Source organism: Schistocerca americana, chromosome 2 (assembly GCF_021461395.2).
Source record: "Schistocerca americana isolate TAMUIC-IGC-003095 chromosome 2, iqSchAmer2.1, whole genome shotgun sequence".
NCBI classification, from domain to species: Eukaryota; Metazoa; Arthropoda; class Insecta; order Orthoptera; family Acrididae; genus Schistocerca; species Schistocerca americana.
In genome coordinates, this window is record NC_060120.1 from 31,894,137 (window position 1) to 32,956,203 (window position 1,062,067).

The 1,062,067-nt window shown below is 43.5% G+C and overlaps 2 protein-coding genes, 1 non-coding gene and 4 pseudogenes across 9 annotated transcripts; 4 read left to right on the plus strand and 3 right to left on the minus strand.

Annotated features, from left to right (window-relative positions):
• Window positions 1–83,360: 83,360 nt before the first annotated feature.
• Window positions 83,361–788,969, plus strand: LOC124589717 (inward rectifier potassium channel 4-like). Of its 7 annotated transcripts, none has more exons than XM_047131589.1 (7): window positions 83,361–83,430; window positions 321,384–321,864; window positions 355,658–355,837; window positions 398,858–399,050; window positions 454,132–454,350; window positions 499,051–499,279; window positions 787,932–788,969. In XM_047131589.1, the coding sequence occupies exons 1-6, from the start codon at window positions 83,372–83,374 to the stop codon at window positions 499,230–499,232; spliced, it is 1,314 nt and encodes a 437-aa protein (XP_046987545.1). In that variant the 5' UTR covers window positions 83,361–83,371; the 3' UTR covers window positions 499,233–499,279; window positions 787,932–788,969. The 7 variants fall into 7 exon arrangements, with proteins under 7 accessions (XP_046987545.1, XP_046987543.1, XP_046987540.1 ...); XM_047131587.1 differs by lacking the exon at window positions 83,361–83,430 and adding an exon at window positions 287,757–287,973; XM_047131584.1 differs by lacking the exon at window positions 83,361–83,430 and adding an exon at window positions 287,837–288,291.
• On the plus strand, window positions 359,843–359,946 carry LOC124596757. The gene has a single exon (XR_006978391.1). It is a non-coding gene; the product is annotated as a U6 spliceosomal RNA (small nuclear RNA).
• On the plus strand, window positions 406,663–406,783 carry LOC124596666 (annotated as a pseudogene).
• Window positions 616,507–616,624, minus strand: LOC124597709 (annotated as a pseudogene).
• Window positions 788,970–919,429: 130,460 nt separating the features above from the next.
• LOC124589700 (G protein-activated inward rectifier potassium channel 3-like) lies at window positions 919,430–1,025,448 on the plus strand. The gene is made up of 6 exons (XM_047131581.1): window positions 919,430–919,565; window positions 943,875–944,342; window positions 968,790–969,219; window positions 978,696–979,308; window positions 1,004,635–1,004,760; window positions 1,024,627–1,025,448. Exons 2-5 carry the CDS (start codon window positions 944,014–944,016, stop codon window positions 1,004,739–1,004,741), a joined length of 1,479 nt encoding a protein of 492 aa, XP_046987537.1. The 5' UTR covers window positions 919,430–919,565; window positions 943,875–944,013; the 3' UTR covers window positions 1,004,742–1,004,760; window positions 1,024,627–1,025,448.
• On the minus strand, window positions 955,411–955,528 carry LOC124597653 (annotated as a pseudogene).
• Window positions 973,919–974,036, minus strand: LOC124597529 (annotated as a pseudogene).
• Window positions 1,025,449–1,062,067: the final 36,619 nt, after the last annotated feature.

Below are 1,062,067 nucleotides of genomic sequence, written 5' to 3' on the forward strand. Positions count from 1 at the left end.
ATTCCAGTGACCCATAATTATCAGATTATCATCTCCCTTTACATACTGAGTTACCCTTTCAGTGCCCTCATACATTCTCTTTCTGTCTCTGTCTCTCTTCATGTTCTGCTTGTGACATTGGTATGTGTACCTGAATTATGGGTGTTGGCGTTGTGTTGCTGTCGATTCTAATTCTTTGCCCGACCTACATGTTCATTATGATTCCTATTCCTGTCATACCATTTTCTGATGCTGTTGACATAACCTCATGTTTTTTCCGGCCATAAATCATTATCCTCTTTCCATTTCATTTCACTTCCCCCTCCTCCACCCCACTACAATCAGACTGAGTCTTCGCATGTTCGTTTTTAGTCTTTATAGCTTCCTAACCACATTCATATTTCTGACATTCCACACTCCAATTCTCAGAATGTTACTATTACGTTGATTATTCTCTTTTTTTCCTGTGGTTATCTCTCGGTTGGCAGTCCTCACCTGGAGATCCAAAAGGAGGACTACTCCGGAATCTTTTGACAATGGTGAGATCATCAAGACACTTTTTAATTACAAGCCAGTTGTCTTTTAGACAGACACTGTATTCTTTAATGGAGTGTTTCTCATTGCCTTCTGCATCCTCACGTCGTTAACCATTGGTGATTCTTTCGCGTTTTAGAGGAATTGTCTCACCTGAAGGGCAGAAGGGTGGCCTGAACTGCTGCCCATTCCTTCTCCTCTTTGACAAGGCCGATGCCAGAACGAGGGCTGCTCCGTATACTGCCATTGCTGATGACAGTCCGCTCCTGGTAGCTGAGTGGTCTGCGCGACGGAATGTCATACCTAACGGCCCGGGTTCGATTCCCAGCTCGATCGGAGATTTTCTCCGCTCAGGGACTGGGTGTTGTGTTGTCCTTATCATTATCACTTGATCCCCATCGACACGCAATTCGCCGAAGTGGTGTCAACTTTAAAGACTTGCACCAGGCGAATGGTCTACCAGACGGGAGGCCCTAGCCACACGGCATTTCCAATTCCATTGATGACGAATTTCGTAATAAAAAGACAAGCAGTCGCTGGGTTCGAACACTAGGTTCAGGACATTTTGATTACGAATCAAAGACGCTGCTACTAGAACACGTTTAAAATTTACGCATATAGATATAACACGACTTGCTATATTACCTAGGCAGGAGGTCAAGAATCACGGCCAAAAATCAATAAATACAAGAAATGTTTATCCCTACCGACGTATGTCGTCTAGACATTTCACTGTTACAAATCGTACTGCAAACGTCCCAAACTTCAACATGCGCCCGCCTCGAAACAGCATACCATCTTTGCGCTCAAATTACAATATGAGAAACTATCAAATGTGCCACCTTAGCTTCGTAAAGATTAATCCAATCGGCTTCTGTTCGGTACTTCGCAACACAGTGAACCACGACCTTACACGTTCAGAAATGCACACACTCGATCCTGTTGCATAGGCCTGAAAACACTTCACAGTGTGTATTCCATGTTAGAACTCCGAAAACCCTCCATGTTCTGGGTCAACATTCGTGTTCACAGTTAATTTGAACACGGTATGTGGATGGAGACCAGCCCCTATGCGAAACTACGCCACACAGCCATCTAGCATCAACACTCATCAGTAATTCCCAGTCTCTATACTCGCCGCTAGAGCTGGAAGTTGATGCAGCTGTGCTAGAAGTGGTTATTCATGCTTGCTGCGAAGATCTCTCTCTCTCTCTCTCTCTCTCTCTCTCTCTCTCTCCTGTGTGTGTGTGTGTGTGTGTGTGTGCGACTCTGTTTATTCGAATAATTTCTCGCGTATTTGTTCCTTTCAAATTTCTCAGTATCGTGTCTAACCTACTTCCACCTGGCGCAAGATTGTCTTTTGTTGATTAATTCTCTTGTATTTATTGTCTTTAGTCAGCTTGTATCTTTAGACAACGCGTAGGTTGTCTTCGATTTTCGTAATTTGAAAACAAAAGGTTGTTCTTTCAGAAATACAGTCTGTTAGTTTTTTCCTTAGTTTAATGGCTTTTCAGATCTGCCCTTAATGCTGTCTCGGCACTGGAAATGTTGTACTTCAGTTTCTTTTTTGCAATTCGGAGTATGCGTTAGTTTAATGTGTACTCTGGTACGCAGGTTAGATAGACATAACAAAGGACAGGTTCTGACGTAAAACAAATTTTCACATGCACATGCACATGTACTGAAACGAGTCAACTTTGACCCAGGATACACAGAGGCAGTAGGCTGTAAAATCGAAACCCTGTTGGTACACATTTGGGATATTCTCAATTCAGTCCTTATTAGTGACTGTGTATCTAAAGTAACAATAAATTGTTCTTTTGGATATCTAGTAAGAATTGTTTTAGAGGCTGCGGGTACAGAATGGTGTATGTATGTGCAGATCTATAAGTACCATCTAAGTAGAATATGAGAACTGAGTACGTGAATGAGAGTTATGTATTACAACATACACATAGGTACACTAGTATTCAGACACATATATATTGGTTTTACATAGTAGCATATATTTACAGGCTGAAAGTTTCACATCCTGCTGAGAAGTGCGCGGGTGATAATCGTAGTTAAACTGTGCTTTGTTCTTCCCCTGGCATTTTAATTACCACGCTTAGCAGCGCTGGGAACTATATCTGGATGTCAGCACTGTTGACAAACTCGTAAAGTTGACAACTTGCTGGATGTTAACAAGGGTTGGAGGCTGCCTGGAAACTGATGACGAAGATCCAGAAGATTACGTACAAGTAGGTTTATATGACTCGTGTTCCAAGGAAATTGTAAAAATGTGTGATTTGGATCTTCTTCCTTTCTTCAAACGCATGGAACTGTTGTGAAGCTCCTTGACGTTACTGTTTACTGTACCATGGCGCTCTTGCAATCGTGGGATGAATTAGCGCGTAGTGAATGGCCATTTGATTTTAGATGTTTTCGGCCATCCCTCTTGACAATCCGATGACAACTGAGTATGGATATCATATCTGAGACAGTGAGTTTATCATATTTAAGTGCTTCATGTAACGATACCTGGATTGCTACGACATCTACTTGTTCATTTCCAGGCATGCTAGAGTGGATTTTCATCCATGCCGTAACATTTTTTCGATAATTCTTCTTCACTCGAAACACAACATCAATACTTACAGCAACTACTGGGTTGGTACATCTGTTATTATGGTTTCTAATCAGTTTCAGAGCTGACGTACCAACAGATATTATAACAGTTGTGTCTACAGTAGTCGTCCGTGTGAGTGGTAGGGCTTCCCAAATGGCAATCCGTTTGTTAATTTCGTGTGGTTATAACAACTGTGTCAGCTAAATCAGTACAACAGTTGATCTGACTCGAAGAATAATTATGGATGTAGACGTCGTACAGAATCAAGGAAAAGCATAATCGTGCGTTTCACTTAAAATAATTATAAAATACCATCATGTTCTTTGTTTGGAAAGAAACAGGCTATATCTTTATGGAAGCGGTAATAGGTTGCATTACTTTAATATACATTTATTTCGATTTCATCGTTCTTTGCATATTTCTGTTACTTTGCGGTTACTGTAAGTTCACTTGGCCGGTGTTTACGTTAGTAACGTGACCTTTTTTTGGGGGAATTTTGTGTGAACTTTGGGTAAATAAATATGTAACATCTGTTCGAGTACAAAATAATGTTCTCTAAAACTGTTTTTTTTATAAAACATACAAGAGAGTTATTAACCACTGGCGCCCCTGACGTAGAATGACGCATGAAATCACATAATCCAAGAGTTGTAGGAGATGTAACTACGAAGGTAAAGGTTCCGTCTTACGGTCTACTTCATTGTAGAAATCATCTCAGTACGCGACGGTTGAGCAGGCTTTGCACAAAGCCTCAGCCACTATTTACGTGTCCTAGAAACCCATTTAAGAAATTCTGCGGGATCTTAAGTCGCTGGCTGACATGCCGTAGAACCAGAACAACCAGATCTGAACGTTTATTTGTTTTGGACAGGTGTAATTCAATATTCTTGCGAACGGCGGTCCTGCGCCCTCGTTTACTTTGGCAGTTGTTTCTATACTATCAGACGCCTAGCGCAACGGAGGTTAAGAAATGCAGGCCACGGTGCAAAATTTGGTGCATGAAATGGAGACAAAATTTTATTATATGTAAAAACGAAAATTTCTTCATAATTTCAGAATTCTTCAGTAGACTAGTGCAAAATAAGGCTGCTAAGGAATCACTGATTTACGGTATTGAAGTTAGAATGGTGAGCGATCCATTGAATCCAATATTTATTGCAAATGAAACAAAACTGGAGCCGGTTTAAAACGTAAACGGTTTAAAACATGAATGTCAATTTTTTAATAAAGGTGTCATACTTATTTATTCAATAGTTACGTTAAGATTGAGAAATACATCTTATTAACGCTAACAACATCGAAGTACATGTTACTAGAAGTTACTATAGGATATTCAATTCAAAACCAGTTTAAGAAATTTAGGAAATAAGATCTTATTTATGTTTGAATCCATAGGACTCCCTTGTGCAGCGACCGTTGGATATATCAATGGAAGGATTCACCGGTCATTCGCGAATAATGGGAATTTATTGCAGATCGACTTCGACTCTAGAACAGCCATCATCAGCGCATACCTCACCCATTGCAGCCACATCAAAATTGTGCTTAAACACGTATCTTTCATATTTGAATACATAGTCGCACCTACAAAAATAATCAGAAGAAGATCTTGTCGAGTGCTGAGTTCATTACACACCAAATATTTCTCGTCCGCATAGAAACTGGAGAATGGATCGATAGTGGCTTTAGAAAAATGGAGGGGTCATTCCGGTATTTATCTTAAATAATTTAGACGGCATGTTAAACAGGATAATCGGATGCGGATATGAAGGCTGCTGCTTCCAATTGCAACCTATTGAGTGAACCGTTATGCTAGGCCACACGAGATTCACACACAAAACAGAAGAGACTGTCGTCCGTTGTTCTTGGAATGTGTGAATTGTTATACTGCTAAGGACGCCCTCAGCTGTTCTGTCTGCGGTATCACCGAAACTCTACGGTATTTCGACAAACCACAAACTCGTCATTGTAAAATGATTATTTCGCCTGGAGGCACCAGCAGAAGCGAATTATGGCGAAACAGGAATGCGCTTACATGAAACAATCGTCTTTAGGTTATAAACCTAGATAAACGAAATTCTGAATGCAACGACTGCCGACTCTGTTAGGGCAAACATCTTAGTTCTCTGTCATGTCACCTTGTGAGAGTGTATGTCATCTTCTGAGAGAGTTAGTTTTTTTTGTAATGTCCTCGCCTGAGAATTCTAATTTGTTATTGTAACCAGTTTCTGAAATGTTAACACCATTGCATGACTACGTCGATTTTACTTTGAACTAAATTCTGCAGTTGCTCTGAAGTGATTTCGCTTTCACCTATTTTCCTATTTCCCGCATGCTTTTTTCATATATTTTTGTCAGACAATATGAGAAACGAAAAATACGATAAATCATCGTAAGGAACACAGGCACGTTTCCGATACACGTTGGGATACAAAAACAGATTATTTCTTTTTATTATATAGGACTTTCAAAAAGAGAATTCCATACAAGACTTGGTTTTGGTATCAGGGTTACACACGCTTACATTCTTCTTACTGCATTGATGAAAATCAGCAATTAAAAGTTCAAGTAACACTGAACTGGTGTTTTCCACGATGATATTACTAATGGTTATTGGTTAAGTGACGGATAAATATCACAAGAACCCTTATGGGACAGTTGTAGATAAATAAAACACTAATGGGTTTTTAAAGCGTGATTTTCAAAACCTATGGGCAGTCACGGACATTAAAAACGCGGGGGATGTGCATGTGGTAACGGACAGTGACAACCTGCAGCATCGTAACATTCCTTTTTAGACACTTTCACGATAACGTTCACACACGAATAAAAGATATACCATGAAGAAATAACGTTAAAGAAGACAGCAAGCACTGTAATTACGCAACTAACTGACAAATGGTAGGCATTATTAATTTGTCAAAAATCTTTGTGTCTTTTGAAAAGTACAGGTGACCAGTAGTTTTTGTTAGGAATTTCTTTGGTTCAAATGGCTCTGAGCACTATGGGACTTAACATCTGGGGTCATCAGTCCCCTAAAACTTAGAGCTACTTAAACCTAACTAACCTAAGGACATCACACACATCCATGCCCGAGGCAGGATACGAACCTGCGACCGTAGCGGTCGCGCGGTTCCAGGAATTTATTTGCCAGTTACTATATGTACTAACACTGTCTGGCAATGTCCCGTGGAACACGTTTCCGTTTACAATAATTACATAATCACAACTATTACTTTCATTACTGTGTAGAAATATTTGCTTTAAGAAGACTTTTCCAAATCTACTCAGAACCGCTACTCGAAGAGTGTCATCTAGCAACAATAAATTGTTACCTTGCGTATACTCCGTGTCACGCAGCGTAACTCCTGTGTCGTCCGAACAAGACACAGCCAGGGCAAAAACACGACAGGTGCGGAGATGCGAGCTGGCGTCAGTGCTGTAGAGACTCGACACTTGCGGCTCTGAGGGTGAAGATATCGACGTCGCCTCAGCTAAGTGCTGTTCCAGAACAACCCTTCAGTGACCGGACGACAACGGACAGAAGCCTACTCGGAAGATAGAAGTTCAGCTCTCGCCCACTTGGTTATAGATCATCGTCCAGGGCTGACTTATAGGGAACGTTGTTTAGGGAACTCTTAGAAGTGACCGAGCGAGGTGGCGCAGTGGTTAGCACACTGGACTCGCATTCGGGAGAACGGCGGATCAATCCCGCGTCCGGCCATCCTGATTTAGGTTTTCCGAGATTTCCCTAAATCGCTCCAGGGAAATACCGGGATGGTTCCTTTGAAAGGGCACGGCCGACTTCCTTCCCCGTCCTCCCCTAATCCGATGAGACCGATGACCTCGCAGTTTGGTCTCTTCCCCCAAACAAGCCAATTCAACCCTCCTAGAAGCGAATATACAGATGTTGCAAATTGCATTTGCTATGCACTGTGAAGTTTACCTATGATTATATGCACTTAGCCATTGAGGGCCTTTTTTGTGTTATATTACAAGCAGTGTTGCAGACTTAATTATTCGACAAGTCACAAAGATAATTAAACCGTTTTAACTCATTTTCCTGACTTTGTTACTAATTTGTGGTGGTGTTGTAGATCCTTCGTTCCCCTATCCTGTTACCTGGCCGTGGGGCATCGCTGTTTAATAGGGGCGAGGAGAAATTCTCTTAGCGGTGTACTGCACGAGAAGCCGTTTCACGAACTCGGTCTACCGTAATAACAGTGGCAACTCAGGCTCCCCAGCAGCAGCGAGGAGGCTTTAACAAAGCTGGTGATGAGGATTTACAAAAATAACAGCATATCGGCAGAACATACTCTGATCGACCAAATCACTATGACCACGTACCTAATAGCAGGTACGTCCACCTTTGGCACCGATAACAGCGGCTACACGTCGTGGTATGGAAGCACTGAGGTTCAAAATGGTTCAAAATGGTTCAAATGGCTCTAAGCACTATGGGACTTAATATCGGAGGTCATCAGTCCCCTGGACTTAGAACTACTTAAACCTAACTAACCTAAGGACATCACACACATCCATGCCCGAGGCAGGATTCGAACCTGCGACCGTAGCAGCAGCGCGGTACCGGACTGAGACGCCTAGAACCGCTCGGCCACAGCGGCCGGCGAAGCACTGAGGCCTTCGTAGCTCGCTGGAAGGAGTTGGCACCACATCTTCACACACAAGTCACCCAAGAGGGCGTCGACGTGTTCTGACGCCACGTTCAGACACGTACCTCATGTGTTCGCTCCTGTTCAGATCTGCCGAGTTGGGGGGCGAGCACGTCAGATGCAACTCGCCATTGTGTTCCTCGAACCACTCCATCACACTCCTGGCCCTTGACATGGCGCATTACCTTGTTCAAAATGCCACTGCCATTGGGGAACATGAAGCGGTGTCGTGGTCTGCAACCATTGTACGATACCCCTCGGCCGTCATGGTGCCTTGCACGAGCTCCACTGAACCCATGGATGGCCACGTGACTGTTCCCCAGAGTATACTGGAGCCACCGCCAGTTTGTCTCGGTCCCGCAGTAAGTGTGTCAAGGAGCTGTTACCCTGGAAGATGACGGTTTTAGGGCCCTCCCATCGGCATGATGAAAACGGTATAGAGATTCATCAGACCATGCTCTGCCACTGCGCCAACGTCCAGTGCCGATGGTCAAGTGCCAATTTCAGTCGTAGTTTCTGATGTCGTGGTGTTAGTATTGATACGTGCATGGGTCATCGGCTGAGGGGGCCCATCGTTAAGAGTGTTCGGTGCACTGTGCGTTCAGACACACTTATACTCCGCCCAGCATTAAAGACCGACATTAGTTCCGCCACAGTTCGCCACGTCTCCTGTTTTACTAGTCTGCTCAGTCTACGATGTCCGACATCTACAGGGTGTTACAAAAAGGTACGGCCAAACTTTCAGGAAACATTCCTCACACACAAAGAAAGAAATATGTTATGTGGACATGTGTCCGGAAACGCTTACTTTCCATGTTAGAGCTCACTTTATTACTTCTCTTCAAATCACATTAATCATGGAATGGAAACACACAGCAACAGAACGTACCAGCGTGACTTCAAACACTGTGTTGCAGGAAATGTTCAAAATGTCCTCCGTTAGCGAGGATACATGCATCCACCCTCCGTCGCATGGAATCCCTGATGCGCTGATGCAGCCCTGGAGAATGGCGTATTGTATCACAGCCGTCCACAATACGAGCACGAAGAGTCTCTACATTTGGTACCGGGGTTGCGTAGACAAGAGCTTTCAAATGCCCAAATGCTCCCATAAATGAAAGTCAAAGGGGTTGAAGTCAGGAGAGCGTGGAGGCCATGGAATTGATCCGCCTCTACCAATCCATCGGTCACCGAATCTGTTGTTGAGAAGCGTACGAACACTTCGACTGAAATGTGCAGGAGCTCCATCGTGCATGAACCACATGTTGTATCGTACTTGTAAAGGCACATGTTCTAGCAGCACAGGTAGAGTATCCCGTATGAAATCATGGCGGTGAATCGAGGAAATAAAGTACATACTGACGAAACTAAAATGAGCTCTAACATGGAAATTAAACGTTTACGGACACATCTCCACATAACATCTTTTCTTTATTTGTGTGTGAGGAATGTTTCCTGAAAGTTTGGCCGTACCTTTTTGTAACACCTGTAACCTCCCCCCTCACTTATCGACCTTAATGACAGTGAAAAATTAAACCGCGTGTACCTAATGGAAATTTGGGAAAAGCAATCGTCACCGAAGTTAATCTATCGGTAAAGAGGGAGGAAAGGGTTACATCTAAATGAAAGGAAAAATGCAAATGAAACTGGTGGAAATTAATTTTGAAAAGGGGTAAAGTTAATAAAGAAAGTAAATGTGCGGTCGTTACGTTAACAATTAACTAGCGGTAATTTGATATTTGAGATTTGGGGGAAATCACGGTCGCCAGTCCTAAGGACAATTACTATAGTAACTGAAAAAGAAAGGTTATTACACATATAATTAACACTAGAAGCGTGGCAACTGAAGGTTGACACGTGTAGTGTGAAAACTGAAAGTTTGTCAGAAGTAATAAATTTCGCTACACTCTGACTTAATTTAGCAAAAGAATTAATAAAACCGGAAAATCGAAAGTTAATTTAGTGACTGAAGTTAATAGTGAGCTTTCTTTCTGAAGCACATCGAAATCCAGTAAAATACGGTTAGTCTTGGACTACCTCAACAATCATTTCAAAAGCAACTTGACTCTACGCAATTTAGAAACAAGAGATTTAACTTTGAACTTGAATTAAATGATTCTGAACTATTAACAATAGTAAAATTTAGTACGTACCAAGCTGAGCTGCAGTCACAGGTAAGCTAAAATATGCTAACAAAACTCGCACTCTAAATTTGTGCTCGTGTAACCTAAATATTGTAGCCAGCTACTGAACTTTCAAATTAAAGCAGTGAAATCTAATTATATTATTTTAATGCTGGCGTTTGAATTTCAACGACACTCGGGTTCATTTCGGAAAAGGAAGGGACCCTGCTTGGCAATGCAATTGGGACAATGAGCAACAAAGGTTCATGCTAAGTTGCTGTAATTTTGCGAGGCAAATGGAACAATTTGAAAAGCTGAGGTCTGCCATACAGTTCTGAAACTTTACGTGCTTTTAGTCTTCCTTGTTGGTTGATTGAAGGTTTGAAGCCGTCGATCGAGGAGGTGGCGACAGTCACTCATTGTCGGCCGTCGCTGTTGCAGAAGCTGGATGTTGGCGCGCCTTCTTCTCGACACGGTCACCAGGCGAAACGGGCTCTTGATGTGCGCCAGCTAATGCTTCCCGTCCGCGACACCATGTCAGAAACTATCATCGCGAGTCGAGCGCAATTACATGCTGCCAAACCCCGAAAGCGCGGCAACTCGCGGGAGCGTCACACAACACCTGCTCCACTCGCTACTCCCGCCAGACCCCCACTGCCCCGCCCGCGCTTCACACGGCAGAGTTAACGCTACCAAAGATCCTACACACTTTGAGTCTTCACACGACCTATCGATGTAATCGTTCGATAGCAGTTTTCCCTAGGCAATACCCAGCGTAAAAATACAAATGATATTTACGAAACAAACCAATTATACATCGACATAAGTGCATAAATATATATATATATATACAAACAGTAAAACAATTACAATATATAAAGAGACAGAAATGTCATATATTCAGGTAACAAAAATAAGGAAAACAAATTATAGTACAACAGATGGAAATAGGAGGATATGCATTTCCGGCGTTACACACCCTGTACAATGAAGTGTCGCCGCCCAACCCCACGACCTCTGCACGTGGTCTTACCTTGGTTTTGCCGTGTATTCAAGACGCTCACCACAACATTCCTCGGACTCCCGACAAGTCGTGCAGTTTCCGAAATGCTCGTGCCAAGCCTCCGGGCCATCACAATCTGTTCTCGGTCAAACTCAGATAGATTGCGTGCATTCTCCATTCTACACACGAACAGCAGGCTCACTGATACTAGATGCACTACGCAGGCCTAGCCGAGCGGTCTAAGGCGCAGCAGTCATCGACTGTGCGGCTGGTCCCAGCGGAGGTTCGAGTCCTCCCTCGGGCATGGGTGTGTGTGTGTTTGTCCTCAGGATAATTTAGGTTTAGGAGTGTGTAAGCTTAGGGACTGATGGCCTTAGACTTCACACACATTTAAACATTTGAACACTAGATGCACCGTGCGTGTCTGGCTAACAGTCATTCCCCGCCAGGTTACGCTACTGTGGCCTGGACAGGTTTATATCGATAGTGGAGCGGTAGTCATAATGTTCTAGCTGATCGCTGTGTAACATGTATGCAACTGACCTTATTATCGCCATTTGCTTCAATACGTCGTAGCATTTCAGAATATCCGCGAATTTGATTACTGAATGTTAATAGTGAGATTGTTAGTGGTCGAAATGATTGAAGGCAAAATTAATTTCGTATAATCAGGAAAACACACAATGAAAATCAATCCAGTACGCTGTTTATTGTCAAGTAATTGCAACAATGGAAAAAACGTCCTCCAGCGTTTTCAATAAACTGTTTTTTACATGTTATTTGTTTTGCTAGTTTGGCAACATGCCCCACCTATACAGTCTACTTACTGAGTGCATAATAATGTTGTTAATACACACATCAAGAAAACTTTTGCATTACCTCGGTTCCGTGAGTTCCGGAACCTGTACAGAAAATTGGAATAGAGCTCAACGTAAACATCATTTCCGCCCTTTTTATTGCTCATGAAAACCACACATTGTGTGTAGTACCAGCATACAGTGAGACCTTCAGAGGTGGTGGTCCAGACTGCTGTACACACCGGTACCTCCAATACCCAGTAGCATGTCGTCTTTCACTGGTGCATGCCTGTATTCGTCGTGACATACTATCCACAAGTTTCTCAAGGCTCTGTTGGTCCAGATTGGTCCTCAACGGCGATTCGGAGTAGATCCCTCAGAGTGGTTGGTGGGTCACGTTGTCCATAAACAGCGCTTTTCAGTCTATCCCAGGCATGTTCGATGGGGTTCATGTCTGGAGAACATACTGGCCATTCTAGTCGAGCGATGTCGTTGTCCTGAAGGAAGTCATTCACAAGATGTGCACGATGGGGGCGCGAATTGTCGTCCATGAAGACGAGTGCCTCGCCGTTTGCGACTTCAGTGGTGTCAAACTGGAGGTCATTGGAGGGCTGTGTGGAGGTCTGTTGTATTTTCCGATAGGAGGCCGTTTCTTGCTCGGTGCCAGTGATGGCCATGTGTTGGTTACAAGGAAGCTAGGTGGGCGCCGGCGACCAACCTATCTACGTAGCAGACACTTTGGACCTACACTTCGCGTTATGGTCTGGTGTGGGATTTCGTATGACAGCAGGGGCACTCTCGTGATTATCTCACGCACCCTGGCAGCTAATTTGGTATGGTGATCCAACATGTTGTGCTGCCGTTCACGAACAGCGTTCTCTGGGGTGTTTTACAACAGGATAAGGCTGACCGTTATACCGCCGTTGTAACTCAACATGCTCTACAAAGTGTCGACATGTTGCCTTGGCCTGCTCGATCACCAGATATGTCTACAATCGAACACATATGAGACATAAGTCAAGTCATCCACAAGTCATCCACAAACAGCAATAACCGTCCATGTATTGAGCGACCACGTGCAACAGGCGTGGAACGCCATTCCAAAAACTGACATACGGCACTTGTACAACACAATGCATGCACATTTGTATGCATGAATTCACCATTCGGGTGGTCACACGTTTATTAATGTACCAGCATTTCAAATTTCCTGTGCGGCTGATCCCGGCGGAGGTTCGAGTCCTCCCTCGGGCATGGGTGTGATTTAGGTTAAGTAATGTGTAAGCTTAGGGACTAATCACCTTGGCAGTTACGTCCCATAAGATTTCACACACTTTTTTTTTTCAAATTTCGATTTGCCTAATCGTGCTTACGTTAACCTGTGATATTGCAAAGTTGATTATTTAAATATGTTACCTGAAAAAATGTATTCCCCACATTTCATTACTCTACATTAATTATTTATTGGTGTTGTGTTTTGTTACGTCAGTGTAGATACAATTATTAGTCCGCAAATAAAGTAAATACCGATGTAACGCTGATCACCAGCAGAGACATCTGCCCTTACACACATTGAACCGTGTATAGAAATGTACAGTCTTTGGTTGCATGTATAATTTTTACTTAAAAGACCTGAAATGTTATCTTTCTGTTATGAGCTACTTTTGTTTTGTCATATTTGTGCATGTTTGTTACAATATAGACTTGTGTGTCAGGGATATGGTTTGTTCATAAATTTATATCTTTGATGAAAATCCTATTACATTGCAAGTAAAATACAGGATTGTCTTTTGTTCTGAATTATACATCACCGATAAGAATTTTGTCAAGGTTCTTAATATTGTTTTTATTTCTATGGTTTTTTTGTTCGTTTGTAAAAGGATTTGCATTTTTTTGCCGCGTATATGCCGGGAATACCTTGATTGTATCTAGATTCCTCTTGGGAACGGGCCAACACTCGAAACCGGTACCGGTAAATAAAATGTTTAAAAAAATCAATCTGGTGGTTTATTATTACAACAGCTTGCACTTGTACAATTAGGTCCCCGGCTTCAGGGATCCTTCCTTTGACCTAATGTCGTGGTGTTCGTGACTTGAAGATGATAATATGATCGAAACAGATAGTCGATAAATAAATACACAGTACATCAGCTTTATTTGATTTTCTAGATGACGTTCCTTAAACTCATCTGAATCTTTGCAGCACTGCTTACAGAACGTAGTATCCATCGCATACTCTTTCTTTTTGCAAGTTGACACTCAATGGATGCACCTGTAAATAGACGTGACAGGGTGTAGGTTGGGTCTGTGGGAAATATAATTTTCCTTCAGTTTAAGGGGAGGGGACAGAGGCTACGTCAAGTGCCTCGTAAGAAGAAAAATCAACTTGCGGCACAGCAACTATCTTCCCATACATGCGATGCATTCGATCACTTTCAGAGAAACGTAAAGAGTTTGAGTCATCTGTTAAGAGCCTAATTTAATTTTTGCATCTATTCTCGAAGGTGGCTAAATTTAAAAAATAGAGCAAGAAAAGACACTGTACGTTGATGTGCTGTTCGTGTTGTTACACTTGGAGCGAAAATGTGAATGGCGAAGTTCTGCTTGCGAAAGTCCGTTCACTGCTACTACGAAATGTAAACGACATTGCCGAGGCGCATTTCGTGTACCACGTGTTCAAGAGAGGTTCACACAGTTTCTCAGTGAGGCAGTAAAAGCAGGTGTTACGAAACCCGATACGAAAGCGTTCGTAGCTGTAAGCAGTTCTTGGGGGATAGCGTGAGAGATTTACTGGAAGGAAATATCTCGAGTGTTCCAAGAGCCACTCGGAGCGGTGGCCGAGCTGAAAGCATCAAGAAGCGGCCCACGACTCAGCAGATGCTGCGACTTGGTAGAGAGCGTCAGTGCCCCGGTGAAATAACCAGCTGATACACGACGACGCACTTTGTAATTAATAACATATGAATACACACAGAGCTATCTCTGTCTTATGAACAAAATTTACTGGCAAGTGGCTTGCCGAAGAAAGCAAACAGCAGCACATTACTGCACAACACAGCGTCCAGCCATAGTAAAGAGAGTCCTGTACTGTCGTATGTAAAATTATACTGCTTTTCCCACAGCTCTCACTAGTTAGCTGAGGGGAATGATTAGTTGTTCACATTGAAGCAGTGCGTATATAAAGAGAGTCCATGTGTTTAACTGTAGCTCAGACACATTTCTTCGAGACGTATTTGACTACACGGCGACAAATTTGAAAGCCAAAACGAAATGAGAAAAGTCCAGATTATTATAGTTCGGAAGAAACTTGTGTATTTTAATACTATAGTCTAAAATGATAAAAATTAGATTTTCATTCATCTCTCTTTGCGGTTCCCCAAAGAAAGGTAAGCTTCCTCCAGAACGGAACTATTTTCCATGGAAATACAGTACATTTGTTCGTCCACTGCTTGAATATTGCTCACCAGTGTGGGAACCGTACCAAATAGGGTTGATAGAAGAGATAGAGAAGATCCAACGGAGAGCAGCGCCCTTCCTTACAGGACCATTTAGTAATCGCTAAAGCGTTACGGAGATGATAGATAAACTCCAATGGAAGACTCTGCAGGAGAGACGCTCAGTAGCTCGGTACGGGCTTTTATTGAAGTTTCGAGAACATACCTTCACCGAGGAGTCAAGCACTATATTGCTCCCTCCTACGTATATCTCGCGAAGAGACCTTGAGGATAAAATCAGAGAGACTAGAGCCCACACAGAGGCATACCGACAATCCTTCTTTCTACGAACAATACGAGACTGGAGCCCACACAGAGGCATACCGACAATTTTTCTTTCCACGAACAATACGAGACTGGAATAGAAGGGAGAACCGATAGAGGTACTCAAGGTACCCTCCCCTCCGCCACACATCGTCAGGTGGCTTGCGGAGTATGGATGTAGATGTATATGTAGAATATTTGTGCCAAACTTTGCAGAACTCTTACAGAAATGTGTCCTTACACTGCGGATAGTTCTATGAAATGGTTCGAATGGCTCTGATCACTATGGGACTTAACTTCTGAGGTCATCAGTCCCCTAGAACTTAGAACTACTTAAATCTAACTAACCTAAAGACATCACACACATCCATGCCCGTGGCAGGATTCAAACCTGCGACCGTATCGGTCACGCGGTTCCAGACTGTAGCGCCTAGAACCGCTTGGCTACACGGCCGGCGGATAGTTCTTTCAAAACTAGCTTAGTTGTAATTGTAATTTACTGTAGATCTGTTGTGTGCTGTGCGTCAACCACCAAACCCGTCCCCTCCAAGGGAAGAGAGGCAATGGCGTGAAGGTCTTGATCATCTAATTTTGCGCCAATGTTTTGAGTTTGCCTCAAAACCTTTCCGCAGTGTCTGAGCTCTGTGGCCCCTGTGTTGCTGTTAAGGGGCTCCGGAAAGGCTCAAAATCATGAAAAGTTCAATTTTTACTTTTTTGCGTTTTCTGAATCTGCAGACTATTACCTTTTAATAGATATATAATTTATTCATTTCCGAAGACTACAACTATTTTTAAATTTTTTTTGAAATGTGTTCTACATGGGCGTGACCCACTGTGGCGCTGTCAGACTGCTGTCAAATGGTGTTATTATTAACGTCCGTGTTCATCAGGTACATTTTAGTGATGTGAGATAAAGTATGTGTTGTGGCTAACCTGTGATGGTTCAATATATATCGCTGGTGTGATTGTCGATTGTTTCATGTTTATTTACTCTGTCGTTATCTCGAAAATATTCGTAATTAATTCTGTTTCTTGAGTCTCTGTTTTGTTGAAGTATAATAATGAGTAAAAGTAAAGTTATTAGAAATCCTCTGAAGGCTTTTAAGAAAAGGAGAAATGTTGGAAAGCCAAAGGTATGTGTTATTACTGTAAACAATAAAGACGATAACCAAGTGAGTGAACCTAACCTCTCAAGTACACCTGCCCATAGCAGTCAAAGTGGGAAAGAAAATACTTCACAGAAGAAGCTTGGTTCAATGAGTGAAAACTATGAATGTTTTATGGGCGAATCGGATGTGAATGAAATATTTGATATGTCGGTTCTCAAAGGAATTTTTTCAAACTGTGTAAGATGTATTCATTGTAGTGAAGTTGGTCTGGAACTCTCCATAATAAAGCACGTAGGACTTGGTAGTGAAATACAACTGAAATGTGATAAGTGTTCATACATGACCACCTTTTGGAACATTGTAAGGTGCAAGGTATGTACAAATATGGGAATGAAGATAGGTTCTAGCATGGTACGAACGATGCTTGCTTTAGACAAGGAACGCCTTCGGGCTGCAGACAGGGCTGTAAAGAGTCTAGAAATACAAGCAAGAGTAAACAGGAGGAGGAACAAGAGGAAGCTGAAGGAGGAGTTTGCAGAGGATGAAGATAATCCATCCTATGGACCTGGAATGCACGAAAAAGTTAATCCAATCTTTGTCGCTCGATTCCCAAAACTTTTATTTTCTCATACTAATTACATGTTTTCTAAGGATCTTCCAAACATATTTGTTTCAAACTTTCAGTAAATGTTACACAGTACCTTCTGCATAATTTAACACAGCCTTTTTCCAAAAAACTGTATATTTTTGAATATATAAATAAAAAAATTGCAAAAAAATGTAGTGAATTTTCATTACAATTGAAAAAAAATCATCTTTAATAACTGAACTAAAATTTTGTAAAATCCCTGTGTTAAGTTGTAGCCCATATTCCAATAAATAATCTGTAAAAAGTTCAACTTCCTACCTCAAATACTTTGTGAGGAAAGATGTAATTTATAAGCGTTATTTTAACATTGCAAGTATAGGGCGTTCCGGAGCCCCTTAAGGAATGTGATCTGTGCCGGTACCGGATTTCATCCTCTCCCTTCCCTCACGATAACACAAAACATAACACCACACTATACACGAACCCTTACTGTCAACTACACTCAACACATACACTGACCAGCCAGAACATCATGACTGCAGACCTACTATCGGTAGAAACCCGTCCAGGCGACAGCAACGTCACATGGCGAGGAACGACTGCCAGTCAGAAACACGCACGGTGCACGTAGTGGGCTGTCCGTGTGAAGCATGTGCGCGATCTATCTGAATTTGAGCGAGGGCAGTTTGTGATGCACCGGAGGTTCGCCACGAGCATTCGGAAACTGTACGACTTCTCGGGTATTCGAGGAGTGCTCTGGTGAGCGTGATCATTACGTGGCGAAACCGAGGTGAAACCATGTCCAGACGTCCTGGGGTTGGGCGGCCACCCTTCAGTAAAGATGTCGGACATCGAAGGCTGGACAGACTGGTAAAACAGGACAGGCGGCGAACGGTGGCGGAACTAACATCTGACTTTAATCCTGGGAGGAGTACAAGAGTGTCTGAACACACAGTGCACCGAACACTCCTAACTATGGGCCTAATCAGCCGTCGACCCATCAATGTGCCAATATTAACTCAACGACATCGGCAAGTATGACTGAAATGGGCACGTGGCCACAGCATTGGACGTTGGCGCAGTAGCAGAGCACGGCATCGTCTGATGAATCCCGATACCTCCTTCACCATGCCGATGGGAGGACGCGAACCCGTCGTCTTCCAGGGTAACACCTCCTTGACACACGTACTGCGGGACGGGTGTATAGGTAGATAAGGAAAAGCCCCAACAAGCTACAACAAAAATTTAAAACCAATGCTAACAATCACTAGCGCGACCACACTAAGTGTCGGCAAAGATGTATTTTGCTACGCCGGAAGGCGAATGACAAATGATGGAAACTCCATTCAATTTTTTTGTCAATTATTTAGAAGACTCTGTCTTTAGTTCTTGTAGGGAGAAGCGTATTCTTGTGACAAGTGTGTAGTAGACATTGTGTTGCCTGAATACTAATTTTTTATGAAAGTATGAAGTATGAGAGTTCTTTTTAGTGCAAAACCTCGGAATTTTTCTTTTCTTCCGCGCACTATGCTAATGTCATCTCACTGTAGCTGCCTGCATCTGAAGAGGAAGTCCGATAAAAATCAATATTGTATTCACGGAAAAAAATGAGAAGTAATTATGGTTGAAGAAGAAGCATATAACCAAATTGCGTAAATCTCAACAGCATAGAGAGTACACGAACCGACGTAAGTTTACGCCACCACTGACTTACAATTTACAAGCTCGGTAAATTAAAAGTGAAAGACAATTCATTAGCTGCAAAATCTATAAAAATCAAACACGACAATAGTGTAATTAATTTGATTAATAATTATATATATAACTATATATATATACACTCCTGGAAATGGAAAAAAGAACACATTGACACCGGTGTGTCAGACCCACCATACTTGCTCCGGGCACTGCGAGAGGGCTGTACAAGCAATGATCACACGCACGGCACAGCGGACACACCAGGAACCGCGGTGTTGGCCGTCGAATGGCGCTAGCTGCGCAGCATTTGTGCACCGCCGCCGTCAGTGTCAGCCAGTTTGCCGTGGCATACGGAGCTCCATCGCAGTCTTTAACACTGGTAGCATGCCGCGACAGCGTGGACGTGAACCGTATGTGCAGTTGACGGACTTTGAGCGAGGGCGTATAGTGGGCATGCGGGAGGCCGGGTGGACGTACCGCCGAATTGCTCAACACGTGGGGCGTGAGGTCTCCACAGTACATCGATGTTGTCGCCAGTGGTCGGCGGAAGGTGCACGTGCCCGTCGACCTGGGACCGGACCGCAGCGACGCACGGATGCACGCCAAGACCGTAGGATCCTACGCAGTGCCGTAGGGGACCGCACCGCCACTTCCCAGCAAATTAGGGACACTGTTGCTCCTGGGGTATCGGCGAGGACCATTCGCAACCGCCTCCATGAAGCTGGGCTACGGTCCCGCACACCGTTAGGGCGTCTTCCGCTCACGCCCCAACATCGTGCAGCCCGCCTCCAGTGGTGTCGCGACAGGCGTGAATGGAGGGACGAATGGAGACGTGTCGTCTTCAGCGATGAGAGTCGCTTCTGCCTTGGTGCCAATGATGGTCGTATGCGTCTTTGGCGCCGTGCAGGTGAGCGCCACAATCAGGACTGCATACGACCAAGGCACACAGGGCCAACACCCGGCATCATGGTGTGGGGAGCGATCTCCTACACTGGCCGTACACCACTGGTGATCGTCGAGGGGACACTGAATAGTGCACGGTACATCCAAACCGTCATCGAACCCATCGTTCTACCATTCCTAGACCGGCAAGGGAACTTGCTGTTCCAACAGGACAATGCACGTCCGCATGTATCCCGTGCCACCCAACGTGCTCTAGAAGGTGTAAGTCAACTACCCTGGCCAGCAAGATCTCCGGATCTGTCCCCTATTGAGCATGTTTGGGACTGGATGAAGCGTCGTCTCACGCGGTCTGCACGTCCAGCACGAACGCTGGTCCAACTGAGGCGCCAGGTGGAAATGGCATGGCAAGCCGTTCCACAGGACTACATGCAGCATCTCTACGATCGTCTCCATGGGAGAATAGCAGCCTGCATTGCTGCGAAAGGTGGATATACACTGTACTAGTGCCGACATTGTGCATGCTCTGTTGCCTGTGTCTATGTGCCTGTGGTTCTGTCAGTGTGATCATGTGATGTATCTGACCCCAGGAATGTGTCAATAAAGTTTCCCCTTCCTGGGACAATGAATTCACGGTGTTCTTATTTCAATTTCCAGGAGTGTATACATACAATTATTAATCGAATTAATTACACTATTGCCGTGTTTGATTTTTATAGATTTGCAAGCTGGCGGCGACTCCATTATGCTCTAGGGAACACTCACGTGCACATCCATGGGTTCAGTGGAGCTCGTGCAATCCACGATGACGGCTAAGGAGTATCGTACACTATTTACAGATCACGTCCGCCCTTTCATGCCGATTGGGTTTCCCTACGGCAGTAGCATGTTTCAACAAGATAATGCTCCATGTCATAAGTCTAGAAATGTGATGGAGTGGTTCGAGGATCACAGTGGCGAATTCCAATTGGTGTTCTGGTCCCCCAACTCGGCAGATCTGAACCGATCGAATACATCTGGGATGTGATTGAATGTGGCTTCAGAGCTCATCGCCCCCCTCCCCGGAGTTTAAGGGAACTGGGAGACTTCTGTGTGCAGATGTGGTGCCAACTCCTTCCACGGAGCTACGAAGGCCTCATTGCTTCCATGGTACGACTTGTCGTCACTGTTATCCATGCCAAAGATGGACATACCGGCTGTTAGGTAGGTGGTCATAATATTCTGGCTGATCAGTGTGTGTCATCATACCGACTACGGTTAAGAAAGTTAATAAATCAGTCAAGAACGCTAGGAGAGTGTTTCTGCTAGAAAGAGTAGATAAGGGGCTATTATCATTGAGATTAAAATCTTCTGGGTTACTAGGCAGCTCATATTTCCTCCAAAATGATATCAACGTTTCGACACCTCTGCTGTGATCTTCTTCAGGACCTTCCGGTGTAGTGGACAGCGGAAGATCCTGAGGAAGATCCCAGAGGAGGGGTCGAAACGTTGATCATTTTAGAGGAAATATGATGCAGCCTAATAACCCAGAAGATTTTAACTTCAGTGACAACGGCCACGAAAGGCTGCAGACTTACATAGCTGTTATCATCTCACCCAGTCAACAAACTCACATCATTTAGTTGTCCTATGATGGACGTAGACAAATTATGAGCATAGTTTAAACAGTTTGAAAATCGTGCTCTGGAGAAGTATGTGCGCAGAAGCGGTTGCAGAACGGAAAAGACCCACCGTGGTTTAGCTACGAAATTGGGAAAATGCTCAGAAAGCATAGTCCGCTGCACTGTCGGTTCAAAAGAGAACATGTAAAGGACGACAGTCAAAAGTTAGAAGAGATTTACACGTCAGTAAAAAGATCTGCGCGCGAGCATACTATTATCGCCATCATACCTTAGCTACAGATTTGATCGAGAACACAAAAAAATTCTGGATATCGAAACGAAAGCCGAAGTTTTAAATTTCGAGTTTAAGAATCCGTCTCCCAGGAGAATTGTAGAAACATAGCAGCGTCTGGCTATCGCGTAGACTCCCGTGTAGTCGACATGGTAATAAACATCCGACGCGTAAAGAAACAACTGAGACAGATCAAACCAAATAAGTCACTGGCTCCTGATGGAATCCCTGTTCAGTTTTTCAAAGATTTCTTTACGGCGTCTGCCCCTAACTTAGCTGTCAAATCTCTCGCCCAGTGCAAAATCCCAAGCGACTGGAAAACAACGATGGTGACTCCGGTATGTAAGAAAGCTAAAAGACCTGACCCGCGTCATTATAGACCAACATCCTTAACATCGGTTTAGTGCAGAATTCTTGAACATATTCTGAGTTCGAATATAACAAATTTCCTTGAGACAGAAAAGCTGATGTACACGAATCGGAACGCCTTTAGAAAGCATCACTCGTCTGAAACTCACCTTGTCCTTTTCTCACGTGATATACTGTGAACTGTGGATGAAGGGCAAACATTTGACACGGTGCTCCACTGCTGACTGTCAACGAAGAAACGAGCATATGGAATAGGTTCCCAGATATGTGAATGGCTCGAAGACTTCTTAGGTAATGTAACCCAGTACGTTGTCCTCGACGGCGAGTGTTCGTCAGAGACAAGGGTATCGTCACCAGTGACCCAGGGCAGTGCGATAGGACCGTTGTTGGTCTCTATGTACATAAATGATCTGACGGACAGGGTGGGCAGCGATCTGCGGCTGTTTGCGGACGATGCTGTGGTGTACCGGAGGGTGTCGAAGTTGGTGACGGTAGGAGGGTACGAGATGACTTAGAAACAAATTTGTTTGGTGTGAGGAATGGCAATTAGAGCTAAATGTAGAAGTCGTTAAGTTAGTACGAATGTGTAGTAAAACAAACGAATAATGTTCGGATATAACGGTAGTAGTTTCCTGACTAATACAGTTACGTAGTTTAAATATCTGTGCGTAGCGTTACAAAGCCATGTGGAATGGCATGGATATGTTAGAATTGCGGTAAGGAAGGTGAATGGCGCATTTGATTTATTGGGAGAATTTTAGAAAAGTGTGGTTCATTTGTAAAGAAGATCGCTTATCGGATTATAGTGCGACCCATTCTTGAGAACGGCTCGAGTATTTGGAGTTCGCAGCAGGTCGATTTAAAGGAAGGCGGAGAAACAATTCAGAGGCGGGCTGTTAGATTTGCTACCTATAGATTCGAGCAGCATCCAAGTGTCACGGGGATGCTTAGCGAACTAAATGGGAATCCCTGGGGGGAAAAATGGTTCAAATGGCTCTGAGCACTATGGGACTTAACATCTAAGGTCATCAGTCCCCTAGAACTTAGAACTACTTAAACCTAACTAACCTAAGGACATCACACACATCCATGCCCGAGGCAGGATTCGAACCTGCGACCGTAACAGTCCCGCGGTTCCAGACTGAAGCGCCTAGAACCGCTCGGCCACACCGGCCGGCCCTGGAGGGAAGGTGACGTTCATTTCGAGGAACACTACGGAGAAATTTTAGAGAACCGACACTTGGAGGTGAATGCAGAGCAATTCAATTGCTGTCAAAATACATTTCGTGTGAGAACAACGAATTTAAGATATGATAAATTATGGCTCATATGAAGGAATACAGACAGTCATTTTTCCCTTCGTGCCTTTAGTGAGTGGAACAGGAAAGGTTGGTTGGTTGACTGATTCGGTGCAGGAGACCAAACAGCGAGGTGATCGGTCCCTTTCAAAGGAACCTTCCCGACATATGCCTGACGCGATTTAGGGAAATCACGGAAAACCTAAATCAGGATGGCCGGGAGCGCGTTTGAACCGTCGTCCTCCCGAATGCGAGTTCAAGGCGGTAACCAGTGTGGCATCCGGTAACAGGAAAGGAAATGGCTAATGGTGGTACAGGGTATGATCCGCCAAGCACCGCACGCTGGACGCTGGGAACGGCCCATTGTTGGTGGAAGAAGGAAACCCTTTCGGACTATGCGGTTGAAGCTATCCGCCGGGACCTTTCAGCCAATGGGGAATGTGGCCGGGTGACTTCTGCGACAGTCGAAGACGTCACCGAGCTGTACTCCCTTAAGTTATTTTAGCACTGTATACGCCGGGATAAAAGCGGATGTTAGTCTTTCTTTCTTTGTTCTTCTGCCTCTTCGAGGATGATGACGTTTGCAAGGTGAGACACAAAACGGTTCTTCACATTCATGGTCTTACACTAAAGCTTTAAAATAGGTAAATCAGAATATGGATATTTTAGGAAAACTACTGTCCAGGTTTCGCGTGCTTTGTTTGTTGCCGGCCGGAGTGGCCGAGCGGTTCTATTCGCTACAGTCTGGAACCGCGCGACCGCTACGGTCGCAGGTTCGAATCCTGCCTCGGGCATGGACGTGTGTGATGTCCTTAGGTTAGTTAGGTTTACGTAGTTCTAAGTTCTAGGGGACTGATGACCTGTTTGTTATGGAACTGACATACAGTTAACTTTTCGCACGGACCTGAGTTAATACTGGCCGTCTGATCTTTCACCGTCTTAAGAAGTGTGCGATTCATCTTGAAGACTGCCCATTCTCTGAGCTTATACCCTACCACTAACGGCTGTAAAGTAGTCCAGGCAGTAAGTAAAGCCATCTCCATTAAGAAGCGGCCACTGTTCCGCGAACTACTAGCGTTTACTTTCTTGGAAGCTGAACTTATATTTTTCAGTCGCAGGCGCTTGCAGATGCTACTGTGTTAGAGCGGAGGAACAAATAAACAAACGGGGAATATGTGCCACGCGGCAGTAAGAGCTCGCAGTACCAGTGAAGTTGCTCTGATACCAGCTGAGGCGCTCATTATGTAGCACGGGGACGATTGACACTTCAGTCATTAAAAAGTAGTTTGTGAAATGTTTCTGTTATAATTCAAAGTTTTTCTGTCTTAGTTCATCACCTATCAACTGTTTGTTATTTGATATTGAACTAGATGCTCTTTCCTTTCGGTAATTTAACAAGAAGAATTGTAACTGTGTCTATTGTTTCATTTTTTGGTAGGCTGGAAGATTCATCAAATTCCTAAAACGAGTACATATCTTGCGTAGATATGACTTATTTCCAGACTATAATTTTCAGTCTGTAGCAGAGTGTGCGCTGATGTGAAAGTTCCTGGCAGATTAAAACTGTGTGCCGGACCGATACTCGAACTCAGGACCTTTGCCTTCCGCGGGCAAGTGCACTACCAACTGAGCTACCGCAGCACGACTGACGCAGCGCAGGAGAGCTTCTGTGAAGGTTCGAAGGTAGGAGACGAGGTACTGGCGGAAGTAAAGCTGTGGCGAGAGGGCCTGAGTCGTGCTTGGGTAGCTCAGTTGGTAGAGCACTTGCTCGCGAAAGGCAAAGGCCCCGAGTTCGAATGTCGGTCCGGCACACAGTTTTAATCTGCCAGGAAGTTTCGTGTAAGTTGTTGTTTGTGTCAGACCACCTACACAACTTTTTTCTTGTATTCTACACTGCCTCTGGTTTGATTAATTTTGTAGTGTGTCCCGCAAATAATGAATGTGTACTAAAATTATTGAACTGCAATTCTCCGAAAGCTGATTGTTCAGAGATGGGACACATCACAGCGATGACTGCAGCAGCGCACTGAAAAATATGTATAATGGTAATGGTAATGCTACCTTGTATAAAGACTCCTACTAGGCCAATGATGGCTCCATTACCTGCAATTTTCTGATATTTTTACGTTAGACCCAAGTGCAGATTTGTCATTTGGAGCCGACCGCTGCGGCCGAGCGGTTCTAGGCACCTCAGCCCGGAACCGCGCTGCTGCTACGGTCGCAGGTTCGAATCCTGCCTCGGGAATGGATGTGTGTGCTGTCTTTAGGTTAGTTAGGTTTAAGTAGTTCTAAGTCTAGGGGACTGATGACCTCAGTGCCATTTGATCCATTTGTCTTTTGGGAACGGAAAAGGTTGGTGAAGGTGGACCGTGATAATAAGAACTGTAATGGGAGAAATGATTTGCGTTACACAGAAACAGTAAACTATCTTCGCAATAAGAAATTCAGATCGTAAGTTTCAACTTATAAAACGCAAATGTGTGTACGATGGAGCGTTAATGGCGCGCAATCGACACGTCACCAACACAATCGCTACCCTGAGTAGTTAAATAGCTGAAAGATAAACTCTGTGTACATAATTAGTAAAGGAATACCGACCTGCTGCGGCTAAAGAAATATATACATGAACTTAGGTAACATTATTATTGTAACCAAGATTACAGAGAACAAGGAAATAGATCCTTATATAAAGACAAGTGGCTCTGAGCACTATAGGACTTAACATCTGAGGTCATCAGTCCCCTAGAACTTAGAACTACTTAAACCTAACTAACCTAAGGACATCACACACATCCATGCCCGAGGCAGGATTCGAACCTACGACCGTAGCGGTCGCGGGGTTCCACACTGTAGCGCCTAGAACCGCTCGGCCACACCGGCTGGGTTTTATATGTAGACAGTCGCAAGGCGAAAGGTAATAATAGAAGGAACTCTACGTGCCTCAGTTATTTAAAAAAAAAATGAAACACGAAATCCCACAAGCGATGCTAATGATTTGCAGCCTTACAGACTGCAATTTTATTTGTTACCGAACGAGATATGCAGAGTGAACATTAATAGAACCGACAAACTGCAGGGATGGATTCCTGACTGGAAATGAAGGAGAAAAGGTCCAACCAACGTGTGTCCGGAAATGCGTCATTGCCACAGTAGATGGCGCTGACGAATCTCAGTTCCTCTGACCACGTACCGTGTGTTGCTTGTGCGCTGCGGGCTGTGCGATTGACGCAGAGTACTGTAAGGAGCTGAATGGTCCGGTATTCATGTCGGGAACAAGCCGAGGTGGTGTTCGTGTACAACCAAGAAGATGGAAACGGTGGAGAGGCAGCACGGCTTCTTTCAGACAGACGAACGTGCAGGGAGGCAGCGGACTGCGCGTATAGTGGCAAAGATAAATCTCCGGACGCGTGTTCACAGGACCTTTTTTCCTCCATTTCCAGTCAGATACCCGTCCTTTAACGTTTGTCGGTTATATTAATGTTCAGGCTGTATTAATTTGTTATAATTTTCATTAACTTTCTCACAATCTGAGAGAATAGTTTAAAGTTGAAATAAGATGCGCACTAGTATGCACCAACAAACTGATCTTCGGTAGAGCGAGCTTTTCGTTTTGTCAGTGCATTAGGGTTCAGCTGCTACCTTCCTGTGGATAGCAGTTTACTCCGGCCAGGAATGGCCGAGCCGACCCACCTTTCGACTGGCCCTGATCCTCTGGTATTACACTAGTGTCATCGAGGTCTCCAGAGCAGGCGGTGTGAACTAGTATCAACTGTCTCTTTACGTGACCCTCTGCTCACAAGGGAAACTCCCCAGAGCGCCCTCTTCAGGTTACGTGGTAAGCTGGCCCAGGGCACAGGCCGTCGAGAACTGAACACAGATGAAGCACGAAAACAGGAAGAATGTGTACTGAACTGTGGAAGAAAAAGCAAAACAGGAACAGTGAACGGTCCAAGTGCAACATCGAGTGAAGTGAAATACACTACTGGCCATTCAAATTGCTAAACGGGAATTCATTGGACAAATATATTATACTAGATCTGACATGTGATTACATTTTCACGCAATTTGGGTGCATAGATCATGAGAAATCATTACCCAAAACAACCACCTCTCGCCGTAATAACGGCCTTGATACGCCCGGGCATTGAGTAAAACAGGCCTTGGATGGCGTGTACAGGTACAGCTGCCCATGCAGCTTCAACACGATACCACATTTCATCAAGAGTAGTGACTGGCGCATTGTGACGAGCCAGTTGCTCGGCCACTATTGACCAGACGTTTCAATTGGTGAGAGATCTGGAGAATGTGCTGGCCAGGGTAGCAGTCGAACATTTTCTGCATCCAGAAAGGCCCGTCAGGACCTGCAACATGCGGTCGTGCATTATCCTGCTGAAATGTAGGGTTTCGCAGGGATCGAATGAAGAGTAGAGCCACAGGTCGTATCACATCTGAAATGTAACGTCCACTGTTCAAAGTGCCGTCAATAAAAACGAGAGGTGACCGAGACGTGTAAACAATGGCACCCCATACCATCACTCCGGATGATACGCCATTATGGCGATGACGAATACACGCTTCCAATGTGCGTTCACCGCGATGTCGCCAAACATGGATGCGACCATCGTGATGCTGTAAACAGAACCTAGATTCATCGAAAAAATGACGTTTTGCCATTCGTGCACCCAGGTTCGTCGTTGAGTACACCATTGCAGGCGCTCCAATCTGTGATGCAGCGTCAAGGGTAACCGCAGCCATGGCCTCCGAGCTGATAGTCCATGCTGGTGCAAACGTCGTCGAACTGTTCGTGCAGATGGTTGTTGTCTTGCAAACGTCCCCATCTGTTGACTCAGGGATCGAGACGTGGCTGCACGATCCGTTACAGCCATGCGGATAAGATGCCTGTCATTGGGATCCAACACGGCGTTCCGCATTAACCTCCTGAACCCACCGATCTATATTCTGCTAACAGTCATTGGGTCTCGACCAACGGGAGCAGCAATGTCGCGATACGATAAACCGCAATTACAATAGGCTACAATCCGACCTTTATGAAATTCGGAAACGTGATGATACGCATTTCTCCTCTTTACACGAGACATCACAACAACGTTTCACCAGGCAACGCCGGTCAACTGCTGTTTGTGTATGAGAAATCGGTTGGAAACTTTCCTCATGTCAGCACGTTGTAGGTGTCGCCACCGGCGCCAACCTTGTGTGAGTGCTCTGAAAAGCTAATCATTTGCATATCACAGCATCTTCTTCCTGTCGGTTAAATTTCGCGTCTGTAGTACGTCATCTTCGTGGTGTAGGAATTTTAATGGCCAGTAGTGTAGATACGGCGTCGTGGTTTAGCCAGCACGGTAGTTCAGCGTGTTCGATCAGAGGCTTAGTTGCCCTCTGCAATTAAAGAAAACAGTGTGAATGGATCAACGTTAAACTTGAACGGATGTCAAGGGACGTCTGCCACGATCAAATGCAACGAACAGTAATGCACAAAATGAGATTTAAAAAAAAAGTGGTCATGGCGTTGGCGTGGAAAGTGGACGAGTCGGGTTGAGAAATTCGTTCTGTTTCTGTAGTCTTGGTAGTTGTCGTACTACGCATTGGTTATAGAATATGAGACAAGTGGCACGCATACATTACCGGCGCAAGTAAATGTGATGAGCAGTGAAAACAACAAATAAACGTGTGTGAACTATGTTACAACAAAGGAATTCAAGAGTCAAACCTTCCAAAATGGAATGCAAATTCAAAAACGTTAAAAACGTATGTTTTGACAGAGCACAAAGAAACTGTGTGATTGAGAAACTGTTGTGTTCATTTGTTACAGCTTATGTGACAAATTATTATGTTTTCATCATTCATCATTACATTCGTATTCGTACGAAACCCTAAATCAGGCGAGGAGGTATATCTCATTCTCTCACCAGGTATACAAATTACATGTGTCGATGAGAGATTCCTATCACATGACACACATACTATCACTAACTCTGCGTATGACACACCAGACGTATTCTCCTGTGGCGGATTCGGTTGACTTGTCGCCTTGTCTTCAAAGGCTTGCAGTTCCTGTTCGAAAGCCACTTCCTGTCGGCTGCTAATTAGTTGCGCAGAATCAACTTTCACTATAGGTCCCTTATACTCGCTGTTGCAAACGGACCTTACACCACGACACGGACACAAATTTGAATACAGCGAACAGCGAAAAAGAGTTTCTTTTTATACCAAAGAACTTCGAACCTAGCTCGTCCGCTTTGCAGTCAAACACTGCGACCATTCTACCATGACGCGACGGCGGTTTGACATTGTTGTATCTTGCACTTGAGATACTTCGATCGGTCACTGTTTCTATTTTGTTTTTTTCTCCACAGTTCGGTACACCTTCTTCCTGTTTTCATGTCTGACCTGTGTTAGGTTTTTGGCACGGTATCCACTGGCCCCTCTTACCGCTGAATCTGGGGGGGATGCGATGGGTAGTTTCCGTTGTTATAATAGATGGCTAACGAAAAATAAGAATCGTGTGCCGGCTATTGCTGTCTCTATAGTGGATTCTCGATCTCTGCGATATCAAACTACGCTGCTGAAGGGAAAGACGCGATTGTTCCGGTCCTTTTGTTTCCTCACAGTGTAGTGACGTGTTTGTCTCGAGTTGCGCGTCCCGCAGCGGGCTAAAGGACAAATTGTTAGAGAAAGCCTTTTTCTTTGCCTGTGCTGCACACGCGTTATTACGAGCACCGGCCTTGAGCGGCTGAACAATACTGCAGAGTTAACAGGAATAAGTAGGTATAACGAAGCAACTTCAACAAATGAAAGGGCGTTTTTTTAAGTTTTAAAATTACTAACTTGTTTTATGCGAATGGGCTGGTAGTAAACTTAGATTAATCGCAGTACATGCAATTCTGAGTTCTGCAAGCCCTGTTGACGTCATCAGAAATAGTGCACAAGGCAAAATCAATAAATAAGACAAAATGTTCTAATTTCTTACTGTATTGTTGATAGGAGCGCGAACTGGAAGTAAAATGTTACAGATCTTATTATACGTCTAAGGTTTCCAACCATAGCGTCACCCAAACTACCATATTTCGAAGATGTCAAAATTTTGACTTCCTTTATCTAGGTTCATTCATTAATGTCTTATGGCACCATATACCGTTGCGAGTCCTTATTGAAGAAGGATGTGTTAGCTGGTCAGAAGAGTTTTGTTCAAATGGTTCAAATGGCTCTGAGCACTATGGGACTCAACTGCTGAAGTCATTAGTCCCCTAGAACTTAGAACTAGTTAAACCTAACTAACCTAAGGACATCACAAACATCCATGCCCGAGGCAGGATTCGAACCTGCGACCGTAGCGGTCTTGCGGTTCCAGACTGCAGCGCCTTTAACCGCACGGCCACTTCGGCCGGCGAAGAGTTTTGTGGTGTGTATTATAAGGCCTTGTGTAACAGTTCTTTAAACAGTAGGACATTTCGACAAGGGCTTCGAAGTACCTTTTTTTTCCTTTACGGACATCCTTGCCTGCAATCGTAGCAATTCGGAAACAACAATAGGACAAATGAATCCCACTAACCCTCACTGGCATAGAGACTACTGAGATATTTACCTAAAAACAATATTACCCACTTATTCAGTGACGTAGAAATCGAAGAGATACTTAAAGTAATTTCAAATACAAACTGACATCATACCGAATTGACAACGACTTCTGTTCACAAGAGAATTTCTGTCTTAGCTTGAGATCATACTTTTCTTTTGTGTACTGAATCGATCCACATCCTACCGAGAGACCATAATTATGTTCCATAGAGCACGCATGTAACTTTGGAGTTGACTAAGTAAGGAACTAGTACAGTGTATGCTGAAGTACGGGCCTATTCCAAAGAGGACCAAGATGACTCGTGTCCACAACCAAAGACTGTTGCTAAACCAATCGTATAAACCACCAAATAAAACCCAAGTAAGTACGAAATCGACAGCCGTAGTCATGAAGGACCTAGGAAGTCAGCCTTCATCTAAAATGTTGTCTTACAAACCCACGTTGTCAAATATTTTGCTCAAACCTCACACGACAATAGTACATGCTTAGAGGTACCGAACACTGCTGTGGTTCTATGCGTTACTCATGCATTTTCGAGAAATCGAGGTTCAAAGTTTTAAGAACCTGCTGAACACCATACGAGACTGCCAGCTGTCAAGCAACGTCCTTAGAGGAACTGGCTGGGCGGGAGATCACAAGTCTACCTGTACTGTCATCAAATCACGTAATTTCCTTTCTTTTCTAATCTTCCAATAAAATCTTGTATTGAAACAACGAATAATGTTTGTTTGGAAAGGAACAATAAAATAATGATAACCATTGTGCTATATCCTTAGTGAAGTATAAATAAGATATAAAAAGGAATGGTGATGAAAAGATCATTTATTTCTTGATTCATTCATGCGCGAACCACGGTGAAATTATACCGGGCTATACCTGTTTCGAATAACGTGGACTGTATTTGCGATATACGTACGAATGGTATCGCTAAATGTTGAAGAAAAGACATTTTTAAATGTTTAACACCAAAGCTACTAATTATTCACTAGCTGATTGGTTTCGGGTTTCACCAATTTTCACAAGCCACATTTTTGTATTTGTGATAAGTATTGTGTAGACAGTTCTGTTTATGTCATCACACTTAACGCAGCTCAGATTTTCATTACCGAGCGTGATCGTGCCGGATAATTAAGATCTGAGCTACGCTCAAGTGTGATGGCATGAATAGAAACGTGACTCTTCAAGCTTTCCGGCGGATATGTCGCAAATAGTCTTCACCGGTTTGCTGCCGGGTCACGTTGTGCAAATTCCACAATATTTCCTCGGAGCAGCTGGAAATATTGTGGAATTTACACAACGTCATCCGGCAGCAAACCCATGAAGACTGTTTACATAAATAGAAATGTGTACACCACACTCATGACAAATACAATATGCGTAAGCCAATGAAACTAGTAAGCCAATGAATAACTAGCAGATTTGATGTTAAGCATTAAAAAATGTCTTTTCTTCAATATTTGAGAGCTGCAAGATGCATCATCATCATCAGTGTTCCGCCAAAAGGCAGGTTTTGACATGGTAGTTCTCCAGGATGTCCGGTCTTCTGCCATCCTCTTCAGGTCTGCATAATTTCCTCATCCGTTTATGTCGTCTGTCTTCATATATCCCTTTCTTCCTCTCAGTCTTCTCGCACGAACCAATCCTTCCAAAGCATCTGCTAGCAAGCACACCCTTCTCAATGAATGTCCCAACCAGTTCTTCTTCCTTTCTCTTACAACCTTCAACAGACATCTTCTCTCACCAGCCCTTTCCAACACTCACATCATTCCTTATTATTATAATGTCTGTATCGCAGTGAAGCCATACCGGGCTATACCTCCTTTGATTAATCTGCACTGTATTTGCTACGTGTACATGAATGTATCGAGAAACAGATGTTCATTTCATCACCATTTATTATTATATTTGGATTGTACCTTGCCGCGAATGTACCTCTTTTTTTATTAATCTTTTTAATGTTCTTGGTCTTGTTCCTTTCTGCAGAAACATGATTCAGTGCAGCGATATAAGTATTTATTTAAAGGAAGGTTTTTAAAAAGTAAAATGGTGAGTCGTGGTAGCAGTACGGACAGACATGTGATCTATCACCTTAGCCGGTTACACTAAAGAGTTTGCCAGATGCTGGGAGATTCAGCCGCCTAATTGGAAAGATTTTTACATCCTTCGTGCAGAATGCCACCTTCCCTTCGCGAAGCATGATAGATGGGTATTTACGTGTACCTGCCACGTGTTTGAATGTGTTTAGTATGATGGCATGTTCCTACTGGAGATGATGAGGGAAGGGGGAGGGTGAAAACGGCACAGAGCCTACTTCTCTCGAATAGCACCAAGAGGGCCGCTCAACTTAATGTCCCGATGCGACGGCCGGACCACCATCAACCAGAGTTACATGCTACCCCATCATGGGACACAGCAGAGAGGTTTGGGATTGAATGCACGATACTGGCGCCAAGACTGATGATGATGGATTTTACACCGCCACTACCAACAGCACGTAGCGTACCTGAGTCGCTGCCGATCCAGTCACTGGTCTCACCCGACGTTGCTCAACTTGGTTGACTTGACGAGGATCGGTGTAGCAGACAAGGCAACGCCGTTGGCGCCGGTTCCGCCAACTCTGCTGTTCCACGGCTGGCGCTCTCGTGTGGAATTCCGCAGGCTCGTAAGACTCTGAAGCTCGATTTCTCGAAAGTGCTGAACGAGTACATCGTACTACAGCAGCACTCCTTAATCTAACGATGTGCTGGAGACTATAACACTACCGTCTGCTATACCACAACTTTAAAGTTGGAGGCAGTTCGTTGTTGTTGTGGTCTTCAGTCCTGAGACTGGTTTGATGCAGCTCTCCATGCTACTCTATCCTGTGCAAGGTTCTTCATCTCCCAGTACCTACTGCAACCTACATCCTTCTGAATCTGCTTAGTGTATTCATCTCTTGGTCTCCCTCTACGATTTTTACCCTCCACGCTGCCCTCCAATACTAAATTGGTGATCCCTTGATGCCTCAGAACATGTCCTACCAACCGATCCCTTCTTCTGGTCAAGTTGTGCCACAAACTTCTCTTCTCCCCAATCCTATTCAATACTTCCTCATTAGTTATGTGATCTACCCATCTAATCTTCAGCATTCTTCTGTAGCACCACATTTCGAAAGCTTCTACTCTCTTCTTGTCCAAACTATTTATCGTCCATGTTTCACTTCCATACATGACTACACTCCATACGAATACTTTCAGAAATGACTTCCTGACGCTTAAATCAATACTGGATGTTAACAAATCTCTCTTCTTCAGAAACGCTTTCCTTGCCATTGCCAGCCTACATTTCATATCCTCTCTACTTCGACCATCATCAGTTATTTTGCTCCCCAAATAGCAAAACTCCTTTACTACTTTAAGTGCCTCATTTCCTAATCTAATTCCCTCAGCATCACCCGACTTAATTAGACTACATTCCATTATCCTCGTTTTGCTTTTGCTGATGTTCATCTTATATCCTCCTTTCAAGACCCTATCCATTCAGTTCAACTACTCTTCCAAGTCCTTTGCTGTCTCTGACAGAATTACAATGTCATCAGCGAATCTCAAAGTTTTTATTTCTTCTCCATGAATTTTAATATCTACTCCGAATTTTTCTTTCGTTTCCTTTACTGCTTGCTCAATATACAGATTGAACAACATCGGGGAGAGGCTACAACCCTGTCTTACTCCCTTCCCAACCACTGCTTCCCTTTCATGTCCCTCGACTCTTATAACTGCCATCTGGTTTCTGTACAAATTGTAAATAGCCTTTCGCTCCCTGTATTTTACCCCTGCCACCTTTAGAATTTGAAAGAGAGTATTCCAGTCAACATTGTCAAAAGCTTTCTATGAGTTCACGTAAATATTATTTTTTTCTTTAAATGTACGTAATAATTAAGTAAGTAAAAATTTTTTATTACCACACGAAAATAAGAGAGTGTCTCTACAACAAAGTTCGCACGAAAGAAAATTAACTTAAAAACAACAGAGCAGTGTTACCCTCTGAGAGGAATTTTGTTGTGTTGACCGTGCTGTACCTAACGGAGGTGGCTTATCGGAAGTGAAAGTCAGAAGTACGTAAATATTTAAACAGTAAGAAACAATATTTTACCTATCTACACTGTTCAAAGAATAAAGAAAACGATCGCCAGCCTAATTAGGCAAGAGAATGATTGACATTCTTGTTCAAGAAAATAGGTATGAGTAACTTTAACGGACAAACACAACCTATACTTTGCCACACGTGTGTGCATTGAACTCTGGCACCTCAGTACAGTATGTTCACGTTAAGGTTGGAGCTAACAGATCAGAACAAACTATTTGCATAAATGTAACAGATAACAAAACACACTATTATCTTGAGGACTTAGTCAGACCGAATGGTCTCAATAACGTTACTCTTAATATTCACTGTAGAATCGTAACTCGGACATAGGTTTAGTATTACTTTTCAAATTCCTATCTGACACGAAATATGGATATGGTTCACAGCAAATTTAGTTACTGTGCATAGATTAAGTCTCTCACTACTAACACCTTTCTGCTTAGAATGAAAATTAAAGGGAGTTCACTAACAGATTATTTCTCACGGTGTTTTGAATAAAGAAGTTACTATTTTCATAGATAGTGGCCTTTCTATTAATCGTTATCCAGCATGAGCACAATAGACAAACTGTTGACCCTGTTACACCATTAATATGCACTTTTAATGCACAAGAAGAACCCAATAATGTACAGAATTTCACTTGAATAACAAGAGTAATTGAAACTTTCTGTAATTAAGTAACTTTGTGCATTTAACTACTTTCAATGGAGAGGGGTCCTTCATCTTGACCACTGTAGCAGAGCAAACTAAACATACTTTCAATATACTAAAGAAACAAGCCCTTAACAAGCATGAACATGTAACTTTTGACAGTATCAGTTCTCAACTTTTACTGCATTGAAACACAAAATAGAGATATTTGTAAGAACCTTTCAACAAACAATATTAAATTTAGCACACTCTATTGCCATATTAATTTTAATATGCTTTCAATAAAAGACACTCGGCAATCACTTTAGTTCAAACGGAGAGGAACCTGAGAGGTGTTAATGATACGGAAAAATTCAAGGTAGGTACATAAATTCATTTATAAATTACCTTATATTTGAGCACATTAACACATCCAATGAGTTGATACTTCACTGTACATTACAGTAGTTCTTCTGTTCTATTACAGTGATTGCGCAATGTGGTGGCGCGTGCATATTGGTAGGTAGAATTGCTGGACTCTGTCATTTCTTGGTGGCGATGATAGATACCAATTTCAGATTAGTTCCAGCTCTTTATCCATGCATCCGAGGCATTGTAAAGCGTCAGGAAAAGCCTCTCTCGGAACCAGCACAATACAGTAGTTGATAGTTCGGTAGCTCGACACCGACTGACTCTTGGTTCCACCTTTTCTACCTAGGCCAACTACAATTTGCGCGCGCTGCATGCTTCCGTTCCCGAGGGGAACCACAACACCTTTTACATACGAAATAACTAAGAACCCTAAGTGAAGGTCAGCAGTTTACATAACAGCAACCAAACATATTCATTAAAACAGAACATTTGGACATATTGACATTTCTAAAAAAATTATTTGAATAAAATTATTCAACCTCACAGATAACCAAAGAGATTATATGAGAAAGACAAAACATCACTTGCTCATATTGTGCACATTACAGAGATTACACGTCATTACAGTATCGAATTAATCATACGCTAATTACAGGAGTTCAACGGTGGGATGTTGAACAAAATAGAAAGCTAAATTAATCAACAAAAGGTATGGCGTCTGTTCCGCCAAGTCTGCTGTTCCAAGGCTGGCGCTCTCGTGTGGAATTCGGCAGGCTCGTAAGACTCTGAAGCTCGATTTCTCGAAAGTGCTGAACAAGTGCATCGTACTATACCAGTACTTCTTAATCTAAGGATGTACTTGAGACAAGCGAGGTACGAACAAAATCAATAACCCGCAGGGCGTTAAAAAAAATGGTCCAAATGGCTCTGAGCACTGTGGGACTTAACATCGGAGGTCATCAGTCCCCTAGAACTTAGAACTACTTAAACCTAACTAACCTAAGGACATCATATACATCCATGCCCGAGGCAGGATTCTAACCTGCGACCGTAGCGGTCGCGCGGTTCCAAACTGAAGCGCCTAGAACAGCTCGGCCACTCCGGCCGGCGCAGGGCTTTCGCTTCCCTCGTTAGCACAACAGTGGCGACGTCTCGCGTGTGGCCGTTTTTCATCGTCGGCTACTAGGCAGCGGCTCGTAACAACGAAACTCGATACTGGCGGCTGCGATGGAGAGGCTGTGCACTCTTAGCTCGTGACGCGACATTAAAATTTTCGAGAGTGAAACAAAACAGATTTTGTTTATAGCCCGATGCTGGTGATTGTGCACCGACTAGCAACTGCAGAGTGCGGCTTATGGCACACCCTCCCCAAGCCTACAGTTTTTTTAATGGCACAAGCATTCGACCAAACTAGCTGATAATCTCCCGATATGTTTTTGACTCGAATATGTCACCTGTGCCTCTGGGATTAGGACCTCGGCGGAAAGCGGCGGCCCGCGCGTCCCCTTTGTTAACAAGTAGCACGCCAGGTGCTGCGCATCAAAATTAGCCGCAACTATTTGCCAATATAGCCGTTCCCCGCCGCTTCTATTCCTGGCTCCATAACCTGGCAGCCGGCTCATTATTGGCCGTTTATAACTTCCGCGTCGCTGCTTGTCTGTTCTGAAGTCGTTCCAGGAGTTCATTTAGAAGTAATTGCGTCCCAGCAAAATCAGATTCCCCACCGAAGCTGGTAGTTTGTTAAGAGCTACATGTCTAACGGTAAAGAAAGTGCTAACGAGACGAATAGAAGACTTTCAGATGTAAAGACGATGTTTTTTCTTAAATAGAATTCACAAGAAAAAACTTAAGCATCCTAGGTGAATATGGAGCTATTATAAAGTGAGATGCGACTCACCATTGCTCTGGCGGTCTTGTAATCATATATCAAAATACTAGTTGTTACAATAAGACCACAGAACATATCCAATCAGCTGAAGTTCTCTCATCTGGGTTTCATAGCCACTGCAAGAGTATCACACTTTCGTAAATATATAAAAAATTATTGGAATCTAAGAATAATAAGAAGTTGTAGTTTGCATGAAAGCAAACCTACGCTTCTTTTTTTTCTGTCTTAGTTTAATGGGTGATCACACTCATTTTGTGTCATGAATTACATAAGTACACTACTGGCCATTAAAATTGCTGCACCACGACGATGACGTGCTACAGACACGAAATTTAACCGACAGGAAGAAGATGCTTTGATGTGCAAATGCTTAGCTTCTCATAGCATTCACACAAGCTTGGCGCCGGTGGCGACACCTACAACGTGCTGACGCGAGGAAAGTTTCCAATCGATTTCTCATACACAAACAGCAGTTGAACTGCGTTGCCTGGTGAAACGTTGTTGTGATGCCTCGTGTAAGGAGGATAAATGCGTACCATCACGTTGCCGACTTTGATAAAGGTCGGATTGTAGCATATCGCGATTGCGGTTTATCGTATCGCGACATTGCCGCTCGCATTGGTCGAGATCCAATGACTGTTAGCAGAATATGCAATCGGTGGGTTCAGAGGGTAATACGGAACGCCGTGCTGGATCCCAACGGCCTCGTATCACTAGCAGTCGAGATGACAGGCACCTTATCCGCATGGTTGTAACGGATCGTGCAGCCACGTCTCGACCCCTGAGTCTACAGATGGGGGCGTTTGCAAGACAACTACCATCTGCACGAACAGTTCGACGACGTTTGCAGCAGCATGGACTATCAGCTCGGAGACCATGGCTGCAGTTACCCTTGACGCTGCATCACAGACATACGCTCCTGCGATGGTGTACTCGACGACGAACCGGGGTGCACGAATGGCAAAACGTCATTTTTTCGGATTAATCCAGGTTCTCTTTACAGCATCATGATGGTCCCATCCGTGTTTGGTGACATCGCGGTGAACGCACATTGGAAGCGTGTATTCGTCATCGCCATACTGGCGTATCACTCGGCGTGAAGGTATGGGGTGCCATTGGTTACGCGTCTCGGACGCCTCTTGTTCGCATTGACGGCACATTGAACAGTGGACGTTACATGTCAGATGTGTTACGACCCCTGGCTCTACCGTTCATTTGATCCCTGCGAAACCCTACATTTCAGCAGGATAATACACGCCCGCATGTTGCAGGTCTTATACGGGCCTCTCTGGATACAGAAAACGTTCGACTGCTGCTCAAGCAACAACGTTCTCCAGATCTCTCACCAATTGAGAACGTCTGGTCAATGGTGGCCGAGCAACTGGCTCGTCACAATACGCCTGTCACTACTCTTGATGAACTGTGGTATCGTGTTGAAGCTGCATGGGCAGCTGTACCTGTACACGCCATCCAAGCTCTGTTTGACTCAATGCCCAGGCGTATCAAGGCCGTTATTACGGCCAGAGGTGGTTGTTCTGGGTACTGATTTCTCAGGATCTATGCACCCAAATTGCGTGAAAATGTAGCCACATGTTAGTTCTAGTATAATATATTTGTCCAGTGCATACCTGTTTATCATCTGCATTTCTTCTTGGTGTAGCAATTTTAATGGCCATTGGTGTATACTTTACTTAGGAAAGTTTTATGAGGACCCATTTTTTGTTATTTTCCTCTGGCGGTTTCGAGAGGCTTTCAGGGGAGGGAATTCGCACAACTTTAAAATGGTACCCGGCCGACAACATTCAGTTTGCAGCGTCTGAGAGCGGAGACCGCCGACAGCGAGGAACATGATTGTGTAAGCTGAAACAGTGAACTCATGCGTCCTGAAAAACTGTCTGTTCCGCAGTATAACGAAGCAAAGTGGATAATGTTGACTGAGAAAATGGGAACACTCTATATGAACGTTATCTTGTACCGGACAGGATCGCATATTACCATGAAAGACGTTAACGAAGGCGAGTTCCATTCCTATTACCCGAATTAAGCAAAGAAGGGAAAGCAGAAAGGTGGAAGGAGTATGTAGAGGGTCTATACAAGGGCGATGTTCTTGAGGACAATATTATGGAAATGGAAGAGGATGTAGATGAAGATGGCATGATACTGCGTGAAGAGTTTGACAGAGCACTGAAAGATGCTAAGTCGAAACAAGGCCCCGGGAGTAGACATCATTCGATTAGAACTACTGAGAGCCTTTGGAGAGCCACTCCTGACAAAACTCTACCATCTGGTGAGCAAGATATATGAGACAGGCGAAGTACCCTGAGGTTTCAAGAAGAATATAATAATTCCAATCCCAAAGAAAGCAGGTGTTGACAGATGTGAAAATTACCGAACTATCAGTTTAATAAGCCATGGTTGCAAAACACTAACACGAATTCTTTACAGACGAATGGAAAAACTGGTAGAAGCTGATCTCGAGGAAGATCAGTTTCGATTCCGTAGAAATGTTGGAACACGCGAGGCAATACTGACGCTACGACTTATTTTAGAAAATAGATTAAGGAGAGGCAAACCTACGTTTCTATCATTTGTAGACTTAGAGAAAGCTTTTGACAATGTTGACTGGAACACTCTCTTTCAAATTGTGAAGGTGGCAGGGGTAAAATACAGGGAGCGAAAGGCTATTTACAATTTGTACAGAAACCAGATGGCGGTTATAAGAGTCGAGGGGCATGAAAGGGAAGCAGTGGTTGGGAAGGGAGTGAGACAGGGTTGTAGCCTATCTCCGATGATATTCAATCTGTATATTGAGCAAGCAGTAAAGGAAACAAAAGAAAAATTCGGAGTAGGAATTTAAATCGATGGAGAAGAAATAAAAACTTTGAGGTTCGCCGATGACATTGTAATTCTGTCAGAGACAGCAAAGGACTTGGAAGAGCAGTTGAACGGAATGGACAATGTCTTGAAAGGAGGGTATAAGATGAACATCAACAAAAGCAAAACGAGGATTATGGAATGTAGTCGAATTAAGTTGGGTGATGCTGAGGGAATTAGATTAGGAAATGAGACACTTAAAGTAGTAAAGGAGTTTTGCTATTTGGGGAGCAAAATAACTGATGATGGTCGAAGTAGAGAGGATATAAAATGTAGACTGGCAATGGCAAGGAAAGCGTTTCTGAACAAGAGAAATTTGTTAACATCGAGTATAGATTTAAGTGTCAGGAAGTCGTTTCTGATAGTATTTGTATGGAGTGTAGCCATGTATGGAAGTTAAACGTGGACGATAAATAGTTTGGACAAGAAGAGAATAGAAGCTTTCGAAATGTGGTGCTACAGAAGAATGCTGAAGATTAGATGGGTAGATCACATAACTAATTAAGAGGTATTAGACAGAATTGGGAAGAAGAGAAATTTGTGGCACAACTTGACTAGAAGAAGGTATCGATTGGTAGGACATATACTGAGGCATCAAGGGATCACCAGTTTAGTACTGGAGGGCAGCGTGGAGGGTAAAAATCGTAGAGGGAGACCAAGAGATGAATACACTAAACAGATTCAGGAGGCTGTAGGTTGCAGTAAGTACTGGGAGATGAAGAAGCTTGCACAGGATAGAGTAGCATGGAGAGCTGCATCAAACTAGTCTCTGGACTGAAGACCACAACAACAACAATAAATTCTAGTATGTTATTGTCGCTACTGACTACGAGGACGGGCGTGATCTTGTAAAATGGGATTTGCAGGTTATTGGTTTTTAAATGAGAAGTTAGATTAGAGACGGTGATACTTGTGTGTTTCCGACAGAAAGATCCCAATATTGCATATACTGCTAACAGTGCCATTTGCACGACCGTGGTAACATTTGCTAAACTAATTTAACGCTTGTGGTCTTTCAAACGTTCCAACCGCACTTATTTCTTTAAAATTCTGTCGAGCTTCAGTATTATTTTGAATTACGTCAAACGACATTTGAAGATCAGCAACATCTTCAGTATTTCACTGTTCCTACGTAATGTGTAACACTATAACAAACACCTGTAGATAAGGTGATTGGCTCTGGATGAATCTTCAGCATCAACTTCGTACATAGGTTTAATTAAGTCTGCCACACATTTTCTATTCGAAGCAATAGATCCTCTCAGAGTGACTACAGCTTGTATCAAACAAAAGCAAAATATTGACGGCCTCGCTTGGAAAAACAAGCACAAACGTTAAATCTCTCACGTGAATCATACACACAAAACTGCTCGAGGACAAACCGGGAACCTTTTGTAATTTGATGTTCAAAACCTATCCATATCAAGATGAAAATGAGGTGGAACAATCCTGCTGGCAGGGGAAGTTCTCGCCACCGGTGTTTAATATTATTTTTATATTATACAGGGTGTAACCTCAAGTGCAGACATTTTTATATGTGGTACCTTAACATGTACACACATCAGAGTGTTGATTGTTCTTTCTCTGCGTCTAAGAGTCTTCCTTCAAACACGTGCCGGTCTTTGTGGCCGAGAGGTTCTAGGCGCTTCAGTCAGGAACCGCGCTGCTGCTACGGTCGCAGGTTCTAATCCTGCCTCGGGAATGGATGTTTGTGATGTCCTTAGGTTAGTTAGGTTTAAGTAGTTCTAAGTTCTAGGGGACTGATGACCTCAGATGTTAAGTCCCATAGTGCTTAGAGCCATTTGAACCACAAACACTTCACAAACTTTACTGCCTGTTGTTTTCTGCATGGCCGTATCTGAACTGCGAAGAGAACGACGCATGTCAGTAAGGATAACCTGTTTTTCATCCATGTGTCCACACTTAGATATCTGGCCTTCTGCTGTGCGGTAAATGAACGTTTATTGTTTGCTTGAGCCACATGTACGAGGCGTGTTTTTTAAGTAAGTACTGTTTTGAAATTAAAAAAAGACGTACTAAGATATCTCAATAACTTTATTTTTACATGAAATCCTGTACCTTAATCTACTTTTCTACATAATTTCCGTCAATATTGAGGCACCTGTCATTACGTTGTACCAGTTTTTGAATACCCTCCTCATAGAAGTCTGCCGCCTGACTTGTTTACCACTGCATCACCACTGTTTTGACTTTGTCATCGTCTTGAAGGCGTTGACCGCCCAGGTGTTTCTTCAACTGCAGGAACAGATGGTAGTCACTGGGCGCAAGATCGGGAATGTACGGAGGATGATCTAGAGTTTCCCATCGAAAAGATGTGATGAGATCTTTGGTCTGATTCGCCACATGCGGACGGGCATTGTCTTGCAGCAAACCGATGCCCTTGCTCAACTTCCATGGACTGTTGCTTTGATTCTGGTGTGACGTAGGCCACCCATGTTTCATCGCCCGTAACAACTTGGTTTAAGAAATCATCACCGTCGTTATGGTACCGCTCAAGGAAAATCAATGCACTGTCTAAACGTTTGGTTTTGTGCACATCCGTCAACATTTTCGGTACCCAACGTGGGCACAATTTTCGGTAATTCAAGTGCTCGGTCACAATGCCATACAAAACACTACGAGAAACATCAGGAAAGTCACCCCTCAAAGAATAAATCGTAAAGCGTCTGTTTTCTCTTATCTTATTGTCCACTTCCTGCACCAAACTTTCATTAACGACGAAAGGACGCCCATTCCGTTGTTCATCATGCTCATTTGTGCGGCCACCTTTAAATGCTCTCACCCACTTTCTTACCACTCCATCATTCATAATGTTTTCTTCTTAAACTGCACAGATCTCACGATGAATATCGATAGCTTTTAGGCCTTTAACACTAAGAAATCTTGTAACAGCCCGTACTTTACAGTCGATGGGACTCACGATTATCAGATGCATCTTAAACACTCAGTACGCAACGCAAACAAGAAAGAAGCACACTGTAATGGCGTCAGAGCGTAGATTAACGTACAGGTTTTCATGCAAAAATAAAATTATTCAGATATCTTAGCACGTCTTTTTTTTTAAATTTCAAAACGGTACTTACTTAAAAAAAAACGCCTCGTAGTTCGAGGTACTACCCAATCTAAAAACATACTTGTGAGATCTGCAATTATTAGTTCACAAATGGCGTAAATACTAATGTAATATTGTTCAGTACGCCGTCTTCAGCCACCAACACAAGTCCTCTGGATGCCCGAAATGATTACGGCAATCCTCTAATTAAGTGGGAGATACGACTTTGTGTCCCTGGGCGGCACAAATTTTCAGCTTTGACCGTAGAATTATTTCGTTGCTCGATTGCGGCTGGAATCAGTCTCGCCTTCGAAATTTAATAGTATTTTTGCACTGTGCCCATATACAAAGGCTTCTTTCTGACAACTTCCCTGAAGAAAATGTGTCCGTAAACTTGAAGTTTACAAATCACAGATCCAGAAGAAAAGCTTCGCATGTTATAAAACATCGGATGTAAGCTGTGGTGGATACTAGAAACAATTCCTTGCCGTCTTATAAGGATATTGGACGTAATTGGTCGTGGTTAAAATAAACAGTGGGCTATAATTGCGCCAAAAGCAGATGTAGAAAATAACACTGACTTTAGAGATATTCACGCAAAAACGTAGAAGGTAAACTAGACTTGCTTACAGTGCACTTTGTTACACGTGTTGGCCACACCATCATACTGCAGCAAGAGTCAAGCCTTGGGCACGGTACCAACGGTTGCAAGTTTTGTCGTCATTTTATTTTATTATTTATTTTCATTTATTTACATGTCAAGTTCCGTAGGACCAAATTGAGGAGCAAATCTCCAGTACATGAAATTACAACATAAAAGTAATAACAGATAAAAAAAAAATGTTTATGAACCTGAAAAAAGTCAGTCCATAAGTTTAAGTAAACGCAATCAACAATACAATACGAATCAGCTTAATTTTTCAAGAAACTTCTCGACACAATAGAAGGAGTGACCCATGATGAAACTATTCAGATTCAGTTTGAAAGCGCGTAGATTACTGCTAAGACTGTTGGATTCGGGTGGTAGCTTATTGAAAATGGATGCAGCAGTATACTGCACACCTTTCTGCACAAGAGTTAAGAAATTCCGATCCAACTGCAGGTTTGATTTCTGCCGAGTATTAACTGAGTGAAAGTTGCTTATTCTTGGGAATAAGCTAATATTGTCAATAAGAAATGACAGTAAGGGATGTATATGTATATCGAGCGGCCAATGACAAAATATCCAGACTCGTGAACAGGGGTCGACAAGAGGTTGGCGAACTAACTCCACTTATTGCCCGAACCGCCCATTTCTATGCCAAAAATATCCTTTTAGAATGGGAAGAGTTATCCCAAAACATAATACCATACGACATAAGCGAATGAAAATAAGCAATGTAGACTAAATTTCGTGTCGAACGATAACTCACTTCAGATACCATTCGAATAGTAAAAATGGCAGCATTAAGTCTTTGAACGAGGTCCTGAACGTGGGTTTTCCATTACAGTTTACTGTCTATCAGAACACCTAGAAACTCGAACTGTTCAGTTTCACTAATCATACGCCCATTCTGTGAAATTAAAACGTCAGGTTTTGTTGAATTGTGTGTTAGAAACTGTAAAAACTACAGTTAGGTCATGAAATGCACTATTTGAAACCAACAGAATGTTGCAACTACCAAGCTAGTGTCATCAGCAAACAGAAATATTTTAGTTACCTGTAATACTAGTGGGCATATAATTTATGTAAATAAGGAACAGGAGTGGCCCCAACACTGATCCCTGGGGCACCCTCCACTTAACTGTACCCCACTCAGACCCCACATTACAGCCGTCGTTGCGAATAATGACCTTTTGCTGTCTGTTGCTAAAATAAGAGGTGAGCCAATTGTGAGCTGCTCCTCGTATTCCGTAATTGTGCAACTTCTGGAGCAATATTTTGTGATCAACACAATCAAATGCCTCAGTTAAATCAAAAAAATATCCCTAGCGCTCGAAACCTTTTGTTTAACCCATCCAGTACCTCACAGAGAAAAGAGAATATAGCATTTTCAGTTGTTAGATTAGATTAGATTAGATTAGTTTTTCGTTAAATAGATCCATACTGAGGAGATCCTCGTGGATGTGGAACATGTCAATTTTTTTTATTTTTATTTTTTTTTTTCAAGCTGAAATAGTATGAATATATACAATACACCATTTGTTTCTATTAAAAAATTCGTCAATGGAGTAGAAAGAGTAGGCCACTAGTAAGTCTTTCAGGCTCCCTTTAAACGAGTTCTAAAGCCGGACTGTACATTTGATAGCAAATCGTGTTATATAAAATGATCAGTTGTCCTTACATATACAGCCTTTTCAATAACTTTATCAAACAAGACTATTAGGTCTAAAGTCATATCTTTACTTCAAGGCACACTACATTTCAACCAGAGAGTGCCAAACCACAAGAGGTAACGCATCACAGAAAACGCTTCATCCTCGTCCTGCCAATTTTCCATGTACATCCTCGATTTTTTTATGGAAACGAATTCTTGTGGTCGACTGCCAGATGTAACACTTTTCTGACTGATGCCGCTTGGGCTGCTTGTGTGTCAATGGAAAAGTGTGTCTTGTGACGCTGGCTGTTATGACGACTGGAGAGTCGGCACCAGTAGAGGGGAGAAGGGAGGAATGAAGCCCATAAAACCGATTGTGACGTCAGAGTGATGATATAGCCGATATCGTCTGTGCGGGAAGTTACGTTGACAGCTGTTACAGCGCTGGTAAAGCGATGGTCGATACGTTGCTGCTGTTAGTGCAGATAATGACTTCTTAAGTAACAGAACCCAGTACGTTGTCCCCGATGGTGAGTGTTCATCGGAGGTGAGGGTAGCATCTGGGGTGCCCCAGGGAAGTGTGGTAGGTCCGCTGTTGTTTTCTATCTACATAAATGATCTTTTGGATAGGGTGGATAGTAATGTGCGGCTGTTTGCTGATGATGCTGTGGTGTACGGGAAGGTGTCGTCGTTGATGACTTGGACAGGATTTGTGATTGTTGTAAAGAATGGCAGCTAACTCTAAATATAGATAAACGTAAATTAATGCAGATGAATAGGAAAAAGAATCCCGTAATGTTTGAATACTCCATTAGTAGTGTAGCGCTTGACACAGTAAATTTGGGCGTAACATTGCAGTGCGATATGAAGTGGGACAAGCATGTAATGGCAGTTGTGGGGAAGGCGGATAGTCGGTTCATTGGTAGAAATTTGGGAAGATGTGGTTCATCTGTAAAGGAGACCGCTGTAAAACACTAATACGACCTATTCTTGAGTACTGCTCGAGCGTTTGGGATCCATATCAGGTCGGATTGAGGGAGGACATAGAAGCAATTCAGAGGCGGGCTGCTAGATTTATTACTGATAGGTTTGATCATCACGCGAGTGTTACGGAAATGCTTCAGTAACTCGGTGGGAGTCTCTAGAGGAAAGGAGGTATTCTTTTCGTGAATCGCTACTGAGGAAATTTAGAGAACCAGCAATTTGAGGCTGACTGCAGTACAATTTTACTGCCGCCAACTTATATTTCGCGGAAAGACCACAGAGATAAGATAAGAGAGAGTAGGGCTCGTACAGAGGCATATAGGCAGTCATTTTTCCCTCGTTCTGTTTGGGAGTGGAACAGGGGGAGAAGATGCTAGTTGTGGTGCGAGGTACCCTCCGCCACGCACCGTATAGTGGATTGCGGAGTATGTATGTAGATGTAGATGTTGGGCGTACTTCCATTGGTGACGGTAGTGTGAATCGAAATCGGAAACATTCTTAAATCGGCACAGACCACTGGTCGCAGCGAGAGCGGTTCCCTCACAAGTGTTGACCCCCCACACGATCGCGCCAGCCTCGGAAGGCTGCCAGCGGGAAGCCGGAAGGCGGCTCTGCCCGTGTAAACAGTGCGCCGAGTGCTGGCAACCCCGGGCCACGGCGGCCGCAGCGGCCGACTTGGCCGGCCGGCAGATCGCGACGTAATAAACACTGCAGGCCGGAGGCTCGCCACGTGGCGCGCACGCGCAGAATGGATCCCAGTCACAGCAAACACCACCTGGCGGACTTAACACAGTGCGTCCAGTAGTGATGGGCTAAACTGCGATTTTCCGATATCAGTGATTTCTGTGAATGCTACTTTTCAGTATCTGTTATTCTTAACTGTGATTTGTCGCAGTTAAGAGTCGCAGTTAAGGAACCTAAGTCGCGTATCCCTCCGCCACTGCTATTTCTGCGATTTCTGCTACTTCCGCGATTTCTGCGACTTCTGCTACTTCTGTGACTTCTGCGATTTCTGTGACTTCTGCTACTTCTGCGATTTCTGTGACTCCTGCGATTTCTGCGACTTACCACCGTATGAAAAAGCTACATTTGTCCACACAGAAAATTGCATCTCAACAAACCTGTCATCGGTAAGTATGTTTTACGTTTGTTCTTCCGTTGGCTTTAATCTTGTATTAAAGAAACAACTGTGAAAATATTAATAGTGTAATTAATATGTAAGTAGCCATACAGTACCGTAAAAGTTCGTGTTTAGAAAATGAATTCTAACATATTGTTATGTTCTCAGGTACTCGAACTACATTTCAGTCACTCAGTAAAGTGATAACTCAAAATATCATTGTCAGCAGATCTGGAGAAATTGCCACTGCGTCTTTAGACCGTTTTCGTCAGACGAGAGGTTAGTTTCTAACTGTTTCGATGGACTTAATTACTTAAGTGAGATCGTTCTTGCAAATGTGAAATATACCCCATTGAGTGGCTTTCATTACAGCAAATATTAGCAATCTACTCTGTCAATTATATTGCTTGTAATTAGTGACAGCAAAAATTGTTTAATAATCCTTGAGATTTTGCAGACACAATTTTGGTTGCTGTACATATCTATCCACATCAAGGCTGTTGGCTGTTGGGAGAGACTCGTGAAGATTCAAGAGAGCTCTTAGAGGATTTGCAGTTTAAAAGTGACATCATTGCGAAATAAGTGTGCAGATGAGTGATTAAACTGTGTTTTATTGAAGTTGTTGTGCGATTTTAAAGGAATAATAAATGTTAAATACAGTGAGCGAATAATGAAAATGTCATTTTCCACATGTTAAGCCGTCCTATACCCGTAATTTTCCGCCACATATTTAATGGTAAACACTTGTTGGAGAGTGACAAGCTGCCCCCCCCCCCCCCCTCTTTCTCCACAATCTTGGTGTGACACTGACCTGTAACATATCCCGAAGTCTACAATATGCATTTTGAGGCTGTTGATACGAAAGTGGGAAGTACAGATCTTACAGTTAAATCAGGAATGGCTTAAGTGAATTACTTGAAAGTAACACAGGAAAAGCTTACTTATGTAGGTGGTAGTAGTGTCGGCAAAAAGTTCTTGTGTGTAAAGTTGCCATGTAGAACACCAGGTGTAAAACTTTTCTCCCGAGTCTTGAACTGTGTCGGAACAAAAGTGAGGCATTCATATGACACAATAATACTGCTTTTATTTCACTACACTTATACAGGTGTCTGAGTTCTGCTGTGTTAACATTGCAAAGTCCTGTAGGCATGTGGAGTATTAACCAAAACTGTCATATTGGAAGCAGAATCAAACAAATTTCTTACGTTACTTGATATTTTCAGGAGAAAAAGGCAATGTTGCTTCTTATTAATATAATACATTCAGAGTCACAGCTGTGTTTGACCAACCATAACAGATGCTGAATGTGCATGTCGTCATATAATATGAAGGGCTTATTTCAATAGTGGTACAGTCCATTACCTCCACTTTTCTGTCTATAATGCTTCTGAAATTAATGATCCAAACAAACATAAATAAAGGTTCATCTCTAGCAAGAAGCCATATGCTTGAATATTTCTGGTATCTCAACTGCAGATTTTTCAGTATTTAATTAACTTTACGACTCTGTATCTCAAAATGAACAAAAGTGGACTTGTACCACTATTGAAATAAGCCCTTCATATTCAGTATTATGCACACAGTCACACACAGCACTTCGATCTCGTGAGGCACAAGGCTCTCGTAACGAAGTACATACGTCGGTCAACAGATGGCACTAGAAAAAGAATGGTAACTGCGCTTTTTAGTTGCTACTTGCGACTCTTAGTTGCGATTTGTCACAGAAATCGCAGTTTGACTCGGTAGCGAATAGCATAGTATGAACTTTGCTCAACAAATGGCACTGCTAACTGCGCTTTTTAGTTGCTACTTGCGACTCTTAATTGCGACTTGTCACGGAAACCGCAGTTAGACTCGATAGCGTGTCGCAAAGATGAGCGTAGTACGAAGTTTGCTCAACAGATGGCACTGCTAACTCCGCTGTTTAGTTGCTACTTGCGACTCGTAGTTGCGACTTGTCACGGAAATCGCAGTTAGACTCGATAGCGTGTCGTAGAGATGAGCGTAGTACGAACTTTGGCCAACGGATGGCACTGTTAACTGCGCTTTTTAGTTGCTACTTGCGACTCTTAGTTGCGACTTGTCACGGAAATCGCAGTTAGACTCGATAGCGTGTCGCAGAGATGATCGTAGTACGAACTTTGGCCAACAGATGGCACTGTTAACTGCGCTTTTTAGTTACTACTTGCGACTTCTAGCCGCGATTTGTCACTGAAATCGCAGAAAGCAGTACGGAATTTGGCCAACAGATGGCTCACGGCGTTGAATGTGAAATGGTACATGCGACTGCTAACTGTGACTGAAATCGCAGTTAGATTTCGTAAAGTTGTTATTGTGATATCTGTGACTTCTCAATCACTGTGATTTCTAACAGATACGCGATTTCCTGCCCACCACTAGCGTCCAGTATTCGGTGCTCGGACCCAGTCGAACTGACCCGTTTCCAAGCTGCATCTGTCCACGAAGTTCGTTGACAGTTACATTATTCAACTCCTTCTAATGCTCAGTAGCCGATCTGTAGATTAACATCATAGATCGTTATTCCACACTACTGGCCATTGAAATTGCTACACCAAGAAGAAATGCAGATGATAAACGGGTATTCATTGGACAAATATATTATACTAGAACTGACATGTGATTACATTTTCACGCAGTTTGGGTGTATAGATCTAGAGAAATCAGTACCCAGAACAACCACCTCTGGCCGTAATAACGGCCTTGATACGCATGTGCATTGAGTCAAACAGAGCTTGTATGGCGTGTACGGGTACAGCTGCCCATACAGCTTCAACACGATACCACAGTTCATCAAGAGTAGTTCAAATGGTTCAAATGGCTCTGAGCACTATGGGACTTAAATTCTGAGGTCATCAGTCCTCTAGAACTTAGAACCACTTAAGCCTAACTAACCTAAGGACATCACACACATCCATGCCCGAAGCAGGATTCGAACCTGCGACCGTAGCGGTCGCGCGGTTCCTCACCGTAGCACCTAGAACCGCTCCAACCACTACGGCCGGCATCAAGAGTAGTGACAGGCGTAATTTGACGAGCCAGTTGCTCGGCCATCATTGACCAGACGTTTTCAATTGGTGAGAGATCTCGAGAATGTGCTGGCCAGGGCAGCAGTCGAACATTTTCCGTATCCAGAAACGCCCGTACAGGACCTGCAACATGCGGTCGTGCATTATCCTCCTGAAACATAGGGTTTCGCAGGGATCGAATGAAGGGTACAGCCACGCGTCGTAACACATCTGAAATGTAACGTCCACTGTTCAAAGTTCCGTCAATGCGAACAAGAGGTGACCGAGACGTGAAACCAATCACGCCGGGTGATACGCCAGTATGGCGATGACGAATACACGCTTCCAATGTGTGTTCACCGCGATGTTGCCAAACACGAATGTGACCATCGTGATGCTGTAAACAGAACCTGGATTCATCCGAAAAAATGACGGTTTGCCATTCGTGCACCCAGGTTCGTCGTTGAGTACACCATCGCAGGTGCTCCCGTCTGTGATGCAGCGTCAAGGGTAACCGCAGCCATGGTCTCCGAACTGATAGTCCATGCTGCTGTTCGTGCAGATGGTTGTTGTCCTGCAAACGTCCCCATCTGTTGACTCAGGGATCGAGACGTGGGTGCACGATCCGTTACAGCCATGCGGGTAAGATGCCTGTCATCTCGACTGCTAGTGACGCGAGGCCGTTGGGATTCAGCACAGCTTTCCGTATTACCCTCCAGAACACACCGGTTCCATATTCTGCTAACAGTCATTGAACCATATTCTGCTAACAGTCATTGGAACTCGACCAATTCGAGCAGCAATGTCGCGATACGATAAACCGCAATCGCGATATGCTACAATCCGACCTTTATCAAGGTCGGAAACGTGATGGTATGTATTTCTCCTTCTTACACGAGGCATCACAACAACGTTTCACCAGGAAACGTCGGTCAACTGCTGTCTGTGTACGAGAAATCGGTTGGAAACTTTCCTCATGTGAGCACGTTGTAGGTGTCGCCACCGGCACCAACCTTGTGTGAATGCTCTGAAAAGCTAATCATTTGCATATCACAGAACCTTCTTCCCGTCGGTTAAATTTCGCGTCTGTACCACGTCATCTTCGTGGTGAAGCTATTTTCTTGGCCAGTAGTGTAACATCTGCGCCTAAGACCGAGCGAGGTTGCACAATGATAAGATATTTGGCTCGCATACGGGAGAGCATCAGTTCAAATTCTCGCTAGAATTCAGATTTTCCGTAGTTTTCCCAAGTTGGATAAACCAGTTGGCAAGATGCTTCCTTCATAGCAGCACGACTAGTTTACTTCCCTGTTTTCCACCAGTCCGAACTTGTATTCAGTCTATAATGACTTCTTCGTCGACGGGATGTTAAACTCTAATCTTCCTCTCTTCATCTCTCCAGTACGAATCCTGTACCATTTCATCACATTCTACTGCCTCCTCCCCACGACCGAACTCCTATGAATATCCTGCACAACTCACAAGCCCCATGGCTTTCACACTAATATCCAATGCTGCTACAGTGCCACACCTACTCTACACTTTTCAGGCCCTCTCAAAATCCTACGCACCATGTCCCCTCAAAAAAACGAAACTTCGATAAATTATCGAACAAAGAAATTCACCAGTGATATGTGACAGGCGTTTAATAAGTAATGCACACTCTTTTTTTCTCTGCCAATTTTGGTCGAAAATATGCTGAATTTGCTGTGGGACAGCCTGGAATATTTCCACTTAAGCCCCGATAGTTTAACTTTCGAGATGGCGTCTGTAACGGAGTTGCATTCCAAACAGACAGCTGTTATTGAGTTAAACCGAAGCATCGCAGACATTCATACGTGCTTGCAGAATGTATATGATGACTTGGCAGCGAACGAAAGCACGTTGATTCTGTAGGCGAGGCATCTGTCATCATCGCAACTGGGTTGCACAAACCTGTTCGATTTCCTTTGTGCCGGCCGGCAGCACACAATTGCGACCGCTGCAATAACATGTGGACACTCTCATTCTAGGTGGTCGACAGACCATAATCATACACTATGCTGCGCAACTGGATGTCTGTTGTTAATGGTGACAGATTTGCCCATCAGTTGGGGTACTCAAAAATGTTTGCTTACTGAGTTCCTCTCCGCCAAACAGAAGACTGTAAAGAGCAACGAAGGAGCATCTCTCTGCTGAATTGATGCAGCAAGACGTTGGCTTTGATGTCGACTATCGGAGTGGTCCCATGCAGGCATACAGATGCTCGCAGTAAGGTGGCGCAAGGCCATCGCACTGAATGGAGTTACGTAGAAAAATATGGTTTTGTAACCAGGAGAGTGGGGAGTAAAATTGTGTATTGGAATCTTGAATAAACCAAATCTACTTGTCGTATGTCCGACCTTTGTACCTTCAAATGGACAAAACATCTGAACTGTTTCCTCAAGCCCAGGGTGTCAAACAGACATTCTAAATAAATATGACCCTGGCCTTGTAAGGCAGCTAATATCAGGTGCAGATCATAACAAAAATCATTAGAAATGCTGCTGTCACGTACCTAGAATGCATGAATTAATAAAAGTGAAAGTTTGGGATCTATTCTAAAAAGACAACACAGCTATTCCCTGTTTTATTCTACATATAATTTATCAACTGTTGCTTTCAGGGATCAACTGATAAACAACAATCATGTTCAATTACTTTTGACACTCAATAATAAAATATTTAATTCTTGGACACATTGAAATGAAGATTATTAAATCGTTATCTCTAAACATGAAAATTTTTTTATGACAAGAAAGAATGATTATTAAAAATCCTCATCAGCTCACGTAAATCTATGTTGTCACAGCTGGTAAATGCAATGAGTTGGTAGAGAATAAATTTACCTTTTGAACCAATGAAAAAACTCTCATGTAGTCAATGTGAGGGTAGGTTAGTATCCTAGCTTTTGATATTCAATGCTCAAAGCATACACAAGTTGGAGTGAGAAAAATCTAGACTTAACATTTACTGTGGCCTAATGCACGATGGTACTTTACCAACTGGTATCTGCAATGGTGTTGTCTCCGTGCTGGATCTGAAATGCTAATTCCCTGCTGTGGCCTTGGGTGAATTCACTCAGTCGCAACTTTCCTGTGTTCCGTAGAATGTTAATCTGTCCCTAGTCGAAATAATGACTACTGCGCACTTGCTATGGGTTGGAGCGATGCGCATAATTTCTTTGCCCACATTAAAATTCCCACAGGAATAATTAACTACCGCTTTGCTATCTGTCGCCACAATATTTGAAGCGTATCGTCCTCACTTCGCAGAAAGCAAAGCTCTCAACGCCCTCGCTTATTTCCACACACTTGTGCAGTCCACCGTGAGACGAGAGAGAGAGAGAGAGAGAGAGAGAGAGAGAGAGAGAGATAGAACGTTAGGGTCTCAAAATCATTTTATATAATGAGGATCTCCCCACTGCGTCGTGTCTGCGTCGTGAAGTATGGCTTCAGTCAATCACCGTCTCACTAGAGGTGAATACATTTTTATTTTTCTTGCTGGGTCACTGCCTAGCCCTGTTAATGACGTGCAGCCTCTTACCCTAAGTCTCGGCCTTATTTACATTAAAAGGAATAATGTATTGGTCTGGCGTTATCCCTTTCTGTACTGAAGCTCGCCGTTCTCATGTTAAATGGGACCTTACTGCCTATCAGTAATTTTATGGTTTGAATCCCGCAGATGGTCACCCAAAGCGAGTGCCCACAATCCACTTCGGGTGACCATCTGCGGGATTCGAACCATAAAATTACTGATGATGATGATGAGCGTTTGGCGTCATTGGCCGGGAGGCCCCTCGCGGGGCAGGTCCGGCCGCCATATCGCAGGTCTTATTACATTCGGCGCCACATTGGGCGACCTGCACGCCGGATGGGGATGAAATGATGATGAACACAACACAACACCCAGTCCCTGAGCGGAGAAAATCTCCGACCCAGCCGGGAATCGAACCCGGGCCCAGAGGACGGCAATCCGTCACGCTGACCACTCAGCTACTGGGGCGGACAAAATTACTGATAGGCAGCAAGGTATGAAAAACTTGCATAAAGCACCGAAAGGAAGCAAACTCAACGTTTTGGAAAACATCGGAATTTACAAAAACAGAAAGAGGTTTCCGAGCAAATTCTTGAACGACCAGTTAGAATCGGCGGATCATAATTTCTTTGACATATTTGATGCGGTGCTCTAGAGACCCGGTGCGACCTATTCACACATTGTGATGCGTGCTGTGTATCTATTATGCTCGGAAATCCACCTTTAGAATATTGCTAATGTCATTTGTACGTCTTTAGTAGGGCCTACCTTGGTAAAGTAAATACTTGTTATAAGGCCAGCTTCCCCCCCCCCCCCCCCCCCCCCTCCATGAACCGTGGACCTTGCCGTTGGTGGCGAGGCTTGCATGCCTCAGCGATACAGATGGCCGTACCGTAGGTGCAGCCACAACGGAGGGGTATCTGTTGAGAGGCCAGACAAACGTGTGGTTCCTGAAGAGGGGCAGCAGCCTTTTAAGTAGTTGCAAGGGCAACAGTCTGGATGATTGACTGATCTGGCCTTGTAACAATAACCAAAACGGCCTTGCTGTGCTGGTACTGCGAACGGCTGAAAGCAAGGGGAAACTACGGCCGTAATTTTTCCCGAGGGCATGCAGCTTTACTGTATGATTAAATGATGATGGCGTCCTCTTGGGTAAAATATTCCGGAGATAAAATAGTCCCCCATTCGGATCTCCGGGCGGGGACTACACAAGAGGATGTCATTATCAGGAGAAAGAAAACTGGTTTTCTACGGTTCGGAGCGTGGAATGTCAGATCCCTTAATCGGGCAGGTAGGTTAGAAAATTTAAAAAGGGAAATGGATAGGTTAAAGTTAGATATAGTGGGAATTAGTGAAGTTCGGTGGCAGGAGGAACAAGACTTCTGGTCAGGTGACTACAGGGTTATAAACACAATATCAAATAGGGGTAATGCAGGAGTAGGTTTAATAATCAATAGGAAAATAGGAATGCGGGTAAGCTACTACAAACAGCATAGTGAACGCATCATTGTGGCCAAGATAGATACGAAGCCCACACCTACTACAGTAGTACAAGTTCATATGCCAACTAGCTCTGCAGATGACGAAGAAATTGACGAAATGTATGATGAAATAAAAGAAATTATTCAGATAGTGAGGGGTGACGAAAATTTAATAGTCATGGGTGACTGGAATTCGGTAATAGGAAAAGGGAGAGAAGGAAACGTAGTAGGTGAATATGGATAGAGGCTAAGAAATGAAAGAGGAAGCCGCCTGGTAGAATTTTGCACAGAGCACAACTTAGTCATAGCTAACACTTGGTTCAAAAATCATAAAAGAAGGCTGTATACATGGAAGAAGCCTGGAGATACTGACAGGTTTCAGATAGATTATATAATGGCAAGACAGAGATTTAGGAACCAGGTTTTAAATTGTAAGACATTTCCAGGGGCAGATGTGGACTCTGACCACAATCTATTGGTTATGACCTGTAGATTGAAACTGAAGAAACTGCAAAAAGGTGTGAATTTAAGGAGATGGAACCTGGATAAACTGAAAGAACCAGAGGTTGTACAGAGTTTCAGGGAGAGCATAAGGGAACAATTGACAGGAATTGGAGAAAGAAATACAATAGAAGAAGAATGGGTAGTTTTGAGGGATGAAGTAGTGAAGGCAGCAGAGGATCAAGTAGGTAAAAAGACGAGGGCTAGTAGAAATCCTTGGGTAACAGAAGAAATATTGAATTTAATTGATGAAAGGAGAAAATATAAAAATGCAGTAAATGAAGCAGACAAAAAGGAATACAAACGTCTCAAAAATGAGATCGACAGGAAGTGCAAAATGGCTAAGCAGGGATGGCTAGAGGACAAATGTAAGGATGTAGAGGCTTATCTCACTAGGGGTGAGATAGATACTGCCTACAGGAAAATTAAAGAGACCTTTGGAGATAAGAGAACCACTTGTATGAACATCAAGAGCTCAGATGGAAACCCAGTTCTAAGCAAAGAAGGGAAAGCAGAAAGGTGGAAGGAGTATATAGAGGGTCTATACAAGGGCGATGTACTTGAGGACAATATTATGGAAATGGAAGAGGATGTAGATGAAGATGAAATGGGAGATACGATACTGCGTTAAGAGTTTGACAGAGCACTGAAAGACCTGAGTCGAAACAAGGCCCCCGGAGTAGACAACATTCCATTGGAGCTACTGACGGCCTTCGGAGAACCAGTCCTGACTAAACTCTACCATCTGGTGAGCAAGATGTATGAAACAGGCGAAATACCCTCAGACTTCAAGAAGAATATAATAATTCCAATCCCAAAGAAAGCAGGTGTTGACAGATGTGAAAATTACCGAACTATCAGTTTAATAAGTCACAGCTGCAAAATACTAACGCGAATTCTTTACAGAAGAATGGAAAACCTAGTAGAAGCCGACCTCGGGGAAGATCAGTTTGGATTCCGTAGAAATGTAGGAACACGTGAGGCAATACTGACCCTACGACTTATCTTAGAAGCTAGATTAAGGAAGGGCAAACCTACGTTTCTAGCATTTGTAGACTTAGAAAAAGCTTTTGACAATGTTGACTGAAATACTCTCTTTCAAATTCTGAAGGTGGCAGGGGTAAAACACAGGGAGCGAAAGGGTATTCACAATTTGTACAGAAAGCAGATGCAGTTATAAGAGCCGACGGGCACGAAAGGGAAGCAGTGGTTGGGAAGGGAGTGAGACAGGGTTGTAGTCTCTTCCCGATGTTATTCAATCTGTATATTGAGCAAGCAGTGAAGGAAACAAAAGAAAAATTCGGAGTAGGTATTAAAATCCATGGAGAAGAAATAAAAACTTTGAGGTTCGCCGATGACATTGTAATTCTGTCAGAGACAGCAAAGGACTTGGAAGAGTAGTTGAACTGAATGGATAGGGTCTTGAAAGGAGGATATAAGATGAACATCAGCAAAAGCAAAACGAGGATAATGGAATGTAGTCGAATTAAATCGGGTGATGCTGAGGGAATTAGATTAGGAAATGAGACACTTAAAATAGTGAAGGAGTAGTGCCATGCCGATGGGAGCGTACGTGGAGTCACTGTGGATCTTGGTCCGCATGTCATTTCCCCCCTGTTCCTGTGCCCTTCGGTTTGCTTCTGACCTGGCATTCCTTAATTCCATGTGCCTATGCGGGTTTTCGTAGTTGGTTCGTACCTTGCTCATAACGAATGTATAGATGGTGAGAGACTTTATAGCAAATTAATACGTTCTTTTTTAGCGCTTAGAATACCCTAAGACCATAGTGCCTAGACAGCTAAAACCCAGCATACAGGTTTTAATCGCTCGTCACATTGTACCTAAGTCGTGTTATGAACAGCTTTCTGTGTGCGTATTCCTGACGTCCCTATATGAATAATGGTAAATTATAATATGTAATTTTGTAAGGCGCTAATGGGTAGTGTCTGTGCCTCAGATGCTTTTACCTTGTAATTGACGTACTTTATAGTGATGTATAGTATGTACAGGAAATGTATGATCAAATGCGGGCTTTTCAAGGGCATGTGACAAGCAGTTGCAGTAACGTTGTGTTTTAGTAGTAATGAGTGGTTATACCGTGGGACTGAGTATGCGCTGCTTGGACAGCGCTATCTGGTGGCCGGTTGTGAAGCGCTTAGAATCACAGCAGGTGAGCCTGCGCGGAATAGGGCAGTGATGATGCCGGCCGGTGTTAGGCGAGCAGTGGTAGTGTCATCTTGTGACTTCAGTTTTATATTTTATATGAAAGAACGACCATGAGAGCAGTTTTTATTATTTTTTGTTGGTTGTGACAATGATTTTTATCAGATGGTCTGCCTCATGTGCCATGATGTCCATATGGTTTTATAAATGTTGATCCACGTTTCAGGTATGTGGTTCTGTAATAATTGTAATGTATATAGTTAACTCATGTAAGCCCTCACTCAAACCTGTTATGTTATACCTTCACAGATCCGTGTGATGGCACTTTCAGAGTGCTGAAACAGGTCATCTAGTAAACGATATTGAAGCGATCGTGGCTTTTCAGTTATTTTAGAAATGGTATTTGTAATAAGATAATATGACAAGAGAGCCTCTTTTCCGTGGTTAATAAGTTAGCTTCGTAAAATATACACTACTGGCCATTAAAATTCCTACTCCACGAAGATGACGTGCAACAAAAAAAAATGACTCTGACCACTATGAGACTTAACATCTATGGTCATCAGTCCCCTAGAACTTAGAACTACTTAAACCTAACTAACCTAAGGACAGCACACAACACCCAGTCATCACGAGGCTGAAAAAATCCCTGACCCCGCCGGGAATCGAACCCGGGAATCCGGGCGTGGGAAGCGAGAACTCTACCGCACAACCACGAGCTGCGGACTGACGTGCAACAGACGCGAAATTTAACCGACAGGAAGAAGATGCTCTGATATGCAAATGATTGCGGTTTATCGTATCGCGACATTGCTGCTCGCGTTAGTCGAGATCCAATGACTGTTAGCAGAATATGGAGTAGGTGGGTTCAGGAGGGTAATACGGAACGCCGTGCTGGATCCCAACGGCCTCGTATCACGAGCAGTCGAGATGACAGGCATCTTATCTGCATGGCTGTAACGGATCGTGCAGCCACGTTTCGACCCCTGAGTCAACAGATGGGGGGACGTTTGCAAGACAACAACCATCTGCACGAACAGTTCCACGACGTTAGCACCAGCATGGACTATCAGCTCGGAGACCATGGGTGCGGTTACCCTTGACGCTGCATCACAGACAGGAGCGCCTGTGATGGTGTACTCAACGACGAACCTGGGTCGTCAGTACTCTTGATGAACTGTGGTATCGTGTTGAAGCTGCATAGGCAGCTGTACCTGTAAACGCCATCCAAGCTCTGTTTGACTCAATGCCTAGGCGTATCAAGGCCGTTATTACGGCCAGAGGTGGTTGTCCTGGGTACTGGTTTCCCAGGATCTATGCACCCAAATTGCGTGAAAATGTAATCACATGGCGGTTCTAGTATAATATATTTGTCCAATGAATACCAGTTTATCATCTGAATTTCTTCTTGGTGTAGCAGTTTTAATGGCCAGTAGTGTAGTTTTGAACGGCTTCAGATCTACAGTGTTTCGAGGATATAGTTCTCGCTAACTTTTTGGATATTCCAAACAGTATGTGTTTGCATGAGGCTTACGTACTATTCTGAATGATCCTTAATAAACATGCGTAAACTTTTCTTAGATTTTTCTTTTTCTTTGACTAACACTAGTGCACCAACGTTAAAACTAAATGAGGAAGATTTTGCATCATGCCATCTTTTTCTGTCTATACCTTTTTTTATCAGCAATTTAATTTGTTGCTGTACCTTAGCCTCTATTTCTCGCAGGATATCTCTCTTTTCCGCATTAGCATCTTGCACATTATTCTCAAATTCAGTACCTTCCTGCAGGTATCCCTTATTCCTCATTGCTCTAATAGGCAGTTCTCATGCTTCATTATTACTCTGTGACCACTAGAGTATGTGGTAAGGTGAGTCTGATCAAAGTCAATCCTTCCTTGATATTTCGTTTAAAGATCTGTGCCAATTAACATCTCAACACTTAAACTGAGCACGATTAAACAACGATGATATATTATTATGTTACCTATACCAATTGGTATCAAAGCTTCGTTCTGTACTGGTCTAGAAACTTTTCCAGTAGCACCTACTACTCTTCAACCACTTGCTTTAGTGACAGTTAGTCCATTCTTATTAGGAACAGAATCAACGAATACTTGGGACAAAACACTTGCTTCAATGCCACTGTCAAGAAGACAACGCCCTGTTACTCCTGAGATGTTAGTTTTTATAATAGGGTGAGTTATTCTAGTTTGAACAGGCTCCTCATAAAAGTCTACTAATAAATCCCTTTCAATCTGTTTCCAGCTCAAGTAATTTTGTTCATCTGTGAGTACATTTACACTTAGATTCATTGAGTCATCAATACCTGCATCCGCAGCTGCTTTTCCAACCCGCTCACCAATTTGAAATCAAAGAACTTGACCACTTCCTCTACTTTTCGTTTGCTGCACATCGGCTAAAGTACTGTCTACCTCGGAGCAGCTGCGTCCCTGCGCAACATTGCTATCTATAACACTGTCGTCGGCTTTTACAGTTTGTGACATGTCAATACGGCTAATACGTTCCTTTACCTTCCCTTCATCCAATAACTCATCCTGTTCAAAAGCTGGCAAAACTGACTCTACTGCCTCTACCGAAACATTAGCCTTCAGATTGCCATTACTATCGAAGGTGTAAGCCTCTACTTCATCTTCGTCCTTACCTGACTTAAACACGTTAATTTGTTCCTCCCTGTTATCTGTAGCGTTTTCTTTCTCCTTCTTGACCCATTTTTCTAATGTGTTCAAAATGGTGTCAGCTATGTAATGCGAGTGGCTTAGCACATCACTGATGCTGTCTCTTCCTCTTTCATCATCCCTGCTATCGGTCTGAGTGTGCAGTTTGCCTGGGGTCTGTGTTCCTGTTGCTAGCGGTGATACTGTTCCCGCCTTGTGAGCGCCACTTTCCTCATAGACGGGACTTAGTTTCCCGAGTGCAGCCTATTATGTTCATTCGATGCAGAATCAGATAGGATAGCATTCTGCTTTCCATCTTGACTCGACGGCACAGTATTTATGTTTCTGCCTTCGTCATATTACTTACTGCGAAAGCGCGGTGGCTGTCTACTCCCTCGTCTTCTTCCTTGACCACGATAATTAGATATAGTATTCTGAACCTCCACATTCACGTTCCCACTGTCATTATTTCGTTTGTTTACGTGATTGTCAGAAGACCTATTATTATTTTGCACCTGCTCCTTAACAGCAGCTACACTTTCTACTCGCTCCAGATACTCAGTGAATTTTTCCACATTATCTCTACGTGTGGTAAGGATTCTTTTCTGCAAATAGCCCTAAAGACTGCTTACCTTCTAGTCCCATGACAATCACTTCCGGCTTCATCTTTTCTGTCAGATATGACAGCCGTGAAACCCACTTTCTAGAGAATTCTTTTTCTGAATCACGACGTGGAGTAAACTTTTTACCACTGCAAAACTCTCTCAAAACATCGTTTCGTTTGTTATGGACCAGTGCTCATTAAGAAACGCGATTTACGTCTAATCATTACGTCTTCTGACAATCTCAAATCATCTCCTGACAAATGACTTGACTTTCTGATCACGCATTTGGTAAAACTTCCTCAGTATCACTCCACAACTCTAATGGGTGAATCTATTTGTCTGGATCAAAACGTAAAAACTGACGACATCCGATGAAAGCGGCGTCAGCTGAAGCCACATGCTGTACAGTCGTACTGCAGGAACTACCAGAGGTTACTCTATTTTCTATATCAGTAATACTAATATCTATTTCGTCTACTTGTAGTTCTACTTGCATCCACTCTGTCAGAATTTTTTTTATCAATATCCTCATATAATTTCATGCAGTCAGATTTACTTTCTTAATATCCTTTTGACAAGCATTTACTTTGGTAGTTACTTCTTCAAATCAGTTAGAGCAAAAAGTTCGGATTCATTGCTTATTCTTTCTGCCTTCCTCACTTCCATAAGATCATCTGTGTCTCTGAAATCTTTGCGAACTTCACCAATTTCGGTTTTGAAAATACTATGCAATTTAGTTAGCTTTTGCCTTACTTTGACCTGCAGATTATGGTGGTTAGAATCAATGTTATAAGCTATCCAGTTTTGAAGTCCTTTCATGCTTTAGTTCCTTCTACTACATTCAGTCTTACTGTTCAGTTCTTTATGATGCGATTCAAATTTTGGAAAACAGTAATTGCCTCCAATTTGATGCCTCTATCTTGCCACTTGGCTTTTACACCGCCTTTAAAGGAGTTTCTAGCATTCCCTGACTTGGCTAAATTTCAGAAATATTGAACACGGTATCATTGAAAACTTTATTAATTCTACTTTTTCTTTTTTAACTACAACTTCAATTACCTAATTATCAGAAGCTGGTTTTAACTTCGCAGTAGCACTGAAATTTACCTCTGATTCTACTTCGAACAAATCACCTTCAGATTTTGGATTAATTACACTCCTGGAAATTGAAATAAGAACATCGTGAATTCATTGTCCCAGGAAGGGGAAACTTTATTGACACATTCCTGGGGTCAGATACATCGCATGATCACACTGACAGAACCACAGGCACATAGACACAGGCAACAGAGCATGCACAATGTCGGCACTAGTACAGTGTATATCCACCTTTCGCAGCAATGCAGGCTGCTATTCTCCCATGGAGACGATCGTAGAGATGCTGGATGTAGTCCTGTGGAACGGCTTGCCATGCCATTTCCACCTGGCGCCTCAGTTGGACCAGCGTTCGTGCTGGACGTGCAGACCGCGTGAGACGACGCTTCATCCAGTCCCAAACATGCTCAATGGGGGACAGATCCGGAGATCTTGCTGGCCAGGGTAGTTGACTTACACCTTCTAGAGCACGTTGGGTGGCACGGGATACATGCGGACGTGCATTGTCCTGTTGGAACAGCAAGTTCCCTTGCCGGTCTAGGAATGGTAGAACGATGGGTTCGATGACGGTTTGGATGTACCGTGCACTATTCAGTGTCCCCTCGACGATCACCAGTGGTGTACGGCCAGTGTAGGAGATCGCTCCCCACACCATGATGCCGGGTGTTGGCCCTGTGTGCCTCGGTCGTATGCAGTCCTGATTGTGGCGCTCACCTGCACGGCGCCAAACACGCATACGACCATCATTGGCACCAAGGCAGAAGCGACTCTCATCGCTGAAGACGACACGTCTCCATTCGTCCCTCCATTCACGCCTGTCGCGACACCACTGGAGGCGGGCTGCACGATGTTGGGGCGTGAGCGGAAGACGGCCTAACGGTGTGCGTGACCGTAGCCCAGCTTCATGGAGACGGTTGCGAATGGTCCTCGCCGATACCCCAGGAGCAACAGTGTCCCTAATTTGCTGGGAAGTGGCGGTGCGGTCCCCTATGGCACTGTGTAGGATCCTACGGTCTTGGCGTGCATCCGTGCGTCGCTGCGGTCCGGTCCCGGGTCGACGGGCACGTGCACCTTCCGCCGACCACTGGCGACAACATCGATGTACTGTGGAGACCTCACGCCCCACGTGTTGAGCAATTCGGCGGTACGTCCACCCGGCCTCCCGCATGCCCACTATACGCCCTCGCTCAAAGTCCGTCAACTGCACATACGGTTCACGTCCACGCTGTCGCGGCATGCTACCAGTGTTAAAGACTGCGATGGAGCTCCGTATGCCACGGCAAACTGGCTGACACTGACGGCGGCGGTGCACAAATGCTGCGCAGCTAGCGCCATTCGACGGCCAACACCGCGGTTCCTGGTGTGTCCGCTGTGCCGTGCGTGTGATCATTGCTTGTACAGCCCTCTCGCAGTGTCCGGAGCAAGTATGGTGGGTCTGACACACCGGTGTCAATGTGTTCTTTTTTCCATTTCCAGGAGTGTACTTTGTGGGGCGATCCTTGTTAAATTCAGTTTCGAATTCTGAGTAATCATCGTCAGAGACTGGTTCCGTCTTAACTTTTATCTTATCCTTATCATTAGATTCCATAGTTAATAGCTTGTTAGAAGTAGTTAAGGAATTCTGTAAATATTTTTGACTTAATTGCTTGACCTCGACGAACGAATTCCAGTGCAGCGTATAAGCATACATGACGCGGCAGGTTGCGACGTTAGGCAGGCAGCAGTAGCAGCTGTGGCAGTGAGGATGGCGGCGGGTATCGCCTACTGCAGTAGCTCCATGGAAGGCTGGCCACAGCTGAGCGCACGCAGTAGCTTGCAGATAACTTGCAGGTCCGTGCAGTTCCGTGACGATGCGCCATCTTCTTCTGACCTCAGTGCTGGTTGTAGCCGTGATGTAGTGTCTTCTTCTGATCTCCATCCGTCACATACGAGGTTACTGTGGCTAACATTACGAATTTAGCTTCTGAACTTGCGAGCAAATCTTAACACTGTTCTCGCACTAATTTCGGCATATTTCGCTTCGGTATTTTATTAGTGCCTACCGAGTTCGCTGTTTCGTACCGATCACTTTCACTGCTCATTTTCCCAGCCGGTGCACTATATGTGGGGCGGGGGATAAAATAGTGTATAATAAAGCTTCGCCGTTACGAGATGTTTAAAACTATTTCTTCGATCATCCAGAAGGCGATGGAGAACATTCTGATCTTAATTTCCAGAGTGCAAGTCGATATTATTCATGTGCCCACTGAAAGAAAACTACTTGCTATTTATCCGGCGCCGGCCGCTGTGGCCGAGCGGTTCTAGACGCTTCAGTCGGGAACCATGCGACCGCTACGGTCGCAGGTTCGAATCCTACCTCGGGCATGGATGTGTGTGATGTCTTTAGGTTAGTTAGGTTTAAGTAGTTCTAAGTTCTAGGGGACTGATGACCTGAGATGTCAAGTCCCATAGTGCTCAGAGCCATTTGAACCAGCTATTTATTCGGCGGGATCAGGAACTATGACTACAAATAAATGTTTTGGGTTGTAACTGATAGATATATTCAGTGTAAGCTCACATGTACAATATAAAATATTATTGCTAATAACAATAATAGTGTCTGTATGGGAAACAGCACTATTAACCGTTCGAAGACGATCTCTATGGGAAGTTACATGTAAAATGATCTATCATCCTGAGTTCTAATCATCAAAGTTAATTGCTCGCTTTAAACGTGGAAAATAATCTTGCAACGTGCCACGCGGTTTTGTCAACATTACGGTACGCACGCAAACTGGTACTTCAGTGAAAACTAAGCGATCCAGGACAGCGAACAGTTCTCGCGTGTTCACTTCCTACTTTTACGGAAAATGCACTTGGTAGCCAGCCGGCTGTGACGTCATCCGAGGCACAGTCTACCGACAATGCAACATAACGTCTGAACTGCGTCTTTAAGATTCCTTATAGTGATTGCTATTTACCGTAAAGTCTTGAAACTTGGTACAGGTGTGTTATTTAACGGATGTAATCAATTGCTGTAATTAGAACTTTCCTTAACAATTACAAATGATACTTAATCTATTACGAATAAGGACGTTTTTGTTTCAAATTTAGTTTCTAGTGAATAACTTGAAAACTAATAAAGGTAGCTTAATGGAGTCACATAGTTAATGTTTATAAAAATTGTTGAAATGGCTCTGAGCACTATGGGACTTAACATCTGAGGCCATCAGTCCCCTAGAACTTAGAACTACTTAAACCTAACTAATCTAAGGACATCACACACATCCATGCCCGAGGCAGAATTCGAAGCTGCGACCGTAGTGGTCTCGCGGTTCCAGACTTAAGCGCCTAGAACCGCTCGGCCACACCGGCCGGCAAATGTTTTTGTATCAAACTGGGGCTACACACAAATTTTTATCTCTCTGAGTCAGCCCCTTCAAATTTTCATAAAAACGCCGATTTTGATCAAAATATTGAGACTTAAAACTTTTGATTGTGACATACATTTGCAGATCATGAACAATTTTTGCTTTCTAACTGCATTATTTAGCGCCACTTTTTTGTGGTAAGTTCCTATGGGACCAAACTGCTGAAGTCAGCGGTCCCTAAGCTTACACACTACTTAATCCAACTTAAACTAACTTAACGCTAAGGACAACACACAGCTATGCCCGTGGGAGGACTCGAACCCCCGACGGTGGGAGCTTCGCGAGCCGTGTCATGGCTCCTCAGACCGCACGGATACCCCGCGGGGCCTCTAGCGTCACTGATTTTTTTTTTCTTAGAATAACATATGTAGCGAAACATATTCATTAGATCATTCTCAGACTTCAGTGTTAACATTAAAATGCTGAAGTATACATTGGCAAAGTTTGGAAAAGTTATTTTAACTTTTAATTTCACTCTAAGATTAGGGTACAATACTTTTTATCCTACGCAAAGGTGCGTTATGATGACGTGGTGCTAATAGTTGCCGGCCGCGGCGGTCTAGCGGTTCTAGGCGCTCAGTCCGGAACCGCGCGACTGCTGCGGTCGCAGGTTCGAATCCTGCCTCGGGCATGGATGTGTGTGATGTCCTTAGGTTAGTTAGGTTTAAGTAGTTCTAAGTTCTAGGGGACTGATGACCACAGCTGTTAAGTCCCATAGTGCTCAGAGCCATTTGAACCATTTTTTTTTTTTTTTTTTTGCTAATAGTTGTGAAGTGGGGTAAGTCTCGGCACACTCGCTCGCCTTTGTCTCCCCCCAGAATGATACAGCGCTTGTTTCGCCACAGACTGTGGTACAGGTTAAGGCGAGTCTCATTCGAATGTACTTGAATTGATTGGTCCGATTTCTCTCCGTTCACGAATGCTGAATGGAAAGAACGTCAGTTTCTGTTATTGTGGGCAAGAACATCTTCAGTATCACTACAGGATCTGCGCGATAAGTGAACCGGGAAATCTTCCACAAAGACAAACTTTCGAAATTTATTGACTGACCCTTGATATACCATAAGCCACAGTTGTATTAGGGTAACGCATTGGATTTACCTGTGCGTCTCTGTAAAGGTAACGTTACAACAAATTAAACGTGTCGTGAATCGTGCAGTATTCCTTTGAACTCACCATTTAGTCTGATTTGCTACGAATTTCGCATAGAAAAGCAATACTCCACGATTGATGGCAAGAGTCCTAACTGTAGGGATCATAAACTGACGCACCCGCCACCCCCCCCCCCCCCCCCCTACTTTTTTTGTCAGTGACATTCCATAACTTCACTAAACCGTTGCAGGAGAATATAATTATGATTCCAAGAACAAAACAGTGCCTTTCGGTCTCTGCAGGATGATAAATTTCCACGAAAAGGAAATAACTATTTTAGATAGAGACAGCACTTATCCACCACGTGTGATAAAAAAATGTATAAAACTATTTACTCACACTTCGGCTGGAACAGCGGAGGACATTCTCTTTCACAATGCGTTATTGTTTACTCATTATAAATTAATAAGTTGATAAAGAGATTGAAGGGTTCTTATTTCTGTAAGATGGAGTTGAGTCCTTGTCACTCCTGTGGCAGTAGCGAAGAATCTGACCTACAGTAATTATATTTTGGTTCAGTTCCAAGCAAACATACGGTCTTTATGTTATTTCTAGAAATACGAACTATAATTTGAGAATTTCTTTTGATGGTACTCCACTAGACTTCTGTGAATAATGTTTGTTTACTTTTTTTGTAAGAAACCTGAGCTGTAAACTTTGTGGCGGAGAGCCAGTGACTTTAAGCGTGATACAGAATCGGACTTTCAGACACTAAAAAACAATTAAAAATAAGTCTGTATGTTTGTCGTAGCCAGAAAATGTTTGATATCTGTTGTAAAGTAACAAAAATAATTACGGATAGACCTTTTTTCTTGGCTCTGACGCAGTCGTTTAGCGTTTATCGCAAGTATTTAGTGGCTTACTAGCAGCAGAATGAACGTAGGTGTTGCCATTTTCTATTTTAAAAAAGTCTGTTAGTTTTTATTGTAGTCTTACGAGCTACTGTAACTTTTTAATTTCACTTTTGCTGTACACGTTTCCTCATTTTGAAGAAACGAAAGAATTTAAGACGACGTTAGCAGCCATGCTAACGAGACGGAGTGCGAATACGTACGATGTACAGTTCGCCACATTATGATTGAGCAATCTCATGGAAAATTTGAAACGTAATAGATTGGTCGGAATTTGAAAACACCCTTTCTCAGTGTCTCGACATTGTGACAGCTATCAATTTTCATTAACATTTATATTAACATTTATATGTTCCACATTATGAGCTGAATGTCATTTTCTGGAGCCTGTTAACTGATTTTAAGTATTGCAACGAAGTTAGTAAAAAAAAAAGCTATGAAATACTGTTTTTAGCAGAAGAGGTAACTTGCTGAATGGTGTCTTCACCACCTAGCTTTTGAACAGCAGGATGCCACGGACCTGAGTTTTTGTAACATTGTGATCTCTATACGATCAATACAAATAATAAATTGATTGAAGTTATTACTTTATTTTAGTTATTGAAAACATCTGCCAAAGGTGTCAACTGCTGGTTTAGCTTACTCTCATTTTTCTTCGGAAAAATAGATGTGTGCTGTGCATACTAATGTCTACAAATTGCTCTTGGAATGTTTCCATGTCTATACACTAGAACAAAAATGTATGAAAACACTGTAAACATTTTAAAGAGTTTTTTAAGTTCACAGATTTACGAAACTAAGCGATGTGCTAATTAATAAGAAGGGATGTGTGTAACTGGTCTCACGTCACACACTGGCTTTCGTTTTGAGACCAAAACTTTCATTTGCTCGAAAAATTCTTTGGCCTGTGTTGCAAGACTGTGGCTGTTATTGTGGCTAGCCGCTCACTATAAATACTACTACTTTATCGCTCGCAGCAGACCCCCTGAGACAATCAGAGGTGGGGCTGGTTGTCAGCACCTTGGTAATGAATGTCACGAAGTTCACAGTAACATGCCACGCAACACAATTCATGGTGTGGCCAATGATAAACGCTATCCATATGCCATTTGCACAAAGACGCAAATACAAAGGAATCTATTCCCAGCCGCGAACGTGAGAGGAACTTTCCATCCCTTCGTAGATGGTTCTCACTTGTTTTCCTTGCAGCATCCTACATCGACACATGCTCCTGTACGCACAATTCGTGGTGTGATCAATGACACTCGCACTCCATATGCGGCTTGCACTTCGACGCAGTTAGAAAGGAACTGACTCGCAGCAGCGAATGTCGAAGATAACTCGGCATTCTTCCACAGCTGTTGTTTACTTGTTTTCGTTGCAGCGTTCTATGTCGACACAACGTCTGTGCAAAATCCTAAATAGAATCAGTGACAATATATGTCGAAAGACGTCAATGGAAATTTCCGTTTTTGCTTCGTAGATGCTTGTGATGCACTGCACGGTTTTTTTTTGTCAAGAACGTACATTAACTCTGTGGTGTCACCGCCAGACACCACGCTTGCTAGGTGGTAGCCTTTAAATCGGACGCGGTCCGTTAGTATACGTCGGACCCGCGTGTCGCCACTATCAGTGATTGCAGACCGAGCGCCGCCACACGGCAGGTCTAGAGAGACTTCCTAGCACTCGCCCCAGTTGTACAGCCGACTTTGCTAGCGATGGTTCACTGACAAATTACGCTCTCATTTGCCGAGACGATAGCTAGCATAGCCTTCAGCTACGTCATTTGCTACGACCTAGCAAGGTGCCATTATCATTTGCTATTTATCTTGTGATGCATGTACCGTCAGACCGATGTTCACCAATTATGGATTAAAGTTAAGTATTCCAGAAGCTACGTCCTTTTTTGCTAGTATAATCACTTTACCTGTTCCAGACCTCACGCCAACCTGCGTGAGTTTAAACGCGTGCCTTTCGGCTACCTCCTAGTGGCTTGGCTGTCTTGCCAAGTCACAACAAACTCCAGAAGACACTTGCCTTCGTCGTACGTACCTACGAAAAGTAAAAGTTCCTCCTTTCGCGTATTTCCATTTTCACCCATGGTGTTGTTGTTGTTGTTGCTGTTGTTGTCTTCAGTCCAAAGCTTGGTTTAATGCATCTCTCCATGCTATTCTATCCTGTACAAACCTCTTCCTCTCCGAGTAACTATTGCAACCTACATCCTTCTGCATCTGCTTATTGTACTGTCGGTCTCCCTCTACGATTTTCACCCCTCACGCTTCCCTCCAGTACTAAATTTGTGATCCCTAGATGCTTCAGAATGTGCCTATCAATTGAACCCTTCTTCTAGTCAGGTTGTACCACAAATTTCTCCTCTCCCCAATTCTTTTTAGTATATGCTCATTAGTTACGTGATGTACCCATCTAATATTCGACTTTCCTTTGCAGCACCACAGTTCAAGAGCTCCTATTCTCCTCTTGTCTAAACTGTTTATCGTACATATTTCACTTCCGTACATGGCTACAATCCATACAAATACCTTCAGAAAGGACTTCCTGACACTTAAATCTATAATCGATGTTAACAAATTTCTCTTCTTCAGAAACGCTTTTCTTCTGTAAGTCTAATACAGCTGCGATTTACACAAAGAAAGAGGACAAAAGATCTCCGTGAGGCCCCGTCTCCACGTGGTACTGCATGAGCGACAGAGCCCACGGCCTCAGCTGCATAGCATGAAAGCTGTGCGATCGGGACCGCACAAAACTTAATAGATGGTGGGCTCTTGTAGTCCAGATGCAGCGTGGAAACAGTAAACGAAAAAAATAATCCCTTTGTGACACACTAAATTTTATTTACAAGAGTCTGCAACAACTACTGCCTCTGTTTATGAGACCAAACATCTAAGGTCGTCTGTCCCCTATCAATCACCCCCCCTCCCCCAGCCCACCTCCAGGACGGAATCAGTGTACACCACCTGTCTTCGTCTGCACTAAATCCTGTTGGAAAGTGTGAGAAAATGCTTGTATGACGTGTATCTGAGGTTGGACGTGGGTACAAGCCCGCTATTCTTCTAGTGGGATATCAGAAATTGTCTGAAAACCACGCCCAGGCTGGCCGAAACGCCGGCACTCGTCCTTTATCCGCCGGACGGATTCGGTCCGAAGTCGGCGCTCCTCCCTGTCCCCCAAGTGACGCCTTCACACGCACGACTATCCGCGCGGATTCAGGAAATATCACGGGGCGCGACTCACCCTGTACTGCTATTTTATTGATTTATCTTCCAGCGGTAACATTCTAAGGATATATAAGAAAACGACTTCCTATCATTCCATGATAGACTTGAAACACAGACTGCTTACGATTGCTGTGTGCCGTCTTTCAACTGGCTAGGCCTATTACGGGCAGTAGTAGTGTTTTGGTGTTTACGCTCGGCTTCTGCACAGCTTCAAGTGCCAAGGCAGCGTATGAAACGCGGAAGAACGTTACTGGGCTATGGAAACAGTGTCCGGAGCTCGGCTGTTTGTTGTTGCTGCTCTCAACACGTCGTGTCCAGACTCAACATAGCCGCCTCCGTCCGGATACTCAGCAAGTCGGTGGGTAAGTGGACCCTGCTTTTCTTCACCGTCCTATGTCAATATTAGAGTCAGCCGTACGATGTGCGCTGGCTCCTGTAAGTTCGTCATACTGAAAACGTTTTCTGATATTTGTTCTACTCTCATTTCACTGCTTAATACGCTATAGTGTGGTTTACGGCACAGGTTGTCAATGTTTTCCACTGAATTCCAAACCTTTGTAATAGACAGGTAATGTAGGACACAGTCGATAGTATTCCTACCTTAAGGTGACCAATATACGGTATCAGTAGCATCTGTGTTGCTTCTCGAGAGGATGCGACTATATCTCAGCATCAGATTGTGACGCCCAATTGGCTCTGAGCACTATGGGACTGAACATCTCAGGTCATCAGTCCCTAGAACTTAGAAATACTTAAACCTAACTAATCTAAGGACATCACACACATCCATGCCGGAGGCAGGCTTCGAACCTGCGACCGTAGCAGTCACGCGATTCCGGACTGAACCCCCTAGAACCGCTCGGCCAGACGCCCAATTCTTCGGCTGTTGTCCACATAAGGCAAGGTTCCATCGCCCAAGCACTGACCACACTAAACGAAACGCTACAGTTACACATCGTCCACGTTATCAGAAGATCAGAAGAAAATTAAAAATATCCTTCGCGAAGGCTGTGCCTTGAGTGCCACCTAGTGTACGAGATATTGTCACTATTTTTATGACACTATTTCACTAATGACGAGAATGTTGTTTCAAACGTTCAGATGTGTGTGAATTTCTGAGGGACCAAACTGCTGAGGTCATCAGCCCCTAGACTTACACACTCCTCTAACCGCGCGGCGAATATTGTTTACTCCCAACCACTGCCTCACCACAGACAATGACAGCGTTCCCTTTGTACCGCTGGCAGTCGACAACGGCGCTCTCGTTGATGCCGTGTTCCTTGACTTCCGAAGGGCATTTGACACCGTTCCGCAACTGCCGTTTAGTGAAACAAATACGAGCTTATCGAGAATCGGAGCAGATTTGCGACTGGATTCAAGACTTCCTTGCAGATAGAACTCAACACGTCGCTCTTAACGGAATAATATCGACAGATGTAACTTCCGGAGTACCCCAAGGAAGTGTGATAGGATCGTTACTGTTTACAATGTAGAGGGTGGTCCATTGGTCGTGATCGGGTCAAATATCTCACGAATTAAGCGTCAAACGAAAAAACTACAAAGAACGAAACTTGTCTACCTTGAAGAGGGAAACCAGATGGCGCTATGGTTGGCCCGCTAGATGGCGATGCCATAGGTCAAACGGATATCAACTTTTTTTAAAAAAATAGGAACTCCCATTTTTTTTACATATTCGTGTAGTACATAAAGAAATATGAATGTTTTAGTTGGACCACTTTTTTCGATTTGTGATAGATGGCGTTCTAATAGTCACAAACATATGGCTCACAATTTTACTCGAACAGTTGGTAACAGGTAGGTTTTTTAAATTAAAGTACAGAACGTAGGTACGTTTGAACATTTTATTTCGGTTGTTCCAATGTGATAGATGTACCTTTGTGAACTTACCATTTCTGAGAATGCATGCTCTTACAGCGTGATTACCTCTAAATACCACATTAATGCAATAAATGCTCAAAATGATGTCCGTCAACCTCAATGCATTTGTCAATACGTGTAACGACATTCCTCTCAACAGCGAGTATGTCGCCTTCCGTAATGTTCGCAAATGCACTGACAATGCGCTGACGCATGTTGCCAGGCGTTGTCGGTGGATCACGATAGCAAATATCCTTCAGCTTTCCCCACAGAAAGGGGACGTCAGATCCGGTGAACGCGCGGGCCATGGTATGGTGCTTTGATGACCAATCCACTTGTCATGAAATATGCTATTCAATACCGCTTCAACCGCACGCGAGCTATGTGCCGGACATCCATCATGTTGGAAGTACATCGCCATTCTGTCATGCAGTGAAACATCTTGTAGTGACATCGGTAGAACATTACGTAGGAAGTCAGCATACACTGCACCATTTAGATTGCCATCGATAAAATGTGGGCCAATTATCCTTCCTCAAATAATGCCGCACCATACATTAACCCGCCAAGGCCGCTGATGTTCCAATCGTCGCAGCCATCGTGGATTTTCCGTTGCCCAATAGTGCATATTATGCCGGTTTACGTTATCGCTGTTAGTGAATGACGCTTCGTCGCTAAATAGAACACGTGCAAAATATCTATCATCGTCCCGTAATTTCCCTTGTGCCCAGTGGCAGAACTGTACACGACGTTCAAAGTCGTCGCCATGCAATTCCTGGTGCATAGAAATATGGTACGGGTGCAATCGATGTTGATGTAGCATTCTCGACAACGAAGTTTTTGAGATTCCCGCTTCTCGCACAATTTGTCTGCTACTGATATGCGGATTAGCCGCAAGAGCAGCTAAAACACCTTCTTGGGCATCATCATTTGTTGCAGGTCGTGGTTGACGTTTCACATGTGGCTGAACACTTCCTGTTTCCTTAAATAACGTAACTATCCGGCGAACGGTCCGGACACTTGGATGATGTCGTCCAGGATACCGAGCAGCATACATAGCACACGTCCGTTGGGCATTTTGATCGCGATAGCCGTACATCAACACGATATCGACCTTTTCCCCAATTGGTAAACGGTCCATTTTAACACGGGTATTTATTGTATGATTATATGATAGCGGAACAAACACTGGTAGCAGTTACTTCTGTAAAATATCTGGGAGTATGCGCGCGGAACGATTTGAAGTGGAATGATCATATAAAATTAATTGTTGGTAAGGCGGGTACCAGGTTGAGATTCATTGGGAGAGTGCTTAGAAAATGTAGTCCATCAACAAAGGAGGTGGCTTACAAAACACTCGTTCGACCTATACTTGAGTATTGCTCATCAGTGTGGGATCCGTACCAGATCGGTTTGACGGAGGAGATAGAGAATATCCAAAGAAGAGCGGCGCGTTTCGTCACAGGGTTATTTGGTAACCGTGATAGCGTTACGGAGATGTTTAATAAACTCAAGTGGCAGACTCTGCAAGAGAGGCGCTCTGCATCGCGGTGTAGAATGCTCGCCAGGTTTCGAGAGGGTGCGTTTCTGGATGAGGTATCGAATATATTGCTTCCCCCTACTTATACCTCCCGAGGAGATCACGAATGTAAAATTAGAGAGATTAGAGCGCGCACGGAGGCTTTCAGACAGTCGTTCTTCCCGCGAACCATACGCGACTGGAACAGGAAAGGGAGGTAATGACAGTGGCACGTAAAGTGCCCTCCGCCACACACCGTTGGGTGGCTTGCGGAGTATAAATGTAGAATGTAGCTGTAAATAAGTGGGTAATGTATCACGAAGTAAATACCGTCCGCACTGGCGGTATGTTACGTAATATCACGTACTTATACGTTTGTGACTATTACAGCGCCATCTGTCACAAAGCGAAAAAAGTAGTCCAACTAATAAATTCATATGTCTTTACGTACTACTCGAATATGTAATAAAAATTGGGGGGTTCCTATTTAAGAAAAACGCAGTTGATATCCGTTTGACCACTGGCAGCGCCTTCTAGCGGGCGAACCATAGCGCCATCTGGTTTCCCCCTTCAAGCTAGACGAGTGTCGTTCTTTGTAGTTTTTTCGTTTGATGCTTATTTCGTGAAATATTTGGCCCGGTGACTAGCAATGGACCACCCTGTATATAAATGATGTACTAGAAATGTAGGGTGCTCCTTAAGGCTGTCCGCAGATGACGAGGTTGTCTATAACAAAGTACGAACGCCAAAAGGAACTAAAGATTTGCTGAACGACCTCCAGAGTACTGATGAATGATTCAGGTGCTGGCAGTTAACACTGAGCGTAAATAAATGTAACACATTGCGCGTGCATAGGAAAAGAAGTCCACTGCTGTATAGCTACACTATTGCTGATAAACCGCTGGGAATAGTATCTACCGTAAAATATCTAGGAGTAACTATCCAGAGCGATCTTAAGTTTAGTGACCACATAAAACAAATAGTGAGAAAAGCAGACGCCAGATTCAGATTCATAGGAAGAACGTTAAGGGAATATAACTCATCCACGAAGAAAGTAGCTTATAATGTGCTTGTTAAACCGATTCTAGCGTATTGTTCGTCTGTCTGGGATCCCAGCCAGGTAGATCTGATAGAAGAGATAGAGAAGATCCAACGAAGAGCGGCGCTTTTCGTCACGGGACCGTTTAGCCGGCTCTAGAGCGTTACGGAGATGCTCAACAAAATCCGTTAGCAGACCTTAAGAGAGAGGCGTTGTGCATCACGGAGAGATTTACGATTGAAGTTTCGAGAAAGCACTTTTCGGGACGAGTCGGACAACATATTACATACGTCTCCTGTAATGACGACGAGGAGAAATTTTCGAGACATTAGAGCCAATACAGAGACTTACCGACAATAATTCTTCCCACGCGCTATGCGCGAGTGGAACAGGGTTGGAGGGATCAGTCAATGGCTCGAAAAGTACCCTCCGCCACAGGCCATTGGGTGGCTTGCGGAGTATGAGGACCGGCCGGGGTGGCCGAGCGGTTCTAGGCGCTACAGTCTGGAACCGCGCGACCGCTACGGTCGCAGGTTCGAATCCTGCCTCGGGCATGGGTGTGTGTGTGATGTCCTTAGGTTAGTTAGGTTTAAGTAGTTCTAAGTTCTAGGGGACTGATAACCTCAGAAGTGAAGTCCCATAGTGCTCAGAGCCACTTGAACCATTTCGAGTATGAGGTGGATGTAGATGATTGTGAATCTGAAATTCTTAACACACTGCATTTTTGCCTCTCTCCTATGTTGCCTTCAGTACAGAATAGAAGTATTAGCTACATGTTATCCGAAATGAACAATAAAATGTCTAGAGATTGCTACCAGGATAGGGGTGTGCCTGTCAGTAGATGTCTTTTTCCGATGCGGAGTTAGGATCCCAATTGGCTCAAATTATCTTAGTGGCAAATGTGTACTCTGCGGCCTAATCCGTTCCTGAATATTCCATTTGCCAAGCACGATGTCACTAACTGCAGTCGTATTCGCGACTTTTAGAATACCCCAGTCCATGCTCATGGCACAACGGGACCCTGCAGAGGATGAAAATTGATAGTCCAGTCACAACAGCCGCCAGCAAAATTATGTTGCGCATGCTGGAGGCTGACTCTTAACCTGAACGATTTTTAATGGTTTTTTTTTAAGTTCTAAGAAGAGGAAATAGGTTAGTTCACTGCCATGTGTCTTTTTTTTTTTTTTTAATCCGCGACCCGTTTAGAACATTACACTCTTATCTTTAGCCTTATCGATACCACTGGTGGAAAGCGAATCGGTATCTAACGAGAGAAATCTACACTCCTGGAAATGGAAAAAAGAACACATTGACACCGGTGTGTCAGACCCACCATACTTGCTCCGGACACTGCGAGAGGGCTGTACAAGCAATGATCACACGCACGGCACAGCGGACACACCAGGAACCGCGGTGTTGGCCGTCGAATGGCGCTAGCTGCGCAGCATTTGTGCACCGCCGCCGTCAGTGTCAGCCAGTTTGCCGTGGCATACGGAGCTCCATCGCAGTCTTTAACACTGGTAGCATGCCGCGACAGCGTGGACGTGAACCGTATGTGCAGTTGACGGACTTTGAGCGAGGGCGTATAGTGGGCATGCGGGAGGCCGGGTGGACGTACCGCCGAATTGCTCAACACGTGGGGCGTGAGGTCTCCACAGTACATCGATGTTGTCGCCAGTGGTCGGCGGAAGGTGCACGTGCCCGTCGACCTGGGACCGGACCGCAGCGACGCACGGATGCACGCCAAGACCGTAGGATCCTACGCAGTGCCGTAGGGGACCGCACCGCCACTTCCCAGCAAATTAGGGACACTGTTGCTCCTGGGGTATCGGCGAGGACCATTCGCAACCGTCTCCATGAAGCTGGGCTACGGTCCCGCACACCGTTAGGCCGTCTTCCGCTCACGCCCCAACATCGTGCAGCCCGCCTCCAGTGGTGTCGCGACAGGCGTGAATGGAGGGACGAATGGAGACGTGTCGTCTTCAGCGATGAGAGTCGCTTCTGCCTTGATGCCAATGATGGTCGTATGCGTGTTTGGCGCCGTGCAGGTGAGCGCCACAATCAGGACTGCATACGACCGAGGCACACAGGGCCAACACCCGGCATCATGGTGTGGGGAGCGATCTCCTACACTGGCCGTACACCACTGGTGATCGTCGAGGGGACACTGAATAGTGAACGGTACATCCAAACCGTCATCGAACCCATCGTTCTACCATTCCTAGACCGGCGAGGGAACTTGCTGTTCCAACAGGACAATGCACGTCCGCATGTATCCCGTGCCACTCAACGTGCTCTAGAAGGTGTAAGTCAACTACCCTGGCCAGCAAGATCTCCGGATCTGTCCCCCATTGAGCATGTTTGGGACTGCACGTCCAGCACGAACGCTGGTCCAACTGAGCCGCCAGGTGGAAATGGCATGGCAAGCCGTTCCACAGGACTACATCCAGCATCTCTACGATCGTCTCCATGGGAGAATAGCAGCCTGCATTGCTGCGAAAGGTGGATATACACTGTACTAGTGCCGACATTGTGCATGCTCTGTTGCCTGTGTCTATGTGCCTGTGGTTCTGTCAGTGTGATCATGTGATGTATCTGACCCCAGGAATGTGTCAATAAAGTTTCCCCTTCCTGGGACAATGAATTCACGGTGTTCTTATTTCAATTTCCAGGAGTGTATTAGTGTGGTACCTGAAAGTTCAATAAAGATGGCGCCGTCATTAGAATTCGGTTTTACAATAATCCATCATCGCGTCACTCAAGAAATCATTCCGGCTTTCCTCTGAAACGAAATAATTTCCAAACCTGTATAACCGGACAAGGATTTGAACTATGCACTTCCAGAATAGAAGTTCAAACTCTTAACGCTATGCAATCTCTCCAGTGACATCACATTCCAGTAGGACATTGATGTACTATATTTGATAGCGTTATTATTTAACAAGTAATGCCCTTAACCATCATGCGTTATGAAGCGATGTTAGTAAATTTTCCAAATGTTACAACTGTGAAAAAGGTTTTATCTTGCATACTGACTGCTAAAGGTTTTGTAATTACACCATCAGGATATGTTTCTTAAGTTCATACGTCATGCATAAAATCTCTCGACGTTTGCCACATGCGTGAAGGCCCTCCTTCATCGTGAAATTTACGGAGCACGACATGTGAACAAATGAATTAGTATAAAAAATTATATTCAATATGTTTATGGCGTAGCGTTAGAAACTATCAAAGAAATTGTGTCAATGAAGGTCGTTTCATGAAGTATCGGGATTGCTGCTGGATAACGTCAACTTCTTGCCACGATGTTTCGGCTGACAGCCATTCAGCCCAGTGTGCGACACTTGGGATTGATGGTTCACGTTGCTAGCTTTTTACCAAAAATTTGCGCAGAGACGCATACGTGTAGACAGCCGATACACGAGCGATCTTTGTCGAGGTCTGGACCCTCTTCGATTATTTCACGTGTAATTACATACTTCTTTTGACACTCATAGGCTTCTAAACATATGGAGCAATTGTACGCAGGAGCTTGGCAGCTCTCTTTAAATGAGGCTAAATGTAAGACAGTCCCTATAACAAAAAGACAGAACCTTGTAGTGTACCATTACAAAGTTTCGCTGGACATCTTAAATACATATAACACACAAAGCTAAAAGTGATACGAAATGAGATACTCACACTTAAAATCAGTAGGGAAGCAGAATGAAAAACTTATACTTTTTGGAAAAGTTCTGGGAGTGAGCAGTGCGTCTGTAAAATAAATCTCACATAAGGCGCTAGTGCTACCAATGCTAGACTATTGTCTCTACCTTTGGAGTCCGTATCAAAGCACGCATGACAACAGAAATCGAATGAATTCATAGACGCAGTGCTTTTATCGTGAAAGGTAATACGAAAGTCTAACAGATATGATCGGCAGACTATTCTATGACATACGCCCTTTAGCCGTAGTTTTGTTGTGGTGGACAACGAATGTTGTGTGGAAAAGTTCCAAGCTTTTCAGCTCTAATGCTTTCCTTATATGTTCACCTGTACATGTGGCTTTTAGTGTCACTAAAGTAGTAGTGATCCAATAATAAAAGACTAAATACAGCTGAAGCGCTCTATTAATACCTAAGATAAAAACTTATAGCTGTGGTTGCCGCACCTACAAGCTTGTCTGCTGTTAAAAGGGAAACCATGGAGGAAAGGCGACGTAACAACATAATTCTCCCGAGACCCTGCTGGTTAAATTTCAAGTGCCTATATTCGGTGAAGACTCTACGATTACTCTCCTAACACCTGGTATAATTCGTCTAGGTATAATGAGAATACGTTATGAGAGAGGTGTGTACAGTCGATTTCACATCGCTCAATACGCGAAAGGAATAGGGCAGAAAATCGACAATATTGGTACGAAGTATCCTCCGCCATACACTTACAGTGGTTTGTAGAATACATATCTAGATATACAGCGGTTGAACAAAAATATGAAAACACCAAAAACACGACACATTACCATGTCCAATACGGTGTAGGAAAACCGAAGGCCTTCAGCCAAGCTTCCAATCGTCTCGGAGTACATAATCACAAATCCTGTGTGGTTTTCAAGTGAATCTTATACCATTCTTCCTGCAAAATAGTCGCAAGATCAGGTAACGATGATGGACGAGGATAGCAATCAGGCACTCTTCCTTCCAAAGTAGATCACAAGAGCTCAATAAGATTGTTCTGTGCTGAATGTAGTGGCCAGGGGAGATGCCACAGTTCATCCCCGTGCTCACAAAACAGTTCCTGGAAGATGCGAGCTACGTGAGCGGGGAACCTGTCGCCTTGAGATAAGGCATCACCATTGCCGAACAAACACTGTACCATGAGGTGGATTTTATCAGCCAATATGGTCAAATAATCAAGTAATTCGACACTGAAGCGCACCAGTGGAGCTCGGGGAATACCACGAAATGGCTGCCCAAATCGTCGCCGAAGCCCGGCTATGTTTCACTCTTTGGACGTAAACTCTACCAGACACTGGAAACAGTGTGAAACAAGGCTCATTCGACGAAATGACTTTTTTTCATTGGTCCGTAGTCTAGGTTTTTATGGCTTCAGTACCGCGTTTTCCTGTTACGGTCATTTGCATCACTAATGAGTGTTTTTCGAGTTACAGTTCGCCCTGCAATATATGGAGCTTCCTTCGTGTTGTTTTGGTGCTGACACGGTTTGCGGGTGCAACATTCAGACCTGCAGTGTCTTTCTCAGCTGTCGTCCTCTTGTTTTTCGTCACAATATTGTGCAGCGACCGTCTGCCACGATCATTCAACACACACAGTCTTCCGCGTTGCGACTTAGAGGATGACGTATCTCCGCTTTCCCTGCATGCGATATAAATCTTCGATACAGTGCCTTTTGAAATGCCAAACATTTCGGCTACCTCGATTACGGAAGTACACGCCATACGACCACCAACAATTTGCTAATGTCTAATTCACTTAGCTCCAACATAACCCGACTGACACTTTCAACGTACTGAGGGCATTACACAGGTGCCGTTCTTAATCAAATACAACAGCGCAACTAAATACAACAGTGCAACCAGGCTTGGCTATCATTTACGGTTATATTCAAGCATGCATTTCTCTATAGTTTTGTTCAGCCCCTGTAGTTATAGATATGGAGAGAGAGCTAACTGGTCACGTCCCAATGTATTCCCCGTCTCTCTCCGCTGACAAGGGAACCTCCCTACCGCACCCCCCTCAGATTTAGTTATAAGTTGCCACAGTGGATAGGCCTTGAAAAACTGAACACACATCAGTCGAGAAAACAGGAAGAAGTTGCATGGAACTATGAAAAAAAATAAGCAAAATATACAAACTGAGTAGTCCATGCGTAAGATAGGCAACATCAACGATAGTCCGAGATCAGGAGCGCCGTGGTCCCGTGGTTAGCGAGAGCAGCTGCGGCACGACAGTTCTTAGTTCAAGTATTCTCTCGAGTGAAAAGTTTAATTTTTTATGTTTTCATCACTTTTTTGGGCAAGGTAGAAGAATCTTTTTACGCATTCGCCAAGTGTACAAGTTAAGTGGGTCGACAACATATTCCCGTCATGTGACGCACATGCCGTCACCAGTGTCGTATAGAATATATCAGACGTGTTTTGCTGTGGAGGAATCGGCTGACCTATGACCTTGCGATCAAATGCTTTCGGTTCCCATTGGAGAGGCACGTCCTTTCGTCTACTAATCGCACGGTTTTGCGGTGTGGTCGCAAAACACAGACACTAAACTTATTACAGTGAACAGAGACGTCAATGAACAAACGGACAGATCATAACTTTGCGAAAATAAAGAAAGTAAAAATTTTCACTCGAGGGAAGACTTGAACCAAGAACCTCTCGTTCCGCAGGTGTTCACGCTAACCACTGGACCACGGTGCTCCTAACTTAATCTATCCTTGATGTGGCCCATATTGAGCATGGACTACTCAGTTTCTATATTTTGCTTATTTTTTTCATAGTTCCACACAACTTCTTCCTGTTTTCTCGATTGATCTGTGTTCAGTTTTTCAAGGCCTATCCACAGTGCCAACTTAGAGCTAAATCTGAGGGGGGGTGCGATGGGGAGGTTCCCTTGTGAGATCGCAACGAAAAGGCGCCTTCCTTCCTCGACACCACTCGCGGCAATGCGGACCATAACAAGTGCGGAAAGATGAAGAGATGGGCGTCAGAAAAAGACGGACGATCGCGTCAGACTGTGGAGAAACTGATGACAAGGGCTGTCCAGATGGGGCGGTGCGGGAAGGGAGCCGTCAGTCAGCTGCGACCTCTGGCGATAAGGCGGCCGAGGTCGGGCGGAGCGCCGGCTTATCTCCGCAGCGGCGGCCGGCGGTCAGTGTGGGCTCCAGAGAAGCGCGCCATGCAGAGGTTTCTGGCGCCAGTGAGCACGCGCCGCTGGCGGATCCTGCTGTCGCCCAGGTAACCTGCCGGCTTATTCCAACACGTGCTCCGCCACGCTATACGCGCAAGGCCGCGCTGCTTCAATAAGCTCACGAATCTAGAGACGCCATTTTATATTTCGGAATTACGTAAGTACACTGTTAGTTCCTTATGAGGTGACTGCCGCTTACGCGATGAAGCAGCTTGTTGTGTTTCTGATACGTGACGCCAACCTCAAGACCGTGTGTCACCGACGCTCAATCGGGGACACTTGCCAATACAGTGATGGGCCAAAACATTATGACCACCTGTTTAATAGCTTGTTTTCTTGTCTTTGAAACGAAATCCGTTGCTGATTCTGCGTATCAGGAATCTGAGAGTTTGCTAGTAGGCTTTGGAGGCATTAAATGTCTACGCACAGGTCATGTAATTCGCGTAAATATGGGGTCACTGATTTGCGTACCCGGTGATGGCGATCGATAGTGACCCAGATGTTTGCCATAGGATTTACATCAGGCGAATTTGGTTGCCGAGATATCAACGTGAGTCCAGTATAATGCGCCTCAAACCACTGTAGCAAGGTTCTGGCTCCGAGATACGGACAGTTGTACTGCTGGAAGATGACTTCGCTGTCGCGGACGACATTAAGCATGAAGGGATGCAGGTGGTTGGTTTGCAGCTGTCAGTAGTAGTAGTAGTAGTAGTAGAGGGTCTTTTTGGGCGCACGACAGCAAAGTCTTCAGCGCCCGTTCAGTAACATAGGGAGACGGGTGTCAAGAAAAATCCCAGAACAGGAATATAAAACGGAACAGAAAACACGGGTAACAATCGTTGAAAAATATGTGCTCATCCACACCGAAGCGTGGGATGCAGCAGGGTGTCAACAGTAAAACATGGACAACACAGGAAGAAAATGATAGAGGGAGCTAAAACAATGTAGCAGATGGAAGTGGCTGGCTGACCACAAAGAAAAAAGGGGAGGAGCAGCCACTCTGCAATACACTAAAACATCCAGCCTAAAAGTTGAGGCCAGAGTCCAGACACGTCACAAAACTTAAAAACCCTAGACACACACGACTCATCATGAGCTAAAACAGAAGGCAGATCCCCATCAACTTGTGCTTCTGCCCGTGCATCACGGTATAAAATGCAGTGTTAAAATGTGCCGGACAGAGATGTGCACACCACAAGCAGCACAAAACGGAGGATCCTCCCGCCGTAATAAATAGCTATGTGTGAGAGGACAGTGCCCGATCCGAAGACGTGTGAGGCGCACCTCTTCCCGCCTGAGCAGCCGGCAGGAGGAACGCCACGGCCGAGTGGTTGACTTTACCGACCGCAGTTTATTGGCCGTCACCGCCAGCCATTCGTCCTCCCACAACTCCATGCACTTCCTGTGGAGTGCAGCGATGACCGACTGCAAGGGGATAGGACACTGGACCACATCCTGCTCTCTGCAGGCCTCCTTGGCAGCCCGATCGGCCTGTTCATTGCCCCATATGCCGACATGACCAGGCACCCAGCAGAAGGATACCTCTTTACCCCGCCATTGGAGCAAGTACAGTTGGTCATATATATCAGCTGGACCATCTCCTCAGTCGGGTATAGGTTCTGCAGTGATTGTAAGGCACTAAGAGAATCGGAGCAGAGAAGAAATCGATCGCCCCGAACACGATGCATCAGCTCCAGTGCCTTCAGGATCGCGTGGAGCTCCGCTGCGAAAACGGTATATTCAGCAGGGAGGCGAATCCGGGTAACATGATCAGGGAACACCACAGCTGTCAGTGTATCTTCGATTACTAACACAGGTGCCATACAAGCGCAGGAGAATACAGCTCTCACCAGCCTGCGTCTGAGGCTTGCTATACGTTTCAAGCTGCCGTTCGCCTCGATGACGGCGTTTGTGGAAACGACCGTCAACCTAGTGTAGCAAAAACGTGAGATACCCGAACAGTCGCCACGCTTCCATTAATCGACGGTCGAATCCCGAGCACGATTGCAACCGAGCGGTTCTAGGCGCTTCAGTCCGGAACCGCGCTGCTGCTACGATTGCAGGTTCGAATCCTGCCTAGGGCATGGATGTGTGTGATGTCCTTAGGTTAGTTAGGTTTAAGTAGTTCTAAGTTCTAGGGGACTGATGACCTCAGATGTTAAGTCCCATAGTGCTCAGAGCCATTTCGAATCCCGATGGTCATGTAGCGACTGCAGTCGTAATCGACGACGTCGCTGGGTCAACATGTGAACACGTAGGGGTGGTCTCCTATGGAGCTCCATGTTCAACAACGTGCAATGAACGGTGTGCTCCCAAACACTTGTACGTGCACCAGAATTGTGCTCTCTCGGCAGATGTGCCACGGATCACCATCTATCATACTTTACAGAGCAGACAAACTTCCTAACCCCACGTTCTGTGAAATGGCGTGATCGTCCAACCATTTACCACCTAGTGATAGTTTCACCGTCCTTCTACCTCTTTCCGTAGATGCTCACTACAGTAGCACGTGAAAATTCAACCAGTTTCGCCGTTTACGAGATACTCGTTCACAGGCTCGGTTTAATAATAGTCTTCCCTTCGTCAATGTCGCTTGTCTCAATGGATTTCCACATTTGCTGCCCATACCTTCGGTAGGGTGATCCTCCGTCCGTTTCTGCTCCGCTTACATACACTACTCGCCATTAAAATTGCTACACCACGAAGATGACGTGTTACAGACGCGACATTTAACCGACGGGAAGAACATGCTGTGATATGCAAATGATTGCAGTTTATCGTATCGCGACATTGCTGCTCGCGTTGGTCGAGATCCAATGACTGATAGCAGAATATGGAATCGCTGGGTTCAGGAGGGTAATACGGAACGCCGTGCTGGATCCCAACGGCCACAACAACCATCTGCACGAACAGTTCGACTACGTTTGCAGCAGCATGGACTATCAGCTCGGAGACCATGGTTGCGGTTACCCTTGACGCTGCATGACAGACTGGAGCGCCTGCGATGTTGTACTCCACGACGAGCCTGAGTGCACGAATGGCAAAACGTCATTTTTTCGGATGAATACACGTGCTGTTTACAGCATTCTGATAGTCGCATCCGTGTTTGTCGGCATCGCGGTGAACGCACATTGGAAGCGTGTATTCGTCATCGCCATACTGGCGTATCATCCGGCGTGATGGTATGGGGTACCACTGGTTACGCGTCTCTGTCACCTCTTGTTCGCACTGACGGCACTTTGAATAGTGGACGTGACATTTCAGATGTGTTAACCCCTGGCTCTACCCTTCATTCGATCCCTGCGAAACCCTACATTTCAGGAGGATAATGCACGACCTCGTTTTGCAGGTCCTGTACGGGCCTTTCTGGATACAGAAAATGTTCGACTGCAGGTCAGCACGTTCTCCAGATCTCTCACCAATTGAAACGTCTGGTCAATGGTGGCCGAGCAACTGGCTCGTCACAATACCTCTTCCACTACTGTTGATGAACTGTGGTATCGTGTTGAAGCTGCATGGGCAGCTGTACATGTACACGGCATCCAAGCTCTGTATCAACACCGTTATTATGGCCAGAGGTGGTTGCTCTGGGTACTGACTTGTCAGGATCTGTGCACCCAAATTGCGTGAAAATGTAATCACATGTCAGTTCTAGTATAATATATTTGTCCAATGAATATTCGTTTATCATCTGCATTTCTTCTTGGTGTAGCAATTTTATTGGCCAATAGTGTAGTATTGTTAATGCGCCACGTTCCCGCAAGGCCACCAGGCTGCATCCAACGTTGCGCTCGGCGGTGGTTATGATGTTTTGGCTTATAAGGTACACCTTGTCATGTTGACTAGCTCAATTAGCGAAGCACTGCCCACTAAATACTGCTGCACTGCCCACTAAATACAGCTGCCAAGATGGAACATGACATACAGTTGTTAATGGTAGCAGCCTTTCCGCGTTAAACTTTACAATGTAGAAGCGACAGGAAGCTAGGCGCTTTCGATGAGCACGATGCTCAACCTGCTCAGGTCTTACTTACTGTGTAACATGACTACTATAGCAGAGTCGGCGAAAGAAGTGATCTAGCAGCGTTGTTGGCAGTTTTCAACTGCGAAGCGTAAACGGCTGCAGGTGAAAGCGACGGTCGTCTATAGAGCTGCGCCAACACTGACCCGTTGCTATAGATACGTATACAAAATCGCGTTACGTGATTGTTTGAGATGGACGCATGAAGGATCCGCGTCAAGCCTACTGCAACTGTAGGGAATCTTCTTTCGTCGACACTACTATGGCACCACATCCTTTTGTCGTCTACGTTCACTAAAAAATCGTTACTTCATACCACGTGTTCTTTGCTTCAAAGAATGAGACGTCGAAGTGTTAATCATGCGTTTATGATTGACCTTATCACCTCTCATATATTAATGCAACCTGATTATCTACACGCCGGCCGCAGTGACCGAGCGGTTCTACGCGCTTCATTCTGGAACCGCGCGACCGCTACGGTTGCAGATTCGAATACTGCCTCGGGCATGGATGTGTGTGATGTCCTTTGGTTAGTTAGGTTTAAGTAGTTCTTAGTTCTATGGGACTGAGGACCTCAGATGTTAAGTCCCATAGTGCTCAGAGCCATTTGAAGCATTTTGATTATTTACACACTTGAAGGAAACCCCGATGTCCTCGCTCCTCCAAATTATCAAATTTACATACCCACAGTGGTTATGGCGAATGATCTTTTTGAAATTACTCGTAAGTCGTATGCAGCTGCGGCCTACTTTTGACGTCTGTTACGTGATTGTCTTTATTGATAATGTATGTGCAGGGTGGACATAATTAAACTTTCGCTATTGGAGCCAGTGTGGACGGATCATTATTTACCTTATGGGTATCCAGCTTCATGGGAATGATGTTCAGACTGTACTTTGCAGGAATTGGATCGGTGGTAGTGATAATTGCATGACTTGTCTTTCGGCGCTGGTAATGGTACGGCGACGAAGGGTTGAAACACAAGCATCTGTGTGCATTACAGCTGCAGACAGTCAAGATGGATCTGGACAAGGTGAGCAGCGCTTTACTCGTAAAGCTGTTTTACCAAACCAAGAGCAATAGCGCTGGTGCTCTAAGTGAATATCGACGCATTAAAGGAATACGGAGAGATACTTTCTCCGCATCAGGGTTGAATAACGTGATTCAGACATTCGAAGTAACTGGCGATTTGAAAATTGATCCTGGGAGAAGCCGACAGCCCACTGCGCCACGAATTGTTGAGAAAGTTACTCTTGCCACGGCTGAGAATGCAGGAAGCAGTGTGCCAACTTCAAGCAGTGCATGAGGCATGTCACGACAGCTGAACATTGCATGTACCACCGTTCGAAAAGTGCTGCGAACAATTGTGAGACGGTCTCTCTAGTGCCGCTCCAGTCTGTCGGGGATGCAGGTGGTCGTCACACTGAGCAGTGTTTGTAACCTGGAACGTAAACGTGGTACGCAATTAACAAATGTTACCCCCTCATTTGGGAATTAAAATGGGCTTATTTCATCTGTTTACTCTTTGTTTCTCTTCCGCATGTCCTTAAAAATGTTACATCATGTTTTATTGTCCTACGATCACTCGTCTTTCACGGGGGCTCTCTGAAGTAGCGGAAAGTTAATTCCAAGTATGTAGCTTACAGCTAGCTTTCCGTCAAGTTGTTTTTACACAGCTGCATAGGAATACCCTCTGCGTTTCCAAATTGTTTCTCGCTTGCTGTTCACATGCATAATTAATTGAAATCCTGTAATTACCCCTCACAGAGTTCAGAAAGAAAGGAAGGTGAGTTTGAAGTCCCGCCGTCATTGGAAATGGACAGCGGCGCCCAAGATGAGACCTGTTGTTTGTAGGACTGTAAACTGGCTCCCGTCCGCAGTGGAATGCTACACGTACAACCTGGGTAACGCTACATGAGCCAGAACGAACAGGCAGCCAGTACAGGTATTGGATTCCCTGGCTACAGAAATGCAGACAAATCAAATCAAACCATAAGCTTTAAAAATGGATCTTTTCAGGACCAACTGATTAAAAGACTTGACCCTTCAATCCGAAAGACAAATCAAATCAAAAAGCTTTAAAAATGGATCTTTTCAGGATCAACTGATTAAAAGACTTGACCCTTCAATCCGAATATGCCATTTAAACATAGAAGGTATTAGCCGAGCTAAAATCGAGTACTTATCTAAACTGCTTGTGGATAATGATACTGACGTAGTTCTAATCAGGAAACACCTGCTCCAACTATGGAAGACCTGCTTAAAAGAGGTAGGATCCATGGCTTTGATCTTATGGGTGCTATATATCACAGTGTGCCTGGTGTTGCCACCTGTCTGGGAGTAGCATTACCGGCCCTCGATGTATCCAAAAAATTACAGATATTTCGACGGAAAAAATATCGATTTACCGGCCCAAAAGATATTTTCAATGTCAATAAACTTCACCAACAGCCGTATATTTCGAGATATTTTATTGTATTCCGAAAGCAAACAGTTTCGGCATTTCATTTTGCCATCTTCAGGCCCCATACGCCTTTATCGAAATAAACGAACATGTAGTATAGTGCGATAAATCACTGGATATCGTGAATTCCAATCATTATACAACTGCTTCATACGAAGACGTCACAGCAACTGAGGGCTCAGTTGCTGTCACGTCTTCGTCCGTCGTTCGGTTTCACCACGTAACGGATTTGTGCGGAACACTTCGTGTCGGCTTCCCTGCTTTCCATTTCTGGAATTGCCAGCGACCTAGCAGTTGTGGTGTCAGAACTGCGTGGTGAAGTTAAACGTTGCAGGTTCTGTTGGTAGCGCCGAGCGTCCATTACGTCAGCATTTCCCCTCACGCGTCTCCGCCCAGCACAAAGACCAATCTTGTCATTAAGATTTTTGTTCATCATTTTCAGCAACTGTTTTTGAAGAATGGCGAAGTGACGAAATAACACATTAGCTACGTTAAAAATTACTTTTTAACGCAACTGGTGTGCAATTTCTTCACATTCGGATGGTTCAAATGGGTCTGAGCACTATGGGACTTAACATCTGAGGTCATCAGTCGCCTATAACTTGAAACTAATTAAACCTAACTAACCTAAGGACATTACACATATCCATGCCTGAGGCAGGATTCGAACCTGCGACCGTAGCAGTCGCGCGGTTCCGGACCGAAGCTCCTAGGACCGACTCACATCGGATGTCTCGATATTACGTTAATACCGCCACACCGCCCCACTCCAGTGCAATTGGACTTCTTTGTGCCATCTATACTTGCTTAACACAGTCAAAGATAAAGACTGGACGTGATGAAACCTCAAAAAGTAGTAACGCTACTTCATACGATGTAAGTAAAATAATGTTCAATTGCAATTTCAAAATAACTTCAAATATTTATCGAAAAATGCGAAAAAATTTAATATAAATTAAAAATATCGGCATTCGATATTGTCATTTCGATATCGATAAATCGGTGAGATGAGATACTGCCGAAATATAGACGTCTTGTGGAAGAAGTATCGATATTTACCAACAGCCCTACTTTTCTGATTTCCAGCGGCATCCGACAAGGTGCCGCACGGTCTTCCTGTGAATAAAGTACAAACTTGCCGAGTATCGGATTAGATTTTCCACTGGATTCGTAGTTTACTAGCAGTCAGAACTCAACGGGAGGAAATCGACAAATAGTTTCAGAAGTACCTGAAGGCGTTTTACACGGGTACCACTGTTTGCGAAGTATATTAGTTACGAAGTGGATAACGTCGAAGGTTCCGTGGAACTGTCACGGATAATTTTATTCTTTATACGAAGGTTTAGACTTTAGAAAACTGGCGAAATGGAGGGAGACCTGCGGAGGAACGAAGAACGTTGCGGAGACTGACAGTTGATCTTCCATGTAGATAAATGTCGGCGTTTTGTACATAAATGGGTGACTTGATCAAATACTGTTCGATTATACTAACAGCAACAGGCGGTTGGAAACAGTAATAATCATAAAATACCTAGGAGTAACTTTGCGGTATGGTCTAACGTGGATTAACAACGTCGAGCTGTTTGTAGAACATAATTCATCCACGAAAGAAATGGCTTGCAAAAGACTCATTCGACCGAGTCGAATGTTGCTTATGAGTTTGAGGTTGGGTTATTAGAAGACACGGAGGAGATGTTATGACAATCGGCGCGTTTCGTCGTGATATGTTTCCCATAAGCGCAAGATCGTTACGGAGATGGTCAAAAAACTCCAGTGGCTGTCACGGCGGGAGAGGTTTTACACATGACGGATGGGTTTAAAATCCGAGAGCGTGCGTTCCAAGAAAGAGTCGAGCAACATATTACTTCTAAAAAGTCTTGTGAAATGACGACACGAGGAAATAAGAGAAACTAGAGCGCATACGGAGGTTTTCGTTAGAGTCGTTCCCGCGTAGCATTTGCAAGTGCAACAGGAAAACGAGGAAATGCTGGTGGAACCAGAATTCCGTTCACCACACACCGCAAGGTGGCTTCCAGAGTATGGATGTAGGCGTACAACGCCGTCGAAATCCTTTTGCAATCTCCCGTTCTGGCCACTATCGAGTTAATTGCCTTGAAAACACTTAAGTCGATTTTTTAGTAGTAACCTCGTCCAGTCCAGACATCTGCTCTGTTTCTAATGACCTCGTTATCGGCAGGACGATAACCCCTTCCTTCCTTCCTTCCTTTCGTTAAGAGCAGCAGGCGTCAGCACGCTCTTCTGACCAACTCTAACCTGCGTAATACTGACCCCGAGGCAGATTCTCATACTCGTTCCTACGGAGGCTGTCCACTGTTTCTCTTACACTTGTGAGTAGCAGACACCCAGCTACCGAATTTTCTTTCCCTTTGTACAGCAAAGCCTGGCATTTACCTTATTTCTAGTTTCGATTATTTTCGGCTGTACAGCAAAGTTTGCCATTTCCCTTATTTCTGATTATGATTCTGTACGTTTTTGTTCTGTGTTGTAATTTCCTGTGTAAGATGTGTCCGTGATTATAGGATCCTTTTCAGTTAAAGTTCATAGATCACACCTGAAAGTCGTTGAATTATTGTACGAAACGCATGATAATGCTTGACTTTTAAAACGCCAAGGAATCGAAAAGCTAAGACGAAGCAAGTATAGTATCCAATCTCATTTGCTATGTTTTTCGGCCTCCTGAAATTTTCTAAATTTTTTCCTAAATTTTTATAATGACAGTATGGTAGTTACCTAATACCCACTGAGTGCATAGTAATTTTAAGTTCATAAATAAGCTTAGTCTGATTGAATTTCATTGCTCATTACACAATGCTTGCTAATGTCGATGTACTGGTCTAATTAGTTAACTAATAATCTTTGTTAATTATGAAATATTGTTAATTGGAGAGGTTAGCATAGTACGACATTACATATTTAGTAAGCGGTAGGAAACATATTTCGGCATATTAAAGCCTATCATTTGAAGGTACATTTCTCCAACTTTTCCTTAAGATATCTAAAATTGTCTGAAACTAATTATCTTCCGAATCAATTCCCATTAAAACTTTAGACCATAGCTAATTTCAGTCGCAAATTATGCCAAAATTACATTTATATTCTGGACATGGGCACTATAATTTTGTTGATATATTTTTTATGTTCCACTTGATGTGCAAAATTTGTTAATTAACTCACTAATTAGAAAGTTCAATATTTTGAGGGTTATATAGTATTTTATTTAAGGTGGCTGCCGTCAGTAATGAATAGTGTGAAACATTGTTCATAAGCGAAACTGTATATAGGCGTAGCACATACGACATCATGCAGTCTGCGGCTCACGATAAAGTGAGCAACCAACACCTATGTCTCTTGTGGTGAGCAATGTGCCATTGTACGATAACTAACATTCTGAAATATTCTCATATGTTGCGTACAGTTCATTTTCTTCATTCGTGGGTTTAATCTATGACTTCTTTGACATTAACTACTAATTAATTCCAAGTGAGATCTTATTAGAGGGACACAGTGATTATTTACTCGTATGAATAGTGAGTGGTTAGCAGGGCAGTGTTGACGGACTTACTGAATTTTTTTTGCAATTTCTTGTTTCAAGTTCCTTGAATGTGTATCTTCGCCACATGTGAATCTACATCTATACTCCGCGAGCCACCTTACGGTGTGTGGCGGAGGGTACTTATTGTACCACTATCTGATCCCCCCTTCCCTGTTCCATTCACGAATTGTGCGTGGGAAGAACGACTGCTTGTAAGTCTCCGTATTTGCTCTAATTTCTCGGATCTTTTCGTTGTGATCATTACGCGAGATATATGTGGGCGGTAGTAATATGTTGCCCATCTCTTCCCGGAATGTGCTCTCTCGTAATTTCGATAATAAACCTCTCCGTATTGCGTAACGCCTTTCTTGAAGTGTCCGCCACTGGAGCTTGTTCAGCATCTCCGTAACGCTCTCGCGCTGACTAAATGTCCCCATGACGAATCGCGCTGCTTTTCGCTGGATCATGTCTATCTCTTCTATTAATCCAACCTGGTAAGGGTCCCATACTGATGAGCAATACTCAAGAATCGGACGAACAAGCGTTTTGTAAGCTACTTCTTTCGTCGATGAGTCACATTTTCTTAGAATTCTTCCTATGAATCTCAACCTGGCGCCTGCTTTTCCCACTATTTGTTTTATGTGATCATTCCACTTCAGATCGCTCCGGATAGTAACTCCTAAGTATTTTACGGTCGTTACCGCTTCCAATGATTTACCACCTATGGCATAATCGTACTGGAATGGATTTCTGCCCCTATGTATGCGCATTATATTACATTTATCTACGTTTAGGGAAAGCTGCCAGCTGTCGCACCATGCATTAATCCTCTGCAGGTCCTCCTGGAGTACGTACGAGTCTTCTGATGTTGCTACTCTCTTGTAGACAACCGTGTCATCTGCAAATAGCCTCACGGAGCTACCGATGTTGTCAACTAAGTCATTTATGTATATTGTAAACAATAAAGGTCCTATCACGCTTCCCTGCGGTACTCCCGAAATTACCTCTACATCTGCAGATTTTGAACCGTTAAGAATGACATGTTGTGTTCTTTCTTCTAGGAAATCCTGAATCCAATCACAAACCTGGTCCGATATTCCGTAAGCTCGTATTTTTTTTCACTAAACGTAAGTGCGGAACCGTATCAAATGCCTTCCTGAAGTCCAGGAATACGGCATCAATCTGCTCGCCAGTGTCTACGGCACTGTGAATTTCTTGGGCAAATAGGGCGAGCTGAGTTTCACATGATCTCTGTTTGCGGAATCCATGTTGGTTATGATGAAGGAGATTTGTATTATCTAAGAACGTCATAATAAGAGAACACAAAACATGTTCCATTATTCTACAACAGATTGACGTAAGCGAAATAGGCCTATAATTATTCGCATCTGATTTATGACCCTTCTTGAAAATGGGAACGACCTGCGCTTTCTTCCAGTCGCTAGGTACTTTACGTTCTTCCAGCGATCTACGATAAATTGCTGATAGAAAGGGGGCAAGTTCTTTAGCATAATCACTGTAGAATCTTAAGGGTATCTCGTCTGGTCCGGATGCTTTTCCGCTACTAAGTGATAGCAGTTGTTTTTCAATTCCGATATCGTTTATTTCAATATTTTCCATTTTGGCGTCCGTGCGACGGCTGAAGTCAGGGACCGTGTTACGATTTTCCGCAGTGAAACAGTTTCGGAACACTGAATTCAGTATTTCTGCCTTTCTTCGGTCGTCCTCTGTTTCGGTGCCATCGTGGTCAACGAGTGACTGAGTAGGGGATTTAGATCCGCTTACCGATTTTACATATGACCAAATCGTTTCGATCCACTGGGTTGTTGTGTGATTACTGCACTAGGACAATTTAATAGACTATGTACTCATTTAGTAGGTAACATTCTGCTTTCCTTTGATTCGAACTATATGTCAGACCCGAAACTGGCCATATGTGTGAATAATTTCCACCAAGAGTATAATTAAAGTGTTGAAAATCTACTTCTGGTGTCGAAAACATTATTGCTACAGATTGTTAATAGAATTAACATCTTTCAGCCAGTTTTGTAGCCAGCGTAGCTACCGAGAAAAACAGAAGAGGATTGGAGAAGAAAGCAGGCTTGTTCCAAAGCGAAGGCTGATATGTACACTACACTATCGTATTTGTCATGCTCCTGCTAGAAGCGTGGGGCACATCACACTCTGACCAGTAAAAGGGCCCCTAATATCAAGAGTTCTATAATTTAAGGCGTACTCGAATCACCATTAAACCTTCCCTTTTACTCATATATGATTATTGGCCGGAATTTAAAGTCGATTTTTCTTACTAGAGTAGCTCATTGTAAGGCGTAAGTTTTCCTTAGTTGTTGACGAATTTTCCAGGATATTTGTTCTTGACGTTTCACCCAAAGCTAGTGTGGACTTTCTCATTGGTGCTCCTGGTTTCGCTGTCAGTCGGCACGACTCACCGAAACCAGAAGAACGGCTGAATGTATCCAGCTTAGCTCTGGATGAAACGCCAGGAACAAAGAAGTTTCATGGAACACGACCACACAATCCTAAAAATTTCCCAGCGAGTGAATCAACCAGTCATGAAAGTCTTCATCGTAGGCTCTCTTATTTGACGCAACTAGGGCGGCTTGCGTTTCATAAGTTTTAAATGTAACTGTCTAGCACTCTTAACTATGATAGTACTTTTAAGCGTAGTGTCGTGTTGGAATTATTGAGGTGATCACAACAGGTTTAAAATCAGCTACTGATCGACACATACAGTCCATTTTTATTAGTATTACACTTCGGGCCACTGAATAGGTATTTCAAAGAAGCCACTGTAAAAAAAATTGTGCCACAAGTTGAAATTATTTTGTTGAACATTACCAAAGTTTAGTTTACTACAAATACTCATAGACTACCTGGGAAAACTTGTAATTTCCAACTCGCCTTCTTGGTAAAGGTATTTGGACAGCAATTTTTTCCGTTTCATTCTTTCAGTTTTGCTTCGCAAGTGAGATGTGTAAATGAGCGAGTAAATACGCATAAGAAAATTTAAATTGCAGTGTAGTTCCAAACACGGCCGATTGTGGGCGAAGTATGCTTGAACCTGACAACTCGTCACTGTTCAGGTGATTCCTGGCAGTTATAGTATCCAGTCCAAATCAAAGGCGTATATTAATCATTCGTTTATTCGTCGGTTCACCGTAAGTGAAAACTTTACACATAAAGGGAACTTCTCTCTTCACACGCTAAAGAATATTATTAGCAGGAAAGAACAGTATCCTACTTTACGTAAATAATTCGAGTAAGCAATTTTGAACAGGTAAATAAACCATTAATAATACTACGTCGTTGCGGGAACATGTACTTTTTGATCACACAAATTTTTGGTTAACACACTTCCTAGCATTTCTCTGTACATAAAACTGCAATAACACAACAACAATGAAGGTACTAAGTATATGTGATCACACATTCACAGCTCCTTCAAATGCAATTATATTAGACAAATTATTCAAAAACAGTCTAAAATTATGCCTCACTACAAAGAATGATATTTCTAGAAGCCAGGAGTCTACTTAAAATTGAATTTACTCATCAATGCCAAATAAAATTTGAAAATGTATTACATGTCGTAACTGTAGAAATAAGCAAAAATTTCTTTTCAACATTAAATAGTAGTTTTAGTACAGTATGTTACAAATGCGTTTCTATCAGAACACCGAGCTTCAGAATAAGAATACGAAAAAGGAATCTATCCCAGACGGCATGAAATAGGACTATCGTCTTCCGTAGTCATATTTGAAATACCACAAACGATACTATTCTAAAACTCTAACAACACATACTGACCACTCAATTTATAAAACTAAATGGTACTTTACCCGAAGGCGACAAGACGCTGCGAATATCCGGAAGCGGTTGTTTATGCCGTCCACATAGTCTCTTTCCAACTATGACTCTCACTGAGCACTTTCGACTGGCATTTAGCTCTTCTTTCCGGTAAAACCTTTGTTATAGCATCAAGCGAGGTTAGCGTGTCATCTTCCATACTTTCCCTCCAAATGATAGCAATATGGTAGCAGTTCATACTCGCTCACTGCACGCTAGATTCTTTCCGTGTGTGTGTGTTGGGTTGGTGTGTGCACAATTTGCGACTCCTGCCTTTCCATTCCACATCTTCACGTCTCCTTACTACAGAGGTACTTTCCCCTGGTTTTCCAATTTCCTATCTACCCTTCACCATATTTCCTCTCACCTATATATGGATACCTCATCTCCCTCTAATTAATGCAAAACCGTGTAATATATCCATATCGTCTTTAATGTTCATTATAAGATTTCACCTAAGCAGTCATGTACAGACCATAATTTTAAAAATTCTGAAAAAATATTAACTTATATGTGAAGTGTGTATGTGACACTGAGCTGTAGTACTACATGTTGCTCAGGGCAGGTGACTCTGGTGGTAACGGTTTTTCCTGAACCAGGGTACTCGCAGTGCGGTCTTGGCGCAGTGTCACGTGAAAAAAATCAGTGCCTGTAACATACGTGATACGGGCGTCCCGTGAGCACCGACAATCAAATACGATGAAACCGTGGTGTATCTTTCCTATCATACATTTGACTGTCACGCCGATGACTAGTATTAGGTCAGGATTCATAACAGCCACGTGACGCGCCAAACTATTCCAGTAATTTTGGAAACAGAATCGCTCTTTCCACATTATGGCAACTATCTCTAATTAAATTGCTTATGAGAGCATCTATAACTGTTGTTGCACCGAAATAATATTTACGTTGCTTACTTCCATTATACAAAAATATACTCCGTTATTTCATCCTGAAACGGTAACACTGAAACGCTGACAGAGGGGATGAAGTTCTCCCTAATCATCTCCTCGAAAAAGGCACCTTAACGAGGTTATAAATAGAAACAAATAGCGCCAGATTTTTTATTTTTTGCTAGGTGAACGAGGCATGGAGAGCTGTATCAAACCAGTCTCAGGACTGAAGACCACAACAACAACAACAACAACAACAGGTGAACGAGACAAGGTCATAGAAACGCACAACAATATCCAGGGCGCGGCAATTCACGAACTAAGTTTTGCGTCACGGAATTGCTTATGCCTAAATTGTTTCATTACTCTTGTTGTAACGCCAAATCACGGATTGTAGGTGTAACTACAGGTATGGAATCAAACAGGGATGCAGTATCATACGGTGCGTCCCGCCAGAGTTTCTTTCCAAGCAACATTCGTGAACGGAAAAGGAATGGTGTAAATGAATTCGATACAGTTTGGAGCCTTTGCTAAACACCGTACAGTTTCTTGCTGAATGCAGATGTAGATTATCTGTTGATTATCTCTGCATGCTGCCACGTCTCCTCCAGCTAGCAAGTAAACTCTGCCTGTATGCCCATTAAAATATATTTTGTTGCAGTCATTTTAACCGGCCACTTCCGCGTTGCTTACTACTACAGGTTGGCGCACGAAATGTGTTACCATTTTGTTTTTGAGTAAAAACTTTATTGTCAGTACAATCTGAAAGGAACATATACTACAATGAAGAGCCGTCCATGGAGATTTGTTCTAACTGAGCACATGCTCTATATGTCCACCATTTCATTTCCTAACTTCCTTCAAACGAACACTGAAGTTAGTGATTACCCAACGGCACATGTCTTCCGTAATTTCACTGCAAGCTTGAAAAATAAGTCTTCTGAACTCCATTAAATCACGTGGACGTTTCGGGAATTTTTTTTCCTTTAGGTAACCCCAAAGAAAAAAGTCACATGGATTGAGGTCTGGACTATTAGGGGGGGGGGGGGGCAATTTTGTCCGTCATTGAAGTGACCTGGAAACCTGAGTGAAATGATCCGCATGTCGAAATGCTCGTGTAAAAACTCCAACACAGTGTTTACAGTACGTGGCCTTGCTCCATCTTGCATGAAGCACTGCGTGTTGAAGGGCAAGGCAGTAGCAAGAAGTTGTGGAATGAATCTATTGCGAAGCATGCTCCAATAGCGCTCGCTGTTCACAGTTTCTTCAAAGAAAAAGGATCCAATAAGTCCGTGACTGGAAATTGCTGCCCACGCTGTAATCCTCGGAGCATAATGTTGTCGTTCGTGAAGCACTTGTGGGTTTTCAGTGGCCCAAAAGCGTACATTTTGTTTGTTAACCACACCGTCTAAATGAAAATGCGCCTCGTCTGAAAACCAAACGTTGTTCAGAGTCTCTTCTCTATCCTCCGCCCACTGAGCAAACAGCAGTCTCTGCTGCTTGTGTTCTTCAGTGAGCTTCTGTGCACAGGTCATCTTGGATGGGTACATATGGAGGTCACTTAAAGAATGCGTTGAGCGGAGCTTCTGGATATTCCCAGTTGCACTGCTGCCTTTCTACACGGTTTCCCGGGACTTCTCTGTACAGCAACTCGTACCGCTACAATATTCTCCTGCGAACAAACAGGCTTACGCCGAGGTTGCTTCGCTTCCAATACTGTTCCTTCCTGTACAAATTTTACGTACAGCCTGTGGATGGTCTTCTTGCAAGGGACCCATCGTGTGTTAAACTGTTGTCGAAAACCCCTCTGAGTCACAACAAGACCTTTCGTTTCATGAAAAGTAACACAATTGCCGATCGTTGCTGTGTCGTCGGTCTTCCACTGTCAGCCATTGCTGCTTACTAGTCTCCTAGCGGCAGTATCGTGAATTACACGTCATCTCGTAACTCATTTGTTTTTCCAAGCTCTGCTGGTACTGCTGTAGAGATCCCAGCGGGATATCTAATGTGCGTCGTAAATTGTGAAAGAAACAATTGGTAACACATTTCGTGCGCCACCCTGTATATACCGATTATTTTGTGTGTGTGTGTGTGTGTGTGTGTGTGTGTGTGTGTGTGTGCGCGCGCGCGCGCGCGCGTGTGTGTGTCTGCAAGCGGAAACAGAGTGCCTGATAGTGTAGCGAAGTACTCTTAGTTATGTGTTGTGTCCTACACTGTGGTGCAGGTTATATAGATACAGACGTTGCACTAGGTTTAGGAAGTAACCGAATTGGAAAAACACGTACAAAATTAAGAAAAACAACTAATTATCAAGGCACTTAAATGTCTCGTGACGTAAGCAATGGAATTCATCGTGGCAGCACAGAAATACTTAGTTACCATTCACTTAGTGAGAGAGACACTGGCCTGCCGCATTTCTCTCGCCTGCATTAAGTCACACACTAAGCACGTACGGTGCATCTGGCTCATGCGCTCGGAAAAGCGGAGGCGGAAGTGCGTGACTTAAACTAATATCCAAGGAGAGTGTGTGAGCGGTTACATCAAAGAGGGGCCACGTTGCGTGTTACGCACTTGCACTTGATGCAGACGATGTTGGCAATGTTACGTCCGCTTCATACATCAAAGCGTCGCACCGCTTCCAGGGCTGGCCACCTCACCCCGCTTCAAATTTATCGTTGTTGTATCTGGCCGCTAATGATACAGCGAGCCTAAGAAAAATGTTCGGTGGGTCGCTGAAAATAGCGGCTACTTATTTTGCGACGTTTGTGTTGGCAGACTCTGCGAGAGAAGGCGCAGTAAGAGAAATTAGCGACTTTTTTCCTCCTTCTTCCTATATTTGGACTACTGACCCTGCAGCTTAGTCGCATCGTCTTCCAAGGCCAAACAGATAATCAGAGCATAACGTATGAACGTTTCTCCACTTCCTGCCGCACAGCTGAGATGTAAAAGCAACGAAACCAGGCTGCGACTCTCTCCATAATTTTTAGGCTGCACAGAGGGTCCACCATAAAGAGAACACTTCTAATATATCTTAGAGAGCTCAAATTTGCAATGGGACGTATCGATAAGTGATTGAACTACATGGTCTGTGTTGTGTATTGAGTATTTTAACCATTTATACACGGTGTTTAAACAATGACGGGTTTTTGATAGAACGATGTTCCTTTCTGACGAACCTGGAGAACCTTTAGAAACGTGAATATAGTGACGTAAATCTTGTAATAGTACGCAGTGAATCATTTCCCAAAACTACCTGTTAAATGTTCTAAATACGAGGACGAAAGATGGTAGCACAGATCAGTTTCATTAACAACGAACAAAAGTCTCCCTCTGTTATCTTGACTCCCCACAATTCGATTAGTTCGCTGTTTTTGTGAAAACTTTTCTTAGTAAACATTGAAAAACGTTACTTAATAATACTTCTCAAGTCCCCCGATGCTAAAGAGTGGAATAGTCGACATTAAGAAAATCTTGGCTTTATTATGACAGTAGTTGAAAAACATATGAATACTAACCTCTAGCATAAAACTCGTTACTTTATGTATTTTCACTTGTTTCGATGTCTTGAACTGTTTGTGGCGTATCATGTGTGCAGACATTACGTGCGACAGCCGACATAAACGTTTACTTTCTCTTTATTATTCGCACGTCACGTTTACCAGATTCAGCAGGGCTTTTAAAATGCATGTGATTTTCTGGTAATGTGGAAAGCAGTCTACTGTACTAACAAAGCGGCAAAGACTATAAAGGAGGCGCAATATAACAAAGCAGCTGATTCTAGAGGTATCACCTGACGGTGACGGCAAGATACGCTGTCGAAATATCGCATTTCGTAAAATACTGTACCCGGCTGGACACCCGAGCGCAACACAAACAGTTAAAGTGCCGGAAAAGCTCAAGCTCACACACAATTGCGACACTCTGAAATCGTACTTGGAAGGGCTGGCTTCAAATTACTCTCTGAACTTCTAGATAAGGGTTTTTCAGTATTTCCCTATTTTCCTTTACTGCATTGTCTGAATGGTCGATTCATTACGGCCGATCTCCGTTCACCTGAGCTATGTTTAAAGTTCAAAGACCTCAATGACGACAGCACGTTTACCATTTCGCTAAAATTTCTTTCCCAATGAGTTGAGAGACAAGTTTTCATCTTACACAACTTAGGAGTGTGGTGCAAAATCGTTTTAGCTTGTCTAGAATGGGAAGATAAGAACTAACGTTTAATAAAACCCTGCCCTTGCAACAGTTCGCCGCGAGAATGAACTGATTAACTATATGAAGAACATATGGGAAAATACAAGATGCAAAAGTATAACTTCTGAGGAGGAGGAGGAGAAGAAGAAGAAAAAGAGGAAGAAGAAGATGATGATGAAGAAGAAACACTTAAGAATAGACTACCACATACGAAACCAAACAGTGCGGAAGGAACTGAAAGCCGATCTAACTGAATCTAAGTAAGCAGCTGAACGCTTGATACCAACACGTCCAGAATATGGACATTATACGAATACCCAAACGCCCAGGCGGTAGATGGGATGTAGGATGACGTAAGACGAAATGGGCAGACAACTTGTGAAGACGGAACAAAAATCTACATCCACATTATTACTCTGCAATTCACAGTTAAGTGCCGGGGCAGGGGGTTCATCGAATCACCTTCAAGCTATTCCTCCACCCTACCACTCTCGAACACCACGGGGGTAAAACGTATACTAAAATCTTTTCGTGCGAGCTCTGGTTTCTCCTATTTTAATATGATGATATTATGATCATTTCTCCACACGTAGGTGCGATTCAACAAAATGTTTTCACATCCGGAGAAGGAAGATGACGATACAAATTTCCTGAGAACATCCTGCCGCAACGAAAAACGCCTTTGTTTCAATGATTGTTGCCCACATTCGCGTGTCATATCCGTGGAACTCTTTCTCCTATTTTGCTATGACAAGAAACGAGCTGCACGTCTTTGAACTTTTTCGATGTCCTCCGTCAACCCTGCCTGATGCGGATGCTCCAGAAGAGGGCGGACAAGCGAAGCGTTAGCAGTGCCTTTAGTAGACCTGTTTCATTTTGTAAGTGTTCTGCCAATAAATCTCTGTCTTCGGTTTGCTTTCCTTATCCATGTGATCGTTCCAGTTTAAGTTATTCGTAATTGTAATACCTAAGTATTTAGTTGAATTCACAGCCTTTAGATTTGTGTGATTTATCGTGTAACAGAAATTTAGAGGACCCCTTTTAATACTCATGTGGATAACATATCAATTTTCATTATTTAGACTAATTGCCACTTTCGGTACCATTCAGATATCTTGTCTAAATCATGTTTCAACTGGTTTTGATCATGTGATGGCATTATAAGACGGTAAATGATAGCATCACTTGCAAACAATCTAGAAGGCTGCCCATATTGTCTCCTAAATAGTCTATGTAGATCAGGAACACCAGAGTGCCTATAGTACACTAACGCCAGATATTACTTCTGTTTTACTCGATGACTTCCCGTCAGTTATTACGAACTGTGTGCTTCCTGACAGAAAATCACGAATCCAGTAGCACAACTGAGACGATACTCCAGAGGCACTCAATTTTATTAGAAATCGCTAGTGAGGAACTATGTCAAAAACCTTCTGGAAATCTAAAAATACTGAATCAGTTTCACTACCCTTGTCGATAGCACTCGTTACTTCGTGAGAATAAAGAGCTAGTTGAGTTTCACAAGAACTATATTTTCTGAATCCGTGTTGGCTATTATTTGTCAATAAAACGTTTCCTTAGAGATAATTCATAATCTTCGAACATGGTATACTGTTCGAAGAACCAACTTCGAATCAATGTTAGTGATATGGGTCTGTCATTCGACGATTACTCCTACTTCCTTTCTGTAGTATTGGTGTGCCCTGTGCAATTTTCTAGTAGGTGCGAGTCAACAAAATGTTTTCACATTCGGAGAAGGAAGATGACGATATAAATATCATGAGAACATCCGGCTGCAACGAAAAACGAACGGCTGTGTATGATTGTTAAGTTTGGAGCTACCGAATCAGCATGCTATGAAAGGAACCCAACTTGTATAGAATCTCGACCGGAGACCTTGTCATTCTTAAGTGATTTAAGTTACTTCACTACGGAGAGGTTATACTGGTCTATGTTGTACATGTTTGCAGTTATTCTTGACTCCAATTCTGGAATATTTACATAGCCCTTTTTTTTGGTGAAGGGATTTGGCGTCACTAATGACCTCAATATCGGCGACACGTTAAACACATTATTTCTTCCTTCCCTCCTGTGAAGGAGTTTCGAAAACCTGCTCTGGTATGTCAAATATAAAAGAGAACTCGAGCTCGCCTATTTCTTTTAGCACTTGCACCTCTGTGTCCTCGCTGAGCCCACATTTAATTTCATCGGACAGAATATTAGTGCCCCCCCCCCCCTTACACAAGCACACTGGTATTTTGTAGGGGTGTCGACCCTGTAGAACCAGTACCAGGCGGTCACGTGATCCTCTACAGCTGACAAACGTTACAGCAATGAAGTGGTATGCATGTGTCAATCGGTTGTATGAGTTCAACACTATAAGATGAAATGGGAGTTGACAGGACGGTAGAAGTAAGCTGCCATGTTTGGACGTGCTCATGACAACACTGTATATTAAGTTTTCCGATTTGTTACACGGACCATCGAATATCTATATATGGAGTGGTACAGCACTAACAGCCATATGTCGCAGCTTAATTACAATAATCAGAGCAGTTTCCGTCCGATGGGAACCAAAGGCGAATGTCGCACCTTGTCAATAACAGTCGGTTTCAACTCAACACGAATTGCTGCTGTCAGAAAATACAGGTCCTTACCAGCCGCCGGCCGGTGTGGCCGAGCGGTTCTAGGCGCTTCAGTCTGAAACCGCGCGACCGCTTCGGTCGCAGGTTCGAATCCTGCCTCGGGCGTGGATTTGTGTGATGTCCTTAGGTTAGTTAGGTTTAAGTAGTAGGGAATGATGACCTCGGATGTTGAGTCTCATAGTCCTCAGAGCCATTTGAACCTTATCAGTCGGTTTCCAAGCGGACTTTGGGAAGGGAACAATGTGCAGCGTACTTTTCCCGTCCATTACCTTGCAAAGGGTGTTGCTCATAGCGGCACATATGTGACATACAACACAGAGATATGACGTTATCTGACCAGGAGAGTCCGACGAATCGCGAATTTGAATCTTTCCAAATGATTCAAGGTGTCGAGTGCACCGAGAGCCCAATGAAGCGTTTAACCAAAACGTAAGGCTGGTGTAGTTCACCGCTAAGATGGGTCTATGACATTTATGGTGTGTTTTTCGTAACACGATTTTATTCCACTTGTTCAGTTTACAGTGAAAATGAACCAGGATTTTCTCGATAACTAGGTAGTACACTTTCCGTTATATCAGTGTGGTGAGTATGCTGTGGGTCCTCCCGTCTTCTGGAATGAAAACACCGTGTTCAAAGGACTGTGCATATATATTCCTAGTTTCATTGTCCGCAGCTCGTGGTCGTGCGGTAGCGTTCTCGCTTCCCACGCCCGGGTTCCCGGGTTCGATTCCCGGCGGGGCCAGGGATTTTCTCTGCCTCGTGATGACTGGGTGTTGTGTGCTGTCCTTAGGTTAGTTAGGTTTAAGTAGTTCTAAGTTCTAGGGGACTGATGACCATAGATGTTAAGTCCCATAGTGCTCAGAGCCATTTGAACCTAGTTTCATTGATACTCAGGCGTGCAATCAATCCTCGACTGGTCTTCTGAGTCATCCGATCTTTAATTCTATGAACTCCGTCCGAACAGACCTCGTAAGATCCAATACTACCGGCCGACTACCGTGTCATCCTCTTCCGTTAGACGTCACTGGATGTGAATGTGATAGGGCATGAGGTCAGCACCGGTCTCCCGGTGGTTGTCAGTTTTCGTGATCAGACCACTCCGCTTGCGAACAGAACTCAGCAGACCCGGACGGTGACTCATCCAAGTGCTAGCCAAGCCCAACTGCGCTTAACGTCGGTGATCTGACAGGAACCGGTGCTACCACTGTGTCAAGACCGTTGGCCACACGACCTTAATCCCATATAAAATGTCTGGGACTATTTGGAACAGCGGATGAAATGTAATCATCCTGCAGTTTGGTAGCTTACAAGATCAAGCTATCAATGAGTGGCTTCAGCGCGATTTTGTGTACCTGAAGAAAGTTACAGGCTGTCTTCCTCAACGAAATGAGGCCGCTAACATGGCCAGGGGTGGAGTAACAAGCTATTAGATGGTTACTAATTCTTGCACTTTCACTATTGTTAGGCGGAATCTTTTACACGTTTTATCTTTCTCACTTTTCTGTCTCCCCACTCCTTAGTTTAATCCTTTTTCTCTTCCTCTTCATAAGTACACTACTGGCCATTAAAATTGCTACACCACGAAGATGACGTACTACAGACGCGAAATTTAACCGACAGGAAGAAGATGCTGTGATATGCAAATGATTAGCTTTTCAGATCAATCACACAAGGTTGGCGCCGGTGGCGACATGTACAACGTGCTGACATGAGGAAGGTTCCAACCGATTTCTCATACACAAACAGCAGTTGACCGGCTTTGCTTGGTGAAACATTGTTGTGATGCCTCGTGTAAGGAGGAGAAATGCGTACCACCAGGTTTCCGACTTCGATAAAGGTCGGATTGTAGCCTACCGCGATTGCGGTTTATCGTATCGCGACATTCCTCCTCGCGTTGGTCGAGATCCAATGACTGTTAGCAGAATATGGAATAGGTGGCTTCAGGAGGGTAACACGGAACGCCGTGCTGTATCCCAACGGCCTCGTATCACTAGCAGTCGAGATGACAGGCATCTTATTAGCATGGCTGTAACGGATCGTGCAGCCACGTCTCGATCCCTGTGTTAACAGATGGGGACGTTTGCAGGACAAAAACTATCTGTACGAGCAGTTAGACGACGTCTGCAGCAGCATGGACTATCAGCTCGGAGACCATGGCTGCGGTTACCCTAGACGCTGCATCACAGACAGGAGCGCCTGCGACGGTGTACTCAACGACGGACCTGGATGCACGAATGGCGAAACGTCATTTTTTCGGATGAATCCAAGTTCTGTTTATAGCATTGTGATGGTCGCATCCATGTTTGGAGACATCACGGCGAACGCACATTAGAAGCGCGAATTCGTCATCGCCATACTGGCGTATCACCCGGCGTGGTGGTATGGGGTGCCATTGGTCACACGTCTCGGTCACCTCGTGTTCACACTGACGGCACTTTGAACAGTGGACGTTGCATTTCAGATGTTTTGCGGCCCGTGGCTCTACCCTTCATTCGATCCCCGCGAAACCCTACATTTCAGCAGGATAATGCACGACCGCATGTTGCAGGTCCTGTAAGGGCCTTTCTGGATACAGAAAATGTTCGACTGCTGCCCTGGCCAGCACATTCGCCAGATCTCTCACCAATTTGAAACGTCTGGTCAATGGTGGTCGAGCAACTGGCTCGTCACAATACGCCAGTCACTACTCTTGATGAACTGTGGTATCGTGTTGAAGCTGCATGGGCAGCTGTACCTGTATACGCCATCCAAGCTCTGTTTGACTCATTACCCAGACGTATGAAGGCCGTTATTACGGCCAGAGGTGGTTGTTCTGGGTACTGGTTTCGTAGGATTTAAGCACCCAAATTGCGTGAAAATGTAATCACATGTCAGTTCTAGTATAATATATTAGTTTAATGAATACCCGTTTATCATCTGCATTTCTTCTTGGTGTAGCAATTTTAATGGCCAGTAGTGTATTTAATTTTGGGCTATAGCTGTTACGTAAAGAATTACGTAACCTAGAAATAGCGTAAGGGACGAAGAAAAAGTTCCGTTTGATGACGTCGCTGTAGCGTACATGTAACGTAGCACAACCTCTGTGCGGGTATATAAGCACGGACTTGTAACCAAGGGATTACATCTACATCTACTTTTATACTCCGCAAGCCACCCAACGGTGTGTGGCGGAGGGCACTTTACGTGCCACTGTCATTACCTCCCTTTCCTGTTCCAGTCGCGTATGGTTCGCGGGAAGAACGACTGCCGGAAAGCCTCCGTGCGCGCTCGAATCTCTCTAATTTTACATTCGTGATCTCCTCGGGAGGTATAAGTAGGGGGAAGCAATATATTCGATACCTCATCCAGAAACGCACCCTCTCGAAACCTGGCGAGCATTCTACACCGCGATGCAGAGCGCCTCTCTTGCAGAGTCTGCCACTTGAGTTTATTAAACATCTCCGTAACGCTATCACGCTTACCAAATAACCCTGTGACGAAACGCGCCGCTCTTCTTTGGATCTTCTCTATCTCCTCCGTCAAACCGATCTGGTACGGATCCCACACTGATGAGCAATACTCAAGTATAGGTCGAACGAGTGTTTTGTAAGCCACCTCCTTTGTTGATGGACTACATTTTCTAAGCACTCTCCCAATGAATCTCAACCTGGTACCTGCCGTACCAACAATTAATTTTATATGATCATTCCACTTCAAATCGTTCCGCACGCATACTCCCAGATATTTTACAGAAGTAACTGCTACCAGTGTTTGTTCCGCTATCATATAATCATACAATAAAGGATCCTTCTTTCTATGTATTCGCAATACATTACATTTGTCTATGTTAAGGGTCAGTTGCCACTCCCTGCACCAAGTGCCTATCCGCTGCAGATCTTCCTGCATTTCGCTGCAGTTTTCTAATGCTGCAACTTCTCTGTATACTACAGCATCATCCGCGAAAAGCCGCATGGAACTTCCGACACTATCTACTAGGTCATTTATATATATTGTGAAAAGCAATGGTCCCATAACACTCCCCTGTGGCACGCCAGAGGTTACTTTAACGTCTGTAGACGTCTCTCCATTGATAACAACATGCTGTGTTCTGTTTGCTAAAAACTCTTCAATCCAGCCACACAGCTGGTCTGATATTCCGTAGGCTCTTACTTTGTTTATCAGGCGACAGTGCGGAACTGTATCGAACGCCTTCCGGAAGTCAAGAAAAATAGCATCTACCTGGGAGCCTGTATCTAATATTTTCTGGGTCTCATGAATAAATAAAGCGAGTTGGATCTCACACGATCGCTGTTTCCGGAATCCATGTTGATTCCTACAAAGTAGATTCTGGGTTTCCAAAAGCGACATGATACTCGAGCAAAAAACATGTTCTAAAATTCTACAACAGATCGACGTCAGAGATAAAGGTCTATAGTTTTGCGCATCTGCTCGGCGTCCCTTCTTGAAGACTGGGACTACCTGTGCTCTTTTCCAATCATTTGGAACCTTTCGTTCCTCTAGAGACTTGCGGTACACGGCTGTTAGAAGGGGGGCAAGTTCTTTCGCGTACTCTGTGTAGAATCGAATTGGTATCCCGTCAGGTCCAGTGGACTTTCCTCTGTTGAGTGATTCCAGTTGCTTTTCTATTCCTTGGTCAGTTATTTCGATGTCAGCCATTTTTTCGTTTGTCCGAGGATTTAGAGAAGGAACTGCAGTGCGGTCTTCCTCTGTGAAACAGCTTTGGAAAAAGGTGTTTAGTATTTCAGCTTTACGCGTGTCATCCTCTGTTTCAATGTCATCATCATCCCGGAGTGTCTGGATATGCTGTTTCGAGCCACTTACTGATTTAACGTAAGACCCGAACTTCCTAGGATTTTCTGTCAAGTCGGTACATAGAATTTTACTTTCGAATTCACTGAACGCTTCACGCATAGCCCTGCTTTCGCTAACTTCGACATCGTGTAGGTTCTGTTTGTCTGAGAGGTTTTGCCTGCGTTTAAACTTGGAGTGAAGCTCTCTTTGCTTTCGCAGTAGTTTCCTAACTTTGTTGTTGTACCACGGTGGGTTTTCCCGTCCCTCACAGTTTTACTCGGCACGTACCTGTCTAAAACGCATTTCACGATTGCCTTGAACTTTTTCCATAAACACTCAACATTGTCAGTGTCAGAACAGAAATTTTCGTTTTGATCTGTTAGGTAGTCTGAAATCTGCCTTCTATTGCTCTTGCTAAACAGATAAACCTTCCTCCCTTTTTTTATATTCCTATTAACTTCCATATTCAGGGATGTTGCAACGGCCTTATGATCACTGATTCCCTGTTCTGCACTTACAGAGTCGAAAAGTTCAAGTCTGTTTGTTATCAGTAGGTCCAAGATGTTATCTCCACGAGTCGGTTCTCTGTTTAATTGCTCGAGGTAATTTTCGGATAGTGCACTCAGTATAATGTCACTCGCTGCTCTGTCCCTACCACCCGTCCTAAACATCTGAGTGTCCCAGTCTATATCTGGTAAATTGAAATCTCCACCTAAGACTATACCATGCTGAGAAAATTTATGTGAAATGTATTCCAAATTTTCTCTCAGTTGTTCTGCCACTAATGCTGCTGAGTCGGGAGGTCGATAAAAGGAGCCAATTATTAACCTAGCTCGGTTGTTGAGTGTAACCTCCACCCATAATAATTCACAGGAACTATCCACTTCTACTTCACTACAGGATTAACTACTACTAACAGCGACGAACACTCCACCAGCGGTTGCATGCAATCTATCCTTTCTAAACACCGTCTGTACGTTTATAATAATTTCGGCAGAATGTATCTCTGGCTTCAGGCAGCTTTCTGTACCTATAACGATTTCAGCTTCGGTGCTTTCTATCAGCGCTTGAAGTTCCGGTACTTTACCAACGCAGCTTCGACAGTTTACAATTACAATACCGATTGCTGCTTGGTCCCCGCATGTCCTGACTTTGCCCCGCACCCGTTGAGGCTGTTGCCCTTTCTGTACATGCCCGAGGCCATCTAACCTAAAAAACCGCCCAGCCCACGCCACACAACCCCTGCTAGCCGTGTAGCCGCTTGTTGCATGTAGTGGACTCCTGACCTATCCAGCGGAACCCGAAACCCCTCCACCCTATGGCGCAAGTCGAGGAATCTGCAGCCCACACGGTCGCAGAACCGTCTCAGCCTCTGATTCAGACCCTCCACTCGGCTCTGTACCAAAGGTCCGCAGTCAGTCCTGTCGACGATGCTGCAGATGGTGAGCTCTGATTTCATCCCGCTAGCGAGACTGGCAGTCTTCACCAAATCAGATAGCCGCCGGAAGCCAGAGAGGATTTCCTGCGATCCATAGCGACACACATCGTTGGTGCCGACATGAGCGACCACCTGGAGAAGGGTGCACCCTGTACCCTTCATGGCATCCGGAAGGACCCTATCCACATATGGAATGACTCCCCCCGGTATGCACACGGAGTGCACATTGGTTTTCTTCCCCTCTCTTGCTGCCATATCCCTAGGGGGCCCCATTACGCGCCTGACGTTGGAGCTCCCAACTACCAGTAAGCCCACCCTCTGCGACCGCCCGGATCTTGCAGACTGAGGGGCAACCTCTGGAACAGGACAAGCAGCCATGTCAGGCCGAAGATCAGTATCAGCCTGAGAAAGAGCCTGAAACCGGTTCGTCAGACAAACTGGAGAGGCCTTCCGTTCGGCCCTCTGGAATGTCTTTCGCCCCCTGCCACACCTTGAGCCGACCTCCCACTCTACCACAGGTGAGGGATCAGCCTCAATGCGGGCAGTATTCCGGGCAACCACAGTCGTAGTCCGATCGGGGGATGTGTGGGACGAGCTGGCCGTCCCCGACAAACCCCCATCCGGACCCCCACAGTGATGCCCATTGGCAACAGCCTCAAGCTGTGTGACCGAAGCCAACACTGCCTGAAGCTGGGAGCGAAGGGATGCCAACTCAGCCTGCATCCGAACACAGCAGTTGCAGTCCCTATCCATGCTAAAAACTGTTGTGCAAAGAACGTCTGAACTAATCTACAGAGAGCGAAAAAATCGACACAAAATTTAAACGGTTATTAAAATACAAGATTGCCTAGTAAATGCAGTAATGCTGCTACTTGCGCACTGCTGACACACTGCTCGGCGGCGGAAGGAGACTACACGATTTTACACTATTCAGGTACTAAAACGCGATCCTACAACTCTCAAATACTATAATACGCCCGAAATTTATGAATTAAACAATGCAAGTACCAAAAACACGCAAAGAAATTAAGAATTAAACTATGTAACAAATGAGAGAGCTAGGAGTATACGACTTGCTGCTGCAGCTGCTTATCCAACGGCGGCAGGAAGCACACTGACTGTGGCCAACCGAGTGTGGCTGTCCTGTCTTTCCGACGTGCGTGCGGTAAATTCGGAAACGTGAACTGTGGCAGGACCAATGTACTGTTATGCACTTCTTGGCTGCTGAAGGACGAACGCTGGTAAAAATCCATAGGAGAATGCAGAATGTGTGTAGGGCAGAATGTCCGTCGAAAACCACCATCGTGGAATGGTGCGCCAAGGGTGCGGCTGCTTCACATTACCGCTCGTCCCCATTTCGCAAATATCGCATCGAAGAAGTTAAACGTTTACTGCAGTAGCAGGCAGTAGAGCACCGGCCCTATAGTTCTGATCTGACCCCATGCCTTCGGTCCCTTAAAAAAATACCCTTGAAGGGCCGGCGATTCCAGTTGGGCGCGGATGTGCAGCAGGCAGTTATGGATTTCTTCAAGCTGCAGGAAATGAGTTTTTTCCAAACTGATATCTTGAACCTCATGCCTCGGAAGAATGATTGCCTCATTGCTCACGGCGATTTTGCGTGATTGCCATACCGATTCTGGTCTGTATGGCCCTTGAATGGAGACTTTTTGATCGCCCTATATAAATCGCCCTATATAACATAAATTATTTGCATATTGTCATTTATTATCTTTAACCGTCAAAAAACACGTATTTTTATAGTCGCACTGCAAGTTGGTTGGTCACAGGAGAGAACGTAAAGTCCTGAATCTGCTCAGTGTGAAGAAGTCATCCAGTGAAATCTTGTTTGTGGCAAAAGGATAGGAATGCGGAATAATAATTCATCGTGGGGTCTCAAGAATTTCTGCACTTAATTCTGTTTGCGCAGTCATAAATGCGGATTTCGAACTACCTCACATCTCTGAAAATTCTCGGTATTACGACGGTTACTAGACCTAGTTATGTTATTCAGCACTGTAATTGTGGGGTGAATGAATTTAGAAGTGCAAAGCACAAATAGCGTGAGACATACGTAATAAAATTCGTCTTTTATGACTCAGCAGTGCAAAAGGACCGCTGTTAGTCCGCATTTCAGACAGGAAGGTAATAAAATGCAGAACCGTCTCAGCCAGTTTCCGAATGCATTCCGGTGAAGCAGTGCGGCTTGCTTCCCGTCTTCTTACTATCATGTAGTGGTTCCTTCCATATTCATTCTGCACCGTGTTGTCTAAAGATTGTTTCAGTCTCACAATGGTTTGCTTAAGGCATTATGCAGAAAAACAGGACACCTAAGCTTATAGGGTATCAAACAAAATTTGTGACTGGATTGCGATTTTTTGCTAGAGAGGCCGCAGCATGTTCTCTGGGATGGAGAATCGTAGAAAGCAGTAGAAGTATCTCCAGGCTTGTCCCAAGGATGTGTATGGGGACCCTTCCGGTTTATGTTGTATGTAATTATCTGGTAAACAATCTTAATAGCAACATCATAATTTTTTCAGCTTATGGAGCTATGTACATCAAAGAAATGAAAAAGTTGCACAGATATGTAGACATAGTTTGATAGCATTTCATAGTGGTTCAAAGAGCGGTAATGAGATTTAAATTACGAGTATAAAGCTGTAAATTGCACAAAATGCAGGAAATTTGTATCCTGTGATTACAGTATCATTAAGTTACACCTGCTATCACTCAGCCCACTCAAATACCCGCATGAAACAAATTACTGGAGTATGAACTAGAATGATCAATAGTCTCAATCGAAGGTAAAGCAGTTGCAGACTTCGTGTTCTTGTTCGGATACTGCGGGCAAAGGAGACTGTTTACAAAACACTTGGGGGTCTCCTCTTATTGCTCAAGAGTGTGGAAGCCACACTAAATAGAACTACCAGGAAATGCAGAACGGATGCAAGGAAGGGCAACATGAACGGCCACTAGTTTGTGTTATTCACGCAGAGCGTAACGGAAATGCTGAAAAACCTGAACTAGTTGTCGCTTGATGATAGACGTCAATTACCGTGCGGGAAAGGCTATTTACACGGTTCCAAGAACCGGTATTAAGTGAGGAACTTAGATTATCCTTCAGAGCTGTAAGTATTGGTCCTGTAGGGATGCCAAGATTAGATTAGATTGAAGACACCGGTGCCCAGAGCCAATTTTGCACTTTATAACCAAATAAATTTGTACTTAAAAGAAAAATAAGAAATCATATGTTGTAACCAGTAATGAAATGTTATAGAACACGTATGTCAGATCTAAGATATATCTGTCAGGTATAACTGGGTACGTCGCACATTTCCAAAACAGAAATTGAGCACTGACAGCACTCCGTTTCGTAAAGGATTTTTCTTTAATATTTTGATGATACATCCGTAGGATTTACGTAATTAAAAATAAAAACGCATGTCCACAATACAGATATATTTGTGAAATTCTCAGAAACAGTTTATTCTCTTGTTCAGACACAGATGAACGTTGCACGTCTTACAAATGAATACCGTCTGTCCTTTACATTTCGCTAGTGTGTCTGTAACCGGAGACCAAATATTGTGATCTTGCCGATTAATTATAGTCAGCAATAGGCGTCCGGCCGGATTAAGAACTGTACTGAATTAACTGTCCGACCCGACTTAGTTAAGCTCCAAGTTTTGTTGTTCTCTGATAACGAACTAATCACTTCAGAAAGTATTATTCTTAATCTAAATTCAAATCAAGAAGATTATTTAATCGTGTTATCAGATTTAATTACTTTGCATCCTGAGGATATTGTTTTTGTTTACTTTCATTTTGTACGAGGGTTGCCCAGAATATAATGGACTGCATTTTTTTTTCTTCAAATGGTTCAAACGGCTCTGAGCACTATGGGACTTAACATCTGAGGTCATCAGTCCCCTAGAACTTAGAACCACTTAAACCTAACTAACCTAAGGACATCACACACATCAATGCCCGAGGCAGGATTCTAACCAGCGACCGTAGCGGTCACACAGTTCCAGACTGTAGCGCCTAGAACCGCACGGCCACTCTGGCCGGCTCTGCAGGTGTGCCCCAGGGCACTGTCCTCTCCCCTCTCCTCTACCTCCTGCACACGGCAGATATGCCCCAACCCCCCCCCCCCCTTCCAGTACACCTCTTGCAATATGCCGATGACACCGCATTCCTCGCCCTCGCTCCTACCCTCCAATGGTCCCAACGCCTTCACCAGAATCACCTTGACCTTTTTGTCACATGGTGTAACCAGTGGCTTCTGAAAATCAATCCTTCCAAGGCCCAGCCAATCATACCACTCGCTCCTTTTGGCTTCTGGATTTCTCCCTTACCGTCTGCGCCCCGCCTGTCTGCCTCACCCCCACCCTCACCTACCTTGGCCTCACCATTGACCGTCACCTCACCTGGATCCCTCATCTCCGCTCCATCCAGTTCAAAGCCCACAACCGCCTCCGACTTCTCAAACTCCTCTCTGGCCAGACATGGGGGTTGCACCCCTCTACCATCCTCCACACCTACAAATCCTTAATCCGTCCCATCCTCTGTTATGGCAGTCCCGCCTGGATAACTGCCCCCCCCCCCAAATTCTATAAGTCCCTCCAGATCCTTGAGTGTCATGCACTCCACCTCGCGTTTCATATACGCCTCCTGTCCCCCACGCGGATGCTCTATGACCTCATTCCTTTCCCCCATCTGCTCCTATTCCTCGAACATCTCTGCATACTCTAACTTCCCGCCACCTTGATCCCCTTCACCTCCTGGTTGCTCCTCGCCTCTCCCATCCCCACCCCCTGCCACTCCTCCACTGTTGTGTGCCCCCCTACCCTCCATCTCTACACCCTTCATCTCCATTCCCAAGGTGGCTTCCATTAACTCCCCTCCCAGATGATACCTTCTCTCCCTCCATTTATCCGTCCTATCAACTCTGATCCTCAGCCCGCTCCCTCCTTTCCTCCATCCTTTCCCCGGGCTCCCTCTTCACCGCCTTCCATCCTGTTTTCTCCCCGCCTACCCTCTCCCTACCTCCCTTCTCCCCCCCCCCGAGTCCTTTTGTAGTCCCCTCCTCTGCCTTCCCCACTCCCTGTCTTGTCTGCCCAGCACCTCCCCCCCTCTTATGGGTCCTCGCCGTCCATCGGCTCCTTTCCCACCTTTTCCCCCCCTTTCGTTTTTCCTCTCCTTCCTCCCTTTTATTTTCCCATCATCTGTCCAGGTTCCCCCCACCTGCCCTCGGCTGTGGTATGTCATATTGGCCAACTTTTTAGTGCAGTGTTCAAGTGACTGTTCAGTGTTGTTCGTCTTTCCAAAGTGTTGCGAACAGAAATCGTGCTGTAGCTGGGTGTGAATATTATGTCTCTTGCAAACAGAAACCAGACTGTCGCCGTGTTTTTCAATTGTCTGTCTATTATTTTAGCTGTCTTCTTCATATTTATTTTATTAGCATCATCTATGTTTTAAGTTCCACTTTTTTTTCCGCCATGTTACCATTTAAGTCTCCGATTTTATCACCTGTTTTTGTTATTTATTATCTTCCTCTTTTTAAAACAAATTCTGTAGACTGAAGAGCGGCATACTAAGCTGGTGCCAGCTCGCCCCCTTCGGGGGGAATCGAAACTCAATAAAGAAAAAAAAAATCGGATTTAGGTTCACCGTGATTTCCCCTTAGTCGGTTAAAGGAAACGCCACGATGGGCCGTCTTTCCGCAATCTCAGCTTCTTCTCCGTCTCTAGTGACCTAATAGTGTAACATCTTGTTTCATTCCCCTTCTCATACGGCGCTAGGGCTGTGCCTCTAATGTGTTCGCTGTTAACGAGTGACTAAAGTCTAGCCTTCCTTCCTTTGAAGGCAAAGGACCTGAAGCGCGTAATGCAAACGAACTAAAATAGATTGGGAGAGTTCCCTGTGCACTTCGCAGACGGCCGCCCCGGTAATGAGAACCGGACAGCGGCGCTTTTGGTCGCAAGCGGCTGCAGTCCGCCAGCCCTCGGGGAGCGCCGGCAGACGCCATTACTCTTCATTCCGGGCGCGAGGCGGGTTCGCGCTCCGCGTGGCAGAAAGCGCTGGCTCGCTTTGTAGCCCCTATCTGCCGGACACACTCCGTGCCAGCTGCTTCGCTCTGAATGCGACCCAACTCTGCTCCTGCGTGGATGGCGGGCTAATCGGCAGCAGCTCGGCGCGATGGTTTTCAGCGTGGAGAACGAGAGAGAAACAGAGAGCAAAGCATTCTATTTCCTTTACCTTGTTGTTGCAGCCAAGTGGAGTAGAAACACTGTGAGTGATAGCGAAAGAATAGGTCTGCCCCTAGTTTCTTCTGCGAACAATAACTATAATTCCGTTAGTCAAGCGTGCGAGACACTTTCGATCAGTCTTGTAACATCAACTTTCTATAACCCAAGGGTCGACGACGACAAGCGAGGTCTAACAATCCTACCACAACAAAGGTCAAAAATTAATTATGATTATAGTGTTGCTCACGCTGCTAAACATTGCATTTTCGGGCAACAACAAAGTTATATTACGTGGCAGGTGTCATTAGAGCAGTTAATAAAGTCATTTCTTGAAATAATGGATAAACTAGGCACTCATCTTTTCGTGTTTCCCACGCTGGTCTCGTTGTGAACTCGCGGCTCAATCGTCGAAAATCTAGGTAGTGATGATTCCAAGCTCGGATGCAAAGAGGCCTAGGTGTTATTCTGCGATATTCAAAAGTTATATAGATGTGTTTCATAAACCATTCTTGAAGATTTAACTTTTGCAAGTTAGGACAATGGTGATGTAAAAAAGTAATCAGCACTCCGAATTAAAGTTACACTTATTTTTTATTACTTTTGTTGCAATATCACGTAACTCGTTCCAAAACATCACTTCACAATATAAAACATACTTGAAAATATCTTCCTCACTGTTAAAGTTCACATTTCATAAACTGACTACAATTTGTGCCTTTTTTAACATGACGACCAAAGCTTGACTCTCTAATAACCGCTTATGCGCCAAAAAATCAGAGTTACAAGTACGTCAATGATCATAGCGACAAAAGAAAGAATACACATAAGAATAATATCATTGCAATATATACATACCGATGTATCGAAGCACCTCTACATTAATGAAATCAAATCTGAATGTTGTCACAGAAATATGTTAACTATTTTACAGAAACACAGTAGAATATTGCTGGTATCGAGAGGTTGAGGTGAGGCGCCGTAATGGTTACGTAATTCAAGTACCATTACAGAAGGCAGACTTTGGCTATCTTAGTTCATAACTAACTCTGTTACTTCAGTACTTTTCTACAATTCTTTGGAAATGTGGCATATAAATATTACAGAAGTGACGTAATCCTTCGCCATTATTTTTATGTATTTCTCTCAATGTCATAGTTGTAATGTTCTTCCTATTACAGCTAAAAAAAGCATAAAATCCCACGCATGTGTCACATCCACTATAAAGTTTCAAATTTGCGTCTTTTGGGTTTAATGGCATTTGATTTAGGCTTAGTTACCAGGTTGATGCTCGATAACAGAAGCCTACTGAATAACTCTGGACCAAGATTGACTAAGTAGTTTTCAATGGTTGTCGTGTAAAATTTTATGTGGGAGTTTGTCGTGTTGTTTGGAATAAACAAGGCAATAATGTATTAATACAGTGACATTTCGCCGGCCGATGGCGCCGAGCGGTTCTAGCCGCTTCAGTCTGGAACCGCGCGACCGCTACGGTCGCAGGTTCGAATCCTGCCTCGGCATGGATGTGTGTGATGTCCTTAGGTTAGTGAGGTTTCAGTAGTTCTAAGTTCTAGGGGACTGATGACCTCAGAAGTTAAGTCCCATAGTGCTCAAAGCCATTTGAACCATTTTTTGACATTTAGAAAAAGACAGAGAAGGTGAAGCTGATTAGCCGTGAAACCGTACAGGTGACAGAAATGCGTCTGGTAACAAAGCTGAACAAGAGACTCTCAGACAAGGAGTAACACTGCGGTAAGGCAGCTATCGACAATTACTGGATTAAGAACATGAGCAAATGACATTTGTGGCTAATGTCAGGAGCATTGGTGAGCCTAAACGCACGTTTACTCGAAGTTATTTGGGGAAACTTTGAATCAGCATCGTCTGAAAGAAATATGAGCTCCGCTCCTCCCGCACGAAGCGAGAAAGATGGAAGCTAAAAGCCTATCAGCGTCGAGGTAAACACAGACCTCTAGAAGCTCGTCTGCACAAAGAAGGGAGAGAAAATTAATGTGACTGCCTTAAAAGATCAATTCTGGCGTTTGCTTCAAGAGATCGAGGAAAACATATTTCAGGATGACAAGGATTTGATTTGAACTAACCTCCTACCTAAATACAAATCTGGTACATCAATCATTCCGGCTACATGCAGAAAACTGTGGTAGCATCCTGTCTAATCTTTTCAAGACCTACGTTTGACACACAGAGGGCATTGTGATGTAAATGGAGCAGAAGTCAATAAATGTAACGCTGTAGAATGACTTCAATGTAGATATAATGAAACACGCGAATACCTGGGAGTATTAGGCTAAAGATGCGTCCACGCAAGGCTTTTTTCTATTAAATTTTGCGCATGCGCATAAATTTTCAATAGCACAACTACGTATGAGCATTCGTGCATGCCTAATTTCCAGGAAATGGAAGCCGTGCGTAAAGCGCTTTAGTTTCCGAATTCGGTGGGAATCTTCGCGCTTTTTAGTGGAGAAAAAGCGGCTGGGGCCCATTTTTGTTTCATTGTATAGTGTGTTGGGTCGATGTTGTGAAGCGATTTACGTACAGTAATGTCTGTTGACTGCAAAGGAAGCTCGCTTAAATTTATAGATGATTACAGACAAAGAAAAGTCGTATGGAATGCCACTTCTAAAGACTATATGAATAAAAATTTGAGATGTCATGCCCTGAACGTCAACTATTAGATAAAAACATTTGTTGTTACCACAACTACGTCTACTGCCGCCAGTGTATTCCACCAAGTGGGGAGTGGTTTCTGAATGAGACTACGATTTTAAGTACAGAATAGGGTCAAAAGTATCCAGAACCTCGTAGTGTACATTTTATGGGATGTGACCACCCTTCGCCTTTATGATGGCTCTAACACTGTTTGGGACACTTTTAATGAGGTATCTGGACGTATATGGGGGAGTGGCAGTCCATTATTCCTCAAGGACCTAAACCAGGGAAGGTAGTTATTTTGGAGGCTAGGGTCTGAAGCGTAATCAACGTTCTAAAATGGTTCAAATGGCTCTGAGCACTATGGGACTTAACATCTGAGGTCATCAGTCCCCTAGAACTTAAAACTACTTAAACCTAACTAACCTAAGGACATTACACACATCTATGCCCGAGGCAGGATTCGAACCTGCGACCTCAGCGGCCACGCGGTTCCAGACTGTAGCGCCTAGAACCGCTCCGCCACACCGGCCGACTCGACGTTCTAATTTATCCCAAAGCTGTTCCATTGGGTTCAGGTAGGGACTCAGGGAAGGCCATTGCAACACAGATGCTGTTTTGTGACAGGGTGCATTGTCATGCTGATGGTGTATTCTCTACTGTACGCAGAACACAATGCTGAAACATGTGTTCATATCCTTTCGCATTTAGCGTCTTCCTAAGCGCAGTACGAGGACCACACCCTAACCACGAAAAACGCACGCATACAGTAACACCTCCTCCTCCGTATTTCAGTATTGGCACTACACTCACACTCACCAATAGTGCGGGTTGTGACGAATACAGGGGTTAGCGACCACAAAGAAGTTGCTGCTAGGCTGAATACCGTAACACCTACAACCATCAAAAAGAAACGCAAAGTATATCTATTTAAAAAAGCTGATAAAAATGCTCTTAACGCCTTTTTAAGAGACAGTCTTCACTCCTTCCGATCTGATCATGTAAGTGTAGAAAAGTTGTGGAATGTTTTCAAAGAGATACTATCAACAGCAATTGAGAGATATATACCACATAAATTAATAAGCGATGGTACTGATCGCCCATGGCACACAAAACAGGTCAGATCGTTGTTGCAGGAGCAACGAAAAAAGCATGCCAAATTTAAAAGAACGCAAAATCCCCAAGACTGGCAAAGTTTTACAGAAGTTCGAAATTATGGCGATTACTTCAATGTGAGATGCTTGTAATAATTTCCACAACGAAATTCTGTCTCGAAGTCTGGCAGAAAACCCAAAGAGATTCTGGTCATACATAAAGCACACCAGTGGCAAGACAAAATCAATACCTTCACTGCGCGATAACAACGGTGAAGTCACTGATGACAGTGCCACTAAAGCAGAATTATTAAACACGGTTTTCCGAAACTCCTTCACCAAAGAACACGAAGTAAATATTCCTGAATTCCAATCAAGAATAACTGCCAAGATGAGAACATAGAAGTAGACATCCTCGGTGTAACGAAGCAGCTTAAATCACTTAATAAAGGCAAGGCCTCCGGTCCAGATTTTATACCTGTCAGGTTCCTCTCAGAGTATGCTGATAAAATAGTTCCATATTTGGCAATTATATACAACCATTCGCTCACAGAAAGATACGTACCTAAAGACTGAAAAATTGCTCAAGTCACACCAATACCCAAAAAGGGAAGTAGGAGTAATCCGCTGCATTACAGGCCTATATAACTAACGTCGATTTGCAGTAGAGTTTAAGAACATATACTTTATTTGAACATTATGAAGTACCTCGAAGAAAACGATTTATTGACATATAGTCAGCACGGATTCAGAAAATATTGTTCTTGTGAAACACAACTAGCTCTTTATACTCATGAAGTAAAAAGTGTATTCGACAGGGGACGTCAAATTGATTCCATATTTTTAGATTTCCGAAGGCTTTTGACACCGTTCCTCACAAGTGTCTTCTAACCAAACTGCGTTCCTACGGAGTGTCGCCTCAGTTGTGCGACTGTATTCGTGATTTCCTGTCAGAAAGGTCACAGTTCGTAGTAACAGACGGAAAGTCATCCAGTAAAACGGAAGTAATACCCCGCGTTCCCCAAGGAAGTGTTATAGGCGCTCTATTGTTTCTGATCTATATTAACGACATAGGAGACAATCTGAGCAGCCGCCTTAGATTGTTTGCAGATGATGCTGTCATTTACCGTCTTGTAAAGTCATCAGATGATCAAAACGACTTGCAAAATGATTTAGATAAGATATCTGTATGGTGCGAGCCGGCTGGAGTGCCCGTGCGGTTCTAGGCGCTACAGTCTGGAGCCGAGCGACCGCAGGTTCGAATCCTGCCTCGGGCATGGATTGTGTGATGTCCTTAGGTTAGTTAGGTTTAATTAATTCTAAGTTCTAGGTGACTGATGACCTCAAAAGTTAAGTCGTATAGTGCTCAGAGCCATTTTTGTATGGTGCGAAAAGTGGCAATTGACCCTGAATAAAGAAAAGTGCGAAGTTATTCACATGAGTACTAAAAGAAATCAGCTAAATGTCGATTACGCGATAAGTCACACAAATCTGAGGGCTGTAAATTCAATTAAATACTTAGGGATTACAATTACAAATAACCTAAATTGGAACGATCACATAGATAATATTCTGGGTAGAGCAAACCAAAGACTGCGATTCATTGCCAGAAGGTGCAACATGTCTACTAAAGAGACTGCTTACTCCACGCTTGTCCGCCCTATTCTGGAGTACTGCTGTGCGGTGTGGGATCCGCATCAGGTGTGACTGACGGATGAGATCGAAAAAGTACAAAGAAGGGCAGCTCGTTTTGTATTATCGCGAGATAGGGGAGATAGTGTCACAGACATGATACGTGAATTGGAGTGGCAATCATTAAAACAAAGGCGTTTTTCGTTTCGACGGGATCTTCTCATGAAATTTCAATCACCAGTTTTCTCCTCCGTTTGCGAAAACATTCTGTTGGCATCCACCTACGTAGGGAGAAACGATCATCACGATAAAATAAGAGAAATCAGGGCTCGCACAGAAAAATTTAAGTGATCGTTCTTCCCGCGCGCCGTTCGATAGTGGAACGGTAGAGAGACAGCATGAAGGTGGTTCATTGAACCCTCTGCCAGGCGCTTTATTGTGAATAGCAGAGTAATCACGTAGATGTAGACGTAGACGTAGACACATGATAGGCAGTAACACTGTGTAGGTATTCGCAGAACCCACACCCTCCTATCTGATTGTCACATTGTGTAGTGTGATCCATCACTCCAGACCACTCGTTTCCAGACATCCAGTGTCCAGTGGCGCCTGCTCTCTACCTCACCTCAAGCGTCGCTTGCATAGACTGCAGAAATGTTTCCTGCTTGGACTGCTGGTGGTACTTTGGAATCCGCGAGTGGTTCTTTTCACTGGTTCCATGCGATATTTTACAACTATCGTTCGTAATGCTGGACGGTCGTTGCCCGGCAGTATATACGAGGGCAGTTCAGAAAGTAATCTCCGATTGGTCACAGTGCGGGTTGTGGGGGGAGTAGCGACGCCATCTGTGCGTTCACGCACTCAACAGGTCAGTCGGCATCAAGCCGTGGTCGAGTGAACGTCGTACCTGCGCTAGTTTAGTTTTTGTGGCAGTTTGAAATGTGTGCTGCAATAGAAAACCCCGCCAAATGTGAAGTGCGTGCTGTCATACGGTTTTTTACAGCCAAAGGATATTCTACAGCAGCTATTCATCGTGAGCTTTGTGCCGTGTATGGACCAAGAGTTATGAGTGAAGGAGTTGTCTGTGAATGGGTACGTTTATTTAAAAGTGGACGAGAAAACGTTCATGATGAAGAGAGGAGTGGTAGACCATCATTGGTGACTGACGAACTCGTTCAGACAGTTGATGAAAAAGTTCGTGAAAATCGACATTTCTCAATGTCGGAGTTGTCTACTGGTTTTCCACAGATTTCTAAGACTCTCTTGTACGAGATAGTGACAGCAAGATTGGGTTACCGTAAGTTCTGTGCACGATGGGTGCCCAAAATTCTTACCGACCACGACAAAACTCAAAGAATGGCCTCTGCATTAGACTTTCTGTCACGTTATGAGGACGAAGGAGAACCATTGTTAAACAGAATCGTGACCGGTGACGAAACCTGGATTAAGTACGTGAACCCTGAGACAAAAGAACAATCAAAGATGTGGGCACATTCAAATTCGCCTACCAAACCAAGAAAAGCCTCGCACGATTTTTCTGCCAGAAAACTGATGGCAACGGTGTTTTGGGATGCCAAAGGGGTGTTGTTGGTTGAATTCATGGAACGTGGTACGACCATTAATCAAGACGTGTACTGTGAAACAATAAAAAAGTTACGACGGGCTATACAGAACAAACGCCGTGGTATGCTGACTTCCGGTATCGTTTTTTTGCATGATAACGCCCGTCCTCACTCTGCTCGCAGAACAACGGCCCTTCTTGAGTCCTTCAAGTGGGACATTATCAACCATCCACCTTACAGCCCAGACCTGGCGCCAAGTGATTATCACCTCTTCATGCATTTGAAGAAATGGCTCGGGTCACAGCGGTTTGATGACGACGAAGAGCTCAAAGATGCGGTCACAGGCTGGCTCCAGGCACAAGCGGGTGATTTTTATGCAGAAGGAATTTCAAAGCTTGTGAAGAGATACGATAAGTGCCTCAATCGCTATGGAGACTATGTAGAAAAATAATGCAAAGATGTAGTTGTAAGATGTATATATTAAAATATTTTTATTTAACTTGGTGTATTTTTTTAAATCAACCGGAGGTTACTTTCTGAATGGCCCTCGTAAATTACGCCTGGTTGTGGTTTAGCTATGGTGCTTCTTTTGCGTTACCACTTCACAACCAAATCTTCAACAGTTGACTTTGGGAGGCCCTGTTGGACTCGCTACTCGGGCGACATCCAGTGACTGGTCCATCTTCGAGGTCACTGGGCTCTAGGACCCTTCTGCCATTACTACTTTACTACTTCTTTACTGACAACATAGTACTACACGTCTCTTTTGATACTGCAGGTCCACCTCTCCTGACACCTTGTGATCAATTCTGTATTACATAGGGGTGTCCGGTTACTATTGATCGGATACTGTATCGCATATTCTTCGCTAGTTGTATTTTCTAAATAAATGAATAGCGCGTTACAGATACTACTACATTAAAAATACGCCTGACTAAACACTGCTTAACATTCAGGTTCAGGGGCCACCGCAGCACTGCCTGTGGCTACTGGTATCGACAGTCGTCTCAGGAGATGATTATGACGATGTGGATGAAGTGAAGTCGACAGCCTGCTTCGATGCGTTGAGTCTCGTGCCACTAACACATCACCGATTCCTTAGTCACTCGCATCAGTCACGCTTTCGCTTCAAACAAGTACTGGGCTATGAAACTGGGTGATCATAACGGATAAGATTGAGTAAAAAGATTGGTACGCTTTATAGCTTGCGTATTATAAAAGGGACGAGCGTTCATGCAAAATGCAAGTTACAAAACTCCCAGACTATGGTGCTGTGATATTGCTTGTATTGTGGGTTTGTATGAGTTAAAACGAATTGGGAAATCAAATTTGTGAAAACAGGGCAACAGGCACAATGACTATTGAAGCAATGTGAGAATGTCAGAGACTTTAAATATTCAGAGCCAGCAAATACAGGGTGTTTCAAAAATGACCGGTATATTTGAAATGGCAATAAAAACTAAACGAGCAGTGATAGAAATACACCGTTTCTTGCAATATGCTTGGGACAACAGTACATTTTCAGGCGGGCAAACTTTCGAAATTACAGTAGTTACAATTTTCAACAACAGATGGCGCTGCAAGTGATGTGAAAGATATAGAAGACAACACAGTCTGTGGGTGCGCCATTCTGTACGTCGTCTTTCTGCTGTAAGCGTGTGCTGTTCACAACGTGCAAGTGTGCTGTAGACGACATGGTTTATTCCTTAGAACAGAGGATTTTTCTGGTGTTGGAATTCCACCACCTAGAACACAGTGTTGTTGCAACAAGACGAAGTTTTCAACGGAGGTTTAATGTAACCAAAGGACCGAAAAGCGACACAATAAAGGATCTGTTTGAAAAATTTCAACGGACTGGGAACGTGACGGATGAACGTGCTGGAAAGGTAGGGCGACCGCGTACGGCAACCACAGAGGGCAACGCGCAGCTAGTGCAGCAGGTGATTCAACAGCGGCCTCGGGTTTCCGTTCGCTGTGTTGCAGCTGCGGTCCAAATGACGCCAACGTCCACGTATCGTCTCATGCGCCTGAGTTTACACCTCTATCCATACAAAATTCACACACGGCAACCCCTCAACGCCGCTACCATTGCTGCACGAGAGACATTCGCTAACGATATAGTGCACAGGATTGATGACGGCGATATGCATGTGGGCAGCATTTGGTTTACTGACGAAGCTTATTTTTACCTGGATGGCTTCGTCGATAAACAGAACTGGCGCATATGGGGAACCGAAAAACCCCATGTTGCAGTCCCATCGTCCCTGCATCCTCAAAAAGTACTGGTCTGGGCCGCCATTTCTTCCAAAGGAATCATTGGCCCATTTTTCAGATCCGAAACAATTACTGCATCACGCTATCTGGACATTCTTCGTGAATTTGTGGCGGTACAAACTGCCTTAGACGACACTGCGAACACCTCGTGGTTTATGCAAGATGTTGCCCGGCCACATCGCACGGCCGACGTCTTTAATTTCCTGAATGAATATTTCGATGATCGTGTGATTGCTTTGGGCTATCCGAAACATACAGGAGGCGGCGTGGATTGGCTTCCCTATTCGCCAGACATGAACCCCTGTGACTTCTTTCTGTGGGAACACTTGAAAGACCAGGTGTACCGCCAGAATCCAGAAACAATTGAACAGCTGAAGCAGTACATCTCATCTGCATGTGAAGCCATTCCGCCAGACACGTTGTCAAAGGTTTCGGGTAATTTCATTCAGAGACAACGCCGTATTATTGCTACGCATGGTGGATATGTGGAAAATATCGTACTATAGAGTTTCCCAGACCGCAGCGCCATCTGTTGTTGAAAATTGTAACTACTGTAATTTCGAAAGTTTGTTTGCCTGAAAATGTACTGTTGTCCCAAGCATATTGCAACAAACGGTGTATTTCTATCGCTGCTCGTTTAGTTTTTATTGCCGTTTCAAATATACCGGTCATTTTTGAAACACCCTGTAGATATCTCAATTACGTCTTGAAAGTATACATACAAATTTACAACAGCTGCTGCTGAGCGGCGAATGCAGGGACTCACCCGTTACTCTCGTGAAGCTAACTTCAGCCCTGTGTGTCAAAATGGTTAGACAGCATATCAGTGAAGTACAGTCTTTATGTACTCTTTGGGAATAGTAATAAGTAAAACTGCCCAATTTATAATGTATTTCGAAATCCACAATGAGTTACGGGGTGGTAAAAATTCATACCTATTAATCAGGAGCACAAAATCATACATGGCAGTTTCACTGGAAAGCTTGAAAAAAATCTATGTCAGCTTCTGTTAGTAGACATAAGTAACCAGGAAGAAGACATACCTCAGAGGAATGCGGTATACAACCGACTTCACACCACGCATGTGAATCTAAATATGCAGTTGCTTCAGTGCCAGACTCAGTTTCACGACTTTCACAAAACGCTTGTTTAAGCACAGGCAGACCGTCTACGCTGTCTACTGCACCTATCCTACACGTTTCACCCACTGGTCCACTTGACACTGTGTTACCAAGACTATCATCTGTTACTGCAGTAGTGTTTGAGTCGACAGAGATAGTAGCTGCATCGTCTGCATCACAGTTTCCTCATAATTCTATCCCTTCGGCTTGCTCTTCTGTAACCTCTTCCCGGCAGTTCATTTCAGGGCCAGCCAGAACTCCATCTGCCGTGGAACTACGCCACCTACGTCATTCTTATAGACATAAAGGAAATATACGAATGTCATTATGATCCCTCTAACTATAAAAGCCAACGAAAAAAAGGAGGCCGGCCGCTGTGGCCGAGCGGTTCTAGGCGCTTCAGTCCGGAACCGCGCTGCTGCCACGGTAGCAGGTTCGAATCCTGCCTAGGGCATGGATGTGTGTGATGTCCTTAGGCTACTTAGGTTTAAGTAGTTCTAAGTGTAGGGGTCTAATGACCTCAGATGTTAAGTCCCATAGTGCTTCGAGCCATTTGAACCATTTTTGAAAAAAGGAGTACATAATGTGCCTATGACATTCACATATGTGGATAAACCGTTTTCATCATGTTATATACAGGGTTATTACAAATGATTGAAGCGATTTCACAGCTCTACAATAACTTTATTATTTGAGATATTTTCACAATGCTTTGCACACACATACAAAAACTCAAAAAGTTTTTTTAGGCGTTCACAAATGTTCGATATGTGCCCCTTTAGTCATTCGGCAGACATCAAGCCGATAATCAAGTTCCTCCCACACTCGGCGCAGCATGTCCCCATCAATGAGTTTGAAAGCATCGTTGATGCGAGCTCGCAGTTCTGGCACGTTTCTTGGTAGAGGAGGTTTAAACACTGAATCTTTCACATAACCCCACAGAAAGAAATCGCATGGCGTTAAGTCGGGAGAGCGTGGAGGCCATGACATGAATTGCTGATCATGATCTCCACCACGACCGATCCATCGGTTTTCCAATCTCCTGTTTAAGAAATGCCGAACATCATGATGGAAGTGCGGTGGAGCACCATCCTGTTGAAAGATGAAATCGGCGCTGTCGGTCTCCAGTTGTGGCATGAGCCAATTTTCCAGCATGTCCAGATACACGTGTCCTGCAACGCTTTTTTTGCAGAAGAAAAAGGGGCCGTAAACTTTAAACCGTGAGATTGCATAAAAGACGTTAACTTTTGGTGAATTGCGAATTTGGTGCACGAATGCGTGAGGATTCTCTACCGCCCAGTTCCCACATTGTGTCTGTTCACTTCACCATTAAGAAAAAATGTTGCTTCATCACTGAAAACAAGTTTCGCACTGAACGCATCCTCTTCCATGAGCTGTTGCAACCGCGCCGAAAATTCAAAGCGTTTGACTTTGTCATCGGGTGTCAGGGCTTGAAGCAATTGTAAACGGTAAGGCTTCTGCTTTAGCCTTTTCCGTAAGATTTTACAAACCGTCGGCTGTGGAACGTTTAGCTCCCTGCTTGCTTTATTCGTCGACTTCCGCGAGCTACGCGTGAAACTTGCCCGCACTCGTTCAACCGTTTCTTCGCTCACTGCAGGCCGACCCGTTGATTTCCCCTTACAGAGGCATTCAGAAGCTTTAAACTGCGCATACCATCGCCGAATGGAGTTAGCAGTTGGTGGATCTTTGTTGAACTTCGTCCTGAAGTGTCCTTGCACTGTTACGACTGACTGATGTGAGTGCATTTCAAGCACGACATACGCTTTCTCGGCTCCTGTCGCCATTTTGTCTCACTGCGCTCTCGAGCGCTCTGGCGGCAGAAACCTGAAGTGCAGCTTGAGCCGAACAAAACATTATGAGTTTTTCTACGTATCTGTAGTGTGTCGTGACCATATGTCAATGAATGGAGCTACAGTGAATTTATGAAATCGCTTCAATTATTTGTAATAGCCCTGTATTTTCAGTGACCGTCCTACAAGTACATTACAGCGAAAATAATTTATTTTACTCAGCAACTAATATTTTGCAGATAATTTGTGAAACAATATTATCCGCAGTGTTCATTCTTCTTAGAAGAAGCAAGGAACTGAATTCACAACAATCTATTTGCATATACATACGGCATGGAAGAAACTAGTTATAAATATGCTTACACACGATCCGTGTAATTATTTTATGTTTTATGATGTAGTAAACATTGCTGTAAATCACACGTACTGTTGTTTATATTAGAAGATATCTGAAGGGTGAACACACAGGTGACAAATGCTGAGGGCACTCAAAACCACTTCTGTAGACGAGTTCCTCAAAGACCATCGCTAAATGTCTATACCATTAACTCACTTCTACGCTGATATCTCAAGACCATCAACATCGAAACATACAATAGTTGTTCATATTTAGCAGAGAAACTATCGTGAAAATATCAACACCAATAAAACAGATTGTTTGAGGCAAATAAAGTAATAAACAACATTTAAGACCACTGGTGTATATATTTATCAACGACACTTAAAAAAGAGTTAATTTCGAAGGAAGTCATTACTCCCGCACATAATTTCTGAATAGACTGAGTACAACAGATGTCACAGGACGCAATGAAGTATTTTCTCTGCCACTCACACTACAAACGGCTTTCGAGGTGTATATGAAGACGTGGGTGGAGATACATTAGAACAAATGTTTGCACTCTTATTGCTGAAAAGGTGAAATGTAGCGTGATAAACTGCTGTGGAACGCTTACGCACAGTAATAATTTTAGGTACTAATTTTCACGTTTGCTATAGCAGTCAAGAGATACGTAAAGAGCTTAAGAACTGAAATTCAAACGAAAGATAAAAGAAACACTGTTCATCGGCCAGAGAATCTTCTGTGTGAAAACCTTAACGGCCTCAGATTAACGGGATGTAAACAAAAACATTGTGAAACGGTGCCAGGGTCGACCAGAAAAGACTGTGATGATGTTTTTCCTCTCTCCCTCTTTCCCATCGACTTCACATTCGCCAACAGCTTCTCAATGTATTGTTGGTGTCAGTGTTATTCTCTTTCGCTTTCCACTATGGGAAGATCTTTTTCTTTTTTTGAGTACACACTGAGAATATTTTCTGTTGTATCCGGTTACTGGAAACACTTCCTCCACTAACATAAACAAATTCGTACACGTGCAGCTAGATCAACAGAATGATTTGTAGTTTGTACATCCTACGACACCAAGGAATGCTATTTACAAAACAAACAAAGAAAGTTATTTTAATCAGTTTCCTTATTTCCACGTTAGCATTCTATTTCTGCTACAGAGGATAATCGGCATGTGCGAGGTGCCAATGAGGGGGAGAGAGAGAGAGAGAGAGAGAGAGAGAGAGAGAGAGAATATCTGGACTACTGAACTTTTATTCGTTACAGAGATTCTTGTGCACCACGGTTAACCATCAATTCTTTGTGACGTAATAAGTTTGCTTCTTTTTGTTCGCCTATAAAATTCTCTTGGAATGGCACGTTTCGAAACTACTTACATAAAAAATTGAAATTTTAGAATCTCGCCGTTCCCCTGGATCAATTTCTGCCGACGGCAATGGATGCTCAGCGCGACCACCTGTGCCATGCCGTGCACGAGTACACGGAGACCTACTTGCTTTAATCGTTGGAAATATTCTGTACAACATTTTATCCTCAGTAATCCACACGTCATCGAGAATCTTCTGTATGGACCACGTTCACTAGACGTAACACGGAACATTGTTATATGTGGAGGAACTTTAAAGGCATCGAATTCCAATCGCCTCGCTTCGCTGAAATACCATGTCACAGTGTTCCATATAGCAGTCAACAAATCGAACAAACAGCAGATTCTTTAGAAATCTGAGTAATTAACTGAGAACATCACATCCAGAAAATAGTAAGTGAGCAGTCACTGCAGAATATCTGGTTATGAATTATGAATAAGGTGAACAACAAAGTTGGTTATCAGATGTCTTAAGTCTGATGCTAAGGTCATGAATACATCTCAGATGAGGGCGCTGGCCCCGGCATTACCTTGGAAGTAAAGACAAACAAGTGAATTGTACCCACTGTCTGAGACTGAATGTGTGGAAAATCAGTGATGACCAGTCTAAGGTATTTGCAAACCATCCACAACGTATTTTACGCGTTCTTGTGATACCTGAACTAACGCTGTGTTTGGATTGCTACAAAAATACTGTGTGATTTGAACTTACGAGATTCGAAGCTATCTTTCGGTGAAAGTACCTGGAAAACATGTTCAGTCACGCCGGTTTCCATAGCTGTCTCTACGACAACAACATTGGTATAGTTGATGTGTGTTACTGTTCGAATGTTTGGTTGGATTAATTCGTGGCAATCAGATTGGTCATACCATTGGTAAAGATCGTTACAGTATACTTCAGACCAATATAAGCGATTTTTTGATGTGCAGTATTGTTATCTTGCAAATGATATTGTCATTATTCTTCGAGAAGGATGCCGCCTATAAATTCAAAACTGCTGTTTTCCCTCTGTGCACGTTATTCCAGAATGCAAACGAGACCAGGAGAATGTTGCACGTACTTCAGTGTATTTATGAGAACTGGTCTTTATGTGTTCATTAGGTCTACAAGATCTGCACCATACCCGAATACCGCCGACAGTGCATACTAAAGGGATCCTGACGCTGGCCACAAAAAAATGGTTCAAATGGCTCGAGAAGTATGGGACTTAACATTCTAGGTCATCAGTCCCCTAGAACTTAGAACTACTTAAACCTAACTAACCTAAGGACGTCACACATATCCATGCCCGAGGCAGGATTCGAACCTGCGACCGTAGCGGTCGCGCGGTTCCAGACTGAAGCGCCTAGAACCGCTCGGCCACTTCGGCCGGCCTCTGGCTACAGTTAGGGCTATCCCAGTCGTCTGTGAGTAAAGATCAATCCTTCATTTTTTTTAAAGTCTACATCTACATCTACTTTTATACTCCGCAAGCCACCCAACGGTGTGTGGTGGAGGGCACTTTACGTGCCACTGTCATTACCTCCCTTTCCTGTTCCAGTCGCGTATGGTTCGCGGGAAGAACGACTGTCTGAAAGCCTCCGTGCGCGCTTTAATCTCTCTAATTTTACATTCGTGATCTCCTCGGGAGGTATAAGTAGGGGGAAGCAATATATTCGATACCTCATCCAGAAACGCACCCTCTCGAAACCTGGACAGCAAGCTACACCGCGATGCAGAGCGCCTCTCTTGCAGAGTCTGCCACTTGAGTTTGTTAAACATCTCCGTAACGCTATCACGGTTACCAAATAACCCTGTGACGAAACGCACCGCTCTTCTTTGGATCTTCTCTATCTCCTCCGTCAACCCGATCTGGTACGGATCCCACACTGATGAGCAATACTCAAGTATAGGTCGAACGAGTGTTTTGTAAGCCACCTCCTTTGTTGATGGACTACATTTTCTAAGGACTCTCCCAATGAATCTCAACCTGGTACCCGCCTTACCAACAATTAATTTTATATGATAATTCCACTTCAAATCGTTCCGCACGCATACACCCAGATATTTTACAGAAGTAACTGCTACCAGTGTTTGTTCCACTATCATATAGTCATACAATAAAGGATCCTTCCTTCTATGTATTCGCAATACATTACATTTGTCTATGTTAAGGGTCAGTTGCCACTCCCTGCACCAAGTGCCTATCCGCTGCAGATCTTCCTGCATTTCGCTGCAATTTTCTAATGCTGCAACTTCTCTGTATACTACAGCATCATCTGCGAAAAGCCGCATGGTACTTCCGACACTATCTACTAGGTCATTTATATATATTGTGAAAAGCAATGGTCCCATAACACTCCCCTGTGGCACGCCAGAGGTTACTTTAACGTTTGTAGACGTCTCTCCATTGATAACAACATGCTGCGTTCTGTTTGCTAAAAACTCTTCAATCCAGCCACACAGCTGATCTGATATTCCGTAGGTTCTTACTTTGTTTATCAGGCGACAGTGCGGAAGTCCTCGGTCTTCTGAGTGGTTTGACGCGACCCACCACGACATACTGTCCCGCGCCAACCTTTTCATCTCAGAGTAACACTTGCTCCCTATATCCTTAGTTATTACCTGGATGTATTTCAGTCCTGGCATCCACTACAGTTTTTACTCTTTACAGCTCACTCTAGTCCGTGGAGGTTATTCTCTGATATCCTAACACATGTCCTCTCATTCTGTGCCATCTTCTTGTCAGTGTTTTCCATATGACCCTCTCTTCGCCGATTCTGTGAAGAAGCTCCTCATTCCTTATCTTATCAATCCACCTGATTTTCTACGTTCTTCCGATTTTCTCATTGACCGTGACTCACTGCCATACAATGCTGTGTTCCAAACATACATTCTCAAAAATTTCTTCCTCAGATTAGGGATATGGATGACGCCAGTAGACTTCTCTTTGGAATGCTCTCTTTGCATGTGCAAGTCTGCTTTTGTATCTTCCTTGCTGTCCATCTGTTGTTGGTAATTATGCTCCGAAGATAGCAGGATTCCTTAACTTCGTCTACTTCGTGATCGCCAATTTTTATGTTAAGTGTCTCGCTATAATCATTTCCACGACTTTTCATTCTTTTATCTTTTTCTTGTTTATTCTCGGTCCATATTTTTACTCATTAAACTGTTCATTCCGTTCAACACATCCTGTAATTCTTCCTCACTTTCTCTCAGCATAACAGTGTCATAAGCGAATATTACTATTGATATCCATTCACCTGAATCTTAATCACACACCATTGCTTCATCGGTGTATAGTTTAAACAGTACCGGCGAAAGACTGCATTCTTGTCTTACACCACTTGTAATCCGAATACTTCGTTCTTGGTCTTCCAGTCTTATTGTTCCCTCATGGTTCTTGTCCATGTTGTATATCAGCCTCCCTTCACTGTAGCTTACGCCTGTCACAAAATTTCGAAAGTCTTGCACCACACTTTCACATTGTCGAACAGCTTTTCAGGCTCGAGAAATCCTATGAGCGTGTCTTGATTTTTTACGGTCGTGTTACCATTATCAAGCGCAACGTCAGAACTCCCTCTCTGGTTCCTTCACCTTTCCTAAAGCCAAAGTGATCGTCATCTAATACATCCTCAATTTCCTTTTCCATTCTTCAGTATATTATTCGTGTCAGCAGCTTGGACGCATGAGCTGTTAAGCTGATTGTGCGCTAGTTCTCGCACTTACTACCCATTTTATCTTCGGAATTGTGTGGATGATATTGTTCCTAAACTCTGGTCATCCATCGTCAGTCCCATAGATTCTACACACAAACTTGAGTAATGGTTTGGTTGCCACTTCCCCAAATGATGCCGGCCGAAGTGGCCGTGCGGTTAAAGGCGCTGCAGTCTGGAACCGCAAGACCGCTACGGTCGCAGGTTCGAATCCTGCCTCGGGCATGGATGTGTGTGATGTCCTTAGGTTAGTTAGGTTTAACTAGTTCTAAGTTCTAGGGGACTAATGACCTCAGCAGTTGAGTCCCATAGTGCTCAGAGCCATTTGAACCCCAAATGATTTTAGAAATTCCGATGTAATGTTATCTGTCCTTCTGCCTTATTTGATCTCATACCTTTCAGATCCCCTTTAAATTCTGACCCTAATACTATATAACCTATCCCTTTCGTATCGACTCCACATTCCTTTTCCATTACGTCATCAAACAAATTCTTCCCATTATAGAGAGCCTCAATCTAATCTTCCACCTATCCGCTCCCTGCTCTGCACTTAGCAGTGGATTCCGATTTCAGTGATAATGTTACCACCCGTGCTTTTAATTTACCGAATGTTGTTTCCACTTTCCTATATTCAGAGTCAGTCCTTCGTACGACCATTTCTTCACATTTTTCCTGCAGCCATTTCATCTTGGCTTCCCTGTGCTTCCTATTTATTTCATTCCTAAGTGATTTATATTGTCTTTTCCTGAACATATTCGTACTTCCAACTTTCATCAATCAGCTGAATTATTTCTTCTATTACCCAAGGGTTATTCGCAGTTATCTTCCTTGTACCAATATTTGTCTGATACTCTTTTTAGATTTATACAGCGACAAAAAAATGAGGACGAGAAGAGGCTCTCATTAGGACGACGTTCACACATGAGGAACTTGTGCTGGCATACACCAGCAATGGAAAATACCACTGCACTGATCCCAAATTACGGGTCTCCCTTGATACTCCGTTATTTAATGTGAATGTCAGTTGATGCAACACTCTTTTTTATATGGATTATTCTTGCGATAGTGATTGTGGCTGTTGTCCGTGGTGGGAGGGAATACCTTCGGCGAGATAATGATATAATCGCCCGGGGCGACATAAAGTGAAATGACCAAATAAAACTAACTGTAGCAAAAGAAGATGAAAGGCTGAGACTCATTGGAAGATTCATAAGGAAATGCATTTCATCCATGAAAGAAGTAGGTTACAGAATACGTATAAAACAGACTCTTACTACTAGTCTGTCTGGGACGCTTACCAGGCTGATTTAATAGGAGAAATGGAAGGCGCGTTTCGTCGCGGGATCTTCCAACAAGCGTGTGTCCGTTATGGAGATGCACAGAAAATTCAGAGAGAGGTGGTTGGAAGAAAGGTGGGGAAGCATTACCTCCTCCCACATATGCCTGGCAAAACGACGACAACAAAAAGTTAGAGAAATCAGAGTTGATACAGAAGGTTATCGATAGTACTTCTGCCAACCAATTTCGACACCTTTCGCGGTCGAGAACGGCCAATGGACAGTGCTGATAATCCTGGGTGAGGCAAAACTACGTTAAGGACATCGTGGGGCTGCAAGCCGATTGCACGTGATCTGGCCCCTTTGGAGTGTAGCGCGACTGGAATTTTTTGCTCTAGTATCCGGGGTGGAACCATTAGGGGCCGTTCAGAACCATTCGACGAAGTTTGAACGTGATCCGAAGCAGCAAAGAGAGTTTATGTTTTTTTTATTTTTTTTTTAGCCCTCCTGTGACGTGATTTCAGGGGGATGAAAAGTTGACAGGCGCGTGAATAAAACACAAAGGTGCCTCCTAAGACCCCCGTCCCCCCATTCAGCAAGGCCCTCAGTGCCATGCACTCGCCTTTGGTGAGCAATTTAAAAATGCATCTGTACAAAGACTTGGGCTACCATACATGTGAGAGATGGTTCGCCTGGTTGTCTAGCGCCTGTGGGTACGCAACGCGACCTAAGGGGAGTGAAAGGTGTTTCCTGTCCTAAGGCTCTCGAGTAGCCACGAGGCACCACTCAGCTGAATGGGCGTCGAATTCTGTGAGAGGTACATTATTGACGGACCTTTTTATTCACGCATATATCAATGTTGCTGGAGGAAGTGAAACTAGAGGGCTGGAAATAGGAAACACTCGTTGATGCTTTAGATCGCGTACAAAGTTCTTAGAATGGTTTTTAACTGTCCCTGTTGGATCTACTCTGTGTGCCAGAGCAAAAATTGTGCTCGCAATTATACTCCAAACAGGTCAGAACACATTCAAAAGGTTTGTAGCCCCACGATGTCCTTAGAGTGGGGTTGAGTGTCTGGGGAGTGGGGAATCAGCACTGTTGAACGTTGTCAAGAACGTCGTCGTGTTGCTCATTGGATTGGGAACTCTCGTTTTCGACCTCGAAATGTGTGGGAATCAACGCCCAAGGGAAGGGGTGCTTTCTCCGAAAACTTTTACACCACCTCCTTCGTGTGGATTCTGAACGGCGGTGTACCTGAAATGTTTTTTCTCGGCCATCCATAAGAAAACCGCGTGATTTTGACGCTGGATGTCGCAATTTTGGCCACAGCAGAGACACCAAAAGAAGGGTGAAATGTAGGTAAGAGGTGGTGTGAGCATCTTCTTATCGTGTGACACATCTCACGATGTTACTGGAAAGAATTGCGGTGAAATTTGGTGCCAGTGTGACATGATCAACCTACGTTACGCTTCACGCGAACTTCCGAACCCTCGCCTTTTTTTCGCATGTGTGGTCACCTTGGTACTTTAAGCATGCTGAACGCGAGGGTGAAGTTACAAGCCACCATACTTTTGCACCATTACAGAGAAAGGTTTGATCATCACGCGAGTGTTACGGAAATGCTTCAGGAACTCGGGTGGGAGTCTCTATAGGAAAGGAGGCGTTCTTTCCGTGAATCGCTACTGAGGAAATTTGGAGAACCAGCATTTGAGGCTGCCTGCTGTACAATTTTACTGCCGCCAACTTATATTTCGCGGAAAGACCACAAAGATAAGATAAGGGAGATTAGGGTTCGTGCAGAGGCATATAGGCAGTCATTTTTCCCTCGTTCTGTTTGGGAATGGAACAGGGAGAGAAGATGCTAGTTGCGGTACAAGGTACCCTCCGCCACGCACCGTGTGGTGGATTGCGGAGTATGCATGTAGATGTAGATGTAGAAAGGTTGAATGTAGCCTTGAGCCAAATTTCAAACTAATGCGTTGCAATGAGAGAGTTAGGGAGTTTGTGAAAACCGTTCCGTTAATTGTGTTGCGGAGTGTATTAGTGAAGACCAGATCAAAATGCGTACAGCGTCTCCAGAGATTGGGCTGCATATACAGACGGACGTCAAAAGGCGACTTAAATTTACGTGTAGAGAGATATAGGTATATCTGTAACGTGAATTTAGACCTGACCCTTGGAGCATCGGACACAGTGACCAGTTGGAAGCACTTGTGACGGATGCAGAACAGTCGGCAGTGGTCCATATCATCGGGAGGTGAGATCAGAGCACGAGCTGACACGTCGAGGCGCCGAGTGCTCGGCTGAGGCTGACGGACGCCGGTCGGCGGCCCGGGCTGACGGCAGGCGGCGCCCGGCTCGTTCTCAACGATTCGCGGAAAGCTGGGCAGCCGGCGTCTATTTCGGAGACGCTGTGGGACGGCGGCGTGGACGTGGCGTGCGGCCGCCGCTGTCGCCACCCCGGCGCCCGGCGTCGCTTCCTGCCTGTACTAGCTGCTGGCGGCGCGTACACAAAGCGCTCGCCGCGGCGCCTGCGGGCTGGCGGGCCATACCTGGCGCCGGCGCTGGCGCTGCTGGAAACTCCACGGGACTCCTCCCAGCGATCTCGCTCGTTTCTAGCGCTCCCCTGCACATTTAAGAGAAGAGCAGGTCTCACTACCACACACAAAACCTGATCATGTTCCCCGAGGCTGCCAAGTGTATTACACTACTGGCCGTTAAAATTGCTACACCAAGAAGAAATGCACATGATAAACGGGTATTCACTGGACAAATATATTATACTAGAACTGACATGTGATTACATTTTCACGCAATTTGGCTGCACAGATGCTGAGAAATCAGTACCGAGAACAACCACCTCTCACCTAATAACGGCCTTGATACGCCTGGACATTCGGTCAAACAGAGCTTGGATGGCGTGTACAGGTACAGCTGCCCATGCAGCTTCAACACGATACCACAGTTCGCCAAGAGTAGTGACTGGCGTATTGTCACGAGCCAGTTGCCCGGCCACCATTGACCAGACGTTTTCAGTTGGTGAGAGATCTGGAGATTGTTCTGGCCAGGGCAGCAGTCGAACATTTTCTGCATCCAAAAAGGCCCGTACAGGACCTGCAACATGCGGTTGTGCATTATCCTGCTGAAATGTAGGGTTTAGCAGGGATCGCATTAAGGGTAGAGCCACGGCTCGTAAAAGATCTGAAATGTAACGTCCACTGTTCAAAGTGCCGTCAATGCGAACAAGAGGTGACGGAGAGGTGTAACCAACGACACCGGGTGATACGCCGGTATCACGATGACGAATAGACGCTCCCAATGTGCGTTCACCGCGATGTCGCCAAACACGGATGCGACCATCATGATGCTGTAAACAGAACCTGGATTCATCCGAAACAATGACGTTTTGCCATTCGTGCACCCACGTTTGTCGTTGAGTACACCATCGCAGGCGCTCCTGTCTGTGATGCAGCGTCAAGGGTAACCGCAGCCACGGTCTCCGAGCTGATAGTCCATGCTGCTGCAAACGTCGTCGAACTGTTAGTGCAGATGGTTGTTGTCTTGCAAACGGCCCCATCTGTTGACTCAGGGATCGAGACGTGGCTGCACGATCCGTTATAGCCATGCGGATGTCTGTCATCTCGACTGCTAGTGATACGAGGCCGTTGGGATCCAGCACGGCGTTCCGTATTACCCTCCTGAACCCACCGATTCCATATTCTGCTAACAGTCATTCGATCTCGACCAACGCGAGCAGCAATGTCACGATACGATAAACCGCAATCGCGATAGGCTACAATCCGACCTTGATCAAATTCGGAAACGTGATGGTACGCATTTCACCTCCTTACACGAGGCCTCACAGCAACGTTTCACCAGGCAACGCCGGTCAACTGCTGTTTGTGTATGATAAATCGGTTGGAAACTTTCCTCATGTCAGCACGTCGTAGGTGCCGCCACCGGCGCCATCCTTGTGTGAATTCTCTGAAAAGGTAATCATTTGCGTATCACAGTATCTTCTTCCTGTTGGTTAAATTTCTCGTCTGTAGCAAGTCATCTTCGTGGTGTAGCAATTTTAATGCCCAGTAGTGTATATTGTTGGCAGGCGCGGTCCTAGGATTGGGATGTGGAAAGCGAGGGGGGGTTACAGTTTTTAGGGTCGCGTATGTCAACCGGTAAAAACGAAACCCTTATAACATCAATTTGTTTTCCGTCTATCCGACTTTTCAAAACACTTTTTCTCAGGGACGAGAAGACGTTCAAGTTGAAATTTATGTCACATACGAAGATCGACGATGATAAGATACAGCCATTTTTGTCACATATTTTGACACTCACCAGAACCGACAGGGTAGTTTCCGTTGTCCTACAATCATGAAATTTGCAAAGAAGCAAGGTTTTGCACTATAACCAAACGAAAAAGTCCGAAAATTGTTAATTTCTAAGAATGTCATACAAAAAATTTTTTGTCATCTGTTATTAAACTGTCTGTCTGTCCGTCGGCCGTCCATCTCCTCTATCCCAGAAACTCATAGACGTATCAAGTTTAAGTTCATTTCAGCAACTGTGGGCAACAGTCCTTTGGTGATGTAAAAATGTTCTACATCTACATCTACATCTACATTTATACTCCGCAAGCCACCCAACGGTGTGTGGCGGAGAGCACTTCACGTGCCACTGTCATTACCTCCCTTTCCTGTTCCAGTCGCGTATGGTTCGCGGGAAGAACGACTGTCTGAAAGCCTCCGTGCGCGCTCTAACATCTCTAATTTTACATTTGTGATCTCCTCGGGAGGTATAAGTAGGGGGTAGCAATATATTCGATACCTCATCCAAAAACGGACCCCCTCGAAACCTGGCGAGCAAGCTACACCGCGATGCAGAGCGCCTCTCTTGCAGAGTCTGCCACTTGAGTATATTAAACATCTCCGTAACGCTATCACGGTTACCAAATAACCCTGTGACGAAACGCGCCGCTCTTCTTTGGATCTTCTCTATCTCCTCCGTCAGACCGATCTGGTACGGATCCCACACTGATGAGCAATACTCAAGTATAGGTCGAACGAGTGTTTTGTAAGCCGCCTCCTTTGTTGATGGACTACAATTTCTAAGGACTCTCCCAATGAACCTCAACCTGGCACCAGCCTTACCAACAATTAATTTTATATGATCATTCCACTTCAAAACGTTCCGCACACATACTCCCAGATATTTTACAGAAGTAACTGCTACCAGTGTTTGTTCCGCTATCATATAATCATACAATAAAGGATCCTTCTTTCTATGTATTCGCAATACATTACATTTGTCTATGTTAAGGGTCAGTTGCCACTCCCTGCACCAAGTGCCTATCCGCTGCAGATCTTCCTGCATTTCGCTACAATTTTCAAATGCTGCAACTTCTCTGTATACTACAGCATCATCCGCGAAAAGCCGCATGGAACTTCCGACACTATCTACTAGGTCATTTATATATATTGTGAAAAGTAATGGTCATATAACACTCCCCTGTGGCACGCCAGAGGTTACTTTAACGTCTGTAGACGTCTCTCCATTGATAAGAACACGCTGTGTTCTGTTTGCTAAAAACTCTTCAATCCAGCCACACAGCTGGTCTGATATTCCGTAGGCTCTTACTTTGTTTATCAGGCGATAGTGCGGAACTGTATCGAACGCCTTCCGGAAGTCAAGAAAGATAGCATCTACCTGGGAGCCTGTATCTAATATTTTCTGTGTCTCATGAACAAATAAAGCGAGTTGGGTCTCACACGATCGCTGTTTCCGGAATCCATGTTGATTCCTACATAGTAGATTCTGGGTTTCCAAAAACGACATGATACTCGAGCAAGAAACATGTTCTAAAATTCTACAACAGATCGACGTCAGAGATATAGGTCTATAGTTTTGCGCATCTGCTCGACGACCCTTCTTGAAGACTGGGACTATCTGTGCTCTTTTCCAATCATTTGGAACCCTCCGTTCCTCTAGAGACTTGCAGTACACGGCTGTTAGAAGGGGGGCAAGTTCTTTCGCGTACTCTGTGTAGAATCGAATTGGTATCCCGTCAGGTCCAGTGGACTTTCCTCTATTGAGTGATTCCAGTTGCTTTTCTATTCCTTGGACACTTACTTCGATGTCAGCCATTTTTTTGTTTGTGCGAGGATTTAGAGAAGGAACTGCAGTGCGGTCTTCCTCTGTGAAACAGCTTTGGAAAAAGGTGTTTAGTATTTCAGCTTTACGCGTGTCATCCTCTGTTTCAATGCCATCATCATCCCGTAGTGTCTGGATATGCTGTTTTGAGCCACTTACTGATTTAACGTAAGACCAGAACTTCCTAGGATTTTCTGTCAAGTCGGTATATAGAATTTTGCTTTCGAATTCACTGGACGCTTCACGCATAGCCCTCCTTACGCTGTCTTTGACATCGTTTATCTTCTGTTTGTCTGAGAGGTTTTGGCTGCTTTTAAACTTGGAGTGGAGCTCTCTTTGCTTTCGCAGTAGTTTCCTAACTTTGTTGTTGTACCACAGTGGGTTTTTCCCGTCCCTCACAGTTTTACTCGGCACGTACCTGTCTAAAACGCATTTTACGATTGCCTTGAACTTTTGCCATAAACACTCAACATTGTCAGTGTCGGAACAGAAATTTTCGTTTTGATCTGTTAGGTAGTCTGAAATCTGCCTTCTATTACTCTTGCTAAACAGATAAACCTTCCTCCCTTTTTTTATATTCCTATTAACTTCCATATTCAGGGATGCTGCAACGGCCTTATGATCACTGACTCCCTGTTCTGTACATACAGAGTCGAAAAGTTCGGGTCTGTTTGTTATCAGTAGGTCCAAGATGTTATCTCCACGAGTCGGTTCTCTGTTTAATTGCTCGAGGTAATTTTCGGATAGTGCACTCAGTATAATGTCGCTCGATGCTCTGTCCCTACCACCCGTCCTAAACATCTGAGTGTCCCAGTCTATATCTGGTAAATGGAAATCTCCACCTAAGACTATAACATGCTGAGAAAATTTATGTGAAATGTATTCCAAATTTTCTCTCAGTTGTTCTGCCACTAATGCTGCTGAGTCGGGAGGTCGGTAAAAGGAGCCAATTATTAACCTAGTTCGGTTGTTGAGTGTAACCTCCACCCATAATAATTCACAGGAACTATCCACTTCTACTTCACTACAGGATAAACTACTACTAACAGCGACGAACACCCCACCACCGGTTGCATGCAATCTATCCTTTCTAAACACCGTCTGTACCTTTGTAAAAATTTCGGCAGAATTTATCTCTGGCTTAAACCAACTTTCTGTACTTATAACGATTTCAGCTTCGGTGCTTTCTATCAGCGCTTGAAGTTCTGGTACTTTACCAACGCAGCTTCGACAGTTGACAATTACAATACCGATTGCTGCTTGGTCCCCTCATGTCCTGACTTTGCCCCGCACCCGTTGAGGCTGTTGCCCTTTCTGTACTTGCCCAAGGCCATCTAACCTAAAAAACCGCCCAGCCCACGCCACACAACCCCTGCTACCCGTGTAGCCGCTTGTTGCGTGTAGTGGACTCCTGACCTATCCAGCGGAACCCGAATCCCCACCACCCTATGGCGCAAGTCGAGGAATCTGCAGCCCACACGGTCGCAGAACCGTCTCAGCCTCTGATTCAGACCCTCCACTCGGCTCTGTACCAAAGGTCCGCAGTCAGTCCTGTCGACGATGCTGCAGATGGTGAGCTCTGCTTTCATCCCGCTAGCGAGACTGGCAGTCTTCACCAAATCAGATAGCCGCCGGAAGCCAGAGAGGATTTCCTCCGATCCATAGCGACACACATCATTGGTGCCGACATGAGCGACCACCTGCAGATGGGTGCACCCTGTACCCTTCATGGCATCCGGAAGGACCCTTTCCACATCTGGAATGACTCTCCCCGGTATGCACACGGAGTGCACATTGGTTTTCTTCCCCTCTCTTGCTGCCATTTCCCTAAGGGGCCCCATTACGCGCCTGACGTTGGACCTCCCAACTACCAGTAAACCCACCCTCTGCGACTGCCCGGATCTTGCAGACTGAGGGGCAACCTCTGGAACAGGACAAGCAGCCATGTCAGGCCGAACATCAGTATCAGCCTGAGACAGAGCCTGAAACCGGTTCGTCAGACAAATTGGAGAGGCCTTCCGTTCGGCCCTCCGGAATGTCTTTCGCCCCCTGCCACACCTTGAGACGACCTCCCACTCTACCACAGGTGAGGGATCAGCCTCAATGCGGGCAGTATCCCGGGCAACCACAGTCGTAGTCCGATCAGGGGATGCGTGGGACGAGCTGGCCGCCCCCGACAAACCCCCATCCGGACCCCCACAGTGATGCCCATTGGCAACAGCCTCAAGCTGTGTGACCGAAGCCAACACTGCCTGAAGCTGGGAGCGAAGGGGTGCCACCTCAGCCTGCATCCGAACACAGCAGTTGCAGTCCCTATCCATGCTAAAAACTGTTTTGCAAAGAACGTCTGAACTAATCTACAGAGAGCGCAAACAAATCAACAAAATTTAAACGGTTATTAAATTACAAGATTGCTTAGCAAATGCAGTAATGCTGCTACTTGCGCACTGCTGACACACTGCTCGGCGGCGGAAGGAGACTACGCGAATTTACACTATTCAGGTACTAAAACGCGATGCTACAACTCTCAAATACTATAATACGCCAGAAATTTATGAATTAAACAATGCAAGTACCAAAAACACGCAAAGAAATTAAGAATTAAACTATGTAACAAATGAGTGAGCTAGGAGTATACGACTTGCTGCTCAGCTGCTTATCCAACGGCGGCAGGGAATCTTCATGCTCCGTGCAATCAAAAGATACGACCACTAATGGGACATACTCGATTTTGATGGTCGCAAACTCACTCATCATAACCAACTGCGTACTTCCTGTTAACCTAGAATCATGAAATTTGCCAACAAGCAAGGTTTCACACTATAGCCAAAGGAAAAAATTCGAAAATTGTGAATTTGTAATTACAGTATATGAAAAAATGTTTTGTCACTTGTTACCAGACATTTTGTCTGTCCCTCTGTCTCTTAACACCCCTTTATCTGAGTAAGACACATCAACTTGAAATTTTTGTCACATATTCGTGTCTATAGTCCTTTGGTCGTACAAAAATGTAGATCTTTTAAGTGAATGCAATCAAAGGTTACGACCATTTATGTCACATATTTTCATACTAGCAAACTCACTAAGACCTTTAGGGTCTTTCCTTGACATATAATCATGAAATTTGGCACGAAGAAATATTTTACTGCGAAAGTAAAGAAAATAAAATCAGAAAATTGTTAATTTGTAATTACGTCACAAGAAAAATTATTTATTTTGTCATTTGTTATCCGATTTCCAACTTAATACTGAAACATTCTCGTAAGTCTTGGAATCCCTGACACCGATATCCTATCAGTATCAACGTCGATGACAGGCAAAAGTCGGCGATATTACCGAGTCCCGGAATGGACACACTGTCTATACATATAATTAAGTTTGTACGCAACCCTCCGTCCGAGGATACTACTCACGCCTGGCCAATTTTTTTCTCCTTTCCTCAGATTTACACTTCTTCTTCTTCTTCTTCTTCTTCTTCTTCTTCTTCTGTAGTGGTCAATCCAATAATTGGTTTGCAACAGCTACAATGGCAGCTTGTCTCCATTCTGTGCGTCTTTCAGCTTTTCTCTTCATTTCTTTATAGGTGTCACATCCCACATCTTTCACGATTTGATCCATGTACCTCAGTCGTGGTCTTCCTCTTGGTCTTTTTCCCTCGACATATCCCTCTATGATTGTGTTCAGGAGTCCTTTATGTCTTAATAGATGGCCTGTAAATTGCACTCTTCTTTTAACAATGGAACTCCAGAAGCTTCTCTTCTCACCTGCTCTTTCCAGAACCATTTCCTTTGTGGTCTTGTCGATACATTTTATTTTGAGCATGGGTTTATAGCACCACATTTCAAAAGAATTTAGGTTCTGGTCTTCCTCTGTCCCGAGAGTCCATGTTTCACACCCATAGCATCCCACTCTCCACACATATGATTTCAAAAATCTTTTCCTGATTTCAAGGCTGATGCTCTTAGATGTTAAGATGTTTTTGTTCTTGAAAATATCCGGATACCCCTACGTAAAGCAGAACTGACCACTAGACACCACGAAAGGTGGGTCCGCCGGTATGAAAGAAGATGGTGAGTATTGTGTTGCCAGTAGAGAAGCGTCCGCCCCCGGTAGCTGAGTGCTCAGCGCGACAGTATGTCAATCCTAAAGGCCCGGGTTCGATTCCCGGGTGGGTCGGAAATTTCCTCCGCTCAGGACTGGGTGTTTCGTTGTCCTCATCACCGTCATTTCACCCCCATCGACGCACAAGTCGCCGAAGTTGCGTCAAATCGAAAGACTTCCACCCGGCGAACGTACCCGACGGGAGGCCCTAGTCACACGACATTTACAATGGGGAAGCAGTAACAGAAAATGGGTCGGTCACGAGAGCTCAGTGACTTGGAACCATAATCCATCAGCGACACTTCAACCCTTCTAAAGGTGTCCAAGGCGAGTACTGACGATGCAGTTGTGAAGTGGAAACGCGGAGCAACAGCCACAGGTAAACCAAGACCAGTGAGAGCTCGTGTGCTGCCGGGCAGGAACCGTCGAGTAATGTCGAGAGTGGTTGTAAGAAAACCGTGTTAAATCACTGTAAGGTAGCCAGTCATCCAGCTAGCACAGTGACTGTGCGCAGTGCGTTAGAAAGACTGGGGTACAAACATGTGGCAGCTCCTCGTCAGCCACAGACTTCTGTTGTCGGTGGTAAGGTTGTGTTGGATAACGGCTAGTTGGAAAAGAGTGCTGTGAACTGATGAATCACGCTACACCCTGTCACATTCGACGCAAGGTTTGAGTTTGGCGAATGCCAGAGAATGTAACCTGGCAATATGTATAGTGCCTACAGTCAAATACAGAAGATGTTCTGTTACGGTATGCAGGTGTGTTTAGTGGCTACGCCATGGCCCTCTTATTGAGGTAAGACACACTAAATGCGGACTGATACGAACACATTTTTCAGCGCTGTGCGCTGCATGTGGTAGAGGAACGGATCGGAGATGGTGACTACCTGTGTTTGCATTGACATGACAATACAGTCATACATGAGGCAGATTCCTTGAAGCAGTTGTTTGTGGACAGCAATAAGTGCTATCGACAGGGGATGTCAAATTGATTCCATATTTTTAGATTTCCAGAAGGCTTTCGACACCGTTCCTCACAAGCGTCTTCTAACCAAACTGCGTGCCTAAGGAGTATCGCCTCAGTTGTGCGACAGGATTCGTGATTTCCTGTCAGAAAGGTCACAGTTCGTAGTAATAGACGGAAACTCATCGAGTAAAACAGAAGTAATATCCGGCGTTCCCCAAGGAAGTGTTATAGGCCCTCTATTGTTCCTGATCCATATTAACGACATAGGAGACAATTTGAGTAGCCGTCTTAAATAGTTTGCAGATGATGCTGTCATTTACCGTCTTGTAAAGTCATCAGATGATCGAAACGACTTGCAAAATGATTTAGATAAGATATCTGTATGGTTCGAAAAGTGGCAGTTGTCCCAGAATAATTAAAAGTTTGACGTTATTCACATGAGTACTAAAAGAAATCAGCTAAATTTCGATTACGCGATAAGTCACACAAATCTGAAGGCTGTAAATTCAGCTAAATAGTTAGGGATTACAATTACAAACTAAATTGGAACGATCACATAGATAATATTGTGGGTAGAGCAAACCAAAGACTGCGATTCATTGGGAGAACACTTAGAAGGTGCAACAGGTCTACACTACGCTTGTCCGCCCTATACTGGAGTATTGCTCTGCGGTGTGGGATCCGAATCAGGTGGGACTGACGGATGACATCGAAAAAGTACAAAGAAGGGCAGCTCCTTTTGTATTTTCGAGAAATGGGGGAGTTAGTGTCAGAGACATGATACGTGAATTGGAGTGGCAATCATTAAAACAAAGGCGTTTTTGGTTGCGACGGGATCTTCTCATGAAATTGCAATCACCAGTTTTCTCCTCCGATTGCGAAAACATTCTGTTGGCACCCACCTATATAGGAAGCAATGATCATCACGATAAAATAAGAGAAATCAGGGCTCGCACAGAAAAATTTAAGTGCTCATTTTTCCCGCGTGCCGTTCGAGAGTGAAACGGTAGAGATACAGCTTGAAGGTGGTTCATTGAACGCTCTGCCAGGCACTTTATTGTGAATAGCAGACCAATCACGTAGATGTAGAAGTAGATGTAGATTCCTGAAGTGGACTGGCGTACCCAGAGTCCCCGCCTCAACTCAATGGAACTGCTGTGAGATGAGTCTGAAAGTCGATGTCACTCCGGACCCCAGCGTCCAATAACAACACTACCTTCTCTGGTTTTTCGGCTCCTGAGAAAGAATGGACTGTCAGTCCTCCATAGACGTTCAGATACTTCTCCGAAAGAGTCCTCAGCAGATTTCAAACGGTCGTGAAGGCGAAGGGTGAACACAGCCCATATTGCTATCCATAATAGGTGCCCGGATACTTTTGATCAGGTAGTGTATATAAAATGATTACATTTACGTATAGTACATCTCGCAAGCGTAACTTACAAGAAAAATAATTTTCACGATATAAAATCTAATTGTGCCTTCACTATTACCAGTATTTCTCTTAGAAGCACTATTGTGAACACAGGTCGGTATACTAAGGCTATGCGAACGTGGAAGTTATAAATGAGACCAATGTGGTTTCTTTCAGGCGTTTCAGCCTATGGTGAATGAATTGATGTATCTCTTCTTTTTCTTTAGTAGGGGATCTTTCCTTGCTGTACTGCCTTACCCAACGCCCTGAAGTTTCCCAGTCCTGTGTGCAGACTCAAGAACAGTGTCGAATTTATTGACAGCAGGTGTGGCCAGCCAGTGGCTAAGCACATTTAACTGGCTGCCATGTTCTCTGCTGCCGGTCACCCCGCAAGCTCATCCATACCGGCTGGTTCCCAAGCGAGAAATCGAGCGAGCTGGCGCAGCGGTTAGCACACTGGACTCGCATTCGGGAGGACGACGGTTCAAACCTGCGTACGGTCATGCTGATATAGGTTTTCCGTGATTTACCTAAACCGCTTCAGGCAAATGCCGGGATGTTAGGGCACGGCCGCTTTCCTTCATCATTCTTTCCTAATCCGAGCCGGCCGATGTGGCCGAGCGGTTCTAGGCGCTTCAGTCCGGAACCGCGCTGCTGCTACCGTCGCAGGTTCGAATTCTGCCTTGGGCATGGATGTGTGTGATGTCCTTAGGTTCAAATGGCTCTGACCACTATGGGACTTAACTTTTAAGGCCATCAGTCCCCTAGAACTTAGAACTACTTAAACCTAACTAACCTAAGGACAGCACACACACCCATGCCCGAGGCAGGATTCTAACCTGGTTGGTTGGTTGGTTTTGGGGAAGGAGACCAGACAGCGAAGTCATCGGTCTCATCGGTTTAGGGAAGGACGGGGAAGGAAGTCGGCCGTGCCCTTTGAAAGGAACCATCCCGACATTTGCCTGGAGCGATTTAGGGAAATCACGGAAAACCTAAATCAGGATGGCCGGACGCGGGATTGAACCGTCGTCCTCCCGAATGCGAGTCCAGTGTCTAACCACTGCGCCACCTCGCTCGGATCGAACCAGCGACCGTAGCGGTCGCGTGGTTCCAGACTGTAGCGCCTAGAACCGCTCGGCCACCCCGGCCCCCGATCACCTTAGGTTAGTTAGGTTTAAGTATTTCTAAGTTTAGGGCACTGATGACCTCAGATGTCCCATAGTGCTTAGAGCCATTTGAACCATTTGGAACCCTAATCCGACCTTGTGTCCCGTCCCTAATGACCTCGTTGTCGACGGGACGTTAAACACTAATCTTCTCCTCCTCAAGTGAATAATTGAAAACGTGTCTTAAAGAGAGCTTATGCATCCCCAGACAAAAAATGTATGAAGGCACTGAGTTGTACCTTGCTCACATTTACAGATTAGTTTCCATATTAATAAACATATTTGCTAGTTTCTTCTCTTCTAAATTCTCAAATGCTTTGCTTACTGCGTGGCATCGAATAATTAGTTAACTGCGTTTCTTCTTTCTTCCATCCCATCAACATACACAAGGGTAAAAACACACACAGTCCATTTCGAGATATAAAGAGTTTGGTTTCCAACTGTTTCGTGACGTGTGGGACAAGACTGATTTCTAATATCCTTTTATTTTTGGAATCTTCTAGAATTCCTAGCCATCTTAGGCTGTTTTCATGCTACTTTCTTTCCCGAAAATTACCTAAGAAACTTGGAAATTGTTATGTGTAATTGGTACGCTTCTAGTAAAATGTTCTTGCGGGGGGAGGTCATAACTCTCATGACCTCCCCCTTCCCCCACAACCTCCCACCCGCCCCCTAACAGCTGGAACAGTTGCCGGGGATCTGTCCAAAGCTGACATAGCATTACCGGTTTTGATGACCGTCGTTAACGGCCCGGACAGCTGTGAGATCACATCATGAAATAAAGCTGAGAACAGAGGTAGAAGCGTCGGTAGGTCGCCGTCATCGTTAGGGTACGACGGCGGAATAACAATCATCGTTATTATAAAGTTCTGTTTATCTTTGACACAATCACACCCGTAATCGGTTTTGCTCTACAGAGGCCATCTTCATATGCTGTGGGCGGCACTTGGTGAACAAATTTTCTTGCGTTGTATAACAGTTTGACAACGCATGAACGTTTCTTCACCAAATGCCGCCCATAACATCCGAATATCACCACTGTGAGCCGAAACCGATTATGAGTGCATCAAAAATAAACAGAATTTTATAATTATCCGGTCACCGATTTTAAACGGAATGTCGTATTTCTGTGGGATATTTTTCTTTTGGACCACATTCTTTCAAGTAATTTTTCTGTCCTCCATTCCTTCTTAAGATGTACAAACATTTTCATATAAGCAAATGTTTCAGGTAATCTTTTCCACTTATTACAGTCTTTTATTGCTGATATTACTTTTTTCTCTTTCAAGAGCCGTTTTTGCTTAACTAGAAAAATATAAACAAATTATAGTACAAAAAAACTTAAGTTTTAAAAATAATGTTTTATCTTGAATTTCCTAGAGAGGATGTACAGACAGTTTTAAAAATGAAGATGCGACAAAGAAGACAAAAATTTCCTCTCAGTTATTTCGAACGACGAAATTTCGCAGTGGCATCATTGTGACAGTCTTGGTGTTCCGCATTGGAGCTTCTCGACGTACCAGAATTGTGTGCCGGATTGTGAGTCGAACCCGAACCGTTGCTAAGGAAGATTTGAGTTAGACTCCGAATTTGGCACACAATTTTGCCACTGTTAGTAACTTCCGAATCCGTGTACCATATGTAGTACAGTGTATGATTATTTCTGAATGGCGACTTACGTCACTCCACGTAAGTTCCGCATCGTGAGTTTATTTCAACTGACGCCCGACTGTAGATAACTGATTCAGATGTTATAGCTCTGAGATGATGATTTTCAGAAGGTATATTTTATCATATGTTTTGTGCCAATGCAAGAGATAAAATTAACTGTATAGCCTCCCTAGCTGCAACCGTCATCTCTTAGTAACTTCCTTCGAAATAATGAAGGTCTTCTCCAAAACGCTGTGATATTTTTGTCAGAGTGACCGTCCAAGTCACGGAACACAAAGCTCCCGGTGAGTTACAGCCAGACGGCAACTTCCTGCTGTTGGTAAAGTACATGCAGAGGATCGCATTTAACTGCCGCCACAGTGACGTCAGAGGCGTATTCCAGCGCAGGCACCCCTCCAAACTTAAAATACTGCCAACACCGGCTTTTAATAAATGCTTCTTAAACCTAGCGGCCGCTCCTTCAGAGATTCTCAACTGTTACAGTTTTATCGGATAAACGCCGCTTGTAACTCTGGCACCGTCCTTGTTCTGAATAACTGCCCGGCAATGACCTGAATACGATTATTCCGAGTGTGTAAAGTCAACATTTTGACAGATTAAGCCCGTAGCGTTTACCGAGTTCTTGAGACCTGGTTTACTCTCGAACAATCATTTAGTAGGACATGCACCAGCGTTGCGTAACTGGATTAATATTTTTAAAAAGGAACAACATTTTTTTTTGCTGAGTTCATAAAGAGAACGTTGTTGTATGTGTCTCCAAGAGATACTTCAAAAAAAGCCTAATGCTCTACCGACTGAGCTATCCGCGCTCATGCTCGAAAACCATGGTACAGCTTCACGGTGTGCGCATGATTCGCATGTCGTAAGCACTGGATGATGTCTCCAATAGCGACCTCACCGACTAACGACTATTTTTATCAACTTCCGCGCTCACTAACTGTAACGACGCTGTTGATGCAGCAGCCGTCTATATGCAACAACCGATTGCTTCTTTTTTCCGAGAAGGATTACATTTCATTTTCGTTCGTAACATATTGAGTTATAAATTGCTTTACTCTGTACGCAATACTATACAGGGTGTTACAAAAAGGTACAGCCAAACTTTCAGAAAACAGTCCTCACACACAAATAAAGAAAAGATGTTATGTGGACATGTGTTCGGAAACGCTTAATTTCCATGTTAGAGCTCATTTTATTTTCGTCAGTATGTTCTTCCACCTTCGCTCAATGGAGCACGTTATCATGATTTCATACGGGATACTCTACCTGTGCTGCTAGAACATGTGCCTTTACAAGTACGACACAACACATGGTTCAAGCACGATGGAGCTCCTGCACATTTCAGTCGAAGCGTTCGTACGCTTCTCAACAACAGATTCGGTGACCGATGGATTGGTAGAGGCGGATCAATTCCATGGCCTCCACGCTCTCCTGACCTCAACCCTCTTGACTTTCATTTATGGGGGCATTTGAAAGCTCTTGTCTACGCAACCCCTGTACCAAATGAAGAGACTCTTCGTGCTCGTATTGTGGACGGCTGCGATACAATACGCCATTCTCCAGGGCTGCATCAGCGCATCAGGGATTCCATGCGACGGAGGGTGGATGCATGTATGCTCGCTAACGGAGGACATTTTGAACATTTCCTGTAACAAAGTGTTTGAAGTCACGCTGGCACGTTCTGTTGCTGTGTGTTTCCATTCCATGATTAATGTAATTTGAAGAGAAGTAATAAAATGAGCTCTAACATGGACACATGTCCACATAACTTATTTTCTTTCTTTGTGTGTGAGGAATGTTTCCTGAAAGTTTGGCCGTACCTTTTTGTAACACCCTGTAGAGTAGTCATAGCAGTTTGTGCACAAGTCCTACGCTAATGCCAAATTCGTTCCGCCACTCACATTTTCTCAATGTTTCTTGCCCACACAGGAGTCGCTGGTTCCATCTCAACAGCTCCTAGTCCGCTCCTTAGTGGTTTCTCGCGTTGATAAGCCTTTAGTTATATACGATAACTTATGCTTTTCTTCGCCTTATAGCAGGGTCGGATTTCCATGCATTGCGAAAATGCAGTTGTTAATGATACTCCTTATGAAACATACTACGTCATTATTCCACTAGCAAGCAGAAGGCAGCTACCAAACTGTACCTTCGGGGCGACAAATGATCGCAGAACTGGTAGAAACCAACAACAATATTTCACTCGTCGACTGCTCAAAAACGAAATGAATCTGGATCTAATACTGCAGCATTTTCTTTATCTCATTCGATATTAATGACCTTGCTACCTACTAACAATAACATTGTTCACTTGAATTCACGCAAGTTCGTTTGGACAAGGATGGGGGCATGAATTCAAAGGAACCGTTCTAGCATTCTCAGTAATCTAGTGAAAAGACCACGGCAAATCGGAATCGTGAAGACTAGCTAACGGTTTAAACCTCAATAATCCAGAATGTGAGTCCAGGGCATAAACCACAACATCGCGTCGTTCAGTTTGGCAACAGGGGCCGTATACGCTACTGAAAAGTTAAAACAGAAGTGAAAATTCTTAAGTCATTCGTTCGCAATCCAAACACCTCAGAAAAACTCAAGATCTGTCGCTTGTGGGAAATAGTACTTCGTTAATGGATACTTATGTAATTTGGTATCACTAGAGTATATTTTACAATTTCGGAACAAAACTGACTGTTTCTACAGTTGAAAATACTTGAAACCTTACACCCTACTTTTCTTAAAGTACACAGTTTATGTTAATATTGCTGTTTAATTATTACTATGATTGAGAGAGGTAAAATAAAGACGGGCACTCGTTTCCTAAATTGATTTCAGAAGAGAATAACTTCAAACTTCTCTTACCTTTAATACTCTTCCCACTTATTGCGATGCACTTATCCAATCACCGTTCTCACTTTTGGAAAGTGTAGTGAAGCTGATTTTTTCATACATTTAAAAATCGCCTCTAGAGCGTTCACTACTAAGGTTTCATTAACAAACCGACGACCCTTAAGGTCCTTTCTGGCAGTGAGGCATTTAAAACTGTCGCACTTGGCGTCAGGACTGGTCAGTAAGGAGTATAAGGCACTGTAGAAATGCCTTTTTTGGTCAAAAACTCTGTCACCATTTGGGCAAAGAGATTCATGGCATTATGGTTAAGCAGCTTCCATACTCCAACAGTTTCTTCCTTTTCTTTGGAACGTTGATCCTCCATCAGATGACTCAGGGTCAGTACGTAGCAGCTCTTGGAACAGAATTAATGCACAGCATGCCATTATTTGGTAAGCGTGATAGCGTTACGGAGATGTTTAGCAAACTCAAGTGGCAGACTCTGCAAGAGAGGCGCTCTGCATCGCGGTGTAGCTTGCTGTCCAGGTTTCGAGAGGGTACGTTTCTGGATGAGTTATCGAATATTTTGCTTCCCCCTACTTATACCTCCCAAGGAGATCACTAATGTAAAATTAGAGAGATTCGAGCGCGTACGGAGGCTTTCCGGCTGTCGTTCTTCCCGCGAACCATACGTGACTGGAACAGGAAAGGGAGGTAATGACAGTGGCACGTAAAGTGCCGTCTGCCACATACCGTTGGTTGTAGATTGTATTCGAAGAATGTGATTCGCTGTTCCATCTCAACTGACAGAGCGGGAAGTACTACGCTGTGATTGTCTGCGGATTTTGGCATGTAGTTTTCCACTCAATGGTCGGGTTCTATAGAGTTAATTTCAGTCTTTATTAAAGATCCCTTGTATTATTCCTCAAATACTTTATACATTCTCGGTACAGTAAATTCTGATTTCTCTACACTACTTGTTGTAGACAAGATGTCATATTTTATTGAAAACAAATAAATATGTTTTTTAATTTGTGATAAACATATGTCAATAAAATAGAAAGATCGTTCACGCTTCAGAAAGCAAGCTACACTTGTTCCACCCTAAGACCATTGCGCAACAAGAGTGGCACGTCGTCGGAAGAGAGTATACGTTTCAAGTTTCCTGCAAAAACAGTTCTGCTGCTGTACCGATAACAGATGCATCGCACTGTGCGACTGAAATGGCGCAGCAGCTGTAAACGGGCTCAGAAGTTAAAGTACATGGGTCAGTAGGGTTCTTGTGAGCAAAACGTTTGCATCGTATACATACTGACCGTGAAATTCTGGCGTTGCATGGATGAAATGGCATGTCGCGTACAGCCTACAGCCATAGCGAAATAGAGCCAACTACTTGACAAAAGGGCGCAGAGACGTGGGTGATGCTAATCGGGAAGTATAGTTTTTTCCCATGCGATCTCCGTCTTTTCACCAAACTGAGAGAACATCTTAGGTGACAGATTTCTCAGCGATGAGGACGTTCACACAGCGGGGTTATAATGGCTGTGAGAACGAGTGGATTTCTGCCGTCGAGGAATTGAAGGGTTGGCAGAACGTCCGACCGTGTTTACAGAGATTTGGTGCTTATGTTGAAATATAGTCTTATGAATCGGTGTCACTTTGAAGGCAGTGCAACACTCAGTTAAAGTTACTAGGGCTGGCATAATAATGTGTGACTTACTTTTGAAGTCCTCTCGTTACTGGTGATCCAAATGGAAGAAAGAAAGTGATGGAAGATTGAAAGCCGTCTGAAACCTGATTTCAAAACTGTTGGGAAGATTACAGGAAGAAAGATACCTTCAACAGCAATACGGCTAAGATCGACCACATGGTACACACCAGTGTTGTTTATGTCCCGTAGGGCCTGCAATGTAGCACAAGTCAGCAAGTGACGTATTTATAAGGAGCGCCCAGACTCGCTGCTGTGTGATATTAATTTGTATTCCTTCCCTCTTCCACTACGGATCTGTTTCGGCTAAATTGTCACTATCGAGTAACAAGTATACAGGGTGAAAAGTATTAAAACCGACAAACTCTGGGAGTTTGTTGGGGACATCAAAACAAATATTTTTCCCCAATGTCATTTTTTCCTATGAGGAGTATTTAAACCGGTAGAGGAAGATTTCTCTGGCGACAAATTAATTAAACCAACAAAAAAGTCCAGAGGGGACATATCTGGGGTCGAGCAGGCCATGGTACAGGACCACCTCTGCCAATCCACGTTTCTGGGAACCGTCGGTCCAGGAATCGACGCACACGACGACTGAAATGTGCCGGCGCCCCGTCATGATGGAAGCACATGCGTTGTCTTGTAGGGAGCGGGACATTTTCCAGCAATTCCGGCAATGCTCTGGCGAGAAAATTGTAATAGTGCCTGCCATTTAATGGCCTAGGTAGCAGATACGGCCCAGTTAAACAGTCCCCAACAACACCGACCCACGCATTGACGAAGAATCGCACTTGATGAGCGCTAGTAACTGTGGCATGTGGGTTATCCTCACTCCAAACATGCGAGTTGTGCATGTTGAAGACTCCATCACGCCCGAACGTTGCTTCAGTGGTAAACACAGAGGATGGAAATGTAGGGTGCATTTCACAGTATCCCAGGTACTACTGCGAAAACTGTGCTCTGGGTGGATAATCAACTGGTTCCAGGTTGTGGACACGCTGTAAGTGAAATGGACGTTACAGTTGCTCTCGAAGGACTGTTCTCACATTCGTCTGATTCGTCCCCGTGTTACGTGCAATTGCACGAGTGATGATTGAAGGATCCCGCTTCACATGCTGCAAGACAGCTTCCTTAAATTGCAGCGTTCTTACCGTGCGACGGCTTCCCTGTCCAGGTAATCTGCAAAATGACCCGGTCTCACGCAGACGTTGGTACACAGCAGCAAAGGTTGCATGATGCGGTATACGGCAATTAGGATATTGTTGTTAATAAACCCGCTGTGCAGCTCGTCCGTTGTGGTGCGCTACGTAGTATGCACCAAGCATGTCAGTGTACTCACTCCAAGTGTATCGCTCCATTAGTAAACAGAGACAATGCACTACTACACTGGTGGACAGCAGTTGCCTACAACTAAAGATCGTAATACGTCCTCTAACAACTGAAGAGCGTAATACGGCCTCCACCGGTTTAAATACTCCTCATAGGAAAAAATGACATTAGGGAAAAAGATTTGTTTTGATGTCCCCTACAACCTCCCGGAGTTTGTCGGTTTAAATACTTTTCACCCTGTGAAGTCTAGATGCACTGACATATATACAACATCGTTGGCAAGTGTATTTTAACTATCGTTCTATATTAGATATATCACATATGATATATCATCTGTATAAGAGTGCTTGTACTTCGTAAACATACGACATCGTAGCTACCGAACTGTCAAATTACTGTCATAACAAATTAATTATCAATTAAAATACAGTTTCCAACGGTGTCATGTGTATGTCATTCCATCTAGACAATATACACGTCACTCGATAATTGCAGTTTAGCTGAAACAGATCTGTAGTGAAAGCGAAGAAATAAAAACTAGTCTCACACACCAGCGAGTATGGAAACTCTTTATACGGATCGTCGCTTGGCCCTAAGTATCCGATGATGTCCAGCCAGCAAAACATCTGCTTTGATGGAGATCTCGCGGCAGCCTCTGGGTCACACATCTCCAGTGAGGCTGAAAATCGTCAGCTTCAAGAGTTCGCTGACTTGTCAGGTGCATTTGCTTCAGACGAAGCCACTGGATGACTCAGCGTACGTGGCAGCCCACACATCACGAGTTGATCCGGGACCGGTCGGATGGAGTCCTGATCGCAGATAGGTCTCAGATAGTGACCATCGCCGACTGTTTATTTGGCACCTCCCTGGGGCACGTTACAAAATTCGACTGAGCGGAGGCACTCTCGGCCGAAGGATGCAGTCTCAGCATCACCACTACTGACCTGATTACCTGATTGTACGACGGAAAAGAACGATTATTGTTGTGGTAGAAAAAAATCTAATTTCGTATTCTCAGAATGAACACGGAAAAACAGAAGTAGAATTTTACGCTATTCATTTCCTATAGTACCTAGTGTTAAGGTAATGTCGGACTAACAACATTGCTGCTTAAAAAAGGAAATCCAATAAATGAGTAAACCCTTTTGGTTATTCTAGTGTGACATAGGCTCTTACCCGAGCTTACGTTTCTTTGTAGGAAAACTAACACAAATATTCTGTTTTTAGTCAGGCTTACGACTTACCTTAATACTAATACGCATATTACTCTGAATTTTATTGATATAATTGATTTTTGTACTTGCATTATGCCGTACGTGTAAGAACAAATATAGTGCAGTGTACTACACGATGTGTCAGAAACCGCAAGCACAGTGTTTTTTTTATTTTTTTATTCTGTAGATGCCAAGACTTTCCAAACAAAACCTCGTCTATAATTCAGAACAAGTTGTCGAAAACTGATATTCTTAGGTTGCATTTAAAGCGGATGAGCGACAAAAGATACTCATGCGACGTTGAATTGTGTAAGGAAAATTTTCCTTCTGGATTATAGGTTATTGGAGGCTATTTTTCTGTGCGACAATAACAAATGTAAATTTGTAAAATATATCAACTCACTGTCTTGTTTGTCTTAGAGATTTATAATATCGATGTGTAACTGAAGCACGTACAAAACCATCTGAAGAAAATCTATTTTTAATTTGTATAAAATATTACTCATCCGTTCTTCTGTTCCTGTTTGTCCACTGTGACTGGTAGTTACACTTGGATCATCTGTAAAAATAACTTGGTGTCCTTATTGCGTGGCTTTTCACATTTGTGTATGGAGAACTTAGTGGACCTTATATCGAGCCTTGTGGAATTCCACAAAATATGCTTAGTGCTTCCCGCACACTTCCTCTCAGGATTGTCAGTCGTGCCTTCGCAAGATGAAATTATTAGACAGGTTTCCTGAGTAGTTATTCGACACTTTGAATTCAGACGTTTGGAGGTAAGTACCTCTAGAAATTCATAGCCGTGGACAACGGTTCTGTTCACAAGATATCCCAGGATGTTTTCTCGGCTGGTTCAGTCATGAAATATGCAGACGCTGCTGGGCGATATATTGGCGGAGCTGTCATTCCTACTCAGATGATTCATGTGAAAAGGTTTCCGACGTGATTATGGCCACACTATGGGAATTGACACACTGTGAACGCGGAATGGTAGTTGAAGCTAGACGCCTGGGACATTCCATTTCAGAAATCCTTGGGTAATTCAGTATTCAGAGATCCACAGGGTCGAGAGTGTGCCGAGAATAACAGATTTCAAGCATTACCTCTCACCATGGACAACGCAGTGGCTGACGGCCTTCACTTAACGACCGAGAGCAGTGGTGTTCACGTAGAGTTGTCAGTGGTAACAGGCAAACAACACTGCCTGAAACAACCTCAGAAATCCATGTGCGAGTTACGACGAACGTAGCTGTTAGGACAGTCCAGAGATATTAGGTGTGAATGGGCTATGGCAGCAGATGACCGATGCGAGCGCCTTTGCCAACAGCACATCATCGGCTGCAGCGCCTCTCCTAGGCTGGCGACCATATCGGTTCGACCCTAGACTATTGGAAAACCGTGGTCTGACCAGATTTCAGTTGGTAAGAGCTGATGGTGGGGTTCGAGAGTGACGCTGAAACGCACTAAGCCTTGGGCCCAAGATGTCAACAAGGCACTATGAAAGCTGCTGGTGGCTCCATAATACAGCGGGCTGTGCTTGCATAGAATGGACTGGATCCTCTGCTCTAACTGAACTGATCATTGATTGGAAGTGGTTATGTTCGGTTGCTTGGAGATCATTAGCAGCCATTCATGGACCTCATATTCGGAAAAAAGTGTGTCACGTCACCGGGCCACAACTGTACGTGCTCGGTTTGAAGAACGTTCTGGACAGTTCGGACTAATTATCTACCCCCCCCCCCCCACCCCGCCCCCCAGATTGCCCGAAACGAATCCTATCAAAGTAATCGACAGGTCAGTTCGTGCACAAAATCCTGCACCGGCAATGCTTTAGCCGTTATGCTTGGCTGTAGGGGAAGCGTGGCTCAATACTTTTGCAGGGACTTACAACTACTTGTCGAGTGCATACCACTTGGTGTTGCTGCACGATGCCGGGCAAAAGAAGATCCGACATTATATTAGGAGGTATCCCGTGACTTTTGTCATCTCAGTGTAAGGGTACAGGTATAAAAGAACATACGTTGGATTTTCTTTTAGTTTATGCTCCAGATTTCGTCGTCTAACTACACTGTCCAGTCACATTGGTATGGGCACTTGTCAAAAGCATGACTAACAAACCACTTCCTGCAGCGCAGATCGCTGCGAGACGTGCAGGAAGAGAGTCAACGAGTTTCTGAAAGTCACCGCCAGGGATGTGGAGCTGTACCGACGCCAGCGCCGTCACTAGTTTCTCGGTTGAGGATTGTAAAGAAACTGGTTCTCTACTTCTAAAAAAACCCTTTTAAATAATAAAACACGACCTATACAAGGAATCTGATTACCCCTGTTAGTCATGGACTAAAAAAATTGGCATAATCTTTGTCAGAACGTCCAGAATCTTATGTGAGGCCAGTAAGACGTCAATTTTAATCTAAACATGGTATTCCAATGTTTACATAATAAAAAAATAAATTAGGTAATTCAGTACAATTATTATACAGATGCGATAAATCACTTTAACGGGGGCCAAATGAACAATTAAAGTGAATATAATTCCAGTAAACCTGCAAAAGTAAAAAGAAAAAAAAAATATTGTAGGGCCCTACATAGACATCGCGCATCTGCCACATGCCCACGAAATATGTAATTTTGTTTTGAAGCTGACAGCCAATGAGAAAATAGGTGCAGTTTTCAAGCAGTAATGGCGGACAGCATCAGCTGGTAACGTACGTAATTTTATGGTAGCTAATTTTACTGCACAAAAAATAAAATATCTACTCCCTCCAAAAGAAGTTACACACAAACATTAAAATAAAATTATGATGAGCAGAAAAATGCCTGAGAAGAATTTTGAAAGAAAATTATTAATCGAACTTTAATTTGGCGGGTTTTCCACACTGTCAACAAGACGAAATAATGGAAAGAATATTTATTAGAACTAAACAAAATGACAGTATTTTAAAAATAGATAATTTAACTACAATTGTCTTTCATTTTGAAATGAAAGAGAGCTTAATAATTTTGTTTTAATGTCTTAACTGTTGCTGCAGGCAGTGCGATGATGTCAGCGGTGGTCCACGCGGACGATGTGTGAAGTCAATCCTGGTTCGTGGCGTGAAGATAATGACGGATCCTCCTGTTTCATTAATATTCCAGTTACGGCGGTGGTCCACGTCTCCACTGTAGTCGAATCAGCTGGCAGCACTGGCGCGATAATAATAGTTCCAGTGTGTGCGTTGTCGTTACGCGCGACGTTTTATTATTAAAAGTTTATTAATCACGCGATGCGGGTAGGTCGGAATTATGCAATGTCTTTAGTATTTACTACATATAGCCGGTTAATGCCAATACTTCGCACAGTTCTTTCACCGTGTTGCCACAGGAAAACAGTTACATGTGTTTATCACTGTAACAGTCCGTCAAACATCAGTTCAATTACGTCGTCGTCTTTAAGACAGTTTGGACGATATAATAAATGTTTCTTGATCAAATCACAGCACTGTTCTTTTACTTAACATTTTGGTTTGCTCCACTTTCACGCAGTTCTAACAGTTAGTGTCTCCACACGATAATGGTCTGATTCATGGCTAATTGGCACAAGTTCACACAGTTTGTAAAATCGTCACCGCAAACACTCGATATACTTTTCAGTTTTTGTTGTGCACTTAACAATGGAAGATCTCCTATTAACACAGCGGACGCACTGTAATTAATTGTTCCTCCGCGTATCGCCGTCTTTCACGCCGAACTTTTTCACGTTTTTTTCACCCGCGAACCGGCTACGTACCACAACAACTCGCACGCTCTCTGTGATAGTCGTTCGCTCTTTTTCTGACACAGTACTTCTCCTAGCCTAACCAAAGATTTACAAAGCATGTAGAACCAGAACATTCATATTCGTACAATATACACTCCTGGAAATTGAAATAAGAACACCGTGAATTCATTGTCCCAGGAAGGGGAAACTTTATTGACACATTCCTGGGGTCAGATACATCACATGATCACACTGACAGAACCACAGGCACATAGACACAGGCAACAGAGCATGCACAATGTCGGCACTAGTACAGTGTATATCCACCCTTCGCAGCAATGCAGGCTACTATTCTCCCATGGAGACGATCGTAGAGATGCTGGATGCAGTCCTGTGGAACGGCTTGCCATGCCATTTCCACCTGGCGCCTCAGTTGGACCAGCGTTCGTGCTGGACGTGCAGACCGCGTGAGACGACGCTTCATCCAGTCCCAAACATGCTCAATGGGGGACAGATCCGGAGATCTTGCTGGCCAGGGTAGTTGACTTACACCTTCTAGAGCACGTTGGGTGGCACGGGATACATGCGGACGTGCATTGTCCTGTTGGAACAGCAAGTTCCCTTGCCGGTCTAGGAATGGTAGAACGATGGGTTCGATGACGGTTTGGATGTACCGTGCACTATTCAGTGTCCCCTCGACGATCACCAGTGGTGTACGGCCAGTGTAGGAGATCGCTCCCCACACCATGATGCCGGGTGTTGGCCCTGTGTGCCTCGGTCGTATGCAGTCCTGATTGTGGCGCTCACCTGCACGGCGCCAAACACGCATACGACCATCATTGGCACCAAGGCAGAAGCAACTCTCATCGCTGAAGACGACACGTCTCCATTCGTCCCTCCATTCAAGCCTGTCGCGACACCACTGGAGGCGGGCTGCACGATGTTGGGGCGTGAGCGGAAGACGGCCTAATGGTGTGCGGGACCGTAGCCCAGCTTCATGGAGATGGTTGCGAATGGTCCTCGCCGATACCCCAGGAGCAACAGTGTCCCTAATTTGCTGGGAAGTGGCGGTGCGGTCCCCTACGGCACTACGTAGGATCCTACGGTCTTGGCGTGCATCCGTGCGTCGCTGCGGTCCGGTCCCAGGTCGGCGGGCACGTGCACCTTCCACCGACCACTGGCGACAACATCGATGTACTGTGGAGACCTCACGCCCCACGTGTTGAGCAATTCGGCGGTACGTCCACCCGGCCTCCCGCATGCCCACTATACGCCCTCGCTCAAAGTCCGTCAACTGCACATACGGTTCACGTCCACGCTGTCGCGGCATGCTACCAGTGTTAAAGACTGCGATGGAGCTACGTATGCCACGGCAAACTGGCTGACACTGACGGCGGCGGTGCACAAATGCTGCGCAGCTAGCGCCATTCGACGGCCAACACCGCGGTTCCTGGTGTGTCCGCTGTGCCGTGCGTGTGATCATTGCTTGTACAGCCCTCTCGCAGTGTCCGGAGCAAGTATGGTGGGTCTGACACACCGGTGTCAATGTGTTCTTTTTTCCATTTCCAGGAGTGTAGAATATAAAACAGTAGCAAAATGAATAGAATAGTTGAAATAAATGATACACACGTACTATGACAAGGTAATGCACAAAAGAAAAAAATATTATCGACTTTCGGGGAAAGCAACGTCTTTACAGGATCCACGGCGCGAACAGCCCGATATCGGTGGTCCCACAGATGCTGGATTGGGTGTAAAGGCAGGGAGTTCGGTGGCCTGGGAAGAACGGTAAACACATCCTGGTACTCATTGAACCACGCACGTACATTGCGAGCTGTTTGACATGTTGTATAGTCCTTCTGATAGTTACCATAGTGCCGAGGAAAATTAAACGCCATGTAGGGGTGGACATGGCCCCCAAAGATAGATGCTTACATGAGTTGATCAATTGCGCCTTCTAGAGTGAGAAGATCACCTGGGGAATTTATTTATTTTTATTTATTTATTTATTGTTCCGTGGGACCAAATTAAGGAGAAATCTCCATGGTCATGGAACGAGTCAACACATGAAATTATAACACGATAGAAGAAACGGATAAAATGAAATATAAGTAACATATTCAGGCGACAATTCGTAAGTTTAAATAAAGAAAATCAACAATGTAACACTGGAATTTGCTTAATTTTTCAGCTCTTCCAGGAGCTCCTCGACAGAATAGGAGGAGTGAGTCATGAGGAAACTCTTCAGTTTAGACTTAAAAGCGTTTGAGCTACTGCTAAGAGTTTTGAGTTCTTGTGGTAGCTTATTGAAAATGGATGCAGCAGAATACTGCACTTCTCTCTGCACAAGAGTTAAGGAAGTGCATTCCACATGCAGATTTGATTTCTGCCTAGTATTAACTGAGTGAAAGCTGCTAACTCTTGGGAATAAGCTAATATTGCTAACAACAAACGACATTAAAGAAAATATATACTGTGAGGGCAATGTCAGAATTCCCAGACTATTGAATAGGGGTCGACAAGAGGTTCTCGAACTTACACCACACATAGCTCGAACAGCCCGTTTTTGAGACAAAAATACCCTTTTTTGAATCAGAAGAATTACCTCAAAAAATAATACCATATGACATAAGCGTATGAAAATATGCGAAGTAGACTACTTTTCGTGTTGAACTGTCACTTATTTCAGATTCTGTTCTAATGGTTAAAAAAGCAGCATTTAGTTTCTGAACAAGATCCTGGACATGGGCTTTCCACAACAGGTTACTATCTATCCGAACGCCTAGGAACTTGAACTGTTCCGTCTCGCTTATAATATGCCCATTCTGTCTGGTCAAAATATCGGTTCTTGTTGAATTGTGAGTTAGAAACTGTAAAAACTGAGTCTTACTGCCAAGAAAACAACCCCCAGACGTTAACTCTCCCTCCTCGGACCTGAACCCTTCCGACGATTGTTGCAGAGCAGTACAAGCGAACGACCATCTGTCCGAAGAAGCATAAATCGTCATTCATCTGAAAGGTCAACCTGTAGCCACTCAATGATTGCGGTATTGGCGTGCTAATTCCAGTATTCGTTGTCCATGAACACACGTCAGCATGACTGTATGAACCAGACACCAGCTGTGGAGGCTATACGCAGCAACGTTCGCTGAACGGTCGTTCAGCAGACAGTGTTGAAAGCCCTTATGTTCAGCTGGGTGGTGAGTTGCTCAACAGTTGCACTGCTATTCGTTTGCACACATCTCCGCAGCCGTCATTCAGGCCTGTCATCGGTGGTCCTTGCTGAGCCACTGCGGCGGCGCGGTTCTTTTCGTCCCTTTACGACGGACCTGCACCTACCTGTGAACATTGTCTCAGCAGATCATCAGTAGGCAAGCCGAGTGAAACCTACTGTATTTCTGCGTGAACCAGGCTGCAATGAAAGTCACTAATCTACGTTTCGGGAGAAAGTTTTCACACGAAATGAAAGGTTGGAAATTTTGTCCTCAATTAATATATCCTGAAACTTAGGTGAACAAGTATCACTGCCAAGCCCGTGCTAGTCTTAACACACTCCCTCACAATCCCTTTCACTCACGTTAGCAAGTTTATGGTGTTGCATTTCCCGAAAACGTAATAGCTACAACAATACGGATTGTTTTTGATTGAGAATGCTCGCCAAATATTAAGTCTGTCGGTACCAAATGCAGTCACAGTTTTTAGCCACCTACCTGCTCAATACGCCACGCGGAATACACGTCTTTTCTCGTCACAAAATTCACCTAAAAATTCCGAAATTTCTACACACACATCGGAATAATTATGCCGTCACTTTACAACACTTTTGATGTATGAAACACTGCTATATCCGGCAACTTATCGTTTCCATCGGAACTACTACTACACACGTCCGATCTGTTTCATGGCTAGACTCCGCCTCTTCCTTAGAATACTCTAAGTCTTCTCTACCAGCAGAGAAAGGAGCGCGAAGAATATTGCTTTACCATGGGTCAGTTTACTCAACAGCTAATAGCAAAACAACATTCTCCCGCGTCAATCCGCGCTTTTCATCAATAACCAATCGCAAAATAGTAAACCTCACGACTGCACTTTTTACCGACGTAATTATCTAATATGCTGAAGTTCTGCTTATGCATAAAGTTATTTACTATTGTTATTTACACCTGAATTAACCTTCCATTTACGATAAACTTACTTTACAAATCTATTCTACAAAAATTCCCTTTGTCCATATCCATATTTCTTCGAAATGTTCCCACACTAAATCCTACAACATAACTCGTTAAACAATTATCTTCATATTAACCTTAAACCACACTCACGCATCATTCAAACTGCTAAAACACATTTATAACATTTTACCTACACAAAATGACATAACACTTTATGAAAATACTAGAACAGTTTATGAAAAACATTCTGTTACTTTAGTGCACTCTAGTGGGCACAATCGAAACTAAAATCACAGTCCCCCTATCCAATATTGTCCTCTATCGGCTGATACATAAACTACGTGCGCGTCCAGTCTCGCGTCACCATCTGTCACTACCCAGCTCTGAGACACATCTCCCACTTCACCGCCTCCAAGGCAGGATCGTTATAAGGCGCTACGACTCACCACACTTGACTCGGGGAAGGTTTTGGATAGCACCATTTTGCCATGGACAGTATACTTTAACCACGGCAGTTCGCGGACAGGTTACAAACTTAGCCGTTTCGGAAATGCTTCCACCCTTGGGCCGAAAGCCAATGATCGCGTCCTTTTGGACGTTAGATAAATCGCTCCGTTCCCGCATTACGACTGCACTGCTGTCCGCGTTCCGCTGCCACGCTTTATACAGACTCGACTGCTAATGCTGCCACCTGGCGTCTGTGAGTGGTTACTGCACGTTGAATCGAATGCAGGTGGTGTTCACAAAAATAATGTGACTGGCGCGTGTATAAACATGGACTTGCACGATAAGGGGGTCAAAGTAATCCCGTACTGAACTGGTCTAGCTTTTCTATTTTATAACAGTGCGAGAACCATTGCAAACAGAATATATTTCCTTTTCATTTTTTGCAAACGGACGAATGGTTCATACTTCAGTGTAATGGCAGCTCGAGAATACCAGCAGCGCGGTGATATACGGACTGTAGCGTAAAAGGGTAATAAGTCACGGCAGCTTTCGTCGATTGAATCTAGTGCACTCGAGTCAGTCGCAGCGTGACCTTGCGACTCTCAATAGCAGGCGGCGCGAATTTCAGGGTGGGAATAAATGAACGCTCGTGAGATTTACGAGCCGACGTTGGCCCGTGGCGGCAGGTTGTTCCCTCTGGCGAGGCTCCAGCGTGTTTACGAGAGTCCCCCGTCTCCAGCAGCTCCTCGGCGCGCAGTTCCCATATACCATTTTATACTGCCGCCGCCGTGAACAGTAAACGGGCAGTTAACTATTGCGACAGCCTGAGCATTATGAGTGTTTCGCTTATCATTGTAATATTAAAGCTTGGTGGGAGGAGATCTGATTCTAGCGAAATATTTCTTTTTCTTCTGAAATATTAGCTTGGGAAAACTCTTTTAAACTGATGAGTAGGTGCGATGTCTATTGTAGGATAAAGTTCCGCTAGTTTTTGAGATACGTATAGTTTCATTTCTTCTGAACTGCTGTATTCGCTATTACGCAGCTTCTCATCTGCGGCGATAGTTAACATCATCGGCCGCATCCCGTGACCATCGGTATCACGCCCCCAGCAAACCACAGTTCGGAGTAGCATAATAGATGATGAAGATACAGAGAAGTTCTTGAATGAAACATTCTTGGTTGTTAAGATATTGCTTTAATGACGCATTTCGCCTTTGTAGGTCATCATCAGATTATCATGGATTCAGAGACTTTGGTGGAACTATTGTGCTGTGGAATAACCATACGTCCAGATCGAGCTAAACGGGGCATGTGGCTCCGTTACAGTTATGGCGGCAAGTGCAGTGAGGTCCTATCACAGCACCACCGCACTTTGCGTCATGACTGTAACGGAGCCACATGCCCCGTTTAGCTCGATCTGGACGTATGGTTATTCCACAGCACAATAGTTCCACCAAAGTCTCTGAATCCATGATAATCTGATGATGACCTACAAAGGCGAAACGCGTCATTAAGGCAATATTTTCGCAACCAAGAATGTTTTATTCAAAAATAATCTTCATACGGTTGGTGCACCAGTCGACCAGATATAGTGGGAGATGGTTCAGACATAGAAGTGGTATAGTCTATATCACGTGTAGAATATCGATCCAAACATTTTTCTTTTTTTTTTTACGAGCAGGAGGAAGGCAATATTGGTGAGACAAAAATAAGAACAAGCCTCATACAGCTATTCAGATTTAGGATTCTCGTAGTTCCTCTAAATCACATAACGTAGACTTTGCTACTCATACGGGTACGACCGATTTCCTTTCTCCTATTCCCGCAGTCCTTGTGTTTCTTATATAACCACCTCGTCATAGTAGGGGCGATAAACCGAAATTTTTCTTCATTCTAATCGCACATTTTCAGCAGTCGCCACTTTTCTGTTCCTTATGTAGAAATTTGTGCCCTTTCATAATAACAATTACAAGCAGAACTTCTCGTAAAGATTTTGAAAACTGCAGCGCGGGAGGTTGTTTCAACTCCGGTCGTCGTTATTCAACACCCGCACATCGGTCATAACTAAATGCAAATGATGCATATCACCAGCTAAAAAAAGTTTCAGTAGCAGAACGACAGCGACGCTACAATGTTGCCAGTTTTCATCAGAATGTGTAATACGATTCCGGAGATAAAAGGTTTCAAGAGCTAGCAGAACGACATCATATCCGCAGAAAATAGTGTTGCGCAAGTATTCTCACCAAGGCCCGTATTTACACTTCAAGGGTCGTCGATGTGTCCCTTTGAGGAATGTTTGGGAACGTACTTCGTACTTCCCTCAACTCATCATTTCTCTTTCCTCCGGTTGATTTGCCTTCTTCGTATACACTTTCCCGAAACAAGTTTTTAACTAGGGATGCTGACGTATCTTAGCGGTGTGGAAGACCTTTCATGGCTAGTCTGTATTTACAACAACCGAGCATTTGAAACCCATTTTCAAATAGTTACTGTTTTTAGGATTTTTGCAAATTACTTGCATCTGTTCCACAAGATAAACCTGTAGGCATGTTTAACTCCTAAGTAAGAAAGGGCAGTCGCTCTTGCAGAATAGATCAAACATGTTAATCAGAAAGCGTGACACTACTTGTACGAAATTACGAAGTTTAAGTTCTTCGTCTCTTGCTATTATTTATTAACGCCGCAGTCCTAAATCCTTACTACAATTCACGGACTTTGGTGCAGGCTATTATCTTTTGATTAAACAGTACACCCAAAGCGTTTTCTCGTCATTTATATCTGATTTTCTCGAGTTCACGTGATTCTATTTTTTTATGAAATTCTAACCGCATTACTCGACTACCAATTATTTCTCAACAATCTCCTCCCATTTTTAATCACAGTATGCAACAGCCCTTCACCGTAGTACTACCTTTCGATATACGTCTGCCTTTTATATGGTAGTTTCCCTGTGTTCAACATACTCTTATTTTTAACACTTTTATTTTGCACTGGCGCGAAATTAGATTTAACAACCTTCGACACATAGCAATGATTCCTATATCTACATCTTTTTCTATTTAGCTCCATATCAATGTCATACGGGCTGATTTTGCTTTTTGCACATCCTGTTGAGTTCACTTCTAAATGTTGTATAATACTGGCTGCCTGTATCACTAGATATCTGCGATTAAGAAACCAAACAATTTGAAGCAGATACAAAATAGTGTTAGAAAGAAAGTTTTTTATCTGGTGTCTGAAAATTATGAAACAGGACAATTGCCATCGTAGTTCTTGAAAGCATTATAATTACCGCAGATAAATGAGAAAAACCATTGTAAATTTTTATTTATCTGAAGAGAAAATGTATTATACATGTACATAAATAGGGTGAAGAAAAATTCGCAGACTCAGACTTCGCAGCGCCATTCGTCACATACTAGCAATACAAAAATGTCTATCTCAATATTTCGTCCTGCACATATTGCCGGCAGTAAAGTGACGTTAAAGATGGACAATCTGGCAGCACTGTAATCATATGTGTGGTAACTACGTAAATATCTCTGTCAGCATATACAGGGTGTTTCAAAAATGACCGGTATATTTGAAACGGCAATAAAAACTAAACGAGCAGCGATAGAAATACACCGTTTGTTGCAATATGCTTGGACAACAGTACATTTTCAGGCAGACAAACTTTCGAAATTACAGTAGTTACAATTTTCAACAACAGATGGCGCTGCGGTCTGGGAAACTCTATAGTACGATATTTTCCACATATCCACCATGCGTAGCAATAATATGGCGTAGTCTCTGAATGAAATTACCCGAAACCTTTGACAACGTGTCTGGCGGAATGGCTTCACATGCAGATGAGATGTACTGCTTCAGCTGTTCAATTGTTTCTCGATTCTGGCGGTACACCTGGTCTTTCAAGTGTCCCCACAGAAAGAAGTCACAGGGGTTCATGTCTGGCGAATAGGGAGGCCAATCCACGCCGCCTCCTGTATGTTTCGGATAGCCCAAATCATTCACACGATCATCGAAATATTCATTCAGGAAATTAAAGACGTCGGCCGTGCGATGTGGCCGGGCACCATCTTGCATAAACCACGAGGTGTTCGCAGTGTCGTCTAAGGCAGTTTGTACCGCCATAAATTCACGAAGAATGTCCAGATAGCGTGATGCAGTAATCGTTTCGGATCTGAAAAATGGGCCAATGATTCCTTTGGAAGAAATGGCGGCCCAGACCAGTACTTTTTGAGGATGCAGGGACGATGGGACTGCAACATGGGGCTTTTCGGTTCCCCATATGCGCCATTTCTGTTTATTGACGAAGCCGTCCAGGTAAAAATAAGCTTCATCAGTAAACCAAATGCTGCCCACATGCATATCGCCGTCATCAATCCTGTGCACTATATCGTTAGCGAATGTCTCTTGTGCAGCAATGGTAGTGGCGCTGAGGGGTTGCCGCGTTTGAATTTTGTATGGATAGAGGTGTAAACTCTGGCGTCATTTGGACTGCAGCTGCAACACGGCGAACGGAAACCCGAGGCCGCTGTTGGATCACCTGCTGCACTAGCTGCGCGTTGCCCTCTGTGGTTGCCGTACGCGGTCGCCCTACCTTTCCAGCACGTTCATCCGTCACGTTCCCAGTCCGTTGAAATTTTTCAAACAGATCCTTTATTGTATCGCTTTTCGGTCCTTTGGTTACATTAAACCTCCGTTGAAAACTTCGTCTTGTTGCAACAACACTGTGTTCTAGGCGGTGGAATTCCAACACCAGAAAAATCCTCTGTTCTAAGGAATAAACCATGTTGTCTACAGCACACTTGCACGTTGTGAACAGCACATGCTTACAGCAGAAAGACGACGTACAGAATGGCGCACCCACAGACTGCGTTGTCTTCTATATCTTTCACATCACTTGCAGCGCCATCTGTTGTTGAAAATTGTAACTACTGTAATTTCGAAAGTTTGTCCGCCTGAAAATGTACTGTTGTCCCAAGCATATTGCAACAAACGGTGTATTTCTATCGCTGCTCGTTTAGTTTTTATTGCCGTTTCAAATATACCGGTCATTTTTGAAACACCCTGTATCAGTAGCGTTATGCAGTTGATGCAGTGGATAGCGTTTTGAGCATCCATGAGGTCTAGGTGTCGCTTCGGGGTCGAGGCGCATTTGTTTGTATTTGGTAAATGTAGTCTGCATGTTACGGTACCTTAATCGTGACACAGCGATTGAAGTGGGTCTTCTACAAAACATTTGCACGTCGTGGACGCGAGTTGTTTCACAGCACTGTGTCTGCTGCATTACAAACCCATTTTCGTGTACCCTTCCCCAGCGGTGCCATAGATTAGTAACAACTATTATTCTTGGCACGTTCACATCCATTACATTTTGTTTGTGCCTTACGTCGCCAGTAGGGATAGCAACGTGCTTTGCAAATAATTTCCAAGCTTGGTTACTATTTGTGTGTTTTATCCCCACAGAACAACTAATTATGCCTTTCAACATTGAGTCTTACAAGCACAAGCTGTTTAGTAAGTATCTCAATGCGTTACTATTGTTATTATTATTTCATTCACTTTCTCAGACGTTAAGTCCGGTTAAAAATGGAGTGACGCGGACCTTGATCAAGCGTCACTTCCTTTTAACTGTACGGTATGTGTTATATTGCATTTAGGAACTTTTGGGTAATTCAACATGTATCAATAATTACGGATTTCTGTAGTTGTATATATATGTTTGGATGTAGCTGTATTGCATTGATGTACTGGTGGATATTGTGTGGTATGACTCCTGTAGTTGATAGTATAATTGGTATGATGTCAACTTTATCCTGATGCCACATGTCTTTGACTTCCTCAGCCAGTTGGATGTATTTTTCAATTTTTTCTCCTGTTTTCTTTTGTATATTTGTTGTATTGGGTATGGATATTTCGATTAGTTGTGTTAATTTCTTCTTTTATTGGTGAGTATGATGTCAGGTTTGTTATGTGGCGTTGTTTTATCTGTTATAATGGTTCTGTTCCAGTATAATTTGTATTCATCATTCTCCAGTACATTTTGTGGTGTATACTTGTATGTAGGAATGTGTTGTTTTAAAAGTTTATGTTGTAAGGCAAGCTGTTGATGTATTATTTTTGCGACATTGTCATGTCTTCTGGGGTATTCTGTATTTGCTAGTATTGTACATCCGCTTGTGATGTGATCTACTGGTTCTATTTGTTGTTTACAAAGTCTGCATTTATCCGTTGTGGTATTAGGATCTCTAATAATATGCTTGCTGTAATACCTGGTGTTTATTGTTTGATCCTGTATTGCAATCATGAATCCTTCTGTCTCACTGTATATATTGCCTTTTCTTAGCCATGTGTTGGATGCGTCTTGATCGATGTGTGGCTGTGTTAGATGATACGGGTGCTTGCCATGAAGTGTTTTCTTTTTCCAATTTACTTTCTTCGTATCTGTTGATGTTATGTGATCTAAAGGGTTGTAGAAGTGGTTATGAAATTGCAGTGGTGTAGCCGATGTATTTATATGAGTGATTGCCTTGTGTATTTTGCTAGTGTCTGCTCGTTCTAGAAAGAATTTTCTTAAATTGTCTACCTGTCCATAATGTAGGTTTTTTATGTCGATAAATCCCCTTCCTCCTTCCTTTCTGCTTAATGTGAATCTTTCTGTTGCTGAATGTATGTGATGTATTCTATATTTGTGGCATTGTGATCGTGTAAGTGTATTGAGTGCTTCTAGGTCTGTGTTACTCCATTTCACTACTCCAAATGAGTAGGTCAATATTGGTATGGCATAAGTATTTATAGCTTTTGTCTTGTTTCTTGCTGTCAATTCTGTTTTCAGTATTTTTGTTAGTCTTTGTCTATATTTTTCTTTCGTTTCTTCTTTAATATTTGTATTATCTATTCCTATTTTTTGTCTGTATCCTAGATATTTATAGGCATCTGTTTTTTCCATCGCTTCTATGCAGTCGCTGTGGTTATCCAATATGTAATCTTCTTGTTTAGTGTGTTTTCCCTTAACTATGCTATTTTTCTTACATTTGTCTGTTACAAAAGCCATATTTATATCATTGCTGAATACTTCCGTTATCTTTAGTAATTGGTTGAGTTGTTGATTTGTTGCTGCCAGTAGTTTTAGATCATCCATGTATAGCAAATGTGTGATTTTGTGTGGGTATGTTCCAGTAATATTGTATCCATAATTTGTATTATTTAGCATGTTGGATAGTGGGTTCAGAGCAAGGCAGAACCAGAAAGGACTTAATGAGTCTCCTTGGTATATTCCACGCTTAATCTGTATTGGCTGTGATGTGATATTATTTGAATTTGTTTGGATATTAAGTGTGGTTTTCCAATTTTTCATTACTATGTTTAGGAACTGTATCAATTTAGGATCTACTTTGTATATTTCCAATATTTGTAGTAACCATGAGTGGGGTACACTATCAAAAGCTTTTTGGTAATCAATGTATGCGTAGTGTAGCGACCTTTGTTTAGTTTTAGCTTGATATGTCACCTCTGCATTTATTATCAGTTGCTCTTTACATCCTCGTGCTCCTTTGCAACAGCCTTTTTGTTCTTCATTTATAATTTTGTTCTGTGTTGTATGTGTCATTAATTTCTGTTTAATGACTGAAGTTAATATTTTGTATATTGTTGGTAGGCATGTTATGGGGCGATATTTAGCTGGGTTCGCTGTGTCTGCTTGATCTTTAGGTTTCAGATATGTTATTCCGTGTGTAAGTGTATCAGGGAATGTGTATGGGTCTGCAATGTAACTGTTAAATAATTTAGTTAGATGTGAATGTGTTGAGGTGAACTTCTTTAACCAGAAATTTGCTATTTTATCATTTCCAGGGGCTTTCCAATTGTGAGTAGAATTAATTGCTTGGGTGACTTCATGTTGCAAAATTATCACTTCAGGCATTTGTGGTATCATCTTGTATGTGTCTGTTTCTGCTTGTATCCACCGTGCATGCCTGTTATGATGTACCGGGTTTGACCATATGTTGCTCCAGAAGTGTTCCATGTCTGTTATGTTTGGTGGATTGTTTATTTTAATGTGTGTGTTATCTATTGTCTGGTAAAATTTCTTTTGGTTTGTGTTGAATGTTTGGTTTTGTTTCCTTCTATTTTCACTTTTTTTGTATCTTCTGAGTCGTTTGGCTAATGCTTGTAATTTCTGCTTCTTTTCGTCTAATTGGTCTGTCGCTTCTTGTTGTGAGATTTTACCTAACCTTTTTCGTTTTTTTTGCGAGATTTCATTTCTTATAAATTGTGTTAGCTGTCCGATGTCTTTTCTCAGTTTTTCTATTTTGATCTGTAGCCTGTGTTGCCATGCTGGTTTTGTGGGTTTCTTCTGTGTATTGGTTGGTTCTGATCTCTGCCTAGTGTGTATATTTAGTGTAGTGAGTGCTCCTATATAAACCAGTAGTTGTAACTCTTCCATAGTTGTGTTTTCATTTATTTTGTTGTGTATGATTGTGTTGATAGTTTTTATTGTTGTTTCGACTTGTAGGTCATTTGGTGGTCTACGCAAGAATGGTCTAATGTCTGTATTTGTGTCTTTGTATTCTATATATGTTAGCTGAAATTTTTCTTCTATATCTAAAGTCTGTGTCACTTCGTGTCCTATTTGTGCTTGTTCTGGTGGCTGTCTTGAGATTTCGTTTTCCTCTGATTGTTTAATTGGTGCATGTTGTTCTTTGTTTGTTTGCTCTGGGATGTTTGAGTCCATTACTGTATTTTCTTCTTCTTCTGATTCCACATTATTTTGTTCCAGTATTTGTTGTACTTGTTGTTTGATGTTTTCTAATTCTGACTGGGGTATCCTGTTATTTTTTATTATCACACGGATCTGATCAGCTAGTCGTTGTTCTGTTAACAATTTTAATTCTGGGTATCTGGTAATAAATGTTGTGTATACTTGTGATCTGTATCCAGTTGTGTTGGTTCCTAGGTTTGTTGCTTGGTAATAACAGAACACGAGGTGTCGATTAACTTCATCTGACCATCCCATCCTCTGTCTTTGTTTTCCTTCTAGGGTGGTTGCAGGAAGCATATCCTGCAAAACACCTCTATTTGGATTTAAATCATTTTCCAGTTGGCTAGCAGGGTCGTTACCATTGTGGGCGGGCATAGGGTTCAAGCGTCGTCCCCGACCATGACGGCGCTTGTCCGAGGCTTCTTTAGTTCTGTCCTGAACCAACTAATCACACTAAAAGGGGGGTTAGCCCTATTAGTGGTTTGTTCTTTTCGTCGCCTTTTACGACTGGCAGAACATACCGGAGGCCTATTCTTTTCCCGGGCCTCCACGGGAATTATTATTATTAATATTATTATTATCATCATTATCGATGGAAGTGTGGAAACATCGCACTAGTTACCGTTAGGGAAACAGTGTAATTCGAAAACGAATATTTTACAATTAGCAGTGTCAGGATGAACCACGCAGAACAAAAGCTGCAAGAGAGATGGTGGGACAACGCGCTGCGACTAATTACATGTTTATACTGTACGTGCCAGTCACCAGACAGGGACTGCTTGCCAGCGGAGTAACGCGCAAATGATAGACTCCATGTACATTCGTACGCAGATCGTAATTTCTTCTTGTGTTATTCTAAAACAATGAGTCAGACGATGAATATGTGGATCTGCTTCCGGTCCTTAGTGCCTCTAATAACTGGGCTGGTGTTGCCGCTCGTGAATTTGCTGCTAGATACCCGTTCGACTTCATTCAGATGAAAATGTGTTTCGCCGTCTGGAGCTTCACCTTCAGGAAACCGGCTCTCTCCTTCCGCCATCGCGTGACAGAGGTCGTCCACGGACTCGCCGTACTCCAGCGACTCTGGAGGTCAAACACCAGGCACCCCAGAAGAGTAGACGTAGCGCAGCAGGGCAGCTGCGTGTCTCGCAACGCACTAGCGTTGAGATGCTGCACGAGCGCTGGCTGCACCCCTGTCATTATTCTTTAACGCAACACCTGCATGTTGAAGACCGCCGTCTGCGGATGCAGTTCTGTGAATGGTTCGAACAACAACAGGAAACCACCGACGACTTCATAAACACTACTATATGATCGGAAGAGGAAGCGTTCACTCGTGACGTTGGTGTGACGTTGACCCGCACGCCACTTGCGACTGATTCAAATGGCTCTGAGCACTATGGGACTCAACTGCTGAGGTCATTAGTCCCCTAGAACTTAGAACTAGTTAAACCTAACTAACCTAAGGACATCACAAACATCCACGCCCGAGGCAGGATTCGAACCTGCGACCGTAGCGGTCTTGCGGTTCCAGACTGCAGCGCCTTTAACCGCACGGCCACTTCGGCCGGCTGCTTGCGACTGCGGAAATTAAATTAGCTTTGAAACCAACGTCTGTGCTAGAATATTGTGAGGCAGGAGTTTGGGCCCCTACTTGCTGCCTGACCGGCTGACTGAACGAAGGTATCGTGCATTCCTCTCATACTATTTGCCTGACGCACTGCAAGATGTTGCACTTCATGTTCGGCAGAGGTTATTGTTCCAACATCATTGTGCTGCTACACACTTTGGAATTAATGAGCGACGGTATTTAGAGAGAACATTTCCTGGGAACTGGCTAGGACAGGGAGATCCAGTACTATGGCCTCCGCGTTCACGTGACCAAATCCTCTGGATTTCTTCCTGTGGTGACACTGGAAGCAGCAGGGGTATTCTACTCTGCCGACACTTGTGGAAGAACTGCGTCCATGCTTCTCTTGTATCTTGGATGAAGCCATGTTGCGAAGAGTTCAGAGCTGTATCGTTGGATGTGCAGAGGGGGTCGCTTTGAGCATCTGCTATACTGAGGACAACGAATTCTTTTGTAAACGTCAAGGGGTCATTACTATGGAAATTAGTATTGCCACTGATTTCTAATGTGTTACATCTGAGCGGACGTATTGTATGTAGCCTAAATTACTACTACATGTTGAGTTATTTAACTGTGCAATCATCTTTAACACGGCGAAATTGATATTGCTTCTGTAGTTACTCTGTTCTTTGACAGGTCATTTGTTTCAACTGTCTATTTCCGAATTATCTGGTAGTGTCTGTTTTGTTCACTGTTAAAAAACACAGTACTTTGTAAATGTCGGATACGAGCGTATACTACAGTGTTATATGGAAAAATGAAATTGGCAAATAAAAACAAACATGCCATGCCCAAAATCGAACCCTCCTCCTCCTGCATGCTAACTCAAAACGCTATCCACTGCGCCAGCTGCACAGAACTACTTCTGTCTGGTGACGGAGGTAGTTACTGTACGTGTTATTACAGTGTTGCCAAATTGCCAATCTTAAATGTCCGGGCCGGCCGGAGTGGTCGAGCGGTTCTAGTCGCTACAGTTTGGAACCGCGGACCGCTACGGTTGCAGGTTCGTATCCTGCCTCGGGCATGGATGTGTGTGATGTCCTTAGGTTAGTTAGGTTTAAGTAGTTCTAAGTTCTAGGGGACTGATGACCTCAGATGTTAAGTCCCATAGTGCTCAGAGCCATTTGAACCAACCATTTAATGTCCGGAAATATACTTCGGACGAAATTTTGTGACAGACATTTTTGTATCGTTAGCATGTAAGGAATCGTGCTGTCAAGTCAGAGTGCTCGAATTTTTCTCCACCCTATATATATTTTTATTACTAAGGGAATAAATAACAATAAACTGAATATATATAGAATTTGTGGACCTAGATAAATTATTTCACACTATAAGACAGGATAGATGCTTTTAATCTTCAGAAGTATGGGAATGCAATATAATGACAAATGAGGACATTGAGGACACAATATTGACGAAGGGAAAAAAATAGTTTGGAAATTCACGGGAAACATACCTCTTTTACGGAAAACATAACTCTTTTAATAAGGATGTAAGGCAGGAACGCTGTTTGTTAGTGCGACTGTTTACTTTTATGTTGAAGTAATACAGAAAGTGAGAGAGAATTTCTGGACAGGAGCATAAGTGCCGTAGGAACAGATACCTCCACAAATACCCAACAATTTAATATTTCTTGACGATTTATAAGAACAGTTGAGTGGAATGAACAGCCTATGTAGAATAAAATGTGGATTAACGCTAAGCATATCAAATACGAAAGTGATGAGTATTGCTAGATGGGTTAATAGTTGCTTGATAAACATAAAAATTGGGGAAGACACAGTAGTACAAGCGAACGAATCCTGCTGGCTAGATAGAGACATTCAGTAAAACGTTTCTGAAATTGGCAATCGGATTTCTGTAATTTTTTATGTACATATGGTATGTGAAGTTCAGAACGCAAGTATCATTCCCTTAAATCGGTACGATGCAACTCATAAAATTCCTCGACAAAATCGATTTCGAAGTTTTCCGAGGAACTTTAATTCTCTAAAGTTATGACCTTTTTTTTATAACGGTTGCATAGCTCACACCAGTCGGCCTCCAGCCGCGACACGGATCGGACTGGCTGCGCGTCGAGCAGCACTCCGCACGTGTGTTTGTTTACTCGCTTGCGCGAGGTAACGCGATCGCTGTTGTGATTCAGAGCTCTGACTAGATATGGCGACGCCAGAACTCACGTTGGACGAGTCCTACGAGCGTCCAAAAGGTTATGAAATCGAACGGTTTTAGAGAGAGGACATGCATGTCGATTCCCAAGAGCTGATAGCACAGTCTACCTCAAGATGAACGATAAGGCGTGTGCCAACCTAGTCCGACGTTCCACCAACGACTGTCACTTTCGCAATGCTGACGGTAACTCCAGCACGGTAATCGTGGACCACACTGATACGTGGGTGCGTACGGTGAGTATATTCGAACTGCCGTTCGACGTCCTGGCTGAGCTAGTCATCTACAACTACACTCTGCTAGCAACCTTTCGATGTGTGGGGGAGTGTACTTTGCGTACCCGTCACTTCGAGCTTTTCCCGTTGCAGTCGCGCGTGGTTCGCGGAAGAAAGATTGCTGGAAAGCCTCCGTGTGGGCTGAATCTCTCTGATTTTATCTTGATGGTGCTCTCGCGAGATATCCCTAGGAGGAAGCAGTATATTGGGCGACTCCTCTAGGAACGAACGCTCTCAGGAATTGAACACTAGACCACACTGTGATGCAGAACGCCTCTTACAGCCACTGGAGTTGGCTGAGCATCTCAGAGAGGCTTTCGCGCTTACTAAATTAACCTGTATCGAAATAATACGGATCACATACCGAAGAGGGATATTCAAATATTGACCAAACGAGTCTTTTGTAAACTACTTCCTTTCTTGATGGACTAAATTTCCTGTGGATTTTCCCAGTGAATCTGTCTGGCATCTCCTTTGCTCACGATTAATGTTATGTTGTCGTTCCACTTCTGGTCACTCTGTACGCATACTCTTAGACATTTTGAGGAAGTAAATGCTTCCATTGATTGTTCTGCATTTGTGTAATGATACACTAATAGGTCTTTCTGTCTACATATTCGCAATATGTTACATCTATCCAGGCAAGGCAACTTTGTTTCCACTAACATCTCTCTCCTGGCAGAAGAAAAGCTGTGTGGGTAAGTCGCGCGTCGTGTCTCGATAGATCGGTCGGTAGAACATTCTCCCCGCGAAAGGCAAATGTTTGTTAGAGTCCCGGTCTGGGAAAGAGTTTTAATTCTCTAGGAAGTTTCATATAAGCACATACTCTGCTGCAGAGTGAAAATTTATTCTGGAATCGAACATAACGTCTATAATAATATGCTCTACTTGTCTTCTTCTTTCGTCAGGTTTTAGGCATTTGCATTTTACGTTCTCTTGTTCAGTGCCTCGATTCTTTGCGCTTGGCTTTTATTTGATCTCTCCGCTTCCTTCTTCGTCTATCTGTTGGTATTATCCCTACTGGTCGGTAATTCATAAGGGAATCTATTTTAATTCACTGTTGTAACATGATCTCTCCACTTACACCGAGGTGTCAAATGTCATGGGATAGTGATATGTAAATGTAGAGATATTGCTTATGAGGTCTTTCAGCAACAAGTCTCATTCCAGTTCAGTGTCTCGCTGGGATTGTTCCATGTGACATCAGAAGAGAAGTCGCCGCTAACATCGAGAGGCATAAATCAAATACAGTGACCTCACAGCCACTCTTTGGACATCAACCTGCCAAGCCAAGACTGAAGTCCAGGAAGAGTTTCCTAACAAATTCACAGCCCTTAGAAGGATCAGCTGCGGCTACCCGACTCACCAAGTCGAAAGAAAGATGCCAACACCTGTCAAATTGGATGACAGCACAAGAATCCCTGCCCCCTGGATACATAGAGAAGTGGGTGATCTGGAAGTCCTTGAACAGACTACAGACCAAAGTCGCAAGACCGAGGCACAATCTCCTTAAATGGAACTTCCAACTGCCAAATGGCAAATGCGGTGAATTGCAGATAACCCGGCAACTCTTCAAATATAAATTATGCCCAACCAGCTGTAGCATGAAGGACTTAACGTCTGCAGCACCCAATACTATCAAAGTTGCCCAATTCTGGGTCAATGCTGTATAGTTTTCTTTGTATGTATTGTATATGTGTTCATTTTAGTGTACATCTGATACGAATAAAGAAAGAATGTAGAGATGGTGGTAGTATATCGTATACAGGCTATAAAAGGGCAGCTCATTGGCGGAGCTATCATTTGTACACATTTGATTCATGTGAAAAAGTTTCCGACGTGATTATGGCTCTGCGACGGGAATTAACAAACTTTGAACGCAAAATGGTAGGTGGAGCTAGACGCATCGGACATTCCATTTCGGAAATCTGTAGGGAATTCAGTATCCCGAGATCCACAGTGTCAAAAGCGTGCCGAGAACACCAAATTTCAGGTATTACCTCTCACCACGGACAGCGCTTTGGTCGACGGTCTCGACTTACTCACCGAGAGCACCTGCATTTGCGTTGAGTTGTCAGTGCCAATAGACCAGCAACACTGGGTGAAATAACCGCATAAATCAATTTCGGACGTAAGACGAGTTTGGACATCGCCGTGAAATCTGGCGTCAACGGGCTATGGTACCAGATGACGGACCTGAGCGTCTTTGCTAACAGCACGACATCGCCTGCAGCACCTCTCCTGTGCTCCTCACCACATCGGTTGGACCCTAGATGCCTGTAAAACCGTGTCCTGGTCAGATGAGTCCCAATTTCAGTTGGTAAGAGCTGATGGTAGGGTTCGAGTGTGGCGCACAGCCCCCCCACAAGCGATGTACCCAAGTTGTCAACAACGTACTCTGCGACCTGGTGGTGGCTTCATTATGTTGTGCGACGTGTTTACATGCAATGGACTGGATCCACTGGTCCAGCTGAACCGATCACTGACTGGAAATAGTTATGTTCGGTTACTTGGAGACCATTTGCGGCCATTCATGGAATTCGAGTTCCCAAACAACGATGGAACTTTTATGGATGACAATGCGCCGTGTCAGAACATTGTGGACAATTCGAGCGAATGATTCGACCACCGAGACCGTGCGAGAAGAATCCCATCGAACAGTTCGTGTGGTAAATACTGCACCGGCAACACTTTAGCAGCTATGGACCGCTATACAGGCAGCATGTCTGAATATTTTTGCAAAGGACTTTCATCGACTTGAGTCCATGCCACGTCAAATTGCTGCAATACTCCAGGCAGTATATTTCTATGCCCCTTAATCTATTTGTTGGTTTATGCTTTTAATTCCTAGTTCTTGTCTGTTCGTTGTATTCCTTACCGTACCAGATAGTCTCAATCCAGCTGCTCGTCTTAAAAACCTCATTTCCGCAGGTTGTGTTGTTCCTCTATGTCCAACTCTCCAAGTCATACCACACAAAAAATAAGCGGTATTGTTTTTTTATAGAATTTTATTAGGGTTTGTTTCCTCACCTTTTTGTTCAGTGTTCTATATGTGGTTCCATTAATATAATTGATTCCTTCAGTTGGTTTCGGTATTTCTTTTTCGTCTGTGAAGAGATGGTATTTCCTAAGAAGCTAAATTCGTTCTACTTTCTGAGCGTTTATTACAATTTTGCTCGGAACCACATCTTTGTCGTTATAGCCATAATAACGTTTTTTTTGTGTCGAGATTGTTAAGATGTAGCTCTTGGCAGTGATATTTGATTTGTAAATGGATTTTGAAGGGTGTCTTCGTTGTCAGCTGTAAGCAGTTGGTAATCTGCAATGAGCGCTCTCCTTAGTTAATTTTATTTATTAAAATTATAGGTGTAAATCTATTCCTTTCAGAATGAGATTTTCACTATACAGCGGAGTGTGCGCTGATATGGCACTACCTAGCAGATTAAAACTGTGTGCCGGACCGAGACTCGAACTCGGGACCTTTGCCTTTCGCGGGCAAGTACTCTACCAACTGAGCTACCCAAGCACGACTCAAGCATCGTATTCAAAGCTTTAATTCCGCCAGTACCTCGTCTCCTACCTTCCAAACTTCACAGAAACCCTCCTGCGAACCTTGCAGAACTAGCACTCCTGAAAGAAAGGATATTGCGTAGACATGGCTTAGCCGCAGCCTGGGGGTTGTTTCTAGAACGAAAAGGCAAAGGTCCCGAGTTCGAGTCTCGGTCCGGCACACAGTTTTAATCTGCCAGGAAGTTTCACATCAGCGCACACTCCGCTGTAGAGTGAAAATTTCATTCTAGAAACAACCCCAGGCTGTGGCTAAGCCATGTCTCCGCAATATCCTTTCTTTCAGGAGTGCTAGTTCTGCAAGGTTCGCAGGAGGGTTTCTGTGAAGTTTGGAAGGTAGGAGGCGAGGTACTGGCGAAATTAAAGCTGTGAGGATGGGGCGTCAGTTGGTAGAGTACTTGCCCGCGAAAGGCAAAGGTCCCGAATTCGAGTCTCGGCCCGGCACACAGTTTTAATCTGCCAGGAAGTTTCTATTCCTGTCAGCCATCCTCTTACCATATCGTCAACATAGATATTAAAAAGTATCAGAGACAAACTGTATCCTTCTCGTAAACCTGTATTTGTTGTTACTTTAACATTGCCTTTCGCATCAATGGTATTTTTTGAATCTTGGTACATTTGTCGGCTTACTCTCAGCAAGTGACGTCTACATTGTCAAAAGCTTTCATGTACTCAGTAAACAGCAGATGTGTTTGTCTACTAAATTCCACATGCATTTAAGTTGTTGTTGTCTGAACAGGACCTTCTGTGGACGCACTTTGTTCCTCCAACAACATATTTTCTAAATTTATTGCGAGTCCTTGTGTTATTATCTTCGACAATATTTTATATCCGATGCTGAGTAAAGAATTGTGTTTCGCCGTTAACAACATTATTTCGCAGTTTCAGTCTATTTCGTTTTCAAAAGAGGTACACCACTAAAAGCTTGGAGTAATAAAGCCATCATCTCAAGGTGATGCTGGGCTAAGAAACCCGAACGTAAGAAAGGCTTCGTGGCGTAGAGGCAGAGGTGGACGGGCACAAGGACGAGGTCATCGGCTTTTGTGTGACTCCGCGGAGGACAGAAGAGGCGGCGGCGGCGTCGGATGTGGAGACCCATCCCGGCGTCTCCCGGCGTGGCTGGGCGTCGCCACGCGGAGCGGACGTTGCCATGGTTTCATCCCGTGACGTCAATGGGAGCGCAACGGAAATAGTCGGGCGGCGGCGGCGGCGACACGCGGGCCATTCTATCCTCCCGGGGGTGGGCGCCAGTTCTCCGACTGCACTCTACCTGTCACACACTCTAACCGTCATCCTTGGTACCAGGGAAACTGTCGGCTAGCCGACACCTCCGAGTTACAGTAACGCAGCACTGACTGAGTTTATTTTTTACTTTTGTCGAAATCCACATCGCACTCATCATATATTACAAATTTGTAACTGACAAGTGGCAGTTAAAGTTGTGAAATGTAATCTATAAATTTCAACGATTATCATTAACTGGGGGAGGGGGGTATGGGAGGGGGGGGGGCACAAACGACAACTCAGAAAATCTGAAGAAACAGGCGCGTAAGTATAGTTCGGCGTGAACAGGAATTCACGGTACTAGAAGCAGGCTTTGAGCTGTGACGTAACGGTAGTGGCTACTATGACCTCACTTCTTAGTGCGCATTTTGAATTACATTTCCTTGTGGCGCTATTTATTGTCATATTTTCGTTGGCTAGGTCAGGAGAAATGTTCGATACAAGTGGCCGTCCTTAATCGGTGACGTAATGTTACTGGCTGCTGTCACGTCACTGTTATGTCCCTTCTTCGTCAAGGTAAGAGTTTGGTTGTGAGTTAGCAAATCCAGCGAAAACGATACAAAAAATGCTTGGTTGTAGTGACAGGCTGACTTACTGCCATGTCAGAGGTCTAGTTTACGTTGGAAGGTAACAGTTTGGTTGTGGGTAGGCGAAGTCTTCAAATGTGATACTAAAAAAAATTAAAAAAATATAAAAAGTCTGCCGCCATAATGTTTATGACGTTGCTCGCATGTTTCCTTTGTCACTGGTCAAAGACAACGACTTCTATCGAACATTTCTCTATATCTTCGCTGGCTTATGGCGTACATTAGGAAAGTCTATGGAATGAGCATTCCTATATACAGAGCGGAAGTTTTGTCACTCGCGCTGCACATTTTGAAAGTCATTACATCACCAGCGCAGACAAATCCTGCTCAAAAGCACCGTGTATTTTCTACACAAATTTTGTAGACATTTTAATCATTCGCATTCGATATATGAAACGGACTTCGAGCTTTCAAGAGATAAATCCGAGGGCATTACACCGGTTCACAAGTGCCACAGCTCAGATGTCTGTATTTTTTCGGTTTAGGAAAAGAAGAGATAGCCACGGATCTTTTCACGTTTTGTACTACGCTTTACTGTTTGACACGTCTTTGTCCTTTTTTTATGATAGAGGGGTGGCATTGCGAAAAGGCTTCCTAGGTAGGTCAAAGCGTAAGTATCCCGAAAAACATGGAATTTAGAGTTACGAAGTACAGCAAAGTCTTACGTTTTTACTTTTTATGTGTTTTTATATGTTTAAGCGCCCTTCATCCTTAGCGAAACTAAAATATTAATCGCACTGACTCTTTCTCTGTAACATATGTATCAGTACAACAGTTTCGCATCGGCAGTGCTTTAAAATAGGCAGAATGGTTTGTGGGACTGTATAATTCGGAGAAAATGGCTCAGACTGCCATATATGAATTTTAGGTAGAGGTGGAAATTGCTCTAAATGTGTATACATTTAACAGATTGATTGGTGGCACCCTACTACACTACATAATTTATGTACACTTGTCTCGTAAATATATGGCCATACAATCACATAAATTAGCTCTACCATTTTATGCCCACAATAATCTTCGTCTTGATATTCATCAATACATATAGCGCCTGTTTCTCTTATTAGTACAATCACTGCAATTAGACCTTTGTGGTACTTATATATGAAAAGTAAGTTTTCCGTCTTTCACGAATTTTGGATTGTATTCTTAGAAGCAACAGTCCACTAGCACTGCTGTGGCTAAAAAGTAATGGTCTGAGATCGTGGTAAATATGTCAAATATTAAAGTTTATATCTTAGCGCAAAACGCAAACAAGAGTCACATGAACATCATGTGACTATTTCCGTTTGATGTTAGCCACATCTACAGCACGCTATACTCACTCCATTGTTATTCCTGGTCTATGATTTCCGTATAAATTATCTTTTAAGTCTCTGCTCTGTATGAGAAGTAAAATGCTATCTCTTCTGTTTTGGCGAAAATTATAACATTTAGTCCATTGATCGGTCCTAATTTCTTTACGATAACTTTTTTCTTTTATTTCTTTTTTTAGTTCGTAAGCGTGTCGTGATCCCCATTCCATCTGGAGGAACTTTTTACGATACTCGATTCGTGCTCTTTCCCCTTAGTAGTTAAAATTCTTCTTGTGAGATAGTCATTTCAATCTACTACTGATACATGAGTTTCTTTGTAGTTGAGCATCAAAGTTCCCACTTGAAACAGAGTATATAGCTAAACAGTGTTTTGCAATACTAGTTTCGAATTATTACGATAAATGTGTTTTTTGTTTCAGTTCGAAATGTGTCTCGCGATATCCACTTCAGCTCTAGAGCTTTTTTTATTATCCCGATACTCGTTTCATATGCTTTCCGATAAATTATCTGTGACTGAGCACCGTAGTTGTAACTCAAAGTACTTTTTTTCCCAATGCGGTAAATTCTAGGAATCAAAACTGACATTTATTTACTTTTCCAAATATGGCCGACAAATGAAGTTACAATCGCCATGTTACTTATATTTCTAATGCATACGCATTTTCGGTACATCATCGGTCAAACAGGACGGTTAGTATTGCAATTTTCACTTTGTCCCAAGTTTGTTGTCACGTTAGTGGTTGTACAAAGGGCGTTCAAAAAGTTTTGCACAGTCGTCTATTTGTTTTTATTTTTTGCAGGAGGATAATGAAATTTTTTGTGAACATACTTGGAACATTTAGCTATACATTGAGCCTACTCAATGTAGCCTCAATCAGCTGTGACGCATCTGGCCCAACGTTCTTTCCATGAAGTAAATGCACTTTAGTAAAAGTCTGTAGATTGACTTTTACACCATCGCTTTACACAGGAAATAAGGTGTTTCTCACTATCAAATGTTTTACCGTGCAGGTGGGACTTCGGACGACCAAAGAGGTAAAAATCAGACGGAGCCAAGTCCAACCCATTTTCCTGATTCTCTCCTGCGTCATAAGGGCTGTATGGGGTTTGGCATTGTCATGGTGTAGTCTGATGAGCTGACCCTGAAGCTGTGGTCTGTGGGTCTTGATGGCACGTCGCAGCTTGTCCAGTGACAAACCGTAACGGTCCCGGTTAATTGTGGAGCCAGGTTCCAAAAAAACAATCAGAATGGCATCACGCTGATCACTCACTGCACTGCCGTCGATGGTCTACCGCGTCGTGGATTGTCCAGTAGAGAGAAATCACCTTCTTTAAACCTCTGCAACCACCGCGGGGTACTGCCGCGATCCACTGTGTCCTCCCCATAAACAGGGAGCAACTTCTTGTGAATCGATGTGGCAGAGTCATCGCCGGTCTTGAAGAGGAACTCCATCACCTGATATCTACTTCACAGTCCATTATGGCTCACCTGTAAATAAAAGAAAATACTTTTATACACTAACTTGTAGCTAAATTTTCCAAGTAAGTTCACAAAAAATTTCATCCTCCTCCCGAAAAAAATTAAAAAAATTAGAGGCGACTGTACAAACCTTTTTGAACGCCCTTTGTACCCTAAAGACAGAAGCGCACTCCAGTACCGCTGCAGTCCTCTTACGTCATCGCGTAATGCAGTGGTTTTTTCACTAATTTATTACGCTATGCTATACATTAATATTCAACACTCCTCACGTATAAAAGTTGGTCTTTCGCGAACCGTTACCATTAGGCGCGTGTGCAGTTTTAATAGAAACGCAAAGGAGAAACATATATACAACTTCTTTCCACTGAATAGGTCTATTAATCCGAATTCACCGCTGCCAGTCGTCAGATGTATAAGATCGACAAAGGAGGGATGGAATAATAAGCTAAACTCAGTCTGAACATGCGTTAATATTAATTTCCCTCAGAAATTTCTGCACCTGTCATTCCAACCAGAAGCAACTTTGTTAGAAAATAACTGAAACGCACCCACATGGAAATAAAATTTAAAAACAAGATGTAGGCTTAACAACCACAATTTTGAACAGAACTGAAAAGTAGTACACACACTCGCACATTTGCTTTAGCACACATACTACATACAAAGATAAACGAGGAACAATAAAATTTTGTTGGCTTTTACTATAAGCATATATTACGTAATCATAAGCATGTTGTCTAGTATAATTAGTTGACCGAACTGAAAGACTGAATCTATTATTTTAAATACTTACTCCAGCACAGAGGTACATTGTCAATGTTAGGACAGTAAAAGTACCATAAAAACTTTAAAACAATTAGTCTCTGAACCGAATTCGACCCTACGACTCAGTTTCACAAATGAGTTAGAACCTTTCTGAAAGTGTTGACGTCATCATCTCTGTTTGATAAAACAGAGATGATGGAGAACCTGCAGCGCTAGATATAGTTTCACAGAACCTAGCAGTTTTGTCTCTAGTTCACTGCGTAGCTGGACACCGGAACGGGCATCACTAATGGACGGCACTTCGTACCAGTCAAAGTGTATGCAGTCCACTAAATTTGCAATGAAGGAGTTGTTCAAACTACGGTCAATGTATTCAGTACAATCACGTCCGCAGTTGTAAAACTTCGATGAAATTAAATGGTTATATTAATAATTTTGGCATCATATCTGTGTGTGTATGAATACATGCAATTCAAGATTTTGCCACATTCATTTCGGCTCACAGGGTGTATCATACTTAATAGCGAAAGCTGACGCGGTTGAAAGTATACGATTTTGCGAGGTAACTGCGAGTTTGTGGTTACAACCTACAGCGTGCTTCAGTATGAAGTTAGTACGAAAGTATTTAATATGTTAACTTTTCGATTACGCCCCCACTTTAATGGGATCTAATTTAGAGCATGTCCCTAGAATGTGGTAAACACATGTTGGAGCATCGGCACATTTCGTAGCGGATAAAACACAACTCCTCATCCAGGAACCATTCGTGGGGAGGGTTGCGTGCCTCAGCAATGCAGATAGCCGTACAACCACAACGGAGGGGTATCTGTTGAGAGGCCAGGCAAACGTGTGGTTCCTGAAGAGGGGTCTTTTCAGTAGTTTCAGGGACAACAGTCTGGATGATTGACTGATCTGGCCTTGTAACACTAACCAAAACTGCCTTGCTGTGCTGGTACTGCGAACGGCTGAAAACAAGGGGAAACTACAGCCGTAATTCTTCCCGAGGGCATACAGCTTTACTGTCTGATTAAATGATGAAGGCGTCGTCTTCGGTAAAATATTCCGGAGGTAAAATATTCCCCTATTCAGCTCTCCGGGCGGGGACTACTCAGGAGGACTTTGTTATCAGAAGAAACAAAACTGACGTTCTACGGATGGGAGCGTGGAATGTCAGATCCCTTAATCGGGCAGGTAGGTTAGAAAATTTAAAAAGGGAAATGGATCGGTTAAAGTTAGATGTAGTGGGAATTAGTGAAGTTCGGTGGCAGGAGTAACAAGACATTTGGTCAGGTGAGAACAGGGTTATAAATACAAAATCAGGTAGGGGTAATGCAGGAGTAGGTTTAATAATGAATAAAAAAAATTAGGAGTGCGCGTAAGCTGCTACAAACAACATAGTGAACGCATTATTGTAGCCAAGATAGACACGAAGCCCACGCGTACCACAGTAGTACAAGTTTATACGCCAACTATCTCCGCAGGTGATGAAGAGACTGAATAAGTGTATGATGAGATAAAAGAAATTATTCAGGTAGTGAAGGGAGACGAAAATTTAATAGTCATAGAGGACTGGAATTCGATAGTAGGAAAAGGAAGAGAAGGAAAAGTAGTAGGTGAGTATGGAATGGGGGTAAGGAATGAAGGAGGAAGCCGCCTGGTAGAATTTTGCACAGAGTGTAACTTAATCATAACTAACACTCGGTTTAAGAATCGTAAAAGAAGGCTGTATACTTGGAAGAGGCCTGGAGACACTGGAAGGTTTCAGATAGATTATATAATGGTAAGGAACCAGGTTTTAAATTTTAAGACATTTCCAGGGGCAGATGTGGACCGTGACGACAATTTATTGGTTATGAACTGTAGGCTAAAACTGTAGAACTGCAAAAAGGCATTAATTTAAGGAGATAGGACCTGGATACACCGGAAGAACCAGAGGTTGTAGTGAGTTCCAGAGAGAGGATTGGGTAACGATTGACAAGAACGGGGGAAAGAAATACAGTAAAAGAAGAACGGGTAGCTTTGAGAGATGAAATAGTAACGGCAGCAGAGGGTCAAGTAGGTAAAAGGACGAGGGCTAGCAGAAATCATTGGGTAACAAATGAGATAGTGAATTTAATTGATGAAAAGAGAAAATATAAAAATGCAGTAAATGAAACAGGCAGAAAGGCAAACAAACGTCTCAAAAACGAGATCGACAGGAAGCACAAAATGGCTAAACAGGGATTACTAGAGGACAAATGTAAGGATATAGAGGCATATCACTAGGGGTAAGATAGGTACTGCCTACAGGAAAATTAAAGAGACCTTTGGAGAAAAGAGAACCACTTGTATGAATATGAAGAGGTCAGATGGGAAACCAGCTCCAAGCAAAGAAGGGAAAGCAGACTAGATGAAGATGAAATGGCAGATATGATACTACGTGAAAAATTTCACAGAGCACTGAAAGAACTTAGTCGAGATAAGGCCCCCGGAGTAGACACTGCGTTAGAACTACTGGTAGCCTTGGGCGAGCCAGCCCTGATAGAGCTCTACCACCTGGTGAGCAAGATGTATGAGACAGGCGAAATACCCTCAGACTTCAAGGAGAATATAATAATCCCAAGGAAAGCAGGTGTTGACGGGTGTGAAAATTACAGAACTATCAGTGTAGTAAGTCACGGCTGCAAAAATCTGACACGAATTATTGACAGACGAATACAAAAAACTGGTAGAAGCCCACCTCGGGGAAGATCAGTTTGGATTCCGTAGAAATGTTGGAACACTTGAGGCAATACTGACCCTACGAATTATCTTAGAAGATAGAGTAAGGAAAGGCAAACCTACGTTTCTAGTATTTGTAGACTTAGAGAAAGCTTTTCACAATGTTGACTGGGATATTCTCTTTCACATTCTGAAGGTGGCAGGGTTCCAATACAGGGAAAGAAAGGCTATTTACAATTTGTTCAGAAAACGGCATCAAAGGGAAGCAGTAGTTGGGAAGGAATGAAACAGGGTTGTAGCCTATCCCCGATGTTATTCAATCCGTATATTGAGCAAGCAGTAAAGGAAACAAAAGAAAATTTCAGGGTAAGAATTAAAATCCATGGAGAAGAAATAAAAATTTTGAGGTTTGCTAATGACATTGTAATTCTGTCAGAGACAGCAAAGGACTTGGAAGAGCAGTTGAACGGAATGGACAGTGTCTTGAAAGTGGGGTATAAGATGAACATCAAAAAGCAAAACGATGATAATGGAATGTAGTCGAATTAAATAGGGTGATGCTGAGGGTATTAGATTAGGAAATGAGACACTTAAAGTAGTAAATGAGTTTTGCTATTTGGGGAGCAAAATAACTGATGATGGTCGAAGTAGAGAGGATAAATAATAATAATGGCGTGTGACGAGGGCCTCCCATCGGGTAGATCGCTCGCCTGGTGCAAGTCTTTCGATTTGACGCCACTTCGGTGACTTGTGCGTCGATGGGGATGAAATAATGATGATTAGGACAACACAACACCCAGTCCCAGAGCGGAGAAAATCTCCGGCCCAGCCGGGAATCAAACCCGGGCCCTTAGGATTGACAGTCTGTCGCGCTGACCACTCAGCCACCGGGGCCGGACAGTAGAGAGGATATAAAATGTTGACTGACAATGTCAAGGAAAGCGTTTCTGAAGAAGAGAAATTTGTTAACATTGTGTATAGATTTAAGTGTCAGGAAGTCGTTTCTGAAAGTATTTGTATGGAGTGTAGCCATGTAACGATAAATAGTTTAAACAAGAAGAGAATAGAAGCTTTCGAAATGTGGTGTTACAGAAGAATGCTGAAGATTAAATAGATAAATCACTTAACTAATGAGGAGGTACTGAGTAGAACCGGGGAGAAGAGGAATTTATGGCACAACTTGACAAGAAGAATGGATCGGTTGGTAGGACATGTTCTGAGGCATCAAGGGATCACCAATTTAGTATTGGAGGGCAGCATGGGTAAAAATCGCAGAGGGAGACCAAGAGATGAATATACTAAGCAGAGTCAGAAGGATGTAGGTTGCAGTAGGTACTTGGAGATGAAGAAACTTGCACAGGATAGGGTAGCATGGAGAGCTGCGTCGAACCAGTCTTTGGACTGAAGACCAAAACAACCAACAACACCCCTCCCGCCGGCGGTTCAAGTCCTGCCTCGGCCATGGGTGTGTGTATGTTCTTAGTGTAAGACAGTTTAAGTTATGTTAGGTAGTGTGTAAGTCTAGGGACCGATGACGTAAGCAGTTTGGTCCTTCAGAATTCACACACATTTTTTTGAACAAACAACAAAACGCAATGCATCCGTATGGTCAAAGGTTGATAGGTACAGTTGAGCCTGTAGCTTGACCTTCAGTGTCAGCTCACCTTATACCTCGGAAGCTTTTGTTTGGTGTCATCTCAAAAATGACGTGTCCATCACTCCCGTAGATCAGCTTGAAGTAGCTAATTGTGTGCAATATTTTGAACACGGCTGCACTACAGCAACGGTTACAGAACAGCAGGTTAAACCCGTCTTCCTCAGAAGGACAACAAACTTCACTTAGCAATCAGTCAGTGAAGCTACCTCCACATGACATACGTCGGTAACGGTCTGTATGTCCATATGTAAAAGTTAAGGTCCCTAGAATTTACTTTACATAGATTTAGAGAAATCTATGACTCGGTTTGAGGAAACTCTGCATAGGCGCTCTGCTGGTACGGGCGCAGGTTCGAATCCAGCGTCGGGCATGGATGTGTGTAATGTCCTTAGTTTAGTTAGGTTTAAGTAGTCTTAAGTTCTAGGGGACTGATGACCTCAGAATTTAAGTCCCGTAGTGCTCGGAGCCATTTGACCCATTTTGAGCATCTTTTGTCGAGCAAGTGGTTGTTAAGACCACTGTTGTTGTGGTCTTCAGTCCTGAGACTGGTTTGATGCAGCTCTCCATGCTACTCTATCCTGTCCAAGTTTCTTCATCTCCCAGTACCTACTGCAACCTACATCCTTCTGAATCAGCTCAGTGTATTCATTCTACGATTTTTACCCTTCACGCTGCCCTCCAATACTAAATTGGTGATCCCTCGATGTCTCATGACATGTCCTACCAACCGATCTCTTCTTCTAGTCAAGTTGTGCCACAAACTCCTCTTCTCCCCAATTCTATTCAATACCTCCTCACTAGTTATGTGATCTACCCATCTAATCTTCAGCATTCTTCTGTAGCACCACATTTCGAAAGCTTCTGTTCTCTTCCTGCCCAAACTACTTATCGTCCATGTTTCACTTCCATACATGGCTACACTCCATACAAATACTTTCAGAAACGACTTCCTGACACTTAAATCTATACTCGATGTTAACAAATTTCTCTTCTTCAGAAACGCTTTCCTTGCCATTGACAGTCTACATTTTATATCTTCTCTACTTCGACCATCATCAGTTATTTTACTCCCTAAATAGCAAAACTCCTTTACTACTTTAAGTGTCTCATTTCCTAATCTAATACCCTCAGCATCACCCGATTTAATTTGACTACATTCCATTATCCTCGTTTTGCTTTTGTTGACGTTCATCTTATATCCTCCTTTTGAGACACTGTCCATTCCGTTCAACAGCTCTTCCAAGTCTTTTGCTGTCTCTGACAGGATTACAATGTCATCGGCGAATCTTAAAGTTTTTATTTATTCTCCATGGATTTTAATACCTACTCCGTTGTTGGGTACAGTGTCAAAATCCTTCCGGAAAACCGAAAATATGAAAGCAGCTTGAGAGACATGTCGTTAGCACTCATTACTTCCTGTGAATTAAGAGCCAATTGAGTTTCAAACGAACGATATTTTCTGAACTCGTGCAGATTATGTGTCAATAGATCGCTTTCTTCGAGACATTTAATGATGTTGGAACCAAGCTACAAAATCTGTGTCAATGATATGGGTCTATAATTCTGTGGATTGCATCTATTTTATTTCTTCTGCGTTGGTGTAACACGTGAAACCTTATGGTCTTTAGGTAGGCGTCTTTTGTCGCGCGAGCGGTTGTTAAGACCACAATGCGTGGAACAGTCTAGAGGAGGCCGTCATGCAGCAGCTGGTGTCAGAAAGCCGATGGTGGCAGACATGTGTAGTCTTGCGCATTGCGAAATTATCTTCAGTTTCAGCTCGTTAGTGATTTGGAAGAATAAAAATAAGGACTGGAGACAAGTATCGGAGTGAGAGAGGCGGGCTCTATTTCGACAATAATATACGCGCGCACCTGCCGGCTTCTGGCTCCTGGGCGCGCGGCCAGGACTGGCAAAACTGGAGCGCGAAATACTCGCCGGCACGGATGCCCGCTGCCCTGCCCACCTCCAACACCTGCGGCCCTGGAGCTCCTCACATTCATCACCTCACGCAAAAAAAACTGTAATTTGCTGCATGAGTCACCTGTTGTTACTACCCCATTGTACGACGCCGATAGTGGAATACGTGTAAATCCATCACGCATCAGTTTTCAGCATCTTTGCAAATGACAGAACAGCTTCATGATTCGTTCTGCAATTGCTCTTCACTCTACAGTTCTTTAAGCTGTCAAATTTTGTTTCAGCCCTGTATTCTCCTGACGTGGCATCCAGTGACTTCTTCCTGTTTCCTTAGATTAGAAAACCATTGCGTGAGAGGCATTTCTAGAAAGACTAGGAGCTGATTTTAAAGATGAAACGGTTCCTGAACAACTACAACGAGGACTTCTACAGCCAAGCTCTCTGCCAAATCATTCAGTATTGAGAAAAATGTGTCCCGTTGTAGGGTGAGTTTGTAGAGATGGGCTAATGCTCACAACAAGTTTCGTGGTTGCAGCTAGATTTTTTTTTTTTTTTCAAGGTCATAAGTAAAATTTTATGACTAATTCTCGTATATTTTAACGGTTTTCTGCCTTGTTAGCGTCTTTCAGGAGCTGCAAGTATTTGTGTTAGAACATGAGTTATAATAACACATCCCATTTCCTCTGTTATAAACGATTCTCTAAGAAGAATGCAGTTAAACAACCCATGAGATTCACCACGCGGAAAGATAGATTCACAGCTGCTAGCGGTTTCGCCTAGGTAGTTGGGCTACCCGTCAAACGTTGTCGCACTAGGTGTTGCAAGAACAGAACTCGATTTATTGCATTATGTTAGTCCTATTATATAGTTACCGTGAAGGTATCTCTGGCACGTGGAATGTTGTCAACTCATTATTACGATACAAAACCATTATAAGAATGATTGTCTGCAAAGAAATTCCTAAAACATTTTTCTACACAACGCACATAAAATAAAAGAAATTTCTTCACCTAACACACACGACGGACAACATACTATAAAACAAAACTCAACAGGGTTCTCAAATTGTGGCGGCTGACCTTCTAAATATCCGAAAGTGTACCATGCACATTTCAGGACACTGGAAAACCTTGGCAAAGGGGACTAGTGACTGCAACTTCATTGTATTGTTTCTCAACTGGAGATCGACGTCATAATCATACAGCAGAACTAGATCCGAAATTCTCCTCACAAAGTTCTTCCAACATGAATACCATATACTTCCAACGGCTGTATCTGCCCCGTCGATCTTCTGAGATCATCAAATGAACAAGTTGCCTGATGTCAGGTACGATATTGAAAACAGTTTTTTCATGTTGTCCTTTGCAAGAAACTGACAATAACACAGATTTTCCTTCGCGCTATGGCAAAACAAACTTTTGTCAAATATCTATTGACATGGTCAGACGTTAGTTTACTAGATTTTGATGACATCCCAAGAACATTTTGTCTCCAAAAAGAGACTCTTTAATTCGTGGTCCAAAATCTCCATTAGTTTCTTTTAAAACTCTATGAAGGGGGATGATGACTGAGAAAAAACCGTTTTGAGTGCCGTTCCTGAGGACAAGAAAATTGTTCATCTGTTGAACCCAAAATCTCATACGGGGGAGCTACAGCTGTTGGACGTATACGGTTTTCGATATTGGAAGATTTTCGTGAGAAAATTTTCAAACCTAGTTCTTCTGAACGATTATGATATTAGTCTTCACTTGAAGAACAATATAATCAAGCTGCAGTCACTAATACATAATTAAAAATCTTCGCCAAGGTTTTGCAAAGTACTGAAATACGCTGGATGCGACTTACGATACTCGCGCACCAGAATTTGAGACTCCTGCTGAATTATATTTTACATTGTGTTGTCCGTCGTGTGTATTAATTGAAGATATTGCGTTCATTTTATATGTGTGCTGTAAAAAAAGTTGTGTTTTAATCATTTCTTTACCCTATGGATAACCATTATTATAATGATTTTGTACCATAATAATGAAGTACTCACTAACATTGTAATAAGATACACATGTGTGATATGTTAAACTAAAAAGAATGCGATGTGATAAAAAATTCCATTATTAGAAATTAACGGTGGAGGGGTATTTTCCAAAATTTCAAATTATTTCAATAGTTGACTTTACAGTTTTCAAGAACGTTAATTAGATTTCAGCTTTTATATGAAACAGTTTTTTTATATGTCAGGGTTTCGAAGATTTCTTTCTAAACCTGATACGTCAAATTATATTTCGGGGTGTGTTTCACCCCTTAAAAATGAAATTGGGGTAAAACGAAACCTCATGTATTGCATTATTTTGACCAATCTGCATACCCGCCAAGTTTCAATAATATCATTTATTTACGCCTGGGAATGTTTTTTGTGAGTTTGGTTTCAGCGGGCCCATGAGGCACCAGAGGATCTGAGACATTACCTTAATGAGTCGGCTTCTAACTGCTCAAATCAGTTTTCACATATGAATTTTAATACTATATTATTCCTCCGACTCGAAATTCACGCTGCTACTTTCACTGGATGTTTGTGCACCGACAGCTACCCCCGCAGTCTGCAAACCTATGTGAAGTGACGGAAGAGAGTACTGCATAGTAGTGTTCTTCGCGTATCGGAAGGAGGGGAGAGGGGGAGGGAAGAGTAACTATTTAAATGTCTGTGTGATGTTGTTAGCCTCTACTTGTCTTCGCGGTATCTCTTGAAGTTATACATAGAGGGCTGTAGTATATTCGTATTTCCTTTATTTACTACGGGTCCTTGATAATTCGCAAGTAGACATTCGCCTGGAGTAGTTGAAACATAACTTCAAACCCCTTCAGTGCAGCTTTTACGGCACTTTTCTGGCATTCTCCAGTGGGTCAAGTAAATCTGTGTCCATTCGCGTCAACCTTCTTTGTATCTCAACAATCTGTTCTGGTAGTTCGATTACGCGTGGGTCCCACACACGTAAACAGTATTCTGAGATGGGATGCACGAGAGTTTTCTAAGTACGCTCCTCTCGAGACTGACCGCATTTCCTGGGTATTCTGTCAATGAACCGAAATATTTCACCTGCTTTATCTACGACTGAGCCTAGGTTATCATTTCATATCTTTACAGATTGTTACGCCCAGGTATCTATATGAGTTGAACGACTCTAATTATTGTGACTAGTGTATATTCCACTCATTGGATACTATTTTTCTACTTTTTGTGAAGACTTCTGAAACAAGTTGCCAATCTTTGGTACACTTTCAGATAGTAGCTGCAAAATTCCGCGTCCTCTCTACCAAGAAATCCTCAATCAGGTCAAAAATTTTATGTGACGCCCCATATTATCATGCGTCCGTTAGTAAATGTTGGCTTTATTCAGAGTGAAGTGCTTTTTGGAAGTTAAGAAATACTGGAGTCACCCATCTGCCTGATCCCTGCCTTTCAGGATGACGTGTGAGGACAGCCAGAGTTGGGCCTTGCATTACCGATTTTTCGCAATCCATGTTGGATGGTGGATGTCGTCCTGATCGACATAAAAATGGTTCAAATGGTTCAAAGGGCTCTGAGCACTATGGGACTCAACATCTGAGGTCACCAGTCCCCTAGAACTTAGAACTACTTAAACCTAACTAACCTAAGGACATCACACACACCCATGCCCGAGGCCGAATTCGAACCTGCGACCGTAGCGGTCGCGCGGTTCCAGATTGAAGCGCCTAGAACCGCTCGGCCACTCCGGCCGGCTGATCGACATACCTCATTATTTTTTAAGGGTTTAGAAGGGGCAATAGCTTAATTTCTAAAACTGTATCTGATAGGAATCCTTCTGGGTCTGGAACCTTGTTCGATTTTAGCGGTTTCAGCAATTTCTCAGAGGCGTCGACAATAGTATCTATATGACTCGCCTTTATTTCGGGTGCAAGAATTAGACTGAGACAGTACTGCTGGACTTTCCTTTGTAAATGAACGCTAGAAAATGGAGATAAGCATTTATGTTTTAGCTTTCTACCGTCAATGTTGATTCCTGGTTCATTCAAGAGTGTCTGCAGATCAAGTTTAGTTCCACTGACAGCCTCTTCATATGTTTGATGGATGTAAACCAATTCAGGTTTCTTGTCAAATAAATACAATCTCCTGTAACGTTGCAAACTTAAGCGAACTTATTCGTAAAGACGACGGTCCTTTGCCGATATGCATTGTGGTGAAAGTGTTGGGATGCCCACTGCAGACGGTTTGCCGGTATACTGTTTCAGAAAATTCAGGCCATATTTCGGACGAGGTCGCGCTTATGGGTGCATGTAGTGCAGGGCAGACCCATCTTGACATCGAAACTTTGGTTTGTAATAATTGTTAGCACATTACGTACAAAAGATCTAATCTTTAACTTCCCGGCCGCTTCTATCTAATTCGACCTGCCCCAAACCTGCCAGTCACCCTCACTCGCTGTTAAGTTTGCTGTACGATGTCTCGCGTACATTCGATCTACTTAGTTACCCCATTCGTCTTCTTTCAGGTCACTAATGCGCCGTATTCAGATTTCTTACCAGTTGTTGTACATTACTTTGATTTATTACTACTCTTTTGTATTCTTCTCTAAATGATTGAAACAACCGCACGTACAGTAAGTTCTAGGGATATTAATGGTAACACTCATCAAAGTTCACTGTTTCCTGGCAACCATTGCTGCCGTATCCAAGTATTGCAGGAACGTCACACTGTTTCACATCATACCCGTAGAGCCGTAATAGTGTTGCCTTCTGCGCATCGCGAGGTGCTTCCCATGAATGTTTGCAGAGCAATTCCGCTGTTGACCGAAACGATATTTGCGGACTGCTTAATGTTTACACTTTCCACACTGGACGGCATCGTCAGCTTTAAGCGAGAGTTTAACTTCTACGCTCTCCACTGGAGAACTAGTTCAGTATCAATAAATTAATCGTCTAATGTTAGAGGAAACTTCTTTAATTTTTCAAGATTTTAGCGTTACGTACGTGAAGTACGGAATTCTTCCAGAATGAAATTTTTACTGTCCAACGGAGTGTGCGCTGATACAAAAGTCCGTGGCAGATTAAAGTTGTGTGCCAGAGCGAGAACCGAAATCGGGACCTTTGACTTTTGCGGACAAGTGCTCTATCGACTGAACTACCCAAGCACGGCTCACGACCATCTTCCACAGCTCTACTTCTGCCAGTACCTATCTCCTACCTTCAAAACTTTACAGAAGTTCTCCTGCGAAACGTGCAGATTAGCTCTCCTAGACGAAAGGACATTGCGAGACATGGCTTAGCTACAACATTGGGGATATTTCCAGAACACGGTTTTAATCCGACAGGAAGTTTCATATCAAATCACTGCAGAGTGAAAAATTTAACTGTGGAAACATCTTGCAGAGTGCAGCTAAGCTATCTCCCCGCAATACCCTATCTTCCATAAGTATTAGACTTGCAAGTTTCACACGAGAGTTTCTATGAAGTTTAGAAGGTAGGAGATGAGCTGCTGACGGAAGTACAGCTGTGAGGACTGGTCCTACGTCGTTTGGGGGTATCTCAGTCGGTAGAGCGCTTACCCGGAAAAGGCAAAGGTCCCGAGCTCGAGTGCCAGTCCGGCAAACAGTTTTAATCTGCAAGGAAGTTTAACGACCCTCTTATTGTATTATAAAATTTTATTCATGTTTCGTTTTCGGGTCGTATTTGTTGTATACTTGTATATTTCTTCGTTAGTGAAGGAGATTTTACTTTGGAATAAACTGGCTTCAGTTATTCTTTGTTTTCTATTGTCATTAATTATAATTCACAGTCCCAGCGGAGGTTCGAGTCCTCCCTCGGGCATGGGTGTGTGTGTTTGTCCTTAGGATAATTTAGGTTAAGTAGTGTGCAAGCTTAGGGACAGATGACCTTAGCAGTTAAGTCCCATAAGATTTCACACACATTTGAACATTTATAATTCACAACGTAACCAACTTCTGTCTTTGGAAAGTCACTATTTCCGTTTTAAGAAGCGACTGCTACGGTATATTTCGATTAAATGTAATACTCCTTCAAAAATAATAAGTTGGTCATTAGCAACGATAATTTTAGTGAAATCATTGCCTTTTTTTAGGATGTGCATGTTAATTTGCTTTTATTTCCAGAACATCTTTCTCTCTCTGCTGAGTAAGATTGCGATGTGACTAATAGCAAGCGAAAATTAAAAATAACAAACACGTACGTAAGTCGGAACAAAAAATTCTTCTCAAGTGTATCGCATACACCAAAAATCACGCATGTACAGTACAATAATCGTATCTGTCTATGAATATTCATTTATGATTAATGCCCCTTCTTATATATCCTCCCAGGACTTTTTAAAGGTCATGAAAGTAGTACTAAACTACTACTTTGAGTCGCATAGCTTACTCTCTAATAGTCAATTTGGCTTCCGCAAGGGAAAAAATACCACCACTGCTGTTCTTTCAATAGGAATGAAGTAATAACAGCCTTCGAGAATAAAAATAAAACCTTGATTCTTTTATGTGATTTAGGTAAGGCATTTGACTGCATTTCTCATGATGTCTTACTTGCTGAACTCAAATTCTATGTCATACAAGACTCTGCATTGGCAGCAATTGAATCATACCTAAACAGTAGGAAGCAGTTTGCCTCTGTCAGAAACAGAGACTCACAATTGCTAGAAGTTAAGACAGGAGTCCCACAAGGTTCTGTCTTTGGGCCCTTCTTTTTTATAATTGCAGTCAATGATTTACCCCATTGTATCCCCAATACTGTTACTTGCTGACACATGTTACATGCTGATGACACAAGTTTGCTTGCTCAGCACGAGAACATATCAGTTCCGCAAGATATGATGCAAGATGGCCTGGAAGCAGAACTAAATTGGTTCTCATCAAATACACTGCTTTGCAATCCTGATAAAAACCAACAGATTATACTAGGATTGTCAAAAGAGGTGGAGGTGAAAGCAGTTAAAATTCTAGGAATTCATCTTGACTGTAAGTTAAAGTGCGAAACACACATCAACCATATCTGCGCAAAATTATCTCGAGTTACGTATTTAATGTGAAAACTGAGGAGCCTGGTGACAAAAGGATATTTAAGAGTTATTTATTTTGGACTCTTTCAGTCACGTATAGAGTATGGACTGCTGATATGGGGACACTCTCTTCACATCACTGAAGTTCTAAAAATTCAGAAGAAAGTGATACGGCAATGAGCAATTCTGGTAGATCAGAGCACTGCCGGCCACTGTTCATTCAGCTGAAAATATTAACAGTTATTAATCTTTATACATACGCCTCAGCATTGTATGCAAAAAAAACATTGTAGCAGATTTTGAAATGAGGGAAAACATACACCACCATAATACCAGAGGCAAAACAAAATTAGACATACCTAGGCACAAGAAAAGGGAATTCCCATCTAATCAATAGTCTAAAAATATTTAATAACCTTCCATTTTTCTTCTCGGTCGGCTCACATAAGTAGCGTCAGAAGCAAGCTACTAAATTGGTTACTAATCAATCCTTTTTACAATATAACAGAATTTATAAATATAAAATCAATCGACATTAATTTTTAAGAATTTCATTATGTGATGTCACTGAATGTATTTATGTTATGTTATAGTGTATGTTATCTATTCCACCTCAGGTGGTCAACGGTGAATAAAGAATGTGAACCTATGGCTGTAATGAACAAAGTGTGTTGGCTGGAGGAAGACAATCAAGACGAGGCAAGCTAGGAATCCATTATAGTGCACACTGAGGCACTTAAATACGTTGATATGTTATTGGAGTAAACGGAATCAAATTCGCCTGACTCTCCAGGAAAAAATTGGTAGATAAACAGAAAAAGAAAAAATAATTGGACGATAATTTCGATAATTTTCCTAAAGTGAACTCAAAGCAAGTAATAAGAAACTTCTGCATTTCAAGTGCAATTTTGTAAATACATTACCCTCGGGAACGTGTACCTAATACATGATATGTAGCATATACACTAAACATACATTATATAGCATTTCCGGTAAAACCATGTGTATTTTACGTTGTCAATGTTTTTCAATTTTCCATGCAGTGTCGGATCCGCATTAAATCGACTTCTCGTGAAATTTCAATCACCAGTTTTCTCCTCCTATTGCGAAAACATTCTGTAGGCACCCACTTACAATGGGAGAAATGATCATCACAATAAAATAAGAGTGAAGAGTTCGAGAGTGAAGCGGTAGAGAGTGATCTTGAAGGTGATTCATTGAACCCTCTGCTAGGCAGTTTATTGTGAATAGCAGAGTAATCACGTAGATGCAGATGGAAATCAAATAATCGAAAACTTGCTGTAAGATGTTAAGTTCTGGAATACGTGTATCTCATCTTTTAGAATGCAATATTATTACACCCTTCATAGTTTCTGTTATAATGAGACTTTACGTTACACACTGCAGCCACTGAAAGGTCGTAGAAGAAATTTTTATCTTCCTGTTTTTGTTGTTTTTCAAGCGAGTGCAGACTACGTTTAAGCTCTCCTGACGATTAGGAGAATTACACAGAAGTCTTCCACGCGAAGAAGTAGGCCAGGAACTTACTGGACACCCTAGAGGATTGTTGGTAGGTAGAGAAAAGAAATTAGCGGAATGAAGAGGTAACGAAGTCAGAAGCTGTGTAGGAAGTTGGAAGGCGCGCGCAGGCGAGCGCAGCAGGTAGCCGGCTCGCCAGGGGCTCGGCGCGGCGCGGTGCGGTCCTCCGGGACGTGGGCCCTGGACACGGAGTGTCGCTATGCGACACCACTGCGGAGTGCACCACGGAGGACGCGGAATCGATACCCGCGGCCGCTGCGGGCGCGACGCCGCGATTGTGGCTACTGTGTGGTCGCCTCGGTTCGCACGTAAACAGCCCTGCACCTGCTAAGATGGGAGATGGGACTTTAGGTGTGAAAACTAGCGTCTATAATGAGCTCGAAGATACTGAGAGCTCCAACAATCGACTTTAGTATCCATTTGTGCAAATTTCTGTAGTTATCGTCTACTCATCGCGCAGCAGTCACGAAATATGAAGGGAGAACACGACGGAATTGTGGTGTACATTGTTAAGAGAGCACCGTGAAAAGTTCTCTGCATGGTATTAAAGGTAGTACAAAAATGAACAAAATACGAGAGTACGAAATTTCGGTCCCGTTTTCTGTATGGACTGAAGAGTTGCTAGTAAATAGAACGCAACACTTCACGCTTAAAGGAGAGAAATTTGCAAACGAAAGACATTCTCTTAAAATTGCGACAATTCAACCGTCACTAAACTTTTTGTTCTGTTAATATTTCGGATATAAACCTATCAGCCATTCTTTGGAGCGTACCATAAAAGCTCGTCCCAAATATGGCACTTTTTTCGTTTTTTGCATCTACCGTTCGTCCAAAAAGTTCTGAGATTGATTTCATTCCTTGTAACGACCGCAGCCAAATGATTACGGTGACAGCTTGAATTAACAGGGCAACTGAAAGCAACAGATGTCCATTCGACCGGTCAGCTACAAGTAGGAGTTAACGTTGTGCACACAGATCGCAATGGAGCAACATCACTAAGTCTAATGTTGGAGATATTCTCCAGAATGTTTTGAATAAGGGGAAAGTGTGTGCGAAAGGTTTGTTCCGCACACCTTGACGTCTGAACAAAAACAACGACGCGTGGTCGCGTGGCGGAACTTAATATAAGTGCAAAAAGCGGACAGTTCTTTTCTGGTAAACACCTTGACAGGTGACAAGACTTGGTGTTATCTATACCAACCTACCAGAAAACGATTAAGTTCAGAAATTCACAAGAAGGCTCAATGCTTTGCCGACATAATCGACATTCGAACCAATGTGACGCGAGATTGATTTCATTCTCTGCATACTCCAGGAAGCGACAGCAGCCAAATAACTACCCCAACAGCTTGAATTAGCTGGGCAACTAACCGATAGCAACAGATGATAAGAACTTTTCCGACATTTTCAGGTGGTTGTACTCCAGTGGAGGGAGACAATGTAGCCTGACGCGCTGAAACAACCATCTTAACTTCCTCCTGTTTTTTATTAACACAGTCTCGGAATTTTTTAGACTGACGATGTATGTATTATGTACTCTTGCTTTATGACACGTTCTACATCCTTACGGATACTCCCACCTTGCGTCTGTGGAACAAAATTACGGTAGAAAATTGCAGAGATATGCAGAAAGACCTGCAGAGGCTCTATGATTTTTATAACGATCGGCAGTTGATCCTTAGCATACACAAATTTGACGTATGGCACATAAATAAGCGGAAAGACGGGTGATTGTTTGATTATGCGATTGCGAAAGCATCACAGGAAACATCGACATCTATTAACTAGTTGGGAGTATGTGTACGGAGCGATTTAAAACAGAATCGCCACATAAAACCTACCATGAGAAAGTCGGATACCAGACTGTCATTCCTCGGAATCCTCAGAATGAGCAGTCTATCCACGAAGGATGTAACTTGTAAAACCATCCTTCGTCCAGGAATGCTTCTGAATGTTGGAGCTTCATCAGGAAGGATTCGTAGAGGAAATAGAGAAAAGGAGGCCAGAGCGTTTCAAAATGGTTCAAATGACTTTAAGCAATGTGGGACTTAACATCTGAGGTCATCAGTCCCCTAGACCGTAGAACTACTTAAACCTAACTAACCTAAGGACATCACACACATTCATGCCCGAAGCAGGATTCGAACCTGCGACCGTAGCAGCCGCGCGCCTCCGGCCTGAAGCGCCTAGAACCGCTCGACGACAGTGGCCGGCCCAGCGCGTTTCGCCACAAGTCGTTTAGTAGGCGTGAAAGTGTTTCGTAAATACTCCGAACTCCATTGTTCAACGCCACAAGAGGTTCTCTGCATTCTGGTGTAGTTTGCCGTAAAATTGCGTAACCGTACGTTTCTACACTAACGACCCAGTATAATGATCCCTCCTACATATATCTCGCGAAGAAATCATGAAAGTCAAATTAGCAGCATTCGAGTTCATATGGGATAGAAGTATACGTAAATTTAGATTTACAAGAGGCCTGGATCACGAAATAAAAAAAAATAAACAAGTTTCCCTCGGAGAATGCACCAACTGCAAAGATGTCTCGAAAGTGGAAAAAAATGATGGATTCCACACTTTCGAGACTGGTCTCGTGTTGAGCCTGCTTGGCTGGGGCAGCTGGACTGTTGACATTTTGACGCAGTCAGGCATAGAAAGAGCTGCATTACAATTTGGACAGTACCAGGGCGTTTCTTTTCGACATGTTTTCCCTTCTGACTCTTACTAACATTGGAATACACTTTGCAGACACATGTTGGATTCAGTTTTTTCTCAGTAGTTGGTATCTTTCCTGTAAAATGTCGTCCACAAGTTCTGTTCATTCCAAGACATGAAGAAACGTCCGGAAACCATTCGCAAAACTGCCGCTACCCAGGTTTGTCTGGTGAATCTTGAAGTATAATTTTTCTAACATTCACCATACTGATCAGAAGTCAAACCCTTTCAATTCTACCAATTCGCAGTTCGTAGTTATAAAGTGTTGACTGATGTCAAGATGGTGTACTCAGTAATGAAACAAAGCAGTAGGCTCTGCCAGAAATATCAACTCTTAGACAATGTGTCTAATAGTGTATTTTAATACGACAATATGCCATGTTAAGCAATTTATAACACTTAGAACACTTGATAATGGCACTTTGAAGCCGAAATCATGATTGTGTAAGTGTAAATGTAACACTGTAAATAAACAATAGTCTAATGGCGGTACTGACTTTAAAGAAATGTATTATGACTGTAGCCCCGCATTATGAAAAAATTATTAACTATGATAATTGTTTCACTTTGTTGCAAACGGAAAAAAAGTGGATGAAAAATTGGTTCAAGGCACATCAAAGACCACATACGCTACGATACCTTCCTACTAGCAATTCTTTCGAATATTTGGAATTTACAAGTGCAGTTTCACCTTACAGTATCTGAGAACCAGTAATTGAAACGTTACGTAATAATAAGTGCACTAAAGACTTATAAAGTAATCCATGTGAAAACAGAGATAAGTAGCTCTATATACACTCATGTTCAGAAAAAAACAGAACATCGTGAACGACTAGGGATAAGACGTTCTTGTTCACAGGACACGTACATTAGCATGTTCTCCAGAAATGATTAGCACGTGTCCTGTTGCCTAGTAGGTACAGGATGCACCATAGGCCCTCATAACTTGTTCCATGAGGGATGACATCGAGGCATGTAAGGCGCGAATGGCGTCCTGTGGTATAGCCATCCGTGTTGCATTCACCTGGCTCCAAAGTTCATCTGCGGTTGGCTGGCACTGGGTAACGGCGCTGCACCCGCCGCTTCACCACACGTCACACGTTTTCGACAGGCGACAAGTCTGGTGATCTGCGCAATGGGCTGACATCCTTTGACACCAAGCACGCACGTCTTCGTGCAGCAACATGTGGTCGTGCATTGTCTTCCTGAAAAATGGTGTTTGGGGTGTTGTGCAGAAAGGGTATGGCGACAGGTCGCAGGATGTCATTCTCGTAGATCACACTGGTCACAGTGCCCTGGACACGCAGCAACTGTGATTTTGGTTGTACCCAATAGCACCTCACATCATAAGGCCTTTAGTTGGCACTGTGTGTCTGGTGCGAATAGTCACAATGATGCAGCTCTCAATGTCAGCGGCGAACCAAAATGCGGCCGTCATTTTCAAACAAACAGAACCTGGATTCGTCCGAAAACACTCTCTAATGCAGTTCCTGTCGCCAGTGATGTCGTAGCATACACCATTGCCGTCTAGCGTGTTTCTGCCCAGTCGTCAAAGGTAGGCGGAGAAGTTGACGACTCGCACGTAACCAGTGCCATAATAAACGGCGATGGAATGTCAGCCCTGGTAGTGCGCGATGAGTCCCACTGTTGCTCCAGAGCCGAGGAACGCAGATCTGTCCTGCAATGCCATTCGGATGAGGTGTCGATCTTCACGGGGGGTGCGACCTGATCCATGTCGTCGTGTTGTACGGCCTTCCGTGAACCATTCTGTATACGCGCGTTGCACTGCCGAAACATTTCGTTCGAGCAGCACTTTCCCGGATGGATGCATCATATTCTCTCATGCCAACAATCCGCCCTCTTTCAAACTCACTGATCTGAAAGTACGGTTAGCGCACACCTCTGCTCGAGTCACACTGACCATTAACTTCGGTTTGTGGCGACACCGAGACCCAGGCACATTTTACCGGTAGGTGGCGTTGTGTCGCCGCGATATCGATGTTGACCTTGAACCGCGGGCCGACATGGTTCAAATGCTAATAATTTCTGCACAAAATACTAACGTACATATCTGTGAATATAAACGGTCTATCTCTAGTCGTTCAAGGTGGGCTGGTTTTTCTCAACATGAGTGTGCTTTTATTCATAGCTCGGAATTAATTAATTTTTTTTTTAATCTTCCTTCGTGGCTGTCCCCTATATTTTCTGAGCAACGAATCATACGATTCGTCAGTCTTAACAGTTCTGGTTTTGCACTTATCTACCCTAAAATCACATAATGCCTACAATGATTTATACATTTCGATGCACTTTAATAATAATACGCTTTATTCTTCTTTCGAACTCATTTTTCATACAACAAACAAACTTAACCTGACCTCTCTGGTTGTGAAACATTTGAGACTGTAGAGGTTATTGTCAGTACTGTTCACAGACGGGACAATATTTCCACGTAGCGTAATATATTTCCCAATTTTTTGAGGTTCTCAATAGTAGTGCGCAACCTCTCAATCTCACCCCTAGATGGCCAGTATTATTGCGCATATGGGAAATATTGTCGATATTATTGACTGCCTAGCGGCTGCTTTAATCGTGTACTTTGTCGCATTGTTGTTCGGGTGGTCACACAGATTTACGTTATTCGTGGTTTCGCCAAACCGCTGCAGGTGTATGACGTGACGGTTACTTCTAAAACACCGCGAATCAAATTAGGTCCTCATCCTAGTCCAATTGGAGCTTTTGCTGCAACTGTAATGTAATGCGTATAAATATTCGGAGAAAACCGAAATCGTCTCAAGGCAAAATTAACCAGTTGTAAATATCAAGTATACGGGAGTATCCATCGGGAGCGATTGAGGGTCAGCGACCACATTTATCTAGCAAACTGGAACGCAGGTGCGGTACTGATTCGTCTTAAGAATCCTAAGGAAAATTTAATTGACCCATGGATGACGGCGCTTATCAAACTGTGTTTCGTTCATTCTATAGCATTACTCGCCTGTCTCGTACGTAACTGAATTAACGTAAGAGACAGAAGATAATTTGAAGAGCGCGAAGGCGTCTCAGAAATGCTGAAGCAACTACGGTGAATGTCGTTACAAGGCAGCCATGATGGAAAGGTGATTGCCTCACTCTCAATATAAGACATCAAAAACTGATAGATCTTTGTTCTCTCTTCAAACGATAGACTCTGCAGTTTTGATTGTTCTAATCTCTTTAGCGAAATGCACCCACCAAGCTATACACGGCCTTGAGAAAGATCGTTTCAAATTGAAAAGGCTTGTACTATCATCATCCGCCATCAAAGGTTAGTGACAACGAAGATTGGGCTGTCTGCATCACAAGCACAAACGTTGTTGACGATGCTCATTGTTTTGTTCTCTGTCTCAAGTTCTCCGAGATTTGTGCAGCCAGCTGGAACAAGCAGGTTACACTGTTTACAACTACGCCACTCTTTTTGCTTGACGCGTTTATTGCACTACTGGGAAGGAAAACTGATATTCCACCTCAGTCGGCACCTTCCCTTCAAGCAGCGAGAAGCTTTGCAGTCCACACCCGCTTCGTTTATTTGTGAGTACTTTTTCTGAGCCGGCTTTCTCTCATCGCTTGCTGAACTGCACCGCCTTGCAGTTTGTATTGCACTAAATCGTGAGAACGTGAAGTTTCTCATGTTTTTTCAGCCATATGTTGGCTAAAATTCCTGGAATAATATGAGATTCCTAGAACCGAGTAATTCCTGGTCTCCCCACATACATTCGGAAAACCAAGACATAAGGCCGGCAAACATATTAATAAAAGACAGAGAATGGGGAGCAAAAGCTGGTAAGAAGAGAGAAAATAAATGTTTGCGCCTCCCACAGAGTACAGAATGATGGTCGACACTTTTACATACTACGAAAATGTATGTTACGCAATGCTGAAAAAAAAAGAAAACTAATCAGTAACCAGAATGACTTTTCACTCTGCAGCGGAGCGTGCGCTGATATGAATCTTCCTGGCAGTTTAAACTGTGTGCCGCCAACTGCTCTACCGACTGAGCTATTTCTTTTTCCTTCTCCACTTACAGCCTATCCTGACTCTCGGAAAATATCTTCTTTACCTAGCTTCTCACGCTATATTCTTCAGCGTGCTTGTTTTTCCTTTTTTCTCTTCTTTTTCCTTTCGATATTTAAGCTCGTTCCTCGAAATTAAATTTACTTAGGTTGAAAATAAATAAATAAGTAAATAAATGGAAGATAGAACGGTCGCTTCTTCGGAATCCTAATATTCGTGCTGCTCTAGCTCTCAAAGAACGTCGTCGGTCGTCACTGAATTCCAATTCGTAGCCTTCGTCAGTGAAAGCCAAGGGAGATGGTTAAAGACTTTTGCAACGGCACAATATATTTTATGCTGCAACTTTGTCGCATGATCGAGTGTTCCTTTCCAGGTAAGATTAAATTTCGAATATGTCCACAGTAGCTGCGGTTATCGAGTAGTGAGTGATTTGAGCCATAAACAAAGACCTGGAGACCTTTGCATTTCGCAGACAAGTGCTCTAGCGACTGAACTATCCAGTAACCCAAGCACGACACACAACCCACCCACACAGCTTTACTTCCGCTATTACCTCGTCTCTTACATTTCAGACTTCACTGAAGTTCTCCTGCGCACCTTGTGGGACAAGCGTTCCTGGAAGGAAAATTGTTGCGGACGCGTTGCTTTGCCACAGCGTAGGTTCGAGTCCCTATAAGGCACACAGTTTTAATTTGGCATGAAATTTCAATCAGCGAACACCCCGCTCAGAGTGAAAATAGTGCATTGTGGAAACAGTCCACCAAGCTGTCGCTAAGACATGTCTCCGTAAAATATCCTTCTTTCAAGGAATGCTACTTTGGCAAGATATACCGGAGAACTTGTCAAGTTTGAAAGGTATAAGGAGATGTGGTACTGGCAGAAGTAAAGCTGCGATTCTGAGTCGTGAGTCGTATTTGAATGGCTGATTTGGTTGATCACTTGCCAGAGAAAGGCAAAGGTGTTAGTCTCGAGTCCCAATCCAGCACATAGTTTTAATCTTACAGGAAATTTCAAACTGATCAGTAAGGCATAGGAACCGTAGTTGTTGCAGGATTCCTTAATATTACCTTCGTCTGTGCATTTACCGGAGTCTTATGGCATTTCAGAGTTTTTGTGAGTCATCATGTAAAGCTCAAAGAAAAGAAAGGCACCCAGCGAGACAAACTCGAATGAGCACGGTGGCATAGCTATCGCGGGTCCGATGTGTTAGTCAGCCTCAAAGTAGAGCTCTTCATGAGTGTTTCACGTAGGTAACGCGGATGGTGCGTTATCCCCAAATAAAGGATCAATTACCGAATCTTAGAGGATTAATATCTTCCTTTTATATTTCTTTTGCATTTGAAGAAACGCCTTTCTCTCAAAATCATCATCAGTAGTCAATATTTCTACAATAATTTTGTTACAATTTGCATTTTGTGTGGTTAGTCCTACTTAATAACATATTGATGCAGTTATTTTGCTTAATACCATTCATTATTTCCACTTCTGTGATTGTAATAATTGTGTGTAAAGGTAAAATGAATAGCAAATAGTCCATGTTTTACTAAATGCCTAAATCCAGACGCGTAACGTGGGATGTGAAACCGTCTCCGCCTCTATGCGAATCTAGAGATCACATTGTAGTTTGTTCAAGACGGTAGCGCAACAGCTTTTGGGGCCGTAGCCGATTGCTCGCAGTCAATAAAAAGAGTTGCGTTTTCAGTTCGCAAACTTCTTGACCATTGTTCAAGCATCTTCGAAGTCTCTTTCGTCCCAGCACATGTGACATTCCTTATTGAATTTGTGGTAGATTATATGGACCCATCATGTAAACTGTAGCGTTCATTCAGTGAAGACTAGATGGAAGAAAGATTTGTAACTGGATTAAACTTTTTTCACCATTATATAGAAAAGTAAGCATCATTTTGTAGAACACTCTTTGTGGAGGTCTACAGCCTCCAAACCATCAATAAAAAATGGCTCTAAGCGCTATGGGACTTAACATCTAAGGTCTTCAGGCCCCTAGAACTTAGAACTACTTAAACCTAACTAACCTAAGGACATCACACACATCCATGCCCGAGGCAGGATCCGAACCTGCGACCGTAGCAGTTGTGCTGTTCCGGACTGCAGCGCCTAGAACCGCTCGGAATCAATAAAAGAAAACATGGTCTATAGTAGGCTGAAGCATAGACGTAGTAGGCAATGTCCTTAAAATTTTGTTTTTGTGTGGATCCACAGCCTCCAAACTCTCAACAAAAGAAAACATGGTCCGTAGTAGGCTGTAATGTAGACGAAGTTGCTATCAATGTGCTTTAAAATGACAAATCTTCGAATTTAGCTACTCGCACGATTTAAATAAAAATCGTCTACATTATAGCCTACTACGGCCCATGTTTTATTTTATTAAACACTTTTCAATAGACTTCCAGCACAAATGAAAAATGAGAATTAAACCTCAGAATTTAAAATCTAGATTTAAATGTTTTCTTGCACATTGTTTTTACAATGTTATCCATAAAGAAAATCACGACATTTGTGCTGCTGTGGTTGTTCATTTACTGAATTCTGTTGGTATCGACCTTCAGTCTTACACATTTCTCGCATTCTTTGCAGAAGTGTTTCTGATTAATTTAGAGCCTTTCGTTTTCTTCTGTTAGCTGTAAATCTATAGTGTTACAACATCCTTTGTCTGTCATTGTTCTGCTTCCATCGCGGTTCAGTGAACTACATTTATAGTGACACGATGCCACGTAAATTTCTTCTCTTGGTTACAGCCAGTTGTCTGCCTTATATTTCATTTTGCTACAGCTCAGTTGTCGTGTGCCATTTGCCATAATAACATACCATTGTAGAAGTAGCTTATAAACAATAACGAAGCTACTTCAATTTTCCAGCAAGAAACACATTAAAGGCCATTATACACACACATTTATACCACTGAATATCGAACATAAGCGCAAAACAGATACAATACGGAGCTCGTACAAGTATGGAAACACACTGCCCGGAAGTCTGGAAGCACTGCCAGGTAACAGCAGACCAGAGATACAGAACTGTCTTGGATAAATATCTAAATGTTTTCAGAAATTATATACATAGATTTCAGTGAATATGTTTGATAATGAATAGGTTTGGTGGATTGTACATTGAGTGTGGTTTTCCTAATTCCAATCATTAAAGAGAAATGGTAGTAACAAGTTGTTGTGTATCAGTATGCATGCTTGAGAAGCTTATGAAAAAGTTCGTCTTTGTCACTGAGCATGTTCTGTGCATTTGTGAATGAAACTTTTGAAATTCAAAGAGATTCATTTGGTAGTCTTTCTTTAGTTTATGAAGTATCATGAGATTATTGTCTACAATGTTAAAAGAATGCCCTGTGTTGTCAAAATGGGTAGATATGACACATTTATTTGGGGAGCTGCACCTATGTGTATTTATGTGTTCCACGAATCTAGTCTGGATGTATGACTCGCTGGTTCACATGCTGTACTGAACACGCATCACCTTTTATGCTGTAGATGCCTCAATAGGATAAACAGTTTGTTACATAATTTGTTGCTGGTTGAACACCAGCTCTTAAATTTTACGGTCTCAAATCAAATTCGCTGTTTTCTGCTCACTGTGCTGGTGATGATTTCTTTGTTGTTCTTGTTTACATTTTTATTTATTCCTCTCATGAGTTCCTTAGGCATCTTGTGTACGAATGCAGGCTGGAATCCATTTGCAGCTGCTATTCGTTCAATGGTCCCAGTTTGCGTTTTGTAGTTCAGTGGTATTTTTTGTGTTCTGCATAGCATACATCGGTATCCTGGTAGTGTGTGTGTGTGTGTGTGTGTGTGTGTGTGTGAGAGAGAGAGAGAGAGAGAGGGAGAGAGAGAGAGAGAGTTTCTATATGTTGTTGGTTTTCTGTAGGCGCTAAGAATGACTTGTAGTTGTATGTATGGTTTAAATGTCGCATTATTCGACGTGTGCCATACACAAAAACATTTTTTCCTGCTTTCTTTATGCTTTGATCTTACCTAGCATACTATTCCTACTTGTCATAACCATTTGATTAATTAAGAAAACAAATTTCCTGCGTGAGTAAGTCATCAATGTGAATATTTTGTGAACAAAAGTGTCTAGATTGCGTAATAAATTTACCAAGCTGTATTCGGCTACTGCCATGATCACATATTTGCAATTAAGATTAAAGAAACACAAAGAGCGACTGGTGATTGTTATAAACCCACAAAAAATGAAAAATCAAAAACTTTAAAGTTAATTTTAAAAAGTACATTCACCAAAACTTAGAACTCGACACTGAATGTAAGTTCTACGTTGTTAGTGATAGTACTTTTGAAATTATCTTCAAACGTTTTAATTTTTAGCTTTTGAGGCTACGTAACAAACGCCTCTCACTCCTACATCTACATCTACATTTATACTCCGCAAGCCACCCAACGGTGTGTGGCGGAGGGCACTTTACGTGCCACTGTCATTACCTCCCTTTCCTGTTCCAGTCGCGTATGGTTCGCGGGAAGAACGACTGTCTGAAAGCCTCCGTGCGCGCTCTAATCTCTCTAATTTTACATTCGTGATCTCCTCGGGAGGTATAAGTAGGGGGAAGCAATATATTCGATACCTCATCCAGAAACGCAGCCTCTCGAAACCTGGCGAGCAAGCTACACCGCGATGCAGAGCGCCTCTCTTGCAGAGTATGCCACTTGAGTTTGTTAAACATCTCCGTAACGCTATCACGGTTACCAAATAACCCTGTGACGAAACGCGCCGCTCTTCTCTGGATCTTCTCTATCTCCTCCGTCAAACCGATCTGGTACGGCTCCCACACTGATGAGCAATACTCAAGTATAGGTCGAACGAGTGTTTTGTAAGCCACCTCCTTTGTGGATGGGCTACATTTTCTAAGCACTCTCCCAATGAATCTCAACCTGGTACCCGCCTTACCAACAATTAATTTTATATGATCATTCCACTTCAAATCGTTCCGCACGCATACTCCCAGATATTTTACAGAAGTAACTGCTACCAGTGTTTGTTCCGCTATCATATAATCATACAATAAAGGATCCTTCTTTCTATGTATTCGCAATACATTACATTACATACGTTCCTTAATCTCAAGTGCAGAAATGTGTTGATAGCAATAGCCAAAACGGTGTAATAAATAAAGAGTCATTAAGCGACCTAGAGGAATTTGTTCACATAATTCGCAGAAACGTTTGGACTGGACTCCCTCGGGCTCCGGGTTCTGCACGCGGCCTGCAGCGTGCTTCGTATCCCTGGGGAGGAAGCCGCTGGACAAATGTCAGGCCGGCTCTGACGTCACAGAGGCCTTTCCTTTCCGGCCAGGCCACCTAAGCCGGCGTCCCCCCACCCCGTCCCCTCATCTGCTGTCACGGTAATTGGTAATTAGACGCCCAGCTCTACGGGAGCTTATGACTGCCGCTGCGCTGGAAATGTGAAGTGCACTTGTCGTGATCTGGATGACAACTATCACAGCGAGCAGCAGAGTTTATAACAATGACCCCACCACATCACTACCTCGCTACGTCTATCACCACGTCACGCTTACAAATCGACGACCTCTGCGGAAAAATCGCATTACAGGACGACACGCAGTTAATTCTTCAGAGGCTGGCAAGTGGGATGAGTGCTTACTTGAAAAGAAAAATGAAGTACGTAGTAGTTAATTTGAACTCTAAAGAAGAGGAGGAAGGAGTTTTAGGATTTTACATCTGGTGGGCTGTAGACACCACTATAGACGACGAGCTAGATAATTTGGACAAGAGTAAAGGAGTAAATCGTTCCTGGTTCAAAATTGTTCAATGGCTCTGAGCACTATGGGACTTAACATCTGAGGTCATCAGTCCCCTAGACTTAGAACTACTTAAGCCTAACTAACCTAAGGACGTCGCACACATCCATGCCCGAGGCAGGATTCGAACCTGCGACCGTAGCAGCAGAGCGGTTCCGGACTGAAGCGCCTAGAACCGCTCGGCCACAGCGGCCGGCCAAATCCGCCCTGTTCATGTTGCAGGAACAATGGCAACATTCATTTCAAATTATATTTTTAAAGCACGAAAAGCATAAACTGGGGTGGCCAGACAAGGAATCCAGTGCCTTAAATTCTACGCCACATCGTTCGATAGTCCAAGGCGATGCCTGGGACTCAGCATCTCCATACTGTTCTACAGCATTTCCGTGGCACAGATGTCTGCAAGTGTGCTTGTGTACTGAAGTGTTCTCTTTTACAATGGCATAGGTGTAATATGATTTACAGAGAATTTTGTTCGACATTCAGTACCAACCAAGTAACAGCAGACTTGTTCACTTCCTGTGAGTTATATTGCACATTTCTGAGTTCACTCTCAGGAGCCGTACGGACTTCCTGGCGCTTGTGGGAGTTGGGTCACAGATTTTTATGTTTACTAAACAGTTCAGGAACTGGTACACTCGTACAAACGTGTCATACCACACATATATCTTTCTTTGTCTACATCGTTTGGAAGAAGAAAGAACAAGACAGCTCTAGTTGTAGGTGGTTAGTTTAGCCATCGCCGATTGCTTTCAACATTCTGTCAGATCATTTCCAAGCGGTGTCCGAACATTCTTTGCTTCACCGACCTTCATCAGCACACGAAGGTCTCATTCTTGACAACATATGATCCACCGAAATGTATTTTTACAAGTTGAGAAAGTTTTTGGGTTGAATCTGGTCATGGTTAATTAAACGTATCAATTACGTCTGGAGATGTTTTGGTCTTCGTTATTATTTTATATTCGTAGAGAAATCGAGTCACTCGTTATGCTGGATTTTTACAGCTGCTGACGTCTGAGTGCTTACCTAGTTCCCACTAATTTATTTATTTTGCCGCTAACTTGATTGAAGTATCATCGTCACTGAAAATTCATACTTCATGTTGGCAGGGTTTTAGTTTCAAGGAATCACTTTACTTGTTTGCAATTTGGATGTCAACTTGTGAGGAGCAGTACGTCTCCCCGTTAGGTACCTCTTGCAGTTTGTTCGTCTTCTCATCATCATAGTACCAAGGAGTGTGGTACACTATACCTATGCCACGGAAGCCCTGCCAATAGTTTGTATGTTGTGAACGGTTTGACAAATCGTCTAGTTTCCGATTCAGTTTGGTCGTTGTTTTTCGAATAGCGTCAATGATGGCGTCCATGCGTAGTTCGGCGTGGAGGCGGACAATGCGAGTGTACCTACTGGCAGGAAGTATCCACCGAGCGACGTGAGCACTCTGGACTCGCATTAGGGAGGACGATAGTTCAAACCCACCTCCTGCCATCCTGATTCATGTTTTCCGTGATTTCCCTAAATCGCTTCAGGCAAATGCTGGGATGGTTCCTTTGAAAGGCCACTACCGACTTCCGTCCCTAATCCGATGGGACCGATGACCTCGTTGTTCGGTCCCCTACCCTAAATCAGCCGACCAACCAAGAAGGAGAAACTTCAGGGATGTGGAACGAGTGTACTTGTCTTTTGTATACAAGGTAACAAAAGACAAGAAAATGCTAGAACGGTAATATAGAACGGTAATACATGTAATCTACTAACAGCAAACTAACAATATACTGCGTAAAGCTATTTGCCTCCGGTTACAAATTATTTGTCGTATTGGACTCCGTTAACTGCACCGACGGGGAAAAAAACATAACTGACTACGAATGCTGCGAACATTGTCATTTATCGGTGTCCCATTGGATTACGACCTATAGTGCAATCACAGTTTCGTAAAACCGGGAACGAGGAATTACAAACCGCCCTCTTTTCTCCTTCGTTTTAGTTGTCGTTAAGTCAATGGGTGCCCAGTCGCCCAACTAATAAAGCTCCTACAAGTCCAGTCTTGTTACTCCGGCAGTCAAGCCTCGTGATCTAGCGTGAAATGAGTGTCTGGAAACTGAGGGATCGCAGTATCGAATCCTGCCTGAACCACGGAGATTTTTCAGTGTGCCTTTAACCTTGCCTTCGTCTCTCAATTAGAATTAAGCTCTCCCAAAACAACGGTTCGGTATTATTTATACAGTACACAAATGGCGATGTAAATGGTAGGACTGGCGATAGTATTGGTAGAATTGGAAGGGAAATAAACATAAATGAATGTGTGAGAGAGAAACAGGAAGTGAGCGACTTCTCTTTGTTTTTTGTCTGTTTGTTTTGCACATCGTTCAGTGTTACTCCAGTGTGTATTTTATGTCCTGGAAAAATATAAATTGCATTTTATAAATAATAAAAATTATTTGATCGTATAACTTCTACACTTTTTATGTAACCAAAGTCATTACTTCTGAGGCAATTACAGTTTACATGGACAAACATTGTTATTTTGTACTCTTAATAGAACGTTCTTTAACATGATCAAATGTAAGAGTTTGTATAAGCTCTACGAAGTATTGAAGTGTTGTTCAATATGCTTTCGTTCTGCTTTTTTTTTAAATTTTACCTTTTTTTTTTAAGAAATTGAGCTTTCCAGCGACATGATACATCTCTACTTTTTTTATTTTTTCAACAACACACCTCTGTATCACGTTACAAATCAACGATTTTCGAATAAAACCTGAATTAAACGTTGACAGTTTCATTTTTCCTGTAAATACTGTTTATTTTTAACTAACAGGAGGATAACTATGAAACCAAAAAAAGGTTCCGTAAGTTACTTGGTCCTTCATACATTCTGACTCAGTTTTTCGATGTTTCACCTGTTCCGGTTTCTGGGGGAATCTAGTAAACACTGATCGCACACGCATATAAACGGATCTAAATGAGGTAACGCCCGATAGATGTGGAACATACATAACGTACAAGTAACGCGCTTACGATCATAACTGACCAAGACTGCTAGGGGAACTAGAGGAGGATAACTATGTGGAATAAAAATGTTCCATAGGTTACGCAGCGCTTTACTATAAGTCATCACTCCGTTTCCGGACCGTCTGCCACTTCCCGTTTCTTGAAGAATCTAGTAAGACACTGATCGCATGCGCGAAAAGGGATCAAGATGAGGTAACGCCCGATAGGTATGCAACACATCTAACGTATAGGTAACGCAATCACCATCTTAACTGACCAAGGGTGCTAGGAGAACTTACGTATGATAGTCTACGGTAGCCTACGATAGTTTTACAACTACGCTCAACCATATGGTGAGAAACGACACGTGATTCCGATTCCCCATCAAAGTGTTGAGTCCTCTTTTCTTGGTTGGGTGACTGAGGTAGGTTACGAACACGAAAGTCGCCGAAATGGCTTGAATCGAAAAACTTGCACTAAGCCGTTGAGCAACACGAAATTATTATTACTCTGACAGTGAGTTTTTACCTGTTTCGTTAGATCATATTTCAATCACCTGTTGATAAAAGGTCTCGATTTTGAAACCGAGTGGCAGTATTCAGATATCGATAAGTTTCGACGTTATGCTCATTACCTCCTGGTGAATTGTCGAGAGACTGTGAATGTTTCTATATTTACACGAGTGAAGAGGCTGCTCCGTCCACCTGGCCTTGTGAACCAAGCTCTTGTGGTTGGGAGGGGGACGCAGCCGTTGAGTGGGGGTGGGCCGAAGTCTGCCTTCGAACCTCTGCGTGGGCATTCTTAACCCATCTCGTATGCTGGCTACTGCTATGCGCGTTCTCAGCGTATAGCTGCTAACGCTTACTTCTATAAGAACCTTATAAAACTTTATAATGTTTTCTCAATAGCCACATGCCCGACACAGCAACTTGGTGTTCTCAAAATCAAACGCATATTCTTAAGTTAGGACGTGCAATGCCACTGCTGATATCTCTGTGTATCCCAGACGCACATACTTGTGTTCGTCGTACAGTTTCGAGATATACGTAACACTGCATTTGCCCGATGTGTTGGCGGCCACACTCACAGATCATGCTAAATTTTCCTGGCACTTCCGGTTCCAGTGGGTCCTTCACGTAGCCAAATATAGCTCTATTCTTAAGCGGTGGTCGGTAGACAGTTACGACGTCGTATTTTCCAAACAGCCTCTCGATCTTGGCTCAGAGTGGCCGCAGATAAGAAACAAAAACGAGTTTCCTCCCTCTTGCTCCTGCTTTGCTGCGTCTTGTCTTTTTTTGAATGCCTTTCTCATCTGCGCTTCACATTACATATTTTTACGCAACTCTTCCTTCAGGTAATGTAGATAGGTTGGAGGCTTTCTTTGTCACAGAGGGCGTGCGCTCTGTGGGCCAAGATGGTTAGCACCGTATTCCTCAGTGCCCGTTGGTGGTGGAGGTACAGGTCCGGAGGGGTCTCCTTCCTTTAAACCGTATGGCCTACAGTACCGAAATCCTTCTACCTTATTAAAACACCCATGAATCGAAGACATCCACTGTCTTCCAGCACCATCGCGAATGTAATTTTGTGATTGATGCTGTTTAAGTGATCAGGATTGCTTCCAGCGCCTGTCTGCAATGCACCCAAATAACGAATGTATCATCGACGTAGCGGAAGAAGTGCTTGGGTTGTAGGTGGTCAACTTGAAATTCCAGCTACTGAGACTGTCTGATGTTGAGATTTGCAGTCACATCCATCTTTTGATATGCAGCTCCTTGTATTGGCTGTGTTTGCAGTTACAAATATTTGGTTGTGAGGTCCGCCAGTTATGCAAAACATCGTTTTTGTCAGTACCCAAACATGTTTCGGCACCATTGTGCCGTCATCAGTGGGTTTTCGTTTTTTTATTTATTCTTTACATTTGGTGTGCATGACCTTTCTGGATCACTTTTGTGATAGTTACTACAAGTAGCTTGTCATGTTTTCGTGTGGCAAGCTGGCAAGCGCTTCCATTCTCCAAAATGGCTCTGAACACTATGGGACTTAACATCTGTGGTCATCAGTCCCCTAGAACTTAGAACTACTTAAACCTAACTAACCTAAGGACATCACACACATCCATGCCCGAGGCAGGATTCGAACCTGCGACCGTAGCAGTCGCGCGGTTCCGGACTGAGCGCCTAGAACCGCTAGACCACCGCGGCCGGCTCCATTCTCCACATCATGCTGAGATGTTGTGATGCATACGTAGCTATAACAAGTATTTTCCACAAATAACGTTGTAAAATACTTTTTCACTACACCAGAACACAGTGTGATTGTGGTTTGTTCACACTGTGTTCTGGTGTAGTGAAAAAGTATTTTACTACGTTATTTGTGGAAAATACTTTTTATAGTTACGTATGCATCACAACATCTCAGCATGATGTGGAGAATGGAAGCGCTTGCCACACGAAAACATGACAAACTACCTGTAGTAATTAACACAAAAGTGATCCAGAAAGTTCATGCACACCAAATGTAAAGAATAAATAAAAAGATGAAAACCCACTGATGATGGCACAGTGGTGCCGAAACATGTTTGGGTACTGACGAAAACGGCGTTTTGCATAACTGGCGGACCTCACATCCAAAAATTTGCAGCCACAGTGGCCAATCTGGATCCAATGGTTGTTTCATCTGTTTGTTTAGAAAATGCCTCGCTGTACTTGCACTAAGTGGTTTTGCGCGTGCAGAGAGTTTGATTGTTTGCGGTTCGAAGTGATGAACCAGGAATGCCAATGAATCTTTAAAATGTTCTTTCATGAAGAGCGATATAAGATCGTAGTTCACATGAAGGTCGTCCCTCTGCAATCGCGTTTCCTTCAAGAGTTGCCACGACGTAGGCCGAGTTCCACATGTGCGCAAGGTATTTCAGATGTCTGTCTGGCCGTGCCATGCATCGGTGAGTTAACTCACGCTTATCAATCGTTTTCTGTTCTTAGGGATTGAACAGTACCAGAAAAGTAAATCAATTCGATTAGTTAGTCCTGGTGTGACGAAAATGGTTTTTGGTCGTAGTTCTCGCTCTTCACTCGTTTGTCTGTTGTGGAGAACGCTAACTGCTAAAATTCAATGCGAAAGGTTTCCCCTTCAGCCAGAGGTAAAGAATGAAGAATTAATAGTAAACGGGGAGGGCGGTGGGGCTCTTCTTAAAGGAACCGGAGTTCACGCGGGGTCTTTCAGACGGCGCGTGGCGGCAGCTGTGCTGTGAGGCGGTGGTTTTCCGCGAGCCGGCGGCCAGCTCTCGCGCCCTGCGAGGCTTCGGCAATCAGACGGCGAAGCCCCGCCAGCCGGCGCCACCGTCGCCTCCAGCGCTAGCCAAGTTCGGCTACAGCACGCCCTGTTCAGCCGGCTTTCGCCAAATACAGCGCGGCTCAGTGTTTCGAGAATGCCATCTTACTTAGAGGTACGGTAGACATCTCCAACAAGCCTAAAAATCCCGTGAACGAGGCTTGTTAGTCGAAAGATACACCACAGGCACTGTCTACAACTCAATTACTGAGGGAACGAAACCCAAGAAGTTTTTAATTATTCAGGGACACAGATTTCTGTGTTAATATTCGGTATTGTTACCAGGTTCGGAACTAAGTCAAGTTTCAACCTGTTCTTTTTTTTTTCAAAATTTTCCACTAGGGGTGGATTAGCCAAAGAAAAGCCACTTTACTTTTTTGTCATACATCCAGAACCTTACCACCGTCACCATATTTCTTAAGGGTGGTAGGACGTCAAACGGACCGACTTGGAGCAGGAGAGACACTACAGGACATTTTAATTTCCACTGTCTATACTTTTATAAATAAATTCATAAAACTTTGTCAGCATGACCAGGAAGTTGAAAAACATAACAAAATAAATTTTTTTGCATGTGAATTTTCATCATTTTTTGGCTTACTATTGGCTGCATTTGATGCTATAGGTAGACTTTCCTTCGTAAGTAAGAAAGATTCTTCGATTAATTTTGCACTTCTTGTTAAACACAAACTCCTTAGTGCAAAACTCTAGAATTTTCCAAATCTATTAAAAACTGTGGTAAAAATTGGGATAAATAATTATTAAATTTGAATTTTTTCTAGACATGAAGTTTAAAATTTAACAGCTCATTCATTTTTTCATAAATTAAATAAATTATAGAGTTTCATACACCTGCAGGTATGGTTTCTATGCTGTGTAAAATTCATCGAAGATTCTCTCTTACTTATGAAGAAAAGTGTACCTGTAGCAACAAATGCAGCTAATAGTAAGTGAAAAAATTCTGAAATTTCACTTGTAAAGAAAATTATTTTGTTATGATTTTGTGGAACCATGCGATCGCTACGGTCGCAGGTTCGAATCCTGCCTCGGGCGTGGATGTGTGTGATGTCCTTAGGTTAGTTAGGTTTAAGTAGTTCTAATTTCTATGGGACTGATGACCTCAGAAGTTTAGTCCCATAGTGCTCAGAGCCATTTGAACCATTTTTTATGTTTTTGAACTTTCATTGCTATGGGTGTGAATCCTGAGTCCTTCCTGGACAGTGGAAATTAAAATGTTCTGTGGTGCCTCTCCTGCTCCAAGTCGGCCCGTTTGACGTCCTACCCCCCTTAAATCATACTCATGCTAGGACGCAAGTAACTTTCGCGTGTTGCATCACTACCAAGTAACTTGGACCACACACAGAAAGAACTGTTACTGTATAGTACAGTACGCTGCAGAAGGTAACAAAGAAATACGTAATGCCACGAACAGAAATGGTACTTTTATTCAAAGACAGCGTTGTTGTTTCTTCAGTCCGAAGATTAGTTTGATGCACCTCTCCATGTTACTCTGTCCAATGAAGCATCTTCATTTCGGAATAAATGCTACAGCCTACATCCTTCCGAATCTGCTTACTGCATTTATCTCTTGGTCTCCTCTACGATTTTTATCCCTCATCCTCCCCACCCTCACCTCCCACGCCTCCCTCTCTCCCTCCCCTGGCACTTCCTTCCAATACTAAGCTGGTGATGGTTCAAATGGCTCTGAGCACTATGGGACTTAACATCTATGGTCATCAGTCCCCTAGAACTTAGAACCACTTAAACCTAACTAACCTAAGGACATCACACAACACCCAGTCATCACGAGGCAGAGAAAATCCCTAACCCCGCCTGGAATCGAACCCGGGAACCCGGGCGCGAGGAGCGAGAACGCTACCGCACGACCACGAGCTGCGGACAAGCTGGTGATCCCTTGATGTCTCACAAGGAAAAACCCCATATTACTCCCTCAGATTTAGTGGTAAAATGGCCTAGTGGATAGCCCATCAAAAACTGAACACACATCAAGCATGAAAACAAGAGGATGTACTGAACTGAGAAAAAAGAAGCAAAATAGAAACAGTGAATGGTCCAAGCTCAAGATGTCCAACATCGAGCACATTGCTAGAATCCCGGTGTTGCAGTTGTGTGGTCAAGGTGTTGGACGCCGAAGCGTGAGATCCATCTTCAAATCTCCCTGGTGGCCTGTTTTCTCAATCATTTACGTGTCTTTTCTCCTTCTGTAGTTTTGGCAGTTGTCGTACTATACATTGGTTATAGAATATGAGTCATGTGGTAAGAATATACACTGAAGCGCCAAAGAAACAGGTTAAGGTATGCGCATTCAAATACAGAGATATGTAAACAAGCAGAATACGGCGCTGCGGCCGGCAACGCATATACTCGTACAAGGCAAAAAGTGCTTCGAGCAGTTGTTAGATCGATTACTGCTGCTACCATGTCAGATTAGCAAGATATGAGTGAGTCTGAACGTTTTCTTATAGCGGGCGCAAGGGCGATTTGACACAGCATCTCCGAGGTACCTATGAAATGGGGATTTTCCCGTACGACCATTTCACGAGAGTACCGTAAATACCAGGGATCCAGTAAAACATGAAATCTCCGACATCGCCGCAGCCGGAAAAGGATCCTGCAATGAAGGGACTAACGCCGACTGTAGAGAATCGTTCAACGTGACAGAAGTGCAATCCTTCCGGAAACTGCTGCAAATTTCAGTTCTGAGCTACCAACAACTGTCAGCGTGCGAACCATTCAACGAAACATTATCGATATTGGCCTTCAGAGCGGAAGGCTCACTCGCCAACCCTTGATGCCTGTACGACACAAAGCTTTACGCGTCACCTGGGTCCATCAACGCTCATATTGGACGAGTCTCGTTTCAAATTGTTTTGAGCAGATGGACGAGGACGGGTATAGAGACAACCTCATGAGTCCATTGACCCTGCATGTCAGCGAGGTACTGCTCAAGGTGGTGAAGGCTCTGTGATTGTGTGGGGAGTGTGCAGCTGCAGTGATATCGGACCCCTGGTACGTCTAGATACGAGTGAGAGGTGACACGTACTGTCTGATCATCTGCATCCATTCATGTCCAGTATGCATTCCGACGGACTTGAGCAATTCCAGCAGGAGAATGCGACACCCCACACGTCGAGTAGCTCCAGCAACACTCTTCTGAGTTTTACACGCTTCCGCTGTCCACCTAACTGGCCAGCCATGAACAGTATTGAGCATATTTGGGATGCCTTGCAACGTGCTGTTCAGAAGAGATCTCCTTAACCTCGCACTCTAACGTATTTATGGACAGCTCTGCAGGATTCACGGTGTCCTTTCCCTCCAGTACTACTCCAGACATCAGTGGAGTCCATGCCACATCGTGTTGCGGCACTTCTGCGCGCTCGCGGGGACCCAGAACGATACTAGGCAGGTGTACCAGTTTCTTTGGCTCTTCAGTGTATTATCGTAGCAAGTAAATCAGATGAACAGTAAGAGCAGGCGAGATACTGCCTACACCTCTCACAGATATTAAAACAACATATATGAGTTAACTATGTTACATCAAAGGGATTCAACAGTCAAAACTTCCGAAACGGAGCACAATAGTTATAACATGCTGTACTTCTTTTCTGTATATGACCGGATGGACAGTTCATAATTTTGTGGAGATTATATATATATATATATATATATATATATATATATATATATATATATATATACTCCTGGAAATTGAAATAAGAACACCGTGAATTCGTTGTCCCAGGAAGGGGAAACTTTATTGACACATTCCTGGGGTCAGATACATCACATGATCACACTGACAGAACCACAGGCACATAGACACAGGCAACAGAGCATGCACAATGTCGGCACTAGTACAGTGTATATCCACCTTTCGCAGCAATGCAGGCTGCTATTCTCCCATGGAGACGATCGTAGAGATGCTGGATGTAGTCCTGTGGAACGGCTTGCCATGCCATTTCCACCTGGCGCCTCAGTTGGACCAGCGTTCGTGCTGGACGTGCAGACCGCGTGAGACGACGCTTCATCCAGTCCCAAACATGCTCAATGGGGGACATATCCGGAGATCTTGCTGGCCAGGGTAGTTGACTTACACCTTCTAGAGCACGTTGGGTGGCACGGGATACATGCGGACGTGCATTGTCCTGTTGGAACAGCAAGTTCCCTTGCCGGTCTAGGAATGGTAGAACGATGGGTTCGTTGACGGTTTGGATGTACCGTGCACTATTCAGTGTCCCCTCGACGATCACCAGTGGTGTACGGCCAGTGTAGGAGATCGCTCCCCACACCATGATGCCGGGTGTTGGCCCTGTGTGCCTCGGTCGTATGCAGTCCTGATTGTGGCGCTCACCTGCACGGCGCCAAACACGCATACGACCATCATTGGCACCAAGGCAGAAGCGACTCTCATCGCTGAAGACGACACGTCTCCATTCGTCCCTCCATTCACGCCTGTCGCGACGCCACTGGAGGCGGGCTGCACGATGTTGGGGCGTGAGCGGAAGACGGCCTAACGGTGTGCGGGACCGTAGCCCAGCTTCATGGAGACGGTTGCGAATGGTCCTCGCCGATACCCCAGGAGCAACAGTGTCCGTAACTTGCTGGGAAGTGGCGGTGCGGTCCCCTACGGCACTGCGTAGGATCCTACGGTCTTGGCGTGCATCCGTGCGTCGCTGCGGTCCGGTCCCAGGTCGACGGGCACGTGCACCTTCCGCCGACCACTGGCGACAACATCGATGTACTGTGGAGACCTCACGCCCCACGTGTTGAGCAATTCGGCGGTACGTCCACCCGGCCTCCCGCATGCCCACTATACGCCCTCGCTCAAAGTCCGTCAACTGCACATACGGTTCACGTCCACGCTGTCGCGGCATGCTACCAGTGTTAAAAGACTGCGATGGAGCTCCGTATGCCACGGCAAACTGGCTGACACTGACGGCGGCGGTGCACAAATGCTGCGCAGCTAGCGCCATTCGACGGCCAACACCGCGGTTCCTGGTGTGTCCGCTGTGCCGTGCGTGTGATCATTGCTTGTACAGCCCTCTCGCAGTGTCCGGAGCAAGTATGGTGGGTCTGACACACCGGTGTCAATGTGTTCTTTTTTCCATTTCCAGGAGTATATATATAGGGTGTGTGTGTGTGTGTGTGTGTGTGTGTGTGGCAAGAGTGAGATTTGAACAGGGATCTCCCCCTTCCCAGTCCAGCACCGTGATCACGTGGCCATTGCGTCGCGGCTATTGAAAGTCGCTCGATGTTGAACATCTTAAAATTGGACTTTCGCTGTTTCTATTTTGCTTCTTTTTTCATTGTTCACTACACAGTCTTCCTGTTTTACGTGCTTGATCTGTGTTCAGTTTTTGATGGGCTATCCACTGGCATTATTACTACTAAACCTGAGGGGGATGCGACGGGGAGTTTCCCTTGCCAGCATGTGCCCTTTTAACGACACGTTTTTGAGCCAAGTTATGCCACAAAATTCTTGTCTCCCCAGTTCTGTTCAGTACCTACCCGGTAGCCACGCGATTTACCCACTGAGGCGAAACGAGCACTGTATCACTGCAAGAGGTACAGAGGCGATCGAGTGTGCAGGAGCTGGCCGTATTTCACTATCACCGAAGCCACGTCATCACAGCGCGGCTGCGCTCAGCATACAAGGTCTGCACGATGATTTAACAGTGAGATTGAAAGGACTTTTCCAAACTTCACCAGCGTATGCTTAAGAATATTAATGTTACCAATGTAAAGTCTCATAATGATCAAATGAATATGTTAGGAAAAATACGCGATCTGTAAAATAAAAATAAGTGGGGCTAAACTGAACAGAATGTGTAAATGTATGTGACAATTAAATGTTACAGCTCTCAACTTTCTCGTAGCAATATCCTGATTAAAATCCACATTTTTAGGTAAAACTGAGGCCACTAGATATTAGACTCAGAAAGCTGAAAATTCGCATGTATCCTCAGTTTCATGTGGAAACATTACATGTGTGACACCAGTAGGCTACCTCTGTAAGTTTTAACTTACTTACCAAAACCCAAATTTGGAATGAAAATATCGTTATTTACGGTAGATCCAGAATCATTTGTATTTGTAATAGAAAGTTACAATTTGCAGCACACAATTACATTCATGAAATAATACAGCTGTACCAAGTTTCAAAACTGTATTGTAAATAACAATCATCATCATCGTCATCATCAGTGTTCTGCCAAAAGGCAGGTTTTCACCCAAAAGGCAGGTATTCACATGGTAGTTCTCCAGGCTGCCATCCTCTTCAGATCTGCATAATTTGCTCTTCCCTTTATGTAAATAACAATGGTTGAAAGGAATCTTTTTGGAGGCAGTTCTGAGGTCATGTTCTACTGTCAGTTTGTAACCCTTCGCTACTGCGCACGACACTTTTTAAAGCCTGTACTATGGTAAGTTGACGGGCAAAGGATTTTGGTATATATGTTGACCGCGTGTACCTGAATGGAGGCAAAATCAGACTTTCACCCACTCAGTAACAACAATGATACGTCAAGCAAGTCTGAAGTGCAACTACACGTTAGGACGGACAAGAAACAACCCAGCAGATGCTACCAATTTGTTAATAAAACGGTCGCCAGCCTAATTAGGCATTAACTGAGTTTCTTCCCTGTACAAGTTGAAGTACGTGTATGCAAAACCACACGTAATAATACTGCATAATATGGTAAATTTTAGAACCAGAAAATCTACTGAACTAATAATTTCACTTTCTGTACTAATATGGACAAGCCATAAATACACAACAATACACTATAATGTTTACTACAAACTTCGTACTGTCTATGGATCTGATTAAAATCGGGCATAGGTTACCCTAGAAATAGCACTTTCGAAACACACATACAATGTCAATTTCGAAAAAGGTAAAACACTAATAAATTTTGGTTTTATATTGACTTTAACTTTGCTGGTCAAATCAGTTCAGTACACTTCAGAATTTAAATGAATAGAAAAGAAAATGGGGGGGGGGGGAGGGGGGGGGGAACCCTGAAACTGTTATGATCACTGTACTGAAATTTTTGATTATCGAAATCGTTAAGCACACAAGATTTCCAATATATGAGTTACTACTCTTTTTGTCTTATTTCTTGCTCATTTAACCACCATTATTTTTGTCTCAAATTAATTAAACTTCATTACTAAACCAATTTCAACATTATCTTCCAACTTTGTCAGACCTATATTATTTACCTATATATTCATTAACAACAAAGTTCTTTAAACATCATTCTAACATAGATAGGTCTGCAGGTAATTATTATTAACATAAACTTTAAATCTTCATCTCGGGACACTCGGATTGCACAACATGTGGAAAGGACCCTGTCTAGGTTAGTGATGAGGATAATTAAATGATGGGACAGTTCTGGTAAAAGTTAAGTTGTTATTGAACAGTAAGGAACAAAAGTAACACTGGTCCACACGAATACAGTACTAAAAGTTTCAACCTGTTCGTATCGATGCGGCGGTGGGCGGGCGGCGAGATGGCGAGGCACCGAGCACACATACAATCACAGCAATGGCTCTTGAAGTATCGGCACTTTACTTCTTCATAGCGTCGCCATACTTTTCCATTTAGTGCCTATGGAATATTGCCATGCTGTATAGGCGTCGGAAACGGCACATCCGAGGCTCAATGAAACTACGTCTTCCAGGAGAGCCTCCTCGATCCAGAACGTGTCACTCAGACCGATGCCCAACTCCGACTACTACTGCTGAGCCCGTTATGCCGTGCCGCGCCCGTGTGCATTTTCCCGCGCTCGCCTGCCATCCACCTTTTACCGCTCCCTACAGACAGGGTATTCACCAAAGGTTTTGCACTCCACGTATCCTAATACATTGCCTACGTATGGACCAGGCGCACAATTACAACTTTAACATCTTACAACAGTTTCAACATTTCTTACATTTCCATTTTGTTATAATATTGCTTGCAATTTGACATAAACATTAATATTCACATCGAAAATTGTTTACAGTTTCTTTAACATAATGACATGAAAAGAAAAGAAATGAATTCAGAACATCGATTACACTAATTTATCGAAAATCAGAAGAAAAAATTATTATATGTACAATAGTACATCGTTGTTGTTGTTACAAGTTCCGTCCTAAAAATTCTAGGCAGCAAAATTTAAAAGCAGCCGAACTAAAGCTTTTTCAGTAACTAAGCACACACTTAACTCCATTGATATACAAATTAATAAGATTGTAAATTGTTAAACGTCAGAAATATTAATTAATACGTGTCTGAGAAAGGGGCCATTTTGGTACTGCTAGTTGTGCCTAGGGTGACCGACAGCAGATGTTCCGTTTGGCGCCACACTACACTCTTATATAAATAAATACAGCCAGAGAGGCAACAGTAGGAAACACTTGGCACCGAGATACCAAATTTTCCGCGTCAGTCAAACGCCTGCGTGCGTTGTGGCTCGGATGACGTCAGAGCTGGGAAGACCCAAACGCATTTTCGGTAAAGTAGGAAGTGAACGCGCGAGAGCTGTACACCGTTGAATAGCTTAGATTTCTCGTAAGTAACTGTTTGTGTTTTGTCCAAAATGTTGACAAAATCACGTGGCAAGCGGCGAGGTTATTTTCAGATTTTAAGGTTAGCAATTACATTTTGGTGATTAGCAGTCCGGTTGATAGACCATTTTAGTTGGAACTTCCCGTAGAGGTCACCTCTGAACTGTTAATAGTGCTGTTTCCGATAGGGATATTAGTTACAACACTCAGGCATATTTTATGTGTGTGTGAACTTTACAGAATATGCCAATCATTTTAGACTCAGAACTTTTATTGATAGTCGTAGTTCCCGATTCTGTTGAGTAAATGGCAAATAGGAACATTTCCTTTCAGTAAGCACAAAGAGTAATGTGGACTTGCAGACTGGAAATTATGATTAGTATGTTCTCCATCGGTCTCTGGCTGACAGCAAAAATAGTTTCACGCTCTCGTAGACGGCGGAGGGAGGTGGAAAGCACTCATAGACAATTTAAGAATCTTCCACAACGACATAACGAAGTAACGACCGTTTGATTATTACCTGCCGCCCAACACCTTCTAAACTTCAGCATTCTTTTTTCGCGTCACGTCAGTAGCTTCTATTCTCTTCTTGTCTAACTGTTTATCGCCCATGTTTCACTTCCCTACGTGGCTACACTCTTTGGGAAACCTTGCTAACAGTTAAATCTATACTTGTTGTTAACAAATATCTCTTCTTCGAAACCGCTTTTTCTGCCATTGTCAGTATACATTTAATATCCTCTCTACTTCAGCCATCATCATTTATCTTGCTGCTCGAATAGCAAAACTCATCTACTACATCAAGTGTCCCGTTTCTTGAGTCCCTTAGCATCACCTGGTTTAATTCTGCTAAATTCCATAACGATTATTTTGTTTTCGTTGATGTTCATCTTATATCCTTCTTTCAAGACATTGTCCATTCCACTGCTCTTCCAAGTCCTTTGCTGTCTCCGACAGAATTACAATGCCATCAGCAAACATCAAACTTTTTAGTTCGCCTCCCTGAACTTTAATTCCTACTGCAAATTTTTCTTTGGTTTCCTTTAATGTTTGACCACCCTGTAGACTGACTAACATCGGGGATAGTCTACAACCCTGTCTGACTCCCTTCTCAACCACTGCTTCCTTTTCATGCCCCTCGACTCTTTATAACTGCCGTCTCGTTTCTGTGCAAGCCATGAATAGCTTTCGCCCCCTGCGTTTTCCTCCTGCTGCCTTTGGACTTTCGAAGATAGTATTCGATTCAGCATTGCCAAAAACTTTTTAAACCTACAGATGTTATAAACGTAGGTTTGCCTTTCTTTGACCTATCTTACAAGAGAAGTCTTAGGGTCAATATTGCTCTGTATGATCCTATACTGAAGTCATGCCGACTCATGACGGTCTCCTAGACATTACAAACTGTTGGATATGGTTCTTGTTGGGGTGTGTGATGCCTTCAGCACTAAAACAACAAATTCATCCTTCCCCCTATCCCATCTTCATCCAACTAAACTAGTGCTTCGTGTTTGTCTCCGATTAGACTTGATCGGAAACTTCAAAACTACCATCAACTCACATGAACTCTAAAATGATAGCAATGATTGAAAAATAAATGTTTTAAATGCCCATAAAATACGAAACTATGAAGAATTACGGTATATTGATACTTTTTACTTATGGACCGAAGAATTGTTTCAGAAATGGCGTGTGGACTTTCTTAGATCATTGATGGTCCACATTACATTATAATCATAGTTCAGTTTACAAAAAAAATTGTCATGAAAACAAAGGGCAGGTTGACACGGTATCACAACAAAACGAAACAAAGAGGTCAGACTAGACTGTAACATTTCCACAACTCTTTAATAACTGATTAGAAGAAGTAATTCAGAAATGGAAAACTCCTCGCAATAAGGAGAACGTATAAATACATCCACTGTGCTAAATATTTTATGGGGCTCGAAGTCTATTTCCATACTAATTTTTCAGTCAGCTGTTTTTGTTTTTTCCAGTACTTCCAAGCTATTTCGAAACCTTTTATGGCTTCATCTTCAGGAAGTTGGCGCAATTATCGTAACTGTACACATCCACAATGTGGTAAATACAAACCTGGCAAAGGTGGTGAGCGAATGAACGCCGTACTTCCCCATCACTCAGCCAAAGCGCTTAATGTGTGGGCTAACGTTCAGACAAAGCGTGGCTCAGTGATCTAAAGTAACATTAATTATTATTTACAAAATAAGAAAATACTGTACCAGACGATGTAAGACCACACAAATACAACATGTTTTGAGTTTCAGTATGATCCTCCGATTAGTTTCCACAAAAATTCACTATTACGAAATTTCAGAAGCGCCATGATTAAAGATAAGATGTCGTTATGGATTTAGGTTCCGTTTTATGTAAAAACACATTAGAGGTTTTTTGAAGTTGCCTCTTTTATTTTTCAAGTTATTAAGTAAAAACTGATTTTTGTACGAAAAGTTATAAAATCATGATAGATTAACTAGGCTTTAGAAGTAAGTTAGAATGATAAAATTGCGGCACTCTGTTAATTAGAAGAATTGATTGAACTGTACGAAATTGCAAGATAGGTATGTAACTTTACAGAGGTACAGACGAGAAAATACAGTCAGTTCGGAGGTCACAATGTACTCTCGGTATCTTTAGAAAAATTCCGGGAGTCAGAATTTAAGAGTTATCTAAATGATATTTTTATGGAAGATACATATAGTACAGTACTGCTCACAGAAAAATTGGGAAAGTTGTTAGTATTCAAACAACAAAGACACGTAAGATCTTGTAGTCAGAAAGGATGCCATTTGAGCACTACTGCAGACAGTTAAGGCGTTGTGACTGCAGGTGTCCTGTTTGTCGTTCGTTGCGAAACTGCACCGGACGGTATAAAAGGACCACCGTAGAGGTACAGTATATAGGAATTCATGCGATCGTCGTCATTTGCCCGTGGTGCGTCTTGCTACGTTTCAGAATGTGCCATACTTCTGTGCACAGCCGCGTATGCTATGGCTCGGATGGCATTGAAGGCGAGTGACTTGGGCTCTTATCGATGGAATTTGCTGTCGCAGATTTTTGTGCAAATGTGTAGAGATTAACTTTCGTCAGTTGATGATTTGCTGGAAATTCTGTGTTTTAGTGTCGATGTGTTTGTTCTGTGTTCCGCCTTTAATAAATGGCATGCAAGTATTTTTCAATACTTTAAGACGAGCAATTAACTGCACTTAATAAACAAATAAAGCGAGACGTGGAAGTACTTGGAATTTGGCGTAGAGGTCGTCTCTGAACTGCAGTGAGTACTGACTTACGAAAGGAAAACTTTAATGAATTTGAAATATTTTAATTTGTGTGTGTGTGTGAAAGCGTACATTTCTTGAATATACTGATTTATTAAAACAGTAGACTTTTTTATTTCTGTATATTTTCGTCACTTCTTGGTAGAAAATTTCCATATTTAATGTTGAATAACAAGTAAACGTTTTTTGTTTTACTGATTTTTGTTTATTTCTTTTTCGGCTTATCGGGTCATCTTCAAGAAATAACTGACTACCGTCCGCAAGGGGCTGTGGTTCTTAGGTAACATTACAAGCAAAAATACAATCCACTAGAACAGAATGTTGTGGACCAAAGTTGTTTTTTGACGTTGTAAATTGCAATGTACACAATGGGCAATATTAATCACAATAAGTAACTAAGATAAACAATTAAAATAGTTGAACTAATTAACTATTGACTTCATTTAATATTGGCCGTTACGTAATGTATAATTTACGACGTTAGAAAACAAGTTCGGTGTACAACATCTTCTGCAAGTGGATTGTATGTTTGCTTGTAGTGTTTGTTCACCTAACAACTAACGTCCCTTGCGGACGCTAGTTAGTTGTTTCCTGAAGATAACCCAATAAGCCGAAAACTAGTAAAAATAAACAAAAATCAGTAGAACAAAAACAGATTACCTTTTATTCAACGTTGATAACAGTATACTTTCATTTATCGCCGTAGTTTCCGACTTCTTTTCATTATAAATGTTGAGTTAGAACATTTTATTCTAGTTCGACGAGTTGCATCGTGAAATGGAGATTATGGGCAGCATGTATCTTGATTACTTTCTGGCTGTCCGGACAAATAATTTTCGGGCTCTTGTGAACGGAAGTGTTATTTAAAATTGCACAAACACGTACTCAGTGCACCAAAAACAGACAATATATCACGAAACAACAACAAAGCTTTTCACGCGACGCCTCACATGCTGGTTTATCTAAAACGTATTTTTTGGCACATGAGATGAATTTGACAGACTTATATTACGACTTTAGGGGATAACGTGCAACAGCAACAGGATATAACTGTGGCTATGTTCATGAAGTGGAAACTATACAGGGCTTCGAAATACCCTGCAAATAAAGGAAATAACAAACGTAGCCGAGTAAAAAATTAGAATGGAAATAGACTTTGCGCTCAATAAAAACGTAATTCACAGAGCATGAGCTCGATATCTAGCGCCATTGAAAGTACACAAATGTTCTACGTGGTCTTTTATAGATACGTGAAATGTAAAGCTATGTATCTCGTCTCACGCAGAGAGCATTGCAGAGTAAGAGTGGCACATTGTCAGCAGAGAGTGCGTGTTCTGGGTTCCAGAGGCAGTTCTGCTGCGGTACGGATAACAGGCACATCACAGTGTGCGACAGAAATGGCGTTGAAACCGGAAACGCGCTTCAAAGTTAAAGTAGGTCAAATGGATGGAGACTGCGATAGCTATGAAGAGGCTTGCACGGTATAGACTAACATGGGAGAGCTGCGTCAGTCCAGTCTCCGGAGTGAATAGCACACCAGCAGCAACAACAACAACAATATAATGTCGTTGGTTACTGATTGGGAAACCACCCGCGTACTGATTACCATCTTGCACTACTGGCCATTAAAATTGCTACACCAAGAAGATGACGTGCTACAGACGCGAAATTTAACCGATAGGAAGAAAATGCTGTGATATGCAAATTATTAGCTTTTCAGAGCATTCACACAAGATTGGCGCCGGTAGCGACACCTCCTACGTGCTGACATGAGGAAAGTTTCCAACCGATTTCTCATACACAAACAGCAGTTGACCGGCGTTGCCTGGTGAAACGCTGTTGTGATGCCTCGTGTAGGGAAAAGAAACGCGTACCATCACGTTTCCGACTTCGATAAAGGTCGGATTGTAGCCTTTCGTCATTGCGGTTTATCGTATCGCGACATTGCTGCCGTTGGTCGATATCCAATGACTGTTAGCAGAATATGGACTCGGTGGGTTCAGGTGGGTAATACGGAACGCCGTGCTGGATCCCAACGGCCTCGTATCACTAGTAGTCAAAATGACAGGCATCTTATCCGCATGGCTGTAACGGATCGTGCAGCCACGTCTCGATCCCTGAGTCAACAGATGGGGACGTTTGCAAGACGACAACCATCTTCACGAACAGTTCGACGACGTTTGCAGCAGCATAGACTATCAGCTCGGATATCATGGCTGCGGTTACCCTTGACGCTGCATCACAGACAGAAGCGCCTGCGATGGTGTATTCAACGACGAACCTGGGTGCACGAATAGCTAAACGTCATTTTTTCGAATAAATCCAGGTTCTGTTTACACCATCATGATGGTCACATCCGTATTTGGCGACATCGCGGTGAACGCACATTGGAAGCGTGCATTTGTCATCGCCATAGTGGCGTATCACCCGGCATGATGGTATGGGGTGTCATTGGTTACACGTCTTTGTCACCTCTTGTTCGCATTGACGGCACTTTGAACAGTGGACGTTACATTTCAGATGTGTTACCACCCGTGGCTCTACCCTTCATTCGATCCCTGCGAAACCCTACATTTCAGCAGGATGATGCACGACCGCATGTTGCAGGTCCCGTACGGGCCTTTCTGGATACAGAAAATGTTCGACTGCTGTCCTGGCCAGCACATTCTCCAGATCTCTCATCTATGCACCCACATTGCGTGAAAATGTAATGACATGTCAGTTCTAGTTTAAAATATTTGTCCAATGAATACCCGTTTATCATCTGCATTTTTTCTTGGTGTAGTAGAGGAACAGTCAAATAAACGTCAAATCGTACTTAACAGTAAGCGAAATGTAAAATACGTGTCGAAACTTATTCCATACGGTTACAATTGCTGTATGTCACCCAATCACTACGAATTAGACTGCGACAGTTTACTATAGATGCAATATGGACGTCAAATCGAACTAGACGTTCCTTGAAAATGGCAATAAAGCCGGAACAGCTGTCGTAAACAATATTAAACTTATTGCAGCTAGTCTGGAGCTTTCATTTTCAAAATGTCATACTGTCAAGTGTACTATGCTGCAGGTCCAACCCGACGTAAAATATTAATTAGTGGGACTGAACAGTGGATTGAGCGACTGCCTCGGAGTCGCGAGTACGGCGCTCCAAGTTCGCCTGGTGGAGAGGCTGGCCGCTGGTGCGAAGTGTGGGGGGCGTGACGCGCAGCGCAGCCTCAACGTCAGTTTCAATAAGGCCGGCAGTGGCAGCGGCTGCTGCTTGTTTACCGCCCACCGCCCGGCTTAATAACACAGCGGGCGCGCTGCCGCCGCGGTGGGGCGCCCAGCCGCGAGATCTTCCTATTGTCTCTCGCCTCCTTAAAGGATGCTGCCGTGTCACGTGGTCGCACCTGTTCAGCAGTCCTCTCTGTAAGCATGCCATTAGCCCAAGCTCTGTGAGGCAGCCTCGAAAGAAAAGACAAAGGCGTTCAACTGGTCGTCAATATCGGTGGCACAGAAACAGATGAGCCCTTTTGGGAACAAGTAACCACACATACGAATGCAGATAAACAATGTTACTCTGTTCTAAACGTTCATACCGGGTGAAAAGTATTTAAAAGGACAAATTCTGGGAGGTTGTACGGGAAATCAAAACAAATATTTCTCCCTAATGTCATTTTTTTCTATGAGGAGTATTTAAACCGGTAGAGGGACTGTGCTTCTGGGTGGATAATCAACTGGTTCCAGGCTATGGACACGCTGTAAGTGAAATGGACGTAACAATTGCTCTCGAAGGACTGTTCTTACATTCGTCTGATTCGTCCCCATGTTACGTGCAATTGCACGAGTGCTGATTGAAGGATCCCGCTCCACATGCTGCAAGACAGCTTCCTGAAATTGCAGCGTTCTTACCGTGCGACGGCGTCCCTGTGCGGGTAACCTGCTAAATGGTCCGGTCTCACGCAGCCGTTGGTACACAGCAGCAAAGGTCGTATGATGCGGGATACGGCAATTAGGATACTGTTGTTGATAAACCCGCTGTGCAGCTCGTCCGTTGTGGTGCGGTACGCAGTATGCACAAACCATATCGGTGTACTCACTCCAGGTGTATCGCTCCTTGGGTAAACAGAGACAACACACTACTACACTGGTGGACAGCAGTTGCCTACAACTGAAGAGCGTAATGCGCCCTCCACCGGTTTAAATAATCCTCATAGGAAAAAATGACATTAGGGAAAAATATTTGTTTTGATGTCCCCTGCAACCTCCCAGAGTTTGTCGGCTTAAATACTTTTCACCCTGTATAAAATCTTTCAGTACAAATAGTTGCAGTTGTTTCAGACACATTCGTTTTTCCAGTGTAGGACACAATCACTCTACAATTGTAAAATTTTACCAAAAATGAATCTTTCACTCTGCCGCAGAGTGTGTGCTGTTTTGAAACATCCTGCCAGATTAAAACTTTGTGCCGGACTAGAACTAGAGCCCCTAACACAGAGGCCTACCTTTGCGATCCTCCGCCTCTGGCCGAACGGCCAAAGCTGCGCCGACCTCTCCCCTTCCCCCGCCAGAAAAGCGGCTCTTCTGCAATTACTTCTACACAGTTTAGGATTTTTTTGTCATTCGTTAAGTAGGCTTAATGAAAATGATACGTTATTGGAAAGTATTACTTAAATGAAACTTCCTGGCAGATTAAAAATGTGTGCCGGACCGAGACTCGAACTCGGGACTTTTGCCTTTCGCGGGCAAGTGCTCCACCACTCTACCAATTGATTCGCAGGAGAGCTTCTGTGAAGTTTGGAAGGTAGCAGACGAGGTACAGGCAGAACTGAAGCTGTGAGGACGGGGCGTGAGTCGTGCTTGGGTAGCTCAGTTGGTAGCCGGCACGGTAGCTCAGCGTGTTCGGTCAGAGAGTCGGTTGGCCTCTGGAATAAAAAACTGAGTGGAAGGATCAACCACCGAACTTGAACAGGATGTCTTGCGACGTCCGCAACGATCAAACACAACGATCAAAAAAAAATAAAAAATAAAAAAAGTTGGTAGAGCACGTGCCCGCGAAAAGCAAAGGTCCCGAGTTTGAGTCTCGGTCCGGCACACAGTTTTAATCTGCCAGGAAGTTTCATATCAGCGCACACTCCGCTGCAGAGTGAAAATCTCATTCTGGATTACTTAAATGAGTTATACAAATGAAAAATATTGTACATAACAAATGCAATGTGACATTGTAGTAAATAAATTCGCTGATGGCCTTGCCACAGTAGTAGCATCGGTTCCCAACAGACGACTGAAGTTAAACGCTGTCGGTCTTGGCTAGCACTTGGATTGGTAACCGTCTGGGTCTTTTGGCAGGAGGGGTCCACTCTACCTTTGTGAGGCCAATCGAGGAACTACTTGACTGAGAAGTCGCGTCTCCGATCACGAAAGCTGACAACGGCCGGAAGAGCGGTGTGCTGACCGGATGCCCCTCCACATTCATATCCAGCGACCCCTAGCAGCTGATAATGACACACCGATCGGTCGGTACTGTTGAGTCTTCCGAGGCCAGTTCGGACGGAGTTTAGTAAATAAATTACAAATTGTACTCATTTACTAAAAAAAAAACGAAGTCAACCAAGTCAAACTCATTGATTATGTCATTGAAGTAAAAAGTAGCAGCTGTCGACAAGGCAGCTGAATTTGGCACTCTGTTTCGCTTATATTCAACTTTATGCTTTTTTATCATCGTCAATTTGTTTGCGATAACAAGGTGCTGCAGTGTGATATTGTTTATTGCAGGTACTGTTCATTTGTTTTAGTGTCATGTATAATAAATGACAGATTTTATTTGCTCCTCAGAAATTGTTGATATTGTCTAAATTGTTAATTGGAAATAAAAGAGAAAGTGCTGCAATTAAGTCGTGAGAACACATTTCTTTCCAAGAAACGTGTTTTTATTGTAATTTTACTTTCCCCTTCCATCCTTTAACCAAGTCAAACTCATTGATTATGTCATTGAAGTAAAAAGCAGCAGCTGTCGACAAGGCAGCTGAATTTGGCACTCTGTTTCGCTTATATTCAACTTTATGCTTTTTTATCATCGTCAATTTGTTTGCGATAACAAGGTGCTGCAGTCACTGCAATTGTTATTCTTATACTCAAAGCTATTTTGGACGTTGGGATAAGCATCTCACAACCCACACTTTGAAAAGAAACTTCGAAATATCCAGGTGGAAAGCAGCATCAGAGCTCACCATTAGCTCTGTGTTGGAATTTGAAAGCCCCTATTTCGTTAACTACCTCAGCTCTTTCTGCTATATTTGGCCCCAAAATCTGTTGCATATATTTCGATATAAGTTAGAGAGATATCGTTCAAGAGGTTTCCTGACAGGAAATTAAGCTAAAATAAAATGACATGTTAGACGTGAGATCTGTTTCCCACTTCACTTGTTATTATATCAGATACTTCGAAGCACTCTAGGTTAAACACTTTCGCTGCAGTCCTCAATCGGTGGACAGAAATCGGAAGCTTACCGTCAGGAGCGTATTTTTCGGTAGTAGTTACAGTACCGCTCTAATTGACGTTTCAAATGGCAGAATTACCGGTAATATTGGTAGCATTAGCAGGAAAGAAACATAAAATGAATGTGTAAAGAGACACTGGCAGCCAACAAATCCTTTTTTTTACGCATAATTAGAGGCACGCATCGGTCAGGATTTGTCCATTGTGTATTTTATCTCCTTACAAAATATGAGCAGCATTTTATAAGTAATAAGAATTAGTTGATCGCTTGACTTCGACGCTTTAATGTAACCAAAGCAATTACTTCTGATGGAAGTACAGTTTACAAGGCCAAACATTTAGAAATCTATACTATTATTGTTGTTTTTGTATTCAATATGACATCCTTCATTACGATCAAAGACAAGAATTTCCTAGCTGCTGGTAAACCTTTCGAGATGTGAGATCGTGGTCCAAGAAACTCCGACCGATCCGTCGGCAAAACTCAGGAGCGCCTCTGAGGATGCCAGCGCAGTCCTGGACGAAACGCCAGGAACAGAAGAGTTTCTTGGATCACGACCTCACATCCCGAAAGGTTTATCACCATCTATGTCATCCCGTCGTGAAAGCCTTCATTCTGTGACAAGAATTTCCTGTTTACAACTGCGAAAGCTGTTTACGAACAACAGAAACATGTTTTATGTAAGCTCGAAGAAGTACTGTAACGATGTTTGTTATATTTTTTTAAATTTTACCTTTTTTAGGCAAATGCGTTTTCTAGCGCTCTATGATGAATCTGTATTTTTTTTAAATTTTTACTTTAACACCCCTCTGTTTCACGTTACAAAATAGTTTTCAAATAAAACCTGAATTAAACATTGACAATTTTGCAGGAAATATGTTTATTTTCAAATCCTTAAAGCGTTTATTAATGGTTCTGTCAACAGGAGTAGTATTCATTAGGCGACTAGTCACTAACTCTTACAGGTTCATTGTTAATCCTGGACCACTGAGGCTGCACTGATAGTGCCAGATCTTAATAATAAACACCGTTTGGCAACACATGCTCTATAAACTTTAGCAGGATGAATGCCACAATCCACGCATACCTGTTACCAAGTCAAAATCAAACTGGCACGAGTGGATTGTGGCATTCACCTTGCTAAAATTTATAGAGCATGAGTTACCACTTAGTGCTTATTATTAAGGCTGTGTCAGTGCAACCTCAGTAGGTCAGGCTTGAAAACGAACCTGTAAGGGTTCGAAACTAGTCACCTAATAAGTACTGCAGCTGTCGACAGAACCATTAATAAACGTTTTAAGGAATTTAAATAAAGTTGCTGTTCCCTGTTGAAACTGAAGAATTATTTTTAAGTAACAGACAGGAGGATACCTACATAGAACAAAAATGTTCTGTACGTTCCGCGGCCCTTTATGTATCCTCACACACTTTCTAGACGGTTCACCGCATCCAGTTTCTAGGGAAACCAAGAAACTGATTGTATATGCATACAAAGCGATCAAAAGCAGATAACGCCAGGTAGGTATGCAACACACCTAACGTTTAGGTAATGCGGTTACGATCGTAACTGACCAAGGCGACTAGGAAAACTACGTAATCTGTGCTTAATTACGACTGTCTACAGTGGCCTACGGTAGGTTTACAACTATATTTGCTGGCAAAACTGTGTTTAGTTTCCAAAGTTCTGTTACGAGTGCTGCCCGCTGTATTACAGAAAACCGCATGGCAAGTGTCTGAAATTATTCTCCACTTTTAAGGCGAGAGCCATTCAATAAATAATGCAACAAACTTTTTTTCGCAGCACATTTCCGTTGAAAAAATGTACAGCTTGTTGCGGGATATCGAAGAATTTTCCCGCTTCATCCCCTGTAAAGTCACGAAGTTGCGATGGCTTTACATAATTAACAACTGTGTGAAATGCTGAGTATGTTACAAGCTTTAATCATCCTCAAAATTTCATATCAGCGCACACTCCGCAGTAGAGTGAAAATTTCATTTTAGAAACATCCCCAGGCTGTGGCTAAGTCATGTCTCCGCAATATCCTTTCTTCCAGGAGTGCTAGTTCTGCAAGGTTCGCAGGAGAGCTTTTGTGGCGTTTGGAAGGTAGGAGACGAGGTACTGGCTGAATTAAAGCTGTAACGACGGGGCGTGAGTCTTGTTTGGGTAGCTCAGTCGGTAGAGCACTTGCCCGCGAAAGGCAAAGGTCCCGAGTTCGAGTCTCGGTCCGGCACACAGTTTTAATCTGTCAGGAAGTTTCATCCTTAAAATCACTTCTTGTGTGTGTGAACTTTTGTTGAAATATATTTCTCATTTAAACGATCTAGTCTTTTGTTTATCGTCACGGTTCCTGATTCCTTTGCATTATTCTTAGAGAGTTAGAACATTTCACTTCAGTGTCGGCGACGGACTTGTGGACTGAAGACTATGAACAGTACGTTGTCCATCGCTTTCTGGCTGTTCGCAAGAATAGCTTTCAGGTCTTTTTAAAAGGCTGTGGTATACAAAAATTGCGCAAAACTGCCAAACATTTCAACATATTAAACTAAAATATAAAAAATCAAAATATACAAATTTTACTCGCGTCCCGCAGTGTATTGTTGTTTTAAGTCACACTTTGAGCTACAAGCATAAAACCGTCATTCCCAAGTTCGTATTTTAATAAGTACCAATGCAACTGAATTTCGTAAAATTGACTTGTGCGAAAGCAGCCTTTGAGTGTTCCTGTGTGATAGTAGGCCTATAATCCATGGGAAAGATCAGGAATACTCTCAAATTGACCGCGTAGATAACAGTAATCGATAGTTCTTTTCGTTTGCAACTCTGACTTTACGTGACACAAGGCTGTACATTCTCTCTCAGTCGGCAGCGTATGGATCACAAGTTCTTATACTATTACTCGCATTCTACGATCAGATGGGCTATTTTCCCGTATCTTCCCTGCGCTGATACAGATCAGGACTTTGTTGTGCCAAATGACCCATCTCTGAAAAAATAATCTTTTATAAGTCTTGAGGTTCAGAAGAGATCAATAGTAGCGGTTCTTCTTGTGCTTAGCAGCACACGAGCTTGGGAATTTTTCCTCACTGATAATTCATCCCATATTCTCGTAAATAAAATCATACAGAGATACATAATTCTTCCTGAAAGGTTTGAGTCACTATTGAGTTTAGGCGCCCAGGAATCCACATTTATAGCCTCTGGTTTTCGAGGCATCTACAGCCTCGAAGACCATCCAACTTGTCCTTATAAAGATGCTTAAACAACTTCCGTCATTTGTTCTATGTTTGCATTGTGAAATGTACCATTATTTCAAGAGAGACAGAGAGAGAAGGAGAAATGAAGGAAAAGTGTCGGGTTTTGGTGGAAAGAGTTTGGGTATGTTTTGCAGTGTTGTGAAAAAGGCTACAAAGATATGATAACCATTTCCTTACAGCCTCCTACCCAAGAACCGTTCCAATTGGTATTTTCTGTAACAGCACGAAAGAACTCTCGTTCGTTCTGTAGGGTTGCAGGGTAGGTTTTCAAGACAAAAAGGGTCGGACTGAATTGCTGAGATTGCTGATTTCAAGTAGTGTGAATATTCACGAGATAAGAATTGTCACAACTGAGCAGGCTGGCACAGTGGTAAGGTACCGGACTCGTTCTCGGTAACAGAGGATGTCAAATTACTGTTCAGCTACTCTCATTTAGGTGTCTCATTTTTTATGTCACTTAAAGTGATTGTAATCCGCGATCATAAGTGGGTATTTCTGTGTTGTCATTAACAATATCTTCCAAGTCACTGCCTGGCGGGAACATTAAATGTTGTGCCCATGCCCAAAAGTAACAGAATCTCTTGGGACTTTGAGACTCTTTGGAAGAAAGGCAAGATGGAGTCTGCGGAGGTTTTATGCCTTATCCGAAATAGTGCGTTGCCTCTAATGACCTAGGCCTCGATGGGGCGCTGAACCCTGAACAAGTTCCTGCATCATGCCCTTATATCAGCTATCCATGAGTAATGGTTTCCCGGTCCCCAGGATACGTTTCGACACTTTATAGCCAGTACAACCGCTAGAAGCGGTTGCAGTAAACGAAACGATTGCATGAGGCCATTATCAGACATCACTACATTAGCCAATGCCGTGAACGAAAATAGACAGCACTATCAGGTGGACCATCACGTACAATGTCCACATAGCAATCAACATTAATAAAAATGCAGATGATCCAAATACAGTGCTTGAGTCTAAGTTCGCCGGCCGCGGTGGTCTTGCGGTTCTAGGCGCTCAGTCCGGAGCCGCGCGACTGCTACGGTCGCAGGTTCGAATCCTACCTCGGGCATGGATGTGTGTGATGTCCTTAGGTTAGTTACGTTTAAGTAGTTCTAAGTTCTAGGGGACTGATGACCATAGATGTTAAGTCCCATAGTGCTCAGAGCCATTTGAACCATTTTTTTGAGTCTAAGTTCAGATAAAACGCAAAGAAAAAATCTGAGATTTTTTGGTTGAAACTTGTTTTCAGTTCAGGCACAGTTTCAAACAACGGTAACAAATATTTCAAACCAATGCCTCTCCACACTGATTTTAGCAGCTCGATCGCAATGTCATTATAAGCTAAAGATTCGCTTTCTGCTATGTTTCAGATCTTTCTCGACATGCGTTTAGAACATCGTGCTAATTATCAGCAGAACATTGAGCACAAGACATTAAACAGCCAAAAATAACCTTATAACCTAAACTGGAATATATTGTCTCCTCCTTTTCCTGTACCTGTACCTGTTTTCGTTGTGGGGCTGGCACTGATACGTGTTTTTTGAGAGTCTGTGGCCTTTCTGACGACGCTACTCCCCCGAAACAATATTAGGATACCCCATCCGTCTGTGTCTAGAGTAATCTCATGCTCAAGTGTGAAATCATTTTATAAATGTGGGCGTATCATGTAACAGGGATGCCGTGGGTCTATCTCGCTGTTCACCTAGTCGGATGTGTGAAATCGTCTAAAAACCGCGAGGCGGATTCGATCAGGGACAGGTTCGACTCCCTGAATCCTGGAAGCTACGTGTTAACACCCACGGCTTTGCAGGGGCCATAATTTGTAACAGATTAGACTGTAAAATTCTTTAAATTGTTTTTGGTTTCGTGCTCTATGACTATGCCAGACATATATCATTCATTTGTTGCTGCTACATTCAAGTTTATGAAATAATATGATATTTTAGCATTCTTACAATGGTCTAGTCCTCCAGCACGGAGAGGCTAAGATGGTATATACTGGCATTACACATTTTTTGTTTATTTAGGATAATGTGTTTAGGTTGACTTATCGGTTAATTTACATGATTATATTTCGAGGATACGGGAGGAATAACGTTCATCAACTGTCTCATAAGACTGGGAACTTAAACTACAATGGCAGGATTCAGTGGCGCAAGTTATCTGCCCCATTCCGGTTTCAGGAATTTTCGGGGTGTAAGCTTAACTCGCACAATTACATGGTACTTGTCCCAGAGTTCAATGGTCCGGAAAAGTCACCAGATACACAGTAACACAATGCAGCTAGTTCAAGGACACGTGACGTATGAGACAGAGGTTTGCTTTCGTCACGGTCATTATTTCTAATTCTGCACTGAGTAATGGAGACTCGAGCTGAAGAAAACGGGATAGAACACGTATTATCCGCTCTCTTAGTTTTCTGTTCGCTCTTTCCGCCTCCTATGCTGCTTAATGCGAAACTTCGTAGACTATGCCAAATTGTCAGGTATGGTGCAGGTAAGAAAATGTAAAATTTCTGAAGGTGTATGAAACACAGGTTAGGTGTTCCGCACCATCCATTCATCTTTGTAAACCAGCAGATAAAATTTGAGTCTTTCAGTCACGCCACGTATTTCATCCCGTTAGCGTTTTACAGATACAATTCTACCTGTAATCAGGATACTAAAATGTGTATGTATCAATCTGTTAAGAATAGACAAGCCATTATAATAAGATTCCAGTGAGCGCCTGTCATAAGATTCAATGCATTCCGATAAGAGTATCTACTTTTCTGCCGTGCTCGACTAAACTAAATTACTGAAATTAACATGCAGCTGATGTCAAATTTAACATTCCATCTCGGAGAGAAGCGTAATGATAAAAATCTTGTACGTGTGAATAAAAAGAGTTAACTTATCAGCAGGGCTACTTTCTGTACGTGATTTACTCCAGCTTTTACTGATTTTTAAACGCTGAAACCTACTGCGAAGGGTATTAAACCAGGAAATATAGTTGTTAGCAGGGAATCTGATATCCTCAAGTTCCTTTCCGCGTGAGATATATCATTATATAAATAGGCATTTCAAATCCGCGAAGTCCCACTGGATTAAGTTAATGGTCTGAGACGCACAAATTATGCTAGAGGACAGCTTTTATGACCTCTCAGGGACCACCAGAACCACCAGAAAGCTTAGTCGTGTTGTTCATTGTGATACTGGTAGTTTTCCATCCACAAACCCGCCTCTATATCCGAGATCGTTAACGCACACCTATGGAATGTTCCTCGACTAGGAGATAGACGATTCGAATCCTTCCGTCGGATGGTGACGATGGGCTCGTCAGCCACCTTGGTGTTATTATCTCATCATCATACAGCACAAACATTACGTCACATCATACACTCCTGGAAATTGAAATAAGAACACCGTGAATTCATTGTCCCAGGAAGGGGAAACTTTATTGACACATTCCTGGGGTCAGATACATCACATGATCACACTGACAGAACCACAGGCACATAGACACAGGCAACAGAGCATGCACAATGTCGGCACTAGTACAGTGTATATCCACCTTTCGCAGCAATGCAGGCTGCTATTCTCCCATGGAGACGATCGTAGAGATGCTGGATGTAGTCCTGTGGAACGGCTTGCCATGCCATTTCCACCTGGCGCCTCAGTTGGACCAGCGTTCGTGCTGGACGTGCAGACCGCGTGAGACGACGCTTCATCCAGTCCCAAACATGCTCAATGGGGGACAGATCCGGAGATCTTGCTGGCCAGGGTAGTTCACTTACACCTTCTAGAGCACGCTGGGTGGCACGGGATACATGCGGACGTGCATTGTCCTGTTGGAACAGCAAGTTCCCTTGCCGGTCTAGGAATGGTAGAACGATGGGTTCGATGACGGTTTGGATGTACCGTGCACTATTCAGTGTCCCCTCGACGATCACCAGTGGTGTACGGCCAGTGTAGGAGGTCGCTCCCCACACCATGATGCCGGGTGTTGGCCCTGTGTGCCTCGGTCGTATGCAGTCCTGATTGTGGCGCTCACCTGCACGGCGCCAAACACGCATACGACCATCATTGGCACCAAGGCAGAAGCGACTCTCATCGCTGAAGACGACACGTCTCCATTCGTCCCTCCATTCACGCCTGTCGCAACACCACTGGAGGCGGGCTGCACGATGTTGGGGCGTGAGCGGAAGACGGCCTAACGGTGTGCGGGACCGTAGCCCAGCTTCATGAAGACGGTTGCGAATGGTCCTCGCCGATACCCCAGGAGCAACAGTGTCCCTAATTTGCTGGGAAGTGGCGGTGCGGTCCCCTACGGCACTGCGTAGGATCCTACGGTCTTGGCGTGCATCCGTGCGTCGCTGCGGTCCGGTCCCAGGTCGACGGGCATGTGCACCTTCCGCCGACCACTGGCGACAACATCGATGTACTGTGGAGACCTCACGCCCCACGTGTTGAGCAATTCGGCGGTACGTCCACCCGGCCTCCCGCATGCCCACTATACGCCCTCGCTCAAAGTCCGTCAACTGCACATACGGTTCACGTCCACGCTGTCGCGGCATGCTACCAGTGTTAAAAGACTGCGATGGAGCTCCGTATGCCACGGCAAACTGGCTGACACTGACGGCGGCGGTGCACAAATGCTGCGCAGCTAGCGCCATTCGACGGCCAACACCGCGGTTCCTGGTGTGTCCGCTGTGCCGTGCGTGTGATCATTGCTTGTACAGCCATCTCGCAGTGTCCGGAGCAAGTATGGTGGGTCTGACACACCCGTGTCAATGTGTTCTTTTTTCCATTTCCGGGAGTGTATATCCACCAGAACCATCTGCAAATGTTCTGCAGACACAACTTTGGGTACGCTCAGCACGGAAAGACGCCATTGTTCACGGAGGAAGAAAAGCTACCCTTCAGGGTTTTCCATTCAACAATACTTTTATTTTCAGATGCACGCGTTGTACTAGCAAGACACTTTTGTTGCTATTCGTCTTGCACTCAAACACCAAAGCAGCCGTTTGCCATTATCATTTGTGTTAGATTGTTCACTTGTTATTAAACCGGTTGTGCCTGTAGGCATTGACTATTATTAACTCTACTGCGAAGGCCTTAATTATGGTTATGTTGGCAGTATACATTTGTCGCTCCACGTATTAATTCGGCAGTTCTGTGCTTCTTCTAACGGTGTAATGTATTTCACAGTTGTATAGTATTGTTTATTTAGTACACTTAGCTCAAGTGTCCATGTGCTTAAAGCGTGTGTGAAATGCTAATTTTATTTTACATTCAGTAATATTCGCAGTTGCAAGTGTATCAATTAGTTAGTGGCACGTTTCGTGGATCATTTGAACGTTTGTTTAATCTAAATGACGTGCAACGGATTAGTTAACAGGCTATGCGTACATATTAGATGAACATTAATGACCATGCTATTTTACAGTACTACTCAAGCTGCTGCAATTTAGAAAAAAGATTGTTTATGTTTTATACCGGTTATCTATCTCTAAAAGAAATATTCGTGTATGGAGCAGAAGGAGTTGCCCAGAAGAAATGATTCTAGGTCAAACTGATAACTTGCTTTGCTATCTGTCGATACTATTGGGCAAATGAACAAAAATTTATGTTGTCGCTTATTTGACTCCTTTCTGACCCACTGATAGCTTTGAAAATGGGTAATAAAGGTAATTTTTACTTCTAGTGTTTTAGATTAGGACATCTCTGTTCTTCTCAGAATGTGATGGATTGTTTATTACGAAATTCATCATCATATACATACTGTATATTGTGAAAGTGCAGTTAAAATGCTTAACTCCTTGAAGATGTATCTTCTGTAATAACAACAGTATAATCGTCAACTAAATTGCAATGACCTCATCTTATCGTCGCGACTTAGTAAAGAATTCGGTATTTTAAAACAGATTGCAATAGCCAGTGGTTTTTCTGTAAATGATGTCATGCACCCGTACAGAAGGCTAAAGAAACGAAAAACAAATAGTAGGCAAAAGCACACTTAAACAGAAAACAGTACTAATAAAGAAAGAATGGACAGCATCCCAATACAATTTTACGGAAATGTTTTAGCAAATCTGAAGTCAGATGAGGTTTTCAAGTTAGCCACACCCTACAACTTAGCGTAAAACTACTATAAGTTTAAAAGTGCACATGACAACTTTGATGGCTGCGGTCAGTACAGGATCGAGTGTAATAATTGTGGTGAGTATTATCTCGGTCCAGCCGACCGCCCTTTGGACGTAAGGCTTAAGAATCACGTACAGCCAAGTAAAACAGAACTCCCTACGGACCACACTGCCGAGAAAAGTAGGTGTGTTCTCGATTTATTAGAAAAGCGTAAAATTTATGGTGCCAAATGGCAGCACGCGGCAGAAGTGCTCAATAGGTAGCGCAGTACTGTAGCCCGTTTTTACTTTATTTCAATTTACGACGTTTTTTATGTGAATGATTGCTTTTTATTATTATTTTGTGCTTGGTGATGCTGATGTCTGATCAAATTCGTTGATTTTTACTTCTATAAGGAATGGAAAGGGTAAAAATTTTCGTTTTATTTATTTATTCTTCTATCAGCTTTAGTTTGGCCACACAGAGGGGTCCTTTAACTCGCTGCTTTTGGTGCGTATTTGAAAATAGTGTGTAGAAGTGCTATGGGACTTTATGTCCGTAAATTATGTAGAATTACGTAGGGATAACATTTACAGAAGAATGCTGAAGATTAGATGGGTAGATCACATAACTAATGAGGAAGTATTGAATAGGATTGGGGAGAAGAGAAGTTTGTGGCACAACTTGACCAGAAGAAGGGATCGGTTGGTAGGACATGTCTGAGGCATCAAGGGATCACCAATTTAGTATTGAAGGGCAGCGTGGAGGGTAAAAATCGTAGAGGGAGACCAAGAGATGAATACACTAAGGAGATTCAGAAGGATGTAGGTTGCAGTAGGTACTGTGAGATGAAGAAGCTGGCAGGGGATAGAGTAGCATGGAGAGCTGCATCAAACCAGTCTCAGGACTGAAGACCACAACAACAACAACAACATTTACGGAGCCTCAAATACTATCGCCTTCGATACTTTATATTTGTGGTTGCGTAAGGGTTCAACCGTACGTGCTGTGGCGAGTTGTGTACTGTCGCGTATCATGTCCAGTTTCCGGAATAAGGTTCGTGCCTTCTCCTTGACCTTGTCTGAGAGGTAAGATTCGCTTAAGGCTCGATGAATATCATGGTTCCGGATCAACCATTGGGCTCCAGTGATTCATCGTAGGCATCTGCTTTGTACAACCTGTAACTTCTTGTAGTTAGTGGCACACGTAGTACCCCAAGAGGTCGATCCATACAAAATAGATGGTTCGACTGTGGCGTGGTACAACTGGAGTTTCGTGCGTTGGCTGAGATACGAGCTCTTCAGAAATGGAAGGAGAGCTCCCAGCATTTTGAGGGCAGACATCTTCTTCTCTATAATGTGATGGCTATACAGCAGTTTGGCATCCAAATGCACTCCAAAGTATTTTACAGTTGTTGCCCAGGGGGGTGGCTGGTCTGATATCAGTAGGCGTTCATTGACGATGGGTCTCCGACGTGTGAAGACAATAACTTTGGTTTTCTCTGCATTGACCGTTATTTTGTTCCTGTGGGTCCAGTGGTCCACTAAATCTAGTTGGCGCTGCATCCGTGTGACGAGGTGGTCCATTCTGGTGCCCGCAGTCAGGAGCGCTGTGTCGTCGGCAAAGAAACTGGCAGTAACATGTGGCACCGTCGGGAGGTCGTTAATGTATAAATTAAACAGCAGTGGAGATATGACCGATCCTTGTGGAAGTCCTTGAAGGACAGGCCGTGTTGTTGAATTCTTTTCATCAATGCAGACATATAATTTACAATCCTTGAGAAAATTGTCGAGTAGTATTAAATAGTAGTCCGGCAGGTGAGTGCTACATATGCGAACGATTGAACGTCTCTCATATGTGTATCTTGCCCTGTCGTTACAAAATATAGAGTACAACACATATTAGCTCCATTTTCGTCCTTTTTTCGTTCTACTATCACATATGATTCTCCCTTCTCTGTTTACGTAGTACATTTCATTAACAAGATAATCTTATTAAGTGACTGTTAGAATATTTTATTATACTTTTCCTGGAACGGCTTGTCGCAAGGTAAGTGAGGTCTTCTGCCGGTTAAGTTCCTCCGAATTCTCGCCTATGCTGGATTCTGGCGGCTGCGACAACAGATGTCGCTGATTACTTAATTTAGTCTCTTGTTTTCTTCCTTTCCGCTTCTTCTTAGTTATTCTATCCACTATATGTTACTTTGTTAGCTCCATAAACTTGTTCTTATGTATGTTATCTAAAATGACCATAAGAGCGTCTCAAAATCATCTGTTATGATTTAAGCATTTCCTTTTAATAGCTCCAAATTTAACATTATTAACATTTTTAACTAGTACACTTAACCACTGTAATGATTCATGCATTTTGCGGACCCACTACAGACTTTACCTATTGCGCTCTTCATTTATCGGATACTGTACAATTTTATAATTGACGAATATGTGAAGACTCAATGGGCTCCCTTCCCCCCCCCCCCTTCCATCCTCTTTTTTCCCCACCTCCCCTCTCTCTGCGCCCTTCTCTCCCCCGAGTCCTTTTGCATTTCCCTCCTCTGCCTCTTCTCATTCCCTCTCGCGTCTGCCCTGCCCCTCTCCCCCCTTATGAGTCCTCTCCCTCCTTGGTCCCCCCCCCTCTTTTTCCCTCTCCTCCAGGTTCCCCCCACCCCCATCTGCCTTTGGCTCGGGAGTGTCATCTTTGCGCCGCCATTTTCGTGCAGTGTTTTACAGCGAGTGTTTTACAGTGAGTGTTCCGTGTTGTGTCTTTTGGGAAGTGTTGCAAACGGCCACCATACTGTCGCTGGGTGTGATTTTTTATCTCTTGCGAACAGAAACCAGACTGTCGCCGTGTTTTTTAATTGTGTGTCTACTATGTTACTTGTCTGATTCCTGTGTATTTTATTGACATTGCCAACCCCTTTTGCTTTCTGTTTTAACTTCCCGTATTTTTCCGCCATTTTACACTTTAAGTCACTGTTTTATCACCTGTTTTTCTTGTTTCTTTTCTTCTTCCGTTTTTAAAAAGTCTGTAGGCTGTAGAGCAGCGTACTAAGCTGCTGCCAGCCCGCCACCTTCAGGGGGAATTGAAAATCAATAAAGAAAAAAAAAAGAACAAAAAGAAAAAAGAGGACTCAATGTAGTGACATCTAACGAGCTTACAGAACAAACATATGTTGTGGATTGTGTACTGCAGTTTGTTATGAACATTAGCGATAGAGACAGCATGACTCTGCTTACACCATATTTTAAATATGTGGGTCGATGCTAAGCTGATTTTGTTTATATTATGTGACAGTACCTCTGTGGCTTTATTATATTAGGACCTATTATAAAACAGGTATGTCTCATCGCATTTTAAGCGCGTTTTCCATATCCATGAAAGTAATAATTTTTCATTATGGCATATCTTATTGTTTTAATGTGTAACCTTCACCAGGGCAATTTCCAGCGCCTCCCCTTCCCGGATGTTGAATTTCGCCATGACATATACCCTTCCTTCCAACTGTAACCTGGCCTTGTTCCCCCCCCCCCCCCCATCACCTCCCCAGGGCTCCCCTTTTCCTTTTCGCTCCTTCTCCCAGAGCGGATTTTCCTCCTTCCCTCCCTGACTCCTTGCACCACCTCCTCAGCTGTTTTCCTCGCCCGTCCCGTCCCTTCCCTCCCTGGTCCTCCTTCAGAGCGCCCCCCACCTCATCCCCCCAGGTTTTTATACGTTATAAGTGTGATGCGTTAGTGTTGTGTTGTGTTTCGGTGCCGTTATACAGCGTCCCCTAGTGACGTGGTTTTAATTGTGCGCTCGACCTGTTTTTCGTTCATCACTACTCCATGCTACGCTGTCCATCACATGGCTGTTTTCATCATTCTATGACTTTTATGCTCTGGCCGTAATTTGCCTGGTGCCTTTTAATCTAGTGTGTGTTTTTTGTGTAACATATTTTTTAGATTTTTATCTCCGATTTACAGTCACCGCTTGTATGCTTTCTTTTCCCCTGTTCCGTCTTTTTTGTTTCTATTTTCCGCCATGTTTTCTTCTTTACATTGTTTTACATGTTTGCCAGCCGGAGTGGCCGTGCGGTTCTAGGCGCTACAGTCTGGAACCGAGCGACCGCTACAGTTGAAAATTCGAATCCTGCCTGGGGCATGGATGTGTGTGATGTCCTTAGGTTAGTTAGGTTTAATTAGTTCTAAGTTCTAGGCGACTGATGACCTCAGAAGTTAAGTCACATAGTGCTCAGAGCCATTTGAACCATTTTTTACATGTCTTCCTGTCTGTTTATGTCTCTCGGCTGAAGAGCATCGCTTATGCTGCTGACAGCCCGCCCCTGATGGGGAATGGAAATTACAATAAATTAAAAAAAAAATTCTAAGATGTAATCTGTTCAGTAGTTGTATTTCGTTTTCCTTATTTTACTGCAGATCTGAAGATGCTCGTTGCTGACTGGAACTGGTGGTCTAAGGACCTAAAGTTTTTGATCATTGGTGGAAATAAAAGAAATTTATTCTACACTTTCTGGATCGCTGTTTTAATCCGCGAACATGTCGTAACTTGAAAATTCTATGGCTTTTACTTAAAGCATAAGATGATCGTAAGTTGTGGAACCAATTTTCGACACGATTGTTCACATACTTCGATCTGTGCCCGGCGTCAGCCATTCCGGTCCCTTTCCTCTTCTTGTTAACCACTCCCAGCAGCTGTGGCCGATTTCTCGCTTTCATCCGACTGCCGGTCTCCACGCACTAATTCCCTTCTCCCCCGCGGGAGGCGGCAGATGTTCGTGTTACGGTCCTCTGATCACCTATTTCTTTCTTCTTACTCATTGCACCGAAACGTATCACCCTCTCCCCTATACTTCGTAGTTTCCGCCATAAAATTGTTTAGGTTATTGGTTCAAATGGTTCAAATGGCTCTGAGCACTATGGGACTCAACTGCTGAGGTCATTAGTCCCCTAGAACTTAGAACTAGTTAAACCTAACTAACCTAAGGACATCACACACATCCATGCCCGAGGCAGGATTCGAACCTGCGACCGTAGCGGTCTCGCGGTTCCAGACTGCAGCGCCAGAACCGCGCGGCCACTTCGGCCGGCTTAGGTTATTGGTATGGGACAAGTTTTCCACATCCGAAATGTAACTGTAAGTGTTTGATAGAACACAGTACTATACATTTAACAAAAAAACAGCCGATCCGTCTTAATTATCCTGCGTCTTTTCATAACTTTGAAAGCTCAGTAGTGGAACTGAGACTGCTTGGTTGGCAATGGCTCATGCTCGATTCGTAACCATAGATGGAGAAAAATCACAAAAACGATGAATTTGAAATAGTGTGTTTTAAGTGACATTTAAAATACGTAACAAGGCAAAAATGGAACATGAAAGGACTGACATATGCAAAATGGCTTTGTCTCTCTGGACTGATTGATGTATGTATATATCTGCACTCTACCAAAGAAACTGCTTGGCGGTTTTGGCACAGTACGTAAATGACGTAGTAAATGGTAGGATTAGCAGAAACTGGGAGCGGACGACTCCTTTTCGTTTATTGTTTGTTTTGTACATAATTATAGCCACACATCGTTCAATGTTAGTCCTTTGTGCGTTTTATATCCTTACATGTCAATCATCTTTTGTAAATAATAAAAATTAGTTGATCGCGTAATTTCTATGTTTTTATGCAACGAAAGTTATTACTTTTGTTGCAAGTACAGTTCACCAGCACAAAAATAAGAAATCTATATAACTGTTGTTGTTTTGTACTCAATAGAACGTTCATCATCATGATCAAAGGGAAGAGACTCCTGTGATTAATGATAAATTCATCCGTCTGCTTTGCTGCGTGGTAACATGTTTGCCTCCCATGCAGCGGGCCCGGGTTCGATTCCCGGCCGGCTTGGACATTTTCTCCGCTCATGGACTGGGTGTTGTGTTGTCCTGATCATCATTACATCCTCACCATCTGCACGCAAGTAGCCCAATGTGGCGTCGACTGGACTAACACTTGCACATGGCGGCCGAACCCAACAATGCCATACAATCATTTTATTTTCACTCATAAATGCGAAAGTTGTTTATAAATAACAGAAACTGGTCTTATATAAGCCCCACATACTATTGAAGCGACGTTTTTTTTTTTTTTTAATTCTTCTTTTTTTAGACTGTTGTATTTAGTAAATCTGTTTATTTTATTTAATTTATTTATTTCTTACTGCGACGTCCTTCTGTTTTGTGTTACAAATCAACAGTTTTCGGACAAAACCCGGATTAAAATTGGGAGTTTCAATTTTGCCCTAAATACTGTCTAGTTTCAAGCAACAGACAGGAGGATAACTACATAGCACAAAAATGTTCGTTACGTTACGTGGCCCTTACATCCCCACTCAGTTCTAGACGGTTCTTCGCTTCCGGTTTCTAGGGAATCTAGTAATGCAGTGATGGCACAGACAAGTAAAACGATCGAAATGAGGTAACGTCCAGTAGGTATGCAACATATCTGATGTATATGTAACACGGTTACGATCTTAACTGACCAAGGCTACTAGAAAATCTACCGTAGTCTGCCTCTCTCATGACAGTCTATGATGGACTACGGCAGATTTACAACTCTATATGCGTACAACAGCACTCTCTCACCAACCGCTGGGAATCAAGGCATCTACTAATTCCAGACGTAACAAATTAAATTTTTCTTCGAATTCTGCTTTTATCGTGGCAAGGTACTAGTCATAAACAATGTGGGTGGCAACACGCTTTCCGAGATTATCGTAAATTTTCTCTATGGGAGCCAGTTTGGGAGGTCGAGCTGACCACCCAGAAATGTTTGCCGTTCACGGATCAAACTCGGTCTGATCGAACATTGTCGCCTTGTAGTATGTTATTCTTTCTCTGCGAAAAGTCGTGATACAGTTCCTCCTTCCAATCAACACACTAACGCTGAAACGATAGATATTGAGACAAGTTGGAAAGGGTATATTGATATCAATCTATTGTAGCAAGAAGGAAAATTTATAACGGTTCCATGTTATTTCCTTTCTGAAGAACTAAAATGTCCTCTGTAGTAGTTAAGAGTGGTTCCGCAAAAATCTTTTCTTAGACACTCAGTTCGCACTGTTTCTCCATGAGAACCATAGGGCAGCAGATAATAGTGCCCAGGTATCTAGCTGCATGGATCCGGAGCGGCCTAAACTGGAAAGGAGATAACGTACAAAATCCTCCTTTTATTGATTCTTCGGTGTTGCTCGTCAATCTAGTGTCCTTCGACCTAAGAGACCTAAGATTAATAGACGAGCTAGAAAATTGAGAAAAAAAAGTGACGCGGGTTGAGTTCGTCTTGTGAGTGCGAGAACGTCACGGAAGCGCTCATCCAACCTGTTGCAGGCCCTGAAAATGATGTATACTACATTACAAATTTGTTATTTATCGTACGGCACTGTTACAAATCACATTAACGAACATAAAATAAGAACAGCGCTCATAAAGGAACATCTAGGTCACAATTACAGTTTACTGAACAATTAGTCGTGCTCAGGAAGTCTTCAAATTGTCTCGTGCAAGCTCTTAATGAACAAGCCTTTCTGCTTCATAGTCGCACTTCAGACATGGGTTTAGTTTCCATTTATACAATGAGTCCGTATATTTCTCATGGTTGGTTCTAATTCGGTTTAGAATTACCCAGGGATTTTTTTGGGTAATCAAAGCCAGGTGGTTTTTCAGAGATATGTCTTGGGATCAGCAGCTGCAGTATCCTCCTAGCCTTTGTTTCAGTATCAGACATCATAGTTGTTAGTATGTAGCTTCCGTAAATGGTGGTTTTCTAGAGCTGAGTCGTTTAATACTTGTATAACCAGAGAACAAATGGAAAGGAAGTTGTTGATTGTTTTGAGTCTTTCTAAGTTCTTCAAGCAGTGCTTTGTCTTCGCAGTTGTGGTGAACGTAGTGCACATAATGGTCTCCGAAACCATTCACATTGTGTGACGTAGGTCGATGTCTGTTTTCTTGCTGTAGTGCAGCACAGCTTCTGTATAATATTTCTTGTACGCTGCTTTGTAGCTGTGTTTGTCATGAGTTCCTCATAGCTTAGCTTAGCGTTCTGTCCGAATTCATGTGACATTGTTTAAAGGAATGCTAAATTCCGTGTCTGCAAGTTTATTGTCCGGGTGGAAGCATGAAACCTTGGTCAGTTGAACTGGGCTGGAGCTTCGATTTACGGAAACAGTCACCCAGTGCAGCCAAATAACTCGTTAGGGCATCCTTCGTTTTCTTAATTCCCTTGTGAAGCTAGTAGCCAGTCGTCGGCATATCCCAGTTTTAAAGATGCTTTATACGCCTATCAACTAAACAGCGGAGAAGCGAAGATAGAGCCTTGAGGAAGATCATTATTCAGTTTTGATTTCCTTGCTCCATGTAATCCGAATAATCACTTGGAATTTTCTGTTGCTAAGCGTATTTTCTAGTGACCATACGACAGGGAATAATATGAAAGAACTTACATATTAATCCTTCCCTCCATATAGCGTCATATACTGTTAACTCTAAAAATACCACAGATGATTCCAGTTACTTTTGAAATCCATCTTCAGTATAAGCATTTAGAGAACGTCGTCTCAGCGGCTCCTGTTTGTTCGGAAGCCGGCTTGTTCAGGTGGAACAGATTCCAACATTGTATGGCTAATCATGCTGAGGGTGAGTCTTTCTAACAGTTTGTATATTGTGCCGAGTAGGGCTGTTGGACTTTGGCTTTCAGATCTGTTACTTCCTTTTCCAAGTTTTAATACCACTATTATTTTTTACTTTTTCATTTGATATCTATGTTTCCCGTTAGGAATATATTGGAAAGACATTTCTTGATACGATTCCGAGATTGCATTTGCGATGTAAAATCGCGGTTGCGGTGTGCGCTCATGTTGATACTAGCTAGGAGTATGGAAACAGCTATCATGGATGCTGTAATAATAGTAAAATAGCCGAAGGTATTTTTGTGATCACTCTTTTCAATAACCGTTTCGAAAATATCATCAGATTCAATTAAGGGAACAGACACCATAAGTGTACTATCCTGTTCCACATGGCACACTTTAGTTGTCTCAGTACATTGTATGGTGTCTGTTCCCTTAATTGTATATGACGATGATATTTTCAATACGCACATTAAAAAGTGTTCCAAAAAAAAATACCTGTGGCTATTTTACTATTATCACAGCGTCCATAATATCTATTCTTATCTAAAATTCCTAGACGTTACGTCCCAAAAAGAGTCAGATAGCACATTGCTTTCATCAGCATAAATAATGCAGAATAACCATGACGAGAAACGTAGTGCACTCGAACTTATACGGTGCTTTGTTGACTATCGATCTCCCCCTTCACTATTCGCTTATGACGCAGGAAAGGGAAGAAGTACCATTCGCCACATATCGTAAGGTGTCTTACAGGTCATAGGTGTAGAAGTGAAATAACCAGTTGATGCACGGATATAATCATGCACATGCACATGAGCATCAGGGATATAACCTTCTTAAGTCTTTGCAGCCATCGAGAGACGTACATCTTTGGAGTAGAAGGTCATTTTTCGCTAGATAAATCAAAATACTAGATATCATTATATACCCTAGGATACTACAAAACATGGTCGTTCAGGATATTAATCTGTAATTTGCTGCACCCTTTTTATAACCAAGAGTGGCCAGTTCTCTTTTTAAGTTACATGGAACTGTTCAGTACGATGAAGATTTTTGCTAAATATGAGCTAGGAAAAGGGCAAGCTCTGCAGAGTATTCGTACGTTGCCTTTCTCTTTCGCTCCTTTTTACTATACACCCCCACCCCCCTCCAAGATAACATAAGATGCTACGATTTCAATGGTGTCTAGAACGCTAAGCAATGAATGAGCGCATGGAACGTTTCTTTCGTTTATTCGATAGTCTTTGCTCCTGTAAGCGGCTCCTTGAGGGTTGCATACGCAGTAGGCGGTACCACTGCAAGGCACTTGTTGCTACAGGGATTCAGCACTGCTAGACCTGCTGTATGAGACTCGTTCCCATTCTAGTATCCATTTAGAGTTAGGTGGGTATTTACAGTTATAACGCGCGTAGCGGCTAGTAACACATGAGCGTAAATATTAACGTAGAGAAATCAAGAGGAAAGGTAGCCTCAAATAATGAAGTAGGATGCACATTAGTATGTTTCTTTTGAGATATTTCGGAAACTTAGTTTTTAACACTGTTTACCAAAAGCACTCCAGACCATTTTCCTATTCTGTTTGTTTCTCTTTCTGTCTACTTACTCGTCGTTTTCAAGCAGCCTTCATCAATTCGTTCTATGATCTCATTTCTAATTTTTACAATTTTCGTTGGGTCCATTTTTTAGTCTAATTGTAATTTACTAGGGAGCCCGTAAATGCTTCGCAATTGCGGAAATTTGACATACATCCTAATCTTCTCCCCGTCTCTCTGTTCCTCCTCCCTCTTTGTCCACCTCCTCCTCCTCTCCCTCTCTGTCCACTACCTTCCCATCCCCTTCTCCCTCTCTGTACATCACCTCGTTTTCCTGTCCCTCTCCTCCTAGTTTTCCTTCCCTCTCTCTCTGACCATCTCCTCCTTTCTTCTCTCTATGTCCACCCCCCCCCCCTCTCCCACCTACCTTCTGTCCATCTCCTCTTCCCTCCTCTGTTTGACCTTGAGTTTTGTTCCTTGTTATTGTCTACGAACCCTCGAATCGTATTGAAGTGTCTTTTAATGAGTCGATAAATCGATTGGTATCATTAGTGTACGGGGTATGAGATACCCATCCTCCTACTGGTTCTGTGAGGAAAGTAGCGTCAGTGACTGTAATCCTACCAGTTTGCTGATTAAAATTAGGCGAATTACTAAGCTTTGGACGTTCAAGATTCCGTAGTAGTATTCTAATCATAAACCGATAAGCTATAAATGCAACTTTCCGGCTTTATGTTAAAACTGACTACGAGAAAGAACACAAAACAGCCCATAGGTCTGTACTCAGTTTTGTTTAAAATTATATGCAAGGAGGACTGCGAGGAAGAAAACAGGACAGCACATAGTTGTGTACACAGTTTTTGTTTAAAATTATATAGAAGGAGGAGAATACGTATGGGAGAAACTATTTGACTAATGGTTTAAATGCCCTGCTATCCAATTAAAAATGACTGCGACGAAGACAACGAAACTGTACATTTTCACAGCACAGTACTTTCTTTCTTGCAATCGTTTCTAATAGAAAACCTGTACTACACTGTTGTTTCCTATGTCCTTCTGAATGTTTACTAGTGTTGTGTAAAAGTTTGAAGTAAGTCGCTCAAGACCTATTTGGGATTTTTGTTAACAACTCTTCCGTATCACATATAATGTACATTTATTTACGTAATTTTATATGCACCGAAATATGCAACCTATGTGCACCCAAATGTTGATTGGAGCATTGTGTAAAATTAGAAGTAAATCTCTCAATAACTTCTAGACATCTTAGCAAAAATCTCTAGAAATTATATATATATATATATATATGTATATATATATATATATATATATATATATATATATATATATAATATTGGTATGCCAATGTTTATTAGAGTGTGGTGCAAAAATCCCTGCATATTTTAACAATAGATGAATGGATGTGTGTATGTGTACACACATGTATGTGTACACACATGTATGTATGTATGTTCTACATCACCTCCTAAACCACTGGACCAGTTTCTACCAACTTGGTACACATGTAGCGGACAATCGTTGTGGGGTCAAGAACCACCTATCTATCAAAGGCGTGGGGATGTGGGTGAAAAAGAAGCGTAGACACGCGAATTCCCAGACTTCATTCCACCAGTAATTCAGAATGGGAGGATTTGCGACTTGCAACTAACTTTACACATAATTTCAAACTTTTGCGAATTTTTTTTCTCGCTGACAACCCCTGTAAAATTATGAATGGAAAAATGTTTATCGCTTAGCTTTTCTGCTATTCAGGTACTAGAAGTGCCTTATGAGGCATGACGTTATAATTTATTACTTCTTTACTACAAACTGTATTCGTGACACATTTTACAGACGGTATGCACCTATACCACTGAATGAAAGGGCAAAATTATGCCATTACACGACACAGAGCTCAGGATATAGGCCACCATAAACAATGAGATTCATTAAAAACTGTCGCATCATACATGACTTTCAAATTTATTATTTCTTTGCTACTAGCTCTATTCTCAATCAATTTCGCAGACAGTATCCACATACGCCGCTGAATGTACCTAAAAAATATCATTGTACGTCACATAGTTGAGGAGATATGACGTCATCAGCATTGAGCACAAGGTCAGAAGCCGCGTGGTAGAGGCGCGGACACACACCTATAAGTGAACACCTGAGCAACGCAGAGTTTCCTCGCTAGTTTGAAGTAAATCGGTCAATACCTTATCGAGATTTTTGCTAACAACGTTTTCTCTCTATCTCTATCTCTCTCTCTCTCTCTCTCTCTCCCTCTCTCTATATATACATATATATATATATATATATATATATATATATATATATATATATATTGCATCATATAAATATTTGAAGTAAATTGGTCAAGTACTATTGTACATTTTTGCTAGCAACGTGTCCTCTTTACATATAGCCTACGTCCGTCCGAACGTTTATTAGAGTATCGTGTAAAAATCTGAAGCAAACCGGACAAGATGTTTTCTAGATTTTTTGTAACAACGTTAAACAACAACTTGTCATTACGTAGTAGCATAAATTTTCATTCCTACTTACGAGGTTTCAATACTCGTTGTTGAACTTAATCTCCATCACTACCAAATGGGTTAAGATTTATATGAGTACTTCTCCCAACCTTTCAGGTCACCCAAGTCGACCCAGAGGGGTACAACTTTGTATCGGAGCGGGAATTGCGCCTTTGGTCCTATCCTGACCAAACTTCATCAATTACGTGCAATGGTCCAACATCATCACTTATTTTCGGCGTCGAGTTCCTTCTGCATCGTGAAGGAAGGAAGGAAGTAATATTAAAGTCCCGTAGAGAACTCGGTCATTAGAGACGAAGCGCAAGCTCGGGTTACAAAAGGGTGAGAAAGGAAATCGGGTGTGCTTCTTGACATGAAGTCGGAATTTTCCTGGAGCGATTTAAAGAAATCACTGGAAACATAAGGTGGATGGTAACGGCGAGGACTTGAACTATATACTGCGAGAAATCGGCACCATCATCAGGAGGGTAGGGTGGTTAAAATATTCAGGGTCTTCGGTGTTGACATCATTACAGAGGAACGTTAGTTCAAACGGACAAGGATGAAGAAGAAAACTGAGGGACATAGAAATCTCCCCAGCATTCTCCTGAATTGATTTTGCGAAACCCGGAACGTAACTATACGTCAGTGGAGTGGGTGGAAAGGTCTTATGTCCTCACATCTTCCTAAAACGAGTCCAGTGTTTTACACCCTGCTCTGATTTGTTCGGCCGGCCGCGGTGGTCTAGCTGTTCAGGCGCTCAGTCCGGAACCGCGGGACTGCTACGGTCGCAGGTTCGAATCCTGCCTCGGGCATGGATGTGTGTGATGTCCTTAGGTTAGTTAGGTTTCAGTAGTTCTAAGTTCTAGGGGACTGATGACCACAGATGTTAAGTCCAATAGTGCTCAGAGCCATTTGAACCATTTGGATCATCTGCTTTGTTCGGTGCCGAAATACATCGAGGTGAAAAAAGTCATGATATAGCGACGTGAACACATATGGCTGGTGGTGTCACGTATACGAGCTGTAAGTGGGCAGCGCATTGGTGGAGCTCTCATTTGTACTCCGGTGAATTATGGGAAAAATTTTACCACGTGATTATGACCGCACGAGGAGAATTGACTGGCTTTGAACGTGGAATGGTAGTTGGAGCTAGACGCATGGGGCATTCCATTTCTGAAATCGTAAGGAAATTCATTACTCCGAGACCATAGTGTCAAGAGTGTGCTGAGAACATCAAATTTACGGCATTAACTCTCACCATGGACAACGCAGTGGCCGGCGACCTTCACTTAAGGACCGAGAGAACGACGTTTCGTAGTTGTAAGTGCTAACAGACAAGCAATACTGCGTCAAATAACCTCAGAAATGAATGTGGCACGTACGACGAACGTATCGATTAGGAAAGTGCGGCGAAATTTGGCTATATGGTCCATAGGGTCGTGACCGTATCGGTTGGACCGTAGACGACTGGAAAACCGTGGCCTGTTACGATGAATCCTGACTTCAGTTGGTAAGAGCTGATGGCAGGGTTCGAGTGCGGCGCAAGACGCCACAAAACCATGGACCCAAGTTTCCAAGAGGCACTGAGGAAGCTGATGGTAGTGGCTCCATAATGGTGTGGTCTGTGTTTACATGGAATAGACTGAGTCCTCTGGTCCAATTTCACCGATCATTGTCTGTAAATGGTTATGTTCGGTTACTTGGAGACCATTTGCAGCGACTCATGTCTTCATGTTCGCAAACAACGATGGAATTTTTATGGATGACAATACGTCATGTCACCGAATCACAGTTGTTCGCAACTGGTTTGAAGAACATTATGGACAATGCTATCGAATGGCTAATCCACCCGAATCGCGCGACCTGGGACGTAATGGATATGTCAGTTCGTGCAGAAAATCCTGTACCGCCAAGAATTCCGCAATTATGGACTGCTATAGACGGAGAATGGCTCAATAGTTCGGCAGGGGACTTCCCTCTCTTAGTGAGTTCCTGCCATGACGCGTTGCTATACTACAACTGGCAAAAGTAGATCCGATATGAGGAGATACCCCATGACTTTTATCACCTGATTATAGATTAGAGATTAGATTAGTACTTGTTCCATAGATCATGAATACGACACTTCGTAATGATGTGGAACGTGTCAGGTTAATAAAATGTGTCTATACAAGATATTACATTACACAAAATATTGCATGACACTTAACATTTTTAATTTTTTTTGTGGGGGTTGGGGAAATTACTCACTTACTATATCCAAAAATTGATCTAATGAGTAGAAGGAGTTGCCATTAAGAATTTTGCTATATGGCTATCTGTCAGACTTTTGATGCTATTAGGTAAGTGACCAAAGACTTTTGTGGCAGCATAATTTACCCCCTTCTGAGCTAAAGTTAGATTTAACTTTGAGTAGTGAAGATCATCCTTTCTCCTAGTGTTGTAGCCATGTACACTGCTATTACTTTTGAATTCGTTCGGATTGTTAATAACAAATTTCATAAGTGAATATATATATTGTGAGGCTACAGTATAAGTGTCTGCAGGATGATCTTGGATGAGCTCCAGCAATTATTCTGATTACACGCTTTTGTGCAATGAACACTCTTTTATCTCAATGATGGGTTACCCCAGTATATGATGCCATACGAAAGCAGAGAATGAAAATAGGCGTGGTAAGCTAATTTACTCAGATGTATATCGCCAAAATTTGGAATGACCCTAATAGCATAAGTAGCTGAACTCAAACGTTTCAGCAGATCGTCAGTGTGTTTTTTCCAGTTAAACCCCTCATCAATGCATACACCTAGAAATTTTGAATATTCTACCTTAGCTACCGATTTCTGATCGAAGTCTGTATTTATTAATGGTGTCATTCCATTTACTGTTTGGAACTGTATATATTGTGTTTTAGAAAAGTTTAATGAGAGCCCATTTGCAGAGAACCACTTAATGATTTTCTGAAAAACATCGTTTACAATTTCACCAGTTAATTCTTGTCTGTTGGGTGTGATAGCATCATCGGTAAAAAGTACCAGCTTTGCATCTTCGTGAATATAGAATGGCAAGTCATGAATATATACAAAGAACAGCAGACGACCCAAGACCGAACCTTGCGGCACCCCATTCTTGATTGTTCCCCGGTTTGAGAAATCATCAGTTTTTTGCATATTTTGTGAACTGCTTATTTCAACTTTCTGCACTCTTCCAGTTAGGTATGATTTAAACCATTGGAGCACTGTCCCATTCCTACCACAGTACTTGAGCTTGTCTAGAAGTAACAGCCGGCGGAGCCCGATACTGCGTTGTGGCTGTCTGTTATTGAGGTTCTCACCAGTGTCGAAAGAGATTCCGCGGCTTCTTTGTGTTGCGGATCCGACACGAGGAAGGAGAGCGAGTGCGGGGGCGCGTGAGATGAAAGCGGAGGCGGGGGCGGCGGCGGCCACAGCCAAGAGCGCGCCCTCTGCGGCACGTGGTGGCGGGCCAGCTGCCGGCTGCCGCTGCGTCACGCGCTGGCGCGCGCCGCTCGGCCTTGGCCGCCGAGGGATCAGGCCGCCCCGTCTGGCTACCGTGGCCACACTCACCTCTGCGGCGACCTGGAACTGCGGAAAATTTATGTGTTACAAGTCAGTCTTCCTAGTACTGGCCTTACTTGGCGGGTACTGCGCCGTCTACGCCATCTGATCAAAAGTATCCTGAAACACCTTTTCAATATCCCAGTCCATTATTTAAGTACGACCTGGCTGGACAGTACTAATCTCAACGTCGGCTTCAATCGTCTCGTTCAAGCACAATGCCCAGGTTTTCTCTGTGTATATACCGATGGCTCCAAAATTCCGCAAGAAGAGTGTAAAGGATGCGCTTTTTTCTGCCCTCAGATCCAGATCCGCAAAACCTTCAAACTGCCTACGAGCACTTCCATTTTTACGGCGGAGACAGTGGCAGTTTTGGAAGCACTTAAGTTTGTCTCTAGCACTTCCTTCCCCAAGATATTGATAGTATCTGACTCGCAAAGCGTTCTTAAAAACATTCAGTACAGTCGACGGAACAAAACAACCAACAGTTATATCTTGGTTCAAAATGGCTCTGAGCACTATGGGACTCAACTGCTGAGGTCATAAGTCCTCTAGAACTTAGAACTACTTAAACCTAACTAACCTAAGGACAACACACACATCCATGCCCGAGGCAGGATTCGAACCTGCGACCGTAGCGGTCGCGCGGTTCCAGACTGTAGCGCCAGAACCGCTCGGCCACCAGCGGCCGGCTTATATCTTGGATGTGATATCTGAATATATTCGCAGCACACTCACCGGCCGGACGATCCATTTGTTGTGGGTACCTTCCCACTCTGGTATCCTCTATAATGATGAAGTTGATGCATTAGCCAAACAAGCGGCAACCTTAGGCACCGTCCTGGATCTGCACCTTCCTTATACAGACTACTTACGTCAAGTCAAGGATCACGCAAGACAACAATGACAGGAAATGTGGAACGTTTCTCAACAGACAAAAGGCGGTTATTACGCAGTGCTACAACCTCGGAATCCCTCACAGCCGTGGTTCATGAGGACACATCTGGACCGATCCACGATTTATACCATCATAAGACTCCGCTTCAATCATGCCTCTTTCCCACAACATCTACATCCGGTCAACGTTTACAGTTCACCAGCATGTGAGTGTGATCCTGGGTCGGAAGCTGATGTCAACCACATCTTATTTATGTGCCCCAAATTTGACCGTGAACGGTTGGTCTTTCTGAAGACATTGCTGAGTATGGGCTACCATCTTCCTCAATCAGCTTCTTCTCTTTTGTGTACTAAAGACGTTCGTCTATATAAAGTGATAGTTAACTTCATCAAGAGTACTGGTTACAATCTGTAGGTTGTAATGGTGTACGTAAATTATAAATAATTCTTGCTGATGAAGATATTTCAGAATTGGTGTGAATTGTAAGCCAAGACACTTTTAATTATTTTCCAATTCAATTCAATTCAATTTTTAAAACATTATGTACAAAACTGTAACAGTTAAGCTTTTTATTCTTGTAAATATGCATTTCTGTATTTGTTTATTCAATTATGTGTACATTGTCACTATGTGTTGCCGATGGCTAAATTGAGTACACACTCAAAGGCCAAATAAACAACAACAACAACAACAAAAGTGCAGAATCGACCACCACATGTTACGAGAGGCGGACGTTACCCGTCATCATACAGTAATGGAAATAAGTGTTCATACACTAGAGCGGGGAAAGGTAAAACTGCCTTTATTGACATTACGAAACCAAAAACACTAATTGGATATGCACTATACACATTGGCCAGTCGCCAATGCAGCTATGCCGGTATATAGAACGAGAATGAACAACCCTTTAATAACAATATACAAAAACGTCTGGCAAGTCCTCTACAGCGCTAGGAATTAAGTATTCACACACCAACAAAAAATGACACTTCTAACAAAGCCAGAACATGTTTAATACTTCGTATGCTTATTCTTCCGATGTATTACTTCTCGCAACCTCCGTGGCATGGAATGGACCAATTTTCTTGTAGTTTCCGACGTGATATCTTCCCATCCTCGAAGGAGAGCCTCTTTCAAAGAGGCCTTACTACGGATGTGTTTTCTCACTCTTGTTTCCAGCTCATTCCACAAGTGTTCGATGGGATTCAGGTCCGGTCTCTGAGCTGGAGTGTGAAGAGTGTGTGGAGTGTTGTAGAGCAACCACAGCCGGACAAATTGCGCCGTATGTTTAGGGAAAAAAATGGTTCAAATGGCTCTGAGCACTATGGTACTTAACATCTATGGTCATCAGTCCCCTAGAACTTAGAACTACTTAAACCTAACTAACCTAAGGACAGCACACAACACCCATTCTCCCCCAGGGGATCCACAACTCTTTTGTGGATACGTGCGTCGCAAACACGGGACCCCGAGCTAATGTGGCCTTCCTTCCTTTCCAGGCTGCATACCTTCCCTTTCCGCATCCTTCCTCATCCCCCATCTTCACCCCCCCCCCTCACCTCTGGCTCTTTCCTTCCCTTTCTCCCCCTCTGGGAGTATGGTTTGTGCCTACGTCCGGAGACGGACGCTCGAAACTTTTCCAAATTCCTTGCTTTCTACACTTGCAAGTCTTCGTCTTTCCTCTGTCCTTCTCTTTTCCTTCCCTCTTCTCTTTGCCCTTTTCTCCGCTGCGGCGTTTGAGACCCCTCTTCTTTCCTTTCCCTTTCTCTTTTTTCCTCCCTGTGCGTGTCTGAAGGCCGACCCACGCACTTCCATGCGTAGCCGGTGACGGGGTAACGCGTAATTCCCCGCCCCGGGTAGACAGGTAGGACACGTACGTACCCCCTGGTAACGGCCAGGCCCAGGGAGGGGTGATTACCCGAGCTGATACCTTCCGAACGTGCCGATTGGTCCCTCCGTCCGTTTGTCGGGAGGTGTGACCTGAGGTGTGAACAATCACCTAATGCGGGAGTGCCCTCAGTGAGGGCCCCCACAAGGGAGGAGCGCCCCATCGGAGACGCCGGTAATCATGGGGGATTCTTCCGCAATGGTTTCCTCACCTTCCACTATGTCTGCTCACAAACATAAGTTTACTGAGTCTCAGCCACAGACAGTTCTTCCATCGTTGCCACAGTTCCTTGTTGTTTCTCGGTCTGACGAAAGTCACGACTTCTCCACGGTCAACCCTTTCATTATTCAGAAAGGTGTCGACGCAATTGCAGGTCCTGTAAAGTCTTGTTCCAGATTACGGAATGGCACACTGTTGTTAGAAACAAACAGTGCCCTCCAGGCACAAAAATTGCTGCGTACGTCTCTGCTCCACACCTTCCCTGTCCGGGTGGAACCGCACCGTACCTTAAATTCCTCGCGTGGAGTCGTTTATACACGCTCCCTCGATGGATTGTCTGACGAAGAAATTCAGCACTACCTGTCTGACCAGGGCGTAACGGCTGTTCATAGGGTTATGAAAAGGGTTGGCACGAACATCATTCCAACCCACACTGTCTTCTTGGCATTTGACAAAGTTCAACTCCCATCGAAAATCAAAGCAGGCTATGAGATAATTTCCGTTCGCCCTTACGTCCCAAACCCTACGCGTTGCTATCGATGTCAGCGGTTCAATCACACCAGCCAGTCCTGTTCCAATCCGGCCAAATGTGTTACGTGTGGCAAGGATGCCCATGAGGGTGCTTGTCCACCTCCATCCCCTCGCTGCATCAACTGTATGGGTGACCACGCTGCTTCCTCTCGAGATTGCCCCGTTTTTAAGGACGAAAAGCTCATCCAGGAAATAAGAGTGAAGGAAAAGGTGTCGATCTTTGCTGCTCGAAAATTATTCGCCAGTCGACAGCCCACCGTGCCTCAGACAGGAAAATACAGCACTGTCCTTGCTTCTCCTCGGCCAACAAAGGAGGCGGCCACGCAGACTTGCGACCTCACCTTTAGTGCCACGATCGTCAGATCGGCCAGCGCAAAGATCGCCCGTTCAACCTCACCACTTTCGCCTGCCCACTCTATGGCTCACCCTTCGTCGAGTTCTGCTCAATCTCGAGCCCAAAAGTCAGACATGAAGTCTTCGAAAAAAGAGCATACTCGTGAAGAGTTTTTACGTACCGCAACTTCACAACCATCAGTTCCTCCTTCATCTAAACATCATACTTCCAAGAAGGCTACAAAGAAACCCAGTTCCTCTCCTTCTCCGCCAAGGCGTGTCCCATCTACAGCACCACCTGGCGGAAATCGCCCTCGGCCGTCTTCTGTGTCGCCGAGGCGCACTGCTGGTGGCCGGTCAACCGGCCGATCGCTGGTGGCAGGAGCTGCTCCTGACCAACCTATGGATCAGGATCTTCTGCCTTCGGCTGAATACCATTCCATGCTGTCGGTCGCAAGCTCTGAGCAGTCGTTGAGTTGACAGCACCCTTGGTCACATTCCTCCATTTTCTGTTCACCCTCTGTCCATTATCCACTGGAATATCCGCGCCATTTGAGCCAATCGGGATGAATTGTCGATCCTCTTACGATCCTACTCACCGGTCATCTTCTGTCTTCAGGAAACAAAGCTGCGTCCCCATGACCGCTTTGTTCTCCCTCATTTTCAGTCCGTCCGCTATGACCTCCCCTCTGTTGAAGGCACTCCAGCCCATGGGGGATTCATGATTCTGCTCCATGATACTCTCCATTTTCACCCAATCCCCTTAAACAGTTCCTTCCAAGCTGTCCCGTCCGTCTTTCCCTTTCTGGATACACGTTCTCTCTTTGTACTGTATACATTCCATCGTCCACACCAATGGCACGAGCTGATCTCCTTCATCTTCTTGGTCAGCTTCCATCCCCCTATTTGCTGGTTGGGGACTTCAATGCCCACCACCCGCTTTGGGGATCTCCACATCCTTGTCCACGTGGCTCCCTATTGCTAGACGTCTTCCACCAAGCGGATCTAGTTTGCCTCAACACTGGGGTCCCCACATTTTTGTCTGCCTCCACGACAAATTTATCTCATTTGGACCTTGCGGTCGGTACTGTTCCGCTAGCTCGGCGCTTCGAATGGTTCGCCCTTGATGATACACACTCGAGTGACCACTTTCCATGTGTCCTTAGACTGCAGCCTCAACTACCACATATGCGCCCGCGACGCTGGAAGTTTGCCCAAGCCGATTGGACACTTTTTTCGTCTCTAGCGACATTCGATGACCGTCGCTTTCCCAGCGTCGACGATGAGGTCACACATATTACCGACGTTATTCTTACAGCTGCGGAACGTTCAATACCACGCACTTCCGAATTGCCCCGGCGCCCCCCAGTTCCTTGGTGGAACGAGGCATGCCGTGACGCAATACGTGAGCGGCGACGTGCTCTTCGCATTTTCCGTCACCATCCTACTTTGGCCAACTGTATCCGCTATAAGCAGCTCCGTGCGCGATGCCGTCGCGTCATCCGCGATAGCAAGAAGGCAAGCTGGAAATTCTTTATTAGCTCATTTAACACCTTCACTCCCTCCTCGGAAGTTTGGAGTCGGCTTCGACGGTTCTCAGGCGCGCCTAGTTTCTCCCCGGTCTCTGGGCTCACTGTCGTGCATGATACCTTAGTGGACCCCGTCGCAATTTCTAACTCATTGGGTCAGCACTTTGCTGAGATTTCGAGCTCTTCAAATTACCCGCCAGCGTTTCTCCCGAAGAAACGTGCAGCGGAAGTGCGTCGTCTTGCTTTCTCCTCTCAAAATCACGAAAGCTACAATACTGTTTTCTCCATGCGGGAACTCCAACATGCCCTCTCTTCTTCTCGCTCCTCCGCCCCTGGACCGGATGGTATCCATGTCCAAATGTTGCTGCATTTATCAACCCATAGTCTGCGTTACCTCCTTCGCCTTTATAATCGAATTTGGAGCGACAGTACTTTTCCCAGACGATGGCGGGAAGCTATCGTCGTTCCCATTCCGAAACCTGGAAAGGACAAACATCTCCCCTCTAGCTATCACCCCATTTCTCTCACGAATAGTGTCTGTAAGGTTTTGGAGCGTATGGTGAATTACCGTTTAGCTTGGTGGCTGGAATCCCGCAGTCTTTTAACACCTGCCCAATGCGGATTCCGAAAGCATCGTTCTGCAGTTGACCATCTTGTTGCTCTCTCCACTTATATCATGAACAATTTTCTCCGGAAACGCCAAACGGTAGCAATATTTTTTGATCTGGAGAGAGCATATGATACCTGTTGGAGGACAGGCATCTTCCGCACACTGTTCTCTTGGGGCTTTCGAGGCCGGCTGCCCCTTTTTCTTCTCGAATTTATGGCAGAGCGCACATTTAGGGTGCGGGTGAACACTACTCTCTCCCGTACTTTCTCCCAAGAAAACGGGGTACCCCAGGGCTCCGTGCTGAGTGTTGTACTTTTTGCCATCGCCATCAATCCAATTATGGATTGTCTCCTTCCTGATGTCTCGGGCTCCCTCTTTGTGGACGATTTTGCAATCTACTACAGCTCTCAACGGACAAGCCTTCTTGAACGACGTCTTCAAGGATGTCTCGATCGCCTCCACTCTTGGAGCATCGAAACCGGCTTCTGGTTTTCTCCCAGTAAGACCGTTTGTGTTAATTTTTGGCGACGTAAGGAGTTTCTTCCGCCCTCCTTACATCTAGGTCCTGTCAACCTTCCGTTTTCAGACGTCTCTAAATTCTTGGGTCTTATGTTTGACAGAAAACTGTGCTGGTCCTCCCACGTTTCCTATCTTTCGGCTCGCTGTCTGCGATCCCTCAACACCCTCCGTGTCCTGAATGGTACCTCCTGGGGAGCGGACCGAGTGGTCCTTCTCCGCCTATATCGCACATTAGTGCGCTCGAAATTGGACTATGGAAGCATAGTCTACTCCTCTGCTCGGCCGTCTATTCTTCGGCGTCTCGACTCTATCCACCACCGTGGATTACGTTTAGTGTCTGGAGCTTTTTACACCAGCCCTGTGGAAAGCCTTTATGCTGAGACTGCTGAACATCCGCTGTCCAATCGGCGAGCAGTCCTTCTGAGTCGTTATGCTAGCCATCTGTCTTCCATGCCTGCTAATCCAGCCCATGACATTTTTTTCGACGCCTCCTTTGATGTAGGGTATGCAGGCCGCCCCTCCTCCCTACTACCACCGGGAGTCCGCTTCCGTCAACTGCTCCATTCTCTTTCCTTCCGCTTTCCTAAAACCTTCTTGACAACTTGGGGTACAGCACCGCCTTGGCTCCGTCCCCGGATCTGCCTGCTCCGAGACCTTTGTCGATTTCCCAAGGATGGTACCCCTTCACTTGTTTATCGTTGGGTATTTGCTGCTCTATGTGCACAAATGACGGACGCCACGTTTATTTACACCGACGGCTCGAAAACATCGTTAGGTGTAGGGAGTGCCTATATTGTTGGCGACACCCCAAATCACTTTCGGCTTCCCGACCAGTGTTCGGTTTATACTGCGGAGCTTTACGCTGTTTTCCAGGCTGTCCACTACATCCGCCGCCATCAGCGGATACAGTACGTTATCTGCGCAGATTCTCTCAGCTCTCTCCTCAGTCTCCAAGCTCTTTACCCTGTGCACCCTCTGGTCCACCGGATTCAGGACTGTCTGCGCTTACTCCACCTGGGGGGCGTCTCGGTGGCGTTCCTCTGGCTCCTGGGACACGCTGGTATCTGTGGGAATGAGGCGGCCGATATAGCGGCCAAGGCTGCAGTCTCTCTTCCTCGGCCAGCTATTCAGTCGCTTCCCTTCACCGATCTACGGAGCGTTTTATGTCGCAGCGTTGTTCGCTTATGGCACGCGCATTGGTCGACACTTCCCCATAATAAATTGCGGGACGTCAAAGGTCTTCCTTGTGCTTGGACCTCTTCCTCCCGAACGCGTCGTCGGGAGGAGATAATTTTAACTAGACTTCGGATAGAGCACTGTCTTTTTAGCCATCGACATCTTTTAAGCGGCGATCCTCCCCCACTCTGTCCCCACTGCTCTCAGCTGTGGACGGTAAGACACCTTTTAATTGAGTGCCCCTATTTTAATCCGTTACGCTACCGTCTACAGCTATCGCCTGATATATCGTCCATTTTAGCAGATGACGCGCGCTCAGCCGATCGCGTTCTCGAATTTATTAGTGCCAGTGAAATGACGTCAGTCATTTGAAGCTTTTTTTGGGGACAACCAACCCCTTTCTGTAGTGGATTTTTAAGCCTTCCTTCTGCTTGTAGTTTCTCAAATTTTATGACTTTCGTTCCCATAGCTGCTGGTTTCCATTTCCGGTTTTTTATTGTTTCCTAAGTCACGGGCCGGGCGCTAATGACCATAGCAGTTTTGCGCCCTAAAACCAAACCAAAAAAAGAACCACCCAGTCATCACGAGGCAGAGAAAATCCCTGACCCCGCCGGGAATCGAACCCAGGAACCCGGGCGCGGGAAGCGACAACGCTACCGCACGACCACGAGCTGCGGACCCCTATGTTTAGGATCATTGTCCTGTCGGAAGTAATAACTTCTAGGAAGACCCAAGGCGTCAACACTCTGTTGCAAGTTCTGTTTGAGAATGTTCATATACACAAACCTGTCCATGGCACCTTCCACAAACACTAATTTTCCGACACCGGAGGCTTACATACAGCCCCATACCATCACTCCACCACCTCCGTGCTTCACCGCGGTTTAATGTTGTTTCGCTCGAGGTCTGTACTCGGTCTTCTCCAGTCCAAGAAACCTACCATCATTATGCACGATATTAAATTTTCTTTCATCACTAAACAATACAGTATTCCAGAAGTCTGCTGTCGTGGATACAAGCTGTTTCGCGAATTCCATCCGCCGCTTCCTGTTCTTTTTGCTGACGTAGGGCTTTCGTCTCGGGACCCTGGCTCTGTAGCCCGAACGATTGAGAATGGTACGAACTGCAGTTGGAATGATGCCCTTTCGGAAGTGGTCATGTATATATGCTGAAAGTGCCGACGCTGTCGTTTTCTTGTTGTAAGCTTCTGTGGACGACCGTGTCGTTCACTGTTTATTACTACATGTCTGTCCTTATATCGCTTAATGATAGATTGCACAGTCGCTCGGCTTCATCCTATGATGTTCACGATTTCGGCATACGGCTTGTGTTGGAGATATTGGGCGACAACGATGTTTCGTTCCTCAATGGTCATTTCCTTCACCTTGCGGCCCATTCTGCTGCTCCACGGTACCTACGTCCGACGTGCTCTTGCTTCACGGGCACCACACGACTACACAAGTGTGGCATGCACTCCGGGGCTGCGTCAGCCGTTTGTTTGGTTGAAAGTAGTCCGCTGTATGAATACATTTTGCCCTGTCGTAGACCGTGCGGAGTGTAACATATTTTATTTTCCCAGAATAGATTTATGGCATACGGGAAGCTTCACTACCAAGAACGTGGTTATCTGACGCTACATCATCGTACTTATTCGTATCGGCGCTGTGGATGATTTACTTATCCCAACACACCATCGTAGTTTGTCACCACCTACTGTATGAATACTTATTTCCATGACTGTATGTACTAACAGAAGTGAAGAACGGAGGAGGTGACGTTACACTGTGGGGGTGTTTTTCCTGGTTAGGGTGTGGTCCCCTCACTGCACTTGAGAAAACGTTAAGTGCCGGAGGTTACGAACACATTTTACGCTGTTGTGTACTGCTTACAGTTGAGGAACAATTCGGAGGAGCTGTTTGTTTCTATCTGAGTGGCAATCTAGCCTAGCATAAAGCCACATTTGTGAGGCAATGGTTTGTGGACAATAACAATACTGAAATGAACTGCGTTGCCGTAAGTCCCAACCCGAACCCAGTGGATTACATATGGGGTGAATTGGAAAGTAGACTTCACTCCAGACCCATGCGTTCAAGATGACTACCTTTCTGGTTCATCTACATCTACATCTACATACATACTCCGCAATCCACCATACGGTGTGTAGCGGAGGGTACCTCGTACCACAACTAGCATCTTCTCTCCCTGTCCCACTCCCAAACAGAACGAGGGAAAAATGACTGCTTATATGCCTCTGTACGAGCCCTAGTCTCTCTTATCTTTGTGGTTGTGGTGAGCGTACTGTAAGACCTTCAGTACACACACCATCACATTATTTGACTTGTCACTCTAACGAAGTAGGCGAGTGTCAGCAATATGTCTCGTGGTCTTATCGTGGCGTGTTTATTTTCTGCCGTTTGGTCAGACGATAGAAATGCCACTTGCACGCTTGGAGTAGCAGATTGATGGTGACTATCTTTAAACAGAACTTGATTAATTTTCACACACATTTATTAAAATAATAACAAGCATAAAAATTACTTAACTTGGTTCTGGATGCTATTTACAACTGACAATCTGCAGTTCCTTTGTTATTCGTACGTTAATCTTATTCTCACATATATCTCTGATACTTGACAAAAGTGTCTACACATTTATCTTCATGGCTATGTACAGGAATATGGTAATCTTATTGGGCGCAGGCTGAAACTTGACTATAGACTGGTACAGACAAATGTAGGACTCGTACACACTGGTACAGACTCACGCAGACTGACTAATCGGAGGTCTGTACACTCGTTATAATACCTCGCGCGTTCATGTATCACTGCGCGAGTGTGATCCGCGAGGAGAAAAGGTTCTACGTTAGCAGCAATCTCATTGGCTGCGTTACATATTAATACGTGGATCAGCAGAAGCAGGATTTAGTCCGTCTCTATGGCAGCGCCATCTCGTAGTGCGGAGATGGACGAGCGCTGCGCCTGCGCTGTTGTGCTTAGCGGGGCATGCTCTAGTGGGAAAGTTGTGTACGCGCTGACTACGCGAAACTATGTACACAACAGTGGTCATTCCGCGAAATGTAAGTTGGCGGCAGTAAAATTGTACTGCAGTCAGCCTCAAATGATGGTTCTCTAAATTTCCTCAGTAGCGATTCACGAAAAGAACGCCTCCTTTCCTCTAGAGACTCCCACCCGAGTTCCTGAAGCATTTCCGAAACACTCGTGAGATGATCAAGCCTACCAGGAACAAATCTAGCAGCCCGCCTCTGAATTGCTTCTATGTCCTCCCTCAATCCGACCTGATAGGGATCCCAAACGTTTGAGCGGTACTCAAGAATAGGTCGTATTAGTGTTTTATAAGCGGTCTCATTTACAGATTAACCACATCTTCCCAAAATTCTACCAATGAACCGAAGACGACTATCCGCCTTCCCCACAACTGTCATTACATGCTTGTCCCACTTCATATCGCCCTGCAATGTTGCGCCCAAATATTTTATCGACGTGACTGTATCAAGCACTACACTCCTAATTGAGTATTCAAACATATGGGATTCTTTTTCCTATTCATCTGCATTAATTTACGTTTATCTATATTTAGAGTTAGCTGCCATTCTTTACACCAATCACAAATCCTGTCCAAGTCATCCTGTACCCTCCTACAGTCACTCAACGACGACACCTTCTCGTACACCACAGCATCATCAGCAAACAGCCGCACATTGCTATCCACCCTATCCAAAAGATCATTTACGTAGATAGAAAACAACAGCAGACCTACCACACTTCCCTGGGGCACTCCAGATGATACCCTCACCTCCGATGCACACTCACCATCGAGGACAACGTACTGGGTTCTATTACTTAAGAAGTTTGGTTTCGGCCTTGAGGGATACTTCACTGAAATTGTCCCCAACAGAGTTTAAGATTTCATTAAGGCAAATGTTGGACGCACGCTGTGTTAATACCCACTAACAGGTGTCTGATAGTATACACTCAGTTTCCTCTATTTTTTCATCAGTCAAATTCTCATCTTCCATTTTCAAAGAAACAAGCAGTGATAGCTTATTTATCTTTTTTAATATTCAAATCACAGAAGATTTTATCAGCATTCTCACACTACGTGGCGCGCATGACTGGTATAATAGTATGTAGGAAGGAACCAAAAATTTTAAGGGCAGCAGAAGAACTGAAATTTGAGGTTCGTCGACATCACTGCTACTAGAGACGCTGTTCCAGTTCATTTAGTCGAGGATGGGATCAAGAAGCTCGTGATCTACCGTTTATAACCATGGGTAACCAGAGTACGAACCCTGCTGCCTTCCGAATACCCAGTACGATCAGAGAGAACATATCGTTCACTTGAGTTCAATGCTGGCCATTACAGTTACAACACCAGGAACGATAGCAAATGACGAGATTTTAATTTTGTAAGTATATATTTTATTAGGAAGAATGCATGATTAAATTTGTCGATGATTTGTGGGCATAAAGGTGCGAAATTTAGTACACAGACGTGCCACCCCTAGCAGCAAAAATAGCTCTGACACGGTTGGATAATCGAATCGAACTAAGTTTGGATGCCGGTCAGGGGTACCTTTAGTCATTCACTGCTCCTTCATCTCTGTGCCAAAGTTCATCAATAATAGTGGCTGGCGATTTGTGACGTGCCTGTGACCAGACGGTCTCAGTGGGTGAGAGATCCAGAGAACGTGCTGGCTTGGGCAACAGTCGAATACTCACTGCATCGAAGTAGGTCAGGACATTATGAGTAAATTGTCTTTTGTTAGCTTGTTCAAGGATAGCACCACGAAGACCTACTTCGAGGCACAGCCACCAGGTGTCAGAAGTCAGGCGCTAGTCGCGTGAGATCACTGAGCGATGGACAACCATGCACGATACAGGCCCAAAACGTCACTAACCCACCACATTGCTGAACCCTTACGAACACTGGACTCAGTTGCTGATCTCCAGGCACATTCAGATTACTTTTGATGCCTAATGTACCCGTCACCACATTACATTAGTGCTCATATTCCACACTTGGGTATTAAAAACCCCAGTAAGGAAAGCAAATAACGACATTTTACTTATACTGGGTAGTAGGAAGAAACTTTTAGATGAAGTTGGGACTTGAAGACTGAAAAACCAGGTATTTCTGAGTCTTCTGAAAGCAACAGCTTCTCCACCCTGCCTATCAATCGTGTCGAAATGAGCCTGGATAACGAATAGGAGTATGTCTTCACATGTTGCTTCAAATCCATATCACGGATCATCAGTTGTAGTGGCTGGCGGTTGGTGACTTGTCAGTTTTTCTACAACACATGATCATATATTTTCAGTGGCACAGAACTCTGGAGAACGCACTAGTATCGAGGTAGAGCAGGCCCTGTGGTCTTACGTTATGCTGTTAGAAGATAACGTCACAGAGACCTCGAAGGTAGCGTACAACCACCGGCCTTAACACATCAGAAAAGTAAAAATTACCGGCTACGCTAATCAGAAAGGCCGTTGACTGGTGTTGGGTCCATGTGACGATATTGGATGGAATCTGCCAACATTCATTCTCCTCGGAACGTTCACGTATGGATATGATCATGGTGATGTTGTACACCGTACCGCGACTCGTGTGATAAAATGATGGTGTCACTCTTGCATCCACTGTTGTCGGAGCACCTGTCTCAGGTGGAGGTCACGGTGTCCGCTCTCCGTATAAATACTTGTCTTGCTGCGAACAAGCGCATTTCGTGATTAAGATGCGTCACGTGACGGGTCGACCCTGCATAGGATATGTCTATCCTGTTGATGGCTAGTCTGGTAGGGGCCAATGAAATAGTGCATGGCGCCGAATATGTCTCCCCCGAAACAATCAACTTAATATAGACATTACGGTCATGGAATCCTAATGAAACCTAGCTGAAATACAGCTAAATGATAATCCGCTATCTCTTGAGCCCAATGAGCCCAAGATCCTGCCGTTATCGAATACCTAAAATGGTTCAAATGGCTCTGAGCACTGTGGGACTCAACTGCTGTGGTCATCAGTCCCCTAGAACTTAGAACTACTTAAACCTAACTAGCCTAAGGACAGCACACAACACCCAGCCATCACGAGGTAGAGAAAATCCCTGACCCCGCCGCGAATCGAACCCGGGAACCCGGGCGTGGGAAGCGAGAACGCTACCGCACGACCACGAGATGCGGGCATCGAATACCTACACACTCTCGTAAATGTTTCTCCCTACAGAATGCAGAACGCGGTCTTCTCACACATGAATAACATTCAAATGTGATATCACAAATACAAATACGTTGCGTAATCTTTCCTTATATAGGTCAGTAACAGTCTGCAAAGCTTGTAAGGGTGTTGTAGGGTAGGCTCTGCTAAGAAACAATTGTTAAGAAAAAAATACGACAAGTAGCGCCGTTTGCGAGTTAATTAGCATTGTAGTTAGCCAATCAGGCCGTTGCATGCCAGAGTTCAAGCGGCCTGCCGGATATAATGAGTTTCAGTTTTGTCGTAGCGTAGATGATAGCACACGAGGCTGTTCATCCTTTGGCTCGGGTTCGAGCCTTGCTATCGTCCCACGTCCAGCTTCTATATCGCTCTCTTGTTCGGTTTGAGGATACAAAACGAACAACATGCTTGGCGACACCGGCTCTGGCGGGCCGCTTGAATTTGAAAGCGCAACGATCTGATTGGCTAACTTCCATGTTAATTAACTCAGAAACAGCGCAACGTATCGAATTCTTTTCTTATCATTTCTCAGCGCAACCTGCCGTGCAACACCCTTACAAGCTTTTCGGAATGTTCCTGACGGTCCTGTATGCAGAATGCACGTCTATGGCTTTACTAGTACCAAATTTGTACAGATGTGCTGAGATGCTAATAATGTGAATACCAAAGTACGAAGTGAACTTTATGCCAATTTGACGTCTTTCCATGCTCCCTCATGTTGTTGCAGTCTTGGTGCTCATCCGCGTATCTATTAGAAATGCGTTCACTTTGAGATAAATCTATCGTCGTATTGCATCCTTCTAACATTACTGGGTCTCCAGAACACATGCCGCTTCGCAAAATACAGGCAACCAACATTACGTTCTTAAGTTGCTACCAGCAGTCTGTACATGAAGGGCAGTTAACACTTCAGTTTTCCTATCTTTTATAACAGTATTATAAATACTCTGTGTAACACAGTTGCATCGTCTAGGAACAGTATCTGACAAGTTAAAACGTTGTTACATGTAGACCATATTTATCATGAACCAAATGGGTACATATACGAGGTGCGGCTAGAAAAAAACCGGACTGATGCTGGAAAAAACATTTATTTACAATTATTTACAATTTCATGTTATCTCCTTCAATGTACTCTCCTCCTCGGTCTCTACACCGCTCCATACGAATTTTCCACTGTTCATAGCAATGCTGCAGATCATTTTCGGTAAGTCCATACATTACTTCCGTCGATTTTTCTTTTACTGCTTCAAAAGTCTCAAATCTAGTTCCTCTCAAAGCTGACTTGACTTTAGGGAAAAGAAAAAAGTCACAGGGGGCCAAATCACGTGAGTAGGGTGGATGATCTAAGATGGGAATGTTGTGTTTTGCCAAAAACGTCTTCACTGACAACGCACTGTGAGCTGGGGCATTGTCTTGGTGAAGGATCCATGACTTTTTTCTCCACAAATCGTTCCGTTTTCTCCGTACTCGCTCACGTAGGGTAGCCAGGACGCTAATGTAGTAATGCTGATTCACTGTTTGTCCCTCTGGTACCCAATCAATGTGCACAATCCCTTTGATGTCAAAAAAACTATCATCATTGCCTTGAATTTCGATTTTGACATTCGTGCTTTTTTTTGTCGTGGAGAACCAGGAGTTTTCCAATGCATCGATTGGCGTTTAGTTTCGGGATCGTAAGTAAAAAACCACGATTCATCGCAAGTAATAACATTTTGTAAGAAGGTGGGATCACTTTCAATGTTTTCCAGGATGTCAGAACAAATCATTCTTCGGCGTTCCTTCTGTTCAATTGTGAGACACTTTGGAACCATTTTTGAACACACTTTGTTCATGTTGAAACTTTCATGAAGAGTCTGCCTAACACTTTCCTTGTCAACTCCTGTTAACTCAGACACTGCTCTGATTGTTAAACGGCGATCTTGTCGAACGAGTTTACCGATTTTTTCAATGTTTGCATCAGTTTTTGCTGACAATGGTCTGCCAGTGCGAGTGTCATCACTGGTGTCTTCGCGGCCATCTTTAAATCGTTTAAACCACTCAAACACTTGTGTTCGCGATAAACAATCATCTCCGTACACTTGTTGTAACATTACAAACGTTTCACTTGCAGATTTTCCTAGTTTGAAACAAAATTTGATGTTAACACGCTGTTCTTTCTGTACACTCAACATTTTACGACGCAGAGACAAAACGTCAACTACTTAAAACAGACGCCACGGGCAGACTGAGTGCAGGAGGCAGATGAAACTCGAGCAGTAGGCGGAGCGAGAGTCACGTGACAGGCCACGCGACTTTCAGCCTTATTGCATTCGTTTTATTGTTTCACCAGTACTAGTCCGGTTTTTTTCTAGCCACACCTCGTATGTACAGGGTGGCCCACTTAAAAGTTTCAGCTCAAATATCTCTGGAACAAAAATAGATATTCAAAAAGGACTCTCACTGGTATGGATGTAAGACAGGGGCTAATGAAAATAAATACTAAGAAACATTCTACAATGTAAACAGGTGTGTTTTTAATGGGCTCCCATATTATTTCTTATGCAGTCAATAACATGAAAAAACTACAAAAAGAATGATGTTACTTGCCTCATAATACGTCAACTGCACCCCAAAAAAACTGCAGAGCGAAGTTGACGCTTGAAATAAACGGAATGCCCTGCTACTACACATCCCGAGACGCAAGCGTGATCGTCACATATGAGTGTTTGTAGCGGGAGACCCTGTTATTACTTTCGGCCCTCGTGACAACACTGAAAGTACGTCAGTCGCATCGCGATTGCGGGCAACGTGGGCTTCACGCTTGCATCTCTAGGTGCGCAATAGCGGCGCGTTTCGTTTATTTCAAGCGTCAAACTCGCTATCCAATTGCTCGGGATGAAACTGTACTGCGATGTAACCAACGCAATTCTTTTTGTGATTTTTGATGTCATTGGTTGCGTAAGAAATAATACGGGGTGTCCATTAAAAAAAAAAAAAAAAAAAAAAAAGATAAGTTTGTGTTGAAACTAATACTTGCCACGTTTTACAATATCTCATAGTATTTATTTTCATGAGTCCCTGCCTTACGTTCATACCAGTGAAAGTCCTTCTCAAATGTATACTTTTGTTTCAGAGATATTTGGGCTGAAACGTTTCAGTGGTCCACCCAGTCTACTCCTTCCCCCTGTGTACACCTCCTCAATCTCCTTGCCTCTGTCTGTCTCCTGCTCCACCTCTCTCATTCCATCTCCTCCGTCCTCTCTCTGCCCATATCCTGCTCTTTCATTTCTCTGTCTGTTTCCCACTCCAATTTCTCTCTCCGCCTCCTCCTTCCCCATATCTGTTTCTAGGTCCACTGTCTGTCCATCTCTTCCTGACCCCCTTCTCTCATCACGTTATCAACCCTATCCCAACACCATCACAGTATTTCTTTCCAGATGGCAAGTACTAAGTTTGCTTCATATCGATCCAGGGCTTTAGGAGGAGATTTTTACCCGTGACCTTTCCCGCGTACGCACATGTCATATATATTTAATATGTTTCACCCATATTTATACACATATTTCACCTGTATTTGTAGCGAATTTAACCCTGCCGTTTCGTTTTCACTCAGCTAAATGTTTGTGTAGTCATATGTCGTGAACTATGTATCGTACAATGCTACAATTTTATAGGTACATTCAGCGCCATATGTGCTGCGAATTGAGTTATTAACAAATAAATAAATTTTAAAGTCACGTATGATGCGGCAATTATCACGCATCTCAGAGCTTAGGGCATCATATCTCCTGGACTTTGTAGAATGATATAATTTTGCAGGTACTTTCAATGGTGTGTGTGAACGAAGCGTGAAAAAGTGTCACGAGTAGAATTAGTAGCGAACGTCACGCCTAATGGGGCAGTTTTACTGCATGAACAATCTAAATGTAGTAAGCGATAAAGTTTTTACCTTTCATCGTTTTGTGGGGGTTATCAGCGAGAAAAGGTTTCGTAAAGGTTTCGTATTTTGTGTCAAGTCTGTTGAAAGTCATTAAATGCTCTCAATCACAAATACTGGATGAATAAAGTCTGGGTATTCACGCGTCGTGGGCTACAATTCTCTTTTACCCCTCCCCTTCACCCCCTCCCCTTTCATAGGCAGGTAGTTTCTACCCCAACAGCGACTCTTTAAGGCAGTAAGTGATACGTGTGAAAAGTGTGGTTAAGTGGTTAGGAAAAATAATATATCCGCCCCCGGTAGCTGAATGGTCAGCGTGACAGATTGTCAATCCTCTGGGCCCGGGTTCGAGGAAATATCTCCGCCCAGAGACTGGGTTTGTGCTGTCATCATCATCACCCTATCATCCTCATCGACTGCTGGTCGCCGAAGTGGCGTCAAATTGAAACACCGACACCCGTCGAACGGTCTGCCCGACAGGTGGGCCCTCGCCATACGATTAAATAAATATATATACAGGGTGTTTCAAAAATGACCGGTATATTTGAAACGGTAATAAAAACTAAACGAGCAGCGATAGAAATACACCGTTTGTTGCAATATGCTTGGGACAACAGTACATTTTCAGGCAGACAAACTTTCGAAATTACAGTAGTTACAATTGTCAACAACAGATGGCGCTGCGGTCTGGGAAACTCTATAGTACGATATTTTCCACATATCCACCATGCGTAGCAATAATATGGCGTAGTCTCTGAATGAAATTACCCGAAACCTTTGACAACGTGTCTGGCGGAATGGCTTCACATGCAGATGAGATGTACTGCTTCAGCTGTTCAATTGTTTCTGGATTCTGGCGGTACACCTGGTCTTTCAAGTGTCCCCACAGAAAGAAGTCACAGGGGTTCGTGTCTGGCGAATAGGGAGGCCAATCCACGCCGCCTCCTGTATGTTTCGGATAGCCCAAAGCAATCACACGATCATCGAAATATTCATTCAGGAAATTAAAGACGTCGGCCGTGCGATGTGGCCGGGCACCATCTTGCATAAACCACGAGGTGTTCGCAGTGTCGTCTAAGGCAGTTTGTACCGCCACAAATTCACGAAGAATGTCCAGATAGCGTGATGCAGTAATCGTTTCAGATCTGAAAAATGGGCCAATGATTCCTTTGGAAGAAATGGCGGCCCAGACCAGTACTTTTTGAGGATGCAGGGACGATGGGACTGCAACATGGGGCTTTTCGGTTCTCCATATGCGCCAGTTCTGTTTATTGACGAAGCCGTCAAGGTAAAAATAAGCTTCGTCAGTGAACCAAATGCTGCCCACATGCATATCGCCGTCATCAATCCTGTGCACTATATCGTTAGCGAATGTCTCTCGTGCAGCAATGGTAGCGGCGCTGAGGGGTTACCGCATTTGAATTTTGTATGGATAGAGGTGTAAACTCTGGCGCATGAGACGATACGTGGACGTTGGCGTCATTTGGACCGCAGCTGCAACACGGCGAACGGAAACCCGAGGCCGCTGTTGGATCACCTGCTGCACTAGCTGCGCGTTGTCCTCTATGGTTGCCGTACGCGGTCGCCCTACCTTTCCAGCACGTTCATCCATCACGTTCCCAGTCCGTTGAAATTTTTCAAACAGATCCTTTATTGTATCGCTTTTCGGTCCTTTGGTTACATTAAACCTCCGTTGAAAACTTCGTCTTGTTGCAACAACACTGTGTTCTAGGCGGTGGAATTCCAACACCAGAAAAATCCTCTGTTCTAAGGAATAAACCATGTTGTCCACAGCACACTTGCACGTTGTGAACAGCACACGGTTACAGCAGAAAGACGACGTACAGAATGGCGCACCCACAGACTGCGTTGTCTTCTATATCTTTCACATCACTTGCAGCGCCATCTGTTGTTGAAAATTGTAACTACTGTAATTTCGAAAGTTTGTCCGCCTGAAAATGTACTGTTGTCTCAAGCATATTGCAACAAACGGTGTATTTCCATCGTTGCTCGTTTAGTTTTTATTGCCGTTTCAAATATACCGGTCATTTTTGAAACACCCTGTATATATATATATATATATATATATATATATATATATATATATATGGATGGGGGGGGGGGGGGATTGAATGGCAAATTTACCTCAGAATAATACATCAGTAAACATGTCAGAACGTTGTGTAACAAGCGAGATGTTATTAATTAAAAGTCCGATACTGTAGTACCTGTATTGTTAAGAAGAACGATGCTTGTTCAAATGGCTCTGAGCACTATGGGACTTAACTTCTGAGGTCATCTGTCCCCTAGAACTAAAACCTAAAACCTAACTAACCTAAGGACATCACACACATCCGTGCCCGAGGCAGGATTCGAAGCTGCGACCGTAGCGGCCGCGCGGTTCCAGACTGCAGCGCCTAGAACAGCTCGGCCTGCGTGCAAGACAGGCACTACAGTATTGTATTTATCCGTTGAGACCAAGCAGCTACTTTCAATTAAGATGTCCTCCCCCGTACGGGAATTGCGTACTATGTGTACGAGTACAGGTTGTGACGCAGACACAACGATATATGGAAGTTTGATTGTGGCCGTGAGTCGTGCGCGCATGGCCAAAACTGTTAAGGCGACCGCTCGCTTAATGCGGGAAAACCGGGTTCGAGTCCCGGTACGATACAAATTTTCGTTGTCGTTCTTCACTTATACAACGGATGGTTATTCATATTCCCAGCTGCGAATACATTTCGCACCATTATAAGTCGTCGGACCCTTTCGCTGCGCCCTGCAGATGCAGCTGAACATGACATCTTGACGGTGATGTGTACAAAAGTGATTAAATTTAAGCTTTAAACGTGGCGTCGTACTCAGCCATCAGAGAAGGCGCTCGGCCTGTTATCGGGGGCCCGGCGCAGCCGTGGCGAAACGGCGCGTGCCCTCCGTCAGCCGCTCCTCGGTCCACCTGGCACAGCCCTGCGGCGGCGCCCCTCCCATTATGCTCCCCGTTCCCAGCCGCGACGCCTAATATTAGACGGTCAACAGTCGACCGTGCGTACCGCCGGTGGCCTGTCATGGAGCGCTTCGCGAATCCAGCCCGCCGAATGACTCGCGACATGGGTTAGGCTCGGCCGCGCCGTAACAATGCTCTACGTGGCGGCGCAACCGCACCATCGGTTGAGCTGTTTCGTGAAGCGCGTGTACGCGTGTACCATGGGCGACAGTGCTTCCAAGAACGATTATATGTGTTTGCGAATTATTGCCCGCAAGTAAGTGTTCCTTTCCCGAACGCCTTAGATGTGTATACCCACGTAGTAGCGCTGACGTGTGCTAGTGTTGAGCTCCTTGTGGTAGAAAATGCAGCGACATCGGCGAAGTCGGCGGTGGCAGCAACGATGAAGAAACAATAGTGTTTGAAAACGCCAGATAGTCCGCCCTGCCTTCCCAATGCCTCCACGTTCGCGTGGCTCCCTCTGTCATCCTGATGTAGAGATGAATGCCTTTCGTAGAACAGTTCTCCGGCAACCGGCGAACATTTGCTATTCACTGCTGGTACGGTCGCAAGCTCTGTTAATTCCTGTAGCGAGGTTAGTAATAGTTTTGTTACGAATTTTGTCTGTCTCTTACAGTAACCTCTTTCCAATGAGGAATTAATTTGGTTTCTGTTACTGGGATTGGCGTTAGGTTTCGAATTGAAGAAGAACGTTCCTTATACTTTCATTTTTGGCTAGCTTTACAACGTATCATACCTGGGAATTATATCTTGCTTAGAACATAAGCACTAAAACATATTAGTCTGACACGATAATTTACAAACACACACACACACACACACACATATATATATATATATATATATATATATATATATATATATATGCACAGAGCAGACGCGCATATCTGCAGCTCTTAGATAATATTGATATTTCCAAAACGGAAAAATTGAAACAACAATCTTAAATATATTATAAATGAATGCAACAGACAATATACTGCTTAATATTTGCGAAATAACAGTGCTACCATCTATGATGATGTATTGCGTTACAGTTTCACCAGACTTGGAAAAGCGGAAAATTTTTTAGTTATATTAAAATTTTCTACACATTTTGCTTTCTTTCGAACGTAATTGATCCGCACTGCGTGAACGATTCTGTTACACATACGACCTAAACGTTATTTCAATAACTCTTCTTGAAGAATAATAGCAGATAAGTACTCTTCACTTTCTTGAATTTAGACATCTTTACCTACATTCTGATTGCGGGAAGTTGTGCGATTTGTATTGTGATAACACGCACATCGCACATCGGGAAAAACAGTGAACAACTAAAACTGCAAAAAAATCGACTTAAAGAATTCTATAAAACTTACTTTGAAATAGTGTACGCTTCCTCTTAATTTCAAGTAAGTATTTTTGGTAGTAAATAGCATTATATTCTGTGCAGCAGTGATATGGCTATGTAACTCTTCATCGCGTGTGGAATGCTACCAGGTTATTATTAATTAGCTCTTTGAGACGCGTCACTTCTCTTGCTTAACTAAAAGATTTTTTTTTTGTTTTCGTTATGACCACTCATGTAATACTTATGCCACTTTTTCGCCACAAATAATATACTTTTTAAACTTGCTGTAACACAATACGACATTGGAACATCAATGAGGCAAAATCGATACATAAGTTAGAATGAAATATGAAAAATAAATTGAAATTGTTGTTCTAGTAAAATGAAAAGTGTAAATTAATATTTATGAAAATTAATACAATTTGATAAGGATCATCAATTAGGTACAATTTAAAGAAAACTGATTACGAAAACATAGAATCGTAAATGGGCTTATATAATGTAGGATTACTTTAGGCGGGAATAAGGGGTTCAATTTGAACTTTCATTACTGCAGAAATTTCCAGTGTTTTCTTATACGCTGCAACGCACGAAATTTCGTAATATTTACAAATTTCGTAATATTTACAACAGCTGTAATCGTCAAAACTGCTTTCATGGATGTGGCGCTTTTCTTGAATGGCCGACGCACACCTGCCAGCAGCAACAATTTGTTCTTGCAGGGGCAAATAATGAAGTGGCCTACAGCCAAACTGACACAACAGCCCTGTAGACGACGCACTGCGAGGTAGAGGTGTGATTTTTTGTGCACTTTGGGGCACTTAAAACGTATTTTTCACTGACGTAAACTAAAAATTTCCGTTTATTGACTTGCGTCACTTTTCTTGCAGGGGTGCGATATCATACTTACTATTCCTTACACAAAAATTTATAAACATTGTGAGCAGCAATGTACATTATTTCCACATCATTGTCAATATATCGCCTATGTAGCGTACAGTATGATGGTAAATGAAATTCTATCTCATGAGGATAATAAAATCTGTAGCATTATTTACGCAATACCTTTCGGCTTACGTATGAAATCGTCATTCACGATTCTTCTGGAAGTTGGAAGTATGGAGGGAACACAGAGGACTTTATGTATTCTAACATTATTCTTCGTGGTCAAAAATCAGCCGTACTGTATGTTTTTAAACTAAAGTGGTACGTCCACAGAAAGTTTATAATTATTTTCCACTTAGTTTCTTCGTTCCGTGCATCCGTGATATCCAACCGTCTTGCCACTTTCTACTCGCACAAAAAACTCAGTAATTACCTTCCTCTTCGCTTCGTCTGCTGCATCGTATCTTTTCTCAATTCTCACTTTGTCTCCTCCTTTCTCGAATATCTGTGTTTATAATATAAATGCCTGTCAAATAATATTCCCTTACATCGCCTCCACTAGTTGTTTGGTGCATTCTGGAACATTTCCCCATACCTTCCAGTACAGTTCAATGCTACGTTTTAACACTGTAATTCGCTACCCCGCATATAATAAGTGCTGTCCCATTCCTGATGATGACTGTAACTAGATATATGGACGGGAACTACCAACAAGCAGATTACGAAGTACATCTTAATTACATCCAGCAAATTAGGCGGCAGAGGGCAACGAATAACAAGTCGGTTATTCTACTTAAAGGAATATAAGTTGTACTATTTTTCCGTCGTGTTGCCTATGTTGTAGAGACACATCACAGGCTTTTACCAATTTTATATACCTCATTTCAGAAATCCGATGTCTGTTATGGTAGCGATTAGGAGCGTTCATGATTTTTTTATTACTTGGAACCCCAATTTCGTAATTGTCCAACATCTGTTGGCGCTAACCGCCACTCTAATAATTTCCAACATTTCCTCCATCGTTTCTTGACGTCTGACGTACCTTTGCACCTCTTCGCGAACTGTCTTACATTTAGAACTGAAAGTTGTTTTAACTTGATAATCTCACAGATTTAACAGAAATGTTGGCCGCCTTGGTTCGCGAATTCAGAATACGAATCGCTGCTGCATGTTACGTGTTCTGGCCTTTTCAACTGTACGCACATAAACATCTGTCATGACTCAGCCCAATCTCACAACAAACGCAAATACACACCCGTCTTAAACAGCAGCATTAGTATAGTATATGCCTTAAATGAAAACCATACTACTGGCTACAGGATCTTACTTTCCGAACGCTTCAGCAATGAATTCAGTCTCCATATTTTCTCTGTCGTAGGGAATGAGCTTTTATCAAATGTGCAAGGAAAAGGAAATTGTTTAAAAACATTAAGACAAACATAATAGTAGAAGTGTCTACATATTACAAGAAATATTGTGCTGTCTTATGGAAGTGATCAAAATATCTCTGTATAATGTCTAATATTTGATAATTACTTTCTTCACATAACTCAGAAGTATGCCATGGAGAGTTCAAAGGATGGAACAGTGGAACGCACGCATGAAACAGTTTTACATTTTACAGGCAAACGAAATTTTCTTCACTGACTGCGAAATAAATTAAGAATGTTACTAATTTCCTCGAAACCAAACCTCTCATGGAATTGAAAACATCTTGAATACTAAAATCATTTTCTTCATATGGGAGCCTATGCAGTGTATTCAGTCCCTTATGCGATGCATTACTATCACAGGGAACATTTCTTGCCAGACTGAAATATGGTACTGTCAGATTACTTTAGAATAAAGGTAGTAAGGCGTATTAGGCAGATTAGATATAACTAAACAGTCTCACTACTTACCTCTTTCCCGAAAGTACTGGAAAAGTATGGTATACAACAACCACAATACACCTCTTTGCAAAAGGATCTCCCACAGAACATGCTATTTTTCAATTCACTAATCAGATCAAAAAAATTTTAAATGACGAAATATTGACAAATGATTTTGTATGTGATTTGTTAAAAGCATTTGATTGTGTAGTTCGCCTTATTCACACAAGCTCAAATTATGGTATCAGAGATATTGCTGGTAACTGGTTTTCGTCCTCTAACTAAAAAGACGCAGAGATGTTCATTAAGAAACCCAGGCAGTATGCATAGCGAAATACTGTTTTTAGAATGTAGAATAGCACTACAGGTGCCCACAGGGATCGATACTGGGTACGCTCTTGTTCTTATTATATATAACTGACATTCCATCATATATCCAAAAGGAAGAAATAGTTCTCTTTGCAGACGATGCAGGTATTATAATCAAGCAATTTCAACACTTGGAAATGCAAATAGTATTTTTGATAATTAATATTTAGTTATCTGCATATGTAATGCCACTGAATTTAGATAAAATACAGAACATACTATTCAGTACTGCACAAAACCTGACTATGAGAAATAACGCATGATGGTAAATCAATAAATGAAACTTTATAATTTCAATTTTGGGTATTTACTTGGGTAAGAACCGAAATTGAAAACGCAGATCTTCCTAAACGCAAAAGCTTTGCAGCTCTTGTGTTGCGGTAAATATCCGTTTTTTGAGTTGAAAATGTGATAAATTTGACTTACTGTTCCATTTTTCATTCTCTAATGTCTTATAGCATATTTGGTGTCATCGAGGAAAAAGTTTTGTTGTGCAGAAGTGTGTAATAGTGTAATGAGTGCTGTGCACTCTAAAACCTTTTCTAGACAATTCCTTAAACAGTTCAGCATACTGTCACGGCCTCATTGCACATTTATTCCTTATAAAGTTTTCATAAATACAATACTATACATAGAAGGAGAAATGATTTACATTGCCCGTCACTTAGGCTTAGTGCGGAACAGATAAGAGTGAGTTACTCACTCACGAAAACTTTACCCCTTATTCAGTGATGCATAGATTTTAATAGATAATAAAAATTAACTTCATACACAAACTGAAATGATATCTGTTTGATCATCGCTTCCAAGGAATAATTTCTCAGGGTATAGTGTGTGTGTGTGTGTGTGTGTGTGTGTGTGTGTGTTTTACTGGAAGTGTATTTAAGAGAGAGATTGAACATAGTTAGCTGTAGACCACTGGACGCCTGTTGCAAAATTAGTATAACTTAAGGTATTGCGTATATGCTCAGCATGTTGTCATATTTTTCTGCGACAATTTGTACTGTTATTGTATACTGACTCGCTTCATATCATAGCGAGGAGTAGTAATTATGATCCATGAAACAGGCTGATAACTAATTATTCTATGTACCGGTAAATCTACATACACGTCATTACTCTACTCACAACCTTAAGGTGCGTTTGGGGAAGGTACTTAATGTACTACTGTCACTTTCCTCCTTTACCATTCCAGTTGCGAATGATCCGCAGAGAGAAAACGACTGCCGGTGACCTCTGTGTATACTCAGGCACACCAGTTATATCATCATGTCCTCATGGCCTTTCCGTTGACTCTTATACGGACACACGCTCTCTGAATTTTAACAATGAACCACGTCTGGTATGCACAAAACTTCCCTTGTAGCATCTCCCACTGGGTGAGCTACTCCGTTACGCGTTCGAGACTACCAAAAAATCCTGTGATGAAACGCGCATCTAATTTTTTCGATCTTCTCTATTTCCTCTCTCAGTCCTATCTGATAAGGATCCCAGACTGAGGGAGCAGTATTGAAGAATTGGCCGAACGGTAATTTTGTAACATACCGGCTTCGTGGCTGGACTACACTTCCTAAGGATTCTTCCAATGAATCTGTCATCTTCCTTCCCTGCAACTAATTTGATATGACAATTCCACTTTAAATCACTCCGTGCCCATAATCCCGGATATTTAGTGGATGTGAGTGTTTCCACTGACTGTTAGGCAAAGTTGTAGTCAAATAATGATGCATCTTCTCGTCTGTTTGTGCTAAATACGTTACATCCTTTTACGTTGAGAGTCAATTGCCGGTCTCTGCACCAGAGGCCATCCACTGCAGATTTTCGAGCATTTCGTAGCGGTTTCTCTACATGCAACATCATCAGCGAGCAAACTCCTGGAGCTTCCTACATTAAAACCTATATCACTTATGTACTCGTTTATGGTCCTATAGCACTCCCTCGGGGTACGGCCGGAGATATTTTACGTCAATAGTTTTCTTCCCGTTAAGAGTGACACGCTAAATGCTGTTTGATAGGAATTCTTCAGTCCAGTCACTAAGCATATAAACACAAGTTGGTGTCTCATTAATTGTGTTTAATAAAAAGTAGAGCAAGGAGTTTGTCATTACGTTGGTTCATTTGTCTCGCATAAAAATTTCTCTTGTACCTAATAATATACAGACATAGTTCCCAATTGTGGTTACGAGTTTCTTAGAAACATGCCGTTTCTAATCTAAAGAAAATTCTTAGATTTTGTACGATGAACTATATTTTATTAAGACTACCATTAATGTATATCAACTGTTCGCGCAATACGGAAACCCAAAATAATTCACAATTGATTTAATATGCGATATCTAAACTATTTTTTCAACAAATTATTCGCAAAGGGACTATTTTTTGCGTTTTTGGAATATTTTTTAACTTTGTTTATGTGCTAGGTTTTGGAACAACTAACCTATCTTCTTTAAATAAAGGTACGATATGGTTTCTCAATGACATTTTAGAAGTGGTGTATAGGTTTTAGACGAACGCTAAAAAATAAATATGCTATCAAGTAACACAACAATAAAATCCCTCGACGTCTTATTAAATAGAGATTACTTATAAAACAGCTAACGTTACGTGGTATACCCTTAAAGGGACTCTAGCAATCCGGACAATTGGAAACAATGGTAGGCCTGTACATGTTGTTGTAATCTGCCTCTACATCTTTGCTCCCCAAGTCATTTTACGGTTTGTGGTGGAGAGTACGTCTTCTATCATTGCCTGTTTTCACCTTCCCTGTTCCATTCGTGAATGGCGCATGGGAATAACGTTTGTTGGTAAAGCTCCGCATTAGATCTAATTTCTCGAATTATCGAATTTTTAGTATTAAATCTCTCCGTGATGTACGAGGGTATACTGAAAGTTAACGCCTCCGAATGTTGTAGGTAGAACACATAAAGCTTTTGCAGTTTCTTCATGTCTACATATTTGCAGCATCCCACTGCCGCTACAGGGCTCCGAACCGTGGCGTAAAACATGGCGGTGTGTAATGCAACCATATGTCGGTGCGCGAGAAACAGCGTGGTCTAATCGAGTGTCGAATTCTAGGAGTTCGTCCACACATGGAGTATCCTCACCTTCTTCGGGACAACGCCAGACCACTCACAAACTCTGCAACATCTGCAACAACCCGACGTATTGGGTTCACTGCAACCGATCATTCTCCATTCAGTCCCGACTTGACCCCATCTGATTTTCATCTGTTTCAAAAACTTAAAAGAACTGCTTCGAAGACTTTACTCTGATAGTGATGGAGCGGTGCATGTAGACGTGACACGGTGGTTCCGTCAAACAGTCCTCAGCGACGGTAACAGAAAATGATCTCTCGTTGAGAGAAACGATTTCTTCGTCAAGGCGACTATGTTGAGAAATCAATTTGTAGACATGAAGAGTAAAGTGTAGCTTCGAAAGCTGCAAGTGTTTTTACATTTAAAAAATCGGAAGAATTACTTTCCAACACGCCCTCTTACAATGTCTCTGCTCTAGCGTCTTCCACTGGAGTTTGTAGACCATCTCCGTACTGCTTTCATGCAGAGTGAACGATCGTGTAAAGAAACTCGCAGCTTTCCATTAGTGTCTATCTCTCCAGTAAGTAAGACCTGGTAAGGGTCTCATGCTGATGAGAAATACTCGGGAATCGATGGAAAAGTGTTTTATAAGCCAATACTTTCGTGGATGAAGTTGAAGCAATCGACGAAAGATTATGCTAACACACAAGAACGTATTTTGCGTTACTGCATGTTATACGTTGGGTTCAGTTCAAACGCAGTAAGAAAAAGTAAGTTATATCATAGACAGCACTTTTTATCAGTACATGTCTAACTATTTGTTGCATGCGTGTACTGCACAGAAGAGATAAAGTGATCAGGTTAATCCTTAGTAAATTGTGGGTTAGCGCTTTGTTCTGCCGACACCTTGATTTCCTTAAAATTCTTTCTGTGAATCTCAGCCTCACATCTTCTTTTCCTTCTATTAATTTTATGAGCTCATTCCACTTTAGGTCGCTCCGGATGGTTACTGTCAGGTATTTTACGGTACTTACTGTCACCAGTAATTTGTCGCCAATAGTGTAATCGTACAGAAATGAACGTTTTCGCCTATTTATGCTCAGTATGTTACATTTATTTCCGTTCAGTCTCAACTGCTACTCCTTGTGCTAATCACTAATCCTCTGCAACTCATTCTGCAGTTCTCTGCAGCCTTCTGGCGTTGCTGTCTTCGTACAAACATCATCAGCTGCAAACATCCTTATGGCGCCTCCGATGTTGTCCACTAGATAATTTATAAACACTGCGTAACAAAAGAAGTGAAGCACCCAGCAGGGAGAGGAGCAAATGATACGATACCTCACGGATTAGAGGGTAAGCGAAGTATTTCAGTGATTACAAACCTCAAATTTACAAAGGACTTGTAGGTATACAGATATCGGTCATGTAGCTGACGGATCAAATGGTTGAAATGGCTCTGAGCACTATGGGACTTAACTTCTGAGGTCATCAGTCCCCTAGAACTTAGAACTACCTAAACCTAACTAACCTAAGGACATCTCACGAATCCATGCCCGAGGCAGGATTCGAACCTGCGACCGTAGCGGTCGCGCGGTTCCAGATTGTAGCGCCTAGAACCGCTCGGCCACCGCGGCCGGCAGCTGACGGATTGAATCTATCCTTAGGGTTCTTTGCTACAACGCAGCTCCATCGCTGACGGTAATGCCTCATTGTTCTAGAAGGGACAGATTGGTGCCAAGAGATCGTTTGCCGCGAAGGAACGAGTAGCGCCAGAACCATCACGAGGGTAGGACGCGTATGCTTAAGAGAAAAGCGCTCGTGGTGAAAATAATTATTTTCAAGCACAGGATCAGTTTCGTATCTTGGTAGTTATTGTATAACTGAAAGGTGACCCTACCGTAAGGAATCGGCAATGCTAAACTCATATAAGCTCATGACGAATGAGTGTAATGGTGTAAAGTGAGTGCGATCAGAACAAGTAGGGGCGTAATATTTGAAATTAAAGTGAAATAAATTGACTGTGTCTTATGAAAGTGTTCACCTATTGCAATCTCTTCATTATTAGTAGACTGTCTTCGAAGGGACTGAGTTATAGGTGTAGGCGAATATATAGGGCGTGCGTCGTAGGCACACGGTCAGAACTTCAGTTTTCGCCCCCGTAGCACGGAAGTCAGTTCACCCTCCAAAGCTGGCTTCTTATGAATGTCAGACGCCAAATTTTCCAACCAAATATCAAGTATAAATAAAACGGGCGGCGCCTTAAAAACTTGGCTATATGAGTATCCCTTTAAGTAAGACGTTGCAACTCCTCTAGCCTCCATGCATGCACCGATTCACCACTGAACATAATGTGACGTATAACGGATCTTTTACGTTGGGATAAATTTATTTTATTTTTTGTTAGATGTTTTCGTTAAATAGCTAAATAAATTGTAATTAGGAATAATTTAATTAATCAGAGTAAAAAAGATAAAATCGAAGAGATGTTCATTGGGCGGACATTGTCGTAATGTAACGTCATTGCGTTGTTCGGTTGTCAAAACAAGTCGTTTGTGTTCCGTTCTGCTGTTCGGTCGTGCGCGTATCTGAAAGGAATTAATTCGGGGACTACAATAAACTTTCACATAATAGTTACGATTCGGTGTTCCGACAAAAGGGGTTAACGTCAGTGTTAATTTGAATTGTGGGCGATAGGATTAGTTTTGACAGATACGTGAAAACGGACGTAACGAAAGTTGTTCGCATATCATCCTTGATCGTGACTTTTTATTTAATTAACGATTGCGGGCTCATTAAAAGCTATTATCTCATGATTAGGATCAATCCCTCTTTCCTCCTAGATACAAATCATTCATTAACATTTACGTCATAAGAAAAAGGATTATTGATAAAAGTGACGTTAAATGACAATTACGTGTTATTCCGTTAGTGTGGAACCGACGTAATATCTCAGATATGACGTTGATATATAATTTGTGTTAAATACTGAACTGAGATAGGAAGTAAATTGAAATTAGTGAACATTTGATACTGAGACTATAGAAGCAGAATCGCTTAAGGTTTCTCTTCTCTAAAATGGCAAAATAGGTACGAACTTTAACTCAATAGTCGACATTATGTATTGCAAAGACATTAGCATTTCATATTTATTTTGACAACGCGCTGTTAAACAAAGGAATGTTGAGTCTCTGTACGAGTAATAAAGCTAAATCCAAAAACATAATTAATATCGGCGAACTCCGCTTTAGCAAACTGTATTGCGTGTCGTCATCGGGCAATAACTGCTCAACCCTGGAGACTTGTGTGGTGAAATTAGAAGTCGGGCATATAAAACAAACTTAAAAATGCATTCAAGCTACAGTGGAGTCGGCGCACAACACGACGTGGGTAGTTATAGACGCCATTCATCATCGGTCCCATCACCACTCGGAACGCAGCTGTTTTGTCGTGTTAACGGCAGTCTACGTATGAGATGCTGCTGGTCTCTGAGTTAACGGGCAGGATGATACAGAAAGCTTGCAGGGATTCCGGTCTCGGATGGCAGATGCAGAGATGTAGGAGTTACAATATGTTTGGCACCCAACTGGGCGATCCTCCCATTTGGCGGTTGGACGTGGTCGACCGGAAACTAGACAAGTATGACTGCCCTCACTTCCCCATGCAGTCCAGCATCAGGCAACTCTCACATCTAAATCCCACAAAAATCTGGATATTGGACGATTCTACGAGCAGCCCAAATGAAGACAAAATAAGGCCCCTTTCACACTGTTGTATACTGATAACGCTCTCTCACACGGGTACGGGGCATCTCCATCACTTTCACAGTGATCGCGCAACATCTGACGCTGTTAGCGGCCATTAGATGCCCTACCAGGCGTGGTAAGTATTCGGTGGCCATTTACCTCTCACAGAGAACCGTAGCTCTAATTAATTACAAGCCAGCAGATGCTGTGTGCGTGTCGTGAGCGTACTTCATGCTTTTTTTAGGTAACATACAGGGTGGTCATAAGGTCTCAATCTATTTCTACGAAATAATGGATGCATTTACATAATACGCATATATGTTTATTGTTAGTCTATGTATTCATTTTTATTGCTGTTCAGCGTGACCTCTGTCCACCTCGAAGAGTTACTCTCCCAGTGTAAAAGCAGATGTGAATACATTCTGAAGCGTATGTCGAGCAGTAACCGACGCTGCATCGCGGCATGGAGCTCTTAGATCCTGGTTGTCTGTTACCTTTGTTCTGTAGATCCACAAATGTTTAGTTAGGGAGCTACAGCTAATAAAGATTTTGCCTGAAATTTAGCAACTTCGCTACTGTGAAGCCATCGCAAAACTGTGCGAGGTCCAAGTGAAGCACGATTTCCATTTATTTTGTTGTTATTGGTCTGTTGTATCTAATAAAACATGTCCCAGACGTGTATCTGCAGTAGTTATCCAGCACATCCAGAGAAGCAAAGATTATTATACAAATAAATTTGTTTACGTTCCATTAAGAATGTAGAAACGTTCCATTAAGAATGTCGTTGTTGGCAACCGTTATTGAGTTGTTTCAGTCGTTTCCTAGCCTTGAAACGAGTTAGTTTCCTGTATTGTTCAGTGAAAGAACATAATAATAACAGTGTATTTACATGACACCACATTCACGTGTGCTATTGTATTAATAAAATCAGATTGTCTGACACATTCATAGTTTCATTTAAGGTTATCACCATAATTTTCCTAAAATTAAATTATCTACAACTTCTGTTGAAAACTTTGTGAAATTGTCTTGACTTTAAAAAACAAATTTGGCCAAGAAGTTAATAAATTAAAAATTTTACGAAATTACGTCTTTGCTTCACTGGACGTTATGGAAAACTACTGCAGATACATGTCTGGGACATCTTTTATTCCCCAGATTAATAACAACAAAATAAATGGAAATCGCGCTTTACTTTAACCTCGCACAATCTAGCGATGCCTTCATATTAGCGAAAATGGTAAATTTCAGGCAAAATCTTTTATTAGCCTAACTCCTTAACTAAAAATTTGCGGACCAATGTCTATATTATATTTTTTCTTTAGTTTTACTTGTAAAGTAGCAATATATTTGCATATCTTCGAGAATCACCCTGCAGAGGTAAATGTTTCCTGCGATTATTTCTACTGCAAAAACGAAGAGTCCATAAACTGTAGTTTTTGTAAAATCAAGGCATACATTCAATTTTAGTGTGCATCTTTGACATTTAGTGATAGCTTGAGGTGTCATTCACTTCTAGTGTCAATTGGCTCGCTACCCCATAAGCGGATGTTATGTTTCTTATTTTCATAGGTATGGTACTTGGCCTCAACAGTAAAGATTCATGAAGTGTTCTTTGTGTGCACCTTCAACAAAATCTTAATACCAAACTTGGCGAGTTGCATAAGTTTTGTTGTCTAATTTGTGAAACACCTGAATATGGTACGAAATTTTCTTTGGCGTAATGCGTAAACCTCTCGGAACCGTTGATTTTGACACATCTAACTCATTAGCAGAGAAATCGATTATAGTTATGTATAATTCCTTAAAAATGATTCGAGACTTTATGACCACTCTTTATACTGTAACCTGTAACGCTCCTATACTTTAGATCGTAACTTCCTTGGCGTGCTCCCGAATTTACCTTTATCCCTACATTTTGTTCCGTTAAGAACGGCGGGTGGAGGTCTATCTGGAAGAGAGTCCTCAGTCCAGTCACAGAAACAACAGAACAGAGTTGCAGAATGATTTAGAAAAGATATCTGTATGGTGCGAAAAGCGCCAATTGACCCTGAATAAAGAAAAGTGCGAAGTTATTCAAATGAGTACTAAAAGAATTCAGCTAAATTTCGATTACGCGATAAGTCACACAAATCTGACGGCTGTAAATTGAACTAAATACTTAGGGATTACAGTTAAAAATAAACTAAATTGGAACTATCACATAGATAATATTGTGGGTAGAGCAAACCAAAGACTGCGATTCATTGGCAGAACACTTAGAAGGTGCAACAGGTCTCTAAAGAGACCGCTTACACTACACTTGTCCGCCCTATTCTGGAGTATTGCTGTGCGGTGTGGGATCCGCATCAGGTGGGACTGACGGATGACATCGAAAAAGTACAAAGAAAGGCAGCTCGTTTTGTATTATCGCGAAATAAGGGAGATAGTGGTACAGACATGATACGTGAATTGGAGTGGCAATCATTAAAACGAAGGCGTTTTTCGTTGCGACAGGATCTTCTCATGAAATTTCAATCACCAGTTTTCTCCTCCGATTGTGAGAAAATGCTATTGGCACCCACCTACATAGGGAGAAATGATCATCACGATAAAATAAGAGAAATCAGAGCTCGCACGAAAAAATTTAAGTGCTCGTTTTTCCCGCGTGCGGTTCGAGAGTGGAACGGTAGAGAGACAGCATGAAGGTGGTTCATTGGACCCTCTGCCAGGCACTTTACTGTGAGTAGCAGAGTAATCACGTAGATGTAGATGTCACTGAAGACCTTAGTTTTCAAGTCTCTGATGACCCTCAGTTTCACTGTATAGGTTAATGTGCGAAGTTTTGAATGCTGTTAGTATGGAAGGGTTTAACGGCCGACAGCGGCTGACAGCGGCCGCGGCAGCACAGCGACCTCCACTGGAGGGTTCGTCTGGGTCAGCACGGGTCGCGGTGGCAGCGCTAATGGAGTCTGGCTGTCGCGTCTGACGTCCACTGCAACATTCAGGGCGCTCAGCGACCGACCCTCGTCACCTGGCAACTGGCTCCGGCTGGAGCCAGCATCGTTACCCCGCCTCCTCCCCTACCCCCCCCCCCCCCCCCCCCCGACGTCCTTGCGTCCTTGTCCTCCGCAATAAACGATTAGCGTACACCAGGTTAAGGTCGCCCAATGACACATGGGTTATGATTCTGACCTGACCTGGTAGCGCAAGTCTACATCCACATCTACATTTAAACTCCGCAAGCCACACAACGGTGTGTGGCGGAGGGCACTTTACGTGCCACTGTCATTACCTCCCTTTCCTGTTCCAGTCGCGTATGGATGGCGGGAAGAACGACTACCGGAAAGCCTCCGTGCGCGCTCGAATCTCTCTAATTTTACATTCGTGATCTCCTCGGCAGGTATAGGTAGGGGGATACGTCAGCCAGAAACGCACCCTCTCGAAACCTGGACAGCAAGCTACACCGCGATGCAGAGCGCCTCTCTTGCAGAGTCTGCCACTTGAGTTTGCTAAACATCTCCGTAACGCTATCACGCCTACCAAATAACCCTGTGACGAAACGCGCCGCTCTTCTTTGGATCTTCTCTATCTCCTCCGTCAAACCTTCCTGGTACGGATGCCACACTGATGAGCAATACTCAACGAACAGGTGTTTTGTAAGCCACCTCCTTTGTTGATGGACTACATTTCTAAGGACTCTCCCAATGAATCTCAACCTGGCACCCGCCTTACGAACAATTAATTTTATATCATCATTTCACTTCAAATCGTAACGCACGCATACTCCCAGATTTTTTACAGAAGTAACTGCTACCAGTGTTTGTGCCGCCATCATATAATCATACAATAAAGCATCCTTCTTTCTATGTATTCGCAATACATTACATTTGTCTATGTTAAGGGTCAGTTGCCACTCCCTACGCCAAGTGCCTATCCGCTGCAGACCTTCCTGCATTTCGCTGCAATTTTCTAATGCTGCAACTTCTCTGTATACTACAGCATCATCCGCGAAAAGCCGCATTGGACTTCCAACACTATCTACTAGGTCATTTATATACACTCCTGGAAATTGAAATAAGAACACCGTGAACTCATTGTCCCAGGAAGGGGAAACTTTATTGACACATTCCTGGGGTCAGATACATCACATGATCACACTGACAGAACCACAGGCACATAGACACAGGCAACAGAGCATGCACAATGTCGGCACTAGTACAGTGTATATCCACCTTTCGCAGCAATGCTGGCTGCTATTCTCCCATGGAGACGTTCGTAGAGATGCTGGATGTAGTCCTGTGGAACGGCTTGCCATGCCATTTCCACCTGGCGCCTCAGTTGGACCAGCGTTCGTGCTGGACGTGCAGACCGCGTGAGACGACGCTTCATCCAGTCCGAAACATGCTCAATGGGGGACATATCCGGAGATCTTGCTGGCCAGGGTAGTTGACTTACACCTTCTAGAGCACGTTGGGTGGCACGGGATACATGCGGACGTGCATTGTCCTGTTGGAACAGCAAGTTCCCTTGCCGGTCTAGGAATGGTAGAACGATGGGTTCGATGACGGTTTGGATGTACCGTGCACTATTCAGTGTCCCCTCGACCATCACCAGTGGTGTACGGCCAGTGTTGGAGATCGCTCCCCACACCATGATGCCGGGTGTTGGCCCTGTGTGCCTCGGTCGTATGCAGTCCTGATTGTGGCGCTCACCTGCACGGCGCCAAACACGCATACGACCATCATTGGCACCAAGGCAGAAGCGACTCTCATCGCTGAAGACGACACGTCTCCATTCGTCCCTCCATTCACGCCTGTCGCGACACCACTGGAGGCGGGCTGCACGATGTTGGGGCGTGAGCGGAAGACCGCCTAACGGTGTGCGGGACCGTAGCCCAATTTCATGGAGACGGTTTCGAATGGTCCTCGCCGATACCCCGGAACAACAGTGTCCCTAATTTGCTGGGAAGTGGTGGTGCGGTCCCCTACGGCACTGCGTAGGATCCTACGGTCTTGGCGTGCATCCGTGCGTCGCTGCGGTCCGGTCCCAGGTCGACGGGCACGTGCACCTTCCGCCGACCACTGGGGACAACATCGATGTACTGTGGAGACCTCACGCCCGACGTGTTGAGCAATTCGGCGGTACGTCCACCCGGCCTCCCGCATGCCCACTATACGCCCTCGCTCAAAGTCCGTCAACTGCACATACGGTTCACGTCCACGCTGTCACGGCATGCTACCAGTGTTAAAGACTGCGATGGAGCTCCGTATGCCACGGCAAACTGGCTGACACTGACGGCGGCGGTGCACAAATGCTGCGCAGCTAGCGCCATTCGACGGCCAACACCGCGGTTCCTGGTGTGTCCGCTGTGCCGTGCGTGTGATCATTGCTTGTACAGCCCTCTCGCAGTGTCCGGAGCAAGTATGGTGGGTCTGACACACCGGTGTCAATGTGTTCTTTTTTCCATTTCCAGGAGTGTATATTGTGAAAAGCAATGGTCGCATAACACTCCCCTGTGGCACACCAGAGGTTACTTTAACGTCGGTAGACGTCTCTCCATTGAGAACAACATGCTGTGTTCTGTTTGCTAAAAACTCTTCAATCCAGCCACACAGCTGGTCTGATATTCCGTAGGCTCTTACTTTGTTTATCAAGCGACAGTGCGGAACTGTACCGGACGCCTTCCGGAAGTAAAGGAAAATGGCATCTACCTGCGAACCTGTATCTAATATTTTCTGGGTCTCATGAACAAATAAAGCGAGTTGGGTCTCAGACGATCGCTGTTTCCGGAATCCATGTTGATTCCAACAGAGTAGATTCTGGGTTTCCAGAAATGACATGATACGCGAGCAAAAAACATGTTCTAAAATTCTACAACAGATCGACGTCAGAGATATAGGCGTATAGTTTTGCACGTCTGCTCGTCGACCCTTCTTGAAGACTGGGACTACCTGTGCACTTTTCCAATCATTTGGAGCCTTCCGTTCCTCTAGAGACTTGCGGTACACGGCTGTTGGTAGGGAGACAAGTTCTTTCGCTCTACAAGTACAGCGCTCTAATTACCCCGTCTACAATCTTACTCTTTTTTTTGGAGGGGGGGGGGGGGGGGCGGGGGACTATCAGGGACTCTTCCAGCATGTCGGAAAACTATGTCCTCTCGTATCGTAGAGCAATGATGGTTTCATCCTTGGAGCAGATTCGTACGACGTACCCCACATAATGCGGAGTCACAAAATTAATACGATTCTTATAAAAATACTAATATCCGATAACGCCGTGATTCGCAACTGAAGGGTATTCCACCCCACGAAAAAGTTAAAATCGAAGAGGAGGACGGGAAGGGGGATATTAGTGTTTAACGTCCCGTCGACAACTATGTCATTACAGAGGGAGCACAAGCTCGGATTAGGGAAGGATGGAGAAGGAAAGCGGCCGCGCCCTTTCGAAGGAACCATCCCGGCATTTGCCTTAAGCGGTTTAGTGAAATCACGGAAAACCTTAATTAGAATGGTCGGAGGCGGATTTGAACCATCGTCCTCCCGAATGGGAGTAAAGTGTGCTAACCACTGCGCTACTCGCTAGGCCAGTTGAAAATCTACGTAAACCTTTCCTAGCACCTAGCTTCGCACGTGTATCGATGAGATTTTAATAAACCGCGTACGTTGAGGCCGGAGTATTAGTAAGGCCCAGTCTAACACCTCAACCTGTGGTGTGAGATGTGTTGAAATATAGGCTCTCTGTTGTTAAAGAAGCAGATCTGAAAAGAAGGCAGATCGACAATGTCTCTGTAAATGGAGCAGTCTGAGCGCTACAAGTATGCGATGTAATAACGTACCAAATAAAGTGTGAACTTCATTTGTAAATTTCAATTCTGTAGTATCCTTTTTTGAAACTGAGAGCCTTCAGAATTATGAAAGACAGTTCCTTAGCAAATTCGTCACTCAGTATACCCAGGAGCTACATAAACATGGTAAGGTTTCCACATATGACAGAGATTACCACCTATTTTCAGTTCATAATTGAAAACGAACTGTTTACAACATTTTTGGTTCAAATGCCTCTGAGCACTATGGGACTTAACATCTGAGGTCATCAGGTTACTAGAACTTAGAACTACTTAAACCTAACTAACCTAAGGACATCAATCACACCCGTGCCCGAGGCAGGATTCGAACCTGCGACCGTAGCAGTCGCGCAGTTCCGGACTGAAGCGCCTAGAACCGCTCGGCCACCGCGGCCAGGTACAACATTTTTCAGAAGTATACACTGACAAAGGAGTTTCCAATCTTTAAGGCTACTGCTGAAGCAGAAAGATACTTCACGCCTCTGAGTAGGCTCAAGACATTTTTGAGAAGCGCAGTGACTGGTACCAAGTCGAGCGCGTTAGTAATTGTCTACACAGAAAAGGGCATTGCTCAAAATATAGGCCTACATAAATTCAATGAAAAGAATATTGAACTGTTTGTTTCCAGGAAAGACAGAAAAAGGGACTTTCTGTTCAAATACTGCACGTAAGTACGTTTCTGTCTTATGCAGAGATGATACTCAGTTTATTTCATCTGTAGTTATATTTTGCAGCATATGGAATGGTACGGTGTGGGGCTTCAATAAAAACGACAAAAGTTTCAAGAAATTTATTTAAGCACTCCAGAAACTCAAAGAGTGAGAACAGTTTTAGCCTTTTCTTCTACAATACAGCACGTCCGAAATAGGCGATAGCAAATAATAATTTTGATTAGAATGAATTTAATTAAAAATAACTCCAACCAAAGACAAGTATTAAACTCTCATGTGAATCATTAGGCTATTTAAATAAATTCTTCAGCCAACTAAACTCGTAAAACTCAGTGATGATGCATGAACTTCAAAACAATAAATCATAAAAAAACACCCCTTTACGTCTCTACTTATTTTACTAACTCTCTCTCTCCCTCTCTCTCTCTCTCTCTCTCTCTCTCTCTCTCTCTCTCTCTCTCTCACACACACACACACACAAGATCGTTTCATAGGTTCACAGTACTCACAACGTGAACGAAAACAAACGAATGGGTATAAACACTGTGGCAGTGATGAATGAAAAACAGTTAAAAAAGTCAATTATAAATAGTGCAGCGCAGAAAATAATGCAAAAGGCCAAAAAGTGCAGATGTGAAACGAAGCCTAACACCACCCACTGCCAGCAAGAGGGGAAGGTGCAGACTGTAAAGAAACAACGTAAGTAGCTTGCAGACCAACTTCATAAAGAAAACGCCTTTTTTGACCTAAAAGAATCAAAAAATAAATGTACAAACCTGTATATCCAATTTACAGAATACCACAGAAGATGCTTTCTAAAAAAGGCGAAACGCGTCTGATTAAATTCTTTTTAATTACATTGCAGTCAGCTCAAGACAGATAAACTATAACAGATGTTAACAGCTTCTGCGGAAGATGGTCATAAAAATAAACGAATTATTTAAAAGACGTTCTTTTAAAGAAAACAAAATACAATCTATACAACTGCTATCTCCAGAAATTGATGGCAGGTAAGCTCTGCTGTACAAAGTGAAGACCCCCAGTTTCAATGTGGTCGCAACGAACCACCTCTGTTTACTAGAGCCTACGGCCTCCATGTAACTGCTTTAGTTACAAGGCTTTTACAACACAATAAATAAGCTACCTATAACACGCCAAATACATGTAAGCACAAACACAGCTAATACATACATACATACATACAATAAAACAACCCGCCCTAACTTCAACAGCCGAAACTACTTAAAACTCGAGGACAATCTTTAAATTGAAACTTCCTGGCAGATTAAAACTGTCTGCCGGACCGAGACTCGAACTCGGGACCTTTGCCTTTCGCGGGCAAGTGCTCTGCCATCTGAGCTACCCAAGCACGACTCACGCCCCGTCCTCACAGCTTTACTTCTGCCAGTACCTCATCTCCTACCTTCCAAACTTTACAGAAGCTCTCCTGCGAACCTTGCAGAACTAGCACACCTGAAAGAAAGGTAGGAAATGAGGTACTGGCAGAAGTGAAGCTGTGAGGACGGGGCGTGAGTCGAGCTTGGGCAGCTCAGATGGCAGAGCACTTGCCCGCGAAAGGCAAAGGTCCCGAGTTCGAGTCTCGGTCCAGCACACAGTTTTAATCTGCCAGGAAGTTTCATATCAACGCACACTCAGCTGCAGAGTGAAAACTCATTCTGGAAATCTTTAAATTATTGCAGAACGACCAAATCTGAATCAGCCAGCCGCGCGGAGTGGCCGTGCAGTTTGAGGCGCCATGTCACGGATTGCGCGGCCCCTCCCGCCGGAGGTTCGAGTCCTCCCTCGGGCACGGGTGTTTCACTTGTTCTTTGCATAGATTAGTTTAAGTAGTGTGTAAGATGACCTCAACAGTTAGCTCCTTAAGGAATTCACACACATTTGAACATTTTGAATTAGCAACAAAATTCAAAGTATTTTATTTGAAATAATTTTCCAACGGCTTAGGAAATTTACAGACCAGAAACAAGGATGCACTGAACCATTCGATAACTTAATCGCAACAGCACTGGCCCGGCACTCGGGTCAGAATTATACAATAACTTTCAGAAAACGGCAACACTTCCGTATGTGCAAGGCAGTGGAGCACGTATTTCTTGACCTTAGCCATCACTCTAAATACAGCTTAGATTACAATGCACTCTCAATTAACTCTTAATAAATCACAATATAACAGATTGGAAACCAGAGTGGTAGGCACCCTAGAACGAAGCAGTACCTTCTGGAAAGAACTTAGTAAAGGCAGATGCTCGCCGTTCTAACAGACGCAGTCCGCTCGGAGTAAGCTGGTCGAATACCTCGGTAGGAATCACAGAGCGAGTGAGTGAAAGTTTGAATGTACGTCCCAAGTGCTGTGCCGCTCTCACAACGGCTTCTCACAAGGCACACCAGTATACAGGTAAACCTGTCCGCTATGCCCCTGGCTAGCAAATTCTCTGGAACAACTCGCGCCTCTCGACAGGAGACCAAGTCGTGGCTGTCAGCTGCACTCCCCGTTCTTCTGCCCTCTCCTGCATTCGGCCCGGAAAAACGGCTGAACGGTTTCGCCGAGAACACCGTGCTCACACGGCATGCCACTACTTCCTCCCGGTCTAAGAGTACTGTGCCAGAGAGCTCCACCCGCATACGAGCGCCTCTACATCCACGCGTCTTCCGCCTGCCCCCTGGTGACAACCACCGAAGATGTCTCCTATTGACCGAGAGCGAAGCTCACTTACTCGCCACAGGCGTGATCGATAAATCGCGCGCCACGGCTCAGTATATACTTCATATAAACTTAATGCTTATTTGGAATGCACAGATTATTTTTAATTCGCATGTGAAGCTATACGTCAATCATAACGTTGGTACGTTCTTCGGAAAATACCCCAGGGGTTGTGTTGTCACATGCTTATCACCGCTAACACAGAGTTCCATCAACCCTATGAAATAACAACGTTGACTCATTGGTCAATACTAAAGCAAAGATGTCGTTAACCCGATTGTTGGTTTCAATGACGCAGTTCCTTAATAAGTCTGATGTACTGAAGCTGATACAGCCTTACTTTCCTCCAGCTGCGCGGAATTAGCCGAGCGGTCTAAGGCGCTGCAGTCATGGACTGTGCAGCTGGTCCCGGCGGAGGTTCAAATACTCCCTCGGACATGGGTGCGTGTTTTTGTCCTTAGGATAATGTAGGTTAAGTAGTGTGTAAGGTTAGGGATTGATGACCTTAGAAGTTAAGTCCCATAAGATTCCACAGACAGACAGACTTTCCTCCGATGTTTGAAGTGACTTAGCCAGGCAGCAGTAGGGAACATATAGATTGATGTGCTCTCCAAACTACGGAATAATTTGCCACCCTTCACACGTACAAATCATTAGGAGATGCGAAATAAAAGATAACTAAATCCTACAACCGACCGAGAAATGAATCCCAGACCTTGCTATTTATTCTGTTACATTTATTATTGATTACACTAAGGTGACAACGTCATGGGATGCCTCATAATATCGTATCGGGCCTCATTTTTCCCGGTGCGTTGCAGCAATACTACTTGGCATAGACTCAACAAGTCGTTGGAAGTCCGCTCCAGAAATACTAAGCCATTCTGCCTCCACAGCCGTCCATAATTGCGAAAGTGTTGCCGCTGCAAGATTTTGTGTACGAACTGACCTGTCGATTATAACCCATAAGTTTTCGACGGGAATCATGACAGGCACTCGAATCGTCCATAATGTTCTCCAAACCAATCGCGAACAATTGTGGCCCAGTGAAATGGGGCATTGTCATCCATAAAAATTCCATCGTTATTTGGGAACATGAAATCCACGAATGGCTGCAAATGGTCTCCAGGTAACCGAGCCCAACCATTTCCAGTCAATGATCGGTTTAGTTGGATCAGAGAATCCAGTCCATTCTATGTAAACACGGCTCATACCATTATAGAGCCATCAACAGCTTGCACAGTGTCTTGTTGACAACTTGGGTCCATGGCTTCATGGTGTCTGCACCACACCTCTTCTGCTACGGTCGCAAGTTCGAATCCTGCCTCGGGCATGGACGTGTGTGATGTCCTTAGGTTAGTTAGGTTTAAGTAGTTCTAAGTTCTAGGGGACTGATGACCACAGATGTTAAGTCCCATAGTGCTCAGAGCCATTTGAACCAGCCAGCCACACCTCTTACCAACTGATCGGGACTCATCTGAGCAGGCCACAGTTTCCCACTCGTCTGCAGTCCAAACGATATGATCGCAAGCCCAGAAGAGGCGTAGCAGGGGAAGTCACGCTGTTAGCAAAGACACTCGCATCGGTCGTCTGCTACTAGCCAATTAACGCCAAGTTTCGCCGCACTATCCTAACGAATAAGATCGTCGCACGTCCCAGATTGATTTCTGCGGTTATTTCACGCAGTGTTGCTTGTCTGTTAGCACTGACAACTCTGCGCAAACGCCTCTGCTCTCGGTCGTTAAGTGGAGGGCGTCGACACAGCGCTGACCGTGGTGAGAAGTAATGCCTGGAATTTGGTATTCTCGGCACACTCTTGCACGGAATATCGAATTCCCTAACGATTTCCGGAATGGAATGTCCCATGCGTCTAGCTCCAACTACTATTCCCCGTTCAAAGTCCTTTAATTCCCAGTCGTACGACCATAATCACGTCGGAAACCCTTCAAATGAATCACCTGAGGACAAATGACAGCTCCGACAATGGACTGACCTTTTGTACCCGGTGTAAGCATCGAGCAAAGTGGCGCAGCAGTTAGCACACTGGGCTCGCATTCGGGAAGACAACGGTTCAAACCCGCGTCCGGCCATCCTGATTTAGGATTTCCGTGATTTCTCTAAGTCGCTTCAGACAAATTCCGGGATGGTTCCTTTGAGAGGGCACCGCCGACTTCCTTCCCCATCCTCCCCTAATCCGATGGGGCTGATGACCTCGCTGTTTGGTCCCCTCCCCCGAATCAACTAACCAACCTGGTGCACGCAATACCACAGCCATGTATGTATGTGCATGTCGCTGTCCCATGGCTTTTGTCACCTCACTGAATACTGAAATCAATTAAAAAGCTTTGTACGTAGTACAACAACAAACAATAGTTTACTTACAGTGGGAAAGCATGCCGCGCGGGATTAGCCGAGCGGTCTCAGGCACTGCAGTCATGGACTGTGCGGCTGGGCCCGGCGGAGGTTCGAGTCCTCCCTCGGGCATGGGTGTTTCTCTTTGTCCTTATGATAATTTAGGTTATGTAGTATGTAAGCTTAGGCACTGATGATCTTAGCAGTTAAGTCCCATACGATTTCACACACATTTGAACTTTTTTTTTTGGAAAAGCATATGGAAGTAGACTTTAATAAAAGCTGACAACTACAGTATTCAAAAAATAAGGGCGCATACACAATCTCCAATAATTACACATGGTAAGAAATTTAATTCACCTTCTGTTGAGAGGCACCTTCACTGTTATTCTTAAGCGATGGCATTTCTTCCGCATGATGGAGTTCCCATTCATCAGTATCCACGTCCTAATCAATGATTCTGTAGTCAGGATGCGTTCTGCTTTGGCAAAATGCTGTCTACAGAAATTGTCTGGAACAGTAACTTTCAGTCTTATCTTTCATACCTGCTTTAGCTTTCAGCGTCGTCATTGTCTGCTATATCGTTTACGATACTATCGAGAAAGTTTGACTCTTTTGCACCAATGTACCGTCTTCGGCATGGATTATTCCAAGAATGCTGCATTTCACTATAAAACAACTCCAGGCAGCGAGAGTGGATAAAACAGTGCAGAAGAACTTCGTTTATAACAAGGCGTGAATTGTTTTGAGGCACACGGAGCGATCTGCTCTAGCTCGATGCAATAAATACTGAAAGTTCTTAAGAAATGTTACTAGATAAGCTAAAAGTAGGAACTCCGCAAGCAGGAGACACACATCTCAGTATAAAATTAAAATATTGTGGGATCTTGTGAAGACAGTGTCAAGACACTCTTTAGCAAAAATGAAAATAGTTTCCGAGAAATCGAAGTATTATCGATTTTGATGTGCTGCAGTTACAGGACAGGAGGAAATGTCTTGCTCGCTTGGACAGTCTGTATACAGCTCACATTCAGTTTCCGTGCGCGTAGTTTTCGCAGTAACCTTTACTCTTTAACAAGGTGAAACCTATTGTGAATTATATAATGATTACTTTAAATTAAATACGTTTTATTGTGAACAAGGAAAATAAATTTGCATGATAGTTTTGAAACGAAATAAAATGATAGTCTTGGGTCCTTCGACCACCTAGTGCAGGTCTTTCTCTTTGATGTTATTTTGATGACTTGCGCGTCTTCAGATGAAGATGAAATGCAATTCCTAGGACATCACAAAGACTCAGTCTCCGAGCGAAGAAAATCTCTGACCCGGCCGGGAAAAAGTGTGGGACCCCGCGATCTAGGGGTTGTAATGCTAACCACTTTTTTTTTCTTTCTTTCAATCTATTTCTTCGTCTTTTTTTCGTCAGTGATTCTGTGCGGATGCTACATAACATCTTTCAAAATCTATCGATGGGAAACGGAACTCAGTTTTTTTTTTCTTTTTCTTTTTTTTTTTTACTACGGAGGGTGACCCGCCAGTTGACCGAACATGCTGGGCTATCGAGCCAGCTCCAGTCAGTGTCGGCGAGGAAGTGACTTTACAGGACTTCTAACACAGGACTCTCTCCAGAAGTACTTGGTCGCTCTGAATATGTCATTCTGCTGTGCTCCCTGTTTCTTTAGATTGCTTCATTCATCAGTCGAATACTTTGTTAAGGGGGGCCACTTCTGGATGTAACTACCTCCTTAAGGTCTTTTCTATGGATTGTCTTCTGATGAAACATATCAGTTCTTGTTGCCAGGGTTTCCCTTCTTCCTTCTCCTGTCTGTTGTACTCTCCACAGAGCGTATTGCTCACGGGCAAGAGTGGTGATGGAAGCGCGTTGGTATCCATGGTGGATGAGGGCGCTGAAATTGCTGGCACAATTGTTAAGGTACCGCTGTAGAAGTTTTCAGAGTTTCGTTGTACGGATAAATTGGAGGACAAGTCATTAAGCCCGTATCAACCATTAGAAATAATGATACAAAGAACTCACGTGTACAGTTACGTACTGCTATAAGGAACTATAAGCAAAGAAAAAAAGAAATCAAAAGTGCAACGAGCTTAATTTTTTTTAAAGACCAATGACAACACCATCTATACAATACGAAAGTGAAGCCTGGGTGCCGGCCGGAGTGGCCGAGCGGTTCTAGGCGCTGCAGTCCGGAACCGCGGGACTGCTACGATCGCAGGTTCGAATCCTGCCTCGGGCATGGATGTGTGTGATGTCCTTAGGTTAGTTAGGTTTAAGTAGTTCTAAGTTCTAGGGGACTGATGACCTCAGAAGTTAAGTCCCATAGTGCTCAGAGCCATTTGAACCATTTGCGCTATTTAAGATACAACAACGAATTTTCGAGAAATATGGAAATATTACCTTGACTTCATAGAGGTACACGGAAATATTACCTTGACTTCATAGAGGTACACAGCAATAATGAAGACAGTGAAACTGAACAACCAGCGGGACCAAACAAAAACATCGAGCGATCGAGAAAGAGACTATCTTTCCTCGAGAGAGGTTCACAGTCATATAAAACTTTTCATTGCTACCTTTGACGAAATTGTTTTATAATAATACATTCGTACGGCACTCTATCGTTGCCTATCTGCTTCTCACTGTAAGGAGAAGTCACAAACATCATATTGTCAGTGCTTACAAACGATAGAAGATCGTTTTTCAATTCGTCCAAAACTCAGAGAAAATTCATATTTCCATCGGGAATCGAACATTTGATCGCTACATACGAACAGTGACGAGTATAATTAAAAAACATTTGGCATATTCTAACACACGAAAATCCATTTTCTATTTTTTTCCCTTTGTGTCGTGCATTAAATCCAAGTGTGACAGGATGGGAAGAACTCTGTGCACACGCCCTTCATTCTTACATTCGAATTTTTTGAGCGGAAGAAGAAAGGACGATTGCATGTAGTGAGTATCGAATTGCACCACAAGACCATTTAGGCACCTAAACACGGAAAATTACTAAGTTTTGAAAGTTGTGTTTTGGACACACGGCGTAGAATAATACGGAAGCCCAAGTCTGAAAGCTTGGCAGCTGTTGTAGTTGGAAAGGATGTGGGAGCAACAGGTGGTAACAGACAACGAGATCATGTGATATAACGAGAGTTATTATCGGAGCGATGGCAGGAATAACTGCTTCGTTCGCAGCTGGAGCAACATTCGCAGTAATTGAATGAAAACAAATGATGTAAGACAGCTCGTGTCTTCATCTCTTTGCTGACTGGAGCAGGCTTAAAAAACAATCTAATAGTTTATTTTATTTATTTGTTGATTATTTTCCAACATGAAACATGCGCCATGGAAGTTATCATAGGTTATGTTTGGGTGTTTTACTTGTTTATAACATCCAAACGTTGGATACGACTATTACTATTTCATCACCAGTATACTACAATGTACTCAACCCCAGAAACATTAATTGCTATTAACTGCTAATACTTCAGAAACTTCTTACTGGTCTGTTCGAGTAGCTTAACACGAAGCACGCTAGATTAGTGAGACAAGGAGATTGTCCTAGTTCACCAGTCATCCTGAGATTGACTTTTGGACGATTTTCCACGCTCGTTTAGGCAGATGTAGGGCTGGTTCTCAGTTCCCTACATAGGAAATAAGATACACGAACAGTTAAAGTACGGCGACACACACAACTCAGAGACAGGAGGCACACACGACTTCCCTTAGATCAACCGACTGTGGTGAGAGGAATGCCATCCATCCCAAAAGTTAAAAAAATAAGTTTGGCAAATCATGAAAACAGAGGACCCTGTATGAAGAGTTTCTGCGCCTGGAAAGAGAGATTTAAAAAAAAAATACTTACCTAAAATACGGAAAATGGGCTTCTTGATTATGGACAGTATTCCTTTCGGTTAAATTTGAAGGAGAATTGTAGGCCGTGTATCTTTTATAGCGGATATCGTTAATTACCGCAGCATAAAGAAACGTTAAGCTGAAAATTACAACACTGATAATAAATCTAAAAAATTCTCCTGTCCGTTTGTCTTCTTGAACACGCTTCTCCAAAACCACGAATTTTCATGGGGATTCCGGAGGTAAAAATCAAATGGCTCTGAGCACTATGGGACTTAACTTCTGAGGTCATCAGTCCCCTAGAACGTAGAACTACTTAAACTTATCTAACCTAAGGACATCACACACATCCATGCCCGAGGCAGGATTCGAACCTGCGATCGTAGCGGTCCCGCGGTTCCAGACTGTAGCGCCTAGAACCGCTCGGCCACCCCGGCCGGCTCCGCAGGTAATTTGAGCATAACTTGGGGCACCGTAAAGGCTATAGTTCATCAAAATCGGTTCACGAAAAAAATACCGTGAATTAAAGTTTTATCTAAAACCGTCGTATCTGTCTGTCTGTTTGAACACGCTAATCTCCAAAACTACTAGACGAATTTTTATGGCTTTTCACCGGTAACTTTGGCATAGCTTGCAGCACCGTATGGGTTTCATTTCGTCAAAATCGGATCATCGATATCGTAACTGAAAAGTTTATCCGTACCAAAATGATAAATGAGAAAGTAATCTTTTAGACGAAGTTTGGAATCGGGATAGCTTGAACCATGAGGAAGAACATAGTCCACTGCCGAAAGTGTGTACTACAATGTACTTACTAAATTGAACATTATTACGCGAATTAGGGAACAATATTTACTCTCTGAAAAAGCTATTTATTCTTTTACTTTTTATCTTTGCAAATTAGTCCAAAACCACGGTAAATAAGCAAATGCAGGTTTAAGTTTCCAGTCTATATCATTTCAAACGGATGTCATAATGGTATTCATTCAACAATTGATTAACTGACGAAATGTTTCATTGATTCACTCATTCATATTTTCTAACTGAGCAAACTGTCTTTAGTGACCTCGATGTCGTCAGCATCTTTACTGTTACTTCCTTACTCCTTCGCAACGTGCATTACATAAAACCGTGATCATTCGTATGACATTTCGTATTAACCTAACCAGTCACAAACAGTCGAGACCTCAAAGCGATACCGACGAAACTGAGGATAGATGGGTCATAGATAAGTTAACGAACATATTCTTTTACACAACCTATCACCTACGAATTATTCATGTGATACACCCGTAATATTCTAAGAATAAATAATAAAAATTGTATACACATTACATTTTTACAGGTATGTGAATAAATTAGCCTACCCTGAGTTTCATTACATGATCTATACCATCGTCGAAATAGCCGCTCAGCTCTGTCGAATACTGCAATATTCTGTTTGTTGCGAAACTCATCATACGCTAAGGCAACCAACTTATCTCCAACGACGGTAGGTGAAATGTAAAGCAGATTATTAACAAGTACCTAGAGAAACGATCGAAGTGGCATGAAAACAGGAGAGCACACAGATCACGTAATAAATCCTGCATGGCCTATCCTCCCTCCCCAACGCTGAAACAGCTGTGCTCGTTCTACAACAATGAAATGTTTGAGGACTCCATCATCGTGTTGAACCAAGAGGCTGCTACTCGCATTAAGCTGTCGTATGTCCAGCATTTCAGTGTGGTACGCAAAAATGGATTCTACGCCGCTCCAGTTAAACGTGCTTCCAGAAGTCTAAGTCCTTGAAGATTACAGCACAATTATTCTTAGAAAAACTTTGTGAGATCTGAGAGTAGTCCCACACAGGTCTCATAGCCCCAGGTACGACCATTCCAGCTGTTAAAATAAACAGAACTTGTGAAGCGGTTATCATGTAGTAAACAGAATCGTTAGCAATTGTATGAAAAAATCACTGGCCAGTTTAATACGAATTGCGAAGTCGGATGTTTCCAGCACCTGCATCTTCCGAAAGTAGTACACCTGTAGACTGCACTACTGACATGCCCGCCGGTTACGTGTTACGTGTTCATAACACTTGCCAGAGAACGCGTACTATCTGAAGGTGCATTGGTAAACTTCTGTACTAAGGCATCCCCAAATTTCACCGAGCGAGGTGGCGCAGCGGTTAGCATACTGGACTCGCATTCGGGAGGACGACGGTTCAAACCCACGTCCGACCATCCTGATTTAAGTTTTCTGTGATTTCCCTAAATCGCTTCAGGCAAATGCCGGGATGATTCCTTTGGAAGGGCACGGCCGATTTCCTTCCCCATCGTTCCATAATCCGATGGGACCGATGACCTCGCTATTTGGTCCCCTCCCCCAAATTAGACAGCCAGCTCAAATTTCAGTATTCTCACAACGGCCCTTTCAGTACCAACGTACTCAGGAAAAAAAATATCGTTTCTTGAAGGTGTCACTAAAGTGCGCGAAAGATGCTGTAGTGTAGATATCTCCTGTTAGGAAACTGATGCGTAGTACTGAACTCAAAGAATTTATAGTTCATGCTGGATCTCTTATTTCACTTGCATCAGACACAGAACTAATATTATTTGTGCCCCGGAGGAGTTTAATGTGATTCTTTCTTCATATATCTTACATTAATGATTTTACGGATAGTCAACCTCAGAATTTGTCCAGAAGACGCAGCTACCGTGAAAACTGCATTAATATCAGGTTAGACGTTGACAGAATATCGGCCTCATCCAAAGACTGACAAGAAGCTATTAAAGTAGAGAAGTGTGAAATACTGCACATCGTTAAAGTAAGATCCGCCACTTTTACAAAATACTACAGTTGGATATTTCGAAGAAAGACAACTTATAAACAGATCACGCCACCTAAGGGATGAAAACGCCCGCTTGCTAGCTGCAACATGCATGTAATTGAATGCCACGCAAAATTAGTAACTAGTAGCGACAGGTATCGTCCGCAATTAAAGACGACGTGGATTGACTTATAGTTTATTGACCTTCAAACGATAGCAGGCCTAACTATGTCCTCCTCATTCACAATGATATAACTGTCAAACTAATATCCGTTTATTCAAGAGAAGCCACTGTTTGTCATGTTGCCGGGCTTGGTGGCCGAGCGGTTCTAGGCGCTACAGTCTGGAATCGCGCGACCGCTACGATTGAAGGTTCGAGTCCTGCCTCGGGCATCGATGTGTGTGATGTCCTTAGGTTAGTTAGGTTTAAGTAGTTCTAAGTCCTCGGGGACTGATGACCTCAGAAGTTAAGTCCCATAGCGCTCAGAGCCTTTCTTTTGTCATGTTCGTCATGAATCTGATTATCAATATAGTAAAGTCGCCTATAAATTTTTCTGCGTGTCAGTGTCCACGTTAACAGTGGATATTCACCCAACTGGTCCCGTAAATTTACTTCTGTTCAGAGCGAAATATTCAAAATATATGTGTGAATTCCTAAGGTACCAAACTGCCGAGGTCATCGGCCCCTAGACTTACACACTACCTAAACTAACGAAATCTAACTTATGCTAAGAACGACACACACACACCCATGCCCCAGAGAGGACTCTAACCTCCGGCGGGACCAGCCGCGCAAGCAATGACATGGCGCCTCTAACCGCGTGGCCACTCAGTGGGGCGACGAAATATCCTGAATTTCGTACTTCTAGCTAACCTTTACGAATCAAATAACGTACCCCTCGGAATAACTGGTAAACACCCCCTACCTTTTACGTATCCATTTGACAGATGTTCTCAGATGTTTAGTCAGCCGACCTCAGCTCCTATCTCCAAAAGCACCGCCGACTCCGCGTACTCGCAGGCAGTATCAGGGCGACACGACAATGTCACAGCGACTGGAAAAGACGCTTAACAACAAAACATTCTATGGCTGCGGCTACTGTGGGGGCGAATCGCTTGGCGCCAGCTGTGAAGGTGAGACAGGCCGCACTGATCACTAGCTCATTAAACTAGTTCAAATGGTTCAGATGGCTCTAAGCAATATAGGACTCAACATCTGAGGTCATCAGTCTCCTAGACTCAGAATTACTTAAACCTAACTAACCTAAGGACATCACACACATCCATACCCGAGGCAGGATTCGAACCTTCGACCGTAGCAGCAGCGCAGTTCTGGACTGAGGCGCCTAGAACCGCTTAGCTACAGCGGCCGACCAAATTTTATCGAGGGGGTGGATGTGCACGGATATGGAGACAGCCTCGTGAATCCACGGACCCTGCATGTCAGCAAGGGACTGTCCTAGCTGGTGGAGGCTCTGTAATGGTGTGTGGTGTGTGCAGTTGGAGTGATAAAGGACCCCTGACACGTCTAGATACGTCTCTGGCATGTGCAACGTACGCAGGCATCCTGTCTGATTACCTGTATCCATTCATGTCCATTGTGCATTCCGAGGGACTTGTGAAAATTCCAGCAGGACAAAGTGACACCCCACACGTCCAGAATTGCTACAGAGCGGCTCCAGGAACACTCTTCTGAGTTTAGACACTTCTGGTGGCCATCAAACTCCGCAGACATGAACGTTATGGAGCATATCTGGGATCCCATGCAACGTGCTGTTCAAAAGAGATCTCCACACCCTCATAAACTTTAGGATTTATGGACAGCATTGCAGGTTTCATGGTGTCAGTTCTCTCCAGCATACTTCAGACATTAGTCCAGTCCCTGGCACGTCGTGTTGCGACACTTCTGCGTGCTCGCGGGAGCCATACATGATATTAGACAGGTGTAACAACTTCTTTGGCTCTTCAGTGTAATATATATATATATATATATATATATATATATATATATATATATATATATATATATATCAAAAAGTTAGTATAAACTTGAAAACTTAATAAACCACGGAATAATGAAGGTAGAGAGGTAGAAATTGACACACATGCTTGGAATGACATGGGGTTTTGTTAGAACCACCCCATATTGCTAGACGCGTGAAAGATCTCTTGCGTGCGTCGTTTGGTGATGATAGTGTGTTCAGACGCCACTTTCGTTATGGTTGGCCTCCCAGGTCGCCAGACCTCAGTCTGTGCGATTATTGGCTTTGGGGTTACCTCAAATCGCAAGTGTATCGTGATCGACCGACATCCCTTGGGATGCTGAAAGACAACATTCGACGCCAATGCCTCACCATAACTCCGAACATGCTTTACAGTGCTGTTCACAACATTATTCCTCGGCTACAGCTATTGTTGAGGAATTATGGTGGACATTTTGAGCATTTCCTGTAAAGAATATCGTCTTTGCTTTGTCTTACTTTGTTATGCTAATTACTGCTATTCTGATCGGATGAAGCGCCATCTGTCGGACATTTTTTGATTTTTTTGTATTGTTTTTTGGTCTAATAAAACCCCATGTCATTCCATTTGCCTTTTTTTGGTTCTAATAAAACCTCATGTCATTCCAAGCACGTGTGTCAATTTCTACATCTCTATCTACATTATTCCGTGATTTATTCAGTTTTCAAATTTATACTGACTTTTTGATCACCCGGTATGAATGGTTCAAATGGCTCTGAGCACGATGGGTCTCAACATCTATGGTCATCAGTCCCCTAGAACTTAGAACTACTTAAACCTAACTAACCTAAGGACATCACACACATCCATGACCGAGGCAGGATTCGAACCTGCGACCGTAGCGGTCGCGCGATTCTGGACTGAAGCGCCTAGAACCGCACGGCCGCACCGGCCGGCACACCCGGTATATATCTCCACACTGCGATAGAATAATTCTTGAGCACCGCGCTCTACTGTTCACTTCTATACAGCAGCTGCTTTAATGCCCCATATCAGTGCCTGCTCCTCTTCGCTGTCGCATTATTTATCTTGTATTTCTTGAGCTGGAGATGATTCGCAGTTAGCTGCATTTAGTGTGAGCTGCCATTCACGACTTTAAGCGGATCTGCAGCGTGACGAGACGCCGTGTAGAGCGTGGCCGCCTGTGTCCGCAGATACCGGCAGACGCGGTTCAGCTCGCGGCGGGTGCGGAAGCGCGTCATCTTCAAGAACGGCGACTGCAACGTGGTGCAGGGCAACGTGGCGAAGCGGCGCCGCCGCTACCTGCAGGACATCTTCACGACGCTGGTGGACGCGCAGTGGCGCTGGACGCTGCTCGTCTTTGCCATGAACTTCGTGCTCAGCTGGCTGGCGTTCGCCGTCATCTGGTGGCTGATCGTGCTCTCGCACGGCGACCTGGAGCCCGAGCACAACGAGAAGGTGGCCGCCGCGCTCGGCCGAAACCTCTCCGACGTCGACGCCGGCTGGCGGCCCTGCGTCCGCGACGTGTCCGGCTTCGCCTCGTGCTTCCTCTTCAGCGTCGAGACGCAGCACACCATCGGCTACGGCTCCAAGCACACCACCGAGGAGTGCCCCGAGGCCATCTTCGTCATGTGCCTGCAGAGCATCTGCGGCGTCATGATACAGGCGTTCATGGTGAGTAAGAGCAAAGTTCATTTTCAAAAGTCTCTGTTCTGTCTCGTGTAACTAAACAGCTCGTAGTATTAAAACATCAGATGAAATACCTGCTCCGAATTAGGTGCGACCACTGCGCGAAGCATAAGTAAGTAACAGTGATTATGTCCAATAAGACAGTAAAGTCCATGTTGATACGTTACGGCCTCTCTATACAGTGTGGTCCATTGATCGTGACAGGGCCAAATATCTCACGAAATAAGCGTCAAACGAAAAAACTACAAAGAACGAAACTTGTCTGGCTTGAAGCGGGAAACCAGGTGGCTCTATGGTTGGCCCGCTAGATGCCGCTGCCATTGATCAAACGGATATCAACTGCGTTTTTTAAAAATAGGAACCCCCATTTTTATTACATATTCGTGTAGTATGTAAAGAAATATGAATGTTTTAGTTGGACCACTTATTTCACTTTGTGATAGATGGCGCTGTAATAGTCACAAACACGTGGCTCACAGTTTTAGACGAACAGTTGGTAACATGTAGGTTTTTTAAATTAAAATACGGAACATAGGTACGATTGAACATTTTATTTCGATTGTTCCAATGTGACACATGTACATTTGTGAACTTATCATTTCTGAGAACGCATGCTGTTATAGCGTGACTACCTGCAAATACCACATTAATGCAGTAAATGCTGAAAATGATGTCCGTCAACCTCAATGCATTTGGCAATACGTGTAACGACATCCTCTCAACAGCGAGTAGTTCGCCTTCCGTAATGTTCGCACATGCATTGACAATGCGCTGACGCATGTTGTCAGCCGTTGTCGGTGGATCACGATAGCAAATATCCTTCAACTTTCACCACAGAAAGAAATCCGGGTGCGTCAGATCCGGTGAACGTGCGGGCCATGGTATGGTGCTTCGACGACCAATCCACCTGTCATGAAATATGCTATTCAATACCGCATCAACCGCACGCGAGCTATGTGCCGGACATCCATCATGTTGGAAGTATATTGCCATTCTGTCATGCAGTGAAACATCTTGTTGTAACATCGGTAGAACATTACGTAGGAAATTAGCATACACTGCACCATTTAGATTGTCATCGATAAAATGGGGGCCCATTATCCTTCCTCCCATAATGCCGCACCATACGTTAACCCGCCAAGGCCGCTGATGTTACACTTGTCACAACCATCGTGGATTTTCCGTTGCCCAATAGTGCTTATTATGCCGGTTTACGTTACCGCTGTTGGTGAATGACGCTTCGTCGTTAAATAGAACGCGTGCAAAATATCTGTCATCGTCCTGTAATTTCTGTTGTGCCCAGTGGCAGAACTGTACACGACATTCAAAGTCGTCGCCATGCAATTCCTGGTGCATAGAAATATGGTACGGGTGCAATCGATGTTGATGTAGCATTCTCAACACCGACGTTTTTGAGATTCCCGGTTCTCGCGCAGTTTGTCTGATACTGAAGTGCGGATTAGCCGCGACAGCAGCTAAAACACCTACTTGGGCATCATCATTTGTGGCAGGTCGTGGTTGACGCTTCACATGTCGCTGAACATTTCCTGTTTCCTTAACTATCCGGCGAACGGTTCCGGACACTTGGATGATGTCGTCCAGGATACCGAGCAGCATACATAGCACACGCCCGATGGGCATTTTGATCATAATAGCCACACATCAACACGATAGCGACCTTTTCCGCAATTTTATACGTTTGTGACTATTACAGCGCCATCTATGACAAAGCGAAAAAAGTGGTCCAAGTAAAACATTCATATTTCTTTACGTACTACACGAATATGTAATAAAATTGGAGGTTCCTATTTAAAAAACGCAGTCGATATCCGTTTGACGTATGGCAGCGCCATCTAGCGGGCCAACCGTAGCGCCATCTGGTTTCCCCCTGCAAGCTAGACGGGTTTCGTTCTTTGTAGTATTTTCGTTTGATGCTTATTTCGGGAGATATTTGACCCGGTCACTATCAATGGACCACCCTGTATAATGACAAAGTGAAGATATTGAAAGAATTTCTCCTGAAAAATTGGCCTTCGATCCTGGGCAGTCGTTTGAATTGGCAGTCCACTCACATTGGGGAACTCTTCAGTATTCTGGAGCCACAAGTGAAATACAATTTCCTATTTCTGTCACTATTAACTAGTCTAACTAGGAGGACGTGTTTCGGTAAATATGTGGAACTTAGTGGTACTTAGTTCTGTTGTCTGTCTCTCACACACACACCAAAATCATTTGAATATTTAAACAGTTTGTTTTCTAGAAATGACATATAGTTTAGGTATTTTCGCGTTACTGCTAAATTATTCATTACTGATACACATCTAGAAATGAACAGTTTCTGTCATCTAAATATTTGCATTTCACTGCACTAAATAACGAGCACCAAAACTGTAATATGCAGATGCCGCACGGAAGAGTACTTCCTGCTATGTAGCATTACTTCTAAATATACTCCGCCGGAAACAACGTTACTTGCCGGCTGCTTCCGTGTGGCACTGTTCACTAACACCTAGACATAGCGGCGGTCTGGAAGGAAACTATAGTATGCTCCATATATACATCATGCGAACGGAAAATATGTAGCAGTATGAACTACGCGTCGTATCTGGTGTTATTCATATTCTTAAAATCTTAATTTCTGTGACAATAAAAGTAATTTTGGCAGTCGGAGTCGTGTACAAGGTGTAGGTTCTAACTAGTATCGCTGAAGAATCAGAGAATTAAATTTCATTACGTGAAAATATGCCAGATAAGATTGCGACGCACGACATACAAATTTCTAAATAGAAATGAAGGCTCTTTAAGTAAATATGCACGTTACTTGATGTGATATTCTTTTCGTATTATTGTAGTTTAAGGTATTAATGCAAAATATTTAAGGGTGAATACATTAAAATACTCTTTTAATTGTATCGCAATTAATATAGATGAATTCCGTCTCCTTCAGTAGAAGATAATCAACAGAAAACGGGTTCAGAATATATAGCGTTTTCATTTTATCAACACATAACAATCAGCGAGTGGAGTTAATGAGCATCAACAAAAGCTACAATAGTAGTACAAGACACGGTGAGTCAGGAGTGAAGGTACATTGTTTTAGGGGTGAAGTATTAGTGATTCTAAACAAAAAAACGTCGTATGAACATATGTCCTGTTCTTAACAGTTTCAATTGAGACTAATGAAAGCAATTGGGAACAGGACAAATGTAGATCATAGTAAATGAAATATTGTGATTTGATGTCTCGGTTAACGGAGTACTTTTCCTCACAAAAGATGCTCAAAAAGTACACCGTCTAACGCTAAGCATTTTTGCAGCTCTTGACGACAGCTGCTGTACTGCTGATCTCAGCTCATTCGGACGGTCTATTACTTGAGCACACGCGTGTACAATACGAGCGAGAAACTCATCCTTTGTGCCCACTCTGTAGACTTCGCCCTTAAGCCAACCCCAGAAACAGTAATCTAATAGAGTAATACCGCGTGACCCCGGTGGTCAAGAAATGACTCCGTGGCGACCGATACAACGCCCAAGATACGTTTCAGTGATGTACCGCCACTGACCGTACAGAATGGTCAGTAAAGAAAACACTACGTAGCCTAATGTCGCTTTGTAGTATTCACACGTGGATTCTGCTGAAGATGGAAATGCAACTGAAGCCAATGATTTTCAAACAGCTGTGTGTCGGATACTGTTAAGGAAAAGACATATGTTGAAATGGTTCAAATGGCTCTGATCACTATGGGACTTAACATCTGAGGTCATCAGTCCCCTAGAACGTAGAACTACTTAAACCTAACTAACCTAAGGACATCACACACATCCATGCCCGAGGCAGGATTCGAACCTGCGGCCGTAGCGGTCGCGCGGTTCCAGACTGTAGCGCCTAGAACCGCTCGGCCACTCCGGCCGGCGGACATACGTTCATTTGAAGATTTTTGTCCAGTATCACCAGTACTACCGCCCCTCGAAGTATGTGCTTGATACAACTTTCGTGCCAAGTGCACACTCGTAACTTTTCTTTCTAAATAATCTGTACGCGCAAATGATACACTATAAGAAGACAAATAATAACGAAGAAACTTTACTGTATAGCCTAGTTTATTTCTGTGAGTATAAGATTTTGCAGATAGTCAAGAAAGCCATAAAAGATAGTTAAACGCCATTTCAGTTACACATAGATAAAGACCACTTTCGAAGACGCTACATACCGCCAGACGTAACACTGCAATTTTTAACCGAAGTATCAGCCACTAGAAAACCCACAAAATGGAATAATACTTGTAAGCTTGGAAAAGGGTCGAGTCGCTTAAATAGCAGGTTAGAATTGAGTAGCTGAAATCTGGACGAGTATAACTGAAATCAGCGCTAACAACCTGTTGGCGACCACTATGACCCGCGTCTCATTGGTCTGTGTCAAATATTAAAGCTACAACCTGTCTGGATACCTGGAATAAATGTGTCATGATATGATAAAACACCAATAACCACTATTTCATGAAACATCCGCTTCATGTGTGTTGTAACCGATTTCATAGTTCTTAGTCATTTAACACAGTTGGTGCATGCCGCAATCATCTTCTCATCCACTCTTGTGCTCTGAGCGCTAATTGTGATGGTTAATTTCGATTTAATACAGAGTGTGGAACACCATTTTGCACTGAAATTCGCGCCGTGACTCCTGTATTCAATTCTACGAGACAAGAGGTTGAGAAGCTGTCGCCATCCACAATCGCTCAGCCGTCGCCTACATCTCATGGAGATTAGTGAGAGCCAGTTCCAACGTGCACACATCTGTGCTGAGTAGGACAGAGGTCACATAACTTGAGCTGGGAAATGGTTGAAACCGTCGTAATCTCAGCGGACTATTTCTCAAACTATTATTTTGTGGTTCAAGGTTTCTTTTGTCCATGTTTTCTTCCTAATATATAATTAGTATATGTGGTTCTGCCTTAAGCAAATTCAGTTTTTATTGTTTTGATACCCCAACGTGTTTTGGAGAATTTTCTGTGAGGGTAAATTAACCCACTGAAGATGGTGAAACTTCACCGAAACATTTTTGAATACTAAAACAGGAAGAATTGTGTTTGCTCAAGGCAGAACCACATTGACCACTGCCTATGTTCGACTTCAGCGTGCAATAACCACACACAGACGGCGGGTGGCAGTGGTAGCAGTGGGTGGTTTTAACATTTTTTAATGTTCGGGATAATAAGTTACCGTCTCTTTATCTATGAACAGATGATGAATGCAGCTAGCCGCTAACTTTGTGTAATGTCTTGTCTGTATAGACGAGTATCTGTTGCCTTTAAGATCCCTTCACCTTCACACATATATCACTACATTAAAGTAAGGGCCTCCCATTTCTTGGCTGATCCGTGATAAGACAGGCGAAAAATTAGAGTAATGGAGGATTATTAGTATTATCTATATTTTTCATTCGCTTTCTCTCTTTGTCTCCTTTATCTATGTACAGTTTTTAATATAATATTTCATTACGTGAAATCAGCCAAATAGAATCTTTGGTGGAGTCCTTCGTCTTGGTTATCAGCGGCTGGCTTGCTGTAAGAGATCTTTACATTTATTATTACTGTTAAACACTGCATTCAGTCGGGAGAATCAATCGTGTGGACAATTTGCCCTTTTACGAAAGATTGCGAATTCCAGATGTGTACGAAGCCTTTTTGGACGATTTAACACAGACTCAGTGATTGCAGGCTCTCTTCGACACTTCCCCATTAATTACAGGGCCAACGTGATCTTCAAATGATTCAGAAAAAACTCATTCGTTCATTCACTCCAGAACAAAAAGTCACAAACCTTATTTATGAAGGAAACTGTGTATTAAATCCATCTCCATTACATTTCCAGATCTCCGGTGATTCCACGTCTTAATTATTTTCCGTTTACAGTCTCTTTCTCTTCAAACAAACCGCTAGCGGCACAAATGTTAATTGGCTTGCTTTAGCGAGAAGAAAGGCAGAATATGTATCTCTCAGAAACACGTCAATCCCTCAACAGATACTCCAGAAGCTGTCCTAGTTACCACTCTAACAACCATGGAGAATGCATATATGCATCTCTGTTATTTCAAAGAATACACGCACTAGAAAATACTTTGGCGTCGTCGAGCTGTCGCCGCATATATTACGAGAAAATCAGATCAGATACTTTTCTAAAGTGAATGAATGTGGATGGTTTGATTGAAAGCGATTAATTGGTGCGTGGTGGAGGGTATTTGCTGTAGGGACATTACATGGTGTATAAAGTGTGTCGGCGGGACGCGGAAAACAGTGCAGTCCTTATCGTACTGCGGAAACGAAGCGATTTATCTGACGTCCAAAAGGGCATAATCATTGGCTTTTGGGCCAAGGATGGAAGCATTTCCAAAATGGATAAGTTTGTAAAGTGTTTGCATACCGTCGTGGTTAAAGTATATTGTGCATGGTGAAACGTTGTTGTTGTTGTTGTGGTCTTCAGTCCTGAGACTGGTTTGATACAGCTCTCCATGCTACCCTATACTGTGCAAGTTTCTTCATTTCCCAGTATCTACTGCAACCTACATCCATTTTAATCTGCTTAGCGTGTTCATCTCTTGGTCTCCCTCTACGATTTTTACCCTCCACGCTGCCCTCCAATGTTAAATTTGTGATCCCTCGATGCCTCAGAACATGTCCTACCAACCGGTCCCTTCTTCTCGTCAAGTTGTGCCACAAACTCCTCTTCTCCCCAATTCTATTCAATACCTCCTCATTAGTTATGTGATCTGCCCATCTAATCTTCAGCATTCTTCTGTAGCACCACATTTCGAAAGCTTCTATTCTCTTCCTGTCTAAACTATTTATCGTCCATGTTTCACTTCCATACAAGGCTACACTCCATACAAATACTTTCAGAAACGACTTCCTGACACATAAATCTATACTCGATGTTAACAAATTTTTCTTCTTCAGAAACGCTTTCCTTGCCATTGCCAGTCTACATTTTATATCCTCTCTACTTCGACCATCATCAGTTATTTTGCTCCCCAAATAGCAAAACTCCTTTACTACTTTAAGTGTCTCAAATGGTTCAAATGGCTCTGAGCACTATGCGACTTAACTTCTGAGGTCATCAGTCGCCTAGAACGTAGAACTAATTAAACCCAACTAACCTAAGGACATCACACACATCCATGCCCGAGGTAGGATTCGAACCTGCGACCGTAGCAGTAGCACGGTTCCAGACTGCAGCGCCTTTAACCGCACGGCCACTTCGGCCGGCGAAACGTAAGTATGGAAGACCAAAAATGAAGTACTGGGATTAATAAGTGTGTAAGAAAGGAATGCAGTCTTTCGCCCCTACAGTTCAATCTATACACGCAAGAAGCACTGACGGAAATAAGAGAAACATTTAAGAGAGGGTTTGAAATAATTCAGGGTGAAAGGATGTCAATGAAAAGATTCGCTAATGACCTTGCTATCCTCAGTGAAAGCGAAGAAGAATTACGGGAACTGTTGAATAAAATGAACGGCCTAATGAGTGCAGAATATGGACAGAGAGTACACCGAAGAAAGACGAAAATAATGAGAAGTAGCAGAAATGAGAATAGCGATAAACATAGCATCGAAATTGGGGACCAAGAGCTCTGCTGCCTTGGAAGCAAAACAACACGTGACAGGTGAGGCTAGAAGGACACAAAAAGCAGACTGTTACAAGCAGAGAGGGCTTCCACAGTCAGAAAACGTCTCAAACGTTGGACTGAACTAGAGAAAGAAGTTTCAGAGGATGTACGTTTGGAGCACAGCACAGAATCGAAGCGTTGGAGATATGGTGCTGTAGAAGGACGTTGTAAATTAGATAGACTCGCAACGTAACGAATGAGGAGTTCTCCACAGAACTGACGAAGAAAGGAACATATGGAAAACAATAAGAAGAAGGGACAGTTACAGGACATCTGTTAAGGCATCAGGGAATAACTTTCATCATACTAGAGGGAGCTGTAGAGGATGGGAACTGCAGGGGAAGGCATAGACAGGAATATTTTTTTCCTTTATTGCGGATTTCATTCCCCTGCCTCATACGGGCAGGGGAGGGCTGTCAGCGGCAAAATCCGCCGCTCTTCAGCCGTGTGACATGACAACTAAGACAAGAATAAAATGTTACATATATAAGGCGATAAAAAAGGGGAACATGAAACAGAGTAAGGGGAGATAATGGAGGTAAAAATACACTGACATGGATACGTTCATGGAGGGACAATTAAAAAAGTCGACATAAAGTTAAAAAGCACAGTTGGCGATTCGTAGAACACAAAAAAGACACTGAAGACACATGCACAGGTTAAAAGTTGGCCACAGTATTAAAAACACTCCAAAACAACAAACTTTAAATCCACTTGGGCGAAGCTCATCATCTGGGAGGGCTAGATGGTGGAAGTTGCATTGTGAAAGGAGGGGGAGGGTGTGGAGATGGAGAGAGGGTGGGACACAACGGTAAAGTCGCGGCAACAGGCTGGGGGTGGAGAGGAAGGGAGATACCAGAGGGTGCGGGGGATCAAGGCGGCGGACAACATATAGTGTGCGGATGTGTTCAAGGAGAAGGAGGAGGTGGGGGAAGGGGATGAGGTCATAGAGGATGCGCATGGGGGACGGAAGGCGGATGCGGCTCTGAGCACTATGGGACTTAACATCTGAGGTCATCAGTCCCCTAGAACTTAGAACTACTTAAACCTAACTAACCTAAGGACATCACACACATCCATGCCCGAGGCAGGATTCGAACCTGCAACCGTAGCAGTAGCGCGGTTCCGGACTGAAACACCTACAACCACTCGGCCACTCCAGCCGGCAAGGCAGATGCGGAAGGCGAGGCGGAGTGCATGGCGTTCGAGGATTTGGAGTGATTTATAGAACCTGGGAGGGGCATAAATCCAAGCAATGCTGGCATAACAGAGGATGGGGTGGGTCAAGGATATGTAGGTGTGAAGGATGGTGGAAGGATGCAGACTCCATCCATGTCCGGCTGGACAGGAGCTTCAGGAGGCGGAGTCTGTTGTGAGCTTTGTTTTGGATGGTAAGGAGATGGGGAGTCCAGGTGAGGTGGCGGTCGAGGGTGAGGCCAAGGTATTTAGGGTAGGAGTGAGGTGGATAGGACAGCCATAAATGGTGAGGTAGAAATCATGGAGACAGAAAGAGCGGGTGGTGCGGCCTATGATGATCAGACAGGAATACATCTAATAAATAATTGAGGACATAGGTTGCAAGTGCTACTCTGAGATGAAAAGTTTGGCGCAGGAGAGGACTCGTGGCTGACAGCATCAAACTAGTCAGAAGTCTGATAACCGATAACTCAAAAAAAAAAAAAGTGTACCGCAATCCTGATTGCTTATTTGGGCTTGCAGTACTTCCCTCGTTCTGGAAATACTTCTAGTGACTCACTGGCGTAATTTTTTTCCACTGCATGTAAAGGTATCGCTCGTTCGTGGTCAGAGCCGATGAGACCCGTGGCGCGCTCTGCGGAACTGCAGTTGCCTGCGCTTTAGCTGGGAGCATTGTTCGGATACATTAGGGGCACGCCCTTCGCGAGGCGCCACAGCTACAATAAATTGCGGTAAGACCAGACACAGGGCGCTCGCTGTCTCGTACAAAGGCTTCCCCTGCCCTCCGACTCGTTTGTTTCGCGGGCGGGGCCGAATATTTGCAGCCCATTAACTCTCACAAGCTGCTGACCACTGAGTCACTGGACAGCCACGGCTCTAACTTCCCTGTAGGTTATTTGTTGGTCGGCTATAAAAAGCCACGCTTCAGACAATACTTCATGTATCTTCTCTGTTGTTTGTGGTACAGTGAACTGTATCACAGTTGTAATGTTTACAACCTATCCGCCTCTATTTCGAATCATATTGTTTCGACAAACTTCCAGGCACGGAATGCTTTGTCGTCTTTTATTGCGAAAACCCATCGCTCTTCATATAGGGACTAATTACCTGAATAAAAAAGCAATAACCAGATGCCTTTTTTGTTTCTTGCAGGGTTCAATAGCCGGTTTCAGTCCAATGTGTCTAATCTTCAGACGTGGACATACGCTTAGCGCTTAGCGTCTTGTTTGGAATTTTATTACAAACCATATTTCATTTGATATTTGTATCAGATGCCATTTCCTGCTGCCAAATGAGACGATTGAAATTAATTACACACCTCATGCATCAGCAAACATTTTTCCTGCTATGTATCCTTTTATAACCGAAATGAACACTTCAAAGGGAAACCTTTATTAAATTAGTACTAATGGAAGATGAAATCTCCTTTTAATTTCCTAATTCGTATTTAGTTGGCACCGATATTCGTCCTTCTTTTATCGCACTTTAACCGACGTTGTCTGTCTCTTTGTCCGTTGACAGTCGATCCGATCGTGATACATCAGCAGCAGTTTCCTTTATGTCTCATAAGTGTGTTAATTTTTTGTTTTATACCCTGTCAGCAACTTCATGTATCTCCGTCCCCATTTTTTGCAATTCTTAACGAAATTTTGCGTGTTGCTTCATTGTTCTGTGACACTAGTCTTTGTTTGCAGACAAATCTGTTGCAGCCTGACGTGTTTCATGGTACGTGACACTTATTATCGTGTCTTCATGAGCATTCGTCCATGCACGAATTTATAATACACGTTGCTTCTTACGTATCAGCACCCTCAACGAACATTTTAGTTGCATCTTGTACAGTGCATATTGACACTGAGTTGTTTACCCTTCTCTTATCGTCAAAGGCTGATGCGCCAGCAGTAATGGGCTCCTGAATCAAGCTAGAAATGATTCTCATTGATCTGACTTCCAGTAGTGTTATAAACTTAATATATTGTCTGTGTATAATGAGACTTAGTAACACAAATCAGGCACTGCAGTTTTTCCATTATTTGCTCATTTATGTTCTTTCATTCTCTTCCAGATATAGCTGAAACGGACGGTTCACAAACGGTTGTTTTGTCAAGCTCCACTTAGGGCAGTTACACGTGAACTTTTCGTGCCAAAACCGTTGAGAACCTAAGATTTATTCAGTGAGGATTGGAAAGATGCGAGTTGGAAGGAACAGGATGAGAAACAATCGGATCATGGAACAGACTTTAGTGGAAGACGAAATTATGACTAATTGAAATAAAAAGGTGTGTAGCCAAGCGAATGGTTGTTAAATATAGCAGAGAATTTTTTTTTCATGTAACTTCTGTCGACAGACCTGCAATATTTCAGAAAGGACAACATTTTACTCCGGGACTGTTATCATATATATTTTTTTAATCACAGTCGAGACTTTGGAGTGTTATGTGGTTTTCAGGCGATAGCTGTGAGAATAAAAGGCTGCTTACAGATCAATTCTCCTTTAAAATACGTTGTATTTATAAAAACATTTTCTTTTAGTTGTAGCTCTTTCCATCTCACTGTGCAGTGTGTCAATGCATCATTCGTTTTTAAAAGGACACAGTCGCCGTGTTCGCCATGTTTACATATTCTATGATATAACAAGACAGTCTTTTTCATGCGAGGACGAGCTGGCAGCACGATATAAGAGTCGTACGAAAAAACACAGAAGCGTGCCAAAGTATGATAGTATTAATAACGTGGAGATGCTGCTTCGAGGGAATTGACTTCGTATGGAGAACTGCACGGAGACGAGAAGTTGGAGAAGATGATGCCGGCGTCAGTTTTTGCCTGGTGACCAGCTGTAGGTATTGAGTAGGTCTGACGAGATCGTGGTGGAAAGTAGACGGATAGAGAACTCGCAATGGAGTTGTGTAGAAAATGTTGTTTGATGTGGTTTGTCAGACTTGCGGTGATGGGAGGGATAATAGTAAGAGAGTCTTCGTCATTTACGCCAAATGATTCAGCTGCCCCTACAGCTGGGTTTTATGTAACCTGCAACACCTTCTAACACCACACGCAGAATTTTCATTGTTCATTTTTTTCTGTAGGACTAGGAGTTTACGTTTATCCAGTGAGAGGATATGAATATCTTTGGCACGATGGTAGGGGCAGCTGAATCATGCTGCATAAAAGAACGTAGCAGTTCACAAAAACGAGAACGTTGTGTCAAACAGGAGTGTATGCATGATTTCACTCGGCATCATGAAAACTTGAAGTAATAACTTTTATTGAATCCGAGTCATCTGCACCTATAATTTGAACTAGACGTCCACCAGGTGTGTCATTATTTTGACAACTAATCTTATACGAACGTGTTGGTTATTAACACGGAAAATTCTATCTGTAGTGCTAGATATACATTTCACCTTATTTCCCATCTTCTACGTATCGTTAATTAACCGGAACTTAACGTTTTCATTACATCTATCATATCGCTAAGAGGGAGCATCTTGATGCATAAGAAATATGTATGAACGTTGGAATTTGCTTATGTCACTAGTGTTAATTGTATTGTGCGGCTGACCCCCGCCGGAGGTTCGAGTCCTCCCTCGGGCATGGGTGTGTGTGTTTCTCCGTAGGATAATTTAGGTTAAGTAGTGTGTAAGCTTAGGGACTGATGACCTTAGCAGTTAAGTACCATAAGATTTCACACACATTTGAATTTTTTTGTTAATTGTATCGTAGAATGTAAGTCTTGTGTAAGTAAAGATCGTTCTCTCTGCTGGTCGACGCGCAGCTGAAACTAGTCACACAGATAATAAGATTTCTATAGTAATTTTTTTTGTGGACTGGCAAGACAGCCAATCCACTAGGACGGGAAGCCGAAAGGCACGCGTTTAAGCTCACGCAGGCTGGCGTGGGGTCTGGAACAGTTAAAGGAGTTGAGTCTAGTAAAAAAAGTACGTAGCTTCTGGAATACTTAACTTTAATCCATAATTGGTAAACATCGGTCTGACGGTACATGCATCACAAGATAAATAGCAAATGATAATGGCGCCTTGCTAGGTCGTAGCACATATACAGACGAGGCATAGCTGAAGGCTATGCTAACTATCGTCTCAGCAAATGAGAGCGTAATTTGTCAGTGAGCCATCGCTAGCAAAGTCGGCTGTACAACTGGGGCGAGTGCTAGGACGTCTCTCTAGACCTGCCGTGTGGCGGCGCTCGGTCTGCAATCACTGATAGTGGCGACACGCGGGTCCGACGTATACTAGCGGACCGCGGCCGATTTAAAGGCTACCACCTAGCAAGTGTGGTGTCTGGCGGTTACACCACAATTTTTATATTAAATAACTTGTTTTCTAGATGTTGACTGAATCCATACCTTTAGACAGAATGTTCTTGGTTTAAGAAAGTGTTACATTCTGTTATATAAAGAATCCTGTCTTACACATGGAGTATGGTGGACATGTAGACAGCGTCCGATAACAAAGGAACGGTCCATTGACACTGCATACGCGAATTTTTGCATTTTGTCCTTGTGTACCAGTCTGCTTACGAAACACTGAAAATCAATCTTAACAGAACGACCGTTCTTTTACTGTTAGTGGAACGATACATAAATAGTTGTTTCTCCTGTCACTAAATGACAGGGAGATTTATAGTTATTTCCCTCTTCTTTTCAAAACATTCGTTGCTCCTGTGAGTTCCTTGTCATCTGTTCACTTCTACGTTGCCTCGTCTGTATATGTGCGCCTGACATCACATTCTAATTCCAACTTTTATGCGTTTTCTAACAGATACGCACGAAACTTGTCGTTGCATGAAAAGAGATACGTGGAAGGGGGCTGTGAACACTCATATAGCTTCCTGAGTAATGAAACAACCTGATGCGGTAGTGTCTGTGGCTCGCGCCCTCCTGCAAGCGTTTTTAATCGACACCACTCCGCTAGCCGCATGTCTTGTTTCTTAAGTGTAACTGTCTCGTGTATGTAAGTGACTGTAACTGAGTGAGCACACTGAAGAATTTTACGTTTATGTTGTCAGTGATGATAAAGATGAGAAAGAGCGAAACCCGTTTCAAGCACATAGCCTACACTTTTCGAACAGTAGCAAGTGGCCCGCCAATTTAACGTCCCCATACGTTATTCGGATCATCGTCAACAGCGGCGTGCGCTTCACTTCATTAGGCTCTGCACAGAGGTTTGGAATTTAATTCACGACACTGGCTACTTTACACCACCACTGCTTTGGCTCAGCTGTAATCGTGTGTGGTTGCCATGGGGTGCTCATGTATATCGTCATCTTCGTCGTATTTCCAAGATTACATCAACATTTGTCAGCTTATAATGACCTCAGAAATCGTTGCACTACTTCTTACTCAAATCTTAATAATTCTTCATCGACATAATTCGCATTCACGTTAGTTGGTTTGCCCATAAAACCTGAGTAACACTACAGAACGATGAAACCTAATATTAATTACGAACATTTTATCAAAATTTGTATTAAGGGTTTATTATATTCGGAAAATGCATCCATGCATTGCGCAGCGCTCAAATGTTTCCACCGACACTGTAAAAACTCGATAGTTACCAGTGTTTGGTGTTATCACAGGAAACCAGGAGAGAAAGCCAAACAGAAAGTGGCCGAGCAGTTCTAGGAACATCAGTCTAGAACCGCACGACCGCTACGGTCGCAGGTTCGAATCCTGCCTCGGGCATGGATGTATGTGATGTCCTTAGGTTAGTTAGGTTTAAATAGATCTAAGTCTAGGGGACTGATGACCTCAGTTGTTAAGCCCCATAGTGCTCAGAGCTATTTCTGAACCAAACATAAAAATCTTTCTGTCGGAGGAAATGAGACATCATCCCATGTTCTCCCATAAAAACATAATGTAGGCCAACAAAACGAAGATCTCCCGCAGATGTCTCTTGAAACATTAAGAACACGCTAGGGTAATTGATGTAGTCAAATCCACGTGGAACAGCTTGAAAGATTCAGAGTACTTGCTTTTTTTTTCTTTTGCCGGAGATAAACAGTGAAACGTTAGCGAGTTTTCCACTTGAACACCCAGTCCATTACGCCTCATTAAAACAACACGTAGTAACAGCAGAGGCAAACCTAACAATGCCCGGTGGGTGTTTTGTAGTCCGAAACCAAGACAAGGCTACTGGCACGAGTTCAGAGGGAGCGCCTCAAGCCAACACAAGCAGCTGCCTCTGATTTATGGCCCTCTCGAGGTTCTGCGCGTCACATAGGTGGGCCTCTGGTACAGCTTTTGAGATTCGTGCAACACACTCGCCACTCAAGTGGAGCACCACTTCCAAAGTAGTCGAACCTAATTGACTTTCTGAGCTAACTGGAGCCGCTACACGACAACAGAAAAGAACATCGCAATAAAGTGCCAGTCGGATAAATACAAATTCAGTGGTTACAGAAAAGATGAGAAAAATTGTACAATGTACGAATGCCATTTAAAGTGAATAACGCTCGCAATGTTTGGGATATTTAAATCGCAACCTATAATGCGTCAAGTGCTAGATGTCACAAAGACTGCCTTTTCATTCAGGTCACGATAACTGTTCGGCTGTAGGAATTCGTTTTACTTACAGTACGTATAAGTCAGATTCAGTAATACAATATCTGCATAGTTAAAACAAAAATTATCAACGGCAGACAAGCGCGTTCTACGTAGTCAGCTGGCGCTGGAGTAGTGAAAGCCGTACAAAAAGCTCCCTGGCCTTGTAACCGCTTCAACTTTCAACCTTTTCAGCCTCCCCGGTCTTTCTCAGCTTTGGCTATACCAACAAAACTGACGCAATGCAAAGTAAGACTTACTACATTCATACCACTATCTCACATTTACCTGAATTCTGAACACAATGCTTTGGCCAACAACACCTTAAGCGGCTTCATGGATGAAGCCGAGTCCACACACACTTGCATGAGATGGAAAATAAAAGTTTGGCTAATGGTTCAAATGGCTCTGAGCACTGTGGGACTCAACTTCGGAGGTCCTCAGTCCCCTAGAACTTAGAACTACTTAAACCTAACTAACCTAAGGACATCACACACATCCATGCCCTAGGCAGGATTCGAACCTGCGACCGTAGCTGTCTCGCGGTTCCAGACTGTAGCGCCTAGAACCGCTCAGCGACCCGGCCGGAAATAAAAGTTTCTTATTAACTTTACTACCGACATACAGTGACAGAGTTAATCAAGTAAAAGGAAATCGAAGATGCTGAGTCGCAGATAGGCACAACAAAAATATACACACACAGACACATGCGCGCGCTTATGTATGTTCCACGTATCCTCCTAAACCACTGGCTCGATTTTAAACAAACTTGATACATATATCACTAACTGTCAGCTGTCTGGGAGGAACCAGAGGGAGGGTAAGATCAAGGATTGGGGGTGGAGGTGAAAAAAGGGCCGGCCGGGGTGGCCGAGCTGTTCTAGGCGGTTCAGTCTGGAACCGCGCCACCGCTACGGTCGCAGGTTCGAATCCTGCCTCGAGCATGAATGTGTGTGATGTCCTTAGGTTAGTTAGGTTTAAGTAGTTCTATGTTCTAGGGGACTGATGACCTCAGATGTTAAGTCCCATAGTGCTCAGAGCCATTTGAACCATTTGTGAAAAAACAGCGCAGCTCACGACGCGCAAACAGCCAGACAGTATTCATCCAGTATCTGAGAATGAGAACATTATGTCTCTAGCAAGCTATTTTACACATAATTTCAAACCTTAACGAGACGTCTTCTCGCCGAAACCCCTCACAAAATGATGAAAGGAAAAGAGTTTGTCGTTTATACATTTTCGCTGTTCGTGTAGTAAACTTGCCGCGTCATGCATGATCCGTTAATTTATTACTTCTTTACTACTAACTCAACATGCAACAGATTTTGCAGGCAGTATTCAAAATACCACTGAACGTATCTCCAAAATTGTCATTGTACGACTCGTAGTTCAAGAGATATCGTGTTATAAACATTGTGTTGCATGAAACGAAACTGCAGGGTGAAACTCACTACGGATGCAGGTGAAATATATGTACAAAACTGTCTGAAATGTGTTAAATTTATGTAACATGTGCGTAAGTGAGTTAGTCCATGGTTAAAAAGATCCTCGTCGGCCAGAGTGGCCGAGCGGTTCTAGCCGCTTCAGTCTGGAACGGCGCGACCGCTACGGTCGCAGGTTTGAATCCTGCCTCGGGCATGGATGTGTGTGACGTCCTTAGGTTAGTTAGGTTTGAGTAGTTCTAAGCTCTAGGGGACTGATGACCTCAGAAGTTAAGTCCCATAGTGCTCAGAGCCATTTGAACCATTTTTTAAAAAGTTCCTCCTATACCCCTCGATCGATTTCAACCAAACTTAGTATACATATTACTTTCATCTTGAAAGAAATACATAAGGGGGGGGGGGGGGGGTAAGAACTAGCTAGCACTTATTGGGATGGGAGTGATAACATTGAGAGAAGAGGGTGAAGGAGGCGATGGACATACAGAGAGGGGGGAAGAGAAGATGAAGATGGACAAAGGTAGACGGCAGTAGATGGTGGATAGAGAGAGGGGAGGGGGAAATGTGGAGAGAGAAAGGAAAGAGGAGGAGGTAGACAGAGGGAGGCGGGGAGAAGATAGATAGAAAGAGCGGAAGTAAGAGACTGAGAGAGGAGGGGAGGAGGAGATGTATTTAGAGAGGGTGAGGTGGAGACACAGGGGGACGTGGAGATGGACAGAGAGTGAACGAGTGAGTGGACAGAGAAAGGAAAAAAACACAGTAGGTGGACAGAGATAGGGACGAGGAGGAGGAGGAGGAGGAGATGCGGGATTTCAAATAAAATGATGAAATGTTGTGGCCCTCAACTACGTACCCTCAGACTAAAAGTTGAAAATTTGGCTGGTTTCGTTGTCGAGGTTTCTGGGATACGTAGTTGCCGCATTACAAGCCAAATACTGCTGAGTCTACAGTATACTACATGACTAGACACATGGGTCGTACGGTTCCCATCACTCGACAATTGCGAATTTTGAACGTAGTATAGACATTTATAAATGAAAGATTGCAATTAAATAAAGTCTGCAGGTTTTATTTTAACGACTTTAAATGATGAGTATGATAGCAGAAGTACTTTTGAGAATGCAGTTTATTTCTGCAAAACACTTATCGGTGTCGATGGTCCAGTAATTAAATAATATATAAGTTGAATAACAGGGAAACAATAGATTCCTACTGCACGTAATTAGTTATGAACGGCAACATAGATCGCGAGATACTGACTTCTAAACGCATACTACGTCTTCACTGTAGAAGCCACGGAAATCTCACAAGTTCACAAATCGGCACTCCGAAGTACAGGGTTATTACAAATGATTGAAGCGATTTCACAGCTCTACAATAACTTTATTATTTGAGATATTTTCACAATGCTTTGCACACACATACAAAAACTCAAAAAGTTTTTTTTAGGCATTCACAAATGTTCGATATGTGCCCCTTTAGTGATTCGGCAGACATCAAGCCGACAATCAAGTTCCTCCCACACTCGGCGCAGCATGTCCCCATCAATGAGTTCGGAAGCATCGTTGATGCGAGCTCGCAGTTCTGGCACGTTTCTTGATAGAGGAGGTTTAAACACTGAATCTTTCACATAACCCCACAGAAAGAAATCGCATGGGGTTAAGTCGGGAGAGCGTGGAGGCCATGACATGAATTGCTGATCATGATCTCCACCACGATCGATCCATCGGTTTACCACTCTCCTGTTTAAGAAATACCTAACATCATGATGGAAGTGCGGTGGAGCATCATCTTATGGTACGTTTAGCTCCCTGCTTGCTTTATTCGTCGACTTCCGCGGGCTACGCGTGAAACTTGCCCGCACGCGTTCAACCGTTTCTTCGCTCACTGCAGGCCGACCCGTTGATTTCCCCTTACAGACGCATCCAGAAGCTTTAAACTGCGCATACCATCGCCGAATGGAGTTAACAGTTGGTGGATCTTTGTTGAACTTCGTACTGAAGTGTCGTTGCACTGTTATGACTGACTGATGTGAGTGCATTTCAAGCACGACATACGCTTTCTCGGGTCCTGTCGCCATTTTGTTTCACTGCGCTCTCGAGCGCCCTGGCGGCAGAAACCCGAAGTGCGGCTTCAGCCGAACAAAACTTTATGAGTTTTTCTACGTATCTGTAGTGTGTCGTGACCATATGTCAATGAATAGAGCTACAGTGAATTTATGAAATCGCTTCAATCATTTGTAATAGCCCTGTATTTCTATCTCACGCGACCACGCGCGAACTGCTCCACTCCAAGACTTTCCCGCCACAGTGCGTCCGTCGCGGCCGTCGCGTCCAGCACCTCCGTGTCCCGTGCCGTATTGCCCCGAACCACCTCGTGTCCTCTCCGGAAACGATGCTCCTCCCCAAACTCCTTACGTCTCTCTTAGTAACGAGCGGTGTGATTGGCTGGAGCGCACCCTCCATGTCTCCAAGCCAACGTACACTCACAAACATATTGAAACACATACGAAATACTGGATTCACATTTAAATAACTTGAAATTAAATAAATATTCCTACGGCTGGACCATAAATATGCTCTAATATAATTATTAAATACACAAACAAATTAAATAAACATATATCAAAGGAATAGCAAGCAAAAGTAGGCCAGTATCCTAATGTCTCTGTGCTTTTTAAAACAGTAAATATTTAACCAATTTCTACATGAATAGTATATATCGGATATAAACAATGATATAGATGAATAAATATATTTATAAGCATGCTGCTACCGTTTTTTCGTGTAAATGTGGAGTACTTATGGCCTGACACGATCTATCGTAATCGGCTACTTTGACCTCCAATAAGTCACGTACTATTCAAGCAACATGCCTGTAATTTATACCAATACCCGAAAGCGCTTAACTTCGGTGATCCGACGGGAACCGCTGTTACCACTCCACCAAGGCCGTTAGCCGCAAATGCGACCATGCATACGTTGTTGTTGTGGTCTTCAGTCCTGAGACTGGTTTGATGCAGCTCTCCATGCTACTCTATCCTGTGCAAGCTTCTTCATCTCCCAGTACCTACTGCAACTACATCCTTCTGAATCTGATTAGTGTATTCATCTCTTGGTCTCCCTCTACGATTTTTACCATCCACGCTGCCCTCCAATACTAAATTGCTGATCCCTTGATGCCTCAGAACATGTCCTACCAACCGATCCCTTCTTCTGGTCAAGTTGTGCCACAAACTACTCTTCTCCCCAATCCTATTCAATACTTCCTCATTAGTTATGTGATCTACCCATCTAATCTTCAGCATTCTTCTGTAGCACCACATTTCGAAAGCTTCTATTCTCTTCTTGTCCAAACTATTTATCGTCCATGTTTCACTTCCATACATGGCTACACTCCATACAAATACTTTCAGAAATGACTTCCTGACACTTAAATCTATACTCGATGTTAACAAATTTCTCTTGTTCAGAAACGCTTTCCTTGCCATTGCCAGTCTACATTTTATATCCTCTCTACTTCGACCATCATCAGTTATTTTGCTCCCCAAATAGCAAAACTCCTTTACTACTTTAAGTGTCTCATTTCCTAATCTAATTCCCTCAGCATCACCCGACTTAATTCGACTACATTCCATTATCCTCGTTTTGCTTTTGTTGATGTTCATCTTATATCCTCCTTTCAAGACACTGTCCATTCCATTCAACTGCTCTTCCAAGTCCTTTGCTGTCTCTGACAGAATTACAATGTCATCGGCGAACCTCAAAGTTTTTATTTCTTCTCCATGGATTTTAATACCTACTCCGAATTTTTCTTTTGTTTCCTTTACTGCTTGCTCAATATACAGATTGAATAACATCGGGGAGAGGCTACAACCCTGTCTTACTCCCTTCCCAACCACTGCTTCCCTTTCATGTCCCTCGACTCTTGTAACTGCCATCTGGTTTCTGTACAAATTGTAAATAGCCTTTCGCTCCCTGTATTTTACCCCTGCCACCTTCAGAATTTGAAAGAGTATTCCAGTCAAAATTTTCAAAAGCTTTCTCTAAGTCTACAAATGCTAGAAACGTAGGTTTGCCTTTCCTTAATCTTTCTTCTAAGATAAGTCGTAAGGTCAGTATTGCCTCACGTGTTCCAGTGTTTCTACGGAATCCAAAATGATCTTCCCCGAGGTCGGCTTCTACTAGTTTTTCCATTCGTCTGTAAATAATTCGTGTTAGTATTTTGCAGCTGTGTCTTATTAAACTGATTGTTCGGTAATTTTCACATCTGTCAACACCGGCTTTCTTTGGGATTGGAATAATTATATTCTTCTTGAAGTCTGAGGGTATTTCGCCTGTTTCATACATCTTGCTCACCAGATGGTAGAGTTTTGTCAGGACTCGCTGTCCCAAGGCTGTCAGTAGTTCCAATGGAATGTTGTCTACTCCGGGGGCCCTGTTTCGACTCAGGTCTTTCAGTGCTCTGTCAAACTCTTCACGCAGTATCGTATCTCCCATTTCATCTTCATCTACATCCTCTTCCATTTCCATAATATTGTCCTCAAGTACATCGCCATTGTATAGACCCTCTATATACTCCATCCACCTTTCTGCTTTCCCTTCTTTGCTTAGAACTGGGTCGCCATCTGAGCTCTTGATGTTTACACAACTGGTTCTCTTATCTCCAAAGGTCTCTTTAATTTTCCTGTAGGCAGTATCTATCTTACCCATAGTGAGATATGCCTCTACATCCTTACATTTGTCCTCTAGCCATCCCTGCTTAGCCATTTTGCACTTCCTGTCGATCTCATTTTTGAGACGTTTGTATTCCTTTTTGCCTGCTTCATTTACTGCATTTTTATATTTTCTCCTCTCATCAATTAAATTCAATATTTCTTCTGTCACCCAAGGGTTTCTACTAGCCCTCGTCTTTTTACCTACTTGATCCTCTGCTGCCTTCACTACCTCATCCCTCAAAGCTACCCATTCAACTTCTACTGTATTTCTTCCCCCCATTCCTGTCAATTGTTCCCTTATGCTGTCCCTGAAACTCTGTACAACCTCTGGCTCTTTCAGTTTATCCAGGTCCCATCTCCTTAAATTCCCACCTTTTTACAGTTTCTTCAGTTTTAATCTACAGGTCATAACCAATAGATTGTGGTCAGAGTCCACATCTGCCCCTGGAAATGTCTTACAATTTAAAACCTGGTTCATAAATCTCTGTCTTACCATTATATAATCTATCTGATACCTTTTAGTATACATATAATAAAATAAATAGATGGCGCCATTAAAACGATTGGCAAAGTGTGTCCGGGGACTTTAGAGATGCGGTATGGCCCAGCTACATAGTTGGTACTCGATCTTTAAGTGAATTACTTTTTTTCTTGTGGAGTACCACAGCCGTAATTTATTGGACGGCATTGTAAATGTTGCTCCTCAACTGTTGCTTACAAGCACTTACTTTACTGAATTTGCACAGTTGGCCAATTTCGAGCTTACAGGCCACTGTTTTAAAAAAAGAACGAAGATGCAGAAAATTTATGTTTGGCTTATTGACATCCAAAAAATATTTTTGCAAAGGAAAGTCATGAACTCCTACTTACAGTTACCAACATATCGTGTATTAAACGGTTATTTAACTGCAGACATACCTTCTCCGAGAGAGCGCACATAACGTGCAATCGTGAAATTAAAAAACGGTATATTTACTGACAGCGGTAATAGTCATCCTCAAAATTACTGTCGCCTTGTAAGTCATCGTATGCGCTCGCTTTCGTTATTGAAAACTGTCCACGCGGGAAACGGACACAGCAAAGATACAGTCTGTTTACATCAGTGTGTTCATAGATCTACAAATGTGTCAAATATGTCCACGAATATCTCTATGTAACAATAGGCATATTAGAGATTGGAAATGGTAACAAGTGTAGTGCAAGCAGTGTGCCAAAGCAGCAAACGTATCTGTAGAATAAGGTGCAACTGAAGAAAAGAGAGAGGAATGTTTTATTGTATTTGGACTTAAGATAACTTTGCCAGACAATTCGTAAGGATAAGTTAGCAGAAACAAGGGACTATACATGCAAGTATAAATACATATATGTGACAAGTAAGCTTTACGAAAGACTTACAAGTGATATTTTACATCTGAAGATAGCTTGTATTCAAAGTCTTGTTACTGTAATGGATTCAGTGAACATACTGTTTTTTAATTTGACGCTTGCACCTTATATGCTCCCTCTCTTCTGCTAAATCCGCTGTTAAATAATCGGATAACATACGATTACTGGCACCAGTAACTTTTAGGCTGACCTCTGCAAAAAAAATTTTGTATCTCAGTAAGCATAAAGCCTAAACTTGCTGCATCTCTTTTCAGTTTTTTTCTATAGAAAGTACTTGAAAATAGTTTTTAAGCCCGAAACTGACCAAGTGTGCGAGTTCCAATAAAGTAAATACCTGTAAGCAACAACCGAGATTGAAACTTTTTAATGTATTTAACTAAATATTTGAGATTAGGAACCAGCGGCCGCAAATGAACATCTCAGGCGACACAATGCTCCTTAATTAAGCACTGCATTGGAGCCTCGACCTTATGAACAGCTTATGTTTCTGCATCGAGGCTGGCGGTGCTATCTAAATAGATAAACGTCGGTGAGTCTTTCATATGGGGTTGCATGAACTCGTCGGTCCACACTCATTGGTAAGATCATAGCTGCCTGTCATTCAATATGGTGTGTACCGGAACACCACCGACAAAATTTCGGAGGTTGTTCAAGAACAGGTGACAGAAGGGATAGATAAGATTCCACTGGAATTCCTAAAATCATGGGGGGAAGTGGCAAGAAAACGATTGTTCACGTTGTTGTGTAGAACGTACGACACTGGCGATACACTATCTCAGTTTCGGAGAAACGTCAACCACACAATTCCCAAGGCTGCAACAGCGACAAGTGCGAGAATTATCGCACGGTCAATTTTAATAACTCAAGCATCCAAGTTGCTGACAAGGCTAATATATAAAAGAAAAGTAAGAATCTGTTACTCCTGGATCAGGTTGGCTTTGGGAAAGGTAAAGTACCATAAAAGGCAGTTCTGACGTTGCGGCTGACAATGGAAGCAAGACTGAAGAAATGGTCAGCTATAGGGGCAGATGGGTAATATACAGTGTGTACAAGACCCAGGAGAGCATTATAAGAGTGGAAGACCAAAAAGAAGTACACATATTGTAACCTCCCCACAAAATTGTAAAAGTATTCTTATTCAAATGCTAATGGACATAGAGCTAAGTGTAACCTCCCAGCAATGCAATTTAATGACAATGACAATAAATGAAAAATAGCAATCTGAGCCAAGTGTAGGCTGCCCACAAAAATGTAAGTCAATTCAATGATAATGAAATCTCAGTGACAATAAAAACGCAAATAGACCGAAATGTCGATCTTAGGCCCTGTGCAATTTTGAATTTAAGTAAAACTTTTCTTTAAGGAAATGCATGGGAAACTTTCTTTCAATTCAAATGATTGTTTTCTTAAAAAATTGGTTTGAAAACAAAATTATTATTGGGGCGATTCTTGAACAAATTAATTACTTAAGATGCATTACATTATCAGATGAGCGCAATGCTGCTTCATTACCTTATTTAAAAAATATACCTCGTCCTGAATCTTGACCAGAGGGCCATGTCGACGCCCGCCGGCTCCTCACACAACTCCGACTGTCTCTCGCGCGCTACTACATGCTCTCGCGACTCGCTGCGTACAACTGCCGACTCCCTACATGCAACTGAACTCTCGTGCGGTCAAGCGCAGACTAGCAACGATAAATAACTCTCTGGTCAGAGATTCTGTCATGCCTCGCCATCGCTGCTACAGAACATACTTGTTTCAATATCAAGAAGGGTGTAAGACAGGAATATAGCTTTTCGCTCCTACTGTTCATCTTTGAAGAAGCAATGAGGGAAATAAATGTTCAAATGTGTGTGAAATCTTATGGGACTTAGCTGCTAAGGTCATCAGTCCCTAAGCTTATACATTACTTAACTTAAATTATCCTAAGGACAAACACACACACCCATGCCCGAGGGAGGACTCGAACCTCCGCCGGGATCAGCCGTAGGGGAAAAAAAAAAGAAAAAAAATATTCAAAGTTGAATTAAAATTCAAGGTGAAAGGATATCAATGATAAGAATTGCTGATGACATTGCCATCCTCAGTGAATGTGAAGATAAATTACAAGATCTGCTGAATGGAATGAACCGTGTAATGAGTATAGAATATGGATTGAGAGTAAATCGAAGAAAGTCGAAAGTAATGAGAAGTAGCAGAAATGCGAATAGCTAGAAACTTAACACCAGGATTGGTGATCACGAAACAGATGTAGTTAAGGAATTTTACTATCTAGGCCGCAAAATGACCCATGACGGGCGGAGCAAGGAGGACATCAAAAGCAGACTAGCGCTTGAAAGAAAGGGTTTTCTTGGCCAGGAAAAATCCACTAATATCAAACATAGGTCTTAATTTAAGGAAGAAACTTCTGAGAACGTATATTTGGAGCACAACATTATGTGGCAGTGAGACACAGCCTTTGGGAAACCCGGAAGGAAAGTGAATAGAATCATTTGAGATGCAGTGCTACAGACGAATGTTGAAAATCAAGTGGATTGATAAGGTAAGGTATGAGAAGGTTGTCCGCAGGATCGACGAAGAAAGGAATATGCGGAAAACAGTGAGATAAACAAGGTACAGATGATAGAACATCGGATAAGAAATCAGGGAATAACTTCGATGGTAGACGGTAAAATCTGTAGAGAAAGGCCAATATTGGTGTATTCCAGCAAATAATTGAGGTCGTAGGTTGCAAGTGCTACCTTGAGATGAAAAGGTGGCCATAGGAGAAGACTTCGTGGCGCGCTGCAACAAACCAATAGGAAGACCGGTGACTCAAAAAGAAAGGTAACCCAGTCACTCGTCGCTGGTTTTCCTAACCGATGCACCTGCATCCCTCGGCTAAACTAACGATTTGTGAAGATGTGTAGCAAAAACCCTCGTATCATCAAGTGTCTGGATGTCTATAGCAGAATGCAAGAAATGTGTAGTTTAGATGCAGGAGTACTTTCGGCGGGAGAGAGTTTCTACTTTGTGACTGCAACCTCACACTTGACCACTTCTCGATGGCAGTTAATGTCACGTCTCGTTCGTCTCGCACCCTCACCTTTTGTTTAGCGCCTTCCGGTCTTAGGTGGGGTGTCGAAACATGTGTAATAATGAATCCTTCATTTCACCTGGAAATTCATTGACACAACATCAATTAGTCAGAGGAAACCACAGAAATCCCATAGAGAGCAGTATTAAACCGGACGGAGCAGTGAGTTTATTTAGCTTCGGACTTTAATAAGCAGAGGGGATATCTGTTTTTTAGATTATTTGTAGTTTACGTCTTTCTTCGGTTCTCTCATCTAATTAGGTCTGTTCCTGCATCTCAAGAGCCTGGAGAAAATCGAAAACTGATTCTTTGATTTTGTTCGCTCAAAGAAAGAACTCATCATACTTTATTCTTTGTAAAAATGAATACACTCTGCGATAAACTTTGTTTTCATGGCGTAGAAATTTAGATACTGCTGCTTAAGATTGTGGTTGGCAGTACTAATTCTAACTGCGCCAATTGCATAAAAGTCATTTGCTGCATGGACAAAGAAAAAAACATTTGACAGAACAGCTACAGATTAGCAGCTTCTATCCTTAGACAAAATTCTGTGAAACAATCTTTAGAAAATTCAGTCAACAAGAAATTCGGATGGATTTTACATACAAATAAACTATCCAAATGAAATCAGAATGTGTTTTGTGAAGTATTAACATTACACTTGTATGATGCCTATTGTTTTAGCTTTGATGCAACTTTTTAAGTTCATGTGCATTCTCAGCACACTAAATTATTTATGTATTACTTTTCATAACGCTGTAATATGACAACGTTTCTTCCGTTGTCCTTCTGTTGACGAATAACGTACCTAATGTAAGTGAAACATCCAGAAGACACAGTCAGACGTCAATGTCGCTTCACACCATCTGTGGGTATGTGAATGATTAGAGTTACTATTCTCTCCAATACGTATAATGTCTAAGAGAGTGCGTAACTGTTGTTTACGTTTCGTGTTGTTAACAGCACTGGTAAGGTACGTAATGGGCGTGAACAGTGTCATATGCTGAGTGATCAATGTGAAAGACGCTGAGATACCTAGTACTCGTGTGAGAAATTCTTATCAACAAGTCGTACTGAGGCGTTCAGACAGTCGTTTTTCCCTCGCGCGATCCGCGAGTGGAACAGAGGGGGTGGGGGGAGAAATATGACTTTGGCGCGAATTGTGCCCTCCGCCACACACCGCTTGGTGGCTAGCGGAGTATATATGTAGATGTAAATGATAGATTTTGAAATGGGCCTCATTGTGGACCTCCATTTGGTTGGCTGGTCGGCTCGCACAATATCAGCATTTCTGGAGCATTAAGGTGTAACAGTGACTCCATGTTGGACCATGTGGGGATGTGATGACCAGCATACTCGTCGTGAAGGTTCCGGTCGACTACGTTTGACTACCACAAGGGACGATAACCACCAAGCACATCGTAACACCTTCACAGCTGCGTCTGCCACACAAGAACGGCTAAGGGCTCCCTGAAATATACTGTGTAATCCCGCAGCATTGGTCGGAGACTGGGGAATTAACGTCTCGTGCGTAGACTGCACCTGGAGTCTTGCCATGACCAGGAGGCAGGGACTGCTGATGAATGATGTCGAATTGTGTTCAGCGCTGAATCTTGCTTTTGCACAAACTCGGATGACCATCATCAGCGAGTATGCTGGCGACTTAGACAGAGGTCTCGTTCTTCCAAGGTTTTGGAGATGCCTAGTCTGAAGAGCCATCAGCTACCAATTCACGTCAAGGTACATCACGGACAGCCTGCTTCCTCATGTACTGCATCTAACACGACAGTTTATTGGTGCAGTTTTTCAGCAGGGAAATTCTCGTTCACACGTGGCACATGCCTATGAACTGTCTGCGTGAGGCTGGCGAACTCCTGTGGCCACCAAGACCACCGCTATGTCCCTGATAGAAATTATATAGGATCTGCTGGATGTCGACTCCTTCCCAGAGCCAGTATCCAGCATATAAAGTACCTGTTGCAACAGTTGTGGGCTAGCTTGTGTCAGGAGAGGATAAAGAGGCTTTGTGACACCCTTACCAACCGAATCAGTGCATGCTCTAGGCCAGAGGGGGTACAACCTCATAGCGACAAGTAGGCTCATTCTGCCAAGTTCTTTGTAAGTTGGACTCGCCTTTGTAATCAAAAAATGGTTCAAATGGCTCTGAGCACTATGGGACTTAACATCTGAGGTCATCAGTCCCCTAGAACTTAGAACTACTTAAACCTAACTAATCTAAGGACATCACACACATCCATGCCCGAGGCAGGATTTGAACCTGTGACCGTAGCAGTCACGCAGTTCTGGATTGAAGCGTTTAGAACCGCTCGGTCGGCTCTTTGTAATCACTTACCGTCTCAACCCGTAAAGTTTCGTTGCGATTCCTACTGTCTTTCAGGGTGCTTCACATTTTTGTCAATATGTGCCTGTGATATTGACACAGACACACGCGCAATGACAAGAATATAAAATAAAACTGCCACGGGAATTCTGAAAGAAACGCCGGTCTAAACACTACGCAATGGCTATTAACGTTCTGTCGAATAGTTTATTACGCATAATGGTGCCTTTTCCGTGAGTTTACCAACTAGTACAGACTGAACCACGCGTAATCCAAAAAGCCGAAACACTGACGGTACAACAATATGCAGGAACCAGAACCGGACACGCATAGATGTAAAGAAGCCTGTTTATCTTGATTAAGTCTTGACACGAAGATCATACAGTAACTGTCCCACACCCTTCGGCAATCGACTACGTTTTAGGGGGACCACACCCTCGTTCAAGCCGAAAAAAACCGGTTTTCATCATATTTCGATAGATTAAGGTTTTATTTAAGTACTCTGAAAAGGATTTTGCTGAAAAAAAATTTTTCGAGCATTTAAAGACCATTTTCCTACCACGTGTGTTTATGTTCCACGCCCACTTTTCCGTCACCCACTTTTCTCCATCTATTTTAGATCTTTATATGCCCTACATTCACGTTAGGGATTTTTTTTTACTCCCGAGTGTGTTGGCTATCCTTGCAATGTAAAGGTCGGTATTCTTTTGTTTCTGCTGTTTGTAAGCAACACGCTTTCAAACACGCGGTTAGTTTTGTTCAAGTGTGATTGCGAGTAGTTGCCATACTTACGTTTGCAGTGCTTGTTTACGCGTGTTTTGTTGTGTTTATTGAATATGACGAAACGTAAAGGCAATTTCAACAAACAACAATTTAGAAGAAACAAGTTTAGAAAGCTTTCTGTACAAGAGGCTATGTCGCCTGGCAACGATGTTTCCAATTGTAATTCTTCAACAAGTGCATCATAAAAGAAGCTCTCACAATTTCAAGAGAGTTATAACGAATTTACTGTAAGTGATAAGGGGTGCAGTAACATTCTTATAAATCTGAGAATATTATCAGATGTAATTTCTAAATTTGTACAATGTAGACAGTGTGGTGAGTCACAGAGTGTGAAAATTTGTGAGAGTGCCAGTGGGAGAAAAGATCTAGCAATTGCTTTGAATTTAATTTGCACTAAATGCTCAGCTGTGATTTCATTTATGAGTTCTTCAAAATCAGATGCAAAAAGCCATTATGAAATCAAAACTAGATTAGTTTTTTGCCTTACGATCCATTGGCTGCAGGGAGGACATTTTGTTCAGTGAATAACTTACATCAACCACCAAATAAATTTGAAAAACTGACTGCAATATTAGAGAAAGCTGTATGTGAGGTAAGTGAGGAAAGCATGAAACTGGCTGCTAGGGAAGCAGTGGAAGAAAATGATGGATGTTCGGATATTGCAGTTGCACTTGATGGAAGTTGGCAGAAAAGAGGACATACTTCTCTGAATGGAGTAGTGACTGTCACGAGTGAAGACACCAGTGAATTGTTAGATGTGGAGATAACGTATAAATAGTGCAAATGTTGTAAAGTCAATGAACATAAAGAACACAACTGTGTGGGTACTTTTAGAGGAACAAGTGGTGGTATGGAAGTTCATAGAGTACAACAAATATTTCATTGCTCCGTAGAAACAAGATGCGTACGGTACACCAAATATTTGGGCGATGGTGACGGTAAGGCGTACAACAATGTGGTGAACTTTAAGCCATATGGAAATGCCATTATTAGAAAAATAGGCTGTGTAGGCCATGTTCAAAAACGTTTGGGAACAAGGCTGAGAAAACTAACTGTTGATATCAGAGGAAAAAAATTAGAAGATAGAAAATTGTTGACCGGACAGGGTCGGTTAACTAGAACTGAAATAGAAAACTTGCAGGTATACTATGGGCACTCAATTAGGAGAAATAAAGAAAATCTGTAGGCAATGAAGAGAGATGTTTGGGCCATATTCTTCCATAAGTCCTCTACTGATGATAAGCCGTGTCATGGATTGTGTCCATCAGGAGAAAATTCGTGGTGCAAATACAATAGAGCTCAGGAGCATCATGTAACATACAGTAAAAATATTAAGGTCCTGCATCAAATAATTTTTTCAGAAATGGGTCAAATACTTGCCTAAATTAACATGGGTTACATAGGCAGGGCGTGGCCCCCTTAAGTGTGCTTAATTATCAGAAAAGGTATCAATTCAGAATAAAATGAACCAAAATGATGTAGGAAAGCGTAAAACTAATCGTTAGAATGACATGTGGCAGTATTGCTCTAGTAACAATCGGGAGCAAACATGTGTAGTTATAAAAACTAATTTTGATTAATCGTTCAAAGTTGTTACTAACCACGGAACTTCAGTTTAGTAAAAATTAAATTTTTGACTGAAATACATTCGCCAGTCCTAAAGTGGAATATAGTTTTTATTCTGGTTGAGTTAGATTGAATATGAACTTACGTTATAGTTAATGATAACGTGCGTAAGCGACAATAGTTATGGGAGTTCACTTGAATTTGCAGGTTATCATAAAATTTAATTTGTTGAATACCATTATATTGCACACTTTAGAATTACTTGGAATCAAAACTGACTGAAATTTGTCTTACGCATAAGATAATATTTATGTAGAGTAACCTCAGGATAAAATTGATTGTCACTGAGTGTAACCAACTACTTCTTCCAGATGATCAAAATTCAATACCAAAAACAAAGTAATTAAATATAAATGAAATGGCAATTATCAGCAACATATTAAGACAATGCTGAAATACGATAGCCAAGCGATCAATACATGAAATTACTACACACATAAAATTGCACAATATACATCTGAATAAGAGAGTAAAATGAGCTATCGTTTGCCAGAATCGATAATTTCAGTACTCAATGAATTTTCAAATGTAGTTTCAGTACAAGGTTTACATAATAATGTTATTTATGACTTTATTTAATAAGTAAGAATGGCTCTTTCAATGTAAGAGAAAATATTTGGCTTTACTTTCTGGCACGTTTGACATTTTCATATTTAAGTATTTCTCTTTATCACAATACGTTATTCGGTTGTTAGAAAGATAGGATATGGAGTACGGCCTCTTCTTATGTTAATGATGGCCTGGGTAAATAAATAGGATTGGGATTAATTTTTCTGTCCCAATGTGTTGTCCAAACAAATCTCTACGATACTGAGAAGTCTCTTCCATTACTGGTTGTCTGAAATGTTACAGTCTTACCTGAGGTGACGCTGCTTGTGCGACGTATTAGTTCGGCTTCAACAATTTCATTGACTGTGGCGCACCTTCCAGTTGCAGTTAATTTATAAACGTGTTTCAGCCCCACAATACTCTTCCTTCAGTAACTCTGCTGAAACCCCTTGATTAAGTAACATTGCGCTCTGTTGTACAATACACTCTAATTCGCGCACTCTTTCTCGCAGCTGCACTGCTAACTTCCGACACTCTCTTGTTCTCTTCCTACGCCACAGATCCTGTGTACCATCTAGATCATACAAGTATCTTTGATTATATACTATGCAACATCCTTGACATTGCCAGCGTGTTTACTTCGCAAAATTTATAAAATCGTTTGAAACTGTTGTGAAATTAGTAACACGGTATTAAAATAAATCCTCACCGTAAACAAAGGAAACATAGACATGGTTGACAACGTATTAGCATCTATACTGTACACACAGAAACGTATCTGTTCGTTTGTTCAAAATTATGTATCTTCGAAAGTTGTTGACCGATTGCTTTGAAATTTTGACATAACGTTCAACTAGATTGCTTTGAAATTTTGATATAACGTTCCACTGGTACGCTCCCGTGCTTTTATTCACGTATTTTTTAAATATGTGTAATACACAAATTTATATAAATTTAATACTAGGGAAACGTTATAAAATATATAGTAACGAACCGTTGCTAACAAACAGGAAAGTTGTATTTATGACTTATTTGTTTATATTTAGGACACTACTACAGAATCTGAATTTGAGATAACCATAAAGAACGCTGAAGGTGGGAGAGAGAGGAGTAACGGGAAATGGACTGAGTGGCGGGGCGAAATGGACATAAAAAAGGGGAAGCAGGAGATAAACAGAGAGAAGGGCAGGGGGAAATGGAGAGAGAGAGGAGGAAGGAGAAGATGGACGGAGAAAGGGAAGAGGGGCGATGGACTGAGAGAGTGGGAGGGAGAGGGAGCAGGAGGAGGTTGAGAGAAAGGTGGGAGGGGAAGAGGGACAGATAGAGGGGCAGGAGGTGACGGACAGAGAGAGAGGAAAGGAGGAGGAAACGGACGAAGAAATGGGGAGGACGAGATGGACAGAGACAGGAGAGAGAAGGATATTAGGGCGTATACCTAATTCCCATAAAAATTTGAAACGCGTGCTTTCTCTTTGCTTTGTTTTCCATTTAAGCAGACTGGCCAAAAGCAAAGCGTGGCTGTTTACAGCTAGTTGAAAATATAAAACAGATACTGTTTGATAGTGCGCCGTACTGTTTTGTAATTTTGCACGGCCATTCGCACATCTAACCAGCGTTCCGATTTTGTTGGACTTTTCTGCAATCTATATGTGACTTGAGCAAGTGAGTGGTGGGTCTGGACTCGTTTCGGATATTTTTCTAATGATCTCTTTGTTGCTCGGACTACGTTGGCACGAACTAACAAATATTTTCCCGATACATTTAATGAAATGATAATTAAATGGACAACCTAGCTGCAAACAGGCGTTGATATACTTTATTGGGGACATGTTAAAAATACTACCGTCATGTATAACGATACATTTAATGTTCAAAAAATGTTCAAATGTGTGTGAAATCGTATGGGACATAACTGCTAAGGCCATCAGTTCCTAAGCTTACACACTACTTAATCTAAATTATCCTAAGGACAAACACACTCACCCATGCCCAAGGGAGGACTCGAACCTCCGCCGGGACCACCCACACAGTCCATGACTGCAGCGCCTACATTTAATGTTGTCCACCCCGTACGAGTACGAATATATCCACTGACATCACTCACAAGGGATGCATTTGCCCAGCAGACATTTCGCTCATCTTCCACACGTCTGTAGATCATACTTAAATGTAACGAATTCTGATCTTGTACAGTGAACTTCTCAAGCGTTTTCAGAAAATCGAGCTGTAATATAATCCACTGCTTAGTAACTTTCTCAACTCACTGTACAATAGCACGGACGACGAGGAAAATAGCCGATCCTTTGGGTGTATGCTCCCCTTGCAGAGGCCGTTCGGTGGACTGTTAGGAGGTATTCGTGAACTAACAAGTGTCTTTTGTCAGTACCAGACATACAAGTGCCTAGCTCCTCAGGTGATTCAGCTTGTCGTGCCTTGCTCGCAGGTGGGCATCGTGTTCGCCAAGCTGTCGCGGCCCAAGAAGCGGACGCAGACGCTGCTGTTCAGCCGGCACGCCGTCATCTGCCAGCGGGACGGCTTCCACTGCCTCATGTTCCGCGTCGGCGACATGCGCAAGTCGCACATTGTCGAGGCGCACGTGCGCGCCCAGATCATCCGCAGGAAGGTCAGTCCCACCGACGCACACCTGCTCTGCTCTCGCCCACAGTGTGCGTGTGTGTGCGTGTGTTTTATGCATTGATCTCAGCATCATGGTACTGTGTACTCTAAGTTCCGCATCTACATACTTCGTCTGGAAGCCACAGTAAAGTGCGTGACTACAGCCGTCGGCACACGGACCGTGCATCCGAACGTTGAGCGTTGAGCTTGCAGAGAATCTGACGTCATAGCGTGTAATAGCACGTTCGGGAGTCTTTCCGAACGTGCAGAGCTGTATCTAGCATGTCAGATATTATGAGCGTGCGTCTAAGCGTTGACCAATCAGACGGCACAACGGCACCTACGTCACATGCACGCCATCGAGGCCTACGAGAAAGACAGGCCGCGGCGCGTACGTCACGAAGGTAGTCCTGAACTCGCTCGCTCGCTCACCTCAGCAGACAAAATGCGTTTCTGAACCTGTTAACTCGCAGCTGGGCGTGTAAGTACTAACGAGAATTGCATCTTCCACTGGAATCTGCTATTATGAAATCTTACTGATTGACAGTACTACAGCAAAATTTAATTTAAGATCAATAATCGATATAAATGGTATAACGGCTTGTTTATAGCATTTAGTCTCTTCTGCTTAACAGTACTCATTAAATGCTGGAGTGGTGCCTTATGCAACTTGTGATGTAACAAAATAAAAGTGATGTTGTTATTCAATTGAAAAGTTGGAGTTTGAGATTTCGCTTACTGTTTCATCAATCACAATTGGCGTAAGAATCATGGATTGACCATTGTCATAAAATATTGCATTATGAAATGTGAATGCAGCTTCTCGTGGCTTGAAGCAGTCACAACTAACGTGCTATTGATTAAGAAATTGCGTTTTCGTCTTTCTAATTACTTCATGATCGTAGATACGATCATACCCGGTCGTGAAGCTATTTTTACGAGAAAAGAATTTCCTAAGGGACCAGAAAGTTCTTAAGGGCGCAAAAACAACTGTAACATCACACAAAAGGGAAATTCAGTATTAAAACTGATGCAAGAAGACGATAAAACAGTTTTCTTTTTATCAATGTAACACGCACATTATACTGCTGATCTTGGTGTCTGTAATCTTAGCAAAATGCATAATTAAAATGAAAATAATACTGAGGAGATAATAGGAATGAGCACTGTTAAATGATTCAGTATTCCCAGAACAAATATTTATTATAACTAAAACATATATCGTACCTTAAGCTTAGTACTACAATGACAGTAGATTTTTATGTCCGTTTCATGTCCATTGAGCGCTCTTTTATATAGATAGCCATTGTCCGCTTGAGTCGCTCGTGCGTCGTCACGATAAGTTATAACAGTTTTTCTTCTTACACTTCACTCAAACTTGGACGGAACACGTTTTTATACATTTAGTAAAAGTTAGATCAGACTGCCACAAATCTGCGTCAGTCTTCCTTAAGAAAAACAGTACAAGTCTTTAGCGCTCAAGGCTTCTTTCGTTCTCCAGCGAACAAAATAGTGAAGGATCGCATATCTATCCGTATTCTTCTGTTTATGTTGCCGCCCAAAGTCGAAGAATTACATTATTTAGGAAATTCCACCGTCGCTATGCGACGTCTTATTATACATTAATCACATTTTATAAACAAGTATTTGCCTTCTGGCTGAAAGTATTGACTATTTGCTGTTTTAATGAAGTTAAAAATAGCGAATATCACAAACTGATAATCATTTTAGCATGATTTGATTTTATTGTACGCCGGTACAACCGTAACAAATTATAAGTAGACCCATGGACTTCCCATCATTATAGGACTAATAACAGTAAGAATATCAAGAGCTCAGATGGAAACCCAGTTCTAAGCAAAGAAGGGAAAGCAGAAAGGTGGAAGGAGTATATAGAGGGTCTATACAGGGGCGAAGTACTTGAGGACAATATTATGGAAATGGAAGAGGATGTAGATGAAGATGAAATGGGAGATATGATACTGCGTGAAGAGTTTGACAGAGCACTGAAAGACCTGAGTCGAAACAAGGCCCCCGGAGTAGAAAACATTCCATTGGAACTACTGACGGCCTTGGGAGAGCCAGTCCTGACAAAACTCTACCATCTGGTGAGCAAGATGTGTGAAACAGGCGAAATACCCTCAGACTTCAAGAAGAATATAATTATTCCAATCCCAAAGAAAGCCGGTGTTGACAGATGTGAAAATTACCGAACTATCAGTTTAATAAGTCACATCTGCAAAATACTAACACGAATTCCTTACAGACGAATGGAAAAACTAGTAGAAGCCGACCTCGGGGAAGATCAGTTTGGATTCCGTAGAAACACTGTAACACGTGAGGCAATACTGACCTTACGACTTATCTTAGAAGAAAGATTAAGGAAAGGCAAACCTACGTTTCTAGTATTTGTAGACTTAGAGAAAGCTTTTGACAATGTTGACTGGAATACTCTCTTTCAAATTCTAAAGGTGGCAGGGGTAAAATACAGGGAGCGAAAGGCTATTTACAATTTGTACAGAAACCAGATGGCAGTTATAAGAGTCGAGGGACATGAAAGGGAAGCAGTGGTTAGGAAGGGAGTAAGACAGGGTTGTAGCCTCTCCCCGATGTTGTTCAATCTGTATATTGAGCAAGCAGTAAAGGAAACAAAAGAAAAATTCGGAGTAGGTATTAAAATCCATGGAGAAGAAATAAAAACTTTGAGGTTCGCCGATGACATTGTAATTCTGTCAGAGACAGCAAAGGACTTGGAAGAGCAGTTGAATGGAATGGACAGTGTCTTGAAAGGAGGATATAAGATGAACATCAACAAAAGCAAAACAAGGATAATGGAATGTAGTCTAATTAAGTCGGGTGATGATCAGGGAATTAGATTAGAAATGGAGACACTTAAAGTAGTAAAGGAGTTTTGCTATTTGGGGAGCAAAATAACTGATGATGGTCGAAGTAGAGAGGATATCAAATGTAGACTGGCAATGGCAAGGAAAGCGTTTCTGAAGAAGAGAAATTTGTTAACATCGAGTATAGATTTAAGTGTCAGGAAGTCATTTCTGATAGTATTTGTATGGAGTGTAGCCATGTATGGAAGTGAAACATGAACGATAAATAGCTTTCGAAATGTGGTGCTACAGAAGAATGCTGAAGATTAGATGGGTAGATCACATATCTAATGAGGAAGTATTGAATAGGATTGGGGAGAAGTTTGTGGCACAACTTGACCAGAAGAAGGGATCGGTTGGTAGGACATGTTCTAAGGCATCAAGGGATCACCAATTTAGTATTGGAGGGCAGAGTGGAGGGTAAAAATCGTAGAGGGAGACCAAGAGATGAATACACGAAGCAGATTCAGAAGGATGTAGGTTGCGGTACGTACTGGGAGATGAAAAAGCTTGCACAGAATAGAGTAGCATGGAGAGCTGCATCAAACCAGTCTCAGGACTGAAGACCACAACAAGAACAACAACAGAGAGATTCCATAATAGCAGATTCCAGTAGAAGATTCAGTTTCAGTTTGTACGGACAACCCTAGTTACGAGTTAACAGGTGTAGAAACGTAGTTTGTCTGCTGATTTGAGCGAGCGAGCGCAGGACTACTTTCGAGATGTACGCGCCGCAGCCTGTCTTTCTCGTAGGCCTCGCATCCCAGCTCCCTTTAGCATTGAGCTGTGAGACGCCATATTGGCAGTCAGTTCAAGCCTTTACGTATATATGTGGTTTCTGAGCACCAGAAAATTGAGAATCACTCGAAAACCCTTTGTTAACTGCGTGATTCGTTGCAATAAAATAGAGAGGCATTATATTCGTGGTAGAAGAATTATTGTAACTTGCGTATTATGAGAGTAAGTCATTTGAAGGTAGCGACACACTGAGGATCCACTAAAAACACATTGTTCTTGGTGCAATTTGTTACAATTAAATTTCAGTTAGTAACATAGCTACGATTACAGGATTTAGCAAGTAGCAACCATCTTAGAATTGGCCACAAATGAATCGTTGTCACTTTAGAGACGTACTTGCGTCGGCAGTGCATATACTAAAATTCGAACGATGCAGAGAATATTAGCATGGCTCCTGCTCAAAAAAGCGTAGTGACTAGCGTTGATGCTTCATGATCAGATATGTGTTCTGATGATGGTTCGCGTCTCGCCAAGTGTAATTTTTTTCCCTAACATTCGCGTATATAATAGATTCTGATGCTTAATGTAAGTTTAATGTAAGTATATACTACAATATTTGATGTTGTGTAAATAGAAGTTCACCTTTTTTTGAGGAGTGAGTGTGTTTGATTGGCTTAATGTACAAGACAGCTTGTGCTACTTGTATAAAGATATTTTGTTCCTTTTTACTTTGAGTTTCTTAATTTACATGTTATAAAGATTGTGCTACTGGGTAGGAACAGTGATAAAGTAAGAATGACCTTAGGGTTTTACTAAAATGTGGGAAAGATAAAATTGTGTTTATCTTATGTGGAGAACTATCGTAAATTTGTGTCGCACTGTTTGTAATGGAACTTTTATAAGTCTGTGTCCTTATTGGTTGGGCATGGTACTTTCCTTTTTGTCTTAAAAACATGTACATGGATATTGAAGTTTTTATTTGAGTATATTACATATAGAACAACGTGACTAGGATATGAACAATGGAGGAAATGTGCGTTTTAATAGAGCTAACGTGGGAATTTTACGCGCGCCTGCTGAGTAAACAGAGTGATTTACGAACTACAAACATCCCACGACTGCCGCTGGAGTGCGTTGCGATCGCATATACCACTTTGGGACCCACGTACCGTTTGCACAAGTCACACCGTTCCTGAGCGTTCAGCAGCACGTTGAACTTGGCACGCTCAACGTTAACGTTCGACAGCACGGTCCGTGTGCCGAACGGCTTAAGGCTACTTTGTATCGATATTAGTGATTTTCTTTCTTGTCACGCACGTATTCGGCGAGGGAGCAATGACTGAGCGCATGATTCTGTACTCGCACTACTCTCTTTTATCTTGTTCTCCCGTTTCTTAATGAGATACATGATAGTAGGAATTAAACCCTTCACAGTCTGTCTCTAAGTTTACCCAACAGGTCGAGCGAGAACAAAATTATCTTCCTTCCGACTTTTCCCATTTTAGTTCCCCGAGATTGTTTGCTACAATGCTCTACATCTACATCTTCACCTACATACCTACTCCGCAAGCCACCCTACGGCACGTGGCGGGAGGCACCCTGCGCCACTACCAGTCATTTGCTTTCCTGTTCCACTCGCAAATAAAGCGAGGAGAAAACAACTGTCTATATGAGTCCTACTTTCTCGTATGGTATCTTGGTATTCTTTGTACGCAATGTATGTCGGCAGCAGTGGAATCGCTCTGCAGTCAGCTTCAAATGCCGGTTCCCTAATTTTTTTTAATAGTTTTCCTCGAAAACAATATCACTCACCGTAAAGGGATCCCAGAGAGATCCCGAAGAATCTCTGTAACACTTGCGTATTTCTCGGTCCTACCGGTAACAAATCTAGCAGTCCGCCTCTGAATTGCTTCAGTGTCTTCCTTCGATCCGACCTAGTACGGATCCCAAACACTCCATCAGTACTCAAGAACAGGTTGCACTAGAGCCCTTTATGCAGTCTGCTTTGAAGATGAACCACACTTTTCTAAAATTCTCCCAGTAAACTGAAGTCAACCATTCGCCTTCCGTGCCACAATCCTCATATGGTCGTTCCATTTCACATCGCTTTGCAACGCTACGCCCAATGCTCAAACGACGTGACAGCGTCAAGCAGAACACTGCTTATGCTGTATCTGAACATTAATGAATTGTTTTACCTACTCATCCACATTAACTTACATTTTCCTACATTTAGAGATAGCTGCCATTCTACATTTAGAGGTAGCTGCCATTCGTCATAATATCTATCGCCTATACCGAACCAGTACGACTCCAGCAGCCCATCTTTGAATCCGTTCGATGTCTTTTTGCAAATGACTCCAAACACTTGGACAGTACTCATCCATTACGCGCGATCTTGTTTGCGATTTGGTTTACATACGCCCTCTCCTTTCCCCGAAGCCTTCCAACAAACTAAAGTCTTCGATTCGCTTTCCCTGCTACAGATCTTACATTTGCTGTTAAAACCTAGTATTAGCCCTTCAGATTTAAGCAATATGACGTGTCTCAAATGTTAAACACTCATTTTCCAATCCGAGAGTGTAGGGAACTTACTTTCTTGCTATGGGTAAAATTATTTATCATTTACTCACATTTAAAGAGAGCTGGCATTAGCTAAACCAAGTGTTAATTTTTTATGTATTTCTACATACGTCAAATGACAGCACACTGATCAAAAAGAACATTTTGACCACCTACCTAATGGCCGGCATGTCCACCTTTGGCACCGATAACAGCGGCTACGCGTAGTGACAGGGAAGCAATGAGGGCTTGTAAGGACGCTGGAGAGAGCTGGCACTACATCTGCACACACAGTTCATCTAATTTCCGTAAATTCTTGGGAGCGGATTGATGAGCTCTAATGCCACGTTCAGTCACATTCCTGATGTGTTCGATTGGGTTCAGATCCGGCGGGCTGGGGGCCAACGCATACATTGGAACTCGCCACTGTGTTCCTAGAAGCTCTCCATCACTCCCCTGGGCTTATGACACGGCGCATTATCGTGTTGAAAAATGCCACTGCCGTCGAGAAACACTATTGTCATGAAAGGGTGTACGTGGTTTCCACCAAGTGTACCATACTCCTTGACTGTCATGATGCCTTGCACGAGCTCCACTGGATCCATGGATGTCCACGCGAATGCTCCCCAGAGCATAATGGAGCCGCCGCTAACTTGCCTCCGTCCCGCAGTACAGGTGTCAAGGAACTGTTCCCCTGGAGGACGACGGATTCGCGCCCTCCCATCGGTTGATGAAGAAGGTATCTAGGTTCATCAGTCCATGCAACGCTCTGTCATTGCGCCAACGCCGGTGGTCACGCGCCCATTTCCAGTCGTAATTGCCGATGACTTGGTGTTAACATTGGCACGTGCATGCGTCGTCCTCTGAGGAGGCCCATCGTTACGAGTGTTCGGGGGACTGAGTGCTGAGACGCACTTGTTCTCTGCCCAGCATTAAAGTCTCATTTTAGTTCCGCCACAGTCCGCCGCCTCTCCTGTTTTACCAGTCTGCCCAGCCTACGACGTCCGACATCTGTTACGAGGAGTGGCCGCCCGATCCCACGACGTCTTGACGTGCTTTCACCTTGGTTTCGTCACGTATTGAAGATATTCACAACAGCACACCTCGAACACCCGACAGGTAGTGGAGTTTCCGAAATGATTGTGGAGAGCCTCCGGTCCACCACAATCTGCCCTCGGCCAAACTCAAATAGATTGCACGTCTTTCCCATTTTACATACAGACAGCACGCTCTCTGATGCTACACGCACCGTGCATGTGTCTGACTAGCAGTCATTCCTCGCTGATTGACGCTGTTATTGCCTGGACGCGATAATACCGATAATAGGTAGGTAGTCATAATATTCTGTCTGATGAGTGTATCTCGTTGTAGGCAATGGCATTGTGTGCGAACAACGCAATGTATAGCTTAAGTATACTGAGATTGTTAATGGTCCACTTATACTTTCTTGAGGCACATTCCATGTTATTTGTGTTTTTTCTCAACATGCACGGTCCACTACAAAGCGCTTGGTTCAATTAGTCAGTATTTAATCGACCCAATAACATATTTGCGAAGATACTCTGCGTGATCATATATTGGTTATTATTCGACAATATGATACACTTTCTAAAACCTTCCAGAACTCTTACAAGAAGGAATCTATTTATCTGGATCTACTGCATATTATTTGAACTTAGGATATGCTCCAGGATAGTGCAACAAACAGACACTGGCGATATTAGTCAATAATTATATGACTTATCTCTTTATTCTTTTTGTAAATAATAGTGTCCTGAGTTCTTTTCAGTCCCGCTGGTGTAATCTCAACGAAAAAGGTTTTCGGTAAATACGAGCTAATGGGGGCTAATTTCGCGGTGTATTCAGGGTAAACGTACAGTGTCCAATATGTAAAATTGTGCACGTGCTTTTGAGATGTTCGTGTATATCATAGACGAGTTATCTAAACGATAAAAGAAACGCCCTAATGTCAAACAACTCTTTGCCCACGAATGGCGGACTTCCGTTACTCCTTAAGAGCGTTTCCCGTCTCTTGAACATCGGTAGGTCGGTTGTGTCATTGGTTCATTGCAAAATCGCCACTGATCTGGCACACCAGCTAGTGAGACCGTAACTTTGAGATGTCTTTTACAAACATTTATGTAAATTACGACGTAGTTTGTCACTTCCGCCTCAGTTGCAAAATATGTAAACGAGTAAAGATATAAATACACACAGATCAAAGTTTACGATGCGGTAAATAAACTTTTCAGAAACAGATGTCGGATGTTACTTACGGAAATAGAAATATAAAATAGAATTAACTTCAAACAATTTTTTGGAATAATTATTAATTTCTTCAGTAAGATTGAATATTTTATCTATTATCATTCGTGAACATTTCGTAAACGAACAAGTATTATTATGTAACAGAGCATACACACCGAAAAGTAAGTAATGTTTTATCGCGTTCCAGAAACTGTCTTCACCGAGTGCTTCAAGCCTGGTGTCTTTCTCTCTGTTAGGTCCAACCGCTTTAAACTATTTCATCACTGAAACTTCCTGGCAGATTGAAACTGTGTGCCTGACTGAGACTCGAACTCGGGACCTTGCCTTTCGCGGGCAAGTACTCTACCAGGAGTGCTAGTTCTGCAAGGTATGCAGGAGAGCTTCTGTGAAGTTTGGAAGGCAGGAGACGAGGTACTGGCAGAATTAAAGCTGCGAGGACACGGCGTGAGTCGTGCGTGGATAGCTCAGTTGGTAGAGAACTTGCCCGCGAAAGGAAAAGGTCCCGAGTTCGAGTCTCGGTCCGGCACACAGATTTAATCTGCCAGGAAGTCTCCTACCAGCGCACACTCCGCTGCAGAGTAAAAATCTCATTCTGTATTTCATCACTATTTTATATACAGCCATCGAATTTCTGTATGTTTATCGCATGATCTCTTGCGTTGGAATTGCGGGTTAGAGGTCATATAAAGAAGAAACTTGCATTTTCTGCACTGTTTCTCTATTTGAGATTCAGTTCGTGGTCAATATCATGTCTGACTATGTTCACGTTCGTCTAATCACACTGTAGGAACATTAAAATATTGTTTGTCTCGCTGAGACTTGCTCTTGCTGCATCGCGTAATATGATAATCTATGCTACGCAGCATAACCAGGACAATATCTTGCACTGAACAATCATCAAATAATAATTCAGTCTTGGGCATGTTTTAGGAAGCACCACAGCATTTGCCTCAAAATAGCTAACAAACCCATTAAAAACTAAATCACCATAGATCTTTCGGAATATGAGTACTATGCCGTAAACAGTGGGCCACGTCGCTCCTTTTATAAGGCGAGTCACAGGCGGATGCGACGTGGTTGGCAAACTAACGACGTTCCGTTACACCGACCAGCGTAAGTGTAGTTTTCAATCCTTTTCCATATTAATTTCTTTCATAGGGCAATTGCCTATTTTCTTATTAAAAAGACGTCATTTGTAAAATATGAAAAAAGTCAATATCAAACTGTTGATAAAAAATTAGCATGCATCTTAATTTGAAAATATACTACATGTTGTATTTTATCACGCTCACAAAATACATTTAGTTTGGTATGTTGATATATATATTGACACATAAGAAATAATGCAAATGAAATTTCAGAAAACAGTAACTACTTTTTTATATCATTATATGGAAGACAATTATGGGTTATCAACAAACTGTACACTTCATTTCGAGAGCTTGATTTTTGACTGAGTTGTAAAGCACTGACGACATCAGTGACCTACACTCTCTTAATGAGCATATTTCAGTCGTACAACGTGTCATTTGTCGTAGCCAGCTTGGTAGGTGCAAACAGCCATGATAGCATCCAGAGTTCATTCAAAAACCTCCACTGCTTGATTTGGAAAAAACTAAAAACGAATTAAACATAGTTACAGTAGTAGGATGATATCAGAGACGGTATTTACTTCCATTATGATGACATCTGTCAAGTTAGCTATTACTCGGCTTAATGTGGGCCTGGAATACTCATTTCTTTAAAAAATTGTACCATGTTGATGGTAGAGCTGGAATGGGGAAATCTCTTGTGAATAAATTTAAAGCATAGAAGCTTCAGCGGTCAAAAGCGTACAGAATTGGGCCTACCGACTAATAGAAACATGTAAAATGATCCAGCGAATCTAATTTTGTAGTGTTCCCTAAATAAGTTTGTGTTCTCTTAGGGAGAATGTGCGTATTGTATAATGGTTTGGACTGTCGTGACGTGGCTTTCGGGAACTCTGTGGTCGCACCTTTCCACATCTGTGGAAACAAAATCTGCTGCTCGGTAACAATACCGTGATGCTCCACCCCTTGCGCTATAGCCGCTTGGACCTTCTAGGCGTTCTGTTCATAAGTTGGTCGAGACGTTTCTGAAATGGAATGGTCATATGGCATTGATGGCCAGGAGACCCCTTCTGTGGTTGTTTAACCACCTGATTGAAATCTTTGCATTTGACGCTACTTTGGACACATGCGTGCCGATGAAGATGAGGTTAAATGATTGGGATAACACAAATATTCAGACTCCGAGCTGAGAAATCTCCGACCCAGCTGGAAATCTAACCCTCGAGCTTGCGACTGAAAGGCAGCGACGCTAGCAAGAGGACCACGAGCTATGGACCGAGAAGTTTTTACTCAAATGTGATGCGACGGCATCTCTCATGAGGCTGTGCAATGAGCGTTGCAGCGATAACACAGGTCAAGGTTCAATTGGTCCCAATCACCCTCAATCGGGCTTACGGCAGTAGATACCGAAGGCGTTTCTGTTTCATAGAGTCCACCCTCCTGGTAGGAGGTGTTTACAGAGTTCTCCTTCATTATCGTCTTGAAAGACGAAACTTTCACCGGAATGTTGACTGGAAGGCCCGGCAATAGGATGGATAATCCAGTCTCGATACAGCGTGGCCTTCAATTATCCCCCATAGCGGTGAGAGACATCCGGTATCCATATATGATACCGGCCCGAAACATGACAGACTCACCTCTCCGCTCATCACTGACCACCACCGCCGATATCCGGTAAAAATCAGACTCCTTTGGTTGCCACGTCATTAAGCTGGTGGTCGTATAATGTTATGCATCTGCCTGTGAAATAAAACTGATAACAAATATCCAAATTAGATTGAGGGATCTGCGACATCTAGGAACATCAGTAAATCGATGGGTACAATGACAATGCCAAGTTTATCGTTTTGATGAGAGAAGAAACAAAAAACAAGAAGTTATGTACGGTGCTCCTGCGATACCAGGAAGGATAACAAAATATGACATTTTAATTAATGTATGTACACAATGTGGTAGGAAGAAGGCATGTATGAATTTGTAGGTGATTCATAGGTATACAAGGTGTGAAATTTAGTACGCAGGGCTGCCACCTCTGGCAACGACAATGGTCCTGACACAGCTGGGCGTCGAATCGAATTGAGTTTGGATTACAGATGCGGGTACGTCATTGCATGCCGCTTCATCTCTATGATTATCAGTCGTAGTGGCTGGTGACTGGTGCTAAGTCATGACCAGATGTTTTTACTGGGTGAGAGAACTGGAAAACGCTATGGCCAAAGCAACAGTCGAACACCCTGTGTATCGAGGTAGGCAATAGGCAACATCCAATCTTTCATTATATTGTTGAAATACAATGTCACGGAGACAGAGCATAGCACCTACCTTCCACGCGATAAAGGTAAAATGTATTCTCTAAATTACCGGCTAAGCGAACCAGAGGTGATCAGATTGTATACCGACTCGCACCCTACACCATACGCTAGGTGCTGTGCTTGTTGGACTACCTCGAATGCAGAATGGCAACGTTGCTTCTCCTTGGAGCCTACACACACTCGTACGCCCATCAGGATGCTGTAAGCAGAGCCCGGGTCATTTGAAATGACTACATGGTGCCACATCCGTTTGCGGTCTTGTCGCTGGGCTGTCTCCAATGACCTAGTTGTCGATGGGATGTCAAACACTAATTTTCCTTCCGTTTTGTCGCTGCACACAGACCCGCCAGGGTAGCCAAGAGCGCTAACGCGCTGCTTCCTGGACTCGGGTAGGCGCTCCGGCCCCGGATCGAATCCGCCCGGCGGATTAACGACGACGGCCGGTGTGCCGGCCAGCCTGGATGTGGCTTTTAGGCGGTTTTCCACATCCCGCTAGGTGAATACCGGGCTGGTCCCCATGTTCCGCCTCAGTTACACGGCTCGCAGACATCTGGACAGATTCGCACTATTCCATGGATTACAATCGACGCAGACAGTTGGGGTACACTAATTCCTACCTGTGGGGTACGGGGTGGCGGCAGGAAGGGCATCCGGCCACCCCTTAAACATTAACATGCCAAATCCGATTAACGATGGCTGACCCTGCGTAACTGTGGGACAAGGCTCAAGCGATAGATAGATAGATTTGTCGCTGGACACAGTATTATCGGTAGGTCACTCTCTACTAGCGCCGTAAGGAAAGACCCAACATTTTCGTCGTGCTGAGAGTCCATGTTGCTCCAAACAGTGTCGTACTGTCCACGTGGATATTTATCTTGTTGCTAACAAGCAAATATCCCAATTCATTGTACGGCTCTGGAGGGCTGAAAGGGGCGTGAGGGCCGTTTTAGATTCTGCATGGCATGAACTACGGTCCTCCTGAAGAAATTGATTTCATATTCGCACTACAGTCGTGGGATCCATAAAAACGCAACTGCGTTATCTGATAAGAAGTATCCAAATACCTATTAAAAACTTAGAAACTAAACTCCGTCCGAACAGGCCATGAAGGCCTCCACGGCACCGACCGGCCGCCGTATCATCCTAAGCCCACAGGCGTCACTGTATGCGGATGTAGAGGGGCATGTGGTCAGCACACCTCTCTCCCAGGCATATGTCAGTTTACGAGACCGGAGCCTCACAAGGGCTGAGTGCACTCCCCACTCGCCAACAGCGCTCAGCAGACCGAATGGTCACCAATCCAAGTGCTAGCCCAGCCCGACAGTGCTTAACTCCGATGGTCTGACGAGAACCAGTGTTACCACTGCAGCAAGGCCAGTGGACCTTAATATAGAGTGTGTCCACCCTTCGCCTTTACAACAGATTGAACTCTGCTGGAAACATTTTCAGTGAGGTATGTGAATGTATGTGGAGCAATGGCAGCCCATTCTTCCTCGAGAGCCGAAACCAGAGAACGTAGTGATGTCGAATGCTAGGGTCTGGAGCGAAATTGTAACTCATCTCAAATTCGTTCCATTGGGTTCAAATTGGGACTGGACAGTCAAGTCTATTTCAGAAATGTTGTTGTCCACAAACCATTGCGTCGCATATGCTGATACAACAGCTATACTCTGCGAACTGTTCCTCTACAGTAAGCAGTACACAATACTCTAAAATGTGTTAATATCTTTCCGTAGTTGGTGTTTTCTTAAGTGGAAGAAGCGGATAACACCCTAACCGCCTTAACCACGAAAAACATCCGCATACCGCAACGCCACGTCCTCTGTACTTCACTGCTCGCGTTTCACGAGATCGCAGGTGACGTTCTGCTAACATTCATCAAACCCAAACGCTTCCATCAGATTGCCACAGGGAATAGCGTGATTCATTGATGCAAATCTCTCGTTCCAGTCACCCATTATGCGTTGGAATCTCTCTTTATACTACCTCAGGTGTCGCTTACAGACTCACATTAGAAACATCCGACTTTGGCAGCTTTACAAGGGCTGACATGCACCTAAGGCATTTATTGCTCGAGTAACACCTAATGACCAGTCTACGTTCCAACTCACTAGGTTGTGCTGACTGGACCGTTCTGCTATTACTGCTTCTCTGCTGACAGCTCAACACTCCCCGGCGTTTTTTACACAGAGATAACAAAAGTCGTGGGATATCTCCTAATACAGTGTCGGACTCCCTTTTGCCCGTTGTAGTGTAGCAAGTCGATGTAGGATGGACTCAAGAAATTGTTGCAGGTTCCCTGCAGAATATTGAGCCATTCTGCCTCTACAGCCGTCCATAACTGCGGAAGTGTTACCTGTGCAGCATTTTGTGCACGACCTAACCTCTCGCTTATGCCCCATAAATGTTCGAAGAGATTCACGTCGGGCGATCTGGGTGGACGGCAAATTATTTGCTCTGATTCTCCAGAATGTACTTCAAACCAATCGCAATAATTTTGACCCAGTGACACTGCGCATTGTTATCCGCAAAAGTTCCATAGTTGTTTGGGAGCATGAAGTCTATGAATAGCTACAAATGGTCTCCAAGTAGCCTAACATAACCATTTCCAATCAGTGATCGGTTCAGTTGGACCAGGGGACCAACTCCATTCCATGTAAACACAGCCCACACCATTATGGAGTCATCACCAGTTTGTCCAGTGCCTTGTTGATTACTCGGGTCGATGGCTTCGTAGGGTCTTCACGACTCTCGATCCCTACTATCAGCCCTTACCAATTGAAACTGGAATTCATCTGACGAGGCCACAGTTTTTCAGTTGTGCAGGGTCCGACTCATATGGTGACGAGGCAAGGAGAAACGCTGCAGGCGATATCGTGCTGTTGCCGTCGATCGTCTGCTGCCGTAGTTCAATAACGCCAAATTTCGCTGCACTGTCATAACGGATACGTTCGTCGTACTTCCTAAACTGATTTCTGCGGTTATTTCACGGTGTTGCTTGTCTGTTAGCACTGACAACAATACGCAAAGGCTGCTGCTCTCGATCGTTAAGTGGAGGCTGTCGGCCACTGCATTGTTCGTGGTGAGAGGTAATGCCTGAAGTTTGCTATTCTTGGCACGTCCTTGAGACTGTGGATCTCGAAATATTGAATTCCCTAAGGATTTCCGAAATGGAATGTCCCATGCGTCTAGCTCCACCTAACATTCCGCGTTCAAAGTCTGTTAATTCCCGTCTTGCGGCCATAATCACGTCGGAAACCTTTTCACGTGAATCCCCTGAGTACAGCTGACACCAGTGTCACACCATCTGTATATATGTATGTCGCTATCCGATGACTTCTTTCATCAGAGTGTATACAGGCAAGTCGGACTCTGACGTCTAGTGGTCAGTTCTCCGTTACACTATGATGTTTGGATACTTTTGAACAGGTAGTGCACATCGTGCAATGGTAATTCTTCATCTCGATAGTCCACAATACTTCTTCTGTCAAATTCGGACATATGCCGGTAAACAGTTCTCCTTGTCATATGAGGAATAACAAGAGCTTGTCACAAATGTTCAGATGTGTGTGAATTCTTAAGGGCCCAAACTGCTGAGGTCATCAGTCCCTAGACTTACACACTACTTAAGCCACTCCGCGCAGCTTTGTCACAATCAGCATTCATATGTGATATCTGAAGCAGAAACCGGCCGCGCAGTCTTTCTTTACATACAGAACGTAGAAGGCGTTAGTCTACCTATTTTCTGTTGTCCCTCTGAAATGTTAATCACTAGCATAACCAAGCATATAGTGCAATTGCCAGATTGACGTTTGTTAACGCATGCATCGTGGTGTTGCAGTTTTAATGGCCAGCAGGGTAGTTGATCAAACTCAGCAGGAACAGTGACTGGATATAGGTTAACATTCAGACAAAGAATATGAAACAGCGTTCGATACTTTTCTAAGAAGTGCAAGAGCCCCTAGATTAGATTAGATTAATTATTCAATCCATAGACCCATAAAAGAGGGAATCCTCCTGGGTGTGGAACATGTCAGATAAACACAGTAAAAAAATGTAATTAGATAAATTTGAGTTTCATTAATTTTAATGATCCCCAGTCAATAAACAGTAAAATTATGTACGTGAATGAAATTTAAACTTCTAATATTTACAGATTTAATACTTACATCTGCTTTCATTAAATCCATCATTCACACATTAGCTAGTTACTTGGCTATTACAACCAAGTACTGTCAAGAATTAAAGTAAATTATACATTTCAATGATCCTCAGTTAAGAACAGTCAAATTATGTACAAGATTTAAAATTAAACTTCCACTATTTACAGACTTAAGACTTAGATCTGCTTTCCATACATCCATCATTCACACATTAGCTAGTTACTTGGCTGTTACAACCAAGTATTGTCAAAAATTAAAGTTTAATAAATTTTTATTAAAATCGTCTACTGCACTTGTTGAGAGACTCAGGGATGGAATAGAAGGAGTTGGCCACCAAAATTCTTTTAAATTATGTTTAAACTGTGCTTTGTCTGAAACTAAACTCTCAATGGTTGCTGGTAACTTATTGAAAATATGCGTTGCTGAATACAGGACTCCTTTCTGGACAAAAGTACGTGATTTTAAATCTTTACGTATATTGTTCTTATTCCTAGTATTCATACTGTGTACTAAGCAGTTAGTTGGAAAAAGAGATGTATTATTTACAACAAACTTCATTAAGGAATAAATATGCTAAGAAGCTGTAGTTAATATGCCCAATTCTTTGAATAGGTCTCGACATGATGTTCTTGGATTTACACTACTCATTACTCTTATTATACGCTTATACGCTTCTGTACTCTAAAACTTTTTTCTTTGTTTGTGGAGTTACCCCAAAATATGATACCATATGACATAATGGAGTGAAAATAAGCGAAGTAAGTCAGTTTTTTATATTTATATCTCCTATGTCTGACTTCATACGCATTGCAAACACAGACTTGTTTAAGCGCTTTAGCAGTTCGTTAGTATGTTGCTCCCAACTGAATTTATCATCAAGTTGTAATCCCAAGAATTTTACACTCTCAACTTCTCCTGTTTCCATGTTATCATGTATTATACACACACCAGAAGGAAATCTCTTGGAAGTTCTGAACTGCATATAGTGGGTCTTTTCAAAGTTTAATGACAGTGAATTGGCTATGAACCCTTTATTAATGTCAGTAAAAATTTGATTAGCTGCCCTTTCTATATTTATATCTTATTTACTATTTATTGCAATGTTTGTGTCATCTGCAAATAAGGGAAACTTGGCATCTGGTAATGTAACAGATGAGAAGTCATTAATACAGGGTGTTACAAAAAGGTACGGACAAACTTTCAGGAAACATTCCTCACACACAAATAAAGAAAATATGTTATGTGGACATGTGTCCGGAAACGCTTACTTTCCATGTTAGAGCTCATTTTATCACTTCTCTTCAAATCACATTAATCATGGAATGGAAACACACAGCAACAGAACGCGCCAGCGCGACTTCAAACACTTTGTTACAGGAAATGTTCACATTGTCCTCCGTTAGCGAGGATACATGCATCCACCCTCCGTCGCATGGAATCCCTGATGTGCTGATGCAGCCCTGGAGAATGGCGTATTGTATCATAGCCGTCCACAATACGAGCACGAAGAGTCTCTACATTTGGTACCGGGACCGGGGTTGCGTAGACAAGAGCTTTCAAATGCCCCCATAAATGACAGTCAAGAGGGTTGAGGTCAGGAAGGCGTGGAGGCCATGGAGTTGGTCCGCCTCTACCAATCCATCGGTCACCGAATCTGTTGTTGAAAAGCTTACGAACACTTCGACTGAAATGTGCAGGTGCTCCATCGTGCATGAACCACATGTTGTGTCGTAATTGTAAAGGCACATGTTCTAGCAGCACAGGTAGAGTATCCCGTATGAAATCATGATAACGTGCTCCATTGAGCGTAGGTGGAAGAACATGGGGCCCAATCAAGACATCACCAACAATGCCTGCCCAAACGTTCACACAAATCTGTGTTGATGACGTGATTGCACAATTGCGTGCAGATTCTCGTCAGCCCACACATGCTGATTGTGAAAATTTACAATTTGATCACGTTGGAATGAAGCCTCATCCGTAAAGAGAACATTTGCACTGAAATGAGGATTGACACATTGTTGGATGAACGATTCGCAGGAGTGTACCCGTGGAGGCCAATCAGCTGCTGATAGTGCCTGCACACGCTGTACATGGTACGGAAACAATTGGTTCTTCCGTAGCACTCTCCATACAGTGACGTGGTCAACGTTACCTTGTACAGCAGCAACTTCTCTGACGCTGACATTAGGGTTATCGTCAACTGCAGGAAGAATTGCCTCGTCCATTGCAGGTGTCCTCGTCGTTCTAGGTCTTCCCCAGTCGCGAGTCGTAGACTGGAATATTCCGTGCTCCCTAAGACACCGATCAATTGCTTCGAACGTGAATACGTAGGCTTTCCCGACGTAATAAGTCTTGAAAGTCTCTTCGGGTCTGCTGCCGGATCCTACAATCAACTTGACTCGGTATTTCGGCGATACAACTGTTCGCCATCTTCAGGAAATGCTGCTTCTGCTGATGAGTCCCGCTGAGAACTGACGCAAGATTGCAATTCGACGTCCTATATAGGCCACCGTTCAGTACACGGCGCATGCGCCGCCCATCACGGTTTCTGCCTTCCAAAACAGGGAGGTGGCGCCGCCCTTAGTGAAACACTGCTGGCAACGATATATCGCAATCAAGGCCGCACCGAAGAACGTTCACTTTTGATGCGAGATAATACAGGATTCCACGTTTTGCTAAGAGGAAACCCATTGTCTCTGTTGATTAATTATCAGCCAACCTAATTTCAATCACCTCTTTATAGACACTATTCCAAAAACCGGAAATGTTGGCAATCACAACACTTTCCTCAAATTTCATTTTGTGTCCCTCATTTAGGCAGTGTTCCGCTACGGCCGATTTTTCCGGCTGGTGTAGCCTCGTGTGACGGATATGTTCCACACACCTGTCATTCACTGTGCGAATAGAACGGCCAACGTAAGCTTTCCCACATTGACACGGGATTTTGTACACCCCGGGTTTCCTAAGTCCCAAATCATCCTTCACAGAGCCAAGCAGAGCCCTAACCTTAGAAGGTGGACGGAACACACTCTTAATGTTAAAATTCCTTAAAATTCGTCCAATCTTAAACGATAAGCCTCCAGCATAAGGAAGAAAGGCCACAGATCTATGTTCCTCTTCGAACACCTCCGGAGACGGTCCAAATTCCATAGCCCGACGAATCTGTTTCTCGGTGTATCCATTTTCCTTAAAAACAGTCGTCAAATGCTCAAGTTCTTGGGTTAAGCTGTCTGCGTCGGAAATGGCATCTGCTCTCCGTACCAAAGTCCTAAGGACGCCATTACGTTGGTGTGGTGGATGACAACTCTTAGGGTGCAGATACCAATCTGTGTGTGTCGGCTTTCGGTGAACACTGTGTCCCAAAGTTCCATCTGGTTTTTTATAAACCATTATGTCTATAAATGGAAGCATCCCATCATTTTCAACCTCCATAGTAAATTTGATACGGGAATGAAGACAGTTGAAGTGGTTCAAAAATCTGTTAAGAGCATCACGTCCATGCGGTCATATGAAGAAGGTATCGCCCACGTATCTCCAGAAGCACGTTGGTTGCAAAGCTGAAGTCCTCAGTGCCATGGCCTCGAAGTCCTCCATAAATAAGTTGGCGACTATGGGTGACAAAGGACTACCCATAGCCACTCCGTCATTCTGTTCAAAAATGTTACCGTTAAATAAAAAAATACGTGGAGGCCAGCACATGATGACAAAGCTTCACCAGCTCTTCATCCAGTTTTTCACTGATCAAACTAAGGGACTCTTCCAGAGGAACTCGTGTAAATAGGGATACCACATCGAAACTCACTAACAGATCTGAAGGACTCAACTTCAAAGATCCCAATCGTCGAATAAAATCTACTGAACTGGATATATGGTGTTCACATTTGCCAACAAATGGACTGAGAGCAGATGATAATTACTTTGCCAGGTTATAAGTCGGAGCACCCAAATTACTAACAATAGGGCGTAGAGGAACCCCCTCCTTATGTAACTTAGGCAGACCATACAACCTAGGCGGAACGGCAGCACCAGGATGAAGTTTCTTACGTAAATCATCTGACAACGAACTCTTTTTCAACAGTGAAAGTGTCTTCAGCTTTGCAACCAACGTGCTTCTGGAGATACGTGGACGATACCTTCTTCGTATGGCCGCATGCACGTGATGCTCTTAACAGATTTTTGGACCACTTCAACTGTCTTCATTCCCGTATCAAATTTACTATGGAGGTTGAAAATGATGGGATGCTTCCATTTTTAGACATAATGGTTTATAAAAAACCAGATGGAACTTTGGGACACAGTGTTCACCGAAAGCCGACACACACAGATTGGTATCTGCACCCTAAGAGTTGTCATCCACCACACCAACGTAATGGCGTCCTTAGGACTTTGGTACGGAGAGCAGATGCCATTTCCGACGCAGACAGCTTAACCCAAGAACTTGAGCATTTGACGACTGTTTTTAAGGAAAATGGATACACCGAGAAACAGATTCGTCGGGCTATGGAATTTGGACCGTCTCCGGAGGTGTTCGAAGAGGAACATAGATCTGTGGCCTTTCTTCCTTATGCTGGAGGCTTATCGTTTAAGATTGGACGAATTTTAAGGAATTTTAACATTAAGAGTGTGTTCCGTCCACCTTCTAAGGTTAGGGCTCTGCTTGGCTCTGTGAAGGATGATTTGGGACTTAGGAAACCCGGGGTGTACAAAATCCCGTGTCAATGTGGGAAAGCTTACGTTGGCCGTTCTATTCGCACAGTGAATGACAGGTGTGTGGAACATATCCGTCACACGAGGCTACACCAGCCGGAAAAATCGGCCGTAGCGGAACACTGCCTAAATGAGGGACACAAAATGAAATTTGAGGAAAGTGTTGTGATTGCCAACATTTCCGGTTTTTGGAATAGTGTCTATAAAGAGGCGACTGAAATTAGGTTGGCTGATAATTTAATCAACAGAGACAATGGGTTTCCTCTTAGCAAAATGTGGAATCCTGTATTATCTCGCATCAAAAGTGAACGTTCTTCGGTGCGGCCTTGATTGCGATATATCGTTGCCAGCAGTGTTTCACTAAGGGCGGCGCCACCTCCCTGTTTTGGAAGGCAGAAACCGTGATGGGCGGCGCATGCGCCGTGTACTGAACAGTGGCCTATATAGGACGTCGAATTGCAATCTGGCGTCAGTTCTCAGCGGGACTCATCAGCAGAAGCAGCATTTCCTGAAGATGGCGAACAGTTGTATCGCCGAAATATCGAGCCAAGTTGATTTTAGGATCCGGCAGCAGACCCGAAGAGACTTTCAAGAATTGCTTCGAACGTCTTCCTGTCGGGACACCTTCGCTCTGGAAATCTGTCTCGATACAAACGTACCGCGCCACGGCTATTTCCCCTTGCTAATCCATACACCAAATGGGCATCTGCCAACTCCGCATTTGTAAACATTGCACTGACTTAAAATCCACGTTCGTGATGAACACTAACCTGTCGATGCTATGTACTGATGTGCTTGATGCTAGTACTGTAGAGCAATGAGTCACATGTCAACACAAGCACCGAAGTCAACATTACCTTCCTTCAATTGGGCCAACTGGCGGTGAATCGAGGAAGTACAGTAGATACTGACGAAACTAAAATGATCTCTAACATGGAAGTTAAGCGTTTCTGGACACATGTTCACATAACATCTTTTCTTTATTTGTGTGTGAGGAATTTTTCCTGAAACTTTGGCCATACCTTTTTGTAACACCCTGTATATACAAGAAACAGTAGTGAACCTAGTATGGAACCTTGGGGAACACCACATGTAATTTCTTGCCAGTCAGATGATGTCTGATTACGTACTGCTGAAGTGTTACGTAATGACCCCCTTTGTTTTCTATTAGTAAGATATGATTGAAACCACTTTGCAGCACTACCAGTGACGCCATAATATTTTAATTTACTTAAAAGAAATTTACTTGCAAGAAAATCGCCGGTTTAGGAAGCCAGTAAGGCCCCAGATCTCGACCGTTGTGTGCAGAGTGGCGCTGTGTCGGAAGAAACAGAATCGACTCGTAGCGGGAAGGGACAGCTGTAGCGGAGAGGCCGTCCGAGATAATTTGTCGCGAAATAAGCGGCGACCAGCAGCGGCTGAACCCGGCGACTGGCAGTCCCTGGCAGCGGTCCCCACGCGGTGTTTACAACGGCGGCCGCCGGCTCAATTCTTGCCGCCCTGCCAGCAGACGCGGCCAACGGCTCTCCTCTGTGAGGGACCTCAGCCGCCCGTCCTTATCCCGATCCACAAACATCGCTGACCTCTCAACACAGCAACCCAATTAAAACACACTCGTGGGGGTCTGTTTTACACAATGAACACAGTGCTTCGCATTTTGTACTGAATAGTCACGTATTGTGTTCCATTACTGTGATATCAGTATGTCGTACTGTAGGGAACACATGTCTTAATTTACACGACACGATTTGCGATCTTCGTTGTCAACAGACCGGGGGCAAGTCCAAGATTTTGGTCTGGTGAAATGGGGAGCGGGGACAGAAGTCATTAAAGTATTGTACCATATCATTATAGTGGTGAGTGCTAAAACTCGTACATTTTCATACTGTCGTGCAGGATTCTCTTTAAATTGCCACATCTGTCACTGCATTTTGTTTAAAAATCTTCACTTCAAATTATTTGTAACACATCAAATAAAAAGTTTTTCTTAAAAAAATATAAACTTGATTTTTTCCCTATACCTAACACTTTACTTAATATCAAGAAGGACCACTAATGTCCACAAAATCTACGTACGTTTCTGAGTCAAATAGTTCAAATGGCTCTGAGCACTATGGGACTTAACTTCTGAGGTCATCAGTCCCCTAGAACTTAGAACTACTTAAACCTAACTAACCTAAGGACATCACACACATCCATGCCCGAGGCTGGATTCGAACCTGCGACCGTAGCGGTCGCTCGGTTCCAGACTGTAGCGCCTAGAACCGCTCGGCCACTCCGGCCGGCAGTTTCTGACTCTAATAACATCAGTAATGTGTAATTATAATATCTGGCATGTACATTACAGACTGTCCCATTTCTTTGTGACGCAATGTTTGTGCTTAAGGAAACCTTGACTCTTTCTAAATATCAGCCAGAACATGATTGTAACCTTCTGAACTACTGATGTTTTTACTACAGTATTCTATTACTAATATTTTCCAACAGCTCATGAATTTTACCGTCCACGTCGTCTACTTGGGCTTGCGTTTCATTCACTTTTTAAAAACAGATCACGAAAGTGGATAAAATAAACACTCTGCAAACACTATAGTGAAGAAAATAAAATCACGAAAACCATTGTTTTAACCTATAATACGAGGCTCTAGCTTTCGAAAGGAGCCTCCGTCTCGATATTCAAACATAACTACTATTTTTTGGAGCATTTGGAACAGACAGACCCTACACACCCACAAAACCTGTTCTTTTCCCAGAGCATGGAACGAGCGGCGGCCACTCGAAATATCTGAACATTCAAAATACTGATCTGTGTACGTTCTAATAGAGGTTATGCAGGGCCCTATATTTCTGTATGAAATGAGCGTTTTTCACATTCAAAATATTTCATATCAGGCCAGCCATTCGTATTAGTTTGCACATATTCCGTAAGAGGAGCTGCTAAGTTTAAAGCAGTGATTTCATTGGTTCTTCCATCTTCAGTACGTCTCCAGTCCGTACTGCTGTTCCATATTTTGGTATTTTTTTCTCAATAAGTCACTTCTACTGAAACAGACATTAACAAACAGTTCAGGTCATAAATACAATTATCACGAACAATTCAGTGTCTCATTTGTATGTGCAGTACGGAACTACAGCCTCAACGTCACGTCACGACTTTAACTTAAATTTCTCCAAATATTTATTATCTACACAAATTTTATACCAGTTGTAGAATACTACACTACATTATCTCGTCTCACAGCTTAGAACGTTTTTTTATAATAAAAGAGAAACGCATCCGTTCAAAACCGTCACTTTCATTTGCAGTTTTCACTTGTGCTCTGCAACAAGTAACCGAAATATCTAAGCAGCAACACCGGAAATAATAAAAGACCAACTGAGAAAACTTGTAAAGCACGTTGATTGTATAGACGTTACTCATTTTCCGGTAAGAATAACGAAGGATACCGAAGCACATTCGATACTTCAGTAAACCCACAACGCAAGTAACCAAAATCTGTCTCAGTCGAACCGCCACATGACTAAATGGACCATTTACACTTTCTGACGTTGTCGCCGCGTCGATTGGTGGACGTTAATTAGTTAATTTGTCACGTGTGCATAGCTGCCAGTTTAGGCGCCTCGTATTGTTTTGCTGCTATGATGGAAATTACGCATAAGATAAAGACGTTCATTTCCAGCAATCAAGTTAAATTAAGCCTGTTGTGACACTGATAATAACTCATATGATTGCCGATATTGTCAGTAGCGTCAGTCTGCTGACTTTTAATCGAAAATGTACAGTGATATTTGAAATTTAAAAAAAAATAAAAATAATAATACGTGGGTGTTCCATTTAACACTATGACTAGGGAACATTGTAATTTGGCACGATATATAAAAGTAAATTAAGCTCGATGTAAATAAACGTTAGACTGTTGCGTTTGGCAGCCGTCGAAATCACGAAATGTGGTGTCACCGCCAGACACCACACTTGCTAGGTGGTAGCTTAAATCGGCCGCGGTCCATTAGTACATGTCGGACCCGCGTGTCGCCACTGTGTGATCGCAGACCGAGCGCCACCACAAGGCAGGTCTCGAGATACGGACGAGCACTCGCCCCAGTTGTACGACGACTTTGCTAGCGACTACACTGACGAAGCCTTTCTCTCATTTGCCGAGAGACAGTTAGAATAGCCTTCAGCTGAGTCCATGGCTACGACCTAGCAAGGCGCAATTAGCCTTACATAGTTTGATAGTTATCGTATGAAATGTCTCATCAAGAACGATGTACACAACAAGGATAAATAAAAGTTAAGTATTCGAGGAGCTGCATACTTTTCTTATTAGCATTCAATACTTATCCTGTTCCAGACTTCACGCCAGTCGGCGTGTGTGTACGCGTGCCTTTCTTTCGGCTACCCGTCACTGTGGACTGGCTGCCTTGTCAGTCCACAACACGAAAACTATCGACTTTTCCCGGTATCTATAGAGTTGAACTGTAGGGCTGAACAACAAGTCAACGGGCAGTCACGGCCGCCTATCTCTCTCGCGCTCTCTCTCTCTCTCTCTCTTTTGTTGGGAGAAGTACATTCCTGGGGGCGGGGTTAGGAGGGGTGGTCGCTGCAGTCCGACAGCTTCCCCCACACCCCTGCCCCCAAGACAGTTACTGTAGCAGACACAGGACAACAGGATTCACAAACCTGTGCATCTGACTGTCATGTGTTGGATTTAGTATCGCCGCCAGCGGACACAGCGATTGAAGCAAATGAGCTGTCATGAGTAGCGCAGCAGAGTAGTATTGGCAGACTTGCTGACACAAGTGTTTACCTGTGGTCGGCAGTAAGCCAAACGCGCCACCGCTTACGCCGAGTTCAACCACCGCGGACCTTCGTGCCGAGTATTGTTGCCGAGTGCTTGGTTGTTAGCCGTCCCCGCCAGCCGCGTTCCTAATTTATTCCCTTTCACGTCTCTACGTGGTTTCGGACTCTCTGCTTCCCTTAGATCGTCTCACACGGTGATTTTTGTTTCCTCTCGCGGGATTCTGTTGTCCGGTTGTTATCGAGCCACCGTCGGCCATGAAGTATCCACGCCGCGAGTGTGGTGTACCGGCGTTGTGACGTCTGTGCAGATGGAGGAGGGGGAGATTGGTGTTTAACGTCCCGTCGACAATGAGGTCATTAGAGACGGAGCTCAAGCTAGGATTTGGGAAGGACGGGGAAGAAAATCGGCCGTGCCTTTTCAATGGAACCATTCCAGCATTTGCCTTGGGAACGATTTAGTGAAAACACGGAAAACCTAAATGTGAATGACCGGATGCGGATTTGAACCGCCGTCCTCGCGTAAGCGATTCCAGTGTGCTACCCACTGCGCTACCTTGCCATAACGTCAGGTGCGGTGAGGTCAGGACCTCTTGGTGGCCATTTCAAGGGAACACGTGTTGCTGATGAACCACGACCCATCCACCGTCCTGGAAAGTGTTCTTTCAGGAACTCGCGCACAGCAGGGCCGTAGTGAGGAACCATTCCTTCTTGCTTCAGCCACATGCGTCCTGTGAGGCCCCATTCCTCAAGCTGAGATGCTAACTAGGTTTCTAGTATGGGTAAATAATGTACACCATTCACAGTCGCTAAAGAAAGTACGATCTAAGCAGACGTTGTGATCTCATCGCTGCCCATATCACTCCGTGAGACGGGTTCCTTTCTGACTCAAGCGCGTAGCGAGGATTCTGTTTGACCCAAATGACAATATTTTTAACACTTGAACAGCGATAAATGGACGGGTTACTGCATTTGCAGATTAAAAAAGCGCGGCACCCCAGAACTCTTTCATTCCGGTCTGTTTCCGGTTAGTCGTCTACGAACGTCGGTCGTAGAGGCCTGAGTTCAAGGTGTTTTTTCATGTTATGTCGCATTGTTGTCTTCGGTATACCGATATCAAAGCACGTTTGCTTGTCGACTTCATAGGAGATTATCCAATTTCAAATGGTTCAAATGGCTCTAAACACTACGGGACTTAGCATCTGAGGTCCCCTAGACTTAGAACTACTTAAACCTGATGACTAACCTAAGGATATCACACACATCCATGCCCGAGGCAGGATTCGAACCTGCGACCGTAGCAGCCACGTGGTTCCGGTCTGAAGTGACTAGAGCCGCTCGACCACAGCGGCCGGCTAGATTATCCAATTGAAGTAGAGGCTTCGGCACACTCGTTTCTTCTCGTGTCTTCTTCCTTCTACTCCGCGGCTTGCCTTTAACGCTGCCAAAAGCAAAAGCAAATCTTTCCTATTTCAGAAGTGTTGGATTTCGCGGTGGAGCCGTGTTAAATCTTTCCTGAAATGCTCCCATAGTCTGCCTCATTGTCACCCCTGTGTGTTGGCGATCATGCTTCTCATTAGCGTAGCTAAAACCGCTCATCTCTGCCATGTCTACAAATTAAAACTCGACTGCTACTGCAACTACGAAAACACGTAAACATCAATTCGAACAACTGATTCAACAGTTGATAAGAAGTAACATACAGTGGGTACCAACCTGCATAATAACGTTCGATATTAAACAGAGGTTACAGGGGTACGGGCATTTCTCGTCCACCCTGTACTTGTGCGGAAGCGCATAATTCATTGGTGTTGGTGCGAATCTGCAAGATAGAAGAAATCTTCGCCACCAGTATTTTGACCGGCAAACCTTCCTTTCGTCCGTAGCCCGGAGCTTCCGTGGCTTCACGCGAAGCTGCTGCGGTCAGAATCGTCTCCCTCTCCGCTATGTGCGGCGCACGAGACGCACTACCTGACTTACTGCTCCGCCCGTTTTTTCGTGGACCCGTGTTCGTTCCTTACACCGCTAGACATGTAAAATCAGTCTGAATAAATGTCGCCACTCTAGCTTCGACCCCGGGCAATGATAAAATATTTCCGTATACGAAACTAAATAATTAAAAGACCTGTAGCACCCTAACCGCTTTCAGGAAGCCCGCATCTCGTGGTCGTGCGGTAGCGATCTCGCTTCCCACGCCCGGGTTCGATTCCCGGCGGGGTCAGGGATTTTCTCTGCCTCGTGATGGCTGGGTGTTGTGTGATGTCCTTAGGTTAGTTCTAAGTTCTAGGGGACTGATGACCATAGATGTTAAGTCCCATAGTGCTCAGAGCCATTTGAGCCAGCTTTCAGGGAAGATTGCGAGATCCGACTACTGCACCACCAACAGTTCAATACACGACCTTCACTTGGTTATTAGCAAATGTCAGTGATAATCACAATAACAAGTAAAGAGAAGCACAGTTAAAAGTTAGTAGGTAAAAGTTCACTCAGAAACATCACTCTCAAATTTGCACGTAAACAAATGTAATTTGACATGAATTAATCCCAGGCAATTCCCTCCTTTTTGTCCAACAGCACCTCCAGCTAGCTTATGGCTCCAAGCTCTGCTTTGACACCTCATTTTTTTAACGAACTAGCGCATGTTCACTAATCGACAGTACTCGTCGAAGAAAACAGCAAAGTGTCCCAGCAGAAATAGACGCTCGTATACAGGAACGTACCTTCAATGGTTTACAGACTTTCCGAACCGGAAAGGATCCTCGTTGACCACGAAGACTCACTAATTCAAAACATCCAAAATAATAATCACTTTAACCCACAAATTCCGGCCCGGAGGACACACAGCTTTGAGGACCGGCGACAGATTTCCCGATTTCGCGAGGCCGCAACCACTCGACGAAAATGTTTCACGTGTAAGCCTCTCATCCTACCCCCGTAGCGAGCAGAAAAGTAGGCTTTCTCCCTAACCGTTTCCTGCTCCTGCTTGCAACGCCCCTGTAAAGTGCTGCAGCCTAGTAGGACATTAAGAACTCTTCCTGCAACGGCGGTAGTTGGTAAATTTTTCGCTCTTCAAATCCACCTTGTAGGCTCCACTCACAGCTCAGTCAAGAAGATTAGTGGGAAAACGGACCATCAACTCCAGGCTGAAGCAAGGCTCCTCCTACCCCGTAAACACGACACTGCCACAGAGCATGGCAGGGGATGGGCGAGGGGAGAGGGCACACGGAACGGTCACGAAATGGGATGTTGCAGGAGGAGAGATGGGGCTGAAAAGTTCCTGACAACCACGATTTCCACCTTTGTCCTCGATTAAATTCCAGACCTCTCCACAGTCTCTTAAGGAATAGGCGTTTAGTAGTTGATGGCGCTTTATGCTTTACATGGTAACGTCCAGTTTCCCAGTTTCCGTGGTCCCCTTATACTATTTGAGAATACCGATACTGGGATTCAACCTTCCCCTTCGCTTTCATCGTCATCAACCACACGAGCACGACACTAAATCTCCACGCGCAGATTACAATCACATAACGTTAGAAAAGTCCATAAGACATAATTCTCAAACTTCACGAAAGAGAAGTGCCATTATAGACAAAAGAAGTAAGCCTTTCTAATAATGTGTGGCATATTGCCCGAGAGATTCCGCAACTGTTCAAATTTTTTTTAAAAAATTATTATTTCAGTCTCAGTTGCACAAATTCACACTTGATTACTAGTTTCAGTCGTAAGCAATGATCACCTTCAGATCTAAAAGTAAAATGAAATGAAACGTTAAAATATAACTATTTACTCAGATACAGATAGAAAAATATTTAATATGTAAGACATTAAAATTGTACTTGCATATTGAAATTACAAGGATTGACATTGTCCAACTTATAAAATACATGAAAAGGTACCTGATTAATCACGAATGATGAGAAGGCACAATTGTTCAAAGAAAAGAACATAGTTAAAGTTGTACAGCAAAGGTAACAGGAGAAAAGTACGCTTATGCGCAGATTCCAGGGCGTCAACCACTAAACTGAACACAGTATAAGAATGCAAATCCATAATCATGAACGATGGGTAAGGGAGGGAGCAAGGTGGAAGTGGAGAGAAACTACTGATGTACGCATTATTATAATATAACGAAGAACTGTGTAAAAAAGAGATTACAAATAGTTTGGCGTTAGGAAGCACAATACATAATGCACTTAACATTTAATACATTGACACATGTTGTTGACCTTTATAAATAAAAAACACTGAACTACAACAGAGTTCACGCTGTTTTCACCAGAGCGCGTCTGGAACGTTTTCTGATCGTGTACGTTGGGTTCAGTCGGCTTGCGACACCTAAGGCACTTATTTTTAATCGTTTTGGTAGATCTTGAAATACAGGGTGATTCAAAAAGAATACCACAACTTTAGGAATTTAAAACTCTGCAACGACAAAAGGCAAAGCTAAGCACTATCTGTCGGCGAATTAAGGGAGCTATGAAGTTTCATTTAGTTGTACATTTGTTCGCTTGAGGCGCTGTTGACTAGGCGTGAGCTCAAATGGAAAAAGATGAATCTTTCGTTTCAAAGATTGTGTTTAGTGATGAAGCAACTTTCCACACTAACGGGAAAGTCAACCGTCACAATGTCTGTATATGGGGCACTGAGAATCCGTGGCCCGCATCTCGTGGTCGTGCGGTAGCGTTCTCGCTTCCCACGCCCGGGTTCCCGGGTTCGATTCCCGGCGGGGTCAGGGATTTTCTCTGCCTCGTGATGGCTGGGTGTTGTGTGCTGTCCTTAGGTTAGTTAGGTTTAAGTAGTTCTAAGTTCTAGGGGACTGATGACCATAGATGTTAAGTCCCATAGTGCTCAGAGCCATTTGAACCATTTTTGAGAATCCGTGGGAAACAACTCAGTATGAACGTGAGTCGCCTAAGGTGAACGTTTTCTGTGCCATTTCAGCCAATAAAGTTTTTGGTCCCTTTTTCTTCGAAGGTGCTACTGTAACTGGACTACAGTATCTGGAGATGATAGAGAATTGGCTGTTCCCTCAGCTCGAACAAGAAGCACAACAATTCATATTTCAGCAGGATGGAGCGCCACCACATTGGCACTTATGTGTCCGTAACTACCTGAACGTCAACTACCCGAGGCGATGGATCGGCCGCCAGGCAGCCCGTGACAGAGCACTTCATCACTGGGCTCCAAGAAGCCCAGATCTTACCCCCTGCGATTTTTTCTTATGGGGGTATGTTAAGGATATGGTGTTTCGGCCACCTCTCCCAGCCACCATTGATGATTTGAAACGAGAAATAACAGCAGCTGTCCAAACTGTTACGCCTGATATGCTACAGAGAGTGTGTAACGAGTTGGAGTATCGGGTTGATATTGCTCGAGTGTCTGGAGGGGGCCATATTGAACATCTCTGAACTTGTTTTTGAGTGAAAAAAAAACCTTTTTAAATACTCTTTGTAGTGATGTATAACAGAAGGTTATATTATGTTTCTTTCATTAAATACACATTTTTAAAGTTGTGGTATTCTTTTTGAATCACCCTGTATATGAACGTTATCTGAAAGAACCAAGTAAAATACTTAATCTCCAGGATGACTTCAAAACTGCGGTGTACTACAAGATTTTTGATGACTTGCTTAGACAGCTGAGTCAGCAGCAGCTCAGCACGTCGCTACAGCCCCACTTTTTTTCTTTTTTTTGCGTTTTAGTCTGAGCGGGTGGACGTCAGAAGACATCCGTGCAAGTTTATCGTTGATTCCTTTACTCAGTTTTTTTTATTATTACAGAGAGAAAACAGCCCTCTGACTGAACACGCTGAGCTACCGTGCCGGCTCCCCTCTCGGAAGAACAAGGCCTTAGCAGCTCGGCGCACTCGTTGCAGCGTGGCTAGTTGCAAGAAGCAATGCACAAGGCGGCAGAAAGTAGAAACAGGGATACCGGAGAGCGTGACGTGAGAATGTGTGTGTGTGTGTGTGTGTGTGTGAAATCTTATGGGACTTCACTGCTAAGGTCATCAGTCCCTAAGCTTACATGCTACTTAACCCAAATTATCCTAAGGACAAACACACACACCCATGCCCGAGGGAGGACTCGAACCTCCGCCGGGACAGGAGAATAAGAATATATATACTGCAGAGAAAAAGAAGCAAAAAGGAGAGTTAAGTGGAGAGGACAGGATTCAAGTGATGAACGAAAGTAATACAGATTACAAGATTAATTAGAGGCAAAATGAAAACTGCTGTTTACTGCAATCAAGGTGCTTCATGTCGCGGCTAGAACGAAATGGATCCACAAACTCTGAACTGTTGAAAGTGTTTTCTCTGGTCTTGGCGCGAAACCGCACGTGACTTACTTTCCTAATTAAATATCGTAAATTCTCCACGCATTATCCCAGCGTACGATCGGAGATTGTGTACAGGGGTTACGTTAATACTTGTCAGCAAAAAGTGTAATCCCGCGTTGTACGATTCGTCTGCTGATGCAACGTATTTGGGCTTGATACAGGACTTACCAACATTCGCTGAAGCAACAGTTGAAAATCGTGTGCAAGTTGGATATTAAGGAGGACATGACTCGTAACTCAGATTAGTACACTCTTAATGACAGCCTAGACTCTCCATTCTGTGTACTATATATTCAGTGCCAATTCGTGTCGGAAAAACTGTGTATCTTGCTGTAGTCACAAGCACACTGCTACGCTGAGATGACACAAGCGTGCAAAAAGTGTGTGTTTTACTTGCGCTCTCGGCGCAGCGCCGCGCATCAGGAAAAAGCGGCATCCCCAGCAACCGACTGTGGCCTCAGTCACGCTCTCAGGCCGCTGGAGTCTGCTGTAGACCATTCCCTGCTTGCCATTATCATTAAAAGAGAACCTTGGGATATATACGAAGTTTCCAGATAACTACATGTAACAGAAACGCGCAACTAAGGGCATTAGCGACTATGAATATTGAAACTACTGTCCTCTTCCTGTATATGTAACAACATCTACATTAGTACATTTCAAGGCACCTTATGGTGTGTGGTGGAGGGTGCTTATGGTATTATTATTAGTTTCACCTGTAGTTATATTCGCGTTCAGTGCACGGTATAACAGTCGTCGGCAAGGCTCCATCATCACCACCACCACCACCACCATCATCATCATCATCATCATCATCATCATCATCATCATCCAGTTGAGTCACCTGGTGATATGGCCTCTTTGAGTCACCGGTGCAGTTTAGGACCTTCCATACCTGACGGTCGTGAGCTTTCCCCTTGCCTAATGTCCCGTCTGTCCGGCCTTTTCCTTTGTCTCTGTTGCTAAACTGGACTCCAGTGTATGATTTGTTTTGACCATCTGTCATACTTTCCCGGATTCTCCCGTCTTATTTCATTTATCATGACGTACTTGGGAGGAAGTCGTTTTTATCTGACCCTTCTTGGAACATTCGATGTATAAACTTTAACAGTAATCCTCTCCACGATAAAGAACGCCTCTCTTGTAGTTGAAGCTTTATGAGCGTCTCCGCTATGCGCTCGTGTTTTCTGAACAAACCTGCTGTCCTCTGTCCAGCCTATTAGTCCTAACGAGTCAAGCGCGGAACTGACTGAGGCAATGGACTCAAATTCGGGGCGACTGACGCTCAGATCACCGTCCGGCCATCGATATTTAGATTTTCTGAGATTTCCACAAATAGCTCGACACACAACTTACACAGTCTGCCTCTAGATCTGGACTTGTACGATCATGAACTTGACAAATTAAAGAATTAACTGTGACTAACGGTTGCCAAGACAAGAAAAGGACAATATTAGCTTGCAAAAGAAATTAAGTAGCAAGCGGTTATCCCAGGTTGTTAACTAGAAACTCAAAAAGGAATTCGCTTTTTCTGGTTCTTTCGCTAAGAATAATACGAGAGTAGTCTTCATACCGACCTGAAATACGTCATAAGGGATGAGTAGTTCATAACTTCCGCTTTCCGATACTGGGGTGGCGCGCAGATCCCGGATCGAATTCACCCGGCGGGTTAACGACGAACGCTATGTGCCCGCTAGCCTGGATGTGGTTTTTAGGGAGTTTTCCACATCCAACTCATACTCACGTCCGGCCCGCCCGGTTAGCCGTGCGGTCTAACGCACGGATTTCCGGTTTGGGAAGGAGCGTCTGGTCCCCGGCACGAAACCGCCCGGCGGACTTGTGTCGAGGTCCGGTGAACCGGTCAGTCTGTGCATGGTTTTATGGCGGCTTTCCATCTGCCTCGGCGAATGCGGGCTGGTTCCCCTTATTCCGCCTGAGCTACACTATGTCGTCGATCGCTGCGCAAACAAGTTCTCCACGTACGCGTACACCACCATTACTCTACCACGCAAACACAGGGGGTTACACTCGTCTGGTGTGAGACGTTCCCTAAGAGGGGGGGGGGAGGGGTCCAACGGCGGCCGAACCGCACAATAACCCTGGGTTCGGTGTGGGGCGGCGGAGGGGTGAAGTGGACTGCGGTAGTCGATGTGGGGTTGTGGACCACTGCGGCTGCGGTGGGGACGGAGCCTCTCCGTCGTTTCTAGGTCCCTGGCTAACATACAATACAATACAATACCCACGTCCAGCCTCTCCTCAGTTACACGGTCCACAAACAATTAGAAAACGTTCGCACATTTTCACGTGGACAACTTTACACGCAGACAGTTGTGGTACACAGACTGCGTCCCGGGGGTAAATAGTTGGGGACAGAAAGGACTTCCGGCCACCCTCTAACATTAATAATACCAAATCCGATAATAACCACGTATGACGCAGTACAGGCACGGGAAAAAGGCAAAACAAAAAGAAGACCCTTAAAGATAAGTGAACAGGACTGAACTCTCAGTAACGACACAGATTCCAATTACATCATTACGTTTCACTGTAATCTGTAATTATCACTCAAACGTTCGTCCTCAACAACTTAATCAGTGAGTTCTAATCATTTACATGCTGATCTGGCGTTTTTGGAAAAGTAAATGGAAAGATTGTTGTGCATGGCATAAGCACACGGACAAAAAAATGAAACTCCACGGCACATCTCGCTAACACCGTCTCTAGGCTAGCTGATGACGTCTGTTCAGCGAGGAAGAGAGCCGACAAGTTTCTGCAGGTGTGGCGTACCCAGCTTAAACCACTCAGTGATAATTAGATCGCGTAGAGGTAATAAATTCCTCGGATGTTAATTGACACTTTCACCCAGTGTTTCAAATTGTGGTCTCGTCCAAAGATCGCTGTGCCGCAACAAAGTCGGCACCTCCCATCGATACCACAGAAGACAATGATGGCTCGCTGGATACTGCAACGAGTGGGAGGCTCTGGCGAAGCCACACCTGCCCCACCCTGTCTCAGGTTCGCAGCAGCACCGCACCGAGACGCTGACATACGAGGTGTGGCTAGAAAAAAAACCGGACTAGTACTGGTGAAACAATAAAACGAATGCAATAAGGCTGAAAGTCTCGTGGCCTGTCACGTGACTCTCGCTCCGCCTACTGCTCGAGTTTCATCTGCCTCCTGCACTCAGTCTGCCTGTGGCGTCTGTTTTAAGTAGTTGACGTTTTGTCTGTGCGTCGGAAAATGTTGAGTGTACAGAAAGAACAGCGTGTTAACATCAAATTTTGTTTCAAACTAGGAAAATCTGCAAGTGAAACGTTTGTAATGTTACAACAAGTGTACGGCGATGATTGTTTATCGCGAACACAAGTGTTTGAGTGGTTTAAACGATTTAAAGATGGCCGCGAAGACACCAGTGATGACACTCGCACTGGCAGACCATTGTCAGCAAAAACTGATGCAAACATTGAAAAAATCGGTAAACTCGTTCGACAAGATCGCCGTTTAACAATCAGAGCAGTGTCTGAGTTAACAGGAGTTGACAAGGAAAGTGTTAGGCAGATTCTTCATGAAAGTTTCAACATGAACAAAGTGTGTTCAAAAATGGTTCCAAAGTGTCTCACAATTGAACAGAAGGAACGCCGAAGAATGATTTGTTCTGACATCCTGGAAAACATTGAAAGTGATCCCACCTTCTTACAAAATGTTATTACTTGCGATGAATCGTGCTTTTTTACTTACGATCCCGAAACTAAACGCCAATCGATGCATTGGAAAACTCCTGGTTCTCCACGACAAAAAAAAGCACGAATGTCAAAATCGAAATTCAAGGCAATGATGATTGTTTTTTTTTGACATCAAAGGGATTGTGCACATTGATTGGGTACCAGAGGGACAAACAGTGAATCAGTATTACTACATTAGCGTCCCGGCTACCCTACGTGAGCGAGTACGGAGAAAACGGAACGATTTGTGGAGAAAAAAGTCATGGATCCTTCACCAAGACAATGCCCCAGCTCACAGTGCGTTGCCAGTGAAGACGTTTTTGGCAAAACACAACATTCCCATCTTAGATCATCCACCCTACTCACCTGATTTGGCCCCCTGTGACTTTTTTCTTTTCCCTAAAGTCAAGTCAGCTTTGAAAGGAACTAGATTTGAGACTGTTGAAGCAGTAAAAGAAAAAGCGACGGAAGTAATGTATGGACTTACCGAAAATGATCTGCAGCATTGCTATGAACAGTGGAAAATTCGTATGGAGCGGTGTAGAGACCGAGGAGGAGAGTACATTGAAGGAGATAACATGAAATTGTAAATAATTGTAAATAAATGTTTTTTCCAGCATCAGTCCGGTTTTTTTCTAGCCGCACCTAGTACAGCCGGGCACAGCAACGCGCAGCCCCAGCGCCTGATCAACGACTACGACGACAGCATAGTGTCAAATAGGGCACCAGTGTATTTCATGTCTAATGCTGAACTGTTAACTGTGAACATTATGTCAATGAACTCCAAATGAAGAGTCTTGTAAATTTGTCTATGCCCAGTGATAATTTAACATTTCAGAAACAGTTGTAAATACTCGGAACATTCCTGAGGAAATGGATTATACAAAGTTAAGCTAATCTTCATATCCATTAACTAAACAAGAATACTAATATTCTACACGTTCTAGTTTCCAATCTTTCTTCTCACAGAGCAAGTAAAGAATCAACCGTTGTACTGACGATAGTATTTTGTCAGATACAACTCAAATAGTCCTATACGTTTTCTACGGGATTAAGATTGGTTGACTTATCGAATGATTCGAAGTGCAGTAAGGTCCTGAGAGTCCACACAAACAGGAATGTAAGCTTGCAGCACTATGAGTACGGCTGTCGTCCCCTGGAGATACGTAGCCGCTTTAAGAGCGCTGTAGACGGTGTAGAAATGATACCAGGAGATCCCGTGACTCTCCACTGCAGGCCGAAGTCCTGACAGCGAAATGGTGTCTCTGTGTCAGCCGGTTCTATGGAATCAGCGCGGAATCGACGTGGAGACGTGACGGAGTGGTAGAAGGGAGCTATCGCGTTTGGACCTGCCCATGACCACGCCATCATTACAGCTGACCGATTTGTCGACAAGCACTGCCCAGAGTGTCTACAAGGAAATTAGTACCACTCGCAGCCATTTAGCACGGCGTAAGAATAACGGTTGTGACACGTATCTAATCGACATCATCTGACACAAGCGTCGCACCTTGTCAGTGGCAATGTTGCGAACTCTGTGAATGCAGGTCCATCTCAACCAGTAAACGAAAGAACATTGGGTAGAGAACTATTTGTAATGGACATCTAGAGGCGTGAAGTGTTGCGCGACAGTCGCGAATTTGCCTTTTTTCAAATGGTAAAGGGTGTTCAATGCACCGACGGCGGTCAGTGTGAAGTTTTGGAGGTGTTTCCCGTGTAACGAATTAATTTGAGTAGAGTTGTCGACCTACCGTAGACTACCGTACGCTCGTAAGTAAGCGTAGACTACGGTAGCGTTAGACACTGGACTCGCATTCGGGAGGACGACGGTTCCATCCCGCGTCCGGCCATCCTGATTTAGGTTTTCCGTGATTTCCCTAAATCACTCCAGGCAAATGCCGGGATGGTTCCTTTCAAAGGGCACGGCCGACTTCCTTCCCTGTCCTTCCCTAATCCGATGAGACCGATGACCTCGCTGTCTGGTCTCCTTCCTCAAACCAACCAACCAACCAACTGTGGTAGCTTGCCTTGTAGCCTTGGTCAGTTAAGGTCGTAACCGCGTAACCTGTAGCTTACTCATGTTACATACCTATCGGGCGTCACCTCACTTCGATCGCTTTGTTTGCGTATGCGATCAGAACCCTAGGAGATTCCCCTAGAAACCGGAAGCGGCAAACCGTCTAGAAAACGAGTGAGGATATATAAAGAGCCATGTAACCTACGGAACTCCTCCTGTATATTACTTAAGAATAATCAATATTTACAGTAAAATTCATTTTGTCCATGTTCAATTCAGGTTTTATCCGGAAATTGTTGATTTGTAACGTTAAAAGAGAGGGATTTTGTAGTAAAAAAATAAACAATACAGATATATCAAACAGCGCTCAAAAAAGCAATTTCTTGAGAGAAAGATAATTAAAAAAACGCAACACAAAAACATGTCAATCATCCCTTCATTACTTCGTTGATTTAACATGAAACACGTCTCTGTTACTTATAAACTTTCGCACATTTCAATGATACATCATGATGAGAAACGTGAAATTGAGTACAAAATAACAACAATCATATATATATAAATATAATTTTGTCCTCGGCAGCACAGCAAATAATATCGTTCAGCGTTAGTCTACTGTGTATTTTGTATCATTAAATATAAACTGAGTTTCATAAGTAACAAAAATTAGTTGATCGCATAGCTTCTGCGCTTTTATGTAATCAAAGCAATTACTTTTGTTAAAAGTTCAAAAATGGTTCAAATGGCTCTGAGCAGTATGGGACTTAACATCTGTGGTCATCAGTCCCCTAGAACTTAGAACTACTTAAACCTAACTAACCTAAGGACATCACACACATCCATGCCCGAGGCAGGATTCGAACCTGCGACCGTAGCATTCGCGCGGGACCGAGCGCCTAGAATCGCTCGGCTACCGCGGCCGGCTTTTGTTACAAGTACATAAAAGCGCAGACGATACGCGATCAACTAAATTTTGTTACTTACGAAACTCAGTTTATAATTCAGGATATAAAACACACAGTAGACTAACGCTGAACGATATTGCGGTTATAATTATGTGCACAACAAATAAAAAACAGAGGATTTGTTGGCTGCGAGTTTATCTACACATTCATTTACGTGTTTTTCCCTACCAATACTGCCAGTAATTCTACAATTTACTAAACCGTAGATTTGGCAGAGCGCAAGTCTAATTTTGAGTACCGTATACTCAAATTCGATGGTGAAGGCTTTGAGCCAACACCTGTGTCGAAGGTAAATAGAGAGAGTTTGCTGTTGCGAGAGAAATTTAAGACTTGGATTTCAGTGGAAAAATTGTATTTAGTTTTCACAATTGCAACGGCAGCTTTGTAGTGTGCTAAGCTACAATTCGCAGGTAGCAGATAAATTTGTATTTCCCACTTATTTCAAAAAAACGTCCTTGCAAAAGGATTGAGTGAATAGACCTAATTAAATTCATCAGTTACTACTCTCTCACTCGCTGTGGTGATGATACTGGAAAAAAAAATATTAAGCCGACAGCTACAATGTGAATTACTGCTGTGTAAAGGCTTTCAGTTTATCTACTCGGTAAATAAATGTAGTGCTTCGCTTTTTTCTGAATATCAGGGTATAATAGGTCCCACGTGAGTCCAATGTATGTCCGATTCACAATAGTTTACATATTTCACTAGTAAATGTTTCTTGTATTGATGCTCTTTCCTTTATTAAAACTAAAAGATTGTAATTCAGTTGGTTACAAGAAAATAAATCCTCTGCAATCTTGAGTAATGAAAGGTAACAAACGTGTACTTACATTATGTTTCATCATACCAATTAGTTTGCGTACATTCGTTATTTACAGTCTTTCGTAAGTTTATTCAGTGTGCAGTGTCCTCTTCCGCTTAAAATTTTATAATAGAACCCTTCTTCGTGTCCTAATCTCATAGGAGATAGCACATTTCATTTATCCATCCAGGAAACACGAGAACATTCATAAGAATAAAAAATTAATACATCGCCAAACGAAACAGTAATTATTGTTTTTGTAGTCACATCTGTGCCGCTCTTGTTTAGAAAATCGCTGGTGCTATTTAGGTCTTCTCACTGGAGCTCAGATGTCACTCTCGTGGACCGCTCACGTCCTCTGTATCGAGTCCTCGTTAATCCCAACAGATGGCAATACTCTCGTCTGTCACAGATCGTCTCTCTCTTTCTCTTCATCGTTTGCGGCATGAAAAACGAAATAGAGCCCATTTTAACTATTACGTCCTCTCTGCCTAAACAGTTTAAAAGATTTGCCTTAAATGATATTTCACTTGTATGCCGCGATAAACTATTTGTATTTCATGGGGTTCAAAAAATCCGTTGCTTGTGAACAAAATTCGGTGAAAGTACAGTACTGGCCATTAAAATTGCTACACCACGAAGATGACGTGCTACAGACGCGAAATTTAACCGGCAGGAAGAAGATGCTGGGATATGCAAATGATTAGCTTTTCAGAGCATTCACACAAGGCTGGAGCCGGTGGCGACACCTACAACGTGCTGACACGAGGAAAGTTTCCAACCGATTTCTCATACACAAACAGGAGCTGACCGGCGTTGCTGGTGAAACGTTGTTGTGATGCCTCGTGTAAGGAGGAGAAATGCGTACCATCACGTTTCCGACTTTGAAAAAGGTTGCCTATCGCGATTGCGCTTTATCGAATAGTGATATTGCTGCCCGCGTTGGTCGAGATCCAATGACTGTTAGCAGAATATGGAATCGGTGGGTTCAGGAGGGTAATACGGAACGCCGTGATGGATCCCAACGGCCTCGTATCACTAGCAGTCGAGATGACAGGCATCTTATCCGCATGGCTGTAACGGATCGTGTAGCCACGTCTCGATCCCTGAGTCAACAGATGAGGACGATTGTAAGACAACAACCATCTGCACAAACAGTTCCACGACGTTTGCAGCAGCATGGACTATCAGCTCGGAGACCATGGCTGCGGTTACCCTTGACGCTGCATCACATACACGAGCGCCTGCGATGGTGTACTCAACGACGAACCTGGGTGCCCGAATGGCAACACGTCATATTTTTCGGATGAATCCAGGTTCTGTTTACAGCATCATGATGGTCGCATCCGTGTTTGGCGACATCGCGGTGAACGCACATTGGAAGCGTGTATTCGTCATCGCCATACTGGCGTATCATCCGGCGCGGTGGTATGGGGTGCCATTGGTTACACGTCTGAGTCACCTCTTGTTCGCATTGACGGCACTTTGAACAGTGGACGTTACATTTCAGATGTGTTACGACCCGTGGCTCTACCCTTCATTCGATCCCTGCGAAACCCTACATTTCAGCAGGATACTGCACGACCGCATGTTCCAGGTCCTGTACGGGCCTTTCTTGATATAGAAAATGTTCGACTGGTGTCCTGGCCAGCACATACTCCAGATCTCTCCCCAATTGAAAACGTCTGGTCAATGGTGGCCGAGCAACTGGCTCGTCACTATACGCCAGTCACTACTCTTGATGAACTGTGGTATCGTGTTGAAGCTTCATGGGCAGCTGTACCTGTACACACCATGCAAGCTCTGTTTGACTCAATGCACAGGCGTATCAAGGCCGGTATTACGGCCAGAGGTGGTTGTTCTGGATACTGATTTCTTAGGATCACTGCACCCAAATTGCGTGAAAATGTAATCACATGTCAATTCTAGTATAATATATTTGTCTATTGAATATCCGTTTATCATCTGCATTTCTTCTTGGTGTAGCAATTTTAATGGCCAGTAGTATATATACGGGAAAAAGTGTTATCTTATAGCCGCATGGACATGGGCCAATTCTTTCCCGTTGCTTCAGACCGGTGGTGGTTCTGTGGTGTTTCCGTTGTGCTTTTCGTAAGATGTGTTGGGCACAGAACGATGTTAGTTTTACATTCTGTCTTTAACATGTTCATGATATGCAGTGGACACTTTCATCGTCCACGATTACAACAACCGTGTTGACAGGGCTGCAATCATAGCTTCCTGGTTTGCTGAACACTTGCGTCTCGACTGGTCCACTAAACTTGCCCATTGAAATTCATGACGATGAGTACTGTTTACCACCCCGACGTCATCGAGATCATTAGTGACGGGCCCGTACAGAATGTCTGCGGCTCTATGGAACAATGGAGGAAATGTAACAATCAACGCCCCACAATTCGGGAGCTTTACAGGGTCTCATCACCAATGAGTGGCTTCATCTACATCTACATTTACATATATACTCCGCAAGCCACCCAACGGTGTGTGGCGGAGGGCACTTTACGTACCACTGTCATTACCTCCCTTTCCTGTTCCAGTCGCGTATGGTTCGCGGGAAGAACGACTGCCGGAAAGCCTCCGTGCGCGCTCGAATCTCTCTACTTTTACATTCGTGTTCTCCTCGGGAGGTATAAGTAGGGGGAAGCAATATATTCGATACCGCATCCAGAAACGCACCCTCTTGAAACCTGGACAGCAAGCTACACCGCTATGCAGAGCGCCTCTCTTGCAGGGTCTGCCACTTGAGTTTGCTAAACATCTCCGTAACGTTATCACGCTTACCAAATAACCCTGTGACGAAACGCGCCGCTCTTCTTTGGATCTTCTCTATCTCCTCCGTCAACCCGACCTGGTACGGATCCCACACTGATGAGCAATACTCAAGTATAGGTCGAACGAGTGTTTTGTAAGCCACCTCCTTTGTTGATGGACTACATTTTCTGAGGACTCTCCCATTGAATCTCAACCTGGCACCCGCCTTACCAACAGTTCCTTTTATATGATCATTCCACTTCAAATCGTTCCGTACGCATACTCCCAGATTTTTTACAGAAGTAACTGCTACCAGTGTTCGTTCCCATATCATATAATCATACAATAAAGGATCCTTCTTTCTATGTATTTGCAATACATTACATTTGTCTATGTTAAGGGTCAGTTGCCACTCCCTGCACCAAGTGCCTATCCGCTGCAGATCTTCCTGCATTTCGCTGCAATTTTCCAATGCTGCAATTTCTCTGTATAATACAGCATCATCCGCGAATAGCCGCATGGAACTTCCGACACTATCTACTAGGTCATTTATATATATTTTGAAAAGCAATGGTGCCATAACACTCCTCTGTGGCACGCCAGAGGTTACCTTAACGTCTGTAGACGTCTCTCCATTGAGAACAACATGCTGCGTTCTGTTTGCTAAAAACTCTTCAATCCAGCCACACAGCTGGTCTGATATTCCCTAGGCTCTTACTTTGTTTATCGGGCGACAGTGCGGAACTGTATCGAACGCATTCCGGAAGTCAAGTGAAATGGCATCAACTGAGTATGTCACTCTCTTCCTCACCGCACTCATACCGTTGTCGATGTTTGAGACGTTGTTACGTGTTGTGAGAGTTCGCTCACTGTTTGTGCGGCCTGCAGGTGACGAAGGAGGGCGAGCTGCTGCCGTACTACCAGCAGGAGCTGCGCGTGGGCGGCGACGGCGAGGAGGAGAAGATCTTCTTCATTTGGCCCACCACCATCGTGCACCGCATCGACAAGTGGTCGCCGCTCTACCCCCTGTCCGCCTCGGAGATGCTGCGCGAGCGCTTCGAGATCGTCGTCATTCTCGAAGGTACGTGCGTGCCTCTGCCGCCAACCCACTCCCTTCTCGCAGCTGTCCTCTTCTCCTTCTCTTCCCTTAGCGTATCTTGGTAGACTTTTCAGAGTTTCATCTGTATAGAAGTTCAATCAACGTTCTTATTCCATTTTCAAATGATGGCATTCACATTTTATGTGATGCAGCCTTTTCTCGAAATTACAACAATTATTTCGGAAAATTAAGTTTTTTTCTAAATGTGAAAACGTGTTCCAAAGTACAACAGGGTCACGTACTTATTGTCAGGATCAAATGTTAGGTTGGCATGTAAAAGCATTGCAATCGATAAAATCTTCTCAGTACAGTATGTAAACGTCTATCTGTTACATTATTACACTCCAATAATCAGAAAGTGTAATCAAATTAAGCACAATTAATATAAAAAAAACAGTCAGGAGTTAAATAAATTTTGAAAAGTAATCTATTGGAAACTACACAAATTTCCACTTTCAAGACCGGTAAAATTGTTAAGGCATTGAAGAAACTCGGTTTATTTACAAGTGTCACATATTCCATTGCAAAAGACCTCCCTTTCTTTCAGTATACAAGATGGTGGACGACCGACGAAGTGTGATTTATCTGTCCATTTGTTAGACATATAATTCTAAAAATACATAGAATTTTCTTCAGGTTACCTTCCATTGGCAACGTAGGTGCGCTCAGCGACTGTGCTATGATTTACAAATGATGGGGCAACAGCAAGCAGTCGTCCTTTTTTGTAGGTTTTGTTTGGCAAATCTAGATTCCGACTAGTGCCTAGCCATTATCTTCAAAGAACTTTGACAGACGCTCGAACAACAGGGAACTGACATGCACTGATGCTATGAAATAGTGCATTGATAGTGGTTAGGCACTAGCCGAAATCTAGATTTGCCAAATAAAGCCTGCAAATAAGGACTACTGATTGCTGTCCACTATCACTTGTAAATATATCACCATAAAATTATTAACTAAAGAATTAAGAATGCGGTAGAAATAGCATTAACATACTATAAAGCACCTACACGTGTAAAACGTGAAATGTTTACAAATGCTGCACAAAACACAGCCTCATGCCTAAAAACAATAAAAACTGTAGAAAATGGTGGGAACTCCTTATGGTAGTCTGTAGTGGGCGTTCCTTCACGTGGTTCTAAAATTAGTCACTAGATTTAACTACCGACTGAAAATCATCATGTGTTCCTAGGTACACCATCCTCTGCGTACCACACTCTCCTCTACTTTTATACGTAACTGTATGAACTGCCAAAGTCAGCCGGAGTGGCCGAGCGGTTCTAGGCGCTACAGTATGGAACCGCGCGACCGCTACGGTCGCAGGTTCGAATCCTGCCTCGGGCATGGATGTGTGTGATGTCCTTAGGTTAGTTAGGTTTAAGTAGTTCTAAGTTCTAGGGGACTGATGACCCCAGATGTTAAGTCCCATAGTGCTCAGAGCCATTTGAACCTTTTTTTGAACTGCCAAAAGTCGGAGGTTACTATCAATAAAAGTCTGGGGTTATTATTAATATTGTCTACCAGGTCATTAATATATAACATGAACAGCAGAGCTGCAAACGCACTTCCTAGAACACGCCTGAAGTTACTTTTACATCCGTCGATGACCCTCCATCCAAGCTGCTTCCTCCCTACTAAGAAATCCTCAGTCTATCCACAAATTTTGTTTCATATCACATACGATAGCACTTTTGCTTAACACCCCTTGGTCTGGTACTCAGTCAAATGCCTTTTGAAAGTCAAAAAATACTCCATTCACTTGAATGCCTTGATCAACGGCTTTTACGAACTTACGTGTGAAACGCGAGTGTTTCAGGAATACACGCTGGATGACATGGAAGAGATCAATCTGTTCGACATACCTTATTACGTCTGAGCTTAGAATATACTCTAACAAGAAAACATCGGAAATTTGATGTCATACATTGCCACGCGGTGTAGGCGCGAGGTCTAGGCCGACTTGTCACGGTTCGCGCCGCGCGCCGCTCCACCCGTCGGAGGTTCGAGTCCTCCCTCGGGCATGGGTGTGTGTCTTGTCCTTAGCGTAAGTTAGTTTAAGTTAGATTAAAGCAGTGTGTAAGCCTAGGGACCGATGGTCTCAGCAGTTTGGTCCCGTAGGAACTTACCACAAATTTGCAGCCTCATACATTAAGGAAAAAAAGCATAATTGCTAGATACCAGCCCAAGCAATCAAACCCGCTAGAAAATTTGGGCCACAATTCTGAAAAGACGCAGTTATGACCTCCTCAATGTACAGCTATTAAAACAGTGCGCGTCCCAGTTGTTTGTCACTCGCCCCGCCTCACTGCAGCTCTTCCGCTGCCCAATGCCCGAGCGCCAAGCACTGTACAGTGGAACGGTTTAAATAGTTCAAATGGCTCTGAGCACTATGGGACTCAACTGCTGTGGTCATCAGTCCCCCTAGAACTTAGAACTACTTAAACCTAACTAACCTAAGGACATCACACACATCCATGCCCGAGGCAGGATTCGAACCTGCGACCGTAGTAGCAGCGCGGCTCCGGACTGGAGCGCCTAGAACCGCTCGGCCACCGCGGCCGGCGTACAGTGGAATGAGTAAGATGTTTGTGTTTATAATGTCAGTGAACCAACAAGCTATAGTGCTTTGTTCATTGAGTCGAAATGCTTAGGTTTTAATCTGTAGCTGCTGCCAGAGATCTCGCTTTGAAGACTTTTATGTTGCGATTCACAAATGCAGAGTATATCAGTGAAACAAATGAGCGTGTCATTAAAGATGTAGCGTAACACTATTACTAACAGCGCTGTAGCGCGTTATTTTCTTTGGACGGAAAAACCGACACAGTTTCAGTGAATTATGTTTTCAGGAGTTCTGCTATTCGTCAACGTGAATGGTATGACGAAATTGTAAATCAAAACTATAATTCATAATAGTTCTTCAGTAGCGTATGTTTATTCATTTTGATTTCGAGGTATGTATAGCCTACAGAGTGGCCCAAAAAATCTATACACTGTTTAATCGCCCGTAAATTCGGAATTAATAAACAAGATCGTCTCATTTTTTGTAGTTTAATAGTTTATTGGTGTTTCATTAAGTGTTAATAATGGTTCAAATGGCTCTGAGCAATATGGGACTTAACTTTTAGGGAGGACGACGGTTCAATCCCGCGTCCGGCCATCCTGATTTAGGTTTTCCGTGATTTCCCTAAATCACTCCAGGCAAATGCCGGGATGGTTCCTCTGAAAGGGCACGGCCGACTTACTTCCCCATCCTTCCCAAATCCGATGAGACCGATGACCACGCTGTCTGGTTTCCTTCCCCGAACCAACCAACCAATCAACTTAACTTCTAAGGTCATCAGTCCCCTAGAACTTAGAACTACTTAAACCTAACTAACCTAAGGACATCACACACATCCATGCCCGAGGCAGGATTCGAACCTGCGACGGTAGCAGTCGCGCGGTTCCAGACTGTAGCGCCTTTAACCGCTTGGCCACCCCGGCCGGCAAGTGTTAATACACCTCCGTGTAAAATAACATGTGATTCGAACAAGATTTCCAAACACGTTCGGCAGACGCGTATCTTTTCTCTAATCTTCCCACGTCTTCAACGTTCCGCAAACAGAAGGGCACTGGTTGTCACTCTGCTTACGTTACTTCGCGCTCGTACATTAGGCGGATGCAGTGAGGCGAGTGACTAACAAGGCTGCGCATCTGTGGCTGTTATCTTGCTAGTTCTTTTCTCTCCTTAAAATATGTCCGTGATGTTTCCTTGCAAGATGCCACGAAGCAGGATGTCAACGATAATGTTCGATGGTTTTGTGCAATCACTTCTGCTACCCTTCCTGCTCCAAACACTGGACAAAAAAAAATCCCGAGGCGTCTGTAGTGTTTCAAGATTAACGGAGAGGCTAACTCAGTTCTAAATTCTGTACAGAATGCGACAAAGACTCCATAAGCCCCCGATTTTTGTTTAATTTTAAGTATTAAACTGTTTCTTAGCGTCATGGATACCAATATGCCACCCACATTTGCACTGATGTGAGATTTAAACTGGGACTCTACTCCTGGACCATTTCACGACTGCATGCAGCATTCCAGCGTTTGCATTGCTAACCTCAGTTTCGGTTCATGTGACTTTTCTGAGGGTGCCGCAAATCACCTGCCCTGTGAGAATAAGCATGCATCGAGGCGCTGTATCTATCGTGTGAGAAGGCAGCTGTGGTCTGACCGCTGCACAACTTATCTCAGCCACACACCTATCATCTCCTGCCGTAATTAAATTGTCTAGCATAAACTACTAAGAATATCTCTATCCAGAAAGATATCTGACTGTATGATTGTGCGAAAAGACGAAAGATTTGGCACCTTATACCAGTTGCAGCATACGCCTGGCATATATTCCCCATCTAATACAAATAAAAAGGGCATTCCTGTCCCTGTATTTCAAATATTGACAAAAGTTACAAAATCATATTCGATTTTCGTGATAAGGGTCATAAACTTGTGTAGAGCTATACCTGAGGTTTGCAATTTTGCATTACTAATTGTGCCTGTATCATGTACAACATTTTTTACAGAAACATTTGCAGCGGTTTCAGGTTAGAATTCTTTTAACGTTAAAAGCTTTCCAAAGATCTGTCCAAGGGGAAGACTATGAATCCCGTCAGACACAGCTTGACCATACTGAAGGATATCTTTCAGTTCAGTGCAGCAACATTCTATGATGATGTCACCAAAGCCACTCAGAAAAACCGGACAAATCGTTTTAGTAAAATGGAAGAAGTGAATAGAGGATTAGATTATGTCACACAGTCTACTCAGTGGATTATACTAGTAGTAACATTTTTATAGTCAGAACGAAGTATTTTAATATGAGTTTTTCTATGTTGTTTAATAATTACTTTCCTGAGATTTTCTTTGTTTGGAGCGTACTGAGAATAACCCCAAGGTGAATTACCACCCGAGACAGAATTTGTTGATGAACACTGATAACGAAAGAGAGAGAAGGGGGCAATCAATAGGAGGAAAGCTAGAGATAAAGAAACGGATATGCAAGAATTGCAAGAATTGGGACGCAAGAGCTGTGAAGAAGTAATACTCAAGGCAAAGGCAAACATTAAAGATCAGACAGAATTTGGGTTACGTTGTTGTACATGGAATATATTACTTAGGGAAACTAAATACAATGTAAAAAGAGCTGCGTAGAATGGTTTTGGCTAATTCGTAGAATAATAATTATTGAGTAGCTTGTTCATGATATGTAGGGCTAAATTTTAGGCAAAGACGGAAAGAGTTTTAATGTTGTGCATAGACGCAGCCACGATCCTGGAGGTATGAATCCTTGTATTACACGTACCGGAGGACGATATTAATTTAATGAGAGACAAGTTCACAGACTAAAAAAAATCATGAAGATAGCACATTTTACAGGCGCATTTTTGCCTCTTTATATCCAGTCTAGCGTACTAAATGAGCCGCTCCTATGATCAAACAACTGAATGAGTTCTCGAGATAGAGCGTATATCTGTGCTAGGTCAACGGGGTTTAAAGAACCCACTGCAACATAAAACAGGACCAATGGAATGCGACTTGAGCCTTGATCCTAGTGTACTATGTAACTACTACACCAGATCTGTCGGTACTGGGAGAACCTCAGACATTCGTGTCATTTGATCTTCTTCTGAGCTTTGCGAACACACTTCCCGGAACGTTAGCAATATTGTCCGTCCAGTCCTCAGACCTTTCCTTGAGTTTTAGGGATTTGTCACATTAGTAGACAAGCATCAACACACAAAGTACATCGGAATGATCAACAGTAGAGAAACTACTCTAAAATGTCCCGTGAAGACCCATTCAGTGTATAAGTTACTACGTAAGAGTAGCCCCACTGAGTCTCCGAATCCTGAAGCAAGTTAGTTAGTTAAGTCGTTAGTAACGTGTTTCTTAGCTCATTTTTGCCTCATAACGTACAGCGTACAGTGAGCGAGGATACAGCCAATTAACGTAATTAACTTCCGTGTCCGGTTTTATGCGAGCAGTTTATGGTTCAAATGGCTCTGATCACTATGGGACTTAACTTCTGAGGTCATCAGTCCCCTAGAACTTAGAACTACTTAAACGTAACTAACCTAAGGACATCACACACATCCTTGCCCGAGGCAGGATTCGAACCTGCGACCGTAGAGCAGTTTATAGATGAGTTTACACAAGAGTGGTATATTCAGCTTCACTCCCGCCAGTACCTCACCTCCTACCTTACAAACTTGACAGAAGTCCTCTGTATACCCAGTCCTAGGAGAGGGACACCAGGAGCGCTGTAGTCCGATCCATAAACGACAGCGTTTCGCGCAGGTTCTAGGGACGGACAGGGATTCCAGTGTTGCCGGTTTCAAGCGACAGTTGCCATAGGGTCATAGAGCGGCTTTGCAGTTGAAGAAAGCATATATCCAGCACATTATATCTCTCACTTACTTATGTTGAATTTGTTGCTTACCACCGTCATCAGCCATGACTAGTGACAAATGGAATAAAAATTCACTAAATAGCTCTCTACGATGACATTTAAAAACTCGCAACAGCTACGACGTTCACAGCAGGGCGCTCAGAACACTGGCGAACGCTCATTGGTTGTCAGAGAATGCGTGACGTCAGGTGCGCAGACTAAGCCTAAACTCGACTGCCGTCGTTTGTGATTCCAACTTACGTTAAGCAGGAGAACTGCTGTCAAGGTTGGAAGGCAGGAGAAAGGTACTGGCCGAAGCGAGTGGGTCGTGCGAGTATGTTACCGACTTCGTTATCAATTTAGGATGTCTCTTTCAGCCCGCATTTTGAAAGTTTAAGAACGCGGTAATTCAATCGATTATTTCGTTGTTACAAATTTCTCTTTAATTTACTTTTCCCAGCTCCGTCCTGTTTATTACTGTTTTTTCTCTAGTGATCAGTCGTTAGGATGCATTATTATAGCTCCACCTTTTTATGTTGCAGCTCATGTGAATCGCCTGTGAAATAGAAAGTCAAAGAATTTCGGAATGTAATGTTCTAGCTACGTCGAGATCATTAGAAACGAGACAGGAGGCCATGTTGGACCAGGACGGGCTAGTAAATCATCCTCTCTCTCTGCCACTGTAGCCTGTACATCCGCTCCACCAAAGTCCAATCATTCTCACCAAATTCTTGAAAGCAACGGATCTCCTCCTTGGTTACGATATCGTCTTACCATCCTCCTCGCCCACACTAGACACTTCCGTATATCCTGCACATCGCGCAAACTCGAATGCAACAGCCCTCATAGTTTCCCCTCCAATTTTCAGCTTTTATATGTTGCCGCGCCTAGACGAACACAACCCTCAAACTCTATGTCTACACACACTCTTCGCATCCACTCCCTCGCAATTTCAATATATTCTCTCTCAAATACAACAAAATTCGTCCTGACAATGACCCCCCCCCCCCTCCACCCCTCCACCACCTTACCAGATCTCACTCCATATCCTATCCCACATTCTCATCATAGTCGTATCCAGTCCACATCCTAGTTAACTTACCCTAAATTCCATGTTTCCCTTACATCCCAATCCCTCCCACATGACACATATTCCTAAATACCAACCGTGCCAACGGCCTTGCCGCAGTGGTAACACCGATTCCCGTCAGATCACCGAAGTTAAGCGCTGTCGGGCTGGGCTAGCACTTGGATGGGTGACCATCCGGTCTGCTGCCGAGCGCTGTTGGCAAGCGGGGTGCACTCAGACCTTGTGAGGCAAACTGAGGAGCTACTTGACTGAGAAGTAGCGGCTCCGGTCTCGGAAACTGACATACGGCCAGGGAGAGCGGTGTGCTGACCACATGCCCCTCCATATCCGCATCCAGTGACGCCTGTGGGCTGAGGATGACACGGCGGCCGGTCGGTATCTTTGTGCCTTCATGGCCTGTGCGGGAGAAGTTTAGTTTAGTTAAATACCAACACTCCTGCTCCACTGACTACTTACACCTTACATTACCAGAATTGCTGAACCTCTTCTCTCTCAAATTATCCCCTACTGGTGCAGGTTCTTCGCACTTTCGTGTAAGTGCACCGTTAGTATTTTCTTAATATCAGTATTGTCTTTTAAAATACCATCAAAGTGAAATCATCATTTTTAATAGGCATAAAGAGTCTTGTAGATTATTTTATGTGTTTATATCTACCATCAAATTCTGCTGTATACGTTATTCTGTAGAAATCTGTTTACGTCCTCTGGCAGACTGCTAATTTTATACCACACGACTAATGTTGTACAATACTTTATATAAATAATTAATGCGTTAGCTAGAAATGTAACGCGGTGGTTTTAGGGAATTAAAGTCACTCATTCGTAGCATGACAGACTTGCGGCTATGTTTAACTGCAGTTCAAGCACTGTGTCCATAGCTTGCAGCTTTCACTCTTTTCTCTAAGAACTCTTGCTGCACCATTACCAGCAGCGCAGCAGGTGCGGCCAACTTATTGTTGGAGCCCAAGGAATTATCTATTCATTTATCGAGAGGTATCTATTCATTCGTGTAGAGATTTATATGAAAAGAACGCAAAGCCTAACCACTACGATCGGACGGGGATTTTCGTAATCTACGGGTGCACGACTAGAGATAAAACCATACATATTCATAAACATACATGTGTGTGTGTGTGTGTGTGTGTGTGTGTGTGTGTGTGTGTGTGTGTGTCTGTGTGTGTGTGTGTGTGTTCCACATCTCCTCCTAAACTGTTGCACAGATGTTGACCATACATGGTACACATATAGCTTACTTTCAGGCGACATTCGCTGTGGTGGTAAGAACCACCTATCAATCAGAGGGGTAGGGATGGGGCTGAGAAAGAAGTGCAGCCCGCAACTCGTCAATTCCCAGACTTTATTGGTCCAGTATTTGAGAATGAGACCATTTAGCGACTTGCAGCAAGCTTTACATATAATTTCAGTACTTCAAGAAATTTTTCCTTGCTGACAATCCATACAAAATGATGAAAGCAAAAATGTTTATCGCTTACTACTTTTCCACTGTTCATGCAGTAAAAGCACCGCATCAGGCATGACGTTATAATTTATTATTTCTTTACTACTAACTGTATTCGTGCCTTACGATGAACAAATACTATTGAATGTAAGTGCAAAATTAGATCATTGTATGATACATAGTTCAAAAGATACGACGTCATAAACAATAAGATGCGTGAAAAAATGCCGCATCATGCATGACGTTTAAATTTGTTAATTTGTTGCTACTAACTCCATTCGCAACACATTTTGCAGACAGTATCCGCATATGCCGCTGAATGTAGGTACAAAATTGTATCATTATACGAAACATAGTTACAGAGATATGTTATAAACATAAAGGACAAAGGAAGACGCTGTATGGAACAGGTAAATACCTGGCCAACGCCGAGTTTCTGGGCCAGCAAATGAAAATAGTAGAACGCATACTATAGCGCGCAATTAATCAATATCTAAAAAACGATACTTTACGCCAGAGTAAACTGAAATTCTGATCTAGTAGTGTGTGCTTGCTACACCAGAGACCCAGTGCGCCTAATTTAAATCTCTGCCATTGCATGTGCCCTCTTTCTCGCTGATTTCCATCTCACAGAGGAAGACTTAAATTAACTTCGTTGTAAATGGTAATTAATTTAACCCTCAGCAGCCGACAGGTGTTGTTATATACCTCGATGGGGACAGCTGAAAATGTGTGCGCCGACTCGAACCCGGGATCTCCTGCTTACATGGCATACGCTCTATCCATTTTTTTTAAAGTCTCATTTTGTTCGCTTTTGTTCGTTGCATCTGCTCGCGGCGGACTTCGTAACACACCCGTTTAAGTTCGTCGTTGATCAGTTTTTTTATTACAGAGGGTAGCTTACCCCCCTGACCGAACACACTGAGCTACCGTGCCGGCAAAACATAGGGAGGTTCTGACACAGTGGGCGTGCTCTGTCCATCTGAGCCACCGAGGACACAGATGAATAGCGCGACTGCAGGGACTCATCCCTTGCACGCTTCCCGTGAGACCCACATTCGCAGTTGTCGACAATCTACATAGGCCTACGTAATGTACCTAATAGATACTTTACCCACCCACTCATTACTCGCGCACACTAAGGTGACGATTCCCGTAAGAATTCAGGCAACCTGTGCGGATTCGCACAGACGAAGGTCAGTCGCTGGGTAGCCTTTAACTAAATATATATGAAGACAGTAACTGTTCTGGAAAGAACAGATACCATTGTTGACCGTGCAGCTTCTCTAAAATAAATGATAATTATCATTTATTCTAGAGAAGCTGCACGGTCATCAATGGTATCTGTTCTTTCGAGAACAGTTACGATCTTCATATATAACTTCATTGTCTTTTCAACAAATCTTTGGTGTTACTACATATGGGTACTTCTGTTACAATGTAGTATCGATAGTCTATTCGGTGATCAGACAGCGTAGATTACACGAAGGCAGTCATTTCACGCTGTGCAAGTACTAAGCAAAAGGCCGCAGCCCGAAGTGTTCGAGCTAGATACTTTTCCAATATCTTTGTTGAGAAACTGTCGATAAGAAACCTAACGCCGAAATCTTCAAAGTAACGGCGCCTGCCACGCGGTAGAAAAAGACTTCTTTCGATTCGCCGGCGACGTTTAATGGTGTTTTGATGCCGCGGGGCGACACGTGGCGTAAACATGCGCCGACCGCGCCACGTGCGAAGTCGGCACAATAAGCGCGCAGTCAGCGGCTGCGGCCACGGGCGTCCGCACACCGCCCGCCTATTACACTCGTACCGCCGCCTCACTCCGCATCCCGCAAACGCCCTACACGCGTCTTCTGCAGCTTCCCGGCGCCACAGTCCTGTGAAAAATGTTCTCCGCCTGCATTCCGCGTCACAGTAGAGTAAAAAGAATACGGGCAGAGCATTCGACGACTATACCCACCGTCGTCGTTACGAGCAGGAGTAACTCACCAAAAGATGCATTGAAATGTGTTGCTAAAATTAAATTACCAGAAAGCATACTTTCCACGCGGTTTTAAATAACGTCAGTTAACTTTTTAGAACTGTGATTTCGAATGACGTTTCCCAAATGCACTAACTTTGTGTTCTGCCTTACAGCAGGTCTCTTCATAGGAGATGCCTCGTCAGAGAGCTCCACCGCATGAGCGTCTAGGGAAGTGATTCCAGTGATGGTTTCCCGTTGCCTTCCACTGATAATTAAATGATAATGAGGACAACACAACGCCCAGTCCCTGAGCGGAGAAAATCTCCGACCCGGGCGGGAATCGAACCCGGGTCCCTTGGCGTGACAGACCGCCGCGCTGACCAGTCAGCTATCGGGGTGGACCCAAATGCACTAGCGATCAAAAATTTTCGAACGCTCACCCTAAAAACTAAACACTTTATTTCAATGTACAAACACATCTTACAAAGTAAGTTCCAGGGCTGCTAATAGATATTCTGTCAGTCGAATCATATGCTTATTTGAAACATTGAAAGAGATTACATATGTCTTTACCCTTAATTTTTGCTATGCCATACCGAGCGACTGCTACGGTCGCAGGTTCGAATCCTGCCTGGGGCATGGATGTGTGTGATTTCCTTAGGTTAGTTAGGTTTAGGTATTTCTAAGTTCTAGGGGACTGATGACCTCCGATGTTAAGTCCCGTAGTGCTCAGAACCATTTGAACCATTTTTTGCTATGCCATAATGTTTTGAAAGTTTAGTGTTTGTTCCGAGCATGACCTGCTCTTTCTAAAACTACCCTGGTATCACCCGATCTGCGGATCCAATTGCGGCTCTGCCCTGTTCAAAAGGACTCTACAAAGAATCTTGTATGATGTATCCAGCGGTAATACTCTTCTGTAACTGTTGGGGTCTGTCTTTAAGCCTTTCTTGTGTAAATGCTGGATGAGAGCTCTTCTCCATTCTGCGTAGATCACTTCTTCTTTCCAGATCTTAACGAAAATACATTGAAGGGATGTAACTGCATTTTCGTCAGCTTTTTTCCACGGTTCTGCCACTGTTTGAGTTTTTCTAGACGCTTTGTTGTTTTTCAGTTCTGAAATTACCTTTTGTAGTTCTTCAGTCGTTGATGATTCTGGATCCGGCTTCTCACTGTTATTTGGGATGGATTCAGATTTTTTAAGGATGGGTTCACAATTCACGAGCGTCTCAAAGTAGCCTGGTAGTACCATGCAATTTTCCGTGTTATTGAGAGCGATGGTCCTGTTTACATCTCGAAATTGGAGGGTGGGAGCTTTGTATATTGATAACCTTTGTTTGAACGTTCTGTAAAAGCTTCTCGTGTTGTTATTAGTAAATTCTTCATCAATTTGTAGAAAAGTTTTGTTTTCATGAATCTTCTTAAGCCTTTTATACTTTTATCTAACTGCTCTCTAACTCTGACAAAATTTAATCTGCTTTCTTCTGTTTTTTGTGACTGCCAATTTTGCCTGTTTCCTTATTTCAATGAGAGCGTCACATTCTAGAGACCGTCAGGCATGTTTTTTGCTTTTTATGTTGGGGTGCCGTCCGTTCGGCGGTAGTAATGAGGTTTTCCTTGAATGCTTCAAGTAACGAATAATTTTTTTCCGGAAAATCGATGTTGACGTCGTAAACTGTAGCATAAAACTCTTTAAACTAGTGAAAACTAGAAAAAGTTTTCTCCTTCCAGTTGCACTTCAAACAATGACAGCTTTCTCAGATAGCCTTTGACGATTGTGTAGAGATCACAGACGAAGTTATCCTTTCTCTGAAGTTACATGTGGCATGTGATGTCGAGTGAAAATGACAAATTTGACAGCCAGTTAGGATCTGGGAGCTGTGGACTAGCTCTGTGTTTTTCAATGAGACAAACATCTCTTTCCTTACGGAGGTTTTAAGAACGAAACGGGACTTCACCACAGCTCAGCCACCTGACTGATGTGGGGTAAGGCAAGTCACGGAATTCAGAATCAGTTTCTTCAACAAAAACCTGCTCCTGATAGAGCGCATGGCCCCGAGTTAAGTTCCACAGTAGAAAAGACTGGTTTCAGTATACAAGAAACATCAGGCTGTCCCCAGAGTTCAAATGGTTCAAATGGCTCTGAGCACTATGGGACTTAACTACTGTAGTCATCAGTCCCCTAGAACTTAGAACTACTTAAACCTAACTAACCTAAGGACATCACACACATCCATGCCCGAGGCAGGATTCGAACCTGCGACCGTAGCAGTCTCGCGGTTCCGGACTGCGCGCCTAGAACCGCTAGACCACCGCGGCCGGCTGTCCCCCAGAGTGCTTGCTAATGTATGATGTAGGGTATGAACTGAGAGCCCGGAATTTACAAAAACTAAATTTTAGGCACGTAAAGTCAAAAGGTCTGTGACCTGTGAAGAACTACTAATATTCTAAACATTATATTTAAATTTAAATTGCATCACATCTCGTGTTTCTCGTATTCCACATGTTTAACAAGCAGAGTAAAGTACCATCGGCGGGCCGGATGAAACGAGTTCGCACGCCGTATTCGGTCCGCGAACCGTAGAATGGCGACCCCTGCTCTTAGATAAAGGCAAGTCATCGTAGTTTTTTATACTCATCCGCGCCAGTCTATGCGAATAACCAATCAAATACAAATCAGGGGCGCTTAGTCTTTGTACACTGAAGAGCCACGGAAACTGTTACGCCTGCCCAATATCGCATAGGGCCTTGCGAACGCCCAGAAGTGTCGCAACACGACGTGGGATGGACTCGACTGTGTCTGAAATAGTACTGGAGAGAACTGACAACATGAAACCTGCAGGGCTGCCCATAAATCCGTAAGGCACGAGGGGGTGTAGATCTGTTTTGAACAGCACGCAGTAAGGCATCCCAGATGTGATCAATAATGCTCATGTCCGGGGGGGGGGGGGGGGGGGGGTTGGTGGCAAGCGGGAGTGTTTAAGCTGAGAGAAGTGTTCCTGGAGCCACTCTGTAGCAATTCTGGACTTGTGGAATGTCGCATTGCCCAAGTCCGTAGGAATTCCATATGGACATGAATGGATCAGATAGGATGCTTACGTACGTGTCACCTGTCAGAGTCGTATCTAGACTTATCAGGTGTCCCACATCACTCCAACCGAACACGCTCCACACCATTACAGAGTCTCCACTAGCTTGAACAGTCACCTGCTGACATGCGGGGTCCATGGATTCATGAGGCTCGATACGATTTGAAACGTGAGTCGTCCGACCAGGCAACATGTTACCAGTCATCAACAGTCCAATTTCTGTGTTGACGGGCCCAGGCGAGGCGTAAAGCTTTGTCTCGTGCAGTCATCAAGGATACACGAGTGGGCCTCCGGCTCCGAAAGCCCATATCGATGATGTTTCGTTGACTTGATCGCACGTGACAGTTGTTGATGGTCCAGCACTGAAATCTGCAACAATTTGCGGAAGGGTTGCACTTCTGTCACGCTGAACGATTTTCTTCAGTCGTCGTTGGTCCCGTTCTTGCAGCATCTTTTTCTGGCCGCAGCTATGTCGGAGATTTGATGTTTTATCGGATTCTTGATATTCCCGGTACACTCGTGAAATGGTCGTACGGGAAAAGCCCCGCTTCGTCGCCTGCTGTGTCCCATCGTTCGTGCAGCAACTACAGCGCTACGTCAAACTCACTTAAATCTTGATAACCTGCCAATGTAGCAGCAGTAACCCATCTAACAACTGCACCGTCACTTGTTGTCTGATATAGGCGTTGCAAACCGCAGCGCCGTATTCTTCCGGTTTACAAAAAAAATGGCTCTGAGCACTATGCGACTTAACTTCTGAGGTCATCAGTCGCCTGGAACTTAGAACTAATTAAACGTAACTAACCTAAGGGCATCACACACATCCATGCCCGAGGCAGGATTCGAACCTGCGACCGTAGCGGTCGCTCGGCTGCAGACTGTAGCGCCTAGAACCGCACGGCCACTCCGGCCGGCTTCCTATTTACATATCTCTGTATTTGAATACCTGCTATACTAGTTTCTTTGGCGCTTCTATGTATGTTTACACCATTTTATTATCAGAACTGAGATATAATGAATACTCAAAGTAAAATTCCTGTTTTAACAAGAAATCCATAGTTGTGATAGGTGATCGAAAACTTTTGTTCGGTAGTGTAGGTGTAATTAGCCTTAAGGGTGCGGCTTGACACGACGGTTAGCTCCATTTAGCAGAGGTTCTGTGGCGTAGGTTCGACGAAGCATGTCTTTTATGAGCTTCTACAATGCCCAGCTAGCTGAATCTGAGGGATCCGTACCAGTCTAACATAGTTTTCAGGTCCCGCTTTCAGTTGCTAACAAGTTCCTTTCTTGCTAACAGCGTTTGCCTGATGTGTGTTATTTAAGACTATTTTTAATGTCAGTTCTGGATATGCGTTTTCAAGGTTTTCGCGACGTTCGTGTTAGATAGTAATGCCAAAGACACGTATTTTGGGACATAATTGAAAAGGGGGGAGGGGGGGGAAATAGGTAGGATTCCCCGACACGCGCACTGGTAACAGATTCGCTGCCTTCCACAGTATGGAAATTAAGAGTATGGAAATTAAGAGCCATGCCTAGTATGGAGCAACTGTTACCGCGAGTAAGAATAAGTGCTCTCTGATTGGTCGACCTACATAGGTAACGACTGAAATCAGAGGACGATCTGATTCTTCTAGACGTAGGGAACCCTAGTTGAAAAAGCGACACGTTTTCTGGTCATTTCCTCAGAGTCCGAACGTGACAAATTACATTAAATAAAAAGGGAAGAAACTTATTTCTAAGCTATCAGAGAAGCAGCAATGGGACAGTTACACAAGGGTGAGGAGTGAAATCGTTAGTGACCAACTGAAGGAACCAACCTGTCATTTGCTGAAGAAAACTACACAAATATACAGGTTTCAAAGTGATTGGCAACTCACTTTCAATGTTGGAAAGTAAAACTGTGCGTCCCACAAAACGAAAAAAACGTAGTATCAAATAACTGCAGTATCAAGGAGTAGCGACTGGAATCAGTCAAATCGTAAAATACCGAAGCACTCAAATGCATAAGTGTATCAGTTTGTAGTGATGTGTAACAGACTGGCCACATAACTCAATCGCAGGTAAAACAAGTAGTAGGCAAACAGGTAAGATGATGACAAAACGCAGTCAGTCTACAAATGAGATTGCTTAAAAAACACTCGTGTGAATCATCCTTGCTCACGTACGTGGCATCCATACCAAACAGGTCTACCAGGTGACGCTGAATGTATACAATGAATGGCTCCACGTAGTCTCAGCGGTTACATTTAACCCACAGGAGAGCGTCACGCTTCAGGATAGACGCCAACTGTCCCGAGAAAGCCTTCTTAAAACGTTTCAAGAACCAGTATGGAATGTAGGCATATATTACAAACTCGTACCTAAGGGATAGCGGAAACAAGATTAGACTAATTCCAGAGGACTCGCTCCAAATGAGAGTGCAACATACCCTAATATGTGCTAAAATCGGAAGCACACTCTGTCATGGACTTCATAGTATGTAGCAGAGTATAGCTATAGATTTAGAAAAGACATATGGAGACCTAAATCATGATGACTGGCCATTGATTACAACACAGCTCTCGCAGAAGACGTGTCCCGTGGATAAAGCAATTAACTCCCTTCCACATTAGGGAATTTATGGATATTTTAGAAGGAAAGCCAAAATTTGGTTTGTGTAACACAAGTAACAGAATTTATAATTAAAGTGCAGCTATTCACCGAGGTCCACTGTAGCCTGTAATCATCGTACGGCAGCGAAATTTCGTAGATATGCTAATGTCTTAATGCGGAATTGATTTACGCTGGAAAAAATTAGTTCCAATTTTGGGCACCAGTTGAAAATCTGGCGCTGTACAGTATCTTGGCCGGCCGTTGGTGGCCGAGCGGTTCTAGGCACTTCAGTCTGGAACCGCGCGACCGCTACGGGCGCAGGTTCGAATCCTGCCTCGGGCATGGAGGTGTGTGATGTCCTTAGTTAGGTTTAAGTAGTTCTAAGTTCTAGGGGACTGATGACCTGAGATGTTAAGTCCCATAGTGCTCAGAGCCATTTGAACCAACCATTTATTGAACAGTATCTTGTCGACGTCTCCGGAGCTCATACTGAGCACAGTGTGTAACCGGCGGCTAACAATAAAATCAACATTATGCCCTTCTGATTCATTTAAACTTTTCTGGCACGTTCCGTTCGTAACCCACTACGTATGGTAAGATTTCTTCACGTCTCCCTTGCATTCCGCCAAAAATAGGAAATATTTTTCTTAATCGGGTCCGCATTAACACATTAGACTACCTACCAAGGTTTGCTGCCATACAATAACTGCCGCGCGGGGAAGCCTAGCGGTCTCAGGCGCTTTGCCACGGTTCGCGCGACTCCCCCCGTCGGAGGCTCGAGTCCTGCCTCGGGCATGTGTGTGTGTGTGTGTGTGTGTGTGTGTGTGTGTGTGTGTGTGTGTTGGGCGTAAGCTTAGGGACCGATGTCCTGAACAGTTTGGTCCCATAAGACCTTACCACCATACGATAATTACAGACTATACTGGACCTGTAAGAAAAGCTGTTCTTTAATCACAAATACTGGGTATTTAGGATATTTTGTGCAACGTACCTACTACGATTAAAAGACTGAAGAGTCACAGGAAAAAGGGTTGGTTTGGTTGTTTGGGGGAAGAGACCAATTTTCGAGGTCATCGGTCTCATCGGATTAGAGAAGGACGGGAAATTAAGCCGGCCGTGCCCTTTCAGAGGAACCATCCAGGCATTTGCCTGGAGTGATTTAGGGAAATCACGGGAAACCTAAATCAGGATGGCCGGACACGGGATTGAACCGTCGTCCTCGCGAATGCGAGTCCAGTTTTTCTGCGCCACTTCGCTCGGTCAGGAAAAAAGCTAACGATGTCAGCTCAGTAGTCAAAAGACGATTGATTAAAAAACAAAAATCTCTAATGAATTATCACTTCAGTTCAAAGTTCCCCATATCATAACATCACAGGCCTTTCGCTGCGAAAAACCAAGTACGTACGAATTCAAAAAACCTACTTCTCACAGGTTCCTTTCCGGCATTTCTTCGTTCCAGATGCAAGGTATCGAATAGACAGATGTTATTAGCTGTGTGCTTTCTGTACGAAATTGTGACGTGCTCTCCAGCAAGCGGACGTTTCTGCAAACAAGCACGGGCCGTGCTGCGTGCGTGCGTGCGTGCGCCTTGGCGAGCGGCGCGTCAGATAATGAGATGCACTCTGCGCTGGGCCGCCGCCAACTTGGCATATGGCGGACAGCCGCAACGTTTCTACTCTGCGGCTCCTGAGGCGTCTCGAGACGAAGTGTTTTTCTGCCATCCGCAGTCATCTGTCAGCCGACATCACAAGCTCCGTATTTAACTTAGACGGACGGTATGGCTTCGCACATACATTTGGTGTCAAGACGGGAGAGTACATTTCTGCAACCCCACTCTGGCTGAGAACGGACCAACTTCTTGCAAAATAAAAATATTAATAGTTGCTCTTGGCCAATGGCTGATTGTGTCCACAGAGATTTTAATCGAGACAGGCGCACCTTGCGAGTCAGACATGACTTTGAAGATACGAAGAATACAATATTACTGGCTTGTAGAATTTGAACAACACTGTGGGGCTACACGAAAGTAATCTTCCACCCAATATGCTGCAGAAAGTATTAGGTTAGATGCACCCACAATGTATCTCTGTTGGTAACAATGGCCCTGAGATGGTACTGCCTCAAGAAGACCGGGTTTCGACCGCATACGGGTTACTACTAACAAGGTAAACTCACTATCGCACCACTTCAGTTTTAGTGGTAAGATGGCCCAGTGAAAAACTGAATGCAGATCAAGCAAGGAAACAGGAAGAAGGTGTACTGAACTGTGAAAAAAGAAGGAAAGAAGAGACAGTGAGTGGTCCAAGCTATGAAGGGGAATTGTGACCTCCCCTTCTCTCTTTGCTCCGTTTCTTTCGCTGATCTTTCCTCTTCTTTCTTCCTTCTTAGTATCGCGGCTATATCTCAGGGTTTTCAATGCAGAAATGTAGTGAGAAGGGTCACATGTGTGTGGTGGTTCACGATATCGTAGTGCTGTGAGGGAGCACCACTCGTACCTCTGGTTTGAGAAGACTGATGACTAAAGTGCGAACATTTCTCAAAAGAAAAACAGGTATGTGCTCTCTTTCCTCTTAAAAATATAAATAGTAGCGTAGCTAGTAGGCATACTATCTATCGTTCTACTAAACTGAATGAGCGGACACCATTGACGAAGTTTCATCCTCGAAAGAAGTTTAATAATACCAATTATCTGAAATAAAAAGAAACCTCACAGTTAGAGTAATTAGTTTCTGATGTGTGTAGTGGTCACTGATACTTAAAAGATCGTTTCAGTAATTCTATCACTGTCCGTTTACGACTTGCTAAGCAACGTATCAACAAGCTGACTATGCAATGATTAATATTTGTCGTATCCCGACAATAAATCGCTTCTCGCTTGCTTTAAGCATCACTACGATTACTATGCCACTCATGTAAGTCTTTGATAGTTATTATTAAGCTACTGTCCGTGAATTGTGGTTAATGTTACTGAATCCTACACGCGACAATACCCACCCGCGTATTTGTTACTGGTAGGTTTGATCATCACGCGAGTTTTACGGAAATGCTTCAGGAACTCGGGTGGGAGTCTCTAGAGGAAAGGAGAAATTCTTTTCGTGAATCGCTACTGAGGAAATTTAGAGAACCAGCATTTGAGGCTGACTGCAGTACAACTTTACTGCCGCCAACTCACATTTCGCGGAAAGACCACAAAGATAAGAGAGATTAGGGCTCGTACAGAGGCATATAGGCAGTCATTTTTCCCTCGTTCTGTTTGGAAGTGGAACAGGGAGGGAAGATGCTAGTTGTGGTACGAGGTACCCTCCGCCACGCACCGTATGGTGGATTGCGGAGTATGTATGTAGATTTAGATGTATCTTAAACTACGCGCCGGTATTTGAGAATTCGCACGCGATTTGTTTGCAGGAAGTTGGGTCGTGGTTCCCTAGAATGATTTTTAAATCAACTCTGTGTTGTAAATTAACAATTCTATGCCCATTCATGAAAGTTACAGCAGATCCGCACTCGACGACTACTTGATCGCGCACTCGAGCAACACGGAAGTTTTTGTTCTTACAAAGAGAAAGCATATAATGCATAATGCTACAAGGTGATTTGCTAGGTGTAAACATATTTATATCTATCTCATTAAAACTCAGTAACTATTAAATGTTATACATAATTAAATTCTTTACTCTGTAAATAATCAATAAAATTTATAAATGAATTGCATGTACAAAAAAAATCTCAAGTTGATATGACGTCATGGGTCACTATTTGTTTCGACTTCCCTGCACTCACGTGACGCAAAGTAGATCCGACTATATTGGACATAACTCCTGTAATGTTACAGAATGTTCAAATCGCCCACGAGCCCTTGTCCCTCAGGTCATTGACGTTTCTGTTCGCTGTATTCAAATTTGTTTCTGTGTTGTGTAACGTCCGTTCGCAACAGCGAAGTGTAAGGAACGGACCTCCAGATGCACATACCTCCTATTTGTTCTAAACAAGTACCATACGTTATGACTCTTGCGTTTATTTTTGAAAGTTATAACTCTTGAACTCTTTTGTTGTAACTTAGTTCATACCCATTTATTTGTTCTATTCATTTCTGTGAGAGGCCTATGCGGCTTCTCATATTATCTCACTGTTCATCACATTTACTTGTGACTGTAATATTTTCTTACCACATGACTCATATTCTATAACCAACGTATAGTGTGGCAATGCAGATGGCAAAAAGACACGTCCATGACCGGACGAAAAGTTCATAATTTTGTGAAAAAAAGGGGACACGAGGGAAATCTCCTGCTTTGTAATCCAGCCCGTGGCTCTTACAACTCGCTCGATGTTGCACATATTGAGCTTGGAGCGTTCACTGTTTCTATTTTGCTTCTTTATTCACAGTTCAGTACAACTTCTTCTTGTTTTCATGCAAGTTCTGTTTTTGACGGGTTATCCACCGGGCCATTTTACCACTAAAACTGAGGGGACGGGGTAGGGGGGCGATGGGAGTTTCCCTTGTAAGAGGGAAGACAGCCGCGTCCAACGCATGGCTGCAGTACATCATACTGCATCTGTAGCAGCTATTAGAGCTTATGCTGGCGCCATATTGACATACAGAACTGTAACCAGTCGACTGGTCGAGGACTTACTCCGAACTCGACGCCGTGTAGCGTTTATGGCACTTCAAATTAACCCCATCTGCGACTTGGGTGACGGCAAGCTAGAGCTCATTGGGGCAAAATTTTACGTCAGACAGGTGACTGAACTGGTGCTGCCATTCAGTCGCAGACTTCAAGAGGATACTTTCTAACAGATAACGAGATTCTTCCTATCACTGCTCTCACCCAAGTACCATTATTTGAGTGACCAAGTGCAACAGGAGCGAAAGAGTCGCCCATAAAATATCACACGGTGTCAATACGACGCATTCAAAATCGAGTGGCTATAGCGTCTATTAATGTTCCACCACTTAACATCTTTCTCTCGCCCATACTACAAAGTGTGACCTGGCAACTTGATTCAGATAAGTATATTTCCTACCCAATTGTTTGTCCTGCATTTTATCCCTCTAACCCAATGTCTTCTTATTGTTCGGGTTTCATTTTCTTTCTACCAGTATATCTTGTAAGTTTCACGTTTCTTTCTTACTTTCAGCATGAAACACGCTTGAATTTCGAAACATTGTTATTTCTCTACTTTCTCGCTGAACGTTTGTTTTTTTTCTAAAATTTTCGTTGCTAGTTTTTGATCATTCGTTTGACACAGACGTGGATGGATGTGCACACTTCCGATTATTATGGAATACCATACTTTAAACGTGTATTATTGACATAGAAGTTCGCAGCGCCTGACAGGTACTTAGATTTTAAATTTAGCCTCTACCAGTGAAAGCAGATGAAATAAAATTAAAAGCTAATTAATTACTGGTTGCTACAAATCCTTCATCGGTAAGCTTTACAGTTGGCAGGTGGAAAACCATAAAGTAATCCTTTCGCTGCTACAGTCACTACTTCGTCTGCTACATTAAGCCTGCTTTTATACTACGGAAATTTATGTCACAGACAAACATTTACTATGAAAAAACTTAAAGGCGGCGTTTCATGAAGAATGCGCCTAGAAAGCGCTACCATTAATCTCGCAAGTTATTCGTTGTGCACTTGCGTATTGTTATAATATTTACAGAATTACAACCATCGCATTCCACCTGTTGCTGCTAGTATCACAAAAATGTAGCACAATTTATGTTCCTATGAATTACTTGTTCCATGATTCGCTGAAAGTCTCTGAAAGTCGACGTTTCTTCTCGAAGGTAGGCAACTTTATCAGGACTGCGGGTTCGCGTATAGCCAAGACCAGTAAAGTGTAGAAAACCCATTGGTATTTAAAACAGCTTCCAGTTTTCTCGGATGTGGATAAACACATGTCCTTTATGGTTTGCAAGCGATCCTTATACCATTCTTGCTGCAAAATAGTGGCAATTCAGGTAAAGTTGATAGCGAGTGATAGCGGTCTCGCACCCTTCTCGCCATACTAGACCACAAATGCACTTTAGTAGTGGCATATGGCGACTGTGGTGACTAGGATAGATGTGACAATTCATCTTCACTCTCATGAAAGTAGTTCTGGACGATGCGAACTGTGTGAAGGGGGCTTCCGTCGTCTTGGTACATATCATCACTACTGGGGAACGAGCATTGTACCACGGGCTGGACCTGATTAGCGGAAATGGTCACTCAATCCTAGACAGTAGCGCTATCTTGCAGATTACCCATGGGGCCTATGGATACCACGATATACGAGGTGCGACAATAATGTAATGAGACTGATGTGAAAAAAAATTGTTGCTTACCGTTTTAGTCAAGTTTAGTGCTGTCTCCTTCAAAGTAGTTCCCTTCTGATTGCACACACTTTTTGCGGCGCTCATCTTATGTAATATCCTCCAAGACCCTCGTCACAGCTTTTTCCACATCTTGTGTTGTTTGAAAATGGTGTCCCTTGGCCTCCGTTTTGACTCTTGGAAATAGAAAAAAAGTCGCACGGAGCGATAACTGGTGATAAAGGTGGCTGTGGTAGTACTGAAATTTGTTTTGAGGTTAAAAATTGTTGTACTGACAGAGCAGTATGGGATGGTGCATTATCGTGATGCAGAATTATTAGACGAACCCTTTCTCGATTGATGTTTAGTTCCTCAGCAATCATTTTCATGGATAATCTTCGATCAGATCGTACGAGTTTACGCACCCTGGCGAAGCTGATGTTCATCCGTGAGGTTGATGGTCGTCCACTGCGGTCTTCATCTTCAACATTCGTTCTGCCTCCACTAAACATTTTATGCCAACAAAAAACTTGAGCTCTCGACATAACCTCCTCACCAAAACCCTTCTGACGCTTACCGTAAGTTGTCGTCGCGTTTTCACTCAATTTAACGCAAGAAGAAATGGCATACCGTTTCGCAATATTATGCGGTTCCATTTCCGTGACGAGAGACACAAACACGTGTTAACTTATTACAGCACAACTCACGACCGAGCAGTTGCATCGATGCGATGCTTGGTGTAGAAGCAGCTTATAGACCAAGGTCAAAGATATTGTACCTACGCAAGCCTGCAGGGTTGCCACATCTTGCAAAGAAAATCAGTCTCATTACTTTATTGTCGCACTTCGTATCTGCCCAAATCGTCACCAAACCCACCTTTTGTTTCACTCTTGGAACGTAAATTCGGCGAGAAGTTAGAAACAACAATACCCATCCGACCCAACGACTTTCTTCCACTGCTCTAATGTCCAGGTTTTATGGCTTTAGTATCACGCTTTCCTCTTAGGCATTTGCCTCACTAAAGAGTGGGTTTGGAATTCCAGAGTTCCCTGCTTACAGAGTTCCCTTCGTGTTGTTTTGATGACGACAGGGTTTGCTAATGCGACATTCAGTTCTGCAGTGACTTCTGCAGCTGTCGTTACCTTATTTCTCGTCAAGATCCTCTTCAACGACCGTCCATCGCGATCATTCCACAGCTTCTTCCGCGTTGTGACATAGTGGATGATGTTATTCCGCTTTCTCTCGAATGTGCCTCTTGAAACGCCAAACACTTCGCCTGCCTTGCTTACGGAAGCACCCACAATACGGTCACCAACGATTTGCCCACGTCGACGAACTGAAGGCTAGGATACAAGGTGCTGTTGGTACTGTGACAGAACACATGTTACGAAACACCTGGCGGGAACTGCAATACCGCCTCGACATTCTCCGAGCTACCAAGGGAGCACACGTTGAGGTTTACTAACGTAAGTGGTCTTTAAAAAAACTACTAACACTAACCTATGTAACGGCATCAAATGTAAATTATTATGTCAAGCGCTTATTCTGTTATAAATTTTTATAATCACGGCAAGATTTTGTGGTCACCCTGTATGATGTCATAGGCTCCCAGGTAGATTCCATTTTCCTAGACTTCCGGAAGGCGTTCGATAGAGTTCCGCACTGTCGCCTGATAAACAAAGTAAGAGCGCACAGAATATCAGACCAGCTGTGTGGCTGGATTGAAGAGTTTTTAGCAAGCAGAACACAGCATGTTGGTCTCAATGGAGAGACGTCTACAGACGTTAAAGTAACCACTGGCATGCCACAGGGGAGTGTTATGGGACCATTGCTTTTCACAATATATATAAATGACCTAGTAGATAGTGTCGGAAGTTCCATGCGGCTTTTCGCGGATGATGCTGTAGTGTACAGAGAAGTTGCAGCATTAGAAAATTGCAGCGAAATGCAGGAAGATCTGCAGCGGATAGGCACTTGGTACAGGGAGTGGCAGCTGACCCTTAACATAGACTAATGTATTGCGAATACGTAGAAGAAGGATCCTCTGTTGTATGATTATATGATAGCGGAACAAACACTGGTAGCAGTTACTTCTGTAAAATATCTGGGAGTATGCGTACTCAATGATTTGAAGTGGAATGATCATATAAAATTGTTGGTAAGGCGAGTGCCAGGTTGAGATTAATTGGGAGAGTCCTTAGAAAATGTAGTCCATCGACAAAGGAGGTGGCTTACAAAACACTCGTTCGACCTATACTTGAGTATTGCTCATCAGTGTGGGATCCGTACCAGATCGGGTTATCCGCCCCCGGTAGCTGAGTGGTCAGCGCGACAGACTGTCAATCCTAAGGGCCCAGGTTCGATTCTCGGCTGGGTCGGAGATTTTCTCCGCTGAGGGACTGGGTGTTGTGTTGCCCTAATCATCATCACTTCATTCCCATCGACGCGCAAGTCGCCGAAGTGGCGTCAAATCAAAAGACTTGCACCCGGTGAACGGTCTACCCGACGGGAGGCCCTAGTCACACGACCATGTCGGGTTGACGGAGGAGATAGAGAAGATCCAAAGAAGAGCGGCACGTTTCGCCGCATGGTTATTTGGTAAGCGTGATAGTGTTACGGAGATGTTTAGCAAACTGAAGTGGAAGACTCTGCAAGAGAGGTGCATCGCGGTGTAGCTTGCTGTCCAGGTTTCGAGAGGGTGCGTTTCTGGGTGAGGTATCGAATATATTGCTTCCCCCTACTTACACCTCCCGAGGAAATCACAAGTGTAAAATTAGAGAGATTCGAGCGCGCACGGAGGCTTTCCGGCAGTCGTTCTTCCCGCGAACCATACGGGAGTGGAACAGGAAAGGGAGGTAATGACGGTGGCACGTAAAGTGCCCTCCGCGAAACACCGTTGAGTGGCTTGCGGAGTATAAATGTAGATGTAGATGTAGCCAGCTGCTGCAGGGAAGAAGTAGGCGAAGATTCCCTGGACTGAGACGCCATCGTCCAGCTGCAGGCAGCGAGCGTGGCCGACCACCGCGCACTCAGCAGCACTGTGGCCGCCCACATTGTTGATCCACCTCCTGTGGAGAAGACGACCGCGCCGAAACAGCGCGAGAAGCAATCGACGGCCCTGATCAGGGGGCTGCCTTGGATCTGTGATGAGAGGACGGCCCAAGAGGGGCTGTCAAGTGCCGGATTCCGGAGTGCAACTACGAAGCTGCACAACCGGACGATTAAGAAGAGGCTGCCGCTGTACATCGCCGTAGTGGGAACTGCGACTGATGGCAGTGACATCTTCAGGCTAAGGAAGCTCTTAGGCTTTGCTGTGACCGCAGAAGCTCTCCCCCTAGGCGTGGATCCTAAGCCACAGTGCCTCAGGTGCCAAGCCGAAGCGCGTGTGGCTAAATACTGCCGCAACTCGCTTGGTGCATAAAGTGCGCCGGCGCGCACACCTGCGCCCGTGACAGGCGACGGGAAGAGGCGCCAGCTCGTGCTATCAGCAGCGGCCCACAAGTGGCGAAATGGCGTGGCTGCCCGGCTTTCGCCAGCGACGGCTGCGCTGGAGACGAGGCGCAAACCTAGAAGCCACGACGACGGCGCCGTAAGTGCCGCCGAGCGAAGTCGCAACCGGAAGGAGAGAAGACAGCTGCCACCGCCCACAGGTGGCCAGAATTTCGCGCCAGTGAGAGTACGCGGGGGACAGGCCGCCGGCGGCAGCGCAGCAGGAGATGCGGGCCGTGCTGGCGGCCGCGGCGGAGGAGGCGACTGCGTCCTTCAAAGCCGTCACGTATGGTTTTTTTTTCCTTTATTGTTATTTCAAACACCTTATAGAAGGCGGGCTGTCAGCAGCATATTACACTACTCTTCAGCCATGAGTGGTACAATAATATGACATATAGGTGGCACAGAGAATACAATAAAAATGGCGGGCAAAAAACTGTAGGTACGAAAAACAAGAAACATGAAGCCGTTCACGCTGGACGAGAAAAAACACTAACACTTGTTGACACGGACGACTGCGATGGCACACGTGAACAGTGGTGGCGTGACGGCGATAGAACACTAAACACAAAACGAAGGCACACACACGAGACACTGATGGCGATAATCTGTGGCGCACGAATGTCCACTGAGCGTGTACGAGTCTGGGGACCTGCCAATAGAGGAGGAGGGGGTGGGAGAGGGAGAGGGGAGAGCAGAGATGCCAAGGGCACGGGAGATAGGGGGAGGGAGGAAGGGGGACGGGAAGCCCGGGGGAAGAGGGGCGGAGAGGGGGGATGGGGGAAAAGGAAAGAGAAGGGAGGGAGGGTGCCTAAAGGAAAGGACACAGGAAGTGGGAGGGGAGGATCAAAGTTGATAGGAGGGGTAGATGGAGGGGAGGAGGACATCATCAGGGAGAGGGAGCTGGCGGAAGCCACCTTGGGAGAGGGTAAGGAGGGTGGAGAGATGGAGACTGGGTGGGACGTGGGAATACAGGCGCGGTAGTGGGCAGGGGTGGGAGAGGATGGGCGAGACAAGCGGGTGAGGAGGATCGAGTTTACGGAAGGTGTAGAGGATCCATATCCTTTCAAGGAAAAGGAGGAGGTGGGGGAACGGAATGAGGTCGTACAGGATCCGCGTGGGGGAGGGGAGACAGATGCAATAGGCGAGGCGGAGAGCATGGCGTTCAAGGATTTGAAGAGATTTATAAAAGGTAGGGGGGGGGGGGCGGAGATCCAGGCCGGATGGGCGTAACATAGGAGAGGGCGGATGAGGGATTTATAGGTGTGGAGGATGGTGGAGGGATCCAGACCCCATGTACGGCCGGAAAGGAGCTTGAGGAGATGGAGTCGGGAGCGTACCTTGGCTTGGATCTTCCGGAGATGGGGAGTCCAGGAGAGGCGATGGTCGAGGGTGACGCCAAGGTACTTGAGGGTGGGAGTGAGGGCGATAGGGCGGCCATAGATGGTGAGATAGAAATCTAGGAGGCGGAAGGAAGGGGTGGTTTTGCCTACAATGATCGCCTGTGTTTTGGAGGGATTGACCTTGAGCAACCACTGGTTGCACCAAGCGGTGAACCGGTCAAGATGGGATTGGAAAAGGTGTTGGGAGCGTTGCAGGGGGGGCGGGGGGGGGGGGGGGTATCGAGGGCAAGGAAGGCGGTGTCATCGGCAAACTAAAGAAGGTGGACGGGGGGTGACGGCGGCGGCATGTCCGCCGTATACAGAAGGTACAAAAGGGGGCAGAGGACGGAGCCTTGGGGCACACCGGCTGAGGGAAAAAAGGTGTAGGAATCCGTGTGATGGATGGTGACGTAGGAGCCACGGACGCAGATAGGGCAGCTTTTAAGGCCACCCTGACTGCCGAGACGGAGGTGGCATGCAGCCAAATGGGGCAATTGCGCTCGCAGATGGCGCACGACGTCTGTGTGAACGCCGCAGGAGAAGCCTGCCGCCGTTCCCTTAATGGAGCAGCCGGCGGCAGGACACACCGCGGCGGACACACTGGACACACCGAAGAAGAAGAAGACGGTAGCCGCCGCAACGACGCCGAAGTCCATCGGCTCCGAGCAGCTCTGCTCCAACGAGTGGGCTACCACGGCGATCAGGACGGCGGAAAGACCACAAAGATAAGATAAGAGAGATTAGGGCTCGTACAGAGGCATACAGGCAGTCATTTTTCCCTCGTTCTGTTTGCGAGTGGAACAGGGAGAAAAGATGCTAGTTGTGGTACGAGGTACTCTCCGCCACGCACCCTATGGTGGATTGCGGAGTATGTATGTAGATGTAGATGTAGGACGCTCGAGGGCATGGTCTACGTCGTCCGCTATACAGGGAAGACTCAGGCGCGGCCCTCACCGAGCCTGTCAGCGCAGCCAACGAGCGAGGAGTGGTGCCGCTATGTGACCGCACATCTCCGAGCGCTTGGCTGCGACGCTCGCCCACCAGACACCGATGGCCGACCTGGGCCTTCCCCCGCGCCAAGTAACCACTGACTCAGCAGGAGCTCTCACAGCTCAAACTGCAGCACCGTCACGGACTGATCTCTTATGACGAACATTTGGCATGACATGGAATCCGCTTGCATGATACCCGCTTCTAACTTAACCCATCCCTGCATGACCTATCTCAGTCAGCAGGACTTCCGCTACTGCTCTTACAACCCGACCTAACTATCGCACAGGTTTTTTTCCCCTTCACGCTTGCCTTGGCACTTTCTCCCTCTGCCCTTCAAACCGGTATCCATCGTTCGACTTTCGACGCAATCTATCTCTAGATGAACGCGTATAAATGGTTAACCTTAACCAGACGTACCTAAACATCGCAGTACCCGTACCCTGAGACACCTCACTTTAGTGAACACTAACCCTTACGCAAATATGGCATCATGCCAGTGTGGGCGTGGAGGGGCTCCACCTCTAAAAAAAATAAAAAAGGAGCATTTTTCCGCTGTTTCCCTTCTTTCCACTGCAACAGCAGGGTGTGCTGTTTATATAAAGTGTTTACTGTAGGTCAGTAAAATTTTGATAGTTTATTTCTGTACTTACACATTTATATACTTTGGCACGTATAAACATCATGTAAGACACATAATATATATTCCAGGGTCGCTCTATCACTGATAATCTTGTAACCATCGAGTCTGCCATCCGAACAGCCTTTTCCAGACGGCAACACCTCATTGCCCTCTTTTTTGACTTATGTAAAGCATACGACAAGAGTTGGTGACATATCCTTGCCACATTGTATGAGTGGGGTCTCCGGGGACCACTCCCGATTTTTATCCAAAACTTCCTGTCGCTCCGTACTTTCCGTGTCCAAGTTGGTGACTCCCATAGTTCCATCCATATCCAGGGGATGCGGCAGAATGGAGTCCCGCAGGGCTCTATATCGAGTGTCTCTCTATTTTTAGTGGCCATTAACGGTCTAGCAGCGGCTGTCGGTCCCTCCGTCTCACCTTCTCTTTATGCAGACAACCTCTACATTTCGTACTGCTGCTCCAGTACTGTTGTTGCTGAGCGGCGCCTCCAGGGATCCACAAGGCGCAGTCATGGGCTCTAGCCCACGGCTTCCAGTTTTCAGCCGCAAAGTCGTGTGTCATGCACTTGTCGTCGTCGTACAGTTCACCCGGAACCCACACAATACCTTAATGACGATCCACTCTCTGCAGTGGAGACATATAAATTCCTAGGACTGGTTTTCGACACTCGATTGGGTTGGCTCCCTCATCTTCGTCAGCTTAAGCAGAAGTGTTGGCAGCACCTCTGTGCCCTCCGTTGCCTCAGCAACACCAATTGGGGTGCAGATCGCAGCACGCTGCTGCACCTCTACAGAGCTCTTCTCCAATCCAGAATTGACTATGGGACTGTGGTTTGTGGTTCGGCAGCGCCTTCAGCATTGCATTTACTCGACCCTGTGCACCACTGTTGGGTTCGATTGGCGACAGGAGCTTTCAGGACGAGTCCAGTGACAAGCGTACTGGTGGAGGCTGGTGTCCCTACACTGCAGATCACACGTGCGCAGCTGGTCGCCAGTTACGCAGCACACATTCATAGTTCGCCTGCGCATCCTAATAACCGTCTGCTTTTCCCGCCCGTGGCAGTCCATCTCACGCATCGGCGGCTCGGATCGGGGCTAACGATTGCGGTTCGCATGAGGTCCCTTCTCTCCGAACTGAAGTCCTTCCCTTTACCACCTCTGCTTGCGGCACGTTCGCGTACGCCTCCATGGTGTAGACCCCGGCCGCAGCTTCGTCTGGACCTTTTGCATGGCCCTAAGGACTCCATTAACCCCGCTGCTCTCCGCTGTTACTTCCTCTCTATTCTTGTCGTGTTCCGAGGCTCTGAAGTGGTTTACACCGACAGCTCAATGGCTGATGGTCACGTAGGCTTCGCATAGGTTCGTGGAGGACTTTTTGAGCAGAACTCCTTGCCAGTTGGCTGCAGTGTTTTCACTGTAGAGCCGGCGGCCATATCTCGTGCTCTTGAGTACATACGCTGATGCCCTGGAGAGTCATTTCTCCTGTATACTGACTCCTTGAGCAGCCTACAAGCTATCGACCAGTGCTACCCTCGCCACCCTCTGGTAGCGCCCATTCAGGAGTCCATCTATGCCCTATAACAGTCCCGCCGCTCCGTCGTGTTTGTGTGGACGCCAGGACACGTCGGAATCCCCGGCAATGAACTTGCCGACAGACTGGCCAAATAGGCGACGCGGAAACAGCTTCTGGAGATAGGCATCTCCGAAGCTGACCTGCGTTCTGTCTTACAACGCAGGGTTTTCCGGCTTTGGGAGACGGAATGGCATAACAGCACGCATAAAAAACTGCGTGTCATTAAGGAGACTATGAATGTGTGGATGTCTTCCATTCGGTCCTCTCGCAGGGAATCAGTTGTCCTCTGCCGGCTACGCATTGGCCATACGTGGCTAACGCATGGTTACCTCCTCCGTTGCGAGGACCCACCTCAGTGTCGCTGTCGCTCACATAACGACAGTCGTCCACCTCCTGCTGGACTGCCCACTTTTAGCCGCTCTGCGGCAGACTTTTAACTTTCCCAGCACTCTGCCTTCGGTGTTGGGCGACAATGCCTCCACAGCAGCTTTAGTTTTACATTTTATCCGTGAGACTGGGTTTTATACTTCTATGTAAGTTTTAACGCATGTCCTTTGTCCCTCTGTGTCTTCCACCCTAGTGCTTTTGGGGTGGAGATTTTAATGTGTTGCAGAGTGGCTGGCTTTCCCTTTTTATTCTCGTGGTTGGCCAGCGACTGTAATCTGCTTTCATGTTTTACTCTCTTCTGTTTCTAGCGTCTCTGTTTTCTTGTCCTCTTTTGTTCCTTTTAGTGTTCGTTGCCTTTCCTTCTTTCTTGTGGCTTTTCCTTTCTTTCCGTTTTGTGTTATATGTTTCGTTCGTTTTATTCTCAAACTTATGGCACTTTTTTATTGGGAACAAGGGACCGATGACCTCGTAGTTTGGTCACTTCTCCCGCCTTTAAACCAACCAACCAACCAACACATAATATACGGTTAACACAAAATCGTTTGCTTTAAATTTTTTCTGAATACTTTGCTCATCGATCGCAATTCAACGAAAATGATCGGCTAAAGATTTATATATTAAAAGAGTAAAAATGTTACGAAAATATTTTACTGACTTTTAAGTCTTTCCAGTTTCATATAACTTTTGGCAGTCATTTTCACTTCTTTTCAGGGCATGTTAGCCCTTTTTTCTCACTGCAATAGAACTTTGAGCGCATTTATATAAAGGTGAAGTGCCCGCTATTCAGAGACAGCGCGTTATAAGTTTTATTGGTGAAAAATGCTGACTAAAACTTAGTTTGGTGACCTCAGAACCCTAACGATGACTCTAGACCCTTGTCATGTGTTCACTACGGCAATTAAAACTACATGTACGCCTCAGACCGGACATTACGTGCCTAAGTTTGGTAACGTTGAATCTCTGGACCTCGGTAACGGATATGATACCAAAAAAAGTTTCGAAGTTCCCAGAGAATATTACGAGTACGTTGAACCGTCGGCACGCGGACCATGCATTCGAACGTTGGGCGTTGAGGGTGTCGAGCTACTGACGTCACATCGAAGGGTGAGAGAGTGTCAGATACTGTGAACGTGCGTTTGAACGTGGACCAATGACGTGGAAGAGCGCCACCTACGTCGCATGCAGGTCATCCGAGGCCCACGAGGAAGACAGTACGTCACAGCACGTCACTCTGGAGATCTTACAAGTGCCAGCAGCCGTCTCCGCCGGGGAGCCAGAAAGTGCTTCAGACGAGTTTAACAATTGTTGACCGTGTGTTTAAATGCATTCAAGTTTGTTTTCGATAGCACACGACAAAATTAAGATCTTTACTGGCTATCTTTCCAATTAAATGTATGATTTCCCGTTGGTTCTGCAAGGAGCCCAGCGTCCGCGAAGTGTGGCGGATAAGCCGGCTAGTGTGACGTCACAAATTCGTTCCAGGACCCGTATATCTCGGCCTCAACACCATCTCTCTTACGTACAGAGACGCGAGACGCCATATTGAGTTTCGGTTGAGGACCATAATCTATAAATCCCGCATAATTTATACCAACAAATTGAGCATCTCTTGTTAACTCGTCGATAATTATATGATTTGTTGTAATAAAATGACGGGAAACGTCGTATTGGTTGTTAAAGAATTATTGTAACTTGCGTGTTTCAAGGTAACCGCACATTGAGGATCCAACAAAAGTGCGTTCTTGTTAGTTAATAATATATCTCCGATTAAAGCTTTCAGGAGATGGTAAGATACAAACAGTGGTCGTATATCATTTACGGTCGTTGTAGTGTTGTGAGTAGAGTCGCAGAATGATAAGTTAGCAGATTGTGTGTTGCTGGTCGCGTCTCACTGAATGCAAACATTTCTTCAGCAACCTTCGCGTTTTCCCATAGTTTCTGACACTTTCTTATTAGTTTGATAAAAGTATATTCTGTATTATTTGATGTTACATAAATATAAGTGCCCTCTTTGTGAGCAGTGAGTGTGTTCGATTGGCTTAATCTTCAAGACAGCATGCACTACTTGCAGTAAGATATTTTGCACTTCCTTTGTTTAAGTTTCGTATTTCACAAATTGTGAAGATCTGCTGCTGAGTAGAAACAGCATTCAAGTAAGAATGACCTTAGGTTTTCACTAAAAAGTGAGAATGCTGAAATAATTTTCATCTTATGTGGATAATTATTATAAATTTTTATCGCACTATTTGTAATGCAACATTTAGTAACCCTGTCACTGACTGGACATGGTACTTTTCTTTTTGCCTTATAATATGTTAATGAATGATGTAGTTTTTATTTGTGTATATTACAGACAGAACAAGGCGATAAGGGAAGAAATGTGCGTTCAAATAGAGCTAGGGTTTTTATGGCCATCAGTATCGTAGACGCTGTCATTTGCAAGTCAGTTACAGCCGAAAACTGCCGCTGGAGCGCGCTGCCATCGCTTATACCACGTTGAGGTACACTTACTTACCATACGCACAAGCGCCGCGCGGAGTGGCCGTCTGGTTTGAGGCGCCACGTCACGAAGTGCGCGGCCTCTCCCGCCGGAGGTTCGAATGCTACTTTGGGCATGAGTGTGTGTGCGTTGTTCTTAGCATAAGTTGGTTTAAGTAGTGTTTAAATCTATGGACGGATGAACTCAGCTGTTGGTCCCTTAAGAATTCACACTCATTTTCTATGCAAAAGTCGCATCGCTTTTGAGCCTTCAGTACGACGTTGAACTAGCACGCTCAAGGTTGACATTCGAAAGCGCGGCTCGTTTGCGACGGATTAAAGAACATGTAGTAAAAATTTCGATGATCTGTCATGAACAGAATTTAGAGAATCGGTCATGACCACAAATGACGTTTTTCGTACGCAGTAATTCTGGTTCCTCTGGGTTTTCTCAGGAAAGTTTATATTTTGACCTTTTACTGTATAATATCTACGGTATGTTTGTTCTTGCGATAGGTATACAAATAGACGCTACGCCAAGGCATACCCAAAACACTCGACCCCTTATCTCTGTAATCAATATAGCCCGATATATGACCCCTTGAAGACTCACGTTTTTACGGGCACTGTTTCGCTCGGACCGATTACGGCGTCATGTGAGGCCTTCAATGACTTTCAGGTACACTACGAGCTACTGTTTGTCAGATCCCGACCTTGCAATAAACACTGAATTGACAAAAGTCATGAGATACCTCCTCGTATCGTGTCAGACCTCCTTTGACCAGCATAATTCAAAATGGCTCTGAGCACTATGGGACTCAACTGCTGAGGTCATCAGTCCCCTAGAACTCAGAACTACTTAAACCTAATAACCTAAGGACATCACACACATCCATGTCCGAGGCAGGATACAAACCTGCGACCGTAGCTGTCTCGCGGTTCTAGACTGTAGTGCCTAGAGCCGCTCGGCCACTCCAGCCTGACCAGCGTAGTGCCGCAACTCGATTTACCATAGACTCAACAGGTCGTTGAAAGTCCCCTGCAGAAATTTTGACTCATGCTGCCTCTATAGCCGTCCATAACGGCGAAATTGTTTCCGGCGTAAAATTTTGTGCACGAAATGACCAATCGATTATGCCCCTCAGGTGTTCGATGGGAGCCAAGTCAGCGGATGTTGATGGTCGAATTATTCGCTCGCATTGTCCAGAATGTTCATCAAAGCAGTTCCGAATAATTGTGGCATGGCGCATTGTCATCCGTAAAAATTCCATCGTTGTCTGAGAACGTGAAGTTCATCAATCGCTGCAAATGGTCTCCAAGTAGCCTGACATAAGCATTTCGACCAATGATCGATTCAGTTGGGCCACAGGACAAAGACCATTCCGTGTAAATACGGCCTATACCTTTATGGAGCCACCGGCAGCTTGCACAACGCTTTCTTGACAAATTGGGTCTATGGATCATGTAGTGTGCGCCACATCTGAACCGTACCATTAGCGCTTACAAACAGAAACTGGGGAAGTTATCCAGTCGTCTAGGGTCCAACCGATATGATGACGAGCCCAGGACAGGAGCTGCTTTCGAGTATGTGCTGTTAGCAAAGGCACTCGCGTCGGTCGTCTGCTGAAAAAGCCTATTAAAGCCTGTTTGGACTCTGCCACTCAGTGCAACTGCCATCTAGTGGCAGCTTCAAACTGGACAGGTCAGAGTGTCCAGTATAGTCTGCTCCCTGTGGGAAGAATTTGCAATCTATGTGCGGAAGTGGACCTCCCAGGTCCTTTGTGTGCACAGGTAGGATTAGCCGTTGTAACGGCCGAGCAGGTAGCTGCCCGTAGCGGACGGCCGTGTATGTCTTCCAGCTAAGCCAGGAGCCGCAGTTGGTGCGCTGCCTGTGCAAGTTGTACAGTTTAATGTAATAAACACTTATACCAGACAACTTGTTCCGTCTAGTTATTGTGAGTGGAAACAAGGGGAGGACAGTGAGACCTCTCGCGCTATACATTCACACTCCAACGTGCCACCACGGGAGGAAGAGCCCGCGCGCACAAAGCCAAATTTCGCCGTCCTATGTTAACCGATATGTCCACTGTCCGTTCGACATGGGTTTCTGCGGTTATCTGACGCTGTGTTGCTCGTCTGTTGGCACTGACAACTCAACGCAAACGCAGCTGCTCTCGGTCGTTATGTGAAGGCCGTCAGCATCTGCGTTGTCCTCGGTGAGAGGCAGTGCCTGAAATTTGTTATTCTCGGCACACTCTTGACACTGTGGATATGGGAATATTGAATTCCCTAGGGATTTCCGAATTGGCATGTCCCATGCGCCTAGCTCCATTTACCATTCAGCGTTCAAATTGTGTTAATTCCCGTCTTGCGGTCGTCATCAAATCAGAAACCTTTTCACGTGAATCGTCTGAGTACCTCTGCCAGTGCACTGCCCCTTTACACCTCGTGTACTCAATAATACCGGCACTTGAATTTCTACAGATCGACACTTCGCCAGCCAATGACTTTTGTTACCTCACTGTAATGAAGGTACCGGCACCGAGGAGAAAATAAGAGGACGCCCTGTCTGCCCCTACGCGACCTTGCCTCTGCGCCCCCAGTGCGGCCCGTCCTTGCGCAATGCGCCCGCCGGAGCGCGGCGCGGCTCGGCTCGTCGCCACCTATTTGCGTCGCGGCGGCGCGGTGTGCTCCCCACCTGTCGCGCCGTCGCCCCCCCCCCCCCCCCACCCACCCAGTGTGCCTCTGTGGCGCCACGGCCGGCCAAGGCGCCCCCGGGTCTGTGTGCACTGCAAGTAGAGATGGGTCGAACTCGTTCATTCCCGTGAACTACTTCATTCGTTTCACTCTTTGCCGTGAAGCGTTCAAATGAAGTAGTTCATTCATGAAGTACGGAAGCCTGGCGAACTTGCCCAGTTCGCAGCTCAGCCGCGGCTACGCTCGCTTCGCCTCGCTCGTACAATAAAGCTTCGTAATACTTCATAATTTTACCAACAGATGGCCGAGTTATGCAGTAACGTGCACGCAACGTTTTACGCTCTTAAAGCGTCTGAGTTAACTTAAATAGACCATGGTCGAAGTGGACAAAGGAAAGATAAACAGAGAAGCCTGTCATATAAAGAAGGTGATACATTTAATCTTGCTCGACATTTTTTTATGAAGCGCCCAAAAAAGCCTTTATCTGCCAAGTGAAACATTATTTGTTGTATTCATGGACTGAAAACTAGGGCTACCAACGAAATGCAGTCCAATTTTATGTTCCTTTTGAAATTTAATGCAAAATAGAATGAGTATGTTTACCACTGTCACAAAGTCTATACACCTACGTTAAATAATTATTCAGAAGTTTTCCTGTAGATTTGATTGTTGTTGAGAATAATAACCCTCCACATTCAAAATGTAAACTGTCACCTGTAGTCATTGGTACGATTTCAAGTAAAATCCCTCTTTCAGTGTTATTAACAAACCTTCTATTTTCACGTTGGCTGCTCGTGCTCACACAGCCAGCTTCTTCGTTTGGATCTTTAATATTCATTTGTCTGCAAGCGCTACCAACGGTAGGCTACTCGTAGACGCGAAGTATAACTGCACAAATGGTCACGGGTAATGATGCCAGCACTGCAGGAAGCAGCTGACCCTGCCTTCCCCTCGCCACTCACCTCCCCAACACCTCGTAAACCTATCTTTCCCCACAAACACCGCGCGATTCCTCGACAGGCAGTAGAGGGAGCAATGAAGTGAAGGGAGGATGAGTGAAGTAGCGCTGATGTAGTGGGAGAGGGAGAGGGGAAGAGAGTGAGTGAACTAGAAAACAGTGTGGAGTATGCTATCTCTGAAGAGTTTGAAGTACCAGTTCATTGAAATTGAGTGGTTAGTTCACACTTCACTGGAGTGAAGCGTTCATTTGAACGACTCATTCACGAGCTCCCCATCACTAACTGCAAGGCGCTGGCTGCTAGAGTGCTGCAACGCTCAATGTTTGACTGGTCAAGGTTCGCCCGTTGACGGGGGGACCGAGCCACTCCTGTCCGGCCCCACACGACTCGGCTCGGTCACGTACTCGCCCCATGTCTGTTGTCCGGATTCCGGACACGCGGGTAACCGAGCATGATCGGTCACCGCTGACGTCTCACCTCGCATCGCCCCGCCTCGCTGCACTGTACTGTGCAAAACCAACGCCTCTCTCTCTCTCTCTCTCTCTCTCTCTCTCTCTCTCTCTTACACACACGCACACACACACACACACACACACACAATGTACAGGGCTATTACAAATGATTGAAGCGATTTCATAAATTCACTGTAGCTCCATTCATTGACATATGGTCACGACACACTACAGACACGCAGAAAAACTCATAAAGTTTTGATCGGCTGAAGCCGCACTTCAGGTTTCTGCCGCCAGAGCGCTCGAGAGCGCAGTGAGACAAAATGGCGACAGGAGCCGAGAATGCGCATGTCGTACTTGAAATGCACTCACATCAGTCAGTCATAACAGTGCAACGACACTTCAGGACCAAGTTCAACTAAGATCCATCAACTGCTAACTCCATTCGGCGATGGTATGCGCAGTTTAAAGCTTCTGGATGCCTCTGTAAGGGGAAATCAACGGGTCGGCCTGCAGTGAGCGAAGAAATGGTTGAACGCGTGCGGGCAAGTTTCACGCGTAACCCACGGAAGTCGACGAATAAAGCAAGCAGGGAGCCAAACGTACCACAGCCGACGGTTTGGAAAATCTTACGGAAAAGGCTAAAGCAGAAGCCTTACCGTTTACAATTGCTACAAGCCCTGACACCCGATGACAAAGTCAAACGCTTTGAATTTTCGGCGCGGTTGCAACAGCTCGTGGAAGAGGATGCGTTCAGTGCGAAACTTGTTTTCAGTGATGAAGCAACATTTTTTCTTAATGGTGAAGTGAACAGACACAATGTGAGAATCTGGGCGGTAGAAAATCCTCACGCATTCGTGCAGCAAATTCGCAATTCACCAAAAGTTAACGTGTTTTGTGCAATCTCACGGTTTAAAGTTTACGGACCCTTTTTCTTCTGCGAAAAAAACGTTACAGGACACGTGTATCTGGACATGGTGGAAAATTGGCTCATGCCACAACTGGAGACCGACAGCGCCGACATCATCTTTCAACAGGATGGTGCTCCACCGCACTTCCATCATGATGTTCGGCATTTCTTAAACAGGAGATTGGAAAACCGATGGATCGGTCGTGGTGGAGATCACGATCAGCAATTCGTGTCATGGCCTCCACGCTCTCCCGACTTAACCCCATGCGATTTCTTTCTGTGGGGTTATGTGAAATATTCAGTGTTTAAACCTCCTCTACCAAGAAACGTGCCAGAACTGCGAGCTCGCATCAACGATGCTTTCGAACTCATTGATGGGGACATGCTGCGCCGAGTGTGGGAGGAACTTGATTATGGGCTTGATGTCTGCCGAATCACTAAAGGGGCACATATCGAACATTTGTGAATGCCTAAAAAAACTTTTTGAGTTTTTGTATGTGTGTGCAAAGCATTGTGAAAATACCTCAAATAATAAAGTTATTGTAGAGCTGTGAAATCGCTTCAATCATTTGTAATAACCCTGTATTTATCTCTGTCTCTTTCTTTTAGTACAAAAGTAACGCTTCCAAGAACGGGTACGTGACACAGCTAAATTCATAAAGCACTTGGAAAGTAAAATGATATTCCAATACAATCGCGGATAGAAGACGTGTCTCATTTCCAAACGGAAGATATATTTTTCCTTTCATTAATAGGAAACATTAAATAAGTGTTCTCCCTGTAATCTAGAAGACAGCCATCTTCATAAAGAAGGCATACAAAGAACATTAAACATTTACAGACGTAACTTGTCTTACTTCTCACTTGTTTGCAACAGAAACAAAATTATAGTTATTGTTGATCAGCAGTAAATCACTAACGCGTTCCGGATATAATTGGCTGCGGCGATTTGTTAGTAACATGCCGGCTTTACTAAAGCATCTTTCACTAGGTGCGCTTGTTGCTGGGATACATAAAATACTCGTACGTCTTCTAACTGCAGCCAGGCCTGGCAGATCTGTTTCCTGTCTGCTCCACCACTTTAAGATATCGTCATCATCTCCAGGGTGCATTAAAATGTAGAGATCTACTTCATCTGCTGCGGATGATCTGTTGTTCCTCCATTCCTTGAAACGATCTCTCTTTCTGGGTGGTGATGACACAGTACTTGATGGATCTATGATAATAAACAATAGGGACAGGTAATACAGAACTGATGTGGAAATCATCGAAACGTTCCCCTAAAAACGAGGTGTTTTACGTTAATGAAATACAGGGTGATTCAAAAAGAATACCACAACTTTAGGAATTTAAAACTCTGCAACGACAAAAGGCAGAGCTAAGCACTATCTGTCGGCGAATTAAGGGAGCTATAAAGTTTCATTTAGTTGTACATTTGTTCGCCATTTCAGCCAATAAAGTTTTTGGTCCCTTTTTCTTCGAAGGTGCTACTGTAACTGGACTACAGTATCTGGAGATGTTAGAGAATTGGCTGTTCCCTCAGCTCGAACAAGAAGCACAACAATTCATATTTCAGCAGGATGGAGCACCACCACATTGGCACTTATCTGTCCGTAACTACCTGAACGTCAACTACCCGAGGCGATGGATCGGCCGCCAGACAGCCCGTGACAGAGCACTTCATCACTGGCCTCCAAGTAGCCCTGATCTTACCCCCTGCGATTTTCTCTTATGGGGGTATGTTAAGGATATGGTGTTTCGGCCACCTCTCCCAGCCACCATTGATGATTTGAAACGAGAAATAACAGCAGCTATCCAAACTGTTAGGCCTGATATGCTACAGAGAGTGTGGAACGAGTTGGAGTATCGGGTTGATATTGCTCGAGTGTCTGGAGGGGGCCATATTGAACATCTCTGAACTTGTTTTTGAGTGAAAAAACAACCTTTTTAAATACTCTTCGTAATGATGTATAACAGAAGGTTATATTATGTTTCTTTCATTAAATACACATTTTTAAAGTTGTGGTATTCTTTTTGAATCACCCTGTATTATACGAATTATAACATTCCCGTTTCTCTATAATACACTATCCACTGACTATGCAAAAACGATTATGTTAATGATTGCACGTTGTACCTGCGTAAGTAGTACACATTTGTCGCACATTACTAAGAATTTCCTGCTTTTCATTTATTTCAAGCATATTAAGATCACGGAAAGACGGCCAAAGAAACGTAGCAATTTTATATCTGGAAGTGATTACAATCTTCTCACAAACGAAAGTCAAGGCTCGATTTTTAATCCTTTGTGCCTCCTGTTAAAAAATACATATCTGTTACTACACATCAATTACGCTACTTAATTATAAATCTATCACGTATAATAATTAAACAGTGCTTTTAACTACAGTAATTACTCACCTGACATTCAGTGTCATTAACACTGCAAATTTGTTGCAGTTTGTGAAACCAAAGAAGGACTAAGTGGATTGTCGGTTCTTTTTCGCTTTCTAATTCATCCGTGGCCTCTTTAACTGGTTTCACAAAATCCGCAATTTTTCCTTGCAATTTGTAAGCGGAGTCCTTTTCCGTCAGCAAAGCAGTAACTTCGTTATACTGAGTGTGTAAGGATTCCAGCATGGTGTACAAGCTGCTCCAGCGTGTGCAGACCTCTTGTTTCAACGATGATTTCAAAGACGAGCAGAGGCCACTTTTGTTAAAGTAGTGCCTTACCCCCCCCCCCCCCCCCCTCACCCCATGAACCATGGACCTTGCCGTTGGTGGGGAGGCTTGCGTGCCTCAACGATACAGATAGCCGTACCGTAGGTGCAACCACAACGGAGGGGTATCTGTTGAGAGGCCAGACAAACGTGTGGTTCCTGAAGAGGGGCAGCAGCCTTTTCAGTAGTTGCAGGGGCACCAGTCTGCATGATTGACTGATCTGGCCTTGTAACACTAACCAAAACGGCCTTGCTGTTCTGGTACTGCGAACGGATGAAAGCAAGGAGAAACTATAGCCGTAATTTTTCCCGAGGGCATGCAGCTTTACTGTATGGCATGGAGAGCTGCATGAAACCAGTCTCAGGACTGAAGACCACAACAACAACAACCACCTTACAATGCATTTTGCAGTCTTTATTGTTGATGCGATGTTCGGGGCATGATTTAACAAGAAGCTATCTTCATCGAAAGTATGGCTAAGTGCTGTGTACATATAATGAGCAGCACAGGGAATCCTTTCGTGATTTTCCAAAGCCTTTATTACATTGGCATCCTGGTCGGAGACAAAAACAATTTGTGGAACATGTCCGGCGGAATGTCCCAATCAGCCATCCTCTCTTCAATTTCCTTCATAATATTTACTCTCGTCTTCTTAACGTCCAGGAATTTTGTTGTAAATAAGTCATTGTTCACAAGAGACCAATCTGTGTTAATGTAATGTGTTGTAAGCGACAAATAGCGCACCTGATTATGCGAAAAATGGTTCAAATGGCTCTGAGCACTATGGGACTTAACTTCTGAGGTCATCAGTCCCCTAGAACTTAGAACATCCATGCCCGAGGCAGGATTCGAACCTGCGACCGTAGAGGTCGCGCGGTTCCAGACTGTAGCGCCTAGAACCGTTCGGCCACTTCGGCCGGCTGATTATGCGAATCAGTCCACATATCAACTTGTGCAGCACATGTTTTATTAATAACTTCCGCAATAACAGAAGGCATATGTTGTTTCGTATTGCATCAGCTTGTTCTCTGATATGTCTGCTTATAGAACAGGGATGTGGCATGACATCTGCCAAGTTAACTTCTCCATAATGCGCACCTAGAATTATTCATTCTTGGCCTAGTTCTCTGAAACCTTCACCGGAAACAGCACTAAAAGGTCTCAAATCTTTAGCACACATTCCAACACACTTCGCTGTAATACTATTTTTTATTACCGCCGGTATCCCTGAAGGAGCTGTATCTTTCTGAGGTTTATTGCATCTGTGTTTCTTTAAATGAGTGGTTCCCGACTGGAAACACAGTAATTTGGAGCAATTTATGCGTGTACCCAGTACACTCACTGTTTTCGTCTACAACCAACAGAAATGTACTCCATACTTGGCTTTTTCAAAAAATGGCTCAAATGGCTTTGAGCACTATGGGACTCAACTGCTGAGGTCATTAGTCCCCTCGAACGTAGAACTAGTTAAACCTAACTAACCTACGGACATCACAAACATCCATGCCCGAGGCAGGATTCGAACCTGCGACCGTAGCGGTCTCGCGGTTCCAGACTGCAGCGCCTTTAACCGCACGGCCACTTCGGCCGGCACTTGGCTTTTTAGACCTTCAGTGTGTAAACATTGGTTTCAATCTTACTTCTTACTGCATTGGCTTCCTCATACTGCACGATTACAGAGGGAGACACACCACAAATGAGAAGCCAGTACTGGCTGCAGTCTCTCACGGATAATGACACGTGTAATGTGTTTGAAGTTACGTGCTGCGTATTCGATCACGGCTTCTATACTCGGTCCAGTTAGGGTGTGCTCGCCCCATCTCGTACTTTGTGCTCGCTTACGCTGTCATGCAGCACTCTACTGACTACGACCGCGAAGCCGAGGACGGCCACGGCACAGCACGTGCTCCTACCAGGAAAAAGAAGCGAGCGCCATGCGACCTCTGCTCAAATGGTCGGCCGTGTTCATCGCTGTTTATGAAAGCAGACGCCCGCTAACAAGGAAAAGACTACTAGCTAAGGGAACTGAACTACAGATGTTGCGTGACACCGTCCGTCATCAACTTGACTATGAATTACATTCAAATGACAAAAGTCACGAGACAGCGATAAGCGCATATACAGTTGGCAGTAGTATCGCGTACACAAGATATAAAACGGCGTTGCATTGACGGAGCTGTCATTTGCACTCAGGTGATTCATGCGAGAAGGTTTCCAACGTGATTACGACCTCAAGTCGCGAGTTAACAGACTCTGAACGCTGATTGGTAATTGGAACTAGACACTTGGAACTTTCCATTTCGGAAATCCTTAGGGAATTCAATATTTCCAGATCCAAGGCGTCAAGAGTGTGCAGAGAATATCAGATTTCAAGCACTGCCTCTCACTACGGAAAAGACAGTGGCCGACGGGCTTCACTGAACGACCGAGTGTAGCGGGGCTTGCGTACCGTTGTCAGTACTAACAGACAAGCAACACTCCGTCAAAGAACGGCAGAAATTAATGTGGAACATACGAAGGACGAATTCGTTAGAACAGAGCAGTGAAATTTGAAGTTAATGAGCAGTAGCTGCAGACGTCCGTCGAGACTGACTTTGCTAACAGCACAACATCGCCTGCAGAGCCTGTCCTGGGCTCGTGACTATATCGATTGGACCCTAGAGGACTGGACAACCGTGGCCTGATCAGATTAGTCCCAATTTCAACTGGCAATAGCTCATGGTTCCTTTCCAGTGTGATGCAGACCCCACGAAGCTGCGCACCCAAGTTATCAAGATGGCATCGTGCAAGCTTCTGGTGGCTCCATAATGCTGTGGACTGTGTTTACATGAAATGGACTGGGTCCTGCGGTTCAACTGCACCGTTCACTGCCTGTGAATGGTTATTTTCGGTTATGTGGAGATCATCTGCAGCCATTCATCAACTTCATGTTCCCAAACATTGATGGAATTTTTATGGCTGACAATGCGCCATGTCACCAGGCTACAATGATTCGCGATTCGCTTGAAGAAAGTTTTGGACGCTTCGAGGAAATGATTGGTCCACCCAGATCGCTCAACATGAATCTCACCTAACATTTATGGGGCATAGTCGAGAGGACAGTTCCTCCAGGAAACCCTCCCTGCACCGGCAACATATTCTCAGTTATGGCCGGGTGTAGAGGCAGCATGGCTCAAAATTTCTGCAGGGGACCCGCAACGACTTCTTCAGTGCATGCCACGTCGAGATGCTGCACTAAGCCGGGCAAAAGGAGGTCCGACACGGTAGTGGGAGATATCCCATGACTTTTGCACCTCAGTGTATAGGGGGCAGTCAGATGAAAACCGTTCACCCGCCACAACGGGGCCGCGGAATCGTTCCATTCAAAAGTAACCACCATACCACTGGGAGACGGGACTCGCAACTCCAGTTTCTTAGAAACCGTTCTGCCACTGACGGATCCACAACCACACACACACTCGTCAACCTTTTCGTCCGACTGAAACCGACGTCCAAGCGTGTCTTTCTTCAGGTCGCCAAAGGCATAAAAATCACACTGTGAACGATCCGGGCTATACTGGGGATGTTGCAGTATTTCCTAAACAAACCGTGGAAGCCCAGCCTCCGCCTTATTGGCTGTGTGCAGGCGGTCGTTATCGAGGAGCTCGGCGAAAACTTCTTTTTAACAGCTTTGGTTTCTTTGCCCGGGGGAGATGTGGGATGTTTCCCATGTCGGCCTCGAAATGGTGGCACCATCTAAGGCCATGACCACCTTCTACTTCGGCCTCATGGGCCCACTGCTCATCGAGGTCCTCGAGCGTGGAACCACAATCATTGCGCAGCGCTAGGACGACCCTTTGCAGAAACTGCGACACAACGTTCATTAAAGTCAGGAATGCTATCGGACGGAATCATTCAGTTGCACGGTAACGCCGGTCCCCACGCTGTCAATCTGACGAAGGATGGGCTTCATTGATTTGGTTGGGAAAGATGGCAACATCCTCCTTACGGCCCGGATCTTTCTCTGCGTGATTTTTGCACCTTCTGCGACGTGAAGAAAGACATGCCTGGATGAGCAATTGCAAGAGTGTAAAATTGGAAATTTATGGTAAGGATTCGCGGGTCATCGGTCCCTAAGCTTACGCACTGATTAACCCAACTTAAACTAATTTACGCTAAGGACAACACACACACCCATGCCCGAGGGAGGACTCGAACCTCCGACGGGGGGAGCCGCACGGACTGTGAAAAGACGCCTCAGACCGAGCGGCTACCCCGCGCGACTGCAAGAGTGCGGTGTAGTTGAGAATCCATCAGCGGCTGACCGTGTTCTACGAAACAGATGGAACAATTGTCAACACATATGGTGGTTACTTTCCAATGGAACCATTCCTTGGTCCCTTTGTGTCCGGTGCTCGGTTTTCGTTTGACTGCCCCTCATATTATTGTCACCAATATTAACATCATTCAATAACTCACCGTACTGAAAGAGGATAGAAAAAAATTACAAATATTATGAATCGAAACTGATCATTCTGATTTCATTATTGAACGGCTCTAGTTTCCCACGTACTGTTAATGAACGTTCTGTACATGTATAACCTGTGACAGAGTAAATCACCCACTGTTCTTACTCTAGTAGTGACATCACGCTTGATCATATGTGACTGTAGGCTTTCCCGGCGTATCCTTGCTGATGAAGCTTTCTCGAGTCTCCAGCCCGATGGTAGCGTTGATATACCGCGACCTTTCTGGAAGATTCATACTACCCCTCTTCTGGCGAAGTGTTGAGATTCGCAGAGAGCGACACTTCGCCACGAGATGGGTAGTATGACTCTTCCCGAAACGTCACGGTATATGAACGCTACCACCCGGCTGGAGACCCGAGAAACCTTCATCAGCAGTATATGCTGCGAAAGCCTACAGTCATATATACGACACCTCTGCGGGGAATAGATAGTCTGCAGCTTCAAACGGTTGCAGAAGGAATGCACACGAAAGCGAAACTGTCGAGACGAGACGAGAACATCTTACCAAAGTTTGCGGTGATTCGACACCCAGTATAATCGAAGAAGGTCGACCGGATATTACGACGAGCAGGCTTGGCGTTAGTAAGGGAGTGCATTCATTTCACTCGGAAGGAGCTTGACAGGAATGCGCGCACCCTCCTCACGCGCCACCTACAACTAGCAAGGATATTACCAGCATATCTGTGGGAATGGGCCTACTGCAGCACGCATTCCAACAGCGAGGTGCAGGAACGGGGCTCTACATCTAAACAGCTAACAGCTCGGTAAATTCGGCAGACTATCCAGTACTCAGTTGACGGACAAGTAGATGAATGACACCAGAGCCGTGATTAATTTGCCTGGTAGAGAACTGGACGGTGCCACAATGGCGGTCCTCAAAAAAGGACCGAATTTCGTCCCCGTCCTCAGAACGATCCCGAAACGGGACATTATCAGCGGCGTGGAAGAAGCAATACGAAGGCTCCCAAAGGAGGAAGCGGAGGAAGTCAGACTTGAGACCTGCAGAATAATCGACAGATCTCAATTACCTAAAAATAACTTAACTGCGAAAGAACTCTCCGGTCCGTTAGACACGACCCTGATATAGCTATCCTACCAGCGTACAAAGGGAACGCAACAGTGCTATTAAGCACCGACGAGTACCGGCAAGACGAGACCTACCAGAGGCTGAAGAAGGACCCAACCCGACGATGACTAGAAGCACGGCAGCTCTGCTGAAGAAATCTGGCTTACCTGAGCCAATAAAGAACGCTAGCGATACCACGCCTTTATGAACTCCCCTAGATCCATAAGGAAGGGGTACCTCTGAGACCGATTTTGGACACCATCAACTCTCACAGCAACGGACTACGACGCTGCTCAAACCCCTTGAGGGACGCTGCAGCCACCATGTGAGAAACTCAACGGAATTCGTAAAAGTACTGGGGGACAAGCGATTACAAAGGGGAGACCTACTCGTGAGCTTCGACGTGATGTCGCTCTTCGGAACAGTACCCGTTCAAGACGGCTTGACACTTTTAGTTCAGTATTTTGAACCACAAACAGTCAGTCTTTTCGAACACGCACTGACAACCTCCTACTTTCAGTGCAATGGGAAATTCTTCGAGCAGATGGACGGTATGGCCATGGGTTCCCCACTGGCTCCGGCGATTGCAAACCTCTATATGGAACATTCCGAGGGCCTGGCCCTTCAAACCGCTAGACAGAAACCAAAGCACTTCCTCCGCTATTCTGATGACACTTTAGTCGTGTGGGGGCACGGCTGAGTTTCTGGAGCACCTCAACAGCATCCATCCGAGTATCAAATTTACGATGGAAGTGGAGGAAAATGGATGCCTCCCCTTCCTTGACATACTAACTAAGAGGAAGGCAGATGGTTCACTAGGCCATACAGTGCATACGAAGAAGACACACATGGACCTATACCTTCGTGCAACAAGCTGCCACCACCCAGCACAAAGACAGACAGTGTTGACCACCCTGGTACATACGGCGCGCGTCATCTGCGACAAAGACAGCCTACCATCCGAGCTGCAACACCTGAGGGAGGTCTTCCACCAAAATGGCTACAGCGAAACGCAGATCACCAGGGCGCTAAAAAGGAAGAAAAAAGCAATGACAACCTCAGAAGAAGAAGACAAACGACCCGCGTTCCTTCCGTACGTGGGTCCGCTCTTGGCCAAAATTGCACGTCTTCCCGGCAAACACAATATCAAAACCGTTCTCCGCCCACCACTGAAGACGAGGGAGCTCCTAGGTTCTGCCTAAGACCCGCTGAAACTTAACACGCCAGGAATATATACTCCATCGCATGTGAATGTGGAAAACAGTACACTGGACAAACACAGTGCTGTGTATCTAAACGCTATGAAGTACATATCAGATGTGTGCGACTAGGAACACAGAAAAATCAGCCACAGAACACAGTATAAAGGAAGAACAGACCTTCAACTTCGAAAACACGAAGGTGCTGTGCCGAGCATCTGGCTTCTGCGAAAGTATTATCAAAGAATGCCTGGAAATAAGGATTCACGACAACCTGGTCAACAGGGATGATAGGTACCAACTAAGAGCAGCGTGGAACCCTGCGATAGCGGCAATCCGTCGGGAGCGCGCCCGCCAACACCCTCCGCCGCAGACGCGGCAGAATGCCCACACCGAGAACCGAACGCGCCCGCCGGTGTCGGCCGCTACCCCCAGCACCGCGCGCCCGCGGCCGGACCACCGCAGCCTCCCTAGGACTAGTGGAGGGGGGAGAAGGCGCGTATAAACGCCCCGCTCTCCGCGAATCTCCACACTTCGTCAGAAGATGGGTAGTGTGACATTTCCCGAAACGCCGCGATAATCAACACTATCACCCGGCTGGAGACCCCAGAAACCTTCATCATAATTGATCATATCCATCCAACGGGTTCTGAGTCTTACTGCATGACGTTTTCCTTCCACTTCTCTTTCCATATTTATTCAGCATGTTCTTGCAGGCTCCACCATCATTATACCAGGGGCGTTCCATATTGATTTGCACTTTATTTTTTCTCATCATTGCTGGTGCACCATTTGACTCATCATTACAGCTGCAAGTATGTAGTACTTTGTTTTAACCGTAGCTGGCAGGACAATCGTACAGGTGTAATCCCTGCACAATGCAGCTCATTTTTATAAATGCTGTCATTACGTGAGGGAACACAATGTCTGGGGATCAAGACAGCGCTCGACGACGTGGTTTCTATGGAGAGAAGGTCTAAACACTATAGATATTCACAGTCGATTGATGGCAATGCATAGAGAGTGTGCATCATCACGAAAAGTGCTCCTGCAGCACGATAACGCATGGCCTCTTTCGAACTGGAATAGCACAACTGCCATAGCTGAAATGGGGTTCCGTATCCTTTCTGATACACCACCGTATTCTCCTGACTTGCCCCCTTTGACTTCTGTAGACCCTCCTCTAGTCACTTTTCCTGAAGTTTACACATTCCCTCCAGGACTGCTGTTCCAGGAGGTCTGCGAAATGATGTCCGCACAGAGGTTCCTTCATAGCCCCGAACAGGTGGTGATCAGAAGGGACCAAGTCAGAAGAATACGGTGAATCTGGCAGTAAGTGCCTCGAAGCCTATTGGAGGGATGGCAGCCATTGTTTTCGCACTCATATGGGGGCAAGCGTTGTCGTGTTGGAAGAGTACTTTTTCGTGATAACGTACACTCTCCGCGCACTGCCACCAACGTCCTATGAATATTCGCAATGTTTACTCCCTCCTACCTTGGAAACCGCGTCGCTCACCGCTGTCCTTCAAGATCACATCCATGTTGTCTGCTGCTCCCGTAATGACAGCAGTTAGGAAATGGGCTGTACTGTGCAGGCATTACACTTTTAGTGATTGTCCTGCCACATACTGTTAGACGAAAGAAATACATACTTGTAAATGTAATGAGGAGTCAAATGGTGCAACAAGAATCATGGGGAAAGCGAAGTGTAAATCTATATGCACCATCCCGCGTATCTCCGTACCACCGTAGTCTGGATGTGGTGATTCGGTCTAAAAGTGGTGTCTTCATTCTGGCTTTCTTCCTAATCTCCCCATCCCTTTACTTACCCATCTTGGTTTTCTGGGTAATGGATCTAAGCAATTTAACTTCTGATGCCTGGAGTCTCGATGACTCTTGCTCTGTGAGGGTGCATGCTTGAACACTGTTATGTCAATACTGATATGAAGTAGGCCTAGTTGTTGAACGTCATTGAGTTTTCTTTCCCTGGGATATGTCATCCCATAAAACTGTTCCCAATTGTTGGTAGAATTCAAAATCCCTTTGGTAATCCACTTCTAATCAAAATATCCTGCAGATCATTCTTCAGAAGTACGGAAAACTGACTACTCACTCTAGCTGGTAGTCTCCTAGTCCCACATCTCTGTTGGCTGCCATCACTATTGTCTTGGTCAAGTTAATTTGAAAACTGTATTTTTGGAACAGCGATTTCCTCACGTTGAGTCTGCCCTGATCAAGATATCATCAGCAAAGGCAACTGCGTTAAGTTCATCAAAACCTTTGTTCATTTTCTCCATTATACCATCCATAAAGGTGATGGACGGTAGTGGGGAGAATGCTGCGTCTTGCTGAACTCCACTCTTGATCTCAAACCAAGAAGATCGTCCCTCTCCAACTTGTACGCAGCTGGTACAGTCCTTGCACAGCATCTGGATTTTTCTTACCAGCCCTTCAGGTACATCCCTTCTCGAAGGCACTCCCAGAAATTCTCTCTTGGAACCCTATCAAATGCTTTGCAGTTGTAAATAAATTATCCTCCGGTTGCAACTACTGTTTCTAATTTCTTTAATGCACAACTGACTTCGGAACTGCCAACCCCATCTTCAGACTCGCCTTTAAATATACGCCTAATCGATGTCAGGTCTTGTTTTTTCGGGATCACAGCTGCCCATCATCACCGGTCAGCACTCGTGTCCACAACACCACCCAAATGACACCTCAGCGGTCGGCAGCAGACAGCGTATACATTTTGACTCCTTTTCTTGATATACATATGAATGAAATAACAGTTATTCCATTCCAACTGCGGTCTGCCGTTGGTGCAAATACTGAGTGTTACCAGCGACATGTGCGCTTCATGTAGCTGGTATGTACGTAATGGGACCAGCCGCTTGTGTCCCAATCTTCATCACGAGAGGGACAGTTTGCATTGGGGCTTGTACATGTGTGGAATGCACAAGAATAACCCGTGCATACTGGACTACGAACCAATGGAGGACCGTTTCATTTACAGAGAACTCCCAGTTTTGTACGTCAAGTGGCAAAATAAGTAATCTGATTCGGCCAGCATGTGGAACCGCGATAAACATGCATTTGGATGGCCGAACGGCGATTTGAACCCAAATATTCCCACGTGTATATTCAATGTCCTACCACTGCGGCATCTCACTCGGTGACGTTTTTAAGCAGAACTGCCTTATTCTGACTGCATTTTGTTATGATCTAACTGTAGCTACTGGATAGTGAAGATCGCTAAATAGAGAAGGATTCCTGCTTCAATTTGGTAATGGAAACGTGCCAACAATTCTGCACTGCAGAATAGTAAAACAACTCTAAAGCCAGCTACGATTTAAGATGTGGTAGTTTATAGTGGACCTCATTCCAAGTCACGGTAAGTGGGAGCGATTGCCGGGAAATGAGCTGACTGAACCAAAAGTGTTGACCTTCAGGTAATATGAATGGGCCTCGGTATGTGACGCTTCGCAGCAGCCTGGCGCAGCATGAGTGTGTGCATTGCGTTTCCTGTGATCAAACTACATCATTGCGCAGACGCATACTTCGCGACACGGCGCTTCTGAATCCGATCCCCCTCCCCGTCCTACTTGTGCAGGTGTCGCCGCTCTGAAAATAGCGGACAGACAGCGGCCTCTGTTATCTTGCCAATCAGACAGAGGCTGCAGGCCGCACCTACCGAGTCCTCTTGTAACGCTGAAAACGTTTTCAGTGGTGTCTCCTGGTGCTTAAGTGCATAACAAAGACTGTAGGATATTTATAGCACTATTGGTATCTAAAAAAACAGGTCTGTGAGACTTCTGAGAGGCAAATAGAAAAAGTTAGATATCGCTTGTGCATTGCTGTCCTGAGGAAGGTACTGGAAGACGTAGGTCGCGATTGTCTTCGCCGAATTGTGGGTGATGTCTCGGATGTGTCTGTAACGAGTAGGTTTGTACAAAATTTTTGCATTTGTGTTTTGAAAGAGGATTGCATAAGAAAGGAAGAGAGTGCAGTGGATACGCAGATTCAAAAGTCAGCCTTTTGTTTGATATTTTGCTGTCATTCATAGCTTCCCATGTAATGCATATCTTTTTCTTTGCGTAACACACAAAACGTCATCGATAGTTATGTCACATACTGTAATCTTTACCTTGCACTAAAGTTTTCCCCTCGGCTGTTCCTGCTCGTGCCAAATAAACTATTCCTGTACGACATAGCACATGTCCCACTAAACCATCTCTCTTTTTTGGTAAAAGTGTTTTAAGTCAGCCTTTCCTGCGAAGAAACAATTAAAGAAGTACGCACAGAAAGAACATACCAGCATTCCACATGAAACTCTTCCTGACATGACATTTTCGAAATTCCTACTGCTAGTACTGGTGCATCGATCAATGGTGGACGGGGTGATGTACGCCTGGAGTACTATACTGTCTGATCAAAAACATACGGGGACCCCTATGTAATGCGGATTTGACCAGTAGATGTCACTGGGGACGGAGGCGCAGAGTGTTCTCAGTAGACAGGCAGCAACAGCTTTGGATGGTTGGGAGAGATCAGTCACTTCTAACGTGGACTAGTTATTGGATGTCACACGAGTAACAAATCCATGAGGGACATTTCAACCCTTCGAAACCTGCCGAAGTCGACTCTCATAAGCCACACATTCCTCTTGTCAGTGGTCAGCGACGCTTGAGGTAGTGTATTATATTGAGTGATGAATCACGCTATAGTCTGGCAGTCCGATGGAAGGGTTTTGTTTTGGCGAATGTCTAGACAACGTTACTTGCCATCAGGCGTAGTGCCAATAGTGAAATACGGAGGAGGTGGTTAAGGTAAGGGGGTGTTTCTTGTGGTTACGGTGTGATCCCCTTATTGCGCTCAAGAAAACGCTAAAATGCAGGAGTATGTAAACAGTTTTTACACTGTTGTGTTCTGCGTCAGGTGGGCGAATATTTCGAAGAGGCTGATTCATTGTATCAGCATGACAATGGGTCCTATCATTAAGCAGCACCTGTGAGGCACCGATTTGTGGACAATAACATTACTGAAATGGACTGGCCTGCCCAGACTCCCAACCTGAACCCAGTGGAGCACCTTGGGGACGAGTTCGCTCCAGATCTCGACGTTCAACATCATTGCCTTCTCTAGTTCGGCATTTGAGGAAGAATGGTCTCCTGTTCCTCCAGACATTCATACACGTCATTGTTTGTGTCCTCAGAAGAGATCAAGCCACAATAAAGGTGAAGAGTATATACATCCCATAATGTGTCCACAAATAGGTGTCTGGATACTTTTGATCAGACAGTGTGGATCATTCTGCGGTACGACAAATGAAATGAGAACAGTAAGGAAAATACGCGGTGGAGAGAAACGACCTCATACACCTACAGCAGGATATGGAAAATCGAATCAAGCAAAATTTACAAATAACCATAGGTGGAAAAGTATCGTTGTGGAGCTAGGGCAATAGTGTAATAGCCAATCAATGATGAGTGTGCAGAAAGTAGTCCAACAAGCGAAAGTGTTCGTGCGAGTCTATCAGCGCGGTTTTTTCTGTCAGAGTTGCTGCTTTTTTTATGCTGTGGTTGCTGCCCTTTTGTGCTTCTGTTAGAATAAAAGTTGACTCATTCTGTAGCTTATCAAAAACTAAATCACGTGGCGTGTATACTTCATTATTGGTAATACTGCACGTTATACTAACACATATTGACTATTTTTTGCAGAATGAGATTTTCACTCTGCAGTGGAGTGTGCGCTGATATGAAACTTACTGGCAGATTAAAACTGTGTGCCGGACCGAGACTCGAACTCGGGACCTTTGGTTTTCGCGGGCAAGTGCTCTACCATCTGAGCTACCCAAGAACGACTCACGCCCCGTCTTATTATTTCTTGCAGTGCTGTTTCTGGAGTGCAGTTTATCTTCTTAATAAATTGATGATGTTACGGTAGCTGATTTAATATCGAACCTTTACCCAGAAAATTCGAGACCAACGTAACCAACTAGGGATAGAAATTTAAAGTTTGCCTAGTTTTGTCGGTTCAACTGAGACAATTATCTTCAGCTAATTTAAATACTTCGTTAGCACAACAGGTATTAACTGGCGCAAGATAGTTCCACGCTCGTCGCTGATTGGCTGGCATTCTACTGTCACCTCGTGATAACTGGGTGTTGTGTGCTGGCCTTAGGTTAGTTAGGTTTAAGTAGTTCTAAGTTCTAGGGGACTGATGATCTCGGAAGTTAAGTCCCATAGTGCTCAGAGCCATTTGAACCAATCTACCGTCGCAGTTCCAGTCCGGTAAAACTCCAACTTGTGCTTATCGCAAAAAATTTACTGAATTCGACGTCCTCTACCCAACCCTGACGTTGTTCTCGAGTTGTTTTTCACCACCCTGTATAGACAAGCGCTTCGTCTTACGCTGCGTCTTTAGAAGGAATGACAAGTTGACTAGTTGTGTGGTGGTTGTAGGGCCTATACCTACATGCTGATCCCGGCGGAGGTTCGAGTCCTCCCTCGGGCAAGGTGTGTGTGTTTGTCCTTGGGATAATTTAGGTCAAGTAGTGTGTAAGCTTAGGGACTGATGAGCTTAGTAGTTAACTCACATAAGATTTCACACACATTTGAACATTTGTTGAACCTACGTGCTGTACGGGAGGAGCACAGTTTGGTGACGCTTGTGGTGGCTGTGTGGTGCAGGCGTGATCGAGTCGACGGGGATGACGACGCAGGCGCGCTCGTCGTACCTGCCCAGCGAGATCCTGTGGGGCCACCGCTTCGAGCCGCTGGTGACGTTCAAGAAGGAGACGGGCGAGTACGAGGTGGACTACAGCCTGTTCAACAACACGTACGAGGTGGACACGCCACTGTGCAGCGCCAAGGCGCTCGACGAGCTGCGGCAGGCGCACGGCAAGACAGGTGGGTCCCCACTCACAGCCTAGCTGGTGTAAAAACGCGCAGGCGCACGGCAAGACAGGTGGGTCCCCACTCACAGCCTAGCTGATGCAAAAACGCGCAGGCGCACGGCAAGACAGGTGGGTCCCCACTCACAGCCTAGCAGATGGAAAAACGCGCAGGCGCACGGCAAGACAGGTGGGTCCCCACTCACAGCCTAGCTGATGCAAAAACGCGCAGGCGCACGGCAAGACAGGTGGGTCCCCACTCACAGCCTAGCAGATGGAAAAACGCGCAGGCGCACGGCAAGACAGGTGGGTCCCCACTCACAGCCTAGCTGATGCAAAAACGCGCAGGCGCACGGCAAGACAGGTGGGTCCCCACTCACAGCCTAGCTGATGGAAAAACGCGCAGGCGCACGGCAAGACAGGTGGGTCCCCACTCACAGCCTAGCTGATGCAAAAACGCGCAGGCGCACGGCAAGACAGGTGGGTCCCCACTCACAGCCTAGCTGATGGAAAAACGCGCAGGCGCACGGCAAGACAGGTGGGTCCCCACTCACAGCCTAGCTGATGCAAAAACGCGCAGGCGCACGGCAAGACAGGTGGGTCCCCACTCACAGCCTAGCTGATGGAAAAACGCGCAGGCGCACGGCAAGACAGGTGGGTCCCCACTCACAGCCTAGCTGATGCAAAAACGCGCAGGCGCACGGCAAGACAGGTGGGTCCCCACTCACAGCCTAGCAGATGGAAAAACGCGCAGGCGCACGGCAAGACAGGTGGGTCCCCACTCACAGCCTAGCTGATGTAAAAACGCGCAGGCGCACGGCAGGACAGGTGGGTCCCCACTCACGGCCTAGATGGTGTAAAAACGCGCAGGCGCACGGCAAGACAGGTGGGTCCCCACTCACAGCCTAGCTGGTGTAAAAACGCGCAGGCGCACGGCAAGACAGGTGGGTCCCCACTCACAGCCTAGCTGGTGTAAAAACGCGCAGGCGCACGGCAAGACAGGTGGGTCCCCACTCACAGCCTAGCTGATGGAAAAACGCGCAGGCGCACGGCAGGACAGGTGGGTCCCCACTCACAGCCTAGCTGATGGAAAAACGCGCAGGCGCACGGCAGGACAGGTGGGTCCCCACTCACAGCCTAGCTGATGTAAAAACGCGCAGGCGCACGGCAGGACAGGTGGGTCCCCACTCACGGCCTAGCTGGTGTAAAAACGCGCAGGCGCACGGCAAGACAGGTGGGTCCCCACTCACAGCCTAGCTGGTGTAAAAACGCGCAGGCGCACGGCAAGACAGGTGGGTCCCCACTCACAGCCTAGCTGATGGAAAAACGCGCAGGCGCACGGCAGGACAGGTGGGTCCCCACTCACAGCCTAGCTGATGGAAAAACGCGCAGGCGCACGGCAAGACAGGTGGGTCCCCACTCACTGCCTAGCTGATGGAAAAACGCGCAGGCGCACGGCAAGACAGGTGGGTCCCCACTCACAGCCTAGCTGATGGAAAAACGCGCAGGCGCACGGCAGGACAGGTGGGTCCCCACTCACAGCCTAGCCGATGTAAAAACGCGCAGGCGCACGGCAGGACAGGTGGGTCCCCACTCACGGCCTAGCTGGTGTAAAAACGCGCAGGCGCACGGCAAGACAGGTGGGTCCCCACTCACAGCCTAGCTGGTGTAAAAACGCGCAGGCGCACGGCAAGACAGGTGGGTCCCCACTCACAGCCTAGCTGGTGTAAAAACGCGCAGGCGCACGGCAAGACAGGTTGGTCCCCACTCACAGCCTAGCTGGTGTAAAAACGCGCAGGCGCACGGCAAGACAGGTGGGTCCCCACTCACAGCCTAGCTGGTGTAAAAACGTGCAGGCGCACGGCAAGACAGGTGGGTCCCCACTCACAGCCTAGCTGGTGTAAAAACGCGCAGGCGCACGGCAGGACAGGTGGGTCCCCACTCACGGCCTAGATGGTGTAAAAACGCGCAGGCGCACGGCAAGACAGGTGGGTCCCCACTCACAGCCTAGCTGGTGTAAAAACGCGCAGGCGCACGGCAAGACAGGTGGGTCCCCACTCACAGCCTAGCTGGTGTAAAAACGCGCAGGCGCACGGCAAGACAGGTGGGTCCCCACTCACAGCCTAGCTGGTGTAAAAACGCGCAGGCGCACGGCAAGACAGGTGGGGTCCCCACTCACAGCCTAGCTGGTGTAAAAACGCGCAGGCGCACGGCAAGACAGGTGGGTCCCCACTCACAGCCTAGCTGGTGTAAAAACGCGCAGGCGCACGGCAAGACAGGTGGGTCCCCACTCACAGCCTAGCTGGTGTAAAAACGCGCAGGCGCACGGCAAGACAGGTGGGTCCCCACTCACAGCCTAGCTGGTGTAAAAACGCGCAGGCGCACGGCAAGACAGGTGGGTCCCCACTCACAGCCTAGCTGGTGTAAAAACGCGCAGGCGCACGGCAAGACAGGTGGGTCCCCACTCACAGCCTAGCTGGTGTAAAAACGCGCAGGCGCACGGCAAGACAGGTGGGTCCCCACTCACAGCCTAGCTGGTGTAAAAACGCGCAGGCGCACGGCAAGACAGGTGGGTTCCCACTCACAGCCGAGCTGGTGTAAAAACGCGCAGGCGCATGGCAAGACAGGTGGGTCCCCACTCACAGCCTAGCTGGTGTAAAAACGCGCAGGCGCACGGCAAGACAGGTGGGTCCCCACTCACAGCCTAGCTGGTGTAAAAACGCGCAGGCGCACGGCAAGACAGGTGGGTCCCCACTCACAGCCTAGCTGGTGTAAAAACGCGCAGGCGCACGGCAAGACAGGTGGGTCCCCACTCACAGCCTAGCTGGTGTAAAAACGCGCAGGCGCACGGCAAGACAGGTGGGTCCCCACTCACAGCCTAGCTGGTGTAAAAACGCGCAGGCGCACGGCAAGACAGGTGGGTCCCCACTCACAGCCTAGCTGGTGTAAAAACGCGCAGGCGCACGGCAAGACAGGTGGGTCCCCACTCACAGCCTAGCTGGTGTAAAAACGCGCAGGCGCACGGCAAGACAGGTGCGTCCCCACTCACAGCCTAGCTGGTGTAAAAACGCGCAGGCGCACGGCAAGACAGGTGGGTCCCCACTCACAGCCTAGCTGGTGTAAAAACGCGCATGCGCACGGCAAGACAGGTGGGTCCCCACTCACAGCCTAGCTGGTGTAAAAACGCGCAGGCGCACGGCAAGACAGGTGGGTCCCCACTCACAGCCTAGCTGGTGTAAAAACGCGCAGGCGCACGGCAAGACAGGTGGGTCCCCACTCACAGCCTAGCTGGTGGAAAAACGCGCAGGCGCACGGCAAGACAGGTGGGTCCCCACTCACAGCCTAGCTGGTGGAAAAACGCGCAGGCGCACGGCAAGACAGGTGGGTCCCCACTCACAGCCTAGCTGGTGTAAAAACGCGCAGGCGCACGGCAAGACAGGTGGGTCCCCACTCACAGCCTAGCTGGTGTAAAAACGCGCAGCCGCACGGCAAGACAGGTGGGTCCCCACTCACAGCCTAGCTGGTGTAAAAACGCGCAGGCGCACGGCAAGACAGGTGGGTCCCCACTCACAGCCTAGCTGATGGAAAAACGCGCAGGCGCACGGCAAGACAGGTGGGTCCCCACTCACAGCCTAGCTGGTGTAAAAACGCGCAGGCGCACGGCAAGACAGGTGGGTCCCCACTCACAGCCTAGCTGGTGTAAAAACGCGCAGGCGCACGGCAAGACAGGTGGGTCCCCACTCACAGCCTAGCTGGTGTAAAAACGCGCAGGCGCACGGCAAGACAGGTGGGTCCCCACTCACAGCCTAGCTGGTGTAAAAACGCGCAGGCGCACGGCAAGACAGGTGGGTCCCCACTCACAGCCTAGCTGGTGTAAAAACGCGCAGGCGCACGGCAAGACAGGTGGGTCTCCACTCACAGCCTAGCTGATGGAAAAACGCGCAGGCGCACGGCAAGACAGGTGGGTCCCCACTCACAGCCTAGCTGGTGTAAAAACGCGCAGGCGCACGGCAAGACAGGTGGGTCCCCACTCACAGCCTAGCTGGTGTAAAAACGCGCAGGTGCACGGCAAGACAGGTGGGTCCCCACTCACAGCCTAGCTGATGGAAAAACGCGCAGGCGCACGGCAAGACAGGTGGGTCCCCACTCACAGCCTAGCTGGTGTAAAAACGCGCAGGCGCACGGCAAGACAGGTGGGTCCCCACTCACAGCCTAGCTGGTGTAAAAACGCGCAGGCGCACGGCAAGACAGGTGGGTCCCCACTCACAGCCTAGCTGGTGTAAAAACGCGCAGGCGCACGGCAAGACAGGTGGGTCCCCACTCACAGCCTAGCTGGTGTAAAAACGCGCAGGCGCACGGCAAGACAGGTGGGTCCCCACTCACAGCCTAGCTGATGGAAAAACGCGCAGGCGCACGGCAAGACAGGTGGGTCCCCACTCACAGCCTAGCTGATGGAAAAACGCGCAGGCGCACGGCAAGACAGGTGGGTCCCCACTCACAGCCTAGCTGGTGTAAAAACGCGCAGGCGCACGGCAAGACAGGTGGGTCCCCACTCACAGCCTAGCTGGTGTAAAAACGCGCAGGCGCACGGCAAGACAGGTGGGTCCCCACTCACAGCCTAGCTGGTGTAAAAACGCGCAGGCGCACGGCAAGACAGGTGGGTCTCCACTCACAGCCTAGCTGATGGAAAAACGCGCAGGCGCACGGCAAGACAGGTGGGTCGCCACTCACAGCCTAGCTGGTGTAAAAACGCGCAGGCGCACGGCAAGACAGGTGGGTCCCCACTCACAGCCTAGCTGGTGTAAAAACGCGCAGGCGCACGGCAAGACAGGTGGGTCCCCACTCACAGCCTAGCTGGTGTAAAAACGCGCAGGTGCACGGCAAGACAGGTGGGTCCCCACTCACAGCCTAGCTGGTGTAAAAACGCGCAGGCGCACGGCAAGACAGGTGGGTCTCCACTCACAGCCTAGCTGATGGAAAAACGCGCAGGCGCACGGCAAGACAGGTGGGTCCCCACTCACAGCCTAGCTGATGGAAAAACGCGCAGGCGCACGGCAAGACAGGTGGGTCCCCACTCACAGCCTAGCTGATGGAAAAACGCGCAGGCGCACGGCAAGACAGGTGGGTCCCCACTCACAACCTAGCTGATGGAAAAACGCGCGGGCGCACGGCAAGACAGGTGGGTCCCCACTCACAGCCTAGCTGATGGAAAAACGCGCAGGCGCACGGCCAGACAGGTGGGTCCCCACTCACAGCCTAGCTGATGGAAAAACGCGCGGGCGCACGGCAAGACAGTTGGGTCCCCACTCACAGCCTAGCTGATGGAAAAACGCGCAGGCGCACGGCAAGACAAGTGGATCCCCACTCACAGCCTAGTTGATGGAAAAACGCGCAGGCGCACGGCAAGACAGGTGGGTCCCCACTCACAGCCTAGCTGATGGAAAAACGCGCAGGCACACGGCAAGACAGGTGGGTCCCCACTCACAACCTAGCTGATGGAAAAACGCGCGGGCGCACGGCAAGACAGGTGGGTCCCCACTCACAGCCTAGCTGATGGAAAGACGCGCAGGCGCACGGCCAGACAGGTGGGTCCCCACTCACAGCCTAGCTGATGGAAAAACACGCAGGCGCACGGCAAGACAGGTGGGTCCCCACTCACAACCTAGCTGATGGAAAACCGCGCAGGCGCACGGCCAGACAGGTGGGTCCCCACTCACAGCCTAGCTGGTGTAAAAACGCGCAGGCACACGGCAAGACAGGTGGGTCTCCACTCACAGCCTAGCTGATGGAAAAACGCGCAGGCGCACGGCAAGACAGGTGGGTCCCCACTCACAGCCTAGCTGGTGTAAAAACGCGCAGGCGCACGGCAAGACAGGTGGGTCCCCACTCACAGCCTAGCTGGTGTAAAAACGCGCAGGCGCACGGCAAGACAGGTGGGTCTCCACTCACAGCCTAGCTGATGGAAAAACGCGCAGGCGCACGGCAAGACAGGTGGGTCCCCACTCACAGCCTAGCTGGTGTAAAAACGCGCAGGCGCACGGCAAGACAGGTGGGTCCCCACTCACAGCCTAGCTGGTGTAAAAACGCGCAGGCGCACGGCAAGACAGGTGGGTCCCCACTCACAGCCTAGCTGGTGTAAAAACGCGCAGGCGCACGGCAAGACAGGTGGGTCTCCACTCACAGCCTAGCTGATGGAAAAACGCGCAGGCGCACGGCAAGACAGGTGGGTCCCCACTCACAGCCTAGCTGGTGTAAAAACGCGGCGCACGGCAAGACAGGTGGGTCCCCACTCACAGCCTAGCTGGTGTAAAAACGCGCAGGCGCACGGCAAGACAGGTGGGTCCCCACTCACAGCCTAGCTGATGGAAAAACGCGCAGGCGCACGGCAAGACAGGTGGGTCCCCACTCACAGCCTAGCTGATGGAAAAACGCGCAGGCGCACGGCAAGACAGGTGGGTCCCCACTCACAACCTAGCTGATGGAAAAACGCGCGGGCGCACGGCAAGACAGGTGGGTCCCCACTCACAGCCTAGCTGATGGAAAAACGCGCAGGCGCACGGCCAGACAGGTGGGTCCCCACTCACAGCCTAGCTGATGGAAAAACGCGCGGGCGCACGGCAAGACAGTTGGGTCCCCACTCACAGCCTAGCTGATGGAAAAACGCGCAGGCGCACGGCAAGACAAGTGGATCCCCACTCACAGCCTAGTTGATGGAAAAACGCGCAGGCGCACGGCAAGACAGGTGGGTCCCCACTCACAGCCTAGCTGATGGAAAAACGCGCGGGCGCACGGCAAGACAGGTGGGTCCCCACTCACAGTCTAGCTGATGGAAAAACGCACAGGCGCACGGCAAGACAAGTGGGTCCCCACTCACAGTCTAGCTGATGGAAAAACGCACAGGCGCACAGCAAGACAAGTGGGTCCCCACTCACAACCTAGCTGATGGAAAAACGCGCTGGTGCACGGCAAGACAGGTGGGTCCCCACTCACAGCCTAGCTGAAGGAAAAACACGCAGGCGCACGGCAAGACAGGTGGGTCCCCACTCACAACCTAGCTGATGGAAAAACGCGCGGGCGCACGGCAAGACAGATGGGTCCCCACTCACAGCCTAGCTGATGGAAAAACGCGCAGGCACACGGCAAGACAGGTGGGTCCCCACTCACAACCTAGCTGATGGAAAGACGCGCAGGCACACGGCAAGACAGGTGGGTCCCCACTCACAGCCTAGCTGATGGAAAAACGCCTCATCACCATATAGAACAGATAGTGGGAAAAGCACACACCAGACTCATATTCAACGGAAGAATCTTAAGGAATTGTAAATCATCCAGAAAAGAACTGGCTTATAAGGCGCTTATTCGCCCGATTCTTGAGTATTGTTCATCTATCTGGGATCCCTATCAAGGAGGAGGAGATTAGTGTTTAACATCCCGTCGACAACGAGGTCATTAGAGACGGAGCGCAAGCTCGGGTGAGGGAAGGATGGGGAAGGAAATCGGCCGCGTCCTTTCAAAGGAACCATCCCAGCATTTGCCTGAAGCGATTTAGGAAAACCACGGGAAACCTAAATCAGGATGGCCGGAGACGGGATTCAACCGTAGTCCTCCCGAATGCGAGTCCAGTGTGCTAACCACTGCGCCACCTCGCTCGGTCCCTATCAAGCAGGACTGATAAAGGGGTCAGAGAAGATCCAACAGTCAGCTTAACAGCTCATGCATCGTTTCGTAACGGGAATGTTTAGCTGGCGAGAGAGCGTTGCGGAGATGCTAAACAAACTCCACTGGCAGACGTTGCAAGAGAGGCGTTGTGCACAAAACGCCGTGGCCCTGGTTTCTAGCAACACCTGCTACGCGAAGTCTTAGTTACTGCAATTGGCTAAGAAATAAAACTCCGCTTCTCAGGGAATCTCCTCTCGAAGCACTGTAGGATGGTGTGGTCCGTGATCCATTCTGCTATTAAGGTTAATCTACTACAACCCGTATGTGTCAGGTAGCCTTAGCTGGTGTAGAGTGTTCGTGTTCTGCTTAGGTGACACCAAATCTCCCTGGACAGAAATGACCCTGTAGCTGGTATAGTAAAATATTTGTATCCTCGAAGATACTTTTTTCTTTCCTTGTCGACGGTCTCCTGACTGGGTTGATGTGACCGCCCACGGAATCCTCTCCACTGCCGACCTTTTCATTTCAGAGTATTAATTGCAACCTACTCCCTCAATTATTTGTTGGCGGTATTCCAATCTATGCCTTACCCTTTACAGCCCCCTCTAGTAACATGAAAGAGTTATTCCCCTGATGTTTTGACGCCTCTTCTATCATTCTGTCCCTTCTTCTTGCCTGTGCTTTCCACACATTTCAGCCCTCGTTGATTCTGTGCAAAGCCTCGTCATTTTTTACCTTATCAGTCCATCTGATTTTCAACATTCGTCTGTAACACTGAAACGTCCCCTTAAAAAAATAGTGAATTACTGTGCTGGTAAACCTCTTACATTATTTGATTTTCAAACAGCTGAGCAAAACTGAACGTACTCAGACATTTCGCTCTTTACCTATTCTGATCAACACTAAACTGACACACGATATTGTTAGCGCAACGCAATCTGACTTTCAAAAATTACTACAAAAGAATGGCCGTGACTAACAATAACCTATACCTTTCATGAATCGCTTACCTCACAAAAATCTTCGTCACTCGAACTACTGCAGTACAGTGTGCGCCTATACTGCCAGCTAAATAAAAGATTCTAACTACTCAAGTCACCAACTACTGATAGGCATAGTTAGCAAATGAAAGATTATGATAAAGAACAAACAATGTATTTACCTTAACAGTGTTCAAAAGACATAATACAGGGTGATTCAAAAAGAATACCACAACTTTAGGAATTTAAAACTCTGCAACGACAAAAGGCAGAGCTAAGCACTATCTGTCGGCGAATTAAGGGAGCTATAAAGTTTCATTTAGTTGTACATTTGTTCTCTTGAGGCGCTGTTGACTAGGCGTCAGCGTCAGTTGATGCTAAGATGGCGACCGCTCAACAGAAAGCTTTTTGTGTTATTGAGTACGGCAGAAGTGAATCGACGACAGTTGTTCAGCGTGCATTTCGAACGAAGTATGGTGTTAAACCTCCTGATAGGTGGTGTATTAAACGTTGGTATAAACAGTTTACATCAACTACCCAAGGCGATGGATCGGCCGCCAGGCAGCCCGTGACAGAGCACTTCATCACTGGCCTCCAAGAAGCCCTGATCTTACCCCCTGCGATTTTTTCTTATGGGGGTGTGTTAAGGATATGGTGTTTCGGCCACCTCTCCCAGCCACCATTGATGATTTGAAACGAGAAATAACAGCAGCTATCCAAACTGTTACGCCTGATATGCTACAGAGAGTGTGGAACGAGTTGGAGTATCGGGTTGATATTGTTCGAGTGTCTGGAGGGGGCCATATTGAACATCTCTGAACTTGTTTTTGAGTGAAAAAAAACCTTTTTAAATACTCTTTGTAATGATGTATAACAGAAGGTTATATTATGTTCCTTTCATTAAATACACATTTTCAAAGTTGTGGTATTCTTTTTGAATCACCCTGTATATATATCAGTTCGTGATATCCAGTATTACAAATTTGCTGTCTCTGTCCAAATCATCCGCTCTCAAAACTCCGCCATTTCTCTCCCCACATCCACCACTGCTGGCGGCTCACCTCCAACTGCGCAACGCTACGCGCTGTTAACAGCCAACAGCCCAACACTACAATAGCGAATATTACAACAATGCCACCCAGCCACAGACTGCACACAGTACAGCCAGTGATTTTCATAGCGTGGCGTTTACAATAAGTTTACAATAAGAAAACCTAAACAGCCTACTTACAACACCAGATCTCAAATGCTTCGATTTTCTTCTGTTCCGCTTTTCTAACGGTCCATGTTTCACTATCATACAACGCTGTGCTGGAAATGTACGTTCTTAGAAATTTCTTTCTCAGATTCAAGCCTATGTTTGATTCTAGTAGATTCTTCTTGGCCAGCAATGCATTTTCGGCCTGTGCTAGTTTGCTTTTTATGTCCTCCTTGCTTCGTCCCTATTGGGTTATTTTGCTGTCTAGACAACAGAATTACCTAACTGCATTTTGTTCGTGATCACCAATTCTGATGATCACTTTCTCACTTCTTTTTTCTGCTACTTCTGATTACTTTCGTCTTTCTTCGATTTATCTCAGTCCATATCCCGTATTCATTAGACTCTTCATTCCATTCAACATATCCTATAATTCTTTTTCACTCTCACCAAGGATAGTAATGTTGTCAGGTAATCTTATTATTGATATCCTTTCACCTTGAATTTTAATTCCCTTCTTGAACCATTTTTCCATTTCCATTATTGCTTCTTCGATGTGTAGACTCAACATTAGGGGCGAAAGTCTACATCCCTGTCTTACGCCCTTTTTAATCCGAGCACTTCGTTCTTGGTCTTCCAATCTTATTGTTCCGTCTTGGTTATTGAACATACTGTACGTTATACGTCTTTCAGTATAGCTCACCCAATTTTTCTCAGTACTTCAAACATCTTGCACCATCTTCCACTGTCGATCACTTTTCCCAGGTCGACAAATCTATGAACGTGTCTTAATTTTTCTTCGGTTTTGCTTCCGTTATCAAATGGAACGACAGAATTCCTTCTCTGGTGCCTTTACCTTTACTAAAGCCAAACTGATCTTCATCTAACACATCTTCAATTCTCTTTTCCATTCTTCTGTATATTATTCTTGTCAGCAACTTGGATGCATGACCTGTTAAGCTGACTGTGCGACAATTCTTGCACTTGTCGGTTCTTGCCTTCTTCAGAATAGTGTGGATTCTGGTGGTACATTCCCAGTTCCATAAATTCTGCACACCACTTTGAGTAGTCGTTTTGTTACCACTTCCCACAACTTTAGAAATTCCGATGACATGTTATCCGTCCCTTTTACCTTATTTGATCGTAAATCTTCCAAAGATCTCTTAAATTTTGATTCTAATACTGGAACCCCTATCCCTTCGCTGTCGACTCCTTTTTCTTTTTCTATCACGTCATCAGAGAAGCCCTTTCCCTCAAAGAGGCCTTCAATGTACTCTTCACACCTTTTCTATTTGCATTTAACACTGGAATTCCGGTTGCACTCTAGATGCTTGCACCCTTTCTTTTAATTTCACCAAAGTTTATTTTGACTTTTTTGCACGCTCAGTCAGTCGTTCCGAAGGATCATTTCTTTTTGGATTTCTTGACATTTACCGGCAGGCGCGCGGTAGCCGCGCGGTCTAAGGGGCCTTATCACAGTCCGCGCGCCTTCCCCCGTCGGAGGTTCGAGTCCTGACGTCTGACGCCCTTAGCGTAAGTCAGTTTAAGTTGGATTAAGTAGTGCATAAGCTTAGGGACCGATGACCTTAGCAGTTGGGTCCCATAAGACCTTACCACAAATGTTTTCACATTTACCATTCCCAGCTGTTTGTCATTAGCTTCCCTGCGCTTCTAAGTGACTTGTATTTCCGTAATTCCGAATTTCCCTGAACATTTTTAGTCTTCCTTCTTTCGTCGATCAACTGGTGTATTTCTTCTGTTATCCATGGCTTCCTCACAGTTACTTTCCTTACACCTATAATTTTCATTGGAACTTCAGTCATTGGCCTTTTTAGAGATCTCCATTTCTCTTCAGCGAACTGCCTACTTAGCTATTCAGTACCGCAGGGTCTACAGCTCCAGCGAACTTCAAACCGAACGAGGTGGCGCATCGGTTAGCCCACTGGACTCGCATTCGGGAGGACGACGGTTCAGACCCACGTCCGGCCATCCAGAATTAGGTTTTCCGTGATTACCCAAAATCTCTTCAAGCAAATGTCAGGATGGTTCCTTTCATAGGGCACGACTGATTTCCTTCCCCATCTTTGACACAATCCGAACTTGTGGTCAGTCTCTAATGACCTCGATGTCGACGGGACGTTAAACCCAATCCTCCCTCCTTCTTTTTTTCGAACTTCAAGCGTATCTCTTCATTCTTTACTATTTCGCATGCCACTGCTTTGCGCATTGATTCTTTCTGACTAGTCTCTTAAACTTCAGCCTACTCTTCATCATTATTAAATTATGATCTGAGTCTATATCTGCTTAGGGGTAAGCCATATAGGCTATACAACTCAATATCTGATTTCGGAATCTCCGCCTGGCTATGATCTACACTAACTGGAATCTTCCTATACCGCCCAGCCTTTTCCAAGTATACCTCTACCTCTTGTGCTTCTTGAACAGAATATTCGTTGTTACTAACTGAAATTTATTGCAGAACTCAATTAGTCTTTCTCTTCTCTCATTCTCGTAACTCTTTCTTCTACTCCTTTCCCCACAATCACATTTCAGTCCTGGATGGCTATTAGATTTTCATCTCCCTTTCCGTACTGTATTATTTGTTTAATGTCTTCTTATACTTTCTCGACCTCTTCATCTTCTGATTGAGACTTAGGCATGTATACCTGAACTACAGTTACCAATGTTGGTTTGCTCTCGATTCTGATGTAACAACCCTTTCGCCGAACTGTTCACAATAACACACTCTCTCCCCTGTCTTCATATTTACAACGATTCCTACTCTCATTATACCGTTTTCTGCTGCTGTTGAAATCACTCTGTACTCATCTGACCAGAAATAATTGTCTTCTTTCCATCTCACTTCACCGATTCGCGCTGTATCTACAATGAGATAAAATTATGTCGTGCTGAGCCTACAATGTGATGAATATACGTATAGTGACAACTGAAACTTTGCCGCAGACCAGGTCTGCAACCAGACCTACAGGTCTGACTTTCATTTGTATCTGTAATAGTCCTAATGTATGTGAAATGAGTTAAATCTGCTGAAATTAAATTAACGGATCAATGGGGATGCAATCAGTGAATATGCCACGGCACGAAATGACATCACTGTAAACCACTCAGATATGCTATAGCAGCGGAAATCACAGCTGGAAACATCAGCTGCGTTAAAAGTTTGAGTCAGGTCTAGATAAGTACTCAGACAGTCTAGTAGTTTAGGCATCTGTTCTCGTACAGCCATCCTGCTGTCACGTGCATAACCATCACATTTGAGGTTCAGCGTATTTGAACGGTCTGCGCTGGTATCATTTTCAATGATTTCATCCCCATACATCCATTCATTTCATTTCAGCGTCTATAATTCATTTCATAGCATAACGGGCGATCAAAAGATTTCCCTTCGAAGACTGTACAGTCAAGTATCGCTATGCCAATCAGGTGAAATCACCGTGAGTTTTGCTCCGTCAAGACGTTCGGAATGTCACTGCCTGCTGCACATCCTCGTCCGACAGGAATCCTTGACACTTCAAGGCTTTTTTTAAGGGACCCAACGTGTGGTAACAGCTTGGGGAGAGATCAGCGGTATAGATCCGGTTCTAGACCGCCTCCCACTGGAGTTGGCGTAAGTTCTGCGTTACGGCATTTCCGATCTGTGGACATACGTTATCATGAACTTGATGCAACAATCCACAACTGTGATTTTCGACAGACGTGCTGCCCCGTATACATTCTTAATTCTATGACGGATGTCTACCGGTCTGTTTCCTTCGGCAGCCAAGAAAAGGAGAGCAGCACGTCGGTCCTGTTTGGACGCATTTGGTAATAACGTCGCCACAGTTTACGTTTCCGAATTTACCGCACGCACGTCGGAGAGACACGAATGTCACACTAATCCCTTGCTTATTTGTCGGTGTTTATACACCCGCATCAGAGTTGCGCTAAGTGTAATATACGCTACAGCAACGCCCTCGGACGGAAACGTTTTGATCGCCCCCTTACAGAAAGCCGTTCGCGCTTCGCTCTCGCAAAAGCCGTGTCATCTTTCAATAATACCGAGCGAGGTGGCGCAGTGGTTAGCACACTGGACTCGCATTTTCCGTGATCTCCTTTGAAAGGGCAGGGCCGACTTCCTTCCCCATCATCCCCTTTCCGATGAGACCGATGGCCTCGCAGTTTGGTCTCTTCCCCCCAAATTAACCCAACCCCCTTTAAATGATATCTTCATTTGCGTCTATACTCCCTGAGTCACTGTGAAGCATGTGGTAGAGAGTAGTTTTTATTGTACAGTGCGTAAAGGCTTCTTTCCTATCCATTCACGGATGGAGCTTTGGAAAAAATGTAAAGAAAATTATGGTTTAACGTCCCGCCGGAGCACTGGAAGAGCACTACTTTGAAGCCTCTGTGCGAGCCGTTATTTTCCTAATTTTATCTGCGTGATGTCTAAGAGCCGGCTGAGCAATATCCATAGGTCTTACCCCAAAAGGCGCTTCCAGAAACTTCCCACGCATCATCTGCGAGCTGTAGGGACCGTCGAGTGCCTGCCACCTAGGGTTTCTTGACACTTCTGTTACACTCTTTCTTTCAGTCTGTTAACCCGTTGTATGTGTCCAATACAAGTGACCAGTACTCTACTACAGGCCGTAAAAGTGTTTCGTAAGCAATTTACTTTGCACACAAATTGGAGATTCCCTGTATCGCAGACTGTCATTTGCTGTGTCGCTGTGTACTGCTGCAGTAATATGTAGCACATGGCTGATGGACTCTCGATTCTACTCATTTCTATTTCTTAGGTCTTCAAGCATAAGGTTGGTTAGCGACAGTTCGAGATGCTTGGGCCTACCTCTTGAGAGTGGAGTATCTGATGGAACTCATATCCTCCATGATCTGGTTGATGTATTCTATTCTAGGTCTGTTTGATATATTTCCCCCTATTACTGACCCTTCAATGATACCTTTAATGCAGGAGCGGCCAAGATTTCAGCTCGTGGCCCGTTTCCGAGTAAGAGTGCCGAAGTGCTCGGCCTCGCTGCACATTACTTCACCGCCATGCCACGCTGCCTGTGCGTGAGGAGTGAAAGAAGGCAAAACTACGAACGCACCGCATCTAAATGGCAGTGCAGTCGCACTGCTTTCGACTTGGCTTTATATTTCACATTTCTCAACAGCACAGATCACAAACAAACAAGTTCTCAGTATTATTTAATTATTTTTTGGTGTGCTAATGACATAATCTTTATCTGCTACAAACTGTCGGCATACGGACAGGTGCCGACAATTTCACAGATTTTCACATTCAGGTGACTTACTTAGTTTCACAATCGAGAAAGGTTTTTCACACTAATATGTCAATCGAAATATTGTATCACATTTGCAACCGCATTATGGAGACGTGTAAACCCTTCCTGAGAAAACCAATGTAGTCGGTAACGTAGAACGTAAACAGATTTATCATTAAAACTGGAATTACCTTGCAGGTGAATGAATTACATCTGCACATGCACAGTGGTGGCTTCAACTGAAGCGGCAAACGGTATCGAAAACAGCCCGAAAACAGATGTAAGACTGACAGTGCCCTCAAAAGCTAAAAAAAAAAATCCATGTAATTATTTCATAGCCGCAATGAATTCTTCAGACATTGCGTTTCATTCAACGGCAGTGAGCTTAGTGAAGCGGACTGCATTTACCAGAATGTGCCCTTTTATAACGCGATTTTCGTTTTAAATGTATCCCCATCAAACTAGAAAGAAATAGTTTCCCCCGAATGAGATTTTCACTCTGCAGCGGAGCGTGCGCTGATATGAAACTTTCATGGCAGATTAAAACTGTGTGGCCGGCCGAAGTGGCCGTGCGGTTAAAGGCGCTGCAGTCTGGAACCGCAAGACCGCTACGGTCGCAGGTTCGAATCCTGCCTCGGGCATGGATGTTTGTGACGTCCTTAGGTTAGTTAGGTTTAACTAGTTCTAAGTTCTAGGGGACTAATAACCTCAGCAGTTGAGTCCCATAGTGCTCAGAGCCATTTGAGCCATTTGATTTAAAACTGTGTGCTGGACCGAGACTCGAACTCGGGACCTTTGCCTTTCGCGGCCAAGTGCTCTACCATCTGAGCTACCCAAGCACGACTCACGACCCGTTCTCACAGCTTCAGTTCTGCCGGTAGGCAGAAAGGCAAAGGTCCCGAGTTCGAGTCTCGGTCCGGCACACAGATTTAATCTGCCAGGAAAGTTTCAAATAGTTTCTCGTCTTGCACTGTCCCATTGTGGGGGGTATGCTGCCAAGTCCACTCAAAATGTGTGGTCTGCAATCCATTCCGGGTGTTCTAATTTTCATTCCTGCACGCCTTTTTCCTTCATAAATTCAACAATACCGAGTTTTAAATCAAAAAATCTTTCCAGGTATGCCCCTTGACTTAACCAAAGTAATTTGCAGTGGTATATAAAGTCTCCATGCTCTTCGTTCAGTTCCATCGAAAACTGTCGCAAATGACAGTGGAATAATGCATGCGATTTCATAAATTTTACTATTCATACAACCAATTTCTTCACGTGCTGCATCGCTACAGAGTTTGCACAGAGTGCTTCTGGATGTACAGAACAACGAATCTCGTCTGTCGATCGTTCTAATTTTTTTGCTCTTTCATTGTCAACTAAATCTTTAAATTCTTTCTGCACTGTATTGCAATACCGTTTCATAGGATATTTGCAGTAACTGTTGCTTATGCGACTGCGTGATAGATACTGAGAATTCTCATCCCTCTCTTCTGTCATTTCCATTCATTTTTAAAGACTTATGACGATAGGTCGCTAGACTGTCTCTTTTTGTGTAAACATCCACTGGACCTGTGAACGACTTTCACAACACAAACAATTCGCGATGGGTAGACAGCGCTGACACCGCGATTCTGTCGTACAGAAGAGAGCTGTGTCGATCGAAAAATGCCTCACCGTAATACTGAATGAAATTTCACGCTGTACCGTGTACTTCCGAGAAGGAACCAGCAAAGCCGTCATTGATCGAGCCGCGGTACAGACCCATCTCGCACAGCCTGCCCGCGAGAAGTTTGGCAAGATGTGTCCGACTGTGTTTTGATGATAGCATCATGTCTCAGCAGGTGCCCGACCCATCTGTCTGTTCTCTTTCTCCACTGTGTGGAGCACCTCTTCGTTTGATACCTTGTCTACCCAGGAAATCTTGAGCATTCTGCGGAAGCACCGCGTCTCAAAGGCTGTTATTTTCCGTTTTTCTGTTTCTCCGAGTGTCCATGTTTCACTGCCGCAAAGCTGCACACTCTAAATACACGTCTTTATTAGGGTTTCCCTGACATATTTGTCTATGCTGTCGTATGTGAAAAGGTTTCGTTTCTTTTTAAAAGCTACTTTTGCCAGCTGTATTCAGCTTGCAATTTTCCCCGTTGAACTTTCGTCTGACGTAATTTTTCTCCTGAGGTAGGTAAACGATTCGACGCCCAGCAGTTGCTCATTGTTAAGTGAGCATTGGGCAATGGTGTTTTGTCTGCTCATCAGTAAGATGAGCAGATCTTTGTTAATATTCGTACTATAGGAAGAGCCAACAGTGGTTTCCATATGAGCCAGCGTCGCATCTAAGTGTTCTACATCTTCACTTAACACTGAAATATCATCAGCAAATCTCAGCACGTCTATTTTCTTACCATGAATTTTAATTCCTCGTGTAGTTCCTAGTTTCATGTATTGTCCTCTGAATGTGTCCATTGAACAAGACAGGAGAGAGTGAGCAGCCCTGTCGTACGCCGTACTTAACAGTAACTTCTCCTTGATATCCTCTAAACCTTATCACAGCCCCCTCCTCTCTATACAGTTCTTCATTACTCTGCTGTCCTTACACTTTATGCCAATCTCTCTCAGCATCTTAAAAATCTGTCGGTAATCCACCCCATCAAATACTTTTTCTAAGTTATTAAGGCAGTAGCCGCGCGGGGGTGCCGCGCGGTTAGAGGCGCCATGTCACGGATTGCGAGGCCCCTCCCGCCGGAGGTTCGAGTCCTCCCTCGGCCATGGGTGTGTGTGTTGTTCTTAGCATAAGTTTCTTTAAGTAGTGTGTAAGTCTAGGGACCAATGACCTAAGTAGTTTGGTCCCTTAGAAATTCACACACATATAAACGCAGTATGTGTATCTTGACACTTCTTTAGTATTTTCTTAAGAAGTAATCGTAAGCCGAGTATTCCTTCTCGAGTGCCTACACATCCCCTAAGGCCAAACTGGTCGCCCGTGATCATTGCGTCTATCCCGCCTTCTATTCGCCTTAGAATGATAGATGTTAAGATGTTCGAGGCGTATGTTAACAAACTGGGGGTCCTGTTGTTGTTCGCATCTCCCTCTTCTGATGCTTTCATTGGTACTGGCAGTGAGATACGTTTTTAAACAGTTTGTTGGAAGCTCCCTGGTATCGTATATAACTTCTATGAGATGGAACAGTTCTTCATGTAGCTGTTCTCTAGCAACCTTGATGGGTTCTGCTGGTATTTCATCAATTCCAGTGGCATTCCCAGGTTATTAACGTTTTTTAATATTATACATTACTCGTGCAATAACAGGATGTTTCGCTTTTACGTTTCATGGAGTGCATGAGATTGCGTTTGTGAATATTAGAAGCAAGTTGCATGACTTTATACTAGACTGATAACAATAACTGGGTAATACCGTACGTTTTATCTGATAGAATCTTGTCTTGGGTAATAGCATAATCTGCAAAAAGCCAGAATTCCCAATTAATACTATCTGCTAAGTAGTTAATGTACAACATCAACAGAAACGGCACATTTAGGCCCAATTAACGCTGAAGTGGTGTCGTGCTGACGTCCGATGGGAATGAGGAGCTGTGTCAGGCCACCTGTATATTAACAAATGAGACAATGCGCAGTGAGGTAGTGCCGTGGTGGTGGAGAAACGTCGCTCCGCGGTCCTCGCCGCGATCTTTTGTAGGCACGAGTGGCGCACCGAAGCGACGCGTGGCGAAGGTTTTAAAGTGGCGCGCTGGTGATTTCATTAATTTAAAGTATCAAAATGCGAATAGATAAAGAGTTTAACGTAAAGTTTTGTGAAATAACAGAAAATGGTCCTCAGTTATACGACCATAATCGTGCTGACTATTGCAATCGCAGTATACAAGACATAGCAGGACAGAACATCGCCGGGGAACTAAACGAAACAGGCCATCCCCAATGGCATTGCTAATAGTGTTGTACATGGTGATGTATAACTGAATTATTCACACGAGCAACGTTATCACTAACAGAAAGCAAATCTTTAGAGATCAAAAAAATTGTGTTATGCCCACCTATTTATGATTTCATGTTGCAGGCAGTGTATATGAAGTAAACCGCTGTTCTGCGTAATTTTGGATCAGAAATTACACAATTTCTTCTATTATCTCTGAAGAAATAATATCATTTCAGTTGCTTATGTTATCACTGGAAAAAATAAGATCATTTCTTTTAATATTCCTGGATGAGCAACATTGTATCTGGCCAGTTACTACGTTGTGCTGCTGTGTGCTGTGTTAGTTGGTGTAAAAGTAGAAAGGTTATTCTGAGAAAGTGGAACAACACAGACCAAAACACATCATGTTTATTACAATACAAATCTTGAGCAGCAGCACCAGAAGATACGGAAAAATTTAACACTATTCGTGTGGCAACTCTACTAAAGACCTATGGTCAGAATTCCATTTTCTGTCTTCACCCAATGGGTTTTGCCAGACACACGTACAAACCCTCTATTCACTTAGTAGTTGCTCTTAGCAATTCCGTTTCACAGCTTGGACTTATTGCAACATTCCAAGTAAGACTTTCTTCTCGGCATTTTTAATTCGCAGAAGTTTATCAAACAAGATATGTAAAATTGAAATGTTATCTGGTGATAGATTTCATTTCGCAGTACCTTTTGACTTCTGTGAAGTATTTCGACAAACCCACGGCGCGGCATGTTATCTGCAGGATGTTATGACTTTTTCTTCCCCTTAGTTGTAGCGGAGTACTCAGATGAAATCTGTAGCCATAATACGCAGTTATTTTGAGTGAGACTCTGTGCAACCCTTGGTCTAGTGCACTAAGGTTGCTGAAATCCTCTGGTTTCATCTTACAGACAAAAAAACCGTCGTCCTTGGCGCTGGCAACAACTGGAACCCAGTCGCCCGGCTGATATATGTGGAATGATCCTTTGTTCCTCTCTACATCTATATCCAATGGTAGGAAGTACTGCCCTGTAACTAGAAATTTCTGGTCTACAGCAGTGAAATATTTACAGTCCATTACATTTTGGGAAAGTTTCCTAGTGTTTAGAACAGTTCTCACAAAGTCTTAGGTATTTATGCTTCTGTTCAATGAAAATCATATGAAAAAATAGTAATGATGATCGGAACATTCCAGTTTCGACTTGATGTTACTCTAATTCATTAGAACTCTGCAAATATTTAACATTTTTATAGCTACAACATTTTGGCTACCCGAACGATTAGACCTTTAAAAAAAAAAGAAATTGGCGGAACTGCAGTTACAACGGTTTCCACTCACATCGTCAGGTGATAGTTTTCCAGTAACAGGACCATTTCTCCGTGACATGTAGGGTGATGCCGCGATGATGTTACAAATTTCCATAGATGATGGAGGAGGGTAAACGTATCCACTTTAGAAAAGAGATCATTGCTCGGAAACGAACGACTCGAAAGTTGTAAGCGGAAAATCGTTCTGATACCTCTGATATTGAAATAAATATATTGATTGTAGGGTAGACGAGTTTCAGAGGCAGTAGTATGGACCAAAACAAGGAAAAAATCTAGTAAACGTGACTCTAAAATTCACATCTTAAGAGCTATAGGCACTTCTTCTGTACAAGTGGTATGTCTCACAGTAGCGAAGTTGAACAATGTTCACAACTCGTAAAATGTGCATTTTAGAGTCCATGTTTACTGGACATTTTTTCTTGTTTTGGTCCGTATTACCTCCTCCAAAAATGTGAAAACCAAATAGCGTGCTGTGGAAGAGAAATGTAAAGATGAATAAGGCTTTGAGAGTGAATGGAGATCGGATTTATTTGGTATAAAAAATTACATCCGAGGAGAAGAATGGGTTCTTTGATCAAAAATGGTACCAATATGTTCTAATTAAGCATGACATTGCCACCGACATACATTTCGGCGCACTTTCACAGTGTTAATTATCTCTGATACAAACTTAGACACTAATGTAAGATTCGATTACATCTAGTGACAGTTTATTAAATAGAGGGTCCCATATCGAAATGGGATGCAGGGGAAACATTGACTTTCTTGTAATGGGACAAGCATCGTCTTCAAGACGGCGAAGCAACACAGAGAATAGGAGAATAGGACAAGAGTCATATAATACGTACGCACACATCGACAGAGAGCGAGCAGCGTCTACTTCTCCACTCTACTTGCACGAGAACACGCAGAGAACAAACAGAGGGCAGGGGTGAGTATCGCACCCGAAAGACGGAGACGAAAAATCGCGTTAAAAATAAAAAGAATTAGGGAACAATAGAAAGTTCTCCAACGCGTAGGTATTCATTGGCGGCGCAATTTCGTATTCTACAACGTTCGTAGTAGCATTAAAAAGTAGCTATCAAGCCAAGAGTACGCTGCACTGTTCACACTCTCTGGTTGCGGCTAAGTGCGTGTAAATCATCCAATTCCCTAATTCCTACAACTCGTCTGGAATGTGAGAGAAGGCACCGAGAATGGGCGGGGGATGACTGCCGAAGGCACTTGCACTGAACACTTGTCATTTTGTGGTCATTTCAGTTCCACTCGGGCAACATGTGGAGACATAAAGAAAAAAAACTGACTCTAAGTTAAAACGGAAATGAATTCAACACGAAATTTATCACGCGGTTTGTGAGAAAACGAGCACTCAAACTAGTGGATAGGCTGCTCATCAAAAACTACCACGTCGGTAAAAGTTGTTTCGGTAGGACGGAAGCACGCCGTATTAAGTTACTTCCAATAAGCAGAATTAAGTGAAAGGACCCAAAAAAGGGATCCCTAATATAACGCGGTTGAAATAAATAGAGAAAGCAATATTACAAATTAAACTGTTCCTGCCGGCCGCGGTGGTCTAGCGGTTCTAGGCGCGCAGTCCGGAACCGCGCGACTGCTGCGGTCGCAGGTTCGAATCCTGCCTCGGGCATGGATGTGTGTGATGTCCTTAGGTTAGTTAGGTTTAAGTAGTTCTGAGTTCTAGGGGACTGATGACCTCAGAAGTTAAGTCCCATAGTGCTCAGAGCCATTTGAACCATTTAAACTGTTCCATTCCAATAACTTGATCTATGATCCGATAGGACCACTCATTAAAACGTGACTACATGCTTACGAAGCCCGAGAAAAAAGCGCGCATGGATACTATTCTTATCTCATTCGACGAGAGTGGAGGGGAGAGGTGGCGTTACTGATAGTGTAGCCAAACGCGCCTTCCGAAACTATTGTACCTCTTTGACACTGCCCACTGCTATGTGCTCTTCACTTTTACCTTTCAGCAGGTTATGGTATACGAGCTCATTCGCTGCATTACCAACACTGGTTGCCTGCGGAAACTTTTGAAATGCACGCACACTCACAGTCAGCCATCCGTAAAAATGATGAACTGATAGGTCTCACAAAAACGTAATAAATGAACAGGTAGGCTCGTCCTTTCTCCAGAAGTTCATTATAAGCTTCACTCAATGATGTGTGTTGTGAATCCAATACTGTAGTACATTTGGACTTTTTATATCACATTTATGAAACGAATCCCATTGTCTCGTCTCGCCTTGTATCCTGCAATGGCAGCAGATGACCAAACAAAGAAGCGCTTGAATTCAGACGGAGGTGGGAACTGTGCCACGGTTGACATCGACTGACTGTAATAACGTCACGCGCTAGGTTATAGATGGGCCGGCATCTGTCGTTTGCATACAGCGAACTGACTTCAGAATATTTTGCAGCTGGACTGGAAAAGGAATATCCATTGATTTCTCGGCGTCAGAAATCGTCTCTTAGAACCAGAAAATTAAGAATTCCGTGGTAGCAGTACTCACCCCACATGGAAACATTTTACATTGTGTTCATAAAATGAATATGAAAAATGAGAGAGCTGGTAGAGCGATTCATGGCTCAAATGGCTCTGAGCACTATGGGACTTAACTTCTGAGGTCATCAGTCCCCTAGAACGTAGAACTACTTAAACCTAACTAACCTAAGGACAGAACACACATCCATGCCCGAGGCAGGATTCGAACATGTGACCGTAGCAGCAGCGAGGTTCTGGACTGAAGTGCTTCCGGACTGAAGTGCCTAGAACCACTCGGCCACAGCGGCCGGCTGAGTGTGTGGGATTGAGATTATTTGCACTCTTACCGCCTTCAGAAAGTTCAAGCCCTCAATCCAGAACTTTTTCGCGCTGCATTGATATTTGCCAGTGCTTTTAGAGAAGAGTGCCATTCAACCTGAATTCCCACACATCGTAGTTTTTAAGGATGAGGCATCCTTCACAAGGGAAGGTGTATTCAATAGCCACAATCAAAACGTGTGGACACGGAAAAGTCGGCACGCCGCCTTTGTTCGTGGTCACTAAGTGTGCTTCGCTGTCAACATTTGGGCTGGTTTGCTAGGCGATAATCTGACTGGTCCATAAATGCTATCCTGAGACGATTCGCTGCAAACATGTACTCGATATTCTTAAGGGAAACACTGCCAAAGTTTGTGGAATATGTTCCACTTAACGTGTGACACAGCAAGTTGTACCAACATAATGGTGCACCTGTGAACTTTGATCACGCGGTGCGAAGTCATTTTAATGAGACCTTTGGTGAGAAGTGGATAGAACTGTGGGCCTGTGGTATGGATTGCACATTTTTGCGGCTTGACGGCCGTTGATTTTTTCGTCTGTGGACGCTTGACATCTGTTGTATACATCAAACAGCTTTCGACACCGATAGAGAGCTGACTTCGCGAATCATGACACCTCTGACGTAAACTCCATTTTGTCAGGTGTGTTTGAAAGGGTGCGACAGTCGCTTAGGCGCCGTCGCACGGCGTGCATTCAAGCAGGACGAAGCAGTTTCGAGCAGTTTTTGTTAGTGTTTGCAAAAAAGTTCGTGAAACATCAACCGCGTCTCTGTTTTACGTTAATGTCACGAAGAAACTGAAAACGTTGCCCTTCAGATCTGCTACCGTGTGGACTAGGATGCTGGGCTGTATGCCTACCTTCCCGGCGACGCGCGGTGCTGTTAAATGACGCCTAGCGCCAAACGCAAAGGAATACAGCGTGGTTCCTACAAGAACGTTGCTCGTTGTGACCCAATCTACCTGGTCTCTCATATTTTACATTCATTTTAGAAACACACAGTAGTAATTATCAGGGTTTTATTAAAACGCCGTCAATTCAAATGGCCAGAACGAATCTTAAGCGTCAGAACATATCGTTTTTAAGCTATTGTTACCACTATTCCCGTTGGCATTTACATCCCAAAAATAGTAATTATTTATTTCCGATATTTCGTTAATTAGGAAAGTACCGTCGAAATCAAGTAATAACGTAAATTTACTACAATATATTAAAAAACTATCGACACCAATAAGAAGAGTGAAAAATTTAGAAATGTCATGTCTGGATATAGTTTAGTGTAGAATTTAAAATATTAAACGTAACGCCGTATTGTATGTCGGTACGTCGTGAATTAAAAACGAGGCGGAAAATGTCAATAAGTTGCCACTTTATGTAAGTAAGATATCACAAGAAGTTCATGGCATACATAAATAGAACATCTGTCAAAATGTATTAATTGTGTGATAAAAAATATGTTTCATTTGTGCTGAAAATTTCGCAGGTTAAATACAGTGTTGTGACAGTCGACAGGCTGTACAATGGTGACAGAAGCTGCCCCACCCGTTACAAAGAAAATTACCTCCTGAAAAAGAAAAATGTGTCATGTCTCAAGGAAGGAAGATTAGAGTTAAACGTGACGTCCATAACGAAATCATAAGAGATGGCATAAAAGTTCGCGTCTAACCCTGTAGCCTTCCTTCCCTTAGCGATCGTGCTTGGTTATGGGATTGTTAACAGAGAGGTTTCGTTGCGAAATGGGACTATGTTGCGCAAACGAAAACGAGTCTCGTTCTTTTACGAATACTAAAATTCTTCAATTTAAAGTGGCAAAATATAGCTTTGAAAGAATAATTGTACCGGTGCATATCATCTTACTTTGTTTGTCGATTTGGTATGTAACACACTTCCTAACAATGCCTGGACCCAACATACGTGTTTAAAGGTTAAATTTATTCCACGTTCGTACTGAAGTTTGCCAGTGCTCTAATGATTTCCAAATTGCTAATCTGTCACAGTATGACTGTCCATGGCAGCCTTTATAATTGTTCAAATGGTAATACGTGTCGCTAAAGGGTGCTACTGACAGAATTACGACACCAATTGACCACCGATTTCGCATGTAATTACACGCACCCTCCGCAAGGCAGCTCTGCTTTCGTTATGACGCCATTAACTCCCAACAAATTCAATAACTTCAACTATTTTTAGAAAATTGGTTCAAATGGCTCTGAGCACTATGGGACTTAACATCTGAGGTCATCAGTCCCCTAGAACTTAGAACTACTTAAACCTAACTAACCTAAGGACACCACACACATCCATGCCCGAGGCAGGATTCGAACCTGCGACCGTAGCGGTCACACAGTTCGAGACTGAAGCGCCTAGAACCGCTCGGCTATTTTTAGTATTTTAAACGGAAAACGAGAAACAAAATCATTTTGTTACGCCTACATTACAGTATCATCGGTTCGTGAATCCGACAGTAGTAGACCCGGTAGTGACGAAAATTATTTTCTTACAGCTCACGCGCCACAGTCTGTAGAGAATGTTGAAGCCATAACAATTCTCAGCAGTGTCCCTCAGAGGCGCAGAGCTCCAGCGCTGATAGTTTGTTTCGAGTTGCGGCTCGACACATTTCCGGCGGCGACTGCCTTTGCAGCAACCTGACAGGAAACAAACAGTAGGGGCTCGTTAGATGGCACGCGGTTCGCGCCAATCTGCGGGACTGGTGGGCGCTCTCGCTTTCCGTAGCTGCGAGTGTTAACGCTTCGCGAAAACTGTATACGAGTCGGTTTCTGGGTCAGGATGCAGCTCAGTTTTTACGATCAACAACCGCCGACACGTCTGCCCCAGAAATCGCGCATAACCGGCAGCGCGCCCCCAGCTGTCGACGACCGCCTATGCAGCGACGCACTCAGCGCTTGTTTGGTTATTCACTAATTTGTTCGGTGATTTACTCTTGTCCGATTAGAGCCGTAAGGGTCTCTCTTGCATCCCACTAGGCACTTTACGTCACGGAATATGGATATACCGTACAATTCGATACAGTTCCCAACAGTCGTTTAAAGAACAAAGTAAGAGCATATGGACTATCAGACCAGTTGTGTGATTGGATTGAAGAGTTCCTAGATAACACAACGCAGCATGTCATTCTCAATGGAGAGAAGTCTTCCGAAGTAAGAGTGATTTCAGGTGTGCCGCAGGGGAGTGTCGTAGGACCGTTGCTATTCACAATATACATTAATGACCTTGTGGATAACATCGGAAGTTCACTGAGGGTTTTTGCGGATGATGCTGTGGTATATCGAGATGTTGTAACAATGGAAAATTGTACTGAAATGCAGGAGGATCTGCAACGAATTGACGCATGGTGCAGGGAATGGCAATTGAATCTCAATGTAGACAAGTGTAATGTGCTGCGAATACATAGAAAGAAAGATCCCTTACCATTTAGCTACAATACAGCAGGCCAGCAACTGGAAGCAGTTAATTCCATAAATTATCTGGGAGTACGCATTAGGAGTGATTTAAAATAGAATTATCATATAAAGTTGATCGTCGGTAAAGCAGATATCCAGACTGAGATTCATTGGAAGAATCCTAAGGAAATGCAATCCGAAAACAAAGGAAATAGGTTACAGTACACTTGTTCGCCCACTGCTTGAATACTGCTCACCAGTGTGGGATAGGGTTGATAGAGGAGACAGAGAAGATCCAACGGAGAGCAGCGCGCTTCGTTACAAGATCATTTAGTAATCGCGAAAGCGTTACGGAGATGATAGATAAACTCCAATGGAAGACTTTGCAGAAGAGACGCTCAGTAGCTCGGTACGAGCTTTTGTTGAAGTTTCGAGAACATACCTTCACCGAGGAATCAAGAAGTATATTGCTCCCTCCTACGTATATCTCGCGAAGAGACCATGAGGATAAATTCAGAGAGCCAACACAGAGGCATACCGACAATCTTTCTTTCCACGAACAATACGAGACTGGAATAGAAGGGAGAACCGATAGACGTACTCCAAATACCCTCCGCCACACACCGTCGAGTGGCTTGCGGAGTATGGATGTAGATGTAGATGTAGATTCTTCACGTAACAACTAATCTACATCTACACATCTACATTTACGTGATTACTCTGCAGTTCACAGTTAAGTGTTTGGCAGAAAGTTCATATAACCCCTTTCGAGCTATTTCTCTACCACTCCACTCTCGAACAGCGTGCAGGAAAAACGAACACTTTTTTTCCGTGCGATGTCCGATTTCTCTTACTCTATTATAACGACCTTTCCTCCCAACAGAGGTGGACACAAACAAAATATGTTCACACTATGAAAACAACGTTGCTGATTGAAATTTCCTGAGAAGATCCTGCCGCAAGAAAATCTCCTTTGCTTTAATCATTGACACTCCAGTTCGCGTATCATTTCCGTGCAACTCTCGTCCCTGTTTCGCGATAAAACAGAACGAGATGCCCCTCTTTGAACTTTTTCGACATCCTCCGTCACATCTATCTGATGCGGATCCCACACCGCCGCGCAGCAGTATTTCAGAAGCGGGCGGACATGCGTGGTGTAAGCTGCCTCTTTAGTAGACCTGTTGCATTTTCTAAGTGTATTGCCAATAAATCACAGTCTTTGGTTTGCTTTCCACACAACACTACCCATGTGATCGTTCCAGTTTAAGTTACCCGTAACTGTAATCCCTATGTATTTGGTTGAGTTTATAGCCTTTAGATCTATGTGATTTGTCTTATAACAGAAATTTAGCGGATTACTTTTCGTCCTCACGTGGATGAATTCACATTTTTCATTTTTTAGAGTCAATTTCCACTTTCCGCACCACACAGATATCGTGTCTAAATCGTTTTGATATTTGTCTTCACCATTTGATAGCTTTATAAGACGGTAAATAATAGCATCATCTGCAAACAATCTAGAAGACTTCTCAGATTGTCTCCTAAAGCGTTTATGTAAATCACGAACAGCACTGCTCCTACAACACTTCCTTTGGGAATGCCCGGTATTACTTCTGTTTTACTTTGTGACTTTCCGTCAGTTACTAGGAACTGTGACCTTTCTGAGAGGGAATCAAGAATCTAGTCGCACAACTGAGACTATACTCCACAGGCACGTAATTTGACTAGACGTCGCTTGTGAGGAGCGGTGTCAAAAGCCTTCTGGAAATCTAAAAACATGTAATCAATTTGACATCCCTGTTGACAAGACTACTTCGTGATAAGAACTATTAGAGTTTCACAAGGACGATATATTCTGACTCCATGTTGGCTGTTTGTTAAAAGTCGTTTTTTCGATGAAACCCACAATTTCCGAACATATTACATGTTCCAAAATCCTCCAGTAAATCGACGTTAGCGATATGGGTCTGTAGTTCAGCAGATTACTCGTGTTTCCTTTCTTGGGTATTGGCTGACTGACTTCCGCAACTTTCTGGTCTTTAGGTACGGATCTTTCGACGAGCGAGCCGTTGTGCATGATTGCCAAATATAAGCATACTCTGAAAGGAATTGGACTGCCTTACAAACTAGACAATCATAAAACGAAGCGTACCATCGTAACAGCAATGCAAAAATAACACTACCAAATAAGGAAAAATAAAAAGAGGAGTGAAGTAAATCATTTCTAAGACTAATCTTGAGAGATTACTGTTTCGACACCACAACGTCTCCGCTTTTTTCACTGTAGAGTCGTGATAATTAACAGCTCTCGAAAAAAAAAACAGTTCGAGATAAAAATTTTGTAATCCTCAAGGCTGACTTAATGAACCTTCGTATGGCAGTGTTCTGATGTCACTGGCTTTTGGAAATTTTTGAACTCATCTTCATAATCATCATCATAATCGTCTTTAACAATTAGGCCTTTTGGCCTGTTCCACCTCGTGATTCTTCACGCCATCTCTTTAAAGGACGTCCAACGTTGCTCTTTCCTGTTGGGTTATATTGTATTGTAGCTTTTGTTATTGGACATACTTTACATATGGTCTTTCCAGTCAGTCGGTACCTTTCAATTATATCTGTAATGGGCTCAACATTTAGTTGTTGTCTAATATTAGTGTTTCTCTTTGGTCGAATAACGAATATCTCGCTACAAAGTGGAGGGGCTTCATCTTTGATGATTCGATTCGTCGTAATCGATTAGATGTTAGGATCCAACATTCGCTACCAAACAGCAGAAAGGCCAACGCTATTACTTTTTAAAGTTTAGTTAATATTTCTGTCCGTAAGTTATGTTTCAATGCACACTGTATTGTTCCAGAGAAATATCTGAATCTGGCCAATTTTAGCTATACATCAACGGACTTCGGAAATTTAAAATAACACCCTAAATGGTTTAATGCTCACACTTGTTCGATTATTCGTCAATCTGGAACAATTTTGATACTATGGATTCCAGTCCTTGAGATTCCTTCACTGTTGCTTTGTTTGTCGATACACTTCTTAATACTAACAAAAGAAGCACGTATGTTAGAGGTACAACGTGGTTTTAGAAAATGTAAAGCATGTTATTATTATATAATCATTGCAATCACAGCTGCGAATATGCGTCTTGGAAAATAGAAAACCGCTTCAGCTGCATGAAAATTCTTTTTATTGGACTCACGACTGCTTCCATGGCATTGCAGTCACAACTTCAGGCGATCATCTAGATATAAACACATATCCATTCTGTTTTCCCTTTAAAATGTAGCTGTAATAACAGGTACTCACATATCTCAGGTTGTAAGATGAGCAACATGAGGTTATAAGGAAGACCCAACACTCGTCGTCAATTTAGAGTAAAAGCTAAGTCGATAAAGAGGTGAAACGTCAGAAATAAAAGCTGTACGTAGTCATTCGATCCCCGATCATCTGGCACGGTCTAATAAAAATAATAAAACGCTGCGTTACTACCGACGAAATCACGAGAACATTACCTAATTAAACGACATTATAAAATGTAGGATAAAATAGAAACAAGTCACCGAGAGCTATTCTCTGAAACCAGTGATAGATCCAAGGCTGCATTTCCACTGGAGAAAAGCCAGTGCCTAGAATTAAAATAAGATTGATGACAATAGGAAGGAACAGTAAAAACGACGAATCTGGAAACTGACCGTTATTCAGGCAATCTATTCGATTGACAGTGAATGTTGAGTCTGCCACATAACCCCAGCCTTGCTATTACAGCTACATTTTAAGACTGCGGACTTATACTATAAGGTAAATATAACGTATATGTGTCTATGTCTAGATGATCACCTGAAGATGTGATTGTAAAACGACGAAAGCGGTCGTGAGTCCTATAAAAAGGATTTTCATACACCTGAAGAGATTTTCTATTTGTCAAGGTACGTGTTATGATTGTCTTTCAACTTTGGTGCAAGTAACCGAGAAAAGACAATTTACGTTACTAATTTATTATATATTTATCGAATATGAAAAGGCGTTCGACAAGGTAAAGCTTAAGGCAATCCAGTCACTATACAAAAATAATAAAATAAGGAATCGTGCTGCAAGGGATGAGACAGAATCTGCAGCAATTAATCAGGAAATTTTTTTATGTCCGAAGTCAAATGAAAACGAGAGAGATAGAAAAAAGTAGGTAAACTTTTTATTATTTCAAAAGTAATCGCCATAATTGTCAGTACATTTACCCCACTGTGAGGCACAAAGGTCAGTGCTTTCATGGAAAAATGTCTCCGGTTGCCTACGGAAAGATCATTATACGCAGGCGTGTAGCTCTTCGCCCGAAACAATTCCACGGTCACAATTGCCTTTTTTGAGAACTCCCAAAATATAGAAATTCCATGGCGACAAAGTGTAAGGGCTTCTCAGGTACCAAGGCTGTTTCGACTACGGTCCATAAGTTTCGCTGGGAAATCCTTACGTGATTTCAACATTGTGGGAGCCCTGAATCTTGATGAAAGACATTCGTGGCTGTCGATTAGCTTCGGACGAAGAGATGTACGCCTGCGTGCAATCATGGTTCCATAGGTAACCGAAAACTGTTTTCCATGAAGGAATTGACCATCTCGTCTCACAGTGGGATAAATACATTAATACACTCCTGGAAATTGAAATAAGAACACCGTGAATTCATTGTCCCAGGAAGGGGAAACTTTATTGACACATTCCTGGGGTCACATTCATCACATGATCACACTGACAGAACCACAGGCACATAGACACAGGCAACAGAACATGCACAATGTCGGCACTAGTACAGTGTATATCCACCTTTCGCAGCAATGCAGGCTGCTATTCTCCCATGGAGACGATCGTAGAGATGCTGGATGTAGTCCTGTGGAACGGCTTGCCATGCCATTTCCACCTGGCGCCTCAGTTGGACCAGCGTTCGTGCTGGACGTGCAGACCGCGTGAGACGACGCTTCATCCAGTCCCAAACATGCTCAATGGGGGACAGATCCGGAGATCTTGCTGGCCAGGGTAGTTGACTTACACCTTCTAGAGCACGTTGGGTGGCACGGGATACATGCGGACGTGCATTGTCCTGTTGGAACAGCAAGTTCCCTTGCCGGTCTAGGAATGGTAGAACGATGGGTTCGATGACGGTTTGGATGTACCGTGCACTATTCAGTGTCTCCTCGACGATCACCAGTGGTGTACGGCCAGTGTAGGAGATCGCTCCCCACACCATGATGCCGGGTGTTGGCCCTGTGTGCCTCGGTCGTATGCAGTCCTGGTTGTGGCGCTCACCTGCACGGCGCCAAACACGCATACGACCATCATTGGCACCAAGGCAGAAGCGACTCTCACGCGACACCACTGGAGGCGGGCTGCACGATGTTGGGGCGTGAGCGGAAGACGGCCTAACGGTGTGCGGGACCGTAGCCCAGCTTCATGGAGACGGTTGCGAATGGTCCTCGCCGATACCCCAGGAGCAACAGTGTCCCTAATTTGCTGGGAAGTGGCGGTGCGGTCCCCTACGGCACTGCGTAGGATCCTACGGTCTTGGCGTGCATCCGTGCGTCGCTGCAGTCCGGTCCCATGTCGACGGGCACGTGCACCTTCCGCCGACCACTGGTGACAACATCGATGTACTGTGGAGACCTCACGCCCCACGTGTTGAGCAATTCGGCGGTACGTCCACCCGCCCTCCCGCATGCCCACTATACGCCCTCGCTCAAAGTCCGTCAACTGCACATACGGTTCACGTCCACGCTGTCGCGGCATGCTACCAGTGTTAAAGACTGCGATGGAGCTCCGTATGCCACGGCAAACTGGCTGACACTGACGGCGGCGGTGCACAAATGCTGCGCAGCTAGCGCCATTCGACGGCCAACACCGCGGTTCCTGGTGTGTCCGCTGTGCCGTGCGTGTGATCATTGCTTGTACAGCCCTCTCGCAGTGTCCGGAGCAAGTATGGTGGGTCTGACACACCTGTGTCAATGTGTTCTTTTTTCCATTTCCAGGAGTGTAGTTATGACAATCATCTTTGAAATAATAAACAGTTCATTTACTTTTTTGCATCTGTCTCGTTTTCCCTTGACTGCCCTCACAGATTCAGTGCAGTACTCGACACGGTACTGATAGTGTGCCCTATGTAATTTTCACCGCATTCACATGGCACTTTGTACACACTAGATTAAAACGCTGTCGTTAGAACACTGGACTAACGCTGTGTCTACCGAGTATAGGTCCTATCTTGTTTGGTGTATAACCTTACAATAAAAAGAGTGTTGTGACAGAGATCGTATACGCCTTCGTTTAATAGCGAACGTGAATCTAATCTAGACTAGTTTAAATCCACCATACCAAACGCTATTCTTTGAATGCTTCAAGTCAGCAAACTTTCGTTACCAAAAATTGAGTTCCAGATACTAAATTGTCCTTGATGGACTTCCTCTGAACTGCACGACGGGAACTGGATTAATTTAAATGAAGATCTGCATGCGCCCAGACGATCGTCCAAGTTCTGTTCATTCCACGGGGACAGAACATGTTGTACACATATGGATAGAAACAGGGTCGATGCGGGAAAGCAGAGTTTTTACATGCAAACTTTGTTTGGATCGCGATAAATTTATTATTTCTTATGACACCTTTCAGTCATAGACGTCTTCAGATCAAGAAACATTAACGGAGTTAAGTACAATGAATCTCGTGAAAAACTGTGCTGAACTTTTCAGGGCACATGTTTTTTATTGTTTTTTTGATCTGATCGCCACAACGGAAGTACATCATACAGAAATACACAATAATGAAAACGTTGCCATACAGCCAAATTCTGTGTGTAAGTTCTAAAAATAATCGCTGATCTCTAAAGCGATTTCTTGTCCTATTTCATGAAAGCGGAGTATAAAGCTCGCTCACCAATTCTTCCTTAATACAATTAACAATATGGATAAATGAAAACCATGGCTATGCTATCGATCATATTGTAATATTTGCTATCGTATAAAAAGCAGGTGGTCATCAAAAGGTATTGGAAGAGTGTGGCAACGTCTGGTTTAAAGTGGCCTTAGAGGACATCTACCGAGCGTGCATGATATCCTTCAGGTAATGTCGCAATGATTCCACAAAATTAACTTTTCAGCTAAGCTATGTATGGTGGAATTTAACTGTCATATGTAGCAGCAATTCTTACAATTTAAATAGCACATAATGACAGTTTTAAAATCCAAACATAAATATCAGACAATAAGAGGAGTATATTGTTTTCGTCTCCCGACCTCCGACTATTCTCGTCGTATTGCCGATGGGCGGGTCTGTTGAGAAAATGAAATTTAGGGCAGCGCAGCTGCTAGCCGGCGACATCGACATGCAAGACCCGCTCGCTCTGAGCCAATATCTGCGACACGTGCTGCAAGAAACTCTGCTGCCCTACATTCCTGTTTGCACAATAATCCTCCCCTTTTCTCTATTCGCGACCAGCTGAGACAAACACACAAGTAAAACATAGCCGTTGAAAAAATCTCTTCCAATTTCTCGCTATCTCCGGTAAATGGAAACTACGAGTACAGCTGAAAACCATAACGCATAATAAAAACAGCGAAAATGGCGCCAGTAGCCTGTATGTTTGAAGCTTTGCTCTTAACAGGATGTCGATATGCTTAAGTGGCACAGTGTTGAAGACTCACAACCGTTGGTCCAGAAATAAAGCAAGTAGGACTATTGCACAAGCATATTGAACCAAGAACAAACAATATTTCCTTGCTCAGTCTCTGACTGAAATTCTTCTCCGAAGAAAGGGTCAGATAGGTAATACGTATTTTCCCTGGCAGCAAGTCTACAAATGAAGTCAGATGTTCCCAAATTGTTTGGCGTCCAGATCAGGAACGTCACGTTATAGCACGAGAAAAGCAGCTGTCTAAATCATAGTACTCCTTTGTGAGAAATTTATAGTTTGAAATCAAACCAAACCGATGTGGCTTTTGTACGTAGATGCTTTGCTGCAACAAGACATTGCACGGCGACGAGGGCCCGAGCAACTGTTAAGACTGTCACAGGCATGACGTGTGAGTTTTTCCCGCATAGACCTTTACCTTCGTGACTTGCATATTTTCGGACCACTAGTAGAAGCACTGGGTGCAAAGAAGGTCTGTTCTGCTGAAGAGCTACGGCGCACTATGGTTCGAGTGCTTGCTCCTACAAACGAATCGAGTTGTACGAGAATTCAGAAACTATATGAGATTTCATAAACTTGCACTGACCATAGGGGACGTCATGTCAGAAAGTGACACGCATTTGTGTTCCGTGTCTACAGTAAATAATATTTCTTTTAATATTTTCTATTTTATTTCGTCCCATATTAAGGGGTCGATGAAATGCAGCGATTATTCATCATTTCCTCAAAGACTTCACGTGTTAGACACTGCTGGGAGTTAGTAATTTAACGATTTTCCTCACATTGAGCCACATCTGTAATTACTTTATGGCTCTAATGATGAAACATTAAATATGCATCTGCGACTGCAACGAACGCCTCATTGCAACGGAGTGTCAGCCTCACACTTTTGCTTAGCAGTTCGACCGTTTTCGTAAGAGGTAAATTGTAAACAACTATTTACACTTCAGAACAATTACTTTGTAAGTACCTGTCATGTTGGTGGGATAGAGTTCCTGTAATATTAGAGACCGTGATACCTTTGCACGCTAAGTGACGATTCTAGCAGATCTCATATTGTCCATGTGGCTGGTATTTGCCCACAGCATCTATATGAAAGAGTTCAGATACAACAGTCTGGTTTTGTTGAGATTTTTTCAGTACCGATTTTATGTAATGATTTATTAAACAAGCGACACAGAAATACTGATCGTTTTGCTAGTCGTGAAGGCAATAGCATTTTGAGAGTCGATTTGTCAAGGATCAACTGCTATTATTTCTATTGGTAAATATAATGATTACAGAGCTAATGTGTGTACAATAGGAACAGGGGTCAGCTACGTCAGATCCGCTGATAGATGGGTCACTGTGTAGCAGGTCATTGTTCAATTATTTCTCATGGACGCCAGAGTGTGAGCAGCTATCCCATTGAAAATTATCGCTTCAGTACTGTGCACAGAAACCAACTTCCCACCCGACCTCCTCGGGTAAACAAATGGTACAAGTTGTACACTAGTTCTTAAAGATGCTGTTTTCTCTAAAATTACGCTAGGCACATTCTATGGTTCAGCCCGTTGATGGTATTAAGCGCGGTACACTTGTATAAATTGTTTTTCATTGCGGAACTCTGATAAAGTTAATGGAAGTTTGGATGTTATAATGGACTGCTTAGCCGCAGATAGAAAGAGGCAAAGACATTTCATAGCGCCAGTATGCAAATCAGAGAGGTTAATTTCATGACATCTTTCGCTGTAGGCTGTAATTTTTATGTTAAAACCGGAACCTCGACTTTGGCTGAGTTATTCTCCGACATGTGCGTACTCTCTACCACTGAGCCCGGTGGTTTTGAGAGAGATGTGCTGGGTTCTAAAAATCAATGAGGTCTGATCTGATTTCACTGATGGCAATTTTCTAGCTGCTGATACTTGTTACTGTTAGTGGATGTGATTACTGAAGTTATTTCATTGGCTGAGTCGGGCAAATATTTCACAATTTAGGGTTTTAATGGTACGATGATTTGTACAGCCTGCGGGATGTGCGGTTTACAATTCAGTGATCTACTCCTCACTGGCAATAGACTTCCTCCTTTGTTCCTGTTCATTTACCAAATTATCAATCCTTTGTAACAAAGCTCTATATATACAGATGATTTGTATGCACAGAAGGACACCTATAATCGAAAAATTATATCTTCATTTAGAATATCGAGCCTTATTTTAAAAGTGCTAAATGAAAATGCAATAAACGAGCCGTCCGTGCACGAAACATTGCATTGTTCGAGGATCCGCTTGAAAGGCACGCTAGTCAACGCCTGCAATTTCGCTTAACAGCGTAGCTTGAACGTCACTTTGGTTGCATAGCGCTTAGGCGTACACTGAAAGCCGCGCTCTCCGGGCGTAATGAGCAGGCGGGGCCGCACGGTAAACTTGTGAGAGGGGTCAAAGCACGAATCTCAAAAGCAATCATAGTTTTTCACGAGGTCTGCAGCGTGCAAACGCCTTTTAGGCAATGAACGCCGCGTCACAAGCAGATTCTTCCTTGCAACCGATGCGCTGCAGCGACTGTCTAGTATTTAGCGACGTCAATCTAATTCAAAAACTCACAAGCTAAAATTAAAGCCTTCATGGTTCCTAGAAAGCATTATCTTCTTTGACATTCTTCACATGAAACTGATTAATTCGTATGTTCCGGATGTCAAATAGAAGTTTGTGCATCATTTGAATTTGGACGTTAACCTCAATCATACTTGCGAATTTTCTGATTATTTTTAGTGTCATAACTGTAATACATAAGGGGCTGTAAATGTAGTTCTACGCTCACCTATCTGTAAGATATACTGTATGTGATCTAAAGCACACATTCTCGATCTATACACATCAGCAGATTGAAATGCTATTTTACGCATGTTAAGTAACCGTTAACTTCAATATGTGGTCATGTGAGAAAAGATTTCAGTATTTATAAAAATTCAGATTTTGCATGAAATCAACAGTGATTTACAACATGTAAATACAAAGGTACAATATATTAAAGAACCGATAGTTGCTTGGGGAACAGTACATACAGAAAATTATCAAAGTTCTAATCCTTTTTGTGAAAACAATCGTTGCTACACCCCGACCACAGTTTCTGTAAAGAATCTAACTCTTATATATAAAACATCTTTATACGACTGATTACTTTACAGATTAGGTAATACTTTAAATATTCGACGTTAAGCATGTAAACCATTTGTTGTCGATTACACAGAATCCTAACTATTTTTGGTTTTGTTGGTATCGGATTGGTCACACATAGAGCAACGAAAAAGTTTTGGAAAGGTTTAAAATCATGCAATGACGTGGGGGTAGTAGATATACTGGTAATGGTTTCAACATCATTCACCAACAGATAGCCGGCCATTGTGGCCGAGCGGTTGTAGGCGCGTCAGTCCGGAACCACGCTGCTGCTACGGTCGCAGGTTCGAATCCTGCCTCGGGCATGGATGTGTGTGCTGTCCTTAGGTTAGTTAGGTTTAAGTAGTTCTAAGTCTAGGGGACAGATGACCTCAGATGTTGAGTCCCATAGTGTTCAGAGCCATCTGAACCATTTTGAACCAACAGACAGCGTAGTGGCATAGCTAACAGAGCGCCATCTGTATCCACCCTTTAATCGGGAATGCCCACAACTAGAAGTCTCAGTGTGGTAAAAACGTGTGAAGCAAGAAGGCAACCAAGCAACGGAGTTGCACTCGTGCTTCCTACGTCCCACTGAGTGAGTCTGAAAGCGATCAAATTGTGGCCTTCCGAGTGTGCAGGATGGTCCTTTCGGCGTATTCTCACACGAGTTGGATGTTTTGCGTCAGTTGTGCAACGATACTGGGGTCAGTGGTCACGTGAACTTTCTCACACCTGTAGACAAGGGTCTGGACGTCCAGCGCAGCACAGACGCCCGCCGCGATCGTCGTATTGTAAAGGCAGCAGTGGCAGATCGTGCCGCTACCACAGCTCAGATAAAAGGCTTGTGGGCCGAGACGAGTCGACACAAACTGTTGTGAACTGGTTATTAGCTGTTCTTGCAACAGAAAGGTGATGCGTCGCTCAAACAGGATACTTCTCGCCCAAAAACTGCCCGTGAAACTCGACGTGCTCTGCAAGAAATGGAACAACTTTCCTGACCAGCACGATCGTCGGACTTGTCTCCAATCGAGCATGTGTGGGATATGATGGGGCGAGAAGTGACTCGTCAGCCAAAAATTCTTACAGTACTACGTGAACAGGTCGAGCAGGCGTGGCATAACGTATCTTAGGACAGTATTCGTCATCTGTACGATCGACTAGATGCCAGAATTAGCACCTGTACTGCCGCCCGTGGAGGCTGCATTACGTACTATGGTGGGTGGTTGCAGCATAGTTCGATACATGGTAGCTCAGAACCGCTTGTTATGCGTTATACGTGAGTCATTCCTGTTTCTTTCCTTTATCGCTGTCATTGTTGCAATTAGGTTGCCACAGACTGATGTAAAAGTCTAATCTAAGGCACTCCATTGTTTGGAAACTTCTCTCCATATTCTGACTCAGATCTGCGCGTCACGTACCCCATAAATAAAGGACGGTATAGAATTATTGAAGCTCTTAATGTTTCTCTTAAATACATTTACAAGTATACATTGTAACGCTTATGATGTTGTTAAGAGTAATACGCTAACATTATTAAATGTTAGGGTGAATCGACGAACATTTGACAGAAGCATTACATTAGAATTATTTGCTAATATGCAATATGTGACAACTAGTAACGACACCATTTGAGTTCCCAACGTTGTTAAAAATTTCCACAGAAAAATTCACAAAAATTACGACAGAAAACTGTAACTTTTGAAATGTATCAAGAATATAGCAGACTACGTTGTATTAAAACACTGTCATTTTAGGCATTACTTTCTTAGTGAATGGAATGTTAACTACGTGCTAAAACTTCAGCAGACGAAAATTCAGACCAAACCCAAGCCTATGGTTAGAGGTTGGAGGCAATGAACACATTAACGTAATTTACAAAATTTTAATATCCGAGGATGCAGTTAAAATACTTGCGGATGCTGATTAGGGACTTGATGGTGCGAATTATTACTGCAGATATTCTTACTGATATCTCTTGACAGCCTTTGTTTTGATTTGATTGTTTATATTGCTACTTTCTTATTCCTCGACATTTTCAACCATGCGTGCTGGCACACTGCAAGGTTGGTTTTTCGTCGAGTCTTTTAGTAAGGAGGTATGCCATGACGATGCCTGGAAGGTGGAGACACTTGCATCTTACAAACTAGATCGTATTGTTTCTCTGAAAAGGTCGATTGTGTGCCAGTCATATCTCATTCTATTTACCATTGTTCCCCACATAAGATAAATGAATCACTGTGTTGATATTTTACGCTGCCCACAACGAGAGATTCATCTTTTGGCCGCAACAAGCGTTGCTGTTCAGTTGACGTGAGTCCTCCAAACAGGAGCCACACGCTGCAGCGCTGGTGGTATACATATACGAGTAATTTATTTGCACAGGCGGAGCGCCGTTCAGCTTCTCGTACAATTTTCCCTACCCTTTATCAGCTTTACAAATCCCACTCTGTGTTGTGCTTTCAGTATCGTTTCGCCTATGTACCTTTTCCACGAGAGTTTAACGTTAAACCTACCCAGCTATTCTGTTCTTTCGTTCTGCAGGCTGTGTGCGGCTGCAATAGTGCTGTTTCGTCTAATAGAGGATCAGCTTGCTTCTCACCGTCTTCCAGCAGCGCTAGAAAACTCATTACCAAGCAGTGCGCCCTTATACCTGCAGATACAACGATAGTCAAGACAAATAACTAGCCAAGTTGATCGCAGACTACAGGTAGTTGTCATCTTTGCGTAAAATGAAATTTTGTGAAGGTTACAAACACAGCGGTCTGGAGTATGGTCTGGCCACGATTCTGTTCTGTTTTAGCATCCTTGCTAGTCTTGCATGTTTCCTAATGTGACCTACCCAGCCGTCGTTAGGTCGTTTCCTCGAACTTTTCTTATCGTCTGCGGTTCAGCACAGAATATCACTATTCATATAGTAGCTATTCGCCTGGTTACGTGTACCTCACACGCCCATTTCACTTTCATTACAGTCACAAATAGGTTTTCCACTACAGTCCGTTTCCTCGATTCCATGCCTCTTCTGTTAGCTTCTATTTTCTTGATTGGGAAAATTGTCTGATTTCAAAAGCCATTCTCAGTCAGTGAGGAAATATTTTCATATAGTGAAGTTCGAGAAAAAGTACAATTTCTTAGACTGGCACATTGAAAATACGAGGTTGTCCAGAAAGTAAGTTCCGATCGGTCCTGAAATAGACACCACAGTGAAAACCCGATGAAGCTTTGCACATACGTGTTGGCCAGTGTCTCTAGTATGACCGTCGATCGCATCAAGACGCTCTTTCCACTTGTGAGCGCACTGTGAGCGAGTAAAGGTGCCTAGAACAACGATGTCTCCCGCCAAGTAGGAGGGCCACTGAGAGGTTCGCCTTAATGAATGCAGCCCACATAACACAACTGCAACGCACTTCCTTCTTCATGGCAATTCTCAGCCGCACTCTGCAGGGGCAGTGAAGACGCTCCTGCAGCTTTTTCGGTGATAAGTGTTCGATCACCCACAACACAGGCCTAATTGGCTCGTCCTTAGTATCATCTCTGTTCACATGAAACGGTGGATACGAAGACAACACTTGGGCGCTGGCTATGCGCTATAGACCAGCGTAGAGAATTGTCGGAAAGCACAGGCGGCTGCCTTCTAAGAAGATGGTGTTGGAAATTTGGTATAATGCTCCGACAGATGTCTACGTCGGAGCGGCGACTATGTGCAGAAGTATCTGGAATATGTAGCTAACTATTGTAAATAAAGTGTTTCTGATTTTCACTGTGGTTTCCATTGAGCGACCGATCGGAACTTACTTTCTGGACAACCCTCGTAGTTTGATAAAAAGAAATTGCTACATTTGGTGGTGGTGAGTATCCATTATTATGAGAGGAAGGAACACCGATTCAGTTCGCTGCAACTCATAGACTGCTGTAGCAATGATAGAAAAAGCGAGAGACCAAACGAACCTGGAACGGAGCTTACATTGCGCGTTGGCTGATTCAACATAAAGCACGAAAAATATTGTTAAAAATAAGCAGTACCAACCGTCTCGCTGACTCGCAATGCAAACCAGCGGACAAAAAAACTATTACTTATTTTAGATAATAACCTTAGATAATAACATTTACTCAGAAGATATCAACATTTTTAGCTTCCCAAATGTGCACTTAGATCATTTTGTTATGAAATCTCACTTTTATCACATGTACTCTCAGCACAGCAGTTATACGTCAAGAAAACATCGTTCCTGTGAAACACAACTAGCTCTTTATTCACACGAAATGCTGAGTGCTACTGACAAGGAATTTCAGATCGATTCCGTACTCCTGGACTTCCGGAAGGCTCTTGAACGCGGTACCACACAAGCGGGTCGTAGTGAAATTGCGTGCTTATGGAATATCGTCTCAGTTATGTGACTGAATTTGCAATTTCTTGTCAGAGAGGTCACAGTTCGTGGTAACTGACGGAAAGTCATCGAGTAAAACAGAAGAGATTTCTGGCGTTCCCTAAGGTAGTGTTACAGGCCCTTTGCTCTTCCTTATCTATATAAACGATTTGGGAGACAATCTGAGCAGCCGTCTTCGGTTGTTTGCGGATGACGCTGTCGTTTATCGAGTAATAAAGTCACCAGAAGATCAAAACGACCTGCCAAACGATTTATAAAAAATATCTGAATGGTGCAAAAAGTGGCAGTTGACCCTAAATAACGAAAAACTGTGAGGTCATCCACATGAGTGCTAAAAGGAACTCGTTAAACTTCGGTTACACGGTGAATCGGTCTAATCTAAAAACCTTAACTTCAACTAAATACCTAGGTATTACAATTACGAACAACTTAAATTGGAAGGAATACATAGAAAATGTTGTAGGGAAGGCTAACCAAAGACTGTGTTTTATTGGCAGGACACTTAGAAAATGTAACAGACCTACTAAGGACACTGGCTACACTACGCTTGTCCGCCCTCTTTTAAAATACTGATCCACGGTGTGGGATCCTTACCAGATAGAACCGACGGAGTACATCGAAATAGTTCAAAGAAAGGCAGCAGGTTTTGTATTATCGCGAAATATGGGAGAGAATGTCACAGTAACGATATAGGATTTGGGCTGGAAATCGTTAAAAGAAAGCCATGTTGCGTTGCTACGGAATTTTCTCACGAAATTCCGATCACCAACTTTCTCCTCCGAATGCGAAAATACAGGGTGTTATAAAAAGGTACGGCCAAACTTTCAGGAAACATTCCTCACACACAAAGAAAGTATGTTATGTGGACATGTGTCCGGAAACGCTTACTTTCTATGTTAGAGCTCATTTTATTACTTCTCTTCAAATCACATTAAACATGGAATGGAAACACACAGTAACAGAACGTACCAGCGTGACTTCAAACACTTTGTTACAGGAAATGTTCAAAATGTCCTCCGTTAGCGAGGATACATGCATCCACCCTCCGTCGCGTGGAATCCCTGATGCGCTGATGCAGCCCTGGAGAATGGCGTATTGTATCACAGCCGTCGACAATACGAGCACCAAGAGTCTCTACATTTGGTTCCGGGGTTGCATAGACAAGAACTTTCAAATGTCCCCATAAATGAGGTCAGGAGAGCGTGGAGGCCATGGAATTGGTCCGCCTCTACCAATCCATCGGTCACCGAATCTGTTGTTGAGAAGCGTACGAACGCTTCGACTGAAATGTGCAGGAGCTCCATCGTGCATGAACCACATGTTGTGTCGTACTTGTAAAGGCACGTGTTCTAGCAGCACAGGTAGAGTATTCCGTATGAAATCATGATAACGTGCTCCATTGAGCGTAGGTGGAAGAACATGGGGCCCAATCAAGACATCACAACAATGCCTGCCCAAACGTTCACAGAAAATCTGTGTTGATGACGTCATTGCACAATTGGGTGCGGATTCTCGTCAGCGCACACATGCTGACTGTGAAAATTTACAATTTGATCACGTTGGAATGAAGCCTCATCCGTAAAGCGAACATTTGCACTGAAATGAGGATTGACACATTGTTGCATGAACCATTCGCAGACGTGTACCCGTGGAGGCCAATCAGCTGCTGATAGTGCCTGCACACGCTGTACACGGTACGGAAACAACTGGTTCTCCCGTAGCACTCTCCATATAGTGACGTGGTCAACGTTACCTCGTACAGCAGCAACTTCTCTGACGCTGACATTAGGGTTATCGTCGACTGCACGAAGAATTGCCTCGTCCATTGCAGGTGTCCTCGTCGTTCCAGGTCTTCCCCAGTCGCGAGTCATAGGCTGGAATGTTCCGTGCTCCCCAAGACGCCGATCAGTTGCTTCGAACGTCTTCCTGTCGGGACACCTTCGTTCTGGAAATCTGTCTCGATGCAAACGTACCGCGCCACGGCTATTGCCCCGTGCTAATCCATACATCAAATGGGCATCTGCCAACTCCGCATTTGTAAACACTGCACTGACTGCAAAACCACGTACGTGATGAACACTAACCTGTTGATGCTGCGTACTGATGTGCTTGATGCTAGTACTGTAGAGCGATGGGTCGCATGTCAGCACAAGCACCGAAGTCAACATTACCTTCCTTCAATTGGGCCAACTGGCGGTGAATCGAGGAAGCACAGTGCATACTGACGAAACTAAAATGAGCTCTAACATGGAAATTAAGCGTTTCCGGACACATGTCCACATAACATCTTTTATTTATTTGTGTGTGAGGAATGTTTCATGAAAGTTTTGCCGTACCTTTTTGTTCAAATGGCTCTGAGCACTATGCGAATTAACTTCTGAGGTCATTAGTCTCCTAGATCTTAGAACTAATTAAACCTAACTAACCTATGGACATCAGACACATCCATGCCCGAGGCAGGATTCGAACCTGCGATCATAGCGGTCGCTCGGCTCCAGACTAAAGCGCCTAGAACCGCACGGCCACTCCGGCCGGCCGTACCTTTTTGTAACAGCCTGTATATTGTTGACACCGACCTACATAGGGAGGAACGAGCACCACGATAAAATAAGGGAAATCAGAGCTCGTACGGAAAGATATAGGTGGTCATTCGTTCCGCGTGCCATACGAGATTGGAATAATAGAGAATTGTGAAGGTGGTTGGATGAACCCTCTGCTAGGTACTTAAATGTGATTTGCAGAGTATCCATGTAGATGTAGATGTAGATGTAGATGTCTTCATAAATATGCAACCTAAGGGCAAAATGCCGCCTTCACTTGTTGGAGGTACTGGCTAGGGTACCCGCCCCCGTTTTGCGGAGTGTAGAGAGAGGAGAGAGTGCAGCTGTCGTCGGTGTGTGTGCAGAGTGCGGGCCGTCGCCGTCGGCGTCGCCCGGCGGGCCCGGGAAGGCGCGCTGCGGCCTGCGGGCGCCGCCCGACTCTCTCGAGCTGCACAGCGCCAGCGGAGACTCCAACAGCGAGGACGCGCCCACCGTCGTCACCGTGACGTCACCGCTGGACGCCGCCGGCCCCGAGTCGCGCATATAGCGCGCGCCCGCCCGCGCCGCCGACGCCGCCAAGGCGAGGGGCTGACGGTGAGTCGTCCCGCATCAAAGTCTAGCTAGCTCTCCAGCTACCGACTGCAGACAGGTGGTTCCAAAAGGAATGCAGAATGACTGAAGTCCACACAAGAAGGGGAAGCTCGTAGTACCATTGGAACCTCGATCTTAGTTTCACTATTGTCCTTTAAACCTTCGAGTGACAAAATGTTGTATCCAGCACAACACTTTGGGACCACTAGTCAATTAAACATCTCAATTTATTGTCTATTTCCAAGTCAGCCATGAGTTTTATGGAGCTGAATGTTCATACCAATGAATCAGCAGCACAAAGTCAGTGCTGCAAAAATTTGAAAAAAAAATCTGCAGGAAATTATCAATGTCAACTACATCTACATCTACATCCACATCCATATCCATACTCCGCAATGCACCATACGGTGCGTGGCGGAGGGTACCTCGTACCACTACTAGCATCTTCTCTCCCTGTTGCACCCACAAACAGAACGAGGGAAAAATGACTGCCTATATGCCTCTGTACGAGCCCTAATCTCTCTTGACTTCCACAAGGCATTCGATACAGTTCCCCACAGTCGTTTAATGAACAAAGTAAGAGCATATAGACTATCAGACCAATTGTGTGATTGGATTCAAGAGTTCCTAGATAACAGAACGCAGCATGCCATTCTCAATGGAGAGAAGTCTTCCGAAGTAAGAGTGATTTCAGGTGTGCCGCAGGGAAGTGTCGTGGGACCGTTGCTGTTCACAATATACATAAATGACCTGGTGGATGACATCGGAAGTTCACTAAGGTTTTTTGCAGATGATGCTGTGCTGCATCGAGAGGTTGTAACAATGGAAAATTGTACTGAAATGTAGGAGGATCTGAGCGAATTGACGCATGGTGCAGGGAATGGCAATTGAATCTCAATGTAGACAAGTGTAATGTGCTGCGAATAGATAGAACGATAGATCCCTTATTACTTAGCTACAATATAGCAGGTCAGCAACTGGAAACAGTTAATTCCATAAATTATCTGGGAGTACGCATTAGGAGTGATTCAAAATGGAATGATCATATAAAGTTCATCGTCAGTAAAGCAGATGCCAGACTGAGATTCATTGGAAGAATCCTAAGGAAATGCAATCCGAAAACAAAGGAAGTAGCTTACAGTACGCTTGTTCGCCCACTCCTTGAATACTGCTCAGCGGTGTGGGATCCATACCAGATAGGGTTGATAGAAGAGATAGAGAAGATCCAACGGAGAGCAGCGCGCTTCGTTACAGGATCATTTAGTAATCGCGAAAGCGTTACGGAGATGACAGATAAACTCCAGTGGAAGACTCTGCAGGAGAGACGCTCAGTAGCTCGGTACGGGCTTTTGTTAAAGATTCGAGAACATACCTTCACCGAAGAGTCCAGCAGTATATTGCTCCCTCTTACGTATATCTCGCGAAGAGACTGTTGTTGTTGTTGTGGGCTTCAGTCCTGAGACTGGTTTGATGCAGCTCTCCATGCTACTCTATCCTGTGCAAGCTTTTTCATCTCCCAGTACCTACTGCAACCTACATCCTTCTGAATCTGCTTAGTGTATTCATCTCTTGGTCTCCCCCTACGATTTTTACCCTCCACGCTGCCCTCCAATACTAAATTGGTGATCCCTTGATGCCTCAGAACATGTCCTACCAACCGATCCCTTCTTCTGGTCAAGTTGTGCCACAAACTTCTCTTCTCCCCAATCCTATTCAATACTTCCTCATTAGTTATGTGATCTACCCATCTAATCTTCAGCATTCTTCTGTAGCACCACATTTCGAAAGCTTCTATTCTCTTCTTGTCCAAACTATTTATCGTCCATGTTTCACTTCCATACATGGCTACACTCCATACGAATACTTTCAGAAATGACCTCCTGACACTTAAATCAATACTGGATGTTAACAAATTTCTCTTCTTCAGAAACGCTTTCCTTGCCATTGCCAGCCTACATTTTATATCCTCTCTACTTCTACCATCATCAGTTATTTTGCTCCCCAAATAGCAAAACTCCTTTACTACTTTAAGTGCCTCATTTCCTAATCTAATTCCCTCAGCATCACCCGACTTAATTAGACTACATTCCATTATCCTTGTTTTGCTTTTGTTGATGTTCATCTTATATTCTCCTTTCAAGACACTGTCCATTCCATTCAACTGCTCTTCCAAGTCCTTTGCTGTCTCTGACAGAATTACAATGTCATCGGCGAACCTCAAAGTTTTTATTTCTTCTCCATGAATTTTAATACCTACTCCGAATTTTTCTTTTGTTTCCTTTACTGCTTGCTCAATATGCAGATTGAACAACATCGGGGACAGGCTACAACCCTGTCTTACTCCCTTCCCAACCACTGCTTCCCTTTCATGCCCCTCGACTCTTATAACTGCCATCTGGTTTCTGTACAAATTGTAAATAGCCTTTCGCTCCCTGTATTTTACCCCTGCCACCTTTAGAATTTGAAAGAGAGTATTCCAGTCAACATTGTCAAAAGCTTTCTCTAAGTCTACAAATGCTAGAAACGTAGGTTTGCCTTTCCTTAATCTTTCTTCTAAGATAAGTCGTAAGGTCAGTATTGCCTCACGTGTTCCAGTGTTTCTACGGAATCCAAACTGATCTTCCCCGAGGTTGGCTTCTATTAGTTTTTCCATTCGTCTGTAATGAATTCGTGTTAGTATTTTGCAGCTGTGACTTATTAAGCTGATAGTTCGGTAATTTTCACATCTGTCAACACCTGCTTTCTTTGGGACTGGAATTATTATATTCTTCTTGAAGTCTGAGGGTATTTCGCCTGTTTCATACATCTTGCTCACCATATGGTAGAGTTTTGTCAGGACTGGCTCTCCCACGGCCGTCAGTAGTTCCAATGGAATATGTCTACTCCGGGGGCCTTGTTTCGACTCAGGTCTTTCAGTGCTCTGTCAAACTCTTCACGCAGTATTGTATCTCCCATTTCATCTTCATCTACATCCTCTTCCATTTCCATAATATTGTCCTCAAGTACATCGCCCTTGTATAGACCCTCTATATACTCCTTCCACCTTTCTGCTTTCCCTTCTTTGCTTAGAACTGGGTTTCCATCTGAGCTCTTGATATTCATACAAGTAGTTCTCTTATCTCCAAAGGTCTCTTTAATTTTCCTGTAGGCGGTATCTATCTTACCCCTAGTGAGATAGGCCTCTACATCCTTACATTTGTCCTCTAGCCATCCCTGCTTAGCCATTTTGCACTTCCTGTCGATCTCATTTTTGAGACGTTTGTATTCCTTTTTGCCTGTTTCACTTACTGCATTTTTATATTTTCTCCTTTCATCAATTAAATTCAATATTTCTTCTGTTACCCAAGGATTTCTACTAGCCCTCGTCTTTTTACCTACTTGATCCTCTGCTGCCTTCACTACTTCATCCCTCAAAGCTACCCATTCTTCTTCTACTGTATTTATTTCCCCCATTCCTGTCAATTGCTCCCTTATGCTCTCCCTGAATCTCTGTACAACCTCTGGTTCTTTTAGTTTATCCAGGTCCCATCTCCTTAAATTTCCACCTTTTTGCAGTTTCTTCAGTTTTAATCTACAGGTCATAACCAATAGATTGTGGTCAGAGTCCACATCTGCCCCTGGAAATGTCTTACAATTTAAAACCTGGTTCCTAAATCTCTGTCTTACCATTATATAATCTATCTGATACCTTTTAGTATCTCCAGGGTTCTTCCATGTATACAACCTTCTTTCATGATTCTTAAACCAAGTGTTAGTTATGATTATGTTGTGCTCTGTGCAAAATTCTACCAGGCGGCTTCCTCTTTCATTTCTGTCCCCCAATCCATATTCACCTACTATGTTTCCTTCTCTCCCTTTTCCTACACTCGAATTCCAGTCACCCATGACTATTAAATTTTCGTCTCCCTTCACAATCTGAATAATTTCTTTTATTTCATCATACATTTCATCAATTTCTTCGTCATCTGCAGAGCTAGTTGGCATATAAACTTGAACTACTGTAGTAAGTGTGGGCTTCGTATCCATCTTGGCCACAATAATGCGTTCACTATGCTGTTTGTAGTAGCTTACCCGCATTCCTATTTTCCTATTCATTATTAAACCTACTCCTGCATTACTCCTATTTGATTTTGTGTTTATAACCCTGTAGTCACCTGACCAGAAGTCTTGTTCCTCCTGCCACCGAACTTCACTAATTCCCACTATATCTAACTTCAACCTATCCATTTCCCTTTTTAAATTTTCTAACCTACCTGCCCGATTAAGGGATCTGACATTCCACGCTCCGATCCGTAGAACGCCAGTTTTCTTTCTCCTGATAACGACATCCTCTTGAGTAGTCCCCGCCCGGAGATCCGAATGGGGGACTATTTTACCTCCGGAATATTTTACCCAAGAGGACGCCATCATCATGTAATCATACAGTAAAGCTGCATGCGAAGAGACTATGAGGATAAAATCAGAGAGATTAGAGCCCACACAGAAGCATACAGACAATCCTTCTTTCCACGAACAATACGAGACTGGAATAGAAGGGAGAACCGATAGAGGTACTCAGGGTACCCTCCGCCACACACCGTCAGGTGGCTTGCGGAGTATGGATGTAGATGTAGATGTAGATATCTTATCTTTGTGGTCTTTCCGCAAAATGTAAGTAGGCGGCAGTAAAATTGTACTGCAGTCAGCCTCAAATGCTGGTTCTCTAAATTTCTTCAGTAGCGATTCACGAAAAGAACGCCTCCTTTCCTCCAGAGACTCCCACCCGAGTTCCTGAAGCATTTCCGTAGCACTCGCGTGATGATCAAACCTACCAGTAACAAATCTAGCAGCCCGCCTCTGAATTGCTTCTATGTCCTCCCTCAATCCGACATCATAGGGATCCCAAACGCTCGAGCAGTACTCAAGAATAGGTCGTATTAGTGTTTTATAAGCGGTCTCCTCTACAGATGAACCACATCTTCCCAAAATTCTACCAATGTACCGAAGACGACTATCCGCCTTCCCCACAACTGCCATTACATACTTGTCCCACTTCATAACGCTCTGCAATGTTACGCCCAAATATTTAATCGACGTGACTGCGTCAAGCGCTACGCTACTGATGGAGTATTCAAACATTACGGGATTTTTTTTCCTATTCATCTGCATTAATTTACATTTATCTATATTTAGAGTTAGATGCCATTTTTTACACCAATCACAAATCCTGTCCAAGTCATCTTGCATCCTCCTACAGTCACTCAACGACGACACCTTCCCGTACACCACAGCATCATCAGCAAACAGCCGCACATTGCTATCCACCCTATCCAAAAGATCATTTATGTAGATAGAAAACAACAGTGGACCTACCATCTACCCCTGAGACACTCCAGATGATACCCTCACCTCCGATGACCACTCAACATCGAGTACAACGTACTGGGTTCAATTACTTAAGAAGTCTTCGAGCCACTCACATACTTGGTAACCAATCCCATATGCTCGTACCTTCGTGGGTCACCGAGTCAAACGCTTTCCGGAAGTCAAGGAATATGGCATCCGTCTGATACCCTTCATCCATGGTTCGCAAGATATCATGTGAAAAAAGGGCGAGTTGCCTTTCGCAGGAGCGATGCTTTCTAAAGCCGTGCTGATGCATGGACAGCAACTTCTGTGTCTCAAGGAAATTCATTATATTCTAACTGAGAATATGTTCGAGAATCGTGCAACAGATCGATGTTAAGGATATTGGTCTGTAATTTTGAGGATCCGTCCTTCTACCCTTCTTATATACAGGCGTCACCTGCGCTTTTATCCAGTCGCTCGGGACTTTACGTTGGGCAAGAGATTCGCGATAAATGCAAGCTAAGTAAGGAGCCAGTGCAGTAGAGTACTCTCTGTAAAACCGAATTGGAATCCCATCAGGACCTGGCGATTTATTTATTTTCAACCCATTCAGCTACTTCACAACCCCAGGGATGCCTATCACTATGTTCTCCATGGTCACAGAAGGAAGGCCTTTCCCAAAGGCCTAGAGTTATCAATCAACTTTAGGTCATGGATATAAATTTAAATTTGCAGCCAATTCAGTACCTGAATCATTTTCACGACTTTCATCAAATGCTTCTTCAATCACAGGCAGACAACCTACAGTACATGTGTTGCAATTGTGCTAAATGTTTCCTACCACTGATCCACTTGTCACTTCCCACAGTATCATCGGTTACTTTAATACTGTACAAATAGTAACTATAAGGGGTAAAAAGTTTTGTGAGGACGTTGCTGCAGCGTATATGCGACGTAGCGCTACTGCAATGAGGGTATATTACAACCGACATGTAGACAAGGCATTAGTGTGTAGTGTGGCATTCGTCTCTTTTCGATGAGCGTGCAGTAAAAGCGAAAACGTGAACTATCTACATCTACATCTACATCCATACTCCGCAAGCCACCTGACGGTGTGTGGAGGAGGATACTTTGAGTACCTCTATCGGTTCTCCCTTCTATTCCAATCTCGTATTGTTCGTGGAAAGAAGGACTGTCGGTATGCCTCTGTGTGGGCTCTAATCTCTCTGATTTTATCCTCATGCTCTCTTCGCGAGATATACGTAGGAGGGAGCAATATACTGCTTGACTCCTCGGTGAAGGTATGTTCTCGAAACTTCAACAAAAGCCCGTACCGAGCTACTGAGCGTCTCTCCTGCAGAGTCTTCCACTGGAGTTTATCTATCATCTCCGCAACGCTTTCGCGATTACTAAATGATCCTGTAACGAAGCGCGCTGCTCTCCGTTACATCTTCTCTATCTCCTCTATCAACCGTATCTGGTACGGATTCCACACTGGTGAGCAATATTCAAGCAGTGGGCGAACAAGTGTACTGAAGCTACTTCCTTTGTTTTCGGATTGTATTTCCTTAGGATTAATCCAATGAATCTTAGTCTGGCATCTGCTTTACCGGCGATCAACTTTATATGATCATTCCATTTGGCGACGTTATTACCAAATGCATCCAAACAGCACCAACGTGGTGTTATTTGTTTCGTCGCTACCGAAGGACAAGTACCGGCAGACAGCCATCGTATAATGAATAACGTGTTTGGGGCAGGATGTCTGTCAAAAGCCACTGTTGTGGAATGGTGCGCTAATTTCCGTGCTGGTCGCGATTAATGCGTGTCCCCTCTAATGCAAAAATTACGCCAACTCAAGTGGGAGACAGTGGAGCATTCGCCCTATAGTCTGATATCTCCCTATGCCATTGCCACCTCTTCGAACCCTTATGGAAAGCCTTAAAGGCTAGACGATTCTTGTCGGAGGAGGAAGTGCAGCAGGCAGCTACGGACACAGCATGTCACTGTGTTTTACCAAACGAGTATCTTCAAACTGGTGCAGGGATGGGGTGATTCGCTCAATCCTCAGACCGATTTTGCCTGATTGGCATACCGACTCTGCACTGTGCCATCGAACGGAATATTCGTCTTCACCCCTTATAAATCCAAACATCCAGCCATTACAGTATCAGAGTCGGTTTCATGGCTTTCAGAAGCCTACCTGCCTGTGACAAGACCCTGAACCAGAGGTGTAGACGTACTAAGGCATGTATAGCAACTCCGAAATACTAGCATGAATTTAATGTACAAAGTATACAGGTTATGTCACGAGTTGTAACTTTTGTATACTAGGCTCTGAACGTGTACTTCTTGCATTTTTAGCACTGATAATGGCTAGTTATTAGCCGAACTCTGGATCTACTCTAATAAAGCAAGAACAGAAACGACGACTGACATAGAATCCTCAGTTTACCGCCGCATTCTACAGTTAAAATAGTGCCCTCATGTCAGTATTGGGTGCTGCCAGTTCCGGTCCTGACAAAGAAAACCCCATTCCCCTCCTCCGTCGCCCCCTCCGCCTGCATCACCCACAGTCCGCTCCCTCTGTCTTTATTATGACAGTAGATGTAAACAGCCATTTTATATATTCCTGACACGGTTAGCCTGGGAGGTATCTTCAGTGTATGGTAACGTAAGAAAACTTCATAAGCCAAGATCGATTTAAAAAAAAAAGGTGGATGTCCGGTTTCGACAGAGCTGCAGAGCTATGCTGTCATCTGACCTTATGCTTTTGAATTTTTACAACATACTATCCATCAGGATTATAAGTCGATTCACCCTTCATGGTAGTGGGGTGTACATATGAAACCCATCTAGAGCATCAATACTAGAAAAGTGGTACTGACAAGTTACTAAGGTGTCATTGAAACAGTCTGTCAAAATACTTGTATTTTCATTTAGTACAATATTGACATGCTGTATGTGTAAAAAATGGAAACAAAAGGATAGCTGAAAGTAAATTTACACATCGTACTCTTCATATTTTACTGTAATTTTCTGTAAGGCCTTTCCTGAATGAAATAAAACTTGTGTACGTGTTTTCTTACAAAGAAGTATTTGTATGTAAGCGCCTAGCCTCAACTGTTTCCAAAACCATTTAAGACATCGCATCTATTATTTCTCACGGAGGAATAAACGAACTATAGTCCCTTTTCACAGTAATATTGCAGCAAGAATACAAAGACATCGGTATCAACTTTTTTATTTTAGTGGAACGAGAAGAATTCAACAGCGTTTCACTTTTCGAGATTCGTTAAGTAGTTTCGAAGAACTCAGCTCTGTTCTTAATATGAAATTGACCTGTGGTATGCAGAACTTCGTGATTTTATACCCAAATAATGTCGCTTGTGCAGACAATAAGCGGACTATTGCACCGACGCAATACCGGTATGAACCAGGCACTGAGAAAATGGAGCTTTGTATCTTCTCCCTCAACTATTTTGAATTTGTCATTAGTCTCACTCACCTGCAGCAAGTCTGATCAATAACATCGGCCTGACGCCAAAGTTCTGTATGGTATAATAAATTCTCACGAAAGACACTTTTCTATATTATGCTCAAAAGCTACGTTGTAAAGTTTGCACTTTTCCCGAAAGAGCTATCATGTTTTTGAGAGTCGAGCGTCGTTGAATTTGTCTCCTTCATAATTACGATACGCCAGACAAATGAATGGAGATCTATTTGGAAGAAAGAAGACGAAGTTGGTATTAATATAAATTCGACTACGTATCCGTGACAAATGAGTGTACATTGCTTACAAAGTACATTTTTACAATTCGTCTGGGTGTTACGGTAGATTAAACTATTGTAGAAATGTTTGAGATTAACAGCTTATGTGACTCACTATGCATTCTCATTCAAAATGTATGTACACAACCATTTAAAATTCCAGCAAACACACTCTCTTGTCCTTGAATTTTCTGCATCCAAATTCCGTAATTAGCCCTCCGCAAAACACAATAATCTAGTAGAGACAGATTGTGTGACACTGCTGGCTTGCAACAAGACCGTTGCTTTTGATCCGTCGCTTTCATTGAGATATTGTGCTACTGGTTGCGTCGAATGCACAGGAGCTCCACCCCGTTACAAGGGCATTTCAGACCTTGTGCCTAACACTCCTCGACTCCTCTGACTACAGAACAAGTAACAATTGTAGATACAGCACTGCTTTGAGCCAATACTTTGTACTGATTGACGTCCTGCACATGTAGAATTTAATGAAGGATATCATATTATTTGCTCCTCCCTCCCCCTCTCTAGCCTCGAAGGACCCAGGAGAATATACATATATAAAAATCACAGCGACTGGAATTCAACTTGACAGCGACATGTGTTATAAAGTCATAGAGGGGAATCAAGAATAGATCGCATCATATCATTCTCATTAGTTAATACTGTCGCAATGGCTCATTTCACTGGCAGCAGACAAAAATTCCATTGAGCTCCGCGTCGGCAAGTGCCAAGAAAATATTCTGTTGGCTCGTCCGCGAAGGAGCCCTTGCCAGTTATTGTGAAATCTTTTTATTTATGTAAGAAATCTTTTGTAAGCTCTAGATCAGACCAGAGCACTGAACTCTCCTGAGACGGTATTATTTACCGAGTAGAAATCCGTATAGTTGGTATTAAAACGTAACTAAAGATATTCGTAAAATGGGGCGTCGGTCGTATCTGTGTAGCATTTAGCATTACTTTTGATCACTACAGCTGTGGGCAGAAGATAAATAAATTCTTATAGCAAGGGCCAGCCTTTTCGTGGCACAACGGAATGAATCAAAATTTACCAGGCAAGCAGGGTACAATAAATACTAGACATCTAGAGGCGATGAACGTATAGAGATTGCGAGAAATCTTTAGCTGAACTGGTGCCTAGGGATCACACGGGCTAAGAGAGCTGGCGTAGATTCTAGTCCGTTTTGTTTCTTTGTAAGATGCATGATGCACAAAATCGAAAGCATGCAGAACAAAGTTACCTGCCTAAAGCACACACACCCTGTTCCCCATAAGTTATGGAATGTAATCAGCATCAGTTCACATCAATTTTAGTAGCATTCAAATTCAACACATCCGTGTCTCATCCTAGCTGCTGCAAGGAGATGTTATGGCTACAGGATCATCTCCACAGTCCTTTATAATCATGTTACGTACATAAAATTCTGCGTTAACACTAGAACTTAACCAATGCAGGTAGAAAGAAAGTAATTCTACTATCTTAAGCTGATTTCCTACGCAAATACTGTAGCCAAGCTGTCGGATTATTTTATAATGTGAATTAAATACTAGCGTTTTAAGGGATCCTGCTAATGAGAGAAGAGTACTTGTCTGGCTAAAGATTAAACGCATAGATACCATAATCACTGAGAAGCTTTGTTCCGTCTAATCAACACGTGTCAAAAGAGAAACTTTAATCTTGTTTTACGCTCTGCATTTGACAAAATATTATTTCGTTTACAAGTAGTGAAATACGTAAAATGCTACAGAATTCTAACAGCGAGTGTGTTTCATTAAGGGGGGTAGGACATCAAACGGGCCGATTTGGAGCGGGAAAGGCTCTGTCTATACTTTTACAAATAAATTCAAAAAACTTTTTCACCATGACCAGGAATGATTCAAAACAAATGGTTCTAATGGCTCTGAGCACTATGGGACTTAACTTCTGAGGTCATCAGTCCCCTAGAACTTAGAACTACTTAAACCTAACTAACGTAAGGACATCACACACATCCATGCCCGAGGCAGGATTCGAACTTCCGACCGTAGCAGTCGCGCGGTTCCAGACTGAAGCGCCTAGAACCGCTCGACCACTCCGGCCGGCGGAAGGATTCAGTATTCACACTCACAGCAGTGGAAGTTCAAAAACATAACAAAATAATTTTTTTTACATGTGAAATTTCATCATTTTTTCACGTACTATTGGCTGCATTTGTTGCTATAGGTACACTATTCTTAGTAAATAAGAGAGATTCTGTGATGAATTTTACACAACATACAAAACATACTCACAGATGTATGAAACTCTAGGATTTACTTAATTTATGAAAAATGAACATTTTAAACTTCATGTTTAGAAAAAACTCAAATTTTATACATAATTATCTCAGTTTTTACCACAGTTTTTAATAGATTTGGAAAATTCTGGAGTTTCATACACCTGTAAGTATGGTTCGTATGCTGTGCAAAATACATCACAGAATCTCTCTTATTTACTAACAAGGGAACCTCCCCATCGCCCCCTCAGATTTAGTTATAAGTTGGCACAGTGGATAGGCCTTGAAAAACTGAACACAGATCAATCGAGAAAACAGGAAGAAGTTGTGTGGAACTCTGAAAAAAATAAGCAAAATATACAAACTGAGTAGTCCATGTGCAAGATATGCAACATCAAGGGCAAAGTGAGTTCAGGAGCGCCGTGGTCCCGTGGTTAGCGTGAGCAGCTGCGGAACGAGAAGTCCTTGGTTCAAGTCTACCCTCGAGTGAAAAGTTTAATTTCTTTATTTTCGCAAAATTATTATCTGTCCGTTCGTTCATTGAGGTCTCTGTTCACTGTAATAAGTTTAGTGTCTGTGTTTTGCGACCGCACCGCAAAACTTTGCGATTATTAGACGAAAGGATGTGCCTCTCCCATGGGAACCGAAAACATTTGATCGCAAGGTCATAGGTCACCCGATTCCTCCACAGGAAAACACGTCTGATATATTCTATACGACACTGGTGACGGCATGTGCGTTACAAGACAGGAATATGTTGTCGACCCACCTAAGTTGTACACTTGGTGAATGAGTAAAAAGATTCTTCTACCTTGCCCGATTTAGGTTTTCTTGTGGATGTGATAATCACTCCCAAAAGACGGACAGACAATAATTATCTGAAAATAAAAAATTAAAATTTTAACTCGAGGATAGACTTGAACCAAGGACCGCTGGTTCCGCAGCTGCTCACGCTAACCACGGGACCACGGCGCTCCTGAGCACGCATTATCCTAGATGTTGCCTATCGTGCACATGGACTATTCAGTTTGTATATTTTGCTTAATTTTATCATAGTTCCATACAACTTCTTCCTGTTTTTTCTATTGATCTGCGTTCAGTTTTTCAAGGCCTATCCACTGTGCCAACTTATAACTAAATCTGAGGGGGGTGCGATGGAGAGGTTCCCTTGTAAGAACAGTGTACCTATAGTAATAAATGCAGCCAATAGTAACAAAAAATGATGAAATTTCACATGTAAAAAAAATTATTTTGTTATGTTTTTGAACTTCCACTGCTATCAGTGTGAATCCTGAATCCTTCCTGGTCATGCTGACAAAGTTTTATGACTTTATTTGTAAGAGTATAGATAGCGGAAATTAAAATGTCCTGTGCTGCCTCTGCTACCTCTGCTACTCCCTTAAATGAGCTACTGGTTAATTACGGCCTTGTTAAAATAATTTACAAGATTTATTATCACTTGGTTATCGAAGGCAGTTTGGGGCATGAACACACCATTATTATTATTATTATTATTATTTGCGTTATTACTAGTAGGCTGTAGTAGTGATAACAGTAGCAGCAGCAGCAGTAGCAGGAGTACAGCCAACCACTTAACATCCACAGTGACCCTTGAAATAGGTTGAAGATTTTGGTTAATAACGTTTGTCACAGTAATTCAGGTTTCGTACAAATCCCGGTTAATTGTTACCACATTTTTTCTCGCCCGTTCTTAGCACTGACTCAAAAAAAAAAAAAAATTAAATCCCGAATAACTTAGACTGTGTGTTGTAGCGACCATGTAAAGCAGCCTGTCGGGTGTTTGCTCCTTTCCATAATTTCAAAAGTTTTTTTTTTACTTTTTAGTTTTATTTGACACGAGTAGGGCCTTATGCGTATAAACCAAACACTATTTTTGAAGTTCACTTTACAAACATCGTAAAGTCAAACATAGAACCTGAAAGATTACATCAAAGATATGAGGCACTCTTCAGAAGAAAGTTTGTCTGCAAAAGAACACGTGCGATTCAGATCAAACGCTTATCATGATTTTCACTCATACAGGGTGTTTCAAAAATGACCGGTATATTTGAAACGGCAATAAAAACTAAACGAGCAGCGATAGAAATACACCGTTTGTTGCAATATGCTTGGGACAACAGTACATTTTCAGGCAGACAAACTTTCGAAATTACAGTAGTTACAATTTTCAACAACAGATGGCGCTGCGGTCTGGGAAACTCTATAGTACGATATTTTCCACATATCCACCATGCGTAGCAATAATATGGCGTAGTCTCTGAATGAAATTACCCGAAACCTTTGACAACGTGTCTGGAGGAATGGCTTCACATGCAGATGAGATGTACTGCTTCAGCTGTTCAATTGTTTCTGGATTCTGACGGTACACCTGGTCTTTCAAGTGTCCCCACAGAAAGAAGTCACAGGGGTTCATGTCTGGCGAATAGGGACGCCAATCCACGCCGCCTCCTGTATGTTGCGGATAGCCCAAAGCAATCACACGATCATCGAAATATTCATTCGGCCGTGCGATGTGGCCGGGCACCATCTTGCATAAACCACGAGGTGTTCGCAGTGTCGTCTAAGGCAGTTTGTACCGCCACAAATTCACGAAGAATGTCCAGATAGCGTGATGCAGTAATCGTTTCGGATCTGAAAAGTGGGCGGCCCAGACCAGTACTTTTTGAGGATGCAGGGACGATGGGACTGCAACATGGGGCTTTTCGGTTCCCCATATGCGCCAGTTCTGTTTATTGACGAAGCCGTCCAGGTAAAAATAAGCTTCGTCAGTAAACCAAATGCTGCCCACATGCATATCGCCGTCATCAATCCTGTGCACTATATCGTTAGCGAATGTCTCTCGTGCAGCAATGGTAGCGGCGCTGAGGGGTTGCCGCGTTTGAATTTTGTATGGATAGAGGTGTAAACTCTGGCGCACGAGACGATACATGGACGTTGGCGTCATTTGGACTGCAGCTGCAACACGGCGAACGGAAACCCGAGGCCGCTGTCGGATCACCTGCTGCACTAGCTGCGCGTTGCCCTCTGTGGTTGCCGTACGCGGTCGCCCTACCTTTCCAGCACGTTCATCCGTCACGTTCCCAGTCCGTTGAAATTTTTCAAACAGATCCTTTATTGTATCGCTTTTCGGTCCTTTGGTTACATTAAACCTCCGTTGAAAACTTCGTCTTGTTGCAACAACACTGTGTTCTAGGCGGTGGAATTCCAACACCAGAAAAATCCTCTGTTCTAAGGAATAAATCATGTTGCCTACAGCACACTTGCACGTTGTGAACAGCACACGCTTACAGCAGAAAGACGACGTACAGAATGGCGCACCCATAGACTGCGTTGTCTTCTATATCTTTCACATCACTTGCAGCGCTATCTGTTGTTTAAAATTGTAACTACTGTAATTTCGAAAGTTTGTCTGCCTGAAAATGTACTGTTGTCCCAAGCATATTGCAACAAACGGTGTATTTCTATGGCTGCTCGTTTAGTTTTTATTGCCGTTTCAAATATACCGGTCATTTTTGAAACACCCTGTATGTACTTCCTGTTGGGTGGTTTGATGTAAATGCGTGATGAAGCACCGATTCGTTATTGTTACTATCTTTGATAAGTTTTTAATTATTGGAGATTTCTGCTGAAGACTTCTTTGATACATATGGACTTTCGTTGATGTACATGATACTGCATCGATATAATAGGTACATTCTATATCGAACATTCATATTCGTAATAGATACTGGGCCGAACAGGGTGGGCTGAAGAGGATGGAATACATAAAGCTCTCATCGTAATGCATGAGCTCTACATTGTGGAATAATGGAGTACAGCGTCGGCTGCAGAATTCTCCGGTAGCTGTTTTGAATGCAGTTTCCCACGCAGATAAGACGCAGGATGTTGTCTGTAAGACAGAGCTTTAAGTCTCCCAGCCGCCATGTTTTCTATCGTATTTTCGGGTCATGTATTATATTTTTAGTCAAAATTACTTGGCGAGTTATATAGACACACGGTTCCTAGAATGTTTAAATGAAGTAAACATCCGTGAAATCTAATGCGTGCAACCTAAATTGTGGATCAAGAAAAATATTTGATTGGCATCAAAAACAGAACGTATATTTAGGAGCTTCAGCACCTACATACATATTCTGCAAGCCACCGTACGGTGCATGGCGGAGGTTACCACTACTAATCACTTATTTTCCTGTTCCACTTGCAAACAGAGCGAGAGAGAAACGACTGCGTAAAAGCCTCCGTATCAGTTCTAATTTCTGGCATCGTGGTCCTTACGTGACGTGTATGTCGACGGCAGTAGAATCCTTCCGCAGTCGGCTTCAAATGCCGCTGCTCTAAATTTCCGCAGTAATGCCTCGCGAAAAGTGCTTCGTCTTCCCTCCATGGATTCCTATTTTAGTGGTAATAAATCTAGCAGCACGCCTCTCGAATGCTTCGATGTCATCCTTTAATCCGGTGTGGTGGCGATTCCAAACACTCGGAGAGTATTCAACATGTGTCGGACAAGCGTTCCATACGACGTCTCCTTTATGGATGAGCTGCTTTCTCGTAAAATTCTATCAATAAAAGAAATTGAGTATTCGCCTTCCCTACTGACAACTTGGCGTGCTCATTCCATTTCACATCGGTTTGCAACGTTACGCCCAGATATTTAATCGATATGATCGTGTCAAACAGCACCCCAGAAAAGCTGCGTTGGAAAGTTACAGGATTGTTTTTCCTTCTCTTCCGCATAACTTATAATAAGAATAATAATTATTATTATTATCGTTATTTCTTTTCTTTCTTAGACGTTATGTCTGGTTAAAAATGGAAAATGACGCGGACCTTGATCAAGCGTGACTTCCTTTTAACTGTACGGTATACGTTACATTGCATTTAGGAACTTTCGGGTAATTGAACATGTATCAATAATTACAGATTTCTGTAGTTGTATATATATGTTTGGATGTAGCTGTATTGCGTTGATGTACTGGTGGATATTGTGCGGTATGACTCCTGTAGTTGACAGTATAATTGGTATAATGTCAACTTTATCCTGATGCCACATGTCTTTGACTTCCTCAGCCAGTTGGATGTATTTTTCAATTTTTTTCTCTTGTTTTCTTCTTTATATTTGTTGTATTGGGTATGGATATTTCGATTAGTTGTGTTAATTTTTTCTTTTTATTGGTGAGTATGATGTCAGGTTTGTTATGTAGTGTTGTTTTACATGTTATAATGGTTATGTCCCAGTATAATTTGTATTCATCATTCTCCAGTACATTTCGTGGTGCATACTTGTATGTGGGAACGTGTTGTTTTATTAGTTTATGTTGTATGGCAAGCTGTTGATGTATAATTTTTGCTACATTGTCATGTCTTCTGGGGTGTTCTGTATTTGCTAGTATCGTACATCCGCTTGTGATATGATCTACTGTTTCTGTTTGTTGTTTGCAAAGTCTGCATTTATCTGTTGTGGTATTGGGATCTTTAATAATATGCTTTCTGTAATATCTGGTGTTTATTGTTTGATCCTGTATTGCAATCATGAATCCTTCCGTCTCACTGTATATATTGCCTTTTCTTAGCCATGTGTTGGATGCATCTTGATCGATGTGTGGCTGTGTTTGATGATATGGGTGTTTGCCATGTAGTGTTCTCCTTTTCCAATTTACTTTCTTCGTATCTGTTGATGTTATGTGATCTAAATGGTTGTAGAAGTGGTTATGAAACTGCAATGGTGTAACCGATGTATTTATGAGTGATTGCTTTGTGTATTTTGCTAGTTTCTGCTCGTTCTATAAAGAATTTTCTTAAATTGTCTACCTGTTCATAATGTAGGTTTTTTATGTCGATAAATCCCCTTCCTCCTTCCTTTCTGCTTAATGTGAATCTTTCTGTTGCTGAATGTATGTGATGTATTCTATATTTGTGGCATTATTATTATTATTATTATTATTAGGGCACTTTGTCATTCATTACACCAACTAGAAATTCTGAGACGTCCTGTATGCTCCTACAGTCGCTCAACGACGACCCCTTCCCGTACACCAGAGCGTCATCCGTCAGCAAACAGCCAGAGAGCGCTGCTCACCGTGTCCGTCAGATCATTTGTGTATACAGAGAATAAGACCGGTCTGTTACATTTGCCTGGGGCACTCCTGACGACACCCTTGTCTCTGAAAAACACTCACCATTGAGGACAAGGTATTGTGTTCTGTCGCTTAAAATGTCTTCGAGCCACTCACATATCTGGGAACATAAATCGTATGCTTGGACATTCGTCAACTGTCTGAGTGGGGCACTGTGTCGAACGCTTTCTGGAAATCTAGGAATACGGAATCTGCCTGTTGCCCCTCATCCTTGGTTTGTAGGATATGATGTGAGAAAAGGGCTAGCTGTGTTTCGCACGAGTGATGCTTCCTAAATCCGTGATCATTTGTGGACAGAAGCTTTTCTGAAACTTCCTGGCAGATTAAAAGTGTGTGCCGGACCGAGACTCGAACTCGGGTCGGGACCTTTGCCTTTCGCGGGCAAGTGCGAGAGACGAGGCACTGGCAGAAGTAAAGCTGTGAGGTCGGGGCGTGAGTCGTGCTTGGGTAGCTCAGTTGGTAGAGCACTTGCCCGCGAAAGGCAAAGGTCCCGAGTTCGAGTCTCGGTCCGGCACACAGTTTTAATCTGCCAGAAAGTTTCAGAAGCTTTTCTGCCTCAAGAACGTCTCCATGCAACTCAATCACCTTTATTTTAGTCTACTGTTACTCTCAATTCGTTTCTCAATAAACAGATATACACTGATGTCAAAAATTGAACCAACAAAGGGAATTTTTGCAAAGTTACGTTTACTTTGCCATAAAACAGTATAAACAGGTGACAGTAAAGTAGAAACAATGTAAAGAATACAGAACGTAAACAACTCAAACATGCGTAACGGTAGACAAAAATGTTCTTGGTTTTTTCCAACTTAACGGATTTGCACACACATTCCGACAACTGATTATTGTGCTCAGTATCGTGTGTAACCAGACCACCTCTGGCAGCAATACAGGCCTGACAACGACAGGACGTGAAGTGGATGATGTCATCAATCTCATGTTGAGGCTGCAACGCCAGTCTCCCTGCAGGGCTGCTCACAAGTCTTGGGGAATGGTTGGTGGATGCTGACTTGATGCAACCCGTCTCTGCAATGCATCCCAGACATCCTCTATGGAATTCTATTCAGAAGAGCGAACAGGCCACGCCATGCGTGAAATATCTTCCGTGTTCGAGGAAACATGTTTGGAATAACTCCACCCGGTATATACAGATATTTTCCAGATCCTCCAGGCTGAGAGGTTTCCTCTTAAACACAACAGGCGACTGCATATGGCTGAAGAACAGGGTCAGCCACAGACAGCGCCTGGATCCTGTTTGTCAGACTAACTGGGTAAGTCTGACGTGTGGCCCCCTGGGAAGTCTTTTGCTGCCTGCCATGCCTCGAGACGGCCTCCCACTCCACCACATGTTGAGGGGTCAACCTCAGAGCGAGCAGTAATTGGGCTGGCCACCAGTGCGGACGACTCGACAGACTCAAAGGTGTTGTACGTCTGTTGGATCTGCATGTCGACCCACAACAGTGATGCCCATCCACTGCACTTTCAAGCTGTGTAACTGAAGCCATCACAGCCTGGAGCTGATACCGAGTGTCACCAACGTGGCTTGCATCTGTACACAGCAATCACAGTCCTTAGCCATAGTAAAGACCGTGGAAAACACTATACAAACAAGGGCAAGCGACACGTGCTATGGAACTCTGCTATATACAGGGAGGAAAACGCAAGATCTGTGTCTAATAAATTAGACTAACATGCAGAGATTCAAAACCTGAACTACCAAAGCACTGAGGTGAGACTAAATAATTCTCTCGTAATTAGGAACTTGAAATACGCCACAAAATCGGTTTATTTTCCGGCGCAAACAAAAATGCAAGAACAGTGTGTATTAAATATTAAATTAACACATATAAACTCAAGAAACTAAACTACCAAAGCACACAGATGAAACTATACTATGCGCTCGTGGTTAGAAACTCGTAAAAAGTCACAAAATCGGTTACTTCCGCGTTGCTGCTTGTGTCCCTGCCAGCTGCTGCTGCTGCCTGACTAGCTGGCTGAGTAGCTTCTAGAGAAGACTGCAGAAAAATTCAGTCACTCGTACACCATCAGTTTTCTTCACCAATATTCAGTCACATGTTTCAATATGCTTGGCAGGCCACGAAACTGTGTGATGACTGAGAACCATTTGTGAAGGTAAACCAAGACTGTTTTGCAACGGACACACTAAAAAAACCGTGCACATGCAATAATTTGGCGTTTATTACATGTGCTGTAGACAACGATAATTACTGTTTTCCGTGTTTCTACGATCAGTATCATTCTGATTCGTGCAGTTCTCTTGTCAAAAATGTAGATACAATAATATAAATATAAATACTTTACTGTTTTGATTAAAAGTTCTTGTGTATCCTTTATTCTTTCGGACCTACTTACGAAAAAAATTTGTCCTTTTCTCAGGACAAAGATTTTTAAAACAATAAATTAACAAAAACGGTAATTTGCAAAGTTACATTAATGTTTTGTTAGAATTATATGGGAATGAATAAAAAGTATAATTTGCAAAGTTACATTAATCTTTTGTTAGAATTACATGGGAATGAATAAAGAGTACCAGCAGTAAGATTAGATCCAGAGATCTCGGACTTATGAAACTAAGCACTTACTTTCACGGCTGCGGACTACGTGAGTATCGCTGTCCATACAGAGTGTATAACAAAGCCTAAAATTTTCAGCCCTGATTTTTTTCTAAAATGCTAGAGAGTTGTTTCTTTCTGTTTATATATGTTGCAGTTACCGTTGTGCCCCACGCGCCGTGTCAGTATTAATTAAATCGGTGAGGGGAAGTTCGTACGTTTCCCTTGTAAGTCGACTATGCAGTCAATAGAGAGTTTCAAGTGTGCGTCCTTCATCACCTGACCTGCTGCAGCGAAAAATAAACATTAATGGCTTACTTTGCAGCATGTACTTGGAGGTACTACTCCTAATAGCTATAATTATTGGTCTGGAAATAAGTAAATACGGATATAACGTTGTTCAGTACACGTCAGCAGGTACCAATGTTAATACCTTGAGTTATACTTGTTGCACCCTGTATTTTTTGATGGTCTGGAGATGTGCAGGGTCGGAAAAGTAGTACATAGAGTTGCCACCTCTCTCAGCAACAGCTCTGGCCTACCTCGAAACTGAGTCGGACTGGGCCTGGATGAAAGATATGGATTCATCATTCCACGCTGCTTCAATAACCGTAGTGACTGCCGAGGGGTGGCGTTCCAGACCATAGGCAACCAGAGTCCAGATGTTTTCAATGGATGTGAGATGTAGAGAACGCAGTGGTCGGAAAAGTAGTCAATGTTATCTTTATCGTGCTGGGTTAGGACGAATTATCTTGTTCAAAAAATGTCGTCAAGAATAACTTGAAGATTGGGAACAGCCATCGCTCTGAATGCGTCAGAAATTAAACGGCTGCTGTCCAGATAGTGTGTCTGTGAACCAGAGGTAATCGTGTTGGGTGACCAACGGCATCTGGTTCCATCACGACAAGTGCTGGACCCCTACGACGAATGCAATCTAGCAATGTTCGGTCTCCTCGGCACCTCCACATACGAATACGACCATCGTGATGTCGTACACAGGAACAAGGACTCGTGTGGAATTACATGGTGTCACTCCCGTGTCGAGTGTTGTCGTTGGGGGACCATTGTCGACGCACGCGCTCTGCTGCCGCGTCAAGGAACGCCACAACAATGGTCACTGTATTGACAGTCCATGGTGCTTCGTTACAGAGGCGGTGTAAAAATTTATCTTGTAAACGAGCCCATTTACTGACTTAAGGTCCGTGACGTGGCTGTACGATCCTACACGGCTGAGCAAACATTGTCTCTCTCCTGTCAGGCGCTAGTCGCGTGTGGCTGTAGAGTTCCCACATGGTGTTGAGTGTGGCGTCCTGATCCCATCGACTCTAATATGACAGTCGTGTCATCCCTACCAATGTGAGCGGTAGTACTGGGGAACAACAACTTACAGATGATCGCTGAAGACACTATGTCTTACGGAAAGGTATCATAGTTGAATGACTGTAGGAGGATAAAAGGTGACTCACACAGAATTTCTAGTTCGTGCGATGAATGGCAGCTTGTTCTAAATGTAGTAGAAAAGTGTAAATTAATGCGGATGAGAAGGAAAAAATCCTGTAACGTTCGAATACATTATTACTAGGGTGCTGCTTGACATAGTCGCATCGGTTAAATATCTAGGTGTAACGCTGCAAACCGATATGAAATGAAATGATCACGTCAGATTGGTATAGTAGAGAAGGCGAATGCTCTACTTAGTTCTGTTGGAAGCATTTTAGGAAAGTGTAGCTCATCCATAAAGAAAACGGCATATAGAACGCTACTGCGACCTGTTCTTGAGTACTGTTCGTGTATTTGAGATCCCAACCATGTCAGATTAAAGGAAAACACCGAAGCAATTCAGAGGCGTGCTGCTTGATTTGTTACCGATTGGTTCGTTCAATACGCAAATGTTACGGAAATATTTCGGGAATTCAGACGGGAATACCTGGAGGGCAGACGACCCTCTGTTCCAGAGGTATTGTTGCGGAAATTCAGAGAACCAACCTTTAAGGTCGATTGCAGATATATTCTGCTTGGCGCCAATGTTCGTTTCGCTAGCGACCACTAAGTTAAAATGAGAGAAATTTGACTCATACGGGGGCATATAGAAAGTCGTTTTGCCCTCACTCTATTTGCGAATGGAACAGGGAAGGAAATGCCTAATGGTTGTACAAGACCAACTCGGACACATGATATCTTTCAGGCGGGCCTAGACCCTGGGGGTATCGGTTATTTTTAATATTTTGAAGGAGGAATCGTAACTTGTAAGTAGCCATAAAAAATTTCCGGTTCCGACCCCGTTAAAAAGCTATGTAATACCGACTTTTAAATAATGTTCTTGAAACAAAAACATCTGACTACTTTCCTTGAGAGCTAGCCGCCATGCACCGAACGGTGGCTTGCGGAGAATGTATGTAGATGTACGCGTGGAACGATATCTATCAATGACGACGGGTTACGACCCAGCTGGCGTCGAATTCTGCGTGCGTGCTGGTAGATTTTTCTATTTCTTGGACAAAAAAGTGAAGTTCGCCTTTCTGGCACCAGACGGGCCAATCGGATCCGGCCGACTGCAGAGTCATCCTCTGCCAATGGCATCATCGGGTGCGGTACGGAGGATAACGTGGACAGCACACCACTCTCCCGGTGATCTTCCATGTGTTGACCGTTGTGCCGCTACCACTCCACCAACTAACTCCTCAGTTGGCTTAAATAGACTGAGTGCACGCCATGCCAGTCCTCCCACCAAGAAATTTTTTTTTGGCAGAAACAGGAATCGAACCCGGTTCTGCTTTAGGGCAGGCACCCACACTGACCACTCTGCTACGGAGGCGAACTCTTTTTTAATGAAGCGTAACACTAGTAACTAACATCTAAATGTTATTTTTTTGAATTGCGTATTATTTCCTTGTATACTGAATGCAGGTGGCATTATTCTTATCTACTTTGCCTTCTTGGTGTTGCAAGTTTAGTAGCCAGTAGATTAATAGAACGAGCTGTCTTGAAAATATGGACGGATCACCAAGGAGTTACACTTACGCACTACCCCAGTTTGTGTGGCCAAGTCTGGCGCCGTATTGCTGACCCGGTCCGAGCAGACGCACCTACTACGCAGCGGAGTCACTTCCTCTTCGTACCGCAGCCGCCCACCGCACGCGCTAAATAGTCCCGCGCCCACTAATGTAAAAACGTGACCTGGATAACCTTGGCGGCGGGAAAAACACCGCAGCAGCAGATCTAACTCTCGTAACATGCTTTCTGGGCACGTATAACTGTGCACTAGTGAACAGGGAGCCGGTCCTTCGTTTAGAAAGTACATAAGCCTGTTTTGGAAAACGGACATGTCTCAGATATTCGATAATTACTTCCCAAAAAGTCACGCTATGAATTTCCATTCATATGTTGTTGTTGTGGTTTTCAATCCAGAGACTGGTTTGAGGCAGCTCTCTATACAACCCTATCCTGTGCAGGCCTCTTCATCTCCGAATAACTACTGCAACTTACATCTTTCTGAATATGTTTAGCGTATTCATCTCTTGGTCTCCCTCTATGATTTTTACCCTCCACGCTTCCCTCCAGTACTAAATTGGTGATCCCTTGATGGCTTTGAACGTGTCTTACCAACCAATTCTTTCTTCTTGTCAAGTCGGGCCACAAATTCTTCTTCTTCCCAATTCTGTTCAGTACCTCCTCATTAGTTACGTGATCTACCCATCTAATCTTCAGCATTCTTCTGTAGCACCACATTTAGAAAGCTTCTATTTTCTTTTTGTCTAAATTCTTTGTCGTCCATGTTTCACTCCCATACGTGGCTACAATCCATACAAACACTAACAATTTGCCCATTTAATTGGACTGTTGAGCTCCGTGGCCGTGGATAATTGACATTTCATTATAAAAATACAGCAACCAGCCACTTTTTAATGCGTTTTATTTATGCATTTTTGCTGAATAAAGGGCTTCAACATAATATCACCCCATCTATGACTGAAAATAATATTAAAGAATTAATAGTAGGCACCAAAATAGCCTGTGATACGGCAAAACCAACTCAGAATGATCAGATTGCCATAGGCCACAAGGTTAACAATTTTATCACCAAACAAATAGAGAAAGCAAATAATAATAATAGTATAAAGCACCATGACAGTACAATACTTAAAAGTGTTAACAAGAAACTAAGTGACAATAAAGCTTTAGTCGTAAAAGCAGATAAAAGCAATGCTTTGTTGTAATGTATGAAAGTGAATATGTAACCAAAACCATTGAATTTTTCAGTAACAATTATATAGTAGAAATTCAGTCTGATCCCACTCTTAAGTTACAGAATAAACTTGAAAATATGATGAAAAAAAGTGATTTCCTCTTAAATGAAAAATATATACATGAATGCACTGTTATGAACCCTTATGCACCACATCTACGAGCACAACCTAAGACCCATAAAGTCAACTGTCCCATACGTCCAATTGTTAATTCTCGGAGCAGCCCAACTTATAAAATCAGCAAGAAACTGAATGAGATCCTTAGCAACACATTCAAATTTGAAGAGACATACTCAGTAAAGAACAGTTATGAACTTATTAATTGTGTAAAGGTAACTCAGATTCCTGATACTGCTAGGTTTGCATCACTTGACATCACAAACCTCGACACAAACATACCGGTCAAAGAAACAATAGAAATAATTAAAAATAATTTACTTAAACAAAAAAATTTGGCATTACCAGAAATATATGAATTCATTGACCTATTAACACTAGTACTATCACAGAACTATTTTTCTTTTAATAACAAAATGTACCAGCAGAAAGAGGGCCTTGCTATGGGTAGCTGTCTTGCCAGCTTGCTTGCAGATATTTTCATCAATAACTTAGAATGTAAATTTTTTAAAGAAAACCCCCAGGTAGTAAACAAGATAATTTATTACAAAATGTATGTTGATGATATAACAATCTTATTTCATGGCACAGCAGAATAAATTGATAACCTTGCAAAAGAAATGAATAAAATGCATCAGAACATCATCTTCACTGTAGAACACCAAACAGAAGTAGGTTTAAATTTTCTAGATCTCTGCATAAGTAGCTCCAACAACAAACACAAATTTCAAGTATACAGGAAACCAACATGCACAGACAACACAATTAATAAATCATCCTGCCACCCGGATAAACATAAGATGGCTTCATACAGAGCAATGCTAAACAGAATGCACAAAATACCACTAGAAGCAGCTGACCAAATAGAAGAACTAAACACCACCACAGTAATTGCTCACGATAATGGTTACAATCCAAAATTAATAGATGAACTAAACTCTAAGATAAATCCCCACATAACCAAATACAATAACAAAACAGCATTAAAGAATACCACAACACAGCCAAAAGAAAAATATGTAAGCTTGCCATTTGTTGGAAAGCTGTCATATAAAATAGCAAACCTGTTCCGAGGTACAGATATCAAAATCAGCTACTATACAAATAAAAAAATAAAGGACAAAGCTATCCATAACATTAAAAATAATACCAAATCGTACAATCAATCAGGAATATACAAACTTAACTGCAACTCATGTCCAAAAACATACATAGGCCAAACAGGGAGAATCTTCAACATATGGTTTCGAGAACACATGGATGCTCTTCGTTGAAAAAACTTAAATAAATCCATATTCGCCCAACATGTAGCAGAAGAAGAACATCAAGTAACAGACATATCCCATAACCTACAAGTTCTCCACCTAGAGAAAGAGAATGAACCTCCTAGAAGAAATCGAAATTTATTCACATAAACATGCATCCCCTTCTGACATACTTAACGACCAAACAGAGCTACCAAGCCGAATATTTCTGAAAAACTCTACTTATGAAACCACTTACTAAGCACAATCAAGAAATAACATAATCTAATATAAACCCAACAAATGCATGTAATAATATACAACATAAAAATCTTAATTCTATCTCTATTATATTGTAAATGTATGAATTACTGCTTTGTATAAATGTGTTATGTTAGTTTATTATCTTCAATACTGCCTAAGTAACCAAAAAAAAAAGAGTATACATCATACTTAGAATAGTTCAATCACCCAAATCAATGTTTAGAAAACAGAAGCTTATCTTAGAACCTCAAAACTTTCGTAAAATATAACTCTGTCCATAGATAAACCGCTTGCATGTGAACAAAAACTGTCAGTCGACAACATGGCGGATAACGCAGTGCGCCTGTGTAAAATACGTGACAAAAAGTGTTTGTGTTGTTGCAAAAAAGAAGGAAAGCCAAGAAAAAACAAGGAGAGGAGAATGTAAGTAAAATGAACAACTGATAGTGCGTAACTTTAAACTCGCGAAATTGAGGTAAATAATTAGAATCGTTGCTTTTGCACAGGCCAGCTGCAGCATCCAAACTGCTGTCGAGATTGTACCACTGTAGAAACTGAAGATACATCTAATTTGCCAGCTGAAGATGGGTGCAAACCCGAAATGCATATTGGCATAAATAAAACGCATTAAAAAGTGGCTGGTTGCTGTACTTTTATAGTGAAATATCATACAAACACTTTCAGAAAAGACTTCCTGACACTTAAATCTATACTCGACGTTAAAAGACGCCCACTGTTTATTCGATATCGAAGCCACGAGCTTCCTACTGAACAAAACAATGATTAAGATGCTCTACCTACCACTGAGTGTCAGTCGTCTGAAGTCCCAGAAGTATGAATTCAAATTTAGTCCTATTTCCATCACCAAGAAAACGCGCAATAGAAGTCTTACTGCCAGACTTCTTATCGGCAGAGCGACGTTTTAACTTCACTAAATATTTCCTACTAACTTTCTCTTACAGGACGAATGATCTTAGTAACAACAGTAGGAAGGATGACAATCTGCAATACACACTGTGGAAGAGTTTAACGAACTAAATTGATGATTATAGCAAATTTATTTGCAACGTTGAATGTACCCCTGAACTTCATTAAACATGGAACACATAGAAAAACTGTAACACCATGGTTCCGTAAGGGTAAACTAATCATCATTATTGAGCAGGGACGAGGCTGGGTCAGGAGCTCAACATGGACGCACATATCCTCACACGCGAATACCCTTTCACAGAATAATCCCCATCATATTCCAACAAAAGCTGAGTCCGCAGCTCGTGGTCTAGTGGCTAGCGTTGCTACCTCTGGATCACGGGGTCCCGGGTTCGATTCGCGGCCGGGTTGGGGATTTTCTCTGCCCGGGGACTGGGTGATTGCGTTGTGCTCATCATTTCATCGTTATCATCATTCGTATCAGTGGCTAGATTGGATTGTGTAAAAATTGGGACTTTGTACGGGCGCTAATGACATGACCGCGCAGTTGAGCGCCCCACAGATCAGACAACATCGTCATCCAGTAAAAGTTGAGTCGTCAATGCTTGTTTGTGCCTCGCAGCGGAAAAAACTCTAAACTCTCGGAATCACGATACGTGAAGGGAATCGTGACCGCATAAAGAAACAGATTCTGCCCAGTCTGAGTCAGTTAAATGAAACCATGGTTATCACTCCTTGGAACTATATAACCTTCTAAAAATGACTTTATAGTTACAGAAAGGTACTAACTCGAAAAACTTGAACAAACCCCCGTCTAAAAGCACCGCCTAAGTTAGCACAGAAGCGACGCATCGCTCACCACACAGCAGCGCAGCTGCTCATCTGCGTCGCGACTCGCCAACTTCTTCCGAAACCAGTCTGCCTCGTCTCCGAGCACAGATACCGAAAATCCTGGAGGGAGCTAATTGAGCAATCAACAATCCGAATCTTTTAGTGGTGCCACGCCTATCCTTGAACCAGAAGACAGGAGAGATGACGCCTGTTTACTGCAACTCAAAATTTTCTATCGTTCGAAGTCTGAAATTTGAACGAACGCGTCCCTCGCATGTGATTTTGAAAGAGCCAACGGAAACCCGCTTAGAAAACCCTCCGCCTGAGTGGCTCCTCAACCTATCTTTGAAAGCTGAACTGAGTTGCCGTTCCCAAGCCTCTGCTGCAAAGCTAAACGTATGAAGTCCACCGGAATTCACACAGTTGGAAGCGTTTGTAATTACACCTACATTCATTCAGTCCATCGATCATTCATGTTTAAGACAGACTGTTACAGATACATCGTGTGCTGAATTTCAAATGTACTCCGACATGGAAAACTTACGGGAATAGACGGGCAGAGAAAAAGACACTCTGCAGAACTGGATGAAACTACCGATTTATAAAACCACACAATTATATGAAAGGTAGACTGACTGCCGCCATTCAGCTCTTCCTGCGAACTCTCTATGAGACAGGAGAAGTAAGATATGTCAGTGGTACGCAACGTACCCTCCGCTACAAACCGTAAGTAGGGTTGCGTAACCCAGATATAGCTGGGGATCGTAACTTTAACAATAACAAACAAAAACTTTCAATAAAGTTTGTTATTGTCAGTACAAGAAATAAAGATGTCTTACACAACTTGCTCGTGGCTTAATCAGGGACGCACACAAACAGCTATTTCTGCTTGTACGCAAATAACGATTAACATACGTTGTTTGAACCAGTTTGGCATGGCGATACGAGGGACTGAAACAATTAAATCGAAAATCACTACAAAAATGTCAATATGAAAATTACACAGAATGTGGTTCACATATATATCCAGAGAATTCTGTTTAATCATACACACATCAAAAAAAGTTCTGGATCACCTCGGTTGCGAGAGTTTCGTACCCTGTACAGAAAATTGGAACAGAGATCAACATAAACTTCATTTCCGCCCTTTTATTGCTCATGAAAACTACACATTCCATGTTGTACCACCATCAGAGGTGGTGGTCCAGACTGCTGTAGACACCAGCACCTCTAATACCCAGTGCATTGATGCATGCCTGTATTTGTCGTAGCATACTATCCACAAGTTCATCAAGGCAATGTTGGTCCAGATTGTCCCACCCCTCAATGGCGATTCGGCGTAGATCCCTCAGAGTGACTGGTGGTTCACGTCGTCCATAAACAACCCTTTTCAGTCAATGCCAGGCATGTTCGATAGGGTTCTTGTCTGGAGAACGTGCTGGCCACTGTAGTCGAACAATGTCGTTATCCTGAAGGAAGTCATCCACAAGATGTGCACGATGGCAGAACGAATTCTCGCCCATGAAGACGAATGCGTCGCCAATATGCTGCTGATATGGTTGCACTATCGGTCGGAGGATGGCATTCACGTATCGTACAGCCGTTACGGCGCCTTCCTTGACCACCAGCGGCGTACGTCGACCCCACATAATGCCACCGCAAAACAGCAGGGAACCTCCACCTTGCTGCACTCGCTGGACAGTGTATCTAAGGCGTTCAGCCTGACCGGGTTGCCTCCAAACACGTCCCCGACGATTGTTTGGTTGAAGACATATGCGACACACATCGGTGAAGAGAATGTGATGCCAACCATCAGCGGTCCAATTGGCATGTTGTTCGGCCCATCTGTACCGCGCTGCATGGTGTCTTGGTTGCAAAGATGGACCTCGCCATGGACGTCGGGAGTGAAGTTGCGCATCACGCAGCCTATTGCGCACAGTTTGAGTCGTAACATGACGTCTTGTGGCTGCACGGACAGCATTATTCAACACGGTGGCGTTGCTTTCAGGATTACGCCGGACATTATCCGTAGGTAGCGGTCATTCACTGCAGTAGTAGCCCTTGGGCGGCCTGAGCGAGGCATGTCATCGACAGTTCCTGTCTATCTGTATCTCCTCCATCGCTTTGGTTCACTTCCCTTGTTGAGAGCCCTTCCTGGCACAAAGTAACAATGTGGACACGATCGAACCGCGGTATTGACCTTCTAGGCATGGTTGAATTACAGACAACATGAGCCGTGTACCTGGTGGAATGATTGGAACTGATCTGCTGCCAAACACCCTCCGTCTAATAGGCGCTCCTCAAGCGTGGTTGTTGACATCTTTTGGTGGGTTTAGTGACATTTATGAACAGTCAAAGGGACTATGTCTGTGATACAATATCCACAGTCAACGTCTATCTTCAGGAGTTCTGGGAACCAGGTTGATGCAAAACTTTTTATGATTTGCGTAGATTACGAATGTGGACTTGGGTTTCTCCAGAACAAAGTATCTCGGATGTTATTTGAAGCATTTGTATCAGTATTTTCATTAAGTAATATACCTAAGGAGCTGCATAGGATGCCAGTTACAAATAAGTGAGTGATTGTAGAAAGCAGTTATTACAGTTATGGATAAGGTGGGTTCCATTCAATGGCAAGGCATTCGAAAACTGTAGATTATTTAAAAGTCAGATTTCGTCCGCTATTAACGTACAACCTAGACCCGCACTGCGGTACTATCATGATTAACTTCCTGATCTACTTGTCGGTACATGGAACAGAACTCTTTCTTACATATTACGTAGCAGGTCCCAATAGGCGCAGCAGTAGCGACCAACTAAGTTCTCTGGCGAACCGCGCTTAAATTGGGCGAAGATGACGGTGTAATCTTCTTGTTGTGAGGACTTGTCTGGAAGAGGCCTCTGCGACGTCACTCTGACGGCGGCGGTGTGCGTGACTAGGGGGTCGATTACGATGAGAAGTGTTAGGTGGATGACTCCAGGGATACTGGTTAAACGAGCATTGAAGTGGGATGGTGAACGTGTCGCTTACTGATCGCTTGTCGTCAGTACGCTCCCGTGGCTCTAAAGAGATGGGCGTTGTTGGTGGTGGAAGTTTACGCGAAATCGGCAACTCGTCAGATGCTGTAATAGTGAGGCCACGGCAGTAGTGGCTTGCGAGCAATCTTCCTTCTGATACCGTAACTCATTCTGATTTCCGTGCTTGTAAAGGAAAACTGGAAATAATTTTGGCCTTACGCAAGACATAATTCATTAATTTTTCATTTTGTCCGTACATACGTCTGCATTTCATGTACTATCGTTAGAGTATTTTCCTTTTAAATTTTTGGTCGCATAACGCTATCAATAATTTTGCCACATGAAACGTACTTTATCGTACGGCTTGACAGTCTGGTGCCTACATCTTGTTTACCGCTCTATTACAGGTCTTAAGACACAAAAAGGCGGGAATTTAAGGAGATGGGACCTGGATAAACTGAAAGAACCAGAGGTTGTACAGAGTTTCAGGGAGAGCATAAGGGAACAATTGACAGGAATGGGGGAAATAAATACAGTAGAAGAATAGGTAGCTCTGAGGGATGAAGTAGTGAAGGTAGCAGAGGATCAAGCAGGTAAAAAGAAGAGGGCTAGTAGAAATCTTTGGGTAACAGAAGAAATATTGAATTTAATTGATGAAAGGAGAAAATATAAAAGTGCAGTAAATGAAGCAGGCAAAAAGGAATACAAACGTCTCAAAAATGAGATCGACAGGAAGTGCAAAATGGCTAAGCAGGGATGGCTAGAGGACAAATGTAAGGATGTAGAGGCTTGTCTCACTAGGGGTAAGATAGATACTGCCTACAGGAAAATTAAAGAGACCTTTGGAGAGAAGAGAACCACTTGTATGAATATCAAGAGCTCAGATGGCAACCCAGTTCTAAGCAAAGAAGGGAAGGCAGAAAGGTGGAAGGAGTATATAGAGGGTTTATACAAGGGCGATGTACTTGAGGACAATATTATGAAAATGGAAGAGGATGTAGATGAAGATGAAATGGGAGATAAGATACTGCGTGAAGAGTTTGACAGAGCACTGAAAGACCTGAGTCGAAAAAAGGCCCCGGGAGTAGACAACATTCCATTAGAACTACTGATGGCCTTGGGAGAGCCAGTCATGACAAAACTCTACCATCTGGCGAGCAAGATGTATGAGACAGGCGAAATACCCACAGACTTCAAGAAGAATATAATAATTCCAATCCCAAAGAAAGCAGGTGTTGACAGATGTGAAAATTACCGAACTATCAGTTTAATAAGTCACAGCTGCAAAATACTAACGCGAATTCTTTACAGACGAATGGAAAAACTGGTAGAAGCGGACCTCGGGGAAGATCAGTTTGGATTCCGTAGAAATGTTGGAACACGTGAGGCAATACTAGCCTTACGACTTATCTTAGAAGAAAGATTAAGAAAAGGCAAACCTACGTTTCTAGCATTTGTAGACTTAGAGAAAGCTTTTGACAACGTTAACTGGAATACTCTCTTTCAAATTCTGAAGGTGGCAGGGGTAAAATACAGGGAGCGAAAGGCTATTTACAATTTGTACAGAAACCAGATGGCAGTTATAAGAGTCGAGGGGCATGAAATGGAAGCAGTGGTTGGGAAAGGAGTGAGACAGGGTTGTAGCCTCTCCCCGATGTTATTCAATCTGTATATTGAGCAAGCAGTAAAGGAAACAAAAGAAAAATTCGGAGTAGGTATTAAAATTCATGGAGAAGAAGTAAAAAGTTTGAGGTTCGCCGATGACATTGTAATTCTGTCAGAGACAGCAAAGGACTTGGAAGAGCAGTTGAACGGAATGGACAGTGTCTTGAAAGGAGGATGTAAGATGAACATCAACAAAAGCAAAACTAGGATAATGGAATGCAGTCGAATTAAGTCGGGTGATGCTGAGGGTATTAGATTAGGAAATGAGACACTTAAAGTAGTAAAGGAGTTTTGCTATTTAGGGAGTAAAATAACTGATGATGGTCGAAGTAGAGAGGATATAAAATGTAGACTGGCAATGGCAAGGAAAGAAGCTTGCACAGGATAGAGTAGCATGGAGAGCTGCATCAAACCAGTCTCAGGACTGAAGACCACAACAACAACAACAAAGACACACTTTGTTTATTGCCGCTGTTCTTACTACTACATACGTACTTTATTTTACTAGGAAGACAGTAAGTATCTGCCGTCACCTCGAGTGTTTTTTCTTATTCCTACGAACTGCTTGCCCGCAAATTCTCTCCTGTCTGTTTCTCGCTTTTAACGACTGACTTATTCGCCGCTGGCTTGCCCCGAAAAACTGACCCACCATTCCACAAGATACTGTCTCTATTGGACGGACAGGCGTGTGTGTCCTCCTATCAAATAGTCACAGTCAAATTTTAGTTTATTGCTTTAAAAGACCTAATTTCTTGCCACCAGCTGGCTTCATCATTTCAATATGCCGTAGAGGGGGGGGAAAGAGACAAAGTGTGGTACAGACGCCGCTGAGGTGACCGACGCATGCACACGTATTCCCGCAGTGAGACATCTCGGAAAGCACCACGTAGTGTCAAAAGTAATAAGCTGAAGCATATTTGTTCACTACGGACAGTAGAACGTATTGAGTGTCAAGACTTGTGTCTCAATGTAACGAAGTAATGCGCAGACATCAAGCAAATGTGCAAAATAGAAAAACCGTTACGAAGCTGCATTCGGTGTCGATGCAATTGTATAAAACAGATGACGTCCACAGGACATTGGTCTGTGACTGATTCGAAAGGAAAAAAAATCTCTTGTCGACCTTCAACGAGCACACTGACAGACTGTCTGCGAGAGTGAATCAAAACAACTGGGGACTAGCAAGGCCAGTGATTAAGCATTGACAAGGATCTGCGTAATCGGTATACTCATATGTGTTCCACACTTATGCTGTATAAATTGACTGGCTAGTAGAAGGCAACACGGACAGAAACCGAGATCTGGTTGACGCGTGGGACCAGGATCCCTCATCAGAGGCACGAGACTTGCGGCTACCTCTTCGGCCCACCGTATAGTAGACAGCTATCATAGTCACTGTGTGCAGTTGTCAAGACATGTGATATCAAATGTTGCCTTCGCTTGTAGTTTTAATCTGTTTTCGCGACGTTACCGAAAGTGAATTTTGACAAATGAAGACTAGTTTGGATGCGAATACAGACGTGTCGTATGACTCTTCCCTTCTCTTCATTTTATCTACTATTCACTGAACCTTTAGACTTACCTTGCATGTTTCAGTCACTACTCGACATAATCACCCTGGATTTTGTAGCTCTATTCCCGTGATTCGATAAAATTTCGCTAACAAGGTCCCCATCTTGCTTGTTAAATGTTTATGAAAACGTGTCACTACAGTTGTGTCATTCTTAGCGAATGTTTATTTCTCTGAAAATACTGGCTTGTAACAAAAACTTCTAGGACACATTGCAAACACAAACAAAAAGAAAATGTTATATGGGTTTTTACTGCTGTGTTACCACTTGTTTTGTACAACTATTTCAGCATATTAACCGTGAAAAAAAAATCAATAAAGGAATAGCGTATTACATGAAACACTTCCGGTCGGGGCACCGTCGTTCTGGAAATCACTTCCGATATAAACACTGAGTTATACGGCCGTTGCTGTATGCTAATCCGCACATCAGATGGGCATGTGGCAATTTCCCATTTGTGTAAACTACCATTGCACCTTGTCAGAAACCAAGTTCTTTAATCAACGACAACTACAAAACAATAATGGGGTTGCCAAGATCGTAAAGCCTGTTTAAACTTTTGAAACTCCTTGTAGGTAAGACAATGAAGAGAGTGGCATGTCAACATAGTAATATCGTGAATCACAGGTCAATATTACTTTCAGTGAAATGAAACACAAAGCATTGGCGGTGGACCAAATAACTACAAATCAACCAGACCTAGCCAAGAGGACATTCTGAACATTAACTGTAAGAACATGTTCCATGGGATATGCTGATTACGATCTATTCCTCAATATTTCTTATGATGAATTACAGAAAATGAATTCCAACGCGGAAATAAAGCGCTTCTTCTATGTTTGAGGATCGTGACTTGATATCTGGCCTCACTTATTTGTCAAATCCTATGTACACTGTATTAGTACTGCTGGTTACATCACATATATGTCCTTTATATTACATTTTGTTTTTTCTGTGAATTCCCTTCTGTTTCCACCCCAGATTTATAAAGTGCGCAGCTTGTCATCTGCATCACCGATATGCTCAGATAGTACCACTACTGGAAAATTAGGCCCGAACTGTAACACGAGAAAAAAAAATCAGCTCAGTATAATGTGGTATATCATTACGTCATATCATTGTAGCAGTGTTCATTTTCATTTTCCTTGGGCTGGTCAGGAATTCACTGCTGTAATGAAATGCAGAATGAAGTCGTATCATGAACGCCCAGATTGACATTTATTCCATTCGGAACATCAGTATGTGGTGTTAACGATTAATGAAAACTACCGCAGTTGTATTGATTACACATTTACTACATTAAGACGGGTTTCGTTCGAAGAACATCTTTAGATTGCCAGCTTGCCAAGCACAACTCGGCAACCTGAAGATGTTCTATCAACGAAACCGGTTTTGACATAATAAATGTTTAGCTGAGGTGGGTTTCATTATCCATTAACGTTTGTATTTAGCTTGATACTCAACATGATAAAGTACGTGGTGTGTCACCTACGGGCTCAACTACACTCTTTTTTTGAACGTCAACTTGAGAAATTTCTTGCCATGCCTGAAGCACACGTTGTATCCTATCATGAAGACTGCTGGTTAGAGGCTGCTGTGAAAGTATACGTGTTCCCATGGCATCCCAGATGTGAGATCTATTGGTGACAAATCAGTCAAGGATCCACACATTCCTCTATGAACCCACTGCGAGGTCTGGCATTATCCTACTGGAAAATACCAGTTGATAACCTGGTCACGAAGACGACAGGCTTTACATTTTCCCTTCAGTAGTTACCAGATCATCTCTATTGTTATATTCAATAGCTCCCCATATAGCGATTCGTTGGAGATGTATGTGTCTAGAGAATGGCTGCTTCGTGTCTCCTTTCACTGGCTCGTCTATTAACACGTTAACGGCTATTTGATGGTCACAAACAGAAGCGAGACTGATTCGCTGAACACTGTAAAATGTCAATCACTGTCCCAATTGACTCTGGGTCCACACCATGCAAGTCTCTTGTTGTTTGTGGCATGGTGTCAGCGTTAAACGACGCATAGCAACTCTACATCTCCACCCAGCTGCCAGTTGTCTGAACCTGACGGTTCTAGGTGAAAGTCTGCCTGTAATCTATGCCCAATTTCAGCTTGTGTCATCCACCTAACCGTCAGAGCCAGAGGAACAGTCGTGCTGTCTTCTCGTGGTGCCTACTCTCCCTACCATGTCTTGTCACCGCTAGCTCTGCAGTCATCGCACTACAGCGGAACTGTCTGTGCGATCTGTCCATATAATGCTCCCAAAACTCTCATCCCAGTGATTCGATCTCTCTCAGAGTCCGGAAGATGGCGGTGAGTTGCAGATGAGCGCCCTCTGGGTATGCAATCTCCACCAGAAAAATTCCAGAGACACCTTTCTTCATATGTATAAATGGCTTTTTCTATACCTAAATTAATAAAAATAAATGAACAATATTTTAATCAAAGTATTCCACAGGCACGGACATGCTGGACCAGCAGTTTGGAAGTGGTCAGTCAAGCTGTTCATCGTTAAAAAGTTTTCATTTCCGTCAGAGTATTCAGGCAAGCACATGTACACGTCTGTGCTGTCTGCTGCTGATCAAACACATCCACATTTTTGGTTTGACGAAGACACACAAGCCGCGCGGGATTAGCCGAGCGGTCTCGGGCGCTGCAGTCACGGACTGTGCGGCTGGTCCCGGCGGAGGTTCGAGTCCTCCTTCGGGCATGGGTGTGTGTGTTTGTCCTTAGGATAATTTCGGTTAAGTACAGGGTTATTACAAATGATTGAAGTGATTTCACAGCTCTACAATAACTTTATTATTTGAGATATTTTCACAATGCTTTGCACACACATACAAAAACTCAAAGTTTTTTTAGGCATTCACAAATGTTCGATATGTGCCCCTTTAGTGATTCGGCAGACATCAAGCCGATAATCAAGTTCCTCCCACACTCGGCGCAGCATGTCCCCATCAATGAGGTCGAAAGCATCGTTGATGCGAGCTCGCAGTTCTGGGACGTTTCTTGGTAGAGGAGGTTTAAACACTGAATCTTTCACATAACCCCACAGAAAGAAATCGTATGGGGTTAAGTCGGGAGAGCGTGGAGGCCATGACATGAATTGCTGATCATGATCTCCACCACGACCGATCCATCGGTTTTCCTATCTCCTGTTTAAGAAATGCCGAACATCATGATGGAAGTGCGGTGGAGCACCATCCTGTTGAAAGATGAAGTCGGCGCTGTCGTTCTCCAGTTGTGGCATGAGCCAATTTTCCAGCATGTCCAGATACACGTGTCCTGTAACGATTTTTTCGCAGAAGAAAAAGGGGCCGTAAACTTTAAACCGTGAGATTGCACAAAACACGTTAACTTTTGGTGAATTGCGAATTTGCTGCACGAATGCGTGAGGATTCTCTACCGCCCAGATTCGCACATTGTGTCTGTTCACTTCACCATTAATAAAAAAATGTTGCTTCATCACTCAAAACAAGTTTTGCACTGAACGCATCCTCTTCCATGAGGTGTTGCAACCGCGCCGAAAATTCAAAGCGTTTGACTTTGTCATCGGGTGTCAGGGCTTGTAGCAATTGTAAACGGTAAGGCTTCTGCTTTAGCCTTTTCCGTAAGATTTTCCAAACCGTCGGCTGTGGTACGTTTAGCTCCCTGCTTGCTTTATTCGTCGACTTCCGCGGGTTACGCGTGAAACTTGCCCGCACGCGTTCAACCGTTTCTTCGCTCACTGCAGGCCGACCCGTTGATTTCCCCTTATAGAGGCATCCAGAAGCTTTAAACTGCGCATACCATCGCCGAATGGAGTTAGCAGTTGGTGGATCTTTGTTGAACTTCGTCCTGAAGTGTCGTTGCACTGTTATGACTGACTGATGTGAGTGCATTTCAAGGACGACATACGCTTTCTCGGCTCCTGTCGCCATTTTGTCTCACTGCGCTCTCGAGCAGAAACCTGAAGTGCGGCTTCAGCCGAACAAAACTTTATGAGTTTTTCTACGTATCTGTAGTGTGTCGTGACCATATGTCAATGAATGGAGCTACAGTGAATTTATGAAATCGCTTCAATCATTTGTAATAGCCCTGTAGTGTGTAAGCTTAGGGACTGATGACCTCAGCAGTTAAGTCCCATAAGATTTCACACACATTTTTGAAGGCACACAAAAGTACGGGGTGGGTGAGAAGTCCCCGTACCCCTGCAGCCCTTCTTTAATATCAAATGTTATTATGCAGATTGGTAGCTATGTTACTTCTTTTGAATTGTTGGAATTAGTTGTTGAAGTTCACGTTTACATGCATCGCAATCGCAGTCGAGTTCTAATTTGTATCCGTTAGAGATGTGAGCGATCATAAAAAAATGGTCCAAATGGCTCTGAGCACTATGGGACTTAACTGCTGAGGTCATCAGTCCCCTAGAACGTAGAACTACTTAAACCTAACTAACCTAAGGACGTCACACACATCCATGCCCGAGGCAGGATTCGAACCTGCGACCATAGCAGTCGCGCGGTTTCATACTGTAGCGCCCTGAGCGATCATAGTTACACTACTGAGGAGCGCTTAGTGACGAGTGTGTGGGTGTACGAACGATAACATACAGGGCAGACAATGAGACAGATTGAGGGAGCATTGTAGGAAAGATTTAATAAGGCGAAACCCAACACTTCTGGATAGGGACACACTTGCTTTTGAAGTCGACACGTGAACATGCTTGGGAACTCTGTATATCGAGGACAAAAAGGTGAGATCGCATGAAAAAAGACCTGAAGGTCAGACGTTTTTGACTGACGTTCGTAAACTAGTCATCAGATACAGATCGGAATGAACGCGTTTTACCATGCCGTGATTTGTTAACTCAATTTTCAAACCGAGCGAGGTGGCGCAGTCGTTAGACACTGGACTCGCATTCGGGAGGACGACGGTTCAATCCCGCGTCCGGCCATCCTGATTTAGGTTTTCCGTGATTTCCCTAAATCGCTCCAGGCAAATACCGGGATGGTTCCTTTGAAATGGCACGGCCGACTTCCTTCTCCATCCTTCCCTAATCCGATGAGACCGATGACCTCGCTGTCTGGTCTCCTTCCCCAAACAACTCAACCCAACTCAATTTTCAAATGCAGTGAATCGTGTCAAGGTCATGTTTTCAGATGAATGTGCCATTTATCGCAGCTCACTTGCTAGAAATATTGTCGTTTGGGCCATAGCAAATTGTTATTACACAGCCGAGTTGGAAAGGAACCCGCCCAAATAATGATAAAGTACAGCGATGCCACCACAACATTTGCTTCGACTGTACTTTTTTGGAAGGGTTTGCGAATAGCACAGATTATTTATAAATGTGGCAAGCAGGGTTAATGCTTCAGCCTGGACAAAGGGGCCTCATATAGCACATATGGCTGCAACAGGACGGAGCGCCCCTTCATTACACTCTTGCGGTACGCGAGTTCCTAAATGAACACTTTCAAGAAGGTGGTTCGCCAGCAACCCAGTTCCCTTGAAATAGCCACCAAGAAACGACCTCAGCACACCTAATAACTCATTACGGGGCGTCATTAAGACACATGTGTCTGCACGTAATTGTGCTACAAAGAGACCTCTGATTCCATATTTTTAGATTTCCAAAAGGCTTTTGACACCGTTCTTGACAAGCGACTTCTTGTTAAATTGCGTGTCTATAGAATATCGTCTCAGTTATGTAGCTGGATTCGTGATTTCCTGTCATAAATGGCACAGTTTGTAATAACTGACGGAAAGTCATCCAGTAAAATAGATGTAATGCCTGGCGTTTCCCAAGAAAGCGTTATAGGCCTTCGGATGTCCCTGCTCTACATGGACGATTTAGGAGACAATCTGAGTAGCCCTCTTAGATTGTTTGCAGAGGATGCTGTCATTTATCGTCATGTTAAATCATCGGATGATCAAAACGATTAGCAAAATGATTTAGAAAAGATATCTGTATGGTGCAACAAGTGGCAACTGACTCTGAATAACGAAAAGTGTGAAGTCATCCACATGACTACTGAAAAGAATCCGTTAAATTTCAGTTACACGTTAACTAACACAAATCTTAAGGCTGTAAATTCAACTAAATAGTTAGGGATTGTAATTACGAATAATTTAAATTGAAGCGCTCACGTGAATAATGTAGCGGGGAAAGCAAGATAAAGACTGCGATATGTTGGCAAAGCACTTAGAAAATGCAACAGATTTACTAAAGGGATCGCGTCCATGACCTTTGTCCGCTCTCTTCTGGAGTACTGCTGTGCGGTGTGCGACCCACATGAGACAGGATTGACGGAGGACATTGAAAAAGTTGAAAGTAGGGCAGCTCGTTTTTTACTATCGCGAAATAAGGGAGAGATCGCCATGGATTGGGGTGGCGGTCATTAAAGGCGATTTCCGTTGCGAAAGGACCTTCTCAAGAAATTTCAGTCACCTACTTTCTCTTCAGGGTGGAAATATTTAGTTGGTACCCACCTACACAGGCAGAAATGATCATAATAACAAAATAAGAGAAAGATTTAAGTGTTCGTTTTTCCCGCGTGCTGTTCGAGAGTGGAACTGTAGAGAAGTAGCTTAAAGGTTTTTCAATGAACCCTCTGTCAGGTACGTAATTGTGAACTGCGGAGCAATGATGTAGATGTAGGCGCCATCGAGGATGCATCTCGTACTGTTGTTGTTGTTGTGGTCTTCAGTCCTGAGACTGGTTTGATGCAGCTCTCCATGCTACTCTATCCTGTGCAAGCTTTTTCATCTCCCAGTACCTACTGCAACCTACATCCTTCTGAATCTGCTTAGTGTATTCATCTCTTGGTCTCCCTCTACGATTTTTACCCTCCACGCTGCCCTCCAATACTAAATTGGTGATCCCTTGATGCCTCAGAACATGTCCTACCAACCGATCCCTTCTTCTGGTCAAGTTGTGCCACAAACTTCTCTTCTCCCCAATCCTATTCAATACTTCCTCATTAGTTATGTGATCTACCCATCTAATCTTCAGCATTCTTCTGTAGCACCACATTTCGAAAGCTTCTATTCTCTTCTTGTCCAAACTATTTATCGTCCATGTTTCACTTCCATACATGGCTGCACTCCATACGAATACTTTCAGAAATGACTTCCTGACACTTAAATCAATACTGGATGTTAACAAATTCCTCTTCTTCAGAAACGCTTTCCTTGCCATTGCCAGCTTACATTTTATATCCTCTCTACTTCGACCATCCTCAGTTATTTTGCTCCCCAAATAGCAAAACTCCTTTACTACTTTAAGTGCCTCATTTCCTAATCTAATTCCCTCAGCATCACCCGACTTAATTAGACTACATTCCATTATCCATCTCGTACTAGAACACTTGAAATGGTCGAAAAAACGTCAAGAAGAACACGGAGGCGTATGGAAATGTGTTTACAGCATGATGGGAAACATACCGATGTACTGGATACTTAATACGTAAGTCCTTGTGCTAAAACAAATCAAATGAATTAGCATTCGGTACTAGAGGATATGAGAAGCCCACGCTGTAACTGACAGCGCGAATGTTTCAGCGTGTAAAGCCCTTTTACACAATCGGCTTTCTTGTATCAAGTGACTATTCGAGAGACAAGTGGGTCTACTGCAGCGCCTCTGGCGTTTTATTCCAGGACTGATTCTCGTCCGTTTTGGGTGGTCATTTTCGTTTACACGTCAGCGTCAAAGTTCCTGATTTTGTGAAAGCTATCTGCGTTTGAGATTGGCATCTGAATGGTGAAAGTGCGCCTGTGGTGTACTATCCTTTTTAGGGAAAAATCTAAATGTAGTAACAAAATATAGAAATAAGCAATGACAATAGAGATCATTAATGACCAAAGCAGAATTCATAGTAGACGCTCTTGTCAAAGTTTCACTGACAACAGAGATTATCAATGACCAAAGCAGAATTCATAGTGCAAGTTCTTGTCTAAGGTCGTGTGGTAAATTGTTCACACTCCTGAGAACTGAAAGAATAAGAAAAGTGTCATCCAAATATTTCAGAACTTATACATTTATTTTTGTCGAGAAAGTATAAACTTGGAAACAGATCATACAATGTGTAGAAACTAGTAAATAGGATCTTTTTGCTTTGTTCTTTGTACCTTGTTTTCGTGCCAAGTCGGCCCCTCCCGTCGGACGTTCGAGTCCTCCCTCGGGCATGGGTGTGTGTGTGTGTGTGTTGTTCTTAGCATAGTTAAAGTAGTTGGCAAGTCTAGGGATCGATGCCCTTAGCAGTTTGGTCCCTTAGGAATTCACACACATTAGAACTTTTTTTTCTTGCCAAGTGCCAAGTAACAACAAAAATTATTTTTCTCGTCCAATAACTCTGATTTTTTCACTGATGAAATAATTTTCGATGAAACACGTTTACCTATTTTCGTTCTTATTTAGGTCTAGTGTAGCTTTTTTCTTTGAAAAACGGAAATACGTTTTGCTTTAGATACAGCGTCTCTCTTGTTGGAGAACAGTGCCACGAAAAAATACAAGACCTTGGGAAACTTTTCAGTGTGCCATGAAAACAAAGCAAACAACATAATAATGCGAACCTTCCTGGCAGATTAAAACTGCGTGCCGGACCGACACTCGAACTCGGGACCTTCGCCTTCCGCGGGCAAGTGCGCTACTATCTGAGATACCCAAGCATGACTCACTCACTACCTGTCCTCACAGCTTCAATTCTGCCAGTACCTCGTATCCTTCCTTCCAAACTTCACAGAAGCTCTCCTGCGAACCTTGCAGAACTAGCACTCCTGGAAGAGAGGATATTGCGGAGACATGGCTTAGCCACAGCCTGGGGGATGTTTCCAGAATGAGATTTTCACTCTGCAGCGGAGTGTGCGCTGATATGAAACTTAATGTCAGATTAAAACTGTGTGCCGGACCAGTTTTAATCTGTCAGAAAGTTTCATATCAGCGCACACTCTGCTGCAGAGTGAAAATCTCATTCTGAAAACATAATACACATTAACAACAGACGAAAGCCCAAAATCCATTTCTATAACAGGAGTGAGCTCGACCAGAATAGGTTATAACTTCCTGTGTCAGCAGACTCCAGCAGAGTACCACGTCCCTGTGCATGCGCAGGATGCGTCATGTTCAGAAATTTAGAACTCGGCACTCGGCACAGTCTATAGATAATTAACGTCATAGACTAACGCGAATTCTTTACAGACGAATGGAAAAACTGGTAAAGTCGACGTCGGGAAAGATCAGTTTGGATTGCGTAGAAATGTTGGATCACGTGAGGCAATACTGACCCTACGACTTATCTTAGAAGAGAGATTAAGGAAAGGCAAACCTACGTTTCTAGCATTTGTAGACTTAGTGAAAGCTTTTGACGATGTCGACTACAATACTCTTTTTCAAATTCTGAAGGTGGCAGGGGTAAAATACAGAAAGCGAAAGGCTATTTACAATTTGCACAGAAACCAGATGGCAATTATAAGAGTCGAGGGAGATTAAAAGGAAGCAGTGGTTGGGAAGGGAGTGAGACAGGGTTGTAGCCTCTCCCCAATGCTATTCAATCTGTACAGTGAGCAAGCTGTAAAGAAAGCAAAAGAAAAGTTCAGAGTAGATATTAAAATCCATGAAGAAGAAATAAAAACTTTGAGGTTCGCCGATGAAATTGTAATTCTGTCAGAGAGAGCAAAGGACTTGGAAGAGCAGTTGAACGGATTGGACAGTGTCTTGAAAGGAGGATATAAGATGAACATCAACAGAAGCAAAACGAGGATAATGGAATGTAGTCGAATTAAGTCGGGTGATGCTGAGGGAATTAGATTAGGAAATGAGACACTTAAAGTAGTAAAGGAGTTTTGCCATTTGGGGAGCAAAGTAGCTGATGATGGTCGAAGTAGAGAGGATATAAAATGTAGACTGGCGATGGGAAGTAAAGCGTTTCTGAAGAAGAGAAATTTGTTAACATCGAGTATAGATTTAAGTGTCAGGAAGTCATTTCTGAAAGTATTTGTATGGAGTGTAGCCATTAATGGAAGTGAAACATGGACGATAACTAGTCTGGACAATAAGAGAACAGAAGCTTTTGAAATGTGGTGCTACAGAAGAATGCTGAAGATTAGATTAGTAGATCACATAACTAATGAGGAGATATTGAATAGAATTGGGGAGTAGAGGAGTTTGTGGCACAACTTGAAAAGAAGAAGGGATTGGTTGGTAGTACATGTTCTGAGGCATCGAGGGATCACCAATTTAGTATTGGAGGGCATGAGATGAATACACTAAACAGATTCAGAAAGATGTAGGCTGCAGTAGGTACTGAGAGATGAAGGAGCTTGCACAGGATAGAGTAGCATGGAGAGCTGCATCACACCAGTCTCAGGACTGAAGACCACAACAACAACACACACATTCGCGTCGTGGTCGGTTGCTGATTTGCACAGTGGGACGAAAGGCGCACGCGCCTCGAGTAATCGATTTTGACCAGAGAGTCGCTCGTGTCGAACGTGCTGAGCAGCACGCCGGGCGGCAGCGGGAAGTGTGAAGCCGTGCGCGCGCGAGGTCGGCGTCGCTTCCTGCGGACACGTGTTGGCAGCGGCGCAGGCGCAGATTGCCCGCAATGAGGATGTGGCCGCGGCCGGCTCGGCGTCGGTGTCGCACTCCGCGGGCGCAGGTGGCCGCAGCCGCAGCCGCTCGTTAGCGCCTCGGTCGGCTTGGCGCCCGCGACCACTGCCACGGCTCCGCGGCCCACTTAGCCCGCCCGCCAGGCATGACTCACCCACTCCACTCCACTGCCGCCGTCTCACTGCGTTACAGCCAACGTGCAGGCTACACGGGCTGAACGTGTCGAGAACGAGCTGCTTCTCATCTCCGCTACCAGCACAACTTGTTAGTACAGGCGCGGCTCGCAGATGAACATCCTGCGGCGGGGAACCCTCAAAAGACTAGCCAAAACTTTGCTGCGAGACCGGTTCAAGCTGATTCCTCGAGAATTTTACGAAACACATTTCTCTTGTACGAGGCATCCTCAACTGTTGTTCATCATCAATGGTTGAATCCGCTACAGTTGTAAAAATACTTATGTCTAAAAAAAGAAAGCACAAGGCGGTTTCAGTACCAGTGTCCCATCTTCAGGCGAATCTGCAAAATTATAAATCCTCATTGTTAACACAAGGAAAGCAAAACTGTACTAACAGAAATTCTTAGAAAAAAAACCTATGTATGTACATGAAAATGTGAGTCCATAAAGGATGCATAACTGAGATTAAAATATGTTAAAATGTATTAAAATAGTGCATCCTTGCTGCATGGCATGAAACGGAATACCCTCTCCGATCCTAGGCCTGCCAAAGCCTCTCGCAGAGGAGAATATACACTACCGGCCATTAAAATTGCTACACCAAGAAGGAATGCAGATGATAAACGGGTATTCATCGAACAAATACATTATACTAGAACTGACATGTAATTACATTTTCACACAGTTTGGGTGCATAGATCCTGAAAAATCAGCAGCCATCACAACTACCTCTCGCCATAATAACTGTCTTGATACGCCGGAGCATTGAGTCAAACAGAGATCGGATGGCGTGTACACGTACAGCTGCCCAAGCAGCTTCAACACGATACCACAGTTCATCACGAGGAGTGACTGGCGTATTGTGACGAGCCAGTTGCTCGGCCACCATTGACCAGACGTTTTCAATTGGTGAGATATCTGGAGAATGTGCTGGCTAGGCAGCAGTCGAACATTTTATGTATCCAGAAACTCCCGTACAGGACCTGCAACATGCGGCCGTGCATTATCCTGCTGAAATGTAAGGTTTCGCAGGGATCGAATGAAGGGTAGTCCCACGGGTCGTAACACATCTGAAATGTAACGTCCACTGTTCAAAGTGCCGTCAATGCGACCGACACGTGTAACCAATGGCACCCCATACCATCACGCCGGATGATACGCCAGTATGGCGATGACGATTACACGCTTCCAATGTGCGTTCAGCGCGACGTCGCCAACACGGATGCGACCATCGTGATGCTGTACACAGAACCTGGATTCATCCGAAAAAATGACGTTTTGCCATTCGTGCACCCAGGTTCGTCGTTGAGTACACCATCGCAGGCGCTCCTGTCTGTGATGCAGCGTCAAGGATAACCGCAGCCATGGTCTCCGAGCTGATAGTCCGTGCTGCTGCAAACGTCGTCGAACTTTTCGTGCACATGGTTGTTGTCTTGGAAACGCCCCATCTTTTGACTCAGGGATCGAGACGAGGCTGCACAATCCGTTACAGCCATGCGGATAAGATGCCTGTCATGTCTACTGCTAGTGATACGACGCCGCTGGGATCCAGCACGGCGTTCCGTATTACCCTCCTGTACCCACCGATTCCATATTCTACTAACAGTCATTGGATCTCGACCAATGCGAGCAGCAATGTAGCGAATCGATAAACCGCAATTGCGAGAGGCTACAATCCGACCTTTATCAAAGTCGGAAACGTGATGTTACGCAATTCTCCTCCTTACACGAGGCATAACAACAGCGTTTCACCAGGCAACGCCGGTCAACTGCTGTTTGTGTAAGAGAAATCGGTTGGAAACTTTCCTCATATCAGCACGTTGTAGGTGTCACCACCGGCGCCAACCTTGTGTGAATGCTCTGAAAAGCTAATCATTTCCATATCACAGCATCTTCTTCCTGTCGGTTAAATTTCGTGTCTGTAGCACGTCATCTTCGTGGTGTAGCAATTTTAATGGCCAGTAGTGCAAATAAATTTTTTTTCCAGTTGACAAAATTTTTACTTCAGCTTACACCGATGTCATTCCAATGTATGCATTTTATTATATGACCGTGCTGTCCTCTGCACAACCACTTCATTCACTTGAAAATTACACGTAACTGGCGCACAACCGCTTATGTGAATAAAACCATGTATAACATAAAATATAATTGGCAACTGGAGTGTTTGAGTTCAATAAACGTTTCATTACAATCCTCGTGGCCATCAAACGTATCTCGATCGTTTTCAAATGTGTTACTTTATTATCGTCTCGTAATAAACATGGTTCCTCAAAAATAATATAAAAGATCTTACCAATTTCCTTCCCTTTCAATGGCTCCGTAAGATACATTTAAAATTACCGTAAGACGGCGTACCTTCGTGAGTGGAAAAAGACTATCTACTTAGCACGCTTTACACGGTGTGCTCAAAACGTAAACCCGTCCGCTGGTAGAGAACAGCATAAAACTATCAAGTCGAGACACATTTCACGTTTCCATTGGTCCGTAGTCCGCGTTTCGTTCTCCTTTCACCACCGAAGCATTTCCTTTATAGTCACCTGTTGTACAATAGGTGTAACAATAGCAGCTACACTACAGTATTTTGTTCACACTTTTTCTGTAGTTCAATTTTGCTTGAAATTATGTTCGCTAGACGTATAGTAAGATGTGCAGTAACTTATGTGGTAGCGGGTATCTTATTAGAGATAAAAAATGGTTCAAATGGCTCTGAGCACTATGGGACTGAACATCGGAGGTCATCAGTCCCCTAGAACTTAGAACTACTTAAACCTAACTAACCTAAGGACATCACACACATCCATGCCCGAGGCAGGATTCGAACCTGCGACCGCAGCGGTCGCGCGGTTCCAGACTGAAGCGCCTAGAACCGCTCGGCCACTCCGGCCGGTTGTTAGAGATAGAAATCCTGTATAATCCCCCAGCTGTCTCTATTAGTAAACTGATTTTGTATCGCTTTACGTTTAAAAGACAAATCATCATGAACTGTTGTGACACTAGACGCAGTAGGTGCACATCGCTATGTCAGATTTCTGACTATTTCACCGACGCTTCATCAGAGAGGGCGAATGCACTTTCAGCTCTGTGGATGGTCCAACGCGACGGCAGACTGCCACAGCACCACAACTCTCATAACACAGGCGACGTGAGTGCCTTGCAAGTAATTCAAGGAAAAAGTCCTGAAAATAATGTGGTTGTATCACGGTTTTACGTAATGTCTTTTTTTACACTTCTACATACCATCATGTTCCAAAATAACAACGGCTCTGCATGCAGGGGAACAAAAATAAAAGTACTTGATGTAACCATAAAATTCAGTGTATATCCGCCTCCACCTTACAATCCAAATCTGGTAGCAAGTGATATTTATTATTTATCTCGTATCAGAACCGAAAGAAACCTCCCGCGGCCATCATTTTCATTCGTCAGAAAGGCTTTTGCCTGATCGAGATGCGTCTTTAGACACACTATCGAGCAGATGCGTAATGGAGTCCACAAATTATATTGAAAGACATTACACGGACATAGCTTGAAGGACTCAAGTTTGAGAAAGTTTAGAAGAAAGTCTATGGAAAATTTGGTGTCTGAAGAAGAAAAATATGTCATTAAGAAAAAAAAGCAATAAACTGCACAATGAGATTAGATCAAAAGCACAAACAACGTTGAGTTGCTCGAATGAGATCTGATATAGCTCTTGTTATTGCCAATATATCAAATAAAGAGAGAACAGCACAAAAAATGGTTGGCTCTGAGCACTATGGGACTTAACATCTATGGTCATCAGTCCTCTAGAACTTAGAACTACTTAAACCTAACTAAACTAAGTACATCACACAACACCCAGCCATCACGAGGCAGAGAAAATCCCCGACCCCGCCGGGAATCGAACCCGGGAACCCGGGCGTTGGAAGCGAGAACGCTACCGCACGACCACGAGAGGCGAGCAGAGAACAGCACACTCAAATTGTCCACTAGCAGTTCTATTCACAAAAAATATTATCTGAAGCCCGCAAGCAGAATAAAGAAACCTCAGTGTCTGAATATACCGTCGAGAAATGTAGAAATATTGGACACATAGTGGCGCCTGTCACTTTAGAATGTGAAAACGGTCGTACTAACTCAGTCGATTATTAGCAACAAGGGCAGCAATCGAGTATCTCATCCGCAGCTCTCCCACGTAATAGTATATTCGTACATTTGGCACACTCTTCATAGTAGACTTCGTGCAGTATACCCTGAACACTGCCGGCCGCTGTGGCCGAGCGGTTCTAGGCGTTACAGTCAGGAACCGTTCGACCGCTACGGTCGCAGGTTCGAATCCTGCCTCGGGCAAGGATGTGTGCGATGTCCTTAGGTTAGTTAGGTTTAGGTAGTTCTAAGTTGTAGGGGACTGATGACCTCAGATGTTAAGTCCCATAGTGCTCAGAGCCATTTGAACCATTTGAACCCTGAACACTTCGTTTGCCTTCAGTGTCGGAACTGCAGCAATATGACTCGACAAACCACATCGTAAAGCCCGACCTGACATCACACAGCGCGGTCTCCGTCCCTCGGTGATTGTACTTCCGCCCACTGCCGACGTTTTTCGTTATTACTCTGCTCGATATTCTCTGCCAATCCCTGCCCGCTATTGTCTTGTTCCGACAACATTTTTCACGCTGGTTTGCAATTGAATGTGTGTGTATCAACTGCAGAGACACAAAGACGTTACAAAGCTGCATGACACAGCGAATTCTCTACCTCACATTTTGTCAGTCATTGTCATATTTCTTTCGGCAGACCTTGCGCATAACATACGTAGCTTCAAGCAGCTAAGCGTGGAATGCCTTTCAGAGACACAGTTAGCGGAACGCCGCAAGTTATTTTTGCGATGGCGGGGCGGATGCACAATATGTATGTATGTGCGCGCGCGCCGTATAGAGTACGGACTCTGTTTACTCTGCGACGTACTTGCTCTAGCGTATGAATCCAGCGCTGCAGAAATGTGAGCTGCAGCCCGCTTTCACAGAGATAGATCGTTGCCATCAAGTAGCAAGCCGTCACCCGACAATTCTAGTACTGAAGCTCTATTTTGTGCAGATCAACCCAGTAAATTTGAATCCATTATTTAGTGACTCATGGATTCACCATGATCCGAAAAGTCTCTAGAAGTAATGATGGACAAATAAAAAGCTAGGTTGGATTTCAACTTCCCGCCGACGTCATAATGATAGTGTGGTGAGGGAAATTCTATGGACACCTGGACGGCAGGCGTATACCCGCAAATAAACAAAACTTCGATTACTTAGCGTTATTTCTCCTAACCCATAATTAAAACAATTTCACTATCCTTTGTAGAGACAGAGCAACAGTTGAGGAAGAATGGGGAATAAAATCGGCCGCAGCCTCGTTTAAGTAACTACCACCTAACGCGATTTTAGGGTTTCAAATGGCACTGAGCACTATGGGACTTAACTTCTGAGGTCATCAGTCCCCTAGAACTTAGAACTACTTAAACCTAACTAACCTAAGGACATCACACACATCCATGCCCGAGGCAGGATTCTAACCTGCGACCGTAGCGGTCGCGCAGTTCCAGACTGTAGCGCCTAGAACCGCTTGGCCACCCCGGCCGGGGCGATTTAGGGAAATAAGGTAGAACCTAAATTAGTATCGCAGGGAGGGAACTTGTAGCGCAGGGAGGGAACTTGTACCGCAGTCTTACCAAACGCAAGTCCAGTTCGTTAATCACTACACATATCACTCGATTCATTGTAGAGTATTTAGGGAGACCTGGCAGTGAACAAAAGCACAATGAGTCATTGGGCTAGGCGTTTATCATCATCGCAACAAGGTCGCGCAAACCTGTCGGATCTCCCGCATGCCGGCCAGCGACACACAGCTGTCACTCCTGCAATGTTGGAAAGTGCGGATCGACGGATCACGGCCAAACACCTCGCTGCTCAACTGGACGTCTGTTGGTAGTGTTGACACACTCGTCCACTAGTTGGAGAAGCCAAAGGTGTCTGCTCACTAGGTTCCCCGCGGCCTGACAGAAGACTTCCGTTTGGCCCAATGAAGAATTCAGTCTACAGGACGGAGTATGTGGATGATGGGCAGGTTATTGATGCAGTAAGACGTTTGCTCCGACATCGACAAGTAGAGTGATACCATTGGGGCATACAGGACTTCCCGGAAAGGTGGCGTATGGCCGTCGCACTGAACGGAAATTATGTTTAAAAATAGTGTTTGTTGCCCGAAGAGCGAGAATAAAATGTTGTATCGGAATCCTGAATAAAACGAACCTGCTTTCAGAAAAAAAGTGTTGTATTACTTGTTAAAAGCTCTCGTAACTGTGCCCTTAAAGAATACCAGAATATGATATTCGGTTGTAGTAACGAGCAATGACCTAATAGTGACCGAGCGAGGTGGCGCAGTGGTTAGCACACTGGACTCGCATTCGGGAGGACGACGGTTCAATCCCGTCTCCGGCCATCCTGATTTAGGTTTTCCGTGATTTTCCTAAATCGTTTCAGGCAAATGCCGGGATGGTTCCTTTGAAAGGGCACGGCCGATTTCCTTCCCAATCCTTCCCTAACCCGAGCTTGCGCTCCGTCTCTAATGACCTCGTTATCGACGGGACGTTAAACACTAACCACCACCACCACCTAATAGTGAATGAGGCAGCCCACAGGGAAGCATGAATTCCAACGTCGTGCAGAAGAGTCCGCGAACCGCGAACACGGACAGTAGTCTTGAGACCGTGAGTGGGCGTGAATGCCTGGCCGAGTCCAGCCTGTATCGCTTACGACGTCGCTGCAGCCACTGGTCATCTCCTCCAGTACGTCTGTGGCTGTGCGTCGTGTGTACCTAAACTGTAATGAAGTAAATCTCTCTCTGACACAGGCGGGAGAGAAACTGGTCGCATACTTCAGTCATTTCCGCACAAATCTACGAGGTGTCAAGTTGACAGATCATCTGAGTCTCAATCAGGTCCAATTTCATCCACGGCTTCCTCATTGTTTTTCGTTCACACAACAGATTTCGTGCGTTTCATTCTGTCGTAGAGTGTCTAAATAATCTATTCACTCACCCCAAATACAATCCTGTTGTTGTAGTGGTGGTGAAGGTTTTCGCTCAGAAGGCGTTTGATGCCGCTCTGCATGGTGCAAGCTTCTCAGTCTCTGCTTAACTAACGCAACCTACATTAATGTGAACCTCCACACTGTGTTCAAGCCTTGGTCGTTTTTACCAAGCTGCCTCAGGAATTGTCCCACCAATCGATCCTTTCTTTTTGTCAAGTTCTGCCATTAATTATTTTTTTCCACAGTTCGATTCAGTATGTCCTCATTTGTTACTGGATATACCCATCCAGTCTTCAACATTCTCCTGTAGCATCACATTTCAAAAGCTTGTATTTTCTTCTTGTCTGAGTTACCTATCGTCTATGTTTCACTTCCACAAAATGCTGCAGTCTAGACAAATACTTTCAGAAAAGATTTCCTGGCAGTTCTACATATCTATATAAATACGCCGCAAGCCACTGTGCGCTGCATGGCGGTGGGTACCTTGTGCCACTACTAGTTATTTCCTTTCCTGTTCAACTCGAAAACAGAGCGATGGAAAAATGACTATCTGTTCAAAAAAAAAAAGTGTGTGAAATCTTATGGGACTTAACTGCTAAGGTCATCAGTCCCTAAGCTTACACACTACTTAACCTAAATTATCCTAAGAACAAACACACACACCCATGCCCGAGGGAGGATTCGAACATCCGCCGGGACCAGCAGCACAGTCCATGACTGCAGCGCCCTAAACCGCTCGGCTAATCCCGCGCGGCTGACTATCTGTATGCCACTGTATGAGCCCTAGTTTCTCGTATCTTATCTTCGTGGTCCCTACGTGCCATGTATGTTGGCGGTAGTAGAACTGTCGGCAGTCGGCTTCAAATGCTGGCTCTCTAAATTTTCTCAATAGCGTTTCTCGAAAAGAACGTCGTGTACACTCCAGTGATTCCCATTTGAGTTGCCGAAGCATCTCCGTAACACTTAAGGGTTCTTCGAACCTACCGGTAACAAGTCTAGCTGCCCGCCTTGAACTGCTTCGATGTCTTCCTTCAGTCCGACCTGGTATGGATCCCAGTCACTCGAGCAGTACTCGAGAATACGTCGCACCAGCGTCCAGTATGCTGCTTATTTTACAGGTGAACCGCACTTCCCTAAAATCCTCCCAATAAACGGAAGAGAAACAGAAGCTAAACTATGTCAAAGTTAGCGTAAGGAGGGCTATGCGTGAAGTGAATTCGAAAGTAAAGTTCTATGTACCGACTTGACAGAAAATCCTAGGAAGTTCTGGTCTTACGTTAAATCAGTAAGTGGCTCGAAACAACATATCCAGACACTCTGGGATGATGATGGCATTGAAACAGAGGATGACACGCGTAAAGGTGAAATACTAAACACCTTTTTCCAAAGCTGTTTCACAGAGGAAGACCGCACTGCATTTCCTTCTCTAAATCCTTGCACAAACGAAAAAATGGCTGACATCGAAATAAGTGTCCAAGGAATAGAAAAGCAACTGGAATCACTCAACAGAGGAAAGTCCACTGGACCTGACGGGATACCAATTCGATTCTACACAGAGTACGCGAAATAGCTTGCCGCCCTTCTAACAGCCGTGTACCGCAAGTCTCTAGGGGAACGAAAGGTTCCAAATGATTGGAAAACAGCACAGGTAGTCCCAGTCTTCAAGAAGGGTCGTCGAGCAGAAGCGCAAAACTATAGATCTATATCTCTGACGTCGATCTGTTGTAGAATTTTAGAAAATGTGTTTTGCTCGCGTATCATGTCGTTTCTGGAAACGCAGAATCTACTCTGTAGGAATCAACATGGATTCCGGAAACAGCGATCGTGTGAGACCCAACTCGCTTTATTTGTTCATGAGACCCAGAAAATATTAGATACAGGCTCCCAGGTAGATGCTATTTTCCTTGACTTCCGGAAGGCGTTCGATACAGTTCCGCACTGTCACCTGATAAACAAAGTAAGAGCCTACGGAATATCAGACCAGCTGTGTGGCTGGATTGAAGAGTTTTTAGCAAACAGAACACAGAATGTTGTTATCAATGGAGAGGCGTGTACAGACGTTAAAGTAACCTCTGGCGTGCCACAGGGGAGTGTTATGGGACCATTGCTTTTCACAATATATATAAATGACCTAGTAGATAGTGTCGGAAGTTCCATGCGGCTTTTCGCGGATGATGCTGTAGTATACAGAGAAGTTGCAGCATTAGGCAGATGGTCGAAGACCCGAGGCTTTCTGCTACACAGCAGAACTCAATAAGGGCAGTGGCATCAACACAAACATATTATTTCACAATCGGTGAAAGGAAGCTGTAACCTAATCTCTTGCGTTATTTGTCTTGGTGTAACTGAAACCAAATTGTTTTACTAATGCACAAATATTATGGAAATGTTTAATAATTTGTATAATAATCCTTGTACTAAATAGTCCGGTCAGTCTGTATGGAGTCTGCACAACATTTAGTGTCATCTGTCTACGAAATAAAGGAGGAAGGTGTATTTTGTTGCTACCTAGTTGATATCGAGAAACCTCGTGTCATTCCTTCACTTTACGAGCGGTGGGAGAACGTCTCAATCAGCGGCAAGAAAGAGCAGATTTTACTGGTGAATGTAATAGTAGAGTTGACTCCTGAACTTGATCTAATACGAAGCAGAATATTTCTCTAATTACCTTTACTGCGTAAGTATGTAAGACATCGTACCTCACTGTGATTATTAGGAAAGGCAAAAACCTTTGTACACTGCTACGTACTTCTGCGTTTCAGTTCATATTCGCCAATGCTCCAACTAGACGTAATCTGGAAAATTATCAGAAACTGATTCATTTTGTTTTAAAATATTTGTGCTACATACGCGATGTCTCAGATCTGTAGACAGGGCGAGTTATGATTCATCGAAATATTAGATACACTCATAACCCCCCGAAGAACAAATGGGTCTCTCCATTCTCGAATGAACAAATGGAAGGAAAGGGTTTGACGTCCATCGCGGGACCGGCCGGAGTGACCGAGCGGTTCTAGGGGCCTCATTCTGGAACCGCGTGACCGCTACGGTCGCAGATTCGAATCCTGCCTAGCAAATGGATGTGTGTGATGTCCTTAGGTTAGTTAGGTTTAAGTAGTTCTAGGGGACTGATGACCTCAGATGTTAAGTCCTATAGTGCTCAGAGCCATTTTCCATCGCGGATGAGATGATTAGATATGCAACAGACAGTCGTATTGTGCAAGGATAAGGAAGGAAATTGGCTGCGTCCTTTTCGCAGGAACTATCACAGCATCTGTTTTAGGCGATGTGGTGAAACCATAGAAAATATAGTGAACACGCTCCTCAGAGGTAACTAGTGCTACTACAAAACGTTCTGGTAGTACAGCGCTTGAAATTGCCTTGCAGAGTTGCAAATGTTTCATCTCAGAAGAAAAAATCTTCAATTGGCATTTTAGTTTGGAATACATCGTGGACAATCTACTTACCGCTAAGTCAAACGGATTTAACGTACGTGATACGCTGCAAACAAGGTCCGATCATTTCCATTGTCAGTCTAAAATTAAATGCTTCTTTTGTAAAAGTTGTAAAATATAAATTTTTTAATCTTCTCTTGTATTCTTGGCTTAGAAACACACTACTCGCAGAGAAGAATATGGAACCGAAGCATGGAAGCTCATAAAAATATGCGATAGTTATTTTATTAGCTCTTACGAGGGGCGTTTGAAAAGTCCTTGCAAAGTCCGAGAGATGGCAGCACCGGCACGTATCGAGGTCACGTTTAGTTAGTAGCGTCTTTAGAAAGAATGCACACCAAGTTTCAGCCATATTGGTCTATTTCTTTGTGTTCGGCATTCGTGTGAATCAAGGAAGTCGAGATTTGTCAAAAAATGGACGAAGAAGAATTTCGTGTGGTGATTAAACATTACTTTACTCGTAGAAGCCCAGTTCCCTCCTGAATCACAGAAAAAACAGTTCCCAACATGGCGCCTCCGTGCACACGCGTCACACAGAGCTGTAGAGCCTAACAGGTGACGCACTGCTCAGGCAGAGTAACGACGCAGTCACGAGCTGCAGTGGCTCGCAACCGAGCAGCCCGTATCCTCTGTACCCCGCTGAGCTGGACCAGTGACACGCTGCCGATATCGCAACAATTATAACACTTATAAAACGTTAATTTGGTTCCAACTCAGATACGACTCAGCATAGTGTATAGTGCCACTTTCGTGTCGGTACGGACCTCACAACCGACCGAAGGCAGCTTTTTAAAAACCGCTCTCAGAACCCTCTTGGTCCTATTCCACATTCCCCAAACAAGGGTACCTAAGCTGGCTTAAACAGTACCCAAGTGGAAAGTAAATGCTTTGCATCATGTGTTTTTCCGACTCGTATGCTACAAAATGTGCGGCTACCACACTTAATGATTTGAAAGGTCAGCTATACAAAAAAACAACTATTTATGATCTTAATTCTTCTTTGTGGTCTAGGGGTAGTGTCTTTTATTAGTCATCAATACGTCTTCGGTCCCGGGTTCGAACCTCGCTACCGCTTAAATTTTCAATAAAAATCACCAGCATGGCGACCGAAGACTTTCCCGGGCAGAGGTTCAGGGCACTCTTGTCCTCAGGGTGGGAAACTGTACCTAAAGGCGGAAGAATCAGCAATGATCAACGGCATGGGGATGCAGTAGGCAATGTAAAAACCACTGCATTCAAGACAAAGAATGTCTATCCACAGGACACGTAGCCTGTAAATGAAAAAAATGACAAGATGACCCCACCATTGGCAAAAGAATCCACAGTTGTCCCCTATTCGATGTCCGAGAGGGGATTGGCAAGGGGGAGGTGACCATGACAAAAAGACTGAATTACCAATGAAAGCATAACGTTCTACGACTCGGGGCGCGGAATGTCAAAAGTTTGAAAGTGGTAGTGAATTTAAGATATCTGAAAACGGAAATGCTTAGGCTCAATCTAAATGTAATGGGGCGGGTGGCCAGTGAAGTGAAATGGAAAGCAGACAAAGATTTCTGGTCGGATGAGTATAGGTTAATATCAACAGCGGCAGAAAATGGCGTAACGGCAGTAAGATTCGTTACGAACAGGAAGTAGTGCAGAGAGTGAGTCATTATGAATAGTTTAGTGATAGGATTGTTCTTCTTAAAATCGACAGTAAACAAGCACCAACAACGATAATTCATATATAAATGCAACGTCAAAAGCAGAACATGGAGAGATTAAGTATATGAAGATACTGAACGGGTTATTCCGTATGTAAAGGAAGACGAAAATGTAATAGTCATGAGGGATTGGAATGTGGTTGTAGGGGAAGGACTAGAAGAAAAGGTTACGGGAGAATATGTGCTTGGTATGGGGAGTGAGAGAAGAGGAAGACTAACTCAGTTCCGAAACAAAAAAAGATCTAGTAATAGAGAATACTCTGTTCACGAATCACAAGTGGAGATGATATACCTGGGAAATTCCGGGAGATACGGAAAGATTTCAGCTAGATTACATCATGGTCAGGCAGAGATTCCGAAATCAGACACTGCCGCACCCGAGAGCTATATAGACTCAGATCGCAAATTAGCAGTGGTGAAGAATAAATTGTAGTTTAAGAGAATCATCAGGAAGAGTAAATGAGCAAGGAAGTGGAACACGGGAGTGCTAAGGGATAAAGAGATAGGCTTGAAATTATCTGAGGCTGTGGTTACTGCGATAAGGAATAGCTCAATAGGCAGTTCAGTTGAGAAATGGACATCTTTTTTGAAAAGGGCAATCGCAGAAATTAGAAGAAAAACATAGGTACAAAGAATCTAGCTGCGAAGAAGCCGTGGGTAACAGAAGAAACACTTCAGTTGATCGATGAAAGAAGTAAGTACAAAAATGTTCAGCGAATTTGAGGAACAAAGAACTACAAATCACTTACGAATGAAATAAATAGGAAGAGCAGGAAAGGTAAAAAATGATTTTCGATAAAATTACAAGCAATGGTGGTAACATTAAGAGTACAGTGGTAATCCAATGTTAAGTACATTGAAGGCCTCTATGTGAGAAAGACTTGTCTGATGGCGTGATAGAAGAACAAACGGGAGCGGAATAGAAGATACAGGGAATCCAGTATTAGAGTCAGAATCTGAAAGAGCTTTGGAAGACTTAAGGGGGTTTTCTGATCCAGAAGTCCAATATTTAGCTCATTTTCAACATTTTTTTGAGGTGAAATCAAAAGATAAGTCAAACAATGCTTGTATCACTTTATTCGTCTATTTTTCACCGGCATTAAATTTTCTTTGTCCAGAACTATTAAGGGGTTACTAAACAAAATGGCACCGAAGATCGTGAAGCACGTCCTACACCGGTAGGCGGGTGGACCTGGTTCAGGTAATTGGGTGGTGTGAAACATCCAGACCAAACATTTATTACAATATGTGAGTGTAGGTATGGTCAGAACCTCTGAAAAGTGAGAAAATGTCATTTTCTCACAAAATGGCGACTAATTCAAAAAGTAAAAACAATCCAATTTTTTGGGAATTCAGACGTACCTACATAAAAAATCCATATTTTGAAAATTGTTTATCTTTTAGACAGCCAGTTCAATTCCCTATAAAAACAGCTAAGAGGCATCAAAATCGGTCGAGTAATTTTTCGGCAATCCAAACACTCAGCAACAAAATGTGTTGTTTATGAAATCGCGCTTAAAGTTTTGGGAAGCGCTTTATTCGATCTTTTGGAACTTACCATCGGTCTGCGATGGCTGGAGCACGCAGTACGCCTTCCTCCATCTCGTAAATCTAGGCGTGCACCGCTTCCGTCCGGGCCGCAGACCTGGCTCCTTTATTGGCCGTAGGCGAGAAGTGCTCTGAGCGTAAAAGGCAGTCCGCGTTGCGCCTTCTGCAAAATTCGAACGTCGTGTTGCCAACTTGAATGTCACTGACATTCACTGTCTGTGCGAGTCCCATGAAGCCGCCGTTGAAGATAATTGTAGCCAAAGTGTTCGCAATTTCGACTACTTCTTTACCGGATATGTAGGTTTTGGAGAAAAGCCTCTAGATCAGCGAATTTATCGACTCGTTTGAGTTTTAAGTGTACCGGTCCGATTGCTTTCCAGCATCGTCCCTAGCCGCTCAAGGACGCGGTACTGCCCGTCCGATAATCGTGTATTTCCGCTATAGGCAGTAGCTTGCGGGCAAAACGATTTCGCCCACATGTTCTCCATAACATAAGTTACCGAAATATACCACAAAAATTTGAAACTTCTATACCAGAAGACCTCCTTAATATCGAATTAGGCAGAAGTGATAGCTGTCATTCAATCAGAATTTCTAAAATCATTGGGGTACATGGCAACAAAACGACTATTCACGATACTGTGTAGAATGTATGAGTCTGTCGATGCACCATCTGACTTTCGGGAAAATATCATCCACATAGTTCTAAAGTTTGCAAGAGCCAACAAGTACGAGAGTTATCGCACAATCAGCTTAACGTCTCATGCGTCGAAGTTAGCCTGCTGACAAGAACAATATACGGAGGAATAGAGAAGCAAATTGAGGATGAGTTAGAAGATGATCAGTTTGGCTTTAGAAAAGGTATACACACCAGAGTGGCAGTTCTGACATCGCGGTTCATGACGGAAGCAAAACTAAAGAAAAATCAAGACACGTTCATAGCATTTGTGTACGTAGAAAAAACCGTTCGACAATGTCAGATGGTGCAAAATGTTCGAATTTCTGAGAAAAATAGGGATCAGCTATAGGGAAAGACAAGTAACACACAATATTTACAAGTGCCAAGAGGGAACAATGAGAGTGGAAAACCAAAAACGTAGTGCTCGAAGTAAAAAATGTGTAAGATAGGGATGTAGAGTTTCGCCCCTGCTGTTAAATCTATACATCGAAGAAGCACTGTCGTAAATAAAATAAAGGTACAAAAGTGGAACTGCAATTCAATGTGAAAGAATATCAATGATAATATTCGCTGATGACGTTGCTGCCCCCAGTGAAAGTGAAAAAGAATTACAATATCTGCTGTTAAATCTATACATCGAAGAAGCACTGTCGTAAATAAAATAAAGGTACAAAAGTGGAACTGCAATTCAATGTGAAAGAATATCAATGATAATATTCGCTGATGACGTTGCTGCCCCCAGTGAAAGTGAAAAAGAATTACAATATCTGCTAATGGAATGAACATTCTAATGAGTACAGAATATGGTCCGAGAGTAAATCGAAGAAAGACGAAAGTAGTCAGAAGTAGCAGAAATGAGAACAGCGAAAAACTTAACATCAGGATTGGTGATCACAAAATAGATGTAGTTAAAGAATTCTACTACCTACGCAACAAAATAACCGATGGCGGACGGACCAAGGAGGACATAAAAGCAGACAATCACTGACAAAAAGGGCATTACTGGTCAAGAGAAGTCTGCTAATATCAAGCATAGGCCTTAATTTGAGGAAGAAATTTCTGAGAATGTATGTTTGGAGCACAGCATTGAATGGTAGCGAAAAGTGGACTGTGGAAAAACCGGAACAGAAGAGAATCGAAGCACTTGAGATGTGGCGTTGCAGAAGAGTCCTGAAAATTAGATGGACTGCTGAGGTAAAGAATGGGGATGGCCTACGCAGAATTGGCGAGAAAAGGCCTATAGGAAAAAACTGACAAGTAGAAGTTATTGGATGACGGGATGTCTGTTAAGACATCACGGAATAACTTCGATGGTACTAGAGGGAACTGTAGATGGTAAAAACTGTAGAGTAAAACAGACATTGGGATACATCCAGAAAATTATTGAGGAAGTAGGTTGGAAGCGCTGCTGTGAGATGAAGAGGTTGGCTAGGGAGAGAAGAACGTGGCGGTTCGCATCAAACCAGTCAGAAGACGTCCAGCCAGTGCACTTACTAAATCGAAGTCTATTTCGGTCGGCGGCCGGTGTGGCCGTGCGGTTCTAGGCGCTTTAGTCTGAAACTGCGCGACCGCTACGGTCGCAGGTTCGAATCCTGCCGCAGGCATGGATGTGTGTGATGTCCTTAGGTCAGTTATGTTTAAGTAGTTCTAAGTTCTGGGCGACTGATGACCTCAGATGTTAAGTCCCACAGTGCTCAAACCCATTTGAACCATTTGTTAAAACCGAAATTTCAGTATTTGTCCACAGCAGTTGGTTGAACTATGGTCTCGTGTTCACTCGAGAGTACTCAAGTAAACGCAAATCTTCGTCGGGAAGAGCACCAGGTTCAATAATGCACCAGGAGCTACAACACTTTATTAATGAAAAAATATGCATCATCACATTCAAGTGTTCCCCAAATTTTGCGATTCTGTTTCTTCCCGATAACAAACTAAAGCCAGGAATTACTGATGGTTGGGTACAGCTAAGAGGGTAAATCACATTACCGAGCAATACATGCAGTTAGCAGCCATTTAGTAGGTAGGAAGCTTAGCAGCCATTTACCAGCCAGGAGGCCAAGCCGGAGCGACTTAGCACCAGTGGTTAGTGAGTACGCGACAAGACACTGTCAGAAGACCGGCTCATACGCGCAGCCCTGACATCCCTCTCTAGTTAAGCCTTGGCTGCTAGCGCCCACTGCCATCTTAATCAACGAAATGACTCTGTAGTGTCATGCATTGTTAGGCCACAGTTGCCACGACAAACGTTATTTACATTTGATTTAGTAAAACCAGGAAATCTATACAACTGTTTCTCGAACATATAGCACAGTTGATACAACAAAAGAGGAACAGAAAATGTGCTTCTTAAGACATTCTCTAAAGGGCATCAAAGTAGCTCAAAAATTTGGAACAGACATAAATCAGCGAAAATGTGTATAAAGCACTACAGTCTTGTATTCATCATCATCATCATCATTTCACGATTTTATCAGGCATTTAGCATCCGTTAAAAGTGAGAGAACGTTTCCGAAAGAAGTGCGAAGCGTGTAACTGAGGCGAGGACGTGGGTATCGGCTCGGTATTCAAGAAGTAGCGTGTGGGAAACCACCTAAAACCCACATCCAGGTTGGGCGCCACACCAACCTCGTGGTTAATCCGTCAGGCAGATTCGAGCTGGGAACAATACCGTTATACTCTGTGGGAATCCCCAGAAGCGGCGTACTAACATGTGCAGCTCTCCAAGCAGATTATGACATTATGCCTAATATGCATATTTCCTTTTAGAAGTGTAGATTACACGTTGTTTTATCTGATTCCAGCTGATTTTTAACACGTTGTTATTAGGTCGCTTTCTTGTCTGTCTATTAGTTCGGTACAAATTGTGCAAATTTGCCATTATTCTGTTGATTTTAAACTAACTTCGTGATTCGTTATAGATTTGAAATTTTAGACATAGCTCAGAAAAGGATGACAGTGTAGTAAAGTGGGGTAAGAACCACCTAACTGCAATAGGAGAGGGGGCGCGGGTGGAAACGGGTTACAATGTAGCATAACGCAGAGCACCAACTGTAAAATTGAAGATCGTGCACGATGTCTGTGTGTAGCAGATAGCTTCGTAGGCCCTACAGACGCAATATGCGTAAATTACCTGCTACAGAAAGTCTGCGTCAGTGGATTCGATTTGTAGGTACACCTCTAACACCTGAATCAGTTTCTACCAAACTGGGCACACATACCACTTTGCAACCTGGAAAAAGATTGCTACGACATTAAGACCCCCTTAGCACTGCTCCGGCTAAGGGTGGTGAAGAAAAGAGGTGGTATACAAGCATGACGCACGGGCGCCTGGAGCAGTTTCAAACAAATTTGTTATAGGCATTACTAATTTTCCTACATTTTTATTAACTCGCTCTCTGCAATTGGTTTTAATTTAACTTACCGTTGAATTAGAGACTTGAAACTTTCAGCATAGCTCGGAACTGGATGACAGGGCAATATTAACTCGCTTTCCTGTCTTGTGTGTGGAGGAGGGTACTTTGTTTACCACTGCTATTTCCGAGTTTTCCTGCCGCGAATGGTTCGTGGGAAGAAGAATTGCTGGTAAACCTCAGTGCGAACTCAAATCCCTTCACGGTCTTTTCGCAAGATATAGGTAGAAGGAAGCAACATATTGATTGACTCTGGTGATGATAACCTGAAATTCACCACGTGACTCTGTTGTAATCTCATCAAGATGTTTGAATTCGATTGAAAAATTTAACACACAGAAGAATAAAATGCAGAAAATAATTATTTAAATAAAAATAAATATTTAATATAACACATGTTTAAATCGTACTAAAAAGTATGAAATTATTTCTCCCAGCCTCCTACAGATTCCTAACCACATACAGATAGCCCTGACAATTTGTAATTGTGAATTTTTAGTAGCTATGAAAATACTTGCAATATTTACACCGGAAAACATGGCGTGCTTGCAATGCAAAAAAAATGTTCAAATGTGCGTGAAATCTTATGGGAGTTAACTGCTAAGGTCATCAGTCCCTGAGCTTACACACTACTTAACCTTGATTATCCTAAGGACAAACACACACACCCATGCCCGAGGGAGGACTCGAACCTCTGCCGGGACCAGCCGCACAGTTGCTTGGAATGCATAATTGATGGATGAGTAGTTCATTCCCTAACCATTATCTGATGCATGCATCACACGTTTCTTCTTATAAATCTGACAAGTATTTTGATAGCTATTAAAATCCCAAATCAGTAATTTTGAAGATTATCTGTATGGGTTAGGAATCTGTATGGGGCTGGGGAAAATTACTTTATACTTTTTAGTCCAATACAAAAATGTGTTATATGAAATTTTTTTATTTAAATAATTACTAAGACTTCGTTCAGAGTAGCACCATTGCGTTCTATTTTTTACTGAAGTTCATCTACACTAGAGATAAAGTCATCATCAGGGCAAAGAAGTGGTGGAAGTTCCGTTAACATATTTTTTTTTCCCCAGTTCGGGTGTCTGGAAACTTCCTTTAGAGAATAGTCCAGTCAATTGCATCGTGTTTCAGTTCTGAATTTCTCACTATCCTGTTGAAGTAATTCGATCAGTCATGCTTGGATCATGTATAAATTTAATGGACAAATAAATATGCCCGCGCACTGTAATATAGACACACTCACACACACACACACACACACACACACACGCATGCACAAGCGCTCGGTTCTTGTGTAGCAAAAATGGTTCAAATGGCTCTGAGCACTATGGGACTTAATATCTCAGGTAATCAGTCACCTAGACTTAGAACTACTTAAACCTAACTAACCTAAGGACATTACATACATCCATGCCCGAGGCAGGATTCGAACCTGTGACCGTAGCTGCAGCGCGGTTCCGGACTGAAGCGCCTAGAACCGCTGGGCCACAGCGGCCGGCTCTTGTGTTGCAAATTGTGATTATGTAAACATTGGAAGTTCAAGTATAGCTGGAATAGTCTCCTGCTCATTAAAGTGATTTCATTGTGCCAGTATAAGAAATGGTTCAAATGGCTCTGAGCACTGTGGGACTTAACTTCTGTGGTCATCAGTCCCCTAGAACTTAGAACTACTTAAACCTAACTAACCTAAGGACATCACACACATCCATGCCCGAGGCAGGATTCGAGCCTGCGACCGTAGCAGTCCCGCGGTTCCGTGCCAGTATAAAAAGGCTTCGGTGCTCCTAACACTGAGAACAGTGGTGTCACCAATTTGAGTTTTCCCTAGCACGTTGAAATACTTTCCAGAACTCTCTAATGAACCGATTGTTCCTTGGACGTCTTAATTTGCTCCGTAAGCTGTCCAGTTACTGATGAACGTCCATCACGGCTGATTCAATGTGCTCCCCAGGCAACAGACGCCCGCCTCCTCTCTGTGCTGCAGTGACGTGCGGCGCCCGCGGAGCACGGTCTGTGTGTGTCCGCTCGAGTGGGCGGCTGTACAGTGCCGTGGCGTGCTGTGGCGTGCTCCGCTGTGTCCCACGCGCTTCGGAATAACAAGCAGCAGCCCTGCAGCGGGCACATACCAGTCCGCGAAGAAGGATGTCCTGTGTCTCGCGTGCACCGCCCACGCTTGCTGCCGCCCGCGTTACATTCGAACCCCCCTTCACAGTGTGCAAGCGGTGCAGTGCAGTAGCTTTATTTACTTATCGTCGGGATCGACGCTCTAGTGGTAAAGCGCGTATTTGGAAACCGAGAGATCGCAGAATCGAATCCCGATGGGACGACCGATATATTCACTCTGCTTTAGCTTTCACGTCTCAACGATGTGAGTAGTCATCAGGATGTATACGTCGCAGCTCCCCTTTCCCCACTGGGATAACTTCGGTAGGTTAGAGACACAGCAAACTGACGAAGATGCATCCAACTGAAAAACTTGCACTCCGCCATTTAGACACACGAAAATAAAATAATAAACATTAACTTATTCGTCAGGTTCCAAAAGACCAAACAGAGCCAAATTTATTGGATCATGAAACGAATCACTACACCGTTAACGCTGATAATAATTAACATAAACAAAAATGTTAAAAAATTTAAAACTAAGAAACGGTATTGGATACGCAAATCCGAATATATCGTACAAATATTACCAAATGCTCTAAACTTCTGTAAGAGGTAAAAAGAGTGTGCTACAAAAAAATCTTATTACACACACACACACACACACACACACACTCACTCACTCACTCACTGGTCATACCGGACTCGAGAGTCCATTACCGCAGCAACGTATTTTCGCCATCTGTCCCTGTCTTGGGCTATTTCCTTCCATTCACCTTCAATACCTAGGCTCCTCAAATCAGCCTTCACATTGTCCTCCCATCTACGCCTCGGTCTCCCCACAGGACGTTTTCCCTCAAATTGTCCTACCAGTACTCTGCGCGCTGCCCTGCCCTCATCTTATTAGATTTGAAAATCTGGGATTTATCACTAAAATTTTTTTTCAGCATCGGCTGGAAGGCTATTGGCAGTAGACTGTAATACGCAAGAAGTGAGGCTGAAATCGGAAATAGGGCGTCGATAATCTGTGTCACCTTTGAGTCTCTTACGGAGAACGTAGCGTTCTTCCGGATGATCGATGAATTCTTTCCGTGGTGGATATGAACGCCACTTTCTTCCAATTAATCCAAACCGTGGAACTCATAACAGTCAACGAATGTGCGCATACCAATCCATGCTAACAAGACATTTTTTAGTGACGTTGCAAACGATTGTGGGTTGTAACTCCGTCGGGGAGCCCCTCTCCCTTTAACTGTAGACATTCCAGCCTCTCCTAGTTAATGGGGGAGGGCCAGATGTTGTAGATTTATTAGCTTACCTATTTCTGCATTCGCCTGATAAGAAAAGGAATCGTACGGTAAACTTTATCGCATCCAGGGAATTAGAGCTATTTCATACTTGTAGCCGCTACATTACTGTCCCCGACAAGTACACCCATGCAGGCCTACATACATCACGTGTCTTTGTGCACGTAGTGGGGTAAAGTCAATCGCTTGGCACCATTTTCATTCCCTGACGGAGTGGCAGAACGAACAGTTCGATATCTTTGTTCATTGTAGTGTTCCAGTCAGACACCAGCGAGCTAGAATACGGTCAGAAGATCCCGGTTGTGATCACTGAGGAGAGGATTTCCAGCTGTGGAATTTGCCTTAATGTCCTGACAGGAACTTGGGCACAGGAACTACTTTATTTTATTTCCAGGCAGAAGTATGAAAGCCTAATGGTAGGTACGTCTCTTTGTACGTAACAGAGCAACGTCGACGGTTTACTCAGTATGTGTAACTGTATATCCCAGATTCTCAACGAAATTGCTGCCACGCACATTTAACACTTTTTAGGGATGAAATATGTGTCATTCTGCACCTCGAAGGTAAGGCCGCATTTCGGAGCGGGTTTCCAGTTCCGGTATTTGCCTTGCAACAAAAAGAAACCTTTCCAAAACCTTGGTCGATTGGAGCTTTTTGTAATTCATTTCTGGGACAGCATGTCCCAAACAACAATGTTACGTCCTAATGCCTGGCCGGCCGTTGTGGCCGAGCGATTCTAGGCGCTTCAGCCCGGAACCGCGCTCCCGTTACGGTCGCAGGTTCGAATCCCGCCCGGGCATGGATGTGTGTGATGTCCTTAGGTTAGTTAGGTTTAAGTAGTTCTAAGTCTAGGGGACTGATGACCTCAGATGTTAAGTCCCATAGAGCTCAGAGCCATTTGAACCGTTTCTAATGCCTGTTCCAACTTTAGTCGATAACTTACTCGGCAGGTTCAGCCGGTTCGACGAGCTAACTTCTTTTTTCTCTCTTCTCTGTTCCCTAGTCACGAGAGAATGGCGTACTCTTGCAGAATAGGACAAACGGTTTCCACTTTAGCTATGTGCATTTTTAAAATTTTATGTGTTCTTCAATCTTTACCTCTACAGGTATAGTAAACTGTTTTGAGATTTCACCCATTGTAGTCACGATGTTTTCAGCCACATTCCCGACGAATAGGCGGTGGGCCAGAGGAAGTCCCATCGGCCAGAGGTGGGGACGTGGAGGGGGAGGGAGGATGAGAGGGTGGAAATACACTCCTGGAAATGGAAAAAAGAACACATTGACACCGGTGTGTCAGACCCACCATACTTGCTCCGGACACTGCGAGAGGGCTGTACAAGCAATGATCACACGCACGGCACAGCGGACACACCAGGAACCGCGGTGTTGGCCGTCGAATGGCGCTAGCTGCGCAGCATTTGTGCACCGCCGCCGTCAGTGTCAGCCAGTTTGCCGTGGCATACGGAGCTCCATCGCAGTCTTTAACACTGGTAGCATGCCGCGACAGCGTGGACGTGAACCGTATGTGCAGTTGACGGACTTTGAGCGAGGGCGTATAGTGGGCATGCGGGAGGCCGGGTGGACGTACCGCCGAATTGCTCAACACGTGGGGCGTGAGGTCTCCACAGTACATCGATGTTGTCGCCAGTGGTCGGCGGAAGGTTCACGTGCCCGTCGACCTGGCACCGGACCGCAGCGACGCACGGATGCACGCCAAGACCGTAGGATCCTACGCAGTGCCGTAGGGGACCGCACCGCCACTTCCCAGCAAATTAGGGACACTGTTGCTCCTGGGGTATCGGCGAGGACCATTCACAACCGTCTCCATGAAGCTGGGCTACGGTCCCGCACACCGTTAGGCCGTCTTCCGCTCACGCCCCAACATCGTGCAGCCCGCCTCCAGTGGTGTCGCGACAGGCGTGCATGGAGGGCGAATGGAGACGTGTCGTCTTCAGCGATGAGAGTCGCTTCTGCCTTGGTGCCAATGATGGTCGTATGCGTGTTTGGCGCCGTGCAGGTGAGCGCCACAATCAGGACTGCATACGACCGAGGCACACAGGGCCAACACCCGGCATCATGGTGTGGGGAGCGATCTCCAACACTGGCCGTACACCACTGGTGATCGTCGAGGGGACACTGAATAGTGCACGGTACATCCAAACCGTCATCGAACCCATCGTTCTACCAATCCTAGACCGGCAAGGGAACTTGCTGTTCCAACAGGACAATGCACGTCCGCATGTATTCCGTGCCACCCAACGTGCTCTAGAAGGTGTAAGTCAACTACCCTGGCCAGCAAGATCTCCGGATCTGCCCCCATTGAGCATGTTTGGGACTGGATGAAGCGTCGTCTCACGCGGTCTGCACGTCCAGCACGAGCGCTGGTCCAACTGAGGCGCCAGGTGGAAATGGCATGGCAAGCCGTTCCACAGGACTACATCCAGCATCTCTACGATCGTCTCCATGGGAGAATAGCAGCCTGCATTGCTGCGAAAGGTGGATATACACTGTACTAGTTCCGACATTGTGCATGCTCTGTTGCCTGTGTCTATGTGCCTCTGGTTCTGTCAGTGTGATCATGTGATGTATCTGACCCCAGGAATGTGTCAATAAAGTTTCCCCTTCCTGGGACAATGAATTCACGGTGTTCTTATTTCAATTTCCAGGAGTTTATTTTCAGTTTGATTCTGGAACAGTATTTCTCAGGCAGCAAATATGAAAGCCTAGTGCATGCGTAGGAATTTTTTTGTTTTTTGTTTTTTATCTGCATACAGACTAAAATCGATTAGCTACTCCCTCTGTGCATTTTCCTATGCCACTGCTGATGGGATCCACGTGCACATATACACTCCTGGAAATGGAAAAAAGAACACATTGACACCGGTGTGTCAGACCCACCATACTTGCTCCGGACACTGCGAGAGGGCTGTACAAGCAATGATCACACGCACGGCACAGCGGACACACCAGGAACCGCGGTGTTGGCCGTCGAATGGCGCTAGCAGCGCAGCATTTGTGCACCGCCGCCGTCAGTGTCAGCCAGTTTGCCGTGGCATACGGAGCTCCATCGCAGTCTTTAACACTGGTAGCATGCTGCGACAGCGTGGACGTGAACCGTATGTGCAGTTGACGGACTTTGAGCGAGGGCGTATAGTGGGCATGCGGGAGGCCGGGTGGACGTACCGCCGAATTGCTCAACACGTGGGGCGTGAGGTCTCCACAGTACATCGATGTTGTCGCCAGTGGTTGGCGGAAGGTGCACGTGCCCGTCGACCTGGGACCGGAGCGCAGCGACGCACGGATGCACGCCAAGACCGTAGGATCCTACGCAGTGCCGTAGGGGACCGCACCGCCACTTCCCAGCAAATTAGGGACACTGTTGCTCCTGGGGTATCGGCGAGGACCATTCGCAACCGTCTCCATGAAGCTGGGCTATGGTCCCGCACACCGTTAGGCCGTCTTCCGCTCAAGCCCCAACATCGTGCAGCCCGCCTCCAGTGGTGTCGCGACAGGCGTGAATGGAGGGACGAATGGAGACGTGTCGTCTTCAGCGATGAGAGTTGCGTCTGCCTTGGTGCCAATGATGGTCGTATGCGTGTTTGGCGCCGTGCAGGTGAGCGCCACAATCAGGACTGCATACGACCGAGGCACACAGGGCCAACACCCGGCACCATGGTGTGGGGAGTGATCTCCTACACTGGCCGTACACCACTGGTGATCGTCGAGGGGACACTGAATAGTGCACGGTACATCCAAACCGTCATCGAACCCATCGTTCTACCATTCCTAGACCGGCAAGGGAACTTGCTGTTCCAACAGGACAATGCACGTCCGCATGTATCCCGTGCCACCCAACGTGCTCTAGAAGGTGTAAGTCAACTACCCTGGCCAGCAAGATTTCCGGATCTGTCCCCCATTGAGCATGTTTGGGACTGGATGAAGCGTCGTCTCACGCGGTCTGCACGTCCAGCACGAACGCTGGTCCAACTGAGGCGCCAGGTGGAAATGGCATGGCAAGCCGTTCCACAGGACTACATCCAGCATCTCTACGATCGTCTCCATGGGAGAATAGCAGCCTGCATTGCTGCGAAAGGTGGATATACTCTGTACTAGTGCCGACATTGTGCATGCTCTGTTGCCTGTGTCTATGTGCCTGTGGTTCTGTCAGTGTGATCATGTGATGTATCTGACCCCAGGAATGTGTCAATAAAGTTTCCCCTTCCTGGGACAATGAATTCACGGTGTTCTTATTTCAATTTCCAGGAGTGTATTTATGTATGTGGCGTCTGTCTTCCGGATATGTCCGAAAGAACAGACAAATTTTGATCCTGTAGTGATTATGAATCCAGATACAAAGCAATTAATGACATAAGCTGCTAGTGGACATTCATTAAAATCAGTGTCATTAATTTCTTTGTGTCTTCATTAATAATGGCTGCGGGATATTGACCATTTCAGTGCAGATGAACACAACGTTCGAACTCTTGCTGGAATCGGGAGAAATGCCGCCAGTGTTGAGCATCATAGACACGGGGCAGTACGTTTGTACTGTGTGGAGAAGTCCAGGGCTAGGGTCTGACGGGAGGCACGCTGGGGTACACCGTGCAGTGGCAAGGACCACTGTGTCCAGAGGGTGCAGGGGGTCAGCGCATGTGCTTATTAAGCAGGCGATCTGGGTTCGAATCCCGCTCCAGCACAAATTTTCGACTTTCCCCCACTGATTTAAATCAATGCCCACTCGCAGCTACAGTCCCTCATTCCTTTGTGTCTTTACCCATTAATGATTTATCCTACATCTATATCTACATTTATACTCCGCAAGCCACCCAACGGTGTGTGGCGGAGGGCACTTTACGTGCCACTGTCATTACCTCCCTTTCCTGTTCCAGTCGCGTATGGTTCGCGGGAAGAACGACTGCCGGAAAGCCTCCGTGCGCGCTCGAATATCTCTAATTTTACATTCGTGATCTCCTCGGGAGCTATAAGTAGGGGGAAGCAATATACTCGACACCTCATCCAGAAACGCACCCTCTCGAAACCTGGACAGCAAGCTACACCGGATGCAGCGCCTCTCTTACAGAGTCTGCCATTTGAGTTTGCTAAACATCTCCGTAACACTATCACGATTAGCAAATAACCCTGTGACGAAACGCGCCGCTCTTCTTTGCATCTTCTCTATCTCCTCCGTCAACCCGACCTGATACGGATCCCACACTGACGAGCAATACTCAAGTATAGGTCGAACGAGTGTTTTGTAAGCCACCTCCTTTGTTGATGGACTACATTTTCTAAAGACTCTCCCACTGAATCTCAACCTGGTACCCGCCTTACCAACAATTAATTTTATATGATCATTCCACTTCAAATCGTTCCGTACCCATACTCCCAGATATTTTACAGAAGTAACTGCTAGCAGTGTTTGTTCCGCTATCATATAATCATACAATAAATGATCCTTCTTTCTACGTATTCGCAATACATTACATTTATCTACGTTAAGGGTCAGTTGCCACTCCCTGCGCCAAGTGCCTATCCGGTGCAGATCTTCTTGCATTTCGCTACAATTTTCTAATGCTGCAACTTCTCTGTATACTACAGCATCATCCGCGAAAAGCCGCATGGAACTTCAGACACTATCTACTAGGTCATTTATATATATTGTGAAAAGCAATGGTCCCATAACACTCCCCTGTGGCACGCCAGAGAATACTTTAACGTCTGTAGACGTCTCTCCATTGAGAACAACATGCTGTGTTCTGTTTGCTAAAAACTCTTCAATCCAGCCACACAGCTGGTCTGATATTCCGTAGGCTCTTACTTTGTTTGTCAGGCGACAGTGCGGAACTGTACCGAACGCCTTCCGGAAGTAAAGGAAAATAGCATCTACCTGGCAGCTTGTATCTAATATATATCCTATCGTATTAGTGGCAATATCATGCTGTTCTCAGATGATTCAGTTACCTATTAGGTAATTTTGCCCGGTAAAGTTATAGTAATAGCCCGCTAGACCGCGACAAAACGTCCGTCAAGGCGCAAACACAGGCAATACCTCTCAGTGTAGAAGAAGGAGGGAAGATTAGTTCAAATTCCTGTCGGCGAAAAGATTATTAGAAACTGAGCAAAGGCTCGGGCATGGAAAGGAGGGGAAAAAAATCAGGAGTGCTATTTGTAAAAGGGATCATCCCGGCATTTTCCTTCGGGAATCACCGAAAACCTAAATTTGAATGGTCTGATGAGTATGAAGTGCGGCCCTCCCGAATCCTAGTCCAATGTCTTGACACACCACCAACACACTAGATCTCAATATATCTGAGACAAACTTTACTTACTAGTTATACTCCTTACTCGACAAATTCTACCTAAGATTCACTAAACGAAATGATAATTAAATGGACACCCTAGCTGCAAACAGGCGTTGATGTACTTCATTGGGGACATGTTGAAAATGTGTGCGCCGACCGGGATTCGAACCCGGGACCTCCATCTTACATGGCAGACGCTCTATCCATCTGAGCCACCGTGTGCACAGAGGATAGTGCGTCTGCAGGGACTTATCCCTTGCACGCTCCCCGTGAGATCCACATTCCCAACATGTCCACACCACTACATTCGTAGTGCGCCTAATAGATGTTTGCCCATCATACTCATTACTCGCGGCAGATGAATCTACCAAGTCCCGTACGAGTTCGGGCATAGCATGTGCGTTCGCACAAGAAGGTCAATGGCCGGGAAGCCATATTTTAACTATGTATGACGGTAGTATCTGTTCCCGAAAGAACAGTTACCGTGGATGACCATGCAGCTTTGCTAGAAATTAAATGATAATTAAATGGACACCCTAGCTGCAAACAGGCGTTGATGTACTTCACTGGGGACATGTTGAGAATGTGTGCCCCGCCGGGATTCGAACCCGGACCCCTTTGCGTAGCAATCCGTCACATTGACAGCGCAACTACCGAGGCGGACACGTTTCATTAATATATCATCAATCATGTGACAGTTGATCTCCGGCCGAACGGTTCTACGCGCTTCAGTCCGGAACCGCGCTGCTGCTACGGTCGCAGGTTCGAATCCTGCCTCGGGCATGGATGTGTGTGATGTCCTTAGGTTAGTTACGTTTAAGTAGTTCTAAGTTCTAGGGGACTGATGACCTCAGAAGTCAAGTCCCATAGTGCTCAGAGCCATTTGAACCAACAGTTGATCTCCTTTCTCTCGATTAATTCAAGCTTTGGTATTAAGCTGTGTTATAAAGGAGACTGCAGAGATCTAGCCATCCCTCTATTAAATGAATCTGATTAACTCGCGAGTGTTTAGTTTGCATGCAGTACTGGGCTGGAGAATTTGGCCGGACCTTGGAAGCCGTCCATGTAGGAACGAAAAAATGTTCAAATGTGTGTGAAATCTTATGGGACGTAACTGCTAAGGTCATCAGTCCCTAAGCTTACACACTACTTAACCTAAATTATCCTAAGGACAAACACACACACCCATGCCCGAGGGAGGACTCGAACCTCCGCCGGGACCAGTCGCATAGTCCATGACTGCAGCGCCTTAGACCGCTCCGCAAATCCCGAGCGGCCATGTAGGAACAATTTGCTACCCACAGGCCAGGGAGGTGGCCCCACGGGACAACTTAACCTGAAATCTGAAGATCCCGCCAACGGTGCAGGACGGTAGCCCGGACTGCCTGGTCACGTAGACGGGCGGTAGCTAGGTCAGTGTGTTGTGTACGTGGCGCTGCCTGCTGGCTCTTCGGAGAAACAGGGGAGACACCTGGGGCACGGGTGCCGTCGAAGAGCCCTCAGCAAGAGTGCTAAAGAGAAAGCTGGCACTGTGCGGGACCCGTGCGATGTAGTGGGTCTGGCGGACAGGGTAAGCTGCAGGATGCGGCTGTTTGCTGAGGATGCCGTGGTGTATGGGAAGGTGTCGTCGTTGAATGGTGGTTTGCGGATATTAGATGACTGAGACAACATTTGTAGTAGTTGTGATGAATAACAGCTAGCTGTTAACATAGAAGAACGTAAATTAATGCATATTAGTAGGAAAACCAAACCCATAATGTTCGAATATAGCATTAGTAGTGTCCTGCTTGATATATTCATGTCGATTAGATATGTAGGCGTAACTTTTCGGAGCAATATGAAATACTCTGAAGCGTCAAAGAAACTGGTATAGGTATGCGTATTCAAATACAGAGATATGTAGACAGGTTAAATACGGCGCTGCGGTCGGCAACGCCAATATAAGACAAGTGTCTGGCGCAGCTCCAAGCTGACAAAATCTTAACATTTTAGCAACAATCTGTCACTCTTGAGAAAATTTCCTGCGCTAACCGATGTAAGCAACATTCGTGCTTGCTTTTCTCGGAAAACTGTGTCCGATCACCAACCTCACTCGCTCTTCCTTGATACTGTACAATCATTGTTACTGGCGCGACTTTCCGTAGTGATCAGGTTAATAAACTTCACAGCTTTATGACAGGTTGACAGCCCGACGGCTCTTTTCAAGCGAGTCCAAACATTCCATCTCCGAACACGAGTTTTTTATTCTCACGATCCAAATAAGATCTTATCTACCTTTCTGACCACCCTCACACGATTCTTTTACGACGAGCGAACAGCCCGCAGTCTGTCACCGTGTGAGACTGTTTTAGCTGTATCCACATCTACCCATCTACATACATATTCCTGAAGCCACAGTATGGGGTGCCCTGTACCACTAAGAGTCCTTTCTTTTTCTATTTCACTCGCCAATAGAGCGGGGGAAAAGCGACAGTCTAACTGCACCCATACCAGCCCTGAGACCTCGTATCTTATCTTCGTGGCCCTTACGCGAAACGTACGTTGGCGGCATTAGTATCGCCGTGCAGTTATCCTCAAATGACGGTTCTTTAAATTTTCTCAATAGTGCTCTTCTAAAAGAATATCGCCTTCTCTGTAGGGTTCCCATTTGAGTTCCCGAGGCAACATTTCCATGTTGTTCGAACCCACTGGTAATAAATCTAGCATCCTGCCTCTGAACTCCCTCGATATCCACCTTTAATCCGACCTGGTACGGATCCCAAACGCTGGAACAGTGCTCAGTAATTGGTCGCACTAGTGTCCTATATGTCGTCTCCTTTATACACTGAAGAAGCCGGCGAAACGTAGTTGTCACCATCCTCTCATCTTCCGCCTTGTATTTGGATTCCACGTTTTAGTAACGAACAGAACTTTCACGAAGATTTCACTACTCCATTTCCGGGGTGGTTCCAGCAGTGTCCCTTTCGTTATGTCAAAGCGGTAGGTGAATCAAAACAAAATGTCCAGACACTCTGTGACCAAAATGGTACTGAAACAGAGGATGACAGACTAAAGGCCGAAATACTAAATGTCCTATTCCAAAGCTGTTTCACAGAAGAAGACTGCACTGTAGTTCCGTCTCTAGATTGTCGCACAGATGACAAAATGGTAGATATCGAAATAGACGACTGAGGGATAGAGAAACAATTAAAATCGCTCAAAAGAGGAAAGGCCGCTGGACCTGATGGGATACCAGTTCGACTTTACACGGAATACACGAAGGAATTTGCCCCCCTTCTTGCAGCGGTGTACCGTAGGTCTCTAGAAGAGCGTAGCGTTCCAAAGGATTGGAAAAGGGCACAGGTCATCCCCGTTTTTAAGAAGGGACGTCGAACAGATGTGCAGTACTATAGACCTATATCTCTAACGTCGATCAGTTGTAGAATTTTGGGACACGTATTATGTTCGAGTACAATGACTTTTCTGGAGACTAGAAATCTACTCTGTAGGAATCAGCATGCGTTTCGAAAAAGGCGATCGTGTGAAACCTAGCTCGCGCTATTCGTCCACGAGACTCAGAGGGCCATAGACACGGGTCCCCAGGTAGATGCTGTGTTTCTTGACTTCCGCAAGGCGTTTGACACAGTTCCGCACAGTCGTTTAATGAACAAAGTAAAAGAATATGGACTATCAGACCAATTGTGTGATTGGATTGAAGAGTTCCTACATAACAGAACGCAGCATGTCATTCTCAATGGAGACAAGTCTTCCGAAGTAAGAGTGATTTCAGGTGTGCCGCAGGGGACTGTCATAGGATCGTTGCTATTCACAATATACATAAATGACCTTGTGGATAACATCGGAAGTTCACTGAGGCTTTTTGCGGATGATGCTGTGGTGTATCGAGAGGTTGTAACAATGGAAAATTGTACTGAAATGCAGGAGGATCTGCAGCGAATTGACGCATGGTGCAGGGAATGGCAATTGAATCTCAATGTAGTCAAGTGTAACGTGCTGCGAATGCAGGGAAAGAAAGCTCCTTTATCATTTAGCTACACTGCTTGAATATTGCTCAGCAGTGTGGGATCCGTACCAGATAGGGTTGATAGAAGAGATAGAGAAGATCCAACGGAGAGCAGCGCGTTGCGTTACAGGATCATTTAGTAATCGCGAAAGCGTTACGGAGATGATAGATAAACTCCAGTGGAAGACTCTGCAGGAGAGACGCTCAGTAGCTCGGTACGGGCTTTTGTTGAAGTTTCGAGAACATACCTTCACCGAGGAGTCAAGCAGTATATTGCTCCCTCCTACGTATATCTCGCGAAGAGACCATGAGGATAAAATGAGAGAGATTAGAGCCTACACAGAGGCATACCGACAATCTTTCTATGTAGATGTAGATGTTGTACTGGATGCCAGTAACTGGTTATTTTGTAGATAGTGACATACCTGCTAAACTTTCATTCTTAGTGATTTGCAGATCAGCAAATAGTACATCCGTGTACTCTTTGCTACGTAGCTGACGTATTTGTGTCAGACTATGGCCACGTTCTGCTGTTCACTAACTGTCACACGTGGACGTGAATTACATCCGACCGAGAGATACTATCACGTGGCTGACGTGCGGCTAACTGATCATGAGGAGCTCGAAAAACTTATTTTTGCTTCGCTGTATTTCCCCATATTGTTAACGCGTAACACAAAAGAATTTTATTTAACGAGAGTAGTCAAACTTGACTTTGTGGAGTTAAGAGACATGTCAGTTCCTGGGCATGGGATTTGATTTTTGAATAACGTGTGAGGTTTTCGATACGCACACGTAAGTAGAACACACTTTATATCAGCGGAGAAAAGGGGATTATGTTCCTGTTCAAAATACTCTCACTGAAAACTAGGGTACCAGCTGCCTCATTCTGCCTTCCTCAGCATCATTACAAAATGTCCCAAAAACTTCCACCAGCTACGTCCGTTTTTTCTAAATTCTAATTTCCTTGTCCTGTACCAGACCTCACGCCAGCCTACGTGAGCTTAAACGCGTGCCTTTCGGCTTCCGCTAGTAACCCGGTGTTGGTCCTCCTGCCAACCACAACAGTCTCCCTCTCTCTAACTGCTACTATCTCATTCATTCTTTCCCGCTGGTGCCGTCTCTTCTCTCTGTCACTATCTCTCTCTTCCTCGGTGTCATTTTCACAGACTCTGTTTCTCATTATCACTGACCCTCACCCATTTCCACTTTCACCTTCTCTTTATTCCTCTCCCACTGCCACTGTCTCCTTCACTCTTATCCTAGAACTGCTCTGTCACTGTTAACTACGAGTACGTCCCACTGCCACATGCCCTCCCCCCCCCCCCCCCCATTTTCTCCCATACAGCCATTGTCTCCTGCACTCTTTCTATACCACAACCACTGTCTGCTAACTTCTAGTATTTATTACTTTTCCGTCTCTTTCCCACTGCCACTGTCTCATTCTCTCAGTATAAAAAAGCGCTAATATGTCGCATGCCAAAATTTCTGAGGAAATTTTTAAAGGCGCTGAGCCAGCTGGTACCTAACTTTCCAGACAGTCTTTATATAAACAAAAGAAAATTCGGCTTTTTGTGCTTCGATTGGAACATTTTTCCGCTGGTTCCCTTCTTTCAGCGGGAAATGTCACTCATACGAAAAGAACTTCATAAGTTAGTAAAATTTTGATAGTTGCTGGGCTGAAATAGAAATATCGCAGAACTATATAAATTGACACCACCAACTGGATTTTGTGTGCAAAAAATTTTTGCATGTGCTTAAGTACTATAACGACATGTGTTCTCAGAACCCTTGTGATGATACTGGATACGCTTCACAGGTTACAGCATATTTCTCCGTGCTGCCTCACTTTATAAACCACGTTCGTCTTACACCGGATTTTACGTGCGTATTTTACATGTACAAGTAGGGTAACTTCCAACCTCTGCATCTCGGAAACGGATAACGGTATCAAGAAGATATTCGAGAATGATTCCAAGATATTAGGAATATATTGTAAAAATTACAATCTTTTGCTGTGCATAGCCGTCTTGGAGTACGCAGCTCAGTTTTTCTACCCAAAAACCACGTTTTTCGGGTTTTCTCAGGAACAGACCTTGAACTAAATGGTACCTCAAACTCCTTAAGCTCCACCGTAGACCACAAATAATGCAAAAAGAACCAACTGATTTGCTCCATTTGCCTGCGCCGGTGAAAATGTGTAATATTCAAAGTTTGGCCCTGTACTGTAGGATTGTTACCTTAATACGATACTTCTGTTGACTACACAAATGTGCGGCTGGTCCCGGCGGAGGTTCGAGTCTTCCCTCGGGTATGGGTGTGTGTGTTTGTCCTTAGGATAATTTTGGTTAAGTAGAGTGTAAGCTTAGGGACTTATGACCTTAGCAGTTAAGTCCCATAAGATTTCACACAGCACTACACAAAAGGTTCCTAGCCCACGCACCATCCAAAATAGTTGGCCCTACCTTTCTGTTATCAATAGAAACTTAGGTATGAGCCCCAGAAAAATACCGTTTTTATGCAAATTTTTTTCCGTACACAGTATTTCGCCAGCAAGGAGGAGAGAGGGATATGTGTAAATTCTTGATCACCATGGCATAAGAATCGTGATACCGGAGCCCACCGGTATCCTGGCTTAAACTGCTGGCTTATGCCTCCATGAAGTGAAGGCGTATGACACTATTTACGGTAATCCGTCCGTCGAAAAGATACGTTATGGCCATGGGTCACCTCGGTGCTATTCAAGAACTCACATCGGGCTCACTCTCTCCCTTCTCTGATAATACAACACAAACAGGACACCACACTATACAGACACCACTGCACACTATGTGATCGATAGTATTCGTACACCTGGCTGAAAATGACTTACAAGTTCGTGGCGCCCTCCATCGGTAATGTTGGAATTCAATACGGTGTTGGCCCACCCCTTAGCCTTGATGACAGCTTCCAATCTCGTAGGTATACGTTCAATCAGGTGCTGGAAGGTTTCTTGGGGAATGGCAGCCCATTCTTTACGGAGTGCTGCACTGAGGAGAGGTGTCGGTGTCGGTCGGTGAGGCCTGGCACGAAGTCGGCGTTCCAAAACATCCCAAAGGTCTTCTATAGGATTCAGGTCAGGACTCTGTGCAGGCCGGTCAATTACAGGGATGTTATTGTCGTGTTGACACTCCATCACCGGCCGTGCATTATCAACATATGCTCGATCGTGTTGAAAGATGCAATCGCCATCCCTGTATTTTCCTTACACAGTGGGAAGCAATAAGGTGCTTAAAACATTAATGTAGGCCTGTGTTGTGATAGTGTCATGCAAAACAACAAGAGGTGCAAACCCCCTCCATGAAACACACGACCACACCATAACACCACCGCCTCCGAATTTTACTGTTGGCACTACACACGCTGAGAGATGACGTTCACCGGGCATTCGCCATACCCACACCCTGCCATCGGATCGCCACATTGTGTACCGTGATTCGTCACTCCACACAACGTTTCTCCACTGCTCAATCGTCCAGTGTTTACGCTCCATACATTAAGCAAAGTGTCGCTTGACATTTACCGGCGTGATGTGTGGCTTATGAGCAGCCGCTCAACCATGAAATCCAAGGTTTCTCACCTCCCCCCTAGCTGTCATAGGACTTGCACTGCATCCTGATGCAGTTTGGAATTCCTGTGTGATGTCTGCCTATTACACATCACATCCCTCTTCAACTCTCGGGGGGTCTCTGTCAGTCAACAGACGAGGTCGTCCTGTACGGTTTAGTGCTGTACGTGTCCCTTCACGTTTCCACTTCACTATCACATCGGAAACAGTCGACCTAGGGATATCTAGGAGTGTGGAAATCTCGCGTACAGACGTATGACACAAGTGACACCCAATCACCTGACCACGTTCGAAGTCCGTGAGTTCCGCGGAGAGCCCCATTCTGCTCTCTCCCGATGCCTAATGACTACTAAGGTCGCTGATATGGAGTACCTGGCAGTAGGTGGCAGGACAATGCACCTAATATGAAAAACGTATGTTTTTGAGGGTGTCCGGATACTTTTTATCCCATAGTGTACAGACGTCCATTACAGTTACCTACACTTAATAGATAGTGCGCGGAAGAAGAAAACTCTTCACGGATACCTGCCTCAACAACCCCCGTGGTCTCCCACATAACCAAGTCAAACGACTTTTTCTTTCTTTCTTCTACCAGTGCCGGTCAAAATAATTTCTAGGCATTTGCGCGGTGCCATCGGTTTGCCGCAATGGAGACACCGGTTCCCGTTAGATCAGCGGAGTTCAATGCTGTCGAGCTTGGCTAGCATTTGGAGAGGTGGCGGTACGGGCCTGCCGAGTGCTGTTGGTAAGCGAGGTGCACTCAGCCCTAGAGAGATCTACATCTACATGCATACTCCGCAGTCCACCATACGGTGCGTGGCGGAGGGTACCTCGTACCGCAACTAGCAATTTCTCTCCCTGTTCCACTCCCAAACAGAACGAGGGAAAAATGACTGCCTATATGCCTCTGTACGAGCCCTAATCTCTCTTATCTTATCTTTGTGGTCTTTCCGCGAAATGTAAGTTGGTAGCAGTAAAATTGTACTACAGTCAGCCTCAAATGCTGGTTCTCTAAATTTCCTCAGTCACGATTCACGAAAAGAACGCCTCCTTTCCTCTAAAGACTCCCACCCGAGTTCCTGAAGCATTTCCGTAACACTCGCGTGATGATCAAACCTACCAGTAACAAATCTAACAGCCCGCCTCTGAATTGCTTCTATGTCCTCCCTCAATCCCACCTGATAGGGATCCCAAACGCTCGAGCAGTACTCAAGAATAGGTAGTATTAGTGTTTTATAAGCGGTCTCCTTTACAGATCTTCCCAAAATTCTACCAATGAACCGAAGACGACTATCCGCCTTCCCCACAACTGCCATTACATGCTTGTCCCACTTCATATCGCTCTGCAATGTTATGCCCAAATATTTAATCGACGTGACTGTGTCAAGCGCTACACTACTGATGGAGTATTCAAACACTACAGTATTCTTTTTCCTATTCATCTGCATTAATTTACATTTATCAATATTTAGAGTTAGCTGGCATTCTGTGGTGTGCACACTGTAAGCCCTTCCGCACACACACCATCAGATTATTTGACTTGTCCCTCTAACAAAGCGGGCGAGGGTCAGCAATAAGTCTCGTGTTTATCTTCTGCCGTTAGGTCAGATGATAGAAACGCCACTTGCTCGCTTAGAGTAGCAGATTGACGGTGACCAACTTTAAACAGAACTTGATTAATTTTCACACACATTTATTAAAATAATAAAAAGTGTAGACATTATGTAACTTGATTCTGGATGCTGTTTACAATTGACAATCTGAAGTTCCTTTGGTCTTGGTACGTTAATCTTATTCTCACATATCTCTGATACTTGACAAAGTGTCTATACATTTCTTTTCATGGCTATGTACAGGAATATGAGAATCTTATTAGGCGCAGACAGAAACTTGACTATAGACTGGTACAGACTGGTGCAGACAAATGCAGACTGACTGATCGGAGGTCTGCACACTCGTTATAATACCTCACGCGTTCAGGTATCACTGCATGAGTGTGATCCGCAAGGAGAAAACGTTATACGTTAGCAGCAATCTCATTGGCTGCGTTACATATTAATACGCGGATCGGCGGAAGCAGAATTTGGTCTGTCTCTAAGGCAGCGCCATCTCGTAGTGCGGAGACGGACGAGCGCTGCGCCTGCGCTGTTGTGCTTAGCGGGGCGCGCTCTAGTGGGACAGTTGTGTACACGCTGACTACGCGGAACTACACTCCTGGAAATTGAAATAAGAACACCGTGAATTCATTGTCCCAGGAAGGGGAAACTTTATTGACACATTCCTGGGGTCAGATACATCACATGATCACACTGACAGAACCACAGACACATAGACACAGGCAACAGAGCATGCACAATGTCGGCACTAGTACAGTGTATATCCACCTTTCGCAGCAATGCAGGCTGCTATTCTCCCATGGAGACGATCGTAGAGATGCTGGATGTAGTCCTGTGGAACGGCTTGCCATGCCATTTCCACCTGGCGCCTCAGTTGGACCAGCGTTCGTGCTGGACGTGCAGACCGCGTGAGACGACGCTTCATCCAGTCCCAAACATGCTCAATGGGGGACAGATCCGGAGATCTTGCTGGCCAGGGTAGTTGACTTACACCTTCTAGAGCACGTTGGGTGGCACGGGATACATGCGGACGTGCATTGTCCTGTTGGAACAGCAAGTTCCCTTGCCGGTCTAGGAATGGTAGAACGATGGGTTCGATGACGGTTTGGATGTACCGTGCACTATTCAGTGTCCCCTCGACGATCACCAGTGGTGTACGGCCAGTGTAGGAGATCGCTCCCCACACCATGATGCCGGGTGTTGGCCCTGTGTGCCTCGGTCGTATGCAGTCCTGATTGTGGCGCTCACCTGCACGGCGCCAAACACGCATACGACCATCATTGGCACCAAGGCAGAAGCGACTCTCATCGCTGAAGACGACACGTCTCCATTCGTCCCTCCATTCACGCCTGTCGCGACACCACTGGAGGCGGGCTACACGATGTTGGGGCGTGAGCGGAAGACCGCCTAACGGTGTGCGGGACCGTAGCCCAGCTTCATGGAGACGGTTGCGAATGGTCCTCGCCGATACCACAGGAGCAACAGTGTCCCTAATTTGCTGGGAAGTGGCGGTGCGGTCCCCTACGGCACTGCGTAGGATCCTACGGTGTTGACGTGCATCCGTGCGTCGCTGCGGTCCGGTCCCAGGTCGACGGGCACGTGCACCTTCCGCCGACCACTGGCGACAACATCGATGTACTGTGGAGACCTCACGCCCCACGTGTTGAGCAATTCGGCGGTACGTCCACCTGGCCTCCCGCATGCCCACTATACGCCCTCGCTCAAAGTCCGTCAACTGCACATACGGTTCACGTCCACGCTGTCGCGGCATGCTACCAGTGTTAAAGACTGCGATGAAGCTCCGTATGTCACGGCAAACTGGCTGACACTGACGGCGGCGGTGCACAAATGCTGCGCAGCTAGCGCCATTCGACGGCCAACACCGCGGTTCCTGGTGTGTCCGCTGTGCCGAGCGTGTGATCATTGCTTGTACAGCCCTCTCGCAGTGTCCGGAGCAAGTATGGTGGGTCTGACACACCGGTGTCAATGTGTTCTTTTTTCCATTTCCAGGAGTGTATGTACACAACACATTCTTTACACCAATCACAAATCCTATCCATGTCATCTTGTATCCTCCTACAGTCACACAACGGCGACACCTTCCTGTACACCACAATTGAGAAACTACTCGATTGAGAACTAGTGGTACAGGTGGCGTAATCTGACAACGGTCTGGAGAGCGGTGTGCAGCCTGCATGCCCCTCAGTATCAGCATCCAATGACGCCTATAGTCTGAGGACGACACGGCGGTCGGTCGGAACCGTTGGGTCTTTCCAGGCCCGTTCGGGCGGATTTTTTGGTTTCATTTGTGCGGTGAGGCGCCTGCCGTAAGAGCTGGTGACTGAGACGCGGAGGCTCGGTGCGGGGACAGTGCTGTTTTGGCGCTAGGTCGGCAGGGCGACACACCCGTCGGTGTCAAGTGACATCGCGGTACCTCGTCACACACGGAGAACTCGGCGGCAAAAAGCGAGCCGCCGCGGCGCGACCTCTGTGCTCAGTTCCGCCTGCCGCCGGAGATGTCCGCCGCAATTGTCCCACCTCCACCTCCACCTCCGCCTCCTCCTCCTCCAAGTCGTGCCCCCTTGCCTCCCCGCTCAGTCACGTCGCCGTGGTCGCCGCCTCAGCGGCTGCACGCGCTCTGCTCCTTGGGAATCCGCTTCACCAGTAAGTCAACTCCGGCTTCTTTGCTATTGCTGCTTCTAACTCCCTGTACACGGTACACGATTGAAAGTGTACGAGCCTGCCGTTAGTAGCAGGGAGCACCTATCCTACGGCTTCTCTGAAGATCATGTAAGTGCGAAAAACAAGATGGCGGTCAAAACAAAGCTTGAGTGTGAGCTTTGTTTTGACCGCCATGTTGTTTTCGTCACTGTTGATTTGTTTGTGACGTTGTGTTTCAAGTTACCCTTTGAAGTTTGGTGACAATGACTAGCAAATGCAAAATAGCCATAGAAACAGAGTTACCTAAACACAGCATAAGAAGACTACCATGCCACAAGAACAAAGTGAGTGGTTATTTTAGAAATTTTCATATGAACAGCATTTCTTACTAAGAGCGACCATTTGGGCCATATCTCTACGCCAGGCTGACATTAACAGTTTCTGAATTAGAATTCACACAATTTTTTGAGAGCACCAGAGTCCGCGAAGATAACATTTACGGTGTATAAATGCAAGCAACGAATGAAAAACTCTACCAAGGTCGGTATTCGTAGCCAGGTCTCCTGCTCACGAGGCAGATGTGCTAAGCACTACGCCACCTTGACACAGTGGCTTCGCACAGTTGCACAGACTACCCAAGCGCACCTCTTCAGTCCAAATCAACATTCACTGATCTGCCCATCTGGTATCCCCCTCAACTCGAACAACATTGCATAGGTTCTCCAGCTGTACTGGAATAACAAATGGCTCCGAGCACTATGGGACTTAACTTCTGAGGTCATCAGTCCCCTAGAACTTAGAACTACTTAAACCTAACCAACCTAAGGACATCACACACATCCATGCCCGAGGCAGGATTCGAACCTGCCACCGTAGCGGTCGCGGGGTTCCAGACTGAAGCGCCTAGAACCGCTCGGTCACTCCGGCCGGCACTGGAATAACAGCTCAGCATCGAACGAAATGGAGGATTCTGCCTGAAATCCAGGCTTAGGTGCTTTAATCAAACGAAACTACGAGGGTGAGCCAAATGAAAACCTTAAATATTTTTTTAAATATTATTTATTGTGCCGAAGTGGTACAAAGCTGTATCACCTTTCAACAATCTCCCCCACACTCAATGCAAGTCGTCCAGCTCTTACAAAGTGCACAAATTCCTTTAGAAAAAAAATTCTTTTGGTAGTCCGCACAACCACTCATGCACCATGTGGCGTACCTGCTCATCAGAACGGACCTTCTTTCCTCGCATTGCGTCTTTGAGTGGTCCAAACATATGGAAATAACTTGGGGCAAGGTCTGGTGAGTATGGTGGATGAGGAACACACTCAAAATGCAGGTCTCTGATTGTCGCAACTGTTGTACGGGCAGTGTGGGGCCTTGCATTGTCATGTTACAAAAGGACACCTGCTGACAGCAATCCACGTTACTTTGATTTGATTGCAGGGTGCAGATAATTTTTTTTAGGTGATATGTGTATGATGCACTGGTGACAGTGGTCCTTCTAGACATGTAATGCTCCAAAGTGACGCCTTTTTCGTCCCAAAAGAGAGTCAGCATAACCTTCCCTGCTGATGGTTCAGTTCGAAACTTCTTTGGTTTTGGTGATGAGGAATGGCGCCATTCCTTGCTCGCTGTCTGTGGTGGAACAGAACCCAGGTTTCGTCCCCAGTAACGATTCTCGCAAGGAGCCATCACTTTCTCGTTCAAAGTGCCGAAAAAGTTCTTCACAAGCATCAACACGTCGTTCTGTCATTTAAGGAGTCAGCTGCCGTGGCACCCATCTTGCAGACAGCCGGCCGGTGTGGCCGTGCGGTTCTAAGCGCGTCAGTTTGGAACCGCGTGACCGCTACGGTCGCAGGTTCGAATCCTGCCTCGGGCATGGATGTGTGTGATGTCCTTAGGTTAGTTAGGTTTACGTAGTTCTAAGTTCTAGGGGACTGATGACCTCAGTAGCTAAGTCCCATAGTGCTCAGAGCCATTTGATCCATTTGAACCATCTTGCAGACACTTTGTGAAACTGGAGCACATCATGCACAATGTGGTGTGCTGACCTATGACTAATCTCTAAACATGCTGTAAAGTCATTCAGTGTCGGCGGTTTTCCTTCACTATGGCTTCAACTGCTGCAATAGTCTGTGGAGTCACAACTCGTTGTGCCTGACCTGGACGAGGAGCATCTTCCACTGAAGTCCCACCATTTGCGAACTTCCTACTCCATTCGTAGACTTGCTGCTGTGACAAACATGCATCACCGTACTGAACCTTCATTCGTCGATCAATTTCAATTGGTTTCACACCTTCACTACGCAAAAATCTAATAAAAGAACGCTGTTCTTCCCTCGTGCAAATCGCATCTTTATACTGATACTGCGACGGTATGTGTGCATCTGCACTATGCTGCCACCTACAGACCATTCTGCACGCTGTTTGTAGCACGCTTACCAACTTACAGCAAAAAGGCGCGACATTTCGATTTGTTATTACAAATTTAAGGTTTTCATTTGACTGACCCTTGTATATGTTTCCTGCGTATATACATCACAGATGTCTGAGGCTTGAAAAGGTCTCTGCAACCACGTAGTTTCATTTGAATGAAGCACCAATGCCTGGGTCTCAAACAGGATCCCCTGTTTCGTCCGATGCTGAGGTGGCTACTCCGATACAGTTGGGGAACCTCTGCAACGCTTTTAGTTTTGGGGGAATACCAAGTGGGCTGAGGCGTGAATAAGAATTTGGACTGAGGAGGGAAGCATGTAGGGTAGTCCGAGCAATCATGCGAAGTCGCTGTGCCAGGGTGGCATAGTGGTTAGTGCATCTGCCTAGTGAGGAGCAGACCCAGGGTCCAATCCCAGCCTTGGTACAATTTTTCATTTGTCGCTTCAGTCTGCCTATATCATAGACGTTTGAAACCTGGAAAGATCTCTGGAACCTCATAGTTTCATTTGTAAACGTGCGACCTCTTTTGTAATTTTTCCGTTCAATTATAACAAAGAAGCGGTTTGAACTGGTGTACGACTTCAGTTTGGTCTCGGATGAGGCAGAAAATTGACGAACGACTTCTCACAGAAATCATCCATGCGACCCACTCAAGAAGACCATGGAAATCATATCTGTATGCCCCGACCGTAAGTTGTAACCTGCTCCTCCTCAATGCAAGTCAGGCGTCTAATCACTGCACCACATTTATCGATGCAAACCATGGGAAGAAGGATGTTCCCGCTGCAAGACATGCGCCGTCAGTGCCCCAATAAATTCTAGAGTAAGTGATAGCTAGGCCGCTCGGATGAAGAGGACTTCTCCAAAGTAATCACAGACGCAGTTAGGCCCCCTTTCATCTGCCGATGTATCCCAACATTTAATTGAGAGAAACGTTTAATTAGAGGTTCTAAATTCCCATGGAGTTCCGGGGGTGTGTCCCGTTGACAGAAGTTAATCTGAGACTACGCAAGTGGGAGTATCAGGACAATTTATTCAAGAGAGGTGAGCGATATTCAGCGACGATCGTCTTTTGTGACTTGGGGATCTTCTAGTCTGCCTTGGTGAAAGTGTCAGTGATATTCTTCTCTGTAAATGTTCTGGTGACTGCACAGCCCGTCAAGTGTTTGCGACTGTCTTCCAGACCACGCTCCGAGAATTGCGATATGGGGAGCACTTTGGCACACATCGTAATCACCTCTGATTCGTGCGTCAATGATATCATCATTCTAGTGTGTAGTTATTTCTAGACAATTTGTAGGAATATATTTCCCTTTCGAATAATGCGTGCAAGTACAACACACGACGCTCTAGAGTCGGACAGTGTTGGCCTTCTACTCTAGCCGGCTACGTCTCAGGATCTCGGCTCCAAAGAGCGCTTGTGGGAAACGGTTGGTTGGCTATTAGCGTCCAGCCCTTTCTCGATAACATCCGTTACCCAACTATGGACAACATGCTTCTGCGTTGACATGTCACTGCATATGCCAGATTAATTGGTAACTTTCAAGCGTGATCACACTAAAACGAGTCTATATCACCTGGTAATAAACTGTATGTATGTAGATCAGCTTCTATGTTTTAACCAGTACCACATATCATCACTATTTGTATATGAATTTTGAAACCGACAGGCAATATCTATCATGTTCTGTAATACATTTCCATTTGTATAGGGTCTAAGAGTTGGGGTTCACTAAACTCAGCTAGCGGCTACACGGGTAGCGGAGGCTGTGTGGCGTGGACTGGGCGGTTTTTTAGGTTAGAAGGCCTCGAGAAAGTACGGGGTGGGCTGCAATCTCAATGGGTGCATGGCAAATACAGGACGTGCTTGGATCAAGGAACAGTCGGAATTGTAGTTGTAAATTGTTGTAGTTGTGCTGGGAAAGTCCCTGAGCTTCAAGCGCTAATAGAAAGCACAGAAGCTGAAATCGTTATAGGTACAGAAAGCTGGCTAAAGCCTGAAATAAGTTCTGCAGAAATTTTTACGAAGTCTCAGACGGTGTTCACGAAGGACAAATTAGGCAGAATTGGTGGTGGAGTGTTTGTGTCTGTCTGTAGTGGTTTATCTTGTAGTGAAGTCGAAGTAGATACTCCGTGCGAATTGGTATGGGTGGAGGTTATACTTAACAGCTGAACTAAGTTAATAATTGGCTCCTTCTACCGACCCCCAGACTCCGATGATATCGTTGCGGAACAGTTCAGAGAAAATTTGAGTCTCGTAACAAATAAATACCCCACTCATACGGTTATAGTTGGTGGGGACTTCAACCTTCCCTCGATATGTTGGCAAAAATACCTGTTCAAAACCGGTAGTGAAGTCGAAGTAGATACTCCGTGCGAACTGGTATGGGTGGAGGTTATACTTAACAGCAGAACTAAGTTAATAATTGGCTCCTTCTACCGACCCCCAGACTCCGATGATATAGTTGCGGAACAGTTCAGAGAAAATTTGAGTCTCGTAACAAATAAATACCCCACTCATACGGTTACAGTTGGTGGGGACTTCAACCTTCCCTCGATATGTTGGCAAAAATACCTGTTCAAAACCGGTGGTAGGCAGAAAACATCTTCCGAGATTGTCCTAAATGCTTTCTCCGAAAATTATTTCGAGCAGTTAGTCCACGAACCCACGCGAATTGTAAATAGTTGCGAAAACACACTTGACCTCTTAGCCACAAACAATCCAGAGCTAATAGAGAGCATCATGACTGATACAGGGATTAGTGATCACAAGGTCGTTGTAGCTAGGCTCAATACCGTTTCTTTCAAATCCACCAGAAACAAACGCAAAACAATTTTATTTAAAAAAGCGGATAAAGTGTCACTAGAAGCCTTCCTAAGAGACAATCTCCATTCCTTCCGAACTGACTATGCAAATGTAGACGAGATGTGGTTCAAATTCAAAGATATACCAGCAACAGCAATTGAGAGATACATGCCTTATAAATTGTTAAAGAGATGGAACTGATCCCCCATGGTACACAAAACAGGTCCGAACGCTGTTGCAGAGGCAACGGAAAAAGCATGCGAAGTTCTGAAGAACGCGAAATCCCGAAGATTGGCTAAAATTTACAGACGCGCGAAATTTGGCACGGATTTCAATGCGAGATGCCTTTAATAGGTTCCACAACGAAACATTGTCTCGAAATTTGGTAGAAAATCCGAAAAAATTCTGGTCGTATGTAAAGTACACAAGCGGCAGGACGCAGTCAATACCTTCGCTGCGCAGTGCCGATGGTACTGTTACCGACGACTGTGCCGCTAAAGCGGAGTTATTGAACGCAGTTTTCCGAAATTCCTTCACCAGAGAAGACGAATGGAATATTCCAGAATTTGAAACACGAACAGCTGCTAGCATGAGTTTCTTAGAAGTAGATACCTTAGGGGTTGCGAAGCAACTCAAATCGCTTGATACGGGCAAGTCTTCAGGTCCAGATTGTATACCGATTAGGTTCCTTTCAGATTACGCTGATACAATAGCTCCCCACTTAGCAACCATATACAACCGCTCGCTCACCGATAGATCTGTACCTACAGATTGGAAAACTGCGCAAGTCGCACCAGTGTTTAAGAAGGGTAGTAGGAGTAATCCATCGAACTACAGACCTATATCATTGACGTCGGTTTGCAGTAGGGTTTTGGAGCATATGCTATATTCAAACATTATGAATCACCTCGTGGGCATCGATCTATTGATACGTAATCAGCATGGTTTCAGAAAACATCGTTCTTGTGCAACGCAGCTAGCTCTTTATTCGCACGAAGTAATGGCCGCTATCGACAGGGGATCTCAAGTTGATTCCGTATTTCTAGATTTCCGGAAAGCTTTTGACACCGTTACTCACAAGCGACTTCTAATCAAGCTGCGGGCCTATGGGGTATCGTCTCAGTTGTGCGACTGGATTCGTGATTTCCTGTCAGGAAGGTCGCAGTTCGTAGTAATAGAGGGCAAATCATCGAGGAAAACTGAAGTGATATCAGGTGTTCCCCAGGGAAGCGTCCTGGGACCTCTGCTGTTCCTGATCTATATGAATGACCTGGGTGACAATCTGAGCAGTTCTCTTAGGTTGTACGCAGATGATGCTGTAATTTACCGTCTAGTAAGGTCATCCGAAGACCAGTATCAGTTGCAAATCGATTTAGAAAATATTGCTGTATGGTGTGGCAGGTGGCAGTTGACGTTAAATAACGAAAAGTGTGAGGTGATCCACATGAGTTCCAAAAGAAATCCGTTGGAATTCGATTACTCGATAAATAGTACAATTCTCAAGGCTGTCAATTCAACTAAGTACCTGGGTGTTAAAACTACGAACAACTTCAGTTGGAAAGACGACATAGATAATATTGTGGGGAAGGCGAGCCAAAGGTTGCGTTTCACTGGCAGGACACTTAGAAGACGCAACAAGTCCACTAAAGAGACAGCTTACACTACACTCGTTCGTCCTCTGTTAGAATATTGCTGCGCAGTGTGGGATTCTTACCAGGTGGGATTGACGGAGGACATCGAAAGGGTGCAAAACAGGGCAGCTCGTTTTGTATTATCACGTAATAGGGGAGAGAGTGTGGCAGATATGATACGCGAGTTGGGATGGAAGTCATTAAAGCAAAGACGTTTTTCGTCGCGGCGAGATCTATTTACTAAATTTCAGTCACCAACTTTCTCTTCCGAATGCGAAAATATTTTGTTGAGCCCAACCTACATAGGTAGGAATGATCATCAAAATAAGAGAAATCAGAGCTTGAACAGAAAGGTTTAGGTGTTCGTTTTTCCCGCGCGCTGTTCGGGAGTGGAATGGTAGAGAGATAGTATGACTGTGGTTCGATGAACCCTCTGCCAAGCACTTAAATGTGAATTGCAGAGTAATCATGTAGATGTAGATGTAGATGTAGATGTAGATGTAGATGTAGATGTAGATGTAGATGTTGACACGTATACACGCCAGATAGTTAGGGAGCCTACACAATGTCAACTAGGGAAGCCGGGAAACATTGATGCATAACGATTGAACTTTCCGTCGACTTGGTGAGAAGTCAAAGTGTGGTAAAAACCATCCTTACGAACTTCAGATTGATATATGGTCAGAACTTATACAATTTGCAGAGAGATGCGTTGACTAACCAAAACATAATGAATGCCATCTGGTGAAGATTTGAGCCCTTGGCGCGGTAAGGAAAGTATATGCACTATCGGATCAAAAATATCCGGACACCACTCTGTAATGCGAAACTGACTACCGGATGCCACAAGAGGCAGAACTGCCAGCGTAAAAGGAGGCGGACAGTATTATGTTGCAGCAGACTGGGTCGGTTAGGAGTACTCATTTATGTCGAGCGTGGATTAATCATTGATGTCACCTGAACAGCAAATCCATCAGGGAAATTTGAACCATTCTAAATTTGTCTAGGTCGACTGTTGATGATGTGATTGTGAAACGGAAACGCCAGACGAGAATAGCAGCTAAAACAAAACCGCGTACACATCATGTAGTAACGAACAGGAGTCTCTGCGTGACGCTGATGGTGGTTGTAAAAAAATCACGTGAAACTAGAGGAAGGAATCACTCGTGAGTTTCAAAGTGCTTCCAGTAGTCTCCATAGCTCAAGTACTATGCGTAGGGAGCTTAAAACAATGGGGTACAATGGTCGTGCCGCTCCGCGTGAACCACATATTTCTGTAATGTGTTGTGGTCTTGTGAAGAGCGACACCAGTGGACGGTGCACGACAGGAGAGAAATTGTTTGGAGTGGTGAATCACGCTGTGGCCAGTGCAAATCTGATGGAACGGTTTCAGTTTGGAGAATGCCTGAAGAACGCTACATGTCATCATGTGTAGTGCCAGCAGTGAAGTATGTAGGTGGTGTTGTCAGAGTATGGAGGTGTTTTCCGTGGTTAGATTTTGATGCCCTCAGTGCACTAAAGGAAACGCTAAATGCGAAAGGATATAAACAGATGTGACAATATTGTGTACTCCGTACGGTACAGGAACAATTCCGAGACAGTCATTATATATATCAGCATGGCAATGCACTTTGTAACGAAGCTGCATCGGTGATTTAATGGTTTGTGGATAGTAGCGTTCCTGAAAGGCTTTGTGCTGCCCTCAGTCCCGCCCTGAACCCAGTGGAACACCTTTCAGATGAGTTAGGACGCCGACTTCGCTCCAGATCCTAGCGTCCAACACAACTGAAATCTCTGGTTTCGACTCTTGAGGAAGAATAGGCTGACACAGGCAAGCAGACACTTTATTAAAATTGCCCCAAATAGTTGAAGTCGTTACGAAGCCGAAGGTTGGACACAACGCATATTAATGTCTACTGATAGGTGTCCAGAGGCTTTTGATCAGGTAATGTAAGCGGAGCAGAGATGACAGAGGACTCATTCTACTAACGGTTTCGGGCAGCAAGTGACATAAGCGACTTTAAGAAAGCGCAAACTTCTACGTCCTGGCATCTGGGAACGAGCATCTCGAAAACGTCGAAGCTGGTCGGCCGTTTGCGTCCTGCTGTCGTGAGCGTATCTGGAAAGCAGTTAAAGGACTTTGATACCACGAGTAGGCGACAAGCTTTTGGTGTCCATTCCTCGTCGCAGGACTTGGCGGTCGGAGGCTTACCAGCTCTGTGTAGCAGTATAGGTGGCAGTCTGTGGTGGAGTTTCCGACGAGTACAGTGCTGGTTTCGGAGCACACTGCTCAACGTGGTTTTCCGCAGCAGACGATCCCTACGTGTTCCCATGTTATCCCAACGACAGCGTCAATTACGATGCAGTGGGCACGGAATCATTAAAATTGGACTGTCGATCGTTGGAAGCGCGTCATCTGGTCTGATGAATCATATTTCTTGTTGCACCACATCGACGATCGTGTCTGAATACGCCATCAACTGACGACCAGATGACGAAACATCCACCGCGCCTCAGATGCAGCACCACCTTGTGTACCTCCTGCATCGTCCCCGGCACGAATCCTCCCGGCGGATTAGTGTCGAGGTCCGGTGAGCCGGCCAGTCTGTGGATGGTTTTTACGCGGTTTTTCATCTGCCTCGGCGAAATGCGAGCTGGTTCCCCTTATTCCACCTCAATTACACTATGTTGGTACACACACAACACCATTACTCTACCACGCAAAGTTTTGGGATTACATTTGTCTGGTGATAGACGTTCCCGGGGGAGGGGGTCCACTGGGCGATGGGGTGAGTAGACTGCTGTGGGGGTTGTGAACCACTGAGGGCTCGCCGGCAAGTGTGGCCGAGCGGTTCTAGGCGCTACAGTCTGGAACAGCGCGACCACTGCTGTCGCAGGTTCGAATCCTACCTCGCGCATGGATGTGTGTGAAGTCCTTAGGTCTAAGTAGTTCTAAGTCCTAGGGGGCTGATGACCTCAGAAGTTAAGTCCCATAGTTCTCAGAGCCATTTGAACCATTTTTGAACCACTGAGGGCTACAGCGGACTCTCCGTCGTTTCTGAGTCCCCAATTCGATACAATACAATACCTCCTGCATCCATTCATGCTTGATGTCTTCCCTGACGGAAGTGACGTCATCCTACACGATAACGGTTAGAGTCACAGAGCCAGAAACGTGCTACGGTGGTTTGAGGAGCGTGATAGTAAACTCACGTTGATGTCTTGCTCACCAAATGTGCCTGATCTCAACCCAATGGAACAATGGGATGCTGTCAGGCGCCATCTCTGCGCCCACTAATTAATTCATGGGAATGTTTTGGTGGTAAGTTCCTATGGGGCCAAACTGCTGAGGTCTTCGGTCCCTAGGATTACACACTACTTAGTCTAACTTACGCTAAGGACAACGCACACACACCCATTCCCGAGGGAGGACTCGAACCTCCGACGGGGGGAGCCGCGCGAACCGTGGCGAGGCGCCTCTTACCACGCAGCTACCCAGCGCTCACGGAAACTTGTCGAGTCCATGACACACAGAATCACTGCTGTATTACGATGCTGATGGTTTAGTTCACCAGTGTATACAGCAATGACAATAGATCCTCGAATATTGTAAGAGTGTCATACGACATAATAAATAACATTACACGGTGCGTCAATTTTCCTAAAATTAAAAACTTTTGTAATGTACACTAGCAGTTCAGTACAATTACGTGCAAGTGGCTCATTTGGTTTAGTGTCTACGCGCAAAAAGTTTATAACATCTACTGTGGCTTTTTCTCTTAACATCTACTGTGGCTTTTTCTCTTAGAATTTATATTGCTTCCTTCTTTTGGCCTAACAAAAATTTCAGTATATGTTATAAAAACAGCTGCCAACCACCAAGTAAACGACTCTTTAATTTAAAACGTTTTATTGTTCCTCGCCATTACCAGTTTCAAACTTTTGTTCATCTTCAGATGCCTGCATTACAGGGCGAACGGTTAATCAGATGTTGGGTATTTAGCACACCATGGCACCTTACAGTTAATATATCTTAACTTACAAATATCCAGAAAGGGAATTAAGACATTTTAAAGTTGTAAATTGCATAATAGTTGTATAGGACTAGTACTTACAGTGAATGTGTCCTGCTTGCTTTGAAGGCTTGCATTTTTACTATTTTCCGTGCAACATTCAATGTTATCACGATAAATGTATCTCAGTGTTATAAGCACAACCTCAAAAACAGAGTCAAACGTGCGTCGCCATTAGCACTTTTGAATCGTGCAATCTTAATTCATATTAACTTCACATGTCAAATGTACTGATAGCTTAAAAAAACGCTACATAGCGAAAGTACATCTACGTCTATATGGCCACTCTGCAGATCACACGTAAGTGCCTGGCAGTGTGTTCATCGAAGCCGGCCGGTGTGGCCGAGCGGTTCTAGGCGCTACAGTCTGGAACCGCGCGACCGCTACGGTCGCAGGTTCGATTCCTGCCTAGGTTAGTTAGGTTTAAGTAGTTCTAAGTTGTAGGGGACTGATGACCTCAGAAGTTAAGTTTCATAGTGCTCAGAGCCATTTGAACCATTTGTTCATCGAACAACCTTCACAATAATTCTATTATTCCACTCTCGACGAGTGGGCGGAAGGAACGAATATCTACACCTTCCAGCGCATGCTCTGATTCCCCTTATTTAATTATGATGATCGTTTCTCCCTATGTAGGTTGGCGTCAACAAAATATTTTGCAATTCGGAGGAGAAAGTTGGTGATTGAAGTATCATCAGAAGATGCCTCCGCAATGCGAAACGCCTTTGTTTTAATGATGTCCATCCCAAAACCTGTATTATGTCCGTGACACACTCTCCCATATTCTCTATAATACAAAACGTGCTTTCCTTCCTTGAACTTTCTCAGTGTACTTCACTAATCCTATCTGCTAAGGATCCCACACCGCGCAGCAGCACTCCAAAAAGAGGACCGACAAGCGTAGTGTAGTCAGTCCCTTTAGTAGATCATGCATTGTTTACTTTAGGTTTCAGAGATGAGTTGAAAAGTATGACATTAACATCGATATGTTTTCGTCAATAACAAATAAATAATGCAATTTGCAGCAGAAATAAGAAAACGTGGTAGCTCTTAAAAATTATAAATTTCTTTTTTGTTGCTTGTATGTAACATATGTTGCATACACAATTTAACAGAACCAAGAAGACATATATTTGTGTTAGCACCTGGCGTATTACATTTTTGTATCCTATGAAAGAGTAGTTTTTGAAAGTTTCTTAGAAATGCACACAACTACAAAAACCTGATGTAAATCACTAAAAAGCACCTGAAGATGAGACTCCAGGGCTCGAAATTCATAGTGCAGTAAATAAACGCAACTTGTGACTGAAGCCGGTTTGTTCTCCATTTTACGAAAGTAAAACAGTCGCGGACGAAACACTGAAAACAATGGATAAAATTTAAAAAAGAAATGCACAGTTAGTTAGTTCAATCTGTTCACTGAGTATGGTGTGAGGTAATATAATTCAGTTGGTAATTTTTTCGAAGATATTCAAAATATTGGTAAAGGACGTTTCTCTTCAGCAAGTTGAGCAGCAAAATTTTAATGTTCACACCCTGCAATCCTTTCCTAAACCATCTCGGCTTGTTTTGCAGTGTTAGTATTTCTGAACGGACAAGATTCCGTTCCATTCCTACACTTCGGCGAAATGTTTCATAACTTGCTGACCAGACCTTCCCGACGGCGAACCTTTACAGTCCCTTCCGCCGCTGCAGTTCAAGGTTCTCGCCTTATTCATCACTTAACTGGAAGCGGGCCCAATTCCCCCACCACAGGTTTAATAACACTGCGCTGCCGTCTTACAGACACCCGTCCTTGAGAGCAGTGAATGGTTACCTCTGCGGAGGACGTGTTTTTCTGACGTCATCTCTCCTTTTGACAGATGCCATGTGCTGCAGCCATGGTTACTCCCTTAGAGCTTTATATTTTCATCTTTCATTTACAAGATGGCATGGTTCTATAGATCATACATGCAATAAATCTCCTGTAGGGTGAAAACTGCAAGTTTTAAAAATACCTTCACATTCAGTGCTGCCTTCCACTGCATGGCTCAGAACCAAAGACAAAGCATCGTGCGTTGCTCCTGAATCATATGACGTAATTGAAAAACACAGAGTTCCGCTGTAAATCTATTTACTTTTAACCCACCAGTTGCTGAAATGCAAGTAACGGATGATTTCGGAGTTACACGTTCCGTTTTTCATGAAAACTGTTCCAACTTTTCTAGAAAGAGAATTACAGTTTTCTCACCCGTATACGAAAGTCTACTTTCGAGTTTGTAATTAAATTGTTAAATTCTCTGTGTTGTAGTCAATTACTTTGGCTTACGATAGCTCTGTCACTTACAAATGGAATTTTATAAACGTTTTCACAACAAAGAAAGTTAGTAACTTTTTGTGTTTGCCCCTATGTCCACGTACGCAGGCATGCGTACTCATAAATTTCATTCACATAACGCTGCAAAGTCTTACTCTCAGATAATTAAAAGAGGAACACCATTGATTAAGTGCCACATATAACGAACAGAAAAAATATGGTGTGTTTCAATTCTTGTGTTGCGCATAACATTGCATACGTCCGTCTGTATCTACACTCCGACAGCCCCTAAATAGTGCCACTATCACTTCACTTTTTCCTTTCGCGGATGGTGAGCGGGAAGAAAGACTGTCGGTAAGCCCGTAGATGACATGGAATGTCTGGTTTTACCGTCATAGGCATTTCGCGAAATGTATGTGAACGAGACTAACAGCTTTCTCGGCTCTAATTCGATAGTACGTTCCCGAAATTTCAACAGTATATCTCTCTTGCTACAGAAACCTCTAACAAAACGTGTTTCTCCCATTTGATTCTTATTTATCCCACCCTTTAATCTATTTTAGTAAAGATTTAAGCAGTGTTCAGTGGGTCGAAAGATTTCTTTGGAAGCCACCTCATGGTGAGCGTTACATTTCCTTAGGGTTCAACCAATGAATCTGTTGTGACTTGGCAAGACAGCCAAGCCACTATGAGATAGCCGAAGGGCACGCGTTTAAGCTCACGCAGGCTGGCGTGAGGTCTGGAACAGTTAAAGGAGTTGAGTCTAGTAAAAAAAGTACGTAGCTTCTGGAATACTTAACTTTAATCCATAATTGGTGAACATCGGTCTGACGGTACATGCATCACAAGATAAATAGCAAATGATAATGGCGCCTTGCTAGGTCGTAGCAAAGCTGAAGGCTATGCCAACTATCGTCGCGGCAAATGAGAGCGTAATTTGTCAGTGAACCATCGCTAGCAAAGTCGGCTGTACAACTGGGGCGAGTGCTAGGAAGTCTCTCTAGACCTGCCGTGTGGCGGCGCTCGGTCTGCAATCACTGATAGTGGCGACACGCGGGTCCGACGTATACTACCGGACCGCGGCCGATTTAAAGGCTACCACCTAGCAGGTGTGGTATCTGGCGGTGACACCACAGAATCTATCTAGCATCTCCCTGATTTACAATAGTTAGCCGCGCGGGATTAGCCGAGCGGTCTGCAGGCACGGTGGCTCAGCGTGTTCGGTCAGAGGGCTGCTCGCCCTTTGTAATAAAAAACTGAGTAAAGGAATCAACGATCAGCTTGAACGGATGTCTTGCGACATCCGCCCAGACCAAACGCAACGAACAGTACCAAACAAAATGAAAAAAAAGCGGTCTAAGGCGCTGCAGTCACGGACTGTGCGGCTGGTCCCGCCGGAGGTTCTACTCCTCCCTCGTGCAGGGGTGTCTGTGTGTTTGTCCTTAGGATAATTTAGGTTAAGTAGCGTGTAAGCTTAGGGACTGCTGACCTTAGCAGTTAAGTCCCATAAGATTTCACATACATTTGAACATTTTGAGCAAAAGTTAATGCGCTTGTCACTGACGAATACTGTTGTAGATTTAACGAGGGCCGTGCGCAGTGGCCGCTCGGTTTGATGCGTCATGTCACGGAAGGTGCGGCCCCTCCCGCCGGAGGTTCGAGTCCTCCCTCGGGCATGAGTGTGTGTGTTGCGTAAGTTACTCTAAGTAGTGTGTAAGTCTAGGGACTGATGACCTTACCAGTTTGGTCCCTTAGGAGTTCACACACATTTAAAGTGGCCCACGAGAGTGGAGCCTGAGAGTATTACGCCATTTCCATATGTGACACACACCTAGTGGAACACTTTAGTCATGGATAGCTCTTCGAAACATGTCATAAATTCAGTGAGGAAGTGTCGTCTGATCTACGGCCCCGTGTTTCGACTTAGGTCTATCTGTGGGAAGAAAAAAAAAAAAAAACGCAAAACACTTGAGAGCAAAGCTAACGAGTGTTAATCTTTCTTTTACGATTTGAGTATCAGAGTGAGAGGAACCTGCGTACGCGGAGCAGCCATTACGGATTAGGCTGCGGTGAGGCGAGTAGCGGCAGCGGGCACGCAAGATTTGCGCCGCCCGCAATGAGCCGCTTCCTGTGTTTTGTCGCGGCGCTGCGGCCGCCGCCGAGATGCCGCGCCGCCTCACTCTCTGCCTCTGCCTCTGCCTGTGTGAGCTGCGCCAGGCGGGGGCAGTCCGAGGGCCGCGCCTGCGGCTGACCCAGGCCAGCCGGTAACTGCTCAGAAAGTACGTACGTGTGCGGCACCCGAACAAGTTTGTAACAGGATTAAGAAGTTCGTGACAGGCAGAACGCAGCGCGTTATCCAGGGCAGAGAGTCATACTCAACAAAACTAAATTACGGTGTTCCATTAATACACTACTGGCCATTAAAATTGCTACACCACGAAGAACACGTGCTACAGACGCGAAATTTAACAGACAGGAAGAAGATGCTGTGATATGCTAATGATTAGCTTTTCAGAGCATTCACACAAGGTTGGCGCCGGTGGCGACACCTACAACGTGACCAAAGTTTCCAACCGATTTCTCATACACAAACAGCAGTTGACCGACGTTGCCTGGTGAAACGTTGTTGTGATGCCTCGTGTAAGAAGGAGAAATGCGTACCATCACGTTTCCGACTTTGATAAAGGTCGGATTGTAGCCTCTCGCGATTGCGGTTTATCGTATCGCGACATTGCTGCTCGCGTTGGTCGAGATACAATGACTGTTATCAGAATATGCAATCGGTGGGTTCAGGAGGGTAATACGGAACGCCGTGCTGGATCCCAACGGTCTCGTAGCACTAGCAGTCGAGATGACAGGCATCTTATCCGCATGGCTGTAACGGATCGTGCAGCCACGTCTCGATCCCTGAGTCAACAGATGGGGATGTTTGCAGGACAACAACCATCTGCAGGAACAGTTCGACGATGTTTCCAGCAACATGGACTCAGCTCGCAGACCGTGGCTGCGGTTACCCTTGACGCTGCATCACAGACAGGAGCGCCTGCGATGGTGTACTCGACGACGAACCTTGGTGCACGAATGGCAAAACGTCATTTTTTCGGATGAATCCAGGTTCTGTTTACAGCATCATGACGTTCGCATCCGTGTTTGGCGACATCGCGGTGAACGCACATTGGAAGCGTGTATTCGTCATCGCCATACTGGCGTATCACTCGGCGTGAAGGTATGGGGTGCCATTGGTTACACGTCTCGGTCACCTCTTGTTCGCATTGACGGCACATTGAACAGTGTACGTTACATGTCAGATGTGTTACAACCCGTGGCTCTACCCTTCATTCGATCCCTGCGAAACCCTACATTTCAGCAGCATAATGCACGACCGCATGTTTCAGGTCCTGTACGGGCCTTTCTGGATACAGAAAATGTTCGACTGCTGCCTTGGCCAGCACATTCTCGAGATCTCTCACCAACTGAAAACGTCTGGTCAATGGTGGTCGAGCAACTGGCTCGTCGCAATACGCCAGTCACTACTCTTGATGAACTGTGGTACCGTGTTGAAGCTGCATGGCCAGCTCTACTTGTACACGCCATCCAAACTCTGTCTGACTCAATGCCCAGGCATATCAAGGCCAGAGGTGCATCGTCTGGGTACTGATTTATCTATGGACCCAAACTGTGTGAAAATGTAATCACATGTCAGTTCTAGTATAATATATTTGTCCAATGAATGCGCGTTTATCATCTGCATTTCTTCTTGGTGTAGCAATTTTAATGGCCAGTAGTGTATTATACTTCGAATCAACATGGATTCCGGAAAAACAAATCTTGTAAACACTCTCTCTGTTCACCCAGAGCATTATCGACAAGTGCGCCGAGGTTGATGCAGTTTTGCTTGACTTCCGCAAGGTATTCCATACAGTTTTGCCCTCTCGTTAGGTGAACATCGTATTAGATTTGTGACTGGATTCAGAACTCAACTAGTCCTTGGTGACGGAACAAAATCGAAATATATAAGGATAATTTCGTGAGTTCCCTAAGCAGTGTTAACAGAACACTACGGTTTACAAATTACTTTAATGAAACGCATATCGTTGGAGGCTCCATGATGCAAATCGTGAATGTTGCTGTTCTTTATTGGAGGACTGCGTCGACAGAAAACTAGGGAAATGCAGAAAGACCTGCTGGGAATCGATGATTAAATAAATATATGATATACACTGAAGAGCCAAATAAACTGGTACATCTGCCTAATATCGTGTAGGGCCCCCACGAGCACGCAGAAGTGCCGCAGCACGACGTGGCATGGACTCGACTAACGTGTGTAGTGCTGGAGGGAATTGACACCATGAATCCTGCATGGCTGTCCATAAATCCGTAAGAGTACGAGGGGCTGCAGATCTCTTCTGAACAGCACGTTGCAAGGCATTCTCAGAAGAGTGTTCTTGGAGTCACGCTGTAGCAATTCTGAACCTGTGGAATGTCGCATTGTCCACCTGGAACTGCCAAAGTCCGTCCGAATGCACAACGAACATGAATGGATGCAGATCATCAGACAGGATGCTTAAGTGTCACCTGTCAGAGTCGTATCTAGACGTATCAGGGGTCCCGTATCACTCCACCTGCACGCTCCACACACCATCACAAAGCCTCCACCCTCTTGAACAGTCCCTTGCTGTCATGCAGGGTCCATGGATGCATGAGGTTGTCTCCATACCTGTACACGCCCTTTTGAGAGGTGGCATGAGCCCCCTCTCATATTTCTATCTTACTCTGAGTAATTCGATTTTCCTCTTTAATTGCATGCGGTGAAAAGTCGCTATTCCTTTACACGCGGACTTCCCACGCAGTGTCTCTCGTCACCCCGGTGGTCCGGTGACAGGCGGGTTCTGCTAATCTTGAAAGGGTTCAGCTGACGGGTGTGAGGGAGTCGAGTGGATGCTTTCCAGACGTCGACATTGTCATAAGAGCGGGGGCGACACGCCCACAGGGGCCTGACTGAGTGGCTGGGCTAGAGATTCCGCTACTTCGCAGAAACTTGGTGAAAACACTTTCTGGCGGGCTACCATCGAGGTGTGGGAATGATTTGTGTTCCCAGGCAGTCTTGGCGGGAAAATTCCCGCGTTTTCTGCAAAATCATAACTGTGATTGGCTTGCTCAGGGGATAGTTCCGTGACGTAGCAAAATCGGCGCAGAAATTGGCGGCAAGTATCTTCATTGGTGGAATAGTAGTGCGTCAGTAATAGAGTGGAATTTTTCGCCGGTTTACGAGTTTCTGATTGGAATGTTTAACCACGACCACTGTCGTGGGGGCGGGAATGTTCTGTGTTCGGCTTGTATGGGCACTCTTGAGGGAGTTGGCTCTCGCCTTTCGGTCGGAGTAGGTTACAAGACTGAGCTCTCGCTGCTCTGGACAGCCTGCCTTCCGTTGGCTGTTTAATATACTCTCATTTAATTGTAACTGTTTGACGAAGTTGCTGAAGTTTCGACTTCAACGTAACTTTCCGAGTACAGTTGGCAATTGAGCGTTCTGCGTACAAGCGGCCTATGTTGTCCATCTTGAGCAGTTTTGGCTAAAGTTGACTGTATCGGAGTTACTGTGTGACTTCGCTTGTTAAAATCAATCACTGTACCGTCAGTGGTGTGGCGAGCCTCCTCCGTCTCCCTCAGAGGCGCATTTGTATTGATAGGAAGTCTTTAATCTGGATGAACCAGACCAGGATAATTTGTTTCGGACTATACTCGCGACATTATCATCACCACGACGGGACTTCGAAGCCATCGCTTCTGGTACGCCAGATCGTGTCCTTGTAGTTAAGAAGACAGCTTGGTAATGTTTGTCCGCAGCACCGGCAGGTTAGGGAATTTTGCTCTGTGATAATCAGAGCTTAGCAGAGCGCGCCTGTTCCCGTCTTTTCTAACGTGGTTCTGTCTTGGGTGTTCATTGTCTGAGTTCTCACTATTGGAGCAGCAATTAATGTTGGGTTGGATGGGTGTTTCTCTTAAGATTTAAGTTGCAAGGAATTGGCTCCACATACCACTTGGTCATAAACGTCACAAGCTAGTTTACGGACAACTTCACCTTCACAGCATTTATTTGAGTATAATTTAACGTATTGTAAATGTTTCATGTGTTGTGTTTATTATTTTGAGTTTAGTCATAATAAATCAAATTGTTATTTTGGACAGAGCTTTCATTCTGTAGATCGGTAGAGCAACCCTTTCATTTCTCACCACGTTAATGAAACTTATTTATCAAATTAATTTCTATCAAATTAAATTATTGCAGGTGCCAAACTCTTTTCTACTCCACTTGCAGGGTCGATTAGAGTCAGTTCGCGTTTCTTCTTAATCCAAGTGCAACAGCAAAAGTCGGAGTTAGAAAAGGGAGGGCTTAGAGCATCATTTCCATTTTGAAGATTCTAGAAGAATTTAGTGTTAAATACACTGCTAGCCCCGGCACCTCGCACTTTCACTCGATACAATTTGAAACGAAAATCGTCCGACCAGGCAACATGTGTCCAGTCATCAACAGTCCAATGTCGGTATTGACGGGCCAAGGTGAGGCGTAAAGCTTTGTGTCATGCAGACATCAAGGGTACACGAGTGGGCACTCGGCTCCGAAAGTCCATATCGATGATGTTTCGTTGATTAGTTCGCACCCTGACACTTGTTGATGGCCCTGCAAATGAAATCTACAGTAGTTTGCGGAAGGGTTGCGCTTCTGCCACGTTGAACAATTCTCTTCAGTCGTCCTGGTCCCTTTCTTGCAGTATCTTTTTCCAGCCGCAGCGATGTCGGAGATTTCATGTTTTAACAGATTCCTGATATTCACGGTACACTCGTGAAATGGTCGTACAGGAAAATCCCCACTTCATCGCTGCCTACAAGATGCTGTGTCCCATCGCTTGTGCGCCGACTATAACACCAAGTTCAAACTCACTTAAATCTTGATAACCTGCCGTTGCAGCGGCAGTAAGCAACTAACAAGTGCGCCAGATACTTGTTGTCTTATATAGGCGTTGCCGACTGCAGCGTCATATTCTGCCTCTTTACATATCTCTGTGTTTGAATACGCATGCCTATACCAGTTTGTTTGGCGCTTCAGTGTATAAGCGAATAGTCGACCAAGAGAACCACTAGTGTTCGATTGCACTACTGGTGACAAATCACTGGAAGCACTACCAACCGTAAAGTATCGAGGAGTAACCATCCGGAGCGACCTGAAGTGGAGCGACCACATAAAACTAATTGTAGGAAAAAACAGTTAGGAAACGTAATTTTTTCACGAAAGGAGTGGCGCGTTTCATTATGGGATAGCTTAGTCTGCGCAAGAGCTTAATGGAGATGCTCTACAAACTCCAGGAAAAGGCGCTACAAGAGAGACTTTGTGTATCACAGAGAAGTTTGCTGGTGAAATTTCAAGACCGCATGTTGAAAGAACAGTTGGTAAGTATATTACTTCCGTCCACGTACGTCGCGTGAAATGATGATGACGAGAAAATCATTCTTCCAACGCGTGAGACATGAATGTGAAAGGGAAGTGAAGATAGTCGTCACAGAAGTACACTCTGCCACACAACGTAAGGTAGCTTGTGCAGTATGTAGGAGTAAGATTTGCAGACGCTATTACTTATAATTAGTTTCGCGGATGACACTGAGTAAATCTCATCTTACACAAACTCTAGCAACAATGAACAATGTAAAATTATGCAATTCGCAAAACTGAGGAAGATAATATCCTATAACTACAATGGCGATGAGTCACAATTGTGATCAATGAATTCATATTGGAGTATACCATTTTAGGAATAAGACAGTGATAAGCAGCGGAAGTGCGACCGTACTGTGTTAGCGTTGTTGTGCCGCAAATCGCAAGTAAGCACCGAACTGGTCATGTCTAAATCAAATGTTAAAGACATTCTCCAGAATATTTTGAAGCAAAGAAAAGTGTGTTCAAAGTCTGTCACGCTTACGTTGACTCCGAAGCAAAGACAAGGACACGCGGGCGCCTGCCGCATCTTGATTGAAATTAAAAACGCGGACAGTTATTTTCTAGAAAAAAATCGTCACAGGTGACGAGACCTGATGTTATCTATACGATCCTACCACGAAACAAAAAAATATTGGGTCACTGACGGATCGCCGCGACCGGAGGAGGTGTGAAGGTGACGCGCGAATTTAACAAGACCCCAAAGACTTCTCTGACAGTTACATGTGGTTGTATGAACATTCTGTATGCGTTACACTCAAGTAGCAGGAGACTAAGTATAACACCTGAAGCATTAAACCACCATCTTATCTTCTGTCTCTTATAAATCCAGTCTCAAACGTTTTTGGACTGACTGCGTATACTACAGCTCCCTACGTTTCGCTTTTGTAGGGACTGCCAAGACGATCTTAGAGCAATCATCTGATGTATAAGGCATCTAAGAAGTCCTTCCCGCGCTCCACACGCTGATGGTAAGGGAAGCAGCGTCAAGGGTAACCGCAGCCATGGTCTCCGAGCTGATAGTCCATGCTGCTGCAAACGTCGTCGAACTGTTCGTGCAGATGGTTGTTGTTTTGGCAACGCCCCCATCTGTTGACTCAGGTATCGAGACGTGTCTGCGCGATCCGTTACAGCCATGAGGATAAGATGCCTGTCATCTGGACTGCTAGTGATACGAGGCCGTTGGGATCGAGCACGGCGTTCCCTATTACCCTCCTGAACCCACCGATTCCTTATTCTGCTAACAGTCATTGGATCTCGACCAACGCGAGCAGCAATGTCGCGATACGATAAACCGCAATCTCGATAGGCTACAATCCGACCTTTATCAAAGTCGGAAACGTGATGGTACGCATTTCTCCTCCTTCCACGAGGCATCACAACAACGTTTCACCAGGCAACGCCGGTCAACTGCTGTTTGTGTATGAGAAATCGCTTGTAGGTGTCGCCACCGGCGCCAACCTTGTGTGAATGCTCTGAAAAACTAATCATTTGCATATCACAGCATCTTCTTCCTGTTGGTTAAATTTCGCGTCTGTAGCACGTCATCTTCGTGCTGTAGGAATTTTAATGGGCAGTATTGTATGTCACTGACACATTGGCGATCTGGGATGTGTGATGAAAAACCAAACACCTGGTTACTGTTACTTCTGTGTTGGATGGAAGCACTCATCAGAACCGTGATGACTCTCTACAAAGTGTACCGATCACGCAGATAGAACGTCAAATGATGACTAATAGGGATGCTGCCCACAGGCGTTTCAAGGCAGATCCGAAACCCGAGCGTTTCGAAGAATATTGAAAGCTACGGAACAGAGTGAAACAATGCATTCGCAATGCTAAAATCAGGCACGCTCGCTCCCTTGTATGCAGCGATCTGACGCCCACGACTCTATGGAAGAATCTCCGTAGCTTGGGGGTCGGAAAGGCAAAATCGGAAACTACTTTTCATGTGTCAGCTAACGAATTAAATGAATTCTTCTCTGCACCTCTGAATACCAGCACGGCTGATAATTACCGTCCACAAGAATCCCCAAACAGGATAACTAACAACGATAGCTTCCATCTAAAACATGTAACAACAAATACGGCAAGAAAAGCAATAATGAGAATCTCTTCTGATGCAATAGGCAACGACAGTATCGGTATAACCATGATTAAGAATGTTGCCGATATCTTAGTACCTGTCTTAACTGACATATTTAATTTTTCCCTCGTGAACGGAATATACCCCACTGCATGGAAAAGAAGCATAATTCGACCCATCCCTAAGATCGAAAACCCGCAACTGCCTAGTGATTACCGACCAATCAGCATACTGCCTGCTGTTTCCAAAGCACTCGAATATATTGTTCATGAGCAAATCACTGAACACTTGCATGAATTCAGCCTATATGACAAATTTCAATCCGGTTTCCGTAAACATCACAGCACAAACACTGCTCTAATTAAAGTAACTGATGACCTGAAATGTGCCATCGACAATCGAAAAGCAACAATATTGACGCTAATGGACTTCAGCAAAGCTTTTTACACTGTTAACTTTGACATATTGCTCAGAAAAATGCAACAGCTTAATTTCTCTGATAGTGCAATGAGATGGTTTGAAAGCTACTTAAAAGACAGACAGCAATGTGTTGTCTGCGTAAATGAAAAATCTTCCTGGAAACATGTTTCCTCGGAGTGCCACAAGGATCAGTCTTAGGACCACTTTTGTTTTCTTTATATGTCAACGATATTTCGTCGGTTCTGTCCTCCCGTAAATATCATTTCTATGCCGACTACCTCCAGCTCTACCTAAGCGTCAGACCTGAAGACGTAAACACTTCAATCGCTCAGATGAATGATGATCTGTCTTCAGTAGTGACATAGGCGAAAAGCCTGGGGCTTAAACTAAATGCAAAAAAGACGCAAGTAATCTTAATAGCCCATCAGAAATTAATAAGTTCAGATTTCCGCGAACGGCTACCTCCTATTCTGCTCGACGGTACTCCAATACCATATCAGAAAACAGTGAAGAACTTGGGTGCAACTTTGGATGAGCATCTCAACTGGGCGGAGAATACAGTCGCAGTGTGCCGAAAGGCGTCTGCTTGTCTCTATGCTCTCAAAAAGTTTCGGAACATATTTCCACAGGACTTGAAACGCCAGCTCGTACAAGCACTCATCTACCGAACCTCCACTATTGTGATGTGATTCAACAAGGCACGAGTAGTGAAAACAAAAGACGGCTAGAGCTAACCATGAATGCCTGTGTGCCTTACACCTGTAACATTCGCCGATATGATCATGTTAGTGCTTCATACTCCGAGCTAGGGTGGCTGCGGCCGGACAAACTGCGTGACTACCACACTCTATGTCTACTCCACCGACTCCTCGTCGCGCAAGCACCCCAGTACCTTGCTTCAGAGATTAAAAACCTGTCATGCCATCGTAATCGAAACACGAGGTCACTCTTATTTGGTATCCTAACTGTGCCCACTCACAAAACAAAAATTTTTGCAAACTCCTTCTCAGTTGCCGCTGTCCGCCTCTGGAACAAACTGCCCCTTACCTTGCGCAAAATTCAATCTCCTGCTGCTTTTAAGAAGAAGTTGAAGCATTTCCTACTATCATCCTCATAAAGTTCTCCACAAAATTAATGTACTAGGCCAATCCTCTCATCTGTCAAATAGCAAAGCTAGCGTCTCCTACCTTTCTCCTGAGATGCCTTCCTCTTCATCTATCTCTATTAGCCAGGCAATCTTCTTTTCCTTTATATTGCCTTAATTATGTTTCATCATGTCTATTCTTCTCCTCCCTTCACCATGAGTCTCCCTCATACTCCCTGCTGCCAGCACTCCTATCTAAAATTTGTCTCTTCAATAATGTCTAATTATAACAGTACTTATGATCTACGAATATAAACTCTATATGTATGTATTTTTCCAGGTGTACCTTTCTAATTGTTTATTTCACTTTTTGTACTAGATGTAGTTTAACATGCCTACTAAAACGTATGAATGTAAAATAAGTAGAATGCCTGGTTAGATGTAAGAGAGGGCCTGATGGCCCTGATCTTGCCAGGTTAAATAAATCAATAAATAAAAATAAATAAAATAAAATAAATAAATTTGGCACAGCGAAGGTTGCAAACGTTTATGACGCGGAGGGTCAGTATCTCACACACAATAGCAAGAATTGGACAGAGGGTTCTTATTTCAGAAATGGAGATGATAATATTGAGTTAACAGCAGTTAACGGAAGTCCCCAGGTGCAAAAATGAATGCAAGGACCAACAGAACTAAATCCACTAATTGAACAATCAGAACGACCGAGGTTCTAGAGAAAAACCTGTTTAAGACTAACGGAAACACAATAAGTAAATTGTCTTCCGTCGACTCCGTTCAGTTCCCGTTAAGACTTTTGTTCTGGACGTTTTCACTCAAATTAGAGACGTTATATTAGAGATTCGTTAGATGCTTTTACGATTTGTAGAGTGACTGGCTATACGAGCACCAAGCTCAAAAGCTTCACTGCAAACCCAGACAAGAAGACCCTACAACCGGTTCGGCCATCTCTTGGTCCATTAGCCACAACTGCTCGACAATAGTCCATTCAAGCCTGTCGTCGCTGCTCAGTGCACAGTAATATGAACTGTAGAAGTAAATGGCGAAGTCTCCCAATTTCCAATAATTCAAGACGACTCAAAGCTCGATAGAAAAAAGAAACTCGGGTTGGGAATTAATTCCATCAAATTTCAATTTTACTATCGTTGCCACACGTATGTTGACAAGATTTTCAAGATGTTCAAAAAATTTCTAAGGTGTTTGCCAGTCAGCCAGCCAGCTCATCGTTTAATAGAGCCTGAAGACTCCAAGTCGCTGAGTATACCAAGTAGGAGATAGTCAATGGTGGTAGGAGAACTTCTAAAAATGTTGATATCTCTGTGTCATGCATATAACTGAGCACTGAGCACGCTGAGTTCAAAGTCAAATCGCTAGACTTCGATTTGGAACGAACGAAGTTCAGATACCCGTATCTCGATCCCCGTATGTGTTTTTCAAAGTTCGATTAAATCTCTTGAATGTAGGGATGGTTCCTTCCACTAGGCCTCTAACGTTTAATTAAGCTAATACCGCATTCGTAATGATCCAGACGTCGATGATAACTGCCTTTCCTCTTCATTTGAGTCTTTCGAAACAATTGGCACGAGGCCTATTACAACAGCCGATGTATGTCGCTGCTGACCATCTCTGCACACAAAAATTAACGTGCACTGCGTTCCGCCTGCACGTCTGCGACTGTGTCTTGAGTGTACCATGTCAGTGGCCAGGCCGGTAATTGATCCCGAGCGCATTTATTCGTTATCGTCAGCAACCAGGGGCTAATTCTGCACAGATCCAGCTAGGACTGTTCTTCTCAGTACTCGGCGCCTCATCACTCATCCAGTTAGCCCCTCCCCCCCCCCCCCCCAAACCGCCCACCCCCCTCACCACTCACAGCCTGTTTCCGTTGACGTTGATGTATTGTCACAATTAATCATGGTCGCAATATTGTTTCGCACCCATTATGGAACCATAACGTTACGACCGCACATCAGTGGATCCTATATTCTTCGTTTGTCCTTTCTATTGTTCAGTTAAAGCATTTTCAGTTGCTTTTAAATGTATTTCGACAAGTATCATTTATTCGTTAAGGCCAGCGTTCTCAGGAAAAAAAATGCTTACAGTTGTCACATCTAATTATCGAACATGCAGTGCTACTTTGTCCCATAGAAGTCTATTGAACCTAGAATGAACAAAGCCCGACAAATATATTTTATTGCTCTGCTGTATTGTTTTTTCATGGCGTTCCAAAATCAGGAATTCACTCAACTTATAAAGTATTTTCGTTCCTTTTTGCGATCGTTCGGTCTGATCTTCCAGTACGTACCCTTTTCAAATACATATATTTATGTCGGAATGAAAGAAAGTACATTAAACAACTCACCGGCCGCTGTGGCCGAGGGGTTCTAGGCGCTACAGTCTGGAACCGCGCGACCGCTACGGTCGCAGGTTCGAATCCTGCCTCGGGCATGGATGTGTGTGATGTCGTTAGGTTAGTTAGGTTTAAGTAGTTCTAAGTTCTAGGGGACTGATGACCTCAGAAGTTAAGTCCCATAGTGCTCAGAGCCATTTGAGCCATTAAACAGCCCAAAAAGCTGAAGTCCATTCTCTGCTCTCGTTGGTTGCACACCGCGTCTTGTACTCGTCCACCAAGGCGCTTGAGGTCACGGCACCAAGTTACGACACCTGAAGATGGACGTATAAGAGCCCAAAACAGGTCGCGTGTTAAATAAAAGAACCTTACAACTGTAGCGGTATATTCAACTTTTGCTTTATTTAAAAAGCTTTAAGAGTATCCACATAAGAAATTCGGAGGATTTACTTTTCAGCACGCCCTTGTATCTTTCCGCCTTAGTTCTATGATTCATAAAATGGTAGCTTCATATTAGGGAAATACATTTTGCAATTTGGATTTGTAGGGGGGACTGACAATTATCGAGACATTCTATTTTCATTTTAGGTTCGAGAAAATGATATGACGTTTGTTTCAGAAGTATTAGAGGCGATTCCTACATCTATGTCTATGTAAATATCCTGCGAGTCACTGTATACTTTACTGCAGAAAATATTTGTAGCATTACTGGTCGCTCCCATTCGTGTTTATTTGGCAACTGGTCTTGTATCCGAACAGATGACCAGATGATCTCCGACGTAGTCAGCCCGAAGCCTCTAAGCGGCACCACACTCAAGACTTTTTCGAATCTGAGGTGAGCCTAGCGCCGCCAGTACCGGTTCCTCGCAGCTGGGAATGAACCCAGGACCGCCAAAGTGCTTCAGCAGTCCTCGGCAGATCGTCTAATGCTCCGCAAGCAGCACTCGAATCGATGAATTACTGTGTTGTGGTCATCTTTAGAAATCTTTTTATTTGCTAAGATCGCAAGAATAGGTATAACGATTACTAGTTTCGATCTGTTAAATGGCCATCTTCAGATCATCTAATAGAGATTAGTGTCTCCATCGACTACTGAAGCAAGGCGCTTTGTCGCAATCGTGTTCATAATTTCAAACCTCAATTTTTGACTTCTGAATTCGAAACACGATTGTGGCATAAGCGACTTGCTTCAGTAGTCGATTTAGACACTGCTTTCCATTATCTGATCATTTAGCTAGTCAACACTAGTAATCAGGGCACCCATCCTTACGATCTTGGCAAATAAGTGCTACACTATATTTTAAGAACGCCTCCTACAACACTGACAATGTCAGGTAATTACTATGATTTTTTTGTCGTGGATTTGTTTAAGGTGTCCTCATTCTGTGGACTCCGCATGAGTTCGTCGTTGGTTCCGTTGATGACGCTTGGACTGTGAGTAGGTTTAAATGTTCATGTGCTACTGATAAAGTTGGGTGGACTGATATACAAATGCATGTGTATGTGGTTTGCCATTCGTGGTTGATGGCTGTGATAAATAAACTGATCTCTGGTCGGACGGGCCGAAAATAAATGTGTGTATGTCTCTGTACACGCCCTACCCACCTTATCTTGCTCTTATGGATCGCACAGCAAATATACGCCGGAGGCTATGGAATTATTTCTCTTTTGTGTTTTTTCCATTATCTATACGTATTAAACAACATTTACCCTTCCTTGTAGCTACATAAGTTCTCCTAGCATCGCCACAAACTTGAACCATATTAAATAAATCGATTGGTAACAGCACTATCAACTCGGCTATTAATTTCTCTCAATTTGCCCTTCATACGGAATTACTGAGAACATCAGATTAATGGTTAATGGTTGGAGGAAAAGAGTGTTGTCTGCGCCAGTATTCTCTCAACAAAACCCTACATCCATAACTGTTTTTTTAATTATTTCCTCAATGCACGGAATTATTGAGAACATCGAGAACATCAAATTAATAATTAATAAATGGAGGACGAGAGTGTTGCCTGCGCCAGTATTCTCTCAACAATATCTTACATCCATAACTGATTGTTTAACTAGTTTCTCATTGCACGGTTCCTTTATATTCACACTAGATATTGGTAGCTTTGAGGAATGAAATAGTGAAGGCAGCAGAGGATCAAGTAGGTAAAAAGACGAGGGCTAGTAGAAATCCTTACGTAACAGGAGAGATACTGAATTTAATTGATGAAAGGGGAAAATACAGAAATGCAATAAGTGAAGCAGGCAAAAAGGAATACAAACGTCTCAAAAATGAGTTCAACAGGAAGTGCAAAATGGCTAAGCAGGGATGGATAGAGGACAAATGTAAGGATGTAGAGGCTTATCTCACTAGGGGTAAGATAGATACTGCCTACAGGAAAATTAAAGAGACCTTTGGAGAAAAGAGAACCACTTGCATGAACATCAAGAGCTCAGATGGAAACCCGGTTCTAAGCAAAGAAGGGAAAGCAGAAAGCTGGGAGGAGTATATAAAGGGCCTATACAGGGGCGATGTTCTTGAGGACAATATTATGGAAATGGAGGAGGATGTAGATGAAGATGAAATGGGAGATATGTTACTACATGAAGAGTTTGACACAGCACTGAAAGACCTAAGTCGAAACAAGACCCTTGGAGTAGATAACATTCCATTAGAACTACTGACAGCCTTGGGAGAGCCAGTTCTGACAAAACTCTACCATCTGGTGAGCAAGACGTATGAGACAGGCGAAATTCCCGCAAACTTGGACAAGAATATAATAATTCCAATCCCAAAGAAAGCAGGTGTTGACAGATGTGAAAATTACTGAACTATCAGTTTAATTAGTCACAGCTGCAAAATACTAACGCGAATTCTTTACAGACGAATGGAAAACTGGTAGAAGCCGACCTCGGGAAAGATCAGTTTGGATTCAGTAGAAATGTTGGAGCACGTCGAGGCAATACTGACCCTACGACTTATCTTACAACAGAAGATGGGTTAAGGAAAGGCAAACCTACGTTTCTAGCATTTGTAGACTTAGAGAAAGCTTTTGACAATGTTGACTGGAATACTCTCTTTCAAATTCTGAAGGTGGCAGGGGTAAAATACAGGGAGCGAAAGGCTATTTACAATTTGTACAGAAACCAGATGGCAGTTACAAGAGTCGAGGGACATGAAAGGGAAGCAGTGGTTGAGAAGGGAGTGAGATAAGGTTGTAGCCTCTCCCTGATGTTATTCAATCTGTATATTGAGCAAGCAGTAAAGGAAACAAAAGAAAAGTTCGGAGTAGGTATTAAAATCCATGGAGCAGAAATAAAAACTTTGAGGTTCGCCGATGACATTGTAATTCTGTCAGTGACATTGAAGGACTTGGAAGAGCAGTTGAACGGAATGGACAGTGTCTTGAAAGTAGGGTATAAGATGAACATCAAAAAAAGCAAAACAAGGATAATGGAATGTAGTCGAATTAAGTCAGGTGATGCTGAGGGAATTAGATTAGGAAATGAGACACTTAAAGTAGTAACGGAATTTTGCTATTTGGGGAGCAAAATAACTGATGATGGTAGAAGTAGAGAGGATATAAAATGTAGACTGGCAATGGCAAGGAAAGCGTTTCTGAAGAAGAGAAATTTGTTAACATCGAGTATAGATTTAAGTGTCAGGAAGTCGTTTCTGAAAGTATTTGTATGGAGTGTAGCCATGTATGGAAGTGAAACATGGACGATAAATAGTTTGGACAACAAGAGAATAGAAGCTTTCGAAATGTGGTGCTACAGAAGAATGCTGAAGATTAGATGGGTAGATCACATAACTACTGAGGAGGTATTGAATAGAATTGGGGAGAAGAGGAGTTTGTGGCACAACTTGAATAGAAGAAGGGATCGGTTAGTAGGACATGTTCTGAGGCATCAAATGATCACCAATTTAGTATTGAAGGGCAGCGTGGAGGGTAAAAATCGTAGAGGGAGACCAAGAAATGAATACACTAAGCAGATTCAGAAGGGTGTAGGCAGCAGTAGGTACTGGGAGATGCAGAAGCTTGCACAAGGTAGAGTAGCATGTAGAGCTGTATCAAACGAGTCTCAGGACTGAAGACCACAACAACAACATTTAATGGAAGAGACCGAATCCAGAATCGTAATGTTAGTAGCTAATCAAATACTGCTGAAGTATTTCGTATTTAACTCGACTGAGTATTCTTGCTCTAATGATGTTATCGTATGCAAAATGAAAAGAAATACATAACATCTCAGCACCGTAAAAGGCAGCAAACGGAAAGTAATGTAACAATTCATCAGCAGATATGACGCTCGTACATCCTGATAGCGCTACCGAGAAACCGGAAAAACCAAGCGGACGTTCTTTTTACTGTGCTGCGTCACGAAGTGTCGTCTGCAGTCGTTGTACATCTCCCGCCAGATAAAATTCAGGATTCCCCCCTCCCATCACTCCTCTTGCATCACCGCTGTTAACGTCTTCAGAATAACCTTGTTTGTAATCTTACTTTGGAGAAGTACAAGATGTTATGAAATACATCTGTTGTTGCACTTTGTTTTCTATAAGATTTCTAACGTGTTGAATTATGCACAGGTGTTACGCAAGGTAGGTAAACGTGACAATCATTATGATGGCTGTTCACTCAATAACTTAATGTCTTGCGACAGTACAGTGGAGATGTTCTGTTCTTCCGTTTGGCTGGGGTGGAAACGGCTATTTCTGAACTTCTGGATCTGCTGCTTAATCAACTCTGATATTAGGTTGGTGCCCTGATCCGTAATTATTGTGTCGAGAATGCCAATCTTTAACAACCAATTGTTCATCATAGCATGTGCCACTGATTTCACTTGTTAATTTGGTATTGTAATTATTGCGATATAATGTGGAAAGTGGTATTTTATGTTTAACAAGTAACGGTTACCTGTAGTTGATTGGACGCAAAATGTCCGTCCCATCATTTCAAATGACTTGTATACCGTTGGACATTTTTGCAATGGTACTCGTTGATACCTGAGACCAGCACATTGTGCACACAGTATAAATAGATCGATTTCCTTCCTCTTCAGCCTCCACCAGTATTCTTCAGCAATTCAGTGATCAGATGCCCTTCATTCTCCATGACATGCTAATATATGGTTGTGTACTTCTCTCATCATTTCTTCTTTCAAAGCTGCAGGTACCATAACACATAACCTATGCTTTGCCACCCCATCCAAGCGCCCCTTATACGTCACTAAATGCAGCTGTGTCCTAAATAACTGGCAGTACATGTCAGCAGTCTGTGCTTTTTGCCACTCAGCCAGTTCTCTGCAAAGTGCTTATATGACCTCAATCTGTTTGCTGAAGCCATTGCTATTGTTACGTTCCCTGCTGTGTTTTTGTACTACCTTGTAGTAAAATTCACTCTACTCTAATGCCCAATGGGCTAATCTACTTGTGGGATCTTTCAGACCTAGTACTAACTTATTGCTGCATTGTCCATCAAAACTATGAATTTCCTAACATACAGGTAACAATGAAAATGTGTAATGCGATAAATGACACTCAGCATTTTGTTCTCTGTGGTTCAGTATTTCTGTTCAGCTTGATTCAATCTTCTCGACACATATACTGCTGGGTGTTCTTCCCTATCTGTAACCTGATATGCAACACAGCCAGTCACCAGACTGTCTGTGTCAGAGGATGAGATAAATTCTTCTTGTGACCTGGAAGTATTAATACCTGGCTCATCGTTAGTTCCTCATTCAGTTTCTCGAATGTGACCTGATCCTCAGTTGACCACCGTAAGTTCACACTTCTTTCAACAAATGAGTGAACAATCTAACAAATTCATGAGCACTTCGATGAATTCTCTATAATAGTTACACAGTCCTACAGATGATTGCAATTGATTCATTGTTTGCAGCTGTAAAGAAGCAAGGGCAACAAATATCAATCACCTGGATCAGTCTTTACAGCATTTTGGTAATCACATGACCTAGATAGTTTACCTCTATTGAAACAAAGCGACATTTTTCAGTACTTAATGTTAAACATGCAACATGTTCAACACTTCCTCCATTTGTTAAGTGTGCTTGTCTAGATCTTTAGAAAACACAATAATAATTTCTAAATAGATCATATTCTAGCACTCCGTTGTCAGGCCACAAGTGGCTCATAGGGACCATCCGACCGCCGTGTCATCCTTAAATGAGGATGCGGATAGGAGGGGCGCGTGGTCAGCACACCACTCTCCCGCTCGTTACGATGGTTTTCTGTGACCATAGCCGCTACTATTCGGTCGAGTAGCTTCTCATTTGGCATCACGAGGCTGAGTGCACCCCGAAAAATGGTAACAGCGCGTGGCGGCCCGGACGGTCACCCATCCAAGTGCCGGCCACAGCCAACAGCGCTTAACTTCGGTGATCTGATGGGAACCGGTGTATCCACTGCAGCAAGGCCGTTGCCAGATCATATTCTGCCATGGTTTAAAGCCCCTAAACACAACATTCAGTAACGTATGGAACATGGCTGGTACATTTCTAAAACTGAGTGGAATCTGCTAACACTGATAATGATCCCATGCAACGGTAAACGTGGTCTTCTGTAACCACTTCCAACTGGTGATATTCACTCTTGTGGAGAAATATTTACATTGACCTAGATTGTTCAAAGTCTCCGTTATGTTCAGTATAGGATGTGTATCCATGACCGTTGCATTTAGATATTAGTAACTGCAATAAAAGTTGTGTTTCTTTGTTCTCTCTGATGACTTTTTTGGAACAATGACAATGGCTACTCCCCATGGAATATCACTCTCAGTTACTGAATCAGCCAACTGCTGACTGATGAATTCATTCGTTACACTCTGCAGGTTGCCTGGGTATTCTGTACTGGTGTACCATTACCAGCAACATCTGTGTCTCAGCTTAGACTCCCGACAGGAAATGGGAGCTTATTCCCCATTGGGATTCTAAGCTGACGCGTAGGTGTTGCCTGGCAATGGTACACTAGGACTGAACAGATCCGCGAGACCTGTTACCATAGTTGCCATATCTGGCTTATCCATTCCTTTTGAATGCTTCACCTCCTCACGTGAAGCAGATGCACTGACGATTTGCTTGCGGCACAAGTCTCTACATGACCCATCCAAATTGTCCTCACCTAGGGCGTCCAAATTAGTAACCACTAACGCTTTAGACAGATTCATTTCATCAGAGCCAAAATTATCTACACTCACTGGAACCCATCTCTATAACCTGTACTAGTGTCATGTTTTCTACTCACAAAACAATGTGAAGTATCCAATTCGTCTTTGCGTTCCACTTGTTCTACAACACACAACATATCGATCAGTAGACCAGTACCCGCTCTCACCCAGAGTAATTTTGCTGTACGTCTTAGCAGTTTTTCATTGAATTCAGCTTTTGTGTGAAAGTGTAGACACCTTATTTGGTTCCACCTTCATTATATATTAAAAAAAAGTTCAGCTTTGCGAATTCCTAAGGGACCAAACTGCTGAGGTCATCGGTCCCTAGACTTACACATTACTTTAACTTATGCAAAGAACAACACACACACCCATGCCCGAGGGAGGACTCGAACCTCCGGCGGGAGGGGCCGCGCAGTCCGTGACATGGCGCCTCAAACCGCGCGGCCCCTCCGCGCGGCACCTTCATTATCAGCGAACCTTGCAACAATGTATCACCTGCAGCTGCCGTACCCAGCTGGATCTACGTCCAACTGGGTTCGAAAATATGTCTCGAAAGATCAATTTTTGAATTATGGTCATTCAGAAAATCTGTTCCTAGGATTGTGTAATACCCCACACTGACACGGAGTAATACTTCCATACGTTTCTGAAAATTCTTTGCTCCAGTAAAGAAACTGAGCAGCACTATCCCTAACATGATTCCATATCAGAGTCCCCTACTTCACGTAACCTATATCATGGGGACGTCATTCTCTTCGTATTGAGTTACTGGCACATGAGCTCCTGTGTTTACAAAAGCCTATGTTCCATTCTGTTTATCATGCCCGGCAAGCATACACATCTACCACAAACACTCAGACAGAGGTACAAGGAAAACGACATTAATTGGCTGGCTCTGAGCACTATGCGACTTAACTTCTGAGGCCATCAGTCGCCTAGAACTTAGAACTAATGAAACCTAACTAACCTAAGGATATCACACACATCCATGCCCGAGGCAGGATTCGAACCTGCGACCGTAGCGGCGGTTCCAGACTGTAGCGCCTAAAACCGCTCGGCCACTCCGGCCGGCGGCTGAGACAGTTCAAGCTAGGAAGCAAAGTAGGTCTTCTCTGAAGATAAATCTGCGATATTCTTATAGTTGTCGGAAGGAAGATACGAACATGGGGATAACTGGCGATAAAGTTACGATGCTGCTGTTTGTGACTGGTAGTAACTAAAACTATATTGTGATGATAATGCATATTGGTGACGATGATGTTCATGGCATTGGTGATACTGGTGACAGCGATTATTTTGATGATGATTATGATTTTATTATTATTATTTCACGGTGACATTAATGACACTGACTATACGATAATGATGATGATCATCATCATTGAGTACTATTATGCTGGCGATGATAGTGGTAGCGACAATGATTATAATGGTGATTTAATTAAACTAAGCACAGAGGAGCTAATGTGACTTAATTTTCAAGTCACTGAAAGGGTAATATTAATTTCAGCATCAGTACACACAATAAGTTTTATTTTATTGGTATGAATGGTTATTAGCATTACTGTCTTAACAACTGTTGTAGGTTCTGACATAAATTCTGTGACTTGTTTTAAACTGTGCGCGTGTTACAGATATTTTAAGCACACACTGAGTCTACAGTAAACACTTTGATGAAGGGAAATGATAAAGAAAGAAGCGATTGCTGCTTGTTGTCTTTTCTGTTTAGCTAGTAGCAGTTTATGAAAGCAAAAGGATGATCATTTCTGAGTCTGTCGGAATGGTAGAGTATCAGTATTCTCCCTTCGGATATAAAATTAGAATTAGCATCGTGCATCAAATTTGCTCATCCGTGTAGCATAGACGGTAAATATTCTCTAATGGTCCGTACAAAACCGTTTTCATCGTTTGCGCTTTCGAGCTGATCCCTGCACTATCTACGCGATTTTTCGTCATCGCCATATTTCCATCACGGCTATAATATACGGGAGTGTGCATCGCACACGCCTTCTAGGCCATCCTGATAAACTCTATTCTAATTTTACTTAGGTTGCTATACGTACTATGGAAGATGAACGAACGTACGCGTGTGGTGTGTGTGTGTGTGTGTATGCGCGAATACACCTAATGACAAAAAGCGATTGATTTTATCTTCTAGTCGTATTAAAAATTACGCAACGTGGTGTGAATGGATGGCTAACGTCAATTAATAATAATGAAATTAAAAAGATGGAAATTTTGGTGCACTTCTACAGTTTCTTGTTTATTGTGAAATTTGTTTGCTTTCTTCTACTCTAGCTTCCTCCCTTTCTCCCTTATGCCTCTGATCATTTTCTAACTAGCACACTATTGTTAAGCGTCATAAAGTATGTGAAGCACAAATACGCTGTGATTCCAAATCGTTCGAAATACTAATATACTGCGTTTCCACACATGAAAGATGATGTCCGTTCAGATTTCGCACCAGTAACAAAAGAATGGCGATGCAAGTGCCACTATGAGGATGCAAATCAGGTTTGCTTTAAATACAAGCTGTAACGGTCGAGAGCAATAGTTACCTTTGACACTGGACGTGGTAATTTGATATTAGTAAAGAATGTCTTTATGGTGGAAAAGACACCATTATCAAAACTCCACTGAGTTTGAATATGGCTACGAGAAGCAGGATGTTCCTTCTTCGATACTGCAGAAACACATGGCAGGAATGTAGCCACTGACTTGATTTCTGTCAGTGGTTGGCACCACAGTGACAGATGATGTTTTCCAACAGGATAACACTCGCCCACATACCGCTGTTGTAGCCCAATATGATCTACAGATTGTCGATATGTTTCCTTGGCCTGTTCGATCACCAGATCTGTCTCCAGTCGAGAGCATATGGGACATCACCGGACGGCAACTTCAGCGTCACCCACAACAAGCATTAACCGTCTCTGTAATGACCGACCAAAGTGCAAGAGGCATGGAACTTCATCCCGCAAACTGACATCCGGCACCCGTACAACACAATGCAAGCACGTTTGCATGCTTGTATTCAACATTCTGGCGGCTACATCGGTTATTATTAACGTACCAGTATTTCACATTTTCAATAGCTTATCTCGCTCTTCCATTAATCTGTGATCTTGCTATGTTAATCACTTAAATATATTACCTAGACAAACGAGTCCAAAATTGCCGCGCGGGATTAGCCGAGCGGTCTGAGGCGCTGTAGTCATGGAGTGTGCGGCTGGTCCCGGCGGAGGTTCGAGTCCTCCCTCGGGCATGGGTGTGTGTGTGTGTTTGGCCTTAGGATAATTTAGGTTAAGCAGTGTGTAAGTTTAGGGACTGATGACCTTAGCAGTTAAGTCCCATAAGATTTCACACACATTCGAACATTTTTTTGAGTCCCAAAATTTCATTACTGTCCATTAATTATGTTTTGGTGTTGCGACTTTATTCCGGTAGTTTATATTCACTTGATATTACGCTTTCAGTTTTCCTATTTGTGATTTCCAGAAATAGTATATCTTAGCTGTACACATGAAACCAATGTTTGCGATTAATATTAAACCTAATCCAAGCTGTCATTAGGTTTCTCTAGAGTTAACATCGATTTATGTAATCTTGTTGTTGCGGTCTTCAGTCCGCAGACTGGGTGGTGGCATGTTAGCCTATCCTGTACACGATTCTTCGTGTCTGCACAACTACTGCGACCTACATCCGTTTGAACCTGCTTACTGTAGACTTGCCTTGATTGCCTTCTACAATATTCTTCCTCCAGACTTCCATCCATTACCGAATTTATAACTTCTTGATACCTCAGAACGTAAACTGTCAACCAACCACTTCTTTTAACCAAGTTGTGCCATAATTTCTTTTCTCCCCAAGTCGATTAAGTACATCGTCATTAGCATCATGATCTACCCATTTAGTCTTCAGCATTCTTCTGCAGGACCACATTTAAAAATCTCCGTTATTTTCGTATACGAACTCTTTACGTTTTATCTAATAATATAAACAAGAGATTCTGTCTTTTACCGCCTGCAATATCATCATTTCGTTGAAAGCTAGCTAGAAAATACAGAATATTTCTTGAATAGTAACCGCTTGGCTGTTCTTGCAAAAGAATTATTTAACGTCAGGTTTCATAGCTTAGAAGCCGCATCATCAGGTTAGATCTGTGACAATAGGAAAGGCGTTCGTTACAATTGCGGTCTACGGTAGCTACAATAAATAATGAGAACTACAGCAAATTACCTACATGTTAAACATGACATTAAACTTGCGAATCGACAGCGCTGTGAATAAATGACGCAATTATAGATTCGTCAGGTAAGCGGAAAGCATGGGTCTACGAACCCTCAAGTTCACCTAAGGAACCAAAAAAAAAAAAAAAGTATTGTCAAGAAATATCTGCCCAACGTAATGTAACATGAAACCAATAATGGCCAAAACACCCTATTAGAAATTAAAAACACCTGCCATGAATCCGGATAGGACGATAGTAGCCCGCACATGACCGGTTAACTATTAGATTGCATACCACATTCCAACAAAAGTAGCTAGAAATTAATAAAAAGTGTAGGAACTATCGACAAGAACCCGCTTTTTAAGGGTTTTTAAAAACATTCTTAGGCACGCCTGAGAAATCGCGGACCCATCCTTTCTGTTTACCTGATTATTCATATTATGGTGATAATAAATACATTTATCCTGGTGTTGGTCATGGTAGTGACAGTGGTTATAATGGTAACTAAATTTAACTACGCAGAGTAGCTAATTGCGTCATCCATTCACAGACGAGGGATGTTCGGTCTCCCCATGTCGCAAGTTTAATATCGTGACTTTACCTGTAAGTAATTTGCTCTAATTCTCACTATTGCTAGTAAATATAGTATATCACAATTGTAGAGAACGTTTTTTCTAATTTAAGAGATCTAATTTGATTATGTGGCTTCTAGGCTACCAAACTGATCGTTAAATAAACTATTGACAAGAGCAGACAAGCGGTTATCACTCAAGACGACTCCTTACAGCTGTGCTTTGCTCCTCATACAGAATACTGGTTTTACACATTTATCCAAGCCTTTGCAAGAATTAGTATTAATTTTTTATACCTATCACAGTCTTTGCTAAAATGATTCTCATCAAAGAAAGACATCAAACAAAGAGATATGACACACGCCTATAGAGGTTCTATTTTATTTCCTGCTTCCCTGAATATACACGAATACGAAGGACTTGGTTTTGGCATTGGTTTGTAAACCTAAATGTATTACACTAACAGACAAATAATCCCTATAACCCCTTTGATAAATCGTTATTGACGTCGCTGAAGACATATAAAAACTGCTCAAAAAAGAAGTATTACTTAGGGATGAGGCCAAAAATCTTTTATTTATTTTTTAAATTCACTTTGGGATGTCACGGTTCCAGTCAGCGACTGTAGGATGTTGTGTAGGCAATCTGAATTTAAACACGACACCCTGAGGAATGCGTCCATCTCTATCGACAGTAAAAAAATAAAAAAATAAAAAAAATAAATAAAAAAACGACGAATCCTCTAAAATTACAAGTACAGTTAAGACATTTTATAGGTGAATCGGAATATTAGGCATTGCCCATCCAGTACAATTGCTTTGAAGAAGGGACCTTCAAGACATAAAATGTGTTGAATTCATCATATAGTACCAAGATAAGAGTGACGCATATCACAGTCCAACCGTAAGGAGACGAGAGGTTCCACAAACGCCTGCCGTGTTGTGCCAAATGTGAGTAAACACATAATTTCGGCTGGATTGTTGTGTTTACTTGTGCTCATGATGCTCATCAGTATGTGCTCTGCTCAGTTGCTCGTGAAGCTATTCCGACTATCACAACGCGTATGACAGTCGAGAAAGTGGATAGGGATTTCGTTTACAACAAGTGTCACCAAACTGTTAGAGTTTCACACATTTTTGTAGTAGTTGAACTACTCCTCGAAGACTCTTTCGAATACGAAACAAAAAGCTATATAGTTTCATTTAAAAGAAAGCGTGTCACAGTTCAACAGTCACCTGCGTGCGCCAGGAAATTTATCACATTGACCGCTATAACTTATCGAAAATCGCAGCTCTACTTCTGTTTTGGGTGCCCTGTCTTAGCTTCCTCACACTGTATAGCTACAGCTTATCTCATGCACGGTAAAAGCGACGAAAACTAAATCCACGACAAAACAGGTAACCAGTACTGAGAATGCTAAGCGCAGATGTCAAAATGAGTGATATATTTGCCATAACTTGCTAACGGAAGAGTCCGGGTTCGATTCCTGGCCGGGTCAGAGATTTTCGTCGCTCGGGGACTGGGTGTTGGGTTGTCTTTACACGTTCGTATCATCGTAATTGACTTTCTATTCTTGAGATGGCTGAATGGGCACGTCCCGACAGCCAATAAATTAAGAAAAATAAATAAATTTAACACAACGTGTTATGGGAGCACATAATTCCATAATCTAAGTGCTATGTGGATGGAATCACAAATGAGATCATCGCATTACTACACATACTGACGATCATCTAAATCTGTCGCCGGCCGCGGTGGTCTCGCGGTTCTAGGCGCGCAGTCCGGAACCGTGCGACTGCTACGGTCGCAGGCTCGAATCCTGCCTCGGGCATGGATGTGTGTGATGTCCTTAGGTTAGTTAGGTTTAAGTAGTTCTAAGTTCTAGGGGACTGATGACCACAGCAGTTGAGTCCCATAGTGCTCAGAGCCAGCCATCTAAATCTGTCTACATTGTCCTATAACGCAATACACTCTAAAATTAGGCATCGTCAAAAGCAAAAGACCAGTGGCAAACATGCAATGCCAAAAATAAAACTCTTCCTAGGGCATCTCATGTTGGCGCACACACTCTCACGTATCTAGTTTACCAAAGATAGTTCTGTCCTCTGACGTATGGATCAGCCGCCAACGTGCTACTGTCTGCTGTGAAACCTTTATACGTTATGTGGCATTTCCTAGCAAATCCTTAAAACCAGTGTAAGTCCTCAGAAGGGTACAGTAATGCCCTGTTGGGGAATTATTTCATATAATTTGGCGACGTTATTTAACAATAAACGGGTTAAAATTGTATTCTGGACGGGCAACAAACGAGCATAAGTGAGGCAAAAGACTTGCATAGATGAGAGATGTATGGGTGTAAGGTAATGGGGGATAATAAGGAGCTCTTCCAAGTAGTTCGTAATTTAATTTAAAAGTACAGCAGCAGAAATAATACACTCCTGGAAATGGAAAAAAGAACACATTGACACCGGTGTGTCAGACCCACCATACTTGCTCCGGACACTGCGAGAGGGCTGTACAAGCAATGATCACACGCACGGCACAGCGGACACACCAGGAACCGCGGTGTTGGCCGTCGAATGGCGCTAGCTGCGCAGCATTTGTGCACCGCCGCCGTCAGTGTCAGCTAGTTTGCCGTGGCATACGGAGCTCCATCGCAGTCTTTAACACTGGTAGCATGCCGCGACAGCGTGGACGTGAACCGTATGTGCAGTTGACGGACTTTGAGCGAGGGCGTATAGTGGGCATGCGGGAGGCCGGGTGGACGTACCGCCGAATTGCTCAACACGTGGGGCGTGAGGTCTCCACAGTACATCGATGTTGTCGCCAGTGGACGGCGGAAGGTGCACGTGCCCGTCGACCTGGGACCGGACCGCAGCGACGCACGGATGCACGCCAAGACCGTAGGATCCTACACAGTGCCGTAGGGGACCGCACCGCCACTTCCCAGCAAATTAGGGACACTGTTGCTCCTGGGGTATCGGCGAGGACCATTCGCAACCGTCTCCATGAAGCTGGGCTACGGTCCCGCACACCGTTAGGCCGTCTTCCGCTCACGCCCCAACATCGTGCAGCCCGCCTCCAGTGGCGTCGCGACAGGCGTGAATGGAGGGACGAATGGAAACGTGTCGTCTTCAGCGATGAGAGTCGCTTCTGCCTTGGTGCCAGTGATGGTCGTATGCGTGTTTGGCGCCGTGCAGGTGAGCGCCACAATCAGGACTGCATACGACCGAGGCACACAGGGCCAACACCCGGCATCATGGTGTGGGGAGCGATCTCCTACACTGGCCGTACACCACTGGTGATCGTCGAGGGGACACTGAATAGTGCACGGTACATCCAAACCGTCATCGAACCCATCGTTCTACCGTTCCTAGACCGGCAAGGGAACTTGCTGTTCCAACAGGACAATGCACGTCCGCATGTATCCCGTGCCACCCAACGTGCTCTAGAAGGTGTAAGTCAACTACCCTGGCCAGCAAGATCTCCGGATCTGTCCCCCATTGAGCATGTTTGGGACTGGATGAAGCGTCGTCTCACGCGGTCTGCACGTCCAGCACGAACGCTGGTCCAACTGAGGCGCCAGGTGGAAATGGCATGGCAAGCCGTTCCACAGGACTACATCCAGCATCTCTACGATCGTCTCCATGGGAGAATAGCAGCCTGCATTGCTGCGAAAGGTGGATATACACTGTACTAGTGCCGACATTGTGCATGCTCTGTTGCCTGTGTCTATGTGCCTGTGGTTCTGTCAGTGTGATCATGTGATGTATCTGACCCCAGGAATGTGTCAATAAAGTTTCCCCTTCCTGGGACAATGAATTCACGGTGTTCTTATTTCAATTTCCAGGAGTGTATGTTAGTTAGTTAGTTAGTTAGTTGGTTGAGTGTTCCACTGATCAATGGCACGGTACAGTAGCCGTTATGGTGTGGAACGTGTCAAGTGCACAAGAAATGCACATATGAAACAAGATTTTTTTAATATGTATGTATTACAATACAGAGTTAAGGATTAATATTTCTATTATTTACCCATTTACCCCACTCCCTTAAATGGCAAAAAATGCATAAGCTATATTTATAGAGATTTATTTATTCGTATTCAAGAAGTCATCTATGGAATAGAAGAAGCTGTCAAGGAGATATGATTTCAATTTATTTTTGAAGTTATTACTGCTGTCTGTCAGACATTTTCTTTCATCTGGTAATTTGCCGAAAATTTTTATATCAGTATATTTTACCCATTTCTGTGCCAAAGATCGGTTGAGTAAAGGATAGTGCAAGTTTTTGGGCTGGTGTACTTCAATCAAAATGTTTCATAGTAGAATTAAGTTATAAAAATGTTTAGTAACAACTGCAAAGTAAGTCGTTATTTTATTATGATGACACCATTCAGTTTCGATAATTTGTAGTGCCAGACAAGTATTTTTATGTTTCATATTTCGTGCAAAGACTTTATTAAACGAAGGGAGAGGGTGAAAAAGTGCCAAAACAATGAGTCATTCCTAATTATGTAAATCTGATAGCATATCATAAATTAGTTCTGATTTTAATTTTCCGGGCTTAAGAATAAAATTATGTATTAAATGCAGAGTGAAAATAGTGTAATGCACAAAGGACATGAAAATACCTGTTTTCTGTTTTGATGAGCGTCATAGTTCCGTGCATAGTGTTGTTTTTTTTTTTTTAATTGCAACGAATTATAAAATTATGTGGCGATAAATGTGTGTAAAATTATATAATTTATTTAGATTTAAGTATTTAAATCTTATAAAAATTGTAAAGGAATTGTGGCCATGTTTAGGAATTATTTTGATTAATGTAGTGTCACGTGACCCGACTCAGGACCGGGGATATGAGCGGGAAAAGGGGACCTTTTGGTCGTTGTCCGTTGTGGTGGTAAGTTCGGAGTAGCAAAGTGCCGCGAATGTAAGCATGGACCCCAGTGTATGCGAATAAACTATGAAGGAACAACGTGAAAGTGTGCAGGTAAGAGACAATAAACCATGTACGAATTGCACCGATTACTATTTATCCAGATCGGATTTATTCGATAAATTAAAAATGCATGGCCACAAAGTTAAAAGTGTTTTTCATTTGAAATAAATAAGTTTCAATCTGAACTTGTATTGTGTACCTCATTTTCGCAAGGTTGTGGTATAGACAATTGTGTATTCAATTCACTGTTGTTCCAAGGCTAGCCAATATGACTCAGTATTAGGGGCGCAAATACAACCGTTCACTACCAACCCTCTTTGCAGATGAGCCACGTGGAAAATAGGTAGTGAAAGAGCCCGAGTACACTTGCATGGGGAAAGCGGGCGTCTATGAAATAAAGTGGCAGGATTGAGAGATGAAGTATGTGAGGTGAAAGGGGAGAAACTGTAAATTGAGGTTTAAGGAGCATAATAATAAAGAGAATGACGCAGTAGCGATGCCTAAGCACCTCAAGAATGAGCAGAATTCGCTGGGTAGAATGACAGACAGCATGGAAGTATTGCGATTTTAAGAGAAAGGGTGGTTGCTATCAAAGTTAGAGTAAGTAGAGCTTTTGGTGCTTTCAGAGATGACTGCATAGACGTGATAAATGAAAAGACAGAGAAGTGTCTAAGGGTCTTTTCTGGACCTACTATAGCAATGTTCTTGTTGAGAGGCAGCAGCCAACTTATTCTGCTCAGTGGGAAGTTATAATGTTTCCTGATGGTTATTTTGTGTGAGTGAACACATTGCTATAGGGATTCATAGGATTTGTAGGAACTTACATACAATTGTCACAGATTGCACAGTAGCATCTTTGAGGGCTGTGATACATACGTTACAGGATATTACTTTCTTTGGTACATAAGGCAGTTATCTTTAATCTACATCCTAGCTTTGCCAGAGTATATGCGCCAACATGAGATGTCCTAGAAAGAGTTTTATTTTTGACAGTGCATGTTTGCTGCTGGCTTTCTATTTCTAACGGTGCCTAAAGGCGTAGTAATTTTTAGGTATGTTACGCTATAAGACAATGTAGATAGACTAGCAGAGAAACCCGGCGTTATCCAGGTATTTATTTATAGCCTTGCGTCGACGCCCGTACCACACGGCGGCTGGCTTTGTGCTTAATGTTTATGAGGTCGTACTCCCTGATGTACGGGTCGTACAATGATATAATTTTGCAAGTACGTTCAGCGGCCTATGTGGATACTGTCTGCAACATACGTTGCGCATGGAGTTAGCAGCAACGAAGAAATAAATTTAAACGTCGTGTACAATGCGGCAGTTTTTTACGCATCACAATGTTTATGGCGTCATATCTCCTCAACTGTGTGTCGTACAACGATATAATTTTGCACTTACATTCACTGGTATATCCGAATACCGTATGTAAAATTGTCGCGAATACAGGTAGTTGTAAAGAAGTAATAAATTGGAATGCCATGCCCTATCGGTTCACTGGATGAACAGCGGAAAAATAGTAAGCGATAAACTTTTTCCCTTTCATCATTTCGTAGGGGTTGTCAGTGAGAATAAATTTCGTATAAATCTGAAATTATGTGTAAAGTTTGTCGCAAATCGCTAAGTGCTCTCATTCTGGATGAATGTGTCGCAGGTTATGCTTTTTCCACTCCCAACCCCGTCCCTTTATAGGTAGGTGATTCTTACCCCCACAACTCCATAGCAACTGTCGCCTGACCATAAGGTATATATGTACCAAGTTTGGATGAAACTTATCCATTGATTTAGGAGTTGGTGTGGAACATGAGCATGACATTAACGCAAATTACTTTTGCATGTACGATCTGAAAATCCAAACAACCCACCGTCGCTCCTCTTCATGATATTATCATGCTGACTCAAAGAGAATAACATTTTAGTCATGCATTTCGGTGTCATTCGTTAAGTGTTTTTCCTGTTGTGCAGCCACTGTATAACTTTCAGTACGCACTATTTGTCACAGAGGGCGATATATTTAATAAAACATGTTACGGAAAAACAATCCATTAACAAATTCTATAGATAAGGAAACACCAATCGATAGATCCCAATACTAGACACACTGACGACCATGTAAATCCAAGAGAGGGTCCCTGAATTGTTGGAGAAACTGTTTTTTTTTTTCTGCTGTACTACATCAAAGCAGTGTATGACTACAGTTACATAAACCTCCATCATTTTGTTTTTTTGCCACGACTTTGAGGTCTGTGTCAGGTGCTAAACAGACATTAATATGAAGAATGAGATTTTCACTCTGCAGCGGAGTGTGCGCTGATATGAAACTTCCTGGCAGATTAAAACTGTGTGCCCGACCGAGACTCGAACTCGGGACCTTTGCCTTTCGCGGGCAAGTGCTCTACCAACTGAGCTACCGAAGCACGACTCACGTCCGGTACCCACAGCTTTACTTCTGCCAGTACCTCGTCTCCTACCTTCCAAACTTTACAGAAGCTCTCCTGCGAAACATGCAGAACTAGCACTCCTGAAAGAAAGGATATTGCGGAGACATGGCTTAGCCACAGCCTGGGGGATGTTTCCAGAATGAGATTTTCACTCTGCAGCGGAGTGTGCGCTGATATGAAACTTCCTGGCAGATTAAAACTGTGTGCCCGACCGAGACTCGAGTCTCGGTCGGGCACACAGTTTTAATCTGCCAGGAAGTTTCAGACATTAATATGTTTCACTCCACTGGCACTCACAGAAAACTGGACATTGCATGGTATAAGATATGCTGCCGTAGCTTCCACTAACACACACACGTGATTGAAATAAAAGACAGAGAGGGTGTTCCTTATTTACAAAAAATGCAGAAGATATTGCGACATATGGAAACTGGAGGAGTTTTGCGGCATCATGGAGCATTTCCAAACAGCTGCCGACAGGTTACTGATGACCTCTACATTTAAAGTCGTCCTTCACAGTGACGTGATAGCAGATATCTTCGTGCCCTGTTTTGATTGATCCCTCATATTGCTGTCATGTACACGGTCACTGTTCTCGTGCAGGCCATCCTGAGAGATACCAATGAGGGTGGTATGAATATGATTCATCAGTGGCTGTTATCATTAAGAGATGTCTCGACAGGAGTAGTAGTGGAGAGAACCAATTTAGGAGGTCTGTAGCGCTTGAGAGAAGATTCAATATGACGGGTGTTTGCGGTGGACAATTAGTCCCACCATTGATTGGTTGACTACTTGGTGACAGTCGCTCTGACCTCTGAGCATTTTGTACTGCAGGCTTGTGGATACCAAGGAATGGGCATTCGTATGATGATTTTCCTGACGTTTCGCCAGCACGAGTGGCTGGCATTGTCAAAGTTTCACCCACCACCAGCAATGGAGGGTGGAACTTTGACAATGGCAGCCATTCGTGCAGGCGAAACATCAGGAAAATCATCAGACTAACGTCGCCCGAAGAACCCGAGACAGAGGCCAACAGGCAGTTTTACGAAAAAACACGTTTCTAAGTAGAATTTCTCAATAAACTTTGCACCATTTTAAGCACAAAATTTCAACTCATTTTATGGGCTTAAAAACTAAATATGTTATTTTTTACGCATCTGATATTACTGCCAAGACAGAGGGTTATAAACACTAAACGTTTGGCACAGATTCGAAGGAGGCAATTGCGACAATCCGCATTAGTGGCGATGATTACTCACATAGGCGCCCACATACGGCTGTGACTTTTTCTTCTGATCTAGGTACTCCGATTGGAGGTTGGACGCCGATACTGGGATACAATGGGATCCTGAGAACACTCTTAGCTTTCTCCGTACGGCAGGAGCACGCTGCCCGTAACTCCACCCGCTCCCGGCAAAGACGACCCATATTTCAGCACGTTCTAAAGTGCATTTTATCTTAAACACCAAAAACTACCAATACAAGAAAATAAATTAGTTAAACAATTATTTTGAAGAAAATTAAACAATATTTGTCAGTGAAAAGAGTTGTTGTATTCGTCTAACGAAGATTATTGTTATCCACAGAATGAGATTTTCACTCTGCAGCGGAGTGTGCGCTGATATGAAACTTCCTGGCAGATTAAAACTGTGTGCCCGACCGAGACTCGAACTCGGGACCTTTGCCTTTCGCGGGGCAACTGCTCTACCATCTGAGCTACCGAAGCACGACTCACGCCCGGTACTCATAGCTTTACTTCTGCCAGTATCTCGTCTCCTACCTTCCCGAGTTCGAGTCTCGATCGAGCACACAGTTTTAATCTGCCAGGAAGTTTCATATCAGCGCACACTCCGCTGCAGAGTGAAAATCTCATTTTGGAAACATCCCCCAGGCTGTGGCTAAGCCATGTCTCCGCAGTATCCTTTCTTTCAGGAGTGCTAGTTCTGCAAGGTTCGCAGGAGAGCTTCTGTAAAGTTTGGAAGGTAGGAGACGAGATACTGGCAGAAGTAAAGCTGTGAGTACCGGGCGTGAGTCGTGCTTCGGTAGCTCAGATGGTAGAGCACTTGCGCGCGAATGGCAAAGGTCCCGAGTTCGAGTCTCGGTCGGGCACACAGTTTTAATCTGCCAGGAAGTTTCATTATTGTTGTTGTTGTTGTGGTCTTCAGTCTTGAGATTGGTTTGATGCAGCTCTCCATGCTACTCTGTCCTGCGCAAGCTTCTTCATCTCCCAATACGTACTGCAGCCTACATCCTTCTGAATCTGCTTAGTGTATTCATCTCTTGGTCTCCCTCTACGATTTTTACCCTCCACGCTGCCCTCCAATACTAAACTGGTGATCCCTTGATGCCTCAGAACATGTCCTACCAACCGATCCCTTCTTCTAGTCAAGTTGTGCCACAAACTTATTTTCTCCCCAATCCCATTCAACACCTCCTCATTAGTTATGTGATCTACCCATCTAATCTTCAGCATTCATCTGTAACACCACATTGCGAAAGCTTCTATTCTCTTCTTGTCTAAACTAGTTATCGTCCATGTTTCACTTCCATACATGGCTACACTCCATACAAATACTTTCAGAAACGTCTTCCTGACACTTAAATCTATACTCGATGTTAACAAATTTCTCTTCTTCAGAAACGCTTTCCTTGCCATTGCCAGTCTACATTTTATATCCTCTCTACTTCGACCATCATCAGTTATTTTGCTCCCCAAATAACAAAACTCCTTTACTACACTCCTGGAAATTGAAATAAGAACACCGTGAATTCATTGTCCCAGGAAGGGGAAACTTTATTGACACATTCCTGGGGTCAGATACTTCACATGATCACACTGACAGAACCACAGGCACATAGACACAGGCAACAGAGCATGCACAATGTCGGCACTAGTACAGTGTATATCCACCTTTCGCAGCAATGCAGGCTGCTATTCTCCCATGGAGACGATCGTAGAGATGCTGGATGTAGTCCTGTGGAACGGCTTGCCATGCCATTTCCACCTGGCGCCTCAGTTGGACCAGCGTTCGTGCTGGACGTGCAGACCGCGTGAGACGACGCTTCATCCAGTCCCAAACATGCTCAATGGGGGACAGATCCGGAGATCTTGCTGGCCAGGGTAGTTGACTTACACCTTCTAGAGCACGTTGGGTGGCACGGGATACATGCGGACGTGCATTGTCCTGTTGGAACAGCAAGTTCCCTTGCCGGTCTAGGAATGGTAGAACGATTGGTTCGATGACGGTTTGGATGTACCGTGCACTATTCAGTGTCCCCTCGACGATCACCAGTGGTGTACGGCCAGTGTAGGAGATCGCTCCCCACACCATGATGCCGGGTGTTGGCCCTGTGTGCCTCGGTCGTATGCAGTCCTGATTGTGGCGCTCACCTGCACGGCGCCAAACACGCATACGACCATCATTGGCACCAAGGCAGAAGCGACTCTCATCGCTGAAGACGACACGTCTCCATTCGTCCCTCCATTCACGCCTGTCGCGACACTACTGGAGGCGGGCTGCACGATGTTGGGGCGTGAGCGGAAGACGGCCTAACGGTGTGCGGGACCGTAGCCGAGCTTCATGGAGACGGTTGCGAATGGTCCTCGCCGATACCCCAGGAGCAACAGTGTCCCTAATTTGCTGGGAAGTGGCGGTGCGGTCCCCTACGGCACTGCGTAGGATCCTACGGTCTTGGCGTGCATCCGTGCGTCGCTGCGGTCCGGTCCCAGGTCGACGGGCACGTGCACCTTCCGCCGACCACTGGCGACAACATCGATGTACTATGGAGAACTCACGCCCCACGTGTTGAGCAATTCGGCGGTACGTCCACCCGGCCTCCCGCATGCCCACTATACGCCCTCGCTCAAAGTCCGTCAACTGCACATACGGTTCACGTCCACGCTGTCGCGGCATGCTACCAGTGTTAAAGACTGCGATGGAGCTCCGTATGCCACGGCAAACTGGCTGACACTGACGGCGGCGGTGCACAAATGCTGCGCAGCTAGCGCCATTCGACGGCCAACACCGCGGTTCCTGGTGTGTCCGCTGTGCCGTGCGTGTGATCATTGCTTGTACAGCCCTCTCGCAGTGTCCGGAGCAAGTATGGTGGGTCTGACACACCGGTGTCAATGTGTTCTTTTTTCCATTTCCAGGAGTGTATTTTAAGTGTCCTATTTCCTAATCTAATTCCCTCAGCATCACCTGACTTAATTCGACTACATTCCATTATCCTCGTTTTGCTTTTGTTGATGTTCATCTTATATCCTCCTTTCAAGACACTATCCATTCCGTTCAACTGCTCTTCCAAGTCCTTTGCTGTCTCTGACAGAATTACAATGTCATCGGCGAACCTCAAAGTTTTTACTTCTTCTCCATGGATTTTAATACCTACTCCGAATTTTTCTTTTGTTTCCTTCACTGCTTGCTCAGTATACAGATTGAATAACATCGGGGAGATGCTACAACCCTGTCTCACTCCCTTCTCAACCACTGCTTCCCTTTCATGTCCTTCGACTCTTTTAACTGCCATCTAGTTTCTGTACAAATTGTAAATACCCTTTCGCTCCCTGTATTTTACCCCTGCCACCTTCAGAATTTGAAAGAGTATTCCAGTCAACACTGTCAAAAGCTTTCTCTAAGTCTACAAATGCTAGAAACGTAGGTTTGCCTTTCCTTAATCTATCTTCTAAGATAAGTCGTAAGGTCAGTATTGCCTCAAGTGTTCCAATATTTCTACGGAATCCAAACTGATATTCCCCGAGGTCAGCTTCTACCAGTTTTTCCATTCGTCTGTAGAGAATTCGCGTTAGTATTTTGCAGCCGTGACTTATTAAACTGATAGTTCGGTAATTTTCACATCTGCCAACGCCTGCTTTCTTTGGTATTGGAATTATTACATTCTTCTTGAAGTCTGAGGGTATTTCACCTGTCTCGTACATCTCGCTCACCAGATGGTAGAGTTTTGTCAGGACTGGCTCTCCCAAGGCTGTCAGTAGTTCTAATGGAATGTTGTCTACTCCCGGGGCCTTGTTTCGACTCAGGTCTTGCAGTGCTCTGTCAAACTCGTCACGCAGTATCATATCTCCCATTTCATCTTCATCTGCATCCTCTTCCATTTCCATAATATTGTCCTCAAGTACATCGCCCTTGTATAGACCCTCTATATACTCCTTCCAGCTTTCTGCTTTCCCTTCTTTGCTTAGAACTGAGTTTCCATCTGAGCTCTTGAGATTATTATAGAATGTGGTCGGTGCCACACGTCTTCAGGTTCTTGTAAATAATTATATGAAATCAGCGCGCACGGTCATCAGGTTCGTCAACAGGCTAGGTGCAACCATTTATGGAGTGTTAGTCCCTGTGTATATCAACAGAGAGAATTCACGCACAATGAATCTACCTCTTGGAGACCTAGGAATGGATTTCTGTCGTTTCCTCTCGAGCAGTAATGTTCTGTTCGTGTGTTGAAGTAAAGACGTGCTGGAAGTCCTTCAAAGGTGGAAAACCTTGAGGTCATCAACGGCGGCGAAGCAGAGATTAAAGCTTCAGATAAAAAAGTGTGGTTAGATTCGTCGCAAGGCCCTCATAATCGTACCCGACGAACTTATAAGAATTATGAAACTGACCTTTCGCTTGTGCAAAAATTATCTAGCTGAGTATCTCACACTCTCGTGAATGTCTGAAAGAAGATATGAATGTGACTGCTTGATCGTAGGTGGCAGGTGAAGTCTTTGAGAGTCTGGCGCCTCCTATCTACTACAAATGGTACGTCACGCGCTTCTGAGAACGTAATCCACGCTCTCAGTCGGCAATAAATCTCTCCCGACATACAGTGATCAGACAGCAATTTTCTTGTCATTCACATTACATCAGCTTGATCGATGCCTCGAAGAAACATGTCACATCCTCGTACGTTAAACTGAACTTGCATGTGCAGTATCATTTTGCAGCTGTACGTTTTGCACATGGCTGCAATGTCGTCCGAAAAATTACTATAAGCCAACCCGTCAAATCCCGTTTTTATCCGAGAAATTTCTCAAATATCAAGTTTTAGCTACAGTTTTTGTGTACGACTGCCTTTAGTTTCACTACAGTTACTTTGATTCGGTCCAATTGCATAAAGAACGGCTGCTATTTTTGCTGACAACACAGATGAACGTGGAACTCGGTGCTCAAAGCAAATCAATGAAATCACATTCACTGTTGTAATACGCCACATGGAGCATTATTGACTTGAATAGTGAACTGTAACAGGAACTGACGTGAAGAAAAACGCAATCGTCTGGAAAGATATGGTGTCATATTTTCTCTGTCAGAAGCATATTTAGCGATACAGATTATCGTTAGCCTAAGAGCTATGCAGAACACTTGGCTCTACTTTCCTATCACCCAATACAAACCGAGGTATGAGCCCAATAAAAATCCTGTTTTTATGGTGCGGTGTTTTGGAGCATATTAGGCAATCCCTTCACTGTATTAAAGTACCAACTGAGGAAAAGACAGGTTAATATTTAAAGCCCATTCTTGGTATAAAAATAAACATCTAATTTCTTCACTTAACTGTCGCAAAGGTCACAGCAATCCTTGTTTTACCAGCTGTCGGTGATTCGTACAAAATTACATCATCCCATTGAAAAAAATCTGTAGTTATTTGTATATTTTAGAAGAAAGGTCCGCATATTAACAATATCGCAAAATACTCGATATCTTAAACTACTTACGAGATGCGAGAGATGTTATGAACATTGCATTCTCGCTTTATCGTCTGGGCATGGAAGCAGGATGGAGTGCACTACATAAATCCATTTCCTCTAGTGTAGAGATACGTAGAGGACTCCTCCCAAGTTTAAAGAATAATTAAGTATGTTAGCTAAGCCCGCCCGGTTGGCCGTGCGGTCTAACGCACGGCTTTCCGGACTGGGAAGGAGCGCCTGGTCCCCGGCACGAATCCTCGCGGCGGACTTGTGTCGAGCTCCGGTGAACCGGGCGGTCTGTGAATGGTATTTAGGCGGTTTTCCATCTGCCTCAGCGAATGCGGGCTGATTCCCCTTATTCTGCCTCAGTTACATTACATCGGCGATTGCTGCCCAAACAAGTTCTCCATGTACGCGTACACCACCATTACTTTACCACGCAAACATAGGGGTTACACTCGTCTGGTGTGAGACGTTCCCTGGGGAAGAGGGTGGGGGGGGAGGGGGGACGGTCCACCGGGGGCCGAACCGCACAATAACCCTGGGTTCGGTGTGGGGCGGCGGAGAGGTGAAGTGGACTGCGGTAGTCGTCGTGGGGTTGTGGACCACTGCGGCTGCGGCGGGGACGGAGCCTCTCCGTCGTTTCTAGGTCCCCGGTTAACATACAATACATACAATACAATGTTACCTGTATTTTTTATTCACCAATGTATGACCTAACACGCAACAGTCGCAAACTCATAGTGACCTCCGTTTTTTATTGCAAACTATTCGAATTTCTTGCAGTAGCTTATTTAATTTCGAAATATCACAATAACTATGACTGTTAACGAAATGATAGGCAGTTCATTACGGAACTGACGTATCAGGCTATGAAACACAAGAGAATCAAACTTTTTATCGAATGATTTCCTTAAAAGCGCGTCTGAGAAACATTGCTAAGCGTTCGCTTGCGCACATGGCCTTCGAGGTAGTTTGGCCAGCCTGCTGCCTGCCGTGCCAAATATTACAGAGTGATGGAGCTAGCCATCCCATCTCTCTTACAGCCAACAGCCAAATGTACCACCTAGCGAACTTACAGAGAACCTTACCTTATGTGGCATAGACGTAACGCACGCTCATCAGCTAGCACTCTTATGTTGAAGCAGACAGGTAGAATTTTGGTGCATCAAAAAATGTGCGTTGCTAGTACTCAACTGGCAACAGCGGAACGAGGCAGTGCCATGAAATACCATATTAGCCTAGCTTTCTAACAAATTCGTTTGCTAATATTGAAAGCTCTTTGCAGAGTGTTCTGTTACGAGAGCATACGCCATCGTTGACAAGAATTCTTCCTTCGGCGACTCCTTTATACTATTTGATAGGAGAAGGTGACGTTCGACAATGGATCTCATCCTCTCTCTTCTATCATCATCCTGAGTTTTAGAACCACAACTCTACGCTCACCACACTCACCTACGAAACACAGGGACAAGCCATCGAAAAGGCTCCTGTTTGAATGGCTTGCCTTAGTCAGTGAGCCACATGCAAAGTAAATATCTAACTCAAGATGGTTGGACGGCGTCTGAACTACCAAGCAGTGTCGCCCGCTATTGAAACATGTTTTGCTCGAAGTTTCTGCAACCAAAACACATCCCTCATGGCAGGACAGTGATTGTGAAGTGATATAAATGCAAAACGCAACTCGCCTTCTTCGTCGGTGGGGTCTTGAAGACTATAGATATTGGCGAACAGGTGAAGCGGTAGGCCTTCACTTTCGGAATTCTCATATGAAACAGCTCCGCACCATCATACTTTCAATGCACTGATTATTGTTCAATGCGTACCTCTCTCTATGTCACTGCAGTTAAAAAGAAAGTGTCGAAACAGTAGCGCGAGGAAGGGAATGACAGTTGGAGTTAAGAATATCGTGGACGACAACCTCATTAGAGACGAATCATTAGCTCAGAGGTACAAGAGCGATCAGGAGCGATCCAAAGAGGTCATGAAAATCATAAATCAAGAAGAACAAGTGTCTTGTTCAATCTCACTCTTCCCAAAGAGCAGTCCCCTGTCATAGCCACTGTGCTTAACAGGAGGTGTACTTCGAGAAAATGTCTTTCGGCGGCTGTTGTTCGCAACAGACATACCTATATTCTAAAAAGAAAGGAAAAAAAGGAAACGTACCACAGGTGGAATGGAAATTGGTAGATGTGATGTACATGTACAAACAAACGAATGATTACAGTTCCAGAAAGAAGTGGATCATTTATCCAAGAGAATGAGCTACACAAATTGTCGGGTCGTATGGCGGGAGACCGTCGGATTGGTATCCCACCACTCTCCGGAGCGTCTCCAGACGCTTGGAATCTCAGTCACTGGAGCGGAATTGCCTTCAGTCATGAGTCACGCTTCCAAGTGAAGACGTGTGTGGAGCGGTGGGAGACCAACTTCACTGTCGCCCACCGTACGGCCCGACAACCAGGAGTAGCGGTCTGGTGTGCCATTTGTTTTCATAGCAGGACCCCTTTGGCTGTCATCCGCCGGACCCTTAACAGCACAGCTATACGTCAATGATGTTCTATGTACCGTCTTGTTGCCCTTCATGACAGCCATCCTAGGCTCACATTCCAGCAAGATAATGCAGACTACGAGAATTTCTACTGCTTATCTTCGTGCTTGTCAAACCCCCCTTTGACAAACAAGATCGCCGGATATGTCCCCAGTTGAGGACGTTTGGATGATTTTGGGCAGGACGCTCCAACTAGCTCGAGATTATGACGATCTGACGCACCAGTGGGACACAGTTTGGCACGATATCCCTCAGCAGTACATCCAATAGCTCTGCCATAAAGATGCCAAACCGATTAACTGCTTGCATAAGTGCCAGAGGTGAAACAACGCGTTATTGACTCGCTGTATTTGTGAAGCTCTTTCAAAGAAACCTTGGATTACTAGAGGTATTACTTTGTCTTCAGAAAGAAAAAGAAAACTGTATGAGACAGCAAGAACTAGTAACAATCCAGAAGCAGTTTTACACGATAAAAATTATTGTAACATAGTGAGAAAAGTTGTAAGGAAATCAAGAAATATGCATGTTAGAGAGGAAATCAACAACTCTGGCAATAAAATTAAATAAATATGGAATGTTGTTAGAAGGGAGACAGGAGAAGTAACCACTGGGGTAGGTAGTATTACTGTTAAAGAGAACCAGACCATCCTAACCAACAGTAGACAAGTAGCTACTGTATTTAAACAACCATTTCTTAAGTGTAGGAGAAAAAATTTGTCATAACATTTGAAAAGAAAAAGCTAGGCAGTACATGGAAGAGAGTTTTCAAAAAATTTAGTCAGATTAAGTTTCACCTAACAACATCTTGTGAAATAAGTGAAATTATTAAATCTCTGAAAAATAAATGTTATGTTGGAATAGATGACATCTCTAATAAGATATTAAAACAATGTGGAGCAATTACAGCTGATGTTCTGAGTCACATATGTAATGCATCACTAACTCAGGGTTTTTTCCCCAGACAGGTTAAAATATGCCATTGTCTGGCCTCTATACAAAAAGGGGGACACCACAGATGTCGGTAACTACCGGCCATTATCCTTGCTTACAGCATTTTCAAAAATCTTCGAGAAAGCAACGTACTCAAGAGTGGTTAGCCATCTCAACAGTAATGGGATTCTTAGTAAATCACAGTTCGGATTTCAAAAATGCTGTTCCACTGAGACAGCAATATACAATTCACTGTCCACATAATAGAGTCTTTAAATAGTAAAATGTCACCAATAGTAATTTTCTGTGACTTGTCCAAAGCATTTGATTGTGTGAACCATGATATTATGTTACAGGAATTACAATTCTATGGTACGTTATAAATGGAATAGCATATGAGTGGTTTTAAGTCATATCTACAGAACAGGAATCAAAAAGTTTCTTTATATGGGTCAAGTGATTTAAATAAGTTTGCCACTTCATTTAACTGGGTGAAATTACATTAGGTGTTCCACAGGGTTCAATCATGGGTCCCCTTCTGTTCTTGATACATGTGAACGACCTCCCTTCCTATGTGATGCAGGAAGCTGAACTGACACTGTTTGCTGGTGATACGAGCATCATTATTAATCCAGTAAAAGAAAGTCCAATTGAAAATGATACAAGTAAGGTCTTTGCAAAAGTCAATAATTGGTTTCCTACAAATGGACTTGTTCTAAACTGTGAAGAAACACAGTACATCCAATTTTCTGCTGGAAAAGGTACAGTTCCTTCAATAAATATAACATATCAACAGAAATCAGTAGACTGGGTAGAGCATACTAAGCTTTTGGGTGTACATATAGATGAGAATATTAATTGGAAAATTCATATTTTGGATCTCCTAAAGAGACGACTAGGTTCAGCAACTTTCGCGATCAGAATAATTGCCAATTTTGAGGGTACAGAAATTAGTAAGCTAACATAATTTTGCAGACTTTCACTTTCTGATGTCATACGGAATAAAATTTTAGCGTAACTCAATATTTAGACGAAAAGTATTCACTGCTCAAAAGGAAGTGGTTAGAATAATGTGTGGGGTTCATAATCGCACATCTTGTAGGCACATTTTTAAAAGATCTCACAATAGATCTACTCACTAATGAAATTTGTTCTCAACAACATGGACCAGTTTAAAAACAACAGTGACATTCATGATTATAATACCAGAAAAAAGAAAGACTTACACTATCCTCTCCTCAACCTATCTTTGGCACAGAAAGGGGTAAAATAAGCTGCTATAAAATTTTTAGACAAATTACCAGATGAAATAAGGTGTCTGACAGACAGCAGTAATAGCTTCAAAAATAAATTGAAATCATATCTCCTTGACAACTCCTTCTATACCATAGATGAATTCTTGAATAGGAATAAATAAACCTATAAATACAGTATATGCACTTTGTGCCATTTAAGGAATATTAAAAAAATTTGTTTAATATGTGCATTTCTTGTGAACTTGACACGTTGCACATCATATGGGCTACCGTACCGTGGGACTGATCACTGGAACACGCAACCAACTAACTAACTAACTCTCCTGAATAATTCGTCGAGTTTTTCTGAAATTGTAGTAATTTGTTTGTCTGTACATGTATATCACCGCTATCAATATCTGTCCAGTTCATGTAATTCTTTCTTTGGATGCAGTCTTTTTTTTCGCTTAGAGTGTGTATTACAAGTGGGTCAAACTAAAGGCTGTAAAAGGTGCCACCGCTACGGCCGCAGGTTCGAATCCTTCCTCGGGTATGGATGTGTGTGATGTCCTTAGGTTAGTTAGGTTTAAGTAGTTCTACGTTCTAGGGGTATGATGACCTCAGATGTTAAGTCCCATAGTGCTCAGAGCCATTTTGTATAAGATGCCATCCAGCATTTACTGTGTCATCTCTTTTCTTGGCGTCGTTTCTGGACCCTTCAGACACTGTTGATTTTCATGAGCTGTTAGATCAATCATTAAAGGTGGGACATCATACGAGTACTTCACTCGAAGCAACGAAGCAAAAGATTTTAATTTACAAAGTTTCTTAGCATCCACATATCACCGCTTTGACAAACGAAAGTGTTACTGTGTCTGTATATAACCGCCCACCAACAGTGTGCATGCCCATCAGCGAAACACCCACGGACTGCGTAAGCTGGAAACAAGCACTGACTCACACGCGGTAATGACTGTTCTGACACATGCGCAGTTGCGACAGCTCGCAAGGTCGCGTATAACTGCGCTGAGGTGTCAGGTTATAGAACGTGCAGTAGCACTGCGCCGCTGGAAGCGGTAATGAAATTAGAAGTAACTGCGAGTCTGGCGGTGTAGGCACGCACTGGCTGCTGCGCTGTCGGGTTCTCGCGGCGCACCTGTCTCGCGCGAGCCGGGCACGGCGTCAATTGGCGCAGGTCGCTCGCCGACTGCTGGCTTCCTCAATCTAGCCGGCGCGATTCTCTGGCGGGCCTCCAGCCACACATAACACGCGGCGGGCAGCTGGCGCGACTCTCCGCAGTTTAGCCCATCAGCACGCGTGAGAACGCAGCGCGGCGAAAGGAAGACCCGTCCGTGTCGCGCATGTGGGTCCTGACTATCCCAGTCTATTATCCGTTTCGTAATGATTGACCCCTGCTTTCGAGCTCGTAGTCTGGTCCTACTGCTTTACGAACTTCGGTATATTGTACCTCGACGGCATCGTGGAAACATCGACACTACTGGCCATTAAAATTGCTACACCGAGAAGAAATGCAGATGATAAACGGGTATTCATTGGACAAATATATTATACTAGGACTGGCATGTGATTACATTTTCACGCAATTTCGGTGCATAGATCCTGAGAAATCAGTACCCAGAACCACCACCTCTGGCCTTAATAACGGCCTTGATACGCCTGGGCATTGAGTCAAAACAGAGCTTGGATGGCGTGTACAGGTACAGCTGCCCATGCAGCTTCAACGCGATACCACAGTTCATCAAGAGTAGTGACTGGCGTATTGTGACGAGCCAGTTGCTGGGCCACCATTGACCAGACGTTTTCAATTGGTGAGAGATCTGGAAAATGTGCTGGCCAGGGCAGCAGTCGAAAATTTTCTGTATCCAGAAAGGCCCGTACAGAACCTGCAACATGCGGTCGTGCATTATCCTGCTGAAATCTAGAGCCACGGATCGTAACACATCTGAAATGTAACATCCACTGTTCAAAGTGCCGTCAATGCGAACAATAGGTGACCGAGACGTGTAACCAATGGCACCCCATACCATCACGCCGGTTGATACGCCAGTATGGCGATGACGAATACACGCTTCCAATGTGCGTTCATCGCGATGTCTCCAAACAGGGATGCGAACGTCATGATGCTGTAAACTGAACCTGGATTCATCCGAAAAAATGACGTTTTGCCATTCGTGCACCCAGGTTCGTCGTCGAGTACACCATCGCAGTCGCTCCTGCCCGTGATGCAGCGTCAAGGATAACCGCAGCCATGGTCTCCGAGCTGATAGTCCATGCTGCTGCATACGTCGTCGAACTTTTCGTGCAGATGGTTGTCTTGGAAACGTCCCCATCTGTTGAGTCAGGGATCGAGACGTGGCTGCACGATCCGTTACAGCCATGCGGATAAGATGCCTGTCATCTCGACTGCTAGTGATACGAGGCCGTTGGGATCCAGCACGGCGTTCCGTATTACTCTCCTGAATCCACTGACTCCATATTCTGCTAACAGTCATTGGATCTCGACCAACGCGAGCAGCAATGTCGCGATACTATAAACTGCAATCGCAATAGGCTACAATCCGACCTTTATCAAAAACCTAAACGTGATGGTACGCATTTCTCCTCCTTACACGAGGCATCACAACAACGTTTCACCAGGCAACGCCGGTCAACTGCTGTTTGTGTATGAGAAATCAGTTGGAAACTTTCCTCATGTCAGCACGAGGTAGGTGTCGCCACCGGCGCCAACCTTGTGTGATTGCTCTGAAAAGCTAATCATCTGCATGTCACAGCATCTTCTTCCTGTCGGTTAAATTGCGCGTCTGTAGCACGTAATCTTCGTTGTGTAGCAGTTTTAATGGCGAGCGGTGTACTTTTGTTTACTGCATGAATATTGCAGCTTATTTGAAATGTGGGCGACAAACGCGGTAATATTTAAGAAAAACCGCTCTTTTTGGGCAATTTTTTGGCGAGTGCCAAATTTGTGAAGTCATACAAGTGAAACCGCCATTAGAAGAAAAATTTCCTTTCCACAGTTTAAAGATACAATCGTTTTCTATTCACAGGCAAATTTTCGTTGTTTTCTGATTACTCGTTTCATCGCTATAGTTTCAAATGCAAGACGCTGCGATTGAGCTTACCGTTGTAGCTGCTGCGGCGGAGAAGGCACTGGTGTTTCAGCTTGAACTATTGTTGGATACATCAGATGTCTTTAGTAATGAATACTCCTTTTGGTTGTTAGTTAAGAGTTTGTAAAGCAGTTGCGTTAGTAGCTGCAATACATGCGAGGCTGTGGTGGAGCGTAGTTGACACACCAGCGCGCCGCCACTGTTGTAATACGCCTCAAGCGCCTGTTGAACAGCGAAAACGGCAACTTCGTAGTCGCATACCGGTACATCGTTGTCACGTTCCGTTTTTGTTGGGAGTAGGGGGAAATAAAATGGTAAATTGCAAATAAATACTCGATATGCAAGCAGCTCACAATAAATGAACTTTTGTATAGCACATTTCAACAGTAAATGGAAAAGTTGATTAGTTCGAATAAATCTTGCAGTAAAGAATGATGAGTTAAATAAAAACCTACCTTAATAGCTTTCACTGCTGGTTGCTATTGTTGCAGTTGTCTACCAGGATCGGCAACGGTTTGATTGCTATGAGAAGAAATTGGGCTCTTTGTGCATAACAAGTTTGTGTACATGACCCACTGAATTCCTCCATAAACTTTGGGGAACACTTTCCAGAGCGGAGCGGCACAACTGTAAAGTACCATTATTTTAAAATTCTTATTCTCCTTTGCTACCTTGTTCTTGACAAATGCCCAGATAAGTTCAATGGCGTTTAATTCACAGTGCGTTACAGGCAACCACAAAAGTTTAATGTCCTTGTCCACTGATCGCAGAATACTTTACAAAAGGTATTCCTGCGCCCTGAAGTGCGATCGCGCGTGTTGCAGTAGGCGAACTTCAGTAAATCTTTCGTATGATGTGCCATTAAATGGACGCTCTACATTCTTTTCTTCCATCCATTCAATAACAGAACCCTTTCTACATTTCGTAGATGGATTTCGTGATGCAGGATTTATCATTGTGTGATGTGGAGTGTGATCTAAAACAATCACAGTTCTGTTTGATAATTTTTCGAGAACGTTCCTAAACCACTCTTCGCAGTGTGTGGCATTCGTTTCGGAATAATAATCTGCACCTCCTTTTTGCGCAATAAAACATAAGGCACCATTTTGCACGAACACATCTTCGTTCCCAGTGTGGCACATTACAATCCTTTTTACAGAACCGGACGGTGTTTGAATTTCTTCTTTCCAGAAAATTTCTCCTCTCCAGCCATTCCATTCTTGAACACTTCCACTGTGATAATTGTATACATTTGCTGATGCATAAGGTATTTTTTTCCCTGCCAACCAAGTCTTATGGAATGATTTTCACCACACCAGTTCACATCCGTGTAACAAATACTCCATCCAGTGTTGCGCAAGTGTCTTATTTCCCACAAGAACTTGTGTCTTTTTCCTGCTTCTTGGTTATTTAACATCAGCACAGGTTTCTTGTTGAACCTTTTTTTCCTGGAGCCCAGTTTTCGAACAGCACGCCAAACATTCGTTTCACTCGTACCTGGAAAATCTTCTACTTCAGTCTTCAAGTTTACCAACACGCCAGACACTGTTGAAAACTGCCTTTCCAAATAGAAGTCGTGGATTTTAATTCTTATGAGTCCCTGAGTAAACTTGTCCAATACAAATTTCTGTCGCCTGACAGAACTCTTTTTTGTTGGTACAAGAGAGGAAGTTTCTCTGAATTCTTCCGAAATTCACGTCACTATACTTTCACTAATACCGAAACGTTCCTTAACTGGCTATCATACGGAACAGCTCGACCTCTGCTCTATTATTGCCTCCAAGTAAGCACGCGCACCGCTCACCGTAGACTTTCCACAACTCCGTAAATGATTCACGGTTTCACACAAGTACAAGGCAACTCAGTATGTTACGGGCACTGCCTCACACGAGTACAGGACAACGAATGGGAGCACGGTTGTTTCCTACCTGACGGGAAGCCGCGATGTAAACATTGCAACAGGGAACAATGAGGTGGAAACACTGTTCAGAGGTGCGGCGACACAGCACACGCGAGCACGCCGCACATACAAACGCAAAAGCAAATAAATTAAAAATGGATACCAGCGCTTTATGTAAGTTTACCTGCACAAAATTATATCAGCTGTAAAAGGCAACAACAGAGCTTGCAATTACACTTATCGCCTTGTTAATATGTACCACCATTAGGCGAACTGCAGCAATCTACGCCCACCATTATTAGGAGAAAACGACTGTCCGGAAAGCAACAACTGGTCTGGAACTTGAGTACGGTTGTATCTTTAAACTGCGCAAAAGAAATTTTTCCCCTAGTTACGGCCTGACTTCTATGACTTCAAAAATTTCACACTCGCCAAAAAATGGTCCAAAAAGCGCGCATTCTGTTAAATATTACCGCGAATGCCATCCCCTTTCAACTAAAATGTAATATTCATACACCAAATAAAAGCAGACATTTCCACGATTCCAGCGAGGTACAACGCATCGATGTTCGTCATCCGATGTGACCATAATATGAGCTCAAAGTGAGAGGTCAATCTTTATGAAATGGATAACAGTGCAAGGTCTACAGGGTGCAGAAGTGTACTCATTCGTTGTATAAAACACGTATAGATAATCTTCTGCACAACACTCCTCACAGGAAAAGAATAATCTGTATTATGTCCGGAAGTGCACGATGTACACTGACAGAAAAGTGCAGAAAGACTTGGCAGGAATACAGACGCTGTATACATGACTGCTGCACGAAAACGTAGGGTCGCAAGAAGAAAACTGTCCATTGACACACAGTCAACATGTGTTTAGAAAACATCGTTCCTGTGAAACACAACTAGCTCTTTATTCACATGAAGTGCTGAGTGCTATTGACAAGGGATTTCAGATCGATTCCGTATTTCTGGATTTCTCGTAGGCTTTTGACACTGTACTACACAAGCGGCTCGTAGTGAAAATGTGTGCTTATGGAATATCGTCTCAGTTATGTGACTGGATTTGCGATTTCCTGTCAGAGAGGTCACAGTTCGTAGTAATTGACGGAAAGTCATCGAGTAAAACAGAAGTGATTTCTGGCGTTCCCCAAGGCAGTGTTACAGGCCCTTTGCTGTTCCTTATCTATATAAACGATTTGGGAGACAATATGAGCAGCCATCTAAGGTTGTTTGGAGATGATGCTGCTGTTTATCGACTAATAAAGTCATCAGAAGATCAAAACAATCTGCAAAACGATTTAAAAAAGATATCTGAATGGTGCGAAAATTGGCGGTTGACCCTAAATAAGGAAAAGTGTGAGGCCGTCCACAGAAGTGCCAAAAGGAATTGATAAACTTCGGTTACACGATAAATCAGTCTAATCTAAACGCCGTAAATTCAACTAAATACCTAGGTATTACAATTACGAACAACTTAAATTAGAAGGAGCACATAGAAAATGTTGTGGGGAAGGCTAACGAAAGACTGCGTTTTATTCTCAGGACACTTAGAAAATGTAACAGACCTACCAAGGGAACTGCCGTGCGGTGTGGGATCATTACCAGACAGGACTGACGGGGTACATCGAAAAAGTTCAGAGAAAGGCAGCACGTTTTGAATTGTCGCGAAATATGGGAGAGAGTATCACAGAAATGATGCAGGATTTGGGCTGGAAATCATTAAAAGAAAGGCGTTTTCCGTTGCGACGGAATCTTCTCACGAAATTCCAATCACCAACTTTCTCCTCCGAATGCGTAAAGGTTTTGTTGACACCGACCTACATAGAGAAGAACGATCAGCACGATAAAATAAGGGAAATCAGACCTCGTACGGAAAGATACAGGTGTTCATTCTTTCCTCGCGCTATACGACATTGGAATAATAGAGAATTGTGAAGGTGGTTCGATGAACCCTCTGCCAGGCACTTGAATGTGATTTGCAGAGTATCCATGTAGATGTAGATGTAGATGTAGATGTAGAAGACCGGGCTCCGGACGGCCACGTGGCACTACCGAGAGGGAAGACCATCGTATTCGGCGTATGTCTCGGGCGCAGCGTACTGCGTGTGCAGCAGCAGTCTGAGCAGCAGTAGGTGCTTGTAACGAACTGTTACAAACCAGTCACTTCAAGGACAGCTCCGAGCCAGACTCCTTGTATAGCATGCCACCGACTCGATACCACCGCCATTTGCAACTTCAGTGATGTCAAGCAAGAGTTCACTGCAAGGCAGGGTGGAGGTCTGTTGTGTTTTCTGATGAAAGCAGGTTCTATCTCGATGCCAGTAATCGCCACGTGCTGGTTAGGAGAGCAATTGAGGACCGGCACCCAACCTGTCTGCGAGCGTAGCACAATAGACCTGGAGTTACGGTCTAGGGTGCGACTTCATAAGACAGCAAAAACACTCTCGTGCTTATCCCACACGTCGTGACTGCAACACTGTGCGTCGGTCGGGTGATTCGACCTGTTGTGTTGCCATTCATAAACAGCATTCCAAGAGGTGTTTTCCAGTAGGATAACGCTCGCCCACATACCGCTGTCGTAACCCAATATGCCCTACAGAGTGTCTACATGTTGCCTGGACGTGCTCGATCACCAGATGTACACTACTGGCCATTAAAATTGCTACACCACGAAGATGACGTGCTACAGAGGCGAAATTTAACCGACAGGAAAAGGATGCCGTGATATGCAAATGATTAGCTTTTCAGAGCATTCACACAAGGTTGGCACCGGTGGAGACAACTACAACGTGCTGACATGAGGAAAGTTTCCAACCGATTTGGCTTGGGTTGGTTTGTTTTTGGGGGAAGAGACCAAACAGCGAGGTCATCGGTCTCATCGTATTAGGAGAGGACGGGGAAGGTCTCGGCCGTGCCCTTTCAAAGGAACCATCCCGGCATTTGCCTGGAGCGATTTAGGGAAATCACGGAAAACCCAAATCAGGATGGCCGGACGCGGGATTGAACCGTCGCCCTCCCGATCCAACCGATTTCTCATACACAAACAGCAGTTGACCGGCGTTGCATGGTGAAACGTTGTTGTGATGCCTCGTGTAAGGAGGAGAAATGCGTACAATCACGTTTCCGACTTTGATAAAGGTCGGATTGTAGCCTATCGCGAATGCGGTTTATCATATCGCGACATTGCTACTCGCGTTGGTCGAGATCCAATGATTGTTAGCAGAATATGCAATCGGTGGGTTCAGGAGGGTAATACGGAACGCCGTGCTGGATCCCAACGGCCTCGTATCACTAGCAGTCGAGATGACAGGCACCTTATCCGCATGGTTGTAACGGATCGTGCAGCCACGTCTCGACCCCTGAGTCTACAGATGGGGGCGTTTGCAAGACAACTACCATCTGCACGAACAGTTCGACGACGTTTGCAGCAGCATGGACTATCAGCTCGGAGACCATGGCTGCGGTTACCCTTGACGCTGCGTCACAGACAGAAGCGCGTGCGATGGTGTACTCAACGACGAACCTGGGTGCACGAATGGCAAAACGTCATTTTTTCGGATGAATCCAGGTTCTTTTTGCAGGATCATGATGGTCGCATCCGTGTTTGGCGACATCGCGGTGATACTGGCGTACCACCCGGCGTGATGCTATAGGGTGCCATTGGTTACACATCTCGGTCAGCTCTTGTTCGCATTGACGGCACTTTGAACAGTGGACGTTACATTTCAGATGTGTTACGACCCGTGGCTCTACCCTTCATTCGATCCCTGCGAAACCCTACATTTCAGCAAGATAATGCACGACCGTATGTTGCAGGTCCTGTACGGGCCTTTGTCGATACAGAAGATGTTCAACTGCTGCCCTGGCCAGCACATTCTCCAGATCTCTCACGAATTGAAAACGTCTGGTCAATGGAGCAACTGACTCGTCACAATGCGCCAGTCACTACTGTCGTATCGCGTTGAAGCTGCATGGGCAGCTGTACCTGTACACGCCATCCAAGCTCTGTTTGACTTAATGCCCAGGCGTATCAAGGCCGTTATTACGGCCAGAGTTGGTTCTTCTCGGTACTGATTTCTCAGGATTTATGCGCCCAAATTGCGAGAAAATGTAATCACATGTCAGTTCTAGTATAATAAATTTGTCCAATGAATTCCCGTTTATCATTTGCATTTGTTCTTGGTGTAGCAATTTTAACGGCCAGTAGTGTAGCTTCCAATCGAGCACATATGGGACATCACCGCACGACAACTCCAGCGTCGTCCACAAACAGCATTAACCGTTCCTGTATTGACGAACCAAGTGCAAGAGACGTGGAACTCCATCCCACCAACTCACATCCGGCACCTGTGCAACACCATACGTGCACGTCTGCCTGCTTGCAGTCAACATTCTGGCGGTTACACCGGTTATTAAAGTACCAGCGTTTTACATTTGCTATGGCTTATGACGCGCTTACATTAACTTGCGATCTTGCGATGTTAATCACTCACTTATGTTACCTAGACACTTACATCCCGAAATTTCATTACTTATATCCCGAAATTTCATTACTCTCCATTAATTATTTTTTGGTGTTGCGATTTTTTCCCCGTCAGTGTATACTAGAGATGGGCAAAGTCTTTTTTTTTTATGCAGCCATTCCTTTTGAAATAGTTCTTCTTATTGAAATAGTTCAAGAGAACTATATAGTTCATTATTGTTGTTAAAGTACCAATAAATAAGAGCACTTAGAGAAACCTTTAAACTAATAGATCAGAAGCAAAATTTTATTGCCAATGAAAACTGAATAATTTTAGGACCAACCGAGTGTGCATATTTCTTGGACATATTTTTTATACATGTACATGCTATCTTTTTGGGCTGAGCGTATTCAGTTTGAACCAAAGCCCTTACTTGCAAACATCGATAGCAGGAACTACTAAAAATTAAATACGAGTGTTGGAACTTTAATAGTGGCAATTATTTATTTACAGCTCGTACAAAATAGATACGTGTTTCAAAGTTTTACTGACCTCCAAAGTAGTCACCAGCATTGTGTGTAGCCCGTTGGCAGCGATGTGGAAGTCGCAGGATACTCTTAGCAGTGCCAGCTGTGTTGACAGTTCGAGCGGCGCGGTCTATTGCCCGACGAATCTGTAGCAGTTCTCAAGCGAATGCCGTGAAGTGTTTCCTTCAGTTTAGAAATCGAGTTGAGCTTACGAGGGCTCAAGTCCGGGGAGTGCAGTTGGTGGTACAGCACTTGGCAGCCCCATCAGTCAAACAAATCAGTAACACCTTGCACTGTACGTGCTTCAGCATTGTCGTGCAAAATGATGGTCAGGTCCTGCAGAAAGTGTCATCACTTCTATCTCTATGCTGTTCATTTTTGGAACACCACCCCCACTGTATCTAGTCTGAGTACCTGCATTTCCCTTTCCTGGTTTAGTAGCTTCCATACCATGTTCAAACTTATGATATTCCACGATCCGACTCCCACAATGTTACCCTTTCGTTGGTTATTTATTCTTTTTCCCATAGTTACCCCCGCTTTGGCAGTGCCCATTCCACAGATCCTAATGGAGAAATAATCCGAAATCTTTTGTCACTGGAGAGATCGTCATGGCAACTTTTTTCTTCAATTATATGACACATGTTGTGCTGATTCTTCCGTATTTTAGGGGTACTTTCCCATCACAAGAGCAAGAAGTTGCTTTAAAGCTATGTCCGTTCCTGCACCTCTTTGGCAAGGCTGTAGGCACAACGAAGATGACTTCTTAGATAGTGTGTTTCCGGCCGCCTTACTGATGATTTTATTCCTAATTGAAGCATTGTCTGATTACGAACCCGTTGCCCAGGTTGTTTCAATTACTAGTCACAGACGCTGCGCTTGGACCTAGAAATATGTTGAGGTGTAAAAGATATTATATATAAAATTAGAAAAAAATAATTTTCGAAAGGTGCCTTTAAATTACGATGACTGTAACGCTGAAAACAAGAATTATAAATGATCGTAATGACATAGAAGGTAAGAGTAATTCGGTTAGGAATGTACGTTGAGATTTGAACGAAATTGTCATAAATAAGCAATAAATCAAAGGCAAAGCAAAATATAGACGTAAAAATAAGAAGATGGCAGGTTAAAAAAGTCCAACAACAGTAGAAAGAAAACTGTTTAATGGGAATAGAATAGAAAAAAATGAATTGTTGAAGGCGCGGCGGCGCGGTTCTTTCCGTCCCTTTACGACGAACCTTCACCTGCCTGTGGACATTGTCTCAGCATATCATCAGTAGGGAAGCCGAGTGAAACCTACTGTACTCCGACGTGAACCAGGCTGCAATTAAAGTTACTAATCTACGTTTCGGGAGAAAGTTTTCATGCGAAATGAAAGGTTGGAAATCTTGTCCTCAATTAATATATTCTGAAACTTAGGTGAACAAGTATCATTGCCAAGCTCGTGCTAGTCTTAACACAGTCACTCACAATCCCTTTCACTCACGTCAGCAAGTTTATGGTGTTGCATTTCCCGAAAACGTAATAGCTACAAAAATACGGATTGCTTTTGATTGAGAATGCTCGCCAAATATTAAGTCTGTCGCTACCTAATGCAGTCACAGTTTTTAGCCACCGACCTGCTCAATACGCCACGCGGAATATATGTCTTTTCTCGTCACAAAATTCACTTAAAAATTCCGAAATTTCTACACGCCCATCGGAATAATTATGCCGTCACTTTACCACACTTTTGATGTATGAAAGACTGCTAGATCCGGCAACTTATCGCTTCCATCGGAACTACTGCTACACACGTGCGAACTGTTTCATGGCTAGGCTTCCACTCCTCTCTAGAATACTCTGTCTTCTCTACCAGCAGAGAAAGGCGCGCGAAGAATATTGCTTTACCATTGGTCAGTTTACTCAACAGCCAATAGCAACACAACATTCTACCGCGTCAATCCGCGCTTTTCATTAATAACCAATCGCAAAATAGTAAACCTAACGACTGCACTTTTTACCGACGTAATTATCTAATATGCTGAAGTTTTGCTTAGGCATAAAGTTATTTACTATTGTTATTTATACCTGAATTAACTTTCCGTTTACTATAAACTTACTTTACAAATCTATTCTACAAAAATCCCCTTTGTCCATATCCATACTTCTTCGAAATGTTCCCACACTAAATCCTACTACATAACTCGTTAAACAATTATCATCATATTAACCTTAAACCACACTCACGCATCATTCATACTGCTAAAACACATTTATAACATTTTACATACACAAAAAGACATAATAACACTTTATGAAAATACTAGAACAGTTCATGAAAAACATTCTATTACTTTAGTCCAGTCTAGTGGGCACAATCGAAACTAAATCAGTCCCCCTACCCAATATTGTCCTCTATCGGCTGATAAATAAACTATGTGCGCGTCCAGTCTCGCGTCACCATCTGTTACTAAATTGCTCTGAGCACTATGGGACTTAACATCTATGGTCATCAGTCCCCTAGAACTTAGAACTACTTAAACCTAACTAACCTAAGGACATCACACACATCCATGCCCGAGGCAGGATTCGAACCTGCGACCGTAGCGGTCGCGCGGTTCCAGACTGAAGCGCCTTTAACCGGTTGGCCACACCGGCCGGCCCATCTGTTACTATCCAGCTCTGAGACACATCTCCCACTTAACCGCCTCCAAGGCAGGATCGGTATACGGCGCTACGCCTCAAAGGTATATTCAAAGATGTGTAAAATTGAATTAACTGCTTAAGTGGCATCCTTAACTGATCTCTGAATGGCAACGGTAAAAAGGAGAAAGGTAATTTTAAAACTGGAAGTTTCGATGTAGGTCTTTGTTTCTAACCTTTATTTTCATTCCTCCTATATTTTTCGCAAGACCGACATTTCATTCTTGGTGAATCAGAATTCGTATGCATTCATTCAAGACAAAGAAACGTTGCGAAACAATATTTCTGCGTCTCCAGATGCAATTTTGCGTCTACACATTTGATGATGGATCTTTTTCTTTATTTCAGTGGCAGCGAATACTTATTATGACTTAAATTAATGGCAATTCACTGTGAATCCAATAGACTCAACAACGTTTGTGACCCGTATTCGAACTTAAAACATGATCTCACCGTTACCACAATCAGTGGTCATTCCATTTGAGCCGTCAGAACAAACTCCAAGGCGCCAGCACGTCTGATCCCTTTGAGGCTCCAAAGGGGTCGTCCAAGCAGATTAAAACTGTGTGCCCGACCGAGACCCGAACTCGGGCAAAGGTCCCGAGTTCGTGTCTCGGTCGGGCACACAGTTTTAGTCTGTCAGGAAGTTTCATATCAGCGCACACTCCGCTGCAGAGTGAAAATCTCATTCTGGATCGTCCAAGTTAAACGTGCTGAAGCATGCCCATTCCCACTTCACGCTTCTGCTGTGGGTGGTAATCCTGCTGGGAGACTGGTAGCGGCAGCTTGAGGCCTTGAGCCCCGCAGTGCGACGTGCTTGGAGGCCTGAATGGGCAGAGAAATGCACACTAGAGGACGCAGCCAGCCGGTCTCAGGCCGCAAGCAGGTTTTTCTAAAAATACTTTTCGTTCTCTGCCACTAAAAGTAGAGGGTACTGTTCGATTTCCGATCTGTTTTAAAGTTATATTCTTTACAGTCAAATTCCAGAGAAGAGGAACTCCCGGCTGGAGATATATGGCAAGGTTTCCAGTTCTGGCTCTTTACTTACAACCCTGGGAAACCTCTCGAAAACCTCGGTCAGAAACAGGAAATAGGAACTACGTAAATCTGTAATTTTTTTATGGTGCTGGTAAAAGGTTTAACCATGAGGCGGGTTTACTTGGGTACAGATGTCCTTATGTGGCAATCCACTAAACCTCTATTTACAAAATTTATTTGCACTGAAAATAACTGCAATACAGGTTTTGCACTTATTGGTACTTGAGCAGATACTTTGGTTCATAACGCAGTTAAACACTAGGCAATTACAAAACATCTAATTTTAGTAAAATATGAGTGACACATTGCAAGGAAAGCGTTTCTGAAGAAGAGAAATTTGTTAACATCGAGTACAGATTTAAGTGTCAGGAAGTCTAATATGAAAGTATTTGTATGGAGTGTAGTCATGTACGGAAGTGAAACATGGACGATAAATAGTTTGAACAGGAAGAGAACAGAAGCTTTCGAAATGTGGTGCTACAGAAGAATGCTGAAGATTAGATGGGTAGATCACATAAGTAATGAGGAGGTATTGAATAGAATTAGGAAGAAGAGAAATTTGTGGCACACCTTGACTAGAAGAAGGGATTGGTTGGTAGGACATGTTCTGAGGCATCAAGGGATCACCAATTTAGTATTGGAGGGCAGCGTGGAGGGTAAAAATCGTAGAGGGAGAACAAGAGATGAATACACTAAACAGATTCAGAAGGACGTAGGCTGCAGTAAGTACTGCGAGATGAAGAAGCTTGCAAAGGGTAGAGTAGCATGGAGAGCTGCATCAAACCAGTCTCAGGACTGAAGACCACAACAACAACAACGAGTGACTCATTAGTCTTATATGAATTGAGTTGCTCTTCCCTGCTGGTGTCACCCGAATTTATGTAGCTGTAATACACATTAAATTATGAGAAAAACTAACCAAAAATCTAATTAGCAGCTTAAAAAAGGCAGTTAAATAAACTTACAAGCTACATGTTGTTCATAATGTGTGGTTACGTTCTACAACACACAGTGCAATGCTATTTCTGTGGCTTTGTATAATTACGCCGGCTGACCTTAATTAATCAGTTAATTCAGCTTTTCATCAGCTAACTAAGCGCATAAATAAACATGTGAATACTCATGCGATTCGCCTCGACGAATGCCATCATTTGCTAGGTTCACCTTCTCTGTGGATTAATTAGTGTAGATGTTAGTACAGTATTTGTACAAAAGTCGTTACAGATTACTTGCCTACTAATTAATTAATTAAATACTTCATTTTCATAGTCAATCTATAGTTCAATATAATTACCTCGTTGAAATCTTTAATTTGTTGTGCCGAGCTTTGCTGTACCTTTAGTTATTTACCCTGTACGTGCATAAACATGTATCACGATGACTGTATTTGTGTGGAATGGTAACGGCTTTTGTGACGTCACGTCAGGACGCTGGCAGCCTGACAGAAGCGCGCGGTTCGTGCCGCTAGAGCCCCGCTCCGGTGCTCCAGTGCTCCAGCGCTACACCCTCCAGACCCGCGTCAAACTGCACGCAGAGGCGCCTAGGCGAGCGGCCGCGCGCACAGAGCGAAACAAACCACCTCGGTTCTGTTTTCAGTCTGTCGTATCAGAGCAACTAGAATGAATGCATGTAGTAGACTCACAAATGTACACGCCAACGCAACAGATTTACAGATTCTGTTAAAAATTCAGAATTGGCGGAGGAAGTAATGAGACCCTATATATAAAATTCTCAGCAGACCTAAAGGAATTGTTACCTTGCGCAGAGCAACTGTGGCATTCAGAATGTAGTCGGCTTAGATGATGATGAATACTGAATTATGCCAAACAAAGATGAAAATTCAAAACGTTTCTCGCCAAAAAAAAGTTAAGGAACAGAAGCTGATTGCTGCTTTCTTCCGTAAGACTCAAAGGGAGTATTCAGATATTTTAACTGAAAAGAAGTAACACGCGTTAAATGGACTACACTTGAACCACCCGTATATTTCTGACAGCTTTTTACCGTTTGCATCTATTGCAGCTTAAGTACTATGACGATGAAGGATCTTAACAGCGTTGACTTGAAAGTTGTCTTTCTGCAATGTAACCGATATATCGAAATAATGTTTTTGAAATGGTTCAAATGGCTCTGAACACTATGGGACTTACCTTCTGAGGTCATCAGTCCCATAAAACTTAGAACTACTTAAACCTAACCAACCTAAGGACATCACACACATCCATGCCCGAGGCAGGATTCGAACCTGCGACCGTAGCGGTCGCGCGGTTCCAGACTGTAGCGCCTAGAACCGCTCGGCCACCCCGGCCGGCGAAATAATAATTTTTTTTTTGGTTTTTTTTTCGATAATGTTATTTCTCTGAGTGATTTGATGCGGCCAGCCACGATTTCGTCTCGTGTGCTAATCTCTTTATCTCACAGTAACATTGGCACTGTACGTCCTCATTTATTGGATGTATTCCAGTCTCTGCCTTCCCCCCCCGTTTTCACCTTCTACATATGCCCCTAGTACCATGGAAATCACTCCCTGATTTCCTAACACGTCCTGTCCTATCTTCCTGTCCTCCTTCCTTATCAGCGTTATTCAAACGTTCTGTCATTCGCCTGTTCTACGGAGAACCTCCTCATTCCTTACCTTATCGGTCCACCCACTTTTTTTTACATCCTTCTATAGTACCATATCTCAAACGCATCGATGCTCTTCTTTCCCGATTTTCTCACAGTCCACGTCCACTGCAATACTGTACTCCAGACGTGCATTCTCAGAAATTATTTCCTCACGTGAAGGCCTATGCTTGAAAGTAGCAGACTTCCCTCTTTGCCTGTATTAGTCTGTTTTTATCTCCTCTTTGCTTCGTCCGGCATGTATGTTTGCCTACTACGTACCAAAATTCCATTTTTTGTTTTATATCATCATCGAACACGTCCTCCAGAGTAGAAGCCTTCAATGTATTCTTTCCATCTATCCGTTCTCTCCTCTGCCCTATTGCTCCTGTCATAATGAATCCTATTTTCATTACATCATTTTCTGCTGCTGTTGATGGTGCTCTGTAGCCTGTTCACCTGACCAAAAATCCTCATCTTCCTTCCATTTCACTCCACTGACTCCAACTAAACCTAGACTAGGGCTTTTAATTCCAATTTTCTGATTTCCTAGCTTCCCTGCCTCTCGAGATTCCAACGCTGCGTCTTGTAGAATGTCACCCTTTTGTAGATTATTCAATCTTATTTTCTTGGTTACCTACCCCTTGGTTGTCCCCTACCGGAGATACGAATGGGGGCCTAATCCTGGATCTTTTGCCAGTGGAGAGATCGTCATGACACTGTTTTTCAGCTATGCGCCACATGTCGATATACCTTATAAGTCTTTAAGGTAGTGGTTTTCACTGCCTTCGGCCTCTTCATGCCGTTGATCAGTATTGATTCTTCCACCTTTTAGGTACAGTTCCCCACCCCAAGGGCAAGAGATTGCCCAGAAACTATGTGCATTGCGCCGCCCTCTTTGACAAGGACGATAGCAGAACGTGGGTGACTCTTTATCCCACCTCCCACCTTTTCTGATAATCTCAATTCAAAACGTAGTCAGTGGCTGGTATCGAACGTAGAATCGAGGACGCTACCCATACACAATGGCTGAAATTACTACACTTTAATAATGAAGTCGTAAAAGCAGTTGACCAGTTTCTGTAATGAGGGCGGTTGAAGAAGACGAGTGATTGGGCACCAGCTGGAACAAACGATAGAGCCAAATTGGCGTGGTGTACTTTTGGTAAACTTAATACGTTTTCAAAAATATATTTCCGATGTGCCTGAAAAATAATGTTTACCACCAGCGTGTACTATCATTTTGGACTTAGGACAGGGAGACGTATTTTTAATGGAAAAAAAATCATTCAGAAACCGAACGTTGTTCACCGAACAACGGAGAATGTTAGGAATTACTAGATTACAGACAGGGATCAAGGAATAGACTAGAGTGGAAGACACAAGTGAGAATGTAATGAAAACGACGTCGATCTGAGTGTCCATGTAGTCAGGCGAACGGGTGATAGATGGACCAAGGTAGTTGACGATGCTATAATAAAATATCGAGGCGAAGACCTAGTGAAAGATTGGTAGATGACAAAAATCACCCACTGGCTACATGGATGCGTATTGTTGAAGTCCGTAACGCATGGAATATTATAGTATTGGATATCAGATGGATGTAATGATGATAGTGTTAATGTTGATGATATTGGTGAGTTAATTGCAACCATTTTTGAACATAATTACACAATTGCTTCGATCGGCTTCAGGATAAGATTTCTACGAATGAGAATCCACATCAAGAAATTTGATTTGAGCCATTAAAAATGCTACTGTGAAAAGAGTCGGCTTTTGTTTACAAATAACTTTCCTGCTGTCAGTCATGTTTTTCTCTTATTTGTACTTTACACGGCGCATTTCGGGAAATGTTTCCCATTTTCAAGGGCGTTTTTCTGTGAGTACAATACCAGTTTTTCGTAATTTTTTTCGAAATGTAAAATGATACGAAAAACTGTAATAGCGCACAGAGAAAACCCACTTGAAAATGGAATTCATTTCCTGAAATGCGTCGCGTAAAATACAAAAAAAATGAACGGCAACCGTGACTGGTTCCATAAAAGTGATTTATAAACAAACACATCGTATCAACAGACTTATAGTTGTAGGAATGAAGATTATAGAATGGTTATGGCTGAAACTCTCAGCGACATCCGGTTACTTCGATTTATCCAGGACCCATCGCCTTAATTTCCCAGTTTTCTGCAGTATCTTCGGTTTTAATCTGCTGTTCATAACCAATAAATTATGGTTAGTGTATACATCGGCCCCTGGATATCTTTTGCAGTTTAGAATCTGATTTGGGAATCTCTATCTTATCGCTATGTATCTTGTCTGAAAACCTGTGTATCCAGGTCTCTCCCTCGCATACAGCTTTCTAACATGATTCTTAAACAAGCATTGACAATGTTTGGATGGCGCTTTGTGTAAATTTCTACCGAGCGGCTTCCTCTTGCGTTTCTCAGTCGAATTCCAGTGCGCCATCATAATTAAATATCCGTCTCCTTAACTATTTGAATAATTGCTTTTCTCTCGTCACACATTCTTTCGATCTCTTCATCGTTTTCGGAAAATTTTTTTTTTTTTTTTTTGGAAATTTGTGGTAAGGTCTAATGGGACCAAACTGCTGAGGTCATCGGTCCCTAAGCTTACGCACTACTTAATCTAACTTAAACTAACTTATGCTAAGGGCAACACACACACCTTTGCCCGAGGGAGGACTCGAACCTCCGCGGGGGGGGGGGGGGGGGGGGGGAGGAAGGGGGGGAGGGGGGGGGGGAGGGGGGGGGGAGCTGCGTCGTTTTCAGAGCTACACAAGCCTGTACCGCCCGCTGTGGTGGGTGTTGGCTTTGTTATCAGTCTTGGCTACGATAATACGGTCACTGTACTGTTCGTAGTAGTGTATCCGCAGTCCTGTTTCATGACTCATTATTAGACGTACTACTGTAGAGCTTCTCTTTGATTTTGTGTTGATAACCCCGTGCACAGGTGTTCAGACGTCCTCTTCTTCCTGCCATCGCACGTAGCCAGTTCTCACTACATGTTACTTCAACATATCCACTCTTCTATTTAAATTCTCTCACCTATCTAAAAGATTAAGGGATCCAATTTTTCGCAATCCGATCGGCAGAATTTTGTTGTCCCTGATGATAACATCCGACCGAGTAGCTCCTCCCCCTCCCCTCCCCCCCCCCCCCCCCCCCTCCACCCCCGAGAAGCGAATGGTGCTTTAGTTCTGGAATATTTTATCCTAGAACGATGCTACAGTCATGAAACTCTATGGTAGAGTTCATACAGTCGGGAAACATAGCGGCTGTATTTTAATAAAAGGCCGCCTCAGTATAAAACACGCAAACAATTACACATCCGCGGTTTCCCCCGTCCATGCAGCGGTTCTCTACAGTCGGTTGTATAGTTGTTTTAGTGGTTTATAATGATGCAACGTAACTCCCAAAAGGATTTTGTTCAAACTGAGGCCAGCTGTGGAAGTATTCGAACTTACATAATGGCTATACTTTCCCATTACTTTCAGCAGTTCCCAGTACCAATATAGCAAGGTCGTGACGGTTAATAATACAAGGCCGGATCAATCATTCAGACTACTGAATCTACAACCCTCTCCAGAGACCATATATCAGTTTGGCCTTTCTGCCGATACCCCCTGTGCGACTGCCTGCACATACGGATATTTTTTCTTGTAGAGGGGCATAATGCACTCTACGTCGGGGAGGTTCATGGTATTTATGCAAATGATAAAATCAAACATGGAAATTCACAATTATGAGTATTTCAACATTTGTGAGAAGTATCAGACTGGAACCTGTACACGGATACCTGTGTATTGCGAACAGTGCATTACCTGTTGCACTAACCGACTGCTCCTGTGGGCGGATCCGATCTTCTGGTGTTTACTTGCTCTCGGTATCTTCCATAGCTGCTCTTCCACGAAGCTTTGTCTGGATCCGTGAGGCGTGCTTCGATAGTGCACCTCGAAAGGCAGATATCAGGTCGATAACCTCCCACCGTTTAGTGTCCAACTGAACCGCCTTGTTACAAGGAGGTTAGGAGCAATTTGTCGTGTTCATCTCTGATTCACCAAATTGAAGATTTTCAACTAGTTTTCTAAGTCGGCTGCGGCAAGTATAGCTAGGCGCTACGAATCGTTGGCTGAAATAGGCTTCCAGGAACATCGATTCGCCGCAGCCGCAAACCAGAGAATGTTTTGTTCCTTGTGGTGCATTCTACGAGGAGAACGACTCTGCTGCAATGATGCAAGCGCTTTTATGTTCTCTTGTATTGTCGCTTGGTGCGCTTAGTCACTGTACTGCGGCAGTTACGAGGCAAAAGCGAATTCTCTTATGCATTCGACGCGACAACGCCCGGTTCTGGCTGAAAGTCGTAGACTTTTGCCATCGACAAGGAACGTGCTTTCACAACAGGTTTTGCGAAAATCAATTCATCCGCCAACATGAGCATATGGTTCAAATGGGTCTGAGCACTATGGGACTTAACATCTGAGGTCATCAGTCCCCTAGAACTTAGAACTACTTAAACCTAACTAACCTAAGGACATCACACACATCCATGCCCGAGGCAGGATTTGAACCTGCGACCGTAGTGGTCGCGCGGTTCCAGACTGTAGCGCCTAGGACCGCTCGGCCACAACGGCCGGCAACATGAGGCTATATCTACACCTGAATGAGATTTTCACTCTGCAGCGGTGTGCACGCTGATATGAAACTTCCTGGCAGATTAAAACTGTGTGCCGGACTGAGACTCGAACTCGGGACCTTTGCCTTTCGTGGGCAAGTGCTCTACCATCTGAGCTACCCAAGCACTACTCACGCCCCGTCGTCACAGCTTTACTTCTGCCAGTACCGCGTCTCCTACCTTCCAAACTTTACAGAAGCTCTCCTGGTTCGCTCGATATTTCATTCTGTCTTCGTCATCCAACAAAGAACTACCTTGGTCCATCTATCGCGTACACTCAGATCGATGTCGTTTTCATTGCGTTCTCACTTATGTCTTCCACTCCAGTCTATTCCTTGACCCCTGTCTGTACTCTAGTAATTTCTAAAATTCTCCGTTGTTCGGTGAACAATGTTTACTGAACGAGATTACGTCTGAATAAAAATTTTGTTTACATATCCTTCTGGCTAACGTCGTGTAGTTTCTTCGAGAATTCGAAAATCACTTTAACTAAATGCTTTTGAATAAAATGTTTATCACTGCGGCGCCACGGCTTAACAGTTCCATTCTTTACTCGAAATCTGCACGAAAGTGGTCTCGAGTCAGTCAGAGAAACGAAATAGTAGGGTAATAGCAGGCACAGACGAAACAGAGATCAGTATCCATAGTTGAAAAATATTCAGTTATGTATTATGGCAGACAGAAAAGTAGCCACTTCGATTTATGTAAACACAGTATGCTCAACGTTGAAATTGTTTTCCTAAGAGAAAATATAAAAATCAAAAACAAAATATGGTCTGTTCACTAAAAGGAGAAAATTAAACCTAGGACGGTGGTGAACCGACAAAAGTCGAACGCATAGAAACGGTGGAAAAAAGGCGGTACTTAGCATGGGCTACCCATTATCTTCTTCTGGTCACCGCAATTTAGCATGCTCTGGCGCAGAAAAGAGTATATGTCCATTAATACAAATTACTGCGAGCGGCGTTCAATAAGTAATGCAACATTTTTTTGTCGGTCAGTTTCGGTTGAAAAAAATATGGAATTTGCTGTGGAATATGGTGGAACATTCAGGCCTCAGCCCCTGTAGTTTCATAACGTTCCGCTGGATGGCGGCGCTGTACGTAGCCTTAAAAATGGCGTCTGTAACGGAAGTGTTTTCCAAGCTGAGAGCAGTCATTGAGTTTTTTTGGCGGGAAACCAGAGCACCGCAGATATTCATAGGCGCTTGCAGAATGTTTACGGAGACGCAGCAGTGAACAAAAGCACGGTGAGTCGTTGGGGGAGGTGTCGTCATCATCGCAACAAGATGGCGCAAACCTGTCGGATCTCTAGCGTGCCGGCCGGCCGGCACACAGGTGTGGCAGACGAAGCAGTGAACAAAAGCACGGTGAGTCGTTGGGAGAGGTGTCCGTCTTCATCACAACAAGATCGCGCAAACCTGTCCAATCTCGCGCGTGCCGACCGGCCGGCACACAGCTGCAATGCTGGAACGTGCGGACACTCTCACTGGAGGAGACCGAAGGATCGCAATGCAACGCGTCGCTGCTCAACTCGATGTCTCCGCTGGTAGTGCCGAAACACTCGGCCAGCAGCTGGAATACTCAGCGATGTGTGCCCGCTGGGTTTCCCGCATCCAAACAGAAGATCATAAAGGACCAACTGTGCGGAATTGCTTGCACGTTACGAGGCCGATCTTGACAATTTTTTCTCGAACATCGCCACAGGCGATGAAACATGGGTCCATCACTTTGAACAGGAAACAAAACGGCAATCCATGGAGTGGCGCCACACCACCTTTACTCCGAAGAGAAAAGCCGCGCGGGGTAGCCGCACGGTCTCGGCCGTCTTGCCACGGTTCGCGCGGCTCCCCCCCGTCGGAGGTTCGAATCCTCCCTCGGGCATGGGTGTGTGTGTTGTCCTCAGCATAAGTTAAAGTTAGATTAAGTAACGTCTAAGCCTATGGAAAGAAGACCTCAGGGATTAGCCGAACGATCTATGGCGCTGCAGTCATGAACTGTGCGGCTGGTTCCGGCGGAGGTTCGAGTCCTCCCTCGGCCATGGGTGTGTGTGTTTGTCCTTAGGATAATTTAGGTTAAGTAATGTGTAAGCTTAGGGACTGATGACCTTCGCAGTTAAGTCCCATAAGATTTTACGCACATTTGGACATTTGAACAAGACCTCAGCAGTTTGGTCCCACAGGAACTTACCACAAATTTCCAAAATTTTTCCGAAGAAAAAGTTCAAAACAGCATCCTCAGCCGGCAAAGTCATGGCGACCGTGTTGCAGGGTGAGCCTGCCTGATGTCATCCCTCATGGCGCAACGATCAACTCTCAAGTCTATTGAGCTATCCTCAGGAAACAGGAGAAACGACTTCGCTATATTCGTCGCCACAAAAAAGCAAACGAACTTCTCCTCTTTCACTGACAACACAAGGCTTCACACACCTCAGCGCAACCGAGAGGAGCTCACGAAACTTCACTGGATTGTTCGTTCGTCTTCTAAACAGCACCACCCGCTTATAACCCAAAGTCGATTCATTAATTCTGAAGTAAGATTAAATCTGGGTGGCTGGTCACAATTTCACAGCATTTGGCACCCTGAGATATGGCCACACTACAAAGAGAGGTAGCAACGGTAGAATGTAAGTGAGCAGTTTTCATAGTAATATTTGTTTTGTAAATATAACAGCCTTTTCCTGCTACCACTTAATTTATTTATCCCAGACGCGTTTCGGCTTTTTCTTCTTCTAAGGCCTCATCAGTGAGATCTATAACGATACAGTTTTGTTATTTTTAGATTATTAAACAGTTCATGTCGCGATTTTATGTAAAAAAGTAATTACTTAGGATTTGCTGACCCGCGTTTCCTCTCATCTGGTCTGGAGGTCGCACTGCCACTTTATTATCGATGTGTAAGCACAATTATGATTTCTGACCTTTTTCACAGTGTTCACCATGTTTCTCCTTCTTTTTTGTGGTGTACTATTGTTCTTTTGCGACTCGATGTAATTATTTCCTCGGACACTGCTTTCAGCAACGTAAATATTGCAACTCCATTACCCGTTTCCTCCTCTTTGGTGTGATTACGTACCTGTTGCCAACCTAACGAAGTATATGTTCAAAACTAAGTTCAGTTCATGTTGTTTGTATCGTGTGTGTTTGTGTACGAGAGAGAGAGAGAGAGAGACCTGGAGGTTGGTGGTGTGAATTGTATGTGTTGAATATGAATGTACTAGCTGCTGGCGAGTGGTTGAAAGCTTTCAAAATGTTCAAATGTGTGTGAAATCTTACGGGATTTAATTGCTGAAGGTCATCAGTCCCTAAGCTTACACACTACTTAACCTAAATTATCCTAAGGACAAACAGACACACCCATGCCCGAGGGAGGACTCGAACCTCAGCCGGGACTAGCCGCACAGTCCATGATTGCAGCGCCTAGACCGATCGGCTAATCCCGCGCAGCGTGAAAGCTTTGGTGACAGCTGATTTAACTTTTGTTTTCAGTATTCTGTGGAGGGGTTCATGGATAAGTGAATGTAAAGATGTTGGGTGCTATTATTATTATATTGGGTGGTATTATTATATTATATTTCGGAGCGTTATTCAATTCTTTTATCTATTAGTGTAAACAATGAATTGCTTGGCATGTGTACTTGATCTTCCGACAGGGTTATCCTTTCTGCTTTGGTTTTCTGTATGAGGTAATTTTCTTGCACAAAACTGTATTGTTAAAGATCCCACTGATGATGCCTTAGAACAAGGAAAAGGCGAAACGCGTCTGGGAAAAATAAATTAAGTGGCAGCAGGGAAAGGCGGCTTTATTTACATAGCAAGAATTTCTATGCTTGCTGAGGAGATGGCGACGCAAGCAAACTTTTTAGTTTTCACAGTACTCATCTGTTATAATTGACCTTTGTTGTCGAAAGTTGCAGGCTCGTAATCCATGACCACACTAAATTCCGAAACGCAGCTTCGTATATCGGTCTAGAGGATGCTTCGCTTCATTTTCTTAAATAATACGGACACTGGTTGAGTTTCTGCTATCGAATAGATATATTTTTAGTCAATTTACTTCACAATACAATTAAATTCAATCACAATGCCAGCTCCACACGTGCATAATTCGTACGTCCTACTCGTACTGGACGAGACGGAAAATTTACCTACAACAAAACGTAGAAAAGAAAATCCTATCATATATTGATCTATTCATGGCTCTCTTCATGGCTCTGAGCACTATGGGACTCAACTGCTAAGGTCATTAGTCCCCTAGAACTTATTTAGAACCAGTTAAACCTAACTAACCTAAGGACATCACAAACATCCATGCCCGAGGCAGGATTCGAACCTGCGACCGTAGCGGTCTTGCGGTTCCAGACTGCAGCGCCTTTAACCGCACGGCCACTTCGGCCGGCTATTCATGCAAAATCATCTTTGGAACATACATTATTAAAATAAAGTAGAAACAATTGTTTATGATTGCCTATCTTTTTCAGAAATCCATAATAATCATAGTAATTACATGAAGTGTTTATACACTGAAGCGCCAAAGAAACTGTTATAGTGAAGCGCACTAAAACACAGAGATATGTAAACAGGCGGAATATGGCGCTGCGGTCGGCAACGCCTATATAAGAAAACAAATGTCTGGCATAGTTGTTAGATCGGTTACTGGTGCTGCAGTGGCAGATTATCAAGATTTAAGTGAGTTTGGACGTGGTGTTGTAGTCGGCGCACGGGCGATGGGGCACAGCATCTCCGAGGTAGCCATGAAGTGAGGATTTTCCCGTACGACAATTTCATGAGTGTACCGCGAATATGAGGAATCCGGTAAAACATCAAATCTCCGACATCGCTGCGGCCGCAAAAAGATCCTGGAAGAGTGGGACCAACGACGACTGAAGGGAATCGTTCAACGTGACAGAAGTGCAACCCTTCCGCAAATTGCTGCACATTTCAGTGCTGGGCGATCAACAAGTGTCAGCCTGCGAACTATTCAACAAGCGTCATCGATATGGGCTTTCGGAGACGGAGGCCCAATATTGTACCACCCTTGATCATTGCACGACACAAAGCTTTACTCCTCGCCTGGGCCCGTCAACACCGACATTGCACTGTAGATGACTGGAAACGTGGTCGGGCGAGTCTTGTATCAAATTGTATGGACGAAATGGATATGTACAGTTATGGAAACAACCTCATGAATCCATGGATCCTGCACGTCAGTAGGAGACTGTTCAAGCTGGTGGAGGCTCTCTAATGGTGCAGGGCATGTGATTTGGAGTGATATGAGACCACTGATACGTCTAGATACACAGGTGACACATAATTAAGCATCCTGTCTGATCACCAGCATCCATTCATATCCATTGTGCATTCCGACGGACTTGTGCAATTCCAGCAGAACAATGCGACACCCCACACGTGCAGAATTGCTACAGAGTGGCTCCAGGAACTCGTCCGAGTTTAAACAATTCCGCTGGCCACCAAACTCCCCAGACATGAATATAATAGAGCGTATCTGGGATGCCTTGCAACGTGCTGTTCAGAAGAGATCTCCACCCCTGGTACTCTTACGGATTCATGGTGTCCATTCCCTCCAGCAGCACTTCAGACGTTAGTCAAGTCCATGCCACGTCGTGTTGCGGCGCGTTTGCATGTTCGCGGGGGCCCTACACGATATTAGGCAGGTGTATCAGTTCCTTTGGCTCTTCAGTGTATTCGTTGGCATCATACATTTTCGTATAGCTATTTGGCACTGGATCTCTGAGTTTTGAGTCTTTAACATGGCAATGAGTCATTCAAGCTCGGTTAGTGCATTTTATTTCACAATAACCAGTTTTATTAAGCCCTCCATCCACCTGACAGCTCGGATCCCGCATCTTCCGACTTCCTTCTTTTTGGCCCAATGAAGGATGCACTCCGCGGGAAGCAATACGTGGATCATGGGGAGGTTATTGATGCAGCAACACATTGGCTTCGTCGTCGACAATTAGAGTGCACCATGCAGGCACACAGGTCCTCCCAGTAAAGTCACGTCAGGCCGTCGCATTGAAAGGGGTTTGTAGCCAAAGAGTGGATAATACCATGGTGCATTGGAATCCCGAATAAAATCACCTTGCTTTCACAAACAAAATGTGTTGCATTACTTAATGAACGCCCCTCGTATTGACGGTAGGTACTTTTAACTAATTGGGTCGTGACTCTTGATAATTACTGACCATCTAGGAATAGTGTATGACGGGTAAGATACATCACAACACTTTTTATCCTGGTAACATGTTATTATGTTTAGATAAATAAGAAAAGAGTTTCATGATAATAGTAACAAAGACAGGGAAATAAACGTGCCAACGACGGGGATAGACTGGGTTCAAAGAATTGGAAAATCGACTCGCTGTCGAATGATATGCTGCAGTGCTCGATAAACGCAGTGGTAATACTCAGCCCGCAGCCTGCTTTGATGCAGCTCTCCGTGCTAGTCTATCCTGTGCAGATTTCTTCATCACATATAACTCCAACAGTGTACAGGTATATGCATCTGAACTTATTTACTATTTCCCAGCCTACCCTCCATCAACAATTGTTTAGTAGCCATATTTCTCTCAAATACCACATTACCCATTCTTATAAGCCTCAGGGGGTGTCGTATCAAGTGATTCCTCATTTAAAGTCAAGCTGTGCCGTAAATTTCTTTTCTCCCTTCTTCATTAGTAACCCCATCTAGCCATCTAGTCTACAGAATTTTTCTGTACAACGCTTTCAAAAGTCTTCTTGCCTGTACAGTTTATCGTATACGATTCGCTCCCACTTCATTTCAGTCTTCACAACGCTTAAATTTGCATTTTACGTAAACATGTTTCTCTTTTTCAGAAAAGCTTTCCTTGCTAGTTACAATTTGTATTTTATGTTGTCATTACGTCTGATAACGTCAGTTTTAACGCCAAAAAAACATTCGTTTATTGACCTGAGCGTGTCATTTAACTTACTCTAAATCAGTTACTGTGAACACCTTGCCGGCCGCGGTGGCCGTGCGGTTCTAGGCGCTGCAGTGCGGAACCGCGGGACTGCTGCGGTCGCAGGTTCGAATCCTGCCTCGGGCATGGATGTGTGTGATGTCCTTAGGTTAGTTAGGTTTAAGTAGTTCTAAGTTCTAGGGGACTGATGACCTAAGATGTTAAGTCCCATAGTGCTCAGAGCCATTTGAACCATTTGTGAACACCTTTGGAATAGTCACAGCCAATTACCTGTTCCATTCTTCTCTTGTTCGAACCTATTCTACATATTAATGAACTCTTGTAAAACGCAGAATCCTGTGTGAAATGAATAAATTGGAAAATATCACCGGCTTTATCCGTCAGTGAAATATTACTTTCAATACGCAGAAGAAGCAATTTTGGCGTTAGTCGACAAGGACAGGGAAAATACCGTCTAAATATAAACTCTTCTACGTGCCGTAATTGATCTGTATTTATCATTACATTTCACAAGCGTTTGGCGCGACAATAGCTTCAGAATTTTTCTGATCCATCATTTCAAAATTTTTACTATATAACGTCGCACTTAGCCATGTATGGAAGTGAAACATGGACGATAACTAGTTTGGACAAGAAGAGAATATAAGCTTTCGAAATGTGGTGCTACAGAGGAATGCCGAAGATTAGATGGGCAGATCTAATAACTAATGAGGAGGTATTGAATAGGATTGGGGAGAAGAGAAGTTTGTGGCACTACTTCACTAGAAGAAGGGATCGGTTGGTAGGACATGTTCTGAGGCATCAAGGGATCATCAATTTAGTATTGGAGGGCAGCGTGGAGGGTAAAAATCGTAGAGGGAGACCAAGCGATGAATACACTAAACAGATTCAGAAGGATGTAGGTTGCGGTAGGTACTGGGAGATAAAGAAGCTTGCACAGGATAGGGTAGCATGGAGAGCTGCATCAAACCAGTCTCAGGACTGAAGACCACAACAACAACAACAACAACGTCGCACTGTCTCTTGTCTACTTCGCCCTGAACACAGGTTGCGTTTGTGGCTAAAATACTGGCCTGCTTTCGGTAGGGGATGAGCTCTCCGAATCGCCCTCTTGAATTAGGATGGCTCGTTGGAAATAGCCATGGCCGAGGGAACGTTATACCTCGATCTTCCCTACTTCCATTACCATCAAATGACCTGGTACTGTGGTTAAGACACTGGTTTCTAGGCCGACAAATCGTTGTCCAGCCCCCCTCCCCCCCCCCCCCCCCCCTCCCACACATTTAAATTTTTCATAGTTTCCCTTAACCGTCTAAGGCAAATGCCGGGCTTGTAAAAAATATGGCCGACTTCTTTCCTTATCCTCATCCCGAGCTTGTGCTCTATCTCTTGTGACCTTATCGTGAACAGAACGTTAAACTTAATTTTCTTTGTTTCGAATACTAACATAGTGTTAGAACCACGACGTCTTACTCAGCAGAAAAACGTAACAGAAACTACGTGTCAGTTGACGTAATACAGAACGTTTAGCCACCTGTAATTGTCTTAGTATCGACTCACGTTTCATACCAGGGATAATAAAATAAAATAAAATAAAATCACTCGAACAATTATGACAAGAGACAGCAAAAAATCTGTTCACAGTCAGAGAGCTAGGAAAATTCTAATTCAACAAAATTTATTTTTACGCCAGTGAAATGCAAGACTCGTTTTCCAACGGAAGGTGACATTCCTCTTTGAATGCTTACAGAGTGCGTCTCAGTGGTACACGTGTTGAAAGTTACTGCGCGTTTAGTATGAATTCAAGAGTTTTCAGTCGCAAATTAGCGAATCCTTCCTAAGGAAATCCATGCAACGTGTGCGCACTTCACTAGGAAAATACTGCAGTGTCAACCAGCACACGTAGCAGCCAATGAATGCACCCATCACTAGGGTCTAAGCAAGTAATCAGTGATGGCGAAAAATTAATGCCATTTTAAAATACAAAACGTCTTGTTGCGCAGCTCAGAAACACCTCTAAATTTAAATTCACTGAGAATGGGGCTGTTATCAAGGAACGCGCTCACTCTATTCTTCAGCACTACTCGAACCTGTCGGACACCGCGTGTGCTCAACTCTCATACTGAAGACGAACATGCTTCGTGTCGTGATTGCTCGTCTAGGAGAAGGTGTTCCAAAGACATCCCGAAAAGATATAATTTCAGAGATTGCGGAAGGAACCTGGGAGTTAGTTAAAGACTTTCACGTCCTGTAGGCCGAACTCAAAGCTGTTTTCCTTCGCTTCACGTGGCACGACACGCGTGTTGTCTTATGTTGAAAGGGCGATGGCCGCAGTTGTAAATTCCACGGCCATCGAGCAGGTGGGAAGCTATGGCCCTGCAAGGAATTTTTATGAGCGACGCTGGCGCCAACTCGGCAAGGCCGACCAGCGTGCACAGACGAGCAGGACCTGACAGCAACATCGCGGCGCAGAGTGTGCGGGTGGAAGTGGCTGCTGAGTGCACACACTGTCAGAAGCGCGATCATCATTAACAGGAACACACCGTGCGCTACTGGTTGGGTAGCGCGCACTGTTGGACCGAGATTATTCCACACGTAAATTACGTTAGTCTCGCAACATTTGGTGAGAAAAAGAAGTGAATAAAACAAGGCGAGGTTTCTTATGACCCCTATGTTCGAAGTTCTCTGATCGAAAGCATCTGGACATCTATTAGTGGACACTAGTGTGGGATGTGTTCAGCTATCGCATTTATGGTGGCTTGAACTCTGTTAGGGTCACTTTCAATGAGGTGTCTAACAGTCTGTGGAGGAATGGCAGCTCATTCTTCCTCAAGAGTCGAAACCACAGAAAGTACTGATGTTCGACGCTGAGATCTGGAGGGAAGTCGACGTTCTGACTCACCCCAAAGGTGTTCCAGTTGGTTCAGATCGGGACTACAGGCAGACCAGTCCATTTCAGGAATGCCACTGTTCACAAACCACCGCCTCACAGGTGCTTCTTTTTGACAGAGTCTCCGAAGTGTTCATCTAATGTATGCAGTATACAGGGTGATTCAAAAAGAATACCACAACTTTAAAAATGTGTATTTAATGAAAGAAACATAATATAACCTTCTGTTATACATCATTACAAAGAGTATTTAAAAAGGTTTTTTTTCACTCAAAAACAAGTTCAGAGATGTTCAATATGGCCCCCTCCAGACACTCGAGCAATATCAACCCGATACTCCAACTCGTTCCACACTCTCTGTAGCATATCAGGCGTAACAGTTTGGATAGCTGCTGTTATTTCTCGTTTCAAATCATCAATGGTGGCTGGGAGAGGTGGCCGAAACATCCTATCCTTAACATACCCCCATAAGAAAAAATCGCAGGGGGTAAGATCAGGGCTTCTTGGAGGCCAGTGATGAAGTGCTCTGTCACGGGCTGCCTGGCGGCCGATCCATCGCCTCAGGTAGTTGACGTTCAGGTAGTTACGGACAGATAAGTGCCAATGTGGTGGCGCTCCATCCTGCTGAAATATGAATTGTTGTGCTTCTTGTTCGAGCTGAGGAAACGGCTAACTCTCTAACATCTCCAGATACTGTAGTCCAGTTACAGTAGCACCTTCGAAGAAAAATGGACCAAAATCTTTATTGGCTGAAATGGCACAGAAAACGTTCACCTTAGGCGAGTCACGTTCATACTGAGTTGTTTCCCGCGGATTCTCAGTGCCCCATATACAGACATTGTGACGGTTGACTTTCCCGTTAGTGTGGAAAGTTGCTTCATCACTAAACACAATCTTTGAAACGAAAGATTCATCTGTTTCCATTTGAGCAAGGATAAAATCACAGAAATCGATTCTTTTAATCTTATCAGCTGCAGACAGTGCTTGAACCAATTTCAGACGATAAGGTTTCATAACTAACCTTTTTTGTAGGACTCTTCATACAGTTGATTGTGGAATTTGCAGCTCTCTGCTAGCTCTGCGAGTCGATTTTCCTGGGCTGCGAACAAATGCTTGCTGGATGCGTGCTACATTTTCATCACTCGTTCTCGGCCGTCCAGAACTTTTCCCTTTGCACAAACACCCATTCTCTGTAAACTGTTTATACCAACGTTTAATACACCACCTATCAGGAGGTTTAACACCATACTTCGTTCGAAATGCACGCTGAACAACTGTCGTCGATTCACTTCTGCCGTACTCAATAACACAAAAAGCTTTCTGTTGAGCGGTCGCCATCTTAGCATCAACTGACGCTGACGCCTAGTCAACAGCGCCTCAAGCGAACAGATGTACAACTAAATGAAACTTTATAGCTCCCTTAATTCGCCGACAGATACTGCTTAGCTCTGCCTTTTGTTGTTGCAGAGTTTTAAATTCCTAAAGTTGTGGTATTCTTTTTGAATCACCCTGTACAATGCTCAAAAATGTGTTCGCATCGTTCTATGTAAAGCTTTTTCTTAAGTGTAATAAGAAGACTACACCCTAACCACGTACCGTAAGACGACTTCCTGCGCACATCACTGTCGGCCTACACGTGTTGGCAGATAGTGTTCTGCAGGTGGTCGCCAAACCCTGAACACTTCCATCGGATTGCCACAAGCTATAGCTGATTCATCCCTCCAAATCACCCGTCATCCACTGTCCAGTGGCCTCGGACTTTACACTTAGTATATGCGGCTTATGAGGAGCTGCTCGATCATTGTCGATTGTCTCAATCTTTTTAACTCCCTCCCCACAGTTACTGTCCTAGCTGGAATGTTGGCAGCACTTTAAGCACACGAGTGGTCGCCCCGCTGATTTTACGCGATTTCTTACAACCGTCATCTGCAATGCCCCATAGTCCTTGTTCGTCCGTGTCTGAGGTCTGGCTGCTCTTGGTTTACCTGCGGCTTATTATTTCGCGCTTCCACTTCAGAATCACATAAAGGCGCTACAGTCTGGAACCGCGCGACCGCTACGGTCGCAGGTTCGAATCCTGCCTCGGGCATGGATGTGTGTGATGTCCTTAGGTTAGTTAGGTTTAAGTAGTTCTAAGTTCTAGGGGACTGATGACCTTAGAAGTTAAGTCCCATAGTGCTCAGGGCCATTTTTATTTCAGAATCACATCACTTATGCATATAACTCCATCCTCTGTCTGGAGTGTGGGGCTACGGCTGGTCAATAATACAATACCAATCGCCGTTATTTAGGTTTTATTTTTAAACTACCAGTTTCGCCGATACATTACGTCATCTTCAGGCCTATAAACTGAAGGTTATAACAGAGCAATAAGTACAAATTGAAATACAGAGTGTATTGTCTAAAAGATGCAAGTGTTACAAAAATGCAACCATCAGTCCAGTATATCCATTGTCTCTAAAAATGTATGGTTATATGTGGCAGACTCTACTGGTTTTTGTCAAAAGTAAAAGACGGGTAAGGGGACCACAAACATATGTAAAGAACACTCTAGGATGGTGACTGTAAAAAGTAAATCCATACGACTTAATCTAATAGTATATTTGTTAATTTCGCGACTTCCTATAACGAGACTACTGTTAATTATCTTCGTTCCATAGATACTCACCAGAAGTATGATGTTGGGAAATTTCTGCCCAAATAACTGATGTTGGTTTCCCATCTTCCAAATAGTATTCTTACAATTAGAAACATAAAAACCTTCTGTTACTGTTGAAAAAGGTGTTCTTTTTGAAAAGTTAACGTACGCAATACCCACTTTTCGGTTGTGGTATACATGGTCTTATTACATGGATGGACACATGTTTGCCGGCCGAAGTGGCCGTGCGGTTAAAGGCGCTGCAGTCTGGAACCGCAAGACCGCTACGGTCGCAGGTTCGAATCCTGCCTCGGGCATGGATGTTTGTGATGTCCTTAGGTTAGTTAGGTTTCACTAGTTCTAAGTTCTAGGGGACTAATGACCTCAGCAGTTGAGTCCCATAGTGCTCAGAGCCATTTGAACCATTTTTTGACACATGTTTACTTTTTAGTTTTTACTTTTCATATTTTTATTTTTTACTTCTCACAGTCATCATCCTAGAGTGTTGTTTTGGATCCTCCCTGCAGAGTGCTGTCTAATAATCATTGAGTACAGATATGGTGTTTCAATAAGTGTAATGCCTTTTTAATGTATCGTTTATCTGTGTATACTTACTATAAAGAGAACCATTGCTTATAGTGTACCCCCCTTTAATTTATCTGATATATGATCCTGTTACTTACTTTACATATGTTTGTGATCCCCTTACCCGTCTTTTACTTTTGACAAAAACCAGTAGAGTCTGCCACATATAACCATACATTTTTACAGACAATGGATATACTAGACAGATGGTTACATTACTTTGACACTTCTGATTCATGAACACTTCCATTAGGTTACTGATGATTTCGCAGTATGCATGAATAACTAATTAATTTCTGATAGTATATATTACGTTGTATCATGTAAATTTCAATAAAGACTGAGTTCTTTTAATTATGTAAATTAATATGTAACACTTGCATCTTTTAGACAATACGCTCTGTATTTTAATATGTACTTATTGCTCTGTTATAATCTCCACTTTATTGGCCTAAAGATGACGTAATATATCGTCGAAATTGGTAGCCTAAATATAAAACATAAATAACGACGATTGGTATTGTATCATTACGCATCATTTATAGTCCACCTGGCAGCCTCAGAAGAAACTGAAATGTCTCTGGTGGATTTAGTACTGACGAGACATCCAGTGGCGAGTCTATGTTCGAAGTCATTGAGTTTTCATGCCCAGTTACTGCTTCTGTGCTAAAATCAAAGTATTCCCTCCTCCTTTTATACTGGCACACCCACCTCTGGTGACAGCTAGTGGTCAGTTACGCATTGCTTAGGGGTGTCCGGTAACGTTTCATATACTGTTGTCTCTTTCAAACTGCTTCTCATTGTCAATGCCTGAATAATCAATCACGAGAACAAATTGGGGATGGTATATATTAGTTCATTTTCATTAATTACTTCTTCCGTGTGTCCTAAACACGAGGAACAAATCATTTTGCAAATTTAACGTAAGTTATATAAAAACAAGGCTGCATTTTCATCGTTTACAGGTGAGTTTCTGCAAGTGTGGAAATATGTTGCATAGTAATAGAAGTAAATATTTAAGTATATGGCCAAACTAAAAGCTCATAACAAAATTCTTCATAGTGTCTTTGGAGCAGCTCTGCAGAACCCTTTTCGGTTTCTTTTCAAATTTACCTTTGCTATTTGTCACGCACTTAATGTCATTAGTTTACTGTTAAAGATTTTGATAGTAGTTTAATTCAGTCCTTCCTGACCTAACCAATTTCAGACGACCACTTTAATTCTACTCTTCCAGCTATGGGCATCATTAATCGTAATTCCTCCGAACAACGTTGCATAATACGATAAACCGCATGAGAGTGTTAAGTACATTACACTTTGGTTGCAGTAATTAGAAACGCTAAGTTCTTAAACATCGCTCTAAACGATGATTCAAACATACCACCGTGCACAGTTCTTTGGCATTCTTCTGGGCTATTTAAATTTCCTTCCTTAACGATGAATTACCGAATAACATAATTCCAACGAACTTTACCGAATGAAAATAAGTAACTTCACTGACATTCTGCTTCTCAGTTTGAGTACATAATAATACGCATTTTAGGACTAACTGTATTTCTTTATATTGTTTAATGTTTGTTTAACAATTGTCAGAGGATATCGAGCCATGTGAATGGTTATTACTTGCTAGTGAGCTGGTGGAACGGTTCGTAATCCGTAATGCTGGCCACACACGCCAGCGTGCAACGCAAGGACTTTACGTCGCCTCTAACATCAGTTGATGCAGTTCCTTGCGTGCCAAAGGCTGGAAAGTTTCTAATTTTTAATTTTTGACTGGAGCATGTTTACTCTAAACTTTGACTATTGCCTTCCCGCAATGTAACTTTACGGCTTTTAAATTTTTCATTTTGACGAAGATATCTTTAGAAGCGTCCAAACCTAGGTAAATGCATTAAACTATTATTAGCAACCGGTTGGCTCTGTTATTTCTCCATTATAACTTACATAAGATTGCCGAGAGACAACCACGTTCAAAACTGCATCCCAATAGATGTCAGCCTCTTCACACAATTACAGATTATGTGAAACGGCGGATTAATGTTGCCTGCGCTGTAATTTCCGCTGAAATACTGGAACGTGTGCACTAATCTTTACATGGCTGACTGCAAGTTTCTGTTGACGCCGGTGGTGGTCATTTCTACCGCAGGCTTTGAGGATACGTTGGTTCTTCACGTGTTAGACCACACACAGGTAATGCATTCACCTCTGTATCCCGTTTGCCCTACACAGTATTCCATTTAACAGCACAACATCTCCGCAGACTCATTTATATTTGGGTAGGGTTGCACCGACGTGAAATTCACACTTGTTTGTGCTATGACGGGAAACACATACACTGAAGCGCCAAAGAAACTGGTATAGGCATGCGTATTCAAATACAGAAATATGTAAACAAGCAGAACATGACGCTGAGGTCAGCAACACCTATATGAGACAACAAGTGTTTGGCGCAGTTGTCAGATCGGCTACTGCTGATACAGTGGCAGATTATGAAGATTTAAGTGAGTTTGAACGTGGTATTATAGTCGGCGCACGCGCGATGGGACACAGTATCTCCGAGGTAGCGATGAAGTGGGGATTCCCGTGCGACCATCTCACGAGTGTACCGTGAATATCAGTAATCCGGTAAAACATCAAATCTCCGACATCGCTGCGGCCGGAAAAGGAGCCTGCAAGAACGGGACCAAAAGCGAATGAGGAGAACCGTCCAACGAACACATGTGCAACCGTTTCTGCCGGCCGAAGTGGCCGTGCGGTTAAAGGCGGTGCAGTCTGGAACCGCAAGACCGCTACGGTCGCAGGTTCGAATCCTTCCTCGGGCATGGATGTTTGTGATGTCCTTAGGTTAGTTAGGTTTAACTAGTTCTAAGTTCTAGGGGACTAATGACCTCAGCAGTTGAGTCCCATAGTGCTCAGAGCCATTTGAACCATTTTTTTGCAACCGTTTCGAAAATTGCTGCAGATTTCAATGCTGGGCCATGAAAAAGTGCTAGCATTCAACGAAACATCATCGCTATGGGATTTCGGAATCGAAGGTCCACTCGTGCATCCTTGATGACTGCACGACACAAAGCTCTACGCCTCGCCTGGGCGCGTCAACACCGACATTGGACTGTTGATGACTGGAAACATGTTGCCTGGTCGAGCTGATGGACGCGTTAGGATATGCACACAACCTCATGACTCCATGGACTCTGCATATCAGCAGGGAACTGTTCAGGCTGTGTAATTGTGTAGGGCGTGTGCAGTTGGAGTGATATGGGACCCCTGATACGTCTAGATACGACATGTCCAATGGGCATTTCGACGGACTTGGGCAATTCCAGCAAGACAATGCGACACTCCATACGTCCAGAGTTGCTAGAGTGGCTCCAGGAACATTCTTCTGAGTTTGAACATTTCCGCTGGCCGCCACCCAGTCAGACTTGAACTTTATTGAGTATATCTGGGGTCCCTTGCAACTTGCTTTTAAGAAGGTATCTCCACCCTCTCGTACTCTTACGGATTTATGGACAGCCCTGCAGGATTCATGGTGTCAATTCTCTCCAGCGGTTATTAAGACACTAGTCGAGTCCATGCCACGCCATGTTGCAGCACCTCTGCGTCCTCGTGGGCGCCCTACGCGATATTTTTAGGCAGGTGCACCACTTTCTTAGGCTCTTCAACGTGACTGTCGGTGTTTACAATATTCAGACTACTATATCTCGTAATCGAATTACACTACACTCCTGCAACAAACACCACTGTCGTTCTAATTTAGTGTACTTTAATTGTGGTATTGTCAATAAGCAATGTTCCATTGAAATATTTGTACCTCTTCTAAACAAATACACATTTGGAACTAATAAGACTCTGTGTATGGACTGAATAGGCGGGCCCCTGCCTACCATTTAAATCTGCATATCAATAGCGCCTTCCATTATCGAAATATTTGTTGTGCATGTTTTAGGTTATTCGTCCTGTATACCTCCATCGCACTCGAGCTACGTTCCATATGCGCCGCAGCAATGCCCCCAGAGAAACTTTTTAATCGCCCATTATAATATTTGCTTGACGAATAAACCCGGGGTCCACTTTATTCAACGCCACGTAGGGTATCAGTCTGTTCTGCCTTGGACGTGTTACTCGTTGCTGCAGTATCGTAACCTCGCATCGTCCACCAATGGAGGCAGGCGTCGGGCATACTCATCATCCACCATCAGTGTTCTGCCTAATGGCGGATTTCCACATGGTAGTTCTCCAGGCTGTCCGGTCTTCTGTCGTCCTCTTCACGTCTGCATAATTTCCTCTTCCCTTTATGTCGTCTACCTTCTTGTATCTCCTTCTTACTCTGTCTTTTCCCACAAACCAATCCTTCCAAAGCATGTACTAGCAAGCACTCCCTTCTCAGTGAATGTCCCAACCAGTTCTTTTTCCTTTCTCTTACAACCTTCAGCAGACATCTTCTCTCACCAACCCTTTCCAATACTCTTTCATTACTCATTCTTTCAATCCAGCTTATTCTCTCCATTCTCCTCCACATTCACATCTCAAATGCTTCTAACGTTTTTTCATCCTCTCTTCTCAGAGTCCATGTTTCTGCCCCATATAGTGCCACACTCCAGACAAAACATTTGCCACGGCTTTTGCTTAGTACTTTATCTAATTTGCCACATAAGAGTCTCCTCTTTCTGTTGAATGCCCCCTTCGCTATGGCAGTTCGAGTTTTCACCTCCTGGTGCCATCTCAAGTCTTCAATTATTGTGCTTCCGAGATATTTAAATGCACTTACTTGGCTAATGGTAGATTGTCCTGTTTTTATATTGGACAGTCTGCGTCTTGTACTGATGACCATACTCTTTGTTTTTGCTGTGTTTATTTGCATCCCATATTCCACACAAGCTTCATTCAGATCTTTCAGCATGTTATTCACTGTCCGCTCACTTTCTGCCACTTCTAACAACCCTACCACAACAAAGGTCAAAATTTAATAACGATTGTGGTGTTGCTCACGCTGCTAAATACTGCATTTTCGGGCAATAACAGTCATATTATGTGGCAGGTGTCATTAGAGCACAGTTAATAAAGTCATTTCACGTAATAATGAATAAACTAGGCACTCATCTTTTTGTGTTTCCCACGCTGGTCTCGGTGTAAAATCATGGCTCAATCGTCGAAAATCTAGGTGGTGGTGATTCCAAGCTCAGATGCAAAGAGGCCTAGGTTTTATTCTGCTATATTCAAAAGTTTTGTAGATGCGCTTCACAAACCATTCTTGAAGATTAGACCTTTCAAAGTTAGCACAATGGTGATGTAAAAAAATAATCAGCACTCCGAATTTAAGTTACACTTCTTTTTTATTGCTTTTGTTGCCATAGCACGTAACACACAAAACATCACTTCACAACAGAAAACATACCTGAAAACATCTTCCTCACTGTTAAAGTTCACATTTTATAAGCTGACTAAAATATGGGTCTTTTCAACATGACGTCCAAGACTTGACCTTCTCAAGGTCCGACTCTCTAACAACTGCTTACGCGCCCAAAAATCAAGAGTTACAAGTACGTCAAGGATCATACTGACAAAAGAAAGATTACACATAAGAATAATATCATTGCAACATAAACATATCGATGTATCAAAGTACCTCTACATTAATGAAATCAAATCTGAATGTTGTCTCAGAAATATGTCAACTACTTTACAGAAACACAGTAGAATATTGCTGGTATCGATAGGTTCAGGTGAGGTGCCGTAATTCAAGTACCATTACACACTGATACCATGTCATCAGCAAATCTTATGCATTCTATCCTCTTTCCACCAATACATATTCCTCTTTTCCCATCGGCGATGCTAGAAGTAGGAAAAAGATTCCGGTGAAGTGACGACTTTTTCTGTTGCGGATCATGTACACTCAGAAAAGATCTGTAGAATTTAGACGCACTTTTTTGATAGCTACTTTAGTAATCAGACTCTGAATCTTCCCTCCAGCACGGTGTAGCTAAGCGTAGGTTCTCGGTTTTGAATGCACGAACAGGACCGGGTGAGCTAGAGGGGCGGTTTGGGGGAGCGAGCCAGCCGAAGCGGCTAGGATGAAGGCGGTCGGCCGAACGAGACGGCGCCAAAAGCTGCGCGTGGCGTGGCGTGGCGTGGCTTGCCGCGGCTCCCCCCTCTGCGGCTGCGGCCTGAGCCGGCTGTGCCGAGCCGAGCCGCCGGCGGCTGCCCGCTCCGCAGTCTGCACGCGGTCCGCACGGCGCGCGCACACCCGTCGTCCCGGTGAGTAGCAACAGGTGGCCGGCAACAAGTGCCGCTCTTTGTTTACGTGCCCGCTCTCCACTGCGAAAGCTGCGTGCGGAAATACGGCACGCCTTTCTGCAGATCACTGTGAGATGTCTGGCGGAGGGTGTTTTTTATTTCGGCCTGTACCATACAGGGTCGAGAGTAACCAGAAAGTTTTTGTTCAGTAAGGAGTTGAATATTGTCCGATCGGTATGAGAGGAGTATGAGCTGAACTGCAGAATATTCCTAGCATCTGTATGATAAAACTGGTTCTCGAAATTTTTGAAGCAAGTTTTTGCAGAACTACGGTTTCCTACTGTCACATGTGTTTCGGCACGTGTGCTTCTGTATCGCGGGTCAAACCAGCGTGTGACTGTTCGCTACTCTGCTTTGTGGACCAGTTGTTTTCAGGAGTAAGGATACACCTCCCTCAAAGAAAAACGTTTTATAAACTTGTGCTTTCATCTAAAAAGTTTATGACATACACTTATCTGTATCTGCCAGGAAATGAAATTTCCTTGGTTACATTAAATTAACGGATCGTTACTTCTTCTGTTTTGTTATCAATTTCATTTTACACGCAAACTCAACGACGCCACACCATCAGCTACAGTGGATTTTACAGCTCGAACCTTGAAAAGATATCGCTTACTCTAGCTGGAAACTTGTACACCTAGTGCAAGCGTTTTCCGAGAAATGTGTCTGCATATACCAGTAAACCGAAGCTTTTCATTGTTACACAAGCCTGAATCTGTGTAATTACACCATTTACAGAACAGTACACATTGTCACAATCGCGTATTTTTGTAATAAATCAAAGATGGTTCACCTTCTTGCAAGTACACAGTTAATGTTTCTCTTTAATACATCAACATGTCTCACCACAATTGTGGCATCCTCAGTGGGTCTTTTTCTTTTATTTTTCCTTTTATTTACATTGTTTGTGTCTCATGGCCGTAAACCGAAATTAGTTATAGCTTTAAATTAATCCACGTCATCTTGCCTGTATTTGGCTTTCCTGCGCTGTGGCTGCTTTTTATTTCCCTGCCAAACGTGTTTTCATTGTTTTTTATGTCCATCCTTGTGGCTGATGGTCTGCGGGACTTCGGTCGTTCACTTACGTAATAAAATGAAACATCTACAGCCGTCGTTTCGATGTTACTTTGTTATATTACAACCAGTTTCTGTGACTCAAGACAGCATCTTCAGGCCTTAACTGAGGCTGAGGGGTTGAAATCTAGGCGTATACACGATCCCATCAGTGACCTCCAAGTATGAACTGGCTTCCATAGAATACTGTAAAAGCTATGTTGTTTACTCACTTTTACATCATTCTACGGGAGCCAGTTCATAGGTGGAGGCCAATGATATGATCGTGTGTACGGTTGGTTTTCACCCCCTCAGCGTCAGTTAAGATCTGAAGATGGTATGTTGAGTTACCGAAACTTGTTACAATGTAACAAAATAACATCAATACGACGGTTGTAGGTGTTACATTTCATTATGTGTTTTTGATGCTGTTTGTGTGTTCGGAATGACATTTTCTCCTGTTCATTGGTGTATTCTACGTCTTGCTACTTTGCTATGGCTTGGACACACGTTTCACTGCACAGCTGTCCAAAAACGTAAACTGTGCAGTGCAACCAGTGTCCAAGCCACAGCAAAGTAGCAAGACTTATAATACACCAATTAACAGAAGAAACGTGATTTTAAAAATACAAACAATAACAAAAAGACGTTTCGCAGGAAATTAAAAACCAGCCATTTGGGTATTAAAGAAACACGTGAATTGTGTATTTGCAAAAAGGTGGACCCGTCTTTAATTCGATACTGTTTTTCTGCAAGAACAGGGACTGAGTTAAAAATTCCAAAAGATAGATTCACATATTTGTTTGACATAACTAACTTCGCTTGTCGTCCATTTATAGGGTAGTTAGTCAAAAGCGAGTAATTTTCTACGTTTCAAGAAGTGCACAACTTCTACACTTCTCTGCATTCATGGCAGTCTTCCTACCGCACTGTAACCTGGCAACTGGTGATACTCAAGTCGTACGTTGCATCTAACATTGCTGCCCATTAATACGTAACTTGGAGAGTAATTGTCGTGCTACACTTCCCTGTGGAACACGCAGTGTGGTTGCTGTTTGTTTAAATCAGCGTGAAGTGCACAGCAGAAGATATTCCTTTTGTACCAGGATTACGTGATTTCGCACTCAGGCCGTTTACGTATGAGACGCGCCTGTTTGTGTGCTTGTGAGCGTAGTGTAGGTACGCTAAACGTACGTTTTCATTTTTTCTCGTACAGCCAACTGTAGTTAACCGGTTCTTGAACGCAGTTTACGAAAAAGTAGAGATTTTTTCCCTTGCTGTCGCTTTCAGTTTGTTTACACACCGAAATGTGCAATACAATAATATTAGTAAAAGAAATCCATGTAGGTCAAGAAATTAAAGATACCTTTTTATAGGATTGAATCTTAGTTACTTCCGGAATTACAATGGAATCGTAGTAAGTTATTGTCACCGTAAATGCAAACGACGTTTACAGGACTTTGAGCAAAAATTGTATCCTTCTAAGCATACGGTACTTCCTAACTGCCGTCGATTTTTCTTGGATGTAACAGCGATATTTGTATAAAATCTTCGCTTGTGTTCTTAGTGTAGTAAATAGTAGTATCCCATAAATGAAGTTAGGACAAATGAAAGTTCAGAAACAAAACTATTAACTATTCATGACTGACTACAACACAGAAAGACAGTATTCCGTCTGTATTGACCACACCGCCAGCTTCGTCCTTCTGGCCTTCCGGAGTAACAGAATGGTCAAGGACCTGCATTTTTCACCATCATGCTGCAACTGTAAGTCCTTCTCTATGCGAAATCATTACTTCTCACGCCACTTTCTGAGTGTGGTTCTCAATGTCCTTTCCCTCTTCGTCTTTAGCTTAGCAAGTAACAGTAAGGACAACTTCTCTGGACCCGAAAGACAATGTTCAGTCAACAACCATGATTTATTGACAGTATATGAGGTCATCTATGGTTTCGTACAAACCGTCAGCTCTGGGCATCATCAATGGAACTTTTTTGTCCGATCGCTATAACCTTGAGATGGTCCTCCAAGATACAATGATGGAACGCTTTACAAGACTATCGTTATAAAATTTCACACTTACTATTGCTCTCATACATTATTGAGAGAGAAAAAATAAAAAAAACACACAGCTACAGTATTCATCTCTTCGACTTTTTTTGTGTTATTTTCGCTCGTCACTTCTGCCTACGACGTTCATCAGTGTAACCAAATAGAAATCTGTCACGCTATTCGTATGTTAGCGCACGTGGCAACATTTCTCAAGACTTTAAGGTAGGCGTTGTATATCCCTGTGTTTCCCGTGCCAGAACATAAGCCACTGTTTAACTGATTTCTTTATTTCCCTCTCTACAACCGTTGCTTTGCTCCCTTTTATTTTTCTATCGCTTTTGCACTTATAAAATTTAGATGCTCATGTGTTTTGATGCCTGGGTTCTTGTCCTTTTCTCCTTCTTTTTATTATTTCGTACCGTTCCGGGGGCAACCAGGGACAGAATATTGAAAAAAAATGGGACCGAGAAGACGTGTACGGATGATAAATGAACTATCTAAAAAAACTGTATGAATTAATAAAAACTTAATAAAATTCTTAGATGTCTGTCGTCCATTTAACTGGAAGTGCGAATGCCGTAGGAAATTACTCTCTCTCTCACACACACACACACACACACATTAACATATCTGTTTATTGTTTATGCAAGTGAGTACCTCCCATTGTTTTGACATGTAATCTTTTCCAGTGCAGAGATAATTATCGTAGTGAGGGCCAGGTTTGGGTATCCTGTTCATAGCAAGCTGCCTCCTACGATAACCAGTCGACGAGTTTTTTTAATGACTTTGTCTGTCACGGAAGTTAAAGTATCATCATTGTAAAACTTTTGTCCTCTGTAACCCCACCACCGGCATTTCCTGTCAGTTCCTCACTCACTTTTGACGCCCATCCGCTTAGTTCTTCCCCATGAACATTCTTACGTCACGAAACTAAAATCGGCGCCTATCTACAAATCACTAATCCCCTGATTTACTCGTCGGCGTAACTACAAACACTCTACGGTCCTTTTCACTGGTGTCATGTTTTAGGCATTCAGAAATTGAATCACTGGCCGAATTTCAGATCCGAACTCCTTAGTTTTGTTTTATTTTGTGACTCCCTCCCACCTCCGCTCCCTCCCTCGTCTCCTCCACATTCTTACACGTCTTACAGCAAAACATAAATAATGTATATTCGTATCGCAAATTACAGCCTTTGCTTAGTGCATGTGTTAAGAACCACACAGCAGTCTAGCCACTATTTGAAAACGTAACTTTCTTTTGATATGATCAGTTCATCTGGCTCATTGTATGGGTAAGCGTGTCATTGGAGTGTATTAGTGTTCGAGGAAGGAGCAATGAATAATTGATCACCATCTACCGCAGCACATTCAGTGGCCACTGCTGGGAAGATGGACTCATGCAGTGGCCACCAGGGAGGTGCATGCATAAACTGGTTTGGTGGAGCACGTCGTCTGCAAACATTTACCTCACGGACGCTGCGTCTGCAGTTCGTTGACTTCCTGCATTTGTTTACATCCCGTACAAGAGGTGTGTGTATGTGTGTCTGGAGATAAGGGCGGCAGTGTCTTCTGTCGTTCTGCATGGAAACAGAAACGAGATTAGCGTTTAACATCCCGCCGACGGTGAAGTCATTAGAGGCGGAGCACAAGCTCGGTTTGAGGAAGGAGATCGGCCGTCTCCTTTACAAAGGGACCACCCAGGCATTTCCGTTAACAGATTTATGGAAACCACATAAAACCAAAGCGAACTGGCCGAACGGGTTTTGAACACCAGTCCTCCCCAATGAGAGGCAAATGTTTTAACCACTGCGCATCTTTGCTCGGTGTATAGAACTAGTTATTCTCTTTCTCTGAGCAAACGAAAAATTGTTCAACAAATTCTGTTTTTTACACTCGGTACTTCTTACCTTTCCGGAGGGCTAACCTAAAAGAATACGGAGAAAGCCGCGAGAGGCAGACACTACACCTTTACCTATTCCAAAATGCGGATTCGTCCTTAGAGATACGCCCTTCAATTTGTCAGGCAGTACATTAAATTCGCGTACTGGTTTCCGCCGCGTTTTCTTTACTGTCACACACAGATTCTCAGTTCTACGCTCTTTACAGTTTCTGCAGGTTTGTCAACATTTGCCTAAAGCGTTTGCTTACCAGTCTGTGACACTAAAAAGTCTGAAAATTACCCAAGAAAACTGCAACTGCCGCGCAGTGTTACTTGTAAAACTGCCATCTGCCGCCGGCCGGAGTGGCCGAGCGGTTCTAGGCGCTACAGTCTGCAACCGAGCGACCGCTACGGTCGTAGGTTCGAATCCTGCCTCGAGCATAGATGTGTGTAATGTCCTTAGGTTAGTTAGTAATAAGTACTTCTACGTTCTAGGGGACTGATGACATCAGAAGTTGAGTCCCATAGTGCTCAGAGCCATTTTTTTGTCATCTGCCACTCCCATCCCAACCGGATTCCCAATCTCCATTGTCTTCCCATTCACTTTCCGGTCGTGTTCTATTCCGCTGCAATTGTTATAATTTTTGACGGTCTGTCTAGTGTCTGAAATCGCCAACGCACTTTGTTCACATATGTAAACTCTACAATCTGTACCTGGTATCTACCGCTTCTATACCAGCCCTAAACTGAACGAAGCCAGAAAATCTCTTTCTTCCAGCAAAAAACCATACTGATAAGTCGGATACGCTACGGATCTTAGATGCGTAAAGAAAGACATGTTATCTCCTAAGAAGGTATTAACCAAATACTAAACAGGCTCTTACTGGGGAACGTAAGAATATTTCGCAAGAAAGTACATTTCGTCAATATACGTATATTAAATGATTAAGCCATTCTAGGTGTATAGGAGACAAGAACATTTCGTGCTCCAAATACACTATAAATTATAGTCTAACGAAAAGGAAACGAAACTGTTCACATTACTAAGGAACGAATTGTTATGACGTATCACTGCGCGACTTTTTTTAAAGCTACAGCTGCGAAAAGTTCATCAAATTCGATCAATTCAATGGCAGTGGACGGGCCATTTAGTGCTGATGCGTTGTCGCTTTCCGCCGTAAAACGAAGACCAATATCAAAGATACGAGATGATGCAAATTACGTAGTTGCCCTTTGAAATGTGGTGCTGCAGAACAATGCCGAAGATTAGATGGGTAGATCAACTGACCAATCGCGACGTACTGAGAACAATAAGAGAGGAAAGATGGAATTTTTTCATATAAAGTGATTGTTGGAGATTGTTACGTGAAATAAACTGCTGATGGTATGGAGCAACCAGCCATTAATTGGTTTTGGGTCACTTTATTCAGAAAGTACCGTTACCGGTTTCGTATTTACACAATTGACCATCAGAAGGCTTTCACGGTTTTGTCAAATCAAATGATACGTTGGTTTACTCATGACTTGCCCTAGAATAAACAATAATTCGCAACTACGAACGTGTAATAAAGATGCTTGCGGTATAGTCTTGGATTAGAATGTAACTTAAGTGAAATTTCCGTCTGGGACATTTGTCTTCACAGGTTTCCTCCAACGAACTATATTCGTAATGTTGGTTGTATTTTCACAATCACAGACGACGGTTTGCACTCTTAAACATTTTCTTATGGTCACTTACATTATATTTAAACAAATACAGTGTGTTTAATAAGTACAGTCCGCACAAACTACGTTGATGGCTCTGAGCACTATGGGACTTAACATCTATGGTCATCAGTCCCCTAGAACTTAGAACTACGTAAACCTAACTAACCTAAGGACAGCACAGAACTACGTTGACACTCGCTCTGTGGCTGATAGGAGAGACCGTAAATTGGAAATGCTGAGTGTCACCTTTGTGTGCGCGGATAACATACGAGTGTCAAAGATGCTGCGGTACAACGATATATTACAAAGATATGGCATTTTGGGAAAGGGAGCGTAAATTACCGTTATCTTAAATTCAAAAATTATTTTAAGTTAGACGCAGGGCATTAAATAAAATTAGATGATGGGATCTTGTGGATTACAGCATGACAAACGTATTTTACAAAATGTCCAAGAAATATATGTGGATAAGAAATTAGCCGGCCGGTGTGACCGTGCGGTTCTAGGCGCTTCAGTCTGGAACCGCGCGACCGCTACGGTCGCAGGTTCGAATCCTGCCTCGGGCATGGCTGTGTGTGATGTCCTTAGGTTAATTAGGTTCAAGTAGTTCTATGTTATAGGGGACTGACAACCTAAGATGTTAGGTCCCATAGTGCTCAGAGCCATTTGAACCATTTTTTTGATAAGAAATTGTGTGAAGTCCTTATGTCCTATTTGAAAAATGATGATGACAGTACATTAAAATTTGTTCATATTTACTGCCATGGCATTATTTACTGTTAAGAGTAGCTTGTAAAACAAGTTTGTAACGGTGTAATTCACAAAATCCCATATAACTGTATTTTATGATCTACATTTAATGCCAAATACTTCTTCGATGTAAGGTGAGTAATTCATGCTTCCTTTCCCAAAATGCCATGTGTGTGTAATATATCATTGTATCGCAACATATTTGATATTCATTTACATTGTAAACAGTCTATTTGATTTCATATGTTGTGAGTCAAAACATGTGTTGCACACTGGAAATTTGTTTCGTGACCAAACGGAAGCTCTTCATGATGCGAATCGACTTCTATGGTTGAGAAAATAAAACCAACTTTACTGATACGATTTACTGAAGGAAAACTATGAAAACAAATACTCCCGACGCACATTTCACGTTGGATTCCAACACAAGTCTGTGCCGCAACAATCTTTATACCACGTTTGTAATTGTGAGTTACTGTCCGTCCTAGGCCAGTAAAGAAATGCACCCCACGTGGCGTCGAATGTGATGAGAGCTGCACCAAGGCGGCCGGACCTGCCCCGCAAGGGGCTTCCCGGCCAAAGACGCCAAACGCTCACTTCCATTTTCCATTTGCTTTGACGTTAATATGAAAACCATCTCATGTCAAATTATATAAATTTGAAACCGGCAACGATAATTTATCAAGAAGTAACCTAAAACCAATATGTGTCTGGTTGCTGCACACCATTAACAATGGAGAGAAAAGAGTTTCAATGCAAAACTTGACTAAAATAAGGGTTAGATTGATAAGATACATCCCATGGCATAAAACAAATTTTAATTTGGTGACGGTCGCCTTGAAAAAATATCCATTTGAGCCGGCTCATATCTGCAACCATTTCGTCCACTGCTCAAAACATTTGTGCATGTCGTTTTCTGTGAGGCTGCTCAAGGTATCCATCGTTTCTGCCTTCCAAGTAGATATTTATAGTGAACTATTCGTCGTGGTCTCCTAGTTAATTTCGAAGGGGTATTCCACACCATAATGCCTGGACCACCAAAACGGTCAAAAAATGGCTCTGAGCACTATGGGACTCAACATCTGTGGCCATAAGTCCCCTAGAACTTAGGACTACTTAAACCTAACTAACCTAAGGACATCACACACATCCATGCCCGAGGCAGGATTCGAACCCGCGACCGTAGCAGCCGCGCGGTTCCTGACTGAGCGCCTAGAACCGCTAGACCACCGCGGCCGGCAAAACGATCATGTTCGTTAGTGGTCCTGGTTGCACTACGTGCGCCCACCTCTCCCCATATCACAATACGTCCAGAATCACTACCCACACTGAGTATGCTCCCATCCGAGGTGATGACGGAGCCCCACTCCTCGTTGGTCCAGACCCTATGACCTCGGCACCATCACAAATGGTGCCGCCGATGAGCGGGTGTCAACAGAACTCTGTGTACTGGTCATCGGACAAAGAGACTACTCCCGTGCAGTCGCTGTTACCGCTGTGGACCGAGAGTCTGCGTGATTTGCAGTCTTGTTAAGTGTGGTTCCAATGGCACCCACCATATGACGTGGGTCCCTACTTTCCTGTTGTACAATGTAGCGGTAACCTGCTGCTGTAGTGGACCACCTTCTCACCATGCATTTGAAGCAATGTTGTGAGCAATACAGAACTCCTCGGCTATAGTAGTCACAATTAGTCTGATGATTCCGTATGGAGCCAGCCGTATGTTGTCTCCGGGCCGTGTTGCAATAAAGACCACCACCAAAGTGTTGCAATAAAGAACACCACCAAAGTGCACCGTAACTGCTGGCTGAATGACACACTGTTCCTCGCTTTGTGGGATCAGCCCCATTTGGTACTATAGTCTGACATCACGCCATGTAACGTCCAACTTTCTATGCGAGATTGGGAGGTTCCGGCAACGTTCTCCCGCAGCCTTATTCATTTCCATCGAGTTGTTAATATCGGTATGCATGCGACAACATGTGTACCTATAGGTTGCAAAATGCCGCACATAAAGGGTCCTATTGGTGATAAAAAAAAAGGTAGCGTTAAATGTTTTGAATAGCCCTAGGGCTAGGGACCACTTCCATACCCAACAAAAGGATCACCTTAGTGTCGCCATCCCACAGTAAAGGATCAAAATATGAATATTACACACTTCCTCTTGCTTAGCAAATAGAACAAGTCGGCTGGTCTTTTTGCACTTGATGTGGTCTACTGTGGGATTAATGGGGCTTCTGGAGACACCATTACTCCATGGTCCATCCCTCAGAAAACCCCAAAATAGGATATTCTACTGTACTTTCATCGTCACCTGCGAACCAAAACCGAGTCGGGGATTCCAAGCAGAAATAAAAATAATAAATAACTGCAACAAATTGCTCAAATTTATCCAGAAGACCCATCTCCCCATTTTCAAAACTCTTTATCCGTTACGGAGAAACAATCCAAGAGCTTGTTTTTAGGTACCAAAACCTAGCCGTGGATTGCAAGAAGGCTATGCACACCAAGTGGCAATAATTTTTACGATGTATTCCTAAGCTCCCGAGCCGGCCGGAGTGGCTGAGCAGTTGTAGGTGCTACAGTCTGGAACCGCGCGGCCGCTACGGTCGCGGGTTCGAATCCTGCCTCGGGCATGGATGTGTGTGATGGCCTTAGGTTAGTTAGGTTTAAGTAGTTCTAAGTTCTAGGGTACTGATGACTAAAGTAGTTAAGTCCCATAGTGCTCAGAGCCATTTGAAACATTTTTTAAGCTCCCGAAATCGTACAGGTTTGAAAATTTCCTTGATAACTTTATCCGTTTCCGGAATACAAACGTTTAAGGTTACCCTACCTGTACACGTAAAATACGCACATACAATTCAGTGTGAGGTAAAAACGTAGTTTATAAAATGAAATAGCACGGGGAAACTTGCTGTAAAGTGTCTGCGTTATCACCTGGGAATCCCGTGTTGTAGTACTGAAGCACATGCAAAATTTTTGTTCACGTAAAATCCGGTCTGAGGTGTAAAATCAGTTTTGCTTTATTTCATTTTCATATAATCAAACTATCTAAATTTTACTGAAGAATACATTTCTTTTCATGTCAGTTACATGCCCAGATGGGCAAAGAAGGCAACCGGCGGAAATATGCTCCTACCGGAGCACTAAAAATACAAATACGTTCCCGACTATGATTGCAAAATGGGGTTGCAGCTGACTAACTGTACTTTCCCGACCAGATTCAAAAATTTTAGCATCCGAACATATTCGCACTTATTTATGCAGAGGCTGTGTTATACAAAGAGCGAATGAGATAACAACAGGGTGAGAGAAAGAGAGAAAAGAGAGGGACACGGTGGCAGTGGAACATAGTTGACGGTGACAGAACAATGCTAGGAAAAGAGTGAACATATTCGAATTTTTTGTGCTCCGATAGAAGCATTTTTGGCTGGCTCTGAGCACTATGGGACTTAACATCTATGGTCATCAGTCCCCTAGAACTTAGAATTACTTAAACCTAACTAACCTAAGGACATCACACAACACCCAGTCATCACGAGGCAGAGAAAATCCCTGACCCCGCCGGGAATCGAACCCGGGAACCCGAGCGCGGGAAGCGAGAACGCTATCGCACGACCACGAGCTGCGGACGAAGCATTTTTCCGCGGGTATTATCTTACTTCATTTAGCTCATTATACACTGATCAGCCAGAAGATTATGACACCTACCTAATAGCAGGTATGTGCACCTTCGCCACGGATAATAGGGGCGACGCGTCGTGGCTTGGAAGCAACGATTCCTTCGTAGGTCGCAGGAGGGAGCTGGCACAACATCTGCACACACAAGTCACCTGATTCCCGTAAATTCCGGGGAGGGTGGCGATGAGCTCTGAAGGCACGTTCACTCACATCCCAGATGTGTTGGATCGGGTTCAGATCCGGCGAGATCGAGAGCCAGCACTTGCCTCTGTGTTCCTCGAACCATACCATCACGCTCCTCGCCTTGTTACATTGCGCATTACCTTGTTGAAAAAAGCCACAGCCGTCGGAAACACAATGGTCATGAAGAGGGGGAAGTGGTCTGCAATCAGTGTGCGGTACTCCTTGGCGGTCACGATGCCTTGCACGAGCTGCCATGGTCTCATGGATGCCCACGCGAATATTCCCCAGAGCATAATGGAGCCGACGCCAGTTTTTCTCCGCCCCACAGTACAGGTGTCAAGGAGATGTTTCGCTGGAAGACGACGGATCCCCCCCTCCCCATCGGCATGATGAAGAAGGTATCAGGATTCATAAAGCCATGCAATGCTCTGCCACTGCTACGCCTAGGTCCAGTGCCGATGATCGCGTCCCCGTTTCAGTCATTGTTGCCGACGACGTAGTGTCAGCATTGACTCATGGTTGGTGGTTCAAATGGCTCTGAGCACTATGGGACTTAACTTCTGAGGTCATCAGTCCCCTAGAACTTACAACTACTTAAACCTAACTAACCTAAGGACATCACACACATCCATGCCCGAGGCAGGATTCGAACCTGGGACTGTAGCGATCGCGCGGTTCCATACTGCATACTGTAGCGCCTAGAACCGCACGGCCACCTCAGCCGGCGTTTATGTTAGATTCTCGCAGGTTCTCAAAGGCGACAAACGCTGATTTCCTCCCTGTAGCCTTTTCCCCAGGCGCCTGGGACTGGGTGGTGAAGGGAAAGCGAGATGCAGATGGCCGGGAATGCCGGAGCGTCCCGCACGAGACGTGAAAGCGACGCTGGCTAGCGCGGCGCCGCGTTCCGGCATGACAAATACCCGCACACCACAGCGCACGTCAGCGCACGCGCGCGCGGCCTCCCTGGGTTACGCAAGGCAGGCAGCTACTACCGCGTATCCACGGCAACCGCGGCGCCTCGCTGTTTCCGGCGACTTCAGAGCTGTAAACCGGTATGCACCGAGCAAATTTGTCGGGAACGGGAAAAACCCAGGCTGGAATAAATTTCTTTCATTTCCGTCAATGATCGTAAAATTTTTGGCCCTTAGACTGCCGGTTTCGGTCAGCAACAAGCATCTTTAGATGTTTTTCCCTCACTTATCTTCTCACTGCTCCCTGTAACTTATCTGTTGTATGCTGAAATACCTGTGTTACGATTTGGATTACTTGCTGCAGCTGTTGCAACACGCTTACATGACTGTTCAGTCAGTTACATACTGAATTTAAAAATTATCAATTTTTAAAAAATTTCAAAATTAAATATCTCGAAAACAAAGATCGATAGAGGAATGCAGTAAACGGTATGTTTATTGTGAAAGCTGTAAGAAGTGTATACAGCAGTTTGAAATAATAGTTACAAAAGCTGCTAACAGATGGCGCTGTAATCGCCATACGTAATGCCTAGTATAAATAGTGATCCGAAGCCCAGAGCAATCAGTTCAACTATTGAAACGTGAAAGGAGGTTAGCGTACCGAAGGAAGAGATTAAAACCATGTACTCCATTGAACAACGCGTTTTTCTGGTGCTAGAGTACCACAGGTTAGAAGAGAGTCCTACAGCAACAAGGCGAAGTTTTCAAGCACGATTTAATGTTCCAAAAGGACCCGATGCGAAAACTATTCGTACGCTCTTCGCAAAATTCAAATGAACAGGCAGCGTAACTGATGATCTAGTGGGGCATGTTGGCAACAAGCAAACTGCAGTTACGCCTGAAAATATCGCCACAATTTCTGGAATTATTCAGAAAAATCCAATGTCATCCGTCCGTAGAATTGCATCTGAGACTGGTTTGAAGCGTTCCAGCACGCAGAAAATACTGAGAAAGAGCCTACACATGTTTCCATTCAAAATTCAAACGCACCAGGCCATATCCGTACGAGCTGTGCAACAAAGGTTTGCCTTTGCTAATCAGATGCTCACAATGATTGATGGTGAAGGATTTGATGTTGGCTGCATCTGATTTACAGATGAAGCACACTTCCACCTGAATGGATACGTGAATAAGCAGAACTGGTGATTTTGGGGTTCCGAAAAGCCATATTGGTGTGAAGCGAAACCCCTATATTCTCCTAAAGTTACTGTGTGGGCTGCAGTATGCAGCAGAGGCATTATTGGCCCTTTTTTCATTCGAGAAACGGTCACTGGTGCACGTTACGTTGCAATTTTGGAACAATTTTTGTCGCCACACAGCAAGCGTTAGAGGATCGACCAGGTACTGAATGGTTTATGCAAGATGGAGCCCGACCACATCGGACCGAACAAGTGTTTCGCTTTCTTGAGGAACACTTCGGGAATCGAGTCATTGCTTTGGAATATCCCAAATTTACTGGTGCAGGCATGGATTGGCCTCCATATTCGCCGGATTTGACTCCCTGTGACTTTTTCTTTGTGGGGCACAGTGAAAGACATGGTCTACCCGAAGCATCCCACCACGCTGGACGAGCTTGAATCGGCGATCTCTGTGGCATGTGAATCCATTTCGGTTGAGACACTACGAAATGTGATGGCGAATTTCATTCTTCGTTTGCGCCACCTCTGTAGTGCCAATGGTGAACATTTTGATAACATTGTGATGTGATTGTTTGCAAAGAATGTTTTCAGACGATTATTTCACTTATGTATGCTGATATGACCTGTACAGTGTACAGCGCCATCTGTTAGCAGCTTTTGTAACTATTATTTTAAACTGCTGTATAAACTTCTTACAGCTTTCACAATAAACATACCGTTTACTGCATTCCTCTATCGATCTTTGTTTTCGAGATATTTAATTTTGGAATCAGGGAGCCCTTTTCTGGACACCCTGTGAAAAGATCGTTCGAGAGTGGACACAAGTCTGAAACTAGTCACCAGCGATAAATAGAACAGACTTCCTAATGCAGCTTACGACGATACTCCAACCATTTCTTTCATTAAAGATAAAGTTGTGGTCCCACTTATAAAATGACTTTTATCTTAATAATATGAATATTTATATATGTGTTTGGAGAGACAGAGAGAGAGAGAGATTGATTTTGGCTGAGACTTTAAGTCGTAACTGGTACCTGAATTTTGGTCGCTGCCTCCTTGAATGATCAGCTTCTGCACCAGTTGGTGACGTATTACAGTTTGGAGGAAGTTATTGTTCTTTAAGGTTTAAAATACAACTCTGTTAGTTACTTGGCCGTATTGCGGATAACTTTGAGCCCAAGCTTTCGTAGTTTTTCGTACCTAAGGGACCAGTGTTGTAAGTAAATAAGATCAAACAGCAATCTGCTTTTCGTGAGAAAAGGAGATTGCTTCGCACACAAACTTCCTTCATATTACACGTCCTGCTACATCAAAATTGGTCAGTGGAGTTCAGCACCATACTATTGTACAAGAACATAATCCAATTACTGTAATTAAGAAATTATGAGAGGTTGTTACTTATCGAATGAAAACTATAGAGACTGCATTTCTTTCCTTGTATTTTAGTGAACTTTGTACACTTACAATTCTGTCGATTGATAGACGGCGACCGGTCGGAGTGGCCGTGCGGTTCTAGGCGCTACAGTCTGGAGCCGAAGCCGAGCGACCGCTACGGTCGCAGGTTCGATTCCTGCCTCGGGCATGGATGTGTGTGATGTCCTCAGGTTAGTTAGGTTTAATTAGTTCTAAGTTCTAGGCGACTGATGACCTCAGATGTTAAGTCCCATAGTGCTCAGAGCCATTTGAACCATTTAATAGACGGCGACGCCAATGAAGTTCACCTCCTTTTCCAAAAACAAGGTATTTCTATCCTTCACTTCCCGAAAATTTGTATACATAAATGTTTGGCAACTCTTACACATACTTTATTCGGTTTTATCACTGAAATATCAATTTTCATTAAATGTAACAATACATTCTAAGCGACGGCCTGGCAACACGCCCTCTTTCCTCAAGATACAGATTAACAGTCCTCTTTTTCTTTCTTCTTTTTTTTTTTTAGGGTCCATATTCGAAGATTCACAACTACTATCTTTGCGGGGATTGCGCGCTAAAGAGTTTCTTGCTTTTTGAATCACATTTACGTTTACGGTATTTACATACATTACGGAGCTTCTCAGAATAAAATCAGACACAAATCAGTTTTTTTTTTTTATTTTTAAAGCAGTGAGGCACACATAACATTACACACTTCACCTCCGGCTTGCTGGAGATCCATAATCTTCAGATCTGTTTTACGACATGTCCTAATATAATGGAGCCACAGTGGCATTATATTAGAACATGTTGTAAAACAGATCTGAAGATGGTCGCTGCGACCTGGACCGCTAATCTAAGATCAAAAGTTTTGTGATCATTCACGGAAATAAAAGAAATTTATTCTACATTTCTGGATGACTGTTTAATCCGCGACTAAGTGGCAAGTCTTGAAGACCCACCGTGTCAGAAAGTTGCTACGAATGCATCCAGATTCAGGCAAATTCGCAGTCCAACTGACAAACAGGAGATTAACGAAACCAAAGTTAGTTTAAAGAGAACAATGCGAGAAGCGTTCGATGAATTCGAAAGCCAAATTTTGTTAACCGATATAATAAAAAATCTCAAGTACTTTTTGTCATGCGTAAAGTCAGTGGGCGCCTTGAAATCATCATCGCCAGTACTGGCACCGAAACGGAAGATAAAAGAGGGAAGCCAAAATACAGATGCCGATGGTACTGTTACCGACGACTGTGCCGCTAAAACGGAGTTACTGAACGCAGCTTTCCGAAATTCTTTCACCAGGGAAGACGAATGGAATATTCCAGAATTTGAAACACGAACAGCTGCTACCATGAGTTTCTTAGAAGTATATACCCTAGGGGTTGGGAAGCAACGCAAATCGCTTGATACGGGCAAGTCTTCAGGTCCAGATTGTATACCGATTAGGTTCCTTTCAGATTACGCTGATACAATAGCTCCCTACTTAGCAATCATATACAACCGCTCGCTCACCGATAGATCTGTACCTACAGATTGGAAAATTGCGCAGGTCGCACCAGTGTTTAAGAAGGGTAGTAGGAGTAATCCATCGAACTACAGACCTATATCATTGACGTCGGTTTGCAGTAGGGTTTTGGAGCATATACTGTATTCAAACATTATGAATCACCTCGAAGGGGACGATCTATTGATACGCAATCAGCATGGTTTCAGAAAACATCGTTTTTGTGCAACGCAGCTAACTCTTTATTCGCACGAAGTAATGGCCGCTATCGACAGGGGATCTCAAGTTGATTCCGTATTTCTAGATTTCCGGAAAGCTTCTGACACCGTTCCTCACAAGCGACTTCTAATCAAGCTGCGGGCCTATGGGGTATCGTCTCAGTTGTACGACTGGATTCGTGATTTCCCGTCAGGAAGGTCGCAGTTCGTAGTAATAGACGGCAAATCATCGAGTAAAACTGAAGTGATATCAGGTGTTCTCCAGGGAAGCGTCCTGGGACCTCTTCCTAAACTATATAAATGACCTGGATGACAATCTGTTCTCTTAGGTTGTTCGCAGATGATGCTGTAATTTACCGTCTAGTAAGGTCATCCGAAGACCAGTATCAGTTACAAAGCGATTTAGAAAAGATTGCTGTATGGTGTGCCAGGTGGCAGTTTCCGCTAAATAAATTGCGTTTCATTGGCAGGACACTTAGAAGATGCAACAAGTCCACTAAAGAGACAGCTTACACTACACTCGTTCGTACTCTGTTAGAATATTGCTGCGCGGTGTGGGATCCTTACCAGGTGGGATTGACGGAGGACATCGAAAGGGTGCAAAAAAGTGCAGCTCGTTTTGTATTATCACGTAATAGGGGAGAGAGTGTGGCAGATATGATACGCGAGTTGGGATGGAAGTCATTAAAGCAAAGACGTTTTTCGTCGCGGCGAGATCTATTTACGAAATTTCAGTCACCAACTTTCTCTTCCGAATGCGAAAATATTTTGTTGAGCCCAATCTACATAGGTAGGAATGATCATCAAAATAAAATAAGAGAAATCAGAGCTCGAACAGAAAGGTTTAGACGTTCGTTTTTCCCACGCGCTGTTCGGGAGTGGAATAGTAGAGAGATAGTATGACTGTGGTTCGATGAACCCTGTGCCAAGCACTTAAATGTGAATTGCAGAGTAATCATGTAGATGTAGATCTTCCGAAACTGTTTCGGCATGTGTTGTGGATTGCTCTTCCCATTATAGACGGCTGTCATCTTGAGCCGGCCGCGGTGGCCGAGCGGTTCTAGGCGCTTTAGTCCGGAGCCACGGGACTGCTACGGTCGCAGGTTCGAATCCTGCCTCGGGCATGGGTGTGTGTGATGTCCTTAGGTTAGTTAGGTTTAAGTAGTTCTAAGTTCTAGGGGACTGATGACCTCAGATGTTAAGTCCCATAGTGCTCAGACCCATTTGAACCATTTTTTGTCATCTTGTGGCGTTTTCTGCTACTTCCATCATTGTCGCTGTCTGAATTTTCGTTGCCCAATTTTTCTGAACTCCATATCGTAATTCGGTGTCCCCTTTCACCCATCGCACAAACACCGAAGTGGCAGATATTGAGATAAGGATTTGCAGTGTAGAAAATCAATTAAAATCGGACAACAGTGGAAAAGCATCTGGATCTGATATCCCCGTAACACTATACATACACGAAAGAGTCTGATTCCCTCCTAGCACGTCTATCGTAGGTCGTAGTAACGAAGAGTACAAGCGGCCGGAATAAAAACGCAGCTGAAGAATAATCGTCAGGCAGGTGGACGTCTACGAAAAAGGTGAATTGCTTTTTCATGTAGTTTATTGCCTTTCCCTTCGATGATGATGTTCTCAGTGACCGAAACCGGTAGAGAGTAAAGATTTAGTTATACAGATGGTGGTTAAAAATGCATCTATTTAAATAATTATGACCTATATCGCCGATGTTAATCTGTAGCGATATTATGGGATACGTATAATACTAACGCGTTACGACATTTTCGGAGAACGAAACTCTCCTCTACAGAAATCAACATGGACTGCGTAAGCATAGCTCTTGCAAATCCTAATTCGCTATCATTATCCATGAAATCCAGAACGCCATCGACAAAGACTCCAAGATTGATGCCGTGCTCCTTGATTTCCGCAAAGCATTCGACAGTTCCAGACTGTCGTTTAGGGGGAAAAAAATCATCTTCACCATTAATATCCAGCAGCTCCGCACAACACTTAGCAACTATGTTCCAGTGCTTTGTGCTGCTACTTGATACTGACTAGCAGTTAATGAATTCGAATGAAATTAGCAACTGTAAACGGATAATGACAGCCTATGCTAAATATTAGTATTCGTATACCGGACCATGCTTCGGGGTACGCAAACTCTTCTAGAATTTATCTTAGTCACAATTACGTAGTATAGCTTCTTGATAGACTAATAATGAAAAATTTGAGGAGCTCCTAGCCTTTTATCCAATCCGACCAACAACTGAGTTGTTAAATCATAACATAGTTGATCACAGAAATGTAAAATCAAATGAGCTCTTATTGTTCGTATGTTTTCACGTGGGAACATCTGAGCCCCATTTGAACAAAAAAATCACCAAGGAATCAGATTATATTCTGGATGATGTACGGTGTTCTGCTTATCGTAACGTACGTTACCAACAATATTTCGATATCATACATTCTTATTACTCAAGAAATATCAGCAACTAAAATCTCTCTAAACAATGCATTCACAGTAATCAAAACGTGAGCTGCTCCAAATCGCTGGTAGGGAACTGTCTTTTTATTATAATTAGTGCATCAGCGAACCCACATCCCCTGTTGTAATTATATGACTTCCATGGAAGATGATCGAGTCACTACTGATCAAGAATGCTGCTGAGTAAATCCATTAGATATCGGTTAGATGTCCTGCGATTCCGCGTATTAACTATCAGTGTGGAGCGGCTTACTATGGCGAAGTTATCTAACTGTAAGACACGCTGTTAAGACTATAAGAATCTCAAATCCCTCAATCTGTCATGCGACGCACTGATAGAATCCGTAACTTAATTATTACGTGAAGCGCAGTATCTTAACGACTCCAGTGACAGGTATTTAAGGTATGAAGAATTTACAACCAATACACAGTAAATGCAGTCTTTAATCATTTTTGTTCCCAATGTCAACTCTCGACCTTTAAGAAAATCTGATACGATTATTTTTGTCTTCTGCTCCTCTCGCCAACTGAATGTGCCAAATACTATGTATTACTGCCAAACAGGTAAAACCGAAAATTATTAGCAGCATGATTTGAAAAGTATTTCATTTCCATCCATGTGCTACAAAGAAATAATACCGGCGCCATGTAAGAAAGCGTCGGCCAAGGTGAACATGTAGCAAGCTGAAAAAAGGTCACACGAAGCTAAATTTCCGGATTCTGCGTACTGTAGCAGTACACTACCGAAAGGGCAGACGGCATCCGTTAACGTGTTGTTCATTTTGTAACAGAGAACTCCAGTTCATCATAATGAAGTAAACACATTTCGAGACAAAAGCGTAAAGTTTTCGGAAAAGAGAAGTTACATAAATTTCCTGTGCGTTGATTATACCATGTACACAACTCATTATACAGGGTGATTCAAAAAGAATACCACAACTTTAAAAATGTGTATTTAATGAAAGAAACATAATATAACCTTCTGTTATACATCATTACAAAGAGTATTTAAAAAGGTTTTTTTTCACTCAAAAAAAAGTTCAGAGATGTTCAATATGGCCCCCTCCAGACACTCGGGCAATATCAACCCGATACTCCAACTCGTTCCACACTCTCTGTAGCATATCAGGTGTAACAGTTTCGATAGCTGCTGTTATTTCTCGTTTCAAATCATCAATGGTGGCTGGGAGAGGTGGCCGAAACACCATATCCTTAACATACCCCCATAAGAAAAAATCGCAGGGGGTAAGATCAGGGCTTCTTGGAGGCCAGTGATGAAATGCTCTGTCACGGGCTGCCTGGCGGCCGATCCATCGCCTCGGGTAGTTGACGTTCAGGTTTCATAGCTAACCTTTTTCGTAGGACTCTCCATACAGTTGATTGTGGAATTTGCAGCTCTCTGCTAGCTCTGCGAGTCGATTTTCCTGGGATGCGAACAAATGCTTGCTGGATGCGTGCTACATTTTCATCACTCGTTCTCGGCCGTCCAGAACTTTTCCCTTTGCACAAACACCCATTCTCTGTAAACTGTTTATACCAACGTTTAATACACCACCTATCAGGTGGTTTAACACCATACTTCGTTCGAAATGCACGCTGAACAACTGTCGTCGATTCACTTCTGCCGTACTCAATAACACAAAAAGCTTTCTGTTGAGCGGTCGCCATCTTAACATCAACAGACGCTGACGCCTAGTCAACAGCGCCTCAAGCGAACAAATGTACAACTAAATGAAACTTTATAGCTCCCTTAATTCGCCGACAGATAGTGCTTAGCTCTGCCTTTTGTCGTTGCAGAGTTTTAAATTCCTAAAGTTGTGGTATTCTTTTTGAATCACCCTGTATATTCATGTCCTTTTATCCTTATGTTACGAGCCGTGCCCAAGTGTAGAGGAGACTGCAGTCATAACTAAAGAAATTTTAATAACTATATTTTAGTTACAGTTCATGTGGAACAGTAGAACTATACATAACTGCTGTTGAAATTGACATATCGGTGCCAGCGCGTAGGGAGGGAGTGGATGGCTTCAGCGTAGAAACTTCTGGGTTTTTGACGGATCTAGTTTTCCACGGTATCACTTACTCGCCAGTATCTATCCCCTGAACTCTCAGAGATTGTTTTAAAGGGGCCGAAGACATGGCAGTCAGATGGGGAGATGTCGGCGCTGTAAGGAGGATGTTCCAGGACCTCCCATTGAAATTTTTTGGAGCTCGAAGGTCTTCTTGGCCATATGTGGCGTGGCGCTGACCTGTAGAAGCACTACCCCATCCTCTGCTTGTTCTTGATGACTTGTTTGAGCTTCAGCATTAACGGGTGCGTCCCATGGTAGCCAGTGGATGAACACAAGTCCTCCTTCGTCGAAAAAGAAACTGAGCGTCATTGTTCCGTTCTTTTGGGGAAAGCGGGCTTTTTTTGGACGAGCGGAGCCGAGATGCTATCATTCCTTCATCATCAGTTCGGAAGCAGGGTCGAAGTGGTGACGTCACGTCTGCCACAGTCTGAGCAATGAAATCCGTTCCTTGGGTCAGGGAAACTTCGTTCTCACCATCTTCTGATTATCTTGGACACCCACTGTGCACAATCTTTGCCGTAACGGATAATGTGAAGCACAGTTTCCAGAATGAGGTTTTTACTCTGCAGGCGAGTGTGCGCTAATATGAAACTTCCTGGCAGATTAAAACCGTGTGCCGGACCGAGACTCGAACTCGGCACCTTTGCCTTTCGCGGGTAGAGCACTTGCCCGCAAAAGGCAAAGGTCCCGAGTTCGAGTCTCGGTCCGGCACACAGTTTTAATCTGCCAGGAAGTTTTTGAAGCACAGTTCCTTCACTTATCAACAGTTGAACAGCGGTTTCACGTTTGCTGATCCGACGAATCGTCCGTATGAGTTCCTCCACCGTCGATGTCGTGGCATCGATAGTAACGCCGAGCACCTGCCCAGGGCGTGGCACGGTCTCGATGCATACACGAGTCGCCTCATAACGCCGACGACACCGGAATGTCGTGCAACAAGCGAGGCCCTGTTCTCCGTGCATCTCTTTGATACACCTCTCTCATCCCGCGATAAATTTGTAAATCACGGCGCCCTTTTCTAAGCAGACAAACTAGATAAACGATCTTTGTGCTGATCGGGACGAATCCATCATCCAACGACCTGCAGAAAGAACTGTACAGAAATGAGGAAATTGCTTCTAAACCGTTAACACAGTGCCTGCAACTGGAATACCACTGCCTCATCTCTTCGCAAACATATTCACCCATTGGGATAGCATACAACGCAGCTACAGTGAAGATCTCCTTTTTAATTGATGATACCTTACAGTATATAAATGTTTATAGCTTATTTCTATTATTGAAAGATACGGACGAAAGAGACTGCTTGCTGTGTACTGTCTCCAAATTCTCTGGAAACGTGGGATACGTAATGTGGTGGTTATAACGGCCCTCTGCCTTAATATGATGAAAATTCAGTTTTATGTTAGTAAATAAAATGTCACATGCTTTAGGAGAATATAACTTCTCATCAAAACATTTCAAAGATGTTCGCAGGGTGGTCGTCACAACGCTGAATAATACTGTTTCAAAGATAAAGTTTATGGCTCTTCACTTTTGTTGTCTAGGATATTGTATATTTAAAAGAGGTCCGGATTTTTAAAAAAGGTAATGCTGGAGACATCTAGTAGTTTTATAAAAGTCATCACACGTTTTTATTCCTCTTTAAAAAACACACGTAAAGTTTACATGGCGTCACTGACAAAACAGTTACATCTTGCGCATCAACCTCTTTGGTTCTGCGATCCACACATGTTTACATACAATGGAATTAGCCGGCTCTAAAAACACTGAGCGACATGACTTCCACAACTACACTGAGCCAACTGCCTGCCGGTCTTTGACAGTGCTCGTATTTATAACGTTCCAAACAAATCAACAAATTTTCTCTTTTTTTAGAGTCAATTACATTGTTATTAAATAAATTACTTACATGAAATAGTTACGAATGATTCTGGTGCTCAGGTGTTTAGATTAAGAGCATAAATGGTGCATTTTACAAATAATTACAAATGTCATCCAAGTGAAATAGCTGGATTACAAAGTGTTGAATATGACCTTTCTCATTTGCATGATATTGGGGTTAAGAAGTGCAAATCTGTAAATTACGTGAGTATACAGTACAAAAGTATTATTAAACTTATTTGTTTTTCATACTAAGTGTAGTGAATAATCAGGTTTTCCTGGCCAAATTTTATAACGAGCAATTTCGTAGTCACATATGTTGACACCTTGAATAAGCCTATGTGAACAAAACATAACAGTTCCTAATGAAATATTCCTGTTAAAACAGTTTAATGTGCCTTGCCTTTGAAATCTCTTTTGGATCGAAATATTATATATTAATGACATTGAAAAACATTGCATCCTAATTTCACCCATACGAAATTTAACTAATTTGAGTTTAATTTAATGAAAAATCGTAATTTATCCTCAGTATCGTATACTTCCATACTTCTTTTCCCTCCTACAGCGATCATTACACGGTGATGTCAGACTTCACGGTGATGCGGCTTCACTTTTTTTTCACTACAATTTGGCCTAACGTTATTTATTGCTATCCAAATTTCTTGATTGGATGTTGTTAATGAGACACACACATGCAATTTGTAAGCGTATCTTTCACACCTTATCACTGAAGATTCTCATTCCTAAAGTAACGTAACACTTTTTCTCGGCCAATTACGGTAGAAAACAATGCAGATTTTTTTGTGGAACATCGTAGAATATTCCCACGTCAGCCCCTCAAGAAGTTCTAATAGGTGGCGGCGCTATGCGTAGGCTTCAAAATGGCGTCTGCAATGGAGCTACGCTTAGAGTACACAACTGTCACTGACTTTATTTTGGCGCAAAACCAGAGTGTTGAAAATATTCATACGCGCTTGCAGAATGTCTACGGATACCTGGCAGTGAACAAGAGCACGGTGAGTCGGTCGAAGCGTCTCTCATCTACGCAATAAGGTCGCGCAACTCTTGAAGTGTATTGCGATATTCCCAGGAAATGGAAAAAACGACTGCAGCGTGTTCGCCGCCACAAAAACGAAAACAAACTTCTGGTTCTGCCGTACAGAAGTCCGCGCACCCGACGGGAGCTCATAAAACATTTCACTATTCTTCTTCATCCACGCTACAGCCCGGATCTCGCACTTTCCGAAATGGTTCAAATGGCTCTGAGCACTATGGGACTTAACTTCTGAGGTCATCAGTCCCCTAGAACTTAGAACTACTTAAACCTAACTAACCTAAGGACATCACACACATCCATGCCCGAGGCAGGATTCAAACCTGCGACTGTAGCGGTCGCTCGGTTCCAGACTGTAGCGCCTAGAACCGCTCGGCCACTACGGCCGGCGCACCTTCCGACTTCCATCTGTTTGACCCAATGAAAGATACACTCTGCATGAAGAAATTAGTGGGTGTTGGGTAGGTTATTGATACAACAGGACATTGGCCCCTACGTCGACCTATAGAGTGGTATCATGTGAGCGTACAGCCCCTCTCAATAGGGTGGCGTAAGTCTGCCCCATGTTGAAAAAAGAATTTCGTAGCCAGAAATATCGCGTATTGGAATCCTAAATAAAATTAACCTGCTCCCAGAACAAAAAGTGTTGCATTGCTTATTGAATGCCGCTCGTATATCTGTACGGCATGATCGACTGGGAGTCTCTGAAGAGGGATGTTGAGACACCTGTTTGCAACTTCTTTCAATTTGACGCCACTTCGGGTATTGAGTGTCCTTAATCTACCCTCAGCAATCCTACGGGGGCAGGGAAACTACAGTTTAAAGTGCAATTCTATCCACTTCTCATTTCCTGGCCTATTTTGTGCTGAATTGAGAGGTGGAGCCGGTCGGTGTGGCCGAACGGTTCTAGTCGCTACAGTCTGGAACCGCGCGACCGCTACGGTCGCAGGTTCGAATCCTGCCTCGTTCATGGATGTGTGTGATGTCCTTAGGTTAGTTGGGTTTAAGTAGTTCTAACTTCTAGGGGACTGATGACCTCAGAAGTCCCATAGTGCTCAGAGCCATTTTTTTGGAGAGGTGGAGGCGAGTGTAAAGATAGACTGCAAATTTCCGGTGTCTGACTGGAATACGATCTCGCGACCTTTAAGTTCCGGGCTCGCACTTTACCACCAGTCCGCCTTACAATACTTTATACTAATGCGCGAGATGGTGAATGATGGAACACACTGTGTACCAATTCGACGTCCTTCCCTTCCCGTTTGCTGCCTGCGTATTGCCTGTTCGTGTGGTTCGTGTTATGGCAAAGTGTGGTCCCCAGACAGACGTACCTGTTTCCTGGCCTGAAGGTCGAGTGCATTCGTCTGAGACGGCCACACTGACGCCCTTCCCAAGCCAGGTAAACCGAGGGGGTCGTCTGGAATGCGGGGCAGCGACGGACGGGACTGTGGAGCTCCCTTTGTCGATCCCTGCTTTTGCCCGGAGCCGCATAAAGGCAGGCGTCAGGCCCTGCATAACTATTTCCGCTTCTGCACAAAGGCGCGTTACACCACGGGATGACGTCACGGGAGACTTGTAAAGTACCGAGCAGCCGCTCAAAAACAGACAGCAAGTAGCTGCTGAGAATACTGCAGTCACTCAGTGCACCGCGAGCAGTCATCTGTCTCTCCCCCCTCGTAAGCGGAGACAACTACACAGGCGCAGAACACAGGGCGTGCATGGAAAAAAGACTACACAAAAGCGCCGCTTTCCTGCATTCGAGTGTGAGTTCGCCAATCTACGTCATCTTGCTAGTGATTTTGAAATGATAGCAAACATTGCATCATGTGTCACTGGTGTAAGCCGACACTATTGATACATCAATGTTAGTAGCACCCACCAAGCACCTACAGTACCGTTCATTAATTTTAGTAAACCACGACTGCTATATCATATTTCAAATATGAACACAAACAAAACTTTATTTCGAATGAAACAACAAGTTTACTCTTACCAGTAGTCACTTTGTATTCATATCCACAACACTTTTCAAAGGCTTAAACCTGTATCATCAGGTGGTCTTATATGTGGTAATACGACATATGTGTGTTGTGTTACGACTTTGGGGTAATCTATGGCACTATTTCCAGTGTTCAAACGCTCCTTCCCCTGTCGTAATACACCACATACAAACTGTCACACTTTGTGAACAAAAATGATGTTCGGAAACTACTGTTCCACAGGTTACCTCAAAATCGTAACACAACACACACATGTCGTATTACCACATACGTCCACCAGATGAGAGAGATTTAAATGTCTGAAAAACGTTTTAGATATAAACAAGAGGTGACAGTTAACAGTAAACTCATTGTTTCATTCGATATCAATAACACTTACAGTAAAGTCTAACCTAAAATGATCGGATTAAAAAAAACTATTTCTCCAAAAATACAATTATCTTAATTATAATCACTTAAGTATATACAATACACACCAAAAAATTACATTCTACTTTCATCAAAGTAAGCTCCCATGGATTTACTACTGCCTGACAAACTCGAGGCATGGGGTCAATATGTTTTTATACGTATTGCGATTCTCCATACATCCTTAACGACATACCAGAGATGTTCTTTGACTGTTACGTCAACCTGCAGCATACCTCTGTAACTTCATCCCAGATCATTATAATAGGATTAGAGTCAGGGATTTGGAACGGCCACTCCATATCTTGCAGTACCTTCTGTTTTTCCTTCGGTGCAATATATTTCTAACAGAACGCCGACCGATATTTTCGATCATCATCCAGTTTCCATGTGTTCCTCCCCATTAAGAGCAATCCACATGGTAACGTACGTTACTAAAGTATGCGGTGGTAGTGCTTCTGGTTCATACACCCTGCTATTTTCACAATGCCTACAACTCTGTCTTCTGCAAAACACTCCAAACCATGATAGATTCACCATGTTTCACCTTAGGTAGAACGCACTACTGGGCCACCATTTCTCCTTCACATCAACGAGCAGACGTCCTCCTTCTAGTACCAAAAACCTCGAATTTCAATTCATCCGTGAATAACACTTTCTTTCAATCTTCATGTGTCCACTGTGTTTCCTAGCCCATTCGAGTCTATTAGTTTTACTTCCGAGCTTCAGAAAGGGTTTCCTCGTTGCCTTACGTCCTTTCAAGCCGGCATCAATCAGACCCTTTTTTCCCCTTTTTTTACTGTTCCAATAGATATGGTTTTTTTTCATTTTCTACCAATTATGCACGAATTTGTGCTGCTGCTTTGAATCTATTTGCCCTACTTGTAGTTCCGTTGGTTTACTTTAACTTTGCACAGTTTTGCGATGGCTTCATATTAGCGAAGTTGCTAAATTTCAGGCAAAATCTTTTATTAGCCGTAACTCCGTAACTAAACATTTGTTTATATGAACTTTTTTCTTTAGTTTTACTTGTAGAACAACAAATTGAAATATTTGCATATCCTCGTGAATCACCCCGTATAAGAAAGACCTTGCTCAATTTCATAAATTCCGCGCGTGCTGATACGTCACAAAATCCACTACAGGCCATATAACTGGAAAAATTTATTGAATAGTTATACGCCGTATTGTCGACCACAGTAGCAACCAACGAACTACTACTAGTAAATTTCGTTGTGAGATTCATATCTAGTACCAAGAAGTAACTTTCAACTGACAAACTGCCTATTGGCTTCTGTCTCGGGTTCTTCAGTCGACGTTCATCTAATGATTTTTCTGACGTTCCGCCAGCACGAGTGACTGGCATTGTCAAAGCTTCACCCTCCATTGCCGGTGGTGAACTGGAGCCGAGCTCGCGGCCGCAGACTATATGTATCTGGCGCGCCAACGTCCGAGGGCTTGTCCGCGGTCATTTCCGGTGCGGTTCTCCTCTTGTTACCTGCGACGGTCGTTCGCTGCAGTACGGGCAGCCAGGATCCGTTTACCTTAAGGCTTTCCTCTTTCTTGTTCAAACTGTTTGCGTGTTTTTGTATTTCTACAGCCTCTCTGAACAAGCGCGTGGGATACTGCTTCTCTACAGCCAGAATTTCCGTGTCGGCGAATTTTATTACGTGGTCGGTCACATTCAGTGCGTTCTCTGCCACGGCCGATTTCTCCACCTGCCCCAACCATGCCATGCCAACATAACATTTACCATGGAAGTAGAAAAGGACAAACTGCCATTTCTAGATGTGCTGGTCACAAGGGACGGCGAAAATCTGGGACACAGCGTGTATCGGAAACCGAACACACGGACCGATACCTGCACAATCTGTCAAACCACCACCCAAGCCAGAAAAGAGGCATGATTAGTACGCTCGTAACGAGAGCAGGACGAATATGTGAGCCTCAACACCTCAAACGAGAAATGCAATACCTGGAAACTGTTCTGCGGAGCAATGGGTACTCCACAAATTACATTAGAAGTGTAACAGAGCCAAACACTTGGCGAAGTAAGGAACCAGAAAAAGAAATGTCGGGTACGGCCTTTCTGCCATACATTCCCAGAGTGACGGACAGAATCGGCCGTATATTGCGCAAACACGGCGTAAAAACGATTTTCAAACCGACAAGGAAGATCAAAGAGTGTCTTAGATCGGCGAAGGAGAAAAGAGACCCACTTGCAATGTCGGGAATATACCGTATACCATGCACATGCGGAAAAGTTTATATCGGAATGACTGGACGATCAATTAACACCAGGATCAAAGAGCATAAGCGACATTGCAGGTTGGGGCAGGTGGAGAAATCGGCCGTGGCAGAGCACGCACTGAATGTGACCGACCACGTAATAAAATTCGCCGACACGGAAATTCTGGCTGTAGAGAAGCACTATCACACGCGCTTGTTCAGAGAAGCTGTAGAAATCCAAAAACACGCGAACAGTTTCAACAAGGAGGAGGAAAGCCTTAAGGTAAACGGATCCTGGCTGCCCGTACTGCAGCGAACGACCGTCGCAGGTAGCAAGAGGAGAACCGCACCGGAAATGACCGCGGACAAGCCCTCGGACGTTGGCGCGCCAGGTACATATAGTCTGCGGCCGCGAGCTCGGCTCCAGTTCACCACCGGCAATGGAGGGTGAAGCTTTGACAATGCCAGTCACTCGTGCTGGCGAAACGTCAGAAAAACCATTAGATGAACGTCGGCCGAAGAACCCGAGACAGAAGCCAATAGGCAGTTTGTCAACAAGTGGCCACGAAAGCCTTAACAATTTTATAACTTTCAACTCATAAACGAAATGACGAACTAACAATTTCAAAACCGAAAACAAATCAGTAACCATTAACTAATGACATTAAACTAACACACTCTCTTCAAACACAGCCCATTTCGAATACGTCGTGCCTCCATGACGTCACACAACACAAGTTACGTCACGACCGATGAGTGGAATCGGAGCAAACGGTTGATGCACCTTTTTGCTAAATCGCTGTCTGCCAAACAGACGACACTTGTGCATGTCACAAGTACATTCAATATTTAAAAAATATTTCATGCTAGTGACATGACCCTTGAAAGAAGGAGCGAAGAAATAGTGAATTTTTGATTTTTTTAATTTTATTTTTTACTCTTTTTTTTATATGAGGCATGATTCACCCAACGTAAGTGGCTTCAAAAAACAGTCTTCCTTGGCTTCCATGTTTTCGTTGATATATTTTATAGCTAAAAATAAGAAAACTAGTCCATTCAAATATATGTGTGAAGGAAATCCGTCTGCATTAGGAAGAAATATGGACGAAAGCATACTTTAGAGGTATCTTCACGGCTTTTTAAGTCGTAGCGGAGTCACTTTGTTTCTTACTTCAATGTCGAGCTGTAATCTCCGCCATCGAAAAACAGCTTCCGCGTCCGAAACGCCCTACCACCGTCGCCGGAAGCGTACCACTGCCAGGACGTGCCGCAAACACACTCATACTTACGTACGATTACGTTCAATCGACATGTAATGGTAAATACACAAAATTTCGTTGTTGTTTCCCCTAATCTCTTATCCACTGTACACTCCGTATTTCTTAGGTATCGTGTAAACTGACACATTACAAACAACGATCGGCGGTTTGCGAAACACAGACTCTCGATCGTTGCCCTGTCAGTTCCGAACAAACAGCTCTATAGAATGAGCAGTTCATGAACAGTGTTGCCTGTTTATTTGCACCAGATGCCGTGGCAGTGATACTTTACAACTTGGGTCACACCGTGTGCTGAACTCGACACAGAGTTCGCAAGTCCTTTAGCGACCACCGAAGCACCTCGACTGCCGCTTTCATTTCCTGACTGCCTATCACAGCCTATAGTCGTGCCTGTAAGGGCGACTGAATTTTGTCTCTATACGTGACTTCACAGACGTTCGGTCTCGCTCATTGTGCCACAGTACGAATGCTGCACCTGATAAATTATAAGTAAAACACGTTAAAATTACCAATAGCACAATTATCGGAATATGCTTGACAACATTTCATTGTAGCCATAGTGCCTGGAAACGTTTCTTCAAAATGGTTCAAACGGCTCTGAGCACTACGGGACTTAACATCTGAGGTCATCAGTCCCCTAGAAGTTAGAACTACTTAAACGTAACTAACCTACTGACATCACACACATCCATGCCCGAGGCAGGATTCAAACCAACGACCGTAGCGGTCGCGCGGTTCCAGACTGTAGCGCCTAGAACCGCTCGGCCACTGCGGCTGGCGGAAACGTTTCATCTACATCTACATCTACATGATTACTCTGCAATTCACATTTAATTGCTTGGCAGAGGGTTCATCGAACCACAATCATACTATCTCTCTACCATTCCACTCGCGAACAGCGCGCGGGAAAAACGAACACCTAAACCTTTCTGTTCGAGCTCTGATTTCTCTTATTTTATTTTGATGATCATTCCTACCTATGTAGGTTGGGCTCAACAAAATATTTTCGCATTCAGAAGAGAAAGTTGGTGACTGAAATATCGTAAATAGATCTCGCCGCGACGAAAAACGTCTTTGCTTTAATAACTTCCATCCCAACTCGCGTATCATATCTGCCACACTCTCTCCCCTATTACGTGATAATACAAAACGAGCTGCCCTTTTTTGCACCCTTTCGATGTCCTCCGTCAATCCCGCCTGGTAAGAATCCCACACCGCGCAGCAATTTTCTAACAGAGGACGAACGAGTATAGTGTAAGCTGTCTCTTTAATGGACTTGTTGCATCTTCTAAGTGTCCTGCCAATGAAACCCAACCTTTGGCTCGCCTTCCCCACAATATTATCTATGTGGTCTTTCCAACTGAAGTTGTTCGTAATTTTAACACCCAGGTACTTAGTTGAATTGACAGCCTTGAGAATTGTACTATTTATCGAGTAATCGAATTCCAAGGGATTTCTTTTGGAACTCATGTGGATCACCTCACACTTTTCGTTATTTAGCGTCAGCTGCCACCTGCCACACCATACAGCAATCTTTTCTAAATCGCTTTGCAACTGATACTGGTCTTCGGATGACCTTACTAGACGGTAAATTACAGCATCATCTGCGAACAACCTAAGAGAACTGCTCAGATTGTCACCCAGGTCATTCATATAGATCAGCAACAGCAGAGGTCCCAGGACGCTTCCCTGGGGAACACCTGATACCACTTCAGTTTTACTCGATGATTTGCCGTCTATTACTACGAACTGCGACCTTCCTGACAGGAAATCACGAATCCAGTCGCACAACTGAGACGATACCCCATAGGCCCTCAGCTTGATTCGAAGTCGCTTGTGAGGAACGGTGTCGAAAGCTTTCCGGAAATCTAGAAATACGGAATCAACTTGAGATCCCCTGTCGATAGCGGCCATTACTTCGTGCGAATAAAGAGCTAGCTGCGTTGCACAAGAACGATGTTTTCTGAAACCATGCTGATTACGTATCAACAGATCGTTCCCTTCCAGGTGATTCATAATCTTTGAATTCTTCCTACTTTCCCTACTTACCTACTATAGATGTTGATAACTGGAACAGTTCATTAGGCAATCTGTAGAACTACCGTAGGTTGAGGCTTCAAAGCGCTTGAGATTTATCGGTCGCCATTTACTGTGCTAAAACTAATTCTCCTCCTACGTCGAAAGGTTTTGAAAGAGATTTCTGTTGTTCGATGTATCCTCTGGAATAACACACCAAGTTAGTTTGAACGCGATGTATTGCCTATAATATACAATTCTAGTTGATGACCGATCGACTACATCTGCATGTAGCCTTTTCCAGTCAGATAACTGAATGTTTCTCTGTCGGAGTCAATCAAGACAATATGAATCGCTTCAAACATATATCAACATTATTTGTTCTCTGGTGAACACTTCTTTGGCGCCATAAAGATCAAATTCTCTCCACGCTTTCCACACGCGGCAATACAGAGCTGACGACCCCACCCAGCAGGAAAAAGCGCCCGTTGGCTGCACACCTCGCCGATAGCGCAGGACCGGTACGGGCCCGATTTGCATCTACCATAAAATACCTCCAGAAAGCGGCAAGCCTCATACTTACTAACTGCCTACCGTAACCGCGTTCGTCGGCCAATGGGGAGCAGGGAACTGGGACATCCGCAGAATCACACGTCACACTACAGCCTAATCTTGGCGCAGCCGAAGCAGTGAAATGAGTGGAGGTAAAGTCACTCTACTTTCTTTTCAATAGAACTTTTTCTTTGCCAATGTACATTTCGAAGCACGTGTTCCTATCTAGAGTTCCAGTTGCGATCGAGGGATCTTCATTGCGAGGTCATCAAGCGAGATAAGATTATTTGCGGCAGCTATAGCGCAGTCTTAATTACAAATTGCAATGTTATCTTCCACTATAACTACGCAAATTGCAATTCAGAAAGCAGTATAAGTCCCACAGATACGGGTTCTGGCAAGAAGACATCGCAGAGTGTTCCTTCGAGAATAAGCGGATCACCGATGAGGAACCTGTGCTTCGAAATTTACACTGGCAAAGAAAAACTCTACTCAAAAGACAGCGCTTGGACCTTACCATTACGTTTTCCGAAGAATAATTAAAGACTGACGATTCACAATCCATAACGAGAGTTCTTTCTTCCTCATCGTTTCCACTCACCCTTAAGAAGTAACTAGAAGAACACCTACTGGCAGACTTAAACTTCAAGTTATGTCGTTTGCTGTGCTTCGATAGCTCAGCAAGTCCGAGTATTTTTCGCGAAATATAATCAAGGCACAATTTTAACTACAAGAATTTCCCGTTTCACGATGGTTAGTTCATAACAGATTTCTAATCTGAATCAGATAGAGATCATGTGGGTAGGGAATATTAACTTCATACGAAATCTGTCACAACATTTGTATAGCCTTCTTTCAGATTTATTAAAAACTTAATTCAAGTCCAGCAGTTATCTAACAGATTATATGGCTTCATAAACTGTTGTTGTTGCCGGCCGGAGTGGCCGAGCAGTTCTGGGCTCTACAGTCTGGAACCGCGCGACCGCTACGGTCGCAGGTTCGAATCCTGCCTCGGGCATGGATGTGTGTGATGTCCTTAGGTTAGTTAGGTTTAATTAGTTCTAAGTTCTAGGCGACTGATGACCTCAGAAGTTAAGTCGCATAGTGCTCAGAACCATTTGAACCATTTTTTTGTTGTTGTTGTGGTTGTCTTCAGTCCAGAGACTGGTTTGATGCAGCTCTCCATGCTACTCTATCCTATGCAAGCCTCTTCATCTCCGAATAACTACTGCACCTACATCCTTCTGAATCTGCTTAGTGTATTCATCTCTTGGTCTCCCTCCACGATTTTTACCCCCCCCCCCCCCCCCCCACACACACACACTGCCCTCCAGTACTAAATTGGTGATCCGTTGATGCCTCTGAACGTGTCCTACCAACCGATTCCTTCTTCTAGTCAAGTTGTGGCACAAACTCCTCTTCTCCCCAATCCTATTCAATACTTCATTAGTTATGTGATCTACCCATCTAATATTCAGCATTCTTCTGTAGCACCAGATTTCGAAAGCTTCTATTCTCTTCTTGTCCAAACTATTTTCGTCCATGTTTCACTTCCATACATGGCTACACTCCATACAAATACTTTCAGAAATGACTTCCTGACACTTAAATCTATACTCGATGTTAACAAATTTCTCATCTTCAGAAACGCTTTCCTTGCCAGTCTACATTTGATATCCACTGTACTTCGACCATCATCAGTTATTTTGCTCCCCAAATAGCAAAACTCCTTCACTACTTTAAGCGTCTCATTTCCTAATCTAATTCCCTCAGCATCACCTGATTTAATTCGACTACATTCCATTATCCTCGTTTTGCTTTTGTTGAAGTTCATCTTATAACCTCCTTTCAAGGCACTGTCCATTCCGTTCAGCTGCCCTTCCAAGTCCTTTGCTGTCTCTGACAGAATCACAATGTCGTCGGCAAGCCTCAAAGTTTTTATTTCTTCTCCATGGATTTTAATTCCTACTCCAAACTTTTCTTTCGTTTCCTTTACAGCTTGCTCAATACACAGATTGAATAACATCGGGGATAGGCTACAACCTTTTCTCACTCCCTTCTCAACCACTGCTTCCCTTTCATGTCCCTCGACTCTTATAACTGCCATCTGGTTTCTGTACAAATTGTAAATAGCCTTTCGCTCCCTGTATTCGGCACCTGCCACCTTCGGAATTTGAAAGAGAGTTTTCCAGTCAACATTCTCAAAAGCTTTTTCTGAGTCTATAAATGCTAGAAACGTAGGTTTGCCTTTCCTTAACCCATCTTCTGTTGTAAGATAAGTCGTAGGGTCAGTATTGCCTCGCGTGTTCCAACATTTCATACACTATCCACTACTAAATTATAAGTAGGTAAAAAATAAGCTTTATATAATAATTGTTAAGTCGTTTACGAACGATTGTAGTTTATGTAATTCCAGTTAGTAAGCAACAAAAAGCTGGACTGTTCTCTACAGACGACGATAACATAGTCTACATAAATCCAAGAGATATTGTGCATATTCCAGCAAATTACGTATCCGTAACTTTGTAAGGAAATAGAATATAGTTGTTCTCTCTCAGTGAAGGAAGATGTCACATGATGTTTGTGCAGTAGCTAGCTGCCATGGCAGTCTTCAAAGACGTATCATTGTTCCATTTGTCGTCCTTTTGTTCGACCTCTCCTGAGTTTCGCCTGAGACTTTTTGCTGTTGCATCGTTATTCGACCGTGAGTGACGCGCGTCTCCACAATAGCCAGTATCTTTGACTTGCTCGGTTTCTGTCGACACCGATACCAGAAGCAGAAACTGCAAGAAGACACCTGAAGCAAGGCCAGACAGTGGTTTCTGAAACGTCATCTGGCACTTCCCGGGTCCGTTTCCTGTACGAGTTAACTTACGGCAGGTCCAGGAAATATCACAGAAGCGTCAGATGTCGCTCCTTGAGTAGCTTTGTTTTTATTCCACAGCGTTCTCAATCTGCAGACGTAAAAGTGTACTCATACCTAACCTTAATCTCGCTACTGAAAAAATATGAAGAAGAATTGTTTTTCTGGATAAGTTTAAGTTTATTGCAGCCGAGGAGTATGCTAAATGGCCTATAATTTCTTCACGTGCGTAAATAAGGCACTTCTGCCTGTTGGTTAATGACTTACTTCCAGTCTAAAACCTCACTGATTCCTTACCCGTCTAGCATTTTTCTGTCGTAAGATGCTGAAAACTGGTATGCACCAGAGAGTAAAAAGTAAATAAGCAAATATAATGACAGTCTGACCTCTCCACAGGTACTCCTCCGACGCCGTTGCACCTGCTGTACGGCTGTCTGTATTGTTGAGGCGCACTAGCAAAATGGGCCTTGCTTAGTCACAAAACCAAACGATGGTCTTTATACCTGAGCATTTTGCGCTATAAAGCGCCAAAATACGAAAGAAATTCTTATTATAATTTTGTATCGACTTATTTCGGTTACTTCAGCGTCAATAAAACCATAACACTTGCGTGCTAACAAGCTCCACCTATCATGGTAGTGGCTTCCATTTGGACTGCTGCAACTTCGAGCTATCGAAGTCCAGTTTTAATCTGGATCGAGTTTAGATTTGCCCTCTGACCGACATAATAGACTATACCATTATCAGATGAGGTTCACTCGTTGAGCCTTACTACAGTGGCAAGAATGAGTACTTATACTAGACTCCTGATGTAAGGCCCTCAAAAAATACGAATGCCTACAGCAGTCAAGGAACCGGTAGTCTCTGTGAGTTGGAAGTCTGCACACCTAACCTGCACGTAACCATGATGGCGATGTTTGGTTTGTGAGAACCCAGTACGTTGTCCTCGATGGTGAGTGTTCATCGGAGGTGAGGGTATCATCTGGAGTGCCCCAGGGAAATGTGGTAGGTCCGCTGTTGTTTTCTATCTACATAAATGATCTTTTGGATAGGGTGGATAGCAATGTGCGGCTGTTCGCTGATGATGCTGTGGTGTACGGGAAGGTGTCGTCGTTGAGTGACTGTAGGAGGATACAAGATGACTTGGACAGGATTTGTGATTGGTGTAAAGAATGGCAGCTAACTCTAAATATAGATAAATGTAAATTAATGCAGATGAATAGGAAAAAGAATCCTGTAATGTTTGAATACTCCATTAGTAGTGTAGCGCTTGACACAGTCACGTCGATTAAATATTTGAGCGTAACATTGCAGAGCGATATGAAGTGGGACAAGCATGCAATGGCAGTTTTGGGGAAGGCGGATAGTCGTCTTCGGTTCATTGGTAGAATTTTGCGAACATGTGGTTCATCTGTTAAGGAGACTGCTTATAAAACACTAATACGACGTATTCTTGAGTACTGGTCGAGCGTTTGGGATCCCTATCAGGTCGGATTGAGGGAGGACATAGAAGCAATTCAGAGCCGGGCTGCTAGATTTGTTACTGGTAGGTTTGATCATAACGCGATTGTTACGGAAATGCTCCAGGAACTCGGGTGGGAGTCTCTAGAGGAAAGGAGGCTTTCTTTTCGTGAATCGCTACTGAGGAAATTTAGAGAACCAGCATTCGAGGCTGACTGCAGTACAAATTTACTGCCGCCAACTTACATTTCGCGGAAAGACCACAAAGATAAGATAAGAGAGATTAGGGCTCGTACAGAGGCATATAGGCAGTCATTTTCCCCTCGTTATGTTTGGGAGTGGAACAGGGAGAGAAGATGCTAGTTGTGGTACGAGGTACCCTCCGCCACGCACCGTATGGTGGATTGCGGAGTATGTATGTAGATGTAGATGTAGGCGCTAAACTGCGCGGTCATCGGCGCCCGTACACATGTGTAATCTGTACACAGTCCGATCTAGCCCCTTTCATGAATGGTGATGGAATGATGAGGACAACACAAACACCCAGTCCCCGGGCAGAGAAAATCCCCAACCCGGCCGGGAATCCAACCCGGGAATCCGTGATCCAGACATAGCAACGCTAGCCACTAGACCACGAGCTGCGGACTGCACGTAACCAGTGCACTTTCTTTCCACAGGGCGATACTGGGATAGCAATGACAAACCACCTCCGCTAGGACCTTGCCTAGTACGGCGGTGCGGGTCTCCCGCATCGTCCCCTTCGCTCTGTCAAGGAGAATGGGGCTCATCATCATCATCACTGGGATAGAATCAAACGTAACAGATATACACTATGCATCATAATCATCACAGTCTCATAACAGAGCGTGTTTAATACGTAGCGTTGGAGTAATCAAAAACTGGCATATTCAGCTATTGTAAAATTGTAATTTTGAACTACTCAAGAAATAGCTTTTTGTATCTCTGTTATGCACGACGAGCCAATAACGTTTCTTGTAACCTGCAGCCGTGTTATTGTCCCTGCTTAGGTTTCCATACAGTACCACTGCCAAATTTTGCACTACTGTTGATGTGCTTCAGTTCATATGTTTCTCATTTGGGGGACAGTATAGCAAAGTTGTGTATGAGTGACAGCAGCGGTGAAAATGTTTCGCTTGTCATTAATAGTCAAGGTGAACAGTATTAGGCTCAGTACTAAGCAGTGAGGAACAATTGATAATACATCGATCCATTATGGCTATTTCTTCGCTTGTATTACTTAGTTCTAACAATTTGAATGAAAGCTGAACATCACGCGATGGTATGGTTACAAAGTCGAAAACTTTGCAGAAGTCAAGGGGACTTAAGTACTTTCTTCTTTTTCTGTGGTCTTCTTGTCATGTCTGCACGTTTTCAAAACACCGCACGATTTTTGCCGAGGAGCCTTCTGTGAGCTGCGTAATTGGCTTGCAGTCCATACGTATTAAGAACATGGAAGTGTGTATGGATGTTCCACATCTCCTCCTAAATCACTTAACCGATTTCAACCAACTTGGTACACATATCTTGTACTATCAGACAACAATCGCTGCCGAGATAGGAACCACCTACGTATCATACTTCAAGGAGATATGATCTCATAAATAATGAGATGCGTGAAAAACTGCCGCATCATGCATGACGTTTAAATTTATTACTTCTTTGCTGCTAATTCTATCTGCAACACATTTTGCATACAGTATCCACATATGCCGCTGGATGTACCTACGCAAATATATCGCTGTACGGCACATATTTCAAGAGATACATGCAAGAAAAAATGCCGCGTCAAGTATGAAATTTTAACTCATTTATTTTTTACTACTAAGAGATTCCTGTTGTTGAGTCGACTTTAGAGAATCCCTGACATCTGGCAGCGCTTTTTACAGCTTTCAATTACGAGACGCAAACGTCTGTAGACGAAAACAGTAGCCTTTTAGAGCTGTGGAGAGACGTTACCATAGAGAGGTTTACAAAATCGCGTTGTACCCATCCGAAACCGCTGCGCCCAACGTGCAGAAACTTTCCGCGATCATCTCACACAAAATCTATCGCAGGAGTACATATAAGGTTTCGTTTCTAATAGAAAATTGACAAAGTGAACACCTGGTCAACGCCGGATTTGTCAGCTAGTGTACGAGTGTACTGAAGGAGAATACGAATTCGTGTAAGAGTTTTCATAAAATACTTTTCTTGAGTCGTGACTTTCAAAAACGAGTTTCCGTTTGTCAGATAACCGTTATTGAATCAATTATTATTTCATTAACACATGTATTCGTGACAGTTGTTTGGACTGACAAACCAGTTCTCTCTCTCTCTCTCTCTAATGATTAGTTTTCCTGCAGTGTTAATATCAGCGTGGGCAATGTGTGGTTCTAATAGTGTTGCCGCCAACACTGCAGCAATGTAGCCGCAATACATGACAGTATTGTGATATGGCCCGGCAATTTTTCTGAAGGAGCAGGCTGTTGCACGTAGTTGCCGAATAGAGCCGTAGTGTCGCCAGTGTTGTTGCCGAAAGGTGCAGAATATTTCGTATAGCCGAGTCATATTTACAGGGTTATTACAAATGATTGAAGCGATTTCACAGCTCTACAATAACTTTATCATTTTAGATATTTTCACAATGCTTTGCACACACATACAAAAACTCAAAAAGTTTTTTTAGGCATTCACAAATGTTCGATATGTGCCCCCTTAGTGATTCGGCAGACATCAAGCCGATAATCAAGTTCATCCCACACTCGGCGCAGCATGTCCCCATCAATGAGTTCGAAAGCATCGTTGATGCGAACTCGCAGTTCTGGCACGTTTCATGGTAGAGGAGGTTTAAACACTGAATCTTTCACATAACCCCACAGAAAGAAATCGCATGGGGTTAAGTTGGGAGAGCGTGGAGGCCATGACATGAATTGCTGATCATGATCTCCACCACGACCGATCCATCGGTTTTTCAATCTCCTGTTTAAGAAATGCCGAACATCGTGATGGAAGTGCGGTGGAGTACCACCCTGTTGAAAGATGAAGTCGGCGCTGTCGGTCTCCAGTTGTGGCATGAGCCAATTTTCCAGCATGTCCAGATACACGTGTCCTGTAACGTTTTTTTCGCAGAAGAAAAAGGGGCCGTAAACTTTAAACACGTTAACTTTTGGTGAATTGCGAATTTGCTGCACGAATGCGTGAGGATTCTCTACCACCCAGATTCGCACATTGTGTCAGTTCACTTCACCATTAAGAAAAAATGTTGCTTCATCACTGAAAACAAGTTTCGCACTGAACGCATCCTCTTCTATGAGCTGTTGCAACCGCGCCGAAAATTCAAAGCGTTTGACTTTGTCATCGGGGTTAGGGCTTGTAGCAATTGTAAACGGTAAGGCTTCTGCTTTAGCCTTTTCCGTAAGATTTTCCAAACCGTCGGCTGTGGTACATTTAGCTTCCTGCTCGCTTTATTCGTCGACTTCCGCGGGCTACGCGTGAAACTTGCCCGCACGCGTTCAACCGTTTCTTCGCTCACTGCAGGTCGACCAGTTGATTTCCCCTTACAGAGGCATCCAGAAGCATTAAACTGCGCATACCATCGCCGAATGGAGTTAGCAGTTGGTGGATCTTTGTTGAACTTGGTCCTGAAGTGTCGTTGCACTGTTATGACTGACTGATGTGAGTGCATTTCAAGCACGACATACGCTTTCTCGGCTCCTGTCGCCATTTTGTCTCACTGCGCTCTTGAGCGCTCTGGCGGCAGAAACCTGAAGTGCGGTTTCAGCCGAACAAAACTTTGAGTTTTTCTACGTATCTGTAGTGTGTCGTGACCATATGTCAATGAATGGAGCTACAGTGAATTTATGAAATCGCTTCAATCATTTGTAATAGCCCTGAACATCTGTCCTTGTCTGTACACGCTTCCCTCTCACACTCAACCTCGCTTCCTCTTTCTCAAGCAGATAGCCCTTAAGTGGTAGGTCATGTAGTCCGAGCAGTGAAACAACAGTCGTGTGCATGCGGACATCCGATTTGTTTGTTGTTTACTGGCATGTGAGACAATCAATAATTCCATAAATGTGATTTGTACATCTGCGATCAGAGCAATAAATACAGAAAGTGATACACTCTAAGACAAAAAAACGACGCACCACGAAGGAATTACCCGAATGGGACGAAAATCGGTAGGTATTATGTTCATGTACAAACCAACAAAAGATTACGGTTTCAAAAAAATTGAATGGTTTATTCAAGAGAAAGAGCTTCACAAACTGATCAAGCCATCAAAGCTTTGGTCCACCTCTGGCACTTATTCGGTTTGGGATTAAGTTTAAAATGGTTCAAATGGCTCTGAGCACTATGGGACTTAACAGCTGTGGTCATCAGTCCCCTAGAACTTAGAACTACTTAAACCTAACTAACCTAAGGACATCACACACATCCATGCCCGAGGCAGGATTCGAACCTGCGACCGTAGCAGTCGCGCGGTTCCGGACTGCGCGCCTAGAACCGCGAGACCACCGCGGCCGGCTGGGACTAAGTGACAGAGATGTTGGATGTCGTGCCAAATCATGTCTAGCTGGAGCGTTAAGTCGTCGAAATCCCGAACAGGTTGGAGGGCATTGCCTATAACACTACAAACTTTCGCTGTTGGCGAGAGATGCAGCGACCTTGCTGGCAAAGGTAGCATTTTGGTAAGCACGAAGAGGAGTAGAAGGTACTCTTGCTGTGCGCGGTCGGGCATTATCTTGCTGAAATGTAAGTCCAGAATTGCTTGCCATGAACGGCAACAAAACGGGACGTATAATAATCGCTGTGCAGCTAAAGACGCCTCGGATGACAACCGAAGCGGTCCTGCTATGAAAATAAACGACATACCACTCCTTGTTGTCGTGCCGTATGGAGTGCTTCATGGAATCCCATTGACTGGAGTAGGATCGTCTCAAGTTCAAAAATGGCTCTGAGCACTATGGGACTTAACATCTGAGGTCATCAGTCCCCTAGAACTTAGAACTACTTAAACCTAACTAACCTAAGGACATCACACACATCCATGCCCAACGCAGGATTCGAACCTGCGACCGTAGCAGTTCCAGACTGTAGCGCCTAGAACCGCTCGGCTACTCCGGCCGGCCATCCCATTTTAATTTATCTTGATCGCCCCTTATACGTTTTTGTTCAGAAGCAAAATAAAAAGTGTATCAAACAGGCTCACTATAGCTACCAGGAGGACACAGACCGCACAAATGCCTTTCTTGTAATTTTTGTTTGGTACAAAGATATCAACATCAGTAAGTTACATCTTGTACAACAGCGACTTTGGAATAAAGTTCCGTCAACTGGTTACTTAGCGGGGGTAATTCTAAAATGATGTTGCCATTGCAGAATTCAGCACATCTCACGGATTCCAGCATAAGTACAATATTCGTCGCCTCAGTTGCTGGATCACACGTGTTCAGAAAATAACAAGACTGGTGCTGTCTGGAATCTTCCGATCCAGCGTAACCGCCTTCATTGCGTCATTCGATACGTGTGTCATCACAGCTTTCCTAGTCTCTTGAGGTCACTCCCTTCCACAGCGGGCGCCTTACTTTCGAGGTGTTAAGGATGCCAAATGACGGTGTGACATATTACAGCCTCGTATTATTTAAAAGAGTAGGCGTATTAATTTACCAACCTACGTTCAGTAACTAGTTGTCCTTTCACAGGTGGGTGGAGAAGTAGCGGAAAAATTCCTTACTAAACGGTGACCTCCAAATCTGGTCTGTCCAGTTTTTCTTTTACTGAGACCAATAAGACGAGAAAAATATGTAAGATGTTTGTTGCTTCCAGGTCCGCTGGACCCAAATTCTGCACATAAATCTCACTGAAAAGAATCGTAACCCGCAAAACGTCGAGAATCGCGAATTATGCGGAATCGGATCAGTAGTTTTTTCATCAGTTTCCATTAAAAGCGGGAGACCACGGGAAGCTTTGCGCAACAGATTTAAGCTAGTCCTTCCATTGTGTTTAAACAGAGTTTCTTTCCAGTGTATACTTGTGAGAAAGGGTCGCACATGTTATTAACCACTCTTCAAAGCCATCGCTATTTCGTTTTGATGAACAGGTGTGGTGGTAACGGATATACGAAGGTATATTTAGCTCCCCTACTAATATTTTTTCTTTACTGAACCCCGTCGCTATGACATGTTAAGTCACTTACTCAGCAATACATTGTCTTTCAGCGTCGACAGCGCTATATCTTTTGTAATGTTTCATAAGAGTAGCCGTCACCACTATTGTACCATCAGGTGATAATAAACAATCAGTTTCTGGTATAATTTGATTCGTAACACTAGACTGTCTTTGTAAATTCCCCTGTCTTTAATTACAGCAAAACGGAGAGATTACGGTTCACCTACTGAGATAATAAGCAGCACTTTTCCGATCGTCCTGGAATGCTTCTGACATAGTAGCTTAATGCGGCAACGATCTGTTCGTACAACGTAACGCGCAGAACGCTATCTGTAAAGACGGGGAGTTCAGTTGCGTAGCAAGGAAGTGTGGCACCCGTTGCGAAGTTTCAACTTGATACCTTCCTCACATCCTAATCCCACAAAACATCAAATAATTATTTTCGGGGAGCTTGTTTTTTGACACAAATGGCTAAGTAAGCGATGTACAGCGTCAACTATTTTGTAAATAGTTCTTATGACAGGAAATAAGTGAAACACATTTTTTATAAATAACACATTTCAATTGGTGATTAAAGAGGCAGTACAGATAACAAAATATCTTCATAGTCATTGGTGACGTTGACATGTAGCTCAGAACCTCTTTCTTCTAACTTGTTCTGCTGTAGATTTTAAAATTGCGTCCTCAAAATCGATAACTTGAGCTGCACTATTTTCGACTGACAATAGTGCCGAGTAGAAGAGCGTATTTGATTCATAGTAGACCTCAGACAGTTCTTAATTAGTTTGAGTTTCTAAGCTCTTTTCCCATGACGTTATCGAAACACACGAAGTTAAAAGAACCTAAACTCCAAAATTACGATGGAAATAGATTCGGAAAATTCGTATTCAACCACGTAGTGTAAAAATCTTAGAGAGTTTGGTAGCTTTCAGAAATGTTCTTCAGCGTGGAATTTCTGCAAGGATACTATTTTCAGTTATCTCATAATTGTCGATAGAGGGAAGCTCCTTTCTGAGATTGCTGTGCTCTAAGACAGCAAAACGATCTGATACACAGTCTGTGGTTTTGCATTTTGTATCGATTTTTCGTTGATACCTGTCGATGCTCTCCCACACCCAGGTGCAAAGCCAAATCAGAGTCTCTCTAAGATCACTGATATCACTTACTCTAGTACTGCGTGACTATTTTAGCTGTAAAACCCGCGTAAGAGTGGAAAAGGATAAGGCCCAGTCCATAAGCTCTCTAGTTTCCCACCCCCTCCCGTAAGGGAATGAAACGACGAAAAAAGAATTATTTTTACAGCTCGTGCCACTGTGCCTAGCAAGTTTTGTCATCCCCATGCAGCTTGGTATGTGGTGCAGACCCGACCCCTCTAGCTTCGCCTCTGAGCCAGATGCGGATTAACGACCGTTGGTGTGATACACCGTCCAGCCTGACTGTGACCTTTAGGCGGTTTTCCACGCTCCTACAGGCGTCACACAAAAAATTAAAATACTGTCACACACGACTTCCTTCCCTTAGGTTGTTACCTGGTAACGGTAACTACTGTAATTATAATTAACAGGAGGAGTATCCAATCGCTAAGGTAAAACAAATAAATCACGAAAACAGCGGACCGCGTACGACGGGAAAAACGTTACGAGAGAGAGAGAGAGAGAGCTTAAAGCAAAAAATAAAAAATAAAAAAATAAAAAATAAATCCTACAACGTGCAAGTTTCTTATGGTTCGGAGTAGACAGTCTAAAATCAATTTCTTAGATGAACTGATGACGTTTCCGACTAAAGGCTTGCCGCACCGTGGCTTTGTGAACCTCACATTCTACTGGCGCCTCCTACAGCCGTCAGGATTTTATTTTCAAATACCTATAGTCGACGCAGCCTAAGAGGAATCCTGACAGCTAGGAGAGCTTTTGCCAGCTTTCATCTGCAAAGTGCTAACGGCTGCAGGCGAAAACAGTAGCCGTCTACAGAGCTGTGACAATAGTGAGGCGTTGCCAAAGAGACGTTCACAAAATCGCGTTACCTTACTGATTGAGGTAGGCCTGCGAAGCTGCCACGCCCACTCCACTGCGGTTGCCAGGGATCAACTTACGCCAACTCAACTGTAGCACTTACTAGCTCGTACACCAGAGGGCTAAATGACGGACACCTATGAGAGTCGACAGAAATCTGGTGTTACTGGAAAGTCAATGAACACGAAGACTCACGGAAAAATATCGTAAATATCTTCCTTTGTTTCGATGTGTTCAGATGGTTCAATGGCTCTAAGCACTATGGGACTTACCAACTGACGTCATCAGTCCCCTATACTTAGAACTACTTAAACCTAACTAACCTAAGGACATCACACACATCCATGCCCGAGGCAGGATTCGAACCTGCGACCGTAGCATCAGCGCGGTCCCGGACTGAAGCGCCTAGAACCGCTCGGCCACAGCGGCCGGCCTTTCGATGTGTCTTCGAAGTCCTACCACTATCGGTGGTCCCCACATAGTACGCTCTTGTTCTAGTTTAGAGCAAGGTGCATTCTATTGCTCGCATCTGATTGTAGCTCGTGAGGGCACACGTATGTATGTCAAGTTATTACGGTGTTTTCTCCCTTTCTGTCAGTTGTACATGTCTTTATCAATTCTTGGAACGGTAGGACACTGTCGAGTGTTTCTGCAGGCTAGGACTAGGAAGTACACGCTCCAGTCACCTTAATGTGACGCCCACCTAGGTTAGACGTCAACTGACAGACAGCAGGTGGCGACACTATCAGCGGACGGTATATAAAGCTTGTCGGTGGGATGCGGAAAACCGTGCAGTCTTTGTCGTAATGCGAGAGGGACTGTAGCGCCTAGAACCGCACGGCCACTCCGGCCGGCTATACCGGATCGGTCGTCGCCCAAGTCAGCAAAAAATCTACATCGGTTGCCAAGCTATGATGGTCCAACGTCAAAATTATGATAGAGTAAAAGTAGGGAACTAGAATGAAAAATGCTGCTATCATAGATCGAAAAAGACGGACATATCCTGAGCAGCGTAATGTACCTAAAATAAGACAACTAGCTTTTCGTCTTGTCTGCCAACCTCAAAAACATTTAAATCAAAACATCTTGACAAATTCCCGCATTTTTACTTGTTAACACTTCCTCCGCAGGGCGGTGAGCTCTCTCACCTGCAAGGTGTTCGCATACCTACATCTTTGAGTCTATGCGCTGAAGGCCTCAAACATTTGTCCAAAATCCTGAGCATTCCCCAGCCATAGTAAACAATATATAATATCATATGGCTGAAGAGCATACATATAATAGCTAAAAATGTTTTTCTGGGTGGATAGAATTTCTTGGGGTGAATATGTCGTATTTTTCGACATCAGAAATTCCATGTTGTATGGCATGAGGGCATGTGCCATGTTCCACATAACATCATGTATTATATCACACAAGATGGACGAAAAGAATCCGTCTCCCGTCCGCTAAAGCAGCTGAACCTCTGCTGTCTGTAGTAAGAGCAACTAACAAGTAAAAAACCGCGAATATGTGAAGATGTTTTGAAGCTGCCAGATAAGTTGAATAGCTAGTTTACGTCTTTTGCATCCCTATCTCTACCCACGACATATTCACCTTTTTTTTCCTGATCCGAGCATTTTTCATTCTGGTAATTATTATTATTATTATTATTATTATTATTATTATTAGAGTTTAGACATAAGGTTAGCTCTGACTATATAATCAACATAATCAGTCTCGACCGCAAGAAACCTTTATTTTTGTGGTTACCGGTTTCGGTCAGCTACTGATCATCTTCAGATCTCATACCACGTTGGTAGGCGGTGGCCATGTGTTATGAGGTCTGAAGATGGTCAGTAGCTGACCAAAACCGGTAACCACAAAAATAAAGGTTTCTTGCGGTCGAGACTGATTATGTTCATTTTAAGGTACTAAGGATAACCGCTGTTCTCCACGAGAAATGTTCTCAAAAATTACTAACTCTGACTAGTTTTCTTTTTAGTACATTATCCCATCCTAAGCCTATGAATGAATGTCTGCGTTGCGCTCATTTCACTCTTACTACAGACCGCGGAGGTTCAACTGCTTTACCTGACGGGAGAGAGATTTTGTTGTTTTCGTCCATAGGGTGTGCGGCTGCCTGAGGGCGGACAGTTTCCGTCTAGGACGCACTGACTTGGAGCTCTTGCACTGACTGACCAGACAGTGCGTTATTTATGAGCAAGCACAATAATTGCGTATACACGTAAAGATGAGATTTTAACGTCTAGAAACCTGTCTTGGACTGAATAAACCATTAGTACAACTGAAGCGTCTCTCTTCAAATTAATTAGCACAAAGCAACTGCTAGTGTTACACAAGGCAGAATAATACATTTAAAAAAGCATTAAAGACAGCAGGTAAATTGGTGAAGTATGTATGGGCAAGTGATGAATAAATGAACTGTGTCTTACAGGAGATAGAAATTTTCTCCACTTTTTCCTTATAAGCGCGAGAATCATCCGAAAGGTGATTAAAGGTTTCCAGAATGAATCGCGTATGGTTTTATTTTTGAATTTTTAGTTTCAGTTACAGATTTCGAGCTGTCTAGCCATTCATTATCATATGGTTAATATTTATTGCATGTGTACTGCATTGTGTGTGTGTGTGTGTGTGTGTGTGTGTGTGTGTGTGTGTGTGAGCGAAGGGAGGGGAGGGGGGTGGGAGGGGCGCGTAGCTTTGGCAAGATGTAAGAACCAAATGTGTGACCACTGAAGGTGGTGAGGATTATTTACATTATGAGAACGATTTAAAACTATTATTTACAGTTATTATTATCTGTTGACTTGTTGTTGGTGCACACTTTAAGCAGAGGACCGTAATCTGTAACTGTTACTGTGGTGTCACCGCCAGACACCACACGTGCTAGGTGGTAGCCTTTAAATCGGCCGCGGTCCGTTAGTATACGTCGGACCCGCGTGTCGCCACTGTCAGTGATTGCAGACCGAGCGCCACCACACCGCAGGTCTAGTCTAGAGAGACTCCCTAGCACTCGCCCCAGCTGTACAGCCGACTTTGCTAGCGATGGTTCACTGCCTACATACGCTCTCATTTGCAGAGACGACAGTTTAGCGTAGCCTTCAGCTACGTCATTTGCTACGACCTAGCAAGGCCCCATATTCAGTTACTTTGAATGTATTTTTTCAACAGATAATATTGTGAATCATGTACCGTCAAGAGCGACGTTCATCATTAATGGATTAAAGTTACGTCCGTTTTCTGAATTCTAATTCCTTGTCATGTTCCAGACCTCACGTCAGTATAGTTCTTCCCTCCTCGCGCCAGCCTGCGTGAGCTAAAACGCGTGCATATCGGCCTCCTCTAGTAACACGGTGTTGGCTCTTCTGCCAACACAACTGTTACTTCAGCTAAATGGCATGAAAGAAGTTGTGCACTACTCGATCCTATGACAACGTCGAGTCACATTTTCTGAACAGGACTGTGCGTAGCCCAGACACCAACCAATGATCAATCTGTTAATTTTGGAAAGCCTCAAATATAGTTGCTCGTCAGGGTAGCTGCCTAGTAAAGCTACCCATATTCCTTAACAGTTGGTGTGTCGCAAATCCTTAACGGATAAAACTTTTATTCAAAATCTGGTTGATGCAGGCAAAACTGTATAGTGTAGGCCAGCTAGTGAGCCACCACACTGACCGGGGATCAGCTCGAGCACCGGCACGCTCCCTGTGTAGGTGGGAGCGCAGGAGGCGGCGTGGCGGCGGTGCAGCTACCGGCTGCAGCGGTCGGCGGCGCCCGCCTCTCGCGACCGGTCGCCGATGCGCGGTCCGCGCCGGCGCCGACCTTGGGCGCTCCCACACGCAGTCTGCTCACCCGGACCGAAAATCCCCTGCGCTGTCCGTCTCTCGTCACTACTGCCGTCCATCTGCCCGGCCTCACTGGACGATGCGAATCGCGCCTTGCGTATTTTCCTCTCCTTCTACACTGTACTCACAAGGGGAGGCCGCCAATTGTGAAATTCAGATCCGATTCATACTGCGCATAATAAAAGCTCATGGCCAGAGGTGTAATGTGGCAAAGCACCAAGATGCACTTCTCAGCCGTTCTCGAGAAAATCGACAGTTAAAAGAAACCGTTGCCGTGAAATACTCTCTACGATTAGTAATTTTCTACAGCGTGGTGGTGCAGCGGTAAGCGCTCGGGTTCGTAATCCGAAGGTCGCCGGTTCGAATTTCGCTCCATGCAACTTTTTTTTAGTATTTGTTTTTTGTAATTATATATATGTATATATACAATTCCCGACAATCAGTTGCAACAATTATGCATACAATAAGTTGTTGAAAGTCGTTTGTCGTGGAAATACTGGCGACTTCGAACATCATTATGTTTTCCGCAAACAAAGTTGTATTTCACAAATGTTATTAATTGTCTTCATAATGTTAACCACGTATAGCTAACGGAAGACGTAGAAACGAATACGTGTAGCGTAAGTCAAACGTTCGAATTAGAATAGAGACCCCACGAACACAAACTTCCTGTGGCAGGTATGAAATATAAACTCCGTTACTCGCTCGTTACACTTGAAGGTCAGATGTTGAATGGGCCGAAACGAGCCACCGCATAACAGCGTAGTTGCCTGCTAACTTCGAAAGAAGGCAGATGCGGTCCCTAGCGCAACTTATAACATCGTCGAAAATCAGTGCGGACGGGACAGCTTTGGTACACCCTGTTAAACAAACGGAAAAATGGAGGCGGTACAATTGGAGAGCGATCCGCCTTCACCAACATGCATAAGCAATTCATTAATAGTATGTATATATATATATATATATATATATATATATATATATATATATATATATATATTGCAAAAAACTAATAATAAAAAAATATTGCATGGCGCGAGATTCGATCGGGCGACCTTCGGATTACGAACCCCAGCGCTTACCGCTGCGCTATGACGCTGTAGAAAATCATTAACCGTAGAGAGTATTTCACCGCAACGGTTTCTTTTAACTGTCGATTTTCTCGACAACGGCTGAGAAGTGCATTTTGGTGCTTTGCCACATTACACCTCTGGCCATGAGCTTTTATTATGCGCAGTATGAATCGAATCTGAATTTCACAATTGGCGGCCCCCCCTTGTCAGTAAAGCGGCGTAAGGCGCGTCGTGGAGGGTAGCCTACGTATTCGTACCAGTGTCGTTCTCCCGCCTCCGTACTGCACCAACACCGATTCAAAGGAAGGCCTCGGCGCTTGTTGGTGACGTCACGTCAGCCAGGCACGGCGAACGCCAGGTCTGTTGCAGGCAGATACGCCTGGGCGTGCTTATCACTATAAATCTCTTATTTTTGGACAAACTGTTTGGTATTGTTTTGGATTCTGCAGTTTTATTCAGATGAAAGATTTTCTTCCTATCGTAAAGCTGCAAATGAAGATCATAGTTTTCGTCTGACATTGTCACTGGAAATGTGAACTAATTTACATGTGTAAATGTCCAACTGTTGCCAGTCATTAGATTACAATTGTTTTCAACGAAGGGAATTCTAAACAGGAAACAAAATAGCTTCATACATCTAAAATACTGCTGAGCTTAAACTTTTTTAAACATGCACATTGTTGTTGTTGTGGTCTTCAGTCCTGAGACTGGTTTGATGCAGCTCTCCATGCTACTCTATCCTGTGCAAGCTTCTTCATCTCCCAGTACCTACTGCAACCTACATCCTTCTGAATCTGCTTAGTGTATTCATCTCTTGGTCTCTCTCTATGATTTTTACCCTCCACGCTCCCCTCCAATGCTAAATTTGTGATCCCTTGATGCCCCAAAACATGTCCTACCAACCTATCCCTTCTTCTAGTCAAGTTGTGCCACAAACTTCTCTTCTCCCCAATTCTATTCAATACCTCCTCATTAGTTATGTGATCTACCCACCTTATCTTCAGCATTCTTCTGTAGCAACACATTTCGAAAGCTTCTATTCTCTTCTTGTCCAAACTAGTTATCGTCCATGTTTCACTTCCATACATGGCTACACTCCATACAAATACTTTCAGAAACGACTTCCTGACACTTAAATCTATACTCGATGTTAACAAATTTCTCTTCTTCAGAAACGCTTTCCTTCCCATTGCCAGTCTACATTTTATATCCTCTCTACTTCGACCATCATCAGTTATTTTGCTCCCTAAATAGCGAATCTCCTTTACTACTTTAAGTGTCTCATTTCCTAATCTAATTCCCGCAGCATCACCCGATTTAATTCGACTACATTCCATTATCCTCGTTTTGCTTTTGTTGATGTTTATCTTATATCCTCCTTTCAAGACGCTATCCATTTCGTTCAACTGCTCTTCCAAGACCTTTGCTGTCTCTGACAGAATTACAATGTCATTGGCGAACCTCAAAGTTTTTACTTCTTCTCCATGGATTTTAATACCTACTCCGAATTTTTCTTTTGTTTCCTTTCCTGCTTGCTCAATATACAGATTGAATAACATCGGGGAGAGGTTACAACCCTGTCTCACTCCTTTCCCAACCACTGCTTCCCTTTCATGTCCCTCGACTCTTATAACTGCCATCTGGTTTCTGTACAAATTGTAAATAGCCTTTCGCTCCCTGTATTTTACCCCTGCCACCTTCAGAATTTGAAAGAGAGTATTCCAGTTAACATTGTCCAAAGCTTTCTCTAAGTCTACAAATGCTAGAAACGTAGGTTTCCCTTTTCTTAATCTTTCTTCTAAGATAAGTCGTAAGGTCAGTATTGCCTCACGTGTTCCAGTGTTTCTACGGAATCCAAACTGATCTTCCCCGAGGTCGGCTTCTACTAGTTCTTCCATTCGTCTGTAAGGAATTCGTGTTAGTATTTTGCAGCTGTGGCTTATTAAACTAATTGTTCGGTAATTTTCACATCTGTCAACACCTGCTTTCTTTGGGATTGGAATTATTATATTCTTCTTGAAGTCTGTTTCATACATCTTGCTCACCAGATGGTAGAGTTTTGTCAGGACTGGCTCTCCCAAGGCCGTCAGTAGTTCCAATGGAATGTTGTCTACTCCCGGGGCCTTGTTTCGACTCAGGTCTTTCAGCGCTCTGTCAAATTCTTCACGCAGTATCGTATCTCCCATTTCATCTTCATCTACATCCTCTTCCATTTCCATAATATTGTCCTCAAGTACATCGCCCCTGTATAGACCCTCTGTATACTCCTTCCACCTTTCTGCTTTCCCTTCTTTGCTTAGAACTGGGTTTCCATCTGAGCTCTTGATATTCACACAAGTGGTTCTCTTCTCTCCAAAGGTCTCTTTAATTTTCCTGTAGGCAGTATCTATCTTACCCCTAGTGAGACAAGCCTCTACATCCTTACATTTGTCCTCTAGCCATCCCTGCTTAGCCATTTTGCACTTCCTGTCGATATCATTTTCGAGACGTTTGTATTCCTTTTTGCCTGCCTCATTTACTGCATTTTTATATTTTCTCCTTTGATCAATTAAATTCAATATTTCTTCTGTTACCCAAGGATTTCTATTAGCCCTCGTCTTTTTACCTACTTGATCGTCTGCTGCCTTCACTACTTCATCCCTCAGAGCTGTCCATTCTTCTTCTACTGTATTTCGTTCCCCCATTCCTGTCAATTGTTCCCTTATGCTCTCCCTGAAACTCTATACAACCTCTGGTTCTTTCAGTTTCTCCAGGTCCCATCTCCTTAAATTCCCACCTTTTTGCAGTTTCTTCAGGTTCAATCTGCAGTTCATAATCAATAGATTGTGGTCAGAATCCACATCTGCCCCTGGAAATGTCTTACAGTTTAAAACCTGGTTCCTAAATCTATGTCTTACCATTATATAATCTATCTGATACCTTTTAGTATGCACATTAGAAAAGATAAATATTCCCCTCTTGGAACTGAAAGGAGAAAGTTTATAAGATAAAAAAATTTTATTTGATAAAACAAGTATCTCTCTTTTGCCTCTTCTTCTGTCCCCCACCCTCTCCCCCAACGTGTACAATCGCAAGATATTTCATTAACATTCAGTGCTCCTCACCCCACAGTCAACCAAGATACCTAAAGAAGAGCACCAATATGTTCACAGTTTCTTGTAAAAGCAACCCACTACAAACGTAACTTCCTCAGATTTACAGATAAGGTAAAGAAGCACGAATTCTGTTGCTGCTGGACCGTGAAGTTGTTTTTGTATGTCAGTCCTCAAAACAGGTGGAAATTTAAGTTCAGGAGTACACTATTTGTTAAGGAGTGTAATGAATTGCACAATTAATTGATTGCAGAAATCTCTCAGAACAATGAGTGTTGGTCAACTACCGCCAATAGTTTCACATTTTCCTGTGTCAGAGAGGGAGACACCACCAATATGAGTATGCCTGCAACAGACCTGGCGTTCGCCGTGCCTAGCCGACGTGACGTCACGAACAAGCGCCGAGGCCTTCCTTTGAGTCGGTGCTGACTGCACTCGCTGGCGGTACGCGGCAGAAACGGCCCCGTAGGTACCGAGCAACTAGGCGCGGCGGGTCCCAGACTGACGCACGATACTCATTGGCGAGCCGCACGAGAGCTTTGCAGACCACTTCCTCGTTCGGATTCTTCCACTTAAGCTTTGTCCGATATTTTCCTTCCCCATTATAGATTTATGTGGCTCTTCCACTTTTAATCTTTCCAGGTGGTACCGCTCGATATTTTACAGTTGTGATTCTTCTTCAGTAAATCACCTGCCATGGTACAGTGTTAGGGAGACCTCGGCTGTAAACAGTGGTAATTGACAAGATGCTGGTTTTGAGAAATTGCGTGGTAAAGTTTCAATAAAATGTCATAGATATTTCGGACACAACCAAAGCGACTTTTTATTCAGATAAATTATTGTTTTCAAATATGTCTACCGTAATGACATATTCTTATTTTTCAAGTGGTAAATTCGACCCTAAATGCTATTCTTAAAAATATGTCAGAGGGTACCTAATAACATTGTGTAGTTGCAAAAAAGAAAAAAAAAAGGGGGGGGGGTTCAAATGGCTCTGAGCACTATGGGACTTAACGGCTGAGGTCATCAGTCCCCTAGAACTTAGAACTACTTAAACCTAACTAACCTAAGGACATCACACACATCCATGCGCGAGGCAGGATTCGAACCTGCGACCGTAGCAGTCGCGCAGTTCCAGACTGAAGCGCCTAGAACCGCTCGGCCACTCCGGCCAGCTTACTTGCAAAGTGACTGCAATTAACATGTTATCAGTGACTTATCTCTACTTACTTCTGGGCTAATTAACGAAACTTTGTAACTAAACGCCCGCATCTCGTGGTCGTGCGGTAGCGTTCTCGCTTCCCACGCCCGGGTTCCCGGGTTCGATTCCCGGCGGGGTCAGGGATTATCTCTGCCTCGTGATGGCTGGGTGTTGTGTGCTGTCCTTAGGTTAGTTAGGTTTAAGTAGTTCTAAGTTCTAGGGACTTATGACCACAGCAGTTGAGTCCCATAGTGCTTAGAGCCATTTGAACCATTTTTTTTGTAACTAAACCTTTTTTTAAAAATACAAATTGAACTCTCTATACACACAATTGGACGCAATAAAGACCAAAAAACCGTAAATACTATACTTTCCTTACTTCACGGTCGCAATAAACGTATATTGACAAAAATACATTAACTCATGTTTATATAAAATATACTGTAACGCTATATATTTGCTACGTTATGCATTTAGGGGTGCAAACGAATTAAATTTTGGCTTTTGAATATATATATATATATATATATATATATATATATATATATATATATATATATATATACGTATGAAAATATATAAGAACTTTTGACCTTCAGCTTTTGTTCTTTATTAACGTTCAAAAAACAGTTCCTTTTCTTGTTCATGCACAAATTAACATTACGCTTCTGGCAGATAATTGATATACTTCTTTTGCAGTTTGGCATCTCGCATCTACCTCTCTTCTCAAATACAACTGGCCAATGTCCAACATTGTGCTGACGAACAGCCTTTTAGGTAACAGGTTGTGGTGCTGATCGTATTTTCTTCTTCTTTCATATTCAGTGTTTACATTTGTACAGTGTCTTCCCCTCTTTCTTTCGCTTATATCCTCTTTCATTTTGCACAGGACATCAGCTATTTCAGATTTGAACTGACAAAGTGACCGCGGCTTATTTTTGGGCACGCCGAGAATGTAACAGTCCCTCCTGTGTAATATCCGTGCATTTACTGCCATCGTATCAAGGAAGTTAAAAAATAGCAGTAATAATAAACACGCGTCCACGTTACACAGAACTCCAAAGATTCAATTGTTCAAGTAGTTGCAGAAACTGAGTGCAGTGCAACCTCCTGTACTTCTAATCTGAAGCGTTACAAACCTGCCACACACAGCAACCTACGAGAAAATGCCTCTCGCTATGCAGATGCAGCAATGTCTCGGAACCGTTACAGATTTGTGGAGATCGCCCACAGAGGATTAAAAGGTCCGAATTCTTTTATTATTTGATACTGAGATTTGCATTAACAAATTTTGCAATAAAAAGTATAACAACCTCAAAAATTACTCTGTGATTCAGCCCAAAATCAAACCAAATTAATGTTAGCAAGCCCCTTACAACAACACGGAAACAGTGTTAAGGATAGCCGTTAACATTTCTACAATCATGGTATCAAATATATTCCCGTTAATTATAGTACGAGCCACGACAGAACATCGTTTACTTGCTTAAATAAATATTCATATTTACTTAATTCTATAAAATTATAAAACTGTTTCATCTATATATATACAGTTTTTTAAAGTGATCAGTTTCGGTCTTTCGTAGTCTATTATCTGCTGCCAGCGGCACTGTACCGTAGTACACAAATAGTATCTTGCAATCAGACACTCGTACAAGGAATGTGGTCAGCGTACACATGTTATTGTGGGACTTACGTGAATGGTTTGATAATGAACTACAAAGGTCCGAAATTGGTCAACATTTAAATAAAAACAAACTTCTGTGCAACTTTGGCTGTTTTGTAATTTTATTGAATGATATTAAGTTGCTGCCTATTGCCGTCCAGTATGCTTGAAACAAGAGTTTAGTGATAACTGAAAACATAGCTCATTGGCTTTCAGAAACATTTTCGGGATCTTTGTGAATCGTAACTATCCACAATATTGTCAGATTCATACAGATCTTCCCTGAAAAGCAAACACGTTTTTGGCGCTTAACACTGTTTACATGCACACATTCTAATAAAGTTACCATTAGTGAGGATCTCAAATTAGAGACAGAGCTGCCATTTCTCACTTTATCGGAAACTATCAAGTTATATGAATAAATCGTATCATTTGCCATATTCTATAAACAAAAACTCTTGTTTCTCATTGATTGTCCCTTACTGCTGTTCACAGTCAAGGTCTCGATATAGTTTCTGATTTCTTATGTGTATTCATCGTTGTTTTTAAGGAAATATTAATTATGTAGATGGATTCGCAATTGGGTTGATGTGCAGGTTGCAACAAGGTACCTAGGGACGAGAGAAATAAACGTAAAATTAACCTATCCATATTAATGCCGGTTGAGCTGTGTGGCAATGGACTGATTTATTTCAAGAAATACAGCAACCAATAGTTTTTTATACGGTTTTATTTGTGGACCCACCCAACCTCACGTGGCGTAACCTTAGTCAGTACAGGGTTTCTGTGGACTGCATACTGCACGTTGCTGCCGCCTTGCGTCCTGTAACTTGTAGCTTCCTTTTGTAGCTTTACGAGTGGCTGGTTGCCGCACTGCTACAATTAAAACACGCACTTTTTCAGCGGGCCACCGTAGTTTACACTTTATATCAAAAACAAGGCGAGTTATACCAACTGTAATCTCATACTTTCTCGACAAGAATCCGAACTGTTACAGAGATTGGCAACTGAACTCTAGCATGGAGAAGACTGGTTCGAATCCGGGAAGTATACGATGGAGAGAGTTCTCGTGCTTTCCACGGATTTATACTTGGAAATGCACTCCTGGCGTAGGGAAAACAGTGTAGCTATCGAAACAGAATATTTTGAATTCGAGCACAACAGTAAGAACATGTATTTATAATGATATTACCCTTTTTTGTGATTGTTATATTCTAAATTGCCTGCACCTATACATTAATTTATATCTGGATTTCTTTTTTGACGTACACTTATTTTGTATTCACTGTAAATAACCGCTTACGTACCTCGCTGTATTATGATAGATCCAGAGCGATTGTATAGATTTTTATTTTGACTTCGGTTCCAATAATGCAGAATAAATTATTTATTCCATTTGTTCAGCCCGAGTCGAAAATTACCTGTCTTTCATTGCAAAATTGTTCTTTGGGCCTGATCATACAAGTATCGTCCTACTTTCAGAAAAAAAAGTTTTCAATTTTTCGGCCCGCCGGGGTGGCCGAGCGGTTCTAGGCGCTACAGTCCGGAACCGCGCGACCGCTACGGTAGCAGGTTCGAATCCTTCCTCGCGCATGGATGTGTGTGCTGTCCTTAGGTTAGTTAGGTTTAAGTAGTTCTAAGTCTAGGGGACTGATGACCTCAGAAGTTAAGTCCCATAGTGCTCAGATCCAATAGAACCAATTTCAATTTTCAAAACCTGACGACACTGCTACCACATTATTTCAGGGGAATGAAGCTGTAGCCGTAGGCAAACGAAGTTGTATCCATAGAGAATTAAGCGGTTGCTGTGGATCATGGTTCAGTACTTCATACTTCACAGGACTTTCACAGCAGAATTCAGAACAACGTTTCAAGATAAAACATTGGATGGAAAATCGCAGAAAAGTTTTTAGTTATGTCACAAAATTCAGTTATTGTTGCTGAACGATTTAGGTATAACTCAGGAGCTTTACACAATATATATAAATGACCTAGTAGATAGTGTCGGAAGTTCCATTCGGCTTTTCGCGGATGATGCTGTAGTATACAGAGAAGTTGTAGCATTAGAAAATTGCAGCGAAATGCAGGAAGATCTGCAGCGGATAGGCACTTGGTGCAGGGAGTGGCCACTGACCCTTAACATACACGAATGTAATGTATTGCGGATACATAGAAAGAAGGATCATTTATTGTATGATTATATGATAGCGGAACAAACACTGGTAGCAGTTACTTCTGTAAAATATCTGGGAGTATGCGTACAGAACGATCTGAAGTGGAATGATCATATAAAATTAATTTTTGGTAAGGCGGGTGCCAGGTTGAGATTAATTGGCAGAGTCCTTAGAAAATGTAGTCCATCAACAAAGGAGGTGGGTTACAAAACACTCGTTCGACCTATACTTGAGTATTGTTCATCAGTGTGGTATCCGTACCAGATCGGGTTGACAGAGGAGATAGAGAAGATCCAAAGAAGAGCGGCGCGTTTCCTCACAGGGTTATTTGGTAAGCGTGATAGCGTTACGAAGATGTTTAGCAAACTCAAGTGGCAGACTTTGCAAGACAGGCGCTCTGCATCGCGGTGTAGCTTGCTGTCCAGGTTTCGAGAGGGTGCGTTTCTGGATGAGGTATCGAATATATTGCTTCCCCCTACTTATACCTCCCGAGGAGATCACGAATGTAAAATTAGAGATATTCGAGCGCGGACGGAGGCTTTCCGGCAGGCGTTCTTCCCGCGAACCATACGCGACTGGAACAGGAAAGGTAGGTAATGACAGTGGCACGTAAAGTTCCCTCCGCCACACACCGTTGGGTGGCTTGCGGAGTATAAATGTAGATGTAGATGTAGGAGAAGATTGCTGCAGAAACATGGATCTCCATAGTTACATCGCTTCTGACATTAACTGACCATGAAAATCTTGCGCACAGGTAACAGTGGACTGTGTTTTTGTGTCAATGTGCGACACGGCACATAGCGGCGGGTCCCTTAGCGGAAGTAACGCCTCAGTACACATGGGAGCCACAACGGAGGGCTTGTGCAGCGTGCGCTGAGCAGAGTGGGTGCCTGTGGAACGAACACAATTCGTATTGTACGTTCTCACAGCCAGTAACAGCACCTTGTATCTTTTCGTGAGACTGAAAAATGTCCTTTCTCTCATTCTACTTACTTACGAAAATTTCTTAACCATTTTTGTCAAACCTTTCTGCTCAATGGATGCAAAAATTTTTTAATATATAGGGTAGTGCAGGAACTCTACTACTAACTCAGATACACACATCCGAAAATTTCTAACATTCGTGTGTAGCGACTTAAGAGTACCAGCGACTTGCAGAACAATTACTTTGACAAGTAGTCTGCTGGCAGAGCACACATCTATGTCAGATCTGCTAAAATGTGGTAGTTGGTCATGTCGCCTGAATATGAGCTTCTTCCCTGTTTCATACCAATTTAACAGTTGCTGATTGTACCACCATTCAATATCAGTTATTGTCTTACGATAACATTAAACTACGACGCGTACCCATGGAGTTCCATTCATCATCAAGTGCATGACGGAAATTAATATATATATATTACTCATCATTATCAGCAGTTTGACATCATGAATAAAGATTCCTCTGGACTGTTGTACTCCTTGCGGACTTCAGTTGAATGAATCTACGCTTCTTCTCTGTGTTTTTTCATGCCGTGTACTCACCTTCCATTTAACCGTGGTCTCGGTCTTTCCTTATCCCTTGGAATCTGGTGAAGATTTTTCTTGGTTCATCTACTACGTACTTGTCTGTCTACAAGTTCCATTCAGCACCATTCACTTACATAACGGTTTTTTAAAATTTTTCCTTTGCAGTCTGTTCCCCAATCCATTTTCTCCTCTCTGACCATTACTATTTCAAACACGCATGTTTCCTTTCTTCGGCGACCAATCTTCAGTCTCTACACACCTCAAGTAGTTAATAAAAGCCATAAAAGGCCCAACACAAAGAGCTGAAGATTATAACAAATGCAGGCAAAGCAAAACGGTTGAAATTTGAACAGTTAAAGGATGACAAGAAGTTGTCGAATATCAACAACTCTGTTTAACAGTCACATTGATTATATTACTTAAAACAGGAAAGAAAGCAGACACAAAAATACTAAATTATCTGAAGAAAATATTGTAAATAAAGTATTTGATTTAATGTAGAGGACAGCTGAATACCAAAAGAGAAAGGAGTGCTTCACTCCTTTGTGCATCTATGTGAAGGTTAAAGTTATAAGATCCAAAATTCTGGACGGATTCCTATGGCAAACACGTTCTGCGAATCAAAGTCACTGTGAAGAATATGATTTTGGAAAAAATATCACCTTTCTACTATTCAGGTAGTAAATCTAGCTATATTTGTGAGCATATACGACCTAATCCAAAACCAATTAAAAAGTAAATCCAGAAGGTAGGTAAAATAAATGTAAGTGAGCATAAGGAGATTGCGACACAGTTTATTTAGATGTAACTCGCTGAAAATTTTCTGCATGAAATGACGAAAAAATTTAGCTACTTTTAGGATAGAAGTGGAAATGTGGTTCCATTTGTAGGCTCATCATCGGCGGCACACACAACTTCGGAGTCCAAAGCTGCGACACAGTGATAAAAATACCCAACTGGAGCAACGTAGTTCTGTCAGACAATCCATATTTAGGAAATGTATTCGCAAATTGAACATGGTACCAACGCAGCTACACAATTTACTTGGAAGCAAATGAAAATTTGTCACAGACCAGGACACGAACCCGGATTTCCCTCTTTACGCGAGCGGTCGCGTTAACTGCTTCGCTTATAGGAGCTCAGGGGAAGACATACTTCGTTTTCTCGTCAGGTTGCCTTGACTTTGGCACGAAATACGTTAATTCAGTGTCTGTATTTCATAGTGTCGGTAAAGTTCGAAGAAATGTTACTTCGGACATGCACGCTTGTCCGAAGGAAAAGACACTGCTGACGACGTGCAGCCGTATTAAATCAGGAAACGTATTCGCACGCATGCGTGTCCAGAGGAATATCGCATCGAACTTTGCAGACGCTGTCAGATGCAGATACTGCACTAATGTATTCCATGGCAAAGCCAAGACAACCAGACGAGATAGTTTATATCAGTTTCTCCCTGTGTGGGAGTCACATAACTTTGCGAGCAGCATGGCTAGCAGACACTGGGGCATACGAAAGGTTGGGTCCGTCTGCGAAGCGTGCTCGGATAGCCGAAGCCGTTAAACCGACCGTTCGCGTAAAGCGAGTACTGTGGGGGTTCCGGTACGGTACAAATTTTCGTTCGTTTTCAGTAACTTGAATAGCTGCGGTGGTATCTTATACGGAATTTGCGAATACATTTTCTCATTTAACACACTTATAAAAACGTCAGAAATGCCTGATCCTTCGGATATCGAACTTTACAGACACTTCAAATGTAAAAAACTGCACTAATTCATCAGCTGTGGCTATATCCTTTCACCAATTTCCTTGAATCCGAGCAAGAGATTCTCCTCTAACAACTTAAACCTCAACGGGACGTTACACTCTGATCTTTTTTTTTTTAATTTAGTGTATACCTGAGGGAAATGTGATCGGAAGCTCCTATTCAAGCTACTTACATATCAGTAACCTGAAAAAACTCTAAATTTGTTATCGTGCGATGTGTTGCCTATAGAAATGTGGCGATTGTTGTGGTATCCTGAAGCATTTTGAAATATCAGATGTGCATAATTGTACGTAAGCCGAATCCATTGCTTGAGCATAACTTCAGCAATAAATCGAGAAAAACAGATACTTTATTTGCATACATCTGCGTGAGCGTCCTCCGTTTTTTTTTTTTTTATTTGCTTCAGTGCAACCAGCTGTGGCGTGAACAGCGGTTATGCAATCGCGCGATTACCGTCCGCGGAAGTACGCTCTGCTTCTCGGTGTTACCTCCCTTTGCCGCGCGGAGTGGCCGCGCGGTTTGAGGCGCCATGTCACGGATTGCGCGGCCCCTCCCACCGGAGGTTCGATTTCTCTCTCGGGAATGGGTGTGTGTGTGTTGTCATTAGCATAAGTCAGTTTAAGTTAGTATACGTAGTGTGAAGATTAGATGGGTAGATCACATAACTAATGAGGAGGTATTGAATAGAACTGGGGAGAAGAGGAGTTTGTGGCACAACTTGACAAGAAGAAGGGATCGGTTGGTAGGACATGTTCTGAGCCATCAAGGGATCACCAATTTAGTACTGGAGGGCAGCGTGGAGGGTGAAAATCGTAGAGGGAGACCAAGAGATGAATACACTAAGCAGATTCAGAAGCATGTAGGCTGCAGTAGGTACTGGGAGATGAAGAAACTTGCACAGGGTAGAGTAGCAAGGAGAGCTGCATCAGACCAGTCTCAGGACTGAAGGACGACGGTTCAATCCCGCGTCCGGCCATCCTGATTTAGGTTTTCCGTGATTTCCCTAAATCACTCCAGGCAAATGCCGGGATGGTTCCTCTGAAAGGGCACGGCCGACTTCCTTCCCAATCCTTCCCTAATCCGATGAGACCGATGACCACGCTGTCTGGTCTCCTTCCCCAAACCAACCAACCAACCATCAGGACTGAAGATCACAACAACAACAACAACGTAGTGTGTAAGTCTAGGGACCGACGACCTCAGCAGTTTGGTCCCTCAGCAATTCACACACATTGGAACATTGTTACCTCGCTTCCCGTTGGCCGACGGGTGAAGTACAAGAATGCCAGCCCGTCACACTGAGAGTTTACCGTGTTAATCGTTGGACGACCTCGTCTCTAATTAACTCAAAGTAAGATCTACGACTACTTATTTGTATACTTCACGACGTATGAAATGTGGTACCTAACAACCCATTTACGAGTCTGCTTTACGAGTCTGCCTCGGCTCTTCCGCGAACTGACTCAAGACACAATGGCTCTGTCTGCTGCCTGTTTAGAATCCGCGTTCTTCAAGTTTTATCTTCATTGCGGGGAACTACGTAGTGTGTTTCGAAATTCTCTTACAAACTGTTACGACTCGCGGAAAGTTCCGAGTAAGCTATACCACCACGAAAGAAACAGAACCTCTTACATTACTAGTTAACTCTTTGAAGACGACCATTAGTGTGACACTTCCTTTCGACCTCTAACTGTTCCCTTACGCTGTGAAAAGATTCATCAAAACTGATCGACACGGTGTCAGCCCTCAGACCGGTTACTGCTGACAGGTATTGACGCTACTGTTGCTAGACGCAGTTTCCAGAAAATCTGGACATAGACTGACTGGTGGTTTAAAAAATCATAGGCGTAAAAACAATTAAAATGAGGGTCTTATACCGTCAATTATTAAGTAAGTGTTCCCTTGTAATACTTTGTTGCTGTTGTTGTTTTGGTCGCCGGCCGAAGTGGCCGTGCGGTTGAAGGCGCTGCAGTCTGGAACCGCAAGACCGCTACGGTCGCAGGTTCGAATCCTGCCTCGGGCATGGATGTTTATGATGTCCTTAGGTTAGTTAGGTTTAACTAGTTCTAAGTTCTAGGCGACTGATGACCTCAGAAGTTGAGTCCCATAGTGCTCAGAGCCATTTGAACCATTTTTTTTTTTGTTTTGGTCTTCAGTCCAGAGACTGGTTCGATGTAGCTCTCCATGCTACTCTATCCTGTGCAAGCTTCTTCATCTCAACTAACTACCGCAACCTACGTCCTTCTGAATCTGTTTAGTGTATTCATCTCTTGGTCTCCCTCTATGGTTTTTACGCTCCAGTACTATAGTCCTCTTTTCCCCAATTCTGTTCAGTATATCCTCATTATTTACATGTTCTACCCATCTAATCTTCAGCATTCTTCTGTAGCACCACATTTCAAAATCTTCTATTCTCTTCTTGTCTAAATTATTTATCGTTCATGTTTCACTTCCATACATGGGTAAACTCCATACAAATACTTTCAGAAAAGACTTCCTAACACTTAAATCTATACTCGATGTTAACAAATTTCTCCTCTTCAGAAACGCATTTCTTGCCATTGGCAGTCTACATTTTATAGCCTCTCTACTTCGACCATCATCAGTTATTTTGCTCCCCAAATAGCAAAACACATCTACCACTTTAAGTGTCATATTACTTAATCTAATTCCCATCAGCATCACCTGACCTAATTCGGCTACATTCCATTATCCTCGTTTTGCTTTTGTTCATGTTCATCTTATATCCTTCTTTCAAGACACTGTCTATTCCGTTAAATTGCTCTTCCAGGTACTTCGCTCTCTCACACACAACTACAATTTCATCGTCACACCTCAAAGTTTTCATTTCTTCTCTATGGATTTTATTCCTACTCCAAATTTTTCTTTCGTTTTCTTTACTTCTTGCTCAATATACAGATTGAATAACATCGGGGACAGGCTACAACCGTGCCTCACTCCCTTTCCAACCACTGCTTCCCTTTCCTGCCCCTCAACTCTTACAACTGCCTTCTGGTTTCTGTACAAATTGCAAATAGCCTTTCGCTGCCTGTATTTTACCCCTGTCACCTCCAGAACTGGAAAGAGAGTATTCCCGTCATCATCGTCCGAAGCTTTCTCTACGCCTACAAACGCTAGAAACGTAGGCTTCTTCAGTATTGTCTGACGTGTTCCAACATTTCTACGGAATCCAAACTGATCTTCCCCGGGGTCGGCATCTACTAGTTTTTCCATTCGTCGGTAAAGAATTCGTGTTAGTATTTTGCAGCCGTATCTTATTAAACTGATAGTTCGGTAATTTTCACATCTGTTAACACCCGCTTTTTTTGGCATTGGAATAATTGTGTTCTTCTTGAAGTCTGAGATTATTTCGCCTGTCTCATACATCTTGCTCACCAGGTGGTAGAGTTTTGTCAGGGCTGGCTCTCCCAAGGCTATCAGTAGTTCTAATGGAATGTTGTCTACTCCCGGGGCCTTGTTTCGAGTTAGCTCTTTCAGTGATCTGTCAGATTCTTCAAGCAGTATCATATCTCTCATTTCATATTCATCTATGTCCTCTTCCATTTCCGTAATATTGCCCTGAAGTACGTCGCCCTTGTATTTGCCCGCTATATATTCCTTCCACCTTTCTGCTTTCCCTTCTTTGCTCAGAAATGGTTTCCCATCTGAGCTCTTGATATTCATACAGGTGGGTCTCTCTTCTCCAAAGGTCTCTTTAATTTTCCTGTAGGCAGTATCTATCTTACCCCTAGTGATAAATGCCTCTACATCCTTACGTTTCTCCTCTAGCCATCCCTGCTTAGCCATTTTGCACTTCCTGTCGATCTCATTTTCGAGACGTTTGTGTTCCCTTTGGCCTGCTTCATTTGCTGCATTTTTATATTTTCTCCTTTCATCAATTTAATTCAGTATCTCTTCTGTTACCCAAGGATTTCTACTAGCCCTCGTCTTTTTACCTACTTCATCCTCTGCTGCCTTCACTACTTCATCTCTCAAAGCTACCCATTCTTCTTCTATTGTATTTCTTTCCTCCATTCCTGTCAATTGTTCCCTTATGCTCTCCGTGAAACTTTGTACAACCTTTGGTTTGGGTCAGTTTATCCAGGTCCCATCTTTTTAAATTCCCACCTTTTTCCAGTTTCTTAAGTCTTAATCTGCAGCTCATAACCAATAGATTGCCCCTGGTAATGTCTTACAATTTAAAACTGTTTCCTAAATCTCTGTCTTACAATTATATAATCTATCTGAAACCTTCCAGTGTCTCCAGGCTTCTTCCATGTATACAACCTTCTTTTATGATTCTTAAACCAAGTGTTAGCTATGATTAAGTTATGCTCTGTGCAAAATTCTACCAGGCGGCTTTCTCTTTCATTCCTTATCCCCATTCCATATTCACTTATTACTTTTCCTTCTCTTCTTTTTCCTACTATCGAATACCAGTCCCCCATGACTATTAAATTTTCATCTCCCTTCACTGTCTGAATAAGTTCTTTTATCTCACCATACATTCCTTCAATCTCTTCATCTGCGGAACTAGTTGGCATATATACTTGTACTACTGTGGTAGGTGTGGGCTTCGTAATATATAAAGAACAATGCTGGCACACTTCTACAACTGCAGTAACAAGTACTGTACTGTCCATCAAAAGTACCAACTTTGGGATATTAATAACACTTTTGACACGCTTCAGCCAAGGGCGCCCATGCCTGTGGGTAAGAGGGGGAGGGGCGGGTGACCACCCCTAGCTTTCAGGGAAAGAAAAAAATGTAGTGAGTTTTTATTTCAAGAAAACGATTTAAAAATCAGTATCACACGAGTTTTTAACATGGTCTGATCTGAAAAGTTTTTACACCTACTTACAAGTCGCCATTCGTCTTCCAAAATATTAAAAATATACCATACCCCAGTCTAGCCTCCCCCCCCCCCCCCCCTCCTCCGTCTGATGCACACTATTTGATGGGCGCCCTTGGCTTCAGCACAAGTCTACAGAGTATTAATTGGCCTCCGAGAGACGTCGTGTCCAGTCAGTAGGAGAGACGGGAGAGAAGGTGACTGTTGAGAAGACAGCGGCGTGGCAGTAATAATACAATTGGCCGATTGTTTCGAAACGCAAAGTTGGAGCACGCGCTGAGGCGGCCCATTAGTGTTCAAAAACTTACGGAAAAGACTCTCCATTAAGAAAAAAGTAACAGAAAGACTGACTTCCCGAACGTAGGGGAAGCAATTGAAACACCATTGACCTCATTTATGCATTGGTATAGCTATATTTTGCAGATGTGTGTTCACACTCGTAGTGTTTGTTGTAATACTGGTAAAGATGAACACACACTCCGAGCTTATTTTGCGTGAATTTTGATGTCACTGTGGTGACAGACTGTTGCTATTATACACTGTCCATAAATTATCTTTACAAATTAAGACTTTCATACCTTCAAAACTATACTAGATACGAACAAGTGGTTTCCAACATGTGGTAAGACAACTCACCAAGTTTTGTTTCGTCGTTCATACGCGTCAGTGTGTGCACCCTTAGTGGCACGGATAATGTCCAGTCGGAATTCCATCTCTCTCCAAGTACGATCAACATCTACACGCTGACATGTTCAAATGCTTTGCGAATGGGTGCTTTGCCTTGAAGTCCTGTAGGTCCCTAACCTTTGTTTGGTACCCCAGATGCTTTACAAAATCCCACAGGAAGAAGTCTAGCGGCTGCCACACAGTGAGCTTGCTCCAGTGGCGTCCACATTTTCCAAGGTTTTCAATTTTGCATCAAAACTTGGTTGAAAATGTTCTGAACTATTCGTTAATATCTAGTATAGTTTTAAAGTTATTTAAGTCTTAAGTTGTAACAGTTTATGCACACCGTGTAGTTCTTAAATCTATTCTGTGACACATGCACTTCTCAGATTTTCAGACGGATGCAGAATAAAGAGAAAATTAAAAATATTGGCCTACTCGGGCACATTTTTATTCTTTACTTTATTTTGCATGTTTGTAATATTTTTACTGTTGTTAACATTTAACAGCATTTTTGCATTTTGTCTTGTCTGTATTTGGGGATATGATATTGACCCATTAGAATAGATCCCTGTTAATTGCGTTAAGGGGCTCCGGAACGCCCTATACTTGCAATGTTAAAATAACGCTTATAAATTACATCTTTCCTCACAAAGTATTTGAGGTAGGAAGTTGAACTTTTTACAGATTATTTATTGGAATATGGGCTACAACTTAACACAGGGATTTTACAAAATTTTAGTTCAGTTATTAAAGATGATTTTTTTTCAATTGTAATGAAAATTCACAACATTTTTTGCAATTTTTTATTTATATATTTAAAAATATACAGCTTTTTGGAAAAAGGCTGTGTTAAATTATGAAGAAGGTACTGTGTAACATTTACTGAAAGTTTGAAACAAATATGTTTGGAAGATCCTTAGAAAACATGTAATTAGTATGAGAAAATAAAAGTTTTGGGAATCGAGCGACAAAGATTGGATTAACTTTTTAGTGCATTCCAGGTCCATAGGATGGATTATCTTCATCCTCTGCAAACACTTCCTTCAGCTTCCTCTTGTTCCTCCTCCTGTTTACTCTTGCTTGTATTTCTAGACTCTTTACAGCTCTGTCTGCAGCCCGAAGGCGTTCCTTGTCTAAAGCAAGCATCGCTCGTTGTTGTGTTCGTAGATTTTGCTACCATTTTCTTCAGTTGCAGTTACTGCAACACTGTTCCAAAATGTGGTCATGTATGAACACTTATCACATTTCAGTTGTATTTCACTAGCAAGTCCTACGTGCTTTATTATGGAGAGTTCCAGACCAACTTCACTACAATGAATACATCTTACACAGTTTGAAAAAAATCCTTTGAGAACCGACATATCAAATAATTCATTCACATCCGATTCGCCCATAAAACATTCATAGTTTTCACTCATTGAACCAAGCTTCTTCTGTGAAGTATTTTCTTTCCCACTTTGACTGCTATGGGCAGGTGTACTTGAGAGGTTAGCTTCACTCACTTGGTTATCGTCTTTATTGTTTTCAGTAATAACACATACCTTTGGCTTTCCAACATTTCTCCTTTTCTTAAAAGCCTTCAGAGGATTTCTAATAACTTTACTTTTACTCATTATTATACTTCAACAAAACAGAGACTCAAGAAACAGAATTAATTACGAATATTTTCGAGATAACGACAGAGTAAATAAACATGAAACAATCGACAATCACACCAGCGATATATATTGAACCATCACAGGTTAGCCACAACACATACTTTATCTCACATCACTAAAATGTAAAATGTACCTGATGCACACGGACGTTAATAATAACATCATTTGACAGCAGTTTAACAGCGCCACAGTGGGTCACGCCCATGTAGAACACATTTCAAAAAAAATTTAAAAATAGTTGTAGTCTTCGGAATTGAATAAATTATATATCTATTAAAAGGTAATAGTCTGCAGATTCAGAAAACGCAAAAAAGTAAAAATTGAACTTTTAATGATTTTGAGCCTTTCCGGAGCCCCTTAAAGGAAATTTGTGAAAAAAAAAAATTACTCTTTCAAATACCTCACTAAATTTGTTGAGACAGGTTGCTATGCCACGCCTGCAAATAAAACTGAACGAGGGAACGGAATTACTATCTCACAAGTGATTAGTTTTACAGTTAGATTTGCCTTTTTCGGAATTTTATCAAATGTCTGGAAAATACTCCCCGTTATTAAAATCGCTTGGTATTCTAAGTACCCACTGTGACAGCACTATTTATCAGTTTCCAAACATCAACATGAATAAAAATGCTTTGTTCTTCAGACGTGCAGAACACTTCAGGCATACCTTACTCCTATCACAGGAGTCCCCCGATGGATAGATTCGCTAAGAGAGACTTCTGAATAGGAGCGCACTCTAATTCACGCGGCGTGCATTAGCAGTCATCGGCCCACAGCTGTGAAGCTAACGAGCCGCTTCCCGTATCCACGTCCAGCCGCGACTCAAGTGCCGGTTGATTCGTGCCACATCATTGCCATGTCCGCTACTTTAACGTCCACCGGGAATCATTTACTCGCTTATTCAATAGCATCTACGACTGCAGCATATCCGGAAGATGTACTCAATCAAGATGGAGTAGTTTCTGACACTCGATCGCACTAGGCTGGTCCATTCCACTTCCAGCGTATCGTGCGACGATGGACACAAAATTTATATGACGGGGACCAGCGAATGTTGAGCACTGTGATTAGATCACTTTGGGTTCCGGAGGAGTGTAGAACACGTGACGCAGTACTATCTCCACTAATCGGAAAATGTATGCACACGAACTGATAACACCATTGGTTACAACAAGCCCACTGGGACGTGGAAGACTACAAAGAATATGAGAACTATACAAGGGACGGAAATACGATACAGGTAACATCACCATATAACCCATTACATTGGACTGTTACAAGAATGCAGACAGCTGTAAATAGCAAACGTGATTTTAGAGTGCGAGAGGACAAAGGAGGAAATAACAAGAGAAGTTGTGAAGAACAGTCCTGCTGTGGCTAACTTATTTATGGAGACTTTTGAGCAACGGGTGTTGCAGACTGCCAGTAAGAGACCAGTCAGATGGTATCGCTATGTCGATGACACGTTCGTAGTATGGACACACGGAGCAGAGGAGTTGGATGCCTTCCTGACACATTTAGACAGCATTAATCCGAAAATCCAATTCACTATGGAGACGGAAAGGAATGGGCAATTGAATTTCCTGGATGTGTCTGTGATTAAACGACGGGACCGAACGTTGGGCCATAAGGTGTATAGAAAGCCCACACATACTGATCGTTATCTACATGAAGATTCAAGGTGTATAGAAAGCCTACACATACTGATCGTTATCTACATAAAGATTCAAACCACCACCCTACACAAAAAAGAGGTGTAATGAAAACTTTGGTAGACAGGGCGTACAAACTTTGTGAACCAGTTTATTTAAAAGATGAGATTGGACATCTACGGTCAACTTTCGTGAAGAATGACTATTCTAGCAAGGATATAGATCGAGCACTTCGCTCTAGGCAGAGAATCAGGAGTAATGACGAACAACAGTCGCCAAAGGGCAAAGTTTTTCTTCCGTTCATTAGCAAGGTCACAGACCGCATTGGGAAAGTTATAGGCAAGTATGGGTGGAAACTATTCTCAGACTCACCAGGAAAATAGAAGAATTTTTAAGGTCGGCAAAAGATGCACGACACCCTTTGGCTACACCGGGGGTATATAAAATTCATAGTAGTTGTGGACAGGTTTACATCGGTACCACAAAGAGAAGTGTGAACACCCGTCTTGTCGAACATAAGAGGAATTGCCGCCTGGGTCACACGGATAAATCGGCCGTAGCGGAACATGTTTGCCAGGAAGGTGGTCATGAAATAAAATTCAGCGAGACGAGCGTCATATCAAAAACCTCGCATTATTAAGCACGCTTCTATAGAGAGGCTATCGAGATTGATAAACATCGTAATAATTTTAACAGGAAAGACGAAGGTGTTAAACTGGATAAAATTTGGATGTCAGCGTTGCACCGCAAGCGTGACGATCGATTACTTTCAATCGAGAATGTTGGCATTACCAGAGACAATCTCATAGCCGACACCACGTGATCGACTGTGGCGCCCTCTGTACTGCCTATGTAATCAGCGCTTCCTCGTGTTCTCTACGCAGTTCGCCGCTGTACCTCCGAGGATGTCTCTCGCAGTCGGAGACTAAACGTCAGGAGAGAGTTTTATACTTCGAACACGGCCTATCAGCCCGGAAGTTTTAAGTGAAGACAATATCGGTCGTGAAAACTTACATTGTACGATCAGTTGTGAAGAGAGAAATTTGTAACAGTGTTTCTGGTCCGCGAAATGTTGGAATGTTAGAATGCAACTCTCGAAATGTGGAGGTTAAAAGAGAGAATACTTGTATGTAATTCTTAACAAAACAGAACAAGGGGAGGATGTAGCTAGAGAGTGGAAAATGCTTTTTATAAGTAACATCCACAAAAAACGGATAAGAAGTCTTGTTCAAATAACAGTGCAGAGCAATACCCTCAGAGCAAAACGTTTCTCTGGAATCTCTAAGGAAAAGATGAACAGAACATAAGATAACTTTCTCAGAGGATCGGATTGACTTTATGGCTGGTGGATTATGTTTGGATAACAGACACTGTCTTAAAATAGTAGTAGAAAGCAACAGGAAATGCATTTGACTTTTATGGATTTTGAAAAAAACGCATACGACAGCATCCCTAAGATCTGAGATTTCCTTGCCATAAACAGACAAAGTACGGGATAAATGGATTAACGTAGTTATGAAAATGTAAAAAGAGATAGAACAAAAGTAAAGATGGAAAACAGATAACGGTAAGCTTTAAAACCACCAAACGCCTTAAGGAAGATTGGAGTCTACCCCCATTAGCTTTTAACATATATATAGACCAAGCGGTGGAAGTATGGTACAAAAAACGTTCAGGAATGGGTATCTTAGTTGGACAGGACGGAATGCGTTCACTACTTTTTGTAGATGACCAAATAATTGTCAAGAACAGCAGACAAGATATGGAACACACGCTGCATAAATTGTCGAAGAAATACACAAGATCGGGTCTAAAACTTTGTTTAGAAAAGACAGTGAACATGAGTACCGATAAACAGCGAACGAACGTAGTTCTCGAAGATGAATAAATTTAAAAAATGCGAAAATTTTGAATATTTATATACTTTTATGTGTAATGAGGTTCCCGGGACAAAGATCTGAGATCAAAGTAGCGTTGGGTAAACGAGCTACGAATCCTTAATCTTGAACAATAATATTAATAAACAGCCCAAAAATGGATATCCCATAGTATTATTGAGAAAATTTTTAGTTACGGTACAGAAATGTGGCCACTTACGAATTGCCGGACGCGGGATTGAATCGTCGTCCTCCCGAATGCGAGTCCAGTGTGCTAACCACTGCGCCACCTCGCTCGGTTTTCGATTGGAGTAAACGGGACTATCGAAAGGAGAAGTCGACTAATCTCTAGTGAGAAAAGTCGAAGAAGAAGAAGAAGAAAAAGAACATGAAAGGGGACCATTAGCAGAGAATAGTGAGTCAGAGTTGTAGCCTATCCATCATGTTCTTCAATCTCTGCAATGAGCAAGGAGTAAAGCAATTAAAGTCCAGGGAGTGGAAGTAAAACTTCTGAGGTTGCCGATGACATTGTAATTCTGTCAGATACCGAAAAGGATTTGGAGGAGCATTTTAACGGAATGGACAGTGTCTTGAAACAAAATTACATGATATCAACGAAAGCAGAATAACAGTAACCCAATGTAGTCAAATTAAATGGGGCGATTCTGAGTAAATTAGATTAAGAAATGAACCTGTAACAGTAGTAAATGAATTTTGCTATTTGGGCAGCAAAAACACTGATAATGACCGTAGTAAACATAATATAAAATGCAGACTGGCAACAGCACGCAAAGCATTTCTGAAAACATGGAATTCGTTAATATAAAACATAAATTTGAGTACTAGGTAGTCTTTACTGAAAGTATTTGTCTGAAGTGTAGCCCTGTATAGAATTTAAACATAGATGATAGGCAATTCAGACAAGAAGAAAATATAAGCTTTTGAAATGTGGTGCTACAGATGAATTCTGAAGATTATATGGGTATCTCGAATGACTAATAAGAAGGTACCGAATGGAATTTGGGAGAACAGAAATTTGAGCCATTATTTTACTAAAAGAAGGGACCGTTTGATATGACATATTTTGAGACGTTAAAGGAACATCAGTTTAGTGTTGGTGGGAAGGGGAGGGGGGAGTTGTGGAGGAAGACCTGGGCCAGCAAGGAGAGAAATGGATATATGTTACAGTACTTACTCAGAAATGAAGAGGCTTGCACAGGATAGATCAGCGTGGAGAGCTGCATGAAACCAGTCTCCGTACTGAAGGCCACAACAACAACATCACGGCTGATAAAATACAACGATCGCAGAAGGAGACGGTAAGGTGATATCGATTAAGATGCGAGTATAGCGTCATGTCTAAATCACGATCATTAGCAACAAGACAGTAGCTCCGTCGAGAAAGAAAAATGAAAAAAATAGTCCTTACTCTCCTTAAATAATGACACTCATAATCCGAGACTTGGCTACTTTTCTCTAGTAAACAATTGTGCCCCTTAATATGCACAGGATTCTTTTTATAAACTGTTGAGCGAAAACATCATGATTACTTCCTACCGCGAGACTGAACGACACCTGGTGGCGTGTTGCGAGCACGTGGAGTGGCAAGGAAAATCTAATAAGCAAAGCAGAGACGAATGTGGAGTATTCAAGCTACAGTAGGGGACGCAAATGAGGAAATCCGCTGACAGAAACAACTCTGACGAAGGACAGGTTGTCAAGACCTGGCGCTTCGAGCGTCCCGAAAACGGCGATGCTGGTCAGTTGTTGGAGTGCTACTGTCCAGAGTACCTGCGGAAAGCGGTTGAAAGACGGTGAGACCACGAATAACTGACAAGGTGCTATACATCCACGCTTTTTCACAGAATGTGGATTTCGGAGGCACGCCCGCTCTGTAAAGCAATATAAGCGGCCTTCTGTGGGAGATCTGACGACTAAGTTGGCGCAGGCACAAACATATGTTTCGGGGCACACCGTTCTGTACGTATCTTTGAATATAGAGTTCCACAACAGACGATCCCGTGTGCTCCCGTGTCAAATCCAACGACATCGTCAGTTGCAACTGCATTGGGCACAGCATCATCAAAATTGGAGGTGGGAGGATGAATCACGTTTCTTGTTACACCAGGCCGATTGTTGTCTGCGGATATGCTCTCGTACGAGCGACCGGCTGTGCGGAACATGTACCGCGCCACGGACGCTGGCCGGTGGGGCCGGTATTATACTGTAGTGGTAATTCATCTGGGCTTCCATGGAACCTGTGGAAGTAATCAAAGGCACCGGGAAAGCTGTGGACTGCGTGAAGATTTTTGCTTCTCTTCGTGTTTGATGTCTTCCCCAAAGGCGGTGGCATCTTCCAGTAGGATAATTGTCCGTATGACAAGGCCGGAATCGTGCTACAGTGGTTTGAGCACAATGACAGGGAGCTCACATTGATGTCTTTCGGTCGCACGCATCGTCAGTGTATGATGTCTATTTTCAGCTATAGCTGTTTCTCGAACTCCTGGTCGGCTGGGGTGGCCGAGCGGTTCTAGGCGCTACAGTCTGGAAAGGGACTGATGACCTCAGAAGTTAAGTCCTATAGTGCTCAGAGCCATTTGAACCATTTTCGAACTCCTGTCATCACTCTTACCGTAAATGTAAGTGCATTAGTGAGAAGACACACAAAAAAGGCCAACAGGCCTAATTCGGCTGATCTGCACCCGATGGAACACACCTGGGGCGTTACCGCGCGTCAGCTCTGCGTGCACAAACCAGCTGCCCGCAATTTATGGCAATTGCGTACTTGTGCCTAGACATTTGGTCCCATAGACGTCTGCAAATCTACCGAGTGCTTGGCGGATCCAACCCACAGAAGCGCTGATCATAAAGCCTTTTACATGTGACCAAGAGGGAACAATAAGACTGGAAGACCAAAAACGAGGTGCTCGGATTGAAAAGGGTGTAAGACAGACAGCAGTCTCGTGTGCCTACCCGTTCAATCAATACACTGAAGAAGAAATGACGGAAATAAGAGAGGTTCAAGAGTGGGTTTAAAATTCGGTTTGAACGGATACCAGTGATTATTTTCCCTGATAACGTTCTATCCTCAGTGGAAGCGAAGAAGAATTACACGATCTGTTGGATGGAATGAACAGACTAATGGGTACAGAATATGAACTGAGAATAAACGCTAAAAAGACAAAAAATGAGAAGTAGCGGAAATGAGAATAGCAAGAAACTTAACACGAAAAGTGGTGGTCACAGAACAGACGAAGATACGGAACTCTGATACCGTACAATGGAAGCAAAATGACCTATGATTGAGGAGGGAAGGAGAACATAAAAAGCTGACCAGCACAGGCAAAGAGGACATTTCTGGCCAAGAGAAGCCTACGGTATCAAACGTAGGCTTTAATTTGAACAAAAAAATTTTGAGAACGTGCATTTGGAGCACGTACAGTGGGAAAGCAGGAACAGAAGAGAATCAAATCGTTTTGGATAGGGTGCTACATAAGAGTGCTGAAAAATCAAGTGGACTGGTAAGGAATGAGAAAGTTCTCTCCAGAACCGGTAAAGAAAGCAACATGCGTAAAACACTGACAAGGAGAAGGGACTGGATGGTAGGAGATGTGTTAAGACCTCAGTGAATAATTTACATGGTAGTAGAGGGAACTGTAGAGGGTAAAAATTGTAGGGATACGACAGAGATTGGCATACATGAGGCAAATAGTTGAGTAATTGAGGACGTAGGATGCAAGTGCCACTCTGAAACGAAAAGGTTTGAGCAGGTGAGGAATTCGTGGCGGTCCGCATCAAACCAATTTGAACACTGCTGACTCAAGGGGGAAAAAGCTGGACGAAGACGTTGTTAAGTCGGCGATCATAATGTTTGGCTCATCAGAGTATACTGCCAAGTGTAGTGAGCATGATACATTCTGTGCACGGGCTTGGACGTACTTGGCACCATTAGAGAAGAATTTCAGTTCTCAGTCATTAATAAACACGAGACAACAATCTGGACCCCGCGCGAGGTAGCTCAAAAGACTGTGCAAGCCAAATAGTGATAGAAAATGGCTCTGAGCACTATGCGACTCAACTTCTGAGGTCATTAGTCGCCTAGAACTTAGAACTAATTAAACCTAACTGACCTAAGGACACCACACACATCCATGCCCGAGGCAGGATTCGAACCTGCGACCGTAGCGGTCACGCGGTTCCAGACTGAAGCGCCTTTAACCGCACGGGCACAGCGGCCGGCTAGTGATAGAATCCACAGTACTCATAGTGCAGTAAGAAGTTCCACATTAACTGCAGAACATCGTTTTGTGCAAGTATAAGAACGTTGTTTCGGTGATACAACAACAAAATTATTTTCTTCTTCTCTCTAGCAGCCGCTTGGTCTAGGGCGACTTGTCACGCGCGGACCCCCCCGTCGGAGGTTCGAGTCCTCCCTCGGGCACGGGTGTGTGTGTTGTCCTTAGCGTTTAAGTTAGTGTAGCTTAAATTAAGTAGTGTGTAAGCCTACTGACCCGCAACCTCAGCAGTTTGGTCCCATAGGAACTTACCATTGGCTCTAAGCACCATGGGACTTAATATCTGGGTCAACAGTCCCCTAGACTTAGAACTACTTAAACCTAACTAACCTAAGGACATCACACGCATCCATGCGAGAGGCAGGATTCGAACCTGCGACCGTAGCAGCAGCGCGGTTCCGGACTGAAGTGCCTAGAACCGCTCGGCCACAATGGCCGGCGGAACTTACCACAATGGCCGGCGGAACTTACGACAATTACCCAAAAAATTTCTCTCTAGTTGAGATTAAACATTTCTGGTTCAAATGGTTCAAATGGCTCTGAGCACTATGGGACTCAACATCTTAGGTCATAAGTCCCCTAGAACTTAGAACTACTTAAACCTAACTAACCTAAGGACATCACAAACACCCATGCCCGAGGCAGGATTCGAACCTGCGACCGTAGCAGTCCCGCGGTTCCGGACTGCAGCGCCAGAACCACTAGACCACCGCGGCCGGCTAAACATTTCTGAATATGCATCTTTTCAATATTTGAAGGGTAGCATTTTTTCCTGTTGGTCTAGCATACGAGAGACGAATTCTGTACAAGGCAATAAATTGACCGTGACCTTTTCATCTGAGCTCAGCATTCTCTCAAGGGGTTTATGGAAACAAAACAAAACCCGAAGCTGGAGTGTCTGATGAGTATCTGAGCTCTCCTAAACACAATTTCAACGCCTTAACCAACGCCACGTGTCCATTCATTATTTTGCGAAACCTATCAGTTGACTTTTCTCTACTTCTGTGAAAAGGTAAGGTATTACCCTTGCTACTGCTACTTCTCTTTTCAGCTTGGGCCATATTTTTAAGAAAAAATTCACAAGCAGAGAGGTCCAAACACACTCCTGGAAATTGAAATAAGAACACCGTGAATTCATTGTCCCAGGAAGGGGAAACTTTATTGACACATTCCTGGGGTCAGATACATCACATGATCACACTGACAGAACCACAGGCACATAGACACAGGCAACAGAGCATGCACAATGTCGGCACTAGTACAGTGTATATCCACCTTTCGCAGCAATGCAGGCTGCTATTCTCCCATGGAGACGATCGTAGAGATGCTGGATGTAGTCCTGTGGAACGGCTTGCCATGCCATTTCCACCTGGCGCCTCAGTTGGACCAGCGTTCGTGCTGGACGTGCAGACCGCGTGAGACGACGCATCATCCAGTCCCAAACATGCTCAATGGGGGACAGATCCGGAGATCTTGCTGGCCAGGGTAGTTGACTTACACCTTCTAGAGCACGTTGGGTGGCACGGGATACATGCGGACGTGCATTGTCCTGTTGGAACAGCAAGTTCCCTTGCCGGTCTGGGAATGGTAGAACGATGGATTCGATGACGGTTTGGATGTACCGTGCACTATTCAGTGTCCCCTCGACGATCACCAGTGGTGTACGGCCAGTGTAGGAGATCGCTCCCCACACCATGATGCCGGGTGTTGGCCCTGTGTGCCTCGGTCGTATGCAGTCCTGATTGAGGCGCTCACCTGCACGGCGCCAAACACGCATACGACCATCATTGGCACCAAGGCAGAAGCGACTCTCATCGCTGAAGACGACACGCCTCCATTCGTCCCTCCATTCACGCCTGTCGCGACACCACTGGAGGCGGGCTGCACGATGTTGGGGCGTGAGCGGAAGACGGCCTAACGGTGTGCGGGACCGTAGCCCAGCTTCATGGAGACGGTTGCGAATGGTCCTCGCCGATACCCCAGGAGCAACAGTGTCCCTAATTTGCTGGGAAGTGGCGGTGCGGTCCCCTACGGCACTGCGTAGGATCCTACGGTCTTGGCGTGCATCCGTGCGTCGCTGCGGTCCGGTCCCAGGTCGACGGGCACGTGCACCTTCCGCCGACCACTGGCGACAACATCGATGTACTGTGGAGACCTCACGCCCCACGTGTTGAGCAATTCGGCGGTACGTCCACCCGGCCTCCCGCATGCCCACTATACGCCCTCGCTCAAAGTCCGTCAACTGCACATACGGTTCACGTCCACGCTGTCGCGGCAAGACTGCGATGGAGCTCCGTATGCCACGGCAAACCGGTTGGCACTGACGGCGGCGGTGCACAAATGCTGCGCAGCTAGCGCCATTCGACGGCCAACACCGGGGTTCCTGGTGTGTCCGCTGTGCCGTGCGTGTGATCATTGCTTGTACAGCCCTCTCGCAGTGTCCGGAGCAAGTATGGTGGGTCTGACACACGGGTGTCAATGTGTTCTTTTTTCCATTTCCAGGAGTGTATATTGCGAAATTGTTCTTTGTACGCACGATTGCTCATAAATAGAATGTTTGTGGCAAGAAGGAGAATATTCACAGTAGAATGCGAACAACTGTGATGAAAATATTACTGAGATATGACCATAAACAGGTGACATAATTGGATACTGAAATAGCTTTTTATTTGTATCAATAAGACATTATTTACAAATTGTCAGTTACTAAGAGAAACGAGTGTTTTATTATAATTGTTGACATACGTACCGCCATGTTTCACTGTTACTGACGAATATACTCGTATGCAGATACATTCTGTGTTATAATTACATGCCTGTAACTACGGTGCGCTTGTTTTTCTAAATGTAATGGAAAGCAGTTTGCAGCAGAACAACCAACAATTTGAGTAACAAAAGTCTTCAGTTGATTTCTCGAGAACCATTTATATAACATTCTATTCTGTTTGCAATACTTCTCTGTACACAGTCGTATTATTATGCTGCGAAGAACTTTCAAATACAAAAAAATGGTTCAAATGGCTCCGAGCACTATGGACATCTGAGATCAGTCCCGTACATTTAGGACTACTTAAACCTAACTAATCGAAGGACATCACACACATCCATGCCCGAGGCAGGATTCGAACTTGCAACCGCAGCAGCAGCGCGGTTCCGGACTGAAGCGCTTAGAACCGCTCGGCCACAGCGGCCGGCACTTTCAAGTACAAATAAAAAGTAATGAAGAGGGCGTTTACATTCGTCGAAACATAATCAAACACGCTTATTTGAGAATTAAAAGCATTGTTCTGAATTAATGTGCAGAATGAAATCGTTCGGGTAGGCACGGCGTTGGCAGGTTCTCCGCAAACTGCGCGTCTCCTAATACAGGAGACAGCTGACCTGTTTAGTCGGCAGGTTTCTCACCGGCGCGGCGCCACTTACACAATGCGTACGCCGCTGCAGTGTTTACAAAACCCGGCAACTGCGCCTTTGCAGCGGCCCCGCTAGAGCACGCTTGCTGTTTATCTGAACGGCTTTTGTTTGACAGGGCCAGCGGAAAACTCCAATCTCGGTTGCGTATGTTGCTACTGTACTACCCTCTTAACTCTGTTTTCACGAGCACACGGATCTTAAACGTATGAATTTCTTGCAGTTCCTATTCTTAATGGATAGTATTTTGCAGTGTAAGCTTTCAAGCTAACTAGCGTCAACGTGATTCTGTGATATTGTTAGATCTGTCTGTAGCCAACAGCTAGAAACTCCTGCCATCGCTTCTACCATTATGATACAGAGCTGCAGCAGTGGAATAAACAACAATGACGAGCAGTTGTCGCGTGCAGATTCTCTCGACAATAGGCTTATGACTCAGTGCTTCGAGAACATAATCCATTTCGCTCTAGTATAATCCGATGATTCGGCAAGTCTCTGATGGAAAATTACAGCCTCAAGAACGATTCACGCGCAAGCCGACCTTTTTCCATGGCCAAAGACGTGAATGTTTCAGCAGCACGGAAATGTGTTGGGAGAAGTGGAGGGAAGTCTCTGGTATGTGCGCAGTCTCCTGGCATTTGCACCAGCATTTCATACCAAGCTATGGGGCCATATCGATGATAGGAAGCTTTTCCTTTGTAGGAAACCCAGTTTGTGCGCTTCGGTATGTGAGCAGAAATGCTCAAACGACCCACGTAAGAAGTGCTCCAGTTCAAAAAATGGTTCAAATGGTTCTGAGCACTATGGGACTTAACATCTGTGGTCATCAGTCCCCCAGAACTTAGAACTACTTAAACCTAACTAACCTAAGGACATCACACACATCCACGCCCGAGGCAGGATTCGAACCTGCGACCGTAGCAGTCGCGCGGTACCGGACTGCGCGCCTAGAACCGCTAGACCACCGCGGCCGGCAGTGCTCCAGTACGTCGGATAAATAACTGTAATGTGAGTTACGCTGACGGGTATACAAAAGGTTTCCTGTAGCGCTGGCTTTGGCTTGTTCAGTGAAAGAAAAATAACACTTAAAACATTACGTTTTACTACTCATTTCACTGGCTGTGACTGAATATGGATGAATATGCAGAGACTGTGGCAGATATAGTATGCATAAAAATATGTTTAACCTTAGCAATATCAACGTATTTTCCATAATGTGTACTACTATCAAGGGGGTTGGGAGAAGTGTATTTTATGTTATAAGAAAAACAAATTTCGTTGACTGTTGCTAACGTTTGTTAACAACGCAAATTTAAATAGTACTGATGTGTAAGTAGGGCGCAGAACATGAACATATATTTTACAACAGCCTTAGCAATGCCGACGTATTCTCAGTAAACGAGCGGCAATACTTTACGAATACCATAAAAATTTAAAAAATACATATTTCGTTAGTTGTGCTGACTTTTATTCGCAACATACTTTTTAAATATACACTGAAGAGCCAAAGAAAATGGTACACCTGCCTAATATCGTGTAGGGCCCCCGCGAGCACGCAGAAGTGCCGCAAAACGACGTGGCATGGACTCGACTAATGTCTGAAGTAGTGCTGGAGGGAATTGACACCATGAAACCCGGAGGCTGTCGATAAATCTGTGAGAGTACGAGGGGGCGGAGATCTCTTCTGAACAGCGCTTTGCAAGACATTCCACATATGCTTAATAATGTTCATGTCTGTGGAATTTGATGGCTAGCGGAATATTTAAACTCAGAAGAGTGTTCCTGAAACCACTCTCTAGCAGATCTAGGCGTGTGGGGTGTCGCATTGTCCTGCTGGAATTGCCCAAGTACATCGGAATGCCCAACGGACATGAATGAATGCAGGAGATCAGACGGGATGTTTACGTACGTGTCACCTGTCGGAGTCGTATCTAGAGGTATCAGGGGTCCCAAGTCACTCCAACAGCACACTCCCCACACCATTACAGACTCTCCACTAGCTTGAAAAGTCTCCTGTTGACATACAGGGACCACGGATTCATGAGATAGTCTCCAGACCCGTACACGTCCATCAGCTCGATACAATGTAAAACGAGGCTCGTCCGACCAGGCAACATGTTTCCAGTTATCCACAATCCAGTTTCGGTGTTCACGGGCCCAGGTGAGAAGTAAGGTTTTGTGTCGCGCAGTCATCAGGGGTACACGAGTGGGCGTTAGGCTCCGAAAGCCCATATCGATTATGTTTCGTTAAACGGTTCGCACGCTGATGCCTGTTGATGGCCCAGCATTGAAATCTGCAGCAATTTGCGGAAGGGTTGCACTTCCGTCACATTGAACGATTCTCTTCAGTCGTCGTCCTCCCTTTCTTGCAGAATCTTTTTCCGGCCGCAGCCACGTCGGAGATTGATGTTTTATCGGATCCCTGATACTCACGGTACACTCGTGAAATGGTCGTACAGGCAAATCCCCCCGTAATCGCTACCGCTGTGTCCCTTCGCTCGTGAGGCGACTATAACATCACGTTCAATCTGACAACCTGCCATTGTAGCAGCAGTAACCGATGTAACAGCTGATCCAGACACTTACTGTCTTGTATAGGCGTTGCCGACCGTGGCGTCGGTTCTTCCTGTTTAACATACCTCTGTATTTGGATACCCCATACCTATACCATTTTCTTTGGTGCTTCAGTCTATATGTGTGTAAGAAGGTAGCCGAACTTGAAAATATGAATACAATATTTGTTGTGTGAAGTTACATCCAGTACTAAGACTTAAATTTTAGGGTTAAGTCTTACTGAAAAATTTAAAACAGTTACGGAACTTGGTAGAAGAAACCAGTGAAAACAGTTTAAGAAATTTTAAAATACTAGGTACGCGACTGGAAACGTAATGCGTTTTCTGGAAATGATACATTGATGTTTTAGGCATTATTTTGGTATAGTCAAATAAATAGGCCGCAATTCGAAGTTTTCCTTGGGAGCCTTTCTATTTCACCGGGCACAGTAGCAAGTGACCAGTACAAATAAGCATAAGTAATAAACAGCTGCTTGCACTGAAAATATCTTGAACAACAACAACATAGGCAGGTGCTGTTACCTCGATTTTGGCTCATTTTCTCAGAGAGGTCGACAATATCAGCTCCTCATATCACCATCGTTTTGAACATTGTAGCGGAGATTATATGCCGATAATTTTCTGCGTACGATGCGTGGAGTAATCATATAAGGGATAGACTTTTTCAAAATTATCTTAAACGTAACAAAGTGTTTATGATCTAAAGGATTAGCATGCAGTTCAAGAAAAGGGACATAGTGTACCCTGACTGTAAAAGTTAACCAGTGTATCACCAAGCTTTTTGGCCAGGCGCCCTCTTGGAGAAGTTAACCCGGGATGCAAAGGCACAGTATGAGGGACAAAAACCACAGGCAGCTATTTATTGATACGGAATTGAGAGCATGAGTGGCCAAGAAGCTGATGAGTAAAACTGCCAATCTATGGAGTGTCTCGACGTTTCCAAGTCATACCTTCATTTTACCGTCCAGCTGACGTATAGAAACTGTAGAATTCAGTGTACATATCCAGATAATACAGTATGCATTAAACACCGCTCAACTGCAGTCAATTTAGGAAAATGTCACGTATCTGCTACCCACTCTACGTTCACTGGAGTCGCCGTAAAATTCGTGTTCTGCATGTCACTATACCGGCAAAACCTCATTTACTCACATTCTGTGTAACACTGGTGTCCGTTCTTTCGCAATACGTTCTTTGCAATAGACATTATTTTTAAAAAGAAAAAGGACATTTTGTTTAAAGAGATCAGTGATTGATTTATTTTGAACTTGTGCTTATTTTTGAGAGAATCACTTTTTATGGTGCCGTCATTGTGTACCATAAAAACTGTGTGTGTAAAAAATTAACACAAGTTAAAAATACTATTATTACTGCAATTTAAACTTCCAGTTCTGACTTCTGGAACCGAATAGGTCGCCAGGGTATGCAATGTGATTGCGCTGGAGTCAGAGGAAGAAAAATCGAATCCTAATGTTGGAATAAAATTTTTAACGCCTTAAACTTGGACGGCAGATAGCAAATGGAGTATTCTCCTTAATCACTGACCATTAGGTCAAAGCCTGCGCTAAAACCTAAGCGGTACTTGTTGGTTACTATAACCTCATTAGCCCAAAACATCGGGAATCCGTACCATCTCTTATCCTAAATGGAACAAATATTCACATCTCTCCCTCAGCAAAGAGTTTGGGAGTGATAATAGATGAAAATTTAAATTGGACAGAGCACGTAACTGCAGTGTGCAAAAAACCATCAGCATGTCCTACAAAAATATAAAAAACTCTTCCTTTTCGATCTGAAAAAGAAATTAGTACAAATGCTTATACTCCCAATCATTGACTACGGCCATATTATCCTCTCTCAGGAAAATTCACGACGTCTAGAACTGGTCATGAATGCCTGCGTCCGATATATGGCCCTAATCTGATCAGGTTAAATAAATAGGTAAATTCATAATCTCTCCGCAGTATATCAAGTAGCGAAGGGAAGCGATGCGGCACTCGGGTGAAGAAGTGTTGCACAGTGGCTTCCAAGACACAGCTTTAACAGCCTCCTGCTGACATGCAGGGTCCATGGATTCATGAGGTTGTCTCCAGACCCGTACACACCAGAGTATCAGGTTCCTCCATTCGTTTCATTCAGATTTTAATCACAATTGTCATAGACATGCACACTTTACGGATACGCACTCGACCATTTGCAGTTCTGTGAGAGGCCGCCGAGAACCACGTCTGCTAGGATCTCGCCAGGAGAGCAGTACGGTACGGTAGTCCCGGCCTTAGGTCAGGGTCACGTGTGCGTTCAGCTTTGTCCTTGAAGCTCTCCCACGGCGCAGTTCCCGCTACCTCAATGAGCATAGCGGAACGGCGCCTGCTGCGTACGTACGTGAGTACCAAAGTTGCAAACGAGTTAGCTCCGAGGCAAAGATGTCTGCAGCTCCGAAGCACATTCTACATCTACATAAATAAATACGCCACTGTCTAGTGCATGACGGAGGTTACATCGTACCAATAGTATCCATTTTGTTTCCTGTTTCATTCGGGTATCGCTCCAGAGAAAAATAACTAAATGCCTTTGCATCGACCATAATCTCTGCTTTGTTATTCTCACCATCCCTACGCGAGATATCCGTCGGTGTGCAGCATAATAGCCGCAACAGGATATTGCGGGAACCAAGGTATGTTTCTTGCAAGGATGATTTGGTGGTGGTGGTGGTGGTATGCAATAATAGGAGACAGACGTCGTTCTTTTTTTTTCCTTCCTTTGATAAGCTTTGTGCCAAAAGGTGAAACATGAAAAGTAATTCTCAGTGACCCTGCTACACCGTCACTCACACTTTTACACAGAAAGCCAAACGCCTCAATTCATTTTATCTTAAAATGCATAGCTGAAGTAATTTGATGGGGAACCGTGCCTGGTTGATCATCGGGAACATAAAAGATGAGCCAGTGACTATGGAAACGCCTTAAAATCTTCTACATAGGAAAGTACGTAGAAGATCAGTCGTTACATAGAATCTTAAAACAGGAACCACATTCGATTCACCGTGTCCTAAAATTGAGCACAGGTTGGCTGATGAGCCCGTTGCAGCACTCATATCCTGTTACAAAACGCTTTCCGTTAACATTTGACGTACTCTTATGTGTACATCACAAATACTGTGTGCTAATGCATCTTCGAAGGTTTCGCATTTAACCTCCGCGACCGTTTCTGTAACACTTCGATTTGGGCTATACCGATCTGCTATGATCCTAGCAGCGTGATTCTGGACTCGTTCGATTTCTGTTGTCGTGCCTGTTTGATAAGGACTCCAAGCACTAGAACAACACACTAGAAATAGTCACACAAGTCTTGTGTGCAAGTTCCTTGATAACGGCACCGCACTTTTCCAGAACCCTTCCAACAAATCGTAAGTCTTCCACTGCCATGCCTAATAGTTATTTTATGTAATCGTCTCACTTCATATCGCCTATTAGTACAGCCACTATACACGAGTACTTGTACGATGTGACCTGCTCAAGTCGTCCACCACTAACCTTGTAACCAGAAGCTACACTGACGGAAGGAAAGTCACAGCACCAAGAAGGAGCTGCGATACGAAATGAAAGTTGGTAGGTAGGTTTCTACATCTGAAAGGTGACGCCTATTCAAATTTTGCGTCAGTAATACATGAGTGACACTATTAACGACACTATGAAAATGTCAATTAGGTTTGCTTTAAATACACGCTGTAATGGTCGCGAGCGTTAGTTACCTTTGAGATTGGATGTGGTAAGTAGATGTGTGACATTGTAATTCTGTCAGAGACAGCAAAGGACTTGGAAGAGCAGTTGAACGGCATGGAGAGTGTCTTGAAAGGAGGGTATATGATGGACATCAACAAAAGCAAAACGAGGATAATGGAATGTAGTCGAATTAAGTCGGGTGATGCTGAGGGAATTAGATTAGGAAATGAGACGCTTAAAGTAGTAAAGGAGTTTTGCTATTTGGGGAGCAAAATAACTGATGATATTCGAAGCAGAGAGGCTATAAAATGTAGACTGGCAATGGCAAGCAAAGCGTTTCTGAAGAAGAGAAATTTGTTAACATCGAGTATAGATTTAAGTGTCAGGAAGTCGTTTCTGAGAGTATTTGTATGGAGTGTAGCCATGTATGGAAGTGAAATATGGACGATAAATAGTTTGGACAAGAAGAGAATAGAAGCTTTCGAAATGTGGTGCTACAGAAGAATGCTGAAGATTAGATGGGTAGATCACCCAAGTAATGAGGAGGTATTGAGTAGAATTGAGGAGAAGACGAGTTTGTGGCACAACTTGACTAGAAGAAGGGACCGGTTGGTAGGACATGTTTTGAGGCATCATGGGATCACCAATTTAGTATTGAAGGCCAGCGTGGAGGGTAAAAATCGTAGAGGGAGACCAAGAGATGAATACACAAAGCAGATTCAGAAGGATGTAGGTTGCAGTAGGTACTGGGAGATGAAGGAGCTTGCACAGGATAGAGTAGCATGGAGAGCTGCATCAAACCAGTCTCAGGACTGAAGACAACAACAACAACAACAAGTTGATGTGGTGAGTTGATGTTAGTCAAGAATGCCTTTAAGACAACAAAGACGCCATTATCAACACCTCGCTGAGTTTGAACGAGGTCCTGTAATATGGCTACGAGAAGCTGGTGTTCCTCCTGCCATTTTGCAGATATATTTGGCAGGAAAGTAGGCAGTGTACATGGTTGCTGGCCACGGTGGTTACGAGAATGTAAGGCCGCAGGAAGAGCGGGCTCCGGACGGCCACGTGCCACTCGAGCATCGTACTGCATCCGCAGCAGCAGTCTGAATACCTGTTGGCACCACAGTTACACAACGAACTGTTACAAATCTGTTACCTCAAAGAGAGCTCTGAGCCAGATGCCCTGTAGCGTGCATTCCACTGACCCCAGACCACAGCCATTTGCGACTTCAGAGAGCTTATTGCAGGGGGGGGATTGGCCTGTTGTGTCTTCTGATGAAAGCTGGTTCTATCTCAGATGATGGTCGTGTGTTGGTCAGGAGAAGGCCTGCTACCAATCAGTCTGCATGCTACGTAGTGGACCTGTAACTTGAGATACTGTCTGGGTGCGATTTCGTATGACAGGAGAAGCAGTCTCATGGTTATCCCATGCACCCTTACTGCAGTTTTGTATGTCAGTCTGGTGATTCGACCATCTGTGCTGCTATACATGAACAGTTTTGCAGGAGGTCTTTTCCAACAGGATAACGCTCGCCCACATACCGCTGCTGTAGCCCGACATGCTCTCCAGTGTGTTGATACGTTGCCTTGGCCTCCTCGGTCACCAGATCTGTCTCCAATCTAGGACATGTGCGAAATCGTTGGACAACCCCAGTGTCATCCACAACCAGCATTAATCGTCCCTGTATTGACCGATCAAGTGCAACAGGCGTGGAACTCCATCCCATAAACTGATATTCGACACCTTTACAATACAATGAATACAGTTAATCGCTCTTTTTCTTTGTTATAGGCGTTACCTTACATTTATTGGCATTTTCAGAGAACTGCCACTCATTACATAAAGTGGAAATTTTGTCCAAGTCTTTCTATACTTACGTACGATCGTGCAATGACGGCATTTTTCTGTCGTCAGCGAAAAATCTTATAGTGCTGCTTATCATATCCGGTGCATCGCTTATACACAGGGTGTAACGGAAGTAAGCGCAGATATTTTTATATGTGTTACCATAATACGTACACACACTGATGTGGTGGTTGCTTTTTTTCCCTGCGTCGAACAGTCTTCTCATGAATACACCATAAACTTCAAGACCTGATTTTTTTCTGCACAGTCGTAACTGCACCAGTGAGTCGATTAAGCCTGTCAATAAAGAATAACGATCGACGCGCCGCACATATACATCTGACCTGCTGCCCAGAGAAAAATACGCACTAATGGCTTGCTCTTCTCACATATATTTGGTTGTCATAACCAACCTAAAAAGCATAGTACTAGTAATAGCTGCGATTATCAATTTGCAAATGATGTAATGTTATGCAGTGCACTGTCCTCGGTCACCAATAGAAATATATGCACTTATACCCGTTTATCCGTATCCGCCACTGAGGATGACACGGCGGTCGGATCGTCCCGGTAGGCCACTCGTGGCCTGAAGACGGAGTGCATATACCCGTTACACTCTGAATGTTGAAAATTAGAGGGCCTGTTAAGCTTCCTTGTGGCACGCCCGATGTTGCTTTCGTTTCTGTGCAACATTCACCTTCCAGTATAAGGTACTCGGTTCTATTACTCAAATACGGGTAACCTCCGATTCGTTAAAGAATCGAACCCCCACGTATAAAACAGCATCAAACATTTAATTACTGTACAAATGAGTTAATGTGTTAGGTATTTGACTTTAAGCATGTAACCGAGAAAAGGCTTAGGAAGGATTTGAAATTATGCTTAAGTTTTCTGGAAGTTGGTACGTAATCTCATTATGAAACACTGGACGAATGTAGTCTGGGTAATTTGCGCTCCATTTCAAGCAAAAGCGTGTTTTAACACATCTCAAAGTTTATGAACTCATATCTCTACATCTGCATCTACATTTACACTCCGCAAGCCACCCAACGGTGTGTAGTGGAGGGCACTTTACGTGCCACTTTCATTACCTACCTTTCCTGTTCCAGTCGCATATGGATCGCGGGAAGAACGACAGCCGGAAAGCCTCCGTGCGCGCTCGAATCTCTCCAATTTTGCATTCGTGATCTACTCGGCAGGTATAAATAGGGGGAAGCAATATATTCGATACCTCATCCAGAAACGCACCCTCTCGAAACCTGGACAGCAAGCTACACCGCGATGCAGAGCGCATGTCTTGCAAAGTCTGCCACTTGAGTTTGCTAAACATCTCCGTAACGCTATCACGCTTACCAAATAACCCGCTCTTCTTTGGATCTTCTCTATCGCCTCCGTCAACCCGACCTGGTACGGATCCCACACTGATGAGCAATACTCAAGTATAGGTCGAACGAGTGTTTTGTAAGCCACCTCCTTTGTTAATGGACTACATTTTCTAAGGACTCTCCCAATTAATCTCAACCTGGCACCCGTCTTACCAACAACTAATTTATATGATCATTCCACATCAAATCGTTCCGTACGGATACTCCCAGATATTTTGCAGAAGTAACTGCTACCAGTGTTTGTTCCGCTATCATATAATCATACAATAAAGGATCCTTCTTTCTATGTATTCGCAATATATTACATTTGTCTATGTTAAGGGTCAGTTGCAACTCCCTGCACCAAGTGCCTATCCGCTGCAGATCTTCCCGCAATTTTCTAATGCTGCAACTTCTCTGTATACTACAGCATCATCCGCGAAAAGCCGCATGGAACTTACGACACTATCTCCTGTTGTACAATAATACATATAATTTTTCAGATACATTCAGTGCTAATGTGGATTCTTTACGCAAACTGTGTTGCGAATAGAGTATGTAGTAAAGAAGTAATACATTAAAACGTCATGTGTGATGCTGAAGTCTTACAACACAAACAGCGAAAATGTAATAAGTCATTAACTTTTCTCTTTTCATCATTTTGTGGAAGCATCGCCGAGAAAAAGTTACGTAAACGTTTGAAACTACACTCCTGGAAATGGAAAAAAGAACACATTGACACCGGTGTGTCAGACCCACCATACTTGCTCCGGACACTGCGAGAGGGCTGTACAAGCAATGATCACACGCACGGCACAGCGGACACACCAGGAACCGCGGTATTGGCCGTCGAATGGCGCTAGCTGCGCAGCATTTGTGCACCGCCGCCGTCAGTGTCAGCCAGTTTGCCGTGGCATACGGAGCTCCATCGCAGTCTTTAACACTGGTAGCATGCCGCGACAGCGTGGACGTGAACCGTATGTGCAGTTGACGGACTTTGAGCGAGGGCGTATAGTGGGCATGCGGGAGGCCGGGTGGACGTACCGCCGAATTGCTCAACACGTGGGGCGTGAGGTCTCCACAGAACATCGATGTTGTCGCCAGTGGTCGGCGGAAGGTGCACGTGCCCGTCGACCTGGGACCGGACCGCAGCGACGCACGGATGCACGCCAAGACCGTAGGCTCCTACGCAGTGCCGTAGGGGACCTCACCGCCACTTCCCAGCAAATTAGGGACACTGTTGCTCCTGGGGTATCGGCGAGGACCATTCGCAACCGTCTCCATGAAGCTGGGCTACGGTCCCGCACACCGTTAGGCCGTCTTCCGCTCACGCCCCAACATCGTGCAGCCCGCCTCCAGTGGTGTCGCGACAGGCGTGAATGGAGGGACGAATGGAGGCGTGTCGTCTTCAGCGATGAGAGTCGCTTCTGCCTTGGTGCCAATGATGGTCGTATGCGAGTTTGGCGCCGTGCAGGTGAGCGCCACAATCAGGACTGCATACGACCGAGGCACACAGGGCCAACACCCGGCATCATGGTGTGGGGAGCGATCTCCTACACTGGCCGTACAGCACTGGTGATCGTCGAGGGGACACTGAATAGTGCACGGTACATCCAAACCGTCATCGAACCCATCGTTCTACCATTCCTAGACCGGCAAGGGAACTTGCTGTTCCAACAGGACAATGCACGTCCGCATGTATCCCGTGCCACCCAACGTGCTCTAGAAGGTGTAAGTCAACTACCCTGGCCAGCAAGATCTCCGGATCTGTCCCCCATTGAGCATGTTTGGGACTGGATGAAGCGTCGTCTCACGCGGTCTGCAAGTCCAGCACGAACGCTGGTCCAACTGAGGCGCCAGGTGGAAATGGCATGGCAAGCCGTTCCACAGGACTACATCCAGCATCTCTACGATCGTCTCCATGGGAGAATAGCAGCCTGCATTGCTGCGAAAGGTGGATATACACTGTACTAGTGCCGACATTGTGCATGCTCTGTTGCCTGTGTCTATGTGCCTGTGGTTCTGTCAGTGTGATCATGTGATGTATCTGACCCCAGGAATGTGTCAATAAAGTTTCCCCTTCCTGGGACAATGAATTCACGGTGTTCTTATTTCAATTTCCAGGAGTGTATGTGTACAGCTCGTTGGACGTCGCTTAGTGCTCTGGATCTTAGCACACAGTCAGTTACACTGACTATTGTACTTGTCTTACTGTGTTAAACTTTTAACAGAAGACTATACGTCTTTATGTGTAGCTTATCACCGTTTTAGTTAAAGTGCATTTGTATTTTTCAATATCAGCAAAGGCGCTTATCGAGATTGTCAGTCATCTGCGATACTTATGAAATCAATGTAAGCGCTGCTATGCAGATTGTGTGAGTTAATGGCGTTCAAAACATTTTATGTACTTCCATCTCCGCTGTCTCTAGTGTCTTAGCAACTTAATTGCATAAGACATGAGATCACAGGCTAGGTCGCAGTCAAATATTTTCAGGTTGCTTCCTGAAGTCCCCATCTGATTACTATGGTTCGCCTCCTAAGCACATGTTCGACCACAGTTTTGACTTCATGAATAGGCGTTCGTTTATTTCCTCTTAAATTACAGTTTGTTTTCTGTGGCCGTCGTTTCATTTCAACCACAGATGTATAATAAATGAACCGTGCAGCTGTTACTGTACCGGAGCTACTCTGAACCTTGTTAGATATATTACTCACATTTTGATGTCTCCTTATAACTGTCATAGTTTTTGGAGATATTTTCGTCTTACTCCTCCACGGCAGTGCCGCGAACTATCGTCGAAATCGTGTAGTCAAACGGATAACAGAATCGGTATAGAGTACGAAAAAAAATCACGAAAAAATCAGACGCCCGAAGAAAAGATACAAAAGCTTAATATCTCGTCTAACAATGCTCAAGGGAGTCCCAGTACAAGGACAATAACATGCTACATGTCTGATATACATGTGGCTGAAATGGGTACATAGTAAGGGGGAACACAGACTACAGTACTCTGAGAACAAGTAAATAAAAGCCGATTGATAATGCCACAGCATTTTTTCATACAACAAATTGAGCTCCGTTACTCATAGAGTTGAGGTAGATAATAGAAATTACGCAGCCAAAGATATCACAGCCATGCCCAGGCTTATACTGCATGTGCAGTTTTATATCATTCTTAAAATACACATTTTAAAACTGTTAAGTCTTTGTACTGGGCAGAGGCTTAAAGCCAGATGTTGAGCAAAAGAGTGTAGGTGACTATGTTTCTTGTCCACACCGGCGCACTCTTGTACGAGATTGCTGGAATGTCTTAGAGCCCCCAGTTACAGTTTGAGAATAACCAACACTCAGCTCACAAGAGTACCAGAAGACTTTTGCGCAGAGCAACAGCAGTTAATTATATTGACATTTAAATCGATCTTGCAATATTAGTCTAGTCTATTTTGCGAAGAATCTCGTTCACAATGTTTGCCAGTGAAGCACCAGAAGACGTCTACAGTAATCCTGATTATTTCGTGCTCCACAACTGGTTCATAGCAGTATCAATAAGAATCATCATCGATGTAATGAGATAGATTTATTATTTCGCTAAGGCTTCGTTCAGCGAACATCACGTTGCAAGGCATCTCATATTTGCTCAATAATGTTCATGTCTGGGATTTTGGTGGCCACCGGAAGTGTTTAAACTCAGAAGAGTGTTCCTTGAGCCGCTCTGTAGCAATTCTGGACGTGTGGAGTGTCACGTTGTCCTGCTGGAATTTCCCAAGTCCGTCGGAATGCACAATGGACATAAATGAATGCAGGTGAACAGACAGGATGCTTACGTACGTGTCACCTGTCAGAGTCGTATCCAGACGTGTCAGGGGTCCCATTTCACTCCAACTGCACACGCCCCACACCATTACAGAGCCTCCACCAGCTTGAACAGTTCCCTTCTGACATGCAGGGTCCATGAACTCATGAAGTTTACTCCATACCCGTACACGTCCGTCCGCTCCACACAATTTGAAACGAGAATCGTCCGACCAGGCAACACGTTTTCAGTCATAAACAGTCCAATGTGAGTGCTGACGGCCCCAGGCGATGCGTAAAGCTTTGTGCCATGCAGTCATCAAGGGTACACGTGTGGACCTTCGGAAAGCCCATGTCGATGATGCTTCGCAGGCTGAAACTTGTTGATGGCCCAGCATTGAAATCTGCAGCGAAGGGTTGCACTTCTGTCACGATGAGCGATTCTCTTCATTTGTCGTTGGTCGCGTCCTCGCAGGATCTTTTTCCGTCCGCAGCGACGTCGGAGATTTGATGTTTTACGGGATTCCTGATGTTCACGGTACACTCGTGAAACGGTCGTACGGGAAAATCCCCACTTCATCGCTACCTCGGAGATGCTGTGTCCCATCGCTCGTGCGCAGCTGTAACACCACGTTGAAACTCACTTAAATCTTGATGACCTGCAATTGCAGCAGTAGTACACCATCTAACAACTGCGTCAGACACTTGTTGTCTTATGTAGGCGCAACCGACCGCAGTGCCGTATTCTACCTGTTTACATATCTCTATATTTGAATACGCATGCCTATACCAGTTTCTCTGGCACTTCAGTGTATAATCATGTTCAGATGAAATTTAATTATAAGTGCAGCAAGAAACCGCAGGTGCACTTACGACGCTGATGAGCAGTATTTGAACCAGGATAGTACATCAACACTTGAGGAATAAAATAAGTTCATTTATGTAGCAAGAGTGGGTGTTGGGTATGACGAAACATTAACCAAAAACTGTATCACCATTACGTAGAATAAATTATGTTGCGTATAACTACTTGTTGTTAAGGAGACGACTGAACCAATCAAAAACGGTTCAAATGGCTCTGAGCACTATGGGACTTAACTTCTGAGGTCATTAGTCCCCTAGAACTTAGAACTACTTAAACCTAACTAACCTAAGGACATCACACACATCCATGCCCGAGGCAGGATTCGAACCTGCGCCTGAAGCGGTAGCGCGGTTCCAGACTGTAGCGCCTAGAACCGCTCGGCCACCCTGGCCAGCACTGAACCATTCAAACTGGGTAATTTAAATCTCTAACATGCCTAATGATGACACGATATTTAATAATCTCATTTTTTATTTTTTATATTTATCGGTCTCAGTAGAGTCACTGATTTAGTGTTTTACCTGTCTAATATATGTTCCTCTTTTATTGTACACAACCTTTCCGTTCTTATTTCATCTGTTTACATATTTTGAAACTCTTGAAATAACTGTATGGTATCTTTTACGCTTGAATACCATGTCTGTAATTAATATTGCTATCTTTATACGTTACGATTACATCATCCTGCAGTCGGTATATCGCACTCGATAGACGCCAGGGACGATGTTTACGTGTTTACTTCCTTTGTTGAGTGTCTCTGAGCAGAGTACGCCATGTTCTCTGTAGTCACTGTTCTCTGTGCTTTCGCCAAACTCTCGGCGGAGGTATGCGTGCTCTCCACACTTCAGAATGTGCCATCAACGTTACGGGATCAGACTTCTTGAATCGTGATATCGGCTCAATTCTATGAAAACTTGTTAGAAACACTGTTGGCAGTATGAGTTGCGTATCATTTATTAGGTGGAAGTTACTGTACCTATTAGCCTAATTTTTGTTTCGTTCAACCGCAGGTCAGCTGACGAAGTTCACTGAACGAAAGAAACCGGTCATGACGTGATAAATGTACCTTAATACAGACATTAATATCTAGAGTAAACTGCTCGTCGATTACACTGAGTTAACCGATTTTGTTGAAACTTCTCAAAGCATAATGGACTTAAAGGTCGAAACTCAGTTGCGCACTATTGTGCCACAGAAAGTACACTTATGCTCATACATTAAGGATAATTGCAGAACGTGATGCCACACAACGTGGCACTACACAAAACTGGTGCTAATAGCACAGGCACGTAGGGAACACACACGTCACAGATCTGTAAGTCCACGGTATTGGCGATAATTTGAGAAAATCCTCCCGAAATACATGTGCAACAAAACGCCACTGTTTCCTGCGCATGTACCCCGACATCAGTATGAGATATGATCACCATGCACACGTACACAGGCCGCACAACGGGTTGGCATACTCTGGATCAGGTGGTCGAGCAGCTGCTGGGGTATAGCCTCCCATTCTTGCACCAGTGCCTATCGGAGCTCCTGAAGTGTCGTAGGGGTTTGAAGACGTGCAGCAGCGATATGTCGACCGAGAGCTTCCCAGACGTGCTCGATGCGGTTTAAAAATGGTTCAAATGTCTCTGAGCATTATGGGACTTAACTGCTGTGGTAATCAGTCCCCTAGAACTTAGAACTACTTAAACCTAACTAACCTAAGGACACCACACACATCCATGCCCGAGGCAGGATGCGAACCTGCGACCGTAGCGGTCACACGGTTCCAGACTGTAGCGCCTAGAACCGCTGGGCCACCCCTGCCGGCGACGGGGTTTAGGTCTGGAGAAGAGGCAGACCACACCATTCGTCCCGATATACCTGACCTGTTACAGTTCCTCTGTCAAAGACATGCAGGGGTGTACGTGCACCAATCATAATCCCACCCCACACCATCAAACTACCACCTCCACACAGGTCCCCTTCAAGGACCTTAATGGGTTGGTATCTGTTTCCTGGTTCACGCCAGATGAAAACCCGGCGAGAATCACTGTTCAGACTACACCTGGACTCGTCCGTGAACATAACCTGGGACCACTGTTCCAATGACCACGTAATGTGTTTTTGACACCATGCTTTACGGGCTCTCCTGTGTCCAGGGGTCAGTGGAATGCACCTTGCAGGTCTCCGGGCGAATAAACCGTGTCTGTTCAGTCGTCTGTAGACTGTCTGGGAACAACTGTTCCAGTGGCTGCGGTAAGGTCCCGAGCAAGGCTACCTGCAGTATTCCGTGGCCGTGTGCGGGCACTGATGGTGAGATATCGGTTTTCTTGTGGTGTTGTACACTGTGGACGTCCCGTGCTGTAACGCCTGGACAAGTTTCCTGTCTGCTGGAATCGTTGCAATAATCTTGAGATCACACTTCGTGGCACACGGATGGCCCGTGGTACGATCTGCTGTGTTTGACCAGCCTCCAGTCGCCCTATTATTCTACCCCTCATAACGTCATCAATGTGTGTTCTTTGAGCCATTTTCAACACACAGTCACCATTAGCACGTCTGCACACTTACTCGCTGCACCGTACTCTGACATGCACCAACTCACCTCTGCGTATGTGGCCTGCTGCCAGCGCCACCGTGCGACGACCGCAGGTCAAATGCACCGCATGGTCATACCCCGAGGTGATTTAAACCCGCAAACCGCCCACCAGAGCGTTGTTTCACTATGTATCAGCATTATCCTTAATTTATGAGCATGAGTGTAGTTCCTTAGTAAGGTCAGTCGAGGTAATACTACTTCCCTTTGCAGAACAGTGTCACATGTGTCCGGTTTAATAGCACAAATCCACGTTCATGCTATTTTATTCATTTATTTTTAGATCATCACTCCTCTGAGTAATTTGATGCAGGTCGTCACAACCTCTTCAGCTCACAGTAGGACTTCATCCAACGTCCACATTTTTTTCTTGGAGGTATTGCAATGTGCATTTTGTGCTTCTGCGTAGGTTTATCGCAGGATAATAATTCCTGTTTTATTTCTTTGCATACGCACGAGGCATAAGACAAGTTACACAGGCTATAGTCACGACCTTCGCTTTTCCATATGATCTTCGTGCTATTCGTCATTTTTATCTTTTGGTAAACAGCAGGAGCTTTGGCCGTACGAAAGAAAGTACTGTGTTAGTTGCTCGACTGTTGGCACCGAGTCACTGCGAAGACCACGGATGAGCTTCCTCTGGTTGCATGGATTAGGGCTGTATGGTGAATAAAGCGACACATTCCACTCGTGGCCCTACCAGTTCGACACAGAGTAGCGTAGGTAACCACAGTGTACTCAGTGTGTACCTGACTGACTGATATCCATCCTTCGATCTGCTCCGAAAGAAGCATTCACTGAAAGTATCCAGAAAATATATGAACGTTGCCACAGGTGAAGTGAGACCAGTGGAGGTTTTTTGGCAAAAAATGGTTCAAATGGCTCTGAGCACTATGGGGCTTAACAGCTGTGGTCATCAGTCCCCTAGAACTTAGAACTACTTAAACCTAACTAACCGAAGGACATCACACACACATTTGAGTCCCATAGTGCTCAGAGCCATTTTGAACGTCAGACACATCCATGCCCGAGGCAGGATTCGAACCTGCGACCGTAGTAGTCGCACGGTTCCGGACTGCGCGCCTAGAACCGCGAGACCACCGCGGCCGGCGGAGGTTTTTTTAAAGTATTTTGTATCTTCTACGCTATTCCAATTGCGATATCATTTCCGAAATCCTAAGGTACAAATTGTACATTATACCTCTGAAAAAGGATTTAAGTTTTGCCGGAAAAAAATGTTATTGTGTGCTATAAGTGGGGGTCATGAATGTACTCAGAAATACACCACTGCGTTTAAACTGCTAATACCACTTCACCTTTGAAATCAAGCTATTTCAGGATTTTGTGGAGAGGAGATTGTGGACTTTAAATAGTTGTATCAGAATCCAGATGCATTTTCAGCTTGCTACTATGTCCTAAAGATATGTACTTAAAGATCTTCCTCCAGAGACTGAAAATAAACATTCAGTGGCGTCTGCAAACTGAAGGTGACTTCCTTGTCAGATGCTTTTTTACGAAGAGAATCCAATGGATGCCGGCTAAAACATCCAGTTGGTACTAAAGTGTGAAGGATGGTGTGTTGTGACACGGCGTACTTTCTGCCGCCACCGCAGTCAGCTGCCACTTCAGCGCATCCTGCCTCCCTCCTACTGCCGTTCTTCGCGCCTCTCACCACACTTTACGACCGAAAAACAACTTGTTTCTGGAACAGTTTTGCTGAGTCATCCATTTGGGTTGTGTTCTTGACACTGACCTCGAAAACCTCGTTATTGTCATGGTGCCTGAAGTCCTAACACAGCTTCTGTACCGACGATCTAGCACATACATTCATTAACTTCTCTCTCTCTCTCTCTCTCTCTCTCTCTCTCTCTCTCTCTCACACACACACACACACACACACACACACACACACACACACACGTCAGTCAGGCAATCAGCAACCATAGCAGGAAAACCACAATAATAATAAAACGTAAGTGTCCATTAGAGAGGGTTATTTGCTTTTTGTCACTATTAACTTGAATTTCATTGTATCGTGTTTCATTCACCAGAACTGCACTAGTTGACAGCTAAGGAGAGAGGCTTGTGCACTCAAAAAGAACTTCTGGCAGTTACCCAACTACCAGTTTTCTTAATTCTATAAATGATTATAGAACTTTTCTAAGAATGTTCGCACATATGAAGGAGTAACTAAACGTCTGTTGCACTAGCGCAAAGTTCTAGAAATCTGAAAGAGCGTGTGTGTGTGTGTGTGTGTGTGTGTGTGTGTGTGTGTGTGTGTGTGTGTGTGTGTGTGTCCTGAGATACAATAACCCGAAAATTTATTTATTTATCCAGATTGAGATTTTCACTCTGCAGCGGAGTGTGCGTTGATATGAAACTTACTGGCAGATTAAAACTGTGTGCCCGACCGAGACTCGAACTGGGGACGAGATACTGGCAGAAGTAAAGCTGTGAGGACCGGGCGTGAGTCGTGCTTCGGTAGCTCAGTTGGTAGAGCACTTGCCCGCGAAAGGCAAAGGTCCCCAATTCGAGTCTCGGTCGGGCACACAGTTTTAATCTGCCAGTAAGTTTCATATTTATTTATCGTTTATTTAGCCTGACACGATTAGGGCCTTGAGGCCCTCTCTTACATATGACCAGGAACAACTCATACAAAATAATATTAAATAAAAATCACAATAATTATAATTTACGTTATTAATGAAAATAATAATTGGAACTAATAATAATAATTGCAATAATAATAATAATAATAGTAGTAGTAGTAGTAGTAGTAGTAGTAGTAGCAGCAGCACTAATAATCATTATCAAATAATGGAGGCATTAAGAATGATAACAAACTACTACTACTACTACTAATAATAATAATAATAATAATAATTAGTGATGATAATAATAATAGATTACAGAAAAATTCTAAAATTGAAGAATATTCTAACATAGAGATAGACATGAGGAAGAGGCGTCTAAAATTCTATGGCCACATAATGAGACTTCCCGATCACAGACTTACAAAAAAAATAGTAAGATACGTAGCATCTCTTGTTAATGGAGGAGAATGGATCAAAAATGTAAAGAAAGATCTGGAATTAGCCAACATTACTACTGAAGACATGAACAAAAGAAACAATTTCAAACTTAAAGTTGACAAATGGGAGGTCAAACCAGAGACAAAAGCGCCGAGAACTGGAACAAAATGGAGCGAAGAAAGAAAAGCTGAATTCTCGCAAAGAATGAAGACCTGGTGGGCAAACAAGAAGAATAAGAAGCCCCAGAAGTGAACCATCTTTACTTAGCGTCTTGCATGTTGGGAGCTTTACGACTAATAATAATAATAATAATAATAATAATAATAACACTAATAATAATAAAAAATGAAATAATAAAGAAATAATAAAATAACGTAAGTATTAAGAATGACGTTGATTAGTTTAGCACTTTTGAAGCCTTGTTTGGTATTAGAAGAAGTGAAAGGTATAATGAAAAACGAGAAAATTGAAATGACAGTGACAGTGGCTGCTAGAAAAGAATTTAGACAGAGAATTCTGTAGATAAGGGGAGAGTAAAGTGGTGCGGGAGGCAGGGTTGACGTGAGTAATCTGCAGACAGTATATGGAAGAGATAGGAAATCGTAATTTATTCCGGTCTTTTCTCAGCCATTTGCCTTCAGTGTTGACCAGAGACGTCCACTTCGTCACAGTCGCCGAACACTGTTGGTAGATTGTGATGTCCAGGGGCGTTAACTAAACCGTTCGGTATCTCAGCATTTTCGTATCAGACCTATTAGATGCATGGCAAGATCTTAAACTGACTGCTGAATTCCAAGCTTTGCTTTAATTGAAAGGAAGGAAGATCCTGTAGACAAGGTCATCAGAATGGAGCACAAGCTCGGATTGGGCGAGGATAGAGAGAAAAGACATCCTTCTTCAAAGAAACCATCGTGTGACTGAGGAACCACGAAAAACCTAAAGGTGTAGAGCTGGACAGGGATTTGAACTCCCCTGTTCCAAAGATGCGCCCAAAGCGTTAAAAACCTCTCTGTTTGCTTGAATCGAACGTCCACCCAAAAATATGACATTTTGAGATATACTTATATGGATAGCTTCCTTAATCTCACAAACTTCGAACTTGAGGTCACGATTTTAATCTTTTCATTTTATAGCCATGCTCCAAATTGGTTGATCGGTGACAGCTGCTACGACTGAGATGGCGCGTTGATTGAACGAAATAGGGACCACATTTTGCATAGAATTTTGGCACAGACGGTGAGCGCCTCATGCACGTGCGCACTGCGCCATTAGGCGAGGTATATCGGTTACCATCGGTAACTTCCATCAACCTATGTGAAGATTATTCGCCCTGTCTTTCACGCTCTGCAGCCGAGTGCAGACAACACGGATCGGCCGCATGCTTGCATTCCTCTAGCATACGGCCGACACTGAAAGACAGGCGGAGTCAAAACTCAACCATTTTGCCACGCAGTACACAACTGCCAGCGTTTACATTTCAGTTGCAGTCTGAGTAATTTTGTAGTCTTTAGTAATTTCAGAATACTGGAAGCCGAAACAATGGAAAACTAGGGCTCAACGTCCGTCGATGACGCAATCATTAGAAGCGAAGTAAAAACTGAGGTTGGACAAAGATGGACGAGGAACTCGGCCACGTCCTTTTTAAAGGAAGCTTTTTACACGTGACTTTGCCTACGCACATAATATACGAGTATTTCACATATATTTAACATACTTCACACATATTTGTGCACACATTTCACCTGTATCTCTAGCGAATTTCGCCCTGAAGTTACATTTTCACACAGGTCAATCTGTATTATGTCGTATCTCCTCAAGCATTAGCGGACAATGGTATAATTTTTCCAGGTATATCGAGAGGTATATGTGGCTACTGGTTGCGAATTGCGTTCTGGATACAGTTACTAGTGGAGAAACAATAACTTAAAACGTCATGCGGCAGCTTTACTGCATAACATAAAAAATTTAGCAAGCGATAAACTTTTCTTCCCTTAGTCTTTTTGTGGGGGTTGTCAGCAAGAAAAGGTTTCGTAAAGGTTTGAAATTATGTGAAAAGTTTATTGCAAGTCACTAAGTGCCCTCTGTCTCAAATACTGGATGACTAAAATACGGGTATCCGCAGGTCGTGTGGCATACTGCTTTTTCACCCCCATCCCTTTGATTGGTTCTTACCCCACAGCGACAGTAAGTAATATATGTACCAAGTTTAGTTGAAATCGGCAGAGTGATTTAGGACGACACGTGGAGCATACATACACACACACACATACATACGCACACCTATTTTTATAATATGAATGGATTCATTCGTTTTTTCCGAGGCTACATATAGATGCTCAGTTTTCTTACACAAATCTTCATTAATTCTCGTCCTATATTCACTGTTTCGTTTTAGTGGTTTCAACATTTGTCTCAGGATTTTGTTGATTCATTTTCGTCTTACAAGAACCCTTGAGAGCGAGGTCGCAAGTTGCATCTTTAGTAAGGCTCATTTGAAAGTGTTGTGTTAACAGTTACGACAGGAAAAATATTCGCTGCTAATGACTCACCATGTGCATGAGGAGGGCGACAGAAAATGAGTGTGCGACATGCTCAGAGATCAATTTTCTGTGGGATGTATGTATTACACTTCACAAAATGGAAGTTGTAGACATTTAAGAAATGTTCAAAACAAACCATTAACTTGCACCATGGACACCGAATGAAAGGTGGAGAGTCACACTGATCACAAAGGTTCGCACCACCAAGATCGAAGGTGAACCCCTTGGGAGTTGCAAACCGTGCGGGACGCTCATCTAGGAACGGTATCCACTGTTGAAGAATGCATACGGACTCATATTGGTGTAACGGGGTGATAAGAACTGTTGGAATGTGATGGCATGCAACCGAATGCGAAGCAGTCTGTCGTGGAGCTTACCGAGAAACTTGCTATTCTTTAAGACGTAGCTGCAGATAGTGCAATAACATGTTTCGCATTCACGAATTTAGCCATTGGTTCCAGGTCGTATGAACTGCAGTGTTACCAACTTCTCAGGACGAATAGTTTGCTCTAAAGTTGTACGATTTTTATACGCAGATCAGGAATGACGCAAAATCACGTTATTTTGACCAGCTACTGGCCAAAAGCAGTGTTCATACCATAGTTTTAGTTCACTTACGCTCATTTTCACTCTCTTGCTTGCTGTGACGTAAGCATTCCCAACTGCCCTTTAAATATCACGCACGCGAGAAAGAATCGTATTGGGCAGAGCACCAACTTCTCGCAACATAACAAATAACTTTCCACTCAATTTACCGCACAGATTAACAGTCGGCATAATTGTATACGAATGCGTTAAGGCACTGATATTAGTTAATCTTGATACAACTCTCTTGGTACTTCTAATACCGATGGTTCTTTTCATATGCATTTTCTCTTCAAATCCGGACTGCTCAGAGTTGAAAACAAATTCGTTGATGAACAATGGGACAAATTTATTTATCTCATCTCCAAATTTTCGAGCCGATTCTGCAGTTTGCTGTGCATCGTCAAGTCTATACTTTGAAATTTCGTTATCTTCCAATTCTGTAGCACTGTTTGAAGCTATGAAACCATCTACTGCTTCCTTTGAAACCACTGTAATCTATGTCGTGCGCAGTTTGATGTGCATAACGTACGTCGCTATCATGCGTATGATGTAAATTGTATCGAGCACCCTTGAAACGTGCAAAAAACCAGTTGTTGTAACAAGTACCCCTTGTTCTCCCTTCAATACCCTGGTTTTTGTTATGAACTACTCGGTCATATTGCTGCGTATTTATTCGAGATGTGCTCTTAACTTTTTTTTATGCTGTGCTGCGGATGTCCTTCCACGTACTTAATTATGTTTAGTACTCGTTCCTTGGACAACGATTGTTCGTTACTACTTTCACTAAAGACGAGGATTTGTGGCTCCCTGTCCGAAAAGGATGATGAATTACATGGCTCGACACCTCTTTCAGTATCACTTTTGCTTATTAAACCCGTATCGTCGTCATTGTACACCTCATGTACACTGTCAGCAGTATCGAGCGTATACGACACCATACATTACACCGACTCATATTGCACAAACGCTGATATTTCATCTGTCACTTCTTTCTCACTCTACGGAGTTCCTTGGATTCCTTTCTGGCGAAATGTCAACTTCGGCAACTGTTGCTGTGGATATAATGCAATGTTTGCTTCGTTTATCGTTGCCATTGACCTGGTATGTATCAACATCACTGGAACTGTTGTGAGTTACTCGTCGGCTAAGCAGTTCAACTACGCTCCGCAGCCCCATGCTGTGCTCACCACTGGATACCTCTAGTACTACCCCTTGTTGCCATTAGCAGCCAATGTTGTGGCTGCATGGTACGCAATATGTTGGGCGTCGAATTTCGTTGAGTATCATTGGCGTTTTGCGACCTCGCACTCAAGGGGTTCCTTGTTAGTCAGGCGAGACATTTAGCTGCGGATACCCGTTCTGCTTTTATCGTTGCAATGCAATGTTGTACCTTCGCTAGAAGTAAAACATATCTCTTGTTACACATATAAGAAGAAGTTGTTGATTTATGTAAATCTGCTTTTACGTAGTAAAATGTGAACTTTCACGGCTAGAAATAGCACACTTATTACAATATTCCGGGCTATTATGCCGTTAGAATGAATTTCTTGGAGGCACATAATAATGCTTCACAATCAGTGGAGGATATCTTTAAGGGGTTGTAGCATTTATGAGCGTCCGATTCACACCCCAGCTTTTTACCTCTGCCAGTAACAGTTCTTTTTCCCGACGTCCCGTGCGGAGGCGTGACGTCACGTGTTTCCAAAACTCGTCCTCATTTGATGGTTGCAGGTTGCTGTCGTCCGCTGTTATTGTCACCCCATAGTGGAAGACTGGTACGCGTCTTCTTCAAGACAGAAATTCAGACGTGATACAGTTTCACCCCCTCATGCCAGTCATTTCAATCGGAAGGAGGGAGCTATGAAACAGAATGCTATCTGTATGAATGCAGAGTCTCGTGGCGATAACAATGAATAAAATGTTCTCTGGTTTCCAACAACAATTGCTTAAAACAACACGAGCTTTCGGCCAAGCAATCCTTGACCATTGTCGAGTGTGTGACTGCAAGTGGGCTTTTGGTGCTCCCTTATACAGGGTGTTACAAAAAGGTATGGCCAAACGTTCAATAACATTCCTCACACACAAATAAAGTAAAGATGTTATGTGGACATGTGTCCGGAAACGCTTAATTTCCATGTTAGAGCTCATTTTAGTTCTTCCACCTACGCTCAGTGGAGCACGTTATCATGATTTCATACGGGATACTCTACCTGTGCTGCTAGAACATGTGTCTTTACAAGTACGACACAACATCTGGTTCATGCACGATGGAGCTCCTGCACATTTCAGTCGAAGCGTTCGTACGCTTCTCAACAACAGATTCGGTGACCGATGGATTGGTAGAGGCGGACCAATTCCATGGCCTCCACGCTCTCCTGACCTCAACCCTCTTGACTTCCATTTATGGGGGTATTTGAAAGCTCTTGTCTACGCAACCCCGGTACCAAATGTAGAGACTCTTCGTGCTCGTATTGTGGACGGCTGTGATATAATACGCCATTCTCGAGGGCTGCATCAGCGCATCAGGGATTCCATGCGACGGAGGGTGGATGCATGTATCCTCGCTAACGGAGGACATTTTGAACATTTCCTGTAACAAAGTGTTTGAAGTCACGCTGGTACGTTCTGTTGCTGTGTGTTTCCATTCCATGATTAATGTGATTTGAAGAGAAGTAATAAAGTGAACTCTAACATGGAAAGTAAGCGTTTCCGGACACATGTCCACATAACATATTTTCTTTCTTTGTGTGTCAGGAATGTTTCCTGAAAGTTTGGCCGTACCTTTTTGTAACACCCTGTATACGCTAGCTGCTGGCTGTGACGTCACTGGTGTCCGTGGCATTGCCATATCGGGCGTGTTTTGAGTCGGCGTTATCAGAATAAGACCACCGACGAAGAGCAGGAAGAGAAACTTGCTTTGCTGCCATTCTGTGGCTCTGTGTCGGGCAAGATAAGCCGCCTGTTGAAAAGACACAAGATCAAATCGATCTTCAGGCCTCCAACGAAAATCCGTCAATTACTGAGACCAGTTAAAGACGCTGTAGGTCTCAGAACACCTGGAGTCTACGAAATACCTTGTGAGTGCGACCAGAAGTACATCGGACAAACAGTGCGCACTGTGGAACAACGCAGGAAAGAACACGAGAGGTATTATCGCCTACGCTATCCAGAGAAATCTGCGTTAGCTGAGCATGCGTTAGAAAACGGTCACCACATAAAATTTGACGATACCTCTGTCGTGGCTCGCACTAACGGCTTCTGGGACAGTTTAATACAGGAAGCTATTAAAATAAAAATTACCGCAAACACCCTGAATAGAGACGGTGGCTTGCAGCTCAGCGCTGCGTGGGATCCAGCGATCGCGTGGTTGAAGAGGGCACATCGAACACCGACTCAAAACATGCCCATATATGGCAATGTCACAGACACCAGTGACGTCACAGCCAGCAGCTAGCGTATATAACGGCGCACCAACAGCCCACTGGCAGCCATAACACTTGACAACGGCCAAGGATTGCTTGGCCGAAAGCTCGTGTAGTTTTAAGCGATTGACGCGGTTGGAAACCCGAGAACATTTTATTCAGAATGCTATCTGGATTCCGGTGATGATGTGCAGCAGTCTTCCACCATGGAGTGATAGCACAACCACAAACGGCACAAAAGAGTTTTGAAAACATTTTAGATAAATAATTTCCATGAAAGCTGTTATCTGCAGGAGGGGACGAAAAGTTGATTTTCTCCAAGAAACTTAGTCGACAGTGCCATAGTAGCGCATAGTATTTTAGTACGTGTGCTCTTATGTAACACTGTTGCAACTGAGGTAGTGATTTCGTTCTCTTGTTCTCTCTGTTCGCAGACAGTTCGTGACTGCGTATGAGGAGCGGACCCCCATCGTGCCCGACGAGGTGTGGGCGTTCTGCAGAAGCCGCTCGCACCGCTTGGATGAGCTCGCGACGGACTATAGTGATGACTTCTGTGATGTGGACAGCACGGTAGCTGAAGTGCGTTCTGTGTGGACTCGTCAAGTTGCAGTTGACGCGCGTCAAGATTTGTGATAGTGTTCATACCTTTTTTTTTTAGCTTTTCGTTCATATTTCGCCCGTGTTACGTGTGACCATAAAAAGACATCTGATGTGTAAATATTCTGACAGTACCCACTCACCCATAGAAGTTTGTGCGAGTAAACGTTTGTGCGGTTTCGAACAATGTGAGTGAATGTATCTGCCTCCAATATCACGCGAAGCAGTTGTCGCTCACACGAGCTCGCTTTTAGATTAAAGGGTGGGAAAGCGTCACGGAACTGACGCAGAATTAGCTTGCGAGGAAATAGAGGTATAGGAAGTAACTGAGCTTTAATTTACTATTTCTGTGCCCGTGGAATGGACGTCGCTATTCGTGTGTTCTTACCGAATTTTATATGAGGTCGCTGAGACCTGCATGGCCGTCCTTTTGCTGGCTTTTGATTTTGTACGTTTTATCCATCATTTGCTGTTGTGCGTACGCAGTTCTCAACGGTGTGTATTGCCACAAAAGGAATCCGTTCCGTAGGTATAAAGTCTGAAACGTTAAGTTCTTCCACATGAGAACTGCTTTCCAGATATTTAAGAAGAAAAAGACTTGAGCTGTTTTGTAGAGCCATAACAGTTTTCATTGATGTAACGTATACGATGAAAAAGGTTTACTCGCGAGTGTAATAAAAGGCAAAAAGTGTGTGTGTGATACGGCACTGACAAGTCAGTGAGAACGCTTAGTAGTATTACTGAAAGCTAGTAGTTGGAATAACTACCGTTTTGTACAGTTTCAGTGCATGGTAAGAATCGAGGATCGATTTATGTTTTCCGTGAAGTAATTGTACGCAGCGGAGAGAAACAATAAATTGTTTATTGAAACAATAGCGTGGGCTATGAGTGACGCATTTATTTTAGCATCCCTACTCTTGTGGTTGCAGAAAGAGAAGGTAGGTGTGCAGTTTCGGTGACCTGCGTAAGTAAGTGTCCTCTTTGTTGTAGCGTAAAAGCGGCGTCAGATACACCGAGCCACTGTAAGGGACACACACACACACACACACACACACACACACACACACACACACACACACACTCTGCAGAGAGGTGACAAGTGGAAATCGGGATAGAGGAGAGTGGTGTGAGGCCACAACAGCGGGGTCGGCAGCTGGTGCAGAGCGGCCGGGATGAAGCTGGAGGAGGTGCGGCCGGCGGCCATCGTGGAGGAGGACGGCTCCGACGAGGAGGGCCTCCGCATGGGCCGCGGGGCTCCGCTGCTGGGCCCGGCGCCGCCCACCATCGTCCGCGTGTCCACCGCCGCCAGCTCCATCAACCAGACCATCGTGCGACACGACTCCGCCAGGTTCGTCACCGTCAAAAAACCACACGTCTCTGCCTCTCTATCTCTCTCTCTCTCTCTCTCTCTCCGCTGAGTTGCTAAACAAAGTCTCTACCACTACGCTTCTCAGTCAATGTTTTTCTTTAATGGTCACCAACGCGCGCGTGAATAACGTCCTGTACGATTTTCTCTTAAGCACGAGGGGCGTTCAGTAAGTAATGCAGTAATTTTTTTCTCGGCTAATTTCTGTTGAAAAATAGAGAATTTAATGCAGGACAGTAGTACAACTTTATATGCCAACTAGCTCTGCAGATGACGAAGAAATTGATGAAATGTATGATGAGATAAATGAAATTATTCAGGTAGTGAAGGGAGACGAAAATTTAATAGTTATGGGTGACTGGAATTCGAGAGTAGGAAAAGGGAGAGAAGGAAACATAGTGGGTGAATATGGATTGGGGGAAAGAAATGAAAGAGGAAGCCGCCTGGTAGAATTTTGCACAGAGCATAACTTAATCATAGCCAACACTTGGTTCAAGAATCACAAAAGAAGGTTGTATACATGGAAGAATCCTGGAGATACTAGAAGGTATCAGATAGATTATATAATGGTAAGACAGAGATTTAGGAACCAGGTTTTAAATTGTAAGACATTTTCAGGGGCAGATGTGCACTCTGACCACAACATATTGGTTATGAACTGTAGATTAAAACTGAAGAAACTGCAAAAAGGTGGGAATTTAAGGAGATGGGACCTGGATAAACTGACTAAACCAGAGGTTGTACATAGTTTCAGGGAGAACATAAGGGAACAATTGACAGGAATGGGGGAAAGAAATACAGTAAAAGAAGAATGGGTCGCTTTGAGGGATGAAGTAGTGAAGGCAGCAGACGATCAAGTAGGTAAAAAGACGAGGGCTGGTAGAAATCCTTGGGTAACAGAAGAAACATTGAATTTAATTGATGAAAGGAGAAAATATAAAAATGCAGTAAATGAAGCAGGCAAAAAGGAATACAAACGTCTCAAAAATGAGATCTACAGGAAGTACAAAATGGCTAATCAGGGATGGCTAGAGGACAAATGCAAGGATGTAGAGGCTTATCTCACAAGATACTGCCTACAGGAAAATTAAAGAGACCTTTGGAGAAAAGAGAACCACTTGTATGAATATCAACAGCTTTGATGGAAACCCAGTTCTAAGCAAAGAAGGGAAAACCAGAAAGGTGGAAGGAGTATAATGAGGGTCTATACAAGGGCGATGTACTTGAGGACAATATTATGGAAATGGAAGAGGATGTAGATGAAGATGAAATGGGAGATATGATACTGCGTGAAGAGTTTGATAGTCAACATTCCATTAGAACTACTGACAGCCCTGGGAGAGCCAGTCCTGACCAAACTCTACCATCTGGTGAGCAAGATGTATGAGACAGGCGAAATACCCTCAGACTTCAAGAAGAATATAATAATTCCAATCCCAAAGAAAGCAGGTGTTGACAGATGTGAAAATTACCGAACTATCAGTTTAATAAGTCACAGCTGCAAAATACTAACGCGAATTCTTTACAGACGAATGGAAAAACTGGTAGAAGCCGACCTCAGGTAACATCAGTTTGGATTCCGTAGAAATCTCGGAACACGTGAGGCAATACTGACCCTACGACTTATCTTAGAAGAAAGATTAAGGAAAGGCAAACCTACGTTTCTAGCATTCGTAGACTTAGAGAAAGCTTTTGACAATGTTAACTGTAATACTCTCTTTCAAATTCTGAAGGTGGCAGGGGTAAAATACAGGGAGCGAAAGGCTATTTACAATTTGTACAGATATCAGATGGCAGTTATAAGAGTCGAGGGGCATGAAAGGGAAGCAGTGGTTGGGAAGGGATGCTATTCAATCTGTATATTGAGCAAGCAGTAAAGGAAACAAAAGAATAGTTCGGAGTAGGTATTAAAACCCATGGAGAAGAAATAAAATCTTTGAGGTTCGCCTATGACATTGTAATTCTGTCAGAGACAGCAAAGGACCTGGAAGAGCAGCTGAACGGAATGGACAGGGTATTGAAAGGAGGATATAAGATGAACATCAACAAAAGCAAAACGAGGATAATGGAATGTAGTCGAATTAAGTCGGGCGATGCTGAGGGAATTAGATTAGGAAATGAGACACTTAAAGTAGTAAAGGAGTTTTGCTATTTGGGGAGCAAAATAACTGATGATGGTCGAAGTAGAGAGGATATAAAATGTAGATTGGCAATGGCAAGGAAAGCCTTTCTGAAGAAGAGAAATTTGTTAACATCGAGTATAGATTTAAGTGTCAGGAAGTCGTTTCTGAAGGTATTTGTATGGAGCGTAGCCATGTATGGAAGTGAAACATGGACGATAACTAGTTTGGGCAAGAAGAGAATAGAAGCTTTCGAAATGTGGTGCTACAGAAGAATGCTGAAGATTAGATGCGTGGATCACATAACTAACGGGGAGGTATTGAACAGAATTGGGGAGAAGAGGAGTTTGTGGAACAACTTGACTAGAATAAGGGATCGGTTGGTAGGGCATGTTCTGAGGCATCAAGGGATCACCAATTTAGTATTGGAGGGCAGCTTGGAGGGTGAAAATCGTAGAGGGAGACCAAGAGATGAATACACTAAACAGATTCAGAAGGATGTAGGTTGCAGTAGGTACTGGGAGATGAAGAAGCTTGCACAGGATAGAGTAGCATGGAGAGCTGCATCAAACCAATCTCAGGACTGAACACCACCACCACCACCACCACCACAACAACAACAACAACAACAAGAGGGGCGTTCAGTAAGTAATGCAGTAATTTTTTTCTCGGCTAATATCTGTCAAAAAATAGGGAATTTAATATGTAGGATATCGTGCAAAATTCCCGTTTCAGCCCCTAGTGTTCCATGACGTTCCCACAGGTGACGGCGCTATACTCAGCTTTCCAGATGATATACACTACTAGCCATTAAAATTGCTACACCAAGAACAAATGCAGACGATAAACCAGTATTCATTGAACAAATATATTATACCAGAACTGACATGTGAATACATTTTCACGCAGTTTGGGTGCATAGATCCTGAGAAATCAGTACCCAGAACAACCACCTCTGGCCGTAATAACGGCCTTGATACGCCTGGGCATTGAGTCAGACAGAGCTTGGCTGGCGTGTACAGGTACAGCTGCCCATGGAGCTTCAACACGATTCCACAGTTCATGAAGAGTAGTGACTGGCGTATTGTGACGAGCCAGTTTCTCGGCCACCATTGACCAGACGTTTTCACTTGGAGAGAGATCTGGAGAATGTGTTGGCCAGTGCAGCAGTCGAACATTTTCTGTATCCAGAAAGGCCCGTACGAGACCTGCAACATGCGGTCGTGCATTATCCTGCTGAAATGTAGGGTTTCGCAGGGATCGAACGAAGGGTAGAGCCACGGGTCGTAACACATCTGAAATGTAACGTCCCCTGTTCGAAGTGTCGTCAATGCGCACAAGAGGTGACCGAGATGTGTAACCAATGGCATCCCATACCATCACGCCGGGTGATACGCCAGTATGGCGATGACGAATACACGCTTCCAATGTGCGTTCACCGCGATGTCGCCAAACAAGCATGCGACCATCATGATGCTGTAAACAGAACCTGGATTCATCCGAGAAAATGACGTTTCGCCATTCGTGAAACCAGGTTCGTCGTTGAGTACACCATCGCAGGCTCTCCTGTCTGTGATGCAGCGTCAACGGTAACCGCAGCCATGGTCTCCGAGCCGATAGTCCATGCTGATGCAAACATCGTCGAACTGTTCGTGCAGATGATTGTTGTCTTTCAAACGTTCCCATCTGTTGACTCTGGGAGCGAGATGTGGCTGCACGATCCGTTACAGCCATGAAGATAAGATGCCTGTCATCTCGACTGCTAGTGATACGAGGCCGCCCGCATCTCGTGGTCGTGCGGTAGAGTTCTCGCTTCCCACGCCCGGGTTCCCGGGTTCGACGGCGAGAAACATCTGGTGTCTGATATAAAGGAAGATCATGAACTCCCTATAGATGCGTTTAGAAGGCTGGAACTGACAAAAATAACAAGGCAGTGAAATATTTTGCGATGTCGCTGTTCGGGACTTCTCTTCTGTCCATGTAATTTACCCTGGAAAAAACACATATCAAGGATTTACTGAATGATTAATTTGGGCCTGGGAAATGATGATGAGGAACCGGCTGCAGAAGAAGAAAATGTGCGTGCTGAACTGCCACCAGTTGAAGGTGACAGTGAAGGTGCTAAATTGTGCTACTACTAAAGACTCATTTTTTGAATCTGTAATTCATGACTGCAATTATCTGTCACCTTATTTATGTCATTTCATTGTAGCCATTTTTGTTACTGTTTCTAGTGAATAAAAAAAAAAAAAAAAAAAAAAAAAAAAAAAAAAAAATTCCCGGCGGGGTCAGGGATTTTCTCTGCCTCGTGATGGCTGGGTGTTGTGTGCTGTCCTTAGGTTAGTTAGGTTTAAGTAGTTCTAAGTTCTAGGGGACTTATGACCACAGCAGTTGAGGCCCATAGTGCTCAGAGCCATTTGAACCATTTTTTTGATACGAGGCCGTTGGCATCCAGCATGGCGTTCCGTATTATCCTCCTGAACCCACCGATTCCATATTCTGCTAACTGTCATTGAATCTCGACCTACGCGAGCAGCAATGTCGCAATACGATAAACCGCAATCGCGATAGGCTATTATCCGACCTTTATCAAAGTCGGAAACGGATGGCATGCATTTCTCCTCCTTACACGAGGCATCACAGCAACGTTTCACCAAGCAACGCCAGTCAAGTGCTGTTTGTGTATGAGAAATCGGTTGGAAACTTTCCTCGTGTCAGCACGTTGTAGATTTCGCCACCGGCCCCAACATTGTGTGAATGCTCTGAAAAGCTAATCATTTGCGTATCACGGCATCTTCTTCCTGTCGGTTAAATTTCGCGTCTGTAGCACGTCATCTTCGTGGTGTAGCAATTTTAATGGCCAGTAATGGAAGTGTGTTTCAAGCAGAGGGCTGCTGTCATTGTGTTCCCTTTGGCTGGAAGCTGGTTTCGCAGATATTCGTAGGCCCCTGCAGAATGTCTACGGAGACCTGACAATGAACAAAAGCACGATGAATCGTTAGGCGAGGCGTCTTGCAGCATCGCAACACGGTCCCGAAAACCTGTCCAATCTCCTGGGTGCCAACCGGCCGGCACACTGCTGCAGTGTTGGAACGTGCGGACACTCTCACTCGAGCTAGTCGACGGATCGCAAACACGTCGCTGCACAACTGCACGTCTCTGCCGGTAGCGTTGACATACTCGATCACCAGTCTCGGTACTTAAAGGTGGGGGCCCGCTGGGTTGCTCGACGGCGAACAGAACGACATACACAGAAATGAAGCCAACGTCTGCTCGCGGAATTGCTCGCGCGCCGCGCAGCTGATTCCGAAAATTTTATTTAGAACATTTGTCACGGCGATGGAGTGGCGCCACACAGCCTAACCTCAAGAGAAAATGTTCAAAACCGCACCCTCAGCCGGTGATTCAAGGCGACACTCTTGTGGGATTCTGAAGGGGTTATTCTGATTGATGTCCTCCCCCACGGTGCAACGGTCAATTCTAAAGTGTATTGTGCTACCGTTCCGCATGACAACGCAAGTCTGCACATCTGCGAACAAATCACAAGACTTGACTTGATTGTTCTTCCTCATCCACCCTACAGCTAGGATCTCGGACTTCCATCTGTTTGTCCCAATGACATCCGTGGGATGCAGTACGTGGATCATGGGGAAGTAAAATGAATAAATGTCGTGTGACTAGGGCCTCCCGTTGGGTAGACCGTCTGCCGGGTGCAAGTCTATCGATTTGACACCACTTCAGCGACTAGCGCGTGATGGGGATGAAATGATGAGGATTAGGACAAGACAACACCCAGTCCCTGAGCGGAGAAATCTCCGACCCAGCCGGGAATCGAACCCGGGCCCTTAGGATTGACATTCTGTCGCGCTGACCACTTTGCATTTTGTTCGGTATTGTTCGTCGAGTTTGGTCTAGGCTGACGTTACAAGACATCTGTTCAAGATGATCGTTGATTCCTTTACTCAGTTCTTTTATTACAGAGGGCGAGCAGCCCTCTGACGGAACACGCTGAGCTACCGTGTCGGCGCTCGGCTACCGGGGCCGGACATAGGGAAGTTATTGGTGTAGAGTGGCACATATTCTAGGAAAATGGTAACACGCAGGCATACAGCGCCTCCAGTAAGGCCGTCGTGTTGAACGGAGATTAAGTTGAATAATAGGGATTTGTAGCCCAAAGAGTGGAGAACAACATGGTGTATTTTAATGCTGAAGAAAGCAACTTGCTTTCAGAAGAAAAATGTGTTTCACTGCTTATTGAACGCCTTTCGTTGTTACTTTACACAACGAATACAAAGGAACGACACGAGTGTCCGAGAAATTACGCACAGATTTCCATGAATTACGGAAAGACCACACAAGTTAGTACAATAATTCAGAAAGTTTCCTGTGGAATACAATGATACTCAACAAATGTGATGAAACCCAAAAAGGAACAATAGCTGTACTTACCTAAACAGGTTTTCCACTAACGACACACTATTTTTCATGGATCACGAAAAGTCACACAAATTAGTGACCATGATTCAGAAAGTTAGATATCGAATGCGGTGAAACTCAGAAAATGTGTGAGCACACTCATGAACTAGTGCAAGAAACGGGCGTATACACAGTTCTAAATAAAATACTTACGAACAACTTTCACAGAGAATGTTCATTACAAAATGTCACAAACAATGGACAGTCTAAGCATGATAATTTAATCACATTGTCCCCTCGGCCTCCAATTTTCCATGCGTCTCTATCGCATTTAGTCCAATAAATGATGCCTTCAAGCCTTTCGACCAACTGACGTCTTTCCACTGCAGATGACATCCTACTGTGAAACTTGAAGTTACCAGTTGTGTACATGTGATGCAAGAGGATTTCAGTTCTAGTCGTGTGCAGCACAAATTACTCAAGTTTAAGGTAAACTGTCTTATGCTTCCCGGATCATTGCGGTGTTCGTGATTTTTACATAATCTATGGAAAACTGTGCACTGAATTGATAACGAGGATGCAAACAATAACAAACTCATCCACACTCACATTTTTGTCCTGGGATAAATTCAACTTAACTATGATGTATCCTACATAGCAATGAGACTACAATATTGCACAGAGACGTTATTCACGCCCAACATCACAATCTTATGCTTGGTGGAGGGTGCTTCCATTATTAGATGTTATAGTGCAGTAAATTATTCTGGGAATAATGCTTTCAACTCAGAAAACTATTGTAGCCAGCGGGATGGTTCTGCATGACACACAATGTCTTATATGACACAGGAATTTAAGGCATAATCAACCCAGCCCAAATAAACCAGTACATAAATCTACATACTGTAACTTAAATGTCTATGCCCTGAAGAAGACGGTTGCAATACAGCAGAAACGTCGGTTATTTTACGAGGGTTATTCGACAAGTAAGGAACGATGGGTCGCGAAATAGAAAATAGACTGAAAATATGATGAATCTTTACACAGATGTGTTGGGCACTGTGTCTAGTACGCCCGTCAATCGCATCATGTCGATCTTTTCAGTTCTGAACTCACAGTGAGAACGTAAAGATGGCTATAAATTAGCGTCTACCACCAAGTATGAGGGCCTGGCGAAAGATTTCGCCTGAAGCCATGCAATCCACATAACATAACTGTCATGCGGTTCGTTCTACATGAAAATTCTCGGCCGCACTCTGCAGGGGCAATGAAGATGAGAAGTGTTTGACCACCCACAATATAGCTCGTAATTTGCTACCCCTGAGGTTCATCTCCGTTCAGATGAACCGCTGGCTACGAAGACAATATTTTGACACAGACAACGAGCTGCAGTCCAGAGTAGAAAATTGACGAAAAGCACTGGTGGCTGTCTTCTATAACGAGGGAATTGAAAAGTTGGTTCAACGCTACGACAGATGTCTAAGTCTGAGCGGCGACTGTGTAGAGAAGTAGCTGGAAGGTGTAGCTAACCGTTGCAAATAAAACAGTTTTGATTTTCACTGTAGTTTCCATTTCGCGACCTATCGTTCCTTACTTTCCGAATAGCCCTCGTATTATTATAGCATTTTAAGTATTTTACAAGATGTCACAGCACGTAGAAGGGCTGTAATGAGATTGACACCAGCGAGGAAGCTTATGTCTTTGTAAAATCTTCCCAGCTGTTAGTTGGCCGTGTTGGGTCCAGGTGTGGTACCTCAGTACTCTAATTTATAGAACTTCCGGTTAAGAAGAAGGAAATAATCTAGCACACGAGTATGTCATACTGAAAACATTCTGCTCCCAGTTGTGAACACACCTTGCCTGTTTCCAGTGTCTCTCTGATCAACAACAGAAAATACGATGAATGCTCCAATTGTGAAGAAATTTTGCAGTTTCAGCGACAGTTCTGATAAAATATAAAAGAAAAATAATAAATTGTTGATACAAATGTTTACAATAAATTCAAACATGCACTTTTGACCACTTGTAAAGCTATTTTCGCGTACTGAGGAACATATTGTGTAGTGTGACTAGTTTGTTAACATTCTTCTGGTAGAAGAATATTTCATTCAGAATTGCTTATGAAATTTCTGGCAACAGCAACACGAATGTTGACTTTATGCAACGTTTGTGTCCCATAATTTTGAGCTTTATCCATTCAAACTGTTGATTAGTGAGTTCTGACAGTCGCCAGGTCATTTTTAATAGCAAATATATCGCCGTCCTAAAGTATACATTCACACGAACATACGAACACCACTGGTTGCATCTGTTCGGCATATATGTTTTGCAGATTTGAGACTGAATTTATGGTGCTCTCGCTTTAAACGCATTCATAAAACAAACAGTGAACAACTAAAGTCAAATGACACTATGATGTTACTAGTACTCATTTGATAATAACGCTTTATAGAGAAGTACATTTATTAAATTTTGTATCTATGGGTCCACAGCCGCTGTAAATTTCTTCATGGAAGTCAGTTTCGTGCATAGGTTTTTAATATACTTTATTTCATGATTTAGCTATTAGTTAATTTGGACACCTTTTTCCTGTAAATTTGAAAATTTCCAAGGGGGCGCAATTAGGTAATAGGTAAATCATGAAATAAAGTGATTATTTCAAAATAAAAACAGTCTTCGCAGGAAAAAGACTTCCTTCAACAAGTTTATTGAAACCATACAAGAAAATAATGTATGACAGAGGGCCAGGACTTAAATGTCCAGCACGATCTTTCGCATAATTTGGTAGTGATATCTGTAATGCTCAACAGAGCTGATATGATTACACTGTTCCTGCTAATCCTTCATTAATATCTTTAAAAAAATATGATGTACCGCGAGGTATTTACCAATGTTTTGTTGCACGCGCCTGTTTAGATAAGTCAACAATTGTGAAAAAAATTATGTTTAAGTGTAACCATTGATGAGGTAAAATTACATGTCGCTTGGAGTAATCATGAGAGTGGAACCTTGTGCAAGAAAACTGAGTTTTACTACCTCCCATAAATCACTCCGCAATCCAGAAGTTTGCAATTATCTCTCTGACATGTATCACGTCTTTTATGGGTTAACTGAGAATGTTTCAACTTTCATAATTAAAGCAGAAGCCAATGCTTTGAAACACAAGTAACGTTGATTTAGACATACTAATTTTTCAGGACCAGAAAAGTGTAATTGTGCTGCAGTGACGTTTTCTTATGCACCATGTGTAAAGACTTTCAAGACACCTTTTTATTTATAACAATTTTGAAAGAACAAATCTATCTAAACAAGCTTACAGTCCTGATGAAGATAAATGTACACGTCCCAACAGTGCCCCAAATTTTTAATGGAACAACTTTTTCTAATCTCCGCAAACTAGCTGCAGACTTCAGTATCTAATTAAAAAATTAACACTCGCCAGTGTTTGTAGCCACAGTGCGATAGAGTCAATGAATGCAGTGGATACCCTCTGATTCAAAACCTGTCTTATTAACGGCAGCAGTAAGAAAAGTACAGCGTTCAGACATATATCATTTTGTATGAATAAGGTACAGGTGTTAGTCCTCGCAATAAAAGGAAACTGGATCAGGGCTCGGTTGAATTACTGCTACTTGCATTTACGGCCGCAAACTGTCTTGAGTAACTGATCACTTTCGCCATTGCTTTCGACACTTGCAGCACAACGTACAGTTTTCATTACAAGCCACTAGCCGACATAATTACAGTCGTTGGATATTAGTGAAGGCACTAAGTACAGCTTTTATGCATTTAACGGATCTATATTTTCTTTGTTTCATTCACGGAGAGTGCGCATACTCTGAGGACACAGCATGCCAGTTTCATTTTAACTGATGACAGGCGAAGTGAACTGTATGGTTTAAATTATTACTACTGCTTTCGTTATAGACTAACGCAAAAGTACCCGTAAAGCCAATTACGAAAATTGGAATCGCTACATGAGCATTTTTCATTTACTTAGTGACATTTGCTGTATTCGTAAAGTTAGTATATTGCGATTCAAAATAAATATTAAGTAGTAATTGGGTACAGTGTATACTGAGTACGAAGTGGGTGCAGACACCATATTTTTGTTAGATCACGTTTGAATCTGACCGTGTATTTGTTGACATTCGTGTCGAGGTTGCTAAAACCAGTAATGAGGAAAGTAAATACAACGTTAAAGTTCTTATCGCAATGAATACACTGACACATAAGGACAATACGACAGTAGAGCCGAAAAAGTTGTTGAAGTCCAGCCTTGATGTTAATCCTGCATTTGGCACCTACAGTAATGATGCGAAAAAATATTAATTATGGTATACGAATGTGTGGTGTCTTATTCTGGACATATTCATATAAGTGATTGACGTAGATGGGCAACGGATCCACCTTCTTCAGTGCGGATGCACAAGTACACTCGATCTGCGGCAATCTGAGCAGCAAGCATGTAGGAAATGGGCAGGAACTGCGGAAATGTGGCGCTCGGTGGAACTGTGGGTCGGCCGCGATGCGTGCCGAGGCATTCCGCGCTCTTGCAGTACCACTGCGTCCCGGATGGCACGGTCGTTAACGCACCTGCCTAGTAAGCAGGAGGTCCTGGGTTCGAATCCTTGTCAGCTACACATTTTAACTCGTCGCCGCTGATTCTGCATAACGTCCCGATGCAGCTGACATCAGTAATTCCTTTCCTTTGCTTTCCCCTCCCCCTCCACCTTCAGTTTATATATAAAAAATATTAATTTGCTTGAATAAGATGTATATGATTACGTGAACAATATCACGTGAATTTTTTCCAAAAAACAAAATGTTACGTGTGTCACTGCCAACAAAAAGCTTATGGTTGCTACAATATAAATAGTACAATGTGGTTCCTGTGGCTGAAAAAGTGGTTGTATTTCGCACTGTTCCACGTAAAATGTCTTAAAACAATTACGAACACTTTCTCGTACAAAGCATAGAACGATTCCACATTTTACGGTCGAATATTCCAGAGGCAAGGTGTATGTCTTTGCTTTTGGCCCGTACTATGTCCACTGACCAAAATATTGTCACGTCATACATTATTCGTTCCAAAGGAACCGCTGTTTCCTTCTTCCTCTCGACTTTATGTCCATCCTACAGTCAAAGTCAGGCTTCCTCTTTCCAGAGATCAACCCCTTTCCAAAGTCCCAGGTAAGAATTCGCTGACACATTTGTATAACAACTCACTTTCAAGACTTCCTATTTTCGTTCACAGGCAGTTTTTATTGGCCACGAACAAACGGCGACACAAAATCGAAAGAAACGGCAACACCTGTAGCTCAGGCTCACATAACCTTGCAAGAGGTCGTTAAAATGCACAGTATTCAGTAACTTGTCATCAGAGACAACACAATATCGCTGTTTATGAGAGATTAAACGTGGCTTAGAAGCGTTATTGACCATGCAAGGGCGAAAACTGAAAAGTATTGCAGAAAACGGGTGGAATTTTGATGTTCTTTGAGATTAAAATTGACAAATGGATCGTTGCATTTGCGTTTGAATCGATGCCGTAGTCATCATTCTCATATTTCGCAGTTTCTGCCATTTTTGAAGATGATCATTACAAATCATCACATTTCCTCGCACATACAGGATACAAAAAAAAATCTGATAACGTCAGGAGGGTATATCGAATCGAACAAGATCTGCCGAATGGTTATAGATCGTGAATGCAACGGTGTGGGACAGCAGTCATAAAGCGGCAGCCACAGACCAACCCGTCCAATTCAACACAGGTGGCGATATGGCCACAAGAATTTAGGAGTCCGCCACAATCATTCGAAACATACCAGGAATTCTAAAGAGGGTGTGCCAATCATTTGTTCGATGATGTGTCCTATGTAGCGCTGTTCGAGGAAACTATTTCGAGCCGGCCGGGGTGGCCGAACAGTTCTAGGCGCTACAGTCTGGAACCGCGCGACCGCTACGGTTGCAGGTTCGAATCCTGCCTCGGGCATAGATGCGTGTGATATCCTTAGGTTAGTTAGGTTTAAGTAGTTCTCAGTTCTAGGGGACTGATGACCTCAGAAGTTAAGTCCCATAGTGCTCAGAACCATTTGAACTACACTCCTGGAAATTCAAATAAGAACACCGTGAATTCATTGTCCCAGGAAGGGGAAACTTTATTGACACATTCCTGGGGTCAGATACATCACATGATCACACTGACAGAACCACAGGCACATAGACACAGGCAACAGAGCATGCACAATGTCGCCACTAGTACAGTGTATATCCACCTTTCGCAGCAATGCAGGCTGCTATTCTCCCATGGAGACGATCGTAGAGATGCTGGATGTAGTCCTGTGGAACGGCTTGCCATGCCATTTCCACCTGGCGCCTCAGTTGGACCAGCGTTCGTGCTGGACGTGCAGACCGCGTGAGACGACGCTTCATCCAGTCCCAAACATGCTCAATGGGGGACAGATCCGGAGATCTTGCTGGCCAGGGTAGTTGACTTACACCTTCTAGAGCACGTTGGGTGGCACGGGATACATGCGGACGTCCATTGTCCTGTTGGAACAGCAAGTTCCCTTGCCGGTCTAGGAATGGTAGAACGATGGGTTCGATGACGGTTTGGATGTACCGTGCACTATTCAGTGTCCCCTCGACGATTACCAGTGGTGTACGGCCAGTGTAGGAGATCGCTCCCCACACCATGATGCCGGGTGTTGGCCCTGTGTGCCTCGGTCGTATGCAGTCCTGATTGTGGCGCTCACCTGCACGGCACCAAACACGCATACGACCATCATTGCCACCAAGGCAGAAGCGACTCTCATCGCTGAAGACGACACGTCTCCATTCGTCCTTCCATTCACGCCTGTCGCGACACCACTGGAGGCGGGCTGCACGATGTTGGGGCGTGAGCGGAAGACGGCCTAACGGTGTGCGGGACCGTAGCCCAGCTTCATGGAGACGGTTGCGAATGGTCCTCGCCGATACCCCAGGAGCAACAGTGTCCCTAATTTGCTGGGAAGTGGCGGTGAGGTCCCCTACGGCACTGCGTAGGATCCTACGGTCTTGGCGTGCATCCGTGCGTCGCTGCGGTCCGGTCCCAGGTCGACGAGCACGTGCACCTTCCGCCGACCACTGGCGACAACATCGATGTACTGTGGAGACCTCACGCCCCACGTGTTGAGCAATTCGGCGGTACGTCCACCCGGCCTCCCGCATGCTCACTATACGCCCTCGCTCAAAGTCCGTCAACTGCACATACGGTTCACGTCCACGCTGTCGCGGCATGCTACCAGTGTTAAAGACTGCGATGGAGCTCCGTATGCCACGGCAAACTGGCTGACACTGACGGCGGCGGTGCACAAATGCTGCGCAGCTAGCGCCATTCGACGGCCAACACCGCGGTTCCTGGTGTGTCCGCTGTGCCGTGCGTGTGATCATTGCTTGTACAGCCCTCTCGCAGTGTCCGGAGCAAGTATGGTGGGTCTGACACACCGGTGTCAATGTGTCCTTTTTTCCATTTCCAGGAGTGTATTTCGAGCGATTACTGCAAAAAAAACCGCAATCGCGATAGGCTACAATCCGACCTTTATCAAAGTCGGAAATGTGATGGTACGCATTTCTCCTCCTTACACGAGGCATCACAACAACGTTAACCAGTCAACGCCTGTCAACTGCTATTTGTGTATGAGAAGTCGGTTGGAAACTTTCCTCATGTCAGCACGTTGTAGATGTCGCCACCGGCGCCAAGCTTGTGTGAATGCTCTGAAAAGTTAATCATTTGCATATCACAGCATCTTCTTCCTGTCGGTTAAATTTCGCGTCTGTAGCACGTCATCTTCGTGGTGTAGCAATTTCAATGGCCAGTAGTGTAAAAGTTTTGGCTGGTTTTGTTGTCTAGGGGGTGGGATACGTAGTTGCTGCATTACAAGCCACATACTGCTGGTCTACAGTATATACACATGAATCGAATTGTCGAACGTTTCTATCACTCGGCAATTGCGAATTTTGAATGTAACATAGAAATTTATAAATGAAAGATTGCAATTAAATAAAATCTGCAAGTTCAATCTTAACGACTTTAAATGATGAGTACGATAGCAGAAGTACCTTTAGGAATGCCATTATTACTGCAAAATACTTCCTGGTGCCGATGGTCCAGCAATTCAATAAAATATAAGTTGAATAACAGGGAAACAATAGATTCTTACTTCACGTAATTAGCTATGAAAAACAAAGGAGTTCGTGAGATATTCACTTCTAAGCGCACACTACGTCTTCACTGCAGAATCCACGGAAATCTCACAAGTGCACAAGTCGGCATTACGAAATATTTCTACCTCCCGCGACCACACGCAAACTGCCCAACATACTCAAAGTATTTCCTGCGACCGTTCGTCGCGTCTTTCCGTCCAGCACTCCACTGTGTCCTGTGCGCCCCCAATATTCCTCCCCCCACTTACATCCAGTCTCTCCACTGACTTCGGTAGTCGCCTACCGTAGTAACGAGCGCTGTCATTGGCTAGAGCGCTCCCGCCATGTCTCCAAGCCAACACACACTCACAAACATATTGAAACACATACAGAATACTGGATTTACATTTCAATAACTTGAAATTAAATAAATATTCCTAAGGCTGGACCATAAACACGCTCTAATACACATTATTAAATACATAAACAGAGCAAATAAACATATATCAAAGGAACAGAAACAAAAGTAAGCCACTAGCCTAATGTCTCTGTGCTTTCTAAATCGCAGTAAATATTTGACCAATTACTTCATGAATAGTATAATTCGGATATAAACAAAGACATAGACGAATAAATAACTTAGAATATTTTCTGGGCGCCACAACTCGCCTTTTACCTCACACCCATAAGATCGAATAAAATTCAATTTTTGTTTTTTTCATCAGTATTTTTGTTTGATTACTATTCATTTCCTCCACACATCAACAAAACGCTTTTAGATTTCATAGTCAAAAACATTACACCTTACTGGCACATGACGACTGCTTTACCGCAGTACTTTTTGCATAGTGTAACTCGATATCTTTACAAAATAAGTGGAATTGCGGCAGCGTAGCGTAGTTGATTTTGTAGTCAAGCTTTATCAATCACAGAAAATTAGCATTTAACGGAATCAGTCGCAGACAGAAATTTAAAGTTTGAGAAGGTTTCACTTTTCAGTTCAAACAACTATGCTAACATAATTCAGCGAGTAATTGAATATTCTGGAGTAACAGTTATTAGTGGGGGCAAATTACTTCAAATTCACACCCTTTCACTGGTTGACTGTCGTTTCAGGGCCTGCATTTCCGACCAACGGTTATTCGGAAACTTTTGTTCTATCCTATGTTTCCTAACGTACTCTAATTGTATTATGTTTCTTCCCACACCTCATAGAGAACATCATTTACATCAGCCTACGATGAAGTGCATACACAGTGTGTCCCAGTTCCATTAGGACTGCTTGTATGAAATTCCAAACGGGAATGCTGTCTCGTGGCGAGTTGAGGCATTGCGGTCCTTGGAGTTTCACCAACAATCATGTAGAAGATCGAAGCACCAGCGTAGATGCAGCAGGAGTCCTGCCCGCAAATGTAATAGTACGTGTTTGACACTCGTCGGAAAACGACGATGGAACAGCGAAGTAACACCAAGTGTTCTGAGTCCTCCATCGTTTGTGGCCGAGAATTCCGTCAAATTCGACCCGAATACCGAGAGGCAGGTTCCTGGTGGCTCCTCCACGTCAACGCCCCAGCTCAAAGCGAAGACTGTGGACGAGTTTTTGGCTGCATTTGGCCCCAGCTGATTTCTGGTTGTTCCACAAAATGAAATTGGCAATAAAGGATAACGTCACGATGGAATTAAGGACATCCAAGAAAGCGGTGCTGCAGTACTAAATATCATTCCAAAAAAGGACTACAGTGACTGTTTCAAAACATTTTAAAATGATTTCAGCTGAGTGTCGATTAAGGGAAAGGTCATTTTGAATAAATTCAGTGAGTCTGTGAACATAATGCATGACTCTTAGTTTTCATAGCCAGTCTTAACGCAAATGGGACTCACTGTGTACACGGTAATGGGCATACACAGTTACGACCCAGTCAAGACTCATAGCCATAGTCATACTCACGCATTATGACGTTTCGGTGAACGAAAATCTCCTCTATAAAAACCAACATGCATTTCGGAAAGAGAGATCTTGCGAAATACGGATCGCTCCCAGAACGAAATTTCCACTCTGTAGTGGACTGTGCTCTGATGTGGAACTTCCTGATAGATAATAACCATGTTCCGGACAGAGATCTATGTACCGGACCGAGGCTCGAACTTGGGACTTTTGCTTCTCGCGGGAATGTGCTCTACCGACCGAGCTATCCAAGCATAACTCCCGACAGTTCCTCACAACTTCACTTCCGCCATTACCTCACCTCCTACCTTCCCAACTTCACAGAAACTCTCTTACAAAACTTTGCGAGGTACGAAATGAGGTACCGGCGGAAGTAAAGCTGTGAGGACATGGCGTGAGTCATGTAAGCGTCGCTCAGTCGATAGAGCACCTTCCCGCGAGGTATGGAGCTCGAGTCTCGGTCCGGGACACGGTTTTAAACTACCAGGAAGTTTTACAGTTCGCTCTCTTTGTCAGTGAAGTCCAGAGCGTGGTAGATAAAGGCAACCGGGTTCCTTGACTTCCGGAAGGCACTCGATACAGTTCCGCACTGTCTTTTAGTTAAGGAAATACGAGATTTGAATCTCTTTTTAAGAGATACAACTCAGTACTTACCGGGATGAAATCAAAAGAATTTGTGTTCAGGACCATAATAGTTTCCAAAATATACAAATGACTTAGAGAACGACATCGGAATCCTCTATGTGGCTTTTTGCAGAGGTTCCTGTTTCTTGGAAGGTTGCAAAGCCAGATGACTGGAGCGTGTGGCTTTCGCTATGTTATTCAGTGGTTTGGTATTTAACTGATTTGTAAATGAAAATGATAATGTTATTTCATTACAGTGAGTAATTACAAAATAATTTTTTTCTCCCGGCTAAATATTTGGTCAAGTTGCTAAGGAAATCCAAGTTAATGTTGTATTAAAGTGTTGTCTGTAAGTTGTTCAAATGTGTGTGAAATCTTATGAGACTTAACTGCTAAGGTCATCAGTCCCTAAGCTTACACACTACTTAACCTAAATTGTCATAAGGATAAACACACACACCCATGCCCGAGGGAGGACTCGAACCTCCGACGGGACCAGCCGCATAGTCCATGACTGCAGCCCCTAGACCGCTCGGCTAATCCCGCGCGGCGTCTGTAAGTTGTGTAAGTGTCACCAAATCACAGTTCATACAACAGATTCTATACAACTATTGATTATGATGGAAACAGTTATCTTCAGCAAAATTACCATTAAAACCACCGAATATCAACCGCGCACAACACTGACGATGTTACCTGAAACACTATTCTTCGCAACTCGTGCGTAATTAATTTCGGCTCCATACATCAGCAAGAAAAAGATTGTTGTATGGATCGTGCTATGAGCACTGTTTTGAAGAACCAATCTGATTCGAATAATTTTCATTAAAATGAGTTCGGGATCACCGGTGCACATTTATTTTTACACATTTTTATCACCTTCGGCATCTGTGTCTGCAGAGTTGCGTAACTTGAATTTGCCGCTGAGATAATTGTTAAGATGGCGGCAGATAATTGACAGAGACTTTCTATTGTTAGAGCAAATTTCCTTTTAACAGGATAAGTATTTGAATTAATGCCGATTAATTTTACTTTTATATTGTGCACTATTTAGACTAATTTTCATCAGGCAATCCTTTGATACTTTCGTATGAAACACAGATAAAAACGCGATACAAATCGCTATCATCAATGGCTGCGCTTCTTGCAACGGAAAGAAATAATTAACACAGATAATGCTTATTGAGAGAGGAATTTAAGTTACAAATAATTATTCACTCATATTTATAATAATAATGAACTCTATTCTCAAATAATAATTAACAAATAATTACAATTTCTTAACAGACTTTGATATGCGTCTTGCGTCCGCAACCTACAAACGCCAACCAAAAAAAGGTAAAAACAAAGGAAGACAAATGCAGATCATAAAAGGAATTTACAATTTTCATTGTCTTGGTATGATACACATCGACAAGTCCAATTACATCATAAAATATTATATAAATTATTAATATTTATCATAGTTTTCTTTTATTTCACTGTTTTTCTATATGTCGGATAGATAATGTTTATAACTGTTAGAGGCATAATTTCCTCTCGTCGCACTGTAGCTAAAATTTATCTCGTGGATGTTACAAGCGAAATGCAGAATAACCTGCAGAGGATCGAAATTTGGTGCATGAACTGGCAGTTGACAACGAACGAAAATAAATGTATCGTATTTGCGCATAAACAGATACGAAGATTCATTACTGTTAGATTATGCTACTGGTGGAAGATCATTGGCATCAGTAACTACTGCAAAATACTTAGGAGTAACAGTCCTGAGCGATGTGAAGTGGAATGACAACATAAAATAATCGTAGGAAAAACGGATTTCATGCTGAATTCGTTTTCTCACCCTCTACCTCCATGCCCTCGAATTTCTTTTTGAGCGCCAGGTTAAACTACATCGGTTCCACACCATTTCCTTGCCTCGATCCTGTCTTTATGTAAAATATCTCCGTGACTTGGTTCCCGACCTTAAGTTTGCCTTTTCAAATCAGTGAGACGAAATCGAACAAGGTTGACGAGTTTCTTTGGAATTCCAAATTTGTTGAGCCAATTCATCCGATTTCCCGGTGGATGCAGCCACATGCCTTCTTCAAATCTATGAACAGCACATGTATGTCTTCTTCTATACTCACATCTTCTCGGTGAACTGTCGTAGCCCACAGATGTTGTCGACAGTCGAACGGCTGTTTCTGAAACTCCCCTGACATTCACCGATCACTTTTTCTGCAAACGGCTGGATTCTATCCAGTATACAATTAGACAAGATCTTATAGCAGACGTTAAGGAGAGCGATTGCTCTGTAGTTAGTGCAGTCTATTTCGTCACCTTTTCCTGTGTATCTTCTGGGATCTCCTCCAAAATACAGATCCTCTTGATTAGACGGTGATTTCCTTTGTGGAGCGTCACCCCTGCAGCTTGAATAACCTATGCCTGGATTTCATCTTGTCCTGGCCTTTTGTTCTTCTTGATCTTCACTTTCTGATTCTTTATTTCCTCCAGCAGAGGTGGCAAATAACCCAAACCTTCGATGTCAGAAGGCTGAAATTCGAACATACCTTTAGGTTCATCACAGTTGAGGAGGTGCCTGAAGTATTGTTTCCATCTCTCAGCAATGTTGAACTCTTTGGTGAGTATGATCCAACTATTGTCCTTGAAGAATTTTTGTCAGCTCTGGTTCCCTTTCTTAAAGAAGTTAACTTTTACTACACATTTTTTGTGCCGCTTTCCTCAATAAAACCCGTTGAGCATTCCCTACTATTCCTTTGACGTACATTCTCATTGTTCACCTTGGGTTTATTTGCGTAGTTTTCCGTACTTCTTCGACATGTGCTTTGTCTTGTGCAAAATCTGCGGCCCTCAGCCAGCTCTCCCTGGCTCCCTGTAAAGCAGTTAAAGCCATCTTACGTCTTTCGATCTCTTGTCTCTTGACTAGACTGATTGGGAGGGGGGAGGGGGGAGGTGAGCCCGCTGTCACCGCAAGAAAGTGTGGCTCAGGTAAGACAGGATTTTTAGTGTCACCAGAAAAGTCTCTTCGCCGTTTATGGCTGGAAACTGGACCATCACGTAGCACGTGTCAAAAGTTGCTAAGCTTACGATGTTCATGAACTGTTACAAATGATAAACGTAGTACTATAGGTTTCAGCGGGTTATCGCTGAAAGGTCTGGAATCTTACAATACACGTAGTACAGTAATGAAGCGTGGTTCTACTCGTCAAAACAAATAGACTCACAAAACAAAACGTTCATGCAGTACTGACGACCAGCATGCAGTTCTCGAGGAACGCCTTCATTCACAGAAGGTGGGCGTGTTCTGCGTATTATCACAGCGCCGCATCATCAGACTTTTCTTTTCTTTTTTTTTCCTTTTTTTTGCCATCACCATCACAAACGAAGGGCACCCGGCATCGTTTCATGAATTTGTGAACCACTTCGCTGCTAGCAGCAACTTGGGATAACATGCCACACGTCTAAAGCGAGTATGCCTGCGATGGAATAATTTTTCCATAAAGGAGTGATTTCAAAAGGATTATGGTCCCCAAGGTCACCTGACTTGACCCCTCACCCCGTGACTTTTTCTCTGCAGCTAGCAACATCATTCACGAGCATACAGCGCCATGTTGGAGCGGAGCGAGGTAACTTCCAGCACCTCTTGTAATGTATCTTCATTTCTCAGTTATAAATGTATGTCATGTACGAATTTGTTTCATATCCTCTTTTATTAAGATTTATTTAACCCTTTCATTGGAGCCCCTAACTAGTGCGACACGCGTTATTCAAATGGCTCTGAGCATATGGGACTTAACATCTGAGGTCATCAGTTGCCTAGAACTTAGAACTACTTAAACCTAACTAACCTAAGGACATCACACACATCCATGCCTGAGGCAGGATTCGAACCTGCGACCGTAGCGTTCTACGCGGTTCCAGACTGAAGCGCCTAGAACCGCTCGGCCACAACGGCCGGCACGCGTCATTAAGCAAGGAAATGCGGAGTAGTCAAAGACATAATTTTAGCTCTCAATAGTATGTCGCATGCTTGAATTCTTGAATGATAGTTTTTTTTTATGATACACAGTAGAAGGTTTCGTCTGAAACAGAACTTATTCATCTGCAACAGAACTTACTACAATGTTTTTAAACATCAGAAAGCTGAAAAAATTTGGGAGTGAAATCGAGAGATTATCGTTTTGGATATAAACGCTAGTTACAAGCATGTTTTTTTACTTTTTTGCTTCATGTACGCCGAAGCTAAATTTTATATCTATAGGGAGCTTAATAATGAAATTAAATCTCAGTTCTACATTAAGATCAGAATTATTTGTAGTCAAGAAATAAAAGTGTATTTCTTGAAGAGGATGTTGGGTAGGCTGTGAAAAAAGTAGAAATAAATTACAAGACACTTTGCAATAGCACTGACAAAGTAGGTAATTAAAAATCTGTAAATACCTAAAAGAAACTCTTACGGAACGTAAGACCAATAAACTTACAAAACCTCGTTTATAGCTGCGTATTAACTGGATCGTATATCACTACAACAAATAGCAAATGTGCTTTAGTTTCGCATGAACCCTTCAATTAACCTTGTACATAGAATAGCTGATATTAAGTTTCAGACAGATGCACGTGCCTGTAGACTGCATGATATGCGGACTTACAGTGACTGTGTTAGCTTGCCTGCATATGCGTTCAAGTCAAAGAAACTCGGCGTTATTCAGCTCTATGATACTCGCTTTTTTTTTTTTTTTTTTTTTTTTTTTTTTTTTTTTTTTTTTTTTTTTTTTTTTTTTTTTTTTTTAAGAATAGCAGTATAAGCTCATCACAGTTAAGCACGTGCACAGATATCCTCTCGATACATTTCGCTGAGGAATGAAGACCTCAGTACTTCAGTATGTCCCTAACATTCGGGGTCGCACTAATGACTATGCCGACCAATTTCAGGTACGTAATATATGTAGTATTTGCTGCCATTGAATAAATCATTCACAGTGCACAAGAACTTTCAACGAAAGACAAATTTAGCCAGCACTAAATACATTACTAGTTTATTTTTCAAGAGTTAAAAATGGTTCAAATGGCTCTCAGTACTATAGGACTTAACAGCTGGGTCCTCAGTCCCGTAGAACTTGTTGTTGTTCTTGTGGTCTTCAATCCAGAGACTGGTTTGATGCAGCTCTCCATGCTACTCTATACTGTGCAAGCTGCTTTACCTACCAGTAAGTACTGCAGCCTACATCCTTCTGAATCTGATTAATGTATTAATCTCTCTGTCTCCCTCTACGATTTTTACCCTCCACGCTGCCCTCCAATACTAAATTGGTCATCCCTTGATGCCTCAAAACATGTCCTACCAACCGGTCCCTTCTTCTAGTCAAGTTGTGCCACAAACTCCTCTTCTCCCCAACCCTATTCAGTACCTCCTCATTAGTTATGTGATCTACCCATCTAATCTTCAGCATTCTTCTGTAGCACCACATTTCGAAAGCTTCTATTCTCTTCTTGTCTAAACTATTTATCGTCCATGTTTCACTTCCGTACATGGCAACACTCCATACAACTACTTTCAGAAACGACTTCCTGACACTTAAATCTATACTCGATGTTAACAAATTTCTCTTCTTCAGAAACGCTTTCCTTGCCATTGCCAGTCTACATTTTATATCCTCTCTACTTCGACCATCATTAGTTATTTTCCTCCCCAAATAGCAAAACTCCTTTACTACTTTAAGTGTCTCATTTCCTAAACTAATTCCCTCAGCATCACTTAATTCGACTACATTCCATTATCCTCGTTTTGCTTTTGTTGATGTTCATCTTATAGCCTCATTTCAAGACACTGTCCATTCCGTTCAACTGCTCTTCCAAGTCCTTTGCTATCTCTGACAGAGTCACAATGTCATCGGCGAACCTCAAAGTTTTTATTTCTTCTCCATGGCTTTTAATACCTACTCCAAATTTTTCATTTGTTTCCTCTACTGCTTGCTCAATATACAGATTGAACAACATTGGGGAGAGGCTACAACCCTGTCTCACTCCCTTCCCAACCACTGCTTCCCTTTCATGTCCTTCGACTCTTATAACTGCCATCTGGTTTCTGTACAAATTGTAAATAGCCTTTCGCTCCCTTTATTTTACCCCTGCCATCTTCAGAATTTGAAAGAGAGTATTCCAGTCAACATTGTCAAAAGCTTTCTCTAAGTCTACAAATGCCCTAGGACTTAGAACTACCTAAACCTAACTAACCTAAAGACATCACACACATCCATGCCCCCAGGATTCGAACCTGCGACCGTAGCACAGTTTATGCAGAGATGAGTAACAATTTCTCAGGACATTACTTTCTCAAATACTACGTAAACTCATGTAAATAATAAGACCGGCTAGCAGTAATTGATAAAAATGACAGTTTACAGTATCTCCAGAAAATTACTGAGTTAATACCTTGAAAAGTAGTGCTCGCATCTCCCACTTTTTATGTTGGGCTAACAATATGATAATCTTTGTCTCTCTAAACTTCGTAACCATAGTAACAACTATAGTTACGAAGTTGTTACTGTTGTTACGAAGTTCAAGAAGAGAGGGAGAGGGGCTGGCAAATGGGAAAAGGGTGGAAGGGGGGGAGGGGGGCGAGATGGAGGAGAGAACAAAAAGAGCAACATGGACCTAGGGGAGGAGCACAACACGACTAAGGAGAGCACCAAATATATGCAGAAATTCCAGGACAAATTCCACTTGGGGCCGCTATTTGGAACACCCTATCTCCATCAGATACTTTTCTTCTCAAACGTATTTTCTGTAATGTGAACATTATTTTGCCTCCCTTCTTTACTTATTACTAATAGGTGTTAATGATTCATGTTCAATAGTATCAACGTTCATAAATAATCTCGGAAACACAAAAATGTACATTTCTCACATCGTTATTTGTAGATAGAAGTTCGTCATTGAAAAAAGTGACTACTATTTTTTGGTAGTGGGAAGCTATGCAACGAGATACACTGTATATAGTTACGCCTAATGACAAGCTGCTTAACAAAAATAAACAGCGAAACTTACACGCAAACTGCATATTTTATAGGAAGTCTTACACCAGGTTAGGGGCCAGGCGGAGTTTACTTTACTTCAGTAACGCAGATTTAATGGCTTCCAAAGATGTCGCGTGTTCAGGAAAGGCAATAGGAATACGTGTAATGACAACGAGCAGAACCAGGTCTCAGCGAGAATACTTTGTTGAACCTGTGACTGGTAAACTGGAGGCAAATTCGTAATTAGTCTACTTACAACAGAAGTCTTCATAAAAGTCCAGGAACCAAAATGTTTTCGAGAAACTTATATACCGAACGGTGTCTGCAAGACGGATAGCGAGAATACTGAAAGATGCTCCTTCAAATAAATTTAAGAAACACGTATCCACATTCATCACTGGTCCGAAGACTAATAACTGAAGATATTTTTCTCGCATTCACGGCTAAAGATGTGATTTGGGTTGTTGTCTAAATAGCGTTCTGTGCTGTGGCGTCATTCAAATTCACCACAGCTGAAAAGAAAACACAATCTACACGTAAAATCAAGGCAACTGAATTTTACAAAATTGTTAACGTTTTCGTGGCCATGTGTTGACAAACTGCCTGTTGGTTTCTGTATCCAGTTCTTTGGCTGAAGTTCGTCTGGCGTTTCGCCAGCACGAGTGACTGGCAATGTCAAAGTTTCACCCTCCATTGCTGGTAGTGGACTGAATTTTGTGACTAGCTCAATGTTTTCTTGATGTTCTTGATAAAATCATCAACATCTGAGGTATACTGTCAAACGCTTTACTAAGACAGACAGTCCGTCACGAAGCAACACGGTCGAAAGCTAGTCTGGAATTGTCTTGCACTTCTACACAATTTACTTCACATTTCTCAAATGATTCCAAACCTGGAATGAGGACTGCTCGAACACCCTCTTTCACAGCCTTGAATCGTCGCCAATAACTGCCACCTCAAGAAATGACTTGCATGACGTTCTGAAGACACTGAACCACGGGAAAAATCTGTTCTGTATTGAATGGTGGCCGACTTCTACAAGAGATATTTATTAACAAAGTGGTGCCCCACAGCCGCCATGTTTCAAGACAGACATATTTGTGTAGTTACACGACCAGCTACTGTCAAAAACCTTAAGTTGCTACTTGTTGTGGTCGTATACGTGGGCCACCTTTTGACGCTAGTCCAAAAATTCGTTATACAATTTTGCTTTTTACAAATTAGCGCCTTACGAGTTAAACAGGCAAGCAACAGTGTCATTATTACATGTCAATAATACACTTTTGCTAAATGAACAAATCTGCACTGGCAAATACGCCTCTTGGAAGACCTGCCTGATTTATTCTTAATCTGCTCACATTGCAGCACTACCGATATGGTCGTTCCCGCGTAGACGCAATGCATATTCTCCTTCCCCGTAGGCTACTGTTTTGCGGGTCCATTACGTAAACCCATCTACAGGGAGCTCAGTGGCTATCGAAAACGTGAGTGGCTGACACAGCTGTTCCCAGAAATCAAAATACTAGACGAATTTTGAGACGAGTACCATAAGATGGTCCATGTATAGCAAAGTAATGAAGTTTTTGGTAACAGCTGAAGGTACAACTATATAAAATCGACTTTCTTGAGATAAAAATTTGTTCCATGGATTCTAACGTGCTTGGAGAATAATAGCAACTCTGTTTGAAAACGAACAAGGCTCTCTCAAAGGACTGTCGATGTGCGCATTTTATCTTTTCTACGCAGTTGGTCATCGTTTCGACTGTTCAGTCGCCTGACTGTTCTATTTTTAACACATTTCGATAAATGACTCAGCAGTCTCCGTAAAGAGATGTATGGGATGATTTTTAGATGTGTAGTAATATATGCGTAGCGCCTGATGAAGCTGGCGAAATTCAGTGCAGAAAAATGAAAATGTCATCCCAACTAGAAACTCGAAATAAGTTTTCCATCAATGTTCGTGCAGGGCTCATGATATTCACATTATTGCATTACAAGTTGTTAATTCAAATTACGCACGTTTATTCCAAGTCGTAGCCCGCATCTCGTGGTCGTGCGGTAGCGTTCTCGCTTCCCACGCCCGGGTTCCCGGGTTCGATTCCCGGCGGGATCAGGGATTTTCTCTGCCTCGTGATGGCTGGGTGTTGTGTGCTGTCCTTAGGTTAGTTAGGTTTAAGTAGTTCTAAGTTCTATGGGACTGATGACCATAGATGTTAAGTCCCATAGTGCTCAGAGCCATTTTTTCCAAGTCGTAGTCTGTGCCGTCTTGCTATCTCCATCTCGAGAGGTGTTTACGAAATTTCGTGCTGCACTCGAGCGTGCAGCACGACTGCCTTGTCTTTAAAAGCACTGTACATCTGAAAGCTCGCCTCCTCAACGGAGCAAGAAACCTGATTTTACGCATAAAGATAACCACGGAGAGAAGGCAATGCAACCACTTTGATGAGCTCGCCTTGGAAATCTCACTGATCGAATAATGGCACCATAGGATTTTCAGCTTCGTCGGGAAAAGATAGAGAGAGAGAGAAAGGGAGAAACCAATACACAGGATGTTAGTGATATAAGTGCAGTTATTTTTGTTGGTAACTAAGGACAGCGTACTGAACAACATTACAGCAGTTTTTACTTCATTTGCAAAATAATAATTACAGTTATTAGGGTGGTTAGTACCTCCAAGTATACGTGGCAAGATCAAACCATTAACGCTTATTTTCCTCTGGGCAGCAAGTCAGGAGCTGAAACGTGGATGCGCAGTCCGCTTAGTGGCGCAGTTACGACCATTGAGAGAACATCAGCTATTAAATTATGTTATGTGTTTGCAGGAAGACTTTTAGACGCAGAGAAAAGCAAATAACACACTAAAGTGGGTACGTGTTTAGGTACCAATGATCTTACTGTCTGCACTTACACCTGTGTCACCCTACGTATAATAAAAGTAAGTGTGGTCGTTCTACGCATTCCGCCAAAACTTTGCAAGCGAATTTCACACTCCCATGGGTGTTATGTGGTGTGACAACCCTCCATCACCCATCCATGAAGGTTTCGTTTGGAACTGCAAGTACTGAGGTCGAAGATGGATAAAGAAGCAGTTGCCATTTTCATAAAACAATGGTATAAATGCAAAACTGTAGAAGTAAGCAAATTTTGTGTTGATCAGCACTTTTAAGTTTGTGCATGTGAACTTCAGTTAGACAATGTAGTATTGATATTAGCAACAGTGTACAGATCCCCATTAGGAGACTGGGAGCTGTTCATAAAAAAAGTTTGACTCCCTATTATGCTGTCTGTCAGGCAAAAAGAAGAAGTTATTAATCTGTGGTGATTCCAATGTAAACTTTCTAAATAATTCTGATCGTAAAAGTGAACTAGAAGTGTTATTAACAACATATAAGTTCGAATCAGTGATCAATTTCCCTACACTTATAGCTCAGGACAGTAGCAAGGTAATGTATTTGTACAGAAAGAGGATGTAAAAAACAAATACGTGCTTTTCCTGTGGTAAATGGATTGTCAGACCATGGTGCACAACTGATTAACTTATAAAACCTAACAGGGTGTACAGTTCAGAAACCATTAAGTAAAAGTGTGAGGTCGCTCAACCCGGTATCTATACGGCACTTCAGAGAAAGCTTAAGAAATGTTAATTGGGGAGATGTATATAATGAGCCAAATGCTAATGATAAGTGCAACGTATTTCTTGATAAATTTATATCCCTCTTTGAACATTGTTTCCCAAAGAAAATTACGAAGTGTAACACCACACACTTTTCAAAGAAACCTTGGATTACTACAGGTATTAAAGTGTCTTCAGAAAGAAAAAGAAAACTGTATGAGGCAGCAAGAACTAGTAAAGATCCAGCAGCAGTTTTACACTATAAAAAATATTGTAACATACTGAGAAAAGTTGTAAGGAAATCAAGAAATGTGTATGTTAGAGAACAAATTAACAACTCAGGCAATAAAATAAAATCAATATGAAATGTTGTCAGATGGGAGACAGGAAAAGTATACACTGGGGTAGGTAGTTGTACTGTTAAAGAGAATGGGACCATCCTAATTAACAGTACACAAGTAGCTAATGTATTTAACAACCATTTCATAAGCGTAGGAGAAAAAAAATTTGAGAGACCAGTTCAAGAGAAAAAGCTAGGCAGTACATGGAAGAGTCTGGTTTGAAAAAATTTAGTCAGATTAAGTTTCACCTAACAATCTCTTGTGAAATAAGTGAAATTATTAAATCTCTGAAAAATAAATGTTATGTTGGAATAGATGACATCTCTAATAAGATATTAAAACAATGTGGAGCAATTACAGCTGATTTTGTGAGTCACATATGTAATGCATCACTAACTCAGGGTATTTTCCCAGACAGGTTAAAATATGCCATTGTCAGACCTCTCTACAAAAAGGGGGACACCACACATGTCAATAATTGTCGGCCAGTATCCTTGCTTACAGCATTCTCAAAAATCTTCGAGAAAGTAATGTACTCAAGAGTGGTTAGCCATCTCAATAGTAATGGAGTACTTAGTAAATCACAGTTCGGATTTCAAAAATGCTGTTCCACTGAGACAGGAATATACAATTTCACTGTCCACATAATAGAGTCTTTAAATAGTAAAATGTCACCAATAGCAATTTTCTGTGTCTTGTCCAAAGCATTTGATTGTGTGAACCATGACATTATGTTACAGAAATTACAATTCTATGGTACGTTATAAATGGAATAGCATATGAGTGGTTTAAATCATACCTACAGAACAGGGAGAAAAAGTTTCCTTATATGGGTCAAGTGATTTAAATAAGTTTGCCACTTCATCTAACTGGGGTGAAATTACATTAGGTGTTCCACAGAGTCCAATCATGGGTCCCCTTCTGTTCTTGATGTGTGTGAATGACCTTCCTTCCTATCTGAAACAGGAAGCTGAACTGACACTGTTTTCTGATGGTACAAACATCATTATTAATCCAGTAAATGAAAGTCCAGTTGAAAATTATACAAAGAAGGACTTTGGAAAAGTCATTAATTTGTTTTCTGCAAACCATTAACAGAAGTCAGTAGACAGGGTAGAGCACACTAAGTTTTTGGGTGTACACATAGATGAGAATCTGAATCGGAAAAATCATATTTTGGATCTCCTAAAGCGACTAGGTTCAGCAACTTTTGTGCGATCAGAATAATTGCCAATTTTGAGGACATAGAAATTAGTAAGCTAACATACTTTGCATACTTTGACTCTCTGATGTCATACGGAATAATATTTTGGGGTAACTCAACATTTAGACAAAAAGTATTGACTGCTCAAAAGAAAGTGGTTAGAATAATGTGTGGGGTTCATAGTCGCACATCTTGCAGGCATCTTTTTAAAAGATTGGGAATTCTTACATCAGCCTCACAATACATCTGCTCACTAACAAAATTTGTTCTCAACAACATGGACCAGTTTAAAAACAACAGTGACATTCATGATTATAATACTAGAAAAAAGAAAGCCTTACACTATCCTTTCCTCAACCTATCTTTGGCACACAAACGGGTAAAATATGCTGCTGTAAAAGTTTTTGACAAATTACCAGATGAAATAACATGTCTAACAGACAGCAGTAATAGCTTCAAAAATAAATTGAAATCATATCTCCTTGACAACTCTTTTTATACCATAGATGAATTCTTGAATAGGAATAAATAAATCTATAAATATAGTATATCCATTTTGTGCCATTTAAAGGTATGGGATAAATATTAGAAATATTAATCTTTAACTCTGTATTGTAATACGTATATATTAAAAAATTTTGTTTCATATGTGCATTTCTTGCGCACTTGACACGTTCCACAACCGTGCAATTGATCAATGGAACACGCAACCAACTAACTAACAAACTATATTTGTATGTTTCAGTTAACTATGAAGATAACATTTTTTTCTTTAAATGTGAAGAAAAATAGTGAATCTAACTTTTAGCCTTGGGACACTGCCACAGCTTTACACACACGGTCAGTTCTATCCAGATTAATGCTATCAGTCATAACTCTAGTCCTCTTTCTTTTATGGCATTGGCGAAGCCACAATGGCCCAACTCTGAGTGGAACATTAGTCACTATTTCATTCTTGTCAGTTATAATGATGACGTTGCTTCTACACAATGTTGTAGTTCTGGATGGCATGTAACAATAGTACTAGATAGACCTCAAGAAAGTAGAAAGGAAATTAGATGTTTGACTTCCCGTCGATATCATCAGAGACGGAGCACAAGCTCAGAGTGTACAACGACAGGGGAGGAAATCCGACGCGTCCTTTCCAAGGGAACTCACGATTTAGGAAATTCGCTGAAACGCAAATCAGTGTGGCTGGTCGGCGATTTGAACTCGACTCCACTGGGCCACTTCCCAGTACTGTACCTGCGTCAGAACGACGCGAGGCTGCCTTCTGAAACCCGGTGCGGCGGCGCTGCAGGTGTGGTGGAACAGGTTACCGCCGGTTGATACTCGCCTGCGTAACGGCCAGCCGGCGCCGGTGACGAAGCCCCTACAGTTATGCGGCGGCCCACACTGCACCACTCGCCGGGTACCGCCTCCTTGCAGGCTCCATGGGGGCGTGCGGTCGACATCTACAGCGGCCATTCGCCCCACAGCACCGAGAGGCAATGAATCTGGTACAATCTGTGTGCCGACGGCATCTTGATAGGACTTCATTCATGCCTGTGGAGTGTACAACATTCTTCTCAGTCGCGTTTAATTACAAGCTGGCCACCCACGAGCTGAACACACCATCCGGCAACGAACATATGAGTAAAAAAATTCTTTTCTGTACGGCAAAAACGGAACCCTTATTGTATCACATTTTTGTCATTTTCTTTGTTTGTGTATCTATGTGTCTGTTAAGAACCATTTTTCTCAGAAACGAGTAGACTTGTCAAGTTTAAAATTTATATTACATACTACGGTCTATGATCGTTTGGCGGTGTAAAATATTTAAGCTTCTCGTCAATGCAGTCAATGCAATCAAAAGATACGGCCATTTATGTCAGGGATTTTGATACTTTCAAACTCACTCTTCAAAACCTGTAGGCTACTTCCCTTTGTCAAAGAATCATGAAATTTGGGAGGAAGTAAAGTTCCATAGTACATGTAAACGAAATAATTCGAAAACTGTTAGTTTGTAATTACATCACACGATTTTTTTAAAATTTTTTTCTTCCCGATAATCTGTCTGTCTATCTGTTAAGACCCCTTTTTCTCAGGAACGGGTAGACGTTTCAAATTAAAATTTTTGTTTCATACGAAACTCTACGGTTCCTTGATGGTGTAAGAAATTCAAGCTTCTACGTTAATGCAATCAAAAGATACGACAATTTATGTTAAATATTCTGACATCTTGCCCGTATCGATATCGATAACAGGCAAAAATCGTCGATTCGCGGGATGGATCAGCAGTCTGTAGACATAATTAAGTTTGTACGGCACCTTCAATGCGCGAGTCCTTCACGCACTTACCCAGATTTTTCGTACACAGAAATTTTAATATTCGTAAGCAATGAAAACTTATCCGTTCTTTATCCCAGTTTTTTAAGCGTTCTCCACAACGATACGCAGTGTATCCCACTTATCTTCATCCCGCTAAGTAACATTTTATCCAGATACCAGCAAAGATGTCAATAGCAGTACGTCTCTCTTTAGATAGCGTCCAATATTTTTTATTTGGTAATCCACTTACTCTCCTCAAAGCCTATTCAAAAATGTATCACAGTGTGCCATTCACATCAACGTGATGCTATTAAAATGTAACACAACACTGACTTTGACTCTCTTGTTACAGCAGACAGTACAGGTACTCGTCCAGCTGCTGGAACTGACACTAAGCGAACGGAAACACGAGCTACAGTCACATAGGTCGCTCATTCAACCATCTTCAGCTGAAGATATGTATGACCACAGTCAAGGACTGCACTGACTGCACGCAACATATCGTTTCAAAGCACTACGGTATTGTACTACATATACCCGTACTGTAAATAAGAAAACGTTATTGCAATTACTGATCTGCTAAATTTCATTCCGCATAGCTGAGTAACATTTCCACCTCTTTCTTGGTGTGCATCGCAGTTACACAAACCTCAACTAGAGACCGATTGATCGAGTGACTGATGTGTATTTTTCTTGTGTTTCCATCTGTTCACTGTATACTCCAGCAAGTGGACGAGTTGCGTTACGCTGCTACATGCACAGAGATAGGAGTTCCATGGAGGGGGCGGTGCGGAAGAAAGAGCTCCATGAAATCTAAGAACGCGAAATGTTAACGATGATAATTATATTGTAATTGTTAATTATTAAGTTGATATCACATCTGTTATGTACGTAGTACAGAGGGGCAGTATACGAGTTGATAGCTGTCCTAATTTATCACGTAATGAGTTGTCATTTTGAAAATAATATAAGAAGGTGAATTGAATCTCATTTCTTATTTATGTGGTGGAGTGAATGAGAACGAGAAGTTAATTTTCTGCAGCTTTATCTGCAGCCTGTAAGGAGGCGAAGTGTGAGCCAAGTTGGGGGAAGAAGGCACACGGATTCAGGGCACAAACTAGCGACCGAATATTCAGTAAGCAAAATTCATTATGTATGTAAAAAAAGAGAGTTGAGGTGGCAATTTATTTTAAGTGTTTGGTGCCTGAGGTGAATATAAAACCATCATGCAGCCCAAGCCACCCCAAATCCTTCACTACTCATCCATATTGTTTATTAACTGTTATCTTGAATACAGAATTTATATTCGTAATGAAAGTATTTTGTACCAATGAACTTTTGAAAACGAAGGAAAATTAAGCTTTAACGTCCCATCGACGACAAGGGCATTAGAAACGGGGAACAAGTTCGGGTTGGACAGTGATATGCAAGACAAGCGGCCATGTCCTTCTACAGAGGAACCATCCCAACATTTTGCTAGTTGATGTAGGGGAAACTCAAAGCTGCCTTGCTGGACAGGGATTTGATCTCCACTCCCTCCCACAGTCCAGTGCAGCGAGTTACAACTGCACCAACTGCTTGTTATTGACTATTGCGCTCCTTGTCTTTTCCATGATGTTCCACATAAAAGACATATCTAAAGTTACTTGGGGAAACCACGGGAAATCTAAATTTCCACAGCTATACGAGGATTTGAACTGCCATGCTTCTGAATACGAATCCGATGTCTTACCGCTCTGCCACTTCGCTCGATTCCATCGACAACCACGTCATCAGTGACAGAGTAGGAGACCGGGTCACTAAAAAATTGGGAGAGATCTCAACTGTGGCCATTCCAAAGAAACTGTCCTAGCCTTTCCCGTCATTGATTAGAGGAAACCGGCACAAACTCTGGTCAGCTGGACGAGGATATGAACCCTGTGCTCTCAAAAGTGAATCGTAATAACTGGGTACATGGAGCATGCACAGAGGACCATAATAGTCGTCTTTCAGGGCAGAAGCTATGAACATTCCTCAGATCCCTATATACACTGCTGGCCACCGTAAATGCAACACCCTGAAGGAAGCATCCGAATCAAGTGAAATTTACACCATGGGTTTGCAGCGATGAGATATGCAACTGATTAGAATTTCAGCGCAGACGCACATCACGCGCGCCTGTGGCGCCACCTCATAGCGCCATTTAAGGCTTGGCGATTTCGACGAGTATACGTTCGGCACGTGTGTTTTCCTTGTGGTTGTTTCATAAGACGATCAGTTATGCCTCGTAGACAACAGCGAACATCGTTTGATCAAGTATCCGAGTTCGACAGAGGAAGGATAGTGGCTTACCGAGATTGTGGATTATCATACAGAGAAATCGCTAGTCGTGTTGGACGAAACCAAACAACTGTAATGCGGATATGGGTACGACGGACCGTCGTGGTCGATCGCATTCACCTCGGTGCACCACTGCACGTGCTGATAGGCAAATTGTGCGCATGGCAGTGACGGATCGCTCAGTGACATCCCGAACCATAGCACAGCACATTGCGTTTGTAACGCATCATCCAGTGTCTGCGCGTACCATTCGACGCCGTTTACAGCAGAGTGGTCTGTCCGCAAGACGTCCATTGCTTCGTCTACCATTGACGCAGAACCACAGACGTCTCCGTCGCCAATGGTGTGATGACAGACGGATGTGGACGGCAGAATGGAATGACGTTGTCTTTACTGACGAGGCACGCTTCTGTCTGCAGCACCACGATGGTCGGATTCGAGTGTGGAGACACCGTGGAGAGAGGATGCTGGACAGCTGCATTATGCACCGCCACACTGGTCTTGCACCGGGTATTATGGTATGGGGCGGTATTGGATATTACTCTCGCACGCCTCTAGTACGCATTGCCGGTACTTTAAATAGCCGGCGCTACATATCCGAGGTGCAGGAGCCAGTTGTCCTTCCTTACCTTCAGGGCTCGGCCACAGCCATATTTCAACAGGATAAGGCGCGACCACACGTGGCACGCATTGTCCAAAGGTTCTTCGTCAATAACCAGATTGAAGTGCTTCCCTGGCCGGCTCGCTCTCCGGATCTTCCGCCGATAGAAAACATGTGGTCCATGGTTGCTCAACGAGTGACCCAGATTACATCCCCAGCTGCCACACCAGATGGTCTTTGGCAACGTGTGGAAGCTGCTTGGGCTGCTGTACCCCAGGAACACATCCAACGTCTCTTTGACTCAATGCCGAGACGTGTGGCAGCGGTGATCTCCAACAATGACGGCTACTCTGGCTACTGATTCTGGCAGGAACCACATGTCACAGACGTTTGTAAACGTAATCATTTGATACTTGGTCAACATGTTATCTACAAAATAAATTTTGTTGTGCTACCTCTTGTCTTTCTTGGTGTTGCATTTACGGTGGCCAGCAGTGTATCTGTCCCGCTACAGTCGAGACACCGTACGTAAGAAATTCCCAGACAGACAACAGCACTGTTGCCAGGCTTGATCTGTGAAGCGCTAACAGCTACGGACAAACACAATAGCCATCTAAAAAGCAGCGACAACACTCAGGCGTTGACACAGAGACGTTTATAAAATCGCGTTACATTACCGAAGCCTGCAAAGCTGCCGCGCCCAGTTAGCTGCAACTGTCAAGGATCAACTTAACAACGACACAGCTATAGGATCAAATAGATAAAATTAGGCAAGTAATAAATGGCATAAAAGTGTACAGCATTTTTCTGACGCACCATGCGCGATTGGAATGGAAATAAACCTTAATATGTGATACAATAAAGTATTCCCTGAGCTTCAAATTAACAGTGATTCACAAAGTATAAATGAACCTCTGCTGCTGATGCAGGGTGTGGTGGTGATGATGGTTGTGAGGCTTAGCTTAAGAGTTGTGAAGCTAAACGACATTTATGAAAGAAAAAGGTACATTTAAAGCAGGGAGAAATAGAGAGCTCTATGCAGCAGTAAATGAAAGAAGGATTTCTGTATGTAATGCTTGTATGAGTAAGAGGTCGTGCTAGAACGTAATACCACTGAATTTTTTCTGTGAAAATTCTTAAAGCTTTTTAAACACAACAAACTGTGTTAATGGTTTACATCTTTATTCTTCATGACTACATATTTATTACTGAAAATAGTCACCCTGGTGACGAACACGTTTCTCCCGACGAGACACCAGTATGTTGATCCCGTCTTTGTAGAATGTTTAACTTCGTTGTCGGAGCCACAGCGTCACATCTGCTTGCACGGGCTTCATCGCTATCGAAGTGAAGAACTCGAATATGTTCTTTCAGTTAATTGGAAACACGTGAAAATCTGATGAACCCACGTTGGGACTATTTGGAGGATGATCGGTGACAGCGACCCCAAGGCGTTGGGCTGTTGCACGTGTCGCAGCGCTCATGTGCGGTCTGGCTTCAGGCGAGGGTGCTCCACGAGTGGACGAACTTTTCCAACCCGTCCTTTCAGTTTTCTGAATATCTTGCAGAGTTTATGGTGGTACCGTTACGCAGGAATTCCAAATGCACCGCACCTTGACTACACAAGAACACACTGAGTATGACTTCGTCTGCTAATGCCGTGTCCTTGGGCTGTTTTGGCGTTCGCCCTATGTGTTGGGACTCCATTGATGCTCTCTTTTGTTCGCGCTCAAAACAGTAAACTGAAGTCACCTGAAACAATGTTGTTAACGAACCCATCACCCCCACGCTCAAAACACACGTTTTCTGCGGTTACAAACTCGGTTACAGCGCTCTGTTCCTTGCGCACCATCGAGTTACACGCTACAATCCGGAGCCCTTTAGTGGCAGAGGTTTGTAACTTGCGTTACCGAAGCGGGAAAGTCGACAGAGTAATGTGCGATATTGAGAACAGATTAACAAACGCGGAGGCATTGCTTTTCAGCATGCCCTAGTAGTTACGAAGTTTTTAAGAAGAAAAGAGGGACGGAGGAAAATATGACACAACGATAGAGAAGTGTTGTGGACTGACAAGACATCCAGTCCACAGTGACGGGTAACCGAAAGGCACGCACTTAAACTCACGCAGGCTGGCGTGAGGTCTGAAACAGGATACGTAATGAATGCTATAAAGAAAAGTACGTAGCTGCTGGAATACTTAACTTTAATCCACAATTGGTGAACATTGGACTTGTTGATACAGTATATGCGTCATTAGATACATAGCAAAGGATAAATGGCGCCTTGCTAGGTCGTAGCAATTGACTTAGCTGAAGGCTATGCTAACTATCGTCTCGGCAAATGAGAGCGTAATTCTCAGTGAACCTTTCCTAGCAACGTCGGCTGTACAACTGGGGCGAGTGCTAGTAAGTCTCTCTAGACCTGCCGTGTGGCGGCGCTCGGCCTGCAATTACTGACAGTGGCGACACGCGGGTCCGTCGAATACTAATGGACCGCGGCCGATTTAAAAGCTACCACCTAGCAAGTGTGGCTTCTGGCGGTGACACCGCAAGAAGAAATTAAATTGAAATGAGACAATTAAAAAGCCACAAACAAGAAAATGAGAAAGAACGCAGTACTGTGACAGTACCATATGAAAACCTTGATTTGTCGCACCAATGTATAGAGAGTGAACTCGAATTCCATCGACAAAATTTCGTATGTTATTGAGGGATATTTTTTGAGTCTTTTGGGGGGACCAATGTTCTCCGACGGCACGTTACTGAACAATAGTGTAATTATGATTTATTCTATTTGTTACACCAGTTACCTTTGTTTCCAAGAAAATGCCTTGACAACTGTGAAGAAGCCTGTGATACACAGTCGCTGTAACACAGAAGGACTAAGGCGCCGAATTAAGTGCAAAAGCGCTGTACTGTAGTGTTGCCGTCGCAGAGCAACAATTCACCTCAGTGTCGTTGTATCCCTTATCGACTGCATGCAGTGAACTCATACACGATGTACATACCGGCCAACTCTTCGTCCGTTAATCCATCCACACTACTGTATATAACTATTAGCGTACAGCTACTGGTTGAAAAATAAGCCCGAGACAAAACCGAGAAGTACCGAATGCAAACTTGAAGGCGGAGAGTGCCATTGACATTACTGTTGACAATAGCGAGTACCACGAGTGGATGGTCCAAGAAAATTGCATTCTTGTGTAGATATTTTCAGTGCAATAAAATACAAAATATAAACGGAGTAATAAATGAAACTAAATACAATTATCCTGTGACGAGCCACCGGATATCACGGGTACTTTATGCCAAAATACTTTGAAAATACCCCTGAACAACCTCCGAAGTTTTCTTGGTGGAGTTCGGTTCACCTGTATGAGAAGTTCCCATAAGGGGTGCTAACGGGTGTTTGCGATGAAACATAGGAATATATCCGTGAAGTAATGGAGTGTATCTCACACAGAATTTTCTCACAGGTCTTAATCTTACGAGAGACGAAATGTATTTACGTCTAAAATAAATTCCATCTCACAGATTCCGAATAATCTGGCTGACTTCGGGAACAACACGACGGTGCGTCAGACACTCTCGTGCAGGGTCCATGTACCGGGACACGCACCTTCTACAAGGCCGGCAGCGCAGTACGTGGAACTGACAACTGGATTCGACCGGTAATTTTCGACTCAACGGCATGCAATACGATCTGAAGGTTCTATTCAGAGCGAAATAACAATAATTAACACAACAGACAAATTTTCAAAAGTGGACACTTAATAATTCTTCGCGAAAACTCTTGTGTTCGAAAGTACCGCAGCCATTTACTGAGAAAATCAACAACCAATTTAAACGATAGTTTCTCATCGAAATAAATTAAAACAATAAAAATAAGTTTTCTTGTTGCTTCAATACTACTTTCATGGAAGTTATTTCGACACTAACACCTTCCAAGATGTTGCCAATGACACTGAGGTACGATGGTGCAAGTATTGAGTCATTCGACTCGCATTTAGACGAAGCAGGGCTTAATTTAAGTTTCAATTCAACCTGTTAATCGATGAAAGCGAGCGCCGGGGCAGTTCCTCTGAAAAGCGCACAAGCGATATGCTTCCTCACTCTTGTCCATTTTCAGCTAGCGCTCCGGCCTAATTACATCGTCATACACGGGACTTTAAAACTTAATATTCCTTCCTTCAAGATTCCGAACTAATAACCTGAGATGCAGGTAAGGTTCATGGGGCATAAAGTTTTGTGCGCGCCGAGTTGGTACGTAATGTGCAGCATTTCTTCCACGAGGCACGAGCGATTCCTGTAACATTTCGCGGCCGTAGAATTTGGGAAGCGTCGTGTTGTCAGGGACAATTCCTGTGATTCTTGGAAGATTCCATGCTCAGGATACTCTGCGAATCGTTGAAATGTTAGGTATAATTCTCTCTGAATAGATCCGATTACTGAAAGGTCCTGTAATCGAAAAGATTTGAAAAAATCTGAGTACAAGTGCAGTTTCCTTTTCACAGTGTAGTCGTGATTCAGATCGATCCCATGATCTAAGAAGCTTCAAAGCTCTTAAGTTTAGTGTAACTCGAGAATAACTCCGAGAATAACTCCGCTAGTTGTCGAGTATCGATAACCTCGAAACAATGTGTTTATAAATGATGTGTTTTGCTATCGGTACTATAACAGTATTCTGTCCGATTCACGTGACCTAGGCCATGTAGCCTATGCATGTGATTCCAACTTATGAGGTCTTATGAGAATGCTGAAGATAGGAAGAAGGAACATAGTGAACAGACGACAACATACTGGAAGAAAGGGAAAGAACAAAGAATGAGTAACTGAAATTGGAACGTGGTCCTCAAGTGGCCTTCTTCGCAGTAAATAATAATAATAATAATAACCCTATGCCCGCCCACAATGGTAACGACACTGCTAGCCAACTCAAAAATGATTTAAATCCAAATAGAGGTGTTTTGCAGGATATGCTTCCTGCAACCACCCTAGAAGGAAAACAAAGACAGAGGATGAGATGGTCAGATGAAGTTAATCGACACCTCCTGTTCTGTTATTACCAAGCAACAAACCTAGGAACCAACACAACTGGACACAGATCACAAGTATACACAACATTTGTTATCAGATACCCAGAATTAAAATTTTTAACAGAACAACGACTAGCTGATCAGATCCGTGTAATAATCAAAAATAACAGGATACCCCAGACAGAATTAGAAAACATCAAACAAGAAGTACAACAAATACTGGAACAAAATAATGTGCAATCAGAAGAAGAAGAAAATACAGTAATGGACTCAAACATCCCAGAGCAAACAAACAAAGAACAACACCCACCAATTAAACAATCAGAGCAAAACGAAATCTTAAGGCAGCCGCCAGAACAAGCACAAATAGAACACGAAGTGACACACATGTTAGATATAGAAGAAAAATTTCAGCTGACATATATAGAATACAAAGACACAAATACAGACATCAGACCATTCTTGCATAGACCGCCAAATAACCCACAAGTCGAAACAACAATAAAAACTATCAACACAATCATACACAACAAAATAAATGAAAATACAACTATGGAAGAGTTACAACTACTGGTTTATATAGGAGCACTCACTACACTAAATATACACATTAGGCAGAGATCAGAACCAACCAACACACAGAAGAAACCCACAAAACCAGCATGGCAACACAGGCTACAGATCAGAATAGAAAAACTGAGAAAAGACATCGGACAGCTAACACAATTTATAAGAAATGAAATGTCAGAAAAAAAAAACGAAAAAGGTTAGGCAAAATCTCACAACAAGAAGCGATAGAGCAATTAGATGAAAAGAAGCAGAAATTACAAGCGTTGGCTAAACGACTTAGAAGATACAAAAAAAAGTGAAAATAGAAGGAAACAAAACCAAACATTCAACACAAACCAAAAGAAATTTTACCCAACAATAAATAACACACACATTAAAATAGACAATCCACCAAACATAACAGACATGGAACACTTCTGGAGCAACATATGGTCAAACCTGGTGCAACATAACAGGCATGCACGGTGGATACAAGCAGAAACAGACATGTACAAGATGATACCACAAATGCCTGAAGTGATCATTTTGCAACATGAAGTCACCCAAGCAATTAATTCTACTCACAATTGGAAAGCCCCTGGAAAAGATAAAATAACAAATTTCCGGCTAAAGTAGTTCACCTCAACACATTCACATCTAACTAAATTATTTAACAGTTACATTGCAGACCCATACACATTCCCTGATACACTTACACATGGAATAACTTATCTGAAGCCTGAAGATCAAGCAGACACAGCAAACCCAGCTAAATATCGCCCCATAACATGCCTACCAACAATATACAAAATATTAACTTCAGTCATTACACAGAAATTAATGACACATACAACACAGAACAAAATTATAATTGAAGAACAAAAAGACTGTTGCAAAGGAGCACGAGGATGTAAAGGGCAACTGATAATAGATGCAGAGGTGACATATCAAGCTAAAACTAAACAAAGGTCGCTGCACTACGCATACATTGATTACCAAAAAGCTTCTGATAGTGTACCCCACTCATGGTTACTACAAATATTGGAAATATACAAAGTAGATCCTAAATTGATACAGTTCCTAAACATAGTAATGAAAAATTGGAAAACCACACTTAATATCCAAACAAATCCAAATAATATCACATCACAGCCAATACAGATTAAGCGTGGAATATACCAAGGAGACTCATTAAGTCCTTTCTGGTTCTGCCTTGCTCTGAACCCACTATCCAACATGCTAAATAATACAAATTATGGATACAATATTACTGGAACATACCCACACAAAATCACACATTTGCTATACATGGATGATCTAAAACTACTGACAGCAACAAATCAACAACTCAACCAATTACTAAAGATAACAGAAATACTCAGCAATGATATAAATATGGCTTTTGGAACAGACAAATGTAAGAAAAATAGCATTGTCGGGGAAAACACACTAAACAAGAAGATTACATATTGGATAACCACAGCAACTGCACAGAAGCGATGGAAAAAACAGATGCCTATAAATATCTAGGATACAGACAAAAAATAGGAATAGATAATACAAATATTAAAGAAGAACTAAAAGAAAAATATAGAAAAAGACTAACAAAAATACTGAAAACAGAATTGACAGCAAGAAACAAGACAAAAGCTATAAATACTTATGCTATACCAATGTTGACCTACTCATTTGTAGTAGTGAAATGGAGTAACACAGACCTAGAAGCACTCAATACACTTACACGATCACAATGCCACAAATATAGAATACATCACATGCATTCAGCAACTGAAAGATTCACATTAAGCAGAAAGGAAGGAGGAAGGGGATTTGTCGACATAAAAAAACCTACATTATGGGCAGGTAGACAATTTAAGAAAATTCTTTATAGAACGAGCGGAAACTAGCAAAATACACAAAGCAATCACTCATATAAATACATCGGCTACACCACTGCAATTTCATAACCACTTCTACAACCCTTTAGATCACATAACATCAACAGATACGAAGAAAGTAAATTAGAAAAAGAAAATACTACATGGCAAGCACCCGTATCATCTAACACAGCCACACAACGATCAAGACGCATCCAACACATGGCTAAGAAAAGGCAATATATACAGTGAGACGGAAGGATTCATGATTGCAATACAGGATCAAACAATAAACACCAGATATTACAGCAAGCATATTATTAAAGATCCATATACCACAACAGATAAATGCAGACTTTGCAAACAACAAATAGAAACAGTAGATCACATCACAAGTGGATGTACAATACTAGCAAATACAGAATACCCCAGAAGACATGACAATGTAGCAAAAATAATACATCAACAGCTTGCCTTACAACATAAACTTATAAAACAACATGTTCCCACATACAAGTACGCACCACAAAATGTACTGGAGAAGGATGAATACAAATTATACTGGAACAGAACCATTATAACAGATAAAACAACACCTCATAACAAACCTGACATCATACTCACCAATAAAAAGAAGAAATTAACACAACTAATCGAAATATCCATACCCAATACAACAAATATACAAAAGAAAATAGGAGAAAAAATTGAAAAATACATCCAACTGGCTGAGGAAGTCAAGGACATGTGGCATCAGGATAAAGTTGACATTATACCAATTATACTATCAACTACAGGAGTCATACCACACAATATTCACCAGTACAGCAATGCAATACAGCTACATCCAAACTTATATATACAACTACAGAAATCTGTAATTATTGACAGTTGTTCAATTACCCGAAAGTTCCTAAATGCAATGTAACATATACCGTACAGTTAAAAGGAAGTCGCGCTTGATCAAGGTCCGCGTCACCTTCCATTTTTAACCAGACATAACGTCTGAGGCAAGAAAGAAATAATAATAATAACAATACTGTCGTGCTTCCGAAGGTACTGTATGCATCTGAAACAACACAAATAGGTGGGCAAACTAAAATCAAAGAAATAGAGAAACAAGAAAGGTAAATTATCAGGAAAATTTTTGGCCTGATACAAGAGCAAGGAATTTGGAAGAAGAGACCAACATCAGAATTATATAAATACACAGCTAATATTACGGATACAATAAGGAAAAGAAGAATGCAGTTCTACGGACATATCCACAGGATGAATGAAAAGAGAATTTCAAAGCGAATTCTTAAAGTCATCAACTCAGGCAGGGGAAAAACAAAATGGATAAAAGAAGTTGAAGAGGACCTCAGACAAGCACACATAACAGTAAACGATACAGAAAATAGAACTGAATTCAGGAACATCATCAAAAAACATAAATTTGTCGCCACAACACAGAAGACACCAGGATGCAAGTGGACAGCGGAGGAAAGAAACAACACAGTGAACACATGAAGAAAATTTGGGCCCAGAAAAAACATAAACAATCTTCATAAAGAAATTCAAGTTCAAACGCTCTCTTTAAAATGGAATAATCGAAAATAATAATAATAATAATACAGTGTAGGCCCCACAACAGTGTAATACCCACTACAAAATTACTGTTGCGCTGTGCTGTTAAATAGTTTATTGTTGCGATGTTAAGAATAAAACGCTTTCCGGTCTATTGCTGGAACTACCCACAACTCTGAGAACGCATTTTCATGAGCTATGTAAGCATACGTGAGACACATGTCTCAATGTTACTGTCATTGATGAATGGTAAAAAGTATGTGTGTAGTGGATCGACACTGTGACAAAGATGTTGATCATACACTCTTTTCATTTACTGTCCAGTAATGGTGGACAAAATGCAAATACGCATTCAGATCACCAGATAAGGGAAAAGGCCTGCTGAACACAGCAAGAAATCTCGCTGATAACAGAAAAAAACAATTGGCAGAACTATGAAGTATCGCTCTGCTCAATGATTTAATTTTCCAAAGCGATTAGTAACCATTCACAAGTTTTTATTACTAATTAATCCAAACATATACACAACAACTTCAGGTTGAGTATGATTTAATTGACTTTCGTAGTTACCGTCAGAACAAGGAATCACTACAAATGAATAAAAGTCGTGTAACTTACTGCGGGAAATGCCGTATGATATTCTGACGCTGATCTTCTGGCTTTCACTGTTATGTACGACACTAATTATTTAATTGTTCTACATCCTTTAGAAGATATTTCCAAATGATAATCTTGTTTAATTCAACATAATCTGTAGTGTTTCTGTTATCGTTTTCTTGAAATTCCCGACTGCTCTTTACATGCTCTCTCGTTTTCTTTAAAATTTTCTTTTCTCTTTATCGCTTCAGCAACGAAAATCTGATAAGCAAAACAGCTGGAAATAGTTACAGGAAGAAGAAAATAAAATTTACTTTCGGCAGTCGTCACATTTCATCAGTCAAAAAAAAAAGAAGTCCGGTTCTCAGCCTGATGCAACCCTTTCGATTTGATCCTGTTCCTGCTGTTTAGATTTAGTTTCGCTGCTTGTTTCAAACTTCACGAGGGAGTAGTTCCCATTCGACACCTTTCCACTACAGAAAGCTCTGAGGTGGTTTACCGAGAAACGAACCCTGCATTTAGCCCTTAAATCGCTAATTACTAGACCTTGGAGGCGACATGTTATTAGTTAAAATTACAAGTGGCACATTAACTAAAACCAGACAGAAAATTGTGCAAGTTTTCGAATATTTCCTTACATATATGTATAGTTAAAGACATGAATCAATAACATAAAACACTAGCGTGCAGAACTTAAGGAGGAAAGTAACTTTCGCATAGTGTGTCACTTCCAAGTATAGCTCGATGAAACTTGGACCATACGTAGAAAGAATTGATACAGTACAGTGCAGAAGGTAACTGAAAGAAATTAAATGTTCAAATGTCTGTGAAATCTTATGGGACTTAACTGCTAAGCTCATCAGTCCCGAAGCTTACACACTACTTAACCTAAATTATCCTAAGGACAAACACACACACCCATGCCCGAGGGAGGACTCTAACCTCCGGCGGGACTAGCCGCACAGTCCATGACTGTAGCGCCTGAGACTGCTCGGCTAATCCCGCGCGGCATGAAAGAAATACACTATCAGTCAAACAGAATTGACAAAATGGTTCAAATGGCTCTGAGCACTATGGGACTTAACATCTGAGGTCATCAGTCCCCTAGACTCAGAACTACTTAAACCTACCTAACCTCAGGACATCAGACACATCCACGCCCGAGGCAGGATTCGAATCTGCGACCGCAGCAGCAGCGCGGTTCCGGATTGAAGCGCCTAGAACCGCTCGGACACAAGGGGCCGGCAATAGAAATGACACTTGTATTCGAAGACAGTTATTACACGGAAGTCACCGCGATTTCTGATGGTTTCAAAAGGCGGTACATGCTTCTTAATAGGGTATGTTATCGCCACGGACAGCAATGTATGCTCTGCGATGTGTTCATGCAGGCCGCGAGGTTAATTACGAGTTCTTGTGGCAGGGCTTTACTTTCCCCCACCAACGCGTCTGACAACTGGTCGCTCGTCGTTGGAGCATGTGGACGTGGTGCAACATGTCTCCCCAACGCATCCCGCACTCGCTCGTAGAGTTTAAGTCGGGGGAACGGATAGCTGAGTCCACTCGCAAAACATCTTCTCGTCACAAAAGCTCTTCCAACTGCGCTGTTTGATGCAAACGCACATTGTTGTTGTTGTTGTTGTTTGTTGTTGTGGCCTTCAGTCTAGAGAATGGTTTATTGCAGCTCTCCATGCTACTCTATCCTATGCAAGTCTCTTCATCTCCGATTAACTACTCCAACCTACGTCCTTCTGAATCTGCTTTCTGTATTCATCTCTTGGTTTCCCTCTACGATTTTTACCCTCCACGCTTCCCTTTCCCTCTACGATTTTTACCCTCCACGCTTCCCTTCAATACAAAACTGGTGATCCCTTGATGCCTCAGAAAGTGTCCTGCCAATCGATCCCTTCTTCTAGTCACGTTGTGCCACAAATTCGTCTTCTCCCCGTTTCTATTGAGTACCTCCATATTAGTTACGTTTAAACTATTTATTGTCCATATTTTACTTCTACACGTACACTACTGGCCATTAAAATTGCTACACCAAAAGGAAATGCAGATGATAAACGGGTATTTATTGGACAAATATATTATACTAGAACTGACATGTGATTACATTTCCACGCAGTTTGGGTGCACAGATCCGGAGAAATCAGTACCCAGAACAACCACCCCTGGCCTTAATAACGGCCTTGATACGCCTGGGTATCGAATCAAACAGAGCTTGGATGGCGTGTACAGGTACAGCTGCCCATGCAGCTTCAACACGATATCACAGTTCATCAAGAGAAGTGACTGGCGTATTGTGACGAGCCAGTTGCTCGGCCATCATTGACCAGACGTTTTCAATTGGCGAGAGATCTGGAGAATGTGCTGGCCAGGGCAGCAGTCAAACATTTTCTGTATCCAGACAGCCCGTACAGGACCTGCAACATACGGTTGTGCATCGTCCTGCTGAAATGCAGGGTTTCGCAGGGATCGAATGAAGGGTAGAGCCACTGGTCGTAACACATCTGAAATGTAACGTCCACTGTTCAAAGTGCCGTCAATGCGAAGAAGAGGTGACCGAGAGGTGTAACCAATGGCACCCCATACCGTCCCGCCGGGTGATACGCCAGTATGACGATGACGAATACAAGCTTCCAATGTGCGTTCACCGCGATGTCGCCAAACACGGATGAGACTATCATGATGCTGTAAACGGAGCCTGGATTCATCCGAAAAAATGACGTTTTGCCATTCGTGCACCCAGGTTCGTCGTTGAGTACACCATCGCAGGCGCTCCTGTCTGTGATGCAGCGTCAAGGGTAACCGCAGCCGTGGTCTCCGAGCTGATAGTCCATGCTGCTGCAAATGTCGTCGAACTGTTCGTGCAGATGGTTGTTGTCTTGCAAACGTCCCCATCTGTTGACTCAGGGATCGAGACGTGGTTGCACGATCCGTTACAGCCATGCGGATAAGATGCCTGTCATCTCGACTGCTAGTGATACGAGGCCGTTGGGATCCAGCACGGCGTTCCGTATTACCCTCCTGAACCCACCGATTCCATATTCTGCTAACAGTCATTGGATCTCAACCAACGCGAGTAGCAATGTCGCGATACGATAAACCGCAATCACGATAGGCTACAATCCGACCTTTATCAAAGTCGGAAACGTGATGGTACGCATTTCTCCTTCTTAAACGAGGCATCACAACAACGTATCACCAGGTAACACCGGACAATCGCAGTTTGTGTATGAGAAATCGGTTGGAAACTTTCTTCACGTCAGCACGTTGTAGATGTCGCTACCGGCGCGAACCTTGTGTGAATACTCTGAAAAGCTAATTATTTGCATCTCACAGCATCTTCTTCCTGTCGGTTAAATTTCGCGTCTCTAGCACGTTATCTTCGTGGTGTAGCAATTTTAATGGCCAGTACTATAGCTCCACTCCATACAAATACTTGCAGAAAGGACTTCCTGACACTTAAATCTATACTCGATGTTAACAAATTTCTCTTCTTCAGAAATATCATCCATAAAAGCGAATCAGGGCCGAACGTACCTCTCACAAGACGTACAATGCGGAAGTACTATATGTCACAATAAAGCTGACCAGTGAGTTTAAAGTGTTCAAAGATTTGGAGGTCAGTACGCCGATGCAGCTTTATGTCTCCCTACACCATAACACTCGGGCGACCATAACGATCATACTTGACAATTCCTGGATGGAGTTCGCTTATCTCTCCAAATGACGGTACGTTCAGAATCACTACTCAAGATAGAATCTGCTCTAATCCGAGGAACCCCCTCCGCGTTGGTCCAGTCACTATGCTGATGACACTGTCGCAAATAATGTCGCCAATGTGCGGGTGTTAACGGAACACAACGTACTGGTCGTCGGGCAAAGAGCGTGAGATTGTATGATTTGCAGTCTTGTTAAATGTAGTTCTCGCGCCGTTTGACGTCGGTCCCTTCTTGTCTGTTGCATTATGTAGCGGTCATCTGCTGCTGTAGTTGGCAATGGTAGGCTACCTTCAGTCCCTCGAGCAGCAGTACTTGTGGTACCGAATGCTCTCCATTCACGCGAAACAATACTGCCAGCGATACTAAACGCCTGGGCTACACTCGTCACACTTAGTACTACTTCTACCTTCTCGATGAGTTTTCCCTATGTGAAGTCATCCAAATGTTGTCTCTGGGCCATCTTGTAATGAAAAACAGCACCTCAGTGCACCGTAACTGACTGACATAAATCCTCCTTTTCCCGTCCCTTCAACTGCCTCGTGTTGCGGGACCAGCCCCGTTTGGCACTGTAGTCACGCTGACATCACGCCATGACAACGCTACAAGTCTTAAAATACTCATGTTCAAGCTGCACAAAGAAGTTAACGCCAGAAAAATTTCAGAACAGTTATTTATTTACTGCTTACTTGAAACTCGTGAGAAATCACGTCATACAGGGTGTTTGGAAATTGCCATTACAAACTTCTAGGACCTGTAAGGGGGAAAGAGTAGATCATATTTTGAATTGGAACCCATGTCTAGAAACGCACCGTTTCCGTCATACAACTGTTTCATAACGTGTTAGTAACGCGACCACTTCTACAAGTAATTGATTCATCGCGATCCAGTACATCATTTGTTTCACAGTGTCACTCATTAACAAATTGCTCCTGTACTGGTTGACGTGTTCCCTTCTACGTGATACATTACGGCCTCTTGCAATTCATATGTGCGGCGTCTCCTTGGAGCACCACATTACGCGTGCCGATGTTGAGGTTACACTTTCTCGAAGTCGTTGCGTAATTATGGCGAAAAGGGCATGCGATGGAGTTGGACGTTTTGGAGAGAATCTTGACAAAGGTGACGAGTAGCTTTTCCATTACCGTGAGCTTCCCCATTCAGAAGGATCATGTAGGTGTGTTCTACAAACGTGTACTCATCCTTGTTGCTCATAGACACGTGAATGAGGCTCGAACCAGGCCAGAGAGAGAGGATAGACGTCGGATGACGTCAGCCGATCCGAGGTAATCACCCCTCGCCATGACTACTCTGTTGCATACCTACCTAGCAAACATTTTTTCAGGCGGCTCTAACACCGAAACAGTACGTTTCCAGACATGAGTTCCTCGTCAAAATGGTAAGTACACACGTCCCTCTACAAGTCCTAGAAATTTCTAACAGGAATTTCGAACACGCTGTATGGATTAGCACCTACTAAGTGCTATTCAAAAGCTCTAAAGAATCTGCGAGAATGAACTGAATTTTGAATACGCAGCCTAAGTGGCGTCATAAATGATGAATCATACTGAAATGTAATAGTGTTCGAACCAACGAAACTTTTTAGTCAAATCCTCAGACGAGTACACCATACGGCGCTACTGCTCATTTTTTTAAGCTACTCTACGATACCTATTGATCGGTAGTTTTAAAATCCCGATTGAATTAAACGAAAAATTCTGTATTTGTGATAAGGACTGAAACGCCGTGAAGTCAAGATCGCACATTAAATCTTCTTTATTTGAGTGGATCACTACTAGTTTCGGCTAATAATCCAGCCATATTCATATCTGATATATAACATACATTTTTGTGACATCAACAACATACAACAGCTTACAGAAGTGCACATAATATTGTTGCAGAGTTCGAGACTCTATATAGAATTAATTAAAGAATACATACTATAAAACACTCTTGGTTGGTGTTGGTGTAATTTCGGCTTCACACACAGACACACCGTTTCTTACAATGACAGCATCTGTACATGACATAGTTAAAAAGAGCTTTTCATCGTTCGTGGCCTGTGTAACTGAATGATGGCTATAAAACTGAAAACATCATGAACCTAGAGAAGAGGCAGTGAAAATGAAAGAACAATATTTGTGTAAGGAAGTATTCACTAAAATGACTAAACGTAAAAAGTATCTTGTTACCAAAGGCGTTATGCCATAAAAACTTAGTAACTTACACAATCAGTATTTACATCAACTCGTAACAGATAACATCATACATATATAATGCTCTAACGTGGTACATACAGGGTGTTTCAAAAATGACCGGTATATTTGAAACGGCAATACAAACTAAACGAGCAGCGATAGAAATACACCGGCTGTTGCAATATGCTTGGGACAACAGTACATTTTCAGGCAGACAAACTTTCGAAATTACAGTAGTTACAATTTTCAACAACAGATGGCGCTGCGGTCTGGGAAACTCTATAGTACGATATTTTCCACATATCCACCATGCGTAGCAATAATATGGCGTAGTCTCTGAATGAAATTACCCGAAACCTTTGACAACGTGTCTGGCGGAATGGCTTCACATGCAGATGAGATGTACTGCTTCAGCTGTTCAATTGTTTCTGGATTCTGGCGGTACACCTGGTCTTTCAAGTGTCCCCACAGAAAGAAGTCACAGGGGTTCATGTCTGGCGAATAGGGAGGCCAATCCACGCCGCCTCCTGTATGTTTCGGATAGCCCAAAGCAATCACACGATCATCGAAATATTCATTCAGGAAATTAAAGACGTCGGCCGTGCGATGTGGCCGGGCACCATCTTGCATAAACCACGAGGTGTTCGCAGTGTCGTCTAAGGCAGTTTGTACCGCCACAAATTCACGAAGAATGTCCAGATAGCGTGATCCAGTAATCGTTTCGGATCTGAAAAATGGGCCAATGATTCCTTTGGAAGAAATGGCGGCCCAGACCAGTACTTTTTGAGGATGCAGGGACGATGGGACTGCAACATGGGACTTTTCGGTTCCCCATATGCGCCAGTTCTGTTTATTGACGAAGCCGTCCAGGTAAAAATAAGCTTCGTCAGCAAACCAAATGCTGCCCACATGCATATCGCCGTCATCAATCCTGTGCACTATATCGTTAGCGAATGTCTCTCGTGCAGCAATGGTAGTGGCGCTGAGGGGTTGCCGCGTTTGAATTTTGTATGGATAGAGGTGTAAACTCTGGCGCATGAGACGATACGTGGACGTTGGCGTCATTTGGACCGCAGCTACAACACGGCGAACGGAAACCCGAGGCCGCTGTTGGATCACCTGCTGCACTAGCTGCGCGTTGCCCTCTGTCGTTGCCGTACGCTGTCGCCCTACCTTTCCAGCATGTTCATCCGTCACGTTCCCAGTCTGTTGAAATTTTTCAAACAGATCCTTTATTGTATCGCTTTTCGGTCCTTTGGTTACATTAAACCTCCGTTGAAAACTTCGTCTTGTTGCAACAACACTGTGGTCTAGGCGGTGGAATTCCAACACCAGAAAAATCCTCTGTTCTAAGGAATAAACCATGTTGTCTACGGCACACGTGCACGTTGTGAACAGCACACGCTTACAGCAGAAAGACGACGTACAGAATGGCGCACCCACAGACTGCGTTGTCTTCTATATCTTTCACATCACTTGCAGCGCCATCTGTTGTTGAAAATTTTAACTACTGTAATTTCGAAAGTTTGTCTGCCTGAAAATGTACTGTTGTCCCAAGCATATTGCAACAAACGGTGTATTTCTATCGCTGCTCGTTTAGTTTTTATGGCCGTTTCAAATATACCGGTCATTTTTGAAACACCCTGTATGAATAGCATGGCAGCTGATGCCCTATCACTATGATCAAGAAACGCAACATTCGTTACATACAGTACACAGTATACACATGTGTGACCGGTAGGCACCCTACTACACCGAAATGATGACTGACGGCCACCAGATTTTGACACATAAGGTTTTGAAACACTGCCTGACATTGATTCGACCTCCTTTATAATTCACAATATTGCATATTAGTGATGCTCCGTAAACCATGGTTTATTATGAAGAAACGCATCATAACATGTTAAAAATGCCGTTGTTTTATCATGTAAATTATCAAATTTTTTTGTAATTCTATAATCTTTTACTATTACCTATTGCCATCAGAATGACGGAAAACTCTGTCATCAGTTCGGCCTCAGTTGTCGGCCGTAGTGTTGCCTGTCGGCAATGTTTATGATAAATTCGTTCGTTGTGTAGACATGTATTAAAAATAAAAATATTTTGAGGCAATGGCTAAGTCTCACAATCCTCTGTGAAGTAGCATTACGATAAAGTACATTACTGGCCGTTAATATTGCTACACCACGAAGATGACGTGCTACAGACGAGAAATTTAACCGACAGGAAGAAGATGTTGTGTTATGCAAATGATTAGCTTTTCAGAGCATTTACACAAGCTTGGCGCCGGTGGCGACACCTACAAAGTGCTGAATGAGGAAAGTTTCCAACAGATTTCTCATACACAAACAGCAGTTGACCGGCGTTGCAGGGCGAAGCGTTGTTGTGATGACTTGTGTAAGGAGGAGAAATGCGTACCATCACGTTTCTGACTTTGATAAAGGTCGGATTGTAGCCTATCGCGATTGCGGTTTATCGTATCGCGACATTCCTGCTCGCGTTGGTCGATATCTAATGACTGTTAGTAGAATATGGAATCTGTGGGTTCAGGAGGGTAATACGGAACGCCGTGCTGGATCCCAACGACCTCGTATCACTAGCAGTCGAGATAATAGGCATCTTATCCGCATGGCTACAACGAATCGTGCAGCCACGTCTCGATTCCTGAGTCAACAGATGGGGACGTTTGCAAGACAACAACCATCTGCACGAACAGTTCGACGACGTTTGCAGCAGCATGGACTATCAGTTCGGAGACCGTGGCTGCGGTCACCCTCGACGCTGCATCATAGACAGGAGCGTACTCAACGACGAACCTGGGAGCACGAATGGCGAAACGTCATTTTTTCGGAGGAATCCAGGTTCTGTTTACAGCATCATGATGGTCGTATCCGTGTTTGGCGACATCGCGGTGAACGCACATTGGAAGCATTTATTCGTCATCGCCATAATGGCGTATCACCCGGCGTGATGGTATGGGGTGCCATTGGCTACACGTCTCGGTCACCTCTCGTTAGCATTGACGGCACTTTGAACAGTGGACGTTACATTTCAGATGTGTTACGACCCGTGGCTCTACATTTCAGCAGGATGATGCACGACCGCATGTTGCAGGTCCTGTACGGGCCTTTCTGGATACAGAAAATGTTTGACTGCTGCCCTGGCCAGCACATTCTCCAGATCTCTCGCCAATTGAAAACGTCTGGTCAGTGATGGCCGAGCAACTGGCTCGTCACAGTACGCCAGTCACTACTCTTGATGAACTGTGGTATCGTGTTGAAGCTGCATGGGCAGCTGTACCTGTACAAGCCATCCAAGCTCTGTTTGACTCAATGCCCAGGCTTATCAATGCCGTTATTACGGCCAGAGGCCAGAGGTGGTTGTTCTGGGTACTGATTTCTCAGGATCTATGCACCCAAATTGCGTGAAAATGTAATCACATTTCAGTTCTAGTATAATATATTTGTCCAATGAATACCCGTTTATCATCTGCATTTCTTCTTGGTGTAGCAATTTTAATGGTCAGTAGTGCATTACACAAAATTATGTCCCATGATTTATATAATGTTAAAAGATTTCTATCATGCTAGTCATTATCTCTAAAGTCCTGTTGGTTTAACTATAAGAAGAGCTTTATTGATGTCAGCTACTTAATTTTCATTAGATTAACATCTTTCTCCTTAAAATGTTATTAGAACATGTAGATTTTAAGTTGCGTTATATAGCCAGCTGCCAACGCCACTTAGCGGCCGTCGCCTCAAGCAGTCAAAACCATTTCTCTGTAGTACCGGTCACATGTGTTTATACTATGTATATGACGAATGTTGCATTTCTTGAACACACTGTTCACATGTACCACGTTACAGCAACATATCTGTGACGATCTCTGTTACGAGATGATGTAAATACTGATTGTTTAAGTTAGTAAGTTTTTATAATATAAAGCCGTTGGTAAGACGATACCTTTTAAGTTTAGTCATTTTAGTGAATAGTTCCTTATGCAAATATTGTTCTTTTATTTTAGCTGACTCTTCCCTGTACTAATGAATATTTTCAACTTTATGATCATCGTTCAATTACACAGTCCACGTACGATGAAAAGCTGTTTTTAACTATGTCATGTATGGATGTTGTCATTTGAAGAAAGATTTTAACGGTGTTTCAGTGTGTGAAGCCGTAATGGCACTAACAACAATCAAGAATGTTTTATGGTATGTATTCTGTAATAATGTGGATCATCTGTAAAGGAGACAGCATACAGGACTCTACTGCGTCTATTATTGAGTATTGCTCGAGTGTTTGGAATCCGCACCAGATATGATTAAAGGTAAACATCGAAGCAGTTCAGAGGCGGGCTGCTAAATTTGTTACCGGTAGGTTGGAACAAGTCGCAAGTATTACAGGGATGCTTCGGGAATTCAAGTGGGACTCTCTGGAAGGAAGGCGACGTCTTTCCCAGGAACGCTGTCGAGAACCGGCATTTCAAGCTGACTGCAGAACGATTCTACTGCCGCCATCATGCATTTCGCGCAAAGACCATGAAGACAATATACTTCTAATTAGGGCTCATGCGGAGGCATATAGATAATCGGTTATTCTCGCTCTATTTGCGAGTGGAACAGGAAAGGAAATGACTAATAGTGTACAAGGTACCCTCCGCTAGCTACCGTACGGTGACTTGCGGAGTATGTATATAAATGTAGATATAGATCTCTGAGATAATGCAGTCACCCTAATAGAAATAATTGTGGTAATTTAAAGGAGAACTTCTACCTATGTATATTTTCTTCTTTCTTTAGCGAAAAAAACGTCAATAGGCGTCATCGTTCTGTGCAGGCATAATTGGATCTTGATAGGAACTGATCTGAATAAATGTCACACTGGTGCAGAAGCCGATTAGAAAACTTCACGAGCTAAAACACAGGCCAAACTCCTGCCGTTCAGCCTGCTAAACTTCACCAATTTCTTTTTATGAGCAAATCAAGGGTCTCATACCAGTGTTAAATCTTAATTGTATGCTTGTTGTTTGTCGTCAGCAACAAGCGCTTTCAATCTTTTCTTCTTTTTCAAGTTCAAATAACTTAAATTCTCTGAAGAGCTTGTAAAATATTTCGTTCCAAAAAAAAAAAAAAAAAAAAAAAAAAAAAAAAAAAAAGAGTATATTCCAAAAAATATCTAGTTTTCAATGTTGGCTGTGGCTGTAGTGTGTGGTACTGCTGATTCTTTGTTTTGGTTTCGTCAGCTGATTGTTTAGTGTTAGGTCTACAACTTTACTTCCGCCGTTTTCTCTCCAAGTTCGACGCTTTATTCTGAAAAACTCACAAAAAAATTAAGATTCAAAAACTGGCCATCGGATGTCTTTTGAGGAGATCTACGAATCGATCCAATTTTGCACTTGTTCACGTGACCGGAAGCACTGGTCAGCCAGGCCGTGTGCCATTCATCGAAAAATATAGTCAGAGGGAGCAATGTGTGGAGAATACGGCGTGTGGGGTTGGATTTCCCACTTGACGGGCTTTGCGACATGGAATCGAGCACTCTCATGTCGCAAATTCACATTTTCATGTCTATCGCTGTATTGTGGCCATTTGTCTTTTAATGCTCGTTTCAAACGCACCAGCTGCTTTCGATGACGATCTCCTGTGATTGTTTCAGTCGGTTTGAGTAGTGTCGAAAACATCACTTTTGCACCGCCACGTTGATTTTAGAATTCAAAATCAGAGTTCATGAAGGGCTGAAACCATTCTCGGCACGTTCTTTCACTAATAGGTGCCTCATCATAGATATTACCCAGTATTTTATGAGCCTCAACCGCAGGTTTCTTCGTAGTAAAGCAGAAAATTAAAACTTCCCGAATATGACGAATATTGGGCTCGTTAGTTGGCCATTCAATCGAGAATAGCTTTATGATGCAATCACAAACCCTCTAATATTTTGATGGTGCTATACTTACAAATTCCTAAGCTTAGTGTATGGGATTTACGACCTACCAACTGCACCCCCACCACTTGCTGCTGCTACCATCTATTGCAAAACGGCGGAAGCAAAGTTGTGGAGCTAATATTTTCACTTTTTCTTTCTTATACTTAATCTCGTTTCGTAGCTGTGGTCATCATGTTGTCTACCATCTGGAGGTTCCGAGTTAGGTTCCTAATACAACGGGCAATGATTTCCTCTCAGTGAGAGGGACGGGAACGAGGTGCTCTCAGACACGTTATTGTAAGTGGAGACCTACCTGATCGAGAAATACAGGGTTTGGTTTGGAAAATCTGGCACTAATGGCCGGGAGAGGGCTCTGGTGTACTGAACTGTGCTCCCCTTTCCCGTGCTGCCCCACCGAAGTGATGCCAAAGGCAGACGGATGACCCAGCGGTTGTTCGATATCACATGGACTTATTTGGCTCATTACTATTCAACGATACAAGATCGTGGGACTTCGTTGTATAAACAGAACTCATTTAAAAATTGAATAGCAGAAGTGCCAGAACGAAAATTACATTGAAATTGATGATAACAAGAATCTTATAGCAGAATTTACTTCATTTTACGAATACTGATTCTTGGAGGTCGCCATCGAAAAAATGGCGTGGCACTTTGTCTGCAACCGAAAGAAGTAATAATAGAATTCTTATTCAGTAACTTACTAGCCGTTGGGGAAATCTCGTCCCCGTACATAATTTTATAGCGACGTAACTTTTTTGACCTTTCAAGACTCCTTTTGCTACCAAGGAGGCACTACGTTTATAGATGACCTCTTATTGTAAACGGAAACGTAAGAGAAAACCGAGCGAGGTGGGCCACTGGTTAGCGTTAGCACACTGGACTCGTATTCGGGAGGACGACGGTCCAATCCCGCGTCCGGCCATCCTGATTAGGTTTTCCGTGATTTCCGTAAATCACTTCAGGTAAATGCCAGGATGGTTCCTTTGAAAATGCACGGCCGACTTCCTTTCCCATCCTTCCTTAATCCGTTAAGACCGATGACCTCGCTGTTTGGTCTCCTCCACCAACCAACCCAACCGAGCCCAACCCGTAAGAGAGGTCAACAGGGATGAGTTGTCACCATACTTTGTTAACTCACAGTAGCTGATAAGTATCTCTGCATGTCTCGTCTCAAAGACCCAGGCAGCCGCATTCAGTACCTGACAGGCAGAACGGACGCCCAGTCTCTGTTCGCCATCCAGTCTCTGTCCGATACGATTTCTTGCAAGATCTGTAACACACGTTTACACACATACATCGAGCACACAGTTGTTGACGCACCCGACCGCAGATAAGTAACCTTCCTCTTTATCCTGTTGTTCCTCTTTCTTCTTTCCTCTTTTTTTTGCCGTTAGCTGTTCATTCCTTTGATTTCAGTACTGAAATTAGCGTTCATCGTTTTAGTAATTTTCGCTTCCAAACACGTTACACGGCAGACGTCAGACGAAGGTGAAATTATAGCAAATAAAGCATCATTTCTTTTTTGTAAGAGGACACGTGGGAACTTTCAATTAGAATGTTAAACTAAAGCTGTGTGCAAAAATCTGTATTTAACGTGTATTGTATGTAACTTTGTCACTGAGGCAAATAAATTCTATTTCTTTATCTGCGAGCGAGTTCATTTTTTGAACAGATACAGGGCCCGTGCAGTGATATATATATTTAGCAGCTGCACTGAAAATTGTAAAATTTTCAGATCCACGAAAACATTTTAATTCTTCAATAACAGGGAGAACAATCCTTGTTAAAAATCCGGACTTAGATAATAAGGCTACGAAACAGTACGAGCTTCGAAGAACAAAACTGGAATGACTAGATGGGAATTCGCATAACTCTGTAATTTTTTCTATCAATCTCGCTCCTAGCAGCGACATATGCGCTGATCCTTTACGTGCTGAAACTTCAGTCGCTCGCTTGCCTAACTCCTTGTTAAGGACTGACTGCAAGAAGCTGTTGAGATGGTTTTCATTATTTTTTAATACTTTCCAGCTGTCTCGACGGACTTTTCTTTGTTTTTTATTTAGTGAAGTTCTCTGCTTCCTCCTATCCTGCTCGAATCACTCGATCTGAACACTTATTTGTCAACAAACCTTGTTGAGTGTTTCTTTGTCGCCCCGCCCTACCCCCTCCTCTGCATGTGGAGAAGGAAGAATTAACGGCGGCTAATTAATGAAAGAGACTGAAGCGCTTTTTATGTTCTTGTTAAATTTAAAAAAAATTAAATAATCGTGTTTGTGTGCATGAAATATATTGATTCCCGTGCAATTACAACTATTTAAAAGTAGGTATCGCTTAATAACGCCTTCAAAAATGAGTTTACTCTAAAGTCTTAAAATAGCATGAATAAATATTGGTGTACGTTCTTTCCGGGTCGCCCGTTGCTGCAGTAATTTTATTTACGGTGCTGTCAGGAGCGAAAAGTGACCGCTTCGGCAGCGGCATTCGTTTATTTGTGACGGACAGGTACGAGTTAGCCTTACCCAATCACGCAACCGGTGCCGTCTCCCCTTGTCGCCGGTACTGGCCGGTTATTTCCTGCCTGCTGCTGTTATAGACAGGCAACTCTATAGTTCGCGTGCGTCTTGTGCAATTGGGGTGTAACAGCCTACAAACTGCAGACGTAATGCGACAAGACTTAAGTGCGAGCAGAAGTATTTCAACGAGTCTTGAGGCGAATTCCTCACACCAAACCAAGCGTCCACTGTAAATTTATTCTGAAAAGCATTGGTTTTGTAGTTATTAATGATCGAAAATTTTGGCTAATTCTAAAGTGAAACTCATAAAAGTTCAAAATAATCCCCACTCTCTTCTAACACTTATGCAATCGTCGGATCGTGCACAGTTGCACCACAAATACCCCCGGATAGTGTGGCATGGTTTCACAAACTTCTGTGACGCCTAGTCGACGCGCCTTTGCTTTAACGTTTTAACGCAAGCCATAGTCTTGCGATGTGACCTCACTTCGTTCGGAATCGTCGACGCGAGTGAGTTCCCCTGCACACTGAAATCTTTCAGTTATCGGACATACGACACGACGCTAGACGCGACGAAATAAAGTATATATTGCCCAGCTCTCTTTTCTATCCGCAGTTTGGATTAGCACTTGCTAAATTTGAATTTCGCATTTTTGGTAGCTTTTAACTTATAAATTATTGCATGTTATTATTTTTTTCACTGAAATACAAAATCTTACGTAACAAAAAGTACATGTTGCGGCATTTCCGTTCTGAAAAGGAATATCCATCTATTCTCTACAACAAAAAGTGCTTTTGCCCTTAATTTGCAAGATAGCTGAGTAACTATTTTTTCTACGTTGTTATTGCCACTCAGTTTTATTTTTTTTTAAATGTTCAAATGTGTGCGAATTCTTATGGGACTTAACTGCTAAGGTCATCAGTCCCTAAGCTTACACACTATTTAAACTGAATTACCCTAAGGACAAACACACACACACCCATGCCCAAGGGAGGACTCGAACCTCCGCCGGGATCAGCCGCACTGTCCATGACTGCAGCGCCTTAGACCGCTCTGCTAATCCCGCGCGGCAGTTTTGTTTTATATATGGCGTTACTGCAGCTATAATTTTATTATTTCGTTTCATTATCAATCGACAGTCTAGAAACAGAAGGAAAAATTACTGGAATTGATCATTTCAATAAAGGAGTTTTTTGTAGTATTTCACTCAAAAAACATCGTCAGAAACTTAAAACCTGAAAGAATGAATCAACTGAAACTTGTATTGGCTGGGCTACATTTCGCAACTTTACATTGATAATACTGAATAGCTTAAACATTTTTACTTAGCTTCGTAGTGAGGGCACACTTTCATTGGGCCGCTGTATGACAGGTCCTATGTTTAAAGTGTTAATGGAAGTCTGTTGCATGCATCTACTGAAAATCATAGGAAATAAGCGAAAGTATTCTCGTGGAGGAATGTGCAAGCCATGAAACTGGTCTTCACGTATCTGTGTCTTATTTGTGCATTTAGAGTTGTAAAACAACCACAGGCTACCGTAGACTATCGTAAGTAAGCACAGACTACGGTAGTTCTCCAAGTAGCCTTGGTCAGTTAATGTCGTACCCTTGTTACTTGTATGTTAGGTGTGTTGCATACCTATTGGGTGTTACCTCATAACGATCGCTTTCTTTACTTATGTGATCAGTGTCCTACTAGGTTCCCCTAAAAAACGGAAGCGGTAAACCATCTAGAAACTGAGTGAGGATACATAGGGTGGAGCAGATAAAAGTAGCCCGCATAAGTATAAAGGAAATGTAGTGGTATTACAGAAACGAAGAGCTGAAGTGGACTTGCCATTTATTATAGAAGATGAAAGTGGCCCGTTGAAACATCAGTACACAGCTGTGTACGTCTAAGCATATTCAGTTTCACTCGACGTAAAGTTCGGATGTCGATGACGGCAACTTCACGGCTGATATTGTCTTTTAGTTCCTGTATTGTATGTGGATTTGTTTCATGACCTTGCTTTTCAAGTGTCCCCAGAAGAAAAAATTTCATGTTGTTAGATCCATTGAACGTGAAGACGTCAAGGAGAAGACGTCATGGACTCGTTTCAGGGATACCGTAGACGTGTGGCATGTAACCCCATCTTGCTGGAAGAAGCAGTATTGTCTTTCATATTCAGTGAGTTGAGCACAAAATGTATCAAAAATTTCCATATATCCAACTGCGTTGAGGGCAGTATCAAAAAATATTGGTCCAATGATGCGCGTTACTGTTACACGGCGCCGAACGCCGCTTTTTCCGTCATGGTGTTGTTGCTGACACACACTAGTAGGGTTCTCCGTTGCCCAGTACTCGTGTTCTGTGAATTCACATGACTAGAGACATCAAACCATGCTTTACCACTCATGATGTTATTCGAAAGTTGCGTGCAGTAATCTACTCGTTTCTGTCATCCTCCCGTAAATGCCGCACAACCGTCACACGATGTGGCTCAAAATTAAAACTTTTCAATATCCACTGGCAATTCCTCCTACTTAAATGCATCTGTTGGCCCAGTTTACGTGTAGACTTCTTTGGGCTCTCAATAATTTTTTGGTGAGTGATTTCAATAACTTCTGGTGTGCGAACTGAAGGAATTCTTTATCGTTTTACATCTTGCATAGGTCCGTGTGTGCGCCAGTTGTTATACAGTCTCTGCATTGCTCTATTTCCTGGTACTCCTCCATCCGGTTTCTTCACCTCGAAAATTTCACGAGTTTCCTAGGCGAAGCTGTTTTCACACATGCTTCCACAATTTCAATTCTTTCTTCTGTCGAGAAAGTCATTTTGCAGACGGAAAAGAGAAACTTCTAACTTCACTGATGAAATAAACTGAAACGCTGACAGAAGAATGCTAACAATCGATTATTGTATAAATCTCTCCATTGTTGTAGCTCTTTACCCTTATTTCAGAAGTCGAAATATTGCATTCGCATTGAAATGGGATGCGACTACTTTTAACTGCGCCTTTTGGTAACCTACGCAAGATTTTTGTTCTATCTAGTTATCCTGCTGTCTGTTACTTAAGAATAATCAGTATCTATAGCAAAATTGAAACTGTCAATGTTTAATCCAACTTGATTTGTAATGTTAAACAGAAGGATGTTAGTAAAAATAAAGAAAACAGAAAATCGTATAGCACTAGAAAGAGAAATTTCCACAACAAAAAGGTAAAAATAAAAGAGAAAATGTGTAAAACGTCGCTTCAATACTTCGTCGAACTTACGTAAAATATGTTTATGCTACTCATAAATAACTTCAGCATTTATCAATAATAACAGGCAACTCTTGCCTTTGATCGTGATGAAGAACTCTCTATTGGGTACAAAACAACAAAAATAATTATATATATGTATTTATGTTTGTAATGGAAACTGTATGTGCGTCAAACGTGACTGCTTTCGTTACATAAAAGCTTATAAAGTGCAATTTATATTCTGTAAGGATAAAAAATATACGAGGGGTAACGCTGACGTGTGGTTCTAATTACGTGCAAAACAAACAACCAATCAAACAAATAAACAAAGAGAAGTCGTCGGTTCCCAGTTTCTCTCTTACACATTCATTTACGTTTCTTTTCCTACCAATGCTACCAGTAATCCTACCGTTTACTACGTCATTTTTGTAGTGCACGGAAACTACTGAACCCTAGTTTTGGGTCCGCAGCTCGTGGTCGTGCGGTAGCGTTCTCGCTTCTCACGCCCTGGTTCCCGGGTTCGATTCCCGGCGGGGTCAGGGATATTCTCTGCCTAGTGATGACTGGGTGTTGTGTGATGTCCTTACGTTAGTTAGGTTTAAGTAGTTCTAAGTTCTAGGGGACTGATGACCCTAGATGTCAAGTCCCTTAGTGCTCAGAGCCATTTGAACCCTAGTTTTGGTAGAGCGCACACCCAGTACACACAGCGAGGTGGCCCAATGGTAAAACACTGGTTTCGCTTTTGGCAGGACGGCGGTTCAAGTCCCGTCCAGCCTTACAGATTTAGGTACTCTGTGATTTCCCTAAATCTCTTAAGGTAAATGCTGGGATGGTTCCTTTTTGAAAAGTACACTCCCAATTTCCTTTCCGTTCCTTCCTAGGTCCAAACTTGTGCTCTGTCCCTAATGACCTTGTCCTCGACGCGCCTTTGAAAACCTTACTTTCCCTCGGTCGATCCCTTCAAGTGTCTCTCGAAACGTGTGACTGGAATGTGTTGAAATGGCGTCGTATATACACCACATCTTCTTAGTACTTGCAGTGACACATGTTGTAAGGTCAGAAGGGTGTTCTGAATAAACACTCTGACGAACACACCTGTCAGACACTGTGGGAGAACATTTGGACCTGTCAGGCAGTCACTCACAATTGCATCCCACATATTAAACTGCTGGCGGTTTGTAGACTAAATTTTTCCATAATGATTTTCATCCGTCCACAAATTTTGGTGTTCAAAATTTGCTATTTCATCTCATCCAAATATCACTCTTTCCGTTAATTAGTCAGAAGATACATTAAGATGTTTCCTGTTAACAATGCTGCACAGCTTCAAAAATCCACAAACTGTTTCGGTCAAACGATCGTCTTCAAGTCATGCATATATTTTCAGGGATGTATAGGAATGTGTATTTGTATGTCAAAACAATTAAGGTGAACAACTGCGAAAAGCAGATGATCATGGGTACCACTACATCAAGGAACGTTCCTGGACATCAAGTACATAATTATCAGTTGCAGCACATGAATGAAATAGCTAAAAATACAATACATCCATGAAAATTTACGATACACTACACAAATGTATATGAATTTATCATGAGTACCTGTCTAACAAGAGTTTTAGACATTGCATATTTTTTATGCAACAGTACGACATGAATATTTTTACTAGGCTGATAATAGCGGACATATTTATGTACCTAATCTGTGTTTGTAGAACTTTTCTATACAAACTGCTATAATACAGGCAATTGTTCATCATATGAGCAAAACTGTGTACACTTCGATCTACTATTGCATGAGTTTAGTCTACGCTTCATCAAGCACATTTTAAAGCTTGATGACCCATCCTCTGTCTCATTAATTTTTTTCATCGTCCACAACCAAGCACACAGACATTGAAAGTAAAGCATCTCTGATGAAGCTGTGATCCATTATTGTAGGCAATACCGCTGTACTCTCATGAAAACAAATATCAGCTGAATAAGTCATCAGTTTATGATTAGACACCGGCGAGACGGTGTGCGGCAGACTGCAGTGGGCTTTCAATTTGTGTATTACATAAAATGTTGGACCCAAATATGTAAGTGACAGGTACTAATGTTAGATTTTATGTATTTATAACGCGTCTATGTATGTACCCTATTTATAAATTTATTTGCATATATTGTATTTTTAACTATTTCATTTCGTTGGTGCAGCTGATAATAATTATCTATTTGACACCAAGGAACCGTCCTTCAGCATGATGGAATGGTATCTATGAGTGTCTTCTACACGTAATAGTTCATCTTAAGTTATTTTGACATGCACTATTTCTTACATAAATCGGTTAATATGTGGGCTACTTGAAGATGGTCACTGTACCTAAACACATTATCGAGAAATAAATACACATTACGGCAGCTTTTGGTAATTCCGTGAAGCTGTTTTGTTTTAAGATACTCTCATAACTAATTAAAAAACGCTCTTCCGGCATATGGTTGTGAAAACTTTGTACTGGTAGGATTCCGCTCGAAAAGTATTTCTGATACATCATGTATTATTATTATTACACACTCAACATGCGTATTTCCTGTTTGAGATGGATCAGAGCTTGTGCATGCCGTAGGAAGTGATGTTGTGGTTAAGACACTGATCTTATTTCAGGGATGAGCACGAATGCAAAACCCAGCTCCGGACAATCTGGCTTAGATTTTCCATGGTCGTCCTGAATCACATCACACAAATGTCAAGGCCGATTTATTTCCCCGTGTTTGTTCACCTCAACTAGCATAAAGTCTCTAACGACATTTACGTCGATAAGATCTTGGGCTGTACCCATCCTTTTCTTACGTTGACGTAGTAGCTGCAGATATGACTTAGTTGTAATAGAAATACAAACGTTCCTAAAAGAACATTCGCGGTGTAGTCGTTTATTGCATTTATAAATGACTTACAATAATGATATAACGCTAGAATGAAAAAACAAACATGTTCCTGTGTAATTTGTCGCAAAAAGATGCAGTAACGGTACAATAATGCAGCCTGCACTACTGAATGTTTTCCATCATTAAAACAGAAGACGAAAAATTGAACATTTTTCTCAGGGGAAATTAAGTAACGCTAGAAAAGTGTTGGAAAAACTACACTTCTTACGACAAAAAACTTCAAACTGTTCGAAGGTGATGGTAACGCCGAGTTTTAGTACACCAGGGGGAAGAAAAACTGTCACTCCAATTTGTACGCATCCGACAGCATGCGCTACGAATATGTTCCAAAACATAAAAACGAGATTTTCTGAGGCTCATACGTCGGGTTCTAATGGTCGTAGAAAGTCTTTAGAATAGCCCTTGGGCTAAGGACCATTTGTATACCCAGCATAAGAATCGTCTTATTTTAGCTATCCTACAGTATAGGGTCATTTTTTATTATTACACACTTCCTCAAGCTTACGCAAATGGAGCAAACTGGATCGTTCTTTTTGCATTAGATATGGTCTACAGACGGTTCGCCCAAGGGGTTGATGGAGACACCATTTAGTCCTGAGAAAACGCAAAAAAAAAAAGCATTTCACCGTTTTGCGCTGCCAGCAACGGATATTTAAATAGGAAATCACAGCAAATTGTTCTAATTTTAACGGTATATTCTCTAGGAATTTATCCAGAAACATGGTTTTTTGGTACCAAAACAGAACCGCGGATTCCAAGACGGGTATGCAGATCAAATGGCTGTAATTTTTACGATCTAGAACAGCCGTGATAATCTTATTGATACATTTATCTGTTTCAGAGATACAGAGGTTCAAAGCTACGCTAGTTGCGTACGTAAAATCCGGTGTCAGTTTATAAAGTGACGTAACACACAGAAATACGCTATAAATTGTTCCCGTTATCATCATAAGGGTTTTGGGAACCCCATTTTGTATTACTGAAGCACATACAAATCTTTGGTGCACGTAAAATCCGGTCTGAGGCGTAACTTAGTTTGGCGTTATTTCAGTTTCACGTAAGTAAATTATCAAAATTTTACTGAACCATTGCGTTCTTTCCATATGAGTGAAATGTTCTGCTGCACCCAAAAAAGGAGAACCAGCTGAAGGATGCTCCTAGCTGAGCACTAAAAGGTAAATATGCTCTTGTTTAAAAGACTCTGAGTGAAGAGTGGAGTTCTAACTGCGTCATTTTACCTTCCTTGAGGAAAATTTTTCCAATAATTTTGACATGCGAACATAATAGTGCTTTTTAATGTTGAGGAAGTAGGAGATAGCGGGAGTGGGGAAGAGACGGAAAAGTAATAAATATTGGACGATAATAGACAGTGTTTGTGGTATAGAAAGAGCGAAGAAGACAATGGCGATGTGAGAGAAAGAGAGGGACGAAGTGGCAGTGGAACAGTGACAGAACAGTGCTAGGAAACGAATGGAGGAGACAATGCCAGTAGGAAAATTTTTAAAAGTACCGAGGGAGACGGAATGAGGCAGCTGATACCCAATTTTTCAGTCATTTAAAAAGCAACCTTTTTCTTTGCGCTCTGGTGGTAGTGTTTTTTCGCTGATACTGAATTAGGCTCAAAAGGCGCGAATTACATAACGAAGTAAAAAATGGTTAAATGGTGCTGAGCACTATCGGACTTAACATCTAAGGTCATCAGTCCCCTAGAACTAACCTAAGGACACACACATCCATGCCCGAGGCAGGATTCGAACCCGCGACCGTAGCGGTCTCGCGGTTCCAGACTGAAGCGCCTAAAACCGCTCGGCCACATCGGCCGGCAACGAAGTAAAAGCACGACAAGTTGTCTATGTCGATGTGCCGTCACTAAGCGTCACACGTCCGTGACAATATGATGGCCCGGGCGACTAGAGCTGCGTACGCATCAGCACTGTAGGCAGGAACTTTTATTCTTGAGAGCGATTTCTCTCTTCCTCGGTGATGTGCAGTGAGAACAGTGAAGTTACGCCGGCGACTTGCTTGTAAAGAAACCGGGAACCGGGACATCTATATACATTCACTTTTTGATTGACTTCTTTTATTTCTGTTTCTTGACTTTTGTTACTTCCGTGCTTTTTCAGCGTCCCCACCCCACACACATTCACACTCTCGTCCACTCCCATTCACCCATATTACTGGAGTAATGGGCTTCTTGCGTAGGAATATGTAAATGGGGACGCATGTACAATATTTACATTCAAGAAGGTGATTTGGGACGATGAGGGTTCTTCGGGGTGTTGTTCTCACAATCTCCTTAGCTTCTCAGGAGGTCTGACCACGGCGTGCGCTCGCTGAGTGGTCTGTCGGCTCCTCGGGTATCTTTGCATAAGGTTCGCTGCGAGTGGCGGAATTTCCCGCGGAGGGATGCCCGCCAGCTCGTGCAGCTCGGTGTTTGTGAAGTTCTAAGGCAGGTGGAGGCCGCGCTTCTGCACGACGCACCTTTACCCGACACCACTGCGGCATATTCAAGGACATGCTGCACCATTGTGAGGTCGCTCTTGTGAGGAATGAGCAGAGGGAAGAGTGTCCTCAGCTCATCCATGGCCTTCTTGTAAACGTTTTCGGCTTGTTTCTTCCATGTGAGGCCTCGATCTAGCTTCATCTCTAGAGAGAGTGTAGTTTTTCCCCCAGGCCACTGGTGTGCCGCAGAGTTCTATGCGTTGGAAGACGCTCGGAGTACTTCCTCCTGTAGATGGCGATGACCTGTATTTTAGTTCCGTTGAAGGCAAGGGACCTTTCTCTGCCCAGTTTCAGAGGTTGTTGGTTGCTTTCTGGAGTCTGTGTCGGACGTATCTTGCAATTTACTCGTACTGTATAGAACCGTATCATATGCGTGGAGTGCAGTGTGGACGTTCAATGTTGTGGAGAGTTTGCTAGCGTAAAGATAGAGCCAAGTACTTTCCCTTGTTGGCCTCCAGCTAAGATGTAGCTTCTCGACGATTCGTCGTTTTGTATCGCACGTGGAAGCGACGCTGCACCAGCGCCATCAGGAGCCAACGAGGGAGTCCGCCGCGTGCTACAGACAGAACGCCGAGTACCACGTCGACTACCATAAGGCAGAGCGGAACGGTCAAACAGAAAGCTTTGAGAATAGAGTTGTAAAGCTACTGTAGGCTACCATAGGCTAATAATAAGTAACGGTAAACTACGGTAGTTTTCCTAGTAGCTTTGTTCAGTTAAGGTCCTACCCGCGTTACCTGTACGTTAGGTGTGTTGCATACTATTGGGCGTTACCTCATAACGATTCCTTTCTTTACGTATGCGATCAGTGTCTTACTAGATTCACCTAGAAACTGGAAGCGGTGAACTGTCTACAAACTGAGTGAGAATATATAAAGAGCCGAGTGACCGACAGAACATTTTTGTTCTACATAATTATTTTCCTGTCTGTTACTTAAGAATACACAGTATTTATAGCAACACTGCAACTGTCAACGTTTAATTTAGGTTTAATTCGAAAATTGTTGATCTTTAACGTGAAATGGAGTGATGTTGTATTAAATATGAAAAAAGTACAGATTTATCATATAACGCTAGAAAATGTAATTTCTTCAACATAAAGGTAAAATAAAAAATAGACGCGAAACAAAAATACATGAGACGTATTGCGAAAGTAAGGTCTGATCGGTCGCGAAATGGAAACCACAGAGAAACTCCGATAAGGCTTTGCACAGTGTGGGGCGGCGGTTTGAAAAAATATTATTACTGTTGCATAAATGTTTGTAGAATGTAGAACCAGTTCCTATTATTTAGAATGTTATTTATGCTGTCTTTCGCCGTTCTCAACAGTGGCTCTCTAACTACAATATTGGCAACCAGAAAGTGATTAGCAAAACGTGAAGCCTGTAATTAGAATTCCTAGTGCCCACTTCATCTGAGAATACACTTATAGTTACAGCTTATAGCTCTGATGAATTAGGAGATTGTCTGGGATTTATAATCAAAAAACAGTCGTGAAAAAAAACGTTCTGTATTCTGAAAGTCACAGATGAAAACAAAAGAATCCACACAATCTAACTAACAGAGCAGTTCAGAGTCTAATGGGCTGATGCAACTATAAATGTCCAAATTAAATGTTTAAATGAATGCTCGCCATAATTTGAAGATAAGGTTCATCAAACGCCACGCTAACTAATGGTAGAGTGTTTGTCCCGCGGCGGCACGTGAAAATACGACAATACGCAAACTGAAGATCGATAATTAAAGTCAACTCAGAATTAACACTTCACTCAAAAATGATTTCATGGTTACGCGTATCTCGAGTAACTTAATACGGCATCCGAGGCTGTTTGAAGCAATGATACCGACGTGACGCGACTCCCGACACAGATGATGTGCTATTCAGCGTCTGGAGAGAACTGGGGCCTTGCTTCCTCGCGCAGCGTTCTTATACAGGGCGTTTCAAAAAGAAAGAGCAGATTTCAAACATTTATTTCTCAAAAACTACAAATGATAGAAACACAATTCCAACGGTCCTTCACTCAATATGAGTACCAAATGTTACACAACAAATATCAAAACTGTACCTCAATATGAGCACCATTTGTTACACGACAAATATCAAACCGGTATCTCATTTCTTGCCACACACGACGCAACTGGTCTTTAGTTACCGAATTCACGGCCGCAACAATTCGATGTCGTACCTCTTGAAGAGTAGCGGGCATAGGTGGGACATAAACACAGTCCTTTATGTACCCCCACAAATAAAAATCGCAGGGAGTAAGGTCTGGTGACCTGGGAGGCCACAGACGATGACATTGATCTTGTGCTCCTGCTCTTCCAATCCACCGTCCTGGAATGGTGTTATTTAGGTACCGTCGTACAGGTTCAGAGAAGTGTGGTGGGGCGCCATCTTGCATGAAGATGAAGTGATTTGAATCTTCCTGAAGTTGAGGAAATAGCCAGTTTTCTAACATGTCCAGGTAAATGGTTCCTGTGATAGTTTTCTCCATGAAAAAGAAAGGTCCATAAACTTTGTTTACCGAAATTGCACAAAAGACGTTAACCTTTGGTGAGTCTCTTTCATGTTGAATAACGTCCCTCGGAGTTTCACTCGCCCAAATTCGTACGTTATGCCGATTAACTTTACCAGAAATGTGAAACGTTGATTCATCTGAAAAAATTAATCGTTCGGCAAAATTGTCCTCTTCCATGTCCTGTAGAATTGCAGTTGAAAATTCGAACCTTTTGTTGTGGTCGTCAGGACGCAATGCTTGCAATAACTGCAGTTTGTACGGCTTCATGTGCAGACGGTTACTCAGAACGCGCCATACCGTTGTTTTAGACATGTTTAGTTCGTGACTTGCCCGTGCCGTGGATTTTCTAGGGCTCCTTTCGTAAGCTGCACGGACACGCTCGACATTTTCATCCGATGTGCGTGGACGACCCGTGCTTTTTCGCTTGCAGATGCAACCATCTTCTACGAATCTGTGATGCCACTCATAAATTTGCTTATGACGAGGCGGCTGTTTGTTGAATTGACGGCGGAATGCACGTTGCACACCAACAATGGACTCTAACTTTGCAAATTGCAGCACACAAAATGATCGTTCCTGTGGTGTCGTCGCCATTTTCCTACAAACAAACGCCAGCGCCACTGCGGATTTGCATGGAACTTCTGCGCGGACCATTGAAAAACTTTGAACCTTTCTCTGACAAGAAACGTTTGAATTGTGTTTCTATCATTTGTAGTTTTTGAGAAATAAATGTTTGAAATCTGCTCTTTCTTTTTGAAACGCCCTGTATATAAAGCCGCGGTGCGGACGGCTAAGGGAACGCCTGATCAAATCGGCTCTCCCGACTAGCCGCTGGGCTAGTAATGCACCACTTTAACTTACCTAATAAATCATAGCTTCTCTTGCTAATGGCCGATGAAGCTCTTAATTTAAACATGCATTCAGCACGCAGGTAAGTATTGATAATAAAATTTTAATGTGGCTAAGTTAAATATTTTGGGCGAGAGAATTAATTTAATTACACTGCACGCAGTAGACGAGCTCTGAACTGGCCCTTTGGAGATACGCTATCGCTATAGTTTTATAGCTATTCAAATGAAACTTTTCACATCTTCATAGTTATAGCGGATCTCCATTGTACTTAAATAGAAACATCCTAGCCTTATTTATTAGCCTACTTAGTCTATCTTGCTTCCTTAAGTTTTGAGACGAAAACCAGAAAATCATGAATTTCCACTAAAATCTTAATTTGTGAGATCCAGAAGACTGTTTTTATTAAATAATTATGGAAAATGAATCTAATTATAAATTTTGAATTCTCTAGCTCTTTTCTGTTGCGCCAATGATTTTTACAGTAAAACGTCAAAATTTCGAAAATGGTTAATGTTATCGAACTGATATTCAACACATATTAATTTAGTATTACTCCTGACATGCTAGAAATGTTTTAGGTTATTTGCTTGATTTTTAAAGTATTGCGCAACATTTATGACGTCAGAGCTAGTTGCAGCGGACTGGCTGGCACACAATGGAAAGACTGCTGTGCATTTACTACGGCGTGAGTAGGCTGCTTCCCTACAACAGGTGTGTTGGACAGTGTCTCTAGTATGCTCATCGATTGCGTCACGTCTGTCTTTTCTGTTCTGAGCCAACTGTGAGCACGTAAAGATGCCTAGAAAACAGTGTCTCCCGCCAAATATGAGCGCCCATGAGATATTTCGCCTGATTTGAAGCAGCCCACACAGTATACCTGTGATTCATTTCCTTCTTCCTGACAGCTCTAGGCCACACTCTGCAGGGGGAATTAGGACGCCCCTGCAGCGTTTTCGATGGGAACTGTTTGATCATCCTCCATAGAGGCCTTTGATTTTCACCTCTGCTGACATGAACCGCTGGCTATGAAGTCAACGTTTTGGCACAGACAACGAGCTGCATATCAGCGTAGAGAATCGGCGAAAAGTGCAGGCGGCTGCCATCTATGATGATGGTATTGAAAAGTTGGTACAACGCTACGACAAATGTCTCAGACGGAACGGCGACTATGTAGAGACGTTGCTGAAAAGTGTGGCTAACTATTGCAAATAAAACACTTTTGATTTTCACTGTGGTTTCCATTTCGCGACCGATCGGATCTTCCTCCCGGAATCCGCCTCGTATCAAACAGCGCTTCAATACTTCTTCGCATTTATCAATAATAACAGCGAGCTCTGGCCTTTGACCGTGATGAAGAAACTTATACTGGGACTAAATAACTTATATTGTGTTCGCGCATGTGAACTGTACTTGTATCAAAAGTAATTGCTTTCTTGACATAAAGCGCAAAAGTTACGCGCTCGTCTACTTTTTATTGGTTATAAAATGCAATTTATATTCAGTGAGGATATAAAATACACAGTGGAGCAACACTGGACGTAGTGCGGTTGTCATTACGTGCAAATCAAACAAAAAACAAATGGACGTTGTCGGCTCCCATTTTCTCTCTTACACATTCATTTATGTTGCTTTCCCTACCAATTCTACCAATACTTCCGGTAATCCTACCACGTACTACGCCAATTTTGTAGCGTACAGAAATTACCTAAACGTAGTTTTGGTAGATGTCAACTCTAGTTGAGAGCCATTGGTCAGCCATTGTCTGGCAGGCAGCTGTTAGTAAGAATGTGTTCTTTGGTGGAACCAAGTACGGCACGTCCGCCGTGGATTCAATAAAGCAGGCTGTGCTGTGTTTAGTGGAGTGTGAGGACTGGGGGTAGACTTGAGCCGCGTGTGTGTACACCTGTTTACGTGCGGCATCCTCCAGACTATGGCGCATGTCGGAGGTCTGCCTGCGGCTGGGACTGTGTTGTAGTTACAGGAAGCAGAAGGCAGAACTGTATAGTGCAACCACTCTGTGCGAGTTTCTATTAGTATACACGAATATTAAATGATTATGGCATTGATTTTGAGCAGAAGTTTTCAGTTGGATTTTAGATTCACGTGACGTTGCTCAGTGATCAAATCGGCTTTGTCTTACCCTTACGTACACATCTGATTCATTCGCAGTGTACATTTCATCAGGGCCGCAGGCTCTGTTAACGAACATTGAACTTCCTCTATAGTCTATTGACTAACTTTGAGTCTCTGCTGTCATTTGCATTCACTGTAATAGTGAAAATTTATTTTCCGCTTTAAACATTTTAATTGTTACGGAATACTGCATATTTCGTGAAATGGCATTGTGTTTGGCCTTTTTTTTTAAATAGTGTAATGTAAGCATCTTACTTTAATAAGTTTGATTATTTACTGTTCTCGTTCTTTAGTGCTGCTATTGTCTCTTGCATTTGTCTTCTATTGAGGAAGCCTTATCTGGTCAATAAACTGTTGTTGTTGTTTTGGCTATTCAGCTATTCTAAACTACAAACATTTTTAATGAAATTGTTTAACCTGAGGTTTTATGTCGATAGTAAATAAATGGTCAAATGCATACGTTCACTCATAGCTGAACCCAGTTCTATTACCCCAACTACCACCTTACAGTGGAAAAGATTGAGATATTGGAGAAAACAGACCACACTGCTGTTGTCAGAGTGTCATTAGACACTTTTTTCGTAGACTTTGGTACTATCACACATACTCAATATGCCAAAGCAAACATGTATTATAGGATGTTTTTCCTTATTTTACCCTTTTTATCAAGGCGTTTCTGCAAAGAAGCTTTGGTAAGTAACCTTACTTGCACTTTCATGGCACGTGCCGTTGGTTTAACAAAAGGGTCAGCCAGGGGTACTGCAATCGCTTCCTTCCTATAGCTTCATTCACTTTCGTATGTTTCCACCACAGGGAATCAGATGATTCATGGTATAAAACTCGTGATGAATGTTTGCCAATATGAACTTCTAGTACAAAACCGCTGGTTACCTGTCCGTAGCACTGGCATAACAAAAAGTGGTACTTTTCACATTTGCTTAATGGTGATTGATTCTAAAATGCAGCAGTACGTTTCGTAGGTTGCTATTATTTACTTTCGTAGAACTCGTGGGTGTTACATACGGCGAATGTTGTTAAAGTTTTTTACACACTTTAGCTGTATAAATTTTAATGGCTGTACGTATTTTTACACTAGGTTTCATCACCCCATGTGTTCAAAAAAATGGTTCAAATGGCTCTGAGCACTGTGGGACTTAACATCTGAGGTCATCAGTCCCCTAGAACTTAGAACCACTTAAACCTAACTAACCTAAGGACATCACACAACACCCAGTCATCACGAGGCAGAGAAAATCCCTGACCCGCCGGGAATCGAACCCAGGAACCCGGGCGTGGGAAGCGAGAACACTACCGCACGACCACGAGCTGCGGACCCATGTGTTCAGTCTGACATTCACCTGATGGCTCTTAATGCCAATTTTTGTTCTGACAGCCTATTAATAATCAACATTTTCGATATTAACCTGAAATATGGGACATCGCAGCTTCCCGATTGTTTGTGGGCTACTCATGTCTGTAATATTGTTTTTTTTTCCTTTAATTTCACTTTTTACCGTTAATACACGGGTGAAAAACATTTTGAAAAATTCTTATAAAAATGTTTTCCTTTTTTATAAAATTCTATTCCAAAAACTGCGTTTTAATTAACAGTGCATCACCTGAGGATGCACCTGTAACGGTGCGAAACCGGTATTGCTCCCAGTGAAGGACTACAAAATACACTCCTGGAAATGGAAAAAAGAACACATTGACACCGGTGTGTCAGACCCACCATACTTGCTCCGGACACTGCGAGAGGGCTGTACAAGCAATGATCACACGCACGGCACAGCGGACACACCAGGAACCGCGTTGTTGGCCGTCGAATGGCGCTAGCTGCGCAGCATTTGTGCACCGCCGCCGTCAGTGTCAGCCAGTTTGCCGTGGCATACGGAGCTCCATCGCAGTCTTTAACACTGGTAGCATGCCGCGACAGCGTGGACGTGAGCCGTATGTGCAGTTGACGGACTTTGAGCGAGGGCGTATAGTGGGCATGCGGGAGGCCGGGTGGACGTACCGCCGAATTGCTCAACACGTGGGGCGTGAGGTCTCCACAGTACATCGATGTTGTCGCCAGTGGTCGGCGGAAGGTGCACGTGCCCGTCGACCTGGGACCGGACCGCAGCGACGCACGGATGCACGCCAAGACCGTAGGATCCTACGCAGTGCCGTAGGGGACCGCACCGCCACTTCCCAGCAAATTAGGGACTCTGTAGCTCCTGGGGTATCGGCGAGGACCATTCGACACCGTCTCCATGAAGCTGGGCTACGGTCCCGCACACCGTTAGGCCGTCTTCCGCTCACGCCCCAACATCGTGCAGCCCGCCTCCAGTGGTGTCGCGACAGGCGTGAATGGAGGGACGAATGGAGACGTGTCGTCTTCAGCGATGAGAGTCGCTTCTGCCTTGGCGCCAATGATGGTGGTATGCGTGTTTGGCGCCGTGCAGGTGAGCGCCACAATCAGGACTGCATACGACCGAGGCACACAGGGCCAACACCCGGCATCATGGTGTGGGGAGCGATCTCCTACACTGGCCGTACACCACTGGTGATCGTCGAGGGGACACTGAATAGTGCACGGTACATCCAAACCGTCATCGAACCCATCGTTCTACCATTCCTAGACCGGCAAGGGAACTTGCTGTTCCAACAGGACAATGCACGTCCGCATGTATCCCGTGCCACCCAACGTGCTCTAGAAGGTGTAAGTCAACTACCCTGGCCAGCAAGATCTCCGGATCTGTCCCCCATTGAGCATGTTTGGGACTGGATGAAGCGTCGTCTCACGCGGTCTGCACGTCCAGCACGAACGCTGGTTCAACTGAGGCGCCAGGTGGAAATGGCATGGCAAGCCGTTCCACAGGACTACATCCAGCATCTCTACGATCGTCTCCATGGGAGAATAGCAGCCTGCATTGCTGCGAAAGGTGGATACACACTGTACTAGTGCCGACATTGTGCATGCTCTGTTGCCTGTGTCTATGTGCCTGTGGTTCTGTCAGTGTGATCATGTGATGTATCTGACCCCAGGAATGTGTCAATAAAGTTTCCCCTTCCTGGGACAATGAATTCACGGTGTTCTTATTTCAATTTCCAGGAGTGTAGTTAAAGCGACTTGAGGAGCCTTCGTTCACTGTGAATCCCATCAATCCATAAGAACTATTTTAGTGAAAAACGATTTGAAGATTCTTAAATATTAAAAACATACCAAATAACACATGACATTGTTTCCAATGACAGTAGTTGGACTGTACAAAAATGTACGTCTCCAAAAAGAGTGCTACAAAACGATTATACTTACACTGCAAAAGGTGTGTTGGGCAGCCGTTAGTAGTAAATAGGACTCACAGGTGTGGCACTGAAATGTGAAAAACAGAACACAAGTTGGGAAGGACGGGGTGCTATGATTAAAATCCTCAAAACAGTTCTGTATCTCTTTATGTATAGTACGTATACAGAGGTGGAAGGAAAGAGAAACCAGAGTGTGAACCAGCTACAGGTAATAACACTCAGTCAATAGACTATCCCAGGTGAAACAGTGCTCCAGTATCGACGCCACCGCCAATTAAAGTAAAGCGAGACAGAGAAGAAATGTTCACGTCAGTTCTAACAAGAATTGTCCTTTCGCGTTGTGCTTGCCATGGTCTGCATATGTGACAGCCATGCTACAGAGCCCCAATTATCTGCTCTGCGGAAGCGCTTTGAGGCCTAAGAAGCATCCAGGCGACTTTGAAGAAGTAGTCCACGAGCGACAAAACCATTCGACATACGACAAAAACAGCATTTAATCGCTCAAGACCTGTCTTGTTTTATTATAAAGGGTGGTTATAATTCAGCTTTTGCTACCTGAAAGGGTCCCCAAGCAAACGAATGATCCTAGGGCACTGAGACTTTGTGGAAATATTTGTAAGAATGTGCACCAAAGAATTAACAAATAAACCATCAAAAGAAAGAAATTTTCATTTCCTCGTGATATAGTAACTCTTGTTACTTGCGCACCACGTTTACCTTCCACTCACAAACTTTGCTTGGTGTGACATTCATCTGCATCCACGACAGCCTGGAACTGCACTATAGACTGCTCTACTGCTGCCCGAGAAAACGGTAGACCATGGAACGTTCAGCTGTCGTGACACAGCTCTTGCACAGCTTGAAGATTGGACATCGCTCCAGCTTTCTCAGCCATGGCAACAGTAACTTCTTCAACAATTCTTGGCGCAGTTGGCCATCGGCTTTTCCCAGGAACAGTTACCAAATCGCCAGTTAATTCGAACTTCCGAATCGTGTTCTTCAACCCCGGTTCGGGAAGACCTCTCGTATTCCTCGAATGCTTGTGTTTCAATTCTACGTCACCGTAGCAGTAGCGGCGCTTAACGGCAAAGTACGACACTAATACTACTAAAAACGCAGATCATGCAACCCACAGTCTGAACCTCAATCCTATAAAGTTGAGTGCCCATACGGTAAATAGTTTTCCGTCTACATTGGCTCAAGAAGCGAAGGTTTAATTACAAGCATTCTGTATTGAGGCTCCATCCAGCATCTGTGTGCAACTAGTAAGTTCATAATATAAAGGACGACATGCTCTAGTTTGAAAACCAGGGGAGGTAGGTGTCGTTCTGCCGGCCACCAGGACACATGGGAATGAGGGAGCCGGTTAAGCATGCTCCTTGTGTAACGTGACCGAATATGCCATCTCTGTGTGTGATGTTGCTGTGGTGGTACAAAATTCATCTATGTGACGAATAGCGGTTGAGGGGGTTGCCATCAATAAAAGCAACTGTAATACCTGGGCGCTCCTCCCTCCGGCTAGTTTGACATGACAGTCTATTTAACACATCTTCGAATAGGGCACGTCCCCATTACGAATATCTTCCTCCTCGAAACGTATGTATTCCTTCACAAACGTGACGACCCACCAGTTTGTGGAACTTTTAGCTGATGGTATTTTGTTTAGTTATAAGATAGCCTATTTACTAGCAATCTGCCCTCGGTTTTAAGATCCGGTGAGACAATTGGTTTAGTGTTGTGTGATCTATCTGAACTGTTAGACAAAAGAAGTTGGGGCATGTACAAAATGGCTAGCTCGTGCTAGCTCGTTGGCGGTGATTAGCCAACCACAATTCCCGAATTCTGTTTTGCCTCTTCTGGCTCTGTATTCGTATGTTACTACTACTCCTTAACAGAAATGTGACTTTACCTATATTGTGGTGTATCACAAACAACAACAGCAAAAAAAATGGTTCAAATGGCTCTGAGCACTACGGAACTTAACATCTGAGGTCATCAGTCCCCTAGAACTTAGAACTACTTAAACCTAACTAAGCTAAGGACATCACACACACCCATGCCCGAGGCAGGATTCGAACCTGCGACCGCAGCAGTCGCGCGGTTCCGGACTGAAGCGCCTAGAACCACTCGGCCACCGCGGCCGGCTACAACAACAACAACGAACACCCTCGTGATACAGAAGCTCATGACGGAGCTCCTCACAGTATGATGTGGCTACTTACTGGGATCCGAATATTACAGTGCGGTATCGGAAACGATCATCTTTCGATCTCAATAATTTTCTAAGCTCTCATAAAACCTATGACGAACTCTGCTTTCGGAGCAGTTTCTGTAGCGCTTTCATCAGTCGATGAGTAACGAGAAATTTGAAACACAGTGTCGACAGCGACTTTATCCATAGTTTCGGATGCAGAAAATCCTTTGTTAGTAGTCAGTGCGCATCCCAGTTCGAGAATTCCTCCTCCGATTATGTGACACGACTACAGACAGGTATGGAACGGGTAGCCTTACACAAGCAAACCAAGAGCGATGTTTATTTCAGTGTCGAGATGGTCTTCGGAAGCGTAAGCTCTGGCAGACCCATAAACGGAGACTACTGCGATGTATCTACAGCTTCTCGAGATCTTCGAATCGTTTAACTCGGAAAATGACCATTCAGAGGAATTACGACTCAAGTTCAGGCAAAAAGCCTATAAATCTCAGGAAAAAATGCATAGCTTGCACAATAATTAAATGTGGGAGACCCAAAGTGATAGAGGGAATAGGATCTTTGTGTAAAGGTTTCACCAAGGACGATCATGTTGTAATAGTCGGTGGAGTAGGGAACAGTATCGATAGGGAACAGGGCTACAGGATTGAGAGTGACCCGGTAAAAATAGCATCAGCAACGAACCATACTAACGTTGAGTTTGTGCCTGTTTTTAAGCGGTACGATCGACCCCAGTTGAACAGCTGTGTGGAGAGGGTCAATATGGAGTTGGATCGACTGCTTCGGGCTGGTGCTGGGTCAGGGATTGGTTTGGTTCCTGTTGACACTATTGATAGGTGGGGTTTTACTTCTCATGGCCTGCATCTCAGTAGAATAGGGAAGGATATACTGCCTAGGTTGATACCAAATTATTTGATGGGGGACACTGTAACTCACGGAAGTAGTTCTTTTTTAGGTTAAGCTCATTATCTACACATTCAATATTGAATCAATAAGCATAATACTTGTGAAGACAAAAAAAAGTAACAGTGAATTTACTACATCAAAATATCAGATGTTTAAAAAACAAAATTAATGAATTTCAGATCCGTTTAGATGAGCTACAGTCTAAAAATCCTGTTGATATTATTTGTATTTATGAACATCATTTAGGTAGTGAATGCTTAATATGGAAGGGTATACCTTAGCTTCAAAGTATTGTAGAAAACAGATGGAGAAAAGAGGAGTTGCCACTTACATTAGAAAGGGTCACAGTTATAAAAACATTGACATTCTTAAATACTTCAGTGAGCAGCATTTTGAAGCATGTGCCACACCAGTAGAAACACACAGAAGAAAAATAATTATAGTCACAACATACAGGGCTCCAACTCGCAATTTCCAGCTATTCACTAAACAGCTTGATGCAGTATTAAATTTCTTAACTTCTAAAAATAATGAACTCATACTAAATGGAGATTTTAAATTAATCTCATTCCCTTAGTACAGTTTCCGACCAGGGTTATGGGTACCAGCACCACTGTTACTGATAACATTTTCATAGATATTACCACACTAGCAAATCACAGTATAAATCCAGTATTTAAAGGCCTTTCAGATCATGGTGCCCAGATGCATACAGTTAATATTGTGGGGTCTGATTCAAGTAATAACAGGAAACGGGAAACTATACGAATAATAAATGAAACAGGAATTGAAGGTATTAAAAACTGGTTGAGGAATACAGACTGAAAAGAAGTATACAATTCACCCGGGATAAATGAAAAATATAACTGTTTCTCTAATACAGTCGTAGGTCACATTGAAAACTGCATCCCTAAGAAAGTAATCAAAGCAAATAGATTAAATGTTTCAAAACCTTGGATTACAAATGGAATAAAAATATCTTGCAAAACAAAAAGAAAACTGTACTTAATGTCAAGGGAAAACGATGACGACAGAGATAAATCACATTACAAATTATATTTTAAAATTCTAAACAAAGTAATCAGAATCTCAAAATGTATTTATTTTTAAGAAAAAATAAATGCTTCTAATAACAAGATAAAAAATATATGGAACATAGTAAAAACTGAAACAGGAAAAACTAATCAGGCAAAAGAGGAAATAATGTTAAATGTAAATAATGAGTTGATTAGAGATACGTCCAAAACTGCAAACAATTTCAACAACTTTTTCCTTTCAGTAGCAGACAACTTAGGTTTGCATAGTTCCTCAGAAAACAGCTTAAAATATTCAAAATGTGCATTTCCGCAGAAGTTTGACAAAATTCAACTATATCCTACCTCACCAAAAGAGATTTCTAATAATATTAGCTCTCTTAAAAACAAATGTTCCATTGGTTATGATGAAATCAGCACTACCATAATTAAATGTTTCTCCTCAGAACTTTGTGACATACTGAGTTACTTATGTAATGAATCCCTCCACAGTGGTACTTTTGCTAATAGGCTTAAATATGCTATTGTCAAACCATTACACAAAAAAGGAGACAAATCATCGGTGGAAAAATCCTGTCTCATTTGATTATTGGCAATATTTCGAAAGGATTATGTACAATAGACTTTATAAAGACTTGGTACAGAAAAATTTCATTCAGAATCAGTTTGGATTTCGGAAAGGATTGTCAACTGATCAAGCTATATTGACTTTTACAGATGATATATTATAATCAATAAATCAACAGCTATTACCACTTGGAATATTCTGTGATCTGCCTAAAGCTATTGACTGCATTAAGCATGATATCCTTATACAAAAGTTAAAATATTATGGGATAATAGGAGTAGCAGGATCATTGTTCTCATCCTATCTTTTTAATAGAAAACAGTGTGTGTCTGTATCAGGCTTACCACATAACAATAATCGTTCAAAATATGAAACCGTCTGACAAGGGGTGCCCCAGGGCTCTATTCTAGGTCCCTTGTTGTTCGTATTATATATTAATGACCTTCCATATGCAGTGTCATAAAATGCAAATTTTGTCTTATTTAAAGATGATACAAGTATTGGTATAAAAAACAGGACCCGTGATCTCAATGAGCAATCAGCTAATGAAATATTTGTAAGTATCAGTGGTGGTTCACAGCAAATGGATTGTCACTGAGTTTTGACAAGACCCAGTAGATACAGTTTAGTACCTCACAAAGAATACCTGACCCTATAAGTATAATGTATTCAAACAATGAAATTAAAGCTGTAGACAGTGTCAGATTTTTAGGGCCACGAATTGCCCACACCCTAAATTGGAAAACTCACACTCTAGACTTAATGAAACGCCTTAGTTCAGCTACATTTGCAGTACGCATGATAGCAGAAATAGGTGATTTAAAAATGAAGAAGTTAATTTATTCGGGCTACTTCCATTCACTAATGAGTTATGGAATCATATTTTGGGGAAACTCCTCTCACAAAGAGAACATTTTCAAAATTCAGAAACTAGTCATTAGAATTATATCTGCTGTCAGTCCTAGATCATCATGCAGAGACCTCTTTAAGAAACTTGGTATTCTAACTACTACTTCTCAGTACATATACTCACTGATGTCCTTTGTCATTTCCAACACGTCTCTTTTTACACAAAATAATTCAAAACATGATTAGAATATCAGAACCAAAAACAATCTGTATAAGGACTATAAAAGCTTAACATTAGTACAAAAAGGAGTCAAATACATGGGTACTCATATATTCAATAACTTACCAGAGCATATCAAAGGTCTTGTAAGAGATAACGATCGGCTTCAGAGTGAATTAAAGAATTTCCTGTTGGCCAACTCCTTCTACTCCATCGATGAATATATTCACAAGGATTATAGCTCATAACTCTGTTTGTATTAGAATTGTACAATATCCATGTATCTTAACTTTGACTCTTCCACATCCCAGAGACTACTCTCCAAGGGATCCATGGAAAACGATAAATGTAATGTAATGTGATGCAATACAAACAGTATTACCTCCTTACGTAACAGTGCCTTGTGCAGAACAGTTATAATACAAAGCAGTGCATACATCTGAAAACGGGATGAAATAAACTGAAACGCTCTTAACTACTAGCCGATCAGTGCCAGTAGTCTTCTATAGCTCAAGTAGCAAAATATCTCGAGACCTCTCTTAATGGCATAAGAAATTTTTCCCAAGAGTCAGTGCCACAAAAGTTACGTCCAGACATTTAGTTAAGGTTAGACTAATTTCAGCGAACACAGAGGTACGAGTGTCGTCTAGAAACTAAGTTCGTATCAGTTACGTCCAGACATTTAGTCAAGGTTAGACTAATTTCAGCGAACACAGAGGTACGAGTGTCGTCCAGAAACTAAGTTCCTATCTGTCGCGAAATGGAAACCACAGTGAAAACCAGAAACGTTTTATTAGCGACAGTTAGGTACATCTCCCACCTACTTCTCTACATAGTCGCCGCTCCAACGTCAAGTTTTGTCGTAATGTTGTATCAACTTCCCAATATTCTCATCACAGAAAGCAGCCGCCTGTGCTTTCGGCCAGTTACCTGCACTGGGCTGCAGCTAGTTGTCTGTGGAAAAATTTTGTCACAGCGAGCGGTTCTTGTGAGCAGAGATGAGACTCAGGGGGAGACAATTACGGACTATATTGTTGGTGATCAAACACTTGTCATCGGAAACGCTGCAGGAGCGTCTTCATTGCCCCTGCAGTGTGCGGCCGAGAATTGGCCTGAAGAAGGAACTGCTCGACAGTTGCGTTATGTGGGCTGCATGGCACAGGCGAAATCTCTAACCAGGCCCTCATACTCGGCGGGAGACGCTATTCCCTATGCATCTTTACGTACTCACTGTTCACTCAAAAATGAAAAGAGCAAAGCGACACTATCGATGGGACACTTCCTAAAACCTCTGTGCAAAGCTTTACCGGATTTCCCCAGTGGTTTCCTTTTCTCGACCGATCGGAACTTACTTTCTGGACAACGCTAGTATTTTAGCAGTCCACATTCCGCGGTCCATACGCTAGTGAAACTGGAAGAAGCTCAGTACCCTTTCTAAGCACTTCACAATGGCTTGCAGAGAATAGATGTAAATATTGTCAAGACAGTGACCGAAATCTACAATATCAAGACTAAAGACAAAACGCTGAAGCCTGACTTTCTTCGTTATTTCAGATAGGGAAATAGGCTTATTAAAATATTATACCTCTGTAAGGATGCAACAGTGGTGTCGACACTTAGTTGAAACGGTTAAAAACCAAACAAACCCCCAGACACCGAAAGAGTGCTTTTCAGTTTGTATGAAAACAAGGTGATTGAATTAACACGATACTTGACCGTAATTTATTAAACTTCCCTACTGGGAAAGGGTTGAGGCCACACCCATCTACTAAGAAAAAAAGACAGAAGTGATCCACAGAAACATCGCGCTATTTCAGTCACCTCCATTTGTAGAAGAATTCTAGGAAACATTACGTGTTCAAATATGACCAAAATAAAATTACCTTCTCTACAAAAACTAACAGGTATCGGTCCAGAAACCCAACTCTTGTAGTTCACACCCTATGTTCATAGAATCATTAAGTATAGGTACAAGGCATATTTGGTGCCACTGGATTTTAATGTCTTCAATTTAACAAGACACCAACGTCTGCAAAAAGAATAAATTGGCATGAGATGAGACATAGTAGAACTCCAATTATCCGAAATCCAATTATGCATAATACCAGTTATCCATATTACCAATTATCCGGATCGCTCTGATGAAAGAAATTTGTATTTTATGAATAAAATTATTGGTTTTGTTCGATAGTTATTACAGCTTACATTACACTGTATGTTTCTTCATAGTTATAAAATCAGTCCGCAGCGTATGTATTAAAAGACTAAATCTTCCGGTGAACAATGAATACAGTGCGCCAGTTGTTTTATGGGCAATACGCGCGATGTTGTGTTTGTGGTGACCGACATTCAGTGCGGAATACACCAATCTGTGTCGTGACCTTAACGCATACACTGATTTGTCACTTCTCGTTTCCGTGCCTCTTGTTTTGTTTTGTCTGCACGTTTTTAATTTATTGTGTGGTATATGTCTTCTAAAAGGAAACGCGTTATCTTATCGTTGGCAGACAGAATTAAAGTCCTTGAACAATTACGCAAAGGCATCAGTTGTAAGCAGTTGGCTGACATGTTTAGCGTGGGAGCATCAACAATTTCAGACATAAACAAAGCGAGTCCTAAGTTTTAAACTTTGTCTGTCCTTGAGAATGAAGATGGGAGTTCGTTCGGAAAAGAAATGAAAATAGCAGAAAACAAAGAGCTCGAAGAGACCGTATTCAAGTGGTTTCTGTAGCAGCGAGCACTGGGAAACCTTTCAAGGCCGAGTGTTTGCGAAAAAGCAAAACTTATAGCCTAGAAAATCGCGTTTGTCTTCATTTAGATAGATCAATGGTTGGCTACGGAATTTCGAGGCAAAGCACGGTATCCGTGAGTAATATTTAAATGGCGAAAAACTATCAGCAGCTCCAAAACCAGCAGAAAATTTTATTGAAAAATTCAGAATTGAGATAAAATCTTTTGACCCTGAATTTGATACGTTGCAGATGAAACAAGTCTTATCTGGAAGGCTTTGCCTGAACCAACTTTAGCTTCTAAAGGGGAAACTAGTGATCCTGGCCACAAGGTTAGCAAAGACCGCGTTACCGCGCTGAACTGTGCTTACCGTACGTGAAACCACAAAGTACCTCTCCAGTTGGTAGTAAAATCTAAGAACACGCGCACTTTGAAAAATGTTAAAAAAAACTTTCCATCTTTTACAAAAATCGACCAAAGGACTGGGTGACAGATACTTTGTTTGCGGATGGTACGATTCAATTTGCGTACCTGAAGTAAAAAAAATAACTATGGGCCATAGAGAAAGAAGGCACTCCACAGCAGAAGTCCTCCTTGTTAGAGAAGATGGACCTTTCAAAACACTCTTCCTGCCGCCAAATGTACCGAGTTTGCTGCAGCCAATGGACCAATCGGTTATCGAAACTATGAAATTACATCCAAAAAGGCAACATTTGAGGATGCTTTTGGTAGAAGATGGAAACGAAGAAGGCATTGTGGCTCATCACACGATTGTTCGTATATGATGACACAAACATGCAGTATGGTGAAGACAACCATATTAAAAAGAGTTTGGAATAGTTTAAAGACTATTCAACCAAAGATGACGTACAGAAAGACGGAGATGAAAACAAGAAGTGTGAAAAGGAAGAAGAAGAAAGAGAAGTGGCAGAGGGCGAATATCACTTACAGACTTAAGAAACATCTTTTTGAAGATGTAAGTAGACTGTTTAGATTTTTATGTTGGTAACACCACGTAGCGCTCTATATGAAAATCACTGACTGTGCTGTGTGAATTCTGTGGCTGGTTTGCATTGTTGGAATATTTGCTATTGTAGTGTTGGACAGTTGGATGTGAACAGCGCGTAGCGTTGCGCAGTTGGAGGTGAGCCGCCAGCAGTGGTGGATGTGGGGGGAGAGATGGCGGAATTTTGAGAGCGGACGACCTGGTCGTGTGTCCCTCAGAAAGAGTAAATTTGTAATATTGGATATCATGAACTGATATATATATGATGACTTATTAAGGTAAATACATTGTTTGTTCTCCATCAAAATCTTACGTTTGCTAACTATGCCTATGAGTAGTTAGTGCCTTCAGTAGTTAGAATCTTTTATTTAGCTAACAGTATTGGCGCTGGCTGTATTGCAGTAGTTCGAGTAACGAAGATTTTTGTGAGGTAAGTGATTCATGAAAGGTATCGGTTATTGTTAGTCAGGGCCATTCTTTTGTAGAGATTTTTGAAAGTCAGATTGCGTTGCACTAAGAATATTGTGTGTCAGTTTAGTGTTGATCAGAATAATTAAAGAGAGAAATGTCTGAGTACGTTCAGTTCTGCTCAGCTGTTTGAAAATCAAATAACGTAAGAGGTTTATCAGCACAGTAATTCATTAATTTTTCTAAGGGGACGTTTCAAAGATTCATGGACGTCCGGATAGCACTCCAGAGGCTATAGGTGAGTGGCTTGCTTGTGTTTTTTTGCACCCTGGATTCCAGATTCTCATTGACGACGAAATCATTCAAAGGGTAAGGGAAGAAACTCAGGCTAGGAGGACGACATTATCACTGGACCAGATGCGGAACCGTCAGCTGGTGTGGTGTTCGCATGTCTCGACACTGCGCTGACATGGATGGGGTGGCAGCCGAAAGGATTGAAGACGTTACAGGACCATTTTCCGGAATGAATCCGAAAGATATGCAAGTTCACAATATTCAAATTATAGACCCACACTCAGCCTGCAGAGTTAACTTGAATGTGTGACTGATCGTTACTTACAGTAGTATAAAAAGAGACTTGCATGCTACTGGAAGGTAAGGACATGTTTAAGAAGCAAACTGGTCGACACGGCCAGTGAACCGAACGCTGGGACAGCCGAACGCCTCGTTCTGCTTCTTCTGTGATGGGAACACGAGATGGTGGTGGTGGTGGTGGTGGTGGTCACACAATGGACGAGGGATGGCAGAGCTTTCTCTGACGCTCGGAAGTACAGATGTGCGAATTCCGCTACAGGGTGAGCTTCCTGTAGCAACCACTCTCTATGAGATGGAGTGAGGAGCAATCTTAGCAGAAAGTGCTATTGTCTGCCGTACACAGACATGACTTTTAGGACAGACACCGTATGTCTCTATCTACATCTATATCTACATTTATACGCCGCAAGCCACCCAACGGTGTGAGGCGGAGGGCACTTTATGTGCCACTGACATTACCTCCCTTTCCTGTTCCAGTCGCGTATGGTTCGCGGGAAGAACGACTGCCGGAAAGCCTCCGTGCGCGCTCTAATCTCTCTAATTTTACATTCGTGATCTCCTCGGGAGCTATAAGTAGGGGGAAGTAATGTATTCGATACCTCTTCCAGAAACGCACCCTCTCGAAACCTGGACAGCAAGCTACACCGCGATGCAGAGCGCCTCTCTCGCAGAGTCTGCCACTCGAGTTTGCGAAACATCTCCGTAACGCTATCACGCTCACCAAACAAACATGTGACGAAACGCGCCGCTCTTCTTTGGATCTTCTCTATCTCCTCAGTCAACCCGATCTGGTACGGATCCCACATTGATGAGCAATACTCAAGTATAGGTCGAACGAGTGTTTTGTAAGCCACCTCCTTTGTTGATGGACTACATTTTCTAAGGACTCTTCCAATGAATCTCAACCTGGACCCGCCTTACCAACAATTAATTTTACATGACCATTCCACTTCAAATCGTTCCGTACGCATACTCCCAGATATTTTACAGAAGTAACTGCTACCAGTGTTTGTTCCGCTATCATATAATCATACAATAAAGGATCCTTCTTTCTATGTATTCGCAATACATTACATTTGTCTATGTTAAGGGTCAGTTGCCACTCCCTGCACCAAGTGCCTATCCGCTGCAGATCTTCCCGCAATTTTCTAATGCTGCAACTTCTCTGTATACTACAGCATCATCCGCGAAAAGCCGCATGGAACTTCCGACAGAATCTACTAGGTCATTTACATATATTGTGAAAAGCAATGGTCCCATAACACTCCACTGTCGCACGCCAGAGCTTACTTTAACGCCTGTAGACGTCTCTCCATTGAGAATAACATGCTGTGTTCTGTTTGCTAACAACTCTTCAATCCAGCCACACAGCTGGTCTGATATTCCGTAGGCTCTTACTTTGTTTATCAGTCGACAGTGCGGAACTGTATCGAACGCTTTCCGGAAGTCAAGGAAAATAGCATCTACATGGGAGCCTGTATCTAATATTTTCTGGGTCTCATGAACAAACAAAGCGAGTTGGGTCTCACACGATCGCTGTTTCCGGAATCCATGTTGATTTCTACAGAGTAGATTCTGGGTTTCCAGAAATGACATGATAAGCGAGCAAAAAACATGTTATAAAATTCTACAGCAGATCGATGTCAGAGATATAGTCCTATAGTTTTGCGCATCTGCTCGACGACCCTTCTTGAAAACTGTAACTACCTGTGCTCTTTTCCAATCGTTCCTCTAGAGACTTGCGGTACACGGCTGTCAGGTGATAAGAAAGACAACAGTGTTTGAATCTTGTTTAAGAACATAAGAAAGATGGACGTTGATTCATCTGGAACTTTTTCCAAAGTGACTAAGAACGTACCAATGCCGAAAGGAATCTCCTTTCTTGGCTGAAGAAAGAGACAGGAAGAGCGGAACGATTTTTTTACAGGAAACTGTTAGGAAGAATTTCACTAGTTAACCAAGTTAAACATAGCCCAGGGAAGGAGACCTGCATTCTCAAGAGACGCTTTTTTAGCGGCCAGAGCTCACAAGAAATAGATTCCAGCCAGTCAAGTCTAACTTGTAACGACAAACGCGGCAAAGCGAGGCTTCCTTGGCGGATGTCGTCACACAGTAAAAACACAGTTCATCTTCTCACCTCCAGGTCGCATCGCAGAGCTTGCCGCAGAACTTCTAGTCAGATCTCCATGACAAATCTTAAAATTATGACACCATCTTGTAAGGAAGGATGCTGGTGCTGTTGAGATAGTAGCGTTCATACTAACAACTATAATATGGTGAAATCGGGCCGCTTCTGTATGAGATGTAGGGAAAGTCAAAGCAGTTAACAACTTTATCATCTTAAACCTTCACTCTAACGATTTACCATGCAAGTTATGAAACGTTTGTTTATAAATTCCATAACAGGTGCGAGGTACTATCTTTCATAATTCTGCATGTTGCATTCAGCACTTCTGATCTTTACTAACTCATTTCACTCAGTACTTACACTATTTATTTTCAGTCCCCCCTACCCATCCCCACGTCAGAATAGATAGTCCTATTCGCACAGTTTACTTAAAGTGAATGTTAATCGAGATGTTGCCACAGATTGGCTTTATGAAATGTTATTGAGAACCAAGCATATCTGTCGTAACTGTGAACTGTCGAGATGATAAATAAACCGAATGATTAACACATCCAATTGCATACAACTCCGCATTCCTAATAATAATAAAACCACATACAAAGCTAAGCTACTGACTCTGACCGATATGTTCAAGATCTGCCACTATAAGTACACTACTGTACAAATTCTAAACAACATTGATTTGTAGCAAAAATTAATATTGCAAAGTAGTACGCGTATACTAATTTAACTTTCGTTTTTTAAAGAAATAACAAGTTTTCATGATTTATCAAATTATGGGGCTGTTTGGTTACTGGACATGGTCTCGTTCCGAGTCATTCAGGTAATTGAAGTCCTCCTGTATCTAATTGGGCTTGAAACTATACTGATAATTTCCAGGCAGGTGGAATGCAGCACTTTATTCTCGCTGGATAGTTAGCAACCCCAGGGAACAGTAATAGGGGCATTACTCTACAAGTAATATGTTGCGTTGGTGAATAGTATTTGCTATCTCAGACTTTTCAGTCATTGGAGTTACTTATAAGTGAATTCTGCCCGATAGTAATTTTAGCAATGTCCATTTTGATCTAGTCAAATTATCACCCAGGCGCAACGATTGAAATCTGTCTTGTAAGGTAACTACCTGAAGAGTTGTGAATTTCATGAAACATGACTTGTAGCAGTTCCTGAGTATATGATTAAGGAATCAAACCTGGTCAGTCTCCAATACCTAGCAGTAACAGTGCGTAGAAAAATAATGTGAGTGGTGTATGTAGAGCGACTCCGGCGCAGCTACAAACCGGACACATTATCTGACCTCGAACTCGGTCATTGACCTTTTTCCAAGGTTAGGCATGATGTTATCGATGGTCTCGAACTAATGACATCATTAGTGACTTCTTCATCCTTATCAGTGGGAAGCCACACCCCCCAGTTCCGCTCACCTCCCTGCCGTATCTCGAACCAAAAGTAATGCAGTATTTAAAGTACAAGATGACGGAAAACAGGCCAAGCGTGGGCTTTATACACCACACCTCTCCCCCCTAGCTCCAACCAATCAGAGCATAGTATTAAAATGCAATCAGAGCATCGTATTAAAATTATGTGTAAAAATAGTGTCAAATTACATTAATTGTGACACACATATCAAGTCATGCCTCATTCCCCTTCTTAACTCCAGCAACATTAGCGCAATATTTTTTTTTTTTAATGCAAGAGCTGATTGAAACGGATGAATTATGTGCTGTATACCCACACCCCTCCTCTCTGTCCTCAACCAGTCAGAGCACAGTATTAAAATGTTGTGCAAGAACATTGCCAAATTACATTATTCTGATGTACACATAAAGTCACGCCCCAACCTCTACTTATCTCCAGCAAATTATAGTTCAATATTTAAAAAATACTATAGATGATTGAAATACACAGATTGTGTGCTTTATTCCACATCTCTCTCATCTTTCCAACCAATCTGAGTGTAGTATTAAAAAAACAGCCCAATTTTGCTGATGGGAAATTAAAAAATGTGCCTTCCTCCCTATCTCCAGTCAGTCAAGGCGCTGTATTAAACATCCAAGACGATGGAAAAAAATCAGTCATCCTATGCACATCCCATGCCCCCTCTCCTCCGTATCTTCAAGCAATCAGATTCCAGCACTAGAAACTGGCACCAGATACGTTGTAAAAATTACGAAACCTCTACCTAAAAGTCTCATACTCCAAAAGAAAAGCACACAATTTTTTTTAATCCATCTTTTATTCTACATGTTTGAAAGTTTTACATGTGTGTAGATACATCTTTTAGGAACAATATTTTCATTTCTCCACATAATTTCCATCCCTCTCAACTGCCTTACGCCATCTTGGAACCAGGGCCTGTATATACGTACAATAAAATTCTGGGCCAACCTGTTGGAGCCACTGTTTGGCAGCGTGCTCAAGGGAGTCATCATCTTCAAACCTTGTTCCACGAAGGGAGTCTTTCAGTTTCCCAAAGAGATGATAGTCACATGGACCCAGGTCAGGACTGTAAGGCGGGTGTTTCAGTGTTGTCCATCCGAGTTTTGTGATCGTTTCCGTGTTTTTTTGACTGACATGTGGCCGTGCAGCAAAACACACTGCTTTTGCCTATGTGGTCGAACAGGACTCAGTCGAGCTTGAAGTTTCTTCAGTGTCGTCACATATGCATCAGAATTTATGGTGGTTCCACTTGGCATGATGTCCACAAGCAAGAGTCCTTCGGAATCGAAAAACACCGTAGCCATAACTTTTCCAGCAGAAGGTGTGATTTTGAATTTTTTTCTCTTGGGTGAATTTGCATGATGCCACTCTATTGATTGCCTCTTCGTCTCTGATGAACAATGATGGGGCCATGTTTCATCTCCTGTCGCAGTTCTTCCAAGAAATTAATCTCCACCATTCTCGTACTGTATCCAAAAGTTCGCTGCATACAGTTTTTCTCGTTTGTTTGTGAGCCACTGTCAACATCCTGGGAACCCACCTGGCACAAACCTTTTTTAAGGCCAACACTTTCAGTATTCTGCAAACACTCCCTTCCCCTATCCCAACGTAGCGTGACAATTCGTTCACTGTGATGCGTCTGTTAGCAGTCACCAATTCGTTAACTCTCTGCACATTGTCTGGAGTGTGTGCAGTACGAGGCCTGCCGCTGCGAGGACAATCCTCAATATTGCCGTGCCCGCTTTCATCACGTAACCTGCTTTCCCACCGACTAACTGTACTGTGATCGAGAGCAGCATCTCCATACACCTTTTTCAACCTCATGTGGATGTTTCCCACTGTCTCGTTTTCACAGCACAGGAATTATACGACAGCACGTTGCTTCTGACGAACGTCAAGTGTAGCAGCCATCTTAAAGACATGCTGTGATGGAACCACTCACGGGAACGGGTTGAACAAAGTTTGAAAACAAGCGGGAAGCATGTATTTACACACTGTAAAACTTTCACACATGCAGAATGAAAACTGTATTTTTACAAAAATAGTGTGCATTTCTTTTGCAGTGACCCTCGTACTTTATTTCTGGCATAAAAGTGATGTCAAATTATTTACGTACATATCCATACCTGTCACTCAGTAATATAGGAACGTCATTATCAAAGTTACGCATATACGTAACTCTAGGTTAATAATATTACAAATGATTCCAATTTCAAAAGTGGTTCAAATGGCTCCGAGCACTATGGGACTCAACTGCTGAGGTCATTAGTGCCCTAGAACTTAGAACTAATTAAACCTAACTAACCTAAGGACATCACACACATCCATGCCCGAGGCAGGATTCGAACCTGCGACCGTAGCGGTCTCGCGGTTCCAGACTGCCGCTTCGGCCGGCGATTCCAATTTCAAGAAGTTATTCACCATTTACATACATACATATCTCTGTCTACCTTACATCACAGAGTACTGTTCACACCTGTGTTGTCAAGTACTCACGCACACACAACTGTATCAAATTACCCTCTTATTTTAATACGTTACTGAGGAATAAAAGGAAAGACAAACAATATATTAAAATAGCTTCATTATATAAAACTTTTCACACGGGGCTTTCACATTTATACAGTGGAAATACACAAATTTAATGGACGTACTACATCGTCCTGCATACGGTTTGCAGCATCATGTATTGTAAACAGTAGTTTCTCGCCATTTGAGTAGATATTTGAAACAACTCCTTTAGACAATCAAGGTTTCACTACTGTATCTCTATTAATGAAACCTGAATGGCATTGAACAGTATTTTGTGGACAAACTGTGTACTGTGTACATTATGTATAATACATTGAAGCGCCAAAGAAACTGGTATAGGCGTGTGTATTCAAATACAGAGATATGTAAACAGGCAGAATACGGCGCTGCGGTCGGTAAAGCCTATATAAGACAACAAGCGTCTGGCGCAGTTGTTAGATCGGTTTCTGCTGCAATGGCAGGTTATCAAGACTTAAGTGAGTTTGAACGTGGTGTTATAGCCGGCGCACGAGCGATGGGATACGGGATCTTCGAGGTAGCGGTGAAGTGAGGATTTTCCCGTACGATCATTTCACGAGTGTACCGTGAATATTAGGAATCCGAAAAAACAACAAACCTCCGACATCGAAGCGGCCGGAAAAAGATCCTGCAAGAACGGTACCAACGATGACTGAAGAGAATCGTTCAGCGTGACAGAAGTGCAATCCTTCCTCAAATTGCTGCAGATTTCAATGCTAGGCCATCAACAAGTTTCAGCGTGCGAACCATTCAGGGAAACATCATCGATATGGGCTTTCGGGGTCCAATAGCGTAGCCTTGATGATCCCACGACACGAAGCTTTACGCCTCGCCTGGCCCCGTCAAAGCCGACATTGGACTGTTGATGACTGGAAACATGTTGCCTGGTCGGAAGAGTCTCGTTTCAAATTGTAGCTAGCGGATGGACGTGTAGGGTATGGAGACAACCTCGTAAATCCATAGACCCTGTATGTCAACAGGGGACTGTTCAAACTGGTGGAGGCTCTGTAATGGTGTTGGGGCGTGTGCAGTTGGAGTGATATGGCACCCTTGATACACCTAGATACGACTGTGACAGGTGACACGTACTTTAGCATCCTGTCTGATCATCTGCATCCATTCATGTCCATTGTGCATTCCGGCGGTTTTCGGGCAATTTCAGCAAGACAATGCGACACTCTAATACGCCCAGAATTGCTGTATAGTGCCTCCAGGAATACTCGTCCGCTAGCCACCAATCTCCCAAGGCATGAACATTGTTGAGCATATCTGGGATGGCTAGCAACGTGCTGTTTAGAAGAGATTTCCACCTCCTTGTACTCTTACAGATTTATGGACAGCCCTGCAGGGTTCTTGGTGTCAGTTCCCTCCAGCACTGCTTCAGACATTAGTCGAGTCCACGCCACGTCGTGTTGCGGCACTTCCGCGTGCTTGCGGGGCCCTACACTATACTAGGCAGGTGAAGCAGTTTCTTTGGCTCTTCAGTGTATACATTTAAAGTAGTAAGGGAGAAAGATACAGTTCTGTTCAGTAAATACTCACGTACGTTCATGTACTTCATAAACAACAAAGTGTTCGGAATCGATAAAGCACTCTCTCTTAAGCGATTATACTACTCGCTCACACACTTTGGTAAAGGCTTTTAGACCACCAATGACTTTATATGAGAGAATTGAACGCTCTTGAGGATAAAGCAAGAGTCACACAGCCTTATTTTAGAGATATAGCGTTTACATCTCTTATTGTTCCACTCCGTGATACTTTGTGAATAGAGACTGGTATTTTTAAGCAGACAAACAATTACGTATCAATATTTTCAAAATCAGCTGCGTTGTATTATTCTGTCTTCCACGATATATTACGCACAGTCTGCCACTGTTGAGGAAATCAAATTTGGCAGAACGGGTGGTCGAGAATCCTGACAGCATGTATGTCCTGCAACCATTCAGATGAATCAGCACTGTTGGTCCAAATTTGGTGGTGAAGCTCTTTTACCAACGACGGCAGTTTTACGCAGCGATCTGCGTTCCCCAGACTCCTCAAGTTCTGCAACATGGAACCCCTGCTTTCATTTATTTATAAGAAAAATATTTATGTATAGGTTCTTAATACAGTCCTCTTTGTACTTACATTTTTACCACATACAGCGAGTGCAGTGTTAACTCTCCAGCCGTTCAGCACCAAATGAAAGTTTCCTATCGAGTTTTTCCAGCTTTATACCTCCCTGCTGAATCAGCAGGAATTTTTTATCTCGAGTCCTGAATCAAGGGGACTGCACAGTATCTTTTCTAGACACACCCGTTCCCACAAAACAGTTTAGCGTTAGCAAGTTGAGACACTTGTTTTTTCTTAGAGAAAGACAGAAAAAAAATTGTAGAAATTTGCAAAGGCTTACAGCACTCAGCTTCTTCTTCTCCCATCCGCAAGGCTGTAGAGAACCATAGGAGGCATTAAAATATAATTACAGAGTGAACCACTTCAATATTTATTTTGTTATCGAGAGAAAATTCTACCCAGCGTAATGATTAAACGCAGGAGCTCACGTCTCAGCCGCAACATGAGGCCAGCAGCATCCTTGCAAGTGATAAGATTACACGTGTCTGTTATCTTGCAGAGTGTCAACTAGAGCACGCTTGTCCCTTTGCCTGGCTTTGTACGATCAGTAATACTTACTTTAATAATTTTTTAAATTCTAATGTGGAAGCCCGTAATCCGGTGTGTTCTGTTCCATCTTAAACAATAAATATGTGGGCTTTTCCTGAATGAACGTTTTGCAGACATTTCCCAACCGATGGGATGTCTCTCAGTCTTTGATGTTAGTATTTTTATCAGTTATCGTAAAAGTTTTAGATGACAATCGAAGTTCCTCATGATATTACCGTCTATCGCTTTCGTTTGGTTCATGTTACAGCAAATTGTGCTAACAAAACAAAATTGTAAAATATAAAAATTGGCCAGCCACGGTGGCCGATCGGTTCTAGGCCCTTCAGTCCGGAAACGCACGACTGCTACCGTCGCAGGTTCGACGGCGTGGATGTGTGTTGTAACCTCCCCACAAAAATGAATAAAATTGATATTTATTAAATATAAATGGGAGCCAAGTGTAACCTAATAGAGCCAAGTGTAACCTTCCCACAAAAATATGAAAATGAAAAGAATTGAATAGAATTGCAAATAGTTCCCAATGTTAGCTTCCCACAGTAATAAAACTCAATGATAATAAAAATGTGCAAAAATGTTAAGTCCCCACAAAATTAACGTTAAGGTGAACCTGATAAATTTTATAAGGGCAGCTGCGCTGACCTTAGGCCCTATGCAATAATTAATCTGATAAATTGATTCTGGGAGGAAAAGCATAGGAAATATTGTTTCAATTGGAATGATTATTTTCTTAAAACGATTGCTTTCAAAACAAAATTATTATTGGGGCATTTCTTGAACAAATTAATTACAATTAACAGATGTTATTGGCTGAGCGCAATGCTGCTTCATTACCTTATTTAACAATATACCTCGTCCCGAACCTTGACCAGAGACCCATGTCGACGCCCGCCGACTCCTCACACACGACTTCCGACTCGCAACTGAACTACATGCTCTCGCGAGTCGCTACGTACAACTACCCTCTCGCAACTGAACACTCGCGCTGTCAAGTGCAGACTAGCAACGATAAATAACTCTCTGGTCAGAGATTCTGTCATGCCTCGCCATCGCTGCTACTGAATACATACGTGTTTCAGTGTGATGTCCTTAGGTTAGTTAAATTTTAGTAGTTCTAAGTTCTAGGGGACTGATGTTAAGTACCATAGTGCTCAGGGCCATTTGAACCATTTATAAAAATTATTCTGAGATATGTCCACCCTTTTGAGTCAATGACGTATTGTATTCTTCTGGGAAAAGTTTCAATGAGACATCTGAATGTCTGTGAGGTAACGGCAGCCCATTCTTCCACAATAGCGGAAACAGTGACACTGAATATTCAGGTCTGGAGCTAAGTCGGCATTCTAGCTCACCCCAGAGGTGGTCCACCGGGTTCAGATCGCGACTCGAGGCAGGTCAGGCCATTTCAGGAGTACTATTTTCCACAAACATGCTGCTGTGTGACAGGGTGCATTACCATGTTGATAAATTTCATCTGAACTGCTCCTCTACTACACATAATACACAATAACGTAAAATGTCTTCCTGTCCTCCTGCATTTAGTGTCTTCTTAAGTGTAATAACGATACCAAGCCCTAACCACGAAACACAGTACCGGAACTTCAAGCGCTGATAGAAAGCACCGAAGCTGAAATCGTTATAGGTACAGAAAGCTGGCTTAAGCCAGAGATAAATTCTGCCGAAATTTTTACAAAGGTACAGACGGTGTTTAGAAAGGATAGATTGCATGCAACCGGTGGTGGAGTGTTCGTCGCTGTTAGTAGTAGTTTATCCTGTAGTGAAGTAGAAGTGGATAGTTCCTGTGAATTATTATGGGTGGAGGTTACACTAAACAACCGAACTAGGTTAATAATTGGCTCCTTTTACCGACCTCCCGACTCAGCAGCATTAGTGGCAGAACAACTGAGAGAAAATTTGGAATACATTTCACATAAATTTTCTCAGCATGTTACAGTCTTAGGTGGAGATTTCAATTTACCAGATATAGACTGGGACACTCAGATGTTTAGGACGGGTGGTAGGGACAGAGCATCGAGTGACATTATACTGAGTGCACTATCCGAAAATTACCTCGAGCAATTAAACAGACTCGTGGAGATAACATCTTGGACCTACTGATAACAAACAGACCCGAACTTTTCGACTCTGTATGTACAGAACAGGGAATCAGTGATCATAAGGCCGTTGCAGCATCCCTGAATATGGAAGTTAATAGGAATATAAAAAAAGGTAGGAAGGTTTATCTGTTTAGCAAGAGTAATAGAAGGCAGATTTCAGACTACCTAACAGATCAAAACGACAATTTCTGTTCCGACACTGACAATGTTGAGTGTTTATGGAAAAAGTTCAAGGCAATCGTAAAATGCGTTTTAGACAGGTACGTGCCGAGTAAAACTGTGAGGGACGGGAAAAACCCACCGTGGTACAACAACAAAGTTAGGAAACTACTGCGAAAGCAAAGAGAGCTCCACTCCAAGTTTAAACGCAGCCAAAACCTCTCAGACAAACAGAAGCTAAACGATGTCAAAGTTAGCGTAAGGAGGGCTATGCGTGAAGCGTTCATTGAATTCGAAAGTGAAATTCTATGTACCGACTTGACAGAAAATCCTAGGAAGTTCTGGTCTTACGTTAAATCAGTAAGTGGCTCGAAACAGCATATCCAGACACTACGGGATGATGATGGCATTGAAACAGAGGATGACACGCGTAAAGCTGAAATACTAAACACCTTTTTCCAAAGCTGTTTCACAGAGGAAGACCGCACTGCAGTTCCTTCTCTAAATCCTCGCACAAACGAAAAAATGGCTGACATCGAAATAAGTGTCCAAGGAATAGAAAAGCAACTGGAATCACTCAATAGAGGAAAGTCCACTGGACCTGACGGGATACCAATTCGATTCTACACAGAGCACGCGAAAGAACTTGCCCCCCTTCTAACAGCCGTGTACTGCAAGTCTCTAGAGGAACGGAGGGTTCCAAATGATTGGAAAAGAGCACAGATAGTCCCAGTCTTCAAGAAGGGTCGTCGAGCAGATGCGCAAAACTATAGACCTATATCTCTTACGTCGATCTCTTGTAGAATTTTAGAACATGTTTTTTGCTCGCGTATCATGTCATTTCTGGAAACCCAGAATCTACTATGTAGGAATCAACATGGATTCCGGAAACAGCGATCGTGTGAGACCCAACTCGCCTTATTTGTTCATGAGACCCAGAAAATATTAGATACAGGCTCCCAGGTAGATGCTATTTTTCTTGACTTCCGGAAGGCGTTCGATACAGTTCCGCACTGTCGCCTGATAAACAAAGTAAGAGCCTACGGAATATCAGACCAGCTGTGTGGCTAGATTGAAGAGTTTTTAGCAAACAGAACACAGCATGTTGTTATCAATGGAGAGACGTCTACAGACGTTAAAGTAACCTCTGGCGTGCCACAGGGTAGTGTTATGGGACCATTGCTTTTCACAATATATATAAATGACTTAGTAGATAGTGTCGGAAGTTCCATGCGGCTTTTCGCGGATGATGCTGTAGTATACAGAGAAGTCGCAGCATTAGAAAATTGTAGCGAAATGCAGGAAGATCTGCAGCGGATAGGCATTTGGTGCAGGGAGTGGCAACTGACCCTTAACATAGACAAATGTAATGTATTGCGAATACATAGAAAGAAGGATCCTTTATTGTATGATTATATGATAGCGGAACAAACACTGGTAGCAGTTACTTCTGTAAAATATCTGGGAGTATGCGTGCGGAACGATTTGAAGTGGAATGATCATATAAAATTAATTGTTGGTAAGGCGGGTACCAGGTTGAGATTCATTCGGAGAGTGCTTAGAAAATGTAGTCCATCAACAAAGGAGGTGGCTTACAAAACACTCGTTCGACCTATACTTGAGTATTGCTCATCAGTGTGGGATCCATACCAGGTCGGTCTGACGGAGGAGATAGAGAAGATCCAAAGAAGAGCGGCGCGTTTCGTCACAGGGTTATTTGGTACTCGTGATAGCGTTACGGAGATGTTTAATAAACTCAAGTGGCAGACTCTGCAAGAGAGGCGCTCTGCATCGCGGTGTAGCTTGCTCGCCAGGTTTCGAGAGGGTGCGTTTCTGGATGAGGTATCGAATATATTGCTTCCCCCTACTTATACCTCCCGAGGAGATCACGAATGTAAAATTAGAGAGATTAGAGCGCGCACGGAGGCTTTCAGACAGTCGTTCTTCCCGCGAACCATACGCGACTGGAACAGGAAAGGGAGGTAATGACAGTGGCACGTAAAGTGCCCTCCGCCACACACCGTTGGGTGGCTTGCGGAGTATCAATGTAGATGTAGATGAAGATAACGCAATCTCAGCATCGACTGCACAAATGTGTCGACCACAGTATTCCAGTCTTTTTAAAGTCGTCTGCAGCGTGCTACGATCTGAAAATATAAAAGAAAATGGGCAACGCCTGGTTTCATTCAACATCAACAACTGTGCGATGCAAAAATGTAAGCTTATCTAGACACTGTGTATACTCAATAATATGAGACAATCGATCTCTGCTAATTGACCCTCTCGACGTCCAAACAACTGACAACGGTAGCTCTCTCTATGTCTCTTAAGTACAAAGATCACTGCTTGCACACCATCGTAAATAACAGGACAGACAACATTATTTTCCCAAATACGTAGCGGCTCATCTTTTGTTCTTATAACGCATAGTACACCATCTTGATGGAGATATTGCGTCTCTGCGATTTCATTTTGTTAGTGTAAAGAACGTCAATGTATTGATTCGGTTTGTTGTGACAGTAGGGTACACTTTTAACATCGATATGCAGTTTGTTTTCCACAACTCCAGGCGATAATCGATGCTTCGTGAAGCCTCTCTATAACAAAAACTATTTCGTTATCAAGTGAATTATTGCCCTGCGCATGGAAGCCAGCGAGAAAACTAATCGCTACACTAGTTCATTCGTGTCGAAATGTGCTGGCTATTTGTAGGAGTTTATCTTCCAACCGTGAATGTCATCATCTTCTTCTTCCTCTAAAGCGTGATCTTCCTTGTTGTAAACATCCTCTTCTTCTTCAACTACTTTCATAAACACATCGCTTGTAACGTCTTCATCTGTTTCCTTTCGGCATAACTGCTCCAATCTCTGAGAAGAGATATCTCATGATTGATTGGTGATGGGGAGAAAGGGAAGGAAATGGGAAACAGTTTTTTTTAAATTTGCTATTTTCTAATACTAAGCTATGACTGGTTGGGAAGCGAGCAGATGGAGGAGAGGATATAGAGCACAATTTTTCTGTATGCAAATAATGTAAATTGATACAACTTCTGTGCCAGAAATAAATTACATCTCTGACTTTCAAGGAAATACTGAGACTTATAAGTGCACCATACGTAATTTTTACACCAAATTTGGCGCCATTTTCTAATATTAAAAACTGATTGATTGGAGGCAGGGAGCAGAGGATGTGTGGGATGTATAGGACAATTGGTTTGCTTCCCTCATTTGGAGGTTTAATTCTGCTATATGACTGACTGGAGATAAGGAGGGCACAGGTTTTAATTTATTATTAACAGAGAGGGGCTATTTTCTAGTACCACACTTTGATTGGCTGGAAAGTTGAGAGGGAGAGAGGTATAGTGTACACAGTACACAACTGATCTGTTTTCTCCAACTCTTGCATCTTTTTAATACTCAGTTATGATTTTCTCGGGGTAAGAAGGGGAAGGGGCATGACTTGATGCGTACGTCAAAAATAATGTAATATGAAAGCACTTTTACACACAATTTTAATACTAAGCTCTAATTGGTAGAAGACAGAGAGGAGCTGAGTAGGCACAAAGCACACAATTCGTCTGTTTCCATCATCTCTGGCACTTTTTCTTTAATACTGCACTATGATTTTCTGGAGATAAGAAGGGGAGGGGGTATGACTTGATGCATATGTCACAAATAATGTTATCTGACACCATTTTAGACATCATTTTAATACCACACACTGACTGGTTGGAGATAGAGAGGAAGTGCGTGGGATATAAAGCACACACCTGGTCTGTTTTCCATCGCCTTGGACTTTAAATATTGCGTCATGATTGGCTGAAGATGAGGTCAGCTTCTGTAGTTAGCTGGAGATATGGAAATGGGAGGGATTAATTAATTTCCCATTAATACAATTGTGCCACTTCAGCCATCTTGTATTTCAATGCTGCACTATGGCATCTGGGCATAGGTAGGGAAGGGAGGATGAAGTCATCAGTTCATCAATGACGTCATGCATGACCTGAAAGAAAGTTCAGTTGCCAAGTTCAAAGTCAGATAGTGTGTCTATAATGATTCTAGCTGCACCAGAGTCACCATAGGACATTAACTCATTTCTATGGGAGGTAAATGGATTGTCAACAAACCACTTAAATGGCGTACTGGAATACTCCTCAGTCGTGGCGAAATATATATATATATATATATATATATATACTTTGTGGAAAGAACGGTTGCGCGGAAGATCACATGCTTCTTTGAATGACGAAACAATGAAACAGACATCTTGTATAACATCTGGCAGACATCGAAGTAATACGATGTCTGTGTTGTGAAAAATTGTTTAGGGAAATCCCAAATCCTGTTTGTACGCCGCCAACTATGAATGCAGATATTTCAGCCCCTAGTAGTCATTAATGAATCGTGTAGATGTCGTAAAGATAAAGTTAGACCAATAGTAGCTTTCTTTCCACGTTTCATTCGTTAACAGAACGCGGAGAAAGTTCTTTATGGCAGTACAGATAAGTACCCTCTGTTACACACTTTGTAGTAATATAGAGTACTGTGTCGGTGACACACCATCAGGCTATTATGAACAGATTAATGTTGATGTTTCTGATGTAACCATCTTTGTCATTGTGGTTAAAGTTATAGCGTACATCGTAAGACTTACTTCGCTTCTACTTACTCAGGGACATTTTTTTTTTGGTTCTATTTATGCAGTTTGAGCATGGTATATCAGTTCATGTCCACAGTTCAGACATAGAGGATTTTACGCTGTCAGCTGAGGAAGCTAGGAGTTGACGAGATCGTACGTCTTTATATCGCGAAAACTAATCGAAAACGTCACCTATAACTTTATGGGCCTCATACTCAATACTCATCTTTCGTTCTTAAAGCCATCCAATTAGGAAGCTGTAGCTTCTAGTATAGTTGACACGGTCCAACAGTAATATTGGTACACCTGAGAAACCCAACGTTGATCATCGCAGAACACTTTAAGTACAGTTTTGCTACGACGCAGACTGATAGGCCTATATAAGGGTTACACTTTCCCAGCCAGTCGTCATCCCTCTTCCCAAGATTCATCCGCAGAACAGTTAATTATATTCGGTGCTTTAATCTGTAAAACTTGAACTGGTCCCTTGAAAGCTACTCAGCGAATTTATGCAGCAGTTCATTCTCAGATGCCGTCCTTATTACAAAATAAATCCCAAAAACGAATAAAATCGTAGAACGAAAGTATATTTGTGTAGTGCTACATGTATGCAAGCAGTCACTTCGATTTTGAGGGTATGTTAGTATTATAATAGAGTAAGTGGCTGGAAACGGCAGACAACACACTACGTTCGGTGAACCAATCTGCCAATTACATAACTTCATCTAATCGCACGGGCTAAATGTGATATAATACATAATGTACTAGGCATAATTCAAGTGTATTTAACTGTAGCATTAATAAAGTGGATTACATTCAGAGAATGTGTTAATTACGACAGTTAAAAATGCTTGATAATGAGATTGTGGAGCACTGTTTCTTTTTCTACATTAAAATATCGCTTTTCTAACGACGTTCTAATGTAGCAGGCTATTAAAATACTGAGCTGTTATATCTTCTGTCAGTCTGAGCTGGAACTATGAGGTAGAAATATGATAAGAAAATTTGTTTGCCACACTTTCACATACCCTGTTTTATGACTTCGTGTGTTTGTTTGAAAAGGATTTACGTGTTTTCTTACCGTGAACTTAAGCTGCTGCCCTAAACATAATTCCCAGGCTATCATCCTCAAAAGTACGCTGAGGTGACAAAAGTCATGGGACACCTCCTAATATCGTGTCGGACCTCCTTTTCCCGGCGTAGTGCAACAGCTGGACGAGGCATTGGCTCAGCAAGTCGCTTGAAGTTCCCTGCAGAAAGATTGAACAATGCTGTCTCAGTAGCCGTCCATAACTGTAAATGTGTTGCCGGTGCAGGATTTCGTGCACGAACAGATCCTTCGATTACGTCCCATAAGTGTTCGATGGGATTCAACTCGGGCAATCTGGGTGGCCAAATCATTCGTTCGAATTGTCCAGAATGTTCTTCATACCAATCGCAAGCATCTGTGGCCAGGTGACATGGCGCGGTGTCACCTTGCGGCGGCGCGGTTCTTTCCGTCCCTTTACGACGGATCTATCTGTGAACATTGTCTCAGCAGGGCAGCCGAGCGAAAACTACTGTACTTCGACGTGAACCAGGCTGCAATGAAAGTCACTAATCTACGTTTCGGGAGAAACACGAATTGAAAGGTTGGAAATTTTGTCCTCAATATATTCTGAAACTTAGGTGAACAAGTATCACTGCCAAGCCTATGCTAGTCTTAACACAGTCACTCACAATCCCTTTCACTCACGTTAGCAAGTTTATGGTGTTGCATTTCCCGAAAACGTAATAGCTACAAAAATAGTGATTGTTTTAAATCGATAATGCTCGCCAAATATTAAGTCTGTCGCTACCTAATGCAGTCACAGTTTTTAGCCACCGACCTGCTCAAAACGGCACGCGGAATTTGTCTTTTCTCGTCTCAAAATTCACTTAAAAATTCCGAAATTTCTACACACACATCGGAATAATTATGCCGTCACTTTCCAACACTTTTGATGTATGAAAGACTGCTAGATCCGGCAACTTATCATTTCCATCGGAACTACTACTGCACACGTCCGATTTCTTTCATGGCTAGGCTTCGACTCCTTTCTAGAATACTCTAAGTTTTCTCTACCTGCAGAGAAAAGGCGCGCGAAGAATATTGCTTTACCATTGGTCAGTTTACTCAACAGCCAATAGCAACACAACATTCTACCGCGTCAATCCGGGCTTTTCATCCATAACCAATCGCAAAATAGTAAACCTAATGACTGCACTTTTTACCGACGTAATTATCTAATATGCTGAAGTTTTGTTTATGCATAAAGTTATTTACTATTGTTGTTTATACCTGAATTAACTTTCCCTTTACCATAAACTTACTTTACAAATCTATTCTACAAAAATCCCCTTTGTTCATATCCATACTTCTTCGAAATGTTTCCACACTAAATCCCACTACATAACTCGTTAAACAATTATCTTCATATTAACATTAATCCACACTCACGCATCATTCATCTGCTAAAACACATTTATAACATTTTACAAACACAAAAAGACATAATAACACTTTATGAAAATACCAGAACAGTTTATGAAAAACATTCTATTACTTTAGTGCACTCTAGTGGGCACAATCGAAACTAAAATCACAGTCCCCCTATCCAATACTGTCCTCTTTCGGCTGATAAATAAACTACGTGTGCGTCCAGTCTCGCGTCACCATCTGTCACTACCCAGCTCTGAGACACATGTCCCACTTAACCGCCTCCAAGCCAGGGTCGTTACACAGCGCTACGCCTCAACCTACAAAAATTGCGTTATTGTTTGGGAACACGAAGTACATGAATGGCTGAAAATGGTCTCCAAGTAGCCCAATATAACCTTTTTGAGACAATGAGTTTTTCAGTTGGTCCAGAGAACCCAGTCCATTCTATGTAAACACGGCGCACACCCTTATGGAGCCACCACCAGCTTGCACAGTGCCTTGTTGGCGTCGTGGTGTCCGCGCCACACTGGAAACCGACCATTAGCTCTTACCAACTGAAATGGGGACTCATGTGGTCAGGCCACAGTTCTCCAGTCATTTAGGCTCAAATCGATACGGTCACGAGCCCAGGAGAGCCGCTGAAGGCGACGTCGTGCTATTAGCAAACGCATTCCCGTCGGTCGTCCGCTGCCATAGCCCATTAATCGCCGCACTATCCTAACTGATATGCTCGTCGTACGTCCCACATCGATTTCTGCGGTTCTTTCACGGAGTGTTGTTTGTCTGTTAGCTCTGACAATTGTACACAAAAGCCGCTGCTGTGTTTCGTTAAGTGAAGGCCGTCGGCCACTGCGTTGTCTGTGGTGAGAGGCAATGTCTGAAATTTGGTATTCTCGGCACACACTTGACACTGTGGATCACAGAATATTGAATTCCCTAACAATTTCCTAAATGCAATGTCCCATGCGTCTAGCTCCAACTACTACTCTGCGTTCAAAGTCTGTTAATTGCCGTCATGCGGCCATAATGACGTCGGAAACCTTTCCACATTGTAACGGGTCATCCTCCTCTACCATTAGTAGCTGTCGATACCAGTGTTATTTTTCGAATTTTGGACATGTCAGTATTATCCCAGCTGCTTTTCTGAAAACTTTCATACAATTTTATACACAATATGTTATATTTAAAGCTAAAATGTATGGAAAGGATTTACTTTATTTTCGATGTTGCAATCGATAAGTACTAGCTCAGAATGTACAGTTAAAATTATTTCTTTTTAGAAACATTTGAAATTACGAATTATTTGGCACCCTTAAAATTTCTATTATTAATTACGCACTCTAATACTGTTTACTATGTTTATTTCTGGATTCATTTATGAAATAACAATCGAATTTAATAAAAATTCATTTGTCAAAAAAAACTACAAACCCTTTGGTTCAAATGGCTCTGAGCACTATGGGACTTAACATCTAAGGTCATCAGTCCCCTAGAACTTAGAACTATTTAAACCTAACTAACCTAAGGACATCACACACATCCATGCCCGAGGCAGGATTCGAACCTGCGACCGTAGCGGTCGCACAGTTCCAGACTGAAGCACCTAGAACCGCTCGGCGACTGTGGCCTGCCAAACCCTTTGGAATATGGTTATCACCGCAGAGTAAAGTAGTAGTAAGCATGCCTCTGATATGATCGGATATATTTTTGTATTTTGGGCGAACACTGTAATTTCGGCTTTGTTAATGTGATTCAAAAGTGTGTACGATATACTAAAATGTGACAAGATATATTAACTTAATAACAAAAATTCTGCGACAATAATCATCAAATTTATTTAGATCAATTCAACTACGAGGACCTAAAATGTGGGAATTTCAGCTTCAAGGATCAGACTCCTAGACAAGAAGAACTGGAGCAAAGGCCGCGCGGAGTGGCTGCGCGGTTTGAGGCGCCATGTCACGAATTGCGCTGTCGCTCCCGCCGGAGGTTCGAATCCTCCCTAGGGCATGGGTGTATGTGTCGTTATTAGCATAAGTTAGTTTAAGTAGTGTGTAAGTCTAGGGACCGATGACCTCAGCAGTTTGGTCCCTTAGAAATTCACACACACTTGAACTGGAGCAAACTCCACACGAAAAGTTAAGTAAACTAGAAAGTTTATTGTAATCTTCGCTCCTCTCAAATTTTTCATAAAAGGCTTTGCTACTGTGGACAATAATTGAACTTAGGAAGGAGTGGGCAGATTACAACTTGAATCGCTTGAGTACAAATGACTGCTCGGCCAATGCACTGCTCTTTTATACCTTGTCTACGAGGCACTACCGCCATCTGTATATGTGCATTCGCTATGCCATGACTTGCGTCACCTCAGTATAAGGGATTACATATTTTGATCGAAAGACACAGAAAACTAAATGACAACGCGTAACAGAGTGAATAACTGTACGACATATATGCAGGTAAGGTAACCCGGACATTGTCTGTATCTATACTCCGAAAGCCAACGAATAGAGAGCGGTCAATGGTACTTGGTGTACCGGTAACATCTCCCCTTTTCCTGCTCATGAGTAGGAATCACAAATGTCGCTACGACTCTGCACGAGCTGTCAAACCTCTAGCAGGATAAGAGTAACTAAACTAATGATTATCTTCATCAACCTTAGAGGTATACAGTTATATCTCGTCCGCCAGATCAAAATGCAAGAAAGTAGCGGTAACGGAATTCACTGAATGAACGTAAGATGTTGTCAGCGATGATCTGAGGAAGCGACGAACAACAATAATGCCCCAAATATAAAAGGGAATAAAAACGGTTAAGCCACTCCTGAAGAATCGGTGTCGACAGCCGGATAAATTCCTGTTGAAATGGAATTTAGAAAACGAAAGGAATGTGGGCAACCGAGATAAACTTGGAAGGCAGCGGGGAATGCAGCTCTTTGCAATGGGAAAAGAGGACAGGTTAAAGCCTTGCCCGTAGGAAGGAGCAATTTCTTTCTTGCTCGCCTGCTGCTGTTTCAGTATATATTTTATGAATCAAGTTAGTTCAAGATCACGGAACAGGCAGTTGCCTCATCCTTGCAACGTAAAAAGGCGCCCGAATGAAAACATCATACGATATTGCGGCGTAGATAGTTGCAAATATTTATTTCTAGCTACACAACGTGAAAAAACACATTTCAAGAAATATTTTCTTATATGGATACAGTGTGTCCCTAGCTTGCTAGATCACAAAGAAACAGTTTATACGCCTATGTGGATCCGGATCTGATTACTATGAGTTAGGAAGTCAGACGCTTGAAGTCATTGTTTGTCAATGGGAAGCATGTTAATGGATCAGTAATATAGCCATCACTGTCCGTCAAAAATGTGCAAAGGAATCCGGTAATATGTTTTCACGCATGAAGATTCAGAATAATCAGAGCATGTCTTTTAGTTTTAAATGTTTTCTCTAGTACCTGATTAAGCTATAGTATTTTAATGTGCAGGAGTTCCCTAATGTACCTTCATGTATAGTGTCACATAGACACTTTTCCACTTTCTTCATTGGATTTCCGTGCCATGCACTCATATCTTACGGTGTACTACTTTTCAGTTCTCAAATCATGTTTACAATAGTAGATGTATTTCGCATTAAGTTCTTAAGAAGTCGGCTCCTGTTTGTGAGAAGATTACTGTTGAGCCGTGTAAACTACGCAAGTGGCACACTAGCACGACGGAGTCAAAGACCCGGGCCATAAGAACGAAAACAACTGAGTTCAAGGTTATCAACACAAAATCAAAAAAGGGTGGTACTGGCATAGGACTATTAACAAACAAGAAAATACGAATGCAGGTAAACTACCTTCAACAGCAAACACAGATACGAGGCCAAAAGTACCCACCACAGTAGCACAAATTAGTATTCCAGCTGATTCCGGAAAAGATGATTAGATTGAAAGAACGTACGAAGAATAAAAAAAATGGTTCAAATGGCTTTAAGCACTATGGGACTTAACATCTGAGGTCATCAGTCCCTTAGACGTAGAACTACCTAAACCTAAATAACCTAAGGACATCACACACATCCATGCCCGAGGCAGGATTCGAACCCGCGACCGTAGCAGCAGTGCGGTTCCGGACTGAAGCGCCTAGGATCGCTCGGCCACAGCTGGTAGGGAGGTAATTAAAGTAGAGAAAACTTTTATTGTGATGAGTGATTGGAATCCGATAATGGGAAAAGAAAGCGTGGAAAAAATAATAGGAACACACTGACTTGACTTGGAAGAAGGAATAGAAAAGAAAGCCACCTAGCAGAATTTTTCGCAGAGCATAATTTAATCGCTCGCTAATACTTGGTTTAAAAATCTTGAAAGAAGGTTGTATAACTGCAAGAGACCTCGGGACGCTAGAAGGCCTCAGACTGAGTATACGCTGAAGAACCAAAGACACTGCTACACCTGCCTAATAACGTGTAGGGCCCCCGCGAGCACACAGAGGTGCCGCAACACAACGTGGCATGGACTCCGACTAATGTCTGAAATAGTGCCGGAGGGAATTGAGACCATTAATCCTGCAGGGCTGTCCATAAATCCGTAACAGTACGACGGGGTGGGTATCTCTTCTGAACAACACTTTGCAAGGCATCTCAGATATGCTCAATTATGTTTATGTCTAGGCTGTTTGGTGGCCAGCGGCAATGTTTAAACTCAGAAGAGTGTTGCTGTAGCCACTCTGTACCAATTCTGGACGTGTGGGGTGTCGTGTTGTCCCGCTGGAATTGCTCAAGTCCGTCGGAATGCACAATGGACATGAATGGATAAAGGTTTTTTTATTATTATTTCGTTTGGCATCAAGGATACATTACTTGAATTGAACAGCAATGATGTTACTGGTAATACAATATGCATATACTACAAATAAAATAGATTACATTCATTTATGGTAATAAAAGTCTTAGAATAGATCGATAAATCAATAATATACACATGGATAAAAACACTAGGATGAGTTACATGTAAAAGAGAAAATGTGGTTTTTATAAACAGTAATATTGACAAACAGAACTTCAAGTTGTAATAAGAACTATAGGTTAATATCTAAAGTATCCAGCCAGGAGATTGCTTCCTCAGAGACCTCATGTATGCTGGTCAGAGTTCCAGCATATTTCCGTAGGGGACACTCTGTGACTATGTGATGTATTGTTTGTCGTTGGTGTCCGCAGTCACACTTGGCACTTTCAGCGATTCCCCACTTATGCTTCAAGTCCTGGCACCTTCCGTGCTTGGTGCGTATGCGATTTAGGGTGGTCCACGACCTCCTAGGTAAGTGGAATCCAGGAGGGACTCGTGTAGGATCAGCAATGAGACCTGCAGGATCGGGATTGGCTGCGAACCATTCTTCCCGCCATGCTGTTTCTGGTTGGAATCCTTCAGAAGTAAGCCTTTTTCCAAGTCTCCAGGAGGGTTTCCTGGACTTAAGACGTTGCCTTTGAGTGGCATCACAGTCCTGGTGTAGCGGTAACTCAGGATTCTTGGAGCATTTCTCCCATTCCCTTTTCAACGCTGCTTGACGTCGTAACTTCGGTGGTGCAATATTAGACAGAACAGGTAGCCATTCTGTGGGTGTGGGTTTTATTGTCCCGGATACGCTTCTCATGGCTGCATTCAGCTGCGTGTCTACCATGGCTGTATGAGCGCTGTTCAGCCATACTGGGCTGCAGTATTCCCCAACAGAGTATACAAGTGAGAGGACAGTTGTTTTGAGCACTGGTGCCTTAGCTCCCCAGCTTGTTCCGGAGAGTTTGTGTAATATATTGTTTCTGGTTCTCATTTTTAAAGCTGTTTCAGTTAGGTGTTTTCCATATGTTAGCGAACGATCCAAGGTCACGCCGAGATATTTTGGGAATGGGTTATATAACAGCAACTGAATTCTAAAGGAAATTTGCGGTTTATAGCGAGCATGCCTATTACTCAGATGGAAGGTGGAGGATTCAGTTTTACTTCTGTTTACTTTGAGTCGCCATCCGTTAAAAAATTCATCTAGAATTCGCAGATCCTGAGTGAGAGTCATTTCTGAAGTTGTAAAATCGTTAGCCTGCGTCACCAAGGCTATGCCATCAGCATAGATAAATGTTCTTGCTTTCGTTTCTGGCAAGTCAACGACATATAAATTGAAAAGTAGGGGGGCCAATACTGATCCTTGTGGTAGTCCGTCATTTAAATTGTATACCTTGCTTACTTGACCTTTTAGGTGAACTTGGAATTTCCTGTTGGACAGCTTGTTATTGAGTAGTTGTACAATTCTTTTACATGGAATTATTCTTAAAAAACTTAAGGTGATCAGACAGGATGCTTACATGCGCGTCACCTGTCGGAATAGTATCTAGACGTATCAAGAGTCTCATATCACAGCAACTGCACACGTCACACACCATTACAGAGCCCCCACCAGCATGACTAGTCCCCTGCTGACACGCGCCGTCCATGGATTCATGGGCTTGTCTCAATGCCCGTACACGTCAATCCGCTCGATACAATTTGAAACGAGACTCGTCCGGCATGTTTCCAGTCATCAACAGTTGAATGTCGGTGGTGAAGGGCCCAGGCGAGGCGGAAAGGTTTGCGTCGTGCAGTCATAATGGGTACACGAGTGCGCCTTCTGCTCCGAAAGCCCATATCGATGTTTCGTTGAATGGTTCGCACGCTGGCAATTGTTGATGGCCCAGCATTGAAACAGCAGTAATTTGCGGAAGGGGTGCACTTCTGTCACGATGAACGATTCTCCTCAGTCGTCGTTGGCCCTGTTCTTGCATGATTTTTTTCCGTCTGCAACGATGTCGGAGAGTGATGTTTTTCCGGATTCCTGATATTCACGGTACACTGCTGAAATGGTCGTACGGGAAAATCTCTACTTCGTCGCTACCTCGAGATGCTGTGTCCCATCGCTCGTGCGCCGACTATAACACCACGTTCAAACTCACTTAAATCTTGATAACCTGCCATTGTAGCAGCAGTAACAGGTCTAACAACTGCGCCAGACACTTGCTGCCTTATATAGGCGTTGCCTATCGCAGGGCCCTATTCTGATTGTTTACAAATCTCTGTATTTGAATATGCATTCATATACCATTTTCTTTGGCACTTCAGTGTAGCTTTCATGCAGAAAACCAACCAATGAAGTGTACGACTGTCCACGATGTGCTCATTAGACATAGAGCACAAAGGATGGAGAAGGAAATGGGTCGTATCCTTTTCAAAGTTATTATAACTGTTCTGTTCTTCACTATTAATAAAATTTTCACCACGCTGCTATAAGACGTAAACCTGAAATCACGAGACACACAATAACGTTCAGGCTTGAGTATGGTAGTGGTGTCCCCTCCTCCCCTCCCACCCCTCCCCCTCCTCCATGGCCGGCCGAGGTGACCGAGCGGTTCTAGGCGCTACAGTCTGGAACCGCGCGACCACTACGGTCGCAGGTTCGAATCCTGCCTCGGGCATGGACGTGTGTGATGTCCTTAGGTTAGTTATGTTTAAGTAGTTCTAAGTTATAGGGGACTGATGACGTCAGAAGTTAAGTCCCATAGTGCTCAGAACCATTTGAACCATTTTGAACCGTCCTCCATGAAAACTTGGTTGTGGTGACAAACTTATCTGTATCGCGCAACATCAATATCCAATTACGTTATGTGCTTTCATTTGTCAGCCTGTCATGACACACGTAACAGTGTGAAATTTATCAATAACAGTGTGAGGCCGGCCGCGGTGGTCTAGCGGTTCTAGGCGCTCAGTCCGGAGCCGCGCGACTGCTACGGTCGCAGGTTCGAATCCTGCCTCGGGCATGGATGTGTGTGATGTCCTTAGGTTAGTTAGGTTTAAGTAGTTCTAAGTTCTAGGGGCTGATGACCATAGATGTTAAGTCCCATAGTGCTCAGAGCCAACAGTGTGAAATTTATCAACGTGTGATGACGTGTCACATTCACAGCAAATGGTCCAACAGTGAACACTTACAGCTGCCAGGTTCCATACCTAGAACCAGAGAGAGGATTCCACATTCGGGTCTAGTCACCATACCAGCACATACATCTTCTTCGGTGCGTTTTTCCTTCCTTGTCGGTACTCCTAGCCTTGCTGTAACATTCTGAACGTATTTGAGTCATTTCAGGGTACAGTCTCTTCGCCTCAGATCGTTCTTTAAGATTCTAACTCATGATGTGTTTGTTTCAAGTAAAAAAAGCTTGATGCAGGAAAAGACCTTTTGAAGAAATGTGATGTCGTCGCGGCAGCAAAAATAAAAAATACTATCATGGGAAGAGGTTACTGATACGGGTGGTGTTGTCCCAGGTTGGAATGCGTCGTGTTCCATAGGTGTACAAATCTTTTCATTTTCTTTGTTGCGAATGGCTAGAGGAACAGAACGTTACAGACATGCTCCTTCTTCGTTAACTTCAGTACTCTTTCACCGTCTACTGTGGCTGGTGAATCACGGGTGAAGATATGGACCACGCTGACTGACCAGCGAGTCCTCTGAATCTAGAGTACGTCTGCGATGTAGTAGGGAGACGAAGTACAGCTCGTCAGTCGGCATGAGGGTCTCTTACAAAACCGCGCACAGCTCTCTCTCATAATACGAGAAACTTTTTCGCAGTTGCGAATATGATCAGACTCCAGCTACACAGTGTATTGGTGACAATGAAAATCTGTGCTGGACCGGGACTCCAACCCGGATTTTACGCGAGTGGTCGCCTTAACAACTTAGATTATCCGTGCACGCCTCTCAGAATGAACCAGCGAATGTGTTTCGAAGTAATTTCAGACGACTTTCAATCGTCATTAATACCTGTTCATCCAGCCGAGGCGGGCATAAGACAATAATATCATGGGTCTCGATTCCCCATAATTTCGTTCTCATTGGTACGGGAACACAGAGCAAAGCTGCGAGCATTAAGATTAAGTGATGAATGTGGGAGAGTGTGGTGTAGGGATGTCGACAGTGTGACGTGTGGAACTTTGGGTAGGTCTAGGAGGCATGCACGGATAGCCGAAGAAAGTGAGTATTGCCATTTTCTCTAGGATCAACTTAAAGGAGCCCTATTATTTATCGATTTCGCAAAATCGTTTGACCGTGCGAGTCATAAAGGCCTGTTCAAGACATTGTTTAAAATGGGTTTTCCAGACAGATTCCTGCAAGTAATGGGGAATATGGTGAGAGGGATTTCGACGTAAATAGTTATTAATAGGCAGTGCACTAAAACAAATCGACATTCGAAGTGGTGTTTCACAAGGAAGCCCGCTATTGGTGTTGCTCTTTGTGATAATGTTAGACCCATTGTTAAGAAAGTTATACAGTGACTTGGAAGGCATCACCGTTATGGGCACTAAAAAAGTTACAAACGCCTATGCTGACGACTTAGGTGTGTTGATCAGGAGCAGAGAACATCTGAGTGTTTTGAAAACTCCACTGGACGAGTACAGTCAGGCCTCAGGAGCAATGATCGGTAAGATAAAAGTTCCTTGCTAAACTTAGAGGTTTTGCACAGATGAAATTAGACTGAGCAGAAAACTCGGAGCAACACACATCCCTAGGCATTGTCTTCCATAAGTGTCCTCTTAAAATGAATGCCACAAATTGGAAGGCAGTGTTACATAATATTAGATCCGCCACAAGAGAAAACCGATGCAGAGAACTGAGCGTCTTGCAGTCGGTTCAACTTGTTAATATAACTATTCTGGCAAAAGCACTTTATTTAGGACAATGGTTGCCAATCCCCAAAGGGATAGCGAAGTCGATAATGACTGAAGTGTGTGGTTAGATATGGCTTAGACACCCATTCCGCGTCGCATCTGGTGCTTTAACATTAAAGATAGGCGAAGGAGGCCTAGGTCTCATAGATATTCACAAAAGAATAATAGCTTTGTATTTAAAGAGATATTTAGAGTGCATTGTAAACCATTCGGACACCATCACTGCTGCACTGCTAAAAGCGGCAGAGCCCAGGAGCCTCGATCCGTCGACGAATGTCACATCGATCAATTCTAAATTAAAACATGTACGACAATTTCACATCGAACTCAATTACATCAGAATCGAGCGAAGAAACCAGTCAGACGCAAACAACAGTTCGATAGTAGAAGTGATAATGCAAAATATTAAACAGTACAAAACTGAACAGAAATATCCAGATAAGAACTGGAAGATAGTCGGGAAAAACTTCGCCACAAATGTTCTATCAAGTGAAGTGTACGGCTCCAGGTACAAAGTCTTCACTAATGTTTTCAGTACAAATGAGAGGTTTTATGCTATTCGTTTATGCGACACAAATCTATGTCAAAAAGTCGTCCTGTTGACACGCTCTCACACAGATTTACTTGTGACCGCTATTTAGATATATGGAAGAACATCAAAAGAAAAATAGCTGTGCTAAAACGAACTGATAGTAAATATGTAGACATCTCCGACTTTTTGGTTTCAGATTAGGTAGGTTATCCCTATACGAAAAACAACATCATAATGTGGCTTTTCGGGAATTATGTCAATTATATTATTAACCAGAAAGGAGATGACAGCCCACTGGAGAAGAAGAGTATTTTCGGACACTGTCATTAAATGATCACAAAGTTCAATTTGGAAATACGCTAAACATCTTCCAAAAGTCGGGAAACATGTATCTGCTAAATTTCTTGTCGTGAAACATGTAGGGGTGATAGCAACAAGCAGAGGATAGCTGCTGAGGGCGAAGTACGGTGGGGACATCGTCGGCCCCGTGGCCGCTACGATAGCCGTGAAAGCCTCAACAGAACCCTGAAATGTCATCCCTCAAACGCAGGTCAGGTCACACTGCAAGTAATTACGAACTAAAATGACAAAGTACTCACAAAGGAATTAAAACTCGAAGTAAGGACTTGAAGAATTTAGTTGAACTGTAGAGCCTCTGTAAGCAGAAATTCATAGCTCGCCGGTTCGAATCCGGTCCGAAGGAAACATTTTTATAGTTGTAGCTCGAAAGGACGACTCACACACAAGCTGAGGTTCTTCTCGCGGCACGGGCATTCTCCTTCACCGGATCGAATCTTCACCTTGGCGACTGTCATTATCGCAAGGAGCAGCCCGAAGCCTTAACGTGCCATCAGACGATTATGACTATTCATAGAGACAGAATGAGTAATGTATGAATGATTGAGTATTAATACTGTAATGAGCTATATTATGGCCGCGATACAGTTTATACGTATGTTTTGTACTACTGAAAGTTTTATAACACTCGGCATTATTTTGTACTCTGTGGTGACAATGTAACCAACTTGACATGTTAAAAAAAAGGGGGCTTATGGCAGTTGCTCGCGATAAGTGGGCTATCCGGGTTCGACTCCCAGTCCGGATTTATTTCGAATTAATCCCAAACCGTTTTGTTAACGTGGAAAATATTTTAGATTTTGTTATTTTTGTTACAAGAAAATGTCTTTACGCTATTAAAACACTCCTAGGTCCGCCTCGGTAGCTAAGTAAAGAGGCCCGTGTTCGATTCCGGGCGGAGTCAGAGATTTTCTGTGCTCACAAACTGGGTGCTGTGCTGTCCTTACTTTCGTATCGTCATAATTGACATTATTATTGAAATGGATGAATTGTCACGGTCCAAAAGACAATTCAAAAAAATTTCCTAATCGTATGTTTACATGTTTTGAACAGCGTTTTACTACATATGTATTGTAATTATATACGTTGCTCTTAATACTTCTGACAACCTGTTCAGGAATTTGCGGTAATTTTGTGCGAGTTGAAACAACATTCCCTGCTGTGTGGCTTGGAAACGATCATGCAGTATCCTACCCACTGCCCTGACCGCGCCTAGAATATCGAATTCATCTCCTACTCTGCGTGAGTACATATTGTCTTCACAATCAAAATGGAGTAGGTCAGCACAACTCTACTTAAGAAAGAGCCGACTACAGACAAAGACCTACAAATAAAGAAGTTCAGACGGTTAAACGAAGTGAAAAGAGGCACTGACAAAATGTGGCGGAAGACGCCTGGATGCAAGATAGTTATTACTCGACCGGGGGACGACTTTCTGCCAATCAAGAAAGCCAAAGTAATCAGAGCACATGTACTAAATTAAAAAAATAAAACATGTAACTGAGGGCGAGTAAAAGAGATACTGCCTAATACGGAAAGCCGTATAGCATGAATGACTGGGAGACCGCGAAGGCAAGTTCGGCCGCCTGATTGGAAAAGTTTTTACTATCCTTCGCACCTGCAGGCACCTTTCCTTCGCCAAGTACGGTACGGTTATAATTAAACGTTCGCTACTTGAGAGGGCACCATGAAAAATGGGTGATTGTAGAACAAGAAAACTTTGTGGATACATTTTTAAGGACATGCGGAAGAGAAATAAGGAGTAAACCTTTGAAAGAAGCACATTTTAATTGCCAATGCGAAGTTGAATGTCACCTTTACTGGTCAGGTCCTTCACCATCAAGCTCTGTAAAATATCTAGGAGTGACTCTTGGTAGAACCCTCTCTTACAGGAAGCACATAGAAACCAGCGCAGCAAAGCTGAGATCGCGCAATGACATCATACAGAAGCTGATTGGTACCTCATGGGGGGCAAGAGCTACGGGACTGCGATGCGCTGCCTTAGGGCCGGTCTATTCTGTTACCGAATACGGTGCCCCAGTGTGGGTCAATAGCACACATGTGAGAAAAATTGCCGTGGAGCTAAATGCAGCAATGAGGAAAGTAACAGGCTGCATCAAATCTACACCTCTATACTGGTTACCACCTCGAAGCAACATTGCGCCACCAGACCTCCGAAGACAGAACGCCTTCATCTAGGGATACAAAAAATTACTTAAAATCCCCAGGAGGCAGCCATCTGTCCTACTGGAAGAATGCGTACAGGTAGTTACTTTCAGTATCAACAAAAAGTGGACAGAAATGTGGAACAGTATTGCCCATGAGGAACATCAGACCTCCAAAGACCTGACCCAAGACCAGCCGGTATGGAACTAACGCGACGTGCCTGGAAAACAATTAAACGGACCCGCACAGGCCACGGCATCTGTGCTGAAAACCTCTACCGATGGGGAAGGGCTTCATCTTCTCAGTGTGACTGTGGAAATGAACACCAGACGATCCATCACATTGTAACAACCTGTAGCAGAGGGGCCTACCAAGGAAACTTGAAAGATTTGTTTGAAGTGACAGAGGCAGCCCTTGAATGGATCGACAAATTAGATATTAATTTATAGACTTATTTTTAAATTATAAATCATGAAATTAATATATTTTTTGTAAAATTTTGTAAAACTATGTAATCCACAATTGCTAGTTTCTATTCATATTTAATGCCATACGCTAAATAAATAAATTAATTTTAATTGCCAAATGAGGAGGTAACATTCGTTTATTGCATACCGTCTTTACGTTCCAAGTTACAAATTCTGCTCAGTGTGACGATCACCTGCATCCACGACAGCCTGGAACGACACTAGAGAGACCATCTCACAATTGTTCACAGTGCTTTTCGAACGGTGGAACACGCAATGTTCAGATCGTGCACTGCTTGAAGATCGCACATTGCGCCCGGTATTCTCAGCCATGGCAACAGTAACTTCTTCAATTATCTGTGGCGCAGTTGGCCGTCGGCCTCTCCCAGGAGCAATTCTCAAATCGCCACTTAATTCCAACTTCCGAATCATGTTCTTCAACTCCGATGCGAAAAGATAATTCCTCCGTACTCATTTTAATGCACACTGATGCTTGTGTTTCAGTCCTACATAGTCCTACCAGTACCGGCACCTAGCGGCGAGTCATGACACTCAAGTTACTAACAACGCAAATCCTGCAGCGCACATTATCACAGTATGAAAATCACTCCTATAAAGTTTGGCACCCATACCGTAAGTGTTTTCCGTCTACTCTGGTTCAAGTAGCGGAAGTTTAATTATAAGCACCCTGCATGAGAGTTGTGAGTGGAAGTGTGGCTGTTAACAGTAGATGACTGCAATTCCGTGTGTGTGTGTAGTGCAGTGTCGTGTTCGAGATGATGAGAGAAGAGAGTGAGTGAGACCCGGTGTCAGCACACAGTCTACTCCTCTCCAAGAGCACCAATGGGTGCGCCAAGCTTAACGCCCCATCCGAAGGACGGGTCACCATCAATAGTGTCGCATGCACTCACTTCACGAGAAACTGTAGAGAGGTTTGCAGTTTAATCCAGGACATAGGCGCAAAGACTGGCGATTAGGGACTTTACGCCATCACACTTCCTGTCCCCTCTGCCGTAAAGGCGAAAGGGAAATTGTCAACCTGGACGGTCACCCACACAAGTAACGGCCACGCCCGACGTAACTTTACTTCGATGATCTGGTGGAAACTAGTGCACAACGTTGGCACGGCCGTTGACACACCGTCTGACAATGGAACGTAGCACCAGAACGTGGTGGAACACCTTTTCGCCGGTATGGGAGCGTCTGTGCTTCGGATGCGAGCGTAATTACGAGTTGCCGTCTTAGTTTCGGATGATCTGATTGTTGCAACAAGCGAGCAACAAGATCCGTTATGACACCTAAACGGTAGTCAAGATCATGTCGTCTGGAGTCTGACCTTACCAGCCACGGAAACGTGTCTTGGCTGTAGAACTATTCTGGTCCCAGCAACACCTAGGAATTCCTGTGAGGGTTATTTAAAACCTCGGGTTTCGAAGAAAACAGTCAATATAGCTGTCCTCATTTGCGCAGTTCTGATGTGTATGCACAGCTACCGCCAGGCAATGGTTTCTTCCAGGGGCCAGAACCACTTCTATGGCGCCTCTCTGGTGTATTCAAACTTAGCTCAGAAGAGTCCCTTTATAACGTAAAACGCCGTCTTGGGTTAGGTTGGGTTGTTTGGGGGAAGAGACCGAACAGCAAAGTCATCGGTCTCATCGGATTAGGGAAGGATGGGGAAGGAAGTCGGCCGCGCCCTTTCAAAGGAACCATCCCGGCCTTTGCCTGGAGTGATTTTAGGAAAACATAAATCACGATGGCCGGACGCGGGATTGAACCGTCGTGCTCCCGCCGTCTTCGCTAAAATTCCGAATTAATTTAGCAAAAATTGTGGACAACACCTCTATAGTCAGAATTAATTATTTCATCTGGGAATCCCACAATCTCTAAATGACCTAATTCCGTGAGTGACGATAGTTTGCCATCTTTGTAGTGCGGCATTTCAATTTCCTGATTATACTGTAACGGCGCGGTACATTGAGAGGCTCAGAAAGGGAAAACGTATTTTGCTACAAAGTGGCGTGCAGACCGTGATTTGGGACATTCATTGAGCGCCAGTTTACCAGAGGAAGGCAACAACATCACCGAGCTTGCGGAGGGACCGAAAGCTTGGAAACAAAAGTAGCTACAAGCATTCGTGCGTCAAATGCCTGCACAATCATGAAGCATGAAGGTCCTGGGGAAAAACTTTGACGTAACCGAGTCTCGCCTTCGAACGCTTTTAGAGAGTAATTTTCTTGTTTCAAGCAGTATGGGGAGCAAACGGCTTCTCATCAAACGTGTTGGCTACTTTAACGTGTACATCGAATGGCGGGACCGAAAATACGAATTGGTCAAATGCAGAGCACACCAAGTGCATATTTCGCTGACGCTACGCGAGAAGAAACAAAACACTACCCCTTTCGATGTCTATGTAGTCACTGCCACTTGAGACTTAGCTCAAGACTTTGCTGCAGAGCGCTGATCGGTGGGCCGTCAGCTGGACTTGACTGGTATCTGTTGCATGAGATAACACCAGCCACTATTCAGATCTACTGAACGAACACGCACAACTTCTATCGTTCTAAAAGCTGATTTGGCACTTAAATTACATACCACCGTCCTGTACCTTGTTGTACTACTAAACTAGGTACATTTCTGTCAAAGCCGCAAAGAACTAGAAACTCAAACAAAGTGATGCTGATTTCATAAATAGAGTGAGCACTAATGTTGTTAAACAGTGAATTACGATGAGAAATTTTAAAGTTATTAAATGTTATAAAATGTATACGATTTTGAAGTTCTAAAACAGGAAACCATAGTCAGAATTACCGAAATTCATCTGTGGTCTGGAATCGACACCACGGTGAGTGGTGTTCCTGTTGCACTAGCGAACAGTTGCGCGAAGAAAGACTGCAGTTAATTCGACACATCAGCTCTCACTTGTCCTGAATTTCCTTTCGTGTCATACCTCAAAATTTATGTGAGAGGAAGGAACATACTGCCTGACTTTGTGAAACGCACTCTCTCAGGACTTTAGCGATGGATCTCTATGTGAAGCAGAACGCTTCTCTTGTAACGCTTGTCGGTGGAGTTTGATGAAAATTACCGGTTTGGTATAGCGTATGTTAAACGGTCCATTTCTAAAAGTGAATAAAAGTTATTACAAATAATCTACATTTCTTGTTAAAATTCATTTTGAAACCTTCAGCTGTCACTTATTTTGCACAATTCGTTACTAGCGTCGGTCAAGGTAGCCAGCTAAGCTTGATAATGGTTACTGATCGAAACCAGTAGCGAATTGTGCAAAATAAGTGACACCTGAAGGTTTCACAATGAATTTTAACAATTATTTGGCGGCTGAATATCCCCCACCTGTAAACATACATTTGTATTTCATTGCTGCAGCTGGCACACCTTACATTTGCTTGAATATTCAATCACTTAGTTAATGAATCGCAGAGCCCGAGCACTAGAATGCTTCATTTTCGAACAATATATTTGTTGTTCTTATTTGTTTATTAATTCAATTATTTATTAGTTCTAGTCAACTTCCTTGACAATAACAAATCATTATGTCAATGTTTTTGTTTCTTCTCTATTCGAAAATCTACACTACTTGATCAAAAGTGTCTGAACATTCCTATGCATTGCGGAATTGACCAGTAGATGTCACGAGAGGTGGACCTGCCATTATAAAAGTCAGAAGAGAGCGTTGTGTTGTTACTGGAGAAGCAGAAAGAGCAGAATGGATCGGCAGCTCAGCGACTTTGAACGAGGGCTAGTCATTGGATGTCACCTACGTAACAAATCCATCAGGGGCATTTCAGCCCTTCCAAACATGTACGAATCGATATTTGTTGGTGTGATTGTGAAGTGGGAACGTGAAAGAACAACGATGGCTAAACCAAGACCGGGTGCACCCCAACTAATGACTGTCAGGGACTGACGAGCATTTCGCATGGTGGTTGTAAGAAATTATGTGAAATCGCTCGTGGGTTCCAAAGCGCTAATAGCAGTCCAGCTAGCACAATGTTCGTAGGGAGTTCAACAGAATGGGCTACGATGATCGAGCAGCTTCTCATAATCCACATACACTGAAGGTCTAAAGAAACTGGTACACCTGCCTAATATCGTGTAGGGCCCCAGCGAGCACGCAGAAGTGCCGCAGCACGTCGTGGTATGGATTCGACTAACGTCTGAAGTAATGTTGGAGGGAACAACACGGTGAATCCTGCAGGGCTGTCCATAAATCTGTAAGAGTACAAGGAGGTGGAAATCTCTTCTAAACAGCACGTTGCAAGCCATCTCAAATATGCTCAATAATGTTCATGTCTGGGAAGTTTGGTGGCCAGCGGAAGAGTGTTCCTGGAGCCACTATACAGCAATTCTGGGCGTATGGGGTGTAAACACTATATCTCTAAAATAAGGCTGTGTGACTCTTGCTTTATCCACAAGAGCGTTCAACTCTCTCATGTAAAGTCATTGCTGTCTAAAAGCCTTTGCCAAAGTGTGTGAGCGAATAGTACAATCGCTTAAGAGAGAGTGCTTTATCGATTCCGAACATTTTGTTGTTTCTGAAGTACATGAACGTACGTGGGTATTTACTAAACAGAACTGTATCTTTCTCCTTTACTACTTTAAATGTATACATTGATGAGCCAAAGAAACTGGTACACCCGCCTAGTATCATGTAGGTCCCCGCAAGCACGCAGAAGTGTCGCAAACGACGTGGCATGGACTCGACTAATGTCTGAAGCAGTGCTGGAGGCAACTGACACCATGAATCCTGCAGGACTGTCCATAAATCTGTAATAGTACGAGGCAGTGGAGATCTCTTCTGAACAGCACATTGCAAGGCATCTCAAATATGCTCAACAATTTGGTGGCTAGCGGACGAGTATTCCTGGAGCCACTATACAGCAATTCTGGGCGTATGGGGTGTCGCATTGTCCTGCTGAAATTGCCCAAAACCGCCGGAATCCACAATGGACATGAATGGATGCAGATGATCAGACAGGATGCTTACGTACGTGTCACCTGTCACAGTCGTATCTAGGTGTATCAGGGGTACCATATCATTCCAACTGCACACGCCCCAACCGTTAACAGAGCCTCCACCAGTTTCAACAGTCCCCTGCTGACATGCAGGGTCTATGGATTTACGAGGTTGTCTCCATACCCTACACGTCCATCCGCTAACTACAATTTGAAACGAGACTCGTCCGACCAGGCAACATGTTTCCAGTCATCAACAGTCCAATGTCGGCGTTGACGATCCCAGGCGAAGCGTAAAGCTTCGTGTCGTGGAGTCATCAAGGCTACACTATTGTACCTTCAGCCCCTAAAGCCCATATCGATGATGTTTCGTTGCGTGGTTCGCACACTTACACTTGTTGATGGCCCAGAATTGAAATCTGCAGTGATTTGCGGAAAGATTGCACTTCTGTGACGTTGAACCATTCTCCTCAGTCGTCGTTGGTCTCTTTCTTGCAGGATGTTTTTCCGGCCGCAGCGATGTCGGAGATTTGATGTTTTACCGGATTCCTGATACTCATGATACGCTCGCGAAATGCTCGTACGGGAAAATCCCCACTTCATCATATCTCGAAGATGCTGCGTCGCATCGCTCGTGCGCCAACTATAACACGTTCAAACGCTAATAAATCTTGATAACCTGTGCGAGACACTAGTTTTGTACAGGCGTTGTCGACCGCAGCGCCGTATTCTGCGTGTTTACATATCTCTGTATTTGAATACGTATGCCTATACCAGTTTCTTTGGCGCTTCGGTGTAGTCAGTGCAAAACGACGCCAGAGGTGGTTAACCAGCGACGGCAATGGACACTAAATGACTGTAAACGAGTAATTTGGAGTGATGAATCACGCAACGCGCTGTGACAGTCCGATGGAATGGGTCTGAGTTTGGAGAATGCCTGGAGAGCGTTATCTTGCCAACATATGTACTGCCAACAGTGAAGTGAGGAGGTGGTGGAATTATGGTATCGGGATGTTTATTGTGCTAACGGTGGGGTCCCCTATTTGCGCTTAACAAAGCGCTGAATGCGGAAGGATACGAATATATTTCACAGTATTGTGTACTGCGTACAGTAGAGGAACAGTTCAGAGACAAGAATTTTTTCTGTCAGCACGGCAATGCACCCGGTGATAAAGCAACATCTGCGAGGCAATGGTATATCTACAATAACATTCCTGAAATGGACTGACCAGCCTGGAATCCCCACCTGAAAGCAAATGGGAGTCTCTGAAGGGAACGCGACATTCTTTTCGAGGAGAGAAATTAGGGCGCATGCGGAGGCTCTATTTGCGAGTGGGACAAGACAGGAAATGACTAGTAGTGGCACAGGATATCCTCCGCCACGCACCGTGCGGTGGCCTGCGGAATATGTACACTACTGGCCATTAAAATAGCTACAGCACGAAGATGACGTACTACAGACGCGAAATTTAACAGACAGGAAGAAGATGCTGTGATATGCAAATGATTAGCTTTTCAGACCATTCACACAAGGCTGGCGCCGGTGGCGACACCTACAACGTGCTGACTTGAGGAAAGCTTCCAACCGATTTCTCACACACAAACAGCAGTTGACCGGCGTTGCTGGTGACACGTTGCTGTGACGCCTCGTGTAAGGAGGAGAAATGCGTACCATCACGTTTCCGACTTTGATAAAGGTCGGATTGTAACCTATCGCGATTGCGGTTTATCGTATCACGACATTGCTGCTCGCGGTGGTCGAGATCCAATGACTGTTGGCAGAATATGGAATCGGTGGGTTCAGGACGGTAATACGGAACGCCGTAATGGATCCCTACGGCCTCGTATCACTAGCAGTCGACATGACTGGCATCTTATCCGCATCCCTGTAAAGGATCGCCGGCCGTTGTGGCCGAGCGGTTCTAGGCGCTTCAGTCTGAAACCGCGCGACCGCTACAGTCGGAGGTTCGATTCCTGCCTCGGGCATGGATGTGTGTGATGTCCTTAGGTTAGTTATGTTTAAGTAGTTCTAAGTTCTCGGGGACTGATGACCTCAGATGAAAAGTCCCATACTGCTCAGAGCCATTTGAACCATTTTTTGTAACGGATCGTCCAGCCACGTCTCGATCCCTGAGTCAACAGATGGGGACAACAACCATCTGCACGAACAGTTCGACGAACTTTGAAGCAGCATGGACTATCAGCTCGGAGACCATGGTTGCGGTTACCCTTGACGATGGATCACAGACAGAAGCGCCTGAGATGGTGTACTCAACGACGAACCTGGGTGCACGAATGGCAAAACGTCATTTTTTCGGATGAATCCAGGTTCTGTTCACAGCATCGTGATGGTCGCATCCGTGTTTGGCGACATCGCGGTGAACGCACATTGGAAGCGTGTATTCGTCATCGCCATACTGGCGTATCACCCAGCGTGATGGTATGGGGTGCCATTGGTTACACGTCTCGGTCACCTCTTGTTCGCATTGACGGCACTTTGAACAGTGGGCGTTACATTTCAGATGTGTTACTACCTGTGGCTCTACCTTTCATTCGATCCCTGCGAAACCCTACATTTCAGCAGGATAACGCACGACCGCATGTTGCAGGTCCTGTACGGGTCTGTCTGGATACAGAAAATGTTCGACTGCTGCCCTGGCCAGCACATTCTCCAGATCTCTCACCAATTGAAAACGTCCGGTCAATGGTAGCCGAGCAACTGGCTCGTCACAATACGCCAGTCACTACTCTTGATGAACTGTGGTATCGTGTTGAAGCTGCATGGGCAACTGTACCTGTACACGCCATCCAAGCTCTGTTTGACTCAATTCCCAGGCGTATCAAGGTCGTTATTGCGGCCAGAGGTGGTTGTTCTGGGTACTGATTTCTCAGGATCTATGCACATAAATTGCGTGAAAATGTAATCACATGTCAGTTCTAGTATAATATATTTGTCCAATGAATACCCGTTTATCATCTGCATTTCTTCCTGGCGTAGCAATTTTAATGGCCAGTAGTGTACGTAGACGTAGACATAGTGATACTGTGCAGCCATGTAGCGACAGTGACAATTATTGAGATCGGTGGCGCAGATTGCAGCGGCGTCAAGCGGGCGCGTCTGTTTGCGCGAGGTGTTAGCAGGCCACGCGCCGTGTTTGCCAGTTAGCGTGCGATCCTCCCATCTTGTTTGCTAAAAGGTGCGGCGCGGCGCCGCTCTCAGCCAGTCCGCCATCCGCCGTCCGCCGACGAGGAGGCGACCAGGCTGCAGCAGTACGTAGCAGTAGCAGTAGCGCTCGTGGCGGGTCGTGGGTCGTGGGTCGTGAGTCGTGGGCCGAGCGCCGCCCTGCCTGGCGTGGGACCCCGGCCTCCACAGCACCTCTGTGGTCGTGCTGGTCGGAGCAACGCCATTTCTGTAGCGACATCTGTGTCCTCTGCTGTCACGTTCGCTACGTCTGGAACAGATTAAACTCCGCATTTTCGAGGGGTAGTGGATACGAGTTCGATTGCTCGCTAATTTCGATAATCTTCCAGTTGTTGCACTGCATAAGTGTGTGCGTGTTTTATATGTAGGACTTCAGCTAGGCTAACATTGCAATGAAAATTTGGAGAGCGCGCAGACAAGTGCCGCGTCGTACAATTCAAGCGATTATAGGATAGCTGAAATAATGTCGCCAAGCTGGAGGTGCTAAGAAGGCCCACAGTCCGGATTACAAGTGGTAAGGATCGAGATAGTTACCTTCATGGGCACAATTCTTTTCATTATTTCGTGTCACTGGACGAAACTTAGAAGCCGAAACTGTAGAAATAATTCTCAGATGAATCTTTCCGACCTCATTTTTTGCCCCTCACTTCAGTTCCCTTCCTGGGTTCTCCATTGTTCGGTCTTTACCGATGTAGCGAGGGAAAACATTTTTGAGGCTCAAAAGGATGAAAGTTTTGTTGCATGATGCTACTCTGCTTTAACTTTCCTATGAGTATTTATAATCAAGTACATGTGAACTCTTAAACCGTTGTTTAACAACTAATGCGACCAGTTCCTTAATTATTTTTCTGTATCTGTCATCCTCTATGCTACGTGACTCGCAAAAGGTATTCGTTTTCTTGTTGGTGTTCGATGTTTCCATTTACAGCATAGAAATACAGCTATTTGTTTCTATAGGAGCTCTGACCGCTGAAACGCAGCGGAAATTCCTTTAAATTAATAGTTAAAAATAGAGTAACGCTCGCTGTCTTAATTCCAGGATACACCATTTTATAAGAGTTGTCGATTTCGTTATGGTGTCTTATGTTTTGAATAATCAACCGCAGAACGCATTTGCAATCGCTGTCTCTTGTAATGCTCTTGAACTGGTACTTTTAAAATGTCATAGATTTAATCATTAAAGTTTTGCTCGCAGAACACGTTTACAAATGCAACATCAGCCGTATTAATTTACCAATAACAAAAATGCATATCATTAGTTGGAGCAGCACAAGAGTTTACTCAATTCGCTCATTTTAATAGATCAACATCCTTCGGAATTACTGCTTTCTTCGATAACAGTCGATCAAGTGACGTACTTTTAACTGCCTAAAGGGACAGCTGAGTTACATGCTTTTACTTCAATCTCATTAAATTTGTTGCTCATGATACCGACTGGTACATGGCCCTCTCTAGATGGAATAGAGTGTATAATGTCTAGTCCTCATGAATCTCAATTACTCGATATCACAGATGTAGGCAGAATGTAACTGTGGAAAATGTGCATTTTTCCACAGTCGGATTCTATACCTTCTGAGTAGAGTACAAATTTTCATTGTTCCATATCAACTTCTCCTCACAGTTACTGCAAACTCGTTATATTACTGTGGTCCTCTTTTCAAAATCTTTCGAATGTCACAAAAAGTAATAGCTTTCTATCCCAAAAGCCACAGTAGTTTCCATATATTGGCAGATAATGTTTTAATTTAAATCACGGTGAAAAATATTTTCCTAATGAGCACTAGCATTTCTTGGAAATCTTGTTTCAATATTGGGACTTGTACGTGAGATAATCACAGTTTGCACTGCCAAGTTACGGTGGTGTATATTTCTCTTAGGCTTCATTATGCAGTATCTCACATTATCATTGTTTCTGACCAACATTCACTACTCAAAATTGTTTACTGGATCCTTTTTTTCGTAAAGAATTCTTCGGAGTAATCATATTCTAGAATATCTTCTCTTGCAACGTCATTATTTTGAACCCGAGTGTTTTGGGTAATCCTAAGACACACTGAAATAATGTTGTAGGATCCTTACGTGTGCGTTCGTGTGAGGGACAGGGAGAAGGGTGCAGTTGTTCATTGCTGTCCGTGTAGCTATAGACACGAGAATGTAAATGAAACGAATGGTAGGGTGTAGTAACCGGAGCCGAGCCACGAGATTCTTGCACCGACGCGAATAACCTAAAAATGTGTGTCCTTCAAGTTGTACGTGCCCCACTCCTTAACAAACAACACTTAGCTGTGAATTTAGCACTTTCAGACCCGAAATATTAAAAATTATATTTTTTGAATTTTCTTTTTTATGAGATTATTAGACATACTTTGAAGGAGAACATTGTGGAAAACAGCTGTTAACGTACATTAATTGTACACGTAGAGAGTGGTTTCAAATGGAGCCGCTGCACATGAAATGTCATTACTTTTGGTGCCAAGGCACAAGTCAGTTCCTTTCCGCAATAAGCAGAGGGCTACTTGACAGAGAACACACTTCCATCCGCCTCTGTGAGGTTCCTTCTTTGTGCTACAGTGTACACAGTGCATTGAGGTGCCATGTACTGACACATACTTTCTTTCCATTGTATGTTTTTCAACTAGAAAAACTATTTTCTAATGGTTCTGACGATGTACAAGGCCATTCAGGACTTTCTGATTAGTCTGGAAAACTACTGTTATAGCACACTATCCCCAAATCGAGATCACTGTCTGCAGCTAACACATCATCTCCAATTTTACTGCTGCTTTCAATCTCTGAGTCGACAACGGAATTTTCTCTTCCTTTATCCTGCGAGAGTACATCTCTTGAAACTGAAAATGCAACAACCTGTCACAGCTAGTCATGTTGCCCTTAGAGCTGCAGTGGTTTAAAAAGGAACCACTACAATAATTACGAAAATAAACACACAAATTTAATTATTATCGCAATACACAGAGCTGTAATTTGAACAGAACAGTTTTCTGTACCTAATCCATGTGCAAAAACTGCCTTATAGAGACAACTTCAATCACAATTTGAAAACACGAGACAATCGTGCACTGCATACAAAAATGGCTCCTACATTAGCTCCTCTGACTGCTAACATTTGAAACATGTGAAGAAATTCAGACTGCAGCTACTATAGGGCAGTACCTATTGGAGACGTAAAGGCTGGCTATAAATGCAGCGACTGTGCATATGCCACGAAATGAGAAAATCCCAAGTGGCTTCAACAGAAACTACACAGTCAGAAAGGGTTAGCGAAGGACATTGGCGCGCAGTCTGTTGATCTGGAACCACTGGCGATAACAGCTTCTTCCACTAGGAACCGGATTCGAAGCAGGTGCTGCTCAATATGCGTTCGCAGGAACATGTGTTTGCGCCATCGACTACGGTAGCATATCTTAGGACTCCAGTAGTTTTATTACACGAAGCTACTGCAAGGAATGAAGGAGTATGTCTCTTGTCAACAGCTTTTCATCGGTTCTTCCTTGCACCGTTAGAATTCTGCCAGGCCCGAAGAGTGGCGGCGCATGCGCAAAGGCAATGAGAGGTGACGCATCAACAGTGGCGTTTGCCTGGCCCCTCGACAGCGCTGCCTGCGGGTCAAAGTGTGCCCCGCTATCTGGGCGGCATCTTATCTGGCAGGCTGTCTCCGGCTCGCGGGATGTCTATAGTAGCCGACCAGCAGTTGGTCCGTTAGTGCCTTTCACGTGATTGTCCGCAAGTGGAAAAGTCTTGCGATCTGTGCAGTTTTACCTCGTACATCACTACACAAACCGTCGGTATTAAGTCGGGACACTTCCGTCTACTCAGATGTCCATAGGTAAGGAACGGTCTCTGTATACAGGTGTGAGAGTATCAGAAATAGGATCGGATCGGATCTGACTTACGTGAGCACACCTCCGGCTCAAGATAATGCAGATTGCATGTCTATTTTTTTTTTTTTTTTCCAAAACAAAAAGCTTGAGTGATCGGCGCTTTGCTTACTGCACGCGACAAATTACGGCATATCTTTGTGCGTTGTGTAAAAAAAAACGAACGTTGTTCCACAATTGTTTGATTTTGGACGTCCATTAATTTGTTTTTAGTGACAATTTTGGCCCTTAAGCCTATTCCCTGTTGACTTAAAACGATATCCACAAGTGACCAGTGGCATACTTTTGAGGTTATGTTTCGGGATTTTCAAATTATTTTCCTAGAAATTACCGTTTCACCTTCAATCAATAGCTTCTACATGTAGAATAATACCAAATGTTACACTCCCGTTGGTTCTGCTGAATAGCTTGTCCATAATACTAAATGATATGAACGTGAAAGACATCATTTGTATAATATTCAAAGATAGGTTTCGAACTGGGTTTTAATCTGTACTGGAGACTTATCGGTAACAGCTTCCATTCTATAAATAAAACGTATGCCAAGTCCAAACAGCTACGCGTATATATATATATATATATATATATATATATATGTGTGTGTGTGTGTGTCTGTTGTCTGTCAGAATACTGAAATGTATTGTAGCTTGGTACAAGTAGACCTCATTTGTTTATTAAATCAACGGAGCATTCGTTTTAAAGTTTTCTGTGACTCTATCAGTCAAATGTAATCTTTCCTTGCTGTACTAACGTAAAGCTGTCTTTTCCTAGCATAGATATTTGACTATTTGCAGAGAGATTTTCAATATATGAGCTGCAGGATTAATTCGTAAGATTAAAATGTAGACTCACCCGTCGCTGTCAGGTTGAGCTAAACGTGTGCTCTGAGGGAGGTGTAGGCTTTAACTATCCAACAACAGGTTTCCATAATAAAGCACTATGCTGGTCAAGCCAACCTTTAGCTTTATCGATGCGTTCAATTTATGGAAAGGACAGAAAGTTATTCTTCAGGCCTTCCGTTTTTGAACGGAACATGAAGACAACCAACGTAACCTTCGAACGCCACTTCAAAATTTGCATAATGTAATAAAAAACTTTCATTATACACTGTGACCAACTGTCAAAAGCTTGAAAAACCACCGAGCCAGGTGGTGCAGTGGTTAGCACAATGGACTCGCATGCGGGAGGACGACGGTTCAAACTCGCGACCTGATTTGGCTTTTCCACGATTTCGCTAAATCGCTTCAGGCAAATGCCGGAATGGTTCCTTTGAAAGGGTTCGGCCGAGTACTTTCCCCATCACTCCCTAATCCGATGGGACCGGTGACCTCGCTGTTTGCTCCCTTCCCCCCTCCCCCCCCCCCCCCCCCCATATCAACCAACCGACCAACCAAGCCGAGTGACCAGCTTCTGCAACGCGGACCGCTGCGAAACGTGCAGGAAGAGAGTCACTGAGTTTCTAGAAGATACTGACAGAGATGTGGAATAATGGCGACTACTGCGTCGTCGCCAGTTGCGCTGGGGTCCTGGATGGTACGTGCCTGATCGCCGTGGTTCCACAGAATCCCGACTGGGCTTAAATCCGCGGGGTTTGGTGGCCGGGAGAATACGATAAACTCCTTCTGGCTCTCTCTGAACCAGGTCCGTACACGACGAGCTGTGTGATATGTTGCACTGTCATGCTGGTATATGGTATCGTGCGGGGGAAACGAACTGTGCTGGGGTGGAGATGATCCCCAAGGGTAGATGCATACTTGTGTTGACCCATTGTGGCTTGAGGATCACGTGATCACCTACGGAATGCGACGATCACGTTCCCCTTCCGACAACTGCTACAGAGTGTTTGCTTTCAGACTTTCATCACGCTGTACATGTCAACAGTCATATGTCAGATGGAGCATAAAACGTGATTCATCTGAAAACGTCACCTGTCGCCACGTCCAGTTACGGTACTGGCGTGGAAGTTCCAGCCTTCCTCGCCATTGAACATCCAGGAGTCACTGTTGGTAGCCCCTTGGTTCATCTGGTCAGTCAGTTGATCAACAGTTGTGCGTCTGTTGGCCCGTAAACATCTCCGCAGCCGCCTTTCGCCCGTTTTATCTACGGTACATGGTGCACCACAACTGCCTTGGTGCCGGTTTGGATAATGCTATTTTGCTGTGCACGGTATACTTTAACCGCAGCGACACTCGAACAGTTCACAAACTTAGTCGTTTCGGGAACATTTAAGCCAGTGATCATACCCTTTTGTACGTCAGATAAATCGCTCCGTTTCTGCATTATGACAACGCTACCCTGTTTTCCGCATCTCCTCGACTGGTTTTATATACCCTGGAATGCTGTTGCTGCCACCTGCCGCCTGTGTGTGGTCCTTGCACATGTCGTCGAACACAGCCAGTGTACGCCCACACCCGTTCAGTTACGTCACATCGTGTATAGGGCTAAAAGTGGTGTCAGTTGTGGTCTACTCAGCTGTGTTACTGGCTGTCTGTGTAAAGCAGTTATTAGGTCGGCACGGGGAGTTAAATGTATAAGGTTCAGATTGAAAAAGCCAGCGAAAGACGCCTATCCACCTGGAAGCGTACTCCGCCTACTGTCACGAAACTCAGTGACGAAATAACATCATGTGTAACTACTCCTCGTTACGACTTACTGTTGACTTAAAGAGTGATCCCAAAAAAATCGTCCTTTCCAATGACAACACCCAGAGCAGAAAATAAATCAGTCGGCATAAACTGCTGCCAGCGCGTCTTTTACGACACGCGCAATTTCCATTTCATAAGGACGTCATGAATATGGATACGAGTATGTGTTTATTTCATTTATTCTGGCATCCCGCCATTAGAACCCAGTACCTGAACGATCCAGTTGCGGTACTGGCGTAGAAGTCCCAGCCTTCCTCGCCATTGAACATCCGGTGAACGGTCGTTCAGGAGTCACTGTTGGTAGCCCCTTGGTTCATCTGGGCAGTCAGTTGATCCAGAGTTGCACGTCTATTCGCCCGTAATCTCCGCAGCCGCCTTTCACCCGTGTTATCTACGGCACATGGTGCACCACAACTGCCTTGGTGCCGGTTTGGATAATGCTATTTTGCTATGCACGGTATACTCTAACCGCAGCGACACTCGAACAGTTCACAAGTTTAGCCGCTTCGGAAATGTTTCCACACACGGCCTGAAAACCAGTGATCATGCCCTTTTGTACGTCAGATAAATCGCTCTCTTTCTGCATTATGACAACACTGACCTGTTTTCCGCATCTCCTCGACTCGTTTTATATACCCTGGAATGCTGTTGCTGCCGCCTGCCGCCTGTGTGTGGTTCTTACACGTGTCGTCGAACACAGCCAGTGTACGCCCATACTCGTTCAGTTACGTCACATCGCTTATTGGGTTAAAAGTCGCGTCAGTTGTGGAGTGCTCAGCTGTGTTACTGGCTGTCTGAGTAAAGCAGTTATTAGATCGGAACGCAGAGTTTAATGTACAAGGTTCAGATTGAAAAAGCCAGCGAAAAGACGCCTACCCACATGGAAGCGTACTCCGCCTATTGTCACGAAACTCAGTGTTGAAATAACATCATGTGTAACTACTCCTCGTTACGACTTACTGTTGACTTAAAGAGTAATCCAAAAAAAATCGTCCTTTCCAATGACAACACCCAGAGCAGAAAATAAATCAGTCGGCATAAACTGCTGGCAGCGCGTCTTTTACGACACGCGCAATTTCCATTTCATAAGGACGTCATGAATATGGATACGAGTATGTGCTTATTTCATTTATTCTGGCATCCCACCATTGGAACCCAGTACCTGAAGGATCTCTGTTCATCTCGTCAATAACTTCCTGGCACCACAATCTTTCCTTAATATGGTAGGAGGAACGATTTTCGTTTATAAAACTGTCATACTCGTGAGAGACACTTATTCGGCTAAACAAGTGAGAGGAAAATCTCCCATGAAGAACACCCAAGGTGAACGTTCTTCTAAAACGTAGTACACTAAATTGGCACGCAAAGTCGGTCTGTGGCATCTGAAATTTTTCAGACCAGCGCTGCACAACCACGGGTTTGTTGTGGGTCCAGTGCGGCGCTGCGACCTACTTCTGACCGCTTTGTTTACGTTGACTTTGGCTCTCAGCTCGGCAGCCAAATAAGACACTTCCTGTTCGGTGCTAGAAGTCGTCAGTTCTGATGGTTTTTTTTATACGTGTGCTGTCTGTTCTTTCGGACATGGCCAAAAGAAAAGACACCGTACACATAAACATAAACACCTTGTCTTTAAATAATATTCTTCATTGTGGGTGCACTCTTCGTTCGATTTCTTGCGAGAATTAGGTGAGGCCGTGAGCAATGAGGAAATGGACAGGTGATACTATGTATGTAATGTGCAACATATGGGAATTTGGGTTGGACGAAAGCGTGCTCGGATAGCCGAACGGTTCAGGCGACCGCTCCCCATAAACGCGAAATCCGGGTTCGAATCCCAGTCCGGCACAAATTTTCACTTGTCGCCAGTGGATTTATTTCAGTACCCGATTGTAGGTCATATAGAAATTTCTCTTTCGCATGACTATTTCTCGAGTCAATGAACGAATTTCCCTACCATTTTCATTTCTGTGTCAGAAAATCACTGTTTTACCTTTGGAAAGATGCAAACCTCTGTTCTTAACAAATTATGACGCTTGCCTACCCATCTACTGCACTAACAGGTCGTGGTAATCGAGGCACTGATTTGTTTGATAATCTGATAACTCTCCTGTGCCACTTGAGTGGCTGTCCCTATCGCCCTAATTGTTCTCATCGTGTAATCTGGCTGATTAGCGGAACAGTTGCCGTTATCATCTACCTGAAAAAGAGGTATTAACGTGCGGTGGTATGTGTTTCTACATATGTCGCAGGCAGAGGTAGGTCTGGGCTGGGGACACATTGTGATAATCAGTGCTTTATGACCACAGGTACTGACCAGCGCCACTCGTGATCTCGGCTGCTTGCCTCCTTTTCACCAGAAGAGAAACAATACGGAGCAATTGCGCGATAAAAAAATCTGTCTTTCTGTAAGTCATACCAGCATCTTGTGAAGCTGAGCACAGAAACATTTATTGAGAATACATATGCTTATTTTTGCACTACATCTGTATACATACTCCGCAAGCCACCATACGGTGCATGGTAGAGGGTAAACTGTACCATTGTTAGTCACTCCTTTTCCTATCCCAGTTGTAAATGTCGTCAGTACGACCCTGATTTCTCTTAGCTTGTTCTTTGCGGTCCTCACCGAGATATACTGTGTGTTAGTGCCAGCACGATCGTTCTGCTGTCGGTTGAAAATACCTGTTCTCTAAACTTTCTCGATATCGCATCACAAAAAGAACGTCTACTCACTCCAAGAATTCCCACTTGAGTTCAAGAAGCATCTCTGTAACACTTCCGTGCTGATCGAACCTACCGTTAACAAATCTAGCAGCACGCCTCTGAATGACTTTGACGTCTACTTTTAATCTGACTTGATGGGGATCCAAAGCAGTCTAGCAATACTCAAGAATTGCTCTTACAATACTTCGTTCATCATAAGAATAAACCTCATGTAAACAAACACAGACTTGGCGATTGGCCAGCTGCTGTAGCGCACCTACACGGGTGTTGTTACGCTCTTGGAAGCAGATCCTACTTATATATTAAACACCTTATTACCAGGTTACTGTAAATGAAACTCTTAAGATATTCAATGTATTAAGAGCCATCAACGTTTTCCTTAATTAGCTATGTAGTTTTTACTTCAAAACTCGTGTACATTCGGATTCTCTGTAACCGATGGTTATGGTCTGACTGTTGCGCTGTTAATACGTACTGTGGAAATGGCTGACACTGCTGTCTGTTCCGTAATGAAGCACGTACGTGGAACACAGTTAAAAAGTGGCGAGAAGCAGATTGCTCTTAACGTTTTTCACAAGTTTACAGAGAAAATCGACTTTGAAATTTTCCGAAGAACTTTATTTCCTAGAGTTAAGTCATTTTTGTGAGCGATAGGCCTGGCTGAACCGGTAGCGTTGTAGAAACGTAATCGCATATTCTACGGATCGCTGGTTCGACTCTCTTTGTGGTTTTTTTTCGATTTTTTTCTTCGTTTGGTTCAAAACTCAACATCATTTAAATACAAAATTCATCAAAGATATCCTAATTAGCGCATATCTAACCATTTTTTATGAAAACTGCTTGTCTTCTTGTTCCTAATTACACATCGCACGCTAAATTCCAGTTCTTCGCGCAAATATCAATTCTTAACCATCGATATTTTATAAAAGATTGCTTAAATTCAGAAAACATTAAAAAAATAAATTTTTGGGACAAATATGAAAAACGGAACACTCTTTATTGGACTATGTTCATTGTTTAATACCACAGATGAGGTCTCACACAAGCGTCATAGAAAACAGGAACAAATTTCACACCATCCAGATGTTGCGTTTTTACAGTTACTAATGTACCACTACAGGTAGAACCCAATAAAACTTGTATGGATCCAAGTTAAGGGATTTGTCGTGAGAAATAACAATATTAAAGACGTCAGACGTAATGAACTAATGCATGAAGCTTTGTCACACCACACTGCCTAACTCTGGCGGGCTGCAGAACACCACATCATAAAAAAAGAAGAGAAAATGTGTCGCTTGGATGGCTTCGTGAATTCTATTGTTGGTTGCTTCGTTATCAACGTAGCAGATAACAGTTTCAGTATTGAAATGTATTGCTCAGATCAGGATATGGAACGAGTTCAGAGATTACCAGACAACTGACTGTAGCGGCTTTAATATGTAAGTGAACTGTGAAATCCTTGCAAAACGCTTTTACGTCACACGTAGCTCACGAAGAAAAATTACCCTATGGGCTGTGCTTAAGTTAGAAATTTTCATCACTCTTGTTTGTAATTACGATAGTATGTTAGCTACCGAGAAGAGCTTATGTTTTCCGTCTGCTTCCCTAAGAAGCGAATGGCTAGAGTTTTAGCAAATATTATTTCATCCCGTTTAAAAATTAAATGACTTCGAAGTTATGTTGTTTCTCTGCTCACCTCTCTTCACGTCTTAACTGCAAACCGCTCACAAAACTTCAAGTTAGTTGCGCTAGCTGGCTAGCTAGTGCGTTAGAAAAGCGTCACGTATTATCGCAGAGTCGATGTGCGTGTAACGCACATTACAAAACGTATTCTTATTACCGTACTTGAGTATTGTCAAGACAGTTTGGTTTCTGCTCCACGTGAAACGAAATCCAATGAGATTCCAGCAAGAGCGGGAGAATACATTGTGTTATGTTCGCATCAGTTTCATTCTTATAGCCGGCCGAAGTGGCCGTGCGGTTAAAGGCGCTGCAGTCTGGAACCGCAAGACCGCTACGGTCGCAGATTCGAATCCTGCCTCGGGCATGGATGTTTGTGATGTCCTTAGGTTAGTTAGGTTTAACTAGTTCTAAGTTCTAGGGGACTAATGACCTCAGCAGTTGAGTCCCATAGTGCTCAGAGCCATTTTTTTCATTCTTATGACGAAGTCAGTATAATGTTCTATACGCGGTCACCTTTACAGATGAGCTAAGATCTTCCTAGAATTCTCGCAATAAACCGAAGCCGAAGTTTTCCCTACAATCAACCTTACGTGTTCGTTCCATTTCATGTCGCTTTGCAACGTTACGCACAGATATGTAATAGACGTGATTGTGTCAGACACCAAAGCCACTAGTACTTCATCCTAACATTACGGGATTCTTTAGCCTATTCATCTGCATTATTTGTATTGTTCAACATGTAGAGCAAGCTGCAATTAATCGCACCAAATAGAAATTCTGCCTGTCGCTCTGTACCCTGCAGTCACTCAACGACGATACTTCTCCGTAGACTGCAGCGACATCAGCAAACAGTCGCAGACTGCTGCTCACCCTTTCCGTCAAAAGCAAATACTGTATCGGCAAGGGGAGTTCAGTGAGTAGGGAGCGGATCAGAAACGCCAGCGAAAGACGCCTGGCCATCTGGACGCCAAGTCCGCCCTCTACCACGAAACCGAGTGCCGAAATAACAGACCGTGTAATTACTCTTCGTCACGACTCTCTGTTTACAGAGTAGTACGAAAAAAATTACCCTTCCCAATGACATCACTCAGAGCAGAAAATAAATCAACCGGCATACATGTACAGTGTGTAAACAGTACAACGTACGACAGTGGTGTGGGGCAAGTCGGGACGAATAATGTGATATGGAACTCTTTCGGTGTATCAGGCCGGGAAACAACCTCAAATTGGCCTATAAAAGCTTCTTAAGGTACAGGGCATGCGCACTGCAAGTTATTTTCAACAAGCTCTCTCTCTCTCTCTCTTAGGCCGCCGGCTTAGTCGGCTATCTCACTGACACTATTAATTTAAATTTCCCCGTGAGGACAATGAGAGAATAGACTGTTGTAAATGTTATGCAAAAACTAATTACGTTTACAGTCCGATCTAAACTTAACCCTTAAGAACACCAGAATTTCGTAGTGAAGAATGCTAGACGAACAAAACGATTTATTTGTTACTTTTATTCTGTTACAACTCACAATATTTTGAGATCAAATTTACACACACGTCAATTTTGCATTTTGTAAGTGCTAGAACAGTGGGTTTTTAATGTTCAAGGACGACTTTAGCTGCATCTTAGGCGGGTTTTATGGGTCAGCTTGTGGCGGTTTCCCGGCTTGATAGACCGCAAGTGTCCCACGTCAAGTTGTTCGTTTCGACTTTACCGTCCGCCCCCGCTACCTCAGTGGTCAGAGCGACAGAATGTTAATCATAAGGCCCCGGGTTTGATTCTCAGCTGGGTCTGAGATTTTTTCCGCTCAGGGACTGGGTATTGTGTTGTTCTGATCATCATCACTTCTTCTCTATCGACGCGCAAGTCGCCGAAGTGGCGTCAAATCGAAAGACTTGCACCCAGCGAAAGGTCTACCCGACGGGAGGCCCTAGTCACACGACATTTAAATTTTTCGACTTTACCCACACCACTGTGGTACGTTGTAAACAGCTATCGATTACACCTTGTAGCGAACAAGAGCGGTCCTATCGCTCTTTACTGGGACACTCCTGACTATACCTTTGTCCCTGATGAGCGCTCGCCGTCGAAGACAACTCAATGAAAAAGTCTTGTCACTATAGTCGATGCACTGATAAGCTATTTCACCTCCTGCTTGCAACGGAGAAGTGTGCCTCAAATACATATACGCTTCTTAGTCTTTGGTCTAATATGATGCCATCGTATTCTTCCTGTAGCGTTCTAATGTTTTCATCTTTGATTACCTAACAGAGGTCACTAAACACACATTTGTGCAGGGGCACTCAGACGTATGTAGCAAGTTCAAACTTTTGCGGTGGTACCAATTTTCACCTCCAGTATTTGAACCCTAGGCGAAAAACCGTGATGGGTTTTAGGCGACGTCTACGGAGGGCTCAGTGAGACTTTTGACTCGCGGTATTTGGAGCATGTATTTGAGACCGCATGTTTCTGTGATAGTTAGGGGCGGGGATGGGGAGCGGGAGGGGAGAGATTGTTGTGTTTATCGCATCAATGCACCTGGGCCCATTCCTTCAAGTTAAAGACAACGCGAAGCAGGATGTTTCTTTAAATATTCTCGGTGACTAAGTGTTGTGTTTTTTAGGGTTCTGTAACTCAGTCGGTAAAAATCGACTTTGTTGTTCATCTGTCTGTCTGCCTGTCCGACAGTTCAGACCACTTCATCTCAGGAAACCATATGAGCATCAACTTCAAATTTGTGTCACATACTAGGGTCCACAGTCCCTTGGTTGTGTGAAAAATACAAGCTTCTAAATCGAAGCAATCAAAAGATACGGCTATTCGTGTTACATATTTGGATGTTCACAAACGCTTCAAAACCCAAAGGGTACTTCTCCTTGAACTAGAATTATGAGACTGCGCAAGAATCACGGTTTTACAGCACAAGTACAGGGGAAAAAATCCAAAAATTCTTAATTTGTAGTTATATCACATAAAAAATAGTTTTTTGCCATTTTTGTCTGTCTGTCGGTCTGTTAAGACTCCTTTTTCATAGGAATGGGTAGAGGCACTAAGTTGAAATTTCTCAAATACTAAGGTCTACAGTTCCTAGACGGTGTAAATAAGCTTCTAACTCAATCCTATTAAAAGATACAGCCAAATACGAGGTGTGTGAGACTGACAACAGGGCTGCATTATTCTGCTTGTGTACACCGGTGTGTTCATCCCTTCCACTTGCTCAGTCAGAGTTTTAGACATCACGTGATTTTTGAGAGCGCCATCAGTGAAGTTGTGTTTATGTTGTGTCTTACGAAAATGGAACAGCGGAATTTAGAGTAATGTTATGCCATCAAGTTTTGTGTAAAATTTGGGGAACTCGCGAGTGTGACCTTTGAAAAGTTGAAACGTTCCTTACCAAGAGCATAAAGTTTTCGCTGGCGAAAATAATTTTTGGATAACCGAGAACATGTTGGAAATGAACCTTGGCGTGGGGAACTTTCAACTTCAAAAACCGACGAAAACGTCGAATGTGTATATGCTCTTGTGAGATAAGACCGACATTTAACAATAACGATGGACCTGTTAAACTTACACATTCACCGTGCGTCAAATTTTCACCGAAGATCTGCCAAAATGGTGCCGACAAACCTCACAACTGAGCAGAAGGGCAATCGAAGAAACGTGTCCGTTGATATTGAGAGAATTGCCAGTGATCACGCATGCTTCAGTCCTTGTGACTTTTTTCTTTTCCCGAAATTGAAGAAGTCTTAAAAGGACGTCATTTTGGGAATCTAGAGAGCATTCAAAAGAATGTGACCGATGTATTAAAAGCCTTCCAGTTGAATCCTTTCAGCGCTGCTACCAAAACTGGGAACAACGACTCCACCATTCTATAGCTGCGAAGGGAACTACTTTAAAGGGAACAATATTGTTGTTAAAGAAAAATAAAGACTTTAGTGGTTAAAAAGTCAGTCTCATTACTTTTCTCACACACCTCGTATGTCACATATTTTGTTACTCGTAATCTCGCTCATCAAAACCCATCGATGAACTATTATATACATGTCAGTTCTAGCGGTAAAGCGCGTGCCTGGAAACAGAGGGGTCACACGTTAGAATCTCGATCGGACCACGGATTTCTCAGTCTTCATTTTAACCTGGTCTTCACAACGAGCGAAGTGAAAAGTCGCCAGAAACAACACTTGGTTCGAATTCCAAGTTAAATTCTGGGTTCCCTTTCCCTGGCGGGATGATTGGGATAGGTTAGGGACACGCAAGTCACCGAAGTGGCGTCCATTAGAAACGCTTGCACCAAGCCACTGAGCTGTACGGAATCATAATAGTAATAATTAATATCTACATACATAATTAATTTTGTAAGAACCGTCAGAGTGGGAGACCTACTCGCACTTGTCCGCATTCTTCCTATCTTCATGATTATGGTGTGGAACTGCCGACTTCGAGGATCACAACAGCCGTGTTCACAGGGCTGCGCGTTACTGGCTTGACGGACACTCGGCCACTTTATCACACTTCGGCTGGTCCGCTAAATCACCCAACTAATACCACAGAAAAAGTCTGCTACTACTTAGAGTTACAGGAGAAACTTAGCAGCAGGCACAGCTGGAATTCGGTAGCTTTAAGGGATCTAATTACCAATGAGTGGTTTCAGTTGGATACCCCACACCTGTAGAAAGGTGTGGACTCTCTTCCTCACCGAGCTGTGACAGTTATCACGGTTATAGGCGGTGACTAATGTTCTGACTGCGGCGACAGATGTTTTGTCCGGGGTGCTTATTTTGTCCACGAAAACTTCAATCGTCAGACTTACATAGATTTAGGCGCTTTATATTATAGGGCCTGAATGTGTCAGAGATGAAATAATGTCTCTCCACATGGAATGAGAGACTGTAATACTCGAAACCTATCGTGGATGTAGTGAATAATATTGTTGACTCTTAGCTACACATTTTACTGCATTTTTTTTGTCTGCTGGCACCCTACCTATTCACCTGCAGCACTTCTGCTTAAGATTTTCCATACACCTTACCTAGGCTTTCCTCTGGTACCTTATCCCGCGTATGTCATCTGTCCACTTAAATATTTGACAACCCATGGTCCAACAATTTTTCCGTTTTCTGCCTGTCCGGTTTTCAACGGCCCAAATTTCTTTTTCATTCAATCCTGTTTTCCAGACGTAGTTTCAGTAATTTCCTTCTAATAAATTTGAAAGTTTGAAATCTCTTTGCGTGACGAAAACTCTCTTCGCTTGTTGCTTCTAATGTTTCACTTACCATGGCCAGACCGCCCGGCTAGCCGTGCGGTCTAACACGCTGCTCCCCGAGCGGGAAGGAGTTCCGGTCCCCGGCACGAATCCGTCCAGTGGATTAGTGTCGAGATCCTGAGTGCCGGCCAGCCTGTGGATGGTTTTTTAGGCGGTTTTCCAAGTGCCTCGGCGAATGCGGGCTGGTTCCCCTTATTCCGCCTTACTTCCACTATGTCAGCGATTGCTACGCAAACACTGTCTCCATATACGCGTACACCGTAATTACCCTGCCACGCAAACATTTGGGGTTATATTCCTCTTTCCTCTGGTGTGAGACGTTCCCGGGGGGGGGGGGGGGGGGGGGTGTCCACTGGGGGCCGAACCGCACAATAACCCTGGGTTCGGTGTAGGGCGGCGGTGGGGTGAGTAGACTGCTGTAGCCTGTTGTTGGGTTGTGAGCCACTGAGGGCTACGGCGAGGACGCAGCCTCTCCGTCGTTTCGAGGTCCCCAGAAATTGATCACCACGGTCTTTTCGCAAAAGAACCGTCCCAGATTTTGCCTGAAACATTTAGAGAAACATCGTTTAACTTACACTGGCTGCCTGGACGAGGATATTTCCACATAAAATTTGATGTACGGTCACCCCTTCTTCAGCATCCTTAAGTGTAACGGGCAAAAGATTGCAAATTTTACTGCGACTCAGCTAAATGATTTCGTAGAAGGATTGTCGTCGTCGGCGGCGGCGGCGTCGTCAATCCGGAGACTGGTTCGATGCATCTGTCCACTTAATGTACTATTCTGCCCAAGCATATACCTCTTTGTTACGTTCGTCTTGCATCTATCTGAACCCACTTTGCTTTATTTCTAAAGCTTCTGTTCTGAAACTTCCTGCCGGATTAAAACTGTTTGCCAGCTGTGACTTGATCACGTTGACTTTGCCTTTTGAGGGCAAGTACTTTACTGGCTGAGCTATCCAGGCACATCCCAGGACTCGCCATTACATCTCTGCTTCCGCCAGTACCTCCCTCCTAGCTTCCAAACTTCAAAGAAGTTCTCCTGCATATCTTATGGGATTAGTACTCCCACAATTGAAGATATAGCGGAGAAATGACTTAGCCACAGCCTTGGCGACTGTTTCCAGAACGAATTTTCATTCTGCAGCGGAGTGTGGTTGGATAACTTACTCGGTAGAGCACTAGCCCGTGAAACACAGGGGTACCAAGTTCGAGTCCCGATCCGAGGCGCAGTTTTAAGCTACAGGGGAGTTTCAAATTAATGCAAGCTCCACTGCGGAGTGAAAATTCAGTTCTACTTCTGGTCTTGTCCCTACTGTTTATCACACATCTTTCACTTCCGTATAACGTTACACTCCAGAAAAAGATTTAAAAAAAAAGACTTCGCAACACTTAGTTTATATTAGCAGTTAACATCTGTCTTTTTCATAAACGCGGCTCTTACTGCTGCCAGCCCACATTTTGTATCGCCTTTCCTTCTACCTTCAATTATTTTGCTGCCCGAAATAATTAGTCTACTATTTCTAGTGACTAGTTATTCGTGGATTATTTCGACTACTTTTCAATTACCGTTGTGTTGCTCTTGTTGATGTTTATCTTATAACATCCTTTCAATACAGTATTCGTTCCCTTCAACTGATCTTCAAAGTCCTTTGCCATCTTTGATGTATTACAGTGTCATCGGCAAACCTTAGTTTTTATATCTTCTCCCTAGATTTTAATTCCCTTTCCAGATTTCTTCGTTTTCCCTTTACTACTTGCTTAATGCGCAGATTGAATAACATCGTGGATAGGCTACAACTCTGTCTCACTCCCTTCTCAACCACTGCTTGTCTTTACGTTCTTATACACTTAAAACGGCAGGCTCAAGTTTGAGAGCCCTGCGACCTTCCGTTTTTCAGAGAGTGTTCCAAACAACATTGTAAACAGCGTTGTACATCATGGAGGATAAAAGCACCAGAAATTTCTTACGTATGTCTTGCCTTTAATGGCAATGCAGAGAAGCCTTTATTAAAGCGTTGCTCTTAATGACTGACTGAGACGGTAAGGAAAATAGAAAAGGGCAAGTAGTTGTCGGTAACCATTTGCCAATGTATTTGTATAATATTTAGCTCGGGGCACGATCTTCGACCACAGAACCTGTCACGTCACGGACCTTCAGGTCAGTGAAGAGGTGCTGACGTGTTTGGGGTTTACCCATGTCATTATCACATTCGCGTTTGCACCCTAACAAGCTGTTTAAAGCAAACAAGGTAAGAAGCAGAAGGTGGTAACAAATGGCAAACTGTTTCATTGTACATCAACAATAAATATTTGTCGCCATGGTACGGACACTCGAAAGTAACATGGTTCTCTTAAACATGACAAATTTTGACAGTCAGTTACGATGCTATAGTAGTTGCAGCGTACTGTTTCGAGGCGCTTTGTAATATCATTCCTGATTGGTGATTTATTCTCTAATCAGTGACACGGTTACTTGGTTACTTTCACCGACCACCATCAAAGCCCCTAACACTCTTCGGTGATCTGTTACTGAAAGACGTCAGGAGCGCTCCCATAATGTTGGTTGTGGCGCCGCTTTGAAGAAACGTTTTCATCTACTTATTTCGGTGGATGTGGCTCGGCAGAGCGCTAGCTTGTGAGACAGGGAGTTGAGGCAAGCCTGGAACGAATCCAAGAGGGGTGAGTGTGGGCTTTAGACGGTATTCCACGCTCGTCTAGGAAAATGTTCGGGTACTCCCTAATCTCCGCCTCAGAAAATCGTATACACAAACAGTTAAAAGTACGGTAACATACACAACAAAGTTCTTGCCGTTCACAGACATACGGCGCCCACAGAGTTCCCTTCATCAGGTTAACTGCCAACTGTGACTACACGAAAGGCATCCGGACACTAAATTTGCCAAATTACAAAAACAACTGACCCCCTTACGGTAGAATGAACACGAGGAAAGTTAGATTTCAGTAAACGCAATAGTGAACTGGGTATCTAGTAAACCTGGAAGCCGTTCCTTGTTGGACTTTGTTACATCTAATATTCCTGAATAACACAGTGCTCACAGTTATTCTTAGGATATTCCTGTGCCTCGTCTTTCCTGGATTCCATATAAGGACACAGGGACTGACAGAAGTCCAAATCAGAAGCCTAAGTTTCAAGACTAGGACGTTACAGTCTCTTCGTCCTAAGAAAAGTACTCCCTCTAAATTTCCCTACAACCTTACCAAGCTGAGTGGCTAGACAAAGTCTAGGTCAGATTAATGCTGTTGACAATGTAGAATTCGCACATGTTCACACGTCAAAAAGTCAACAGACCACACTACTCTGAGCCGGCACGTTTCTTAGCGCTTATTAAATTTTGACTCTGCCGAACTCTGAGATCGAAAGGCATTGACTTGAGAGAAGCATTGTGACTCATACCACTAAGCAGGATCGGAATGTTTGTACTCAGGGGGCAATGATCTGATGTCACATAGCTATGATACCTTTCCGACTAGTGCGCAGTCTTGCATCAGAGAACCCCAAAAAGTTGTTCGGTTTTGAATTCAATGCCATATATCAGTATCATTTTCAGTGAGCACTAGTCCACCTGCCTGGCTTAACGCTTTTCCGTCATTGACTGCAGCACTATTAGCGATCTAAATGACCCTAGCAGTTTGCGCTGCAATCGATCCAATGTTTAGCTTCACGGAATAGTTGACAGAACTATCATATTCGGCCCTCCTACAGCAAGTCTTCACTCCATTTTAATATTTCAGTGTACCATAGTTGCTACAGGAAATGCAACGCGCAGCTTCTTCGTGACAGAGCCTTCCTCATCCAAACTTAGGCTAAAATGTCATACTAGAAGGATACGCCAGGTGCCAGTATCGTTTTTACATTTTCAGGCCTTTTCTACAATCGTTTAATAGCTGATAGATGAGAAATAACTCACCGCTACCCGCCCCTCCCGCGCGATCATCTACAACCCTCGCGATGACAGGCGGAAAGTTACATGGCAGCGAGCGCGACATCCATCATGAACGGACAACTCTAGCTTTGTAGGAGCATTTGGAATACAAATGATAATCAATCGCGCTTACGTTGAGACGTCAGTAAAAATTATGAAGACAGTGCCACAAAAATTAAGAAGATGAACATGTTGTCGGAACCCGCGTGGGATAAGATGACGTCAGCTAGTTATTTACGAAAATGTGAGTTGCTCCACAGCTTCAAGCGTGATGCTGGATAGCATGTCGCCTTGCTGATCAGATAACTGCCCTTCAGTGTCTTATTGTTTAGCACTGGTTAACATCCGCAGAGCTACACCGCTCCTCTTGCAGCTCTGTAGCCGGCAGCCAGAGGGTCTTTCATCACTACATTTTCTCCTCCTACAGCTTAAATCCCTGTGGTGAATCACCTCTGACGAGGAGGAAGCAAGGTTGGACTTCAAGCAGCTGTCACTGTCATGGTCATTGGAAATGTCACGAGATCGCACTGGTCAAGTGAGGAAGAAAACGTGTCATAGCGTCATTTAAAGAGTCATCCCGGCAGTAGCTTATATTAGGAACATCACGAAACGCCTAAACGATTAGTCCAGTGTCGTAATAACAACCTTATATTTGAAGCTATGCACCTGTAGCTAGAAGCACTGTTCTGGAGACATTAACAATAACGGATAACATTTGTTGGCATTGTCGGATAAATGTTCAATTACATTCCAAATGTTATAACACTTTTTTCAAAAAATTTACCCTATAAACAAACACATTGAGTCAAGGAAGACACTGTGAGCACTCCACGTTACAAACAGAATATTTAATATCCATCATGATCACAGTGCGATTAGCAGTTTATACTACTGGCCATTAAAATTGCTACACCACGAAGATGACGTGCTACAGATGCGAAATTTAACCGATAGGAAGAAGATGCTGTAATATGCAAATGATTAGCTTTTCAGAGCATTCACACAAAGTTGGCGCCGGTGGCCACACTTACAACGTTCTGACATGAGGAAAGTTTCCAAATGATTTCTCATACACAAACAGCAGTTGAACGGCGTTGCCTGGTGAAACGTTGTTGTGATGCCTCGTGTAAGGACGAGAAATGCGTACCATCACGTTTACGACTTTGATAAAGGTCGGATTGTAGCCTATCGTGATTGCGGTTTATCGCATCTCGACATTGCTGCTCGCGTTGGTCGAGATCCAATGACTGTCAGCAGAATATGGAATCGGTAGGTTCAGGAGGGTAATACGGAACGCCGTGCTGGATCCCAACGGCCTCGTATCACTAGCAGTCGAGATGACAGGCATCTTATCCGCATGGCTGTAACGGATCGTGCAGCCACGTATCGATCCCTGAGTCAAACGATGGGGACGTTTGCAAGATAACAACCATCTGCACGAACAGTTCGACGACGTTTGCAGCAGTTGCTTCGGTCTTCTAGTGAACAGAACGGCTTAGCACTTGTCGACGTTTACTCTAACACGCCATTTCTCCATCCAAGGCTCAGCCACTCTGAGTGCAGTCTGTAAGCGTGACGTAAAAAAGTCAGTCGCGGCGCTTATGTCCTCTCCACATAGGGGCCGCTGCTGTCACGTTGTGGTCCTGGAGGGAGGTCCGGTCAGCGTGCGGCTGGCTGGTCTCTTCTCACAGCCTTCTCTTCTCTGTTGTTCCCGACTGGCGTGCCGGCGCTTGACTATACGCCGTAACAATGGTCACACCAATAGGGCGCTGTTGGTTCTTACTCCCATAGTATTTCTTCCAAGATCGTAACTAATATGGGTACCAAATGTGGTTGAAATCGTTCCAGGAGTTTAGCATGAGCTTCTCGTCCATGGTGTTGCCCACGTACGCACATGACAAATATATTTCACATATATCAAAGTAGTTCATACGTATTTGTACATATATTTCACCTGTGGCCCTATCGAATTTCGTCCTGCAGTTTCTTTTTCAGGCAGCTTAATGCTTATGACGTCATATCTGCTGAACTATGTGTTGTACAATGATATATTTTTTTAGATACATCCAGCAGCATATGTTGATACCGCCTGGGGAAATGTGAAATATATTGCCAGCAGAGTTAGTAGTAAAGAAGCAGTAAATTAAAACGCTATAGATGCTGCCGCACTTTTTCGTACATCTCAGTATGTGACGTCATACTTTTTTAACTCCGTGTAGTAGAATGATATAGTTTTTCAGCGGCATATGTGGATACTGTGTGCGAAAACTGTTGCGAAGTAAGTTAGTAGCAATGAAGTAATAAATTTAAACGTCTCGCATGTTGCGGCAGTTTTTCACTCATCTTAGTTTTTATGACGCCATACGTCCTGAATTATGTGTTGTACAACGATATAATTTTGCTGGTACATTCAGTGGTATATGTAAATACTGTCTACAAAATGTGAATACAGTTTGTAGTAAGGAAGTAATAAATTAAAACGTCAAGCTTCATGTCGCAGTTTTACTGCACGAACAGCAAAAATGCATCCATGCATCAAACCAGTCTCAGGACTGAAGACCACAACAACAGCAAAAATGTAGTTAGCGATTACTTTCATCGTCATGTGGGGAATGTCCGCGAGAAAAGGTTCTCGTAAGAATTGAAATTATGTCTAAAGTATGTTCCAAAATACTAAGCGCTCTGCGTCTCAAATACTGGATGACTCAAGTATGGCTAATCGCTCGTCGAGGTCTACGCTGGTTTTTCACCCTCACCCTTCTGACAGATAGGTGGTTCTTACGTCCACAGCGATGATTTCCAGACAGTAACTGATATGTGTACCAAGTTGGTTGAAATCACTCAATTAGTTTAGGAGGAAATGTGGAACATACATACATACATATACATGTACATCCACTTTTGTAATACTGTATGTATGGATACTATCTTCACATCTTCCATCATTACGGTAATAGATCTAATTAATAAACATATTGTATTGCATATTATGACGTGCTCGAATAGCATAACGTATAGTGCGCTGTCATGTGAGACAGGAAGATGAGGCAGACCTAAATCGCATCCGCGTGGCGCATTTTAGGCTGTTTCCCACATTCGTTGAGGCAAATTCAGGGCTGGTCCCCACATTCCGCCCCAGAGAATACGGTACACAAACAGAATACGATAATACACCGTCTTCCCTCCGTTAGATTACCTTGGTCATAATAACAAGGAACAATAACGTAGAAATTAGCCAAATCCTGGAAAGGTGGACACCGTACCAGATGCAGTGAATGCTAGGGAAACAAAGAAAGAAAGACTCTCTGGAAGTGTATGCCTAACTGAGCGCCATTTTGTCCAAAATACCAAGCATTCACTAGCGGAGCTTCTCCTAGTAGAGTGAGCTTCGCCGATTACCTTGCTTTCTGATTACACAACTCGTGTTCCACGACCTTGTCCACAGGCACGTCTTCCTCGTGCGACAGCGGCGTTCTTATCATTCTGCTAACAAGCAGTAAGTGCTAAGTGTTCCGTATCTGGCAGGAGACATCTGTATCACAGTTACCGTAGGCCTCGCCCACATGGCTACACTGCGTCATTTTCACCGCCCTGGTTGTGTAATCTGCCTTAAACGCGGTTAAGAAAGAAACCAGCCAGAACATAAATGGTTCGGTCAACTACATGTCGTTTCTGACTCAGAAGTGCAATTGGAGCGATTGTACTGCTGAAACGACCAAGATGCATCTGCCTCTCTGTTGTCGCGGGAATTTTAAAACTGAGGTACACTATCAGTGGCCTGTCCGTTGATCTAACCGATGAGCCTATTCTGGTTTATCAACCGAGCCCTCTGCGTAACCTTCCAAATCAACCACTAGTAGAAAATTAAAAATACCCATTTAAAGAGGTTCTACAGGAAAGCTTCATTTGCATAGGCAACTGATGTAGAGCAGGATAAAGATAATCACGCACGCCACCGTGCTGTGGACGGAATAAAAACCAAGTAATCAGCTTGAAACGATTCACATAACTACAAGCAAGATCGCCTAATAGCCCCTCGGGAGGCTGGATGGTTCAATCACCCAACACGTTGTACGTGGGATCTCAGCTGTGTATCAATGTCGGCGATTCAGAACGCTGTACGCATTCATCGCCAGCGTCCCGGGCGGTATCTGCATATAAATTCGCCATTGCTTTAGATGACCACCACAAATGTCGTATCCAGAGTGTCGGATATCGGAAATCGTTCGATGGAAGGCGTTACGAGCTTGGATGATTCAGCCCGCCTCCAATGCTTGGACGATACCCAGCCGGTCAGATGAGTTTCGCAATGTTCTGATTAGTGTCGCGATGAGAGCAGATTCTGCCTTGGCAGGATATGTCGAGAACATCTGTCGAAAACACACACAAGCGCGCGCGCCCTCGCGCGAGCGTACCCGACACGCTTTCTGGTTGTTGTTGTTGTGGTCTTCAGTCCTGAGACTGGTTTGATGCAGCTCTCCATGCTAATCTATCCTGTGCAAGCTCCTTCATCTCCCAGTACCTACTGCAACCTACATCCTTCTTAATCTGTTTAGTGTATTCATCTCTTGGTCTCCCTCTATGATATTTACCCTCCACGCTTCCCTCCAATACTAAATTGGTGATCCCTTGATGCCTCATAACATGGCCTACCAACCGATCCCTTCTTCTAGTCAAGTTGTGCCACAAACTTCTCTTCTCCCCGATCCTATTCAATACCTCCTCATTAGTTATGTGATCTACCCATCTAATCTTCAGCATTCTTCTGTAGCACCACATTTCGAAAGCTTCTATTCTCTTCTTGTCCAAACTATTTATCGTCCATGTTTCACTTCCATACATGGCTACACTCCATACAAAGACTTTCAGAAATGACTTCCTGACACTTAAATCTATACTCGATGTTAACAAATTTCTCTTCTTCAGAAACGCTTTCCTTGCCATTGCCAGTCTACATTTTATATCCTCTCTACTTCGACCATCATCAGTTATTTTGCTCCCCAAATAGCAAAACTCCTTTACTACTTTAAGTGTCTCATTTCCTAATCTACTACCCTCAGCATCTCCCGACTTAATTCGACTACATTCCACTATCCTCGTTTTGCTTTTGTTGATGTTCATCTTATATCCTCCTTTCAAGATACTATCCGTTCCGTTCAACTGTTCTTCCAAGTCCTTTGCTGTCTCTGACAGACTGGTATGTTTGTCATTTTCCGTGGCTAACACATTCAACAATCCCTGTACTTCATTGAGTTCGTGTGACACACGATTCGACAGCGCATTAACAGTAACATCCCTTCATCATCTTCGGCAAGAGGTGAAAGTATCGTGAAACATTTCCTAAGATGGTACCCGAAATAAGTGACCGTGACTGCGTGCAATTCAGCTTTGTTTGGTAGCTGGCTGCAAGGTACTGAAACTGATCAGGCTGACACGCTCATAGCGGTATGACAATCAGATCAGGGTCAGTCATATCTTTGGGCACATGCTCAACGTTGATTTTAGAACACAGTTGCACCATTTAGACCTATGTCAATAAAAATATAAATATTTTGTGTGTTCAAAATCGTAAATCTCCTAAAGTTCTTCTCCAATTGCCTTGAAATTTTGACACAATCTTGCTTTCGAGTACGTGCGTACTTTTACATGCCTACTGGAACGCCATATGGTATATAAATAATGTTTAAAGGGGACACGTTGTCAGAGAAAACCTCATGTCCGTTTGTTCTAAATCTTAAATCTCCGGAAGTTTGAAATTTTGACACAACATTGCATGCGAACATGTGCTTCTTTTTATAATGTAAAACTAAACTCCGTCCGAACTTGCTTTTCGGCTTGTACTACAGAATCTGAACTTGCAAAAACAATAAGCAAGACTCAAAGTGAGAGAGGGTGTGCAACAATAGATTGACAAAGGGTTGGGAGGAAATTGCCACAGAAAGCGGAAAACAAGGGATGGACAGAGAGAGGCGGAAGAAGGAGATGAAGAGAGAAGGGGAGAAGAAGATAGGCATAGAAAGGGGGCTGGTCTTTCCTGTGCAAGCTTCTTCATCTCTGCAAAACTACAGCAACCCACAACTGTTTGAACCTCTTTACTGTATTAGACGGTCTCGTAAACCGATGGAAGAGGGTAAATGTGTCAAAAAAATGTGTGTGAAATCTTATGGGACATAACTGCTAAGGTCATCAGTCCCTAAGCTTACACACTACTTACCCTAAATTATCCTACGGACAAACAGACACACCCAGGCCCGAGGGAGGACTCGAACCTTCGCCGGGACCAGCCGCACGGTCTATGACTGCAGCGCCCTAGACCGCTCGGCTAATCCCGCGCGGCAAACCAAACATCATCGTCCTTAATCGTTCGCTGGATGTATCGAAACTCCGCCTTTCTGTTCAGTTTTTGTCTTCTTCAGCTTGATCTAGTACCATGGAAGTTATTCTCTGATGTCTTAACACATCTCCTAACAACCTGTCCCTTCTTCTTATCAGTGTTTCCCATATATTCCTTTCCTCGCCGATTCTGCGGAGTACCTGTCATTCCTTACCTTTCAGTCTACCTAATTTTCAATATTCTTCTGTAGCAACACATCTCAATGCATCAATTCTCTTGTGTTCCGGTTTAACCAATGTACACGTATCACTACCGTAGACAATGCTGTTCTCCTAATGTACATTCTCAGAAATTTCTTCCTCGTATGAAGACCCATGTTTGATACCAGTAGATTTCTCTTGGCCAGTTCTGTTCTACTTTTTACGTCCTCCTTGCTCCGTTCATCGTTGATTATTTTGATGCCTAGGTAGCAGAACGCGTTAACTTCATCTACTTCGTGATCATTAATGCTGCTATTAGGACTCACGCTGTTCTCATTTCAGCTGCTTCTCGTTACTTTCGTCTTTCTTCGGTTTACTCTCAGTCTATATTCAGTAGACTTCATTGCATTCAACAGATACTATAAGTCTTCTTGAATTTCACTGATGATAGCAATGTCATCAGCGAATTTTATCATTGATACCCCTTCATCTTGGACCTAAACCCACTTGCTTCCTCGATGTGTAGACTGAACAGTAGTGGCGAAGGACGACATCCCATTTTTACACCATTTTTAATCCGAGCACTTCGTTCTTGGTCTTCCAATCTTATTGTTCCCTCTTCGAACCCGTCTTCCCCTATGGCTTACCCCCTATTTTTCTCATAATTTCGGACATCTTGCACTATTTTACACTGTCGGACGCTTTTTCCAGGTCGACAAATCCTATGAACGTGTCTTGATTTTTCTTCAGTCTTGCTTCCATTACCAACCAAAATGTCAGAACTGCCTCTCTGGTGCCTTTACCCTTCCTAAAACCAATCTCATCGTCATCTAAGAGATGCTCAATTTTCTTTTCCATTCCTATGTATATTATTCTTGTCAGCAACTTGTATCCATGACGTGTTAAACTGATTGTCCGATAGTTCTAGCCCTCGTTATGAAGTCATAATGCATTTCAAAAAATAATTCACATCATCAGATGAAAAAAACAGACTTGTAAGCTTAGGAACCTTTGAATATATCATTTCTGAAACGCGTGGATTTTATTACCTGAAGCAGATATGTTCGTAAATTAGAAGTTTTGCTTGCCACTTGAGGATTTACTCTCGAGGTAACCGTTGTTTTATGCCTTATCTGCTTTTTTTTATGGCTTAAGACCGTGAGGCATGCAATGTCCCTCCCTCTCAACTCCCCCCTCGCACTGTGTCACTCCTTACTGTCCTCGCCACGTGCCCGTCCCACCACAGAAGCGTGTGAGTCAGATAAACCGTCCCAGCGCCGGTCGTATGGTCACGAAAGTTAGGCGTCTCTCCCAAGTCCTGTAGCGAGAAACGTAGTATCTTTACTTACAAAGAGTCCGTAACAGTTTGTGCTCACGTCAGGCAGACGCCGCTCACGACCCGACACGAGATAGAGAGATCCCTTGTGCGTATTTCGCAACCATATACTCATTCACCGTGTGGCTCTCCGCAGCTATCGAGAGGGGCGGCGAGTTGCGGAGATCGGCGGCGGAAGCGGGAGTCGCCCGACTAAAATGAAAAGAGAACCGTAGCCGTCTGGCGAGTAGTGGTGATAGCAGTTCCGGTACGGCAGAGGCGAGCGCTATCCGGCGATGAGCGCGGCGGAGTTCTTCGACAAAGCGGAAGTCGTGGTCATTCCGATGCCGCCCACGGACGGAGAGGCGGAAGGGGCGGCGCGCCCGCGGCCGCCGCTGTCCAACTTGGTGACGAGCACGACGACGACCGCGACGACGACGACGGACGACGACGAGAACAACAACACGGAGGCGGCCGTCGACGACGGGTACTCGCCGCTGCGGTCGCCCATCGACTCGATAGCCAGCTACGGCGACGACTCGCGCACGCTGCTCAACCCCGCGGTCTGGAACCGCGCCACGCCTGCCTCGCACCTCAGCAGCGCGCGCTCTGGCGCCTCCAGAAGGTACTGCCCGGTCCCTGCCTGTATCCCTGTACCTGTGTAGAGGGAGGGAGCAAGTAACAGCCCGTCTCATCTCCTCACACCATTCCCCAGATTGCAGCTGCGTCTATATGTTCATCGTAAGAAAAAATCTTACGCAAACATAATGTATTTGACTAGAATACTCTCTTTCAAATTCTAAAGGTTGCAGGGGTAAAATACAGGGAGCGAAAGGCTATTTACAATTCGTACAGAAACCAGATGGCAGTTATAAGGGTCGAGGTACATGAAAGGGAAGCAGTGGTTGGGAGGGGAGTGAGACAGGATTGTAGCCTCTCCCCGATGTTATTCAATCTGTATATTGAGCAAACAATGAAGGAAACGAAAGAAAAATTCGGAGTAGGAATTAAAATCCATGGAGAAGAAATAAAAACTTTGAGGTTCGCCGATGACATTGTAATTCTGTCAGAGACAGCAAAGGACTTGGAAGAGCAGTTGAACGGAATGGACAGTGTCTTGAAAGGAGGGTATAAGATGAACATCAACAAAAGCAAAACGAGAATAATGGAATGTAGTCGAATTAAATCGGGTGATGCTGCGGGAATTAGATTAGGAAATGAGACGCTTAAAGTAGTAAAGGAGTTTTGCTATTTGGGGAGCAAAATAACTGACGACGGTGAACTAGAGAGGATATAAAATGTAGACTGGCAATGGCAAGGAAAGCCTTTCTGAAGAAGAAAAATTTGTTAACATCGAGTATAGATTTAAATGTCAGGAAGTCGCTTCTGAAAGTATTTGTATGGAGTGTAGCCATGTATGGAAGTGAAGTATGGACGATAAATAGTTTAGACAAGAAGAGAATAGAAGCTTTCGAAATGTGGTGCTACAGAAGAATGCTGAAGATTAGATGGGCAGATCACATAACTAATGAGGAAGTATTGAATAGAATTGGAGAGAAGAGAAATTTGTGGCACAACTTCACTAGAAGAAGGGACCGGTTGCTAGGACATATTCTGAGGCATCAAGGGATCACCAATTTAGTACTGGAGAGCAGCGTGGAGGGTAAAAATCGTAGAGGGAGACCGAGAGATGAATACGCTAAACAGATTCAGAAGGATGTAGGTTGCAGTAGGTACTGGGAGATGAAGAAGCTTGCGCAGGAGAGAGTAGCATGGAGAGCTGCATCTAACCAGTCTCAGGACTGAAGACCACAACAACAACAACAACAAGAACAACATGTATTCTTCCGCGTCATCTCACTGGATATCGTTACAGGCAGGGCCGAAGGCATGCTGTCTCAAGTACAGTCAAGTACGATAATAGCGATATAGTTTATGCTCTGCGTTACGAGCACATCGACTGAACGGTAATACGGGACAACAGCTTTACCAGCTTTATCTTGGACACCCAGCCAGCTGCTCCAGCTAACCTGCGATGAGCCGAGCAGTTGCAGTTCATCATCATCACCATTTAAGACTGATTATGGCTCTCAGCGTTCAGTCTGGAGCATAGTCCCCCTTATAAAATTCCTCCATGATCCCCTACTCAGTGCTAACATTGGTGCCTCTTCTGATGTTAGGCCTATTACTTCAGAATCATTCTTAACCGAACCCAGGTACCTTCTCCTTGATCTGCCCCGATCCCTCCTACCCTATACTGCTGAACCCATGAGTCTCTTGGGTAACCTCGCTTCTCCCATGCATGTAACATGACCCCACCATCTAAGCCTGTTCGCCCTGATTGTTACATCTATAGAGTTCATTCCCAGTTTTTCTTTGATTTCCTCATTGTGGACACCCTCCTGGCATTGTTCCCATCTACTAGTACCTGCAATCATCTTAGCTACTTTCATATCCGTAACCTCAACCTTATTGATAAGGTAACCTGAATCCACCCCAGCTTTCGCTCCCATACAACAAAGTTGGTCGAAAGATTGAACGGTGCACAGATAACTTAGTCTTGGTACTGACTTCCTTCTTGCAGAAGAGAGTAGATCGTAGCTGAGCGCTCACTGCATTAGCTTTGCTACACCTCGCTTCCAGTTCTTTCACTATGTTGCCATCCTGTGAGAATACGCATCCTAAGTACTTGAAACCGTCCACCTGTTCTAACTTTGTTCCTCCTATTTGGCACTCAATCCGTTTATATCTCTTTCCCACTGACATTACTTTCGTTTTGGAGATGCTAATCTTCATACCATAGTCCTTACATTTCTGATCTACCTCTGAAATATTACTTTGCAAACTTTCAGTCGAATCTGCCATCACAACTAAGTCATCCGCATATGCGAGACTGCTTATTTTGTGTTCACATATCTTAATCTCATCCAGCCAGTCTATTGTTTTCAACATATGATCCATAAATAATATGAGCAACAGTGGAGACAGGTTGCAGCCTTGTCTTACCCCTGAAACTACTCTGAACCATGAACTCAATTTACCATCAACTCTAACTGCTGCCTGACTATCTATGTAAAGACCTTTAATTTGCTTGCAAAAGTTTGCCTCCTATTCCATAATCTCGTAGAACAGACAATAACTTCCTCCTAGGAACCCGGTCATATGCGTTTTCTAGATCTATTAAGCATAGATACAATTCCCTGTTCCACTCATAACACTTCTCCAACATTTGCCGTAAGCTAAAGATCTGGTCCTCTAAGAGGCCTAAACCCACACTGATTTTCATCCAGTTGATCCTCAACTAATACTCGCACTTTCCTTTCAACAATACCTGAGAAGATTTTACCCACAACGCTGATTAAAGAGATACCTGTGTAGTTGTTACAATCTTTTCTGTTTCCATGTTTAACGATTGGTGTGATTACTGCTTTCGTCCAGTCTGTTGGAACCTGTCCCGACTCCCACGCCATTTCAGTTATAGTAAGTTGCAGTTAAGACGAAAAAAAGGGACGAGCCGAGAAATAATATAGCTTCGTACGTAATTTAATTTTTAAACAGAATGAAATAATATCCGGCAAAATTGCAGCAATAGTGAACGTTCTTCGCTAACATAGCACTTTTACTGTAAACAAGATTGATGAAAATTCCTAATGTGAGCACAGGGTAAATTTTCCGCCTGAGCTATGTGTTACTTAAAAGCGTCACGCAGGGCCTGCATCATATTGTTAATAATGAAGTAACTGTAGGTCTACTTACAGTCATTCGTCTGGTAATCTTTGAACTCCTGCCATATCCTAAGCCGAGAAATACATTTCAGGACTGGAACTGTCATTTGCTACGTTGATAACGAATCGAACAACAGAATCCACGAAGCCAGCCAAGCACCACATGTTCTCTTCTTCTATTATGACGTAACATTCTGCATTCCGCGAGCATTCGGCAGTGACGTTGACAAAGCTTCGTGCATTCGTTCCAGTACGTCTGGCAGCTTAAACGTCTTGTTACTTCTCGGGACAAATCCCTTATCTCCAGTTCAGTTCTGTTTGGTTCATATTGTACTGGTATGGCGGAACTGTAAAGATGCAGCATTTGTATAGTTTACTCGATGCCGTGAAAATTGTTTTCCATGTTTGTTCGACGCTTATCAATCTGGCTCGTGTAAGACCACATCTCTGGTACAAAACAATGGACATAATCCAAATAAAGAGTATTTTATTTTTGATTTTTGCCTTAAAAATTTAATTTATTAAGTTTTCTTAAGATTGTTATGAAAGATTTTTTGTTATTAAAGGTTTCTGTTGTTATTTTTATGTTATTTTTTTAAAACCTTTAATAACAATCTTCTAAAAACGATTAGCAAGGCAAGGAAAACGTTTCTGAAGAAGACAAATTTGTTAATACAAGTACAGATTTAAGTGTCAGGGAGTCGTTTCTGAAAGTATTTGTAAGGAATTTAACCATGTATGGAAGTGAAACGTGGACGATAAATAGTTTGGATAAGAAAAGAATAGAAGCTTTCGAGATGTGGTGTCACAGAAGAATGCTGAAGATTAGGTGGGTAGATCACATAACTAATGAGGAGGTATTGAATAGAATTGGGGAGAAGAGGAGTTTGTGGCACAACTTGACTGGAAGAAGGGATCGGTTGGTAGGACATATTTTGAGGCATCAAGGGATCACCAATTTAGTATTGGAGGGCAGCGTGGAGGGTAAAAATCGTAGCAGTGTCTGGATTGACCACAACAACATTTATATTTGCAATGAAAACTGGAATATTGTGTGCAATATGCAATTAGAAACAAGAACACGTGCATTTGTCATAAAACTCGTGATTAGATACGTGACAATCGGGATATATTTGATGAGTTTTACATTTAAAACAGGTAGGCATTCCAAATTGCACGAAAAAAGAAGACCAAAGAGAGATCTGAACCAGCGATCCGCGGGCGTCAAATTGCGCTTCTACAACGCTACCGATTCCGCTGTGCATCCCATTTACTTAACTGTCTGAACTTTAATAAACAAAGTTCTCGGAAAACTTCAAAGGCGATTTTTCCTGTAAACTTCAAAGGCGATTTTTTCTGTAAACTTCAAAGGTGATTTTTTTCTGTAAACCTGTGAAAAGCATTGAGAACAATCCGTTTCTCGTCACTGTTCAACCGTATTCCAGCTGTGTTTTTCACTACGGAGCTGGAAGCAGTGTCAGCCATTTTCACACTACGTACTACCAGTGCGACAATCAGAGCACAACAGAACACAGACTGCGACTGCCCACGATTTTTGAAATAAAAATTACATAGCTAAAGTATGATTTAGAGAAACTTTGATGGCACTTAATACATTAGAATATATTAAAGTTTGATTTATCTTAACATAGTAACAAGAATATCTAACAATTAAGTGGGATCTATTTCCAACAGCAGTGTGTGTTGCTGCTGACCAATCATTGCGTTTGTGTTTGTTTACAATGGGTTTATTCTTATGATGAACAAAGTATATACTTGTGTTGAACGGGGGGGAGGCTGGGATGCGGTAGATCCTCAGAATTTGTGTCCTTTGGTAACGGTACTTCTGCTCCACCGTAAGCATGCTCCCTATCGGCTTGTAGTAGGGTAGTCATAAATTCTTAATTAGCACTTCGAAAAAATAAATTTCCGTATTTATTAGTTTTGTAAATTAAAAAATGCCTTTTTCTTGCTTCAACATATTTTATTTGTTCCAGACACATTTCGCCTTTTACTTTAACCCTGTGGAGCATAGCGTCCACTACATTGGACAGCTGTTAATCGTCGCTTCTTTGGCATTTTCAATCAGTCCTGAGGCATTTTCAATCAGTCGTGAGGCTGCAAATCCACACAGTTCACTACAGTGGGCATTCCCTACTGGTGTTGTGTACTGCATGCATTTGCAGCCTCATGACTGATTGAAAATCCAGAGAATTGACAGTTAAAAGTTGTCCACTGCAGTGAAATTCATGCACCACAGGGTTAAGGCATCTTCGGTGGAGTCTAAAATGATACACTATTGTTTTAATATGAAAGTTTTAAAGTTTTAAACATGGCTGCTTAGTTCAGTGACCGATGTGAGATATTTGTAGATTATAAAACAGTTCACGTTTTATTTTTTACGTAAATAAGTGATTGTTTACAGTTTTTCTAGTCTTTGGCTGGTACCTGCCGTATAAAAAGAATAATGTTCAAATGTGTGTGAAATCTTACGGGACTTAACTGCTGAGGCCATCAGTCCCTAAGCTTACACACTACTTAACCTAAATTATCCTATGGACAAACACATACACCCATGCCCTAGGAAGGACTCGAACCTCCACCGGGATAAAAAGAGATCAGAAATGAACAGACGTTAGTTTTCAGGACATACGGCGTTAGGTTGCAGTATCTACATAAACAAACCAAATAAGAAGTGAACACATATTAGTTACGACTTTAAATCACAGTTTTCGGTAAAATATCTATAGCTAGCGACAGAAGAATCATAGTGCTCCACAGCAACTACCGCAAAGAACAAGAAAATTGTGAAGAAAGAAGTTCATAACGTGAAAATGTGCTTATGTACCGTAAGTGAAGTTATAGCGCGACATCCAGCATGTGACCAGGTGAGAGAGAAAGCAGGTGTCAGCCAAAAACTCGACCAACTGTAAGTAAGCCGGCCGAAGTGGCCGTGCGGTTAAAGGCGCTGCAGTCTGGAACCGCAAGACCGCTACGGTCGCAGGTTCGAATCCTGCCTCGGGCGTGGATGTTTGTGATGTCCTTAGGTTAGTTAGGTTTAACTAGTTCTAAGTTCTAGGGGACTAATGACCTCAGCAATTGAGTCCCATAGTGCTCAGAGCCATTTGAACCATTTGAACTGTAAGTAATCACTTATTTGCGTAAAATGTGAACTGTTTCATAGGCTACAAATATCGCACATCAAAACAAAACTATGTCACTCTAGATCCACTGATGATGCCTTAAAGTAAAAAGTGAAACGCGTCATAAAATATGCTGCAGCAAGAAAAAGTTGTTTTTCTACTTACAAAATGAATATTTCTGTGCTTGCTGCGGATGATGGCCACGCACACAAACTTGTTACGTAACTTTCTTGTTAGTTAAGACTTTCCCGACGGAGTATTTGAACAAATCGTTCTCGGGCGAATTTCGTTGTGCAATCCACACAAAAATTCGTTGCCGTAACTGACAGGCACTTCAGATGTAGCGAATACTTTGCTGAGCTTCTTCAGTCTACTAAAATTCTGTTGTCGACATTTTCGTATAGGGATAGAATAATGAAAGAAACCGTTGAACTTCGCAGCTCGACAAATTTCGCGAACAAAGATGCAAGTTTTCAGTTTAACACAGGAAGGCATTCATGGCCTGCAATATTAAAGCCACAGCGACCACAAAGGGAGCCACTGATCAGTCAGTTGATAACCCTTCAGTAGAGACTTAAATGTTCCTACGACAGCGGCGAGGATGGCCACGTCGCCAGCGAGGACGCGTCTAACAAGAGTTGCGGCTTTGTCGAGGGCGACACCGGCGGCAGTGCAAGGGGGCAGCAACAGCATCTGCGGGTGCGTCCGAGTCCTCGGTTTGTCGCCGGATAGGTGGCGTGGCGGTCCTCTTTTCTACCGATCAGCAATGCTTCGTTATTCCATTGGATTTGGCGCCTTCGTCGTTTAAAGTCAGACTGATACAAATAAGAAGGCGCAGACACTGCTCAGCAGTGCATTCGTCGCACAGGAAGATGCCGGGCAGCTGTGCCGATAAAACATTGTGGGAATTTCGCAACAATATGCGTCGTTTCACCTGATGACCGTTTCTGCAGTTTTTTGACTCCATCTCGAATTTTTCGCTCTGAGGCGGCGTGTCCACTGATATGAAACTCTCTGCCAGGTTAAAACTGTGTGCCGGACCTTGCTAGTCCTGCAAGTTTCTCAGGAGAACGGCAAGTTTGGAGGGTTCGAGACGAGGTACCGGCGGAATTACTGCTGTGAGTATGGGTCCTGAGTTGTGCCCCTGAGGTTCAGTCGGTAGAACACTTGCCCGCGAGCCGGCCGCGGTGGTCTCGCGGTTCTAGGCGCGCAGTCCGGAGCCGTGCGACTGCTACGGTCGCAGGTTCGACTCCTGCCTCGGGCATGGATGTGTGTGATGTCCTTAGGTTAGTTAGGTTTAAGTAGTTCTAAGTTCTAGCGGACTGATGACCACAGCAGTTGAGTCCCATAGTGCTCAGAGCCATTTGAACCATTTGAACTTGCCCGCGAAAGACAAAGGTCCCGAGTTGAGTCTCAGTCTGGCACACTGTTTTAACTTGCCAGAAAGTTTGTTTTTTGCTTGTTTGCAGATACATGTTTGTAGTTCTCGTATACATTAAACATCCTCCTCTCGCCCCCCGCCCCCCCCCCCCCCCCCCAGCCACCCCTCCTACAGTACCATATGAGCAAAACAAAATGGCGTATCCCAGCGATAGTCGAGTATAGTGCAGTAATTAGGTTTCGGCAGCAGCGGAAATGTTGCTGCCGTGTCAAGTGACTTCTTTAGCTGTCTGCATTGACTGTCAAAGTTGTAACATTTCTGATGCTGCCGAAAATTAATTATTCCACTTCACTTTATCAGTAGCCTGCGCCATTTTGCTTTTACACCTAGAACTTCTGCAACAATGTAATTTCAATGTGTAACGTCGGTTTGTACCAGGACTGCAGACACGTAACTGCAAACAAGCAAAACATTAATCACGTAATTTTATTTTTTTTTCGAGGTGGTGGCTAATTTTGACTAGACTCAACATTCGTCAAGAATGTTGAAGTGTTGGGTCATGTCACACATGTTCAGATAACTTACGGTAAAGCAGCCGGGTCGTCGTCGACAATCGGGGATGTTTCGACAAGAGCACGCCCTGCCACTTTGACGGCAAAACTTGAAAATGTCAGGATGTGCTCCTGCCGAAATATCGGTAGTTGCCGACGACATCACCTGGCTGCATTCCGTCACGTTATTTTAGCGTTGTATACGCCGGGAGAAACGAAGGTCTCACATTGTTTACTACTACGGGGAGAAAATGTATCGTTGCTTGCAGAGGTTGGATCAACTTTGGTGCAATACAATGATACTGCAATGTGCGTTACCATTTTCACTGAGGTGTTGTCATCAAAATGTTGGTGCAGCGTTTGACAAAATTGTGCATCATATGAATTCATCTGTCGCCAATCGCATCAAACAACGCTCTGAACTAGCTCTTATTCGTGAAAGGCTCCATTACATTCGCCGACTGTTGCTTTTTCTTTCCAAGGAATTGTTTCGGCTTCCTTTAACAATTACCTAAAAAATTTTGTCTTTCTCATGGGACTGGCTGGATGCTGCTGCTTCATGGTCGTAGTCCGAGTGGAAATTTTATTCTGTAACTGCCCGGAATTTGGCAAAGTTTGAACACTTCCGTTGCTTGGGGTCTAATACTACATTTCAATGTTCTGTGATAAACCTCACGGGAAAAGCTTTTAACGGTGCAGCTTTATCCGTGCTAGAAAAGGTTTAAATTTTGCACCGACTCCAAAGCGTTTGCAAGTGGTTGATTCTATTAGTTCTATTTAACAGGCTGTTTTGAAACTACCTTCAGATGTTGCAGAGGAGGATAGGCAGAAGGCACATCGTGTGTTGAAAGGGACACGTCGTCCCAAGAGTAACATCAAAGCGGCTGAGAGGGCTGTTTTACGCTCATTTGGAGTTGATCCGGATATTATTATACGGCCAAGGACAATGCTACCGTTGTTCTGGACAAGGAGGATTACGTTCCAAAGAGTAGTGTTACTGTCTCATTCAGCTTATCGTAGGATCGGTGCTGACACCACAAAAAGTGCTGAGAGAAGCACTTAACAGCCTTCTGAAGAAAAGTTTCTTATCGCAGGTAACTATAAAGAGTCTCAGTCCTTAATGAGTTGTTCCCCGTTGGTTATACGATCTTCCTAAGGTGCACAAAGAAGAGGTTCTTCTTCGTCCGATTGCGAGTAACGTTGATGTCCGACGTATCGTGTAGCAAAACACCTTGCTACTCTGTTGAGCCCTATGTCGGGTCAGTGTGAACCCCACACTAAGAAGTCGGCAGATTTCTTCCGTCGATTAGAGGGAACGCGTCTGAATGACTCTATATTCTAGTATGTTTTGATGCGGTCTCTCTCTTCATTCGGGTTCCTCTGTCTTATTCGTTACGGCTCATTGGAGTTCGGTTTGGGGCTGAGTTAAGGAACCTATTTCGACGCGTGTTGACTTCTACTTACTTTTAATCCAGTCACCAGTGCTACTAGTTGCGATGGGAAGCCCGTTGTCACCTGTTACTGCCAATTTGTATACGGAAGATTTCGAAGAAGGTGTCTTGGAGTCGGAGGCTTTGAAACCTGCAATTTTTCAGATATGTGGTCGGTACTTTTTTGTTTGGCCTCATGGCAGTGAGAATTTGAACGATTTTTTAGAACACCTGAATTCAGTTCACTCGAATATTAGTTTCACGATGAAGGTGGAAAAGAATGGATGTCTTCCTTTCCTTAATGTGCTGGTCAGGAGGAAGGTGGATGGTTCTTTGTGGCATGTCATTTATAGGAAGCCTACTCACACTGATTCGTATATGCAAGTTGACAGTTGTCACCATTCGACTCAACGTGAAGGGTTCACAGGGCCCATGTCATCTCGGACCCTGAGAGTTTGTCAGCTGTTTTATCCCATCTAGAAGTCACTTTTCGTCATTATGGTTATAGTGAAAGACAAATTAGACGAACGTTGTGCTGTCGACCAACTGTGCAGCGGGTGAGAGATGGTAATACCGAGGTGGCTACATTTCGTACAGGATTGGTCGTACTTTGCGGAAATGTGAAGAGTCTAAGATCAGGGTCCTTTTCAGGTTCAGTACAGTATGACTTAGTTTGCTTAAGGCGGGTGTCTACCGTTTCTTTTCAAACGTTGGTCAGACTATCAGGACCGTGGAGGACCAGTGTACCAAGCGTAAGCGGCACAGATGCTTACAGCAGCCGAGTAAATCCGCCATTGCAGAACATTGTCTTGGCACCGCTCATCCTATGGAATACAACAACACGGAGATTGTGGCATGCACTTACAGTTATTGGGATAGTGTTTTTAAGGAAGCTATTGAAATTAAATTAGCAAGTAACCTTATAAATAGATATGGTGGTTTTTGTTTAAATTCTGCATGGAATACTGCTGTCTCACTTGTCAAAAAAAAAAAGGACAGTGTTTATGCTACTCCCCGTCACTGTCAACAACTTCTGACGTGTGCATGTGTGTGTGAGTGTGTGTGTTATCTTTGCGGAGTTTCTCTGAAAACCGAGGTTTTACATTCGCTTGCACAGCGCTTACTTACTGTAGTTTTGCCTTGAAAATGGCAGGGCGTTGTCCTACTGAAAAATCGGCGGTTGTCGACGACGTCACCCGGCTACATTCGCGTAAGTTATTTGGACATTGTATACGCCAGGAGAAACTAAGGTCTCAAATATGCACTCCGTCTTCAGGCCACAAGTGGCCAATCGGGACCATCCGACCGCCGTGTCATCCTCAACTGAGGATGCAGATAGGAGGGGCGTGTGGTCAGCACACCGCTCTCCCGGTCGTTATGATAGTTTTCTTTGACCGGCGCCGCTACTATTCGGTCGAGTAGCTCCTCAGTTGGCATCACGAGGCTGAGTGCACCCCGAAAAATGGCAACAGCGCATGGCGGCCCGGATGGTCACCCATCCAAGTGCCGGCCACGCCCAATAGCGCTTAACATCGGTGATCTGACGGGAACCGGTGTATCCACTGCGGCAAGGCCGTTGCCAAGGTCTCAAATACCACACATTATTTAGTAATCTGGGGTACAAAATAGCTATTACATAAATTCATTAATATGCTCCACTGATTCTGATTTGTTGAAAAACTGGAAGATTTCGCTAAATGGGACTAAACTTTAGGAGGAACAGGAAAAAAGGCCATATATGCATGCAGAATGGCCAGATATGCGCTGTGAGGAAGGTACACCCACTTGAAGGTAATTTTTGATAGTGTTGGTTTGAGTGATTGATAGTATATCTGAGAACGCACCAAGCGCGTGGGAATGTTCTTTCTGTACTGTGTGTTTCAGTGGTATGGTGGCAGTGAACCAGCAGCACCAGTTTAGTCTCACTGTGTGCTCGGTGTATAAGTTGTCGATATGCCTCAGTACTTTAAGGAGCTGAACTGCATCATAAGTGATGTAGTAGCCACATTATCCTTTGTACGGCCAAAGACTCGTCTTCCAGCAGGGTTGGCAGGGTTTCGTAGAACGTAGTCGAAGGGTGATTCGTCTCGATAGGTAGTCGCCAATAACCCCCGCCCACACACTGAGGCTGAACCAGCACTGATTGTTCGCTGCCACCATACCGTTGAAACACTAGTACAGGCAGAACTTTCCCACTTGCCTGGTGTGTTCTCACGTAGGCCTACAATCACTGAAACCTGCACTAACAAAGGTCTTTCATCTCTATCTTCAACTGGGCGTAGGTGCCTCGGAACGCCTTTCAGGCTACGCGTCCATGTGACTACCAACAACACTACAGAGCGTCGAAGCTATAGGCGCGTGTGTCCATGCCATCCCTTCGGCAGCAATGTTGGCTTTGTACGCTGACGGACGATAGACGGAATGTCTCGCAACGCTGTCTGTTGGTCGGTGATCGCGACTGATTGCCACAGTCGCCACTGGAGAAGATGTAGCTAGCTAGCTGCTGCATAGACAGGCCTTGTCTTCTATGAATTTGATTCTCTGTTGCCTTAGTGGATGAAAGTTGCGGACACGGGTTTCCATCTGAAGTTTATTTTTCTTCTGGGACCCTCTATCATCTCCAATTTTTTTTCGGTATGCACATGGAAACCCGTGCCCGAAACCGTCATTCACCGAGGCAACAGAGCATCCCATTCGTAGGAGGCACGCCCTGTCTATGCGACAGCTAGCTTCATCTTCTCCACTGGCGACAGTGGAAATCAGTCGCCATCACTGAATAGCAAATAACACTGCGAGACGTTCCGCCTACGGCCCGTCAACGCGCAACGCCACGATTGCTGCCGAACGGGTGCCCCAGTGGCGGGCAGCGGCGCCTAAGAATGCGACGATCTGTAGCGGCGTTGTATGAAGTTTCCAGAAACCGGTTCCTACCCTCAATTTGTTCGTCAACACACCCTCTAAGTTTGTCGCAACATTTCTAGGACACCCTGTATATGCATCCAACATCCATGAAGTTGTCTGTCTTTTCTTATCCCTTGGAATCGAGCAAAGGGTGTTCTTGGTGCAACCACGAACCACCGACGTGGCTACATATCTCATTCATCTCCATAAATTAGGTACTTTTGCCACTGCAGTCTGTTCCCTGATCCATTTGCTTGTTTTCGTATCTCGCCTAGCAATTAACCAAAAACATTTTCCGTTGCTCGCTATGATTTTTCACATTTAAAGCAAGTCGCCAACTACCTACGGTCAAAACTGCTAATGGACACTGACTGTAAACCTAGCCATTTTACGCGTCTGTTTATTTCTTCTGCTGTCCATCTCTTGTCCTCACTTCTCATAAAAAAACACTGAACTGGAGCTAAGATTTCATTGTTAATTTTTTACGCTCTTCTTTTCGATAAGTTCGTCGTACTGAGTTTTAGTCTTATTCTAATTCATGCCTGCTTTCGAAATTACTGAATGAAGTTATTCTAATCATTCTGGAAGTATATCTGCAGTACAGTAAAATGTCATCCACAAAACGCATGTAGTTCAGAAACGCTTCATTAACCCATTTTCCTTCCTTGTCTTTCCAGTTTAAGGATCTCAAGATTTCATCTCGTGCTCGTACCTTTCATGGCTGTGGTCATTTTCCATCAAATTATTCAGTGTTGTAGACCATATCATATTAAAAAAATTAACGCTTCAACCAGTACTACACGAGGCTTTCATCAGGATTTGTAATGATAGGACTTAAAGTCGACGACGATCGCATTAGTGACGGAGCACAAGCTTGGATTGCTGAAAGTATGGGGGAAGGAAATTCGTCGTCTCCTTTTCAAAGATATCATTCCATCATTTGACTTTCATGCTTCAGAGAAACCACGTAAAAAGGCTCTTTTTCTAGAAAGAATGTTCAGAAAACCTGCGTAGTAGCAGTGACATTGGAAATGTTATGTTGACCTTTACAAATAAGAGACTGTGCACCACCATCTCCACAATGCTGATGTGTCGATTGATTTAAGAACAATTTTCCTCAACTATTTTTGCTGTCTGCTTTTAGTGTTACTTTCTTTGTTGTTGAAACATCTGGCATGTTCTGTTACACAGCCTGTGTTGGGACACCTCAATCTACTTCCTCCTCGTTCTACTTGTAACACTAGGAGAGGTCATTTTCTTGATAGGTCTACACCCTATGTAGGTAGAAAAATATCTGTCAGCTGCTCAAATACTGCCGGTGTTGACGTTCTACCACGTCGGAGCTCTTTTCTTCGTAGTGTGTGCGTGCTGCCCACGCTACCACTTTTTGTAAGAGGTATGAGGGAGGTGTCGTACTGGTAAAAACGTACTCGTTTTTCCGTCCATCGTGCTGAATAGATCTTAGTAGCGCCTTGAAGCCAGTTTGGGACTATGTCGGGTTCGTTAAGACAATATGCGATTCCTTTCACAATCTGTAACCAGTTGACCTAGCATTAATGATGATGATATAGATGAGTCCTTAAAATCTAACCTGAAGATAAAATAGCCGAAACATACTGCATACAACAACGTAGTGTCCAGACAAAATCGATGTTTCTGCTGCGACTTCCTATTCTTTACTAAGCGACAGGCAGAAGAAAACGGGAAGGACTCGAATGACCACCGGTAAACGCAACAGTCAGAGCGTCGATGACCGATAGTTAATCGTTATCACTCAGATGACGAAGTGTTTGCTTCTTCTGTATATACACTCAGCCGACGTCATCTGTATTCTCACAGTTTGTTCCGTGTTACTTTGCAGACACAAAAGGTATCACTGATTCATTTACTAAATGACAGCACAATTTCAAAAAATTATGTATAAGCATAATGTTTCCGGCGCATTTTGCTTTCTGCAGGAGCTGCAAATAAAACTTCAAATAATTCCGAAGTGATTCAACTGAGCAATCTTGTTTTGGGAGCCACACATTTACAGTCGTCGAATACCACAGCCTTTCATTGATGTGAATATTTTCACTTCCGTGTAACGGAATGAGAACCCTAATCTTCATTTTTCGTGTCTTACTCAGCTAAAATAATTTCACTCGTGTGGAAAACCCTCGCGATCTGGCCACAGTGTTAAGACAGTCTGTACAAAACTGCAGTAACCACTGTATTACAGAGTGACTTTGATGGCCTTGGAGAGGGTGGTAAACGGCGTGTGTGCGTGTGCGTGGTGTGTGTGTGAGTGAGTTCCTAAGGGACCACACTGCAGAGATCATCGGTCCCTAGACTTATACACTACTTAAACTAACTTATGCTAAGAACAACACACACACCCATGCCCGAGGGAGGACTCGAACCTCCGGCGGATGGGCCGCGCAATTCGTGACATGGCGCCTCGAACCAGGCGGCCACTTCGCGCGGCAGGTAAACGGTAACTTGATATATATTACATTAGTAAATTTCATTCGTTTATAGTGAACGACCGGTTTTCATATGATTTTTCCTAACACCTTCTTGCTGTTTTGCACGAAGAGCTTGGAAGTTGTTACGAAGCTTAGTTGTGATTTTTATCTTGAGTGAACAGACTGGATTTTACTCGACCGAAGGCATGTAGTAGTCTATTTCCGGACAAGTAACAGTACGCAGAGGGGAAAGTAACACGGTGGTTAATTTTAATAGCGAGAAGTCTTCCTTTTCGTTTGATAGTATGGCATGTTTTTTTCAGGATCAATACAGATGTTGAAAAGTTCCTTGATTTACGCCTCTTAATGTTAGTGGAAACTCTTTTTCAAGAAAGTAACCAGAAACTGTCCTAAAAGTAACGGCCAACAATTGCCAAAGTCCTATCAGATCTATGTAAAATGGGCGTCCAATTAAACCATAACCGTGGCGTTGTAATATCTGAATGGAAGATATCATAGTAAGTAAAACAGTCTATCTATAACCTGAACATCCGTGCTATTGCGCACACTTCGGAATAGGATTCACGTTATTGGCTACCTAAAATATAAGTTCTTTTATGCTGTCTTGCAGACAAGAACATTTTTAAACACTAACTTGATGTAGTTTACAATTATTAAATCTCATTCGTTTATAGTGATCGATCGGTTTTCTTATGATTATTCCTAACACCTTCTTGATTTGTTGCACGAAGATTCTGGAAGTTGTTACGAAGTTTTGTTGTGATTTTTATCTTCAGTGAATAGACTAAACGAGGGCAGCAGCCCGAATAGTGTTTCTAACAGAATGTGGTAGCCAAATCCTAAGGTAATCTGAGATATAATTTGTTTTTCAGAGCTACAAGTAACTTGTATAGCTGTACACAGGCATTGCCTCCATTACAAATGGTTCAAATGGCTCTGAGTACTATACGACTTAACTTTTGAGATCATCAGTCCCTTAGTACTTAGAACTACTTAAACCTAACTAACCTAAGGACATCACACACATCCATGCCCGAGGCAGGATTCGAACCCGCGACCGTATCGGTCGCGCGGTTCCAGACTGTAGCGCCTAGAACCCCTCGGCCACTCTGGCCGACGACTCCATTACAGCAGTGTAGTGATACTTGAAAAATTGAAAAGCGAGTCAACCTATGTCGCTTCTAGAACACACACTTGATTCCACTAAAAACGCTCCATGTTGTAACCAATTAAAAGATTGAACCCTCAAACATTCAGACGATTGTAGAGTATGCAACTCAACTTTCCCAAATCCGTCTCATCATTCACAACTATACTAACCGTTTTACTAACTCTATAGCATCTTCCATCGACTATCGATAGGAAATTAATGTGGAAACCTCCCTTCCTAATAATCCACAATGACGTCCTCAAAAGACTTAAGTTACTAAAACTACCAACTGGCCAAACTGGGCATTACATTCGTCCCTCAACCTTCGTATCTGTAAAACACTAAAACGATCTTCACTCATCTTTGTCTATACGGACTGGATCTGTATACCTTCCAAATCACATTCCTTCGACGTTTACGGATAGCGTACCCTCTGTCAGTATCGGAGTACCCTTCCCTACACTCGTTCTGTTTCACTTACCAATGTTTTCAGCACTCCTAAAACACTTTTAAAATCGCTTAAGGTGTTTTAGATCCATCTTTGCAACTACTAAAAATATGTATTTACTTTACCACACGATTTTAATATTATTAGTCTGAAACACTGTCAGTGGTCTTGAATCATATATTTTCAATTTTGGTTTTGATTCTAGATCTTAAAAAAATTAGTTTCATAAGGTATCAAAATGTGATATTTTCTTAATGAATTTTTGCTGATTTCTACCTACATCCGAAAGTGTCGTCTGTGGGACATCAAGCTGTAATATTCCCTTTTTAGTATGACAGGTGACGTACATATACATAGTTGGGTCATATGTAGGGGCGAGCGACACAGTTTCATTTTTTTATACCGAACAAAAATTTGTTCTGTTACTGCTGTCATCTTGCTTTGAACTGACACCGTACCGTTAATTCAACGACTTTTGTCTGACATAGAGGTCGGATGTTGCGGTAGCGCTTGCGACGTTTATATCCGCCTGCTCACTGTCAGTCAGAGGAATTTAACTCTTAGAACGAGGTTTGCATCCAATTCTCCAAGGCTTCTCTGCACTTAAATGTTGAGTCACCCCCATCTGGAATTAATAAGGACGATGAACAGGCAAAAATCTATATTTACAAGCACGGAAAAGTAGTTATTATTGTTGTTGTCGTTGTTGCTGTTGTGGCCTTCATTCCGACGACTGGTCTGATACATTTCTCCTCGCTAGTCTACCCCGTGCAGGCCTCTTCATCTCTGTATAAGTACTGGAGCCTACATCCATTTAACCTGGTTACAGTATTAAAGTTGTGGTCTCTTACAATTTTTAGCCCCCATACTTCTTTCCTTACAAAAATGACGATTCCTTCAAGTCACAGGTTATGCTTCTACATCTACATCTACATCTACATCCATACTCCTCAAGCCACCTGACGGTGTGTGGCGGAGGGTACCCTGAGTACCTCTATCGGTTCTCCCTTCTATTCCAGTCTCGTATTGTTCGTGGAAAGAAGGATTGTCGGTATGCTTCTGTGTGGGCTCTAATCTCTCTGATTTTCTCCTCATGGTCTCTTCGCGAGATATACGTAGGAGGGAGCAATATACTGCTTGACTCTTCGGTGAAGGTATGTTCTCGAAACTTTAACAAAAGCCCGTACCGAGCTACTGAGCGTCTCTTCTGCAGAGTCTTCCACTGGAGTTTATCTATCATCTCCGTAACGCTTTCGCGATTACTAAATGATCCTGTAACGAAGCGCGCTGCTCTCCGTTGGATCTTCTCTATCTCTTCTATCAACCCTATCTGGTACGGATCCCACACTGCTGAGCAGTATTCAAGCAGTGAGCATTTCCTTAGGATTCTTCCAATGAATCTCAGTCTGGCATCTGCTTTACCGACGACCAACTTTATATGACCATTCCATTTTAAATCACTCCTAATGCGTACTCCCAGATAATTTATGGAATTAACTGCTTCCAGTTGCTGACCTGCTATTTTGTAGGTAAATGATAAGGGATCTACCTTTCCATGTATTCGCAGCACATTACACTTGTCTACATTGAGATTCAACTGCCATTCCCTGCACCATGCGTCAATTCGCTGCAGATCCTCCTGCATTTCAGTACAATTTTCCATTGTTACAACCTCTCGGTGCACCACAGCATCATCTGCAAAAAGCCTCAGTGAACTTCCGATGTCATCCACGAAGTCATTTATGTATATTGTGAATAGAAACGGTCCTATGACACACCCCTGCGGCACACCTGAAATCACTCTTACTTCGGAAGACTTCTCTCCATTGAGAATGACATGCTGCGTTCTGTTATCTAGGAACTCTTCAATCCAATCACACAATTGGTCTGATAGTCCATATGCTCTCACTTTGTTCATTAAACGACTGTGGGGAACTGTATCGAACGCCTTGCGGAAGTCAAGAAACACGGCATCCACCTGTGAACCCGTGTCTATGGCCCTCTGAGTCTCGTGGACGAATAGCGCGAGCTAGGTTTCACACGACCGTCTTTTTCGAAACGCACGCTGATTCCTACAGAGTAGATTTCTAGTCTCCAGAAAAGTCATTATACTCGAACATAATACGTGTTCCAAAATTCTACAACTGATCGACGTTAGAGATATAGGTCTATAGTTCTGCACATCTGTTCGACGTCCCTTCTTGAATACGGGGATGACCTGTGCCCTTTTCCAATCCTTTGGAACGCTACGCTCTTCTAGAGACCTACGGTACACCGCTGCAAGGAGGGGGGCAAGTTCCTCCGCGTACTCTGTGTAAAATCGTACTGGTATCCCATCAGGTCCAGCGGCCTTTCCTCTTTTGAGCGACTTTAATTGTTTCTCTATCCCTCTGTCGTCTATTTCGATATCTACCATTTTGTCATCTGTGCGACAATCTAGAGAAGGAACTACAGTGCAGTCTTCCTCTGTGAAACATCTTTGGAAAAAGACATTTAGTATTTCGGCCTTTAGTCTGTCATCCTCTGTTTCAGTACCATTTTGGTCACAGAGTGTCTGGACATTTTGTTTTGATCCACCTACCGCTTTGACACAAGACCAACATTTCTTAGGATTTTCTGCCAAGTCAGTACATAGAACTTTACTTTAGAATCCATTGAACGCCTCTCGCATAGCCCTCCTCACACTACATTTCGCTTCGCGTAATTTTTGTTTGTCTGCAAGGCTTTGGCTATGTTTATGTTTGCTGTGAAGTTCCCTTTGCTTCCGCAGCAGTTTTCTAACGCGGTTGTTGTACCACGGTGGCTCTTTTCCATCTCTTACGATCTTGCTTGGCACATACTCATCTAACGCATATTGTACGATGGTTTTGAACTTTGTGCACTTATCCTGAACACTATCTGTACTTGAGACAAAACTTTTGTGTTGAGCCGTCAGGTACTCTGTAATCTGCTTTTTGTCACTTTTGCTAAACGGAAAAATCTTCCTACCTTTTTTAATATTTCTATTAACGGCTGAAATCATCGATGCAGTAACCGCTTTATGATCGCTGATTCCCTGTTCTGCGTTAACTGTTTCAAATATTTCGGGTCTGTTTGTCACCAGAAGGTCTAATATGTTATCGCCACGAGTCGGTTCTCTGTTTAACTGCTCAAGGTAGTTTTCAGATAAAGCACTTAAAAAAATTTCACTGGTTTCTTTGTCCCTGCCACCCGTTATGAACGTTTGAGTCTCTCAGTCTATATCCGGCAAATTAAAATCTCCACCCAGAACTATAACATGGTGGGGAAATCTACTCGAAATATTTTCCAAATTATCCTTCAGGTGCTCAGCCACAACAGCTGCTGAGCCAGGGTGCCTATAGAGACATCCAATTACCATGTCTGAGCCTGCTTTAACCGTGACCCTCACCCAAATTATTTCGCATTTCGGATCTCCGTCAATTTCGTTCGATACTATTGCACTTCTTATCGCTATAAACAGGCCTCCCCCTTCACTGTCCAGCCTGTCTCTGCGGTATACATACCAATCTGAGTTTAGGATTTCATTACTGTTTACGTCTGGTTTCAGCCAACTTTCTGTCCCTTGTGTGACCGTTTATTAATGAGAGCGGTTCTGATACCTTTCGATAGACGCTCCTGCAGTTTACTATTAGCACATTAATATTGTTATTCCCTGTTGCATTTTGCCTACTCCTACCTTGCCGCGTCTCAGGAGGCGTCTTGTCGGGCCTAGGGAGGGAATTCTCTAACCCAAAAAACCCCCATGTGCACTCCACACGTACTCCGCTACCCTTGTAGCCGCTTCCGGCGTGTAGTGCACGCCTGACCTATTCAGGGGGACCCTACATTTCTCCACCCGATAGTGGAGGTCGAGAAATTTGCACCCCAGATCTCCGCAGAATCGTCTGAGCCTCTGGTTTAAGCCTTCCACTCAGCTCCAAACCAGAGGACCACGATCGGTTCTGGGAACGATACTACAAATAGTTAGCTCTGATTCCACCCCGCGAGCGAGGCTTTCCGCCTTCACCAATTCCGCCAACCGCCTGTACGAACTGAGGATGACCTCTGAACCCAGACGGCAGGAGTCATTGGTGCCGACATGAGCAACAATTTGCAGTCGGGTGCACCCAGTGCTCTCTATCGCCGCCGGCAGGGCCTCCTCCACATCTCGGATGAGACCCCCAGCCAAGCAGACAGAGTGATCACTGGCCTTCTTCCCCGACCTTTCCGCTATTTCCCTAAGGGGCTCCATCACCCGCCTAACGTTGGAGCTCCCAATAACTAATAAACCCCTCCCCCCGTGTGCCTGCTCGAACCTTGCTGAAGGAGCAGCCACATGTCCTCTCACAGGCAGAGCGGGCGATGCCACACGGCCAGCCTCCACATTTACCCTCCGCCTCGTGCGCCGCGAACGCCGCTGAACCCGCCACTCCCCTTTCGGAGAGGGTGGCCCAACCGCGCCCGGTACCCGCGAAGATGTCTCGACAGCAGGGACAGTGGGTGAAGCATGTAACACCTGGGATGTACCATGCGACGCACCAGACTCCCCACTGCCGCTACACTCCGAGGCAGCAGCCTGAAGACGCTGTTCGCGAACAGTGGCCAGCTCCTCCTGCGTCCGTACACAGCAGTCACACATCCTATCCATCCTAAGAAATCAATTTACTGTAGAGAGTTAATCAACTTTCAACTATACTGCTAATTCACTAAAGGCGGCTGATTGTTGACTAAACTGTAGTTTCTAGCCACTTCTTGTAGAAAACAATGAAAATAGCACTACCTGTCTCTGGACTGTATTGAAAACAAACACTAGCACTACTGGCACTATGGTTGACTAAAGGGACTCTCTCTGACTATATTCAAAAAAAACACGAAATCTATGGAACACTATTACTAGCACTCGACAATTGAAGCTTCCTAAAAGCAAATACACACGGAAGAAGAAGTGACAAGTAAGAAAACTACAGTTAATACTTAAATTAAGGTAGCTCGCTGCACAGCAGACGTGAAGCAGACGGCAGTTACGACGACACTGACTTCTTGTCCGATTCGCTTATCGCCCTCATTTCAATTCCGCAGAAAGTTACACTAACCTCCATAAGTTTGGGAACTGCATGCTGCGTCTTAGAAAGGACCTAGGTGGGGGTGAGTTATTGATTAGAATACAGAATAGTATGATAAATAACGATTAATTATGACACAGTATTGAAGAGATAATTATTGTACATACACATTTATAGTGCTATTGCTCAGTTTTATATAAATTGACTTTATCTGTCGAAGCAATTCTACTAAACACGCTAGATGCCGCCAGTAGACTGCACGACTGTGTAGACGTAAGTTGTTTACAGTTCAGTTCAGTTGCAAAATGGCTCTGAGCACTATGGGACTTACTTCTGAGGTCGTCAGTCCCCTAGAACTTAGAACTATTTAAAGCTAACTAACCTAAGGACATCACACACATCCATGCCCGAGGCAGGATTCGAGCTTGCGACCGTAGCGGTCGCGCGGTTCCAGATTGAAGCGCTTAGAACCACTCGGCCACCCCGGCCGGCAGTTCAGTTGTAGTTCCGTCTATATGAAGGTAGGACACGCGCCGCGAATGAAGATGAAAGTAACTGAAAATTGCTCGAAAGTGCCAGATTTCTTTGTACCAAGAAGGCGCCGGCCGAAGTGGCCGTGCAGTTAAAGGCGCTGCAGTCTGGAACCCCAACACCGCTACGGTCGCAGGTTCAAATCCTGCCTCGGGCATGGATGTTTGTGATGTCCTTAGGTTAGTTAGGTTTAACTAGTTCTAAGTTCTAGAGGACTAATGACCTCAGCAGTTGAGTCCCATAGTGCTCAGAGCCATTTGAACCATTTTTTGAACCAAGAAGGCAACGGTGTCCGACAAATATCAAATAAATTGAAGATTTCCATCAGCGTAGTAGTGAAGACCGTACAACGGCATCCAGATGCAGGCTCCTATGATGTTCGTACTCGCTCGGGAGCACCCAGGAAAACATCAGAACTCGAGAAAAAGAATTTGGCGTGATCATTAAACGTAATAAATTCAAAAACTGTCCGTGAATTGACTGCTGAGCTAAACATAAATAGGGATATACCAGTTACTGAGGCCGGCCGCGGTGACTGTGCGATTCTAGGCACTTCAGTCCGGAACCGCGTGACTGCTATGGTCGCAGGTTCGAATCCTGCCTCGGGCATGGATGTGTGTGATGTCCTTAGGTTAGTTAGGTTTAAGTAGTTCTAAGTTCTAGGGGACTGATGATCTCAGATGTTGAGTCCCATAGTGCTCAGAGCCATTTTAACCAGTTACCGAGTCAACAGTGAGACGGCGCTTGGCAGAAAATAACATCCAGAGCTATGTAGCACCAAGGAAACTATTTTTGCGCCTTGTTAACAAGAGTAAAAGGCTTCAATGGACTACGACACACCAACATTAGACAACAGGGTATTGGGAAGAGCCGAATTCACTGATGAATTCAAGTTCGAAATATTTCCAAGTAGTCCGTTGATGATTCAAAAATCAGCGCATCTTTAATTAAGACAGGTTCCGGGCGGGAAGGAGCGCCTGGTCCCCGGCACGAATCGACCGGGCGGATTTGTGTCGAAGTCCGGTAAACCGGCCAGTCTGTGGATGGTTTTTAGGCGGTTTTCCATCTGCCTCGGCGAATGCGAGCTGGTTCCCCTTATTCCGCCTCAGTTACACTATGTCGGCGATTGCTGCCCAAACAAGTTCTCCACGTACGCGTACACCACCATTACACTACCACGCAAACATAGGGGTTACACTCGTCTGGTGTGAGACGTTCCCTGGGGGGTCCACCGGGGCCCGAACCGCACAATAACCCTGGGTTCGGTGTCGGACGGCGAAGGGGTGAAGTGGACTGCAGTAGTCGTCGTGGGGTTGTGGACCACTGCGGCTGCGGCGGGGACGGATCCTCTCCGTCGTTCCTAGGTCTCCGATTAACATACAATACAATACAACTAAGACAGGAAACAGAGGTAAGTTTGAAAAGGGGCTACAAGACACAAAATAAATAATTCTATTAGTCTTCAGAGTAAGCACAACCTCATTCATTAAACTGCTGGAAGTTGTAACAAGTCCGATTTATGTATCCCGCTCGGTAGGGATCTGAATAGCAGCCCAAATAATAATTAATTAATGTGACCGTGTACCTAATGGGGCTGGCAATCGGATTTGACTGCTACGGAGTTGTTACATTCCATTTTGTCCTTCCCAAATGCTGTAATAATGAAACGTCTGGTGACAAGAAGAACGTCAACACAGCTTCATTAATCAAGAACCTATATTCGTCTCTAAAACACAAGAAAAAGGAGACAGCCACTGCCTTCGTCATACATATTTAATAACGGCTAATCTCAGCACAGGCTTCTTCGTTATTCATAATCGTCACACGCTAATACACTCACTGCAATCCAACACTGCAATCCAACACTGCAATCCAAAAGATGCCGGCGCGGTAGACGCGAAACCAAAAATATCGGCACAGAAATATCACTGATCACTCTCGTAATTATACTTTTTCACTTTCCCCGTATTATCCTAACACAAAGGGGTTAAACCGCGGCGATGGCCACTCCCTTTGTCGGTAAAGCCTTGCATTACAGCAACAGGCCTCCACACGGCTCGGCCCGCAACCTGGGAACTGACTCAACTCTACACTCGCTCTCGCAACACGACACTATCGATTGTTTGCCCTATCGACCTGTGCCAAGTGCAAACTTATAGTAAGGGCCTACGGACCCCTTACAAAGTACGCAAGAAATGTCGGATCTTGCTTACTCTGGCCTTTACATAAACGTTCGTCCAACTCGTCCCGCAGTGTGTGACCCTCCGGCTTGTGCCCGCAGGAGCCGCTACCGCAAGGTGCGTCGGCGAGTCGTGCTGAAGAGCGGCGAGTGCAATGTGGTGCAGACGCACGTGGCGCAGCGCCGGCTGCGCTACATGCAGGACATCTTCACGACGCTGGTGGACACGCAGTGGCGCTGGACGCTGCTCGTCTTCGCGCTGGGCTTCATCCTCAGCTGGCTGGCGTTCGCCGTCATCTGGTGGCTGATCGCCTTCACGCACGGCGACCTCGAGCCCGACCACCAGGAGGAGGACTCGGGGTGGCGGCCGTGCGTCGTCAACCTCAACAGCTTCGCCTCCTGCTTCCTGTTCAGCATCGAGACGCAGCACACCATCGGCTACGGGTCGCGCAGCACCACCGAGGAGTGCCCCGAGGCCATCTTCGTCATGTGCCTGCAGAGCATCTGCGGCGTCATGATACAGGCCTTCATGGTGAGCTGCGCACTGCTACTAAACTCCAAAAGCAGTTGCATTCAATGTACTCGGTACACCTGTCGCATTAGTTCTCTCTAAAAATCCGAGCGCTTTCGACAATATCGGCCACTGCCTCGATCAGGTTCAAAATGGTTCAAATGGCTCTGAGCACTATCGAACTTAACATCTGAGGTCATCAGTCCCCTAGAACTTAGAACTACTTAAACCTAACTAACCTAAAGACATCACACACATCCATGCCCGAGGCAGGATCCGAGCCAGCGACCGTAGAGTTCGCGCGGTTCCAGACAGAAGCGCCTAGTACCGCTCGGCCACACCGGCCGGCCCTCGATCAGGAAAGTAACTGGCTGTCAAAGAAGTAACGGAGTCACACAGAAGTGACTATAGAGCTAAAATGTCTATAGAGTGAGTACGGTGTCGCAGGTCGCCAACATCAAGCCGAAATTTTGATGTGAGTTACGGACAGTGCAATTTGCTTATAGTTTGGGCTAAGCCTGAAACTTTAACATTGCACTTACGTGCAGTCTTAACTATTAGTAGCAGCAGTGGTGAATAACTGTTATTCCCGTTGATTCAAAACGAAATTCAGGGCGGCGCGGCCGGCCGGGTTGGCCGTGCGGTTCTAGGCGCTACAGTCTGCAACCGAGCGACCGCGACCGCTACGGTCGCAGGTTCGAATCCTGCCTCGGGCAGGGATGTGTGTGATGTCCTTAGGTTAGTTAGGTTTAATTAGTTCTAAGTTCTATGCGACTGATGACCTCAGAAGTTAAGTCGTATAGCGCTCAGAGCCATTGGAACCATTTTGAACAGGGCGGCGCACGAAATGTGTTTCCATTTTGTTTTTGAATATAAACTTTATTGTCAGCACAATCTGAAAGGAACATATACTACAATGAAGAGCCGTCCATGGAGATTTGTTCTAACTCAGCACATGCTCAATATGTCCACCATTTCGTTTCCTAACTTCCTTCAAGCGAACACTGAAGTTAGTTATTACCCTACGGCACATGTCTTCCGTAATTTCACTGCAAGCTTGAAGAATAAGCCATTGAGCTCCATTAAATCACGAGGACGTTTCGGGAAAATTTTTTCCTTCAGGTACCCCCAAAGAAAAAAGTCACATGGATTGAGGTCTGGACTGTTGGGGGGGCAATTTTGTCCGTCATTGAAGCGACCTGGAAACCTGAGTGAAATGATCCGCATGTCGAAATGCTCGTGTAAAAACTCCAACATAGTGTTTACAGTATGTAGCCTTGCTCCATCTTGCATGAACCACTGCGTGTTGAAGGGCAAGGGAGTAGCAAGAAGCTGTGGAATGAACCTATTGCGAAGCATGCTTAAATAACGCTCGCTGTTCACAGTTTCTTCAAAGAAAAAGGGTCCAATAAGTCCGTGACCGGAAATTGCTGCCCACGCTGTAATCCTCGGAGCATAATGTTGTCGTTCATGAAGCACTTGTGGGTTTTCAGTGGCCCAAAAGCGTACATTTTGTTTGTTAACCACACCGTCTAAATGAAAATGCGCCTCGTCTGGAAACCAAACGTTGTTGAGAGTTTCTTCCCTATCCTCCGCACACTGAGCAAACAGTAGTCTCTGCTGCTTGTGTTCTTCAGTGAGCTTCTGTGCACAGGTCATCTTGTACGGGTACATATGGAGGTCATTTTTAAGAATACGTTGAACGGAGCGTCTGGATATTCCCAGTTGCACTGCTGCCTTTCTACACGATTTCCCGGGACTTCTCTGTACAGCAACTCGTACCGCTTCAATATTTTCCGGTCAGCAAACAGGCTTAAGCCGAGGTCGCTTCGCTTCCAATACTGTTTCTTCCCGTACAAATTTATCGTACAACCTGTGGATGGTCTTCTTGCAAGGGACCAATCGTGTGTTAAACTGTTGTCGAAAACGCCTCTGAGTCACGACAAGGCATTTCGTTTCATGAAAAAGTAACACAATTGCCGATCGTTGGTGTGTCGTCAGTCTTCCATTGTCAGCCATTGCTGCTTACTAGAGGCAGTATCGTGAATTACACGTCATCTCGTAACTCATTTGTTTTTCCAAGCTCTGCTGGTACTGCTGTAGACCCCAGCGAGATATCTAATGTGCGTCGTAAATTGTGAAAGAAACAATTGGTAACACATTTCGTGCGCCACCCTGTACGTCAATGGAGGAAAAGTTACTTTTCTTGGGTAAGTACCACAAAAGTTTGGTTTCAGTTGTCGCAGCGCAAACAGCCGCTTTGCGATGTTAAGTATATTGAGACATAATGTAAAGATGAATTAATATCGTAGGCTACTTCACTTTTGCTTCACGGCTATATGCACTCTGAGACAAAGAAGGACGCACAGCGAAGGAATTATCCGAATGTGATGGAAATCGGTAGATGTGAAGTGCATGTACAGACAAACAAGTGATTACAATTTCAGAAAAATTGAATGATTGTTCAAGAGAAAGAGTTTCACAAATTGTGCAAGTCAGTAACGCGTTGGTCCACCTCTGGCCCTTATGCAAGCAGTTATTCGTACTCGCATTGATAGACAGAGTAGTTGGAGATCCTCCTGAAGGATATCGTGCCAATTCTGTCTGGTTGGCACGTTAGGTTTTCAAAGTCCCGAGCTGGTTGGAAGGCCCTACCTACAATCCTCCAAACGTTCTCAATTGGGCGGAGATCCAACGACCTTTCTGGCCAGGGCAGGGTTTGGCAAGCAGTAGAAACTCTCGCCGTGTGTGGTCGGGCATTATCTTGCTGAAATGTAAGCCCGGGATGGCTTGCCATGAGGGAGAATAACACAGGGCGTAGAATATTGTCCTGAATAAAACCAACCTGCTTTCAGAAAAAAAGATTGTTGCTTTACTTATTGAACGCCCGTCGTACTGCTCTTAAATAATGCGGACACCGAATACAGCTGTACTGCACCCTCTTTAGGTGAAGATGCACAGCAGAGTCCTGTGTTGCGACTAATACGAACTCTGTTAATGGGGTCAATATCAGTGGAACAGCTAGCTGAAGCCCCTTGTGTAAATGTACATACATGACCTCAAATATGTGCTTTTGTTTATTTGCTACATCTGCATGCGTGTATTCCTTACGACGGAAATCCCTTGTTTACTTTTCTCTGAACAGCTGTGTAACTATGTGAGCACTAGCGCGAGGTTTCTTAGCTGTGACTCAGCCAGTGCACAAGCTTTCTGTAGCGTTGACTCGTACGAAAAATGGCTTTAGTGTAAATGGAGGTATGAATCGGTTTCTTAGTGTTAAGGAAAGCCTGCAGCTTTCTTGATTTCTTTCAGACTGTGTTAATACACACTAGCGTAATTAATTGGAAATATTGGCCGAGGCAAGTGGCGCAGAGGTTAGCACACTGGACTCACATTCAGAAGAACGACGGTTCTAATCCATCCAGATTTAAGTTTTCCGTGTTTTCCCTAAATCGCTCCAGGCAAATGCCGCGATTGTTCCTTTGTAACGGACACGTCCGATTTTCTTCCCCACCCTTTTCTGCGCGAGCTTGTGCTCCTTCTCTAAATGACCTCTGCCGACGAGACGATAATAGTAATTCTACCTTCCTTCCTGGAAATATTGATTACAAAATACACTGAAACGCTAAAATGGATGTAAAATAGCGTGTTCGTAAAATTCATACAGAAAGGTATAGAATTAGGAAATCTCACAGCGGCTTTTACTACAAGACTAGTAAATGTGACGCGGTACAACGCCGTTGGACGCAGTGGCGGATACACACTACACTGGTGGGCGCGCGGGAAACCCCCCCCCCCCCATCATCCCCTTGCGGAGCCGCCCGCATTGTCACCCGCGCCGCCCACGCCAGTCAGCCCGCATGGTATTCGTTCGTTTCTTTCGTCAGTCGACTCGATTGAATCGAGTTATCGAGTAGTTGTACTTTACTATGTAGCACGCGCGTCCGTATCACCGTATTTTATACGTTTCTGTCTGGCACATAGATAACTAACACATACCTAAGCCTTTCTCTGTAACTGGAGAACTGTGTGGGTATAGGCTGTGATGGATGCTCAGTTAGTATGTCAGAATTGAAATGGGCTGTTTGCAAAGGTCTTAAAGAAATACGGTGTTGGAGGGATAGAACAACGGCTGCCAAAGCCAATATTCTCCTTCGAGCTCTCTAAATGCGAGTTTATTATCACTGTGTTTACACTTAGTGACATTATGAGCACAACATATCCAGTCAGCAAAATCGTAAAAGACTCTAGCTTGGACGTCGCGATGGAAGAAGCAAAATTGTATTCGACGCTCAAGGTGCATGACAGCATGAGAGCTAATGCTGATAGCCACTTTGGTCGTTTTGTTGAAGTGGCGGAGGCAGTTATGGAAGAGTCAGACGTAGAGGTGAGAGTTCCTCGTCTTACAGGCAAAGACACAGGGAAAACTGCGATCATAATGATGGTGCTATGACATATTGGAAAAGAACTGTTTTTATTCCAGCACTGGACCATGTTATGACTGGCATAAAAAAAAAAGCATTCCGTCTTCAGGTCACGAGTGGCCTACCGGGACCATCCGACCGCCGTGTCATACTCAAAGAGGATGCGGATAGGAGGGGCGTGGCGTCAGCACACCGCTCTCCCGGTCGTTATGCTGGTATTCTTGACCGAAGCCGCTACTATTCGGTCGAGTAGCTCCTCAATTGGCATCACGAGGCTGAGGTGCACCCCGATAAAATGGCAACAGCGCATGGCGGCCTGGATGGTCACCCATCCAAGTGCCGGCCACGCCCGACAGCGCTTAACTTCGGTGATCTGACGGGAACCGGTGTAGCCACTGCGGCAAGGCCGTTGCCCGTTATGAGTGGCATGAGAGAACGTTTTGCTCAACAATATATTCATCATTTAAAATTCAACATACTTTTGCCCTCATAACTACTGAAACAAGACGGTAATGATTTGGCACATAAATTGAATCTGCGCTTAACTGAACTACCGTTCATTGAAGGAGAATCACTCTTTGTGATCAAAAAGAGACTAATGGGAAAGATTCTTCAATACAAGTAAACGAGCATAAACGCTCTTAATGGTCGTGATTCTGTTATGCAAGCGTTCTGTTTGCCCTAGATTTGACTATCCTACTTTGCACACGCTGTACAAAATATTTGCGTGTCTACCTGCACCTATTGCTACAGCAGAAAGAAGTTCAACATTGCGGCGTACAAAGACATGGCTGGGGTCGACAATGGAGGAGGATCGACTTAATGACTTAGCTCTGTTGAACACTCACCCTGACATTGATTGTCCTATTGACGATATAATTGACCAATTTGCCAGGAAGAATAGGCACACAGAATTCATCGTTTAAGGAAGAGAACCACAATTGTAACTTTTTTATATCATAAGATGGCACTGTCTTGTATATGTGTATAAACTTTGCATGTGACTTGATTATTTTTTATTACAGTAAAAGTAAAGATAGCTGAAGATATCCTTAGCACCCCCTCCTTGAGGTTTTTCTGCATCCGCGGCTGGTTGGACGTATAGTAGCATTCGAGCGATACGAAATCTAGATTTTCAAATTCGACATTTTACCTCCGTTAGAACTTCTCAACGTAAATCAAACGTACGACAGTCGTATCATGTTTGAAATGCTGTTGAAAGCAAGTGTTAGGGATAGCGCCACTGTTATTTAAGTACTTGCTGACAAACAGCATTGCCCAGGTAATCATTTTGCCACTTTTCTATAGAAATGAAAACAAAAAATGAACAAAAAATTTCATTTGCATTTATTCGTGAGAACAGCTTTGAAATTATAAAACAGTCGCACAAAGAAATATGCATAATGTACAAATGTATAAGAACAGCTTGCTTGACAGTTTAGCCGGCCGAAGTGGCCGTGCGGTTAAAGGCGCTGCAGTCTGGAACCGCAAGACCGCTACGGTCGCAGGTTCGAATCCTGCCTCGGGCATGGATGTTTGTGATGTCCTTAGGTTAGTTAGGTTTAACTAGTTCTAAGTTCTAGGGGACTAATGACCTCAGCAGTTGAGTCCCATAGTGCTCAGAGCCATTTGAACCATTTGCTTGACAGTTTCTGTACGCCGGACGCAATTGATTCGCGGCATCGGAGCTGCTACAACGAGTTTTGTAAACAGGTCTGTGGCAACATCTCACCATAGCTCTATAGATGGCTATTGTTTCCGCCTACAGCCGTTTGCGCTTCGCATTTGAAAGCTGTCAAAGCTGTTTTGGGAAATTGGAAGTCTTGCAAACGATCTGCATGGACATATTTGCATGCTGTCACGACTCGGAGACTTTCAACAACAGAACTTCATCCAGTTCTGTTTTTGATTTGTGCCACAGTCTAGCCCTTCAAATTGAATATGTCTAATAACAGCACGAAACTCGGTTTTCTCCATTTTCAATCACAGTCGACACACTGACCAGTTCAGGCCGCTGTCAACAATGAACCGTAATTCTTGAAATTCTGTGTACGATCCTTGGAAGCTTGTATATAGCAAATTATCTGTGCAGGATACCATGCACTCACTCAGTTGAAATGCCTAGTCTCAGCAACCTCACGAATTCTTATTCGGCGCTCTTGCATTGCCGAAGCGCGCTTCACCTTCGGTGCTCGTCAGACCACTTTTAAATCCATTAATCGAAAAGTAAAAGGTCTTCAATGACAGCGCAGAGTGCGCGAGAACTCTATCCAATCCTATTCTGATTTGAGCAGCAGTCCAACCCTTCAAATTAAAATGTTTAATAACAGCACGAAACTCGGTTTTCTCCATTTTCAATCACAGTCGACACACTGACCAGTTCAGACGGCTGTCAATAATGACCTGTACTCTCCACATTGCTGAAATTCTTTATACGATCCTTGCAGCAGTCAAGCTTACCAAACATGAAAGCACATAAAAAATTTTCCATTCTTTCATGACAATTAACCAGACTTATCAAAACACTTTCGTACAATGACGATAAAAAACTCGGGACCTTTGCCTTTCGCGGGCAAGTGCTCTACCAACTGAGCTACCCGAGCACGACTCACGGCCCGTCCTGACAGCTTCAATTCCGCTAGTACCTCGTCTCCTATTTTCCAAACTTAACAGAAGCTCTCCTGCGAACCATGCAGAACTAGCACTCCTGAAAGAAAGGATATTGCGGAGACATGGCTTAGCCACAGTCTTGGGGATGTTTCCAGAATGAGATTTTCACTATGCAGCGGAGTGTGCGCTGATATCAAACTTCCTGGCAGATTAAAACTGTGTGCTGCACCGAGACTCGAACTCGGGACCTTTGCCTTTCGCGGGGCGTGAGTCGTGCTCAGGTAGCACAGTTGGTACAGCACTTGCCCGCGAAAGGGCAGTTTTAATCTGCCAGGAAGTTTCATATCACCGCACACTCTGCTGCAGAGTGAAAATCTCATTCTGGAAACGGGTATTCATTGGACAAATATATTGTACTAGAACTGATATGTGATTACATTTTCACGCAATTTGGGTGCATAGATTCTGAGAAATCAGTACCCAGAACAACCACCTCTGGCCGTAATAACGGCCTTGATACGCCAAGGCATTAAGTCAGAGCTTGGACGTGATGACTGGGTGTTGTGCGATGTCCTTAGGTTAGTTAGGTTTAAGTAGTTCTAAGTTCTAGGGGACTGATGACCATAGATGTTAAGTCCCATACTGCTCAGAGCCATTTGAACCATCAGAGCTTGGATGGCGTGTACAGGTACAGCTGCCCATGCAGCTTCAACACGATACCACAGTTCATCAAGAGTAGCCAAAGGTTGCGTTTCATTGGCAGGACACTTAGAAGATGCAACACGTCCACTAAACAGACAGCTTACACTACACTCGTCCGTCCTATGTTAGAATATTGCTGCGCAGTGTGGGATCCTTACCAGGTGGGATTGACGGAGGACATCGAAAGGGTGCAAAAAAGGGCAGCTAGTTTTGTATTATCACGTAATATGGGAGAGAGTGTGGCAGATATGATACGCGAGTTGGGATGGAAGTCATTAAAGCAAAGACTTTTTCGTCGCGGCGAGATCTATTTACGAAATTTCAGTCACCAACTTCCTCTTCCGAATGCGAAAATATTTTGTTGAGCCCAACCTACATAGGTAGGAATGATCATCAAAATAAAATAAGAGAAATCAGAGCTCGAACAGAAAGTTTTAGGTGTTCGTTTTTCCCGCGCGCTGTTCGGGAGTGGAATGGTAGAGAGATAGTATGATTGTGGTTCGATGAACCCTCTGCCAAGCACTTAAATGTGAATTGCAGAGTAATCATGTAGATGTAGATGGCGTATTGTGACGAGCCAGTTGCTCTGCCACCATTGACCAGACGTTTTCAGTTGGTGAGAGATCTGGAGAATGTGCTGGCCAGGGCAGCAGTCGAACATTTTTTTGTATCCAGAAAGGCCCGTACAGGACCTGCAACATGCGGTCGTGCATTATCCTGCTGAAATGTAGGGTTTCGCAGGTATCGAATAAAGGGTAGAACCACGGGTCGTAACACATCTGAAATGTAACGTCCATTGTTCCACGTGCCATCACACCAGATAATAAGCCAGCATGACGATGACAAATACACGCTTGCAATGTGCGTTCACCGCGATTTCACCAAACACGGATGCGACCATCACGATGCTGTAAACAGAACCTGAATTCATCCGAAAAAATGACGTTTTGCCATTCGTGCAACCAGGTTCGTCGTCGAGTACACCATCGCAGGCGCTCCTGTCTGTGATGCAGCGTCAAGGGTAACCGCACCCATGGTCTCCGAGCTGATAGTCCATGCTGCTACAAACGTCGTCGAACTGTTCGTGCAGATGGTTGTTGTCTTGCAAACGTCCCCATCGTTTGACTCAGGGATCGAGACGTGGCTGCACGATCCGTTACAGCCATGCGAATAAGATGCCTGTCCTCTCGACTGCTAGTGATACGAGGCTGTGGGGATCCAGCACGGCGTTCCGTATTACCCTCCTGAACCCGCCAATTCCCTATTCTGCTGACAGTCATTGGATCTCGACCAACGCGAGCAGCAATGTCGCTATACGATAAACCGCAATCGCTATAGGCTGCAATCCGACCTTTATCAAAGTCGGAAACGTGACGGTACGCATTTCTCCTCCTTACACGAGGCATCACAACAACGTTTCACCAGGCAACGCCGGTCAACTGGTGTTTGTGTATGAGAAATCGGTTGGAAACTTTCCTCATGTCATAACGTTGTAGGTGTCTCCACCGGCGCCAGCTTTGTGTGAATGCTCTGAAAAGCTAACCGTTTGCATATCACGGCATCTTCTTCCTGTCGGTTAAATTTCGCGTCTGTAGCACGTCATCTTCGTGGTGCAGCAATTTTAATGGCGAGTAGTGTATGTTACCTAGACAAATGTATTCCCTTAATTTCATTACTCTATATTAATTATTTAATGCTGCCTCGATGTTTTCGGCAATGTACGGTATATCATGGTCACTACGAGCGGCGTTCTGTTCGCAGGTGGGTATCGTGTTCGCCAAGATGTCGCGGCCGAAGCAGCGGACGCAGACGCTGCTGTTCAGCCGGAACGCCGTCATCTGCCTGCGGGACGGGCTGCTGGCGCTCATGTTCCGCGTGGGCGACATGCGCAAGTCGCACATCATCGGCGCGACGGTGCGCGCGCAGCTGATCCGCACGCGGCGCACCAAGGAGGGCGAGGAGCTGGCGCAGTCGCAGTGGGAGCTCGACGTGGGCACCGACGACGGCGACAACAACCTCTTCTTCATCTGGCCCATGACGGTCATCCACCGCATCACCGAGACCAGCCCGCTGTACAGCCTCTCGGCCGCAGACCTGCTCGACACCAGATCGGAGAGCCGGTTCGAGATAGTCGTCATCCTCGAGGGCACCATCGAGTCCACGGGCCAGACGACCCAGGCGCGCTCTTCCTACCTGCCCACGGAGATCCTCTGGGGCCACCGCTTCGAGCCCATGGTCGCGTACAACAAGGAGCGCCAGGCGTACGAGGTCAACTACAGCCTCTTCAACAACACCCACACTGTAGACACGCCGCTGTGCAGTGCCAAAGATCTCGCCGATTTCTATCGCCTGCAGGAATTCGCTCGATCTCCCGGTACGTATGTCGTCGGGGACGGCGCTCTGGAAGGGGTGCCAGCAATAGCGGATGAAACACGTTGAAAGGCTGCTTCTTGCAGCTTTCATTATTAATGGGTCTTTAGTGGAATTTAGAACACATCGATAAATTGTACCCTCTTAAAATCATTACTGGTCTCATTTCGCAATGTTATTAATGTCCTCGCGACACAAAAAAGAACTCTTTTTCTCAGGTTCGCGTGATGCCTAGTTTTTCTTCGCTTGTTGTGTGGTGGTAGTGGCTGCTCATGTGGGAACTTATAGAAAGCCATCTAAAAATCACATCCATGTGTACCTTACCATGTTGTGTGTCTGTGTGCGATTACAATAATCTGCTCTTACATGTGTGGTTTTGTTACTTGAGACAATAAAATGAACACACTCTTCAAACGTTGGAAGGGAACTTACAAAACACACTGGAGATCGTTGCCTAAGGTACAAGTTTTGTAAATAAATTTGTTGAGTTAGGTCGCTATAAAATTTTATTTGGTGTGCATTTGTCACGATCTGATGTGTGTAACTGCTGTGTGACATTATCCTTCACCAGGTCCTTACCACAATCTTCCTCCCTGTCGGTAGCGTGTTTTCTGTGTGTTGTTTCAACTTTGGATTTGGTTTCGGTTCTGCGAGATTGGGTTACGAACACAAGCACGAAGAGGATACGCGCAGCGACTCGACGAGTGGTTAACTACTGACAAAGACACTTGAAGATCCTAGAATTAATCTTGATCCAAGTATCTTAGATTCACTACCGGATATCTATTCACAGTGTCTGCAAATTTGAAACAAAGTATTCGACTCACGACACGCCAAAATCTGTAAATATAATATTTACCAACATCATACATCACAAGTTCCACAGCACTGTTGTGCTCTACTACCACTGTTGTTGAAACAATTAATCCAGTTTAACCATCAAGACACAGATTACCGAACTGTTTCGGAGATATAAGCAACTGAACTGCCTCAGACTTGCGCGTTCTGCAGATTTCACGCTAATGTCTGAGGTCTTCTGAGCAATAAATGTTTGCGTCGGCACATGCCACTTGGTACATCAATTTTGTTATTTCCATTTCCCAGACGTGATAGGGCCACAAAAGGAGCAATGAGGAAATAGCAACATCGTCTCACACAGTGCAAGAACTTGCTCCGTGTCTGAAGAATACCTGCGTAATTAAGTCTCAGACAATCGCTACCTTATGCCGTGGTAGCTCGGGATCACCACTTCTCGTAATGTGGCTGATTACACAATCCTGGCAGCAGTCAACACTCCCTGTACAGTTTTACAAGAAGCATATCCTGTAACGAACGATGCTTCACAACCTGAATTAGGAAACAACGCTTACGACGTTCATACATATGTGAACAAATTTGATGTTACTTCGCTCCAGCCCAACTTTCATCTTTATTTAATTTAAATTTCGCACAAGGAGCTGCTCGTATTATCGCGTCTGAACTGCCTATTGATCATTAGTATTAGGTATATTTGGTAAGTTGCAAGTACGTAGTTGGACTTTTAAATAACGAACCATCGCTACAGTTAAATGCTTTACTGAATGATGCAATACTGTCAAACCTTTTCTTCCGTGTTCTACAAAACAACACGCTGTTGTAAGCAATATACACACATAGGTACGTTTAATACTATAAAACAAAATATTTTAGCTACGTATTATCTATCAGTTGTACTCAACAAAACTGTTCACGAATGATCTCTGTGCCGTTTCGTCACGATGTAGCTTTATGTGATTTATTTAGACTAAGAATCGATTGAAGTTTATTATCATTGATTTTTTTTTCTTTTGACTAAAACTGTCATAAGAAGGTGCATCTTAACGCGCAGTTCAAAAAAACCTTTGCCCTTCGTGAATCCTACGTTACATAAGTAGATAACTCTCTAGTTAAATATAAAATTCAATAACCATCTATCACTGAAAGTTAATTAATCATGATCAGACTTACCGCTTAAGAAATTTCTTTTACTTGCGACTACAGCTTCCCCTTAGATTGTGAAGTAATGCCGACCTTTTTAAACCAGAGAAATAATTGAATGTTAAGTCAGCGATGCAATTTTTATCGACAATGTTTACCTCTGTTTTATTTCGGTTTAAAATAAATGTTTAATTTCTTATTTATTTTATTTTCTCAAATATTTTGCCATGAAATATTTCTTTCGGTAGTAATCATTCATAAGGATAATGTTTCCTTCTTTAGTTATTTTCATTTTGTATGACATTCTACCCAAATAATATTACCAAGTCAGACGTAATACTAAAACACTGCACTTCTGAATTTTGTATCTTTCGTTCCAGTAACTAGCAACAAATCAATAATATCTTTGTTTTTAAATCTATCTTACGAATTTCTGAAAGTTTCTTTACAGTTTTTTTTATTGGAACTCAAATAACTTTTGGGGAGAACTCGTTTATTTGTAAATAATGTTCAGGACTTCTTTATTTTTGGTTGACTTTTCCAGTATATCAGAAATAGAGCGATTTAAAATAGAAAACAAAAAACCTAAGTGCCACTCCACTTGAGCGAAGAAACTATACAATCCAAGCAAAATTTAAGCTTCTTCGGGTGTTGGCGAATCGCGTCCCATTATCACTTCCTAATCTGATGGTCACTTGCCACTTATATAAAATGAAAATAATGATAATACTGTGATATGCGCGCGGAAGTGGTTCCAATGTATTACTGCTTAACCTGAAGGGAAAGATCTTTGAAGTTTACGGGCGATCAACACTGTACGACCAATAGGTAGTTTCGTTCCGATATTCCCTGGTGCCTGTTTAACCAAGTTGCAAATTGAATCACTATCGCTCAATCCAATCACCGGTCCGATACATTTTCTACAACAATGGTGCACCACACTGTCCTCCACGTAATACAGCTAGCATTCAATTCTCCCAGAATGCGCCAACCACATGTACAGAATTACATCAATACTCAATTACCTCTGAACTTGCTAAACAGGAACACTAGCTAGTAAATATGGAGCAATCTAGATCAACATTTGACCTTCAGTCCAATCATGTATCCACAATTGAGTGTTTGGTCTCAATGCAATACTCACCCAACAAATTACTTAAGCCCGCTTTTTACCATAACGTTGCCACACCTCCATAACTAGCCATTCAATGTTTCACAATGGGAACCACTAGACAGTTCTCACTGGTGGAAACTCGCAAAGTTAAACTAATCAGTCAGCTTCCTCGAGCGAATAGTTACTCAGACTTTAAGTATTCAAACTATACTACCATTGAAAGTTCCACTACTCCGCTGCGACTATCCGTTCTATAGATCATTGTAACTGCATGAATAACCATAACAACATTCAGTAACCGTTCAAATTATCATAAAAATTATAACAATTAAAAAGTCAAGAATGATGAGGTATTTCCGAAAGCCGCATAGCCGTATAAAGGTGCTTTATTTCGAAACTACCGGTTTCACGTCAGTATAGACGCATCTTCAGGTGTATCTGTCAAAAATACAAATCACTGTGTGAAATTTTTAAGTAGTAGAAATGCAGAACCATAGTGATGACATTCCACAAGAAACAATGACGAGTACTCACAATCGTTATACATATTTCCATATGTATATGAACAATTACAGAGTCCCAGCTCTTGGGAAATAATCCACGTTAAAAGTCAAACCATAATGGTGGGCTGTCGGGATCAAATTGAGTGCTCCCAAAGGATGCTTGTAAAATGTGCAAAGCATGACTGATGAATGAGTCAGGCCTAGAAAAAAGCAGAAGAAAAACTAATAATGAATGGAACATTACTGTGAACAGAGATAAAATGCCTAAAAATAACTAACGTCTAGGAATGGTAGTATAAGTACACGGGAAATATTATCCCAAAAATAATAATCCAGTAAGGACCCAAAACGTAGAGAATGGAAGAGATCTTAAAAATAGCTTAGGCCTACCGGATAATACCACGTGGGATATATTATGAGATCCGATAGACGCAAACTGTATAAAAGCAATGACGTAAAACTTAGAATCCCGTGTAATGTGCGTACTTCTGCCGTATAGATAACAAGCCCTTGGAGGTCAGCAATACACTTGAAGGCGGAAGGCCACGTCGACTAAGAGACAACCTAAGTAAACACATGAGCAGCTGCAAGGCGGAAGTCCAGCAGGAATACAACCGAAGACTGAGAACCGCATTACATAACTTAAAAAATCCGTAGTTCATTGTAGGTACGAATGAAAAATAAAATATAATCTACTTTACATCAGTACCTCAGTATTATAAAACTACTAAAGGAGTAGTATTTGAGTATTATAAATCTGCTAAATTGTAAATTTCACACAGTGCTTTGTATTTTTTGACAGATAAACGTGAAGATGCGTCTACTTTGACGTGAAATCGGTAGTTGCGAGTAAAGCACCTGCATACAACTATGCGGCTTTTGCAAACACTTCATCATTCTTGACTTTTTAGTTGTTGTAATTTGTATGATAATTTGAACGATTACTCGGAGCTGAATGTTGTTGCTGTTATTCAGAATGTCTCTGAGCGGTGGTTGCCCTCCCCAAAAAGTTGTTTCTCTTATTGTAAAGGTCAGCAGGTCACCTACACTGAGAAGTCCCAATGTGAACTAGATGCCCAGTACGACTTCTCCACGATTAACTAACCATAAGACCCATTTAAACCATTTTGGAACGACTTACACAAACAAATGTACAGTTATACCATTACTTTCAACAATTAAGTCATTATTTCGAATGATCGTCAACTCTTCACATCGTAGCCGGCTGCTACTATTGCAAGATCTTGCTGCTCGAGCTGCTACTGCTCTCCACTACCGACGTAGGTATGGTCTTTGCCGCTCGAAGCACGAATACACTTCATCGCTTCTGCATTGGTACTCTACAACATATTTGAACAAACACATATAAGTAACATTACAGTAATTAACAATGAATATTCGATCCGTATCATCGTAAATTCAGCTACTGCATCAATTGGTCAAGATGACTGCCGTTAACTAAAATAAAACATCTTCCTTTGACTCCTCACAACTACATTAATTTTCATCCCAGTTCACGAAATTGGCAATCGCTAGTGCATGTCTGCAGTTAATATCATCTTAAAGGAAGCAGGATATTTGGCCTCATAAATACGAAGGGATTTTTTTGTAGGTTCAGCTACAATATGTAAGGTAGAAACAGTCCGGGTATGGAATACTTTTATTTATTTCGATAACATCTCTAGAAAATTCTCTGATGAAATAAATCCAACTGATGAAAGACAATTTGACTAGTTAAGTTCTATAGGTGCCGCGCTGGATGAATTGCAGGTGTCTTTATTGTGTTTTAACAGTAAACTATGGCCAAACCCTAAAATAACAAAATACAGGCCAGATGGCAAATGTTGTGCAACACTTTCTTCTTTCTGAGTAAAAGCGTTATTTGGTCTTTCTGCTAATGTAATGGTTTTATTTCTACTGCCGAACTCGCTACACATCAAAAAAGAAACCCATTTAGCTGTGTTTTTTATCAGCTGAGTGACATGGAAACTGCAGCATTTCTGTCACTCTTAATACATTTAGAACTACTATTTCAACCTAAATGAATGCAATTTGCCATATGTTTATTCCCATTTCCTATTCAATTCAATGACGAGATGAAATTTAATAACATACCGAGTACATCGGTTGCATGATGTTGGAAAGGATTATGTACGATCGTTGTTAATAATATTTGTATTCCTATAGCAAATTTGGCCTCGCTTAGCCTACAACTGTGAGAAACAGCTCTTGGAAGCTTCTTCACCCTTCCAAATTCGGGACGTGCGACTGCTGAAATGTTCAGTGGAAATCTAGACACGATTCCGAACAGGTATGCATATATACCGTAATGGGTGACAAATTTCAGTCAAAGTGGAAAAAGTCTCAGGTCGACTGCATGCATAATAAATTTCTGAAAGCTATAGTAAAGGTGTCAACGGAAAACAGCTACTTCTCTAGCATGCACGAAGTTTACATTGATGCGATGGTGTATTACATCTTTCAACGACAATCTCGTTGTGTTTACAGATGTTCATACCGGTATAAGAATCAGTTATCACAAAGCTGCAGCATTAAAAATAAATTTAGATATGTAAATCTCCATCAAGAGACAAAGGAGGACAAGATTTCTGCGCTGTTTTTAAAGGCAAAATTTGCAAATTCGCTGCGAAACAGGTAGCATTCCTTCTACAGTATAGGTTAATATATAAATCAGATCTGATATAAATCAAAAGATGTGCTAATCGACGTTGATCTTTTCATAATAGGTAAAAAGTTCCCCATGACACACGATATAGATATACAGGGTGTTACAAAAAGGTACGGCCAAACTTTCAGGAAACATTCCTCACACACATAGAAAGAAAATATGTTATGTGGACATGTGTCCGGAAACGCTTACTTTCCATGTTAGAGCTCATTTTATTACTTCTCTTCAAATCACATTAATCATGGAATGGAATCACACAGCAACAGAACGTACCAGCGTGACTTCAAACACTTTGTTACAAGAAATGTTCAAAATGTCCTCCGTTAGCGAGGATACATGCATCCACCCTCCGTCGCATGGAATCCCTGATGTGCTGATGCAGCCCTGGAGAATGGCGTATTGTATCACAGCCGTCCACAATACGAGCACGAAGAGTCTCTACATTTGGTACCGAGGTTGCGTAGACAAGAGCTTTCAAATGCCCCCATAAATGAAAGTCAAGAGGGTTGAGGTCAGGAGAGCGTGGAGGCCATGGAATTGGTCCGCCTCTACCAATCCATCGGTCACCGAATCTGTTGTTGAGAAGCGTACGAACACTTCGACTGAAATGTGCAGGAGCTCCATCGTGCATGAACCACATGTTGTGTCGTCCTTGCAAATGCACATGCTCTAGCAGCACAGGTAGAGTATCCCGTATGAAATCATGATAACGTGCTCCACTGAGCGTAGGTGGAAGAACATGGGGCCCAATCAAGACATCACCAACAATGCCTGCCCAGACGTTCACAGACAATCTGTGTTGATGACGTGATTGCACAATTGCGTCCGGATTCTCGTCAGCCCACACATGTTGATTGTGAAAATTTACAATTTGATCACGTTGGAATGATGCCATACTGACGAAACTAAAATGAGCTCTAACATGGAAATTAAGCGTTTGCGGACACATGTCCACATAACATATTTTCTTTCTTTGTGTGTGAGGAATGTTTCCTGAAAGTTTGGCCGTACCTTTTTGTAACACCCTGTATAGTTCGAAAGCTGTTAACGAACCAAGCAAACATCCATTCTACATTCAGTATACAATTTTACGAGATCAAAATAGTTTGGTGTACGTAGAAATATATTACAAATGACTTACTCTACATTTTATTACCAAGTATATCAGAAAATGAACCGAAAGAAAACAAGTGAAGAGGCTGGAATTTTCTGTCTCCACTACGACATTAGAAAAGTTGTGCCATGTATGACCACAGTCTATTAGAGACTGTGGTATGACAAAGCGGGCCCTAGATGGTCAATAGTACTGCGCAATAATGTTAGGCAGTATTATTGACGTACTCCCTACACAGATCAGTAAATTGTGCAATTATAATGTGGTTTGGATCGTCGACGCTCAAGACGCTGCTACTATAATAAATTCTCTACTTGGTTGTAAGCAGGAAATAAGGTGGACGAAAAATTTGATCAAGGGGCGTCAAAGATCACTCATGAAAACTCGAGTGAATTGAGACTGACCAAAAAAAAGCCATAACTTTTTCCGTGTTGATGGTCCAACGGTTGATACATTACTGGAAATGGTTGTGTACGTACATATGCGTCCCTACACAGAGGCACTCCCCCCCCCCCCCCTCCCACCCACCCTTTCCCAATTGAATCTGGAGTACGGCTTTTTTATTCATTACAAAATGTTTATACGCTTCTAGAAGTGACTTCCAAAGATTCCGCTTAATCTCTCGTTTAGCCAAATGTTGCACTACTATGGATTTAGCCATTGCTGTATAGTCGTTTGTTGTTTTAAGTACAATATCGAAGTAATGTACGTGTAATAAATATTGAATGATTAACCGCCATTCTCTGGGATATAATGTTTTGTGTGTCATCTAGAAGATTTAGTTCTTGAGGCAGGATACGCCCCAAAACTGATCAACTCATCTGTATAACAAATAGAAATTTTAAGAGTCTTGCACTCCCCTCAGGTTAAATGTCTGCGGACGCTCAAATCCCCATGATCAAAAAACAAAATACTACAATGAGATACATAATTCCACAAGGTCAGCGTTTACCTGTTATGGTACAATACCCTGCCACTGCCAATTCTTTCGAAGACTTTAAATTTACAATTGCAGTTTTACCTTATACGTAGTAGCGGAAACGTGTAATGCAATAATACACACACTAAACGATTATTTTCGGGTAAGTAATGTATAGACACATATAAACATCTACATACACAAAACTGTTAAGACTTCTGTGGCTACTTGTTGACAAGCTGCCAGGTGTTTTCATTTCGCGTCTGAGGTGCTGTGGTTCACAATTTCGTCTTGCTCGCGTTACGGGCATATTAATCATGCCTCTTTTCTGGCTCGGGTGGTGATTTCATAATCTGTGCAGGTATCGGGCAATTTGTGTCGGTTTTCGATACACGCTGTGTCCCTGGTTTTCACCATCCCTTGTGACCAGCACATCTAGAAATGGTAGTTTTTGTCCTTTTCTACTTCCATGGTCAATTTTATGTTGGCGTGGAGGCTGATCAAGTGTTTTAGAAAGTTACCGAGCTGTTCCTCACCAGGGTTCCACACAACGAAGGTATCATCGACGTATCTGTACACACCTTAGTTTTACATGGTGCCAAGACCAATGCCTGTGCTTCGAATTGTTCCATGAAGAAGTTTGCCACCACTGGACCAAGAGGACTACCCATAGAAACGCCTTCCAGCTGTTGTAGAAGTTGCCATTTCACGTGAAATAGCTCGTGGTGAGACATGCCTGAAATAGCTGTGTGATATCTTGCGGGAAAATGGAACCGATGTTTTCCAGAGAGTCACTGAGTGGCATTTTCGTAAACAAAGAAGCAACATTAAAGCTGATCAGGATGTTGTTCGGTGCAAGTTTTAGTTTCTTCAGCTTCTCGATGAAATGTCCTGAGTCCTTTGCATATATGTGTCAGACTTCCCCACGTGCGAGTGTAGCAGACAGCCGAGTGTTTTGTTGGTTTAAATGTCGGAGAGCCAGGAGAACTAACAATCGGTCTCAGTAGAACGTTATTCTTATTGTTTTGCGCAGGACAAAAAACTACCATTTCTAGATGCGCTGGTCACAATGGATGGTGAAAACCTGGGACACAGCCCTTACCGAAAACCGACACACACGAACCGATACCTGCACAAACCATCAAATCACCACCCGAGCCAGAAAAGAGACATGATCAATATGCTCGTTAACGCGAGACACATGGAAAGTGTTCTGAGGAGCAATGGGTACTCCACAAGTTATAATAGAAGTATAACAGAGTCAAATATTCGGCGAAGTGACACATCAGAAAAATAAATGTCGGGTACGGCCTTTCTGCCATACACTCCTCGAGTGACGGACAGAATCGGCCATATACTGGGCAAACACGGCGCAAAGGCTATTTATAAACCGACAAAGAAGATCAAAGAGTGTCTCAGATTGGCAAAGGATAAAACGGATCCACTTGCAATGTCGGAAATATACCGCATACCATGCACATGCGGAAAAGTCTATGTCGGAATGACTAGACGATCAATCAACACCAGAATCACAGAACATAAGCGACATTGCAGGTTGGGGCAGAAATCGGCCGTGACAGAGCACGCGCTGTGTGAGGCTGACAGCTAAGTAAAATTCGCCGACAACGAAGTTCTGGCTGTAGAGAAGAACTACCACACCTGCTTGCTCAGGGAAGCTATGGAAATACACAAACATGAGAATAACTTCAACAAGAAAGAAGAAAGCCTCAAGGTAAACGGATCCTGGCTTCCCGTGCTGTAGCGACGGCTGTTGGAGGTAGCAAGACGAGAACCGCACCCGAAATGACCGCGAAGAAGCCGTTGGAGGTTGGCGCGCCAGGTACATGGCTTGCCACCAGCAATGGAGAGTGAAATTTTGACAACGCCAGCCACTCGTGCTGGCGAAACGTCAGAAAAAGCATCAGACGAACGTCGGCCGAAGTACCCGAGACAGAAACGCTCCACGGCGAGCTGGCGTCATACCAAGCCAGACAAACATATTTGAAATGACAACATTTCCGCCATCGACTGTTATTATTGGTTATTTTTCACTGTAGACATTTCCAGGTGGGACCGGTCAGGGCCATACCAAGGGGATGCCGAGATGAGCCCACGCCAAGGCACTGAGAGGGCGCAAAAACTGGCCAAAAAGAAAGAGATGATTTAAGAATTAGCCGAAAGAGGTACATTATCGTCAACACATACTGTTGTCAACAGTGTCGTTTCTACGCCATAGTTTCGTCCAAATGGCATCAAAAGAAACTACTACTACGAACATACTTCTATCTGTAATATAGTTTGTGGCAATGGTGTACTTCCCACCCACAGCTGTTGCCTACACAGCTCGCTCATGTTCAACAGTGGAGTTCTTGCTATTACATCGCTGTGGTTTTATAGCATCTGAAAGGTCGACGAGAGGATGCTGAAGGTGGATACAGCCGTGGAGCAAGTAAGCAGAAAAGGTGGAGGGAATACGTAATCTGCTTGCTCCTTCAGTACTTTTGCTGTTCCAAAGTTCCAGTCAGCTCGATTTGCAGCTTAATTAAAAAAGAATTCAAGAATAAGCCAAATGTGACTGATTCATACAATTATGGGAGTTGTGAGTCATGGTGTGTACAGGCAGCTATGCTCTGTTCATGTAAGTGAAAACCCCATGTAAACAGATGTATATTCTGCAATTGCTCATCAGCAGCATTGCTCGAACATATGATGTCATAAGATCACAGGAAGCAGGCCTTTGCGTGTGTATTAACACAAATGGAACTCTTGACAGCATCTAAATGAAATGCTAACACAGTGAAAGTCTTAAGTATGTTTGCCAGTCACTGTGCTAAACATGTAACCCATGATGTTCTTGAATCAAGTCTCACTGGGCAGTTGGTTTCACCATGCCATTTTGTTAGGTTGCCTTGAAACTACCCTGACACTACAATACAAGATGATCTTTCAGGCTTCAAGCTGTGACAGCTTTTCACAAGAACACAAGGTATTACAGGATCTGACCAATGGAAGCAAATGGAACACTGAAGCAGCAAAATTGCTTTGATCATACTCAGAGAATGTGATAACAAATTTGTGTATCTTTCGGAGATGCGGTCTTATGCATTTATAAAATTGGACTGTGGTAAAAAATCATTGCAAGGAAAGAGTGTTTACCGTGATGTTGCATCCAAAGTGCTACGTGTCAAAGCTATCTATGATTCTACATACAATCAAAGCAGCTTTACTATTAAAAGATTAAGAATGAGTTAAAAGAGTGGCTGGAGTGATGGAAAATGTGAGGCACTTGATCTGTGCTGAGAAACTATTTCAGTTGCAGAGTAATAAGTGAAATGGAAAATAAACCTCACATATATCACACCATTTCATCTTACTTCAATTTTTTGTAATTTGCCTTAAACGTGGGCTTCATATCTTATCCTGAAAACTGTGCAGCTGATTTTCACACAAATACAGCAGAGATATTGATACAGCAAAGCAAGTTTGTGCAACAGCTGCATTCGAGTTCCAGGATAAAGATGTGACAATCAATACAATTCATTTTAGTATTTTTTCATTGGTGCTTCATTTTTATTAAACCTTTTTACAAAATTATGGAGAAGAGAAATTTGTGGCACAGCTTGACTAGAAGAAGGGATCGGTTGGTAGGACATATTCTGAGGCATCAAGGGATCACCAATTTAGTATTGTAGGGCAGCGTGGAGGGTAAAAATCATAGAGGGAGACCAAGAGACGAATACACTAAACAGATTCAGAAGGATGTAGGTTGCAGTAGGTACTGGGAGATGAAGAAGCTTGCACAGGATAGAGTAGCATGGAGAGCTGCATCAAACCAGTCTCTGGACTGAAGACCACAACAACAACAACAACAACAACATCAACAAAATTATAAGAGTATTCTAATTCCGCACATAAAAAGTTAGAGAAAGGAGCTTTTTGGTGTGACTTTGGTACAACTGTAGTACTGGTAGTTGATACGTATGGGGACAGCTCACAAACCTGTCCAGTCAACAGCGTATGGTGGTCAAACATAAAACTTTCAAGTAGTGTGAGTAAAACTGGTATAAAACAACTTAGAAGCAGTAGCACAAATGAGAGCACTGCCTGGTTCAAAGATGATGATTTTGGTTTGTGGGGCACTCAATGGTGTAGTTATCAGCACCCATACAAACACCCAATTGCTTCACTTTTCAGTCTTACCATTTTCCTGAATGATGACAGAGTGATGCGGACAACACAAACACCCACTCCCCAGGCACAGAAAACCCCAACCCAACCGCGAATCAAACCCGGGACCCCTTGGCTAAAATGGCTCTGAGCACTATGGGACTCAACTGCTGAGGTCATTAGTCCCCTAGAACTTAGAACTAGTTAAACCTAACTAACCTAAGGACATCACAAACATCCATGCCCGAGGCAGGATTCGAACCTGCGACCGTAGCGGTCCTGCGGTTCCAGACTGCAGCGCCTTTAACCGCATGGCCACCCGGGACCCCTTGATTCTGGGGCAGAAATGCTAGCTACTAGTACCACGAGCTGTGGATGCCTGGTTCAAGTCAATTACAGTAAAATAAAATTGACTCACACTAGGTAATGTTCTCATTTCTGTTACTCCTTTCAAAATGTTTTTATTTCAGTTGTCCACAACTGCATTGTATGTTGTTGTTGTTGTTGTTGTTGTTGTTGTGGTCTTCAGTCCTGAGACTGGTTTGATGCAGCTCTCCATGCTACTCTGTCCTGTGCAAGCTTCTTCATCTTCCAGTACCTACTGCAACCTACATCCTTCTGAATCTGCTTAGTGTATTCATCTCTTGGTCTCCCTCTACGATTTTTACCCTCCACGCTGTCCTCCAATACTAAAGTGGTGATCCCTTGATGCCTCAGAATATGTTCTACCAACTGATCCCTTCTTCTAGTCAAGTTGTGCCACAAACTTCTCTTCTCCCCAATCCTATTCAAAACCTCCTCATTAGTTATGTGATCTACCCATCTAATCTTCAGCATTCTTCTGTAGCACTACATTTCGAAAGCTTCTATTCTCTTCTTGTCTAAGTTATTTATCGTCCAAGTTTCACTTCCATACATGGCTACACTCCATACAAATACTTTCAGAAATGACTTCCTAACACTTAAATCAATACTTGATGTTAACAAATTTCTCCTCTTCAGAAACACTTTCCTTGCCATTGCCAGTCTACATTTTATTTCCTCTCTACTTCGACCATCATCAGTTATTTTGCTCCCCAAATAGCAATACTCCTTTACTACTTTAAGTGTCTCATTTCCTAATCTAATACCCTCAACATCATCCGACTTAACTCGACTACATTCCATTATCCTCGTTTTGCTTTTGTTGATGTTCATCTTATATCCTCCCTTCAAGACACTGTCCATTCCGTTCAACTGCTCTTCCAAGTCCTTTGCTGTCTCTGACAGAATTATGATGTCATCAGCTAACCTCAAAGTTCGTATGTAGACTGCTCATAAACATATATCAAACTTTCATTTTTTCTTTGTGTCATATTGTCCCAGAATGAAAATAAAAATGGTTCCGATCCCCCAGTTCTAAATGATGTTTTTGGAAGCTTTCCCATGGTTGTAAGGCAAACGCTGGAACTGGCAATCTCCTCCCAAATGTTCCCAGTTGGCATTCCCTTTGCCCACTATCATCTTGCCTGATATTTGGCTCCAAAGTACCTGACCCTCCAACAATGGTCATTGCTAAAACAATACATTCTATACTTAGGTGTGGAGAATGAATCGTTGTCAGTTCAAAAAATATATACAACTGTGGTATCTGACAGAAGGAAAATGATGAAAATTTACTGAACTTACTAGCTTATTATCTGATGGCATATTTAAAAATGAGCTGTGATAATTAAAATTATTTTTAGATGCTACCCCTTTCTCAACCTGCCCTCAGTTTTAGCAATGAAATGTCATTGAGATGTTCATCAGTCGATCTAGAACCTCAAACCCAAAAGATATGGCTTCTACAATAATACTGCTCATTAGTAATTAATTTTACACCCAATCTCTTCCACTTTCCCATCCCCAATTAGAGATATTAGGCTTAACTCAAACTTCTCAGTGCCAGTACTTTGTTTTCTAGTTAATAAGTTCAAGTTATGCCACACCAGTGAGTTTATATGCAAATTACATGTAATCAAATCCCACAAAGGAAAGTGGGACTATCTCCTTGGATTGGGTTCCGCCACGACCTGTGTCATCACCTACTCCAAACCCAAGCAACCCTGCAAGCGCTCCTGCTGTTGAAGATTCCTGCCTAATGCTGAGCAGTGTGGAAACACCATCAAGAGCTGCAAATGCATCAGGAAGCAAACCATAACCACTTGCAGTAGCGCCCAAGTGTTATCTACCAAGACGATCACTGCTCTGCCTCTGTGTCTGCCCAGAAATACCTACAAAGTTGACCTCACCTGAAACTGCAAAAAAGGTTGAATCTGTTGATCTTCTAGCTGAGGGTCCTGCTAAATCTACTTGATACTGAAGTTACTCTCCACAATATTCTTTCTTACAGAAGAAACTTAATCACTAAGGAAACAAGTGCAGTTAAAAAACAACTAATGGGACTAAACACCTCATAAATTTCCATAGCAAAATGAACCAAACAACTGCATCCCTATCCCCTGCCACAACATCAGGGGTTCATTTCCCACTCTCCATCTAATGATCAGCAATAGCAAATAACCTCTTAAGAAATTAAAACTGACTTTTCCTTTCTATATGTTGATGATTTCAACAACAAACATATCACTATTGCAGCACCTCTCACAACAAGAAAATAGACATAATGCAATAGCCATTGCAGAAGCTAAAGCTAGCTCCCAGCAGCTACGTCTGCAAGGCTTGATTTACTATCGCTCCACCGAAAAGAACTACAGAGTTGATTGATTCACTATTATGCACAAAAAAAAGCCCTGCCTGTGCTAAAATTAAAGCTACAATCAAGACATTGTAGCTGTGAGGTTTAAAACCCCCTGAATAGCTCTGTCTACATTATCTCTACCTATGTTCCACCAGCAAGATCCACATTTGAATCCTTAAAGGTAACTTTAATATAACGGATACCAACTTTGGCAATCATATCACTAACACCGAAACTGTTGTGCTTGAGTGAATCCTTGATGATGTCTCACTTGTCTGATTAATGAACTAATCACTCATGTTTATCAACCATGAAGGTTGCCTGTTCCTGACCAAATCCTCTGCTCTGTTCCAATTGCTCACCTGTGCTCTCCTTGTTAAACAGCTAAAAGTGTTGGCAGTGATCAAATTCTCGCACTGTTTTCCACTACAGTACTAGTACAACGTAAAACCAATGAATGGACAATTAAGATGATTAACCAGTTCACCAAAATTGATTGGAATAAGTAAGTTCACTCAAGACAAAGCTTCTCAGCTATAGACACTGAAGCTACAAGTGTCTGAATCACTACAATAACAGAATCACAGAAACCTTTAATACAGCACCAGCAGAAGTGGTGCCTACTAGACTGTCAAATCATGAAAAGGGAACAATCCCTATTACAGTGTTTACTGACTTTCAAAATTGAGACAGACATTTAGTCATGGTTCATTTTCACATGTCAGATCTGCAACAAATATGATCCTATTTGAAACTGCATGCCCTTGGCTTCATACAGTCGGTAATTAGCTGATGATTTCATATTAAGATGTCTGTTATAACTTGGTAAAGAACTGCATGCAATAAAAAACATTAGAGAAAAATCAGTTTGTGGTGTTCAGGCAACATTATAAACCCATTCCTGCCTGTCTAATTCTCACCGATGATAGTTGTTTGTCATCTAAAGTCACATTACAATGTTAGAATATTGCTGATACATTAAGTTATTCCATTTTGTAGTAAGTTAGAACACAAAATATTAAATTTCCCTAAACTGTGAGTTCATAAAGATGAGATGACAGCAAAATTTGTCCTCTGATTCTTGATACTGGAATAGTCCATTTGTGTAGACTTCAAGAATGAGACATAAACAATTTGGAACATTATTAAATAAGAAACAAACAAAAATAGATACCCAAATAAATCTGAGCTGCCAGAACATAGCTTAGGCTGAAATTGTGACACTTTTAAATTACTGTTCACCACAGTCAATTATTATTTCTTCGCAGTGGCAGCAAATGTTGCATTCACTGACAGATTACCAAACATAGATGCATTATATTTAGTTGTGTAAACACTGCATACACTGCCAACAGATGAAATTCATTAGGTCATGACAAAGTGATTGTAAAAAAGTCACAGTTGTGTTTATTTACTGTTCTATTGTAAAAAAAAAGAGTCACAATTGTGTTTATTTTCTGTTGCTATTACAGTCAGTATAAAGCAATCACTCCAGTTCTGCAGTAGCCATTGTCTAAAATGACTAAAAAGTATAATTCTCCTGCCTATGATGGTATTTCTAGCACAATGTTATGGATAAATCTTGTATTCACTTGATACAGTTATCCTTTAGCTATCTTTACAGTCAATGACTCATGGCATATTTTCTGACAGGTTTAAATATCCTCTAGAAATATTCATCAATAAAACTGTAGATAGGCAGATCTCCTGATTACAGACCCATTTCACTCTATCATGTCTTTCCAAAAGTGTTTGAGAAAGTGGTCTGTGAGGAATATGGACTCTTTTTAACTCTGCAATTTAACTTTTTCAAAGGATTCTCCACCTTGTCAAAGTTCTATTATGGCATTAATAGCAACATCTCACATGGACAGTCTTACCTTCATAACAAAAAGCAGAGGATCTCATTGGCAGAAAGTGTCACATGGACAAAACTAGTCTCACAATGAGAGAAAACAACATTTGCGATCCCACAAGTATTAGTACTGGTATTCCTCTCATTCTTAACCAGCATAATGAAAATCCAGTGATTTTAAAGGGTGATTCAAACTTCATAAATTGCTGAACAGGCCTACTAATGGTTCATAGCTAATAGTTTAATTATTAATTTCACAGTGATCCATGCTATAGAATATGAAGCAGGAAAAGTGATCTGCTAGCATCAGAAGTGGACATTAATGGGCATACTAAATGAAACAATGTGTAAAATTCCTTGTGGTCCAGTTGGATAACAAGTTAAAATGGAGTTAACTTATCATGAAGCCCAGTTCTGCATCTCTTATTCTGCTGACCTAAAGACAAATGTACTGATTTATTTTGCTTATTTTTACACAATGTTGTCTTCTGGAGCAGTGCACCTAAAATAAACAGTGTTTATTCAGCAGAACACAGCAATAATAATATTATAAAAAATAAGTTATCATACAATTTTAGATGCATTTTAAAGGATCTTGGAATTCTTACATTCACTCTTTAATGGCTCTTGTTGATGAGGGCAAAAATCAGTTTTGATGCACTGTGATCTACACAGTCACGATCAAAGACACAAAAATAATTTTCACATAGACTTAGCTCCTTGTTTGGGGTTGAAAATGGAGTTATTTACTTTGATTCAAAGACATTCAACAAGCTTTCATCTAAAATAAAGTTCAAAAGAAAATTAAAAACATCTGATTAGCTACATAGCAAGTAGCAGCATTCACTGGAATGCTATACGACAAGTAGTAATGTATTGTAAACAGGGCTCTGTGTTTACGGATGTAGATACCTATTATCTTTGGAAAATACTGATGAAATCAAGTAAATATTTAGCTAGTAATATTAGACAAACTGTGGTTAGTTTAACTGAGGAGGTAGCAGCTTTCTTTCTCATTTACTTAATTAAATTTAGCTGGCACAAGCATGAGTCGTATAATGATTGTTTATTGTTAATACATTACTCAGGTTAATTTTCTATGGTTTATCTTTTGTTAATGTATATCTTGACTTTGTATACCTTCTTCACACACACACACACACACACACACACACACACACACACACACACACTCAGTCTGCTTCATGCTAAAAATTCTTTGTTATGTCTCAAGTTCCAGGAAAAAATTCCAGAATATTTTTGCATTTGTTCACCCCTCGCTATCTTACCTGATAGTACTCGAGGAACTTGCAACTTAATGAATGTGGACAGGATATGAAAATTACTTTAAAAAAATAATAAAAAAACTGATGCTCTTCAATAATTACCAATAACTTAGTTTCACAAAAGCAAGAATTCCAGGATGATAACAATAAGCAGAAATGGAAAAAGGCAATCGCTCATTTCAATATATCAAAATAAAAGCTTTCTTTTCAGTATAAAAATTAAATACAAATTTTCTTTTTAATATTGATGCCTTAGTTTACGTTATTACTTTTAAGTGAGATTATGTATAAAGAATTTTATGATATGTGGAACAAGTGAGAACTACAGGGTGATTCAAAAAGAATACCACAACTTTAAAAATGTGTATTTAATGAAAGAAACATAATATAACCTTCTGTTATACATCATTACAAAGAGTATTTAAAAAGGTTTTTTTTCACTCAAAAACAAGTTCAGAGATGTTCAATATGGCCCCCTCCAGACACTCGAGCAATATTAACCCGATACTCCAACTCATTCCACACTCTCTGTAGCATATCAGGCGTAACAGTTTGGATAGCTGCTGCTATTATTTCTCCTTTCAAATCATCAATGGTGGCTGGGAGAGGTGGCCGAAACACCATATCCTTAACATACCCCCATAAGAAAAAATCGCAGGGGGTAAGATCAGGGCTTCTTGGAGGCCAGTGATGAAGTGCTCTGTCACGGGCTGCCTGGCGGCCATCGCCTCGGGTAGTTGATTGTGGAATTTGCAGCTCTCTGCTAGCTCTGCGAGTCGATTTTCCTGGGCTGCGAACAAATGCTTGCTGGATGCGTGCTACATTTTCATCACTCGTTCTCGGCCATCCAGAACTTTTCCCTTTGCGCAAACACCCATTCTCTGTAAACTGTTTATACCAACTTTTAATACACCACCTATCAGGAGGTTTAACACCATACTTCGTTCGAAATGCACGCTGAACAACTGTCGTCGATTCACTTCTGCCGTACTCAAAAACACAAAAAGCTTTCTGTTGAGCGGTCGCCATCTTAGCATCAACTGACGCTGACGCCTAGTCAACAGTGCCTCAAGCGAACAAATGTACAACTAAATGAAACTTTATAGCTCCCTTAATTCGCCGACAGATAGTGCTTAGCTCTGCCTTTTGTCGTTGCAGAGTTTTAAATTCCTAAAGTTGTGGTATTCTTTTTGAATCACCCTGTATATCAGAATAATTTTATTAAGACTGCATTTTCTGTGACATATTGTCACCCAGATCTGGAATATGTATAGTATGAAGAAAAAAGGCAAAGTTTATATACAAGAAGCTGAAATTCTGAGTTCTGTAAACAAACATTTAAAAATAGATAAAAAAAAACAAACATTTAAAAATAGATAAAAATTACTGCCTACCCCCCCCCCCCCCCCTCCTCTCCGAGCTGTTCATTCATTCTTCAGGTGTGATCCTCTCATCTAAGAAAGCTAAGAAATAACTATTTTCCTGCTTTTAAATATGTCCATCAGCTGTATATGGGATTTCTTTTTTTTGAAGGTAAGTATTTGCCAGCCAATCTGTCTCCTAGTAATTTTTGTTTTTTCAAGTGAATTTCCTTTTTGATAGAATGTTTTTACACACCAAGTCATCAAGGAGAAACAACTTTACTCTGTATAACCCCAGTTCTGCTGCCTGTTAACCAGTCTATAAAGAGTGATCAAACAAAAAGTTTCGGAACATCATAACAGCCAAACCAGATGAAATTTGCATATGCTGCTTTGGATAATATGGTGAGACAACTAGGGACATGAATGTAGTGTTGTCCCTCTCTCCCCCTAAAGAATTCCCCTCAGCAGACAAGGATGCTCACTGTCATTTTTGACATACAAGGTTACTGAATTCCTTGAGCACAGTAAAATCATTAACAGTGACAGTGACACATACTGTGAGACACTAAGCAGCCTACACAAGTCCATCAAGAGCAAACACCTGGGATGCTCATGGAGGGAGTGATTCCGCTCCATGATAATGCGCATCCTCAACTCTACAGTGTCTCACAAAGTCTAACAGCCAAGATCAAGTGGGAACAGCTTGAGCCTTACAGCCTGACACATCGCACTACAACTTCCATGTGTTTGGTCCACTAAAACAACACCTCAAAGGAAAGTGTCTCAACTCAGATGATGAACTAGATTAGATTAGATTAGATTAATACTAGTTCCATGGATCATGAATACAATATTTCGTAACGATGTGGAACGAGGATACAATGGAATATTGGCTCCTGTCACAGCCGCAGCAAGTCTCAGAACAGGGGATCCTTCACCTTGTTCCACAGTGCAATAGTTGTGCTCAGACCTCTGGGGATTACTTTTACATAAAGGCTTCAATTATACCTGCAGTGTTGTTTTATACCTTATCTTTTGAACACCCCTCATACACACATAAAAAAATAGTTTTGCATCACCTCGGTTCTGAGAGTTCTCGAAACCTGTACGGAAAATTGGAATAGTGTTCAACATAAGCATCATTTTCTCACATTTTATTGCTCATGAAAACCACACATTGCATGTTGTACCGCCATACAGCAAAACCTTCAGAGGTGGTGGTCCAGATTGCCATACACACCAGTACCTCTAGCACCCAGTAGCATGTCCTCTTGCATTGATGCATGCCTGTATTCATTGTGGCATACTATCCACAAGTTCAAGGCACTGTTGGTTCAGATTGTCCTCCTCCTCAATGGCAATTCGGCGTAGATCCCTCAGAGTGGTTGGTGGGTCACGTCATCCATAAACAGCCCTTTTCAGTCCATCCCAGGCATGTTCGATGGGGTTCATGTCTGGAGAACATGCTGGTCTCTCTAGTCATTCACAAGATTGCACAATGAGGGCGCGAATTGTCACCCATGAAGACAAATGCCTCGCCAATATGCTGCTGATATGGTTGCACTATCGGTGGGAGGATGGCATTCACATATCATACAGCAATTACGGCACCTTCCATGACCACCAGTGGCATACGTTGGCCCCACACAATGCCACCCCAAAACAGGAGGGAACCTCCACCTTGCTGCACTCACTGGACAGTATGTATAAGGCGTTTGGCCTGACCGGGTTGCCTCCAAACATGTCTCCGACGATTGTCTGGTTGAGGGCATATGGGACACTCATTGGTGATGAGAATGTGATGCCAATCCTGAGCGGTCCATTCGGCATGTTGTTGGGTCCATCTGTGCCACGCTGCATGGTGTCTTAGTCGCAAAGATGGACCTCGCCATGGACGCTGGGAGTGAAGTTGCACATCGTGCAGCCTATTGCGCACAGTTTGATTTATAACATGACGTCCTGTGGCTGTATGAAAAGCATCATTCATCATGGTGGCATTGCGTCAGGGTTCCTCCGAGCCATAATCCATAGGTAGCAGTCATCCACTGCAGTAGTAGCCCTTGGGTGGCCTGAGTGAGGCATGCCATTAAGTTCCTGTCTGTATCTCCTCCATGTCTGAACAATATCACTTTGGTTCACTCCGAGATGCCTGGACACTTCCCTTGTTGAGAGCCCTTCCTGGCACAAAGTAACAATGTTGTCACGATCGAACTACAGTATTGACCGTCTAGGCATTGTTGAACTACAGACAACATGAGCTGTGTACCTCCTTCCTGGTGGAATGACTGACACTGATTGGCTGTTGGGCCCCCCTCCATCTAATAGGCGCTGCTCATAAATAGTTGTTTACATCTTTGGGCCGATTTGGTAACATCTCTGAAAAGCCAAAGAGACTATGTCTGTGATACAATATCCACAGTCAACATCTATCTTCAGGAATTATGGGAACTGGGGTGATGCAAAACCTTTTTTGATGTGTGTACGTAAGTATTTAGATTATCAGAGAAATTTACTACAATGTGCATCATAGTTTTCTTGTCCACATTTTCACTACAAGTTGAGGTAAAGCTAAAGCCATAAGGGATTGTTGGCTGAGAGACAGAGTCAGCCACCTACTTTTTCTTTCTTTGTGCATTATGGCACCTTGTCTTTATGAGGAGCAAATGTTGTGTCTTAAGTGATAAGGGAGACAATCAGAGGAAAGCATGATTGGTTTAGACATCAGGAAAATGGACTGGGATGGATTATTTGCTTACATTGTATCATTTCCAGTGGAATCGCTTCTGGTACATGTAGACCTGGGTGCACAGTACTAACTGAGCTCTTGCAAAGAAGACAGGACATTTATATCCCTAATGAAAAGGTAAACAGTCAGGCTACATTCCCCTGGAGCCCAAAGCTTTCCACACTGAGGTGAAAGGCAAGATCAAGAAGAGCTTATCAACATGCTTTAGGGCAATCAGAGTACCCTGCAAGGCTCCATAAATACTGGGAAATTAAGACATGCTACAAATATTGCTTCAGGAAGTTAAATGAATGGGAAGACTGAATACATTATTGACTGAGAAGCCTAAGGGACCTACTGTGATGTCCATAATTTGTAAACAGGGTGGCTCAGTGACAACTGGATGGAGGAGTCAGCAGAATATCTGCTAACCACCCTACTTCCAGATAATAACACAAACACAGATACTGATATACACACTCAAATTAGAAGTGACCTATTTAATCTACTTAATAAATACGACAATCAGATGTTGGTTATACATTTCACTCATGAAGAAGTTCCTATTGCTAGCAATTTCCGAGCTCAGATCTGGAGCCCTGAGGTCTTGCGGATGGTAGGTCCACTTGTAGTGCCATATCTGGCAGCATTTCTAAATGAGGCCTTGCAGATAGGTAGGATTCCAACTATATAAAAAACTGCTAGAAAGGTAGTAATTAAAAGGAAAAAGAACGTAGACCCACTTCAATGAAAAGTTATAGATCTATTTTGTTATTAAATGTCTTGGTCAAAGTTCAGGAACATCTGTTCTGTGACCAATTGTAGGTGCACAGGGAGCTCTTGGGTCTAAATCAATATCAATATGGATTCAGAAAACAGAAGTCTGTAGATGGTGTGGTTAATATAGCTCTTCAGATTGCAGGAAATTCGACAACAGAGTATGCAGTCACACTAATAATTGACAATGCAGGCGCATTTAGTAGCCTTTGGTGGACTGCATGTTTGCACCCCTCCAAGCTCTCAGAGTCCCCAAATGTCTGTATGAGAGCTTTGTAGATAATTATAGTGGATGTAGTGTCCAGTGGCTTGCAGGGCAAAGCAAGGTAATCAAAAAGATTACCAAAATGTGTTGTTGCACATGCAGGTGACATCCTAGTAGTTGTATCTTCAGACACCAGGGCGAGACTTGAGGAAAAGACGAATGATGTGCTTGCTCAGATACAGGGACACAAGCTGACTACAGCTGTTCATAAAACCACATGCCTAATTCTGAGGGACTGATGACCCAGCAGTTTGGTGTCTTCCCCCACCCCTCAACCGACCAACCTAATTCTGAAGGGAAGACTTTCCCTTGCCAGAAACTTTTCGCCAAGGCTTGGCGGGGTCCCTGTAAAAAACAGTACTGTTTGTAGATAGTTAGACATTTTTCTAGACAAGAAAATAAACTTTCTAGAACAGGTAAAACCTATTACTCAGAAAGCAGCTGAAATTATACATGAGAGTGTCTGTGGTGGCACTGATAACTATAAGTTACTGATGCATAGGGTTACGACAGATATAACCCTAATAAAAATCTCACGGGTATAACATGATTTCTTCAAGCTATACAGAGCTTGCTAAAGTTCTTGACAAAGAATTATTCACACAGTAGAATTTGAGGAAAAGATGTTGGATCATGTGAGAGAAAATTCATCAATAAGTATCTGTCACCATGCACGTGAGATGCATACGTCAAAGAACACAGTGTGGGGAGTGCTGGTGTTGTAGCAATTCCACCTTTATGATGGAAAACCCTTTGTAAGCAGCTTACAGTGAAGCCATACAAATTGCAGCTCTTGCAAGCCATAAGCTATAGTGACAAATTGCAGCATCTGCATTTCTGCATTGATATGCATAACCATCTTGAAAATGATGAGTTCCCAAGCAAATGTGGACAATGACACTTTTCATCTTTTGGGAAAAGTCATCTGACACACAACATGCATATGGATGAAGAGAATCCACATGCAAGTGCCTAATACATCTGGGATTCTGTGAAAGTTAACATGCACTACGCCAGTCTATGGACCCTTCTTCTTCACTGAAAACACTGATAGTGGTATCACCTATTTCAACATGCTGCAATTGTGGCTCATGCCCCAAAGTAAAACAGATAGCAAGGGTTTTTTCTTTCACCAAGATGGAGCCCCTCCACATTCCCACAAATGTGTAAGAGGTTACCTGAATGAGACTTTGCCATGTCTCTGGATAGACTGTGCTGCAGTCACTGACCTGCCACCACTTGAGTGGCCACCACTCACTTGCAATTTTTTTGTTGTGTAGTTGCATCAAGGATAGGATTTTGTACCACTCCTACCACAGAACTTTGAAGACTTGCAGCAGTTGTTCTTACCATCACTCCTGATATGCTGGGTTGGATATGAGCAGAACAGGACTATTTATTAGACATGTGCCATGTGATGAAGGGTATACACATGGAACACTTATAAACTTTGTTAACAAGAAGATACTTTGAGTGTTTGTTTTTCATGAACTGAAGCACCTGTCATGTTGTTCTTTTGAGGTTTTCCACATAAAATGACTCTGTACAAACATTTGTAGAATCTGCATCTCAAACATACATTGATCTTAATATGTTTACAAAACGTGAAACACAACATATTATATTTCTTCATCATATTAACACTGTTTCAAGTTGCTTACTGTGGTTATATAAAGTGTAAATTGCTTTCTGCTTACTTAAAAATTTAAATGCAGTTAATGCAGCATTTAATATTGCATCAAGTTTCAGATTATACTTATGTTTGTAACTTTGTGTTCCTGTGTATGTACTGTCCTGCTTATGCACTCAAGTAAGTTATGTTGCTCTTCCATCACTAATGTGTGTTTTGTGTATTACTGTTTGTTTGGCAACAGATAATGCGTTGAGTGTGCCTATGAATCCTTCCCTTCGCCGGGTCACCAGTGAGCCTAATACTGTGCACAGCCCTGCTGACATCAGAGAACAGTTGCTTTCACTGTAGCATACTTAGTTTGAACAAGGTGTGTGTCAATATGTCTGTTCCACTTGTAGAGTTATTCTTTGTATGCATAAAAAATACTCGCATACTAAAACCACTATTTACTTTTTGATAATGTAATTTATTTAATTGTGATAACAAATGGGTTGATAACAAAGTAATAAATTACCAAGCCATCAGCTGTGTCATAGGTAAAGTAAATTAGCACTTAACCCTTTTTTCATGTAGATGAGTGGTGAGTGTTAGATGTTCATTACCAAGCAAGGTAAGTACACACAGGGCAAAAAAGTTACAGTCTCTCTATTGCAGCTCCAACATGAGTCACTGGCTTACATAGTTTTTGCAACCATTACAGTTTCTATGGCTCTTATCTTTGAGACAAGGCCTCAGACTAGTATGGTTCCTATATGCTCTTGGAAAGCGCCTAAGGTCACTCAACACTAACTTCATCAGCATATATGCTGACTCTAGATAAGTCCATTAATGCCATAAAAATTGTTATTAAAAACTCCAGACTTCCATGGTTTCTGCAGCGAATAATTCATAAATGAGTAAATAAACTGAATTTTATAAAATGGGATAAAATAATAACGCACAACGTCACATGCAATTATCAACATAATTTATTCTAATTCCATCTATAATGTGTGTAGTCACACACACACACACACGCACACACGCACACACGCACACACACATACACACACACACACACACACACACACACACACACACAAACACACACACACACTGACCTCCTTTGGTCATACTTGCTTAGGTTTTCTTTAATAAAGACAAGGCCCTTATAGACTCATGGGCTAGACACCATCATTATATTAACCTGTTTAAAATAATTTCTAAATAGTTCTCATGGGCTAAATCCTGCACTGCATCTTATAGCCTCCTTTTGCCATTAAACATTAATTCTGAGTCTAAAGAGTTACAACATAATTTAGATGGCAGTGAAAGAGTTCATAATATGTATATAACAGGAGTTCTGTACTGACACATCCCCTCAGCTTTTACAGCAAGTAGTTGAGATGTTAGTCTGCCATAGATTTTCCCAAGTGGGTATCCAAGCTAATATAAAATAGTTAAAATCCTTTGGTTTGACTGTTTTCTTATAATGACTGGAACCATTAGACTGAACATAATATCTTTAGTTTTACTGTCACTTTTATATAGTACATTAGCCTGAAATATTTATCCATTGCTATCAGCATACTGTGATGTACATTTTTAAGCTTGGTACCGCACGTAATGAGTGTTGTGTCATGTGCATACTGCACTGTATAACATGGTACAGTTGAGGATAAATCATTCACATAAATTATCACCAGAAACATCAAATAACGGATCTCTGAAGTACATCCTTTGCAAATGAAAGAGAATCTCTTGTGATTATTTATCTTCAGTAACTGTTTCCTGTTTCAAATAAGTCTGCATTAAGGCATTTTAAGCATAGAGCACTCTCCCCTACTCTATACTGGCATTTTTGGTCAGAGACTACATCAAATGCCTTCCTTGGATCCAATGGCGTTGCACAGATTATCTCTTTATTTTCAAAACAACTGTGTACTTTTACTATTACACAGCTCAACTGCTTTGACTGTAGAAAGGATGGTCCTCCATCTATTACATTGTGATGAGCTAATTGTAAGTATATTATTAGATTTAAAATATTGGTTCATTTATTTATGTAATCATCTCCAATATTATAGGTATATGTGAAATAGATTGATAATTATCCAGAGATGGCATGCCTGTTTTCTTAAGAATTTGTTTAGCTACAGATATTTTCAAACATTCTGGATTATTGTCTTCATTTAATATTTTATTAATTATTTTAATCAGTGGATCTACTTATTATTTTTAGTGCATTTTATAATATTATTTGAGGGGCCATAGTAATTCTTTACTCTAGATTTTCTGAACTTAGCTACTGAGTCATTGAATAACTTCTACAGTATGCAAGTCCAGCAAAAGCTATCTCTTAGTATATTGTTTGTGGCTGGTAGTGGTGCCTCTCACTTACTTACATCTTTAATGACTTTGTCATCTGAGAGTGGACTGGCCAAATGTGTTTCTTTTATGTTTATTTTTATAGATCACTTGCTACGCATTTTGCTGCCTGGATTGGAGATCTATTTCACAAACATTTCCTTGTTAGCATTGCTATACTTAGACCTATAATGATATAATAGTCTTATGAATCCTATTTTACTTAGTTGTGAGGTGAACTCCTTCTTTACATTTTGTGGTTTAGTACAGCAGCGTTGCTTGAATAATTCCCTGTAACTTTTATGATGTAAGAATTTTTTGTTTGATTAATTAACATCTATATTGTGGGTTATTATTTTATTCCATTTTATTGAATTCAGTTCATTTATATATGAATCATTGATTTCAGAATTAGTCTGGAATTTTTAGTAATAATTTTTATGGCTCTATGGACTTGTCCAAAGTCAGTGTAAATGTATAGGAACCACTCATAGTCCAAGGCCTTGTCTTGAAGATATAGGCCCACAGAAAACTGCAATGATTACAAAAACAATTTAGGTCAGTGACGCATGTGGTTTTGGCTCAAATTCATAAACAGCATTACAATTCAGAGCTCTTTTTGTATCATGAAGGTAATGCAAAGAGAGGGGCCAATGAAGTTTGCAACATGTTGTTCAGACTCATAAATGACTCTTATCTTCAACAGTAAAAAATTTCTTTATCTTTCCTCTGATGGTTGTCTTGGACAAAACTGCAACCACACAATGATTTGATTTTGTCTTGGGTCTCATTGACTGAGGGCACTTCAACAAGATAATGCATTACTCTTCTATTAGAGACTATTCCTTTCTTCCCAGATGTTGAGATTCTGGTTCAATACAGAAATAAAACTAAAGAAAAATGACAATATATATAGGTCAGAAAAGTATAAAGTCATAATCATTTGCTGACTTACTAGTGATAAAATTAAAAACTCACAAGTATTTTTTTAAAATGGATGGAAAAGACAAGTGTAAGAAATGTTTTTTAACCAAATAATCGCTAGGAATGCCATTGCTGACTAAAAAAGTTAAAATTTTTCCAAGTAAATGATGGCAATTGTAACTGTTAGCCTGTTCATTTCAAAGTACCACTTGCACCCTACATCTTCAATTATTTCTAGGATATATTCCAGTGTGTGTCTTCCCTTACATAAAAACCCTCTAAAGATCTCTCTAGAACCATATAAGTTATTCCCTGACGTCTCCCCCATGTCATATCATTATGCCCTTTGTTCTTGTCAGTGTTTGCCATATGTTGCTTTATTTGCCAATTCTGTGGCCAACCTCATCTTTCCTTACTTTTTCAGTCAACATAATTTTCAACATCCTTCTATAGTGGCACATCTCAAATGCTTTGATTCTTTTCTTTCCCAGTTTTTCCACACCATACAGTGTGTGTATATTCTCAGACATTTCTTACAATGCTTGATATTACCAGACGTCTCTTGGCCAGAAATGTCCTCATTGCCTGTTCTAAACTGCTTCTTATGTCCTTGCTTCATCTGTCATGTTATTTTGTGTTGTGCTGTATGAAAATAGACTCACGGGCACAACGGTGGGTTCCTTGGTTTGCTCTGGGAGGAGGTTGAGTGGAAATATAACACATAAAGTATTAGTTCACTTTATTATACTATAGAGATGAAGATTTACTTAACTTTGTACAATTCACTTCCACAGGAGTGTTCTGAGTAGTTAGAACTATCTCTGAATATTAAAATATCACTTGATATGGACAAATTTACAAGACTCGTCACTTGAAGAATATCTAACAATGTTCACCTTTGCATTATGCCTAAGATATTAAAAACTGGTGGTCTACCTAAGACAAATGTCATTGTATTGATTGTGGACTGCAAACTGGGCCAAGCATTCTTCTGCTCTGCAATAAGTAGATCATTGATAGCAGCGGCATAGTGATGCCGTAGGAGGTGTGGCTACACTGGCGTTGCTCATCTGGCGATGCAGCATGCGAGGACTATACTCTTCTGTGGCTTCGTTCCAAAGTACCCACCTTGCTCTGGTACTCCATTCTTTGGACAACACTACATTCCCTTCCCCCCCCCCCCCCCCCCCCCCCCCCCCCCCCCCGATGGCAGCTCTCTAACTGCACCCCGGTATCCACCTTGTGGGTGACCTGGAACACAGGCTGAAAAACCAGTCACAGGCTGCATGCCCACGTACAGAGGAGCAGGTGCTGTGGTCCGTTGAACACCAAACTGACCTTCTGGTGTGGTATGATGACCTTCCATGGGCAGACTGTCTGTGGACATTGGTTCAGGCTGTGAGATTGGTGCCGACATTGGTGGCGATGGGATGGCGTCCTTTGTGGGTGCCACAGTGGATGTACCAGTCATGAATGGCAGAAAGATGGAAGTGACAACTGGTGTGGACCACAGTGACATGCTTGGTCCACGAACAAACATGCTGTGCCAGAATCAATGACATACTCAGAAGTGCACCGCGGCAGGTTTTGGCGGTGCTGCAATAGTCCTGCAGAGCCTTAGATGATGTAAAAAGAACATCCAGTGGCTTTTGTAATTACTCCATGCTCCCAGCACTGTTCCTTTCAAAGAACTTTGTAGGAGACTTCATCCTGCGGCTGAAATGTTGTCTGACCTTGCAGAACAGATTGCTATCGTGGCAGGCACAGAAGATGCAAGAGGATACAGTGACTATGACCATATAACAATACCACTGGCAACTTCTTGTTAGGCAGCAAGGAGTGGTTAAATGACATGAAAATTTTTGGTGCCTGTTCCCTCGTGCAGGAGGCATGGAATTTCTCCATGTGACTTTTGAATGTACGAGAGAACCATTCAGCTTCACCATTAGACCGTGGATCAAAAGCTGCAGTTGTCACATAGTGTATGCCATTTGCAGCACATGACTTTTGGAAATTGGTTGACATGCACTGTGGTCTATTGTCTGAAACAATGACCTCTGGAAGACCTTTAAGACAAAAAATGGAAGACAAATCTGAAACAGTACTTGCAGTAGTTTTGGATGTCATGGACAACAAAAGGGAAGTTATTATAAGTGTCTACCACTAACAGGCATTGTGTGTTCCAGAACGGACCTACAAACTCATATGAATCTGTTGCCACAATCCAAACAGACATGGCCACTCAAAACAACATTGTAGTAGAACTGATTGATGTTCTGCACAAACTTTGCAACAAGATGCTGCTTGCTCAGTCTGAGCATCCATGCCCTGCCAAGTACAATAATATCAGATGAGTACTTTTGCATGGATTACACACCAATAATCTTTGCACAGTAAGAAAATAAAAATTCCTGCTGGAGGAAGTGAGGAATCACAACATGCTCATCATTGTTCTCTGTATGCAACAGCAGAACACCTGACTGTGTGGGTAGCGTGTGACAATGTGATAAATAGTGATGCACCGTTGGTTGGGGAATTACTTCCAATCTGTGTGGCCACCCATGGCACACATATTACAAAATAACCTGAAGAGCTGCATCAGAAGCACTTGCTGTGTGGCAACACACTGAAAACCAAGAGGAAAATTTTAAGATTTTCAAAATCCTGAGAATCAATTTGAAAATGAGATTCCTCAAATGAATCAAGCACTAATTGGTAACCAAGGCAACAAGTCAGTGTTCAAATGTTGAGCAGTGAGCCTGTACAAAAAGTCATACTGGTAATTGGACAATATCAGAGCCCAGCATTGCAATTTTTGATGCATCGTTAGTTATCATGACAGGCTCAGCTGAATCAAAATGAATCAAACATCAACAAATATGTTCTGGCATTCTTTGGATCACACAAAAGAAACATTTTCACAGCACAGCTGGTTTAGCAATGCAGTAATATGTGCAACATCATGAATAAATTTTATATAATAGGTGAGCTTCCCCATGACTGATTGGAGCTGCTTAATGTTACAGGATTAACCTTTACTTTAAAATTAGCACACTGACATAAACTGCTTGGGACAGGCTGTGTGCGAAAAAATCACAGCCCCAGATTGTTCTTCACTGTAATTGATGCTTCAAACTCTTTAGCCCTTCCTAAACCTGTTTCAAACAGTTCCTTTTACTTACTACACAAGTCACAACCATTAGTGTGAGGCACGCTGATTTGTAACACATTATCTCACATGCACAGTTTGGACAAATCAAATAAACTTAACTGAAAAATGTTTCCACTATTTCTGGAATTGTGTACATGAAACAAAACACATTTTTTCACTCTATAAAAAGTTGCAGGTAAACCACACATGCTAAGGACTGGAATTTCTCATCTGTTGTAGGTAGACAAAATAGAAATAGGTTGCTGTAGCAGTGGGCTATCAATTCTGTCATAAGTGTCTTTATTAATTAGGGAAACAGAAGGACCTGTGTTCATCTATAACATAAGTGTCTATTGTTACACTTGTAATGGAATAAAAAGTTTGTTACCCTGCCTGCATGTTGCAATGGAAGATTTTGCAATGCAGAAGTGAGAGGTTTGCCCTGTGCCATTGTTAATGGCTTCACCACAACCGTAAACACCTATTGACAGCTGTGTGGCAGCTGCACGTTCACCCAGTCGTGGCTCTTTGCTGAGACTAGGTTGCCACATAGAAACATTGTCTGAATGTGACCTTGCCATCTGCACTGGTGGCATTTTGCACCATGAAAAGGTCAAGCTTTCTGGTCACCTTTCAAAAAGCACTCACAACAAGACTTCCTCACAGAATTTTGTTGCACATGTCATGTACCACAAGATTGATAGTTTTTACTTCTAAGCTTCCTCTTTGTCTGAATCCAATTTTTAACCACTTTAACACTTTCACATACTTTAGACTGTGTGAATTGTGCACTGTGGACAACAGACATACATGGAGCCTCAAAATCAACCTCTGTTAAGTTTGCAATAGTTTGAGATTCTACAACAGACAGAACTGTTTTTAACAGGATGTGTTAGTTTTAGAATTGCAGCATGAATGTATGCATCTGATATATTCTGTGTGGTTGAATCACGTAACATGAAATCACTCTAATTGATTCCGCAAGAACACTTACACTTCCAATGCCTTGAGAGACCTCTGAGTTTGGCAATCCATTGTGTTTTAGTGTTTGAGCAGGCTTCTGCTTGACATGAAAAAAATTTAAACATGGCTGCTGTGACAAGGATTTGGTCATCATTATGACCATTGAATACTTTAATGATGTTGTCATAGTTGACTGATTCGGGACTAGTGTCTAGATACAATTTTACTCACAGACAGTAGACACTGACTCCCATCATCGACAAAAAAGAGCATTGTGTCCCATATCTGTTATGGTACAAGAAGCAAATGAGCCTCCAGTTGTGTCTGATGTTCTGACCATTCTTCTTTCTGACTATGGTATTGACAAAATTTAAGTGCAGCAAATGGTAGCGATGCTGTTGCACGAGAGAGTAGAGATATCAGTGGCTGGCATTCAATCTGGTACACCTGAAACTGAGTGATTTCAGTGAAAGACATTTCCTGTAGTGGCTCACAAATGGTGAAACACTTGATATGTTAAACAAAATTCAAGAACAGAAAGCTGGCAACACTAGGCAGTTAAAGAGCGTGCACTCTCTTACTCTGTAACCATGCAGCAAGTGATGCAAGGATAGTTTACAACCAGCATCATTGCCATGTATTGTGCCATATGAAAATACACTCACCAGCACAATGATGGGTTGTTTGGTTTGCTCCAAGAGATTAAGTGGAACTGTAACCTATAAAATATTAATTCCCTTTATTGCAATTTAGAAATGAAAATTTACTTTGTACAATCCATTTACACAGGAATGTTCTGAGTGTTTGCAACTGTCTCTCAATATTAAAGTCTCACTTCATACAGACAAATTTACAAGGCTCTTCAACTGAAGAATATCTGCCAATGTTCACCTTAATGTTGTGCCTGTGACATTAACACACTAGTGGTCTATCTAAGACAATGCCGTCATTCTGATCATTGAGTGTGACATGGGTCAAGCATTGCTCTGCTCAGCCATAAATGGACCACTGATTGCTGTGGTGTAATGAAGCAATGAAGCTCTAGGAGGCACAGCTACAGTGGCATTGCTCATTCATTAGTGTGGCATACAGGGACCATACTCTTCTGTAGTTTCATTGCAAGGTGCCAACCTTGCCCTGGCACCCCATTCTTCAGATATCATAGTTTGCTTCCAAGATAGCAGATTTCCTTAGCTTTGTAAGCACCAATTTTGATGTTAAGTTTATCACTAATCCCATTTCTAATATTCTTCATTACTTTCTTTGTTTTACTCTCAGTCCATATTCTGTACATATTAGACTCTTTGTTCTGTTCGACATATCCTGTAATTCTTCTTCACTTTAACTGAGGATATCAACATATTCAGCAGACCTTATCATTGTTATCCTTTCATCCAGAATTTTAATCACACTCTTGAATCTTTCTTATATTTCATCATTGCTTCTTCACTGAACTTATTTAACAGCAGATGAGAAAGGCTACATCTCTGTCTTACATGCTTTTTAATCTGAGTGCTTTGTTCTTGATCTTCCATTCTTATTGTTCCATATTGGTTCTTGTGCTGATTATATATTATCTATCTTTCCCTATAGCTTGCACCTACTTTTCTCTGAATTTTGAACACCTTGCACAATTTGACACTGTTAACCACTTTTTCCAGTTCTATAAATCCTATGAATGTGTCTTGATTTTTCTTAAGTTCTGCTTCTGTTATCGATTGAAACATCAGAACACATTCCTACATGTAGTTAACATGTTGACTGCCACTAGGGTACCAGTGGACACAACAGAGTTTCATGCTGATGGCATATGCATGTCGGGAGCCAAAAACTCCATTCTGCTTAGTAGAGTACATCTTTGGATGGTGTGTTAGTAATACAATCACGGTCCCATGCAACTTGTTGCTATAACACGTACCTCGGATGAACATGGCCTGTAAGTGCGACCTTGGGTTGGTGAGACAATATCAGTTCAGCTCTGGTCAGAGTTGTGATTTCTTGCAGTACCACTACCTGTAGATTTTTCGCAGTCCATTTCCATTACCATAATCAACATAATCATTGTCATAGACATAGCTGTCACTATCAGATGTGTCCACAAACACATCTTCTTCATCATAAAACTCATAGTACTAGATCACCTACATCAAAATCAGGGTCTTCGAACATCCTCAGTTATTCTTCGTCTGTAAAACCAGTCGTATTTATATGTTTACTATGTCATGCCACTCCACTGGTTGACAGTATGGAATCCATCTGAGCTAAGACCATTTATGCTCACCTTAGATGATAAAGCAGATATCACTGTTCATATCAAAATATAAATTAGAAGTTAACTTTATAATATATGTGGAGCAGTGTTATTTCGTAAGAATAAGTAATAAGAAGTCTGCTGAAGGTAAAATTGCAAAAACCAAAATTGGACAAGATGCTACAACTGTTTTCCTGTATCCCAGTGTCAACTCGATCAAGAAATACAAATCAGTGCACAGTACTGCATAGTGTACTAAAGAGAGTGGAGTGAGTGGCCTCTGGAATGTACATGGCATCAGGCATAAGGCTCTGCTGTGTCTGCAGCCTCATGGCAGTCAATGTGCTAAGTTGATTGTGCTATAGTTCTTGTGCGTATCTGTCCTGGCTAGCTTGAAACCATGTGGTGATATTTTTCCCAAAGTCTGTTGGTATATCTTTGAACTCGTAGATTCTACACACGAACTTGTTTGCCACTTTGTCAATGATTTCGGAAATTCCAAAGGAACTTTATTTATCCCTTCTGCCTTATTTGATAAAATTCTGACTCTAATATGGATCCCCTATGACTTTTATAATTATTTTCATTTTTTTCTGTCACATTATCAGGTAAGCCCTCCCCCATCATAAAGGCCTTCAATGCACTTTTTCCACTTATCCACTCTTCCCCTCTGCAATTAATACTGAAATTCCCATTCCACACTGAATGTTCATGCTCCTGCTTTTAATTTTGCTGAAGATTGTTCTGACTTTGCTATATGCTGTGTCAGTCCTTCTGGCAACCATTTCTTTTTCAATTTCTTCAGATTTTTTTCTGTAGTCAATTTCATCTTGGCTTCCCTGTGTTTTCTATTTATTTCATTCTTAAGTGACTCATATTTCTGTATTCCTTAATTTCCCTAAATGTTATTGTACTTCCCTCTTTCATCAATCAGTTGAATTATTTCTTCTGTTACCCACGGTTTCTTTGGAGTTATCTTCCTTTTACCTATGTTTACTAACAAAGAGATAGAGGGGCTAGCTAGTACTTACGTCAGCTCAGTACAGCCGATAGATTCACAAAACAGAACAGAAAATTTACATTCCTAGCTTTTGGAACTTTGTTTCTTCATCAGGGAAGAGAGAGGGGAAAAAAGGGAAGAAGGGAAAGTGGATTCAGTTACTCACAACCCAGGTTATGAAGCAACAGGAAAAGGTAGACAGGGAGGGTAGCAAGGATGGAGGCATGGTTGTCAGATATATCTTTGGCTTCCCTCTGACAACCATGCCTCCATCCTTGCTACCCTCCCTGTTTACCTTCCCCTGTTGCTTCATAACCTGGGTTGTGAGTAACTGAATACACTTACCCTTCTTCCCTTTTTTCCCCTCTCTCCTCCCTGATGAAGGAACGAAGTTCCGAAAGCTAGGAATGTAAATTTTCTGTTCTGTTTTGTGTATCTATCAGCTGTACTGAGCTCAGGTAAGTACTGGCCAGCCCCTCTATCTCTTTGTTAGTATTTGTTTCACATCTTAATTTGAGATTTTCCGTTAATCATTTTTACCTATGTTTGTCTGTTCAACTTCCATGAAAGCCCTTTTTGGAGACATCCATTCCTTTTCAATTGAGCTATCTGCGGTGATATTCATTATCACAGTATCTATAGCCTCAAAGAACACACTCAAACACACACACACAGATGAAGAAATTATGTTGTATGAATGTAGGCCTGGAAATGTTTTGTTTCCATGTTACAATTCATTTTCTTCAACTCATTGACCATGGGAAAGACACACAAATGAAATACACCAGCATACCACATGCAACTCTTTCTCAAAGCAGATGTTCAATATGACTTCCATGGTCATTCATACATGCATCAACCCATCGTTGTAGTGAATCTCAGATGCGCTCATGTATCCCGAGAGTATGTCAAATTGTTTCGCAGCCTTCCATAATATGGGCATGGAGACTCTCAACATCTTGTATTGGGGTTCCATACACAAGAGCTTTCAAATGCCCTCACAAATAGAAGTCCAGTGGGCATAGGTCCAGAGAGCATGGAGGCCAGGCAATTGGTCCATCTGTACCTATCCATCCATCACCGAATCTGTTATTTAGAAGTCGACAGACATTAACACTAAAATGAGGAGGTGCCCCATTGTGTATGAAGTTCATGTTTTATCGCACAGCTAAAGGTACATCAGCTAGTAGAACAGATAGAACATTCTCTATGAAATTATGATAACTTTGTCGATTGAGCCTGGGTGGAGAAAATGAGAGGGCCTACCAAACAGTCATTAACAATGTTGCATGGCAACAGGGACATTTAAAACAAAACTCTGGCAGTACACAACATAGCCAGACATAATCAAGAGTGCAAGTTCCCCATGATTCTAATGTTCTGTTCTTGTGTGTTTCCCATGATTAATGAGTTGGAGAAAACATGTTGTAACATGGAAACAAAGCATTTCCAGATTCATGTTCATATAACATAATTTCTTCATCTACATGTGAGGGATGTGTCCTGTAATTTTTGCCAAATATTTTTGTTAAACGGATCCATCATTGTCTCTTGAGAGTGCAATCTGATTTGTGTAAGTAGCAAACTTGGCTGGAGTGTGTAGCAAAGACGAAGAGGTGTTGGGGGAAGGAGAAAGGGACAAACAGTAGAAAACTGGTTTTCATGTAGACTTTGCTTCCTTGCTTAGAATTCAGCATAGCATTATGTATTGTGATGCAGTGGTGTTTAACAAGGTCCTATCCAACATAAAGCAAGAAATTGGAAATCCCTAACAATTCAAAACAAAATTAAAAACACACCTCCACAATTATTTATTCTACAAATTACGTGATTATTTGGAGTCAGAGACTAAAAATTCCTGATGGTCACATGACAAGTAACAATGTTTGCTGCAAATCTATGTCAATCATAGTAGTGTACTGTGAACAGTTCACTTTCGTAACAAATGTAAGTGCATATTTTATGTGAAAAATACCAAAGTAATCAAGTAAATATTAAGCTATGAATGGAAGATATACAGCAGCTATTTTTTAAAGTAGTGGCTCTTTCCAATTTAACAGGGTACATTTAGAGAGTATTATCACAAATAATATGGTATTAAACAATATAGTGGCAGGCCAGGGCTCAAAACCCAAACCTTGCCTTTTGTAGGCAGTTTTCTTGCTGACTATGATACCCACGTATGACTAATCATGCAGCCACACAACTTCACTTCTGTCAGTCCCACTCTCCTACTTTCACAAAAGTATTACAATGTATCTTTAATCCATGGGAGAGTGTCACAGAGATACTGAAGGAACTGAATTGAAAAACTTGAAGATAAACGTAAACTATCCCGAGAAAGTCTGTTAACAAAGTTTCAAGAACTGGCTCTAAATGGTGACTCTAGGAATACACTACAATCCCCTTTGTATCACATAGAGATCATGAGAATAAGACTAGAATAATTACTGCATGCACAGAGGCATTCAATCATTCTTCCCGCACTCCATACATGACTGGAACAGGAAGAAACTCTAATAACTGGTACAACGGGACATACCCTCTGCCATGCACCTCATGGTGGTTTGCAGAGAATTTGTGTAGATTTAGATGTAGATCTTGCTGATTAATGCTCCTGAAGGCTTGTTTCCAGAATTAATCTTTCATCTTCATCAGAGAGTGTACTGTTTTGAAACTTCCTAGCAGATTGCAACTGTGCTTAAGCAGGACTCAATTCTAGAACCTTGTCTTTCACCAATTATTTATTTCTTTTTGTGGTAGATGCCAATAATTTGGGGATATTGTTCTTCCAAGTTCGTGTTGAATATGGTAGCCAATGCACTGAACTTTCCATACTTAATTCTTACAGCTATTACCTCATCCCAATTTTCAAATGACAAGACAATAGGAAACTGTTTCCACGTAGCGAATTTATCTTTATAATTTGGCTGTGATGATATGTAACACCTAGGTCTTCAGATACATTATGTGAATCACCATTTTTATTTGTTACTGCATGGCCTATTGTTAAAGTAACTATTGTTGCACATGTAATTCTTAATAAGACATGATAATTACTTAATATGCCTTGAAAAATATAGGATGTAATGTAACAATATTATGAAAAGGATAGTTGCTATTCGCCATACAGCAGAGATACTGAGTCACAGATAGGCACAACAACAAGAAAACTGTTAGAAAGTGAGCTTTCAACCAATGAGGCCTTGATCAGAAACAGACAACACACACATAAACACTCATACAAATGCAACTCACACACACATGAGCACAGTCTCTGGCTGCTGAGGCCACACTCAGCAGTCACAGACTGGTCATGTGTGTGCGAGTATGTGTCTTTAAGTATGTTGTCTATTTCTGATGATGCCCTTGTTGACCAAAAGCTCACTTTCTGACAGTCCTCTTGTTGTTGTGCCTATTTGCGACTCCGCTATGTGGTGAGTAACAACTGTCCTTTTCATAATATTGTTGATGAGTTTTGAAAAATTTTAGTGTTAATAATAGATGTGCTTGTGTTAACATTTATATTTCATAATTACGGCCTTATTTATTACAATATTTATCTTTTATAACAGTTGCTACTTGGTAAAGAACACCTGATTACCTCCTTTGGTTTAATGGGACATATATGCAATGATTAATCTGTTGAGCTTACTATTTTTTCCTGATAGCTCTGCTGCCAATATTTCAAAGTTTAAATTTTCTTTACATGCGATGAGATGAGATGTGACCAAATTGTGCCTAACTTATCACAAATACAAGGATGACACTGTTTGAAAGCTGTTCTACAACAAAAAAATTTTAATTCATATAATGGTAAAACTGAAAATGAAATTTAATCTTTCTTGCATCAACATTCAGTAATACACATAAAAGAAGCATCTGGTGATTGAAAAACAGGGTCTAAGTACTACACTGAAACACCAAAGAAACTGGTGTAGGCATGCATATTCAAATAAAAAGATATGTAAACAGGCAGAATATGGTGCTATGGTTGGCAACGCCTATATAAAACAACAAGTATCCGGTGCAGTTGTTAAATCAATTACTGCTGCTACGATGGCAGATTATCAAGATTTAAGTGAGTTTGAATGTGGTGTTATAGTCGGTGCATGAGTGATGGGACATGGCATCTCTGAGGTAGCAATGAAGTGGAGATTTTTCTATATGACCAATTCACGAGCGTATCATGAATATCAGGAATCTGGTAAAACATCAAATTTCCAATATCACTGCAGCTGGAAAAATATCCTGCAAGAACAGGACCAATGATGAATGAAGAGAATCATTCAACATCACAGAAGTGCAACCCTTCTACAAATTGCAGCAGATTTCAATGCTGGGCCATCAACAAGTGTCAGTGTTGTGGTTGGCAGGAGAGCCAACACTGTGTTACTAGAGGAAGCCGAAAGGCACGCGTTTTAGCTCACGCAGGCTGGCATGAGGTCTGGAACAGGACAAGGAAATTAGAATTTAGAAAAAACAGACGTAGCTGGTGGAATACTTAACTTTAATCCATTAATGGTGAACGTCGCTCTTGGCGGTACATTATTCACAGTATCAATAGTAACTGGTAATGGCGCCTTGCTAGGTCGTAGCAAATGACGTAGCTGAAGGCTATGCTAACTATCGTCTCGGCAAATGAGAGCGTATTTTGTCAGTGAACCATCGCTAGCAAAGTTGGTTGTACGACTGGGTCGAGTGCTAGGAAGTCTCTCTAGACCTGCCATGTGGCGGCACTCGGTCTGCAATCACTGATAGTGGCGACACGCGGGTCTGACGTACACTAACGGACCGCGGCCAATTTAAAGGCTACCACCTAGCAAGTGTAGTGTCTGGCAGTGACACCACAGTCAGCATGCGAACCATTCAACGAAACATCATCAATATGGGCTTTTGTAGCTGAAGGCCTACTCTCACGTACCCTTGATGACTGCACAAGACAAAGCTTTATGCCTCACCTGGGCCCTTCAACATAAACATTGTACTGCTGATGATAGGAAACATGTTGCCTGGTCAAACGAGTCTCATTTCAAATTGTATCAAGTGGACAGACGTGTACAGGCATGGAGACAACCTCATGAATCCATGGACCCTGCATGTCAGCAGGGGTTGTTCAAGCTGGTGGGGGCTCTGCAGTGGTGTGAGGCATGTGCAGTTGGAGTGATATGTCTAGATATGACTCTGACATGTGAGACATACAATCCTGTCTGATCACCTGCATCCATTCATGTCCATTGTGCATTCTGAAGGACTTGGGCAATTCTAGCAGGACAATGTGACATCCCACACATCAAAAATTGCTACAGAGTGGCTCCAGGAACACTCTTCTGAATTTAAACACTTCCGCTGACCACTAAACTCCACAGACATTAACATTATTGAGCGTATCTGCGATGCCTTGCATTGTGCTGTTCAGAAGAGACCTCCACCCCCTCATACTCGTACAGATTTATGGACAGCCCTGCAGGATTCATAGTGTCAGTTCCCTCCAGCACTACTTCAGACATTAGTCAAATCCATGCCACATAGTGTTGTGCCACTTCTGTGTGCTCATGGGACCCTACTTGATATTAGGCAGGTGTACCAGTTTCTTTGCCTCTTCTGTATATATTTAATTGCAAACACATTGTACATTCTGGTGACAATGATTAAACAATTTACTGCTTTACCTTCTGCTTCAACTCTGAATGGTAAACTTCCAGTTGCCCTCCACTTTTGATTAGTTGATGGAAGAACATAGATTCTGATCCTATCCTAACTATCCATTTTTGCCCTGCCTTCAACTGTATATGCTAATTAGTTTCCATGTATTCAGTAATCCCAAAAACCCTTACATGTTGACTGATATAGGTTTTATTATCCTACTGTAGATCTACCGATTGCCATCTCTCAGTGTGCTTCGTAGCCCATGAACCGTCACTTAGCCATGTGCTACAGTTCACACTGAGCAGTCACTTTCTTTAAGGAAGTTTATCTTATTAAGTTTAAAATGTCTGAAATAACCTTCAGTAGCTTATTACACTGTAGTCTGGTGCATGAGTGATGGTGGTTCGCACAGGTGGAGGTGTGGATGGGGAGTGCTGCTGGTTTCAAGAGACAGCTATGGTACACGCATTAATGTGTTCACATGTAAATGTGTTTTGTGCCTGAAGAATGTGTGTATCCCACAAATTATGCCTCTCAGTTGCTTATGTAGAATTTGTCACTTACCATCACCATCAGTGACATTAATTTACAACAAATGGAATAACAATTCACTAAATAACTTGATGTGATGAAGTTTAATGGTTGCACTGGCTATGGCATCTACTACAGAGCATTCAGAACACTACAGAATGCTCACTAGCTGTTGGAGAATAAATGACGTAGTTGCACAGAATGAGCCTAAACTCATTGTTACTGGCTCCAGCTGTAGTGGCTTAAGGGGAGTTGGAATGCCCTATCTCGCCAATGTTAAATTTGCTAACTTTGTGTACCTTTTTCTTTGGAACTATTATCTTCAGAACTTTGAAATTCTGGCAGAGGTTTTCAGCATATATTGTGAGCCCACTGAACTAGAACCAATGTTTTCTTTTTGTTGGTATAGTATTTATGAATTTTTTACCATTAAGCCATTTTTTATTGGAAAAAGTATAACATAAACTTCCCTAGTTCAGAGAATAAGCCAGTTCTTGTCATGATTCTAGTTCAGTGGCCTCTTTGAACTGTTTTGCAGCATTTCTGAAAATTTGAATGTTGTTGGTTGAGTGGTTTATGAGATAAAGGTACATGTAACACTAAAAATGTCAAATGCCAGAAAATGCGATTAAAGTAATTTATTATGAAAATTCACAAATACCTTTTATTCTATTATCAAAAGTGTCCAGCAGAGTAATCAGGGTCATCTTCTAGTTCTTCTTCTTCACCTAGAAGCTTTCTTCTCCTTGCTGCCCTTGCTTTTTTTGTATTAAATTCAGCTGCATACTGAGCCTTCCTTACTCGCACGCTGTCCAGAAGCTGAAGACCTCTGATGGTGTTGATACCAGGAGCAATGCCGAGCCTTGCCATGACCTTTAGCCTACCCATATGACCATCATTGAATGAAATAACAGCATCACTGACTCCCCATTTCAATGTTTTTATCCCAACAAATACATTCTTAGGTACACGAGTCCAAATGAGGTTGTTGAACGACTCGTTTTGATTCTGGGTACAACCATGAAGACATTTTCGCAGAAGATCAGGATGCCCCAAGTCTCTATATATTGGTTTAATTACTTCCATAACAGCCAATGGAATATAATTTTTATGGTGATAAGGATCCCCAGTAGCTTGAGATTTTCTATAATTGCACCATGACTGAGGACCATCTGGACAAGCAAAATGTTGAGGATTATCATCAGTTGATGATCGATGTAAATATGTGGCCCATACAGCTTGTCTCATTTCCTGCAAATTATTTGCATTATTTCTTATTGCCATACCATAGTATTGTTGTAATTCATTTATAATTTTATCTGACAGGCGACCTCTAATGGTTTTACCATCTGACAAAATTTTGTCCTTCAGATTCTGTTTCAGTTTCCTTAGACGAGTGCCCATTCGTTTCTGAACATGACCGACACATTCTAGTTTAGTTATTGTCTTATTGACATATGGCATGGATTCTGTAACACTTTTGTATGCCTTGGAGTCCCCATCTCCAAGGAATTTTGTGTAAAATACTCCCCGTTCTTTTTCTGATCTGCTAAACATTTTCACAGCAGCGGCAGCCTCCATGCCTCCACTCGTACCTTCATAATTCTTGCTACATATGTGAGCTGCTTCTATCTTACCAGATGCACAATGGTAACAATGTTTAGTGAGCACTTCATAGTCCAAAACTTTACCGCTGTCCACACTAGTAACAGTAGCAACAGCATTTTTGGATGTGTGACCCCTTTTCTGCCAGGTTCCATCAAAAGCAACAGGGATATCTGGGTTTCCTTCATTTATATATTTTGCTTCACTGGCAGCAGCTTTCATTGATAAATCTGCTACAGACTGAACAGCATCTCCTATCACTTCAGTGTAATTGTCAATTTTAGCAGGTGGAGGTGGAAGATTCATTATGGCACAAAATGTTTGAGCAGCAGTATGTCCTTTACCAATTGCTCTCATTGCATACATTAGCCTGATATTACTCTCAAACAAATTGCTACTGCATGTTTTAGAGCTCCAAAAACAGGTCTCATTTTCACAACTGGCACAAACTATAGCAATTTTGCAGGAAAGTCCTATAGATTTTGTTATGTTCATATCAAAAGAACCTCCACAAAGATTACAACACAAACATTTCTTCATAAACTCAGTAAAAACAGGAAAGTCGACTAAAACATATTGTTCATTAGAAGCTTCATCTGTAATTTCACTTGCACAGTTTGATAACTTCTTTTTTGATGCACTGGTGGGCGTGTCTCCTTCACACATCTCAGCTGTACAAACGTCAGAACTTTCACCAGCATCAACAGGTGCTGAAGCAGAATCACTTGAACAAACGTTATTTGTAAATCTATTACCGCGAAACTTTCGCTTTTTAAATAATGATGCACTCCTAGGCATCGTAGAAACTACGCACTCACCACTGAAAGTCAAAACAAGACAGATAACAAACTCCAAATGAGCGACAAACTAAACTCGAGGCTCAAAACAAACACTCACAGATCAAAAACTGAACAATAAACACAGCTAGTCGTAAAAACAATGGTACCTATGGAAGGATCAAAGATTCTACAACTGAAGAGTGAAATCCACAGCCTTCTATATGTAATGTTTTCGGAAATGCGAAGATTTAAATGTGTACAAATCACAAGATGGGTAACTTTGCTGGGCGCACATGTAATTTTGAAAAATTAAATAAAAATACTTCCAATTGGAATTTCTTAACAAATTTTGCACCATTTTAAGCAGAAAATTTCAAATTAAGTTATAAGGTTAAAAACTGAAAATGTGAATTTTTTCCATTTTCCGGCATTCCAACTCCCCTTAAAGTCACATGCAAATACTGAAAGTCCATTAGCTTCATCAAACAGTCATTCCTTATCTTTCATAGCAATTATGGATGATATTTTGTGTTCTGTGAGGTATCTGATGAAGCGGTCCCATAAAACTCTGTTTTGCATTGTCTGGATATCTGATCACATAGTGTGTAGGGAATGAAAAAAATGAATATAAAATATTCGGTTGTTCACAGGGTTAAAGCTAAGCTTTAACAACAGATTCAGGGCAGTAAATCTACTGAAAACACAAAAACTGGAGAAAAATGTTGAGTGGTTTTCATTTATCTATGAAGTCTCTATCAATTGTCTGCAGGATATCAAAAACTGGCACCAAGTCAGCACTATTCATAAATATCTTTATCATTGAAACATAAATTTAACTGATTTAACCAATAATCATTTATATCAACAATGTTTTAGCCAAAGGGGCTACTCAAATAAAAAAATAAAAACAACACTAAAAAATTCTCAGATAAAAATAGTTAATGTATTTAGCATGAATTTCACTGTTGCAGAAATTCAGTCATTCACAATTTATTGATTCATAGCATATTAATTATGTGAACTTTTTTCTTCAGCATCAAGACTCAGTGACCTTGGAAGCAGTTTGTACTCTTCTCAGCAACATTTACTACCAGACGAGCAAAGGAACAGTAAAACTGCAGTGGTGTGCTCACAGAAAACACCTTTATTGGATGTCCCAGACTCAATAGATATTAACAACTTATCTATTGTAAACACACTTGATGAAACTGTTGTCTGACAACAGTAGACAGATTTTTTATAGCAGAAAATAAGGATTTCTTATGCCAAGAACTGATGGACTACATTAACAAGCCTTGAAAATAACTGATCTGAAAAAAGAAGTTTTGAACAAATTTGTTTAAATGAAACATTCTACCTCTAATTTATTTGAATGGAACACACTGTGCAAGGGCCGGCCAGATTCACCTACTGCTCACAATCACCCACAAGTTCACAATCACCATCAAGTTTTTGCACTTGAAATTCAACATTTTCTTTATTAAAGATGGTTTTATTAAATCCAATGAAAGAGAAAATAGTTTAATAGTGACTCTTTCCAGAAGTAGCAGAATTTGCTCCTTCAGAACTAGTCATAAATAAAAACTGATTTCGAAATTACAGATTGTTTTACGCCAATAGTTAACTTTTCTGGTGACCTTTTCTAATGTGCTTAAAACTATAGCTGTGACCATAACAATCAAAGTTTACATTTTTGTGCTGTATACTGTGATTCAGTAACTCAGCATCAAAAATTTATATTAACTGGTAAAATGTGACTATGAAAAGAATAATGTGACCAAAATAAATGGTTGTACATGTAATTTTTCAGTGAGAAGAAAGAAAATATAAGTAATGGAAGCAATAAAGCGAGTATTTACAAACTGTTTTGTAGCTCTGTATTATTGAATTATTTGTCTTTCACCTGATTATCTCCTGCAAACCAATTTGTGATTTTGCCTCAAAATAAACAGAAGCTTTGAACAAAGTGGGAGCAAATTTGCATTTAATTGGGTTGGGATAAAGTGAGTATTGCCTGACTATCTGTATTTGATCCACTGTTTTTCTTAATTACTAGTCACAGATCATTGATGTCTGACAGACAATTTTTTTAAAATGTATCTGCATGTGACATGTGTATTGTGAAAGATATAGAATGTAATATAAATAATAAGCCAAATAGTATAATGCAGAACTGCAACAAATAGCTGCAAAGAGATCACTGCTTAACTGCAGACTTAACATACAGCATATGGTTACTGGCACAACTTATATATTCACAGATCAAAACAGCAAACGAGCTACCAAAGCAACAACCAAACACGTAACAAGCTTGGTTGTGTCTTCTGTTTTGGTTGCCAACATTATATTGCTCTGCAGAAGACAATTACAAACACTAATGTAACTGCTGTCACTCATTTCCATCATATGCTTTGTTTCTTCATGTCGATTTGTCTTATAAATATGCAAAAGAATATCTACAGCTAATAGAGAGAATGGGCTGCTGAGTGATAAGCTATTATGGTCCTGCATGACAAACTCAGAACTGTAGGTTAACAGAAAACATGTAAAGGAACTCAGTACCAAATAGCAGAGCTGTTGCTGCCACTGCCATATTAGCATGTGGGCAATGGCAAACTGACATCACCCCTTTCTGTGCCTAACTGTCAATCACTTAGTTATCCCGATCCAGGTACAGAAGGAATATTTTTGTGGTGTCACCACCAGACACCACACTTGCTAGGTGGTAGCCTTTAAATCATCCGCGGTCCGTTAGTATACGTCGGACCTACGTGTCGCCACTGTCAGTGATTGCAGACCGAGCGCCGCCACACTGCAGGTCTAGTCTAGAGAGACTCCCTATCACTCGCCCCAGTTGCGATGGTTCACTGACTGCATCCGCTCTCACTTGCAGAGAAGACAGTTTAGCATAGCCTTCAGCTACGTCATTTGCTACGACCTAGCAAGGCGCCATATTCAGTTACTATGTCTTCTGAACCGATAATCCATCCACACATATTGTGTCTGTATATGTGTGGATGGATATGTGTGTGTGCGAGTGTATACCCGTCCTTTTTTCCCCCTAAGGTAAGTCTTTCCGCTCCCGGGATTGGAATGACTCCTTACCCTCTCCCTTAAAACCCACTTCCTTTCGTCTTTCCCTCTCCTTCCCTCTTTCCTGATGAGGCAACAGTTTGTTGCGAAAGCTTGAATTTTGTGTGTATGTATGTGTCTGTTTGTGTTTCTATCGACCTGCCAGCGCTTTCGTATGGTAAGTCACATCATCTTTGTTTTTAAATATATATAACATACATTCATAGACAATTACCAAAGTGTGTTTACCTCAATTCTTTCAATGCACAAACTTCCACTGAATATTCAAAATCAGCAGCACACTGGACAAAAGTTGACAGAATGAACAAATGAGCAGTTGCAATTTGGGAGTGACATTACAAGTCTTTCTAAACTCATTTTCTGAATGAAAACAGCAACCAACCAAACCACCAAAGATACACAACATAACTCAAAACATTGAAACAGAACAACCACTACTGTTACTCTCAGAAAAAAATGCTACTTTTTAACCAAGTAAAGAAACATACTTTTCCTGATTGCTATGCAGATTACATATTGTCAGGTCATAAAAAAATGCTAAACACCAGGCCATCCTCTGTAACTCAGTCTTTAAAATAATACAATTTCAGGTGTGCAGCAACAGCAAAGTAGATGCACATCTTACAGTTTTAGGCCTAAAATAGAAAACCAACCAAAAGTTTGTATAATACAGTGTATCTCAAAAGAAAGTTTAATTGGATGTGTCAAAATAAAATAGAGATTGAAGTCTATCAACAAAATCTTTATTTATTATTGAAACCTACAGTTTAGGAATTTATTTATTAAGAATAATGTCATTTAAATGCAATACAGCACGCCTACAGCACACATTTCAACAATGAACAAAATTTTGCATGAGGCCTCAACACACAGGCACTGGGATGGCTGGGACAGCTGCCATTTGCTACATATGTTTTCTTTCAGTTGCTCCAGAGAAGTCAGATTATTGACATAGACTTGCTGTGGGGCTCAAATCTGGACTGACTGGGGGCTGGACTGACTGGAACGATTTTATGTCACCCCTCTTGGAGATCAATTTACCAGGGAAAATTTCACAAACTCGCAGTACAGACACATTGAATGTGTGAGAGTTTTGGCACTTCAGGCAACAAAAAGTCATTTAACATCATACTGTAATGTTCCAAATTCACTGTACCTGCACGACTGCCCTCATCATCATCATCATCATCAGCCAATTCAATCATTAAATGATGTGGCCTCTTTGAGTCGTGGATTCAGGTAGGCTTTCAGCAGTCTTCTCCAAGTGGGACGGTCTTGGGCAGTTCTCTGCCAGGTGTTACCAGCGATCTTCTTGATGTCTTTGTCCCATCTGTCTGGTGGTCTTCCTCTAGGCCTCCGGTGCTCACTTGGACTCCACTCCAGTACTACCTTCGTCCATCTGTTGTCTCTTCTTCTTCCGACGTGGCCAGCCCACTGCCATTTTGAGGAACCTACTGTCTCTAAGATGTCATTAACCTTCGTCACAGACCGGATGTCATCTGCCCTTTTCCTGTCCTTTCTTGTATAGCCCAGCATTGATCTCTCCACGGCTCTCTGTGCTGTCCTAAGTTTCCCCTTTGTAAATGAGTTCAGTGTCCATGTCTCGCAGCCATACGTCATCACAAGAAGAATGCATTGATCAAATACTGCTTTGTTCAAATTTACTGGCATTTTTGGTATGAATACTTTTGAATTCTTCCCAAATGCTTGCCAGCCAAGCTTGATGCGTCGATAGATTTCTGGCCTTATGTCTCCCTTCATATTTATAATCTGGCCAAGGTAGACATATTCACTGACCTCTTCTAGCAGACTGTCCTTGACCTTCACATCTCCAGCTGGGACCCATTTGTTGGACATTACTTTTGTTTTGGAAAGGTTCATGTTCAAGCCAACCAGCTGACATTCCGATGCAAGATCTGTAACTAAGTTTTGGAGTTCTGCGAAGTCTTTGGCCAGTAAGGCAATATGATCGGCAAATCTCAAGTTGGTAAGCCTTCTTCCATTAACTCTAATTCCCTTACCTTCCCACCTCAAATTTGACATAGCCATTTCCAATACAGCAGAGAACAGTTTTGGGGAGATGGGATCGCCTTGCTTGACACCCCTCATGATGCGGAATTCTTGAGTTGATTCGCCGATGTTAACATAAGCTGAAGAATTCTCGTAGATTTTCCTGAGCACTTCAGTATATGCTGCTCCCACTCCTTGGTCACTCAAAGCTTGGAAGACAGCTACATGGCTAACGGAGTCAAATGCCTTTTCAAAGTCAACAAAGGCAATGCAGAGAGGCAGTTGGTATTCATTCGCTCTGCTTATCACTTCACTAATGGTCAGAATGTGGTCAATAGTGCTAAAATTGCTTCAGAATCCTGCTTTTTCTATAGATTGGGATGAGTCTAGGGTGGAACTAATTTGGTTTAACAAGATCTTTGTGAAAATTTTGTACAAAATTGAGAGCAAGCTGATAGGACGGTAGTTTTTAATATTGTGAATACTTCCTTTCTTGTGTATCAATATAATCTTAGCCTTGTTCCATGATAATGGGATTGAAGCATAGTGCAGGCAGGAAGTAAATACTTTTGCCAAGTGATTTATTGTTACCTCTCCCGCCAGTTTGAGGATGTCAACACTGAGCTCATCATCACCTGGCATTGTTCCCTTCTTCATGGTATCTAGAGCACACTTGACTTCTGATGGGAGTATATCTGGAAAACTAGGTACATCATTTAATTTAGATGCACTCAAATTTTCCCTTGGATTGCTATACAAATTGCTATAAAAGTCTCTGATGAACTTCAAAACCTCCTCCTTTTCAGTGATTCGACTGTCATTTCCATCGAGTGCGATAATCTGCTTTTTACCGATTGTGGGTTTGCGTTTGGCTGACTTTAAACTTGTCTTGTTCTCCAAGCTTGCTCGTAAGGTGTCTTCAGTGAATTTCTGTATGTCAGTTTTCATTTCTCTTCGCACTGCCTTACATAGTTCGGAATATGCTACCATGTCACGATCGGTTTGGATTTTCATTTCTCTCCTCAGTTTTTGCACTGAATTTCTTTGGTTGTTTATTTTTTTGGCATAGACCACCGACTTCTTGTGCACTTGAAACAATCATTTCCGCCAAATCACCATCTTTAGTTACATGGAACTTGCTTTGGAGGACTTCTTGGAATTTCGAGGAATGTTCTTCCAGGCTTTTGATGTTGATTACCCTTCTCTTCCCTTTCATAAGTTTATTCCTTTCATTTCTTACATTGAGTTTGACCCTTGCTCTCACAAGACGGTGATCACTGCCAGTGTTGAACTGATTTAGCACTGATACGTCTTTTACAATCTGTGAAATGTTTGACAGAATAAAGTCTATCTCATTTTTGACACTGAAATTTGGGCTCCTCCAAGTCCATTTTCGGTCAGGGTGCTTCTTAAACAACGTATTCATGATAGACATACTGGTGTACTCAGCAAACTGGACTAATCTCTCACCTCTATCGTTTCGGTCGTCAATCCCATAGTTGCCCACCACTGTGTCGCCTTGTTTCTTGGTGCCAACTTTTGCATCGAAATCGCCAATGACCATCTGGAAGTGACAATCACTACCTTTTTTACAGGCGCTATCCAGACTTTCATAAAATGATTCAATTTCTTCATCAGGGTGACTTGAGGTGGGTGCGTACACCTGAACAATCTGTATTTTGTACCTATCCGACACCTTCAGGACCATTCGAGCTGTCCTGCAGGAAGTTCCTTCTAAGACAGATACTCTATTGGCAATATTCTTGTTAATTAAGAACCCAACTCCATTGAGTTTTCCTTCTTGGTCGCCACAAAAGTAAAACAAGTTGCCAGACTGCAAACGGAGACAGTCTTCCCCTTTTCGGCGTACTTCGCTTAAACCAACAATACTCCAGTTGATTTTTGTAAGCTCTCTTCTAGTCTGTTGTTGCCTATTAGAGAGCGACAGTTATATATACAGACTTGAAGAGTCTGTATCTTCTTCTCAGCACCACTTGGTGTTTGGGAAATCAAAGTTGCTCCCACCCGGAGATCCGACTGTGGGGCTATTACTCCGGAAAATTTAACATTAATGTCACACAACATAACTCGAAGGTGAGAAGCATAATCGCCACGCTTGCTTCAGAACGGATTGGCGATATAATTTCCAGGCCGCCCCTGACATGGGATACAGACGCCTTTGGTAGGCCGCTCCACTAGAGTACAGACGCCACCACGCTGCTAGTTTGGTCCACCCCCTGAAAAAGTACAGCCCAATTATTCCTCAAACTGATATCATAGCCAGAGACAGTAACTTTTTGTGAATGAAGGGGTTTATCATGCTTTTGTTTAGAATGCACTACTCTCCAGTAGTGGAAATTATTGATGTTATAACTTCAAGTTGAACAAATATATTTCAAGGAAGACGCAATACATGAAAGTCACAGATCAAGTAAACAGAGTAAGACGCGTGTACACTTCAACAGTCAAATCATAACTGAGTCCGAGTCTAGCGGCCGCTGGCTGGCTGGCCGCTTAGGTGGCGCTGCTGCTGCATGGCTGGCAGACAGCGCCGCATGTAGAGGACGTGTGTAACTGCGCGGCGGCACTTTGAAAGATCGGCGAGTCACAACACTTTTCCCCCCTTTGAAGGTTTTGCATTGGTCTTGATGGAGGTGGCCTGTAGATTGCTAACGTTGATAGGTGTTGTTTGACTGGCCGTAAAGTCTCGAGGAGGAGGCTTCCCGTACGGACAGAAGTGTTCCCAATGGTAACGGGTCGAGATGATGGGAGACGTGGGGTCGAATCTGCTGGGGCCCCATGCACCAATCTGCCCGTTGCGGCAACAGGAGACATGGGCGATGTGTCTGCATCCGTAGGAGGAGGAGGTGAGTAGAGTTGCTCCAACAGATGATGGTCATCTGCATGGGCATGTCTCCTGGTGGCGTCAGTTCTTGTCCTGGCACCGACATAATGGTGAGAGGACTGCGTTGTGAGTAACGAGAGATTCCAGTATCCCGAGTGTCAGGTAGGGCCGAAGGTGGTGTAGCGGCATCCGGAACAGGCATTGGCAGCACACGAGGCCGAAGCTGGTCTGCCAAATGACGCACTGCAACACCGATGTCTGTCTGGATTTCATACAGGTGTTGGCCACGGTGTCGTAAGATGCGGCCAGGACTCCATTTTGGCCGCCTGCCATATCCCTGTACCCATACAAGGTCGTCGGTGGTGAACCGGCCAAGCGAAGGCACCCACGGCCGTGAGGTGGAAGGCTGCAGAAGATGAAGTAGTGTGTGGGGCTGTTGGCCATGTAAGAGCTCAGCCGGGCTGTGGTCTCCCATGCGGGTGAAACAGTAAGAAGCCAGAAATTGGAGAAACACATCATCAGCAGCAGAAGAAGTCAAGAGTTTCCTCATCTGAGCCTTAAATATGCGGACAAGTTGTTCAGCCTCACCGTTTGACTGTGGATAGAACGGAGGGGCCGTGATATGCGTGACACTGTGACGGGCACAAAAATCCGCAAAATTGGAAGAGGCAAATTGCGGACCATTATCAGTAACAAGAGTAGAGGGAAGGCATTCCAAAGAGAAAATGCGAGCTAGAGCATTGGTGGTTGCCGCGGTGGTAGGCGACATGCAACGGACAATGAAAGGAAAGTTAGAGTAGGCGTCAATAACGAGAAGCCAATAAGTACCTAAAAAAGGTCCCGCAAAGTCAGCATGAATATGCACCCAGGGCTTCTCAGGTGAAGGCCACAGTGACAAAGATGACTTCAGGGCAGCGGCCTGTGACACACAAGGGCCACAGGCAGCGACCATGTGTGCGATTTCAGAGTCGATGCCGGGCCAGTACACATGACGGCGCACCAGAGATTTTGTGCAAGAGACACCCCAGTGCCCTGGGTGAAGGAGGCGCAAGACTGAAGCACGCAAAGACGCAGGTACCACAACATGCGGCGAAGCATTTTCGGTGGAAAGGAGGATAACACCATCCCTAGCCGTGAGGCGGTAACGCAAAGCGTAGTAGTTGCGCAACGGATCACAAATCTTAGCGGACGGACGATCTGGACAACCCTTCTGAATACAGTGTAAAACCCGGGAGAGGGTAGCGCCAGAACCAGTAGCAGCCGCCAGCTGGTCCCCAGTGGTGGGGAACCCGTCCAGAACCCGCTGCTCGGCAACATCCAGGTGGAAACACAAAAGTTCGTCCCTATTGAATGCCAGATCAGGACCCATGGGAAGGTGAGACAGTGCATCAGCATTCGCATGTTGAGCTGTCGGCTGGAAAAGAATCTCATAATTGAAACGAGACAAGTAAAGAGCCCAACGCTGGAGGCGGTGTGCAGCCTTGTTGGGAAGTGACATTGATGGATGAAACAAGGAAACAAGGGGTTTGTGATTCGTAACAAGATGAAATTTGGATCCATAGAGAAAAACACCAAACTTATGAAGAGCATAAATAGTGGCCAAAGCTTCTTTTTCAATTTGAGAATATTTTTGTTGGGCATCCGTGAGCGTTTTGGAGGCATAAGCAATGGGTTGTTCAGAACCGTCAGAAAAACGGTGCACAAGGACTGCACCGACCCCGTATTGAGGGGCGTCTGTGACAAGAACAAGATGTTGGCCAGGTCGATAAGTAGCCAGGCACGGGGCCTGTTTCAGCATATTCTTCACCCTGGAAAGCCGCATTGCATGACGCAGACCAGTGAAAAGGCATGTTTTTATGCAACAGGCGATGCAATGGCTGAGCCACCGAAGCAGCAGACGGTAAAAACTTGTGATAGTATGCTATTTTCCCCAAGAAGGCCTACAGTTCCTTAACAGATGTAGGGTGAGGAAGGGCATCAATCACAGCGACAGTTTGCTGAAGCAGACGAATACCATCCTGACAGAGTTGAAACCTCAAGTACGTGATAGATGCCCGAAAAAAATTTTGATTTCTGAAGATCACACTTAAGACTGGCAGTCTGTAAGACATGAAAAAGTGTGTGGAGATTTTGAATACGTTCATCAGTGGTGGAGCCAGTGACAACAATGTTGTCCTGGTAATTTATACACCCAGGGACAGTGAGCAATAATTGTTCCAAGAATCGCTGAAAGAGAGCAGGGGTGCTGGCAACCCCAAACGGGAATCATTGGTATTGATAGAGGCCGAAAGGCGTGTTAAGGACCAGAAACTGCTGGGAAGCAACATCGAGAGGAAGTTGATGATAAGCTTCTGACAGGTCAAGTTTAGAAAAATACTGGCGTCCAGCAAGTTTAGTGAACAATTTTTCAGGTTGAGGCATAGGGTAAGTGTCGATAAGGCATTGAGCATTTACAGTGGCTTTGAAATCGCCACAGAGACGAATATCACCATTTGGCTTAGCAACAACAATGACAGGAGAGGACCACTCACTGGAAGTGACAGGAAGCAAGACCCCTGAAGCAGTGAGATGATCCAGCTCCCGTTTGACCTGATCACAAAGGGCCACAGGAATGGGCCGAGCCCGAAAAAACTTAGGCTGAGCAGTGGGTCTGAGCGTGATATGAGCTTCAAAGTCGTTTGCACGGCCTAACTCAGGAGAAAAAAGGGACAAAAATGTCATCGACAAGGAATCCAGTTGAGCGTAAGGAATAGCATCAGAGACGATATTGACAGAGTCTTCTATGGAGAAACCAAAAACGTGAAAGGCATCGAAACCAAAAAGATTCTCCGTGTTACTATGGTCGACCACAAATATGCGAACAGTGCAAACGACAGATTTGTAAGACACCTCAGCTTCAGATTGTCCCAAGAGAGAAATCTTCTGTTTATTGTAAGTCCGTAATTGCCTAGTGACAGGTGACAGGATTGGAGAACCCAACTGAAGATACGTCTGAGAACTGATGATAGTGGCAGCAGAACCAGTATCCACCTGCATGCGAACATCTCGACCAAGTATTTGGACAGTGAGGAATAACTTCCCTGAAAGGGAAGAAGTACAATTGAGAGACAACACGGAATCAGAATCAGCGTCATGTTAATGAACAACATGTATGCGGTCGGATTTGCAAACGCATGACACATGACCCTTTTTTTTTTTTGCATTTGTGACACACGGCCCAACGTTGTGGACAATCTTCTCGTGAATGTTTCGTAAAACACAGCAGACATGAAGGAAGTTACCGTGGCTTTTGCTGCAGTTTCTTAGAGGTTTGTTTACAGTTAGGCTGAGGCTGCGCTTGGGAACTTACTGTGCCCACGTCAGCCGGCAGGGACACGCCACACGCTTTGTCAACATCGCACAGAGATTGTATTTCCCCGATGTCACTCCATGCCTCTATTTGCACTCCAGCGGCGTGAGAAATTTCCAAAGACTGAGCAATGGATAGGACTTTATCTAGAGTCGGATTTGCCAACTGAAGGGCACGTTGCCTAACTTATTTGTTGGGTGCTGATCGGATAATAGCATCCCGTACCATGGAATCGGCGTAGGATTCTTTGTGAACTGCAGTAACAAATTGACACTTTCTACTGAGGCCGTGAAGTTCAGCAGCCCGAGCACGATAGGATTGATTGGGTTGTTTTTGACAACGATAAAAGGCAACACAAGAGGCTACCACATGCATTTGCTTTTGAAAATAGACGGACAGAAGTGAGCACATTTCAGCAAAGGACAAAGACGCAGGATCTTTCAAAGGAGCCATCAGCGAGAACAACCGATACATTTGAGGTGAAATCCATGAAAGGAACAGAGACTTACATGTTTGTTTGTCTGTGACATGAAATGCAAAGAAGTGCTGTCGAAGACGTTTTTCATAATCAGACCAGTCTTCCGCCGTCTCGTCATAAGGAGGAAAAGGAGGTAGAGACAACGACGAGAGACGCCCCGCATTTGACGCCGCAACGAAATCACAAATTGCATTTGTGAGAAGCATTTACTGTTCTATGAGACCTTGCAATAGTTGCTCTAAAGTAGCCATGGAATATGTGGGTCAACGATGGAAAAGAAAAATCACTACCTCATCGCCAATTATTATAACTTCAAGTTGAACAAATATATTTCAAGGAAGACGCAATACATGAAAGTCAACGATCAAGTAAACAGAGTAAGTCGTGTGTACACTTTAACAGTCAAATCATAACTGAGTCCGAGCCTAGCGGCCGCTGGCTGGCTGGCCGCTTAGGTGGCGCTGCTGCTGCATGGCTGGCAGACAGCGCCGCATGTAGAGGACGCGCGTAACTTCGCGGCGGCACTTCGAAAGATCGGCGAGTCACAACAATTGATATGACCGTTCACGTGAAAAACCGGATGATGTTAAATGAAGGGTACTCAGTCCCATCATTAACGGACTGCAGACTATGTCAGGCATCCTGAGGCTTTAAATCTAGCAACAGGTGGATTTTGTAAGGGTTCAGTTTAAGGTCTTTTTGCAGAATTTGGTGACCTGATAATCAATACACATTTGAAGAACTAGCACGCTTATAAATGGCAAGGTTTGGATTGTCTTGAAGAGACAGATTTACACTCTCCACCGATTCACCCATTCTTGATGATCTTGTTGTTGTTGTTGTGGTCTTCAGTCCTGAGACTGGTTTGATGCAGCTCTCCACGCTACTCTATCCTGTGCAAGCTTCTTCATCTCCCAGTACCTACTGCAGCCTACATCCTTCTCAATCTGCTTAGTGTATTCATCTCTTGGTCTCCCTCTACGATTTTTACCCTCCACGCTGCCCTCCCATACTAAATTGGTGATCCCTCGATGTCTCAGAACATGTCCTACCAACCGATCCCTTCTTCTAGTAAAGTTGTGCCACAAACTCCTCTTCTCCCCAATCCTATTCAACACCTCCTCATTAGTTATGTCATCTACCCATCTAATCTTCAGCATTCTTCTGTAGCGTCACATTTCGAAAGCTTCTATTCCCTTCTTGTCCGAACTATTTATCGTCCATGTTTCACTTCCATACATGGCTACACTCCATACAACTACTTTCAGAAACGACTTCCTCACACTTAAATCAATACTCGATGTTAACAAATTTTTCTTCTTCAGAAACGCTTTCCTTGCCATAGCAAATCTCCTTTACTACTTTAAGTGTCTCATTTGCTAATCTAATTCCCTCAGCATCACCCGACTTAATTCGACTACATTCCATTATCCTCGTTTTGCTTTTGTTGATGTTCATTTTATACCTTCCTTTCAAGACACTGTCCATTCCGTTCAACTGCTCTTAAGTCCTTTGAGGTCTCTGACAGAATTACAATGCCATCGGCGAACCTCAAAGTTTTTATTTCTTCTCCGTGGATTTTAATACCTACTCCGAACTTTTCTTTTGTCTCCTTTATTGCTTGCTCAATATACAGATTGAATAACATCGGGGATAGGCTACAACCCTGTCTCAATCCTTTCCCAACCACAGCTTCCCTTTCATGCCCCTCGACTCTTATAGGTGCCATCTGGTTTCTGTACAAATTGTAAATAGCCTTTTGCTCCCTGTATTTTACCCCTGCCACCTTCAGAATTTGAAAGAGAGTATTCCAATCAACGTTGTCAAAAGCTTTCTCTAAGTCTACAAATGCTAGAAACATAGGTTTGCCTTTCCTTAATCTTTCTTCTAAGATAAGTCGTAGGGTCAGTATTGCCTCATGTGTTCCAACATTTCTACGGAATCCAAACTGATCTTCTCCGAGGTCGACTTCTATCAGTTTTTCCATTCATCTGTAAAGAATTCGCGTTAGTATTTTGCAGCCGTGAATTATTACATTGATAGTTCGGTAATTTTCACATCTGTCAACACCTGCTTTCTTTGGGATTGGAATTATTATATTCTTCTTGAAGTCTGAGGGTATTTTGCCTGTCTCATACATCTTGCTCACCAGATGGTAGAGTTTTGTCAGGACTGGCTCTCCCAAGGCTGTCAGTAGTTGTAATGGAATGTTGTCTACTCCAGGGGCCTTGTTTCGACTCAGGTCTTTCAGTGCTCTGTCAAACTCTTTACGCAGTATCATATCTCCCATTTCATCTTCATCTACATCCTCATCCATTTCCATAATATTGTCCTCAAGTACGTCACCCTTGTATAGACCCTCTATATACTCCTTCCACCTTTCTGCTTTCCCTTCTTTGGTTAGAACTGGGTTTCCATCTGAGCTCTTGATATTCATGCAAGTGGTTCTCTTTTCTCCAAAGGTCTCTTTAATTTTCCTGTAAGCAGTATCTATTTTACCCCTAGTGAGATAAGCCTCTACATCCTTACATTTGTCCTCTTGCCATCCCTGCTTAGCCATTTTGCACTTCCTGTTGATCTCATTTTTGAGACGTTTGTATTCCTTTTTGCCTGCATCATTTACTGCATTTTTATATTTTCTCCTTTCACCAATTAAATTCAATATTTCTTCTGTTACCCAAGGGTTTGTACTAGCCCTCATCTTTTTACCTATTTGATCCTCTGCTGCCTTCACTATTTCGTCCCTCAAAGCTACCCATTCTTCTTCTACTGTATTTCTTTCCCCCATTCCTGTCAATTGTTCCCTTATACTCTCCCTGAAACTCTGTACAACCTCTGGTTTAGTCAGTTTATCCAGGTCCCATCTCCTTAAATTCCCACCTTTTTGCAGTTTCTTCAGTTTTAATCTACAGCTCATAACCAATAGATTGTGGTCAGAGTCCACATCTGCCCCTGGAAATGTCTTACAATTTAAAACCTGGTTCCTAAATCTCTGTCTTACCATTATATAATCTATCTGATACCTTTTAGTATCTCCAGGGTTCTTCCATGTATACAACCTTCTTTCATGATTCTTGAACCATGTGTTAGCTATGATTAAGTTATGCTCTGCGCAAAATTATACCAGACGGCTTCCTCTTTCATTTCTTAGCCCCAATCCATATTCACCTACTATGTTTCCTTCTCTCCCTTTTCCTACTGACGAATTCCAGTCACCCATGACTATTAAATTTTCGTCTCCCTTCATTACCTGAATAATTTCTTTTATCTCATCATACATTTCATCAATTTCTTCGTCATCTGCAGAGCCAGTTGGCATATAAACTTGTACTACTGTAGTAGGCATGGGCTTTGTGTCTATCTTGGACAAAATAATGCGTTCACTATGCTGTTTGTAGTAGCTTACCCGCACTCCCATTTTTTTATTCATTATTAAACCTACACCTGCATTACCCCTACTTGCTTTTGTATTTATAACCTGTATTCACCTGACCAAAAGTCTTGCTCCTCCTGCCACTGAACTTCACGAATTCCCACTATATCTAACTTTAACCTATCCAACTCCCTTTTTAAATTTTCTAACCTACCTGCCCGATTAAGGGATCTGACATTACACGCTCCGATCCGTAGAATGCCAGTTTTCTTTCTCCTGATAATGACGTCCTCTTGAGTAGTCCCCGCCCGGAGATCCGAATGGGGGACTATTTTACCTCCGGAATATTTTACCCAAGAAGACGCCATCGTCATTTAACCATACAGTAATGCTGCATGCCCTCGGGAAAAATTACGGCTGTAGTTTCCCCTTGCTTTCAGCCGTTCGCAGTACCAGAACAGCAAGGTCATTTTGGTTAGTGTTACAAGGCCAGATCAGTCAATCATCCAGACTGTTGCCCCTGCAACTACTGAAAAGGCTGCTGCCCCTCTTCAGGAACCACACGTTTGTCTGGCCTCTCAACAGATACCCCCTCCGTTGTGGTTGCACCTACGGTACAGCTATCTGTATCGCTGAGGCACGCAAGTCTCCCCACCAATGGCGAGGTCCATGGTTCATTGGGGGGGGGGGGGGGGGGGGGATGATCTTGGTCACTTCAATTACTCTTGGGCACCTAAATTACTCTTTGGCCAGTGTTGAACCAGTCACCAGTGGCTAGAGGTGGTGGATACCTTGTGCCATTCCTGCACTGCACATGCGTGAACTTGATGCCAGACTGTAAGTGTGAAGTTGCTCCCATGTTAGTTGCTTGTAATGCCCTTTATGATTTACTTTGTGCCAACAGTGAGTGCTAATTCAACTGCTAGCTCATAACATTTGTGTGTCCCATATATCAACATTACTATAAATACCACTGAAGTTCATGGAGGCATGTTAAAAAAGCACACTTATCTAAGGAAGAAGAAATTGTGCAATGAAATTAAGAACAAAGGAGAAGGTTATCATCTATGCAATTCGTGAAACAAAGGTTTCAGTCAAGTGTGAGCTCTTCAGTGGCATGAAAAATTGTTCCATGCAGGAGACTCATCTCATGACTACAGGACTGCTACTACACTGACAGAAAAAAATTCCAACACCAGTAAGGAGATTTGCGATATAAATGAAAGTTGGTAGGCATGTTTCTACATCTGAAAGATGATGCCCATTCAAATTTTGTGCAATTACTAAGGAGTGGTGCTGGTAGCGCCACTATGAGGATGCAAATCAGGTTTGCTTTAAACACATGCTGTAACGGTCATGAGCGTCAGTTATTTTTTAGATTGGATGTGGTGAATTATGTTAGACAAGATCACCTTTAAGGCAACACAGGTGCCATCATCAGCACCTCAGTGAGTTTGAACAAGATCATGTAATATGGCTATGAGAAGTTGGATGTTCCTTCTGTGATACTGCAGAAAGACTTGGTAGGAATGTAGCCACTGTACATGGTGGCTGGTAGTGGCGGTCATGAGATGTAGAGTCGCAAGAAGACTGGGCTCCGGATGGCCACATAGCATTCCGAGACGGAAGACCATCGTGTTCTGTGTACGTCTCTGGTGGACTGTACTGCATCTGCTGCAGCAATTTCAGCAGTGACACAACGAACTGCTACAAATCAGTTATGCACAGGTCAGCTGAGGAAGCATGGGGAGAGCAGCAGTTGTAGGGGAAATGCTGAACATTGGAGGGGAAGCGCTGTTCTAAACTGAAGCCTACACTCACATTTTTTGTGAATATTAAATGGGGCTCCTCCACACCCACACTTGCGTGGTGACCATTCATAAAGATGTCCTGTCACCTCTGCTTTCATTAGTATGTAAATTTGTAACTTTCAGAGAAGAGTCTTGAGTGGTGAATTTTGAGTAAACCCTACACATTTCTCTTGTTGACATGTCAAAATTTGCTTCTTTTGCCAAAACACAACAGAGTTTACACTGTCTCACCTCATTAACATGTTGTGAAGACACAACTGTGAGAGAATTCTGAAACAATGGTTTTTAAAGTTTATTAAGTGAAGAAAAAGAGTCAGAAGCTTATGAAAAAGCACATCCTTGGTACATGAAAAAGTGTAATGTCTTCACATATATTGATCCACAACCTATAGCATTTCTCGTTTCAGCAGCTATCAATGGTCCTCAAAAATTACATTCTTTACCAATATTTATGAAATATGAGGAATGTTGTGGATATTTTACTCTGGATTTATCAATGGCACAGCACAACTGCAGGTGAGTGGGCCACATCAGATGAATTATCTCGAGATTGATGACAGATACCTTTACCCAAATCTAAAGAAAAATTCAAAACATTAGCTAAATTTCATATGCAACAATATATTACGTAATAAGCGTCAAACGCAAAATCGTAGTGACCACTATTTTTTTCATTGCACACTTTTCCTAATTTCATGCAGTGTCTTACTTTCATGTGAATACCACAACAGCTATGACCATTAATGAAATGATGGGCACATCATCATGAACTTAACATATAAAGCTGTAAGTGAAAGAAAAATGAAATTTTTTTACCAAAAAGTTTCTGTAAAATCCTTAGAGAAAGCTTGCAGGGTGCGCACCTTAATTCTGTCATTGCTGAGCGGCCAAAAGGTGGAAAATACTTATAGGCCTATCCTTTGGAACAAACGGATCAACTCGCCCATCACCTTGGACGAAAACCGGTCACTGCACATAGGCCAGTGTATTGTGCGACAGCTATATTTTAAGGCCAGCTCTCAGCCGCATGCCATGTAGCATGCATTCCACTGACCTGAAACCACTGCCATTTGTGACTTAACTAGTGTCAAGCGAGAGCTCATTGGAGGTCAGTGTGGAAGTCTGTTGTGTTTTCTGATTGGAAGCTGGTTCTGCCTCGGTGCCAGTGATGGCCGTGTGTTGGTTAGAACGCTGCCAGCGGAGGGCCTGCACCCAACCTGTTTGCATACTATACATACTGGCCTTCACCTGGAGTTATGGTCTGGGGTGCAATTTCATATGGGAGCAGGAGCACCCTCATGATTATCCTGCAGACCATGACTGTATATTGTATATTAGTTTGGTGATTCAACCTGTTGTGTTACCATTCACGAACAACATTCCAGAGGGTGTTTTCCAACATCTCTACAGGGTGTTGACATATTGCCCCGGCCAGTTCAATCACCAGATCTACCTCCAATTGAGCACTTAAGGGATTGTAATGCCTTTATCGGACATTGAACAACAGCATCATCTGCAAACAGTCTACGACAGTGGATTACGCATACTGCCTTTCTCAGTTATTGGTGTGACCTGTGCAGCTTTGCAGTCTTGTGGTACAGATATTTCCTCGAGTAACTGGTTGTATATGATTGCTAAGCATGGAGCTATTGCTTCAGCATACTCTGATAGGAACTGAATTGGTATAAAATTTGGACTGGAAGACTTGCTTTCATTAAGTGATTTAAGTTGCTTCACTACTTCAAGGATATCTAATTCTAAGTTACTCGTGTTGGCAGCTGTTCTTGAATTGGATTGTGAATTTCAGAAAGCTGTGTTGAGTAACTCTGCTTCAGCAGCACTCTCATTGATAGTATTTCTATTGATATCACACAGAGAATACATTGGTTATGTCTTGCCACATGCATACTTTACATATGATAAGAATCTCTTTGGCTCTTCTGCCAGCTTGCTAAATTTGGAGCTTCAGTAAAAGATTGCCAGTCTTGGGGGTTTTGTGTTCGTTTGAATTTGGCATTTTTTGTTGTTGTTGTTTCTGCAACAATGTTCTGACCTGTTTTGTGTACCATGGGGTACCAGACCCATAGTTTGTTAATTTATTTGGTATAAATGTCTCAGTTGCTGTTCATACTATTTCTTTGAATTCAAGCCACATCTGGTCTGTATCTGCTTTTTTGAATACATATATTTTTCATTTATTTTTGATGGATTTAGAGTTATGGTTCTCAGTGCCACTACAACAACACTGTGTTCACTAATCCCTGTATCCATTTTGATGCTCGTCCTTAGGTCAGAATTACTGGTTGCTAAGAGGTCATTATGATCAAAACCAGTTATTGAACTGAATAAAAGAAGTCTGCATTAAAAGCCTGTTTTGGTTTCCATGTATTCTCAAACACTGGATTGCTGTTAGCTTCTAGGTGCCCATGTTGCTTGCCCCTTGTCAACCTTTGTCAAATTTGTGAATTCATTTAAACACACTGATATTTTCACACCATGTGCAGATGACATATTTAATTTTCAGAATTCCATCTGGGAGAACACTTGAGAGCTACCTGATTGTCAAATACACCAACAGAGTCTGAAATCACATTACAGAAATTCTGTCTACGATGTAAAGACATATGGGATAGAAGTGAGAAGTACAAGGATGTGCTGAAAAGTAATTCTTCTGAATCTTGTATGCGAAAACTCTTAGAGTTTTTAAGTAAAGCAAACACTGTTAACATTGTACATCTCTATTTTTCATGTGTCCATATGTATTTCTCATTGTAGTCAACCTAGTGACAAACAAATTTTTCGCAACTAGAGACCAATTTGTTGATACTGTCACTGTATATTGTCACTGACAAATGTTTGACTTTGTTGACAGAGCCTCAACCTCACTTCTGCTTGCACCGCTTCGTCACTGTTATACGCTAGAATTCGGAGCCCTCTCAAGACAAAGGACTGCAAATATGTAGAATTTAAAAAGCTTTAAGAGGTTTCACATAAAAAATCCGTGGTATTACTTTTCAGCTCACCAGCATGTGATTAAAATACTTTATAGGTAGATTATGAAATTATAAATGTGTCCTGTGATCATTGAACAATTTATTCAGTGGTTACTTCATATGAGGTCAGAAGTGAAAGTAAACAATGAAAACAAAGACAAAACTACAGTAATGTTGCATTGCCTTGTGGTTATAATGTATCATTTCAGAGGAATAATGCATATCCCGACATCTTGTGAATGACCACGATAAAATGGAAGTATGGTAGGTAAAAGGACAGATATTGTGTGGGACTGTTAATTTATTTGCATGTGGTGAGTAATGCCAAGCAATGACACACGTCTTCAAGATAGGACGTTATTGCTGCAACTTGGCAAGAGGAAACACTTGCATGGACATGAATATAGAAGTTCCGGGGATTGCTGATCTGCTTTGAAGAGGCGCAGAAGCCCTCAGATGACATATACATTATTTTGATGGCAGTTATTACAAGACAAATGAAATGTTCTTTTAATATTCATTCTATGTTGAGTATATGTGTTGGGAACATTATGATTGACAGATGCTGTTGATGTGATGTGTGATTGATTGACTGATCTATTGAAGTGATGTCAATATGTGTTTTATTAATGTAGGTAGATGTTCTATGTCATTGAAATGAAGTGAGAATTGTGATATTGAGTTCGTTAACAGCAACAACAGTGTAGTTAGACAAAGTGTCCAACACAGCCTTTCAAGAGTTCGTCACCAAGAATCTAGCCTTTCAATAGCTCATTGCCAAGAATATAGAAAGGTAATGGAGAAACTGTGTTCAATTACGCAATGTCCAACAGAGCACCTCATTCGGGGTACCCTAACGCTGGATGCAGATAAGATTATTGCTAGAAGTGTTATGGAAACTCAAACTATGTGAGGAACTACTGATTGTCAGAAAGAATATTAAAAGTAAATAGCATTAGGTAAAAAGTGATAAGAATGAATACTGAATAAAAATAATTTAGAAGAACAAATTATTTTACATGAAGAATCGTTGTTAAATACTGCCACTGCTCCTGGCAACCAAATAAATAACTGCTTGAAAGAAGGAAGTGCATGTATTAATCTACATCTACATCTACATTTATACTCTGCAAGCCACCTAACGGTGTGTGGCGGAGGGCACTTTACGTACCACTGTCATTACCTCCCTTTCCTGTTCCAGTCGCGTATGGTTCGCGGGAAGAACGACTGTCTGAAAGCCTCTGTGTGTGCTCGATGCTCAATAATTTTATATTTGTGATCTCCTCGGGAGGTATAAGTAGGGGGAAGCAATATATTCGATACCTCATCCAGAAACGCACCCTATCGAAACCTGGCGAGCAAGCTACACCGCGATGCAGAGCGCCTCTCTTGCAGAGTCTGCCACTTGAGTTTGTTAAACATCTCCGTAATGCTATTACGGTTACCAAATAATCCTGTGACAAAATGCGCCGCTCTTCTTTGGATCTTCTCTATCTCCTCCGTCAACCCGATCTGATACGGATCCCACACTGATGAGCAATACTCAAGTATAGGTCGAACGAGTGTTTTGAAAGCCACCTCCTTTGTTGATGGACTACATTTTCTAAGGACTCTCCCAATGAATCTCAACCTGGTACCCGCCTTATCAACAATTAATTTTATATGATCATTCCACTTCAAATCGTTCCGCACGCATACTCCCAGATATTTTACAGAAGTAACTGCTACCAGTGTTTGTTCCGCTATCATATAATCATACAATAAAGGAGCCTTCTCTCTATGTATTCGCACTACATTACATTTGTCTATGTTAAGGGTCAGTTGCCACTCCCTGCACCAAGTGCCTATCCGCTGCAGATCTTCCTGCATTTCGCTACAATTTTCTAATGCTGCAACTTCTCTGTATACTACAGCATCATCCGCGAAAAGCTGCATGGAACTTCCGACACTATCTACTAGGTCATTTATATATATTGTGAAAAGCAATGGTCCCATAACACTCCCCTGTGGCACGCCAGAGGTTACTTTAATGTCTGTAGACGTCTCTCCATTGATAACAACATGCTGTGTTCTGTTTGCTAAAAGCTCTTCAATCCAGCCACACAGCTGGTCTGATATTCCGCAGGCTCTTACTTTGTTTATCAGGCGACAGTGCGGAACTGTATCGAACGCCTTCCAGAAGTCAAGAAAAATAGCATCTACTTGGGAGCCTGTATCTAATATTTTCTGGGTCTCATGAACAAATAAAGCGAATTGGGTCTCACATGATCGCTGTTTCCGGAATCCATGTTGATTCCTACGTAGTAGATTCTGGGTTTCCAAAAACGACCTGATTCTTGAGCAAAAGACATGTTCTAAAATTCTACAACAGATAGACATCAGAGATATAGGTCTATAGTTTTGCACATCTGCTCGACGACCTTTCTTGAAGACTTGGACTACCTGTGCTCTTTTCCAATCATTTGGAACCTTCCGTTCCTCTAGAGACTTGCGGTACACGGCTGTTAGAAGGGGGGCAAGTTCTTTCGCGTACTCTGTGTAGAATCGAATTGGTATCCCGTCAGGTCCAGTGGACTTTCCTCTGTTGAGTGATTCCAGTTGCTTTTCTATTCCTTGGACACTTATTTCGATGTCAGACATTTTTTCATTTGTGCGAGGATTTAGAGAAGGAACTGCAGTGCGGTCTTCCTCTGTGAAACAGCTTTGGAAAAAGGTGTTTAGTATTTCAGCTTTACGTGTGTCATCCTCTGTTTCAATTCCATCATCATCCCGGAGTGTCTGGATATGCTGTTTCGAGCCACTTACTGATTTAACATAAGACCAGAACTTCCTAGGATTTTCTGTCAAGTCGGTACATAGAATTTTACTTTCGAATTCACTGAACGCTTCACGCATAGCCCTCCTTACGCTAACTTTGACATCGTTTAGCTTCTGTTTGTCTGAGAGGTTTTGGCTGCATTTAAACTTGGAGTGAAGCTCTCTTTCCTTTTGCAGTAGTTTCCTAACTTTGTTGCTGTACCACAGTGGGTTTTTCATGTCCCTCACAGTTTTACTTGGCACGTAACTGTCTAAAACGCATTTTACGATTGCCTTGAACTTTTTCCATAAACACTCAACATTGTCAGCGTCGGAACAGAAATTTTTGTTTTGATCTGTTAGGCAGTCTGAAATCTGCCTTCTATTGCTCTTGCTAAACAGCATTGTATTGTATTGAAAGGCAATTAGTAAGAAGAAAAGCTTTGCTGACCAAATACAACTAAGCAGCATTGCATATTGCATCTACAAAGAAGAAATTTTAAGGCGGCGAAAGAGAAGATTGATAGCTGGTGATGCAGTGGAGTCAACATTTCCCTCTTTACTTAAAATGTGGTGGGACAACTGGGTTGTCTTCACCCCCCCCCCCCCCCCCCCCTCCCTCCCATTTTACAAACAAGTGTTTGTCACTGTCATGAAGTAGCGATGTAGTGATCAAGTACTGCTATTCAGAATGTGTGCCAATATTAAATCCTTTTCAACATAATATTGTAGATTTCAGTTCTAATATTTTTATTTATTTTGTCCTTTTCCTGGCATGAATCAGCAGGCTTATAGGTCTATTTTTTTAATATTGCTTGTAACTAATTCGGCATTTAATTCAGTAGTTTCAAACTTGACAGTTTGAGCATTTAAGTTAATGTTGGTTTGTTGAGAGATCGGGAAACTGACAAAAAGCCCTCCCAATCTCTGCAATATCCTTATCAGACCCTGTGCTCCTTCTGAACCCACCTACCTACTCTATGGCACCTACCCCTTGACCGTGACCACTGCAAGACTTGCCCTATACACCCTCCTACCACCTGCTATTCCAGCCCTATAACTGGCAAAACATGTTCTATCAAATGGTGAGCCACCTGTGAAATGACACATCATATACCAGCTGTTACGAAAACTCTGTAGGCCTCTTACACCAGCTTGACTACAATCAAATTATCGGTTTGGATGAATGGGCATAGGCAGAGGCTGTCTACTGGCAACTCATAATATCCTGTTGCAGAGCATATTCTACAACAAGACAGTCATGACCTTGGTGTCTGTTCCACCACATGTACCACCTGGATCTCCCTCCAGACACCAGTTTCTCAGAACTCTGCAGGTGGAAACTAGCACTAAAAAATGTTGTTGGTTATTTATTTCTTCCATGTCAGCATTTTTTCACGGTAACTACTTCTTTCTGACTCCGTTTTAATTTCTACGTCTTTAATTTTCTTGCCTGTCTATTTTTTGCTGCCCTCTCCCACCTCTGTTATGTACACTGCACTTAGCTTTTCACTCTTATTAACTCGTGCATGATGTTTAAGCAGTAACCTCTGCCTTGAGTATTACCCTGTCATCCACTTTTGAGCTCCCAGCTTTCCAAATGTTGTCCGTTGCAGTCCCTGACAATCAGTCTTTCCTTCTCATCCCGTCCGGTAAGTCTCCCCTGTCCCATGGCTCTGGGTAACTTTTCCGAAATACACCCCTTTCTCTAGAACTCTTCCTTCTCTTTCAACCCTTCTGCCTAAGGGAGGAGCCACTGACTCCAAAAACTTGCATAATTATAACCTTCTTTTAAGTGCATATTATGCCAACACTTGGTGAGTAGATTTTTTATCTACGCAATTACATTATATTGCCAAAAATTGATGGTTCTATCTGTAACTTAAGATCAACATTGATTTGTGCTATCTAGGTTTTGAGATCAACATTGTTTTGTGGTATCTCTGCTTTCAGATCAACACACAAGTCAGAAAAAGCTTTTAAGATTTCTTCAATGGCATATAATTCAAGTAGTAACACTTGAATACCAGTTCCGTACTTAATGACAGTCAACAATATTAAGTTTAAAAGGAAGAAACTGCGGTCTTTGATTAGTAATCAAAATATCTTGGGTCCCTCGTTGAATCCCAGTCACTACCTAAGTTTTGTATAAAAATTATCAGCAACAACCAATAAGGAGTCATCCTCATTGTGTTGGCAGACCCACTGTCAAAGAGAGCAGAGATGCAGACAGAGTTCCAGGGCAACCTATTTCTCCTAATATGCGGAAGAATTAGCAATGAACAAAGAAATATGAGGAAGCAGAAGACATTGGAAACCACTGGATTAAAAACACACAGGGCATATCCTTCAAATGTGGCCTGTAATTGGATAAGTGTCATAATCATCTCCTTCATGCAAAAGATTCTGGATTAGTCCCCAATTCGGATCTCCGGTAGGAGGACTGCCAAGCAGGAAGTAGCCATGAGAAAAAGATGGAATAACCAACCAAAGTGAACAGTTTAGAGATTAGATCATTCACATCAGGTTCAACAGCAAATCAATGCTGATAATGACAGTTCAGATGTACATGCTGCTATCACAAGCAGAAGATGAAGAGAGAGAGAAATGAGAGAGAGAGAGAGAGAGGAAGTATTTGAGAGGAGCCACCATCTGAACTGAATAAAACCATCAACCACAACAGATGTATAGCAGCATCCACAATGGGTCCTTGGAAGAGGACTACTGTAATAATAAAAGGTACTCCACGGCGATCTCCACCTGAGTGGACTGAAACAACACCCTATGTCCATCGGAATTCGTCTTAGCAATCTTGCATTCCTAACATTTCCCAACAATTTTTGGGTCCTAGACTAATAAATTCTGACTCCCTCATCCAAGTCTAAAAAAAGATGTCTCACGATGAGCTAAGGTAACCAAGTAATTACACACATACTTGAACTTCAGATCTCTGAGCATGGAATCAAGAAGCCTAGAATGGACTACCGCCCCATTAGAAAGACTAAAAGGCACCCTGTTGGATTCACACAAGTTCCAGTCAGTGAAAAAGGCAGTGGCCATCTTGGATTTGTCAGCAAGGGGAACCAGGTAATATGCTTGATTGAGATTAAAAACAGAAAAATATTGGGCCGTGGAAAATCATGAAAAACACCTGTGTAGATCAGGAAGAGGAACAGACTCCAAGATTACTTTATGATTAGAGACACGATAGTCCGCAACAGGTCTGAAACCCCCCTTCACCTGATTGTTCTTTGGCTCCAAAAATATTGGTGATGGATACTGCATGGTGTACAGCCTTATAGCCCCGGCAGTGAGGATTTTATCTACCAGTTCACACATTACCTTCGTCTTAGGTGGAGATAGCTGGTAGGGTTATTTCCTGACAAGGAGATGGTCAGAAAGCAAAATCCGATATTCAGTACAATTAGTCACACCTAATTTAGCTATCAACACTTCCAGGAAACCACGCAACATCTGAAGGAGATCCTCAGCCTGATCAGGAAGTAGGTGCACAACGCAGAACTCCACCCCACTAGTGTTAGTGCTACAGAGACCTGCCCTGCTAGAATGGCGACACAAGTGAAACTTGATTGCAGGCTGAAATCCAAAACAAAATTTCCCAAGGGCTTAATCCAAAAATAATCCCATTTTACTTACAAAATCACACCCCAAGAGGAGGTCGGTGCTTGAACGCTCCCCCACCAACACCTCCACTGATCAAGACAATTCACCATCATGACAAGAAATGCACATGGATCCTATCAAAGGAAGAGCTTGACCAGTAACAATTCTATAAGTCCTACCCATGGGCTTTAAAGTGGGAAACTTAGAAATGATCTGGTATTGGGAGTACCACCTATGACTAAGGAGAGACTTCTGCCAGACTCTAATAGTGCACAGAGCGGCTCGTGATTGACATACATATACATGAATGGAAGAGGATTGTGGATCATCCATTTTACTTTATTACATGCACTCAGCAACATGAAAAAGGTGCCACGCTGTCCCTGCCTATGTCATCAAGCTCTCAAATTGAATTTTTCCATTGACCTCACAATGGTGAGCAAAATGCTCGTGCTGATCACAGTGATAACACCTACCTTGGGGGGACCTCATCTTACTAGTGGTAACAGTGCCTGAGGTGGGTCTGGCATAAAATTGAGACGACACCTTCTCACAGCCTCTCTTTTGATTGCCTTGTTTAACCCCATTCATGAGAGTGACTAAGTCATCCAAGTCACAATAGGCAGTTGGCCTCTTGAGAGACGAGACCGTGGAATGATTCTTGGGTTTAATCCATTTCAAAATGGTGGTGACAATCTCACCTCCAGCCAACTCTAGAGCAAATGCTAAGGCTGCCATGCATACTTCATGAAGTAAAACTGTGAGGGACGGGAAAAACCCACCGTGGTATAACAACAAAGTTAGGAAACTACTGCCGGCCGCGGTGGTCTCGCGGTTCTAGGCGCGCAGTCCGGAACCGCGTGACTGCTACGGTCGCAGGTTCGAATCCTGCCTCGGGCATGGATGTGTGTGATGTCCTTAAGTTAGTTAGGTTTAAGTAGTTATAAGTTCTAGGGGACTGATGACCACAGCTGTTAAGTCCCATAGTGCTCAGAGCCATTTGAACCATTTTTTTAGGAAACTACTGCGAAAGCAAAGACAGCTTCACTCTACATTTAAATGCAGCCAAAACCTCTCAGACAAACAGAAGCTAAACGATGTCAAAGTTAGCAAGGAGGGCTATGCGTGAAGCGTTCAGTGAATTCGAAAGTAAAATTCTATGTACCGACTTGACAGAAAATCCTAGGAAGTTCTGGTCTTATGTTAAATCAGTAAGTGGCTCGAAACAGCATATACAGACACTACGGGATGATGATGGCATTGAAACAGAGGATGACACGCGTAAAGCTGAAATACTAAATACCTTTTTCCAAAGCTGTTTCATAGAGGAAGACCGCACTGCAGTTCCTTCTCTAAATCCTCGCACAAATGAAAAAATGGCTGACATCGAAATAAGTGTCCAAGGAATAGAAAAGCAACTGGAATCACTCAACAGAGGAAAGTCCACTGGACCTGACGGGATACCAATTCGATTCTACACAGAGTACGCGAAAGAACTTGCCCCCCTTCTAACAGCCATGTACCGCAAGTCTCTAGAGGAACGGAAGGTTCCAAATGATTGGAAAAGAGCACAGGTAGTCCCAGTCTTCAAGAAGGGTCGTCGAGCAGATGTGCAAAACTATAGACCTATATCTCTGATGTCTATCTGTTGTAGAATTTTAGAACATGTCTTTTGCTCAAGAATCAGGTCGTTTTTGGAAACCCAGAATCTACTATGTAGGAATCAACATGGATTCCAGAAACAGCGATCATGTGAGACCCAATTCGCTTTATTTGTTCATGAGACCCAGAAAATATTAGATACAGGCTCCCAAGTAGATGCTATTTTTCTTGACTTCTGGAAGGCGTTCGATACAGTTCCGCACTGTCGTCTGATAAACAAAGTAAGAGCCTACGGAATATCAGACCAGCTGTGTGGCTGGATTGAAGAGTTTTTAGCAAACAGAACACAGCATGTTGTTATCAATGGACAGACGTCTACAGACGTTAAAGTAACCTCTGGCGTGCCACAGGGGAGTGTTATGGGACCATTGCTTTTCACAATATATATAAATGACCTAGTAGATAGTGTCGGAAGTCCCATGCGGCTTTTCGCGGATGATGCTGTAGTATACAGAGAAGTTGCAGCATTAGAAAATTGTAGCGAAATGCAGGAAGATCTGCAGCGGATAGGCACTTGGTGCAGGGAGTGGCAACTGACCCTTAACATAGACAAATGTAATGTATTGCGAATACATAGACAGAAGGATCCTTTATTGTATGATTATATGATAGCAGAACAAACACTGGTAGCAGTTACTTCTGTAAAATATCTGGGAGTATGCGTGCGGAACGATTTGAAGTGGAATGATCATATAAAATTAATTGTTGGTAAGGCGGGTACCAGGTTGAGATTCATTGGGAGAGTCCTTAGAAAATGTAGTCCATCAACAAAGGAGGTGGCTTACAAAACACTCGTTCGACCTATACTTGAGTATTGCTCATCAGTGTGGGATCCATACCAGATCGGGTTGACGGAGGAGATAGAGAAGATCCAAAGAAGAGCGGCGCGTTTTGTCACAGGGTTATTTGGTAACCGTGATAGCGTTACGGAGATGTTTAACAAACTCAAGTGGCAGACTCTGCAAGAGAGGCGCTCTGCATCGTGGTGTAGCTTGCTCGCCAGGTTTAGAGAGTGTGCGTTTCTGGATGAGGTATCGAATATATTGCTTCCCCCTACTTATACCTCCCGAGGAAATCACGAATGTAAAATTAGAGAGATTAGAGCGCGCTCGGAGGCTTTCAGACAGTCATTCTTCCCGCAAACCATACGCGACTGGAACAGGAAAGGGAGGTAATGACAGTGGCACGTAAAGTGCCCTCCGCCACACACCGTTGGGTGGCTTGCGGAGTGTAGATGTAGATGTAGATGAAGATACTCAACTAGTTTCTCATAATCATGTCGAACACGAAAACAATATTGATTAATGAGGTTGCTTTTAACTCTGGCAGACAGGAGCTCCTTTAGCACATGGACATGCAGTTTCCTTAAACAACCATTCCTCACTAAGACCTCATTGATTGTTTCAGCCACGGATCCTTGACACAAAGGATACATCAACTGAAAAATGGTTTCCCAAGACATTTTAAAAAATGTTAATTTGTTCTTCTAAGGTAACAGAAAAACACAAAAATTTAACCAACTCCTGTTGAGTACCAGTAGCAGGGCATTCTATCCTGTGCAACACAATGGAGAAGGGATTAGATACTTTAGCAAAACTGAACTGCGTATTCCCTATATTGCCAGTTCTGGACCCTGGAGAAATGGTTTTGTTTTGGGTAACGACCGGATTTTGCATTTCCCTTAGCCCCTGATCACTTGCTCACTCTAAGGCAATCAAACTAATTTGCAGATTAATTGCTCTATTAGGGAGTTTATCAGCCTCAGGTTTGACCTGTGATTTCTTGACTACTGAAGCCAGGTCTTCAACTCTACGCAACCAATGTATAATTTGCAAGTGCATGCGGTACAACTGAGCATGCAATTGAACACTGAACCAAAGAAACTTTAAGGTCTGCTCTATGTCTCACAGTGAAGCATACAGTGCTTGATGGCTGCACTCTCCTGACCATTACACTATGTCATCACCTGCCCTGGGGCCCCATTGCTGTGTGAAGGCATACCGATAGCCTGTGACATCCCCATCCTCTTCCAGTTCTCAGATTTTATTCCCGTATCTCAACTTGTCCTTGTGAAGGCAACCCACTTCCACCATAACTTGAAGCTCTGTAACTGATGAATGCAGCTGAAACCCAAAGCCAAAACAAGACAGATTGTGCCTAGCCAGAAGCAATACAAGTATTAAGGTGTGTGTGTGTGTGTGTGTGTGTGTGTGTGTGTGTGTGTGTGTGTATCTATAAAGAAAAACAATTAAAGCTGCTTGGTATGAAACCACCACGCATCAGGCAATGTGGTTCGGATGAACAACCCCGAAATTACTTACTGCAGGTTTGATATGTTGTCACCACACTTCTCCTTTTCTAAGCAGCCAGTGGGTACATGCCCCAAGGCACAAACATACAGTGATAGCCTGAGAAGTAGCTTTTAAGTAAAACATGTAAAAACTTAAAGTCATCAAATTACACACAGTCAGCGTAGAGCTTAGGCAAAACTGTTGTGATAAGTCATTAAAAGATAATAAGGTAGCTGGCCCAGGCAGTCTCTCTCTCCCCCCCCCCCCACCCCCCCACCCCACCCCACCCCATTACACTTGACTGTAAAGAATTTCAGTGGCCAACAGAGATTCAGATTCAAATCATGCCACCATAGCGTGGGATGGAAAACATAGGTAGAAGGAAGATGCTAGTGGCTGCCTGACAAACCTCGCCTACATGAAACACAAGCTTGAACTAGAAGTATAACCCACGAAAATACATGCAGTAAGATTTGCCCTTGTAAGACACAGAAGTTTGTGGGCTATAAATAACTAAAGAAAGTGACTTGACAGTTTAGTGCACAATGCACCAGCAAATAAAAAATTTGAACATCATGAATAGTGACACATTGAACATAAAAACTTTACAAAACACCAATAATTCAAAACACACTATCAAATTACAACTCTATGACAATCACGAAATTGAAGCTACTATGTTTTGATACAAGTGACATGCTGCTCAGATCAACTGGCCGGATATAGGAACAGGGAACAACAGAATGCTGAATTGAGTCTGATACAGAAGCAGCAAGACTCAGACACACACAGAAAGTGAACTACTCACAATTACCATGCTCACAGAGGAGAGCAAGATTGGTCTTTAAGAATGCTGTGTGGCCTCGGCACCAAAGCAAAGAACTAAAAGCAGCTCACTGGGCATCCAAAGCCACTGTGCGATGACAAACAGAGGAAAAATTTGGAACCACCAGATCTGTGGTTGATGATGACCCACTGCTCCCCTCTAAATCTGATCAGCCAAAGGAATAATGTGTCCACTCCCATTTCCAATGCACATCCGTCGTGTCTAGAAGATGTTCAGCCAAACAAACTTGGAAGTCACAGGGTCGGTAGACCAAACAGCCAGCCCATTGCCCCACAAACCTATGCTTCACTCACAGCCTCTCCTGGAAAAGAGCCTCATCCTCACTTGAGGCAAACTTTCCATGTCCCCTTCATGGTAAAGACCATGTTCCAGAAGACATGGCATGAGCTGTAAGTCACACAGCTCATTACAAGAAGGAGAAACTGGAGTTGATATGGAAAACAAAGGAACCATTATTACAGTCAGAATTTAAAAGACCTTTGGAAGACTTGTGGGGAATTGGAGCCAAATAACTATTCAGTTTGGTGTGTAGAATCTTTGAGATTGCCAACAAACCATCACATTTTCAAAAAAAAATGTCAGCAATGCAGTTCCAAAAATGGCAAGAGCAGATATGTGTGAGATCTGTTGCACAAATAGCTTTATAGCTCATGTGGCCAAGTTTCTGGCAAGAATAACATACAGAAGAATGGAAAATAAAATTGAGGATCTGTTAGATGATGATCAGTTTGGCTTTAGGAAAGGTAAAGACACAGAGAGACAGTTCTGACATTGAGCTTGATAATGGAAGGGAGACCGAAGAAAAATCAAGACACATTCATAGGATTAGTTGACCTGGGAAAAGTATTCAACAGTGTAAAATGTGGCAACATGTTCAAAATTCTGAGGAAAATAGGAGTAAGCTATAGAGAGACCCCATATCTGGGACGAAAAGGAAGGAAAGATGAAATGGTTCACACCTGAGGGATAAGGTGTGTAATGTAATGTTGATAGAAATGAAATATTTAATATTCTGAGATTTACTCCAATGTTATGCAAAGTAAAACAAGTTTGAAACGCAGACACTTGATAAAGATAATTAAATAGGAAATTAGAAACATGTGAAGAGTGTTGAGTTTGTGTGATAGAAAAAACAGAGATAAAAAATTGCAGAGGAACTATGATATAAAAGCTGTAAGGAAGTTTATGTATTCTAAGTACTCAGAATGTTATTCATCTATATTGATATTAATACAAAACTGTAAACAACTATGGAATGAGAAGGTAGCCAGCATCTCATAAAAGATAAATGTTTCAAAGATTCTTTCCTGTAAATATGCACTTAAATATGCACTTTATTCCAACTATGACCTTTATTCCAACAACACTGCAGTTGCTATTACAATTTAAATATTGTGATGATAATGCAATGTTGGGTGCAAATACAGAAGCACTTTATGGTAACTATACATTAAGATTCAAATATTGTAAGGATTATTACATGCAAATGTAAAGGTGCATTCCTGTAATTACAATAGAGTTGTGATTACTGTTACAACATTGGCCAAGATAAAGCAATGATACATACTGATGGGGAACATATTACCCTTCTCAAAAGATATAAGTTACTAACATTATAATGTATTGGGATTTATAGAGAAGAATTTACAGTGAGATTATTCTTCCAAGTGCAGAAATATGAGGCGATACATACCACTACAGAAGAGTGATGTGTCTCCCTACATTTTCTAACCATCGAATGATACTCACAAATGAAAACTATAAAATAAAGTATCACAAGTAATACATTGTTACAATATTATGAGAAGCAAAGTTGCTACTCACCAAATAGCAGAGATGCTGAGTTGCAGATAGGCACAACAAAAAAGACTTTCAAAATTAAAGCTTTCGGACATTGTCCTTAATCAACAATAGACACACAAATGCACACACACATCCTGATGCAAACACAACTCACACACCTACACATGACTGCAGTCCCAGGCAAGTGAAACCGCACTGCGAGCATCAGCACCAGTGCATGATGGGAGTGGCGACTGAGTGGGCGTAAGGAGGAGGCTGGGGTGGGGAGGGGGAGGGATAGTATGGTGGGGATGGTGGGCAGTGAAGTGCTCCAGGTTAGACGGAGGGCAGGGGAGAGGTGGGGAGGAGGGGGGGGGGGGGGGGGAGTAGTGGAAAAGGAGAGAAAGGAAAAGACTGGGTGTGGCGGTGGAATGACAGCTGTGTAGTGCTGGAATGAGAACATGGAAGGGGCTGGGTGGGTGAGGACAGTGATTAATGAAGATTGAGGCCAGGAGGGTTATGGGAACATAGGATGTATTGCAGGGAAAGTTCCCACCTGCACAATTCAGAAAAGCTGGTGTTGGTGGGAAGGACCCATATGACACAGACTGTGAAGCAGTCATTGAAATGAAGGATATCATGTTTGGCAACGTGTTCAGCAACAGGGTGGCCCACTTGTTTCTTGACCACAGTTTGTCGGTGGCCATTCATGTGGACAGACAGCTTGCTGGTTGTCATGCCTACATAAAATGCAGCACAGTGGTTGCAGCTTAGCTTGTAAATCACATGACTGGTTTCACAGGTAGCCCTGCCTTTGATTGGAGCCAAAGAATAATGGGGTGGGAGGGGGGTTTCAGTCCTATTGTGGGCTATTGTGACCCTAATCATAAAGTAATCTTGCAGTGTGTTCCTCTTCCTGATCTACATAGGTATTTTTCATGGTTTTCCAAGGTCTAATATTTTTCTGTTTTTTATCTCAATCAGGCATATTACCTGGTTCCCCTTGCTGACAAATCCAAGGTGGCCACTGCCTTTTGCACTGACTGGAACCTGTGTGAATACAACAGGGTGCCTTTCAGTCTTTTTAACGGTGCAATAGTCCTTTCTAGGTTTCTTGATTCCATGCTCAAAGATCTGAAGTTCAAGTATGTGTGTAATTACTTGGACACTGTTGTCATTTACAGTGTCACCTTCTATGAGCATTTTCGACTGGTTTTAGAGCATCGAGGCCAGCAGGGCTAATGGTCAAACTATCTAAAGCTACATTAGCTCATCGTGAGACATTTTTTTCTAGTCTTGGATGAAGGAGTCAGAATTTATTAGTCTAGGACCCGAGCTATTTACAGTTTCCACCCTCCTAAGACTCAGAAAGGGGTAGCCTGTTTCATTGGAATGACTAACTTCTTCCTAAAATTCGTTCCAAAGTTTGCTGAGCTAGCCACTCTGTTAAACATTTTGGGAAAGAAGGGCAAGCCATTTCTCTGGACTAACAGCCAGCAGGCTGCATCTGATGCACTTAAGATCACTTTGAGTAATGCTCATCTGGCCATTCCTGACACCAATCAACCCTTCTCGGTCCAAATCTACGCCTCTAACCCAGGGGTTGCCGCAGTGTTGCTTTGGCAGCAAGGCAGTGAACGAGGGCTCCTTAGCCTATGCTTCTACCTATATGTCTCCATCTGAGAAGAAATACTCTATTTATGAGCTGGTAGCACTGGCTGTCCTCTTCACGCTAAAGAAATTTAAATACTACCTCAAACACTGGGAATTCACAACGGAGATGGACAATCGTGCCCTTAGTTAGGTTCTGGCTCGCCCATGTAAAACTGGACATATTGGGAGGTGGGCTGTCCAAATTTCCGCCTTCCTATTCAATGTGTGCCACATTAGGGAGTGTCATACAATAGTAGCAAATATCTTGAGCAGAATGTTTGAAGAGGAGGATGCCAGGGTGGTAGAAGGTTTTGTTAATTCAGTGCTTACCGAGGTTCTGGTATTGTTTGCTGACCCTCCACAACAACAACAGCAGGACCCTAAATTGGACTCCGTTAGTGAGCAGTTGAGAGCCAGTCAGCAAGTTCCTGGGTGCGAATTGCACAAGGACATTTTCTGCCACAACAGGCACCAGGATGAAGAGCTAAAAATCTTTCTGATTGCCATGCTTGTCCAGGCTGTTTTCAAATATTAATATAATTCTGTTTGGTGGGTCATCTGGGGGTATAAAAAACCATTCACAAGATTCACGAGTTCCTAACCTGGCTCACCCTGCATCATGATGTTAGAAAAATTGTTGGCAGTGTTAGGATTGCAAGATTGCTATGACAAATTCCGATGGACACAGGGTGTTGCTTCAATCCACTCAGTCAGAGGTCCCCATGGAGTGTCCTTTTATTATTATGTTAGTCCTCTTCCAAGGACCCATTGTGGATGCTGCTATACGTCTGTTGTGGTTGATGGTTTTACTCAGTTCAGGTGGTTGCTCCCCTGTAGTGGTATTACTGCCAGACAAATTATTAGCCATTTGAGGTTGTGGGGTCACCGCCAGACACCACACTTGCTAGGTGGTAGTTTTAAATCGGCCGCGGTCCATTAGTACATGTCGGACCCGCGTGTCGCCACTGCGTGATCGCAGACCGAGCGCCACCACAAGGCAGGTCTCGAGATACAGGATAGCACTCGCCCCAGTTGTACGGACGACGTAGCTAGCGACTACACTGACGAAGCCTCGCTCCTTTGCCGAGCAGATAGTTAGAATAGCCTTCAGCTAAGTCCGTGGCTACGACCTAGCAAGGCGCCATTAGTAACATTGCATGTATCTATGGAGTCTCACTTGTATCGCCACAATCTCCAGATGTACCAAAAGGATGGATTAAAGTTAAGTATTCCAGGAGCTACGTACTTTTCTTTATAGCCTTCATTACGTATCCTGTTTCAGACCTCATGCCATCCAACTTTAGCTTAGCGCGTGCCTTTTGGCTTTCTCTCATTGTGTCTAGGCTGTCTTGTCTAGACACAACATTTTTTGGCGACGAGTCAACAGAAAGGGTCTTGTTCTTTCTAATTGCTTACATTTACTTGTCATGGCTTCGCCAGATGTACTGTCCGAATTTTATCGCTTGCAGAATCAGCAGACGCAGGCGTTATTGGATGCCCTTGGACAGCTCGTCCAGGGCCAACGTGCAATGCAAAACGATGCGGCAGCCGCCGCTCCACCGCTACCGCAGCCACAACTCGCAGTTGCACCGCCTTTTAGGCCGTTTGACCCAGCTAAGGAAACATGGACGGAGTGGTCACGCCAGTTTGGATTTCATCTCGCCGCCTACAGAATTCAAGGTAACGAGCGGCAGCCTCATTTATTGTCGTGTGTAGGGGTGCAAACGTACCGTGTGATAGTGAAATTATTTCCCCGACGCGATGTAGCAACTCTGTCCTACGAAGAAATTTTGTCTGCTTTAGATGCCTATTTCAAGGAAACAGTTAAAAGGTATACGTTCTTTCGTACAAAACGTACGGCCGATCAAACTAATAGGGAGTGGGTTGCAACATTGCAAGGCCTTACAAGGGATTGTGCTTTTGAGTGTGCATGTGGACTCCCTTATTCAGATACTATGTTACGTGATGCAATAGCACAGAACGTTTCTGATGTTCGTATACGGGAGCAAATTTTGAAACTCGTCAGTCCCTCCCTTCAACAAGTGATAGACATATTGGATAGACAAGACACGCTTGACTTTGCACAGGAATCATTTGAAACTTCGCCGGCCGTGTGTAACATTAACCGGCCCGCCGGGCGCGCTGCACGGCCCAGTAAACTGCCCTCGCACACGTCCGCGCAGCTGCCGCCACGCTCTAAACCAGGTGTGCCGCGCCAGCATACAAATGCAGTGAAATCATGCCCGCGGTGTGCTACTAGACATTCGCGTGAAAATTGCCCGTCACGCCAAGCTATTTGCTTTTTCTGTAATAAGAAAGGACATGTTCAAAGTGTTTGCCAGAAAAAGCTCAGATCAGACAACCACAACCATTCCAGGCCCTTCGCTTCGCGCCGGAATCGAACCACGAATACTCAGGCTCGTGAACCTTCGCCCATGGGCATTCATGTAGTTAATTCCACTTCGTCCAGTGCCACTGTCTCTAACAGTGACTGTGTTCGTCCCACACAAAGTGTGCGTCGACGTCGCCGGAAATCACGTCAATTAGCAAGTGATGCTGTACCTGTATCAGTTCAAATTGCACGAGACAGTGGCTCTTGTCGTCAGCGGGACTATAAACTTTTTGTAGATTTGGACTTTAATGGCAAGGTCATACCATTCCAGCTCGATACCAGAGCTGCTGTTTGATTGATCAATCACGACACGTACAAACAACTGGGCAAACCTCCGTTGCGTGCCGCACATGTTAAGTTACATAGTTATTCAGGTCAGAATATCCCTGTGTTAGGACAGTGCACTCTTCTTGCAACATACAAGGGACAAACAAAACTTGTGTCATTTTATGTTCTTCGTTCTTCTTCTGCAGTGAACTTGTTTGGTTTAGAATTATTTCAGTTGTTTAACATGTCTATAGTAAATCAGGTCCTATCAGTGAATCAGACTGTGCCTTCCGCCAGTGTTTCTCGGCTATGTGAAGAATTTGCAGACATTTTTGCACCGGGCCTTGGTTGCGCTAAGAACTATGAAGCACATTTGGAACTGAAAGTAAACCTGCAACCGGAATTTTTCCGAGCGCGCAATGTTCCTCACGCATTGCGTGATGAGGTCGCAAGAACATTACACGATTTAGAATCACAAGGAGTAATTGAACGTGTGCAGGCTTCTCTCTGGGCCTCACCCTTAGTAATTTTGCCAAAACCTTCCGGAAAACTGAGACTTTGTGTGGACTTCAAGGCAACAGTGAATCCACAACTAGTGATTGCAACTTATCCTTTACCCCGCCCGGAAGATCTTTTTGATAAACTGTGCCCGGGTAAATACTTTTCGAAGTTGGACCTAGCAGATGCGTACTTGCAAATACCAGTGGACGAGGATTCCCAGTGCGTCTTGGTGGTTAACACGCATCTTGGTTTGTACAGATTCAAAAGACTGCCATTCGGGTGTGCATCCGCCCCTGCACTGTTTCAGCAATATTTACAAACTGTTTGTGCGTCGGTCCCTACTGCTGCGAACTATCTGGACGATATTGTGATCTCCGGAAAAACAGCAGATGAACATTTAGCAAATCTACGAACATTATTTCAAGTGTTGTGACACAATGGTCTTCGCTTGCGGAAGGACAAATGTGTGTTTTTTGCTCGTGACATACCATACCTGGGACATGTAATCAATGCCCAAGGCATACATCCGAGTCCAGAGCACCTCCGTGCCATACAAGACTTGCCTTCGCCGCAGAATTTGAAGCAGCTACAGAGTGTGTTGGGTAAAATTAACTATTATCATCGCTTTCTGCGCGATGCCTCTTCCATTTCAGCTCCGCTTCATTGCTTACGCCGTAAAGGTGTTCCGTTCGTCTGGACGACGGAATG

Coding starts and splice junctions, on each gene's coding strand:
- LOC124589700 (XM_047131581.1), top strand. CDS start 944,014: ATGAGCGCGGCGGAGTTCTTCGACAAAGCGGAAGTCGTGGTCATTCCG. Junction 969,220..978,695: donor TCATGATACAGGCCTTCATG/GTGAGCTGCGCA, acceptor TTCTGTTCGCAG/GTGGGTATCGTGTTCGCCAA. Junction 979,309..1,004,634: donor GGAATTCGCTCGATCTCCCG/GTACGTATGTCG, acceptor GTTTGGCAACAG/ATAATGCGTTGAGTGTGCCT.
- LOC124589717 (XM_047131582.1), top strand. CDS start 288,152: ATGCCTCCACGTTCGCGTGGCTCCCTCTGTCATCCTGATGTAGAGATG. Junction 454,351..499,050: donor GCAGGCGCACGGCAAGACAG/GTGGGTCCCCAC, acceptor GTGTGTGTGCAG/AGTGCGGGCCGTCGCCGTCG. Junction 499,280..787,931: donor GCCAAGGCGAGGGGCTGACG/GTGAGTCGTCCC, acceptor CTCTGTTCGCAG/ACAGTTCGTGACTGCGTATG.